This window comes from Elgaria multicarinata, chromosome 8 (assembly GCF_023053635.1).
Source record: "Elgaria multicarinata webbii isolate HBS135686 ecotype San Diego chromosome 8, rElgMul1.1.pri, whole genome shotgun sequence".
Lineage (NCBI taxonomy): Eukaryota > Metazoa > Chordata > Lepidosauria > Squamata > Anguidae > Elgaria > Elgaria multicarinata.
In genome coordinates this window covers 107,365,843-108,519,275 of record NC_086178.1, presented here as the reverse complement: position 1 = coordinate 108,519,275, position 1,153,433 = coordinate 107,365,843, and the positions used below count along the sequence as shown (strand labels likewise).

Genomic DNA, 1,153,433 nt, shown 5'->3' with positions numbered 1-1,153,433 from the left:
GAGAGGCATTCCATCAGGTGTTGTGGTCTCAAGCAGTGTAAGGCTTTACAGGTTAAATCCAGCACCTTGAATCAGGCTCAGAAACATACAGGCAGCCAATGCAAGTGGGCCAGAGTGGGTCTTATATGTTCGAACCTTCTGATCCCTGTTATCATTCTGGCCACTGCATTTTGCACAAGCTGCAGCTTCCAAACCATCTTCAAAGGCAGCCCCATGTAGAGGACATTACAGTAATCTAACTTGGAGATTACCAGAGCATAGACAACTGAAGCCAGGTTATCTCTGTCCAGATAGGGGCGTAGCTGGGCCACCTTTTATATACCACTTTCATATTGCTTTCATAGTTGTTATATCCTGCTTGGTGTAAATGTGTCAATGGGCCCCAACAGTTGTCAGTGTACTTCTGTACCACTATAAAGCAGTAGTGTAGATCCTGCCTTTTATATACCACTTTCATAGTGGAATATCCTGCTTGGTGTAGATGAGCCCATGGCTACTCACCAGCCCATCCTCAGAATAATAGCACCTAACTTGTGCCAAGCAGCAGGGCCTGCCTTGCTCTGGCAAGAGCTGCTCCCCTTGACTCCTAAGCAAAAGCTGGTATGATGTACCACTTCATTTTACTGTAACCCAGGCCATAGCTAGACCTAAGGTTTATCCCTGGATCGTCCAGGGGTCAAACCTGTTCATCTAGGTGACACACAGGGGATCCAGTGCTCAGGCAGGGGTGAACCCTGGATGATCCCAGGATAAACCTTAGGTCTAGCTGTGGCCCCAGTTGTGACTCTTATGAATCATTACCCAGTCCACCCATTAGAGCCCAGTGTGTTGTATTGCATGTAAAATGAGGTCTTGATCATATTAGTTGAGTCAGCAAGAGCCTGGTGTATTTAAAAGATGGATTTATTTGGGAAACCAGTTTATATATCCCTCCTTCCATGAAGTCCTACATAACATGGAAAGATAAGTTCAGATGGGTCTGACTTCACTTGACAAGTGAAAGAACACCCATAACTCAAGAGCTGCATTTAAGAAAAACAATGGAGTTAAAGGACTTTCTGAGAATGTGCCTTTTCAAGAGGGAAGCGACAGGGTGGCTACGGATTTGTGACAGCGTCACCTGTCGTGAACGACCCTTTAAATCAACAGTGTAGATCGGCTCCAGTTTAGACAGCCTGTTATATCCCACACACATACATATAAGTTACTGTTTACAGGTTTCAGTCACTTCCCCATGATTATCAGGGGAAGGAATTCACCTTTGTGGTGAGCTATTGCCTTTTCAACATCATAAAAAAAAACCTCCAGCTACTTTTCACACAGAATTAAATACCAGAAAACTAAGCATCCACATTTTGGAAGAGCGCTTAAGTAATAGTGGTTTCCAGTTTTTAATTAAGTGAATCATGCCCCCCTCTTACATCAATATTACTTTACAATATATGTGAGGATTATTAATTCCTTCAGCATTGGTGCTCTACATGGGGCTGCCTTTGAAGATGGTTCGGAAGCTGCAGCTTGTGCAAAATGCAGCGGCCAGATTGATAACCAGAACCAGAAGGTTCGAACATCCAGAAGACCAATTCTGGGCTGCTTGAATTGGCTGCCTATATGTTCCCAAGCCCCATTCAAGGTGCCGGTTTTAACCTATAAATCCTTACACAGCTTGGGACCACAATACCTGATGGAAGGCCTCTCCTGACATGAACCTACCCATACACTGCGCTCAACAACTAAGGTCCTCCACCGAGTGCCTACTCCGAGGGAAGCTAAGAGGATGGCAACAAGGGAGGGGGCCTTTTCAGTGGTGGCCCCCCAATTATGGAATGATCTTCCCAACGAGGCTCGCCTGGCGCCAACATTGTTATCTTTTCGGTACCAGGTGAAGATTTTTCTCTTCTCCCAGGCAGTTAACAACATATGCTGAGGTTTTTAACTGACCCCAGAATAGCTATTTTAAATGGATATTACTGTTTTTATGCTTTTAAATTTTTATATATTTATTTTTAATGTTCATTGTTTTAAACTTTTGTAAACCATCCAGAGAGCTTCAGCTATGGGGTGGTATATAAATGTAATAAATAAATAAATAAATTGGCAGTAATAATGTTAATCATGACAAACTCTTTGGATAGTAATGCTGATGTTAAATTATGTTTTATAAAATATTGTATATCTATGATGACAAAATACCTGATAACAATTATGCAAGCTTCCAAAAAACCCTGAACTGCTGATTCATAAAGATTCCAAGGAAAGATATAACATATCGTACCTTATTACAAAATTCCATCCCAAATGTTGCTATCAGAGTTTGATAGCTGGTTTCAGGGACCTGAAATCACACACACATTGCAAAATAAAATCAAAAGAAGTTCAATTTTGGCAACTTTCAATTTGGTCCTAGCTAGAAACTTCCTCCACACATCCAGTTTCATGGGATTCCCCACCTGCACTTGGAAATGGTACAGTCCTGTAACAGCTTTCACTCCTCAGTAGGAACTAGGCTTGAATCGCTATGATAGCTTTTATTATATAATAATGTCAATGCAATTTTTGAAAATGTAAGTTTTTGTCCTGCTTTTCCAATCTAGTTTAAGATCAGTAAGAGATCTTGCCTTTTTGGTGTTACAAAATAGCATGTTTAAGTAGGGTGACCCTATGGAAAAGAGGACAGGGCTCCTGTATCTTTAACAATTGCATAGAAAAGGGAATTTCAGCAGGTGTCATTTGTATATATGGAGAACCTGGTGAAATTCCGTCTTCATCACAACAGTTAAAGCTGCAGGAGCTATACTAGAGTGACCAGATTTAAAAGAGGGCAGGGCACCGGCAGCTTTAACTGTTGTGACGAAGCGGGAATTTCACCAGGTTCTTTAAGTAACTTGTATGCTATATATATTGGAATCATTTCATGATGAGGGAGATAATTATTGGAGTATGCTCCCACTGACATACAAAGTTGTTAGGGAAGACTTCTTCATATAAAAATGCTGTTCATTATAGATGCACTAGTCTCAGCCCCACAATGAATATTCAGTAGAGGTTTGCCTTTAAGGCAAGGATTCAACCATTTGATTATGCAATAGTGCAGTGAATCTTTCTCCAAAATATTACTACTTGAATACTGAGATTGGGTGTTTTTTGTTTGTTTGTTTGTTTGTTTTGTTTTTTGTTTTTTTAGAATTTCCAACATAAAGGAAATTTATGCTATGTATTAATTAACATCTAAATGATTTCAGGTTGTATATTTGAATATCTGCATGAACATTTGAATTGCTGAGAAGTAAACTTCTGCTTGAGGTCAAAATTTTATTTTATTTTATCTATCACATTTTCACCCTGCTCTCAACCCTCAGGATTACAATATAAAAGAAGTGAGAAAAAAAGAGAAAGAATTGGGAGAGAGGAAGAAAGAAGCAAATTTGGGGACTACTTAATAATTACAAAGTTCTTATAGTGATGAGCTGGAATGGGAATAGTCCTAGAAGAGGAGGATCCAAGCATTGCTAGTCACTCAGCTGACCTGATGAAATGGCTCTGATTCCCATTGATTGATTGATTTGATTTGATTTGTACCCTGTCTTTTCACCAAGAAAATGGCACTAAAGGCAGATAGCAAACATAGGAACCAACCGTTTAAAATGAAAACATGTTAAAACAACATTAAAACAAATACATTAAAAACATAGTTTAAAAAATGCAACAACCGGAGAGACCAGTCCACATGACAAAGCCCTGCTTGAATAAAAATATATTTGCCTGCTGGTGGTAGGACAGCATAGAAGAAACCAACAGAGGCCAGGTCTACACCAAGCAGGATATATAACTCATTGAATGCAGTTGGGTATATGGAATTTTTCATGGGCCCCAACAGTTGTCAAAACCATTATAAAGCAGTAGGGTAGATCCTGCCCTAGCCTCCTTCAGACTGGGAGCAGCCTCCAAGAAGGCCCACTCTCATGTCACTACCAAATGCCCCTCTGAAGGTGGCAGAACCAAGAGAAGGGTCTAAATGCCACCTCTCCTTCTGTTGCAGCTTAATGTAATGTCCATTGCTGAGTGGCAGATGTGGAGAAAGAAAAGTCTGATCGAGCCTGGTTTTCAGCAGAGCTGATGATTTCTCCTGATTTCCTTCTCTCCCTGTAATTCAGCTTCTGGGTGCAATGTTGCTGTTTGGTTAAAGGCAAGCCAATCTCTGAGGCAGTGGTTTTCGAATGGTGTTCGTAGACCTACTACAAACCCTGGATCCATTGGAAGTTTATCAGAGGGTCTTCAGTGAAAAGATTGTCTGAAAGACAAGCTTTCAAGGAAATTCACCTCTGCTACTGCTGCAGAGTGCAGGTGCAGGAAATAGTTGGGTGCGAGCCCCGGGACCACCCCTGTGTGTCAAGATGACACACAGGGGATCACGGGCTCAGGCAGGGGTAACCCTCTCTTGGCCCGGGATAACCAGCACCGTTTGTGGCCCAGTATTTCCCACGATCTCAGGTTGAGCCCAAGACCGTGGCCGTGTAGACCAGTCCACCGCTTTTCCCGGATACCGCAATTACTCATGAGTAGCCGGGGAAAGCGGCAGATAGGGTGCAGTGCTCTTCAGGAGTGCTGGGTCCATCGGAGCAGGGGGAGAGATCGGGGGGGGCAAGCGGAGATCGTGGGGGGGAAACGGAGATCGGGGGAATCGCAGCCAGGGTGGGGAAATTGGGGGTGGGGGAGCGGGAACCCCCCTTTTTTTTTAAACCACTTACCGTTGCTGGTGGTGCGCTCCTGTGCACCCGGCCCTTTAAGTAAAAAAAAAGGCGGACGTGACGGGGTTTTCCTGTAGCCCATCACATCTGATGTGTGGATAGGAGCGACAGCCCATGCTACTTGTAGCACGGGCTGGCCCCTCCACACACCCGGATTTTCAGGTAGGTCTAGCAAGGCCCTAAGTCAGACCAAACATCAGCACCTAGGGGTGTGCAAAGTGGGTCTTCTCCGCCTCAAAATTCAAGCCAAAGCTCCTTAGAAGCATTTCTCCACCCTGATTTCCGGAGCTGGTCCCTCTCTCCACTCTGCCAGATAATTTGATGAAAAACCGCTCCGTTTTTGGGTAACCGGTACATTCTCATCAATGGGAATTAACAGAAATGCTCACAGCTCCCTGAGTTTTAAAGATAAACACTGTGACAGCTTTTTAAAGAGGGCTTTAGGCATGCCAATTTTGGAGCAGATCCCTGCATGCAGTGATTTATAGTGAATTTTTGAAGTCTGAACTCAAATGTCCTCTCAGGCACCTCTCATGCCTTGATCTGTATGGCGAGGGAGATGAAATGAACCAGTGAGAAAGTGCATAGTGCAATAATAAATAAGTAAATAGATTAATAAATGCCACAACAGCAGCACACAGCTTGCCCAATCTCAGAGAGGACAGGAGGCTTGCAGGACGAGGAGGATGAGGCATACACACCCCACCTGTCATTGGAACGAGTCAAGTCAATGCAACAACAGTTTCCCCATAGGAGGGTAGCTTGGAGGAAAAGGAGGATGACAATAATAATAATAATAATAATAATAATAATAATAATAATAATAATAATTTGTTACCTGCCGCTCCCTCTGGATCGAGGCTGGACACAACACAAATGCAAACATCATACAACTAATTAAAACATTTAAAACCAATACATCACTAAAAGCAGCACATCATTAAAAGGCAAATTTAAAATTCAAGTGGGTAAGCCTGCCGGAAGAGATCAGTCTTTATGGCTTTCTTAAATTCCAGAAGACTGTTAAGTTGAGGAATCTCTCCCGGCAAGCCATTCCACAAACTGGGAGCGGCAGAAGAAAAGGTCCTCTGGGTAATAGTTGACAGCCTTGTTTTTGTTGGCTGGAGTAAATTCTTCCCAGAGGACCTGAGTGTGCAGGGTGGATTGTACGGGAGAAGGCGATCCCGCAGGTAGCCTGGACACAAACCATGTAGGGCTTCAAAGGTGATAACCAACACTTTATACTTCGCCTGGAAACTAATTGGCAGCCAGTGAAGAGATTTTAAAACTAGTGTAAGGAGTCCCCCTGCCACCACCCCTGCACTGGAAGCCCAACCAGCGAACAGGAGTAATAGTTTAACTGAAATATTAAAGAGCCTGCCTGAGTCAGGTGTAGAAGTAAGCTTACTCATGCACGATGCCAGCCCAGCAGCACTTTCACACTGTGGCTGACTTCTATGAGTCTGAGCAGAAATGCGCAACCGACCAGCCCTGCTTGCACTGCTCCCCCCATGGCCAGAACCACCAGCAGCAGTGTGCAAAGTGTGCTTTATTAATTGTGTACTGCTTGTGTGCATGGCACAACCCTAAAACACACAGACATACAAGAAGACACTTGTAACTTTGAAGGCAAATGCTGCTGGAAAGGCTCAATTTAAGAGGAAGGAAAGGTACGGCACGTCAAACTGTTAAGGGGAAATAATAACAACATTGGAGGAAAAGCTTTAACAGAACAGACAGGCAATATTTCCAAAAGGACTTCAATTGAAATGGCTTCTTTTTCTCCTGATTTTTAAGTTAAAGAACACACATACACACAGCTGCCTTGAATGGCCTTAAATGAATATTTTTTAGGAACAAGTCAAAGAAAAGGCTTTTTAAAAGGATTTCTTAAGATTCTTGGATGCGTACGTGCACGCTGGAGGTGAAACAGATGAAACGAATGAAGGAAAACAGGTCCCTCTCTCTCTCTCCTTCTCTTTCTGCAAAGAAACATTCACCTTGCTTTGCAAACAACAGGACAGAAGATCTCGTAGATCCCTCTCTGTCACTCATTCTCTAAATCTCACTTTGAAAACAAATGCCCCCTAATCACACTTTGCACTGTGTGTGCAAAGATAAGAAATCTCTGTGTGTGTGTGTGTGTGTGTGTGTGTGTGTGTGTGTGTGACACACACACAAAACAGTAGGATAATTTCAGAGCTGTTAGATAGGGTGACCATATGAAAAGGAGGACAGGGCTCCTGTATCTTTAACAGTTGTAGAGGAAAGGGAATTTCAGCAGGTGTCATTTGTATGCAGGCATCACCTGGTGAAATCCCCTCTTCATCACAATAGTTAAAGCTGCAGGTGCCCTCCTTTCTTTTGTATCTAGTCAAGAGGGCAGGACTCCTGCAGCTTTAACTGTTATGATGAAGACAAAATTTCACCAGGTGCTTGTTGTTTATTCGTTCAGTCGCTTCCGACTCTTCCTGACTTCATGGACCAGCCCACGCCAGAGCATTCAAATGACGCTTGCTGAAATTCCCTTTTCTATGCAACTTTAAAGATACAGGAGCCCTGTCCTCCTTTTCATAGGGTCACCCTACCTTTGCCTTATATCACCCCATGGGTGGGAGAAAAGAATCCTAATAAATAATAATAATACCGTATTTCTTCGATTGTAAGACGCCATCGATTGTAACACTGTAACACTGGTGGTGCTATATAAATTAATAATAACACGCACACTAATTTCAGTACCACCATCAGAAAAAAAAACCTAAGACGCAACCCATTTTTAGAGATGTTTATATGGGAAAAAAGTGTGTCTTAGAATCGAAGAAATAGGGTAATAATAATTTCTTACCCGCCTCTCCCTTTGGATCGAGGCGGGGAACAACATTAGTACAGGAATCAACACATCTTAAAAAAACTCTTGATTTTACATTGTCTGGGTAGGCCTGCTGGAAAAGGCTAGTCTTCAAAGCTGCCTTAAAATCACATAGAGTGTTAATTTTACGAATCTCGTCCGGCAGGCTAGATAGGGTGACCATATGAAAAGGAGGACCTGTATTTTTAACAGTTGCATAGAAAAGGGAATTTCAGCAGGTGCCATTTGTATATATGGAGAGCCTGGTGAAATTCCCTCTTCATCACGCTGCAGGAGCTATACTATAGTGACCAGATTTAAAAGAGGACAGGGCTCCTGCAGCTTTAACTGTTGTGATGAAGAGGGAATTTCACCAGGTTCTCCATCTATACAAAGGACACCTGCTGAAATTCCTTTTTCTATGCAACTGTTAAAGATACAGGAGCCCTGTCCTCCTTTTCATACAGTCACCCTACGTTAGACGCTCCAATTGAGCACGTCTCTGCTCTGAAATTATGTGATGGGTTTAGAAGTGCTAATCTCCACTCTGGAAGATTGAGCGCTCCATGGATGTTCAGGGTTACCAAATAGTTCCAGGGCAGAGAGCAGCACACCCCTATTAACAGCCTTGGGCAGCTGTGGTGTTTCCAGCATCCCTCAAGGCCCATTGGTGCTGATGCCCACTCTGGGACCCAAGGTGAGCAGCTACAACCTGCGTTTAATATCTCCCACAGTGACCTGGAGCAATGCTATCTCAAGGCTGTGGCTTCATTTTAAAAAGAAAGAAAGAAAAAACCAAGCAAGCCAGACTTCAGGCCACCTTGTAGAACAATAAGTAGTACAGTCTTACCCTACCTGGAAGTCAGAAAACCTTTGGCTGTCTCCCATGAATGTCCCCAAATTTGTCCCCCTTCATTTTCAAACAGATTTCTCGTGAAGGTGGGAGTGGAAGGGTTTTGCAATGCACTCAATGTGATTTTCAATTTAAAGTTACAGTTCACAATCTGATACAAAAAGAGGGGGGGACGATGAGACAGAAGTGGGGAGAAATAAATGGATTCGTTTACTTATTTTGCCCTTTTGTATTCTTAACGTCCACCCTGTTACCACTCCTGAGCTCTGTTGGAATCATGATGGCAGGAGATCACCGTAACATAAAGTTTCACCAAAGGGTTAATCTGCTCTGAGAGATGTACTAGGAGGGGGCACCCAGGGGGCAGAGCTAATCAGTTCCCAGGGATACTTGCAGAGAATGCTTCCTACTAGCAAGGCAGAGAAAAGTTCCATTCTTGTGTGTGCCTTTTGCAGCCAAGTAAAGTTTACTTTGCCAAGCCTTTACTTCGTGGCTCAGTTATTTAGCCGCTCTTGCTAACAACCTCTTAACAACCACATTCCCCCTCTGGCTATGGCAAGGGTGAGAAACCTCAAGCTCATCCAGTCCTCCAGGATTCCTCAAATGGCCCCTTTGGCTACCGTCTTCCCTCATCCCTTTTCCCCACTGATTGGTGATCTGCCAGTGCTGGTGCCATTTTTTTCCCATTCTGAAAAATTGAAACGCTTCTCCTAAAACGTAGTTATTGGCAGTAAGAGCTTGAAAATGTGCTGGTGGTGTGTGTGTGTGTGTGTGTATTTTAGCCCAGCTGAATGCCAGCTCCAAGTGTTTCTCCAAAACTGAATTCAGCCCTTGGGCTGAAAGAAGTTCAACACCCCTATCCTATGGCCAGCAATAGGACCAGTGGGTAAATAGAAGGAAGGAAAGGAACCTCTCGTGCAAGCACTGAGTCATTACTGACTCTTGGAGGGACGCCAGCTTTCGCTGACATTTTCTTGACAGGCCTTATAGCGGGGTGGTTTGCCGTTGCCTTCCCCGGCCGTTATTACCTTTCCCCCAGCTAACTGGGTACTCATTTTACCAACCTCGGGAGGATGGAAGGCTGAGTCGACCCGGGCCGGCTGCCTGAGAACCAGCTTCCGCTGGGATCAAACTCAGGCCGTGGGGAGAGTTTCAGCTGTAGAAACTGCTGCTATCTTTTGAGAACTTCATAAAACTGCATTGAAGATAAAGTAAGTCTGCAATCTTATATATGCTTACCTGGGAGAAAATCTCATTGAAGTCATTGTGGCTTACACAGACAAGGACCTCTTTTAAATGAGCAATTTATTGCGCGCTTGTGATTGTTCAGTCACGGAAAATTGTGGGTCCTTTTCATGACGTCATCAACCTCCAATGCCTCTCCTGTCATTTTCAAGCAGGAATCCACATTTTATATTTTTAAAAAATGCTGTAAAAATGAAATAGCACTATAAAGCAGCGCTATCAGCAGGCAGTATAAATGAAACGTATGGGGAGGAACCGGCAAAAACAGCCGGGGCAGGGGAGCATGTATTGTGCCAATCGTTAAACCCATGAAGACTCCGGAAGACAAAGCCCCAGTAAGGCTGCAGAATCTTTGCTAAATGTGAAGAAGTCCAAGTAGAGGATTGCACACATGGGATTTGCTCACTTTTTAAAAATGCCTTTTTCATTGCACTAGAGTTGAGTCAAACTTCCCTTTAATCCACCACCTTCATTCGCGGGTGGCAAATTGGGGGTGGCCGTTTCAATGTTTCAATTCTTTTCTCAGGGAGGAATGCTTACTGTGGAAGCGCTCTCTCTCTCTCTCTCTTTTTCCTTTTTATTGTCTAAAATTGCCATCTGCTGCACCAGCAGCTCTTCTTTTATTTCTGTATTAAAGATTCATACTTTGTCAGTTCGGGGTGGTCACACAGGCAGAGGTTTTTATATAGTAAGAAAAGAAAGGAAAAGGAGAAAAGTGCTGCTCCTGCCACCAACACCACAGTAAGCCCCCAACCCCCAAATCAAGTGAACCCCTGGTAAAGGACCACAATAGCCTAGTTTGAACAAATTCGTACGTCTCTAAGACATCAGTTACAGTTTGGTCCATTCTCTCATGCCAAATTGACTTTATGGGGAAATCCAGATGTAGAAATTGGAAAGAAGGTGTTTTCCTGGAGGACATGGACGGATAGGACAGGGTTTTTTTTTACTTTGAATCAATTGGTGGGTCTGGACGATGAGTTTTGTTGTTTCTGGTTTACAGGCTAAATGTACAGTAATTTACCCACTATGGCTGAATGGCAATATTAGCAATTGCAACACTTGCTGGAATCCAGGTTTTGTCTGCCCACTTTTACAGCTTCAGAGCCCCCGTTGTTATTGGAAAAACTTATAGCAGTTGAACAGGCATATCGGCCCACAATCTATGGCCTTAGCTAGACTGGGAGAAATCCTGGGGCGAACCCCGGGATCGTCCCTGTGCATCCAGATAATGCACAGGGGATCTCGGGATCAGGGAGGGAACCCTGGGATCTCTCCCTCCACTTTGGGCCTGCTTTTTCTGTGGTCTCAGACTGAGCCCAAGACAGCGGAACGTGTGGCCCGTTGCTGTGGTTTGACCCGGCTCCGCACGAGCTGGAAGCCACGCACGGGGCGCAGCACTCCTCACAAGTGCTGCGCCCATCAGGTGGGGGAGTGGGAAAAGTACTTAATTCTTTTTTAAAAAATAACTTATCTTTAGCGCACAAGTGTTCGTGCACTCCTGTGTCTTTAAAAAGTAAAAAAATGGCAGGTGCGACACCTCTCCTCCTGAGCTCGTCACTCCTCACATGTAAACAGAGGAGGGATCTCGCATTAAACACAACACGAGATCTTCCCTCCTCCATCCTGGATTATAAAGTAGGTCTAGCTAAGGCCTATGTCTATAAATGCCTATTAACAGTAAATAAATATGATACTCAAGGTCTAAGGCCTCAGCTAGACCAACCTCATAGTTTGCAACAGAGGAGGGAAGCTCTCGCGTTGTGATTAACACGAGATCCCTCCTCAGTTTACACGTGAGATGCGACAACCATAGGTGGAGAGGCGTCACGCCCGCTATTTTTTTAAAAAAAATTAAAGAAGAAGGAGCACACGAACGCTCATGCGCTAAAGGTAAGGGTTTTTTTAATTTTAAGTACTTTTTCCGGTCCCCCCACCCTATCCCCCAATGGGCGCAGCATTCCTGAGGAGCGCTGCACCCCGTGTGCAGCTCCCAGCTCCGCACAAGTAATCGCACGGAGCTGGGTCAAACCGCAGCAACGGGCCACACGTTCTGCAGTCTTAGGCTCAGCCCAGGACCATGGGAAAAGCGGCCCCAAATGGGAGGGCAAGATCCCTCCCTGATCTTGGGGAGTCCCTGTGCGTCATGTGGACACACAGGGATGATCCCAGGGTTCGCCCCGGGATTTTGCCCGGTCTAGCTAAGGCCTAAGACAGGAATGGAATAGAGAATTGGAACATTCTATTTTGCCTAACCAACGGATCATTGTATTACCGTCTGTACCTGAAGTTTCTATGGATCTTAGGCTACGCCTTATTCAGAAAAATATCTTGTTTCAGGTTTATTGGACTCCATAATGCCTTTTAAGTAAGGACTTGTCTCGCATAATTGTTGGAGATGTAACATATCTAACGCTTCTTCTTTTTTCACATGTGTTGGAAATACCCAATAGTCACCTCCTTTTGAGAGGAGATCATAATAGGGATAAACTTCGTATTGGAACAGTCTTTAATACTGAATGATGTCCATGTCCTCCTAAACTATTTACTGGTCTCAGGGAAGCTAACACATGGTCAGCGCAAATGGATTTTCTGAGCCCTTATGACAGCCCAAAGACTGATATTTCTACATTGGAAGGATAAATGTTCACCTCCTATAATGCAATGGACAGAAAACCTAACAATGCTATTAACATTTGAATGGGTGGCATATAGGTGCCACTTGTGAGTGAGCTTCGTCTATTGGGCGGTATAGAAATGCAATAAATAAATAAATAAATAAATATGGATTTTTGTCTATTTTTCTTGAAACTTACCTCGCCCCACTTTTTTTTTAAAGAAAGAATGTTGTACTTGATGGAATTTTGATATTTCTATGTATGTAATTTTTGTTCCTTTTTTATTTTTATTCTCACAATTTGTTTTGTGTTGATAAATTCACATTAAAAATGCCTTGTATTTTCTGGCTTATTTCTTTGGTGCAGTTTTAGGACACAGGAGAGGGCTGGATTTTTCCTCAGAATTGGCTTTCCATCTAAACTTACTAGTAAACAGATTGTTGTCCAATAAGCGTTATATTCCAAGGTTAGTCCAGACAGCAAGCAGAAACATTCAACAAAGAGATGCCAACATTCCTTTTTAACTTCAAAGCAAAATCAGAGTAACAAAACCTGAAACTGGGGATTATTAACTACTTAAACATTTGTTTTCCTTCACAAGCAGCTTGGTGGAGGTAGGAAGATTTGGATGCAAGATTGAATCTAGATTCAGATTCAGAGCTGAAATTCCACCTTAAAATCTATGTATCGCTTTGTAAATCAAAACCAGCTATGGATATTCTTCAAGGTCACTTATTACTAGGGATGGAAAAGAATTTCAGAAGTGTTGAGAGTAGAAATGAAGTCACCCATTTTGAAAATCTTATGAAATAAGAATATAAGTACATAAGAGCCATGCTGGATCAGACCAAGGGTCCATCAAGTCCACCACTCATGTCCAGCATCAAGCAGGACATGGGTGCAACACCACCCTTCAGCCCATGTTCCCCAGCAACCCCTGAACATAGCCATCCTCGTTTTCCACAAAATGCATAATTTTATATGCCTGTATCATATCTTCCCTTACTCACTTTTTTGTAAACTAAACAGTCCCAGACATTTCAACCTTTCCTCATAATAGAGTTGTTTCTTTTCTGCACTTTTCTGCAGAAATATTTGGAAATCCGTTAGCCATTGTTCAAGTATTGTGAGTGGCTATTTGAATGCGGGAGTGTGAATGAGAGTGAAGGGGAAATGGACACACAGAGGTATCCCCAAAATATACATCCAACCAGTTTTGATTTTCAAAGTGAAAAACAAATAACTGTTATATTTCTACAGACCAATTATTTTTAAAGCATACTTACTATTGTGCTTATTGGTCACCAGAGTCTGGTTGTTGTTTTTAAGCAACCTGTACTTTTGAAATGCATTTGTCTTCTTCCCACTTCAAGTAAAAGGTTTGTTTGGGCTGGTTTGTTTGGGCATGCAGTTCTGCCATGATAAATAATATAGGCATACTCAATCCATACAATTGGCTTTTCTCCCTAGTTATTCTAGACAGAATTACCAAAATCTGAATGATCTATACAAATTATGGACAGATGACAATGCTACACACAGAACATTCACTACAAAAGACTAATTAAGATTTTTGTACTACATGAAGTTGGAGCAAAAACAACAAAAAGTCTTGTGACACCTTAAAGACTAGTAGATATATTATGACGCAAGCTTTAGTGGATGACAGTCCACTCCATCAGATGCATGAAATGTTATCCTGGCTTGCAGTTATATAGAGACAAAGGAGTTGCAAACAGTGAGGTCAAAAGAAAATGCAGGAAGCACAGTGACTAACACGTTATTGACAGTGGCCATTCAAAAAACAGGTGTTGCAGATAACACAAACATTTGGTAAACCAATTAACACATATAGTGTGATTGAAAAACAAAACACCTCTATCCCCATTTAAACTGCAGGAGAAAGAACTGAAGCCTCGTCGGGGAGATCGTTCCATAATTGGGGGGCCACCACTGAAAAGGCCCTCTCCCTTGTTGCCATCCTCCAAGCTTCCCTCAGAGTAGGCACCCAAAGGAGGACCTTAGCTGTTAAGCATAGTGTACAGGTAGGTTCAAGTCATGAGAGGCGTTCCATCAGGTATTGTGGTCCCAAGCTGTAGAAGGCTTTATACGTTACCAGATAATTCCGGGACGGAGAGCAAACCCCTAGTAGTTAGGGTTGTGGTTAGTGTCATGGACTGGAACAACAGACTTTTATCATACCTGATGAGGACATGATCCTAAATTCTTAGGCAATGCTCCCACTAAAAATTTGCACTTACAAGAGAGATGAGAGAGGGGGACCGTATGGCTGTAGCCTGTTCTTAATGTCATGGAATGTTCAGACTTTGACAGTTCTATTCATAATACATTAAAAAAAATGTATAGCTTACCCATATTCCTCATTGCTCTGAATTATTTCTCATAGGATGATATCCCTGTAGAAAACAGTAAATGTCACATAAATATGAAGTAGTTTCTTCATCTTATATATATATAAAATTGTCAAAATACATATCTCCATCCTGTATATTTTAAATATGGAAACATTTGATTAAAAAAAAAAAATCCAGTGTACTCTCTGCAATACAGTGAGGCATTTTTTCACAAAGACTCAAAGAACTATCTAATACTTGTTGACTGTGTATATTTTAACACAAGTTTAGCTCTATGTTGTTGGGGTTTTTTTTGGTTTGTTTGTTTTTTTAAAAAAACCCTGTCTACTCTCAAGCTTGTTTAGTAGCTGCCATGGTAACTGTTTCTAACTGTTATGATTAGGAAATATGAAATCTTTTGAGATGATTTTGAGACATTGTAAGGAATCTAAGGCCTTAGCTAGACCTACTTTTTGTTCTGGGGGAGAGGAGGGGAGACCTCGCGTTGCGATTAACATGAGATCTCGCCCTCATTTACACGTAAGGTGCGACGACCTCAGGAAGAGAGGTGTCGCGCCCGCCATTTTTAATTTTTTTAAAAGGGGATGGAGTGCACCAATGCTTGTGTGCAAAGGTAAAAGGTTTTTAAAATTTAAATTAATTTCCCCAGTTTCCCCACCCTACCCCCGATGGACACAGCTCTTGGCTCTACACAAGTAATTGTGCAGAGCCGGGTAAACCCACAGAAACGAGCCACATGTTCCACGATGTTGGGCTCAGCCCGGGATCATGGAAAAAGTGGGCCCAAAGGGGAGGGCTGTATCCTGGGCAAGGGAGGGATGATCCCTCCCTGATCCCGGGATCCCCTGTGCATTATCTGGATGCACAGGGACGATCCTGGGGTTCGCACCAGGATATAGCCTGGTCTAGCTAAGGCCTCAGGCTCAGATGTACAGTCTCCAAATTCATATTAGATTATCTGCTGAGTCCAGCTTCAAACATTCCAAGATTTTCAGGCTCCCTTCAATAAAACAACATTATGATTGTATTGACGTATTTACTTCTCAGGTGACACCACTGTTAGTTTGAAAACATTTACTTGAAGATTTATTATTATTATTATTATTATTATTATTATTATTATTATTATTCCAAACTTTGGGAAATTCCAAACATTCTCAGATTTCCCCCCCTCCCCAGTGACACTCAAATTGTTTGTGGGAGGCATTTCCAGATATATATTTTTTCCAGATCCAGGCATTTATTTGCAGCAGTGCGAAGAAGCCCTCTTTTTACAGTAAATTATTATTGTAGTTATTATTGTGTTTATTATAGTTGTTGTTAAAATTTATATGCTGGCTTATATGCTAAAAAGCCATCAAATGGCGGACAACCATTTAAAACAATTTTAAATAATTTTGCAAGCATTTTGAAAAACAAAATCATATAAAGGCGAGGCATTATTTAATAAATAACTAAATAAGTCCAGGCATTTAATATTTATGTACATCAATGTGTAGCAAGAAGGTTCAAAAGCATCTGAGAATGTAGCTGATAAAAAGGCTACCAGAAATACCATTTCAAGCACAGATGCATCATAAGATTGAGAAAAACAGAACATCACAAAAATTCAGTGCAATGCTTGTTGTTGTTGTTCTTTCCACAATTACAACTAATAGCGTGAAGGAATGTTTAATTTTATGAAATAAGTATTTAAGTACATAAGAGCCATGCTGGATCAGACCAAAGGTCCATCAAGTCCACCACTCATGTCCATCATCAAGCAGGACATGAGTGCAACACCACCCTTCAGCCCATGTTCTCCAGCAACTCATGAACATAGCCATCCTCATTTTCCTCATTTCTTTTTTTTTTTTTAGGTGCGGTGACCAGAATTGTACACAGTATTCCAAATGTGGTTGCACCATAAATTTATATAAAGGGAGCATGACATTGGCAGGTTTATCTTTGATTTTCTTCCAGATCATGCCTAATATAGAATTTGCCTTTTTCACAGAAGCTGCATAGAAGCAAGCCCCATTGATTCCAATGGGATTTATTCCCACCTGCATAGAACTGCGGTGTGTGTGTGTTTTTCAAGAAAGATAGCCATTCTACTGATACTAAAAGTTTGAAATATGCAGATGATTGTTCGTTTATGTCCACCAGGATACTCGGGTATATTAAGCTGAACAAATTCCTTTCTGCCATCAAATAAGCAAAGCCAGATGGGAGAAATGTGATAGTTAAGAAGCAGATTTAGCAATTAAGGCAAAAGATCCAATATAATAGTTGAATCATGCCGGTTCTTGTCTTATCCTGTGCAGTTGTTCCTTGCACATCAAGTACATCTCTTCCTTCCTCCCCTTTCCCCAACCATTTATTTCCAGGATCCTCTAATGAAGTACATCTTGAGTTTCCTTTTCATGGCTAATGAGGAGACAACAAGAATTTGACTAATACTAGTACAATTACTGAAGCAGTGAAGCGTGCATCCCTGATTAGATGTGATAATTTGCAAGGCTGGGCTCTTCACATTAAGTTTGCAAACAGTTTAAAAATCACTTCCCCTATTTATCCAGCTAATCTCTGTTAATGACACCCAACCCCAAAAAAGGAAAGAGAAAATGTCTTTAAAATCCTATATTTCATTCAGGAAACTTGCAAATGGAGGAGAAGTGGAACTTGTGGGAAATCTTCTCCCGAGGATTCTCCAATGATGGCGCACAGCTGGCTTTTCACCATGCTGCAATATTCATAACAGCTTGAAAACAACAGACACCCTTACATACACATATATGCACAAAGACACTTACTCGAACCTTTCTACACTTATAAAGAGCACTTCATTAATCAGATATTAGGGTCAAATGCCCCTAATTGCATCTTGTGGGTGTTTTTTTTAATGCAATGCATTTCACATCGATTTCAATTTAATGTAAAAATTATGAAGGTATGTTAAAATGTTTTGTTTGTAGGACAGGAGGACAATACTGAATAGTTAACACCTTAAGTTCTGGTCCATGTAAAGTAGTTATTGCATCATTAAATGAGAATTTTCACTAATTTTTTTAGTAATTTATACTTCAGATGAACAGTGCTTCATTTCCCTCCATGTCTGACCCAATGCCCTTTTAGTAAAACCTTCCAAAATTATTTTTAAGGGATTGTGAGTTTCAAAGACCACAGAACAATGAAGGAAAAGACAATGGCATATGAAGTGAACATAGGTGAGGGGGGAAAGTTCTACATATTTTTTATAGTTTATACTCCTTTGGGATCAAAATACAGTGGAGAGTTAAGTTGTTTTTTGTCTGTTTTATTTTATTGGTCTAGAAGCTTGGTCATTTGCTTATTCTTCTTATTCTTCTCTCTCTCTCGCCTTAGCTAGACCTAAGGTTTATCCCGGGATCGTCCTGGGGTCATCCCTGTTCACGTAAATGACACACAAGATATCCAGGGAGCAGGCAGGGACGACCCCGGGACGATCCCGGGATAAACCTCAGGTCTAGCTTGTTGGGGTCAGAACCTTTCCTTGGGAATTCTGTTAGTGCTCAGAAACACAGCTCACAATGCAGCTGTTACTTAGCAGAGTAAGTTTATTAGCTTCAGACTTCTTTACAGTTCTGTGTCATTGTGCAGAGTGACAAAAGCTATACACACATACATATTAGGGATGTGCTCCGCTTCTAATTAGACCGGCGAATTAGAAGCGGAGCGGGGTGCTTCGCCTCCCCTTAAGGCGGAGGCGAAGAGGATTGGGGGGCCGGTGGAGCGTGGCGAAGAGGATCGAGGTGAAGGCGGATCCTTTGCCTTGATCCGGAGCTCCGCCGGAAAGGTAAGTGGGGTTTACCAGGCCCTGCCGCTGTCGCCCGGTAACCCCCCCTCCTCTTCCTTACCTGCCTCCATCCGCGGTCCGTCGGTTTCTTCAATTGAGCCCGTGGTTCAACCAGGAAGTCTAGGCCGCACGGCCCAGACTTCCTGGTTGAACCGCGGGCTCAATTGAAGAAACCGACGGACCGCGGACGGAGGCAGGTAAGGCCCCCCTCCCCCTTGGTCCCTTACCGGGCTCTGCCACCGTCGCCGCACGGGCAGCGACAGCGGCAGGGCCCGGTAACCCCCCCACCCTCCTCTCCAGGCCTTACCTGGCACCACTTCCCGCCACTGTGGAGCTCCGATTCGGAGCCGGAGCTCCGCGGCGAAGAGGAGCGGAGTATGGGCGGAGCGGTGCGGAGCAGAGCGGGCCGATCCGAAATTTGCGGAGCGGGCCGATCCAAAATTTTCAGATCGGCCCACGGGGCGGAGCAGGGGGTCCGTGCACACCCCTAATACATATACACAGTTTTTTATCTATATTACATACAGCTGTGATTAGGCTAACTCAGCCTCAAGGATCTTTGGTATATTCATATCATTAACACCATGATATCTTAGAGAATCCTGGCAAGGTTCCCAGTACAGCTTCTATCTCAAGGTAATTGCTCACAGATAGTCTTCCTCTGTTTAGCCTTGAGATAGCCACACACACAATGACTACGCAAGCCTTTTACTTTCTTAAACTTAACATAGCTAAGGCCTCTCTTGCTTTACGATACATTGTCTGCATAAAAAACAAGACACATGTTTGACAGGCAAGTATGATACTGTTCATCTCCCACCCAACCCAACCCCCAGTATGTTTGCATCTTCATGAGACAGGAGAAGGTTTTTTCTTTCCATGACAATTTTGCTAGACTGACAGATAGTATTTTCAGATGTTACTTGCTTTTCTTCAGAGGCAATGTGTGAGCTTTCAACAGTCACTCAGATCTGAAACAGGTAATTCACCCTCATACCTGCCAGAGAGGCCTTTGAAGCCTCAGGCAATGATTTGTGTCAGATTTCACAAACTAAAGTAGGATCAAATCTTGATGGTTGTGACTTGGGACCTGATCTTATCAGCACTTCTGGGTACATGGGCGTACCAGGGATTCCCTTGGTAGCCCCCCTTTTTTTGCTTTTTGCTTTTTACTGGTCTTGCTCCAGTGTCTTTAGCAGTAACTTGACCATGTAGGAATTTAGCAAGCAAAGATTTCCCTGGCATGGAAATAAAGTGATAAGAGGAAGCATAATTTCATCTTGATGAACTGCAGTTTAAAACGCAGAAGTTGAGCTATAGCTCAGTGGCAAACTTTATTTGGGGAACTTGAATTGCCTGGGTTAAACAGTACCCCTTTATGCAGATCCCCCATATCATTATTTTCCCATCAGGCCAGTTTCAGAGGGAAACAGGACAGGACAGTTGCCAGGGGCCTCAGGCTAACAGCAGCAGGCTAACACTGAGGAGGTAGGGGAACCTGAGCTGAGCTATCAAAGCCCTGAAGTGGCTGTGGCTTTCACCTCAAGAAGAAGGTCTTGTAGAGGTGAGCCCAAACAATACATTTCCATAGCACGTTTACCAGCTCCGGCTGGTATGCCAGCTGTGGCCTTTCTCGGAGAAATGGGACCTGGCCTCAGTTATCTATGCCGCTAACATCTGCTAACATCCAGGTTAGATGACTGCAATGCAGGCTGTTCAGGAAATGTCACCTGATTCAAAATATAGCAACAAGCCTATCTTCCTGGTGCTTAAAGAGCTGCACTGGCAACCCTAATTAAGCACTAACATGGTTGAATACACAGGAATTCAAACCCAGACTTTTAAGAGCTAAGCACTCAAAGCCCTGGCCTGGCTGGATAAATCTGTCAGTTTCAGTCTCAATCTCAATTCAGTTTCAATCTGACAGTTACATGACATTTTCAAAAAACCAAAATCAAAATCTCAAGTTCTTTTTCATTCAAATAAGGAGAACTTTGTGAATTTCGGTTAATTCCAATCAAAAACGAACTGAAGTGAAATCCCCCTCCTTTCCTTAGCTTTTGTTATTACTAAAAGGCATCTTTATATTTGCAGGGTGTTTTAGACTGCCCCCTTGAAATTATATCTATATATTGTCTTGAACTCTCCAAGGAAGTATGAAAAAGGCCCTAAAGGCTGGCTGTAAAGATTTATGGAACTGTTCAGGCCAATGCCAAATTGGGCATTAGGCTTAACTATGTTTGCTATTACCCTCTGGTCCCCTCCCCCACAAAAAAAACACCTAAATTTGTATAAAACCATAAATCTCAAGATTAGTTTCTATGATAATTTACGATGAAGCGAATTATGTCTGATGACCACATTAGAAAAATGATACATTATTCTATGTATCCAGAATAATGATGCACAGAAACAGGCATAGAAAAATGTTATTCTGAAAGTCATCCGTTGATATTTTCCCCCAAGATTTTTCCTTCCAGAAGGTTGTCAATTAGCAATGGTGGCTTTAGCAACATCTATTCCTTAGCAGTCAGAGGGCAAAGCAATCAGCATTGCTGAGAAGGTGGTGATCAGGAAAACCTCGCTACATGAAAATAATATCATGGCAAAGGAATCCTGGCATTGCCGCTGGAAAGAAAGAGAAGAAGGAAAACTAGCCACCAGCAATGTCTTGCAAGTTCACATTTGATAGACAAAATAGCTAGGCAGAATAACTGTTCTTGCCCCCGTAGTAAGACAGCTGCAGTTTTTGATGAGTGCCAGCTTGCTGAGGCTTTTTCAGAGACTTACAGTCATTGGCAGGAAGCAAAAATAGTTACAGGACTATGCACACTTTCCTCAAAATTACTTGAGTAATATTTTGTTAATCTCATTTTATAAAGTAAGTGTGGGCTGTTCATGCTATTTTCCAAAGGTAGACTTTTCAGATGTAACATTTCACAGGTGAAATTCTTAGAAAGTTCTGTAGGGTATTTGTGAACTAGACATTTACTCACACTGTGGCCCTGGAAATTGTACCTGTGCTACTAGGTCCCACTGTCCCGATCATTATGGTGCTTTATCTTTCCTGCCAACTATGAGCGTCATCAGATGAGCATTTTATTGCACACGTGTTACTGCCCACTCATGTGTCCTTTCAATGGTGCCGTCTGCCTCCCGTGCATTTCCTGGTCCTTCTGGCCTTCTTTTTGTCACAAATATTTTTGAAATGAAATGTTCCACCGTTTCCTGCTGTGTACAGGAAAAGTGGCATGATAAAAAATGCCCCCTGAATAAGCCACATTTATCATTGTTTACTTCCTCCTGTGTAGAAAAAAAGAAAGTATCACGGGACAGAAGTGGGGGGGGGAGCAAGGGTAAGGAAATGTGATTCCCCCACCCACCCCGGTCTGATGATGCTTTTTCTCTCCCTCTTATTATCTCTCCCTCTGGGACCTGTAGAGCACATCATACAGGGAAGCCCATACCACTTTTGTTTCTCAAATTGCAACTTCTGGTTTCATGGCATAGAGAAGGGCCTGGAGCAGCAACTCACTGTTTGGAATGTTGTTTGTTCTGCTCTAACCCTGTTTCTTATTGGCTCCATCAAATTTCACAAGATGTGAACAACAGGTGCATAGGTACAGGGAAATAAATAGGTTTCCACAAATATCTCAAACATGATCTTCAATTTACTTAGCATCACTTCCTCTTCATGATAATGGGGCAGCCTGGGCCAGTGGACAAGGAAGGGAGCTGGATGTCAAAACCCTGGTAGAATGTATTCCCCCCCAATTCCACCCCCACCCAAGCTTGGGCCCTATATTGGAATTTGTGGATTGTGATATAGACTAACATGACCCACATCTTCAGGATCAATGTGGAGATCAAAATGTGGCTATCCACTGGATTTCACACTTCTCCAAATGTTGTGACACAATACTAAATACTGAAAAATGTATTGAAATGCATTTTAAAATACGTATTTTGAAATGAAGCACACTTAGAAATATTTAGCAATTTGTATTTTTTGGGGAAATACATATAAAATGTTGAAACATGTATCTAAATGAAAGTTTTCACACAGATTTCTTTTTAGCACACATTATGGCAGAAATAGAATGGAACACGCTTTTAAATGCACACATGAAAAAGTTGAACAGACTGGGAACAGACAGATCTGTCCATCCCTAGATCACCACGAAGTGCAGCCTCGCTGGAAAGAAGACTGGAATGACCAACCCTTGAAGAGGAGAGAGATTTGATCCACAGGATGTTCTTTCTCTTCCATACCCATTTATGTCTATGAACTACCCAGCCTTCCTAATAGGGAGAGACCTACTGCCCTGAGCTTCTGAGCATTCTGAAGTGCCAACATGAAATGGCATCCTCAGACAGGTAGTTTGCTCACTCTAAAGGATAGAGAGAGAAAGAGAGAGAGAAGACTTCATGGTTACCTAGCAACTGCCAAACACACTTCCTAACCTGTAACCATCCAAACAGCTTGTTGCTGGTGCCACCCAGTTTTGCATGATACCACCCAGCTCATTTCCCCCCACAGTGCTCCCTGCAGGACTTTGCCCCCGTAAACATAATGTTCCTCGGGCCAATGGCAAAGCCAGTTCTGGTTGTTTCAGGATGCCATCACTCACTCACTCACTGAAAGAAAATCTGCATCTCTGATTCTCAACACACCCACTGTCCGCCATAGGTTTGTGACTGCAGCGACCCCATTTTGCCCACCTCCAGCTCCAACATGTCACAGGTGAAAATAAGGCTTTTTAATTTTGTTCTTGTTGAATTTGGATAGTAAACGAGGACTCACCCAAACACGCAAACTAGTATTCATGCTTTTGAATTCACTCTTCTTCAGACTCCGCAATGACTCTCTCATTCCATTCAAGGTTTAAAAAACAAAACACCCTTTTTCTGTTTTTTTTTCTGGCAGGCAAGTTTTTAAATCTGTTTCCTCCCATATTGTATGACATCTTACCTGCTGTTTCTTGTGTTTTCTGTGTGTGTGTGTGTGTGTTAATTGATTTGTTGTTGTTATTTTAATTGCCTGATCCTCATGTTCGGAGCTGCTTTGAGTTCTTCATAGTAAGGCAGAAAGATAGGATGTGCCTTCTTTTAATTGATTAATTAAATGTTATGAACGACAAAAATAAAACAAAAGTGTGGTGGCTGGAGGAGCAACAACATGTTACCATGTGTGGTGGAAGCTCTAGTCTGCAGTAATAGCCTTAAGATGGAATGGAAGAAGCATTTTGGAGATGTACAATGCTCTCCCATGCACGTTTACTGTGTTCAGTGGGGCTTACTCCCATGTAATTATGTATAAGGATTGCAGTCTTAAGTTAGATCACAGCCCATGTCAGATATTCTAAAAGTTATAAGTAAGAGGGGCTGTGGGAGCAAGACTCCTCCTATAATCTACACACATTCAAATGAACATATGATTGGAAGAGGACCCGGCTCCATGATTCCTCTCTTCTCCTGCGCCCATCTATGTTCAGTTAACTGTAACAGAAGTATGAAAAGAGCTTATCCCTGGTACAAGAAGATTTCCTATTGTAGCAAGGCATACTGATGCAAAGATGCAGTGGTTAATCTTTGAAAATATAAACTAGGGATGTGCTTTGAATTTGACTGAAGCCTGAAGCCCAACCTGAATTGGGCCTTTTTGACCACTTCCCAAGGTGAAGCAGTTTTTTCTCCTAAGTGACCAGAACTGAAGCTGGACTCCACACACATCTTGGTGAACGGTTTGGGCTTTGGATAGGCAGATAGTCCATCTCCAAGAATTGCATCCTTTGGTTACATCTCTTTGTAAATGCTGATGGGATGAGGGAGGGAGGGCAGTTGAGTGATTGACAGGTCCATCTTCTAATCCTAAGGGACATTTTACCAGGAACCTTCCAATCACTGTGCTTTGGGGAAAGGATTGTGAGCTACATAAAGCTGTTTCTCTCAGCTTCCTTTTCCCATTTGTTAAGTTGTTCTGAAGTGTTGGGCTGGGGATGAGGTGGGGTGGCTTCAAGTTCTCCTTTTTCATAGAATCCTAGAATAGCAGAGTCCAACCCCCTGCTCAATGCAGGAATCTACCCTAAAGCATCCCTGACAGAGGGTTGTCCAACTGCCTCTTGAACGCCTCTAGTGTGGGAGAGCCCACAACCTCCCTAGGTAACTGGTTCCATTGTCGTACTGCTCTAACAGGAAGTTTTTCCTGATGTCCAGCTGGAATCTGGCTTCCTTTAACTTGAGCCCGTTATTCCGTGTCCTGCACTCTGGGAGGATCGAGAAGAGATCCTGGCCCTCCTCTGTGTGACAACCTTTTAAGTATTTGAAAAGTGCTATCATGTCTCCCCTCAATCTTCTCTTCATGGTTTCATGTTTCACTGGGTTATGCTTTTTTTAAAGCCTCAAACTGATAATCAATCATTATAACACCCCATGCATCTGTTCTTCTGAAATTTGCAAGTTTCCTGTCTGGAGACATCTCTATGACATGTGTCATCTCCATACAAATTGCCCCCCAAAAAAAACACAGGGGGAAGGAAAGGAATGCAAATCACTCACCCCACCACAATCTGAAGACTCCCCTTTCCATGTAAATGGCTGCATCTATCCTTCTGAAACTTAGCGCCATATCTATGCTGCCTGTCATTTTTAAAGCAATTGTTCACAAGGAACATAGGGGGATAAGCATACCTTTTTTCTTCTTTAAACTTTCAAAATGTAAAGCCTGCTCTTGCACGCACACACACACACACACACACACACACCTGTACCTGTTCATCTGAGACTTGGCAAGCTTGATCCTCTTGAGAGGGAAACTATCCCTTCAAATTTCATCCAATTCTGCCAAGAAATAAAATGTTATTGGCAGTTCTCTTTTCAAAAGACTCAAAATATAAAGACAGGTAGGAGACACACACACACACACAAACCCTGCACCTATTTTTCTGAACTTTGGCAGGCTTAAGTCCCTTGTGAGGAGTCACTATCTCTGCAAAGTTCATCCACCTCTGACAAAAACAAAAGAAACTGCCATTTTTTATTCTCTGTGATGGTCAAGGGAGGCTCGAAGCTTCAGGTTTCCGAATTTCAACTCAGGTTTGGTACCCAAGTCAAAAGTGAACAATCTCTGAATTGGTTCAAGCTGAACCAGGTCATTTTCTGAAGTGCCAAATCAGGTCTGAGAGAGATCTTGTGGTTGCTGCACACCTCTAATTTAAACACCAGGGGTTATGACACTCAAGAAGTAGCGTCACTGAAGCCCTTTTCACATGGTTAGAAATTAAATGTGAAGGGGGAGCTTGAAATCTCTCTGTGTTCAAGGGCTCTGTGAATCCAACAGAAGTGTCCGTTCCAGGGCTAAGTGCAGCTTTGAGGAAGAGGGAGATCACTGCGACTGTGGCATGGAAGGAACAGGCCACAACTCTACAGGCCACATCCATGACACCACAGCAATATTAATAAGAAAACAAAACCCGAAGTGCAACGTCAAACATTGTGTTAAGCTTTGTGTCTAGTTTGGCCATGAGAGGGGTAGTCCATGCCATGTGAGTAGTTTTTGCCTAGAATGTGGTGATTTAATTTTTCAAGGCAACTTCAGATATTCTCATTATACACCAGTTTGTCTTAGCACACATTTGAGGAATCATTGATCTAACATCTGTGATCCTCCACCTATTTCCTTTTTAGAAGTTCTACTAAACAGCAATGGGAATTGCTGCCATTTAAACATGGTTGGAATAAATGTGGCAAGGATCAGATAAGTTTATTTTAATATCTTAATAACTTACACATGGCACATATCCTATATGTTAATGATGTACAATTAGAAAGGAAGGACATCAGATTTTTCAAATGTTCAACTAGGAATTTTGATAGGAGTTGTTTATGTTTCTAATGTAATATTCACACACACACACACATGAATTCCTGTTGGGATGCATATCTGTGCTTCCTATTAAGGACTAAGCACTTGAAATGCTCCCTTGATTTTTCAAGGAATTGTGCATGCAGTCTATCATGCTTTGTTAATACTGGGCATGTCTAGACCAGCCCTATATCCCAGGGTAGCCTCTGGATCGTCTCTGTGCATCCAAATGATGCACAGGGGATCCTGGGGCAACCCAGAATGACTGGGGACTTTTTCTCAGGATATCGGAAATCATGGGAAACTGTCAGGGTCCAGGGTGTGGGCGGCAAGGCCTCAGCGCAGGAACGCCGGGGCCGGGAGGGCTGGTAGTGGAACCAGCTTGGTGGGCGGGCGTCTGGAGGCAAACAGAGTCCAGGCAGGGCCGGAGGCAAAATGCAAGGTCCAGGGGCAAGCAAAGGTTGGAGTCCAAAGGCAAACAGAGTTCAAGCAGGGCTGGAGGCAAAATACAGTGCCAGATTGATAATTGGAACAAAGAGGTTCGAACATATAACACCAATTCTGGCCCACTTGCATTGGCTGCCTATATGTTTCTGAGCCCAATTCAAAGTGCTGGTTTTAACCTATAAAGCCCTACATGGCTTGGGACCACAATACCAGATGGAACGCCTCTCCCGACATGAACCTACCTGTACACTGTGCTCAACATCTAAGGTCCTCCTCCGAGTGCCTCCTCCGAGGGAAGCTCAGAGGATGGCAACAAGGAAGAGGGCCTTTTCAGTGGTGGCCCCCCGACTGTGGAATGATCTCCCTGATGGCACCAACACTGTTATCTTTTAGGCGCCAGGTCAAGACTTTTCTCTTCTCCCAGGCATTTAACACCATTTAACAACGCTAAGTTTGTTTTTTAACGGACCCCCAGAACTGTTGTTTTTAAATGGATACTGTTGTTTTTATAATGTTGTTCATATGTTTTAAATTTTGTATACTTTTAATGTTTACTGTTTTTATTTTTTGTAAACCGCCCAGAGAGCTTTGGCTATGGGGTGGTATATAAATGTAACAAATAAATAAATAAATAAAATGCAAGGTCCAGAGGCAACCAGGGGTCGGAGTCCAAAGGCAAACAGAGTTCAAGCAGGGCTGGATGCAGTGGAATCCTTTGAGAAAGATGGGTCGATTAAAAACTGATCACTGAAAGGCGTTTGCTTGCACGAGTGTTGTTCTTTGTTTGTATTGTATATTGAAGATAATATGTAAAAACTATGTCTATTTTTAAAGAGATGTTTTCTGATAGATTCAGATTGTATGATTTGAATTTACATATTATTTTTAAATAAAAACATATTATTATTTTTATTGAAGAAATCATTATTAAATATTTTAAACCTTATTTAGCACCAGAGTACACATCTCCCTTTTTCTTCTAAGGTCCAGAGGCAACCAGGGGTCGGCTACCAAAGGCAAACAGAGTTCAAACAGGGCTGGAGGCAAAAGGTGTAGGCAGGAGAAACAGAAGGTCAGGCACGGCAAGGCAAGGTCTGGGATTCGCAGGTAGTCAGGTACGGAGTGCAGCAGGCACAGAAGACCATGTTGCTTTGGCAAAACTGGAGTGGAAATCCAGTTCTTATATAGCCCTTTCCTGGCTGCTCCCAGCTGGTCTGCATCAGTCCACCTGGGAGTGCTTGCTGGTCTGAACCTGGATCCTTCAACTACCCTGCAGCTGGAAAAGTGCACTGCGGCAGCCAGGTGGTGCTGCAGGACAGAACCTGACAAAAACCCAACTTTTCCACAGTTCCGGGATCAACTCGGGAGCGCGGGCCATGTGGCCACTGCTCCTGGGTCATCCCATCCTCCCTATGAACAGCAGAGCCCATGAAATGGGCATGGAGCTGCACAGCGGCAGTCCATGTCCATCGGGGGTGAGGGTGGGGAGTGGGGTCGGGGGGGGTTGTTTTGTTTATTTTTTAAAAAAAACTTACTTCTTGGGCTGGAACGCAAGTGCGCTCTTCTTCCTTGTGTTCTTTTTTTAAAAAATGGTGGCCGCAACATCCTTTTGGGATGTTGCGCAGCCATCAAGATGCCCAGGGAGGAGCATGGAAGCCAGTAAGTCCACGAACCTCCCACTCCCTCCCTCTACACCCTATGGTGTAGACATGCCCACTGTCAACAGTCTGCCATGAATTCTCACAGGTTCCCAGCTTGTGGTGGCTGGAAAGGTTGTGTGGACATCAATAACATGTTTACTTATAACCAGCAGTGGTGTAGTGGTGCCAGGACTGATAGGGTCATTGCACCAGGACCTTTTGATTAGCAGAGACAATGATGTCATCTACCACCCCTCAGGATTTCCTTTCTCCTTTAAGCTTAGATGCAATGTTCATAGTAGCTAGCAGAGGCTGGGGTGGATGGATTTTCCTAACAACCATATATTGCTGCTAGGGAAATCCACCCATGGGTAGTTTGGTCTTGAATGGGTAATTAAGACCCATTATCTTTACAAGACCAGCCAAAGATATTATGTAGATTGAGAGGATGGTATGGATATACATATAAATACACAAAGAGAGAGAGAAAGAGGAAGGTGGATAAATAAAGCTGGCTGCATTTTTAGAATGTCCTTGTACTAGGTCTATGTCATGACGATGAACACCTCTGCGCCTACTCTATTTTCTTCCATGCTGTTTCTACTAGCAACCTTCTACCTCTACAATATCCATCTTCGTTACCATCTAGATAACTAGTATTCATTTTTTCTAAATCCAACAATTCCATAATCCAAATTATGTATTAAGAATAACACAACAGTAGGGTGACCCTATGAAAAGGAGGACAGGGCTCCTGTATTTTTTACAGTTGCATAGAGAAGGGAATTTCAGCAGGTGTCATTTGTATATATGGAGAGCCTGGTGAAATCCCCTCTTCATCACCACAGTTAAAGCTGCAGGAATTGTACAAGAGTGACCAGGTACAAAAGAGGGCAGGGCACCTGCAGCTTTAACTGTTGTGATGAAGAGGAAATTTCCCCAGGTTCCCCATATATACATATGACACCTGCTGAAATTCTCTTTTCAATACAACTGTTAAAGATACAGGAACCCTGTCCTCCTTTTCATAGGGTCGCCCCACACAACAGTCAGAAGTAATCACCAAGCAAACCATAAACACTTCTAACATTAGTTGAACAACCTATACACTGGCCTTTGGTGGCAAAGACCACAGCCAAGAAATTTAAAAGAGAATGAGTTTCTCTTTAAATCAAGGGTGGACAACTTGTGGCCCCCCATCAATTCTCGCCAGGAAAACCAGTGATTAGAGATGATGAGAACTGTATTTATTATTTATTTCTTCATTACGTCTATATCTCCTAATAGCTGAAGCTCCCTGGAAGTTTCACAACCATTAAAACCGTAAAACACAACGTGACAAAACTTAACATAAAAGTTTAAAACTACAGTATAAAACCAACATGAAAAATAGAACCCATAATAAAACCTAACAGCAGTGCAACGATTTAGAAGACAGTAACATGTTTAAAAACAACAATTCTAGGCCAAAATATTTGGAGTACCACAAGTTGCCTGCACCTGGATTAAATGTCCCAATGAAGTGGAAGAGTATAATGTCCAAAACCAAACTAACAATATGGAGGAAGTCCCTCAAGTCCCTCTGCCTCAAGGAACACACCACAGTTTAACAGCCTCTGCTGCAGAAAATAAAGTTGTAATTCGCTAAAGCAGCCCCCTTTCCCAGTTCTTTGGGTATGACAAACATCATCCTGATGGAAGAATAAACTGCTATTCCAGGCTATTTTTCCATTAAAGCAAAGAATTCATGCCTACAGCTGGTTCCACGGTCAGGTTTTAGCAAATTACTCATTGCTTGACATTTAAACCAGAACATTTAAATGTATTGAGGCAACCGTAGTTCAGCTTGACACAAGAATTCTCCAAATGACGTTTAATCAGTGCTAGTTGGGGACTGATCCAATTCTGAGCAGTGATTTTTCCAATTCAGTCATTAAAGGAGAACTAGAGAAAACCAAGAGATCCAGAATGTTATTTACACATTGGGTGTGGTGATAAACTAGAAGATTTCAAGAAGGATGCAGACAAGCTGGAGCGTGTCCAGAGGAGGGCAACCAGAATGTTCAGGGGTCTGGAAACAAAGCCCTATGAAGAGAAACTGAAAGAACTGGGCATGTTTAGCCTGGAGAAGAGAAGGCTGAGGGGAGACATGAGAGCCCTCTTCAAATACTTAAAAGGTTATCACACAGAGGAGGACCAGGATCTCTTCTCGATCCTCCCAGAGTGCAGGACACGGAATAACGGGCTCAAGTTAAAGGAAGCCAGATTCCAGCTGGACATCAGGAAAAACTTCCTGTTAGGGCAGTACGACAATGGAACCAGTTACCTAGGGAGGTTGTGGGCTCTCCCACACTAGAGGCGTTCAAGAGGCAGCTGGACAACCCTCTGTCAGGGATGCTTTAGGGTGGATTCCTGCATTGAGCAGGGGGTTGGACTCGATGGCCTTGTAGGTCCCTTCCAACTCTGCTATTCTATGATTCTATTATTTATTTTATCCCACTACTAGTGAGATTTCAGCCTAGGTTATTCATTTTCCCTTTAGTAGGGAGATTACCCCATCTCATGTCTATGTTCATTATGGCCCTGCCTTGAGGTGGGAAATCCTCATTCACATCCACTAGTGCCTGGAGAGACACAGTACTATTCAAACCATGGAAAATGTCAATGGGTGTGCTGCCATCAGTGGAAAAGCCAGCTCCAGCTGTGCTGCTTGTTTTATGGAGATTCTTAAAATTAATAGCAGGGTAAACCCATTTGACAAGGCACTAACTAGTTCTTCTTAAAAGGTTTTAATCTGGTGCATTTTCTGGTTAATTAGCATGTGGGGAGCTGAAGTATTTATTTTTATTTATTTATTTTTATTTATTTCATTTCTATACCACCCAATAGCCGAAGCTCTCTGGGCGGTTCACAAAAATTAAAACCATGAAGAGCATAATAAAACAACCAACAATTTAAAAACACAAATACAAAATAGTAAATCCCATAAACCCCAAAGTTGCCTCTTCCCTCAGAAAACCTTAAGGATTGGGGGTTTACTTTCTTACTCAAAAGTTAAAAACAATTAACTCATTCATGGGAGAGGACCTTAAACTGAGCTCACCTGAGACAAAAAATACAAGAGTGTTATTCATAAATGTGCTTGTTTTCCCTCCAAATCGTGGGCTGTTTGAAATCAAAAGCTAAGGGAAAATGTTGCTCTCCAACGTAATAAGCTGCTAGCTTGCAGAAGTGGGTGTGATGCCATGATATTTATCTTCCCCTGTCATTTCAAATGTGTGCCTTGCACAGACTATAGAGTCCTCCTTGCCAATTCCAGCCTGATCTTTATTTATTTTTAAATGTAAAGCCAGGCTTGTTTGTTTAGACAGGTAGCTTCATGCCCTGCTCAAATATGACCCACACACACACACACTGCATGGGCTTTGACAGAGATGAAGAAAAATATCTCCCATTTCCTCCAGTTGCTCTTACCTCATCCTAAAGAGAATGTTTGCAACTGTCTCTGGTGTCGTTCAAGGCAGTAATTCTTCACCAGATACAGGGCTACAGCCTAAGAACCTGCTGACACAGACACTTGCTGTTGATACCTTCACTTCTAGACAGACATGTTTAATTCGAGCAGGGGCCTCACTTAAGATCACAATTCCTTTTTATATAGCCTCACATAAATTGCACACTTGGAACCTTTCTACACCTAAGGATTATCCCAGGAAAACGGAGGGATCGTCCCTCCATTTGCCTGCACAGGGATGATCCTTGGGAAAAAGGCAGGTGTAGAAACGGCCTTGGTTGTTTTTTTTTAGAGAACAAAGTTAAGATTTAGTTTGAGATTATTCATGAGTGACTAAAGCAGATAGCAGTTGCAGCCCCAAGACATTCTGCAGCAGAGCCCAAATGGCACAACAAGATGTGTTATACGGCCAACAATTAAAAAAAACTTACTGCACCATTCACACCCGATTTCCTCTGTTCATCTATCCCTACTCATACACACAAACATTGCTGCCTAAAGCGGGTCACTTCAGCCTGCTGCATAGCAGGGCTGGTCCTGGGAATTAGGAAACCAGGCAGCACATTGCAGGGCTTCACAACGTGTATGGCCAACCTCTGCATGGGGAAGAAGAATGTTATTGCTAAGGAGGATATGAGCCTGTTCCCTCCACAGCTATGTGTGTATGGGTCTTCTTGATTTAAGTGGGAGACAAGCTACTAAGATAACACTTGACATGTATGCATTGCATTCCAAGTGTTCCAAACCCTTCGTCCCTCTCAAAGAAAGCTATAATTGAATCCCCCTGGCTTTGATAAGTATCAGCCGTTTTTGAGCCTGGTGCTTGTGGCAGAATGTCCTCTTTGTCCCAGGCAGGATCTACACAACTGCTTTATAATGGTTTATAACAGTAGTGACAACTATTTAGGTAAAGAGCACACTACATATACAGTTTTCAAACCGTTTTCAAAGTGTTAGATCCTGCGTGGTGTAGATCTGGCCCCAGGCAGTCCTCATTTTAAGGTTCTGCCCTGGTTCCTAATTTGTCCATATGATTTGAAGAATTGCCTTTGAATACAAGTTTTTTTGGGGGTGGGGGGAGAGATAATCCCCACAGCCACCTCATTTCACTGTAAGATAGGGTGACCATATGAAAAGGAGGAAGGGCTCCTGTATCTTTAACAGTTGCATAGAAAAGGGAATTTCAGCAGGTGTCATTTATACATATGGAGAACCTAGTGAAATTCCCTCTTCATCACCACAGTTAAAGCTGCAGGAGCTATACTAGAGTGACCAGATTTAAAAGAGGGCAGGGCACCTGCAGCTTTAACTGCTGTGATGAAGAGGGAATTTCCCCAGATTTCCCATATATACAAATGACACCTGCTGAAATTCCCTTTTCAATACAATTGTTAAAGATACAGGAGCCCTGTCCTCCTTTTCATAGGGTCACCCTACTGTAAGAACCCCTTTAATTTTTTTTCCTGGGTGTTTGAGAGATGAGCCTTGGGCCTGTGTGGTGTTGAGGAAGCCTCCTCAAAAGCCCCATTTTTGTTTTAACCTCAAGAGTTTCCACTAAAGCCGCATGCCTAAACTTAGTTTACTGAGAAGTAAATCCTACTGGTGGAAAACAGCACGCCTGACTTCAGAACAAAACACACTTAAGACTGGGCTGCAAGAGCTTTTCTGGTCATGTGATAGGCTGAAGGAAGGAGCTGCCATCAAGGTTATACTACCGTGGCCAAAGCTCACACGAGAGGGCTTAATTTCCAGCTGCTGTCACTTTTGCCATCTTCTTCAGACCTCAACTCTTTTTAACTTTTTGCTTTGGGGAAAGAAGAGAGATTCCTTCATTCAAATTTAAACCCTAGAAAATAAACACAGATGGAAGGCAGAGGAGACACGACAAGTTTTAGCTAGCAGCTATGATGAGGGTGGTGTGAGGTTCTAGTACCCCACACTCACCACCAACTCAAGATGAATGGGGAGGCTCCAATTCCCAACCCTCTAACTCTCTTTCTCCAAAGTCCAGGCATAATTCAAACAACCAGCAACCTATAAATTGTGCACCCATTTCATTTTTTAATTTAATTTCTGGGGAAAGTATTGATGAATGGGGGTTTTTTTTAATTGAAAGGGGAGAATTTATTTGGAGCAGGAAATTAACTGTGGAGTAAATTAATTGAAGAAGACATTTGGGGATGATCTGGGATTGGGTGCAATTTAATTGAAGAATGTATTTTGGTTGATCTGGATGAGAAATTAATTGGGTTGCCTTCTGTGAAATTTAAATTATGGGAATTCTTTCTAAATTTGCATATATATATTAATTAGTATATGCAAATTTATGTCCCCCTTTGTCCTCTTTTTGGGTGGTGCATATCCTCTTTTTTTGGCAATGCATAACTGGTCACCCTAGGGTGGTAGCTTGCCAACACTACATGATTTTCTGGATTTATTGCAGTGTGGTTTCATCAGGCCCAGCTTCATTGCTGAAACTGCCATGGTCTGATTGAGTGATGACCTTTGCCAGGAGAGAGAGACAAGGGAATTATGACCCTGTTGATTCTCCTGGAACTTCCAGTACCTTTTATTTCTGTCAACCAGGTTTATTTATTTATTTATTATCCTTCTGGAATGTGGCAGTTTCATTTCCTTCCTGGAGGGTAGCTTCCAGAAGGTGGTGCTGGGGAGGTGGGAGTTTTATAAGCAATTTAAAAGAGCTAGACACCCAAACTGTGCAGATTCCATCAGATTTTCAACTGTGGTGTTTTCTCTTCACTGTACATTGTAGTCAAATTCTCACTTATGAAATGTCTGAGTTTAAAAATATTTAGAGACAGGTGTGGCATTGAGCCTAGCATTTTCCCTTCATTTGCTTAAAAGATATGAAAAGATTTCCTGCCCTTTTCATTTCAGTGGGTGGGACAGACCAGAAAGCTATTTATCATGAAGTTTTAACAGAATTGCCATGTTCAGAATGGCTTTCCAATGTGGTTTCACATCAGGCAATTTTGCCAGGACCTGTTTTGCTTCTGCAGTACAGCTGTGTCCGCTTTGTTTGGATCATTCTGTGTGGACCACACTCATTTTATGTATGCGTCTCACTGCATGTAGAACTTTCATGCCAAGACCTAATGTAATACCAGTTAGCTCAACATGATATGTAGGCCATAGTGCAATCAGCATTCCATCTGGCTACTTACTCAAATTCCTGTAGTATTTCTGCTTTCTGAAAGAGATGGAGCAAAATGTGAGCCTAGACAAAGAAAGTGGCAACCCATCAACAAAGGATATTTAACAGACTTTAGCAACTGAAATGTGAACACACTGCTTTGGGAGATCCTGATGTATTCATTTAATGACTAGTTGTATCTGGCAGCTTTTGTTTTGACTTCAGTAAGCAAGCAGTCCTAAGCCAGGAAAAGTGGAAGGAAGGAATAGCTGAGAACATTTCCACCCACTATCCTCATGACCACCCAAGGCCTGTGAACATCTGGAACAATCTGCAGTGGAGGAAAAGTGGGTGCTCCCTCATGTTTTTCAGTGATGTGTTCTGCTTTTTATTCCTATGGAACATCTGAAACCAGAATGTGTTCCTTCACAAACAGTGGTTGCTATATTGGAAATGGGCAATTATTCACATTATTTGAGATCTGGAATGATTTGTGTAATAGTTATCCTAGGGGATTTAGACTTACTAAGTGTACTTGGCAATGCATATAAACATTTGAGCCATCGGCTGATCTGGCATTTCTCTTTTTCTCAACTTGAGGCTAGGAAGAGGAAGCTTTACACCTATGGAATGCATAGAGATCGTGCCCCTGCATGTAATGGAGTTGTCAGCCAGACAACTCTTTCCAGTTTCCTCTCTTCAATTCTGTCCATATTTGGCATCACAGAGGCTGAATATTTAACCTTTTAGTAGTTTAGAAAATAGTCCTTTGTTTTTGCCTCTAGTATTCTCCCTCTGTACAACAGAGGCAAGAAATCTCACAATGCAGGACTCCATTGACTAGAGTGTACATTCTCATTTAGGGCTTATTCATGATGATAGATGAGGACAGAGTAACATGAGCAAAAATGGCAACCCTGCCCTGAAGAAGCTTATTTATTTATTTATTTATTACATTTCTATACCGCCCAATAGCCGGAGCTCTCTGGGTGGTTCACAAAAATGAAAAACATTCAAAGTATAAAACAACAGTATAAAACCATAATATAAAATACAATATAAAAGCTCAACCAGATCAAAACAGCAGCAATGCAAAATTTCAAATTTAAAACACCAAGTTAAAATTTATTTATAGACTGTTAAAATGCTGGGAGAATAAAAAGGCCTTCACCTGGCGTCTAAAAGCATATAATGTAGGTGCCAAGTAAACCTCCTTAGGGAGCTCATTCCACAGCTGGGGTGCCACAGCAGAGAAGGCCCTCCTTCTGGGAGCCACCTGCCTCACTTCCTTTGGCAGGGGCTCGCAGAGAAGGACCCCTGAGGATGACATACGGTACATACGGGAGGAGGCGTTCCTTCAGATAGCCTGGCCCCAAGCCGTTTAGGGCTTTAAATGTTAATACAAGCACTTTGAATCAGGCCCGGAGCTGGACTGGCAGCCAATGAAGCTGGAAAAGGACTGGCATGATGTGGTCTCATTGGCCAGATCATGCCAGTCCTTTTCCAGCTTCATTGGCTGCCAGTCCAGGTCCGGGCCTGATTCAAAGTGCTGGTATTAACAATCTAATGAATTTCAATCTAATGAACACAATTCAGCCCAAGATAAGCACTTTTATGTATGGTTAATTTCAGTAGAATAGCTAAGCATATGCTTACACCTCTTCCATTGAAGGACATGAGATTTAGAATCATGCCCTAAATGTTATCAGTGGAAGGAGTGTGAAAACACAGAAGAAGAGGACCCAGAAAGGGGAGATATCATATGCAAGTATGGATGGTAGAACTGAAATGGAATTTCTCATGACCTGAGAACTGGTGAAATTGCCAAAACGTTTGATCTCTGGTTGTTCAAACTTATGACATGGTCATTTCTGCTCTACCCTACAGCCACAGTCATAGAATCATAGAGTCATAGAACAGCAGAGTTGGAAGGGGCCTACTAGGCCATCGAGTCCAACCCCCTGCTTAATGCAGGAATCCACCCTAAAACATCCCTGACAGATGGTTGTCCAGCTGCCTCTTGAAGGCCTCTAGTGTGGGAGAGCCCACAACCTCCCTAGGTAACTGATTCCATTGTCGTACTGCTCTAACAGTCAGGAAGTTTTTATTCCTATGGAGTAGGACAGTCATGCAGTCTCTCATGTAGTCTCTCCTTCTCTATATGCAAGTTAAAGAAGCAAACAAGAAACGTTAATGTTAGAAGCAGCTGTTCATTATTATGAAAAGAAAAAAAAAACTTAGGCCATAGCTAGACCTAAGGTTTATCCCTGGATCGTCCAGGGGTCAAACCTGTTCATCTAGGTGACACACAGGGGATCCAGTGCTCAGGCAGGGGTGAACCCTGGATGATCCCAGAATAAACCTTAGGTCTAGCTGTGGCCTTAGACAAATATTATGTACAGAAGGACCAAAACAGATGATAAAAGTAAATGTATGATTGCATTTAACAAGGTTGGCGTTTTTTCTTTTCTTTTAAAATAATAGTTGGGGAGGGGGTCACAGCACAATGGGACAGTTTTTCACATTTTCCTACTGCACCATTCCCACTTAAGCTGCCATTGGTGCCAATGGTAGGGTGACCATATGAAAAGAAGGACAGGGCTCCTGTATCTTTAACAGTTGCATAGAAAAGGGAATTTTAGCAGGTGACATTTGTATATATGTAGAACCTGGTGAAATTCCCTCCTCATTACAACTGTTAAAGGTGCAGGAGCTATACTAGAGTGACCAGGTTTAAAAGAGGGCAGGGCACTTGCAGCTTTAGCTGCTGTGATGAAGAGGGAATTTCAGCAGGTTCCCCATATGTACAAATGACACCTGCTGAAATTTCCTCTTCAACACAACTGTTAAAGGTACAGGAGCCCTGTCCTCCTTTTTTAAATGGCCACCCTAGCAATGGCAAGTTTTCCCCTGGGATAAAAGAAACTGGGGGAGGGATTTTGTTGGGGATGCAGTGCAGAGGGAGTGAAATCCTCCACCCTGCATGGTGGTCTCCCACCTACTCATCAATGGCTCCTGTTTTTAAAGAAGAGGACAGACATGTTAAATGTAATCATGCATTTAACGAATCATCTGTTTCGGCCCTTAAAACTGCAAGCAGACATTCCTGATCAACATACTGGAAACATAAAATGGACTAAACCTACAAAATAATTGGTCCCTAGGGGCTCGTTCACAAACACATATTCATCATTTGAAAACTGTAACTTCAGGTGATGTCTCAATTGTGTGAATGGACTATTGCAGTACAACCTCTACATCACCTGATATCACTTCAAGTGCAAGTTAAACTAAATGTGTAGGGTTTATATTCAGTTACAAGTCGTTAAGGCTGTGATACTATGCACACTTACTTGAATAGGAAAGGAAAGGAAAGGAACCTCTCATGCAAGCACTGAGTCATTACTGACTCTTGGAGGGACGCTAGCTTTCGCTGACGTTTTCTTGTCAGGCCTTATAGCAGGGTGGTTTGCCGTTGCCTTCCCCGGTCGTTATTACCTTTCCCCCAGCTAACTGGGTATTCATTTTACCAATCTTGGGAGGATGGAAGGCTGAGTCGACCTGAGCTGGCTGCCCGAAACCAGCTTCTGCTGGGATCAAACTCAGGCCGTGGGGAAAGTTTCAGCTGCAAAAACTGCTGCTTTACCGCTCTGCGCCACACGAGGCTTCTTACTTGAATAAGCTTCATTGAATTCAGTGGGTCTTGGTTCTGAGTAAACATGTGTAAGATTGCACTGTTAGTGTATCAAATGATGCTTATATGAATGTATGCCTTTATTTTAAAAACAAAAACCAAGTCTTTTGCATTCATAAATAGTATCTCAGGGATAAGGCTGGCTGGCTAGAACCTTTTCCATTGACATACTACTTTTTGTATGTGCAGAATGTTAAAGATGCAACTGTTAAAGATGTGTATCTTTAACAGTTGTATGTGCAAATAAATAAATGGGCCATTCAGTCCATGCTCCCCCACTCAAACCTGAAAGGATACAGTCCAGGCACAAATACTTCAGGTGATAATTTAACACTGATCTGATACATTTTCACTAACAAGGAATGTGCAGAAACATGAAATGTAAAAGGTCTTTTTTAAAAGGTTTTAATAGATACCATTTTGCCAGTAATGTGAGGTCAGTCTGTAATGGGACACTATTGAATAAAACCAGGCAGATATAAAGATTTGACCATCAGTCTTAACGATGCCACATTGGCAGTTTCTAAAATCATTATGTACTCTTACCTTTCTGTCCCTGCTTTCATGTAATTCATATCGGTCCACTCTGTTAAATTGCATGACAATTCCTTCTTCTCCTTCATCGGTCACACTATTGAACAGAACATAGGAAACTGACTCACTGGACCAGACAATATTTCTTTTATGAATTTATGTTATAGATTTAGATATTACCCTTCAGTAAAACTATTTCCTGGGCAGCCCAGCATTAAGTTATCCAATAACAGCCAGACAACTGTTTCTAGAAACCTACAAGGAGGCATCATAAGTGATGGACATCTCCTGTTGTTTGGTTCTGGAACCTGGTAATTGGAACAATGTAGCCTCAGTCTAGCTGGAGTGGCAAGTAGGTGATATATCCATCTTTCCAAACTATTTCTTTTTAATTAAAAATAGATAGGATAAATGAACACTAATAATAATTCTATACTATAGCCATGTTCGCATGTCACAAGAAGCCCAAATCCTACAGCATTCTGGCTTATTGTGAACGAATACTGGTACATGCTGCCCAATTGCTGCAGCTTGGCTCTCCTGCAAATGGTTTGTTCTTGGTTTATGACTCTGGTTTGTCTGGGAGAGACAAGCCAGTGTCCACAGAGGTGGACTCTAGAACCCATCATTCCCCCTCACTCTTTTATCAGTATAATGAGATTTTTGTAATTTTGTTTCTTTTTCTCTCTTAACTTCTGTGATTTTTTTGAACTAATAAACCATAATAACGTGAAGTATAATAATTATTCGTTTGTTTCTTTTGTCATTCAAAATAAGATCAGGCATTTTGTAGTCAACTATCATAATTAATAATAGATTCATCCCCCGCAATGGTCCAGAGGTCTTTTTTTCAAGAGCTGATGAGAGCATGCATTTATAATTATTAGTGAATTTATAAACATGTTAGCTAAATGCCATTATGTTTGCACAGGAAATTAAAACACAGGTAAGAAGTGGCACTGAATTGTCTAAGAGCTTGCATTTAATTCTCAGTAGGTTGTGTATTAATTTAGCAACCTGATATGTATCCTTGGAGCAGTTTCAAGCACTATTGAAGAAGTACCACCAGCCAAATGCAAAGTGGTGTTTCTTGTAATGTTCAAAGGGGAACATGTGCATATTCCCCTGTTTTCAGATGTGCAAGCTTCCAGGGACTGCTTGAAGCATATTAAGTTGCTAAATTGATACATGACCAATTGAGAACTGAATGCAACATCCTTGACAATCCAGTGCCACTTTAGAACTACATGTGTTTGAAATTCCTATGCAACACAATTCTAAATACGTTCATTGCAGATGCACAATCATAGACTCATAGGACCCTGGAGATCTTCTGCTTGATGCAGGATCTACCCTGCAGGATGCAATTAGAGCTTTCCTGACAGATGTTCAACTCCTACAGATAAGTGGAGTGATATCCTATAGCTGACAAATAGTCTAGCTCATTTCGTTAGTGAGCCCATAGCTCAATGAAGCGCACATGCTTTTCAGGCACACCGTTCCAGATTCAATCCCCTCCCATCTTCATTTAAAGGGATGTCAGGTAGCAGATCTGAGAAGTAGATGGGCCAGAGGCCTTGGAACAGTCACCACCGGTCAGAGAGGACAATGCTTAGAAAAAGTCTGACAAAGGCCATGGCTAGACCAGGCCTATATCCTGGGATCATCCTGGGATCATTATATAGCACTATGTACATTGATGGTGCTATATAAATAAATAATAATAAATCATCATCATCATCATCATCATCATCATCATCATCATCATCATCATCCCAGGATTATCCCTGTGCATCCAAATGACACACAGGAGATCCCGAGAGCAGGCGGGGACAACCCCTCCATTTGCCTGGGATAATCCTTACGGCTAGCTAAGGCCATTGAGGGGCCATGCCATGGGGGAAGTATATCATGTACAGAACAGCACAATTAAAGTATTTGTACTATTTTTATTTGTATATTGTATATATTTTCTGAAAATCTGTTTAATACAATTTATTAGGGATATGCTCAGCTTCTCCTCGGACCAGAGAAGCAGGAGTGGATCGGGGGCTTCGCCTCCCCTTAAGGCGGAGTCGAATAGGATCGGGGGAGCCGTGGAGCATTGCGGAGCAGATCGAGGTGAAGGCGAATCCTTCACCTCGATCTGGAGCTCCGCAAAAAAGATAAGGGGGGGTTACTTGGCCCTGCTGCTGTCGCTGCCTCCCATGCAGTGATGGCGGCAGAGCCAGGTAAACCCCCCTCCCTCCTCTCCTTTAACTGCATCCGTCCGCGGTCCCGTGGCTGCTTCAACTGAGCCCGAGGACTCAACCAGGAAGACTAGGCTGCAGTTGCGGCCTAGCCTTCCTGTTTGAGTACTCGGGCTCAGTTGAAGCAGCCGCGGGACCGTGGAAGGATGCAGGTAAGGGAGAGGAGGGTGGGGGGGTTACCTGGCCCTGCCACCACCGCCACCCGTGCGGCGACGGCAGCAGAGCCAGGCAAGGGGGCAAGGAGGAGGGGGTCTGTTGTGGCCTGTCACCACCTTCACTAGAGCCCGCGGCTCAACTAGAAAGTGTAGGCGCAATCGGGGCCTACAGTTCCTGGTTGAGCCGCGGGCTCTAGTGAAGCTGGGATGGGCCTGGACAGACACAGGTAAGGGGGGCTTACCTGGCACCACTCCCCGCCACTGTGGAGCTCCAATTCGGAGCTGGAGCTCCGCAGTGGAGCGGAGTGGAACCTAGGCGGATTGAGGCGGGCCAGATCGGGCGCGAAGAGGATTGGGGGGTCCATGCACACCCCTACAATTTATGTTTCTTTAATGGCTCTTAGATACCAGGCGTGAAAATTTCAGAGAGACACTGCCGGTCCAATCAAACAATATTGGGCTACATAGGCCAGTGGACTGGTTCAGAACCAGGCAGCTTCATGTGTTCACCAAGGTGTGCCTTCAGATAATTTAGAAGGCAGGGCTACATTTGGCTGGTGCTTCATATATTGTCTGACACCACTCCCAGTAGCCAAAGCTGAGCCAATATGTTGAACTCCGACATCACTGCAGGTGATATTTTCATCATGTCTTCTGTGCATGATTTCAAGATGTAGTTTCAGCTAATATAAGCTGGTCTTACACACACACACACACACACACACACACGTATGTTTCTAAGAAACATTTTTCTCTTTGGAGTCATTTTGTCCATTTTCTCTTACTTGAGACCTCTTGGTAAAAGGAATCTGATTTTTTTTTCAGATTCCCCCCCCCAAAAAAAAAACCACCAGAACTATACAACAAATCTATCTGAGAGTAGGGATTTGTTCCATCCAAATTATTATACAAATTTACCGAATTCACACCTTCTGAACTAATGAGCGAACCAGAACAGAGTTGCACACCATAATTAGCACTTTCCTGAATTGAGTGCTACAATTCTCCACTCTAAAAGATGAGCACAAAACTGTGCACATCAGGGGTAAGTGTGCACACAAAAATCCATACATTATGGAAGAAAGAAGAAATGAACCTCTCGTGCAAGCACTGAGTCATTACTGACTCTTGGAGGGATGCCAGCTTTCGCTGATGTTTTCTTGGCAGGCCTTATAGCGGGGTGGTTTGCCGTTGCCTTCCCCAGCTGTTATTCTCTTTCCCCCAGCTAGCTGGGTACTCATTTTACCGACCTCGGGAGGATGGAAGGCTGAGTCGACCCGAGCCGGCTGCCTGAAACCAGTTTCCGCTGGGATCGAACTCAGGCCGTGGGGAGAGTTTCAGCTGCAGAAACTGCTGCTTTACTGCTCTGCACCACACAAAACTGTGCACAAATCATGTGCAACAGGGAAAGTAAAATAGCTTGTATAAATGTGTACATCAGCAAACAGTGCATGCAAAATACATATATTTGAGGAAAGTGCACAAAATTAGTATATTAGAAGTGCACATAAAAACCCATATGCATTTAGTGCCAATTTTTAAATATACATTGTGTACATTGATGCAGAATCAGGCTGAAATAAACATAAGGTCAGAAAAACGAGGAACTAAATGGAACCGAAATTGATAGATCCACCCATCTTTATCTGAGAGTTGCTTCAAAAGAGACATCTTTCCAGCCTGCACATACAGAAAATACTGTAACATTTGAAAGGGAGATAATATCTTCAAATACGCTTTGGATATGCACTGGACAGACATGTCTATATCCAGTTCACCTTTCCCTATTGAATATACTCCCCCATGTGTTTTTTTAACACATCCCTCCCCTTCAGACATTATGATGTTCACTATAAGATGCTAACTGAAAATGTTGCAAACACATCTGCCAGGTGTGAATAAACCTAAGATTTTCTTAAATCAAGAGGGATGAGATGCCTGTCCCCTTACAACTGATTGCAAAATGGAAAGTCTGGACAGTAGAAGGATGTTGTTGCTTAGCAGAACAATGGGAAAGCTTCTTTAAAGTAGTCTTTGCCAGCCTTTTCACAGAACGTACAATCTCAGCACTGCAGCATTTGGCTGATGTGATCTGAATCTTGCGAGCAATTTTCTGATAAGAGTGCCCAGAGCATCAGCACTGTGCCTGAACATTTCAGTAAATCTCAAAGTGTACATCAGAATAGGTACCACCCACACAATTGATATCAATAAGTATTCTCACTTGAAAGTTCTACAACTTCCATCAGATGTTTGACAGCATAAGGATTTGCTAGTTCCCTCCAGTCTTACTAGTCCTCCCAAGGCAAAGAGGGAGAATGGCATCACATGGGCATTGCTTTGCCTCTGGGTTTGCAGCTGCAGTTGCAAAGTGAAAGGACAGTGGATCAATTTCAAATAATAATAATAATAATAATAATAATAATAGCCTGGCTTGGGGCCAGGATATCTGAAGCAATGACTCCTCCCATATGTACCTGCCTAAGGTCATCCTCAGGGGTCCTTCTCCGCAAGCCCCTGCCAAAGGAAGTGAGGCAGGTGGTTCCCAGGAGGAGGGCCTTCTCTGCTGTGGCACCCCGGCTGTGGAATGAGCTCCCTAAGGAGGTTTGCTTGGCACCTACATTATATGCCTTTAGATGCCAGGTGAAGACCTTTTTATTCTCCCAGCATTTTAACAGTCTATAAATAAATTTTAACTTGGTGTTTCAAATTTGTAATTTTGCATTGCTGCTGTTTTTATCTGGTTGAGCTTTTATATTGTATTTTATATTATGGTTTTATACTGTTGTTTTATACTTTGAATGTTTTTAAATTTTGTGAACCGCCCAGAGAGCTCCGGCTATTGGGCGGTATAGAAATGCACTAAATAAATAAATAAATAAATTATTATTATTCCAAGAGACAATAGAAAATGCACGGCTAAATAATTATATAAGAATAAGAAACAAATAACAAGGTAATCAATTTATTGAAGGCTGGATTAATACTTATTCAGTACTGGAATAACAAACAAATGGTTACGTGACCATTACTGTAATATTGAATGGATTATTTGTTGTAAGAGTTTGTCCATTATTATTAAGTTCCATATTTTGTTCATCCACACACTGTGTGCTGGCATAGTTGTCGCTTTCCCAAGCCTAGCAATTACACAACTTTTGCTGGTAACAAATCTGTTCGATCTTACAGACTGTTTTTCTAGTACTAAGTTTGTACTTAGCTTTAAGCACTCTGATATCAGAGCTAGAATCGCAACTCATAAAACTGAATAAATACATTCATAAAGAAATGTGATTAAGCTTCCTGAAGCCTGCACAATCCAGAGACAAATACTATCTCATAACGTGGCTTCTAGAACTTCCCCGAAACATAAGACATTCGACACATCCCTTGTGGTGATGAGACTGTTTGCTGTACAGCACTGGAGTCAATTCAATCCAGCATCAAGGAAGTTTTACATTTGATGTGCCCATCCTTATATTTACGTTGTGCGTGGAACTGCCTTTTGCTAAGACGTAAAGTAGAGAAATAAATAAAACCCAGCTTCATACTGGAAAATGCTGTTTTCGGTTGATGGCAAAAATATGTGTAGCTCCAGCTGTCTAAAATTAATTCCAATCTCTCCCAACTCACCCGCCCCCCACTTCTGGCTGCTGTCTCCCTGAGTAGCAAACAGGCTTCTATTTTGTCCTCCGCTCTAATCATGATAGGGGCTTCTTCAATAATTACATTGTTTCAGTGTGGTCAAAAGGTGAATACAAATGTTCCGTTTTTGGAAGGCATATTGCTCATTGGGGATCAAAACTCATCATCCATATCAGAAACAGTAGTAAAACTGGAGGCCATCTGGCCGTTTTACCTGCTAATGCAGAAGCAACGGTCCCCCGGCCAGCTGGAGCTGGGCTCACCAATGTTCCAGAAGTCCCCGACGTGAAGATGAATGGCCAGATGTTTCTAAAAACTCGGCCTCAATACCCTCCACTTCATCGCTCCCACACCTTTTGTTGTGGATGCAGTTGCCTTTGAATGCTCAGGATGGTTGAACTATGGCCTCAAACACTCTCTCCTAGACCACATTTGGTATTTTTCCCTTTGGTGCTCTCCCTATGAGAGGCCAGACAAGAACAAACATAAATAGAATACATATATTCAAAGCATATAAACTTGAGTCCTGTCTTCAAAACAGGAGATACTAGTAATAGCAGTAGCAAACTTTTCTCTTGCCACTCCTTCTTCTCTTGACTTTACGCCCAGCTGAGTTGTGTCCATACTTGCAATACACAGTAGGGATGTGCACGGACCCCCTGAATCACTTCGTGGCCCGATTGGAGGGGCAGATCAAGATTTTGCCTCCCCCTTCCCTACTTACTTGCCACCACGGTGGGTGGCGGAGGCAGGTAAGTGGGGAAAGGGGGCAAAATGGCAGAATAAGCCCCCCTCCCCCTGCCCCCTTACCTGGCTCCACTGCCATCACTGCACGGACTGTGGCAGCGCCAGGTGAGCCCCCACCCCACTTACCTGTATTCAGAGCTCTGGATGGAGGCGAACCACTTCGCCTCGATCCGCAGCTCCCCGACCCAATTCAGATCTGCCTTTGACAGAGATGGATCAGGTTGCTCCGCTCCGGATTCGCAATCCAGAGCGGAGCGGAGCACAACCCTAGTACACAGATCAGCTTTTGGCACAATATCTTTTTTCTTTATCCTAATATTGGCTTGTGAGACTGTATGGAACTATACTGACTGCCAGTCATCATCACTTCCTGGGACAACTCATTTGCATGGAATGGCTTTCATTATTTTCATAATGTGAGCCATTTTTCCTAAATCCTTCCTTTCAGCCAACATCATTTTTTTAAGAAGTGAAGAAAATTGGTTATAGTTTTATTCTAGTTCAGACACAGCTCCCATAATTTAAACATGGTACATGATACCAAGTTGACACACATGGGGGTCTTCAATTTTTGTAGGAAGTTGGTTTCTGAAAGTTCTGCAGGCTCTCTTGAGAGAAGATGAAGTGAATATGGGAAGTGGAACTTGGACTCTTTCTCGCTTCACAAGCAAGCAAACAAATGAGTTCCAGGGTGGGGGGAAATGGGTTATATCATTTGTAATCCCTCCCCCTAAGCACTGTGATTGGAGGGGGGAACAGGGAGGAGACTGTGGCTATTGGTTAGCCACAGATGTCAATCTCAAAACTACCCCTCCTTCACGCCTCAGTGACAGTATCTTTCTAATATGGAAGTGTTCAGTTAGTTGTCCGTCAACACAAAACAATCCCTCACATTGCCTAAAAAACCTTCGGATACCTATGGATCCATCCGAGGCTCCGAACGATCAAACCACATCGTGGATTTTTGACAGTTTTAAAACTGCCCCCTAATCGCACTGTGATTTCGGAGGTCCATCGGACCTAATCAACAGTGCTAAACAGAATTGGAAAAAAGATGGATATTTGCAGTGTCGAACTTAAGGGTCCGGATGGTAATGTCTACCTTTTTAATTCCCCAAAATCAAACTTGGAGACTGCTCAGTCGTTACTGCAGTTCAATCATCATTTTTCAAGTGCCTCATGACATCATGAGTGTTGCTCAAATGACTGGGTTCAGCAACAGGCAAAGAAGGTAGGTATGAGTCAGTCAGACAGACAGACAGACATGAAATACAACTCTTTTTTTTTTACTATTTTCCCCAGGAAGCTGCAAGAGGCATCAATCCCAAAGGCCCAAAATATATTTTGAGTTCTAAAAAAACAATGGTTGGTGGATCAGGTGCAGTTGTGTCTCCCTCTCCAGGTTATGAAGCCCCAGTGACTATAATGGTACGTTTGTTAGCACAAAAATGTCTGCTTCACAACTCAAGGGAAGCTGATCTTATCCTGCACTCTATAACTTAGGGCCTGTTTGTAATCCTTCTGAGGGCAATGGGAACTTTGTCTGATATCAATGGGACAGAGACCGGCTCTTTAGCTGCCTCTATAGCACCACCAAATCTAAAAGCAAAGCCACTACCAAGAAAACAATAACAGCAACATCTCTCCAGGCCAAGAAAATGGTCTGAAGGTATACAAAGCAGTTCTAGTACAGCTAGGACTGAACACCAGGCCCCCACGATCTGTGGGGGTCAGGAGGAGGAAATGACAACCCAGACAGCAGGAGATGGTGCAAGTAGAGGCAAACGGGCCCAGTGTCAGCACTGGCCAGCACTGGCAGGCCAAAGTCTGCATGGGTGATGCTAGTTGCCACGACATCCTTTTTCTTGTGGTTTGATAAAACCTTTGTTGTTGTTTTCTGTTGTTGTTGTGTGGATCTATACTTCTGCTCATATCAATTTTTTTAGCCTTTGTAACGTTGTAACTTGTATCGCTACCTTGTATACCGTTGCTCAGTACCTTTTCTTGTAACGTTGTTGCGGAGCACACTGTTCAGTGCCCCGTTGTCTGTGTTGTTTCTTCTTCTCGTTTCTGTGATCCTTGCAATTCCCAGACTGTCCTTTCTCTGCGCCTCCCACTTCCTTGTTTTTGTATTTTCTGCACCTCTCTAGCTAACATTCCTTTACACGCATGCTCTTAATTTCAAATCTTTGTGGCGGGAGTTCTTCAGAGAGAGTGGTTTGTGGATTGTCGGAGTTGTCTGTCTCTTGAGGAAAGTGTAGGGATGCCTGGTGAACGGAATGGGTTAAATCTTTCTCATTTTTTAAACATTATTTTCATGGCATTACATGCAACCTACCTCAAGTAAAAACTTTTTAAAAAAAGATTATTAAAGGATGCGCATATAAGGATGCGTAGCCAATTTCTAATTTAATTTTTTTAAAAAACAAATTAAATTAAGGATGCACATATGCGATTCCTTTAATTTTTTTTTTTTTAAGTTTTTACCCGAGGTAGGTTGCATGTAATGCCACGGAAATAATGTTTTAAAAATGAGAAAGATTTAACACATTCCATTCACCAGTTCTAACAACGGTTACTGAAGGCACGTAGAGGAAGTAACATCAGACAGGAAGCCTGGTGAGGGATCATGTGACAATAGTTTCACAATGCGACACAGAAGACATTGTAACAACGGAGCATATTGAAAGAAGTCTAACGACGCAGAAGTGTTACAACGAAAGGTAAAATGGTACAAAACCTTTCTGTATAAGGTTATAAGGAACACATCACGTGATCACTGACATCATCCAGAGCTATCTATAATGTTACAGCTACAGTTATGTAGATTCGGCCGTTGTTTTTATTTGTTGTGTTTTGAGGTGACTGACTGTCTACACGGCTGTAGATGCTCACTTTAATGTTTTTACTTTTGAGAAGTTTTATCTCTGACCAGGACAAAATGGTACTTACTCCCAAGTAAATGTTCTAAGCATCAGGACAACAGAAGCAAACACAATTATGTTCCTGTAATCAGGATGGTTAAAACACAAAATACTGCACATGCTCAGAAAGTCTTTTTTTATCAGTTGCCAAACTTCCACATGTATATCGATACAAGTGGGCGGGGCTAGGTAGATGGCTACGGGGTACAGGTGTGTTTTTTTTTTAATAACTCATGAGGATTGTGCACAACTACAGGCATGCAGCAATACGTGGGGGGTAGGAACTCCGTCAAATATGTGCTGCTGTGCAGAGATATGTTTGTATTAAAATACGCACACACACAGTCAGCAGTAAAACACGGCAATACCCATGCACATGCCCCTCACAACTGATTGGCTGTTTGCTGAGCCTGGAACTCACAGTGAACAGCAATGACCTTGCAAAGAAGGAGCACACTGCAAACGTTCTTCAGACTGGACCCGAGAGAGACGGAAAAAATGCAACAAAAGCACTCAGGGATATTCCAGGAAAACTAAGAGGTGGAGCCAAAACCACAGCGGGAGCAGGTAAACATCATGTCCTCCATGACAACTCCGATACAATCCTGCAATAAACAGCTGGTGTAGGCTCCCCATTAGACATAAGTTAAACTAAATTAGTCTCGATCCATCCGAAAACATTTTATTGTGGCATAAGCATTCAGGGACTTCCTTCGATGCACGGAGTATTAGGCCATAGCTAGACCAGGCCTATATCCCAGGATCATCCCTGTGCATCCAAATGACACACAGGGTATCCTGGGAGCAGGCAGGGACAATCCCTCCATTTGCCTGGAATAATCCTTAGGTCTAGCTAAGGCCTTACTCTCAGTATAAAGACACTGCAGTTGTTTGTTTGAGGCAATAAAAGTTTTATTTTTATATAATACTGCATTCCTCATTTGCAACAAACCTATCTTTGAAACATGGTGTCAGAAGTCTAACAGGACCCATTTACAACAACAACAAAAAACAGCTTGAGATTTTGGATTATGGAGCGAGGTTTGAAAGCCCCCCCATCACTGGATTTCACTGGGCCTAATCTGGCTCAAGCTTGGCAGAACTGGAAAGAGGAGTTTGAATTGTACCTGGATCTTGCCTTCACAAAAGAGGAAGAAAAGCAAAAGGTAAAGTTATTATATTATCTGATTGGAGAAAAGGGGCAAGAGATATGCAAAACTCTTGGGTTTAGTACAACTTCTACTCTGCAACAGCTAGTAAAAGGGCTGGATGATTACTGCATACCTAAACAAAATGAAACAATGGAACGATATCAATTCTTTATGAGGCAGCAGGGGTCTGAAGAGAGACTGGATGCTTATGTTACTGCACTAAGGACTTTGGCAACAACCTGTAATTTTGGGGCTATCACAGACTCCCTCATCAGAGACGACTGCCTAAAATACAGTGTATGTTCTGTGGGAAACAACACGAAAAGAGAAAAGAAAGGTGCCCCGCATATGGACAGAAGTGTAAAGGTTGTGGCAAACCCAACCATTTCCAAAGTCAGTGCAAGAGTGAGAAGAAACCTAATAGGCTGGCTGTGAGAACAATACAGAATGAAAGCGATGAGTCTGAAAACTGTGAGGATGTTTTAAGACTCACTTTGGGTCCAGTGAATCATGATGTCCACATAGTGGGGAATACAGGGAAGAAGGTAACCTACCCCACCGCATTGTTTGCCACTATGTTGTTGAACAAACACCCAGTTCGTTTCCAACTGGATTGTGGAGCCACCTGCAATGTGCTGCCATTAGCTCTAATAGACAAAAAAACAGATCTGGAACCATGTGGCCAATTGCTCATTATGTACAATAGCAGTACCCTAAAACCTGTGGGGAAGTGCAGGCTAAAGATTCGCAATCCAAAGAATAATAGACTCTATCGCTTAGAGTTCATCATCGTGGAAGGGAATGCCCACAGACCACTGCTAGGAAGCAAAGCAGTCCAAGCTATGCAATTGATTCACGTGCAACATAAGAACATCCTGAATGCTGTACAAGCCAGTGAGCAGAACCAGTCCAGGATTTGGACTATGGAGAAAATACTGAAAGATTTTGGGGATGTTTTTGAAAGGGAAGGACATTTGGCAGGGAAATTGAAACTTGAGGTAGATCCTTCAGTAGAACCAGTAAAGATCCCTAAAAGGAGAGTTCCTATGGCACTGGCAGAACCACTGAAGAAGGAACTAGCAAGCCTTCAAAGCAAAGGCATAATTGTTCCAGTAGAGACTAGCACAGAATGGATCAGCAGCTTGGTCATTGTACGGAAACCCTCTGAAAAACTCCGTATTTGTATTGACCCTAAACCTTTAAATAAGGCATTAAAACGCAGTCATTATCCCCTGCCAACCATTGACGATGTTCTATGTGACTTATCACGAGCCAAGGTTTTTTCAGTGTTTGATGTGAAAAATAGATTTTGGCACATAGAACTGGATAAGGAATCTAGCTACCTGACCACATTTGCAACCCCTTTTGGCAGATACTGCTGGTTACGAATGCCAGTGGGCATCAGCCCTGCCCCAGAAGTGTTTCAACGCAGGTTGAATCAAGAGCTAGAGAACATCCCAGGCCTGAAGATAATCGCAGATGATATCCTAATTGTGGGAGAAGGAGATACGATAATAGAAGCAACAAGGGATCATGACAAAAAGTTGTGCCATTTTCTGGAGAGGTGCAGAGAGAGGAACATCAAATTGAATCAGGATAAGGCCAGATTAAGACTGAAAGAAGTACCTTACATTGGCCACCTGCTGACTGCAGATGGGTTGAAGGTGGACCCTGGAAAAGTTAAGGCAATCCGAGAGATGCCACGACCCGAGGATGTGAAAGGTGTGCAACGATTCTTAGGCATGGTAAACTACCTGGCGAAGTTTTGTAAAGGGTTAGCAGCTGACTGTGAGCCACTCAGACAGTTGACACACAAAGAAGTAGAATGGGAATGGTCAGAGAGTCATCAGCAAGCATTTCATAAAATTAAGGATACTATATCCAAGACCCCTGTACTGAAGTACTACAGCCCAGGAGAACAGCTAGTCCTACAATGTGATGCCTCACAAAAGGGGCTTGGAGCAGCCCTTTTACAAAAACAACAACCAATTGCTTTTGCCAGTAGAGCACTGTCAGAAACAGAGAGAGGTAATGCACAAATTGAAAAAGAACTGTTAGCTGTCCTTTTTGGGATGGAACGCTTCCACCAGCTCACTTTTGGACAGACAGTACATGTCCAATCTGACCACAAGCCACTGGAAACCATTGTGCGGAAACCATTATTGAGTGCCCCAAAGAGGCTTCAAAGGATGTTGATGAGATTGCAAAAGTATGATGTACAGATCCAATATCATCCAGGCAAGCACCTGGTAATGGCAGACACATTAAGCAGAGCATATCTCTCAGAGCCCAGTGAAGATGGTTCAGTTGAAAAGGACATAGAGTCAATAAATATGCTGCAATATCTACCCATTTCACGGCCACGCCTACAAGCAATACAGGAAGGCACAGAGCAGGATACCAACTTACAGATAGTTAAACGCATTTTCCTGGATGGTTGGCCAGAGACCAAACATCAGCTACCAGTGGAAGCTACACCCTATTTCTCAATGAGAGAGGAGCTCAGTGTGCAAGATGGAATTCTCTTTAGGGCAAACAGAGCTATCATCCCAGAGGCAATGCGCTTGGACATAATGAAAAGGATACACTCCTCACATATGGGAATTGAGAGCTGTCTGAGGAGAGCAAGAGAATGCGTATATTGGCCTGGCATGAATGATCAGCTGAAAACTTACATGGCACAATGTGAGATCTGCAATTCTCTAGGTGACAGACAGCAAAAAGAAACACTCCACCCACATGAGATTCCAAGGAGGCCTTGGGAAAAGGTAGGAGTAGACTTATTCAAGTTGCAAGACAAAGACTACCTCATAACGGTGGACTACTATTCCAATTTCTGGGAGATAGACTCCTTGCTAGATACCCGATCTCGAACAATTATCAGAAAGCTTAAAGGACACTTTGCCCGTTATAGAATACCCAATGTTTTATTTTCAGACAATGGCCCTCAGTTTGTGTCTGAAGAATTTAGGGCCTTCAGAGCACAGTGGGAATTTGATCATCAGACATCGTCACCGGCCTATCCCCAGAGCAATGGGAAAGCTGAGTCAGCTGTCAAGACAACAAAGCGTATTTTGGTCAAAGCCAAGAAAGCTGGGACAGATCCATATCTAGCTGTCTTAGACCACAGGAACACCCCATCACAAGGCTTGGATGCGAGTCCAGCTCAGAGTCTCATGGGTCAAAGAACTAAGACCTTACTTCCAATGCGAGGAAATTTGCTGCAGCCAGAAATCCATAACAGACGAGCTGACTCTATAGCAGAACAAAAATCTAGACAGGCCCGTTATTATAATAAGTTGGCCAAAGATCTACCTGATCTACACAGTGGTGAGCAAGTCTGGATTCAGCCAGCAGGGCAAGAGAACAAGGAATGGCGAAAGGCAGAAGTACAAAAGCAAGTGAACACACGGTCATTTGAGGTGGTGACACCAGAGGGTCAAGTCTTCAGAAGAAACCGTAGACATCTGCGGAGGAGCAGCCAACTAGTATCAAATGCAGGTGTGCAGAACCACAACCAAGAACAGCAATTCCAGGAGGAGAGAGCACCCACTTCACAGTCTGGCCTCCAGGCAAGAGGTCATTCGGAATCCCCTGCCAGAGAGACTGGGGAGATAGTTGAAATGTCCTCACATCCTAGGGATACCCATGATACCGCTTATCACCCCAGACAAACTACATCTCCTATAGCAAAACAAGTAAGAACTCGAACAGGTCGCCTGGTACAGAAGCCACACCATCTACAAGACTATGTTTAACTTTTTGTGGGGGTAAATGGGAGTTGTAATGTATTGTTGGTTAAAATAAAAAAAGGAAAGACGTATCAATAGGTAGAACTAAGTGAGACACACAGGAAGTTAGATGGAAGAGGAAGTCAGGGACACAGACTTTGATTGAAGGAATACTTGCCCAATCAGGAGGTGACACAGCAGTCAGTGACTCAGCACTCTCAGGAGTCAGTCAGGGCTGGAGAGAAGTTAGTTAGAAGCTATGTTTGTTTGAGGCAATAAAAGTTTTATTTTTATTTAATACTGCATTCCTCATTTGCAACAAACCTATCTTTGAAACAGCAGTCTCACTGATGTTCTGTTACTCAAGCTCCATTGGAATGAATGGGAACTGCATTAATTTCAATGGGATGCCTGCAGGAAAATGTCCTGGTGGGTTGTGCCCTTTTTTAATAACTTAGAAACTGCTTGCACTCTGTGTGTGTGTGTGTGTGTGTGTGTGTGTGTGTGTGTGGAGAGAGAGAGAGAGAGAGAGAGAGAGGCCTTGTCCAATTTAGTTGCTGGCTCACAGCCAGACCCGTGAACTATCAAACCACTTCCAGAATTTTGTACTTTACAAAATGGGTGTGTGCGTACATCCAAGATGTATGTCCAGCAAGAACTTTGCAGATGTGGAGAGATGACAGAATTTATCCCGATTCTTTCAAACTCAACCTGACAATCAGCCCTGAGCCCTGCTGATTTGCCCAGAGCCTTTTTCCACATGTACCTTCTGCCTCTACATTGAAAAGCAGAGAGAAAACAAAATCCTGATGGAAATCATTATCTGAAGATGTGTCTGGATCAAAGCCCATGAGGTGACTATAAGATAAAAGGGGGCATTGCTACAGCACTGATCAAACTAAAACTAAACCCAAAGTTCTTCCTACTGAAGTATTTCTGGGCCCTAAATCCAGGGTGTTTACTTCCTGTACCCCACACCCACCCAAAGACTTCAATACAAGAGAAACTGATTATGTCATTTACCATTTTCTTAGATGCTATTTACTTTGAATCAGTCTTTCATCCTCTGTCCTTCTGTAGACCTAACGCACAGTGACTCTTTCCTTATCGCCTTATTTCTTCATTTACAAACACCTCAAGGTGGATCAGGGGGAAAAAACAATTTAACATGATAAAAAAGCCCTCTACAAACATTATAACTATATAAGACATGACATACAAAAACAGCAGTCATGAATCCTCAATGTCAAAACAAAGGGATGGCCTTAGTAAGCTGTCTGAGGGTGGGAGAGTGTCAAGGAAGGGCAGCAAAACAAATCGTTACTTTTTAATGTATTGTCATCAGCAGCAGCAGCAGCCCCAGATTTAGGTGCTTGTGAGATTTTTTTTCTTCAAGTGCGAAATATCTTGGCCAGCCTTAAGTATTATGCACCTTGAGTAGAGTTACCCTTCACTCTTCTGTCTTGGGAAGCAAGATGACTTGGCCAAGCTTTCTTGAAACAGTAAACCACAGGCAAGGAACCTCATGAGGGTCACCCTTGAGTCATTCATCAAGAACGTGATTTAAATGGTGGGGCTCACAGAGCCTCCTGAAAGTCTCATTGAGATGGGTAGACCTGTTGCTGGGCTGTACCACTGCAGACGGCAAGTGAGTGCTGACGTGACAGAATGCTTCTCTATAACAACCGCCCCCCTCCCAAAATCTCTCCATATAGAAAACTAGATTTCAAGGCAAGGGAGGCCTACGCTTCTCCATGACATGCGTGATTTCTGTGTGCATTTTGGATTAAATTCTTTCAGTGATACAAAGATTCAGGGACAATCAAAAATGTCCCATAAAAGATCTTGCTGTACTAATACATTGTTATTTATGAATAATCTGAATTTGACAGAGTCTTCCATATAATCCAAAATATGCTGGGCTACAACATTTCTAATCAGTTTCCAAGCACCTGCTCAATTCGTCTTCTTGTTTATATGAAGGACCATTCATCATCACACAATTTTGTTCGATTTTCATCAAGCCAATGCAAGCTCTCATTAGTGTGTGTGGCAGGAGCTTTTTTAAAACAACAAAAACACCCTTACTGTCTAGAAGGCTGATTTGGCAAATGGCTACCTGTGCAAAATTCCACCGACCCTGCCAGGATTGGGAGGAGCCATAGGCAAGGTGCTCTTAGTGGACTCATGTCCTCATCCTTGCCACTGTTGCTGTGACCAATTCACTTTTCCTCGGGGCCCAATCAGCATCACCTCCCAGAGAGAGAGAGAGAGAGAGAGAGAGAGAGAACAAGGAGTATGGAGGTTACTGCTTCTTCTCTTTGCTCCTCTCACTCGGAAAGTATCTTGAGTATTGCATCCAGTTCTCGGCACCACAATTCAAGAAGGATACAGACAAGCCGGAGCGTGTTCAGAGGAGGGCAACCAGGATGATCAGGGGTCTGGAAACAAAGCCCTATTAAGAGAGACTGAAAGAACTGGGCATGTTTAGCCTGGAGAAGAGAGGAATGAGGGGAGACATGATAGCACTCTTCAAATACTTGAAAGGCTGTCACACAGAGGAGGGCCAGGATCTCTTCTCGATGATGGAATAATGGGCTCAAGTTACATGGAAGCCGGATTCCGGCTGGACATCAGGAAAAACGTCTTGACTGTTAGAGCAGTACGACAATGGAACCAGTTACAGAGGGAGGTTGTGGGCTCTCCCACACTAGAGGCATTCAAGAGGCAGCTGGACAACCACCTGTCAGGGATGCTTTTAGTTGGATTCCTGCGTTAAGCAGGGGGTTGGACTCGATGGCCTTATAGGCCCCTTCCAACTCTACTATTCTATAATTCTATGATTCTATAAGGCAAAGAGCATCAATACCCAAGAGGAGGAAGAGCCACAGGACCAGAAAGCTTCAGAAAGTGTCAATTCCAAAACCCTGCTGCCCTGTGACCTACCGACCCACCCTGGGATGGGTACATTTGCAAGTGTGCCCACGTGCCCTGGCAATGTTGTCAATTAAAAATAGGGCCTTTTTCAGAAGTCCCAATACTGCTCTCGCCGTGCGAAACCTCCGGTGCACTGTCAGCACTTCAACACAGTTGGAGAAGGTTACCAGGTAACCAGCTGCACACAAAACAACTGCACCTGGCTGCTCAGAACAGGAAACCCCTGTATTTGCAAACTGAATGGCTGACTATGTACACAGCACTGCAGACAAACACCCTGTCCAGAGAGTTTCAGTGTGGATCCAATTAAAGTCAGCTGCTTCTTTTTAAAAAAAAAAAATAAGGAAAAACCCCACCATTGTAAATTGACTGTCAAATCACAAAGAAAGCATCTGCAGGAAGCACTGACCAAAAAAAGAAAAGAAAAAAAGAATGCATTTCCTTCAGCTGTGCAGGGAAAGCTAATTACAGGCAGGTTAGTTTTTTGAATATCAAGTATTTGCTACAGAGGTTGTTCCCAAGCCTGAGTGTGAATATCCTGAGGGGTGTCTGAGCACCAAACTTGTTCATTTAATGTATTTAAAGCATTTTGCTCCCCATTCTCTGGCTGCAGTGCCGATTTTAGGCCTACTTTATGAATCTTGTGAATCTTTCCCTAACCATTACGTTTCCCACATGCAGCCTTTGGGGCAAAGGATACTTTTGCCCTCCCTGTTTGGCATCCCTGACTCACAGATGTTTTGACCTCCCAACCATTTCCCTATTCATGTGGCCCTGCTGGTCTCCAGACCTATCAGAGAGCAAGAAATAGTGCCATTAAGCTCAATTCCTATACTGAGGAGAGGTGTGACCTATGGTGGAGGGGAAGATACCTGACTTTCTCCAGATTTTGAAAATAACCAAAGATGGGTGAAACTGCTGTCTGGCTGAACTCATACAAAGTTCCCTGTAGCCTGCTGCTAAGAGGGAGGTAGTTAGGGTCACAGGGGCAAGATAACACCCTCAGATTAATAAAGGGAATTGGGGGTGCAGAACTGGTATGAAGTTGTGGGGGTGATATTCCATGTACTCGGTGGGGGAGATCATTAATTTTAACTCACCTTTTTTTAAAAAAAAATATCTACAATTCTTTTAAACATATGATAGGGTATATATGCTATCCTTTACATCTCTTATAGACTTTCGTGTGGCGCAGAGTGGTAAGCAGCAGTTACTGCAGTCGAAACTCTCCCCAAAGCCTGAGTTCGATCCCAGCGGAAGCTGGTTCTCAGGCAGCCGGCTCAGGTCGACTCAGCCGTCCATCCTCCCGAGGTCAGTAAAAGGAGTACCCAGCTAGCTGGGGGAAAGGTAACTGTGACTGGGGAAGGCAATGGCAAACCACCCCACTACAAAGTCTGCCAAGAAAACGTCAGCGAAAGCAGGCGTCCCTCTAGGAGTCAGCAATGACTCAAGGGCTTGCACGAGAGGTTCCTTTCCTTTCCTTTCCTTACATCCCTTATATCACATCTCAGACGTAGAGCCTATGTGTACAGGATAGAACTTTGGAAAGTCGATCTGGAGTAGTTGAGGAGGCAATTGAGAACAACTAGAAAGTTGCAGATAGTGGTGCGTCAAGATGGAGCAGCAAAAGAACAAGACAGCAGTGCCAAGGTCATCTGCACGTTCCAAAAGACATAGGGCATCTTCACGGGCAATGCAGACATTGCTCCAGCAATGGCCAAATCTCGTTCAAGCCCTATAGTTCCAATGTAGGGTTTGAAGTCATGCCCCACAGCTGAATTTGATATTTAAATGGATGTCACTTTGGTATGGAGTCTTACACTGTAGCATCATGGGATAGCTCCATTGTGGTTGGACATGGGGCAGGGATTGCTGTGGGTCCTCCAGAATGACTTCCTCTGGCTCAGGGTCACTTTCTGATGGAGCTGATAGCTGGCTCATTGCTCCGCATAACTTCTCGCATGTCAGGAACAAACTCCCTGCTCACTGCTGATTGGAGAAGGAAACTAAAGGTGCTTTAAAACAAGTTACTATTCCCTCATCAAGGACTCTTCCTGGTTTAAGTGCTGGGAAGTGATGATTCTGGAGAAGTGGCCCTGTGCCACTGCCTCGTTTACAGGTCCAGGGAATGTTGTACTCCCTCAGTCTGAACAAACCTTTATTGAGGAAAGGCACTAGGCCAGTGTGTATGACACACCAAGCCAAATGTAGTCCTCCCCTGCCCCACAGCTATATATGGTGCCCCACTAAGGGCTTGAAAACAAATCTCCTAGTTTTGCTGGCTAATTTGGACTGCGAAACAAGAGAGTGCGCGAGCATGGCCACTTATAAATTGCCCCCCAAAAAGCACAAAAGAGGGCCCCGATTTGCATAAAATCTGCAGGTGCTAATTTATATGTATAGGTGCAAATTTAGATGATGTTATTATACAGAGGTTTCGCTACTGGGTGGTATAGAAATGTATTATTATTATTATTATTATTATTATTATTATTATTATTATTATTATTGAAATACAGTACCCCTCACCTCAGTGGGGAAGACTGTGACTAAGGCCATAGCTAGACCTAAGGTTTATCCTTGGATCGTCCAGGGGTCAAACCTGTTCATCTAGGTGACACACAGGGGATCCAGTGCTCAGGCAGGGGCGAACCCTGGAGGATCCCAGGATAAACCTTCGGTCTAGCTGTGGCCTAAGTGACACATGTGCCTGCCTGTTTAGTCTGCTGTCCAGATGCTAACTGTTGATGGGCAACAGTTCTTGTGGTTTCTTTTTAAACTGGAATTGGACAGCTCTTCAACAGAAGATACCATGCAATAGAGGACAATCCCCTAGCAGGCCTTCAAACAGAGATAGTTCTTTATACAAGAGGACGCCTGACCAACCTTCTACTTTAAACTTGTATCTGGCTCACTATGGCTTACTTGCCCCTGTTGCATAAAAATCTTAAGCTACTTATACTGCTACTCCCATGGGCTCTTGTCGAAAGCCAGGCCTGTATTCTCAGCATAACATTACCTCAAGCTTTAAAACTAATTCCAGCCCAGCTCTTGAACTTTACAGGTGTAGATTGAAATACATATTCATTCTTTCTTGTGCATGTGGTGAGTTATTAAAAGCCATGCTCATTAGTAACTGTGGGATTATATTTAGCGATTCTGCCTTGATGGATTTTAGAGAGTCCCAAATGCACTTTGGGTGCCTTTAGTTTCTTGTTTCTTCAAGCCTACACTGGCAAAGTTGTCCCAATCTATATAAATAAAAATGTAAATGTTCATTCGAAACAGATGTTAAATCTCCGAAAGTTCTTCACCGATTGCTTTGAATTTTTGACACAACGTTGCATTCGAATATGCGAGCGTTGTTATGTAACTATGTTCTTTATGGGGACAAAAGTTTGTCTTAAAATCGAAGAAATAGGCCTCCTCAAAACCAGTCCTGCTGATCATTGTGACATCGCCAACCAGTAGGCCAATCCACTGCCTCTGCCTTCTCTCCTATTTGCATGTTCTCTCCTATTTGCTCTTATAGGTCATTGTGACATCGCCAACCAGTAGGCCAATCCACTGCCTCTGCCTCCTCTCTCACAATTGGCTGAGTGAATATAGATGTCACACCTGTGACAGTTACACATTCTGAAGAAAGGTAACTGCCAGGAGTTTCCACTAACCTCCTCACCATAAAAACATCCTTTTAAAAAAACCAAACAATCTGCTTTACTTCATCCAAATAATGCCTCACAGAAGATCACACTTAGGTCGTCGTACTCGCAGAGCGGAAGCACTGCGACGAGAAATTGCAAATCAGACTGAGGAAGAACGGGCATCAGCAAATGAGAAAAAAAGAAAAAGAATGCCTCAAATACGTGCCAAGGAACCAGGCAAGCAACGTTCAGCCAGACTTGAGGATGCACGATTGCGAGCACGGCAATCACGTTCTACAGCTTCAGATCTGCTTTGTTCTCAACAGAATGAACGCGACAGGCTGAGAGTGGCTGAAAGACGTCAACGAGAAATAGCACATCAGCGTCAAACACGACTCTGTGGTAAACAATCACAGGATTACAATCGCCTTGCATTCCGGTACAACCCAGCTGATGATTATAGTTTGAGGCGGCATGTTCTCATCGGCACTATGACTGAAGTGTGTCCTTATTGCAAGGCTCTTAAAGTTAATGGAGAAACAAAAGGAATGTGTTGCGCTGCTGGAAAAATTAAACTGCCTCAACTTGGAGAACCACCAGAGCCATTACAAACTTTGCTTGCCGGATATACTGCAGAATCAAAGCATTTCCTATCTAACATCAGGAAATACAACTCATGCTTCCAAATGACGTCGTTCGGCGCAGCAATCATCACAGCTCCATTTATGCCAACTTTCAAAGTCAAAGGACAAATTTATCATAAAGCCGGCTCCTTCCTTCCGTTTCAAGATAGTCAACATAAATTCCTACAAATGTATTTCATTGGTGATGGCAATGATGAATTGAAGGACGCTGCAGAATTTATACCAGCATAAAAAGGTCCATCGTTTCAAAACTGCAACAGCTACTTCACAAAAAAAACAATTTAGTACATTCGTTCAAAACAGCAATTGACATGATGCCATCTGATACACACAAGATTGTTATTCATGCTGACAAAACACCTGCTGGAGAACATGTGCGAAGATTCAATGCTCCAACTATAGACGAAGTGGCAATTGTTATAGTCGGAGATCAATCTTGACAGGACCTTTCAAAGGTGAAGATGTCCTCATTCCTCGCATTCCTATGATTCCAACAGATATGCCATTTCAATTTAAGAGATTGCACTCCCAATTCGATTGGCGTTTGCAATCACCATCAACAAAGCTCAGGGCCAATCTTTAGAATTGTGCGGTTTAGATCTAGACACAGATTGCTTCTCACATGGACAATTATATGTTGCGTGTTCTAGAGTCGGCAAACCAGACAATCTCTATATCTATACAGACAATGGAACAACTAAAAATATTGTATATCCACAAGCATTGTGAAATTAAACATATTAGAAACATCCGCTTTGTCTTTTCTTTCTTTTCAATTTAACCAGACTGAGCCACAGCAACGCGTGGCAGGGTACAGCTAGTGAGTACATAAAGTTCTGGTGGTTCTTAACCTCTTGCTAACAGAGGAATGAATATTTATGACAGTGCTCACCAAACTTGTATGTCCAAATGTAGAAATTTAGAATAAGGGTTTCCTGTTTCTTTGAAGGCCCCTTCAAGAGCAAACATGAATGAAACCTGAGCTTCTGTTTTCCCCAAAGATGAACATAAGAAAGTTATTTGATTGTACAAAAATGTTGCGAATCAACTTCAATCACAACATAAAGACACACATGTCTTTTCAGTTCTAAATAAATATGCATATGATTTTCATATATCTATACAACCTGTAATTTGCCCCCTTGAGAAACTCCACTTGGTTTACTTCAGTCTCAGGGCTGTGACTCATATTGCACTTTAAAAGTGGAACGGTGGCAGCCATGTCTTTAAAAGAAAGAGTGCTATTCAAGTGAGTTAGTTGAAGTGCACAGGTCTGGCTGCTACCACAATCAGATAAAACTTCATATTTCGATTTGGGACAATTGAATTAGCTAAAATCCAATGTTTTTTGAACTTCACTACAATATTGATTTCAACTCTACGAAATATAGAATGGTCTCCAGTTGACAATAATGGCCTTAAAGATCTACACCTGCAGTTCTGGACGTAGCATATTTATTCTTTCTGTGGCTAATTTTAGCCTCAATGTTCACACTACGATACAGAGCATGTGCGGAATGATTTACACCCGCAGGATTTACACTCCTTGGGTGCCAGCCTCCTTCCCCTCTGTTTGGGAGCCACGCTAGACTAGATAGGCTAGCATTGCTCTCCTGAGCCAGGCTCAGAAAAGGACTTTGGGGACTGCGAAAAGAAATTAGGAAAACAACTTTGGGTGCATCTTTTTGGCACCCATCACCCAGTTCATAACATTAAGACGAATGGCATTTCTTGAACATGCTGAGTAAATGCCACTGGCTGACAGAGCTGTCACGAAAAGTATCTTAACTCTGTTTGAAGCATGGTTATATTGCTTCCCTTTTCAGGATTGTTACCACAAGAGCTACAGATCCACTTGGAGATTTGAGTGGGCAAAATATACCCTTTTGTCTTTTGTTTGAAAATCATTTTATGGAATGCCTCCAATATCTTCAAGGAGATCCCCAATATACACACAGGCCACAATCCTCTTTATTTAAAGTTATATAAGCTGCCTTTTAGATTAAACCATGTGGAGAGTAGGCTTGCTTTTGAGGAGAAGGTCACAGGTCAGCAGGCAAACAGATAGGAAAAAGTCACTCACAATCTTCTCGGGTAGATGGTCTCTTGTTCTCCCTGAGGGAGGAAGAGTATATATAGAGGCTGAGTTAGTTTAATGCCTTGGAATGTTCATGAACATTCTGTCAGTGAAGGAAGGGGATGTTATGATTTTAGCTGAGATTAAAACTTTATACAGACCCTATGAACAGGCATAGCTCTGTAAGTAAACCTGAGGATTAGGAAATGATATGAAAAGTTAGGAATAAAAAACAGGAAACCCAGAGGTAAGATAGTAGGAAAAGTTATGGAATTGTGACCATTTTGCACATTGACTTGAACTGTCCATTTTATAGATTTATTTGCTGACAGGCTTCTAGTTGTTGTTGTTGTTGTTGATATTATTTACACTTCTGTACTGCCCAATCGTCAAAGCTCTCTGGGCTGTTTACAAAAGATTAAAACATTAAACATTAAAAATCAATTCACAACATAAAAACAGACAGTATACAAAGACAATATCCATTTAAAAACAAATTTGTGCTCTTAGCCAGACCTAAAGATATATCTGGGGTCAACTAAAACTCAACATATGCTGTTAAATGCCTGGGAGAAGAGAAAAGTCTTGACCTGGCACTGAAAAGATAATAATGTTGGTGGCAGGCAGGCCTTGTCGGAGAGATCATTCCATAATAGCTCAAGAAAATGGGTAAACAAGAGTTCTTGGTGCATTTTCTGCACACCTATGTGTCTCAAGGTTGGTAGGCTGCACCCCATAGATTCAAACATACTCTGCTTCCAAGCAAACATACAAGTCTTATTTAAACAAAGACTCCTATATAGAATTCTCTCAGGCTGTAGCCACTCTCTGCTCAGCCAAGAAACAGTGGGTGTTGCTATTTCCTGGTTCCTCCCAGGAAACACAACACAGTCAGGCTGAATCCATCAGCTATTTTATATTGAGTGTCATCACACAGGGGGAAATCATATTTCCTTATCACTTTGTGGCCCCTGCATTTCCCCCTCATTACTTCCTCTTCTATCGGGAGGGGAAAGAGGAAGTAAACAAAGACCACGTGACCCATTTAGAGGCTATTTTAAATCGAGCCACTTTTCCTGCACACAGCAGGGGATCATGGCACATTCCATTTTTTAAAAAAAGTCAGATTAAAAGGGGTCTATTTTGTGATGGAAAAACGAGCGGAAGGAGCAGGAGGCGTGCGGGAGGCAGATGCGTTCACATCCGTAAGTCAGCAGTAGCGAGCAAATGATAAAACGCTCGTCTAATGAACCTCATTGTTACACAACGTAGTATCATGGTGTTAGATATCTAATTGTTTAATTTACTAAGCACTGATAGTCAGTTGATGTACCAGAGCAAGAAATGCTCATCACACATACCACCACGGTTGAGGCCGAGATCAGCATTTTGTGTATGACAGCAGAGAAAGTGTTTGGAAGTTGTAAATGTGGCCAGCAATGAAAGAAAAAAAGTTTGCATTTTTGCAGCTGGCTGGTAAGACAAGTTTTATTTTGTTAGCACACACCACCCTGTTCATAAATATTGATACACTGAACAGAGATTGCATTTCTTAAGCATATCGGCTAAATGCCACCGGCTGACATCACTATCGGAAAATTTATCTTAATTCCTTTTAAAGCACAGTGGTCTTTACAGCATTGTTGCCATAGGATCTACGGACCCATTGTCATCATCAGATGAAGCTACCATTTTGTGACGGGCTCAAACACCACCACCCCCGCCCGCCATTTTGTGACTGGCTGTGGATGGTGGATCTTGAGACACTGGCAAAAAAGACTCCATCCGTTTCTGCTGCCTTGCATGGCTCCAAGCCAGAGAGCCAGCCCTCTAGCTTCATATACAGTTTCAGCTAAATGCATGTAAATTTCATAGGTTTCCAAGGTACTCCTGTGCTTCTCTTTCCATCTTCTATTGCTATTTTGCAAAGGAAGGATTCAATGAATGGCATTTTAAAAAAAAATAACAGGGGGTTATGTATAGACAACAAAATCGCCTTTATTATTAGGGAGAAAAAGTATGTACTGCAATTAATTACACAAGACATAATATTTAAACTGGCATGTGTACTATCATCAGGGATTGAACTACAGAACTAGTCAGATGTTCTTATTCCTATTATTCCATTTCTCTTTAGAGATTATTTGATTTTCCCGAGGTCAGCCATCAGAAAGTAATTATTGTGCACCAAACATGTTATTCCCAAAAGCTTGTTTACTGTAGAACACATCAGCTTTCATGGGCATATGAAATCTCATATTTTGGTTAAGCAAAGTTATACACAATATTTATCTTACTATTACTTACATAGTTATAGAATGTCTGATAATAAAGGAGCCTTGAGGGAAATCCAGATACTTGCACAGCATACTTAAGTATTTGTCTGAAAAATACCTTTATCTGTGCAAGGTGGGAAGGGAAGAGGAACGCTGGGAGCAAAATTCCAACATGATAGTATTTAATCTCTGCCTTTTATGCCAGACAGAATTAGTATAATTTTATTTAACTCTTTTTTTCCCCTCCTCTCAAAAGGAGGGGCATTGTCTAAGATCTTTTACTTAAACCTAAAACAATTAAATTTAAGTAAAAGATCTTAAAGACTTCCACATTATAGTGAACTATGGAAATTAAAACTGAATGCCAGATGGCTGGCTATTTTAGAATGTTGGAGCAAAGCAGCAAAGAAAACCATCCGATGGTCCCCAGGGAGCATCCCAAGGACCATAGGTTTCTTTGGAGTGCCCCCTCCGAGGCCATAGACACTGCTACAACCTTACAAGGGAGACTCTGGAATCCGATTCCTCCAGCCTCCTCTTTCTCCCACGCCCTCACAAGGTCCATCTAGATGGGGGGTAAATGAAAAGGCAGGTGAGAGGCAAAAATCACCTTGGTGTCCTCATTCCCTCCCTAGTGGCAACAGCACAGCAGGTCATTGGATCTATTGAGGGTACAATCCATAGGACTATGTCGTTCAAGACAACAACAGCCAGCATTTCATACATCTGCAACAGTGAATTTCTTTGGCTTATGGCACAACATATCTGTTAGCCTCAAAGTGCCACAAGACTTTGCTGTTTGTGCAACATAAAACCGGTTCACACATGTGTGTTCTTAACTTGAGGACTGCAAGATCAAGTAAAGACTTGCACGTGTGAATGGAGTCTCATATACGGTTAGGTCCAAACAATCACCATCCATGCAAACACTAATACCAGTCCCACCAAACAAAACCCCCAAAACCCCAACACACTGTTGTTAATATGTTGCTATCTTTCTGGTGCCAGGTTAAGACTTTCCTCTTTGCCCAGGCATATGGCGGCACATCTTAATCACCCACATGTTTAGTTTTTAATGGTTTTTAATGCTTTATGTGTGTATGTTCTGTGTTTTAAATTTTTAAATTTTGTATACTTGTTTTTATCTCAATTTTAGAATTTCTGTAAACCGCCCAGAGAGCTCTGGCTATGGGGGCGGTATATAAGTGAAATAAATAAATAAATATAAATAAATAAATTTGTTTTGTTGGTGGTTTTCAAATGCTGGCCTGTTGAATCCTAGGGGTTCTGCAGAAGATGTTAAGAAAATTTTAAAAAAATATGGATAAGCCACCACGCACCCTTTACCAGCCTTCCAGGACTTTTTCTCAGGAACATTCTCAGCTCAATGGGGATGGCTGGCCAGATTTTATGACATGGCCATTCATTACATGGATTACATGAAAACAACTACATGGATTGCTCTTTATTCCAGTGCATTTCAATCCATAATATTTATCAAGAGGAAAAAATATCCGCTCTTCTCCAAATATTTTTTTTCCTATTTATGATTCATTCTGCATAGCTGAAGCTAACTCAACAGCTGGTTTGGATCCCTTGTTGTGAACTGACAGTGCACCTTTGGATGTTCACCAAATTCCTGTGCAACACACAGGAGTTCTGTTATGGATGGTCCAAAATATGTAGAGTTCCCCTAGGGCAAGAAGTTTGTAAACCACTGTGCTATGGAATAAAATGCCCACACATTTTCTTGTGCATACATTCTCCACTCTGACCACATCTTTTGAAAGGGCTGGTTCTTTTTAGAAGCCAAATTCCTTGGAAATTTGGCCTGGAATTACTACATGGAGATTTATTTCTTAGGTGGGGATATCGTCAGCTGAAATGTCTGAGAACTTTATGTGTTTTCATCTAAAATTGTGCCAATATGGGAAAGAGCCTGAATCTTCCAAAAGCTGGGATTTATAGCCCTGCCATAAACAGATGGCATTCTGACTCCGTTGTTTTGTTTGCAGTAGTGAAGGTTCCATGTAGATGTTTGATTTTGCATAGGGTACATCCCCAACTAATCTCTGGTAGCCTTTCCAGATTGGGTACATATGATGCTTCCCATGGAGCAATGGAAGCAGGATTTTCTCCCTAGAACTGCATAAACAAAATAGAAGAGCTAGAGCCTCTTTTTAAAAAGATTTTTAAAAGCAAGTCCACCAGAAATGTGCATTTTAGTCCTGAAACGAAAGGTCTCCCATCCAAGGATTCAGATCGAGGCAGGATCTACTGCTTTAAAACTGTTTGTAACAGTAGTGACAACCATTGAGGCCCAGGACAAACTCCCTAAACAGTCTTCAAAATGTTTTCAATGTGTTATATCCTAGGGTGCTGCTAAGCAGTTTGGGGACAGATCTACACCAAGCAGGATATATAGGGTGACCATATGAAAAGGAGGACAAGGCTTCTGTATCTTTAACAGTTGCATAGAAAAGGGAATTTCAGCAGGTGTCATTTGTATATATGGAGAACCTGGGGAAAGTCCTGCTTCATCACAGCAGTTAAAGCTGCAGGAGCTATTCCAGAGTGACCAGATTTAAAAGAGGGCAGAGAACCTGCACCTTTAACTGTTGTGATGAAGAGGGAATTTCCCCAGGTTCTCCATATATACAAATGACACCTGCTGAAATTTCCTTTTCAATACAACTGTTAAAGATAAAAGGAGCCCTGTCCTCCTTTTCATATGGTCACCCTATATATCCTGCTTGGTGTAGAACTGCCCCCAAACTGCTTAGCAGCACCATGTGCCAGCATCACATGCCTTTAAGATCATGCATGGTTTGACATTGCAGCAGAGCAGAGGAGTATAGACTTACACCAGCATTCCTCAACTTTAGTGCCTTCCAGATCTTTGAAGCTGCAACTTCCAGCATTCCATTGGTCATGTGGGCTGGGGCTGATGAGAGTTGGTTCAAAACATCTGGAGGTCACCAGCTTGGGGAACACTGACTTACATTATTTTCTCATTAAAAATAGCTAAGTGACCATTTATGCACCACAGTGAATCAGTGCACGCCATTAACAGAACAAATGTACAGAACAAGTAGGCTGGTTGGGAACCAATGATGGAAAGTTGGTATGGGATGTTTGTGTTTTTTTAAGTGTGAGGTATTCATTTATTTATTTATTGCATTTCTATACCACCCAATAGCTGAAGCTCTCTGGGCGGTTCACAAAAAAGAGCAAGACCTGGAGGAGTCAGAGGCCTTAGCTAGACCTAAGGTTTATCCCGGGGTCATCCCTGCCTGCTTCCGGGATATCCTGTGTGTCATTTACATGAACAGAGATGACCCCGGGACGATCCCGGGATAAACCTTAGGTCTAGCTAAGACCAGAGAGTGAAATAGATTTCTGCACTGGAATTTATAAAAAACGTGATATCTCTTGCTACTGCTGTCTTGGAGGACTATTTGCAGGTATGTTCCTGTGTTTTAATTTTCTTATCCATCTTTTTATTTATTTATTATTTATTTAAGACATTTTAATCCCACCTTCCCCAGGCTCAAGATGGCCAACACAGGAACAGAAACTCATTATACCGCAATTCAACAGTATTTAAAAAAAAAAAAAAAAAAAAAAACTGAAAAATATTAGGCAATCTAAAAATGACAACAGTACAACAGCAAAACCAGGTTCCAAACATCTTCTGGAATGAAGATGGGTTTTCCATCCCTACAGAAGGAAACGGTGGAGGGGCAGCTCAGACCTCATCAAGGAGGATATTCCATAGCCTCTGTGCAATTTCAGTGAAGGCTCTGGTTCTCACAGGTGATGTTCTTACCTGACAAAGAACAGGAATGTGAAGCAAGGTCCACCCCACAGAGTGAAACCAATCATGAGATGGGAAATGGACAAATCTATCAGCCTTATTCGCTTTTTGAAAATGTGTGTATTAAATATAATGTTGATTCAGTTGGCCTCTTCATCCCCCATGCCTTCTAATTAGTGACTTTGCTTACACTGTGAGCCCTTTGGAGACAGAAATGTACATGTCCAAGAAGTTTCTGTAATCAGCTCTGAGCCTGTGAGAAAACATGTCTATTGACTTAATAAATCAATCAATGAGTAGCCTGGAGACAGGTTGGGTTCACCTGTAGGTTACCATCTTCTTTGTGGTTGTTAGGAAGAGTGAGAAGGGTCGAGTTACTTCCAAGAAATACTGAACTCTTACACCTAGGGGCAGATCTACACCAAGCAGGATATGACACTTTGAAAACGGTTTGAAAACTGTCTATGGAGTGTGTCCTGGGCCTCAACGGTTGTCATTACAGTTATAAACTGTTTCAAAGCAGTCGTGCAGATACTGCCTAGGTTTCTGAGCTAGGAGAAGTATTTGGTGTGGATAAAATTGGCACAGCCTCTTCAGTCTGCTAAGAGTTGAGGGCCAAGCCATGCTTGAAAAAAGTGGCCCATTCCCACATATTCCCCTCCCTAGGTATACCTTCATGAAATACAGCTGCATGGCAATGTAAAAGAAGGTGAACAATGTTTTTCTGCACTTGGCTGAGAGAAGTTCCTTTCCTCTTTGTGATAAGATGTTATTCTGTTTGCTTAACAGAGCAGATCCTTGAGACTTTAAAGGATGAAGATACTTCTTTGTTTCTGCCCAGTATGGAGCATTTTCATTTATTTGCTGCCCTCACTTAATTTTTGTATTAAGATATAGTGATTGTGTGAGTTTTAGAAAATCCTTTCAACTGCTACACGTGAGGAAGTTCAAAGTAATGATGTTGCCGAAGTTCATAATTACCTGCTTCAGAATACGAATTTTGTTCAGCTCGTCATGCTCAGATGTATCACCAATTGAGCATCATTTCTCTAAGAGTTTCTTCTCTGGCTCAGAATGTAAAACAAGATACTTCAGATGCATGATCAATGGGTTTTCAACTGCCCCCCAGATTTCCATTTATTTTTCATCTGTTATCCTGGGCCCTAATCACAATTCAGTCAGGGCTGGGCAAACCTTCCCAAAGGGTGTTTTTAAAGCTCCCGAGTACTGTGCAGTCCCTGTCAGGACTGGCCCTACCATTAGGCAGAGTGAGGCAGCCACATGAGGTAGCAGATGCTGGAGAATAGAACTCCGTGTGTCGAGTGGCCTGTCCAATGACCCCCCTAAGTTAGCCTGCTGCCCTCAGGTGTGGTGGAAAATGCTGTCCAGTCGGTAGTGTTGAAGCAAGATTCAAGTGCCAGTCTCATCAGCTTCTCTACATGGAAGGGGGCACTTTTTCAAGATTATGAGATGGCACTCTGCAGAATAAAGCAAATTCTGATTTCCAAACACACTTCTAACTTTGATTTAAATAAAGGTGTGGGGGTTTTTTGGTTGGATGGTTGGTTGGTTGGCGTGGTTTTTTACAGAGCTATTTCAGGCTTTGGCCTGGCTTGCCTCAGGCCAGAAACAGTTGGCATTGCTTTTAACTAGTTCCCAGAGCATAACCCATTCAGGCTGTATCTAATGGCTCTTTGACATGGTTACAGGTACCATCTTGTCCTTTGCTTCAGGCAGGAAAGTATCATGGACCAGATGTGCTACTGACACAAGGCACAGCTCAGGAATGCTCCCAAGTAGGGTGGCCAGGTGCTGTGTTTTAAGGAGGGAAGTCCTCTCTTTTGGAGAGTTGGCAGAGGAAAGTCTCTATTTGAAGGCACCCTTTTGGCTGCCCAGGACAAGTCTGGTTAAGTCAAAGAACCAAAAAGAGGGAAAAACAGAAGCTTTGAGGTTGCGTCCCCATCAACAGTTAGCACCTGGACAACAGGCCAAGCAGGCACATAGGGCACACAGTGAGCCTTCTCCCCTATTTTTCTTTCTATTACACATTGCTCTGCAGTCTCCCAGGCTGCAGGTGTGATGGGAGGGATATATTAATGATGTTTTCTCCTGGGTGGAAAGTCTGGGAAACCGTGAAGGCCACAGGCTGTCAGAAAGATGATTGTACCATGAAAGATGGGACACTCACACACACTCCTTGGCCATCTCATAAGTAAGGTAAGCACAAGAACTCTAAACCAAACCCATAAGAATTTCTCCGAAATTTCTTCTCCTTTGAATTTCTTTTCAAAACCAGTTTGTTTTCCATCTAAATGAATGAGAATGGTCGAAATTCTCATGGGAGAATTTTTTGGGCACAGCACTAGGTGCGATACATTGTATTTCTATTTGAATTATAGTAATTATTTATACACTTGCACCTATACAAATGTTATTCAATTGATATCCTCTTTTAGGATGATGCATTTCCTCTTTTGGGGCAATGCATAAGTGGCCACCCTACTTCCTGGTGTTGAGAACCAAGGGGCCGTGCAATCCCTGAGCTTGTCTGATGAAGCTTGGGAAACAACCCAAGCCAACCCAGAAAGTTGAAGTGTAGGCAGAGTTCCCTTATATATGGAGAGATAAATCCTCCTGCCGCAGAGTCTCTCTGAGATTACTTTGAGCAGAGTTAAAATCCATGACATATCTTTCATAGTTTCCCTTTCTTGATTGCTGGGTCTGCCTGTGGAACATCCTTTCTTCTCATCACAAACACGTGCTTTTGTGCACATGATCTATAATGTGTTGTAGGGATGGAATTCTCCCAGATCACATTGTATCAGGTCGGTTGAAAACCCAGAGCAAGGGAAAAAAATGGACTCAGAATTATTAATTCACATGTTCCTTCCCATGTGCCACGATGGATTTGAGTGGGTGCCAGCACTCAACTCAACAGGAATTTGCCTGTTAGCTGATGTCATGGTGAGGCATCCAGACTACTGCTTCACCGCAAGCAAAATTGCAGCATGGATTGTTGATCCAACTGTGATGTGCTAAACAGCTTTATGTGAGCCAAAACTTCCATCTGTTAATAGAGGGGTTTAGCCTCATGCAGTAGCGCAAAACATCATAGCTACCTGGAAACCATTCACTACATAGTACATGCCAGTTACCTTCAAATCATGCCCTACTCTGGCTGTCCCTCTGGATGAGTTCAAAACGGGCAATGCAAGTAAAAAAAAAAAAAATGAAAAAGGAGCAGCTGCTTTGAATGTAAAAAAAAGCAAGTTACTAATCATAGAATCATAGAATAGCAGAGTTGGAAGGGGCCTACAAGGCCATCGAGTCCAACCCCCTGCTCAATGCAGGAATCCACCCTAAAGCATCCCTGACAGATGCTTGTCCAGCTGCCTCTTGAAGGCCTCTAGTGTGGGAGAGCCCACAACCTCCCTAGGTAACTGATTCCATTGCCGTATTGCTCTAACAGTCAGGAAGTTTTTCCTGATGTCCAGCTGGAATCTGGATTCCTTTAACTTGAGCCCGTTATTCCATGTCCTGCGCTCTGGGAGGATCGGGAAGAGATCCTGGCCCTCCTCTGTGTGACAACCTTTTAAGTATTTGAAGAGTGATATCGTGTCTCCCCTCAGCCTTCTCTTCTCCAGGCTAAACATGCCCGGTTCTTTCAGTCTCTCTTCATAGGGCTTTGTTTCCAGACTCCTGATCATCCTGGTTGCCCTCCTCTGAACACGCTCCAGCTTGTTCTGAGGAGGGCTGATAATGGGGTCAATTAGATCCCAATTAAAGTATAGTTAAATACTTAGGCATATTTAACAATGGCTCAAATTTAATTGAAAATATGAAATTGGGCTGGGGTATTGTTTGTAGTATAGAGGTACAATTGTACATGGGTGGTATCCAGGGTCTGCAATGATCCTCATAGTTAATTCCCATGTGATGCTTACTCATGCCCTTTTTCCTTTGCTGGAGATACTATTTTTTTTAATACCATATTTTAGTATGTTATTGTGCTAATTGCCTATTGTGTTCTTAGGTCAGAGTTTCCTCTAAGCTGGAGTTTTGTAGACCCCAAATATCTGGGATATGCAGTGTTTCCCCCCTCCCCAACACACACACACACTCCTGCCACAGCCCAAAGCATTCTTACTGTAATCTCAACTTCTAAAACACAGGGATGGAATTGGGGGTGGGGTACGTGTGAAACAACACAGAAAACCAACTCCTTTATTGAATGAAAATACATGGGGTATGAAGTGATAAATGTTAAGGGAGAGGTATACACACAGAGAGATGCACACACAGACAGATGCATATACAGAGATTTAAGGGCTCATCTACACCAAGCAGGATATTCCACTATGAAAGTGGTATGAAAGTGGTATATAAAAGGCAGGAGCCACACTACTGCTTTGCAAGGGATGAGGGATAACATTCAAGAAAAATGTAACCAGTTCATTCCAACCAGATTCATTTGATAAAGCATATAAGAAATGTAAAGGGACATTTTATCTAGAATCATAATTAACACTTTGAATCAGTCGCATTTTCTTAGTCTTTTTAAGAAAGTCAAGGAATAGGGTGTTTATCTGTAGGAGGAAGTGCTATATTTGAGTAAAAAGTAAAACTTTTGGCTGTTCTAGCATTAAACATAAACAACATGGTATTTGTCCCAATACCATCTTGTTTTTATGCTTTTGATGGTTTTAAATGTTGTGTACTTTTTTACTGTTTACTGTTTGTAAACTGCCCAGAGAGCTTCGGCTATGGGGTCGTATATAAATGTAATAAATAAATAAAATAAATAAGTAGTGGTATTGAACTGCACTCACAACTGTTGGGACCCATGACACATACCATATACTGCTTTCATACCATTTTCATAGTGTTATATCCTGCTTGGTGTAGATGTGTCACGGGCCCCAACAGTTGTCAGTGCACTTTAGTGCCCCTATAAAGCAGTAGTGAAGATCTTGAAGTGCACTTCAATACCGCTATAAAGCGGCTCCTGCCTTTTATATACCACTTTCATACCACTTTCATAGTGGAATATCCTGCTTGGTGTATATGAGCCCACAGTCATGACCTCCAGTGCATAGGAGCTTTAAACTCCATTCAAAAGTCCATTTAGGATTATGTTATAGAGTCTGCAGTCAGCACCAGAAATCATCAAAACAACTACCTCAAAAATGCGGCTTTTTTCCCTTTTGCTTTTAAGCTTTCACGGTACAATTTCTGTATATTTTGCAAGGGCAACTCTGATCCTATGTCCACTAAACAGGGACATGTGTAAGGGATTGACAGGAAATGGAGTCATTGCCAGACACAGTCTCCAGTCTCCACCTCTGCCTCCCACTTTCGAAGTCACCACATGGACACTCTTTAAAGGATAATGGTATGGGGGTGGCAGATGACTCATAGGCTATGATCACCCTTATCTGGTGGGTTTGTTCGAGAAGCAGATGCCTGGCACAGGAAACATACTTTTAAGATAATTTATTAGAGTGGTAGAATGAGATAACCATAGCTTGCTGATGTGCATTGTTTGAATTAGAGGATACATGAATTGATTTGACATTACCGGAATATGTTGGTTGGAAGATGGTAAAGTGTGAACCTGCTGTGATCAGCAGGTACTTTCATATGTTCCCACCATGTTCCCTACTTCTTTTAGAAGGATCTGTTTGCAATTACAGTCTGTTTTGCTTGCGAGGAGGAAATATTTTTCTCAGTAGGTTTCATGATAAAACATCACAGGGAAACAGTTTCCGCATTCCATTCTATATAATTCTCTCCCTATTACTTCACAGACTTTTCTTCGATTATTAACACAGGAAGTAAAGTGGTTGTAATATACATAGAATTCAAAATCTTCTCTCTCTCTCTGTCTCTCATGAGTCTGTGTCTCCTCAGAACATAAAAAGGGAATAACAGGCTGTGCTGGAGGCTCCATCTACAAAGCCCTATGAAGAGAGACTGAAAGAATTGGGCATGTTTAGCCTGGAAAAGAGAAGATTGAGGGGAGACATGATAGCACTCTTCAAATACTTGAAAGGTTTTCACACAGAGGAGGGCCAAGATCTCTTCTCGATCCTCCCAGAGTGCAGGACACGGAATAACGGGCTCAAGTTAAAGGAAGCCAGATTCCAGCTGGACATCAGGAAAAACTTCCTGACTGTTAGAGCAGTACGACAATAGAACCAGTGACCTAGGGAGGTTGTGGGCTCTCCCACACTAGAGGCCTTCAAGAGGCAGCTGGACAACCATCTGTCAGGGATGCTTTAGGGTGGATTCCTGCATTGAGCAGGGGGTTGGACTCGATGGCCCTGTAGGCCCCTTCCAACTCTGCTATTCTATGATTCTATGATCTAGTCCAGCACTTTGTGGCCAACCAGATGCTGCTAGGAAGCTCACAAGCAAATCATGATGGAGACAGACGTTCCCTAGTAATCAAAGGTCAACTGACTACCTCTGAATATGGAGATGGCATTTGGCAGTAATGGGTAGCAGCCTTTGTCTTCTCCTCCATGGATTCGCCTAGCTCCTTATTTCTCATCCTATTCTTCTTAAAAGGATCTTAGGATGGCGTACCACGATTCTCTCTCACACACCTCAATTTATCCTCACAAAGACTGTATGAGGGAGGTTAGGCTTAGAATCTGGCCCAAGATTTGCCTCACAGCTGTGCAGGGATTTCCATATTTTATACTTTAAGCTGTACTTTATGGTTTTATTTTTTATGAATTACCCAGAGAGCTCTGGCTATTTGGCAGTATGGAAATTAAATAAATAAATCTGAACCCAGGCTGCCCTAGTCCAAGCCTAACTCTGTATCCCAGCCTTCCCCAACCTATTTATTTATGTATTTAGAATATTTATATACCGCTCCCCATTGAAAAATTTCGGAGCAGTGTACAAGATAAAATGAAAATAAAAACAGAATAAAACAGTTGAATCAAAATTTAAAAGAAGCAAAAACAGAGATTCAAGGCTGCATATTAAGGAAAGGCTTCTTGGAATAAAGATGTTTTCATGAGACGCCGAAAGGAGTACTAGGAGTACCTAGTGATCTCCAGATGATTTAGAAAACAGCTGCCAGCATTCCTGACCACTAGCCATACTGACTGGGGCTGATGGGAACTGAAGTCCAAAACAACTGGGGGAAGGCTTCCCTATCTACTGAGAGGGACTGATCTGTTCCAGCTATGTCAACCTGCATGTGCAGTGCAGGATCAACACAGGCTGGAAGTTCAGAGAGGGGTTGTTGTTGTTGCTCTCTAAAAGAATACCGTCTTCCTCTCCAAGAGACCTCTTCCATCAAGTGCCAGATTTGAGTGGTTGTAGTTGGTGTTGAGACAGAGAGACAGATTAGGGATTGAGCCAGAGAAACAGATTAGGGATGTTGCAGGTGTATGTCCCATCCGTCTCTTTGCCTGAGCTAGCAGACATGAACTCAACTGTGGAGTTAAGAGTCTCCCAAGACAATTGTCATGGAGGACTTCAACATTCATGCTGGGTCCACCTTGGTTGGGCCAGCTTGGGATTTCATGGCCACCATGACAACTGTGTGGTGTCCCAGTACCTCACATGCCCTTCACATTCTTCAGGACATGTTCTGGGACTCAGTATTCTCAAATGGTTAGGGAGGCAGTCTGGAATTTGGAGATGGGGGAAGGGACTGATCTTGACAACCATCCCAACAACCCACCTTCACCAGGTTCTGTCGTAGCCAGAAGCTACTGTGTAAAGCCATAATGGTAGCCACCGCCATGATGAGAAGCCCTATGGGGAACTTCACCCATGGTGTGATCTGGGCCATAAAGTTGATCTGCCCCCAGAGACTTATGGAATCTAAAGATTGCTGAAAGCTGTTAGGATGTTTCACTTCATATGCCATGTACTCCTGAGGAAGCCCTCATCTTACTCTGGAATAGTGAAGTGGAATGAGCTGTTGACATGATCATGCCCAAGTACTCCCTTCCACTCTGTAGAGCACAGCTGGCTTCCAGGTTTACTGGAAGCAGATATGGGAGATAACTAGAATGCAATAACACAAGCCTCACAAGTAAATATGACTGAACACAAGTGAGAGCTCATTTCAATCCTGTTTCAAGTCTTGGAACAGCCTTGGTCACCCTAATGGATGATCTCTGCTGGGAGAAAGATGGGGCTGTAACCCTGTTGATTCTCCTTGACCTCTCAGTGGCCTTTGACACTATTGACTGTGGTGTCTGCTGGATTGGCTCTGTGGGTTGGGTGAAGAGGGCATGGAGATAATGGTTCTCTTCTATCTGAAGGCTCATTTCAAGGTAGATGGCATTGGGGCATTTCTGGTCAACCCCATGGCATTTATGTTTTGCGTTCCTGCATGGTTCCTTTCTTTTCCCCATGTTCTTTAATATCTATATGAGCGCACTGTGTGAGTTTGTAGTGAAGGGTTTATCATTACACTCAGTTCTACTTCACTTTGACATCAGAGTTAGAAGTGGCTGTCCAGGTGCTGAACTAATGCCTGGGTTTGGTAATGGGCTGAATAAGGCCTAATAAGCAGAAGCTTGACAAGATGGAGGCACTGTGGGTAGATGGTTCTCAGGTCCAGGAAAATGCTGTTCAATTGTTCAATATGCTTGGAATGGGGTTGCACTCCCTCAGAAAGGGCAAGTGTATGGCTTGGGAGTGCTCCTACACACAGCTTTGTCACTAGAGGCCCAGGTGGCCTCAGTGACTTGGAGTACCTTTTACCAGCTTCAGCTGGTCCATTGGCTGTGGCCATTTCTGGACAGGGATAAGGCCAGCCAAACTAATCCATGCTCTGGTAACCTCCCAGTTGGATTGCTATAATACATCGCATGTGGTGCTACCCTTGAAGACAAGTCAAAAGCTCCAATTAGTGCAGAATTCACCTGCCAGAATTTTGACTGCTGCTGTCAGTTTGGTTCCAATCACTCCAATCATAAAAGTGCTCTAGTTGTCTATTTGCTTCCAGATCCAGTCCATGGAGCTGGTACTTACCTCTAAAGCTCTAGGTGGCTTGGGACTCCAGTAATTGAAAGCACCTCTTCCCAGGTCAGCCTGCCCATTTCTTAAGGTCTTCTGCTGAAGCCCTCCTCCAAGTGCCATCCTTACCAGATGTGCCCTGTGTCATTCCAAAGGAGAGGGCCTTCTCCCTGGTGGCCTCCCTCTTTGGGAGGGCATTCTCTTTGGAATGCCCTCCCAAAGAGATATGCCTAATGCCTCATTTGCAAGATTTTGGGTGTCAGATTAAAACGTATCTTTTTTTACCTGGGCATTACAATTTATTTAACTTCTCAGTCTGCATTTGTAATTTTTTTTTTTATTGCTCCTTTTTAATTTTGGTTGTTGGATATTAGTTTTATTCTATTGTGTTGGGCTTTTAAATCAAGTATTATTTCTGTTCCCACCCACTAGGGGTGTGCATGGACCCCCCGCTCCGCTTCACTTCCAGATCCATGATTTTCAGATCGGGCCACTTCGCCCCACCCCCGCTCCACCCATTTCCGCTCCGCTCCGCTCGGAGCTCCGGATCGGAGCTCCGTTTTTTCCCCCCATAGGGTTGCATTGAAAGCTAAAAAAGTAAACAACTTTTTTTCTGTTCAAGTTAGAAACCTCACGTTTGGCACCATGACACCTCATGGACGTATACACACGCACGCCAAGTTTCAAGGCAATCCCACCATCCCCTGATTTTTGGGGAATTTATGAAAATTGGGCACCCCATTCACACCCCTTTCCATAGCTCCGTCAATTTGCACGTTAGAAACCTCAAACTCGCCACCATGACAGCTTATCCATGTGTCCACATGGACGCCCAGACTCAAGACAGTCCCATCATTCCCTGATTTTTGGCGGGGCTCTAACCTCTAACGCACCACCCATAACCCTAAGTCACACCCCTTTCGATAGCTCCGTCAATTTGCACGTTAGAAACCTCAAACTTGGCACCATGATAGCTTATCCATGTGTCCACATGGACGCCAGGTTTCAAGGAAATCCCATCATCCCTTGATTTTGGGGGAATTTTTGAAAATCGGGCACCCCATTCACACCCCTTTCCATAGCTCTGTCAATTTGCATGTTAGAAACCTCAAACTCACCACCATGAAAGCTTAACCAGGGATACATACGCACGCCAAGACTCAAGGCAGTCCCATTATCCCCTGATTTTTGGGGAATTTATGAAAATCCAACACCCATTCACACCCCTTTCCAATAGCTCCATCAATTTGCACGTTAAAATAAAACCTCAAACTCACCAGCATGACAGCTTATCCAGGGATACATACACCACACGCCGAGACTCAAGGCAGTCCCATCATCCCCTGTTTTTTGGCGGGGCTTAAACCTGCAGACATCTCAATGGGGCCATTTCAAAGGAAATCCCAACATGCCATGAATTGGGGAGTATGAATCTTCTTCCACACTTGAAAAATGGATTTGGAACAGGCAGGCAGCAGACATTTCTGGGGGCATAAGGAAGTGAGCCAAGGAAAAGCCAGTAATGCATATAAAATGGAATAAATAAATAAATAAACAAAGGAGGGATGGAATTAAAAGCAGCAGTGTTGCTGAATAAACAACAAGAAGAACTTTTTTAAAAGGTTATATCTGTCTTTTACCAGTAATAGGGGGACGTGCCCGGGGGAGGGGGAAGCAGCTGCCAATTTGACTGGTCCTAGTAGTGACCAGTCTTTTAAGAAGCAACGCTGTCAGTTCAACTCATGAAAGACATTGCTCCACCACTAAGAAGTAAAACGCTCACTTCAACTCATGATAGGCATCGCTCCACCACTAAGAGAAGTAGACCGCTCACTTCAACTCATGATAGGCATTGCTCCATCGGGTTACTCTCTTTGGAAGGCTCTGATGGCCTTCCAAGTACAGGAGAGAGTGGGGGCACGTCCACAATGAGATGCCCTAGAGGAGCTCATCCCCTTGCACCACATCTTTTCAGTTGTTCCCCAAAGTTAGGGTGGGTAGCAGTGCTGTGTTTCTATCTCTTATTATTGGTTTAGTATATGATTTCACAGGTTGTGTTTGTGCATTTGGTGGGGCTACTGTTTTAAAAAACACTGAGAAAAGTCCGTTCAGACTAAGAAAGAGAAGTTTCCCAGAATCCCAAGTTACCCGTTTTGCCTATCCCCTCCTCCAACTTTGGGATCATGTGATCATGACCGGGAGTTGACTCTGCTCCTCAGCAATCGAAAAGGTAATCTTTTTCCCGCCTTTACCCTACTTTTTAAAAAATTCTAGCGCGCGATCCGCACCACACAGAGAGCTGAGAGTAGTCTCAAAATGACCCCCATCCACGATTCTCTGAGCACAAGAATTTTCAGAATGATAGCTTAAAAAATAACCCAGTTATCCCCGATTCTTTTCTGCAATGCAATCCTATGGGCGAAAACTGCCGTTTGACCCGCGCTGTCCCTGTTTGTAATGTTCGTTTACCCGATTTTTAAAAATATATAGCACACAACCCACATGACGCAGAGAGGTGAGAGTAGTCTCAAAATGACCCCCATCCACGACTGTCTAAGCACAAGAATTTTCAGAACGATAGCTTCAAAAACAACCCAGTTATCTATGGGTGAAATGTTTTCAAGATGGCGATCGGAGTGGTCCGCCTGAAAGAGGAGCTCCGAAAAATGGGCGCTTCTCTTCGCCTTGCTTCTAGGGGTCCGCGGTCCGCTTCTACTCCGCCTCTGGGCAAGGCGGAGCAGGCCAATTCGCTCCTGCTTCTGTGCTTCTAATCGGAGCGGAGCACATGCCTACCACCCACCCAGAAATCTCATCTAAATAAATAAATAAATAAATAAGAGTTCCATGACTTTCAAAGCAGTGTGCTCCACATCTTCAGCAGTGCCGCATGGTAGTCGAAAGGAAGGGATTAGGACAGATCTACACAAAGAGCAGATGACCCGTACCACTTCAGACTGCAGGTGGTAGTTGCAAGAGTTGAAGGTCTGAATAATTCCCTGTGAAACAATAATCTCTATCTCTGGAAAATTAGCATGCCAGGGGGGTGGCTACACTAGAACCTTTTTCTCTAACATGAGAGAATCTCCTATGTAGATGGCATTTTTTTATATGAAGGAGCAGATGTGATAGCCATTTTCAAGTTTCTCTAAGTATTTGATGAAGAGGGATAGATATACTTTACTATTTTACTACGTATTTTAATAGGGCCCCAGAGCAAAAGAAGGAATGCTGTAACATCAGCAAATGCTTCTTATGGAGGCATTTAACTCAGGTTTGGAGCTGGATATGTATCCGATATACATCAGATGACCACTGTCCATCTAAGCCAAGAGTTCAGCCTTGTTTATTCCACATCTGTGTGCATGGCATAATGGTATTACAAGACAAACAAAGCATGACTTGGTGCATGGCTGTCACAGAAGGAAAAGATTCTCCAGGGATGCTTTGCAGATTTATGGTTTAACTGCTTAACACCAGTGCATCCTCATGGTTTAAACAGTTGCATGAAAGAAAAAGCTGCCCATGCTCTTTGTGTAGATCTGTCCTAATCCCTTCCTTTCGACTACCATGCGGCACTGCTGAAGATGTGGAGCACACTGCATTGTGGAAAGTGTGGCCAACATCCAGAGTACTGTGTCCAGTTCATAGCACCACATTTTAAGAAGGACATCAGCAAACTGGAGTGAACCCAAAGGAGGGTGACCAGGATGGCAAGGGGTTTGGAATACAAGTCCTGTGAGGAACTTTGAAAGAGCTGGGTATGCATTGCCTGGAAAAGAGGAGTCTAAGAGAAGACATGAGAGCAGTCTTCAAATATCTTAAGAGTTTTTATGCAAAAGTTAGAGCAGAGTCGTTCTCTGTTGCTCTAGAAGGCAGGTGGGTGGAAGGCAGCTTCCACTAGCGGGTGGAAGCTGCAGTGAAGCACATTTTGGCTAAACATTAGGACAAACATCCTAACAGGAAGAGCTGTTCAGCAGTGGAACCAACTGCCTCAGAAGGTGGGGAGTTCTCCTATACTGGAGGTTTTTAAGCAGAAGCTAGAGGGGCATCTGTCAAAAATGCTTTAGCTGTATCCTGCATTGCAGAGCAATATCCCTTCCAAGTCTATGATTCTGACATTTAAAATCCACCCATGCAAAACCAAACTGACAGAACACACTTAATTTAAGTATAATGCTCATACTTCACATGGAACCCAACTCAGCATGGAATTTCTGATGTTTTCCCTATTTTTAAAAAAATAAATAAATAAAGGGTGAGGGTACTTACTTTCTGGAAGTGTTTTTACCCAACGAGCACTTAGAACGTGCAATCTTGTTTGCCTCCCTTAAACAGATTTAATATGGAATAACAGACATCTGTTGTTATAAAATTTACTATTCACACAGGATGTTATAAAAACAAGTGGAACTGCCCGGAAAATATAAGTTCTCTTGTATTTCTTTCTGCATATCCATTTCCTATTTTTGCTTGCAGGACAAACATTTTGAAAATCATATTTCTTTCCCAATACTTTGTAGGACATCCATTCTTCCAATGAGATAATGTGCTGGATTTTATAGTATTAAACTGGAACATACAGGAAAGAGGCAACAGTGAAATAAATCTAACTAAATGAGGCAACAAAGTGGTCTCATATTTAACCTCAGAAGTCTTATGTGTTTCTTGTTCAAATTGTGATATTCCAAATACAACAAATGAAATGTGTTTTGCTTCTCTTCTATTGCACACCACCAATATGTGTTCCTGAATTTCAGTAGTTGCAGGTTGGAAACTACAATTCTGTCGGGGCCTCAGGTGGTATAAAGCAGCCTTTCTCAACTGGGTGACCTTCAGGTGTGTTGGACTGCAACTCCCATCATTCCCAGTCAGCATGGCCAATGGCATTTCAAAATACACATGGAAATGTTTTGAGGGAATGTTTCTATGGAGAAAATCCAGTGAACAATGAATTCCATTCCAGACTCTTGCAGCTCTTAAGATCATCTACAGGCACAATATGTGGCAGACCCCCGTTCTCACAACATACTTTCACATGAGTTATGATCAAAATATAAATAAAAGATCAAGAGATGTGCTATCATCCACTCCAGTGATGTAGTGCTAAATAAATTTGCATAGATAATTCTCAATTTTGCTGAGAATCAAAAGGGCTACCTGTACATATGTGTTCTTTTTTCCTGAGCTCCAAAAATTTCATTTTGTTTTCAACAGATTCAGCCCTTTCATAGAATCATAGAATAGCAGAGTTGGAAGGGGCCTACAAGGCCATCGAGTCCAAACTCCTGCTCAATGCAGGAATCCACCCTAAAGCATACCTGACAGAGGGTTGTCCAGCTGCCTCTTGAATGCCTGTAGTGTGGGAGAGCCCACAACCTCCCTAGGTAACTGGTTCCATTGCCGTACTGCTCTAACAGTCAGGAAGTTTTTCCTGATGTCCAGCCGGAAACTGACTTCCTGTAACTTCAGCCTGTTATTCCGTGTCCTACACTCTGGAATGATCGAGAAGAGATCCTGGCCCTCCTCTGTGTGACAATCTTTTAAGTATTTGAAGAGTGCCATCATGTCTCCCCTCAATCTTCTCTTCTCCAGGCTAAACATACCCAGTTCTTTCAGTCTCTCTTCACAGGGCTTTGTTTCCAGACCCCTGATCATCCTGGTTGCCCTCCTCTGAACACGCTCCAGCTTGTCTGCATCCTTCTTGAATTGTGGAGCCCAGAACTGGATCCAATACTCTTGATGAGGCCTAACCAGGGCCGAATAGAGAGGAACCAGTACCTTTCTAGCAAATGTATTTGTGTCGTTTCAGTGCTGCACTTTCTCATACCATTGTCCTTCATCTTTAACCCTGCAGACACCATTTAATCCTATAAACTGGATTTGGTCGATGACATCACAATGGCATGCCTGTGATGACACCATAGACAGTTATAAACATAATCACATGGGTCACAAATGACCTCATGAGCAAGGCTGGCCTTTTCATTCGACAAGGTAAATCCTTTGCTCAGGTGGCAAAGTGGGTGGAGCAGGGGCTTGAGAGCCACCCCCACTGTCTTGCCCGCCCACCTGCCTGCTGCTGCCAGCCAGTGTGGAGTCAATCTCTGGAGCTGTCACCAGCCCTCCTGTCATGTGAACCTCAATTCCCCTAACTGCAGCCTCAGGTTGGCTGGACCGGCAAAAGCTCAGCTGAATTCTTGCATGACCTGGCTATGGAACTCATACAAGATGTACCTGGCCTCTCAAGAGTTCAGGTAAACTTTCAGGTGAGGTCTTGTGAGAACTGCTCAGCCAGGAAGAGGCAAAAGGCAACGGCAGACGGCACTCGTGTGTGTTCTTGCCTCAGGCAGCGAGATACACTGGGCCGGGTTAGCAAACGCAGCTGAGAACTGTGGAGGTAAAGAAAGAGGAGGAAACGGCAGCCACAAGAGGAGCATGGAGCCGCATCGAAACAATGAGAATATTCATCGAGGTGACTATTTTGCAGTAATTTATTTGGCTGACTTAATTGTGCTACATTCAAAGCAAATATTGAAATTGTAGAACATTTGGCATGGCCCTAGGAATAACATTCACATTTGGGAGAGAAATCAGTGCTACGTCTGCCTTATGCTGGTCTTTATGTACATTAATTTAATTCCAAAGTCAATATTTATTTACTTATTTTTATTTAAAATATTTGTAGTTCACGTTTAAGGGTAAAAAAAACCTCCCAAAGCAGCTTCCATGATAAAAAATACAAATAACAATAAAGTTCAGATAATCAATAAAAGCACAGTGATAATAATAAAAACAATAAACAGCCATCCCCCAAATAAACAAAAGTGCAATAAATAATTACAGCTGAAAATCATTAGCAGTCCAATAAAAACATCTCATGAGAAAGCCAGCAAAAACAAAGGGTCTTTTGAGGTTTTCTAAAGGTCTGAAATAATGGGGCCTGCTGAACCCCAGCTGGTAGGACATTAAATACATGTGGAGCCACTGCAGGAAAGGCCCTGTTGTGCCTGCCAACTTGGTTGCTCTCAGAGGTGGGCATGCGAGAAGGGCCTCTGTTGAAATTAAAGTGCGGACTATATGACAGGACTATAGGCTTCATCCTACATACCTGTTTCCCTCGAATTATCCCCTACAGCGTAAACCTGTTGTTATTGTTGCTAGCTGAATCACACCCCGGGCAGCAGCACTCCTAAGATCCTTTGCATACCAGGAAAAGGGTTTAAGGGGGGAAATGTGAAAAATCATTCAAAATCAACGGATGACCCAATCCAATTCAAATTTGGTATGCTTAAAGCGCTCCTTAATATCTATTACTGTGCCAATTTTTATTTATTTATTTATTTATTTATTTTATTACATTTTTATACCGCCCATTAGCTGAAGCTCTCTGGGTGGTTCACAATTTTGTGAATTTTGATGTCTTTAGCTTTAAAACTTAAGCAGATGTAAGCATTTGTTTAATTTGAAGTTTAAACATATCAAATCCTCCTCCTGCGCCCCCAGTGGCCGCTCGGAGAACAACAAATTATTCGCTCCTAAACAGGGAGCAAAATAGGTCGATTCTTTTGGCTTTATAGCACAATCAAAGCAGGATGCATGGGAGCACTTCACAGTCAAAGCAGATTATAAACTGGAAAACTTCAGGGTCCTTTGCACGCAAACTCACAGTGATTGCACAGTATAACCCTGGTGTGACAAAGCTATATGACATAGACAAATTTTCACAATGTCAAATATGCAAAAGTTTTTTTTAGGGGTAGAAGTAATCATTGACTCACTACAGCTGTTTAAAAGAATCAAAGATATTTTGGAGTCCCTTTTAAAATGCAGTAAAGGGCATGCATGGGGAGTTGTTCCTGCTGCTGATGATGATGATTCCATTTTTTCAACATTGATTTCTGTATATTATGTCTCAGCACAGCCAAAAGGAGATAATGTAAGAAGGGGAATGACCTTGTGTGCTGATGACGCACTAGGAGGCCACAGCACTGAGTGTCGCTACATAAAGTTGCATGATGCGGCAATGCGACAACTCAGATAAGCTGGAAATGCTGATTCCAACTGGACAAGCATGTAATTCTGTCATGATGTAACGACGCTTCAGTAAGCATCCTGTGGTTCAAAATTTAAATGAACATCAATGAACGTTTTGAGGGAAGAGCCAAAAAAAAAAGGCCGGAAAAGAAGCTGAAAATGAAAATGCAGTAGCGAATGGTTCATAGAATCATAGAATCATGGAATAGCAGAGTTGGAAGTGGCCTACAAGGCCATCGAGTCCAACCCCTTCTCAATGCAGGAATCCACCCTAAAGCATCCCTGACAGATGGTTGTCCATCTGACTCCGCCCTGGAAGAGATGGACAGATGCATTCCTGTGCTCAGGACCAACACCAGACCTTAGTGGGTGTTTGACATGGTGCTGCCAATGGCCCCTTTCAGCACCAACTGAAACCCCACAAAGCATTGCTTCCCCCACGACTCTCAGGCCTCCATCCAAAGCCGCTGCTTTTGCAACCACTACCCCCAGTCTCTTTACCTGGAGAGTGGTGGTGTTTTGAACGGGCATTGCATTTTGAGGCATCTAACGTGAATCGGAGTGGAGTTGTGGCTCAGCTCCCAATCTGAAACACCACCCAGTGGGTAAGCATATTCAGCGGATGGGAGGAATGAGGGCTAAACTACAAGAACTGATCCCCGCTTGTTTACTTCAGAGAAAGTGCACAGCGCCCCAATAGAAATGACTGCTTGTGGGTAGGGGAGGGTTAAACCGTCCCATCCAACCATTCTTCTCTAGATTTGCCCCACTCAAAGTGGGAGCTAAAGAACAAACAATCTCCATTATCTCCAATGGTGGCTGTTGTTTTTTAAAGCCCCTGCTTAGGGAGGTGAATTTTGGGAAAGTTTGATGCTCCTCTATCCACATCCAGATCAGAAGCCTGAGGTGTAAAAAAAAAGGAAAGCAAGGCTCAAGCTGTACGCTACATATTTAACATGCCTTGTAGTTTACCCCTGAGTAGTAGCACTATCAAGCAGCAGAGACAATGCCAGGTAGGGGACCCAAGGGTGAGGACAATGTTGGAAGGATGCTTTATGGGGCAGCAACAGGGCAGGTGGTGGGGCAGGTGAGACCCTGCCCTTGTGGCAATCCTAAATCACACTCTCAAGTGAAAGAAAAAACTACACTTAGGACTAGAAACATCTCAGAAGTTTGTGCTGCTTGTATGGCAGAATGGGGAAGTGGCTTTTAAATTGAAAAGTAGCTTTTCTGTTCAGCCATGCAAGTGGCTGCAGCGAAGACTTCAAAGACACCTCAGGATATGTGTGCAGTTCGTGCAGTTTGTTCGTGCTGCTCTTTTCATTATGAGCTGGGCCGGGGATATCTTCCCAGTTGCCACTGGTCAGCTGAGCAGGCCGTCAGATTTCTCCTGACCTCTAGGCCTGGCCCTCAACTCCAGCGAATCATGAGGTTGCTTTGCTTTGATTTACTACCATTTACCGAGACGTTTTAGTATTTGTATTATTATTACTTTGCTAGAAGGTCAGGGGAGTCCAATTTTGGCAGAATATCAAAGCGTGCTTTTTATAGGTGTCTCTAGACCAGCCAGCAGGTGGTGCGTGCCAAATGCCTTTGTGCGTTGCCAGCACCGTAAAATACATTGAACTGATTCCGACCCTTCATTTCTGTTTCAGTTTCAGTGTGAACTGAACATTAAGGTGAGGGACCTTGAAGAGGAGGTCAGTGGGATATAAGCCAATAATGCAAATAATTCTGTCTAATGGTTGCCTTTGGTTGTTTGATCTGAATGACTTCTGTTAAAATCCTGAGAATCTCAGCATTTGAAGCTTCGGGCTGTTCTTGGTCCCAGAGCAACATTGCAAGGGAGGAACAAATTCCAGTCTGTCCTATTTGGGTGTTGTAGAACTCCAGCCACATGCTCCCCTGCCTAGTCTGTTGTAGTGTCTAGGGCAGCCTTCCCCAACCTGGACTACAACAGCTCCCATCACCCACAGCCAGCACACCCATTGGCTGTGCTGGCTGGGGAGGACAGAAGTTGTTGTCCCACACAATCTGGAAGATGCCAGATTGGGAGCAGGCAGACAGAGCAAAGAAGGGATGACAGCCTGGCACTATTGAAGGAGGAGGCAAGTCTAGGTCAAAAAGGAGAATAGATGTGAAAAAGGAGAGGAGAAAGGAACATGTTGCAAGCTGGGAAGCTAATAAGGACACAAAACAGTTAGGAAAATATAAGCAGAGAAGATGGGGCAGGGAATACATAGAATTATAGAATAGCAGAGTTGGAATGGGCCTATAAGGCCATCGAGTCCACTCCCCTGCTCAATGCAGGAATCCACCCTAAAGCATCCCTGACAGTGATACCTCCAAGGGACCCTGATTGGGTCAATTGCTCTTACATGGGGGAGGTCTGCCACTCACATCAGTCCACACTGAGAGTGCTTTTCCATCCTGTCCCAAAACACAGACAGTGAGGAAGTGCCACTGCCATGGGTACTGGTATTGAATTGGGGGGGCTAGCCTGTGCAGACCCATAGACACCCACCCTATGTAACAGGGCCAGCATTAAGGGTAGGCATGGTTGGGCATCGGCTGAGGACCACACCCCAGCGAGGACCCACTGAGAAGAGCCCCGTGGAGTTGCTTCTTCTCACCATTGCAACCTCCTTGTTCACCTGCCTCTTGCCCAGGCATTGAGGAGGAAGAGCAGTGGATGCCACTGCTGGCTCACTCACTGGCTCTCTGCCTGCCAAGCACACAAGTGGGAGCAGCGATAAGAAAGAGGAGGAGGAGGAGGAGCAACTGGTGACAAGGGTGGTGAGAAAGTAGACTCCCTGAGGGAGGGGTCCCACTGAGCACATCTTGCTCAAGGGTGTCTTGCCTCAACAATCTGGAAGCACTGCTACCCACAGACCGAGTGGATGGTTGCTGAAATAAATAAGTGTAGGCTGTGATGGGTGCTTCCTGTTTGCCTGGAAAGTTCCTCTCCCATAAAAGGAGCTGAATGAAGCTCCGGGGCGGGGCTGGGGGTGGATTCCTGAATGTCCCTGGCTTGGAAGGAAACATCAGCTACCTTCAAGCTCCAAACCATTCTTCCCCACCCTACATCGGTCATTGACAAATGGATATGTGTTCATGGGTAGCAGCTATTTATATCTATCGACAGATGATTGATTGATATGAGAGAGAGAGAATGATGATGATGATGATGATGATGATGATGATGATGATGATGATGATGATGTGCCTTTCCCACAAGTAACCATCCGAGTCCACCAAGAGGGGGCAGATGAGAGGTGATCTCTTCTTGCCATAGGGGCTGCTTGCTGTCCTTGACCCACTCCTGGCACCATCCATCCTGCCCTGAGAATTAGAGCCTCAACATGAACAAATACCCCCCACCAACTTGTGCAATTTATCTGGCAGGATAATATGCAATCCACAAACTGTTAAGCACCTAACAGCATTCTTCTTAAGTCATTAAGCATGATTGTTTGTCTTCATTTCAAGCACAGATGGGATCCTGGGAATCCCTTCTGCCTTTGCGTTTGGAAGCTGGGAGGGTTTTTTTTCAACATCAACAAAAAAAGTGGCTTCTGTAGATGTACACTGTGATATTTCATCAGTTCCAACACCATGAAAATACTGGTATTTAACACAGCTAGGTCGATTAATGCATTGGAGGATTTGCTTTTTTAAAGGGGCAATTCCTGGAGCACAAAACAGTTAAATATGATCACCACTAGCTTCATAATGCTGTTTAATCAAGGCTGCAATGATGGTATTTTTCTTCATGCAAGATAAACTGTTAGTTAAGGGGTAATCTCATTGTTTTACATGCTTTCTGGTTTTAATAAGCGTAAAGACTCTAAGATTCAGCATGTTTTAAGCATCTCAACTGGAAATTGCTAATAGTACTTTTAGACATTTGAAGAACAAGGAGAAAACATAGGCACAACAACTCCCCAAACTTTATTCAGTTTTCCTCATTTCACTGCAGCTGACATACGTTTTTTTTTCCAGGTTAGCCAGAGACAACTCAGTTTGTTTAAAATTCGCCCTCAGTGACATGTTATCATTCTGAAGTCTGAGTTCCATGGACTAATCATTGGGAATTGATGTGGATGGCTGAAAAGTTTGACCTTGTTTGCACGATCACCGCAGCCCAGTTTGCCTTTTTTTGTCATGGTAGCTTGCAGCACCCACAGGTTCCAAGCCCCACCGACATGAGCAGGAGTTGTTGGGGTGGTTGAGAAGCCAACCCTCTCAACAACCTATCCTTGCCAGGTTTGCATATAATGAGAATCTACAGTGTTCCCCCACTTCACTCCAAATATTCAAAATGGTGGCCACCACCACAACAATAATCCCCACAGGAAAACTCACCATGGTGGCTTCTCATTATGTGAACACCATTTCATCTCCTCCCCCACCCCTGTCTCACTGTTTCTTGCTCCTCCCTTCTCTAAACAGTCAACCCAGGCTTTTACAGAGACCTGGCTCACATGACACAACAATCCATGATAGTTTGTCAGCCTTGTTAATGACAGCCTAGGCTTGTCATGACATCCATCCAAACCTGGTGGGGTTTCCTCAAAATTATTTGGTAACCATGCACAAGCCACCTGAAGAACAGGCCAGGGTTGCATAATTAGGTAAGGAAAATAAACCATCATAGTTTATATTCCCACTCTGAAAACAAATCACCCTGAACAACCAAACAAGCTATCATAGCTTATTTTACTCCTTTGTGCATGCCAGTCAAGTGCCGTATCATTACCATAATTACCCTCACCAGGTACAGTTTGTCATGTCATCTGAATCCAGTGAGAGTGTATGGTAAGTATGGGTGACAAACCACTCCGCAACCCTGGAACAAGCCATGGGTTCAGGGGTGGTTGTATTTTTTAATTTTTTATTTTTATTTACTTATTTGTAATATTTATATATCACTCCATATCTAAAATAGATTCTGGGGTAGTTAACTTAAGAAATAAAATTGTAAACCCACATGCTGTGCACCCTCGCTATGTTCGGCCCACACAACGAACTGCACCGACTGGAGTAATTATGGTAATGATGTGACACATGACTGACGTGTACAAAGGGGTAAGATAAGCTATGATGGCCAATTTTTGTATGTGATCTACATTAGGGGTAGGCATCCTTTTGGGGCCATAAGCACATATGACAATTTGTGGGCATCACCACAAAATGGCTGCCAAGGGAGGCATGGCAAAAGACAAGTAACATGCTAAAACAATTGACTACAAGGCAGAGGTGGGTTCTCAGCCTCAACACACTGGCGTAAACGCTAACCCTAAATTCCTTTGAACCAATGGTTTTCGGAACCTTCAGAAACCTATTTCACCCCTGCTGGTAAGAAAATGAATTAACTAAAAAAAAAAAGTGGGTGGGTTTGGGCACCTTGCTTGATGCCAAGAAAAGAGTCCTGGAGCACACTGGTGCCCATGGGCACCACATTGCCTGGACTAGGTTGTACCATCAAGGGCCATTGCTCCATGGTAGAGCATTTGCTTCACATGCATAAAGCCCCAAGTTTGATCACTGCCATCTACAACTAGAGGACCTCATATAGCAGGGTTCAGAAAGAACTCAGCCTGACATCTCAGATAGCACTGCCAATCAAAGTCGACAGCACTGGGTGAAATGTACTAATGGTTTGGCTTGGACAGAGGCAACTTCATATATGTATGTACATATACATAGAACAGTCTTTTAATTGCTGGCATTGAAACTCTCTGAGGTCTCCCAGCCCAGGTACATGCAACAGGTGATTTCTCTGAACTTTCAGTCTTATGGATTATTAGTACAACTCCAATAGAGGACACAGCCACGTCATTGATAACTTCAACTATATAACAGAAAAGATTAATGGTGCCTGGGTTGTGGGTATATTAACTCAGTGTTGTAACCCTGAGATTGCTGACTGAATGTTCCTCCGCAGAAATTGAAAAATTAAAATAAAATCCACATAGAAAACTAGCTTGTCAGGTAGAAGGGTACCAGCCTAGCCCTCCTCCTAGCTTTTGATGTGCAGGAAATATTTTTGTGTTAGGAACATTCCATCACGACAATGGAACCAGTGACCTAGGGAGGTTGTGGGCTCTCCCACACTGGAGGCATTCAAGAGGCAGCTGGACAACTATCTGTCAGGTATGCTTTAGGGTGGATTCCTGCATTGAGCTGGGAGTTGGACTCGATGGCCTTATAGGCCCCTTCCAGTTCTACTATTCTATGATTCTATGTTAGTGCCCATCTACAGTCAGAAGTGGTACAGCACAGACACAGGGCTCCTAGTACAGTGAGAATTAGCTCTGAGTTCTGTCACATGCTGATGTTTCTGGCTATTGTCCCTTCATTGATGTAGTATCATCTGTTTTGGTTCCTTTGGGGTTTTGTTGCTTCTCCACAAAAGTCCCTATATTCATTAGACTTTTCTCTTAAGAGCCCTAAGAAGAGGTTGGCAAACAGCCCCTTGTTCTCCTCAAAATCCCATCTGGGTTTTGTAACCATGCCTTGAAAACTCTTGGGAAAAAACCCTCAATGGGCCTTGTGAGTACTCTAAAGGAAAGCTCATAGACAGCCCACTTTTCCCCTCCTCTGCCAGTGCCCCCATCCCTAGCAAGGAGGGGGGGGAAACCCTTCCTTTTATATTTTGAATTGATCTGGAACTGCCCCCTTTGATATATTTGCCTCATGCCTAGGTCTAAGAGGCTCTCTGTCTGTCTACAATACAGAGAGAACTATTGTAAAACTGCATAACTGTTTCTTTACCTTTAATGTTCTTCTGGGAAATAATATGTCTCCAAACTCTGCTTGTGGAAAGAAGAGACCTACAAAAAACAACACAATTGGCAGTGGTTGTGAATCCTGGAAAGTTTGTTTCGGCTCCCAGACAGAATGAGTTCCAAAAGGAGTTGATTTAGTTCTAGGGTGACCAGAGGCAAAGAACATTAAAGCTGCTATGTGTTTAATAGAAGCATAGAAGAGGAAATGTGGGATGGTGCAACTTGTCTTGTATGGTTAAGAGAAAGGCTACGCCTCCTTCAAATTTCCCTCTCTATTAACTATTCAATGTGTGTAGCGCTATCCTTCCAACTGGTCACCCTATTTACAGGTGTGTTTTCACATCCCCCAAATCATCCGAAGTTAATTTACATCAACTAGATTTATATCCATTTTAAAACATCAAAATAACCAGCCAAAGTTTGGACCAGCTATTTTAAACCAACTTGTAACTTTCAGCCTTCCTCACTTCTATAGCTCCTGGCCATGTGCTTCTTCCACTCCAATCCTTTTCCTTCCAGTTTTCCTTCCCCTCTTTGTGGCCTTTCCCTTTTCTGTTGATTCTCTGGACCACTGCCTTTTCCTCCCTCCCCACCCACCCCTGGTTCTACTACCTGCCCTTTCCTGAGTCCATCTGCTTTAAACCTCTGTAGTGTCAGAATTCTTCAACCAATAGATGCCAGAGACCCACAGGCTTTACAGAATTCATGCACTAGCAATAGGAAAAACATAGCACCAGGATAGCTCAGCCGATGGGAGTCGGACACCCTTCTGAAAGCCTTGCCACTTCATGATGGACAGATGTTCATCACCACTGCTAAGGTGAACATATGAAAAGCAGGACAGGGCTCCTGTATCTTTAACAGTTGCATAGAAAAGGGAATTTCAGCAGGTGTCATTTGTATGCATGCAGCACCTGGTGGAATTCCCTCTTCATCACAACAGTTAACGCTGTAGGAACCCTGCAATTTATTTGTACAAGATTTGGAGGGCTTATTTTGAGATTTTTCTTCATTGAAAATGGAACTGGAAATTTCATTTGCCTAGGGTGACCATATGGAAAGGATGACAGGGCTCCTATATTTTTAACAGGTGCATAGAAAACGGAATTTCAGCAGGTGTCATTTGTATGCAGGCAGCACCTGGTGAAATTCCCTCTTCATCACAATAGTTAAAGCTGAAGGAGCTATACTAGACTAAGCAGATACAAAGGAGGACTCCTCCTGCAGTTTTAACTGTTGTGAAACAGTTGGAATTTCACCAGGTGGTGAATGCATACAGATGACACCTGCTGAAATTCCCTTTTCTGTACAACTGTTAAAGAAACAGGAGCCCTGCCGTTCTTTTCATATGGTCACCCTACATTTGCCATACCTTGTTTCTGGTGTCTGATAGGAAAATTATATGTGGGACAGGAATAGGCAGGGAAGATACATATGACCCAGGGAGGTTGTGGGCTCTCCCACCCTAGAGGCCTTCAAGAGGCAGCTGGACAACCATCTGTCAGGGATGCTTTAGGGTGGATTCCTGCATTGAGCAGGGGGTTGGACTCGATGGCCTTGTAGGCCCCTTCCAACTCTGCTATTCTATGATTCTATGACCACAGGAACAGGTTATTTCATCTATCTATCTATCTTTAAGTATGAGTCACCTTTCAGCTCAGATTGGACCCTGAAGTGATTTACAGTTAAAACTTGCAACAATTAAAAAATAATGATTTTTTTTTAAAAAAAGTTAAAAACAGTTTGAAAACTATAATGCTACACCTATCCCACTCTGCATTCCTCCCCCATCAATTAGTGATGGCTGAGGTCCCCACACCCCACTTTCCAACTCACCTTGTAATTCACTTGGGTTTTCGGATGTTTCTTGGAGAGTTCTCAGGGTTGTCAATGCAGTTGGCAATGATGAGGCCATAATGAAGAAAGTAGAAACATAAATGATCATGATGATGAAATAATAAAGAGATCCCGCACGTAATATTGAATGTGTAAACCTGCCCTTCTAAAGGTTGAACAACAACCTGATTTTATTGCAGTGGTATCTCAGTGCAATTACTTCATGAGTGAGAAAGATCTCGCCCAACTTTATTCCTCTTTATTGGGTCTCAATGCAGAGAAAGTGCTTTCTAAATCATAATTCATAGCTTGGGTGGCCAGTGCTAGAATGCAGCTTTAATATACTTCAAGCTTTCTTTAAAAATATATATGCAGGCATATTTTAAAACCAGCCAACAGAAGGAGAAGCACAGAAGGGGGGGGGGGCAAGCAATAATCAGAACTTTGCCTATTTTATCTAGCTATGTGAGTTAGTCATTGTTTCACTTGGTGCCTTTCCAAACAGAACTGACGCCATCTATTTGGCTTCTCTGTTGACATCTGTGGAAGCATTTGTACTATCAAATGCAGCCGTTGTTGTGGCACTGAAGGAGGCAATTCTCGCAAGCTGGAAGGTCCCAACATCACATCATATTGACTTCCTGTCTTAAACAGCTGCACAGTGTTAACTGTGCCTTGCCAAACAGCTACCATTTGCAGCGAGAAGCTGCTTTCTACTGGATGGTGACCCACCTCCATCAATAAGCAGAAATCTTGCCTTTTAGCAGAGATGGGCATTATGACTGCTGTTTCTAAATGTTTTGCTAATGGATTCCCTCAACAGCATTTTTGCATTTGATTGGGACCCACTGTTCAGGTTTAAGGGATAAATTTCCACAACCCTCTGGAATTCATCTATAGTTTAATTCCAATTCAACCCTCCCAAGTACCACTGCTTATGTAAACAAAATGGCAACAGCCACACACAAGGAGGAGGAGATATCAGCAGACTTGAGGTAACCCTGAGGGTTGCAGGAAAAAAATATGTAGGGGAAAGTGCCCCATTTAGCATGCTCAGTAAGCATCAGATGGTGACTGATCCTTGAGAGAAAAAACTGGGTGAGAAGAGAAAAGGAATTTATTGACTTAGGGTGACCCTATGAAAAGGAGGACAGGGCTCATGTATCTTTAACAGTTGTATAGACAAGGGAAATTCAGCAGGTGTCATTTGTATATATGGAGAACCTGGTGAAATTCCGTCTTCATCACAACAGTTAAAGGTACAGGAGCTATATAGGGTGACCATATGAAAAGGAGGACAGGGCTCATGTATCTTTAACAGTTGCATAGAAAAGGGAATTTCAGCAGGTGTCATCTATATATATGGAGAACCTGGTGAAATTCCGTCTTCATCACAGCAGTTAAAGTTGCAGGTGCCCTGCCCTCTTGTAAATCTGGTCACTCTAGTATAGCTCCTGCACCTTTAACTGTTGTGATGAAGATAGAATTTCACCAGGTTCTTTATATATACAAATTACACCTGCTGAATGTCCCTTGTCTATACAACTGTAAAAGATACAGGAGCCCTGTCCTCCTTTTCATATGGTCACCCTATCCCAGCTTCAATCCCAGTCATCTCCAGGTAGAGTTGGAAAATGTCCTCTCTGAGAACTTGGAGAGCCACATCAGTGTCAACAATACTGAGCTACATGGATGAGCAGCCTGACTTGGTATAAGGCAGCTCCCTATGCTCCATTGCCAACAACTCTAGAACTTGAACCAGCTAGGGGTGGCGACGGCCGACAGGAAGCTCTGGCGTGGGCTGGTCCATGAAGTCACGAAGAGTCGGAAGCAACTGAATGAATAAACAACAACATACAACTGTTAAAGATACAGGAGCCCTGTCCTCCTTTTCATATGGTCACCCTAAGCTGGGACGTTCTGCATACGCCAACTATGTACTCTGCCACTGAGCTTCCCCTTGTCACATCCCCAATGCCACAATCAGCCGCACTCAGCCATTAGCCAGGCCTTTAAAATGACTCATCCTAATTGTTCACTTCATAGCCTGTTGTTATTGCTCTCCTTCCTGCAAAACCCACGTTTTGTTCCCTTCCTAAATTGCCTTCTCTTTCTTTCCCTGGTTTCTGAACCAATAGGGAACCATTGTACATGTCGCCATGCAAAGTCTTGCCTCTGAGGAATAGATGTTGACCTCGTGTTTCTTCCTCGGCTTGCAGAGAAGCGATAAACCTCACAGTGAGAGCTTAAAAGCTGGGGAGTTTTCATTGTCTATCTGCAGTTTGACTATTTTGCAACAGGCAGAGAGAAAGGCAGCTTCCAAAGTGCTCCTCATTAAGGGAGAGAATGTGAAGCAACGTATTTTCTGCCTGCTGTGAGGGCCAGTGGGGTCAGGAACACAGGGGTGTGAGACAATTCCATCCATAAAATGGGAACCCAAACCAAATATGTTACTAGGATTAGTTTCATCAGTGGACAGCTGGAAAATATTTTCTAATGACCAATTAGAAATGCTTCAGCTGTCACCAGACCCCTATGATAGCACCAGTAGCCATTAAAAGGGCGTTCATTCATCACTCTGATGGCATATATTTTCCCTCGCTGTGCTTTGCTTATGCACAGAAGCCACATCCAGCCATGACACTTGCCAGTAGGAGAAGCTTGGCAAAGTGCAGCCATGGGGAGGGGGTTTCGTCCAGAGATTTGGAGTTGGGTGCCATCAATACGTGGATGACAGACCACGGTAGCTCTCCATTTCATCAGATTCAGGTTTGGATGCCCTAAACAGGTGGCTTGGAATAATAGACTTTACAGGTGATGGGAACCTGGGTTTGCCATTTCTGAATCCAACCTTAGCCTGCATTTAACTTACCTCTTGACTAGGGACATGCAGAACCACGCTAAGAAATTTCCCAGTTGATACAGGAACTCCTTTTATTTCCCCTCCAATTCTTCAGAGGAACCTCCAGATTCATTTTGAGTTTCACGCTAGGCAGTGACAACTCAAGGATGCATAGATCACCTCACCCTGTGGATTTTCACTAATCTTAAATTTCAAGGGGCAATAAAAGGGGTAAAAACCAAGCACAATTTCATGATGATTGTCAAAGTTAGGTGAAAACTCCAGAGAGGAGGTCTCTTAGTGTTCACCAGCACTGTTTTCATCCCTGCCTCCAAAATTTAGCCCTTCATCTCAACATCTCAATTCCGCCCCCACAATTCAGCACTAACAGAAACTCTTTTGACTCCCCTTGAAATTGCTCAGGTATTTTGCCTAGGCTGGAATCTCCAAATGTGCTTTGAATTTCACATGAGGTGAATATGAGTATACCTTTCACATCTTTAACGCACTTTTCAGAATTTTGATCTACATGAAAGAAATTACCACAGTGATTCAAATACGGGCATCAAAAGGTTTTCTCTAAGGTATCAAATCCCACCTGAAAAGTGAAATTGTTCTCCTTCAAGTGGTATTCAAGATTAATTTACAAGAACACAATTTTTTTTACAGTTGTGTGTTTTATATATACCTCCTAATAACTATAGCAACGTTGTAAAAGGAAAGGAACCTCTCATGCAAGCACTTGAGTCATTGCTGACTCCTAGAGGGACGCCTGCTTTTGCTGATGTTTTCTTGGCAGACTTTTGTAACGGGGTGGTTTGCCGTTGCCTTCCCCAGTTGCGGTTACCTTTCCCCCAGCTAGCTGGGTACTCATTTTACCGACCTCGGAAGGATAGAAGGCTGAGTCGACCTGAGCCGGCTGCCTGAGAACCAGCTTCTGCTGGGATTGAACTCAGGCCGTGGGGAGAGTTTCAGCTGCTGCTTACCACTCTGCGCCTCACAAGGCTCTACAATGTGACACAGGTCAAATATTCATCCTTTTTTAAAGGATGTTGGACCTCTATAACACAGGCTTGTTTCATTGTTTATAATTAAGAACAGCGTAGACCAGTGAATGGGCCAGAGATACAGGTGCTCATAGGATTGCCCATGCATTTATTTGCAACAGACCTGGAAGGGTGCTTCATTCCCCCCACTTGTTAGAAGGCTGCTGTCCAACCCCATTTACTACATTGGCTGAAACAGTACAGGTTAAATGAATTGTTAAGGTTACTTGCCTTGCTTGGGGTTTTCCCTTCATTCACCATTCACCCCGACAGGGATTGTAGTAGCTCAGTTCCCAGAAGGAACTGTATGCTGTTGTATGCTGGTTTCTTTTCTTTTTTTGTCACTGTCTATATCTGCACTGCATATTAATAGTTAAAAGCCCCAAGTGTCTGCAAATAACATATGGTTTTCATTGAGCTGCTGTATCGCAAATCTCTTCTGGCTGCTCAAATCTCCATTTCATATGTGGCAGATAAGACCCTGCTCTTTCCAAGAAGAAATGTTAGAAAAGAACATTATACAGAAACCATGCTCAGAAACTTACCCATAGATCAGGGACCGTGCATACACACTCGCACACACACAATTCCTCAAAGTTGCATCATACTCTAGCATGATCATGAAACAAATCCTAAAATGGAACAATGTGGATGAAAGGGTATCGCTACACAGATAGGACCAGATTTGATTCTTAATGGCTGAAATCAGCATGTGGGTGGAATTGGCCCATATCCCAGTAGTTCCTCGGAATCGATTGCCTTCATTTCTCCCACATAAACAATGGCTGCCATGCACTCTTATAAAGGCCCAGGTTTAAATATATGGTTTTTCAATACTCCTGGATCTAGTGTTCTTTATGGAGGGGTAGGTGATCTCAGTGGCTAGGAGAGTAGGGCGACCATATGAAAAGGTGGACAGGGCTCCTGTATCTTAACCAGTTGTATTGAAATGGGAATTTCAGCAGGTGTCATTTGTATATAAGGAGAACCTGGTGAAATTCCCTCTTCATCACAACAGTAACAGCTGCAGGAACTATACTAGAGTGGCCAGATTTAAAAGAGGGCAGGACACCTGCAGCTTTAACTGTTGTGATGAAGAGGGAATTTCACCAGGTTATCCATATATACAAATGACAGCTGCTGAAATTCCCTTTTCTATGCAACTGTTAAAGATACAGGAGCCCTGTCCTCCTTTTCATATGGTCACCCTACTTTTACCAGCTTAGGCAGTATCACCTACTGCAACCTTGTTTGAAGAAAGCTGACCTCACTTCAGTTATATAGGCACTGGTTACATCCAGACTAAACTCCCTAATGCTCTCCAGTCCAGGGCTGCCTTCGCAGTGAGTCCAGAAACTTCAACTTATGCAAAATTCAGCTGCCACAATGCTTCAGGCAAGTTGGTCTGATCATATCACACCAACTTTGCATCAGTTGCATTGGATACTATTAGTTTCCGGGCTCGATTTAAAATGCCGGTGCTAACCTTAAAGACCTGAATGGATTGGGATTAGGTTACTTTAAAGGCTACCTATACCTCTAGGAACCTCCCCAGGCCCATAGATCAGAAGCTCTGCTCTCAGTCCTGCCACAAAAGTCAATTAGTTTGGTGGATACCAGGATAGGTCTTTTTCTGTGATGGCCCATGTAGAATTCCTTCCCCTGAGAACCCGACTTGGCCTTTTTATTATTACTCTGCCAAGATTTTTATTTATTTTATTTTATTGGTTGCTGGATTTATCATGTTATTAGTCAATAATTTTGTTTTTAACATTATTACATCATTATTGTGAGGGCTTACCCTAAAAGGTGAGGTAGAAATAACTTACATAATTAAATAGGACCAGGCAAACCAGGACTTGAAAGGTGCCACACAGTTCATCTTCCCTGGTAAACTTGGCAACACTGACATTGGTGCCGGTTTTGTCTTAATCTTTTGTTACTATAAATATTTGCGGAGAACTTCCCCCCTTCATGTTTTAATGTGATTTTAGATTGTAAGCCTCTAGGCAGGGTATCGCTGTTTTATTTGTATATTTTGTACAGCACCAAGTACATCGTTGGTGCTAAATAAATAAATAATACTTTGCAACACCAGTGACTATTCAACAAATTGCAAGCATGTGTCTGGTTTTGCTCAGATCCTCACGTGCAGACTGATGGTCTTATAAGACAGGTGAATTGTGCGTGCACATTGGCGCATCAATGTTGTGAAATGGGCTGCAAATGCAATGAAAAACATGAGGTATTCAAAAGTTGAAGAAATGGGATGTGTGTGCTGGTGATGCTCCCCAACCTAGGTGCCATTTGGTCTGAGACTGATTCTGATCCTGTGGGAGAAGGAAAACACTGGGGCCGGATCTACACTAGTCTTATAACGTTGCTAGTGTCCCTTTCTAACGTGGTTCTCTGTATTGTTTCTCTGTATCACGGGGCACACTAGCGTGACTTACGTTTCGCTGCAACGGAACTTCACGGCACATTGTTCAATTGTTTCCGTCGTTCTCCCTCTTCTGTCAGAGCTGCTGGGTTTGCTTCGCCCACTGCCTGCCTCATTCCTAGCCGGAAGGGTAATAGTCATAAGCACACACAAACCCCCTCCCAAAACACCTTAACGCAAGTCCCAGGGAATTGCCTGAATGCGTAGGAGCCAGCCACTTTGCTGAAGCTAAGCAGGGCCAGGGGCGGATCTACACAGCGGCGTGAAGGCGTCATGAAACTTTTCACCCCGTCCCTGCAAAGGGCGATGCGGGGCTGCCGCCGCTGCTTCCTCCTCTGTCTCTTCTGGGCAGGATCTACACAAGGAGTTTCGGGGCGCCCTGCTATGTAGATCCTCTCCAGGTCTGGCCAGAATTTGGATGGGAGACCAAATTGAAAAGTTTTAGCAACAGCCCTATTTAAGCCCCGCTGGTCATGAGTTTTAGACTTTGGACCCCTGTTAGCAATCCAACAGCAATCCTTTGAGCGCTCCTCAGCTTCTTTGCAAAGAGGGGGGAAATGTTAAAAAAAAAGTCATAAAAAATCAACCGATGACCCAGTTTGATTCAAATTTGGTATTTGAATTACTGTGCCAATTTTGGTGTTTTTATCTATAAAGCTTACGCAGATGTAAGCATTTGTTTAAAATCCTGCTCCTGCGCCCACAGCAGCGGCTCGGGCGAATCTTTTGCAAAAGGAGCACAATTAAGGCAGGATGCATGGGAGTACTTCACACTCAAAGCAGATTCTAAGGTGGAACACTTCTGAGTCCTTTGCATGCAATTGTCAGTGATTGCACAGTATAATGCTGGTGTGATTTATCTGCTGTAGCAGATAAGATAGCAAACGGGGCGAAGGAAGGAGAACAGGAAGTGGGTGGAGCAAACCCAGCAGCTCTGAGAAAGGGAGAGGAAAATTACCAGTAGAACGAGGCACATGAATCTGTAGCCGCGCTGGAACTAAGAAATAGAACCTGTAAGTACAACTCATTTGCAACATTGGAGACCCAGGATCACGTGACGCTGTGTGTCACAGTAACCCATTCAAAACATTAGAATAACATCAGTGTAGATTCCCACTGGATGTGGGACCACCCTTGTGAGAGAAGCCACACTTTCCCCAGGCTGCTGACACGGGGTGTCTGAGCCCTCACTCACTCCATGCAGACACATAGAGGTCTCCAAAATTTACAGTCTCTCCCTCCACACATACAAACCCTGAGTATCATAGCTAGTATGTTAAGTATTTTGTTAGTATGTTAAATATTCACCAAATCCTTTTCTTTGTATTTCTTCCCGGTAATGCTCTCTGGTTGGTAGGTATGGTGTTCTTTAGGGTTGTTATGGATGATAGCCAGAACATACTTCAGTCAGAGAGGCCTTCAGTATGGCAAGAAAGCACTACGGCCGGAGTTCCCAGAAGGGATTAATCACAACTAGAGGGTGCATTTTAGCTGTAAAGACTGAAGTGCTAGCATTCTCGGCTCCTGTAAGTAAGCTGCAAAGAGGATCTATATGGAGACAGATTAAACATAAACCACACCAGACACTCAGATTCCCCCCCCCCCGCCCCGGCTGCCCCTCCCAGTAATGGGGATTGACTTTTGCAGTCATCGTACATTGGTGATCACGTGGAGCTAAACTGTATGCAAAGGAACGTACATTGTAAACATGTACGTATTGTAGAAATCATGATTTGTGTGGTGTGTTGTGAGGGAGATGGCTGCCATGTTATATCTTAGTAAACATTGGATTTCAATTTATAAGAAAGCAGGCCAGGTTGGGGGTGGGGGGTGGCCAGGGCCAGTGCTACCATAGAGGCTACTCAGGCGGCCGCCTAGAGCGCCAAGCTAAGAGGGGCGCTGCACAAAGCAGCCTTCATGCGCATTGTTGGCTGTGAGCTGGGTCGGCCCAAGGATTCAGCTGGGCCTGGGCGAGCAAGATGGCGCCCCACGCCCGCCCAGCCGAAGTGAAGCCAGGGACACTGGGGTGGGGGGCAGCTCCACGTTCAGACTTCCGCTCAGAAGCCGCCCTCCCGGAGCTGCTCTAGCTGCCCGGCAGCCGCCCTCCCAGACCCAGGAGGCCACCGCCAGAAGAAGAAAAAGCATGTGGCGAGCTTGACCCTGGCTCAAGCCAGCCTCTGCCTTATTCCCAAGGAAAGGGCACCAGGTCGCCTCACCTCTCTCTTCAAACAGGCCGCAATGTCCAGGCAGGCGGGCAAGCGGGACTCCCTCTCCCTTCCCCCAGGAAAGCTAGGGACTTGTGGACTCCTCGCAAGGCAAACTCTCCTGCTTCCCGATCCTGCGCGCGTGGATCAATGGGACTTGCATCCGAGAAAGCGTTGCACCGGGAGGCACCAGTGCAGCCCGATCTACCTATGCCTCCTTACTCGGAAGCCTTATTCCCCTGAGTAAATGTGCGGAGGGGATCGAGACGCCAGGCAGCATAGCGGGTTACATTTGCACAGCAGTGAATTCCAGACGGCTCGGTCCCAAATCGAAGTGAGCCAGTCCCAGCTCTCCACTCAACGCACACGTTCGGACTTCCGCGCAATTTGGGGGGGTGCAAGTAGCTCACCTTGCCTAGGGCGTAAAATAGTCTGGCACCAGCCCTGGGGGTGGCATTGCTGGATCAGATGGGGAAAGAAGTAAATTTGGGCAAGGTTGTGACTAGAGCTTTGTGTACTCCACATCAAAATAAATAAAATTCAGTATCCATGTAATCTGAATTCTGCGAGAAAACATCTCAATACCGATTGACAGGTCTTTGTGACTCAATGATATATATATATATATATATATATATATATATATATATATATATAAAATTCTGCATGAAATTCTACAACAAGAAGAGCGGGAGGGGATCTACACTAGTATATGAAACGTTGTTTTCACAGGCGTTTTATTTATGACCGATTTAAAACGTAGCTACACTACCTCTCCTCCCCACCACCTCGCTCTCCTCCTTCCTTCCCTCCCTCCATCCCGCTCTCTCTCGCTCTCTCTCTCCCTCACTCACTAGCGTTCGAGAGAGAGAGAGAGAGAGTACGGGATGGAGGGAGGGAAGGAAGGAGGAGAGCAGAGAGGAGAAGCGGCTAAGCGAGCAACTCCCGGCAGCACACCACAGACACTGACTCGTAAATGGGGAGAGAATGAGAACGGCGAAAGCAGCACCAGCCTTAGCGTTTTTCTCTCTCTCTCTCTCTCTCTCTCTCTCTCTCTCTCTCTCACACACACACACACACACACACACACACGCAGAAAACGCAAGTAAATGTTTTAAAACCAGCTACGTTTTAAATCGGTCATAACTAAAACGTTCAAAGCCTGTGAAAACAACGTTTCATATACTAGTGTAGCTACGTTTTAAATCGGTCATAAATAAAACGCCTGTGAAAACAACGTTTCATATACTAGTGTAGATCCCCTACAGGATTCTATAACAGGCCAATGTGAGCATAAATATTCGGGGAGGGGCTGCCAAAATATAGGGGGGGCAGTTGATCTGGTTTACAGGCCTTTTAAAGACAAAATTATAAACTGATCTTCAGTTATTTGTTTGCAAAAATATTTGGAGGCCAGAGAAAATTTAGGGGGGCAGCCCCTCCCAGCCCAGCCCAGCCCTGGCTACAGGCCCATATGAAAATTCAGTGGGAATTTATTTTATTTTATTTTGCATAACTTCTCCAATTTTTACTACTTTGTATATTTTGTTCTGATTTTTTCTGCTCAGGAGTGGAGCAAGGCGCTATGCAAAGTGCTGAAACTCTATTTATCCAGATTCAAAACAGATTGGATCCAGGCTGAAGCGGGTCAGATTGGGTCCAAAGCACTTCCAATTGCTTTGGACCGATCTGGACAATGCAGGAGCCAATTCTGGATGGGTGGATGACTGGCTTTCCCGGGTGCCTGCCAAGCAGCTGGCCCCACTGCTGCCCCCCACCTCCAGCTCCCCTGGACATAATGTTGTCTGCATGGCTGCTTCCTGGCTGCAGGATTTCTTTTTATGGAAATAGATGAGTCACCATTTTTGGCACCTCCCTTGAAGAGGCGCAGACAGCTATGTGCACTCACAGCAGGTCCAGGTAAGGAGCAGGGAGCTCACATGCTTGGCGGGCATGTCCGGAGAAGCTCTGAATCGCCCTCTGAAGTGAAGGGGTCCATGCAGAGCACTACAAGAAACATCCCTTTTTAAAATGAAAGCTGAGATTCTCAGGAAGCTGAATTCTGCACCCTGTATCACTTTCCACACTCTTTCTCCTCTTCCATGAACGTAGACCACACACACACAGCCCTAATTATTATGGCCAGAAAACTCAGAGGATCCTGGGGGGGTGGGGAGAATGAGAAAAGCAAATGAGTGGCTTAGGAAAGGAGCTAACTGAAAGGGCAGGGCTGGGCAAAGAGAAACAGGTGGGCTGAAATTCCTCAGAATAATTTTCTGATAAAATTGCATTTCTTTTCTTTTTCAAGCTACTTTTGGAGAATTTCTGTTGTCCTCTGGCAATATCCAGCAAAATGCTGTCCCCCTCTAGGCAGGTCCAATCTCACCATCCATGAAAAAATAGGGTGGAGAATTTGGGGTATGCAACTGGAGATCCAGTTTTAAGATGGTTTCATATTATTTAAGTATTCTTGAAGCAATGGGCCTAGCCCCTATTCTCCGAGTCCTTGTCTATGAGCACATTGCTTCCTTAATTAATGAATTTACCATATCTTTTCATTCAATATTAATAAAGTTGACATTTCATTTGAAATTCCTTGTTTAGTCCCCCGAAAACTGGCCTTGTCCCAGAGAATATTTGGCAAAATTTCCCCTTCCCCAATTTCACCATTCATAAATAACATGGAGAATTTTGGGAGGCCGTTTTGTCTCAGCCTGAGGAAAGACAAAGGTGTGGGGCAGGCTGGTTCACAGGCTGACATAAGGCACAGGAGAGAAAAGGGGGACCAATCACAGGAAAAGGAAGAGACGAGACCTCTGGGTGCACAAGAGAAATTTGTCATTGAGCCAAATACGTGTTTTGAACTGAGTTATTCCTCAGCAGCACTGTTGAACAACCAATAGCTAGACCAGGCCTATATCCCGGGATCATCCCAGGATCATCCCTGTGCATCTCAATGACACACAGGGGATCCCGGGAGCAGGCAGGGATGGCCCCTCCATTTTCTTTGGATAATCCTTAGGTCTAGCTAAGGCCATAGTCTCTGCATATTGTTGCAAAATAATTCTGCAGACTAGGGCCATAGCTAGATGGGGTGAAATCCTGGGGTGATCCCCGGGATCATCCCTGTGAGTTCACTTGATGCACAGGGTATCCCGGGATCAGGGAGGGATGATCCCTCCCTTGCCCTGGGATCTCACCCTACCCTTTAGGCCTGGTTTTTCTGCAGTCTCGGGCAATAACAGGTAGGTGTAGCTTAGGCCTATGAGCCTCGTGTGGCGCAGGGTGGTAAGCGGCAGTTACTGCAGCCGAAACTCTCCCCACAGCTTGAGTTCGATCCCAGTGGAAGCTGGTTCTCAGGCAGCTGGCTCAGGTCGACTCAGCCTTCCATCCTTCTGAGGTCGGTAAAATGAGCACCCAGCTAGCTGGGGGAAAGGTAACCACGACTGAGGAAGGCAATGGCAAACCACCCCGCTACAAAGTCTGCCAAGAAAACATCAGCGAAAGCAGGCATCCCTCTAAGAGTCAGCAATGACTCAAGTGCTTGCATGAGAGGTTCCTCTCCTTTCCTTTTCCTAGCTTAGGCCTAGGACTGAAATTGATTGTACAAGAGTGTCCCTGAGGAAGAACTCAGTTTGAAACGCATTGGGCTATATACACTTGGAGGTTCTTCCATCTTTTTGAGGCATAGCCAAGACGTTCTAAATGCAAACTATTAACCTGTCCAGTCTGGTTGTTGTTGTTGTTGTTGTTGTTGTTAGAGGGGCTGCTAGAAAGATAATACTAATGAAAACTCCGAGAGCACTGATACTCAAATGGTATCAGGTGAGCCTGTGGTACAAAACAGGACAGAGCTGAGGAGGAGTCATTCCAGAAACAATTGGTCACTTCATTCTTCACCAGTGTAGGGTGGGTAGCATAAGTGGCATCACCACCAGGTTCTGTTTTTCTTCCAGTTTCTGGAAGTTAGAAAGAATCTCAACTCTACAAGAATGGATGTGGAAGATTTTGAGTATGGAAAAGTTATCCCATGAACTAAAATAGGTAAGGGGTCAGGAAAAACATGAGGAGTATCTCAAAAGTCGGATTCCTTCTATTTCTTTTGTAGGCCATAAACCTGAAAAAAGAATCCCAAAAAATGAAAAAGATATAAGTCTATATACTTCTATCAATAACGTTTGAACTTGTAATTGGATATGCTAACAGAGAAATGTTTGTGTGGTTTAATTATTTTATTTTAAATTATTGTAGGTTTGCTCTCTCAGGATTTTCTTTCTGTCACAGAACATGGAATGAGTCTTTACTGACGGGCTTCCACATAAGAGAATTGATGCATATAAAAAGGATCCTTTCATTGATGCAGGAATGCTATGGCATTGTAATTGTTTATGTATTTCAATGGCTTTGTTTAAAAAAAACACCTCTAAAAATGTTACATCTTTTAAAACCTGGGAAAGCCCTTGGATACAAGGTATAAGCTACAGTCGGATTCTTTCTGCATTGAAGAAATTCCATAGATTTTATTCCTGGGAATTTGAACCATTGCATAGCCCTACAGCCAGTTTTCATAAGTAGTTTCTACAGTAGTACAGGCTTCAAATTTGAGGGTGGGGGCACAGCTGGGGATGTCCAGTGACTGCTGATGAAGCAGAACTAGTTTTGCTCTTGATATCAATTGCCCCAGTTCTGTTTACACAAGGAAAACTATGCCAAATTGCACCTGAAATGTATCTGATTCAGTGTCTTTTCAGGACACAAAGAGCTGTGAGCTCACCCACTATGAGAGTCCCGGTTCCCTTCCCCCCACAAGAATACAAACAACTCACTGTAATTTTCACAAAAATAAGCCCGGATGGAAAGAAAAAAACTTGCCATGTACCTGCCCTCCACCCCACCCGTTGAGATTTGTTTTCTTCCTTTTGAGGGAAAGAGGAATAGTGTTCCAATAGCTACGGAGCCAGGCTTCCAGAATAAATACAGCATTGCAATATTGGGTAACATTATTTACAGGCCCTGTTTCAGAAGAACGTGATATCAATCATGAGTGGAGTAAGACGATGCGAGTTACTTAATGCTTCCATTTGTCACACTTTCCTTGTGAAATAAATGACAGCTGGTTAATGCAGGACTCTGAACATTTCATAAACAAATGAGAATTGCTGCTGGCTCCTTTGAGGTTGGTCCTTTTTGCTCAAAGGGAGAGGAGACACCGTATAGCCCAATAAGTGAAGTAATGAGTGTAAAATCTAGCCTGCATCATGGACTTTCTGAAGGCAGGACTATATACTACACTTAATACGGGGTTGTCATCCAAACCAGCAATGCCATGTCAAGGTCTCCCCCATCTCTCTCCTGAAAAATTTGAGCATACTTACCCAAGTTGTAGCATCATCATTTCATCCCCGTTTCCCCCTCTATACCTCCACCATCACCATCAGCTACTGATGTAGAATGGGTGCAGGAAATCCCATGATGTGACAGCACAAATAATAAGACCTGAAGATTACAGGAGAGAGATGGAACAATTTGATATGAGGTGCCATTTTCAGTGGCAGCCTCATGTTGAAGAGTTGAATGTGTGGTTTCTCCCTGATGGCACCATCAACAAATCAGTTTAAGCCCATTTCAGTGGTCATGAATTTGGTGAGGTGAGCCTCAGGCTTCTGTACACCCTCTGTCCTCTCCTACTCGGGGTGCTAGAAGAGGATAGCAAAAACTTTGGCTTTCACTTTGGCCACAGTTTCCTATTATGTATGAACTCAGTAAACCAGGTTTTACTCTAACTGGTTTGTTAAAGCAAACAGGCATCAAGTTGTGTTTTATATCCTTGTCGTTTTTGCTAAGTGTAAGCCGCTCCGAGAGCCTTTTTTGGCTGAGGAGCGGGGTATAAATATGATAAATAAATAATAAATAAATAAATTGTTAATTAACAAAAGTTCGCATAGACCGTAATTCTCTGAATTCCCACACAGTGAGAAATTGTGGGTTAGTCAAAAGTGGATGCCAACGCTTTCTCTCTTCTCCTCTCATGACTGAAGGAGGAAGGGGGAATGTATGAGTCTGAGGCTCATTACGGTTCATTCATGAACATCTTAAATTATTGTTTGGATTATTGACTGAATGGAGCATAAGACTGCCTTCCGATCAATACTTACTCAGGAGTAAACCCCCCTGAACTTAATATGTGTGTGTGTTTTTCCTGAGAAGTTATGCATAGCATTGCACCATTAGACTCTTAAAGTTGGATCCCAAATGCATATCCATCGCTTGGGCTCTCCTTCCTTGATCGCTCAACACTTGAGGACTTAGAGTGTTCCTTCACATATCATATGGTAGCAGATCATCGTCTGCCCCTGAGCGAACATGGGACAAGGAGACACATATATGATTATTGTACATATATGTTAAATGTGTTTCTCACAATACAATCACTCTTTTTAAGATAAACCCTAAATCATCTTGGTTGTACTCTTAAAACACACAAAGCAACCTTCAGCCGCATGTGTGAATTGTCCCATTTTGAAGTATTAGCTTCAATGTGAAATTACTCAGTGGCAGATCTGAGAGCACACAGTTCACAATGGGCACACACCAGGGTGACTAGGCCTTATTAAACCCCCACATGTACTCAGAGTTCTTCCTAGAAAGAACATGCCTAACGCAGATTGCAGGACAAGGGTCTTAGTGGTGGGCGCACAGTCTCTCAGGCAATCTTCTTCCATTACTGTTCTCCTCACTGAGGAACCTCTACTGAACTTCCAGGGAGCAAATTCAGTTTCAGAAGAGGACATGCCAGTTACTTCTTGGTATAGCAACCGAAGAGTAAAAAATGATGTGTGCACAAACCTTAATTATTTTCACAGCTACTTTATATTCATTTTCCCAACTGTATTCTGGGTAGGGGTGTTTCCAAAATTCTCATCAGAGCAGCTCTATTCAGGCTCATTGCTTGTTTGCCCTATTCAGGTACAGAATGCCTGTGAAAAGGGATATTTTCTCTTCAGATTTTGGAGTTCCACTGGTGCTGTTTCTGAAGTGGAATCAATGCATTAGGTCCAAGCACTGTGGATGCACAGTCTGTGGCAGCTTTCTGTTCCTTCCATACCTTTATGTCTTTTCCGCTGCCCCCTCTATACCACTGACCCACCAATGTGTACTAATAAAACAGAACTCTGGATGTGATTGAATAATTGGTTGTATCAAGATTCTTTTTGAGTGGCATTTGTACCTTGATCCAATGAACTATGTTTTATCTATGCACTTCTGCCAAATGAACTTAAGGGCCTGAAAACCATGCAGATTTTGCATATTCCAGTTCCAGAATAAATCTTAGAAATTCTCCCAACTAAGTGAGAATTCAGGAGATGTGGAAAACAGGGCTGAATGAGGCTATGGATGAATAGTCAAGGAATTGAACAGAGGAAATCAAACCATTCCTGGTTGCAGGGGACTCTGGGAACCTCTAGAACAGCCTTCCTCAACCTGGGATGCTCCAGATGTGTTGGACTGCATCTCCCAGAGTTGTAGTCCAACACATCTGGAGCGCCCCATGTTGAGGAAGGCTGCTCTAGAAGCTCATCAGGATGCGTCAGTGAGAAGAACAATAATGTCAGGCTACCTGAGCTGCTGCTGCCAGTGTTTCCCTACAATGTGCAACCACAAAGGAGTGTTGGGTGTATTCTAGGCTGCTCTTGTAGTTAGCACAGGATGAATGTGAAGCCCAAGAAGGTTGACCAGGACTTTTTGAGCTGCATGTGCACCTTAGAACCCTTCCTAGAGTGCTCACAGACGTTCCAGGGCAAATACACACAGGGGCTCTGTGGCATTAGCCACATTTCTATTCCCTTAGGTATGTCTTGGTGAGTATGTCTAGAGAGTATGGAATGTTGGACTGAGTGGGTGCGGCTGGTGATGCTGTGGAAAGGGGGGAGGAGTCTATATATAGGGGAGCTGAGTGGTTTGAGGGGTTCAGTTGGTGGTTGGGTTTGGAGGGTAGATGTGTTTAGTTGTGTGATTTCTTGTCAGGAGTTGTGTGAGGAGTGAGTGAAAATAAGATCACAGGGACTAAGGATTGTTATTATTAGATTTGTTACTACCAGTATTCTTAAGAATAGGCAGGATTGGAATAGAATTTGAAGGAACTAAGAACTGTAAACAACAATAAACATTTTCTTTATTTTGCTACCATAAAACCACGTGTCAGCTTGGCTGTGTCTCCTGATCTATTGGTTCATGAATAAACACATTACATTAAACCTTCAGCCTGCTATATTCACAGAAAAGCCTTTTCCAAATCTCCTTACCTTTTCCCTCTGCTATAAGGGAAAGGTTATACTTTTCTTTTTACCCCTTCCTCAGGTATTTAAGTGGTGGTGCTTAGCCTGAGGGAGGTGTGCGCGTCAAAGCCTTGTGTGAGAGGGGGTGGCGTTGCAGGCTCATTGAGAGAGAAGCTCTGGTGCTGTGGTTGATATATAATTAATGTTTTATTGTTTCCAAATTTAAAATGGCTCAACGTTTCGGATTCAAAGGAATCCTTCCGCAGGAGTTAAAACAAACAAATCGCAAAACCATTATTTAGTATAAAAGAATGAGGACAACACCCATGCAAATACGATAGAAATTCAGGATAAAACAATACAATGCAATTTCTTGTACTAACAGCCAATTTTAATGCATATCTCACTGCCCTAACTCCTACTGAGTTAGTTCTTAATTAAAAACTTAAATTGCCATACAGATATATTTAAACGAACCTGTAATGAACAAGAAGGGAGGAAACGTAAATGGCAAACTGCACTCAGACAAATGCAATTTGCTTAATCAAAAAAGCTTCAATGGTTGCTGTACATTCTGCCGTCTGAACTGAAAATTCTTTTTGGGGGGGGGGCACAGGCTCTATTTTCTTAAAGCACACACTGGTTAATTTTATAGTGTTCGGTTAACTCATGTTGATGTGATTGCACCCTGATTGAGAGACTAGTCATGAAAACAAGAGTAAACATTTTGAAAAATCCCTGTTTTAACCAGCACGGAGAGGTTTCGCTTTGCAAGGTGAAACCACCCCTCCACTCTCTTCTGATGGAGACATAGAGGGAGAGGTAGGTAGATGGAGTGGTCTAAGTGGAGCTGCCTGTCCTCCTCTTGTTGCCAGCAAGAACGTAGGAAGAAAAGCAGTTCCTCAGGATCACCTGGTCTTCCAAGGGGGAACTGCCAACCAAGGCCTTCCAGCTTCTGCATGTGGGTGTGGCTGCCTTCCAACTGTACAATAGGTACTACCATATATATTTTTCTCACAGTGAGTACCAAATCCTGGTATTTATGCAATGTGTCCCTAATCCTGATGGTTACCTGCCAAGCATACTCGTCTGGCTGGCAAAAGTATCACCTGTAGAATATACGGACAATAGAAACGTGCGTGTTTTGTACAAGCACGCTTTCTGGCCTGCAAGGATATGCATATTTATTTTGAAGTTCAGCGTTCAAAAATTCTTTGGCAGGAGCCCATGGGAGCGGCTCACACATTTGGCTTCCTGTACTGTGATAACCCTTGTTCACTTAATATAAAATAAGTGTGCCTTGTTTTCCTCTACCAAATGTTGACTAAGGGGATACGAAGCAGAAAGCAGGTTTAGACTGCCACCAAAGGCATCCGTCAGTGTACCCCTTTATTTTTTAACTTTATAAGTGAATTGTTACCATTCATGCCTAGTGGGAGAAATCCTTTCCTCCACCCTTGACTCTGGATGGCCTTACCCTCTCCCTCCATTGACAGGGATCCCACAGAGGTTTATAGCCTGTTCTCTGCATATTAAGGGATGCACTGCATACACACACACACGGGCCTTCAACGTACAAGCACAAGGGGTGAGGCATCATAGTTCAGTGGTAGAATGCCAGCTTTGTAGGCAGAAGATCATGGGTTCAACGCCTGGCATCTCCAGTTAAAAGGATGAAGGAGCAGGTTACCCTCTCTGTCTGAGGCCCTCAAGAGTCACTTCTGATCAGAGTAGTCCATACTGGGCTAGATGGAGAAATAGTCTGGCCACCTGGTATAAGCAGCTTCCTATGTTCCCTCCGCCCCTGTCACATTCAAACTCTGCTAATCTAGCCTACACCCCAAAAACCCATATACACTATCCATAAAACATGACAGCATTCCAGTTAACATCAGAACAAATTCTGTACACACTCCATGGCTGGCAAAGGCTTTCTTCTTTGTTTGTGTGCAGAAAGAAACAGAGTAGTCGTCTAGGGAGTCTCTCTGGACAGGGCATTCCAGCAGTTGGGCATTAGAAAACAATGGGGTCCGAGGAGTGAACCAAATTGCTGACAAACTCTCCTTCCCACAGTTTTGCCTCCATCAGGCCACAAACCAAGTGGAAACAAAAGAGCCGTCAGAGAGCACCTGTCCAGAGAGTTGCAAAATAAAAGTGGATGGTATTTTCTCCACATCTTTGGTTGGTCTTGAGACATTCTGAAGAAAGTCTTCCAGGGGACTTGCATTTGTCCAAGAGACCAGCAATCAGGGGCTTCTCCCTTTTCTTTCACTTTTTGTCTTTCAGGTGTTCATTTAAATCTTTTTTGCCATTGTATCTCTTTGACAGAGGAACTTGCAAAGATTTGAGCCCCAGCACCTCTCACATTACATCTGATCCCTTGGTATTCAGTACCCCATCCAGAAAACGAACGGAAGGAAGCACAGAAAGCCCATCTCCAGACAGCTTATGGAACATAACAGGAAGTAATATTAAAGGAGAAAGGATGCTTTTGAACACATGCAAAATTCCTTTATCCCAGCGCCTTTGAATTACTACAACATTCATTGTCACTGAGCCATTAAAATAAATGCAGATTCTCCACCCTTCCAATGCCCCCAAATCAGTTTCTGAATAAATGGGATCAGCCTTGTAGATCAGAAGCGAATTGTAGACCAGCTTGAGGCATAGATCTTTCACCTTTGCAATTAAGCTCCCTATGCTTTTAACAGCTGCTGCATTGGTGGTACAAGTGCAGAATTGCTCCAATATGAAGGTAGCCCTGCCTGTTGGATTTCTGCCTGTCATGCAGCTTATTCAGTCACAGAGCTATTTTAGGGGAGGGAAGAGGAAAAGGTGGAAACAGGGAAGCCTATTAGCATGGGTCTGTAAGGGCTTTATGAGGAGGGGCGTCTTATTTCATATCTGTTCCTTATCAAGTCTCCAGAAACCACATAGTCCTTGAGGCTAACATGAACTTTCTAGTTTTACCTCTGAACTCAACCAAAGTCCATTCACCAAGGAAAGGCTTGCCTCTATCACAGCAGGCTGGGTGAGTGTTTCAGCTAACCAGAGGTAATTCCAAAAGGTGTCAATGGCCAGGCAATAAAGTTGTCATGGGAACTAAATACTCTAATTAGACTCCTCTGCCTGCAGACAACAGACCTCTAATTTGAGAGAGTCAAATGCTGCAGAAATGAATGAAGGAGACTTGCTAGCCACTTTCTCCCAAATTCTTCAACTTCTGCCACATAAAGGGGTATGACCAAAATAAATAAATCAGATCAGCATAAAGCTAGATTAAAGGCATGTGAACCCAATGCTGCCTGCGCTATTCCATGCATCTCTTGCTCTCCTGCCAGAACTCTCTCACACACAAATCCCACGTGCCCACATTATATCTGAAATCTACCATAGCACAGATCACATAGCAACTGAACTTTTATTGCTACGTAGACTCACAGCATCTTATTTTTTCCTACAGATTGGCCATGACCACTGGACCCACACAATGTGAAAAGATGCTAAACCCAGTGCAGGAAATTAAATAGGCCTCCTTTAGGGCAGAATTAGATGTTAAAGAAGGCCTGGAGCTGCCACTGAAAAGGTCAGCACTATGTTTCTGAGAACAGCAAGTGAAATGTACAATGTGTTGTGACATCATCTCATGGGGCGTTGCCCTGTCCTGCCAAAAGCAGGCAATGGAGACAGAGAAAGTCGCCATGTGGTGGCATCACATCATGGGGTGTGTTTCAACAGGTGTTACAGGAAAGCAGAAAACAGGATACAGGGATGCATTTTCAGTGGCAGCCCCAAGTCTTCTGCAGTGTTTAATTCCATCCTAGGAGAAGTTCCTGGTGCATTGTGCCATGTGATTTTTTTTTGTGGGGGGGGGAACAAGCACAGAGTAGTATTTTGCTTTGTTTTCCTCCCTAGGGAAGAATTCCTTAGCAGGGATGCATTAATCTTGATGCTAACTATGGTTTAAAACAGAGACCAAATTAATATGAAGCTTCCATTTCAACTTAAATCAATTGGGAGGCATGTGCCGACTGGAAAAGGCTTGCATAAAAGCAGAAGAGTTTTTGAGGCCAATTTTTGGATAGAAACAAGTGAGTCTTATATACTCATTTACCTAAACTATTAGTTGCACAACAAAGCAGTTGTGTCTCCCTGACTTTCTTATGCTGATATATTTCCATTAAAGGAGGTGTGACTTTCTCCCACACATTTTTTTAAGCTGCTCAAGCAGCAGGAATTGGGGATTTTGGGTGGAGAAAGCAGATGAAAGAGAGGCAAAGGGCAGGATGAATTGCTTTGGATTAGCTGCACAAATTCCATCCACTCAGAACCCAGCCCTCTTCCTGGAGAAGCCATCAAATAAATATGTAACTGCACTTTAAAGATTTCTGAGTATTTATCAGCTGACTAGTTGTGCTACTTCCCAAAAAAAATTGCATTTTTTTTTTTTTTTTTTGCTTTTGGTTTCATGGCACACATTTTTGCCTTGTAGCACTTTAAAAAGCAAACAAGAAACAAAACTTTCCTATCTGAACAGTTTGTCAAACCCATTAGTTTTCCTGAGATCAAGCCTTGAACAAGTTTGGTTCTTGGTTTCTTTACACAAAGAGCTTAATCCAAGCCTAAAATACAGTAAGGGTACGATCCTGTGCCTGTTTAGAACTATAACTCCCAGCATTCCCCAGCAAGTATGGCAGACTAGGGAATTTGTAGGGCCTTTTTTCTGTCTAGACACGCATAGGATTGTGCTGTAAGGGCTATTGTTTATTTATTTATTTATTTTATTTATTTAAGTATTTTTATGCCGCCATTCAGCCAAAAAAGGCTCTCATGGCGGCTTACAAAAGTATTTCTTGACAGTCCCTGCCCACAGGCTTACAATCTAAAAGACATGACACAAAAGGAAAGGGGATTGGGAGGGAGGAGGAGGAAACATATGGGCTCTGTGCCTGCGCAGGGCCAGCTTCGGAAACTTCTCTAGCTGAAAGTCTTTTATTTATTTATTTATTTATTTATTTATTTATTTATTGTTCTTATCTCGGTTTCCTTTGTCTCTGTACCCTTCCATAAATTAGTTTGAATGGGTGATTTCCCTAATGAACATTTCCAATTCCCACACAGAAGGTATACTAATTCTTGCAGCTCACCCTGGGCAGTTAGAATATTCATGGATATTCCCTGACATCTTAGTAGTTCCACCAGTAAACTAGAGGAAGGGACTCACAAGCTGCCAAATCTCAGGTTTCCATCTTTCTATAATGCAATATTGAACTCAAAAGTTTCCATGTGAAACACAAAGTTGCCAGAGTCTTAAAATACATCATGGAGGGCTCTACAATCACTTTCTGAAGACAAATAAAAAACAAGTGGGGAGGTTTAAAAATGAGTACAAAGAGAGAGGGAGGGTAAGAAAGGTTGCGAGGCCGAAGGAAAACGAGAGATGAGAGCGCGTGAATGTTAAAATCTCATATAAACTCTTTCACACACACACACCCCTTTGTGTTAGTTTAATTTAATGTTGTCCTTTAGTCATGACTAACCTGTCCTATTAATTTCAATGAGTCTATTCTAAGTTTTACTATGGCCTTAGCTAGACCTACCTGAAAGTCCAGGGGAGAGGAGGGGAGACCTCGCATTGCGATTAACGCGAGATCTCGCCCTTGTTTACATGTAAGGCACGACAACCTCAGGAAGAGAGGCGTCGCAGCCACCATTTTTTAATTTTCTTAAAGGGAGAGGAGCGCACAAACGGTCGTGCATAAAGGTAAGTGTTTTTAAAAATTTCATTTCATTTCCCCACTCCCCCCACCCTAACCCCAATGGGCACAGTGCTCCTGAGGAGTGCTGTGCCCCGTGCGTGGCTCCCAGCGAGTAATCACGCGGAGCCGGGTAAATCCGCAGAAACGGGCTCAGTCCGAGACCTTGGAAAAAGCAGCCCCAAAGTGTAGGGCTGTATCCCGGGGCAAGGGAGGGATCATCCCTCCCTGATCCTGGGATCCCCTGTGTGTCATGTGGACGCACAGGGACGATCCTGGGGTTCGCCACAGGATATAGCCTGGTCTAGCTAAGGCCTAAGTCTAGATACTAACCCAATCCTATGCATGTTTAGACTGAAAAAAATGTTCGACAACTCCCATCCTACCTGGTTGGAGGGATGCTGGGAATTGTAGGACTTCTTTCTGTCTAAACGTGCATAGGATTGCATCCTAAATATCTTTAAAAAGAAAACCAATGATATTGAGAAAAGTACAGTTCATCTGCTGGCTAATCACTCAAGTTCAGTGGATGTCCTTGAGCCAGTCAACCTCTCACGCCCTAACTTACCTCATTGGTTTATTATGAAGATAAAATGAGATAAAACCATTGATGACATCCTGAGTCCTTTAGAGAATGAGCAGAATACCCATTTTAAGAGCCAGTAGTCATAGCTTTTTTTTTTCAAATGTGTCCTCTATTGCAGGCTGGGGTTAAAGCCAGGTTTTGCAACTGAGGCAGCTGAAGGCCACCTACCATAGGGTGGCCATATGAAAAGGAGGACAGGGCTCCTGTATCTTTAACAGTTGTATTGAAAAGGGAATTTCAGCAGGTGTCATTTGTATATATGGGGAACCTGGTGAAATTTCCTCTTCATCACAGCAGTTAAAGCTGCAGGTGCCCTGCCCTCTTTAAAATCTGGTCACTCTAGTACAGCTCCTGCACCTTTAACTGTTGTGATGAAGAGGGAATTCCACCAGGTTCCCCATATATACAAATGACACCTGCTGAAATTCCCTTTTCTATGCAACTGTTAAAGATACAGGAGCCCTGTCCTCCTTTTCATATGGTCACCCTAACCTACCATGATAGACTTCAGCTGGCTGCTCAGTGAAGACTGGACAAACTGAATTTCAACTGTGCCTTGGGGGAATTATATTGTTTTTTTATTGTTCATTCATTCAGTCGCTTCCGACTCTTCGTGACTTCATGGACCAGCCCACGCCAGAGCTTTCTGTCGGCCGTCGCCACCCCTAGCTCCCCCAAGGTCAAGTCCGTCACCTCCAGAATATCATCCCTCCATCTTGCCCTTGGTCGGCCCCTCTTCCTTTTGCCTTCCACTTTCCCTAGCATCAGTCTCTTCTCCAGGGTGTCCTGTCTTCTCATTATGTGGCCAAAGTACGTCAGTTTTGCCTTTAATACCATTCCCTCAAATGAGCAGTCTGGCTTTATTTCCTGGAGTACGGACTGGTTTGATCTTCTTGCGGTCCAAGGCACTCTCAGAATTTTCCTCCAACACCACAGTTCAAAAGCATCTATCTTCGTTCGCTCAGCCTTCCTTATGGTCCAGCTCTTGCAGCCATCGGTTACTACGGGGATTGTTACTTGCTCCTAATGTTGTAGTGAGGGGGCACTTGGAAAATAGAGCAATGGCTTTCAATCTTTCTACGTTAGGAGACACCTTATTTTTTGTCATTACATTTATATTCTGCCTTTCCCCCTCTTGCGAGGAACCCAAGCCAGCTTGTATGCCTCTCCTCCTCTCCATTTTATCAACGTCCATTTTACTTCCCACACTGGTGAGTTTTAGGTTTCAGGCAGACAGTCCATGCATGACACAGGCCAGCACAGTCATTGGGTTCATGCACACCCTGCATGAACCCAGGGTGTGCGTAAGAGCTACTCACTCAACCCTCCTTTGCAGTCATGCATTGCTGGGGAAGATCAATAGTCTTTCAGGGACTTTGTCCACCAGTAGCAACCACTGAACAACCACTGCTTCCCCTGGGCCTACCAAGAACACAATAAGAAAACTACTGCATCAGTCTGGGGAGAAATGGCAGGATCTTTGTACTTCCGCTCAGCACCTTCAAGCTGTCATTCAATAGCTAATCACCAATCTGGTGGAATGTAAATATGCTTTCAAACATTACCCAGATGAGCCTGCTCCATTGTCTCTTACCTAATTACCTGTTCAAAACGCCACATAGCTCAAAGGGAACTAAACAATTAAACGATGCTTGGCTATTTCTCTTTGCCTGCAAGGAAAAATAGACGTTGCTGAGAAAAATTAGATGGATATGCCATTAAAAGCAAATATTTTAAAAGCAGTGAAATACAGCTGGCATAGCTCTGGAACACAGTCAAAATAAAGACAAAGGAAGGGAAATATTCATGTGTTGACTGTGTGTTCATAATTCATCTCGGGGGTGGGTTTGAAACAGCTTTCCCCAACCTGGCAACCTCCAGATACTTTGAACAACAACACCCATCAGCCCCTGCTAGTATAGCCAATGGTTAGGGATGGGAGTAGGAGCCCAAAACATCTGGTTTGGAAGATATTTATTTCTTATGAGTTAGTCCCTTATTCTTTAGCTGCTTAAAATAAAACAAATAGAACTTTTCAAAAGCACCAATCTATGCCCAAAAATGGGGTGTACATGTATTGTGCATTTTGACTAAAGTGTATGTATGTATAGGGCTGTGCTCCACTTCTCTTCGGGTCAGAGAAGCGGAAGTGGATCAGGGTGCTTCGCCTCCCCTTAAGGCAGAAGCGAAGAGGATCGGTGCAGTGGAGCATCGCGGAGCGGATCGAGATGAAGGCGGATCCGTCACCTCGATCCAGAGCTCCAAAAAAAAGTAAGGGGGCTTTACCTGGCGCTGGCGCCGCCTGTGAGACGATGGCGGCAGAGCCAGGTAAGGGGGAGGGGGTCTTACCTGGTCCGTCGCAGCCCATCGCCAGCTTCATTTGAGCTCGTGGCTCAACCCGGAAGCGTAGGCCCCAAATGTAGGCTGAAGTGAAGCTGACGACAGGCCACAATGGACTAGGTAAGTGGTGTGCACGAGGGGGGGTTACCTGGCCCTGCCGCCGCCACCCGTGCATTGACGGCAGCAGAGCCAGGTAAGGGGGCAGGGGGGTCTTACCTGCTCTGTTGCGGCCTGTCTCCGGCTTCACTTGAGCTTGCGGCTCAACCCGGAAGTGTAGGGCCTACACTTTCGGGTTGAGCCGCAGGCTGAAGTGAAGCCGGCGACGGGCCGCGATGGACCAGGTAAGTGGTGTGCACGAGGGGGGGGCTTACCTGGCCCTGCCACCGCAGTTTGCGTGGCAACAGTGGCACAGCCAGGTAAGTCTATGGTGGGGAAACGGAGCTCTGAACGGAGCCCTAAAATATATATATACTCATGTTCATGGTGCAAAACACCACCCTTCTTCCTCCCTCTTTTTCCAGGAAACTTTCCTTTTATTTTCATGTTCATACATTCTCTGCCCACAGAGAAGTTTTGTTTATTCTGAGAGGGAGGAAATATTTATCGCCTTTGTATGATACACTGTGGAGTGCTAAATACAAGGACAGCATTCTTCGCTATCTTATACTGAAAACTTAAATGCCATAATATTTAGCATTGACGTAATGTCCAAAGCCTATGTCATATATCATTTAGTTAATCTTTACGACAGTCTGGGAAGGTAGGCCAGTATTACTATCCCCGTACAGCAGAAGGGAGAAGAGGCACAGTGATAATGAACTGCCTAAGGCAGTGACATTGTGACTGGAACGAGATCTGAACTAGAGACTTCATAGTCAGTATGGTGTGGTGGCTAGAGCACTGGCTGAGGAGTCAGGAGATCTGGTTTCTAGTCCCCACTTGGCCATGGAAGCCCACTGAGTGACTTTGGACCAGTCACAGACTCGCAACCCAACATTCCTCAAAGGGTTGTTGTTGTGGTGAGGATAAAATGGAGAGGAGGAGGATCATATGGAGGGGGGGAAGGTGAGATATAAATGAAATAAATAAACTCACACTGTTGCCCACACCAAGGGGGGATCTACACTACTGCTTTTAAAGCACTTTGAAAACATTTTGAAACCTGTATATGCAGTGTATCCTAGGCCCCAACAGTTGTCAAAGCCGTTATAAAGCGCTTTAAAGTAGGGGTGTGCACAGCCCCCCCGCTCCGCTTCTCTTCCAGATCTGCAATTTGCGGATCGGGCCGCTTCGCTCCGCCTATAGTCCGCTCTGCTCCGCTGTGGAGCTCCGGATTCGGATCGGAGCTCCGCTTTCCCCCCCCATAGGCTTGCATTAAAATCCAAAAAAGTCTACAACTTTTTTTCTGTTAAAGTTAGAAACCTCAAGTTTGGCACCATGACACCTCATGGATGTATACACAGGCATGCCAAGACTCAAGCCAATCCAAGCCTCCCCTGATTTTGGGGGAATTTCTGAAAATCGGACACCCCATTTTCAGACATGGACTGTTCTCCAACATTTTGACAGATAAAAAAAAATTGAAGTGGGCACCCTCCCAGATGCCATCTAGATCCACAATCATACCAAGTTTCAAGCAAATCCCATCATCCCCTGATTTTTGGCGGGGCTTTAACCTCTAACGCACTACCCATAACCCCAATTCACACCCCTTTCGATATCTCCATCAATTTTTACGTTAGAAACCTCAAGTTCAGCACCATGACATCTCATGTATGTATACGCATTCATGCCAAGTTTCAAGCCAATCCCATCATCCCCTGATGTTAGGGGAATTTATGAAAATTGGACACCCCATTTGCAGATATGGACTGTTCTCTGACATTTTGACAGATAAAAATAATTGAAGTGGGCACCCTCCCAGATGCCATCTAGATCCACAATCATGCCAAGTTTCAAGCAAATCCCTTCATCCCCTGATTTTTGGCAGGGCTTAAACCTTTTAACTCACCCCAAATCAAGTCCCATGCTAGAACTGCATCAATTTGCAGGTCAGAAACCTCACTTTCGGTCCCATGACAGCTTATCCATGTGTCCACATTGACGCCAAGTTTCAAGCAAATCCCATCATCCCCTGATTTTTGGGGAATTTATGAAAATCGGACACCCCAGTATCTCAGGGATTTTAAAGCTGCAGACAGGGGCCATTTCAAAAGAAATCCCAACATGCCATGAATTGGGGAGTAGATAAACCTATGAATCTTCTTCCACACTTGAAAAATTGATTTGGAACTTAGTCTAAGTGAGCGCAGGAAGGACTTATCCCCTGAGTCAAAGCAAGACACACACAAACCATCCCTGCGAGGTGGGCAGGGGAGGAGGGAGGAAAGGCAGGCAGGCAGCAGACATTTCTGGGGGCACAAGGAAGTGAGCCAAGGATAGTTTCAAAGCCAGTAATGCAAACCATCCCTGTGAGGTGGGTGCAGCACAGAGAGATGCCTTTTCTTTCGCATCCCATAACTAACTAGGAGGCTAGGAGGATAAGAGTAAAGCTTTGTGATCCTTGCTTCAGAGTTGATTGACTGCACTGTGATCACAGCCATTATTAAACAACAACAACAACAATAGTAACGTTAATAATAGCAGTACTAATTAATATTAATAGCAATAATAATAACAACAACAACAATAAGGAGTTGAACCACAATGAAAGCCTGCCTGACTTCACTGAAGAGGAAAAGCCAGGAGAACTTGGGCTATGGGGTGTAAATATAAAATGGAATAAATAAATAAATAAATAAATAAATAAATAAATAAACAAAGGAGGGGTAGAATTAAAAGCAGCAGTGTTGCTGAATAAACAACAGGAAGAATTTTTAAAAAAAGGCTATATCTGTCTTTTACCAGTAGGAGGGAAGTGGACGTGCCCAGGGGGAGGGGGAAATAATAATGCCAATTTTGACTGTCCCTGTCTAGGGACCACTCTTTAAGAAGCAAGCTGACACTTCAACTCATGATAGGCATTGCTTCTCCACTGGTTTACCTTTGGAGGGCTCTGATGACCCTCCAAGGAGTGCACTGGGCATGTCCACATTCCCTAGGGGAGATCATCCCCTTGCACCACATCTATTCAGTTGTTCACCAAGGTTAGGGTGGGTAGCAGTGCTGTGTTTCCTATCTGTTATTTATTTGCTTAGTATATGATTTCAGGTTGTGCTTGTGCATTTGGTGGGGCTACTGTTTTAAAAAACACTGGGAAAAGTCCGTTCAGACTAAGAAAGAGAAGTTCCCAGTATCCCAAGTATCCTGTTTTGCCTATCCCCTCATCCGACTTTGGGATCATGTGATCATGACCGGGAGTTGACTCTGCCCCTCAGCACTTCAAAAAGGTAAATCTCCCGGGTTTTTTACCTGTTTTTTTTAAAAAATATATAGCAAGTGAATCGCACCACGCAGAGAGCTGAGAGTAGGCTCAAAATGACCCCCAGCCACGACTCTCTAAGCACAAGAAGTTTCAGAAAGATAGCTTAAAAAACAACACAGTTATCCCCTTTTCTTTTCCGCAATGCAATCCTATGGGTGAAATTTTTCAAAATGGTGATCGGAGCGCTCCGCAGAAAGAGAAGCACTCTGCCTATGGGCGCTTCTCTTCGCCTTGCTTCTTAGGGTCCGCGGTTCGCTTCTACTCCGCCTCTGGGCAAGGCGGAGCAGGCCAATTCGCTTCTGATTCTCCGATTCTAATCGGAGCGGAGCACATCCCTACTTTAAAGCAGTAGTGTAGATCCCCCACAACCTAAACATTGTTAGATATGAAGACTTAAAGAACTTTCAGGGAGCCATAATATGAAAATGCACAATTTTACCATTAATTGAGGTAAGTATTACCTCATCTATAAAAGACTACTTTACCTTGAGGTTCATTTACAGTTGGTACCTGTTCCTATGCAATGGATCTTCAGAGGGTGGATCATGCAAAGTTTGGGGTGTAGCCTTATCAAGGATGGATGTAGGGCAGGAGGAGCGGTGGAGGAAACCTTCACCATCCTGCCCTCCTGGCCTGCATTTTTCACTGGACTGGCTTTTTAGCTATGGCACTTTGGAGTGGGAGGGAAGGAAGCTGGAGAGGGTTCCGGATACCTCCTATCCCAGCCTCTCCAGTCTTCACCCCTTCCCACCAACTGAAGTGCTCCCTTTCCCCCCTCTCCAAGGTCACGATTACCCCTCTCTGACCTCGCTTTTCCAGCCTCAGAGGATACCTGGCGTGGTTCTTTCAGTGCCAGCTGCAAGTGGGTGGAGGGCAGGGAATTTGGACCTCTGACTCCTCCTTCTGAGATTGGAGCACCGTCTCTGACGTCAGAGGGGGGAATCCCCAGTGTCCTATGGCCCCTCGGATAATGTCTAGGGGCCAGAGGACTGCTCCTTTATACAGTTTATGGATCATGTAGGCAACATTTGCAGCATTCACCCCGTGATAACTTGGGTATTTGAAATATGCTTACCTCTAGTCCAGTAGTCTTCAGCTTTCTAACCTAAGGCCTTTAACCCCAACCTGCAAGTGGGAGTCACTCCACGGCAGTTTGGATGACACTTTCAGCAATGGAGGAGGGAAGAAGCAGCACACAGTGGATGAGTTCAGACGACATGCTAATCAACGGTTGTTTCCCATTCTGTTCCTATTACCCATCCCCGAGTTGATCAGCGTGTCATCCAAACTCAGCCAGTACCTTATTTCAGAGGTACTCCCCACACAACATGCTGCCCCATCAACCTGCTGCAGCTCCCAGCATCCTTTGGGCTGGTCGTTGCTCCACCCTCCCTCCTCTCAGGGCTATTCCATCAGCCATTGCAACTTCTGCCAGCTGTAGAGGACTGGCCAGGGTGCTTTCGGCCACTCCTGCAGGAGAACTCTATGGCCTACCAAAATAACACATAAAACACACAACAGAGCCCTCTACACGACATGTTAAGCAACAGGTCTCTGGAGAAGCAATGGAGCAGCCCATTGTTTTTCCCCCCATTGTTTAATTCCAGAAAATAAAGCACAGTGAGTTGGGTGTCCCACCCCAGATGACACAATAAGCAGCGCAACCAATGATTGCACAATTAATCACCCCTTGCTTATTGTGTCATCCGAACCCAGCCCATGTTTACTTTCTTCTCTCCATCCATATTGTGTCTTTGTCTTTATCTTTCTCATTTAAGCACTCCTTCTCCTTTTCTGACCACAATTAGACTCTGATACTGATGGACCAATCCACCTTAAGTTGCATGCTACCCAGTAAGGTTCTAGTGAATTATCTATAGCAACATCCCCCACACACCAGCACCTACTGACAGAGATGGCTGCCTCACTGTGTCTAAAACTGACCCTTAACATTTGTCAGCAAAGTCAGCTTTAACAGCAACCTCAGTCAAAGGGCAATTTAGCGCTTGTGGAGGCTGTAAGAGAGATGTCCTCACTGCTCACTGCCATAAATGTTCCGAAACCATTTTGCCCAGGGAAGGGGAGTTGTACAGTGCAAACAAATGAGGAATCCTGCAAAGTTGTGGCGTCATTTTCCATGGAAGGTGCTGGAGCAGAGTGGCCAGCATTGCTTTCAATGGGCTAAATCGTGCCTCTTTCTCTGTTGGATTGTGGATGGTGTGTTTTAATTAGGGTGACCATATGAAAAGGAGGATAGGGCTCCTGTATCTTTAACAGTTGTATAGACAAGGGAAATTCAGCAGGTATTTGTATATATGGAGAACCTGGTGAAATTCTGTCTTCATCACAACAGTTAAAGGTGCAGGAGCTATACTAGAGTGACCAGATTTAAAAGAGGGCAGGGCCCCTGCAGCTTTAGTGATGAAGATGAAGACGGAATTTCACCAGGTTCTCCATATATATAGATGACACCTGCTGAAATTCCCTTTTCTATGCAACTGTTAAAGATACAGGAGACCTGTCCTCCTTTCCATATGGTCACCCTATTTAAATTAACATGCCTAGAGGTTTCTTGACAATTCACAGATAATTCACTCTCAAATTGCTCCCTAGAAATTTCCTATCAAGCAATTCATACTTTTGACTTGCTGAAACGTTTATTTACCATTTTCTCTACAAGTTATTTTTGCCATTCTACCATGCTGTTAACATTACCAAAACTATAGGGAACTGAAGCACTTGTCATTTGGCTGGACTGTGCTCCAGATTCCTCATCCATGAAGAAAATTCAATAGCAGTTTCTGTGCAGGTGATTGGAGGGAGGAATTGTGGCAATAGAAAGTAAAGTTGTTGTTAGATGTTAAGAATCCCTTCTAAAGTTGGACACTTCTGATCAGAGAGAGCATATATCATGTGCAGACAGATGACAGGAGAGATTGTTCTTGTTCCTGAATCCAATTTGTCTAAATGTTTGTTTTTAAGTGAGTGTGAAATTCCTTGTGTGATCTTACAAACAACCTCTAAGGGCAGGTTGATATCCATTTCATCACGAGGACAAGCGGCCTTCTATCCTGAAGGGCTGAGTGGGTGGGTGGTTGGGTACTTCAGGGAATTGCTGGGCCTCAAAGTCTTAGAATAAAGGTTTTGAAAGTTAGGAGAAAGTTTGTGACAGTTCTCTTTCTTTAGGGACATTTTCATTGTCCAAAAAACCCATCCTTCGTTCCCCCCTCCCATTTCTTCCCCTTTCTTTCCCACAGATTGCAGCACTCCTGGAGTTTTTTCTTTAATTAAAAAAAAGTTATTTGGGGTCTTAATTTCTGCAGTTCTTGGCTTGCCTACCAAGTGATTCAGTAATTCCCTGGCTCCAGGGGAAACTCCATATCAACATTGGCCACAGAACCTTGGCACGCTGCAGAGAATTCTGGCGCATGTCCACAGTTTACCTGCAGAACTAACCGGATCTATCAAGTCTCACTCTCGTCCCACTTAAACTGAGAGTGAAACCTTCAGTGTGGTGTAGTGGTGAGATCTCGTGTAGTGTAGTAGTTAGGGTGACCATATGAAAAGGAGGACAGGGCTTCTGTATCTTTAACAGTTGTATTGAAAAGGAATTTCAGCAGATGTCATTTGCATATATGGGGAACCTGGTGAAATTCCCTCTTCATCACAACAGTTAAAGCTGCAGGAGCTATACTAGAGTGACCAGATTTAAAAGAGGGCAGGGCCCCTGCAGCTTTAACTGTTGTGATGAAGAGGAAATTTCACCCCGTTCTCCTTACATACAAATGAGACCTGCTGAAATTTCCCTTTCAACACAACTGTTAAAGATACAGGAGCCCTGTCCTCCTTTTCATATGGTCACCCTAGTAGTGGTTAGAGTATCGGACTGGGAAGACCTGGGTGCAAATCTCTACAAGGCCATGAAGCCCACTGGCTAACTTTGGCCCAGTCACAGGTTGTTGTAAGGACGAAAATGGAGAGTAGGAGGCCCATTTATGCTACCTTAGGCTCCTTGGATGAAAAGGCAGGAGATAAATGTAACAAACAAATCCAGAGCACAGCCAACATGTTTCCGCAGCTGCAAATTGCAGAGACGGGGTGATTGATAGTGGTGGACATAATTGTCTCTCAAGGAAGCCCATTTTGCATCGCTGATCTTCTCACTTAGAAACCTTTATAAACTTTCAAAACACTAGGATTCTCCTGAACACAGTTTGAGGAGAGCCACTGAGCTAATGTACTGACTAGTAAGGAATAATGACCACTATTTCCAGTAATAAAGACCTGAGTTCAATCCTTTGTCCATTCAATGTCCTTGAGAATCATGCCAGCCCACAGTGACAGCTTATTGTAGAGTATCCTCCATTATATTTCGGAACCAGTAAGAGGTAATAGTAGAGAAATAAATAGTGGAGTTGAGTTTGAATTAGTTAACTGGATTTAATGTCTTGCCCTATAGGGACAGGTTTCTAAGTTCTAAGATTCCATTTATTTAAATTTTATTTACTTTTTCCAGGGATGTGGTGGCAATTTCAGGTGCTCTTTGCAGTTGGCTTCCTGGAATTGTATGGGCCCCAACAAAAGTGCAATAATCCATGTGCCTGACCACTGACACCACACTTGTGTACATGTAAAACATTTTGGACCCAAAACACTGTTGAAAGAAATGGAACTGAACGTGGTTATTTCCTGAATTATGCTACTTATATATACATGTCAAAAAATAAATAAATCTGGAGGTAGTAAATTGAAAGAAGGCATGCAGTAGTTTGAGCACTTAGAGATGTTATCAAGCAATTCATCAGAGAATACAATCATTTAGAATCCTCAGAACTTATTCCATTTAGGCTGCAATCCTAAACATACTTACTCCCTTAGCAGCACTTACTGATATGTAACTAGGCATAAGCATACTTACCTGAGGGTAAGTTCTATTGAAAACAGGAGGACTTACTTCTGAGTAAGCATGCCTAGAATTGTTAATTATTCAATGTTATTTTAAAGCCATGTGTGATCCTTCTCCTCTTAAGATTAAAAATTAGTTCCCTTTCATAACCTCCTTGTGAGATAACTTTGCACTGGGATAAAGGTGGAGTGCAGCATTCATCCAGCAGTGAATAAAACACCTTCTGTGATGTCACAATAATGAGAAGGAAACCCAGAGTTTAACTTGCCATGCATGCTAAGGTAGGGTGACCATATGGAAAGGAGGACAGGGCTCCTGTATTTTTAACAGTTGTATTGAAAAGGGAATTTCAGCAGGTGTCCTTTGTATATATGGGGAACCTGGTGAAATTTCCTCTTCATCACAACAGTTAAAGCTGCAGGGGCCCTGCCCTCTTTTAAATCTGGTCACTCTAGTATAGCTCCTTTTCTATGCAACTGTTAAAGATACAGGAGTCCTGTCCTCCTTTCCATGTAGTCACCCTAGCTAAGGGTCCTAATGACAGTCAAACATGAGCATGAAATGGTTTTTGTAGTTATTGCATAGCAGAGCATTTCATCTACCATGTTGAAATATGCTTCATTATTCCTTACTTGAAAAGGGTAGGAATTAATTTAAGATTATTTTAGTAGCTGTCAATACATTATCTTTGGTGCTTGCATTGCATCCTGTCTAGGTTGCACTCAGGGTAGGTACCTCTAAGGGGAGGGGGTAGAGAACATGTGGCCTTCCAGATGTTGGTGGATGGCAACTTCTGTCAGCCCTAACCAGCATAGCCACTGATGAAGAATGGTGGAATTGGGGGTAGCTCAATATTGGGGGCAAATGGGGCAGCGGCCCTCTCCCCCACCCACTTGTGGCAGAGAAATTTCCCCACAACCAGGTACGTTTGCTCCAAGGCAACTGCTGATTGTGATGCAAGATCTTCTCCTGTCCTCCTCTGAAAATCTCAGTAGACTATGGAAGATCAGACCTGTCCTGTGTCTCACCAGCTGCCACTGGGTGGAGGTTGCAGTCCAACAATGTTTGGAAGCCCACATGTTCCCCATCCCTCCTCTAAAACTCCATCTTACTTATATTGACTGTAGGCATTTCTGCTCTGGCTCTAACTGAGGTGAGTCCAACTGTATCCCTCCAGACTACAGGTGAGGACTCATATCATAGAAGGCTTCTCTGTACAGTTGAGCTAAAGTAGATGTCAAGGAGAAGCCTTCTAGCCTACCTTCTCACAGACATGCTGGCTTTCTGTGTGTTTAGGGTGACCATATGGAAAGGAGGACAGGGCTCCTGTATCTTTAACAGTTGGATAGAAAAGGGAATTTCAGCAGGTGTCATTTGTATGGATGAAGCACCTGGAGAAATTCCGTCTTCTTCACAATGGTTGAAGCTGCAGGAGCCCTGCCCTCTTGACCTCCTTTTCATATGGTCACCCTACGTAGAAATCTTTGTTCTTGGGGTTGGGGTGTTCCCTCACACAAAGTGGAAATGGCCAGACACAGGTTTCCTATTGCAGCGAGAACTAGGCCTTACGCAGAGACTTCCCAGTGAGATCTTTCAGACTCTGAGAGAGCACTGGCTGGGAAAAGATTCTCTCCTGCAAGGAATCCTGCTAACAAAGGCACCTTCTAAGCACCAGGTGCAAAAAGCCCAAGGTAATTGTCTCTAATTGTGAGCTTCTTGTTAACGCTATAGTTAGCTCAGCCAGAGTCGCTCACAGCCTTCTTTCATGTCAATGGGAGTTACATGCATGAATTGCATGGAGAATGGGGCCATTTACGTTGCATTCCCTTGATGCAAACTGTATTGAGCTCATAGCTAGGAGGTGACATCTTTAAACAATATCCAACATTTGCATATGTTAAAATATGGCATTAAGAGTTTTCTTTTCACAAGTTGTTAGAAGTCCAATTAGATTTCTACAGAGCTCTACCTTCTTGGAGATAATTTTGTATTATCAGAGGAAGATGCACATGATGAAATATTGGTTTTCACATGCAAATTTCCTCACCTTGTTCCACTTTTTAAAAAACTAAAACAAAAAAAAACCTGCTTTGGGAGTGAATGCTTTTGCAAACCTAGTTGTTCCACTTAGAAAAGTTTGATGCATAAAACCTTATTTAATTTCCACCCAGCCTTTCAATCCAAGTGGATCTCCAAGGCAACCTACATAGAATAGCAAGACACTATCAGTCACATTAAACAACATTAAAGATATCCAATGAAATTAAAGTCACCAATCAAAAAACAGTATGCCCTTAAGAGTGCACAGAAATGTCAAGTTTAAAATATCAGCAGTTCGCTAGCCCTCCTTGAAAGCTTTGCAATAAGGGCACAATCCTATGCATGTTTCGATGGGAATAAAGCCCATGGCTGGTAGGGGAATGTTGGGAGTTTTAGGACTTTTCTCAGTCTAGACATACATAGGATTGCTTCCTATGGGTTGCATCCTGGGTACTTATAAGCCCCTGGAACTTGGAGACTTAAGAGCATACTGTACAAAGACAGAGGTGCCTCAGGCCTGCCTCTCTGCATTTTACCTAGATGGGCAAATTTTGCCCATCTGGTGGAGGCTTCAGCAAGGGAGAGGGAAGGAGGCTAGGAGGTCAATAGGAAAAGGTGTAAGCCAGCTGGCCCGGCCTCCTCTTTTCCCCAGCACCCTTTTCCCCATCTCAGTACTCCATTTTGCGAGCACGGAAAGGTAGCCGGCGCAAATTTGTAAACCACCCAGAGAGCTTCGGCTATTGGGCGGTATAGAAATGCAATAAATAAATAAAATTCTCTCCATGCCGCCTAGGACGGGGATGGGAGGAGAGCAGAGTTTCCTGGCTACATGGTTGGAGCCTTTTCTCAGACCTCGCATCCAGGAAACCGAAAAATCCTATGATCCTCCGGTCTCTGTCTAGAGGGCATAGGATTGCTCCCTTTATGTGTTAAATCAGCTTCCTAAAAAGTAGGAGGGGGTAACTTGGCAGGCTTCTTTTGGAAGGGAGTTCCACAATAAACAGCATACCATTGTTAGGGCTGCCCCTACCATTAGGCAGAGTTAGGCAGTTGCCTCAGACAGCAGATGCTGGGGGGTGGGGGTGGCAGAAGATGTTGGAGGACAGAGCTGTGTGTCAAATAGTCTCCTTCCCCCCACAGTTTCCCAAAATCTGTTGGCCGATGCCCAGCCCACCTCATCCACCTTAGTCATTGGTTTTAACTACGTTACGGATAGGTCTCCACTTCTCCCCAAGTTATGACAATTATGTCAATAGTAGTCAAGCCAACTGAATATCCAGTGTTGAGTGTATTACCTAGTCCCCAGGGAATACAAAAAACCCGGTTAACACAATCACCAATCTCGTTAGCATAAAAAAGTTCCTTCCCGACGCCCAATAGTATGATCCACTTACATATGGTGTAACCCCGACTGCAAGGGAGGGAGAGTGGGACACACTCAGGTCCTCTGGGAAGAATCTACTTCAGTATGCAAAGACCAGGCTGAGTGACAACCATTACCCAGAGGACCTTCTCTTCTGCTGCTCCCAGACTGTGGAATAGCTTGCCAGAAGAGACTTGTCAGCTTGACAATCTTTTAGCGTTCAAGAAAGCTATCACGACTGATCTCTTCCGGCAGGCCTATCCAAAAGAATTTTAGGATACTTTTAATATGCTTTTAGGATGTTTTTAGGATGTTTTTAACAGTGTATGCTATGTTTTTATCATTTTTTTGTGTATTTTATGCTTGTTGTTTTTCCCTGCCTCGATCCAATCAGAGAGGCGGGTAAGAAATAAATTATTATTATTATTATTATTATTATTATTATTATTATTATTATTGACACACTGTGCGATATGGCTGCAAGAAAGGCAAATGCTATTTTGGGCTGCATTAATAGAAGTGTAGCTTCCAAATTGTGTGAGGTACTGGTTCCCCTCTATTTGACACTAGTTAGGCCTCATCTTGAGTATTGCTTCCAGTTCTGGGCACCACACTTCAAGAAGCTGGAGCGTGTTCAGAGGAGGGCAACGAGGATGATCAGGGGTCTGGAAACAAAGCTCTATGAAGAGGGACTGAAAGAACTGGGCATGTTTAGCCTGGAGAAGAGAAGGCTGAGGGGAGACATGATAGCACTCTTCAAATACTTGAAAGGTTGTCACACAGAGGAGGGCCAGGATCTCTCCTCGATCATCCCAGAGTGCAGGACACGGAATAACGGGCTCAAGTTACAGGAAGGCAGATTCCAGCTGGACATCAGGAAAAAATTCCTGACTGTTAGAGCAGTACAACAATGGAACTAATTACCCGGAGAGGTTGTGGGCTCTCCCACACTGGAGGCATTCAAGAGGCAGCTGGACAACCATCTGTCAGGGATACTTTAGGGTGGATTCCTGCATTGAGCAGGGGGTTGGACTCGATGGCCTTATAGGCCCCTTCCAACTCTACTATTCTATGATTCTATGACCTGCCCTAGAAAAAGTCTGAGTGATGTGTGCAATTCACATCTCACAAGTCACGCCTTGTGAGAGGTTCTGCAATCAAATCTCACAATGGCCATGATCTCTGTAGATTCCCTCCAGCTAAGCCTGGGCTGGGCTGCAGCAGCTGCTGAAGCAGACACAACGCACTCAGCACAGCCTCCGTGGTCACTGCAACCTTTCCTTCCATATTCACTAGTTGGGGCGGTGGCCAGGGGTCACTAATCCTCATCGTTATCCTCATCAAATTACTCTGAGGTAAGAGAGGCTGAGAAATGGGACTGACCGAGCAGGGATTTGACCCCACAGCCCAATCCTGTGCACGTTGATGAGAAATTAAGATAGACTGTGCTCAATGGGGCTTCTTCTCAAGCAAGTGGGCATAGGAGTGGAGTTCTTGGTGTATAATTCAGACAAAGTTAAACATGTTTGAATCCCATTGATATAAAGGCTGACCTCTGAAACGAGTGCTGCTTAAAAATAGAGATGTACTGATTTTTCTTAAATCTTTTCTGTCTGTGTTTTCTGGATTGTCAGACATCTTCTGTCCCCGTTGCCCACTCATTGGCAGAAACACATCTTTTTCAGGGATGTACAAGAATTTTATTCCACTTGCGCGAGTGAATTGGCACTAATGCACATTTGCACAAATCCTCCCCCTGCCCCCACAAGTAAACAACAAAAACAACCCACTATCCATAAGTCTGCAGAATTTGTATGACTTGGAAAAACTGCAGGATTTGCTGCAGGATTTGCAGGATCCATAGAAATCCAAACTCATTTGAATCTGTAGCAGATTTCTCCAAAATCCTTACTAAAAAAGGATTTACTAGAGTGTATATTTACATTGTTCAGCCTTCCTAATGAGAGATGGTTTTGCTTTTGTCGTCTCTACAGTAAGAATCCACTGCTATTTATTTATTTATTACACTTTTTGATTGCCCAATTACCGAAGCTCTCTGGGTGGTAAACAGGTAAATTAAAAACATAAAATATAAAATCACTATAAAATAATGGTAATAAAAATAATTTAAAGAGCTGGGTTTTTTAGAAATTCAGCACCATGGAAGGAAGCGATGGTTATGATCCATTCTGCGTGAATACAACAGGCAGCATGCAAAGGAGATGAGGGCAATCTGGATCTTTTTATTCAGATATTCAAAAATACATCTGGGTGACAGCAAGAGGACAGCAAGATTTCAGGACAGGTATGAAGAAAAAGATCATATTTTGATTTTGCCAAGGAATTGTGGTTCATAATTCTAAGCAAACACAGGCCTACTTCTTGAAGTTGCAAACCTGTATCTTGGGGCCAATCTACACCAAGCAGGATATAACACTTTAAAAACGGTATGAAAACAGTATTTGTAATGTGTCCTGGGCCTGAACAGTTGTCATAACCGTTATAAACCGTTATAAGCAGTAGTGTAGATCCTGCCCAGGTTGTACCATTTCATACCAACAGAGAATGAGAGAGAGTTGGGTAGAAGCACTGAATCATGTGAGCCCAAATGCAGGCTGAAGTGGTACAGCCCAAGCCAGCAGAGGCTGGTGGCTCCGATGTCAGTGAGGTGGTGAATCTGCCCTGGATTTCAGTCAGAGCCAGTCAGTATTCTAAAAGAGCTGTTCAAGGTGCTTTGCACACCCCTTGAATAGCTTTTGTAGAGTTCTGACTGAAACCGGGAGCGGATTTACTGCCCCACTGACATCGGAGCCCCCAAGCATAGGTTTACCACTTTGGTGAGAGCAATGCCATACTTGAAAGTAAATTGTCATAAAGTTACTTCCAATGAATCATGGCTGGGTTTGTACTGAATGGATATTAAAAGTCATAATAGCTGTCATTTCTGTTATATAATAGTTGTTTGTTGTTTATTCGTTCAGTCGCTTCCGACTCTTCGTGACTTCATGGACCAGCCCACACCAGAGCTTTCTGTTGGCCGTCACCACCCCTAGCTCCCCCAAGGTCGAGTCCATCACCTCCAGAATATCATCCCTCCATCTTGCCCTTGGTCGGCCCCTCTTCCTTTTGCCTTCCACTTTCCCTAGCAGCAGCATCTTCTCCAGGGTATCCTGTCCTCTCATTATGTGGCCAAAGTACTTCAGTTTTGCCTTTAATACCATTCCCTCAAGTGAGCAGTCTGGCTTTATTTCCTGGAGTATGGACTGGTTTGATCTTCTTGCAGTCCAAGGCACTCTCAGAATTTTCCTCCAACACCACAGTTCAAAAGCATATCTTCCTTCGCTCAGCTTTCCTTATGGTCCAGCTCTCACAGCCATAAGTTACTACGGGGAATACCATTGCTTTAACTATGCGGACCTTTGTTGTCAGTGTGGTATCTCTGCTCTTAACTATTTTATCAAGATTTGTCATTGCTCTCCTCCCAAGAAGTAAACGTCTTCTGATTTCCTGGCTGCAGTCAGCGTCTGCAGTAATCTTTGCGCCCAGAAATACAAAGTCTGTCACTGCCTCCACGTTTTCTCCCTCTATTTGCCAGTTATCAATCAAGCTGGTTGCCATAATCTTGGTTTTTTTGAGATTTAACTGCAACCCAGCTTTTGCACTTTCTTCTTTCACCTTTGTCATAAGGCTCCTCAGCTCCTCCTCGCTTTCAGCCATCAATGTGGTGTCATCTGCATATCTAAGATTGTTAATGTTTCTTCCTACGATTTTAACTCCAGCCTTGGATTCGTCAAGCCCATGCCCAGCTAAAGTGGAGCACATCGTATTTCTCCCACAATTTCTGACAAGAACACCAACAGAGGTGCAGGGCCTGGGGTGTGGGACACCCAAAGTGCAAAGACAACTGGAGAGGAATGTGACTATTATGGCCACATTGCTGTACATGTTCCAATCTTTTGGTGGACATCCCAGTAATTCAATATAAATAATATGATTCCCCACCCCACCCCACGTACTGCTGCAATTGGTCATTTCTATGACTGGGGCAACTTTCAATCCTACAAACTTTTACCCAGGAACTGGTAGCTGTGTTAGATCAATGTTCTTTTCACCCAAGGACGAGATCCAAACAGCCCTTAAGCACGACTCCACCATTCCAGCGACAGAGGGTTCAAAAGCGCTTTATTGATTAGTAATCAAGGCCTGGTCTCTTCAAAGGGAGCAATCAGACAAAAGACATAGGGAATATGGTACAGTATTAAAGCTTTCAAGGGGCAGGGCCCAGTAGCAGCATTAACCAATCAGAACATAACACTGAGGCATAGCTAATTATGCTAAACAGTCCTGTAAACAATACCTTTGGCCTGACAGTAAGTTACAGAGAGTTAACTTCGACACAGACAGCTGGAGCCAGGACTCTTGTTTATATTAGTAATCAAGGATGCAAGGACGCACACAAGGAGACATTCTCATACAGGGCATTATGACATTTTGCTTGGTGTGCAATGGAGATTTTACAGTTTCCTGTTAAAAATGGAGGTGGTTCTGCTAACAGTGAGTAAACGATCATCATGGGTCTTTGATGAACTGCTGCTTGAATCCCATGTTCTCACTCTTCAAATAGACTGTTCCTGAGCAATGTTAAAGACTGGTGACAGCTGCCGTCCAAGGTTGCAAAGATCTCATTTTTCCTGCCCTACCAGCTGTCTTCAATAGCAGAATGTGCTTTACTGTGTCAGGCTGAAGAGGACCAATGAAATCCTGCCACTCTGTGCCAGGTCTGCTTCTCCGAACCTGTGACTGGGTTCACACAACACAATAACTCACATTCAGTGGTTGAATATAGGTTGAATGTGGGTTGTCAGTGAACTGTGGCTAGTTGCTGAACTATTGTGAACCGCCCAGGGAGCTTCAGCTGTTGGGCGGTATAAAAATGCAATAAATAAATAAATAAATAAATATGGGTTATTGTGTTGGCTGAACCCAGCCATGCTAACAAACCATGGCTTGTTAACCACAAACAACCCACAGTTCACAACCTAAGAACAAACCATGGATTCTCAGGGGGGCTTATTCGAAAACATTAACACCTTGCGGAAAACATGCCGGTTTCAGACAACATGATAACCCATGATTCAATCACAACCCACACTCAAGCCAGACTCAACCACTGAATGTGAGTTATCATGTTGTGTGTACCCGGCTCTGAAAAAGATAATATCTGGTTTCATTTTACCATCTTGAAAACATGTTTAACTCTCTCCCACTAGTAGTGAAAGGAGATTAACTGTTCCCATACTGAAATGTGTGCTAAATTGTTTGGCATTATTTTAATAACAGGTGATTTATGGCAAGATTTTTACCCATTTTGTGGCCCTAGCCAGGATGTGCCCAAAGAAGGTGACCCTTAGCCTCACCCTATAATATTATTGCTTCTAGGGATGAATTGTGGTTGAAGAGCAGAAGAACAAGCTATGTTTATCTCATCAATATATGCCCCGTTAAAGGAAATATCATAGATGTTATTTTAAAGCTTGGGCACAGTGGGGTCATTTCAGGACAAAGCAAGAGCCTCAATTTGCAAGTGCCTGGATTTTGTCAGCTTGAGTTACTGTATGTAAGGAAAATCTCTCTCTCTCTCACACACACACACACACACACACGTGTAAAGCACAAAGAAATAAGAGAACAGGCAGGCAGAAAAAGCGCCACTGGTCATATCACCCCAGGCTGTGATCTTGTCAGCTCTCATAAGTTAAGCAGGGACAGTCCAGGTCAGCTCATAGATGAGAGCATGCTCAGACTCAAAGCAAAGAATACCACACAACATTGCAGCAATGGGGCATGCAGGATGTTGGGGGCTGCTGGGTGAGGCCCACTTAATGGGCTGCCTCCAAGCTAACCATTCTCCAAGGCTTTTTCCGTCTTTCTTGGGAAAGCTTATTTCCAGGAAAGGATGCGTAAGACTGCAGACGTAGGGTAAAATACACCACTGCTCTACCGTAAGACCCACCGAAATGAATGCGACTAACTTAAATCCCATTCACTTCAGTGGGTCTACTCTAAGTAGGATTTATGTTGGATTTTACTCTTACCCCCAAGAAAGGGTGCATAAGATTGCAGACTCTGGAGGCGCACAAAAAGACAACGACTCCATGATCCACTTTTGAAAACCACCCAGCTTGGCTGTCTCTGGTGGGTGCAGGCCCAGCTCAAGACATTTTGCTGCCAAAGGCAAAAGCAAGGCTGTTCCTCACCCCACCCCACCCATCCCATGTAGAGAAGCCAACTGAACTGGCAATTGAATGTTTCTTCAACACTAGGAGGCGGAAACCTCCATCACCACATCTGAAGGCAGTAGGCTACTAGCTTCATCCCACATACCTGTTTCCCTCAAATTATCCCCTACAGCGTTTAGCTGTTGTTGTTGTTACAACACCCCAGGCGGCAGCGCTCCTAAGATCCTTTGCATACCAGGAAATGGGTTTAAGGGGGGAAATGTAAAAAATCATTAAAAAAAATCAATGGATGACCGAATCTGATTTAAATTTGGTATGCTTAAAGCTCTCCTGAATATCTATTACTGTGCCAATTTTGATGTCTTTATCTTTAAAACTGACACAGATGTAAGCATTTGTTTAATTTTTCTTTAGACATATCAAATCCTGCTCCTGCGCCCCCAGTGGCCGCTCGGAAAACAACAAATGATTTGCTCCAAAAGTAGTAGCAAAATAGGTCGGGTCTTTTGCCTTTGAAGCACAATTAAAGCAGGATGCATGGGAGTCCTTCACAGTCAAAGCAGATCATAAACTGGAAAACTTCAGAGTACTTCACAGTAAAAGTAGATTATAAGCTAGGAAACTTCGCCGTCCTTTGCACGCAAGGATTGCACAGTATAACCCTGGTGTGATAAAGCTCTACATTAGGAGGTACAGGGTAGGCTGCATAGCACACTCAGCCCTGTCCTCTGGCTCTTTGCTGCCACTCACCACCTCTCAGCATCCATCTACTATGTGAGGCGACTGCCTCAGTCAGTCCAATGGTAGGCCTGGCCCTGCGTAGGTGGCACGGTTGAGCATTTGTTCCACAAAATTTGCCACAATTGCCATCTTCTCTCTCCAAAACTGCCTCTTTGTCCAAGTCCCATATCTTTGTCCATGCCCCATGTTCGGATGGGGCAAACTAGTTTCCCAGCCCCTTCCCAAAGGCGTGGGTTGACCATCCACACAGCTTTGGTGATCTGTTTGTAATACTCCACAGGCCTACACATGCACACACATTGACAACGGGTATGACATGGTCCTCTGATATGATGACAAGTTGTTGACGGTATTCTTGGGCTGATGCCTTTTGCACATGTATTGTTGGGGAGGGGGGCATCAGCCTAGCAGTTTGCCTAATATGTCTGTTCTGGAAGGCTCCACAGGACAAAAACTTCCTGATGGTACTGTGTGAGCACCTGATGTTTTTATGGGTCCTCTACTCTGATTAAATTAATAGGAGCGAGCTGCCCTCATGCAACTATGCAAAGCAGGAGAACTCTGGATATACACAGATATCTTCCTAATAGTTACCACCATGAGGTAACCTAAAATTGACCAAGCTTGGTGGGAAATATGGGCAGTATGAAATAAATCCCATCAGTTCCCCTGCCTCATTCTATGTTATTTACTTAGGATTGATTGGAATCTCAGAAGAAGCGTTGCTTCATTGCTTTCCACCTCAAATTCTACTTTTGCAACTTCTTTCACATCATGTGGGAGTTAGTTTTCCTAATTCCTTAGCCTGCTATTGATCTCCCATCATCATCTAAGGCTTGAGCACAGAACCTGAAGTTCGTTGGCTGAATCAACCCCTCCAGGGTTCCCTGGATGGCCACTCCCCTTTTTCCTGCTCCTGGCCCCTTTTCCTCAACCACTGATCATTTCAAGCTTTTGTGCAGTTTTTTCCCCATTCTAAAATGTTGAAATATAGCTTCCAAATCGCGTGAGGTACTGGTTCCTCTCTATTCGGCCTTTGTTAGGCCTCATCTTGAGTACTGCATCCAGTTCTGGGCACCACACTTCAAGAAGGACGCAGACAAGCTGGAGCGTGTTCAGAGGAGGGCAACAAGGATGATCAGGGGTCTGGAAACAAAGCCCTCTGAAGAGAGACTGAAAGAACTGGGCATCTTTAGCCTGGAGAAGAGAAGATTGAGGAGAGGCATGATAGCACTCTTCAACTACTTAAAAGGTTGACACAAAGAGGAGGGCCAGGATCCCTTGTTGATCCTCCTAGAGTGCAGGACACAGAATAATGGGGTCAAGTTATAGGAAGCCAGATTCCAGCTGGACATCAGGAAAAACTTCCTGACTGTTAGAGCAGGACGACAATGGAACCAGTTACATAAGGAGGTTGTGGGCTCTCCCACACTAGAGGCCTTCAAGAGACAGCTGGACAACCATCTGTCAGGGATGCTTTAGGGTGGATTCCTTATAGGCCCCTTCCAACTCTACTATTCTATGATTCTATGAAATGCCTCTCTCAAGGCTTAGGTACTGGCAGGAGGAGTGCTAAACTAAAACATGCTGGTCGTTTGGGTATTCTGCTGCTGCCCCTTTTGGATGGCCATTGATAGTGTGGTGCATCCTATTATCTATAATTCTGGGGTGATTATCCTATCATTAATTCATGACCAGAAGCTTGAGCTAATTTTCCCACTGTATCAAAGCTCCATCACACTGGGTGGGTGGGTTTTAACATGCTCCCTACCATCACTTCTCCGCCCATGTTTTCCTTCCTCAGTTCCTTCCTCTTTTCAAAAGATGAAGTACACAATGAGCATGAGGCCCGTTCAGTCTGCTGCTCTAATGGTGCTGGTTCTCCTGCACACAGCAGGAGAGAGCAGCAATTCCGAGTTTAAAAAAACACCGGACTTAACAAGGGTGGATTTTTGTGGCCCAAGGAAGGCCAGAAGGGGTAAAAGGCACGCGGGAGGCAGACGACGTCACGTGAGGGACCTGAGCAAATTCTGTGAGTGCCCAGTAATGAGCGTGCAGTAAAACACTCGTCGGATGGAGCTTTCAGTCACACCATACTGTGTGTGCATGATACTTTTCCCAGGGCCAGCCCTACCATGAGGCAAGAGGTTGCAGGCGCAGCAGGGAACAGCAGTGCTCTCCCCCTCCAAAGAGTCAGCCTGCATGCAGGCAGCTGGCAGGAACATCAGCGGCTGCTCATTCGCACACTCTCTCATGTGCTGTGCCATGCCGTGCCTCCCTTTCAGCTTGAGTCATGCACCTCCCAACCCAGCTGGCCCTGCCTGCCTACCAGCCAGCTGGTTTACTTTTATTTACATGTGCCCGCCTCCCTAGCGCACTGCCAGTAAGGTGTCTCCCCCTTCAGGAGCTGCGTGGTGCCTGCACGAGAACAGGCAAAGTATCATGAGAGGTCCTGGAGGTTCTGAGGTCTCTCATGATATTTTTGCCCAATGCGCAGGCACCACGCAGCTCCTGAAGGCCAAAACGCCTTATGGGCCGGCCCTGCCATTACCCAAGTTCCTGGTATTTCTGTCCCCATTTTGAGTACATGTGTATAGGTGCAAACTTTAGCAAGCGCATGAATGAACAGAGGGGGAACATTGAGAGAGAGTAGATGGTATATTATCATCGAGCCATTGATAAAATGACATACTCCAGTTAACTTAACCTCTTATGAATTTAAAACCTCATTAATGACAAGGGTTTTTCTGTGTTTCCACACTGCAGAACATCTTCCAATCCAGCACAATGAAAACACACACACACACACACACACACACACACACTATGGAGATTGTGCACCCAGTCATCATTCTTAATGAGTACCTAATATGTGTTTTGTGCCAATACACATCATGAAGAAGACTGTTAGTTGCTGGGTCTGTCCCTGCAACTGTTTTTCTGACATTAATAACTCAGCTGCTTTGGGTGTGCATGTTTTTTTAAAAATGGCTAAAAGCAGCATGTCTGCATTATTGACTATGGAATACAGGATTTCATTAAGCAAACAACACAGCCAATTTGAGTTGAGGGATTGATTTCCAAAGGAGGGAGAGCATCTGGAAGTGGCCGGCTGACAGTTCCTATTCCTCCCTCTGTAATAGAAATTGCCAACTGATTTAAATTAGGTTTCTTCACATTTGTTCCTCAGCTATGAAGTTGGAGTGCAAGTTAGTAAGTCTGCAGCAGACAAAAATGATGCACCTTCCCTCCTCAAAGCTAGCAAGAAAAACCAGACACCATTTTGGATACTGTTTATATACACAATGGCCCAACCTTAAGGAGTAACTCAAATATTCAGCTCCTTAATGGATGTAGGGTTGCCAACTTTCTTTATTGGCCTCTGCTATGCATCTTTAACACCACCTTCATTTGCAAGCATTGTCAGGCAATAATGCTCATTTCCATAGCCTCAGCTGCTTCACCTGCTGATTTCTGCATCTCAAGTTGTTTTTTAAAATGAACAGGAGCAACTTTTTTTCTAATCAGATGACAACTAGCCAACTTTTTTTCTAATCAGATGGAAATTAGACTTAGAAGCTGCCAATAATCGTTTCTACATCATGGTGTACCATCAGTAGCTATAGCTAGGATGTGTGTATGCCATGATTCTGTGGGAATGTAGGGAAAGCACAGAATGTAGTATTGGGCTTCTGTTGTAGTTTATGTGTTTGTCATGGGCTGGGCCCATGGTCCCTTTAAGAGAACATCTTTGCTTCATCCCGGGGAGAAGGAGAGGCGTTTCTTTGTGTCCGAAAAGGGAGTAGCAAGTTAAAATGCCAAGGCCATGCTCTGCCAGAAGAGCCTGGCATCTGATAACGCCTCCCCGGGCTGGTACCAGGGAGAGTAACAAGTTGCAGCTGTGCAATGTCTGGGAGCATTCCCCCTCCCTTCGGGTGAGGTGTGGATTGCTAAGGGGTTTCAATTGGTCAGAGTGGGTCTGGTGACAAGGGGGTCCCAGAAAGAGATAAAGCTTGGGCACCCAAGGGTCCAGCCTCTTTCATGTGGGTGTCAGGAGTCCAGTGTGCGTGCGTGGTGAGCAAGAGCATCCAGGCCGGGCTGGATGGATGGCAGAAGCTCCATGTGTCTGCTGAGGGAAAGAGTCAGTTTGAATGGTGTAAAGCCGAGTCGAAGTGAGCAACAAAGAGGTTGAGTCGCAGTGTTAAGTGTTTGTTGTGTTTTAGAATAGGTTTAGGTACAAGTGGGCAAGGGACCTTGCCGGAGTTACGGCTGGTGGGTGGTTAGTGGGGAGTGAGTGTGAATCAAATTGGTTTGAGTGTGCAAAGGGGGAGGGAGAGTTATTAGTCCCTGCTGTCTGAAGTGTGTCATTCTTTTGTCCATATTTTCCCCCCAAACCTCTTACGTGTTTACCTTAATGTGTGGACCCTTATGGAAGTGTGTTTGTGTAAAGAATAAAAGTGTTTGGTCCCTATCTCCTGTGTGGTGTCGTTCCTTGAGGACCTAGACTCCCAAAGGGTTAAAAGCGGCAGCGAAGGGGCATGTGTCTGGGCTGGTTGAGTCAGACCCCCCTTCTCTGGCTGGGGAATCGCTGAGTCAAGCCGGGCAGTTCTGTCACAGTGTTGAGCAGAGGTTCCTTGCCGTGGAGAGAAACAGGTCTGGAGGAGGCCTAAAGGCTAGAAAGTGCAGAGATTATGGTTTGCCATGGAAAGTGTGTGTGACTCTTTTAACCAACCCCCTAACAGGCACATAGGAGGAGAGGTGAGAAGGTTCAACCGCATTGCATGGAGATCATCCACATCAAGCAGCCACCAAGACTTAGAACCACAATCCTGGAGACACTCTACACGACTAAAGCCGTGGCTACACCAGCCATTTATTCCAGGATAATATCAAAGTCATCCGTTCCGGGCCACACGATGCACAGCTGATCCCACTGTGATCTCAGGTCAACCCCTCAGTTATTCAGGAATATCACTGACTGCTTTTGTCACGAGTTTTTCGGCTCTCTTGCTACAATCCCAACATCCACAGCTAGTGAGTGTCCCCACCCCCTCACGAAGCTGTTGTTCAATGTGAGCTCCTGGCTCAGTGAACAGCCAACCCACTGTCAGGGGCATGGGCATCAGCATGTTTTATCGCTGAGTGTTTATTTTTTAAAGAAACAAATATATCTCTGCGCAGCAGCGCATTTTCGACACAGTACCTATGCCCCCTTGTGTTGCTACATATCTGCGCTGGTGCGCATCTCTCAGGAGTTATTAAAATAAATTCCATGCCCTGTACCCATCTGCCTAGGCCTGCCCACTTCTGTCGATACGCATTCAGAACCGCCATCACGGGGCACACGTTCTCCCGCAAAAGCTCTCCTTTACTCGTGGGAAACATCAGTGGCGTGTGAAGAATGCAGAAATTTTAAGTCAGTTTTGATCTGGGAGTGAATTTTTCACCCATTAATATTTGGGGACCATAGCATAAGTGAGATGGAATGTTGAGATATTCATGGGCACAACCAGTCACCAAGATCATGTGTTACATTAACAGCTATTTAACATAACCATGTACTATATTTTTTTTAATTATTTTGATATGACCTAAATAGACATGTTTCTAAAATGGCAAGATGTTCAGAGAGTTTAAAGCTCTATCCGACGAGCGTTTTACTGCGTGCTCATTACTGGGCACTCACGGATTGCTGATATGATGTCATCTATCTCTTGCACATCTGGCCTTCATTGCACTGCAAAAAAAACCCAGAAAAGTCCAGTTGCTGCTCTGTCCTGCCGGACTGAATGGGCCTATTACTTCCTGTTTTCGGGAAGCGACGTCAGAGCGGTGACAGAGAAGCGACGGGAGCCGCGCACTTCGACCTAGATGTGATAGGTTTTTTAGTGTGGGCAATAGGCTAAGCAGAGTGACACCACTGTAGCTTCCCATTGAAGTCCTGGACTTGCAACCTGACAGAGCAAAGCACATTCAACTATTGAAGGCTGCTGGTGCTGGAGAAGAAAATTAGAGAAATGGGACATTGGATAGCATCAGGTAGTCACACAGCAGTGTCAAGCCGGATCAATCTAATTAAATGGGGGGGGGGATGAATTAGAGCAGCTCTTACCTTAAAGGTCCACAACTGCTCTTGGAATCCTAGCTGTCAGATAATTAGGAGACTGCCCGGCTGTAGAAATGACTTGTTGTGGCACTGGAGTGAATGAGCAAGTGCATGAAATGGGTAATGGTGTCACAATAGAGAATCACCTGTCCTTTTGGCCAAGCGGCTTTTGATCTTTTTCCGCAAGCTGACATGCTGGAAGAGTGGGACGCTGTGGACCTCTATAGAAAGAGGTGTCTCCCTCCCCCTGCCCCCCGTGATAGATTAATAATAGGCCACAATACAACTCAGGCCTGGATGATTTACATGTGTTGCTAGTTCAGGTTTTCTCCTTCTCAAAGAACAACAAGGGGCTGGACTCAATGGCCTTGTAGGCCCCTTCCAACTCTGCTATTCTATGATCCTATGATTCTACACCTTTCCTTTTGTATCTATGAGTGTGGGTTGGGAATTCTGCAAGGCACCTCATGCAACTTGGGTATTGTCATGTATAGGTTTTTTATTATTATTCATGTTGCAAATATTCTCTTACGGATGAATAATACAAGAAGAAACAGACACTGTAACATCTCTGGGTTCCCCTCCCCCCCCTTGTTCCCGTACAATGTTAACCTCCCACATTTCAGCAAAATGTTTGCTAACATGTTTGATCAAGCGCTAGTTAAAGAGAAATATTGCTCTGTTGGTGCCAACCGGACCACCTACACTTGGGTGTCACTGTAATTATTGTCAAGTATTATTGTTGCAAGGGTGTATAGAGCACATAGATCTTTCTTTTAATACAGAGCTGGCCGATTTAATGGAACATTAGTAATGCAGCCAGCACAGAATCTGCTAACAAAACTTTACATTACTGCTGAATGAATTACACTATACCTCTTGAATGTCTAGCAGCTGGCAACAGGCCAAAATCTTTTACATCTGAAAATGGAGCTGGCTGGCTTTCTCCTTCCCTCTCCCCCACCCCAATCTTCCCCCATAATGAAATCAGAATACAGAAGCACTGGTTTTGGCAAGCTTCAAATATAGCAAAGTTTTCCAATAGGCAAGGAGTGTAACAAGTTGGACCTAGAATAGGGTGACCATATGGAAAGAAGGACAAGGCTCCTGTATCTTTAACATAAGAATATAAGAAGTGCCATGCTGGGTCAGACTGAGAGTCCATCTAGCCCAGTGCTCTGTTCACACAGTGGCCAACCAGCTGTCGGCTAGGGGCCAACAAAGCAGGACATGGGGCAACAGCACCCTCCCACCCATGTTCCCCAGCAACTGGTGCAAACGGGCTTAATGCCTTCAATACTGGAGATAGCACACAAACATCGTCATTGTTGCTTGCATGTTATATAGGCCACCCTGTCTCCCCCCACCAGTATATTTTTAACCACAGAAATGGAGCAAATGAGAATCGAAGAGAGCAGACCAGCAACAGATGTCAGCAATGTGTAATGACGCTCCCCCACACACATAGAGATCTCTGATATATTAGGGTGACCCTATGAAAAGGAGGACAGGGCTCCTGTATCTTTAACAGTTGTATTGAAAAGGAAATTTCAGCAGATGTCATTTGTATAAATGGGGAACCTGGTGAAATTCCCTCTTCATCACAACCGTTAAAGCTGCAGGTGCCCTGCCCTCTTTTAAATCTGCTCAGTCTAGTATAGCTCCTGCAGCTTTAACGGTTGTGATGAAGAGGGAATTTCACCAGGTGCTGCATGCATACGAATGACACCTGCTGAATTCCCCTTTCTATGCAACTGTTAAAGATACAGGAGCCCTGTGCTCCCTTCCATATGGTCACCCTAACCTAGAACAACATTGCATGGTATTTCATTTAGGCTGCAATCCTATACACACTCACCTGGGAGTAAGTTCCATTGAACTCAGTGGGGCTTACTGCTGAGTAGATGTGGATAGTGTTGCACCATTAAGACGTGCAACAAATATTATCCAGTTTCAGTTCTGGGGAAGAAACTAGCCATTTTGATAGGGCAGAAATCATCCACCAAAGGCGAATATTCATCTTTTTTTCGTTCTTGTTCGGAAACATCATTTCCTTTGGTTTCTGCTGCTTTGGCACCGTTTTGCCCAGTTGCTTCTTCTTCATCTTTCCTAGATTAACCATATAAAAATGCTTTCTTCCCTCCTCCCTGCTCCATCCGCATCAGGGATCATGCATTGAAGGTGTGGAGGGCATGAGAACAAAATGTAGAGTTGGCTACAAGATGACAACAGTGATTAGGGTGACCATATGGAAAGGAGGACAAGGGCTCCTGTATCTTTAACAGTTGCATAGAAAAGGGAATTTCAGTAGATGTCATTTGTATGCATGCAGCACCTGGTGATATTCCCTCTTCATCACAACAGTTAAAGCTGCAGGTGCCCTGCCCTCTTTTAAATCTGGTCACTCTAGTATAGCTCCTGCAACTTTAACTGTTGTGATGAAGAGGGAATTTCACCAGGTTCCCCATTTATACAAAGGACACCTGCTGAAATTCCCTTTTCAATACAACTGTTAAAGATATAGGAGCCCTGTCCTCCTTTTCATAGAGTCACCCTAACTATGATGGCAATTGAGAATGAGGGCAAAAGAAGGAAATATAAGCAAATAAATAAAAAAAAATTCAAGAAGTGTTAAAAAGAAATAGCAAAGTGGGGAGGCATTTTGCAACACTGCAAGTAGATTTCGATCAACTCGAATTTACTTTTACTAGCCTGTAAGGATTTTACATGTGAACTGATTTTTAAAGGAATATTTTTAAACCTCAGTGACCCAAGAGCAGTTTGAAACCCAATCCAAATTTCATCATCACCTTTCACATTTGCCTAACACCCTGGCTCAATGCACCAGGAAAATGCAATTTCTTTTTCTTTCAAAAGTCATTATAACCCTTGAGAACAAACAAAGAAAGCCACAAAACTGAAAATGAGCAATAAAGTCCGTTAGACCACGAAATCTGCCACCCAGCAATTTCCCTCTAAAGCGGAAAAATCAGGTAAACACAGACTTGCTTTCCTTTCACCTTATTATTAGTTCAGTATCATTTATCACACAGGTAGTAAATCTTAAAGGGTTATAGTGCTTTTGCCATATAAGCCATGCTATGAAAATGCAGTCAGATAATCCTTTGCAAATGGAAAATCCTAAAAAGTTTTTGTTGCATTTGTTCGGGCCAGCTTCAAAGATGCTCAAGAAAATTACAGGGAGGCGGCAGAAAAAGACAGCTCCAAACCCCATTCATGGCATTCTTTTCCCCAGCAATAAACCAGATTATTTAATACCAATGCCTTTGAGAGATCACCAGAATCTCAGCTATTCACTACTCTGTGCTTGGAGTTAGCTGGATTGGAAATGTGACTGTCTGTTGACGTTTTCTGAGTAGTTTTTAAAGCTTGCATTCTGTTCCTAAAATTTCCAAAAAATTCAAATCAAAATACTTAATGTTTCTACCATACTTTATTTCAGCCCGCCACAGCCTGGTGCCCTCCAGATGTATAAGACTAGAACTCCCATTATCTAGGGTGACCATATGAAAAGGAGGACATGGCTCCTGTATTTTTAATAGTTGTATTGAAAAGGGAATTTCAGCAGGTGTCCTTTGTATATATGGGGAACCTGGTGAAATTTCCTATTCATCACAACAGTTCAAGCTGCAGGTGCCCTGCCCTCTTTTAAATCTGGTCACTCTAGTATAGCTCCTGCAGCTTTAACTGTTGTGATGAAGAGGGAATTTCACCAGGTTCTCCATATATACAAATGACACCTGCTGAAATTCCCTTTTCTGTGCAACTGTTAAAGATACAGGAGTCCTGTCCTCCTTTCCATATGGTCACCCTAGACTTTCCCCAACCAGCAAGCCAATAAAGGAATATTTATTGGCTGAATTGATGGGACTTGAAGTCAAAAATATCTGGAGTGTGCCAAGTTGGGAGAGCTGCTTTACAGTATTATTATTATTATTATTATTATTATTATTATTATTATTATTTATTTATATAGCACCATCAATGTACATGGTGCTGTACAGAGTAAAACAGTAAATAGCAAGACCCTGCATTGTCTCATATACTGACCAGTGGGAGTAACCTTTCCCCCCACAATGCCCCTGAAATGATGCTATGTCCTGATGTAGCATCAATTCAAGGGGGGCATAGCCAGGAGCACCCCAACACAAGCTCTGCTGCCTCTTGCTAGAGTAGCAGCAAATTACAGAAAGAAAGATAGAAAGCTGGCTCAATGCACACCACCACTGTTTCCCACTCTTTGCCAAATTGACTAGATGGGCTTTTGATCTGATCGAGATGGGTTTGTTTGTGTTTTTATGTGAGGGTTCACATAATGGAATTCTGCTCCCTACAAATAAATAAATCCCTACACATAGAACCCAAACATTTCAGGGAGAAGAGTTCTAGCCTAGCCTACCTGACATGCTGGTTTTCTATGTGCAGGAATTATTTTGTTGATCTGGAGGAGCATACAGTTATGGGAGCTCCCTACCTTCAGTCTGAAGGGAGACATCCCAACACAGCTTTGCCATGTCAGGAAGAACTGGGCCACTATTTCTATCTTTGGGCCAGTCTCGGCGTCCCCTCACTGCTGATCCCACACCCTTGGATAGAAATTATGTTTTAGTTTCTTCTCCTGATCGAAATTACTCCCCCATTTCTCAGCTATGACAGTATACAACACACACAGTGAATCAGTTCCCCAGGTTCTGTCATGCTCTGGTGCCACGCAGCATGCTAGGTAGATAAAGAGACAGAGCTATGCAGGTAAGCACAGGCTTCCTTCTCGATTGTTGGAATCACCAGGAGCAGGGAGTAAATTTAGCCATCCCAGAATGCACCCCCTTCCCTTTAACCCAGGCATGTAGAACCTCAGGCCTGCCATGCCCCACCCTCTTCCCCCAACCACCAACCATTTGGTGGTTTCCTGGCTTCCCTGCACTCCCCCCACCCCAACCTAAAAAGGCAAGGCTTAGCCACTGGCAGCAAAGCCTTTAAGCTACAATACGCTGGTATTTTAGGCCACTGGAATGCTGGCCTGGAAACCTTCTCCAAAATGGAATTCAACCCTCGGGCTGAAAGAGGTTTTTGCCCCCTTTCTGGATCCTATCTAAATCAAAGGTTTCCACTTACTGTTGCAATAAGGGCAACATAAACTCATGGGGGAGTCTAATGCATAGAACTCATGCTGGCTGAGGATGATGGGGTGTATAGTCCAATACGTCTGAAGAGCACCAGGTTGGGAAAGGCTGCAATACACCAGCCCTCCTTCCTCACACGCATCACACAGCCTCATCGTAAGGGCGGGCTGTGTTTTGCTCACCCTAAATAAATGGGGGCCTGGAAAGGGATTCTCGGATGTGAATGTTTAAATTTGTAGCCTCAAATGCTTTAAAATTCCCTCCCCCATTTGCTTGAAAATGGGGTGGGAGGGGGGGATAAACAGACCTAATGTAACGTAGCTGCTTGGCATTTTCCTTCAGCTTTTCCATGTAATAGTATGACATCAACATAACCCTTGTCCTTCCTTTTCAGTCTAGACACTGAATGTCACTTGTTATGTTGTGCTTGAATTAAGACTCCGGTATATACAGATGGGCCCTTCATATCCACTCAAGAGTACCGGTGATGTCAAATGGAACATCACACAAGCATAACAGCACTCTCTGAAGGGAGAAATGGAGGTCTTTGCCAAACCATGGCTTTGTTAAAGCCTTTATTGATCAGGGTGGGAAATTGTCGCTGTGTAACAAATAAAAACCATCCTTAACCTTCAATATTAGTGCTTGGCAGCTCCTAGTGCTTTTCTGGAAGACCTCTCTTTCCCTGATCTTATTTCATTCTGAATGACGCTCAGCTCATGACAAATGTTTTGCTCTTTGGGGGGGCCTTTCTCAAGCCTGGAAGCTTGCAACCATTGCCACCATCTTCCTTGCTTGTCCCTCCATAATTATTATCTCTACTGCCTCCCAAGCCCAGCCCAGCCCAGCCATTTTGGAAGGATCAAGAGAAGGGAGTTAAAAACACTAGCAGCCTTTACACTAATCCCCTGAGGCAGAGGAAGGCAACCTGTGGTTCTCCAAATGTTTTGGCCTACAACTCCCATCATCCCTCACCATTGGCTATTTGTACTGAAGGAGAAGAGAGGGAGTTGTGGGGCCATTCCACCAGTCTGCCTGAAGACCTCCCCCAAGAAGAGTCCTCCTCCCTCAACTGTCACCAGCAGCAGCTGTTCCAGAAGGCAATACTGAGGGAGATAAGAGAAGGAAGCAGGGCTGGCCATTCCACTAGCCCTATTTAATTCCACCCCCCCCCCCCTCTGCCCTTCCCATTCGGTTGTCCTTGTGTGTCAATGGTTTTTTTTTAGTTTATACGCCTACAAGCAGGGACTGTGTTGTTCATATATAAGCTGCTTGAGGAGCCTTTTCAGCTGAGGATAACAAAATAAAATTGGGTACCTGGGTAGAGCTGATGAAAGTTGTAGGCCAGAACATCTGGAGGAGCACAAATTGCCCACCCCTTGTCTTAAGCCGCAAGGGTCTGGCTTAAGACAAGAGGGTCTCAGTTGAGGATGGGGATTGGTTTAACAGATGATGATGTCACAAAGGCACTGGGATTGGTTTACTTTTCATCTACTGAGGATGGGGATTGGTTTAATGAATGGTGATGCCACAAAAGCACTGGGATTGGTTTACTTTCCATCTACTGAGGATAGGGATTGGTTAAATGAATGGTGATGTCACAAAGGCACTGGGATTGGTTTACTTTTCATCTACTAAGGCTGGAGATTGGTTTAATGAATGGTGATGTCACAAAGGCACTGGGATTGGTTTACTTTTCATCTACTGAGGATGGGGATTGGTTTAATGAATGGTGGTGTCACAAAGGCACTGGGATTGGTTTACTTTTCATCTACTGCTTGCATGCCTGTGTTAACCACATGACTGCAGCTGACTGGGAACTGATAGAAAGCGGGGCACAAGGTGTGTATCTCAAGTAAGAGTGTAGACAAGGCAGCATATACAAAGAAAGGTGGGAAAAGCAGCTAGGGAGCGATTAATTATTATAATAAATGTGGTGGTAGGATCTGCCAGTTCCCAGAGCTGGGATCATGAGGTGAAACCCACAACAGACCCAGTTAATGCAAGGAGTGGAATCTCCTAATGGGGAGTCTGGGTGGGAATCTACACTGGTGTTATTCTAACGTTTTGAATGGGTTACTATGACGCACAGCGTCACGTGACCCTGGGTCTCCAACGTTGTAAATGAGTTCTACTACCAGTTCTATTTCTTAGTTCCAGCGTGGCTACAGATTCATGTGCCTCATCCTACCGGTAATTCTCCTCTCCCTTTCTCAGAGCTGCTGGGTTTGCTCCGCCCACTTCCTGTTCTCCTTCCTTCGCCCCGTTTGCTATCTTATCTACTACAGCAGATAAATCACACCAGCATTATACTGTGCAATCACTGACAATTGCATGCAAAGGACTCAGAAGTGTTCCACCTTAGAATCTGCTTTTATTGTAAAGTACTCCCATGCATCCTGCCTTAAAATTTGAATCAAATTGGGTCATCGGTTGTTTTTTTATGATTTTTTTTTAACATTTCCCCCCTCTTTGCAAAGGAGCTGAGGAGTGCTCAAAGAATTGCTGTAGCTCCGTGCAGGAAAATTAACAAGGGTCTCTTGCTCCCAGTCCAAAACTCATGACCAGCGGGGCTTAAATATGGCTGCTGCTAAAACATTTCAATTTGGTCTCCCATCCCAACCCTGACCAGACCCAACCCTGCTTAGCTTCAGCAAAGTGGCTGGCTCTTATGCACTCAGGCTATTCCCTGGAACCTGCATTAAGATGTTTTGGGAGGAGGTTTGTGTGTGTGCTTATGACTATTGCCCTGCACTGCTGGCTAGGAATGAGGCAGGCAGTGGACGGAGCAAACCCAGCAACTCTGCTACTCTCAGAGAAGAGGGAGAACAACGGAAAGGATTTAACAATGTGCCTTGCAGTAACGTTACAGCTAAACGTAAGTCACGCTAGTATGCCTCGTGATTCAGAGAACCGATACAGAGAACCACGTTAGAAAGGGACACTAGCAACGTTATAAGACTAATGTAGATTGGCCCCAGGACAGCAACTATAGAGTTCACCCCACCTTTGGGCCCTTCCAAATCTAGGGGCTCAGTTATATATCTCTGGCTTTATGTCTGGGCTGTCCTTAGGGAACTCCCACAATCAACCCCTAGGCTCCACGACTAAAGACAGTAGCCAATCTGGACAGATGTCACCGTTGAGAGACAGAGCACCTACTTGGCAGTGAGTTCCTGACCTAAATCCTCTGGGATTAGGACCTCCAGCACCAGAATGAGTAAAGCTTGCTCAGTGGCTGCCTGGCTACTTACATTGACTGTACTACCCTGGCTCCTTGTGATGTCTTGTGGACAGCGCCCCACCCCTGCCAGTTCACTGTCTGGGTCCCAGAATCCAGTGCCAGCATCGGTCTCCCTTTCCTTGCTAGACAACTCCACTGTGTCTCTCGATTGCCTGTGCTCCCAAGCCTCTAGATCTGTGCTGGTGGGAATAGGGCACATGGGGTTGCTGCCCAAAATGGCAGCACCTCTTTCTCTGTAATGTGCAGATAATATTTACCTCGTGTCCTGACATCATTATACTGAGGATTTCCTCACCTGGGCCTACAGAAGACAATTATGTGGAGAAGCTATGAGGGAAATGCTCAGTGTCATACCTTCAGAGCATGAGATAAGCTGTACTACAAGATGTGGAAGGGGAATGGTGGGGGATTCAACATGAGGCTGCCATTTTGGGCAGCAAGTCTTATGTTCCAGCATGGTCCTACAGCTGCCCAAGCTGAGTGCCAACGTCTTGGTATTTAACCGAAAGTGATGTACAGCTTATTATTGTTATAGAAATTGGATTAAAAGTGTTTGCTTTTTCTTTATTTTTTCTTATTTTATGGGAAATGGTCATTTAAAGCATGTGAAAAGAGCTTAATTAAACCAAGAGAAGTTATTGTGACCACTGAGAGTGTCCAGCATCTTTTGTATTGCTGGATTTTAGTTCAGCATTATAAATAATAAGGCTATTGTGGTCTGACATCAAAGGGAGTCAGCAAAAGTAACTCTGCACCTGAATTATAGAGTCTGATATAAAAGTAGGTCAGTAACCTAAGTAGAAATTCCAATACTTTAATATCCTGGGCGGAGATATTTAAGAAAGAACCCTACCTTTTTCTAGTGAGATTTATATCACATTTCTTCTCTTCAAAGAGCTTCAGACTGTAGTAGATACAAATTCTGGAGCAGTAGCAGTACCTAGTTAAGACACTTGCTGAGGGCTGCAAAAACCTTGATAGAGAGTGGCAGCAGACATGCTTTCTTCCTTCCTCTCCACCAGGCATATTTGTTTCCCAGTTTGTGCAATTGTTCCCCTTTTTTGAGGGGGTGGGTGGGAGAAATGCAGGAACACGGTGTCCATGTACAGTGCCCACTTCATGTGTCACAACATCTGTACAGTGGAAAGGAGGGTGAATGCCCGCACACTGACCATATGAAGCTTCTCATTGCCCCAAGTGAATACTTCAACAAGGCCTCTTGGGCAGATGGTCCCCGACAAGGGGGAAAAAAATCCTGTTCTTTTAATATATGCACATGGGGTTCGTATCTATCCATACTATGAATACACATGAACTGCCTATATATGAAAACTTTCTAGCGATTATACATAACCTTGAACTTTCTCTCCATCCAGTTCCTTTCCTTGCTATTTCTTTCCCTTCACCATCCTTAGCTGCCTTCTCTCACTCTCTTCATAGCTCCTAGGCATGCTGTTCCTCTCCCATACACCTCTTATCATGCTGTTTCTCTTCACTCCCAACCTCAAGTCCTGCTATTTCCCTCCCTGCTTCTTTGCCTTGCTGTGTATCCCTCACCCTCTAGCCTCACTGTTTCTCTCTCTCCACACACACACACACACCTCTTTTGAATATCTAGGCCCCCCACCCACAGCAGCCATTATGTGACTTAGCCACATCACTCATGGAAGCCATTTTGTAGGGATGATAGACCCAGGGAGAGATTTCATCTCTCTGATGAATGTAATGTGCCAAGGGTTAAAGATGGCTTCTCTGACAAAGGGTGGCTACAGGTGGCTACATGCCAGTTTTGCATTCCTTAATGGCGGACATCATATCCTAGCAGACAAAGGGGAAAACTTTCAACCAATGGAGCATGACTCGTTGAGACTGTGCACCTTAACTTGAAAATTAGTTGTAACTTAACTTGCTAATCCAGAATTGACCAATAGAAGGGTTAGAAAGAGACTAGCACCCTCTTGTAGTCAGGGCCTATATATACTGTGAGATTCCCTTGTTCTTGGTGCCTCCATTTTGTGGAACCGGAGAGCACCCCCATACTGCAGTATCGGAAGTAAATGGATTAAGTGTATTTTCCAGCCTCATGTGTTTGATTGGCTATTAATGCACTGGGGTAGCGGGCCTTTAAATCCCTGGTTGAGGGACAACAGTGACAGGACAGATTTTCAAATGTGCCCACAGGTCCAAAAAGGTTGAGGGTCCTGCTCTATTTCTCTCCCACACACACCTCTTTTGAATAGCTAGCCCCCCACGGCAGCCATTATGTGTCTTAGCCACATCACTCATGGAAGACATTTTGTAGTGACAGGACAGATTTTCAAATGTGCCCATTGGTCCAAAAAGGTTGGGAGGTTCTGCTCTAGGGGTTCAGATGACCCAACCATCCATTGAGCATTGTCTGGGCCCCCTCTTCTGTCACAGCAAAAAGGACACAAAGTCCTGCAGCTGCCTTCAAGGCATAGCTACGCCACATATGTAAACTGATAATAACAGTCATGGAAGTCTAAGGGTCGTATTACTGTGAGCATTTCCAACAGAGAACTCTTCTATATTGATGGGTCCAATTTATAGGGAATGAGGTTAGACAAACCCATTATGGTCCTCAAAAACATTTATATTTTCTTAAGTGGTAGAATCTTTTTAATAATGACACTGAGTTATGAAATTATTAGTTGTTTAATTTTTATTATACCACTTCCTTCCACAACCCCCTTCTTAGGATTCTTTTTGTGTGGTGGGATATAAATTGCCTTTTTCCTGTAAGCATTCTTGCAGGGTCATGAAAATTATCCCAGATGCAGAATATCTATAAGGCATCGTGCCAGAATGCTTGCATTCAGCAAAACTGCAGATGTAATGTCTGTAAATAAGGCTGACTCCAAATGTCTGAATAGCCTATGTGATAGAATGCCTACTAAATACTTAAGCAAGACTGAAATGTCGCTGGTTAGCTCATTTCCTATAGTATGTAGATTTGAGAAGTGCTTCCTCCAATGCTCAATCTCAAAGCTGCCAAATTCGTGCAGCCACCAGTGGTTGGGTACAATCACAATGGACATTTTGGGGACTCTGGCTGAGAAGTTAGCAACATGAGAGTCAGGGGATAGAGTGAGATTTCAAATCTCTGTTCAGCTATGAAGTCTACAGAGTGTCTTTGCCCCAGTCATTCTTTCTCAGCTTAACCCATCTCACAGGGTTATTGTGAGACTAGGAATAGAGGAACCACCTATGGTATCCTATGCTCCTCATAGGATGGGTGGGGAAATAATGTAAGAAACAGTATAATATTTTGTGAGCAGGTTAATGCAGATCCTCATATAGGTTGGGGGCTTTGTTGGAGCAGGGCTGTATGTGGAGTAAGAGGTGTATTCACTATGAAGGAGGAATAGAACCTATTTTGTTGGAACAAATGTCATGGAATCATTGATGCTTTTGGTAGCAGTCTAAGAAACTTCCTAAATAGTAGCCATTAAATTCCTAGACCTCTACAGCAATTTCCAGAATATTGTTATGCGCACCCCCTTGCCACCTTGAGTGGCAAAGAGTTCCAGGGGTTGCATTGTTTACCTCGGTTTGTTTCCTATCGAGGGAGATGGCTGGAGGCTTATTAGCCTTTTGTAATATTTGTGTTTATTTAGAAACATAGAGGTTGAGCAAACGTGGAGCACTCAAACAGACAGGCAAAGTCCACGGCTTCCATACCAAATCTCCACTGAGGCAACCATTAGCCCGGGAACAGCTCCTGCTTCAGTTGCTCACCTGCTCAAGCCAGAGTCTTTGCAACTTGAGCAGAGGACTCATAAATGGCAACAGCCACCCCTGAAATAACTCCATAGAGGTACATTGGAGAGCCCCGGGAGGCCCCCCTGCTTGAATCAGCTGCTTTGCAGCTCAAGCAGAGGGATGCAGTTGCTGTCCTCAGACACGGAAGCAGGAAGCATAGGTGGGGAGATAGAAGGGGAGTAAATGAAGGGAAGGGGTTCTTTCCCTCACCGTGCCCTTTTCTCCGAACACATTTCTCATGGGTCCACATTAATTTTCTTGTAATGATACTGAACTAGACACCAAACCAGTGTTGTTGCTGCTGCTGCACAAATAAATCCACAGAGAGTACAGGGTGAAAACTCAGTTGGATGCATGATCTCAGAAATGCCTTGGGGATTCCAGAACACATGTGAGAGAACATGTTGTTAACACACACAACCCTTGACCACTGTCGTGACCATCAAAGGATTCTGGGAATGCAGCCAAGTTGACTACTGATGGTCTGAAAAGAGGTGTTTTTTTCCCAGCTTTAGGTCTGAAAAGCACATTTTTAAAGCTTGAAGCTAAAGATCTGTTCTGACATTCTGTCCTTTGTTTCCCCTGTTTGGCCCATACGATGGGGCATCTCTGAACAGTGGGTGATTTCCAAACCATATGTGCCACAATGCCTAGGTAAAGCAAAGGACAGCATCGGACTGCAAGAAAGGAAATAAATTAAACTGACAATACCATCTGGAAGAGTCTTTACAGAATCCCTGCCTTCTGTTTACATTATGCCTGTTTCACAGTTTAGTCCACCTTCCTCAGATCCCTTTAGAACCTATCTGATTGGATGCAAGGTAATTATTAAGAAAGTATATTAAAATGTGGAGTGGTAAGCAGTTTGGGAGGTCTACAAAAAAAAAAGGTCCAAGTACTTTATGCTTGTGCGTAGATTTCCTCAGTGCAGACATCTGCACCAAGCCGTGGCTGGCCAGGGGCAGGGGGCAGCGTCATGCCTTTCACCAGAGGCGGTAATAGAAGTGCAGCCCCATTCCACGGTAATCACATGAAGCACCCTTCACAGGAATAACAAGTAAAGGATGCAACAGTTAAGGATTAAAGTAACATGTATTGGAGAATTTGAATTGTAACGCTGTCCTTCCAACAGAATCCTATGCTGCCCTTGCACCGTGTGGACAGCACCGCCGCTTCCAGTCTAGAAGCAGTCCCTACTGCTTGCGAGATGGCAATTTAGTGCTTCTGGAGGTCAGCCAAAATGAGCAGAAATGCTCATTTCTGGAAGGAAGCTGGAAGGGAATTACACTAGTATATGAAACGTTGGTTTTACAGTCATTGAACGTTTTGTTTTTGAACAATTTAAAACACTGCAGTTTTTAAAACGTTTACTTACTTTTCTCTTTCCATGGGAATGCATTCCTTTTGGCCACACTAAGAAAAGGAATCGGTTTGTTCTTTTTCCCAGGCTGCCAATTTCCCCTCCCACTTCCTCTTCTCTCCGAGAATCCTCCACTTACAAACGATCCAGCCAGCAGCCTCCCAAAAGTGAAACTAAAAGTGTCTTCAAAAAAGCGGCTTGAAAGAAAAAAACGGCTCCAACTTTGGGCGTGGAAATTACATAAACACGCCCCCCCCAGGAATGCGATTGGCTAATTAAGAACGACAGGAAACCCATTTAATACGATGAAATCGGCCACATCATACCAAATAGAACAACTTACTTCAGAGAAGTTCAAAATAAAAACCGGAGAACAGACAACAATAAAGCGTCACAAACTGAACGTTATGTGGCGAAATACTACCAAACGCACACTTAGAAACAGTAAGACACATTCTAACTTGACTAGTGTAGATCCCCTCCAGTTCACTGGAACTTGCATAAGGGAGCAACACTGACCTGACCTGCTGCAGATGCAAGTGTTTCTGCTCATTTGGGGGCTTGCCTCCGGAAGTGTTGAATTGTCCTTCCGCAAAGGGTACGAGCTGCTTGTGGACCAGAAGTGGCAGGACTGGCTGCACCCAGATCAGAATGAGCTCTGCTAGCAGAGGGGCACCGCTGAATTCTGCTCCAGACCTAAGCAGCCAGCTATGTAAGTGCTGTTATCATTCTAGCTTTTTTTAGCAATAAAGCTGCTCAGTTCAGCATATGTTTTGGGCTGATCTTCTCTCAAGAAAAGCCTCACAGGGAGGGATGAAACTGAATGCATTTCTGCTTTATATCTGGCCTACCGTAACCTTCAGAATAGATTTCAGTATTATTGATATTTTTTAAATTTATTTTTTTATTATTGCATTTAATATCCTGCCTTTTTTCCTCTAGAGGAACCCAAGGCAGCATACATAACCCTCCTCCTCCTCCTCTCCACTTTATCCTCACAACAACAAACCTGTGAGGTGGGCTGGGCTGAGAGTCTGTGACTGGCCCAAAGTCACCCAGTGGGTTTCCATGGATGAATGGGGACTACTCTGTACAGCACCATGTACATTGATGGTGCTATATAAATAAATAAATAAATAAATAATAATAATAATAATAATCTCCCAACTCCCAGTCCGACACTACACCACACTGGCTCTTACTATTGCTATTGGTATTACTACAAGGTGGAGCTGCACTGAGGAGCTTACAATTCAACAGAGGGTGATGTGGCGTTACACCCCACAAGTCAGTTCCCAAATGCAAGTCTGTGGTTTTTAGAATGTTGGCCTGAGTGGGTGGAGTTTGAATGTCTTGGGAGGGGGAGGAGTGATATATAAGGGAAGGACGGAGGGGATTTGGGAGAGACTTTTTAGGTGTCTCTTAGAGTCTTTGGCGCTCTCTGAGTGTAGAGTACTTAAGTTCTGGAGAATGTGAGGTTCAGTGTAGAAAGTGGTGTCTTTGGAGTGTGGTGTGCACATAGTTGATGTATATTAAACAATACTGATAATAAAGAAAGCTCAAGAGTGATTGAGTGAGAGAAAGGAAAGTGTGTATGTGAATGGGTGGAAGGATTGGATGAAACGTTTCAAAAAGGTGTTTTTTTTAATGTTTTAATTTGAAACAAAGCTTGTGAACTTTTAAAATAAATTTTAATTATTTTGTTTTAACTACCACAAAAATCCCACGTGTCTGTTTGGCATTTATCATCTGAAGTTTATACATTTGACACCCATTCTGACAGTAATTCACCTCAGCGCATATAACTCACAGTGTTTTATTTTATATATTGAAATCCTTCTCCATTTAACCCCTTTCTCCACATAGTTTGGAGGAAGGTGGTTTTTATCCCTCGCCTCAGGCGCATCAAGCGGTGGTGCTTAGCTTGAGCAGGGAGTAGCCACGGCCAGGCCTAGTGTTCAGAGCCTGTGTTATGGCAGGTGACATTAGAGGAAGTGGAAGGAAGAGAAGTCAGGGGTAGGCAGAAACAGAATATGTGTTACTTCAGTTATATACTTGGGCTTAGTTACAGTATTATTATTATTATTATTATTATTATTATTATTATTATTATTATTATTTATTTATTTATATAGCACCATCAATGTACATGGTGCTGTACAGATTACACAGTAAACAGCAAGACCCTGCCGCATAGGCTTACAATCTAATAAAGTTGTAGTAAACAATAAGGAGGGAAAGAGAATGCAAACAGGCACAGGGAAGTGTAAATAGGCACTGGGTAGGGTGAAGCTAAACAGTATAGAGTCAGAACAAACTCAATATTTAAAAGCTATAGGGAACAGAAAAGTTTTTAGCTGAGTTTTAAAAGCTGTGATTGAGTTTGTAGTTCTCAAGTGTTCTGGAAGAGCGTTCCAGGCGTAAGGGGCAGCAGAAGAAAAAGGACGAAGCCGAGTAAGGGAAGTAGAGGTCCTTGGGCAGGCGAGAAGCATGGCATCAGAGGAGCGGAGAGCACGAGCAGGGCAGTAGTGTGAGATGAGAGAGGAGAGATAGGCAGGAGCTAGGCCGTGAAAAGCTTTGAAGGTCAACAGGAGAAGTTTATAGTAAAATTTATAGTAAAATGGCTTGGGACCACAATACCTGATGGAACGCCTCTCCCGACATGAACCTACCCGTACACTGCGCTCAACATCTAAGGTCCTCCTCCGAGTGCCTACTCCAAGGGAAGCTCGGAGGATGGCAACAAGGGAGAGGGCCTTTTCAGTGGTGGCCCCCCGACTGTGGAATGATCTCCCCGATGAGGCTCGCCTGGCGCCAACATTGTTATCTTTTCGGCGCCAGGTCAAGACTTTTCTCTTTTTAACATTTTTAACAGCATTTTAACAGCATTTAACAACGTTAAGTTTGTTTTTAATGGACCCCACAATTGTTGTTTTTAAATGGATACTGTTGTTTTTATACTGTTTTTATGTGTGTGTGTGTGCGTGTGCGTGTGTGTGTTTAAATTGTATACTTTTAATGTTTACTATTTTTAAATGTTGTAAACCGCCCAGAGAGCTTTGGCTGTGGGGCGGTATATAAATGTAATTAAATAAATAAAATAAATAAATTTATATTGGATTCTGGAGTGAATTGGAAGCCAATGAAGAGATTTCAAAAGTGGAGTGACATGGTCAGAGCAGCGGGCCAAGAAGATGATCTTAGTGGCAGAGTGGTGAACAGAGACCAGCGGACTGATGTGAGACGAAGGAAGGCCAGAGAGAAGAAGGTTGCAGTAGTCCAACCGAGAGATAACCAGTGCGTGAACGAGAGTCTTGGCAGAAGAGACAGACAAAAATGGTCGAATCCTGGCAATATTATACAGGAAGAAACGGCAGGATTTAGCGACTGCCTCGATATGAAGAATAAAGGAGAGCGAGGAATCAAATATAAAGCCAAGACTATGAGCTTCCTTGACTGGAGTAAGCGTGACATCGTTGACAGTAAGAGAGAATGAGAGGTGAGGAGAAGGTTTTTGTCAGGGAATACCTACAGCAGCCCTGATAATTAAATGGAAGCTGGGGAGAGTTTCAACTGCTATGAGAGGAGGTCCTGATGTCCACAGCATGCAGACGGCACCTATCCGGACAAGCCCTGGCACTGCTGCCAGCTTCCAATGGCGCCTGTACTGTGCAAATCGATATGCCACCTTAAATGCTCCAGCATTGATTGAGCACTTCTCCGCTCTTACTTTTGCTGCTGCCTTCTCTCAGGAGACTCCTGCTCCTGGCGTGACCCCTTTTGCTTTGCACGTCAAGCCAAGGAAAATCACCTCTTGCTACCCTTCTGGGGACAGATATTGATCTCAGGCCCACTGATACAATTCCACTGAAGTTGGCAGAATTACTCTCGGCCTGCGCTCTGGGGAACTAGGAACAGAAGCTGCCCCTTGATTGCCTGAAACAAGCGCTAAGAAAGACCATGCTTGATGCATTAGCTGTACAGCAAGCATAGGTCCGGGAATGAGAGGAATTTATGATTATTTACTATTGACATTCATATCGCAGAACATTGATGGATTTCACCCGCTCAATACATTTTCTTAATGGTCCCATCTATGCCAAACATCCTGATGATTCTTCAACATATTAAGAACATAAATATCAACATTTAATTTTCATAAAAGCTTTTTTAAGGCATCATATTGTGACTCCCCATAACTCAGCTACCACCCTCTCCCTGAAGCAAATGCTTTATTGCCTCTCCGATTTAGAATCAGCGTCGAAATGTCACAGACTAAGCCGCTAAGATGAGTTTATGTGGAAGTGATGGCACGCGCTTCCACCCTAGACACATTCATTTGGAAGTGTCCCATTGATTTCTATGCAATTTACTTCCAAATCAGTTTGATGACTGCACCTCTTCGGACGTATCTATAGCACAGTCTTAAACTGATTTAATAATCTTTCCCTCTCTGCAGGGAACTCAAGTAACTGCAATTCTGTGAGTGGGGTGGGGCTCAGGCATGAATGTAATTAGCATGCACATTATTTTAAAATGTAAACAGCAGCTGTAAGAGTAGGGAGCAGCATCAGGGCCACAGGAGGTGAGGAGGGGGAGTTCAGTCCTTTCCCTCTGCTGTGGTCCAGAGAGAGAGAGAGCAAGGCCAGCAAAAGTTTAAAATGTTGGCAACCCTAGAGAGGGGCATGCTACTTTTTTGCACCAGTTTTAAAAGAAGAACTTGCCTGGATATACAAGGAAGTTTAAACCGCATGAGATAGCTAAAAGGCACCGAGCACTTGAATTGTCTCTGTCTCTCTCTCGTTAGCTCCAACCCCAAATAATCCATGCAGCTACAGCTGCTTGAGGTCATTTCCAGAAACGAGAAGTGGCCAGAAGCTATAAAAGACTGTTTGGCAGAAGTAAGGGGGGGTTCAGCAGGTGGGGTGGATGCATCTGGCCTGCAGGAATGGTGGTTTCTGTATGCTCCTCCGCTAAGCTCCATACAATATATATAACTGCCTTTATTTAGGTTCTCTTTTTTGCATTCAGCGTTTGTTAAGGCATTGCTATGAATTGGGAGGCAATACACCTTAAACCTTAGCAGTAAAGACTAGTCTGGAATAATCAGACTGAAAAACTAAAGTTAAAGGAGGTTGATGGCTTTATAGAGGAGGCGGGATGCCTGGATGAGCACCTCTTATGAAATAAGGGGCCGTACAGCTGGTGTTGCTGGTCTTGGTCTGGAGAAAAGTCGCTAACGCTGAAATCAATGGGACTTAAAAGTTATGACTAACACATGTGTTTGTTCCACTCATCTCTCATGTGGTCTCCAGGAAGCTCAGAGCAGTTTACATGAGGTCATCCCATTATATCCTCAAAACAACCATGTGATAGAAGCGAGGCTGAGAACTCATGAAGCACTGTTCAGATGTCCGCCAGAAGGTATGTCAGAGAAGGCACAGGATGGTGGCTGCTGACCCTGCCCTCTCCCCATATGCACGTTCAGCAGATGTCTAAAAAAAGCCTATGCCCTTACAAGATGTGCATTCAAAGGCTTTGTCTTCATAACTACAGTTCCTGCCTATTGAGGGACCCACAATTCTGCAGACAGACCCTACATAAGCAATTTGTACACATGTAGATGGCGCCAGTCGCAAAATCCTGCTCCTTCCCTCACGCATTCAGACAAATGGCTGCAAGGGGGGCATCAATGCAACACTGCAGGTATGAATGGAACATTCACACCTGTATTGTTGTATAAATGGCCCCTTTATGGTCACCCCTGACTCAACATCACATCTCCAGAAATGCACAACTCGCCATTGTTGTGCAATGAGCCACTGAGAAGCTCACATGACACCACAAGCTGGGATGAGCGGCAGCCGCTCAGTGAGTGCCCAACTAGTACAAGATGTAGTGATGGCCACCAACTTGATTGACATTAAAAGAGGATTGAACAAAAATGTAGTTCTGAATGTTCACGTTTTTTCAAGTGTTGCCTAGTTTTTTCAAAGAGTAACCCACTACTAACTGCTGAACATTTATGTACTACTTTTTATATTTTTTTAAACTATAGTCTTAGGCCTTACCTAGACCTAAGGTTTATCCCGGGATTGTCCCGGGGACATCCCTGTTCATGTAAATGACACATAGGATATCCCGGGAGCAGGCAGGGATGACGCCGGGATAAACCTTAGGTCTAGCTAAGGCCCCTGTTGTGTTTGACTTTTCATTAAGTAGGTTACTGTTACTGTCATTTTGTAGAAATGGAAATGGTGGCTGACATTAATGAGTTGCCCACTAGTTGTACTTTGGCATCTCTTAGGGTTATGAAAACAAAGTTCAATGACTTATATGTCATCCATAGACCAAAGACATGCTATATCTCAGGCTCATGACTTTTCCCATGTGCACCCTCATCCATTTTGCTATGTCAGAGTGCTGCCGTCTGCTTTAATTAGGGCTGTCACCTTTTTAAGTTCAAAAACTGGCACCTTAGCCTAAATGCCTCTGAGTATATGCACAGTGTTTTTTGCCCAAGTCAGTGTAATAGGTTCTTAGTATGTGAGAAGCAGGAGCACTGACAGGTTTGAGGGCGCCCTGGGTAAGATGCCCTCTGGGAGGCTGCTCTGCCATCCTGGCCAATCCCTCCCTTGTGCCACCAAGGTATTTCTCTCCCACACACAAACACGCACACACCATTGCCCTGCCCGTCACCTTTACAACCTGCTTGCTCTTCTCCAGGGCTGGATCTGTCACCCACTGCCAGTTTGATACCAATGGAGCTGAGAAGACCCGGGAAGGGAACTATGGCAAGGCATATAGCATCATTCACTTCCCTCTTCCAGGACAGTTTTCAAAATGGCAGCCAACCACTTGGGCTTATGCTGCAGAGATCTCAGTAAAACCACTGCTTGGAGTAGAGCTGTGCGCACGTGGCCTCTCCAAATTCTCCATCCTATTTGCGAGTAGAGAAATTGAGTAGACAATTTCACAGAATTTCTCAAGGGGGGGGAGAGAAATTCTCCAACAATTTCTCACATGTAGGCATCACCATTGGCAAGTGTGGTAGAACAGCTTCTTTCTCCCCCCCCCCCCGCCCCCAAAGGGATTGGGAAGGCGGTGCACTGGACTGCAAGTGGCATCAGCATCAACTGTGTTGGCAGCCTGGCCCCCATTTTGCACCTTCCACAATGCCCCATATACCTAGCATCACTCCAGGGCACTGATGGGAGGGGATGCAGCCATCACAAGAAATAACAGTGAAGAAAATGTGGAGAAACTTCTGAAAAGTGTCCTTTTATTTCTAGAAGGTAAGAAAAGAAAAATCTCAGGAATTTCCTGAAAGTTTACTTTCCCGATGAAAAGGGCTTCCGTTTTTCTGCCTCATTCTCAGGGTATTTACAAAGCCACACACTCTTCAGTCATCTCATGAGTAAAGCAAGCGCAAGAACCCTGAACCAAACCCATGAGAATTAATCCGAAAATTTCTCCTCCTTTGAATTTCCTCCGAAAGCAATCTCTTTTCTATCCGATTGAATGAGAAGGGTCAAAATTTTGATAGGAGAAATTTTCAGCACAGCACAAGCTTGGAGCCACTTGACTGGATTTGAAGAAACACACACATTTTCTTTAGCTTTAGACCCTCCTGTTCCACCAACTGCCCAGAGGGTGAAATTCTGGTCATGTCTGTACAATTTTGACCAGGTAGCAAACTTAATTTTAATCGTTCTGTGCCTCTTGTTTTCACAACTGAAAATGGTGGGCAGTACATAACAACCTTGACAGTGTTTTCCTTGTTCCCCTGCTTAAACTTTGCAGAGCATATTTTTAAAGCCAAATATTTTCCCAGACGTTTGCGAGGTAGTCAGCTTGTGAAGTGTTATTGCTTTTCATTCAACTGCATTTGCCAGCTTTAAAGCCAGCTCTTCTAAAATATTAAACCCTTTTGGCCTTCACTGCTGCTCCTCATGGCAAGTACAGTAAGCATCTTGAATGGAGAGATCTTCATCAACTTTATCCCTATGTCTTAGATTTAATCCCCTTGTCTAAATCACTTCTGTGTTGTTAAGAGAGAGGGTCTTACGTTGACCCCCCTTGTGTTATATACTTTTAAATCTTTCTCTCAGTAAAAAAAGCCACTATTAACCATCACCCAGAGGTGTGTATTCCCCTCAAACTGTCTTTATCCCCAATTTAAGGACTCCTTGTCTCAGCCAATAATAACCTTTAGTACTTGTTAACGGATGTATAACATTCACTTTCAGTGCATTTTCGTTTGCCGGGCAGGCGCTGCCATAGAGGCCAATCAGGTGGCCGCCTAGAGCACCAAGGTAAGGGGGCGCCAAACGTCACGCCTGGAATTCACCCCCCCTCCCAGAGCTGCTGTGGCTGAGCAAGGGCAACTTCCGGGTGTGCTGTTCTAAAGCCGCCCTTCCACCCCCCATCCCAGTGTCCCTGGCTTGGCTTTGGCTGGGCGCCCGCTCAGCCAAAGCCAAGCTGGGACACTGGGGTGGGTGGGTGAACGGACGGCTCCACATTCTGCCATCCGGGCATGCCGGACATCAGAACGTGGAGCCGCCTGCCTGCCCGCCCGCCCCACCGCAGCGTCCCGCCCAGCCGAAGCCAAGCCAGGACGCACGTCCTGACTTCGGGCAAGGGAAAGGTAACGCGGCTTCCATCCCCGCCTGTCTCCGCCTACCTGGGGGGGTATGGTGGAGTTGGGGTGAGGGGTACGCTGGGGGGTGGGGGGTGAAAGCAGCTCACCTTGCCTAGGGCACAAAATAGCCTGGAACCAGCCCTGTTCGTTTCTAGTGGCCACTGCAGCCATGGAAATAAACACACTAGGAAAGTTTGGTTAGAATGGTTTTATTTAGTGATAGGGCAAACTCTAAAAATGGGCGAGATTCAGGGAGGTCCAGTATCAGTCAACTTCCTTGGACAGGTGCTGGGGACACAGCACCACAACAAGATGCATCACTGATGCTTATCCCGGTCACCTCTTTAGACAAAAAACACTCTTACTGGCAGTGAATGGTTTACTCTTTATTTCTGACATTGCCCCAGTCATTGCCTCCTTCCAGGGCATTGTGTGTGTGGAGAGGGGTGAGGAAATGGCCACCCAAAACCACGGCAGCGCCTTCTGCAGCCACCATATTTTTGTGGTGGCTGTTTTCCTCACCCTAACAATATTTCTACAAAAAAAGTATTACCCTTTTTAGTGGTTTCAAAAGCATGCTAGTTGTCCCCTGCTGCCTCTATAAGGCTCTTTCCCACCCTACAAATGAAAGGAGGACTTACTCAAATTCTGTTCAGACACAGAATGTTGTTTTAATATAAAGCATGGAGAAACTGTGTTCATATTTTAGTGTATCTGCTCATAACAGCCCCATTCTCTCAGAGCTGGGAGGTCTGAAGGGGCTTTCTACTCATCTCTGTGACATCAGGAACCACGATAAAGAAGGTGTTCCCAAGTAGAGCTGTGCACAGACCCCCAAATCGCTGCATGGCCCAATCCAGAACTTTCGGATCAGGCCCAAACCGCTTTGGGGTGATCCAACCGTCCCCCGCTCTGCTCCGTGGAGCAAGATCTGGAGGGGCGGATTGAGATTTTGCCCCCCCTTCCCTACTTGCTTGCCTCTGCGGCAGACAGTGGAGGCAGGTAAGTGGGGAAGGGGGGACAAAATGGGGGCCGAATAAGCCCCTTTCCTCCCTGCCCCCTTACCTGGATCCGCCGCCGCACAGACTGTGGCAGCAGAGCCAGGTAAGCACCACTCCCCCCCTCACTTACCTGCCTCCGTTGCGGTCCGGCACCGGCTTCAATTGAGGCCTGTGCCTCAGTTGAAGGCAGCTCCGGACTGCAACGGACACAGGTAAGCCCCCCTCCCCCTTGCCCCCTTACTTGGCTCCATCGCCGTCACTGGACGGTGGCGGCGGCAGGTGAGCCGCCTCCCCCCCACTTACCTGCGTTCAGAGCTCCAGATGGAGGTGAACCACTTCGCCTCGATCCGCAGCTCCACCGACTCAATTCGGATCCACCTTTGGTGGAGGCGGATCGGGTCGCTCCGGATTTGTGATCTGGAGTGGAACACAGCCCTATTTCCAAGCACACAGAGGATTCTACTTCTGTTAAAGTGAACATGAGTAGAAGGCTGCTTCAGGTGTTCCCCTTTAGCACAGGAAGGTTGGGGACTGAGTGGGTGGGGACTGGGGTTTGGGGGCAGGGCTTGCATGTGCACCCATGCCCCCTACCCCACTTTTAGCCCACATGGGCCCAACGCCTGAGTAAGGCTAAGACAGCTTGAATCAAGAGTCTGTAGTAGAAGCTAGCAATCTGGAAGAAAGCTGGACTTCGCTTTCATTCTATAGAATCAATAACAAATAAGTGATTGAAAGTTAAGTTTCATTTGAAACTAGAAATAAGCCTGAAGCCAACAGCTGATTGAAGAGCAGGTTTTCCTGTCGGCTTCATGCTCAAAGCCACAACGTTCAGATCCCAAACTTGACCTGGCCCTGAACGTTCTGTTCGGAAGGGGGCATCAGATCAGAAACTGAGGACTTTGACCTGCTTCCAACTTGAGGAGAGAAATCTGAAAGCAAAATTGGAGCAAGTGAAGGGCAGAGCTTCACTTAGGTTTACACTGAAACCATATGTTATGAAGTCAGATCCAAATTCTGTACAATGGAAGGCAGGAAGGGGATCTCTAGTCAGCAAGGACTTGCATGTTTAGACAGAAAAAAAGCATGGGTGGCTGGGGGGTGCTGGGAATTGTGGGACTTTTTTCTGTGTAAACGTGCATAAGATTGTGCCCTTAGTTGCTCAAAATACGATTCAGAAGAATCAGGCCCTGGCTCCGATTCAGCTGGAAATTCTGCAAACAATGAAATGGGGAGAGGGGAACCAGAGACACCATTTGGGAGTGAAATTGGACAAAAAAATCATGGAAGTTTATTTATTTATTTATTTATTTACTGCATTTTTATACCGCCCAAGAGCAGCAGCATAGTTTTCTCTCCTTCTACTCTCCCCTCTTTCCCACTTCACTGTCTGTCTTTTAGCATCTCAGGGCATTTGGGGGTGGGTGGTACATGTTCCACCTATCCCATCTACCCCATCAAAACAGTCAACAAACCAACCCCCATTTCATGGCCTATTGTAAATGGTGCTGCAAAATTGGGGGAGGGACATTTTGTCTCAGCCTTAACTCAAACCAGTAACCAGTAAGCAACTTTGACCCATGGGCTGTCTTTACGGTGGTGGGGTTGCCACCGTGATGCTCCAAAACGCCACACTTTTGCTGCTGTAGGGCGGCTAATCTAGATACTGCAGGGAAAGTGTGATGTTTCAGGCACTTGTCACATCCTCTGTCCTCTGCCCAGGAAGATGGCGATCAATCAGGGTTCACCATCCTCCTGGCCATGCCTCCACAGCGTAGCGAGACTTAGACCGAGGAAAGTCCCTGACTTTTTTTCTCCCCAGCTTCAGCGGAAAGCCCTAGGGTGGGTGCATGATTGTTGCTGCATTGTATAATCACACCCACCTTAGGGCTTTCCAAATGTTTAGACAGCCCCCTAGAAGCTTTTGCGGAAGTCAGGAAATATCACCTGATCTACTCTGACCTATTGGTACAAGGAGCCTTCTTGACTGGTATGGTCCGTCTCCCTCCAGTGGCCAGCTTTGCTAAAGAGTCACAGACTAAATATCACCTGACATTCATTAGGTCACCAGTTCAAGATCTGTTGTGGGCTCAAGCACTGACATCTACCAAATTCCACACTTGCACAAAATAAATGCCAAACTCCTGGGCCCCTGGAGACTGACTCTCTCTCTCTCTCTCTCTCTCTCTCTCTCTCTCTCTCTCTCTCTCTTGCTCTGAGATGCTCAGAAACACAATCTGATTTTCTTGTGTGTCACAAATCCTTGGAACCTGGGCCAGTTTCCAAGAATGATGCAGTCATCTTCTAGAGGGTTCAAAGGCCTGTAAACCGAGCAAGTTTTACTAATTTGCATGTGACAAAAATCACAATGCCAACAACTTACAAGTGTAACTATTTAACACACCTAGCAAGTACGATGAATTCATCATTTGCAAGAGCCAAATGAATACCTTGACAGATGGAAATTTATATGGTTTCCATGGTTGCAATGATAAATACAACACTGTTCTGCCCAGAGTAGCACTTTTATATATATAATAAATTTGAAAGTTTATTTTCTATGTATTTGTCAAACAAAAAAGTATTCAAGCAGTTTGTTGCCCTCTTAAAATAGTAGCATTACCGAGACAGGTAGAGGCATCCTATGACTCTGTATGCCAGAGTCCCACTAACACCAATATGCAGTGTGCGTGATGTAGTCTGGACCCTAAGCACTTCCAGCAGAAAAGCTTACAGCAAAATGTTACCACTTTGAACTATACAGAACATAGTAGCTTCAAGAGACACTCATCCATAGCAACACTGCTAACACATATCAATCACAGCATGGCATGCCAAAAATGCTCTCACATTAACCAGGCAAGGAAGGACCCAATCCATGCACAATGAAAGTGGAATGCCCCCGTAACATTGCCCCACCCAACTCCATCCACTAACGCAAAGAAAAACATAGGAGGACGAATACACGAAGAACCCATGGCCTTCCCTGGGCAAGGGTCCAACTCCTGTTGATGAAACATTAGCCCTGTGCAAGGAAGACGCTTGTGCCAGGGAGGGGGGGAAAGCACTCATGAGGACAAGGAACAAGGGAACGATGGTGCCTTTGCGGGACCAAACCCTGTAACCTCCCGCAAAGTTGAATGAAGCTAGAGCACTGGCAGGAAGCAGCCAATTGAGGCCCATATTTGCAACATATAGAAATAAGACAACCTCTTACTCTTTCAGTTCCTGCGTCTGGTGGCGCTCTCTCTCTCTCTCTCTCTCTCTCTCTCTCTCTCTCCCTGCCTTGCTTGCTTGCCTCCATGAGGTGCTTTGTCAGTGCTTTCCCAGTCTGAGAGGTTCCTATTAGGTATAGGGTTCTGGCACTGAGGTGAGCTACCAGCTGTAAAGATTCTGAGAGGACAAACCTTACGAATCTGTTCTTGTGATGTTCTCTTTGGCTGTTGTGTGAAGTGCTCTCATCTATGGTGCCACACACCCTTTCACCATGGTTCCCATCACCATGGTCCCTACTGGTGTGCTTTAGGTTCCTCAGACAGGGGCCTAGAGTGATATAGGCCCTTGTTGCACACCCTACCACCTGGGCTACGCGTTTGCTAGCAGCAGTTTATATATACATATCCACCGACCCCAGTAATAGTTCACAGCTGTATTGTCAACTGTCAGTTGGGGACTATGGAGGTGGAATGGCAGGAGGAAGAGGTGGCAGTTTTCATTTTTGCTTTTTTGCTCTCCATCGAGTTCAGTGGAAGTGCTTTGACTTACAGCCCATCTTTGTAACCTTGTCACCATAATCAGAAATGAGACTGAGGTCTGAGGAAGCCTAGGATCTGAACTCCCGCTCTTTCCCTAACACCCCATGACACCCACTTTAACTAATCCCCTGGTAGAGTTGTGCCAGTGGTATAATTCCATTGGTATAATACTTTGACAACATAACCCTCATGAAATACTGACATAGACGGGGCCACTCCCAGGCTGAGGAGCCTTCCTGCCAAGGGAGGCTAGGTTGGCTCCCTCTCTGCTGTCCTTGTGCCAGCAGGCAAAGATGTTTCAACTCAGGGACTTGTCTAGAACACTCTAAATACCCCCTCATGGCTGTGCAGTTGTGCCCCATCATTTATATAATGCAGCTGCCAACTTGCCACAACATCGGTCTTTCCCCTGCGAAACTGCGCTTTTCCTAAGTGTTGACTTAATGTGACTTTCCCATTCCTCCGATGTCACCACTGTCGTTCCGTTGTCTGTCATTGGTGGCTTCAGTTCAGGTTTAGGAAGTGGCCATACCAGAGGCAGTTCCCGGTATAGGGTAGTGCGGAAATGCAGGATAGGGGGCAGGGGGTTAATGAGATACAGGTTTAAGAAGTGCAGCAGCGAGCTTTCAAAGCTATGGATTTACCAAAAAAAAAAAAAAACAGGCTAGAGAGGAGCAGAGGACAGGAGAGGGCCCAAGGCAATTACAGGCCCATCAGTCTAACATCTGCTAGAGTAAATTGGTGACTATTGTTAATAATGCTGTATGTCGTGTTTTTTCAAAAACCTCCTGCCTTCTTGGGAGATGTTAAGGAGGCCTGCTAAGTAATCCACAAAGCTTTATTTAAGCAATAAACATCTCTTCCCACCTGAAGAGAATCTAATCTCTTAGAACTTTCTCCTAAGCAAAACTATGCAAACTAAACGAGACAATTGTCCTTTCAAGAAGAAAGCCCTTCTTAACTTCAGAGAGACTAGTTCTGAGGCAGCTTCTGACGTGATGTAAGCCAGGCTGATTTTCTCTCACCTTCTTTTTGCTCCGCCCGTTTTAGTCTACGGCATACTCTAGGATCAGCTAACCTGTCCGTGCTCTCTACTTTGGAAGAATGTTGGCTTCCCACTGACTGTGTATTATTTGCCCTTGACAAATAATACTATGAAAAATACTAATAATAATAATACTAATAATACTAAAATAATACTATGACAAATAATTAGCTATGAAAAGAGTTCACCACCAGCTGATGAAGAGGCCGTGAGAGCTTTCTCCTCCACTAGTACAGGCTGGCCTGTTTCTGGCGCCGACTCCTCTACTTCAGAGTCTGGTTCTGATTGATCACCTGAAACACATTCTTCCAACCCAGGGGGATCAGAGCTAGACATGACACTGGAATTGCTTAAAATGTATAGAAGAACAAGCCTTGTTGAAGGAGAACGCATGTGCAGGGCAAGTTCACACATCACAGTAAGCCACCCTGTGAATAAGCCATGGTGGTTGGGTGGCTTGTCTGTTACATAGAGTGACCATATGAAAAGGAGGACAGGGCTCCTGTATCTTTAGCAGTTGCATAGAAAAGGGGATTTCAGCAGGTGTCATTTGTATATATGGAAAAACTGGTGAAATTTCCTCTTCATCACACCAGTTAAAGCTGCAGGTGCCCTACCCTCTTTTATATCTGTTCACTCTAGTATAACTCCTGCAGTTTTAATTGGTGTGATGAAGAGGGAATTTCACCAGGTTCTCCGTATATACAAATGACACCTGCTGAAATTCCCTTTTCTATGCAACTGTTAAAGATACAGGAGTCCTTTCCTCTTTTCCATAGGGTCACCCTACTGTTACACCTGACAGACGATCAACTACTCAGCAGCTTGCCCTGGTTTGTGACTCCCTCAATCCCACTCACTCCACCCAGCTGCTACCAGCATGTATCCCAGGGCCCTTTTTGTTGCAGAAATCCTTGTTTCCGCATTCCCTATGTCAGCACCCATTCTGCAATCACTCTGCTGGGCTCATGAGAAAAATACCCCAACTCCTCCATGAGATTACCAAAGGGATTTAAGTTTCTGAGCCCTTGTGGATGTGGCAACGCGTTCACAAACCTTTCATTTCATTTTAGGGGTCTTGTGCAAGTACACAGAACCACAACTTGGCCTGTCCACTATTGAGTCCAGCATAGCCAAACCCACTCTTGACAATGTCCTTGTCAATTACATCCTCCATTTTGGCACTTCTCAAGCACAACTAACCCCCCTGTCTGCATCAGATTACAATATATATATATATATATATATATATATATATATATATATATATATATATATATTTCTGAGGCCTTATGAATGCAGGAACGCGTTCACCTTTCTTTCTTTTTCTCTAGGGTCTTGTGAAAGTCATAACAAGTCACCCTGAGCACAAGCCATCCTAAAGAACCCTACTTTAGCCATGAGTTCTCAGGGAGGCTTGTTTGTGAAAAACAACCCGTAGTGGAAAAATTGCTCCAGCTTTGGACATCATGCTAAACTGCCATGCAACAACCCATGTTAGCCACCCATTGTGACTTAGGCCTTAGCTAGACCTAAGGTTTATCTCAGGATTGTCCCGGGGTCATCCCTGTTCGTGTAAATGACACACAGGATATCCCGGGAGCAGGCAGGGATGACCCTGGGATAAACCTTAGGTCTAGCTAAGGCCTTAGTGTGATGTACAAGCAGGTCACACACTAACAGCAAGGATAGCTTTCCCAGATTTTTTTATTTTTATTTTTATTTATTTTTTTGGCTTTACAGCTTCCAGATGGCAACTGGCAAAGAGGATAAAATTCTGGTCAGGCAAATATAATTCTGCCTAGATGTCAACCCACCTACCTCCCTTCTGCAGTAGTAAGCAAAATGATTGGGGGAAATGTCTGGAAGAGACTGAATTCAGTACTGCTTTCATAATATAATCAAACTACTTAAATGTAATCATGCACAGAAAAAATAAAATGGAAATTATAACATGAAATATGCAAACATATCAGGAATCCACTGGACCTTTGATGTCTATATCGTACATTGGGTTGTCCGTGGACAACCTGCCTCATCTCAGAGTTGCAAAGCACAAACGGGAGTTTCTTCGGCATGCCTCATTTGTACATTTCCTTCCTGTAATTCTTGCAATAGAAAGGCTCTTAAGCTTTCACACTTTCTCTGATCTTCTTTTTTTCAACTTCCTTTTCTTTATACAAAATTCCTGGCTCAGGGTGAACTGCCTGTTCTTTCCTGAGAGATTAATTTCCTCAGAGAGATGCGTTTAGAAGAAAGAAAAATGGGTTCAAAACAGCAGGACTCGGGAACTCTGCTAAATCAGGTTTTTATGTAGCTCGATAAAAACAATTTTCAGTAGGGCTCAAGGTTTGTCGTTGAATCTGAGCCCAGCTGTCACAAGGGCTCAGCAATCAATATTTTGTTCTGCTAGTCTATTTAGAAGCTTCTAAGGGCAGAAATCAAGTCTGGTGGGTCTAATCGCTGTACAGTCCTCAAACAGAAGGCAAACCCACTACTGAGTACATAAACATGGTTAGTTCCAGTGTGGATTGTGCTGATGGCCCTTCTCTCCTCACCCCACCACCCTACACCCCCACACAATGTACACAAATGTAAATAGCTATTATTGTTTTGACATCACTTTGACTATCCAACATCTTTTTCATCTGTCTTTCTCTCCCTCTCCCTCTCCCTCTCTCTCTCTCTCTCTCTCTCTATATATATATATACCTATTTTATCTATTTCTGTAGCACATAACCATTGCATTTTCTTGACTTCCATGGAAATCACAGTTCTAGCATGACCAAGAAAGACAACAACATAGGCCTTAGCTAGACCTAAGGTTTATCCCGGGGTCATCCCTGCCTGCTCCCGGGATATCCTGTGTGTCATTTACGTGAACAGGGATGACCCCAGGACAATCCTGAGATAAACCTTAGGTCTAGCTAAGGCCATAGAATGGGGTTATGTAAAGCTATATATCTAAGGCAGGGGTAGTTTGAATGGAGCGATGCATTTAGGGGCAATTTAAATTGGATGTTTTTCATTTAGTTAGGGTGACCCTATGAAAAGGAGGACAGGGCACCTGTATCTTTAACAGTTGCATAGAAAAGGGAATTTCAGCAGGTGTCATTTGTATATATGGAGAACCTGGTGAAATTCCCTCTTCATCACAACAGTTAAAGGTGCAGGAGCTATACTAGAGTGACCAGATTTAAAAGAGGGCAGGGCACCTGCAGCTTTAACTGTTGTGATGAAGAGGAAAATTCACCAGGTTCCCCATATATACAAATGACACCTGCTGAAATTCCCTTTTCAATTCAACTGTTAAAGATACAGGAGCCCTGTCCTCCTTTTCATATGGTCACCCTAATTTAGTTGTGGGATGGAATAATTGAGTGGAATGTAGGAACCAGTTGGGAACTGAGAACTTGAGTCCTGCCCCAGCCACTGCTGTGATATACAGACAAAAATTCCAGCCACCTATCACAGCGATGAGCATTTCATTAGTCAATCATGCAGGCAACAATAAAATAACACAGCCCTCAGATCTCTCTGTTACCTATCCTCTTACATGTAAGCATTTTGCTAAAAACATAATCAAACATAAGATATTATAACCCCAACAACATAAATAGTATGCCAGTTAAAGAAGATCTCTAGTTATAAGCAGCCATCAAATAAACAAAAAACATCTTGAACAAAAAGAAAACAGACGGTTTTATGGCATTCTGAATGTCTTCAGCAAGAATGCCCAGCGGGTCTCCCTAAATAAGGATTCCACGTGGACTGCCCCACAACAGAAAAGGCTCTACTCATTACTGCCAGCCTTATCTCAAACAGCCGAGAGACCCAAATAGGGCCTCCTCCCAAGATCATAAACCTAAATAAATGGTTTATTTAAAAACTGCTCCACTGGCTTCCAGTCTGTTTCCGGGCACAATTCAAAGTGCTGGTTATGACCTATAAAGCTCTATATGGCTTGGGTCCAGGTTATCTGAAAGAATGTATTCTCCCTTTTGAGCCTGCCCATGCTTTGAGATATTCTGCAGAAGCCCTTCTTTCAGTCCCACCATCTTCACAGGCGCACTTGGTGGGAACACGGGAGAGGGCCTTCTCGGTGGCTGCTCTGGTGCTCTGGAACTCTCTTCCCAGGGAAGCTAGGCTGGCTCCCTCTTTGATGGGCTTTCGGAAGCAAGCTAAAACTTTTTTGTTCCAACAGGCCTTTGGAGAATAATTTGGTCCTCCATCTATGTTAATGACTTATAATTTTGTTATGTATTTTAAACTTTTTTTTTTTACATTTCTTTTCCTAGGTTTTACAATGTATGTTTTAAACTTTGTAAGACCACCTTAAGGCCCAGGATTGGGCAAAAGGCAGGATACAAATAAATATAATAATAATAATAATAATAATAATAATAATAATAATAATAATGATAATAATAATGATATATGGGATGAGACACTCCTTCAGCTATCCTGGGCCCAGGCCATTTAGGGCAGGGGTAGGCAACCCAGTGCATTCTAGATGTTTTGGTACTACAGTTCCCACTATCTCTGGCCATTGGTCATGATGGCTGGGGGTGATAGGAGTTGGCCATCACTACATCTTGCAGAAGTGAAATCCATAGTTTAACTATGCCCTATGTAAAGAAGTACTTCCTTTTCTATGTCCTGGATCTCCCAGCTATCAGTTTCATGGGATAAGCCCAGGTTCTACTATTATGGGAGAGGGAGAAAAATGTCTCCCTCTTCACTTTCTGCACACCATGTGTAATTCTCTACACCTGTAGTTGAGCTGAGGTGAACTAGTCTGGCCCCAGAGCCGCTGGAGGGCCAATGGTGGTGTCCACCAAGAATTGGAGGCAGAAATGGTTACCTACAATCAATGGACACATGATTTATTTGTTTGTTTATTTATTACATTTCCCTACCACCCAATAGCTGAAGCTCTTTGTGAAAATTATGCCATATAATTCTCATTTATGAACTGACATGTGGGAAGGAGCACTTCATTCTGGAGAATTAGCGTGACAGCTATGGCAGACCTGTGTTTTGTTTTGGAGTAGAGTAAAAGCCATAATCACCTTAATGGCTTTCTAGCAAATAAGGCAGAATATAAATGTTAATAATAAATAAATAAAACCAGAGGAGAATGATAGCCAAGAAGTACTAACTTTAGTTTAACAATTGTATGCACTCTCAAGGGTTGTCATTTCACCTCCCCGTTTTTGTACTATTTACTGTTTTTATAACAAAATGTTAATTAAAATACATATATAAAATAATCTAGCTGCCACATCCTGGGCCAGCTGAAATTTCCAATAGGGTGGCTACTTATGAATCACCAAAAAAAGGACAAAAGAAGCCACTGATGTGCACAAAATTTGCATCTGCTAATTTATATGCATATGTGCCAGTCTAGAAATAATTGTTATAATTTAAATAAAAGTATAGTACATTTCACTATAGTGTGGAAGACTTTGAGCAGGCGACCTGTGTGTCTTCCTGTTCAGTCTGCTGTCCAGGTGTTAACCTTTGATGAGCAACAGTTCTTATGGTTCTGGACTGCCCATCAAAGAGAGGGCAGACTCTGTAATTTCCAATAACTTTTCAAAAACAGCCCCATGTCGAGCACATTACAGTATTCCATTGCGAGCGGAGAAGGAAGTCCCAGAAATAAACACACAGACACCAGAGCTTGGGATTAAATAGGGCCTCTTTATTTACGCATGGAGATTCTCCCCTCCATGGATCTGTGCGTGAACGTGCACGAATCAAGCTTATTTCTCTTCAGGCAACTAGCCTGTCCCCAGGGCGAGCCACTCAGCTGAAACAGGGGGTCAGGTAAGCCGGCCCCCTTTCCAACCACACTTGTGTGTTTGGAGAGACCAACCCACATCATCTCCACTCAGGCTGCACAGCCGAGTAGATGAGACAAGAAGGTCCCCAAAGACAAACCATATCCTGGCACGAAGGCTTCAAAGCCCCGAGGAGATGGACTTCTGGATTGCCAATCACCATAAAGGTGCCAGAGTGCTCACCATCGCTATCCTGACTTTCCAAAATTCCCGCACAACCCTGCCATTTATAATTAACCTATTTATCCTCCACTTCTAATGATTGGATCCAGTATGGAGTAGGCGAAAACCTGCACAGTACTGAATGGCGGGGGAAATTCCTACTCAGCCTCACTTGAAAAGAGGATGACTGGTTATTCCCATACTGGTTTATAGGGAGGGAGGGTGCGGCCGAAATTGAAAGAGGCCGATAGCCCCGGGGAGGCTAGCCTTTATACACTTGGCTCTGCCCCCCCACCTCACGAGGCTGTTCGTGTGCAGAGCACATGCCATGTCGTCCTCTATTTCTGGTTCCCCCCTGCCTGCAAAAAAATGTCCTCCACCCAAGCCATACCGGTTGGATGGTGCTCGGGCATGTAGAACAAACCAAGGCATATATCATGGTTGGGGAAGTAGTTGGCAAACTAGCCTGCGTTGATGATATAAGGCACTATGGACACTTGAAATGTGATCTTGAGAATCCAGTAATAGCTGGATCCAGGAGACCCCCTCAAATTGCATTACTACTGGCCATGCAAGTGTAGTCCGCCTGGCGCCTACACTGTACTGCTTTCGTCGCCAGCTGAAGACCTTTTTATTCTCTCAATATTTTAACACTTAATTTTAACTTAAATTTAAATCTTACTGTTTTAACTCTGTATTTTAATCTTATATCAATTTTGCTGTGTGGTTTTATCCTGGTTGTGCTTTTTATACTGTATTTTGTAATTGTGCTTTTAACCTGTTGGTTGTTTTATTGTGGTTTTAATTTTTGTGAACCGCCCAGAGAGCTTTGGCTATTGGGCGGTATAAAAATGTAATAAATAAATAAATAAATAAACTCCATAGAAGGCATTTTACCCAACCTGGATCCAGAAGACCCATTTAACTACCCAGCAGAGGCCAATGGGGTGGGTGAATGTTCCTATCAGTTGGCAGAATCCCATTGTGAATTGGGACAGACATCCCTACCAAAGTTCCACAGTGAAGTTGTAAGCCCCATCAAACTCTGTTAATTTACTCAAGGGGACCACTTAGGCCATGGCTAGACCAAGCCTATATCCCGGGATTGTCCTGGGATCATCCCCGTGCATCCAAACGACATACAGGGGATTCTGGAAGCAGGCAGGGACGACCCCTCCATTTGCCTGGGATAATCCTTAGGTCTAGCTAAGGCCTTAGTGTGTTGGTGGCAAGAGAAGCACTTGGGCTGGTCCTGAGCAATTTAAAACAGAGTTTTAAAGCACACCAATGGGTCACGCTTACTCTGTATAAATGTGCCTAGGATCAGCCCGAAAATGTCTCTTGCTTGCTTGCACAGTAAGTTGTGAGACCTTGACTAAATTAATCACAGCAGCAAATTGCATGAAAGATCATTATTACACTTACTGAAAAGAAATGTGTCAAAAATATGTATTATAAAACTTTTTTTGGGGGGGGAAATTAGTCTCTCTAATTTTTGATAACTGTTTTGACAGAACCCATAGGTAGCTTTCATTTAACCGCCTTTTCTTTCTCAACTGAGCAAACTGAGATCCCTAGGTGGGAAGTGCATCTTTTATTCAAACCGACCTTGTTTAGCACTACACCTGTCAGCTTCCCTTTACAATATCCTGATTGTGCCGATTTTCCCTTCCAACCCTGAAAGTGGGCGGCTGTGACTTCCTCAATGCTCCAATCAGAACCTCGCGCAGTCATATCACCATTAAGTAATGACACCCTCGAGCTGACAGGCTTCCAAAATCCCTTTTTTTCCCTTCTTCTTCTTTTTTTGTCTCACAACTGGTGCAAATCCTCGTAATTGATTTGGATTATGGGGCTGGTAATATAGCACTGACTAGCAATTAATGCTAACATTTTAGTCTCATTTCGTGCTGTCAAATACTTTTGACACTTGTTTTATGTGCCGCATTGTCAAGTATGGAGCTGCTTGTCTCATTATATGCTGATTCGCCTCCTCCCCTTCTGATCAGTGTAGCAAACGATGGTGCATGAAGTTTCCATTTCTTTTAACTCTTTTATGCGGGGGGGCACAGATGATAGGCTAATGGGCTCTCACAAACCACATCCATCCTTTGCAATGGCAAGATTGCCTAACAGAGAACAGATGCGGGGTGTAGTGGTGAAGTGTGTGAGCCAGAGTTCAAATCTCACCTCATCTACAATATGAGGGTACTAGTCTTGGTTTGCCTTACGGGGTTCTTGTAAGAAGCTGGTCAACTCAAGAACAAATTTGCTGGAGGGCCATTTTGAGGAAGGGTTTGAAGGAGCATGGGTCAGGCCTCCACCAAACCCAACATGGAGCGTCTTCAGTTGAGCGTTTTATAGCACGCTCGTACTCAAGGATCTTCGTGAGTCATTTTGACAATGCAGCGATCCTCCTGCGCATCTCCCTCTCCTTCTGTTGTTTTACCCGCTACAAAATAAGACCTGGAAAATCCTATTCTTCTCAGCTATAACAATAATTGGCACTATTTCCTGCTGCGTGCAGGAGAGGTTGCACCATAAAACCACCCACTGAATGGGACACGTGGTCACTGTTTGTTTCCTCTTTCTTCCCCCATGTGATTCTGCCCATCCCTATTGTGGTAGAGAAACAGGAAGCAAAGTGACGGTAAGGAAATGTGATTCCCCACCCCCATCAGAAAACAAGCAAGTCTCATCCCCGCATCCCTTCACACATGCCTTCTTTCTCTCGGGCTGAATTTGGCTCAGAAGTGCCAGTCGCTGGTCATATCAGGATTACTGAAAAAAGTGTATGCAAAGCACTTTGAGTGCTCGAAGGGTACCATATGAGCCAACAGTGCGATATGGCTGCAAGAAAGGCAAATGCTATTTTGGGCTGCATTAATAGAAGTATAGCTTCCAAATCACATGAGGTACTGGTACCTCTCTATTTGGCCCTGGTTAGGCCTCATCTAGGGTATTACATCCAGTTCTGGGCTCCACAATTCAAGAAGGACACAGACAAGCTGGAGCGTGTTCAGAGGAGGGCAACCAGGATGATCAGGGGTATGGAAACAAAGCCCTATGAAGAGAGACTGAAAGAACTGGGCATGTTTAGCCTGGAGAAGAGAAGATGGAGGGGAGACATGATAGAACTCTTCAAATACTTAAAAGGTTGTCACACAGAGGAGGGCCAGGATCTCTTCTCAATCCTCCCAGAGTGCAGGACACGGAATAACGGGCTCAAGTTAAAGGAAGCCAGATTCCAGCTGGACATCAGAAAAAACTTCCTGACTGTTAGAGCAGTACAACAATGGAATCAGTTACCTAGGGAGGTGGTGGGCTCTCCCACACTAGTCATTCAAGAGGCAGCTGGACAACCATCTGTCAGGGATGTTTTAGGGTGGATTCCTGCATTGAGCAGGGGGTTGGACTCAATGGCCTCATAGGCCCCTTCCAACTCTGCTATTCTATGATTCTATGATTCATATCCGAAAATCTATGTAGTGATGTTGTTTATTGTGATCAGTGGATTCTCATGTCCTGCTTGTGGGTTCCTAGTCAACAGCTGGTTGGCCACTGCGTGAACAGAATGCTGGACTAGATGGACCTTTGGTCTGATCCAGCATGGCTCTTCTTATGTTCTTAGAATTGAAGCCATACATGATGATCTGCACATGATGCAAATGCTTTGAATTTGCCCTGTTCCTTTCTATTTGTGTAATATGCAAATCGGGCCTCTTCCCAACCAGTCTGCTATATATAGTGAGGATATATTGCCGCTTATTACGATAACACTGTGTCTTCCTTATAGCAAGGCATTTCCCCCAGACAATCTCAAGCCGGCATTTATTAGTTTTATATACCTTTAATGATTCAAACTTCCCTCCATCCCAATCCCCTTATTTGGTACATGGCATTTTATGAATTTAACAGTTTTTTATTAATTTAAGAGGCTTCCATTGAGCAATAAAATGGCTCAGCGTGACAACGAAAGTGTCATAAATGAATTGATTTGTCACCTATGAGGGGTGATTTCATTATTGTAGCTATTTCCTTTCAATTATCTGCAGATGGAAAGATGCTGGAATAACATCCCTATTATCAATTGAAAGGGATGAGGAAATGTGAACAGTTTCGCACACACACACATACATTCCCCCCCTTTCTGATTATTGATGCCTTCCATTAATTTTTATTCCTAGAGGCTGAGTCTTCCTGCAGATAAACAAGATATTTTATTCAAATGGGTTTGTGTGAGAGCTGGTCTCCAAGGCAAAAGAGAGATAAGCAGCAGAATATTTCCAGCACAATGGTTGCATCTACAAAATAATGCTGCTTGTGCACGCGCGCGCACACACACGCACACACACACAAGTGAAGCTGTTTTGCTCTTCCAAGTGGATTGTTGATACTCAGGAGGGACTGGTCTGGCCATTAAAAAGGAATGGGGATATGGTGCGTATTAGAATGCAATCAAGCGAGTTGGTCTTCAACTAGTGGGCTGTGATTACCGATCTAAGACAGATCACACCAGCAGCCTTGTTCTGAACAGAGGAGAAAAGACGGGTGCACTGCAGAGTAGGGACGAGAGAAAGGAAAAGTGAGGATTAAATAAGTGTGAGTGTGCACACACATCAACTTAAGAGCTAAAGATACTTCCTCAGAGGGCACTAACGGCTAGAAGAGGTCGAGGCAACATGATGAACTCCAGATGTGTTGAACTAAAACTCCCATGATGCCATGCCATTGGCCATGCTAGCTACAGCTGATGGTAACAGGTTGCCTGTTCCCAGGCTTGAAGATATTTCTTTAATGTATTTTGGTGGAAACTTGCTAAGACAGACATCGCCTGTTTGGCAAATCAAGTTAGAAGCTCATCTTGGGCCAGTCGCTGCCTTTCAGGCAAACTTACATCACACATTATAGTGAAGATAAATGAGGAGGGGAATGTATGTCACCTGAGCTCCTTTGAAGGAGGATGGGGTAACTAATAAATTGCCTCTAAACCAGTGGTTCCTAAACTTTTTCAGGTAACCGCCCCCTTGGTTCCACAAACTCATGCCCAGTGCCCCCTACCCTACACTACAGAAATCATTATTCAGAATAGCGGTTTTCAATGACCCACTAAGGAAGATAATAACAATAAAATTCAAAACATTAACAATTAATTGAATATTTATTCAAAATCCGAAGCCCCCGCCACAAGCTTGCCGAGGGAGGGAGGAAAAAGAGAGTGAATGCCTCTGTTTTGCAGCCAGCGTGACGGGGCACACGAAGCAGGGTATGTCTCTTCATTAGCATTTTGGTGCTTTTGAAACATTTCAATTCACTGTTAAAAGGACTCTTCTTAAACTGTATTAATACATGTGTGGATTCTTTTCCTATATGGCTTGGGACCAAACTACCTTCTCCCATAAAAATAAGAAAATGCAAGGGGCCTGCTCCTGTTGGACTCTTCCCCCACCCCCACAGGGCAAACTGTCATCTTGGCCCTGTGGGGAAGAAGAAAGTGCAAGGGGACAAGAGCAGGCAGAAGAAACATCATGGCCTGCTCATGTTGGACTCTTCCCCAACCCCCACAGGGCAAACTGTCATCTTGGCCCTGTGAGGAAGAAGAAAGTGCAAGGGGACAGGAGCAGGCAGAAGAAACATCATGGCCTGCTCCTGTTGGACTCTTCCCCAACCCCCACAGGGCAAACTGTCATCTTGGCCCTGTGGGGAAGAAGAAAGTGCAAGGGGACAGGAGCAGGCAGAAGAAACATCATGGCCTGCTCCTGTTGGACTCTTCCCCAACCCCCACAGGGCAAACTGTCATCTTGGCCCTGTGGGGAAGAAGAAAGTGCAAGGGAACAGGAGCAGGCAGAAGAAACATCATGGCCTGCTCCTGTTGGACTCTTCCCCCACTCCCACAGGGCAAACTGTCATCTTGGCCCTGTGGGGAAGAAGAAAGAACAAGGGAACAGGAGCAGGCAGAAGAAACATCATGGCCTGCTCCAGTTGGACTCTTCCCCCACCCCCACAGGGCAAACTGCCATCTTGGCCCTGTGGGGAAGAAAAAAGACCGAGGGGACAGGAGCAGGCCGAGGAAACATTGGAGCCTGCTCCTGTTGGACTCTTCCCCCACCCCCACAGGGCAAACTGCCATCTTGGCCCTGTGGGGAAGAAGAAAGACCGTGGGGACAGGAGCAGGCCGAGGAAACATCAGGGCCTGCTCCTGTTGGACTCTTCCCCCACCCCCACAGGGCAAACTGCCATCTTGGCCCTGTGGGGAAAAAGAAAGACCGTGGGGACAGGAGCAGGCCGAGGAAACATCAGGGCCTGCTCCTGTTGGACTCTTCCCCCACCCCCACAGGGCAAACTGCCATCTTGGTCCTGTGGGGAAGAAGAAGGACCGAGGGGACAGGAACAGGCCGAGGAAACATCGGGGCCTGCTCCAGTTGGACTCCCCTCCTTCGGGATCAGGACAATCCCATCAGCCCTTTCTCCAGTCCACTTAATTTCTCTCTCTCTTTACCTCTTCCCTCCTGAACTCCTTTTCCTCGTGTGTCATGTCTTTATTAGACTGTAAGCCTGAGGGCAGGGACTGTCTTTTTTGCTAAGTGTAAGCCGCTCCGAGAGCCTTTTTTGGCTGAGGAGCGGGGTATAAATATGATAAATAAATAAATAAATAAATAAATAAAAATGTCCCTGGGTTCTAAGACCTTCTGGAGAGGCACTTCTTGGAAAAGACCACCTTGAGTGCCCCCCTGCCGCCCCTTTGCCTCTTAACGCCCCCCCCTATGCAATCCCACCGCCCCCAAGGGGCCAGTACCACCCACTTTGGGAACCACTGCTCTAAACAGGGTTCTTAAAAAAGATAAATTTGGGACTGTACAATGTAGCATCACTACAACACAACTGTGCATTTTGTTTGTGTGAACACAGAGGCTTTGTCACTTAGAGTCACATTCGATGACATTTACAAACCATTCGGAATGAGAGTAAATCCTCAGAACTGGGTATTTGACAGCATTAATACAGGAATTGTATTCCGTATCTATTGGGGTGCAGATTGGCTTTTGTGCCGATACTTTCAGATGCAAACGTTTCATATCACTTTGCCCCAATAAGACCTATGTTAAGAATGTCACACTGGATATTTTAGGGCATCGCCACCCACACTGAACATTGACAATGTTACATGACTTGCCAGAAAGGAGGTCCCCATGTTCTAGAATAATTTCCTTCATCTTGAAAACTAGTGAACACTGGTCTCTGCAGAGAGTAGCATTAAGGTGGTGGAAAGTGCCTTTGACAGGGGGAGAAGAAAAGGGAATGTTTGATCTGAGGTCCTAGAGAAGCCTGGACTGCTCACTTTGTTATCCATCATTTTTCCAACAGCTAACATCTTACAACTTCTGCATGGCTTTCATTTTTGAACTGCATGGAAGTTCTTTTGGAACTGCACTTTTTTTCCCTGGAAAGGCACATTTTGTGTCTGGTTGCTCTTTTGTTAAAAAAAAAAGAAAGAAAGAAAAAAGCTCTGCCTCTAAACCCACAAACCTGGTACAAATGTACATTGTTACTGATATGTTTCTGCATTTCACTGACCGAACAGAAGGTTGAGGGGGGGGGAGGGACATCTTGGAGCACGGAAGACGTTTATAAAGCTGGCATAAATTCAAGGTGAATGGCAATTTCAGCTTCTGCCTTGAACATGTCATTACCTCCCTGACCTCTAATTGCTAATAAAGATTTATTATATACCCAGCATTAAAATAACCTGTCTGGAGTGTGTGCAAAGACTCTTCCCTGTTAATTCTCTGACAAGTCATCAGTGTCTCCATTACATAGTACCTGAATGGGAGAAGGCTTTTTTTTAACAGCTGGGACAGTTCAATTGCTCTGTGATCTGTCTTCTTTAGAGTGCTGAAATAGAAAACTTTCAACAAAGGGCAACTGGTCCAGCTCCTCGCTGCAAGACATCCATCCACCCATCAATATTTTCACAGCTCAACCCACTTAATCTAGACCACAATGTGGACAGCAGCCACAAAGGGCCACAGTGGGAATGCAAATGTCCCCAGCAAACAGTCTAGAACGGGCAATAGCTACTCTGGGATGTCTTTCATCTCCTTCATAGCATTCATCCTGAAGCCATTCACATTCTCTGCTTTCATGTTGAGATAAAAAGCAAAGACCATATGATAACTCATGAGCCTAACCAGCGTAATCCACAAAAGCAACGGAAAGCATCATCTCATGTATGGTTATGTGGAAGTAAGTCCCACTGTGTTCAATAGGACTTGCTCCCAAGAAAGGATGGACTAAATTGCAGCTTTAAGCACACAACAGGGGAAAAAAATCAGTATAGCAATATTCATGATGTTTTATTTATTTATTTATTTATTTATTTATTTATTTAAAACATTTATATCCAACCCTACATCATTACTGCAGAGGCCACCAGTGAGGGAGGAAGCAGCAGCCAGGCACCTCTCCACCGTGCCTGGGTCCAGCTCCAGCTGAGAGCCCCCTCCCTCCTGCTACCAACTGTCTCTGCAAAGGCCACCAGTGAGGGAGGAAGCAGCAGCCAGGCACCTCTCCACCGTGCCTGGGTCCAGCTCCAGCTGAGAGCCCCCTCCCTCCTGCTGTCAACTGTAACTGCTGAACTTTACAACTAAGATTGTAGTGCCTGAATTTCCTTTCCTTTCCCCCCTCCTCCTCCTCCCTCCCAATCCCCTTTCCTTTTGTGTCATGTCTTTTAGATTGTAAGCCTGTGGGCAGGGACTGTCAAGAAATACTTTTGTAAGCCGCCGTGAGAGCCTTTTTTGGCTGAATGGCGGCATAAAAATCCTTAAAAAATAATAATAAAAAAATTACGATCTCAGAGTGGCGTACAGATAAAAACATACAGTATAAAACAATAAATATGCACAGTTAAAAACAAATTAAACCATAAACCAAGTTAAAACAATATATAATTTAAAAACAGTAAAACTATTAAAACAGTTAAAACTATGTGCCAACTTTGTGAATTTTATTCCCTTCCTTCAAGAAGCTCAAGGCAACATGCACTGTTCTTAGTGGTGGGTGTGCTGGGCGGTTGCCCAGGGTGTTGAGCTGAAGTGGGGTACCAAACTGAGCTGAGGGGACACCAACATCACACCCGCAGCAGGCCCATAACCCCCCTGATGGCCCTGCAAAGGTAACCATGGTGAGGTACTAAAGGCACTCCTCACCAGGGTCCTAGATATCCTAAGGCCTGGCCTTCATAGCCCCTTGTACCTATCTATGACTATCAGAGGCAGACCAGTAGATGAAGTCAGATGAGCAAAAATTGCTTATTGTTCATAATGTACACCTTTGCTTTTACTTGGCGTCGAAATGAAATCAATGTTGGCTCCAATCGGGCCTCCAAGGGGAGGGCATTCCACAGTTGGGGTGACACAACACAGAAAGCCCTCTCCCTTGTCCCATCATAGCGTATGTGTTGCATTGGTGGGATGCAGAGAACAAATTGTAAATGTGATCATCTCTAACAAGAAGGTCTAGCTTTTGTTTAGTCAATGGGGTGGGGGTGGGGGGCATGTCCCAGGAGGGCAAGATAATACTAACAAGAATCCGACCTGTGGAATCACCTCCTCAGGCCATGCAGAGTCCACATACTTCTGGATGTTTATTTTTACTTTCCTGAAATTTAAGCAAATTTAAGGAAAATATGCACGTTTCTGCTGAGACATGTGCCATGTTGGAAAATATATGTGTGGAAAAGTTGAATGGAGTGGGAACAATACACTAAACGTTGTATACTAACATAAATTATGTAAATTGCTGTGGAGTTTCTTATGGAATTATTTGCGTATTTTTCCACATAACGAGAGGAAAAATTGAATCCATTTGTGAATGGACACCAGAGCAAACAACACTGCACAATCCCCAAAACACATGTGGGACGAAAAAATCCAGACATCCCTAGCTGCAACTATCAATGTCCCTGTAAACGCTACGGCTTGTTATTCCTTCCCCAAACTTTAAAGAAATATTTTTTTCAAATAATAGGAGTTCTTGTCAGGGCCGGTGCCAGACTTCAGTTGGCCCATGGCATAATGAAGCTGATGGGCAAAAAGGGATGGGTTCTTTGAGAGCAGTAAAATTGCTATTAAACCAATCCTGCCACTCTTCAAACTTTGCAATTGCCTTCACCCTCAGCAGAATGCCAGTACAAGGGCTAAATGTGGAAGGTTTGCTGAGGTAACAGGCAATCAATAATCACCAAGCAATAAATGTACTATGAAGTCATGGGGTAGCTTTGTTTGCCATGGTAAATTTACCATGGACACACTCCACTTTCAGACGACACCGGCTGTCCTACGAATGACTGGCGCTACAAACCACTCTGTCAGCTGCAGAAGAAGAGAGGGAGTCTGCGTCATTAATCAAGCATATTTATGTAGCAGCAGGACATCGTCTTCCTGCGAAAAGTTTCTGTTCCATGGCTATTAAACTCTTAAATGCACCAATACTCCTACGGTAATCTGAGATAGAAAAGCAGGAGCGGAGTACAAAGTTGTCATTGAAATGATTGCCACCAAAGTTTTAAAAAACAAAACCTATCCTGCCATATTCGGTAGCATTTATAATGTCTGCAATCTTGCCACATCCTTTCAAAAGTTTGTTCCCTGTTGCCTTTCATTCCCAATAGTGTCCACAGTTGCACACACTTTGTCTCCCTTAACGCTGCTTCTTTCTATAGCTGTTTAATCACTTAGAGCATGCCCACTGGGGGGTGGAAATTATAAATGGGAGCAATGGAATGGCACTGCTGGGCTCCCGTTCATCTCCGCTACGGATTACCACAACGCTGTACAAAACCCATATTCTTTGCTGAATTTTGGGAGTCCATCTCCACAGAACAATTTTGGATCTAACACCAGACCATACAAAGTCAAGGTCCGGCCAAAATGAATCCAGATTGGGACCTTAGAAGTCTGCGTTCTAGCCCATAGCTGCAAGGCAGTGGAGCCCAAAGATTGCTTTCAATCTTCCTGCAATTGGGACCTACCTCATCGCTGTCATCCACGTTATTTAAAAGAGGTAGGAGAACTTCATTTGCACCAAATGAAGGGTCTTGTTTGTCGGTTCACCGTGTTACACCCTCTTAAAATTAGACCATATGAATCTCGTTTTGGGGGTGGAGGAAATAAAAGCTGCATAAGTTTTGGATGCTTACTCATTCCTCAGAAACTACAAGAACTAGAAACTCTTTTATTTTACAGAGAAATGCTTGTACAAAGCTTTAAAATACTGTTGTTTTTAACTCAGTGATTCAAAGAAAGCTGTTTAAAAGTAGTTTACCTTTAACATAAGCATTTCTTAATTAAAAATCATAATGTTTAAATATGCTTTTGGGGTTATTTTAGTATTTCCTTTTTACTCATGTAATTTCTGGACATGTCAGGTTACCATCTCTGCAAAGGATTAACAGAGAGATAAACACAACAGAAGATGATCTTAAGGGGAAAGGTTGCCTTTGTGAAGCCAGGAATTCTTTAGATTCCAGCAAAAGCAAACTTTTCTTTTGCTGCTGCTGCTGCTGCTGCTGCTATTTTTAAAAAGTTGCATGACTGTTTCCAGAAACAAAGCAGTGAGACAAGCTGCAGTGCAGAGGAAGAGGAAGAATGTGATACGCCTTGTGCGTAGGTGATGAGCCTGGCTTTTGCTGCTGGATATCTTCCGTGGAGTGGTTTGAAATTCTTTTTGAATGTAAACGCTGGGTGGTCAGGGTCTGAAAAGTATCTTCTTTTCCCCAGACAACTGAATACTTTTAAGAGGCCCTGCCCTCCTAACTTACATTTCATGACCTGCCCTTTTTGCATCCCTCTCAAGCTGGTGGAAGGAGAAACCTTTCTCTGACATAGACAAAAGCTTAGGCTCAAGTACTGTACCGCTGTATAATTGTCAAGAGAGAAAGAAGGCATTCTTATGAAGATCCAGAAAAGCTGTGTAAGGAAAACATATATTTATATGGAACTGGGCTTATGGCCCCTCTCACTAATTGGTTGAACTGCTGTGATGTTACGAAATGCCTGTCTGCTCAAGGAACACAGTTGCCTTCAATAGAAAGTTCAGTCCTGCTTCTGTGAGAAGGGGAAGTTGACTGTCTGGGCAGAATTAAATCCTTACACCTGCCCTATGAACAACAGAAGTCTGTGGAGCAGGCTACAGAGTGGAAGGAGGTCCCAGAGCGGGTCCAGCATCAAGGGTAGGCATGGTCAGGCACCTGCTGAGGGCCCCACACGCCAGCAGGGGCTCACAGACAAGAGCTTTTTGGCATTGCCCCTCCTCTCCATCACTGCAACCAGTGGAGGGTGGTGGCTCTGACTTTGGCGGTGCTGTGAATCCATTCTGGGTTTCAGTCAGAACTGGCCAGAACACTAAATGAGTTAGCCAATGTGCTGAACCTATTTGGGGGCTAGGGTTCAGTACCTTGGCTAGCTCATTTAGAGAATGTAGGACACTTTTAGGCCAGATCTACACCTTATGTCAAATAATTACGAATGTGGAATAAAAAGCAGGAAACAACACTCCAAACGTGGTACATAGAATGTGGATTGTGGCCCCAACAGTTATCAGTGCACTTCAGTACCTCTATAAAGCAAGAGTGTGGATCTGGCCTTATTTCAGTGAATCCCACCTGCAACTTCTCATTTGGCATTTGCAGAAACGACAGATGCTATTGCTTATACTGTCACGATTGCCATCTTTTTTTCTAACCTAAGAACATAGAATAGTAGTAGAGTTGGAAGGGGCCTACAAGGCCATCAAGTCCAACCCCCTGCTCAATGCAGGAATCCACCCTAAAGCATCCCTGACAGGTGGTTGTCCAGCTGTCTCTTGAAAGCCTCTAGTGTGGGAGAGCCCACAACCTCCCTAGGTAACTGGTTCCATTGTCGTACTGCTCTAACAGTCAGGAAGTTTTTCCTGATATCCAGCCGGAATCTGTCTTGCTGTAACTTGAGCCCGTTATTCCATGTCCTGCACTCACCGAAGGTCCATCTAGTCCAGCACTCTGTTCACACAGTGGCCAAACAGCTGTTGACCAGGAACCAATGAAGCAGGACACGGTGCAACAGCACCCTCTCACCCATGTTGCCCACCTGGTGTAGACAGACTTACTTCCTCTGATACTGGAGGTAGCACATAGCCATCAGTAGCAAAAGTCTAGAACTGGGATGGGCAAGCATGGCAGGTGAAAAGAGAGATGCCAACTGAACTGGAAGAAGGAGCTGTGTTGTATCAGCCTTCTATACCACACCCTATTACCTCTTCGCAGTTCCACACAGCCTGAACAGGACATCTCCTTACCTGAGCCAGCCGCACTTGCCAGCAACAGCCCTAGGAGTGAACAGAAGCTGTAGCTGTTAACCCCACCCACTGAACCACTGTCATCCAAGAGCACACAACACCAACCCTGCCCCTGGGCTCCACCCTTTGTCTCACCAGATACACCAACATTTCCGAAATCAGAAGATGGCAACTCAAAATGTCGTATACCACTGTTCTTGTGAATTAATTATATTAATCCTGGTGTGCTGAGCAGCAATTGGAGTTTCTGGCTTCAGTAGGAAACTGCTAATCTTATTACTCTCAGCAGAATTACCAGGCATGCGAAAATAGAGGGGGGGGGAGGGGAGAGCTGTTCCCCCATAGGAAATAGCCAGCCATTTCTGAAACTGAGCAGAGCTTCAAGAATGATTGCTGATAAGACATGGTGAGGGGGAAGGCAGCTGTCTGCAGTTCTGAAGGGCGGGGAATCAAAATTCACATCTCCACTGAGCGAGCAATGCAACTCACATGGTGAATAAGCAGGCATCTAGAACCACAAGTGGAGGCTGGTGGCTCCAGTGCCAGTGGGGCAGTTAATCTACTCTGGGTTTCAGTCAGAATCAGTCGGAACTCTAAAGCAGTTATCCAAGGTGGGATAGTTCCTTTAGAGTTCTGACTGAATCCTGGAGCAGATCCACCACCCTGCTGACATTGGAGCTACCAGCCTCCACTGAGAACTACACTGCATCAAACATCCATTTGAAAGGAATGTGTTATGCAATCCATACCCTCTCCTTTTGGAAGGGCCATCTTATATACAGTCCTCCTTGTGGGATTCTTGCATTACACAGAGGATGGAGGAGACAAGGATCTTCTTCAGATGGCAGAAAATCCCATTCCTTTACCGTGGCTCTGCTTCCTGCTTTTCTTCTGCATTTGCAATGAGCTGTAATTACATGAGGAAGAGAGCAGTGACCACGTGATTTGTACAGCTCAATGCAGTTGAATGGAACAGCGCCCTCTATTGGGTATTTCATAGCGTAACTTTGCCTGCAGACAGCAAGAAAACTCAACAAATATCATTATATTCCAGAAGAGTCGGGTTATCTGAAGGTTTAATTTTTAGTGCTAAAACTGGAAGACACACAAGGAGGCTGATGGTGTCATCAGAATGACCAGTAAACATCCATGAGTGACCAGTCACAAGTGTGTTATAAAACATTTTTTTAAAGAAGCCCTTGTTCTCTGTTGCTTCAGAAGACAAGGCTAGAGCCACTGGGTGGAAGTTGAGGGCAGCAGATTTCAGCTATACACTGGGAGAAACATCCTACCAATAAGAGCTGGTCGACAGTGGAACAGACGTCCTCAGAAGGTGGGGCTCTCCTTTGCTGGAGGTATTTAACCAGTGGCTGCACACCCATCTGTCAAGGATACTGTACTTACATCCTGCATTGTTGATTCTGCATAGATGACTTCCATGTCTAAACCACCCAGAGAGCTTCGGCTATGGGGGCGGTATATAAATGTAATAAATAAATAAATAAATAAATAAATAAACCATTATGATTATATACTGGAGGGAAGTATGGTTGGAGTCTCCCGCCCGCCCCCCACTTCCCACAAGAGTTCTGAACAAGAGCTGAGAACTCTGCGAAGAGGATTCCAAACTGATCAGTCGTGTTCCATTTCCTGGAGCAGTCGACGTCTGCCTTGAGTGCGTGTTTGCATGTGGGGAGAGCGGAGGGTTGTGATGTGAGGAAATACATGGCATAACCAAAGGAGCAAAAACAGTTCTGTCTCCAAGGCAAGCACGAACCAAGTCATTAGAAGCAACGATCTGGTTAGGGCGGCCTTGCTGACTATTCCAAATTGCTGGAGGTGTTTTTTCAAAGGTGCCTTTATTTATGTTTGAGAACTTAACAAAGGGCGAAGACAAAACAAGCAGAGTTCCCTGTCAGGTACAAGCAGAAGCTTTGCAAACATGCCAGAGTTACTGTAGCAGCTTCCGATGTGAAGCTATTAAACTGAACACCTGATCCCATTACTATTACACTGGTTTCAGCACATTCTTGTGTGACAGGGTGGTCTCCCTTTTCCCCTCTTTCACTCTCTTGAGTCACAAAGTAAATACTCCATTCATAAAGGGGTGGAAAGCTCACGTGACACCCGCACCGTCATGGAGGCTGGGTGCAGCTAAGGGCAGGCTTCAGAGTAGCGAGCAAAGGCAGAGGTGGAGGAAGAACACCCAAGGTGTACGATCAACACAGCAACCACTTATCACATGCCCAGTCAAGTTGCATATTTATACTAATTTATGAACTTAAGTACTGTCATCCTGAATCAGCTATTACTCTGTCTTGTCTCGTCGCTAACTGTAAATGGAACAACACGTTATCCCAGAGGTGGGTAACCTTCTTTCTGTCGTAGGGCACATTCCCTTGTGGGTAATCAGTCAGAGGGTGCATGTCAGCCATGGGCAGAGCCGAAGACAGTGGATGGCAGGGCCAGAGGCCAAGAATGGGAGGGCCACCTCTTTTTCTCATACTTTCTGCCACCCCCTTTCCTTTCTCTCCTTCTTGGTTCCCACACAGCAAGCTGCTAGGAAAGGGACAGATCACTCTTGCCAGAGGCCTGAAGTGATCTCATGCAGAGGGCTTTTGAAATTAGGCCATGAGCCACACGTTGCTCACCCCTGATTATCAGAAATAGGGGGCAACACCATTTCTGACCATTGGCCATGCTGATGAGATCGGAAGTCCAGGGGCTTCTCTATATTAAGGGAAAATCATGTTTCCTTGCCAGGGCTTTGCTTCCTGCTACTCTTGCACAATCATAATTGCGCATTACACAGCCAGAGAGGGGCGACCACGTGGTACTATAATGGAAAACTTCTACTCCTCTTGCTGCTCATAGCTCTAAACAGGACAGTGCCCTCTAGTGTGTGATTTGTGGTGCAACTTTCCCTGTAGAGGGTAGGAAATCCTGAGATATTTCAGCAGAATCAGGATATCACAGGGGTTCCAGGGGGGCGGGGCAGTTAAATGGATTTCCCGGGGAAAGGCACAGGAGACATGCAGGAGGTTGCTAATGTCATCAAAAGGACCCACGAACGTCCGTGAGTGGCCAGTCATGGACATGTCTTATCTTGTTCATGTGAAGAAGCTCCAAAACATCTGGAGGGCACCAGATGTGGAAAGCTGCCTTAAAAGTAAGAGCTGAAACAGCATCTGCCCAGGAGCATAGGTCCTTTGTGTACATGGGGTGGGGGGGGTTGTCACATTTTAATCAGCCCCCACTGGAATGTTACTTCATAGGCTTAGACCTTGTCTGTTGAAGTTATTTAGCATGAATCAGTGTCCATCTGGCATATCATGCAGATAATATGCAATGTTTAAAGCCAGATCTTCATGCAGCATTTAAAAGTCCAAGGCACTGTGATTTAGTGTGCTGTGACAACACAAAAAAGTATTGGCCACACAGCAAGCATCTATATGGGTGATGTGTGTATATATATATATATATATATATATATATATATATATATATACACACATATACACACACACACATATGCAAGAGTTATTTTCCCCTTCTGTAAAAAGTGCAATGATTGTGAGATATATATATATATATATATATATATATATATATATATATATATATATATTAAAGGTTAAATTCAGTGGATGTCAGACAAGCAAACCACACTCCATCTTCCCAAGGGGTAATCCAGTTGCCATGGCATAATGTAGTGCACAAACATGAGCAAAGTGAAATGTGTGTTAGATATGGAAACCCAGAAAGGTGACACAAGAGAAATGCCCTGTAAGGAATGCAAGCCAAAAATCAATATGGAGAAAAGCCAGCTCCCTGAGGACTGTCATAATCTAGCATGAAAAAAAGAGGAAAAGGAAGGGAGGAAAAAAAATAATTGACAATGGAGGGATATAGATATAGGCTGGATTTGTTTCCAATGAGTTCTGTGGGACAAAGGAACTGCATTCTGGAAAACAGTAGAGACGGGGCAAATCCGGTCATCAGGTAGGGAACAGCCTTATGTATTTTCTCCAATCTGAGTGGATGCCAGGGAGTACTTGAAAGTCACACCTGCCCTCTGCCCCTGACAGGTCACTCAGCTTCTACCAGTTGTGATTTACTGCACAACCACAATAAACAGAGCCTCCCCACACAATCACAATGAGCCATTTCACGAGTCATGCAATAAAACCAAGGTATTCAGCAGACAAAGACTTGGTTTTTCATTTTGTAGAACAGAAACAATCATAATACCATATGAGGGATAATGACGTGAAGATTATATTGGAAAGGTAACTGTGATTAGGATGTACTCCTTACACTTAGACTAAAGCTGCACGCAGATGAGGGTATTAGAATGCGATTGCCCTGCCTCATTCACATAATTTTGCAAGAGTCCAGATAAAGTCGCCTTCCATTTGTAACCCTTTTCCCCCATGTTTTCTCACCTCTTCTTCTGCCTTTTCTCTTCCCACAGAAAATCCATTAAGGCGCGAAAAACGTACCTACACAATTTTTTTTGTCTGGTACAACTAGAAGCCCTCCATCTAGAAGAATCCATTGACATGGATGCCATGATTACTATCTCCATGATACTTTCATACCACTCCTGGTAACGTAGGTGCACTGAATACATTTATATCCCACCTTTCTTCCATCAATCTCAAGGTACTGCACATAGGGTTATCAAAGAGGTCTCCCATCCAGCCACTGATCATACTTGGGTTTGCTTAGCTTCAGCAAGGGTGCTGCATTATATGCCTTCAAACCAACCCTGAAACTTGTTTTCTTATACCCATAGTTCAGGCTGATTGCATGGAGATATAGCGCACTGGTAATATACCATCAATTGGCCCTGATAGTATCAGTACGATATGACACTATGCGATCCACCCTAACCACATGGGCAGAAGAATGCATGGAGCAACTGGAAAGAAGCATCAACCACAGCACTCTAAGGCCATAGGTAGACCTAAGGTTTATCCCTGGATCGTCCAGGGGTCAAACCTGTTCATCTAGGTGACACACAGGGGATCCAGTGCTCAGGCAGGGGTGAACCCTGGATGATCCCAGGATAAACCTTAGGTCTAGCTGTGGCCTAAGGGCTCATCTACACCAAGCAGGATATTCCACTATGAAAGTGGTATGAAAGCGGTATTTAAAAGGCAGGAGCCACACTACTGCTTTATAGTGGTATTGAAGTGCACTGAAAACTGTTGGGGCTCATTGACCCATTCCATATGCCACTTTTATACCACTATATCCTGCTTAGTGTGGCTCTTGCCTTTTATATACTGCTTTCATAGTGGAATATCCTGCTTGGTGTAGATGAGCTCTAGGTAACATATAAAAACAGTCTTAGAGGCAGAACAGACTATAAATCAGAGCTAATAAATTAATAAATTTTATCTCTTGTAATTTGCTAGAGGCTTCCGTCTCCAATTCATAATCTCACATTGACTAAATTTAATAAAATTAAGAATTTAGACATCTCTTGGTCTTTAATCATGCATATTCTATTATAACTTCTGCCCCTCTGAGATCTCACTTGGATATTTTCCCACCATATCTGTCCTTTTTCCCCCACTTGCTCCTTTCCTTTCCTGGAGTCCCAGGTTGTTGGATTACTGGACGTTTTTGTGATTACTAGCTAGGGGAAATTGTGACACCTGCACAGGACTTTGGGCACTTAGGAGGTAGCCAGCAAAGGAAACAGAAGTCGAAATTGATGCAGCTAACTGCAGGACTCCAAGTATATGCTATTTGTTTCTTGAGAGCTGATGCTGCTTTAAAGACCAACACTGTCTATCAGTGTGATTAAATTCTGAGATACTAAAATAAGTGTTTTCCCCCTGTACTTGTCATACAAAAGACATGTATACTGCTAAAGGCAATATATGTCCACAGCCTTGTGCTGAAAGGTATCTTGATATTCTGAGTCCAGGTGAGCACATGGAAGGAGTGTGCGCGTGCCTGTGTGAAGGTCTAATTCTGACCTTCAGCCCTCTGTGCATTCAAGGCCCTATCTCCAGAGCAGCCTCTGCGCAATAACACCAAAGTGAGTAGAACAGTCTTCCCCAACCTTGTGCCTGTGGCGTTACACCCCGCAAATCAGTTCCCTAATGTATGTCTAGGATTTGTAAGTCTGTTGTGGTTAGAATGTTGACCTGAGTGGGTGGTGTTTTGGAGTACTATGGTTGGAGGGAGAGTTAGAGGAAAAGGGTAGAGAGGGTTGTCTTTAGAGGGTAGTGTGCAGATAGTCAGTTGGTGTATATTAAAATATCCTGATAATAAAGAAAGTTCAAGAGTGAAAGCATGAGAGAAAGGAAAGTGTGTATGAGAAAAGAGAAAGGACTGGATGAGAGGTTTTAACAAGGGTCTGAAAAGTTTTATTATGAAACAAAGTTTGTGAACATTGAAATAATTTTTTATTCAGTTTGTTTTACTACCACAAAAATCCCATGTGTCTCCTTGGTATTTATCATCTGCAGTTACATACATATAACACCCATTCTGACATTAATTCACCATCAGCACATATAATCCACAGCGTATTATTTTATTTCTGAAATCATTCCTGTTTAACCCCTTTCTCCACATAGTTTGTAGAGAGGTGGTGTTTGTCCCTCACCTCAGGCTCATAAAGTGGTGGCGCTTAGCTTGATCAGGGAGTGTCCGTGGACAGGCCTGTTGTAAAGAGCCTGTGTCGTCGCAGTGCCCTCCAGATGTTCTGAAGTCCCGTCAACCTCAGCCAACATTACCAATGGTCAGAAATGCTGGGAGTTGCAGTCTGAAACATCGGGATCGGGTTACAACCAGTTGGGAAAGGCTGGTGTAAGACCGTGAATGCACTGAGGTCAAGTGTAGCGATGAGCAGCGCCAAAGGGCGCAGCCCTGACCCACCAGTGCCACCATGCATGCAGCCTGTTCGCTGGCGAATATTTTCGTCGGGCTGCAACCTCCAAAAAGTCAAAGAATAACATCCATTGGCACAGCTCTTTGGTGTAGCCTAAGGGTCACCATGAACCGTCAGCCTGACATATCATTTGACTTTATATGGTTGAGATTTCCTGAGTGGCAAGAAAATGTGGCCTACCTGGGGAATTTCCAAGAGGAATTTGGCAAAGAAAGGTCCAGTTTGGACCACGTTAATGAAAACCCAGTCGTTTATTGGAAGCTTCCTTCAGAAGTCAAGTGTGACTCTTGTCTGTGTTTGGCATAATCAGAGGGGTTTTCCCCCATTCCAAATTTGGCTCCCGGTTATAGCAGACCACACAAGAATACTGACACAGCTGCTTACTGTGCTAGCTAAATTGAAGCAAGGTTCAGATTGTACGTGCTCCACCAATACGAGACACTTTCCTTCTATTTTCTTCCCATTTCCTTTCAGAGGTTTTCCTTTCTTTCTTCCCTCCCTCCTTCCCAAGAAGAACACCAGCGCCAGGGGAAGACCAGCCTGGCCCTCGGAATGAGCAGCTGCAGGGAACTTCCTTCCCTCCTTCCTCTGCACCAGTGGCCCTAAATCAGGAGAGGTGAAGATAAGGACCCTGCCTGCCAAACAAGCAAGTGGTCACCATGATGGGAAAGAGGAGGAGGAGGAGGAGGAAAAGTAGCAGCTGGTGACAATAGCAACGAGAAGTCAGGCTCACTGAGGGAGAAGGTGCCTTGCTCAAGGGCCCTCCAAAACCTGGAGCCACCACTGCAGGGAACGCTGATCAAATTTGCAGATGACACAAAATTGGGTGGGATAACTAATACCCTGGAAGACAGAAACAAACTTCAAAGTGATCTTGATAGGCTGGAGTGCTGGACAGAAAACAACAGAATGAAATTTAATAGGGATAAATGCCAAGTTCTAAATTTAGGAAATAGAAACCAAATGCACAGTTACAAGATGGGGGACACTTGGCTCAGCAATACTACAAACGAGAAAGATCTTGGAATTGTTGTAGATCACAAGCTGAATATGAGCCAACAGTGCGATATGGCTGCAAGAAAGGCAAATGCTATTTTGGGCTGCATTAATAGAAGTATAGCTTCCAAATCACATGAGGTACTGGTTCCTCTCTATTCGGCCCTGGTTAGGCCTCATCTTGAGTATTGCATCTAGTTCTGGGCTCCACAATTCAAGAAGGATGCAGACAAGCTGGAGCGTGTTCAGAGGAGGGCAACCAGGATGATCGGGGGTCTGGAAACAAAGCCCTATGAAGAGAGACTGAAAGAACTGGGCATGTTTAGCCTGGAGAAGAGAAGATTGAGGGGAGACATGATAGCACTCTTCAAATACTTAAAAGGTTGTCACACAGAGGAGGGCCAGGATCTCTTCTTGATCTTCCCAGAGTGCAGGACACGGAATAACGGGCTCAAGTTAAAGGATGCCAGATTCCAGCTGGACATCAGGAAAAACTGCCTGACTGTTAGAGCAGTACAACAATGGAACCAGTTACCTAGGGAGGTTGTGGGCTCTCCCACACTAGAGGCCTTCAAGAGGCAGCTGGACAACCATCTGTCAGGGATGCTTTAGGGTGGATTCCTGCATTGAGCAGGGAGTTGGACTTGATGGCCTTGTAGGCCCCTTCCAACTCTGCTATTCTATGATTCTATGATATGTCTACACCAGCCATTTATCCCAGGATTGTTCCAGGATCATCCCTGTGCATCCAAATGACACACAGGCAATCCCGGGAGCAAGTAGGGATGATCCCGCCATTTTCCTGGGATAATCCTTAGGTGTGGAAAGGGCCACTATCAGAGAACTGAGGGCCACTGCTTCAATCCCAGCCAGAGAAGATTGAATGGATGCAAATGCTTGTTAATTAACTCTGATTCCTTCACTGTTAAAATGATCTCCTTTCATTTCTGCCATTCCCCTCTATTCCCCTCTTCCTGTGTGCCCTTTATTCTGTAGGCATTTCCAAGTCTGTATCTACATAGCACCTAGGATACAATAGATAGTGTTACAACTACCTACTCAGTCACAGTCAGGTATAGTTGGGGAGGGGTTTCAAACCAGGAGCCCTGCCACTCAGTCACTGTCTTCTCTGTATCACAGGCACAAGGAAATGCTGACAAAGATAGAGAGCATCTCTACATTAAGGGAAATCACATCGTTTACCTGGGGCTTTTGTGCTTTCTGGATCTTTGGCACAATTGTTATGGGCTGAATTACAGGAGAGGAGTGACAAGGGGGTTGAACTGAATGCTTCCCCTCTATTCAGTTCCACTGAGCTGTATTGAGACAGCACCATCGGGTGGCAGGAGATATTGCTGTTTCCCGGCTATTTCGACTTTAAAAGCGGTTATTTTTATCCCATGATTTCTGGAGGATTCAGTGAGAGAAGTCTTGGTTGTTGACATCACGAAATCAACCCGAAAACTCCTGTGAGTGGCCAATCACGAGTGTGCCATAAACTGCTCATTTGCAATAGTCCATAAGCTGGGATAGAAATACAGAGAGCAGTATCCTCCTGGGCATGGGATTCAGGTGATTATGGAAAGCCACTCCTGTGCCAAATTCTACTGCAAAGCTCCCTCAATATGGGGAACTTTCCTGGCAAAAGAAGGACACTGGGCTACGCTTCTGTGCTTTTACCCTATTTCCCCGTCTTGCCTGCCATCTACCTACATTGCCCATCTATTAGCCCCCTGTGCTTCAAGTATCTGCTGCATTTCCAATCTCTGTGGGCTGGACCTTGCCACTTTTGGACCAAAGCAGCAGACAAGAAAAAGGGAAATGGCTACCCAAAAATTGGGGGGCAGGTTTATAGGAGCAACAAGAACTGGGTCTGGGGTTCCACACTGGCTTCCATCAAGAGTTGCAGCACATTGGTTAGGATCATTCTCTTAAGCACCAGTGCATTGGCTTGAAGCTGTGCCTGGTACCAACACTGGAGTAGGTCTTGAAAGCCTTGGTTTCTAATCTTAGTTTCCGTTGCACCATCTTCACTCCTAGGCACTGTATAGCACTGAGATCCGTTGGAGAAATGGTACAATAAAGACCTTTTGTTGTTTCATTTATTTCACATTTTTGGTTCCATGGGACGAGGTCAAAGAGAGAGGACTAGGATGATGACCCATTTTCACCTGATTCTGAAAATACAATTTACATATCTATAAAAAGTCAATCTTTAAAATTGCTGAGCCCACCTGACTGTATCTTCTGATCACCCAGTTTGTTTTACCAATAATCAATGCTTCTTGTCTTGGCATTTGCTAATGTAAGTTCTCTCCATTCACAAGTCATACTTGCAAGAAACTGAACACATTCCTTTCTGCAAAGACAATATTGTCTTTAATCCATCCATACTTATTCCATATAAAGCACTCTTGGACACAATAAGCCCTGTCTCTGAATATGGGGTTAGACTAGACATTTTAGGGATGAATAGTTAAATAATTTCGAAGATGCAAACTCACATTCATCACAGCATTTTACATGCCGGGAACATATGTGTGATCATGACCAAGCCTACCACTTCAGACAGAGGTGTGAAAACGCTGGGGTTCCTTGTTACTGCAGCCAAAACTCTCCCCAGGGCCTGAGTTTGATCCCAGCAGAAGCTGGTTCTCAGGCAGCTGGCTCAGGTCGACTCAGCCTTCCATCCTTCCAAGGTCGGTAAAATGAGCACCCAGCTAGCTGGGGGAAAGGTAACCACGACTGGGGAAGGCAATGGCAAACCACCCTGCTACAAAAGTCTGCCAAGAAAACGTCAGTGAAAGCAGGCGTCCCTCTAGGAGTCAGCAATGACTCAAGTGCTTGCACGAGAGGTTCCTTTTCTTTTCCTTCCTTATTTATTTATTTAAAACATTTATATCCTGCCCTATATCATTACAATCTCAGGGCGGCGTACAGATAAAAGCATACAGTATTAAACAGTAAATATACACAGCTAAAAACAAATTAAATTTAGTAACAGCACTCAAGCTGTTATGAGCATGATGTACAATTTACAGCACCAGGAGGGTGGAAAAGGGTCTTCTAGGCAGCAATCCTAATTTGTGTGGGAAGCAGTGTCATTTAAGGCACAACCCTATGTGTGTTTAGACATTTTTAAAAAACAGGCCTACAACTCTCAGCATGGCTGTCTGGGGCATACTGGGAGTTGCTGGCCTTTTTTCTGCCTAAACATGCATAGGATTGCACCCTTAATTATTAATTATTATTAATTATTAAAGTTCTAATTTAAGAAGTATCTTTTTTAAAAAAAATCACCATAAAAATGCTCAGATTAAAATTACTTTTCTGCCATTTAAGCTGTAATCCCTCACACACTGACTTGGGAGTACAAATCCCATTGAATTTCCATCCAAATCAACATGCTTAGAATTGCGCTGTATATCTTCGATATCTAGCAACAAATCTTAAACTTGGCTGAGAATCTTGGCCTCCCTATTAAAATCTTCCTCCCTGCCCATAAAACTGTGGAATAGCTTGCCCCCACTTGGTACCCTCCTGATGTAGTACATGACAAACCCCTCATGCTGGTTGGGGATTATGGGGGTTGTAGTCCAACACATCTGGACAGCAGGAGATTGGGGAGGGCTGCTGCAGAGCATGCTGATCCATAGCTAAGGTCAGTGCCAGCTCCAGATTTTTGAGGGCCCTTGGGAAAGATGGGCTCCTTTTGATGGGCTCCTTGGGAAAGATGGGCTCCCTTGGGCTCCTTTCACTGCCATTGCCACTGGTTTCTATTTCTCCACATCCTCAACCTCCTTCTCCTCCTCCTCATTGCTACTACTTGCTTGTTTGACAGGAAAGAGCCAGGGAGCAAGTAAGCTGTGGTATCTCCTGCTCCTCCTTTTCACGACCAACGTCTGGGCTGGAGCAAGAGGCAGGTGAACAAGCAGGTCACAATGGCGGAGAGGAGGGCCAAGCAAAGAGGGCTCTTGTCAGTGGGCCCCTGTTAGGGAGCGGGCGCTCGGCAGGTGACAAACCATGCCTATCCTTGGCACCAGCCATGGCTAAGGTACAACCTTGCCCCTCTGCAGTGTGCCCCTCACCTATGTGAAGAAGGAAGAGTGAAAGAGTGGGGTGAGGTGGGGGGCAGGGGGAGAAATATAGTAGGACTGGCAGGCCACTAAGTGGGAGAATTTGGTATGCCACCCCTCTCTTCTTCCTGCCGTCAAAGTGAGTATCTAGAAAAGCGTCTGCAGTGCTTAGCCTTCCACCTGAAGGGCAGGACTTCTTTGCCCCCTCTCTGCATAACGTCTTGCCCCTCTCCATGAGTAACTGCAATAGTACTGCAATAGTAACTGCATGAACCTACTGCGCTCTACATCTAAGCTGTGCCTACTCTGAGTGCCTACTCCGAGAGAAGCTCGGAGGGTGGCAACAAGGCAGAGGGCCTTTTCAGTGGTGCCCCCCCCCCCAATTATGGCATGATCTCCCCGACGAAGCTCGCCTGGCGCCAACACTGTTATCTTTTTGGCACCAGGTCAAGACCTTTCTCTTCTCCCAGGCATTTAACAGCATTTAACAACGCTAAGTTTGTTTGTTTTTAACAGACCCCAGAACTGTTGTTTTTAAATGGAAACCGTTGTTTTTATGCTTTTTATGTTTCTAAACTTTGTATATTTGTTTTAATGTTTACTGTTTTTAACTTTTGAAAACCGCAGAGCGCTTCAGCTATGGGGTGGTATATAAATGCAATAAGTGCAATAAATAAAATAAACAGAATTAATTATGTAAATATATTCCAATTTGCTTAACCTGCATAGTAACAGGACTTGGTTTTTACTGACAAAAAACCCATAGAAGGTTATTATTTATTCCAGCACAGTGCAGAGTACGTATAATCCTGATCATATTGGACTGAAAATAAGCATGGGCGCAGGACAGCAGCCTGTTCGGATGACAACGTTGAGTGAGTTGCATTTGACAAGCTCCACCCTTGTCCTCGATGCAGCCGTTTGACCTTCTGTACAGAATCTATCTGGGCAAGCAGTTTGCACAAAGGCTCTGCAACAAGACATGCAGATAATTCTATGCAGAAGAGCTGTCCTCACATGGAGGTCAAGCAGTGGAGGCTGGTGGCTCCACTGTCAGTGGTGTGGTGGATCCATTCTGGGTTTTAGTCAGAACCAGTTAGAACTCATCTAGAGTATTGCATCCAGTTCTGGGCTCCACAATACAAGAAGGACACAGACAAGCTGGAGCGTGTTCAGAGGAGGGCAACCAGGATGATCAGGGGTCTGGAAACAAAGCCCTGTGAAGAGAGACTGAAAGAACTGGGCATGTTTAGCCTGGAGAAGAGAAGACTGAGGGGAGACATGATAGCACTCTTCAAATACTTAAAAGGTTGTCACAAAGGAGGGCCAGGATCTCTTCTTGATCCTCCTAGAGTGCAGGACACGGAATAACGGGCTCAAGTTAAAGGAAGCCAGATTCCAGCTGGACATCAGGAAAAACTTCCTGACTGTTAGAGCAGTACGACAATGGAATCAGTTACCTAGGGAGGTGTGGGCTCTCCCACACTAGAGACCTTCAAGAGGCAGCTGGACAACCATCTGTCAGGGATGCTTTAGGGTGGATTCCTGCATTGAGCAGGGGGTTGGACTCGATGGCCTTGTAGGCCCCTTCCAACTCTGCTATTCTATGATTCTATGATTCTATGAACTGTAAAGGAGCTGTCCAAGGTTGGATAGCTCTTTCGACTTCTGACTAGTTTTAACCAAAAGCCTGAGCAGATTCACCACCCCACTGGCATTAGAGCTACCAACCTCCACTGAAGTCAGGGGTGGCCATGGCCTTATGCATTCATTCTCCCTAAACTGTCATCTAAACAAGAGGTGTAGTTACCAAGGAGATGAATGCTGGAGCAAAGTCCAAGTATCCAGTTGGTTACTCATGAACACGTGGAGAAAAATCAAATCTAATGAAAGGTTTAACTATACTTCGACTAGGCTATTTTTAATGATAGGTGTCTCTTAATCCCTTCAGGATTTACTTACAGGCCATACGTTACTGGCATATTATTATACTTTGGCTTGCACCTGTGTTTATAAAGGTGTACAGAAACTTTTTTGTGTTTGTATTTCATTTTGCTCCAATTTGCAACTAATTTTGTTTGTTTAATTATATGTGACATTTTTAATATTAAAATAAAACTTCATAGTACATTGTTATATAAGATAGCCTAGTTCTATAAAAAAAAGAAGAAGAAGCTTTACGGACATAAATAAACTCTCAATTTTGGATTATAGTGAAAACAGTTGTGATTCATGGAATCTGCATGTCAAGAGCTTTCCAATGAAGTGTGTTTCATGAGAATTGATCAACAGAAATGCAGTCAAAAAGGGATGACCAACTAACTCCCAATATATGGGCATGGGCGACAGCAACAGTGGCAGGGCGTTGCTGTGGCTCAGTCTGGTTAAATTGAAAAGAAAGAAAAGACAAAGCAGATGTTTCTAATATGTTTAATTTCACAATGCTTGTGGATATACAATATTTTTAGTTGTTCCATTGTCTGTGTAGATATAGAGATTGTCTGGTTTGCCGACTCTAGAACACGCAACATATAATTGTCCATGTGAGAAGCAATCTGTGTCTAGATCTAAACCGCACAATTCTAAAGATTGGCCCTGAGCTTTGTTGATGGTGATTGCAAACGCCAATCGAATGGGGAATTGCAATCTCTTAAATTGAAATGGCATATCTGTTGGAATCATAGGAATGTGAGGAATGAGGACATCTTCACCTTTGAAAGGTCCTGTCAAGATTGATCTCCGACTATAACAATTGCCACTTCGTCTATAGTTGGAGCATTGAATCTTCGCACATGTTCTCCAGCAGGCGTTTTGTCACCATGAATAACAATCTTGTGTGTATCAGATGGCATCATGTCAATTGCTGTTTTGAACAAATGTACTAAATTGTTTTTTTCGTGAAGTAGCTGTTGCAGTTTTGAAACGACGGACCTTTTTATGCCGGTATAAATTCCGCAGCGTGCATTCAATTCATCATTGCCATCACCAATGAAATACATTTGTAGGAATTTATGCTGAAAATCTTGAAACGGAAGGAAGGAGCCGGCTTTATGATAAATTTGTCCTTTGACTTTGAAAGTTGGCATAAATGGAGCTGTGATGATTTCTGCGCCGAACGACGTCATTTGGAAGCATGAGTTGTACTTCCTGATGTTAGATAGGAAATGCTTTGATTCTGCGGTATATCCGGCAAGCAAAGTTTGTAATGGCTCTGGTGGTTCTCCAAGTTGAGGCAGTTTATTTTTTCCAGCAGCACAACACATTCCTTTTGTTTCTCCATTAAATTTAAGAGCCCTGCAATAAGGACACACTTCAGTCATAGTGCCGATGAGAACATGCCGCCTCAAACTATAATCATCAGCTGGGTTGTACCGGAATGCAAGGCGATTGTAATCATGTGACTGTTTACCACAGAGTCGTGTTTGACGCTGATGTGCTGTTTCTCGTTGACGTCTTTCAGCCACTCTCAGCCTGTCGCGTTCATTCTGTTGAGAACAAAGCAGATCTGAAGCTGTAGAACGCAATTGTGCTCGCAACCGTGCATCCTCAAGTCTGGCTGAACGTTGCTTGCCTGGTTCCTTGGCACGTATTTGAGGCATTCTTTTTCTTTTTTTTCTCGTTTGCTGATGCCCGTTCTTCCTCAGTCTGATTTGCAATTTCTCGTCGCAGTGCTTCCGCTCTGCGAGTACGACGACCTAAGTGTGATCTTCTGCGAGGCATTATTTGGATGAAGTAAAGCAGATTGTTTGGTTTTTTTAAAAGGATGTTTTTACGGTGAGGAGGTTAGTGGAAACTCCTGGCAGTTACCTTTCTTCAGAACGTGTAACTGTCACAGGTGTGACATCTATATTCACTCAGCCAATTGTGAGAGAACATGCAAATAAGAGAGAAGGCAGAGGCAGTGGATTGGCCTACTGGTTGGCGATGTCACAATGATCAGCAGGACTGGTTTTGAGGAGGCCTATTTCTTCGATTTTAAGACAAACTTTTGTCCCCATATAGAACATAGTTGCATAACAACGCTCGCATATTCGAATGCAACGTTGTGTCAAAATTTCAAAGCAATCGGTGAAGAACTTTCAGAGATATAACGTCTGTTTCAAACGAACATTTACATTTTTATTTATATAGATAGATATAGGAAAAGGATCTATGTCAATACACTCCAAGGATTCTTCCAGCTAGGGGTGTGCGCGGACCATCCGATCCACCCCGCGGGCTGATCTGAAAATTTCGGATCAGCCCGCTCCGCTCCGCCCTGCTCTGCCCATAGTCCGCTCCTCTTCGCCACGGAGCTCCGGCTCCGAATTGGAGCTCCGCAGTGGAGGGGAGTGGTGCCAGGTAAGGCCCCCCTCCCTCCTCTCCCTTACCTGCAGAGACCAAGGGGGAGGGGGCCTTACCTGCGTCCGTCCGTGGTCCCCCAGCTTCTTCAATTGAGCCCGTGGCTCAACCAGGAAGTCTGGGCCGCAAATGCGCAGATAAGGGAGCAGGTAAGGGAGGACGCAGGTAATGGAGAGGAGGGAGGGGTTTACCGGGCCCCGCCGCTGCCGCCGCCTGTGCGGTGACAGCGGCAGAGCCCGGTAAGGGACCAAGGGGGAGGGGGGGGCCTTACCTGCGTCCGTCCACGGCCCCTCGTCTTCTTCAATTGAGCCCGTGGCTCAACCAGGAAGTCTGGGCCGCAAGTGCGGCCCAGACTTCCTTGTTGAGCCGCTGGCTCAATTGAAGAGGCCAAGGGACCGCGGACGGACGCAGGTAAGGGAGAGGAGGGAGGGGGGGTTACCAGGCCCTGCCGCCGTCACTGCCCGTGTGGCAACGGCGGCAGAGCCCGGTAAGGGACAAAGGGGGAGGGGGGCATGGGCGACAGCAACAGTGGCAGGGCCCGGTAAACCCCATTTACCTTTCTGGCGGAGCTCCGGATCGAGGTGAAGGATCCGCCTTCACCTCGATCCTCTTCGCCACGTTCCGCCAGTCCCCCAATCTGCTTCGCCTCCGCCTTAAGGGTACGCGAAGCCCCCCCGCTCCGCTCCTGCTTCTCCGGTTCAAGGAGAAGCGGAACACATCCCTACTTCCAGCACATACACATAAACCTTCCCAGATCCAAAATCACTGATTAGGCCACAGGGTATACTTAGACCTAAGCATGGCCTGGCCTGTTCTAGACAGATAACATCTGTTGTCTGCTTTAATTAATCATCTACTTTATTTTTTCATATCAGGAAGTAGTACCTAAACACAACAGTAAAAGGTTTTAGAGGACAACTAAAACGTTCATATCCTCCAGCGCAATCCTATGCAAGTCTACTCAAATGGAAGTCCTACTGAGTTCATTGGGACTTACTGCTAGCCAAGTGTGCTTAGGATTGCAAGCATCTTCGTGCCTTTTGTGTGGTTGTAAATCTAAGATATGACTTCAGCAGCAACCACTTCAGGCTTACTGCGTTTTACTTAATACCTCCTAACTTTTCATGGGTTAAAACCAACATCCTGGGCTACAAAATGGAACAGCTGGCAGAAACCAGTTTGCAGAATTTGTAGCACTAACTGATGCTACAAATAACATTGGGGATGTAGAGACAAATTATTCAATCCATGCTTATAATGAACGGAAGATCCAATAGGCCCTGCTTTAAGATCTGTTTTACATAGTCAAAAGTTTCTATGAATTGCTGATATACCAACTCATGTTCCATGTGTCCACCAGGTTTAACTTTTATTTTTAAATCGAAGTCTCTCGTGGATTGCCCAAGAAAGATAAAATCAATGCCCCTTCCTATTTCTAGGTTTCATAACAAATTGATGTTCATTCATATATTTCCGTGAGAATAGTCCTGTTTGGCCAGTGTAGAGATGGCTGATGGACACTTGAAGTCAAATATACTTAAGGAAAGGAACCTCTTATGCAAGCACTTGAGTCATTACTGACTTCTAGAGGGACACTGAAATCTCTGCTGAAATTCAAGTGTAAAAGGCCCAAGTATAAGGGATGGTACCATTTTGCCCTACGACTGTGCTGCCTGCTGCTATTGGTTTTAAGGGGCAGCTCTAGGTATTCTGAGGGCCCTTGGATGAGACAACCTCAATGGGGGCCCTTCCTCAGTGAGTTGGCCTTCTCACCACCCTTGTCATAAGCTGTATTTCTTTCTTCTCAGCTCTTTTCTCATCGTTGCTACCTCTTGCTTGACTGGCAGAGAGCCAGTGAGCAAAGAGACAGAGGCGTCTCCTGTTCCGCCTTCTCACCGCCACCATTCTCTGGGCCAGAGCGAGAGGCAAGTTAACAGGCCGATTGCAGGGATGAAGAGGAGCAGCAAGTCCAGGGGGCTCTTCTCAGGGGGGCCCTGTTGGGCTATGGGCCCTCGGCAGGTGCCCAACCATGCCTACTCTTGTTGCTGACGCTGGCCATGACCATCATGTGTTTGGGTTGTACGGTTGACTGTGGGCTTTGTTTTTAATAGTTTCTTTTCGAATCCGTCTTTGCTCTCTGTGTGTGTGTGTGTGTGTGTGTGTGTATTGCACAGGAAGAAGCACCGCTAAGTCCTGTCCGTTTGTAAAGGGATTGATTGGGTTGGCTGTGGAAAATCCATCTGTAAAGATGTATCAAAGCGTGCTGGGTAAACAGTGGAAAAACACTGGCCAGGATGAGTTGCTCCAGGCAAGGGCCCAGGGCTTCTAGAAACTGACAGGCCTCTCTATACCTTCTGCAGAACGCTTCGCCTCGCAGCAGCTTTCAAGACAAAATATTACTTATGCTAAAATCCTTAATGCGTGATGCCCTTTTAAAGAGGTTGTTTCATTTAATAACGTTCATTGTATTAGCTCCCCCTAAAGTAATCACTGACTTTGATGAGAACATGCTCCATGTTCCTTTATTTGATCTGGGAATAAAATTAGCACGTCTTTGCTTTGGTATCTGCTCCTTTTGCTCAAATAAATAAACATGAAGCTGTCACTGTCAGGAAAAAACCACAGCTTCTCTCTCTCTCTCCTGTTACACACCTTTGATTTTATGTAAAGAGGATTCTCCTACCACACAGCACTCCCTTTAAAGTACACCAAGCACATTGTGTTTGCTTTCTTCTGCTGCTTGTTTCCCATGTAAAGGGGAGGGGAGGGACAGACACAGAGTCTCTGTCCCAGAAGAAGAGTCGCCTTATCAGAGAGCCTTGCCTTTCCATACAATTGGTTATATTGTTTATTGTTATTAATAATCAGCAGTATTAATAGCCAACACACACCCAAAGGCAACAAGGTTCTAGTAGGAAAAGCATGCCAGAGCCCTACACTGGGGCAGAGATACAGACATGTTTGACGTGGTTCGTTTTCCTTGATGTGCTCTTGAATCGTGCTCTTGATATGTTGTTGCATGTGTGTATTAGGGCAGCGTTCCAAATAGAGATACATTTGGAAACCTTTGTACAGTTCTGGCTGCCCAGTCTCAAGATGGATAGAATAAATTTGGGGAAAGTCCAGGAGAGGACAATCATCATGATCAATGGATGGTTCTGTATGTCCCTATTATATAAGAAATTGGTGGGATACCTTCTAATAGCAGTGTGAGTGCTTATAGCCAGATATTGGAAGGATCTACAAGGAATCTCAATAACTAAATGGTATAATAAGGTATGGGAAATAGCACTAATAGAAAAATTAACTCAAAAGCTATGTATAGCAAAAGGACAAAAAAAATCAGATACATTTGCCACCGAATGGGGGACTTTTATTACATATATGAATAAAGATAGTAATACACATCCAGTTCCGAAAGCTTTTAGGAATATTTGGTCTACATAAAACATAATCATTACTTTTAATGTAATGTCTATGCTTACATTTGTATTTGTAATATACCTCAGAGTCTTTTACTTTAACTTATATGACCATGTTCTATACTAAATCTCCATATGTTGTCTGAATTATAGTGGAATATTGTTTTCTTTTTTTCCTTTCCCCTTTTTTTGGTGGTTTTTTTCCACTTTTTTCTTTCTCTTTTTGTTTCTCATGTTGTTGTTTTGTTGATTATTATCATTGTATCTCTTGTATATTTTCAATAAAAAAAAGAAGAAGGCTAACACAAGTGGGCCTTTTTTCATTTTTCATTTATTGCATTTAGATCCCACCTTCCATCCACAGAGCTCAGATCATCATACACCATTCTCCTCACCACAAACCTGTAAGGTAGATTTGACTGACTGGAAGTGGCTGGCACAACATCACCCAGCGAGCTTCACAGCTGAGGGGGGTATTTGAACCCAGATCTTCTCAATCCAAGTCCAACTCTCTACCCTTCCTACCAAGGAAGATGATTAAGGGTGTGTATAGACATATGCACAGTGGCGGTGGGCTTTTCTAGTACAAAGTGAGCTCTCTGGGGATCCATCCACTGAATCTCCCCATAATATGTGGGGCTTGTCTATACACTCTAAACAGTTGTGCCCCAGCATTTATATGACACAGCTGCCAATTTGCAGACACATCAGGCTTTTCCCTGTGAAATTGTGCTTTTTCTGATTTACTGTGATTTCTCCAATTGCTCCGATGTCACCGCTGTTGCTTCTTGTCTCTCAGTGGTGTCTTCAGTTTGGGGCAATAAAGCGGCCATATGTCTGGGTGGATCCCAGTACAGGGTAAGTAGGGCAGAGAGCAGAGTGTGGGCTTGACAGGGCAAATGGCCACCATGGTGATGTTAAAGTGGGAAGGAAGTAACGGCAAGTCATATAGAACACAGCCCCTGCATCAATTAAATGAACTGTAGCAGTGCACCTGCTACTACAAGCTTTCAAAGTTGTGCAGGGTTGTTCCATGCTCCCCAAAAAATGGTTTTCACAGTTTTCTGGTCCCTCTACTTCCTCCCTGTTCCTGCTGTCTGACAACAGCACTGCAGGTTTTCCTGGCCGGGTAGACCACACTCACTCCTGCTGGGTAAGTCTATCGATGCCTCGTGATGGCGATGCTGCAAGATTTGGGGGGAATCAGTGCGGAAAATGGGATCGTATTGATCCATTGTTATTGAATCAATGAGGCAACTGTTGTTCTCCCCTTCAAAGAAAAGGAGCTAAGTCAGAAGGTCCTCTGATTCTAATCTGCTGCAGTGCCGCCTCCTAAAATTCCCTAAACTGTGGGCCACAGCCTGCTCGATGAGGCCCTTGATCTCTTTTACCTCAACTTTTCTTTCCCAATCCATTTGGGCCAAAGTAGCAAAAGCCATGAGAAGCACGCAGCCAAGAATGGACTTCTGAGTTCAAACCAATGGGTCTGTTCAGACAACACGCAAAGCCATGGTTAGGGCACTAATTTTTTCACAGCAAAGGGTTAGAGAGCGTGTTTAAACCATGGTTATGCAGTCACCATGGTTAGGAATGACCATGCTAAGTCACAGTTCACATGACGCACTAAGCCATAATGTTTGGCTCAAAATGCTTGATCACCATGGCTTAGCATGTCGTCTGAACGGGATCAAAATGTGAAGCTGTCTCCTTTTTTAATGTTTTAATTGCTCTTTTTATCATTATTTGTGTAGAATGGTTTGCTTTACAACCTGATGTGTGTGTGTTTTAGATTGTGTTACACTGCCTTGAATGCCAATTATGTCTTAAATGTAAAATGGAGGTGGAGGAGCAAATCAATGCAGCCCCCCCATGCATTTCCCCTTAGGGTAGGTTACTGAGTCACAATGCCGCACTGGCAGTAGAAGACACAACTGACAGATTCCCTCATTTACAGTCTAGCTAACAGCTACTTCCTTTGACTACCCTGGCTCCTAACCAACCTCACTAACATTCCTCACATTCCAGAGCACACAGCCCTTCCTGACCTTAAGAGCTCTGAAGTTGACTCAACGTTCCCTGTCTTTTCAGTTCTTTCTTGTCTCAACCAGTTCACTGCTTCCTCTGCCCTCTTCCTCAAACCATCTAGCCTTTCTTCGGGTTCATTACCGTCTTTGCATGCTTCCTTCAGCCTGCTTTCTTCCTTGTCCCAATGACCCAGAAGCTTTTTCTGGTCCCCGGCCTGCCCCTGTGTCAGGTTTTAATCCCAGCCCAACCAACCACTTTCCCTTCCCTCATAAAAACAAGATTGCAAACTACTGAGTTCCCTGAGCAACTGGATGCTTTATGCCGCCATAGCAGCTCAGCCAATAAATGTCAGATGTGACACCAACACACACACACACACACACACACACACTGATAGAGGGGAAGACATTTCCAATGTAGTAGGGTAATCCTTTTTAAAAACTACAGCTGCCTTTGCAATAAGTGCTTGGTGTGTTATTAAAAGTATTGTTATATACTCCAAACTTAACATCCAAACTAGACATAACATGGGAGCCGCATTCATTTTTGTTGCATTAAATTGCTGCTCCATGATGCTCCATTGAAGACTGAAGAACAGCCACTCTGGGAGAGAGCAATTTAGCCCTATTTACCTGTGCCCTTTGCCCAATCTACTCCCCCATCAAAGTTGTTTTTCACTTGGTGAGGAGTGGGGGCGAGACAGGTACAAATGCTGCTGAAAGCATCACATGAAGAGCATCACATGAAAAGCACTTAGACCAAAAAGAGATACTACTGTTCACATCCGCAGCATATGAGTTGTGACAATCTCAGCACCAACTTTTTGACAATGCCATCAAAGAGAAACATTGTTGCAGTTTAAATTGCAGCTAAGGGTTCATCTACACCAAGCAGGATATTCCATTATGAAAGTGGTATGAAAGTGGTATATAAAAGGCAGGAGCCACATTACTGCTTTATAGCGGTATTAAACTGCACTGGCAACTGTTGGGGCCCATTGACACGTACCATATACTGCTTTCATACCACTTTCATAAGTGTTATATCCTGCTTGGTGTACATGCATCATGGGCCCCAACAGTTGTCAGGGCACTTCAGTACCACTACAAAGCAGTAGTGTAGATCCTGCAGTGCATTTCAATACCGCTATAAAGCAGTAGTGTGACTCCTGCCTTTTATATACCACTTTCATACCGCTTTCATAATGGAATATCCTGCTAAGATCCAGGCCTTTAAATGTTGCTGCGAACAGCAATGTTTAAGCCTTTTTAGACGTATGTGAATAATTTAACGTAACTTGTAATAATCGTCAATATATTATATAACATTTGGTGCTCATTTGATGCCCCTGTCTAGATTGTGTCCAGGGCAAGTGCCCCGAACAGAACTACTTTGGGAATGCTATGGTGTTTCCTTTTTCTCCTTCTCCTAAAATAGCAGAAACAAAGAAGACTGAAAGCTGCAGTCTTCTCTCACTGGGTCAGACTAAAACCAGGGGAAGGAGTTGCATTAGGAATTATGTTAACTAACATGGTTTAGCCAGCAGTGATTTAGCACCAATACTTCTTCTAGTGAGTACATACTTCATCATGTCTCTTAAGATCCCACTTAGAATCCCTCTGGCTGCACAGGGATTTGGCAAGAACTCTGAATCAGGAAGAAGAGGGTGATTCCGGGATTAGAAAAGCCCTCTGGGACCAATGCATCTCCCAACCATGTATTTATGTAATAGATAGTTAGCTGGGATAAGAATACACACTTGTAATTCCAGCATAGGAAATTGTGGTTGATCATTCCTTATTATAAGCCCTCCTGCAAGGAGAGTTTCCAAGAGAAGATGCAAAGGGTACTTAGAGCACAACTTTCAGACCAGTTTTCTCTACCACGGAGGTGGGGGAAAGAGAGATACTGTGATCTCTGCCACCTGCAACCCAGGATGAAACATTACGGCATTCATGTCACTGCCTGGCTCATCATTCATTTCATTTATTAGACCACTTGAAACATCTTCCCCCACCACAATTACTTTTAAAAACATAATCCTAAAAAGCAGACTAACATAACACAAATTGCCCAAGCTCTAAGCTACTCACAAATAACCAACTTGAAGGATTTAGAGCACTGGCTTGGACTTTGGTAGCTCTCGGAGGGAGCAATCCTATGCCCCCTAGACAATTATCTGAGCAGCCATAGCGTTGGAAAAGAGCCCAGCTCTGGACCAAAGTAACTTACAGTAGTTGCCATGCTTAGTTGCTAAGGAAGTGTTGCAAAATGTCTAAGAGAAGCCATTCTTAAGATAACCAAAATCAAGTGAATGTTTTCCAGGGAACAGTGAGCACTGCAGATGCTTACCAAGAAAATGTATTTCCATGTACTTTCTTTTCAGCTAGAAATTTCCTCTTGGATGGTGCCTGCGCATGCGGCCGCCTGAGAAGATAGTGTATAAATACCTAGCTACCTCCGTTGCGAGGTAGGCACATGCTTTGCAGCAATTAGCTCCAGTGCCTCTTTATTCTGCAGAATAAACATTGTTTGGCCCATACTTCATCTCCTCTCCTCCTTGTGTGCTGAATTGGACTTGGTACACCAGGGAACGAGCTATTTTTGCAACAACAGGATACTGGGGATTCCTCTGAAGTCAGAAAAGAAACCTTGGAGAGGGGGAAAGGGGGCATTTTGGTGGGTGGAGAGGGGGAAAGGACAGAATTCCGAGCTATCCTGAGACCTCTCCAGCCTCCTTCCCCTCCCCCTCGAAGAACCATCACTAGACAGGGGATGGGGAAACCAGTCTAGAGAAAAATGCAAGGGCGAGGACGGAGAGGTGAAGATCGCCTCTGCTGCTCCTCTCACCTTGCGTTGGATGATCAGAAGACTCTGAGTTTGGGGGCATCTGATCACCGTGGCCACATCCTATCAATTGCACCCTAAAAGCACTTGTCAGGCAGCCACTGAAAATGCTTCTTTATGTTCCCACAAAGTTGTCATCTGTTGCACAGAAGATGCGGGTGCTGCAATAAGGCATAGGTGAGGAGCCTGCCTCTCAGGTATGTTGCATCCAGGCTATTCAGGTTCTATAGGTCAAAAGCAACATTCTCCTGATATCTAAATAGCCACCTTACTTCGGTCTCCAAGACACTGTGAAGGGCCTACCATTTTTCCCAGGCATTCCCCAGCCACCCCTTCCTTCCCTAGAATGATCTGCAGTTTTCCAGTGTTAGCCTACAGACAGGATCATGTCTGATTTTATTTTTCTAATGTAAGTAAATTTATGCGCTTAAGAATTAGCAAATGTCAGTGGCCTGGGATGGGGATTGTGTGGCCCTCCAGATGTTGGATTGCAATTCCCATTAGCCCTAACCAGCACAGCCAGTGATGAAGGATGATGGGGGTGCAACCTAACAACATCTGGAAGACAACATGGTCCTCATCCCTGCCTTAAACTGTGTCCAGAAAACTATGAGAAGACCATCCGATGCTGGAGCACCTGTGTCATATCCTCCCAGCAGCCCAATTTCTAGTAGGAGATAGACCACCACACTGCATTAGCTGAAGCTTCTGAATAGTCACTGAGGGCAGCTCCATACAGACCACATTACAGTAGCCAAGCCTCCAGATAAGAAAGACATGAGATGGTTGCTTGGTACCCCTGGATAAAACAGTCACAGCATCCTCACCAAAAGGAAGAGATGAGTCCCAGCCAAAACCTTGGATTCCAGGTGTAATGATGAATCCAGAAGCATCCTGAAGCTGGGGCCTTCAGTGGCCCAAGAAGACTGCACAGCTAAGACTTCAAGACACTGGCCAAAAATAACTTTGCCAAGCCCTTGATACAAGCCATCTTGAGCCTTGGAAAGTTGCTGTACCAATTTTTAAAAAATAATGAACGGCTTGGCCAGCGGCAACCCGCTTAATGTATGTCTTGTTTCCTTGTCCTTTTCTTTCTCAAGATAATCACGATTTCAGGAGCTTTGATTTGGACCTCCCGTTACTGAAGATGTCTTTTTCCCCAGTGGGTTTAGTAATTGCTGAGGCAGGGGTGGGGGGGACAATTTCAATCTGGAAAACAATGCAAGGGGAAAGGTTAAACACGCCTCTCCCCAGTGCCCCAGCTCTGATCCTATTCAGACCCCTGCAACTGCTTTTATTTTTATTTTAGGTTTTAAGTTGAGATAACCAATCTAGGCTCTTCCATGGTGCAACTGTTTTGGCCATCAGTCTGGGCAGCTCATTACTATGGAACCTATACAGTCCTCCAACAGGTGTTTTTTTTTTTCCAAACGTCCAGCTTCCAGCCCACCTGTCTTCAGCGTGCTTCTCACTTAGCTAGTCTCCCTGCATATCAGACAGTTAAGCAAGAAATTAAGTGCCTGGACCACAGTGAGGTAGGTTTTGTTTACTAACTAGTGGGAAAGGAAGTAACTTGGTTATGCTTAGTAAGAAAGAGTAGGAAACTGTTGTCTTTCTATGGAATAGTGACTGGATGATGCTGATGATGAAGATGATGATGATGATGATAAATATTTAATATTTAAATAGCACTTTAGAATGTTCAAAGCACTACACATACAAGTCCATCACTCTTGTAACAACCCTGTAAGGTAAGTGAGTCCTATTTATTGCCATCCCTATAATAATATTATAAGGGACTGAGGCCATTGGTAGACAAGGGTTTAGCCCAGGCTGATACCCGGGCTCACCCCTGTGCATCCAGATAATGCACAGGGGATCCCGGGGTCAGCCTGGGATAAACCCTCCCTTGACCCGGGATAACTGGATCTGCTTGTGGCCTGGTATTTCGGCTGAGCCCGGGGCTGTGGAAGGTCTAGCTGGTTCCGTGGCTTTTCCCGGCTACGTGGCTTACTTGTGAGTAGCCAGGAAAAGCTGAGCACTGTGCCCATCAGGCCGGGGGGGGGGGAATCACAGAGGGGGGAGAGATGGGGCCGGGTGGGAGAGCTGACCTAGCAGGAGAGATGGGGGGAAGAGCGGAGCCAGGGTGGGGAGATCGCGGCCTGGGGGGATTGGAGATCGCGGCCAGGGGGGTGGAGGGGGCATTGGACATGGCGAGCGGAGGGGCGGACGGGTGACCAAGTGAATGAGCGGGGCGGACAGGCGAGCGAGCAAGCAGGCGGGGGGGCATCAGACATTGTGGGGGGGGGATTGGAGGCAGGGGAGTGGGGAACCCTTTTTTTTTTTAACTTACCTTATCGTTGGTGCGCTCCTGCGCACATGGCCCCTTTAAGTTTTTTTTAAAATGGCCGACATCACAGGGCTTTCCCTTACCCCATCACGTGTCACGTGTAGACTGGGGCGACGGCCCGCGCTAGCTGCAATGCGGCCTCTCCCCTACTCCCCACCGGATTAACAGGTAGGTCTAGCAAGGCCCTGAGACTGAAGGCTTCTTTAAACGAGCAATTTATAGCATGCTTGTGATTGGCCACTCACAGAAGTTTGCAGGTCATTTTGACAGTGACATGAGCCTCCTGCATGCCTCCCACTCCTTCGCCCAGTTATTCCGTGTGTGTGTGTTGTTGTTGTTGTTTTAAAAAAACTTGGATATCCTGATCTTCTGAAATATCTTGGGATTTCCTAGCATGTGCAGGCAAAGTTGCACTACAAAACACCCACTAGAGGGCGCTGGGCCACACACGTATATGAGGTTTCAATTACAGACCACGTGATCGCCCTTCTCCTCCTGTGTAATTCAGCTCATTACAGTTGTGGAAGAAAAGCAGGAAGCAAAGGTTATTTCCCTTAATTTAAAGAAGCCCTGAGTGACAGTAGCTTACCCGAAGACCATCTGGTGAATTTATTTATTTATTTATTTATGCATATTTATCTGAGAGCAAGTCACACACTTACTTCTGCGTAGAATTGCATTGTGGATGCTACTATGCTCCACTAGCTTTGGATATACCTATACCATTACCAAAGCTGGATCTAATTCTCCATTTGCTTAATTTAGTAGCTGTTCCAGTATCATCTCTTCTCAGTTAATTTCAAGGTTGCCAGATTTTTTCATGACAAATTATGGGCTACCTAGCCATTCATCTTGCCAAAGGCCTTATTATGAGGACAGTATAATCCATGGATCACATTGTTTTAATTTTAATAATTAAATGAGGAACTGGAAAACAGGGCACTAATACCTAATAATCACTGTGTCTCTTATTATCCTAAAGAACAAATTTCATTTTGGAAGTGATCACACTAAAAATGTGAATTAAATTTCTTCAAACTTAATTTTTTAAAAAATAAAATAAAAATAAAGTGTAACTGCTGTTTATCTTTGCTGCCTCTAGAAGTTATCTGTTTCCACCTCATGCACATATTTTTAAAAAAATGAAGGCAGAGCTGATTGAGGTTTTTATGGAAACACTACTCCACCTGCACATATAAATATAGGCAAACTCCAAGCTAATAAGTTTTCTGTTTTTTATGGCCTGATCTTGAGAAATATGAGCAGCAACTGAGATGTGTTGTTTGTGTAAAATGAATAACGTGAAAAATATTGATATAGAAAAATATGGATTTATTTACTCATGTATTACTAAAATTTGCTTATTGGCCCCCGAAGGGTTTTTGAAGCAGCTTACAAAAGATACAATTGAGTATATAGTACAATACATGTTTATCACCATAATGAAAATTCCAAAATCAAATGCGAACCAGTGGACAGTCTAAATATAGCAGCTACATTGTTGTGGGTGGCAAACCTAGTAAATGTTCAGAAGACGTTCCTCCCAATAGAGGAATGGGTCTTGTGAAAAGTCATCCTTTGGCAAACTGGCAACCTTTCCTAGTACATCTGTGAGCACTCAAGGATCACAAGCACCATCCTGTTGTGGGCATAGGAAACATCAAAGGCTTTGGAATATCAGAGCCCCAGCTCCCCCTCCTGGCAGAGCACTGCAGTGGTAGATGAACTGAGGGTCTGTGAGTATCCCACCACACCGGCCGGCCAGAGAACTGGGATCAAGTGAATCCCAGGCACCAAAGCTGCATTTGACTGTACCGTTATTTAGTAGCTGAATCTCTCTGCTGGGGGCCAACCAGCAATAATGCCAACCTAGCTCTACTGGCAGATTAATAGCAGATTCGCAAAAGCAGACTCCTGTCTAGTGAAGAACATCTGTGATCTAGCTTTAACTGCATAACTAAATTTGAACTTGAGCTGTGATCTTTTTTTCCTTTTCTTTCCTTTTTTTAAAAAAACCCTTTTATTCTGTGTACAATTGGCAGTCCATGAGATTTGGGGACATTTTCATCCCAAATGCTTTAGATACTTCTGCTGTGTGGGTGTGGGTGTGGGTGTGGGTGTGGGTGTGGGTGTGGGTGTCTAATCTTGTGTCCTCTCAGTCTCTCTCCTTTGATGGGGTGGTTTTACAAGCAATCGGAACTGCTTCTTAGGGTGTAAAACCATACCTTCCAACATTTCAGATGAGAAAACAAGGTACTCTTGAGTATACTCATAACATCCCTGTTCTCATATATCATAGTAGGGATGGGCTCCGCTCCTATTCGAATTGGAGAATCAGAAGCGAATTGGCCTGCTCCGCCTTGCCCAGAGGTGGAGTAGAAGCGGGCAGCGGACCCTTAGAAGCAACGCAAAGAGAAGCGCCCATAGGCGGAGCGCTTCTCTTTTCGCAGCGCGATCCAATCGCCAGTTTGGAAAATTTTGCCCATAGGATTGCATTGTGGAAAAGAATAGGGGATAACTGTGTTGTTTTTTAAGCTATCTTTCTGAAACTTCTTGTGCTTTGAGGGTCGTGGCTGGGGGTCATTTTGAGCCTACTCTCAGCAATCTGTGTGGTGCGGTTCGCTTGCTAGAATTTTTGGAAAAATCGGGTAAAAAGACCAGGAGAGGTACCTTTTTGAAGTGCTGAGGGGCAGAGTCAACTCCCGGTCATGATCACATGATCCCAAAGTCGGAGGAGGGGATAGGCAAAACGGGTAACTTGAGATACTGGGAAACTTCTCTTTCTTAGTCTGAACGGACTTTTCCCAGTGTTTTTTAAAACAGTAGCCCCACCAAATGCACAAACACAACCTGAAATCATATACTAAGCAAATAAATAACAGATAGGAAACACAGCACTGCTACCCACCCTAACCTTGGTGAACAACTGAATAGATGTGGTGCAAGGGGATGAGGTCCCCTAGGGCATGTGGATGTGCCCAGTGCACACATACACTGTGTCCTGCCCTGGAGGGTCATCAGAGCCCTCCAAAGGTTAACCAGTGGAGAAGCAAGCTAACACCTATCATGAGTTGAAGTGTTAGTTTGCTTCTTAAAGACTGGTCCCTAGACAGGGCCAGTCAAATCGGCACAGTTCCCCCTCCCCCTGGGCACGTCCACTTCCCTCTTACTGGTAAAAGACAGATATAGCCTTTTAAAAAAAATTCTTCCTGTTGTTTATTCAGCAACACTGCTGCTTTTAATTCTACCCCTCCTTTGTTTGTTTGTTTATTTATTTATTTATTTATTTATTCCATTTTATATTTACACCCCATAGCCCAAGCTCTCCTGGCTTTTCCTCTTCAGTGAAGTCAGGCAGGCTTTCATTGTGGTTCAACTCCTTGTTGTTGTTGTTGTTGTTGTTGCTATTAATATTAATTAGTACTGCTATTAACATTATTATTTTGTTGTTTAGTAATGGCTGTGATCACAGTGCAGTCAATCAACTCTGAAGCAAGGATCACAAAGCTTTACTCTTATCCTCCTAGCCTCCAAGATATGGGATGCAAAAGAAAAGGCATCTCTCTGTGCTGCTCCCACCTCACAGGGATGGTTTGCATTACTGGCTTTGAAACTATCCTTGGCTCACTTCCTTATGCCCCCAGAAATGTCTGCTGCCTGTCTGCCTTCCCTCCCTCCTCCCCTGCCCACCTCGCAGGGATGGTTTGTGTGTGTCTTGCTTTGACTCAGGGGATAAGTCCTTCCTGCGCTCACTTAGACTTTTGGAAGTTCCAAATCAATTTTTCAAGTGTGGAAGAAGATTCATATTTAGATTTATCTACTCCCCAATTCATGGCATGTTGGGATTTCCTTTGAAATGGCCCCATTGAGCTGTCTGCAGCTTTAAATCCCTGAGATACTGGGGTGTACGATTTTCATAAATTCCCCAAAAATCAGAGGATGATAGGATTGGCTTGAGTCTTGGCATGCATGTGTATCCATGGATAATCTATCATGGTGCCAAGTTTGAGGTTTCTAACATGAAAATTGACGGAGATATCGAAAGGGGTGTGAATTGGGGTTTTGGGTGGTGCGTTAGAGGTTAAAGCCCCGCCAAAAATCAGGGGATGATGGGATTTGCTTGAAACTTGGCATGATTGTGGATCTAGATGGCATCTGTGAGGGTGCCCACTTCAAAAAAAATTATATGTCAAAATGTCAGAGAACAGTCCATGCCTGAAAATGGGGTGTCCGATTTTCATAAATTCCCCAAAAATGAGGGGAGACTTGAATTGGCTTGAGGCGTGGCAAGCATGTATGGATAAGCTATCATGGTGCCTAACTTGAGGTTTCTAACGTGAAAATTGACGTAGATATAGAAAAGGGTTGTTTGAATTGGGGTTAGGGGTGCTGTGTTGGAGGTTAAAGCCCCCCCAAAATCAGGGGATGATGGAATCTGCTTGAAACTTGCCATGAATGCGGATGTGCCTCCTTCAATTTTTTTTATCTGTCAAAACGTCGGAGAACAGTCCATGTCTGAAAATGGGGTGTCCGATTTTCATAAATTCCCCAAAAATCAGGGGATGATGGGATTGGCTTGAGTCTTGGCATGTGTGTGTATCCATGGATAATCTATCATGGTGCCAAGTTTGAGGTTTCTAACATGAAAATTGATGGAGATATCGAAAGGGGTGTGAATTGGGGTTATGGGTGGTGCATTAGAGGTTAAAGCCCCACCAAAAATCAGGGGATGATGGGATTTGCTTGAAACTTGGCATGATTGTGGATCTAGATAGCATCTGTGAGGGTGCCCACTTGCAATTTTTTTATCTGTCAAATTGTCGGAGAACAGTCCATGTCTGAAAATGGGGTGTCCGATTTTCAAAAATTCCCCAAAAATCAGGGGACACTTGGATTGGCTTGAGTCTTGGCATGCGTGTGTATACGTCCATGAGGTGTCATGGTGCCAAACTTGAGGTTTCTAACTTTAACAGAAAAAAAGTTGTAGACTTTTTTGGATTTCAATGCAAGCCTATGGGGGAAAGCGAAGCTCCGATCCGGATCCGGAGCACCACAGCGGAGTGGAGCAGACTACAGGCGGAGCGGGGCAGAGCGAAGTGGCCCAATCCGCAAATTGCGGATCTGGAAGAGAAGCGGATCAGGGATCCGTGCACACTCCTATATATAGGGTGACCATATGAAAAGGAGGACAGGGCTCCTGTATCTTTAACAGTTGTATTGAAAAGGGAATTTCAGCAGGTGTCATTTGTATATATGGAGAACCTGGTGAAATTCCCTCTTCATCACAACAGTAAAGCTGCAGGAGCTATACTAGAGTGACCAGATTTAAAAGAGGGCAAGGCTCCTGCAGCATTAACTGTTGTGATGAAGAGGGAATTTCACCAGGTTCCCCATTTATAATGAGACCTGCTGAAATTCCCTTTTCAATACAACTGTTAAAGATACAGGAGCCCTGTCCTCTTTTTCATAGGGTCACCCTAATATATCACAGATCTCTATTTGTGTGTGGGGGAGCGTCATTACACATTGCTGATATCTGTTGCTGGTCTGCTCTCTGTGATACTCATTTGCTCCATTTCTTTGGTTAAAAATATACTGGTGGGGGAAGACAGGGTGGCCTTTAACATGCAATCAACAAAATGAACTTCACTCATGTCACTGCGTGGAACGGCAGCTAATGCCCGTTGCCTTGGTGTACATGTTTGTGTGTTCTAAAGCAGAATTGAGCAGGCTAACAGAATCTACTTTTCTTTTCTTTTCTTGTTAGAACCCCAAAAGCCACCAATAAACCCCAAATGGAAAACAAACAAACAGTGGTTTAGGATTAAGAAATAGAATACCTCTGATCACACACACACAGCCCAGGAATTAGTTTTCAGTAACAGAACTGGGCTTGCAGTTCATTCGCCCACAAACCCACTCCAGGTTCCCCCAAGTATTCTTGAGCGCAGGGTGCTAATTTGGGGTAGAGGAGAAGCCTTTTTCGTTTGTTGCTATCAGGGGTCAGAAACCTTTGTCAGTCTACTGCAAATCAGACATAACCCCTGCTCTATAGACAAGGTGCATCCACCCCTAAATACAAGAGACGTTCCAGAGGATCAGTGGAACTACAGGTGTAAAATGAGCTCTTATTTCAACAGTATTACATGCCCACAAGGGATAAAGAAAGGGTTTCCTAATGCAACAAGGACATGCATAGGCGTGCACAACGGGTGTGCCAGGTGTGCTCAGGCACACCCTAATGTCTCAAGCAAATTGAGGGGGCGATTGAGTACGGATTCAGAGGAGGATTGAATCCATGCCCCCCCCCCCCGACAGCACCCCACTGCTCCTGGCAGCAGAAGCAAATAGGAATTGCTCTGCTGGGAGCATCTTTGCCAGGAGCCACACTTCAAAGAGGGCAGGAGAAGGGACCCCAAAGGCTAGTATTGCCTCATAAGCCCCTTCTCCAGCCAGTGTCACCACAAAGCCCCACCAGTTCTGGGGGGCCCCCATGGTCAAACAAGCCAAACGCAGAGTAGTCATCAGTGTCTACAGTGCTTAATAAATAAATGAATAAAAATAATGTCCTTTATGGCTGAGTATTCAATAAATGTTAGCCTTTAAAGAAAATCTCTGGGTGCACACCCCAATTAAATGTGCTGTGCACTCCTATGAGGACATGATAAAGATGCCATGCAAAAGATGCAGATGTTTTGGTAATATTTTACCAACTGGCCGGCGAAACCATATTACACCAGTCATTGGCTTCATTGGCTGCCAGTCCAGGTCCGGGCCCGTTTCAAAGTGCTGGTATTGACATTCAAAGCCCTAAACGGTTTGGGGCCAGGTTATTTGAAGGAACGCCTCCTCCCATATGTATCTGCCCGGACCTTAAGATCATCCACAGGGGCCCTTCTCCGTGAGCCCCTGCCAAAGGAAGTGAGGCAGGTAGCTACTAGGAGGAGGACTTTCTCCACTGTGGCACCCCGGCTGTGGAACGAGCTCCCCAGAGAGGTCCGCCTGGTGCCTACACTGTACTCCTTCCATCGCCAGCTGGGGTCTATTCTCTCAGTATTTTAACACTTAATTTTAACTTAAATTTAAATTTTACTCTTCTAACTCTGCATTTTAATCTTATATCAATTTTTGCTGCATGGTTTTATCCTGGTTGTGCTTTTTATACTGTATTTCGTAATTGTGTTTTTAAATTGTTGGTTGTTTTATTATGGTTTTATTTTTTGTGAACCGCCCAGAGAGCTTCGGCTATTGGGCAGTATAAAAATGTAATAAATAAATAAATAAATATTTTGGTGATGTAAAATAGTTGAGGAATTTTAGAAACAGCTGTTCATCATTATTATCAAAGTCACGATACACAGCGAATTATTTTAAAGCAACCCCCAGAAGTTGTATTTTATTTGGTAATTCCATGGGAGCCTTCATGACGAAGCAACGCAGAAGTCATTTCTTCATTGCTCAAATTATAATAGTTGCCACACAGAGACACACACAAAATGAGCAAACAAGAAGAAAACTTTGGTGGAAGAATGGATTAGGAAGGTCTGATATACAAAGTAAATGTCGGATATAACAGCAGTTGCAGAGATATGGACAAGAATGATACGGAGAAAGAGCTTCTGTGTTACTTCAAATGTGGAAGGAAGCCATTTATCTCATATTAGAATAAAATTAATCCAAATGAAATGGGACCAAACACAAAACTTATCTTTATTGCATCAATTCCAATAGGAACACTATGGATTGAACTAGGGCTGTGCTCCGCTCTGATTCGGATCACGAATCCGGAACGGAGCGACCTGATTCGCCTCCGGCAAAGGCGGATCCGAATTGGGTCAAGGGAGCTGCAGATTGAGGCGAAGCGGTTCACCTCCATCCGGAGCTCCGAATGCAGGTAAGTGGGGGGAGGGTCTCACCTGGTGCACGGTGCCGCAGTCCATGCGGCGATGGTGACGGAGCCAGGTAAGGGGTCAGGGGGGAAAGGGGCTTACCGGTGTCCGTTGCGGTCCAGCGCAGGCTTCAACTGAGGCCCAGGCCTCAGTTGAAGCCTGCGCTGGACCGCGATGGACACAGGTAAGTGGGGGGAGGGGTTCACCTGGCATTGCTGCCGCTGTCCGTGCAATGGCGGTGGCGGAGCCAAGTAAGGGGGAAAGGGGGCTTATTCAGCCCCCATGTTGTCCCCCTTTCCCCACTTTCCTGCCTCCGCCATCCACCACGGAGGCAAGTAAGTAGGGAAGGGGGGAAATCTCGATCCGCCCTTCCGGATATCGCTTCGCGGAGCAGATGCAGGGGAGGGTTGGATCGATCTGAAGTGGTTCAGGCCCAATCCAAAAGTTCCAGATAGCAATTCCATGAAGCAATTCGGGGGGGTTCCATGCACAGCCCTAGATTGAACCCAGGATCTGCCCTCCTTTGATAGAAAGTCTCTACCTGTGGAAGGTGCCTCTGTCTGATTTTGGGGGGACCTCCTCCCTCCCCCCCAGCACTGCAGTTCACCCATTCACTAAGGCCTGCTGACCCTCTCTGTGACATTTTCAGGAGGCTGCCATTGGGAAGTGGGGGGCAGGGAAGTCCACTTTTGCACACACCTAAATCTGAATCCAGTCTGATGTGATCAGTACTGGAAGCAGGCTTCTACCTGTAAATCCTCAGCTGGATAGAAGGGAAATTGCAGTGCAGTTTGGGACCGATGCACATGATGGTTCCTCCTCCAATCCAATGGTTGGGACTACATATTATTAAAATGTTACCAATCCACTGGCTAGACCAGGAATGAGGAACCTTCAGCCTGCAGGGCCTGATGTGACACCCTCACCCTGCCTTCCCCATCCACCTGCAAACATCTTCTGCTGTTATTAAATCTCTGATCAGTGAGAGTGTCAATTAAACTTTAAATATCCTGCGTAGAATTGAACTGTGCTTTGCAGGCATAAGATTTTGCATTGGAGCTTACTCTATAGTAAGCTGCCTTGAGGCCCAGTATTGGGCAAAAGCCGGGATAATAATAATAATAATAATAATAATAATAATAATAATAATAATAATATAGTAAATCTGCTTAGAATTGAACTGTGTTTTGTATGCTAAGTGAGAAAATGTCCTAATTGGTAATAATTATATCTGTCCTTCTTTATTTTTGTGATTTGTACCCTGCCTTTCTACCAACGAAAATGGCACTCAAAGTGGCTTACAATCTCTCTCTCTCTCTCTCTCTCTCTCTCTCTCTCTCTCTATATATATATATAAAACGCTTAGGTATGTTTCCATACAAGCTCCGCCCCTTGGTGGGCGGGGCTTCCAGGCACGTTCAGAACCAAGTTGCTAAGCAACAATAACAACGGTGTGTTGAGGAGGGGGGGAGGAGTGTGGTGGCCATTCTCTGGGTGAACCGGCCTGGCCACTGGAGGGAGGGAGGCAGGGAGGAACAGCCAGGAACAGCGGCGCTGAGGCTCGAGGCCGATAATGGGCTGGGAATCTTACTGAGGGAAAGTGTCGCAGGCAGCAGGGGAGGGGCCTGTGGGGGCCGCTGAGGGAAAAAGCGGCACTGCCTGTGTGTTCAACCCCTTAGGCGAACCAAAGCCCTCATACGTGAGGGGGCTGAAGCGGCCGAGGAGAGGGGGGGCGGGGGTCTAAGATATGCTAGAACGGTGTGTGTTACGCTGGGTACAGCTAGTAATAAATAAAACAAATACATTGAAAGCAGATGGAAAGCAGAGAGGGAGCAAACCTAGCCTCCCTCAGCGGCGAGTTCCACAGCTTGGGAGCAGCTACCATCAAACACACCTCTGAAGGTGGTGGTCTCGAAGGACAGTCCTCTCCTGAAGATCTTAAGGACTAGGCAGGCTCACTTGGGAGAAAGTGGTCTTTCAGGTAGCCTGGTCCCAAACCGTATAGGGCTTTATAACCAGCAGTTTGAATGCTGCCCAGAAACAGATCAGTAGCCAGTGAAGCTGTTGTAATAAGGAGTCATGTGCTCCCTGTAATTGGCCTTAGTCAACAGTCTGGACCAGCTGAAGTTTCTGAACATTTTTTGAAGGCAACTCCAAGTAGTCCAACTGGATGTAACTATGGCATGCATGACCATGGCCAGATCAGACCTCTCTAAGACAGGGCAGAGTTGGCACAGTTGCCTCAGCAGCACAAATATATTCCTGGCCACTGCTGAAACCTAGGCATCCAAGTTCAAGGCCAAGTTCAGGAGTATACTTAAACTGCAAGTCTTAAGTTGAATCAAATGGGACATGCTAAAACAGATTGAATGCCTATTCCCTGAACTGCCTTTCGACTGACCAGGAGCACTTCTGTCTTGTCTAGGTTAAGCTTCAATTTATTTGCCTTCATCCAGTCTATTACCGACATCAGACACCAATTTAGAACTAGAACAGCTTCCTTCAAATTGGATGGAAAGAAGAGATAGAGTTGGGTGTCGTCAACATACTGGTGACAGCGTACCCCAAAAATCTGGATGATCTCCCCCAGCAGTTTCATGTTTATGTTAATTAGCATGGAGAATAAGATGGAGCCCTCAGTGACACCACAGGCCAAGAGCCACAGTATTGAACAGGGATCCCCCAGCACCATCTTCTGAGTTTGTCCCTCCAAGATGGACCAGAGTCATCATATAACAGTGCTTCCAAGTCCCATCCTGGACAGATTCCCCAGAAGGATACTATGGTTGATGGTACTGAAAGCCACCAAGAGTTCCAGCAGAACTATCAGGGACACTCTCCCTTTCTCCAGTACTTGGCCTAGATCATCCATCAGGGCAACCAGGGCTATCCCATAACCAGATCTGAAGCCAGATTGAAATGGATCTAGGTAATCAACATCAACCAGAAATCCCTGGAATGAGAACCATCACATGCTCCAGCACCTTGCCCAAGAATGGAATATTAGAGACCAACTGGAAATTATCCAATAGAGCAGGGGTCCCCAACCCCCGGGCCACTGACCGGTACTGGTCCGTGGCCTGTTAGGAACCGGGCCGCGTTCTCATTGACAACAATGCAATTTCTGCATTGACAACAACCAAAATGAGATTACGGAGTAGACTGGACATAAGCAACACACTTCGGGTGTCACTGTCTCCCATAACCCCCAGATGGGACCGTCTAGTTGCAGGAAAACAAGCTCAGGGCTCCCACTGATTCTGCATTATGGTGAGTTGTATAATTATTTCATTATATATTACAATGTAATAATAGAAATAAAGTGCACAATAAATGTAATGTGCTTGAATCATCCCAAAACCATCCCCTCAACACACACACACACACACACACACACACACACCAGGTCTGTGGGAAAATTGTCTTCCACAAAACCGGTCCCTGGTGCCAAAAAGGTTGGGGACTGCTGCAATAGAGGATTCAAGGAAGTTCTTTTTAACAAAGGTCTTTTCTGTCTTAGCACCATCCCATGCCCTTAGCCCTGCCCAATGTGGGAATGCGGCCCCTATAACCCTTCCCAAATAGGAATTTCACCTCCAAGCAGAAAAAGGTTTGCCACCACTGAATTAGACTTTGGGATGGGGAGCAGGATTTTGTATTGGGACACTGAAGATATTCTACAGAAGAAGGAAGGTGATCTAATATTCCTCTTTAAACACACACACAAACACAAATTATTCACATAAAATAAAAAGTAAGACACCTATGTCACCCACTCCGATTAATGTCTAGAAACCCCAAGAATTACTTTTCATAGAAACAAAAATGGCAAAAAACAGTCCCTTTCAAAGGGACCAAGGACAGCAGGTAACAGAAAATAGAGACTATCCATAGTTAAAGAGGGACCATTGGAGCATGTATAACTTGTCCTTGTTGCACAACTCCAAATTAATGCTTCTTCAGTATCTTGGAGGAATGCATAGCAGGGGAATCAGGCTATATGTGGTGAGCATTGCCATATGTCCAGGCATCTGCTGTTGATCCTATGTTTTGGAGAACATCCACATACCTGACAATGTTTTGAACACTGAAGAGATAGACACCATTTCTCTTCACTGTCACACTTGCTGTCTTCGAAAGACCTGACAGCAAAGATATAGAAATTAGTTTAGGCATATATGATAGGGCTATCAATCAATCAATCAAAGATTATTTTGCTGATACATAATCTGCCTTTAAACCCAATTAATCAATTAACTAAATTTCAATATATTTGCATATTGGCAGGGCCTCTGTGTAGGTGTCCAGTTGATTTTTGGATTATGGAGAAAGTATGTGATAACCTTTGTTTTTTTGTATTATTATTATTATTATTATTATTATTATTATTATTATTATTATTTACATTTCTATACTATCCCATAGCTGAAGCTCTCTCTATACTTTATTTAAGTGTAAGTTATCATTCATTGACAGGAAAGGCCATCTTTATTTTTTATTTATTTGAAGTATGTACACTCTTCCATTTTGTGCAAATATATGTAAGGCAGCTTCCAATAAAACTGAAAACCTGGTCTGAAGCACATTCTCTTCTGTTAGGGAGGGGACTAGAACTAGTGTGGGATAGTGAGCTGAGGAAACCAACTTTGTCTTTTTCAATTCGGCTAAGAAAAGTGAGAGAGCTCAATTCTATACATAATGGGGTGCTCTGGCAAGGTGGAATTGAGAAAGGAGCCATTTCCACCACCCTCTGCACGGTAATTGGGTTGTTGGGTTGTTGGGTTGTTTGTTTTGGTGAAAGGTAGCTTCAAGGCTAGCATAACTTCTGCCTTCTGCTACTAGAAGGGCTGGAAGACCCATGGATCCTGTTAATCCACACCTATTTCCTCACCTCCCACCCAACATGCCTCTTTCTCCACACACACCCAACCTCGAGGAGGAAAACACCACAGAGGTTTCGCCAGTTGCTTGAAGGGGGGATCCAAGGGCAGATCCCCTCCTCTGAGAGCAAAATGGTTTTCCTATGACCCCCTGGGAGACCATATGATTGCTGTATAGGACCAGATCTACACAAAGCAGGATATAACACTTTGAAAACGTTGTGAAAACTGTATATGGAGTGTATCCTGGAGGGGATCTACACTAGTCAAGTTAGAACATGTCTTACCGTTTTTAAGTGTGCATTTGATAGTATTTTGCCACATGACGTATAGTTTGTGATATTTCATTGTTGTCTGTTCTCCAGTTTTTATTTTGAACTTCTCTGAAATAAGTTGTTCTATTTGGTATGATGTGGCCGATTTCATCATATTAAATGGTTTTCCTATAGTTCTTAATTAGCCAATCGCATTCCGGGGGGAGGGGGGGCATGTTTATGTAATTTCCATGCCCAAAGTTGGAGCCGTTTTTTTCTTTCAAGACTCTTTTTTGCGGACACTTCCAGTTTCACTTTTGGGATGCTGCTAGCTGGATTGTTTGTAGGTGGAAGATTGTCTCAGAGAGAAGAGGAAGTGGGAGGGGCTTTCAAATGGATTTCTTTCTTAGTATGGCCAAAAGGTATGCATTCCCACGGAAAGAGAAAAGTAAGCAAACGTTTTAAAAACTGCGACGTTTTAAATAATTCAAAAACAAAACGTTCAATGACTGTAAAAACAACATTTCATATACTAGTGTAAATCCCCTCCTGGTCCTCAACAGTTGTCACTACTGTTATAAACCGTTTTAAAGCAGTAGTGTAGATCCTGCCCAGGATTGCAGCTTAAATTGTATTAGTTTGCATTGTGTTAAGCCTTTTGTAGTATTCAGCATCATTCAGCCTTTCTATGGAGGATAGTTTTACCAATAAATATTAGCTACATTAGATAAACAGAACATCCAGGTTTGGAAGTAGTACCAGTTTATGTGGGAAAAGCAAACACCAAAGGAATGTAGTTGTCTTCACGGCCTGCTATTTTGCTTCTTGGAAGTATCTGACTGGCTACTATTGGAAAAAGAACCCTGAACTAGGTTGAGGCCTTTGAAGCATCTGTAAATTACACATCCCCCCCCCCAGGCGCAAATGGTGGCCTTAAAGGGGGGGAGTGAAAGAGTTCAGGGCATGAGCAGGCAGCAGCCGAGGGCTCACCGGGCCAAGCCAAGCCTCAGAAGAGGCTTACGTGGTCCTGCAACCAGGGCCAGATGGCAGCGGCAACGGGAAATGCACAGGTGCATTGTAGCAGCACATGCTATGTTTGAGAATTACAACTACAAACTACTGTGCAGCTTTGCCCCCCACCCCACCGCACCCCCCAGGGAAAATTCCAGTGGCAGCCCATGTTTGGTTTAGATCTTCATAATTTACAGAGGTCACCAAATTTAGCTTTTCCTTTTGCAGAATTTGAGTTACCATTGTGCATACTTTTTATTTTATTTATCATGCACAGTTTTGGAGCCTGTGCTGCAGTTCACAAAGGATCAAAAGAAAATTCCAGTAACTCCTGCTTGAAGAGTAACTGTGGGCGTTACTAGACGAGGCTGTAGCGCATGTTACCTTCCGCAGTCGCGTCAAGGCTTCCAGATGACGTTCACTAGGATCCGTCGTTATCCTGTGGTGAAGCCTCTTTATCCCGACTTTAAAAAAGTGAGTTCTAGTGCGCCTTTTCCTGCCGGGCCGCGGTAATTCGGAGTACGTGTGGGAGGATGTGAGGTCACTGCGGTCCGCACTGGTCAGGAAAAGGCGTGCTAAGGGGAGTGGCCAGCGGCTTCGGTCAAGCCGCGTCCGCCATTTGCGCCCAGCCCGCCAGCTGGGGCAGCGCGGCGGAGCGGCTTTTTTTTTTATTCCCCCAGTGACAGTTTGCGCAGGAACGGAGGACCGCAAAAGTGGCTGGTGTGCTGCTGGGGGTGTGGGGGGGATGGGTGGAGGATGTGCACCTGCTTTTCCTATTTCAACCTTTGCGTGGGTCACTTTTTGGAAAGGCAGGCATCCCACAGTCATGGGAGGGTGACTCCTCGCGGTGGGCAGCCACCGCGGCCGCACAATGGCGGCGCTGTACGGTGCGCCGAAGATGTAAAGGCTAGCATCTACAACTCGGATAGTTCGCCCCTCTCAACCCCAACCATGGCTCACCTCTTTCCTCCGCTACCTTTGCTCTTGTTCCCGGGCAGCCGAACGCCTGTGGCGTAAGACCAAGGACTGGGCGGACTTTGTCCATTACAAATTTGTTCTCTCCTCTTTCTCTTCTGCCATTACACTGGCCAAACAGCACCACTACTCAACGTTGATCCAGTCAAATGCTAGGCACCCTCAGCGGCTCTTCGCGTCCTTCAAGCCTAATCCACCATCTCTCCCCGCCTCTCTGGCTGCCAATGACTTTGCCTCTTTCTTCAACGCTAAAATCCAAACTATTCGCTCCGATCTGGCCAGCTCTGCTCCGCTCCCAGCTCCTATTCCTCACCTGTCAGTTCCTCCTGCAACTCTCTCGGCGTTCCCTTCGGTCTCAGCTGATGAACTGTCTAAAATACTGCACTCGTCAAAGCCCTCCACTTGCTCCCGTGATCCGATTCCCTCTCGCGTCTTTATTAATCTTATCCCCGCTATCCTCCCGTCCTTGCTTCACATCATTAATTCTTCTCTGTCCTCTGGTTCATTTCCTTCTGCTTTTAAACATGCTACAGTCTCTCCCATTCTCAAAAAACCCACTCTTGATCGACTATCTCTGTCTAGCTACCGACCTGTCTCTCTGTTGCCCCTTGTCTCAAAGATCCTGGAACGTGTGGTCTACTCTCGTTGTCTTGACTTTCTCTCTAGTAACTCTGCTCTGGATCCTTTTCAATCTGGATTCCGTCCTTTGCATTCCACTGAAACAGCCCTTACCAAGATCACCAATGATCTTCTTACTGCCAAGTCTAAAGGCCATTATTCCGTCCTTTTTCTCCTTGACCTAACTGCAGCCTTTGACACGGTTGATCACGATCTTCTCTTAGATTCCCTCCATGACCTTGGACTCTGTGGCTCTGTCTATAACTGGTTCGCCTCCTATCTGGAGAGTCGCTCTTTCAGCGTGTCGGCTAACGGCAGCTCGTCCTCCTCTTTTCCCCTTTCAGTAGGGGTTCCGCAAGGCTCGGTGCTTGGCCCGTTGTTGTTTTCTTTATACATGCTGCCCTTGGGTAATCTTATTCAATCTCATGGCCTCCAATATCACCTGTATGCCGACGATACACAATTATATCTCTCATCTCCGGAACTCTCCCCCGATGTTCAAGATCATATCTCAGCTTGTCTTTCAGATATCTCAGCCTGGCTGCTTCATCGTCGTTTGAAACTTAATATGGCAAAAACTGAACTGCTTGTTTTTCCTCCTAAACCTTCTCCTCACCCCTCATTCTCTCTTACTGTCAACGATGTCACGCTTACTCCGGTCAAGGAAGCTCGTAGTCTTGGCTTTATATTTGATTCCTCGCTCTCCTTTATTCCTCATATCGAGGCAGTAGCTAAATCCTCTCGTTTCTTCCTGTATAATATTGCCAGGATTCGACCATTTTTGTCTGTCTCTTCTGCCAAGACTCTCGTTCACGCACTGGTTATCTCTCGGTTGGACTACTGCAACCTTCTTGTCTCTGGCCTTCCTTCGTCTCACATCAGTCCGCTGGTCTCTGTCCACCACTCTGCCGCTAAGATCATCTTCTTGGCCCGCCGCTCTGACCATGTCACTCCACTTCTGAAATCTCTTCATTGGCTTCCAATTCACTCCAGAATCCAATATAAACTTCACCTGTTGACCTTCAAAGCTTTTCACGGTCTAGCTCCTGCCTATCTCTCCTCTCTCATCTCACACTATTGCCCTGCTCGTGCTCTCCGCTCCTCTGATGCCATGCTTCTCGCCTGCCCAAGGACCTCCACTTCCCTTACTCGGCTTTGTCCTTTTTCTTCTGCTGCCCCTTACGCCTGGAATGCTCTTCCAGAACACTTGAGAACTACAAACTCAATCACAGCTTTTAAAACTCAGCTAAAAACTTTTCTTTTCCCTATAGCTTTTAAATATTGAGTTTGTTCTGACTCTATACTGTTAGGTTCACCCCACCCGGTGCCTATTTACACTTCCCTGTGCCTGTTTGCATTCTCTTTCCCTCCTCATTGTTTACTACAACTTTATTAGATTGTAAGCCTATGCGGCAGGGTCTTGCTTTTTACTGTGTTATCTGTACAGCACCATGTACATTGATGGTGCTATATAAATAAATAATAATAATAATAATAATAATAATAGCGGGGACTGAGGGGGACGGTCCAGGTATGAAGGGCTGTGTGCCTGTTGGTGTGGGTACGCAGCTGGAAGAGGGCACAGCTGTTTCTGGGCTGCTGCCATGCCTACGGCCAGATGTGGGTTGGCTCCGTGGGATGGGGGAGAGGGCACAGAGGTGGTCATCGCCGCCGACACTTCAGAGGCATGATGGGAGATGTAGGCACAGAGTGCCCATGCAGACGACTGACCTCGGGTCATATGACACCCGCCACGACCCCCATCAGGAAGTGACCACATCAATGTTGACCCTCAGCACCAGCGCTCGCTGGCCGTGCCCCCTGTGAGCCATCCACCAATGCCAACTGGCTCCCCTCCATCCCCTCCCCACTTCAGCTGGCACTGGCACTGCCGGTGCCACCGCCGCCGAAGCCACCGGCGGCATCGCTGATGGCTGCGCAAGTTTGCAGTCTTTCGGACTTGCGCAAACCGTGCAGCGAGCGAAAAAAAAAGCCATTGCAATCAGGCCGGTGTGGCTGCGCAACCGTGCTCGCGGCGGCAGCAGCACAACCGGCGCAAACTTCCGCCACAAATCGAAGGCAGGTGTGGATGATGAGGCGTCACGGCTGAACGGGAAAATCCGCTTTCACCGCTCCTCAACGTCGGAACACCCGGTAGGTCTAGCAAAGCCCTATGTCTTTGGTTTCTCCTATCCTTAGAATAATGGTTTAATTTTCATTCTCTCTCTTTCTATCTCTCTTTCTCTCTCCTCTCTCTCTCTCTTTTGGTGTCCTTGAGGTTTCTTACATACACTTTTTTTAAAGCTTTTATGGCAGTGAATATGTTCTTGCAATAACATCATCTTAATGTATTTTGTCCAAAAGTCTGCCTTCGAATTGAAAATTAAACTTTGGGCCACCATTATATCCTGGCAGAAGTCCACTGCAGTTATTTAAATTGCCTCAACAAGTCATTTGAACCCCTTGCGCCTTTGTCTTCCTCTCTCTTTTTAAGGTAAATTCACTTTAAATAGGGGTTTTTTTCTGTTACTTTTTTCAGGATAAGGACATAGTTTAGAATATTGAACAGCCTTGCACTTGTTCTTATTGCTTTGCCTTCATTCCATATTTAACTGTCCATGTCAACCCTGAACTCTCCATTTATAAAGAGCACCAGAAAGAAGTAATGATAGTACCTGCTAGCAATCTCTTCTCACAGCTAGCAAAAGATGCCAGTGACATCACCGCAGTTGGAGCGGTTCTCTGCGCCTCTTAGTGAAGCTTTTATTCACTTCTAATCTCCTAAACCTGTCAAGCTACAAGGGATGTAGTCAGGCTATTAGGAAACAGTTTGTGGTGTCAGAAACCAGAAAACATGATTCAGTGAGGATGAAAACACTGAATTGCTTGTTCCTAAAGAGCCTGTCACTCCCTCACCACAAATGTAATCTTCCCAAACCTGATTTGGGGTTCAGATTCTTTCATCTCTGAAATAATCGCAAACCAGCTGAGACAACCACTAATCCTACATTATTCATGTAAATAGGCCTATTTAATGAAACAGAGGTCACGTCTGGACCGTCTGTTTGCCGCAGGTCAGGCACCAATTTGCGGCATCTGTAATGAGCCTTGGACCTGACCTCTTCACAATATGAGGAACATCTTTCCTGTCGCATTTGTGACACGATCATAAAGCGAAGGAAAAGATCCATGTGACCTGCACCTTGAACGTCCAGGGCCAAACTGAAAGCTGCCATGGGTGTAGCCGAGCCAATGACACGTTCAGAGAGTCAATCTAGCCTTGCATCTCTATGGTGCAAGCCCTCTAACACCTGCCATTGGTCACCACACAAGATGATCTCATTTCAGGTTGATACCCAAAAGGCCAGTCAGAATGGATTGGTCATGAGAGCCCTATTCAGACATTCTGCTCCAGTGCACAATGAAACACAGGAACGGAGTGAGGAAGCAAGGATAAATTGACTAGGCAATCCCCCTCTCCTTTTTTGCCATGCCATCCTCATTACCCTCCAGGTGCTGAGGGCAAACTCGTGTAGCAGGGAAACCCAGATTGGGACCCCAAGCAGGACAAATTTGGCCCGCGGGCATCAGGATCTGCACCGCTGTTTTAAGCCCTCAGTTGAACTTGCATACCTGCCACACTTGCAGGTTATTCACAAACTTCCAAGAACCACCGCGGACCCTTCTATGCGTACTTAACGGTTGTGCATTCCCCCACCAATTTTCCCACCGTATTCCAGCGCTGCAAGTAACGAACTGTATACAGAAGCTTCTGTCAAACCCTGAATGCTAGAAGCACCTTTCATCTCTTTTTCTAAGTTGCTAGATCTATAACTCCATTCTGCATAATAGCATTTTGCTATCAGCATTGTTCAGAACTCAGGGGCCTTGTTGCAGCTGGCAGGCGGACATATTGCTGGATTAATGGATTTTGACCAGCATCAAAACGCTAATGCAGAGCAGCAGCTTGGTTATTCAATTCAGAGCCATGTGGTATCTGGGAAGAGGAGTCAGCAACAGTCGCCAGCATCAGCAGCATCAACTGCATTTCTTATTAGTTGGAAACGTTTGTAATCGTATAAGTCACAATGGATATATAAGAAAAGGAAGCGGTAGCGGTTTTTGGTTGCATATGTGATGTGAGGAGAAGGGAAGCAAGCTGTTTAAGAACATAAGAAGGGCCCTGATGCTGGGTCAGACCGAGGGTCCATCTAGTCCAGCACTCTGTTCACACAGTGGCCGACCAGCCATCGGCCAGAGATGAACAAGCAGGACATGGTGCAATAGCACCCTCCCGCCCATGTTCCCCAGTAACTGTAGGGTGACCCTATGAAAAGGAGGACAGGGCTCCTGTATCTTTAATAGTTGCATAGAAAAAGGAATTTCAGCAGGTGTCATTTGTATATATGGAGAACCTGGTGAAATTCCCTCTTCATCACAACAGTTAAAGCTGCAGGAGCTATACTAGAGTGACCAGATTTAAAAGAGGGCAGGGCAGCTACACCTTTAACTGTTGTGATGAAGAGGGAATTTCACCAGGCTCTCCATGTATACAAATGACACCTGCTGAAATTCCCTTTTCTGTACAACTGTTAAGGATACAGGAGCCTTGTCGTCCTTTTCATATGGTCACCCTAAGTAACTAGTGCATACAGGCTTACCACCTTGGATACTGGAGATAGCACACAACCATCAGGGCTAGTAGCCATGGATAGCCTTCGCCTCCAGGAATTTATCCAACCCCCTTTTGAAGCCATCCAGATTGGTGGCCATGACTACATCTTGTGGTAGTGAGTTCCATCATTTAACTAGGCGCTGTGTGAAGAAGTCCTTCCTTTTATTTGTCCTGGATCTCCCACTATATTATTTACTATACGGTTTACTGTAAACCTTGCCATATTGTGGTCTTTAAGTGAGGAGAAGACCTTTTCTCCATTCTTTCGTTTAACTACGAGGAAAAGTGTTTCGTCAGAAAATGCTATTGGCTTGAAGAAAGTTGTGTAATGGTGCAATCCTATATCCACTTACCTGGGAGTAATTCCCACTGAATTCAATGAGACTTACTTCTGAGTAGACACATGTAGGACTGTGCTGTAAATGATATTAGGAAGGGTTGATGGCTACTAACTACTGAATTATCTATCAGCAAAAGTGAGGACCTGAGACGGTGAAGCCCTTTGGGCTAAAGGGAAATTGTGCTTGCTTACCGACACTTTGCTTCCTGCTTCTCTTCTGCATTTGAAACAAACTGAATTACACAGGAGGAGAGCAGCAACCATGTTGTCTGTAATTTAAATCTTCCCAGCTCATACAGTTGAATGGGACAGCACCCTCTAGTGGGTGCTTTTTAGCGCAACTTCAACTGCACACAGCAGGAAGAATCGGGATGTTTCAGAAGAATCTGGTTTCCCAAGGTTTATTTTGAAGCAGAATATCTGAGAAAAGACCCGGAGATGTGCAGGACACTCACAACATCATCAAAATAACCTGCAAACTTCCATGAGTGGCCAGTCACAAGTGTGCTATAAACTGCTCGTTTAAAGAAGCCCTGTGTTTAGCACTGGACTGAACCTCTCCCACTGCCTGAGGCAGAAGAGCACATGCGCGCCGACACCCACATTACTGCCCCCATTGTACCTGCTGAGCATCACACTACCCACTTCTTATCCACCTGCCCACCTCTGTGCATCCTATCACCCTGGCACATCCCACCCACCCCCATCACCTCTGCTCCGCATCCCACCCATCTGGTTCTCTATACTGCACCCACCCACACACCTGCCTCCCACCCAGCTGCACACCTCTGCATCTCCCACCCCATTTTACCACAGTACCCCAAATCTCCAGTAGTCTCCTTACACACACACACACACAGACTCTTTAAAAGGCTGAATCACTTGGAGAAGTAGGAAGCTGCAAAAAGACTCACAACAAGACTTAGGCCGTTGCTAGACGAGGGTTTAGCCCAGGCTGATACCCGGGCTCACCCCTGTGCATCCAGATGATGCACAGGGGATCCCGGGGTCAGCCCGGGCTATACCCTCCCTTGACCCGGGATAACCTGCACCGTTTGTGGCCTGGTATTTCCGCAGCCCCGGGCTGCGCTCGGGGCTGTTGAAGGTCTAGCTGGTTCTGCAGCTTTTCCCGGCTCTGCAGCTTACTCACGAGTAGCTGGGAGAAGCTGAGTGCTGTGCCCATCGGGCCAGGGGGAAGAGATGGGGGCCAGGGGGGAAGAGTGGACCCGGCAGGAGAGATGGGAAGAATGGAGCCAGGGTGGGGAGATCGCGGCTGGGGGGATCGGAGATCGCGGCCGGAAGGGGCATTGGACATGGCGAGTGGGGGGGGTGGGCGAGCCAGCGGGGGGCGGGCGGGGGATCGGACATGGCGAGCGGGGTGGGTAGGCGAGCAAGCAAGAGGGGGGCGGGGGGATCGGACATGGCGGGGGCGGGGGGCATCAGAAATTGTGGGGAGGAAATCAGGGAGCCCTTTAAAAAAAAGACCTACCTTGTCATTGGTGCGCTCCTGTGCACATGGCCCCTTTAAGTTTTTTTTAAAAATGGCTGACACGACAGGGCTTTCCCTTACCCCGTCACGTGTCATGTGTAGACTGGGGCGAAGGCCTGCGCTAGCTGCAGCGCGGGCTCACCCCTACTCCCCACCAGATTAACAGGTAGGTCTAGCAAGGCCCTTACAGTAAACAGCTTGCTTCCCTATGAACCTGCTCCTGTATTAAGACCTACAGGAAAGGGCCTTTTGAGGGCACCATTACTTGCAGAGGGCCACTCGTCAGGCCAAACTGTGGAATATGCTCCCTCAAGAATTACAATCAGCCCTCAGTCTTTTGGCCTTTAGAAAGGGTGTAAAGACACAACTTTTCAATTTAGTATTTTAAAATGTGTAACTTTAATACTTTGTACCTTTTTTTTAATGTTCTGGGTTTTTTTTTTTAATTGTTGCAGGTTTTTATTGCTTCAAGTTGTTGTACACTGCCTTGATGGCTTTTTAACAGATAAGGCTCTATATAAAAATGTTACTAATAAATAAATAAATTAAAAATAGATTGGAAATTGCCATGAAGTTCTTATGTAGCCCAAATGCACAGTATAGAAAACAGATATTCCCAGCTCTTTTATCTCTTCAGTCCTGCTATGTTAACCCTGAAACTGTTTTCCGTTTCGGATACATATTTCTGCAATGCTGAAATGATCAAGTGATTCTTTTACTTTCGTGAGTTCCTGGTAGATCGACTTTGCACAGGAACAAGCAGTTTAGAAATGTAAGAATACATAGGATCTGCAACAACAGCACTAGCACATGTCCACACAAACCCTGATGTTGGTGTGCCAATGCATGGAGGAAGTAATTCAGAACAGATTGTTTAGAACTATAATCAGATGAGTGTTTTATCACACGCTCATTCCTGAGCAGTCACGGATTTTTGCGGGTCCTATTCACGACGCCGTCCACCTCCCACGCGTCTTCCGCTCTTTCTGGCCTTCTTCCCGTGACAAAAAAAGACCCCAGTAAGTCCGATTTATTTTTAAAAATGGAACTTGCCACGATCTCCTGCTGTGTGCAATAGAAGCGGCACAATAAAAACACCCACTGAATGGGCCATGTGGTTGTTGTTTACTTCCTCTTTCTTCTCAGTTGAGAAAGAGGAAGTATTGTGCAGCAGAAGTGGGGGCAGAGAAGCAACGGTAGGGAACTGTGATTTCCCCCTCATCTGATGAAGCTCCTAGGCAGGCACAAAAACAGTGATATAGATTTGCCTGGACGGTACCGTTTTTGAGTGCAAGAAAGGGATATCACTGCTGAATGTCTCCTTTCATATACAAAGAAAGAAAGCATGTCAGGGAGAAGGCTAGGCTAGAACCCTTGTCCCTAACAAGCTAGTTTTGCATGTGCATTTTTCCCCATATGAGTGGGCATTCTAACTTGATCCTCCCCCTATCCTCAATCTGAAGCAGTTCAGCCCAGGAAAAACTGCTGCACCATGCGATTCTCTCCCAATCTGCACACCACATGTACTGATACAAGACTGGGGGTGTTCATCAGACATGGGATGGGGTGGGGAATCGCGGGGAATCACACTTCCTTACCGAGGGCTCTTTTTATTTTTTTATTTTTTTATTTATTTATTTATTTATTTATTTATTACATTTTTATACCACCCAATAGCCAAAGCTCTTGCTGGTTCTCTTCCGCTTTCAAAATGAGCACTTTTCACTGAGAAGAGACCAGCAGCCATGCGGCGTGGAGATTTCAATGGAGACAGTACCCTTTTACTGGCTCATTTATAGCGCAACCGCAGAAGGCTCAGATTAAAAGAAGTTTATTTTGTCACTCAAGAATTGAAAAAAGGAGGAGGAGGAGGCACACAGGAGACAGACGATGCCATCAGAAGGAACCATGGAAAAACATGAGTGGCCACTAATGAACGTGCAATAAAACACTCCTCTGATGACATACTTACAAGGCATGATATTTTGGGCAAATGCTGCAGAAGTAGACAAGGTGAAGAAAGTTGAGCCCACCTCAGGGTAAAGTAGGCTGCCAATTAGATCTACGGCTACATCAGTGCCTTGCGTTCAGGAAGAGAAGTGTGAAGTCATCCAGTACACATGTTGCATGTGTTCCTTTATTCAGTTCACCCATGAACAACCTCCCAATATTTCAAGGGAACTGTACAATCCCTTTGCAGGGACACTCGAGGAATTCAGTCTTTCCAAATCCCAATATGAACTGGCCTAATCTGCACCTCTTGGAATTTTGGGAGGATCTACACTACTGCTTTAAAACGGTTTGTATTGACAACTCTTGGGCTCCATGACACATTCCATATACCGTTTTCAAACCGTTTTCAAAGTGTTATATCCTGCTTGTTTGTAGATCTGGCCAGTGTGGAGATAGAGATTTTGTGCTTCTCCAAATGTTGCAACACTGTTCTCAGCCTATTGAAATCAGTTTAAAATGTGCATTTTGAGAGAAAATGCATTTCAAAAAGCTTATTTTCTATGGGTATTTTTTTAACAAATGTGAACACGTATAAACACGTATATAAATGCAAATGTTAGTGTTGGGGATCAGTGCACGATGGAACAGTCTTACAGGTGGACACATTCAAAAGCATGACTGGGCAGAAATAGACTGATTCTTTTTAGCAAGTGCATACTCAGGACCACTAAACACGGGGTTGTTAAGAAATCCTAAATATGAATCTTGGGTTTTAAATTTAATACACATTGGTAGACCCATAGGAATTCTAGGGGACTAAAGTCAACCCTTGCTTAAATGCCACCACCCCAGTCTTTTGCAGATCACAAACCTGTACATATTTACCAGAGAGTAAGCTTCACTGAATATAAACTGCAAAAACATGTATAGGATTGCACTCTAAAGGAGCAAGTCCTTCTGTCCACACCATCACAAAGAGTTGCAGTCAATTTCTCGTCAAGACACTACCCTCATTTGGACACAACACTAAACTATAGTTTAGGGTTATGTGCACAAGCTGGCTCCTGATAAGGCCATGAGGAGGAAATTAGAAGCATTTGCTTTGGTTTTCAACTAACCACAATTTTGTTATGTCTGAAACAAGAACTGCGGGTCATTTTAACTATGGTTTATCCAAACAAGCCAGGATTGTAAACCACTGTTTTATATTGGCTTGTTTGGACTAACTATTGTTACAAGAACCCACAGTTTGTCCTGGTTCAGACAGGAGAAATCGTTGTTGGCTGAAAACAGAAGCAAATGCTCCCAATCTCCTCATCATGGCTGCACTATAGGAGAAGAAGGAGTGCATATGTCCAAAGGTCATTTAGGTATTGGTAAAAAATTAAAATTAAAAAATACTTTACTGATAGTGCTAAATGACAGTACTGACAGTAGTGGGCTGGCTGGTCCAGTAGTCTGACTAAGGGATGATTTACACATTACATATATTTTTTAGATGTCTACAAGTGTACATTTAAATGTGGGGATGGCTCCAGGATCTGCCTTGTGCAAAGCAAGATCCTTCCAAGAGAGGAAGGATTCCACTCGCAGAAGGTCCTTTCTCCCAATTTGGGGGGATCCCCACCTGCCCCCTACACCACCACTCACCCCATTCAGCAGACTCTCCTGACTCTCTGTGCAACTTTCTCAGGGAACTACAGGAGCTGCTGTGGGAAAGAGGGGGTAGAGAAGTCCAGTTCTATCAGCACAGGTGATCTAGCTTAACTCTGGATCCAACCAGCGATAAGAGGATGAGAAAGAAAAATACACTCATCCGAGAACAAGGACGGACTACCCTTCCATGTCAAGTGAACACTCCATGGAAAACCTAGGTTTGCAGCTACATAATGTGTAGAATGACCCTTAAGAATGGCAGCTTCTCATACCCTACAAAAAAGATAGATCTTTGTCCTTGTACCTCAGAAGAAGATATGCTTAGGGCACGAGATAGTTATGAAATCAAAAGAAGCAGCAAAGAAGAGTGGCTATTATTGTACAAATGTCACTGTACCTTGTGGGCAACAATAAATGGGTACATTATGAAGAGAAAGAATGTCATTTAGTTTCAAATGAAATGCCTGAAGTTCCATAGATGTGGATTCCTCTCAGCTGCAATCCTGGACAACTCATTATTTTAGAAGGATGTACTTTCCTTCTGCAAATATTTAGCACTAGGCTCAAATAGTGGTTGCTTGAGAAGGCACTTCATCACCTTGACCATCACGGTGTTCCCTACAGACAAGGAAGTAGCTTTCGCTGAAATAACTTTGTTACCCGAAAACAAACAAAACAACAATGTCTTATGAATCATCTTATTCTCCCTCCGCCACCCACCCTCCTGGAAGAATTGTGTTTTCAAATGCAGAAAATGAAAACCAGGCTCTTAGATGTAAGTCTCATTGGTCTGTCTAGCTTTTCAAGACTCATCAGGACAGCCACAAAACAAAAGGGTTGGTATTTACATAAGGCTAAGGAAGACAAAATAAGTCCTAGATGGTAGCAGCTAAGTCCTCCATTGTGGGAGAGGCAGCCAACCAGCCAACTGTTTTTCTTCAACAATGCCCCCACTGGGGGCATCATCAGACGGGGGGGGGGGGAATCATGATTCCCTACCGTCACTTCTCCGCCCCAGCTCCTGTCCCACATACTTCCTCTTTCTTCCAGGAGAACAAAGTAAACCAAGACCACATGGCCCATTCAGGGGGCATTTTTATTGTGCCGCTTTTCCTGCACACAGCAGGAAATGGCAGCACATTCCATTTTCCCCAAAACAAGTCAGATTAAAAGGGGTCCATTTTGTGACGGAAAGAAGGAGCAGGAGGCACGCAGAAGGCAGGTGGTGTCATCTAAAGGACACGCAAAAAACCATGATCACATTGTGAAAGTAGAAAGGAACACCATCAGGCTGCACAGGCAGCTCTGTGGCTGCTTTATATGGCAGTAAAGCCTTTTTTGTGTTTTGAGGTGGGGGCAGAAGGTAGTATCAATTGCTGACATTCCCCTAGCACATGCTGGTGGAAACCAATGCTGTGGCAGCAGGAAGAGTAAGGCATTGGCTCCAGAGAGTAAATGCCTTCCTGTGAGGGGTTCTCAGAGGGAAGCATTGGCCCACCAGTGCACCTGGCATGGCTCTCCAGAGAGCCCACTCAGCCCAAATGGTTTCCTCTAAAGTGGTCCTTCCTCTGATTGAGGGATTCTGGCAGAGGTGGCCATGGAGATCATGTTGAATGCTAGCATTGGATATTACTCAGAGAAACCCTCAGCCATCATCACCCTTGAAAATTTATTGAATTTGTTCCTACCTCCCCCAAATCACCAAATCAACCCCTCCTCTCTCTCTCACACACACACACACACACACTTTTGTGGTGGACAAATGCCTCAGAGAAAGTGGAGGGAGATTAGGCTCAGCTTTAGTTAAACACATGGTAACTATGAGTTCTCTTTTGAAACCAAGTACTCCAGATCCCAGTCTTGGCTCAGAGGCTCCTTGCATTGGCATATGTACATCTATACATCATATTTCTCTCAAAATACCTCTGCATGTGCATTTTTCCCTACAACACTTTGGCTTACTATCATATCCTACTCTATGATCATTTCCTAGTTCTAACCTACCCCTATTTGGACGATCTAGGGTAAGTTTATCTCCCTGAGTCAGTTCCTGGGTCACAATTCTTTTCCCTCAGCACAGAGCTAAACACTCTAACACACCTCTGACTTCGAGCATTTACTCAGTTAATTCCCAAGGAAACATAAACACCTAAATTTCCCCAGAAGGAACCAAGCAAAGAAGAGAGCCAGGATTCTAACTTTATTAGATCTAAAAGGCATGTTTTTAGCTCTTATTGCTTTAAGTAGATGCTTGAAAGCAAGTGGCCAATGTCTTCTCAACTCCCAGAAACCAGAGAGGTGGCTGAATAAGATGGAGCAGTAGTTAGAACATGGCCTGCAGATGCCTGCAGAGTTCCTATGCTTACAAGCTGTCTTGTCTACTTATTCAAAGGTGAGGCCTGCAGAGCTTTTGCTCCCATTCCATACTGAGCATTTGAACAAACTCACTCAATGGGCTGCAATAATTGGTGTGAAGGATAGCGGTGCAAGTCTGTACCTTTAACCTGCTGTTGCTATGAGGGCGGAAGATCTGCCCCTAGGTAGGATCTATGGTTTATTGTTCACACCAGCTGTGCCAGGCTTTCGTGGCCGCCAGCCAAGGTCATTCTTGTCCCGAGCCAGTCCAACTCCCATGGGCACCTGGAGATTATCAGGGCGTTCGACACACGAAACAGGTGTGGGAAAAAGAGATGGCTTGGCCCCTCTGGGAGAGGGGTGGGCTATAGCCCGGGAAGGGCACGGATTGGTTTACTCAGGTCATGGGACCAGGGGTCCCAGAAATGGATAAAAAAGCTTTATGACAAAGCTCTGCCATCTTCCTTGGTGGTGCGTGCGTATGACCAGTGGGAAGATCAGGTCCGTGGCAACCATGGAGGTTATCCAGAGTTAGAAAGGTTTTTTATGTTTTAACGTGTGTGGGTATTCTGGAGAAGGCCAGCCGGATGTTGGCTGGGTGTGGGGTCGTATGAATGCTTCTTGGGGTAATGGCTAAGTATTAGAGCTTTTCCTCACCTTCTTTCATCACTCCTTTTGTCCAATCCCCCTCCCCCTCTCCCTTCCCTTACCCTTCTCTTTCTTATTCTTTTAAGGGGCTGTTTTATAACCATGGCCTTACGTGTTAGTTTTAGTGATTGCAATAAAGTTGCTTTGGTTCCTAAATGTGTGTCTGTGGTTTATTCCCATGAATATCTGGATCGTCCTGGTTGTGAACCGGGCAGGGTGGTGGGTAACTTGGGAGTTCAGGATGTTTGGTCCAGGAGCCTACCCTGCAGGGTTGTCAGGTGGATCCTGACTTCCTTTACATTTGGTATCATGGGGAAAAAGAGAGAAAACTAGGTGTGGTCCCAACCTACAATGACACAATTGCACTGTGCTTAACAAGATTTAAAAAACAAAACAAGGGAGGATTTAAGATGATACAATCTAAGCCACACCCACACATCCCGAATTGTGAATACTCTTCATGATTGCAAGGGAAATATAAAAAGTGAGAGCAATGTGTGGTTAGCAATACAAACCACTATTGCCTCAAATAGCAATAGGGGACTCCAGGAGCCCTTCCACACGTCGTCCCCAGAGCGCATCTATTCGACCCCAGTGCACTCTGAGGACGATCGTGAAACTTCCCTGTAAAAGAAACGACGAAAAGACGTCCTCTGCACCGGCACCGGCTGGGAAAGACGTCCTCGGTGCCGCTGCCCGCCGCCGGCGCCACCCAGCTTCCTGCTCCCCGGCCGGCTCGGAGAGCTTTTTTTGAAGACGTTGGGAGAGAGAGCTTCTTCCGCTCTCTCCTCCGCCCTCTTCCGCCGAGCTATCATCCTGGGCGGGAAGCAGGAAGCTGGGTAGCGGCGCCGGCGGCGCCAGCGCGGAGGACGTCTTTTCGTTGTTTCTTTTACAGGGAAGTTTCACGATCGTCCTCAGAGTGCACTGGGGTCGAATAGATGCGCTCTGGGGACGACATGTGGAAGGGCCCTAGCATCCAGCCAGAGTGAAGCTCTTTCAAGTCACACTGATTTCAGGGGGGGAAAGAGCACATCCTTAACGTTTACACTGAAATCATTGTGACTTAAAAGTGTGTCTTTTGGCTGGGTTATAGCCAAGGTAAAATAAAAGGTTCAAAGAATGCTCAATCTACCATATATCTGGACTAATCTTCTAAGAGTCTTAAATATAATTGTTGGAAGCACTGGATATAAACAAAGTTCAGGTTGCTGCCGTATCAGTCTGGCTTGGCAAATGAGAATAAGTAATGGGCCCATTTTTCAATTAACGATGAACTGGAGTGTTGCATTTATTAATGAAATATGTAGCCATAAATAGTTATAAATCTCAAATGATTATATTTCAAGTCCCATAGTATCAATTCTGGCAGAGCATTCAATGAGATTAGTAAACGTTTTGAAAATGGAGAGCTCCAGCAATTTTTGCTCCAGCTACACGTGAGTTTTAACAGCAATCCTGGATTGTCCTTTTTTGGGGTCAGAACACGGCAAAGTGTGGAGGTCACATTGCACCACAAATAGGCTGCAAGCCGAGAAGCGAGCAGGAGTGGAGACAGGAATAGGAGCAGGAGTGTCCGGACTAAACAAGTGTGGATCTACTGCTTATATTGATTTTTTTAGCCTTTGTAACGTTGTAATTTGTATCGTTACCTTGTATACCGTTGCTCAGTAGCATTACTCACCTGTTCTTGTAATGTTGTTGCAGAGCACACTGTTCGTTGCCCCGTTGTCTGTGTTGTTGTTTCTTCTCGTTTCTGTGATCCTTGCAATTCCCAGACTGTCCTTTCTCTGCGCCTCCCACTTCCTTGTTTTTGTATTTTCCATGCCTCGCTAGCTAACATTCCTTTATGCGCATGCTCTTAATTTCAAATCTTTGTGGCGGGAGTTCTTCAGAGAGAGTGGTTCGTGGATTGTCGGAGTTGTCTGTCTCTTGAGGAAAGTGTAGGGATGCCTGGTGAACGGAATGTGTTAAATCTTTCTCAATTTTTAAACATTATTTCTGTGGCATTACATGTAACCTACCTTGGGTAAAAACTTATTTTAAAAATATATATTAAAGGATGCGCATATGCGCATAATTTAAATTAAATTAAGGATCCAAATATGCGCATCCTTTATATAAAAAAAATTAAAAAGTTTTTACCCAAGGTAGGTTGCATGTAATGCCATGGAAATAATGTTTAAAAAATGAGAAAGATTTAACACATTCCGTTCACCAGTTCTAACAGCAGTTACTGAAAGCGTGTAGAGGAAGTTACATCAGACAGGAAGCCCGGTGAGGGATCATGTGACATTAGTTTCGCAATGTGACACAGAAGACATTATAACAACGGAGCACATTGAAAGAAGTCTAACAACGCAGAAGTGTTACAACGAAAGGTAAAATGGTACAAAACCTTTCTGTATAACACTATAAGGAATACATCACGGGATCACTGACGTCATCCAGAGCTATCTATAACGTTACAGCTACAGGAATGTAGATTCGGCCCAAGTCTAGGGATTCAACCAACTTCAATTCAAGTTAGAGTAGAAAGGGGTTATTTCTAGAGCAGAAAGGAGTTAAATGTTTTAACTCAAGTCTCTGCCAAGTTTGACAAGATCAACTGTTGCTACCACTGAGATGAAAAATCTCACAAATTATACATTTGATAAATTCCTCACATTTCAAAATGGGCTAGTTTGAATGAATATCCAGTTAACATTTTTTTAAACGTACCAAATGCAAACCTTAATGCCATTGTGTGTCTTAGGTGGTATAAATGCATGACAGAGCTATAGCATCACTATGATGGGATCATAATGATTTGACACAAGGTGTAAATCCGGCCTTGATTTCACTGCCCTCTATGTGCTGGAGGGAAAAGTCTACAAGGGGGATGGGATGCGCTTCGTATGTAGGCTCCCAATATAACTTAGGATCCTTCCGTGGGCCTCGATCCACCTCTGAAATGGCCCCGGCATCAACGCAAAGCAAGGTCACCACCGACAGATGGTGGAAATACAGTGGTGACCTCAGAGGAAAGGGAAAAGTCACAGTAAGTCTGTGACTTTTTAAAGGTGCAGTTTTGGACAAAAGGCCCGTGGTGGCTGTGAGTTGGCTGCTGTGTTGCATAACCAATTCAGCACCACTGCACAGCCAACTCGGGGTAAACAGGGCATATAGACAGCCCCTAGGCAGCTTAGCCACATCCTTTCCTCTGTCAGACAAAGATGGATGCTTGGAATGACATGCAAATAATTATACATTGCATTTATAAACCACTCTAGAGTACATAAAGAGTTGTAGATACATTATCTCCATTATCCTTGAAATAACCCTGTAAGGTGCATTGTCATCATCAACATCATTATCAGCATCATGCTTGGTTGCTGATGGAGGACTGAGGCTGAGGGATGGTGGCTTGGCCAGGGCCTCCTACAGAGTTCATGGCAGTGATGAGATTTGAACTCGGGACTTTGTGATCCACAGCTGTCTCCTGGAGGGGATCTACACTAGTATATGAAACGTTGTTTTTACAGTCATTGAATGTTTTGTTTTTGAACGATTTAAAACATAGCAGTTTTTAAAACGTTTACTTACTTTTCTCTTTCCGTGGGAATGCATACCTTTTGGCCACACTAAGAAAAGAAATCTGTTTGTTCTATTCATCCAATTTCCCCTCCCACTTCCTCTTCTCTCCGAGACAATCTTCCACCTACAAACAATCCAGCTAGCAGCCTCCCAAAAGTGAAACTGGAAGCGTCTGCAAAAGAGAGTCTTGAAAGAAAAACACCAGCTCCAACTTTGGGTGCGGAAATTACATAAACATGCCCCCCAGGAATGCGATTGGCTAATTAAGAACTACAGGAAACCCATTTAATACGATGAAATTGGCCACATCATAACAAATAGAACGACTTATTTCAGAGAAGTTCAAAATAAAAACCAGAGAACAGACAACAATAAAATGTCACAAACTATACGTCATATGGCGAAATACTACCCAACACACACTTAAAAATGGTAAGACACGTTCTAACTTGACTAGTGTAGATCCCCTCCTGGTCAGTACAATACATCGTTCCTGAGCAGTGCTAATCCTGTCACCATTGGTTTTCAGTGTTGCACAGTCTTAAGAGCTCAGATCTGTTCTGGCAGAAGAGAGCAAAGGGGGCCAGGCCCTCACCCACTCCACATCCTTTCCCCACCTTGATAACGCCCCTTGCCCTCCATCTCAGAGCAAAGGTACAAGAGTCCCTTTTGCATTGCTATTGGAAGAATCCTGTACTCTGAAGACATCATAAGGCCTTAGCTAGACCTAAGGTTTATCCTGGGATCGTCCCAGGGTCATCCCTGTTCATGTAAATGACACACAGGATATCCCGGGAGCAGGCAGGGACGATCCCGGGATAAACCTTAGGTCTAGCTAAGTGCTAAGTCTTCTATAACCTCACCATTAAGCTTTTGGCTAAATTTCTTAGTCCTCATCCACAATGAAAACAAAGTCGAATTTCATGTATTTACTTAGATTCATCCTTAGTTTATAGAATCATACAGCTGGAGGGGGGTTATAAGCCATCAAGTCCATCACCCCAAATCGATGCAAGAAATTCAGAGCTATTGCATCCCCAACAAATAACTGTTCTGCCTCTGGCTGAAGGGATCCAGCAGGGGAGATACCACCCACCCCCACAATACATTGTCAAACTGCTCTTAGCATCAAGAAGAGATGTCCTAATGTTCATAGAATCATAGAATCATAGAATAGCAGAGTTGGAAGGGGCCTACAAGGCCATCAAGTCCAATCCCCTGCTCAGTGCAGGAATCCACCCTAAAGCATCCCTGACAGATGCTTGTCCAGCTGCCTCTTGAATGACTCTAGTGTGGGAGAGCCCACAACCTCCATAGGTAACTGATTCTATTGTCGTACTGCTCTAACAGTCAGGAAGTTTTTCATGATGTCCAGCTGGAATCTGGCTTCATTTAACATGAGCCCGTTATTCCGTGTCCTGCACTCTGGGAGGATCGAGAAGAGATCCTGGCCCTCCTCTGTGTGACAACCTTTTAAGTATTTGAAGAGTGATATCATGTCTCCCCTCAATCTTTTCTTCTCCAGGCTAAACATGCCCAGTTCTTTCAGTCTCTCTTCATAGGGCTTTGTTTCCAGACCCCTAATCATCCTGGTTGCCCTCCTCTGAACACGCTCCAGCTTGTCTGCGTCCTTCTTGAAATGTGGAGCCCAGAACTGGACGCAATACTCTAGATGAGGCCTAACCAGGGACGAATAGAGAGGAACCAGTACCTCATGTGATTCAACCAAACATCATCCTGTAATTTAAGCCCGAATAGATCTAGTCCTGTTGAGAATATTGCAAACTCGACTGTAAGTTACTGGAAAGTGCCTGTGTGGCAGTAGTTAGTTCATGGGAATTTTGACCACAGCTAGCCTACAATGTGGTTTCCTGTGGTTTCTCCCTTTGGCTCCCCTCTTCCTCACCCCACCCACCCCGATCTCCACCATTGCACATATGTTTGCTCTCTCGTTCACGCTGGTGTAATGGAACACAAAATGGACTGAACAAACTATTTTGAAACTCTACACTGTATCTGCATTTTATATGCAAGAATATTCATGAGTACAACTGTTTTCTTTCCTTCACTGCAGAAAGGTGCAGTCTTTCATTCTAAGATAGCCTAAGTGCATGCAGGACTGGTAAATGCTCACTCTGTGTTTTATTTTGTTTTTTCTCTGCTAATTGCCAGAGACATAATCACCAAATAATACCATCAGTCCTGACCTCTGGGTATTTGAAGAGTGCTGTGATGCCCCCTCTCTTCTCTTCTTCAGGCTAAATATACCCAGTTCTTTCAACCTTTCCTCATAGGACTTGTTTTCTATCTTGACTGTGCTCCTCAGAGCTCATTCCAATTTGTTTATATCCTTCAGCTCCCAGAATTGGACACGGTACTTGCATCTCCTTCATTTTCCCACCCCAGTCTTTCACTTGCCTCATCTCCTCCCCCCAGGTCCTTACCTTCATCTCAACTTCGATTGTAAGATCCTTGCAGATCTGTTTTAGGTCTGCCTTAGCTAGACCTAAGGTTTATCCCGGGATCGTCCCGGGGTCATCCCTGACACACAGGGGATCCCGGGAGCAGGCGGGGACGACCCTGGGACAATCCTAGGATAAACCTTAGGTCTAGCTAAGGCCTAAGTTACTTCATGAAGCACTGTCTGGACTGATTGTGCTATATAAATAATAAAAATAATTAAATTGACAACAAATATTAAACTGAGGAATATCAGTGATATATTTTTTAGCTGTAATTTGAGGCGGGAGAGAGTTTGAATGAGTAAAACACTTGTGAGTGAATTACAGGAATTTTCATTCAGCAGCAGTCTTTGGGATGTCTATGTCTAAAGTCATTTTCCCTGTCTGAAATTGAAATTAGGATCCTACCTGTGTACACAACCACTCCTTAAAAGTATCTTTGGTGTGATATCATTAGAATTAACAACATTCCAATATAACAGTGCTTGGTTTCCTGGGATAAAATCCTACTGCTGCCAAGGCGAGAAGGAATTTTGCCATGAGGGATTATTTCAGGGATTATTTAGTTGCCTTGGAAACTAGAATTGCCAACAATTAGATAGTGGTTCTAAAACCTGGCACCCAAAATGTTTTTGGTTTTTTTAGTAGCTGATAAGATTTCCTCCTCGTGTTTGTACATGTAAAACAAAGTTAGGACAGCGGCAAATATTCAGGATTGGATCACACTACATAGATCACGCTTCAGTTCTTGAAGTCAGTTGCATCATTTTCAGTTCAGCGGGGGCAACTTGTATCCAGAGGCTCACAGCCTGTTGTCCATGTGTCAACACCAAGGAACCTCATTTTATATTACATCTTTCTTCTGCATGAGGCCAAATACAGGTAAAGGACTAGTTAACCCACTGTGCTTCCACATGGATAGCAAAGTTCTTCACTGCTAAATCCCCAGCTGTTCACTCTATGAATGTATCTCGAACACGTTCCCCCTATCTCTGTGTCCTGGCAAATAAGCAGCTCAGGTATATAACAAGCAGTATTACCAACTGACTGGTGTGGGGATAACTCAGGCTGTTTTTTAGTTTAGAGTCGGTTACTGAATGGGGCTCTGTCTTCCCTCCATTCATTTCTTTGTTTGTTCATGTGGCTTGCACATGCAGTGTTCCAAAGTGAATGTCTGGCAGTCCTGGATCTGGAAGTATTATTTATTTATTTATTTATTTATTTATTTATTTAATTTATATACCGCCCCATAGCCGAAGCTCTCTGGGCGGTTTACAAAAGTTAAAAACAGTGAACATTAAAAAGTATACAAAATTTAAAACCATCAAAAATATAAAAACAACAGTGTAAAACAGTATCCATTTTAAACAATGACAGTTCTGGGGTCCATTACAAAACAAACAAACTCAACATATGTTGTTAAATGCTGTTAAATGCCTGGGAGAAGAGAAAGGTCTTGACCTGGTGCCGAAAAGATAACAATGTTGGCGCCAGGCGAGCCTCATCGGGGAGATAATTCCATAATTGGGGGACCACCACTGAAAAGGTATACTCCCTTGTATACTCCCTGCGTATACAATATTTTGATTATTGTATACAGGTACAAATGAGTATACTTCCACCATATACCATTAGTTGGCCAGTGTCTCTGCTTAAAGTTGAACTGGCCTCCTATCAGCACCAGCCTGATTACGTTGCAGCAGGTATGGACCAGTCCTTTTACAACTTCATTGGCTGCCAGTCCAGGTCCGGGCGCGATTCAAAGTGCTGGTATTGACATTCAAAGCCCTAAACGGTTTGGGGTCAGGTTATTTGAAGGAACGCCTCCTCCCATATCTACCTGCCTGGACCGTAAGATCATCTACAGGGGCCCTTCTCCGTGAGCCCCTGCCAAAGGAAGTGAGGCAGGTGGCTACTAGGAGGAGGGCTTTCTCCACTGTGGCACCCCGGCTGTGGAATGAGCTCCCCAGAGAGGTCCGCCTGGCGCCTACACTGTTCTCTTTTCGTCGCCAGCTGAAGACCTTTTTATTTTCTCAGAATTTTAACACTTAATTTTAACTTAAATTTAAATTTTACTGTTCTAACTCTGTATTTTAATCTTATATCAATTTTTGCTGCGTGGTTTAATCCTGGTTGTGCTTTTTTATACTGTATTTTGTATTTGTATTTTTAACCTGTTGGTTGTTTGATTATGGTTTTAATTTTTGTGAACGGCCCAGAGAGCTTCAGCTATTGGGCGGTATAAAAATGTAATAAATAAATAAATAAATAAATAATAGCAGCTGTGGTGGCAGAGGTAGCTTGGCCCCAGCGCTACTTGTCCTGAACATCAGCACACAACAAAGAGGTAGGCCTACAAAATAGGAACAAATAAGGGATCCATCAGCTCCATGAGACAGATTTATTAATCCAAACGACTGAAATCTCAATCCCAAGAAATTTTGAGCAGAAGGTTCTTCAGCAGGGAGCCGTATTAAAAAAATACAGAAATTGTGGTAATAAGCAATAATAAAAATACTTCTTTGAAAAAATCCTAAGCAAACAATACTTCATTTAGACAAAGTGTGTAATGAACAAAAATGAGAACTGAAAAAGCAATGCTACAGTAAAAAGGACAAGCTCTATGATGAATGAGAAGAGATCAGAATAACCACTGAAACTAATGCCAAAAATAAGCCTTAAACAGCTAAAAAAAAATGTTATAAATTAAAAATGATCTAAACACCGTTACGGCACAATCCTATGCATGTTTAGACAGAAAAAGGGCCTACAAATCCTAGCATTCCCCCCAGCTGGAGCCTGCTGGGAATTGTAAGCCTTTTTTCCAGTCTAGACATGCATAGGATTGCACCCTTAGGGAGCAATCCTATGACCCCTAGACAATGGCCTCAGCTAGACCTAGCAGTCTAGCGCAACGGAGGAGTGAAGATCCTGTGATATTTTTATCATGAGATCTCCCCCTCTGTTCACACGCGACAGGCGGCGACCTTGGAGAGACAGGCATTGCGCCCGCCATTTTGTTTTTTGTTTTAAAGAGACAGGAGCGCACGAGCGCTCGTGCACAAAAGGTAAGTCCTTTTATTAATATATATATATATATTTTCCCGGCTCCCCACCCCCAATGGGCGCAGAGCTTCTAAGGAGCTCTGTGCCCCGTGCGTGGGTCCCGGCTCATCGCAAGGGACCATGAGGAGACAGGACAAATCGCGATGCCCGGCCACATGTTCCGCTAAGCCCGAGACCGCAGAAAAACTGGGCCTAAAGTGGAGGGCAAGATCCCAGGGCAAGGGAGGGATCAGCCCTCCCTGATCCCAGGATCCCCTGTGCGTCATGTGGATACACAGGGACAATCCCATGGAACGCCCCGGGATAAAGCCCCATCTAGCTAAGGCCAGTGTCTGAGGGGCCATAGGGTGGTAGAGATGTCTCCCTCTAAGGCCATAGTCATTACAGCGATCTCAAAGGGCAAAATCTGAGTAGGGATTCCCATGCACTCACGCACACACTCATCCGCACATTATTAGATTGTAAGCCTATGCGGCAGGGTCTTGCTATTTACTGTGTAATCTGTACAGCACCATGTACATTGATGGTGCTATATAAATAAATAATAATAATAATAATAATAATAATAATGTCCCAGCCATAGCGGAAACCTCCACAGTGGCTTCCTCTCCCAAAGTCAGTGTCATGACCTTGGGCGGGGAGGAAATAGGGAAAGCAAATGGGCAGGGAGGGGAGAGGCCATGGATCATCTGGATCCACAAATCTCTTAACACCCATCCCCATCACAGCAAGTTCGGTAAACTAGACAGGCTCCGAGGCCCATCTAGCAAAAACAGATGGAGGATGGAGAGGCTAAAATGGTCTCTGCCATTCCTCCCACCCTGCAAGGCTCTTGCAAGTAGGGTGTAGGATGGACAGGTGTTAATCCTGTAGGATTGCTCAATATCATCATAGTAAGAACAAATGTACTGTTATGTGTCTGGGGTTAGTCTAACTTATCTCCAGGGGTACCTTACAATTCTGTCCCTCTGAGTACAAAGAGACTGAGGGTTTCCCCAACAGCTCTTACATTTGAATTGGTAACCTGAGCATAGTGTAAATAAGCCTTTTATAAAAACAAACATCCACCCAGCCATGCCTCCGCAGTGACTCCAGATGGCTGAGATGTTCCATACTCACCTCACTCCAGAGTTTATCCCTACATTTTTGTAGAGATAAGTCCCTGAAATTTTTTTCTTCACAGCTTCACTGAAAAGCCCCGCAACAGCTACCAGGTCATATAATCGACACAGTGCCACCGAGCACTTAGACAGCCCTTACGTGCAATTAGACAGCCCCCAAATCAAAGTTGCTTTATAGTTAGCAAACAGAAGGTTGGGTTTTCTTAGACCCTCTTGCATGTGATGTGCATTTGAACCCACAAAGGCTAAATAAAATTTAAGACAGGTATATATTGTAAAGTCTAAGGCCATAGCTAGACCTAAGGTTTATCCCTGGATCGTCCAGGGTTCGAACCTGTTCATCTAGGTGACACACAGGGGATCCAGTGCTCAGGCAGGGGCAAACCCTGGATGATCCCAGGATAAACCTTAGGTCTAGCTGTGGCCTAAGAGTTGGATCCAGATTTACAGTTGATCAACTGTGCTGGTAGAAATGGATTCCCCCCCCCCTCCTATCCACAGCACCCCTGCCGCCCTCTGAAAATGCTATACCGAGAGTTGAATAGGGTGAGGGGGGTGTGTGTGTGTGTGTGCCTTATTTCTGAGAAAACATATATAAGATTGTACTGCTACTAAACTATTATTCTTTCTTGTGTACTGCAGTGCACCTTTACAGTTCTGACTGATTCACTGCCCCAGTGACATCGGAGCTACCAACCTTCCCTGGTACACTGCACTTTAGGGTAGGACAGTGGTTCCCAATTGGGGGTCCGTGGACCCCAGAGTGTCTGCGTAACCCACCCAAGGAGTCTGTGGCACCATTCACATATTCACCATTCATTTCTGGAGTCCACTGATGATGAATTCCTACCAGAAGTAGAGCACCTGCATGATTTAGCGACTAGCTTCAGAGATGACTTCCCTGCACCTAATCCTGAAAACTCATGGAGAAGGAATCCTTTTGAATGTGGTGATGTACAATTAACAATTCTATCTGCAGAAGAGCAAGATGCACTTGTTGACATGGCTTGTGATGGTTCATTGAAATCATTTTTCAAAGAATATAGACTGGACCAATTCTGGGTGAAGGTTTCTCCTGATTATAAGAAGTGAGGTGAAAAAGCTTGGAAACATCTAGTTCCCTTTTGTTCCACATATCTTTGTGAACAAACATTTTTGACATTTCGTTATATGAAGAACAAGCATAGAAATCGGCTCGATGTTGATCCAGATTTGAGATTAAAAGTAGGAAATATTGAACCGGATGTGGAAGGGATTGTTCGGCACAAAAAGAGGCATGATTTCTCCCATCACATTTAGGTTTAGTAGCTGCTAGACATGTCATAATTTGGTTCAATTATAAACTAGATGTTAGTAAAGTTAAATTCGTCTTTATATTCCTATCTAAATCATTGTCACTTTTGCGTGGTAATATCACAAATATCACAAATTTTATGGTCTGTTTTTCAGTATACCTAAAATCCTTTGCTTATCAGGGCTACCCCTTATTTTCTCCAAAAAATTGCTTCGCACAGGTAACTACCATAGAGATAACTTTTTTTTCAAAAGTTAGGGGGTCCATGGCTTGGCATCTGAAAAACAAGGGGTTCGCAGTACTTAGCTAATTGGGAACCACTGGGGTAGGACATTAGGAGCTGCATGGGGTGAAAGTAAGATCTGAAGTTGTGTGTGTGCGTTTAAAGGAAGAACAAGAGGTGATACCGCCTCCATCCTCATTCTCCCCTGCTGGATTCTTGCAGGCAGGGCATAGGATAGACAAGAGGGCTCTTAAATGCTATATTTAATAAGAATTTAGACATTCTATGCCATATAATAAACACATAAAAGTCCCAGCTTTTTTCAGAAGTGGTTAGATCATTTATCTCTAACTGATATTTGGAGACATCATGATCCTTTAGAAAGAAATATTTTCCATTCACATAAGCAGAAGACCTACTTAAGACCTACTCAATATTTATGACTACTTTTTTAATAGACATATAGCTCCGACGATCTATGCAGAGAACGCTACCATGAAATGTACAATTCAAATGAAAAAAGGAAGAAGTCATTTAATACGTCAGTTAAATTTTCTACTATTTATTTATTTATTTAAAACATTTATATCCCGCCCTATATCAATAAGATCTCAGGGCAGCATACAGATAAAAGCATACAGTATAAAACAGTAAATATACACAGCTAAAAACAAATTAAACCATAAACCAAGTTAAAACTATATAGAATTTAAAAACAGTAAAACAATTAAAAACTACTTAAAAACAGATTTGATCTCTGAATTAGAACAAGAAATAAGGATATATATAGATATAGATATAATGATCTTTCAATTACAAACTGTTTGATGATATGACATACATTTAAAGCTTGGGTGAGGGGTCAGTTTATATCTGCAAGGATTTATTATTATTATTATTATTATTATTATTATTATAAAGGGGAACAGTGTGATATTATTTTAAAGGAGGTTAAAAATGTGGGGAAGAACATCAGACAATGGGTACAGATTAGGGATGTGCTCCGCTTCTATCGGACCGGTGAATTAGAAGCAGAGCAGGGGGCTTTGCCTGCCCTTAAGGCGGAGGTGAAGAGAATTGGGGGGCTGGCGGAGCATGGCGAAGAGGATCGAGGTGAAGGCGGATCCTTCGCCTCGATCCGGAGCTCCACCGGAAAGGTAAGTGGGGTTTACTGGGCCCTGCCGCTATCGCTGTTGCCCATGCGGCGACAGCGGCAGGGCCCGGTAAAAAAAACCCCTCCTCTCCCTTACCTGCGTCCATCTGCGGTCCGTCGGCTTCTTCAATTGAGCCCGCGGTTCAACCAGGAAATCTGGGCGGGCTCAATTGAAGAAGCCGACGGACCGCGGATGGAGGCAGGTAAGGCCCCCCTCTCCCTTGGTCCCTTACCAGGCTCTGCCACCATCGCCGCACGGGCGGCGATGGCGGCAGGGCCCGGTAAACCCCCACCCACCCTCCTCTCCCGGCCTTACCTGGCACCACTCCCCTCCACTCCGGAGCTCCGATTCGGAGCCGGAGCTCTGCGGCGAAGAGGAGCAGAGTATGGGCGGAGCGGTGCGGAGCGGAGCGGGCCGATCCGAAATTTTCGGATCGGTCCACGGGGCGGAGCAGGGGGTCCGTGCACACCCCTAGTACAGATGATAGCGAGCAAAGAATGGAAATAGCAAAAGGAATTAAAACTCATGGATGGGTTCTCAGCAACAAAAACTTTATTATACACTAAACAAAAAATATACTTGAATGGGGTAAAAAATCTAGGAAATCGTTGGCAAATTTATTGAAAGGGGAAATCGATAAGATAAACTGCATCCAGAAGACTAGTGGAGATAAAACTTATGATGAGAATGAAATAGTAAATGAATTTGTCACTTACTTAAAGAATTTATATAAATCTAAACAACCACTTGATACAAATATAAAAGATGATATGAATAGAATTAGCACTCCCCAGATTAAAATGGTAATGCAAAGAGGAATTGGAAGCTCCTATTTAAACCCGAGAATTGGAATGCGCAAGTAAATACAGAAAAAAAGAAAAAGAAATCAAAAACACTCCAGGCTCAAATGTAACAGTTGGAGGATTTTACCAGACATTTTATGAATTATTGCTACCTAGATTGGTAGAAATGTTTAATGAAGTGTTAACAACAGAACACTTAAAACCTTTGCAGAAGCACAGTAATGGTACACAAACCTGGAAAGAAATCTGAAAACCCTCCTCCATACAAATTATAAGGTTTTGGCAGCAATATTAGCAAGTGGGTTGAAGATAATTTTACAAATTTATGTAAATAAAAATCTGGCTGGATTTATCTGGAAGACAAACGTCTTGGAATATCAGGGGGAAAGATAAATGTGATCAGTCATACTCTTTTATTTTGTGGTTGCAGAAAAAGCTTTTGATTCCATTAAATGGAAATTTATGTTTAAAGCATTAAAGAAGTTTGGATTTGTGACAAGATTTTGCAAGTGACTAGAAATCTTTTATATGGCACCGACTGCAAGGATATTGATAAATTGTTATTTGTTTCTAATAATCAAGCTACTAGATTGCTCTTTACGGTCCTCTTTATTTAACATCTAAATAGAAATAATGGTGCAATTAAACCAGGGATTATGAAAACATTAAAGGACTTAATATTAATCAACAGGCAGCAAAGATAATGCTATATGTAGATGGCATTACTTTCACTCTCCAAGATTCAGTATTATCAATTACAGATGCTAAGAACAGAGTTGCAGTCTTCAGCAGAATGTCTTGATATATGATAAATTTAGGGAAATCTGAAATATTATGTATAAAGATGGAAAATCTACAGAAGACAGATCTTAAAGGCCCTAACCGGTCAAGATGTAGGCAAAGGGGGATCCAATATCTGGGCATTAATTTTTCCAATAATATAGCTGAATTGGTTAAAAGTTAGTATTTGCCTCTTTTAGAAAAAGTTAAACAAGACATGATCAAATGGGTTGAATTACCAATAACTTGGCTAGGATGAATAGTGGCTACAAAAAGTAAAGCACCTCTTCCAGCCATTGTTTTATTTTTATTATTCCCAGTTATGATATCCCTGCAAATTTTGCATACATTTCAGTAAGAAACCAATAAATATATCTGAGGTTATTAAAAGCCTAAATCAAGCAGGGTGGATTATTGGAGTGGATTATCAGTGCCAAATATTAGGCTGTAGTAGCATTTAGTAATCGCTAACTGTACTCTCAGTCTTTTGGTATGTAACTTTTTTTGTAATGGTCTATTGACTACAATAAATTGTTGTTGTTGTTAATAGCAGTGGCATTGGTACAGTAATTTAGGGCAGGGATGTGGAACCTCTTTCAGCCCAAGGCCTGAATTCCGTTTCAAAGAAACGCTCAATGAAAGGTGGGGCCAAAGGCAAAAGACCAAAAGGGCAGAGCCAGAAATACCCACCTAGTTCAGCTTAAAGCTGATAATACTACCAATAATGAAACCCGAGGAGAAGGCATTTCAACCTTTTGGAATGGGGAAAGAAATTGCACAAAAGCTGGGAAACCACCAAACAAGGGTCATGGAAAGGGGGGCATCTGGGGAAGCCCAGAGGGCCAGATTGGGACCCCAAGTGCAACAAACTTGGCCCCACGCCTGAGGTTCTGCACCCCTGGTTTAGGGAATATTGTGGGCCTTCCTAGACGAGGGTTTAGCCCGGTGCGAGGCCCGGGCTCCCTGCTGTGCGTGCAGATGATGCACAGGGGATCCCAGGATCAGGCCGAGCTAAACCCTCCCTTGACCCGGGATAACTGGATCCACTCGTGGCCTGGTTTTTCCACAGCCCTGGGCTGAGCCTGGGGCTGCGGAAAGTCTAGCTGGTTCCGCAGCTTTTCCCGGCTGCTCGCTTACTCGCGAGTAGCCGGGAGAAGTCACGCACTGGGCACAGCGCTGGAGCACTGTGCCCATCAGGCCGGGGGCAAGGGAATCATGGGGAGGGGGGAGAGATGGGGGCCGGGGGGGGAGAGGGCCTGGCAGGAGAGATGGGGGGAAGAGTGGAACCGGGGGGGAGATCATGGCCAGGGTGGTGGTGGAGGGGGCATCAGACATGGTGATCAGGGGCGGTGAGCAGATGGGCAAGTGAGGGGGCGATCGGGGAGCAAGTGAGGGGGCAAGCGAGGGGGTAAGCGGGGGGCGAGCGGGGGGAGCAAGCGGGGGGCGAGCAAGCAGGTGAGCAAGGGGGCAAGCAAGGGGGCGAGCGGGGGCAAGCGGGGGCGAGCAGGGGGCATCAGACATTGTGGGGGGAAATCAGGGGCAGGGGGAGCGAGGAACCCTTTATTTTTAAAAAAACAAACTTACCTTTTCGTTGGTGCGCTCCTGAACACATGGCCCCTTTAACTTTAAAAAAATGGAGGACCCGACGGGGCTTTCCTTTCCCCGCTGCGTCTGACGTGTGGAAAGGAGCAACAGCCCGCACTACTTCTAGCGCGTTGCTGGCTGCTCCTCCCACATGGATTCTGAGGTAGGTCTAGTAAGGCCCAAAGACTCTGCACCTTGGATGTTGAAACTATTTGGTATTGGTGGGTCAATTTTAGAGGGGATTTGGATAAGAGCATTAAAAATATATACCCACAATATATTAGAAAATCAATAATAAAAATTTGGGACAAATGCAAGTCAATTTTGCCCCCACTTATTTGTTTATAAACAGAACTGGGTTTCAGAAATAAAGGTGACTTTTCTTAACTGCATTAAGGGCACAATCCAATGGGAGGAGACCTGGGTCCTTGTAAGCCTCTGAACTTGGAGGCTTAGGGGTATACTCTCCTGCTCTGCATTTAAGCTAGACAGGTGTTTTTGCCCATCTAGCAGAGGCTTCGGGAAGGAGGCTGGAGGCGGCCTTAGGATTTCTCGTATGGCTGCTGCCCCAGTCTCCTTACCTCCGCTCCCCTCCCCTGGGAAAACCTCCTTTTCCTCATCGCTGCACTCTGTTTTGCAAGTACAGAGAGGTAGCTGGTGCGTTTCTCTCTGTGCAGGGGTGGGGAGTGCAATTTCCTGGGCCTCAGCTTAGTGCCCTGTCTATGCACTTCGGGCCTGAAATCAAGCAATTCTGTGTCTCCCTAGACACTGTCTATGGGATATATGGAAGTATCTCTAGCCTTAGGGATTTTAACACACCTTGCTTCAGAAACCAGTGCAACAGAGACTATTGTGGAGTAAAGCCACGTACGCTCCAGTTGTCCCTATTTGGTGGGACAGTCCCTGTTTCCTGCCCCTTGTCAAATCGCTGTTTCTCTTTTGTCCCTACTTTGCATTTTGTGGAGATTGTGAGGATGCCTTTTTATTTTATTTTTCAACACAGGCTGCTAGTGTGCCTGGTTGTGCAGTAGAGTGCACTGCCTTCCCATACCATTTCCCCCAACCCACAACTGCCTGTCCATCCAAACCGTAAATGCTGTTCAATGCGTTTGAGTTGCTGCAGCTATTCTGTAAGAATTATAACCAAGCCCCTCGTAATATTGAACACTCAATTAAGCATATTTAAGTTGTTGTTTTGTTTCTATTTCAAGGAAACGATTGTCAGTTTACTAACACAGCAGGATAAGGTCCTGCAGTGTCCACAGTTGCACGACACAGCAGAAGAGCCTTCCATAATGTGGCGTGTGTGTGTGTGTGTGTGTGTGTGTGCGAGCATTTGCAGTGCACACCTTCTCAGACAGTGATCTTTGGTGTGAGAATAGGTGTGTTAGAAGTACTCCAGAATATTACTAATTTCCTTTCCATGAGAAAATGAAATTACAGTCTTCCATGTATACAACACTGAAAAATAACACACGCACCCCCAAAAAACCAAAAAAACCCACATAGTTTCTTCTTAGGGGTGCTGGAGAGAAGAGCGTTCCTTACTAAAAGGCATCAGTGGGAAAGTGATATGGATTTGATGTGTTCTGTTTTCTAGTGCTGTGAGATGCAGCTCTGGAGCTGATTAGGTGAATTGTGTTTGGGGGGAAAACATACATCAGGGCTGGGTTTTTTAGCTCTCTCTTCCTACCTCCCCCCCCCTCTCTTTCTTCCTTTCTCTCTGGCTCTTTTTAGCCTCTCCCTTTCCTCTGTTGCCCGAGGGTACTGTGGGCTTTCTCAATGTACTGCTTCCTTTTTTCCTGGGCCTGCTTTGATTGCATCTCGGATTACTCAAAAGAGGGGGGCAGTGAGAGGGGGCAGATGGTGGTGCTTGCTTTTTTTAACTTTGTGGTCTTTGGGAGAAATGAAAATCATTAATAAAAGAAAACCATCGCGCTCCTGAACAAAACCGTTCCCTGGCAGCTGACTGTGTCTGTTTTTTCTCACCTCTAAAGGGAATCAATATGGCTTTAACTGATTTCCCCGATGTCTACTATTCTTGTGTGGCATGGCTGTCAGAGCAGTCATTCTATTAGCCCATCATTCCTACAGCCTTCTCCTTCCCTCCTACTCTCTCCTGGCCTCTCCTCCCTGTGTTCTCTGACACAGCGGTACAAACATGCTCAGATTCTCTTACACATTTGCATTCATTTGCACACGGGCACTTCGCCTTCTCCCACACCTGCGCTTTTCCCTAACTCACTGTCACAAGTGCAAGTACAGAACAACTGCCCTGCTGGATGAGACCAAAGGTCTGTTTAGTCCAGAATTATTTTTCCAGCAGCACCCAGCTGGAGTATTGCATCCAGTTCTGGGCTCCACAGTTCAAGAAGGACACAGACAGGCTGGGGTATGTTCAGAGGAGGGCAACCAGGATGATCAGGGGTCTGGAAACAAAGCGCTGTGAAGAGAGACTGAAAGAACTGGGCATGTTTAGCCTGGAGAAGAGAAGATTGAGGGGAGACATGATAGCACTCTTCAAATACTTCAAAGGTTGTCACACAGAGGAGGGCCAGGATCTCTTCTTGATCCTCCCAGAGTGCAGGACACAGAATAACAGGCTCAAGTTAAAGGAAGCCAGATTCCGGCTGGACATCAGGAAAAACTTCCTGACTGTTAGAGCAGTGCGACGGTGGAATCAGCTACCTAGGGAGGTTGTGGGCTCTCCCACACTAGAGACATTCAAGAGGCAGCTGGACAACCATCTGTCAGGGATGCTTTAGGGTGGATTCCTGCATTGAGCAGGGGGTTGGACTCGATGGCCTTGTAGGCCCCTTCCAACTCTGCTATTCTATGATTCTATGCTTCACAACCGTGGCCTGAAGGCAACCATGACTTGTTCCCAGCCTTATACTCCAGTCTTATACTGCGTCAGACCATTGAGCCATCTAGCCCAGTACTGTCAACACTGACAGGCAGCAACGGTTCTCCAGGGTTTCAGGAAGGTTTGTTCCCTAGCCTTCTGGAGGTGCCCTGGATTGAACCACGGACCGTCTGCATGCGAAGCAGGTGCTCTACCACTTAGCTGCAGCCCTGGTTATGATATTCTCCCTTTCCTCCAAGGAATTCAGAATGACATATATGGTCTTGCGTGGGTAGGTGGCCATGATGGCCAGGAATCCTTTTGATGAGTTTGAGCTGGGATACGAGCTTTCCTAGGCAAGACAGACCTAGCTATGATCATTCGTGGTTTAGTAATATCCACGTTGGACTGCTGCCATGCAGTCTATGTGGGGCTGTCTTTGTTGAGTGTACAGACACTTAAAATTGGTTCAATTGTCAAAATATTAACAGGAGCCAGGTGATTGTAGCAATAGCATAGTATTCCAGTGTTGTATCATCATCATCATTTGCTGCCCATTTGTTCCAAAGTGCTGTTGGGCTCCATCATGACTGGCCTTCTAGAGAATAGTCCAAAACATAGCTCCTTTGGAAGGCCTTTGGAGACACTGCATTCACTGTCTGCTGTGTCGTGTTGTGCTGATGATAAGTTCTTGCCGTTGATAGTTTTCCAGTTGTGTTGTTCATTTGTCATTATTTGCTTTGTTATTTAGTGATATTTCTTCATTGATCGTTATTTGCCACATGAAGATTCTCTGGAATAAAAGAGCTACAGATATTTTAAAGATGAATCATGCACACAGATTATTTCATTTTATTCTGACGATAACCCTGTAAGTTAGGTTAGGCTGAGAAGGAGTTTAGGCCCATGATCTTCCATTGATTTCCATGAACGAGCAGGAATTTTAACTTTGTCAGGGAGCTTTATCACACCAGGGTTATACTGTGCAATCACTGCGAATTACGTGCAAAGGACTCCGAAGTTTTCCACCTTATAATCTGCTTTGACTGTGAAGTACTCCCATACATCCTGCTTTAATTGTGCTATAAAGGGGAAAGCCTCGCTGTATTTAGCCACTAGTTTTCAAGCGTATCTTCCGAGCGGCCCCTGGGGCACAGGAGCAGTATTTGAAGAAAAATTAAACAAATGCTTACATCTGCATAAGCTTTAAAGATAGAACCATCAAAATTAGCACAGTAAGAGATATTAAGGAGAGCTTTAAGCATACCAAATTTGAATTGGATTGGGTCATCCGTTGATTTGTTATGATTTTTTCCCTTACATTTCACCCCTTAAACCCATTTCCTGGTATGCAAAGGATCTCTACTGCCCGGTAGCAACAACAACAACAACGCCGACATCTTAGCGCTGTAGGGGATAACTCGAGGGAAACAGGTATGTGGGATGAAGCTTCAAATCTGGGATTATATTTATTAGGGATGTACTCCGCTTCTCCTCGGACCAGAGAAGCAGAAGCGGATCGGGGGGCTCCACCTCCCCTTAAGGCGGAGGCGAAGAGGATCGGGGGAGCAGCGGAGCGTTGCGGAGTGGATCAAGATGAAGGAGGATCCTTCGCCTCGATTCAGAGCTCCGCAAAAAAGGTAAGGGGGGGTTACTTGGCCCTGCCACTGTCGCTGCCGCCCATGCGGCGACGGCGGCAGAGCCAGGTAAGGGGGCAAGGGGGAGGGGGATCTTACCAGATCTTGCGGCCTGGTCTTCCTGTTTGAGTCCTCGGGCTCAGTTGAAGCAGCCACGGGTCTGTGGACGGACGCAGGTAAGGGGGAGGAGGGGGGTTACCTGGCCCTGCCGCCACCACTGCTGCAGAGCCAGGTAAGGGGGAGGGGGGTCTTACCTGCGTCCGTCGTGGCCCGCCTCCAGCTTCACTAGAGCCCACGGCTCAACCAGGAAGTGTAGGCCTCAATCAGGGCCTACAATTCCTGGTTGAGCCGCGGGCTCCAGTGAATCTGGGATGGGATGGGGAAGGAGGGAGGGGGGCCTTACCTGGCACCACTCCTCGCCGCTGCAGAGCTCTGATTCGGAGCCGGAGCTCTGCAGTGGAGCGGAGCGGACCCTAGGCGGATCGAGGCGGGGCGGAGCAGGCCCGATCTGCAATTTGCGGATAGGGAGCGAAGAGGATCAGGGGGTCTGTGCACATCCCTAATATTTATTGTAGTGCACTGGCTCTTGTTTCACTTTGGTTCCATTTGATGGCCATGGTTATTAGCCATTCATAAGACTTTCCTACATAAATCTCTCTCTCTCACACACACACACACACACCCCTTTAAAGCCATCTGACATAGTGATCTGAACTAGTGCTGAACACCTTGTGGCAGCAAATTCCTAGCGTTCACATTTATACATAACACGAGAAGCTGAATCAGGCCATTGGTACATCCTGCCCAATATTGGCGACACTGACTGGCAGCAGCTCTCTAGGACATCAGGCCGGAGTTTTTCCAACCCTACTTGGAGATGCCAAGGATTGAATGTGGGACTTTCTTCATGCAAAGCAAGTGCTCTAGCACCGAGTTACAGCCCCTCTGTAGCACCTGCCACATATGTTACTCCAGCAGCCTCAAGGATAGCATGATGGCGTTGTATTGCTTTAGGTCAAACACTCTTTTTGTTTTTAAAGGGTTAAGAGAGCAATCCTATGGTCCCTGGAGAGCGTCCTGATTGTTCGAAGTCCGCCTCCAAGGCACTGCTACAACCTCGGGAGGGGAACTCCAATCCCCGTCACCTGGCCCCTAGTAACTACCATGGAAAGGACAGTGCCAGCTGCTTGCAAATGCGAACTTGACATGAGAAAAAAGGGGCCATTCCGATGGACAGGGAGGAGAGGGGAGAGGCGAGGCTGACATATGGGAAATCTTACAGCCTCTCTAGCGCCAGCCCAGCCCCCAGCAGTGCACTGTCTCTAGACGGGCTCAGACATTCATCTAGAGCAGGGGTTCTTAACCTGGGGTCCATGGATGGGCTTCAGGGGGTCTGTGAAAGTCAAATTAAAATTTATATTCACTATATTAAGGGAATCACTGGAGTTGATTTTTTAAATTTAAAATGCTGGATCTTTAAAAGAACTCAGCAGCCATTTTGAACTTAGCTCCCCTCCATGTGCTCTCTCGTGCGTTCCCTGTTCTCTCCTTGTGAAAAAGCCAAGAACCGTTGTCGCGCTATATTTATTTGTTTTATCCATTATTTACAGCAAGTCTGTTATTATTTATTGTTCAAAATTAGGGACTGGGTGCACGCAATTTAAGTAGGGATGCATAAATAGAGAGAGAATGGAGAAAGTTAGGGTCTGGGGGCGTCAGTAAGGTAGAAAAACACAAAGTCATCAGTCAGCATCATTCATATATTTTCTGAGAGGAACCTTGAGAAATCCGTAATAATGCTACTGAAAATAGGGTTATCTGTCTGTCCGTGACGGTTTGTCAGTCGGTCGTTCTGTCTGTCTGCCTGTCTGTTGATTTGTCTTTCTGCCGGTCGTTCTGTTGTGCTTATGAATTTGTATTCATTAGTTACTGCTTTCCATATCAATTACTTTTTTTTTTTGTATATTCATTTCATGCAAAGTTGTGTTTATGTGCTTATGTGCATTTTTCTAGGGAGGGGGTCCATAGCTTTCACCAGAGTTTCAATGGGGTCCGTGACTCAAAAAAGGTTAAGAACCACTAATCTAGAGAAAAATTTTCATAATAGGAGGATGAGGCAAAAATTGCCTCTGTTGCTCCTCTCACCCTGCCCGCAGCAGGCTGGTAGGGCATTCGATACTCAGAAGCCTCCGAAATCCAAGGCTTCCTTCTAAGGGGAGTGCAGTTCCATAAGATTGCACTCTAATCATGGTTTGACAATAAATTGAAATTCTAAGAACTTATACCATGTTTTGGAGAGGTCACCTGAATTCAAACTATTGAGAAATGTAATATAAGGCAAGCTTGTATATTATATTTTGTTTTTCAATGTGCAGTCAGTCCCACATCTGCATGCATGAGTATTTTTTTTAATGAAAACACAGATTTTGACTCCCAGCCAAGCCTATGAAACCCCAAACTAGAGTGACCATATGAAAAGGAGGACAGGGCTCCTGTATTTTTAACAGTTGTATTGAAAAGGGAATTTCAGCAGGTGTCCTTTGTATATATGGAGAACCTGGTGAAATTTCTTCTTCATCACAACAGTTAAAGCTGCAGGTGCCCTGCCCTCTTTTAAATCTGTTCACTCTAGTATAGCTCCTGCACCTTTAACTGTTCTGATGAAGAGGGAATTTCACCGGGGCCAGATCTACACTATTGCTTTAAAGCACTTTATAACAGTTTTATAGCACTTTAAAGCAGTTAAAGCGCTTTATAACTGTTATAAAGCGCTTTAAAGCAGTAGTGTAGATCTGGCCGACAGCTGCTGAAATTCCCCTTTCTATGCAACTGTTAAAGATACAGGAGTCCTGTCCTCCTTTCCATACGGTCACCCTACCGAAACCAGTCTTTTTGAGATCTAGATCTTATGAGTCTTACTGAAGCATCAAAGCAAGAGCATCACTTAGGGCAAAATCCTATGCATGTTTAGAGAGAGAAAAGTCCTACAAGTCCCAGCATTCCACAAGCAATCATGCTGGCTGGGGAAGGCTAGAACTTATAGGACTTCCACGGCCTCACCTCTCATTCTCTCTTACTGTCAACGATGTCACGCTTACTCCGGTCAAGGAAGCTCGTAGTCTTGGCTTTATATTTGACTCCTCGCTCTCCTTTACTCCTCACATCGAGGCTGTAGCTAAATCCTGTCGTTTCTTCCTATATAATATTGCCAGGATTCGACCATTCTTGTCTGTCTCTTCTGCCAAGACTCTCGTTCACGCACTGGTTATCTCTCGGCTGGACTACTGCAACCTTCTTCTCTCTGGCCTTCCTTCGTCTCACATCAGTCCGCTGGTCTCTGTCCACCACTCTGCCGCTAAGATCATCTTCCTGGCCCGCCGCTCTGACCATGTCACTCCACTTCTGAAATCTCTTCATTGGCTTCCAATTCACTCCAGAATCCAATATAAACTTCTCCTGCTGACCTTCAAGGCTCTTCACGGTCTAGCTCCTCCCTATCTCTCCTCTCTCATCTCACACTATCGCCCCGCCCGGGCTCTCCGCTCCTCTGATGCCATGCTTCTCGCCTGCCCAAGGACCTCCACTTCCCTTACTCGGCTTCGTCCTTTTTCTTCTGCTGCCCCTTACGCCTGGAACGCACTTCCAGAACACTTGAGAACTACAAACTCAATCACTGCTTTTAAAACTCAGCTAAAAACTTTTCTTTTCCCTATAGCCTTCAAATATTGAGTTTGTTCTGACTCTATACTATTAGCTTTACCCTACCCGGTGCCTGTTTACACTTCCCTGTGCCTGTTTGCATTCTCCTTCCCTCTTTATTGTTAACTACAACTTATTAGATTGTAAGCCTATGCGGCAGGGTCTTGCTATGTACTGTGTTATCTGTACAGCACCATGTACATTGATGGTGCTATATAAATAAATAATAATAATAATAATAATAATGCATAGGGTTGTGCCCTTAGTAAGCTTCTAGTGCACCGTTGTTATCATAAATAAGCCAAAATAAGTTTACCAAAGAGAATTAAATCACCTAGGGGGTACTCCTGATGGATTTTTCCTTCCTTGTTTCTTTATATATTTATTAGATGCCTAGAGTGGTTGGGAATAGTTAAAAACGCTTAGAAAAACAAAGGCATTTGTAAAGCAATAATTAAGATCAAGACCTGGAACACATACAGGCCCTGGTTCAAGGATGCATGATTTCTCTGTATTTGATTAGAGTACATCAGCCACCAAAGGTGTGAACTGACTATTGAAAAGCATTGCGTTGAAGGTGATATGAATGTTTTGTCCTTGGTGTAGCAATGGTTCATACACACACACACACACACACACACACACACACATCTCTTGATCCTGCTATTATCAAGTAATGAACAAGCATGTGTGAACCGGCCCTCATTAACTCCCAGTTAGCACAATGATGTGCTATTGAATCTTACCCCACTCCAACCCATTTATTACATTTTTATCTTGCCCTTCCTCCAAGGAGCCATAAATGGTTCTTTCCCCATTTGTTTAATCCTCACATCAACCCAGAGGGGATCTACACTAGTCTAGTTAGAACGTGTCTTACCGTTTCTAAGTGTGCGTTTGGTAGTATTTCGCCACATGACGTTCAGTTTGTGATGTTTTAATGTTGTCTGTTCTCCTGTTTTTATTTTGAACTTCTCTGAAACAAGTCGTTCTATTTGGTATGATGTGGCCAATTTCATCGTATTAAATGGGTTTCCTGTAGTTCTTAATTAGCCAATCACATTCCTGGGGGCATGTTTATGTAATTTCCATGCCCAAAGTTGGAGCTGTTTTTTTCTTTCAAGCCTCTTTTTGCAGAGACTTTTAGTTTCACTTTTGGGAGGCTGCTGGCTGGATTGTTTGTAAGTGGAGGATTCTCGGAGAGAAGAGGAAGGGGGAGGGGAAATTGGCAAATGGGGAAAAAGAACAAACGGATTTCTTTTCTTAGTGTGGCCAAAAGGAATGCATTCCCACGGAAAGAGAAAAGTAAGATAACGTTTTAAAAACTGCTATGTTTTAAATCGTTCAAAAACAAAACGTTCAATGACTGTAAAAACAATGTTTCATACACTAGTGTACATCCCCTCCCAGTGAGTAAGTTAGACTAGGGGATTGTGACTGGTCTTAGATGACACACAGAGTTTCTTGGCTGAGCGAGAATTTCAAAGGTGTGTACAAAGGGAAAAACTTTACTTAATTATTCCATGCATTCTTGTTATTAACAGCTTTGTTGTTTGATGTTATTAATTCATTAAAAACACACTCAGGCTTTAGCTAGACCTACCTGATAGCACGCGCCGGAGGAAGGAAGATCTCACGATGTGTTTATCGTGAGATCCCTCCTCTGTTTACAAGCAACACGTGATGACCTCAGAAGGTGTCGCACCTGCCATTTTTTAATTAAAGGGCCAGCAGCGCATAAACACTTGTGCGCAAAAAGTAAGTAATTTTTTTAATTTAAATTATTTTCCCCACGCCCCCCACCCTAATTCTGATGGGCGCAGCACTCCTGAGGAGCACTGCTCCTGGCTCCTCATGAGGAATCGTGAGGAGCCTGGTCAACCCGCTGCGCCCAGCCACACGATCCGCGGTCTCGGGCTGAGCCTGAGACCGCAGAAAAACTGGAGCTAAAGGGGAGGGCAATCATCCCTCCCTGATCCCGGGATCTCCTGTGCGTCATGTGGATGCACAGGGACAATCCCGGGGATCACCCCAGGATTTCGCCCCATCTAGCTATGGCCTCAGTTTCATTATTCCCAGTTGTTTCATTTCCCATTGCTCAATAGCAAACCCAGCTACTGTTCTCCTGCCTTTAACTTCTGTGTTTTCCATCCAATTGATATTACATTTTCAGGCATTCTGCGATCAGCCAAAGGATCACACCTGACAAATTTCAGACAGGTGGGGAAAAGGCATGCAGACAATACGGAGATTAGACTAACTATTTTTTTTTAATGTTCTTCATGGTTTTAATTTTTGTGAACCGCCTAGAGAGCTTCAGCTATTGGGCAGTATAAAAATGTAATAAATCTATATAAATAAAAATGTAAATGTTCGTTCGAAACAGACGTTATATCTCCGAAAGTTCTTCACCGATTGCTTTGAAATTTTGACACAACGTTGCATTCGAATACGCGAGCGTTGTTATGTAACTATGTTATATATGGGGTCCAAAGTTTGTCTTAAAATCGAAGAAATAGGCCTCCTCAAAACCAGTCCTGCTGATCATTGTGACATCGCCAACCAGTAGGCCAATCCACTGCCTCTGCCTTCTCTCCTATTTGCATGTTCTCTCCTATTTGCTCTTATAGGTCATTGTGACATCGCCAACCAGTAGGCCAAGCCACTGCCTCTGCCTCCTCTCCTATTTGCATGTTCTCTCACAATTGGCTGAGTGAATATAGATGTCACATCTGTGACAGTTACACGTTCTGAAGAAAGGTAACTGCCAGGAGTTTCCACTAACTTTCTCACCGTAAAAACATCCTTTTTTAAAAACCAAACAATCTGCTTTACTTCATCCAAATAATGCCTCGCAGAAGATCACACTTAGGTCGTCGTACTCGCAGAGCGGAAGTACTCTGGAATTACAGACGAGAGTAATTGCAAATCAGACGAGAAATTGCAAATCAGACTTAGAAAGAACGGGCATCAGCAAACGAGAAAAAAAGAAAAAGAATGCCTCAAATACGTGCCAAGGAACCAGCCAAGCAACGTTCAGCCAGACTTGAGGATGCATGGTTGCGAGCACAGCAATCGCATTCTACAGCTTCAGATCTGCTTTGTTCTCAACAGAATGAATGCGACAGGCTGAGAGTGTCTGAAAGACGTCAACGAGAAACAGCACATCAGCATCAAACACGACTCCGTGGTAAACAATCACATGATTACAATCGCCTTGCATTCCGGTACAACCCAGCTGATGATTATAGTTTGAGGCAGCATGTTCTCATCGGCACTATGACTGAAGTGTGTCCTTATTGCAAGGGTCTTAAATTTAATGGAGAAACAAAAGGAATGTGTTGCGCTGCTGGAAAAATTAAACTGCCTCAACTTGGAGAACCACCAGAGCCATTACAAACATTGCTTGCCGGATATACTGCAGAATCAAAGCATTTCCTATCTAACATCAGGAAATACAACTCATGCTTCCAAATGACGTCGTTCGGCGCAGCAATCATCACAGCTCCATTTATGCCAACTTTCAAAGTCAAAGGACAAATTTATCATAAAGCCGGCTTCTTCCTTCCGTTTCAAGATAGTCAACATAAATTCCTACAAATGTATTTCATTGGTGATGGCAATGATGAATTGAAGGACACTGCGGAATTTATACCAGCATAAAAAGGTCCATCGTTTCAAAACTGCAACAGCTACTTCACAAAAAAAACAATTTAGTACATTTGTTCAAAACAGCAATTGACATGATGCCATCTGAAACACACAAGATTGTTATTCATGCTGACAAAACGCCTGCTGGAGAACATGTGCGAAGATTCAATGCTCCAACTATAGACGAAGTGGCAATTGTTATAGTCGGAGATCAATCTTGACAGGACCTTTCAAAGGTGAAGATGTCCTCATTCCTCGCATTCCTATGATTCCAACAGATATGCCATTTCAATTGAAGAGATTGCAATTTCCAATTCGATTGGCGTTTGCAATCACCATCAACAAAGCTCAGGGCCAATCTTTAGAATTGTGCGGTTTAGATCTAGACACAGATTGCTTCTCACATGGACAATTATATGTTGCGTGTTCTAGAGTCGGCAAACCAGACAATCTCTATATCTACACAGACAATGGAACAACTAAAAATATTGTATATCCACAAGCATTGTGAAATTAAACATATTAGAAACATCCGCTTTGTCTTTTCTTTCTTTTCCATTTAACCAGACTGAGCCATAGCAACGCGTGGCAGGGTACAGCTAGTCTATATAAATAAAAATGTAAATGTTCGTTTGTTCCTAATCTAAAATCTCCGAAAGTTCTTCACCGATTGCTTTGAAATGTTGACACAACATTGCATTCGAATATGCGCATGTTTTTATGTAACTATATTATAGATGGGGACAAAAGTGTGTCTTAGAATCGAAGAAATAGGGTATATAAAAGCCCAGAGGCCTCCTCCAAGCCACTTATGCAAATAGGAGAGAAGTCATTGTGACATCACCAACCAGTAGGTCAATCCACTGCCTCTGCCTTCTCTCCTATTTCCATGTTCTCTCCTATTTGGCGCCATCTAGCGATGTTTCTCGGAACTGCGGCCTTCTATGGAAGTTCCAAGTTCTGAAGAAAGGTAACTGCCAGGAGATTCCGGCCTAGCAGAGGGGCCAAAACCCACTAACCTCCTCACCACACCTGTGACAGGTAAAAACATTATTTTTAATCTAAAATCTCCAAAAGTTCTTCACCGATTGCTTTGAAATTTTGACACAACGTTGCATTCGAATATGTGCGTGTTTTTATATACCTATATTATATAGATGTCACACCTGTGACAGGTAAAAACATGCTTTTTTTGAAAAACAGCGCCATCTGTTGGATGTAAAAGGAACACATGCTGGTCATGCTGGAAGATACATAAGCAGCAATGAAGCTGTATGGCGAATTCTTTCATTTCCCATACATGAACGAAGTCCAGCTGTTGTTCACTTAGCAGTACATCTAGAAAATGGACAACGCGTTTATTTCACAGCTGCAAATGTGCAACAAATAGCCCTGAATCCACTGGTTACAACGATAACTGCTTTCTTCACGTTATGTCAAAATGACGCGTGCTTTGTTCCATGTAGAATTGCGTCATGAACAAAATTACAACATGGGTGATCTTTTGTCGTATGTGCAATCAAATATTCCTAAGCTAACACTTGAGCAAAATGCCATTTACGATCAAATAATGCAAACTGTCAATAACGGGATTGGAGAAATCTTCTTCTTAGATGCGCCAGGAGGAACTGGTAAAACGTTCCTAATTACATTGATTCTGGCAGCAATTCGATCCCAAAATGACATAGCCTTAGCTCTTGCGTCATCCGGAATAGCTGCAACATTGCTACCAGGTGGAAGAACTGCTCATTCCGCTTTGAAATTGCCATTGAACATGCAATTCATTAAAATTCCCATGTGCAACATTTCCAAAGCATCCAGCATGGGAAAAGTATTGCAAAAATGCAAACTTATTGTTTGGGATGAATGCACAATGGCGCACAAAAAATCGCTCGAGGCTCTTGATCGATCATTGCAAGATTTGCGTGGAAACATCAGACCATTTTGGAACGCATTAATATTGCTTGCAGGACATTTCAGGCAAACATTACCTGTAATTCCTCGATCGACACAAGCGAACGAAATAAATGCTTCCCTGAAATACTCTACTTTGTGGCGACACGTAAAGACGTTAAAATTAACTACAAATATGCGTGTCCAGCTGCAAAACGATCGATCAGCTGAGATATTCTCACGTCAATTGCTGAAAATTGGGAACGGAAAGGTGCCGGTTGATCTGACCTCAGGACGAATTTCATTGCCTCATAACTTCTGCAATTTAGTGACGTCAAAAGAAGAATTGGTTCAAAAACTATTTCCCAATATTCAAACCAATTATAAGAATCACGATTGGCTGAGTGAACGAGCTATTCTTGCGGCCAACAACAAAGACGTCTACGAACTTAACAATATTATTCAGTCTAACATTCAAAGCGAGGCAGTCACATACAAGTCCGTCGACACTGTTGTGGAAGCAGATGAAGCGGTTAATTATCCAACAGAATTTTTGAATTCACTCGATCTGCCAGGGATGCCACCGCATGTACTGCAATTGAAAATCGGCGTGCCAATTATCATGTTGCGAAATATCAACTAGCCAAAGCTTTGCAACGGCACATGGCTTGCAGTAAAAAAATTACTGAGCAACATCGTAGAAGCAACAATCTTGACAGGACCTTTCAAAGGTGAAGATGTCCTCATTCCTCGCATTCCTATGATTCCAACGGATATGCCATTTCAATTTAAGAGATTGCAATTCCCAATTCGATTGGCGTTTGCAATCACCATCAACAAAGCTCAGGGCCAATCTTTAGAATTGTGCGGTTTAGATCTAGACGCGGATTGGTTCTCACATGGACAATTATATGTTGCGTGTCTAGAGTCGGCAAACCAGACAATCTCTATATCTGCACAGACAATGGAACAACAATTTTTTTTGTATACCCACAAGCATTGTGAAATTAAACATATTAGAAACGTGCGCTTTCTCTTTTCTTTCTTTTCCATTTAACCAGACTGAGCCACAGCAACGCGTGGCCGGGTACAGCTAGTAAATAAATAAATAGTTGATTTCTCTAAACTACAAATTACAAAAAACTAAGCAAGCACAAGAGAATGTGTTTTGAGTTGGAGGCTGGACAATTTACGGTATGCAACTCCCTTTTCCTGCCCTGTATCCATCCTCCCTGTAACCTCCAGCTGACCTATTCTGGCTTCTAGGGGAAAAACAAAAGAGAATGAAGGAGTTTCAAGTGAATAATGAACAAACAGACAACATTCTGTACTCACTCATGACTCTAGCATTTGTTTTTTAATTAATAACGAATTGGCCCCATTTGTTTCTTTTTTTTTTTTTTCATTTGTTACAACACAAATGCACATCCCTAGGATTTCAGGTCAGGTCAGAGCTGCCATCAGCACTCCTGGATGACATCCTTGGGCAACTTTCAGGGGCCCAGAACCCATCACAGATGCCTCCTTGTCAACCCTCTTTTAAAAAATGCACATGCTAACAAGCTCCTAGCAGCCACCATCATTGTTTTCAACACTGCCCCAAAAGATGGCTCAACTTCCAGGACTATTTTCCCTCCACAACATCCTGGAAATTAACAACTTCTGGAACACTGTCCAGGAAAAATATGGCTGCTTGGAACAGCCACTTGCACCAATGTAAGTCCCCCAGGGCCTCCCTCAAATCTTTGGAGGGCCCACCATTGTTAGAAAGGGAGCCATCAGAAGGCATTTTGCTGAGTGCCCACTCACCCCAGAAACCTGCCCTGGGTCAGTTCTCTCCAGGCCTAGCCTGACACTCTAACCACTACACCACATTGACTCCCAACAGGAGTGGCGAGCAAGAGTTGCCCTTTCTCTAGAATTTTGACTGAAAACTTTTGGTCTCCACAACAATAACGAAAGCAACTACCAAAATCCAGCCTGATTCTAAAAGCTGCCAACTTCTGGCTTGGCCTTAGTCCTGCCATTCATTTTTGTACACATTTGTTTTCCTGCAGGCAAGACGTTTCTCTAATCCTCTGACATCATTCCAGAAAGGATGCTTGCCTTCAAAACAAGTCAAATTGCCTTCAGAAGTACCTTCCTCAGCCAAACCAAGCCTACTTGCTGTGCCTGTATATTCAAATTAACACTGCAATCCTAAACGTATTTATGTGGAAATGAAAGATCCTTTGATTCTAATGAAGCTTGTTGCTGAGTAATATTAAAGTAAAAAATATTACCCTAAAGTAACCCTTTAGCATACTTACTTGGAAATTAGTCCCATGAAATCAGTAGCACTTACCTGTGAGTTAGGAAGATGAGGCTAGGAGTAGATTTAGCATTACAGCTTGCTTGTCAATAGGTAAGTTCACATGTTTTATGAGCAAAACCATCTGAAGGGTTACTAGACTCCTTTATCTGCTAGTGAACTTCTGTAAGCCAGTTCACGGGATTCAGAACCTCACTGCAGTGGCCATGTAACCATTTGGAAAGCTAGGAAGGAGGAGAATTGTTATTTTCCTCTACTTTTGCCCTCAGAGTTGCTCCACCCCACTGCCAGAGCTTTTGCCTGCATCAGAACTTGCATAACCATGGGGGGGGGGGAGGCAACACCCTGTAGAACAGTGGTTCCCAATTGGGGGTCCGCATAACCCACCCAGGTGGTCTGTGGCACCATTCACATATTCACCATTCATTTCTGGAGTCCACTGATGACGAATTCCTACCAGAAGTAGAATATAACATCACTGAGCACTTGCGTGATTTAGCGATTAGCTTCAGAGATGACTTCCCTGCACCTAATCCTGAAAACTCATGGAGAAAGAATCCTTTTGAATGTGGTGATGTACAACTAACAACTCTCTCTGCAGAAGAGCAAGATGCACTCGTTGACGTGACTTGGGATGGTTCATTGAAACCATTTTTCAAAGAATATAGACTGGACCAATTCTGGGTGAAGGTTTCTCCTGATTATAAGAAGTGAGGTGAAAAAGCTTTGAAACATCTAGTTCCCTTTTGTTCCACATATCTTTGTGAGCAAACATTTTCGACATTTTGTTATATGAAGAACAAGCATAGAAATCGGCTCGATGTTGATCCAGATTTAAGATTAAAAGTAGGAAATATTGAACCAGATGTGGAAGGGATTGTTCGGCACAAAAAGAGGCATGATTTCTCCCATCACATTTAGGTTTAGTAGCTGCTAGACATGTCATAATTTTGTTCAATTGTCAACTAGACGTTAGTAAAGTTAAATTCGTCTTTATATTCCTATCGAAATCATTGTCATTTTTGCGTGGTAATATCACAAATATCACAAATTTTATGGTCTGTTTTTTTAGTATACCTAAAATTCTTTGCTTATTGGGGGCTACCCCTTATTTTCTCCAAAGAATTGCTTCGCGCAGGTAACTACCATAGAGATAACTTTTTTTTTCAAAAGTTAGGGGGTCCATGGCTTGGCATCTGAAAAACAAGGGGTCCGCAGTACTTAGCTAATTGGGAACCACTACTGTAGAAAGTCCTATCTACCATGTTCTTGTGCCGCTCTCATTCATTCAGTGCACCCTGCAAGGTGGATTAAAATCTTCCAAATGAATACAGACATATCAGGGGAGCACGTACAGGAGAGTTTCCCACTAGATTGGGGCCCTGGTATGTTACATGCATCCCCAGTTAACAAATGGTGGTTGTAGCAAGCGTATTCCTGGTAAATCTGGGTTTGGTTACAAACTGCCTGGTGTTCTGGTCATAAATGAAAGCCATCTCATGCTAATGACCGCGGTGCCCACCCTTATCACGCAATTGAAATATTAATAAAAATAATTTATGTCATGTGACTGCTTTTTAACTAGCTGCTTTCAAGACGTTAGATCAGGATTATAAAAGACACACATTTATAAATTATTGGCCTGGAGCACACAGGCACCATATACTATGGGGAGCACTTTTCTAGCACTTTAAATTAATTTATTGTTATTCATTCCAGCTGTCTGTGATGTAAACCTTTAGCTATAAATTTGTACCATCATCCAACACGCCATTAAACTAAAGTGGTGCCCGTGCTAGAGCATATAATAAAACATATGAATAAGATTTCTGTGGGGACATCCCCCCCCCCTTAAACACTCCTCTTGGTTAATGACACAAGAGAAGAGAGATATAATGTAAGTCATTCTGCAGCTGTACATTCATTAAAATATAGCAGTGGGGAGGGTAGAAAGACAACCCCCACAAAAAAAAGTTATTCCTTTGCATCAGGGTTGGATTTTGGCTTGTTTTCCTTTGGCAGACTATTTCCATTCAAAACCCATCTGAAGTGTAGGCAGAATTCCTTGCAAAATTGGTGACTAATATAGCCAGAGGTTCTTCAGTGACCTGAACCTTTCAACATGAGAAATATCTTCTGCCCACAGAGCTGGAGAACAAGGACCAGAGCATTTTTACAGCTCTTCTCCCCTTTCGAAGAGACCGTTCCTACTTCTCCGAATCATCACAAAGGGCGGTGACCTCTCTTGTTTATACAGCATGCCTAAAGACTTGCGTACACTTCAAATTAATCCAGCTCATTAAATTCCATGCTTGTTTTGCCATTGGCCATAGATGGGATGTGGACTGCGCTGCTCATTGGCCACAGCTAAGTCACGACTCAGGCTGATAATCCTATGCAGACTTACATAGGAGTAAGCCTCATTGAACAGAGTAGCACTTACTTCTTAGGAAACAAGCATAGCGTTAGGCTGCATGAAGCTACTGAAAGTTAGTTAGAACTAACTCATTCTATTGGAATGCCCTCTTTTGTATCTGGTCAAGAGGGCAGGGCTCCTGCAGCTTTAACTGTTGTGATGAAAAGGGAATTTCACCCGGTGCTACATGTATACAAATGACACCTGCTGAAATTCCCTTTTCTATACAACTATTAAAGATAGAAGAGCCCTGTCCTCCTTTTCATATGGTCACCCGAAAAGACGTTAGCCTTTTCAGACATAGGACCAAGGCTTGAATTATGGGTTGGAGGGAGGGAGAGAGCCTTTACTTAAATCTACAAACCCCACCATTGATTTCTCCTCAGTTTTAACCCACATGCCCCTAGGCTTATTTCTCTAGTTTGTTGGGAGAGTGAGGCAAGCCAGAGGTCTGGGTTCACACATCACAACAAACAACCCACGGAGTGTCCTTGGGTTGTTTAGCTGCTCTCGCTCACAGCAGGAGTGGCCAGTCAGTGCACCAGCAAGCTCACTTTCTTACACCAACGCAGAGGTGTTCTGACGTGCAAACAGTGTGTCTGACTTTTCTTCATCAGTGAAAATAAATGGAACAAGAAAAATGAGAAAAAAGGCCAGTGCAAGACCACCTTAGGGCAGGGTCAAAACCTTCTTGTTGGTTCCAGCCCCAGTTGCAGTCCAATGGATTACAGCTTGTCTGTAGCATAACATTTCACCTAGCAGCCATTAGAAAGAGATCTAAGACAGTGAGGACCTTATCCTGGCTGAAGCCAATGGCCACTGGGCTTCCTGCCTCCATCCATAGGCATTCTGCCTCCTCACAATGTACCTGTATTTGTTCATTTTCCTCTTCCCTTCACAGCCCTTCTTCCTTTTTGCACTATTTCTGTCAAGTTGTAAACCATTCTAGCAGGAACGTGTCTGTTTTATTCTTTGTATAGCATTTCATACATTTGGAATTGCTGTGATGTAAATGTGGCAGAAACGTCGACTGCAGTCCTAAAATTTCAATGTGTTTATTGTATTAACTTTTATTTTATCTATTTGTTTCTGACATTTCTATATTTGCATTTGGCCAACAGACCCTCAAGGCATCTTACAATAAAAGTGTACACATGCATAAGGGAACCATGTGCACACAGACAGGGATTTCTCAGCCATTTTCATTTACATAGCTCCTACACAGCAAGGCACTTTTAAAATTGCACAGCAATTTGCCTCACCAGCTGTGAGAATTACTGCAGCAAACGCTTCTGAGAAACCTACAACTTCATTTGCAATTTCAACGCACAAACATCAGCTGCAAATGTATCATATCCATGATGTGTTTCCAAGGAGTAAGATATTACTTGTATGCATAGTTCTCAGGCACCTATTTCCTTAGATTCCTACAATATCCTGTGATTAAAACTCATTTGTACCAGTTTATTCCTTCCTGCAGTGAATACTGAGGATGGCTGTCCCATATCTATGGAACTTTTGAAACATGCGGAAAAACTGATTCTTTCTCTTTGTCTGGGAAATAGATTGCTTAATCCAACGGTGCAATCCCATACATGGAAGTAAGCTGCAATGAAATCTTTGGGACAGATACCCAAGTAACCATAGTTGGGACAGGGCAGCTTATCTTTAAATGAGTGCATTGTCATCTTAAGTACTGATTCCTTTTTCATTTAATCTTCTTGCAATAAAACAACCCAAACACCAAACTCCTTTGTCGTATAATTACTATAGTTCTATTAGGAGGGTCGGTCCAAGACATTTTGATGTCTGAGTTGTATAATCCAAATCACTCACATACACACATTCTATGTCCACTAATTCACCCACGGCATACTTTATTGCACAATCCTCATTAAATTAAATGGGAGCTGTCCAAAAACACTACTCTGAACCTGGTGGATTGCACCCTGTGGATCATATCAGCCTGTCTCCCAATCTGCCACCATTAATGGCACGCAATATCCATTGTGTCATCTTCCCCTGTGATGGAGCCACCTCTATTAATACACTGCAAATCTAACTAATCAGCAAACCATATAGCATGCATTCCATTTGCCTTGTGTGTGTCATATGATGTTATGTCATGGTAGACTAATCCATGAATTCAACAAGCACTTAGAAATGGTTAACCCTCTTTTCATCATTGTTGGTGAACTGTCATATCTAGTAGTAGTTGGCTAAAAGGTTTTGAAGTTCTGCTTTCTCCCATGCAAAACCTCCTTCAAATTCAGGTTGTTGTTGCTTTTAACCTTGATGTCAAACATTAATTTATTTTTGCAATGCTGTGTCCTCCACCATTCTCATTCCGTTGCTTGATGGCCTGATTGCTTGTAAGTTGACCAGCTTGATTGCTTAGTAGCCTGAATGGTGGATTTTTATGAGGAATTTAAGGATTTAGGGGGGGAGAATGTGCACAGAAAGGACTGCTTTTATCAAACAATAATGCAGTGACAATATCAACAACAAAAAGTATATATCAGTCAAAAGCAACATTAAGCCAACCACATCATATGTTAGGCAAGCTTCATACTGTTACATGGGTTTTATTTTCTTACTTATTTTTCCTTACAATGTCCTGTTTTCTCCATTAACTTTTACTTGAGTAATGTTAAGCAGAGAAGCCAATGGTTTATTTATTTAGGATATTAATATACCACTCCCCATTGAAAAATTTCAGAGCGGTGTACAAGGTAAAATGAAAATAAAAGCAGAATAAAACAGTTAAAACAAAATTTAAAAGAAGAGATTCAAGGCTGCATATTAAGGAAAGGCTTCTTGGTATAAAGATGTTTTCAGGAGGTGCCGAAAGGAGTACAAGGTTGGAGCCTGCCTGACCTCCAGAGGCAGGGAATTCCACAGGACGGGAGCCACCACGCTGGAGGCTCTTCCCCTGGTGGATTCCAATCGGAGGATGGATCTAGATGGAACCACCAGGAGCAGGCCCTCGGATGACCTCAGTGACCAGGCAGATTGATAACGGAGAAGGCGCTCTCTCAGGTATCCTGGTCCCAAGTTTTTTAGGGCTTTGTACACAAGTACAAGAACCTTAAACCTGGCCCAGTAGCGAATAGGCAGCCAGTGCAGTTCCCTCAGCAGAGGAGTTACATGCTGGAAAGGGGAAGTTCCAGACAACAGCCAAGCTGCAGCATTCTGCACTAGCTCCAGCTTCCGGAGCAGCTTCAAGGGCAGCCCCACATAGAGCACATTGCAGTAATCCAATCTTGAGGTTACCAATGCCTGTACCACCATGGCCAAGCTATCCCTGTCCAGGAGAGGCCGTAGTTGGTGAACCAACCAAAGATGGTAAAAGGTACTCCGAGCCATGTCGGCTACTTGAGCCTCCAATGACAGAAATGGGTCTAAGAGCACCCCCAAACTATGAACCTGTTCTTTCAGAAGCAGTACAACCCCATCTAGAACAGGCAATGAGCCTGTCTCCCAGACTCGGGAACCACTCACCCACAGGGCTTCCATCTTGCCAGGTTTCAGTCTCAGTTTATTGGCCCTCATCCAGCCCATTTCTGAGTCTAGGCACTGGTCCAGGACCTGCACAGCTTATTTATTTATTTATTTATTTATTTATTTATTACATTTTTATACCGCCCAGCCGAAGCTCTCTGGGCGGTTCACAAAAATTAAAACCACAATAAAACAACCAACAGGTTAAAAGCACAATTACAAAATACAGTATAAAAAGCACAACCAGGATAAAACCACACAGCAGAAATTGATATAAGATTAAAATACAGAGTTAGAACAGCAAAGTTTAAATTTAAGTTAAATTAGGTATTAAAATACTGAGAAAATAAAAAGGTCTTCAGCTGGCGACGGAAAGAAAACAATGTAGGTGCCAAGCGAACCTCTCTGGGGAGCTCATTCCACAACTGGGGTGCCACAGCGGAGAAAGCCCTCCTTCTAGTAGCCACCTGCCCCACTTCCTTTGGCAGGGGCTCATGGAGAAGGGCCCCTGTAGATGATCTTAAGGTCCAGGCAGTCACATATGGGAGGAGGCGTTCCTTCAGATAATCTGGCCCCAAACCATTTAGGGCTTTAAATGTCAATACCAGCACTTTGAATCGGGCCCGGACCTGGACTGGCAGCCAATGAAGTTGTAAAAGGACTGGCGTAATGTGATCTCACCGGCCAGTCCCTGTTAGTAAACGGGCTGCCCTATTTTGTACCAGCTGAAGCTTCCGGACCGTTTTCAAAGGCAGCCCCACGTATAATGCATTGCAGTAATCCAAGCGAGAGGTTATCAGAGCATGGATAACTGTAGCTAGGCTATCTCTGTCCAGATTAGGGCGTAGTTGGTATATTAACCTAAGCTGATAAAAGGTGCTTTTTGCCACTGAGTTCACCTGTGCCTCAAGTGACAGTTCTGGATCCAAGAGCACCCCCAAACTACGGACCCGATCCTTTAGGGAGAGTGCAACCCTGATTCAGTTGTCACAGGGAGATGGAGCTGCGTGTTATCAGCGTATTGATGGCATTTAGCTCCAAATCCCCTAATGACCGCTCCCAACAGCTTCATATAGATGTTAAAAAACATTGGGGACAAGATGGTGCTCTGCGGCACTCCATAGCTCAATTGCCAAGGGGCCGAGGACTGGTCACCCAATGCTACTCTCTGAAAATGACCCCGTAGGTAGGACCGGAACCACTGTAACACAGTGCCTCCGATGCCCATCCCACGGAGTCGATCCAGGAGGATACCATGGTCGATGGTATCAAAAGCCGCCAAGAGATCGAGCAGGATTAACAGGGTTGCATTCCCCCTGTCCCTCTCTCGATAAAGGTCATCCATCAGGGCGACCAAGGCTGATTCAGTCCCGTAACCAGATCGGAACCCAGACTGGAATGGATCTAATAATCAGTATCCTCCAAGAGTGCCTGCAGTTGCTCCGCCACAACCCTCTCAAGTACCTTCCCTAAAAAAAGGGGTGTTTGCAACTGGGCAATAGTTTCCTAATACCATCGGGTCCAGGGTGGGCTTCTCAATGGTTGAGGATTCTAACGTCAAGCTCCATCACAACTATTTCCCCCCCTAGTTTGCCTCCGTGTTTTTTACCTCCAGTGAACTTCCTTCTCACTTGTTTGCTCTCCCGCTGCTATTGCACCCACCTTGCCCCACCCAATCTCTTCCCCCTCCAGTTCATTGGTTCTTGTCGTTGATGGACATTGTGATCAAGTGACAGCCTTCCCCCCTCGCTCATTGGAGCACCTATGGGAATTAACCAAAATGCTTACATTTTTAAAGATAAAGAGATGAAACTTGGGACCATGAGAGCTCATAAGCAGGGCTTTAGGCATGCCAAGTTTGAATCAGATTGGTTCATCCCTTGATTTTTGAGGAATTTTTAATTTCTTCCTCCTCGTCATTCTTTCCCATTAACACACACACTTCTCTGATTCTGCACAGGGGTGGATTAATTCTAACAAGGAAAAAAGATAGAAGACAACAGAAGAAACCAATGTGGCTCCACAAAAAGCTTAGAGATGACCTGAAAAAAACCCAACTATACATATAGGAAGTGGAAGGAAGGCCAGGCTACAAAAGAAGAGTACAGACAGATAGCACAGAAGTGCCAGATAGGCATCAGGAAGGCTAAAGCTGAGAATGAGCTGAGACTAGCAAGGAATGCTAAAAGCAATAAAAAGGCTTTCTTCAGATACATGAATAGTAAAAGACAGAGAAAAGAAATGGTGGTTCAACTGCTTAACAAGAATGGCAAATTGATAACAGATGACAAAGAAAAGGCCGAAGTCCTCAATTTCTATTTGGCTCAGTCTTCTCCCAAAAGCGGTTCTATGACCCACCCACCCCCTGGAAAAAGTGAAGTACAAGCTGAAGGGGCAGGATTGCAGTTTGAGATTGATAAACAAATGGTCAAGGAACACCTATATTCTTTAAATATTCTTCTCCCTTACCAACCTGCCCGGTCACTGAGGTCATTTGAGGGCCTGCTCCTGGTGGTTCCACATAGATCCGTCCTCCGATTGGAATCCACCAGGGGAAGAGCCTTCAGCATGGTGGCGCCCCTCCTGTGGAATTCCCTGCCTCTGGAGGTCAGGCAGGCGCCAACCTTGTACTCCTTTCGGCGCCTCCTGAAAACATCTTTATTCCAAGAAGCCTTTCTTTAACATGCAGCCTTGGATTACTGTTATTGCTTCTTTTAAATTTTATTTTAACTATTTTATTCTGTTTTTATTTTCATTTTACCTTGTACACCGCTCTGAAATTTTTCAATGGGGAGCGGTATATAAATATTCTAAATAAATAATAAATAAATAAATGAGTTTAAATCTCCAGGGCCCAATGAATCCTAGAGTAGTAAAGGGGTTAGCAGAAGGACTCTCAGAACCACTGTTTATTATCTTTGCAAAATCATGGAAGTCAGGTGAAGTGCCAGATGACTGGAGGAGAGCTAATGTTGTCCCTATCTTCAAAAAGGGCAGACCAGTTCGTCTGACATCCCTCACTGGAAATTATTTGGAGCAGATTATAAAGAAGTCAATCTGTAAACATCTTGAAAACTAGAAGCCAGCATGGATTTGTCAAGAACAAATCCTGCCAGACTAATCTGATCTCATCTTTGATCGGGTAACCTCCCTTGTGGACTGTGGGAATGCTATGGACAAAATATAACTTCAGCAAAGCTTTTGACAAAGTGTCCCATGACATTCTGATTAACGAACTAGCTAAAAGCAGTCTAGGTGGAACAATTATTAGGTGGATCCACAGTTGGCTACAGAATCGGACTCAAAGAGTGCTAATCAATAATACCTTCTCAAACTGAGAGGAGGTAACAAGCGGGGTACCAAAGGGCTCAGTCCTTGGCCCAGTGCTCTTCAACATTTTTATTAATGATTTGGACGAGGAGGTGCAGGGAATGTTTATGAAATTTGCAGATGACACAAAATTGGGTGGGATAGCTAATACCCTGGAAGACTTCAAAGTGATCTTGATAGGCTGGAGCACTAGGCTGAAAACAACAGAATGAAATTTAATAGGGATAAATGCCAAGTTCTACATCTAGGAAAAAGAAACCAAATGCACAGTTACAAGATGGGGGATACTTGGCTCAGCAATACTATAAGCAAGAAGGATCTTGGAATTGTTGTAGATCACAAGCTGAATATGAGCCAACAGTGTGATGTGGTTGCAAAAAAAGCAAATGCTATTTTGGGCTGCATTAATAGAAAAATTCCTTCCAAATTGTGTGAGGTACCCCCCTATTTGACACTAGTTAGGCCTCATCTTGAATATTGTGTCCAGTTCTGGGCACCACACTTCAAGAAGGATGCAGACAAGCTTGAGCGTGTTCAGAGGAGGGCAATGAGGATGATCAGGGATCTGGAAAAAAAGCCTTATTAGGAGAGACTGAAAGAACTGGGCATGTTTAGCCTGAAGACATGATAGCACTCTTCAAATACTTAAAAGGTTGTCACACAGAGGAGGGCCAGGATCTCTTCTCGATTATCTCAAAGTGCAGGACACGGAATAATGGGCTCAAGTTACAGAAAGCCAGATTCTGGCTGGACATCAGAAAAAACTTCCTGACTGTTAGAACGGTGTGACAATGGAACCAGTTACATAGGGAGGTTGTGGGCTCTCCCACACTCGAAGCATTCAAGAGGCAGCTGGACAACCATCTGTCAGGGATGCTTTAAGGTGGATTTCTGCACTGAGCAGGGTGTTGGACTCGATGGCCTTATAAGCCCCTTCCAAATCTACTATTCTATGATTCTAAGGCAGAATCGCAGGTGTGTGTGTGTGTGTTTGTATTCAATGGAGCTGGTTTATTGCCCAGGCTTGATTCCCTTACTCAAGAGTAAATCCCATTGATTTCAACTGCATTTACATCCAAGTCATACTAAATTCCAATGCATGCTTACCTTTGAGTAAACCCCGTTGAACAGAGAGAGACTTACTTCTAAGTAAACAGAAGTAAGACCTCAAAAGTAAGCGTAGGGTTGCAAAGTACTTCTTTCCAGTTTACTGTTTTAGCCTTGAAAAAAGCTTCTGAGTGACGACACTATTAAAAGTCAGTTCTATATGTGTTTACTCAGAAGTAAGTCTCTGTCCATATTTGGAAGAGGCTGAGTGGGGTGAGGGGTAGCTTTGATATTGACAACTGTTGCTAACCAAAATGCTTACATCTGCGTAATTTTTAAAGATAAAGAGATGAATCTTGGCACCGTGATATCTCTTAAGGAGGGCTTTAGCCATGCCAAGTTTGAATCAGATCTGTTCATGCCCTGATTTTTACGATTATTATTTTTATTTAAAAAATCCCCTAAAACCATTCTCCTGATACTCCACCAATGCAAAATTCCACCGGTTTGCATTTGGGGAGGATCTGTTTTCCTTTACGTTTATAATGCACAGCTGTGCATCTCCAGTTCATAAAATTAGAGATCTGCTGGGGTCCTCAGGGATGTAGGCTCCTTTCCCACCCCCCTAGCAGTGGCTTTGTTGTCTAGAGATTTACTGATTTAACATTTCATCAGCTGGGAAGTTTCTGAGGCAATAATAAGCAGTAAAAAGTCCATTCAACAGACTAAACACAAGTCCATCCGTTCAACATGGTGGGCTGGAGGAGAGCCGCCCCGCCCTCCGCTTTCGTCAGCAAGACTCCATTCAAAGCACACACACCCAACAAAGGAAAAAGCAAGAGGACAGCACATGTACAATTTGTGCATACACAGGGACTGCACAGACAGTTTAGTCTACCTGTGTAGGTTGAGAAAAGAATTGCCGATGAAATCTTGCCTCTCTCGCCCCACAATACATTCACAGTACACACACTTCATCATGTAAAGTGCGTTATTTTATATTCTTTTTAGTCTAGATAGATGTGCTCTCTGATTACCATGGTAGTTCACGGCACTATAAATCTGTTAGTCTAGGCAGCATTGCAAGAACACACATGTGCCAAAACAGCATGAACTCAGAACTCTCAAAAAACAGTAGTCTTCTTTTTCTTTTCATTCTCAAGGAAGTTCATCCTTAGTGGTCCAAATAAGATTCAAGTGAAGGAGGCTTTGCACATCTCTAATAAAAAATACCAAAAAATGCTCTCTTCCCAGCAATAGTGGGATTGAAGAACTCATACACATACACCCAGAGAGAGAGAGAGATCAAGACCGAGACCCATAGTAGGAAAGGAATAAGGAGAAGGTGAACAGAATGATAGCAGTACCTTGGATGGGAGAGAGGTGTCAGAGCTGGCGATTTGAAGTCACCATGGGGCGGGGGGGTTGGAGAAAAAAATATAGGATTTGTTTCTGTGGTGGTTATTGAAATACCATTCATTTGTTCTCAGTGCAATTTGTGGTTGACCTTACATTATTTTCTTCTCTACAAGTTTTGGTGAGTAGTAGAATTCTGACACTGGGCCCATCAGGTTGCTATGGAAACCTAGATTTTAGAAGCTGGTAGCCTAGGGAGAAGACATAGAGTCTTTATGTCTATCAAACTAGAACCTGGCCTTTCTCAGGCTGTGATTGGCTTCTAGCCCAACTATCTGATTGACCACTGCCCTATATCAACTCCTAGATGAGTCCTGCACTCTGGGATGCTTTCAAATGCCTACTCCTTTGGACTCCTGCTTTACATGTTCCACTCTCCAAAGCTATTTCCTATTCTATTTTATCTCAACTACATTTGGACTGCCTTCTTGGCTACTAATGCCATCTTGGCTTCCTGGTTCAATTACTTGGTTGCTCTTGCAATCATAGAGCTGGAAGCAAAGTTTGGAGGTCATCTGTGTGATGGAGGATCTACAATGCAAATAAAGCACCCTCTGCCTAAATACCTCCATCCTCCACCCCAATGCAGTCTATTTCACTGTCAAATAGCTCTTACTATTACCAAACTCCTGAGAGTTAAAACAATGAGGTGAATCTCCCAGACCTGAGCTGAGCTGAACACTGGCCTCAGCTTGTGCTGGTCAGGCAACTAAAACTTTCAGAATCTTGCCTCAACTATATAAAAAGAAGTTGGCACAAGATGGAGGTTGAGAACGGTGAGCAGGCTTATGTTCATGTTGGCAGCATTCTTAAACTTTCACAATACCTAGAGGCCTTATTTCTGCAACACACTCTTTCAGATACGGTGCCAGGAAATGTTAATTACTGCAGTGCAGTTTCTTGTTTTCTGTGGCGCAATAACGATTAATTTGTACTGTTTGGGAAAACACTTTCAACTTATACATTTTTTATTAAAGATCAATAAAAGCAAATCGATACAGTGTAAAGCGTACAGTACCAAAACAGAAAGCTCTTGTTTTATATACTTGCAGTGTAATAAAATTTCGGTGTTGATATAGTCAGTGCCTCTACCCTAATGATAGGCCGTCATGCTTCTCTTTATAATCAAGAAAGCAATTAAAAAATGCTGGCCCTTGCACTTACTAAAATAATTAGCAGTTCTTTTATTGAGTGTTAATACAATAGGGTAAGACTGATTGTGTCTTATCACATGACCTGAGTATTCAATAGGAGGTATTCTTTTTGAACTGAGCAGATCATGTTTATTTAAATTATTTTTCGAATGAAATAGATGAGAGAGAGGGAGGGAGAGAGAGAGAGAGAGGATGGGTGTAAAGTAGCACAATATATATATATAAGGCTAGGTGTTCAAGATCATAGTGGGTTTTAAATACCGAGAGCTCCGTCACACCAGTGATTTAACACACTCTCGCCACGTCTAGTATCTGGTATTGCAGAGTGGGACTCACATGACATTGACCCTGTCCTGCACCCATCTCGACTCTTTTTCTCCATTTTGCGTATTATTTTGGTGTATGGAAAGCTTGGATTATTTTCCCCAAGTGGATTTACTGTGCCCTTAGGCCACCGTTTATTGCTGTCCTCTTGCTTTTTTCTTTGTTGGGGGCATGTGCTTTGAATGGTACAAACTATAAAGTAGCAAAGACTGCACTTAAGAAGGTTGCTGGCACAACCTTGCAAACCAGAATCTCTTGCTTTTTAGCCATGTTTTCGACAACTCCACTTACTGCTACTGGTAGATCCCTGGCAAGAATTATGTTTGGTAAATCTGATTGCAACTGGTGGGACAACTGAAACCAAACATACACAGCCAACTTTGTTAAAAGCAGGAATCCATGAAACAGAACCCTATGGTGCTTACATTCAGGGGACCCTCTAAGACCTTTCAAGGAAGTCCAACTGGGATCTCTTAGCACAAACTGGACCTCTCTCATTAAATGCCATTTGGACCACCTGCTGGGGGAGATATGCCCAATTAAATGCAAAATTCCAGAGGTTAGCCAGAAGAGATAAGGAATTATTTTTAAACAAGCAATGTGCGGAAGTGGAAGAAGACAATAGAATAGGAAAGACAAGAGACCTCTTCCAGAAAATTAAAAACATTGGAGGTAAATTCCAGGCAAAAATGGGTATGATCAAAAACAAAGATGGCAAGGACCTAACAGAAACAGAAGAGATCAAGAAAAGGTGGCAAGAATATACGGAAGATCTGTATAGGAAGGATAATAATATCGGGGATAGCTCAGACGGTGTGGTCAGTGAGTTAGAGCCAGACATCCTGAAGAGTGAGGTTGAATGGGCCTTAAGAAGCATTGCTAATAACAAGGCAGCAGGAGACGACGGTATCCCAGCTGAACTGTTTAAAATATTGCAAGATGATGCTGTCAAGGTGATGCATGCCATATGCCAGCAAATTTGGAAAACACAAGAATGGCCATCAGACTGGAAAAAATCAACTTATATCCCCATACCAAAAAAGGGAAACACTAAAGAATGTTCCAACTATCGGACAGTGGCACTTATTTCACATGCCAGCAAGGTAATGCTCAAGATCCTGCAAGGTAGACTCCAGCAATTCATGGAGCGAGAATTGCCAGATGTACAAGCTGGGTTTAGAAAAGGCAGAGGAACTAGAGACCAAATTGCCAATATCCGCTGGATAATGGAGAAAGCCAGGGAGTTCCAGAAAAACATCTATTTCTCTTTTATTGACTATTCTAAAGCCTTTGACTGTGTGGATCATAACAAACTGTGGCAAGTTCTTGGTGGTATGGGGATACCAAGTCATCTTGTCCGCCTCCTGAGGAATCTGTATAACGAACAAGTAGCAACGGTAAGAACAGACCATGGAACAATGGACTGGTTTAAGATTGGGAAAGGAGTACGGCAGGGCTGTATACTCTCACCTTACCTATTCAACTTGTATGCAGAACACATCATGTGACGTGCTGGGCTTGACAAATCCAAGGCTGGAGTTAAAATCGCAGGAAGAAACATTAACAATCTCAGATATGCAGATGACACCACTTTGATGGCTGAAAGCGAGGAGGAGCTGAGGAGCCTTATGACGAAGGTGAAAGAAGAAAGTGCAAAAGCTGGGTTGCAGTTAAACCTCAAAAAAAACCCCAAGATTATGGCCACCAGCTTGATTGACAACTGGTAAATAGAGGGAGAAAACGTGGAGGCAGTGACAGACTTTGTATTTCTGGGCGCAAAGATTACTGCAGACGCTGACTGCAGCCAGGAAATCAGAAGACGTTTACTTCTTGGGAGGAGAGCAATGACAAATCTTGATAAAATAGTTAAGAGCAGAGACACCACACTGACAACAAAGGTCCGCATAGTTAAAGCAATGGTATTCCCCGTAGTAACCTATGGCTTCGAGAGCTGGACCATAAGGAAAGCTGAGCGAAGGAAGATAGAAGCTTTTGAACTGTGGTGTTGGAGGAAAATTCTGAGAGTGCCTTGGACTGCAAGAAGATCAAACCAGTCCATACTCCAGGAAATCAAGCCAGACTGCTCACTTGAGGGAATGGTATTAAGGGCAAAACTGAAGTACTTTGGCCACATAATGAGAAGACAGGATACCCTGGAGAAGAGGCTGATGCTAGGGAAAGTGGAAGGCAAAAGGAAGAGGGGCCGACCAAGGGCAAGATGGAGGGATGATATTCTGGAGGTGACAGACTTGACCTTGGGGGAGCTAGGGGTGGCAACAGCCGACAGAAAGCTCTGGCGCGGGCTGGTCCATGAAGTCATGAAGAGTCGGAAGCGACTGAACGAATAAACAACAACAACAAAAATAGAAAGCCAGCGTGGTGTAGTGGTCAGAGTGTTGGATTGGGAGTCGGGAGATCTGGGTTCTAGTCCCCACTTGGCCAAGAAGTTCACTGGGTGACTTTGGGCCAGTCACTGTCTCTCAGCCCAATCTTCCTCATAAGTTGTTCTTGTGAAGATAAAATGAAGAAGAGGAGGATTATGTATGCTGCCTTTGGTTCCTTAAGGAGGAAAAAAAAGGCAGGATATAAATTCAATAAATAAATAAATAAACATTACATAGGGGCCAACTGATCTCTCAGTGTCCAGGGCACTGAGTACAAGCATTGAGTTGTCAGGGCTAGATTTCCCACAATCAATCCAACATTTGAGGCTCTAGTTTTTGAACTGCAGTCTTCAGACTCAGCTCTATGCCCTCCAAGTGTGGCTTCTGAACTGAATCTGTTAGGTCAATGAGCATCCCAGAACTGCCTCAACCATTGCTGCCTTCTTCACCTTGACAGTTTTACAAAATGTTGGAGACATCCTGTGAAGCTGAACTTGTAGATAGTAGCAGCCAAGGAAGCCAAGGCTGAGAAATCTCACCTCCTGTTGACCATTCAGATCAGGCAGTCAACCCTGTAGCTCTAGATTAGTCGTTCTCTTCATTAATTTCTAGTTGCACTAGTTGTTTAACCTCATTAAGAAACCTTGATGGGAGGGATGTAATAACCTCTTTCTCTGTAGGAAATGTAATACGCTGGGGGTGGCCTCTGCCTCCTAGAGGCAGCATTGTGGATTCTGCCTCTTTCTTGCACACTACACCAGCCTACTACATTTTTAGCAGGATACAATAGATGTATCCTGCTAAAAATAAAATAAACAGCCCACAATATGAGGGCTTAGCTGTTCCTGCACCAGTGGCTGCGCAGGGTCCAGAATTATTATTATTATTATTATTATTATTATTATTATTATTATTATTATTATTATTTATTTTATTTATTTATATAGCGCCATCAATGTACATGGTGCTGTACAGAGTAAAACAATAAAATAGCAAGACCCTGCCGCATAGGCTTAGAATCATAGAAGATGATTTCCACATTAGTGCATCCTTCCTGATTCTTAACTCAGAATGAATTTGCAACCCTGGCAAAGAAGCCCGAGGTCACAAAAGTACTGCTCATTCCCTAATACAGCCACAGGGATGGGCTTCAGCTGAACAGGGCTGAGGGGAAGAGAGAACAGAGGCAGGGGCCTGAGCTAAGGTATTAGGTAGTGGCCCAATGGATGGTGAGAAGGAAAGAAAGTCAGTTAAAACTAGCTATCAGGGACGTGGCCCAACTATCATGGCATTTCCATGTGCAGTCCAGCCATTTGGTGGCCATCCCATTAGTTTGGGTACCATGACTTATGTGGCCCTTAGGTTTCAATATAAGTACATAAAATCATCAATGAAGAAGATAAATCGATAGGGCTTGCTTATGAGTAAACAGGTTTAACTCGAAGCTGTCAATGTCAAATCCTGTTCAGAAAATAATAGGTTGTGGCTAGCCTGTCAGCTCCTCTGGTCTGCCTTAAGTGGAAGCTGATGATCAACGGTTTGAATGGAGAACAAGAAAACACCCAGTGCAGAGGTCAACACTACTTCCTAGATCCAGCTGTTTTGGTTTAGGGTTTTTTTTTTTTAATTAAGTTTGGCTCAAATTAATGATGACAGTTTAAAGGGAACTCAGTTCACCTATTTAGCTGATTTTCCATCTGAAACTGAGTCCCTTCTGTCCAGTTGTATTTTGTCAAAGGATTTGTGGTTGGGATCCCAGAAAGCTGACCCATTATCCCAGATTATGTTTTTATTTTCCTGCCTTTCTGATCTTTGGTTGTTTCCCTCTGCCCTTTCCTGTCATTTCCAGCAGAATGCTGGAGCTACTGCCACTGCAATAAGGAACAAAGTTCTGTCTAATTGATTTCTAGGAGTGGCTTCAGTTTGAGCATCATTGAAACCAGCAGGCCTGGCACATTTGCTCCCGGATCCCGGGTCAAACCCTAGCTCGAAGCTGTTGCGAACTGACACGGCTCTGGAGAGTCAGTGGAGCTGCAGAGGTTTTACATCTGGTGGGGGTCTGGGCAAAACTTGATGAGCTGGTTGAAAGCAATATCTTGGAACATAGTGAACCAAGAGCAGCCCTGTTCATGTGACCACCTGTGTTTACTGAATGTGCATTGAGGGAGGGGGTTTCCTGGCAGCAGGTGCTGCCCCTGATTTACATACGCTCAGCAGACTGTCAGAGCAGGGCCCCACCTGCAAAGCTTTGTCTGTGATGTCTGGGACCCTGCTCTTTCAGAATACATACCCTCTACATTAAAAAAAAAAAGAGGAAAGGAAAAAAGTCACTGTTTATCTGTTCACTTCCAAGCCCAACAAGATGCTGGCTTTTTAAATTTAGAGTCCTCATCAGCTGGCCTGCCTCCCTGGAACTGGAGGCAATGCCTTGTAGGACTTCTTTCTGTCTAAACATGCATAAGATTATTCCCTAAGTCTAAAATAGGGTGGTTACACTGCTAATTGAGACCGGCTGATGTGATCATCTCATGCCTGTACTTTGCCATCTACACTGGCTGCCATTCTATTGCTGGGCCCACTTCAACATGCTTGTTTTAACCTTTTCAGTCCTAAATTAGGGTGACCATATGAAAAGGAAGACAGGGCTCCTGTATCTTTAACAGTTGTATTGAAAAGGGAATTTCAGCAGGTGTCATCTATATATATGGGGAACCTGGGGAAATTTCCTCCTCATCACAACAGTTAAAGCTGCAGGTGCCCTGCCCTCTTTTAAATCTGGTCACTCTAGTAAAGCTCTTGCACCTTTAACTGTTGTGATGAAGAGGGAATTTCACCAGGTTCTCCATATATACAAATGACAGCTGCTGAAATTCCCTTTTCTATGCAACTGTTAAAGATACAGGAGCCCTGTCCTCCTTTTCATATGGTCACCCTACCTAAATGGTTTGGAGACAGGTTACCTGAAGGAGCATCACTTCCCATATTTGCTGACGCAGACCCAAAGGTGGCTACAACAGAGGGGGCCTTTTCAGTGGTGGGACCCTGTTTTTGGAACACATTCCCCAGAGAGGCTTGCTTGGCACCTACATCATGGTCTTTTTGGTGCCAGGTGAAGACCTTCTAGGCATTTAAGAACTGTTTTGGTGCTTTTTAGAGCTTAGCACCCTTTTATTTTGCTGCTGCGTTCATTTTGGTGTTATTATGTGCCATTTTTATTCATTGTTTTACTGTTTGCATTTTATATTTATATTTTATTGAGGTTGGGTTATAGGATGGTTTAAAAATACAAATAACAACAACACAACCCATCCCAAGTATGCGTAGTTTGCACACGTGGAGGGATTGTTAGGGCCCAGGGGAGACCTCCTTTCCACCCCTTTAGGACAGGCAGATAAATCCACATGCACAGTAGGGAGGCTGCCATTACCCAGCATAGGATGCTGGCATACTTCTTGACTCTCAATCCAGCCCTCCCCTCTCCAACATAAGGCTCCAGTGGATAATTTACTTCAACGTAATGCCTAAAATATCAATATGGCCTGTATGTAAGATGAGTGCAAGGATCTTGCCGGTGGACTCTCCTCCCCTGCTCCAACAAGATACAGACTTCACTGTGGTACAGAACAAACATTCCCTTCTGGAATTGGTTTAATACGTATGAAGATAATTAAATGGGACGTAAGTTCTGAAGCCTTGTCAGCTCTCAGGGCTCTTTTCCTGTGAGCCACGTGTGGTGTATCAGCCTTTTAAACAATAAAACAACAGGCAGCAAAACAGATGGGTGCAGCATCCATAGGAATAACAATCTTAACTAAACAGACATTGGAGACGTATATCTATGCTCTTGCTGTGCTCTGGCAATTTCTAAATACAGGCAAAAGGTAGCTGCACTCATGGAGCTACCAATCAGTTATTAAAAGGAATATTTACTGTTTCCTATAGGATCTAAATAGTCCTTATCTCCCCACCACCACCACCATACATCCACCACTACCATCAAAAAGCCTTTCATAGAATCATAGAATAGTAGAGTTGGAAGAGGCCTATAAGGCCATCGAGTCCAACCCCCTGCTCAATGCAGGAATCCACCCTAAAGCATACCTGATAAAAGGTTGTCCAGCTGCCTCTCGAATGCCTCTAGTGTGGGAGAGCCCACAACCTCCCTAGGTAACTGGTTCCATTGTCGTACTGCTCTAACAGTCAGGAAGTTTTTCCTGATGTCCAGCCGGAAACTGACTTCCTGTAACTTCAGCCTGTTATTCCGTGTCCTACACTCTGGAATGATCGAGAAGAGATCCTGGCCCTCCTCTGTGTGACAATCTTTTAAGTATTTGAAGAGTGCCATCATGTCTCCCCTCAATCTTCTCTTCTCCAGGCTAAACATACCCAGTTCTTTCAGTCTCTCTTCATAGGGCTTTGTTTCCGGACCCCTGATCATCCTGGTAGCCCTCCTCTGAACACACTCCAGCTTGTCTGCGTCCTTCTTGAATTGTGCATTCAAATAATGATCAGATGAAATCCAACAGGCCACATAGTCTCTCACAGTAAGTGTTGCACACTCCCTACTTCCCCCAGAAGCAAGATGTTCCAGAGGCAGCACTACGCAGAATTTAGTTTCCTTGTGAGGAAACATATGGCTTTTCATGATAGTGGTTTATGTATAAAGATACATGCTGAGCATGAAGAAGTAGATAGTTCCCAGACAGATAGCAGCGGTGGTCTATAATTCAGCAAAGGCTCTCCAAAAGGCAAGCTGCGTCCGCTTAGAGCCTGCCAGGTGGTGCTGGAGGTCTTGACCTGGGGACTCCCATCACCACTTGGCAGCTTGGAGGAGAAACAAGTTGTTGGCCTGACTTCTGCTGTGCTGCAGCACTGTCACTGCAGGTGGCCAGAGGTTGGTACTGCAGCTACCCACTCAGAAGGGATCAGGTAGCAGAAGGAACCAGTTTTAATGATGTGTTAGTTTTATTTGTTTTTAATCAGTTTTATATATTTTATAGTTCTATTTAATGTTGTTCCCCGCCTCGATCCAGAGGGAGAGGCAGGTAAGAAATAATAATAATAATAATAATAATAATAATAATAATAATAATTATGGCCTATCTGGCTCTCAGGGACGACCCATCCAAATAGGTGAACTAAGGAGGTCACCTATGGCACCAAGTTAAGTGTAATGCCAAATTTGAAGGGGAAAATATATATATATTTTAAGAATTATTTCAATTCACGTGGGTGTACACTTTTGTAACTGGTCAAGAGGGCAGGGCTCCTGCACCTTTAACTGTTGTGATGAAGAGGGAATTTCAGCAGGTGCTGCATGCCCTATGAAGAGAGTCTGAAAGAACTGGGCATGTTTAGCCTAGAGAAGAGAAGATTGAGGGGAGACATGAGACACACAGAGGAGGGCCAGGATCTCTTCTCGATCCTCCCAGAGTGCAGGACACGGAATAACAGGCTCAAGTTATAGGAAGCCAGATTCCAGCTGGACATCAGGAAAAACTTCCTGACTGTTAGAGCAGTACAACAATGGAATCAGTTACCTAGGGAGGTTGTAGGCTGTCCCACACTAGAGGCCTTCAAGAGGCAGCTGGACAACCATCTGTCAGGGATGCTTTAGGGTGGATTCCTGCATTGAGCAGGGGGTTGGACTCGATGGCCTTGTAGGCCCCTTCCAACTCTGCTATTCTATGATTCTATGATTCCCTTTCAATACAACTGTTAAAGATACAGGAGCCCTGTCTTCCTTTTCATATGGTCACCCTACGAGAAGTTGCCATCCTCGATGTAGATAGTCTTGCTATTCTATTCAATACTAGGTAGTCACACAATTAAGAGTCATTAGAGTAGATCCAGTTGGTTGAGGGTTCTGATGGCCATCACCTCCTTGGGTCCTAAGAATCTAGGAATGCTCACCACCATCCAATTTGTTGCATTATTTATTTATTTATTTATTACATTTTTATACCGCCCAATAGCCGAAGCTCTCTGGGCGGTTCACAAAAATTAAAACCATCATAAAATGGTGGCTCCAGATTCAGCGATCAAGGGCTATAGCATTTCTATATCCGTTCCTTCTCAGTTTGTGTCTGCCGTTCATCATTTCCTGAGAGACTGAGGATTTCTAAGTATTTTCCCAGACATGCTATGGTTTTTGCTCACTAAATCTGCAGCCACCATTATGCGAAACTGTGAAGAGGTAAGGTAGAGGAGCAGAGGACTGAGATGGGGGAGGGGGGAATAAAAACAAAGGTTCACCTCCAGGGAAGGGTGGACCCTTTGGAGGAGAGAAGTTAACTCCTTCTTCATTGAGTCCAGCTTCCGCTGACCAAGATCAGGTTTTTGCATCTACTCGGAAGTAAATCACATTGTCTTCAACTGAGAAGCTGCAAAGGGATGGTTTTAGAAATCATACAGCCTTTGCTTGCTGAACCTCACTGAGGCATTAGCTAGACCTACCTGATAGTCCGCGACGGAGGAGAGAAGATCTCGTGTTGCGATTAACGCGAGATCCCTCCTCCCTTTACACATGAGGCGCAACGACCTCAGGAAGAGAGGTGTCGCACCCGCCATTTTTAAAAAAATGTTTAAAGGAGAAGCAGCGCATGAATGTTCGTGCGCTGAAGGTAAGTGTTTTTTTGTGGTGCAGAGCGGTAAAGCAGCAGTTTCTGCAGTTGAAACTCTCCCCAGGGCCTGAGTTCGATCCCAGCGGAAGCTGGTTTCAGGCAGCCGGCTCGGGTCGACTCAGCCTTCCATCCTCCTGAAGTCGGTAAAATGAGTACCCAGTTAGCTGGGGGGAAAGGTAATAATGGCCAGGGAAGGCAACGGCAAACCACCCCGCTATAAGGCCTGCCAAGAAAATGTCAGCGAAAGTTGGCGTCCCTCCAAGAGTCAGTAATGACTCAGTGCTTGCACGAGAGGCTCCTTTCCTTTCCTTCCCTGCTCCCCCCACCCTCACCCTGATGGGTGCAGCGCTCCACACGTCCCACGGCCCGAGACAGTGGAAAAACCGGGCCCAAAGGGGAAGGCTCTATCCTGGGGCAAGGGACGGATGATCCCTCCCTGATCCCGGGATCCCCTGTGTGTCATGTGGACGCACAGGGACGATCCCGGGGTTCGCCCCAGGATAAAGCCTGGTCTAGCTAAGGCCTGAATCTAGTATCACTGTTATGCAAAGCTGTGAAGGGGTAAGGTGGAGGAACCCAGGACTTAGTGAGATTTTGTTTGTTTGTTTTGTTAAAATAAGGACAGCCCACTTACAGTGTCGCATCATCAAAACACTGCAGTGTCAAGGCACAAACCACACTGAGTAATGCACATGTCTTTTTGGGATATAGGACACACTCAAATGGAACTGCATGGAAGCCACGTTAACGGGAAAATCTGTCACAAAAACGTCTTTCCGAAAATGTGGCTTTTATGGCAGGAAAACCTGTGGTCGCTGCATAGAGGGGGGAACGGGATGTATCACTCCCATATGTGAGGAGCAGTAGCGCTACCATAAATTCCCCGTGAAGATGGGATCCTGGAGAGCATCCAGCTGGGAAAGGGTGCTCTAGAAAATCTGGGGGGACTGTTATGGGCCGGGGGGGGGGTGAAGTTGAGGATGTTGCTGGAGCTTGCTGACCCTGTCCCCTATTCACAGAACTACAATTCCCAGGGGCTCATAGGAAGAGGGGAGGATGTTGACTTTGTAGTGTGACTAAGCCCTACCACCTGCTTAAGATGCTACCCTTGCTTTACCAAAATAAAACAAATAGCTTTTCCATCCACTCACATAAAAATAGCAAAGGAAAAGAAAGGACAAAAAAGAAGGATAGTAAATAAAGGAACAGTAGAAGAAAGAGGGGAATAAAATGAACCAAATAAATTTGCTTGGCCTGTACTCAAGCAGGCTAGATCATAAGGAGGTAATACATACAAAAATAAAATGAAAATAATTTAAAATATTATTCATGAGGTTTCCCCCTTTCTTTTAAACCAGCGATTTCCAAGCAATATGCTAAAACACATGCTGGCAGGGAATGATGGGAGTTGAAGTCCAACACATCTGGAGCATTCAGTTGAGGGAGGCTGCACTAGTGTACTATGAGAAGGACAGAAGAGTGTCTTGAAAATCTAGGTGACCGTGCTCTGTCTATTGCAGAGGCAGGACCCTCCAGTTGTTTTTTTTAGCCTAAAAATTCCTATCATCATTCACCATTGGCTATGCTGGCTAAGGTTGATGGGAGTTGTAAGCCAAAACGTCTGGAGGGCACCTGTTTACCTAGGGTGACCCTATGAAAAGGAGGACAGGGTTCCTGTATCTTTAACAGTTGCATAGAAAAGGGAATTTCAGCAGGTGTCGTTGGTATATATGGGGAACCTGGTGAAATTCCCTCTTCATCACCACAGTTAAAGGTGCAGGTGCCCTGCCCTCTTTTAAACCTGGTCACTCTAGTATAGCTCCTGCAATTTAACTGTGGTGATGAAGAGGGAATTATATATGGAGAACCTGGTGAAATTCCCTCTTCATCACAACAGTTAAAGCTGCAGGAGCCCTGCCCTCTTTTAAACCTGGTCACTCTAGTATAGCTCCTGCAATTTAACTGTGGTGATGAAGAGGGAATTATATATGGAGAACCTGGTGAAATTCCCTCTTCATCACAACAGTTAAAGCTGCAGGAGCCCTGCCCTCTTTTAAACCTGGTCACTCTAGTATAGCTCCTGCAATTTAACTGTGGTGATGAAGAGGGAATTATATATGGAGAACCTGGTGAAATTCCCTCTTCATCACAACAGTTAAAGCTGCAGGAGCCCTGCCTTCTTTTAAACCTGGTCACTCTAGTATAGCTCCTGCAGCTTTAACTGTGGTGATGAAGAGGGAATTATATATGGAGAACCTGGTGAAATTCCCTCTTCATCACAACAGTTAAAGCTGCAGGAGCCCTGCCCTCTTTTAAACCTGGTCACTCTAGTATAGCTCCTGCACTTTAACTGTGGTGATGAAGAGGGAATTATATATGGAGAACCTGATGAAATTCCCTCTTCATCACAACAGTTAAAGCTGCAGGAGCCCTGCCCTCTTTTAAACCTGGTCACTCTAGTATAGCTCCTGCAATTTAACTGTGGTGATGAAGAGGGAATTATATATGGAGAACCTGGTGAAATTCCCTCTTCATCACAACAGTTAAAGCTGCAGGTGCCCTGCCCTCTTTTAAATCTGGTCACTCTAGTATAGCTCCTGCAGCTTTAACTGTGGTGATGAAGAGGGAATTATATATGGAGAACCTGGTGAAATTCCCTCTTCATCACAACAGTTAAAGCTGCAGGAGCCCTGCCCTCTTTTAAACCTGGTCACTCTAGTATAGCTCCTGCACTTTAACTGTGGTGATGAAGAGGGAATTATATATGGAGAACCTGGTGAAATTCCCTCTTCATCACAACAGTTAAAGCTGCAGGAGCCCTGCCCTCTTTTAAACCTGGTCACTCTAGTATAGCTCCTGCACTTTAACTGTGGTGATGAAGAGGGAATTATATATGGAGAACCTGGTGAAATTCCCTCTTCATCACAACAGTTAAAGCTGCAGGAGCCCTGCCCTCTTTTAAACCTGGTCACTCTAGTATAGCTCCTGCACCTTTAACTGTGGTGATGAAGAGGGAATTTCACCAGGTTCTCCATATATACAAATGACACCTGCTGAAATTCCCTTTTCTATGCAACTGTATTCCAAATACAGGATCCCTGCCCTCCTTTTCATATGGTCAGCCTATGCATGCATATTTAGATGCTCTGATTAGTGAATGTGTGTGGGGATACAATTCTGTACCTTTACTGCAAAAATATTTTTCCCATATGCTGTTTTGTAACATGTTATTGTGACTTTATGCTGACACATTGGACACTACTATTGTTATTGTTTTCTTTTTCTTTACAGTGAAGGCTTCTGCACCGTTGGGTCTTTGGAGGGGTTTAAGGCGGTGTATCAGCAAGGAGAAAGTGTTTTGTATATTTTTTACAAACTGTATATGTAAGAATTCTGTATATATCACCCACATTTGTAATAGATTGCGTCTATCTTATATTTCACGAGTGAGTCTTTATGGTTGAGCGCTCATCACCCCAATTGTGTTTTTTTCAGATTTAAAAGAGGGCAGGGCTCCTGCAGCTTTAACTGTGGTGATGAAGAGGGAATTTCACCAGGTTCTCCATATCTACAAATGACACCTGCTGAAATTTCCTTTTCAATACAACTGTTAAAGATATAGGAGCCCTTGTCCTCCTTTCCATATGGCCACCTTAGTTTACCTACCCCTGCCCTAGCAGCTGAAGAACAGGTACAAGTGTTTTTGTGTGTACGAGTGTTGTGTTCTACAATTTTAATACAGAAAAAGCTGTGTCCCAGATGCCAAAAGCCTGGGGAACACTGATATAAACAGACTCCACCAGAGTGCAGTGGCATTTTTTCCTTGCTAGCAAGCAAGTGGGGGGGGGGGGGACTATGTCAAGTGAGAGCGGAAATTTGTGGGAAGGAAAGGGAGGCATGAAAGGAAAAGGAGTTTGAGGGGAGTCATTCCAGCTCTTGTGTAACAGTCTCACAACCCCTTTTAAAAAAAAGAAGAACAGAGAGATGTATCTGCGTTAAAAACTAAAATAATATCCCAAGTTCAAACTAGGACAAATGTAATCTTCTTTAGAAGTAATAATAAAATAAGCTGGAGTACATTTTAAAAGGAAATCTAATGGAAGGAAAAATCAGCATGTGCTTGCACAGATACACAAGTTCGGCTGAAGTCTTGTTCCACAGAAGATTTCCAAATACAATTATTCACAGACCTGTTGACGGCAGAATGACGTCTTGTCATATTAGTCAACAGAGCCCTATGCTAAGTTACACTGCTAACTGGTAGTCACAATATTCTTTATTTTAATGTTTTTCCCCCCACTTGTGCCCCTTCTCTCCACCCCTTATCTTCCAGGTAGCTTACAGTTATGAAAACACAATTAAAAGAATAGAACAATTAAAAATGCATGCCGCTAAAACTCAAATGATCTGTAGCACAGATAGAAAGGAAAACAAATACCATGCTTCAAAGACTTTGTGAAATTTAAAACAACCGTGAAAACCTTTAGCTAATTTTCTAAAAGTCCCCAAGGAACTACGGCTCAGGTCCAGGTTATCTGAAAGACCGTATTCTCCCATATGAGCCTGCCCGTGCTCTGACATCTTCTGGGGAAGTCTTTTTCTCCATCCCACCAACATCCCAGGCATGCCTGATGGGTACGCGGGAGAGGGCCTTCTCGGTGGCTGCTCCAAGGCTCTGGAACTCCCTTCCCAGGGAGGCTAGGCTGGCTCCCTCTGTGCTACAGTTTCGGAGGCAGGCAAAAACTTTTTTTGTTTCAGCAGGCTTTTGGAATTATTCCGGACCTGTGTTAATGTATTGGATCCCCCCACTTTTAACCTGTTACACTTTTAAACATTTTTAACATGTTTTTAATTTTACTGTAGGTTTATCTGACCAGGAATAAGCATTGTGCCTGCACACTCTTTTCTCACCCTTCCCCTTGAGTGCCTGGCCTCAGCACTGGTATCCTGGCTTGTTAAATCAGCTTTCAATGACTTCTCAGCTGCGAAACAGCAGTTTAAGCGCTATTTACAGATTAGGATATGAAAGTAAGATCTGATCCTGGTCCGAAGAGTGACTCATACAACAACATCATGGTAGCCTCCTCAATAGGCAGGAAATGCTTGCTTTTACACACTAAAAATAAACGTTAGGAGAAGAGGGAAAAAACAAAGTGCACCTCATATTTTAATTGAGAAAAAAAAATGTGGGGCAGCAATCAAAAACTTAAATTGCATTAATCTGGTTTTCAACAAGGAAGGAAGGCACCTCCAGCTGAGTCTCAGCTGAAGGTCTTAGAGTCCTGGGAGAAGGAGCTCTCTTTAATAACCTAGTCCCCAAATGGTTTAGAGATGAATAAATGTGACTATTGTATTTAAAAGAATAAAACCCAGCCTGCTTTGAGTGGTTTTGGGAATGTGCACTTTCCAGGTTGTTATTGTTCAATGAAGAGGCCGGAGGCTGATTTATGGGACCACCATAATCCTGGCAGCTGGTTTTTTCTTCATCCTATATCAAATCCTATATTCTTGGAAATGGTTCACACACGACCAGGAACTGCCCTTAGTGCACAATACAACAGCTGGAATGATGATTACCCGAAAATCAACATTTCCCAAAATTTGAGTGGCATAAGTTTTGCCAAGATTTGAATGTGACATTTTACCTCACCGTCTGAAATTCAAAAGCTTTAGACTGGCACCTCTTGAAACCTTTGGTTTTGGCAAGCATCAACTAGGAAATCTCAGAAACTTCAGCTGTCAAATACTTAATACAATTGCATGTCATCTATCAAATGCTGTCAGATACTAACAGAGTGATTCTACTCTCAAGTTATTCCTGCAAGCGGGGGATAGGACTGCACTTGCAGGGCAGAACGAAATTACACCAGCGCAGAAATTCCCTCACAGCAGTTTAACTTGACCCAGGACGTTGGAGATGGAGGGACTGGCAGTTAGATAGGATCCTGTACAGGAGTCAGACACACTTGAAAAACAGTGTTACATTGCACCTGCAAAACAGGTGGCATGACTTTAAACCAGGGTGGGCAACTTGTGGTCTTCCAGATGTTTTGGCCTACAACTCCCACCATCCCTCACCATGGGCCGTGCTGACTAGGACTGGAGAGTCATTGGCTATACATCTGGAGAGCCACAAGTTGTCCGCCTCTGCTTTAAACAGTCCCAGTGAAGTCAGTGTGGCAGCTAGAATGCTTGTAGGAGCTATGTTTCTGTATCATATTACTCCTATTCTGTATTGTTTACATTGGCTGCCTGTTAGTTTCTAGGCCCAAAACAAGGTGCAGGTTTTGGCCTTTAACATCCTAAATGGTTTAGAATGGTATTATCTGAAGGACCGCCTACATTTTTAGGAGTCTGCCCTTGAATTAAGAACAATGTCAGGGACTGTACTCTCAGACCATCAGCAAGAGCCATTGGGCTAGCAGGTACTAAGGATAGGGCTTTCTCAGTGGTAGCCCCTCATTTTTGGAACTCCCTCCTCATAGAGAGAGATACGGCTTCATCACTGTTGCTTTTAAAAAAAAAACACTTGAAGACACATTCCAGTCTGATTTAGTATTTAAAAATAATTAGCTGTTGCCTTGCGTGCAACTGCGTGTGTGTGCATGTTTAATTGTAATTGTAATATTGTAAGGTGTACTCCAGGAAATAAAGCCAGAACTGCTCGCTTGAGGGAATGATATTAAAGGCAAAACTGAAGTACTTTGGCCACATAATGAGAAGACAGGACACCCTGGAGAAGAGGCTGATGCTAGGGAAAGTGGAAGGCAAAAGGAAGAGGGGCCGACCGAGGGCAAGATGGATGGGTGATATTCTGGAGGTGACGGACTCGACCTTGGGGGAGCTAGGGATGGAGACAGCTGACAGAAAACTCTGCCGTGGGCTGGTCCATGAAGTCACGAAAAGTCGGAAGCGACTGAACGAATAAACAACAAAAGGTGTCTTGTAAAGGGAGACAACATGAATGGTGGGTTAAAGGTGCAATCCTCTGGGTTGTGCCCTTGATGATCATAAACCCCTGAACTCAGAGGTTTTCAAGCAACCTATGCGGGGGGGGGGGGGAGCAGCAGAGGCGATCTTCGCTTCCCAGACTTCCCACTATGTATTTTTCACTAGACTGGGTTTTTTTTTGCCTATCTAGCTGGGGTGCTTCGGAGGGGGAGGGAAGGAGGCTGGAGATGCCTCAGATTACTCATATCCTGGCCTCTCCAGTCTCCTCCCCTCCCCACCTACTGAAACGTTCCCTTCCCCAAGGTTGAGTTCCCAACCTCGGAGAGCGTCCGGTGGGGTCTTTTGCCACCCTAGCTGGGGCGGAGCTCCGATTTCCCCTCTGAGGTTGGAGTGCTGTCTCCGATCTCGAATCAGGAAATCCAAAATATCCTGTGGCCCCTTAGATGCTGCCTAGGGGGCACAGGATTGCTCCCTAAAGGTCTTATAAATAAATAAATAAATAAATAATGGTACTTACATCGGTAGACAGACTAAGCACAATATCACATGTAAGCTCCTCCGACAGACAGACTGTCAACACAGGAAGTACCTCTAAGCATATTAGTGTTACAGACTTAAGCTAGTGTAATTGTCATTCCTTCTTCCTAGAGGACCCTGGGAATTATAATTCTGTGATGAAGAGCTAGAATCACTAACAGAATTCTCTTCACCAAACTACAATGCCCAGGATTCTTTGCAGGAAGCCATGCCAACACGAGCGGGACTTCTTGTAACAAAGACTTATCTGTTAAAGCATTACCATCTACTGTGCCATCCTTACTAGATCCTGGGCGAAGCTGATCTTGCAAGAAAATTCGAACTAAGCCTTATTCAGCATGGCGTTTGGCAGCATCTCTGTGTGGCTTGTGGTTGTCAGGCATGTGGATTTGGTGTGCCTGACACTTTACAAACTGCTCCGTATGGAAATTCCCTAACACCATTCAAAACATATTTCCTTGGCAACACGTTCTGTTGGTTGTAATGGAATATTTCCAATGAAGTTTAGAATTGCAGCGCCTATTCATCTACTAGCTTTGAAAAATTTGGCCTTCTAAATTCTATTGACGCAAGGGTGTGTAGTAGAACAGGGGAAATGCAATGCAACATATATTATTATCTAATGGATATTATCCAGACTCTGCAAGCTGTGACTTCAGCAAGACTTGCTGAAGAAAACCATGCTTTTGTGAAGTTAGCAGATGCAGAAATCCTGACAATTTGGAACACAGAGGGGAAAATATGGAATGTGACAAAGGGAGAGAATCTTTTAGGCTACGCTGATCTGTTTCTGTTTTCATTACCCTAAAAGACAGCCAATTTCATCAAACAATATAGTAGATTTATTCATCTGCAGAAGAGCTAACGGTATGTAGGGGCCTTAAAGGGGGTGGAGAAAAGGAAAGCAGAAATGGGAAAAGGCTGATTAAACAAAGCAGTGGGGGAGAACGCTCTGGAAGGTTCCGGCACGCAAGTCTGCTGCACTAATGCTTTATGTCACTGCAGAACATTAAACGAGCACTTAAAAAGGTAATTAGCACCTTTTCATTGGACCAGAAATCAAAGGTGTAATTTACCAAAAGTCAGTGAACAATGTAAGAGATCTAATTGAATCATAGTGTATAGCTTAGCCGGGGTGAAAAGTCAGCAGCACATCTTTGGTGGGTTCTGTGTGATGCTTGCGTCAAAGCCACTGCCTCTTAAGCCCACCACTAGCCCTAGCTTGCTCGTATCAGAACCAGAAATCTCATCCATGGACTCGTTAAAGCTACAGCCATGTCAATTGCACTTATGTATTATCCTATTACTGATTCAGTAATTGGGGTTTTTCTATGGACTGCAGCTGAACCCCTAATTTCATGGGTAAAAATCAGGTACCTAATGGTGCTTAGCATATCACTGAGACTCTAAACGACCTGCACTTTTTACCTTTCTGAACTGCACAAATCTTGTTCCTCTTTCCTCCTCTTTTCAAGGAAATCAAGCAGCTCCTGCTTCCTCCTCCATTCAATGGAAATCATCTCATCTACAAGAAGCTGTTGCCATTGTAAGTGGCCAAACCCAAACCTGCTTTGGGGCAGAAGCCCCACATTTAACAAAGGAGAGAAGGTCTGATAAATGTTGTGTGTATATTTGATTGTTTGTGAAAATATATTGAAGGATATGCTTTGTTACCTTTGCTTTTCTCACTCCTTCCCTTTAGCACTCTTCCATTTTACTTCTGTCCCTCCTCCAGTTGTCTCATCCTGTTCTCTTCCCCTGACACCATGTAAATTAAGACTGTAAGTTTCCTGGAGCAATGACATAAGAACCTAAGAAGTGCCCTGATGCTGGATCAGACCAAGGGTCCATCTGGTCCAGCACTCTGTTCACACAGTGGCCAACCAGCCATTGGCCAGGGATGAATAAGCAGGACATGGTGCAACAGCACCCTCCCACCCATGATCCCCAGCCCTCCACACAACATCTTAATCAACTCGACCAACAGTTGCCTTCCGTCGTCCGTCCATCCCGCCCATTGATTATCGTGTCATCTGAACCCAGCCATACTGTTTATATAAGGACAATCCAGGAGGTTCACGCTGCCCAATGTAGAACACCCCTATTCTTTTCTGTACCGAAAGTGATACCACAGACAGCCCATAATAAATCACCAGGCTATGTGCCAGTCTCAGACATTTCAAGTCCCAGACAGCAACCTTTGTTATCCAGCAGTGATGGACCTAATCCAGTTGAAGGAGCATTTTGGCAAACAGATATAGAGTCCCTCTTGTGTAACAGATAGCTATAGATTAAAGTTGGATTCCATCTGAGGGCAAGCATTTGTTCCTTTATTGTTTCATAACTGTGGGAGCTTTTACAAGCACCCCATGATAATGGATGTTCAGTTGATATTTACAGATGATATTGAAGTAATAGCTGATGGTGTAGAAGATTTAGTTCAGATGATTAATGCATGTGGCAAAGATGTAAGGCCTGTAGCCTCACACTGAATAAAGACAATAACTGTGTGAGTAACTCTGACTCATATGAAGGGGACAGAGGATGAAAACTCTTGAATGCTGTAACAATACAAAAGAACTACTAGATTCAGGCTGAATAGGTTGTGCTTCCAGGAAGGAACCAGGAAGTAGTTAATGGCAACACCCACTGCTCCTAGCATGAGGAGAGAGAGGCTACTGCCAAATAAAAGTTTGTTTAAAAAGCAGGGTCTGGTTGTATAAGGTGCAACTCATCAACTTTGAAACATGGTAGTGACAGTGACTGAATCCTAGACGGAAGAAGAATAAAAAACTGTGAGTTGGCAAAACAAACAAATAAGTGAGAGAGAGAGAAAGAAAGGGTGAAAGTGGAGGGCCTGAAGCCACCAAGCACATTAAAACTGCAATCTCAGAAAGCCCAGGCATGGAAACCTGGAAAGATGGGGTTTAATCTCTATGTGGACATTGCAATGGCAGATAAAGAAGAATCTGTGAAAATGAACATATTTAGGGTGACCAACTGTCAGGATTTTCCCGGATTTGTCCTGGTTTTTGTTCTTTCCATGGTGTCAGGGGGGATTTTCTATAATTTTCAATAATGTCCTGGAATGACACACCTTCCCCTTTAAGGCTGCCATTAGCATGGCAGGAGGGAATGACATGCTTTCTTGAGGCACATCATTCCCCCACCCCGAGCTCCAATTGAGGTCTTAAAGGGGAAAGTGGGTCATTCGTGGACATTATAGAAAAGGCCCCAATTGGAGTGGATGGTGGTGGTGCAGAATGAAACCCTTTCCCCTCCTCCACTCCAATCGGGTTCTTTAAGGTGGCGGGGGAATAACGTACTTTCTGCAGGACTCAGAAAGCTGCTTCCCCCCCACACACACACACACACTAGGTGTCCTCTTTTTTGGTTTCCCAAATATGGTCACCCTAACATATTTCTATATTTGATTGGTGAAAGGGGGAGGCACTGTGTGCAGACATTCCCTATAGGCAGCATACTTTGGCTACAATAATAGGTTGTTTTGATGCAACTTCATAAAGAATGAAACAGTGGAAATATATCACGTGGGACTAAGTGGTAGAGGAAGGCATTGAGGAATATTTCACTAGTTTACAGATGTTAGCAGCCAGCTGCAATTCTGGAGATATTATTATTATTATTATTATTATTATTATTATTATTATTATTTATATAGCACCATCAATGTACATGGTGCTGTACTATCTTCTTTATAAGAGACCAGATAGTATGTGGAATATAGGACACTCAAGTATGAGAGAGGTTGTTGAGGGAAGCAGACTTGAGGGTAGAGATGTAAAATTTCCAGAAATTTTGAAGCCATGGAAAAAAACCAGTTTTTTTTCCGAGGGGTTTTCCAGGGAAAACAGAAATTTTCAGAAAAATAATGCAATATTAGCACTTTTTACAGATTGAAAGTCACTTTGTTACTTCAGGAACATAAAATGTAATTATGTCCAAGTTGGTTTGGCATAAAATTACTACATTTGGTATATTAAAACTAGTGTATTAAAACAATTATTACAAATTTAATTTACTTTTTTTACTTTTTTGGATAACAAATGGAGCTACAAGCTCCTGAACTGTTAGGAACACCTGAACTGTAAGGAACCTCTTTGGTTCTGCCAGTTTATGAGGAGCAGGCAAAAAATCAATTTAAAACAACAACAACTGAAGAAACCACCAACATTAGTAACAAAGAAAATTATTTATGTCTCTGCTAGTCCTCCAGTGTCAAGACATAAAGCCCCCATTCCCATAAAAAGAACTGAGAAAAATGGGGGGGGGGGGGACACCAATATTCAATGAATATGCATGAAATTTAATCAGACTCATTTCCTGAACTATAGGTATCAGTATTAGTTTTAATCTCTGCTTCAGTGGCAGTGCCCCCTAGAGGCAGAAATGCATCTTGCTCTTGCATTTGAGAGTTGTAGTCTCAGTCTGCAACCTAGGACTTGCTTGTCCTTGGTGCACAGGCATTGTAATAATCTGATACTGTCAGTTTTTTAGAAATCATTTGGAGAAGTAAATATCTGAACACCTTGTCTTAAACATTTTATTCATCACGCTAAAATAAAACATCCCTTAATCCATTTTTTCTTCATTTTCCCCCCCAATTTTTTGGAAAAAAACCAAAAAAGGCTTCGAGGGAAATGGAAAAAAACTCATTTTTCCCCCAAATTTTTCCGTTTTTTTTCCGGGCCTTCACATCTGTACTTGAGAGTGACCAACTTTCAGGATTTTCCCAGATTCGTCCTGGGTTTTGTTCTATTCTGGGTGTCAGGGGGGATTTTCTGTGATTTTTTTTATTATGTCCTGGAAAGACATTAAGGCCACCATTAGCATGACGTGCTTCCTGGAGGTGCATCAATTCCCTCCCACTGCTTCAATCAGGGCCTTAAAGGGGAAAGCATGTCATTCCTGGTCATTGTAGGAAAGGCCCCATTTGGAGCGGTGTGTGTGTGGGGGGAATGACATGCTTTCCCATGCTCCTCTCCAATTGGGGCCTTTAAGGTGGTGGGGGAGAATGAGGCACTTTCCAGAGGCCCTGGAAAACCACTTTCCCACTCTCCCCCACACACATGGTGTCCTCTTTTTTGGTTTCCCAAATATGGACACCCTACCATAGAGAAAGGCTTGGAGATTTACAGGGCAGCTGAGTTGTGCAAAAACAGGATTAGAGTCCTGGAAGGACAGATAGTGGAACCTGTCTGTATAGCACAGAAGAAAGAGAAAGAGAAACTTGATGTAAGGACAACAGTGAACATCATAGAGCAATGCAAGTAATGGGGGTGGGGGAAGAGAAGCACAACACAAAAAGAGAGATAGCGAGCTTATTGGAAGAAATGCCACAAATGTGACAAACTTAACCACTATACATCCAAGTGTCTATTAAAACAAAAAAAAGCCCCAAAACTAGAGGGCACACTGTAAATATGGAGAATGACAGTGAATGTGAAAACATTCTGTGCGTAACATCAAGTAGTAAAGACAGTGCAGGAAAAGCCAACAGGTCAACATAAACATTTTTTTGCCTAGGGAGTAAAGCACTACCATTTCAATTAGCCTGTGGTGCCAGTTGTAACATTTTCCTCATCCACCAAGTGAACCCCAATATTCCATTGGAAGAGATTAATCACCTTTTAAGAATGTTTAATCACACTACATCACAACCTCTGGGTAAATGCAAACTCAAAATGCCTAACCCAAAGACAAACAAGAAATACAAGCTAGAGTTTGTGGTTGTAGATCAAGCTACAATATCACTGTTAGGCCTTATGGCGTTCCAGGCTATGAAACTCATAAAGGTACATTCCAGATCATATTGACAGTGGATAGTGGAGTGATGGAAAATTCAGATGAAGCTGGAATCAAGGAAGAATTCAGAGAGAATTCAGAGATATGTTTGAGGGAGATGGACAGCTAGATTGAGTTTATAAACTAGAGATTGATACAAGTGTGAAGCCAGTTACCCAAGAGGAAAGTACTGGTAGCTTTAGTACAGCCTTTGAAAGAAGGGTTGCAAAGTCTACAATGGTGGGGAATTATTCAACCAGTAGAGAAAGGTACAGGCTGGATAAGCAGCCTGCTGGTGATCCAAAAAACATCAGGGAAACTGAGAATATGCATAGATCCGAACCCCTTAAATAAAGCATTGAGAAGAAGCCATTCTCCATTGCCTACTATTGAATATATATTGCCAGATCTCTCAAAAGCAAGGCTATTCTCTGTCTGTGATGTCAAGAATGGGTTCTGGCATATTGAGGTGGATGAAGAATCCAGTTATTTTACCACATTTGCCACACCATTTGGGATATATCACTGGCTAAGAATGCCAGTGGGCATCAGTCCTGCCTCTGAGGTATTTTGAAACAGGTCTGGAAGAAATTTGAGCAATAGCTAATGATATGGTGATAATGGGAGAGCATGATGGCCTAAAGCAAGCACAGAAGGACAATGATCATAAACTAAAAGCATTTCTGAAGAGATGCAGAGAAAAGAATATTAAACTGATTAAAGACAAATTCAGACTGAGTGACATAGAAGTACCATACACTGGCCTCAAGGGACCTGAAGGTAGATTCAGGAAAAGTAAGTTATTTGAGACATCCCATGACTCCAAGATATCAAAAGAGTCCAGAGATTTCTGGGAATGACCAACTTTTTGGCTACTTAATATTTTGTAAACACCTCTCAGAGAACTGTGACATCCTGAGGGAGCTGAGAGACACTGTGAGAGTGACCAGAGCAACATGAAGATGCTTTCCAAAAGGTAAATGAGATTATTGCAACTGTGCCCATCTTGAAGTATTACCACCCAGAAGAGCCATCAATGATTCAGTGTGATGCATCAGAAACAGATCTAATGTTACAGGATTGTCCAAAAACAAAATATCCAGTACCATGAGAGATAGCACTATTCTTCCAGATACAGGATGAAGTTTGCATACAGAATAGCATCATCTTCCAGGGAGAAAGAACAGTTATTCCAGAAGCCCTTTGGACAGAAAACATGCACAAAGTGTATTCATCACATCTGGGATGGAGTCTACTGGCCAGGTATGCAGTCTACTAGCCAGGAATGAATGAGCAACTTGAAGACATTCATGGGGAAATGTGAAGTGTTCAGATCCTGGGAAGATAGACATCCCAAATAAACACTGATGCAGCATGATATTCCAAAGAGACCTTGGGCAAAAGTAGGTGTGGATTTGTTTAGCTGGACAGACAAGGTATATATGATAATTGTAGATCACTTTTCAAATTTTTGGGAGATGTGTCTATTCTCTGCCAGAATAGATATCATATACAAGATAAAAGTACACTTTGCACAATATGAGATACCAGGCACTGTGCATTCAGATAATGGGCCCAGTTGTTGCAGCAGAATTCCAGAAATTCAGCAAGGACTGGGATTTTGAACATCCCACTTCATCACCTGGGTATTCTCAGACTAATGGCAAAGTAGAATCTGTTGTAAAAACAGCAAAGAAACTCTTAAGAAAAGCAAAAGCAGTAGGGGCAGATCCAGGGCCTATCAGGTCTAGCACAAATGTTAATGTGTCAAAGAACAAAGATAATTTTAACAGCAAGTAGGAGGCTATTAGAGGTGTTACAGGAGCACCTCTTGGTGAACTGAGGGGAGAGCAGCAACAGAGACATGCCCTGTATTACAGTTGCTCAGCCAGAGATCTTCTAGGCCTAAACCAGAGGCACAGTGAGAGTCCAACCCCTAACAAAACAGGACAGAGTCTGGCACAAGGCAACTGTAACCCATAATCATATTAGGTTCAGATGGAGAGTAAATAAATATGAAGAAATAACAGAAGACATCTAGAACAGAAGACATCTAGGTAAAACAAGAGGAGAAATGGATGATGCCATGAATTTGAATGAGGGACAAGCATGTAATCAGTAGAGGATCTTGTAGGATGAGTCAAGCAGGGAATCCTTACCATGTACTGACCAGGTCAGAGGCACGCCAGAGGATAATCCATAGAAAATGAATGCAGAAGAAGAGACAGCAACAAGGACACACCCTAAGTCTACAGAATAAAGAATGGCAGCTGAAGGATGTCATCACTGAACCTAGATACATTTGAAATGGACGAGTTATTAAGAGACCTTTGCACCTAAAAGACTGTGTATAAAGTCCAAGTTCATTTAAAAAAAATCTTTTTCAAAAGAGATAGGATCTAATAATATGAAAGAACTACTAGATTCAATCTGAATGGGTTGGGCTTGTAGTCTTTCTTCATCAAAGGCAAAAAGAAGAAACATGCATTGTCTTCTTCCAGTGATATCCTCTACAGAAGTTCACTTACACATTGTTTGGCGATTATTTTTGTTATTGTTACATATTTTGACCATTTAAAACCTTTTGACAACAACCTAGAGAATGTGTAATTGCATACTCAAAAGTAGGTGTTTCTTAAATGTGTTTTCTTAAACCACCTGCAGCTTTCCTAATAATATGTCACACATTTCACTCTACAGGCTTTGGGTCTTCTAGGGGAAAGGGGTTATATCTCATTGACGGAACATGAGTTTTGAATGTGAGAAGTCTCAGATTTAGACTTTGCCATTTCCAGTGAAAAGGTATCAAGTAGTCAGAAGACCCACTACAATCACAGTCAACACAGTACTGTTCATCTGCTTCAGTATTAAGCAACACATCTCTTTGGTTACCTTTGCCTCTTATGCAGAAAAGTAGTCTATGCAATGGCACTGTTTCTTAAGTAGTTAGCACTAATTTCTTAAGTAGTCATCACCTGCTCATCATATTTTGCTTCCAATTTGCTTCCAATTTATCACCGAACCTGTCAACAACCAACATAGTACAAATGCTGTACTTTCGTCCCAAGGGTTCTTCATAATTATTTATCTCGATGATGTAGATACCTGTTTATATCAGTTATGTATTTTACTGAGAATACTGTCTGCACCAGGTGTTAGAATGGAGATGGGGAAACCAAACGAAAAAAACCCCACCTCTTTTTTGCCATCAGCAGGCTTTGAATGCAGCAGGAATGCCCAAGGAGGGGGCATTATCTAAGCTTCCAGGCTATAAGCTCATTGCCATGAAAATATGGAAGTTAAGAAGCAATATATGGAGGTTTAGAAGCACAATTCTTTACATGTCCACGGAGAAGTAAGAGCCATTGAGTGCAAGGAAGTTTATTCCCAGATAACTGAAGCTTAAATTGGAAATCATGGAGGGTGTTGTTCATGCAACCTTATTTCCTTCTATCTATAGGAGTTTGTCCAGGTCTTGTGAGATTTGCTAGAGCCTGTAAGAAGTAATGTTACAAAGAACAAACAATATTCTGAGGAATGGGCTGTTGGTCCTGATGAACAGAGGGGAGAGTGTTTTTAAAGGAAACTCATCCATGTCAAGTTTGCGAGACTTGCCATTTGAGAGACAGAGAAGTGTGTCTCCCTAAGTGATTTGCTCAGAATTCCAACAGCTCCTGCTTCTGTTTCCCAGAAGAAGAGAAGCTAACAAGGAGTTATATCCAACTGGCAGCAAGAGGGAGGTACAAGCGCCTGAATTAGGGACATTGAGATCCCAGGGAGCCAATATTTCTGACAGGATTTACAGGCCTCAAAATGTGTGTGAGTAAATGAGTTAGGCCTTTGCCATTTCCAGCGAAAAGCCCTCAAGTAGTCAGAAGACCCACTACAGCAGGGGGTTGGACTCGATGGCCTTGTAGGCCCCTTCCAACTCTGCTATTCTATGATTCTATGATTCTATGACAGTACTGCAGTGGCTGTACCACCCATCTGCTTCAGTATTAAGCAACGCTTCTCTTTGGTTACCTTTGCCTCTTATATAGAATCCCATGGAGAGGTAACAGTATGTCAAGGGCATTTGTCATTTGTGAATAATTAATATACAAGCATGCCATACTGCTATGTCTGGCTATAAATACAAATCAGGGTGGAAGAAACTTAAAAAGGGGCCTCAAGAACCAATCTTCTGGTTTTCAAAACAGACAAGACCTTTCATGAGGGGGAACAGGACCCCATGTTACAAGTTTGTACCAGATCCAAAGAAATGATGCTTGCACTCTTTATACCACAAAGCTAAGGGAAGTGTGGAATGACATGCAGCCATGGCTTCCAGTTCCCTTCTGAAAGCCACATTTTGGATGACAGGAACATGCTATGGAGGAGATACTCTAACAGTCGGTCATGGAACCAATCAGCGTGGTGGTGATCCTGGATTTGATCCTAAATGCTGCCCAGGACTTGTTGTTGAAACTAGGGGTGTGCATGGACCCCCCAATCCGCTTCGTGGCCCAATCCGGAAAATCCGGATCGGGCCCGATCCTCTTCGCGCCGCTCCGCCCGTCTCCCGCTCCGCGGAGCGAGTTCCGGCTTCGCCGCCATCGCTACATGGATGGTGGCAGCGGCAGCAGCGCAAGATAAGCCACCACCACCACCCTGCCCCCTTACCTGCATCCATCACGGGCTTCAATTGAGGCCCCGGTTGAAGCCGGAAGAGGCCTCGGCCTTCACTTCCGCCTTCAACCGGGGCCTCAATTGAAGCCCGCGATGGAGGCAGGTAAGTGTCACTTCTCCCTGCTCCCTTACCTGGTGCCGCTGCCGCCGCTGCATGGATGGCGGCGCCAGGTAGGCCAGCCCCCCGCCCCCGCCCCCTTACCTGCATCCGTCATGGGCTTCAATTGAGGCCCCGGTTGAAGCTGGAAGAGGCCTCAGCGATCCTCTTCGCCTCAATCCGCAGCCCCCCTGACTCTCTTCGCCTCCGCCTCGCTCCTGCTTCTCTTCTCCGAAGAGAAGCGGAGTACATCCCTAGTTGAAACAATTGGAAACAGTGACCACAGTGCTATCAGATTTGATTTATATTTAAGTGAAAAATTGCCAAGGAAGACCAAATCAATCACATTTGACTTCAAAAGAGGAAACTTCTCTCTAAAATGAGGGAACTGGTGAAAAGGAAGCTGGGGTGGGGAATGAGGAGCCAAGAGGATGAAACCTCTCCAAAATGCTTGGAGGTTGTTCAAACCGCAGTAATACATGCACAGTGCAGATCAGGAAAGGTAGAACAAGGTCACCAGCATTTTTAAGCAACCGTGCCGAGGAAACAATTAGAGCAAAGAAGGCTTCCTTCAGAAAATGGAATTCTTGCTCAAATGAGGAGAACAAAACAGAACACAAAATTGCACACACAAAAATGCAAGTAAACAATGGGGGGGATTTGAGGAGCATGTCACTAAAAACATTAAGACAACCAACCATTTTAAAATGCCTTAAATACAGTGGAACCTAGAAACTGGCTAGGGAGGACGTTGGACCATTGGATGATGATGAAGATAAAGGAGTACTAAAGGAGGATGAGGAGATTGCAGAGCTGCTGAATGACTACTTTGTGTTTGCCTTTGCTGCAGAGCATGTAGGGGTGGATTCAAACTGATGTTCTCAGGAAGAGAATGTTAGACCTGATTGACAAATTGAAAACAACGTAATACTAGAACTTGGTGGTAATCCAATGGCCGTTGCTAGACGAGGGTTTAGCCCAGTGCGAGGCCCGAGCTCCCTGCTGTGTGTGCAGATGACCCACAGGGGATCCCGGGGTCAGGCCGGGCTAAACCCTCCCTTGACCCAGGATAACCGAATCCACTTTTGGCCCGGTTTTTCTGCAGCCCCGGGCTGAGCCCGGGCCTGTGGAAGGTGTAGCTGGTTCTGTGGCTTTTCCCTCGCTGCTCGCTTACTCACGAGTAGCTGGGAGAAGCTGCACACTGGGCACAGTGTTCAATAGGAGCGCTGTGCCCATCGGGCCTGGGGGGGTTAAAATCACAGAGGGGAGATGGGGGCCGGAGGGGGGAAGAGCAGACCTGGCGAGAGAGATGGGGGGAAGAGCAGAGCCAGGGTGGGGAGATCATGAATGGGGGGGCAGAGGGGGCATCGGACATGGCGAGCAGGGGGCGGACGAGTGAGCGAGTGGGTGAGTGGGGGGGCGAGCGGGGGGGACGGACGGGCGAGTGAGTGGGGGTGGACATGGCGAGCGGGGGTGGACGAACGAGCGAGCAAGGAGGCAAGTGGGGCGAGCGCAGGGGGGAGAGTGGACGAGCGAGCGGACGGGCGAGTGGACAGGCGAGCAAGCGGGTGAGTGGAGGGGTGAGCGGACGGGCAATCAAGTGGGCAAGTGGACTGGTGAGCGGAGGGGCATCAGACATTGGGGGGAAATCGGGCAGGGGGAGCAGGGAACCCTTTATTTTTTTTAATGAAAAGCCTTACCTTCTCGTTGGTGCGCTCCTGCGCACATGGCCCCTTAATTTTTTAAAAAAAATGGCTGACGTGACGGGGCTTTCCTTTACCCCGTCGCGTGTTACGTTTAGCTAGGGGCGACGGCCCGTGCTAGCTGCAGCGCAGCGTCGCCCCTGCTCCCCACCTGATTATCAGGTAGGTCTAGCAAGGCCCAATGAAGCTGAATGGTGGGAGATTCAGGACTTATAAAAGAAAGTACTTCTTCACAGAGTGCACAGTTAAACTGTGGCATTTGCTATCACAAGATGTAGAGCAGGCCATTAACCTGGTTGGCTTTAAAAGGGGATTAGAAAGTTTCACGGAGGATAAGGCTATCAAAGGCTAGCAGTCATGATGGCTTTATATTACCTCCAGAATCAGGTTCAGTGTGTCTCTCAATATCAGTTGCTGAGGAACATGGCAGGGAAGGTGCTATTGCACCCAAAGCCTGCTTGAGTGCAATAGCACCTTCCCTCCCATTGAGGGATCTGGTTCACCACTGAGGCCACAGAATGCTGGACTAGCTAAGCCATTGGTTTGATCCAGCACAGATCTTCTTATGCAATTATGTTCTTATCCCTACATCCTGGGCAAACCCTATTTGCATGCCATTAGTCACAGCCAAATGGACTCCCAGGCAGACATTAAACAAGTGATTGTTTTGTGGCACAACTGACCCTCAAAACAAATTGCAGCTGATACAGACATATCCTAAACTATGTGCTTAAGAGTATGCAATAATTTTGTCTTAAGATTTAGTCTAGACAAACCCAGCCTGAAGCCTCTACTTTTCTTTGCCCTCTTCTAGGTAACATATGATACTCGATTGCTGTGATGCGTGCTGGCAGCCACTGGGGTAAGCATTTGTACTGTCAATTGTAGATTTTGTCCCTCGTGTGCCCCTGTACTGTCCTCCTAGAATAGAACATTATTTATGGGCTTAATCGGTACCAAGCTGAATTAATTTTTTAGACCAAATTTTTCTGTGTTCCCAACGTAACAATCACTTTGGGCAAAGGCTGTTGGGAAATTCTCTTGAACACAACCCATTGAAATGCATAGAATTGTTTTGCTGTGCACCTTCAGTTTATTGTCGTGACGGTTAAGCTGAAGAAGGTTCCTTGTTGTCACCTGTTCACTAAATTATATTGTTTGGTATGAGCACCCCACACACACAATGAGCAAGGTAAGAAGACCAGCCAAGATAAAAGAAAACTCTTAGAGTTTCTGTACGCCACTCTGAGATCTTAATGATATAGGGCAGGATATAAATGTTTTAAATAAATAAGTAAGGGTGTTATATGAGTGGCACTCGGCTTGTAGGATTGGGATCCTGTTGCTCTTACATCCCACTTCTGAACAGTGACACCACAGCCAGTTGTGAGATCCAAGTGAAGCTATAGGGCAAGGGAGGGCAACCTGCAGCCCTCCAAATATTTTGGCCTACAACTCCCTAGCCAGCATAGCCAATGGTGAGAGATGCTGAGAGTTGCAGGTCAAAACGACTTGAGCAGCATGAGTTGCTCGCCCCTGTGCATGGGATAGGACATATCCTCCAATACATCCCCCACTATGAAATCAAGGAGATTAGTCTAAACCTGTGACAGTGGGAAACTAGGAAATTAAAGAGCCTGCCCTAGACTTAAACAAAGGGGGGGGGGAATTGTGTTTCCTTACCGTCACGTACCGTCACTCTTGCTTCCTGCTTTCTTCCATGTTGGAAACTAGTAGAAACGAGTTGAAATTGCACGGGGAAAGAGAGCAGAGACAACACGGCCCATACAGATCAATGGGACAGCGCCCTCTAGTGTAGGGTGACCATATGACCGGATTTGCCTGGATTTGTCTGGGTTTTTGATGGCAAATCCGGGCGGGGGAGGGGAAATCCGGATTTCCGCCAAAGAACAGCTCTGATGGGAATTAACAAAAATGCTTATAACTCCGTCATTTTTAAAGATAAAGGCATGAAACTTGGCACAATGGCTTTAGTCATACCAAATTTGAAACAGATCCGTTCATCCATTGATTTTTTAGGATTTTTTTTAAAATTGAGGGTTTAAAATTATTATTTTTTAAATCTTCATTTTAAAGATAAAAAGATGAAACTTTGCACCATGAAAGGATTTAGGTAGAGCTTTAGCCACACCAAATTTGAAACAGATCCGTTCATCCATTGATTTTTAAAGAATTTTTTAAAAATTGAGGTTTTAAAATTATTATTTTTAAAATCGTTATTTTTAAATTTAAAGAAATGAAACTTTGTACCGTGATAGGATTTAGGTAGCGCTTTAGCCACACCAAATTTGAAACAGATCTGTTCATCCATTGATTTTTTAGGATATTTCTAAAAAATGAGATTTTAAAATTATTATTTTTAAGCTGTCATTTTTAAAGATAAAGAGCTGAAAGTTGGCACCATGATTGCTTTTAGGTAGCGCTTTAGCCATACCAAATTTGAAACAGATCTGAACCATGTTGTCCTCCTTTTTGGTTTCCAAAATATGGTCACCCTACTCTAGTGGGCATCTTTTTTTTAAAAAAATGGTTTTTCTGTGGATTAATTTACAACGCTAAAAACAGGAAATAGAGCGGGAGATGCGCAAGAGGATCACTGGGTCGTCAAAATGACGCGCAAAGTTCCGGGAGTGGCCAGTCGTGAGCGTGCGATAAAATGTTTGTCTGAGGAAGCTCAAGGCCTTTAGGAAGGGAGTGCCAAGACAGAACTTGCAATCCTGTTTAAAATGAGCCAGTGTCTGTGTTGTGCCATTGGCAGCCCAGCATTTATTTATTTTATTACATTTATATATCGCCCCACAGCCAAAGCTCTCTGGGCGGTTCACAAAAGCTAAAAACAGTCAACATTAAAAGTATTCAAAATTTAAAAACCATCGGAGACATAAAAACAACAGTATAAAAACAGCAGCATCCAGTATAAAAACAGCAGCATGTGGAGGAACAAATCCCAGCAGGAGCAGGGACGGGAACATAGTTCTGCATTAGGAAGTGGCTCTACATCGATGTAGTGCAGAAGATTAACATGGAGGAGGGATCCGTCAAGTGTAGGTGAGCTTCTCAGCCAAGGAGTCCAACTGAAAAAGCCTGGGGAAATGGTAGAGGGAAACAGGAAGCAGATAGGGCAACTGGGAAGAGATCAGATAGTCAGAGAGATGAGGAGTTAGTTCAGGTGATCTTGAGCTGCTTCATTCCTGCAAATTACTGCTCCTGTAAGTGGTTGCAAATCCCTGTGATTATCTTTTCGATGGAGGAGACACCATGTTCTCATAGAAGTTTTCTTCGTCAGACATTACACTGTTCCCGTTAAGTAGACAACGGTCAAGACTGAGTGGGATCAGTGCCAGCTGAAGCTGAAATAACTCGAGGAACTAGACAGGGAAAGATGCCGCACAGATAAGGCCGAAGTCTGGCTGTTGCTTAGGCTAAGTTATAGGCCTGACCTGGAAGCATTTATAGCCAGGCAAGGAGGATTCAGTGGGCTGGCTTGATGACGGAGCCATGTTGGGAGATGACTTGAAGAAGCAAGACTTGAACTGGAGGTGCAGGGCTTGGGGAAGACAAAGGTGGGGCCCACAGAGGGTGCTCAGAGGGGCCCCCAGCATGGGCTGGATTAGGGCCAGGGGTGAGAGATCATCCACATCACAGAAGATGACCAGGGAATTCCTGAAAGCTAATCACTTCCTCCCATTTATGGAAAGTATCTGAAGTCATTTAAAGACATTCTGTCTCCAGTTCTCCTTAGAAGACTTCTGTTCCTGATTTTAGAGTCGCACAGCTCAAGAGGCATCAGGAATAGTGCAAGCCAAAGCGGTGTCATCACCCTGTGTGAAAGGCAGAACCCATTATAAACTGGGCAGGAAAGGGAGCAATGGGATAGGAAGCCAAGTAGCCATGGAAGGAGAGACAGCAGCCAAGTCAGGCCTGGAGCCCAAACAACCTTGGCAGTACTTGTTTTTCATTCCCTATTTGGAAAAGCCAAAGGAAAGCAGTTGATGGTGGAATAAAAGCAGTAGCCTAGGGCACTGTTCAGTAAATCCATAGCAGGAAGTATTTCTTCAGCCTTCCACCTTGCATACGCTTGTTGTTTATGGAGGTTACCTCCTACGTGCTTAAATTTAAGGTTCCTAGAATTGCCAGCAAGAGAGGGTCAAGGGAAATAAACTTTCACTTGTAAGAGAGGGCAAGAACTCTGCTGATGACAGTCATGTAGTTTTCCTAAGCAGTCAGCAAGCAAGAGTTTCCAAGCAAGGTTTCCAGAGAAGGCAGATGAAAAGAGACTATTCATTGTGTGTGGCTTTTCCCTTAAGGAGCAGAAACTCACCAGCGAATGTGGGCTCAACTTATTTGAAATATTTTGGACTTTGGAAACACAATTCCTTTGATTTTCCAGGAGGGCTTCGAGGTTACAGCCAATCAGCACTACGGAACTATCAATCAGTCAATGCCTGCTCTCTCCCTGCAGCTCAACTAACACAGGTTGGTTGCAAGATAGTTATAACAATACTCAGGCGATTCAGAACCACGCCAAAATGCAAGGGGAATCCATGCAGCTTTATTTCAGGACCTTGCACACTCTGTAGCCCACTATAAAGAGTTAACCCGCCACTTTAAATGGCACAAACATAGCCAGAGCCCTACTATTGGGTAGAGTGAGTTGACCCATTCCCCTTAAGCAACAGATTTTAGGGTTCCAGTAAAAGGCAGGAAACAGTAAAATATATTTGTTACCACTGGGGTGTGGGGTGCCATTTCAATTTTCTGCCTCAGGCACCGACGTCTTGGGTCATGGCTTGGTGCAAAACAAATGGAAAGCAAATAAGACAAGAAATAAGATGGTTATTAAAACATTGGCATAATAAATGGGCCTTTGAACATTCCTCAGCCTTGGATAGATTCCTTACTTCGAATAGTCACTTCACAACTCTAACCTTGTGATCTTTGGCTTGTTTCACTTCTTGGATCATCACAGCCTCTGTGTGTAGTCCTTTTCTTCCAGCCTGTTACAGATAGATAACCTATAAAAGAATAGAATGATTCTGCTTAGAGCTCAACCATCTTGTATTCTGCAAGAGCCCACTCCATGCAGGTTTGGGGGGGGGGTGTTGAGGGGTTCGAAACTCACAATATGTATTATTTATACCAAACTAGTTAAAAGAAACGCTCTAGATCAGACTTCCTCAATCAGATGCCCTCCAAATGTGTTTGACTACAATTCCCACAATCCTCAGACCAATGGTTTTGATGTAGTTTCTGATTCAACAGTCATCACAAACCTTATGCTGGACTTCCTTGAGTACCCATGAAACTTAGCATGTATCATCCTAGGACCCCTAAAGATTCTCTAGTATGACTTCTCAGAGACTGAATTCATCTGAGAAGGATGAGACTTATAGAAAAATTGAGGTGAAGATGCATTCTTGTATTTCAAATCTAACTCCTGCATAACTGAAAGCTGGGACAGAGTGTAGCCACCAAGAGCAGGTATTTTAGGGCTCAATCCTATGCAAAAAAATTTATTGTGAATATTAACAAAACAGAACAGGATATACATTACATATATAGGATTATCATTGATTTCTATCATGTTTCTATCTATTCATTAAAAAAAATGGTGAGTTATACAAAGGTTTCAAGAAAAGCAGACCAGATATCCGTGTATTTATCCACTTGCAAGTTGTGTCTATATGACACCTGTTCAAAAGTTGATAATGTTATTAAGTCCTCGATCCATTGCATTATGGGAGGTGTGAATTTGTCCTTCCAATGTGATAGTAAAAGTCTTTTGGGTGTCATAAGGGCTCTGAAGATCCATCTGCACTGACCATATGTTAACTTCCAAGAAGCCGGCAGGTAGTTTAGAAGAACATGCACATTGTTCCATATTATAGATTGTTTCAGTACAAAGTTCATATAGACTTACAGACAAAATTATTGGGGTGAAGATACATTCTTATATTTCAAACCTAACTCCTGCATAACTAAAAGCTGGGACAGTGTGTAGCCACCAAAACATGTATTTTAGGGCTCAATCCTATGCAAATTTAAACAGAAAAAGTCCTACAACTCTCAGCATGCCGCAACCAGCTACGTTGGCTTAGGTATGCTGGGAGTTTTAGGACCTTTTCCAGTCTAAATATGCATAGGATTGTGCCCTTAGTTGCCCAGACTAGTAATTATTTTTTTAGAGGAGCCAAGGAGTATTACATGGCCTCATTGGAACTACCAGGAGCAAGGAGACTTCCTTGGTTGGTATGGCTACTCTCTCAACAGGTCCTGTTCCCTTGACTAGAGTGAGATGGTGGTGGACAGACTGAGGCCCTTTCTACACCTAAGGATTATCCCGGGCAAATGGAGGGCTTGTCCCTGCCTGCTCCCGGGATCCCCTGTGTGTCATTTGCATGCACAGGGATGATCCCTGGGGAAAAGGTAGGTGTAGAAATGGCCTGAATCTCTGCCTAATATCACTTAAGTCACCAAAGACCCTGCTGCATGCTCCTGATATTATGATAAAACTGTAAAAAGGATATTAAACTCCAGATATTGACTGCAATTCAACATAGAGTTGTATGTGCTGAAGTCCCATTCAGATCGAAAACAGACAGTTCCTCCTTAGGAAATCAAAATGATCACCCAAGTTCCTGATTTGCCTTTCAGCACTCTAATCAAATTTATTATCTTCAAGGTGCAAACCATAGTAAATCAGATTAATTGATAAGATTAATAAACTAATTGGTAGATTAATCAACAAAAACTTTGGTTGATTAATTAGCTGAGGGCATTTTAATGAGAGAGGGCAAAATTTAATCAGCATGCTTATGAATTAAGGACACTTGGTTATTTTTTGAAGCTATTTTGTGTGTGTCCACTATTGTAACAGAAGATAAAAAGAACTATTGTTTTGTTAAATTGTATGTTACCTTGTTTTTCTTTCAATATCTAAAAAAAAACCATAAAATTTTGATAATATGCAAATTTGTTTCCATTTCATTGATCAGCTTAAGGCAGATAATCAAATAAAAAACTTTAATTCGTTGGTAGCTGTAATTGCATATAATCAAAATCTGCTTAACTTTTTGCCTCTCAAAATGATTATTTCCACTAATAGCTAACAAGGAAATGTAACTGGGATGAAACTGCAGGGAAGATTTTCTTTCTTATTGATTTAAGAGGGAGTATCCAAATAATGAAAGAAACTTGTGGTGCTGCCTACTTCTATGTATACGAACTCTCACAGATCTCAGAACATAAATACTCACAGGAATTAAGACTGGATTCAAACCTCAGTGTGCTTAGTCAGAACCTGGCCAATTAATTCCTTGAAGATCATCAACAGATCTTCTATTCTCAAAGTAATGAGAATTATTTCCCCCTTCATCACCATAGCAATAAAAGCAGAAGATAATTTGAGTGTCACAAACTGAGTGTCTGTGGTTGAGTGAGACTTAGGCCACAGCTAGACCTAAGGTTTATCCTGGAATCATCCAGGGTTCGCCCCTGCCTGAGCACTGGATCCCCTGTGTGTCACCTAGATGAACAGGTTTGACCCCTGGACGATCCAGGGATAAACCTTAGGTCTAGCTATGGCCTTAGATACAAAGAAAAATGGGGTTCCTGTACCTTTAATACTTATGTAAAAGACGGGATCTAAGTAACTGCAATTTATCTGGCAACTGTTAAAAGGTACCTCTGCCTTCCTTTATACCTGGTCACCCTTTTCAATGTGAGAGGAAATAAAAAAATAGTGCTACATAAAAGCTTTGATTAGCATCAATATCATAGAATCATAGAATAGCAGAGTTGGAAGGGGCCTACAAGGCCATTGAGTCCAACCCCCTGCTCAATGCAGGAATCCACCCTAAAGCATCCCTGACAGATGGTTGTCCAATCTAATGAATAATTTAATGAATATAAAATTTAACCTACCAAAGTGTGATTAAAACTCTCTCCCTTCATGTGTAATAATGCAAGGATGGGGAGGACCACCTGAATTATAATACTAGGGTGACCATATGAAAAGGAGGACAAGGCTCCTAGTATCTTTAACAGTTGTATTAAAAAGGGAATTTCAACAGGTGTTATTTGTATTTATTTATTTATTTATTTATTTATTTATTTATTACATTTATATACCGTCCTACAGCTGAAGCTCTCTGGGCAGTTTACAACAGTTAAAAATGGTAAACATTAAAAAGTATACAACATTTAAAAACCATCAAAAACATAAAAACAACAGTATAAAAACAACAGTATCCATTTTTAAAAAAGCAATTCTGGGGTTCATTAAAAACAAACTTAACATTGTTAAATGCTGTTGAAATGCCTGGGAGAAGAGAAAAGTCTTGACCCGGTGCCGAAAAGATAACAATGTTGGCGCCAGGTGAGCCTCATTGGGGAGATTATTCCACAGTCGAGGGGCCACCACCAAGAAGGCCCCCTCCCTTGTTGACATCCTCCGAGCTTCCCCCGGAGTAGTTACTCGGAGGAGGACCTTAGATGTTGAGTGCAGTGTACGGGTAGGTTCATGTCGGGAGAGGCGTTCCATCAGGTATTGCGGTCCCAATCCATGTAGGGCTTTATAGGTTAAAACCAGCACCTTGAATTAGGCTTGGAAACGTATAGACAGCCAATGCAAGCAGGCCAGAATCGGTGTTATATGCTCAAACCTCCCTGTTCCAGCAATCAATCCGAACCATCTTCAAAGGCTGCCCCATATAGAGGGCATTGCAGTAATCTAATTTGGTAGTTACCAGAGTGTGGACAACTGAAGCTAGGTTATCCCTGTCCAGATAGGGGCGTAGCTGGGCCACCAACCGGAGTTTGTAGAAGGCACTCCGTGCCACCGAGGCCACCTGAGCCTCAAGTGACAGAGATGGTTCTAAGAGAACTCCCAAGCTACGAACCTGCTCCTTCAGGTTCCCATCCAGAACCCCATCCAGAACTGGTTGAACACCCCCCCCAATCCGATCAGAAGAACCACCCACCAGCAGCATCTCAGTCTTGTCTGGATTGAGTTTCAGTTTATTAGCCCACATCCAGCCCATTGTCATAGCCAAGTACCAGTTCAGCACATCCACAGCCTCACCTGATGAAGATGAAAAGGAGAAGTAGAGCTGCGTGTCATCAGCGTACTGATGACAGCACACTCCAAAACTCTGGATGACCGCACCCAATGGTTTCATGTACATGTTAAACAGCATGAGGGACAAGACTGACCCCTGCGGAACCCCATACTGGAGAGTCCACGGGGCCGAGCAATGTTCCCCAAGCACCACCTTCTGGAGCCAACCCACCAAGTAGGAGCGGAACCACTGCAATGCAGTGCCTCCCACTTCCAACTCAGCCAGACGTTCCAGAAGGATACCATGGTCGATGGTATCGAAAGCTGCTGAGAGATCAAGGAGAATCAACAGAGTCACACTACCCCTGTCTTTCTCCCGACATAGGTCATCGACAGACCAAGGCTGTTTCCGTGCCAAAACCAGGCCTGAAACCCGACTGAAATGGATCCTGATAATCAGTCTCATCCAAGAGTGTCTGGAGCTGGCCCGCCACCACCCGCTCAAGGACCTTGCCCAGGAATGGAACATTTGCTACCGGCCTGTAGTTACTAAGATTTTCCAGGTCCAAGGAAGTTTCCTTCAGAAGTGGTCTCACTACCACCTCTTTCAGACGGTCTGGGACCACTCCCTCTGGCAGGGAGGCATTAATCACCTCCTTGGCCCAGCCGGCTGTTCCATCCCTACTAGCTTTTATTAGCCAAGAGGGGCAAGGATCCAGTACAGAGGTGGTTGCACAGACCTGTCCAAGCACCTTGTCAACATCCTCGAGCTGTACCAACTGAAACTCATCCAAGAAAACTGGACAAGGCTGTACTCTGGACATCTCACTAGATTCACCTGCTATAACACTGGAGTCTAAGTCCTGGCAGATGCAAAAGATTTTGTTCTGGAAGTGCCTGGCAAATTCATTACAGCGGGCCTCAGATGGTTCTACCATGTCCTTGGGGCCAGCGTGTAATAGCCCCCGGACAACTCTGAAAAGCTCCGCTGGGCGGCAAATTGAAGATTTAATAGTGGCAGCAAAGTGTTGGTTTTTTTGCTGCCCTCAGTGCCCCTGAATATGCCTTACTATAGGCAGTTACCAATATTTGATTGCATCCACTAGGAGTTCGTCTCCACCTGCCCTCAAGCCATCTCCTATTTTGTTTCATCACTCTCAGCTCTGGGGTATACCATGGAGCCATACGAGCTCTACTCAGGAGAGGGCGCTCAGGAGCAATCGTTTCAACTGCCCGGGTCATTTCTGCATTCCACAGATCGACAAGGGTTTTGACAGGAGAGCCAGCCCTATCAGCCGGAAAACTCCCCAGAGCCTTTTGGAAACCAACCAGATCCGTTAGTCTCTGGGGGTGGACCATCTTAATAGGTCCCCCACCCTTGCAGAGGGGAACAGCTGCTGTAAGTCTAAACCTCAGCAAGCAGTGATCTGACCATGACAAAGGGACTGATGGTCCCCCACTTCCAGATCACCATGTCCAGTTGTGAAAACCAGGTCAAGAGTATGCCCCGCTACATGCGTTGGGTCGATGACATGTTGGGACAGTCCCATGGTTGTGGAGAACCTGGTGAAATTTCCTCTTCATCACAACAGTAAAGCTGCAGGTACTCTGCCCTCTTTTAAATCTGGTCACAGTATAGCTCCTGCAGCTTTAACTGTTGTGATGGAGGAAATTTCACCAGGTTCTCCATATATACAAATGACCCTTGCTGAAATTCCCTTTTCTATGCAACTGTTAAAGATACTTTTTCACCCAGCACATAGTTAAGCTATGGAATTCGCTACCACAAGCTGGCTTTAAAAGGGAGTTCGACAAATTCCTGGAGGATAGTCCTGATGGCTATATGCTACCTCAAGTACCAGGTTTTGCAAAACATGCGCGGGAGAGTGCTGTTGCACTCATGTCCTGCTTATGGGTTTTCCGTGGGCAGCTTGTTGGCTACTGTGTGAACAAAATGCTGGGTGAGCATGGCTCTTCTTACGTTTTTAAGAGAGCCTGCTATTTTTAGTTCGTAAAAGAGGCCCAAATGGAATTCTCTCTTAGTGGTGGCCATGGAGCTGAGGTAATGTGCCACCCAGCTCCATAGTATTTTCTCATGGACTGTAGAAATAAAGAAAACTCTTGTGAAGATACATGGCTCTATTGTGTGCTGCCTGTAGAGCAGAGCCTAGCAGTGGGCTGCAAGCTGACCAGATCATCCCGCTCCATCCCCACTCCAATATTAACTATGCCCTTCAACACTGAAATGGGCTTTGGCCTAACGGGAGTTATGGAAAGAATGGAGTGTTTCAGCGGTGGATGGAATGGCATTGTCTGGATACCATTGAGAAGCAATAGACCAGTTATACAAATTTCTCAGAGGCTAATTCTATGTATCTTGGTAGATCTGGGGACCTGGCCTTAGTGCTGCTCAGAAATACCAGAAATGGTAGACCTGTTTGTTGTGGAATTGGAGATTGCAGAGTGCGTAGCGCGCATGATAACTGGCTCACTAAGCTGCTGGTTTGTGAGACTTACTGAGGAAAAATCAGTACTCACAGACGTTCAGTAAAAGTTTTTTACTGAACAAACTTTCATTACACGTATGGTCATTAATATATACACAATATACAGCACACTTCACTAACGACAGCAACAATGACAACAACAAGATGCCTTTAAACAGGGACATCTTAAATACTTTTTCCTTTTGGTTCAATTAGCCAATTGTCCCTGCTTCAGGTCTTGCACGTAGGCCATTTCTGCCAGACTCCAGTTTGAACACCTGCTACTGTCCAGAAAAAAAACTGCCAAGGACTTTTAACTCTTTAAAGTCATTTCCATCCTCTGTGGAGAAAATTCACCCCAACACTGTTTTCTGATACTTTCAGGGCTTTTAAAAAATCTGCAACCAAACACAAAAATGCACAGTTCAAGAAACAAATTATATAATTGCAAAAGATCATTGCTGTAGTTCAAAATTCAAGCCATGCAAAAGTTTGTTATGGCTGATAACAATGTGAAATGAGTAATCCAGGCTCCTCTGGAACTCTAAACCCTGATCAAACATACCCATTTCTTCCACTACTACGAAAGACACTCCACACAGATTCCAGTGCTGCTCTCTGGAGCTGCCTTTCAGGTGTCTATCATCCCCAGCCACCATGATGGAGTTGCAATCCAAAACACCTGGAGGACACCAAATTAGGGAAGACTCTTCTAAAGAATGTTCACCAACATTTCCAAGATGAAGGAAAATCATTCTAGATCAAGTCATGTGAAGTTGTCGATGTTACGAAAAGGGCACTGATGCCATAAAATATACGATAGGATATTCGTACTGTGTTTGTTGCCTTTGGCTTTTGTTTTGTTTTTCCTAGGTCTTTTTTTTTCCCTTCTATCCCTCATTCCAAATAAAGTTTTGTTGGAACTCATGATTCTTCGTGAATGTAATACTCTTCTGCAGTAGTGTTGTTCAGTTCCCACAACCTTCTACTACTATGTGTAGGCTTCTAAATGTTACAGAATGTGATGCTCTGCAACAAAGAGCACGCACAAGGAAACTGCACAGGTGTGTTATGTGCGTGAATTGCATCTATAAACTGTTGTGCAGCTCCCACACACACCCGCTGCCATTCCAGCAGATGGCCATGTGTCAGTGGGCTCTGTGGCGCTACCCACCTTTCTGTCCCTTAGGTATGTCTGGATGTGTACGTATAGCGAGTGCAAAATATTTGACTGAGTGGGTGTGGCTAGTGATGCTGTGAGAAAGGGGGCAGGGGGAGTATAAATAGTTTGGCTGAGGGGATTGTGAAGCTAGTCTTGTCTTATCTGAGTCTGAGGCTGTAGCTAGACCTAAGGTTTATCCCAGGATTGTCCTGGGTTCGTCCCTGCCTGAGCGCTGGATGCCCTGTGTGGCACTTAGATGAACAGGTTTGACCCCAGGACAATCCTGGGATAAACCTTAGGTCTAGCTACGGCCTGAGTCTGATTATTATTCTTGTGGAGTGTCTGAAGCTTGTGCTTCTTGAGAGTGTTTGGTTTGTGAGGAGTGAGAAGAGATAGGATTTTAAAGGACTTGGGATTGTTGTTTTAAATATAAAAATAAGCAGGTTTGATCTAAATTGAAATACCAAAGACCTGTTCCATTTCAAGAAACTTTCCTTTGTGTTCTGTTACCGTAAACCACGTTCGGAGTTATTACCTGCTATTTTACACAGTGTAAAAACATCTACCAATACACCTGCAGTTCAGTACCTCAACAATAGAACCTATTTTTCAAAACCCTTTAGCTTGTTCCCTCCCATAGAGGGGAAAAGTTGTGTTGTTTTCACCCTTTCCTCAGGCTTTTCAAGAGGTGGCGCTTGGCTTGAGAAGGGTGCGCTAGGCAAGGCCTTCTGGGTGAGGGCGGTGCCGTCGCAGGCCCTCTCAGATGCGCCCATCCAGTTTTGCGTATCATTGATGCTGGTCCTGAAACCAGCCTCAGGAGGCTCCATTAGCAATCTAGGAGGAAATACAAAAGAACTATGGGAGCTCGGCTAGAGGATAGTGATTTGTAAACTTTGTTCTAAAAAATGTTCTTTTGTTTCATTTCCAACCATTTGGGATGTTCTTTTGCAAATGCTTCATTTCCAACCATTTTTTTTAAAAAACAAACAGTTTCTTTTGTTCTCTCTCCTCTCTTTTTTTCTTTTTAAACAGAATTAGGTTTTTACTTTTCTTGAAAACAGAAGCAGAGAGGGAGAAACCCAAAATTAAAGAAGCAAAGGGGCTAAGTGCCACCTATCTTGTGTAACCAGTTTCCCTACTTTCCTGAAACGGCAAGCTTTAGCTAATTGTTTTAAATCCTTCCCAATATTTAGGAGTCATGTCTCTGAGTCGTGGTGCCAATACTCCTGGCACATGATGTTTTCTCAGGAAATGCCAGGATACTGTGTGAAATTCCTAAGTGCCTATATTTAGCTGCCCCAGGGCTTCTTGGTTTAAATAGAGAAGCATATGCCATGCATCTCCATTTTCCCTCTGAAAGCACCTCACTATTGTTTGCATGAAATGAATTTAATTTTGGCTAAAAGCATCATGTACAGTTCCATGTACACAATGAGAAAGAACAAAGTTCCCGCCAGAAGACGGATCACATTAAAAGCTCCATCACACCAGCATTATCGTCTGCATGCAAAGGACTCTGATGACCCTGAACATGTCCTGCTGTGATTGCATTCCCCCCCCCCTTCCCTCTTAGCGACGTATTTTGGCGCGCGGAAAGTCTGGTTCTTCCAGTAATGCGAAAGCACACCGCTCAAACTTCAACATGTATTTTCGTCCATCGTTTTCAATCCGATGTTCTGTGGGCGTGTTTTCAAGGGGTGGTATTGCTGACAAAAGTGTGTTCAAGGGGCGGTATTGATGATGAAAGAGAGGGGCGTGCCTTTTCTCCGGCGGGTGTTCTTAAATTCAAATTCAAATCCTTTCCTCCTCCTGCTTCCTGGCTGCTGGGTTGAATGAAAGAACGGTCTACTGTACTTTCGATCCTCCACCTTTGCTTCATGACTTGCTTTGGGGGTGGGTGGGGAAGCAAGAAGGGGATGCATTGGTAACATCATAGAGGGGGGAGGGAGGGAGGGTGTTCCTCACCTCCATTCCCTACAAGGTTGGGAGAGGCTACCTTGTATGCACTCTTGGCTGGTTTCCCCACCAAGGTGTTAAGCTGGACTGGGCTGGCTGTGTACCTTCTCTCCCCTTTCCCTCTCGATTGGAAGTGTGTGACAAGGGGAAATCAATGCAACCTCCAGTGGCCAGGTGATAGGAGTTTCAGTTGATTAATCAATTAATCTATGGATTAAATTTGCAGGTGGGTTATAAGCAGCCCCTCTGGAGCAAGAAGAGGTCCCATTGAACTCTATGTTCTTACTCCTGAGTAGGCATTTTCACCTTAAAAAAATGTGGGAAATGCACCCTTCTTGCCAGCAGCGCCCTCATTTTTAAAGATAAAGAGCTCAAAATTTGCACAGCGATAGCTCTTATGGAGGGCTTTCAGCATGCCAAATTTGAATCAGTTTGGGTCATCCCTTGGTTTTTCCAGTTGGAATGGAAATGGGCAAACATATTTTTATCCAATCATTCTCACACTACTAGCCCCCATGGCAACATGGGGTTTACACTAGTATTTAAAGAATCCTTTATTTATTTTATATCCCATCTTTTTGTCCTCCAAAGGACTCAAGGGGGCATACATCCTCTTCCTCTCCATTTTATCCTGAAAACAACAATCCTGTTAAATAGGTTGTGCTGAGAGTCTATGACTGGCCTAAAGTCACCCAGTAAGCTTCCATTTCTGAGTGGGGACTAGAACCTGGATCTCCTGACTCCCAGTCCAACCCTCTAACCACTACAGCACTGGCTCTTTTCCTATGCTTTCCAAAATGCTGTTTTGCATCTCTTATTGTCTGCTTGCATTGCCTTTGTGCAAGCTTTGCTCGCTTTTATTTTTCTCATTTGGGCAAGACTTCCATTTTCTGAAGAAAGCCTTCTTTTCTCTAAAAGCTTCCTTGACTCTGCTCATCAACTATTCCAGTGATTTCTTGGCTTGATGCTATCTTTCCTAGCTTATGGTATACATTTTAGTTGAGCTTCTATTATTGTGGTTTTGAGTAACCTCTAAGCATTTTGGAGGGATTTTATTTCTAGGGCTGTGTACCCCCTCCTCGAACCGATTCAGATCCCAATCCTGACCTTCCAGATCTGGCCTGAACTGGTTTGGGTCAATCTGGATCTCCCCTGATCCACTCCGGAACTGGATCTGGAGCGAGATCTGGATGTCCGGATCGATATTCGGGCCCCATTTTGCCCCCCTTACCTGCCTCCGTGGTGGGCGGCGGAGGCAGGTAAGTGGGGAAGGGGGGACAAAATGGGGCCCGAATAAGCCCCCTTCCCCCTTACCTGGCTCCACGGCTTGCTGCCGCATGGACCGCAGCAGACAGCGGAGCCAGGTAAGCCCCTTCTCCCCACTTACCTGCTTCCATCATCCATCATGGTCCGGGCAGCAGCTTCAAATGCAGCCCAGGCCTCAGGCTGGAAACAGGCCATGGCCTGCTTCCAGCCTGAGGCCTGGGCCTCAGTTGAAGCCGCTGCCCGGACCACAACAGAGCCAGGTAAGCCCCTCCCCCCTCCTCCCTTACCTGGCTTGCCCCCTCCCCCTTACCTGGCTCCGCCACCACCACTGCATGGATTGCACCGCCGCCGCCAGGTAAGCCCCCTCCCCCCCCTTATCTGGCTCCATCGTGGTCCGGGCGGCAGCTTTAACTGAAGCCTCTTTCCGGCATGAAGCCTGTGCCGCAGTTGAAGCCGCTGCCCGGACCGCGATGGACCCAGGTAAGCCCCCCTTCCCCACTTACCTGGCTCTGCCACCGTCACCGCACGGACCGCGGCGGCAGATGTGGGAGCCAGGTAAGCTCCCCTCCCTACTTACTTGGTCATCTCTGAAGCTTCGGATCAGTCCGAATCGCTTCAGACCGGTCCGAACCACTTCGGGTCGATCCAGACCTCTCCCGATCTGCTCCGGAACCGGGCTTCGGAGGTCTGGATTGGTCCGCTCCACTTTGGATCCGGGGATCCGTAACGGAGCGGAGCACACACTAAGTTTTATAGTTCATAACCAGCACTTTGAATTTTGCCTGGAAACAAATTGGTGGCCAGTAAAGCTGCTGTAACAAGAGAGTCATGTGCTCCCTGTAACTTGCTCCAGTCTGCAAGCTGCGAGCCTGAGTCTTCAGGAGGAGTGTAACCCCAGGCTCAGTCCTTATTCCCTGATCTGCCTTTTGACTAACCAAAAGCACCTCTGTCTTGTCTTTTAAAGCTATCCAAGGTGGTATTGCAAGATGATGCTGTCAAGGTGATGCATGCCATATGCCAGCAAATTTGGAAAACACAAGAATGGCCATCAGACTGGAAAAAATCAACTCATATCCCCATACCAAAAAAGGGAAACACTAAAGAATGTTCAAATTATCAGACAGTGGCACTTATTCCACATGCCAGCAAGGTAATGCTCAAGATCCTGCAAGGTAGACTCCAGCAATTCATGGAGCGAGAATTGCCAGATGTACAAGCTGGGTTTAGAAAAGGCAGAGGAACGAGAGACCAAATTGCCAATATCCGCTGGATAATGGAGAAAGCCAGGGAGTTCCAGAAAAACATCTATTTCTGTTTTATTGACTATTCTAAAGCCTTTGACTGTGTGGATCATAACAAACTGTGGCAAGTTCTTGGTGGTATGGGGATACCAAGTCATCTTGTCTGCCTCCTGAGGAATCTGTATAACGAACAAGTAGCAACGGTAAGAACAGACCACGGAACAACGGACTGGTTTAAGATTGGGAAAGGAGTACGGCAGGGTTGTATACTCTCACCTTACCTATTCAACTTGTATGCAGAACACATCATGCGACGTGCTGGGCTTGACGAATCCAAGGCTGGAATTAAAATTGCAGGAAGAAACATTAACAACCTCAGATATGCAGATGACACCACATTGATGGCTGAAAGCGAGGAGGAGCTGAGGAGCCTTATGACGAAGGTGAAAGAAGAAAGTGCAAAAGCTGGGTTGCAGTTAGACCTCAAAAAACCAAGATTATGGCAACCAGCTTGATTGATAACTGGCAAATAGAAGGAGAAAACGTGGAGGCAGTGACAAACTTTGTATTTCTGGGCGCAAAGATTACTGCAGACGCTGACTGCAGCCAGGAAATCAGAAGACGTTTACTTCTTGGGAGGAGAGCAATGACAAATCTTGATAAAATAGTTAAGAGCAGAGACACCACACTGACAACAAAGGTCCGCATAGTTAAAGCAATGGTATTCCCCGTAGTAACCTATGGCTGCGAGAGCTGGACCATAAGGAAAGCTGAGCGAAGGAAGAGAGATGCTTTTGAACTGGGGTGTTGGAGGAAAATTCTGAGAGTGCCTTGGACTGCAAGAAGATCAAACCAGTCCATACTCCAGGAAATAAAGCCAGACTGCTCACCTGAGGGAATGGTATTAAAGGCAAAACTGAAGTACTTTGGCCACATAATGAGAAGACAGGATACCCTGGAGAAGAGGCTGATGCTAGGAAAGTGGAAGGCAAAAGAAAGAGGGGCCAACCAAGGGCAAGATGGATGGATGATATTCTGGAGGTGACAGTCTTGACCTTGGGGGTGCTAGGGGTGGCGACAGCCAACAGAAAGCTCTGGCGTGGGCTGGTCCATGAAGTCACGAAGAGCCGGAAGTGACTGAACGAATAAACAACAAAAAAGGTGGTGGCCATCACATCTGGTGGTAGTGAATTCCATAGTTTAACTATATGTTGTGTGAGGAAGTACTTATTTTTGTCTGTCCAGCTTCATGAGATGACTCGTGCTCTAGTATTAGGCAACAAGCAATTAGCTGATTGAGGCTGTTGGTTCCTGCAGCATGCCCCTTGAGTGCCTCCTACCCTTTTCTAGTAGAGGACCACATCCATGGTTTGAATCTCGAACATCAAACACATGTGAGCTGGACTGTTCCATAGGAGTAGAGTTCCTTGTGCAACCTCTGTGGTTCTGTATATAAAATTGAGTTTGTGGTTCGGGGTGTGTGTGTGTGTGTGTGTGTGTGTGTGTGTGTGTGAGAGAGAGAGAGAGAGAGAGAGAGAGAGAGAGAGAGAGAGAGAGAAATGACCCACCATGCATCTTCTGCTTGCTTCTGTGGCTGAGTCAGTAAGGAGCTGCTCTGAGGAGTACTCAGGGTAGGTTCTAGTCTTCCCTGCTCCCTTCCTTTTGCCTTGTGGCACAACTGTTGCTGTTTCGGCATGCAAAAGGTGAGTCAGAACATTGTCCCTACCATTCCTGATAGTAGAGCACAAAACTTGAATCTCCTGTTTCCTAGGGTGACCACATGAAAAGGAGGACAGGGCTCCTGTATCTTTAACAGTTGTATTGAAAAGGGAATTTCTGCAGGTGTCATTTGTATGCATGCAGCACCTGGTGAAATCTCCTCTTCATCACAACAGTTAAAGCTGCAGGTGCCCTGCCCTCTTTTAAATCTGGTCACTCTAGTATAGTTCCTGCAGCTTTAACTGTGCTGATGAAGAGGGAATTTCACCAGGTTCTCCATATATACAAATGACACCTGCTGAAATTCCCTTTTCAATACAACTGTTAAAGATACAGGAGCTCTGTCCTCCTTTTCATATGGTCACCCTACTGTTTCCCAACGTTGTGCCCTGTATAACAATTGTGGTTGGGGGTTACTCCTGTAAGAGTGTAGTTGTGACTTTCCTTGTTGCTTCTTTGAGTTCCTCCCTTTTTTCTGCTTGGGCAAAGGCTCTGTCTTCTCAGAGGGTCCTAAACCATTGTGTTCTTTATACAGGCTTCTCTCTAAGGGAGACGTTGAGCTTTCCTCTCCTCCCTTTCCTCTATATTGGACAGTCCAACGGTGATGATTAGCAGTCCACGTGTGTGATCAGGATAATGGGACAGAGAGCTTTTTTCTCCCTTTCACATACTACTAGAACCTGGGTCACAAGCTGGAGCGTGTTCAGAGGAGGGCGACCAGGATGATCACGGGTCTGGAAACAAAGCCCTATTATTTATTTATTTATTTATTACATTTATATACCGCTCCACAGCCGAAGACCTATGAAGAGAGACTGAAATAATTGGGCATGTTTAGCCTGGAGAAGAGAAGATTGAGGAGAGACATGATAGCACTCTTCAAATACTTCAAAGGTTGTCACACAGAGGAGGGCCAGGATCTCTTCTCGATCCTCCCAGAGTGCAGGACACGGAATAATGGGCTCACGTTACAGGAAGCCAGTTTCCGGCTGGACATCAGGAAAAACTTCCTGACAGTTAGAGCAGTACGACAATGGAATCAGTTACCTAGGGAGGTTGTGGGCTCTCCCACCCTAGAGGCCTTCAAGAGGCAGCTGGACAACCATCTGTAGGGATGCTTTAAGGTGGATTCCTGCATTGAGCAGGGGGTTGGACTCGATGGCCTTGTAGGCCCCTTCCAACTCTACTATTCTATGATTCATCCAAAGAAGCGCTTCCTCACATAGTGCATAGTTAATGGAATTCATTACTGCCAGAACACCAACTTAGCTTTAAAACAGGATTAGAAAATTCATGGAGGAGAAGGTTCTCAATGGCCGTTAAGTCATGATGGCTATATGGCCATATACCTCCAGGATCAGAGCCAGCACATCTCTGAATGCTAGTTGCTGGGGAATAGCCGCAGGAGAGAGCTATTGCCCTCATGTCTTGCTTACGGGCCTCCCGTAGGAACCCCATGTGCCACTGTGGGAAACAGGATGCAGACTAGAAAGACCTTTGGTCTGATCCAACAGGTGCTGGGTTTTTGCATGTCACTGGCTCATTGCAGTGGAGGCTGATAGGTTGTCCCTCTTCACCACAAGCATTAAAGCTGCAGGAGATATACTAGAATAACCTGATACAAAAGAGGGCACGGCTCCTGCAGCTTTAACTGTTGTGATGAAGAGGAACTTTCACCAGATGCTGCATGTATTTTAATGACACCTACTAAAATTGTTTTATACTTCTATGTTTTTGTTACTTGACATTACAGGCCCTGCTTTTCATATTCCAGCCCACTCCATATGCTTAGTTCAGCCAACTCTCCATACATGCACACATCTTGGAAGGTTGCACATTTTGCTAGCAGTGCAAGGGCTGCTGATCAGTTTTTGTGAGGCTAATTTTTTACAGATAAATAGGTAGAGGGACACAATCCTCCACATGTTTAGGCAGAAAAAATATGACAACTCCCAGCATGCATCAGGCAGCCATGCTTGCTGGGATATGCTGGGACTTATAGGATTTTTTTTGTCTAAATAGGATTGCACCATAAAACAACTACTCATGGCCTGTTAATTCACTTGTGACTTTTTCCCCTTCTGGTAGTGAATTAGGGGTTAAATGTGCAAATAATGTTATCAGTGTACATTCAGGCCATAGTTAGATGGGGCAATATCCCAGGGATCGCCTCGGGATCATCCCTGTGTGTTCACATGATGCACAGGGCATCCCAGGAGCAGGGATGGATCATCCCTCCATTTCCCTGGGATTTTGCCCTACCCTTCTAGCCCGTTTTTCCCGCAGGCTGATCCCGAGACCATGGAACGTGTGGCCAGGCATTGTGGGTTGTCCCGGCTCCTTGCGAGTAACCGTGGGGAGCTGGGCGCAGGGCACAAAGCTCCTCAGGAGCTCTATGCCCATAGGGGGGGTGATGAGGTTGTTTTTTTTAAAAAAAAATACTCACAAGTTTTGCATGAGCGCTCATGCGCTCCTTCTCGTTTGAAAAATAAATTCAAAATGGCGGCCGCAATGTCACGCGCCATGTAAAGACCAGGGCGATGATCTCGCGATCATAAAATCATGAGTTTGTTGCCCTCCTACCCCCCTCGTCTCGCTGAGGCCTCAGCCCTGTCATTTCTCTTTCATTTTGTCATGGGAATAGATATAAATAGATGTCCATATTCTTCTGTAAGCAAGTTCTCAGTTGAGCATACAATAATGGATAAAGGAAACTAATAGTAAGAAAAAGAGAGAGAGAGAGAGAGATGCAAGGAACTTTCTCTATTTGTCCCAAACCTTTATCACTGGGCTTTTGAAAGGATTGCTACCGTGCATACTTATCCTACAAAAGCTAACACTTAAATACTTTCACAGGTCTCTTTTAGAAACCGGTGAGTCGCATTCTGTGCCATGGTGACACCAGAGGCAATGTTCAACATTCATTAATACAAACGCTTTAGTAGCTGACACTCCCTACCGTACTGCTACATCACAGCTGTGCTCATTCAGCCAGTTTTCAGTGGCAAAATCCCAGCAAAGCCCCACCCTCCCCCCTGCGGGAGTTCTCCAGCATTTCATTCGCCTTTTGCTTTTCTTTACATTCAGTGGCTATTTTTAACATTTTTAGCAAGAAATTTTATTTTATTTTGAAATGAGTTTAATAAAATGCATGCATGTAAAGAAGCCTGTAAAAGCATGTGCTTCCTTTCAACAGTTCTGGGGTGTGCAGGTATCCATGTTTTTTGTTTGTTTTTAAGTGGGAAAACAATGCAGTTCTAATCATTCCACTACATTTGGGCTGGATATTGCAGTAGCGTTTTTGAATCAAGATTTGGGGGGTCATTGCAAGACGGGTAAGAAGTGGTTGGGGCACATCTTCACTGATCATTTGACTAGACAGTAGGGCTGTGCATGGAACCCCCGATTCGCCTCGGAGCTGTTTTGGAGTCCCCGAAACAGCCCCAATTCGACTCGGGGTCTTTCGGGGGTTGACCAACTTGCCTTGGTGCAGAAGCCAAGGTGAGATTTGGACCCTCTGAGGCGACTTGACCTTTTCTGGGTGCCACATGTGAGAAGAACCAGGATGCGATTTTAAGTTTAGTACCTCTATGGTCACCACAGTTTGAAGAACTTGATCAGGAGGGCTTTAAACTGAATCTTACGGGGGTGGGAGACGTAAATTTTGAGGCAACAATGGATGAGGGCCAATGCACCACAGTACAGAGAACAGCTCCAACAGTATCCCAAAATAGTGTCTGCAACAATGTAGGAACAAAGCCAGACTATAAAACACATGGTCTTCGATGTCTATATACTAATGCCCAGAGCATGGGAAACAAACAGAATGAACATGAACTCTTATTACATGAAGGCAAATATGACTTGATAGGTATAACTGAAACTTGGTGGGATGACTCCCATGACTGGAATATAGCAATTGAAGGATATAACTTGTTCAAAAAGAACAGAAGAAATAGAAAGGGAGGTGGAGTTGCACTATATGTTAAAAATACCTATCCCTGCACAGAAATACAGGCGGATGAGACTGGGAGCCCCGTCGAGAGCGTCTGGATTAAAATAAATGGGGCTAGGAATAAAAAGAATATGATAATCGGAGTCTACTACCGACCACCCAATCAAGGAGAAGACGAGGACGAAACTTTTGAGAAACAAATTGCCAGTGTTTCAAGGAAGTGTGATGTAGTAGAGATGGGGGACTTCAATTATCCTGATATCTGTTGGGAGACCATTACTGCCAAAAGCGGCCCTTCCAAGAAATTCCTGACATGTATGGGTGATAACTTTCTCCTACAGAAAGTGGTGGAAGGAACTAGAGGATCGGCAATCCTTGACTTGTTATTGACCAATAGGGATGACTTAGTGGATAAAGTGGCAGTAACGGGAACTCTGGGGGAAAGTGACCACGTCATACTTGAATTCTTGATTATGAAGGAGACAAAAGTCGAGTGTAGCCATACACGTACTCTGGATTTTAGGAAAGCTGATTTTAATAAACTCAGAACTATAATAAGTAAGGTCCCGTGGCAAGGGAGCCTAACGAGAAAAGGAGTGCAGGATGGGTGGGAGTATTTAAAAAATGAAATTTTAAAGGCACAGTTACAAACAATTCCAACAAGGAGAAAAGATAGAAGACAACAGAGGAAACCAATGTGGCTCCACAAAAAGCTTAGAGATGACCTGAAAACAAAAAGGGATACATACAGGAAGTGGAAGGAAGGCCAGGCTACAAAAAAAGAGTACAGACAAGTGGTGCAGAAGTGCCGAAATGGCGTCAGGAAGGCTAAAGCTCAGAATGAGCTGAGATTAGCGAGGGATGCTAAAAGCAATAAAAAGGCTTTCTTCAGATATGTGAGTAGTAAAAGACAGAGGAAAGAAATGGTGGTTCAACTGCTTAACAAGGATGGCAAATTGATAACAGATGTCAAAGAAAAGGCTGAAGTGCTCAATTCCTACTTTGCCTCAGTCTTCTCCCAAAAGCGGGTCTATGACTCCCCTGGAAAATGTGAAGCAGAAGTAGAGGGGGCAGGATTGCAGTTTGAGATTGATAAAGAAATGGTCAAAGAACACCTAATTTCCTTGAATGAGTTTAAATCTCCAGGGCCCGATGAACTGCATCCTAGAGTAATGAAGGAGCTAGCAGAAGAACTCTCAGAACCTTTGTCTATTATCTTTGCAAAATCATGGAAGACGGGTGAGGTGCCGGACGACTGGAGGAGGGCTAACGTTGTCCCTATCTTCAAAAAGGGCAAAAAGAAGGAACCTGGGAACTACAAACCAGTCAGTCTGACATCCATCCCTGGGAAAATTCTGGAGCAGATTATAAAGAAGTCCATCTGTAAACACCTTGAAATCAATGCAGTGATTACTAGAAGCCAACATGGATTTGTCAGGAACAAATCCTGTCAGACTAATTTGATCTCATTTTTTGATAGGATAACCTCCCTTGTGGACTGTGGGAATGCTGTGGACGTCATATATCTTGACTTCAGCAAAGCTTTTGACAAAGTACCACATGACATTCTGATTAACAAACTAGCTAAAAGTGGGCTAGATGGAACAACTATTAGGTGGATTCACAGTTGGCTACAGAATCGGACTCAAAGAGTACTTATCAATGGAACCTTCTCAAACTGGGGAGAGGCAACGAGTGGGGTGCCGCAGGGCTCAGTCCTGGGCCCAGTGCTCTTCAACATTTTTATTAATGATTTGGACGAGGAGGTGCAGGGAACGCTGATCAAATTTGCAGATGACACAAAATTGGGTGGGATAGCTAATCCCCTGGAAGACAGAAACAAACTTCAAAGTGATCTTGATAGGCTGGAGTGCTGGGCTGAAAACAACAGAATGAAATTTAATAGGGATAAATGCCAAGTTCTACATTTAGGGAATAGAAACCAAATGCACAGTTACAAGATGGGGGACACTTGGCTCAGCAATACTACAAACAAGAAAGATCTTGGAATTGTTGTAGATCGCAAGCTGAATATGAGCCAACAGTGCAATATGGCTGCAAGAAAGGCAAATGCTATTTTGGGCTGCATTAATAGAAGTATAGCTTCAAAATCACGTGAGGTACTGGTTCCTCTCTATTCGGCCCTGGTTAGGCCTCATCTAGAGTATTGTGTCCTGTTCTGGGCTCCACAATTCAAGAAGGATGCAGACAAGCTGGAGCGTGTTCAGAAGAGAGCAACCAGGATGATCAGGGGTCTAGAAACAAAGCCCTATGAAGAGAGACTGAAAGAACTGGGCATGTTTAGCCTGGAGAAGAGAAGATTGAGGGGAGACATGATAGCACTCTTCAAATACTTAAAAGGTTGTCACACAGAGGAGGGCCAGGATCTCTTCTCGATCCTCCCAGAGTGCAGGACACGGAATAACGGGCTCAAGTTAAAGGAAGCCAGATTCCGGCTGGACATCAGGAAAAACTTCCTGACTGTTAGATCAGTGCGACGGTGGAATCAGTGACCTAGGGAGGTTGTGGGCTCTCCCACACTAGAGGCCTTCAAGAGGCAGCTGGACAACCATCTGTCAGGGATGCTTTAGGGTGGATTCCTGCATTGAGCAGGGGGTTGGACTCGATGGCCTTGTAGGCCAATTCCAACTCTGCTATTCTATGATTCTATGATTCTATGATACTAAACAGGCTAGATGGGGTAGCTCCACAGGCCAGAGGTTTCCCATCACTGCTCTGGAAATTTGACAAAATAGCTGACCAGTCAGCCAAATTCTCAAGGGCAGCATGTAAACCAATTGGATCCATAAGCCTAATCAATACACCATGCCTGCAGAGGTGATTGGTAGCCAAAAGCCCAATTTTCACCAGATGGTGATACATCCATGAAAATGGAGAAATAATATCCCTGAAATAGCTCAAACCAGATTGGAACAACAACAAAAATCAAATTGGCCCCGTTCAGAAGACACCTTAAACAATGGTTTTAACCACGGTGGTTAAGCCAGAAAGCTGGGCTGTGTTCAGAAGACACCTTAAACCGCAGCTTTAACCATGGTGAATAACGCAAAAAGCCTTATTCACTGTGGTTAAAGCCATGGTTTAAGGTGTCTTCTGAACACAGTCTGCCTTTCTGGCTTAACCACCATGGTTAAAACCATGGTTTAAAGTGTCTTCTGAACAGGCCCATTGTGTGTGAAACCAGCAAGAGACATTGGTCCTGAAATACACTGGGAAAGGCCCATAGTTGTCATGGTGACTATTTTCACATCTTCAAGCCGTCAGGTAATGCTCTCAAGACGGCTTGAAGATGTGAAAATGATATGGTGATAAACCTTGGAGGGTTCCACTCTAAATGTATAGCCGTGGCTCCTTTTGTGAACCAGTTTGTGTCCTACTGACAAAGAATTATCGAAACAGAACTTGTACCGGACTACTGTTTATTATATTAGACGCTTTATTATATTAGACGCTTTATGAAATTATCTATTAGATGCATATTTATGAGATCATTGATTCTTGCCATGAATGTTTAATGGACGCCAACTTATTGTAGGCTTCATTATGAATGTTTGATGAACATTTTGTAAATGTTATCTATATGCCTGTCTTTTGTACATTCGTGATATCTTTTGAATTATTCGTCTATAAAACTTTCTTAGTACCTTTGTGGTTGAGTGTTATCACTCATATTGCACTATTGTTATTTTCAACCACAGCCTTCTATTTTACTTTAACATAACTTGAAGATACTTCAGACCATCATGTTCTAAATGGAGGATGTAAATATAGTGTCTTGACTGGCGGCTTTTAAAGAATCCACAGCTGTGAACTGCCATTTCATGATACCAAAGAGCTTTTCTTTATAATCTTACTTCATTTCTTTTTAAAGAAAAAAAATAGAACATTTAAAAGCTTGCTTACATTGGTGTACTTCTCTTGGGAGCAGAGGACAAAGGCCAACTTGGATTAGATAGCACAAAGTGTGTACTTTGATTTGCAAACTGCATGGGAGAAAATACACAGGATAACAGCTAGCAGTAAAACCACTATAGACTGCAAGTGACAATAGGCCGAAAATAAATATGTGTGCAATACCCAAACATACCATGGCTAAATCCAACGTAGAGTTATGCATGGCTAAACCCACTGATTTCAATTGGCTTCTTAACCATGCTTAACTCTACTGGCAAGGACAGATGTAATATTAAAAAAAAAAGAATTCACTGCAGATTCTTCACCCAAGGTCTGATCCTGGCTTCCTCATTTTTCATGACAAGAGTATAGAAAAAGACAGGTATACATTCTCAGTATGTTGAATTGTCTAAATTCAAAGTCAGTGTGGTGTAGTGGTTAGAGCCTCTGAAGGCAGCAAGCGCAAATGTATGTTGAACTGCATAATCCTATGCATCTCTACTCAGAAGTAAGTATTCAATGGGACGTATTCCCAGGAAAGTGGGAGTATAGCACTGCAAACTAAACCACTTCCACCACACTTAGAATGTATGTTCATCTTATTTATTATATACTAGCTGATATGCCTGGCGTTGCTCATGTCCGTGAATAGTGTTTATAACATGTTACTGCTACAGAGTCACATACAGGATAAAGCAATTTTCAATATCTCCTGCTGAAGACATTTTATTCATCGAATGTCGTGAAGAAATAACAGCAATTTGTATTGGTCATGACCATGAGTCATATTTTAGTGGCAAGAGAAGACTCATGGGAGTTCCACCCAAGGCATGCTGGTTGTTGTAGGCATAAGTTACATGAAGACCTGTCTGGGTGAACAGAATTGAGGCAGTACCATATGTGGAAGTGGGTAAACATTTCAGGACATACGTGACACACCCATACTTTCCACTTTATAGGTAGAGATCTATATTGCCCATTAGCCAAAGCTCTCTGGATGATTTACAAGACGAAGCTTAAAACCATAAAATACAATAACATAGTAAAATACAATATAAAACCATAAGTTTAAAACAGAATAAAACCAAACCTTCACCTTTACATTCTAGCAAGTGAGTGAAATGCTTATGTCAGACGTAAGTCTTACCCACTCCATAGTTCTGATAGGTTGCCTGATTTTGTATCATCATTATTTTATATACCACAGGTACATTTATCTATAATATGTTCCACCTTCACATTGGCCTAATCTACACCAAGCAGGATATAGCACTATGAAAGCGGTATGAAAGCAGTATATAAGAGGCAGGAGCCACACTACTGCTTTATAGAAGCATTGAAGTGCACTGACAACTGTTGGGGCCCATTGACACAGACCATATACTGCTTTCATAGTGCTATATCCTGCTTGGTGTGGCTCCTGTCTTTTATATACTGCTTTCATACCACTTTCATAGTTCAATATCCTGCTTGGTGTAGATCTAGCCATTGTTTCTTCAACCAGAAATATTTTAATAACAGTTACAAAACTGCTCCAGGGATTGGAGAACGTGGTCCTGTTGATGCCACAGGCAGTAGTTGGTCAGCACTATTCACGTTAATCTTTTGCTGGGAACTTGCAGAACCATCCTTCCCCCACCCGCTCACACCCAAGTGCCAGAAGAGCTCAACCCTGGAGAGGAAAGGGTTATATTGGACTAGCAAGACTTCCAGACTAACCCCACCACTGCTCTACAAATGTTCCATCTGTCCACCTTCTGTTGGATTGTGGCCCATGTCTACATTTCAGAAAGAATGGAAGTTTTGTGGGTTTTTAAAGGACATGTCAATATAAATAACCTTGTATGTGTTCAATAGATATGTTTGCTGCATGTATCATATGGCAGCTTTAAAAAGGGGGGGGGGGAAGGGAAAGGAAAGTTCCCTGAAAAGTACTTTAGAGAAGGAGGAGTGGTGAAGAAGCAAAAACGCAGGAAGTCATCAATTACATTGAAATGGACAGCCCGATTTTTCTGCATGAAACTGTGGCATCAACAAAAGCAGGAAATAAAATGGTCTCCAGGGTTTAGAATGCAAATTGCAAAACAACATTTGGCTTGTCTAACCAAATATTTCATTTATAGGTTATGGCAGATTTTAAGAAGCAAAACAAAGAGCAGTGTTTTTGAATGCAACAATATTGCTGTGCTTCTCCAATAAAGGGGCAAATACTGGTGAATCCAGCTCAGACACAAAATATAATCTTCCCCTTGAAAGGACTGGGAAAAATACATAAAAGTTTCGTGTCATATGAGGGGCAACGTCACTGAGTTAGTCATATTACTGCAAGAGGCCCAAAAGAAAAAACAACAGTTTCTGAAAAAGTCAAAGTGTATTCGTGTATATTGTTCTGCACTCCTCACCTCCAAGCGAGGAGTGCAGAACAATATTTTGGCCAGTCTTCTACAAGGCCCGCTTCCTTGTGAGAAGGGACTGCTGAAGACTTAAGGTCTTTTTGTAAAAGGTATTTATTTCTGAGGATATACGTTGAGCAAGATGGAACCACCAGCCAATGGTAGTCTGAAAAGTATCATCAGTTTTCCAGAAGCTGCTGCACCGACTACTTGGAGCTCCCTGAGGCAGTGAGAGAATTTGAATTTGTTTCTTCTCCACTGGTGATGTTCAAAACTGCCTCTTTCTTCCATCCTCTATTGTTCAATTTTCCAGAGTGATTGGTGATGAGGGTGGGCACTCAGTTCAGGTTTTCAGCTGCTCCAGAACATTTCAGTTTCTATGGCTAGAAGTAATGGCCATATGTCCTGGAACCCACTGGAAAATATTGAGATGCTTAGAACTATTTAATGGTCTTGTACAAACAGAGCCAACATGTAAATAATGGTTAGAAGAGAAATGACATATAAGTCTGGCTCTGGACGCTCTGTGCCCAAAGGTTCCAAACCAGACATTCCAAGGAAGAGCTGAATACTATGATCTGTATAAAACAGATGTCTACATAATATGTCTTACTTCGCATGATTTATTTCATATATTTCTTCTGGTTTTGATAGTTATGGGAAGAGACAAGTATTTATCCTTTAAGTTCCTGGAAAACATATTCGCCCACTCCTCTGGCTTCTGAGAGCCCACTAGGCATTATCCACACACAGTCAATCATTTCTTTATGGCCATAAGGGCCAGAAACTTACAAAAACAAATAAAGCTGAGATACATAAGAAGCTGAATTAATCACCAGTGAACTCCCCTGATTATGATTTAAAACTGTGTCAACCAATATGACACATTATTGGAGCGCTTTTTAAAAAGTGTCCCGTCCCCCACAAAGGGTCTAAATTATTTCATAATGTTAGCTGCTCTTTTTCATACAAACTTACCATGTTGAACTGGGAATGATGGGAGTTGGAATCCAACACAACTTGAGGAAGTCTGCTTTAGACTCTTGAGAACAAGGAAACTGTACAGTCTCTGAGCTTGTCTAACCAAAGCTTGGAGAAAACCCCTGAGATACGGTTTATACAGACGCTCCTTATGGGTTCTCTGCAAACTAACAGGGACTGGCCGACAAGACCACATCACGCCAGTCATTTTCCAGCTTCATTGGCTGCCAGTCCAGGTCTGGGCCCAATTCAAAGTGCTGGTATTAACATTTAGAGCCCTAAACGTCTTGGGGCCAGGCTATCTGAAGGAACGCCTCCTCCCGTATGTACCTGCCTGGACCCTAAGGTCATCCTCAGGGGTCCTTCTCCATGAGCCCCTGCCAAAGGAAGTGAGGCAGGTGGCTACCAGGAGGAGCAGGGCCTTCTCTGCTGTGGCACCCCGGCTGTGGAACGAGCTCCCTAAGGAGGTTCGCTTGGCACCTACATTATATGCTTTTAGACGCCAGGTGAAGACCTTTTTATTCTCCCAGCATTTTAACAGTCTATAAATAAATTTTAACTAGGTGTTTTAAATTTGTAATTTTGCATTGCTGCTGTTTTTATCTGGTTGAGCTTTATATTGTATTTTATATTAAGATTTTATACTGTTGTTTTATACTTTGAATGTTTTTAATTTTTGTGAACCGCCCAGAGAGCAGTATAGACATGTAATAAATAAATAAATAAATAAATAAATAATAAACTTTCCCCTAGTCTCTGTTTTACTGATCTATTGGTGAAGCCAAAACTTTCCTCCCCAAATACCCAGTGTGAAATAATGCAGATCTGATCTCTTTACTACAGCTCCAATAGTAAAAAACATTTAATTTGCATTTAACAGAAACTAGAGGAAAGAACTCTCTCTATATATATCACATTTGGGTTAGGGAGCTTGCCCATGGTATGCTTACTAGGGAGTAAACCCCTTTGAATACAATGGGACTCCTGAGTAAACATGCATAGAATTGCCTTACATGGAATTGTACAATTCCCTTGTTCCCAAGTTTCTAGAGATTCCCTTAGCAACATGCTTCCCTGTTGTTCGTCTTCCAGTAATCAGTAGTCTGAGGTACGCTGCCTCTGTACTTGGAGGTTTTCTTTAAATAGCGATAATGCAAGTCCAACTATAGTTAAGCCAGCCTGGTTTTGCAGCATTATACCATAATAATGCCTGAAAAGATTATTCCTCAGAAAATCAAGATAATTTGTCCCATCAGTATGAAATTTGGCACAAAGAATACTGGTGAGAAATTTAATATGGTCAAGTTTTAGGAAACTCCCAGTTAGCCAAGTGAGGACAATTTAAATTGCCAAGTTATAGCAATTTTAAAAATATCTTTGAAGAAAGGAGGCCCCGTTATTTGCAAATGTAATTTATACCCTTCCTAAACATACCTTAACTTTGTCATTTTGCAGGTTTAGATGCTGCTAAAAATGCAAAGATATTGCAAGAATTGGCCCCTTTGCTGGTTTGATGAAAATCTATCATATATCCCTAAAGGTTTGAAATTTTACTTCAATCAATAATTTTAACAAAGGGCAAGTTGTAAGCATATATCTGTTTAACAAATTGGGGCTTCCTGGATGGTCCCTGATTCTCAAAAGAAAAATGGCCCCATAGACACCAATGGATAGAAAGGCAGTATCTGGTATGTTGTCTGTAGGTGTGAAAGAGAGAATAATATTGCTGTATGTGTCAGTGCAATGCTGCTCTGTGCTTGTATAGTGCACTCATGAGTGTAAAATGCTGGCAGTTCTGCTGCACTATGTGTTTGTGAAAAACTCACATCCGTCTCTGTCTCTGTTCACAATGTGTAAACATTGTCTACATGCTTGATTCTTTGACTATATATAAACCATATTATGACTTCAGTTGTAGTCTGTAGTTTGACTTACTACCTTGAGTGATCCCTTTTGCATCTATTTTGAGATTGCTGTATGTTCACTTAGTTTGGAATGTGATCACAACATTGCTTTAAATTTCATTGTTCCTCTAAGAAACTGGTTCTCAGCCTCTTTCAAGAAAAAAAAAAAGATTGCTTTGTGTGCTTAGCAGAATTCCTGAACCACTGGACAAATGGTGAAGCTGATAATAAAAAGACATATAATTAGTATTATAGAGTAAATGGCATTTTACATAGGACACGTTTGATAGGTCCCTGCATCAAAGGGTTTACAATCTGAAACAGACACAGGGAAACAACAGAAGGGGAGGGGATGAAGGCAGTGGGTGAACCGGGGAAGAATGTGTGATTATTTCAAATTAGTTGTAATAGGATATTGGGTCTAGGGAGATAAAGAGTTTTATCACACCAGCGTTATACTGTGCAATCACTGTGAATTGCATACAAAGGACTTAGAAGTTTTCCACCTTATAATCTGCTTTGATTGTGAAGTACTCCCGTGCATCCTGCCTTAATTGTGCAATAAAGCCAAAAGATTTGCCCTATTTAGCCCCTACATTTTGAGCGTATCTTCTGAGCCACCGCTGGGGCACAGGAGCAGGATTATAAAGAAATGCTTACATCTGCGTAAGCTTTAAAGATAAAGAAACCAAAATTGGCACAGTGATAGATATTAGGGAGAGCTTTAAGCATACCAAATTTGAATTGAATTGGGTAATCCATTGATTTTTTAATGTTTTTTTTTTTTACATTTCCCCCCTTCAACTCACTTCCTGGTATTCAAAGGATCGCTGTCGCCCGGTAGCAACAACAACAACCGCAAAAGCTTAGCGCTACAGGGATAATCCGAGGGAAGCAGGTACATGTGATGAAGCTTAAAATGTGGGGATAATTGTAAAATATGGCTATTTTACAGGGATGATGTAAAGACTGCTAAAATAATGTGTCAGAGCAACCTGCTGCCCTCCAGATTTTGTGGGATTCAGGCTCCTGGCAATGCTGGCTTTGGCCGACTGAAGTTGAAACTCTCAACACCGTCTAGATGGCTACATGTTGCCCACCCCTGAATATGTGAAGCACTCCCCCAATTTAATGAGCAGTGCAAATGCTGACTGTTATAGAGTGAAGTTTTGCCATCCCTTCCTTCACAGGAAGAGCTCATGTAATTCAGTGGATTTCCTTTTCATAAACCAAGGAAATTTTGGGTTGGGAGTCAGGGGCAAAGAGATCAGAACTTTAGTTTAAAGGAAGAGTTAAAGCACACAGAAATGCATTCAGGTACTAAAAAGAATGGGATGTATAAAAGCTCCATCCGACAAGCGTTTTATTGCACGCTCGTTACTGGGCACTCACGGAGTTTGCTCAGGTCTCTCACATGATGTCGTCTGCCTCCCGCGCACCTTTCGGCCTTCCTTGCGCGACAAAGGACTCCTCATTAAGTCCGATGTATTTTTAAACTCGGAATGGCTGCTCTCTCCTGCTGTGTACAGGAGAAGCAGCGCCATTAGAACAGCGGACTCAATGGGCCTCGTTCTTGTTGTGTACTTCCGCTTTTGAAAGAGGAAGTAACTGACGACCGAAAACACAGGCGGAGAAGCGATGGTAGGGAGCGTGTTAACCCCCGGTGTGATGGAGCTTTTCCTTTCCAACAACACCAACCACAACTGCTGAAAAGAATGGTGCACAGATGGAGCTGTGTCAATATGTGCTCCAGCTGTGCACCATCCTTTTCAGCAGTTGTGGTTGGAGTACGGTACTTCACTCCTCCCCCATTCCACAATATAGGTATAATAGCAATGGATTACATCACAGGGCTGTTGTAAGTCACTCTCTCTCAAGCTCCGCTTCAGCCATAGCTGCCTGCTGGACCTGCAATTTGTGGATAATAATGATAGACTGTATTTGCATTTTAATTGGCAGGGTACATTTTTAATGTTTCCAAATCACTTTTTCCACCGTTAGTCCATTAACTCCTTTGCTTGCTTCTGAGACAGGATGAGGGCAGGGTGAGGGCATCAAGGGTTATGTAAGTTGCTCTGGGAGGCTTTTTTATTATTATTTTTGCTTAATAGCAGCATAAAAATGATTTGATTAAATAAAACAAAATAAATATTATTTCCCCTGTCATTCAGTTAGGGGTCCTTAAGCTCAGGGGCTAGCAACTTGCCAAAGATCACCTAGGGAGAATCAGGATTTACAGCATGAACATCCCTTAAACACTGCACTTATACTCTGCTGTTGCTGTGTTACAGAGGGTCAGATCTGTTTATTAATAGCCATTAATATTCCTTAAATATCTATTGCAGTTTTGTATTTTATTGGGTAACATGTTTTGTGTTTTTTTTTTTTAAAAAAGCTGGTTTTATTAATCCTTCATTTTGAATATAAGTTTGTTGTTTTAGTATCGTGTTTTGATGCAGTTTTGGAAGACACCTTGCAAGGGTTGTTCCCTTAAAGAAAGCATGTACGTATCTATATCTTAAATAAATAAATAAATAATCATTTTAATATTGCTGCTGAAGAAATGAACAGTTGGCCGTGCTTGAGATTAAACGGGCCAGTATATAAAAGGAAACGCTCTGCAGATAGATAAGGTTCAAAAAGCGGCAAGAACATGAATTAGCTCTAGCTGCAGTCAACTTGCCATAGAAACAGAACAAGCCCCGGTCTGCACCCACAGGACAAAATGTGTGATTATTACAATGCTGTCTGTTTAAAACAACTTAAATGCCTCCCACCCCCACATGTTTTCTTCTCTCCCACCCCTCATAGCTCCATGACAATTTTTCCCCCCAGTGACAAATCCATACATATTTCAGAAATTTACCGTGGAAAGCCCTTAAGTAGTAATTATTGTGCATTTGCATAATTAGTGCAAATACATGCAATTATCATGTGTGCCTACACAATTACCAGCTACAATGGTGTCCTAACAATCCTTTAGTAAACTTTATTGAGGAGGGAGAGGGGATTGAACATGTCCATGCATAAATAATATTTAAAGCTCTCACTCCTTTTAATTTGCCAGCATAGATCGGTCTCCAAAATAATGAGACAAATCAACCCACAGCATGTTTGGGGTAAAACACATTGTTACAATGACCCTTTACACATGCTTTACTCTCATCCAATTTGTTAGAGTAAATCAATGGCTTTGTGTCCATTATATTTTAACTGAGCAATCTGGGCCATAGGATATGATGGAGGCCCTGCATCAACTACTATGCTGGCAGGGATGATATGGTGGCAGGAAGGGCCAGTGTCAAGGGTTGGCATAGTAGGGCACTTCTCGAAGGCCTGCACCCCAGAAGGGAGCCTCCAGATCTGATCTCAAAGTAAGGGTAGGCTGGTAAGTGTGAAGGTGGTCCTTCATGCAATATGGTCTCAAACCACTGCTTTCATTTGAGCCTGGAAAAGCATTGACAACCAGTGCAACTTGTACAGTGTAGCCATTACATGTTTTGAGCTCCTGGCTCCACCAGTATCCAGACAACCATGTTTGTACCAGTTGGTTTCTGAACCATCTTCAGAGGTAGCCCCAGACAGCCTGGATATCAGTAGTGGATGAATATTATTATTATTATTTATTTATATAGCACCTTCAATGTACATGGTGCTGTACAGAATAAAACAGTAAATAGCAAGACCCTGCCGCATAGGCTTACATTCTAATAAAACCATAATAAAACAATAAGGAGGGGAAGAGAAAGCAAACAGTCACAGGGTAGAGTAAACAGGCACTGGGTAGGGTAAAACTAACAGTATAAAGTCAGAACAAAATCAAGTTTTAAAAGCTTTAGGAATATCTGAGTTACGGCCAAACCTCTCCAGTTAGGGCCATAATTGGCATCCCACACTAAGCTGGTAGAAAGTCACAATTATCACCTGATGAGATAGAACCAAGGCTCAAAAAACTCCAAACTGTACTTGGTCCTTTAAAGGATAAAAGATAGGATATAAATGTGGACATATAGGATATAAATGTACTGTACACAGTGGTTATCCAGTGCTATCCACCAAATAAGCCTGGATCTTTGTTTGCATAGGCATCCCAAACGCCCAGTATTAGTATTATATTTGAAGATTAATTATAATTATATTATACTATTTATTATTTATATTTTTATCCCACTTTCAAGACAAAAAAAAGAAAGTCTCCCAAACAATTTGCGCCAACCAAAAATCCAGCACAGTGCAGTTGCAGGCATTGTGCAGAAATGAAAACGAGAGACAGGTCCAGGCCTCAGGTTTACAAACTACGAAGTCAAGATACGCACAGGAATGGGAGTGGAGGGAAAAGGTGGAGGAAGGAGGTCAGATTGACAATGCTAGAACAAAGTGGCAAGTTGTTAGAAGGCCTTTATATCTGGTTGGGACAAGGCTAATCTTTCCTTGCTAATATGCTTCTTTTGATAGAATTGGTGTGCCTACTTGCTGACCCTTAGTTCTCTCTCCAGTGGCAGAAGCTGAAGTATCCTCCACCCTTAGTCCTGCAATCAGTTGAAGTAGAATTCTTGCTGGTGGACCAAGGAGCTTTCTGCAGTGGCTGGGACCATTCTGGCCTTCCTCTTGCTGCTGTTTTCTTCCTTGGAGGTACGGCATGCAACCAACCAACCAACCCCCCAGTGGCACATCATTCTCTGGTCTCAGCCCAGAGTGTCTTTCTGTAGATATAGGGAGAAGATTTCTCTTTTTATTAACAAACTAACAGAGGACAGCAAAATACCCACTCCTAAGCTGGCCGTCTGTCCTCTTTTACAGAGGACAGTCCTCTATTTGAAAGGCTGCCAGAGGACTCCTCTATTTTGCAAGTGTCCTCTGTTTGAAGGGCTGTCCAGTCTATGTCCGGTTTAAAGATAAAGAACCACCAGAAGTAAGAGCTGGGCCTTGAAACTGCCCATCCAAAGCACACCTGGACAGCAGATTGAGCAAGGCCCACAGGTTAAAGTCTCCACACTATAGCGAGCTCTACTGTATTCCTGTTTAAAGTATAATAATTATTTCTGGATTTGCATCTCTTTCTATAAATTAGCAGATGCAAATTTGATGCACGCACTCCTTTGTCCTCCTCTTTGGTGATGTGTTCTTCTTTTTTGGTGATTCATAAATTGCCACCGTAACGGCCTTTTTATTTTTAAAGGGATTTCTGTCTTTGCAGGCCTACCTAGGCCAGGCCCACAAAAAATGGCAACCTCAGTATATTGGAAACCAACAATCTGGTAAAAAAAAAGGGGGGGCTTCTCTATGCCTAGGGCCGGCGCTGCCATAGAGGCCAGTCAGGCGGCCGCCTAGAGCGCTAAGATAAGAGGGCGCTGAACGCTGCGCCCGGAAGTCGCCCTCCCACTCCCAGAGCCGTTCTAGCCGAGCGAGGGCAGCTTCTGGGCGCGCAGTTCCAAAGCTGCCCTTCCGCCCCACCCCCACCCCAGCGTCCCTGGCTTGGCTTCGGCTGGGCGCCTGCTGGGATGCTGGGGTGGGGTGGGGCAGGCGGACGGCTCCATGTTCTGACTTCCGGACATGCTGGATGTCAGAATGTGGAGCCGCCCATCCATCCGCCCGCCCCCCACCCCCACCCCAGCGTCCTGCCCAGCTGAAGCCAAGCCGGGATGCACGTTCTGACTTCGGGCGAGGGAAAGGTAATTCGGCCTCCACCCCTGTCTGTCTCCGCCTACCAGGGGTGGGGGGGACGCTGGGGTGGGGGTTATGTTGGTGTGTGTGTGTTTTTGTGTGTGTGTGTGTGTGTGAAAGCAGCTCACCTTGCCTAGGGCGCAAAATAGCCTGGCACCGGCCCTGTCTATGTCCTGCCTATGGTGAAAGCACAGTCTGCTATGATTAGAGGGAGGGCTCTCTGTGGCAGCACCTGAGTTCTGGAACCCTTTGTCCCATGAGGTTCAGCTGGGCTCACTCTCTTGCTGTTTTCTGCTGGCTACTGAAGACCTGTCTGTTCTGATAGGCTTTTGCCTTGCAAGGTAGACAATGCTTTGATAAGGAGATTGCTTTTATGCATCACGTCTCTGTTGTATTTTACTGTTGCTGTAGTGATTTTGTGAGATTGTAATTGTAGTTGATTTAACTTGAGCGATGTCTGGGCATTGGAAAGACAGGGTTAACATGTTCTTTTAAATACATAAATATTTTGGATTGGTATAAAAAATGTCATAATGCTTATGTGAGGCTGCCTTTATTTGGAAACTTCATTTGGCAGAGAATGCAGCAGTGATAACGCTTGTAGCTGGAACACCGATGTAACATCAGACCAGTTACATTGCCTGACTGTTTATTTCTAGGCCCAATCTAAAGTGCTGCTTTTAGCCTTTAATGTGCTAAATGATTTGGATTGGCCATTTAAACAACAAACCAGCTCTTGCACCTGTATGAGCCTCCCTAAACTTTAAGAACAGTTTCCGAGGCTCTGCTCTCTGGTCCTTCAATAAGAGATATCAGGCTGACAGGTACCAGGGTCCTAGCCTTCTCAGTGGTGGCCACCCTCTTGCAGAATTCTGCCTGCCCCTGGAAGTATGCATTTCCCCTCACTCTTCTTTTTAAAAGCTGTATTTTGATCTGCCTTTTATGAATGCACGTATCTTAAAGTTTTCCCTGCTTATTTTCAGGAGAAAACTGTTTTTATATTCTCTGTGTGATGATTCTGCATACCACGTTTTGAGGGCAATTGTCCTGAAAGGTGGTTTATAAATATTTAAATTCATAACAAATTAAAAACATTAAAAGCCACTGATACTTTTTTTTAATGAGCTAAATGTGCCAAAACGTTCTTGAATTTTGCTTGGCTCTCCTATTGCTGCTGCTGCTGCTCCTACAAAATGTTTTAGTGGAGGGTTTATCAGAGATGAGATGATTCTCCACCACCACAAGGCCTCTTCAGTCGTAATTCATTTTCACTGTCTGTACTCTTAATCATCACATGCCAGTTTGGGCTGGGCCTGCCTGATTTGGTGTCACATGTGGTGTTCGATTGCATAATTTGGAAGAGATTAAAAGGAACATTCTGACTCTTGAGGTCACTTAAGTTCCCTTCACACTTTCTTTAGCAAGAGCAGGCTTGTTAACAAAAGAGTATCTTCAGAGTAGGTTGAAAGTTCTCCTGAAAATGTAACAGATATTTGTCTGTGCTTTCTGTCCTATGCTGTTGCTTAATGTTACACACCGTCCCACGTTTAACAGACAAAATTCGGGATGTTCCTGCATGCTTACACCAAGGATCACAGGCTCCCACTGTTACATAGCGCTGAAGCTTTTTGCCCTGCTGTTCATTTCCTGCAGTGTTTGCTATCATAGGCTGGTCTGGGGAGGAAGGGGTCTGGTAGAAAAGCAGTGCACTAGCATGCTGGGTCTGCCTGAATGCCTCCGCATACAGGTGACATACAGCCAAGATGCCTCTTCCCCTCCTTGCAGAGATCTTGCTTCTACAGACCTGAAGTAGGGAACTGAAACCTGAAAAACAGCAACTCATACGAATTTTTAAAAGGCGTCCCTAAAATCTTCCCCAGCAAAAAACAGTGGACCATCCTCCTTGGTAAATGGGATGGTTGGAACACCTGCTATTGATCTAGCTCAGGGATGGGAATTTCTGGTCTATGGGTCACGTGCAGACCTCTGGGCTATTTATACTATGTACTCGTTTGTGCTTTGTGTCTCACCTACAAAACGGATGGAGGGGACTTTGCACCATTTCGGGGAGGACAATGCCTGGATTCACATGCCTTTCCCTTCCACTACCCTGTCATATCCTTAGCTCTGCCCATCTTGGGCTCTGTCCATGCTTACTGCTGAAATTTATTCTTATTTTATTTTATTTATTACATTTTTGTACCACCCAATAGCCGAAGCTCTCTGGGCGGTTCACAAAAATTAAAACCATGAAGAGCATAAAAACAACCAACAAATTTAAAACACACATACAAAATACAATATAAAAAGCACAACCAGAATAAAACCGCACAGCAAAAAATTAATATACCGTATTTCTTCGATTCTAAGACGCACTTTTTTCCCTAAATAAAGAGCTCTAAAAATGGACTGCGTCTTAGAATCGATGGCGTCTTAGAATCGAAGAAATACGGTGGGTTAAAATATGAGATTAAAACAGCAAAGTTTAAATTTAAGTTAAATTAGGTGTTAAAATACTGAGAAAATAAAAAGGTCTTCAGCTGGCGACGGAAAGAAAACAATGTAGGTGCCAAGCGAACCTCTCTGAGGAGCTCGTTCCACAACCAGGGTGCCACAGTGGAGAAAGCCCTCCTCCTAGTAGCCACCTGCCTCACTTCCTTTGGCCAGGGGCTCACGGAGAAGGACCCCTGTGGATGAACTTACGGTCTGGGCAGACACATATGGGAGGAGGCGTTCCTTCAAATAACCTGGCCCCAAACCGTTTAGGGCTTTGAATGTTAATATCAGCGCTTTGAATGTGGACCCTGACAGTTTTTGAGCAATGCAATGTGGAACTCAACATGAAAAGGATTCCCATCCCATTATTCTCAAAGGATAAGATCACTTAATATGGTTTGCTTTTTTTTTTTTTTTTAATTCATAAGTAGTGATGCTGCCAAATATTGTAATTTTTTTTATGGAATTCATAAGTAGTGACGCTGCCAAATATTTTAATTAGCAGCTCATTGGTTGAAACTCATCCGTTCATAATGTTCACCTTTGTGGCAAGCCTGGGTCAATGTATTACGAAAGTGCTATAAACTTCGGAATTGACTGCGGGCTTGAGCATGCACACTCTGCAACTAAGCAACACAACTTCTGCGCATGCACTGAGTTGGTTAGCTTATCTCTTGAATGATCCAGTGTGTCCACTGTTACATGATCCAGTGTGGCCAGGATCTCTTCTCGATCCTCCCAGAGTGCAGGACACGGAATAACAGGCTCAAGTTAAAGGAAGCCAGATTCCAGCTAGACATCAGGAAAAATTTCCTGACTGTTAGAGCAGTACGACAATGGAACCAGTTACCTAGGGAGGTTGTGGGCTCTCCCACACTAGAGGCCTTCAAGAGGCAGCTGGACAACCATCTGTCAGGGATGCTTTAGGGTGGATTCCTGCATTGAGCAGGGGGTTGGACTCGATGGCCTTGTAGGCCCCTTCCAACTCTGCTATTCTATGATTCTATGATCCCACAAGGAGGAGGACTCTGTGGGTTTGCCTTCTCCTCTCCTCCACATACCGGCAATGGGTGACAGTGAGTAAACATCACATCACACAGGCAAGCCACGTAAAAATAAACAATCAGGAAGGGGGTGCATGACACATTAATGCACACCATTATCCTGCACTATGCATTTCCAGACTACAGCTCCCAAGATGAACTTTGATATTGTGCATGTACAAAATCTTACATACATGGAACAAAAGTTTGCATTAAAGGAGAACTCTCATCCAAGCTAACATGGGGGAATGTAATGCTTTCCAAGGAAATAACAAACCCACTCTGGGTAGGTTCTCCTGTCACTATTTCTATGTAATACAGTTAAATATCCTTAAATATTCAGCTAGCTCTCTTCAGATTCTGGCTATCCTGCACTGATTCACCCACCCCACAAAAATACACCCTGTGTAATCATAGGCCTTTCTCGCCACAAAATTTATGGCTACAGACTTCTGTAGCTCCCCCCCCCCTTTGACCACAGCCTTCTCAGTGTGTGCCTTATGTATAGAGTTGCAGTTGCAATGCAGGCCTGTGCAACTCATGATCTAGTCTCTTAAGCTGATAGTTTCAGGGCTCATAAAGTCCCATCTTAGCTATAGATCCAGTGCCGCATGGCAATGGTTAAGAGCAGGGTTGCCTAGTTACCACCGTTGTCTAAAAATTGGTCTTGGTGCCTGGTGGCAAAAGAGGTCAGGAAGGAGGTTTTCCTTCCTCTCATGTGTGCTGCTGTGTGGGGGATCTGGTCACCTCTTCACCTTACTTCCTTAGTCCCTAATCACAACCAGCAGCCACTCACTGGATGCAGGTCTCTCTAGTCAGAGGCTGTGATTTCTGGGTAGGCTTGAGTCCTGGAATTTCTCAGGCATAGACTGAAAGAAAGGAGAGGAAGAGGCCAGAACACACCAGCGGCAGTGGGGTCTCTCCTATCGCCAATGCACTCTGGTTTCCATCTCACCATCCTTCTCCCAAGGTTAAGAGCCCTAAACTAGGCTCATTGACCCTCTGGAACCTGCGTGAATTTTGAAATTGTGAACATAAACTGCTCAGTACTAGCAGAAATGGTAGCACTGTAGCTGACAGAATGCCATGCCTGATAGATTGGGTGTTCTTTCCCAATAATGATGATGATGATGATGATGAAATAGTAGAAAGGAAGGAATAGACTCACAGACCATGGGCAGTAAGCAGTGGCTGCAGAATGTAAACTTTAGTCTAGGGCAGGGATGGGCAACTTGTGGCCCTTTAGATGTTTCAGCCTACAACTCCCATCATCCCTCAGTATTGGTTATGCTGGCTAGGGCTAATGGGAATTGTAGGCCAAAAATTCCAATGGGCAACATCCCTAGTTCAGAAGGAAGGAGAAAAGTTGTGAAGACACCTTTCCCCTTCCACACACCGTCTTTACTTGTTTACACTTGCTTCTTTGAAAAAGAAAGTTAAATTTCCAAAGACTGTGAACCATTTTATAGAAACATAGAATAGCAGAGTTGGGGGGGGGAATCTACACTACTGCTTTTAAAGTGCTTTAAAGCACTTTGAAAACGTTTTGAAAACTGTATATGCAGTGTGTCCTGGGCCCCAACAGTTGTCAAAACTGTTATAAAGTGCTTTAAAGCGCTTTAAAGCAGTAGTGTAGATCCCCCCTTGGAAGGGGCCTACAAGGCCATCGAGTCCAACCCCCTGCTCCATGCAGGAATCCACCCTAAAGCATCCCTGACAGATGGTTGTCCAGCTGCCTCTTGAAGGCCTCTAGTGTGGGAGAGCCCACAACCTCCCTAGGTAACTGATTCCATTGTCATACTGCTCTAGCAGTCAGAAAGTTTTTCCTGATGTCCAGCTGGAATCTGGCTTCCTGTAACTTGAGCCCGTTATTCCGTGTCCTGCACTCTGGGAGGATCGAGAAGAGATCCTGGCCCTCCTCTGTGTGACAACCTTTGAAGTATTTGAAGAGTGCTATCATGTCTCCCCTCAATCTTCTCTTCTCCAGGCTAAACATGCCCAGTTCTTTCAGTCTCTCTTCATAGGGCTTTGTTTCCAGACCGCTGATCATCCTGGTTGGATGCTAGAAGCCAGTGTGCTGGAAGCCAGTTTCTGTATGTTGTGATGCAGCCAGAGATGCATGGAAATCTCCTGTCTGTGCATGTGGGTAGCAGCTATGAAAACCAACCATGTCCTGAACCACATCTTGGGGAAGATATCCTTGAGAATGATTGCCAGTGTGATTCCAGGCACGGTTACTCAGAAGTAAGTCCCGTCGATGCATTCAATGGGACTCACTCCCTAATAAATGTGTTTCAGATTGCAGCCATAGTGTGGTGTGTGGCAAAACTGGTAGTGATGCTGCCTGAGTACTGTGCAGTGACATTTACACACTCTTTCAACAAACTCAGTTTTCACTGTAATGAGAATGGGAGGAACCAAACAAATAACTTAAGGCTGCAGCTGGTTGGAGGGTTGAGGTTAGCTCTGGTTTAGCACACCATTCTCTAGGGAGAAGAATTCCAATCTGTCTTCTGTTATATGAGAGAAATGAGTTTAGCAGATTCAGCCGGGTCCCCTTGTGGCTAGACCTACCACAGAGTGCAGCTTGATTTGGCACCATTGTCTGTCTCTGCTTACTCAAGAGAGGCCTTAGTTGTACCCCACCGGCAGAACACTACTGAACCACTACTGCGGTGCATTTGAAGCCTGCACACTGTCTGGTTAAAGGCTGGCTTCAGACACTGCTATCGGTTACAATCTTTCAGACGGTGTTGGTTTGCTGAGTTGACCTTTGATCCTTGTAAAAGCCAGTTGATCTGGACCAGCAAGGATTCCCCTTGCATGGGAAAATCTTTGAGTTGCTTTTGGGTTACTTCGGTGACTCCTAAATTGCTCCCTCACCCCACCCCTAAAGGTGTTGGGTCAAGGGAAGCTATTCTGATGTGTCTGTCCCTGGTTACAGGTATTACTATCTCTTGTGGCTGCCATCTGCAGCTTGATACATCAGAACTTAAGAAGAGCCATACTGCATCATACCAAAACCCTACCTAGTCCCACATTTCCCCCCCCCACAGTGACCAACTATTTGCCTCTTGGGAGTCCACAAGCAGGACATGAGCACAATAGCACCGCCTTGCTTGTGTTCCCCAGCAAGTGATATTCGGAGTCATGTTGCCTCTGACGCTAGAGGTAATATATATAGCCATCATGACTGGTAACCATTGATAGCCTTATCCTCCATGAATTTGACTAATACCCTTTTATTTATTTATTATTTTATTTACAATATTTATATACTGCTCCCCATTGAAAATTTCGGAGCGGTGTACAAGATAAAATGGAAATAAAGACAGGGGGAAAAAGACTTAAAACAGATTTTAAAAGAAGCAAACACAGTGACTCATGGCTGGACATTAAGGAAAGGCTTCCTGGAATAAAGATGTTTTCAGGAGGCACTGAAAGGAGTACAAAGTTGGCGCCTGCCTGACCTCCAGAGGCAGGGAATTCCACAGGAGGGGGGCCACCACGCTGAAGGCTCTTCCCCTGGTGGACTCCAATCGGAGGATGGATCTAGGTGGAACCACCAGGAGCAGGCCCTCGGATGACCTCAGTGACCGGGCAGGTTGGTAAGGGAGAAGGCACTCTCTCAGGTACCCTGGTCCCAAGTTGTTTAGGGCTTTGTACACCAGTACAAGAACCTTACACCTGGCCCGGTAGCGAATAGGCAGCCAGTGCAGCTCCCTCAGCAGAGGAGTTCCATGCTGGAAAGGGGCAGCTCCAGACAACAGCCGAGCTGCAGCATTCTGCACTAGCTCCAGCTTCCAAAGCAAGGGCAGCCCCACAGAGAGCGATGCATCATGGCTGTAACTACATACTGTGGTAGAGAAATTCCATAGTTTAAGTATGCACTGTATGAAGAAGTGCCAAACATTGTAAACTTTCCTCGTAGGTGAGTTGCTACATCCCCTTGTTAATGCTGGTTGCCCTTTTGTGCATCTTTTCCAGATGTACAATATCCTGTTTGAGATGCAATGACCAGAACTATACATAACATTCAAAGTGTGGTTGCATTACAGATTTGTATAAAGGCACTATGTTATTGGCAGTTGTGTTTTCAATTTCTTTCCTAATTATCCCTAAATAGAATTAGTTTTTCTTTTTTTGCAGCCATTCAACAGGGCTGTCTGAATGCCCCTTTTGCCCCACAGCAGCTGTGTATTGGCCCTGCGTCAGTTATATGACGCAGATGCCGATTCGCAACCACTGTGGGGCTTTTCTGCAAAGCTGCACCGTAAAAATGTTGGGGACTTACCCCAACTTTATTCTTCAGAGCGAGGTCACCATGGCCTTTCTGCCATGTGACCTTGCTCCAGCATTGAGCCAGGGTTGGTCCGGAGTGGATGGCGATCCCTGATTGGTCGTTGGAAGCCCAGGAAGAGGGCAGGCTCCAGTACCCAGATGGCCAGAAAACCCTGCACTCCCTGCTGACCTGGGGATCTCCTGCCCCCACCCTGTAGCAGCGATACTGCTGGGTTTCAGGGGGGAGGAGCAGTGATGCGGTGCCATGAAGACAGCCCCCTGGTCAATCTTCGAATTGAGCTGTGCACCACAACCCCAAGATCTCTTTCCTGGTTAGTCACCGCCAGCTCACACCCCAACAGCATATATGTGAAATTAGATTCCCCCGCCCTCAGTGTGTAGGATTGACTCCAGATTTGACAGCGCCCTGGGCAAAGTGCCATCTGCTGGCCCCCTTCCTTCATCAGTGACCCTGACAGAAGTGGAAACTGGCAGGCAGCAGCAGGAGCAGCAGCAGTCAAAGCAGATCCAAGGCATCTGGGTCAAGCTGCTGTTTTCATTCCTCACCCCGATCCAAAGCAACATTGTCTTGGAGACATTGTGGGAAATTAAAATGGTGGCTAGACTGGCTGCCTCTTGCTACTCAGACTGCAAGGCCAGGGGGGAAATGAAAGTATATTAATAAGTACAGGCTCTTTTCTCTACATATCACAACTAAACGTTTCTTGTTTGCCTTTTATGTCTTCCTAAAATTCTGGATGCAATCCAGGTCAGTGGGACTCACTTCTGGGTAAATAAATCTAGGTTTGTGCCGCACCTCCCACTGAAAATAATGGAATGGGACTTTGGATGCTTCCAGACAAAGGGGTCCTAGCGCTACCAGTCGCAGGCATTGTGCAGCTGTTTCATCTTTTCTGCAGTAAGAAAGAAGACAGAAGCAGCGGAAGGGAAACACAGGAGTATTATAAGTGGGTTACAAGATGAGGGTTGCCTCCACCCCTCATTCCATGAATGAGGCAGGGCGATTGCATATTAAAAGCCTCATCTAGAAGCTCCATCCGATGAGAGTTTTATTGCAAGCTCATTACTGGGCACTCACACAGTTTGCTCAGGTCCCTCACATGACGTTGTCTACCTCCTGCCCCTTCTGGCCTTCCTTGCGCGACAAAAAAAACCCTGGTTAAGTCCAATGTATTTTTAAACAGGGAATTGCTGCTCTCTTTTGAAAGAGGAAGTAACTTGAAGGAAAACACGGGCGGAGAAGCGAGGTAGGGAGCGTGTTAACCCCCAGTGTGATGGTGCTCATAAAGCACCTTTGCTTAACATGGAATACATAACTTATAGAACTCACTGGAACAATACACGGTGATGATCACTAAGAGAGCTTTTTTCCGTTTCTTTCAAGGAGCAAAATGGAGAAGTCGGTAAGAAATAAAATTTATATTATTATTATTATTATTATTATTATTATTATTATTATTATTATTGGACATAAAGGATCAGTCCATCTGTGGTTGGCTGTTAGTCAGCATAGCTAAATGGAGCATTCATGAACAGAGGCAGTATATCTCTGAATGGGGATGCTGGAAAGAAATAATAATAAAAAAGGCCATCAGCTTCATGTTCTGCTTGTGAACATCTAGATGGCTACTGTTGGAATCAGAACTTTAAACTAGATGGACCCTTGATGTGAACCAATTCTTATTGGCAATTATGCCAGAGTAAGTATGCTTACAATTGCAGCCCTAGTCATGAGTTACTTTTGCTGGATTTTGCCCGCTATATTTCAGGGAAAAGCAAGCAATACGCTGTATAAACATGTTCCTATGAAAAACACCTTAATTTCCTAAATTGGGAATTGACCCACTATTCTTCTAAAAAAACCACCATTTCGTTATCAGAACCCCCAGTTCTTGCCTTTGCAAAACTGTTGAGCCATACCCTCAAAGTTTTGACTCGTTAGCAAGTTGATTGTTCAATAAGAAAAGAAAATTAATTGCAAATTAATATGCTATTAAGGTGAGATGCTAATGGCATATCATCTGTGTTATTATAATGAAATGACTGCATGGGTACAGTGTCATCATCACTTACTTAAGAAGGCTGGGTTTATTCATCCCACGCTTTAATAATGGGCATCGATGGCAGTGATTTATGGCCCACGTTGACTAAACAGTATCCATCTTTTTAATCTCTGGACTGCTGGGTAAAATTATTGGGGTTTATATTCATCTCAAAGGAAGGGCAATGAAGTGTAAAAAAATAAAAGGGAGGGAACCACCATACTCCTTTAAGATCTGGCTGGTGTGATAGTGTTATCCCTGCACTCCTGGGGCCTCTTGAAAACATTGATGGAGAACCTGAATCAGACATAGTGTGGCTATAAATAGCTGGGATGCCATTGCAAGGTTACAAACTCTGCAAAAGCATCTGGCTAACTAGTAGGGCTGCAGCCTTTAGTCAATAAATTACTCAGGTAAGGCAGACATGGGGAACTTGTGGTTCTCCAGAATCCCTGAGCATTGGCCAAGTTTGTTGAGGCTGATGGGAATTGGAGTCCAACATCTGGAGGGCCACAGATTCCCCACTCCTACATAGAGTGTGGAACTACCCCATAGAGGTCAGGAGAGCCCTCTCCCTGCAAGGCCACCACTGTGATGCAGGCAAGCAGCACTGATGCTACCCAGGTGTTCATTCCAATGCGGAGGCGAAAGGCTTTCACCCTTCACCATTCTTCTTTATGTCTCTACTGATGGTTCTGCTCTTCCTTTGCCTGGAAGGAGAGGAAACTGTGGGAGAATGAGCTTGGAGGTGTCTGTAGAAGAGGCACATCCAAACCTGCCATGGAATGAATGATCTGGTAGATCTTGCTTCACCCAACAGTGTAGAAATAACGCAGCAGGCACAGAGGAGGGCATTATTGATTCCTATAGAGCTACTTGACATATGTGTGTGTGTGTGTGTGTGTGTGTGTGTGTGTGTGTGTGTGTGTGTGTGTGTGTTTGTGTGTGTGTGTATGAGAGCAAGAGTGCAGCATCATTGCATCCCAAACAGCTTAATTTATTAATGGAGGGTTAATTCTAATAAGTGAGAATAAATTCTAATCAATGGGGCTGAGATTTCAGGACATTTTTGAGGCTGTTATGGTTCAGTTATGTTACTGCAATAAGGAGTAAAAAACAAACCAAACTTACTTCTAACTATGAGCAGTAGCGTTCATTTGTTAAATTGTGAGTTAACTCCCACTTCCTCATATATCTCAAAAATGGCACTTATATTGAAGTATTCTTCATATGCAAATTGTTTTAAATTAAATAAGTTAATCATTAATTGAGTAAAAAGGCAGATGACAAATCACCTACTTTAAGTGATTCTGTTTCTTTATTCTTAAGAACTGTACTTGTAAAGAAAATTATAAATATTTCTCCCTTACGTAGCATTTAAATGTCTTGACATGGTATACAGATATGCCATCTCCTTAAAATTACAGACCTATTCTAAAAACAGTCCTTAATATTGTTAGTAAATGGTATAGAGTGTGCACAGTGAGATAGGCACCATGACAGAGCTCACTGTGCCCGGAATCCTATTAAGAATAATGAACTGAACTGGATGGAAATAGTAATCCAATCACAGCTCCTCCACTATCACTGATATTCTTTTTGAGGAACTCTTGATAAAACTTCTGAGGAGTCCGAGGTCTCCCAGGAACACAATTTGAAAACCACTGTGCTAGGCCATACGAGTGATGTAAAAATAGAACCAAGCTATGAAAATTATTCCAGATTAATTAACCCAGAATAAGAGTTACACCAATCCATCTCGTTAGAGGCTGTGTACCCTGGAAGCTGGGTGCTTCGTCTGCCGTGCAAATCAACAAAGTGCTTCATGTAGGAGGTGAATATGGTGGGTATGGGAAAATATGCACCTACAGTATCAGTTTTGTTTTCAGACTGGAACGTGTTGCTAAGCACCATGCTTGTTAAATAATCGCCTTGTAAAGTTACGGTACTGCACAAATGCTTTGAAAATGCTAATATAGCACACAATGCCATTTGCATTTACCATAGAGAACCAATTATATCAGAGAAAAACTAGTTACCATCTGCCATAGATGGTAAAATGATCCTATTTTGTGCACACTGCTTATATTGGACAAAATTAGTGCCTTCCAATGTGTATGGTAGTCTAGCTGATGGCGAGAACAGTGCCCTGTAAAATAGGACTGCTAGCTGTAGCTTTGCTACTGGGTTTTTCTTCATCCATCTGTCTAATGTGGGGGCTGTTTTTGCAAATAAGGCCGGCTGCCCACCTGATCCAACCCCAACTGAGATAAGGCCTCGGTTTTCTCCATATGTAACATGGAAGTAATAGTGACTTCACAGGGTGGTTGTGATGAGGACATGGAGTGTTGTCACCAGCCAGGAGCTTTAATCAAAACAAAGCTAACAATGAATTTTAAGCAAGAAGAAAACTTTTAATCTGTATACTCTCAACTGTCTCTATTAAAGAGAGACAGTCCCTGTTCTCTGGAACTTTTTCCTGATGTATCACTGTGTGTGTCCCCCTTCTTTTCTGGAGTACACCATGTTAAAATTATGTTTGTGTGAGTTGCTAGAGTCAACATACTTCAGGATTTAGCTCCTTCTCCTGAGTCTCTAAAAGTAATACCTGAGTGGGCCCAAGCTGTAGTTGATACGTTGGCTTGGATAAGTTCTCCTGTGGTGTACAGCAGTGGTTCCTAACTGGTGGTCCGCGGAGCCCAGGGGGTCCGCGTAACCCACCCAGGAGGTCCATGGCACCTTTCACATATTCACCATTCATTTCTGGAGTCCACTGACAATGAATTCCTACCAGAAATAAAATATAACGTCACTGAGCACCTGTGTGATTTAGCGACTAGCTTCAGAGATTACTTCCCTGCACCTAATCCTGAAAACTCATGGAGAAGGAATCCTTTTGAATGTGGTGATGTACAACAAACGACTCTATCTGCAGAAGAGCAAGATGCACTTGTTGACGTGACTTGTGATGGTTCATCGAAATCATTTTTCAAAGAATATAGACTGGACCAATTCTGGTGACGGTTTTTCCTGATTATAAGAAGTTAGGTGAAAAAGCTTTGAAACATCTAGTTCCCTTTTGTTCCACATATCTTTGTGAACAAACATTTTTGACATTTTGTTATATCTGTTTTTATCTCGTTGAGCTTTTATGTTGTATTTTATATTATGGTTTTATACTGTTGTTTTATACTTTGAATGTTTTTAATTTTTGTGAACCACCCAGAGAGCTCTGGCTATTGGGCAGTATAGAAATGTAATAAATAAATAAATAAATTATATGAAGAACAATCATAGAAATCGACTTGATGTTGAACCAGATTTGAGATTAAAAGTAGGAAATATTGAACCGGATGTGGAAGGGATTGTTTGGGACAAAAAGAGGCATGAATTCTCCCATCACATTTAGGTTTAGTAGCTGCTAGACAAGTCATAATTTGTTCAACTGTAAACTAGACATTAGTAAAATTAAGTTCGTCTTTATATTCCTAACTAAATCATTGTCATTTTTTCGTGATAATATCACAAATATCACAAATTTTATGGTCTGTTTTTTAGTATACCTAAAATCCTTTGCTTATTAGGGGCTACCCCTTATTTTCTCCAAAAAATTGCTTCGCACAGGTAACTACCATAGAGATAACATTTTTTTCAAAAGGAGAGGACATTTGAAAAGCAAGGGGTCCGCAGTACTTACCTAACTGGGAACCACTGGTGTACAGAAAAAGTTCCTACAATTCCCTGCATTCCCCAGATGCTTACAAACCCCACCAAGCCTCCATAGGCAACATGGGATGGGGTGCATAGGGCTGCTTGGAGGAGGAGGAGCAGATGGGAAACTTTCCTTCTTTAAGGGTGCTATTCTATGCATAATTAGACAGGAGAAAATAAATACCGACATGTCCTAGCATAACTGAGCCAGCTGTCTGGGGAGTGCTGGGAGGTGTAGGACTTTTTCTGTCAAGGCATGCATAGGATGGCACCCTTAGTAATCTTAAGATCCAAACCATTGCCTCTAGTGTAAATGCATGTATATGCATACACATGGGCCGGATCTACACTACTGCTTTAAAGCACTTTATAACAGTTTTATAGCGCTTTAAAGCAGTTAAAGCGCTTTATAACTGTTATAAAGTGCTTTAAAGCAGTAGTGTAGATCCTGCCATGGTGTAGGCTGGTGGCTCTGATTTTGGTGGGGCAGTGAATCCATTCTGAGTTTCAGCCAGAACCAGCCAGACCTCTGAAGGAGCTGTCGAAGGTGATGAACTCCAGCCCCACATTAGGGCCAGCACCTTGAACAGTTCCTTTAGAGGTTTGGCTGGTTTTTATTGAACGCCAGAATGGATTCACGGCCCCACCAAAATTAGAGCCACCAGCCTCCACTGTATGCACATGAACACTAAGGCTGTACAGAGTACATAGCCAGCCATTTCATAAACTGCAGCTATCAAGGTATATTTTGAATTGTTGATAACATAACATAGAACAATTCTGTTTTTCTAATATATCTTTAACTAAAAGGGCCTTACCGTCTTGGCTTTTAAATCAATAGAGAACAGGGCTGTTACAGAGCAAGCTAGTACAGCTGACACAGCATGTGAAATAAAGCCTTCATCAATATGTAATAGTAGTGGAGAGGTCCGGCAATAACTCTTGTTATGAGAAGTGGGGTGTTACAAGCACACCCCTGTTTTATCTATGAAATGGTAGAGGTTATGCTAACCCATGTAGTGAAGGCCAGCTCTAGGTTTGAGAGGGACCACACCAACAGGTCCTAGAATGGTGCCCTTTCCTATATCAGTCACCTGCCCCGTGGTGGTGGTGGTGGCAGCAGCACTTAGATCAAGCAGATGGTCTGGAAGCCACCGTTTTCATATTCCATAATGGCCCCAATGTAGCATTGCTCTGGGGAATTATGGAAATTAAAATGGTGGCTACCAGTGTGGGTTGCCTTTTCAATTTCCGATAATGGCCCAATAGCATTAGTAGAAATTTAACTGGCAGCTCCCAGGCACCTGGCACTGATTCAAGGTACAGGGAGGTTGCTTAAAGCCCCCTCCTAGGCAGGCATCAGCGTAGCCTGTGGTGCTGTGGGCCCACCAGCTGCCCAACGACGCGCTGTGTTGCTACCAGGTGTGCAAATAGCCTTTACTCAAGGTGTATATACTCCATGGATTTAAACTGGTTCAATTGGCATTCCCTCACTCCAAGAAAACCAACATTCTATAAATGATGTGGGGGCACCAGGGATTTCTTAAAGATAATTCTCAGCTTTCTTACCAAACTGCTATACTCAGGATTCTTTGAAAAGTTCTGCCAGTTAAACTGGTATATCAGTCCAAGATCTCTCACATCAGAGGTTAGATGACCTCTCTGAGGTCATCTAAGCAAAAACAATGGTAAGACCACAATCTGTTTTTCAGGAACAGCGTTCAAACTTCTGTGATCAAAAGACTACTTTATAATGTAATGTGTCTTCAGCACTTATCTGATAAGTGCCACAGAGCTGCGGGGGATAGTGTCTAAGAATATAAGCCAGAAAGTTCCTGCTACATATTATTTACTAATTTATATCCTATCTTTTAGTCCACAAGAGGTGCTGAAGGCCTCTCACAATTAAATAAGTAACAATAATGAATTATGTTTATATTCTATGTATTACACTTGTAGTGTTGAAGCTTTGATGTGAATTAGCTGATCTAGTGTGGTGGCATAAATGTTCAGTTGCTCAGGAAACTGAATAGTCTGTAGTCAATCTACTGTGAAGGGAGGGAAAGTTTAGGGCTGGCTCCAGGTTTGGGGTGGGATATGGCTGTGGCAAAGTGCCCTCTGGTGGACCCCGTCCTACCTTGGTGGGCCCTGGCAGTAGCAACAGGCACCGCGTTGTGAACCAGTGCCAGACACATTACTTTAATTTCCCATAATGCCTCAGAGCAATGCTACATCAGGGGCACTGTGAGAAATTTGTATGGTGGCAACAAGTGATGAAAGGGTGACAGTTCTTCTGATTAAAGGTATACTAGAAAAACATAATTGCCTTCAGCAGCTGCAGTTATATGACATGGATGGCTGTGCTCTCCCTTCAGCCTTAGTGTTCAGGTGTATGTTTACAAGCATGTCCACTGGAGACTATGATTCAGATGCAGCTTGCCAGGGAAAAATTTTTTTTTAAAGGGGAATGCAGGGCAGGCATCAGCATTGCCCCCCACTTCCCGATAGGGTGTGTGTCCTTGGCAGCTGCCAAAGGATACTACGTGCTGGTGCCAGGCTTAGCATGGTTGCCAATTTGGTTGGGTCCCTGCCCTCTGCCTCTGTGGTGTGAGATGGATTGGGCCTGCTTGGACCAAACACAACACCCACACAAGGGAAAGGGCAGGCGAATTACTGCTGCTTTGCTCATGTTTCTGCATGGACGAGCAGACAGTAAAGGATAAGAAGAGCTGTTGGGTGCATTTTGCAGAGGGTCTCCCAAAACTTGGAACTAACTCTGGAAAGGACAGGGGAGGAAGGGATTTGAGGTAATGGGAAGGTAGAATTCTGAAGAAGACGTAGTTTGCAGCCCCTTCTGATTGCAACTTCATTGAGGGAAAAAGGAGTGCTAGGGAGCCTGGACCAGAGATAAGGTGGCTAAAGCCTGTGGGATAGAATTAGGGTGTCTTGAACAGGCGTATTGAAAAGGGAATTTCAGCAGGTGTCTTTTGTAATGCATGCAGCACCTGGTGAAATTCCCTCTTCATCACAACAGTTAAAGTTGCAGGAGATATACTAGAGTGACCAGTCATGTCTAACTTAAGATTCATTTTGATGGAACTAATTTAAGTAGGACCAACACTGGATATGAGCCTGAGGAAACCATGGGTGTTGGAGGCACAGAGGCCCCTTTTACACCTAAGGATTATCCCAGGAAAATGGAGGGATCATCCCTGCCTGCTCCTGGGATCCCTTCTGTGTCATTTTCATGCACAGGGACGATCCCTAGAAAAAAGGCAGGTGTAGAAACAGCCAGAGTTGAAGAAAAGAGGTATCAAGGAGAAAGCAGGACTGCACCAAAACTATAAGGTCTAGAGCACAGATGGGGAACCTCCAGCCTACAAGCCTAGTCAACCCTGTGGGGTTTCCCCATCTGGCCTGCAGAGCCCCCACCCCACCCCCTCCAAACTCCACTTGAGGAACCTCTGCTGTTATATCTGATTGGAGATAATAGCCAGGATTCGGTTTTGCACACTGCCCGCCATCCCAAATGGGATGACAAGTAGTGCACAAAACTGGGGTCTTCTGCTCACATGCTGGCTACCCCTCCAAGTGCCGGCTGAGTCATTTTCTCAGTGCAGAGGGATTCACAGAGAAAACCAAAGTGGCAGAACTGAATGACAAGAAGGAGGGGCAGGACTTCGGGGGTGGGACCTGCCCGCTGATGTCATCCAGCCTGCCACATTGGTCCCAGGATATGTGGAGGTGGGGATCAATAAAACAATAAAAGTTCAACATGCCTGGTCTCAGGGCCGGTGCCAGACTATTTTTCGCCCTAGGGAGGTGAGCTGCTTTCACCCACCCACTCCCACCCTAGTATACCTGGGTGCGGGGCGTCATCTCGCCCAACCAGCTGAAGCTTAAGCCAGGATGCTGGGGTGGGGTGGGCGGCTTCAGAACTGCGCGCCCGGCCGGAAGCCGCTCTGGGAGAACGACTTCCGGGCGCGCCGTTCCAAAGCCGCCCCCCGCCCCAGCTTTCTGGCTTCACTTTGGCTGGACACCCATCCAGCCGAAGCAAAGCCAGGACGCTGAGGTGGGGGCGTGGCTTCACTTCGGCTGGGTGGGCGCCCAGCCGAAGCGAAGCCAGGATGCTGTGGCGGGTGGGCGGCTTCAGAACGGCGCGCCCAGAAGCCGCCCTCTCAGAGCTGCTGTGGGAGAGCAGCTTCCGGGTGTGGCGTTCTTGGCACTCCAGGCAGCCGCCTGAGTGGCCTCTATGGTAGCACCGGCCCTGCCTGGTCTAGACCTACCAAAGCCTATGGGCAGGAAGGGACTATACAATGGAGGTTTGGAGAGCAGAGCGCTGAGGCCCAGGGAGGTGCAGTCACAGCTATTGAGAATCTGGACTGTAGTAGGGAAAATGTCTTTAATATATTTATGTCCTGCCTTTCCAATTAATTGTCAAAAGCAGTTCACCTTAAAAATACAAAATGGCATTCTACCCATTGCAGCTTCTATTATTGTTGTGACCTGCCTGCCTTAAGAGGCTGATGAGGTCCAATGAGGAGTGGAGGTGGGGTTTACATAATGATTTGAAGTAACCAGGCAATTCTTTGGCTTCAGGCTCCTAACGCTTAAACAGTCAATTACTTAATTTGTTAAAAGATTGCTGTTATCCATCCCAAATTCTCTGGATACGGTGGACTCTGTAATGCCCAATAAATACGCCTGGGGAATTTGCAGAACTGGGAACTTTTCTGGATATATATTTAATTGCAAAAATTAGCAGGATTCTATTAATTCCGCCTCTGAATTGGGCACATAAAAAGCAATTGTGTACAAAAATGGAACCAAACAAAAAGCAATATCCAGCTGTATTTTGCTTAAAAATAAACCCAGCCCATGCCCTCACTTAACACACAAGTTCCACTTGCATCCGTCTTGAAGCAAGAGCAGCAGCGAGCTGAATGGGCTGGCTAAAGGGAAAGATTCGGGGGGGGGGAGAGAGAGAGAGCTTGCAAAAAATATAAAAATAAAGCAGCTCTGCTTTTGAGCGCGCTGTGGGGCATAAAGGGCCAGTGTCCCTTTAAAGAACTGGATCTCAGTTTGTGGAGCCCTGTTTGTGTGACCGAGGAGGAGCTGCGCCTCTGTGTGTGTGTGTGTGTGTGCGTGTGCGTGTCGAAGAGGGAAAGCTGTTGGCACAGGCATTGTTCCCTGACGTCACTCAGCCAGCGCTGCTGCTGCGGCTGCTCTCAAACTTGCCTTTGTTATTCAGAGCTCTCCATCTGACATGGCGGCTGCCTGCAAAACGCGGAGGCCGGAGCAGCTCTCCAACACCTGGACCGGAGCCGTGGCGTATTGCAACTTTCCCTCGCTTTAAGAATAGAAGCGGGTACTTGTCTCTCTTCATATGGGGGTGGGGGGAAACCATGCACACCCAACACCCATATTGTCCTAGCGCTAATGCTTGGGGGTGTGTGGCAACCCGTTTCTCTTCCCCCCCCCTTCGAAATTACCATAACAAAGTGATCCCTGCGCACATTTCCTTGGAAGTCAGAGTTCTGGTTGAGGCTGATTCAATCAGGGGATTTACTCCCAGGAAAGTGCCTGCCAAGTCTATGCCTACTTTATTTTGAGTAAGTCCCATTAAGCTCTGGGCGGCTTCTGACTACATACATGGGGGTGGGGGTGGGGGGCTGTTAGTAAATCATTTGACTTGCTGGGAAAGGCTAGGTAGTCGTAGCTCAGCCACTGGCCATAGAAGAGCACCCGCTGAAACCCCCCCCCCCCATACGGCTTTTGAGACACGCATATTCACAAAAGCAAAGGGGAGTCAGAAAGACCGGCGCGGGTCTTTGAAATTCAGGATTAGGGTTAGTTAGGAAGAGAAGTCTCTGATGATGTTAGGGAACATTAATAAGTGGGGAAGTGAAGAAGAAAAAGATCCACGGTTATGCAGAAGCACTCCCTGCCTTGCATTTCTAAGGAAGCAATATTGTGCATGTTAGGGGGGGAAGTCCTACAACCCCCAGCAGTCCCAATGCTGGGCGTTGTAGGATTTTTCCTGGTCTACACATGTATAGCATTGCGCCCTAAGCAAGTTAACGGGGCTCAATTTCAATTTAACAACATTTAGGATCTCGGGAGTTAGCAAGAATCGATACGGATCGAGGCTCACGTCCTCTAGAAGGCTATGTACAACCCGATCCTATGCATGTTTGCTCGGAAGTCCCACCGAGTGCAATGGATTTTACTTCCAAGTAAGAGTAGCCCTGCAGCCTCTTACTTGCAGGTAAACCATCTTTAGAGGCAGTGGAACTTCCGAGTAAACATAGGCTCATGCTACACATCAAATTGCTTCTGCTTAATCGGATTGTGGATTGCGTCCGAAAAGTGATTTTCAAAAAAATAAATAAACAGGAGTTCTCCTTCGCTTTGGGTGACACAAAAAACGCGTTGAGCTCTCAAACATTAATTTGGAAGGGTCCCAGGCGGCGGGTAGTAAGAGTCAAGCAAGAGCGAGGAGATTCCGGTAAACGATGTTGTTTAAGAACTGTTTCCTTGAGAAGAAGGGGCGGCGGTGTCACAGAGCATCTCTCCAAAGAGAGACAGAAAATACCCCTCGAATAGTTTCATTCGTCCACGGAAACATAAAACACATCAAGGCGTCGGTTTTCCTTTTTTTTCTTCTTCCCCCAGCCAGCCTAAACAATCCAGCCCCATCCACACGTGCCTGCTTTGTATGCACGACGCAGATGTGCCGCCGGATCTTTTGCGTGTTTACTCGGCTTGCAAGCCCCGCAAGGCTCGATGGGGCTTCTCCCGGGTGTAAATATTGCTGCGTCTTTAGGCTTGCAAATCCTTGGCGGGCTTCCCTTGGGAGTCGGAAGCCCACACACAATGGGATTTACTTCCGAGAAAGACACGCGTAGGATCAGGAGGGGGTGGGGGTGGCTGGCTGGCTGTTAACCGGGAGAGCTTATTTAAATAACATACATATACGGGTTCAAAATCGATTTCTCCTCCTCCAGCCACCACCAAAAGAAGAACGGGGAGGAGCGCGCACACAGGGCGCCCTTTAAATTGCTGATCTTCAATTGCATAATCTAACAAGCCCCGTTGGAACCGACGCGTGTTGAATGTATTAGACTCCTTAACAGCGCGTCGTAAAATATTGATTGCCCCGGAAATATGTGGCCGGGGGGGGGGCGGAGGGATGGGGGGGGGGGAATACGCTGGCGCTTTTACAAGACAAGGACCAATTTTTTTTCAATATATGAAAAATTATCCCTAAAGCAATGGGATCCCCTTGTTTTCAGCCCATTAAGTCCTAGCCGTTGCGCCCGCTTCCCTGGATCCGAATCGCGCTAGCTTTGCAGGACGAGCCCGGTGGCATTGTGCTGGTCTCAGCCTGCACAGCCAGCCCCGGATCCGGCACGCCTCCTCGGGAGCCGTCGTCAAACGCGGCTTTGCTTCCGAGTAAGACGTGCGGGCAGGTTCGGGCTGCGCAGCTGCTGCCACGCTCTTGCCAAAGGACTCGCGCCAAAAATAATTTTAAAATGCGGGGGAGGGAAGAAAAATAGAACAGAGGAGCCGGTGTGCATCTCTCTCTCTCTCCCCCCCCCCCGTGGCATCGCCAGCGCGGCGGAGGAGGCGGAGGCGGCTGGGGCAGCTAATTGAAAGGCAAAGAAAAGGAGGGAGGTTGGAAGCGCCCCTCCCTCCGGTCTCCAGTGAGAGAGAGAGACCCCTTTTCGGTTTCAGCGAGGGCGTCTCGAGAGTGGGGTGGGTGGCGGGAGATGGTGAGGCCTTAAAAAAAACCCACTCCTTTTCAATTAACATGGAGAACCAGCCCCCCCCCCCCAATCCCCACCAGAGCTCGGCTCTTAAAAACACAGGCAGCCCTTCCTCCTGGTATCCCCTCCCCTCTATTTTTTCCCCCTTTCCTTTTTTGGCCCGCCCTTCTTTAGGGAAGCTTCAGGCGTCGTACAGGTTTGGGGGCACCGTCGCCTCCTCCTTTCCATCTCTCTCTGCTGGGGGCCCAGCGGGTCTGACAATCGCTCTTACATTCTTGGGCTCTACCTATTGAGGGGGGGGGGGAAAGGATCACAGCTTTCCTTCCAGCACGCTCTTTGCTTTAAATGCCCCCTCCCCCGTTTCAAGATCAACAGCCCCCCCCCCCCGATTTTATTGGTGTTGACTCCGCTGTGTTCAATGGGGTCCGTTCGCAGTTAAAATGTGCATAGGGTTAGTGGCTGCACGGCTTACCTGTGAGTAAGTCCCATTAAACCTCAAAGGGTGGTGGGAGAGAAATTCACCTCCGAGTAAACAGGATCAGATTGCACAACGATCCGAGTTAAAGCAGGATCGTCCAAGGATCAGAGTAAGCAGAATTTGGCTGCACGCCGTGGTGTGTGTGTGTGTATGTGTTCATGATCATTAGCGCTACTAGTTTTCTAGCAATTAAAAATAATCACAAAACCAAAACAAACAAAAAAATGTGGAAGAAACGTACAGAAACGCACGATGTTTTCAATGTCCTAATCAGATCCAAGTCTCCATTCATAGCAAAACAATAACCTTCAATAACCGTGTCAACTGAGAAGCAATCGCCCACTTTAAAAGTGCATCGTTTTTGCACAGGAGCGAGTGAGTGTTTGTGTGTGTGTTTGTGTGTGTCCTGTAATGACGGGTGTGTGTGTGTGTCCCCGTCCCTTCCACTCCCGCGGTTAATTTTTATAAACAATCGGGCAATGATTTGCGCTCCACTTCGGTTCTCTAGACAGGAAGTTCTTCCCTTTGATGAGGGCAGGGGAGGGGGGGTGAAAATATTGAAAGACAATTATTTGCGTTGTTCAACTTGGCTCTTAAAAGATTTTAACTTTAGGTGGTCAGAAGGTGGGGTGGAAGGGAAATAAAGACAGACACACACACACACACACTCACAGAGGGAAGCATCCTTATAGGAGAGACAGCTCCCTTTCAGATAGGAATCTGGGACAGATTTTGCCAACAGCCAGAAGCAGGGCCCTTTGGTAATAAAATAGCCAATGTAATTTGACACTTCAACTTGCTCGGCTCTCTGCTAGTTGATTCACTTATTCTCCCACTAACACCGAGCTCCTTTTCACTGTCTGTGAGAGATTTTTTTTTTTGGTTATTTTTTTTTTTTTTTTGGCAAGAAACGAGATTTTTTTTTAACACAAAAAGAAAAAGACCTAAAATTTAAAAGCCACCTGAACAAGACCTGCAAATCTACTGGAAAGAGGGAGTATCTTGCATTGCCTGCTTCCTTCCTTGTGAATTTTCCCTGCTTGCAAGCCTTGATAATTCACCCACCCCCCTTTAATCTGTAGGTAAGTTTCGTCTTTCAGTTCATTCACATCTCCTTGTTTTCGGGGCTCTGACCAGGGGGTAGAAACAATGGAAGTAAAGCAAGATAAGAAAATACACAGTCGAAATCTATGTATATAGATATATGTTTTATGTTTGGAGATTAGGGAAAGGGGGGGGGAAGAGAGAGAGAAATCCAGGAAAACAGTGTGAAGACTTCTTAAAGGGGCAGCTTGTGTTTCTGTGTTTGGCGATGTGGGGGTTCACGAAGCAGAGGAGATAAAACCGGGAGATCCTGCGGAAAGGGGGGTGTACTTAATTTAGCTTACTAGACTAATATTTTGCCTTTTCGCTCTTGCAAGGGGAGGAGAGGGGTTTTAACCAAGCCCCCAGACCTTTACTAGGGATCGCTTAAAAAAATAAATAAAAATAAAGCGGGGGGGGGGCTTGTTCGGGGGTGGGGTGGGAATGCGTGCAAAAGAAAGGAAACCTGCACATTTTTTTAATCAGCAAAAGGTGTCTTTGTGTGCCTTGAAGTTTGAAGAGCCGAAACAATGTTGCCATTTAGGCACGCTTGATTCCGGTTTGGGGTGGGGGGAGAGAGAGAAGTGATCTTGTATGATAAAAACAAAGGTTTAAAAATAATCCGGATTGCTTTTGGTTGGGGTTTACGTTATTTGTGTGTGAGAGAGAGTGTTTTCCTTCTCTCTTTCTCTCTCTGTCTCTCTCTCTCTCTCTCTCTCCCCCCCCCTTTCCCTTCCTGGCCGGCTTTTACTTTTGCTAACTGGTTTATAAAAGGCGATTCCTTTAAGATTCTCCCGACAAGGATCTAATCGATCGATCAGGAGGAGGGTTTGCCTTGGGGAGGAGAGGTGGGGGGGGGGAAGCAAAGGAGATGGAAGGAGGTGGGGGGGGTCGCTGAGCTTGTTTTCCGGGCGTTGGGAAACCTGGCCGAGTGTAAATTCCTTGTGTCTGGATTCTGAAAGCCAGTTGGGACTTGGGGCCTTTCTTGCAGGGCAGGAGGGGAACGCGGGGAAGGGTTTTTCCCCCTCTCTGTGTCTGTCTCTCTCACCCCCCTCCACCCCACCCCCCGTACATCTGTCCAGGAAGCCAGTACGGTGGGGGGGGGGAATGAAGGGGGGGGGAAGAGTCTAGCTCCTGGCTTTCTTGCTATTGTGAAATGGGGGGTGGGGGCCGGCGGGAGAGAATCGTGTTCACGGGAGACTAGCTTAGGCTAGCTGGCTGCAATTTAACCCCCAAACCCCACCCCCCACCCCAACAAATTAAAAGAGCAAAATGGCAGTTAAAAGGCACTTCAGGAATGTAAACATTAAAAATAGGAGCCATCTGAATTTAGCCTTTGATTTCTTGCCGTGATCTTTTAGCGAAAGTCTCCTGGGCTGACATGTATCTGGACTCTAAAAGAAGTTCCATCGTGGGGTTTCTTTTCCTGCCCCGCAAACTTTTGGAGAGGGGTGTGTGTGTGTGTGTGTGTGTGTGTGTGTGTGTGTGTTGTGCACACGTGTGAAGGTTTTTAATTTCTTGGCTAACTTTTCGTTTCTTTTTCCTTTGCCTTTTTGTGTGTGTGTGTGTGTGTGTGAGAGAGAGAGAGAGAGGGAGAACTTCTGAAATGCCTGTTGCCTTTTTCTGCCTCTGTAATTACAAATCTCATGAAATAACTGGATAAGAAGCTGGAAGGAGGGGATGGAGATAGAACTGCCTCACACAATAGGATGTTTTTGCTTGGTTCTTCAGCCTTTGCAGCTGGGGAATCTTGTAAACCTGTAGTCACAGAGGGGGCTGAGACAGTAGCCAGTTTTTAAAGCCTCAGCCCCCCTGTCATCAACATAGTCTGCCTGGGTTGTTGGTGTGTTGTTTTGTTTTTTACACTGCATATATTTTTGAGCTTTGGTTACTGATCTGCAAAGGGCTTAATGATTCTCTAAGGCCAAAAGAATAGTGTGCCTTTACTTCCCAGGCCTAAGTGATGCTGGGTGTTCTGAGTGATCTCTTCTCTCTCCACCCTCCCCACCCTCCTGCCATGCATTGACATGAGAGTGGAGGATTTAACTTGGCAGCTTGAACAAATGCCCTCTCAAAGGTTTCCAAGAGACAGTAAGAGAGCAGGAATAGGACTGGGGGAAGATGAATGCCTGGTTGCAGTCTTAGGGTGCTACCTATCTGGGCTTTCTTTCAAATATGAAATAGCTATTTAGAATCCGTGAATACAACTGTGAGCCTCGGCAAAGCAATGGGCTTATAAAATTTGAAAGGGCAAAAGCCTGTTCAAAGCTCTCACTCTGAGTTCTGGTTGAGTGGAGCTCCTGGCTGCCAGAGTTTTTGTAAGGATTTTTTTTTTTTTTAAGCAACTCTGAGCTCATCTTGAAACTGCAATATGGAGTATGGCCTTAGAAATTGGAAAGGTTAATGATGGAGTTGCCTCCACAAAGATGTAATGATTACCTTTTAGATAACCGGGGAAAGGGGTAGTACAAGGGAGGATTATAGGGATAATGGTGGCCCAGCTTGGTACTAGTGTATGAAAGGGTCAGAGTTGGACCAAGGTTCAAGTAGAAGCTCAGCTGTGGTCTTCCTGGATTACGCTACTGTCTCTCAGCCTCTGTTCGTCCATTTGTAACAAGATAACTTTTCTCACACAGTGATTTTAAGGATGTATAAGATAAAGGAAATGCTGTGATCTGTCTTGAGTCTAAAGCTATAAATATAACAAATAAAACAAAAACGAGGACTTGGCTTATAGACTGCATTACTTCTCCAGTAACCATATACACTATAACACAGGCTTGTAAATAGCCTTTGGTGAGTAAGAAATGGCTCCTGGCAACCTGACAGGGAAATTTAGCAAAAGTTGATCCTCTTTCTTTTTAGGCCACAAATTACTAACCCATGGATGTTTAGACAGGTGAGTTGGTAAATTCAGCTTCCACAGGAGAAAAGTTTCTCCTTATTTGTGTTGTTATTTATTTATTTATTTTTAAAGGCAGTTGTGACTTGGCAGGAAAGCTCCTTAGCCATGCTGGATCTTCTTTTAAGCTACAAGTAATTATCATGAGTATGTATATGTCAGGTGGGTTTGTGCAAAAAAGAAAAACAAAGTGGACTATTAACTGTTGTGAACTTATTTGCAAGGCTTCTGTAGCAGACTTTTCTGACATAAACTGCAAATGCAATATCACGAGGAAAAAGCTTGGGAAGGAGGGTCTAGCTAAACTGCATGCTTCTAAGCATGAATGTCTGTTTCCCTTTACAAGTGAATTGAGATTCATCTTGCAGACTTGGTTTCTGCCTCCAACTTCTGTCTCTCTATCTCTCCTCCCCCCCTTCTTTTGATCAAGGCAAATTTACTCCAGCATCAATCTTTCTTTGGCAGGGCCTGATTCAGGTTTATGAATGCCAGAAGACTAGGGCTGACCTTTTTCTGTTCAAGTAGAGGATGTTGAAACACCAGCCATCAGACAAAAGGCACATTGAAAGCAAGATTTTGCAACAGAGCACGTGTGACTTTCAGCCTGGTTGCATGCATTTGGTTGAGTGTGATATAATAGGTGTAAGGGTTGCAGTTTGGAGTATTCCATCTTTCAAAGATTGTTTTCAAAAGTTTTGCACACAATCTCCAGCCACTAGTCTGTCATCAGGGAGCTGTTTTTCATTGACTGAACTATGAAGTAGATCATTTTGTAATTTCAGAAATAGAAATTGACTTGGATTTTCTCAACCTTCTTCCTCATCCTGCTGCCCTCTTCTCATTCCAGAAAGTAACACCAAAACTCAATAGAATCCAAGGCTTTAGTTCCCAGGTTTGGAGATCTACTTTTTTTAAACTACTTTTTTAAAATGGATTTGGAATCAAAGGGAAGCTTTTGCTTTCATTGTAAATTGTAGACGAGCAACTGAGTTCAATATCATACTTATTGAGGAAACGTATGAGACTATTTCATGCTGTTACCGTTTTTGTGGTTCCTAACACTTGAAATTAAAACAGAAATCATTAATAGTATTACTTAGCTATGCAGCCAATAAGCATCCAGGAAAATAGTTTGCTTCAAAAAGAGCTTGTTGATGCACATGCTATAAAGTATGTTGAGATTGCTGCTGTGTAAAATCAAACTGAACACACTTACTTCAGAGTAAGTAAGCGTCTGAGTAAAAATAAATACTTAAGGTCATGCAGTGTAAGCCAAAATGAGGCATACTCTATTTGGACGAAAAGCACGTTATAAGTGTTTGTGGGTCATCTTTTTTCCAAGAGAGGTTGGTAGGGAATTTTTAAGGAGTAAAATACTGATACATGTTTCCACGCAGAACTTTTCCTATGGGTTATTTCCTCTCAATTTAGTATCTCTTCCACAGCTTTCAAAAATTTTTGCAACCCTACCTGCACCCAACCCGCCTACTCAAAATATGTGCAGGGGAAGCATTATTGGAACTATGGTTGAACAAGTGTATAAGGTCTCGTGCAGTTTGGGCATGCAGTCCAAATTATAGGGAATAACTTTTCCTTTATGCAAACAAGGGAGAAAACGTGTACTTTTCCTTTGACTCTTTCAGTACAATATCGGGATGACAATTTGTGTATATACCTGATTAGACTTTCTTTATTTGGCTCAAATTGTACTAAACTGTACTAAATTCTTTAGAAATTTCAGAGTTTTTTTAAGCCAGTAGACTTTTGGCCTCTGATAGTTGATGTGGGTTTCATAAGTTGCAAACACGTGTTTTGGGATTGTTTTCCCTACAATTTGGGTCTCTATTCTTTGCTAGCTTTGAAAAGTCTTCTCATTGGGAATAGCAGTAGGTAGGGGAGCAGGCTGGAATCACCTCACCTGTTTTATATCACCTATTAGTTTCACTTCTTAATCTCATCTGTCTCTTAGTGCCTTGGCCAGTAGCTTGTTTTCCTAGAGGGAGAGAGAGGCGGTGGACTAGCACATCCTAGGTCTGTTGCCACATATGTCACTTCCTCTTTAGAACTTACTCAGCTTCCAGTTTGGATAGACAAGGAGCCTTTTTTAAAGGGTGAGACTTATGGCCTCAGTTTGTGGATCCTTGTTATAGTAGTCTGTTTTCCTCCAGTTTCATCTCAAACCCTGCTCTGTGTGAGTTACTTCATTGGGTCTCCTAAACCAGCCTTCCTCAACCTGGTGCCTTCCAGATGTTTTGGACTTCAGCTCCCATCAGCCTCAGCCAGCATGGCCAATGGTTAGGAATGCTGGGACTTGTAGCTGAAAACATCTAGAGGGCACCGGGTTGGGGAAGGCTGTTCTAAACCTTATGGCTGGTTTGAACGTAACGTTCATTGCTTTAATGAGCTGAAGTTAATTAAGCTGTGAATGAGCATCAGGGCCCATGCACTTCCTGCTCCCCTTCTCCTGTCTGCAACAACTTGTGTTTGTTAAACCATAGTTATTTATTACATCTGAAACCAGGAACTGTGGTTTAATATCTGTTTACTAAGCAAAATCTCAAACCTCAGTTTGATTCTGATTGGTAAACTGACATTAAAGCACAGTTCCCTATTTCAGGTGCATCAAGGAACTGTGGCTTAATTTAACCAGGAGAGCAAGGTTGAAGCAAGTGCATGATCAGAGGAGTGTGCTAGACTGATTCTAGTTTTTAGGAAGCAGAGATCACTGCATCAGAAAAGGTGCTGGAACTTGCTGTTAAGAAAAGTCGGGTATTCTTTGCAAGAGCTGTACTGCTACATCAAATGAGACCTCTTTGCAAGCACTCTGTTTTGTTTTTAACAGTTTGTTAAGATAAAGAAGTAAAATTTTGCAACAGTTTAGTTGATTAGAATTTGTGGACAGGCTTAAAAATGTTCCCATCTGTTAAGGTCCAACAGAAGAAAGTTATATTGTACAGTATCTGTATTGTTTGCTGCCCTGGGAATTCTTTAGAGTTGCAGGTTATATATTTAATAAATATAAGTATATTCTATTTTGTTTTTTAAAACTTCCTAACATATATGTACCACTATAAAACGGGTGAGCACAAAGGCTAGGTACCTGGGCTAATTTGATGGTCTTTTCTTTCAGCATAGGATTGAAAGGCAGGAATCTATGGGTTGGGGAACACCAGGAAGTGGTTTCTTGGTATGAAGATTTAGGCCAAGAGAAAGTGCCTATATAGTGGTGGCCGAAATTGTGGACGCTTTTTGAAATTTTCATGTTTTGCAACTTTGCATGCTTATAGAAAATGTTCTGTTTCACAAAATTCAAATGTTTATATATCAATTGAAAGAGAATTTAATGCTGAATTCAATACAAAACCAGAATGCAAATATTTGCAGTACAAAAAGAGTTATGCTTGCTTTAGTCTAAAAACAAACACAGGTGTGATTGAGTGAAGAAGTGGATTGGAATTGCAAACGATACTGGCCAATCACAGTCCTTGTTCTGGGGACCAATCACAGGGCAGTAGCTGCGATACATCGTGTTTCAAGTTGGGAAAAGTCAGTTTTGCTGTTTGTTCTGTAACTGAAGCGCAATTGGAGATGGTGTGAATATTTGAAGTATTTCGCAAATTAAAAGCTTACGTACGTACATCATAAAGAGCAATGGCACCAAAGAAAAGAGTTGATTGGACTCCCAGGAAAAGAAACAGGATTGTTGTATTACATGAATCAGGTCTTTCAGATGATATATAAACATTTGAATTTCGTGAAACAGAACATTTTCTATAAGCGTGCAAAGTTGCAAAACATGAAAATTTCAAAAAGTGTCCACAATTTTGGCCACCACTGTACCCTCTGCGAATATCAACTGTCAATTATGAAATCCGTAGAAAATCATTTTCAGTGAGACTGTCAAGATAATTTAATCGGGGGGACTCTGTAGAAGTGAATTTCACTATGGATTTTTTTTTAGAGGGGATTTGGTCTCAGCTCTGGCTATGAGTACAAGAAAAGATCCATTAGAGTGACGAGATGCAAAGGACAGCACCAGGTGTCTTGTACCTTTTAACAGTTGTATGTCAGACCTGCATTCAAATTCCTGTCTCAGACATGACCCTTATTTTGGGTCAGTTTCTATTGTCCGCCCTGATGTACCTCATACGATCATTGTAAGGATTAAATGGGGCTGTACCATATATGCTGTGATTAGTGTGTCAGAGGAATGGCGGGATGAAAAAGAAAAGGGAATGGCAGGCGCAGTTTGTTGTGTGGGGATGAAAAGAAACGTACCTCAAGACATTGTGTTTTACTTGGTTGTTAAAGGTACAGGAATCTTATTTTCTTTTGCATCTAGTCACTTTTTCAGTATGACTAAAATGGAGCTGGCAGTGGTTATACAAAGCTTGTTGCTAATTGAGCCACCATGTTGTGACACTTGTGTCGTGTTCACATGACTGGTCCAGCCTGTGGCATCTACAGTGTTCGTCAGCGTGTGCACCAACTGCCATTGAATTTCGCCTGGTTCAGCTTTTGGCATGGCACTGCTAACCTCCGCCTAGGGTGGCTTCCAGTGGCATGTCAAAAAATGGCATAGCCATGGCAATGCATGCATGTGACATGACCATCTGGTCATGGGGTTGGCATGACTACATGCTAGCATGTTTGTAAACTGCTGCTAATTCGCCTGGTTACATGAATAATTTTTCTACTGAGTAGTCAAGAATGCAGAGAGAATTCTAGGATGCCTTGAAAATCTGTTTGTTTTTATAATAGTTACTTCGGGAGGGACTTGAAGAAGCTGACCAGGCCACTGTGCGTTCTGCAGTTTTGTTTACTACTGTCTCCAAGGGAAGGAGAAAAAGCAGTGGGGTTGAAATGGTAGTAGATTTATATTGTATGTTAAGAAATACTTCCTGATTGTAAAAATAGCTTTAGGCACGTGGGTGAGGGGTGAATTCTGAAATGTAGGCCAGTAAAAACCCTGATCCCAACCCCCCTATATTTACAATATAGAAGAAAAGCAACATTTTTCTGAATAATCCCAAGAGCAGTATTGAACATGGTTCACCTCTTTATTTTAAAACTTTATAAGTCTTCTTTTTACATTATCTTCTCAAACGTGTACAGATAAAACGAATAACCAGTCAGAGATCTGAAAACAAATATAAAATCAGTAAATATTATACCTAAATAGCACAGTTTAATAAAAGCACGTATGGGCCAAAGACCAGAGTGAACAAAACCGTGTTGTTACAAATGGTCTAAAACGATATAGGGGGCGGTCCTGATGGATTTCCCTGGTGTGTGTGGGGGGGAAATGTTAGAGTTGCAGGGGTCACCTCTGAAATGGCTTCTCTCCAAACAGTGGAGAAGACCCTATCCCCCATAGAAGAAACCCAGTGCACAGCCTCTTCTGATAACGCCTAAAATAAAAGTGTAGGTGTCTCTGCATATGTCTCAGCTTTTTAAAACAGATTATTCTCCATGCATTTGTTTCATGTCACATTATCAACTTTGCCCCGACATTGGTCTATTTGCTGGGGAAGTGGAAATTAAATATGTAGCGCAGGAACTGACGTGACAACTTCTTCCTCACGTAGCATGTTCTGCAGAAGCTGCCTTTCGTTTTGGTTTGATTGAAAATGGATAAACTTGTTCTCCTGCTAGTGATGCTATTGAAACAGCTTGTCCATATGAGCCCAAGAGCATTCAGGGCCTGTGAGGGAGGGAGGATTAAGGGGGCCCCTAACAGTTCAGGGTGCCTTGCCCTGTCTTCTTCCCATGCAGGTACCGAGACTTTGGGAAGAGCTATAGATATTGAACAGGAGAATGGTTGAAGATGCCACACGCTTGTTTGTTCGTGCCATTGTGAATTTCTAGGTCCTGCCTACAGAGTTTGGGAGAAGGAGGCAGCAGAGACTGGGGGTTCATGGATGTGTACAAGGCTGTGTGAGACGTTGTTGTTGGAATGGAAGCCACCTTACCTTGGCCTCCCTGCCATGTTAGGTTAGGTTTGTTGTTATTGTTAGCTTGCTGGGAGTGGTTATTGGTGTTTGTTTGCTTGTTTTTAAATAGAGATGGCACCCTCTCCTCCCCTCCCCCCATCCCTCAGTCTACCACCTTAGGCTTCTGCTTCCTCTCTTCTGCTGCGTGTATTGACCTGGCCAAAGTCTGCCTACAGGAAGGGGAAGTATAAATAGCAGAATGGGGCAGGCCAAAGCTATGGAGGTGCAGCAGCTCTCTGTGAAGGAGAATTCTGGTTCAAGTCTTCTCATGGCTGACATGGCATGAGGAGTTTGATTTTCCTCCTGCTAAACGTTCAGGTCAGAGGGTGGTGGAGAGCTGATTTATAAAACAGATGTTCTAATACTAGGACCCCTTTCTGCAGTCCTTTATAGCCTGCCTGGCTGAAACCACACACCGCCTATTCTGTGATTTGCTGTCTTCTTGGCACTGGTATTTTATCTCCCGTTCAGGGGCAGCGTTCAGTTTCTCCCCGCTTGGTATCTATTACAAGGTCAGAGACGTTAGTGTTTGCTTCAAGCTTGCTTTGCTGGAGTAGGAAAGCATTTGGGTAGCACTCGCTTCAGCCAGCCTAGGTGCCTTGTGGGAATTGCAAGCAATCTGTCAGGTGGTTCCCTTATTTTGAATTGGGAAGGGTCTAAGTCTTGTCTTTCCATGGCATCCACTAATCAAACTAAGGTTAGGCACTCACAGCAGAGCCTAGACTGACATTTTAGTGTCAAACTACTTTTAATGAATAGCTACAAACAAGTTATTGTTTGGAAACAAGCCATCTGAAGGGCGGGAGCGCACAATTGTAGCAAAATACAGCTTAAGCTACCAATACAGAGGCCTGGTTCAGAAGTCATGGGAAAGCATGGATTCCTGTTCTGTCCAAACCCAGGGAATTATCTGAACTTCCATCAAGTTTGAATCCGGTAAGTTGTAGTTTGTTTAAACAATAGTTAGAACAAGCCAGGATCTGAAACCAAACTTCAACTTCTAGAGTTCCAAAGTCAGTAGAATGGATCATTTAAAATAGGAAGGAGATGTTTCCGACCTCCTTCGCTTTCATGCCATGAGGAGGAGGGGGAGCTTTCATACCAAGGCTCCCTGCAGCTCCTTGACAGTAGGAAACCTTGGTTTCCTGTTACTTCTGAACTAGGTCATAATCTGTAGTCAATCCCAAAGCTTCCTTATAGATTTGGTTAGTATATATAAGGAGATTTTAATATGTATGATACTTATTATATGTTGAGGTTAATGGGAGTTGCCTGGTGAATGTTAACAAATGGGTTCCCATGCATATTTGCATGAATACATAGATAATGTTCCCAAACTGACGTATCAGCAATTTATTTCTCTCATTGCACAGTCAACATGGATAATATCTAGTACATGGTGGAGAATGTGCACTGATCAGAGCTGTTTTGTACATTTCCTAGATAATAAGTGTATCCTTCATATTGCTTGGGCAAAATGCATATTCCCCACCCACCCCCAAAAAATTAGTACATAAATTGCTACTCAGTGGCCATTTACCTCTGCGCATTCCTGAATAGTGCTTCGAAATGATGTATGTTGACTGGGCACTATGCAGCAATTCCTATTCCTGTTGTCAGTTTGTGCACGTTTTCCACTCCTTTGTATAACGGCCGAGAGAGTTTCGGCTATTGGGCGGTATAGAAATGCAATAAATAAATAAATAAACCTGATTGCTGGTGTTTCTACACATTCTCCAATGCACACTAACCACAACTGGGGGGAGGGAACACGAATATGCATATTGCAGTGAAAGAATTGTCCAATTAGTTGAAGTAAATATTTGAAGTTCTTCGGCCTCTTTGCCTCGTTAAGATTACCAGGTCACAATGCTGCCCTGACGGTAGAACTGGTAACTGGCAGAATCCCTTTGGCTCTTTGCCTTGTCTGCCTACTGCCTCCTCGTCACTAATAGGCAGGCCCCTCCTTTCCCTAGGCCCAGTGTGCTGTTTTGCAATAGTCTTAAGTTCTCCCAGGCTCATCCTTTCTTGAGCTCCATGTCTCCACCACTCGTTGTTTACTTATGTTCCCGGTTTTTAAAAAATTCAGGCCACAATCTATTTGTCACTATTTGTTTAGCTTGCTCTCTTCCCTCCTCCCACAGCGTATAACCCTCTTCATCTTAAAAGCTGTGAGTGTATTTTTCCTCCAGTACCCTTGCTCTGAGTTCATTCTTTCTTCAGTTCCCTTTCTCCTCTTACTACTTCCTGAATGTCCGTTTCCCACATTTCCTTCCTCCAGGTTCCTCTTTCATGGCCCACTGCCTATTCTGTATTCTTCATTCAGCCTCTTTGGCGCTGAACTCCCTGTCCCTTAGCTTTTCTATCTCCCAGGATCTATTCCGAGACCTTAGCATGGTTTTACTAAACTGACAAACTTCCCTTCCCGCGCAGAATCTGGATTGCAAACTGCTTTTTGTTCCTTGAGCATCTGAACTTTCTGAGCAATCACACCAGCCCGACCAAGTAGTGTTGGAGAGTCCACCGGCATAAGCATAATACAGTATAGATTACAGGATGGTCAAGTGTGCACCCAAGGAAATGGAAACTGGGAGGCTGTTAAATTTCTGTATGTCTACTTTTTATTTATTTATTTATTAAAAATAGGCTTTTAAAAATCACAATTTCATTTTAAATACCGATGACCCCATCCCAAGCACAATACAAATCCATATCAGTGGTTGTAATGTGTGAGATTTATTTATTTACTTGTTGCATTTATATACCACCCCATAGCCGAAGCTCTCTGGGTGGTTTACAAAAGTTAAAAACAGTAAACAGTAAAACAAATATACAAAGTTAAAAAAACATAAAAAGCATAAAACACAGCATCCTTATAAGAAACAGCTATTCTGGGGTCCGTTAAAAACAAACAAACTCAGCATATGTTGTTAAATGCTGTTACATGCCTGGGAGACGAGAAAGGTCTTAACCTGGCGCTGAAAAGATAACAATGTTGGTGCCAGGCGAGTCTCGTCGGGGAGATAATTCCATAATTGCGGGGCCACCACTGAAAAGGCCCTCTCCCTTGTTGCCATCCTCCAAGCTTCCCTCGGAGTAGGCACTTGGAGGAGGACCTTAGATATGGAGCGCAGTGAGCGGGTAGGTTCATGTTGGGAGAGGCATTCCGTCAGGTATTGTGGTCCCAAGCCATGTAAGGCTTTATAGGTCAAAACCAGCACCTTGGATTGGGCTCGGAAACATATAGGCACCCAATGCAGACAGGCCAGAATTGGTCTTATATGCTCAAACCTTCTGGTTCCTGTTGGTGGGACTGTGTGAAAAGTTGTACTATAATTTTAAAAGTTAGGCCCGCTGGTCTTGAACTGGTGACTGAAGTGGGGGATTGAGTTTATGCACCAATACTCAGCTCTGGGTGAAGGAGGGGAGTACAAGGAGACCGACTATGCCAGCGCCTCTTTGTACCTGTCGTACAGAATGCCTCAGAAAGGTCAGGTTTGGCCCTTGGTAAGTAACTCAGACCTGCTCTTTCTGCCTTCTTTTACACTCGCTACATGGGAGCCAGGACTGACAACGTGACATTGGTTTGGTGTGATAGTACTGCAACATATGAATAAATAGTGAATGTATATTTGTTTATTTTTGAAATTCAGAGAGCGGTGGATGTTGGCAGACATCTTTATCTTGTGATAATTTTAGGAAATGTTTAGTGTGTACGTAAAGATGGAATAAATGCAATCAAATTAGAGGAGCTTGTTTTACCTTGAAACTGCACTATAATTTATGCATGACAAATATAATGTTACCACGCTGTTAATAGCTGTAAGCTGAGTACTGCTTGCTTTTGGTCAGAAGCAGGTACTTGATTTCAGAAATGTTTAAAGATGACTAGCTGGTTGTGAATGTTAGGACTAATGTTCCTTGCTGATAAGAATAAGTCATTATATACTTAACTTGGGTAAGAGTGATGTGATGCTAAGGGTTTTATTGAGGTTTTGGTTTGTGTTCTTTTTAAATATATATTTATGTATTTATTTACTGCAATTCTAAATTGAGACTCAATCCAGACAGGATGGAGGTACTGTTAGTGCATGGTTTGTCTACATGGCCAGCTGATGTTCAACCTGTTCTCGAGGGGGTTGCATCCCCCCCCCCAAAAAAAGGATCAGGTTCATAGTTTGGGTGTGCTCTTGGACCCAGAACTGCCACGAGGCACAAATGGAGCACCTTTTATCAACCCTAGGCTGATATACCAACCACATCCTCATATATAGACAGCGATAGCCTAGCTACAGTTGTCCATGCTCCGATAATCTCTCGTCTGGATTCCTGCAATACTGTCTTTGAAAATGGTCCGGAAACTTCAGCTGGTCGAAAACAGGGCAGCAAGATTGTTAACGGTGAATAGCCAAGGAGTCCACATTACGTCAGTACTTTTCCAGATGTACTGGCTGCCAGTCGATGCCTGGGCCTGATTCAAAGCGATAGTATTAACATTCAAAGCCCCAAAAAAGACCGGGTTATCTGAAAAATTGCCTCCTCCCATTCGTACCTGCCTGGATCCTAAGGCGAACTTCAGGGGTCCTTCTCTGTAGAAGCGAGGCTGTTGGTTACAAGGAAGAGGGCCTTTTCTGCTGTGGAATGAGCTCCATAGAGAGGTTCACCTGGCAACTACATGGTATTCTTTCCAGTGCCAGGTGAAGAGCTTTTTATTTTCCTAGTATTTTAGCATTTTACCATCCTATTCTTTTAGCTCTGCTATTTAAAATCTGTATTATAAATCTGTATTTAAATCTCTACATTGCTGCTTGGTTTTATTCTGGTTATAATTTTATAGTGTGGTTTTAAGCTTCCATCTTTTATATTTTATGTTGTACTTTGTGCTTCTAATTTTTGTGAACTGCCCAGAGAGCTTCGGCTATTGGGCTGATAGAAATGAAATTAAATGAAATAAATAAATAACACCCAATAGCCAAAGCTCTCTGATAGAAGGAGAACTCATAGAACTGCATCTTTGTTGATTCTTTTCAAAAGGAAATGCTGCTTCTCTCTCCCACTCATCCACTCCCCAATTCCTCAATACAGAATTTCTAGAGAATGATAGGATCTTAGTGCCGGTGAAGATAGAGGCAGGGACAGCACTGCCATAGAGGCAGCTCAGGCGGTGGCCTAAAGCACCAAAGTAAGGGGGGCACTGAATGGCGTGCCCAGAAGCCGCCAGGAGCAGCTTCCGGCTGGGCGCTGGCTTCGAAGCCAGGACGCTGGGGTTGGTGGGGCAGGCGGCGGCTTTGGAACGGCGTGCCCGGCTGGAAGCCGCTCACCTGCCTAGGGCACAAAATAGTCTGGCACCGGCCCTAGATGGAGGGTCTTCACTGATGCACATTGGACTTGAGTGTGGTGATTCCATCTCTACTGCCCCATCATCCCAAAGGGTGTTCAGGAAGAGATGCTGCTTTGTTCTGATGATGGCGTCTTAGGATGGCGAAAGACATGCCCAGTGCTATTCCACTTCTGAGATCTCTGTTGGACTGGGACCCCTGTCAGAAGATTATTGCATGCGGCTGCGTGCACAAGGCTGTATGCAACCACACGTGCAAATTCTATGCGCTCACCTCTAATGTATTATCGATGTTCGGTTGGAGGAGGGCACAAGTTTAGAAGTGGGGCCTGTGCTCAAGAACTTTGAAAAACATTGCAACCTATTATTTATATTTGTTATTTGGAGATTTGTAGTATGTTGCACATAAATCTAGTAGGGTGTGTGTGTGTGTGTGTGTTTGAGTGTGTGTTAACTGAAAGATGTGGGGTAGGGGTTGCTGTGCGTACTATCCCCTTTACTCCCTCGGAGTTCTAATGTATACATTCTATCCCCCTCCTCACAGTATACTGCCCACTCCTTATTGCTAAAGCCAGGAGTCCACATTTTTTGGTTAGGTTTGGTAGCCAAGTGAAAAATGGTGGTCGCCAGGCACTTTGCACCTTCCCTGCTCTTCCTGTGCTCCACCAACTCGCCCTTACTTGTCCAGAGGAGGAAAGGGAGCTGGCAGCTCCCTGGTTTGGCTAACGTACAGTGGATGAATTCTGGGCATGCAGCTGTGAAGTAAGCTGCCTGCTACTCTTTCCTGCAGGAAAAGGAGGTGGGGGTTTGCTGGATTTATTTATTTATTGCATTTATATCCTGCCCCATAGCCAAAGCTCTCTGGGTGGTTTTCAAAGATTAAAAGACTGAACATTAAAAATCAATTTACAAAATTTAAAACCATAAAATTGTAAAAAAAAAAAACCAAAAAAACAAACAAAAAAACCCACCCAGCTAGCATTTAAAACAATTTTTAAACTCTCAGCCAGGCCAAAGACAGTTAACAGTGTATGCTGTAAAATGCCTGGGAGCAAAGAAAAGTCTTTACCTGGTGCCGAAAAGATAACCGTGTTGACTCCAGGCAGGCCTCATTGGGGAGATTGTTCCCCAATTGGGGAGCCACCCCAGAGAAGGCCCTCTCCCTTGTTGCCGTCCTTTGAGCTTCCCTCGGAGCAGGCACCCGGAGGAGGACCTTAGATGTTGAGCGTGGCGCTGGCCCTGCACAGCTGAGGTGTCCAGGACTGTTTGGCCAACTCTCTTCTCTTCCCCCAGCCTCCTTCCCACTCTTGGAATTAAGGATGGGGTGGGGATTACTGCACAACTACCACAATGATCCTGCCATTGCTTCATTTCCAAGATGGAGAAGGTGCGGGGTTTGTCACACTTGCACAGTATGGCAGCAGTGCACTTGCCATGGTGAGCGAAAATGTGGAAGCCTGGCTGAAGCGCTTGCTTAAATCTAGGAAGCAATTTCAAACTTTACTAATAATTGCAATGGCTCGATTCAGACGTTCAGAACTGCGATTTTAAAAATTTGGAATGATACTTGAATGACAAACCAGAATTGGAAATAATGGTTTGTATTAACTATGGTTTAATGTGTTGTCTGAACTGACAAACCATAGTTACAACCACTGCTGTTTTTCTAGACTCTATGGCACCTTGAAACTGGACTGCTGAGCTGGTGGGAAATGAAAGCAAGCAAGTAGTTCTGAATCATGTTTACCTGCACATTTTGACAGCTTGATTCATGGCTTGGGTTCTAAGCTGCACTTAGCACAAACCATGACTTGGCATGAAGTTTGAATTGAGCCATAAGGTAATTGCCCAGGAAACTTTATACACTTTCAGCCACCCTTCTAATTACTTCTCTGGATCAGACCAAAGGCCCACCTAGTTCAACAGTATATTTCCAAACCCACCAGTTATCCAGTAAAAATAAGCTTGAGCTTCAAAATAAGGAAAAGGTTCTCTCAAAAAACAATCAGGTTAGCAAAAGAAAAAGCATAATAAGGATTGCAGTGCCCAGCTCGGTTGCACTTGTGTACAAAGCCCTAAGCAACTTGGGACCAGGATACCATAGAGAGTGCCTTCTCCCCTACCAACCTGCCCGGTCACTGAGGTCATCCGAGGGTCTGCTCCTGGTGGTTCCACATAGATCCATCCTCCGATTGGAATCCACCAGGGGAAGAGCCTTCAGCGTGGTGGCCCCCCTCCTGTGGAATTCCCTGCCTCTGGAGATCAGGCAGGCGTCAACTTTGTATTCCTTTCAGCTCCTCCTGAAAACATTATTCCAGAAAGCCTTTCCTTAATGACCAGCCTCGGTTCACTGTACCTTTTGCTTCTTTTAAAATCTATTTTAAAGTGTTTTATTCTGTTTTTATTTAATTTTATCTTGTACGCTGCTCTGAAATTTTCAGTGGGGAGTGGTATATAAATACTGTAAATAAAAATAAATAAAACTGCGCCCAGCTGCTTCCTGGGAACCTACAAGCAGGGCAGAAAGGCAACAGCCTTTTCCTGCTGTTTGTCCCCTAGCAATCGCTCTTCATTCCAACGCTGCTCCTGAACACAGAAGTTGCATTTAATTCTCATGGCTAATGGCCACTGACAGACCTATCCGCCATGAATTTGTCTAATCCTGTCTGAAAAGCCATCTAATCTAGTAGCCATTGCCACATCCTGTGGTAATGAATTCCGTAAGTTAATTATGCATTGTGCAAATAAGCACTTTCTTTTGTCTTTTCCGAACCCTATTGCCAATCAGTTTAACTGGATGACTCCAAGCTCCAATATTATGACAGCGAAACGTTTTCCTCTATCCACTGTTCATAATTTTCTAAACCTCTTGTCATGTTCTGCCGAGTCATTTTTTTTTCTAAACTGAAAAAACAAACAAAACCCACAGACATGGAAGTGACCCCATAAAATGAAAGGAACCCTTTCTGGTTCTTCCTTTTAGGAAAGATTTTTATCATTTTCACCTGCAATCCTGTACTGATTAACCTAGCAATCAGCCTAACTGAGTTCAACAGGACTGATTTCTGAGTATGTAGGAGCCTTCTGTGATGTTCCCTTTAAGTCTGGGCTAACCAAAGTTGTAAACTCCCCCTTTTATTTAATGTCATTATGGCACTTTCTATTTTATTTTCAACCCCTTTTGTGTCGTCGTCCGTGAGCTTTCCATTATTTGTGTAAGTTTGCATTTTATGTGTTCATCTTCAGTGGAACTCATACATGGAGCTACTTCATTTTATCGACCGATCACATCTGTCAGACTGAGGTGCAATACTGTTTGGACTTAATTGGAGTAAGCCCATTGCACTCAAAGGGACTTACGTCTTAAGAGCCATAAGTTTGCACTGTGGGAGTGATTTGCCCATATAAAGTTAGCTTTATAACCTCACAGAGATTTGTACCTGTGTTTCCCACTTCTGAACTCAGCCCTGAATCTCCTCTTTGGGTAAGGCAGCCAATTTAGATCTCATCAGTGACTGTTTGAAGTTGGGATTTATTTATTTTTTGGAGGGGGCAGGAGAGCAATTTGCATCACTTTGTACTTAATTAGCCACTGTATTTCCTGGATCCCTCCAGAACATCGGAGCAAAATTGGTATTACTTTGGCTCCTTTCCAAAGAGGTTGATTTTTGAGATGAGTTAGACTCTTTTTTTTAGATACAAGATCAACAATTTCACATTTGACTTCCTTAAGAACTCCTGGGGGTGAATACCATCTGGCCCTGGTGACTTGTTAGTTTGTGTTTTGTCAATTAGTGCTTAAACTATATCCACTGTAACCTCTGTGACATTGTTCTATAGATGCAGATGTCAGAATCCATCCAACATTTGGGACAGATGCTGTGCACACTGATGCAAATAATCTATTTAAGTCTTTCTTAAATTTTGTGGGAGGAGGTTCTTGGTTTCTTTCTGAATTAAAGTTGTTAGGCACACACCATGTTTATGAAGGTACATAACAGTGTGTAATTGCATACTGTCAGATGTTTTTGCATGGGTCACTATTCCAGTTGTGCTTCTTGCCTGGATGGAGGCAATCTTCTGAGCAGTCACATGTAGAGAATCAACCAGCACTTTCATACAAGGCCATTGAGAAGGACTTAAAGATCTGACCATACATGATGCAGAAATGTGAAAATACTACCTGCACCCAGCAGAAACTGATGGGAAGGAGGCCAGGTGACTGGTCCATCTGGCTGTAGCCCCCCACCCCCCAGTCCTCTCTGCAAGCCATTACAGAGACAAAGGGTGGTTTAGCCTGCTCCCTTGAGTGTGAGCAGGGCTTTTGACAGAGTCCTTCTCTTATGGGCCTCTGTCTCTCCCTCCAAGACACAGATCAAGGGCTTGGAGCATGAATAGCAAAGAGGCATTGTCAACATCCACACTTCATCTGCTCACTCTCCTATATAAGCCAAGACTTGGGCAATCTCAGGTAAGGAACACATGAGAGGTGGGAGAATTCTCTTGCAGTTCACACTGGCAGGGATGGATGAACAAAGTGATGCTTGCCTGTGTTTCGGCTCCGACTGAAGTGAGTCAATAGGTGGAGCCAATGTGGTTCCCTTCAGCACATGCTCAATGAGCCAAATGCTGGATTAAAAATACCCCCCCCCCATTTAAAAACCAGTTGCCAAATGGGGCTGTAATGTCAAGTAATGCTTCCAGTTTATTCCTCCTATTTCTTCTTATAACCCAGCTTCTTGTTCTCTCTAATTGTTCAGCCTAGTTTTACTGAGATGGCAATTTAGTGCCTTGGACTGTACTGCTTCAGGTGCATTTTCCTCCATAAATCAATAAATCCCTTCAAAACTAGTATGTTAAACAGAAGGCTAGGCTACAGTCCTTTCGCCTGACATACTAGTTTTCTATATGCAGAGAGCCAGTGTGGTGTAGTGGCTAAAGTGTTGGTCAGGGAATTGGGAGATCTGGGTTCTAGTCCCCACTCGGCCATGGAAACCCACTGGGTGACTTTGGGCCAGTCGCAGACTCTCAGCCCAACCTACCTCACAGGGTTGCTGTTGTGAGGATAAAAATGGAGAGAAGGAGGATTATGTACACCGCCTTGGGTTCCTTGAAGGAAAAAAGGCGGGATATAAATGCAATAACATAAATAAAAACTTCTTTATATGGAGGATCATTCAACCATTTGAGACTTTACCTGCCAGTCTGAAATGGTACAACCTTTATACAGGTTAACTAAATTAAGGCTTGAGCCTCCTACTCTGCTTCCCTCCAGGTCAGACTGATTCAGTCTTTCCTAGCATGCACCTTGCAAGGTTAACCCTTTTACACTAATTTTTAAGTCTGTGCCTTTCCCTCATCTTTCTAGTTAGGGATGGATGAATCAGTCTGTTTCTGGTCTCTTGTCAATTTTGCTTGTCTTCATTTGCAAGTCCATCCTGATTAAGAATTAATCTGTGCTTTTTTTTTAAAAAAAAGCATGAAATTAAATTTGCATTTTTGAACCTGGTTTCTCACAAAATACTTATTTTAAAATGCTTTTCTCTGAAAGTATACATTTCAGCCTAAAAATACACATTTTATATGCATTTTGGTACATTTTTTGAACTCAGAAATGCAAAATCCAAAGGATAAATACATTTCAATTCATACATTAGTCTGGGAGCTGCAAGTCAGGTTGATTCACTTCAAAATGCAGATAGAACAATATTGTGGAGCGTACCCTACTTTCTTTTCTTTTTAATATTTTTTCCAAACAATACAAACAATACAATATAAAATAATACCACATAATACATACTAAACAAATTAATAATCATATATTTTAACTTAATTCTGTTTAATGTAATAATTGATTAACAATAACATGCTCCCTCAACCCAGGGATCTTATTCTGATTTCCAAAATCTCATTAATTCCTCTGGAGGTGTTTTCCCTCTCCCCTTTAATAATACAAAGTCCAAAAACTGTTTCCATATTACTTCAAAATCATTCGTTTTTATCATTCCTCTTCTCACTCTCATATTACATGTTAGTTTATCATTAATAGCAATATCCCATATTTCTTTGTACCAATCCTCTATATGATAATCCCCTTGAACCTTCCAGTTCCTACTTCTAATTCCCCCTTCCCTCACCTAACAGTGGTGATTTCTTGCTGATCCTATTGATGTCATATTGGCTTAGAGGTCAATTATGACATATGTGGTTTCTATAGCACAGATTCCATCATAACTGACAAAACAAGGGCAAAATTTCTTTGGTTAACACTTGAAACCACATGTGGTTGTGGGTGTGAAAGTAGGGTGGCAAGCACAGCACTAGCCCTGAACGACCATGGAATATTTTGTGGATTCCTAACAATTAACCAACCTGAAAAGTGAGTTTTATCAGTTTCAGAGTTTCCAGGTAGTTTTGTAACCACGGCTTTTTAAAATTAGTAGTTTGGGGGCCAAATGACATATAGGAAAGGGCATCAACTGGGATATTTTGAGTAGGGAAAACCATTCTTCTGATAAAGATAATCTTGGCCGCTGACTTTTTGTATGTGAAAACAGTAGATCTCTTTAGGTTTTTTCCTCTGAAAATATTAAATATTTGATAGTTTTTGTGTTTGAATGACTTCTTTTTGAACCACTGGCTCAAACAAAAGTGTCGCGGGGGTTGTGTTCATGTGTCTTCTTGAATCAGTGGTTCAAACAAAAATTATATTGGGGTAGGGTTTTTTTTAAGAGCTTTTCCTGCTGCATAGATTTTCTGTGGTTGCAACTAGTTCTTTATTTTTGATACTCTAATATGATTTTATATTGGTTCTTATTGGTATTTATGTTGGAGTATTATTAGGGCTGCAAGTGAGGAGGCACCTTCCAGTAGATTGTATCCAATGTTAGCCTAACTTGTCCCATTCATTTCAATGGGTCTACTCTAAGTAGGACTAACATTGGATACGACCCAATGTCTTCATGGGGGGCGGGGATGGGGTGAAGGGTACTAGAGCTTACCTGGCCTGTTGCTCCAAAGACATTGGAAAGTAGAGAGAAACTTTTCTCCCCCTCTCACAACATGAAAACTTGGATTCACCCAGAGAAATTGACTAGCAGTGAATTTAGGAGAGACGAAAGAAAGTTCTAATTCACGCGATGCTTAATGAACTAATGAGTTTTCTACCATAAGATGTAGTGATGGCAACTAGTCTAGATTGCTTTAAAAGGGGGATTAGACAAATTGTGGTCTGTCAAATGACTGTTAGCCAGGATAGATAAGTGGAACCATCATATTCAAAGTTGGTGTGCGTCGTAAGTTTTTAGGTAGTTAATCAGCAGGAGTGGGCTGTTGCCTTCATCATGCCATGATTGTGGTCTGGCTGCCCAGCTTCCATTGGAAACAGGCTGTGGGACTAGATGGATCCTTGGTGTGACCCAGCAAGCCTCGTATGAAGGCCATGATTGAGAAGTTGGCCAGAAGCAGTATGGTCAGTGTGTGTCTGCCCCACCCCTGGCCAGAAATGCCGACCATCGTTGATAGATACCCTCATCAGAAGAAGAACTTCCCAGGGGTTTTTTTGTAACAAGTTGCTGAATATGCTAGCTGCTGTAAACACATTGGGCCAGTTTACGTGTCCTAGTAAGCCAAATTTGCCGAGAATTCTGGCTTATTGTGAATAAGCAAATGTCCTGTTGCTGGCCTGCTCAATTGCTGCCACGTGGCTAAACAAACCAGGAAGCCTCCATCCAGAACAGGGATCTTTGCTTGCATCCAGAACAGGGATCTTTGGCTTGCTGTTCTCCTAGCAAGTCAGAAGGTAGGATTTGTTCTCACCATGACGTACAAATTGACCCATGATGTCTGGGAAAAAGGGATTTTAAATACAATGTGGTTTTGGCAGTATTGTTATCTTTATGGCAAAGAAGCTGAGGGACACTTATAATGGCAGTTTTTCTCCTTTACTATTTCTCCTTCAAAGAATTAATGATATTGATATTTGTTTATGTCTGCATTTTGATAAATTATTATTTACATTGTTATCTTGCCCTTCCACGATGGAACAAATTATTGTAGTTTTCTGAATCCTCCCTAAGACCTGTTACATTTTTTAAAAAGTAATAATAATAACATTTAGCTATGGGATTTTGTATATTACAGGTCATATGCTCTATCTCCTTCTCTGTCACAGTGTACCTCTGTGGTCTCTTTAGAACTTTTCGTTAACCCAGTTAGTCTGAGAACACTCGATGATGATCGTCTTAAACTCTTTCTGCAGTTTGCTTCTGTCTTAACAACATTCCCTTGCAAGCAATATCTTCCTCCTTCCTCTTGCTCATTTAAATAACAAAACTTCTTGTTGTAACTCAAGCTTACACACCACACTGTGAACACTGGTTGGCCCTAGTAAAGTTATTATACTATTCTTGCAAATTTTGTTTCAATGGAGCCACGAGGGCTGTTCTTGATATACAAAAGTTCAGTGTACTTAAATGGGTAAAAGGGCTGTTGCTAGTGGAAAGTCAAGGGCTAAATTTGGATAGTTATTAAAAGACAAGTATAACACTTCGCCCTTTTATTTCTGCCAATAAAAGGGGGGAAACATGCAGGTTTATATCTTATCCAATTGTTCCGTGAGAATGTTTTCTCCAAAAAGGAGACTTACTTGGCAGTTTTTAAATAGTGTGTGTGATTGAGAAATATAATGATACTAGCTGTACCCGGCATAACATACTCCATTGTAGCATATCTTAAAGTTTATTAATTAAATATTGCGTGGGCGTGGGCTGCTTGGAGGCTGCCGATACAGCACCATCTGGCTGACCTGGGGGGCAGGGAGTTCGGGGGGAGGGGGAGCAGGTGTCCCCCTCTCCCCGGGGTTCCTGTCAGCCTTGGGCCGCCCGCCCAGCTTGCATGAGATTAGGCCGGGGCCGGGGCTTGCAGCAGGCGATCGGCCTCCCACACGGCCACCAAGGGCCCCGTCCATGCCTCGCTCATGCTCCGGACTGTGGTGCTGCCCCCTTCGTGGGGGGGGAGCGAAGAGGCAGAAAGGGGGGTAGGATTACCTTGAAAAGCCTGGGGGAGTCAGGCGAGGGGCTTAGCAACCTGTATCAGCTGACGTTACATGTTACTGTTGCTTAGCAACCTGTATCAGCTGAAGCCTGTACGGAAACATACCTAAGCGTTTTATATAGATAGATGGAAGGCTGTGCCACCCTGGTGTCCGCCAGGGGTTACTGGCTGCAACTTCCGTCATCACTAACCATTGGCAATGCTGGCTGAGGCTGCTGGGAATTGTAGTCTTAATAGATCTGGTCAGCACCAGTTTGAAGAAGGCTGATACACACACACACACACAACTAGTAGAATAGATTTAGATTCCCCCCCTGCTCTTTTGCATTGCCATCATACCTCCTGGTAGGACCTCTGCTATAATGTCACTATCTGAGCAACTCTATATGAAAAATGGGCACATTACGATCGTACACTGGGGTCCCTTTTAAATTACTCAAAAGTTCAAAACGTGGTTCCTAGCTTATCACACGGAAGAAGGAACAGAGTTGCATTCCCTGCTGTGATGACAAATAATGTGGGTAAAAAACCCCCAACTGGAATCTATTTTTAGAATGCATTGACTAAACACCTGGTTGCTGGTGTTTAGTCACCAGGGCACTCTCTGTTCTTTCTGGTTCCCCATTTGCTATGCAGCTGTGTTAGTATCTCCTCTCCTTTTAAAAAAAAAAGTGTCAGTGATGCCAGTTGAGTTGCTGCTGTTGTAAGAAGCGAAAGTTGAAGATGAATGACCATGGATGTATTGGCTCTCTTCACATGAGCTATTACGTGAAGGCAGGAACAGGATCATGGTGGGAAATCTTGCTATCTGTGCATTCATTTTTATCACCATATTTATTTGTATGCTGCTTTTCAAAATTGTGCTTAAACTAACCCATAAGAGCAAACAATTATCAGTATCTACATCAAAAAACTAGAGCGAGGTAGGCAGATTGTGACCCTCCAAATGTGTTGGGGTAGAATTCCCATGAAGCCTCACTGTTGACTATGTTGGTTAGAACTAATTGGGGTTTATTTATTTATTATTTAAAACATTTATATTCCACCCTATATCAATAAGATCTCAAGGTGGCATACAGATAAAAGCATACACTATAAAACAGTAAATATACACAGCTAAAAACAAATTAAACCATAAACCAGGTTAAAACAATATATAATTTAAAAGCAGTAAAACTATTAAAACAGTTAAAACAATGTGCCAACTTAGTGAATTCAACCATTAAAAGCTTTGTTAAAAAGCCATGTTTTCACTTGGTGCCAGAATAAAATCAGATGATCCTCCAGATGTTTTGACCTACAAGTTGCCCACATATAGCATCTTAAATGTATCTAAAGACATTTCATAATATAATATACCCACATTAGGAAGCTAACAGACATTACAAGTAAGGTTTCCCTAATCAGCCTTCCCTAGCCTGATGTCCTCCAGATGTTCTGGACTACAACTCCCATCACTGACCATGCTGGGTGGTGCTGATGGGAGTTGAAGTCTAAAACACCTGGAGGAGACAAGGTTGGGGAAGGCTGCCCTAAATATACAAAAACATTTTTTTCTTAAATATAGCAACCACAAAAATATCACAAATAGACACATTTAGCTAACAGACTGACTAATCCATATCACTAAGATATCCGTAGCAAAACATACATTAATGTCAAAATGTTATAATTTAAACCAATTTAGATTTCAAGTCTATCAAAGCAGCAACATTACAATAAGGCAGCAGAAATCAGAGGCATATTAATCTCAATTAACATAAGAGCAGCAAAAAACATGCTCATATTTTCAATCCTCTCAACCCGAGGAATTTCACTGACAATGGCTGGACAGCTCTCCTAGGCCCTAGCCCTCACCGACAACATCCTCCATTTCTCTGCAAGGAAGAGCCCCTAAAATATACGCCACCAGCCGTCCCCATAATTTACACCAAATGGAGTGGTGCTCTCTAGGCCAGTGGTTCCCAATTAGCTAAGAACTGTGGACCCCTTGCTTTTCGTATGCCAAGCCATGGACCCTCTACTTTTGAAAAAAATGTTGTCTCTATGGTAGTTATCTCTATGCGAAGCAATTTTTTGGAGAAAATAAGGGTGGCCCCCAATAAACAAAGGATTTTAGTTATACTAAAAAACAGATATAAAATTTGTGGTATTTGTGATATTACCACACAAAAATGACAGTGATTTAGTTAAGAATATAAAGACGAATTTAACTTTACTAATGTCTAGCTTACAATTGAACAAATTATGACATGTCTAGCAGCTACTAAACCTAAATGTGATGGGAGAAATCATGCCTCTTTTTGTCCTGAACAATCCCTTCCACATCCGGTTCAATATTTCCTACTCTTAATCTCAAATCTGGATCAACATTGAGCCGATTTCTATGCTTGTTCTTTATATAACAAAATGTCGAAAATGTTTGTTCACAAAGATATGTAGAACAAAAGAGAACTAGATGTTTCAAAGTTTTTTCACCTCACTTCTTATAATCAGGAGAAACCGTCACCCAGATTTGGTCTAGTCTATATTCTTTGAAAAATGATTTCAATGAACCATCCCAAGTCATGTCAACAAGTGCATCTTGTTCTTCCGCAGATAGAGTTCTTAGTTGTACATCACCACATTCAAAAGGATTCCTTCTCCATGAGTTTTCAGGACTAGGTGCAGGGAAGTAATCTCTGAAGCTAGTTGCAGGTACTCAGTGATGTTATATTTTACTTCTGGTAGGAATTCGTTGTCAGTGGACTCCAGAAATGAATGGTGAATATGTGAATGGTGCCACGGACCTCCTGGGTGGGTTATGTGGACCACCAATTGGGAACCACTGCTCCAGGTACTTTAGTAACGGGAGCAGCCTTCATAGCTGGAGTCACCGAGAGTCCCACCCTCTTGGGCCAAGGGAAAATTATCCAGCGATCAGGACTTCCAGGACTCACAACTTCATGGTGTCTAACATGCCTACATGTATAGGCCTGTGGTTTGTCATGTTGTTTGAACCCAAGAAACTGTAGTTAATCTTCACTATGGTTAGTGGAAGCATTCCACTTTCAATCAGTGATTTATGAAGTTGACTTGTTTCCACTAACCATAGCTAAGATTACCCACATCTTAGGGTGAAGGTAACACACTAAACTATGGACAATCTAAACTGGAAGTGGAAGCTTCTGGTCTGTGCCTCGTGGCTACGCCAGAGAAGTAGATGGGAAGGAGGCATACGCAAGCCTAAGGCTCACTGGGACTTATCCTCTTAATGCTAAACCACTGTTCAGCATTACATGTGAACTCTCCCTGTCTATATGAAGACCACTTCATTTGCGAGGGAAAACCTACATTCTGGGAATGTACAAATTGAAGTCCACACATAAACTCTAGTTCAGAAAGCATTTGGTAATTAAAATAAATAAAAATGTAAATTATGAACTTTTTTATCTTTGCCTGTTTTCTGACTTCTTTTTTACACTTCTTTATAAAACACAATGTAAACTTGGGAGTAGCATTTAGTAACTCTGGCAGTCGCTACTTCTTCTTTCCAATCTATCATCTGACTACTGTGTGGTTCTTTGTCTAGCTTGTGACGATATCATCACTCCACTTGCAACCTAATAAGTGTGTTAATTCTCTAATGAAGATTGATCTTTACTGTGATGTGACACGTTCTAAATGAATCCCCCATAATGCTCTAATGAAATTTCAATGTTTAGTGGTTGTTTTGGGAATTAAAGGTTGTTTTGTGAGACATTAGCCACAAGATAGTTGGGTTAGAATAATCGCCCTCATTTTTAGATTCTATCTGTTCATGGCTTCTACCATAGGGACTGAGAACTCCTAGGGGCAGAGACCTGTCTTTTTGTTTTTGTGTGTCTCTGAAATGTCATGTAGACTGATGGTCTTACTGACTCATGTATAGTGCCTCCTATATTTTTTATGAATCTAAAAATAATGGTAACATTTATTAGGAATTGATAATACTGCACAATGGGAGGAAAATTAGTCACTTGTAAAAAATACTGCTTCCCTTTTTAATGTGTCTATATGTACTGTGTCGTATTTTCCAAAGATGGAAACTCCAAGGTAATTCATAACTATCAAATAATGGGGGGAAATTACCCCAAAAGGCAACAATTACATACATTCATGGGAACATAACATAGGAAGTTGCTTTATAACAGATCAGACCAAGGATTAAGCTAGACTAACATCCTGTTTCGTGATCAGTCAGATACTTACAGGAAGCTCACAAGCATAGCAATGTAGGAAGCTCCTGCATGTCAAGTCAGACACCCTACCTGGAGAGGCTGATCACTGAATCTTGGGTCTTCAGCATCCAAAGCATGTACTCTCCTACTGAGGTATGCATCTACTTCAGAATATGCAACTAAATGTCTGCATTAAGTGGGCTGTAAATCCACATTTAATTTAAAAAATACCCCAAAGTCAGGGCAGGGATGCCATTTCAGGCGGGCAAGTGGGTCTGCCCTTCCTTACTGATTGAGGGGAGACATCATAGCACTCTTCAAATACTTAAAAGGTTGTCACACAGAGGAGGGCCAGGATCTCTTCTCGACCCTCCCAGAGTGCAGGACACGGAATATTGGGCTCAGGTTACAGGAAGCCAGGTTCTGGCTGGACATCAGAAAAAACTTCCTGACTGTTAGAGCAGTACGACAATGGAACCAGTTACCTAGGGAGGTTGTGGGCTCTCCCACACTAGAGGCCTTCAAGAGGCAGCTGGACAACCACCTGTCAGGTATACTGTAGGGTGGATTCCTGCATTGAGCAGGGGATTGGACTCAATGGCCTTGTAGGCCCCTTCCAACTCTGCTATTCTATGATTCTATTATGCGTGAACTGAATACAACTAAAAAATCCTGCGGCCATCTTTTGAATATATTCAAGAAGAGCAAGTATTTGAATTTTGACTTGAGAACCCATTATCCTAACCAAGCCTAGCTAACCCACCCAGACAACCTCCACCTGCAGGCTTAGTGCTGCTGCTGCTCTCTCTCTCTCCCCGTCTCTCTACAATCAATCCAGAAGGCCTCCCTTCTGCTCCAGAATCCCAAATGCCCAGAACTGCTTTGCTCTCGTCCCTTTTTTGTCATTATTTTTAAATGTAACAGTTTGGACACCAAAATGCTTCAGTAATATTACTTTGCAACTATATGAAACCACAGGCCATTTCACATGAGCATATTGTTCAGAAGGTGACCTGCATGTGTGAATGAGCCACCACTGATCAAACACTGTAGGACTTTTTAATGTTGTCTCAGACATACTTCTTTTTAGTTGTATTCAGTTCACGCATTCAGGTGTAGGTCATTAAAGGACAAGAAAGCATGTGAACCAGCATCTGAAACCTATTCTACTTGGTAATGGATTCAGAATGCTTTATGAATATAATATATTTAATTTTATTTAGTCACCCTTGGTGATTCAACAAGTTCTAGTATTTCACTTTAATGTGGAAAATTAGATGAAATACCCTTTAAAATTAATAAAGTGTGCGAGATTCACAATAAATGTATTCACTTCTGTGCCTAGTGGCATGGTCTTTAAACCAACCATCAAGGTGCTAACAAAGAAAGTTCATAGTAAATATGTGGCATAATGCAATGGAATAGGTAGGTAATAAAGTTAGGTTTGTTGTGGGCATAGCTTAAATTATGTTTCTATTTGAGTCTAGTTTGAATTATGATCACATTGGCAATACTGAGGTCCTCCTACAACCAGTATTCATTTAATGTAATAATTGACAGATACGTGCAACGCCTTTTCTTTTCTTTTTATCTGTTTGCTTTTCTTGAGTAACTAGAACAGCCTTTCCTAGCCTGGTGCCCCTCAGATGTTTTGGACTTCAACTCCCATCAGCCCCAGCACAACCAATGGTCAGGGACACTGGGAATCATAGTCCATGATATCTGAAAGGCATCAAATTGGGGAAATCCAAATTATTTACTCATTTATTTATTGCACTTTTAAACTGCCCCCAAATCCGAAGTTCTCCAGGCAGTGTATAATACATTAAAAACTTTAAATGCAAAACAGTAAAGCAGCATATCATGAAACCAAGATAAAACCAGCAGCTAGAAATAAAAACGAAGGTATAAGTAGCAAAATACAAAAGTGCTAAGATATAAAACACTAAAAAACGGTTCTTAAAGTACCTGGGAGAATAAAAGGGCCTTCACCTGGTGTTGAAAAATAATAATATAGGTGCCAGGCAAACTTCTCTGCAGAGGACATTCCACAAATGCAGTGCCAGAAAACTCACAAGCACCAGAAACCCAGCAATACACATTCTACCATTACCTTTGTAGATTACGTTATTTAAAACAACTTTTGGTGAACATTTTGGCAACTGGCAGTACAATCCTATGCTCATTTGCCTAAGAGTAACTGACTTCTGAGCAAACAGTCATGGGTTTGCACTGTGGCAGAACCTTTATTTTATGCACATAATACAGCAAGTTAATTATCAGGAAAAGGAAATCCAGTGATTGCTGTACAAACTGAACTATGTATAAAGTGTTGCTTGATGGAGATCTTTAATAGCATTTATACAGCAGATTTCGCGTGGGTAAAGCCCTTTCGCTATCATCCTTACGCAGCTCTATAAGATATCTACCAAATGATTCTGCATTTGCTAAATATGTTTCCGTGTGTGTGGCTTGCCTAAGGCCACCTAGTGAGTTTTCAGCTGGGCATTTCCTGGCTCATGACGCACAGCCATGGCTGCCGTGCTGCCATTTAATGTCTGTCCATCGCTTCGCTCTGCAAGTCCTTGACGCCACTAAATGCAGCCAGCCGATTTGGTTTGATTAAAACGGTGTCTCTAGGTGTGTGCTCTAAATACCTTTTTGATACTTCACCTACAAAACCAACTGTGGAATTGTCAGTAAGAGTGACAGCTGCAGGCAATAAATGAGGATAGTAATAGCAGGCTCAGTGCTGGATAGAACATCATAAATCATGAGGAGAGAGTGGTATGTGTGCTGACAAATCGCCGAGCAGCTGCAAACAGCACTTTCCAGGTAAGAATTATTGCTCTGGCTTTTGATAACTGTTCAGAAACCGCCTTTCCTGCCCATGTAGGTGACTTTCCCCCTCGCCCAGCCATTCACGGCTACACAATTAAGAGAACTGCTGCCCGTCTTTGGCTTGATGCAGTGTGCCCTGCTGCATTATGGACTTTCATTTCCCCTCATGGTGCATTTCATGGGAGTGTTTCCTTTCTATTAGACACTAAATCGAAAGTCCTTTCCCTCTGAGAACATATTTTGGATCGTTGTCTAGGAAGTTAAGGAAAACCGTCCTCAGCAGTTGGGAACGCAGGAAATGTTTTCAACTGTCTCTAAAGCACATCTCATAAGCAATCCCTATTGAAATAAGTAGGACTTTTTAAGAGCATGAATGGCAGTAGATCGGGACCAGCATATTAATTATTCATTGTAAAAAGGTGGTGCAGTCATGGCTAGGAAGGGGCAGACCATATCGGTCATATTTACATCTGCTTTCTTTCTCTCCATTATTATTTCTGACATTAAAACATATTTTCTGCTGAAACAAAATTAGAGCTAGACAGAGAAAAAATGTCTGATCTTAAATGCCAAGGAGGGATGACTGTGGCTTTGTCGTTGCCTAGGTACCAATGAAGTGGTGATGTGTGTGTGTGTGTGTGTGTGTGTTTAATTCTTAGCTCCATCTTAGGGCTGTGCAGAGTCTGTGCTATAAATTAAAATTCTACTCCGCGGCAATCTAAACTTAAGCTGAACTCTGTGCACTATATAAATTATACAAATTGAGTTGATGCCCAGAAAACCCATGAGCCAAGGGTGGCAACTCAAGCTTCATAACATGGGTGTGCAATGGGCATGCATGTCTGAGCCATAGCCAGTTGTGGCTCACCAGTGTGTTTAGAGATAATGTCTTCAGTTTCGTGCATTTTCTGTAGAAAACACTGGTGTTACTCAGCTGCCATGTGAAATGACTCTGAAAAGTAGCCAACCAGGTTCCAGGAACCGAAAGACATGGGGAGACGGGAAGCTAGAGCTATGTAACTGAGAAGTGGAGTTGGTAAAGGGAGGCCTAGCAGGTTAAGTTAAGGAGTAACTCATGGGCTCTGGGGTTCTGAGGTCCTGCTTGAAGGAGGCCTCCAAAGGTATTCCCTCCTTTCTGTCTATTAGCTTAATTCAGGGTTTTATATGTTGAAGACTGTGTGGCACATCTGTAAATTACACTTGCTGACTTCACAAAATCTTTATGGTTTAGGCATCTCACGATCATCCTTATTGGGGGGAGGCCACTGCATCCACGTGAAATGCAGTATGTGAACTAACACTACAAGTAACCCTTCTTTGTGGGATTTTTTTTAAAAGCACATATAGCAGCCCCACCTCACTTTCTCAAAAATTAAAGCTTTGGCTGACCCCTCCCCCAGGAGATGGGAAAGGGTGGCACAGTTCTCTCCCCCACCCAAAGAGCTTCTGCACTGGGGCCTGCCTGAGGACCCTCTTTGTGTGGTGGTGGACATACACAGGTCATGCAGTTTTGGAGCTCTTCCTTTTGTGAGGATTTTTAAAGGAACAGTCTTTTGCTCCAGAAAACATTTAGTTTGCAACCAGGTAGTATCTCAGGTTTGGAACTCCCTCCCTAGGGACTGTGATGACTCTCTTACATATTTAGGAATGCTGTTGGTTAAGAGTGGTGGTTTTGTTGTTTAACTTCAGTTTGCTACAGATATTGCTGTTTGTTGTACTTTTCGAAACCTTATATTGTGAGACAGTTTTCCTGGATTGAGTGTGTGGGATGCAAATTTTCAGGTGTCCAACTTAATTGATTACCTGCTGCCCACTTTTGAAAGTACGTGTTTGGAATTCTTCTTCTGCAAAAGTCTCTGTTTCTTCCCCACTCTGCCTGGATTGTAAAATGGCTTCAGTTATATTTTTAAAGACAAATAAGACTTCATATTTAAACACCTAACTTTCAGATGCACCTGCCTTGGCTAAAGAAAAGGAAAGAACCTGCTGTTGACAAATTTATTTAAAGATATTTCAGAAATTCGTGAATTGAAAAACCTGGATTGAATGCAGTCAAATCTCTGTTGTTCAAAATGAGGATGTCATTTTTGTTCTCACAATGTGTAATTAAATCCTTTTATATATCAAAGTTGCATTAAAAAAACCCAGGAGAGTTGTTACTAACATCTGCTGAAATATAATCATTGCAACATTTGATTTGTAGAATAAGTGGATACCAAAAATCTGTAGGTGCTAGAAAACTTCAAACATTTTACTGCATAGGTCCATTTCACAGATTACAGAGGCAAAGCAAAATTTGTCGCTAAGTATACATTCATTCAGGAGTTGCAGCTAGTCATGATTTCCCGAGACGTGTGACTGTGCGGTATGCATGTTTGCAAACATATTAACTCTTTACATTGCTTCAGTGTCCATCTTAAAATGTGAAAGGTGGCAGTGTTTGCTTTTTGTGGCTGCATGTGCTTTGGCAGTAACAAATGTGGATGGTTTTATGGATAGCTGAATGTTCCTCAACCTCTAACTTTGTTGCTAATTATCATATAAAAATGATTAAACCCGGCCCCTGTATTACAAATATCACATTGCAGTAGGAAGCTTAGGGGAAGTGTCCAGGAGACTTGTATACTGAGGGGCGCTGCTCCACACCAGGGGGGAGGGGGCAGGTGTATATCTGACCCTCGCTCTGCTAATCTCTCCTGACATCAAATTGTATGGACTGCAAAACTGTGCTGGTTAGGAAGTCTTCCCATAATGGCTAAGGATGTTTCTGCAGGCTTCAACTAGATGGACACATTAAAACTACTTTAAATTATTATTATTTTTAAAAAAGTAGCCCCAAGGTGCACAACCCTTAGTATGCCTGCCAAGTTTCAGGTGTCTAGGTTTCATGGTCTTGCTGTCATGGTACGGATGGACAGACACACAGGCTAAGGTTATAGAGTCCCAGGATTGATTCTAAAGAGTATCAAACTGTGCATTCATGGTACGTAATTTTAAAATCCTTTGGGGTGAGAGTTTTGCTATGTAAAAATGAGACTGTTAACAACTTAGTGAGTTAGTGCATTTTACTCATACTTTTACAAACAAGATGACACAGACACTTGGACAGCTATGGACCTGCACTGTGATGCTAGGAGTTATGTCTGTTGAAGGAGCTGGGCCCAAGTTCTCCACGTTGGTTCTGTAAATACAAATGAAGAAAGCAAGCACTTGGCACTATTTTCAAGCCATCTGTGAACGGAACTGACAGGAAAAAAATTGTAAATGGATTCAGTTAGAAAAGAATTTTGAATCTCTTATAGGTCTTAAGGCTCTACAGTGGTCTATGTGCTCGGTTTGGCAGAGCCATCCCAAGGTATTTTGCCCTGAGGTGAAGGACAGTGACTAATGTGTGAATGAACTATTACAGAATAAATGCTACAGACAAAAGTATCTGCTCAGATGTAGATCTTTATAGTAGAGATGCTTCACACCATCGATCAAGAGTCATGTATGTGTACGTGTGAATCAGCCCAAAGGATTTAGACATGAAAAGTTGTGGTCCAGTAGACAATGTGTTGGACACATCAGGAAGCCTTGGATTCAAATTCTACCGTACACTGCCAGGGAGTGGTCTGGTCTTTCAAGCCTCAGTTTTCCATTCATAGCAATATGAATCCGAATAAATTCCCTTTGAAAATAATTAGTGCAAAACATTTTACACTGTGCCAAGCACTATAAAAGTTATAAATACCTTCATTCAGAGCTTTTCTGAATTAGCAACCATGTGTTTTTGAGCAATCTCCCAGTTCATCCTTGGTTGAAATGCGTATTTTTAATCACCTGCGTATACTAAGTAATTCTATCATTTGGAGTGGATCAGTCCCCTCTCCTGTAAGTAACAAGAGTCAAAGCCTCTGATTATTCAGTGGCTCTCCTCCTTTTTTCTTTAGCCTTGGGTTTCCCCCACTGACTAGAAATCAGGGAGAAATTGGAGGAAATAAAGGAGTGGTTTCGATAATGAATCAGCTAGTTATCAAACAATGTGTACCTCAAATTGCATTACCACCAAAGATGGTGATGGCCTCTAGCTTAAATTGCTTCAAACAAAGATAAAGCAAATTTGCAGAGTATACATCGAACAATAGCGATTTGCAATGCTTTTTTTTTTATTATTGCAGCCTCCATTTTTAGAGGTATTACACCTCTGATCGTCAGATCCTGGGATAAGCACCAAGAGATGGTTCTCTCCATCATCCTCTCCTTGTGAGCTTTTCTGTCTATTAGACACTAAATCGAAAGAAGTGTCATCTGTTTGGCTGCAAACTGCCAGACTTTGTATTCATTCATTTATTACGTTTATAGTCTTCCCTCTCTCCAAGGAGCTCAGGGTGGTGCACATGGTTCTGCCCCCCCCTTCTCATAACAGCCTTGTGAGCCTCAAAGAAAATGACAGGCCCAAGGTCACCCAGTAAGCTCAGTGGCAGAGTGGGGTATTTGAACCCGAGTCTCTCTCCAGGCTCATTCCCACACTATTAACAACTATGGCACACCACAGGGGACTATATGTATCCTTGGCCTGATCCAAAGCTCCGAGCATGCAGGGGGTTGATGTCACTGACTGAGAAGATGAGTTCATGTCTGTTTTCCTCTCTCTTTCTTCTTCTCTTTCTCCTCCTTTCCCTTTTCAGGGAGTGGGGAATATGTGAAAAAAGAGCCTGTTGAACAGAGATGATTAGCACCTGCTGTTTTCCAGCAACATAGATGCAGTGTGCCCTACAGCGCAGCAGCAATATCAACAAAAGCCAAGCGAGTGTAAGAGATGGTTAGAAGAGAGGAGGCTGTTTCTGGAGAAAATGGGCTTGTTCTGTGCTGTGCAAAAGTGGAGGGATTAATAGGAGGAGAAATGACAGTGGCAAAGTGCAGCATCTCTTCTCTGGAGCCCAGGTCCTGGCTGTAGTAGAGGAGGGATTAGGAGCTGTGAAGAGAGGTTGGTTGTGAAGCACATTGCAGCTGACAGAAATTCAATGCAGCAAAGAAGAGCAGCTGGTTCTTAGCCAGTGTGCCTTTTTAAATGCTTTTTGCCACACAGCTGGAAGCTGAATTGAGTTTGCTTCAATGGAAGAAAACTCACCCTTGGCACTTGTGTAAACACAGTTTGAGAGACAGCGACCTCGACAAAGGAACTGCAAATGTGACTTGCACGGCAGGTGCGTGGAGCACAAGAGACGTGATGTACACAAGTTGGGCTGTCAGGTTTTCTTGTTGCGGATGTTGGCCACCACTCTGGAGCAGAACAGGAGCAAAGTGGACACTGAGCTCTTGCATAGGTTCTAGGCCTGCATCTCTTGCATGATGATGATGATACAGATAATGGCAGAGGAACTGAATGGTGTTGAGACTGCAATTACTATTACTAGGGGCTTCTCAGGGGCTTTTTTTTTTAATGACTAACAGCTGCTTTGCATGGCGTTTGGTATGGCCACATGGGTGTTATCTTCTGCAAGCATATACCAGTGGTTGACAGACATTCATCATTTAACACATGCATGCCCATGGCTATGGCTGACTCACTCCTGCCCACTGCATTTTAGGTAAATGCCTAGGCTTTTCAGACGTCGCCAGCTTATCACGTTTTGCATCACAGCCTCAGTAAACATGATTGTCATGTAAAGTGAAAAGTGACTAATGGGGTTCAGGGGATAAAATGCTGCCAACTGTGAGCCTCAATTCTCACAGTGGCGTTGTAAAGGACAAGTCTGGTAACCGCTGAAAAGAACTTGATAAATAAAATGATAACTTGGTCTATCAAGTAATTTAAGGTGTTGATCTGTCCACCTTTTCATGAGAAAGTATGTGTCTTGTGTGAAAGGAATGTGCATACTGCAAAATCTGAAAAAAGATGGCTCTTTGAAAAGCTGTTAGGGAAAGGAGACAATTCCTCTGAAGTGTAATATAACTTTCACTAGATCCCCAATATTGCTGGAAAGCCCCCTTTAAATATTTTTATAACCAAATTTTGGAAGTTGGAATGTTCCATATTATAGTAATATACTGGAGCCAAATAGCTCCAAAATGGAAGATGTATTGACACAGCTCCATCTGCGCACTATTCTTTTCAGCAGTTGTGGTTGGTGTTGTTGGAAAGGAAAAGCTCCATCACACCGGGGGTTAACACGCTCCCTACCGTCGCTTCTCTGCCCGTGTTTTCCTTCCTCAAGTTACTTCCTCTTACAAAAGAGGAAGCACACAACGAGCACGAGGCCCATTGAGTCTGCTGTTCTAATGGCGCTGCTTCTCCTGCACACAGCAGGAGAGAGCAGCAATTCTGAACGGACTTAATGAGGGGATTTTTTGTCACACAAGGAAGGCCAGAAGGGGCGGAAGGCGCGGAGGGGGCAGATGACATAATGTGAGCTTGAAGGCATCTCTTTTTTCCTCTTGGGGTAGAATAACTTGATATAGGGCTAAATGTTGGGTTTACGTTATAGCTATATTTATTTATTTATTTTAGCCACTAGCTTTGACGACACAACAGACGGGAAGAAAACCATGTTCCATTTCTTCCTCCTGTTCCCTATCCATCCCAGAGAATAGGCAGGTGACACGTGCATCTAGCCTGCACAACCGCAGCCACATCGTCCTCTTGGTGGTGGATGACTCAGCTCCACGGATTTAAGTGGGAGAAACTTAAATCTGTAGTTAGAGCTTTAGTTGACTACTGTGATGGATCAGTCCCAGTTTCCAGGATCTTGCCAGTTCTCTGCTTTACTGCTCCTTGAACAGAAAAAAAAATTGCCACTGCATAAATGGCTACTAGCCAGGATACCTGAATAGGTCTTCCATGTTCAGAAGCAACATATTGGAAGTTGGGGGCAAAAAATAGGGAAGCGCTTCATCCTGTTCTCTTAAGCTTGCCAGAGGCATGTGGCCAGCTTCTCTTGGAAACTGGACGTTGGACTAAGTTGAACCCTTGGTCTGATCCAGTAGGGCTTCTCGCACACACACGCGCACACACACACACGTGTGTGTTCCCAGCTCAACTAATCCAAATCATAGAAGTACATTCATTGCAAGTACTCTGTAGAATGTTTTTGTGAACCGCCCAGAGAGCTCCAGCTATTGGGCGGTATAGAAATGTAATAAATAAATAAATAAATAAATACTTTAATCTAAATGAGCTGCTATGCAGAGACTGCCTTCCGCGTCTAAATTTCAGTTTTTCTGTCATTTTTTGTTTCCCTGCAAAAAAATAGCTATTATGTTAAATTATGGAACTCACTACCACAAGATGTAGTGATGGTCACCAAACTGGATAGCTTTAAAAGGGGGGTGGATAAGTTGTTGGAGGCAAAGGCTATCCATGGCTACTAGCCCTGATGGTTGAGTGCCATCTCCAGTATTCGAGGCAATAAGCTTGTGTGCACCAGTTGCTGGGGAACATGGGCGGGAGGGTGCTGTTGCACTATGTCCTGCTTGTTCATCCCTGGCCGATGGCTGGTGGCTACTGTGTGAACAGAGTGCTGGACTAGGTGGACCCTTGGTCTGATCCAGCATCAGGGCACTTCTTATGTTCTTAGATTCCTTCCCTTCCCCATATGGATCCAAATTGTGAAAAGTTCTAGTAGGCATGATTACACTGGTATTGTAGAGCCCTTCCTCTTGGTTTATGCTTTTAGCCATAAAAAGGGCAAGCGGTAATTTTTATTTATGTTGGTCTCATTTCAAGCTGTCACAGTAAATCTATTTTACTTGTCACTTTGTAAATCATTATACAGAATTAAGCCCTTTACCAGCTTTTAAGAATTCTGCAATCATTTTAAACACCTCCCTGCCCCTCCGCACCCCCCACCCACCCTCCCAGCCTGGTTCAAGTGCCTAGTTCTCTTATTACAGCTTCTTTACAACTCTGACAATATTGTACGTGCTTAAGAGGAAATAGTTTGTCTTCAGAATGTGACTGACATTCAGGAGCAGAGACTGCAACAAAGCAGGCTTTACAAGTTAAATAATATTTTGAATGTTAGAGTTGTAGTGTTTTTCCTATTGTTAAGGGAGATTTGGCTCCCGGCCCAGGACTGCAGTTAACTTTGCCAACAAACCTTATTTATCACCACTGAGAAGTTCAAGTTCTGAAACCAAAGCTTGCTTGCTCTCTCCGCTTCTGCCCTGAGTACAAAACAAGGGTGGAAATGAGTGGGTACAGTCAGGTACAGAATATTGGCACAAGGTTTAGTGGTGGAAAGGAAGTTCCCATCAAAAGTTGAGAGCTTAAAAAAAGGGGAAAAGGGGCAATATTCTCTGAATCCTTTTGAGAGGTGGGGGCAGTACTTAGAAATTAGACAGAAAGGTTCTGGGGCTTAAACATTTGTGGAAGTCCTGCTTCCTGCTCTGGAAGAAAGCCCCGTTCCTTCACTGGAAAACTATGTAGATGGGTTGCAGCTGCTCATCATTGAGTGAAGGCATTCTGTATATGCCTAGAGGTAATTTTTCTTTGTTGAACCTACATCTTTCTCTTTTTAAAAAGAAGGTGTATGAGCAAAGATAGGATAGGTTTGAGTAACGAGAATGATGGAATGAAGCTTCATATCTAACAGTATCTACAAGAGACTCATGTCATTCAAGTACACACAAAATGGAGCCTTTTGGAGAAAATTCTCCCTAGGTGGTGAACAACAGAACATAAAAACAACAAAACATACAACAATGATAAAAGCAGAAGATCAAAATTAACAGTTAAAATAGCATTATATTATGCACCACAGCCTCATTAGTCCTAACTCAATTATAGGCCAAGGTAAACAGGTGAGTCTTTAGGGCCCACTGGAAGACTTGTAATGAGTTCCATAAGTAGGGGGGCACCACCAAGAATTGCTCACCAACCCAATTGCTCTTACGGGGCTTCTGATGCTGGTCTCAGAGTGTGGACAGGCTAGTATGGGTGAAGACATTCAAGTAATGCAGATCTCATTTGCTTTGGACTTTATAAGCCAGTACTAGCACTTTAAATTGGGTCCTGGAAGCATACTGGTAATCAGCGCATCTGGTACAATCTGTGTGTCACTTAATCTGACCATGTAGCACCTACCAGTACTTGAGCAGCTACATTTTGGACCAGTTCAAGTTTATGAGCTGACTTTAAAGGCAGCCCCACAGAAAGCACTGTGCAGAAATCCTGTCTGGTTACAGAAGGTGACAGGAAGTACTAGATTTTTTTTTAAGTCATTGGAACTTTAATGTTTTCTGAATAGCCATTTCACATGAGCGATCGCCTCAGGTTATGGTTGCTCAGATAAATGTGGAAAATGTAATTTGTGCAGTTTTGAAGTCCTAGCTTAATTCTGGAAACGAGTTAGTGTAATATTGCTTAGATAGTCCATAACTGTATCATGTGTTCACACTAGTTACCTAATCTAGACGGATAACCACGGAATAATATTTCCAGGGTAAGTCTCATTAAGCCCACAATGCTTAAGTTAGTTTATTTTAGGACTTGGGGGACGGGGAAGGATCTTACATGCCTGACAGGTGAAATCCAAATTTTTGCCTGGTAGCTTTAATGCCGCTTGCTGTACATCAAGGCAAAAGGAGAACATCCCATTGTTATTCTCACAACATTATAGTAAGTAGTTTGGAATGATCTACTGGTACACAGTTAATACACACTAGATCTGCTTTCTGGTTTGAAACCCCCCCCCCCTTGCAGCTTAATGCACAGAAATAATTTTTTGTGAACCGCCCAGAGAGCTTCAGCTATTGGGCGGTATAAAAATGTAATAAATAAATGAATAAATAGGTTTTAGATTTGTATGTCTCTAATGGAGAAACAGATCCTGCATGCCAATAGGAGTTGCATCTAGGCAGTACCCTATTGTTGACAGAAGCTGTCTCTTTTCTACTGAGCAAAGGCTGACAATCTGTCTTGAATCCGTTCATGCCCTCTTGCATGGCATAGGCAAAGGGCTCTTGAACCACATCCACCCAAGTTCAAACAGGCTTTGGAAGAACGCCCTTAGGCAGTCCAGCTGTTCAACCATCAGAGCCTCTGTTACTGTTTCCCTGGTGGAAAGCGAGTAGGAGTTCAGTGAGACCTTTGTATCTTGGAGAAAAGTGAGCAGCTGAAGCGTGTAATAAGGGGAAGACCCTTTACACATATGGAGGGAAGGTAAGTAGGAGAGCTGTTTGTGTGCCAGAGCCAGCCCTACCGTTAGCCGGAGTGAGGGAGCCTCCACCTCCTGAACTGTCCAACCACCACTACCACCGATGCTTGCTTGTTGCTGACCTGAGTTGTCTGTGTATCTTGGAATAAGTGCCTTCTTCCATTGTGTCACAGGCAACATCTTTGGGGAAGGCCCCTAAGCGAGCAATCAGGCAGAAAGGTAGCCAGCCCCAGCCAAAGCAGCTATTGCTGTGCTCTGGCAGGAGTCTTGCCCTGCATGCACATGTATTGCTCAGCTCCTGTGACGCATGCCGGCACTGGTGCCAACACATTTCTGCATTGGTTTGAGCAGGCAGTGACCAGGTGCCAGACAAAGCAGTGTGCAAGTAAGTGCCAGTGAGGTGTTGGAGGGCAGGTGTGTGCGTGCCACATGGCAATTCCTTGAACACTCTTAAGTGAGACTGATATCCCCAGATGCAGTGCGGGACGCTGTCTTGTTGCCAGAATTGAAGTGAAACTCATCTACTAGTCTGGTCAGCTTCTCTACATGGAATTTTAATCTGGTTATTATGGTGTGTGTTTTTAATGCAGCTGTGTGTGTGTGTTTACTTAAACTTTCTTATTGTTGATATCTTTTTGTAATTTTATTTTATATGGATTTATAAGCTGCCTTTTCCCCCTAAAAGTTTGGATAAAAGATATATAAAGAATAGGAGCGGTGGTCATTGTGTCCTCGTTTGCCTCCAGCAGCAAAGTGTCTTGGGCCATCCCTGCAACTTTGCATAGGGGAATGAGGCTGAGGTTCACCCTTGGAAGAGGGGGCCATCTTAGAGACAAGGCTACGCTGAGCTGTTAGTTGCCTGTCCTTAGGCTGTGGTTGTTGGGAAGTGGTGCTATCATAGTTTCAGATCGTGGGATGGTGTACCAACCTGATATGTAGGTGCTTATGCTGTTCAGCTATCATGTAAAATCTATCTATTTGGCTGTCTGTGTGCTCATTATGGTGGCTTCCTCTCCAATTCTCCACTCTAGATTATTCCTACAAGACCAGAGAAAAGAGATAGGCAGCTTGCAGCCCAATTGGGTCCTGAGCACAGCTTCTTGACCTTGAGGATTCCCTCTTCATCCACTTTCAGAGTCCATAGGCAGAAGCAACAGTGTCGCTTGCGCTCCAGTCCTGTTCATTCTGGGCTGACTTGCCATCCAGGGACTTAGAAGGTAGTGGAAGGGGGGAAGTCTTGTTGTTCATCTGCTAAATGCTAAGTTGATGTTCTTGATGTTCATCTGCTAAATGCTAAGTTTCTTTTGACTGGTCGTAGAATCATAGAATAGCAGAGTTGGAAGGGGCCTACAAGGCCATCGAGTCCAACCCCCTGCTCAATGCAGGATCTTTTAAGGTAGGACTGTAGCTCAGTGACAGAGCACATGTTATGCATGCAGGAGGTCCCAGGTTTAATCTCTGGCATCTCAAGGATCAGGTAGCAGCCAGATGATGGGGAAGACATTTTCTTCACCCAGAGAACTGGGGAGACTCCACAGAGTTGCTGCCAGTTAGAGTACACTAGTTGATATACCCAGCGTTGCTCAGGCCCCCTAAGATATATGTCTGTGAAGCCATCCTCTTCTCTGAGATATCCTCTTTGCTGAAGCTGCTCCTCAGTAGAGCATCGAGGAGTAGCATTGCCAAGGAGGGGAGGTAAGTGGGTAAACATTTCCGGACACACATTGCACACACATACTTTCCGTTTTATAGGTAGAGATGATACTGGGCTATGTGGCTGAATAGACTGATGGTATAAAGTAGCTTCCTATGTTCCCTATAGGCTAAACGGGGGGGGGGGGAATCATGGGACACGAGATTCCTTTGCTTGTTTTCATTTCAACAACACAGCAGCTAGTGCACGTTCAGGAAGCATTTTCCATCATGTGGCTTTTTTTAAAATGTGCGTAGACTTGCTTTCCAAGTTTGCTGTAATGTGTTTATAGCATTGCTTGACTTAAATTGAGTAATAGGGGTGTCACATGGATTTAAATTAATCTACTGATGGGAAGAAGCGCTGAACACATTTCTTATGTCCTTGTAGAATTCATGTCTTTAGATAATTAGCTGCTTTTCTTAAGAAGCCGTTTGTTTGACATAAGCTGTCATTAATAAGATGTCTTCTGTCTGACATGGCGTCTTTTACATGTGGTTGTCATGACAGCATTCTGCACTTGCAAACTTTGAGGATGTGGGTCCTGGACTCCTTTTGGCTTGTGATATTTCTCTGAGGCCTCACTTTCCCATTTAGATATATAACTTCCTGCCCATTCCCAGGAGTCTAATTATTATTGCTATTATAAGTAATAATGGATTATCAGACCAGATTAAGCTTGTGTAAACTTTCCTTAATGCGTAGTAACTTGTAAAGCAATTTCAGGGGTTGGAAACAGAATACAGAACAAATACTCTCACCTTGGTCTCTTTTCCTTCACTGTGAGCCTTTCAAATTCTTAATCAGCATCAAAGTGCTAGGTTGGATAATTTTTTGAATGTTCTTATAAAGAGTAGCTATGATAGAGGTTTATAGAACTATACATAGTGTAGAGAACGTGAGTAGAAGGTTTCTCTCTCTCCCTCTCATAATACTAAAATTTGAGGTCCATCCAATGAAATCAAGTTGGCATGATATTCAGAACAGACAAAATCAGCCTTTCCCAACCTGATGCCTTTCAAATCTATCAGACTTCCACCCACCATCATATCCAGAACGTTGGAGTAGGACAGCATCTGTTCTACCTGGCCAATTCTGTGATATTTTTAAGGTGAGGTGTGAATATATTATGTGGCCAAGATTTGTTTTTTGGAGGGAAAAGATAATTGGAAGTGTTTTGCTTTATAGTTTCGGTCAAGAAACTTTTCTCCTTTGGGTCTAATGGAGTGGCAATCAAAGTCTGGGGATTTCTATAGTTATATTGGGCTTTCCCAATATGTGGGATTGCTATTTCAATTGATAGTTTTTGAATGGAGGTGGGATGGGGGGAACGGGATAACCAATATCCATACTTCAAGTATTGTAAAATTGAAAAACACATACCAAACAATGATAGTTAGGAGCATTTTGGTGCGGAGACACTAGTCAAAGGTGAAATGTAGACTCAAGTATGTGTCCTGTCTAGGTATGAGGCCTGTGTGGTGGAGTGCAATATGGCACTTGCTCTCCATTCTGATTAAATCAGGCAATGGAAGAGTCACAGGAGAGAAGCAGCAGGAGGCGCTGGCTGGAGCACTCTTCCATAAGGAGTTGTTGTCCCAGCAAAGAACTGCAGTGAGCTGAGGCTTTAAGAAGGCTGGCAGAGCCTAATCTTTCTACTGGATGCTGACTGCAGTTCTTAAAGGGTCAGTGTCTGTTTCTGCAATATCATGCTCCTGCATGGCTGAGGGGCAGGAGAAGCTGCAGGGAAATCATCTCAGAGCGAGGTGATCGGAGAGCTATGTCTGCAAGCCTAGAAGGTATAAAAGGGAGCACCTGAATCTGAGCCCTCCTTGGCATAATGCAAAGTCCCAGAACTAGAGGAGTGACAGTATGGTATGAGATCATGTCCTCCTCCCTAAATGACATTCCTACTAGGCTAGTTTAATTCGCTTGAGCTACATAACAAACATATTACATTCCTTGTCTGATCACTGCTGTTGGTTGTAGGAGGTTTGGTGTCTGGAGGGCCCAGACATAAAGACACAGGTTGAATTGGGTAACCTTCAGGTGCCATTCAGGCCTGCGTTTCTAGACGGTTTCAAATTCCTTTGTCTATTGTGCTGTGTGTGTTAAATGTGCAACAGAAGGTATCATACAGCTGCTTCTTGAGCTAGGTAAAGATACAATAAATCATACATGGGGTGGAGAGAGAAACTAATCAGATGCTAGCAGGATCTCATGAATATTAAGCACATTCGCAGTTAGACAGCCCCGCTCTGTTTTCTTTCTTTCTTTCTTAAGAAAAACCCAAAACAATAATGTGGCTACCACCACTCCAGCTGCACTGGAGAGATAAAAGATTTGGCTTTCGGTGCTTTTTATTGGTTGGCTGAAGCTAATGTTTGACTGACAGAAGATCATCACCTCCAGACTGGACAGCGAGCAGTTGTTGAAGAGTTGCCAAATGTCCAGGAGGATGGACTGGGTCAACCAACTGGTTTGTCACAGAACCATTGTAAAAAAAATTATCTTAAATGTATAATGGAATTGGGGTAGTTCACAGCAAAGGTTTTCTGCTTTTTGTATTCAACTGGGCCATTGTGGCTCCAAATGTTTTATAAACAGATAAATTCATGTTAGAGGTCTATTTTTCTGATTCTTTCCCCCCTCTCTTTTTAAAAATGCAAAATCATGAATTCTCTCCCCAGGTATGGTAATATGGTGTGTGTGAGTGTGTGTGTTTGTATTGAACTGGGTAGGCTGGGTTCAGATCCCCAATCAGATATGAAGCTCGCTTTAGCCTTCTTCAAAGTGTGTATGCTCTACATGCACGGAGGGAGCGCAAGGACAGGAGTGCGAGCCCCGCCCTTTCCATCATCCTTGCCAGCCTCTACGCCTGGAGCAGCAGAGAACCTCCTGTATCTATGGAGTTCCTTTGCGTGATTTAACATCCTTTCCTTTCAAACACCCTTAGCAATGACTGAAGTGGCCTGTTGGCCAATCCGCCCCTCTCAAAGTTGTTCTGAGAATAAGATGGCGGAACCCTATGTACACTGCCCCGATCTTGTTGGAAGAAGGACCAAATACAAATATTCTCTGAGTATATCTGCGGTGGTCGATGGGGTTCCTTCACAATAGTTGAGGATGGTCTCTCAGGCCTTAGCTAGACCTAAGGATTATCCCAGGCAAATGGAGGGGTCGTCCCTGCCTGCTCCTGGTATCCCCTGTGTGTCATTTGGATGTACAAGGATGATCCCGGGATATAGGCCTGGTCTAGCCATGGCCTCAGTATGATTTCGTACACATGGATTATAGCATAGTATTTATAGCAATTTAAACTATTCAGAGCATTTCACATGCAGTATTTTAATAACCCTCTCAACAGCCATGCAATAGGCCAATATTATCACCCCTGTATTTCAGATGGGGAAACTGAGTGGCTTGGTTGAGATCACCAGCTGAGCTTGTGGGAGAAGTGAGATTAGAACCAGGAATATCCTAACTTGCTGCTCACACTCATAACCATGAGGCTACATCAGCTCAGGGTATCCACAGCTCTGCTAGTTGTCTAGTATAGACAGGCACCCCCATTTTTTTCTTTTTTTTAATTCCCAAGGGATAGCTAAAGAAAAATAAAATGCAGACTTCATACGCTCACAGTTATCTTCTACAGAAGAGGAGAAGGCTGAAGTATAATTGAGGAAGGAAGGAAAACCTTCCAGGGCTCTTCCATACTCCAAAGCAAGTTGAGTATTATTATGAAAGACAATTCTTGCCTATTGTCCTTCTCCTTCCATTCCCACTCCGCTTGCTACAAAGCCAGTTCTTATTTCAAGCCCACAGAGCAACCTCTTACCATTTGTAATTTACACAGGCTTGCTTTTACAAGTAACAAGATCTGGACTTCCTGCTTGACCGATAACGGTGCAGTTTACAACCAAGAAGTTAAGAGCACATCCGTTAAGTCGAACAAACAAGAGATGAAATAGATCCCCTCATCCCACATTACCTTCTAGAGGCAATGATTAGCACTTCTGTGGCTGGAACAAAAATCTGTACGAAAATGATTTATTTGTGTTGAAGTTAGCTTTTAAAACCACTTATCACATTATTATTTCAAAATGCTACCTGAATTTCTCTGACACTAATTCCATTAACCTGGTTCTATGGAAACCACTCTTTAAATGCACAGCAGTACGCCTTTAAAAAAAACCACCAGTCTAAGCTAGATCCAAAGCACATGTGACTTTAAAGATGCAGCTGGCGCTTTTTCATTCTTACTCTAGGGTAAATGCAACGCCCTGATTCAGATTGGAAATCTAGCTTCGGGTTTAAGGGCCTTTCATTCTTTCATCCTGCTACAGTCTCGATTGGGGGCCTCGTGCCTGCAATTCATATTGGCAATTTGTGATCCACTTAAAATTAATGGATCACGATTTGGCGATATAGTGTGGATCTACACTTCTGCTTATATCGGTTTTTTGAGCTTTTGTAATGTTGTAACTTGTATCGCTACGTTGTATACCGTTGCTCAGTAGTGTTACTTACCTTTTCTTATAACGTTGTTGCGGAGCACACTGTTCGTTGCTCCGTTGTCTGTGTTGTTTCTTCTTCTCGTTTCTGTGATCCTTGCAATTCCCAGACTGTCCTTTCTCTGCGCTTCCCACTTCCTTGTTTTTGTATTTTCTGCACCTCTCTAGCTAACATTCCTTTACGCGCATGCTCTTAATTTCAAAACTTTGTGGCGGGAGTTCTTCAGAGAGAGTGGTTTGTGGATTGTCGGAGTTGTCTGTCTCTTGAGGAAAGTGTAGGGATGCCTGGTGAACGGAATGGGTTAAATCTTTCTCATTTTTTAAACATGATTTCCGTGGCATTATATGCAACCTACCTTGGGTAAAAACTTTTTTTAAAAATAAAATTATTAAAGGATGCACATATGCGCATCCTTTAATAAACAAATTTAAATAATGTTTAAAAAATGAGAATGTTTTAACACATTCCGTTCACCAGTTCTAACAACGGTTACTGAAGGTGCGTAGAGGAAGTTACATCAGACAGGAAGCCCGGTGAGGGATCATGTGACATTAGTTTTGCAATGCGACACAGAAGACATCGTAACAACGGAGCACATTGAACGAAGTCTGACGCAGAAGTGTTACAACGAAAGGTAAAACGGTCGAAAAGCTTTCTGTATAACGTTATAAGGAACACATCACATGATCACTGATGTCATCCAGAGCTATCTATAATGTTACAGCTACAGTAAAGTAGATTCGGCCATAGATATAGATATAGTTGTAAAAGTCATGTGTTTCTTAATCTCTAGCTGATTTATTAGAATATAAGAGCTAGGGTGGCTCAGACCAAGGGTCCATCTAGTACTAGCATTCTGCTCCTGCATTGGCCAACCAGATACCTACAGGAACCCCTCTGCTACCCTGCCAATCTCCCCCTTTTCCCCGCCTTCCCCTCAATCCCTCACTCTGAGGGGCAGCAATAGCACAAGCTCTCCTGTCACTGTGACTGCACACCTGCCCCATCAGTGGCCATCCCTTACTGGTGTTGTTGTTGCTACCACCACTTGCCCATCTGTCTCCATCCCATCCCTTCACCTACCAACCTACCTTGCTTTCACCATCGCATCATGCCCCACCCCTGTACCCATCATAGGCTCTGAGTGGGGTGGGTGTCATTCTCAGAGACCCCCTTTGCCTGGAGCGGTGCTGAAGGAGATCGCCTGTCTCCTGGAACACTTCTTCTCTGGAACAGTCGCTCCGGCTGAACTTAGGATCAGGTGGCTGCTCCAGAGGAGAGGAGTCCTGGAAGGCTGCCTGCAGCACAAGTGGTCTTCTGGGACACCGCTCTAGGCAACCAATGCCTGGCTCTAAGGAAGGACACACACACACCCTCCTTGCTTCACTGTGTTTAATGTATGTGTTGGCAATGACCTTGGGGATAACTCTAACTAGGCTCCCACTTAATCAGGGTTTGTTAACCAATTTCAAATCATGGTTTCAAATTCCGGTTATGTGTGGATAATAATGGCACTAAAATAGCTTCAGTGCAAACGCTTTGGCTTTGTCGTTTTGGTGAGTCAGCCTGCTGGTTTTCCCAGTAGTTAGCACCTGTATTCCCTTTCATTCTCTCTGTAGCCCTTTCAAGGCAGTAATTATGTTCTGTCCCCGTGCGCAGAAAACAACCCTCATTTTCTAGAAGCAGCAGCGGGGGGAAAACAAGCAGAAAACACATAATATAAAAAAGCCGAAGCTCACAGTCCTGCCCCACCAGTACTTGGAGCACAGAGAAAAGTCCAGTTACATCATCCATAGATACCAAAGCAAACTCCCTCTCTGTGTTTGTCTGTCTGTGCCATAGATTACCAATTTTGTTGTTCTTTAAGCACATGGGTCAGAAACTCCAGCCGGTGGGCCTCCCGATCCCAGCCTGGGCAGCTCTTCTGGTTCCTCAGAGGAACGGGGTTTAAGCTCCAAGGAATCTCCTCAATGCTATTTATTTTATTTATTTATTTTATTTAGAGTATTTTTATCCCGCACCTCAGCCAAAAGGCTCTCGGAGCGGCTTACAATGTATTAATAAAGAAGACAGTCCCTACCCTCAGGCTTACATTCTAAAAAAAGACATGACACACAAGGAAAAGTGTATGGGGAGGGAAGAGGGAGAAAATAAAAAGAAATTAAGGAGACTGTTCAGGCTGGTGGGAAGGCCCTGCTCCGTCCTCTTATCTCCCAATGGAGGGGCAAACCAACAGCTCCTTCTTCCCCACAAGGTGAAGATGTTAACCCTGTGGGGGGGGGGGTTCCAACTGAAGCAGGCTCTGATGGTGCCTGCCTGCTCCAGTCTCAGATCACAGTAGGCACAAGGGGCCATGAGTGCTGGGACTCACTTGTGCCAAGGAAAGCGGTAGCTTATGCAGGCCAGCCTCCTTCTCCTTTGCATGCCCCACCTCCTCCTTGCAATGGGAGAAGGAGGTAGGGTGCATGAAGTGGCTGAGGCCTTAGCTAGACCTAAGGATTATCCCAGGCAAATGGAGGGGTCATCCCTGCCTGCTCCCAGGATCCCTTGTGTGTCATTTGGATGCACAGGGATGATCCTGGGACAAGCCCGGGATATAGGCCTGGTCTAGCCATGGCCTGTGTCTCCTTTGACCCTCTGTTGGAGAAGTAAAGAGCACTCAGCTACTTTCCCTTCATGTGAAGATGGGATAGAGCCAACCTAGCCCACATTGCGCTGTGTCGGAGTAGAGACAGGGACTAGTCCAGCTCAGTTTTGCTACACGTGGGACTTCCCTAACCGTGAAAGCCTGCACACAGCGAAGCCTGCCACAGATCCAAAAGTTGTTCTTTAGCCCTGCTTTAACAAATTCTGTGCACCAGTAAAATTTGTTGTGGGCTAGTAACTTCTGTGGAATGACTTGTATGGTTTTCCTAAACACAATTACTTGTAAATGAAATCTAAGCTGTTTCATCCCTTGTAGCAGAGGAAAAGATGGAGCCGGAGCCTCTTGAATGTCAGAGGGGTCTTGACCAAAACGTTTAGGCCTCTCTCTTTTCTCAAGTGCTTCGTGAAACCTGGTTTCTCTGCTAAATGTCGCTTTTCGGTCTCCTAGTCCAAATGAATGAATATCAGCATGTTCTATTTTATTGCACTGCAGTATGCAAGTAAATTGGTGGTGGGCCAATAACTCATGGCCAACCCAGGGGTGTCTCGATGTGTCTCTGCTGTCATGTTGAGAAATGAGGGTTGAAATGATACAACGTAACCAAATTTTAGCCCTGACGTATTTGCATGTGGGCCTTTTAACTGTTTTGGTTATTGCTAAAAATTGTGGTAGGAAGCTGCCAGAAAATGAAATGCGTGGAACTGTGTATAATAATAAAATCAATTGGACTGTTTCCCCAGTAATTCTAGAGACTGATGCATCATTAATGTTGGTAATACAGTGGCTGTCAGATCACAAACTTCTCAATAAATGTGCAGCTGGCAGGCTTTGATGGAAATTGGAGGCAAGCAGAGAATGAGATTTAGGGCTTTGATATATGGGGTGTCAGGCATGTGATGAAGGTTTTATCAATTTCTGTCGCTTCTGTGTCTTGTGTTCACTACACATGTGGCCTTCCTTGCCATTTTCTGTGGGTGGCTGCTGTGCTAACTGAGCTTTTTAAATGCTTAGCATGGGGAAAATCATTTTTAAAAGAAAAGCTGCTGTTTACGTTTCCAATTGGCTGCTCAAATGCTCCCCACCCCACTAGAGTGTTTTCATGTCAAAATAAGAAGTGGTTATGCATCTGTATTTAGCAATTGCAACTAAGCTGAAGGTACAGAGTTATTGCTTGCATTGTTCAAAGCTTTCAACCAGGGCTGTGTATACCACAGGAGTACTAGAAAAGAACACAACGACCCTGTTCAGACAACACGCCAAGTCACGCTGGTTAAGCATCTTCAGCTAAACATTAAGGCTTAGTGTGTCATGTGAACCAGGGGTCCCCAACCCCCGGGTCATGGACCAGTACCGGTCTGTGGCCTGTTAGGAACCGGGCCGCGCAGATAAGCTGCTATCACACCCACCTCAGCATACCTGGGCATGGCGCGCCATCTTGCCTGCCCAGCCGAAGTGAAGCCAGGATGCTGGGGTGGGTTGGGGCGGCTTTGGAACAGTGCGCCCAGCCGGAAGCCGCTCTGGGAGAGTGACTTCTGGGTGTGCTGTTCCAAAGCCGCCCGCCCCAGCATCCTGGCTTCACTTTGGCTGGGCGCCCACCCAGCCGAAGCAAAGCCAGGACGCTGGAGTGGGGGGGGGGCAGGGGGGCTTCCCAAAACCATCCCCTCAACAACCTCCCCTGGTCCGTGGAAAAATTGTCTTCCACAAAACCGGTCCCTGGTGCCAAAAAGGTTGGGGACCACTGATGTGAACCATTCCTAACCATAGTGGCTGCATAACTGCAATCTAAACACGCTTACTAACCATTTGCTGCAAAAGTACCAGTGGCCTAATCGTGGCTTAGCGTGTTGTCTGAACAGGCCCATGGTGGCATTGGGCATAGGAATCAGCCTCCTGAGAATTTCCTCATTTTTTCAAAGCAAGTTTCTAGTCCTTACGGCAGCAATAGACTTTGAAATATGTGGGGAATGCCCACTGAAGTCTCAGAAGTCAAGTGGGTGGCTGAATTAAATTTTCCAGGGTGTGATTTCAATGCCTTACATAGTTCCCTGCCCCTCGAGCAACTACCAAAATAAATTATACAAAATAGAACAGGGAAATCTTCTTGATTTGCATAATTAATGTGGCTGAAAGAATTAACTTAGGTAAAGACTTTTTATCAGCTTCAGCATATAGTACACACGTCTGTGCTTTAAACTCCTTTGGAAGAAAGTATAGGAAAAGGACAGTTCATTTCAATATGTTGCATTACTGGTGCTCCTTGAAGTGTGTGTGCTTGTGTGTAAATTTGCACTCTTGGTCTCTCCCACAGAAGGAAAGTAACCCACAGGGTAGAGGCTTCTTAGTTGTAGCTCCTGCTTTATGGAGCACCGTTGCCTGTTTTTTTATATACATCATTTTCCTTGGACTGATTGGTTGATGCCTGCTGCTTTTCACTTTTAGTTTTTTGGCTACTTTTTAAAATTTATTGGATTTCACACACACACACACACACACACACACACACAGAGCCTTTGTGCTTTCGGCATCTGTGAAAAGGCCGCTAACCCATTTTATAAGTCACAACTATTTTACCACCCAGAAGTCTGCCAACACATGGCAGTTTTACCATGGGTCCTGCTGGTGAGCCAATGAGGATCCTGAATGAAGATTAGAGTAAACTGGCAAATTGTAGATGCCAGCTGACCTCTAAATATTGCAACAAAAGGCTTTTCATCAGGATAAGGTTGCAGAGCACTGGTAGCCATGTTAGTTACACAACAGAGGGTTCCATTCAGGTGCGCAACGCCTAGCTTGTTTAGTGATGTTTGCATCACAGAAGAGAATACATGCCATTGGCTGAAATTGGAACCAGAATATATTACCTGTGGCCAAGTTTAGCACTCACTTCTTAGTTATTGTAAAGATCAAATGACGGCCTTTTTGCAAGGTTAGGTCATGAGGGCATAAATGGATGGAAAGTGGGACAAATATCTGGAGGTTTAAGGAAAAATAAATAGAGCTGTTTGCTAAGAGCAAATACTGATAAGGCAGGTTTGCATTAGAACACAACCCATTTACAGGCTGGAAGGAATATACAGCCTGGTGGATATGGTCGGTGGGCCTGACCTGGCCTAGTCTTTTCGTTGAACCTTTATTTTGTCTGCCCCCTCTATAATCTAATAGTACATCTGATATGTCATAATGAACAAAACCTTGGTTAACTGACCAGCCAAACATGCCCAAGTATTAAAAGTATTATTAATGTATTAGAACAGCAACAAAGAACAGAGCTCATTTCAAAAGGGATCCTTTCCCAGAAGTATTACAGAGTACCATGCAGGAGAATATGGAAACCTCTTCCCTTCACAGAAAATTCAACTTTCAGGCACAGCTTTTATTGTGCAGTCGCCCTGCTTCGTTCACTGAATTTTCCAGGAGGTCCCGATGATATCTTTCATCTGTAACTCTTCCTGGCTTTTCCCACCTGTCTGTTCCCCCCTCTCATTGCCACAGATAATCCATTAAAGAGGAAAAGATGGAATAACAGTGTAATGTTCCTTGATCGGTAGCACTAGGAACTGTCTGTCTGGATTGGTGCTTCTGTGATGACTGCTTATATATTTATTTTCTGCTTCCTCCTGAACCATGCACTTCTGTTTTCACTTAAGATTTGCTTGCACTTATCTAACCGGTATGGGAAGCAAGGCCATGACTGGTAGGGGAGAGGGCTTTTTCTGCCTCTGGAGAGAGATGCTACTAAATGCAAGGTGTGATCCTGATTCCTGCAGAGCTTGGGAGAGAGCGAGACAGCAAGCAAAGAACCCTCACTCTTGCTATTGCATGACACGATGAACATTTCTGGAACCAGGTGGGGGGAAAAGAATGATTTCATTTCAAACTAGGTCAGACTTCGTTACCCACATTGAAAAGAAGTGGGATGGTTTCCAACCCATTTTGAGCACTGTCCATGGTGCAATGTAACCACCCTAGCCAGCCACCCTTGCTAGATTTGGGCATCATGACAACTGGTGCACGTCTAGGGTAATTATCCTAATTAGACGTCTCTTGATCGGCATCCGTGGAGAGGGAAAATAATCCGCCATGGCTTATTTTCCCTCCGTGATTGTGTGAACCTGCCTACTGTGAGAATTCCAGCTAAAGCGAGAAGGAAGAGGGAAGTCAGCATGGTGGCAGCAGATGACAACAGCGACCCTGCTAATGAAGCAGTGTCAGGGCTAAGTTCTCGAGAGCCCTGCACCACCGCCTGTTAGAAGGCATGGTGGGCTTTCCCCTCCCAGCTTATACTGAAAGATTTTTGGTCCTTTTCAGTCTTGATAGGGTATAGGGTTTTCCCTTTTCTGGGAAGTGCTGTCAACGTTTAAACCCTGGCTGCTTGTACAAAATCTCAAGAGGAGTCTTGAAGGGTTTGAAGACATTCTTCTGAAAGTTTCACAGAACACATGTCTGAGCTACAGAGCAAACCAAGCTGAATGACTGCTGTGATCAATTGCCTGACAGTGACGGCTGTGAACTTACTTGCTTAGGAAGAAGTCTCTAAGCTGAGCATTGGTAGAAAAAAAGAAGGGGAGGCCTGTGAGCAATATAACATGTGGCATCAGTGGAGAGCTGTACATTTGCACACACACACTCTCTCTCTGTGCCCAGTGTGGAGGTTTGATCTAGCTAAAGCTTCCACAACCTTCTCTAGGCTGGACACCCCAGCTGACTTGTTCGGTTGGCCAAGGACATGCTTGTTTGAACCACTAGCTTGCTCCCTCACCAGATGTTGGAACAATGTTCTATTTTTCAATGAGAAACAGCGTTACCCATGTCCCCAGAGTGCAGAGCCGTAATTGTATCTGTGACAGGGAGCAGAGGTTGCTTCAGGCCTACTGCCCAAGAGCTACCAGCTAAAGCCTGCAGTCTTCTGCTGGAGCTTTCTCCCCTCTCTGGCCAGCTTCTACAACCAGCCTTTGTATATACAACTCTACCACACCACATCTTTGGGACCTACCTTCTCTCCCAGCCTGCTAGTTTAAAAAAGGAATTTCTATTCAATATAGAAAACAATACAGTATAAAATTCTAATAAAATACTGTATGAAGCTTAGCGGAGACAGATCAGCATTCTGGGAGAGCTTGTGGGAACAAGTGAGTTCTTATAGGCAAGAAAAAGTTTTGGCGTCTACCGAATTTGTACCGGTAGGGAATTCCAGAGAACGGATGCTACAGTATGTGATACTAAAGGCCCTATTCTGAGCCCTGATGGACCGGACCTCTGATATCTTAGGCACCAACAGGAGAGCATCCCCTGATGCAGAGGGACTAAATTTACCCTCCACCTGGATAGCCAGTCACAGACCAGGTGTACTGTACAAGAACATTACCTTTCAAAACAAACACAGGGAAGTAAACAAAAGCCACCCCTTTCCTTCCAGCTCAGTTTGTCTAAGTGAAAACCAGTCCAAATAGCTTGAGTTGGGGGCATCTTGAGAACTGTGATAAAATTAATTTTTTGTTATCGAGCCATGCTTCAATTTCCACCAGTGTTCACCAAGAAAAAATGGTGGTGGTGAAAGGAATTTGAGCGAAATATTTGTGGCGTTGCCTGAATCCTCCTTGAAAAATTCTGGCAATTAAACTGAAATCCGTTATGCTTTTGATGAATCCACCACACTTCACTTGGACCCCTTACTATCACACATGCATCATCATTATCGCTTCCTTATCAAAGTATAACACTTTGCCCCAACCCAGTCGCATCCTCACAAGGTATTTTTTTAACCTTTTACATCAAACCATCTCATGTAATCTTACAAATTTCTGTGATAACTGGGGGACAGAGGTATTTTCATGTGTGAAAATGACAGTGTAATCATACCATAGTAAGACTATAATTGGACTCGATGGCCTTGTAGGCCCCTTCCAACTCTGCTATTCTATGATTCTATGATAGGAAGACTGCTGCGTATTTGCTACCAGGCCAGGTTTAAGGTTCTAGTACTAGTGTTCAAAGCCCTAAGCGACTTGGGACCAGGATATCTGTGAGAGTGCCTTCTCCCTTACCAACCTGTTCAGTCACTGAGGTCATCTGAGGGCAGATTCTTGGTGGTTCCACATGGACCTACGGTTTGATTGGAGTCCACAGGAGAAGGGCCTTCAGTGTGGTGGCCCCCTTCCTATGGAATTCCCTGCTTTTGGAGGTCAGGCGGGTGCCAACATTGTGATGCTTCCAGCACCTCCTGAAAACTTTCCTTGAGTGACCAGCTGCGGTTTTGCCAGAACTTGGTTGTATAAGAACTCTATTTCTTTTTTAAAAAAAATAGTATTTTTTTTATTACGGTGTTTTTATTCTTATAAACTATCTGTGGATCACCGCTCCGGAAACTTTTAGATGCAGAGGGGCATATAAATACTGTAAATAAATAAATAAATACTACCCATGATGTACAAAAAAGTCCTACATTTCGTAGCATCCCCTGGCCAGCATGGTTAGCTGAAGCATGATGGAATTGTAAGACTTTTCTGTCTAAGTATGCAAAGGATTGTACCTAAAATTGTTAAAACTGTACGTTGAGCCCAACTATGGGAGCACAGGTCAAACATTTTATGTGTTATTATTTTTGACTACTAATCACATTATATAAGCCCAAGCCTGGACATGTTTCCAGATGGAATTTTATTTCATTTATGGGCCCTGTTAATTATTTTTGAGTTTTTTCCTGTTTTGTATATTGGTTCTTTAAAATATATAATACAAGTTTCCCCCCACCACCACCATTTGCTTTTAAATATTTTTTCATGCTCAGAATCTTAAACAAGGGGAAGGGAAATAGTTTATTTGCATAAAGAATAAACTAATTGGGGAAATGCATAAAAGGAAGGCAAAATAAATTATTGCCATCACTGTCCTATAAATGTAGCTATGCAAAGGACAAAGCTTTTTTGTTTTTTAACATTGCCCTGCTGAAAGTTACTCGAATAGAGAATATGCTTATTCTGGTCCTAATTAGTTGAAGCAGATTAACTTTATATCTTTCTGCAGTCCTAAAATAAATCTATTCTGTTCTCATTTTTCTTTGGAACTGTAAAAACAGCAACTGTGTTTGTGAAAGAGAATTTAGCTGATGTTTTTTGTCAATACCCCCATGAATTAGCATACATATAGTTATATTTTTTAATCATTTATATAATGCTTTCTAATGATTGAATGACTTGCCATATATTATCTCAGTTATCTGTAGATGATTATTTATCCTTATCCCCCTATAGTAAATGGGTAGTAGAGAGATGTGTCAATAGGAATTGGACAGTGAGAGAACATATTGAAAACAACAACAAAGCACCCACATATTGCCATTGGTTTAGGGTTATATCCAACGTAAGACTAATGGGAAAAGTACAAAAGGTGGTGTTCCACTAGCGACTGCGTGTCCTGTTAGGAGATCTTAGAATCATAGAATAGTAGAGTTGGAAGGGGCCTATAAGGCCATCGAGTCCAACCCCCTGCTCACTGCAGGAATCCACCCTAAAGCATCCTTGACAGAGGGTTGTCCAGCTGCCTCTTGAAGGCCTCTAGTGTGGGAGAGACCACAACCTCCCTAGGTAACTGGTTCCATTGTTGTACTGCTCTAACAGTCGGGAAGTTTTTTCTGATGTCCAGCTGGAATCTGACTTCCTGTAACTTCAGCCCGTTATTCTGTGTCCTGCACTCTGGGATGATCAAGAAGAGATCCTGGCCCTCCTCTGTGTGACAACCTGGTAGCCAAACAGTGAGCCCAAGCAAACGCCTAGCAAAATGAATTTGTTATCAGTTGTGAAAGCACTTGTGCAATGGCTTATGCAGTGGCTTTCACAAATCCGCAAATAGATTTGACGTTGGACAAAAACACGATATCTACAAGCGATAGAAGCTTTGTGCTAGCTAGCAGGATGATCCCTTTGGAATCCACCCTTATTGTCATTCTGTTATGAATCATGATGTTATCCTACCCTTTTTCCAAAGAGCTGCTTCCTACCTCTGCTTAGTTTTAGAGGTAGAAATACAATGCTGAACCTAAATGCAGCAGTTGTCTTAACCACCCTAAATAATTATATGCTGAATGTTGCAAGTTATAGGATAGTTCGGTTGCCCCTGTAAAGTTGGTCTACCTGTTCTTCACATCTGCCATATATGAAAGGGTATGGCTGGTCTGACGTTACAGAACATCTTAAGGCACTTGCATTTTATCGCTGTGATAGTGCCAACACATGTTGCATGATTTCTCATCCTATATGAAGTTGAAGATGTCTTCTGTACGTCTTTCCACAATGTTTTCTGGGGAATCCGAGCTGAAACTGAATAGCCTCTGTATCCGTCACTGTCTACTGTAGACAGTAGGATTTGATGAGGAATATCTGGTGGTGTCAGGAAGAATAGGTGATAACTTTTATTAAATTATGTAGTCTCGGCTAATCTGTTCACACCGCTATGTCTGTTAGAAGTGACAAACTAATATGCCATCAAAGTTGACAGGCCCTTAGTTTATTGTACAAACGTGGAGCAAACTGTCATTTAAATTCCTTGGAAGTGATGAGTTTGAGATAAAGGGGAAATACATTCCTCTAGTTACAGTTGAGAAGAAATGTGTGAGTGTATGTGTGAGAGAGAGAAGAAAGAAGAGAGAGATGGATGGATGGATGGATGTGAAACATTAAGATGGATTCAGATTACAAACTCAAAGGAACATGGCCCAAATGCACAACTTCCTACATTTCTGTTTTCTTCTGAAGGAGGGTTGCAGAACTGAACATGGCACAAGTGATAGCATTCATGAGGATTTTTAGGTACAAGCATACTGCTTCTTAATTAACTATACATTACAACAAACTTCCCCAACATGGTGCATCAGTGTCCATCTACCCCAACCAGCATGGCCAATAGTCAGAAATTTTGGGAGTTGCAGCCCAAAACATCTGAAGCCTAGTCATCCAGCTTAGGGATGACTGCATTACAACATCTGTATACATGGTACTTTACAGTGTATTGAAAACAAAAGCTAGTATGACATTTCCCCAAGGAGCTGTGTTTTGCCCAGAATGGAGACAGTTTTGAGTAACAGCTGGATTTTATATGCTCTAGAATGGGGGATCAACTATTGTTTGCGCCTTTCTTATTCTTGCAGACCTAGAAACATTTCTAAGTGAAACCATTGGATCACCTGGAGAGCTCACTTTAAACATCTGCAAACCCTCCTTCCCCATTTTATCTGAAGACGTTGATCATGCAAACGTCATGACTTAAGCACTAAATCATCCTCCCCCCACACTCCTATTATCCTCACTGACCTGTTTGTAACATCTTGCCTGATGAAGAGACCTGGAGATCTCAGTGGCTTGCACATTTTTTTGTGTGATTATTGAGTTGGCCTAATAAAAGTATTGTGCTAATAAAGATTTTGGAATTTTTCTTAAGGCCAGCACGGCTGCCTTTTACATTTTACAGTTTGTATAGAGACAGGTGTGGAGGTAGGAGGACTCCAAAGAGAGAAAGGGGTGAGAAGAGATGAATGTGACTATGTAAAGTAACATGAATCTGTGGATTTGGGGAATGTGAAGGAAGATGGGGAGAGGTGGCACTATGGAGGTGTTCTGCAACAGAGTTTCAAGCATAAGGGGTGGGGGGGGTGGCAGCAATGGAGAATGGGCAGAGCCTTCCAAGAGAGCAGGCGATCTTTAGGTGGTTCTGGGTAACAGCAGCAGGGAGTGAAAGCCAGCTGTTGCTGACTTCATTGTGCCTTTTAATATTGTTGGGGTCAAGGCATTTGCCATTTGCTTGTATAATTTATAGCGTTGAACATTATTCTTCGCAGAGAATCAAAGTTAGATAAATTCGCTAAATCTGAAACTATTGGATTCTAATTTGACCACGTTGGATTCGAATTTGAATCTCCGTTCCAGCAGTGAGATTGAAGACTTGGGTGACAAAACTGCACAGTTTTCATTTTATTGCCCAAAATCTGTTTGAGAACATAGCTTTTTCTGCCAATGACTACACCTTTTAAATTATGCATATAGTGAAAACATTTGGACTGCAATGCTGGTATTTGGAGTTTTCAAATACTTAAAATGTAGTTCTTCAGCGTGGTGCAATTTAGAATCTGACTCTTCTCAGGCCCAACCCTTATGGGAAACTAGGTATTCCATGTGTTTTGAAATATGAGTCACAGGATAAAGTAGGCTGGAAAGTAATGAGTCCTGATGGCCTCTTTAGCCCCAGCCAGTAATGGCTCAATCCAACTGCCACCCATTTAGAGTGGCTTTAATTCTTACCAAAACGAGGTGCTAATAGCAGTGGTTTAAGCCAAGGCAGATGCTGGACAGGTTTCCCTCATGTATTCTGCCAATGCTCCCCCCAACCTTGCTTTTCTTTTCTTTTTTTGCCTGTAATGTCCATGTTATATTTCTGGCTCATTTCTTCTTTGAGTCTGCCAGCCCCACCAAACCTAGTCAAGGGTTTGTATAACTATCCGATAAAATTGTGGCTGAAGAAATATATTTCCAATGGTCGGTTCTAGCTCCAAACATAAGACCTTCATGCTTCCAGGGGGAAAAAGTTGACTATTGTACTTCCACTTGCTGAGATTTATAACCATCTGTCAAGGAAAACCTATGTATTTACTTAAGCGTATTTGCTACCACATTTTATTTTCTGTTTATAGTATAAATTTACCTCAGATCTTGGCTGGGAACATCATGTTGGAGCAACCAACATGATGTTCATGATTACATTGTGGAATGAGGCATGTAGTGCAGGAGTTTATACTTTTCATGGAAACCTGAGATGTTCTGTAACACAGAAAAATGAAGCAGTAAGAATTAAGGAATGAAAGCCACAATAATCTTTACATGGGCATTTCCTGTTTCTGATTTAGGTGCCTAGTACTGCTAGGCAAATAAGATTTGAATCAAAATGCAGAAGCAAGTTGATTCCCCTATCTGCCTGCTAATTTCCGATATTAAAAGTATAAGACTCTGTTGGACATGATTCTTCACACTCTTTAGGTGAAAGGCCCATATACCTTACCTGGAAATTACAGTAGAAATCATTTCAAGTTGAAATAAGAAGTTCCAATAAGTGCTGTGTTGGGACTGTATTGATGTGAAAAAACAGGAAGAGGAAGTGAGGGCTACATGCATTTGTATTTTTCGCCTATCTCCTTGGAATAGTTTAGAGGATAAAATGAGTTTACATTGCCCAGAGCTCCTTGGAGGAAGGGAAGGATAAAGATGTAATAAATAATAGAACTGCTTAAGAATTAAACATGAAAATGCATGGCTGATTCGTCCTAAGGACTTTGAGATAATAATGGAATCGGGGCTGGTGATCCCAGAGGGTCAAAGTGTGAGCTCCTTAACAAAGATCAAAATTTCTTCCCTTGCTTTTTGTCATCCTTCCTGGTCTGTATACATTTATTGCTGAGGACTCCTGAAAAAGTAAGGGAAACATACTAGTCCAACCAATTAAAAGATGTGGAGCAAATGTGTGCAAACTCACTTTAAAAAACAAACACACATGAATTCAGTGAAGTGTTCGTGCTTATTTCCTTCAATTTCTCCATGTTTAATTTTTCTAGATGCAGAATGTTTTATTTCTAGTTGCAGACATCAAGGTTTCTCTCTTAAAATACAGAGTTAAAAGGACCACTTCCCACATGGAAAATTGGTTTCCTGCTATCCCAAGAAAATTAATTGAAAGCACAAAGAACTTTTCCAAAGCTGTTTTACTTACTCTCTGCCTCAGTTCAGACAACAGGTTAGTTAACAGAGTAAAAACTCCACTCAACGGTTGAGTTTTTAGGAAGTTCTCCCCATACAACATATTCTAATTCCACCATTGTGTGACTGTGGGCTAACGTGGAGTTGAGTAAAATCTATCGCGACATTTGATTGACTGTTCCTCCCCCCCCCCGCCCAATCCTCTTGATGGTATCCCATCAGCCACTGCTGCAAAAAAAATCCCGGCAGCTCTCCTAGAGCGGCACTTGCTCCTTTTGCTGCTCTTGCCGGAAACTCTGTAGCCAATGGATAAAGTAAATGCAATGGAAAACTCCACGGAGCCTGCCACGCAATACAACCGTTGTGCAGGAATTCTCCTCTGCACAGCGTGGCTATTCTGCGTGGAGTGTTTTCCCAAAAAGACTCCACCATTGCATGGAGTTTTCCCACAAGGCAACACATTTCTCAATGGTGGTGTAAAAACTCCACCGTGGAGTTCTAAAACCACCATTGAGAAACGTGTTGTCTGAACTGAGCCTCTGTCTTTTTTCCAAAGTGTTACTGGGGTGGGGTGGGGTGGACTCTAATCTTAAAATGTCGCTGTTTGTTTTACTTGATGATGTTTTTCTTTGTGCGTTAAAAATTGGAATTCTGCCAAACAGTGAACGCTGTATTAGGTTATTGCTCTATACTCTGTTCAAGGAAGAAGCAACCCAATCTTCCCTGAAAAAATGGAGCCACATATTTCTCATCCGTGGGCCGTCTGTGGAAGTTGTCATGCATTAATGACATTTATGTTTCCTTTCCTTTCTTTCTTTTTGTTCCCTCCCCCACTTCTTTTTCTCTTATTAAAAATTACAGCAAAGAGCTGATCCAGATTAGCAAGAAATGGCACATCCGTGAAGTATCTAACATGATAAAATTAATGTTAACATATAAGATCAGGGCCATTAAGATCCTAAGGTAATTAGAGATTGAATTAGCCTTGAATTGCATCTGATTTCATCTGTTTGAGATGGAAGACAAAGGAATAGTATAATAACTGAGCAGACCAGGCTTTTTAAGGTCAAGTTTTTCCTGTAGGGGAAAAAGGGGAGGGGGAGAAAGATAAGACTAAGATTTGCTTTGTTTCTTTCTCTAATGTGCACGCGCGCACGCACACACACACACACACACACACACACTCTTAAATGGAGCTTGCTATTCAGTCTCATGATTCAGATTCACTGCAAGGATAATGTATCTCAATTGCAGTGCCATTACAAAATGTTGGTGGAAACTGGGAACACAAGGAAAGTGTCTCCTCAATGGACAATTATGGGAGTTGTGTATTCCAACAGCTTTACTAGAATTCCCCCTGCCATCATTTTTCTTTAGCCGAGAAAGCTCAAGTTTCCCACTGGCATGACACTGGATAGAGCCCCCCATCCCATTTTGTATGATGGGAGTATGATTTTGGGAGATATGTGGACAGAGCTACAGATAGGCCACCTATGAGAAAATTGCCACCATTTCAGGAGTGACAAATGCCACCTATGGGCGTGGCAGGAGGGGACAGTTTGTAGGTGGTGGACTTGTTGATGTTGATATTCTGAGTGACCTTCATTCCAAGGGACTAAGGGGATTAAGACAAGTCTCAAACAGAACTGAGCAGAAAGGATTGTGTGTGAAAGTTCTTGGCATTTTTCCATCTCCCCAAAAGCAACCTTCTCCCCTGGTGATGGTTTGGCAGAGATTGCAGGGGCAGAAGAGTCATCCCCAGCCCTAAGGAACTGGAATGGTAATGGCACCATTCCCTCCCCTTCCCATACTAATTTAAAAAGAGGGCAAAGCATTGGCTTCATTTGCCATCAGTGATGTCAACATGTAGCCAATCAGATTGGCCATATGAAACCACAATGGGTATGTTCAGATGACACTTCAGTCAATGGAGTATGAATGAATATTTGCATGCCACACTTCATATTATTTATTTTATTAAAACATATGTATCCGGCCCTATTATCACTGGGATCTCAGGGTGGCATACAGATAAAATCAGAACAATAGAAACACAAATAATTTACACAGCTACATATGTATTAAATCATTAACAAATCAAAACCAGTATAGAAAAAAAATAAAAGCAATAAAACAATTAAAACCAACTCAAACTATGTGTAATCATGGAGAATTTAGCCCTCGAAGGCTTTGATAAAAAGCCATGTTTTAACTTGGCACTGAAATGAAGCCAATGTCGGTACCAGTTGGGCTTCCAAGGTACCCTACCCTGTGCCTGTTTGCTTTCTCTTCCCCTCCTTATTGTTTTACTATGATTTTATTAGATTGTAAGCCTATGCGGCAGGGTCTTGCTATTTACTGTTTTACTCTGTACAGCACCATGTACATTGATGGTGCTATATAAATAAATAAATAAATAATAATAATAATAATAATAATAATAATAATAATAATAAGGCATTCCACAAGTGTGGTGCCACAACAAAGAAAGCCTTCTCCCATGTCCCACCATAATGTATGTCCCGTGTTGGTGGGATGCAGAGGAGGGCACCTCCAATGGATCTCAAATCTCAGGCAGGCATATATAGGGAGAGGCACTTCCTCAAGTACTGAGGTCCCAAGCTGTTTTAGGGCTTTAAATGTCATTGCCAACACCTTGAATTCCGACCAGAAGCGTATAGGCAGCCAATGCAATTCTTTTAAGACTGGTGTTATATGGTGTTTATAGGATGTTCCGGTGAGCAGTCTAGCTGCTGCATTTGCACCCAGCTGCATTTTCAGTCGTCTTCAAAGGCAGTCCCACGTAGTGTGCAGTGCAGTAGTCTAATCGGGTTACCAGCACATAGACTACTGAGGCAAGGTTGTCGCTGTCCAGGAAAGACCATAGCTGGCAGATCAGCCAAAGCTGACCCCAAGTACTCCGGGCCACGGAATCCGCATGGGCCTCTAGTGACAAGGATGGGTCTAGAAGTACTCCCAAGCTTCGCACCTGCTCCTTCAAAGGGAGTGCAAACCCATCCAGAACAGGGCGCTTACCCAATTCCAGGACTCAGGAACCACCAATCCACAGAGAATTGAGCATTGGCAGAATTGTGTGTACTCAACACTAAAAACCCTTAAAATGATATGTTGAGGCAATCCAAATTCTTTATAAATTATGAATATTGAGCTAATTTGCCTCATTCCGCTGAATTCGTTTCTTGCTAATCTCAGAGTGAGGCAAGGAGCAATGTAGTGTACAGATAATCCACGGTTGCCTCAACCACTGGAAACCTTATTTAGACACCCCTCTGGCACCAGACATTCCAGCAGGAATAGCCTGCACACATTCAACCATATCTTTGCAGGCGCAGGTGTAGATATCTAGAAATTCTGAAGCATGGTGGGGGGATGTTCCCCCCCCCTGGAAAAAAATGGTAATTCAAGGGGGAAATGAAAAATATGTAATATTTATTTTCTTTTAGTGTTCTTTACAGATCTAAAGTCACTTGCTTTAAGACCATCTTCCCTAGCCTGGACTTGAAATTGGGAGGGGACACAGGATCTTAGCCATTGTTGGTACATAATCACACAAGATGAATAAGAAATTTTAAAGGCGCTCAATTTAAGACCTGGAGATATATAAGGTACCATTAGATACACCAGAGCGCACGTGTGGCGCAGTGGTAAGCGGCAGTTTCTGCAGATGAAACTCTCCCCACGGCCTGAGTTCGATCCCAGCGGAACCTGGTTCTCAAGCAGCCGGCTCAGGTCCACTCAGCCTTCCATCCTTCCAAGGTCGGCAAAATGAGTACCCAGCTAGCTGGGGGAAAGGTAACTGCGACTGGGGAAGGCAATGGCAAACCACCCCGCTACAAAAAAGTCTGCCAAGAAAACGTCAGCGAAAGCAGGTATCCCTCTAGGAGTCAGTAATGTCTCAAGTGCTTGCACGAGAGGTTCCTTTCCTTCCCTTCTTAGATACACTATTCTGGGAATATTAGATGGGGTTGTATAATATTCTTATTATTTTCTAACAGTACATTTGTTAACTGCAGATAAAAGTGTTGACCCTTTGGTCTGGTTTAGGGTTATGATTTGTGTTTAGGGTGAGAGAAGTCCTGGATTCATATTCTGGACAATCCCTACCCGGGGGATTATGGTGACTGTGTCTGTCGCTGGCTGAGTGGATTGGTGGTGTATTGTCTAGAGCTCTTGTTTCCGGAGCAGAAGGTGGTTGCTTCCAGGAGTGTTGTGGGATGAGAGGCTGGGACTGTGCTTTTTGAGAAAGGGAGGGGCCAGAGCTGTGTGGTAGAGCGCATGCTTTGCATGCAGAAGATTCCTGGTTCACTCCAGGTTCATTCATGTCGTTGCTAGAGGTCTGGGTTGGAATGAGAGCTGGTAAAGTACAGCTACACGTGTAGGCTGGTAAGTAGAAAGAAAGACCTCAATTCAAATCTCAAGCACAAATGCACATCTAGGTGGCCTTAGGCAAGCCACCATTTCTGAGCCATAGCCTGTCCTCTCCCCCTATAATCAGTACTGTGGGGATAATTGGCATATTTTACTGGGTTGTTGTAAACACTACTGAGATAATGCATGGGAACTACTCTGTTCTGCTTTTTGAACTTTTGATCTGTTTTCATTGTAATATTTTATGTTATTTGTAGTACATTTTTATTTTTATTTCTTTGTTTATCACCTTGGTACCTTAGAATGAACTACAGATTAAAAAAAATACTTTTAATAAATAAATAAATGAATAAATAAATGTAATATAATGTATCCAGATTCAAATCCTGCATAGCAGTGAACCGCAGTTGGTTAGCTCAGGCTAGTCCCATTCTCAGCTTAGCTTATCTTCCAAAGATGTTAGGACGATAAAAATGGGATAACATCATAAATGATGTATTTGAGCTCCTTGAAGAAAGAAGGGCAAGATATAAATGCGGCATGCAATTAATGGGATTTGCTACCACAAGATGTAGTGATAACCACCCATTTGGATGGCTTTAAAAGAGATTGGACATATTCATGGAAGATAAGGCTACTAGTCCTGATGGCTACATAGGACTTCCAGTATCAGAGTACACCAATTGCTGGAGAACATGTACGGGAGCATGCTATTGCACTCATGACCTGCTTGGTCACTGTGTGAACAGAATGCTGGACTACATGGACGTTTGATCTGATCCAGCATCGCTCTTCTTATGCTCTTAAGCTTATCTTGTCTTTTTTCTTGTTTGGTCTAACGTATGAGGAACACAGCAGATATGAAACGTGGGAGGGCACCTTCCTGGCTTTGTGTGTGTCGTTTCTCTCAAGTCTCTCATCTTCCAGATATTTTTGTCTGTGAAGGTTAGAGTTTCTTGGTTGTAAACTTGACGTGTGCACTTCCCTTTGAAGAACCTCTGTTGAACACAGTAGGGCCTTTTTGTGTGTGTGTGTAAACATATATAGGGCCAGGTTTCTCCATGTGGGTTTATCTGTGGAGGCTGTGGGGAACATTGGTATTCGTGTTTTCCTTACCAATTTTCATGCTGAAACACACACATTAGTATTGAGAAAAAGCACTGGTGTCTCCATATTTTGAACTGTGTGGACCTTCTTTGACTTTGTCAGCAGTCCTTATCCAGCTCTTTGTTGCAAGGGGAATGCATTAGGCACTGGTTTGTTTGTTTTTGAATTCAAGTGTATATTTACTGAAAGCCTTATCCAGGAACTATATAAAAGTGGGAAGCTGTTGGGCACTGTTTCACGGTGGAAGGCCTCATCCAGGCTCTCTGTGTAGCATGGCTTTTTAAAAATGTGCCACCAGACACAACATGTGCAATCCTGGAGAGGGGGGAGGTACAGCCCCAAATGTCCATTTGCTTAGTTCAAAGATTCAAGTAATGCAAAAGTTGCATGATGTCAGTGGTGCAGCGGAATCAGGGCTCCCATGGGCTGAGCACTGGGACTTCTTAATTAGTAGGGATGATGACATCATCTGCCTCCCCCCTCAGGCTTTCCTGTTTCCTCTGAGCTTAGCATCAGTCCTCACAGAAGCTGGAGAAGAAATAGATTTTCTAGGCAGCATTAGATGTCTGGGTGCTTGCATTTTCGGACTCCCCTTGGGGATGCGGCTATCAGGATTGTCATGGTGAGCTCTTGCACTCCAAAATTTAATGCTATGATGCGAAGTGATGATAATGATAGTAAAGTGAGTAGCCCAGGCTCCTCTACAACCCCAAATCCTTTCTCCTACCCCTGCCAAAGATGCTTCCCACAGAGGCCACTGCTACTCTTTACAGAACGTTTACCCATTTTTCCAGGATGAAGGAAATTGTTCTAGAACATTGGGATCCCTTCCCTGAGAAGTCATGTGAAGTTGTCAGTGTGATGATAAAGATGGTGCAATGTGAGAAAATATTCAATACAACATTCTTAGAGTTATAGAGTAGGAAAAGTCCTTGGAGGTCATCTACTCCAACCCTCTGTTCAATGCAGAATCAGCCTCTTAATAGGAAGTGTTGTATTGTGTTTGTGCATCTGGGTTTTTTCCTCTTGTTCCTAGGACTTTTTATATATATATTCCCCCACTCCCAATAATGTTTTGTTGGAGTTTATGTGAAGTTTGAATAAAAACACTGCCGAATGAATGCGGTTTGGAGGATTTTCTGCCACCCTGTGTAGGCTTCTAAATGTCATGAAGTGTGATTTGAAGCACAAAAGCCTGTGTGCGCACACACAAGTAAAATGCCACAAGCTTGTTGTAGCAGCGTGCACATCATAGTCACCTACTACTGTGTACTTCAATATGTTGCTTTAATAAACAGCCCTGAGGTGTAGCAAGGGAATGTGTTGGACACTGCACATTCACTCTACAGTGAAAGCTTTGTATCATCCGACTCTGTCCTGATTGCTTAGACTAGCCTCCCCTCCACATGATGGGAGTTGTACTATGACATAGTTGTACTATGACATAGATGGAGTGGCCCAGTTGGGGAAGACGGGCCTGATTCAAGGCTGTCGGGTCTTGGATCTGTAGGTGTCAGGTGCGTACACATGCTTGCACATTGTCCAAAACCAGTCTGCCCCAGCAGAATTTCTTGGGCCTCATCAAGAGATGTTTTCTGGATACACCCTTGCAGCCGTACAAGTGTGCTTGTTAGGGTGTTGGGATTGTGCTATAATGGCTAGTAATCAAGACAGGTGAATGGAACCTCAATGTGCTAGGACGGTATACCTCTAAATTGAAGTTGAACAAACAAGGGATCACAATCGCCATCATGCCTGGCATCTGGGAACCACAGAATGTCAGCTTTTATGGACCCTAGCCTGATCTAGCATGGCAGTTTTTCATTATCTTACAGCCAGGCTTGCAACTAACTAAAGGTAAAACTATGTAGGTACACCAAGTTAAAACCTGGAATGATAACATTGGTTTTGTGTCTTTTTTATTTTCACACTTCCCAGCTACCAGGCTGTAGCAGGAAAAAAACCCATTATGAAATTGCAGAGTCGGGTTCGATGAAAGGTCCAAAGTGCAGCTGTTCTCTGGCTGAGAAACAATAGCCAACAGTGTTTGTCCAGGCCCAGTCTTCATGGCACTGCTGTTTTGGCAAGCCTGCTGTAAGACAGGTGTGCATTCAGAGAGGTGATTGGTGAGTTTAGAACACAATCCATCATACATCAGGGGAAATATAGAGAAAGCATTATATTTTATAGCTTATAGCACTTGACCCAGTAAAGTGATCCAGAATCATGAAACTGATTAAAATGCAGAAGCAGTGAGAGGCTATCTGGGGTTGTACAGTTACATGATGGTGAAGTGACTTGAATTCTGCTCTTGGTCTTTGGGAAACCTGGATTTAAAACCTGTCTATGACATTAGTTATGTTTAGAGTGGACCCATTGAAATGAATGGGAGTCGTTAGACTAACATTGGACACAACCTTTGGTCTGGTCCAGTGGGACTGCTTTTATGTCTTAAATGCTGCAAATCAGTCTGTGGATTTGGCTGAGCACTATTGACATTAGGTCTCTCTCTCTCTCTCTCTCTCTCTCTGCTTCTTTGCACTTTTCCATTTTCTCATGAGTAAAAGCTAAATACTTTCAGTGGTATTGACACTGCTACCTCTGCAAGTACAGAAGCTAAAGTCTATTACCTGTTAATGTTCAAAGTAAGTATTACTGCAGGAGTTAAGTTTTAACTAGTGTTTTAAAGTGGATTATAACTCATAAAGGGTATGGAATCTCTGATGCAATGATGAGCATATATATATATTACTACTGTATTTTATTTTCTAGTACACTGGCTTTCCTGTTTCATTGTTTTTTTTATTCATGTATTCTTCATGAAACAAGATTCAATCCTGCATTTGTGCCATAGTTGTAAACAAATAATCCCACAAGAAATAATTTCTATGATGCTACATTTGTCCAAGTAGTTCTGGTGCCATTATTTGATGCAACTCTTCACAGGTTATCTTTACATTATTATTATTATTATTTTGGCTTTTGTTTCTAGCACCGTATCCAATGGGGGCAACACTTCAAAAGATTTCAGTGCTCTTTATCTACCATTATGCATCTACTTCCTCTCTGAAAGAGTAGTTTTCAATAGGCCTGTAGCTATGGGATCATCTTGGGAAGGAGGCAATTATGTGAGAACGAGGGGTAGAAATAGTTTGCCTTTGTAGATTTAAATACGTTAATGAAGAGTGAATTTAGAATACTTTTGAAAAACTATTGCAGATAAATATTTACTGCTGCATTTCCCTGATCCATTCCGTATCATTGGCTATTTCTAACGGGGTTGGAGAAGAACATGGCATAATGATGTTGGGACACTCAGGAGCTTATATTTGGGAGGTTGTACTATAAACATTATGAAGGGGGGCAAATGTTTGATAGTAGCCTTGTGTTTTTTACAATGCCTGTTTTCAAATATGACAAACTTGTGTTTGGAAGCATACGAATCATGTAGGAACACTCCTCAGACAGCCAAGATTTACTGCAGTACCCTGTAAAGTGCACATGTGGTGACAAACCTGAGTTTGTTATCACATAGTATGTGAAATGGCTTTTAGTACAGTAGAGTACTCAACTCTAGCTAGGCATGTATTCAAGGTACCCATGAATGTGCTTTTGGCTTTTTGCATCTTGACTCCACAGAATTTTTCTTTCTCTTCCTGCCTGAAATAAATTCATGCCCCCCTGGGTTTGTGTTCTGTACACTGCGCTATGCGATATCTACCCAGCGAGATGCTCCAGTGGAAACTGCATTAATGATTGATAAAAGCTGAGAGCTAGTTTAATTCTCCCCCACCCCACCCCCGTTTAATGGCTATCAATAATTTAATCCACTTACTGTGTGTTTTTAAAAAATGGTGCCCACACTTTTTCAAAAACAAACAAAAAACAAAAAACCTGGCCTGGATTTAAACAGGCTCAGGGATTTAATGATTAAAATGCTCTTTGGGAGGAACTTGAGGGACCAGCCCTCCTCCCAGTTAATACTAAGGGCTCCTTCACACGTAATTCCCCCCCTGCTTTGTCTCTGTTTTTTTTACCTCCAATGCTCTTTCGCTTGCTTGCTCTTCCACTCCACCCCGCCCCTTCTCTTTCCCTCTCTAGTTCATTGGTTGCTCCTTTCTCCCCCTTTAACAAGACAGGTCCTGTCAGATGAGTACTTCAACCAGACCACCTTTCTGCCTGGCAAAAATGGAACGACCCTTTAGTCTGGCTCTTTGGGAGCATCGAGGGAGTACAATCCTGTCTCTGCAGAGATTTGGGCATTGTACAATTTTTTAAAAAAGCACTTTCAAGCCAGGGGGGGATCCGCACGTCGCTCCCAGAGCGCTTCTATGCAACCCCAGAACACCCCGAAAACGATAGTCTGACTTCCCTGTAAAAGAAACGAGGAAGAGCCGTCCATGCCGCCGCCGCTGCCGACGACGATGACGAGGAGAGCTCTCCGCCGGAGAGGAGAGCTCGGCAAAAGAAGGCGGGTTAGAGAGCTTCTTCCGTTCTTCACCCCGCCTTCTTTTGCCGAGCTCTCCTCTCCGGTGGAGAGCTCTCCTCGGCGGCGGCGGCGGCATGGACGGCTCTTCCTCGTTTCTTTTACAGGGAAGTCAGACTATCTTTTTCGGGGTGCTCTGGGGTCGCATAGAAGCGCTCTGGGAGCGACGTGCGGATACCCCCCTGGGATGCAAGGTTTGGGTTTTATATTGAGGCTTGGAGCTGGCTGCTGGGAGAGATCGCTTTTCCCTGCCAGGACCTGATGCAATCCATTCAAAGCCAACACCAAGGCTCCCGTCACAGCACACGCCTCCAACAAAGGAAAACGTGTTTAGGGAAAATAATCCAGACTTTAGGCGTTCTCGGAAAAGACGGAAAAAGCTGGGGAAAAGGCGAGGTGTCCGCAGGATAAGCATGGCGTCATGTGAGTACTGTGCTGCAAATCCGCACACCAGGCATAGCAAGAGTGCGCTAAATCGCTCATGTGATGGAGCTCTAAGTATGAACCAACTAATGGAACTATTTTAACCAAAAATAATGTCTCCAGTTCTGTGACCTAGCAAGATAATTGCTTTTTTGCATTGGCAAAAAAAGTAGTTGCATTGCTAAACAAAGGTCTGTGTTGGCTGTCATTTCTGTCTATGATGGAAAGTGTTTGAGCTTGACAACAGGGATCCCCAGGAGAAGATGACTCCATGGATGGCATCTGTTTGCCTGACAATTCTACTCTACCGTGTATTCTCACGGAACCTTAGGTTTTGCAGGAGCACATTGTTTTGTTAAATTTGTTGCCAGTTTCCAATATTTGTTGTGTTTTGAAACAGAATTGCTCTTGTGCCCTGCCCTGCCCCCATTTATATATGTACCTTGCCTGGTATAGATACCACTTCCTCTAGGGTTGCATCCACTTTGGGTCAGGTAGATTTAAAGATCTGTCTCTCTACTTCAGCTTCCGTGGTTTGCATGGTTTGTTAACATGCCAGGAAGCTGAATCACATGGATGGAAGCCTTTTCACATATCTGGGCCAACTTGGGAGTGACCACAGAGACAATGGCAACCACAGTGAGCAAAATACATATAAAGGAGGACTTTGTTTTGGAAAGTAAGCAGATGTCCAGTTCAAAATTCATGCTGAAAGGACTCAAAAGCAATGCTGGAAGATCATCATGAGCATCTCGTGTCCAGAGCATCTGCCAGTAAAATAATAATAAATTCCCTCAGATTGAGAGTGGGTGAGAGGAAAACTAAGACCAATAACTTTGACAAGGAAATCCAAGCAACCATTTACTAAATAGTCAACTTTACCACTGTGTCAGTGCAAACACTAAATATTGAGGGTCAGGGCAGGGGCATTGGTCTTCACACTACTCTGCAGGATGGTACACATGACTGACTTACCATGTCGTAGGTAAACGTTGTGGTAAATTGTCACTTGGTAAATGGTCCTCTTTATCCCCTCATTACTGTGTATATGCAGAGGTCTATGGCATTTACCAGAACGCTCCTCACTGAAGGCTTTAGCATAGTGAATCCTTCTTCTATGTCTGTTTGATACGGGAAATGTATTCCAACATCAGTATTGATTAAGTGTGGAATCCCCCCTCAAAAACATTTCTAAATCTGGGAGAAAATTAAAATTATAATATCTGGGCTGCTCAAATTTCCTTGGATGTTTCTTCTGAACAGGCAGGAATCTCTAAATTTGACTCAAAATTAAACTGTAGGCAGAAACTGTAGATAGCTAACTGGCTGCCTGTTAACTACCGAGACATATACAAGGTTATGTTGTTATCCTATAAAGCCCTAAACAACTTGGGACCAGCATACCTAGCAGACTGCCTTCCCTTATATACACCCAGACGACAGTGAGGATCTTCAGAGGAGGCCCTGCTGGCCATTCTGAAACAAACAAAATGTTGCCATGAAGAACCTCGGCCCCTTCTCTGTAGTAGCACCCATCCTCTGGAAAACCCTCCTTCGTGCGGTTCGGGAGGCAGAACATGTAATATGCTTTAAACACCTCCTTAAACTTACCTCTTCACACAGGCTTTCCCTGGACTATAATTTATTTGATTTTATATTGCACTCTTAAGCTTTTAACAATTTAAGTTTATTGTATACTTATCGTATCTATCGTTTCAATTGTGCACTGCCCGGAGAGCCTTGGCTATTGTGCAGTTTAAAAATGTAATAAATAAATAAATGGCAGCTCTAATACCATGGCTTATTAGCTTGGCCCACTGCATAGAGAGTTCTTCAACAGCCCTGAATTCCCAACTGGATGCCCAGTATGATTGACAGACAAGCAGTGCACACAAGCATGTTGACAACAAACCTGTGTTATTGTCTTCCTAAACTGAAATTTGAAGAACCACCCATAATATTTTTTGCTAGCCACATCAACACTCCTCTTGCTTTTCTCAAAATTCCTCAGGTGTTTTGGCCAAGCAGGAAATTGCCATTCTCCTACCACCATGTTGATTTTTTTTTTTTTGCTTTAGATGAAATTCTGTGGCAGCTCTAGCCTTGAGGATGGCAAGTGAGGGATGCCCGCAGGGTCTATACTCTCAGCTGAAGTAAGGTGTGAGGCATTCTCCTTAAGTAGGTTGAAGAGGTAGTATCTTGCTGTAAAGTTCTTATTTTCTCCACGAAAATACTTCTGGCTGTGCCAAGGAGGTCATGATGGTATGAGGAAGTGTATTTTGCTGACAACCTGTGACCGTACTCCATTACAAAACTGGTTTATGCTTGGAGTGCTCTGTGGTCAGACGTTTGTCCACCAGCTGTGTGGAGAAACAGCTGGCAGTCATTATGGGCTGATGGTGGCAGGAAATACAGTTGTGTGGGAAACATAACTGCTACTTCTAAAAGGATGCCTGTAGGAAGGGACTGTGGCTTTCACTGAATCACAATATTAAAGCAAACTTTATCCTTTGCCTGCTCTATTAGAAACTTTGGATTTTGGTCATTTTGTGGAAAATTCAAAACCGTCGTTTGCTTTGAAATAGAAAACTTGTAATATGTGTCTGAGTTTTGAAGTACTTCTACATTTTCCCACCTTTCATGATGGTCAGGGTTTGAAGAAAATGTTCCATAATTGCAACTCAAGAAACTGAGACCTCTAAAATATCAAATATTCTGAAAGTCGTGCTAAACAGCAGGAGTAGACAGCAAAGCAACATTAACACACAAAGACTGTTCCACAAAATACCAGGCTTTGTTACAGATGGAAGTTGCAGACATAAAAGATGCTGGCTGAAGGGAATGATGGGAGTTGTAGGACTTTTTTCTGTCTAAGCATGCATAGGATTGCAACCTTCCTCACTTTATTTTTAGTTGCTTCAGATGTATCTAACATATATAATGGGCTATACAATATAATGGGCCATATATTGGCAAAAGCTGATCATCAGGATATAGATTTGTTATATTGTGTATTAAAAAACCAATACACCCCATGTCCATATAGAATTTTAATAAACTTGGCTCATCGATACAAAGAAAGTGCACTGTTATACTGGCAAATATCTGTGAAAGTGAATGCTTGCCTGTTGAAAGATTAACAAAAACAAAAACACACACACACCAACAACTTGGATACTGTACTAAGGGGACAGTGACCTTTCAATTGTGTCAGAACAGGGACAGATGTAAATATCAACACTGTCTCAGAGCTGAAATGCTTGGCTGAGTAATATTGACACATATATCAAATTGTCTGTATCAAAATGGATGATATGGGTGGCACTCTGAGAACTCTGGGTTTGTTGGTTTGTTTGCTGACACATAAAGACAGATTGTGCACTCCAGTTATATTCTCAGTCAACGTCTCAGTCACAGTGCTATATTCGACACTTCTTCCCTTGATGAACACACGTGTTCAGATTTTCTTCTTTATTGTTTTTATTTTCCCTAATACATCCGGATTATTTTGCGATGCTTTCACTATTACACCGTTAATTCATAGGTGTACACACGCACACCTTGGACAACCACTCTTCTTTTTGCTTTTGGCAGTTCCCACCTTTCTTGATTCAAGCCCCTTTAATTCCTGCAGCTATCCTCTTTCTTACTACCGTTGTACAATGTTTCTATATGCTTATCTGTCATTGCTGTCGACAGAACACAGTTTCAATGTCGCCTTCCTATTTTAGAAACATTCCACCCCCTCCTCCAGTTTTATTGTTTTGTATACACCTTTTATGTCACTCTGCTTTGGACTGCTATTATTAATGTCTGGTGTCTTAACTTGAATTGAACTTTGATATTTTTTCCCCTTATCACTGTCTCTACGTTCCCACTTTATTTTGGTTTTGAGAACAACTTTATAGATTTCTCCATCTCTTCCTAATGGCAGATTTATACAGTACGTCCTTCTGCTTACCTTCACTCTACTCTGTAAAACCGTCTGTATTGTTACTGACATTTTTTCTCTCTCGTACACTTTCAAATATATCTTCAGTCTATTTTAAAAAACATTAATGAATTTCACACACACACACACACCCCTTGACTTTGTTTTATATGTAGAAATTGACTTTTTTTCATATGTTGCCACTTGTTTCTACTTTTTTTTTTAAAAAAAAATGCAATTCCTTTTACATCTATTCTGTTATCTTTCACTTTGCTAACTATTTGTTTTCTTCAATGTGAGCACTACTGTGAAGCCTGGAACCAACCTTTTATCTATGGCTTTCTAGTTGCTGGTGACTTATTTCTACATTAAATGTAGAATGGCATCATCTTAATTCCTCTTATGATTTTGCACGCTGTCCTTTTTTCTGTATGTTGTTGCTGCTGCTGCTGCTGTTGTTGTTCCCTATGGACTCACCTATCTTGAATCACTTTACTGCAGGGATGGGCAGAAAGTAGTCCTTCAGATGTTTGGGACTTCAGCTCCCAGCATTCCTGGCCATTGGCCATGCTGTCAGGGGCTTCTGGAAGTTGAAGTCTAAAACATCTGGAGATCTACCTTCCTCCTGCAGTCGCAAAAAGTGGTTCAGTCTCTAACCCTCCTTTTTCTTACAAAGTTCACTGACCTTGTAAGCAGTAGCTGCACTTTGTCCAATTTGTATACCTTGTCAGACAAACTACAACTTCCTTTACCAGCATTCCAGCTCATTCTTTGTCTTCTTGTTTCCTGAGGCCAATTTCTCCATTTTTTGTTGTTTCATCCAAACTGAGCTTCTTTTAGACCAGTGGTTCCCAATTAGCTAAGTACTGCGGACCCCTTGTTTTTCAAATGCCAAGCCATGGACCCCCTAACTTTTGAAAAAAAAAAGTTACCTCTATGGTAGTTACCTGTGCGAAGCACTTTTTTGGAGAAAATAAGGGGTAGCCCCTAAAAGGATTTTAGATATACTAAAAAAACAGACCATAAAATTTGTGATATTATCACACAAAAATGACAATGATTTAGATAGGAATATAAAGACAATTTTAACTTTACTAACGTCTAGTTTACAATTGAACAAATTATGACTTGTCTAGCAGCTACTAAACCTAAATGTGTTGGGCGAAATCATGCCTCTTTTTGTCCCGAACAATCCCTTCCACATCCGGTTCAATATTTCCTACTTTTAATCTTAAATCTGGATCAACATCGAGCCAATTTCTATGCTTGTTCTTCATATAACAAAATGTCAAAAATGTTTGTTCACAAAGATATGTGGAACAAAAGGGAACTAGATGTTTCCAAGCTTTTTCACCTCACTTCTTATAATCAGGAGAAACCTTCACCCAGAATTGTTCCAGTCTATATTCTTTGAAAAATGGTTTCAATGAACCATCACAAGTCACGTCAACAAGTGCAACTTGCTCTTCCGCAGATAGAGTTGTTACATCACCACATTCAAAAGGATTCCTTCTCCGTGAGTTTTCAGGATTAGGTGCAGGGAAGTAATCTCTGAAACTAGTTGCTAAATCATGCAGGTGCTCAGTGATGTTATATTCTACTTCTGGTAGGAATTCATCATCAGTGGACTCCAGAAATTAATGGTGAATATGTGAATGGTGCCACGGACCCCTTGGGTGGGTTACGCGGACCCCCTGGGGCCAACGGACCCCCAATTGGGAGCCACTGTTTTAGACAACAATTTTACTGCAGACCACCAAGTATCTTCCTCCTGAATCACTCAAATATAGGGCATGTTCAGACAACATGCTAAGCCATGGTTAGGCCGCTAACCCTTTTACAGCAAATGGTTAGTGAGCGTGTTTAAACTGTGCTTATGTAGCCACCATGGTTATGAATGGTTCATACGACAGGCTAAGTCACAGTTCACATGACATGCTAAGTCATAATGTTTAGCTTACCCACCGTGGCTTAACGTGCCATCTGAACAGGGTCATATTCTTGCACACCTCTCCCCAATCTGTTTTCACGTCAAGCTTTTTCGTGCAGGGGACATCCACTTTGCTGATTAGCATGAAATTTGGGAACTTGGATTTTCAGCAACAATACCCACAAAGGTGCACAACCGCAAGTCGTGTGTGTGTATGTAAAATTCAGATGTGTGCTTTTATTTGGGGTGAGCTTTTAATGATGATGATGATGATGATGATGATAATAATAATAATTTATTTCTTACCCACCTCTCCCTCTGGATCGAGGCAGGAACAACATCAAATACAAAAATACTATAAAATACATAAAACTTAATAAAAACACATAAAACAAATACATTATTAGAATAACAGCCAGACATCTTAAAATTCGACTGGGTAGACCTTTACCTTTTAGTGGTAAAATGTAGGTGTAAGGGTTGGTTTTAAAGGAATATGCATATGTTTTATATATATTCTTACTAAAATATAGAAACTAAAATATTATAAGCTGTTGAGAGCCTACCGGAGATATAGTAGGCTATAAATCTGAATAAGTAAATCTTCAGTGCTGCCAAACCCACATTCAAAAGCACCTGATTTAATTTTGGTTCTCTGGGTCCAAGCACTGACCAGAAATTACCCCGCTCAGCGTGAGCGCTAATGAAATCCTGCCTCATGCTGGTTTGGCTGCAGGCTCGTTTTTGCTAATGGTATGGCTTAGGAAAATGATTGGACTAAACCCATTAGAAAAATTTACAGTTGCAGATCTTTGTAGGAGGATTGTGAACACAGCTGTCCTCTCTTCAATTATCACTTAAATTTGATTAGATTGAACGTTTGGGTTCTCTTGTCATGCTGAACGCGCTGTTCTCTAATTCTGTTTGCTTACATGTGGTATACTGGGTGTCTCTGTGCATAGGTCCATGTCAAGCCAAGTTGAAGTTCTATAGACTTGCAAGCTAACGAAAAATGTGTTGGTTTATAGGACATAAACAAGAGAAACCTGCAACAAAATATTGCAGTGTGGACTGCTGCTCCCTGTTCAAGATTCCAGCCAGTCCATTTTGTCTGCCCTCTCCAGTTTTCCACACCCACTGAATATACTCAGTCCTCATTGGGCCCTTTTAGGGTTTGTTTGGAGGATTTTTTTTGATTAATTTTTCTAAATATTTTTCCTCCTTCTGCAAGTTTGCTGATAGCTCCCTCTTGTCAGTGGGTGATGCTGTTTTGGCTACAAAAGGATTGGCACTCTGAGACTTTGTAAGGCTAGAGAGGTGTAGTGGCTAGAGTGTTAGACTGGAAGTTGGGAGATCTGGGTTCTAGTCCCCACTCAGCCATGGAAGCTCACTGGGTGACTTTGGGCCAGTCACAGCCTCTCAGCCCAACCTACCTCACAGGGTTGATATTGTGAGGATAGAAATGAAGAGGAGGAGGATTATGTATACCGTCTTGGGTTCCTTGGAGGAAAAAAGGCGGGATATAAATGAAATAAATGAGTATATATAACAATGTGCATAAGGGATGCGGCCTTCAGCTTTGAATAGCCGGTTGTTGCTTGAAACTCAATCGTGAATATCTTTGAATGAAAACATCTTTATTCTGGCCCAGATAGAAAAGTGTAAATATTTTGCTAAGACACTATACTACAGACGTTAACCGAATTATCAGCACTCACACCAATCTACACGTCCCAGGATTCTTTGGAGGGAAATGTTAAAGTGGTATATCTGTAGTGTAGATATGTCGCAAGTTAGTACTGGTGGAGCAGAATGAAATTACCGTACAATCATTATACGTTTCCATTCTGTTCAATGTGCTCACTCCCAAGGAAATGTGCAAGGGACTGCAGCCTAGCAGTGCTTTCCTATGTAAGTTTACTTGGAATGAATTATTATTATTATTATTATTATTATTATTATTATTATTATTTATCATACTTATACCCCGCTCCTCAGCCAAAAAAGGCTCTCGGAGCAGCTTACAATAAGTTAGCAAAAAAGACAGTCCCTGCCCTCAGGCTTACAGTCTAATAAAGACATGACACACAAGGAAAAGGAGTTCAGGAGGGAAGATGGAATTGTATTCCTGTTAGTGTACATGGGATTGTTGCCTTACGATGTGAGCTGGGAAGTCCTCAGTTCAAAATGCACCTCAGCTGGGAGCTCCCTAGGTGGCCTTAGGCTAGCCACTATTCTTTCAGCTGGCCCACGTCTGCAATATGGAGCTAATAATGCAGACCTGTTTTATAGAGTGTGTTGTATGCAGGGGCAGCGTCAGGGGTTAGCATCTTTGGGCACCTGCTCCGGTCCACTGCCGACCCCCAGAGCCTCCTGGCCTGGCTCCTCTGCCTGTTCGCCTCCCCTCTTCAAGCGTGGCAGCGGTGACAAGAGTGAGGGGAGAGAGCAGCATTTGCGTTGTGCTCTCCCATTGGGTAGTTGAGTAGAGTGGGCCCAAAGGAAGAGGGCAAGTGAGGAGGTAGGCCCAATGAGAGAAAGGGACACACTGAAGGTTTCCTGCCCAAGGGTCCCCACGTGAAACCTGGAGCTGGAATAATATATGTGGATGCTTGAAATGTGCTATATGGGTGCTTAGTATTATACCTCCTCCATTTTTTTAATTCCCTGATAGATGGGAAGCTACATGTTGCAAATGTTTAGGCACTTCAGATTTAACTAGTGAGCAATTATTAACTGGCTCTGCCACCTAGGTCTCTGTGTAATTATTTTTTTTTAAGGTCAGGGGAGACTTTTCATCATAATACCGCCTAAAGCATCTTAGTGCTATAATAATTAAATTGAGAGGGATATATTTGATTTATAGCGCTGATTACAGACTCTTTCCTTCTTGTTTCCTTACATTTTTATTATTTTAACACAGGCCAGGTTTGGAAAGAGGAGTTTTGTCAGTCAGTTGCCACTTTGGCTCAGGGTGCTGGATTTGGAGCTGTGTGATATTGGTGAGGATCTCACTGGGTGGCCCTTGGGGAAAGACCACCAGTATTCGTCTTCAGTTCCCCAACTGTAAAAAGTGACTACTAACGACAGACACCTCCCAACACCATAGAAGGGATGATTAAATTATGGTCATAAAGCACTTTGCATATTAAAAAGGGTATGTCAGATTACCATTTCTGTAACAAAGACACGTTGGCTTGCCTCACTCACTAACTGGCAGGCAAGAAGGGTGATATTTGTTAAGGTACTTCCACAAGTACAAGTAGTAAGACGAAATTTGGTCTTGCAACATACACACTGATTTGCAAGAAAGGCAAATGCTATTTTGGGCTGCATTAATAGAAGTATAGCTTCCAAATCACGTGAGGTACTGGTTCCTCTCTATTCGGCCCTGGTTAGTCCTCATCTAGAGTATTGCGTCCAGTTCTGGGCTCCACAAAGGACGCAGACAAGCTGGAGCGTGTTCAGAGGAGGGCAACCAGGATGATCAGGGGTCTGGAAACAAAGCCCTATGAAGAGAGACTGAAAGAACTGGGCATGTTTAGCCTGGAGAAGAGAAGATTGAGGGGAGACATGATAGCACTCTTCAAATACTTCAAAGGTTGTCACACAGAGGAGGGCCAGGATCTCTTCTCGATCCTCCCAGAGTGCATGACATGGAATAACGGGCTGAAGTTAAAGGAAGCCAGATTCCAGCTGGACATCAGGAAAAACTTCCTGACTGTTAGAGCAGTATGACAATGGACCCAGTTACCTAGGGAAGTTGTGGGCTCTCCCACACTAGAGGCCTTCAAGAGGCAGCTGGACAACCATCTGTCAGGGATGCTTTAGGATGGATTCCTGCATTGAGCAGAGGGTTGAACTCGATGGCCTTGTAGGCCTCTTCCAACTCTGCTATTCTATGATTCTATGACTACATTTTCAATATTTTGATCTTTAAGAGAGATGCTATATTGAAGTGCGTCTTACCAATGTTACAATGTGATAATATCCCTTGAAGATTGATGTCGTTCTTTCAAAGTTTAGAGATTACCATACCCTCAATCAAAAATCTGAAAAGTAATGGTTAACTACTTTCTCTCTCTGGTTTTCTTTCTGGTAGGAAAGTCCTTGTGCAGTGTTGGGTGCAGACGGCACTCCCAGCTCCCTCCTTCTGTTTCTCTGTGTTTGTTAAGAGCTCCTGTAAACTAATTGACGGTGGCCTCTTCAGAGAGTTAAAAGGTAATTATTTGCCCGTTTAGATGTTCTGCCTGTTAGGTTTCCTCACGGGGCAGGTGGGAAAGATGGATGAAGTCTGAATTAGTTTGTGTGGAAATTTCTGTTCTTACATCACTTCTTAGCTCACCTTGATTGCCTTCTCTCCCTTAAGATTATTTTTTATGTATTAAGAAGAACTTCTGTTTTTCTTTCTGCTTGCACTTACCTTGCTACTCAATCTTCTATATCCAGGAAGGTATTCCAAATTTGTTTGAGGCTCTTTGAGGGGAATTGTTTCGTGTGAGTGTTTTAAAACAATGTTTCTGAACTGCTGAATCCAAATCTGTCTATACCTAAGCAATTCACTTTTCAGCTTTGACCCTAAAACTAACAGAGATAGTCAAGATGACTGATGCCAATGCCTTACCAGTATAAATATGCTCTTAAAGTCACACTGCTTAACAAATTTTGATTAAAATTTGAAGGCAAGCTGATATTAGGCCTATCATTCATCCCAAATCTTTTTAGAAGCCTACAAAATTGGCAGCCAATTGAAATTTATTTTGGGCAACCATGAAAAATCTGTACAAAATGTGTTATGAAATCAATCATGTTAACCATAGAGCATTAAATGATGCAGTTTGGTTTGTAAACCTGCCTTCTGCGACATTTCTGTGCTGAGAAATCGGAAATTGAAAAATCCAAAATACCCCCTTGCTGTTGTTCAGAAAATAGTTGCAAGTAACTTCTCTTTAGGCAAGAGTTGGAATTTGAACCTGGTGAGAAAATGTGATTTGGGTTTGTTGCTGTTATTCTCTCTTTTGGTGTGGTAGCTCTTTTTAAGTATTTGATTTTACTGTGTGTGGTTTTTAAAAACATTTTAAGCCCCTTCGAACGTAGTAGAAGAGGCAGAGTAGAAGTATTTTAAATAAATACAATTAATCAATCAATAATTTTTTTAAAAAACCCACTACTTTCTATAATCATCTCCAGTGCTGCCCCCTGTTGGTCAATTAATGTGTGCCATCACTGCCTGGTACCTTGACAATGGTTGCTGCTGCTTAACATTGACCGACAATGCGGTGGTGATGCAAAATCCTAGGCGAGCTTGAAAAATGGGATATTGTGGGATATAAATCTAAACAAAGAAATGAATAAACATTGCAGATGGGGAACCAAGACTCATAGGTAATGGCTTAGCCAAAGGTTTCCCCAGTTAGTCCATCTTTTTAAAATCTAGTATGTTGGGTCTATGCCAAACACTCATTCTGCTCTAGAACCTATACTATTAATGATTTTAGTCGCTTCTGGCAACTTGGCAAGTGAGGACTGGGACCAGGTGAGCAGACAAGGAAGCTTTACAAAAGCTGGTTTTATTTCTTGGATCCGACAGCTAGGACACAAATGGCTGATGCAAATATGTGTGTAAAGTGGCTAAGTGGAGAATGTTTCAGATTTCCCATTTAATAGGGGAGATGCGCATTTCATGCCCGAGTACATTGGACAGGTATCTTTTTTTGAGAGAGAACTTGTTCTCAAGACAACCAGGTGGGAAGCTCAAGGAGAACCCCTGCTTTTGCACTCAGTCTTCCACAGGGGTCCTTCTGAAAACCATGCCCATAACTCTCTGTAAGATGCATTTTCATTTTAACTGTGTGCGATATCATTATTATTATTATTATTATTTATTTATATAGCACCATCGATGTACATGGTGCTGCACAGACCACACAGTAAATAGCAAGACCCTGCTGCATAGGCTTACAATCTAATAAAGTTGTAGTAAACAATAAGGAGGGAAAGAGAATGCAAACAGGCACAGGGAGGTGTAAACAGGCACCGGGTAGGGTGAAGCTAACAGTATGAAGGGATTTTTTTAAAAATAATTTGTGTTAGCACACTTTTGATGGGATAATGATGTTTTAAAATTACAGTATAGAATAAATATTAATTCTCCAACACAAGTTGATGGGTTTTCAAGTTATAGGGGAGCAGGGGAGCATGCAGAAGTCTCCTTCCAAGCTTACAATGAAGAGAGACAAGGGGCGAAGAAAGACAAGGGGGGAAAAGAAAGATTCTTCTGGTTGATCAGGTGTGTCCTAGAAAGGAGCAGCAGATCTTAGACAGCAAGCCCTTCTATGGGAGAGTGTCCCTTCAGCCTAAAATTCAGGAGAAGCCATTGGGAACTAGCTGGCCAATTAGATGGTTTCTTAAGGAGCCAGCTGGATTTCCCTGAAGTTCCTGCCATCTAATTGCCTTTCTCCTGCTTTGACTCTTACCTCCTTATGCAGGAATGTATGTGAAACACACAGGACACTAATCTCTCGTCTTAGAAGGAAAGGATGCGTCTCCCTTTCTTACCCTCATAAAAATAGCACCGATTGTGTAACTGGCCCCCAAAATCTTGCTTAAAAGTCCTTTTTACTTCAGTCAGGTCGTAGCTAAAATGGTTTGGGGGAGGAGAGGGACGAGTGTTAATCTGAAGGAGCAAATTCATCCAGATTTAAGATGTGTCTAGAATTTGGTAACAAGATGAGTAAGTTTGCATGTCTGGGCTTATCTGTGTGTGTACCTGGTTGGCAGCCCTTGCAAAAAATCTAGCATCACCGGTGAAGTTCACTGCTAGTCTTGAATCCTTGCAAGCCTGGGGCTGCTGCAAAATTACACAGGTTAGACTCTCCCTGGTGCCCTGTTTGCTATTCTGACAAGGCAGCTTATTTAGAATCCTTTTTTAAAAAAAACACAATTGAAGAAAAGTAATTATTTTTTTCTTAACCCTCCTTTACATCTCCACTATCTCCAAAATGAAAGGCAATACTGCTTCTAACTAACGTATTTCAAGTGTGTGACGCTCTGGTATGTCTAGCAGTGTCTGTAATAACTTATCTTTCAGTGTGCTAAGCCTGCTTTGTTTGTGTTTTTCTCTTCTCTTATATAAATCAAGCGCAGAGCTTTGGAGGCCCCAAGCAGCATTTCGGCAGGATATTTACTTAATGTTTTGATTTTGTTTTTTAAAAGAAAGCTTTTGAGATAAGGTTGAAGTTAGAATTCATAATTCAGCATGCATGGACCATTTCTAAGTTCACTGCAACAGTATACAGCTGTCTTCTGAGTGATCATTCACCAATAAGAATTAGGGCTGTGCTCCGCTTCTCCTCGGACCGGAGAAGCAGAAGCGGATCGAGGTGCTTCGCCTCCCCTTAAGGCGGAGGCGAAGAGGATCGGGAGAGCAGCGGAGCGTTGCGGAGCAGATCGAGGTGAAGGCGGATCCTTCGCCTCGATCCGGAGCTCCGCAAAAAAGGTAAGGGGGGTTTACTTGGTCCTTTTGCCGCCACCGCCCGTGCGGCAATGGCGGCAGAGCCAGGTAAGGGGGCAAGGGGGGGTCTTACCTGGTCTGTCACGGCCCATCGCAGGCTTCACTAGAGCCCGCGGCTCAACCCTGAAGTGTAGGCTGCAAGCGGGGTCTACAGTTCCTGGTTGAGCCGCAGGCTCTAGTGAAGCTGATGACAGGCCAGAATGGACGCAGGTAAGGGGAAGGAGGGAGGGGGTTTACCTGGCCCTGCCGCCGCCGCCCGTGCGGTGACAGCAGCAGAGCCAGGTAAGGGGGAGGGGGGTCTTACCTGCATCTGTCCGTGATCCCGCGGCTGCTTCAATTGAGCCCGAGGACTCAAACAGGAAGACCAGGCCGCCCTCGGGCTCAGTTGAAGCAGCCACGGAACCGCGAACGGACACAGGTAAGGGGGAGGAGGGAGGGGGTTACCTGGCCGTGCCGCCACCCGTGTGGCGATGGCGGCAGAGCCAGGTAAGGGGGCAAGGGGGGCAAATACATGTGTAAGGGGGCAAGGGGGAGGTAAAGGGGAGGGGGGTCTTACCTGCGCCCGTCGCGGGCTCCACTAGAGCCTGCAGCTCAACCCAGAAGTGTAGGCCGCAAGCGGGGCCTACAGTTCCTGGTTGAGCCGTGGGCTCTAGTGAAGCTGGCAACGGGCCGGGACGGATGCAGGTAAGGGGGAGGAGGGAGTGGCCTTACCTGGCGCTGCCCCCTGCCGCTGCGGACTGGACCCTAGGCCGATCGGGAGCAGAGCGGATCGGGGGGTCCGTGCACAGCCCTAATAAGAATGCATTTGTGTGTAGGGGGGTAGGAAGCAGAAGCAGTGGTTTGGAGGTCACATTATGTATGAGAAGGTAGCATTGTCATTGTGATTCTCTAGAAAGCGGAACTTGTAAACATGTGCTTCATTCAGAATTTGTGCATGATAGAAATTCTATAAGCATCATCATAAGATTAGCCTTTTTGCATATGAGACCTACTAAGTAAGCTTCGCTAAGATCCTTGGCAAACTTGAATCCCTTGCTGTAAATCTAGGTATTTGGGAGGTTTCCAGTATTAAGACTGTGCTAATTACTTTTCCTGTGCTGCCCTCCATTAAAATTAGGGATATACAACCTCACCCCCACACACCCTTCCCTAAGCTTTCACTAGTCTGCTTAACTTTTGTAGTTGTTGTTGATTCCTTTGAATTCCTCAAAAGTTTCATCCAAGCAAGATGCTCCAAATTTGTCTTGAAATGTCACATTAGGTGAAATTGCTGGCAACTCTGTTGACAATGATCCACAGCTCAATTTGTTGATGATGATTCTTCAGGGCATAAAAGAGTGGTGGTCCTACTAGTGGAAGTAACTAGCCCAGCACAAACAGCAGAATGTGCTATTATAGTTTTTGGCTGTCAAGAGTGTCACTGTCTTACGCCTGCTAACTGGTAGAGGAGAGAATGGGCCTGGTGAGCTGAGACAACGTACTGACTAAGAGTGTGAGCTCTGAGATGGGAAAGTTTCACACCTTACATTGGTGCAAACTTACTAGATGGCCTTAGGCAAGGGCTGCTATTCCTCAGACCCATCTGTGATGTGGGAGTAATAATACTGGCATATATTAGAGGCAAGGTCCCACAAATATGCTTATCGGCTTGAGTGTCCATATTACTGCTCTTCTTTCTCCATATGGGGGCTCTCCCTGATGTCACACTGAGTCTCAGAAAGCAGCAAGACATCTCTCTCCTTTCTGAGTGTCTCTGAGGCTCAGTACAAGAGGGACGAATCTCTGCCTCACCCTTACCTTGGAGCTGGAGAGGGTTACAGGGGCTAACTCTTGCAGTTGTGCTGGGCCTCAGAGGTGCTCAGAATCATGTCACCAGCCGGACCCCCTCCTGTCCCCCTTGGGAGTAGGAGACACAGTCAGTGTTGAGCAATCTTTGTTGGCTCCTAAAGCCCGCCGTAATCTGTGGGTCCCTGCTTCTAGCATCCAATCCATTTTGTATAAATTTTGCCTGTTTTGAATCCATGACTAGGGAAAATACAACAGTGGAAATGAAAATTAAAAGCCCACCTTTTTTTCTTTTGTATGACTTCAGAATTCATCCTTAATTGTTTCCCATAGAAGTCTTAATTGATTTTTCTTACTTATTATTATTATTATTTATTTATTTATTTATATAGCACCATCAATGTACATGGTACTTACCAGTACAAAGTAAATATTGGGCCCTGATGAAACCCCTATCCATCGGGTCTCCTTATATGTGCTAGGGAAGTTCACGTACTTAACCTGCCTTCTTAGAAGAACAAAGAAGAGAGATCAAAGGGATGGCACAATGTATACATCCATCGTCTGTCCTCAGTCCTCCCTATCAACCTCTGAGGTGACAATTGCTAGAGCAGTGGAATGGAGAACGGGATAAATATTTTCTTAATTCTGCCACTGGAGCGATCTGTCATTTTGTTACGATACGCCAGTAGTGTAATATTCGGAGGTGGCATCTGAGTTCTGACTGTCTATTCATCATGTAGCCTGTCTACAACTCCATATGCTCCTGTGATCCTGGAGCAGAAAGACTGTCGTTCCTGCACTGTATGAATCTTGTTTGTGTTCCAGAGGTTATAGTAGGCTCCTTGTTTTAAAGCATTTCCATCAAAGATGGTGCAGCAGTTTTCCAGAGGAGATCCCACTTCATCTCTGTCTCAAAAGGGTATAGGAAGGTGTTTTGGTGGGGGGTTTTTTTGGTCTGTTTATTTTTGCTTATACCACAGTTTCAGGATGCTCAGACCAGCTTACATGGGTTTCCATGGGGTTCCCATCCAGGCAGTGATCAGGCCTACACTTGCTGAGCTTTAAGCCATGCTAAAGTAGTAGGTTCTCCCAGCCCATTCACTGCAATGTCATTTTTAAACTCATGCTTTCAGCATGAAAATGGCTTAAGGCCAACACTAGTTAAACTATTTTGATCAATCGTAAGGCACCCTATGTGACTGAAACGCTTTACTTTTTGAATGCCAAGGGCCCGCATCCTAGGGCTATTGTAGACCTCCCATCTTAGAAATTTAACATAATGTTATTTATTTATTTAAATATATTTATTTAAAACATTTCTTGGCTGCCTTTCAGAGCAGGAGCTCTCCCGCGGTGGCAATCTATAGGCTGGTGGTGTGGTAGATCACACCTTGGACTTGGATATGGAGAATCTCAGGTACAAAACCCTACTCAGACATAAAATTCAACCAGGGGCTTTAAGCAAGCCACTATCTTCAATCTGTTCTACTTCATAGGGTTGTTAAGATAAAATGGGATAAAAGCTGATGCAGGATACTGGCTAAGAGCTTGAACTATGATTCAGCAAGCCGGCAGTTTAAATCTCCCTCTGCCATGAAATCAGTAAGTGACTTGAGCCAGGCTTCCCTCTCTCAGCCTCAGTTTGCTATCTGAAATATGGGAATAAAAATATTGACTTAACATACAGGGTTGTTGGAGAGATTACAACAAAATAATGTATCTGAAATGTTCTGAATATTTTAAAGTGCTATACTAAGTGTTATAAATGTTTCCTTGGAAGATAGGTGGGACACTCATGGGTTAGATCAACCACATGCATCAGGGCTGGGGAATGTGTATCCTTTCAGATGTTGTGGACTGCAGCTTCCTTCAACCCTAGCCAGTGGTGAGGGATGATGGGAGTTGCAATCCAAGTCTGGAGGGCCACACATCCCTCATCTCTGATATAAATAATGGTGGGAAAGGTAATCTTTCTTAACTATAGTTAGGAATTTGGGAGTGAGTCACAGGAGTGTACATGACCTCCTTTTTCCTGCTTCCCCACAAGTAAAGAAGACACCTGTGTTCGTATTAAGCATGGTGGAATAGGGTTCCCATTTAACAAATGTTTGAAGCCATGGTTTAATGTTAGTTTCAAATCTGAGCTAAATGGGACCCCTGCTTATTCTTTAGCCATGGCTAATGTTGTTGGTGCTAACACATCTTTTAACTGTGGTTTAGGAGGACCCAGCATTTAATCACTTTTGTCGCTAGGAATGTATTTTTGTCGCTATCTATTTGAGCCAGATAGGAAAAGAAGGCGCGTGCACACATCCACACTTCTGTGCCCCACATTCACACTTTGCTTTTCCATGAGATTTGTGTAAAAGTTGGATCCAGTGGAATTAAAACTGATCCTCTTGCATTTGCATGATTTTTACATGGCATTCCCCAAAGCCACCAGCAAATTAAAGCTTACACTGGTGTCTATAGACTGCGCAATAAAAAATCACCGATCTGGCACTTCCCAGCACTACTACGTCACAAAAGCCAGGATCCAATTCTATATTCATGAATACCCCTCATCCCACCATACATCACCATCATATTTTGTTGAAGACTGATTTACCTGCTATATAGTGCATTGTTTTTGAGGTAAAATATATCCTGGTCCAGCTCCAGCTGAGAGCCCCCTCCCTCCTGCTACCAACTGTCTCTGCAACTAGTGAGGGAGGAAGCAGCAGCCAGGCACCTCTCTTCTCCACCGTGCCTGGGTCCAGCTCCAGCTGAGAGCCCCCTCCCTCCTGCTGTCACCTGTAACTGCTGAACTTTCCAACTAAGATTGTAGTGCCTGAATTTGCTTTCCTTTCCCCCCTCCTCCTCCTCCCTCCCAATCCCCTTTCCTTTTGTGTCATGTCTTTTAGATTGTAAGCCTGTGGGCAGGGACTGTCAAGAAATACTTTTGTAAGCCGCCGTGAGAGCCTTTTTTGGCTGAAGGGTGGCATAAAAATCCTTAAATAAATAAATAAATAAATAAATCCTCAGAAAAACATAATTACCCTTTAATATGTCATCAACTGTTTGAAACTCCATTTTAAAGAAGAGTTAAGGTGCTTACAGAATTACTCATGCACCAGAAAGCATGGAAATTGTAAGTGAAAGCACCCAGGCTTAACTTCCATATCACGCAAACCATAAATACGTTTCACAGTGTGACATATTGCTCTCACTTACAATTTAGCCTCCATGCAGCCACATTTTCTCACCACAATCCTTTTCCTCTGCAAACTGGAGGAAGAAAGGAGTGGCCCCACAAATACACTGTAAACACCTGGTCAGCAACTAGTTTTCTACAAGGGCACTTTGGGGAAGTGGGCCAGGGCAAAGGTGGGCAGAAGGTAGACCTTCACATATTTTGGACCAACTCCTAGAAGCCTCCACCAGCAAGGCCAATGGTCACGAATGCTGGATGTTGAAGTCTAAAGCATCTGGAGATCTATTTTCTGCCCACCCCTGGACTAGAGAACCCCCCCCTCCAACGTTTCCTAAAGAAGTCTGCTAGCAAGTCCCGTTGCCGCAGCCACCAATCTGGTAAGTGGGGCGAAGACTACTGGTATTCAAGGGACCAGATTTAGGCCATGGGGCCTCTAGTTGTTGATCTCTAGTATATACAAAATGTGGCCAAGTAGAAATAGTCCCTGTTTTTACATACAGCATATATAATCTGGACCAGAGCGGGAATTCTCTCTTTCTGTAGAAATATGGTTGCTTGTTACTACCGTTGCTCCTTCTTTGTATAAAAATAAATCCCAGCGTTTGGAGTTTACACATGCAAATCATTCAGCTCTGCACACACATTGGGTTCCTTTCTTCTTTTCCCCTTCCTCCCCCACATTGCGCTTTTGATCTGTGTTCATTCATTGATGGTACAGACTCTTGACTGCAGAGGGCTTGTACATTTTTAGGTCATCTGTGGATTATGGCATCTTCCCCCTCATCATCCTAATAGCATTTGCATGCCGCTGTAGCTTGGTTTGAGAGTGGGGGAGTCGCGGTGTGTGTGTGTGTGTGTGTGAAGAGATCTTGAAAATCACATTGGTAAGATGCAAGGAGGTGTATAAACTGGGACGATTGGGAGTGTGTGATCCATAGCTCACCAGCGCCACTTCAGCAGCATCCCTAAATCAAGAGCTCATTCATTTTAACCAGAGGTTAATTAATCAAACAAGAGCGCATAAAATTACAACCGGCTTTTAATGAAGTGAAGCAGCATTATTAGCAGTAAGCAAAACACAGCCTACTTTTGTCTGCGGCACTTGTGGTTTGGATTGGGCCTGTAATTTGCCCTCGGCATTGCAGGTTTTGGAAGCAATTGTGTCTCGCCCAGGGAGGTGTGCCGTTTCTGTAGAAAGCAGAGCGCAAGGTTGCCAACTTTTGTTTTCGAAAAGCTTGCTGTTTGAAATAGCCCTGAGTATATGCAGAATCACATCTAAAAGGCACAGAATCTCTGGCTTACATGGAGACTTCTTTGTGTAGGGGCAGGCAGCCTTGTCTGTATGGATCCATCCCTAAGCTCTTCAAACAGCCAAGATTTATTTATTTATTTATTTATCTATTACATTTCTATACCGCCCAGTAGCCGGAGCTCTCTGGGCGGGTCACAAAAATTGAAAACATTCAAAGTATAAAACAACAGTATAAAACCATAATACAAAATACAATATAAAAGCTCAACCAGATAAAAACAGCAGCAATGCAAAATTACAGATTTAAAACACCAAGTTAAAATTTATTTATAGACTGTTAAAATGCTGGGAGAATAAAAAGGTCTTCACCTGGCGTCTAAAAGCATATAATGTAGGTGCCAAGCGAACCTCCTTAGGGAGCTCATTCCACAGCCGGGGTGCCACAGCAGAGAAGGCCCTCCTCCTGGTAGCCACTTGCCTCACTTCCTCTGGCAGGGGCTTACGGAGAAGGACCCCTGAGGATGACCTTAGGGTCCGGGCAGGTACATATGGGAGGAGGCGTTCCTTCAGATAACCTGGCCCCAAGCCGTTTAGGGCTTTAAATGTTCATACCAGCACTTTGAAGATTGGGGTGGGGTGGTGAAGGGGGGAGCAAACTGGGAGGCAATATGCCTATTTATCTATAGCTACACACCGTGTGGTGGACTAGATCAAATGTGCACAGGCCTGAACTGTGTAATCCCACTTAAAATCTGGGGAATGAACTTGGGTTTATGCAGTTATTACATCTGAAGTGTGGACAGCTGTTGGTTTCTGAGGCTGGATGGGCAGGAATGACGCTGCTCTCCTGTCGAAGTAGATTCTCTGCATTTAGAGTTTCACTCAAACTGGTCCACTGGTTCACTTAACCATGTGTTGGATCATAGCCAATAACCTCCCATCTTTGCTCCCATTATTAATTGGTCATCTGAGGAAGTTAGAGGCTGTGGTCAATCCTGTGGCAACTGAGTGAAAGTAGATACAAATCTTGTAGCCATGGTTCGGTACAGAGCAGGTGAGATGATAGCTTTTATTTGTCCAGCTAACATTAATAATGCTAAAAGTGCAAACTTTTTTTGATGCAGGACAATCTGGGAATAAGCACTGAAAAAAATAATTAAGGGTTGTTTTTACAGAGTAGTTAACATTGAACAAATCTCTAACAATATAATGACTTCTCTGTTTATCATTGTCCACACGCCTCCTTACAAGTACCGATGGTTTGCGTGCTGAGGAAAGACGCTGAAGGTTCTTTGTATGTTCCTCTCTGGCTGGTATTTCTTACCCATACCACTAGGCAGTAGAGTGTAAGTTGGCCTACATCAACTCTTTACCTACAATGCATTCCAAATATATCTCCATTTCTGGAAATGTAAATGATTTAAATCTAGAAATGGAAATGATTTACAGAGCCAGTGTGCTGTAGTGGTTAGAGCGTTGGATTGGGACAGTGGACACTTGGCTTAAAGTCCCCACTTAGCCATGAAGGCCACCGAGTACCTTTGAGCTAGTCACTGACTCCCAGCCCAACTTACCTCACAGGGTAGTTGTAAGGCTAAAAAGGAGAGGAGGAGGATCATATATGCCACCTTGGGCTGCTTGAAGGAAAAGTCGGGGGATATAAATGTGACAAATAAATAAATAAATATTCTATTTCTTGGGTTACCCACACAACGGCTTAAAAGAATTATGTTGACAAACATGCTCTACATTCTAGCTGCTTTGTATTCCCGGAAATGTTTCCTACCTTTTGCAAAAAAAGAAAAAGAAGGGGGGGGGGAAGCTGGACGTCTGGTGCAGCGAGGCTTAACTTGATCCTTCTAGCAATGCCAGCTAGGTTACAATCCAATTATGACAGCCGAGCTCCCAAACACATTTGCTGCTCTTTTATTTGAAGAGCACTCGGCAGTACCAGGCTTTGGGCTGCTTCAGGTGTTATGATTTATTTTAACAGGTACACATTGCAGAAATACATTGTCTGTTTGAAATATAGGTGTGTCCTGAAAGAAAAACACCTCAAACTAGCAAAAGCCGCCATGCACACAGTGGAGGCATGTGGCAGGGGAGTGCAGCTAACTGTGGCTTTCTGCAGCTTTTTTTCTGCACTCTATGCCAGGTTTAAAGAGTATATGTGCATCAATCCTTGTGAGTTTAGTGCAGGCTTCCTTATGCTGGCTGGGGATGACTGGAGTTGTAGTCCAACACATTTGGAGTGCCCCAGATTCGGGAAGGCTGGTTTAGTGGGTATACAGTGTAGATCTGTGCTATCTCCAGTATTCGTGGCAGTAAGCCTGCGTGCACCAATTGCTAGGGAACATGGGTGGGAGGGTGCTATTGCTAGACGGCCTGATCCAGCAGGGCACTTCTTAGTTTCTTATCTCTAAAAAATGTATGTGACGCAATACCAATATTTCAATCGAATCACGAGAGCTTCTTTTTATTTTCTTATTTGTACTAAAGAACTCGGTTGTAATTGGAATGTTCACTTTGAACATGATTTGATCATATTCCTGAGATTTAAAAAGTTTATAGCTTCAGTTATCCACCAGCGCAACTCTGTAGAAGGCCGGATCTACACTAGCCTTATACCATTGCTAGTGTCCCTTTCTAACGTGGTTCTCTGTATCGGTTCTCTGTAGCTGCAACATTACTGCAGGGCACATTGTTAAATCCTTTCCTTGCTGGGTTTGCTCCGCCCACTGCCTGCCTCATTCCTAGCCAGCAGTGCAGGGCAAGTCATAAGCACACACAAACTCCCTCCCTCCCAAAACATTTTTTAACAGCAGTCCCAGGGAATTGCCTGAATGCACAGGAGCCAGCCACTGTGCTGAAGCTAAGCTGGGTCGGGTCTGGTCAGAGTTTGGATGGGAGACTAAATTGAAAAGTTTTAGCAGCAGCCGCATTTAAGCCCCGCTGGTCATGAGTTTTGGACTTTGGACCTTGTTAATTTTCCTGCAGGGATCTACAGCTCCTTTGCAAAGAGGGGGGAAATGTTTTTTAAAAAATCATAAAAAAACCAACCGATGACCCAATTTGATTCAAATTTTAAGGCAGGATGCATGGGAGTACTTCACAATAAAAGCAGATTCTAAGGTGGAAAACTTCTGAGTCCTTTGCATACAATTGTCAGTGATTGCACAGTATAAGGCTGGTGTGATTTATCTGCTGTAGCAGATAAGATGCAGGGCAATAGTCATAAGCACAGACGAACGAACTCCCTCCCAAAACATCTTAACACAAGTCCCAGGGAATTGCCTGAACGCACAGGAGCCAGCCACTTTGGTGAAGCTAAGCTGGGTCTGGTTTGGTCAGGGTTGGGATGGGAGACCAAATTGAAAAGTTTTAGCAGCAGCCGCATTTAAGCCCCGCTGGTCATGAGTTTTGGACTTTGGACCTTGTTAATTTTCCTGCAGGGAGCTACAGCTCCTTTGCAAAGAGGGGGAAAATGTTTTTTAAAAAATCATAAAAAATCAACCGATGACCCAATTTGATTCAAATTTTAAGGCAGGATGCATGGGAGTACTTCACAATAAAAGCAGATTCTAAGGTGGAAAACTTCTGAGTCCTTTGCATACAATTGTCAGTGATTGCACAGTATAAGGCTGGTGTGATTTATCTGCTGTAGCAGATAAGATAGCAAACGGGGCGAAGGAAGGAGAACAGGAAGTGGGCGGAGCAAACTCAGCAGCTCTGGGTTGCGAGAGAATTACCGGTATAAGGAGGCACATGAATCTGCAGCCACGCTGGAACTAAGAAATAGAACCTGTAAGAATGACTCATGTACAACGTGGGAGACCCAGGGTCACGTGACACTATGCGTCACAGTAACCCATTCAAAACGTTAGAATAACACCAGTGTAGATTCCCACCAACTTGCGCAACCCACCAAGACAAATGCACCAGAATATAGATGATGGCCTGTCAGGAGCTTGATAACCTTCTTTTTGTGGTCCCAGGAAGCTAGCTGATAGGCTGCATTTGGCTTCAGGAAGAACAAGTTGTTTAGCCCCAAATAAATTACTGCAACTGTAATGTGATAAGCAAAAGAGCTATCCAGGCCTCTTAAAGTAAAGACAATAAAGTAAGAGAAAGAGGTGGATTGTGTCGCTATCCGTGTTCACATATATTACAAAGGTGGATAATTATTATAAAAGCCTTTTAATACATTAATAAGTTTCACTAGTGCAGAAAAAAAAGTATATTGCCACTGTAGGGCTGTGTAGTCTGACATTTAAGAACACATTAAAAACACACTGCCTTTTAATAACAAAACAAATACATGTGAAAACACCAGTGAAATCAGGGCCAACGTTCGCTACAAAACATAATAAAGAGGCTCCTTGCAGATAGAATACCACCTCGGCAGTTGGGACAGGAAGCTGTATCCCAAACCTGGGATACTGGCTGAAATATACTAGCCCAATACCCAAGGGACAATAAGATCTAGTGGTATTGGCAATTTGTGTATGTGACCACTGAGGAAGACCCTCCTTTAGGGTCGAAACGTGTTTGGTCTGGGTTTTTTTTTAAAAAAATTCCTTGACTTTGAGTTTTTTTAATGGGTTCCTAGTATTTGTTAATGTGTTTTTAATGTGTTCTTAAATGTCAGGCTACACAGCCCTACAGTGGCAGTATACTTTTTTTCTGCACTAGTGAAACTTATTAATGTACTAAAAGGCTTTTATATTTATTTATTTATTTATTTATTACATTTTTATACCGCCCAATAGCTGAAGCTCTCTGGGCGGTTCACAAAAATTAAAACCATAATAAAACAACCAACAGGTTAAAAGCACCAATACAAAATACAGTATAAAAAGCACAACCAGGATAAAACCATGCAGCAAAATTGATGTAAGATTAAAATACAGAGTTAGAACAGTAAAATTTAAATTTAAGTTAAAATTAAGTGTTAAAATACTGAGAGAATAAAAAGGTGTTCAGCTGGCGATGAAAAGAGTACAGTGTAGGCGCCAGATGGACGTCTCTGGGGAGCTCATTCCACAACCGGGGTGCCACAGCAGAGAAAGCTGTGGATAATACTTATCCACCTTTGTAGTATATGTGAACATGGATAGTGCTACGATCCGCCCCTTTCTCTTACTTTATTGTAACTGTAATGTGAACACAGTGATGCACGAACTTTCAATTTGGTGCTCCTTGGATGACTTTGGGCTGGTGGGCTGGGTGCGTGAGTTGTGGTGTAGACTCAAACAGCAATGAATGGTGCAGAAATTAACTGTGAAGGAATGAAAGAGAGACCCTAATTCATATCGCCGTGAACTGTCTCAAACCTTTAAACTGAAGCAGTCCCGTACAAATGATCCCCCCCTGATATCAGAGTCTCTGTGCAAAGTCTCTGAAGAGTTGTGGTAATTCCCTGAGCTTTCTGTGGTATGAATGGTGTGCTACAAAAATAATTGGGGTGCTTTGTCCTTGCCTGGAAGAAAAAAAAAAGTATTGTGCAGGGTAGCCAATGAGAGATAGCACCCTCTTATGAAAGGCAAATTATATTCTTTGTGGAACTCTGAAATAATTACTGAGTTATTACTGAATTGTCATGCTTTAATGCCAGCCTGGAATAGAGACATCTAAAATTTACTTATGACTTGATTTAAAACAAGGCTTTTAAATGCATGACTCTTAACTATTAATTTGCTCGTAAGAGTCCCTTGACATGCAAGGTCCTTTAAAACCCCGTAGGGATAAAGTTAATACACATCTGTGAATTGTAGAAATGTATCCAATAGACATAAGTGAATTGGTAATAAGATGCATAGCCGTGGAAATGGGTGGGGTCCTTCTCCCCCCTTTTCCTGTTGCTATTAAAGTATGAATTTCCCGGTAACAAAAGAGAAAACCCAAGCAGTTCAAGGATATACGAGTTATTGCTGGCTTAAAGGGAAGATACTGATAATTATCTTCCAATTATCTTCCACTCTATCATGTTTCCCGACTGTAAGGGCTTGCTCGCATTTACATGTGCAACACTTGTTTTTTGATGGCAGCCAGCTGAACATGTGAACCTGACTTGATTGGGAAAGCTCTGCATTTGAGGGGATATGAAAGCTCTCTATGGTAATCAATCTGGCCTGTTCATACATACAAGTGTTCACCTGATGCAATCACCAAGTGATGAAAATGCATGTGTGAATGAGTTTCAGTGGACTTGGAGGGCCCCCGGCTAGTCCGCAGTATTACTGTTAAGGTATCTCAGGGGTAAATGTGGGTTAGTTATCCTGGAACACAAACAGGAAGCGTCTGTATGCAGTGTACATGTTTATAAACACCAGCAGCTCCAGAAGGCAAGAACACTGCTGCTCCCCATTCCTCACAGGCCAGATTCACTATACTTGACATGGCAGTTTCATCCGCCATGTCTCTGCCAGGGCTTGGCATAGCAAAGTAAGTGCTCTACCACTCAACTATAGGTGAATCCTATTTGCTGCAACAAATACCAGGAAGGGCTTGTGTCTTCCTTAGGGATAATATATATTAGAATGCTGTCCTGGCATGGAGTCTGACGTCTTTCTGGCACCAGTAGAAGATCCTGTGATTTGCCAAGGCCTCATAGATTTTTTTAAGATAATGTTTTAACCTAGATTGCATTGACCTATTTTCGGCTACTGTATTTGTTGTTATTGTTTTGCTGTTTAATTGTAATTTAAAAATTGTTAGACGCTTTGAGAACTTTTAGATTGACGTAATGATAAAAAAATGATTTATAAGGATGAACACACACACATACAGAGAGAGAGAGAGAGAAATGTGCTGGGGGTAGAGGGCAAATTCAGGATTCAAAATGAATGTCATCAGAGCTGGGGTGATGTGGAGGATAGAGAAATGGGCTCTAAAATGGCAGACAGGGGGTCCATCTCTGACCTGGCGGTGTGGATGGGTGTGTTGATCACTCAGCCTCGGTTTCCCACCTAGAACCTGAGAATTAAATTAAAATTAAAATATTACATCTTGGGGCCTGGGAAAGATAAAGCAAAATAAGGACTGTAAAGCAAGATTTAGTAGGCAACATTTGGAGCTCCTACCTCATGTCTTAATTCTTGGGCAGAGCATTTAGTTATGCCGTTCTTAAGGCAACTTTCTGTTGGGTCAAGTTTTGTCAGCAAACACGTGTCCAAGCTTTCAGGCTACACAGAAGTCTTTGGACTAACAGAGAAAAATAGAGAACACTGAGAACTGTTAAAACTCCAGTAAGCTAGTGATGCAGGTGAGGGGGTGGGGGAACAACAGATTGCCTCCATGAATAATAGCCTATCGGATACGTTCGTGAACATAGCCAAGGATAATAGAGTGTATGAATGGCTTCTGCTGTTGGGGGATGAGGGTGAAGATGTATCTACAAACAACTTTGAGGCCAAAATGCTTTGTTTTTAATCTCACCTTGGAAAACACATTCCCACAGCCCAGCCATTGGACATTTGTGTATATGCTTCCAAGAATATTGCCTCCCACTTCACGCATCCCTTAAAGGAGGCACCTGTCCACAAAACGCGTGCTACTATAAATATGTCAGTCTTTAACCTGTCAGTAGATCGTTTGGGCTTCTTCCATTGCTACTTTGCCTCTGGGATTCTATTTGGGATGAGCTTGGGAATAGCCTCAGGCTGGCCTCACGTGCCCTTCTCCTTTTGCTGTGAGTAGAAGGTAACACGAGAGAGAGTTTTCTCACTGTTCTCCTAGTTTACAGTCTACCTGTGTGAAGGGTAGAGGAAAGAGTCTGCAACCACAAGGCTAGAATCTCAATATCTCATCCTGGGTGGAATCCTTGGATCAAAATAGTGTCTGAACAGGTCCTTGGCTGTTTTCCAAAATAACTACATTTGAGAAGACAGGGCAAGTGGTGGGTGGGAAGGAAATTCTTTGTCCAGTTTCACATACATTATTTTGGGCAATCTCCTGATTGTTAATACAATTCCAGGACCTTTGCCATTGTGTGAGATGGATTAGGGCTCATTTGCCTCCTTCCTTCCATAATAATTACCCAGCTAGGAGTGCCTATTATCATTACCTTTGTTCTGTTGACCAGTGATAATGTCCATCACCAGTTTTCTCTCCACCAACCAGGGATGCTGGAAGGAGAAGGCACAGACACCAAAAGGACAAAAATAATCTGGAAGACGGTAGAAATTTTTTGAAAGCTGGCAGATCAATGTCCTGATAAAGAGCGTGATAATAGGCATTAAACACAACGGCAGAAATACTATGAGTTGAGGCCAATGGGTGATCCATAATATTGATGAAATGCTTGGTTTCAGTACAAGTTTAGAAAAGCCAACACATCATTTTTACTTAGCTTTTAAATTACTCCAAGTCTTCGTTGTCTTTTAATGGCTTGCATTTCTGTTTTTACAGGTTGGTTTTTAAAATATATCTAAAACATTTTTGCATGATATTGAGGACATTGTTCAGAGGTGAAAGAAAGGAGTACTGATCAATGCAACGTGAGAGCCAAACTACATGTAACGGGCAGCCACGTTTGCTTGTTCATGTATCTGTCCTATTCATGCATAGCTTATTTCCAAACATTTTACATCTCTAGTCTTTCTATAAAAGATATATTACATAGTTTTTACTGTTCATTTTTTGGGGGGAGTAAAGGCTGGGTAACACTATTTAAGTACTTTGTCTTAAATTCTGAAAGAAAATATTTCATAATCTGAAGCTGTTCAATTTTTCAATTTTTTGGCGGGGAAACGATAGCTTTTCCTCTTGTTTTTCCAGGGTTTTTTTTTCTGGGCCTTCACGTCTCTACTTTACTTTGAAATCACCAAATGACCTTGGTGGTTTCATTCATTCTCTCAGGCTCCCATCTGGAGTGATTGCTGAGGGTTACTAAACATTACTTTTAATACATAGCTTGTAACTATGTCTGTGCTTCTTTTCTTACTGAAAAGTAAGTGTAAGGGACCCGATTGGGATTGGGATCCTAATGTGGGTCCCTTTGCCTTCCTACTGTCACCCCAAACCAGATTGGGACTTATACACCTGGAAATTGCATGGGGCAGTGGAGCCCCCTTTCACAGAAGCTGGACCATAGTGAGTTATACAGGAGCTTTTATTCAGCTTGTTCTAGAGCAGCCTTTCTCAACCTGGGGCGCTCCAGATGTGTTGGACTACAACTCCCAGAATGCCCCAGCCAGCTGGCTGGGGCATTCTGGGAGATGCAGTCCAACACATCTGGAGTGCCCCAGGTTGAGAACCACTGTTCTAGAGCTTTCTGTTAATTTGAAAGCTGGCATAGTCCTATCCCAAGACAACACTCAGATGTGCTGTCTGAAGGGAGTTACGACAGGGCAGAGGAAATTCTATGCTGGCAGGGAGGCCTGTCTGCCATTGGCTTGCACCCATTGAAAGCTCCATAGGCGTAGATCTACCACCACCAGTATTTCTGCTGGTGGTAGGCCCCCAGAAAGAGTGTTTTGGGGGGTGGGTCAGAGCAGAGGTAGCCTAGGATCCATGGCGTCCAAAGCCTGTTCCTCTAAGAGGGCAAGGACCAAGGACCCTCAATTATGCTAGCATAGCTAATTTTCCTCCCGTGGTGGTGGTTGTTTTTTTTAAAAAAACAAACGAAGAACTACCAGGAGAAGAAAGGAACAGCCCCCCCGCCCTTCACCTTCTGCCTTGGCTGGTGTGAAGTAGTAGGGTTTTAGAAGTGGTGCATCGTCTGCCACTTCATTCCCACCCCAATTAGGATTGCTCCGTGCTTCACACAACTGGAAGGCACAATCTGGTAACATTAGTAAAAGTGCTTTTTCTCCCAGCTCTTGGCTGAAGCCTGGCAGGAGATTGTTTGAGGTAAATTGTGTTGGTAATCTGTCCGTCAGGCACATAACCCAGCTAATGAATTACTAGAAAAATCCTTTGTTTACCCACTGTCACCATTCCTGGCTGTTAAAGATTTGCTAGAGTAATGCAAAGCTTGTAAAGCTTTGACACAGCCCTTAAGAGCTTAAATGTTTCTTTGTGTGTGGACTTTCTTAGGTAGGTAGACTGGGTTTTCTCCTCCTCCTCCTCCTTTTTGATGTATTGGATTTAACATTTGCAAGCATGGAGAAAAGTAAAGTTGGTTTCGAGACATATCTGCATGAAACCACCAGAGGAGGGCAAATAAGGATACAGGAAAATGCTATTTCTCCATAAAGAGCCCAGCAACTGAAATGGTGCTTGGTGTCTGAAAATTGGTGTTCAATTTTCAAGCATGGCTTTCCGTTCCAAACTGCAGTCAGATGGGTGAAGCAGAAGAAATCCTCCTCTCATGATTCGTTTGATCGGTTGTTCTCAAACTTTCTCCCTTCTGGGAACTTTCCTGCCAAAGAACCCATGCACATTGCAGAGGATTCTGGGGAGAAGGGGTATAGGACACTCATTTTATGTCGTCACACCACTGGTTCATATAGCCCAGTATTGTTGACACTGACTGGCAGCAGCTCTCCAGAGCTTAAGATAAGAGTTTTGCCTAGCCCTACCTGGAGATGCCAGACATTGTACCTGGTACCTTCTGCATACAAAGCATGAGTTACAGCCACTAGGGTAAACAGTCAATTCATACAGGCTGCTGATCAGGTTTATTGGGTTTTGCTAATGCTTCTTGTGAAGTTACCTCAACAAACATATTCTAAGAGAGAGTTGAAGGGCAATTTGGGAAATTTCAAGAAAGCTTGTCTGCCATTGGATCTGAGGAACACCTGGGCTTCCTAGAATACAGTTAGAAAACCACTCTCAGGATGATAGTTGGCAGTGCTAATTTGACAACAAGCAGCTTGCTTAAGATTCTGGTGATATCCAAGTTATTCTCCCTTCCTTTTGTTTGACTTTTGATCCAATCTGTTAGATGTAAACACACAGTGATACAAAAGATTTCAAATTTATTAAGAGTATATAATCGATATAAATTTTCGTTGAGCGCATATTTATCTCCTTTGAGATCAGTGATAGAAAAATTAGAATCTGGTAAGCTTAAACTTTAAAGTTGAAGGACAATAATCTTTTTAGATATAAGGACTTTCTGGAGCAGAATATAATATAATATTGTACTCAGAAATAAAATGGAAATTATATGGCATTTCTTCCCCATAGGTTTTTTTTTCAAATTTGTTCTGTTATCATTGACTATCATAAACTGACTATCATACCAACCACAAAGACATATGACAAAGTTTGAACAACTGATAATGAGGTATAAAGAACATCTAAGATCTATAAATTAGTTTGAAAATATGAATCAGAATGAGAACAGGTTAAAGATTATATTAATATTTATTTTTACGTCAATTACAGAAAATCTGTATAAGGTGATGAGATGGTATATAACACACGTTCAAATAAATAAAATAGGAAAGTAAAGTAAAGGAACCTCTCGTGCAAGCACTGAGTCATTACTGACTCTTGGAGGGATGCCAGCTTTCGCTGACGTTTTCTTGGCAGGCCTTATAGCGGGGTGGTTTGCCGTTGCCTTCCCCAGCCGTTATTACCTTTCCCCCAGCTAACTGGGTACTCATTTTACCGACCTCGGGAGGATGGAAGGCTGAGTCGACCCGAGCCGGCTGCCTGAAACCAGCTTCTGCTGGGATCGAACTCAGGCCGCGGGGAGAGTTTCAGCTGCAGAAACTGCTGCTTTACTGCTCTGTGCCACATGAGGCTCAAAAATAAAATAAGAATTATCCAATTAATTGTTGGAGATATTAGAAACAGACCTATCATTTATGGTGGGAGATATTGGAGAATATTCAATATATATAATTGAGAATATATATTGGAGAATATTCAAACGGAATGGCTATAAAATTTTATTAGATGCCTTGTTTCATCTTCTAATTTTTATGGATAGATTTGTTAGTCGACATAAGGAGTTAGGAGCTTATGTTGGCTAGAGCTAGAAGATTGCATGCAAAAATCTGAAAAGGACAAAAAACACCTAGTGATGAGTTGTAAGAGAAAATATGGGATTTTTCTATTATGGCAAAATTAACACATTAGAACTGCAGAAAAAACAAGAAGGGATACATTTGTAAAAAAAAAATGGACATGTTTTTCAACCTTTGTAGATGTATTCTGTTTTGTTTTTCAATAATTTGATTTATTTATAAAATACTTGGATATATAAAGAAGAGAAAAGTGTTTACCTGTAATGTTGGATTTTGCAGAAGAAACATTTATATATAGGTGTGAGAATGTACATAACTTATTCAAGTGATTCAGAGAATGGGATATCTTATTGATTGATTTATATAATTTGTATTGCATTCTTGTTACTGTATGGTGGGGGGAAAACGTTCAGGATGATTGTACTAGCGGAATATTATATAATTTATACACACACACACACACTTTAGATACATAATTTGCTTTTTTTGCCAAATTCTTCAATTTCTGGAACCACAATCCTTTAGAATTTGTCCTTGTGGTTACTGAGTGGGCACTAACTACTCTGCCAGTAAGGCAGTTGGTGAAAGCACTGCAGCATCACTCTCCCTTCCTGTTGGCCAGCAATTGTGGAGAAAACTGGTCCTCCTGACTCATGCGTGATCCCAGGGTATGCGGTCTGAGAGCAGATGATGGAGCCTCCTTACTGAAGCTAAACAGGCTTGGGCTTGGTCAATGCCTGATTGTGAAGCCTGCTGGAAACTCCATGTAGGCTGCTTTAAGTTCCGTGAAGGAAGAAAAAGCATACTATCAAATGCATACGAAATACAGGAAACAAATATTTTAGAGCACAGCACCGCCTTCTGAAACCGATTAAAAGGCCTTACACGGCCAAGCGTCATCTGAAATAAAACAGTGCAACAGTCTTTCCTTCTACACTGATTGTTTAAAGCAGTGGTCCCCAACCTTTTCGGCACCAGGGACCAGTTTTGTGGAAGACAATTTTTCCACGGACCGGGGGCAGGGGTTGAGGGGATGGTTTTGGGAAGCCCCTCTGCCCCCCCCCCCTCCAGAGTCCTGGCTTCACTTCGGCTGGGCAGGCGAGATGGCGCCCAGGTACGCTGGGGTGGGTGTGGGTGGGTTGAAAGCAGCTCACTTGCGCGGCCTGGTTCCTAACAGACCACGGACCGGTACCAGTCCGTGGCCCGGGGGTTGGGGACCCCTGGTTTAAAGGACCTAGCTATGTTTAGCTAGAGGAGTTTATGTTTCTTGGGTGGTCATTCATAAGGTAAGGTAGAAAAAGGAGTAATGAGATCTGGAGAAAAGAGGTTTGGGAGACCTTCTCTGGAACAGAAACTGTTACTGTCCCACTTGCATCTCTAAGTGAGCCTGTCCTGCTCTGGCTGGTTCAGATTCTATGCTAGGTAAGTACAGGGGCAAATCCAAAAGGCAAGTCAATTAAGCAGGAATGGTTAAGCACAAAAGTTTCAGTCCAACGTGGGATTAGGCTAAGGCAGGAATGGTCAGGATACAAACAATGTTCAAAGCCCAGTATTACCAGGCAAGTAGGCAATTTCCAGAAGAGCGTTCTGAGGCAAAGCCCAAGGTCAAAATACAGGAAAGTACTCAGGCAGCAACACAGTCCAAAAAAAAAAAAAAAAAAAGAAAGAAGTTAAGAGGCAGGAAGTACAATCTTAAGGTCAGGAAAAAATGATTCAAGGTACTGGAGATGGTGGGATGATGTTGTTCCAGCCATGAAGGCTTATATAACAAGAGCTTCCTGAGGCCCACTCAGGGTTCAGCTGCAGTTCAGCTGCAGAGAGCCAGTGTGGTGTGCGAGCCAGTGTGATGTATTGGCTAGAGTGTTGGACTGGGAGTCAGGAGACCTGGGTTGTAGTCCCCACTCGGCCATGGAAACCCACTGGGTGACTTTGGGCCAGTCACAAACTCTCAGCCCAACCCACCTCACAGGGTTGTTGTTGTGAGGATAAAGTGGAGAGGAAAAGGAGGAGGATTATGTACACCACCTTGGGTTCCTTGCAGGAAAAAAAGGCAGGATATAAATGCAATAATAAACAAAATAAAATAAATAATAGACCCTCTAGCAACAGTCCTACCTGGGAGGAGGGCCTTGTTCCCAAGGACTCTCTTCCTCTTGAGGAGTCCTCTTTTTCTCGATGGAGCTCTGCCAGCCTGCCTCTTAAGGTGATGACGTTCCCCATTCACATATACCTGCAACATGAGAGACACTTCTTGGGGAACATAGGACGCTGCCTTATGCTGATTCCATCTAGCTCAGTATTGTTTATACCAGGGATTGGCAAACTGGTGTCCTTCACATGTCTTGGGCTACAACTCCCATATGCCCCAGCCAGCATGGTCAATGGTTAGGGATTATGAGAATCGTAGTCTAAGGCCTTAGCTAGACCTAAGGTTTATCCCAGGATTGTTCTGGGGTCATCCCTGTTCATGTAAATGACACACAGGATCCCGGGAGCAGGCAGGGACGACCCCGGGATAAACCTTTATTAGGGATGCCAGGGATTGAACCTGTGCTGTGGTCCTAACCTATACCCCTGGTGTGTGTATGTGAGAGAGAGACTATGAACCATATGCATGGGGCCAGTCATGCAGGCTTTCCCCACGCAGTCAACCTCTGCCTACTAGCAGGGTAACGATTGGGCATGAGAAATGCATAGGTGAGTGGGTGTGGAATGTTGAATGTACTATAGGGAAGTGGCTCCCACATCATTGGCGGTGTGTGAAAGGACCATCAAAATCCTCAGAATCCATTGTTGTGATATTTTAAGCCCATGCCAGAGATGGGATATTTGTAAACCTGCAGATGTCGTTAGAGTACAGCTCCTATCATCCCTGACCATTGTTCATACTGGCTGGGGCTGCTGGAACTTGATGTCCAACAACATCTGAAGGTCCACAGATGCCCCAATCCTGAGTCCTATACTCAAAGAGTAATTCGTGCTGGCCCACAACCCCAGAATCCCTTTAAAAATACCAAGGTTGAGGACAGACCAGTTGCAAAGCAGTAGGGGCCAGTGCAAAGTAGCAGGTGGGGGTGCTTCACGGTTCTGTTGTCTTTCCCCTGCAACCGCCTCCTCCACGTTCCAATCATGTGCAGAGTATTTCCTTGTTGTTATTACGTAACTGATTCTCATGCACGTGTTTAGGATGAAGGTTCAGGGGGCTTCCATGTCTGAAGGCTTCATTTTTATTATGATGATAAAAATCAAACCCTGCCTGAGTGCCACATTTTTCTTATGCAAGTTTCTCATTGACTAGCTTGGATCTTCCATTATGAAACCTTTCAAGCTAGGTGAGGAGGCGGCGGTGGTGACTTGCAAGTAAGAGTCTACAGGCACAGCTTGTGTACATATTTGTTGAAAGCTGGTTGGCAAATGGAGTCGCCTTTCAAACGTGTTCTTTCACCTATCAACAGAGCACAATTCTTGAGTACTTAATGTTCTGCAGATTGCATAAGCAGTGCTCTGGAAATATTTGGACAGGCTGAGAGCTCTTGTTTTCCTACTAGTTTGTTTTGCTACTGCCTTAGGCTGAATCCCGTGAAATTGAGGCCGGAATATTGGTGTTACGAAATGAGTTCCAGTTATATATAACAGTTGGAGAGAGAATTTTCCCCTTCGGTCTGGTGTGTATCAGACATGTTGTCATCAAGAGGAGTAGCAGCCCATTTGTCATCGCTGGGCTTTTAAAAGTCTTCACCCAGTAAAATGCCCTGCACTTTGCACTGGCTTGACAACGATTGAACATATGCTGAAGCTCAAGAACAAAGCTGTTCCAGAAAATTCTGGGCTGGTGCCAAGGTTTCAGGACTTCCTACCGTACCGTATGCTTGAGTGTTCTTCAAAATGCAAAAACAAATAACTAAATAAAACACTTGTGGTTATGTAGAAAAATCTCTTTAATGTGAATGAAGTTCAGCTCTTATCTTGCTTACTGCCTCTGAGAACACCTCCATCATGGCAACTGGTGGTTCTCAGAGGCATAGATACCACCTGTCAACACAGAGGTTCCGTTTAGCCCTCATGTCATGGAGCCATGGATAGATCTCAGATTTTTTCCTCCCTGGTCTCCTTTAAAGCCATCTGAGCTAGTGGCCATCACTCCATCTTGTGGCAGTGATGAATTCCACAATTTAATTATGTCTCTCCCAGTCTCCTGCAATTCAGTTTTGTTGGGTGACCCTGAGTTCTAGGCTTAATAGAGAGGGTAGAAGAAGATCCTTCGCTCGCCTTTTTCCACACCATGCAGTATTATAAACCTCTATCATGTTGCTCCTTAGTTGCACTTTTTCTAAACTAAAAAAGACCCAAATGCTGTAAGGAGCATGCTCCCTTTGATAATTTTTAGTTGCCTTTTTCTGCTTTTCTTCCTGCTCTTATGATAATTCTAACCAGAATGACACAGGGCATTCCAAATATAGCTGCACCATAGATTTACTATAAAGGCATAATGATGCTGATCATTTTTAATCTCTCCTAGTAATCCTCAACGCAGAAATTGCTGCACACTGAGATGTTGTTTTCCTTGAGCTATGCACCACAACTCTGGGATCTCTTTCTGCTTCTCCAGGCTACATCCATGTATCTGTAAAATTGGCATTTTTTGCCCCAATGGGCATCTGTGAAATTGGCATTTTTTGCCCCAATGGGCATCATTTCCCACTTTCTTCAAGGAATCTCATTTCACATTTTATTGTCTTTTGACATTGTTCAGATATCATTTGGTGGCTCTTCACAGTAATTTTGGAATAATCCAGTATATCTTTAATATTTTGGTGTTATCTGGAAGCTTGGCCACTTTACTACTCACCGTACGACTCCAGGTAATTTATGAATAAATTAAGCAGCACCATTTCCAGTAGAGATCCTAGGGCAACCCCATTGCTTATTTTCCTTCATTTGAGTACCATTTATGTACTCCATTGTGAGTACCATTTATGTACTCTTAACAAGTTACTGATGCATAAGACAACGCCTCCTAATATTTCAAGACTGCTAAATTTACTGAGGAGCCTTTTAAGAGGGACTTTGTCCAAATTGTTTTGGAAATCCAAGTATACAGTGTCGATTGAATCACCCTTTTTATATGTTTGTTAAAGGATTCTAAAAGATCTGTGGGGAGTTCCCTTGGCAGAAGCCATGCTGATTCTTCTATAGCAGGACTTGTTCTACTGTCTGTTTAACAATTCTGGCTTTAATAATACTTTCCACCACTTTATGCTGGACAAACATTAACCTAACTGGCATGGAATATCCTTCCTCCTGCTGGATTCCTCCTTTAAAAACAGCATTAAGGCAGCTGATGTTATTCACAATTTGCATATTTTTGCTAGAAGATAAAAAAAATTCCACAAGTGATTTCTTTAAGAACTCTTGGGTATATGGCATCCAGATCCAGTGGCTTTTTAATTTGCCAGTTGGTTCCAGAATTTATTCTCTTGACTTCGCTCTTCAGACATTCTCCCTGTTCAGTTATATCTATCTGTCCAACATATTCCACATTGAAGGTGACCTCAAAGAATTGGTTCAGCTCTTCTGAAATGATCCAACTATTTCCCTGGCGGCGGCTGTCTTGTTCTTTATATTTATATTTATCATTATATTTATAATGTCAAGCTTGTTGTTTGTTATTATCCTTCAGTCTTTACCTTATTTCTAGAGACTTTGAGAAGCCCTAGATATTCTATCCCTGAAAACATCTGCCACTTCTTTTATTCTAAAGATTGATTTTATCTCTATTTAGTGCACAGTGATTTAGTTGTGTAACAGATTGGGGTGCTCCAGAAGCATGTGCTCCATCCCAAATATTTATCGGTTGGCAGTAGGTTGTAGGTTTGGATATTTAATGTACAGGCATACCATTTTTTTCTTTTGCTCTGTTATTTTGGCATTCCCAGATGATTCTCAGTTTTCTTTCAGCAAAGAGAGAGAGAGAGAGATTGAGATTCATTCCTCTTGCTATGACAAGAAGCCCGTTGTTGCACAACAACTCTAACAAGCTATCGGCAATTGCCAACAGCATCCTTCCCAATAGATGGCACTTGCATATATATTTCATATAAAAGAGCAATGCAGGGAAGACACTGATGCTTCTGCCCTGTTAAAATTGCAATGGATCTTTGAAATGAGACCTTCAGCTCATTCCGTTGCAATCTGCACAATGCAATGCAGTCCGTCACATTGCTCTGAGCATCTTCTTCAATTAATCCCTTGTAGGAACAGAGCTGCTTTCTACAGCTGAAAAAGTCTTTGGGGCTCTTCTAGATTTCCCCCCCCCTGGGGAGCAGGGGAAGAGAAAGGTTAGCAGAGTAACGGACAGCATATATGCGTCCCTACTTGATTCTTATTATGTAGCTTTCTGTAGATGATGGATCTGATTATGACCTTGGTGTTAGAATGCTCACAGCAAGCGTGGCAAAGCCAATAATAAAAAAAAACCTTAGTGGTTAAGCTGTGTACAGTTGTGTGGGGTGATGATAACCTTTCGCCTCAACATTGCAAAAGACATGGATGGACATCGAATCTTAATCGTCGCTCCGCTGGTGGTTCGATTCTTCTCCCTAGCAATTGGTACTTCCTTGGTAGCTGCCCTTCAGAACATCCCTTTGCTGCATTAAAGAGAAACCCGGCCTCCCCTCCCCTCCTCTCCCCACCTTCTCTCTGGTAACTAGTTGCAACCCTGTTTTCTTTGTTTGAATGAAAATCTATTTTATTCGCATAGGAAGGAAGCTTATTACTTACTATCTGGCTTTTTTGTGCCAAATTATTTGAGAGTCTCCCCCTCCCCCTACTTCCCTCTCTGACACATGCAGCTCAGTTGTGGTGTTATATTTAAACAAATCAATGTTGTTGCAGAGTTTTTCCCTGTCATAATCAGTTTTGCAGCACAAATCCCATTGATTTTTCCCCCCACAGCCCTGAAAATAAAAAAAAAAGGATGGGGGAAACAGTTGATGAATTGCATCAAGATCTCAGGAGGGACTCATTTTGTAGTTTCTTGGAAGAACCAGCTCTGCTTTTGGCCCATTTCCGTTTTTTCATTCACTGCGTTAAACCAGTGCTCTTGCTGGAACAGGCTTCTCCTGATGGAAGTAAAATGGTACCCACAAGGGAATGTGAACTATCAGAGAAAGCACAAGTGCATACGAGAGAGAGAGGCTGCAGGGTTTAGAGAATATTCCAGCTGATGTCAGCAATGGCTTGTCAGGCAGGGCATGAACTTGGTTAGACCTGGACCTTTTTACCAAAGAGAACCAAATTCTCAGTGGTTATGGCGGTCACTATGAAGCCCTCCTGTGGCCGCCCTGACAGTCTGCCCTTAATGTTTACATTCTGTGGACTAGAAGTCAGAATAATTGGTGTGCTACATGCTGACTTTGATTTTTTCTTCCATAATTTAAAAAATGGAGGTTTCCCCCCCTTTCCTTTTGCCAAAAGGAAGCAGCAGAGTGAAGGGGAAAGTCTCAGTTGTGTGTACTATGCGTAAGAGTCAGTTTGCTTGTTAAGAGAATTGCCTGGCTATTTTTAAACCAGCTCCCCACACCCACCCTGAAATCTCTACTGCCAAGGTTTCATTTTTAACTTCCCATTGTGCTAGGCAAATGGAGAATTGTAAATTTGCCTGTACTTTGATTTTTATAGCAGTATGTCAAAAATGTAGATCTATATAAAATAAAATAACCACCAAAAGTTAGAATAACTACAGAATGTAGACCTAACAATACATGTCTAAGTATGCCTCTTCAGTCCCACTAAAGCCCTATTCAGGCATGTTAAACCTGAATAGGCTAAACGCACAAGGGGAGGTAGGACTTTACCCCTTCCCCCCTCCCTCATGGCATTTCGTGGTCCTCTGCCTGTGAAGGTTGACCGTCTGAAGTGGAGAGCCTCCTCTATATGTGGGGCTTTCCCCGCAATCTGGGCAGCGAAACGCAATTAGGAAGATGGGGAGGGGAGCAAAAGCACTGCGTCCCCTCTCACGTTTAGTTTATTCAAGTTTAACACACTTGAACAGGGCTTAAGTGTGTTTAAGATTGCAGCTAAAAGTACCTCAAGCTAAAAATGTAACTTCATAGGATAGCCTATTTTAGGAATGCTATTATTATTATTATTATTATTATTATTATTATTATTATTATTATTATTATTTATATACCACCAACAATGTACTTGGTGCTGTACAGAATATACAAATAAAACAGCAATACCCTGCCTAGAGGCTTACAGTCTAAAATCACATTAAAACATATAAAGGGAGGAAGGGGTTACACAAAACAGAAATAAGGGAGTAATCATAACAATGAGAACATTTGGGCTGCATTAATAGAAGTAAAGCTTCCAAATCACGTGAGATACTGGTTCCTCTCTATTCGGCCCCGGTTAGGCGTCATCTTGAGTATTGTGTCCAGTTCTGGGCTCCATACTTCAAGAAGGATGCAGACAAGCTGGAGGAGGTCAGAGGAGGCCAACGAGGATGATCAGGGGTCTGGAAATAAAGCCCTATGACGATAGACTGAAAGAACTGGGCATGTTTAGCCTGGAGAAGAGAAGATGGAGGGGAGACATGATAGCACTCTTCAAATACTTTAAAGGTTGTCACACAGAGGAGGGCCAGGATCTCTTCTCGATCATCCTAGAGTGCAGGACATGGAATAATGGGCTCAAGTTATGGGAAGCCAGATTCCGGCTGGACATCAGGAAAAACTTCCCGACTGTTAGAGCAGTACGACAATGGAACCAGTTACCTAGGGAGGTTGTGGGCTCTCCCACAATAGAGGCATTCAAGAGGCAGCTGGACAACCATCTGTCAGGTATGCTTTAGGGTGGATTCCTGCATTGAGCTTCAATGGCCTTATAGGCCCCTCCCAAATCTGCTATTCTATGATTCTAGCCCTGGCACCTGAATGGATTCAGAAGGGGTTCAAGTGCATGCCTCAAACTCTCTGCTCCTCTTTTGCCCCTTGCCTGCTCTCCTCATTTTAAGAAGAAATTAAGAGCCCAACCAGGCAAGCCCGTATTTATTTAAATATGAAGTCCGTGAGATTAAACCCATGTATTTAATGAAAGAACAAAAGCAAAGAGAGAACTTCTGTTGTGACCTAAAGATTTAATTTTTCAAGACCTCTCATTCAAACATGGGATCTCCGGGTTCAGTTGTTCCGCTGGAAAAATAAACATGAGAGCCTGAGGGCCGCTCCTAAGTCTCCCCAGGTACAGTCTGAGTGGTGAGGCAGAGGCTGCAGGAAAGTGTGTGTGTCGGAGGGGTGTGTGTGTGATATGTCTGAATAGGACTCTTTGACTCACCTAGAGCAGAGATCCCCAAAATTGATTAACATATTCAAATGAACAGTAAAGATTGGGGGAAGGGTTGGTTCACTCCCCGTAGGAGGAGGCATCCTTGTTTTCCTGGTGTGTTATTTTGGTTTCCCGAAGCTCTTTTAAAACATTTTGAGTTGGCAAAAATAATATAATCATCACTCTGTTTTGATTTGATTATATTTGTCCAAATGGATTTCTCTGCAGATAGTGGACCTTTAAGCCTGCTTTGGAGGTAAATCTGACTGTAGTAAACATTCTGGCTTCACAACTGCCCCCTTTTCCTCCCCTACTGCTTTCCTTGTCTAAACAACTCAAAATTTAGTACAGTAACTGAGGGGACTGCAGTGTAGATTCTGACAAGAGTGCTTTGCTGCTGTTGGCTGTTATTTGCTGTGTGCCATCAATCATTCTCACAACAGGCTTCTTAGCTTCCCTGCCCCACCCGTGTGTGTGTGTGTGTGTGTGTGTGTGTGTGTGTGTGTGTGTGTGTGTGTGTGTGTGTGTGTTAAATGCTCAGTGGACAATAATAATTTACAATAAACCCCTTTTTTCACTGCAACAGAGCATCCTGTTGCTGAGATCTGTTTAGATTATATTGCAACTGCAGTGTACCAGAATTAGGATTTCTTAAGTGCAGCTGGTCTCTTATTCACAAAAAGGCACAGAGTGCAGAATCCTGGTTCTGCAAATGAGTTTGCAGAGCCACAAGAACAGGGCTCCCTATTTGTACTGTGTTGCATTTTGGAGCAAATGGAAGAGCATAAAACTCACCTAGCAGAGTTCAACCATTGATCTAAACTGTTGTTGTTGTTGTTGATGCTGCTGCTGCAGAAATTAGGAAGTTTTGGTTTTAAGGATGAAAAATGTCTAAAGACTGCAGAGTGGTATTTTAAAACCTGCTGAAATTATATCAAGGCTCAGAAGTGTGTGTGTGTGTGTGTGTGTGTGTGTGTGTGTGTGTGTGTGTGTACAAATACACACGGACTTTATACCAGGAGAGATGGGATACTCCTGCTCCACTAAGAATTACATTTTAAAGAAGGCTCCACCTTATCCATTTCATGTTTCTTGAGCTTTGAACCCAGTTCCATAATCGCAGTTCTGCGTGATGTTTACAAGGGTCATCTCTATCAGAGCCAATGTAGAATAGCAGATTGATTTCTGGATTTAGACTAGGGAGATTTGAGTTCATCTTGCTGCTAGACCTGTAAAGGATTTTAATGGCAAACCATGGTTTACAACTGCTTATTTGCTTTTGTTTTCCATTCTCTCAGCTTCATCTGTTTACTCCCATCTCTATGATGTAACATCCTCTGGAAGTGAAATGAGGGCTGTAACCATGGTTTCAGACATCACAACAAACCATAATTAGCACAAATCATGTTTTGCAACCCCTTAAAATCATGGCTTCTGATTCTGGTTTGTCATTATAAACTATGGTTTGTCAATTCAGACATCATGTCAAATCGTCACCGTGCATTGGCATGACTTCATGATCTTGGATAATTATTTGAGAAGTTCTCAAATTAGGTGCTGCTTGTTCCTTATAGGGTCCCGACCTTTGGTCCCCAGATGTTGGGAGACAACTCAAACCATACCTGACCATTGGCTGGGGATGATGGAAGTCGTGTTCCAGCAACATCCAAGGGACACAGGGTTGGAAACTATTGGCATGGAGGCCATCACCTCCCCTTGTATCATAATTAACCAAGCCTGCCCAGGTTTAAAATCTACTGCCACCTACAGTGGAGTGTTTGGTGGCAACATGAGAGAGGCCTTCTCGGTGGCTGCTCCCAGGCTATGGCACTATCTGCTGAGGTTGATTCCCTTTCTGCTACCTTCCATCATCAGGCAAAAACATTTTTATTCAAGCAGGCCTTTGGGGCGTAAGCAGGTCTGTTGGGTTGGATGCTATTTTTATTGTGTTTCGTTGTGTTTTTAATTGTGTTTTAATGTATTTGTTTTGTTACTGTTTTAATCAAGTTTTTATTTATCTGTGATAATAAGCCACCTTGAGTGCAATTTTCTTGGTAGAAAGGAGGGGTACAAATAAAGCTAATCAACAAATTACACCCTTGGTGGCTTCTGCCATAACTAGAAAACGGTTTTGCCTGGAAGTCTTCTTGACCCAACCATCTTCTGGAGGCTTAGTTTCTGGAAACAAGTATGATCCCCCCCCCCAAAAAAAACCCGATGTATATTTATATTTGTTGTCAATGTCAGTCTTATCATAAGGTTTGTTAAACACTTAGTTTCCGTGAGCCTATTGGGTAGACTGGGATATAAACTGAAATGAAAATAAGTGAGATAAGTGGGGTGCCGAAGAAGGTTGCCTGGTACAGGGTAGCTCTATGAATTTATTGTTATCAAAGTTTGGAAGGCTTGGCAAAAGAAGCTGCTTTTCAGGGGGAAAAAGCTTTACCTAAGAGGGAGGGAGTTGCCATGAAAGATACTTGCAAGCATGTTTCAAAGCTCTTAATCAGCATAGGAGCTCCTAGGCTAAAGAGCAGTATCCAGGGTTGTGGTTCTGGAGCCTCCAAACAGAGTGCAGTGTGGGGCTGTCCAGCTACGGGGGCGGCGCTATTCTTGATGGCACCCATTGAATTCAATGGGACAGTGTAAACAAGTTGCACACAGCATTACCACTGGGGGACAGTAACCCAGCTCACATGACACAAGGGTGGTTAATATACCATGGTGGCTTGTTAACCACCTCCACAATTGCCAGCCGATTTCTCTAATTACCCTCCTACCTCCCCAGATAATCTGGTCCCAAACAGTTCAGGGCTGTAAAGGTTAATATCAGATTTTCCATTGAGCTCGTCAACACAGGGGAAGAGGCAACTAATGCAGCAACATTTGCCTAGCACCTGGCCCTGGAGAGACTCCAAGGATAAGATCTCAGCATTCACAGTGCATACAGATGAATTATGCACATGAGCGAACAGACAGACACACATGCGTTCCTGCAATATTTCGGTCCTACCTCCACACTCACCCACCCATCAGAATTACAGCCATTTCACTGTGTTTAAAGGGTATTAAAGCCAGAGCAGAAGCATGTAGTGAACACAACCATTCAAAAAAGGTCTGTGACATATGCCTGCCTCCGCCACCACACCCATCCTTAGCGCAAGCGTTTCTCAGCCGGATCAGTGTTCCAAGTTGCATTTGGTTTCCCCCAGGCAAAGTATAATACTGGCAAGGCCTGCTCAATGGAGGATTATTGGACATGCCCAAGAACCCTCAGTGTCATTAGCCTTGCAAAGAGGCAGCAAACTGCTTCTTGCTGAGGCTAGTGGGCAGAATAAAAGGCAGCCTCACATGGTGGCCTTTTCTCTCCATCTGCTCCATATCGTGCTCCATACAAATTAGATTTGGCAATGAACCCAGCTATCAATGGGAGTGTTAAGATACCAGATCTGTGATTATGCTTTGCAGGCCTGCCCTGGTGTATAAGAGTGATACCCACAACCAGGCAATCAAAGGCTGAATGCGCTCAGTGGGTGGAAGACAGGGGTGGGAGAATGGTTGGTATTTCTGCAGTGCTTTAAAGGTAGTTTTGAATGTTAAGACAATTGGTTTGTAAATGGCAATTAGAAAAAAAAACCACATTATTATGTACATGGCTTTGGTGCATTGACGCCAAACAAACAATGACAGGAAGCTTTGCTGGTTTTCAATCTTATTTAAAACACACACACACAGAGCAGATAATAGAAACAAACCTGTTATTTCCCATACTGTCACAAACTATACGAGCAGGAGGTAACATATACTTGGAAACTGCAATTGATTCATTGCAGAATCTCTCTCTCTCTCTCTCTCTCTCTCTCTCTCTCTCTCTCTCTCTTATTTGCACGCACACATCAAAGCTCAGTTTAATTTCAAATGGTTATAAATCCTAGGAGCATAATTTCCTTTTTTCCGCCCCCCTCAATTAGATGTGCCTAAATTTCCATTGCTCTACTGTGACATCATATCAAATTAGCCAATGGCGTCAAGAGAGGTAGGGCAAGCCGAGATGTTGAAGGTGGAGGAGAGTGAAGAGGTGAAAGGACAAACAAGGAAGCCCAGGAGAACATAAAAGCAGCCCGTCACGCCTATATGCTCTTAACTAATTTTAAATAAATTCACAATTATGAGGCTAGCCTATACTTGGCCTAATATGTATTAATTTGTTTAAGTGAAATGAACTTAATGGCTTCATTTGTTATAGACAGGAAATCATTGCAAGTGGCAGGATTTATTCCGACTCTTTAAAAATGTCTTTAGATAAACATAGTTATTATTTGCTTTTCTACTCGTAAAGTCCTTTGTATCCACTGGTAAGCAGGCCTTGCCTGCTTTTATTCTTGCCCCCCTTGTTACGCAGGAGGAATGAAAATATAATACTACTCTCCTTTTTAATTTTCCTTACTGAACCTTTAAAATCTGTGATCTAAATTGCCTCTTTCATAGCTGTGTGTGTGTGTGTGTGAGAGAGAGAGAGAGAGAGAGAGATGTAAACACATATATAATATGTAATGTATTCTGCACTGAGAACCTGATCAAAAAATTGTACTGATCTGGAGGCCTGCAGCTAATTTGCATATTGTAGTTACCATTTTAATTTTGGTAATTATTGTTTTGCTCTGGCTTGGAGTGCTGCACTTGATGTGTCAGTATTCTTGTTCTAAAAATGGTGCCCACAAATGTGAGGAAAAGACATCCACAGAGTGTCCTTGAAAAAATCTGAGCCGGAAGACCTTAAAAAAAACCACGAGAATTTAAAACCACATTAGGACTTCTTTTCTTGTCTCAATTCTCCCCATCTATTTGCATTTTTTAAAATCATACTTGCATATGCATCACAGTAACTAGGAGGACTAGGAAGATTTTTTAAAAAATAAAAACATGGCGTCTTTGCTGCTTTTTTAAAAATTTAAGCATACATTCCTATTGCTTGGTCATTTTGTGCCTCCCAGTAACATCAGGCACGCAACTCCTTTGTCACCTCTCTACGGTTCCTGAGCAAAAATATCAAAGTAGCAGTTGGAAGAAAAATGTAGCTCAAAAGCAGCTGCAGTTAAAGTGGTAGTGGAGGCAGAAGGTGGTGGTCAGGATGGCCTTGAATGTTAGGCAGGTAGAGTGGAACTAGGATTAATACTAACCACAGAGTTGCTGCTTAAAGGCAGCCCCTGCGTTCAGTTCCCTCTTTTCTCTCAGTAATGTTTAATAAGGGAAACACATGGCAACGTGGTTGAGCTGCATAGACATTATTGTCTGCAGCTATGGCATCAGATCATGGCATTTTTCTTTCTACATGTTGTGGGGAGAGAAAGGGAAACTGGGTGCAGTGTTGCTGATTTTGGTGGGTATCTAGTTCTACCCTAAAATCTCCTCAGAAAAGAGCCATTAAGAGCCACCACTTCCCAGCCAAAGTCCACCAGTGTTTGCTGCTATAAATGTTTAAAGAATGAAGGGAACACACATGTTCCTAAACAGATGGGCATCCCAGGACATCAGGAAAAACTTCCTGACTGTTAGAGCAGTACGACAACGGAACCAGTTACGTAGAGAGGTTGTGGGCTCTCCCACACTGGAGGCATTCAAGAGGCAGCTGGACAACCATCTGTCAGGGATGCTTTAGGGTGGATTCCTGCATTGAGCAGGGGGGTGGACTCGATGGCCTTATAGGCCCATCCAACTCTACTATTCTATGATTCTATGTGCTGGAGAGCCTAAATTGGTTAAGGCTCCATGGCCTGCTCAAATTCCTATGTTTCCCTTTTACACTTTAGATTTGTGGCAAATATAGGTGGAATTGTGAAGCTTTGGGAAGTGACTCTAAAGATCTAGTGCAGACATAACAAAGCAATTCCTTGCACACCATGGTTTGCAAATTGGGAGTATGCCTGCCCTCTGTCTTCTGTCTCGGAAGTGATTTCCTTTGTCATTCACATTGGTAACCATACAATAAGCAGCCACACGAACCAATTTCCCTCAGAACCATGGCTTATGGACATATTTCAAACCATGGCTTAAGTCTCTGTTTTGACAAGAGAACCAGGTGTTGTGTAGGATGAAGTCATGGTTCACACTGAGAAGGGAGAAAGACACCACTTTATTGAGGGTGGAGGGCAGGGTTAAGAAATCAGCCGCCTAGCAACTGCACCAAGCCTAAAAGGTGTGGTGATGGCAGGAACTGGGGGGGGGGGGTTTGAGGAAAGAGAAGTTCTGGGGTCTTTTTGTTATTTTGCTAGTGGGTGTGGGGCAAATGGCGTCTTACAGAGTGACAGCTATAAAATTAGATAATCGGTTAATCGCTGGTAAATTAGCCTCATGTCTTTTGCAGAGAACAAATACGGTATTTATGTAAAAGTTGTTAATAGTTTCTGCCTTTTTTAATTGGCAGAAATAAATGCAAAATGCATGATAATTAGGCAGCTGATGAATTCAGTTGTACAATTATGCCTAAAGCTATGCCCCAGCACTTAATGCTGGATGCTCAGAGCAATCAAAAGGAGCCTATTTATATGGTTTATTTATAAAACAAAGTTACAGATGAAGTAACAGTGGCAGACAGGCTTCATGCACGACATCTTGAAGTCAGCATTCAAAATGTTAATATAGTTTGCAGGGGACGTGTGCTGAGCTGGTAACTTCAGTTTCTTTGCTTTTTTAAAAAGTTGAAATTTATACGTGTCTAAATTTATAAAGAATATTGTAGAATGAACCATAGTTAGTATGCGCACTATCCCAATGCATTTCTGTATGATCGCTGCACATTTGTATGGCATGTAGGCTCTGCTAGAATTCTGAGAGCCCTTTTTTAAAAAAATCAAAAACATTTCTAGCTCTCGCTTGGGGGACCGTGGGCAAGTGATGGTGAAAATGCCAAAGGTCTGGAAACCAGAATGGCAAATTCATTGATCTTGATTTGAGACTGGCCATATTAATATAAAGGTATGTTTTAATACCATATTAAAGGAGGAGGGCCTTTTCTGCTGTGGCACCCCGGCTGTGGAATGAGCTCCCTAAGGAGGTTCGCTTGGCACCTACATTATATTCCTTTAGACGCCAGGTGAAGACCATTTTATTCTCCCTATATTTTAACAGTCTATAAATTATTTTCAACTTTGCAGTTTTAAATTTGTATTTTAAGTTTGTATTTCTGCATTGCTGCAGTTTTTTTATCTTGGTTGTGCTTTTATATTGTATTTTATATTATGGTTTTATACTATTGTTTTGTTTTGAATTGTCTTAAATTTGTAAACCGCCCAGAGAGCTTTGGCTATTGGGCGGTATAGAAATGCAATAAACAAACAAACAAACATAACCTGTCCATCAACTGCAGTTTGGCATCTGACATACCTATCATCAGCATCATGGATCTATTAATGTTGAGACAGTGTGTGTACCTGTGTCCATCTCAGCAGTGTAGAAACAGTTGTAAAGCTCCATCCGACGAGTGTTTTCCTGCACGTTCGTTACTGGGCACCCACGGATTGCTCACATGACATCGTCTGCCTCTTGCACGTCTTCTGCCCCTTCTGGACTTTGTTGCGTCACAAACCCACCCACCCACCCCAGAGAAAGTCCGGTTGCTGCTCTCCCCTACCGGACTGAATGGGGCTAATTACTTCCTGTTTTCAGGAAGTGATGTCGGAGCGGTGACAGAGAAGGGACGGGAGCTGCACCTTTCGCCCTAGATGTGATGGGGCTAGTAGTGTAGCTCTTTCCCTCTCCTTTGAGAAGAGTGGAACGTGGACTGAGGGAGGGCCCTCTGGTTTCCTTTGCTTGCTTATGTTTCATTGGAGGGTGAATGCTGTTATTTTTAAATCACTTATAAGTAGATATGGCTGTTGTTCTTTATACATTTTCATGCTAGTTTCTAATCATCTCTACTTTTATTGGCACCCTTTTCGGTTTATACCTTTGGGGCATGATTTTATTGTATTTTTAATGTAATTTTAAACAGTGTGGTGGCTAAGAGATTAAGTTGTGAACCAATCACAGCTTTTGGTGAACGTTTTGGCCCCAAGTCTCACCTCTGACCAAAATCCCCTTGACAATTTACTGGAAAGGTGATAGATAAATAATGTAATGCCACCAAGCAGGGCAGAGTCCAGGAAACCCTCTAGACTGCAAACCAGATGTTTTAGGATCACAGATGTGATTTCTAATGTGGTCCTCATAGCTGGCTTGTCCTGAAAGAGATTTTGGAAACAGACTGAACATCATGTTAAGAAGAAGTGATTCCACGCTCCCATGCACGATATTGGAAATGTTAAAATAGGAATGTCGTTACCAGCCCTCAGCTTGTTGTTGGTTTTTTCTTCTCCCTCTTGAGCTTTCAAGAGTTTGCAATAGCAGGGAAATTGGAGACGCTTTAGTCTACCACTCCAGAGTAATTAGGAAAATGCAAGCCATTTGGATCAGCTGCCTTGGTTGAGGCTGGGGAGTTGGGGGTATTGGTGGAGAGAGAATTAGGGTGCAAATGTATGCATGTTTAGAGGGAGGGAAAGCCCTACAACTCCCAGCATTCCCCAGGCACCATGGCTGGCTGCAGGATGCTGGGAGCTGTAGGACTCCCCCCTTATAAACATGCATAAGTACCCTAAATGTGCTAATTTAATGATTCCCAGATTCTTTGTTGGTTGTACACAGTAGCCATGAGAGAACTGCTATTACAGATAACATTTACTGAGAATGTTTAAAGGCTACTATGAGTCCAAAGCATCCATATGCAGAAGAGGCTGGTTGCTGCATCTCTGTAAGATTCACTGCTCTGGCCTTGTCTCATTTCAGCCAGCCTCTGCTGCTCAGGGCAGGTTACTCTGCTGCTGCTCCCAAAGCAGAAGATTACTCCTCAGGAGGAGGAGGCCTGCTTAGAGCTTGTCCTTCTAATCAGAAAATAGGAAGCAAGTTCCCCTAAAGATGGGTATAATTCTGACTTGGTCACATTCCTTTCAAAATCAGCCTTTTGGAGTGCAAGAGTGAAGTGGGTCTCCAATTTAAATTCAGATAAAAAAAAAGTTTATTTCAAGTGTTAGTTCAGGAAATACTGTGTTTATGGGTAAAAAACCCAACAACTCTGGCGATGGTTGGTAGACATGTCAGAGGGGCACTGACAGCTATCGGCTTATGGTCCATTTTAGTCCGTTGTTCAATGGATATTTCCCTGTTGAGGCATTTTTGCAGCCTTTGAAGAGTTGTAATGACAGTCCAAATCAACAGACCCTGCTTTTGCGACAAGCAGCTCCTGGTCTTGCTATTCTGCATTTCCAGCCATGGACTTTTCTTGAAGAAGCATGTTATTTTCTTTGTGACAACCAAGGATTACAAACATAAAAATTTACTTGTCCTAACAGTCTAGAAATTAGCAGTTGCCCCATTTGAGAAGGCTACAGACTGCAATAGGGGGAAAAAAACCCTTTCGGTGATTCTGTGTTGTGGGGGATGTTCCCAGCACTATCAAATCAGTGTTTCCTTCCCAGTAACATCACAAATGACTATGAAGATGCTGAGAGACATGTACAAGGAAGTGAAGGATAAAGATGGACATCATTTATTTTTTTAAAGTCACCCCTGGGTTCTTCATCCATGGCTTCCTCATGGTTTTGCAATTTACATAAGAGACATACATAGCAGTGCATCAAGCATTGGTTCAGGTGGTTGTCTTGCACCCTCAACATATTTACTAATGAGTGGGTGCCTTACTACTTAAGTGTCCCTTACTACTTCTCTTCTCTAAGCATGTTTAGCCTGGAGAAGATAAGATTGAGGGGAGACATGATAGCACTCTTCAAATACTTAAAAGGTTGTCACACAGAGGAGGGCCAGGATCTCTTCTCGATCCTCCCAGAGTGCAGGACACAGAATAACGGGCTCAAGTTAAAGGAAGTGCAAAAGCAAGGAAAACCCCGTGGGGGAGTAAAAAGAAGCCAAAGGCAAAGGTAGAACCAGGCAATCTTCAAAACGGAATATTTACAAAAGTTTATTTACAGTGCCAAGGTGCCGCCTACGCGTAGGCGGCACCTTGGCACTGTAAATAAACTTTTGTAAATATTCCGTTTTGAAGATTGCCTGGTTCTACCTTTGCCTTTGGCTTCTTTTTACTCCCTCAAGTTAAAGGAAGCCAGATTCCAGCTGGACATCAGGAAAAACTTCCTGACTGTTAGAGCAGTACGATATTGGAACCAGTTACCTAGGGAAGTCGTGGGCTCTCCCACCCTAGAGGCAGCTGGACATCCATCTGTCAGGGATGCTTTGAGGTGGATTCCTGCTTTGAACAAGGGGGGGGGGGGGGCTGGACTCAATGGCCTTATAGGCCTCTCCCAACTCTACTATTCTATGATTCTATACCTCTGTGTGAACATGCATAGGATTGGGCTGCATAGATGCAATCTTTTGCATGCTCCGTTGGAGTAAGTCCCATTAAAATCAGTGTGAAAACATGGATACATTCAGGCTGTAAATCTAAATATGCTGAGTCAATCCTGTTACCTTCTTACTTAGAACTTGCAGTGCCTGTAGAACACAATGTGGCTATTTTTTTACTTGAGATGGGCGAATTCCCATTATGCTCATTTCATATTGCTGTGGAAATACAGCAAACTCTTCCCCTGCCCCATCCTCCCCAAACAGCTTGGCTTATCGCCCCACCCCATCACCCACCCTACTAAAACAGCCTCCCCATTCCCTCTCTTTATGAACCCCACTTAACTGTGGCAGTGGAAGCAACATTCTTGCAGGTGGAAGAAGAAACCTCCTAGCTATTCTGTGTCTGCAATGTCAATAGGCTACACTTCCCAAGGATCACAGGGTCCTTGCATCCTGGTACACTGAGCAGGGAGTTCCTCTTTCCATGGTGCTGTAATTCTGCCACTCTTGTCCCAGTAAGTGCAGCTTTTAAGGGGGGGGGGGAGGAGAGGGGCTGTTTTGGGAGGCTGAATGGGGGGGGGGGGAAAGCTGGGAATTCTTGTGCATGTTGGATTTTAATTCAAGCCACAGGAAAATTTGGGAGCTTATGATGCGCACCTCTTCTTTGAGGCTAGCGTTTTTGTGAACCGCCCAGAGAGCTTCGGGTATTGGGTGGTATAAAAATGTAAGAAATAATAAATAAATAAATAAATAAATAAATAAGCATTACTACCAAAGCCTGTATCTGGTGCGCTTTGCTGGCATCTGTACCATTTTACATTTCAGTAATTCTGATGCAGTTGATTATGGAGTTGTACATGGATTCTGGATAGAAAGCTTATCCAGAACAATTTGTGTTGATATTCTATCTATCACATTTGTATCCTTCCCTTCCTCCAAGCAACTCCATGATCCATGGCATTGACCACCTTTATCTTTGCAACAAACCTGTGTCACAAGTTAAGCAGGCTCAATGTGTCCAGTGATCATAGAATCATAGAATAGTTGGGATGGAAGGGGCCTATAGTAGTTGAGTTGGTGCCCTGCCTCAATGCAGGGAACCACCTTAAAGCATACCTGAGAGATGACTGCCCAGCTGCATAGAATCATAGGATAGTAGAGTTGGAAGGGGCCTATAAGGCCATCGAGTCCACCCCCCTGCTCAATGCAGGAATCCACGTCAAAACATCCCTGACAGATGGTTGTCCAGCTGCCTCTTGAATGCCTCTAGTGTGGGAGAGCCCACAACCTCCCTAGGTAACTGGTTCCATTGTCATACTGTTCTAACAGTCAGAAAGTTTTTCCTGATGTCCAGCCAGAATCTGACTTCCTGTAACTTGAGCTTCACACCTGAGTTGGACTTTAAACCCAAGCTTCCCTGATCCACATACTACTGTCTATCCTCTGCAGGGCCTCACTTGAAATTATGATGGCTGTCTCAAACAAACAAACAATAACAATTGAACTTAGAGTCTATGCAAACACACGTTAATTCTTTTCTATGCTTTTCTTATCTTATTTACACTGTAAATAAATTTGTTTCCCCGAGGTTGAGAATATCAGAGAGGTTCTAAACTTCTACCTAAGTGGCAGTGAGATGGAAGAATAATAAAACTCAGACAAGTATTATGTGAGCCAATGGTCATTCAGACGGGAAAGTTGTTCAAGTCACTTTATAAAATAATGAAAAAGTATTTTCTCCATTTTACCTTTTTCCTGCACGGCTGGTGCTTAAACTCCATGTTGGCAACTTGCAAAAGAGTTGAAAGTGCTATTCTAATTGCTTGGAATTTTTGGCAGAGTGGATGGGATGCCACTCATGTTTGCCTGTTGGACATTTATAACTTGCAGCTGTGCTCTCCAGGTCTAATCACACTGTGGTCCTGTGAGAGTGTAGTAGTCTTTTTGTCACTGACTGTTCTCCCTTATGTACTTTCTTTAAAAAGAAAAAGTACTTTAGAAGAGGATTGCTTTTTATTGATTTTTTTTTTAAAAAAAGACCAACATTGTTGAGGTTTCCTCTTCAATAGAGCCCCTCTGTTTAAATTCAAGCATTTCTTTCTCATGGAATAGAACAATATCTAAACAGGAATGGTGACTTGCAAAAACAAGGAAAATGAAATGGTATACAAGCCATGTGGTATAGGTAGATAAGCACAGTAAGGCTGCAATCTTATGCACGCTTAACTGGAAGTAAGACGGACTGAATTCAGTGTGACAGTTCGCACAATGGAACAGCCTGTTATGGGTTAATTTAACCTCAACGAGCTGTGGCGCTTGCTGGCCACTATTATGAACACGCAACCCATGTGAAACGGCCCTGTGGAGCTTATTTGAGGGCTAAACAACCCTTGCTTAACCCTGCGATGGACCATGGCTTATGTAAGGGTTGTTTAACCCGCAAATAACCCTTGCTGGCTGGGTTCACATGGGCTGCATATCCATAATGGTGGCCACCATGCTCCACATCACCTCGAGGGTAAGTTAACCCATGATGGGCTGTTGCATCATGTGAACTAGGTCAATGAGGCCTACTTCTGAGTAGATGTTCATAGGATTGCACTGTTAATGCTATATAGGCCTCTAGCCAAGGATTTGGCCAATTATTTTTTCTAATATGAAATCTAGTCCCTGATCCCAATTCTTTGGCCCTCTGACTTTTCATCCTCCTGCCTCTCAAGCTCTTATGGAATGATCACTGCCCTTGCCAAAAGTACTCTACCCTTCCTTGGCCTAGGCCCACACCAACTTTTGACTTCCACAACAGTACCTCCACTTTTGGTTCTACAGCTCTGAAAACTGTTCACAACTTGAGATGGCAGAACTGGGGGTAGGGTGCCTGAATGCCATTGCATACTGTATTTAGGTACACCTTAGATTTTCTTAGCTGTACATCTGAAAATGGAACAGGCAGTTGATATGAAACTTTTTTGGAAAGGCATGTAGCATATCTAATACATGCAATTTGGGTCTTTGCCTGTCCAGAACTTTCTAGTCTTTGCACGGTCACAAGATTCTTCATTGGTTTTGCTGCCCTTCTGGTATTCAAATGTATTGTACAGGTTTACAGGTACATTCATTTGAGAAACAGGATTATCTTTAGCTCTCTGTGAAGTGTACATTTGGTGACAAATCCGGGTTCGCTGCTACATCATATGTGGAATAGCCTAACATCAGCAAAGGCATTGAAAGCTCTGGTGTAGTGCAACACTTCCATCCAGTAGTGGCTTTACTCCGTCATCAAACTCCTCAATGTATATACTAAAAAGTAGAAAATGCCCGCAGAGGCAAAAACAACCTGATGCAAAGTAAGTCCAATTTGAGGTCAATGGAATTTACTTCTTAGACAGTGTGCATAGCCACTGTGCAGCCAACGTCTGCCTGAGCAGTGCTCTCTCTGACTCCGTCATTAGCAGTGGCAACAGGTCAGTAGTCAGAGTGGGTGATTCTGGCTGTTTGATGAAAAGGCAACTCTTCAGAGGCATGGAAGTAGCACAAGCATATTAGGAAGGGTATTCATACCTCTGAGATTCTGCTATATTTAATGCTTTCAGAATACAAATTCCTGCTAATTCTTCAGCCTGAGCATTTACATGGTACACTTACCAAAACAGATATATAGGATGCTCAACCAATTTAAGTATCTTAGTTAATTAATCATGCATCTTTTAACTGACTGATTAAATTTAAATGTGCATGCTACTCAAATCTTGGTATAGCTGCCTTTTTGAGATATTGAAAGGAGTGTAAAGTAGCTTACAAGTTAATAAAAGCTGCTACTTATTCTTCTTTGAAGGACATCTTTAGTATTTCCTTTTTCATTCGGTATAATACCCCAGCAGCAAAATAGTGTTAAAAAAAACACAAGTGTGTCCTCAACTCTCATCCATACCTATCTAAAATCCCCTCATTTAGCAGATCAATCTAAACTAGTTGAAGTTTACAGCTCTACTGCGAAGTTCACTTCCCTCGTAGTCTTACATGACAGAAGCTGGAAATTATCAACTAGATGTTGCTAGTTCTGTTTCCTCCAGCATTTGCTTTCTTCCTGCTTTCTTAAAGCAAATCTAGACATATGCCCCAAAATGAGAAATTGCATTGGTGTGCTGTCACTTTGATTTAGGACTTCATATATGGAAGGGTTTTTTTTTTTATTTAAACCACATTCAGGACCAGTTAAATAGAGAATATAGCACAGTGGGTTTTGCAGTGGTGAGCTGCTTAACTACTAATGTGATGCTTAGCAACCAGTAGATGGCCATCTGCTGTCTCACAGGAGCTGATGGAGGTGAAAAGCCCCAGATTTGCATGCATCTTGTTGCTGGCAATTGGCTGAAGGAAGAAAGAGGGAAACACTCCATATCATAGAGTCATAGACTAGTAGAGTTGGAAGGGGCCTACAAGGCCATTGAGTCCAACCCCCTGCTCAATGCAGGAATCCACCCTACAGCATACCTGACAGATGGTTGTCCAGCTGCCTCTTGAAGGCCTCTAGTGTGGGAGAGCCCACAACCTCCCTAGGTAACTGGTTCCATTGTCATACTGCTCTAACAGTCAGGAAGTTTTTCCTGATGTCCAGCTGGAATCTGACTTCCTGTAACTTGAGCTCATTATTCTGTGTCCTGCACTCTGGGATGATATCAACCACCCACATGTTTCTCCTCCCTTCATTTTCTCCCACAGCCCTGGCCTGATCGCTAGCCTGGGACACTTCTCCCAAATTTAGGTAATTTGAGTCAGTCGATATAGTTTTCCGAGAGCGTCTGGGAGCCAATTCATATAGTTTTCCGAGAGCATCTGGGAGCCATCTTGCATGGCCTTATACTTTTCTGCCATCCAAAATAATTTTATTGATCTATTTCTCTTGTATCTTGCCTTTCTTGAAGGAGCCCAAAGTGGCGTACATGATCCTCCTCCTCTCCATTTTATCCTGACAACAACCCTGTGAGGTAGGTCAGTGACTGGCCCAAAACTTCATGGAAGTAGACCTCTCAAGTCCCGGTCCAACATTCTAACCACTACACCACAGTGGCTCACATTCCATATTACAGTAATATAGGGAGACGTTTCCTGAGCTTTTGATGTCAAGTGGCTGAAGGCCAATTCTCACATTACAGGAGCAGTGCAGTTGTCACTTCCCCTGTGGCTCCATCCCATGCTATTCTAATGGAAGAGGTGCAGAAATCACATTGGAAGAGACATGTTAATGGTGTCCTCCATTCTACATGGGATTCAGCCTCTGGCACTCCTGTGGATCTTTTGATCCAACTGTGTCCCTCCCATATAGCTTCTGCATTCTTAAATTTTGAGAAAAATGGGAGATGAGCTACAAGAAAGTTACAGATGTAGTAGTCCCCTAATATGAGCATGTTACTCCACTTCTGAAATCTCTTCATTAGCTCCCAATTCACCTCAGAATCCAATATAAACTTCTCCTGTTGACCTACAAAGCTTTTCACAGTCTAGCTTCTTCCTATCTTTCCTCTCTCATCTCACACTATTGCCCCGCTCGTGCTCTTCGCTCCTCTGATGCCATGTTTCTTACCTGCCCAAGGGTTTCTACTTCCCTTGCTCGGCTTTGTCCATTTTCTTCCACTGCCCCTTACTCCTGGAACGCTCTTCCAGAACATTTGCGAATTACAAGTTCAATCTCAGTTTTTAAAGCTCAGCTAAAAACTTTTCTTTTTTCTAAAGCTTTTAAAACTTGATTTTGATCTTACTTTTATACTGTTAGTTTTACTCTACCCTGTGCCTGTTTGGTGCATTCTCTTCCCCTTCTTATTGTTTTATTATGATTCTACTAGAATGTAAGCCTATACGGCAGGGTTTTGCTATTTTATTGTTTTACTCTGTACAGCACCATGTACACTGATGGTGCTATGTAAATAAATAAATAAATAAATAATGAGAACTGGGCCACTGATCTTCTTCAAACCTTACTTTAAGAAATCAGAAGTACAAGACAGTATATTCCTAGAAGCCACGCAAATGTAGAAACCAGGTCTGAAATGGTGGCTTCTTGGGACACTTACTCCAAATGTAGATGTACCTAATAGAGATGTGGGATTCATGCAGGTGAGGTGTCAGGCTGCCAGCTGTAGCAGAACAATTAAGCTTTTGAACAATTAAACATAATTAGCGAATTACCTTAACAGTTTGTGTATGCACCTAAACATGTAATGTGTGAAGTCAGGGCAGCTTCACACATTACATGTTTAGGTGCATACACAAACAAAAAGCAAATGTATGAAGGCAAAAAAAAAAGTATATGAAAAGTATCATGCAAGTACACTTGTCAGAGAACTGTGGCTGGTCACTGCTTCCTGTTGAGTATATGATAAACCAGGATTCGTTGCTTTATAATTTGTGAAATGATCCGGGTGGTGGTGGTCAAATTTAATGTATATACACTGGTGACAAATTTGAACAACAATAATAAAGACCGCTACTCACACAAATGGTTTAGTCATGTGAGAAATTTAACACTGGATCTGCAAATTCATGTGAGATGGCAGCTCCATTTCTATGAAAAGAAAAACCACAAGTTGTATTTATTTTTTTTAATGGAAGAGAAATCGCAGCCTTGAGAGGACAGGTTCAAAAATGGAATTAAATGAGCAGTTAGTTTGAGAGCTTCTAATATATATAGCAATTAAGCACGTTCCATTGCCAGATGAACCTCTCGCTTCTCAGAAGCATTCTAGATTTATGTTGTGATCCAAAGAGGAACTTCTAGCCAGTATGTAGTAGTAGTAGCGGCAGCAGCTAGAAGGCTGGGTTTGGATGAAATAAGGTTCAGATTCTTACTTGCTTGTAAACCTCATTGAGCTTGGGCAAATCACTGTCTGTCTAACTGTCCTCAGAGGTAAGGCTAAAACATTGCCCTGAGCACCTTATAAGGTGGACATGGTACAAATGGAATATACCATTTAAAATAAATACCTTCTCTTTTTGTTGCAGAAAAAGTCTGAGGGATTAACTATACAAGATACCTTTGTCACCAAGTTGTGCATCTTACAGAACTATCGAGTGTGAGACACAACTCAGACCAGCAGTTTTTGTTCCTCAATGCTAAACCACCTAAAGGTAAAATGCTCATCTTGTGCTTTGAAAAATTGCGCTTCAGAATTTGGGGTTGCTTGTGTTAGGTTTTCCCTAGTGCATTATGCATTTATTTTCATTTTTGAGAATGTGGGTTCAGCTTACAGGAACGTGATTGCTGACAAATATTATTAGAATTATTTGATTGAATTATATTGGGCAATTATTACCAAAGTGTTTTTGTGAAAGAGTATAATTGACAATGTTTTTTGTTGAAATTAATCTGAGTGGGAAGCAAATGGTTAACTTTTGACTTGCCAAGTGATGGTAGAAAGTATATACTGTACTGGAAATTGACAAATTCATGGATAAGAGGTATACCAGCAGCTATTGAGACAGTGCCAGCACCAGGACTTTAGGAACCATTGGACAAGGCAGCCTGAGTGGGCCTCCTTAAACCTGGAAGAGGTAGAGATCCTAAGATGAATTCTCTCACTGCTTTCAATCTCCTTGGATGCCCCATGAAAGAGATTAGTGGCCCTTGGAGGTAGAAGGCCCTTTAGTGTTCTTGGAGTCTTGGCAAATGTCCAACCTTGGTGGCTTCTTGAGCCAGCCGTAGTGATTAGGTATGATAGCTAAATGCCACTTGCACATTCAGTGATGATATACTTCTGGATCCAGACGTTGGGAATAATAATCACCACAGTTGTAAGAAAAAAGTACAAGTCAGTCTCGTGTTTCTTCACTTTCTCCTCTCCCTGTTCTTTTGTGCATCAGGGGAAGAGCTTATACACCCCCACTTCTAGTTAGCAGCAAATCATCTTTGCCTTCAGTCACATTTTGATCCTGGTCTGAGAGCAAACTGTGGTTTGTGCAAAACAGTTTGCTGCATTTAAACAAAATGTCATACTATGGTTTGCTCACCACTACTCATTCTTATAAGAAAAAAACAACATGATTTGTCATTATGCCTGCATTGACCCTGAGAGAATGCGTGGATGTTATTAACAATGTTTGGTTTTATTTGTTGCTTTTGTGATATCTTTAGCAGTAATGTGTGGATGATCTAAGCATTATTTTTTTTGTGCAGACCATTATTGTGCTGGATGGTCAATGCTTTCATGCTTTACTTGTGAACTTCTAGTGCAGCGGAAGGGAACTAAGTTAGAATGGGGGTGGCAAATGTCCCCCTCCCCAGCCCTCCATTGGCCAGCTGACATCAGGGTGTGTTTAATGGCCTCCTTCCACAAGGAACTGAATACCCCTTTCAAGATCAGCTTCATTCCATCCAAGATGGAAGCTGGGGTTTTTTGGTCATTCCTTTGTTTTTGATGGTTTCAGGAATGAACCATGGAAGGGTAGGCAAATGTTAGCTCCTGTGGTTTAGTATTAAGTCATCTTTGTGCTTTGGTAGAGAGGTCAGGATAGAAGCCCACAGATGGTTGCAAGACAACTCCTCTATTTATTTTCTTACTGCCTCTAAGTTACCTTGAACCAAAAGAGGATGGTTGCTAGACAACTGCCTGCATGCTTTCTCCAGCTTCTGGGATACTTATTAAACCAGCTGTCTGCAAGGGTGTGTGTGTGTGTGTGTGTGTGTGTGTGTGTGTGTGTGTCTATGGGTAAGCAGAAGAGAAGGCAGGCATTCACCCCATAAATATGAGGAACTAATGATGGGTTGGCATGAGGGTCCAGGGCCACAAAATAGTTCCCTTACCTGGAGCCCTAGGAAATCTGGCACTGATACATCTCTGTGAGTCTTCATCAAATAATGTAACCTTTCTGTGAAACTCAAGTATACAGATTTTGTTTTTATTCTGCCCCCTTCCCTTACAAGTTAGTTATGTGAATATTTTAAATTTGATTTTCCATAGACTGTTGTTGCGGTTCTCAAGGGTGCTCACCTGATGCTTGCCTTATGGCAGTATGGATTTGTCCTTGTAGTTACTGATTAGTAAAATGACAATTGATGAACTGGTACTTAAATATAATCCCCAATATTCCAGTATAGCCAACTTGTGATGCAAATTCCTATCCCAAGAGTAGCTTGTATAGCACATTTAGTGTGTTTTATTAATTATGATGATAGATGCCCTTAAAACACCCACCAATGAGTTTAAAACATGGATCCATAGGAATTAAAAATCAACTGATGTGGCAGGTCTCCATCTGTTGCAATGGAAGTTTGTACCAGCCTTGTGCTTGTAGCAAATCCAAATGTAAAAAAAGTAGAATTAGTTATAATTTCTAAAAAAGAGAGAAAGAGAGAGTAAAGAATAAATGTAGCTGTGTTGCTCCATAGCATATTTTCTGTAAAATCAATGTGTGATGCTTATGGCTTAAAGGAACACTTACCCCTTTAATAAACCTTTATTTGCTGTACGCTCTGTGCCTCTATTAGGCCAGTAGACCAATTAAGCAAATTGAGTTAAGTAGTCATCTCCCTTGTAGATGGGAGATCTAAATTAATAGAGGAATTCCATCTATTTTAAATTTTAAATTGGTATCAGTAATAAGATCTCTTTTTGAGACATTGAAGATGATGGGGATTTATACTTGAACCAAAACACAGAACAATTATCCATTGTTAGATAGAAAGGCTATTGTTTAGTATTTTCAGTTGAACTTCCTAGTAGAGCAACACAGCTGAAGCAAAATAGCCTCATCATCATCATCATTATTATTATTATTATTAATTACATTTCTATACTGCCCTATAGCTGAAGCTCTCTGGGCGATTTACAAAGGATTAAAATATTAAAAAACAAAATACATAATTTAAAACTATAAAACTGAAAAACAACTTTGAGCTCTCAGCCAAACCTAAAAATAGATCTGGGATCGATGCTGCTAAATGCCTGGGAGAAGAGAAGTCTTAACCTGGCGCCAAAAAGATAACAATGTTGGTGTCAGATGAGCCTCATCGGGGAGATCATTCCATAACTGGGGGACCATCACTGAGAAGGCCCTCTCCCTTGTTGCCACCTCCAAGCTTCCCTTGGAGTAGGCACCCGGAGGAGGACCTTAGATGTTGAACATAGTGACCAGGTATATTCACGTCGGGAGATGCGTTCCATCGGGTATTGTGGTCCTGAGCCGTGTAAGGCTGTTTAGGTTAGAACTAGCACCTTGAATCAGGCTCGGAAACATACAGGCAGCCAATGCAAGCAGGTCAGAGTTATTTGTTCAAACCTTCTTGTCCCTGTTATCAGTCTGGCCACCGCATTTTGCACAAGCTGCAGCTTCTGGACTATCTTCAAAGGCAGCCCCACATAGAGTGCATTGCAGTAATCTAACTTGGAGATTACCAGAGCATGGACAACTGAAGCCAGGTTATCCCTGTCCAGATAAGGGCATAGCTGGGCCACCAACCGAAGTTGGGCATTCCATGCCACTGAGGCCACCTGAGCCTCAAGTGACAGAGATGGTTCTAGGAGAATCCCCAAGCTACGAACCCGGTCCTTCAGTGGGAGTGTAGCCCCATCCAGAATAGGTTGAACACCCTCCATCTGGTCAGAAGAACCTCCCACTAGCAACATCTTAGTCTTGCTAGACTGAGTTTCAGTTTATTAGCCCTCATCCAGTCCATTGTCGCAGCCAGGCCCCAGTTCAGTGAGTATAAGCTCTGTGTCACACTTTAAAATTCGCCCCAATGATTATTCAGTTAAAGCTTCAGTTGATTAATCTATCAATTAAAGCTCACAGTCCTTCTATTATACATTTAAAGTAGCACCTGAAATTTAGTTAAGTGGAAAAAAGAGGCTCAGAAAAATTGGGCCCCTTCTGCTCTGCTTCATTTCATCTCAGGAGGATATGTTACCACAAACGATCGTGTATTACGTTAGGTGTTCAGAAATTTGGTGGCCTAAAAACAAATAAGATGAGCGTGATCTTGTATGACTAAATACGACGGGATCCTCTTACATGTATAAACAAAGCTAGTCTGATGTAGGAGGTGGTCTGGGGAGGCAAAGACCCATGTGAATCAGCCTCTAACAAACCTCCTTGTAAAAAGTTCTTTTTCAGCCTAATTTTGTAGCCCATGACCATGTGTAACTTTAGTAAGAAGCAGAAACCCTACTTGTTTATTATTTATTGGAAATATTTATACCTTGCTCAGGGCAGCTTACGACATATTTAAAAACACTCAACATTTCAACAAAAAAAGGAAATTAAAAGAAATTACAGATTAAAAGACAGGAGCACAGCAATAAAACAGGAGAGAGAAAACTAAAAGCCTGCTGGAAAAAAAGTATTAGTAAGGCAGCAGAAGAAGCTAGCTCTTAAGTGTTTTTATTTTTGCCCCCAAGCTCTTCCTTTTTCCCCATGAGGATCAAATGTTTGCAATGCTACTGCACAAATTTTCTTGGGTTGCTTTTAGCAGTAAGAAATCCGAACAGGCCCATTTCTACTAGATAAAGAGTTTCTCAAATGTAATTTTTTCTAGATAGTTTGTCTTACTCTCTCTGCGAGGAGAAGAGATTCTTCAAACCATTAGCAGATTGCCTGACTGTTTATTAATATGTTGATATTTATTAAAGCAAATACGTTGTGTTATTTGTTTAGGCTGGCTAGATTTTTAGCTGTTCATTTGTAGTGAGCAATGACACTTGGGACTCCCCAGCTCATATCACTTTCCATGTAGAGTCTGTACTTCAAGGGAGAGAAAGATCCCGTTTCTGCTGGAGGAAGGAATTAATGTTTAAATACTTTGAGAGATTGGTGTAAGAGATTTTGTGTAAATTTACACATTTCTTCTTAGGAATAAAGTGTACCATATTGTAATAAGAGTACAAAGAATTTTGAGAAGATTTTAGTTACAGGATATTCTCCTGTAAGGAATATCTGAAAAGATCCAGACACACGGAGGTTAGAGGCACCGTTAAACTACCATGACGAAGAGGGATAGAACTTCGTACCAGAATACCTGAGAGGACATGGTTCATAAATTGTGGTGGAGCAGGCCAAAATTTGATGTCAGGAGATGCTTGGTGAATTTAATACAGGTCTGGTAATGGGGTCTTTTAAAGAAAAATTGGATAAACATCAGTCAAGTGCAGGGCCTCACTCAGCAACTAGTTGAACTGGAGTGCCATTATTCGAAGGATATTGGTGGGCTGAGGTCCGATGGCCACCACGATCCTGCCTCCACACTCCATTTTGCAATAGATAGCCTAGGCAGCGCCTCTGAAGGAGCCAGATCTGGCATCAGTTGCTGTTCCATACTGTAAGGAGTCCTGGTACTCCCAGGGTTGGTCTTGTTGGCCTCGAAGAGAGCAACTATTTGCATGGTTCTAGTGATATGAATTACTAGTGCTATGTAATGGAGAGGCTGCCCTTCCTGCAAATTTGCATATAAATACGTCAGCCAGGACTTGAGCAACTCTTCAAAAGCACTCATGGGATCCTCAAATCGTCCTGTGTTCTTGCATGACCTTTCTGCTTATGAAAGAGAGGTGCCCTATGCGGTAGGGTCTTGGCTTTGTACCGTTTTCTGTGCCTTAGCTTTTAAACTGGTTGGAGATGGAGGCTGATGAGCCGGAGAGTTGCCGCACGTGAGCAGGGCTCTCTTGGGTATAAATACATCATGTTATAAAAGGAAGAGGACCGAGAGCAGCATGCTCTCTGGCGTGTTGATCTTCTTCCTGGAACTGCTAGCGATGATTCCTGTCTCCTGAGATCATCCCTCCAGAGTGATTCTAAGGACAACATCAGTTCCCAGCCAGTTGTAGAAAACCACAGTAGGAGAGGTGCAAATGAATCCTGTGAGATTCCCTGTGCTCAGGCTGGAGTAGAGGCAGGAGGGCTCACGTCTGTTGATTGTACTCCCCCCCCCCCCGGCACCCCTCTGTACCCCTCCCCCTTGACTCCTCCCCTTATTCTTGTTGTGTGGCCTGTACTTTTCGATAGTGAATAGAGGAAAGTTTACTTTTCACATAACACTGGAACACCCAGTAAAAGTTTCCACATAACAGGTTTCAGACAGGGTTTAAAATAGCAGGTTTTAGTAGCATGTTTAAATATATTTGGATGTTGCTTTGAATACTTGGTAGACGAGCGTTATTTATAACTCCTAGGTTTCTCCAGGGTGAGAGATTGACTGTTAAATGAGTTTCAGAGTGTGGCGTAGATATGTCCAAAGTATTGTTTCTTGCAGACGGCAACTCAGCTGTGTTTTGGGCGGCATGTTGTCTTCCCCATCTTAGGGGTGCATACTTCCCTATCTCACACTACAATTCCTCTCAACGTCTGCAAGCAGCCACAAAGCAGTTGCTTCGTACTTCATGTGGAAACTTCATTTCCAGACTCTCCAGCAACAACAAGGTGGCTATAAGAAGAAGAAACATCAAGGTGGCCATAGGATGGGAATGTAATAAATTAATTAATTAATTAATTAATTGGCCTTAGAGGAAGTTGTGAAGACGTCAAACTAGCCCTGATATTTCACTTCTAAAGTCCCAATAAGGACCTAGTCTAAAGTTGAAATTGTGTGTTGTTGTATATATGTTTATGGTGCCTGTTGGGGCTAGTTTTGTGGAGAGGGCTCTGACCCACAAAACAACACCACAAAAGCACTCCTTTGAACTCACACTTGTGTGCTGCAGGAGGAACCCATACCCATTGCACAGAAAGGGCAAACTGAAACAAGTTAACTTAAAGATAACGCAGAGCGCATGGGAGAATTATTACTTTCATATATGGCAAACAAGCAGAGAAGTCCTCCTGGACGCTCTGCCTATGCCTGCCTGTGTTCTGAGAATTTGGAGCTTGTCCAGTGCACATGCACAGAGCCAATGGTGGCCTGATGCATGAGAAGGCACTGTGCATGTACGACCTTGGAGCAAGCAAGAACAGGGGATAGACTTGAGACAGGGGGGGGGGGGGCAGCAAACTTCCAAATCTGTTTGCAAATGAGTGCAAGAATGGTAGTAAGTGGAGTGGGTTTTGTGTGTGTGTGTGTGTGTGTGTCTGCCCTGCCTGCTGAAAGGGGTGTTCCATTCCTCTGGTTTGTGTGTGTGTGTGTGTGTGTGTGTGTGTGTGTGTGTGTGTGTGTGCTGTAGCCCTGCCGAAGCCCTGTGAGTGAATGTTTCTCGAGTCCAGGAGATAGGCTCATTGCCTGTTCTGGATGGGGTTGCACTCCCTCTGAAAGGTCAGGTTTGTAGTTTGGGGGTACTCATAGACCCATCTCTGTCTCTGGAGGCTCAAGTGGCCGCAGCAGCTCAGAGTGCCTTTTACCAGTTTTGGCTGGTTCGCCAACTACCGCCTCTCCTGGACAGGCATAGCTTGGCCCCGGTGGTACAGGCATGGGTAACCTCAAGATTGGATTACTGCAATGCGCTCTATGTGGGGCTGCCCTTGAAGCTTCTCTAGAAGCTGGAGCTAGTGCAGAACGCTGCAGCTCGGCTGTTGTTTGGAGCTGCCCCTTTCCAGCATGAAACTCCTCTGCTGAGGGAACTGCACTGCCTGCCTATTCGCTTCCGGGCCAGGTTTAAGGTTCTTTTAGTTGTGTACAAAGCCCTAAACAACTTGGGACCAGGGTACCTGAGAGAGAGCCTTCTCCCTTACCAACCTGCCTGGTCACTGAGGTCATCCGAGGGCCTGCTCCTGGTGGTTCCACATAGATGCATCCTCCGATTGGAGTCCCGCAGGAGAACAGCCTTCAGTGTGGTGGCCCCCCTCCTGTGGAATTCCCTGCCTCTGAAGGTCAGGCAGGCACCAACTTTGTACTCCTTTCAACGCCTTCTGAAAACGTCATTGTTCCAGGAAGCCTTTCCTTAATGACCAGCCATGGTTCCCTTTTCATTTTGCTTCTTTTAACATATATTTTAAAGTGTTTTATTCTGTTTTTATTTTATTTTATCTTGTACATCACTCCGAAATTTTGAATGGGGAGCAGTATATAAATATTGTAAATAAATAAATAAATAAATAAACAATTCACTTTAATGATGATCCAGGTGTAGTTGTATTCCTTTGATTAACTCTCTCTTGTTTTCTCACCACTTCTTCCATCTTTTGTTTTTAACCGCAGAAATTCCATTAAGAAAAAAAAATTGGAAAAACAGAACAATGCCTTCTGACTGTAAGAGTAGTGCCCCTCTCTTTGGAAGCATTGTGTGTGTGTGTGTGTGTGTGTGTGTGTGTGTGCGTGTGTGTGTGTGCGCACTAGTGGTTCTCCACACTAGTGGAACTTTTTCTTTCAAGCGTTACTAAACTCTTACTGTGTGTTTTTGACATATATTCAAGCAGGCCTTTAATGAGAGTGTTGTGTTTTGAATGTTTCTTTTTTAAAACACACACACCAAAAAACACCTTGAACCTCATCAGAACTTGAGGACTATTCTGTTTTTGATGTCACAGCAAATATTGGTCATACTTTGCAATTGAGAAAGTGCCATTGCTTAGTGATACAGAAGAAACTTGCCTTGTCCCAGGATCAATGCCTGGCATTTCCAGTAGGGCTGTGCTCCACTCCGATTCGGATCGCGAATCCGGATCGGAGCAACCCAATCCGCCTCTGCCAAAGGTGGATCCGGATCTGGTCAGGGGAGCTGCGGATCGAGGCGAAGCGGTTCGCCTCCATCTGGAGCTCCGAATGCAGGTAAGTGGGGGGAGGGGCTCACCTGGCGCTGCTGGCGCTGCAATCTGTGCAGCGACGGCGGTGGAGCCAGGCAAGGGGGGAGGGGGGCTTATTTGGCCCCCATTTTGCCCCCCCTTCCCCACTTACCTGCCTCCGCCGTCCACCACAGAGGCAAGTAAGTAGGGAAGGAGGGGACAAAATCTTGATCCGCCCCTCCGCATCTTGCTCCGCGGAGCAGCGGAGGGTCAGATTGACCCGAAGCGGATTGGCCCGATCCGCAACTTTCGGATCGGGCCACGAAGCGGTTCGGGGGGGGGTCCATGCACAGCCCTAATTTCCAGTTTAAGGAACTTGGGAAAAACCTCTGCCTGTCACCTTAGGAAACCCCTCGCAGTTGAAATAACCAGAACTGGCTAGACAAACTAATGATAATGCAGCTTAATATGTAAAAAAATAAAATAAAAGCATCTTGAATGCCTAAATATTAGTGCTTTCAGGAATGGTGCTGATGTTGTCTGTCTCTTTAGTCCATTGTTGCTAGAAGTTCACTCGATTTCTGTTGTCTCACCGTGGTTGTGGAATGAGCTTCCCAGAGAGGCTAGTGTGTATAAGAGTACATTATACTCTTTCCAGCGCCTGGTGAAGACCACCTTATTTTTCCAAGCATTTCAGTCATTCAGTTTCTGTTGCTTTCAATCTGTTGCTGTATTTTAAATCTTTGTATTGCTGCTAGGTTTTATATTTTATATGTGGTTTTAAACTTCTTAACTTTTATAGTGCATCTTATATTGTATTTTACGGTTTTAATTGTTGTGAACCGCCCAGAGAGCTTCAGCTATTGGGCGGTATAGAAACGTAATGTAACGTAATTAATTAATTATATAACCCAGGAGTTCTTTCTTTACTTGTTATTCCGGAATCCTAACGTTAATACCAACTCCTGGCAGTGTGATTATTAAACTGTGATTATTAAAAGCCCTATGTTGCACATTAACCCAGCACTATTGTTTAAACATAGATTATTAATGCAATGCCTTTTTATTGCTTTCCCAGTGAATTTTTTTTTTAACAAAGTTAATTTGCACTGTTATGTCAATTCTGTTTAAATTCAATCACCTTTTTTTTAATTATGTTTTCTTCACATTAATCCCCATTTGATTTGTCATCTCCTGTTAGGTATTTAAGGTTTTGCTGGGTGATTTTACCCACCTCATCTGATTGGTTTCACCTGAAATTGGAGGCCCTCCTATTATGATGAATTAATTTGATTTTCATTCAAGCAAGGATTGCTTTAATAATGATGAATTGCAGAAAACGTAGCTTGGAACCACTTAATTCTTATGATAACAATGAGCAAGAAGTAGAGAATAATGGAACAGCCCCTTTTGTTTTGCGAGCGTTGGCAGATTGCAATTCTTTCTTCAGGAGAATGCTCACTGATGTTTATTAAGATAAACCCACTATCTTGTGGGCAGGGTTAGATTTAGGGGCAGATGGCACAGAGGACCATCTGGGTTTCTGGGCATGGGGCTCCAGGCTCAGGAACGCCTGTTCCCAGACCATCTATTCAAGATGCATGTCACAGATTAAAAAATAGCACAAACCTTCAATTGTCAAGCTTGGCAACCCTGACCTGCATGGTTAACATCGCTTTAAGATTCCTTCTTTCTATATATGGAGAAATTTACTACATGCCCATCCAACGATTGGTGTGTGTGTGTGTGTGCGCGAGCGTGAGCGCAAAAGTAATTTTGATTGTTATGTGTACGGTTTCATCATATTGTACGGATAAATTTTATCATGGTATGGAGAGCCGGTGTAGTGTAGCAGTTAAAGTGTTGGGCTCTGCTGACTTGGGAGATCTGGGTTCTAGTCCCCCCTTGGCCATGAAGCTCAGTGGGTGACTCTCAACCTTAACTTACTTTACATGGTTGTTGTGAGGATAAAATGGAGAGGAGGAGGATCGTATATGCCACTTTGGGCTCCTTGGAGGAAAGGTGGAATATAAATGTAATACGTAAACGAACAACCCAAAATCCGGTGTGCAAATTATGCATTAACATCATGAAATGGGCTACAAATGCAGTAAAAAAAGCAACCCATCAAGGTATTCGAAAGGTTGAACAAATGGTAGTGGTGCTGAAGATGTTCCTTGCCTTTGTTTATTTGTTCTGTGATAGATCCTGGTCGTGGGAGACTAAGGCTGGATCTACACTACTACTTTAAAGCGCTTTATAACAGTTTTGACAACTGTATATGGAGTGTGTCCTGGGCCCCAACAGTTGTCAAAACGGTTATAAAGCACTTTAAAGCAGTAGTGTAGATCCGGCCTAAATTTGGGGTAGAAGGTGAAAATGTACTGAAGTAGGACACTTCTAGAAACAGAACATTGGATTAGATGGCCTCATGGTCGAATCCAACAGAACTGCTCTTCCTTGTGTTTCAGATTTATTAACTGTGCCTAGGATTGGCCAAACCTGAATCAGGACCTGGAAGGTGAGCTGGTCTTCCTAAAAGTGGCTGAATCTCGGAGCTTGAGCTGGGAGCTGAAGTGAAGCAGGTAGAAAGTACTCCTTTGTTAACTAGGCAAAGATAGAAGGCCTAGGCTCCAAGTATTGATAGTGGGCATGATTAGTCCAGCGGCTTCACACTGCCAGTCAACTGCTGGGGCTGATGTTCTACATCCCTGTTCCTTTCTGTGTCTGCAGAAGGTTCTTAGACATTGATGATACATTGTCTACAGAAGGCCCCATTCTCAGGCCATGAGGCTTCTAGCCTCAGAATTTCAGAACCCCAGAATTCCTAACATCTAATTAGGAACATCCAACAGTGCTTTGTGCAGTCTATCTCATTCTGTAGTTGGAAGATAATGGGGCTGTTCACACAACACGCTAACCCACATTCAGTGGTTGAATGTGGGGTGTTGTACTGTGTTGTACTGTGCGTTGTTTGTTGAACCATAGGCTAGTTTGTTGTCTAAACCTAGGACATTTTCCACAGGGTGGCTTGTTAACTATGCAGTGTGGCTTCTTTTTCTTGGACAAGCCACCTTGAGAACCCATGGTTTCTTGTTGTGTTTTTCAGGGTGGTTAACACGCCATGGTTCAACAAACCCGTGGTTCAACAACCCACAGTTCAACAACAACCCACACTCAACCACTGAGTGTAGGCTAGCATGTTTGTTGTATGAACCCAATGTCTCTGAAATTTGTTAACTTGCATAGATGTTTGCCATTTCCCCTAAGCCATCTCACTTGCTCACTGTGTAGCATTGTTGCCAGTGTAATTTCGACATACTTACTATATACTCTTCTGGTGATAGGGACTAAGATTAAAATCTTTGATCTGGTCTTTATATTAAGAAGTAAGTAAGGAGTGTTTATGCTGTATTATAGCCTCTAACTCTTGAAGCACTGCACGATTTAAGTAGTGAACAAAAACTCTATGTGCAGTCTTTGAATTTGTGAGAGCTCAGATCATGTTGGGTCGTAACTAACCAGAAATTGTCTTAGGAGACAATTCCAATGAGTCTCTGTTTCCTCCACTCGAGCCTTATATCTATATTTTCCCAGAAAGGAGACTTCAGGGAAGCTGGACCTGTGGAGAATCCCATACTGAATACACACACTTTCTCAACCACCCCTGCCAGCCTGGCCAGTGGTCAGAAATTCTAGGAGCTGTAGTCCAAAATACCCGGAGGGCGCCAGGTTGAGGAACACTGCCCTACAGGGTCAGTGGTCTTCGTTAACAGCGAACGAATGATAGCCTGAGGTTCAATGTGATGATTTTAGCAAGCAGTTGCCCCAAGCCAAGTTATTTGCTGGCCAGGGTTAAAGTAAAGTGCAGGATTATTTTCTGAAAAGTGCAGCTGACAGGAAGTTGGTGCAAGAGGGTAATTGAATCAGATTTGCCAGACCTAAGGTAAATGGTTTCCCAAACACAAATCCAGGCCTGACCTGGAAGTATTTATTGTTAGGCTTGGGCAGGAAAACCAATGAGCTGTCTGGGGATGGAGCCATGTTGTTTTTTGAAGTGGTTAGCACTGTTCCTTTTTACTGCCAACTTTGTAGCCTTGAAGTTGCTCACCAAAGGAAGAATCAGTATGCAGAGCAGAAAGTTCAGTTCAGTTCTTGGCTAATACTGACAAAGGGTCATGTTTTCGGAGACTAAGTAAAATGGCTGGCCAATATGAAAAGTCCTCAAATTATCAGAGGCAAGATTTTAGTACAGAGAAAAAAGTTTTTAACATCTTTTGAAAGATGGTGGTTTGGGCCTGAATGGTGTTTCAGAGAGGAAAAATGGTATCTTCATTGGGCCTCTGCATACTGTCCCATCTTTTAACATGTTCACTATTAACCATGAGGACTGGAAATGTGACCTTGTTTTTACTGACTATATAATGATTGTCCCATACCACAGGCCGTTGCAGCCAAAGTGTAGAAGGATGTTGTTGGCCATGACTGAGCTGTTATTTAATTTACTGCAAAAAATATGACGTGGAGAAAATTGAAAATGGGAAAGATTGGCAGACCGCAATGGTAGTGTACCATGGTATATTTCCTGTTGGTTGATCAAATGCAGCTGGTTGATAAAGACTAGTCATTGCATTAGCCATTATCAGGCTTAGCCTGTTGTCTAAACTTGTAATTATTTCATAGTTCGCACAGATTAGGTAGTCCGCAACTCAGCTGAATTCCTTTTTTTTAACACGTAATCGGAGCCTTTAAAACAGTGGGGATTCTTCCGGCCTTTCTTTCATGATTACATGTGGGATAGTGCGTTTAATCTCTATTGTTGATTATCTGTACAGAAGCAGGGGGTGTACTCATCATTTGAGATTAATTAATACAGAATAAAAAAGGCGTGATCTTGTGCATACACCCTCAAATAAATGGTGTGTTATTTGGATCATTAGCTTTGTCATATGGCTTCCCCCTTTGGAGCACTTAAGCCGTAGGAAAACAAAAGTCCTTCTGGCTGGTATTTTTAGGCACAGTAGTTGCACTTGATGTTATGTTAAGCACTAGGAATTCCGGACTACTACTTTGGGTTACGTTTTTCAAGGCGGAGAGCATGGCCAGGGACCTGAGAGAAAGAGAAGGCCAGTGCTTTCGGTTTCTTCCTCCCCGGCATGCCACTACTTTGTAAACTTCTATATAAATACAGTAAATGTACACATTTTTATTTGTGATTTTTATAGCACCATCAGTGCTATAAGAAAGGATTTTTGCCTGAAGGCGCTTACAGTCTAAATTTAGGGGTGGGGTGAGGGAAGGGGGGTGTTCACACCAAGCCTCATTTTCAACTGGCATTTGAAGATGACTTCACGTTCAGGTTACTAGTAAACCTTGCTTAGTACTAACCATTGTTAAAACTGGTGCCAAGCATGGTTACGGCTGACATACATGACAATTTGTGTGTGTAAGAGAGGACCTTGCAGAGAGAGATGTGCAATCCTGCGGTTTGCATTCAGTTTCTTCTTAACCATGATGGATGTGTGTGGATGTATTTATTTATTTCAATTGTATATATTCTGCCTTATATTTTATATTTTGCTCCACCTGGAGATGGAGTCCAGGTAGAGCAGGCACTGAGATGGTCTTCTTTGCCTGCCTGCCTTTGTCTCCTGGAAATCACTAACAGATTTTGGAGCAGTATGTCTGCACCAGTACAGGCAGACAAAGGTGATTGTTAAAGAAAGGATAGGAGGAAATGAACAGTTCTTGGAGCTTTGAGACTGAAACCCACTTTGTCCAATTAAATTAAAATGTGTTAAATCAAACTCACATTAATTCTGTAACTATACTTGAAAAAATAGCATCATACAGTTGCATTTGTTATAGAACAAATAAGAATTTTTTTCTCTTAGAGAAGTCTTTTTTTAAAAAAAACTGCAGTAGCCAACACTTCACAGTACCAAATAAATCTTTGCAATTTCTACCACCTTGTAAAATTGTATTATTCTGGTTATTTAAACATCCATGAGTTAATTTGTGGTCTAAAAGAAAAAGAGATCCAATGATCTGGTCACTTAGAGGCAACTCTTCCTTCCCATAGGCAATTAGATAGAAGTGGTGATCTACAGGTTTGCTTTATGGATAATGGGCCAGTTCACATGTCATGATAAAACACTGTGAGTTAATTAACCCTCAGGCCTCTGAGCACATGCTAGCCGCCATTTTAATTATGCAAACTCCAACAGGCAGTTGCTGTGGCATGTCATGGTTTAACAATGTATATTATGTTTTAATTCAATTTTATGCATTTTATATTTACTGTTGTTCCCCGCCTCGATCAAAATGGAGGGGCAGATAAGACATATTTTTTTATTTTTTTATTTATTTATTACATTTCTATACCGCCCAATAGCCGAATAATAATAATTTTGTACGAATTTGGGTGGTGTAGATTGTGTGAGAGTTAAACAACCCCCTTATAACCCTAGAGCAGACCATAGGTTATGTGACTGTTATTTAACACTTACGTGACTCCCTCTAGCCGAATTCTAATAACACAACAAGCCATGGCAACCGACTTAAATAGTCAAAATGGAGGGCGGCACAATGCTGCTGCAGCCCTGAGGGTTAATTAACCCATGGTTGTTTGCTGAAACGTGAACCTAGTCAATGTTTTAAAAAGGCACATTTATAATGCCCTTATTAGACTTGCACCCAAGAATCTTGTTTTTAAGAGAAGTGAGAACAAATGCTATTTTCTAGAGCAGTGGGTCTTTCTCAATTGAACTGGGTGAGCTTCTGTAACACAAACTTTTGTTCATTTAATCTTTGCTTCTCTCTTCCCAAAAGAGGGAAAGGGCTGATTTTTTAAGCTATGGGTTAAAGAGAGAGAGAGAGAGAGAGAGCATGTAGCAGCAGAAGGAATGCCATTAGCATACATGGGCACCAAGAACGATGCTATTTAGAAAGCTGCACGTGTCACAGTACGCATTTGGCCGTTTGTCACATTGCTATTTTTGTCCCTCGGGCACAAGTGACAGTATCTGGTTGTTGTGGGTGGGTGGGGGAGATGAGTTTTCTTCAAAAATTGATTGAGTGGGGGTCACCTGCAGGTGATATGTTTGAATTAGCGTATTTCTACGACTGTAAGACGCCATTGATTGTAAGACACACACTAATTTCAGTACCACCAACAGGAAAAAAAACCCTAAAACACACCCGCGATTCTAAGACGCACCCCATTTTTAGAGATGTTTATATGAGGAAAAAAGTGTGTCTTAGAATCAAAGAAATAGGGTAGGATGGGGTGGGTGGGAAATGAACTAGTGACCATTTAGTATTAGAAACATTGGTGGTCATAAATCACCTCAATGTAGTCCATATCTAAAGTTGGAAACTAGATGGGATTTTGTTTTGGTGTTTACTAGCAGAAGGCAAAATTAGACTTATCCTTGGCAGCATATTACTTTTGTCATGTTTGGGCCTATGATGTTCCATTAAAGTGCTTGAGGCCTGTTCCTGCATGCAGGGCTCCCCAGTTACAGATCATAGTAGAGGAAATAGCACTGAACACTCACCCATCTTCTTCTGCTGTTGCTCTCTGGACGAAGCCCTGTGTGCACATAAAGCTCTAAGTTTTACATTGGAAGTGTGCTTGGTGTACAATACTCTTGTTCTTTGGGTAGACCTTTTAAAGTAGTGCTACTTTCCAGGCGAAGTATAAAGTGTTGGTTATCACCTTTAAAGCGCTACATGGATTGGGTCCAGGCTACCTGTGGGATCGCCTTCTCCCATACAATCTGCCCTGCTCACTCAGGTCCTCTGGGAAGAATTTACTCCAGTCAACAGAAACAAGGCTGACAACTACTACCCAGAGGAGCTTTCCTCTGCCGCTCCCAGATTATGGAATGACCTGCCGGGAGAGATTCATCAACTTAACAGTCTTCCGGATTTTAAGAAAGCTATAAAGACTGATCTCTTCCGGCAGGCCTACCCAGTGGAATTTTAAGATGCCTTTTTAATAATGTGCTGCTTTTAATAATGTATTAGTTTTAAATGTTTTAATTAGTTATATGTATTTTATGGTGTTTGCATTTGTGTTGTACCCCGCCTCGATCCAGAGGGAGAGGCGGGTAAGAAATAAAATTATTATTATTATTATTATTATTATTATTATTATTATTATTATTATTATCTCTTGCAGTTGGTGCAGAAGTGGGATGGAGCTTTTTCAAAACCAGAGTCACAATACTAAGAAATGGAAGGCAATAATAGTCTCACTTTTATTTAGATAGGTGACATGCCATTTATGCAAAAGTAATTGAGAGCAAATATCAGGATTTTAAATGTGCAGTTTAATGGCCAGAGTGTGTGAAGATAAACTGGGAAGTCTCCACTTCAAATCTCAGCTATTGATGACCCAAGGCAAAAATCCCTGACTGCATTCACATGACACACTAACCTAGGATGGGCTGTTTGTTTGAACAACCCATGGTGGGTTAGGGTTAGTTGTGGGAACCCGGACCAGTTTTATCAGGATGCGTTGTTTTTTGGAAAGGGGCACTGGGAGAAAAAGGGCTCCAATACTGATCAGAGTGGGGACAGGGGCTTGGCAGCAGACGAGACAGGTTCTGCTACCAAATTCCTTGGGACCCAGGTGAAATCGGCTGGAGGACCAAGAGGGAAGCACAGGGAAATAAGCTATGCACTGTGGGTGGTGCGACTGATTATCTGTCAGGCGTGCCAGCCACAAACAACCCACAGTGCATTGCTTCTCACCCATCATAGGTTAGCATGTCATGCAAATGTGTTCACGCTATGCTTCCCTCCCCTCTAATCTGTAACATGGGAACAATAATAGTGACCTATTTTACAAAACTGTTGTACGGCTTACTGCCATCTTGAATGCAAAATGCTCTGAGCGCTCCAAAAGCACTATATAATGCCTAGTTAATTTGACAGCCGTTGTTTCTAAATACATCATTTTGGACTTAAAAGAATATGTTTTTTGTATAATGATCCTATGAACAAATTTATTTATTTATTTATTTATTTATTTATTTATTGCATTTCTATACCTCCCAATAGCTGGAGCTCTCTGGGTGGTTCACAAAAATTAAAAACATTCAAAGTATAAAACAACAGTATAAAACCATAATATAAAATACAATATAAAAGCTCAACCAGATAAAAACAGCAGCAATGCAAAATTACAAATTTAAAACACCAAGTTAAATTTTATTTATAGACAGTTAAAATGCTGGGAGAATAAAAAGGTATAACCTGGCATCTAAAGGCATATAATGTAGGTGCCAAGCAAACCTCCTTAGGGAGCTCATTCCACAGCCTGGGTGCCACAGCAGAGAAGGCCCTCCTCCTGGTAGCCACTTGCCTCACTTCCTTTGGCAGGGGCTCGCGGAGAAGGACCCCTGAGGATGACCTTAGGGTCCGGGCAGGTACATATGGGAGGAGGCGTTCCTTCAGATAGCCTGGCCCCAAGCCGTTAAATGCTTTAAATGTTAATACCAAAAACAAATATATTTTACAAAAAAATAAGCCAGATGGGTTATTTTATACAGACATAAAAATGTCTTTGAGCGGCATCTGACCCCTTTGTTCTTGAGTCTGTTCATAGGATTTTTGGAAAGGCTATTGGGCTAATAGGTTTTCTGGATCTTGAGGTTTGCTCAAAGAAGCAAACTGCTTGGCTTGGCTTGAGGACTTTTGCTATTAACTCCACACCCATGTCCATCAGATCCCATCCCTGAGCTGCAGGCTCTGCTCCGTGACACACCAGGTCTTATGAGACTCTACTTCCTCCAGTATGGATCCTGCAGATATGTGACAAATTCTTCTCCCTGATTCCCTAAGGATCTGGAGACATGTCACCTCTACTAGCTAACCAATAGGCATTTTGTGGTGGTGTCCACAGCAGTTTCTCAAATTCCCAAATGTGTCCATGGGTCCAAAAAGGGTGGGGACCCCTGTAATAACTAGTTAGGACTAGTGTCAAGAAGCAGTGGTGACTATTGCACCGCTGCTGGAGAGTATAATCTCTGGACCCCACCTATCTCTTGTTTTCCTGGAGCTGTGTGGCCTGTACAGGTGAGGGAAAGGACTCTTTTTGCCCTTCCTTCTCATCCTCTTCTCCCTTTGTTGAGCACCCCAGGTAAAAGGCACACAACAGAAATTTGGGGGTGGGGGATGTGGAGGCGGATTTTATGACACCATATGCCTTCCTAGCCTCACTGAAGTAAAATAACTGTTTTTATATCATGAATCTAAATAGTTTCCTAAACGATCTGGCTGGCATCCAGAAACTAGCAGTTTGAGCAGAATTTATAGAATCATTTTAAGGCTCTAAAGAAAGAATTCAGTTCAACAGCTCCTTTAAAAAAAAAAGAGCAAGCAGAAAGTCAGCATTCTTGCTTTGGAGATGATATATATATATATATATATATGTGCACACTCCCCTTATATATGAGTGGAGGCTCATATCTTGCGATTAAACTTAATCTGGTGCTTACACCCCCTTTCATGTTTCAGCTCTCACAATTTGCTGCAAGTTTCGTGGGGATTATGTAAACAGTTATTAGTACCATGTGGTTTTAACTAGCAGGGGAAAATCCTGGAGTGAACCTGCTTTCCAGTTGACCTTTATTTTTCTTTTCTAATACACAGATTAAGAAGGAAGTCTTATAACAAGAGTATCTCTTTAAAGTAACAGTATTTGCAAATCAAAGAGTGACCTGCACAAATGCTCTCTTTAGAAGAGGATGCCTGTAGGTTAATACAAAACTATGATGGATTCAACAGCTGGTTCAGAGGCGTCTGAAGTAAAATCCATCCAAATGAAAGAGAATCAATATATACATAGGAACTAAATGCTGTGTTAAGACGTGTAAGGTTTTCTTTTGCTGCTGCAATTGAATCTAGCTTCTGCTTGCATGTCCGGTTACTGCTGAAAGTATTTTGTAACCTGGCCATCATAGAATCATAGAATAGTAGAGTTGGAAGGGGCCTACAAGGCCATTGAATCCAACCCCCTGCTCAATGAAGGAATCTACCCTAAAGAATCCCTGACAGATGGTTGTCTAGCTGCCTCTTGAATGCCTCTAGTGTGGGAGAGCCCACAACCTCCCTAGGTAACTGGTTCCACTGTTTGTTAAAGTCCAATTTCTGCACTGGGTGTTCATGTCATTGGCCTGACAAATGGGTCAGGACATGCTCTGGATGTGGTCTTCACAGTTGGGCAGGAGGATGGTGATTTGATATGTAACTTCTCCAGAAATTTTGAAGCCATTAAAAAAAAAAAAAAAACCTGGGGGAGGGTCAGGGTCTGAAATGTTTGTGAACCGCCCAGAGAGCTTCGGCTATTGGGCGGTATAAAAATGTAATAAATAAATAAATAAATAAATAAAATTTGAAATATATGTAATACTTAATTTTTTTAGCACTCTTTACAAATTAAAGTCACTTTGTTAGTTTAGGAACATACAGTATGTTATATATAACTTGGTTGCTCATAAAATTATTACAATTAAAAACGTTTAAAAATAAACTTAGGGATTTCATCATTGCAAAAAGGTTCTTGGGTGGAAAAATCTGGTTTTCTTCCCAGTCTTTTACATATGTAATGGTGTTACAAAGGAGGAGGATTTAACATGTATTGCCTTGTCATGGACAGATCATTACCAGCTAAGTTTTAGACTTTCAGCATTTTTCTCCCTCCATACATCTGGGGAACCTATTAAAATAGTCCTCCCTGGAGGCTACTGGATTCTGATGGATGCTGCAGGGCTTTGTGGGATTTTCCTCTGGATATGGTTGATGCTCCTGTCAATGCCCTGTTTCTTCTCTGGAATATGGAGATGTCCCAGGCAGGTGATGCAATCATGCCCAAGGGCCATCTCCATCTTTGCAAAGCCCATGCAGCTTCTTGGTATACACCTGAGCTGAGAACATTGAAGCAAGTGGGACGATGGCTAGAACAGAGGAGGAAGAAAACTTTCTTGAATCCAGTTGATCAGAGGTTGGAAATGATGATTGAGCCTGTTCTGTGGTGATGAGGGTGTTAAAGAAGGATTTATTTTCTACCTCCACTGCATCTTCACAGTGTCGTCCAGCTGAGTTTTCCCAGTGGCAAAGGGTCTGCTGCAATGTGGCCCAGAGAGTTGTTTGCACCCTCAGTGGCTTGCCGTGACAAGTTTGTGAGACACTTTAATGACAAAGTCACCAGCATCTATCACTACTTAAACTCCAGTCCGTATTTTAGTTATTTAATTTGTCCTGGTATTAATATTTGTGCTTTTCCTGCTTCTTCCTCCTGGATGAATTAAAAAGTAGTCTTGCTCAATTGATGCTATCTGTGTATCTGTGTACCCATCATGCAACATCCCAAAAGTATGGTTGCCAATTGAGAAAAGTTGCTCTGTTCCGTTTCTGTGCTTTTAACTGTTGTCGTTTTGCCCTGGGCTTCTCAGAAACATCTGGTTGACTATTATTAGAAACAGGTTTCTGGATAAGACCATTGATCTGATACAGGAGATCTCTTCTTGCAGTCTTAGGAGGCTGAGCATCATTGCAGACTAATATTTGTATCAAAATGCTTTATGGCATAGGAATGAAGGAATCATTTTTTTAAAAAAGAATGCTGGTAACAATAGTGACATGATTATCAACTATCTGGGGTGTACAAATCTTTTGTGATCTGTTTGGTTTTGTTGAAATTAAGAAGAAAAAATATTATTAAAAAGAACAAACAGCCAGGGGTTGCATATTCAAAATGTCACCTGGCATGCACTGCTCATCAGGGTTAAACAATCCCTGATGAGCCCAGCATAGGGATATAGGCCATGGCTAGACCAGGCCTATATCCCAGGATTGTCCCGGGATCATCCCTGTGCATCCAAATGACACACAGGGGATCCCGGGAGCAGGCAGGAACGACCCCTCCATTTGCCTGGGATAATCCTTGGTCTAGCTAAGGCCTTAGAAGGAGTCTCAGCAAAACTGTGGTCCAGACAAGTCAGAGAGGTTTGTACCTGTTTAATGAAGTGTATACTATGTTTTATGGTAAAACGAGACTATGGAGTCGTAATCAGTGATATAACATGGGACATCTAGAGGACTGTACAGTTGTTCGTTTGTAATAAAATCTTTTGTATGCAATAGATGATGCTTTATCCCAGGTGTAATAAGAATCTGTGGCCTTTGTTCTTGACCCTCAACGAAGTTGATGCTGATGAGATTTGTAGTCCAGCAACATATGAGAAAAAAAATAAAAGGGTCCAATATACATTTAGCTAACATAGATATAAGCTCCCAAGGAATTAACAAGCTAAATGTATTTGAGCAGGAGCATGGCTCAATTACAAAGCTTATACTAGGCGTGCTGCGGTCCATTCCCTTGCATCTCCCATTCAGCGGTCTCAGGTAGTGGAAAAGTTTCCTTGAGACTTTGCCCATTGGAGGAGACACATAGTGGTATATACTGTATGGATCAATGGACAGACTCTGTATAAGCATCTTACATTCATATATAGATTGAGTGTTTGTGTGTTTCAGAGAGGGAGAGATAGAGGGGGAGAAAGAACAGAGAGGAAATAAGATACATACTACTAAACAGTAGATGGAGGGACCATATTGAGAGATGAATATGAGTAAATGTAATCATACTGCCTTTTGTTCACATAATCTGCTTCAACCAAAAGACTCTCTCTTTTCATAATGCATAAAATAGTTTAATAGCATTTAATATTAATTGGAGCTGAGAGCAGTGCAATTAATTAGTTAATTCTGTCAAAAATGCAGAGATTCCTAATCAGACTTAATCAGATTCCCTGATGCCAAGTATGCTGTTAGTGCTAAATCAAATAATAATAGCAACAATAATTTGACGGAAGGTATCTCCTTGTTTGTAAAAAGGTATTAAGACCTTGAGATGTCACAAATCCTGACAGAAAAACAATACAGCTTGGGTCCAGATGATTGGAGTTCCCACCTAGCACTGAACAGACTTTATTCATTTTAATAAGTCTATTGTCCAAAGCTGTTTACGGCCAGTAATTAAAAATACAAATATAGACAAAAACATCAACAGAATCCAACAATCAAAAACTAATCAGCCACGGTGCTTCTGAAAAGAAAGAAAAAGGGATAATTGTTCTAGGCTCAACTGGAAATAGCTCCAACAGCTTTGGAGCAACCACTGTAAAAGTACACTCTGAACTGTCGCCATTCACCCTTGTTGTAATGATAGCGCAAGTGGTAGAATCAAGGGATCTCATATGGGGAGAGACAGTCCTTGAGGCACGATGCTGCCAGGCCGTGCGAGGTTTTAGAGGTTAAAAGCAGTATTTTAAACCTGTCCTGAAAGCAAATTGGAAGCCACTGCAACTGGCAAAGAACAAGTTGATAGATCATGGCTTCCAAAAGACCAACAGCAGCATTGTGTATCAACAGAAGTTTCTGAGACAACTTCAAGGGCAGCCCCACGTAGAGCATATTGCAGAAATCAAGCCTGGAAAGTACAGAACAGGGATTACAGTAGGAAATTCTGACTTGAATAAAAAATGGGAAAATCTAATGAGCTGAAATGGCATAAGGTGAGCAGAAAGTAGATATCCACATGGTTTGGACTTTTAACTCCCAGCATTCCTGACCATTGGACATGCTGGCAGGAGTTTCTGGAGTTAAAGTCCAAATCATCTGGAAATCTACCTTCTGCCTGCCCCTGGCACACACCTAGCAACAGCTCTGAAGTGCCCTGCAAAACATAGCCCCCGGGCCCGGAGTACCCAGAAGCTCTTAATCTGATTAGAAAGGGTTACAGAAACCCCATTGATCAGAAGAAGGTCAAACTTGTGGAGACTTCAGCCATTCCCTACCAGTATCATCCTCATCTTGCCTGGATTAATTTTTAACCGTTTGAGTGTTTACTAAGTTTTCTTTTGGCATAGTAGTAGGGTATGGTTATGTTCCAGCTCTGTGTGTGTGTGTGTTTGCCAATATATTGTTTCTATTCTAGCTTCTCTCACAGGCTTTTTGCGGAATCTTTAATTCTCTTAGGATTCATCTAATTTTCAGACATAAACCTATTTAACAATCATACCCTGTCTCTGGGTAGCTCTGGGAAACATAATTCAGTGAGCAGAGCTAAAGATTGATAACTGCATTCTCAGCAATTTAAACGAACTGCAACTCCCGTTATCCTTTGATAGAAGCTGTAGAAGTTGTATAACGGGTATAAAACTTATACAAGTTTGAAATGTAGATATACCTTTCATGTTCTGTTCAAAACATAAACACACACAAATACACATGCAGGCAGACAGTGGTCACCGGAGCGTTGTTCTTCACAGGGATGGAGCCAGGCAAAGCTCTCTGGGGAGGCTGTTGCAGAGGGTGCCACTACAAAAATGGTCCTCTGCCTGGTACTTACCCACCTCACTTCATTAGTAGGGCCTCTTAGGAAGACCTTAAGGGTTGGATAGGAGAAAGTGGTCTTTTGTTTAAGGCTTTCAGGGTTTGGCTCATAAAGGATCTGGGAATCCGTGCAGTTGACAAAACATAGGTGCAATGCGGTCAAGCTGCCCCATTCCAATTAGTAATCTCGTGGCCCGATTTTGGACCAATGGCCATTATCGAACCTTTTCTGAAGACTGGCCAGTGAACAAAACGTTGTGGTAGTCGAAATGGGCGGTTGCTAAATGCTGTAACATAGATAGAATTATCTTATTCATATTTGGTCTGTAGTTTGGGAGTGAAGTTAGCTTGTTTGCAGACATTAATGGGAGTATGATAAGTTAGCTCTGCCTAGTCTCTCATGTGATGGCAGGCTGAGGGAAGGGGGCTAGTTTGGGCCTGCTTAGGCTGGGGAACATCAGAATGGTTAGAGCCTCACTCTGCCTGGTCTACAGCTAAGAAGCCTGATCGCCTCTCTGTGGGACTAAAGCAGCCCAGGGGAGACTAGGCTAAGGAAAGAAGGGTTTCAGACCTGTTTCTTGAGAACAGAAGCATTTATCAAAAGCAGAATGGAAATGCCTTCTTTAACATACTGCTGGCTTATTGGCTAGACTCCCTTAACAGAGAGTTCATCAGAAGGGGGACTTTAGCAGCCCTTCTCCTTATTTAAGTGAGGCAAACTCTAGCGAGCCTTTGCTGGGAATAAGCATCTGAACTGGCGAAAACCACTTCCTCACTTGGTCTGTTCATGATTTCCTGTTTTGATTTGAACCCTCTGTTGCTAAGATCCTGCCATGGTATATAATGCTGGATTTTTCATAAGCCCTGGATTGTTGTCTGCTTTGAATTCTGTGCGGTTGAGATCTTGCCTTAGAATCTATTGCTGGACTTGACCTATGTCTCACTGTATGAACATTTCTACTCATGGAATGGTCTCTTGTCAGCTCTGAATCATGTACCATGAGCCGGTGGAGAACTTCTCTACTGCCCCGTGCTTTCTCTTGCCTGGACCATGAATTTTTGAATGAAAAAAACTTTCCATGAAAAAAAACTTGAGATTTTTGTCTGCCCTGAAACTGATACTGGGAGCTAGAACAAAGGGTTGGCGAATCTCTGTTGGAATGTCATCTTAAAAGCCCATAATGCTTCCTTACCTGGAGGAATTGTGAATATTGAACCCCTCATTACCTTGAAATGCCTGGACTAATCATGACCCTCAGACTTGTGGCTGCCTGAAATCTACACTGTTGAGATTCCAACTTAGAACTTAATGTTGGACTTGATCTCTGACCATGTATGATTTCTAGCTTTGAGACTGTTTATTGAACTAAGCAATAAGCCAAAACCATAGTGCATTTTCACCCACCCTGCAACCCTTACGGCAAGCAATGAGCTGTAGAATGCAGGAAAGTGCACTATACCCACAGTGCGCGCCATGTTCAAGCGATACAGCAACCTGCAGCATGGTGTGGTAATTAAGGTAATCCCAGTCACACAACTGGTATGGGGTGAGGAGGTCTTCTGGTTTCTGTTGCTTCTGCTATTTTGCTGGGCAACTGCAATGCTTTCTCTTTTATCAGGAAAAATGGTGAGCCGCTGGGGCTTGGGTTGTTTGTATGCTGTTTTTCCTGGGACTACAGAAAACATGCAGAATGTTATATTGGTGTGGAATTCAACTTCCTGAACATTTCAGTTTGTTTTTTAAAAACCATTCTTCTAGCCTTGAAGTAGAAGTAGAATCTTATTGTGTGTCCATAGGTTGTAACCACATGATGGTTTTCTAAAATGAGTTACATAACTTCTGGTAAAATAAATAAACTTTCAAATTGGATTAAATTAGTTAAAAACGTCCTTAAAGAAATAATGTCCAATAAAGTAATTTGAACAAAAAGGCAATTTTAAGATTTAAAATAGAAAAAAATAAAATTAGTTATGATTGATAAAAGCACATTGCTTTGGCATTGGCAATCTACAATATGATCCTTCTAACAACTAGCCCTAATAATAATAATAATAATAATAATAATAATAATAATAATATATTTCTTACCCACCTCTCTGATTGGATCAAGGCAGGGAACAACAGGAAGCATAAAATTCATAAAATATGGATTAAAAACATAGTATACACTAGGGATGTGCTCCGCTTCTCCTCGAACTGGAGAAGCAGGAGCGGAGCGGGGGGCTTCGCCTACCCTTAAGGCGGAGGCGAAGAGAGTCAGGGGGGCTGCGGATCGAGGCGAAGAGGATCGCCTCAATCTGGAGCTTCGCCTGAAGGTAAGTGGGGGGGGAGGAGACTAATCTGGCGCTGCTGGCGCCGCCATCCAAGCGGCGGCGGCGGCGGCAGCACCAGGTAAGGGAGCAGGGAGGAGGGACGCTTACCTTCCTCCGTCGCTGGCTTCAATTGAGGCCCCGGTTGAAGCTGGAAGTGAAGGCCGAGGCCTCTTCCGGCTTCAACTGGGGCCTCAATTGAATCCCACGACGGAGGAAGGTAAGGGGGCAGGGGCTGGGGCAGGGGCCGGGGCGGGGGTCTGGCTTACCTGGCACCGCCGCGCCGCCATCCATGCGGCAGCGGAGGCGCCAGGTAAGGGAGCAGGGATGCTTACCTTCCTCCGTCGCCGGCTTCAATTGAGGCCCCGGTTGAAGCTGGAAGTAAAGGCCGAGGCCTCTTCCGGCTTCAACCGGGGCCTCAATTGAATCCCGCGACGGAGGAAGGTAAGGGGGCGGGGTGGGTGGGTGGTTTCTCTTGCGCCGCCGCCACCGCCGCCGTCCATATAGTGACAGTGGCGAAGCCAGATCTCACTCCGCGGAGCGGAGCAGGAGACGGGCGGAGCGGCGCGAAGAGGATCGGGCCCGATCCGGATTTTCCGGATCAGGCCACAAAGCGGATTGGGGGGTCCATGCACACCTATCCTAAAAGCATCCTAAAAGCATCCTAAAATTCCTAAAAAAAAATTGGCTGCAAAGTATGTGGGCTATTATTTATTTATTTATTTATTTCATTTCATTTCTACATTCTAAAAGATCGTCAAGTTGACGAATCTCCTCCGGCAGGCCATTCCACAGTCTGGGAGCAGCAGAAGAGAAGGTCCTCTGGGTAACAGTTGTTAATCTAGTTTGTACTAGCTGAAGTAGATTCTTCTCAGAGGACCTGAGTGTGCGGAGCGGATTGTACGGGAGAAGGCGATCCTGCAGGTAACCTGGACCCAAACCATGTAGGGCTTTAAAGGTGATACCAACACTTTGTACTTTGCCTGAAAACTAATCGGCAGCCAGTGAAGAGATTTAAAAACTGGTGTAATATGGTCACCTCTAGGTGTACCAGTGACCAGCCTGGCTGCCATATTTTGGACTAATTGAAGTTTCCAGACTAGGCACAGAGGTAGCCCCATGCAGAGCTCATTGCAGAAGTCGAGCCTTGACGTTACCAGAGTGTGCACTACCGTCTTTAGGTCTTCCAACTCTAAAACTCTTATTTAACTGCAGAAGCTGTTAAATAAGAGTTTTAGTGGAGGGGGGAGGATGGTGCTTGCCCCTGTCCATAACAAGAAAAACCAGAACATATTATGAATTGCGGAATAAATTATGTAAAACAAAAAAATGTTATGAATTTTCTCTATTCATCCCGGTCACAGAATCCAGCTTTTCTTGTCTTATAATTTGGCTTGCCTGGATGCAGAATGTTAAGGGGTTTGTGTGTGTGCGTGTGTGTGCGTGTGGCAGAATAGGGTGGCATGAGGGTTCACACAGCCCTGCTGAAGAATGGCTGCCACATGCATTGTCGGGCCTGAAGTATGAATGATTGGAGGAGGTAAGAGAAAGAAGTAAGACTCAGAACCAGTAAAGGAAGATGGCTTATACAAAAAAAGGGGGGTGGGGGAAGCAGAGTGCCACCCCACCCCTCCTCCTCCTCCTCCTCCTCCTCCTCCTCCTCCTCCCAGGTTGCCCTAAAGCCCAGCACCATCTCTGCTTAGTGTAATGCATTTTCTTGTTTGTTTGCTCTTTCCCCTTTCCTTCCGATGGCGAGGATTTATTGCAGCGCTATGCCCAGCAGAAGGTATTGCTAGAGTCAGATGCAAAGGATGCTGGGGAGTATATGATTTTGATCTGGGCACTGTCCTATTTTAACAAGAGTTCTGGCTTGTGGCTAAATGGTTGTGCAACACTTAGGAAATGTGCTCCCATCGCTTAAGTTTTCAGTACTAGGATTAGCATTGTGTTCCAAATCCTCTCCAGATTGACCTGGAAACATATCCTGTAGTTACATAAGAATAACCTATTAGGGAATGAAGAGGGAGAGCATTTATCTCTACTTAATAAAGACTATGCCCACAATCTCATCCATCTGAAATATGTGATTTATGGTCTTTATCTATCTTGCTAGGATTACACTGTTTAGCCTGCCATTTGCTTGCCGCATTTAATTTGTTTTATAATATTAAATAATAATATTTCTGTAGCTGTGCAAATAAGGGGAAGAATCTTCATAAAAAATCTTAAATCTGATTCTCATTTATTCAACGGTTGCTTGACATGGCACATAAATGTTACAGCATTTTTAGGTTCCCAGCAAGAAGTATCCCAGGGGAAAAAAGGGGAGGACAACCTTCCCTGAAAAAAAGGCCCTTGAGAATTTCTTTCAGCAATAATATTATGTTGGCATTTGTCACCTATCCAGTCGCTACTTCCTTTTACAGGTTTGCAGATAAGCTTATTATCCAGTTGAAAAATAAAATTCATCAGGCCTGAAAAGGCACTGGACACGTGGGTGCATCGAAGAATAATGAGGAACATACTGGGCTGGAGGATGAAAAGTTATCTTAGGAGAGTGTTGTTGTTAAGCCCAACCCACATCCTATTAGAGGTTGGGCTGGGTGCATCTGGAGGACTAGAATTACCTTGGTGTTGAAAGCCTGTTGGTGTAGTGGCTAGAGCGTTGGACTAAACTCAGGGGATCTGGGTTCTAGTCTCCACTGAGCCATGATCCTACCTGTATCATGGTAGGATACAGATATCCTACCTCACAGGGTTCTTGTGAGGATAAACTGAGAGGATCATGTTGAAAGGCAGGATATAAATTTAACAGACAAATATAAATAATATTGATCAGGGCTAGGGAAGTAGTGCAAAGCCTAAGAGATTGAACTGGGAGAACAAAGAAGTCTCTGGTTCAAATCTCGTTTCTCACATGAGCTCCCCAAGTGACCCTAGGCAAAATGTTATCTCCCAACCTCACCCCCCACCATCTGCCATTTGGGAAGAATAATATTGACCTTTTTTTAACAGGGCTTACGAATATTGTATATGTAAAAGCTCTTTGAACACTTCAAGAAAGCATCAGAATAAATCTCGTCATGGTCACATATCAAGCCACCCTGATCCATTGAGTTTGGGCAGGCAAAACAGTCTCTTAAAAACCACTTATTATGAACATTTTGAGCCAACAGAGGGTTGACTTTTTCTCCTCCAATGCACTTATTTTTTCAGATGTAAATCCACTTTCTACCAAACCAAAAACAGACATTATTATAAGAACCAGGAGATTTACCCCTAGGACTCACAGCCACTTGAAAATCCCTATCTGTATGCATATTTAGCATCCTTTGGGTCTGGCACTGGAGGGGTTCCATGCTGGTTAAGTGTTATGTGCCAGAGGTTTTGCGGCAGATGGGCAGAATAATCTCTTGGTGGAAACAGAGCGCTGGTGGTTGGCATCCTTGGAAGCGTGGACGTCAAAATGCAGTTGGGTATAAAGCTCATTTGTATATACTTCTACTGCTCAATAGGAAATCTTTGAATCAAATATTTCTCTTCCTTTTTGGTTTCACCAAAGTAGATTTGGTTACTAAAAGCATTTTTATTCAAAACTGATCTCTGTTTACGTTCATGCGCTAGTCTTTACAGGGGCGGTCTCTGTTTTTTGGCATGACCACCTCACCAAGATTGGGGCGGGGTGGGGGGGAATGCCTCTGCAAGTATCAGTACGCTGACAACACGCAGCTCTACTGCTCCTTTTCATCTTCATCAGGTGAGGCTGTGGATGTGCTGAACCGGTGCTTGGCTGCGACAACGGACTGGATGAGGGCTAATAAACTGAAACTCAATCCAGACAAGACTGAGATGCTGGTGGTGGGTGGTTCTTCTGATTGGATGGGGGGTGTTCAACCGGTTCTGGATGAGGTTGCACTCCCCCTGAAGGAGCAGGTTCATTGCTTGGGAGTTCTCCTAGAACCATCTCTGTCACTTGAGGCTCAGGTGGCCTCGGTGGCATGGAGTGCCTTCTACAAACTCCAGTTGGTGGCCCAGCTATGCCCCTATCTGGACAGGGATACCCTAGCTTCACTTGTCCATACTCTGGTAACTTCCAAATTAGATTACCGCAATGGGGCAGCCTTTGAAGATGGTCCGGAAGCTGCAGCTTGTGCAAAATGCGACGGCCAGATTGATAGCTGGAACAGGGAGGTTTGAGCATATAACACCGATTCTGGCCCGCTTGCATTGGCTGCCTATACGTTTCCGAGCCCAATTCAAGGTGCTGGTTTTAACCTATAATGCCCTACATGGCTTGGGACCACAATACCTGATGGAACGCCTCTCCCGACATGAACCTACCTGTACACTGCGCTCAACATCTAAGGTCCTCCTCCAAGTGCCTACTCTGAGGGAAGCTCAGAAGATGGCAACAAGGGAGGGGGCCTTCTCAGCGGTGACCCCCCAACTGTGGAATGATCTCCCCGATGAGGCTCACCTGGCGCCAACATTGTTATCTGTTTGGCATCAGGTCAAGACTTTTCTCTTCTCCCAGGCATTTTAACAGCATTTAACAACGTTAAGTTTGTTTTTAATGGACCCCAGAATTGTTGTTTTTTTAAATGGATACTGTTGTTTTTATGTTTTTGACAGTTTTTAAATGTTGTATACTTTTTAATGTTTACCATTTTTAACTGTTGTAAACTGCCCAGAGAGCTTTGGCTGTGGGGCGGTATATAAATGTAATAAATAAATAAAAGCAAACCGTCGGAAAGATCAGGTGGCGAGGTTCACTGCTATCCTTGCCCCAAGGGAAAGTGGATTAAAGGCAACGGGAGAGAGCCCCATGCTTCTTGTGTTTCTTTTCTGTTTCTTTTTCTGAATCCCCAAAGCATCAGAAGTGGTGACTGCACCTGTATGCACATATAGGTAGCTGTTTCTCCTCCAACACCTTGGTTACAGAGACCTCTCTGAGACTATGAATGTGATGTACATGCCTGTATAGCACCATTGCCACACCGTACACTTCTGGGCATTTTGTGAGGTCTCCAAAACTAGCCCTACTTTTTAAATTGCTCCACAATCCCCTGCCTGAGACAGCAGCTTTACCCTGCCCCATGGCAGTGCTTTCCTCGGCCGCCAGAATCCTTAGATTTTCTAAGGCCTGAATTCCCAGGATTGTCAAAAGAACAGAAGGCTCATGATCCCTGAAGCTCAATGTTGCAGGGTGGTCTTTTGATAACTCTTCTCAGAGATTACTCAGACCAATCATTAGCCCAGGGTGCTTTTGTCTCTGTCTCGTTTTGATGTCATCTGCAAAAGGAATATATATTCCTAAGAAAATCGTGGTTTGTTCCTAATATGGCATAGGTAATGCTTCCTCACCCACTCTCTGTCTCTGAAGGATGAGTCCGTCTTGAAAAGGCTTGGATGCATGCTTTTGATGGCTTTATTTTTTATATAAGGACTGTGTTAGTATTTCCAAAGGTCAGGTAGCTTTTGTCCAAATGTACTTCCTTGGTTTAAGAATGATGCCTCTTTAATATGATTCAACCATCTGCAGAAGCAGCAACCTGTCATAAAGTTACTCTATTGATCTGTCAATATCACTGTCTTGTCTGCCAAATGAAAGATGGTTTAAACTCATAACCCAGGCCAGCAGCTTTCTTATTGTAAGCTAGACAAAAATGCCATTGATCTTCCCTGTTGAAGTGTTCTTTTCACAGCTTGCCAGCACAAACACACTGTTGCCCCTTAGTCAAGGCTAATTAGCTAATAATTTAAGGCAATGGAGACAGCAGTCTTCGTTTAATTCAGTGTTGGGGGAAATAGGCAGTAAGGCTCAACCAGGGAGTAACTTTTATGCTCAGCTATGATAAAAGAAAAAAACTGTTTCTCAACTTTTCCACTTGCTGTTTTTAGATCTTCCCTTGCACAAAAGAATAATGTTCTTGTTAGAGCAGCTAAGATGAATTCTTTGTTTAGCCTTTATAGACAAAACAAAAGATAAGAGATTTGCTATCTGCAATCTATACCTTTTTTGGCTATCATATTAAGAAGAGCTTTATGATCATTTGTTGAAAGTAATCAAATATTAGATTGATTTGTTTGTGGAAGCAGGCAGCGGTGCGGAGCGAACCAGTGGACTGAATAGTGCTAAGGACACAATCTGGTATGTGTGAAGTAAATAACAAGATGGCATGCATTGTCACTGCAAATGCCAGCAGAATTGAATAATCCAGATTCAGGTAGAAGATTCTGGAGTTCACCACACATACACACGATTTGTGGTGTGAGTACTTGGGCTTCTATTAAACCTCTCATCTCCCAACACTCTGGGTGAGTGTGGCATGTTGAGTTGGGTAAGGGTCATAATTGGCCCTTCTTAGCAACCATGTAGAGGTGGTGGCAATGACAACCAGGCCCAGATCTACACCAAGCAGGATATAACACTTTGAAAGCAGCTTGAAATGTGTCCTGGGCCCCAGCAGTTGTCAATTCCATTATAAACCATTATAAAACAGTAGTGTAGATATTGCCCAAGTCTCAGTGGACCCAGGCCGATCCTTAGTGTACTGATAACGGTTGATGTTATTAGAAGATATCCAGGGAATTTATAGGGTGCACCCGAGTAGATTCCCAACCAGGCTGTCAGGGTTTGCCTATCTGTGCTCCTAATTTCAAGATACAGTAGCAGATAGCGTTGGTCTTCCAACAGAGAGAGGGACCTGGGTCCATATCTCTGCTCAGCCGTCGACCTTTTCTGCTGGGCTTGGGCAAGTTACCATCTCTCATCAAAAGGTTGCTGTGAGGATAAAATGAGGTGCACCACTCTGTATTCCTTGGTAGTAGGGATGAATAGAAAAGTAATTGATATAGACAATTTATGTTGTCGGTAGCTGCTTCCACAAATGGCATCTTCTATAGGCATTCAAAACCAGTGTCGATACCAGGTTTTGGGGTTACCCTTGGTGAAGATGTTCTCAGTGGGACACTATACCTGTATGTGCCCTCCTCCTCCTCACTACTGCTGCTGCAGCCCATTTACTTGCCTCTATTTCTGGGCCCAGACTGCACCACCTGCCACAGGAGAGGGCAAGGTGTGCAAAGAACGCTGCTCCTGTCCTCTCATTGCTCACTTGCTCAAAAAGGACAAGTGAGCAGGCAGAGAAGGCAAGGAGGTGGAGACACAGGACTAGGAGGCTCCAGAGACCGGAAGTGGACCCCCTACTGGGGTGTGGGCCTTGACAGGTCTCTGATGATGCCTGTCAAGAAATCCAGTTTCTTTTTGAGCATTAACTGCTGAGAACAAGCTCCATTTCGTGAGGAGGGGCTGGCATGCACTCGCTAAAGCCACCTGTGTGTTATCGTAAGGTTTTCTAGTCTCCAGGCCTTCAAGGTCAGGGCTGAGTTTCTGCCAAAATTAGACAGACTGATTTCAGCTGGTTGTAGTGAGAGCTCTTCAGTTTCCATCCACCCCTTCCCCTCCTGGAAGCTGAGGTAGTTATCCAGCCTGACAGTGATCAAGAAGGACGCAGACAAGCTGGAGCGTGTTCAGAAGAGGGCAACGAGGATGATCAGAGGTCTAGAAACAAAGCCCTATGAAGAGAGACTGAAAGAACTGGGCATGTTTAGCCTGGAGAAGAGAAGATTGAGGGGAGACATGATAGCACTCTTCAAATACTTAAAAGGTTGTCACACAGAGGAGGGCCAGGATCTCTTCTCGATTCTCCCAGAGTGCAGGACACGGAATAACGGGCTCAAGTTAAAGGAAGCCAGATTCCGGCTGGACATCAGGAAAAACTTCCTGACTGTTAGAGCAGTGCGACAGTGGAATCAGCTACCTAGGGAGGTTGTGGGCTCTCCCACACTAGAGGCCTTCAAGAGGCAGCTGGACAACCATCTGTCAGGGATGCTTTAGGGTGGATTCCTGCATTGAGCAGGGGGTTGGACTCGATGGCCTTGTAGGCCCCTTCCAACTCTGCTATTCTATGATTCTATGATTGGCTATGGAAGCTCACCTCATACATCTCAAGGGCCTGGGGTGTGTGGGTATAAAGCTAGGGTGACTACTGTTGCCCCGTGGTCTTCATCTGGGTCTTCTCTTGGTTCTTCAAGTTGGTCTTTGATCCAGTCCTTGTTTTGATTTCCAGTCTTCATTTGGGCCTGGGAACTTTTGGATCCTGTCCTATAGGAAGACCCTTACTTGGGTAAAGTATAAGACAGGCTAGGTAGTACTTTATTGTTTTTGCCCGCAGCATTACTTCAAAAGGTTTCTCGGTTGTTTACAGATTTCCTCTGATGGTTTTGGGTTTCTTGATTTCCTCTGATTTTGGTGTTCCCTCTCTCTCTCTCTCTCTCTCTCTCTCTCTCTCTCTCTCTCATTTCCCCCTTCCCCCTTACTTATTGTTAATAAATTTCACATCTATTTCAAATCTTGTATGTGCTTTAATCCATTTAAGCCTCAGTAATAAATTCAGAGCCTTCGGCTTTGGTCTTGCTACTATTTAGAATTCTGGGCTTGGGGTATGAAATAGAGGGTGTCAGCGTGAACCCCTATGAATGTGTCCCAGATGTGTCCTGAAAGGTCTGAGTATCCCCTGGCTCAGGCTGGATTGGGATGTTAAAGGGTGGTGGCAGTCTATCAGGTGATTTGTTTGCCTGCTGTCCTTGGCGCAGTGGGGAGTTGGGTGTTTTGGAGTAGCCCCTCTTAACCCTCCTACTCCTTCCCTTTTTCTTCACAATACCTACTATGCTCAAAAGCACCAGAGGGAGATCAATTGCTATTTAATACATGCACTTCACCCTTTAGGTCTCATATCTCTGCGGTGTAATGTGGATTTGTAAAAGATGACTGCACATGTAGCTCCATTTGAGCAGGAGTTGCCCCTTTCTTTTAAAAGTTGAGCAAAGCTCAGCACACGTGTCTTTATTTTGTATTGTGGAGTTTGTTCTGGCATTTTAAGGGAATAGGGAAGTCTTTGGAGGCAGTGGGATGTAGTTGGAGGCCTTGCTTGAACAACAGAGTTCATAGGTGGGTGGGTGGGTGGGTATGTATAAGAGTAAGTAACTAGACAGCAGATTTTTTCTGAGTTAATGACTCCTGAATAAAGCAGAATAATTTTGATTATGCGTCCTATATTATACAACTCCAAAAAGAGACAGTTTGATCAATGTCTCCCTGAAGGGCCTTTGTTTTTAAAAGTTAAGCTTTGCTCATGGAAGTTGATGCCTTCTGAGTATCTTTTGCTTTTTTCATGTATAAAGATCAGTTGGTATCACATTCATAATGGGTGTCTGACTGTGTCAAACCTACAGATTTATACTATGATCAGCTGTTAGCATAAATTTATTCTTGTCCTACAGTAGAGAGACACCCTCTGCCAATCCGGAGCTATTGAACACCCACCTGGCTACAAACACCTTGGGTTGCCTCCAGCAAATGCTCAAGCTGGGACTTTGGCAGACCTCCAGGAGAAGGGATTTCCCAGAGTAGGGAGTTCTTTGTCTGATTGGGGGTGAAAGTATATACAGGCAAGTATTCATCTTTCGCACCAAAAGGAAAATCCAAAACAAACCGCTTACAGTTAAGCAAAGAGTATGCTGGTGCAAACCGCTGTGCAATTATATCACTTGACACATGCCTATTGGGTGGAAATATTGTAATGGCATCCTTTGCTTAGTTGTGATAGCAGCAATATTTCACAATGGCTTTACCCTTGCCAAACTCTCTAGAATGTGCCATTTGAACAGGGTAACTTGTTTCCTGAGATGTGCACATTGTAGTAATCTTGTAATGTTTGGTTAAGCATCTCCTTTAGTTTGTATATATTTTCTTTTATTTTAAGCACACACAGGCTGTTGCAGTATTTTGGCTCTTTTATAAATAGGAAGGTTTTTTTTTTTTTTAAAAAAAAAAACCTTCGAGTCTCTCTCCTGAAAATTCCCAGTAGCAAATGTATCTAATTTTCAAGACTGCACTCCATCTGTCAGGGTGTAGGGAGGGGAGGGGGGGGAAATACATTAGTAGTCCGTACATGAACAACTTATTAGTTCATTTGGTCTATATGGAGTACAGTGATTCAAGACTGAGTTAAAATATTCATCCACAATTACTGGTGCAGCACAGTTCAAAGTGCTGGAAATCTGCACATTTGACTGAGATTTTAAAGGGAAATCGCTGCAAATGGTATCTCTGTGTAATTAATGAAACATTCATTCTTATATACTTTGTGTGGATTTTTGTTGTTGTGGCGTCCTTCCTTTCCCTTCCGATTTTTCTGTTCCCATAAAATGCAAGGCATATGTTCTTTTGGGCCGTGTGTGAGATTCGTATGAATATAGGGCAGTATATCTCTGGGGTGTGCAGAATTCCTTCTGTTAAAACAAGGACTTGCTTATAGATTCCTAAGGTTGGTTCGTAATTGTTCAGAGGTATGGCTCAGAGAGGACGTGATGCAGCCAACTTGCTGAAGATCTGGGTCTGCTCGGTGCCTTGACAGAAGACCACCTGGAATCCCCATGTGCGTTGCCTTGTGTTCCTTGATATTTATTTATTTATTTTATTTATTAAATTTATATACTGCTCCACAGCCGGAGCTCTCTGGGCGATTTACAGAAGTTAAAAACAGTGAACATTAAAAAGTATACAAAATTTAAAACCATCAAAAATATAAAAACAGCAGTATAAAACAATAGTGTTCATTTAATCAACAACAGTTCTGGGGTCCATTAAAAACAAACAAACTTAGCATATGTTGTTAAATGCTGTTAAATGCCTGGGAGAAGAGAAAAGGCTTGACCTGGCGCCTAAAAGATAACAGTGTTGGCGCCAGGTGAGCCTCATCGGGGAGATCATTCCCAATTGGGGGGGCCACTGATGAAAAGGCCCTCTCCCTTGTTGCCATCCTGGCTTCAGTTGTGCATGCTCTGGTAACCTCCAAGTTAGATTACTGCAATGCACTCTACATAGGGCTGCCTTTGAAGACGGTTCGGATGCTGCAGCTCATGCAAAATGCAGCGGCCAGATTGATTTCAGGAACCAGAAGGTTCGACCATATAACACCTGCTCTGGTCTGCTTGCACTGGGTGCCTGTATGTTTCCGAACCCAATTCAAGGTGCTGGTTTTGACCTATAAAGCCTTACATGGCTTGGGACCACAATACCTGATGGAACATGACTACCTCTCTCCAATTTGTATGTCATAAGTTAGTTCTGATAGATAGGAACGTCTATTGATCAAGGATAATGGTTCACTTGAGCAGTCGGCTGTTGAACCCATGGAAGATGAAATATCAGCTGGCACATGGGGGATGGGGAAGTTTGCAGAAATTTCAGCATACATGAGCTGAGTTGGCATCTCAGTGATTCCCCACCCAACCTTGGGGGCCCAGGTGTTGTTGGTCTATAACTCCCAACATCCTCTACATTTTCTCTTTAAGAAGCCCATAGAACTTGCAGTTATCAGGCGGGCTATAAATAGCGAAAGAAAGAAAGAAAGAAAGATTACAGTGCTCATGTGGGTAGACCGTTCAATGAAACAGATATTCATACATATTGGAAACATTTTATAATACATTCTGCATTAGCGCAGGGTGGGAAACCACTTAGAATTCAGCTTCCTGAAAAATGCAGCTTTCATTTAATAAAATGGTGTCTAGACTTTAGGGTTGCTTGGAAGTGTGTAGGCATCTCAGAAGGCAAAGAGGTTGCCAAATAAGACTTCCAGGAGTCAGGAGCTGAGACTTCATTGTCCTGCTTAGGTGCTTGCACCCACCTTAGGCCTAACATGATGCAAAATGAGAGAAATAAGCCAATTGTGCTTAATGGGCATAATTTATGCAGGTCATGGAATTCTACTTCTTCAGCATTGAATTTAAGTTGTTGGTGCTGAATTTTGATGTAATTCATAGCCCTAGCCATACTCTCTGGGATGAACAGAAGCATCTTGGGAAATGGAATGTAGTGTCTGGCTCATTTTAACTTGGGCAGCAGTGCTAAATCATTCTCTAGGTCCGGAAAGGATTGCTTCCAATTCATTTTCAGTCTAAGGTGATTTTGAAAAGCCAAAACCACCACGGATGGAAAATATGCCCCCCCTCCCCCCACCATCAATGGTCATGTGAATCAGCTTTAATTATCTCTTTTTCTTCTTCACTGTTTCCTGACTTAAGAGGAGCCTGCTGTGACACTTTGAGAAGCCTTGCTCCGGAGCATTCATGTAATACCCGTCTTGCCATCTGTTCAGGTTCCTTATTCAAAATGGCACTATAGCTCTGTGTGTGTGTGTGTGTGTGTGTGTGTGTAGATAGATTGCTGGGTGAAGTTAGCACCTCAGGTCTTCACAGCTGCTTTTTGCTGTCAGGCTCAGTGTTTTGTTCTTGCTTGAGAAATTGTCAATGATACGAGTTTTCAGGTAGGTGTGAGAACCAGTGTGGAAGAGGCAGTTTCTCTCCCATCCAAAATTTCAGAAACAAGCTTTATTTTGCTGCTCCCGTGAGAATGGACTTCTGGAGTTGACTGTTGCAAGAAGGGATGTGTTTTAAGGGGAAAATATTTACCTTCTTTTGAAATAATTGCCTTAAAAGAAAAAGAGTTCTAAACATTTAAGAGCCTAATTTTATAGCCTTGTTATACTTTATCATATGAATTTCATATTTTATTTTGGCCATTGTTAGTATTGAGCAACTTTGATAACTGAAACCAGTATTTTTCAAAAAGTGATTCCCCTTAACAATATTTTGGACAGTATTTTTTTTTTTACCACATTATCACAAATGCCATACTGAGCAAAGCATGTTCTGTGAGCAGTGGTCCTTTGCCATTTGTGCATCAATATCTTTTCAAAATGCATCCATATTATCAGGCCATATTAGGAATTCAACATGTTCATTACAAATATATATAAAAGTTCACAACTTCATGAATCTTAGGCTATGTTGGTTGTGACAATTGCATCGCTTCTCAGTCTTTTGGCTAAGAACAAGTGTCCAAACATTTCTAATGCTTCTTACAGACTATTTCCCACCATGTTAGAGCAGGTACATCATGTCTGTACTGAATGCAAGGCCCTTACTGTGTTTGGCAATCCCTATTTATTTATTTATTTATAGATATAGAAAAATATCCTCCACAATTGCTCTTAAAATGTATTTCCTTTTACAATTTAACGTTGACTCCACCAAAGCGGAAGCCTTTGAACCTTGTTGTACATCTCTTCACACTGCCCCCCCCCCACTGTAATCTTTCTCACCACACATTTCACATAACCTGAAATGGTGCCCTGGTACCATTTTTTGAACTGCTGGGATGTGTTTGCTTTGCACTGTATCCCACCTTTCTACCAAGACAAATGGCATTCAAGGCAGATTACAGTCACAAAGAAAACTTGATGAAAACATTAATAACAACAAATGCATTAAAAAACATCAGCAACAGAATGAAAACAGCCACCAGTTGCCCCTCTATGGCATGCATGACCATGGATCGCTGAGACATCTCTACGAATGGGCACAGGTGGTGCACTAGCCTCAGCTGCGCAAACGCATTCCCAACCACTGCCGAAACCTGGACATCCAATTCAGGGCTAAGACCAGGAATATACTTAAATTGTGAGCTGGCGTTTTCAGGAGGAAGTGTAATTCAGCAGAGGTTGAACTCCTATTCCCTGATCTCGCTTTCAACTACCTAGGAGCATCTCTGTCTTGTCTGGTTTCAATTTGTTTGCCTTCATCCAGTCCATTACTGAGATCAGACACTGATTTAGAACTAGAACAGTTTCCTTGTTCCTTGATTTGGATGGAAAGGAGAGATAGTTGGGTGTCAATTGGCAGACCGGTGGCACCAGACCACAAACGTTTGGACAATCTCTCCCAGGGGTTTCATGTATATATTAAATAACATGGGGGATAAGATGGAGCCCTCAGTGACTGTTGGGCAGCAGGGTGGGTGGTACACCAATGGAATCTCTGTTCTGTCCTGACCTTCAAATAGACACACTCAAAACTGGAAGACTGAGGGATGGGACACCTGGACAGGGGGATAGGATCATGATAGAACACAGTAACTCCACCTCCACCCCCACCCCCAGGTCTTTTCTGCTGCAACACAAAGAACCAAGGCAGGCAAAGCCGGGGGAGATTTACTGCCACAACCTCATCCAACCAGGGCTCCTTGAAACAGGCCAGGTTAATGTACTCATCCAGGATCAAGTCCTGGATGGCTCTTCCCCCCCCCCCCCTTCGCCAAACTGGCATTCTGCAGCAGTACATTCAACCCAGGGGGACTGTCACCAGAGCTTCTCAGGCCCCCTGTTATGGGAGCATGGGAGCAGCCAACACTCCGTTGCACTTCCCATCCCCAGAACAACTCAGCTGCCTGCTGCCACCATATCTCCTTCTGCCTTCTACTGTTGATTGCTCACTGCACCCCTCCACATCTCTGTACCTTTTAAAAACTCATATCTCTCTCTCACCAGCAGGCAATAATTGTAGATCTAATAACAGTACATACAATAAGCAGGCAAATGTACAGGCAATCCCTTCCCCCGTCCCCTCTATCCAATGAACAGGATGGCCCTCACCCTTGTTCACCCCAGAAGTGGCTCCCCCAAAGGGTTGATCCCTTTTCGTGCTGCCCCACCAGTGACTGCCCACCTTTCTATGCACCAGCCCCAGGAGCTGATGCAATTTCTTGCAAGGTGACAGAAGGTCACTTGGAGAGACTGCAAAGTCAGGAATCCAATCCTGCAAAGAGGCAGCATTGCTCTGGTCCTAGAAGGTCTCTCTGGAGGAGCCACAGGGAGCAGTCAGGAAGCACCATGGTAAAGCTCACTAACCGTCTATCTAGATGGTGCCTCTTCAGTGTCCTCACTCAGCAGGAGAGTATTGGTGGTAGATCACCATTCATGGCTGGTGGGCTGTGTTTGACGTAGCAGGTCATAAATTGTGCAGTCCTGGAATAGAGAAAGTTTCACTTAATTTGAACTCGTTATACTGAAGTTATGAATCCCCCAAAATCACACTAGGAAGCTAAGATTCAAGATGCAATGATTATGTTTTCATACTAAAACTAAAAAAACAGACACAACTAAACAAGGGAATATTGATTCTCAACGTGGGTGAAGATTACAGGTTTGCCAGGTCACTTGGGGCTCAGATCCTGAGAGCTCAAGGGTGATGAATGTTAGAGGAAGGGCTGAGCTCAGCCCCAGGCCTTCTAACTGGTCTCCGGGGCCTCTTGCCCATGTGTTTTCAGGGTATATTTCTTATACCTGTACTCATGAATGCCTCCCCAACACTTCCACAGAAAGAGAAGAAAATATACTGAGACTAGAAAAATGTGCCAGGGGAAGAAAGAAAAAAGCTGGCTAGAAAATGGCTTTCTTTGGCCTCTCTTCCTTAGATTACATAGGACAGGTTACATTAGGGTGACCCTATGCAAAGGAGGACAGGGCTCCTGTATCTTTAACAGTTGCATAGAAAAGGGAATTTCAGCAGGTGTCATTTGAATATATGGAGAACCTGCTGAAATTCCTGCTTCATCACCACAGTTAAAGCTGCAGGAGCTATGCTAGAGTGACCAGATTTAAAAGAGGGCAGGGCTCCTGTAGCTTTAACTGGTGTGATGAAGAGGGAATTTCACCAGGTGCTGCATGCATACAAATGACACCTGCTGAAATTCCCTTTTCTATGCAACTGTTAAAGATACAGGAGCCCTGTCCTCCTTTGCATATGGTCACCCTAGGTTACATAGGAAGCTGCCTTATACCAACTGAGTGACACAACATTGTTCCGTCTAGCTCAGTTGTGTTTACACTAGGGTTGCACAACCTTTTTGGCCCCGAGAGCCACATGTGATGTTGGGTCAGGGATGAGGGCCACACACATGTTTGCACACCCACAAACCACACAGGCCATAATACATCCCAACAATCCTGATACACATCGCACTTTCCTTGCTTCTAGCTACGGTGGGGAAAGTGATCTGTATGGGGATCTCTGAGGAAGGGTGTAGAAAGTACAGGTGGTCGGGAAGTCACTGATGATGAGTCTGGACACACTTGGGTTCCCAGGGTGCAGTAGTCTACACCAACTGGCAGGTCCTCAGATGGTTTCTCTCTCCCCCCCCCCCCCGTCCCAGTTCTTCTTGGAGATATTGGGGGTTAAGTCTGGCACGGTCTGCATGCAAAGAACTATGGCCTTTTCCTAAACTACTACTTCCTTGGAGATTCTGAGAAGGAGGCTAAAATACTGAAACCTCAGTTCAAACCCCTGAGATCTAGCAAGTAAATTATCCTCTTTATATTCTTTCTATAGGCGTAGAATAGGATCTATAGAGAATTAGTAACATGTACAGTTATTTCCAAGGTGTAGAGCGAGCGTCTTTTCAAAGAAATACATGAGAGTTAACAGAGAAAGGCCTGAACTAGAATCATAGAATAGTAGAGTTGGAAGGGGCCTATAAGGCCATTGAAGCTCAATGCAGGAATCCACCCTGAAGCATAACTGACATGTGGTTGTCCAGCTGCCTCTTGAAGGCCTCTAGTGTGGGAGAGCCCACAACCTCCCTAGGTAACTGATTCCATTGTCGTACTGCTCTAACAGTCAGGAAGTTTTTTCTGATGTCCAGCCGGAATCCGACTTCCTGAAACTTCAGCCTGTTATTCCATGTCCTGCACTCTGGGATGACCAAGCCCTACTTAGCCCAGTTAGTATTAGAGTGAGCTGTAAGCTCCAACATATGACCATACATGTTTTGGAAAGATATGTGGTGTTGTTGATTTTTCCTTTGACGGCTAATGACACCCCATTCCCTTCATTCCTCTTTGGTCTGCTTTACCTTTGTTGTCCCTTTTGAGGCTCAAGCCATTGTTTTCATGCCTTTGGGAACAACCTTGCCATACAATAACCCTATACTAATATAGTATTTTCTGTGCTTTTCAGCTGTCTCATCGGGTTGTCAGTTTTTCAGGAATTCATTTTCTTCAGGTTGACAGCATTTCATTAGCAGGGGGAGCCCCAGATCGTATCCTAAAGGTTTCCCTTCTGATCTCTGAGTGAACATGCAGGGCTACCAGTCAAGAGACGAGATGCGTAACTTCCCCTTTGATAAATCATTTGAAGAGAGTTCTGAATATCATCTGTTGTAATTGAACAAATTGCATGCTGGGGGCAGGGTGGAATGTCTGCATCATGCCACTCACCCTTGGGATAGGAAGCTCAGTTCTCCTTCCTCACACACATCCTTTGAGATGTGATGTGGGCTGGCCAGTTCTTCAGCGGTAGATATTTTTGGACATTAATTAACTCTTCATCAAATGCTTGGTATTATAGGCTTGAGTTAGGGACGAGGCTAAGGACAACTTAGGAAGTGATGTGAAGAATTCATTCAATTTCTTTTCAGAGAGCCTGGACTTTTCGGAAGTTGCGTTATTGTCAAACATCCTGCCCTGCGCCATAATGTTTTGTAGCAAGCTGACCCAAGAAAATTGGGATAGGTATATGGAGTTTAAGGTACATGTGTCTTAAGGGCATGGTCCATCACCTTTGAGAGGATCTGTTATAATTTATTTATTATTTAATATTTTAAATTATTGTTAATAATGTATTGATTAAAATCATTTTTAAACTACTCTCCATCCTAGGATATCTGGGCGGTGTACAAAAGGCACCACGCCCCAAATATGCTACCAACATAATACCATAAAACAACATCACAATAAAAAATAAATCAGAGGCATAAGAACAGTAAAACAATCCAGAACCTAAACCAACATCTTGTATGCAGGATATGGCTTTATGAGAGAGCCATCGGGATGTTTGTGTTTTCAGCTTCGAGAAGGGATGGGCCTACTTGAGGTGTGGATGAGCCCAGGCAGGGAGGTTTGTTTGTGGGGTAGGGGAGGCAGAGAGAGAGAGAATAAGTAGGATATGTCTTATGTGAACAGTGACATGGAACCTGTCAAGCTGAACTGACCCTCTGGGCACCATTTGCATCTCCCTAATGTCCGTGCTAATATATCGCTCCTTTTTTTTCTTTCTGTTGGCACATTTGATGTTTGCTCTGTTCAGGATTTCGGTATTCCAAGACCTTTGGCATTTCAGATTCTGGGCTTCTTCCTTCCATGTTTTTTGTTTAGTTGTAATTGAGATAGATTGAGTTTAGAGGTTTTGTTTTGTTTATAACTGGGGGGGGAGGGGGAGAACGAGCAGCTTGCCTTTAGGTAAAACTCTCGTGGACGGAATCCTTCAATCAAACCAAGTTTGTCATTTGGATATTTTTGTCCTCCTTCACACTTTAAAATAACAATTGCCTATAATTGCTATGTGCAAAGTTAAAAGCACCCTCTGTGCTTTGAAGGGTAATAATTTTGGTGTCAAAGTTACGCTTCTTGCATTGCACCAGAGAGAGAGAGAGAGAGTGAGTCTGAATGGTTAAAAACAAGCATGTCTAATCTTGCCTCAGCATTTATGCACCTATGAGTGATACTTTCATTTGAAAATTAAGATTGAGGCTCACATTTAGGTGGGTGGTTAACTGCTGTTATGTGGCAATAATCTACTTAAGGAGACACTGAAACACTCTTGCCCTTCCCTTCGCCTTGTTTAGCCTTTCATATCAATCTTGTTCATGCAGATTTCAGTTTTCTTTCCTGATCGTCCAGCCATCCCTGACTCCCAAAGCAACAAAAGTTGCCAAACTAGCTGGTGAGTCACCTGTATCAGCAGTTTTTGCTTTTAAGTGTTAATGTTGAAGGACTCCTCCCGAAAGCAAAAGAGTATTAGGTGTTTCTGGAAGAATTTTAGTTAGGAATTGTGTCAGGGTCAGGCCAGAGATGGCCATACTCACATCTGTACCTGCAGCACCACTGACTCGGGGACCCTGAGGTCAGTGGTTTGATGTAGAATCAGAAGTGCAGCATATAGAAGAAACTGCTTTATTGACCACATGCCAACACAGAAGGCCAGCTTTCTGGAACAGCAGTTCTCAAATTTCTTTCCCCTCTGTGGACAGCTTGAACATTTCTTGGAGTCTTGGTGGACTACTTAGTAAACTATAATTCGTTTTACAAAGCAAAATATGTACATAACTCATATTTTAAACAGCCAAGGCAGAATGTAAGAAAGCTCTGGTTTATCTTAAGAATATAGGAATCTACATTTGAAGTTCAAACTATATGATTTGTTTCTTTTGCAAGCTTTATGCTGTTATTGGTATCATCTGGTCAACACCGCCTCAAGCTCTGTTGTCAGAAAAAGAAGTGCAGGATGTTATTGTCTCTTCTACAGATCACTTGAATAGGGCTGGTGGACCACAGTTTGGGAACTTCTGTTCTAGAATATATATCAGGCCTGGACAATCCAGAGGCTTCATGGCACCTGCCAATTATAGGAGGTGATGTTTGCTGCACACCCTGTTCATGTTAGTACCTGAAAAAGAGTCTGAGACCAGAGCACTCACAGATCAATCTAGATTAGATTTCTGATTCAAAATGAGACATTTACGTTCCTTATCTTTATAGTCTTCTCATTTGCCAGAGGTAGGTTTAGGCTGACTGGGCTGGTAGTTTGGCTTCCTCTGAGTTCTTGTGTCGGCTGGCTGTACATTAAGAACAGCAGTGCAGGATCAGACCAGAGGTCCATGTGGTTCAGCATTCTGTTTCCCACATTATATAACCAGATACTTCTGGGAAACCTACCAGTAGGACATCAGGGCAATAGCGCTCTGCTGTTACAGTTCCCCTGCCTCTAAGCCTGGAGATCGTATATAACTGTCATGACTAGCAGTTATTGATAGATTTATCCTCGCTTAATATGCCTAATCCAGGGGTGTGCAGTTTGTGCCCCTCCAGATGTTCTGGCCTGCAGCTTCTATGATCCCTCACCATTGGCTAGGCTGGCTGCGGTTGTTAGGAGTTGTAGGACAAAACATCTGGAGGGCCACAAATTGTACATCCTTGGTCTAATTCCATTGTAAAGCTATCTAAGTCAGTGACTGTCACCACATCTCATGCTAGTGAATTCCACAGATTAACTATGGACTGTGTGAAGACGTCTGTTCTGAATCATCTGCCTGAGCCCACCGATTAGGAGAGGGGGAGAACAAATTCTGTCTCTCAGTTTCTCTCTCTCTCTCCTTTCTCCACACTGCTAAAGCGCTGGTCACATAGGGAGTGGACCTTTAAATATGAAATTGACTTAAAGAAGAGGAGAGAGAGAGAGAGAGAGAGAGAAAGAGAGATGTAGATAACAGATTCTTAATCTTTAGGTCAGTTTCCCTTTATTACAAAACACCGCACCAAATCTGACTCCTAATTTTTTTTAAATATCACTGCCTAATCATCAATATTTAAAGTTGTAAGGCATCAAAGTGGTTTTGTAAGGTTCAACAGGGCTTATTGAATATGGGAGATGAAAGGAAAATCAGTCAAACTTTCTTAGGGACCACAACATAGATTTAGACATAACACCATGCCAATGTGATGGACCATCCAAGAATATGCATTAGGTGGCATCATAACTAGGCCTGACAGAACCGCATATTAAGTTGCGGGCAATGATAGCAAATGCAACTGCTTATTAAATGTGTCAACACTCTAGTAAGATTAATTTCTTGGTTTTTAGCTGCTGCCTAGAATAGAAGAAGGTGCAGTGACTCTATGACTCTGATGGGTGCTTTGATGGCTCCCTCGTTTAAACTGACCACTTTCTTAACATACTCGGCTTGGGACCACAATACCTGATGGAACGCCTCTCCCGACATGAACCTACCCGCTCACTGCGCTCTACATCTAAGGTCCTCCTCCAAATGCCTACTCCGAAGGAAGCTCGGAGGATGGCAACAAGGGAGAGGGCCTTTTCAGTGGTGGCCCCCCAATTATGGAATGATCTCCCCAACAAGGGTCACCTGGTGCCAACATTGTTATCTTTTCGGTGCAAGGTTAAGACCTTTCTCTTCTCCCAGGCATTTAACGGCTTTTAACAACATATGCTGAGTTTGTTTGTTTTTAACGGACCCCAGAATAGCTGTTTTTATAAGGATACTGTGTTTTTATGCTTTTTATGTTTTTAAACTTTGTATATTTGTTTTAACATTTCCTGTTTTTAACTTTTGTAAACTGCCCAGAGAGCTTCGGCTATGGGGCGGTATATAAATGCAATAAATAAATAATAATAATAATAATAATAATAATAATAATAATAATAATAACAACAGCAACAACTAACCGACCTGACCTGTGTCCCTCTTTGGTTTGCTGAGACTGGCCTCCAGTTTATACAGAAAACACCATACTGCTGCTATTTTTGGGAATAAAATAAATATCAGGTAATTAGTGTCATAATCTTTGTGTGATCCAGCAAGGTAGGGCTGCCTTGCTGGATCCCACAAAGATTACGGCTATGGGGAGCAATCAGATGAGCACATGCAAGTGGCAGGCAGGGCAGGCAGGGCGGGACTGGAGTCTAACAGGCACCAAGGAGCAAATAAATGTCTTTCCTTCGTGACCTGTCTGATGGAAAATAACCAGCAGGCTATGGGGTTTATATAGGAAGTGGAACTTGGGTGATTCCTCCTGATCACTTGACTCTGCGGCTCGGGGGATCCTGAGACGCACCTGTTCATTTCAGCTGTCTGCATCTGCTTCAGCTGGCCTCCTGTGCTGGTGGCACTGTATGTACAAAGCTAATGCCCAACTCTCAGTGCCATTTGTTTAAGCCCCCATGGTGCCTGATAATAGGGAGTAATACTATTAATAGTCTGTTGTGCTGTGCAAGCACACAGTGGCACTTCCTTCATCCCATTGCAATGTCTGCTGTTGCTCAAGAACTGCTTAAGTGCACAAAAGACGCATGATACATAGAATTTAAGGAATTTTTGCATTGCATATTTGTATGTAAGTTGTGTTGTATTTTAATCCATACCAACATAAGGGGAATTAGGTACGGTTTGCTAAGTCTTCTTGTAGAACAGAAACCATTTTGGAAGAAGGGGAATGTGTCCTCAAAACAGACACATACACAGAAACTGAATTTCAAACACCCTCAAGTGAACCATTCTGTAATTGTTTTGGTGAGACGTTCTTGGTGGTGACTCCCTGGGTCTACAATTTCTCTTTGTTTGGTGGTCCATCAAAATCTGGACTTGGGCACTTTCTGGAATTGATCTACAATACTATTCTTCAATGTTTTCAAACCCAAGACCTATGTTTTTACAGCAACCTCCGAAATTAGACGTACTTTTATTTTTAAGACCATATATGTCCATATACTGGTTTCCATCTCTATAAAGTGTCTAGATGAAAAGGAGGAGTTACTCTATCTTTAATAGTTGCACAGAAGAGAATATTCTGCCAGGAGTTGCTTTCCATATGGTGAAAAAGTACGCCCAATGAAATATCTCCTTCTACATACATGCTAAAGGTACAAGAGGCCTATTTTCTTTGAAGCTAGTTGCCCTCTCTCCATTTTCTTTTCTTTTCTTTTTAAAAGCATGCACAACATAGAGTCACTAAAACAATTGTGTTGATCAGTGCACAATCCTTACCAGTAAAACCAATGAACTCAGACCTATTGCTTAAAGAAAGCATTTAATGAATAGTGGGATAACTATAGGGTCATTAGAGTTCCATCTTCTATTTGTAATACAGGCTTGCAAATAGACATTGCCTTGTTATTTGGGGTAAGATTTTTTTCTAGATATTTGTAAACTGGACCTACTCAGTGGTGGCCCTATCGTATGGAATGCTATCCCCAGAGATACACATCTGGATCAAACCTCTTTTAAGAAGCTTTGGAAAGACTCAACTGTTCTCCCTAGCTTTTAATTGGTGCTGATGGGCATTTTATAATTGTATGTTATTGTAACTGGTTCATTTAAAATAGCTGTATATATTTAATGTGATTTTATGAATATGTTTGATGTTGAATTATATTTTTATGCTGTAAGCCACCTTGGGGAGACTATGGTCTTGAAAGTCGGCTAAGAAAAGAAATTTGATTCTTTTCTTCGTTCAAAACGTAGACTTACCACAAATGCTTAACACAGTCACATATATCTGGGCTGTGTGTGTGCTGGCAAAGATATTGTTTTCTCTCATTTGCAAGGCTGTTTTAGTTGTGTTTTGTGTATTTCCCAATACATATTATAGATTTTTTTTTAGTATTGGTTTATGTTTGGTACTTTGAAAAAAAGTGTTTCCTGCCATAAGCCAAGATTATAAATAGAAATTTAACATCTTTATTCAGCCCAGGACAAGAAAATGTTCTTATTAGAGTTGCATCCATTAGCTGGGCATTTAAAACCTGTTCCACCAGGTTGGTATGAACTTTCTCCTTTTCCAGGTGAGGACATGAAAGCTTATCATAGTGGTAGAACTGTGTGGGTGGTAGATGAGTTGAGAAGCAGGAGTGCACAAAAGGTTTAATACTGTGTTACTTCACTAGTCTGCTACTATGTGTTTTTAAAAACGTGTTAAGTTTCAGCCTATAGGTTTCAAAGTTAAAAGCTGCCTACCCAGAAAGGGGCCTCTTTCACATGTTATTTACTCTGCATAAAGGTAGACATATCTGAACAATACGATCTGCGTGTGAGTAAAACCTACCAAGCTAATTCTTTGTAAACTCTACACAGGACTCAATGTTTCTATAAGAGGACTTTTGTTCACTGGTAGGGCCGGCCCAAGACATTTTGCTGTTTGAGGCAAAGGACAAGATGGTGCTCCCTCCCCATTCCATCTACAGAAGTCAACTGGATTGGCAGTTGAATTTTACTTCAACAATGGTGATGAGACAGCCTTCTCTACCTCACTTGAGGGCAGCAGGTTAGCCTCGAAGGGTCCAGGCCATGTTGCCTAGAACACACAGCTCTGTCCTCTGACAGGGAGCTGCCCACTCCATAGTGCCCAGCGTCTGCGGCAGCCACCTCATTCTGCCTAATAGTAGTGTCAGCCCTGTTCACTGGGCATCTTAGACAAAAGGACTACAGCTTGTTTCCCTTTCAGTTTTGCACATCTTTCAGGGTTTGTTTTGGAAGGGGCAAATTAAACATACAAAACTTGCAATCCAGAGCAAAGGTGGAGGAAGAGACCATCGGGAGGCAAGTGAAAGTGGGGGGACTAGGGTGCTGGGCAGCAATTGGCCTCCAAAAAATTTCCTTAAGTATTTGAATATACGATCTTACAGACTTCACCACATCTCCTTATTCCAGTCTGAGGCTTGCTGAGAATCACCTAATCAGGTGCCATCCCCAGAGACACATATGTCTGCTCACAGTCTCCAGGCCACTATATAATTTTGTCGCCATCACAGTGGGGCAAAAAGCAAGAAGGAGTGACTGGCTGGCAAGCTCATCACTGAAATGTTTATATACTTTACAGAACACTTTTCTGGTTCTTTACTTTGTGGCATATAGGTTTCCACCCCCATCATTGCCATATTTATTGCCAGATTGGATTACTGCAACACGCTCTATGTGGGGCTGCCCTTGAAGCTGCTCCGGAAGCTGGAGCTAGTGCAGAATGCTGCAGCTCGGCTGTTGTCTGGAGCTGCCCCTTTCCAGCATGTAACTCCTCTGCTGAGGGAACTGCACTGGCTGCCTATTCGCTACCGGGCCAGGTTTAAGGTTCTTGTACTTGTGTACAAAGCCCTAAACAACTTGGGACCAGGATACCTGAGAGAGCGCCTTCTCCCTTACCAACCTGCCCAGTCACTGAGGTCATCTGAGGGCCTGCTCCTGGTGGTTCCACATAGATCCATCCTCTGATTGGAGTCCACCAGGAGAAATGCCTTCAGCGTGGTGGCGCCCCTCCTGTGGAATTCCCTGCCTCTGGAGGTCAGGCAGGCGCCAACCTTGTACTCCTTTCGGCGCCTCCTAAAAACATCTTTATTCCAAGAAGCCTTTCCTTAATATGAAGCCTTGAATCTCTGTTTTTGCTTCTTTTAAATTTTGTTATAACTGTTTTATTCTGTTTTTATTTTCATTTTACTTTGTACACCACTCCGAAATTTTTCAATGGGGAGCGGTATATAAATATTCTAAATAAATAAATAAATAAATATTTATAATTTATAATAATTGCAAATTAATTGGGAAACGATATTTGAAAGTGAAGGGTTGATATAAGTTGGGATGATTTTTCACAGGCTGGGAGGCAGACTCCCAAAAGCAAAAGATCTGAAGTGAAGGACAACACTCCATAGGAGTCTTTGCTATATGGCAGGAGATTGAGCGTTTTCGACGTGATTGATAAAGTCCGAGAGGTGAAGGAGAAGAAGAATACAAGAATACGGGACCTTCCTTGAATAATTTAGCTGAGATAAACTGTAGGGGACTACTCTATGCTACTCTACCTTACTCTCTACATGCGGCGTTTTATCATAACTAAATTTTAATTACTTATAGCTTTTAACAGCTTTTAACAACTTCAAAGTATCCAAACCACCTTTTACAATTCTACCGTTGACTAGAGTATATGTTATAAGTTGGGACAGCCAGACTACAACCTTGGAGCTCTGGGCTTTTTAAAAACTGCTGATGAAGCATGAGACGAAATGTCCGTGGCTTCTCCTGCCCTGGTCCTTTGGTCCAGTGTGCCCTTGCCTGCTGCAATGAGCAACTTCAGATGTGCCACAAAGCCAGCAGGGTGAGGGAGGGGGGTGAAAAGAATGGGGGAGGAAGAAGAGACTTCGTTGTTAGTTCTAAAGAGACTGAGCAAGTTTCTGGGTTGCAAGCTGGCAACCCTACTAGAAGCAATAGTTTCTATGTCCAGAAATATATCCTTGTAATCCTCAAGATATTCAGAACAATTTTTGGGGAAGGGCTGTGAAGTTCCTCTTCTCTGGAACATCACTTTTAGTGCCAAATTTAACATGTGTTAACAGGCTCTTCTTAAGGGCTTGCCTGCTTGCCTCTGTAAGCACCTAAGATTCAATCCTCTGCAATATCCTAACAGGCCGATCTATCCCAGGCCTACAGAATGCTGAATGCTTTAGCCATACCTCTCCCGCCTTCACAAAATGTTGGCTTAGAAGGTAATGGCAGTACTCTGTGCCTTGATTTGATGCCCCAAATCCTTGGCAACTTTTGCTTTTGAGCATCCTGCCCCTAGGATGAATTCTACCTCCCGTCTCTCACTTTAAGGCTGCTTATCTTATCTTCTTCCTTGTTTTTTAAATCCTGAAGTACTAGCATTACAGAGAGCATTAGTCCTGTAGGCGTTTTGTTTTTGAGCCCAGTTGTAGGCAGTTCCCCTTACAGCGCAAGCTGCAAGTCGGTGGTGGGACTGGAGTGGGATTTTTTAGTACCACAGCCAGTGCCCCCCTTAGCCAGGGAACTTGTCTAGGGACACGGTTAGGGGGAAAACTGACGCTTGTAGATTAAAATTCCAAACCTGGCAACAGATTGATGTGCTTTGGCCCAACTGCTCTGCACTTGTTGAAGCTGCTTAACCAATTTTCTAAGCCGTTGGAAGTTGAGAGCTGATCAATGTGTATATTATAATAATAATAATAATAATAATAATAATAATAATAATAATAATAATAATAATAATTATAATAGAATAATAAAATCAAACCTGACAGTGCTGTTATTGACAAAAGGAACGTGTGGAAGTGGAGGCTGGGAATCTCTCTCACCTCACCCCCCACCCCATGTATAATAATTCTGAACAACTTGTACTTGCTCCAGAACCTGCTCCAGTTTACTTTATTTTTGGTGGATACCCAGAGCAGTGCAGTAAATATATGTCAAAACTTTTCTTTCCTGTATGTTGATCGAAAGCCTGGTTCCCTGGTCAAAGAACAAGATACCCTCTGCTTTATTGCAGCACAGAGATCTTGCTTATAATAAATACTCAGCATCTTTTACAAATTAGCAATTCATTTTGCCTCTACTGGCTGTTTCTGTGCTCCCTCTGCTGGATCAGCAAGCACACACTGTCCAATATTTTTTTAAAAAAAAACTACAACAACCTCCCAGAGATTGCCGCAGAGCTGTATTTGTGTATAGGAAATGGGTAGTTACAAGGCACTATTCATATTGACATGTTAACAAAACAGTAGCACTGTTGAAACATCTACACAGTGCTGAAACTTCTCCTGTTTATATGGAAGGAGACTAGCAGAGGACGTCTTGCGTACAGCCTCAAACAATTTTCAGGTTTGGGGTTGTTGCAGTTCTTCAGCAATAACAGTGGGTAAGGCAAAAACAACAGCATGGAGCATCTAATCCTTGCACATTGAGTCTAAGGCCACAGCTAGACCTAAGGTTTATCCTGGGATCATCCAGGGTTCGCCCCTGCCTGAGCACTGGATCCCCTGTGTGTCACCTAGATGAACAGGTTTGACCCCTGGACGATCCAGGGATAAACCTTAGGTCAAGCTATGGCCTAAGGCTCCAATCCTCTGCATACTTACTCAGGAGTAAGCTGCCTTGAGCACAGATTTACCTCTGAGTAAACATGCATAGGATAGCATTGTAAGTAACCGAGGACACATCAGTCGTAAATGACCAGGTGAGGTAATCATGTGGCAAGGATGGGTTACATAAAATAAGCGAAAACTGGAGATAAAGGCCGTAGCTAGACCTAAGGTTTATTCCAGGATCATCCCGGGTTCGTCCCTGCCTGAGCGCTGGATGCCCTGTGTGGCACTTAGATGAACAGGTTTGACCCCAGGACAATCCTGGGATAAACCTTAGGTCTAGCTATGACCTTAAACTACAATCTTATAGCCATGTACCTGGGAGTAAGGCCTATTAAACTCTCCGTGTTGCTTTCTAGTCGACATGTATAACATTTGGGCTTATGTCAAGAGCAAATCTGGAGCTATCGAAGGCACGGGATATTCCTGAAAGGGTTTGAAAGAAGCATGCAAAACACACACACACAAGAAAATATCACCACTTCACAGTTTGACCTCCTGCTCTTCACAGCCATCAACTCCTGATTCCTAGGCTGTAGCTAGACCTAAGGTTTATCCCAGGATCATTCCGGGTTTGTCCCTGCCTGAGCGCTGGATGCCCTGTGTTGCACTTAGATGAACAGGTTTGACCCCAGGACAATCCTGGGATAAACCTTAGGTCTAGCTACGGCCAAAGAATAGGCTTTGTGGAAGAGGTGACTTTGAAAGGAGAGAGGGAGTTGCCTTGATGGATGGGGGAATGAGGAACTAACTTTTAAAATTCAGATGTTAAAATAGTGAATTATAATCAAACATACCAAAAAATACAAACGCTGAACTATAATTGATTTTAAAAAAACAGAGTTTATAAAAGCTGTATTTGATGATTAAAATTTTGAACCAGTAATTCAGTATTTATCTACAGCTTTAAAATCTGCCCTGTTATACTGTAGTCAAACAACAAATTATTTATCTGTAGTTATGTACTCTTAGCCATGAAAAGCCATTGCTTAGGATCTATTACTGAACTGCGTGACACTTATACTACAACACACTCTTTGATTACCCCAATCCCAAAAGAGATTATTCTTATTAAGATACTAGGGGGGTTAGTAGAGTACATATTCTATATCCACAAAGCTTGTGGTTTTATATGCACAAAGCATTTTGAGGTAGATAGGCTGACATAGATGCCTCTCTTAACTGCTGAAAGCTGCTGTCCGTCAAATTAATGCTGTGTGAATTGGTGGTTGGGAGACTTAATTCCTGAACAGAAGGTTGACAGTTCAAGGTTTGATATGTGTGTGTGTGTGTGTGTGTGTGTGTGTGTGTGTGTGTGTGTGTGTGTATAACTCTATAATTTGCCACCTGTCTGGCTTGTTGGTCTCTTTCCCAATCTATAGATCTTTACACATAGCAGCAGGCGTGCAAGGCTCTCTGGATGCTTTGCTGTGGAATCAATGTTGGTGCTTGATGGGCAAGGGGGGAGTGCACACAGAAGGCAAAATAAGTATAGAACAGGGGCAAGCTGAAGATATCTGAGAAACATGATTCTTGCTTAGGGTGCAAGAGGCCCTGGGTTCATACCCTGGACAAACCTGTTGAAAGAAGATAGCAATGGCTCTGCCTTTGGGAAATGGCCATAACTCAGTAGTGTAGTACAGAAGGTCCTCGGTCCCATTCCTGAGATTTCTGATTAAAGATATCTCAGGCAGCAGGGTAGGAGAAGACTTCTGCCTTTGGCTTTGTTGAATTGCTGTTGGGCTAGACAACGTTTTACTGTATATACCAATGATTTGAAGAAATTTTTATTTTACACTGATAGACTTCAGTGTTCCCCTTCTGAACGAGAGACCATCAGTCTGACTCTTTAGAAGGCAGTTCCTTATTGCCTGCCTTGAAAATCTATTAAAGATTCCAGCATGACTTCATGTTCATTTGAAAGTTCAGAAATATTTTTTGTGGTGTTCTCCCACTGTGACTCTTCAAACTTATAAAAGGGAGCTTGTTTGGACAGTACACTTGGCTGCTGAAACAGCACGTAGAATACACATTGCCTGTAAACATCCAATCATCACCCCCTTTATAGTAGTTCCTTAATGACTAAATAGCTTTTCCTAGAAATTACCGTAATGTGCCAGGGTAATTTGTAAACTTTGCCTTTATCTCAATGGGATGGCATTTTGCAGGCATTTCACTTCTTCTATTAGGTACACATCCATTATCCTATTTTCTCGAAGAAAGAGGAGCATATTCAGGATGGCCAAATAGTAAGATCACCCAAAACCATAGCCTGCACACATTGGGGCACAAAGCAACAAAACCTGCATTGATATCCACTCTTCCCTGATGCATGTATTTCCTTGATCTTGAATGAGAATTGAGTTCTATGGACAAAAATTTCTACACAAGTAGGCCCACTCACATGACTCATCTACTTGAGGTGGGGGAACAGGAGAGGATAGATGGCTCACGCAAGTCTATCGTACCTATGTAGGCAGACTCACACAGAGCTCCCTGTTCTCATTCAAGGTTCTATATGTGGTGGAATTGGGCATGAGAGCGCCAAGATTGCTACCTCAGCCTGCCCAAAATACATCCTGCACACAGGGGATATTTGAAAACTGCCCCTATGACAGCACTTTGTAAGGAACATACTGGCTGCAAGGGACAGGTCTTTCCCTTTCCCTAATGTTTCATTGGTGCCAATAATCTGTTATTCAGGAACAGGGGAAGAAGGAAAGACAGAGAACTTATTGTGGTAGAAGGCAAGCCATCCCAAGGCCAGTGAGGGAACGTGCGGCAGAGAATTTGGCGGGGTGAGGTCAGAAGAATGAACAATGGCAAGCTATCAAGACTTTGGTGTTTGAGATTGTCTGTTCCTATCCTGCCGTGTAATTACAGACATGCAGTGTCTTTGCACTCTTGGTAATAATGTGACTTTTTTTTTTATTATAGGAAAATAAATCCTGTTATGTGAAACACCAACGGGCCTAGTCAGTAGCTGCCATTGGATAAGGAGGTGCTTGTGGAACACTCAGGTAAAACCAGTTGGGCTGTTTACTTAGATAAGCTGTTTTTATTTCTTTACTAATTTTATTATGTAAGTATATAACTTGCTCCATTCCAAGGATTCAGGATGCGCAAAGCCAATGCAGCAGGACAAAGTGATCTGGTTCAGGTAGCACCATGTGGGGGGCGGGGTAAATAAATGAAGGCAGAAATTGGCATCTATATAGTGCAGCAAGACATTATAAAGTGTTGAGCCTACTAGGGGCTGCATTTGGATTTTGCGTCAGTCAGTAAAATGACTTGAGATGACACTGAGCACTCTCTTATTAGTTAAAGAACCATCAGTATGATTCTGTTCAGATAGAATGAACTAACATGGAATCTCATTGTGTGCATCAGCTGCGGAAGGCCCTGACATTGCACACTCCCTCCTTCCTACATGATGGGAATCTCCCATTGTGCCTTGCAACAAACCATAGTTTCTCTTATTCAAGCCAAATGGGAAACTATGGTTATTTTTAAATGACAAATGAACATTTCTCATCCCTGCTCCTCATGTGGTTATGAGGGAGTGGACAAGCCTGGGGCTCACTGCTATTCATAAACATAGTTAGAACAAATGGTTTGTTTGTTGTGCCTGAACTAAGCCTATTCCCGAGGTCTGACATGGTCCCAAGTTCCATTATTAGGCTCCCTTCACATAAGTCTTATCTACCAATTTCTTTGTTTCAGAGGTCCTCATGTAACCTATCTAAAAATTAAACCACAAAATTATTGTTATGACTTAAAAATAGCTCAGGAGAAAGGAATGTATATACATATGTGGTGGAATTGTGAACATGTACAAAAATTATGGAAAATGGTGTATAGAGAAATAAATGAAATAACTGGAATGGATTTAGAAGAAACACCCAAGTATAGCATTATTATCAATGTATGGAAATCTCAAATGTAATCAGATGGAAAAAGTATTAATAACAAACCTGTTAACAGCTGCAAGGTTAGTGATATCCAGAAATTGGAAGGTTCAAGGAGATTATGATATAGAAGATTGGTATAAAGAAGTATGGGATATTGCTATAAATGATAAATTAACATGTAATATCAGATTTAGAAGGGGAATAACAAAAAAAAATGATTTTGAAGTGATATGGAAATTGTTCCTAGAACATGTATTGTCAAAAGGGAGAGGAAGAACACTGCCAGAAGATTCAATGCAATTTTGGAAACTAGAATAAGATCCCGAGGGTGGGGGAGGGGGGTACTTATTAAAGTGAGTTAGTTAAGAAGTAGAATGTATAGCTAAGAAATGAGAAGAATGTTATGTTATGTATATATATGATTTATCATGTGTTGTTAAATAATAATTTTAAAAAATGACTTAAAAATAGCAGTTTGGAACATGGAAACTAGGCTGGACTATTTGCCCCATTTATTCTGGTGTTGTCTCCTCTGGCTGGCAGCAGCTTTCCAGGGGTCTTAGGCAGACATCTGTTACATCACCTGGAAATGCCAGGGATTAAACTTGGGACGTTCTGCATGCAGAGCAGGAGTTCTTCCACTAAGCTATGATCCCTCCCCTATGGGCGTAAATTGCCTGCTCAGTTTCAGAGCTTGGGTTTTGAGGGTCATGCTTCCTGCTGTAGAGAAGAGAAGAGATGGATTCCTCTTGCAACCTGTCACTGGTTTCTGATTGTCTAGACCAGCCTTCCTCAACCTGGGGCGCTCCAGATGTGTTGGACTACAACTCCCAGAATGCCCCAGCCAGCTGCTGTGGCATTCTGGGAGATGCGGTCCAACACATCTGGAGCGCCCCAGGTTGAGGAAGGCTGGTTTAGACAAAGCATTGTAGTCTCTTGTTTATCTGCTGGTCTGTCCTTTACCTGATTCTCTGGTCACTTATTAAGATTTAAGAAAGAGACTTTTTTTGTAGTAAAAACTGTTGATTGCTAAGATGAAAGACTTCATGCTCAGATGCAATTATTGGAAATGAAGGGAGGATGACCTCCATTTCTGTTATTACCCAAACTATTCTCCCATTCTGTTTCCCCCCACATTCACCTGCAATCATCAAACATGCCTTCTGGCGATCCTAGTCGCTTACACAAATAGATAATAATCAAGCAACTGTATTATTTATTCCAACATGCTAGTTTGTATGAAGAGCTTCTAAATTACAGCATAAAGAATAGCTTCTTGCATTGGTCTGGCAGCTTAAAAGAGTCTGTCCCATATGTGAAAGCCAGAGTGGCGTAGCCTTTAGTGTGTTGGACTTGTACCAGGCAAACTTTGGTTCCGATTTTTGCTCAGCCGTGAAACTTGCAGGATGAGCCTGCATTAGTCATTGATTCTGAATATAACCTACCTCAAATAGCTATTGTGAAGATAAAATTGTGAGGCCCAGCATGGCCGCCTTGAGGCCCAACATTGGGCAAAAGGCGGGATATGACAAATCCCATGTGTGCCATCCTGAGCTTCTTGGAGGATAGTTGAGAAACAAATAGATAATTAATAATTATCTCCATATTTGTGGGGGAGGGGGAGGCTAGAATATTTCATTCTGACAGCATAAAATCGAAAAATTTGACTTATTATTTCTCTGTAGCTCCTTGGAATGTACAATACAATGTGCTTCGCAATTCTTGGGTTATTAACATACCCTCTTAATAGTCTGAAGTAGATTAGGCTGAGAAAAGGATAGTCCGTTTCTGTATTCCTGAAACCATTCTTTTCTCCAGAATGTCTTTTTGTTTGCTTTTTGAGGGGAGGGAGTATGTTTTGCCACTCGACCCAATTAATAAAGCTTGTGTGGTCAAGCTTTATTAATAAAATCAATGCTACCTACGTGGAGCACAAACATTCAATCAGTGTGAGGTAATCAATTGAGAGGTGGCGGGACTAAGGAAAGACTATATTTCCTGAAAGATGCTGATGAGAGGTAGCACACACATATACCATGTTGCTTCCTTTGAAGTACTATATACATTTCTCCTGAATAATTTATTTTGGAATGCATTGGGAATATATCTCTTAAAACTATATTTGTACCTGCTTTGCTTGGCCTCTTGCATTTCTGTTTGGCAAGCTGCCATTTTTTATTTTTTTTAGCATTCCCCCCGCCCCTGGCATTTGTAATGTGGTGATAATAAAACTGGCCTGTCTGACACGGCCATTGGGAGGATGCTGGGGAAATGCCTGTGAAGTGCTTTGTACACTCCAAAATGCAGGCTTGGCATTAACCTAATGATTTTAGGGGCTGTCATTGGCCCAGGGCCACTGCTTGGTTGAGATGTACATAGATCTCTTAATACTCCTATAATAGTTGATATACAATGGAAGGACCTTTTCTCTTTGTATTCAGAGCTGTTTGCATTCAAACATTCCATATTTTGCATTGAGAGAATTCCAGTTTGACACTAAATTGAATGGTTTGGGCATCTGTACTGCAAGTATTTTCTTCTGCTTTCAGATAGCATGTAAAAATAAATTTTAAAAAGTCAGATGTCATGCAGTTACCTGGGAATGGGGTGTTCCTGGGTTATTGACTAAAAGCAGAAAAGATAAACGCCCGCCTCTTGTGCTCAGCTTGTCCCCGCAATTCTTGGGTTAAAAAAACCAAGGAATTGCTACGGCTACATCTGAATCGGGTCAACGTCTGGTGATTTACAAGCTAAAATTATCAAGATAAGGGCTGTCTAATGGTTTGGAGGACCAAATTTGTCATCCAGTCATTATCCCAAAGTTTTATTACTGAAATGTTTTTTTACAAATTTTAATTTAAGTTCATGAGGGGCGCAGAAAAATAGTAGGGTCATCAGCTAGCTTCTAACAGTGTCGCCAATCACCTACCTCACTGCTGCACCCCATTTCTGGCTTTCCACACAGATCTGAGCGCCTCTCTGCAGCTCCCAACTCCTTGTCACTTTTTTACCAATGTGCCATTGCTTACCCTCCAAAATCCTTTCTTTTGTGCCAAAACAACTCACTCCCAGACCCACCCACCCCAATCAAGCCAGCCTAAGCATCCCTGTCATCCACAGGCTGCTGCTACCTATTCTACACCTTCCTCCTTTGACAGCAGATATGAGAAAATCATGATTATTGTGTTTTGCTCCATTCCAATGCATTGCACTGCGTTCCATTCATCTATACCTTCTGGGAGCTGTATTGCTGGCTTAAAGGGAATGGCAGGGAGAGGCTGATGCTGGAGCATGTCCTATCATATAGAGCATGTTGCAGTAGTCCAATTGAAATGTAAGTAATGCATATGAGACCACGGCCAAGTAGTGCATTTATGTTTATTCCAGAGACTACCAGGTAGGATGTATTTGTGCATTGATGAAATACATTTTTACACAGTGTACGTCTTGTGCTGGAGACAGGCGATGTTTCCCCCACACCCACCCACACACCCACAGAAAGTTCGAGGTGGTTTGGAAGAGGGACCACGGCTTGTGATGTGCACATACCCCAATTTCACCTACTGTAAACAAGTTGGGTCAGTTTTCCTATTGCTTCAAAAACCTGAAAAAGCTGTTTAACCAGAGGTAGGAGTAGGATTGAAGATCAAAACCTCTCTCAAGACATTTCTAACTCCCATAAAATGTCTTGTCTGTCCCTCGTCTTGGTGAACTAAGCAGGCAAGCTAAGCCTCCTGTTTTTGTTTTTTGTTTTTTGATCCTTCAGTGGTTCATTTTTGGTGAATGTCACCATAAGCAACATTCCGTAATCCGATGTGATAGCTGTCATCTTGAGAGCTGCAGTAATGCAAACAAAAGATGATCACTCAAATCAGGTTAGAGTGAAGAGCTGTTTCTCAAGACTTGCTGTTGCCACGTGGAATCCCCGAGTCAAATTAGAAGAGTGTGGCATTAGTTCGTAGCTCCTGGGAACTTGCAGTTAAGATTCATGCAAACTTGCACTCTATCATTTCAGCTCTGAAACACATTCCTTCCTAAACTCTCTGTCAATACCAACTGAGGTCTAATGTACATGAGGGGCTTGTTTTCAGCCTGTGTTTTCTTCTTCCTTTTTGAATCCTGGCATGGCAAAGTGGTTGTGTGCGGGTGCACTGCGTAGATGTCAGTACCCCCATTATTGGGCCAAACACAAACCAGCTGTGTTGATTTTCAACATTGCTGACCAAGGCCATTATAAGTTGATATTCTTACACAGGATGAAGCTAGAATGTTGCCATATAGAATCATAAAATAGTGGAGTTGGAAGGGGCCTACAAGGCCATCGAGTCCAACCCCCTGCTCAATGCAGGAATCCACCCTAAAGCATCCCTGACAGGTGGTTGTCCGTCTGCCTCTTGAAGGCCTCTAGTGTGGGAGAGCCCACAACCTCCCTGGGTAATATTTGAGAGACAGAATGGATGAGTTAGGTTAAGTAGCTAAGACCATAGCTTTAAACGGTGATCTCCAGGATCGTCCCTGTGCATCCACATTATGCACAGGGGATCCCGGGATCAGGGAGGGATGATCCCTCCCTTCCCCCGGGATCTTGCCCTCCCCTTTGGCCCTGGTTTTTCCATGGTCCCGGGTGCCACAGGTTGACCTTGCTCCGCACCCATTGGGGGTAGGGTGGGGGGAGCGAGGAAAGTAATTTAAATTTTAAAAAGTACTTACCTTTTGCGCACGAGTATTTGTGCGCTGCTGGCCCTTTAATCCAAAAAAATAAAAAAGGCAGGCGCGACATCTCTCCTTCTGAGGTCATCACATGTAAACAGAGGAGGGATCTTGCATTAAACACAATGTGAGATCTTCCCTCCTCTGTCGCGGGCTAACAGGTAGGTCTAGCTAAAGCCTAAGAGTGAGTTTTGAACTCTGGTCTTGTTTGGGAGGGCAAAATGGAGGCAGGTTGTGTGTGTGTTTTAACTCTCACACTACAAAGAAAATATGCACCATATAGTTGTGCCACAATTTCTTAAATGAAACGACAATACATTTACACTAAGACACCCCAATACAGAAATATGTTTGAATAAACCTTGGGCTTAGGTTTGGCACTTGGATAAATGTTGAGCTCTTCCAGTAAAACCTCCATGCAATGCAAACCATATATCTAAACATTGTTCATTGGAAGCCTCATCCTGTGGGTATTTGTTTGGATGGGAATTCAAGAGAGCTTTCTCCCAAGCAACTATCCATAGGATTCCAACATTGGGGTAAAATGCTACTAAACCAGCCCAGACCTAGGTTTCTCATGTCAGAGAGAAGTGTATTTAGTCTAGCCGGAAGTGCTTGGTTTCAGGAAGTTTAATTTGTTTTTGTTTTTTAAACTTGGGTGTGTGTGCATTCAAAGTATATGATCTCCCATCTGTCTGAAAGGACTGTACTTCATGTTGTTGTTTTTCCATACACATCTGAAACTGCTGTCACTCCTGTAGAGAGGGTTCCTCAACCACTATTCACTATTACGGAGATGTTTAGGCCCAGCTAGAGCTTTCTTTTCCTTTTTTTCTTCTTCTTTTGCACACTTCACTGGTCCTTGATTTTGGAAATGATTGTGCTTTTTGTATGGCAGTCCCAGCAGATGAATAAATTTCTTTTCTTTCATATTATGTGGGTTTTAATATGCAGTCACAATGCAGGCTGAACCTTAGCTCAGGCTCTTTTCCTGTGTGCTGATTTAGGTCCATCTTTTTGCCTTCCTTTAATCTAGTTCTGTGGCGTTAAATTTCCTCTGAGGTGAATACAGAAATATGAAAGGCCAGGGGATAATGGCGGAATCTCCTGCCCGTGTGCTGGGTTTTAGAACTATGAACTTAAGTTGGAAAGAGGAAAAAACAATGGAGATGTAGGAATATGGGGACGTAAACATTTAGTGTAGTATGCAGATTGGGTGCACAAGTGCATTAATTACTTTAGAACTGGAAGTATCTGAAATGTTGTGTACATTAATTGCCTGACTGATCTTAAGATTTGGCTGCACCATCAACAGGTAAGACACAGCAACAGTTGCACTGTACAACAACACAAATTGTTACGATACCTCTCACATGGAATGTAGACCTCTCACTGAATAATACCAGATAGGTAGGCAAATATTTTCCTATGTAACACTAACTGAAATGTGGAAGCAGAAGGTCAGGTTCCATACTGAGAGGTGTGGCACTCTTCACTAATAACATTTTGCAACTGGTAAAACATATGCAAATCACAAAGATTTGCATACATTCTCTTACGTCTCATAATAAATCCTGTATTTATTTATTTATTTTTGCTGCTTTGTATAATCTATTTTAGTTTGGCAACTTGGTGGGTGGTGCAAGGAGGTAGGCCCATTCCCGGTCACTTCAAGTCTTCTTCAGCATCCTCTCTGCCGTCTGAGAATTAACCTGGAGTTGCTCACCTACATTCAAGCATATCTTTGTGGCGATAGGGTCTAGAAACAGACTCTTTTTCGGACAGAAATAGAAGATATTCATGGTGCTAAATTCTGTACCTAAAACCATATGGTGTTTCCTCTGGCGTTCCTGTGAAATTACAGAATACACACCGTCTTGTCCTATCTTGGAGTAAGGGCCTGCTCTGAAGGCACATGATGCAGCCACCTTGCTGAAAACCTGGCCCCCATCTTGAGGGTGGCGCTTTGGTGCCCCACTTGAGTTCTTTCCTGGAATCTGCCAGGGAAAGGAACGAGGGGCAGGAACGAGGCAGCCAGGAGGACGAGGAGAAGGACGCAGGCACCCAAACCACCTCTCCTCCCTCTGACCTCCCTCTGGCTGCTCATTCCTTCCCCTCCCTTTTTATATTCTTACTATCTGTATCTGTGCATATACAGATAATAACAATAAAAGGGGGAGGAATGCTTGCCGTTCCTCTCCTCCCCCCCATTTTGTTACTTTTAATGTTTGAAGAGGTGCGGGGCCCTTTCCTCTCCTCCCCCCCTTTTTGGTTTTTATTTTTGAAGAGGCGTGGGGCCCTTTCCTGTCCTCCTCCTCCCCCCCCCATTTTTAAAAAATATTTTCTACGGGGCACAGGACTCTCCTGAGGTCCGCCCCCTACCCTGTCCAGCCCATGGTGACCAATCACGGGACGCCATGAGCTGTGACAAGCCTCCGCTGACAAAAAAAAGTCGGGGTAAGTGCCCAACTTATTTTCAGCAGAATTTCTGGGATTTGCCCCCAGATGGCTTCGCAATGGCGGCTGCGTCCTGTAGATGACGTGATTGGTGCAAGATGCCGTGTAGATGATTGCTGCGAAGCCACCCCAGGGCAAACCCTTTGTGTACATGTGCCCCTCGATGGGAGGCCACCTGGGAACCCTATGAATGCTACCTTGAGTTCCATAATGGAAGAGAAGAATGATATACATGTCCATAAAATAAATAAGCTTACATAAATAAAATAAATAAGCTGATTGAAATATAAAATAATTTGACAAGAGTAGAGGAAGGACTCCTTTCAACCTTAATTTCTGTTTTTTCTCAGCTTCTCGCTTTTCCCAGTCCTCAGTTTATTTCATCCTATTTTTGCATCAATTTGCAACTTTAAAAAAAAGCATGAAAACTCATATGCGTTTTCTTACACACCTCTCGTTATATGCATCTATATACGCATTTTTGCTGAATATGGATATTTTTGAAAATAGTTTTCCAGTATATAATGCTTTTTCTTTTGTATGTGTGGGTTTTTTTTGGGGGGGGGTGTGCAATAAAATACTTTGTGTGTCCTTCCCAAAATATGCTTTTTTAAAAAAAAAACCAGAGAGCTGAATCACAAAAGCTAGCTGCATTGTGGTTCTCATATTGATTCAGGAAGAGCAAATTTGACAATTTCTGAATCAAAATGTGAAGCGAACGAAATTCTCCCACAACCCAACTCACTCTGCCCCTGTTCATTTGTGGCCCTATGCTTTAAGGCCAGTTAAGTATGGTAGACCTCCCCAGTTCTCTTCTGTGTTGAATGAGGTGTCTGTTACTAGACATGCAAGTGGCCTTGTGGTGTGGGAAGGAATGGGTGTAATGGTACAGATGTTTCTCTTAAGTAGGGGAAAGCAGTGCTATGTCTAAACAGATGCTACGTCCCTGAGCAGTTGTTTGATGGGGAGAGAGTTAAGAGGCCTCTTCCCCAGGTGAAAAGTTCTAAGCTCACCAAACATGGCTGATTTCCTTTTCTCCTCTGTTGCTGTTCTGATAACACCTTTCCCATCTATATTGGCAAAATGGTTCAGGTGAAGCATACAGGCTTGCCGAGTTGTGGGATGTTATCATTGGCTGCCTATACATTTCCAAGCCCAATTCAAGGTGCTGGTTTTGACCTATAAAGCCTTTCATGGCTTGGGACCACAATACCTGACGGAACACCTCTCCCGACAGGAACCTACCCGTTTACTGCACTCTACATCTAAGGTCCTCCTCTGGGTGCCTACTCCGAGGGAAGCTCGGAGGATGGCAACAAGGGAGAGGGCCTTCTCAGTGGTTGCCCCCCGACTGTGGAATGATCTTCCCGATAAGGCTCGCCTGGCGCCAACTTTGTTATCTTTTCGGCGCGAGGTTAAGACCTTTCTCTTCTCCTAGGCCAGCCTTTCTCAACCTGGGGCGCTCCAGATGTGTTGGACTACAACTCCCAGAATGCCCCAGCCAGTCCAGCACATCTGGAGTGCCCCAGGTTGAGAACCACTGTCCTAGGCATTTAACAGCATTTAACAACATATGCTGTTTTTGTTTGTTTTTAATGGACCCCAGAATAGCTGTTTTTATGCTTTTTATGTTTTTAAATTTTGTATATTCGTTTTAATGTTTACTGTTTTTAACGTTTGTAAACCGCCCAGAGAGCTTCGGCTATGGGGTGGTATATAAATGCAATAAATAAATAAATATGATATAACAACTGCTTTTGTTGGTACTCATAAAAATTTCAGCAAATGAGTTTATATTGGAGACTTTAGTTTCTTTATTTGTGAGCTAAATATGTGAGGTAGTTAAGAATGGGCAGTTCTGTCTATTTATGGTCCATGTGTGACTTGGCATGTGTTCAGTCCTGTTGCCGCATTTTTAAAATAAATAACATTTATATAGGTATTTTAAAATGTATTTTCTCACAAAATAGGTATCTCTGAATAGATGTTGATATGTTTTTTGATACGAGAACTGTGTTAGAACTGTCAGGAACTGTGGAAGCCAATGAATGTCTAAGTTCTGATCTGCATATTAGTCTGTGTGCTGCGGATCAGATCAGTTTGCACAGGAATTTGCGAAGATCTAATTTTCCCAGGCATCCCTAGAAGTAGAGCTCCCAAGATCACCTAATATCTCTAGAGCTGAGCAAATATCCTCCAAGAGGCACTATCAGCCTTCTCTCATTGGAAAAAAAAGTGGCTTTATTAAATCAATTTGATGATCACATCTATGATCAGGACAGAACTGAATTATCAGTTGGCCTCTGGAATTAAATGTAAAATTGCAGCAGCATCGAGAAATATTTTAGCAGCAGCGATATAAGCCCATTCGCTGTGCATTATCAGGAGCCAGTATCTGCTACTTGAAGAGCCCTCCATGTTATTTAAATGACTCCATCACATTCAGATCATTAGGAGGCATTTTATAGGATTGAGGTTATTTGGCAGAAAGTCAAGGGTGGATTTTATAATGTGTTTACTTTTTTCACTCCAAATACAGAGATTAGAGGTTTTACAATAACAATTATACCTTTTGCAGTAACATTCTTTTCCCTGCCTCAGTCCATTATCTGTGGGCCAACCTCACTGTTAAATACATATCTCCAAAAAAAAAAAAAAATGTTCAGAAGAAAAAGAAAATTAGAATGTCTGATATGAAGGCAGTATACTGAGCAATGGAGAAAAGGGTGGATTTGAAATATGTTTGGATCCATACCGTTTTGGGGGACCAGCCTGGAGATTGAAATTGTCGCCTGAAGCTGTTTTTTCCACGTCGCTGCCCTGGCCCACTCCTCCAGCAAACACAAGTAAGATGTGAGGTGGAGCCTTCAAAGTTGTGTTCCTCATCTTTGGAATTTCCTCTCAAAGGAGTTTCGCTTGGCACCATTGCTGTTGTCGTTTTGGCACTAGGTGAAAACCTTTTTATATGTCCAACTGCATTTGCACATTTAAAACTAGTGTGCCAGCTGCACCCGTTCCTAGAGATGTCGGACCTGGCCACGGTGACACGTGTCTTAGTTACATCCCGATTGGATTACTGTAATGCTCTCTACGTGGGGCTGCCTTTAAAGAGTGTTTGGAAACTCCAGCTGGTTCAAAGAGCTGCAGCCAGATTGTTGACTGGGGCTGGTTATAGGGAGCATACAACTCCCCTGTTAAAACAGCTCCACTGGCTTCTAGTCTGTTTCCGGGCGCAATTCAAATTATTATTATTATTATTATTATTATTATTATTATTATTATTATTTATTTATTTATTTATTTATATAGCACCATCAATGTACATGGTGCTGTACAGAGTAAAACAGTAAATAGCAAGACTCTGCTGCACAGGCTTACAATCTAAAAAAATCATAGTAAAACAATAAGGAGGGGAAGAGAATGCAAACAGGCACAGGGTAGGGTAAGCAGGCACAGGGTAGGGTAAAACTAACAGTATAAAGTCTGCACAACATCAAGTTTTAAAAGCTTTAGGAAAAAGAAAAGTTTTTAGTTGAGCTTTAAAAGCTGCGATTGAAGTTGTAGTTCTCAAATGTTCTGGAAGAGCGTTCCAGGCGTAAGGGGCAGCAGAAGAAAATGGACGGAGCCGAGCAAGGGAAGTAGAGGCCCTTGGGCTGGCGAGAAACATGGCATCAGAGGAGCGAAGTGCTGGTTATGACCTATAAAGCCCTATATGGCTCGGGTCCAGGTTCTCTGAAAGACCGTCTTCTCCCTTATGAGCCTGCCCGTGCTTTGAGATCTTCTGGAGAAGCCCTTCTTTCTGTCCCACCACTTTCACAGGCATGCTTGGTGGGAACATGGGAGAGGGCCTTCTTGGTGGCTGCTCCAGTGCTCTGGAACTCTCTTCCAGAGGAGGCTAGGCTGGCTGCCTCCTTGATGGGCTTTTGGAAGCAGGCTAAAACTTTTTTGTTCTGACAAGCCTTTGGGGAATAATCTGGTCCTCCATCTATGTTAAGGTCTTGTAAAATTGTTGTGTGTTTTAAACGTTTAATGTTTTAATATTTAATTTTTGTGAACCGCCCAGAGAGCTTCGGCTATTGGGCGGTATAAAAATGTAATAAATAAATAAATAAATTAATATTGTATGTTTTTATTTTTATTTTTATTTTTGTACATTTCTTTTCCTAGACTTTAAAATGTATATGTTTTAAATTTCGTAAGGCCGCCTTGAAGTCCAGTATTGGGCAAAAGGCAGGATACAAATAAATATAATAATAATAATAATAATAACAACAACAACAACAACAACAACAATAATCCTTAGATTTGTTAATCTTTATATGAATTTATAAATGCTGAACTTTTATTGCTGCTCTCAATCCTGTGTTACTGTATTTTCTTGCATTTCTGTGTTGTTTTTGTTGTTGAAACTTTTGGTAAGCCACTATCATAGCTTCAGTTGAAGAATGGTGAATACACTTCTTAAATAAAATGAAAAGAAATATTGCATAGGCATTGTTATTTTATTTATGGATTCGTTTGGAGGCTACTGGGGAAAGCTCTGGATATGGACTTCCCCCGTGGTCCAAGCTGCCTGGGTGAAATTTGTTGACTACACTGTCAGTTCATTTTATCTTTACTCTCAGATCATTGGGCAGCACATTTGTTTGGCTGGTATCAGAGGGAGTTCTTGTGTTTTATCTGTAAGGTGCCGAGGAAAAAAGAAGAAGTGTTTCACCAAATGAAGTCTCTGAATAAGTTATGACCATAGGTTTATATAATTTAAGCTTTTTCCCCCAGGACAAAATACAAGAGAGATGCTTAGGTAAGAGAGCATAGGGATGGTGCTGTAATCAGCTGCCCTTGCATCTTCTGCCAAGCATGAATCCATGGCTGAGCCATGAGGTTGGTATGAACTTCCTGAAATAGATCCAACTTCTGGTTGTTCCGCTCCTGTGCCATTGTACCCTCACATTTTGCTCCACCTACATATTATGCACACGTGCACACACTTGGGAACAGAAGGCAGGGCTGGGCTGATTGCACAACCAATTACATTGGTGCTTGAGTGTGTGTGTGTGTGTGTGTGTGTTCATGGGCATTTTGCAAAGTGGAATGCCTGAGCTTATGGGCACAATTTTCTGTTTTTGACAAAGTGCTGTGCTTTGCACTTTGTAAAACGCTTTGGTCTTCGACTCTTAAAAAGCGTTCCAGGAGAACCTAAACTACTAAATCTCCATAGAACTCTGCAGTGCCAGAAGAAAAAGGAAAGGAACCTCTTGTGCAAGCACTTGAGTCATTGCTGACTCCTAGAGGGACGCCTGCTTTCGCTGACATGTTCTTGGCCGACTTTGTAGCGGGGTGGTTTGTCATTGCCTTCCCCAGTCGCAGTTACCTTTCCCCCAGTTAACTGGGTACTCCTTTTACCGACCTTGGAAGGATGGAAGGCTGAGTCGACTTGAGTCGGCTGCCTGAGAACCAGCTTCCGCTGGGATCGAACTCAGGCCGTGGGGAGAGTTTCGGCTGCAGTAACTGCCGCTTACCACTCTGCGCCACACGCAGTGCCAGAACTACCTAGCAAATTGCTTGCTGGAGTTGAATTGTTCACTGGTGGAGCCTGGTTCAGTGGGCCCTATTTTGAGCTGGCATGCTTTGGATCAAGCTGATACTTGGAGGGACTTGCTGTGTTGTTGAGCTAAATTGGCCCGAATAATATACACATTGTGAACAAATTTTCAGGTAACTGCTTACTTTGCATTGCTTATTCTGCTTCCGCTAGTCATTTTGCAATGTTCCACAGGATGCTTAAGTCTTGCCCATTGGTCACCAGAAGTCCTACCAAGATACCCACCCACCCACCCTCAATTCTAAAGTTTTCACCCAGCGTTTCCCACACACTTTCAAGTCTATCTTTGATTTCAAAAGGACTAAAAAAATCTTGATTAAAACAGTAATAAACAGGGATTTTCAGAACACAGCAGCATTCTGTAACTAGCACTAAATTCTGGTGGTGGTGTCTACTCCGCCCCCCCCCATTATTTCCTACTTGTGCAAAATAGTAGAACGCATAAAAGTTTTGATTATTTCCACCTTTCTGCTGCAGAGCTAGCTTGCTTGCTACAGTTCACACAGAAATTCAGCAGTGCAGGGAAATACATCTTATGGATGAGTTAGCCTATCTCTTCAACACTAGTGAAATGAGAGGTGTTTTCACAGCTATTGGCGTCAGTAGAAGTAGCATTCTAGCCACTACAAACTGAAAGAAATCTTTTATGGAGTGGTGTAACTAGATTTATGGAAATCCCATTCCATCGAGGGTGGAATGGGAGGTGCATCAGTCCCTCTTTCCTGTCCTCCCAACGTGAACTGCCAGCAAATCCCCTTGACGTACCCCATTGGATAGGTGAATCAATTTGTTTCTAGGCTCTATGTCATCCTCCCACTGGAGGAATCTTCCTCTGAGGAGGAGCTGGAGCTCTCAGAGAGCATGTCTAGATGGAGCAATATCCCTGGGATCGTCCTGGGATCATCCCTGTGGGTCCAAATGATGCATAGGGGATCCCGAGAGCAAGGAGGGATGATTCCTCCCTTTCCCCGGGATATTGCCCTACCCTTTAATCCCAACATTTCCCGTGGTCTTGGGATGATCCCGAGACTGCGGGACGTGTGGCCAGCTGTTCCGGTTTCATCCCGGCTCCTCACGAGTAACCGCAATTGGGCACGGAGTGTGGAGCTCCTCAGGAGCTCTGTGTCCATCGGGGTGGGGTGGGGGGAGCAGGAGTGTGTGGGTTTTTCTAAAAAAAACACCCCAGTTTTGTGATGGAGTGCTCCTGCACTCTTTTTCAATTAAAAAAACGCAAAATAGCGGGCACGACATCCTCTTCCTCCCAGGACATTGCGCGCCGCTTGTAAACGGAGGGGGAGGATCTTGCGATCATCATATCGTGAGATCATCCCCCTCCACCCCCCCTCATCGAGCCATGCCCAGAGATGGCCAGCAGCGAGGAGTCACCCATAACAGGAGCCACCCAATTATCCCTTTCAAACATTGCTCTTAATGCTTAATGAGAAAGTCCAAAATTTGCCAAGATACAAAACTTATTTATATGGATCGCCAGTTTGTTAAATACTTCCATAAGCTCAAAATGTTTTCTTGTAATAAAATGAGTAAGGGTCTCGTTCCAAAGGGAAGATAGAAGGCAGATAATTGTATTCCAGTTATAAAACTGTGCCTATTTCCCAACTGTTCCCAATTACATACTTTGGTTCTAAGGCCTTAGCTAGACCTAAGGATTATCCCAGGCAAATGGAGGGGTCGTCCCTGCCTGCTCCTGGGTTCCCTTGTGTGTCATTTGGATGCACAGGGATGATCCTGGGACAAGCCCGGGATATAGGCCTGGTCTAGCCATGGCCTAAGACCACAGTCTAAGATAGTATACTTACTGTGGAGTAAGTTGCATTGAATTCAGTGGAGTTTATTTCTGAGTTAATATGCATAGATTCAATTTTTAAAACACACAGAGAGCATGTCTTTAACAAAGGCTCCTCTTTCGCCAGCTGAAATGCAATCTTTAGCTTTTAATTAAAAATGCAATAATCTTGCAAAGAAGTTTTACTATTTAAAGTGCTAGCCTGAAGAAGGAACTCCATCAAAGAAAAGGAAAGAAATATCTAGTCTCTGATAATTTTACGCCTCATTCCCTTTCTTGCTTGCTTTCTTCCCTCCTTTTTTAAAAAATCTTGACATATATTTAGTTCTGAGCAGTTGGGGGAAATGCTTTTAACTCTCGTGTTTCTCAGAAACTTCAAGTTCTACCTTCCATTCTCCCAGCCTTGTTTTTAAGGTGGATTCTCTGCTTGCTCCAATTGATTGGCATAGATAGGATAACTTGAACATTCTCCTACAGAGGTGCACATTCACTGCAGGCCCACCTTGGCTTATTAAACACAGAGGGTTCCGTGCCTGTGGATGTCAGGTTGCCAATCCTAGGTCCTACCATTGCCGCTTCTGAACCAGGAGAGAGTGGCTTATTGGGGTGGTTTACAAACCACTCCACAACCCTACAACAGGTTATGGGTTGGGGCGGATTTGTTAACTACCCCAACATGCCACCTTGCTGGGTTCAGATGACAAAAGAAACTGCCCTGGCAAGGGTAATTATGTAAATCAGCCAACACAAGCCACTGTGAATATGTGAATTGGGCCAGAATGACCTGGTGCGCATGACATGACAACCCACCATGGGTAATCAGCCTTGTTTTTCCCTGGTAGCTTGTCATTGCATCCAAACCTGGCATGGTTTCTTCAGTGTGGTTTGTTAACCACGCACAAGCCACCCTGAGAACCTGGGAATGGCTTGTTTTTCAGAGAGGCTTGTCATGACATGTGAACCTGGCCAGGTGGCTTATGCATGACTTGTTGGAAAGCTCTTCAGAGCTGCCTGGCATGAATGATGAAGAACCGACTGCTCCTGATGATCTCGCTAGTGTCGCCATGGTCCTCCCTTGCCATCTGCTCCTGCTCTGATACATCAGTAGGAAATGGCACGTGTCAATTTATTAATCCATTTCATCACCTCCCTAGACAGTGACATCTACCCCCCTCCCACTACACACACACACAACACATCTTTGGGGAAATTCATGCATGTTTAATGTTATTTTTTCACCGTTGGGAAGTTTTCTGCAAATGTAATGTTATTTTATTTTTTTAACTTTGGGGGAGATTTGCACAATTTTTCAGGAACTACTGCACTTATTTGCAGTAACTACTGTACTTTAGCGAATTTGTGTAAAATTTATGCAAATCTCCCCAAGGAAAAAAAGGAAAGGAACCTCTCGTGCAAGCACTGAGTCATTACTGACTCTTGGAGGGACACCAGCTTTCGCTGACATTTTCTTGGCAGGCCTTATAGTGGGGTGGTTTGCCGTTGCCTTCCCCGGCCGTTATTACCTTTCCCCAAGCTAACTGGGTACTCATTTTACCGACCTCGGGAGGATGGAAGGCTGAGTCAATTCCGCTGGGATCGAACTCAGGCCATGGGGAGAATTTCAGCTGCAGAAACTGCTGCTTTACAGCTCTGCGCCACACGAGGCTCATATAATCTCCCCAAAGGCAGGGGGAAATAAATTTACGCAAATCTCCCCAAAGGTTTGGAGGGAGATCTACAAGAAAACCTCTGCTCTGCTAATGAGTACATTTTTGGTCCTTAGCAGAGTAATGGTGTAAGCTGCTGAAGTCCATGGGATATGTGCCAGAAGCAGGCCGGAGGACTAAGGGTAAGCAAGCCACAGCAAGCCACAGAGTGCCTGCTCATCTGTTGGGAGTAATGTGGGTTAACGAGCAAATAACTAACCCACTGTGGCTTTTCTTCACCATGGCTTATCTTGACATGTAAACTGGCCCAATGGCTGCCTCTATCTCCACACTGTTTGAATTTGAACTCATCAGGGCAAACACTAATAATTAGCACTTCACAGCATGTTTTTCTGGCTTTGGCAAAGTGCTGTGCTTTTTTTACTTTGTAAAACACTTTGGTCTTGGACTTTTAAAAAGCTCGCCAGAAGAACGAAAGCTACTAACTCTCAGTAGAACTCTGCAAGGCCAGAACTACGTAGCAAATTAATTGCTAAACCTGAGCTGCTTATTGCTTGAACTAATCATCACAACCAATAATAAAATGTAAAAGCCTCATTATCACCTCATTCACTCAGCAGAGAAAGGAAGGACTGCTGAAGTAATTACCCTGCCAGGGGAAGGCTTTTGATTATTCATCAAATAATCAATGCACTATGTTTTCTATAATCTCTGATACTTCCTTTTCATATATCCACTTATTAATGCCTACCCCCACCCCTTAAGTCCTGTATTGTACATATTACAATACTAGCATTAAACTACTGGAACAGTGGTTCGTTTTGGCTTCATTCCAAAATACATGATCAGGCCATACCTTTATTAAGACCATCCAGATATGCACAAAATTGCCACATTCATGGAATTTTACAGGGGCTCCAGATGCTGACGTCTTCCATCCATAACCATCCAGCATTTTTCCCACCACAACTTCCATCCTTTTTCTTACTGCAGAAAATCTATTAAAGAAAAGAAGATGGAATTGATGTACAATGCAGCTATAACTCTGAGAGCACCCTAATTTTGTATGGAGCACTAGGGTAAAAAACTTATTCATTTATTTATTTCATTTCTATACCGCCGAATAGCCTAAGCTCTCTGGGTGGTTCACAATGGTCAACAGAAGTCAAACTGGGTCCTGTTCCCTGTGGGCTGGACGGAAGGTAACCTTCAAAGATAACGTCCCATCTTTGGGTGGTAGATTTTTCTCTCTACCTACAATTATAGAATCCCACTCTGAACTAGGTGCTGAATTAAGTACTTTCTATATTTCACATGAAATAAAGCCGTGCTGCTCATAAGAAAAAAACCCAAATCCATGGTCAGCATTTTTTTAGCACCTTTATTAGGTCAAGTCAAGTATGCATAAAATTGTGGACAAGCTTTCAAGATCTCTAGGTCACTTCATCAGGCAAGAAGTTACAAGTGGCCGGGGGAGTGGGGTGGGATGGGGTGGAAGGAAGGGAAAGAAAGGCTGACCTGATGTCAGTGCCTTAAGGTGGAGTGACAGATGGGAGACAGACTTCACATGGCTTTCCCCCTATGGCCTGATGATGATGGTTTTTTGCAGTTACTGTGTGGTGGGATCTTTATGGAAGTGGATCACACTGAATCCCATCATGTGTTCCGTACCTGCTGTGTGAAGACTGCAACCTTCCTTCCAAAAACAAAGTAAAAAAGCCCAACACCCACTCTCACAAAAACATCTTCGAGTGGCAATAGTGGCTAATTGAGTCTTTTCTATAAAGAACCTTTAGGGTTTAAGCACACTATGCTGTTTTTGTCTGCACTATTGCAATGGTAACGGGAGTGCCAATTTATGGTTCATTAAATACATGGACTAATCAGTAACCAGTCTGGTTTTAATTCCACTGGCCTCATGAGCACATGAAGGTCACCACAGAACTCAATGAAGCTTTTAAACCAAATTAATGTTACTGTGCTGAGCTGTTTGATATTTGAAGAAAGAAAGCCAGTGTATTGGAATGTGTTTTGACCCAAAAATGTACTTGTTATATAACCCACTTAAAAATGTGTTTTTATTTCCAGTGTTCATCTGGGACAAAGTTACCAAGGGCTAGAAGTGTAGTGTAACTGACAACTCTGTAGTGGTTTTTGTATAGAGACATCCATATATATTGCAGAGAAGGGAGGTGACATTACCTTGTCATACACATAACAATTCTTTAAGGGACAGCTACTCTCACATAAACCTTTCTACCTCTGGGATCATTGGAAGAGACTTTCCTGAATGTGCTACCTCCTTCAGAGGTTAAACTGATATTGACAAGAAGCAGAGCTGTTTCTGTGATGGCAGCACATTTGTGGAACTATCTAAAGGAAGAACATGGAATGACCTCTCTCAGTAAGATCTCATCTGTTGAAGGGTTCATATGGATAACCCAGGAAACACTTAACAAAACCTGATACAACCCCAGATGGTAGGGCAAGAGGCAGTGTTGGTTAATCCTTTGCTGTCCTGTCTGGATACCTCAACTTTAATAATCTATAGAAGATTGGTTCAAGCTGCTATGATTCAGATAATATATCCTCGTTCTACGACCTGGGAGGAGTGTCGGCAGTTTGTTTCAACATATGTCACACCAAGCATTTATTCTCAGAATACCTATTATTACTTCATTTTAAAATCAAGTTTGCTAATAGAAGGGGCCCCAGGAATTCTGATTACTGTCAAATTACTGCTGGCTGTTATATTTTCAAAGGGAGAAAGGCCATTTTTGTCCCAGCATGCCTTGCTGGTACCTGAGATGATGATGATCATCTTCTTCTTCTTCTTCTTCTTCTTCTTCTTCTTCTTCTTCTTCTTCTTCTTCTCTAGGCACAGTCTTGAACGGTCTTCAAACTACTTGAGAGTTTGCACATTGTGTGTGATTTTGTGTGGTTCCTACTTTTGTATCACCTTAAAGACTAACATTGTTATCATGGCATAAGCTAGTATTTAAGGTGCTATAGGACTCTTCATTATTTTTGCTAATGTAGAATAACATAGCTGCCCCTATGAATAATATAAGTGTAGAGAGAATGTTGGAATATTGGATTCTGAGGTATGTATATTTTTGTGTATGAGGAGATTAGGGAGTACTTGTCTGTGGACATTAGAAGTGACATAATAGTATTGATATGCTTCTCTGTTTGAACGTTTCTCCCCCTCCTCACCACTTGTGATAAGATTAAAACCACACCCTAGGCTTGGACACTTCCTCCTCCTTCTCCTGATTTATTTGAACACAGATCCTGTTAATCCAAGACATGAAATCCTTTTTCTCCTGGTATGGATCATGCCATTGTATACTGTATGTACGATATGGGAGTGAGATGGTGTCTTCCCATTAGGCATGCCTGTCCTGCCACACATCCACACATGGATGTAACATTTGAATATGGTGTACCTATGTAAAATCCGACATATGTAGGCCAGAAAACCTTGAAAAGTTTCCCCCTACAATCCAGAAAATAACCTTATGATAAGGGTATACACATGTTATCCATTTTCCACAAGTATGCTCTAGTCAAATGCAACATGCACGTGCGGCTGTCTTGGTGGGTGGCGCAGGAAGAGACTATCTTGCTCCATTACCACACATAGTACAAGATCAAGAAGAAAGTATAATTTGATCCAGCAGTTTCAGTGTCTAGGGCTAGGGACTTCCTGCATTCATGTAGATGTAGGAATCTCCTGGTTGGGGTATTGCCTTTGCAGGCATGCAGAACCTTAGTCTTGGGGTCAAATTTGACCCATCTGGGATCCCAAACTGGCCCTATGGATTTCTCCAGGTGGCCACGCCCCTTCTCCTGGCTCCACCCACCACTGGAACGCATTCCCTGAGAGTTTCTCTGAAATGGAATTTGGCCCTCAAGCTAAAAGAGGTTGTACACTGCTGGCATTCTCTGTGCAATGGGAAGAGACAGGGAGGATGGAAGAACATTCAAGTAGTCCATGAATCTTTGATGCATAAGCAAATGTTTGCACCTAATGCATTACCACAGGGGAGGGCTGACGTCAGACTTGCGGGATCTACTTTGGATTTTTTTATTATAACCCTGATATCAACCAAGCCCTGATATCAACCAAGCCGTGCAAAAGACATACACTTAGAATTAAAAAAATTCTGAGCCCAGGAATTATTTTTCTTAGTACCAAACAATCCTTCCACACAAACATCCAATCCTGGTTATCCTTCCCAAGCTTTCTTCATTTCAACGATATAATTTGGAGTGGGGAGAATAATTTTGTTGTTTCCATCATTAAATTAGCGACGGAAATCTTTGCTAATCTACTTCACATCACCCAGAAATTTCTCAGTAGATTTCAAACCACCTTCTTGCCACCTCTGCATTACAAAGCCATGGGTTTTGTTGTCGTACCTGGTGCACACGTGTGTGTGTGTGTGTATATATGTTTAGCTTTGTGAGTCCCTGGCAGCATTAACAGCAGATAACAGTGGTTTAGATTGTTGGGGGAAAATAAGTGCCTTTGAAGGCACATCAGTATTTTAACTATAGCTCATAAAAAAATGGTGCGGTGTAATCCTATCGAACAAGATAGAAGGAAACTGAAAAAGCTCTGCTCAATAAACTGATACATTCTTCAGGAAATTGATGGTATTTCAAAAGCTGTTTCTTCAGATAGCAATCACTGGGCTTAAGCTTGCTCAAAATGAGTGCTCAGTTGGAGCATTGAGAGGGGCCTGGATCTGCTTTAGAATGGTACCTGTTTGGTAGACAGGGTTCATAGTTTTATCTCAAAGGGGATTTTGACGCCTGACACGACGGCGGTGCTGGGAATGAGTACAGGGAGAGAAATATAAATCCATTTTGAACTGGCTGTGGTTTCTTGTGCCTTTAAGTACCTTTTGGGGTTTTATTTATATGTATAAAGGTGTATTCAAAGAGGATTTCACTTTTATTAAGTGGCCAGCCAGGCTGCAATAAAAAGTGAAGGTGCAATTAAAAGATAAGAAGTCAAAAGAAATGCACAGACTGGTATCCCCTATTCTGGGGCACTGGAGGGGGGGTGGGCAGGCTTGTCTAGTTCATTGATGACCTATATAACTCAGGATATCCCTTAGCATAACTTTGTACACCAGAGCCTCGTGTATTGTGGAGGCTCTAGGTCCAAGCATGATCTCTTGGGGAGCACCAGCTTCCTACCATTCTCTATCCTTCCTTGATCCTAGCTCTCCTGTAAAACTAGCGGCTGACCAGGACTGTCCAACGTTGATAATCAGCCGTGTTCGACTGATATGTTCTTAGCTCAGGGGCAATTCTTACGTTACAGACATGGCGGGGTTACTGCTCTTGTCACTGAGGAATGCAAAGACCGCATTGGGACAGTAAAATGTGGGAAGGACCATGTTAGAGCCAGAGGCCAGATTGGGAAGGCTCTTCCCAAGTGATCCTGAACCTCCCATATAATTTCTGCATTCCTGTTTAGTGTGTAAGCTCAAATCTTTGTGGAACCTCTTGGAAAGCTTAAACTGAAATAAAACCAGTGATTTATTACACTCATAAATACCACTAAAACCAACATGAAAAACTTTATATCAGCATCCAATCTTATCACTATTGAGATTTTTGTAAGTGCAATCTGATATCTGTTATTTTTGGAAATAAAAACATTTAGTTAGCTCAGTCAAAGGTCACCTTAAATCTAACAGTAATTTCAATCTGATCTCTGCTTAAAATGGACAAAATAATAGACACACAGCAAAAGTAATACCATGAAAAAATACTTTTAGGTGAAATATTGAACCTAGCTAATGTTATGCCACACCTATATTTAGGAAGATTTATACCTCATCCCCACAAATAACAGGGAGAATGTTTTATTTTTGGAGGCCCCTAATTCTCTGGGACAGTAAATATTTAACCTGATGAGCCCCTGGCCCCATTTTTAAGAGAGCTTAAATTGCTCCTTAATTTGTAGAGGAAATTAACTCTTGCAAAGTATTTCAGTATGTTCTTATATCTCACTTCTTGCAAAGCTTCTCTTAAATCCATACCATTGTTTCAGAAGTTTTGATGGGGAGAGAAACACTTCCTATTACTTCAGGTTACATGGACCAAAAGGAACTCAAACTTCTATGAGGAAAATAAGATTTAAAGGAGCTAAGTCTAATAGTATTTATTTCTAAAGTGTATCTGCCACCCTTGAACATAAAATGTTCTTAGGGTAGCTTATAAGTACAAAAAATGATGCACAAAATCAATAATAAAAACTGAGTAGCAAGTAAAATCAGCACAAAATACAATAACAGGTATTGAAAGGCCCAGGGTCTGTTGCCTGGTGCGACTGTAGCAGTATAGAGATCCTTGTTGTGCCGTGTTGGCCTAGCCAGTATTAATTTTAGCAGTCTGCAAGGTCATATGGCAGGTGCATTCTGAATGGCACTCCTTGATCACAGCTAATGTAAAAACGGGGAAAAAACATTCCCAGTGCTGAAACTTGCAGTCCTGAAAGAGAGGCTAGCCAAAACAGGGTGCAGCCAAATTGAAAGGGGTAATGGGGGACGTATAAATGGCACCTGAAGTTTCACACTCATATTTTATTAAGATAAACAGTTATGTTATTCTCATTTCCTAAAGAATTTTAGCAAGAACTTTTGGGCACAACTAAATGTGTTATAGTCATTAAACTATATAGAATCTATGAATGGGTGGGCCTTAAAGATGTAAACTAATGTGCCTTTACTTCTCAGTTCTATTGATTAATATTTCCTTCATTTAATCAGCTAACCTTTTAACCAATGAACCCACTAAACAAACTGATTAAGTCTCATAGCCCTAATAATAATTTATATAGAGCTTTCCCTAGTGTTCAAAGTACTTTACGTACAGCCTTATGCCAGCCCTGCAAGATAAGCCTGTGTTATTATCCCCATATTAAATTTGAGTGAACAGTGCATTCCCTAAGGATGTCTACTGAGTTCATGGCTGTGATAGGATTTGAGCCAGGAATTTCCTGGCTCACAAGTTACTCTCTTAACTTTTACCGTACACCAGTTCAGAAAAGCTAAAACATACCACCACTTTTGCTACTATGGATGTTTCAGTATCTTTTCCCTCTGCCAGTGTTCTAGCTCAGACAAGAATGTTCTTGGAATGGATAAAACTAAATGCAGAACTGTAATTTCCAAATGTATTTTAGATAAAATAGAGTTGTTAGATGATGATTATGTTTGTGGTAGATTGTTGGTCAGTGCAGAAATAGGGATGGGTGATTCTGTGTGTGTTTTTCTCCTAGGATCATTAAGTTTTGTGTAAGCTTTTAAACAAAATGCTTTTCTCAGAAAATGTATCATTAGTGAAGATGATAGTTCTAGCATGGATGCCACAGGAATAGATTTTTCTCTTGAAAAGGCAGACACTGGCTGGGCACTATTCTTTATTAACAAGCCATTGTGTTATAGTTCGCAAGCAATGCAGCATATATTTGTCCACCAGTCATCCCTCCTGAGCATCAAATTGGTATATTGGGTGGGTCCTTGAAAGTGAATTAGTACAGGCAGTGAATTAATTGCACCAATCCCCTTTTGCCTTCTTATAGAAAATATATTCCTCGAAATTGAGATCAATTGACAATCAGAAAATTAGTAAATGGGTCACAAAATTCTTGGAATTTACAGTATGTGGTTTCTGTGCTGTTGTGAAGAATTGAAAGGTCCTTTCTCAGTCAGACACTAGTGTGTGCAGGCTGACAGCAAAATGGACATATTCCAAGTTCCTATGCAGAGTAGTGGGTGCTAGTTGCCTTACAGGCAGGCTTCTTGTACCTAAATGTCTCTCAGCTGATGGCAGCCTCTAGTTTCCAGTCTATTTTGCTGTGAGAAATGCCTCTCTTTAAAAGAAACAGGAATCAATCCACCAAACACTGCTGTGGCATGTTCTCTTATGATGGCGTGCAAAATAATAAGCATTGGGGTTTGAGCGTTTCATCAAAGTGTTGATCCCAGGCTGGATGTCAAGGGGCCGTCACACTTGAACCGCCATGCATGGCTGGTGGGCTGCATTCAATTTGATGGATCCCAAGTTGTGAAGATCTGTTAAGATCCCTTCCCTTTCATCTGCATGTTGCAGTTGCACACCAATACACCTCCAACCAGATATGTGATACAGTGGGAGAGCCATGCAGCTGTATTTTTTCCCCATCCTGTGCCAAGCACACGTGCTTCCAGTTCTCTTTTCTCTCCAACCTTCCCTCCCTCCACCCACCCACTGTGCCTTTGTGCCAGGCAGGCTTCTTGAGCCTCTGGAGAGAGAGCTGAATCTCACATTGGGAAACCCAGCACTAGAGATAATGAAATCCTTATTTCACCCATGTGAAGATAATGCTTTGATGAATAACTGTGCCTCCTTTATAAAAACAAAACAAAACAGATTTCCTGAGGAAAGATAGCGTTTCTAAAGGGCTGGGGGCACGGGAAGTAAAAAGTGCAAAGCCTGAATAAGAAAAATAAGTTATAAGCACGCTAGGCTTGTCAGTTTAGATCATGTCACTCCTGTTAGTCCCTAGTAAATGCAACACCAGATCAAGAGCCAAAGGATAATCTTTCTCTCCAAATTGTTCTCTTGTAATAATCCAGTATTGGGTCAATAGTGGCTAAAGCTGATCTGGGAGTCTTGCTTTGTTTGCTGATATAAGCATGATTTCAGTATATACATATTTGGTTTCTTTGTTGTTTTGCTCTGTTACTTATAAGAATTCCTAATTCTTTCTTTTGCTTAATAGCAAAAGATTTCTCAGAAGGAGGAGAAGTCCCTAAAGTGAATATTTTGGAGTAATAAGGATAACTTGTTGGATTTGGAAGGGAGAGGAGTGTCCTTGATCCATGTATGGCTGGTGCCCTTGGAGGACCGTGATGGCACCTAAACAGATGGTATTAGGAAATATTTTGAGTTGAAATTTCACTTAAATTCTTCTTGTCTCTTTCCTGCCACACTAAAATATTTCATCAGACTTTTTTTTTTATAGAAAGCAGATGTATCCTGCCTCCTGCAAGAATGGGGAGGCCACATGAAACTAGCAGTTGAGGTCAGGACATGCTCATGTTCTTAGAGAACTGTAAATCATTGCATGGTGCAATTCCTTCTTTCCAACACTTCCTTTCTCTTCCTTAAGTGTGTGTTGGTAGTGGTTTGCCCAGCTATTGGAACAGGAAATTTGTAGCTCTGTTGTTCACTTGAAAAAAAGAGAGACCCTAAATACATGCAATACTTCGTTGGACTGCTTGGTCTCTAAAATGTTGGAAGTGCTCACTCCCACCTGTTCTTAATTGATCTGATTTGTTCAGAACAAGGAGAAAGCTGGCTCTGTTACTTGTCCAGGCTGATGACTACTCAATTGGATATGCCACTGTAGAAATACATAAGGCAAGGCAAAAAACTAGTCATGATATTAGCAGTCCACCCTCACTAAAGTTAGTGGGCTTCCCAAATCAATAGGAAGTGGCTATGATAATAGGATTTGTCCGCAATCTATTCTTGGTGGGTAAGTATGGGGCTTGATCTTCTGTCCCTTCCTCAAAGTGGTCCTCCCATAAAGCTAGTTGTTCACCACAAATAGAAGGGTCAGTTCAGCTCAAATGAGCACTTGATCTTGAAATCATCAGTAAAATCCCCAGAATTGTATGGGCCCTTTTTCACTTCTCTAGTATAATTGCCATTTTGGTTATAAAGCAAAATCTCACGCATCCAAGAAAAAAGAATGATGAAGTGGGTTGCTTAGGACAATTTATTCAGTCGCCTTTTTCAAACTTCTTGCACGCTGGTTGGAATTGGGGTTTTTTTAAAAAGAAAAAAAGTTGTGGCATTGATGGAGATGAACTTTTTTTTGTGGAAACTAAAAGTTGAAGATGTTATACGTCAGAAATTACAGGATGATCCTTAGCCTAAATGTGTTTCTCCCCTGGCCCCGCCAAAAACAAAAAAACACCCAGTTCATCAGTCTCTTGGATCTTTATTCCAAGAAACCAAGATGTGAGACGGGGTCCACAAAGCATCTGATTGTGTCTGCATGTAAAGCTCCCTAGTTTGCTTAAAAGCTTGCAGGACGTGCACTTCCAGGCATATAGAGAGAGAATCTGCCAAATACTCTGGGAAGTAATTTGCCTAAAAATGTTTTTGGATAAAATCATCTAATTCTTTTCGTGTGGTTTCTCTCCTCAAAGATCATTCTTCCAAAACAAAGCAAAGTCATGGGTGGAGGTGGCAGGGAGATTAACAGAATGGCTTTTATGAGGCCCACTCTGTCCTGTTCCTCACAAAGGAAAAGTAATAGAACAACCTGAAGAGCTGAGAATACCAGACACATCCTGACTCCTGCTGAGGATAGGAGATGCTTTTGCTGAACGTCTGTGTTTCTGAATGCCACCCACTGTGTTTATATGGGGAAATGTGTGGGTGGCAATTTTAAATGGTAAACAAAACCAGGCAGAGGAGAAGAATGGCATTGCCTATGGGGTTGTAGAGAGCTAGGCTTCCTTAAAGCTACTGCTAGTAAAACTGTAGAGAAATTTTGTTTCTTAAACCTCAGTTAGCTATCTAAACTATGCACTCCTCTCTGAATTTCAGGCCTGCACCAACATGTCCACCACTTCCTCCCCCCATATATGCAGTCCCCCTTCTTCCTTGCTGCCATTGCACCTCCAGTGCCAAGAATGATTTGTAACAGGCTTTTCTGTCTCTTTTTCCTCCCTCTACCTTGCAGTTTGCCTGTGAGACAGAGGAAAGGCAAATATTTATTTATTTATTTATTTATTTATTTATTTATTACATTTCTATACCGCCCAATAGCCGGAGCTCTCTGGGCGGTTCACAAAAATATTCATCAGTTCCACCAGAGAGCAATGAAGGAGTTTCTTTGGGCTTTTCAGCCAAGTCCATTCTGCTACACATCCCGTCTTCTGGTTCTCCCCAGGTGCCAATAGCTCAACCCACAGAGTTCCCCACTTACAAAATGTTGGGTGCAGAGAGTAGAAATATAACACACCACTTGTGGGATGCCACACTTGCCCTTCTCAGACCGTTCCTGCTATGTGGCTTGTAACTAGATACGTGCATCAGTTCCATAAGACAGGAGTCCCTCAGCACAGACTTTTCCCCTAACCCACAGCACCATGTTTGTTTGTTTATTTATTTATTACATTTTTATACTGCCCAATAGCTGAAGCTCTCTGGGTTATTCACAATTTTATTTATTTATTTATTTATTTATTTATTACATTTTTATACTGCCCAACCGCTCTCTGGGCGGTTCACAAATCACTTCATGTTCATATTATTGGTTTGGATCTGCAATGGGACCTTTGCCTTCAATTAATAAAACTTAATAAAAAAAAAGAAAGAAACAGAACTCTCTGGGTTGCTACAGGTGTAACCCTCTGATTGCTTAACCATGATTAATGGAATGGGATGCAGGATTGCATGTTTCCCTTCTCCCTCAAGATCATGGGCAATGATCTTCTAGACCATCAACTCTCCCTTCACCCACCGCCCCGGAACCCTTTTTAATTCTAACCACCTGGATAGTGTTAGTTAAGCCTCACTAGTAGAATATTCACTTTAGAAGAGAGGGGTTGGTGGAAGTAGCAAGTCCAGTTGGCACAGTGGCATGGATACATCTGTACTAGCTCATAGTATTTATTATCTACTAATGGTTTTTGCTGTATTTTACTGCTGAGTTGTTTGATGCAGTTATGAATGGGACATCGTAGGTTTTATGGTTATAAGGAAGTCAGCCTGATGATCAGCATGTGATAACTTTGACATTTGTATGAATAGTTACACTGTTTTTTGAGCTGATGTCTGTCTGCTAGTGCCAGAGATGATTTCTACAAAGCAGTTACTTCCTCTTGCCCTGTGTCCACGTTGCCCATTTCAGTTTATGATACAATCGTAACAACCTGTTACTGCTTTAGTTCTCATTCTGATAGAAACACAGCTAATACCTGCTCATTAACTCATCCTTATATATATTCTCCACTGCCACTGGCTGATAGATTGTCTCACTTCACTGATAGGGAGCAATCATGATTGAATTCAGGAGGAAATCTAGCATTTTGATCTATCTTGCAGGTTTTAAATCAGCGAAGTTTTACATCACAAGTGGGTTGACTTCAGTCTTGTATAGCCTACTTCTAAAAAAAACCCCAAAAAATCCAGAATCTTCATGGTACGGTGATTTGGTATAAATTTACAAAGCAAGGGTGCATACTCAGGATCACTGAACAATTAAAGCAAAACTGATTAGTGCTAATTGATCCTAAGTATGGGCTCTTGCTTAAGAATATGAAAGAATATCCATGCAACTAGTTCAGTGGAAATTGCTTGCAAAGATTTTACTGCTGCTTTGTTAGGCAAACTAATATAAACTATGGAATACCATATAAGCATCATTCATGTCCATTAGATAAGTTTGATTAAGATAAGAAACAGAACAGCAGCAGCAGTGACTATAGTGGGTTGTGAAGGAAGCTGTTGCAGAGAAGGAAGAAAAATCTGGAGTGGATTTCTTTGGAGAGACTTTCTCTTATCCTTATTTTGAAAAATGGTGGTGTGCTGCATTGGGACGTGCCAGGGAAGAGGGGGCAATGTTTAATTTTAAGAACGAAAGAAAGAAAGAGACTTGTTGGTGACTCAGGCTTCTGGGGAACAATGTCATCTATGTTAATAGCCCTTCTTCTCAATTCTGCCACTTGCTGGGTGGAAATGTTCTCTCTCCTTGTATTCAGAGAGTGTCTTATATATTCTTGCTGGCTAGAAGAAATTGTTGGCTACCATGCCAGGACATAACTTTTGGTCCTCTTGAATTTCAGTATGCAGTGAGGACTAAGGAGTCATGCCAAAGGCTTTACATAGAAGGTAGGTTATTGTCTCCTTGCAATTGCATGTCGGTTCCAAGCACGCTAAACCAACATGAAGCCTGTTCTAAAGCTATCAGGAGAGGAGGGTGGGGTCAAACAGGAAGGCTGTACTTAATAATCTTAAAATACATACAATACACATGCACTGAGGTTTTTCTTTTTTATATATACTTGAAATGCTGGCAGATATGAGAAGACATAAAGGCAGGCAAAGTTTGGGTAGCAACTCTCACCAGGGTTCATTCAAAATACTGTGGTAGAAGTAGAAGCCAAGTAGCGTTGAAAAAGTACAAAAACATTACTAGCCCATGAGCATTTTCTTTTTGTTTGTTTTACTAGCCCACCTACCAATGCATGCATATCCTCCATATTAAGTGATTTGTAGGGATGTATGAGAAATTTGTTTCAGTTCATTTTGATCAGGATTTACCCAGTTCCCACCTTCTGGACCAAGGATGGACTTGTACGCAATCTGCAATCGACGTCTGTACATTTCCAAGCTAGCAGTCAGATTTGTGTGAAACGCCTCCCACCTCCCGCTCTGCAAAATGAGTTTGACAGCATACATTCATTTGAAAGACACACATTAAAAAACCCACCATACTTTTGAGGGGGAAAAGTGCACAAGTATGCTTTACTCAATGAGAGAAGAATGTGCACATGATGTGTATATTTGGGGAAATGTGCACAAAGATATGCACGGAATTTCATGTGAAAAGGGAGGGGGGACTAAGCTCGCAATCTGATAGGGACTCAAGTTGAAATGAGCTTCGAGATGTAATTCAGTGAACTTTGGCGAGCTCAAGAATTTCTGGTCCGCACACCCCTAGGTTTCTTAATTAAATGATAGAAGAGGCAACTTTTAAAAATCTTCACTGCCTGACCGGCTAGAGGAAAAATTATTGACCCCTGGGGAGGGGCTATTTGTAAGCTTGAAAGAGGGCCAATCAGGGTGAAGAGGAAAAAGACGGCATTCTCTCTCGCTCAATGTCCTGACAGATGACGCCCCAGAGTACACTTGCCTGAAACTTTGAAAAAGCCACAGCTTGGTTTGGATAAAAGTTCCAGTGCCAACGAGGCCAGCATTGGTCATTAAACTGTATGTGTTGTGCTCTCTACTGCATGGACACAACTCTGATTTAAACTCCATTTACTGCCTCTTACAGAACCTGATCCTTTGATTCCTCCCCAAGCCACCACGCACCCCAAGCCACCCTTTAGGAGTTGATTTTTATCAGTTTCATTTTATACAGGCCTTTTAAAAATGCTGAGACGATAATGCATCCTGGTGCAAAAACCTGACTTTTCAGTAAATCAATGAATAGCAATCCTGATTGCTTTCAGGGCACTGGCGTTGTTACAAGGTTAACTGAAGGCTAAGGGGACAGATCAGATATTGGCTTTGGTAGCTCCTGCAAAGAAACTAGAGAGGCAGACACTCTGCATTGTAAATTATTGCTAGTAGTTTGCTGACAATGAATGAGTTCTGACCTTTGCTGCAGTAAGGTGCAAATATATTATCTAGATTAATATGTAGGAGGACCCTTTTTGCTCAGTAGGACAGAACTACCACATTAATTGTAATTGGTACTTCGTTAACAGGACTGGATTAACTGTTATGCTAAGTATTCTACAGAGCTGGGTTACAGATAAATTGGGCTACCACTGCTCCAACAATTCTGTTGAGCATACCTCTGTATGGAGGGTGTGCTGATCTTTCTCTCTATCCTGGGGTCATTTTTGGAAGTAGTCTCAGCTCACCAAATTTGATGTCCCTCAACACATGACAATGAATCCATGATCACTTTCACAGTTGTGGTGAAATGTTAAGTACTGATATCCTGTGCAGTATAACAAGTAGAAGAGCTTTGTGTTTTTCTATATTGGGACAAATTATGAATGCTGAATTGAATGGAACAAGAGAAGAGAGTTGGCATATGTATAGCGAAGAGTATGAGCTGCAAAAATCTCTGGGTGGAATCCAATGGGGCAGTTACACCTCCACCAATTCCCCTACAATTCTTGTTCACAAAGGGACCCCCACCGCTTGTGAAAGGAAGACTTAGCATTTCTGTGGCAAGCAGAAACAAGTGAAAACGTTCATACACATGGCTTTCCGGCACCAGGCTAAGAATTTCCTCTTTGCCCAGGCATATGGCAGCACATCTTAATCACCCACATGTTTATTTTAACGGTTTTTAATGCTTCATGTATGTACATTCCGTGTTTTAGAATTTTAAATTTTGTATACTTGTTTTTATCTCATTTTAGAAGTTTTGTAAACCGCCCAGAGAGCTCTAGCTATGGGGGCGGTATATAAATGTAATAAATAAATAAATAAATAATATGGCTTAGCAGTAGGTACTTTGGCTATATATCAGTCTAGCCCGATAAGAACTATTACCTTGAATTCAGCACTCCAAAGTCTCTGGATAATGGGATAGCTGGAAATGCTGTGGATCAAATCTGAGATTCCTTAGCATTTATGAAACATTATACGCCATACCATTGGGCTGTGTCCTCTTCAGAGGAGAATTTTATAATCCATGTTTTGTCATGTTCAATGGCTTTGACACGTCCCTTTACTGTGGAGCGTGACCTGAATGAGGCATATGAGTCTGGCTTACAAGGTTCTTCCAGATCAAAACACAGCTTTACCTGTTTCATCCACGTCTAAGGACCCTCTTTTGGTGTAGCCCTCACCACACTCTTTTAAGGGCTAAAGACTGTTGAATAAAACAATGGCCCTTTAAGTCCCATGTTGCTTCCCAGAATGGGATGAGACCTACAGAACTACTAGGTGGGATGGGCTTTTTAAGCTCACAGAAGGCCTTTGCAATCTGCTGAAACAACAACTGCCCTTGTTATAGGTGAGATGCCTTCAGCTAGTGCTCTGCCCGAGGTCCTGATCAATTCTGCCTTGTTCTACCCTGATTTGAACTGACCTTGCTGACCCAGAATTTTTCTAGGGGTGGGGGATGTGTGGCCCTCCAGACACTGCTGGACTGCAATTTTCACAAGCTGTGGCCAGCATAGCCAGTGGTAAGGGGTGATGACAGTTTCAGTCCAAGAACATATGGATGGCCACACATTCCTCATACCTGCTTTACTTTGTTGAAGCTTCCATTTGCTTTTCCTACCATGTCATCTCCTACCTTTGACACATGCTATTCTGCCACGTCTGTCATTCAGTTAAGAACATAAGAAGTGCCCTGATGCTGGATCAGACCAAGGGTCCATCTAGTCCAGCACTCTGTTCACACAGTGGCCAACCAGCCATCAGCCAGGGATGAACAAGCAGAACATAGTGCAACAGCAGCCTCCCATCCATATTCCCCAGCAACTGGTGCACACAGGCTTATTGCCTCGAATACTGGAGATAGCACACAACCATCAGGGCTAGTAGCTATTGATAGCTTTCGCCTCCAGGAATTTATCCATCCCCCTTTTAAAGATATCCAAATTGGTGGCCATCACTACATGCTGTGATAATGAGTTCCATAATTTAACTATGCACTGTGTGAAGAAGTACTTCCTTTTATTTGTCCTGCAACAGCTCTCTTCTCTGGGAGCTCAGGGCCTAGCCAGGCAAGTTAGGACATGGTTGCTGAAGACCAAGTACTCCTACCAAATCTCATGCGATCACTCATTTCCTTCTTTTATTATTATTACAAGGCAGGTTACCTCAGCTGATTACGTGTAGCCTTTAGAAAATGAGCATTAAAAGCCATTTTATTTCTCTTAAGACGTTTTAGCTACACTGGAATCTCTGTTTAGCACGAGATGACATGGTCACTTATTTTATAGTGCGTTGATTGAAGCTGTGTGTGATTCATAGAGGTCTCCATAGATGTGAGAATACCCAACTCTGATGTGACCTCCTCTTTTGTAGGCCTTAACTAGTTTCTGGTAAGCTCATTTGCTTTACCAGGCAATTGGAATTAATGTTCTCAAGTCTTATGAATAATTTCATCTCTGAAGTCCAAATTTAAATCAGCTTTCTTCCTTTGTGGGAGCATTTTAACTTGTGAGTTGCAATATAGTTTCTCAGACTAAATCTGTTCTGCTGTGAAGCTTCTGCTTTGTTTAATATGCAATGTAAGGGCAGTGAGAGTGTCTTCTTAAATCTCTATTTGAACACTATGTGGAGCCCTGTCTCTTCCTTCCTTCAAGCCTCAGTTCACAACCCACCTTTCCCCATGAAGTCTTTAGGAAGTCTCAAGTGCAATTCTAGAGATGTCTGCTCAGAAGTAAGATCCATTAGAACAGTGAGTATAGAATTGTAGCCTTATCCTCATCCCTAACTGAAATGAAGCCTACGTACTAGTAACTATATTTGCGCATATTCGTCTCCTAATACTTATGTCTTTCATGTTCTCCTTTGCCTCCCTCCTCCTGTAATGTCTCTGGAAATCTAGATTGGAAGGGATCTGTCTTTTTCTTTTTCTTTCTTTTTTTGCTTGAAGTACTCAGCAAAATGCCATGTACCTTCATAACATCGTATATTTGTACATATTTATTTGGGGTTAGAATTAATGGTGTTGCGTTTGCAAATGTGTTTTCCACCGGTAGAAAGTATTGATGATTTAACTTTGCTTTTGACATGCAAGAGCTTGGAACTGGATTTCTTAGAACTTTATTGTGCAGCCAGTCACTCGTTATTTCAACAATCCTGTGGACTACATCTGACCAGGGAATCTGCTGCATAGTAGTGAGAGTTTTATGGGCTAATTTGGAAATCTTGCATCCCTAGGAACGGTGTGAAAGCAAACCTTTATTCAGCAAAATATAACAATCAGTCATGGGCTGGATGAGGGTCAATAAACTGAGACTGAATCCTGGCAAGACGGAAGCCCTGTGGGTGAGTGGTTCCCGACTCCGGGAGACAGGCTCATTGCCTGTTCTGGATGGGGTTGCACTGCCTCTGAAAGACCAGGTTCGTAGTTTGGAGGTACTCTTAGACCCATCTCTGTCACTGGACACTCAAGTGGCTGCGGCAGCTCGGAGTGCCTTTTACCAGCTTCAGCTGGTTCACCAACTACGGCCTCTCCTGGACAGGGAAAGCTTGGCCACGGTGGTACAGGCATTGGTAACCCCAAGATTGGATTACTGCAACACGCTCTATGTGGGGCTGCCCTTGAAGCTGCTCCGGAAGCTGGAGCTAGTGCAGAATGCTGCAGCTCGGCTGTTGTCTGGAGCTGCCCCTTTCCAGCATGTAACTCTTCTGCTGAGGGAACTGCACTGGCTGCCTATTCGCTACCGGGCCAGGTGTAAGGTTCTTGTACTTGTGTACAAAGCCCTAAACCACTTGGGACCAGGATACCTGAGAGAGAGCCTTCTCCCTTACCAACCTGCCCGGTCACTGAGGTCATCCGAGGGTCTGCTTCTGGTGGTGGCATATAGATCCATCCTCCAATTGGAGTCCACCAGGGGAAGAGTCTTCTGCATGGTGGCTCCTCTCCTGTGGAATTCCCTGCCTCTGGAACGTTGTACTCCTTTCAGTGCCTCCTGAAAACATCATTATTCCAGGAAGCCTTTCCTTAATATCCAGCCATGGGTCACTGTATTTGCTTCTTTTAAAATCTGTTTTAAGTGTTTTATTCTGTTTTTATTTTCATTTTATCTTGTACACCGCGCCGAAATTTTGAATGGGGAGCAGTATATAAATATTGTAAATAAATAAATAAAGTTACTTCTAAGGGAGTTAAAGACGTGCTGCACCTTTTTGCTTAGGTTCTTTTAATTACAGGAGCATTAGTTCTTCTGATGTGAGTTTTAGACCATTAGAATTAACCAGATAAGAATTCATTTCATTATTTATTTATTTAGAATATTTATATACCGCTCCCCATTGAAAAATTTTGGAGCAGTGTACAAGATAAAATGAAAATAAAAACAGAATAAAACAGTTAAAACAAATTTTAAAAGAAGCAATGCAGAGATTCAAGACTGCATATTAAGGAAAGGCTTCCTGGAATAAAGATGTTTTCAGGAGGCGCCGAAAGGAGTACAAGGTTGGCGCCTGTCTGACCTCCAGAGGCAGGAAATTCCATAGGTGGGGGGCCACCATGCTGAAGGCTCTTCCCCTGGTGGACTCCAGTCGGAGGATGAACACTACCGATCACCCTAATTTTAGTTTTCAGAAAGTGGCTAAACGGAGTCAAAATTTTGCATATATTTCATACACGAGCCTCGTGTGGCACAGCAGTTTCTGCAGCCGAAACTCTCCCCATGGCCTGAGTTCGATCCCAGCGGAAGCTGGTTTCAGGCAGCCAGCTGGGGTCAACTCAGCCTTCCATCCTCCCGAGGTCAGTAAAATGAGTACCCAGCTAGCTGGGGGAAAGGTAATAATGGCTGGGGAAGGCAGCGGCAAACCACCCCGCTATAAGGCCTGCCAAGAAAACGTCAGCGAAAGCTGGCGTCCCCCCAAGAGTCAGTAATGACTCAGTGCTTGCACGAGAGGTTCCTTTCCTTTTCTTCTTCATACATTTTTCCATATATATATTATTTAAACAATTGCTCATACAGCACATCATAAATCACAACTCCAACAAATGATTAAGAATTCTAGCTCTGGCAGAGGGAATTCTAGCTCTCAATGAGAGAGAGGGTAAGTGAATGATTACCCCAAATCAGAGATGTAATCCATACCGGTATTAATTCTTCTCTCTGTTTAATTTCCTGGGTAGATTTGGGGAATAGCCCAGTTATTTAATGCTCTATTTTACATTGTACTTTCTCATTGGTTCTGCCTCCCATTCTTTTGAACCAATGTATTTACTTGAAGCAGTGTGCCAAGGGAACATGCAAATACACCTCAAAATGCAATCATTTATAGTGGGTGATGGAAAATAAGCTGACAGTAGATTTGGCTAAAGTTTATTGTTTGGAAGTTTGACTCCTGTTATTTTTCATGTTAGGGTGGTTTACAACAAATGCAACTGGAGGTCGCTGACTCATAGGGAGGTCGCTGACTCATAGGGTCGCCATAAGGCGAAGTCAACTTGAAGGCACATTACTACTACTACTACTACTACTACTACTACTACTACTTTTTCCCCAGTAGGGTATGTGTGTGTTTCCTTAACCCCACAGTGCTAGAAAAAACAATTAGAAGTGATGTTGGGGAAAGCAATAATAAAGGAAGCCTTTCACCAGTTCAGTTTTGCCAGTTAATAGCGAGTGGGTGAAATAATACAGCAGATGATTAAACAGGCTCATTCTGGTCTTGTATATAATCGATTGGGCTCTTTGGATATCAACACCAGCATTCCTGCTAAGGGAGAATAGTAGTGTTCTTGTGGGCAAAGCAGTGGTGGGTGACCTCAGAAACCCCTTGTGTGGTCCACTGCAATTCTCCCTCCTCTGTTGGGGTGACACCATTGTGCTAGAGAAGGGGGTCTCAGAGCTGGTTCTCCCCATGCACAGCTTCCTCAGCTCATTCATGCTTCTGTCAGCCTGTCATGTAGCTGAGACATCCCCATACACACTCTTTCTCAGCATAATTCATTCCAATGTATCCAGGGAAATGATGATACCAACTGGGATAGTGGGAAAAGTTTTACCTGAAGCGACTAGTTGCATTGCTTCATCCTTTCTGATAGTATTTACAAGGTAGCAAGGAGAACGGACTCCTAGCAATGACATCACATATATGAGAGAAAGAAGAATGGTAGGGCTGTTCTTCAAGAAAGCTGGATATCTAATGAATAGGCACTATAAATGTCTTAGGGATGTGGAGCAGAAACCAACCTTGCAATACATATCCTTTTCCTTTGTTCTAGTTGTATATTCCTTTGGTTGTTAGCAAAGTACAGTAGCACTGGAGTGCAGAAAGAAATTAGTTGAATTTGGAAGCCTTTCAAATATCTTCTCGTGTAGTTGCTGTGGGGTAAGAAAATGTGGTGGTCCTCAATACAACATAATCTAAGAACTGCTGGCTTTGTCAAACTGGCAAAAGGGATGCTTCCATATTTATTGGGCAAACATCCAATCGAACAAGTTACAATTAAGATTTATATTGTTCTTTACTGGTAGAAGAGATTGGAGGTGGAATTTGCCACAAACACTCGACAAACATGTACAGTAATTCATCTAGATGTTTGTACATTTGGTTCATGTAGATTTCAAAAGTCATAATGGCCACACTCCAATGCATGGACTTCATTCCTATAAGCTTGGATATTTTCCAGAAAAGCAACTAATGTTTTCATTTGGGATGACATAGCATTGTCTTTTTAAGAAGCCTCAGGTATGGTGATACTGCATTTGGTGACCAGGCAGAGAAGCTTTTTTTATATAAATTAGAAGAGAAACTATTCCCTCTGCCAGAAATAATGAATAGATGTGTGGTCAGGGGGTGGAGCGCAGTATTTTTTGTGAGCTAGTACCTTTTTTGGATGTATTTGTCACTGTCTTTAAGGTATATTTAAGCTTTGGAGATTTATCCAGTCAGGGCTTCCAACTTGAAGGGTGAGGAAAGATGTTAATTTGGGTTACACTTCCTTACCAGCATTATTGGCACATTGAGGCCAGTGCCTCAATGGGGAATTGCTAGTATTGTGTGGAATTATATCCAGACATCCAGTAGCCCTTTGAATCATAAGGTGCATGATGAAATGTGGCATGGATGGTTTGTTCCTCACATTGGCAGGCCCACAGATTGTGGAATGGGCTGCCAGAGGAGATTCGTAAAATTAACTCTCTGTGTGATTTTAAGGCAGCTTTAAAAACTAGCCTTTTCCGGCAGGCCTATCCAGATCAATGTAAAATCATGAATTTTTAAGATGTATTGATTCCTGTTCTAATGTTGTTCCCCACCTCGATCCAAAGGGAGAGGCGGGTAAGAAATAAATATATTATTATTATATTATAATATATTATTATTATTATTATTATTGATACTTTAAATTCCCTCACCACTAGAAGCCATGGCTGTTCCTGCCATTGCCTTAATGAACAGGTACCAGGTTTTGTGGCTGTGCAGAATTCTAAACAAGCCTAGGGGATGGAGCACCATATCCCACCCACCCATCCCCAACCTTGCAGAAGCTCTCTCAAATAGCTACATTAGGAACTGACCCTACATCATATTGAGCTTAATGATTAATTCAGCCCTTGTTGTGACCCATTCTTAATGTGACACAATACGACATGGAAAAAGAAGCTTCTTCAGTATTTAACACGAAAAACATTAAAAGTGCCTCTTGATACCAAAGCGAAAATAAGGCATTGTATGTGGAGATCACAGAAGCAACGCTTCATTATAATTCCCATCAGCAGAAGAATCTCCTGTCAAGGCAAAGATATTTACATTTATAATGCACAAGGGATACAAGTATCTGTGTTCTTGTTCAAAGAGGGGAGGGAAAGTACAGTGTCATTTTTAATTAAGGCTTATAATGGACCTAAATCTTAATATATAATTTGTATTAACTCACGATATCGCTAACAAGTATTTAGTTAATTTATATTAAATACAACAACAACCAGTGGTGTTTGTGGCAGAAAGTGGATGCAGAAGACTCTTCATTAGATGCTGCGTTCTCCAGTCTTAGCTTTTTGTTCAGAAGTCTTGTGTATGAGATTAGTGGAAGTCAGGCTTATCAACAGTTATTGAGCCCTTGTAGCTAAACAGAATTTCAAGCATTGACAGAAACAGTATAGCTCCGAATATTAGATACTGGGGGCAAATAACTGGGGAGAGATCTTGCCATTATTCCCCACTTCTGGGCTTCCATCACTAGCCACTGATGGAAACAAAATGCTGGGTTAAATGGACTTTGGACTGATCCATCAGGGCTCTTCTAATGTTCTTAAGTTCTGATTTACACATGCCTATACATCAGCTTTCTTCATTACCTACCTGACTTCAGCTAAATTTGTAAATTACTTTTCTTGCAGAGTATTATATTTGAGTTGATGCCAGATGACACGAAAGTTGTATCTGTGCCTTGATCTGTGATGGCTCCCTTCACACATGAAAGTATTGCAATGATACTGCAGTCTTCAATGTGTGAAATGAAAAGTTTTATTGTTGTCGATACAAGTTTATTTATATATGTCATATATATTACCTCATGCAAAGGTGAAACAAATAACGTTTGAAGAATTAAGTAATACATTTTTTAAAAAAGAGTAGAAATAGTAAGAGTGGCAAAATATTGAAAATATGTCCAGAGATTTCCAATTCCAGTAGGTTATGATCTTTGATCATTATTATTATTATTATTATTATTATTATTATTAATTGCATTTGTATACCGCCCCATAGCCAAAGCTCTCTGGCCGGTTCACATAATCATATTCCTTAATCATTGACCATTATTCCATAAATCACACTTAATGTGATTTAAATGTCATATAGTTTTTTTTATTGGAATATTTCTAACAAAGACAATAGTATGTACGTCCCTTACATTGTTTAAATTTAAGAAAATAAACAAAGGTATTGAAAACTGATGACAAATTAATTAATTAGAACAACCCAAAGAACTGTGCATGATATACTGACAACCACTCATCTATTTCAGCGGATTTCAACTCCGTTCCACCAAGGTTGTTGGGGTACCTTCACTTTCACTGACACTATTTATTAGTTCTATTTCCCTCTAAGGCATATATGTATTTCAGTGACAGATATGTATTCCCCCACATACTTGCTAAGGATAATCACCTGAAAAACATTAATTACCACCTTGAAACTGCCATGTTTGCCTAATATTGTATTTGCAATTTGCATACATTCATTTTTACTAATGAACTTATGAAATGGGAAAGAAAAGGAATGGACCATTTATTTGTTCTGCTAGTGAGTGTAGGTCATGAATATTGCCGAATGGTTTTGTGTAGTTTGAAATATTAGCCTGTTGAAAATCGCTGTTTGGTATCATTCATAAATTATTTGTTGTTGTTTTAAGGTAAGGGAATCATAGTGCTTCAGATCTTGGGTGTGACACAACCTTTATTTATTTATTTTTAAGTCAAAATGTCACCAGTTCAGAAAGTTTAAGAAACAGTACCCTAAGCTGATTGTGGCATTCCCCCCACCAACACAGCAGCGAAAGCCTCTGGGGATGAGGGGAATGTTTGTGAGGGCTGGGGGTGGAGGCACCATGTGTTGAACTCCCTTGGAAGTATGGTTGGACTTACCATAAGCCGCATCTGAAAGGCTTCCAAGACCAGAGTGAGACCTGAGACACAATTTGTGAGACCTGAGGCAAGGTGTTGTGATGGCCAGGATTTCCTGGCTCTTGCCAGAGCTGGCTAACTAAGACCTAGAGAGTAGCTTATATAAGACCTCATCCCATGTTTTTGAGCTTTATTTGTGGGTGACTGGCAGACTGTGGGTGAGATTTGAGGGTTTTGGTAATGTCCAGAAGAGCTTCTTAAATTGGTTTCTTTCAGCTGGAAAAAGTGAAGAAAATGGCAACTGTAATGATCAAGGGGCTGGAGCATCTCCCCTATGAGGAAAGGTTACAACAGCTAGGATTGTTTAGGAAAAGGAGGCTAAGGGGAGACATGATAGAGGGGTACAAAATTTTGCATGGTGTGGAGAATATGGATAGGGAGACATTTTTCTCCTTCTCCCATAATACTAGAAGCCGGGCTCATCTCATGAAGCTGATTGATGGGAGATTCAGGACAAATAAAAGGAAGTACTTCTTCATAAAGCGCATAGTCAAACTATGGAATTCACTACCACAAGACGTAGTGATAGCCACCATTTGAATGGCTTTAAAAGGTGGTTGGATAAATTCCTGGAGGAGAAGGCTGTCAATGGCTACTAGCCCTGATAGTTATGTGCTATCTCCAGTATCTGAGGCAGTAAACCTGTGTGCACCCGTTGCTAGGGAACATGGGTGGGAGGGTGCTGTTGCACTTGTGTCCTGCTTGTGGGTCCCTGGCCAATAGCTGGTTGGCCACTGTGTGAGCAGAGTGCTGGACTTGATGGATCCTCGGCCTGATCCAGTATCAGGGCCCTTCTTATGTTCTTACTCAGGAAGAATGTAGTGTATATCTTGAGGAAACAAAAAAATATTTGGGGGGAGAGAAAGTTTGTGAAATCTGAAGAGCAGGGGACTTGGTGTTAAGTGGTGCTAAGGCATGGTACATCCTGAACTAACTCACACTACAATCACCCCAATTTCCCTTGGGGTTACGCCAATAGATTCCTCAACAGCCAAACTGGAAATCTGCTGAAATCAGCTTTGATGGCTATCCAGCTTGTATGACAGAGCTCGTATGGCTGAAGTGTGCACAGAACTGTGCCCATCGGGGGTAGGGTGGGGGAGTGGGGAAATTAAGTTTTGTTTGTTTTTAAACCTACCTTCAGCGCATGAGCATTTGTGCGCTCCATCTTCTTTAAAAATTAAAAAATGGCGGGCGCGACGCCTTTCTTCCTGAAGTCGTCGCGCCTCATGTGTTAATCGCAACGCGAGATCTCCCTCCTCCATCGTTGACTATCAGGTAGGTCTAGCTAAGGCCCTTAGTGTCCCTTAGATGTGTTGGCCTACAACTCCCATCATCCTCAAATAGTATAGCTCTGCTGGATTACAACTCCACTGCTGTGATGAGGTTGATGTTGTAGTCATAAGAACATAAGAAGTGCCCTGATGCTGGATCAGACCAAGGGTCCATCTAGTCCAGCACTCTGTTCACACAGTGGCCGACCAGCTGTCAACCCAGGGAACCATGAACAGGACATGGTGCAACAGCACCCTCCCACCCATATTCCCCAGCAACTGGTGCATATAAGCTTATTGCCGCTGATACTGGATACATCTGGAGGGCACCAGGTTGGGGAAAGTTTATATGAACTAGCGTGACTTGCTATACTGTTTCATTTTAATTTTAGCAAGCTTTTAGCAATGAATTCCAGATTACACTGGGAGACTAAAATAGTGCAACGTTTAGAGAAATATCCAGCCTTTTATTGAATTAGTCTTTTGTAATGTAAGGAAATTATCCAGAAACCTTTCATGTGTGGCTTTCTGATAATACAGGTGTTTAAACAATAATAGCAAGTGGAATTGGAATGGGAGTTGAAACAATAAAGTCATTAGGGTGTTGCGACATGAAATTAATCTATCTCTATTGCTGTGCAATGTTATAAACACTGTAACCCCTCTACACACACACACACACACACACACACCCCAAATGAAAACAATGTCACATCCTTTTAACAAGAGTTTACAGAGATTTAGAATGGCTTTGGTGTTTAGTTTCCATAACACTTGCACAACTAAAGTAATGTAAGAACTACTGGATGTTTTGTTAAAAAATGATGTTAAGGTTCAAGAAACTTGAGTCTTGATCAAGTTTCACATTAATCACTGTGATTAATACTTTTGACTTTTAGTACTCTCTAAGATTTAGGCTCTTTAAAAAATATATGATGTAAACACAGAGCAGTATGAAATCACATATAATAACAAATAATAGCATCTCAGCACTCACATTTATATACATTATTAACACATCTTATTACAGAAAATAGTGAATAAAGACAAATGTTATCCTGAATATTTCCCCCCAAAATCAAATGAATATTGACCAATTGCAGATAAATTTGGATCACAGGAGTGTCAAGTTTATATGTAATGTGTCAATCTTATTTTTGTAGCATTTTTCAGGTTATTTTAAAAAAAGCAGTCATTGATGGAATAATATTTTTCCCAGTACAATGATACAGACATTCTTGCTGCAGTTTGCAGTTTTGTTACAATTTCAACATTATCTTTCTCCACAAATTCGTTCAGATAGTTCAGCAGTATGACAGTCGGGTCGCCCAGTAATTTATATCCTTTAATTTGATCAATATACCTCAATGCTGCTTTCCAGAACATTTAATTGCATCTCACTTCCAAAATATGTGCAGTACATTGGCACCAAATTACTACACGTCCAGTAGATATCTGCCTGTAAATTTTCAGGCTGTAGGGTTTTAAATTGCACAGTAGAGGAGATTCCCCGCTTCAGAAGTTCTATGCTTCAACCCATATAGGGTTGCAAAAGAATGGAAGGTGATAGGCTGGAGTGGATGGGGAATATCAGTGTGCTCCTCCTCTCCCTCACATGATTTTTAATCATGTGGAGAAAGAGAGTGCCTGGATAAAGGCAAGAAGTGAACACTTTTAAAATGAAAGCTGAAATTCATGTGAAGCTGAGTTCCATATCCGTATTTCCTTTCTGCACTTCTTCTGTGGTCCTGCAGAATCATGGCACGCACACAGCCCTGTCCAAGAATAATCTGTTCTTCACTCCTTTCTCGCTGTCACACTACCCAATGTGTAGCAACTGTGAAAGAGGTGAATTCTATGTTAGGGATAATTAGAAAAGGGGTCAAAATAAAATTGCCAATATTGTAATACATTCCTACAAATATATGGCGCACCACATTTGGGAGTGTTGTATACGGTTCTGGCTTTTTTGTTCGAAAAAGTGTGAGTAAGGGAGGTCATGATAGAAGTTTATAGAATTATGCGGAAAAAGTAGATAGACGTTTTTCTTCTTGTCTCATAATATTGGAACCTAGGATTATCTAGTGAAGCTGAGTAGTGGTAGATTCAGGATGATAAAAAGAAGTACTTGTTCACACAGCACATATTTAAACTATGAAACTTTCTGCCACAAGATGGTGACAGCAAATAACACAGATGGTTGGAAAAGGGGATTAGACAAATACATGGGAGAATAAGACTACCAGTGACAATATATATGGGTATATATTCCCTCCAATATTAGAAGTGACAGTACTGGGCTGTTCCGACAACATGCTAAGCCGTGGCTAGGCTGCTAGCCCTTTTGCAGCAAATGGTTAGTGAACGTATTTAAACCATGGTTATGTAGCCACTGTGGTTGATTGGTTCTCAAGACACGCTAAGCCATAATGTTTCGCTCAAAATGCTCAACCACCATGGCTTAGTGTGTCATCTGAAAAGGGTCAACCAGTTCCTGGGGAACAACAATGGGAGAGGGCTATTGCCTTCATGTCCTGATTGTGGGCTTCTCATAGGCATTTGATTGGCCGCTATGGGAAACAGGATAGATAGGCCTTTGGTCTGATCTGACCGTGCTCTTCTTATGTTAAAGCTTAGGCACAGCAACAAAGGCCTGTTGTGCATTCCTGCCAGCCAAGGGCTCATCTACACCAAGCAGGATATTCCACCATGAAAGCGGTATGAAAGCAGTATAGAAAAGGCAGGAGCCACACCAAGCAGGATATAGTGGTATCAAAGTGATATGTGGTATGTGTCATGGGCCCCAACAGTTGTCAGTGCACTTCAATATCGCTATAAAGCAGTAGTGTGGCTCCTGCCTCTTATATACTGCTTTCATACCGCTTTCATAGTGGAATATCCTGCTAGGTGTAGATGAGCCCCTAACTTCAGTTGTGTGATCATGACTTATCTTCTCCAGCACACTAGCCAAAGCTGGGCACTCATAGCCACAGCAACCAGCTGTGTGGGTTCAGGAGCAACCCCAAACTGCACACTTCATTCTTTAAGAAGAGTGCAACCCCTTCCAAAATGGGCTGTGTCCCCATACCAGGATTAATAATCCTATGACCCCTGAGCACTTCTGTCTGACTGGATAAATTCAAATCTGTTTGCCCACTTCATTCTTTGGCTGCTCTTAGTCACCAGGACTGGGATTAAACAGAAAATATATGACTGACATTGAAAGCCAAATTTCCACAGATCTCTCCCAGTGGTGTCAGATCTTACTTGCATAATATTGAATTTCACAGTTTGCGGTGAAAAGCCTTTTTGTGATCCCCGATGGCTGAAACAAGTTTCATGCCTGAATTTTGGATCTTGCTGGATTCTCAGACATTTGCCTATATTCAGAGTCAATAAGGCAAATGCAGAAAATGTGTGGAATTTACTGCAATTTTCCGCTGTGCTATAATTCTGTAATATGCGTCTTATTTTAAAATTGACATCTTAATGTGGAGACAATTCTCTATGTATGTGTGAAGGTAGAGAACAATTTCTGGTGCTGGGTTGTTTCTAACAAACACATTAGCCCAGTTTGCATGCCACAACAACCCAGTTTTTTGTTTTTTGGGCTGGTGTATGCTGTCTCATCACCCCCACTTCTAGTGGGATTGGCTAAACAACTCAGAGATGTTCTGTTGTTTGCAGTGATGTGTGAACCTGAAACTCTGGCTTGTCTCTCTTCCAACAAGTCAAAGTTGGAATTCACGGTTTCCAGTGCCCCTGGGTTGTTTAGCTGCTCTCTCACACAGTGGAAGCATTTCGGCACTCACAACAAACCAGGGCTTTAAAAAAACCACCTGGGTTGTGTTGTGCAGACAGGGCCAATGTAAGATAAGAGTTCGCATTCTGAACCTTTTCACATATTACATTTAATATTTTATAGTTGTACTCCAGAAACAAAAGTGGAAAGCAAGTTTTTGAAAACGTGTGTCATAGAGGTATTCTTGTTAGCGAGCAAAGATTAGCTTTGGCTTCCTATTAAGTATATAGATCATACCAAACCCAGGACCATTGCTGTGTTATGTTTACTCACAGATTTTTGTGATTCCCCACCCTCATTGTTTGAAATAATATCCTGTATGAAAAAAGGAGTGGCTGCATGAACCGTCTGTCAAAGTCAAACAACCTCTTAGCTTTTACGCCATCAATTAAACACAGCCTGCTCATGCAATTGTTTCCTGACTTAATGAGGCTGGTAACTTAAAGCTGATCATTTGAACAAGAAAGATGCCTTGATTGCTCTGGGAATGGATGAAATTGTTCTACACATTTTTTTTCTGTTGTTCAATTCCCGTTTTATTTAGAATACTAAATGGTTTGAATATGATTTCTAGGGGAAATCATCAATCCTTCCTACATTAGTGAGTATGTCTGTGAAATGTACTAAGTGGAGATGCACTTAATTGAATATATAAACTATAAATACAAAACATGATCCCATTTTTTTAAAAAATGTACGTCAATGGCAACTGAATGTGTGTATTGACTCCATTGAAAAGTATTGCGTATGAGGTGAAAGAGCAACCATTTCCACTGGTCACCACTGGATGTGGTTGGGATGTCCTGCCTTCACCTGTGCCACCCACAGGCTACCTGACAGGACTATCCACGCCACTCACACACGGGAGTTAACTCAATCTCCCCTGTGCTGATGCCGCTTGTGAGGGTTTAGGTTTACTGCTGCCTCTCTTGCTTTTATTCTTTTAGGCCCCACAGCCTAAGACTACCACAAACTAGCCCTCAGTTTCCCATTCCGCTGCCACCATTAAACTGTACGCTCCTCAGTCACTCTTCCACAGACAACACCAGTTGTTTGAAATTAATTGGAATTTATTAACATAAGTAATTGCGTGTAAAGAAGCTTAATGGTTTTCTCAGTTGCAGTTACAAGGTTACAAGGTTTCAATGTGTATTGGTTTCTGTAAGTTCTCTCTTAAAAGGTTCCACTATAGAATATTGCTGTTCTTTATTTTTAATATCTTTATTCTTAACACAATAACCCACACCAATCCTTCCTATCCAGTATCTGCCTCTCAATCTCTTCACATTCTGTAATCCAACTCTCTCTCCTCATACACTCTCATATATTCTTTCACTCTTCTCATATATCCCTTTACTCTTCTCAACCCTTGTCAGCCCAGACTATATATACACATTTCTCCAGCTCCTCCCACTCTAACACTGCCAGCCAATCCAAGCACTCCCCTGCCACCATCCAATCAGCACTCAGGCATTCACTCCCCCTTCTTCTACTTTGTACTTACCCGACCTGTAAATACAAACTGTAAGTAAATTTAGGCTTACTTACTTCCCGGACTGTATGCATGTTAAAAACTTTTAAAGACATATATTCCAATATGCATAATATAAACAAATACTTTACAAATATTTACATTTAAAGCATCTGAACATCACAGTGGTCTTAATCAAGTGTGAGAACCAGCTCATACTTTCAGCAAACTGTGCTTGGTTGACTCTTGTTTTGCAAAAACCGTGGAGAAGCCTCTTTGAAATTGCTCTTTCCAATGCAGTTTCGAACACAAGAGAAATTCATAATGGTGCATGCCTCTTTTGGAGTTCTTTGCTCTTGCTTGGAACATTTCTAGTGTGAAGTCTGTGACTATTTCTTACAGATACTTCATATCCTTAATGCAAATTTGATGTAATTAATTCTGTGTGAGGTTAACTTTGAGCTATCGCATACTAATGGCTGGTTGCCTCTTCTCTGGGGCAAGTTTCTCCAGGATGGTTTATTTAAAAATACATTTATTTTTTATTCTCCCTGTCATGTACAACTTATCCAGTTGTGTTGAAGGCTGGTGACATGTGGGGTGTGACACATACCAACATTCTCTCTATCTGGGCCATTGACTCTGGTGTAGGTGATATATGGTTTCCCATATGGTTCCACCTTTCAAATGTAACCAGAGCAGTGTAGGATCAAGCCATTCAGAAGCATCAACATCCTGGGAATATATGAACTGTTCAAAACACCATGTGAGGCAAAGTGTTCATATAGGGACACTTTGCTGGGAGTCCCACATCTGCACTGGCACCCTCAAGGCTTCAAGATTTCAGTATTGATTTCCTATTAAAAAATTGACCCCGTTCTCAGTTTCCACCAAAACCATCTGTAAACCAACAAAGTCACATAGATCAAGCATGAGAGAGAGATTGTCAGTGAGTGACAGCTGATTCACTTCCTCAGAGTATTTGTGAAAGCCAGGTTTAAGACAGGGGTAGGCATCCTGGTGCCCTCCAGATGTTGTGGACTATAACTCCCAGAAGCCCCAGCCTTCATGGCCAAATGTCAGGGATTCTGGGAACTGTAGTCCAAAGCATCTGGTACCAGGTTGCCTACCTCTGGCCTAAGTCTTGCTTCATGAGCTAAATTTTGTTGTCAAATATTTTCTATGAAATTACTGCCAGGTGCATATGCTAGCAGTGACTTGGAAAAGGTGTGTCTTATAATCACACTATTTTTTAATGGAAATGGCTATACATTTCTAGTGACTTCTCTGATCATGAACATTCTTCTTGGCGATTTCCATGATAGAAAGTTGAATGTCAACCCACCCTGATTACCAGATGTGTGAAAAGAGGGGATTTTTACATCTCTTGTTCAAATGACATGAAGTTCTCACTATAGCATCCAAGGGTGTTTCCAGATGAGGCTTTTATTGTGCAATCTCACTGCCTCAGTCACTGAATTTTACAGGGCCTCTAGACAATGTTCTCTTCAGCTTGTAGCTCTCCTGTCTTTTCCGACCACTTCTTCCATCTTTTTTTCTTCCCAGAAAAAAATATCTGTTGAGGAAGAAAGCACAGAATAGCTGCACAATGCCTTTTGCTTGTTAGGGCTAGAAGCCTGCCCTCTGGAAGCAGCTGAACACTCCAATGGAGGGCAACCAAGCCACGCATACACTTGAAATGAGAATTGTGGGCTTTCAGTTCACACACTCTTAACAATCCTTGGATTGGGGGAGAGGAACTTTTCCAGTGGCAGTTATGAGCACATCTAGTAATTGTGTGTGTGTGTGAGTGTGTGTATACACGCACACACACACACATACACACACAATTGTATATAAAAATAAGTATTTGAATTTGGGCGAATTATTTTTATAATGTTTTGTTTTATTAAAATAATGTTACCATCCCACGTCCTTGGGATGGGGATAGGAAAGAAATGTAAATAGATTAATATAATCACTATAAGGGTTGGTGACCAGAAAACCCCCACCCCACCCTATTTATTGGATTGATTTATATTTCACTAAGTGAGAGGAACAAGTCCTCTTCTGAAGCTCTTCAGGATTTAACTTGTGTAGATTAGGTTCTTTGTGTTACAAAAAAATCAGTAAAGCAAGGTTTCACTTAAGGAAGAATTGTGTTTAGGTTTCTCACTCCCTATTTTCTGAATGCACATATTCTGCTCAGCAGCGATACAGACATTAATTTGTCCAGCTTGGGGTTTCACTAGTGGAAATAAAGGCAAACGATGTTAAACTGTGCAGAAAATACGTGTCCTGTCCAAATTATTTTATCAACACATACATTTATTTTGAACATTTGCCATTTATTTATTTTTTGTTTAAATACTGTACCTATTTAAGAAGTGGGGAAAGAGGAGGTTGAAGGCGTGGTTCGAAGTGTCAGTCATCAAGTCAGTGATGGTTAAATGTGTCATCTTAATAGAAAGTGTGTTGTAACAGATTATTTGCTGTTTTTACATTAATCTATGTATATTTCCCATCTATTTTCTTTGGAGTTTTTAAAACATAAGAAACACAATCTCACAGTTGATTAATCCTGACCACCGCCATAATTATGCCTAAATGTGGGTGTAACTTTCTCTCTCTTAGGTGCACACCACCCTGTAACTGGTACTACAGAAAGCCTGATTATATTACCCTGCATTCTGTGGTGCTGTTAAGCAGAAGTCTCCTCTCTCTCTCTCTCTCTCTCTTTTTTTACTCTAAAACTCATCTAAATGGAAAACACATTGTCTTCATTATATGCCAGTGTTGAATGAACAGAGTTGCCATGGCAACAGCCATCTGAGGCCTTGCTGATTTCAGGCCAGTGAATGGGGTAGACAAACAAAAAAAAAAGTACCTTGAAAACGAAAAGGGAACAATTGCTATTCATTCAAGCCAGGTTTAAGATCAGCAAATGTCTTTTAGCAAAAGAGACATAGATAAGGATGTATCAGACATGACCACAGAATAATAACAGAAAATTATTATAATCTTAAAAGTTTTAATCCTAGGGGTGTATAGCATCAGGGATCTTCTTTTTTTAAAAGTGTAAAATGTTAAAAGTACTGAAATGGACGGCTAGGTTTTGTCTATACAGCTTAAATTACAATTGCAATTACACTGGAATTTCTTCCTAACCCCAGCAATCACAAAATATTGTGAACATTTTAAATTTAAGAAGACATGATTACTAGCTGGCACTTATTAATGCCAACTGGAGAATCATTCTGTGGTAGCACTCTCCTCCTCCCGAAAGAATTACGTTATGAAGGAAGAGGGGATAAGCCAGGGGCATGGAAGTGCCCTACTTTTCTAACTGTAGCTATTTTTTCCTCTGTTTCATCTGATTGTGATTCATTCTGGAGCACATTTCCCCATTTTTTCCCATTTGCCTGGTAGAAATAGCAGCTTTTCAACTGTGGTAAATAGTATGTGCTAATGTTTGGAAATCCGAACATCATAATAGCTGGAATTTAAGAATCATATCCTAGACATATTTGTAATATCTAGATTTTAAAAGTGTGCATTTTTCAAGATGTTATGGGAAATGTAAACATCATTGTAATATTTAGATATTCCTGAGTAGTGTGCAGTAGTCACTGGACTTGTTCTGTCTGTCTATGGGAAGCTATTCTCCATCTGATATTACTACTACTACTACTATTACTACTATTATGATGGCTCCTATGTTCCAATGATAGCTTGGAAGACGTTAGTTGTTTGGGATCACTATCCCAGTTCAGCCAATTACTCAGATGGCAACAGTCTTTGCACGGTATGAGGATAGTCTTTCCCTTATCATATAAATAGTTTATGATATGGACAGTTCACACAAATGTCCACTCAAATGTCCAGTTGGCATAATATTGTCCCTTTTCTGAAGGGAAGAATAATTGTGCAAATCAGGGCCATGCTGTCAGGTAATAAAGATTTACCCAGACTGTCTATATCATACTGATTTAGCCATGTGCTTGTTCCACCATGTGAAGACTGTCGCCACATGGCTCATTGCCTGTGCTTGACCATGCTCTTCCATTCCAGGATTATTAATTCTGACCTAAACTGGTCCAATAAGGGTCTTCAGGATCACCTCCTTCCTATTTCCTATTCATGCAGATCAGCAGTGGAATTTCTGCTCCGCATTCCCTTACGGAAGTGGGCCCTGTGAGAGTGCAGAATAGGGCTGTCTTGGTTGTGGTACAAACTCTATGGAATTCATCATGCCCAAGATTTGCTAAGCCTCATTGCTTTATTTGTTTCGCTGCCATGTTTTTATTTCGGAGAACCTTTAAAGATACTTGAGTGACAGTGAGCGATTTGAAAGGAAATTACTTCCTGGTGTTGTTGCTATTTTCAGTGGCTTCACTATTTGGCTCTAATTTTAAACAATTGCTTTGCTTTATCTTGTTATCTTCTACAAATTGTACATTGCTTTGGGTGTTTTAAATCACTCACAAATGTTTAAATGCTGAGAACTCTCTGGCCAGAGTTATGATATGTAAGGCTTGGAAGATAAAGGCTTGGAAGATATAATAATAATAATAATAATAATAATAATAATAATAATAATAATAATAATAATAATAATAATAATAATTTATTTATATAGCACCATCAGTGTACATGGTGCTGTACAGATTAAAACAGTAAATAGCAAGACCCTGCCGCATAGGCTTACAATCTAATAAAATCATAGTAAAACAATAAGGAGGGGAAGAGAATGCAAACAGGTACAGGGTAGGGTAAGCAGGCACAGGGTAGGGTAAAACTAACAGTAGAAAGTAACAGTAGAAGTCTGCACAACATCAAGTTTTAAAAGCTTTAGGAAAAAGAAAAGTTTTTAGTTGAGCTTTAAAAGCTGTGGTTGAACTTGTAGTTCTCAAATGTTCTGGAAGAGCGTTCCAGGCGTAAGGGGCAGCAGAAGAGAATGGACGAAGCCGAGCAAGGGAAGTAGAGATAATAATATATTTCTTACCCGCCTCTCCCTTTGGATCGAGGCGGGGAACAACATTAGTACAGGAATCAACACATCTTTGAAATTCTTGTTTTTTACATTAATCTGGGTAGGCCTGCCGGAAAAGGCTAGTCTTCAAAGCTGCCTTAAAATCACAGAGGGAGTTAATATTATGAATCTCCTCTAAATATAGGCTTTTATGATGCCATCACCCTGCCTCATTCATGGAACTTTATGCAGTATCCAGATTATGTCTTCTACTTGTAACATTCCCATGTTTTCCCAGCACATTTTCTGTCTTTTTTATTCTTTTTTTTAAAGGTAGAATAGCTATACAGTGCCTTCTGATTGATAGCGCTAGGACTCCTCTATCTGGAATCATCGCTAATTAGAATCAGATCAGGGAATTATCTGATTTAATTTTTGCTCCTTTTTAGTGTGCCACACACCCTGCATTCTTAAGTTCTAGTCCCGTTGCATTTCTCTTAAAATATTAATTTTAAAGTAGACTGTGAAATGCACACACTACCTTTATTTTTCAGCAGCTGAAGTTTACAGCATAGGCTACTGATGGAGTTTTAATAAGGAACAAATAGGCATGTTGTGGGATTCTGTTTGTGTTCACATAGTAGCACTGAGGGCAAATACAGGGTCAATAAGATTAACGTCACAATCCACCTAGAATTTACGTTGTGCAAGCCCACTGAAACGAATGGGAGCTAAGCAAGTGGATGTGGTCCATAGCATATTGTGATTTTATTGTTTATTTTTATATGATGATGTACAAAACTATTTTATGTACCCAACGTATTCTAAGAAAAGCAATCAGTTGTTAACAAATTATGCACAATATCGTGCACATGGTGATGGTTTTGTGTGGCTTGTTTGTTAAAAATAAATAAATAAAGAGTTGAGTTTTAGACTCGTTCATAACTTCTAGGTGGTACTGTGGTATAGCAGAATTGCACAAATACACAACAGGAAATTGCACTTTCTTTTGTTTTCACAATAAATGTCACATTTTCCCCTCTCTAAAAAAAAACCCTCACCGAAAGTGCTCATTAGACATAGAAGCAAAACTGGAGGGTCAAAATATCATCTATAGAATCCCTAAACAACCATGAGTAGGGATTGACAAATGCTTCATAGAAAAGCCCAGTATTACCTCTCTTGTTAAATACACTGTTGCATACGGTGCCATTTGTTGATATGTAGACTTGAAGGGACTGGCTCTCCTCAGAGTCCTTGAAACGGTTCTTAAACACAGTTGTAACGTAACAATTTGTAACCATTAATGTAATTCTGGTGAGATACCGGACCCACTTTTTCTATCCCACCCAATAAAACACTGTTTCAGCTTGGCCCTGCTGAATCTTTCCAGTTCATTTCAAGATCTGAAGGTAGGGCAGAAGAAACACAAAGAGAGTTTCTGACTATTTGGCATGTGGGATATGTTTCCTGATTCTGCTTGTCAAGGGTTATGACCCCAAAAGGGTTGGGAAGAGAATGTAAACCCAGTGAGGAGAGATGGCAGGCATCTTATTCATGGACAGTATTTTTGCCATTAGTCCTAATTGGGCTATAGTCCATGAAAGCTTATGCGAGAATACATGTGTTTGTCTTTAAGGTATTACAAGACACTCTGTTGTTTTTGTTTCAATAGACTAACATGGTTACCCTCTGGCAATTGTATTTGGTAAGGCATGTCCTGTAACAAATAAGTACCACTGCCTATATGTTAGCTAAGCCCATTGCAGGTTCCACAAAGATCTACGATTCACCTCCCTTTGACTTGTCCACATTTTGTCAGGTTACAACCTGGGATTAAAATGGAGATAGAAGCACCTTTGGAAGCAATTATAGCAGGGAGTCTTTTTGGGTAAGTCTCTGCCAGCATTGCACATCTGGATTCTTCAATATTTGCCCATTTTTCTTGGCAAAATTGCTCAAGGCCTGTCAGTTTGGATGGGGACTGCTGGTGAACAGCAGTTTTCAAGGCTTGCCATTCTAAGTCATTCAGGTTCTTGTTTTTATACCATCCCAGTGTAACTTTGGCTGTGTGTGTAGGGTCATTGTCCTACTGGAAGGTGAACACCTGCTGCAATCCCAGGTTCATTGCAGACTGAAACAGGTTTTCCTCTAGAATCCATCCACCTTGCCCCCAATCCTGACCAGCTTCCCAGACCCTGCTGATGAAAAGCGTCATCGCAACATAATGCTGCCTCCACCATGCTTCACTGTGGGGGATGGTGTTCTCAGGGTGATGAGCACCATTGCCTTTATGCCACACATAGCGTTTTGCACTAAGGCCAAAAAGTTCAATTTTGGTCTCATCAGGCCAGAAAACCTTTTTCCATACATTTGATGTGTCTCCCACATGCCTTTTGGCAAAATCCAAATGGGATTTGATATGGTTTTTCCCCCAACAATGGCTTTCTTCTCGCCGCTCTTCCATAAAACCCAGCTTTGTGAAGTGTCTGGGTGATCATTGTCCCATGGATGGTTTCTCTCAGCTGTGGATCTCTCCAGCTCTTTCAGAGTTACCATTGGCCTCTTGGTTGCTTCTTTGACTAATGTCCTCCTTACCCGGTTACTACATTTTGGTGGACAGCCTTCTCTAGGCAGGGTTGCAATTGTTCAATAGTCTTTCCATTTTGTAATAATGAATTTAGCTGTGCTCAGGGATGTTCATAATTGTGGGTGGGTGGGTTTTATAACACAACCCGGATTGGTACTTATCCAGAACTTTATCCCAGACTTTTTTTTGATAGCTCCTTGATGTTCATGATGCTGTGTGTTTAGATATGCTCTCCAACATACTCTGGAGCCTTTCAGAAACTGGTGTATTTTATCTGAGATCATGTGTCACTTGAATTGCACACAGGTGGACTCCATTCAATTAATTATGTGACTTTTGAAGGCATTTGGTTGCACCAGAGCTTATTTACGGGTATCACAGCACAGGGGGTGGAATACTTATGCAATCAAGATCTCTAAGTTTTGTACTTGAAAAACATTTTGTAAAACATGTAGATTCTTACCCCACTTTGACATTATGGATTATTTTGTGTAGATCAGTGAGAAGAACTCCCAATTAACTCCATTTTAATTCCATTTTAATTCCAGGTTGTGACACAACAAAAATGTGGACAAGTCAAAGGAGGGGCACTGTATTTACAAGTTCATTTGCCCTAGTTCATTTGCACATCTAGGCATCCATTTAAATTGAACACCAACAAAAAGAGGAAAAAACCCCACAGGAACTGCCAAAAAAGCCAAGGGCAAAGAGGTAGAAAATAGCTCTGATGCATTTTGGACCCTCAGATCCTTTTTCAGGGTACTTTGGCCTTTGCTAGACCAGGTTATATCCCGGGGTGATATCCGGGATCGTCCCAGTGCGTCCAAATGATGCACAGGGGATCCCGGGCTCAGGCAAGGATCAACCCTCCCTGGCCCCAGGATATAGCCTACCCCTTCAAGCCCACTTTTTCCCACTGTCTTGGGATGATCCTGAGACCACAAGCATGTGGCCCATTTTCACGGCTTTTCACGGTTCTGTGCGTGGAGTGCAGCACTCCTCAGGAGCACTGCGCCCAGCGGGGTTAGGGTGGGGCGAGCGGGGAAACCCAATTTTTTAAAAAACACACACACCCCTACCTTGGTGCATGAGTGTTTGTGTGCTCCGTTCCTTTAGAAAAAATGGCGGGCGCGCACCTCTCCTCCAGAGGTCACTGCACCTGAAGTGTAAACGAGGGTGACATCCCCCTCCTCCGTTGCGGACTTAATGGTAGGTCTAGCAAAGGCCTTTGTTAGAACACTGTGGGTATCATCTACTCCACATTCCCAGACTCTTCTATGCTATTTTCACCATAGCATTGGGATGTGGAGTAAATGATACACATTGCGTACTAGCAAAGTACCCTGAAGAAGGTCCGAAATGCATCGGAGCTCTTTTATATTAAACATCCTTTTGCCCTTGGCTTTTGGCAATCCATTAAAACTGCACAGTAAATGAGAGGATGAGAATCAAATTGGAATCAAATGGTGACATGTATAAGTTGTGTACTGAACTGGAATGTCTCCCAACACCTGGAATGAGCTCAGAGGTGTATGACGAGCTTTGCCCAGTGCTAGGGACAAATAACGCCTTCAGGCATGCTGATACAACATAACTTACCAAACTGAACCCAGCTCACCAGTCATGTACAGTGGCCTCCTATGTACTTATTGAGCCTCCACTGTTTTGTGCTTGCCTGGACTGCAAAAATATGGGGTTAGAGATTGCCAAATATTTGACAGCATTGCTTAGCTTGGTGGAGGCCCGCCTTATTTCTCAGAAGGAATGGCAAGAAACAGAAAACTAGTGAAATGCTTGAATTGGATTAGAAATTTGACGACTGTTCTGGATGAGTCTCTTGAGTATATAAATTGAGAGGCTTAAACAAATGCTGGAAATTCCCCAAGAACAGAATTTTTAGCTGACTGCTATGAGGTGGCTGAGTAGGAAAGCCAGAAAGCAAATTTTGGCAGCACATATATATTTGCAGTAGAAAGCCGGGAGACCTCTCCTAGGCACCTCTAGGCTTAGGCCCATTTCACATGTTTAATGACACGGGGGTGGGTGAGTCTGTAGGTCATATCCTGAAAAGACACATCTGTGTAAGTAGGTCAGAAAAAATATATGCACAAAGAGATGAGGCTGCAAAAGCATCCCCTTTGCAGCGTTTAAATAATTTCTTCGACCTACCTACACATCCCATACACAGTTCAGACACAAGAGTAGAATCCCTGCTATATTGTAAATAATTCTTTATGTAGCAATCAGTATGTGGATCTCTTCTACTCTGGGCATAACAGAATTCAGTAATTGCTCCTTGCTGTTGCACGTATACACTAATAGTTCTAACTGGCTCAGCAATTGGACAAAGAGATCCGGAGGGTGGGTTCGGAAGCAGGCTAGCATATCAGTCATTAGGAGCTTGAGAGAGACAGAGAGAAACATTATGCTTGAGGCCTGTGTCATCTCTTATCTAATGTGCCCACTCTTGACAAGAGGTTATCTACAGAACTAAACCAGATCCCTGCATCCCACTCTGGAAAGTATCTGAGCAATTCTTTTGACTTTAGGTAGTTCCTTTAAAAAAAAGAGAGAGAGAGAGAGAGAGAAGAAGGCGATTCGGGGTGAGCGTGAGAGTCTCCACTTGGTACTGCCTAGGTAAATCAGTCGGTGTGATAATGACATAAACCACTTACTGTGACAGTTGGGGAGTTGGAGACAAGGTGCCTTTGTGAAGGGATCAAGCTCCTCCATAATGATAGGCAAATTGTTATCTTGGGAGGCTTGTCTCAAAGATGGAACCTGTCAGGTTTTAATTAGTTTGCCTACCATATTTCATATAGTCTGTATGTATCTGAGAGTGAGGGTGTGTGTGTGATTATAATTAGTGGACAGCCACCAGTTCCATTGCTGATCTCTGACAAAAACAATGATCTAATGCTTAGCAACATTCTAATTGATAGTAATTTCGGGAGAAATGCTGCGGTCATCGCTACAAAGACAAACTCAGGTGTAGGTGCATTGACTCTTGTTGAACCAAATAAGTATGTAGCTTTGTGACTCTTCATTAAGAGCAAAAGTGAGGAGAAAAACACTCAGTTAGGGTGGCAACCATAGCATGATTCTGAAAATGTTTTTATATTCTTCTTTAAAACAATTATGTATTATTCTAGAATGACATAGTTCATATTGGGCTGTAACTCAATAGCAGAGCATATGTTTTGCGTGAAAAAGGTCCTAGGTTCAATCCTTGACATCTCCAGTTAGGGCTGGGGAAATCTCCTGCCTGAAACCCTGGAGAGCTGCTGCCAGTCAGTGTGGGTAATACTGAGCTACATGGATCAGTATGTATCAGTATCACTATGTACGTATGTAGTAGAAACTGAGAAAAAAGAGCTATCCATACTGGGCATCTCTAGTTCAAGGATCTTGGGCTGCAGGGATTGGAAAAACCTCTAACTCTATGACCTTGGAAAGCTGCTGCCAGTTGAGTAGACATTACTAGGGTGGGCTGTATAATAGTCTGACTCGGTATAAAGCAGCTTGATATGTTTATACCGGTATCATGTATTCCATATATGCTGTGCTGCTGACAGAAAGCTGGTCATATACAACTAAATCAAGCAATCTTTTGACATAGATGAACACTGGTCACAGTAATGCGGTTCAGAAAAGGGATTTTTTGAAAACAACAACTTAGAATCATAGAATAGTAGAGTTGGAAGGGGCCTACAAGGTCATCGAGTCCAACTCTCCCCCCCCTCAATGCAAAAATCCACCCTAAAGCATATCTGACAGATGGTTGTCCAGCTGCCTCTTGAATGCCTCTAGTGTGGGAGAGCCCACAACCTCCCTAGGTAACTAGTTCCATTGTCATACTGCTCTAACGGTCAGGAAGTTTTTTCTGATGTCCAGCCGGAATCTGGCTTTTTGTAACTTCAGCCCGTTATTCCGTGTCCTGCACTCTGGGATGATTGAGAAGAGATCCTGGCCCTCCTCTGTGTGACAACCTTTTAAGTATTTGAAGAGTGCTATCATGTCTCCTCTGCCTTTTTAAAAGGATTTCTGTGATCCCCATATACATATTACGATTGATGCTACCTCCATGTTGTTCCCAGACTAGTTGGGATACATGTATTGTCAATTTATATTGTAAAGTCTTCCAGAACATGGTTCTTCTAAAAGCATCCTTAGTATATCATTCAAGTAATGCTTGCCTGGGCTGTGATCAATAACCTTCTGCTCCATTTGGGGGCAAGCCAGAGGCCATTAAAGCTACCATTGAGGATGAGAGAATTCTAACCAAATTTGCAGTCTGTGTAATTTCAATGACTTCTGACCCTGATTCATATAATGTTATGATCTAATAGTGGACGGGCATACAACAATTTCTCTGTCATTCTTAATCCACAAGAAGCTTTGAAACGCAGAAACTTAATGGGAGATTAAAACCCGTTGTCTAAAAACAGTTTTCCATTATATGCAGTGACCTGTCCTGACTCCTTTTGTCGTCTCGCCCTCTTTCATCTAATAGGTGCATTAATCCATCTCCTTGCCTTACAAAGGCAGCATGATCAATGGCACATCACTGCACGTCAGCTATGTAACATGACTGCGGCTACAAATGTGTGAGGGTAGAAGAAACCAAAACGATTCCCATCGTTGCAGCTCCTAATGAAAAGTACTTTCAGAGCAAATTGCTTGATACCTGGTTGAGTACATTAGAAGAGTTGTGCTAGCTCAGTCCAAGAGCCCTTCTAGCCTACTATCCTGTTTCTGACAGTGTTTAGTCAGATGCCTCTAGGAAGCCTACAAACAAGCCGCTCTACACAGAGACCTAGGCAGGATCTACACTACTGCTTATAATGGTTTATAATGGTTATGACAACTGTTCAGGCCCAGGACACATTACATATACAGTTTTCTTAACGTTTTTAAAGTGTTATATCCTGCTTGGTGTAGATTGGGCCCTAGCTGTCATAACTAATATATGTTTATAGGCCTATCCTGCATGAATCTGCCTGGCCCTTTAAAAAAACAAACCATAGCGGCTAGTGGCCATCACCAGAAATTCTGGCAGTAAATTTCATAACTTATTATGTAGGGAAACATTTCATTTTCTCTCTACTGAACCTACCATAAGTCAGGTTCCTTGAGTGACTTGGAGCATTAGTATATACCGCATTTCTTCAATTGTAAGATGCCATCGATTGTAAGACGCACACTAATTTCAGTACCATCAACAGAAAAAAAAACCTAAGACACACCCATGATTTTAAGATGCACCCCGGTTTTAGAGATGTTTATATGGGGGGGAAAGTGTGTCTTAGAATCGGAGAAACAGGGTAAGAAGAAGAGAAACAAACCTCATCCTCTCTGCAACATTCCTAATTTTATAAACTCTGTCATGACACCCATTCGTTGTCTCTCCTTTCTGCTAGATTATTCAAGGGTCTTTTTTTGGGGGGGGGGGTCGCCTTTATTCAAGAGGCGCAAAGCGGAGCAACCAAAATGAAGAATTTATCTAATGGGCCAATGTTAGAAGCGTTTGGGCAGTTAGGAAATTAGAGACAGCTGAGAGATGATGTAACAGCATTGTACAAATGAATGAGCAAGATGATGTGTAGGGAGAGATTTTCTCACCCCCCCCATCCCCCAAACTGTTACATATTTGGAATGAGGTTCAATTTAAACAACAACAACGGACACAAACAGTTTTAAAAAACAAGGACTGTAATTCATAAGAACAGAAGAAGGGTCCTGCTGGATCAGACCAAGGGTCCATCTAGTCCAGCACTCTGTCCACACAGTGGCCAACCAGCTATCGGCCAGGGATGAACAAGCAGGACATGGTGCAACAGCACCCTCCCGCCCATGTTCCCCAGCAACTGGTGCACACAGGCTTATTGCCTCGAATACTGGAGATAGCACACATACAACTCTAGGCTAGATGTCTGAAGAAGGTCTACAGTGCAACATTCTGGAAGAGGCTCTCTATTTTGTTAGAAGGGTATTGTGTGGTTTCTTTTTAATGGATCAGTTGTGCCCAGAGGGGTCAGAGTGCCCACGCTTGGCCATCTTTTACGATCCCGCACCTCTCTTAGGGGTGGAACAGGAGAATAGGTGGTGTCGACATGCCCTTTGCTAAATTTCCCTTGTGATTATTTTGTGGAAGGGATTTATTCATGCTTTGGATCTTGTTCACAGCCAGATCTGAGGCTAATCCCTAATGGGAGTAGCGGGGGCAGGGGGAGAGAAGAGGGCAGGGGAATTCTTTTCATTGCCATTTGTGTTTTCCAGTTGTACATTCAGTGATAAAAGCTCATCCTGGACTGTACCATTGCAAGTGTGGCTGCCTGTTTGACAGATCCCCTATGAAGGGGGTGGGGGGAACCTTTCTGAAATGCTAGTTTTGTACAATTTAGAAACTTGGTTCTGCTGAAATGTATGAACTGACCCTGACTTGGCTTGCTTATGTAATTCATTTCAAGTGGATAGCTCTGAAAGCATGTTTCTGCAACGTGTTGGTTCCCTAGTTGTGACACATTGAGTAGACGTCACTTACTGATTATGGATGGATGCTCTTGCCCCTTTGGGCGGGGTGTTGATCTATCCGGCCTTTGTGCCACATACAATTCTATGATTCGAAGGAGTAACTTACAAGGAATCAACCTCTGTGTTCAGTGAACTCTGCTAAGTTTGGTTAATGATATTGCTTTTCTTGGGGGTGGATAATTAAGTAAAAGTAACAATGGCTTTGATTGCTCAGTGGTTAGTAATTAGCGCAAAGCAAACAGCAGATATATCTTGGGCTGCCTTGGTATGAATTGTAAGCTACTTAAGAGCAGCCATCATACAAGGACAACACAAACATGGCAGCCAATAACCTGATGGAGAATTAAGAAGCACAAATGTTGGGATATTGAAGGTGAGGCGGGGTGGTGGCTTGTCTGTTCCTCGGAATTCATTACATGCCTGTTTATCCCAAGCAGGCTGATAAGGAAGATTTGTGTTAAAGATCTGCAGTTCTGTTTGCTGTTGATTTACAATGTGGAAAGTAATCACTACTAATAGGAGAATGCTATGGCAAGAGCAGAATGTATTAGTGGGTATGCCTTAAAGGTACGGGCTATCACCGATACTTGGTTAAGGAATATGTTGTGATAAAAGGGTGTGTGTGTGTGTGTGTGTGTGTGTGTGTGTGTGAGAGAGAGAGAGAGAGAGAGAGAGAGAGAGAGAGAGAGATGGGGTTGTACAGGGTGTGGAGTAATAAGATTAAGGGATCTGATATGCTCCCTTATCTTTGTATTTCTGAAAAGCTACGTGAAAAGTCTGTGGCTTTTTGTGAACATTGTAACCAAAGAATTGAGCAGTGCTAATAATAATAATAATAATTATTTATATAGCAGTTTGGGAATGTTCAAGAGCTTCACAGACGTTGTAATTTGAGTAATCCTTATAACAACCTTGTATGGCAGATCAGTGTTATTATCTTGATGTAGCAGGTGAGTGGGTTGAGGCTGACAGAGTAGTTTTCCTCAGTCCTGGGCAGAGGACTTCTCCGCTCACAGTTTAAGCCACGATGCTAAACCTGCTCACTTTTTAAGTTGCTTGGTAAAATGTTAATAAAAGTGTAACTTCTTCTAGCTTTTAGAGAGCAGTTTGCAGAATTCTGCTGCTAAAATTATAACTACTTGATATGTGTCTTGATAGATGACTGATCCGCCCAAGAGTGTCTCCTACCTCTTGCTTCTGCTATGGGCATAAAACAGTGATATCCAAGACCTATTTGAGCTGGTTTACTTACAGTACTAGTCTTAGCATGTTTGCAATGTTACCATAATGTCCTTTCTGTGCTGACACATCCGGCGTGGCTAAACCTGATCTTGTACACTCAAATTGTTGGCTTAGATTAGGAGTCACAGCTAGGCAGCCAAAAGTTCTGTAGTTATGAGTAGAGCCTTTGCTTTCCCGCATCTGGCCAGGTGTGGAGACTGCTTGGTCTGGCAGCTGGCACCCATATATGATGTCTTTTGCTACTGAGCCATGAGTCAACCCAGAAATAGCGGAAAGTGGGAGGGAGTCAGAAACACCCCTAAAAGGAGCCATGAATGACTGGGAGGGGTTGGCTAGAGTCACAAGTATAGTAGCTAGGGAGAGGGGGACAAGGCCAAAGGAAAAAGTGCAGGCTGACTAAGAGGCTACCACCTTGCAGCTTGGTTGGCAGTGCTGGGTGACACTGTGCAAGGGCTGGAGAATTGAGGAAGGAGATGGAACAGCTTGTGTATCTGGAAATTTCCTTTGAACTTGCCAGGAAAGTCATTGTTCTGTATCATATTTACCTGGTCAGTCAACCTGAGCACATGCCTGCAAGAGAATCCTATGTATCCCTCCCTTCAATTAAAAATAATAATTATGTATGCCTACAATGTCGCTTGCAAAGGGAAAAGGTTTTCCAAAGTTGGTGGTAAACCCTGTCCAAAGATAGTGATGGAGAAAACCTCTTCCAGAGTAGTTAGATTAAGACTGAGCCTTGTGGAAACTGTCTCAGATTACACAGAAACATGCTGGGATAGAACAGCAATTGATAGTTCCTCTATTTATAGATATAAGAAAACAGTATGTTTTGGAATCTGTTCCTGGCACTAATTGGAACTTGCATTCCCCTTGGAAAGAAGAAAATAAATGGGTAATGATGATAATAGCAAAGTCTTCCTTTTGTCCCTGCTTGGACTTCCCCCCCCCCCAATTGGTCAAAATGGCTACCTATTTTTGAGCTATTTTGTACTTTAGAACTGTCATTGTGTAAGAATGTTGTGGATTGCATATTTTCAATTTTTTTATGGAAGCCAGAAAATCTGTTCTATCAATAACTGCCTTTTAATTTGTTGGAATAAATATGTTGGCAATTCGGTTGAACGTTTTATATGTAAACAGAAAAAATGTGTGGATGGGTTTAAATGAGGTACTGTTAAATATTTGCATTTTTCTCAGCTGTTACAGTATCATCTTACAAATCCTGACACTGAAATAACTTCCTGCACTAATTTGCTTATTTTCTTCTGCATGGAGCAGAGAAATGACTTCCGTTTATTTCCTGCTGAAGCCTGAAATGAACATGTTAAGGTTTTCTTGATGGGTAGTTTGAGACTAGTTTGAGACTAGTTTGAGATCGTTTCGGCCCCAAGACCTCGAATCATTCGCTTTACCAGATAAAACTGCGGCGGGGTTCGCGGGACGAGCGCCAGCTATCCATAAGCCATGGAAAATATTCCATGGCTTATGCAGTGGAGAAGAGACGTCTTCCACACTTGAGTACCTAGGTTTAGTCCTCAGCACTGCCAATTAAATGATCTCTTGTTACGTGGCTGGTAAAGAGTTCTGCCTGAGGCCATGGAGAGATTATATGTACCACCACCACCCACACACATACTATTCTGCTCTGTCATGGAGAAAAGGTGTGGGGTAGGGGGCAAAAGTAGCAAGAGAAGGTAGGGTTAAGCTTACTCTGATACCTGTGTAGGTGCTGACTGGGATATTTCCAGTGGAGCTCCTGCAGCTGTGGAATGTCTACCTTAAAGAAGATAGCAGGGAACCTTTCATTTCAGGACCAGGCAAAGTCTCCTTCTCATTCACCTTCACATTTTTATGGATTCCCGGTCTGATGTGTCCCTTTTGCTGAAGCCCGATTCTCTAAAGCATGCATTTTGGTGTGTTTTTAAGGAATCTCTTAATTGTATTTTATTATAATGCATCTAACCTTGCAAGCCACCTTGGGTGGAAGTTTGTCACAAAAGACCTCACATGGAAAAGTGCCATTTATGCCACAGAACTGTGAGCCTGCTGGCAGCACCCATACTCTTGCTGGCCGTCAGTTGGAATAGTGGATCTTATTGTATTGTAATATTGTATTTTATATTATGGTTTTATGCTGTTGTTTTATACTTTGAATGGTTTTAATTTTTGTGAACCGCCCAGAGAGCTCCGGCTATTGGGCGGTATAGAAATGTAATAAATAAATAAATAAATAGACTTGTCAGTATGATAGTCGTTTTTCAGATGTTGTTGTTGATTTTAAAACACACTTCCACCTTCATTTCCATGTGGTTATCTCTTGCTGTTACAAAATATGGGGTGCCTGCTCTCTTTTGCCTTTCCGCCTGTTTGGAGGACAGATGCAGAGTAGGAATTCACGTTATCTAAGTGCGGAAACAAGGATCTGGTGCATCTAGTACATGTGAAAGACGTCCATTTTAATTCAGCTCACCAGAGGTGATAAACACTGGCGCAAGACAGGAGTCAAAGCTTTATTGTACCCGGCCAGTGACCAGCATGCAGGGATTGAAAGCCACGATACACTTGGTTGGAGATGCTCTCTCCCTGTGAAAAATTCTTGTGTGTGCGTGTGTAATATTTTCCTTCCTTCCTAGTGTGGGTCACATCACAGGCCGGCCTGCTCCGCACAGCCAACCTCGCCACCTTTTTGCTTTTGTAATCAGACTGCAGATGTGCCTGATGATTGAACAATTTCTGCGCACCGCCGCTCTTGCTCCCAGCGGAGTCCAGCAGGCGCGCTTATGCAAGCTGTCATTTCTTCTTTTTTTCAAAGCTTATGGGGTTGCGCCACCGTTGTGGCGGAGGCTAGGAGGGGAGTTTCTTGTGTGCCGGTATCTAATAGACATACATGGGGGAGGGTGTGTGTGTGAAATTAGAAAGTTCAGGGCTGCAGAAAGGCTTTTTGCAGCCCAGCATGACTGCCCTCACTCACAGCTCAAGCCACCATAAATTAAATAAATCCATTCCCGCCCCTCGCTGAGACAGTGTGCGTGCAGGCAGGCACAGAAACACACATGCACGCACATACCTCGCTTGCTCTTGGAGTCCAAAGATGATAGAAAGTCTTCTGGGGATTATTGCCCATTTGTAGAGTGACAATAGAGAGCCCCACCACACCAATTTCTATTCTTCCTCATTGGGCACGGCAAGCCTTCCTTCGCCTTGCATCTGGTCCCTGTAGAATCGCCCCCAAGCCAGCAGCGGTAGGCATTTAGTTGCTTGTGGTAAATAAAGCTTTATTAAAACCAACTTCCTCTCTTCCTTCCCCCCCCCCCCCGCACCCCGACCCTCAAGTGTTTAATGATTAAAATGACCTTTCACCTGACATTTCCATGCCACTTATTTTGTTTCTGAAGTACCATTTCTACGAAGGGAATAAACCAGTTGTTGTGGATGGATGTTTAAACGTCTGGCAGCTCCTCATGTTTTAAAAGGGGATGATATTCGAGTGTATCCCGAAAATAAAACACCACCCTTAATTTAAAAGAAGTGTTTCTTGATGTATTAATAACAATTTGTGTATAAATGTCTGCATCCAGTCACCTTTCTCACATGCTCAGACATTGCAGGTGTGTGTGTGTGTGTGTGGGCACACACACAGGTGCAGTGATAATTCAGTTTTGGAACAACTTGTGCTCACTTGTTTTGCTTTTCACTTACGATCCTCCCATCTCCCCTGAGTTTGTGGCATATAATCATTTTACAGCAAGATTATTAAAAGAAAGCCGTGAAATGTTCTCGTCACATTACGATCAGAATGAAGCTGAGGTTATCTTTGACCAGTTGATGTTGCCAAATTTAAAAGGGTTTACTTTGAGTGAAATTCAATGTTGCATGAGCGGGCTTCCACTCATGCAACAGGACTTTACCATCTTCTACCTCCCAGTTGTCCTCCAACACCCATCCTTTTCGGGGTATAGGAGAAGACTGACAAAGACAAGATTCAGGCTGCTTTTCCAAGAGAAGGACCATCGGCCCAGTCAGAAAGCAAAGTCTTACTATCATAAGACATGAGTCAGAGGACAAACCCCCTTCAGAATCTTCATCTCCCCAGCCTAGCAGAAGTCTGAGACTATAAATCAGGCAGAGGCCCTTTGACAGTCCAACCAGTTCCTCCAGAGTGGGTGGAGCAGATGATCCCACACTATGGATTGTGGCTTCTTACATAAGGCTTAAGTTAGATTTAGCTTGCTGCTGAAACAACATCCTCCTATGTCTCCAGTAGGAGAATGTTCCAGCTATGGTCCTGTTGCAACTGCCCTTTACACAAGAGGGCATCTGCCTTTACTTATTTTGCTGTGCCTATGACCAGACTCTACCTATCTGACACAACCCCACCTGCATAGACCTCACTGTTCTACCTAGACTAGATTCTACTTGCTCAGATCTGACCCTGTCAGATGCCACTGACTTCTCCTGTGAACCTCAGGCAATCACAGAATAGATCACCCAAGCGGCTCCCCTTGCCCATCACCTGCTCTGGAGGGTACCCCACCCCTCTGAAGCAGATTTTGAGGGGGTGCAGTGGGATGCATTGGGACAGGGATTGCTGCTTCCCCATTCCAACAATGGATGTTACTCCATCGATGGAAAGGTTTAATTGGATACAACTCACTGTCTTTAATTGATGCTTTGGTAAACCTCCATAGGCAAGGAGTTTCAGAAGTAGGGAGCAGAGACTTATTTACTGTGGGAAAATTTCCCCACTTATTCTCACTCTTGGCACCAGGGAGAGGCCCGGGAGAGGTCCAGCCCTACACTTCTTCAGGAGTGAGGCCAACAGCTAGACTGTTTCCTCCACCACTCATTAAGGAATCTCCTAAACTCTACTTCCTCTTGCCTATGGCCTTTTCTATCCTAACACAAGCCTTGCAACACCTACTCTCAGTTCCATAGCTCTTTCCTTTCTCTTACCTGAGTCCTAGGTAAAAGAAGGGAAATGACCTCAAGGTCATTTTTCTTTGATAGCTGATACCGCAGATGCAGAATTTGGTCCTCCATTATCTGGATCTTGCCCAATAGCCACATAGGTTCCTAGGTGAGTTTCTTCCTTGGATTCCCCAAATGCTGTAAATGCCCCCTTTGTGTGCCCTGTCAGCTGGTACTTGGCACATTGAAGTCACACAGTCTCATTCTGTGGAGAGTTAGGGCTTAAACATGCCTTAACCATTGCGCCGTAAGGGCCCCAAACCATGTTAATATATTTTTTTTATCTAAATACTTGAGACAATTTTGTTGCGTGTAAATGTGTCTTCCACATTTTTACCAAATACCTTTCAAAACATTTTCTAATAAGAAAAATTAATTGGAAGCTAATTGTTTTATTAACTTCAGTAAGCATAAGGAGTATTGACAGTTTTAATGGGCCTCCTCTAGGATTTGTACTTGTGTGGATAGATATTGCTTCCTTAGATATATATGCACAAGTAGTGGGGATCTGGGGTTAAAATCTGCTAAAACAAAACACACACACACACACACCAAAATCCATAGCACACTCACAGATGTTTGCAGATCATTTTGACAGAACTTCAGCTTTCTGCGCACCTCCCACTCCATTCCCTGGTTTTAATGTTAAAAACTAAACCTCAGAAAACACAACTCCTCCTTACACACCACAATACTGGTATTTGTCGGGTTTTTCTGCCTTGTACAGGCAAAGTTGTGCTATAAAATGCCCACTTGAGGGCATTGTCCCGTTGAATTGTATGGGCCACGTGGTCGCTGCTCTCTTCCTTGTGTAATCACAGCTTGTTGCAAATGTGGAAGAGAAACAGGAAGCAGAGCCACGATAAGGGAATGCGATTTCTCCCTGTCTGAAGGAGCTCACTATCTTTCAGCTTCATTTCCCCACTCTACAATATGTAACGTGAAGATAATACTACCAGCCTTTTTTTTTTTTTTACAGGGTTGTTGTAAGGAAAAACATGATAGAAACAATAAGCTATTGTTTTGTGCTGATGTAAAGCAGGTTTAATATTGTAGCATACTTACCCCCAGTTGTTAGGGCAGACACGTGTCTGCTTAATAAAATATTTGAATGCAATATTGCAAGACACCAAGGGATAAATTCTACAGCTAAAATCAATGCAGTTAAATGATAATAGGCTTTTCAAGGTAGCTTGCCATCTTTTCCTGTCTTTTGCTTTTGGTTCTGATTAGTACCAATTTTGGTACAGTTTTTGTGAACCGCCCAGAGAGCTTCGGCTATTGGGCGGTATAAAAATGTAATAAATAAATAAATAAATAAATAGATATTCCCTAACCATTGGATATAAAGTAGTCCACCTCCCTCCTTTTTGCTCTTTGTGTTGAGTTGGCTTAGCAAACGTGTATTAAAACTGTACAAGTTCCCGGGATCTGTACGGTATTTAGTCTTGACATTAGAACACATTTGATCAAACGGCACTTTCCGCCACATCTCCGAAGGCAGGCCTTTTTGAGCACAGCTGTCACGGAGTATGACTGCTACTCCTTAGCTCTCTATTTGCCAGCGCCGGAGGTGTGAAAGATGGCAGCGAATGGGGAGATAGTTAATCAATAACCACAAGGTCAGACAGACAGTGTCAGTTTTAGTGCTCCCTGTTAGGAAGCAGAGAGAGAGGATTTGTAGGGACTTGTAAAGGCTTAAAAGAAACACGAGGCAGTGCTATATGAGAGGAGAACAGGAACTCGCTCAAGTTCCGTAGAAAAGAGAGTCCTCTGCTGGCAGGCTTGGGAAAGGAGCACTTTTCTGCCCAGGGTGGTTGGTAAGCAAAGGCATGGACCCTTGAAGCCATCGAAATGTCAGTAAGCTTGCTGTGTGTGTGTCTGTGTAGAAATGCATTTGCTTGCGTTTGGCAATAGGGCCTTTTTTCTATTGATCTGTCCCTCTGTTACAACCTTGAATGCAACTAAATCTGTGTGTTTATGAATGAAACGAAAATAATGCATGCATAAAGTTGCCATATTCTGAATCCACAAAACCGGGACATTTGGGGGGGGGGACTTTTCTTTTCTTTCTCCCCTCTCTCCTTTCCTCTCCTTCACCCCCTCACCTCCCCCTCACCCCCACAAAACCCCACAAATAACACAGCAGCTCTGCCCGGCAGTTACCCTAAAGCTGTGACCGCAACCAGCCAAGCTCACCAAACTCCTTTGCATTGCATGGGAGTTGGGCAGCTTGAGTAGAGCACGTGCGCCTTTCCTTGCTGTTCTTCTTCTTCTACTCAGCCGCAGGTACGGTAAGGTGAGTCACAGTGAGTGACTGAGCTGAGCCTGTGGAGTAGCAGGGGCGCTCTGGAAAAAGCGCCAGATTGATGCCTCTTTCTCTCTGCTGCTGCCACTCCACTGAGCAGGCTCAAGGCACCATTTTGGAGGTTGGAATTTCTCCGGGCGGCTGGACCAGGAATCCGGGATTCTTGACTGACCACCCCGGACATTTTGGAAATGCTTGGAAACCATGACATTCCTGGTTTTCCAGGATGCATCACAACCCTATGCATACATTTTCTTTCTAAATAAAGCTTTTGCCGGATGACTAGTAAATGCTGGAGGCTAAAAATCAAAAGCAAATCATCTATTATATCAGTGCCAGCAGGCATGACTCATGCTTGCTCGGGGTCAAGTTTTTATAAGCTCCCAATGTGAATGCTTTTACCCAATTTTAAGATTAAATTAACCGTGGGGGTGGGGGGTCAACCACATGGCCAGATTTCAAAATGGCATTTACATGGGAAGACACATAAGTCTTCATTTCATATTTTTTTAAAGCACACTTTCCTAGTTGATACTTGTGCCATAAACTCCGAGTAAGCTTTAATTTTAAAACTTGTGTACACATGTTGGTGGCATAGACCTAAATTTCAACTGAAAACATAAGTTTCAAAATTCGAATGTATCACATTTCTGCTATTAAATGCAACGTGATCCAAGAAAGTACAGTATGTTATTGTGAGCCTTATATTCTGTTGAGGAGAGAAACACACTGTTTGTGTCTGTGTGTGTTACTAGGAATTTGTGTGTTCTGGATTTCAAACAATTTGGGGAATAAAATCCTCATTTAAATACTCAGTTTTCAAATGAGCACTATTAAAAATCAATCAAACAAAAAGGGCAGATTTCACATATTGAAAAGCTTGCTTAATCTTTTGTGTGTTTAACATGTAACTGGCTTGCAAGCCTGAGAGGAATTAATTAATACTGGAAGTGTTATTGCCACAGTATGCATGTCTGTATTAAACCCCACCCCATTGCGTGAACCAGCTTTTTCCTGATTATTTAACTGATCAATTAGTTGGTGTAGTCCCCTCCCACCCTGTTTGTAGCCTAGCTTGGTACTTAATCAAAGCTACTTAATAGATAGCAATTGTCTGCCCTTGCTAATGCCTCTCAGCGTATAGAAACACAGAGCAAATTATTCAGTTTTGTCTGATTGATGAAAGATCACCAAGTCTTTCTAACCATAGAATTCGGCATTGTTTCTTACATCTGTTTGCTAAATGCCAGGTACCCGGAAAGTGAAAAGGATATTCTAGAGGCGTGCATTGGCAATGCTCTTGCAAAGAGAGCATCTTTCTCCACTGCTTTCCTTATAAACTCTTCGAAAGCTACTAGAGACTTAATGCTCACCATCCCCGAACTAAAATGGGCCAGAGGTCTGAGCAAGATTTCTCCTTCCGCATGTAACACCTACCCAATTGCTGCTCCTCACCATGATTTGGTATTGCATCTGCACAGATGTTAGCTGTGGTTAAAACAAACCTGGGTGCCTTCCCAGCCCAAGATTTGAAATTAGGTTTAAACCAGGATGCATTGTCTCCGGACTATTAATGCTGCACCTTCCCTTTCAATTCTCCTCTCCTTTCTCCTTCTCTGCATTTTTTCTCCCATGGGAGTCTTCATTATTGCCTTACCACCAAAGAACCAGTCTACATGTTGCATTTATCATGTGGAGCAGTGGTTCCCAATTAGCTAAGTACTGCATCCCCCTTGTTTTTCAAATGCCAAGCCATGGACCCCCTACTTTTGAAAAAAAAATGTTATCTCTATGGTAGTTACCTGTGCAGAGCAATTTTTTGGAGAGAATAAGGGGTAGCCCCTAATAAGCAAAGGATTTTAGATATACTAAAAAACAGAGCATAAAATTTGTGATATTTCCACGCAAAACTGACAATGATTTAGTTAGGAATATAAAGGCGAATTTAATTTTACTAACGTCTAGTTTACAATTGAACAAATTATGACCTTTCTAGCAGCTACTAAACCTAAATGTGACTGGAGAAATCATGCCTCTTTTTGTCCCGAACAATCCCTTCCACATCCGGTTCAATATTTCCTACTTTTAATCTCAAATCTGGATCAACATCGAGCCGATTTCTATGCTTGTTCTTCATATAACAAAATGTTGAAAATGTTTGTTCACAAAGATACGTGGAACAAAAGGGAACTAGATGTTTCAAAGCTTTTTCACCTAATTATTATTATTATTATTTATTTATTTATTTATTTATTTATTTATATAGCACCATCAGTGTGCTATAATCAGGAAAAGCCTTCACCCAGAATTGGTCCAGTCTGCTGTATATCAACAAGTGCATCTTGCTCTTCCACAGATAGAGTTGTTAGTTGTACATCACCACATTCAAAAGGATTCCTTCTCCATGAGTTTTCAGGATTAGGTGCAGGGAAGTAATCTCTGAAGCTAGTCGCTAAATCACGCAGGTGCTCAGTGAAATTATATTTTACTTCTGGTAGGAATTCATTGTCAGTGGACTCCAGAAATGAATGGTGAATATGTGAATGGTGCCACGGAACCCCTGGGTGCGTTACGTGGACCCCCAATTGGGAACCACTGATGTGGAGCATATCACGGTGTGTAGTGTACATCAGTCAATGAGGGCATTTAGAACACATTCCGAACCTGTAAAGAAATGTTTACAGTATGTTTTAAAGTTCCTGTCCTTAGGGGGGCCTTTCCGCTTTGCATCCACCACAGAATTCGCATTGGAGAGAATTCTGGGGAGTGTTGTGGGGTGCCTTTCAATTTCTATGGGGACTGGCCATGACTATAGGGCCTTGCCATAGCTCTACGTGAATGGAGAGTGCACCCTGGAATACACCTAAAACTGCTCTGCACCTGCACATTCCATAGGGAGATGAATAACAGAGGACAAACTTCCTTTTAGGTAAACTTTGTCTGCCGTTGTTGATCTTCTCACTGAGGAACTCTTGACAATCTCCCAAGGAACCCATAGTTCCTCCAGAACACAGTTCAAAAAACATTATGTTAGTTTACATTACAAGGGAATGGGGAAATTGGCTAGAATTCTTCAAAAGCATTTCCTTTCAATTTCATTCCCGAGGGAAAGGTAAAATCAACAATCGCAAAATGGAATTGAACTTTACCAGCCCTTTGATTCTCTTCAAGTTTAGATTTTGATCTGAGACAGAGGGAATTCTCTGATGTGTGTTCCCTTCCACAGCCTTCAAAGCTATCCCGGTGTACTGCTACTCCCTTCCGTTGGTGGTGGAAGTCAACATATAGAAGCCAGAGAGCAGAGGGTGGCATTTCCCGTATTCCTTGCCCTCACCACTGCCCCACAGCTCCAATAGTAGCTCACACTGTTAGCTACAGAGAAGAAAGAGAGGAAAACACTCTCCTTATGCTCTCTTTCTCAGGTCTTTTGTCTACTTCTTCTCCCAGTGCCATTATGGTAAAGGAAAGGGGGGAGTATATTATTTTTCCAAGCTCTTGGATTGGCTGCGGAAATTTCTCCAGGTTTTCCAGAGCATTACGTCATGCAAAGTCACAATAGGCAGACTCCAGTGTGAATGGATAATTTATTTATAAATCATTTCATATGGCACGTAGTTTGGGAATTCCAGGTTAAAATTATGGTTGTAATTTATATACAAAATGGGGTGGGGTTTGCCCTACATCTAAACTTTTGGGAATATGGTACAGAAAAGTGCCTCCCATTTCCACTCAGAAAAAGTGACCCTCATCTCTCAGAAGTTTGTGAAGTGCTGCCCTAGAGCCTTATCCAAATAAGATCCTGAACATTTTCTGGAAGGATTGCAAGACCAGCTTGTTTGTGCTTGTGCTAGGGTTATTTGTATGTGTGTTTTGTGGATAAAGGATTTACATTGTAGGTTATATTGTGCTGTGTTTAATTTTTTTTTACCTGATCGAAACCCTAGGAATTGGGTAGGTTACAAATTTATTGTAGTAATAATAATTTGTTATATCTAGCCAGATACCAGTCATTACAGTGGGGCTTAGGGTACAGTCCTATGGGTTCCACCCTCACGAGCTGGAAGCCTCTCAACTTGGAGACTTCCATGTATCCAGTGCCCTGCCAGGTGGAAGCCAAAAGGGCAGGACACTCTGGTGGTTGCTTTTTTTGCTAGATGGGCTTTTTGCCCATCTAGTGAAAGTGCTTCAGAAGGGGAAGGAAGACGGCTAGAAGGATAGCTTGTAACTGGGCCTCTCCAGTCTTCTCCCCATCCTGCCCACTGGAACGCCCCCATTTCCCCTCCCTGAGGTCAGTTTTCCAACCTTGGGACCCAGCCAGCATGGTTCATTCTGTAGCCATTGTCAGGGGTCGGGGGGAATCCCCACTGTCCTATGGCCCCTTAGAAAATGTCTAGGGGCCATAAGATTGTTCCCTTAATTATTGTCCTTATTGCTGCTATTACTAACCTTAAATTCCAACATGGAACTGGGTTTCTAGTGTTGCAAACTCCAAATTACTTCCCACTATACCGCCAGGTAAAACCACTGTGTAATTTTTGTTCCCAGTTTTTCTCTAAGATTATTACTACTAACTGTAAGACATTTTCGTCATGTATGGTGAATCACCCTACTGCTTTTTGGGCCCCATAATCTACTGATAATGTTGGCTGACAGCATGAAAGCCTGGCATATCTTACCAGTGAGGAAAAGAAAGCTGTTTCTAAGTGGTTTTGCATTTTGACCAGAGCTGGTGATCATTTTAAGCTTGGGTACCCTGCCCCCACTGCGTATCTGATACCATTGTCAAACCCCTACTTGAAACAACTAGTTGAATGTATTATATTTTAGGGAACATTGATATTATTTGAATGTATTATATTTTAGGGAACATTGATATTATTTTCTTAAAATAGATGTGCTCTATTTCTATTTTACATTGCCCGTCCCTATGAGTAATTAACATGCAGATAATGTAGTATTTGAGATGGATCGTTGCTGAAATTGTGTCATGTCTGGGTTAACTTATCAAACTGGCAAATACCTCTGCTTTCTGTTGAAAAATTAAAATGTGAAGATTCTATAAACAAAGAAGCACATCTATGTTGTGAATGTACACCGTTTTTATAATAAAATCTTATCAAGTTGTGTTTTCAAAAAGGTCCTAGGTCTGCATCTGCTATTGAGCATCTGGCATTAGCAGAGACTAACAATAATGCCTGTATATGAAATGGGCTGTTTCTGTTTCATGAAGCATTAGAATTCATTGGCAGAAGTGCTGTACGGAACCCTCTTGTGTCTGGAGTGTAGGGATGAGGAGTTTGAGCTGGCATCATAAGGCCTCATTCCGCAGAGAGGCAGTCTAATCCATACAGAGACCTCCAGACAGCTTGTGTGTATGGCATGCACTTTGGTTCTGGGATCTGGCATTCATGGCAGTGACATGGATTCGTTCAGACCACCATCAAGGAAGATCATCCCTTTCAGGGATTGAGTAATGACACTGCAACCTGTCAGAGGGGCTTGAATGGAAAGGCTTAAAGGGAGAGGCAAGTAGAATAGTAGTTTGCGTGAGGAAGCATTGCTCAGTGATAGAGCATGTACTTGCCATGCATAACGTCCCTGGTTCAATATCTGGAATCTCCAGTTAATAGGTGGGAAAGGGCTGTAACTGAAAGACAGTAGAAAGGTGCTGCCAATAGTGGGCTAGATGGCCCAATTATTTGAGCATCTCTGGCGGGCACATCCATGAATAGAGTGTAGTGCGAGAGGTGGAGCATTTCAGGGTGCAATCCCAATCCCATGCATGTTTAGACAGAAGATGTTCTGCAATTCCTACCATTACCCAACCAGCATGGCTGGCTGGGATTCGTAGGACTTTTGTCTGCCTAAGCATTTCACCTTTAAAGTGCAATTGGTTATCTGAAGAAAGGTGTGTTCCTCCTTGCACCTTGAAAAGTACAGAGAATCTATTGTTGCTGTTCCTGCTACACAGCCTTCTATTCCTTTATATTGGGTATATGTGGAAATGCATACCCTAGCAACTTTTAAGTTTCTTCTCTGATGACGTAACTCTGTTAAATGTTTAACTGTGTCTGTGTCTCCATTAATTTTGGATCCAGAACAAAGAGAAATTCCATGGGAAAATCCTGTTGTAACAGCAAGCAAACCGTCCGTATTTCTGTGCAAGCCAAGTGTTTCATTACATATGTTTAAATGAATGTCTGAAATTTGGTTAATGTCGGAATTTTTCTAAATGTCTGAAAACTCAAGATATATACTGGTGAACATGGACTATCGCCTTTAATGTACACAAAGTGGGGAAATAGATTAATCTAGAACACATGCATATGTTCCTAGACTTTATACCGAAATCTAGTTTGGGGCACATTTGATATAGGAACCCTGTGTCTGTGTGTGTAAAATGTTTCACACGTTGAATCAATCAACTTTGTAATTTAAGTTTTCCATACATCGTATATGGATTATAAATTATAATTATATCAATATTCATCCCTGCAGAAAGCCATTGCGTGGTGCATTCATCTATGCTAGGTTGCCACCAGTCTGGTAACAGTAACCAGCCTGTAACTTTCTTCCCTTCCCCCTGAATCACCAAAATGGCTGGAGCAGGAGGAAAACAAGACAGGGGAGGAAGAAAAGAGGAGGAGTACATTATGAATTACAGTGATGGCAGTGACATGAAGGTTCAGCTTTAGACTCGGGGGGAGCCACAATATCAGACTTGCCATAGGATCCCCCTAGGTTTATAGCGGCCCCTGCATTATGTGACTTTGGAATGTTATGATTACTTATGAAATAAAAATATTTTGCTTCCAAGAGAACATTCTTCCTCTCTAGAAGCAGGGGTGGCTGGGAAATCCTACCACAAAGGATAAACATTTGCTGCATATCATCCAGGATCTCATTCATTTACAGGACTATATTTTACGTTTTTCACTCTTATTGATTGATGTTCTTCTTTTTATCTCTTGCAGCTTGAGGGATTTTAATGGCTTTCAGGTAGAATCCAAGTGGAGACAATCAAAATGAATTCTATGGACCGGCACATACAGCAGACCAACGATCGGCTGCAGTGCATAAAACAGGTAAGCCAAAGACGTCTCATTAGAAATACCAGATAGGTGAAAGCACCCATAACATTACATGTCAGACTGTGCTTCTCATGGCATATAATGTATCGAACCCTGTTTACCTATGAGAGTTCTTCCTGAATCTATAGACGAAAAGTCCACCCACATCTGAACATGATCTCATGGGTTGTGAGCATTACTCCTTAGTTCTCAAGGAGAGGGTCTCCTCATTATTTCTGTGTAGTGGTCCTGATAATGTGCCCACCCCTTTACACTGCCTCTCAAGCACTTACTACTACTATGTAATGTTCTGCCCTTCCTCCAAGGCTCTTAGGACATTTTACAAGGTGTCATCTTACCATCACTCACAACAACTCAGCAAGGTAGGTTAGGTTGAGGGATAATGACCGGCTTAAGGTCACTCAGGCAGTTTCATGACTCAGTGGGAATTTCAACACTGGCTTGAACCATGCAACCATGCCAGTGTTTGGCTACTATAAGCACATAAAGCATGATGGGAAGACACCTGTTTTCAAACAAGCAATGCTAATTTCAGCATAGATCTGTGCATGTGTGTGTGGCTGTAGCAAGCCATGATTCCCCAGCACATGCGCACTGCGTGTTCCTGAGTATTTGTAGATGTATGTTTTCCAACGTCCTTTGTTTTTACCCTGGCAGATCTACCCACAAAGCTGCAATTCCTACCTCCACACCAGGACAACATTTTTACTGTATAGTGTAGAATTCTGTCAGTATCCATAATGCATCTTTAAAAAAATAAAAATGGGGGGATTTTCCATCACTTAAACCTGTCTACAGCCTGAAGTAGTACAGCTCAGGCACACAGTTTAACCATCTTGTGAAGAACAAGACTTGTGTGGGTATGAATGTGAGAAGCCACACACATGTAAGAACATAATACGGACCCCAGAATAGCTGTTTTTATAATACTGTTGTTTTTATGCTTTTTATGTTTTAAAACTTTGTATATTTGTTTTTAATGTTTACTGTTTTTAACTTTTGTAAACTGCCCAGAGAGCTTCAGCTATGGGGCCCGTGTATAAATGCAATAAATAATAATAAATAAATAAGAAGAACAGAAGAAGTGCCATGCTGTATCAGACCAAGGGCCCATCTAGTTCAGCACTCAGTTCACACAGAGTGGCCAACCAGCCATTGGCCAGGGCAGGACATGGTGCAACAGCACCCTCCCACCCATGTTCCCCAGCAATTGGTGCACACAGGCTTACTGACTTGAATACTGGAGATAGCACACAACCATCAGGGCTAGTAGCCACTGATAGCCTTTGCCTCCAGGAATTTATCCAATCCCCTTTTAAAGCCATCCAATTTTTGGCAATCACTACATCTTGTGGTAGTGAGTTCCATAATTTAACTATGTAATTCTTGAGTCCTTCTCATATGCATTAGGAGGGTCATCAGATTTGCTTAGTTACACATTGGGGGGACGGACCCTAACTTCAAGTATTAACTGAGCTAGATGTTCGATGAAAATGTCAACCCATTGTGCACCAGCTGTGAAAAAGGGAATTTATGGATTGTTAACTGGCTAAAGAACAAAAAGCAGAGAGTAGGGATAAATGGACTGTTCTCACAACAGAAGTAAGAAAGAAATGGGATTCCCCTCAAGAATTTATATTGGGACAAGTGCTTTTAAAAATAATTGGGAATTAGGGTGAGTAGTGATCGGGTCCATTTTGCAGAGGACGTAAAACTACTCAGGGTGATGAAAACCAAAACAGATGGAGTAGTGCTCCAAAGGCATCTCTCCAAACCTCTTAAATGGGCAATGAAATGCCAGCTGTGGTTCAGCATAGGTCAGTGTAAAGCGATGCACACTAGCTTTATATATACAGTTATGGGGGTCTGAATTGCTAGTGAGTAACTAGGAAAGAGATCTTAGGGCTGTGGTGGTGGTGAGCTCAGTGAAATTATAAAATTCTATGTACAGCAGCTATGAAAAAGGTTAATTCCATTTTGGGTATTATTAGGAAAGGGACTAAAAATAAATCTGAAAATAAAGCATTATCACAATGATTTTATAGGAATTTATGGTGTGGCCACATTTTGAATAGTGTAACATTCTGGTTGCCTCACCTCATAAAGGATATTATAGAATGGGAAAAGAAGCAGAAAAGTACAAACAAAATGATCAGTGTGTTGAAGCTTGCTGCTTAACAGGAAAAGGAAAACCTTTGGGGCCTTTTAGTTTAGAAAAAAAAAGCAACTAAGAGGGATTTGATAGAGGTTTATAAAGTTATACGTGTTATGGAGAAAGTGGGTAGAAAGAATTTTTAATACTTTGTCATAATCCTAGAACTTGGAGTCATCAAATGAAATGTGAACTTAAGTTCCTCTCTGAACCTATTCTCTGTTTACAAAATCGAATTCACCATCTTGTCTAAACATTTTTTGAGATCTACTTCTCAACTTCACTTTAAAATGTTTTCAAGGTTTTCTTTCCTGAAAAGATGCGTGCAAGTTTTGCCATTAAATGTACTAACACAGAAATTGAAGCTTGTGGGGGGAAAGGACAAGTATTGCTTTGGCTTGCAGTAGCTACTCGATTTAAGTCTTGCTGGCAGCAGCTCATGCTCCAAGAAGACAGACAGGCGTCCGGGCCCTTCACCCCACCCCGCAAAGCAGTACAAGTGATAATCTGTGTTCTGCTCGAAGTGGATCAGGTTACAGTACAGGATCAAGGCAGATTTCTTTCCTTTTAGCTCAGAGGGCACTCTGACACACAGACACCATCCTTCTATGGATGAAATGTTTTCGGACTTGCTTTAAAACTGTGCAACTCCTTTCCCCTCCCAATTAAAGAGAAATATCAACCCAAAGCTTTGGACAGGAGGTGGGAAGAAGGCAATAGGAATTTCACAACAGAAAAACCAAATGATTAGAAGGATGAAATTATTTGTTGCCTTTTAAAAAAAAACTTTTAAAAAGAGAGAGTAGCTTGTGTGGTCTGCCTGTTGCCAAACCTTCTGGGCTACTCCTGGGAAGGAGCACTGTGAAAATGGGCCTGCTGTTATGTTTTTCTAGTGAGAAATTGTGCACTGAGTTTATGATGTTTTGGCTCGTGCTGTGTGCATTAGGGCGCCTTGCTTCTCAAGAGGGAAGGTGCTGGTTGAGAGATTGTGTGATGAATTTTCTGAGGTATTTATTTTGAGGTGGCCCTGTCATGAGACAAGGGGCCACAGTCATCAAAATGTCTTGGGCCGGCTCTGATAGGCTGTAATAATTCACACAGATGTTTCCCCCTAACTTGCCTCTGTTGAACTACCCCGAGTAACGTTTTCCAAAAGGTCTTGCTGACACCTGTCAGCATATTTCTCTCGGTACAGCAACCAAAAAGCGCTGTAGCCAATGGTTAGTCCAACTTAGAGTAGACCCATTGAAGTGAATGGGACTTAGGTTAGTCATGACTAACTTAAATCACTCATTTCAGTGAGTCTACTCTAAATAGGACTAACATTCAATACAACCTAAAGAGGGAACCAAAACAGAGGATTCCAATGCACAAGCACACCTTCAGATAATTGGGGGGGGAGCGGAAGGGGGGATGCCAATGTAGAGCTCTCCATAACAGTCAAATGAATGGAGAAGGCCCTATTTTGCAGAAATCTGGGTGTGCATCTGAGTCCTCCTACAAAGCCTTACATGTGGGTGGATATCTGCAAAAGACTTAACAAAAGATGATAGTATATTCATAGAATCATAGAATAGTAGAGTTGGAAGGCCATCGAGTCCAACCCCCCTCTCAGTGCAGGAATCCACCCTAAAGCATCCCTGACAGATGGTTGTCCAGCTGCCTCTTGAAGGCCTCCATTGTGGGAGAGCCCACAACCTCCCTAGGTAACTGGTTCCATTGTTGTACTGCTCTAACAATCAGGAAGTGATGTCCAGCCAGAATCTGGTTTCCTGTAACTTGAGCCCATTATTCCGTGTCCTGCACTCTGGGAGGATCGAGAAGAGATCCTGGCCCTCCTCTGTGTGACAACCTTTCAAGTATTTGAAGAGTGCTATCATGTCTCCCCTCAATCTTCTCTTCTCCAGGCTAAACATGCCCAGTTCTTTCAGTCTCTTAGGGCTTTGTTTCCAGACCCCTGATTATTCTGGTTGCCCTCCTTTGAACACACTCCAGCTTGTCTGCATCCTTCTTGAAGTGTGGTGCCCAGAACTTTTCTCAGTGACAATTTCCCCCATGCATTATTATTATTATTATTATTATTATTATTATTATTATTATTATTATTATTTTATATAGCAACATCAATGTACATGGTGCTGTACAGAGTAAAACAGTAAATAGCAAGACCCTGCCGCATAGGCTTACATTCTAATAAAATCGTAATAAAACAATAAGGAGGGGAAGAGAATGCAAACAGGCACAGGGTAGGGTAAACAGGCACTGGGTAGGGTAAAACTAACAGTATAAAGTCAGAACAAAATCAAGTTTTAAAAGCTTTAGGAAAAAGAAAAGTTTTTAGCTGAGCTTTAAAAGCTGCGGTTGAACTTGTAGTTCTCAAATGTTCTGGAAGAGCGTTCCAGGCATAAGGGGCAGCAGAAGAAAATGGACGAAGCCAAGCAAGGGAAGTAGAGACCCTTGGGCAGGCGAGAAACATGGCATCAGAGGAGCGAAGAGCACGAGCGGGGCGATAGTGTGAGATGAGAGAGGAGAGATAGGAAGGAGCTAGACAGTGAAAAGCTTTGTAGGTCAACAGGAGAAGTTTATATTGGCTTCTGAAGTGAATTGGAAGCCAGTGAAGAGATTTCAGAAGTGCAGTTACATGGTCAGAGCGGCGAGCCAAGAAGATGATCTTAGCAGCAGAGTGGTGAACAGAAACCAACGGACTGATGTGAGAAGAAGGAAGGCCGGTGAGAAGAAGGTTGCAGTAGTCTAACCGAGAAATAACCAATGCATGAACAATGCATTCAGCATGTATTGCCCATAGATGTCATTTGAAGGGATCTAGCAAGCTTATTGTATTGGTCTTCAACTGAAGGGTTGTGCCCCAAATTAATGTAGGTTGCACCAAGAGGGTTGGAAGTTGGACTTTAAGATGGATCCCAATTCTGAAACAGTTGAAGGCTACTGGCTTATTGGACCCCTTTCAGCTCTGCTTGTTCTCTTTATTTGTGCATGACGCACGTGTGCGCGCGCACACACACACACACACACACACACTTTGCAGAGAAGTTGTAAGGATTACTGAGTCACTTTGAGCATTTAGGAAAAAGAAGTGTTTATCTGTATTCTTATCAAATCAGTAGAATTTACCTATTTCAACTGTCTGTGACGGCATGCAGTTATAGTACAATGGGTTTGCCCCTGGAGAATGTTAATAGTGTGCTGAAATGGCAATGCAGTTGCAGTGAGTAAGTTAAAAGAAGTGCTTTGCTTATTGTTTTTAAATTTTAAATCATAAATTTTAAGTAATGTCTGTTTGTTTTTAATGATTATGTGATTTTTTGAAATGGTCAGAAGACTTATTCAATAAAGGTATTCATTCATTCATACCAGGAACATTTTGTTGGGGTGAGAGCCAAGAGTCTTATTTATGTTATGTTAGGAAGTATCCAGCAACATCTCATTGAGCAAAACTCAGTGGACCCAACATAATATGAAACATTGACCCTGTTCAGATGACACTCTACGCCACGGTGGTTAAGCATTTTGAGCTAAACATCATGGCTTAGCATGTTGTGTGAACCTTTCCTAACCATGGTGGCTACATAACCACGGTTTAAACATGCTCACTAACCATTTGCTGGGAAAGGGTTAGCGGCCTAACCATGGCTGAGCATATGGTCTGAACAGGCCCATTACCAGTTAGAGCCACCAATTTAATATTTTGTTCTTTTTGTTTTTTTCTTACCAAGCATGTACTAAATCAGAAATGAGCAATATACCTCTTCTGTAGCTGCATGCATATATACGCACATATCTCACGCGCACCTCAGGTACTGTTCTGTATTCCACAGGATTGTCTTACTATCGAACGTGGTGTTTATCTCTGCTCTTAAGGGCAGAATGTTGCAGGTGTATTGTTTCTGTTTGAGATATTGAAACAGGATATTAGGGGCAGTCAAGTCTGTCTCCATTTGTTTGGTTGTTTCAGGCAAGGTGCAGTGTCACTAATCACAGTGTTGATATCCAACCACACTGTGAAGTAAAAATGTCGAGGCGTTGGCAGTCGGATGTCTTGTGCATTGTGCTGGGCTCTTCCAAAATATCTTAGTGTCTGTCTAGCTTTATGAGACCTCTTCAACCTTAAATTCTTTCTCTCCTCCCCATCTGTCTATCTGTCGGAATGCGCTTCTCCCACAGTGAAGCATGTTCAGTGGAAAGCTGCACTGATAACAGCCAGCCGTTCTTGGCTTCTCAAGTCAGTTGCAGCATGTTGATTGACATTCCAGCCGTGGTTGATCTTTCCATTTTGGCTGTGGCACTTGGGAAATGGACGGGCAGGGTGAAGATACTGAGTTCAAACAAGAAAGAAAACTTATTCGAAGTATGCACATTTGTCAGGCAGGGTCGAGTGGCTCTCTACACCTGGGAAATGCTCTTGAGTTTCTCAAAGGCCTGGCCTCTCCCCCAATATAAAATCCATTTATCTGTTTAGGGTTATATTTCTACTCTCTCCCAAATTCTATTGTTGCTAGGTTGCTGTTTCTAATTTCCAAGACACCTGGAACAAAAACGTGAATGTAATAAAGAGCCATCTTGCCCTGAAGGAAGGAGAGAAAACAGAAGCCAACTGAGGGCCTTGCTAGACCTGGTGGGAAATCTGGGGTAGAGGAGGGGAGACCTCGCATTATGAATAACGCGAGATCTCGCCCTTATTCACACACGAGCCGCGACGAGTTCTGGAGGAGAGCCGTTGTGGCCACCATTTTTTAATATTTTTAAAGTGGCAGCAGGAGCCAGGAAACCCCCATCCATGACCTCCCCCCACCGGGCCCCGTTCTCCTTCCCCCGCCCGCGATGTCCGATACACCACCCACAATTCCCCCCCCCCGGATGTCCCCTGGGCCGTGATTCCCCCCGATCTCCCTGGCCTCCGTTTCTTGCCCCCCCCATGTCCCCACCGTAGCCCTGATGGCCGCAGCGCTCCTGTGGAGTGCTGCAGCCCATCTGTCGCTTTTCCCGGCTACTCGGGAGTAAATCCGGTAGCTAGGAAAAGCGGCAGACCTGGCTACACGCCTGTGGTCTCGGGCTCAGCCTGAGACCGCAGGAAAAACTGGGCCTGAAGCGGTGCCGGTTACCGCGGGCCCAGGGAGGGTTCACCCCTGCCTGAGCCCGGGATACCCTGTGCGTCATCTGGATGCACAGGGGTGAGCCTGGGGCTCACACCGGGCTAAAGCCCCATCTAGGAGGGCCCTGAGTGAGAAGAAATGGTGACTGAAATAGTTGGAAATGCCAGCTTGATACCACATTGTTGTGTTTTGCCCTGTTGCCAGCTGATTTGAATTTGCCTCTAATTCAGTGGAATATGAAGTTTAGCATACCTAAGACAAGGCTTCTGAGTTAAGCTGATAGTCACTGCAGTAGCTTTTTGCACTTGGGGAGTCTGAAAATTATTTATTATGATGCTTGTCCCTAAACCAGGCCTGCTCAATTCATGATCCACTAAATCAGATACATCCCTCTCTCTGTGGGCATGTCTGCACCAACCATTTATCCTGGGATCATCCTGGGATCGTCCTTGTGCATCCAAATCACACACAGGGAATCCCGGGAGCAGGCAGGGATGACCCCTCCATTTTCCTGGGATAATCCTTAGGTGTAGAAAGGGCCTGAGTCTCGCTCACTTCTCTCCTGTTTTTGCTGCTTGCCTGGATTTGCAAAAAATGGGAGGGAGAGAGTGTTGTCAAACACCTGGAAGGCTACAATGCACGATTGGATGGATGTACTTGACTCGCTGTGCAGGCCCATCCTAAACAACAACAATAAAAATAATTTAGGCTGCTGTGATCCCTCCTGACATGTTCAGAGTTTGCTAATTAAAAGTTAACGACCTCAATCAAGGGGACAAGGGAGAAATCTTTCAGAGATGCAACAGGATTCGCAGCCTGACTTTGCACATTTTAAATTGTTTCTTTTTCTAGTTATCAGAATTTACAAAAGCATTTGGTAACATTTTAGAGTGGGGGGTGGGGAGGAGAACCCATTATCGACCCTGACAATTCCACTTGGAGGACGTTTTTTGTTCACTGCGCTAAAGAAGTCAGACGATTTCATCATGCCCTTTGCAAGTTGGTGGGTGGAACACAGATGTTGTTTTTCAACAAGGCATGGTGGTCTTTATCGGAAAAACTTAGTCTATGTGACATAATGGAGCATTTCCTCTTGAGCAGGTTAGAACTTTGCTGCGAGAAATCTTGCCTCATGTTTGCTGCTTTGGGATATTGGTTTCTAACTGACAAAACGTGAACTGACACAGCCACCTCCCCCCACCAAAATGCACAGAAACCCAAAGAATTAACTAGACCTATTTCACAGGGGCAGGCAGGGGGTTGGGTACTTCCTGTTTCGATAAATCACTTTCAGAAAAAACATAAAGGAGAGGTTCTGCTGCTATTTAACAATGTTTTCCCACCCCCCATCCCTGGCTCGGTTGTCCTGAGATGGCTGATTATGTTGCTGGCTGTGGTGTTTTGCTCCTTTTCCTGGAATTTTGGATTTAGTTTTCACTTTAAACATACCATCTCTGGTATTGTTTTCTAACTGTTAATAAGGAGAAGTATGGCTCCAAAGAAGAGAGTTGGTAGGGCTTATTTGCAACACGAACAGCCTGGAGCTTTGACGGTTCCTTCATGTACAAAGTCATTTCTTCAGACTCCACAGCACATTGGCACTGTGACTGGGACCAGGGATTCGGTGACGACTGACTACTTATCCATAGGCTCCTTGGCACAATCAGACCCTGAGGAGCAGGAAAGTCTGTACACAATCCACACTTTGGAGGAAAGTCTTGGACAGGTAGGCTTTGCTGAGTGTGTGGTTTGTTCTCTGTAGAAATGAGACGGGTGGGTGTGAAGTTTGGTTAGAAACAAACTAAGCAGTATCCACTGTTCATCCAGGTCTTGTTTCTGGGGCAGCAGAATCCATGAGTAGCTCTGCTTGTGACATGGATGAGTTCTGTATTCCATTCAAGTCCACCTATTTTTGCAGGAAATGACTGGTTTAAGAGGTCGTTCTTCAAACAGAGTCCACTGGTGGGCAGCCAGGTTGGTCATCAGTACGTCTAGGGGGTGAGCATATTACCCCAACATTAAAATCACTCCACTGGCTGCCAATTAGTTTCCGAGCAAAGTACAAAGTGTTGGTCGTTACCTTTAAAGCCCTAAATGGTTTGGGTCCAGGTTACCTGCGGGATCGCCTTCTCCCATACAGTCCACCCCGCACACTCAGGTCCTCTGCGGAGAACATACTTCAGTCAGCCAAAACTAGGCTGACATCAGTTTCCCAAAGGACCTTTTTTTCTGTCGCCCCTGGATTGTGGAATGGCCTGCTGGAGGAGATTCATAAAATTAACTCTCTCTCTGATTTTAAGGTAGCTTTGAAAACTAGCCTTTTCCAGCAGGCCTACTCAGATCAATGTTAAATTAAGAAATTTTAAGATGTGTTGATTCCTGTACTAATGTTGTTCCCCGCCTTGATCCAAAGGGAGAGGTGAAACCACTACACTCTCCAAGTTGCTAGTTTGATTGTTTATTGGGGGGGAAAGTTGCGGGAGCTCAGAAGAAAGTTTCAGCATCCCCCACCCCGCCCCAGGAGCTCAGTGGTCCAAACAGCGAAACAGCTGCCTTCCCATGGATGAGACACATGGTTCTGCCTCTGTGTACTGCCTCTGGCAGTACTATGAATTATTTTAACACTCTACTTTTTTACTTGGCTTTTTAGTGAAGCCGTTGTGATGTATTTGTAATTGGCGTTTATACTGGCATATAGTTTGGGATGTTCATCTCTTGTTAAGTTGTCTTGAACTTATATTTTAGAAAGGTGGTACACCTTTTTTAAATATATTTTTTTAAAAAATAATCAAAGACCTGTTTTTCATATACTTAATATTAAGCTGCAAAAAACGGTTTATTTTAAAAGCCCTTGTTGATACATTTTATACTTCGTAATAACCAAAGGCACAGGTGGTCTGAAATATAGAGGGGGCTGCCTCCCCTGTCATAAGTAGTACTCTTTATTTAATGAGCACAGGGGCTTGACCAGCAGGGAGGGTGGTTGAATATATGTTGTCGAAAGTTACCCAAGCAGAAATGTTTCACCAGACTCTAGATCCCTTCCCACCCCAGGTTCTTCACTTGCTGAATTCTTTAGCTTATTTAGAAAGTGGTACAACATATTTCTTCATTTTGAAGTAGCTGTACAATTACAATATCTATATCATATTGTACTTTTGATGGTGTATCTGACACAGATTGGGTGAGCTGCTATGGTGGTATAGAACAATCATTAAAATTTGGCTTGGTTTACCTTAGAGACTGGAGTAGCTTTTGTGATGCACGCTCAGGATTAGGAAGAGGTCTTCAGGAAGGTAGCCAAGGGAGCTCAGTTAGTAAGAGGGATGAATGAAAGGTACAGAGTAACCTACGTATTGAGAAAGAGGAACCCTCGTGGAAGGGTAGGAGAAGAAGGAGAGCTGATGAAAAGGGCAAAGGAGATAGGAAATGGAGGCAATGGAGACTAATGAGAAAGGACCCTTATAGCACTTAAGAGGAGCTATATGCATATATTCAGGGAGAAGTGAATATATGTTGGCCATAGCTATCCTAGTTGAATTGTTTCACTACATTCAAGCATTCTCAGCAGAAAATATATTCTAAGGGTGAAGGTGGCACAAGAGTTATATTTTGATATTGTTTTTTATTTATTATTTTATTTCCATCATCTCCAGCTCCCAGGGTGACAGCTATACAAATGCATATAAGATTGTAGCCAGTTCTTACTCTGATAGTTCTTACGCTCACTCCAGTTTTTGCACCTTGATTTCAGGTACATAACCTTAAAAAACAAAAACAAAAAAACTTGAATGCATGATTTTAGAGTTCAAGGTTAAGCTACAACAAACTAGTGCATTATTAACTGCCCCAGAAATAGGGATGTGGGTTTTCTAAATAATCGTAAAACGGGAAATTTTCTGGGGAAATGTCCTATGCAAATTAGACTAAGAGTGAGATCCTATGTATTTTTAGACAGAAAAAAAATCCTACAACTCTGATAGATTGTAGGTTTTCCTTTCTGTCTAAATGTGCACAGGATTGCACCTTAAGCAAATTAGGTTCATTTGCATAGTGTAATTTGCATAGGCAAATTTTCATATTGCATTGGAATTTTTTTCTGATGCCCTAGAGAGTGATTAAATTTACTTCATTTTACTTACAGTATATTCAGTAAACAACAACATTTTTTTAAAAAAAGGTACCCCATGTTAATTCCCCCCCCCAATACACTGCAAATATTTGACATTGTTTAAGGAAAAAAACCCAAAGCTCTTGAAAACTGTTGACACACTTAAAATTCTAACAACCAAAAGAAATGTGTGTGATAATACTGGCAGCCACTCTTGTATTTGAACAGAGTTCAACTCTTCCACTTACACTCTTGGGGGACTTTAAATTTCAATGTCACTACTTATTGGTTCCATTTCACTCTGAGACATATATTTATTGTCTCACATACTTGCTTAGGATAATCACTTGAAAAAGATTAATTACAACTTTGAAACTGCCAAGATTTTCTAATATTGCATTTGCAATTTGCATCCACTCATTGTTACTAATGAACTTATGCAATGGAAAAAATTTTGCAGAAAAATGAAGCACTGGAAATATTTCATCCAACAGAACTGTTCAGATCATTTTCTAGTAGCTTTGCTAGTTTGTTTGTGCTCAGACTCTGGTTGAACTATCCAGGGTGAATTCAGGTTTCCTGTTAACAGACTATTTGCATGGCAGTAATCAAATTTAGTTGACTGTTTATCTGGATTATATCCCACACTACCCCAAGGGCTCAGTACTCCTAACAAAGTTTAATTGCATAGATTGAGTCATGTCCTTTAAAGGACTCTCAAAAAATAGCAGTTTTGTAAGATAGGCCAGTAGCATTATCCCCAAATTTCACAACATGGGAGCTCAGTCTAAGACCACCTAGTAAGGTAATGGCTGAGGCATGATTTGAAGCAGGCATTTTCGCGTCACGGCTCCTGCTCTTAACTACACTGCTGCTCCATGTTTTACACACATCCAGAGAGGAGAAGCCAGAGTGGGGGGTGGAGAAAGGGATAGATTGACTACTATCAGCTTCTGTTTCCAACCATTAGCAGTCTATTTCCCTAAAGCTGCCTTTATGCTTCTGGTCGGAATTCAAGGCGTTGGTAATGATGTTTAAAGCCCTAAACGGCTTGGGAACTTGATACTTGAAGGAGTGCCTCTCCTTATATATGCCTGCCCGAGACCTTAGATCTGTTGGAGGAGCCCTTCTCCGCATCTCTCCAATGCAAAATATACGCTATGTTGGGACAAGGGAGAGGGCTTTCTCTGTGGTGGCACCCCGACTGTGGAATGCCCTCCCCTTGGAGGCCCGACTGGCGCCAACACTGATTTTATTCCGGCACCAAGTGAAAACATGGCTTTTTAACAAAGCCTTTAATGGTTAAATTCACTAAGATGGCACATTGTTTTAATTGTTTTTACTGCTTTTAAATTATCTATTGTTTTAACTTGGTTCATGGTTTAATTTGTTTTTAGCTGTGTATATTTATTGCTTTATACTGTATGCTTTTATCTGTACGCCACCTTGAGATCTTAATGATATAGGGTGGGATACAAATGTTTTAAATAAATAAATAAAGCAGGTATTTGTCAACATCTGGGCAGTACAGGCTGATAAGTAATTCTGAAGAAAATTTCTGATGAGTACAGACAAGTAGCTCTCATTCAGATATTTCCAAATGTCTGTTGTCAGAATCATGGTGGTTGTTTGCCAAATAGTCCCTTCCTTGTCTCGTTATGATAGGATTGCAACGTAGTACTGCCCAGTCTGACTGCACAGGATTCGGGTTTTTTCCGCCACTTTTTTTTTTAATCCCTGTGTTTGGGTTTCCTTTCTATTCTTACTGCTTCCTCTGTCTTGCATGTACAGTGACTGAACAAAGGGTATTCTCTGAATGCATCTTCTTTCCATAAGGAGCAGTGGGCTCTGCTACTCAACAGGAGTCAACACAGGACTCTAAATTTGCCCTGACTCCACAAGTAGACCATTGCAGTTCAGCTGATTGACTTTTCAAACATCTTTAGGACAGCATCCCCCAACCTGATGTCCTCTACATGTGTGAAATTACAACCCCATGGCCCAATACATCTGGAGGCACCAATGGCAGTTAGGGTCCAATTGATCTGGAGTGCGCCAGGTTAGGAAAGACTGCGTTAGGATCTTATGTAGTGCCTTCTTAATTTAGTCTTGCTCTAATCAGTTTAATCTATGGGAGAAGGTTTTCAAACCTTCTGAAGTTCATGATGGGCTGTGTTGATCTAGACATCCAGAACTCCCCAGAGCACAGTTTGAAAAGGATTGATCGATAGTTATGCAAACTATTTATTCACTGGATTCCTAAGCAGTGTGGCTGTGTTTTATGATAAACAAATGACATTTGCAAGACCTTGGAGGTTAATCCACATGAGTAAACTGAGCTTTACAGCTACTTCGAAACTGAGCATAGAAAACCAATAGGATTCACTATGTTTTGACCTTAAGTGTGGTTTGAATAAATTCAAACATTTGAGAATATAAATAATTTCAGTATAATTTGGGATGTGTCACCACACATCCCAAATCATACTGAAATTATTTATATAATTATGGGTTGGGAGAGGAAGTAATTTCTTTTTGTCATTTGAAATATTGGCAGATGCATTTTGTTGTTGTTGTTGTTTATTCGTTCAATCATTTCCGACTCTTCGTGACTTCATGGACCAGCCCACGCCAGAGCTTCCTGTCGGCTGTCGCCACCCCCAGCTTCCCCAAGGTCAAGTCTGTCACCTCCAGAATATCATCCCTCCATCTTGCCCTTGGTCGGCCCCTCTTCCTTTTGCCTTCCACTTTCCCTAGCATCAGCCTCTTCTCCAGGGTATCCTGTCTTCTCATTATGTGGTCAAAGTACTTCAGTTTTGCCTTTAATTCCATTCCCTCAAGTGAGCAGTCTGGCTTTATTTCCTGGAGTATGGACTGGTTTGATCTTCTTGCAGTCCAAGGCACTCTCAAAATTTTCCTCCAACACCACAGTTCAAAAGCATCTATCTTCCTTCGCTCAGCTTTCCTTATGGTCCAGCTCTCGCAGCCATAGGTTACTACGGGGAATACCATTGCTTTAACTATGCGGACCTTTGTTGTCAGTGTGGTGTCTCTGCTCTTAACGATTTTATCAAGATTTGTCATTGCTCTCCTCCCAAGAAGTAAACGTCTTCTGATTTCCTGGCTGCAGTCAGCGTTTGCAGTAATCTCTGCGCCCAGAAATACAAAGTCTGTCACTGCCTCCACGTTTTCTCCCTCTATTTGCCAGTTATCAATCAAGCTGGTTGCCATAATCTTGGTTTTTTTGAGCTTTAACTTCAGATGTTAGAAATTAGGAATGTACACTGTCACGTTTGAAGGAGCTTCATAAATCTGTCTTGTTGCATGTACAGGCATTGCACACAGACCACGTAGCCATAGCCAATTTCTACTACCTGCTGCTCATGTACATATAGTGGAGCAAATATGAGTACTCATTTCAAATCTAAAGTTGTACACATGGTGTGTGCACTTGATCTATGATGTATTATATGAACCAAAAATGGTACATAGCTTGTGTATACAACATAATTGTGCAGAGCAGTTTGAGAAGAGCACAAATGGTCAAGAATTTGTTTATTTATTGATGCTGATGCTAGAAAAAGTGGAAGGCAAAAGGAAGAGGGGCCGACCAAGGGCAAGATGGATGGATGATGTTCTGGAGGTGACAGACTCGACCTTGGGGGAGCTAGGGGTGGAAACAGCCGACAGAAAGCTCTGGCTTGGGTTGGTCCATGAAGTCACGAAGAGTTGGAAGCGACTGAACGAATAAACAAATACCACCCAATAGCCAAAGCTCTCTGGGCGGTTAAAAAAAAGAGTTCACAAGAAGTCTTTACCAACACAAGTTCAGGTATTAGAAGGTTGAAGGGTGTTTAAAGGAAGACACTAACCATGCAGGACTTTGTTCTCTTCAAGGTTTTGCTCCCATAAGGGAAAAAGTTCCAGTTGGACCTACTTAAATTCAGCGTAGTTCTGCTCTTAGCTCAGTTCTCCAGGTCTTCCCTTGTACAGTAAGCAGTTCTTCCTGCTGCTCCTCTGTTGAGGTTCAAGCAGAAGGAAATAAGAACCATAAAGCAGAAAGAGATGCTACCATCTCCACAGTGGAAGCCATTTCCAGCCTGAATAAAGGCAGAAAGATGGAGATTGCTAAAGGTTTGGTTATTCCGTTATTAAATCTAGAAAACTGTGTACCACTTTTCCTAGGAGTGAGCCCAATTAAATTTAGTGAGATATAGGTTTGAGCTGTAGTTCTCAAATGCTGAGTTTCATGACCCTTTCAAAATCCCTACCCATTCTGCCCCCACCCATTTGATCACATCCACAGTTGTAATGGAAATATTCAAAGCAACATTCACCAAGCTGGTTGTTGGATCTGTACCATCCCAACCAGCTTGGCCAGTGGCACCATTTTGGGAAGGTTGATCCAGCGTCTCAGTGGATTTAACTAGAAATAAACCTGTAAAATGCATTTGAGAAGACTTCCTTCAGATATTGCACAGATATCTTCCCCATGCATCAAGTCGGTATTTGAACTTCAAGTGGAAGATGGTTTCATAACTGTGTGTCCTACGTTTTGTGGGACACACGTGGCGATATCTCAAGGGAACTGGATTGCATTACAGTGCGTCTAACATCTTTGCTGTCTTTCTTTAAAAAGGGCTGTGTGGTCAAGCTGTTATTCAGACCCAACACAGAGAATTGTGCCCTGAACAAACATATCAAATTGCATTCCAGCATCTCAGTCTAGACTTCAAGGGAGACACCATGTGTCAAAAGCAAATGGAATGCTGGATAGGCGAGTTAAAAACAAGCAAGTTAAAAGTTGTCACTTTCGCTGGCCAATTATTCCCCCCCCCCAAGTTTTGTTACTAGAATGGACAGTTGATGCTGTCTTCTGTATAACTGAATGTTCAGTTTCTTAGGAGAGACCAATAGCCTGACCCTACCCATCAATTCTAGAAGAGGAAAGTACCACGTATTTAATATTTGTTTTGATTCCTGACATATACAAATGTGCAAACACATAATCACATACTTGAACATCACCTTTCTCTCTTCCCCCTTCCCAGTATCCTATCTGGGCTTTAGTTCCATTGAAATTAATATTGAGGAATGAGAAGGGGAAAGACTTTATGAATAAGCTGTTCCCTGTGTATAAGCTGTTCCCTGTGTATACAAGGGAAGGGGTTGAGGTCACAGTACTCTGATTACTAACTCAGCTTCTTAATGTCTGGGGCTTTGGACTAATAAAAAGCTACATTAAAAATTACAATGAGTGATTATAGGTGATTTGCACACTCTTTATGGCTTCCTTCTGGTCCTAAGAAAACCATGAAATTCATAATAACAATGTATTTGTATCTCTCTCTCTCTCTCTCTCTCTCTCTCTCTCTCTCTCTCTCACACACACACACACACACACACACACACACACCACATTCAGATGTCACTTTAAGCCATAATGGCCCCATTCAGACAACACGCTAAACCACGTTGTTTAACCACAAAATGGTTAATGGAACTCATTAAGGTTAATGCATTTGTTAACCATTTTGTGGTTAAGCAGCATGGTTTAGCGTGTTGTCTGAATGGTGCCAATGTGTTAAAAAGCTATTCACAGTAGCTTAATTTAAAAATAAGCTACTGTTATCCCCCCCCCCCCCACACACACACAATCAGACAAATAACCTACTGTGCGTAATCTGAGTCACCCCCCCTGCCCTACTGCAGTGGGGCTGTTTCACCCAGTGACAGCATCGTAGCAGCCTGTTTTAACCTTCCACTATATCCCAAGGAGAGGGGAGAGGTTAATTTAACACTTCCAGCATCACCCAGACAAGGGGATGGTGGTTCCAACATGCTGGAAGTATGCAGGATTGGGGCCTAATGTCATACACAGCTTCCCCTAGTTGGGAGGCACCTGATGCACCATCAAAACCCTGCACGATTTCACACAAAGGAACTAAAACCCTTGGTGTACCAAAAAGGGGTTGCCGCAAATAAACTGTTGGAGGTTTGTAGGATCGTGACCAATACACAGCAGGGATATCATACACAGCAGGGATGCCCCTAGAAAGCCCGGTGCACTGACGAAGCCATGTGAGTGAAGGCTATAACTCAATGGAAGTTTGCAGGAGCAGAAAAAAACTTCATGCACACAAGGCAAAATGATACCCCTGCACAGCTGTTGTCACCTGACCATGGCAGTGTTAGATAGTTGGGGAAATGGCAGAGCGCACCACCAGGTGAAGGGTTCAGGTGGGTTCGGGGCTGCAGGTGCACTCAGTTGCTGGGCAGAACACAGAAGCAGACAGATATCAGCTGGAGTAGAGCAGTGGCAGTGGTTTTGACAGTCTTGCCAAGTGACTTTGTAGGCAACCAAAATAACCCACTGTGACCACACACAACACGGTAACCCATGACGGGTAACCAGAGTGGGTTAATTTGGCCAAATAAGCCATCATGGGCTAAAAACAAAACTCCCAACAGACAACACAATAACCCACAATGGGTTAAATAAGGCTTATTTAACCCATTGTGGGTTATCATGATGTCCGAACACGGAGAGAGAGAGAGAGAGTGTGTCAGGGGTGTCTGTATGAGAGTTGTGTTGACATTATTTGCACCTGGATCCTATGCATATTACTTCAATGTAAGCTCCATTGCAGGGTCGACAGGAGCCTCCAGTGAGCCTTCAAAGTAGTGTTACTGATGGCCCCCAGCCACCGCCAAAGCCACCCACCAGCTCAGGGCCCCAGCCCACACACCTGCCTGCAGAAAACTTCCACCTTCCCACCAAAGCTCTTGGCGTACAGCCCACCTTCCCAAACTTTCCCACCTCCATTTTTTTTGTTTACCGGGACAGGAGCAGTGGTAGATCTTCCTTCCCCTCCTCTTCACCTGGCTTGGCTGGTCCCACTGCCAAAACACTGCTGCACCCAACACTTTTAAAAGAAAAAAAATACTTACATTTCAGTAGCAGCACTCTGAACCATTCAGATGCTGTCTTTGGGAGAACTTGGCTAATGAGGGTACAAGAGCAATGTAAAGACCACCCTGTGCCTTCATTGCATGCGTCCCACCCACATACACACACGGCGGTGTCTGATTGGTTCACATTGCTGTTACTCAAAATGTAAGGGGTTTTTTTCCTTCTAAAATTCCACCTGTTTGTATTTGTGAAGGATCAATTCTCCTTTACTTTGATCATGCAAAGTTGTGCATCTCCAAGTTCACAAAATAGAGATCTGCTGGTTCCCTTACTCAAGAGTAAATCCCATTGATTTCAACTGCATTTACATCCAAGTCATACTAAAATCTGATGCATGCTTACCTTTGAGTAAAACTCATTGAACAGAAAGAGACTTACTTCTGAGTAAACACATATAGAACTGACTTTTAATAGTGTGGTTGCTCATTAGCTTTTGTGTGTGTGTCTAAAACAGCAAACTGGAAAGAAGTGCTCTGCAACCCTATACTTCTGTTTACTCAGAAGTAAGTCTTCTCACTTGCTCATCTTTGAGGGCAGTTAGTTGGCAAATACACAAGAGAGTAGGGTGACCATATGACCGGATCTGCCTGGATTTGTCCCGGTTTTTGATGGCAAATCCGGGAGGGGGAGGGGAAATCCGGATTTTCCCCCCAAAAAGCAGCTCTAATGGGAATTAACAAAAATGCTTATAACTCTGTCATTTTTTAAGATAAAGACATGAAACTTGGCACAATCGTAGCTCTTAGGAAGGGCTTTAGTCATACCAAATTTGAAAGATCTGTTCATCCATTGATTTTTTAGGATTTTTTTTAAAATTGAGGTTTTAAAATTATTATTTTTAAAAGCGTCATTTTTATAGATAAAGAGATGAAACTTTGCACCATGAAAGGATTTAGGTAGAGCTTTAGCCACACCAAATTTGAAATAGATCCATTCATCCATTGATTTTTTAGGAATTTTTTTAAAATTGAGGTTTTAAAATTATTATTTTTTAAACTGTCATTTTTAAAGATAAAGAGCTGGAAGTTGGCACCATGATAGCTTTTAGGTAGAGCTTTAGCCATACCAAATTTAAAACAGATCTGGGGCCAGTAGCAAACCCTGTTAACAACAGCAGCAGCTTGCAATGAGTGAAGATACAGTCAGAAAAGATATTTGAGGGAAGGGGAGAATGTAACACAAAGAGTATAGCAAAAGCTTCAAAGTACAGTAAAACCTGCAAAAGTAGGAGTGAGTGAAGTTAATTTCAGATACATTGAATCTCTTGTTCTTTATTTCAGTGATTTTAACATTAAGATGTTATGTAGAACAGATTTGTCTTAAATGTGTTCTGTAAAATCAGACATGTGACCAAGGCTATGTTCAGGTGGGCACGCCCCCTTGGTACTGGACACGCCCCCTTGGGGGGCGACCATGTTGTCCTCCTTTTTGGTTTCCAAAATATGGTCACCCTACAAGAGAGGGCCTTTTCCTCAGTAGCCCCACACCTTTGGAATGGGTTGCCACCGAGGGTCCTTCACATCCCAATATTGCAGTTTTCTGGCCTTCCCCAGAAAACGTGTGTTGTCATTTTAATGAAAATTGCATTGGTCTATTTAATTGTTGTAAGTTGCCTTGGGAGGAATCCTGCCCTGAAAGATGGCCTAGAAATTGTTTTAATAAGTAATAATAAACTCGCAATAATAAACTTGCAAATCATGTATCTTCACTCTGGTTTTTCCAAACAGATCCTCTTTTACCCCTTCCATTTTCTTTCTTCTGTAACGTATCCCATTTTTAATCAACTTCTGAGGCTGCAAGTAGGGCCTGATCTTTATTTTTCATTTTTGTTTAGACCATCACAATTTTAGATCCTTTAAATTTCAGGAGTACGTCCTCGTTGCTCAATCAGACCGTCTTCTTACTTACAAAAAAACTTTGAAACCCAACATGAACTCACAACACCAGAGTAACACGTGTAAGATGGAAGCCCACGTGTGAGACCTATCACAAAGGTCCTTCCAACTCGGTCATTATCTAGCATTATTGGCCTTACCCATGTGGTGCTGGATTGTCAAGTATTGCTATGCAGCATGGAAAGAAGACATGGAAATTGCCATCCCTGCTGCTGCAGCAACGTATCAAAGGGCCCCAGGCAACCTTTGATTGACATAAACGCACTCATTCAGCACCCACATCATTAGTTGTGTTGCTGTTTAGCAGTTCAATTAAAGCAAGAAGCAGAGCAGATGTAACTGGGCAAAACAAACAGGCAGCTTGAGTCAGCCTTCATAATTTGGCACGACATCCCATAAATAAATGCAGTAACTTGTTTAGCATAGTTAAGTAGTTTGCTACTCAAACAGGCCATATTTACATGACATTCCTTTTGAGGAGCAGTTAAGATGTGGCAAATTAGCTCGATCTCTTCCCAGCCTGACACATTTCAAAGGAAAGAAAAAGAAAACCCCACCCTAAAATATGCATTATCCTAAATTAAGATTCTGTACTTATTTTCTTCGCAACAAATCAAGCTAAACAGAGAGCCTGTGCTGAGATTATTATTTTTTCCATATTGTTGCTGTCATTCTTGTGTGCCTTTGTGCCTTGATGAGATAACTTGAACCTTGAGTGTTCTTCATGGTGAACTGTTACTGCTCTTGTGCAGAATCTAAAACATGTTGGCATGTGATATCATCTGCGTTGTCTTCTCTACTTAGAGAAGTGTCTGTTGCCACACATCTCAAACCGCTTTCTAGAATATAATTAGGTTCTCCACCTACCTCTGAGATGCCCTTCAGATTTCAGTCAACAGAAGTGTACGTTTTATCCGTTCTCAGAATTCGGTGCAAAGGTATTTGATGACACTTGAAGCATATTTCCATTGAGGTTTCCCCCCAATAATCCTGCAGCATGCTCCCAATCTCTGTGCTCCACATGCCACCAGATCTTCTGCCTGTCAGTTAAGTCTCCAACTCCATTCTATCTTGAAACGCTCTACGTAGGGCTGCCTTTGAAGACGGTTCGGAAGCTGCAGCTCGTGCAAAATGCAGCGGCCAGATTGATTTTGGGAACCAGAAGGTTCGACCATATAACACCTGCTCTGGTCCGCTTGCACTGGCTGCCTGTATGTTTCCAAGCCCAATTCAAGGTGCTGGTTTTGACCTATAAAGCCTTACACGGCTTGGGACCACAATACCTGATGGAACGCCTCTCCCGACGTGAATATACCCGGTCACTACGTTCAACATCTAAGGTCCTGCTCCGGGTGCCTACTCTGAGAGAGGCTCGGAGTGTGGCAACGAGGGACAGGGCCTTTTGGTGGTGGCCCCCAGACTATGGAATGATCTCCCTGACAAGGCTCGCCTGGCACCAACGTTGCTATCTTTCCAGCGCCAGGTTAAGACTTTCCTCTTTGCCCAGGCATATGGCGGCACATCTTAATCACCCATATGTTTAGTTTTTTAACGGTTTTTAATGCTTTATGTGTGTATGTTCTGTGTTTTAGAATTTTAAATTTTGTATACTCGTTTTTATCTTAATTTTAGAATTTCTGTAAACCGCCCAGAGAGCCCCGGCTATGGGAGCAGTATATAAGTGCAATAAATAAATAAATAAAATGTGAATTCATCTGAAGAAATTGCCTGATTTCTTTGGGTCTAGACTCCCAACAGCCCCTGTTGGGATACTCAGCAACTCTGCCATAGTTAAAGCTTCTTGTCTCTGTGCTTTGTCAAGTCTTTTCTATTTCATTGTCTTGGTTTGTCTTACATCTTCCTGAATCTCCTGTCTTGTCTGTTCTGGCTATTTGTCCTTGAATTTCTCCTGGTACATCCAAGCCATCTTCATCCTGGCTTTCCTCCTGCCTGTCAGCATTGCAGATATGGACACAAGATGTTGAAGCTTGGGTTTCAAAGATTCCAACTTTAGGCTGTGTGTGTGTGTGTGTGTGTGTGTGTGTGTGTGTGTGCGCGCGTGTATGCATATGCATGTATGTTAATGCTTTCCCACATCAGTATGGCAAAAAATAATAATCAGCCACTTGACTGATTTTTAAGAGTACACACAAAAATGGCATTGGAATGGATGTGATGAGATTTGGTGTTGATATCACATGATATGACAAGCAATAGCGAGTAAGCGTCCTTGATGCGTGCACATTCAGTAATGTGAGTTTTCAGAAAAATTTGAATATGAAAGTTTTGTGCTACTCTAAATTTATGTAGATCCGATTTAGCATGTTTGATGGATATTTTGTAAATAAAACTAAAAATAGTAGTTGAACTGAAATACTTGATTAGGGAAAAAAAAGTAAAGTGTACTTTGTATTGTTGAAATGTGATATTTCAACAAATTCAGGGATTCATTTAGAAATTATATTTGTCTAAATGTTTTAAGACATGACAGCTTAATTTTAAGAAAAAGAAATAAAGACATTGAAAAGTGTTCACACACTAATTTTAGCATGCCTGTAGATCTGTGTGCATAAATATATGCACATCCTTAGGATAGTCACATGAAAATAAAATTAATGGCAACTTATATTTTAGATTTGACTAATATTATATCCATTACAGTTGTACGGTTTGACCTGTGTTGTGGTCATTCATTATGTTACTAAGTAATTTCTGGAAACAATGCATTTTTAGAAGCACAAATTTTCCATGGAAACATATAGTAGTGAAAAATTTCCTACCCCACATAGCTATACCGAAACATATGGGTACTCACACCTCTGGGCTGTACTTACATAGTTAAATTGCACTGCTAAAATGTAATACTTTGCCATAGCGAGGTTGTGGTACGTGTAGCCACCATTTTGAATATGCAACCCCCACTCAGGAGTTGTCATATCATGTGAACCCAGTGAGCATGGGTTATGCAAGTGTTATTTAATCCTCGCATAACTCCATGCTTGCCAGATTCGCACGATACAACAGATGCTGTTCAGGGATTGAATATGCAACTTGGTGCCCGTGGGTGCCGCGACTTGTCGTGGGTTAAATAATGCACAACAAGCCATGGTGTTTCATCGGAACACCATCAACCATCTCAGTAATCTTTACAATATGCTTATAAGGTTGATCACTATTTTATTTATTTATTTATTTATTGCTTGCTTGCACTTATATCCTGCCTTTTTCCTCCAAGGAACCCAAGGCAGAATATATAATCCTCCTCCTCTCCATTTCATCCTTACAACAACAACCCTGTGAGGTAGGTTGGGCTGAGAGTCTGTGACTGGCCCAAAGTCATCCAGTGGGTTTCCATGGCCGAGTGGGGACTACAACCCAGATCTCCTGACTCCCAGTCCAACACTTTAGCCACTATTTATTTATTTATTTATTTATTACATTTCTATACTGCCCAATAGCCGGAGCTCTCTGGGCGGTTCACAAAAATTAAAAACATTCAAAGTATAAAACAACAGTATAAAATCATAGTATAAAATACAATATAAAAGCTCAACCAGATAAAACAGCAGCAATTACAAATTTAAAACACCAAGTTAAAATTTATTTATAGACTGTTAAAATGCTGGGAGAATAAAAAGGTCTTCACCTGGCATCTAAAAGCATATAATGTAGGTGCCACCACGCTGGCTCGTGTTTCAGATGGGGGGGCTGAGAACACAGTGGCTTGCCTTAAGTCAACTAGTAAGTTTGTGGCTGAGGTTAGATTTCCGCTATGCTTTCCTCTTAAGATATGTAAGCATTAATTTTCCAGGTACAGAATTTGGAGAAAATATGGATAGTTCCATATTTACCATTTCCTTTCTCAAGAGATCTAAATTGCTGGCCGTGATGGGGAGGAGGATGTGCCTTTCATGTAGCAAATCTAGTTCATATCTACACTAGAAATATATATATTGGACCATGTTTACCTATCATGGCTTTCCACAGAGAGCGTTGGGAACTGATGTTTAAAAGCTGGGATTTCTCTGTTAAGAAATCCCTATTGACCTCCTCAAAGAACTGCTGTTCCCTGCTTTCCTTTCACTGCCTGCACACATATAGTGCTAAAGTGGGGAGGGAGACAGGAAGCTCATGTAAACCCCCAGCCCCCAACATCCCCACGCACCTGGCTGCCGTTGAGACCTTTGCTTATTGAGCGTGAAGGCCTGAAGAGGTATTTGTAAGCACGTTCAGCTGAATGCACGGCACTTGCATGATCAAGAACTCTGCTTTCTTGCAGTGATCAGGGCTCCATGGATGTTTCGGGGTGGGGCTTACATGCATGCCCATGTCATTCTCTATACTTTAGGTCTGCACATGAGCAGGTGAATGCCTACATAGACTTTGTGTAGTGTACATATGCCCTTATGGATAGTGGTATATATTCCTCCGTAGCTGTATATATTATTATATTAGCTTTAAATGTTTGAGCCCCAAAGTTATATATAGAACTTCAGCTACTGAGGTGAATACTGAGTTCTTGTAGAAAATGCTTAGATAGGAAAATAGATGGAATATGGACATCCATCACAGCGGTCTTCATGAAAGGGTCGAAAAGCAAATTATGTAGAGACTTAAGGGCAAAATCCTTTCCGCCCTCTACATTTCTTGATCATTTTCATGGTAACAGTATTTTGATGTAAAAAGGCAGAAATTGAACTCTGTAGAACATGGCTGTGATTGGGTCAGTCCCACAGAGAACGAGAAAGTAAAGAATACACTCAGCAGGTTTTCAGCATGAACAAAGCCACTTCTTTTTCGTGCCAGGAAGGAGCAAGGTGATTATTTTTCTGTAATCCTCAGTATGCTCAGTTATGGCAGCGTCATTTACATCCTTAGATGCAATCGTTAGAGCCGTGTGGTGTAGTGGCTAGAGTGTTGGACTGGGAGTCAGGAGATCCGGGTTCTAGTCCCCACTCCGCCATGGAAACCCACTGGGTGACTTTGGGCCAGTCACAGACTCTCAGCCCTACCCACCTCACAGGGTTGTTGTTGTGAGGATAAAGTGGAGAGGAGGAGGATTATGTACTCCACCTTGGGTTCCTTGGAGGAAAAAAGGCAAGATATAAATGCAATAATAAATAAATAATAAAAAATAATTTTCCTCTATTTCTTATTGCTTTATGAACCCTTCCATTTACTTTCCCCACTTGGTTTATTTATACTTTCTTCATTACAGGCCTATTTTTGCTCCCCCATTTTACCTCTGCAGCTACCCTTCCAGGTAGATTAGCCTGGGACATAGTGACCCAAGGTTCACCCAGTAAACTATACCTGAGCAGGGATTTAAATGCAGATGGCACTGGTTGTGTTCCCGCCATGCTAGCTAAGAAACTCACAGGTTACTTATTGATAAGCGATGTGATCGGTTCTGAGAGCTGCAATGGGTATATGCCATGAGAGAGAAGTACACAAAAAGTCGGTATACTGCAGTTGAACATATTTAACATAATTTGCATTTAATTGACATGATGAAAATGGGAGGAGAGCAACAGGAGCTGAATGTGAACTTATTCTATATCTTTATAAATAAGCATAGAGGTAGTTAGACAACATAAATTGGGTTTCTTGATTCCTTGTCCCTGAGAAAGGAAGGATTCTAGTGAAAATCCAATGGCCACACAAAAATTGTAATTTTCAGGACTTCAAAGCCACGTGAATATTAGTAATACGGTTGGGGTCCACTTGCCAAATTGAAAATGTTGGCGTTCAGCCAGGTCAAATAGCTACAGTTGAACAGTTAGCTACCAGTATTGGTTACAGATTTTGGTACATATCAGCAAGAGAGAAAATTAGATATTGTATATAACCTATGCCAGATGTACCTATAAAATACCTAATATAAAACACATTTAGCCAGAAAGCATGTATTTACTTAATTATACTTAATTTCCTCTCTCTCTTTCTCAGCACTTACAGAATCCTGCCAACTTCCACAATGCAGCGACAGAACTCCTGGACTGGTGTGGTGACCCAAGAGCCTTCCAGAGGCCCTTTGAACAGAGTCTGATGGGCTGTTTGACGGTATGTCACCTCCTGTGCAGCAATGAAATATTCTTTCCATTGTTATATGTAGTCTGTGGGTGCCTGAGGGTGCCTGGGATTGGGGGAAGGGGCAGAGGATGGGAGTTGTGGGGTTATATGCAGTGCACTCTTACCCTCTTATTTCTCGTCCTTCATCTCTTCACCCTTTCTCTCACAGAGTACTAGAGTTTTCAGAATTCAACAATCCAAATTATGGGCTAGCACTATGTGCAAACCAGGTCATTCATTCAAACCAAGAACTTCCTGATTTGTAGCTTATTCCCTTAGCCACTACTCTACAGCAACTCTCAAAAGAAGCTTCCAGTCAGTGCAAATCTTGGGTATTTCAGTTGATCTGACTAGTCTGGAAGACATCCAAAATATTCACATAACAAGTAATTTGAATGGGGTGAATGTCAGCTACATATGGCTACAGTCAAAGGGAGGCTATACCAAATTGAGCTAAAGAGTTTTTAGATTTGTTTTAGATGAAGGCAATGGGTTCTCCTCCCCAACTCTCAGATTTCAACATCAGTCCCTTAATTGTGTTTAATTACACACTAAATAGATAGAGGAGCAAGAGTTGTTACTGTAGCTGTTACAATTTTCACATACTTTAAACTTAATCTAGCAACAGTGGAGATTGAAAATGCCTCCCATTGGTTGACAGGATTGTGACATCACCACTCTCTTCACACAGCTACTGCTGAGAAAGTTTGAAGCTTCACACAAACGTGTTCAATAAGATGGAGTGAGCTGCTGCATATGATGCTAAGTGTGTGTTGTGAACCAGGAAGTCACCAGTTCAAATTCACCTCAGTCACAGCCTCCCTAAGCAAACATGCTGCCTAGGAATCATGGGAGTTGCAGTCCTTTATATCTTGAGTGCACCAGGTTGGGTAAAGCTACAGAATTCTCTTGGCTTCATGCCCCTGTAATATGGGAACACGGAAATAGCGTGAAGATTCATGACACATTTCTGCTGCTGAAGCTAAACCACTTCTGATCCTTTAAGCTTGTTGCCAAAATCATTACAGTCCAGTATTCTGTTTTTCAGATAGGCATTGCTAGCACCAGCAATTCAGTATGGAGATACAGAGTGTTATTAAAGCCTTTAAGGCCTACTGTGTCTTAAATTAAAAAAGATTCATCCTTGCAATTTCCACCCCTGTTATTGTTTCCTGTTCAGCACAACTGGGGGATTGCACCATAATTATTCAGCTTCTGTTCCCTCCAGGAGGGGCAAGCAGAGATGGGGGTTTAGTTACTGGGGGTTGCATTTATTTATTTATTTATTTTATAGTAAAATAGTGTTATTTTGCTATGTAAGAAAGAAAAGAAACCATACTAAAAGGAAACTGGTACTTTAAAGCTCCCTCCACGCCCTGACTCCCATGGGGAACAGAACCTGAATAATTAAGGAGAAATTCATCCCTAATCCCCCAACTACTCTGAACAGGAAGCAATAAAATGGGCAGAATTTGCATGGAGGAAACTTTATCAGCATTGCGGGGAGCCTTTTCTGAATGGGACTAAACATTAGGGGAAATGTTTTGGCCATGCAGAAGGATATTTCTGGATAAAACAGTGCTAAATTAAGTGCTGTGTGAAAACTCTGTTTTAATCACACCTCCAGCTAATTGTGGAAAAGCAATGACTCAGCAGCACTAAAGGAATCTGTTGTGGAAGCAATCTTGATTCTCAAGGCTCACCCTACCTAAGTATTAATAGTTTTTAGTCATGAAAGTGATTTTAGCACACAATCCTAAACACACTTACTTGGGAATAAGCCCCATTGAACTCAGTGAAGTTTACTTCTGAATAGACACATATAGGATTGTGCATTATCAAAGCAAGTCCACTATGTAACGAATGTAATACGGAAAGCAACCATAAGACATGTTAAGAGTTTTTTCTTCCTTTTTTTTAAATGACTGGACATCTGCTTGTGAATGTGGAAGCAGGGGTATCCTGAAAAGCTCTGGTTCTAAGGAACAGGAGCAAGAGTTCATATCCAGGACCTTTCTTTTGAAACATCATTTAAAATGGAATGTGTGCAACATAACTCCCGTTTCTGCCTGAGACATACCCCCATTAGATCCTCAACACTGAAGTCTATTTTTTCTTCACTGAATTATTCTCTCTCCAGTTCATTTTCTTATGAAAAGTTCCTGATTTGTAACTTGTTCGTCATTAACGATATTGGCAGGGGATCCAGTCAGCACAATTGCAATTGCAAATATTCCTTCTGCTACTTTTAAGTTGTTCTAGTTTAGAGCTGTTGTTTTTAGCTTTACTGTGTCTTAACATTTCTTTTTATATGTATTTACTTTAACTGCATGCTGCTTTGAGTGCAGATACTGTAGAAAAGTGAGATAGAAATAAATATGTGGATAAACTGAAGTGCACGCAGATGCCTAAGCAGAGAACAGTCTGAGTTAGCTGGCAAATGTAACCAAGAAGCTAACAAAAATGGAATGGGATGAAATTCATTCCAGTGCCAGCAGGGGGCGAATGCTCTTGCCTCTTTCTGCCAGCGAAGCAATTCCCTGAGAAGTGCACCGTAATTCAAAGCGAATTTTGTAATGAACAGTTATGAAGCTCTTGATTAGCAGGAGAGTTAGGTTAAGAGAGACATTATCTTAGCATGATGATGGTGCGATAAGGGAAGCAGAGCAAGCTACGGCAAGTTAATCCTTTTGTGGTTTTCAGCCCGAAAATAAGGATGCTTGCAAGTTGCAAAGCGGGGGAATGTTGTTCTTTCACAATGAGGGGGGAAAATAGTGGGCTGACTGCTGGATGTGGTTTCCTGTTGTCAGAATTCAGGGTTGCATCAGAGCGTGCCCCTGCCACCTTTCTTTGCAGCCAAATGTTTTCTAATGTCAGGATCAGCACTCAAGGGAAGTCTTGAACTCCGAGCTATCTGGGAGCCAAATTGGAACCCATTCCTTAGAGCTACTGCTTGTTTTTGTTGGGTTTCGTGAAACTCTTGGGCCCAAGATTATTATGATTTTTTACCCAGCTGTTCTCCTTGTGCACCCCTCTCTCCCTGCTCATGGTTTGTTCTTCCTGTTCCTACACAACGTTTCTTTTCCTGTAGGTTCCTTGTCTGTGTAACTCGCCACTTACAGCTTGCAGGTTGCAGACTCTGTTCCTTCTTCCTGTTGTTGCCTGTTCTCACTCCTCCTTTGCACTCCGAAAGGCTCCCTTCAGTTTCCCTGATCTTGCCAGCACCTGCTGCCTTGTTCCCTTTCACACTCATTTGCCTTCAGTAGATTCTTAACTTGCCCCTCTCAGCCTGTGATCATTTCATCCGCTTGAACCAGATACCGTAGCTCTATTTGCTGTAAGCCCTTAGAATATAAGAACATAAGAAGGGCCATGCTGGGTCAGACCAAGGGTCCATATAGTCCAGCGCTCTGTTCACACAGTGGCCAACCCAGCCGTTGGCCGGGGATGAACAAGCAGGACATGGTGCAACAGCACCCTCCCGCCCATGTTCCCCAGCAACTGGTGCACACAGGCTTACTGCCTCGAATACTGGAGATAATGTGCAACCATCAGGGTTAGTAGCCATGGATATCCTTTGCCTCCAGGAATTTATCCAACCCCCTTTTTAAAGCCATCCAGATTGGTAGCCATCACTACATCTTGTGGTAGTGAGTTCCATCATTTAACGATGCGCTGTGTGAAGAAGTCCTTCCTTTTATTTGTCCTGGATCTCCCACCAATCAGTTTCATGGGATGACCCAAGGTCTCCCTGTCCACATTCTCCATATTATGCATAATTTTGTACACTTCTGTCATGTCGCCCCTCAGCCTCCTCTTCTCCAAGCTAAACAATCCCAGCTGATGTAACCTTCCCTCCTAGGGGAGATGGTCCAGCCCCCTTAATCATTTTAGCTGCTCTTTTCTGCACTTTTCCCAGCTCTATCATATCCTTTGATAGAAGGGAACACTCTTCTCATCCTGAACAGCAACTTTTTTTTTTTAACGGGGTGTGTGTGCATATTTTGAATTAAGCAAGGGCCAACCACATTGGCTCACCCCACTGACTTACTAGGAGAGAGCTTCAGCTATTGGGTGGTATAAAAATGTAATAATAAATAAATAAATAAATAAATAAATAAATAGGATCATTCACCCTCTCTTTTCCCGGCATGAATAGCAATGCAGACACTGCAGCTGCTTCTTCCCATTTGCCTGGTGTCTTGGATCACCTGGCACACAGGAGTCGGCCGGTGGGATACATAATAAAGAGAACATAGGCTGCGTAGTTGCTGGTTTACCTATGCCTTGGCTTTGCAGGAAAGCAGATAAAAGGCATAGAAAGGGGGAAAGAGGCACTGGGCGGCAGGTTTGGCTCCTGCGCTGTCAGGTGTCTTCCCCTGTTTCAATGGAGTAAAGCCAGCCCTCCTCTAGGTGCAGAATAATGAGAGCAAACTATTTTTATCAGGATGTTTTCAGGGTTCTGATCTCATGAAACAGCAAATGGAGCATTCTTTTGCCAGTTGATGCCAGCTTTTCCACTGGTTCGAGATAAAATGCAGCACCCTGGTTGCAAATGAAGTGCAGAAGGTGGGTATAGATGCAGCGAGGCTGTCGACGGGCCACATCGAGGCTTTTACAAGAGCATGTAATTCTCTTGTAAAAGCAGCTTCACTGCCTGTTTACCAGTCTGTTTCGGGGCACAATTCAGAGTGCTGGTTATAAATCCCTATCTGGCTTGGGTCTGGGCTACCTGAAAGACTGATTTCTCCCCTATGCCTACGACTGTGGGGGGAGGCCCTTCTCTCACTTCTCATCACTATCAGCAATTAATTTGGTAGGGACGTGAGGGAGGGCCTTTTTGATGGCTGTCTCAGACTCTGGAACTCCCTTCCATGGACGGCTATGGGCATGTCTACACCTCCTGGCAGAGAGGGAAGGATCTCACGATATGCTGATGGCGAGATCCTCCCCCTGCGTTCACATGCGGCTCGCGATGTCCAGGGAGGAAGGAAGACATTACACCCGCCATTTTTTAAAAAAAGAAAAGGAGCTGGAGCGTAACTGTGCTCCAGCTAAAAAGAAAGGTTTTTTTAAAAATGACCCCACTCTCCTCCCCTCCCCCCCCCCCCGATGGGCACGGAGCACTTGAAGAGCTCCGTGCCCTGTGCCTGGTTCCTAACTCCTCACATTTATTTGCGAGGAGCTGGGATGAAACTGGGGTGGCCGCCCACACCTCCTGCGGTCGGGACGGGACGATCTCGAGACCATGGGAAAAAACGGGCCAAAAGCCATCCCAGTTATCCCGGGGAAATGGAGGGATCTCCCTTTCCTGCCCCCGGGATCCCCTGTGAGTCATGTGGATGCACAGGGGTGATCCCGGGGTGATCCATGGGATAAGGCATGGTGTAGACATGCCCTAGGTTGGCATAAGCTGAAGTTATGCACAAAACCCAGGGTTAAGGCCATTGGAGACATGTTTGTGCCTCCCTTAACAGCCACTAATGCCTTCATAGGGGAAAGCTTGATTCACATTGTGCAGCTTCGTTTATGCTAGATGGTGAATAGCATAAGGACATTGGCAGAATGCTAAGTAATGTGAACTACTGGCTGGATCCAGCAGAACACTTTTACCCGTATTTCTTCGATTCTAAGACACCATCGATGGTAAGACTCACGCTAATTTCAGTACCACCAACAGAAAAAGAAGCTTTGATTCTAAGAAATAATAAACGCACCCGCGATTCTAAGACGCACCCCGTTTTTAGAGATGTTTATATGGGGGGAAAAGTGCGTCTTAGAATCGAAGAAATACGGTAATTTGTATAATGAGTGCTTTGGATTGACTGCTATGATCAGAAGCAGTCTGATCATGGAACAACTATGATGTTCTGTGTATTGAAAATGGGGTTGAAAATAGTTTCTAGATTTTGACTGCTGTGTGGTTTAACTGGAAGCCTGCTAAATGCCCTGTAATTTACCACACAAATGGAAATCAATTACAATAATGTTCTTAGTTTTCGTAATTAAATTAACCCTCCATTGCTGATTCTTTGCCAGCCTTCAGGCCTGGATAAGTTACCACAATTGCAGGTCAAGATTTGCCATTTGCGTTCCATCAGTTCAAGATGGGAGTGTTTGTTTCCTAATTTAGAGAATATCTGTTTAGTTGTTCTTGATTGGTTTGGGGCTTGTATCATTTCAGAAATGTGTGGGATGTTTTAGAAAATCTCTCGTCAGAGGAATGAAGCGATTTCATCATGCAAATGTGCTTCTCCGGGCCTCCTTCATGAGAAGGCTTCCCACGAGTTCCCACACAGTTTCAAGTTTTGAATCATGGATAGTGTGAGGGCCAAAATAGTGGTTCAATGTCAGAGACGCATGAATCATAGAATAGTAGAGTTGGCTAAATATCACTCCTTCTGTTAGTAAATATAAGGTGCAATCCACCACTCAGCTGTTAATAAAATGAACAGGAGCTATACAAGACCTCTCCTGGGCTCTTGTCCTTCTCCTGTCTGTCTCAGTGAGACCTACACAGGAAAATGTCCTAATAGATCATGACCCAGAGATCAGATCTGTCTCCATTCCTCTCTTCTCTGCCACATTTATGGCATCCAAAATCCACCATCAAAGCCTCACAGGAGTGGGCCACCTCTTCTTGAATTCAGATCCAGCCCAAATTAAACCATGCTCTTTTCCTTCTGGTTTGTTTTCATGAGCCTCGTGTGGCGCAGAGTGGTAAGCGGCAGTTACTCCAGCTGAAACTCTCCCCATGGCCTGAGTTCAATCCCAGCGGAAGCTGGTTCTCAGGCAGCCGGCTCGGGTCGACTCAGCCTTCCATCCTTCCGAGGTCGGTAAAATGAGTACCCAGCTAGTTGGGGGAAATGTAACCACGACTGGGGAAGGCAATGGCAAACCACCCCTCTACAAAGTCTGCCAAGAAAACGTCAGCGAAATATATCCTCTAGGAGTCAGCAATGACTCAAGTGCTTGCACGAGAGGTTCCTTTCCTTTCCTTTTCCCTTGTTTGTATATATGTACATTGTGACCTTTCGTACACTGTGACATCATAGTGCTCTGTAAAAGAAAGGTGTTGGGCTGGCAGACAGGACAGCCTGGACAAGTCCTGACAGGCATGACCCACGGCCTGGTAACCCCTAGGATTAACTTTTACAACATATGGCAAAGGGTCGGCTTTGAAGACTGTTTGGAAACTATTATTATTATTATTATTTATTTATTTATTTATTTATTTATATAGCACCATCAATGTACATGGTGCTGTACAGAGTAAAACAGTAAATAGCAAGACCCTGCCGCATAGGCTTACAATCTAATAAAATCCTAGTAAAACAATAAGGAGGGGAAGAGAATGCAAACAGGTACAGGGTAGGGTAAGCAGGCACAGGGTAGGGTAAAACTAACAGTATAAAGTCTGCACAACATCAAGTTTTAAAAGCTTTAGGAAAAAGAAAAGTTTTTAGTTGAGCTTTAAAAGCTGCGATTGAAGTTGTAGTTCTCAAATGTTCTGGAAGAGCGTTCCAGGCGTAAGGGGCAGCAGAAGAAAATGGACGGAGCCGAGCAAGGGAAGTATTGGCCCTTGGGCAGGCGAGAAACATGGCATCAGAGGAGCGAAGAGCACGAGCGGGTGGTGCGGCAACAAGGCAGATCGCTGAGAGGGCGCGCAGAGAGCAGGGGCGGAGAGGGGTTGGGGTGCGTGAAAGAGAAGTGGGCAAACTGAGTGGGAGAGGTGCAAAGGGGGAAGGGGGGCATTACCAGCCGAGTGCCACTTTGCCACAGTTCCTGACAGCAGTTGGAAAGTGGGAGGTCCGCCCACAGCTGCGAAGGAGCCAATGGAGTTGGAGCGGTGGCGTTTCCTGTTTGGCAATGGCAGCTGCCATGGATTTTACTGCGCACAGACTGCTGGGATAGCACGAGGAGGACTGAGGGAGATGACAGGGTGGGGAGAGGGGTGGAGGCTGTGTCACTCAAGCACCACATTGACCAATAGTCCACTCGACGGAGCCTGAACCGCTCCATGGGTGTGTAGCAACATGTTGTGTAGGGAGTACCCCTCAATAACCGTCTGTGAAGCTGGCTATTCCCAACTTCACAGACGGACTAACGTGTCGTCCGAACACACGCATACTGTCCCTTTCATGTTGCTTCCACTTGAACGCGCAGAACACCTGCAAGTTCTTCTAAAAACGAAATCCGATGTAACAGCAATGTGCTTTCTGTTATCTTAAAGTCTAACAAATCAAATCTGATGCTGAACAAGCACTCAAGAAGTGTGGTTGTGTAGTGTTGATCCATTGGTAACCTAAGTGGGAGGGTGCTAATGTGATACTGGAATAACTTCTAGACTTCCGCTTCCTCTGCAAATGTTTAGCTTTTGGTTTTCAAATTACAACAGCAACAAACTCTCCATCCATTCATCAATCTCAATATCATTCATGTTGTGATTCTTTGTAGTTAATTAGGAAAACTGGATACTGGAGGGCAGTTTAGTTTAATAAGAGCCATGTAATTGTGCTGACTAGTTAATGCAGAATAGGAACATTTCATTACCATTTATGGGTTATCACATATCTTTATTTCTCATTCTGTGCTGTATCATTGTTTTATGGCAAGCCGGTGTTGGACACAGATAATTGCGCACTAATGAATGCCCTCTTTAATTCACCAAGGAGCCTTTGCATTGAAGCAGAGGTGACCGAAAAACATTTATTTCTTGAGTGGTTAGCTCTTTGGAGTAGGGTATAACTGAAAATAAAGCTTGGTGTTAAATTAATGAAAAATAATGTCACTCAATAGTAATGTCTTACTGTTTGTCTTTAACTTTCTATTTTAAGGGAATGTTGGCACAACTTGGAAATAAATAATACACAATATACACATGTGATATAGCGTGTACGTACTATGTATGAACTGAAGCTATTTTTTAATTCTGGAGGGCTTGCTGAACTGATCACATCTGTGAGTTGGGTGGACAGGGTACATAAAGGCAGTGCTCTTAGTTCTAATGGTACTACCTTGAGGAGGTTAAGACAATGGTCCTGATTGTAAAAGCATACATCTACCCATCATCACAGAGGTCCACTCCTCTCTTTGCCATAGTCTCCCTGCATGTGATCTTGACACAATTCCTTTCTCGTCAAGATCTACCTGAACCTAGTGTGTCTTCCTCTCTGCCACTCTCTCTCTCTCTCTGTCCTCTTGATAGTTCATGTAACGACAACCTATGGGTTGTTGGGACTGCATGGGAGCAAGCACACATGCTACCTCGCAACCATTCACTGCTTCTTCTTTGTTTCTGGTTTACAAAACAACCCAGAGTTTCAACCCATGGTTTGTTTCTCCCTCCACAACCTAGAGTGCCAATTTTTTAGACATTGCACAGGAACAGGACACTCTTGTGTTGTTTTGCAAACCAAAAACAAAGCAGAAGTGGTTATCAGTTGCAAGGTAGTGGGCTCCCTCCCTCTCACATGGCCCCAACATTATGTGTGAACCAGGCTTTTGAGTAGAGAAATATAAAGGGGGCAAAACTATTCTTTGAAGTAGTCTGGTAATTAAGAACTCAGGCCAAGTCTCAAATGCAGTAAAATATTCAACAGCTGTCTCCATTAAACGTTCGCTTAATAGCTTGCTTACTTTCAACCCTTGGTAGTTTACCTTTAGGTCTGAAGAGTCTCTTACGGCAAAAAGACAAATGGTGCCTCTCAATTCAAAGTACACTGTGTTTAAGAACCTGAATAGGTTGTTATGGGCTTGGACACGAACTGACGTTCAAGCGACGTCCTCGACAATCTGTATGATGCTGTGCCAAGCTGCCGTCTCTCAGCTTCAGTTCCACACTCTGTAAATGGGAATAGCTGTGGCTTGGTCCATGGGGTTGTATGTTTAAGCTGAATGAGATGGGTATTAATGGCCATCTTGCATCATAAAAGGGCAACATTGATTTCAAAACCAAAAGAACCAACCTCCCTGGTACTGTTCTTTATATTGCAGACACATTGGCAACCAAGTGGTGATTGTGCAGTAACTCTTTCTTCCTTCTTCTCAGGTTGTTAGCAGAGTGGCAGCACAGCAGGGCTTTGACCTGGACCTTGGATACAGGCTGCTGGCCGTTTGTGCAGCCAACAGGGACAAGTTCACACCAAAATCAGCTGGTAGGAAAAGCCGATTTTCTTTCTAGTAGTGGCCTCTTGACAGAGACAATCTTGACACATTTTGCAATGTACTTTGCTCTTCTGTAGGGCGTTGATAGGCTTCTGTCATATGTTTAGTATTGCTTGTACAATGCACTGAAATGAGAATCCTGACTTTGGTCCCTCTTCTCTGTTCCTCCAGCTATGTCAGTTATTCTCCATGCCAGCAGTCCAATGAGATGCTGTCCAGGGGAGTGGAGGGGTGGGTGTATGTACGACCCAGACTGAGGTTTCTTTGACATTCCCACTGCAGTTTCTCACATTCCCAAAGCGTAGGGTTGTTGTGAATATTGTGATTTTCCACTCTCAATACAAAATGTGAGGCTGCAAATAAGTGTCCATAGCAGGCAGCGGTTTTAAAAATATGACCATGTGATCTAGGAACAAAATGGTGCAGTAATTGGATGTATAGTATAATATTCAGTGAAGCCAGTTGCTGAAGTGATCTGCAACAGTGATTAATTTCTGCTTTGCATTGCCTAACAAGATTCTGCGCTTTCAAATGGAGAACATGATGTACAATCAAGCCTATGGATGAGTAAATAGCTCAGGTTTGCTTTCTTCCACATTTGGTTTTTATTTTTAAAAAAATCTTAAGTTCTTTATGTACCAAATATGGAAAGGGTTACATACATGAGATACAATGCAATGTTCTGGATTTGTGTTGCAAAAACTGCATATCCATTTTTTCAGAGAAGTGTCTCAAACATGCAATATCTATATGTGGGAAGTGAAGGAACAGGTTTATTCCTACTGAAGAGGCAAAACTTCAGCAATGTGACTGGCTGTAGTTGTGCATGTGGTTCTTCTGTGGTTCTGGGGTCTGATGTTTATCTTAGAGCTTTTGGGTATTTTGGATTGTACCATTATTCAGACGGCTGTTAGAGTCACATTCTACACAATAACTTTCCTAGATAAAGGTAATCTCTGGGCTGAACTACATGTTTTCTGACAAACATACTTTTACTGGTCAATGGTAGTGCAGTGACTGGGTTGAGATATAACATTAAACAATGGTTTTGTGTTAACTGAAAAACCTCAGACTCATGCACTCACCTTCTGCCTCTCTTGCTCCAGTGCAGCGTCAAGTAGAAGATTGGAAGCGTTCGCTTCTTTTCAACTAACCCCAGTTATCATTATGACTGAACCCAGATGAGATGGTTAGTCTTAACTGTGATTTAGGAAAACAAGCCAAGATCATTAACCATGGTTTGAAGTTAGTTTGTTTCCCTGAATCATAGTTAAGAAACAGAAGTGAACACTTCTAATCTCCTCTTTGTGGTAATGCCAGAGAAAGAGAGGGGATAGCTGATGAGCCCAAGGCTCATACACATAACATTGAACTATTTAGGGTTATTTCTGAATGCAGCCATTGCGTTTGAAGGATAGATCTCCAAGGGAGAATCAGCAGGCAAGCAGATGCTTAGCCATTCCAACCACAGATTCTTTCCTGCCCTGCCATCAGGCCTTTATTCCCCCAGTCTTATTCCTGGTCTTTGAGCCATCTGTGGGGAAAAGGCTGGGCAAAGAGTTGTAGGAAAGAATTAGTTGGTGGATGGGAAGAGGGTTAAGCACCCCTTTCCTCTTGCCAGTTCAGTTTACATTAGCCCCTCTCCGCCAACATTAGTGTTAGGAGATAAACACAGGATTGCTAGGGGGAAATGTGTATATTATTTCTGAAATGGGGCACAAGTGTTTATTGTGCTGTATGTAACATGTTGTGCTTTGGCATAGATCTCTGTTTGAATTTCATTTAATTCTTGTCGCATGCAGAATTTTATAACAGAACGTAGTTGGAGGTACAACCAGTCTGATGAACTTTGCAGAAGGTTCACGTCTTCAAGTATCTGCCTAATTCAATTGTCATTTAAGACAGGGGTAGGTCACTTGTAGCCCTCCAGAAGTTTTGGCATACAAACTTAATTTTAACTTCAATTTAAATTTTTACTGTTCTAACTCTGCATTTTAATCTTATATCAATTTTTGCTGCGTGGTTTTATCCTGGTTGTGCTTTTTATACTGTATTTTGTATTTGTGTTTTTAACCTGTTGGTTGTTTTATTGTGGTTTTAATTTTTGTGAACTGCCCAGAGAGCTTCGGCTATTGGGTGGTATAAAAATGTAATAAATAAATAAATAAACTCCAATCATCCTTCACCATTGGCTTATGCTGGCTAGGACTGAGGGGAGTTGTAGGCCAAAACATCTGGAAGGCCATAAATTGGCCACCCCTGATTTAAGGGTTTGACTGTTCCTTGTTAAGGCATCAGCTGCCTTTTGTGTATCCAACCTACTTGTCTCAAATAATTCTTTTTCCTGTCATGGATTTGCCTTCCCAATTTGCTCTGTTAGAGCCACTTCATATGTGAAAATGAAATACAAGTCCTACATTAGGATAAAACAAGAGTTTCTGTTTCCTATTTCCAGTTCTTACCATCTTTTTGATGCAATGTTTTCCAAAGTGTTGGATTTAGCAGGCTATTGCAACCTTGCAAATATATTCCCAAATGTTGCTAGCCCACAGGGGAAAAAAGCACTACCCTTACAACTATTGTATACTATTTGTGTCCAAAAAGAAAAAAAAAGTTGTATAAACATTCTCTGCTTAGTCAACTAGATAAGATTCTTTATGATCATGGGTGACCAGGCAAATGGCTATTTACATGCCTCTGTTACTGGAGCATTTATTTTCCTTTACTTGCTATGCAATCTGGACAGAGTCTTTACAGTTGGATCTTTTTCCTTACATCTGGTTGTTAAGAAATTTCTTTAGTGAGCTACTTAAGTTCAAACAGTCTATACAGCAAGCATTCGTATTAGTAAGGAACTAATTCTTTTTGCATTGAGGATCATGTTGGAAAGTTGGTGTCAGGATCAGGATCAGTCCTCTGGTATTTATCCCAAATCAGACTCAGAGGCTGAAGAAGAAGACCAGCTAAGACAAGAAATTCTCCAAGACTCTCCAGGAGTCAAGGAGGAACCTTCTCAGGAGCTTATTGCACAGAATGCTCAGGCTCAGAGATCAGCTTCCCTGCTTGTGGAAGCTCAGTTTTTGTTGGAGGGGGAGGGAACATTGGAATTGACAGGTCCCAAAGTCTGCCACAGGTCAAGTGGGCAGAGTTGAGAAGAGGCGGGAGGCGGCCCGCTAGGCTAGCCACTCGCCAAAGGTTACAAGTTTGAAGACCCTCCCTGAAGGAGGGATTCAGTGAATGCCTGTTGACCATGGCAGGAAACTGTCCATTTAGTTGATAGGCAACTGCGTTGCTTTGTTAGGCTAATTAAGCTTAGAGATAACTCCTAGCATTCACACTCCCTTTGGGTGTGGAGAGATGTCTATTTGCTGAATAATGCTTTGTGGATTGCACAGACCTCTTTATTGTCTTAACATCTTGGCAGGAGGTCTTGGAATCACGACAGCTTGGCTCCATTTAAAATATGGATGTGACCCATTTGTGGATCACTGCCACCTGTGATCCGCAAATGTGTTTTAGTGTGTAAAACTCTTCCCCATGTTGTCACACATAGGTTGTGTACAAGTTATCTACACTGTAACTACTATCTTTTTCTCCCCTGGTGCTTATAAATGGCTCTGAGTTCAGTATGCACCTCGGTAGCCATCAATCAATCAATCAATCAGTCAATGCATGACTTTTAAACAGAGATAACTTAATTTAAAACAAATTGAGGCTAAATCGGGGTAATTCACAGGTATTTTTTGAGAGCGATTTCCCCATTTCTGCAATATTTCAGAATACTGCAATATCCAAAGATATTCTAGAGATCCAAAGGCTTGCCTTTCTAAGAAGGCTAGACCTTGAATGTCTTTCCTTTAAGTCACGGACTTAGCAAAAGCACTTACCTTTTCTGTGAGCGAAGATCTCCTTATTAGAATCAGTCGCTGCGTTATGGTTAAAAGGATTGGCATTTGTACTTCCTGTATGGCTGCCAGTTGGGAAAGGATTTCCTCCACATAGAGCTTGTTTTGTAGGCTGTTCCCCCCAAAGCCCTGTATTTAGCATGATGGGACTTCAAAGAACATCAGGGAATAATGTAATTTTAGAGAACAACTTCCTTGCTGTCTTATCCAGCTCTTTTAATAAATACGTAATATTTCAAAAGTGACTAGTTTGAGGAAAACATCACAAGTATAACTAAAATTAATTTGCCATTGGTGACAAAAGGGCTGAAAGACCTTGCTATAAACTGTGATAGGAAGACTGAGTTTAAATGAATCTGCATGCTTTATTAGTCTACTTAGAGTCAAGAGAATTGACAGGAAGGAACATATGTTCAGTACAATGATGAAATGAAGCACCAAAGAGTCTTGTAGACCCTTAAAGACCAAAAAATTCATGACGGAATAAGTTTTCATTGAACAGAATCAGATGACATCTAATGAAGTGGGCTCTGAGTGCCACAAGATTCTGTTGCTTTTGCTGCAACAGACTAACATGACTACCTCCCTAGATTACCTTTTTAGTACTCATTTTTTCATTTTAATATTAACCCAAGCAGGATTTTGGGTGTAGAATGTGCTATTATAATGTAAGTCTCGTATTACTTGCTTATTGAGCCTTACAACTCTGTGGTAGGGTTCTGACGATCACATTGGTAAAAGAAGCCATTGTGATTTCTTGTGTGTGTCCCCGCCCCTGCACACACAACCATCATTTGCATAATTACCCACGATGCAGCATGGATTGTTGTGTCGTCCGAACCAGCATGTGGCGGGGGTGGCTTTTTAACCATCCTACAACCCATGTCTTTCAGTAGGAACTGTAGGGTGTGTCAGATAACATACCAACCCATGCTGCATTGTGTGTGATTATGCAAATGATAGTCATGTGTGTGGCATGCACAGGGGTGCGCGGAGAAGCCACAGTGGCTACTTTTGCCAACAGGATCGTCCAAACAGCCTCTTTATGTCAGGCCAGTGATATTATGCCCATTTTGCAGATGATGGGCTGGAGTTGAGTCCCACTACACTATGGCCACCTAGTGAATGCATGGTAGATATGGGATATGAACTGGCAAATTCTGATCCCACACTCATAACCACTACACTACACTACACTACACTAATAGAACCTCCTAAACTATTTTGAATCCTAGCTGACATTTCTGAGATCCTAGCAAGACAAGCCACTCTAATCACTGAAGTGGTTTGCCGTTAGGAAGAGTTTTCTCATTGCTTTAATGTTCTTGATGTTTTGAGATCTTCCCAGCTCCCCATGGAGAACAATGCCTCTAACTACTGTGGATGCATGATAGTGCACTAAATGCAACATTACACAAGCAGACATCTGCTCCCTTCCTGTACTTACCCCAAATCTGCTCTGAAGAATCTCCCAACCCGCTGGAGCAGATTTGGGAAGTGGCGTTGCAGTGAAGAGAGGAAATTCAATTTGCTAGCAGTAGGACACCATTGGATACAGCCGAGTTTGGCCAGTACCCTCTTACCTTATACAAGAATCTTCTCCCCAAGATTCTTGTATTTGTTTGTTTTCATTTGCAAGTATTTAATATCTGTGATTCAGATGAGTGCCACATTAAAAAGTGTTTTATCTCAGGTATTTATTTATTTATTTATTACATTTTTATACTGCCCAATAGCCAAAGCTCGTTTTTTGAACTCAAGATCTGAAGTCTTGTTTGTTTAGCCCAGCTAATCTTCAGTTATCCCTGTGGTTAATTTCAATTGTTTTTAAAAACCCGTAGGGCACAGGAATCAAGTAGTGTGATCAAACATTTGAACATTAGAGTGTAATCCCGAAATAAGAAGAATGTGATAAAGTTGTGCCATTTTTTTTGCTCCATATGACCTACTATGTTCAAAATAATGCTCAGAACTTAGGAACATTCAAAGTGCGTCATTTATTTTATCTTGGATATAAGGTAGGATTGTATTGATTGTCCTTCTATTGCAGATGGGAGCATGCGGTAAGGCTGAAAGAATAATTACTTGCCTAAGGCCTAACGTCCTGGTTCAAGATCAGTCTCTTAGCCACTACACTACCCTAACTCTCTACACAAGGCTACCTCCTCTCTCCTAGAAAATAGTCAGATGCAGCATTTTCTACTTTGAAGGGAAATGAGACCCGGTGTTTTTTAAATGTGCATTACATCTGCTCCCGAAACATTTGTTAGTAAATGGCATTGACGTTGTAGCACAGCAGGTAGGCCATAGACTAGTTTTCTTCCACCTTACAGAAACATGGCGTGTTTTCCCACCTTTATCAGACCTGCACACCCTTGAATTTTCTGAATTCAGTGCTTATTCGTGAGTCTTGGTCCTAATGAACTGTTAGGTAGCATATACTAAAGCGTGTAACCTTTTATCATCCGACGAAAGCTTTGCATTTGTCAGCCACATGGGAGTGAAGTAGGGGAAATATTGTATTTCCACATGCCAGCATGACGCCACTTCCTTTCCTCCCCATAGTTCATTGGTGCTTTCTGTGACTTCTTCCAGGTGACATCTGGGACTTTGACTGGGCCATAGTCATTCCTGGTTCTTGCTCTCTGCCTGTCAGCCCACCTTTTCCCTCTGTTTCTCCCCGTCTGCCAGCTTCAGTATCCGTTTCCCTGCATTTCTGCCTTCTTGGGTCCTTTTTCCTACTATCCTTTTCACCAGACTCCTTGCATCACATCTTGGCCTTTAATTGATTCTGCCTTTTAATTGGCCCTCCTGTGGACATAAATAAATAGAAGTCAGTAGTTTTTAAATGACTAATATATAAGGTGCCTGAAAGCATGCAACTTCCCAACACACTAGTGAAGAGAGATGATCGACAAGAAACCCATTTATTTACAATTATACAAAAGTTATAAAAAGGCTGATGTATCCCATAGTTGTTTAACAATAGTGGTGTTGGGTTCTATAATACAACAACACAATAATTGGAATGATATTCCTACTTAAAGACTATACAAGTCTATAATATAGCCCAACAAAATCACACTAACACACTTTAGTATAGTTGACACATTTGGCAATAACATCAGTACATAGCATATATTCACAGATATAATGAAATAAGGTTTGTTCTTATGATATTTTGTTCTTTCCAGCATTGTAAATTGATATTAAAATCACACATTTTAGTATATTTGACACATTTGGCAACGTACTCATTGAGAGTACGTTACACTGAAGCAGCAACCATAGGTGTGAAAGCCACTTCTATGTCTTTTGTTTGTGTGTCTTGTGTAATGAATTGAAAATTCATACATCTCCCCCAAAATGAGCTGTTTCCTTTATTGCTGCTTCTGTTCAACGCTGCTTACTGAAGAAATTGGCTATTTCTGTCTTTAAACAATTGAAAATGAGGCATAGGAAAGTACATTGTTTTCAAGGAATATGTCTTAGTAAAACAATATTTGGGGTTGGGATGGGGGTGTTTAAAAGAAATAAACTTGCTAAACTTAAATATTTTACAACATAGTTCAAGGATGTTGCTTTATTCTTAGCAGGAGGGTCAGACAAGTCGACAGTACAGGATGAGATTACACAGAAAGCTCTGTCAGGGAGAGACATTGTTTGATATCTCTGCAGGCAGATGATGTGGGGAGGGAGGTGGCTTTAAGGCAAGAATGTGCCAAGAAAATACCTTTGCGGATTCTGCAGCAAATTAATCTTCAGACCACCTGTATAGGTGGCTCAATGTGACATATTTGATAGGAGAAACAGCAGTTCCATTCTTTCCTTCCGCTCAGCTCAGACGTCAGCTCAGTTTTGACCTTGATTGACTCAGTGTGGATTCATTTTATTTTAATGCAGAGAGATGAGCCTACCACTGGACCTCCATTGTAAATGTCATTGTTATTAGAGAATGTAAAATAAGCAAACCAAGAAAGATCTGATGCGTATCTTTAAGACATTTGGGGGATGAATGGAGGCAGCTTTTCTTGAAAGTACTTCATGGCTGACTGTTGTTATCAGAATCAAATACTGCTTTGGGGGCTTTTGTAACGCCTTTGCTATGTTTTCTTGTTAATCCAGGCAACAGTACTGCAACGTAGGTCAATATTCCCTGCAAAATAGGTCAATGAGCAGGGGGTTGGATTCGATGGCCTTATAGGCCCCTTCCAACTCTACTATTCTATGATTCTATGATTATTATTCCCATGTTGTTGATGGGAAAGTGGAGGCTGAAAGAAAGGGTCTTACCTTAGGCCACCTTATGAACTCATGGCTGAAATGAGATTTCAGCTGGAGACCTCTTAGCTCATGCCTGCCTCATTGGTCATACTCTTAGCCACTTCTCTGGGTTTACATATATGTGCTATGCACCTCAAAGGAGTACGCCCTGTGCTTTCCATGGGTCAGAAACATCTCCTACCTTCCAATGCAGTCAGGTTGTCTCCTTTCATTATAATCGCTTGGCAGATTTATGGCTTCTTCCCATATTGTATTTGAGGGACACAAAAGGTGCTTTTGCATGTCACCTTTGTGTACTTAAAATTTAACATAGGTAGATATAGCTATTTCCAAGGGAACACATTCTGCAAAGATGCTTCTGAAATTGCTTGTCTTTTTTTGAAGGGATGTGCTTCTCTTAACCATTCTTTTCCATTTAACAAGTATTTTGGATGGCGAAGTTACTTGTGTAAGCACCTCTGTGTTTCTTAAGCCTATATGTAATGTGGGAATCAGGTCTTGTGTACTTAAATGCCACGTGCAGGATTTCCACAAGAAGACCTGGAAAGAGGGGTTGTGCTTTGGATTTGGCTGAACCTTGAATCAAACTGGGCTGATTTTGGAAAGATTCAGGTGACATCTGAATCAAATCAGGCCCCTCCAAAGCAGATCAGATCTGATTCTGAACCCTCCTGAAGTTCCATTAGCGATTCAGAGGAAGCCAGACTGTGTGTCTGCAAACTTTGATTCAGTTCTCTCTGAGCTTTCCATATAAGGAAAAATGTCAGGGGGTAGAGAGGGATGACGAAGAGGAGAGGAGTTGTAGTTTTGTGACAGATTTACTTTCCAATTGCAGTGAATGGTTTTATCAGGGCTCTCCAATCCCAGAGTTTTGGGGGATAGAAGTTGAAATATTACATTACAAGACTGGTTTAGCGTCCAGTGGTCTTTGCTTGTTCTGTCTCTCAAGAGCAGGAACAGTAAATAAGGTTTTGTGTAGTCTGTTGGATCTGGGAAGGTACCACTTCTCCCCCTCCCACATTTGAAGACTCCCCTTCTAGAAAGACCGCTTAACCTCTCATTGTGCAAAAAAAAAATTGACTTGGTTTTTATTATAAAATTTCAACCAAAGAAAAGGAAGAAAAACATAAGAAAGAAAATGTAGCTACATCGGTTTGAATATATCAATTACCTTCTGAAATTTTGCAGGTTTCTTAACCAGGGCCACCTCTATGCTGTAGGCCATTTTCATAACAATTGCCCACAAAAAAACCCCATAGGGATAACTTCCAAACAGTAAAGGCTCTTCTTGCGCAAAAAACCTGGAACCTATTTATCTGAACTTTAGCAGCCTTCATTCAATCAAAAGGCTGGAATTTTCATCCAGAATTGTTAAGAAATAAAAGAGTTACTGGCATTTAAAAATAAAAATAACATATTAGAGGTGTCAAACCCTCTGTACCTGTTTCTCGGCAATTTTGTAGGTTTCATCCCCTCACAAGGGGCTGTTAGGTCTGCAAATTTCAGCCAATTCTGTCAACGGTAAAAATGTTACAGTTGATTTCCAATTATAGTCACTGGGAAGTATGAAGCTTCATTTTTTAAAAATCAAGATTTGGATTTAGCCCTGAACTGAACGGATAGCCTCGAAAATGGTCTGAGGTAAATAGGGCTGTTTTCCTAGTCACTGAATTGTGTTCCAAACTGAATCTCGTGGTCACCCCTACTAGGAAGCTGCAGTTTCTTCTACCCTTTGGCACGTTGTATGAAATATTGACAGTTGCCACTCCTATTGGGCAAATCGGGGGAAATGAAATAACAGTGCATCATTTGAGTGAATATCACAACACCTTTCCTTCACTACCACTGAGTTTCCCACTCGAAGGATTCACCCTCAAAGCTGACTTGATTGCATCAAATGCAGCCTTGACCTGGTTTCAAAAGGGCCAGGGGTTAACTAGCCTAGTTTTTATGTATTAAGACCTTTGCACTTTCTTTATGAACTTCCATGAGTGCAGAAGAACATTCTTCAGACTATTCCAGGTGGAATTAAAACAAAACAAAACCCAATGATGGATCAACTGAAGCTAGACAGTTTTCTTGTATGTAAACCAGTATTTCTCAGATTGAATTGGGGTGTGTTCCATTTCTAACAAAGTCTTGTCTTTTTATCTTCTTCCAGCTGTATGCCACTCAAATATACATCTTTGGGGTGCACAACGTCCCTTTTATTGGGATTTGTACTATTTGAGATTGGTAACCGGCTATGGGATTATATATAAATATATGTGTTGTGCGAGAAAATCAGCAGGCTTAATTTCTAATCACCTATTTTGCAATAGTATCAAAAATCAGGGAGTGATACTGTCACGACTCTCCCTCTGGGTCTCCTTTTTACTTCTCTCTATTGAAGGATCCCACTGGTTCTGTGTTTCACCGACTCTTCTTGGCCCCACAGCAACCAGCCCAGCACACTGTTCTCCACTGTATTCACTCTTTTACTTCAGCACTGCCACCATATATCCCAGGACCTTACCTCAGGTACTGTAAGAATCCAATCCAGTTTATGAAACAAAATAACTTTTATTTAACAATAAGGAAGTTGTGCAGTTTCTCAATCTTGTGGCTTCATTTGTTGCAATACTTGTTTGTTACAATACTTGCCTACTCTACCCACTAGTCAAATCTATCTCCTCCTGTTCCCTCTTTTCCCAAAACAATAAAACGTTGATCCTACTCTGTTCTAAACCCTTCAGCAGACAAACCCAGACTCTCTCCCACTCTGTCAACTCTCAACTGCTTTTAACTGCTAACTGTCACATACTTGAATCTCAGAGCCAATCAGCATCCACTCCAGCATTCCATGAACTCACTCCCCCTCCCAACAGAATTAACCACTTACCATTTGAAGTCCAAACCGCGCTTACATCCTAGATAAACAGTAAAACATCACATATACATTAACAGTGAAAAAAATAGCTGACCAATGTACAATTGACTTGTGCTACCATGTCACATCTGTACCATTTTATGTGCAAGATGTTGCATCTTGTCTTTGCACATGGAAAGCCACCATGTCAAGAGGGATTTTAGCGTTATGTGCTAGGTTTCCATCTTTAGGGAGTTTTGTTTACATTCAATATATGATGTTCCACCTGCAGTCTCATGTGGTACCACCAGGAAAGGATTATGTTCAAATTATAATTTGTCAAGATTGTCCCTTGGTCTTCAGTGTTTTGAATAGGTTTTCTCTAATACTTTATGGAATAAAACTTTTTTTAAAATACTAATATGACTTGGTGGCTTTATTTGTTAAAGCTGTTTGTTTCCTAAGTTATTTTGAGTGTGTCTGGGGATGTGGTACACAGAGAGAAATCTTCTTTTGTGATTGACTAAGTCTCTGTGGGTTTTGTATTTTGTTTTGGTATATTAATTTTCTAACAAGTGCCAATTGAATATGCTGAGATATGTTGGCAGTAAAAAAGGAGGGCATATACACCCTGAAGGCGGGATTCAGACAGAGGATGAGATGAAAGAAGCAACGTTTTCCTAACGGAAATGCCAAAAGTGACACTAAGGCTCTCAAGTTTTGTTTGATACCAAATTTGAATTCCATTGCATGAGCTTGTTTTCCGTCTTTGGGTTTTTGTTCTTTTCTTTTTTTCATTCTTCCATGTCTGAAATCTTGAATGTGTGCTATGTGTGGATCCACTGCAAGCTAAAAGTCCCTACTAAAGTAAATTACAGTTTTGTCATTAACTCCAAACAGGATAAATGTCTTTTGGAAAAAGGATTGCGGTCAGAAGCATTGGCTACTAATGCATGAAAAGCCAATAAGTATTGAGTTCCAGTCTTTCTTTTCCCTTTCGACCTAGGAGATGTATCCTTGGCCAGGTCATTTAACCCCTTTGGCCTCTTACCTTCTCTTTCTGGGAAATCATATAATACAGAGAGTTGTTTTTGTTTACTCTAGTAGAAGTGGGGTATTGTGAAAAGTAATCACCTTTGAAGATGGAAAATAATGCTTTATTTAATGTTGTCAAGTGGTCATATTCGCCAAGCTAGTTATGCCCAGGAAGATTCAATGGCTCCCATTATTATGAAGGTATTGTACATATTTAGATTTCAGAGTTACCCTGTGTGTTTCTATGTGTTCCAAATCCATACGTTTCTTGCTGTCAGTACAGGACTTCATTTTCCTTAGAGGTACTTTAACATACCTAATGTACATCCCACTCCTATGCACATTTACTCAGAAGTAGGTCACACTGCGGGCTTTACAAATGTGAATGTGTAGAATTGCAGCCTTACCTGCCACTGGGAAATCAGAAGGACTTCAAGGCATTTACCAGTAATCATTATCTATTTTGTTACGTGTTATGTGGAGACTTTTGGTGTCCCTGTGATAATAAGGTTTATTTACAAACAACCATCTACAGCATTAACACGCCAGCAGATTCCTTTTAATACCCGGATTCCTAAGGGAACACATAATGCCATAGGATTTCCTTCAGAGAGCAAAGCATCCTTTCCAGACCCAGTTTCCAGTATAGGCTAACTTCCTGCTATGCACAGAGATATGAAAAAATGGTGGTGGTGGTGGGACAGGAATAACAGGGCAAAACCCATTTTACCCCATCACAGGACAGGACTTTTTTTTTTCTTTCCAGAATATTTTCTGATTTTCCTGGGTTTTGTGTTCCTGGATTTTCACAACTCTAGTTCTACGCACAGACAGAATGTTGAGTCATCTCTGCCCAGCACCTACACTAGCGGTGCAGAAACTTTGGCCTTCATTTGGCCCTCGAAGGCTTGTGCCACCTCCAGGGCCCTCGCTCCTCCATAAGCCCATCCTTGCTAGATTTGAGGAGCAGACGGGGAGAGGAATCCCCATTGCTACCTCCAATCACAAATCGGAGATAACAGCAGGGATTCCTCTTCTGTATTGCTTGGCTGTACATGGACTTTCCTGGTCAGAGAAGCCCTGTGCACAGCGAAGCCTGTTCCCTGTTCCAAGGGCCAGGTGGAAGATCCACTTGGAACTTTGGCCAAGGAGCAAATAACATCAGGGACGTTGCCATGCGCACTGAACTTCATACAGCCTGTGGAGGTCTGGGTTTGAGGGCATCTGGCTCCCCACCCAAGTTTGGTTCCACACCCTCCACCTATGCATTCTTGGTCCATCTTACCTCCCACTGAAGCACATCACCAGGATGTTACTGGCTATCAACTGTCCTTTGTTAGGTCTTAAAAGGTATCGCCTCCAGACATCCACACTGATATTTACAGAAATCTTAAGAGTTCAGAATGACAGAATGGGAAGTGATCTAAATTCAGACCAACCTCAAACGCTTAACACTAGTGCAATAAGGTGGTGGTGAAACTTTTGATAGATGTGTATGGCAGGTGGAAGGGCCCCTGGCTGTCCCTGGCTGAACTGCTTTGATCCCAGAGAGAGCAAAGTGGAGCAGACAGGAGGCTCAGAGAATGGGAGGTAAAAGAAGCAAGGGCCTGAGGAGACTGAGGGACGGACGGTGGAAAAAGGGAGGATTTAGAAGAGGAGATGGCAAAAGGGAGGAGTCATGAGGTGAAAAGAACATGATTGGACAGAGGAAGGAGACGTGCACGTGGCCAGCAGCTGTAGATGTTAGGAAAGCAGCAGCTCACAAATCAATTTGAAGTAACAAAATAATTTATTTATTTATTTATTAAATTTATATACCGCCCCATAGCCGATTTATTTATTTATTTATTACATTTATATACCTCCCCATAGCCAAAGCTCTCTGGGTGTTTTTTTGTTGTTTATTCGTTCAGTCGCTTCCGACTCTTCGTGACTTCATGGACCAGCCCACGCCAGAGCTTTCTGTCGGCTGTCGCCACCCCTAGCTCCCCCAAGGTCAAGTCTGTCACCTCCAGAATATCATCCCTCCATCTTGCCCTTGGTCGGCCCCTCTTCCTTTTGCCTTCCACTTTCCCTAGCATCAGCCTCTTCTCCAGGGTATCCTGTCTTCTCATTATGTGGCCAAAGTACTTCAGTTTTGCCTTTAATACCATTCACTCAGGTGAGCAGTCTGGCTTTATTTCCTGGAGTATGGACTGGTTTGATCTTGCAGTCCAAGGCACTCTCAGAATTTTCCTCCAGCACCACAGTTCAAAAGCATCTATCTTCCTTCGCTCAGCCTTCCTTATGGTCCAGCTCTCGCAGCCATAGGTTACTACGGGGAATACCATTGCTTTAACTATGCGGACCTTTGTTGTCAGTGTGGTGTCTCTGCTCTTAACGATTTTATCAAGATTTGTCATTGCTCTCCTCCCAAGAAGTAAACATCTTCTGATTTCCTGGCTGCAGTCAGCGTCTGCAATAATCTTTGCGCCCAGAAATACAAAGTCTGTCACTGTCTCCACGTTTTCACCCTCTATTTGCCAGTTATCAATCAAGCTGGTTGCCATAATCTTGTTTTTTTTTGAGGTTTAACTGCAACCCAGCTTTTGCACTTTCTTCTTTCACCTTCGTCATAAGGCTCCTCAGCTCCTCCTCGCTTTCAGCCATCAAAGTGGTGTCATCTGCATATCTGAGATTGTTAATGTTTCTTCCTGCGATTTTAACTCCAGCCTTAACAGTAAACATTTAAAAAAAGTTTGTTAGCTGATAGCATGATGCTAGGTTTGAAGAATGCAGCCATTTTTATTTTTATGTCTATTCTTTATTAAATATTAACATTTGATAGTCGTATAAAGAAAAAATAGTTTCAGTTGAACCTGTTGGCAAATTGTTTAGAAAAGAGTAGTTGGCATATTCAGGTATTTTCCCATGTAGTTCTTTCTTCCTATTAAGCTTTCTAAACTCTTCAGAAAAGCCTTAAATATTGTAGTCCCAACAAAAACTCAAGTGTTTTACAAAAGTTAAAAAACAGTGGACATTAAAAGTATACAAAAATTTTAAACTATCAAAAAATATAAAAACAACAGTATACAGTATTCATTTTAAACAACAGTTCTGGGGTCCATTAAAAACAAACTTGACGTTGTTAATTGCTATTAAATGCCTTGGAGAAGAGAAAGATCTTGACCTGGCACCAAAAAGATAACAATGTCGGTGCCAGGCGAGCCTCTTCAGGGAGATCAGGGGAGATCTTTGCCTACTGGAATTTGGTGAAAGGGAAAGTGTAAATGTGTTGGCTATTCAGAGTAACTCTTTCTGTACCCTTGTGCTGCAATGTCATTATCATGGACAGCATCTTCCATATTCTCATACTTATGGCAATGGAGCCATAAAAGCATGGGGTGAGGGGACAGGGTGTACGGAATTGTGTTCTGTGGACAAAACAGAATGGAACTTGGCTTCAGCAAAAATGTCTGAGGAAATAGACTTGAGGCTAGATTATTTGCAGGGTTTGGGGGGCAAATGTAAATGCATCCAAAAGTTATAATAGCACGATTAGCATGGGAGAATTATAATCCTTTTAATCAAAACCTGAATGCACTTTTTAACCCTACTGAAACAATAAGCACCTCTTAAATTCCACAAAGAAATACAACAAGCCAGTGTAATGTATTTTCACACACACACACACACACACACACACACACACCCCTACACCTACCTTTGCCTCTTTCTTTCTTTCTTTCTTTCTTTCTTTCTTTCTTTCTTTTAATCATTGCTTCTGTAATTTCAGATTAAAAGGGGACTAGTTTCTTGGGGAATCTTTTCCAAAGTAGTATGGAACATATTTTCGCGTCACGACCATGAATTTCCATCAGTTAATCTACAGTAAAAAGAACCAATTGATCTAACAAAAGCCACACCAGTCCTTATGTATCTAAAATGTATAAGAATCCATTTTTATTCATTTCAGACTACATTTTGGAGAGGCTTCAGCATACTAGGCTCTTCCCTGGGGATGTTATCCTGAATATTGAATATCTGAGTAAGAAGTGGGACAGTTGGTTTCCTGTATGATGAGCTCTCCTAAATCAGATTTGTCTTCTTCGCTTCAAACAGCGTGGCCTTCCTATCATGGGGGTTGGGGGAGAACCTCAACAAATCACATTATTTAATGTGCTCACTGCAGAAGCAATTTCATTAAGACAAAAACTAAAATAAAAAATAGCAGCTTCTAAGTTCTCAGTGTGAAAAATGATTTGCTGCTGCTCTGAAATAAGATTGGTAGATGTAAATGGTTGGGAATTTGTAATGGTTGTTGCCTCCCGCTGGGAAATATTGAACAGCCCTCATGGCATTGAAATACAAGGCAGTGGCATGAAAAGGCTATTTTTAAAAGACAACTAGGTTTTCTCTGTAATATTGCAATCCAAAATATAACTTTTCCCCCAAATAATAAGCACTCATGAAAATCCAAAGCGTCCAAAGTGACTCAAAGTACTATGTTTCATCCTGTCAAATCCAGTTTCTGCTGAACCAATGGGGATTACGTTGGCCATTATTTTGTTGCTGATCGCTGATTATCCAGAGTCCCTAGTGTGGTTGGGTAGTAGAAGAGGCTCCCTCATTGCCTTGATAATAACTTATAGATGCTTTGCTCATGAAGAAGCCCCAAATCGCATAGGTATTGTCACACCAGTGACAATACCATGCAGATGGCATAATTCTTCTGGATTAGTTTTTGTGCTTGATGAATTGGCAAAGATCTATTTATTGTAATGTACTTGTATCTACCATTACAATATTCTGTATTCTATCACTTAAGAATTTGTTCTTTAAAATATTTCCCTTGTTGCTGTAATCTGCTCCCACCTCCCTCCCTACAAACAACAAATCTCCATTTCCAGTGTGTGCTCGTTTAAGGAGCAGAGCACCTTGACTTTGGAAGTTTTTAAAATTATCAGGTCCTGAGATAACCTGGAGGAGTCCAGGTTATCAGTGGTTCTGGAAATGTGCTGACTAATTGATTTAGCTGTTGCTCGATCAGAGAGAACATGTTAGTTTGTGTTCTGGATAAGCTTAAATGATGACAAAGCAAAACGATGGACACATCTAAAGGGATAGGTTTAATTTTAAAATGCTGAGCTTACTCTGATCAATTATGATCCTTCTATAGTGAGAAAAGAAAATATGTCTACAGGTTTTTTTAAAACGTAGGGATTTTGAAAAAACTTGAATGGAAGTATGTATGTGCATACATGTTTAATTATATTATAAAACAATGGTTATCATAGTCATAATTGTGACCACTTCCAATAGGGGGAAGAATGTAGAACCAAGAGTTTTTATTATATTGATTTTAATTGTATTTTATTCTGTGATGGTTTTTTTTGGTAAGCCACTGTTTAGACAGAAAAGTGACCAGTCTGATTTAATACCAAAAAATGATCTATGCCAATTTACCTGGGATTAAGTCTCACTGAACTCAGTCGGACTTACTTTGGAGTAAACGTGCATAGCATTTCACAGTAAATTGTATTTCCCTCTCTTCATTCAAGGAGTTAAAGAGCAGATGTAATACATGGTGACAAGGTAGTGTTCCAGACCTATTTAGCTTTAGCTGGAGAACTATCTTGCCATATGAACCTAGTCCATCCAAATAATTGTGTAGAGTTTGGAGTTATTTGAAACTATAATCAGCAGTATATTAATATATATAATAAATAAATAAAGCAAAACATTGTTGGCTGCAGGTTGGAAAAGGAATCAACAAGACACTAAGTGGAAGCATTTGGCCTTGTCTCTCTTCAGTCGTTACAGTAGAACAGATGGGATTCAGCAAAAAGGTCCTAGTGACAGAGATGGTTAGCAGCCCTGTTCCTCAATAGGAATGCAGAGATCTGTCAAGATGTAAGGGAAAATGGAACAGTAGTTAAGCAGATGTATAAGGATTCTCCAGGCTGCTTGGAACTCTGTGATGTTCATTCAGAACAATCATGGAGTCTCTGGGATAGACAGAAGGCGAATGTGTATAATAAAGTGTATGAATAAAGCTGGTATGCCAGAGTGGCTTAGAGATTGGGCTACAAATCTAGAAGTCTCTGGTTCTAATCCTTCCTTTGCCATGAACTCATGAGGTGGCCTTTGGAACTTTCTCTCAGCCTCAGTCCACAATCTCCACAGGGTATGGACCACAACAAAATCATATGAAATTTGAAATTCAGAAATAGGCTAAATGCTTTGAACGTGCAGAAGTGTCGTATAAATGCTCATTATTATCATAATACCCCATTCCAAACAGTACTATTCCACAGGAATCATGTAAATCGAATGGGTTTATTGATGTATTTATTTTAAATATTTTACCTCACTGTTTCCATCATATTTGTTCAAGGTGGTTTTAAACGTCTTTCTTCCCAGTATCATATGGTCGTACTTCTTCCCTCTGCTCTTTCCCCAGCAATTTGGTTGTATCTCTAGATATATATTTCTTCATGAGAAAGCACCTAAGCTGTGAGGCATTTGTGAGACAATCCAGTACCTTGAAAGCCACATGGTGCAGCCCTCGCCCTCACAAAAATGAGAGACAATAGAAAAAAATGTAGAAGGAAAATGATTTAAAGAGGCCCCAGCCATCTTAAACAAGAAACGTTTATATTAACTTGTCTTCCTATGATTCATCTTTTAATATCGCATAAATAAATAAATAGAGCACTCCCCAGCCTTAGCTCATTAAGGGATTGATAGTAGTTTTTTTTTTTTCAACCCAAGGGATAGATGCAAAGGACAATATGATCTTCTCCTTACACAAGAAGTCTACTCATGGGACCTTCTGTAAAGCTTTCTAAATTAGCTAGGGCTGATTGTTAAGCTTTTAAGCATTGTTCTCAGCTTAAATAACACTGTAAATTTGCCCTGATGTACTAGCCAAGGGATTAAGCAGAGAGGGAACCCTGCAAAATATCAGATTTCTTCCACTTTGTAAAATTCATGCCAGAGGAATTGATGGGCTGCTGGGGGAGCTAATAAAGTTATCAACAGCAATTAATTCAAAAGGGGAAATCAGGTAAGAGAGCTAAATAAATCATCAGTTTTATGTTAGAATAATGTGTTTAACATTTTAATCATTTACACTCATCTTCCCATATTTGCCTGACAGGCACACGAGCCTACAAGTTGAATATTTAGGACTCGTTAAAGAAGGGGAAATGAAATACGATATGTGGATCATTGTGTGGGCAATTGGTGGGTGTTTCAGGAAATGAGTCGATGCTGTTCACTTTTAGATGTCTGGTTTGAATTCTTCCGTGTGATAACGATGTTTAAATCTGTACGTTTCTGAAAGCAACTTATCTTGAGACTTGTACCATGTGCAATTAAAATCTTAAGAGTAGGATTGGGTGGACTTCCCACTGTACCGGGAAACCCATAGCTCGGTAGTAGAGAGTATGCTTTGAATGCTGAAGGTTGCAGGTTCAATCCCTGTCATGTCCACTGAAAAGAATTAAATAGCAGGGCTCAAGAAAGATCCCTACCCGAGATCCCAGAGGTCTAGTTAACAATTAGAGTACACAACACTGGGCTAGATGGAACGTTAGTGTGACTCATATGGACTACAGTCACAGCATCATAAGCCATACAGCTCAAAAGTACTAGAATAAAAGAAATGGCAATTAAATAGGTACATAGATGGCACTATACCCCCGTAAAACTGAACCATATTAATAATTCTGTCTAATCCCATTACAGGAGAGGATGTAGTGATATTTACTCATTTTTCCACATGTGGTGGGAATGCCCTTGAGTTCAGCTTTTCTGGGTGGGGTGTGTGTCTTTGAATCCATTTCTGATACAGGTTCTTGCATCATGTGTCTTGGACTCTATATTAGCCGTATTATCAATATCAGATAAAGTGAATGGTCGTCTCTCACATGCAATCAATGTGGTGTTGATAGCAGCTGAATTCGAAATAGCACATTGGAGATTTCAATCAAGATTTATAATTCAGGACTTTTTTTTCAAAATCTGAAAGACTGCATTCTCAGAGCATCTAACTCACTACAGTAAAGTTGTACGGGGAATATCTAAGCAAGTTCAGTTCGTTGCCATTTGATATCCATTCACAACTTTTATAAACAAAGGATCCCCAAATTATAAACCATTGGGACATTAAAAATCCTTTTGGAAAGGCCTGATAAAATAATGGACTGCAAAGGAGCTCTCCAGAATAGGTTAGCACCGCCAGGTCAATAATGGTATAGAATAAGACTTAAGGGAAAGGGAATACAGTTAGTTATGTTTAAATGCTTATTTTTAGTGTTTCTGAATTACAAATGTTATATCAATTTAAAATACTTTATTTAAAAAAGCCATACAGAAAACTGAAGAAGAGCCAGAGGCAATGTGAAAGAACTAGCTAAAGAACTAGCTTTTTGTACACTTTCATCATCCTGAAACTGGCACTGTAGATACGTTCTACATTACTGTTGATGTAGAGTTATTGGAGAACAATTTCACAACTTGGTTGTCTATATGACCCCTATTTTAAAGTCCTGTGGTAAAAATGTCTTCTGGCAATTGCTCAGGTGGATTCTGATGAAGAAAAGCCATTTTCAGTGAGTGCAACCCTCACATCTTCCATTGGTCCAATATTCTTTCTGTGTGACACCATCAGGGAATGTTTTGTGGGAATGTGTGTGAGGGCCTTCTGGCTTGCCATTCCCAGGCTCTGGAACTCCTTGCCAAGGGAGGCCAACCTTGCTCCATCTCTGTGGTCTTTCATCCAGCCGGCAAAGTCATTTGTATTCAGACAGACATTTGGCTATTAAGCTGACGTTTACTGAAAATGGTTTTAATTGGTAGATGCTGTTTATTTATTTTTTATTGGTGTGTTTTTAATTTAATTGTTATTATGTTTTATTATAGTTCTAAATTTTATCTTTATTTTGTTAGTGTAAAATAAAAATAAAGATTCACTGTTGCAAAGGTAGCTATATTTCAGTCATATAGTGAACCACCCAGAGAGCTTTGGCTGTTGGGCGGTATAAAAATGCAATTAATCATCATCATCTTTTGAATTACCACAATTTTTCCCCTTGTAAAATTGGGGGTGCGGTGGGCAATGGATGACTCCAGTAAGTTTCTGTTTTTTATTTTCCTCGTTCTCCTAAACACCATGAGTAGGATGTGACATATTTGCAAGCTTTTTAATTCTTTTTCGGCTCCATGTGTTCTTCAACCAACTTTCGTGTGTGTTGGGTCCAGATGTTGAAAATTGCTTCCTTCCCATTTAAACATCTGCTGAGAAGTGACAAAGCGTTGGTTGGCATATGTCTAAAGGACCATTATATGTGCAAGCCTTTTTGTTGTGTGTGTGTGTGTGGGGGGGGAATCCGCTAAAATGGAAAGTTTCCCTTCTGCCTTGCTGCTAAATGCACAGACGGTGAGAAATTGTTTCAATTTATTGGACTCTGTAGGGAAGAATGAGTGAAGTGACTTAAACTGCATTTTTAACAGTATCCTCTCGGGAAGGCGGGGTGTTTCTGTGTCCAAGTGCTGTGAATGTTGTCTTATAGATTTACAGGGCTTCACAGGCTTGAACTTCACAAGTCCAGCGCTATTTGCAGACACATTTCCAAACCTTGGGTACCGCTGTACTACAAAGCAGCATTGTGAGGGTTGATTTGCAGGTGACAAGAGGTGGGTGGGTTTTCTCCCAGCTGGAGTTGAAGATCCATATATCTATTGCAAGTGGAAAACAAGAAAGGGGGGGGATCCTAGCAAAAATATGTAACATCTTCCTAAGAGCAGCCTCTGTAGCAGGGTCACAACCAATGTTACTCCAGTTTATAAAAAGGGATTGGGGGAGGTATCCTAGAAATTACAAGTGATTCGCTTGACATCTTTTCTAAGTAAATTGGTGGGGGGAAATATTAAATCAATCCTTCAGAAGACAAGTATTGCTGAAAAAGAGCCAGCTTGTCTTCAGCAAAAGTAGGTCCTGCTTCACTAATATTTTAGAGTTCTTTGAGAGTATCAACAAGCATGTGGATAGGAATGATCCCGTACGCGTTATTTATATGGAGTTTCAAATTGCTTTGGACAAGTCCTGTCACTAAAGACAGAAAGGTTCTCTAATGGTTCATTAACTGGTTAAAGAATAGCAGAGAGTAAATGGGCAGTTCTTGCAATGGAGGGATGTAAACAAGGGGACCCCCCAAGAGTTTGCATTGGGACCGATGCTTTTTTGACTTGTGCATAAAGGATCTGTAATTAGGAGTGAGCACTGAATTGGCCAAATTTGCTGAGGACACCAAATTATTTAGAGTGGTTAAAACAAAAGGTGATTGTGAAGAGCTTCAAAAGAATCTCTCCAAATGGGACGATTCGAATGGCAAGAGCAATCCAGAGCATCATCACATGGGGGGCGGGGGGAATCACATTTCCTTACTGTCGCTTCTCCGCCCGCGCTTTTGTCCTTATTACTTCCTCTTTCGAAACATGCACGTGACCCATCCAGTGGGCCGCTTTGATCGCACTGCTTCTCCTGCACACAGCAGGAGACAGCAGCAAGTTCCGTCTCAAAAATAATTCGGATTTAATGGGGTCTTTCTTTTGTTGCGCGAAGGTTAGAAGGGGCGGGAGGCAGACGACGACGTGAATAGGACCTGTGAAAATCCATGAGTGCCCAGTGACAAGTGTGCAATAAAACGCTTGTCTGATGACGCCCTCAGTGTAAGCAAATGTAAAGTGATAACACACTGGGGCAAAAAACAATAACACTAACTTTACATTTACAATGATGAGGTCTGAGCTAGTGGTAAAACTGCCTTTATACCAATCTATGGTGTGATAACAACCCTTTTAAAAAAAATGACTGACAGTTCCTATATCAAAGTGGAATGTATTTGCCATCACTTGGCGATTAACATGTATTCATGCCGGGCATTAATGATTTAACACACGAGTGCCAGCATTTCAAAATGCAGAATGTTTGATGCTTAGTTCTCTGTATAGCCACTGCGTTTTTGGGTAGATAAGCTCTTAAGAAGCTTCCTCGTTTTTACCCTCTTAAAGCCCCGAGATAACAACATATATCAGGACTTGTCAAGGAATGTATGATATGTCTGGAAACTGTGCGGTGAAGTGATTTGATACGGCCTTGCCACGATATGTGAGGAAAGCAATAGTTCTGATTAGGCCAGAGGCACGGAGGTCTCCTGTACAAGCCCCCCAAGTTTGAAAAGACAACTTTCACCTGGTGCCCCCTCATTTCAGTTGGGCCCACATGGGATAAATTCTTGTTGGATTGAACCACATGAGAGTTTGTATTATTCAAAGGGAAGAAGTGGTGAAGTGGCTGGATTCATCAAAAGAGAAAAATAAATAAATGAACAAGCATCTCTATAGCGTTAGAGCATTAAAATGTTTTCACAGAACATTAGCAGAACATCAGCTCAGTAATCCTTTCTGTAGCCCAGTGAGACAAATCAGTATTACTGATCTCATATTGATGGGGATGAGAAAATAGTGATTTGCTTCAGGTGACCTATTGAGTTTCTGGCTAAGGTGATATTTGAACTGCTTGGATGTCCTGGCCCATAATTCACACTCCTAACCACTGTATTATACCAATAAGCAATGGAGCAGAATGTGTACACTGTCCCTACATTTGGGGGTGAGATGGACGGTATTTTGTTTCATTTCTGCTGGTATTTGAAAACTGAGACTAGATATCTGAGGCCTCCCTTGCCCTCTACAGAATAGAAAATCCAGTGGGTTGGATCCATACTTAATCATATATAGAGTAGATCCATTGAAATCAATGGGATTAATTTAGCCTTGGCTAATGTAATTCCATTGATTTCAATGGGTCTCTTCTATGTTATGGCTAAGCCTAGATCCAACCCACTAGAGTTATATTTTAAGTATTTGCATTCAAAAACACTTTTAAAAATGTAGTCAAACCATTAATAATAGATACAACAACAACAACAACAACAACAACAATAATAGCACAAGGGTGTGGAAGCCCCTACTCCATGGTTACTTCCTACACCAGCATCACTACAGTGATTTATTTGCTGATGAATCAATCTGTCATCGAGGGATTGATTTATCAGCAAAGCAATTCAATTATTTACCTTTAATCATTAATCAGAAATGTGTGGGGAAACAGCCATGGTACAGTGGCTCCTGTGGTTTTCAGGTCTACTGCTGTGTTTTGGGGGATGAATGGTGAAGTCTGTTCTGATTCTTCCATTCAAAGCTTAAGAACATGGATATTTCACCATCGTCCATGGAAAGTAGGGGGCAGGATGGCAGTCTGATTTTAAAGAGCAAAAGGGCCATACAGGCAAGTGGAGCTGACTACACCACCACCACAATATAGCTTGCCTCTCCTTAGAGCATCAGTGCTTTTCTGTTAGTGAGGCTCACTGCCTGAGGAAGTAAGCCATGGGCTGGAAGAAGAAGTCCGCACCACAGTCGTTTGCCCTTTTGCTCCTTAAGTCTATATGAAAATGTTAGGTGTTAATGTACAGGTGTGCTTTCGGGGAGCTGTGAAAGGCCACAATTCCCTTTTGTGAGTACGTATCCTTAGTTGTAAACCTGGGTATGCCTCTGTATAATATAGTAAATGGCCTGCATGAGCATCATTTCAAACAGTCAAGGGGAAAATAAATACTCTGTGATCGGGGGGGCCATAAACATTGGCTTAGTCTGCTAGCCAGCCATTCCTTGTGGTTGCCAACAGCCTGCTCTACTGCGTCCTCTGGCATGCACAGAGGGCTTGGGAGATTTGTGCAGAATACAGAGAAGGTAAGCAAGAGCAATAATCTCTCCTGTTCTCCAAAGGGACTCCTGCTCACCAGAGGGTTGGAGGCATTCCCCATCTGGCAAGTGGGGTTTTGAATGTTTGTCTATGATGCAAACCAATTGCAAACATCGTAAGGGGGGAGAGAGAGAGAGAGAGAGAGAGAGAGAGAGAGAGAGAGAGAGAGAGAGAGAGAAGCCTGCAAAGGGAGATTGATTTAAACCCTTATCTCTTGATTCTACTGTCCACAAAGGTAAGTGTGAGCATGTCTGCTGGTTTTTTGGGGGTGTTGCTGAATTAATATTTGAAAAGGGAGCAGCTTTGTGGAACCAGAAAGGAAAATATGATCAGTATCTAGTTATGAAATTGTAGATACTGTGCCTACTGGGAAAACACGCCTTTCGGAAGCTTCTTAATAGAAAGCAAAGAGTTAAAAGAAATCTGAGGTCTTACAAATGGAGGTAAATGCTGACACAAGGTCTTCAGTACTTTTTCTGACAGAACACCCATCTTTAATTTGCTTGTCCCTTTGCCCATATAACATTGTACATCTGCCCTTGAAAACAGCTCTTGCAAGCATGAGTGTAGCCAGGGAAGTCAATTTAGCAGAGGTTCCTGTCTGTGTCCTAGCACTGCAGGCAGACAGCCTGGAGCTAGGAGTTATTATCGGCTAAGCAGGTATATGAATAATTACTAAAGAGAGAAGCCTGGGTTAATTGCAGTTTTTAATCTTATTCTCATAAATTCTTAGGTATTTTTTTTTCATGGGGGTGGGCAAACTGTGAAAAGGTTCAGCAAGTGTTTTTCTGGATTTCCAAGGATTTATTATCATTTCTATAACACTATCACGGTACATGAAATTTCTATCATTTTAGTTTATGTAGAACATTTGTATTCTACCCTTCTTTCAGGAAGTTCAAATAGACCTGCATGGAGTGATAACAGTTACCCCCCCCCCCCATGAGGTAAATTAGGCTGAAAGATCGGGTCAAATTATATGTGAAGTCTTACATATCTTTGAATAGTCTGGCCATATTTTGGAAACTAAAAAGGAGAACAACATGGCCTCCCCCAAGGTGGTATGCCCACCCACATGTCCAACCCCCAAGGGGGCGTGTCCACCCACATGTCCAGCCCCCAAAGAGGGTGTCCACCCAAACATAGCCTTGGTCACATGTCTGATTTCACTGCACACAATTAAGACAAACCTGTTCTACATAACATCTTATTGTTAAAATCACTGAAATAAAGAACAAGTGAAACATTCAATATATCTGAAATTAACTTCACTCACTCCTACTTTTGTAGCTTTTGTCTGTACTTTGAAGCTTTTGCTATACTCTGTGTGATACAGTCTCCCCTTCCCTCAAATATCTTCTATGACTGCAAGTCCTTCACTGGATGACCATAGTCTTACCTTTCCTAACATTTAACACTCTTTCCCCATCACCTTCCTTGTATCCATATTCACAGATTCAGCATAGTGCTATCACTGAACAAATGAAGCAGTTGACAAGTGTGGAAAAATCTAGTACAACAAACTAGCAACCTAGCATTCAGAAAGAATATAAAATACTATTACCCTGTAAACATTAGCCATGGAACAAAATGGACTAAGGGCTTGTTGCAGTCACTTCTCACCAGCACCTCATAGCTTGTTTCAAATTCTGGTTTATCAATGAGAAACTAATCTAAAAATGTGTTGTTATATCTCTGGTTCATTAGCTATGTACACAAGAGCGTGGTCAGTAGCAATACAAAGAAAGGCCAGAACAGATGCCCATTATCACAATGCTAGACAAGGATTTTTCACTCCTTTTATTCAAATATATCCTGAATTTATACTGCCTCATTGTGCAGAGAACAGAGATCTCAATCAAAGACCCAAAGAAAACTGCCCAAAGAAACCACAGAAACAAGTCTCACTGATTTCAATAAAGCTTACTCCCAGATAAATGAACATAGGATTGCACCCTCTTCACATCTGTTCACCTTGCTCTAGCAAGTGAAAGCCCTCCTGTCAAGTACAACTATGCATTCAGAGAACCTGGCATGGATCATGCAACCAGCTGGTGCTCTCCAGAAAGATGGTTTCAGAGTCTAGGAGATCCAGACACACTCATAGAATCATAGAATCATAGAATCATAGAATAGCAGAGTTGGAAGGGGCCTACAAGGCCATCGAGTCCAACCCCCTGCTCAATGCAGGAATCCACCCTAAAGCATCCCTGACAGATGGTTGTCCAGCTGCCTCTTGAATGCCTCTAGTGTGGGAGAGCCCACAACCTCCCTAGGTAGCTGATTCCACTGTCGCACTGCTCTAACAGTCACTCAAACAAGCCAAGCCATGCTATGCTGGGACAGAACAATTCTAGGTCAAGACAATACTTTGCAATCGACCAGACATAACAGTCATAAACAAAAAAGAAAAACACAACTACCTCATTGACATAGCAATAACTAATGACAAAAATGTTGCAGAAAAGGAAGAGGAAAACAGAAAAATATACACCACTGTCTATGGAAATTAAAGAACCATAGCAGTAGTAACGTGCGAAGTTACAATTATTCCATTTGTCATTAGTCACTAGTCACATCATTTTTTAAATTTTCTTTATAGAAAACCTTCAGAAACTAAGTCTACCAAAATACATCCACACCAACATCCACAAAGCACTCATACTTAAAACATGTTCAATAGTCAGGAAATTTCTGAATCAGAAAAAGACAGCATGACTTGGCAAAGCCCATCATGTTCATCTAGAAAACCACCCTGAGCAAGAAATGAGAAATCATAATAATAATGGCAACCCTGTTATTTTTTTAAAAAAAATTTTTTTGGAAGGATAGACAATTAACAGCAATTGTTACAAAATATACATCGTGCCAATTATATCAAAGCAAATTGGAGAGGAAGGTATATGGGTCAAAATGCATTATTAAAAAAATGAATTATTAAAAGCTACTACACTAAAGCTACCAGAGTTTGTGCTTTGCAGCAACACTATAGTAAAGCAGTATACACTCCCTGGTAATTTAGGATTGCACGTGTTTTTGACCATCTATAGCAGTACCCCACCACCATCACACACCCCCCCCTAATGGGTTGGATCTTAACTAAGTTAATCATGTTTTGGCCCCATTGAAATCAATGAGACAAAAGCATAACTTAGTTTGAATCCACACCTGATACATAGTATAAGAGACTCTGGCTCTAGACTGGACAACAACTGTGGAAGACCTTTGGGGCCAACAAAGCTGAAATTAAACAGTGAACTCTTCTGTCACCATAGCTACTATGGCAGCTTGGCCACAGAACCCTTGTGCAAAGACATTTTATGTTCCCTTGCACGTGGCCAGGCCGGGCCAGGAATGGGCGCCCGCCACACCTGCTGCTTCCCGGCCAACGGCTACATGCTAGTCTCAAGTCTCGCAAGACTGCCAGGGGAACTCATCCTGGAAGTCTCAGGACATGTTGGCCAGCCAGCCAAACAACAGGCACAGCGGGCAGGCAATCGGCTTAGTGGGCGCAGCATCAGGTGAGTGCAGTGTCGGGCGGCCTAGCCTGGCCTTGGAGCCACAGCCCTGCCTGACGTGACGGCCAGGTGGGCACAATGGCAGATGACTGTGGCAGCCTGGCCCGGCCGTGGAACAGACGTTTCCATGGAGATTTACTCTCCTGAGTAAAACTCCATCCGGAGCCCTGATTCTGGGTTCGAGAACTGGGTCAGAACAGGTTTTCCCGGGTGGGTTGTTCAGCCTATCTTGAAAGCCATGATAGTGATTCTCCTTTTCTATCTCTCTCTTTTGTGTGTGTGTGTGTGTGTGTGTGTGTTTGTTGGGGGAGGGGACTGTTCTGGATCTGGACCATGGCATGGGGCAGCTTAATCCTTTCCTCCCCTTTCATTTTCCTGCTGAAAATCACCTCCCACCACTGACCCTAATAGCAGCAGGTAGCAGTTGCAGGGGCAAATAGCTTTGGATAGTAAGTTTCAGTGGGAAAGTGATGTGGACCTGAATGATTAAAAACCTTTCCAGCCCCACATACTATGGCCACCATCCAAATCATCCATGTCTCTCACCTTCTCTCTCTCTCTCTCTCTCTCTCTCTCACACACACACACACACACATACACACACACACATATACAGACACAATGCAGCAGCTGCTCTCGTTCACAAGACGAGCACAGGAGAGTCCTTATCATGATATTGAAGATTGGACCAATGTGGGTTTTTTTTAAACATACATGTGAAAACCATGCTCTACTTTTAAGCTTCTTTGATCTCCTGGATCATTTCCACATGTATGCATAATTGCTGTACTCACTTCAAAAGCTGCCCCCTGGTCACTATCTCCTATGACCACTCCCTCCACTATGGTTAGTGGCTGAAATGGTCAGTGCTGACCCATAATTTCTCCATCGTATTCCATATTGTAGGTTATAAAAATAGTGTGTGTGCTAACTACGCTAGCTTAATGAACCAGGTGTCTAAGGGCACCTTCCTTAAGAGTCCTTGCCATTAAAAACCTATGCTTCAGGAAAAAAGACAGTCATGAATGAGCTGAAAAACAAATATATTTTGATATAAGTTACGTGTGACCTTTCACACTATTATTGTTAGGGAATTTCATTTTCCCAGAACAGACTACTTTTAAAGAAAGCCATGGAAAAATGTAAATATCAGTTCTTTCCTGGAACTGTTTCATGGAGCTGTATTCATTGCTTCACAAAGTTAGTTTCTCATTGGTACCCACAGAGTTAATATGCCCCTTTTGTTTCTTCCTCATGCTATTTTTGGAGTGGCTGTCGTCCAGGTTGCACCTAATGATAAACCAGAATGCTTTCGAATTCTTGCCTGTCAGGAATGAGCAAGTGTGCTGGTGCACGCTGCTTGATCGCTCCCGCTTGGCTCCTCCTGCAAGCAGTAGTTAGGGCAAGGTAAACCAGGGACTCTTTCTTTGGTTAGTTTAGCATTATGTCTGAACTGGGATCTCTGGATTGTCACTCTCCTAACAAGCCAGAGACATAAGCCAAGTACAAACCCTGGCTTATTTTACACTCCCTTAAATATTTCAAAAAGACACCACTACTGAGGTTTAAATAATAAGCAAAACAACTAGTTAAAAGAAAGATGATTAATCAATTAGTTTTTAAACACTTGACAAGCTTTATACAAGCGTGCTAGGTCATAACTGTTTGTTTGCTCTTGCTTGGCTCCTCCTGCCAGTGGGGGAAGCTAAGTCTCAGAACTGGATGTGGAAGATAACAGTACTTAATTTGCTAGTGAAAGGTACCGGTGTTCATGCTGACCTGGAATCCATAGTGCTCTTATCTAGAAGCCCAAAGGAAAAACAGCCACACCTGATACATAATACAAGAGACTCTGGCTCTAGGACTGGACAACAACTATGAAGACCTTTGGGGCCAACAGTGAATCCTAGCTGAAATTAAACAGGAAACTCTTCTGTCACCATAGTTACGCAAGCCGAGTGCAAAGACATTTTATATTCCCTTGCCTGCGGGCCACCCTGTAGGATAGGTAGATTCCATTTCTTCAGAATAGTAGTGTCAGTAATTGGAGAAGCAGAGATGACACTGACTATAGAGGGTGTTCCTGTAAGCCCCATTTGTTCAATACATGATGACTTTGATCCTAAGATGGAGGGGCTGAAATGTGATGTGGGGAGGTGGCCCTCTTGTTGATAAGAGTGCAGGAGGAATGTTTATGCCAGACTAACTGACAGTATAAAACTGTACTCTTTGGTTGGTCATGCTTTCCTGAAACATTTTATCTTCTGTAGGCATTCAGAATACAACTCTGATAATAGTTAAAAAGAAAACCAACAGCACTCACAGTGCCAACAGATTCCAGCCCCACCCCCATTTTTCTTATTATTTTTTATCTTATTCCCAGCATAGTCAGATATATCGTAATTCTAAGGATTTCTCCTCTTTCCATCCCCCCAACTTCTCACACTCGCAAGCAGCTCTTCGGTTAGTGGGATCTGAATAGCTGCATGTCTCTAGACCTGCCTCTCTGGTCATCCTGGGCAGGAGATCATAGCTAGTATTAATATTCTACTTGCTGTTAGTGTCTCTGTGTCTCAGGAATCCAAAACCAAAGATTAGCAAATTAGAAGGCAACAAGCATATGTGAAATAGTTAAGGGTCATGCACACATTGTTTTATCCCCTTCAAAATCCTTCATAAACCCCATTTCTCTTCCCACAAAAGCTCTGTACATATACACATACAACTTGTATGCTGTTCCTGAGAGATGTATTCTACTTTGTTAACATCAAAATGCACCTCCAACATGCACATATGTGTGCGCGTACTCCTACACCTTCCCTTGCTTCCCTTGTATCTCTCCTTTCTTCTGTACAGGAAAGGAAAGGAACCTCTTGTGCAAGCACTGAATCATTACTGACTCTTGGAGAGATGCCAGCTTTTGCTGACGTTTTCTTGGCAGGCCTTATAGCGGGGTGGTTTGCCATTGCCTTCCCCAGCCGTTATTACCTTTCCCCCAGCTAACTGGGTAGTCATTTTACCGACTCGGGAAGATGGAAGGCTGAGTCGACCCAAGCCAGCTGCCTGAAACCAGCTTCTGCTGGGATCGAACTCAGGCCGTGGGGAGAGTTTCAGGTGCAGAAACTGCTGCTTTTAACGCTCTGTGCCACACGAGGCTCATACCTATTCTTCTGTATAGATATGCATTATTTTAAAGTCTTAGTGAAGGACTTAAAGTTGTGTGAAAGCATACCTGTAGTAACGCCAGGAGGGTCCCGAACTATGGACCGGAGTGATACTGCATTAGGGATTCGCCCTGTGCATTGCCAACCATATCTGGCCAAAGGTGGGAACTATAGTGAGGCCAACCATCTCAGCAACAACGTCCCTTAAGGACAAAGGCTCAGAACTGGCCAGATGGCCATCATGATTCTTGATACATGTTTTGGATCGGGCTTGCTGTGTCAGGTGTGGGGTCAGGTCTGACCAACAAGAAGACTCTGAGGGTGTCTATAAGACACTGTTTTGGAAGGGCATCAGCTGAAAAGCCAACATAATCGCTGCTGCAAGGTTAAACCACTAAATCTAGACAGGGCAGGAGGAAGCACGGGGTAAGTATCCAGCTGGAAAAGCCTGCCCTCTGCCCTGCATCCCCGCATTTTCCCATCAGTGTCCGACTCTCAATTGGAACAAAGTAGCAAAGCCTGCTTCTATTGCTTTCATTTGAGCCTATTTTCATATTGATGGCAGCAGCTACTGTCAGCCTCTTCTCCCCCCACACCATCAGCAGCCGCCCGCCTCGGTTCGGCCCACCCACCCTCTTCCCCCAGGAATGCCCCCAGCCTGAACCCGAAGCAAGGTCACCACCAACAGATGAAGGGAATACATTGGGTGACCTCGCAGCAAAGGAAAAAGTTGTGGGAAGTCCATGACTTTTTAAACGCACAGTTTTGAGGAAAAGCCCTGTGGTGGCTGCTAGTTGGCTGCTGCTGCGTTGTATAACCAATGCAGCGCCACTGCGCATCCACCTGGGAGTTAAATAGGGCATATAGACAACCCCTCTGTGACTCAGTTAATAGATTGGGAGCATCTGAAGTTGCAACAATGCAGGTATGAATCTGAATAGTCCCTTGGATGGGAGATAATTGGGAGCTTTATATGAAAGCAGAATATAATAAATATATTAAAAACATACCACCACCACTACTACCACCAAGGGACTTTGCTGCTTCCAGCAACAGACAGTCACTGCTTTTGGCTCTTAAGAACATAAGAAGTGCCCTGATGCTGGATCAGACCAAGGGTCCATCTAGTCCAGCGCTCTGTTCACACAGTGGCCAAACAGCCATCGGCCAGGGATGAACAAGCAGGACATGGTGCAACAGCACCCTCCCGCCCATGTTCCCCAGCAACTGGTGCACACAGGCTTACTGCCTCGAATACTGGAGAAAGCACACAACCATCTGGGCTAGTAACTATTGATAGCCTTTGCCTCCAGGAGTTTATCCAACCCCCTTTTAAAGCCATCCAAATTCGTGGCCATCACTACATCTTGTGGTAGTGAGTTCCATAATTTAACTATGCGCTGTGTGAAGAAGTACTTCCTTTTATTTGTCCTGGATCTCCCACCAATCGGCTTCATGGAATGACCCCAGGTTCTAGTGTTTTGTGAGAGGGAGAAAAATGTCTTCCTACCCACATTCTCCATACCATGCATAATTTTGTACACCTCTATCATGTCTCCCCTTAGCCTCCTCTTCTCCAAGCTCTTCATCTTTTCCTACTGATAGGCAAGGGCTATCTGACAATATCTCCTGCTTGTCCTGATCAATTGTAGAGATATAATGGAAGCTAAACGTATAAGGCCGGGCCCCTAAACAACTTGGGTCCAGCACATCTCAGGGGTACCTGGGGGTACTTTCTATATGAGTCTCCGCAACAGCTAAGATTCTCTTGGGAAGTGCTGTTCTGTCATTATCTTTGAGAGAGGTTGGTTCATGGGGGCTCACAGGTCTGCTTTCTCAGTGATATCATAGATGTGCAATGCAGTCCTTAGAGAGTTATGCCACACTATTTCTTTCTCTGAAACTGTTTGCTGGGATAATGAATGCTGCTATGGTTGTGTTTTGGTTTAGTTACTTTCACATATAGCATTTGTGGTGGTGGTTTTATTGTAAAACAGTTTTAATATACTTTTTATACATTCTTTTAGGCGGTTGTAGTGCCAAGGTGGTGTGAAGGATCAAGTTTAAAATGTGATGGCAGAAGCTCCCCGCACCCCATTTTATAAAACAAACTTAAAACAGCAGCCACCATCTACTATTCCTTAGGCAACTAGAACACTCTTATTAAATAACACCCAGATTTAGGAGTTGTTCAGACTTCTCAAGAGTATTGACCAAACAGGTGTGTGTAGGGGGGGTGAGTGCATGAACCCCAGGCTCAGTATTATACTAGTTAACTAGTAAAATAGAATTTATTTAAGGAAATCAAGAGATTAAATGGCATTTAAAAAGTAGAAAAGGAAAAAAATATAATAGAAGCTTCTTAGACACTGGTGTAGCTAGGTTGTCACTTATGTCTTTGATTGCAGAAAAAAATATAGTTGTTTTAGTCACACCTTCATAAGGATGGAGAACAAAGGAAGCATGAAGGCGCAGGTTATGCATTTGTGTCAATGCGTGCACATGCACCTGGACTCTCTGAGCCGAAGGGGAAAGCCTTTTCTCTGGACACAATGAACTCTCACAAAGAAAAGGATCTTTGGAATTGCTTTGGCCTTTGAAATACAGAGAAGCAAGCTCGGGTGGGGAGGAAAGGAGTAGCTAATCCCTGTCAGCCACAGCTAGAAGGGGAAAGGTGTGTGTAAGCCAATTGGAGATGATTATGATATTTTAAGGTTGGCTTTACAGGGAAACTGAAATTAAGCACCTGTGAAGTACTGAGCCATCACACCTGTAATCCGCTCAGGATGTCAGACAATGTTACTGTTCGCAAGTCAGTCACAACGCAATTCCTCTCAAACTTTCCAAAATTAATTAGCGCCACTTAGCAAATAGGATAAAATGGGGGGGGGGGGACGGATTGTTTGCTTCTGCCATGTAACCAGATCCAGACAAACAGGGAAAGGGAATTTGGTGTTCAGACTTTAAAATCTAGCTAATATCATCACAGGTGGTTTCTAAAGATTTTAAATCAAATTAGAACGAGATTAGCTCTTGGTACCCTTTTCAAAAAAGGAAAAAAGAAAGGAAGGAAAATAAAATAGTAGGTGCTAGTTACCTCTCATAAGTGAAGATACACCAGAGTAGCTGCTGTTTTAAGGCTCCCAAAGCATCCTGGGCAATGATCTCTTTATGCAAATGAGCTAAGAGAGGAACAATGTGAATTGTTTTAGTCAGGGCCTATGTCACAATGGATGCCACTGAAGGTGGAGGCAAGAGCCAGGTAAAGGTGAGGATGGTAGTTGGGAGGTGAATTATATGATCAAGCTACCCCAGGTGCGAGTGTATGTGGACTTAGTATGAGGAAAATATATAGCATTGTTTTCACACTGTTTTGCTGATGTTGTGAGTAAGAATGTGATTTACACTTTTTAACTTTTTTCTTTAGTTCAGTGTGAACTCATGTGATTCACTATTGTTATTATTAATAATAATAATAATAAATAATATTTAGATCCTGCTTTTCTAGTTCAAAAGTTGAACCACTTAGGTGGCTTACAATATCAATTGTAAACCAATAACTCACTAAACAAAAAAGACAGCATATGTGTAATACTTCAAACATATATGAAGAAGAACATTATTATTTATATCCCACCTTTTTCCCAGTACTGGGACTCAAGGTGTTTTGCAAGGTTAAAACTTGTACAATTAAAACGTATAAATATAAATTTACAAAAGTTAAAATAGAATTAAACCCACAGTAAATATTAAAAAAAAATTAAACAGTAACAAATTTTTAAAAAAATCAAACTAAAATAAAATCCAATACATTAATACAGGTCCAGAGTGTTTCCAAAAGCCTGCTGGGAAAAAAAAATGTTTGCTTGCCTCCGAAAGTGTAACATGGAGGGAGCCAGTCTAGCCTCCCTGGGAAGGGAGTTCCAGAGCCTTGGAGCAGCTGCCGAGGAGGCCCTCTCCCACGTACCCATGTGTTCTGTTGGTGGGACTTGGAGAAAGGCCTCCTCAGCAGTTCTCAGAGCATGAGCAGGCTCATATGGGAGAATACGGTCTTTCAGATAACCTGGACCCAAGCTTTGTAGGTGATAAACAGCACTTTGAATTGTGCCCGGAAATATTGGGGGGGGGGGGACACTTAAAGTATTTAGCATTTATGTATTGCAGTCCAAATACTCAAAACACTTCACACATATCATTTTAATAATTCTTAAAACAGCCTTGTATAGAAGGCCAGTATTATCTGTAAGCCTCTATACACCAGTAGGTGGGGAACATGGGTGGCAGGGTGCTGTTGCACCGTGTCCTGTTTGTGGGTCCCTGGTCTACAGCTGATTGGCCACTGTGTGAATAGAGTGCTGGACTAGATGGACCTTTGGTCTGAACCAGCTCTTCTTATGTTCTTAACCACATATTCCAGTTGGGGATAAGGCTAATGGCTTGCCTAAACACATCTTATGAGATTATGACATAAGAGTGACTTGAGTTAGGAACCATACAACACATTCTCTTGGCCTTGGAGCTAATGCACTCTAATGAATCTCTGTTTTTGCTTCTTTTAAATTTTGTTTTAACTGTTTTATTCTGTTCATATTTTCATTTTATCTCGTACACCGCTCCGAAATTTTCAACAGGAAGCGGTATATACATATTCTAAATAAATAAATAAATAAATAAATGCTGGCTTGCTAATTCTTGCTTTATATGACTAGACTCCAGGAAACCCTGGGGTTCATTGGTGCTTATCCAGGGGTTCCTCAATGAAAATATCAGTAATGGATCATCTTTGTGAACTTCCTCTGCAATGTGTAGCCATAGCGTAGATGGATCCATTCTAGGGTTGAGTCTCGGTTCATAAAAGGTGCCCAAAAACCCCAGCAGGTATCCTAGATGAATGGAGTATCAGCATCCTGTGTAGCATAAAGGGCCCAGCAGACAAGTTGATATGAAAAGTGTTCCTTCAAAGTCAATAATTTTATTTCTTTTAAAACATCTACTGTAAATGCTGCATTTCAATCAAAATTGTTCTACAAGGCAAATTACAGTTAAAAAGAATTTAAAACACATACACAATTAAACAGTAAAAACAAGACAGCTGAAAACTATGCAGCAGAACTGAGAAACAAATCATCAGCATGCTTAGAAATATAAATAGCAGTCATAGGAGTCATTACTCCTCTCCCATGGTTCCATGGAAAAATAGAGTTACCCTGTTACCTAAAACTGGAAAGGAAAGAAACTAGGTGAATCTCCCCAGGGAAGGAATCCCAAGGCCTGGGTGTTGCTAAAGAGAAAAATCTGTTTCTTGTAATCATCCACTGTATTTCAGATAGTGAATGGAACACGGAGCAGGACCTCCATAAATGACCTCATTCTGTCCTGTACGTGCATATTTTAGAATCATAGAATAGCAGAATTGGAAGGGGCCTACAAGGCCATCGAGTCCAACCCCCTGCTCATTGCAGGAATCCACCCTAAAGCATCCCTGACAGATGGTTGTCCAGCTGCCTCTTGAATGACTCTAGTGTGGGAGAGCCCACAACCTCCCTAGGTAACTGATTCCATTGTCGTACTGCTCTAAGTCAGGAAGTTTTTCCTGATGTCCAGCTGGAATCTGGCTTCCTTTAACTTGAGCCCATTATTCCGTGTCCTGCACTCTGGGAGGATCGAGAAGAGATCCTGGCCCTCCTCTGTGTGACAACCTTTTAAGTATTTGAAGAGTGCTCTCATGTCTCCCCTCCATCTTCTCTTCTCCAGGCTAAACATGCCCAGTTCTTTCAGTCTCTCTTCATAGGGCTTTGTATCCAGACCCCTGATCATCCTGGTTGCCCTCCTCTGAACACGCTCCAGCTTGTCTGCGTCCTTCTTGAATTGTGGAGCCCAGAACTGGACGCAATACTCTAGATGAGGCCTAACCAGGGCCGAATAGAGAGGAACCAGTACCTCACATGATTTGGAAGCTATACTTCTATTAATGCAGCCCAAAATAGCATTTGCCTTTCTTTTGGCCATTTGCTTTTGCTTTTTAAACCAACATCGTGAACTGGGTTTGTTTGATATGGCATCACACCATAAATTATTGCAGGGCAGATGCTTCCACTACAAAAATCAAGTATATGAGGGGAAATGGGCATGTTCTTCTTCTCTCACTCTTATAGCAAGCTGCTTCCCCAATGCAGACACATACTACTCCCTGATATTAAAAGACTTCAGTTGGGCCTTTTAAATAGTTATCCCTCTGAGGCAACCTTTCCTGTGATGTAATCTGACACACAGCTGTCATTGGGGCTTAAACATAGTAATCTTTGAAAATGATTGGGAATTTTCCCTGGAGGGGGGAGAAAGAAGACCTGATTAATTTCTACCAATGATAAACCACTCCTTGTCCAAAATGCAGTGTGCTATGAAGTATGATTTAATCCATTTAACTACAGTGCCTGATGCCTGTGACAACTGTGACTCAAATGTCATCACAGAAAGTGATATTTCAAGTGGCATGGTGGGATTAGAAACCTGCTGAAGATTTGTCAAAGGAAAAGTAAGTACATAATTTCTAGATAAGTGATTTGTCTACTCTAAACCACTTCTGATATATATATATATATATATATATATATATATATATATATATATATTAAAAAGAGGAAAGGAGAGAGGAGAGGCAGTTTAAAAAATGACAACCTGAACTCTTGCACTGGAAAGTAGCTATAATTGCATTGCATGTTGAGGGAAGACCTTTTCCTTTAAAAGTGTGAAGTTGAGATTGTACATACAGGCTATATGTTTATTAGAAGTGCATTTCTGCCATGCCCGGCATGGCCTGGGCGTGGGGAAGCATTTTCGGGCGAGGGAGAAAGAGAGGGACGTGCCACCGGGATGGGAGGGGTCTACCCCAGTGGTTCCCAATTAGCTAAGTACTGCAGACCCCTTGTTTTTCAGATGCCAAGCCATGGAACCCCTACTTTTGAAAAAAAAAATGTTATCTCTGTGGTAGTTACCTGTGTGAAGCAATTTTTTGGAGAAAATAAGGGGTAGCCCCTAATAAGCAAAGGAGTTTAGGTATATTAAAAAACGGAGCATAAAATTTGTGATCTTTGTGATATTATCACACAAAAATGACAATGATTTAGTTAGGAATATAAAGACGAATTTAATTTTACTAACGTCTAGTTTACAACTGAACAAATTATGACCTGTTGAGCATCTACTAAACCTAAATGTGATGGGAGAAATCATGACTCTTTTTGTCCCGAACAATCCCTTCCACATCCGGTTCAATATTTCCTACTTTTAATCTCAAATCTGGATCAACATCGAGCCGATTTCTATGCTTGTTCTTCATATAACAACATGTTGAAAATGTTTGTTCACAAAGATATGTGGAACAAAAGGGAACTAGATGTTTCAAAGCTTTTTCACCTCATTTCTTATAATCAGGAAAAAAAACTTCACCCAGAATTGGTCCAGTCTATATTCTTTGAAAAATGATTTCAATGAACCATCCCAAGTCACGTCAACAAGTGCATCTTGCTCTTCCACAGATAGAGTTGTTAGTTGTATATCACCACATTCAAAAGGATTCCTTATCCATGAGTTTTCAGGATTAGGTGCAGGGAAGTAATCTCTGAAGATAGTCGCTAAATCATGCAGGTGCTTTCGTGCATGACGTCACCATTGAAGCAAACAGAGCGCGGGAGACGGCGTATTTCCTGGGTGGGGGTCTGCGGACCACCAATTGGGAACCACTGGTCTACACAGTTATAAAAGTGAACTTACCCCTCCCAGTCTCCTCTTCATTGCGCACCTCTCAGTGTGAGCTTGCTGGTTGCCACTACAGGGCCGAGTAGGATTTTTTTTTTACTCAGGTGCTGAATTGCTCATGAGTTTTCTCGCCTACTCCACACTGCAAGACAGCAGGGGAGTACTAAATAGGTTGATTGGTTGTTCACAATTTGGTCACATTTGTTTACAAGTGGCTAGGTACGGGCATTCCAGAGAGGAATTAGGAACTGGTGAGCATTCACAGGCACTGTTCTGGGTGACTGGTAAGTTCTGAGGCTCCCAGCTTTGAGCACTGCAACCTAGCTGGGAGATAAGACTTACCTTGGAGGCCAACTCTTCTTATCCACTCTGAGCAGTGAGGCTGGAATCGGGGGCGACACCGGAAGGTCTCCCAACTCCATAAGGGGTAGGCCCGTGGGGAGGGTGAAGGCTGCAGCACCAACCCACGGGCCATGAATGGCTCGCCCAATTTAGATAGGCCTGTCTTCAGGCCTTACTGGATGCCCGATAGGTTTTCCACCCTCTTTTGCAGATCTTAAATAAATGTGGCCCTGTTTAAAATCCAACTGTATACGTCTCATCTCTTATTTATCGGCCTACGCGCCGCAAACATACTTGCTGGTAGAAGTGAATGAGAGATGCACAAGACCACAGGGACTTGAGTAGGAGAGATCCTAGTGGATTGTACCCTTAATTTTTCTTGTTAGAAAACCCATTTCATTTTGATTTCTGACACAGGATAGTGTCCAGTCTTAGAGGGTTGTTTTTTAATGTGTGGGGAGAGGGAATCTTCCCTGAAACCACTTTAGTGATGTCAGTTCTATGGTTTCTGCAGATTCCCAAACTAGTGGGCTGCAAGAAGGGTTGAAGATAGTGAAAAACTTTTCAACTTTTTTCAAGTTGACTATCTTGAAAAAGATAGTCACCATACACCTGGTGCTCTCTGGCCCTCAGAGCACGAAATCCAATGCAATATTGATAGGTAAATAAGCAGAGATAACTTCCCAAGGAAGGGAGTAATGATACGCTTGGGTTTACATGAAGTGACTCATGCTATACTTGAAAGGTACATCCCCATTGCTCAGAAAGCACAGCCTCACTCCTTAGACCTGACTACCTGGGATATATAATATATACCAATATATAATTGGTATATCCTGCAGGTGCAAGGAGGATGCCTGTCCACTGTTCTGAATGCTGATCAAGAAAGATATACCTATATTTTGCTGAGTCTGTCTCAAAACAGTTGTTTTTAATCCAAGGAAAACAACCTGTGACCAAAGTATCAAAAATAGAGGAAATCCAATTGTTTCTGGATTTCTGTGCAATGCAACAACTCTGTGTGAGGCTCAGCCTTTAAATGAATTATAAAGTAGAGCCTTGTACCTTCTGGGTTGCATAGAAAATTCTTGATTGTACAGTGCCACTTGAAGCAGTTTTAAAGTGGGGGACAAGTGATATGAACCAACTGGACTGGTACAACCTGAGTGGCACTGGCAAGCTAAAAGTGTAATATGAAGAAAGAGAGAACCTGTGTTTAATAGTTCTATCTTCCCATCTACATTTTCCATTTTACCTCGAAGGCTTAACATTACAGAGGATAATATGAAAAAGAACATAAGACTGAGTAACATAAGACAACACTCCCTAATCTTGTCCAAACTCCTGAGAGCTCAAACAGATATAACCTAAGCCTGCATTTGGAAGCTGTATTTAGTATGGATAGCCATTATAGATGGAGGTACTGTCTAGACACACATCAACATTATGATGATCATCTAGACCCCATTGAGTGGTTGGAGGAATCCTCTGAGATAGGTGGACATGTTCTTCCCCATCTGGGATCACTAGTTGTTGCATCCAACTATAGTTGTTCATGACTAGAGAAGAATCAGGGTCAACGAGCTATATACAATGCTTCTGAAAGATACCCCTCATTCCTTTGTTAACTGAACCTGGCATACAGATTTGTGTAGTTCTGAGGACAAATTCATTAAAACTGAGGGCTCATCTACCCCAAGCGGGATATTCCACTGTGAAAGTGGTATGAAAGCGGTATATAAAAGGTAGGAGCCACACTACTGCTTTATAGCGGTATTGAAGTGCACTGCAGGATCTACACTACTGCTTTATAATGGTGCTGAAGCACACTGACAACTGTTGGGGCCCATGACACATCGGCCGTAGCTAGACCTAAGGTTTATCCCAGGATCATCCTGGGTTCATCCCTCCCTGAGCGCTGGATGCCCTGTGTGGCACTTAGATGAACAGGTTTGACCCCAGGACAATCCTGGGATAAACTTTAGGTCTAGCTATGGCCATCTACACCAAGCAGGATATAACACTATGAAAGTGGTATGAAAGCGGTATATGGTATGTGTCAATGGACCCCAACATTTGTCAGTGCACTTCAATACCGCTATAAAGCAGTAGTGTGGCTCCTGCGTTTAATATACCTCTTTCATACTGCTTTCATAGTGGGATATCCTACTTTCTGTAAACCGCCCAGAGAGCCCTGGCTATGGGGGTGGTATATAAGTGTAATAAATAAATAAATAAATATTGGTGTAGATGAGCCCTGAGAGGCTTAAGAGAGGAGGGGTTGATTTCTAATTGAGTGTATCTTGGGTCTAGGCTTTTTTAAACAAGTGGAACCCATTTGGGAGCAGTTATGCCATGCTGAGGGATTCTTTTTTTAAAAAAAATCTTCTTTGGAGAACAACAATATTACTTGGCATATAATAGCTTTTTGCAGAGAAACAGGGATCTTTCTAAAATCTATAGTTTTAAAAAGGAGATGAAGAAACTGTCTGTTTCCGACCAGTTTTCTCTTATTTTTAATTGAATTCAGCAAGATAACTCCCAGCAAGTTCCTTGGTGAGGAGGCTTGGTAGATTTTATGTAGGTTTTGCCTGGAAAGGAAGTGGCTTTTCACCACAGGATGCTGTGTCAGGAAAAGGCTGGTTCTTGGTTGGCCACAACTTAAACTGCCACTTTTCCCCATGAGAAGGGGAAAGACTTGTTGGTTTCCTGTTTATTTACTTTATAATTATTCATTCCCTACAGAAAGCATGGCTTCTTTTAACTTCACCATCTATTAAGACAAAAGCCTACGTGGTTTTTGTTTTTTGGACAGAACTTACAATCTCTTTTTGAAACTTAAACTTGTAATATAAATATTGTATAGGGGAATTATTGTTAAAATGGATCAAAGGGATTTGAAAATATTTTGTATATGTTGTCCAGGTAATTAATCTTAAAACCATAAAATGTGTCCTCTAGAAAAATATCCACAGTGCCCCAACTCTGCTCCTGAAAGGTGCTGTTCTAAGAGGAAACCGAATACAGGCCACAGCTAGACCTAAGGTTTATCCTGGGATCATCCAGGGTTCGCCTCTGCCTGAGCACTGGATCCCCTGTGTGTCACCTAGATGAACAGGTCTGACCCTTGGACGATCCAGGGATACAGTGGATAAATTTATCCAGGGATAAACATGGCCACAGTGTTTCTTCTCAAAGTTGTTTCTCATTCTTACCCACAACCTGCAAGGTAGGGCAGTATTATCCCCGTATTAAGAGTCAGGATGCTAAGGGCCAATTTTGATAAGGCTTTTAACTATGTAGAGCCTATGTGTGGTGTGGGCACAGGATCCTGTCTGTCTCAGGGCATGCCTATCCCTCCTTCAGGCCCACAAGGGATATCTAACATTACTAGGACCTACATGGGCAAAGTCTAGTATATGTCTAGCCCAAAGTCTAGCCCAAAATAGAACATGAGATGGATGTGCTTTGTGAGCAGGATAGATGAAGTCTTGCTCCCCCACCACAAACAAAATCCGATTTCAATGTGCCATGCAATACTAGCATGTTAGGGAAAGTTCCCGCCCCCATTTTAGTTACCTTCTGAGTTGTGTGCAAAGAGCAGAGAAAACACACCTGCTGCTTTGAAATAAGCGATGCATGGCGGGATCTGTACCTCCCCCCTTCTCTGGACAAGCACTTTGCCAAGAAACAGAGAGGCGTGCAGATATACTACAGATTGCCTCCTTTAAAGTACCTCTTTAAAGGAGGTGATCCATAGCATGATACACAGCAAGATCCCTGTCTTGGAAAGAGCTTTACAGAGAGACGGTGTGTGTGTGTGTGTGTAGATTGCAGTGCTGACTTTTAACAAGAGGTGATCTGAATCCCTCCCAACCCTCTTGGAAAAGAGCTGACCTGGTAGGGGGGCATGGATCAGGCTATGCACGTGGAAAAAACTACAACTGGGGTGGGGGATGGCTTGTCTTTCAGCAGGAGCTTTGCCCCTCCCAAAACAGCAGTTTTCATGCTTAAAATTAAATGTCATGCTCTCAAGTCATTCCCTTAACCACTACATTGCTCTGGCTTTGAGTCATTGAAGTCCTTCTTTACCCTCCATGGGCCCTGTGAACCATCATATTCTAAGGGCCTGTTCTTCACTCATCCTTTCCACAGCATCACAGCATCCTTTTGTACTGATGCCCCACTCTTCGGTGCCAGACCCATTCAGCTCCTTGAGCAACCATTCTACTGTGGCTCGGGACCTCTCGCCTATTTTACAGCTCCCCTTCTTCTTGACTTGTTCCGACTATCAGACCTCTTGTTCTTTGTTCTCCCTCTGCTATGCCAGAGCATTAGCACTCTTGGACAAGTCATCTGTAAACTCAAGCACCACCTTAAGAAGTTGTCTGAATTTAGGCATTCCTTCCTAGATATAGTACATTTGTTTCTTGTAGCAGTTAATTAGGAATTCCTTATAGGAGATCCAGTGCTCAGGGCATTAAATCACTTCTATCACGGCTACATGGACATCGTGCTAAAATAAATAAATCTAAAATTGATCCCAGGCAATCCAAATTCAGCACTGAAAATGACCCATCTCTCAAGCATGCGAATTGAGTAAATTTGAATGGCTTATTCTTGTTCTGATAGCCATGGGAAGGGACTAGGAGCTATCTATGCAACTCACTAAGCCCCACCCCAACCACGCAAAATAATAGCCTTGTGACTTCTGAGATTTCTTCAGACTTTGTCACACGCCATCAAGCATATCTTCATCCACAAGAGCTAGAAAGTTATATTTTAAAAAGAGAGGAGATTCTCCAGAATCTGAACTGAGTTCCCTATTCCCTGCTTATAATTTGCCAGCATGAAAATGCGCCCACAAGTCACTTTGGGTCTGGAAGTAGGTGGGGAAAATGATGTGAAAAGGATGATAACTAGGTCAAAGAAAGGCATAATTACTGTGAATTTGGCTGTGCAGCCACAGCGCCTTTCTCCAGCCTAATTATGTGTGTTCATCCTTTCTGTGTACGGTTCCAGACATGTGTGAATGCGAGCCAAATAATTAGGTTGCAATTGCTTCTCACTTGCAGTTTACGCTCAGCTTTGGCTACCTAACGGCTTGCATAAATATGGAATATTCCCAAGAGAGTACCTGCTGCATGTGATGAACACAGCCAAATTAAAGCCCAGCTCCCAATTCCCTCCACCTCAACCGTACTTTCAGATATAGTAATTGATGAAATGGCAATATAACCCTCTTTGTTTTGTTCTTCCAAGCAGTGATTCATGCCCAAAATATGCCAATACGGGTTTGGTATTCTGGTACAGGTGGTGTGTGTTCACTTCCTCCCCTTCCTCTTTGTGGGCTGATTGCCTTCACGCAGGAAGCCACCAGCATCACTACCACCTCTTAAAAAGCAGAACCTTCCTCCTCTGGACGCTTAATTAGCATGACTAGTTTGATGGATGTAGTCAACAGGATTTCTAAATAGGGGATGGGAGGGAGACCCTGTCCACCGGCTTTTCCTCAAACAGAAGCTTTTTTTGACCGGGCGCCCTTAATGGTTTGCTAGACACACTCAAACAAGTGTTGCTTCTGATTAATTGATCGAGGGGGTTATTTTAGCTCCTTGGCTGTGTACCAGAGAGCAAGCCTTTGTCTTAATATTCCTAGCACCACCCCTCCTTGCAAGTTTGAAATGTGAGATGCCTGGATTCCCCCCCCCCCCCCTCTCTCCCTCTCTTCTCTTTCTCTCTCCCTTCTGGCAAAGTGGCTGTGTCTGCTTGTGTGTATCTGTGTCTGTGAGTGTGTGTGTGCGTGCGTGCGCACGTAAGTGATAGATGGGTATAGTGGGAAAGCAAAGGGATGGACCACTAGAGACAGCAAAAGGAAACCATCAATACCAGTAACATGCAGTGGAGGTGAGAATTTTCCTAGTGTTTGATTCCCCCACCCCTTTATTTCTCATCCCCCCCCCTTTGGGTTTTTTCTCAGTCCTTCTGGAGGGGGGGGGTTGTTTTAAAGGCGCCTCCTTTCATATTTGCAGCCGCTGCGCGCACACACCCCCCCTCTTCAAGCAATGTCATGCGGACGCCACTGCGTGCCCTCTCGCTTGTTTCAGGTCTGTCCGCGTCGACGTGTGAAGTTCTAAAGCTGAACCTGATTCTCTTTTTATTGTCTCTGGAGGGTTGTCGCTGGGAGCACAAATAGCCTCTTGGCAAGTATGGCATGAGCCCATTAGCAAGGCTCCATCTGTGATTGGTTTCGCCTGGAAACCGGGAGACAGGCGATGAATAATTGATGTGTGTTGTGCAGTGGCTGGACAGGCGAAGGGAAAGAGAGCGAGGGAGCGAGCTGGGTGCCCTCAGAGGGGGGAGCGAGAACAAGCTGGAGAATAGCTACTGGCTGCCTTGTGCTGAGATTAAGGTAGCCCTGGCTTTCTTTGTTCTGCACTACATGGTTTCTGCCTAGAAGTGTTTTCAGATATATGTGGCCTTCCCCCCCCCCCCTTCCCTCCCTGCAACAGAAGAGAGGGAGAAATAACACCCCCCCTCCTCAAGGTAGGGGGGAGCGGAGGACGGCTAGTTTTGAATGAAATATAACTTGTGGGTAAGTTGGCTTCTTGGGAAGGGAAGGGGTGTGGGTGTGGGTGTGAGTGTGTTCACTCCAGCCTCTCTGAGGGCGGGTGTCTATATGTGCATGTCTGTGTGTGTGTGTCTGTGTGTGCGTGCACGCGCGTGCGTGCGTGAAACAGAAAAAGAGAGAGCATTGTGGGTAGAAGTGTGTTGTCAGATGGCAGAAGGGGATGAAAGACTAGACTTCGCTTGTAAACTGGGGCATGTTTTATATCTATAGATATAGATATAGTTTCTGCTCGTTGTCTTGCCATTTTGGTGAAATATTCTGTCTGGTGGGTTTTTTTGTGGGTTGTTCTTTTTTTTAACCAATGCCATTCTTGTTTAGGTGTGTTTTCATTTTAAAGGAGAAATTTGGTCCGGTATAGCTAGGGTTTTGACAAAATGTTCTTACTTTATTTATTTTGCCTGTAACCATGGTGAACAGAATGTGCACAAGACAGCAGTGGCCTTTCTCTTCATCCTCAGAATGTCTGCATTGCCCCCCCCCCAAATTATTAGATGACTAAACACCAAGCAGATAGAGAATTAGCCAGTATCGTTGTACTTCAACATTATTATTATTGTTACCCCATCATTTCAAAATAATAATCTCTGTACCAAATTTTGGCAAATGTACCTGATGAAAAATCCTTTAAGGACGCTGACTTATGCACATGGTGATGACATTATCGTTAAGTGTTAATTCAGACTGGAATTTCTCTAAAAAGTTGGGTGTAGTTCTTCATAATAATTATATTATTGGCCTTTTAACACATATATTCAAAGCTATCAAGTGAGCTATATCTACATCCACTTTAATAATCTAAAGCTATAAAGTGAACTCCATCTACAGTCACTTGAATCATTTCTGCTAGTTTCCAGAGAGCGATGTATGTTTTGTTTAAACATTGGGAGAATTGAGATGGGCTCACAGCGGGCTAAATAAATTGGTTACGGCTTAATAAGATCAGAAATCTGGCACTGCAGAGTTGTAGTTAAGTAAGCAGCAAAAAAAAAAAAAAGCTTACAACATGTTGTTAGGGGTAGCTCCTCGAATGTTTTGGTGTGTGCACCTGAATGACGTCACCATGTTTAACTGAAGTGGAAGTTCAGCATAGGCAGTATCCATCAACTTGTTGAGCAAAGTAGGCGTGGCATGCCCTAATCGGTTTGATTGGTGGGTTTCTGTGACAGAATGGAGCATTCTTTTGCCTGTCGTTTGGGGCCTGATCCTTAAAACCCATAGAGTTCATTCCAACGTTCTCAGGGAGGTCAGGCAATTAGCAGCATCCAGTACATTGCTGGATTGAGGCCATTTGGGGCCTGATCCAAAACCTGTTGCCTTTTAATGCTTGTTGGCTGAGTCTGTCATCCAGATTGGCTTTAACTGAACTTCAGATGTAATAAATTAATGAGGATGATCATATTCTAACAGGTGCCAGAGTAAATAATCATAGAAATGTGGTGTTTATTGTGTGTAATAAATGTTTTGCAAAATAGTATGAGAGTAACATTGATAGTTCCACCACCACCCCTCCGATATTATCCGGTTCAGTTGAAGAATCTGTTACGTTTTCCATTGTTTTCCTCTGGTGCTAGAGTACGCATCATCTTGCAAGGACTTTCTGCATGGGGCAATTTGTTTGCACCTGATTCTTGCTTGTGGCACATGATAATCTGGATGAGACAGGGCAATCTGTTAAAGGGTTTTGTGTGGTGTGAATGTGAATTGGTGCTTGGAAATTTTTGCTGTAGGCCAAAAGGGTTAGACCAGATGATCTTCAGACCTCTGCAGAGTGCTTTGATTCAGTGATCATGGATGCAAAGTTTTAAAAATAATTGGGCAGAAAATGGGTGTATACTTACCAGGAAAAAGCCCAAATGTTTGAAGGGTGAAAGCAAGGAAAGCTTGTACATTGCAGGGGCACTTGGCGATATAGCATGTATGTATGTGCAGTGCTTACAAAGGCATACTGATCACTTAGTATATTTAACAACCCCTACTTTTCTGGATGAACACAATGTGGCCAGCTGTCCCATGGGGAATTGCAAGGGAAGATTATTTATGCACTGCTGTCTAGAAAACTCCAGTTTAGAAATAAGCTTTTGTAAATAAAATAGTGGTGTGGGCAAGACTGTTGGGTATAATGTATTGTGCCACTAGGGGCAAGACCACTGGAAATGCCCTATATCCAATATCACTCACTCCAACAGAATAATTTATTTCTTGAATAGATGAGAAAATAATCCATTTATTTAGTTTCCAGAGACCACCTAATTAATGAACATAAGAACCCATGTTGAATCAGACCAAAGGCCTATCTAGTCCAGCATTCTGTACACACAGTCACCAACCAGCTGCTTGTGAGAAGCCCACAAGTAGGACATTAGTGCAATAAGCCTGATCATGTTCCTCAGCAAGTGGAGTACATAGGCATACTGCCTCCAATACTGGAGATAATATATTATAGCCATTATGACTTATATCCATTGATAGCCTTCTTCAGGAAATTGTCTAATGCCCTTTTAAAGCCAAGTTGGTGGCCATCTCTACATCTTGCGGTAATGAATTCCGTAGTTTAACCATGTATGTGTGAAGAAGTATTTGCTTTTATCTGTCTTGAATCTCCCGCCATTCAGCTTCATGGATTGACTCCAGGTTTTAGTATTAGGGGAGAGGAAGAAAAAAAATCCCTTATCCACTTTTTCCATACCATCTATAATTTTGTAAACCTCAATAATGACTCTCCGTAATTGCCTTTTTTCTCAGCAAAACAGTCCCAGACATTGTAACATTTCTTCATAGGGGAACTGCTCCTGCCCCTGGATCATTTCGGTTGTTCTTTTCTGATGCTTTTCTAACTCTCCAGGATTCAGAATTATACACAGTATTCCAAGTAGATTTGTGTAAAGCTAGTATGATATTGGGGCTTTATTTTTAATTCCTTTTCTAACTATGCCCAACATGAAACTTGCCTTTTTCACAGCAGCCACAGACTAGGTTGACATTGCATTGAGCGGGGGTTGGACTTGATGGCCTTATAGGCCCCTTCCAACTCTACTATTCTATGATTCTATGATTCTGTGACATTTTCATCAAACTGTCTACCACAATCCGATAACTCTTTCTTGGTCAGGCATTGCCAGTTCAGTTGTGGCTTGGTGGTTATGAAATTCTTATTATCCCCATGGTCTAAGACTGGGGTGTCTGTTGGGACGCTCACTGACACCACCTCTCATTATAGCCAGACAGTGTTCCTCCTCCTTACTTCTAAACATAATGATTCTATAGTTCACCCTGAAAAGGGCTTGAACAAGCCAGTACAAACCTGCCAAGACATATAAATGTCTGAAGAAAGCTGGCCCAAAATCAAAAGAGTCTGTATTAGCTAAACAAGCCCCTGAGCCAGGAAATTCACATAACCTTAAGAGATGGTTGGGCTCTCATGAAAGGAAAGTGTTCTAGAATGATAAGAGGTACACAAATGTACCATAAAATAATACGATGATTACTGTTAAGTTGCAGTAAGGAGAGTACATCATTCATCATCCATATGAAAGCAGTTGGCTGGTCTGGCACACACCTAGAATCTTTCAAAGACTAAATCTACTACTCTGTGTTTTCATAGTCTTAATTAAGGATATATATATATATTGCCTGATTGAATCAGACCAAGGTCCATTCTGTTTCCAGCAGTGAAAGCAGCAGCAGACAGCTAGATGCTGTTGGAAACTTGCAAGCTGAGCATGGTGTTGATGTTTTGGGCTGCTATTTTGGGCTGCATTAATAGAAGTATAGCTTCCAAATCACGTGAGGTACTGGTTCCTCTCTATTCAGCCCTGGTTAGGCCTCATCTAGAGTATTGCGTCCAGTTCTGGGCTCCACAATTCAAGAAGGATGCAGACAAGCTGGAGTGTGTTCAGAGGAGGGCAACCAGGATGATCAGAGGTCTGGAAACAAAGCCCTTTGAAGAGAGACTGAAAGAACTGGGCCTGTTTAGCCTGGAGAAGAGAAGATGGAGGGGAGACATGATAGCACTCTTCAAATACTTAAAAGGTTGTCACACAGAGGAGGGCCAGGATCTCTTCTCGATCCTCCCAGAGTGCAGGACACGGAATAATGGGTTCAAGTTAAAGGAAGCCAGATTCCAGCTGGACATCAGGAAAAACTTCCTGACTTAGAGCAGTACGACAATGGAATCAGTTACCTAGGGAGGTCGTGGGCTCTCCCACACTAGAGGCATTCAAGAGGCAGCTGGACAACCATCTGTCAGGGATGCTTTAGTGGATTCCTGCATTGAGCAGGGGGTTGGACTCGATGGCCTTGTAGGCCCCTTCCAACTCTGCTATTCTATGTCCATACCCACTCCCTAGTGTTCATTCTAGCAGCTGGTATTTAAGGCTGAAATGCACTCAATAGGGTGAGCTTTTTGCTTTGGTCTAACAATAATCTTCTTCTGCCTGGTTTTAGGAAGTTGTCCTGTTCTGTTCCACTCCCGATGCCCATGTTGGTTTAGCAATTTAGTTGTGTGTGAGGATCTCCTCAAACTCACCTGTGGAACAGATGGTGCTCAAAGCAGAAAGAAGTTAAAATAAAAACTTTGGAAAAACGCGAATTAAAGTTAATAGGCTTCTTTCCTAAAGTTGATATCATCATGTTGTGGTACATTTGGCTTAGGAATTGGCTTCATGAGTTCATAGGGCAATATGGAGTGTTAGTGAAAATTCCACATGTATAATACCATTTGGCATAGCTTGCTGTTGAAGTGGAAATAAATCTGATTAGAGTCAGTTATCTCATCACTTCCTTTCCCCTGCCTTAGCTTACACCTATTAAACAGGTTGACAAAGAAGGGGTCCTTTCCAGATTATATTTGCAAGACAAGCCTGCACTCTTGAGACATCTGTAAGAATATCATGTCAGAACCATAATGTGTGTATCTGCTGAAGAGAGATGTATGAAATGTGTGAAATTTTTCTTTTTGATAGAAATATGTTCTATGTATTTTGCCTTTCTGGTATTTTTTTGTAAAGCTTCTGACCAGAGATGGCATGTAAGACTTCTTGATAACCTTCATGTAGGGCTTACCATTTTTTAAATACAGGTCATCTATGTCTTTCACAGGGTTGATTCCCACATTACAGGAAGGAAAAGTTGGTTTGCTAGTGATGCTGCACTCAGAAGGAACTGCTTCCTGACTGGTGTACGAATGTACCACATTCATACTTAATATTTTAGGTGTACATGTAAAGCATCTCAAGTGTACACATAAAATCATACTGGGTGAGATGACTCTTCATTTTCATGACATAATTATTTAACAGTCAAGAAGAGAAAAGATAAGGCATCATAAATCAACTTTGAGTATTTAGGCCAGGATCTAATGAACCATGCTCATAGAACTCTGTACCCAAATAAGTTTCTCAAAGCATTCCGTGCTCCCAATCTATGCAGTATGGCAAATTATGTTTGAAACTGAAGAGCGCTTCAAAATCAGTTTGTAAAATGCAGTAAAGATCTGCTATCCAAAGAAGAATAGGGGTGTTAAACTTCCTAAGGGATCAGAAGTCCCCAGTAATTCCACTGCTGCAATTTTAGTTTCTATTCTCTTTTAGGTTACAGTCCCAAGGAGTGTGTTTCAGAAATGCTATTGTGCTTTCTGTTATCCAGTAGTTTAAGGGATTTCAATCTGGCTTCATAGCTAGTCGTATCACCAAGACTTTCAGGAAGAGACTGCACTTATTCACTTATTTACTTATTCATGCAAACTCCACTGAGTTATGGAGTCTTGATATTGCTTGATCTGTCAGCAGAATTTGATTCTATTGATCATGGAACATTATTTGACTGCCTGGAGCACCTTGTCAGTCTCCAAGGCCCTGTTAATGGAGTTTACTTCTGATATTTTTCTGCTTCCTCATTTTGTTGCTGTCAATAGTTCTATCTCTGATCCTTTTACTATACAACTTGGTATGTTGGGCGGGGGAACAACAGACTTCATGCTGTTTAGTACACACAGTGGTACCTACCAGAAACTCACAACCCCCAATGTGGGGTTTATGGCTAGCTTCATATATCTGAAGGAGGAAATTAATTTGCTCTTATAAGTATATATCTGCTCCAAAATGTTGGACAATCTTTTGATTCCCAGCCCTAATAAAAGAGTAATGCCTGAGACACTTCATTTCTTATTACCGGGAGTAAGGAAGGAAAGGAAACGGACTGTCCTCCCCTTGTGGTCCAGATCATGTGTTATTGCACTTAGGAGCACCTATATCTCTGCTAACTAACTCATTTTGGGTACTGAGGTCTGGTCCAGATGTTTCAGCCTGTGATAATAAAATTTGCATGGTAAATTTTGCTTATGAGAACATCTGTACACCTTGTACCAAGCAAATGACCAGTTGTGTAAGCTAGGGTGACCATACGAAAAGGAGGTCAGGGCTCCTGTATCTTTAACAGTTGTATTGAAAGGAAATTTCTGCAGATGTCATTTGTATATATATGGGGAACCTGGTGAAATTTCCTATTCATCACAACAGTTCAAGCTGCAGGTGCCCTGCCCTCTTTTAAAGCTGGTCACTCTAGTATAGCTCCTGCAGCTTTAACTGTTGTGTTGAAGAGGGAATTTCACCAGGTTCTCCATATATACAAATGACATCTGCTGAAATTCCCTTTTCTATGCAACTGTTAAAGATACAGGAGCCCTGTCCTCCTTTCCATATGGTCACCCTATGTAAGCCAGACAATTCCATCTGTGATTTACCCCATCTGTGTGTCCTTATGCCCATTTTGGGAGAGAAGGATAACACCTATCAGGCGAATTGTGTATGTAATTGTGTGTTTATATTTTTAGGTACGCCACCTTGGTGTCCCTAAACAAATAAATAATATGTAGTTGTCCGATTTAAACAAGATATCATTTACATGGTGCCAGGTACATACATTCCTGAGGCCAAAACCACATGAAGGATGTTACTGCATGCCCAAATGAGTGACAACTGTTATATGCAATTATATAGCTGTATATACTAGGCATGCCTGCCAAAGGCACAAATCGCTTTGCTTAAGAGCGGAGAGGGGAAGAGATTGTTTAGATCTGCTTTGAGAACTTTGCTATAGTAATTTTGAAGTATAAAAATTCTCCTAAAGTACAGTGCAGTTTAATCTTGAACATATCTAAGAATGAGCCTTTGAAATCTTCTTTATATTCCCCCCTGAAATTTGAAATGGTGCCCCTGCATCTGGCTATTCCTTTACATAGCTTCCTTTTGCAATTTTTTTTAAAAAAATCTTCAGGAATAAACAAATCCAGGGGTTATCTTTGGAGAAATGTCCAAACTATGCAGTCAAGCCTCTGACCATGTATAGTGGTTTGCTGATTCTATTTTAGTCTGTTTTTCAGATGCTTTGTTCTGTTCAGACTGAACTCTTAAAAAATTAATTATCTGCTGATTGGCCGAATAACACAAGGCACGATCCAGTCAAAATGAAATACTTTTTTTTCCCCATGCAGATCAATGTGACTGAAAGGGTCTTACCTTTGACTAGATCATGCTTACAAAGAGCGTACAATTTAGGGCATTGTAGCCCATCTGATCCATACTGTGGCACGTAACGCCACGGGAAAGAAGAATAGAACTACCTTGTGTCACCTTCCAGATGTTAACAAAGTATAAGTAAATTGAATAATGCTCCTTGTCATGCAATTATTTAGGTTATCAGTAGAAGCAAGTACCTTTGACTGAGATGTAGATATTTACCAGAAATCCAATAGCAGATACCACAATGGAATGCCAATTCATTTATTACATTTTTTTAGGTTTATATCCAGTATGTTTTGTGTATGCTTAAACATGTAAGTATGAACAACCATCAAGCAGAAGTCCAAATTGGCTGCAACTGGGGAGAGAACTTGGTGCAAACGTGTCACTAAGGAGCCATGATTGTCTGTGGCTCCCTATTTGTGTGTATTTTCAGTGGCTTTGCCACTGTATCAAATGTGAAAAGACCCATATATTCCATAAACCCATTGTTCTAGTGACAGATCTTTAAAACTTTCATTGACTTGAGATGAAGGTTAAGTGCTACCTGATCTTAACAATACTCAAAAACCTCTGCTGGCGGTTCTTTTTCCCCTTCAAACGAGTGCTCTTTGACAAATCAGGAGTGTATCAATGGGCATGTTTAAAATCTGCAGAAGTAGGGAATTGCTTTGCTGAATAAAGATTGAATAGTAAAAGAAAGTTTACTTTCTTTATATTATGCTGTCTTTTCATACCTAATTACTAAATTTATAGGTCTGCAAACTTTCAATTTCTCCAGAGAACTTGCAAGTTTGCACGCTTTTGTGACATTTTTGTTGGTCCTCATTAAGGTATTGCCTAACTATGGATTTGGGGTGGGTGGGGTGGGGTGTTCCTCATGGATCAGCATGACTACCTTTGGGTTTTATTTTAAAAAAAATTATAGTGGTGCTAAAGTTAAATTCCTCCCTCACCTCTCTCCACTGCACTGCAAAGAGTTAAAGGGTTTGTTGGTGAATTTTTTTGGTCGTAGAATAATGAAAATGCCATCATCCCCAGAGAACCTTAGGTTTTTGGCACGTCCCTGAATTGTACCCAACCCATGTGAAGCTTGGTGTATGGCAAATTCATCACAAATACGTATTGTCAGTGCGCATAGATTTTTTCTGCAGGCAAAGACACCTCTGCATTGCAGCCATAAAACGAAGAGTGTGTAATCTTTTTATTTCTCAGTGTTTGGAGGAAAGATAACACAATATCAGTCATGGCTTGTAATTTTTAATTTCCTGGGGCAATACACTGTTTCTGCTGATTGGCAGGTGTCCTTTGCTCTCCTTAATGCTCCCCTTGCTGTCTGCAGACTTATTGCCTACAAATGATTTGGTGATCATATTGTCTGTTTAATGCCATATCTGTTGTTAGACATGGTGGTTATACACTGGAGATTAGGCAGTAGATTAGATCAGCATTTAAAGGCGAACTTGCCTAGTTTGTGATGCACAAGAGGGGGGGAAATACCAGAAGAAAACAAATGAGGCTCTATAATGATGCCAGATAAGGAGTTATTTGCTTCACAGTATTGTTTAGCGATGGATACAGCATAGCTTTAGAGTTTAGATGAACCATCACTTTTGAGGAGTGAAGGCTAATGAGAGACAATGCCTCAATAAGGAGTGTTCACAAAGATATGATCAAAACACAGTTTATTAATAAGGCAACCATGAACTGAACTTTAAGCACGAGATAATTAGCTACTTTCCCATTTTGCTTGGCAGAAGAGACACACATGGTGCTTCCAAATGGAGGGCTCTTCTAATTAGATGGTATTGTGCAGTTATTCCGTCTTTTCCTCCTTATCAGATTTTCTGTGATAAAAGAAAAAAACAGAAGAGGTGGCGGGAAAACGCAGGAGGGTTACGAATGGAAGATGAGATCAACTGGACCCACTGAAAGATTCTGTGCATGTGGCAGGGTAGATGCATGATAAAAGCCTTGTCTGGAAGCACCCCATGGTCTCAAGCATGTCCCAAATAGACCGAACAGAACCCGGAGGGGGGGGGCTTTCTCTCATTTGGCATGAGTGAAAACATTATCCATCAGCCCCCAACTACAGACTTGAGGAAGTCAAAGCCTGAGTGTCTTTTGGAAAGGATGAGGAAGATTTTGATTTTTCACATTGTGGACTTCTTGCTTTTGTTACTTGCCTTCAGAATGAGGCCAGTCCTTAAGCCTAAATAATAAAAGAAATAAAGCCCAAAATAGTTAGAAGAGACAAGAGGCCTGTCCTCCTAATCAAGGTACAGAAGGGGAAATGGGCAGATGTCACAGCTCTTCCTCAGGGAGACCAATTTCAGAGTCTTGGCCTGATACAAAACAAGGATATTTGTTTGTAGCTGAGTCAGCCCTTAAGTCCATCAGTTCCAAGTGCAGCAGCTCAGCAGGCTGGCTGTTCATCCGAGAGTGGTATTTTAGGGACCTCCCGAAATGCATTACTCGGGCAACTCATTCTTCAATTGCTGCTTTGCACAAGCCTCCTATAGATACTAATAGCCACTTCCAGCCTCTGACAGAAGGTGTCTATTATGGGCTGTGTGAAGTGATTCGCTGCACAACAGGGGTAGCAGGGGGGTAGGAGTAGGGCTGTCAGAGAAATTTGCAATGGATTGAATAGAGTTCGGATTTTTGCGGATCCAACCTGTGGAATCTCCAGCGGAACAGCTTGTTCCGAGTCGCAGATTCCACAGATTCGTGGACTGTTTTTTAAACTTGTGGGGTGAGGGTTGCACTAATGCTCACTGGCATTAGTGCAACTACATTCTCATACAAAAATGCATAAACCCGATTCTGTCAATGAGCCAGCTTTGGAGCGAAAGACGTCTGAGAATCTATGAAACAGAGACAGAACAGATTTAACAAAGTCCATGCATCTCTAGGAATTATGGCTACATGTATTTTTGGGGCTCCAACAGGAGAGATATAAGAGGAAAGGGCACAGCTTAGTAGGAAGAACCCTGGAAAGAAATTGTAAGCCCTGGAAAGGCAATTAACCTTTGTAAACTGCCCAGAGAACTTCAGCTATGGGGCGGTATATAAATGTAATAAATTAATAAATAATCCTGAGAACCCTCAGTACCACACCAACGTTCGTGCCCTTCCTCTTAATTCTCTCCACCATTTAGTTTGTTTTAGAGTATTTGGGCTGTGCCCTGTAAATGAGTTCTCCTATCCTCCTCTCACCCCACATCCCCCACCAGCATACCCTCCTCTTCTTCCACTTTGCTTCTGCTGTTTTGATTTCCAAGGCCTACTTTGGCAGGCAGCTGCCGCCATTATATGCTTCCTGATGCTGCCTTGCCAGTCATTCCTGTCAACCCCCAAATGAAATCCCATGCCCTGAACAGCTCCCGCAGCGGCTCTTTCTTTACCCCACTGATGTGTGTAGAAGGGAATTACATTCTGTAGAATAAGTCTATGTTCCAGGTGAAAGGTTAAGAATTGCCTCCCCAACATTCCTTGTTGGCAGATTCCACGTGCATCTTAGACAAAGGAAAAAATTTCAACCAATCAGCGTCAAATGCAAGCTGTGATGTATGAATTGTATAAATTGTATTCGCCTCGTGTGGCGCAGAGTGGTAAAGCAGCAGTTTCTGCAGCTGAAACTCTCCCCATGGCCTGAGTTCGATCCCAGCGGAAGCTGGGTTCAGGCAGCCGGCTCGGGTCGGCTCAGCCTTCCATCCTCCCAAGGTCAGTAAAATGAGTACCCAGTTAGCTGGGGGAAAGGTAATAACGGCCGGGGAAGGCAACGGCAAACCACCCCGCTTTAAGGCCTGCCAAGAAAACGTCAACGAAAGCTGGCGTCCCTCCAAGAGTCAATAATGACTCAGTGCTTACATGAGAGGTTCCTTTCCTTTTTTCCTACCTTGTATTAGCAGTGTTACCTAGTTTGATTATCACAGTACGGACCAGTAGAGTCCATTACAGATAAGCACACTGGCCAATGGTATTACTAACAAAGCGATGTAATCAGAGTCTATATATTCAAGAAGATCCCTTTGTTCGGGGAACTCTTAATTTGCATTTTTGTGGGGGTTCCATGTTGCAACATCTACTCATTAATAAACTTTAACTTGCATTCTCCAACCTGGTGTGTTCATTGACAAAGGACATGCTGAGGGAGTGGACCTGGGGAGCCAACACCAACACCAGACTGAGAAGGAGAAGCCGTGGCGGTGGGTAGGCAAATGAATTGAATACAGAGAATTTGCAGCCAGGTCCCTAGTATTTCAGAGAGCTCACAAAATATGGCATTGTCCATTGCTGCTGTGCCTAATCTTTTGATACACCTTTTAAAATTATAATGAACCATTTTTAACACATTCCGTTGGAAAATGGCACTTGAAGTAAAAAAAAAAACAAGAAACATCTCCCTTGCTAAACAACTTGTCATTTTATATTTTAGGCAGAGCTAACAAAGTTATTTATTTCCAGTCTGTTTTGCATGCATTTGACATAATCTTAAAGCATGCCCATTCTGTTTGTTTTGTTTGACTGACGAATTAACACATTTACTGCTGTTTTTGAGCTGTATATAGCACCATCACCATTAAGCATATTCATTTGGTGTGTTTTGTAAACTAATTTGTTTTGAATAAGGAGAATAAATATTACATTGGCATTAATCAACCCAAAAAACACAAAACAAAAAACAACCCTGCCCTGTAGTGGTTTAGTTTTTGAGGGAAATATCGTATGGTTAACTGGTCACATTCATTTTTAAGTGTGTCGTGTTGAGCTAGAGAGAGCCATTTGATGTACAGGATATGGATTTTAGATTTGGCCCAGAAAGGCTTGTGTTTGAATCCTTATGTACGCCAGCACAGTCAAGGTGCAGCTGGATCCCACATCTCCCCATAATCACTCCTTCTAATAGTATATTCTTGTAGCCAAAATGGGGCCAATGAGAAACAAGAAGGAAGTATCAGCGTGCCTGGAGGAACGGATTTGCTGATGTACAGGGTGGGGCTTGCCTTAACCAAGCAATCCACGCGCTGGAATTTTTCCAGCCGTACCTGGAGATGCCAAGGATCAAATCTTCTGCATCTGAAGCATGTGCTCTACCAGTGAGTCATGGCCCATCCATAATGACATTGCCCACAGTATGTTTTCTCCCATCTTCACAAGTGGCGACCAGTACAATGGAGTGAGCACGGAGAAACCAACGATGATGCATTTTGCATTACTGGATGTCACAGTGGAGAGAGGAGAATGCCGCAGGGCTGTTGCTTCCACCGAAAGCCATGTGTTGGCTGCCGCATAGTTCCAGCCTGAGTCATGGAAGCTCAGTGGGTGGCCTTAACCAAGTCACGATGTCTCAGCCTAACTTCATGCGCTCCAACATTTCACAGATTAAAATAGGACACACTGGTTCGCACACTAATGTTCTGTGTTTGAGACGACATTCTGAAAGTTCTTCCCTGGTATACTCTGTGTTTATTTATTCTGCAATAGCCTCTCCTGCACTGTCTTAAGAACAATGGTCCATCTAACTGAGTGCATTGTCTACACTGCAGCGATCGGCTCAAGGTTTCAGCTGGGGGGCCTTTCCCGGGCCTACTTAGGGATGCCAGGAACTGAATCTGGGACCTTTTGCATGCAAAGCATGTGCTTCGCCATGATGCCATTGCCCTTCTTTTGAAGCAGGCTTGTGTTTGCTAGTGTAATACTTGCTCTTGGCATTGCACAGCTTGAAAAGTTTTACAGCCTTGCATCTATTTAACCTTAAATGTTTTGTTGTCAACATCTATCATGCCCTCCCAACCTGTAGTTAGTGAAACATGTCTTTGCTGGCTGCCAGATTCAGTAATGGAATTAGAGTTTTAGAATAATCAGTCCCACCAAAGGAGCTTACAATCTATATATAAGTCCATTAAGTGGTTTCATAACTTTACGCAGATATATTTCTTACCTAGTTAAAGATATTCTATACCTAAAATCTTCCAGGAGCTTTCTTAATGTCTATGGAACAGATGGAAGCAATGGACTTCCTTGTTCCTCTCACTGTACCCTTATGTTTTGCAGACCTAGTAGTTACTTGTGCATCTGCATATGTGAGGACACATTTTGTAAGAAGGGATTTCATGCATCCAGTGTGACTGCATATATTCAGGCAGCTGCATACACACCAAAAATTGCATGGCAAAAATTGTATGGCAAAAATTGTAAAATTGGTATTAGCCATTGAAGCCAGCGCCCTAGGAATTATGCTTTCATATTATTATTTTTGTACCTTGTGGTTGTGAAGTATGAGCAATTCCTCGTGAAATTTCCAACAGTGAAGAGCATGGGGCTTCAATGCCTTGCCTGCTGATTGCTCCTCCCTGCACCCTGAGCTTTCACATGGGGTGACAGCTGTTGAAAACCCGGTATTTGTAGTTGTATGTTCTGTGAATGTGAAGCGTGCACACTGAGTCACTCCCTGGAGTGTTGCCCCTTAAAAAGAAAATCATGTAGATGGCTCTCACCGTTTAAAAGGTTCATTCAGCAAGGAGAGAGAAAATATTATGTTACTCTCCCAAGCACCATCTTCTTCAGTATAAATGCAGAGTTGGAGAGAGGGTCTGCTCAGTTTAATAACTAGTCGAATGTTCTCACAGGTCAGGCTGCCTTCAAGGCAGCAGTTTTCACACCACACTGTGATGGTCTCTGGACAGGTGTGAAAGTGTCACCCTTCAGAAGGAAACGGAGCTCTGCAGGTACTCAGACGTGGGTGCTGGAAGGTTTGCATTCATAAGGTGGCAACCCTACATGCAGGGCTGCTGTCTTATGCCCTTACTTAGGCCATGGCTAGACCAGCCCTTTATCTCGGGATCTTCCCCACATGACGCACAGAGGATCCCGGGAGCAGGAAGGGATGATACCTCGCTTGGCCCGGGATATCGGCAGGCCCTTTATTCCCACTTTTTCTGCAGTCTCGGGATGATCCCAAGGCCACAACGTGTGGCCGAGCATCATGGGTTGTCTCGGCTCCTCGTGAGTAACCGCGAGGAGCTGGGACCCAGGACTCTGAGGAGCTCTGTGCCCATTGGGGGTGGGGTGGTGGGAGATATTTTTTTTAAAAAAAAACTTACATTTTTTGAACGAGTGCTCCTGCGCTCATTTTCCTTTCAAAAACCAAATCCAAAATGGCGGTCACGATGTCGTGCGCCACGTGTAGAGCAGGGCGACGATCTCACGATCATAAAATCGCGAGATCGTCGCCCTCCTAACCCCTCCTCTAGCCATGGCCTTATAAAGTTCATTTGTGCTGCCTTTTTTTGCGACAGGATAACTACAGCTGGTCCCCACAAGCCCTCACTTATAGACCCCTTTCAGTGTCTTTCAGTGAACAGCTACTGGACTCGTAGCATTATTTTCGTTCTTATCTAGGAGTATCTCTTTAGTTATATCATATGCCATGTTCGTGTGCCTGTAAGCTTTGAATGGCCTGAAACGTTGCAAGGAGATAAGGATCTACAGATCCTCTTTATGTAATCATTTCATGACACTGGAGTTTCATGACCTCTCGAAAACATTAGAGGGCATCAGGCTCCTTGCTCTTTGTGGCTTAAGATTTGAGTAGTAGTGGCAGATTTGTATGGATTTGATCACTTGATTTAAAAATCTACCAAAATGCCTCTGAACAAAACTCAGTCTCAAAACCGTTTGCTGGGGTCTACCAAGAGATTTTTGTGATGTTGCAAGAAGGAGAACGATATGTCCCTTTAGCACAGTTATTAAAAGGCACAGCAGCCCTTTGCAGTACGTAATGGTGGTACTATTTATTAAATTGTTTTTTCATTCATTCATTCATATAGCTCTATGTTCATTACAGTGTAAGTTGACAGGATCTGGCTGCAAGGAGATTGCAGTCCTGCAAACGGGGTATAAATGCAAGAGCCATTCTCTCAGCATCTGCGAGGGGAGGTGCAAATGTTGAGCAAAGGCACTTACATCTACCTAAGCTTCTTCTCTGTTGAGGAATCAGGTGGTCCTACTTGTCAGAGATTGCAAACTGCCCTGAGGGCATTTGCCGGTTGGGTGGTATACAAATCTAATAAAATTAATTAAAAAACAATATTCTGTGGCATTTTTGCAATTGAATTGCAATTTTGCAATTTTGCAGTTCGAATATTTTGTTTCAGATGTGACTCATGCTCCTTTATTCCAAAACTGACATTACCTTGTATCCTTTTCTATAAACTAGCTAGCATGGATTTGCCTGTGACAATATCTTCCTAAGTATACATATTTTGTATCACAGCCTTTAAGTTTCAGTGGAACTTGTCTGCGGTAATGTTCACTTAACTATAACAGAAACTCAAACTGTGTGCAGACAATGGCTTTTTGGAGACAGTGTTGTGGTATCATTGCCTATGGTACATATGTTCACTTTTTCATGCCTCATAGAATCATAGAATAGCAGAGTTGGAAGGGGCCTACAAGGCCATCAAGTCCAACCCCCTGCTCAATGCAGGAATACACCCTAAAGCATCCCTGACAGATGGTTGTCCAGCTGCCTCTTGAAGGCATCTCTGATTAAACCAGTTTAATCATCTCTGATTAAGCCAGTTTGGTAGATTTTTCATAGCACTTTAAGCTCTGTGCCTTGGAAAAAGCAAAAGAAACACTTAATAAGACTCCTTCTATTGTTAAAAAATATCCTAACAATTCAAATGTTTTGTTTCAGATGTGACTATCACACGGGCACCTATTGGATTACTCAGAAGAGTTGGGTAACTGATAGAATTGTGACTGTATCACTTCAGAATTTGCATCAACTCCCCCCGCCTCCCCAGTGAAAAAACAAACAACCCTTTCTGCATTGAATAATCAGGGGGAAAGGGTTAGTGTTAGGTTACTACATGCAGGATTCTGCCACCTCTTTTTGGATGAAATATAGAATAGCCAGGGCCCAAACATCATTTTTGAGGGCCCAATACAAACTTGTAACACATGCCCCTCCCACACACATCCCATGATCCCATCCCATACATACATTCTCATCAGAATTGAAAGATAAGTGTCTGCTTTAATTTTGCAATTACATTGTCTACAATTCTGAAATTACACCATGGCACACACAAGGGCTTTTTTTAAATCATGCTCCCAAATACTCTCCTCATTTTTGTAATATTCTTTGACATAAAAAGAATCCTATACAGCCTGTTGCATGTTTTGTAATTTTTTTATTTATCATGATAAAAGTATTATCTTATTTGTGCTTTGATATTTTTTCCCTTAATGGACCAACTCATCTGCAAACATTTTACAAATAGACCAATTCACTTGAAAGTGTTTTCTTCTCTGTGCTAAATCATGAATTACCTCCCCACAGCAAATTTCTCTAGCAGGTTCACACTGGATAGACAAAATAACTAGATGGCTTGACTGTTCTTGCCCCGTAGATGTTGCCTGAAACCTGGCTTGTTAAAATGTCTTCTAGCGTCTATCACAATCATTGATAGTGTGCAAAAAATCAATAGGGCAATGCACAGTTCACTCTTTTTAGGACATAAGCGTAGTTTAATATCTGGTTCTAATAAATATTTATCTTGAGTATTGCGTCCAGTTCTGGGCACCACACTTCAAGAAGGATGCAGACAAGCTGGAGCGTGTTCAGAGGAGGGCAACAAGGATGATCAGGGGTCTGGAACCAAATCCCTATGAAGAGAGACTGAAAGAACTGGGCATGTTTGGCTTGGAGAAGAGAAGATTGAGGGGAGACATGATAGCACTCTTCAAATACTTAAAAGGTTGTCACATAGAGGAGGGCCAGGATCTCTTCTCTATCCTCCCAGAGTGCAAGACATGGAATAATGGGCTCAAGTTTCAGGAAGCCAGATTCCCGCTGGACATCAGGAAAAACTTCCTGACTGTTAGAGCAGTACGACAATGGAATCAGTTACCTAGGGAGGTTGTGAGCTCTCCCACACTGGAGGCCTTCAAGAGGCAGCTGGACAAGGATCTGTCAGGGATGCTTTAGGGTGGATTCCTGCACTGAGCATGGGGTTGGACTCGATGGCCTTATAGGCCCCTTCCAACTATTCTATGATGCTATGAAAGAATAAAAAACTGCAGCACTCTCTTGCTCTCAATAACGGTGATATTGCCTACAAGTCCTGACTGACTGCACAAGCACTCTCTTGCTCTCTGTTCTAGAAAGGGCACTTTGCCAGCAACTTAACTATTCAAAATGTTGCTTGTGCTGCCTGAACAATGCTTTTGATTGGCTCCAGCAAGTCTCACAAAATCTGGACAGAATTGGTACATAGATACAGGGGAATAAGCTCCCTTAAATATCCACAAGCATTATCTATAATTTAGCCTTGATGTTTTCCTTTATGGAAATAGGGTTGCAGCCTGAGCTGGGGGTGGGGGGTGGATCCCTGTGTCCTGGTATCATGTATTCTACTCCTGCCCCCACCCCCACCCCATGCTTGGCCCCCAAAAATGGCTGTAACGCATCACATCAGGTCTTTGCAAAAATAGACGACATTATATTACAAAGGAAACAAGGAAAACAAGTTGTATAAAGACCAACAAATATAAAAGGAATTTGTGTTTTTAAAGTGTCAACATGCCTTATCACTCTGCCATCAATTAATAAATTCAATATTAATTTAGCCTTTTCCTCCAGCTGGTTATTTAATTGCATTTTCTAAAATGTTTGGAGTACCTCTTTAAAGATAAATAAGTCTGTTTGCGCTTTGTTTCTCTATTTGGCTTGTGTAATCATTTTGAGGGATTCTCCCCTCCCCACTTCTAAAGGCTAGTAGATATCTGATTTTAATCTAATGTAAAATCCATCAAGTAGAACTCTTTTTCTCTATTTTGGAAGTCCAATTAAGCTTGATCACTCACTACTTCTAGAGTTTTATAATCTCTCTCTTCCCGGAATTTCATGTTTAGCCTGTTTTAATACCTCGTTAATCCCAGCCACAATTTCCTATTGATGACATATTAAGTGAATCCAAGCTGTAAAATGTTAATCTATTGACTGACCAGCCTGCTGAATGGTGTGGGCTGTTAAATATTTTCGTTTTCGCTGTTTATTGTATGGAGCCAAATTTAAGGGTAGGAAACTTTTATTTGGAGGAAAGCCACTATTAATTTCCAACATGTGAAAATCCTTTTGTGCTGCATTTCTTTTCATATGTGATTATAACATAACATTAAGAACATAAACCACCGAGAAGAAAAGTTTGCAGATTAGGGAGGGGTGGAGAGGTGGAATATGTATCCAGATTTATCCCTGAGGAGCTGGTTTTCCACGTGCAGGGCCATTTTTAATAAGGGGGTGTGAGAGGCTGGACCTACAACCAAATGTTAGATTGTAAGCATTCAGGGCAGGGAACTTGTACTCTATATAATGTCACACACATTGAAGGTGTTATATTAATCACAACAGCCTAACAAGAACTAGAGTTCTTCTCATGAGCAGCTGCTACTTCCATTCAGTTAATATTTTGCAAGCATTCATTTTATTTAACGATTTGTGGGATTTAAATGTGGTGCCCTGTTCTTTTTGCTACATCATATGATGTAAATTTGAGGCAATCATGCTGTCCACTAAAGAAAAATAAAACTGTAATACTAAATTTTACATTTTCTTGTGGTTTGACAAATTAATTTTCCTAATGTTATGTCCTATCATTGTGCTGATGTTTTTATTTTTACCAGTGGATTATATTCTTGTTTGTTAAACAAGAATGCTTTAGAAAACAAAGATGTTATAAGCACTAGTCATAAACACATGGAATTACCATACAATTACAGCCGGGAAGCGTCAGCCAAAGATATAATCATGCAGACAAGAAAAATACAGCAATAAATCTCAGAACAGTTGTTATGATTTGCTGTGGTATAACATACCAAATTCATCTGAAAGGTGTCAAAATCTTAGAAGAGCTAGGACAGGTGACTTCAGAACCTGCACTTAAGAGGGTGTTTTCCCTCCTCACCACACTAGTTGCAGTGTCAGACATGATTTTTCATAGCAATTGATTGCCAAAGACCAAGAACTCTTGACTTGCAACAGTTGATCAGTAATCTGACTTTTCATTGTGGACCTGTTCATTCCTACAGTTACGATTTTTTATTCTATCCTGAATACTCACTTTAGTACTCTATGACCTAGGGAGAACCCATTCATGCAGTTGCAAACTATTTTAAATTTTACTACCTAAGGAAATCACTGACACAGTGCACAAAGGTTTTTGGGGTGGTGGTGTTCTAAATAGGTGATCCTTGATCAGAGGAAATACTTAATAAATCTAGGGCGACCATATGACCGGATTTGCCCGGATTTGTCCGGGTTTTTGATGGCAAATCCGGGCGGGGGAGGGGAAATCCGGATTTTCGCCAAAGAACAGCTCTGATGGAAATTAACAAAAATGCTTATAACTCCGTCATTTTTTAAGATAAAGACATGAAACTTGGCACAATGGTAGCTCTTAGGAAGGGCTTTAGTCATACCAAATTTGAAACAGATCCGTTCATCCATTGATTTTTTAGGATTTTTTTTAAAATTGAGGGTTTAAAATTATTATTTTTAAAATCTTCATTTTAAAGATAAAGAGATGAAACTTTGCACCATGAAAGGATTTAGGTAGAGCTTTAGCCACACCAAATTTGAAACAGATCTGTTCATCCATTGATTTTTAAAGAATTTTTTAAAAAATGAGGTTTTAAAATTATTATTTTTAAAATTGTTATTTTTAAAGTTAAAGAGATGAAACTTTGTACCGTGGTAGGATTTAGGTAGCGCTTTAGCCACACCAAATTTGAAACAGATCTGTTCATCCATTGATTTTTTAGGATATTTCTAAAAAATGAGATTTTAAAATTATTATTTTTCAGCTGTCATTTTTAAAGATAAAGAGCTGAAAGTTGGCACCATGATTGCTTTTAGGTAGCGCTTAACCATGTTGTCCTCCTTTTTGGTTTCCAAAATATGGTCACCCTAAATAAATCTATCCCTTTATATATGGTTGTTTGTTTTTAGAATGACTGACTTACCATAAAAACGATGTAAAACTATGTGTAATCCAATTTAATTGGTTGTTTTCCACTTTGGTCTTCAGAAAGAAATTATTTGATGTTTCTGTTCTATACAGAGACTACTTTACTATACAGCAATCATTGTACTTTCAGGAGTATTACTTGTGTGTAACAACCAGCACTTGAAAAATCTAACAGAATAAAGGGCAGGTTCATACATGCATGTCCATGACTAAACCACTGTGGCCATTAAGTAGTGACTTACATTTATGAATAAACTGTTGCAAAACATTGTTAAGAGCACGGTGCTCAATTTTGTCCATTAAACTATCTACCTAAACTCTTAATCCTCACTTTATTTTACCAGTTACGAAAGGGATAAAATGCCCATTGCAATTACTAAATCTTAGAACTTCCAAAGCAAATTCTGTGGAAGCAGAACCCTCTTTCCATATAAAATATTCTGTTTTCGTGGCCAACTGGGCTCTGCAGTAGTGAACCTAAATATTCTACTTCAGTGTCCCAAAATTGAAACTTCAAAGAACCTAACAGTAGAACACCATGCTGAAACTGCTTTATAGTCAGCTTTTGCATAATGATTGCCAATGTTTGTTTGCTGTATATGTCAGTATTCATTTTTTTGTTTCTCACAGTTTCTTGTTTTTTTCAAATGATATGGGTATATCATTCACAACTGGGGGCCCAGGTTATACAGTGTGCGTTTTCCATCCTAACGTAGTTTCCCCATGCACTTTATTTCCTTCATGTCTTTCCTATTTATATTTTTATAATTTTCATAACAAATGTAAAGTGCAGGGCTGCAAATACCACGCATGGTGATTAAACATTGGAAAAGCGAAAGCAAATGACTTTCTTTGCCTGGAATGAGCAGCGTGTTTGAAGTGGTATAGGCCGACATGCTTTATAGGAAGAATACTGTGGCTTAGTTCTCACTAAGATGGTCAATCTATGCCTAAGCACTTCATACTACATGTGGGGCACATGTGATTAAAAGCCCCTCCACATTAAAATAAATAAATACATCTCAGCACATAGGGAAGACTGTTTGCATTCATGTGTGGATTTGGCAGAGGGTGGGGGAGTATGTCCCAAAAATGGGATTAAACACATAGTTGAACTCATAGTTGCTAACAACAGAATCCTGAAATATAATAAATCAATGAAATGAAGCAAACGAAGTGGAAGCAGAAAATTATATAAAACAATTAACGAAGAGTTAGCAGGAAAACCATCTGTCAGGTATGCTTTAAAGTGGATTCCTGCACTGAGCAGGGGGGTGGGACTTGATGGCCTTACAGACCCCTTCCAACTCTACTATTCTGTGAGTCTGTGATTCAAAAAAGCCACCCCTAAAATCTTCCCTAAACAGCTACATTTTGTTGAGAGTGTGGGTTTTTGCATTGTTTTCAGGGGTGGTGTTTTTTTTTTTAAAAAAAAATCCATGTTAGTTTATTTGGCCAAAATAACCCACTCTGATAATCCACAGTCTGCAGAGAGGTTTATATCGGCTATTGGACAGTATAAAAAATGCAATAAATAAATAAATTTAACTCATCATGGGTTGTCACATCACGTGGCGGCCGCAGTGGGTTATTTCGGTCGCCTACAGAGTCGTGTGGCAAGAGCAGTCAAAACCGCTGCCGCTGCTCTAATCCAGTTGGCCGATCTCTTTTTTCATAATATGCCTAACAACGGATTGCACTTGCAACCTGACCCGGCCCGAACCCTTCCCCCTGTTTCCATAATTTAACTAGCAACTGATTGCACTCTGCAACCCCCCTAAGTGCCAAACACCATCTCGGTCAAGTGGCAACAGCTGTGCAGGGTTGTCATTTTGCCTTGTGTGCATCCATGCGAGGGGACGCTGTGACTGAAGTCTTGTCCCGTTCTTGCAAGTTCCCACAGTTATAGCCGCTCCTCTCTTTTGGGGGGCAAAAAGGTGCTTTTGCTCACGTGGGGTTGTCAGCCCACAGGGTTTTCAATGGGCCTCATGTGCATACCTGCTAGAGTAGGCTTTGTATGAAGTTTGGTTCCCCGTCTGGCAAACTTCCAAGGGTTTATTTGTGCCACCCCATTTTTGGTGCCCCCGGGGATTTCGCTACTTTGTGTGTAATCGCGCGGGATTTTGATGGTGCATCAAGTGCCTCCTGACTAGGGGAGGCTGTGTATGAAGTTTTGTCCTGATCCTGCGTACTTCCAGCACTTTAGAGCCAACCCCCCCCCCCAATTGTCAGGGAGATTCTGGAAGCGCTGAATTAAGCTCCTGTGCTTTACCCCAAACCTCTCACCTCCCCTTGGCATACTGTGGCAGTGTCAGGATCTGTCCTGCAGCACCACCTGGTGGCCGCAGTGCACTTTGCCAGCCACAGAGTAGTTGCAGGACCCAGGCCCATATCAGCAGCGCTCCCAGATGAGCTGATGCAGACCAGCTGGGAGCAGCCAGGAAAGGGCTATATAAGAACGGCATTTCCACTCCAGCTTTCGCCACAGCAACATGTAGCCTGTTCCTGTGATTTGCCTTGCCTGACCATGCCTTTTACCTCTGGCCCTGCTTGGACTCTGTTTCGCTTATGGACTCTGAACCCTGCTTGCTTCTGGACTTTGCGCTTTGCCTCTGGCCCTGCCTGGACTCTGTTTGCCAGTTCCACCACCGTCCATCCCCGGCGTTCCTGCGCTGAGGCCTTGCTGCCCTTGCCAGAAAGGTTCCGGCGCTGAGACCTTGACAGGAAGGTTAAAACAAGCTACTGCGATGCTGTCAGTGGCTGAAGTAACACCACTGCTGGGGTGGGAAGACTGAAGCAGGAGAGGAGGTGGGGGATGACTCAGATTATGCACAGTAGCATAATAGCCTACACACAGTGGCCTGGTTCAGACAACACGCTAAACCATGCCGCTTAACAACAAAATGGTTAAGGGAATGCATGCATTCCCTTAACCATTTTGTGGTTAAGCGGCATGGTTTAGCGTGTTGTCTGAACCAGGCCAGTAATTTGTCTGAATGGTGTCAGAGTTATTATTAGCTTATATTCACCCATCATGGTTTAAAGCGACGTCCAAACATGGCCATAGGTTGCTTCCAGACGAAGCTTTAATTGCACAATTGTCTTGCCTTGATTGTGGAATTTTACCGGGGATCCAGATGATGATGGTTTGCACCCCTCCCATGTTTCCCCACCACTTCTGCCTTTTTTCATAGCAGAATAAAAATGTTATGGGGAAAGCGGAATAGCTGCACAGTGCCTTTTGGTGGATAGCACTAGGAGTGCTCCGTCTGGAAGCACCTATCAGCAGGAGCCTAAAACAACAAATGCATATTTTCCCATACCCCTTGTTTCCTTAAAACTATTCATTATGGGTGGGTTTTTTTTAAAAAAAGGAGCAAAAGAGCAGTGGAATTGAAAGTTTCGGGACTCTGTGAACTCCTACGCACACCATTTATACACAAATTTACACAGCCGTGAGGATTAGCAGTTTTTTCATTGCTGCAATATTAACACTTTTGTTTGTTAAACGTTAGGTTTCTCTTTTTCTGCTAGATTCTTTAGGTTTTTTCCAGCAATGGCTAGTTCATTCTGTTGAGTGACTACATGGACGTGTAAGGCCAATTTGCCTTTTTATAAAATGATTTTATGCCTCATTATAGACTCATTCTTCCAGTCTTTGAATTAAATAGGCCCATTCCTTTTGTTCTCTTCTCTTTGAAGGCCTCTAATTTTTTCCCTGCCACCATACTGCACCAGATACACCTTCCTTTTAAACCTGATGTATATTTTGGGGGAAACGGGACAGATTAACCTAAAGCAAATCTAATATTCAAAATAATCACATACTATGTGTCTACCTTTCCATCTTTGCTTTTGAAAGCTGCTCAGGTATCTTTTCATTTGACAATTTTATTTATTTATTTATTACATTTTTATACCGCCCAATAACCGAAGCCCTCTGGGCGGTTCACAAAAATTAAAATCATGAAGAGCATAAAAACAACCAACAATAACTATAAATGGTAGCATTTATAGTTACAGATAATCTTGAACTAAAGTAATTCTTTGTCCCATCCAAATTGTCCTTTGTGTGGCCTTGGAGTACTATTTATTAATGTAGGTACTCATTTCCTGTCTGGTTGCCCATCTATCTAAGCTTTAGTGGTTAAACTCTTAAGCCTTGGTGAAGAAACCACATTCATCCGAAAGCAAATTCTAGAGCCTGTATCAAACCTAAAATTGTAGCATGTAAAATCATAGGGAAGCAAAGTCAGTCTAGACATTATTTTGCCCACAGGAGTTCGTATCTCCATGGTGAGTCCCACCTCCTTCTGCAGCCCGTGTCATATTGTGCAGCAGAACCATCATCTATATCAATGGCGGCTACTGGCAAGAAAATTCTTCGCCAGATGGTCTGACTCATGCAGTGAGCTGTGCTTCATGAAATGCCTTGGGGATGGGACCTCTTTAATACAACACACATCCCGAGGTAATGCCTACACCCACTTACAGAGAGATCTACCAAAGTAAGAGAAAGCCTATGGTGGAGGCAAGTTATAGGGCAAAATTAAACGGCAAAGAGGGTCAAGAAGGCATTCAGTCAAAGCAATGTGTGACTTTTCTGCAGTCTTACTCAGGGCAGAGAAAAAGATGGAAAAGGAGAAAGTACATATAGGAGTCATGGGAAGTAGGCAATGAGTCAGAAAAGGGGGGGTCATTAACATATGAGTCCAGAAATGAAATGATATAGAAGTACAGGATTTGCACATGATGTTAGTCTGTGTTCTGAATTTATGTATGGCTGAAACTGTATAACTGGAATTTTTAAAGCCACCTTCGAAGCCCAGTTTTTATGGCTTAAAGGCAAGTTAGAAATATAAATAAATGCAAAAGATGGACTTTAGAAGGGAGGTTAATGTCTAGAACATTCTAGCAGACTAAACAATGTGTCATATGAAAGGTTTGCCAAATCACATTGTTCCACCTGTCTATAGCTAGTTTATGAAATACTATCTTATTTGGCAGGGTTTGCATGATCAATGCTTGTGTGGTATTATGGTGCAGCTTTCATATTTGTATGGTCTAATCTATTTGTCAGGGGGTGAGAGGCAATGTGTGAACATAGTATCACTTACATTGTGAGAGACAATGCATAAATATAATATCATGTATGTTGCTGCTCACCTCGAGCCTTTACCAAAGGTGTGAGTAACCTTCTGGGTTCAGGAAGCTGCATTAGCAGGGAGACAAGTTTCTCTATCAAGATTGCTGGGGGCAAGGAGGAGAGGTTGAAGCCTGTGTACCCCTACCCCACGCCACCGTGATCTTGATGAAGAGTGCTGGAGGAATACAGGACACATGACGAGAAACATCTGCCCATATCCTGTTTCCCCATCTATTGGCTGGCACTTGCAACAGTGGTAAGGGCGCCCAGCCCTGCTTTATGGAGAGGTGGGTTATAAATTAAGAACATAAGAAGTGCCCTGATGCTGGATCAGACCAAGGGTCCATCTAGTCCAGCACTCTGTTCACACAGCGGCCAACCAGCTGTTGACCAGGGACCCACAGGCAGGACATGGTGCAACAGCACCCTCCCACCCATGTTCCCCAGCAACTGGTAAACGCAGGCTTATTGCCTCAAATACTGGAGATAGCATTCAACCATCAGGGCTAGTAGCCATGGATAGCCTTCGCCTCCACGAATTTATCCAACCCCCTTTTAAAGCCATCCAGATTGGTGGCCATCACCACATCCTGTGGCAGTGAGTTCCATAATTTAAGTATGCTCTGTGTGAAGAAGTACTGCCTTTTATTTGTCCTGGATCTCCCACCAATCGGTTTCATGGGATGACCCCGGGTTCTAGTATTTTGAGAGAGGGAGAAAAATGTCTCTGTGTCCACATTCTCCCTGTCGAATTGGATGAATAAATTAAAATGCAGGTTCAAGAATGTAGTTTGGAAGCACCTCGTGTTTTTTTGTCAGTCTTGAAGATTTTCAATAATTTTCTATGTATTTTATTTCTAGCTGTTCTAAAATTTCTTATCCACAGTCATTCCCCTCTTATTTAGTTATTACATTTATTAAACACCGCATTACAAAAATTCTCAGAAGTGTACATTTCAATAATAATAATAATAATGCAAAAGCACAATAGATCAATAAATCCAGCACAGCTAGAAAAAGTTTTAACATACCAACACAGCATGATAAAATATAATACAAGTTACAAGAATAAACCCACCATCATGTACAAGAGCTAAAATACACCACCTCACAGGGATTAAAATAGGAGGTCTTCAATTACTAAAGGCGCACTCCTATGCATATTTGTGGCTTAGAGAATGTTGGGAATTGTAGCACTTTTTTCTGTCAAAACATGCATAGGATTGCACCCTAAGAGTTCAATACTATACACACTTACTTGAGAGTAAACTCCACTCATCGGAATGGTAATTACCTCTGTGTAAATATGCATATGATTGTGTTGTAAAAATGCTAAAATACTTAAAATGCTTGAAAGAACAGGGTGTTAGCTTGGGTATGAACACAGCATCTAATATCTTTTGTTGAATTGCTCAAGGAATTCTAGAAGCATGGCTTGTTACATATATATATATATATATATATATATATATATATATATATATATATATTATAATATATCCAGCATCATTATTTGTGTGTGTGTGCATGTTTAAGGGTCAGGATTATTATATACACTGTTAACAGATACATAGATGCATAGTTATTAATTATCAGGACTAAACTTGTTTGCCCTTGTTCAATAGTAGAGTAGAAATGTTCAGAAATCCATTTTCAAGAACTAGCTTTTAAGTTCTAGCATTATCTAGGAATCCCGGATTCCTGTCTAGATGTTAGGTTTTACTCCCCCTAAAGGCAGGATCCAGTTAGACATATAGAGGCATCTGCTGTTCCTCCTTAATCTTCCATAAACTAACCTTAAATTAAACTTGCTTTGCATCTTTATAATACAGTCCAGCTACCTACCTGCCTGCCTATTTATCAATTTATCAAAATATATTTGGCTTAAGTACATAACAGAAGGGGACAAAGAAAATGTTTCCTGCGCAGGACATTGATTATTTTATTTTATACAGCTCTTGCAACAACGCCTGTTTGCAGATCCAATAACTTGTTTTGCTCTTGGGAGATATTGAACAACAGTGTTTGTTGACCATTTATTTTCAGTGCTGTGTCAGATTCAAGTTTTCCTTTCTAGTGTGACATCCATTAATCTAGATCGTAAAGTGCTGTGTTCATTTTGTGTAGTCCTGACAAAGACCCTATTTCACTCTGGGGAGAAACTTCAACCTGCTATGGCTCTTGGTATCTCATTTTCTCCCTGCATGGTTCCTGGGAAGAAAGGAAGAGGATAAGAAAATAAGGAGAGCCCTGTTGGATCAGACCAAAGGTCTCTTTAGCCCTGTAGTTGGCTAATCCCCTTGTAAATGTAGTAGCCCTCACTAGAGGCAATGAATTCTATAGATAAACTGTGTGCTGTGTAAAGAAGTACTTCCTTTTATCTATTCTGAATCTCCCACTAATCAGCTTCTAATGTAATGAGAGAGGGAGATTCCCCCACCCCCACTTTCCTCCCTGCATCATTTTCTAAACCTTGGATCCAGGGTTATTGCCACCTTCAAATAAATGCAATACAGCTGGTTGTTTTCGAAGGGGTGGGATGCATAAATGCTTAAAATTCATAATAGGTTGGGGTTTCTCCCTGGAAAGTACTGGTTTGGGAGTAGTGTTGTACCAGGCCTGTCTTTCCAAATATTAATTGGCATGAATAAATTTAGAGCCGATTCATCTCTCCAAATTCCATTTTCTGAATATTGTGCTTATGGGGACATTCTAATTTCCTAGGTAATTCATACCACCTGACTGCCACTGGTGATCCCATTGCTTGTTCTTTGCGGATTTTTAAGAACAAAACCAAGTGTTCAATTTCTATTTTTTGTGCTCATTTTCTCAGAAAGTTAGCTTATTTTTCAAGCCCAGCAATGAGCCTTATGCAATGTTAAATATCTACCTAGATCCAATTAATACTCTTCCATAATAAAAAGCACAGTCACTGAAATCATAAATCACCTCTTTTTGCTCAGACAAACAGATTGAGGAGTGCTGCAGCACTTGTAGTCTTCTAAAATATCTGAGCTGTTTTCCTAATTGTTATATTGCTTTATTGCATCTCATGTATGCTAATCAATAGCATCCTGTCAGATTAAATGTGGAAGCAACACTTGTAATGAGCTCCTCCTACAATGCCTATTTAAATGCTAGCAAAATAAGAATCTTGGCTCAGCAAATGCCTTAAGCCATTGTGCTCTCTTAGGCCATGTAGTCAAATTAAAATTCTTACTCCAGAGGGAACAATTTCTTCTTGTTGTTCCACACATTATGGTGTTGATTTTTTGTTCAATGTGCATAAAGCAATGGGGGGGGGGAGCAGGGCATGTTGCAGAGGAAAAGTGGAAGGCAGGGGAAAGGAATCTCATGTTTACCACCAGTGCTGTGTCCCTCCCTGTGGACATACCCTGACTTGCATAGGTGCTACCTCTACCTCTGTGGATATTTTTCAGGACCCGTATAAAGGACCAGGTATCAATTGCGCATAGCATGCTAAATGCTCTATTAGTAGAATTACATGGATGGGTGCCTTTACATGGACCCTGTCCAGTGGGAGCAACGAAGGATAGAGACTGAAAGAACTGGGCATGTTTAGCCTGGAGAAGAAAAGATTGAGGGGAGACATGATAGCACTCTCCAAATACTTGAAAGGTTGTCACACAGAGGAGGGCCAGGATCTCTTCTCAATCATCCCAGAGTGCAGGACACGGAATAACGGGCTCAAGTTAAAGGAAGCCAGATTCCAGCTGGACATCAGGAAAAACTTCCTGACTGTTAGAGCAGTACGACAATGGAACCAGTTACCTAGGGAGGTTGTGGGCTCTCCCACACTGGAGGCCTTCAAGAGGCAGCTGGACAACCATCTGTCAGGGTTGCTTTAGGGTGGATTCCTGCATTGAGCAGGGGGCTTGACTTGATGGCCTTATAGGCCCCTTCTAACTCTATTATTCTATGATTCTATGAAGGAGATCAAGCATATGTCAAGGAAGTCTTAGGGTAGAACTAGACATTTGACTGCCAAATGCAGGCTTTCCTTCCACTTTCTGCAACTTTTCGTCTGCAGCCACTCCCCCCTCCCCCACCTCAGCCGCTTTTACTCTCTTGCCCAGTAAACACCTCTGGAAACTCAGGCAATTGGGAAAAAGCAGCTAGGAGAGAGTTTGCACAGGGAAAGCATCTCTCTCCCGCCTGCCCTCCACTCCCATTTTGCATGTTTGACAGCGCACAGAAATCCAGCATTTTCCACCAAACATGTTAAGCTCCACATTTCAGATTTTTTCATTAAGCCTGTTTAGACATTCCCGATTTCCTGGGATTCTACCCAGTGTGAAATTTGGTGCAGGCCTTGGGCTTGCTTACTTCTTCACTATCAGGAGGGTAAGGAGAGTACTGGGAGAGTCAACATTTGAACGTATTTCACTCGTTGCCTTCTCTCCGGCCCTCCAATGGAATGCACTCCTAGTTTGGAATGCACATGTCATAGTTTTTGCTTCCTGACAACACAGGGTTAAAGTCAGGTAGTCTCCTGAGTTTCGTCTGTTCCACAGTTTCGATCCAAAGGGAGAGGCGGGTAAGAAATAAATTTTATTATTATTATTATTATTATTATTATTATTATTATTATTATTATTATTATTCAGTCTATATTTTAAATTGTAAAACTATTCATACCCTATGGTTATGGGAATAGTCCTCCAAATGGAAGCAAAGGATGTTCTTCTAGCACAAAGCACACTTTTCACTCACTTGCTGATAACGTTTTGCAGGTTTTTTTATCTACCAGACTATTTCTTATGATACTTTGGTAACATCACACACATGTTCAATCTACCCCCTTTCTTACATTTGCAGCTTCCTTTGTTAGGTGTAATAATTATCTAACATCCTGTACTTGGCTGCGTTGTGTCTCTCGTTATCTGCTCTGCCTCCCAATTAGGTGTGCTTTGAAACTTCGGTATTCATCCTGCATTCGCTGCCAACAGCCTGTCTGTTTCTAATTATTCAGCCTGGCTAATTTGGACACAGTATATACCATGTTAACTGTTGTTGAGTGCCAAATTTCTAGAGCCAATTACTGTGCAACACTGCCTACAAGAATGGCACCGATTACCAGCAGCCTTTCTCTCTTAAAATGATTGATGTACATATTCTGTCACTTGGCTTTTGCCATTTGAGACACATTAAAGCTTGTGGGAAGGACCATAGATCATTGGTAGAGCACACATAGGATTTCGGGATCAAGGGCCATAGCTCAGTAGTAGAGCACATGTTTTTCATGCAAAAGAACCCTGGAGAGCTACTGTCTGGAAAAAGCTAGTCTGACTTGGTGAGTAAGGCAGCATCCTATCTTGCTAATCTCAGCTTCTCCAGTTAACAAAGGATCTTAGGTAGTACAGTCAAGAAAGACATTGGCCTTATCAGTAGGCTGTATCAGGCCAGATGGACTCGTGACTTGACAGCTTCCTGTGCTCCTAATTTATTTATTCCATTTATACCTTACCTTGCTGCCTGATTGGCACTCAAGTAGCTCAAAAACTTTTATAAGACGTGCACCCCAGAATATGTGGGGAGCATTCTTCTCCCCAAATAGAGGAAGACCGGTGATATAAACCATCCTGAGATATTGTTACAGATCTCTCTCATAAACATGCTCCTTAATAAGCATCTAAATGGCAAAGAAACTTAATGGAGCCGCATCAAATTTGATATTTACCTTTTTGCCCTCTCTTCTGGGAACCTCATTGACTAACTTTTCACTCTTAAACAGAAACAAATTTAACTAAAATTGTGTGTCAACGTTGAAATTGATGTGTCAACTATAACTGAAATTGATGTGCCAAGTATAACTGAAATTGTGTGCCAAATATAACTGAAATTGTGTGCCATTTATTCCTATTGTATACTATATTTTTTTCTTCTTCGTTACTGTGCACTCCCACATATGCACACGGCACCTGTGCAGAGCTCCGTTTGGGAAACTTCTATAGCTAGGCTACAGTTAGGGATGTCTGTCACTGGGAAATCGGTTCTATTCAAACCCAGTGAATTACCGCAGCATGTCTGTTCCAGTAAGCAGGAGCACACTGAATATAATAATAACAACAACAACAACAACAACAACAACATTTTCCAAGAAATTTTTGCACAACCCCCCCTCACTGTGCAAATTGTAATTTGAGCAATTTGTTTTTGTTTTGGTGACAGGTCATTATCTCCCCTTTTGAGAGCCGTGAAAGGGCGGGCGGAGGCTAGATCTGTGTTAACTTGTTTGACACTCGGGAAAGTGTGGACTGGACTCCCGGAACCTACAAGTATCAGTTCAACTCTTCAAACCCTGAGGCTCAGCTTGCTAAGTGGGCGATCTGGTCCACTTTTCCCGACCTGTCACTAAATTTTTTTTGGCACCAATTACAGTTTGTTCAAAGGTGGAAGGCGGCAGGGAGGGGGAAATGCACAAATTGCCACCATTAAAAACAACAACAACTAGAATCTGCATATTGGCTCATTTGCTACTGAATGAGCTGGTGCCAACAGAGGAAAATAGAACAAAATCTGCAAGACCAAGCCAGAAAAAAAATCCATCCAGCTTCCCCTGCCAAACAGAATCCTCCGACATCCCTAGCTACAATTTTGTCAGGTTCCCCATCTTCAGATTACCCGCTCAAGGGGCATAGCTCCTTTTGATCACTACAGCAGTAACATCAAGAAATGTTCGCTCTTGGCTGGAGAAGAAGCAATGAACTTGTTTGGGTTTTCTGTTACTTTCATTGTTCTTTCTACTCACTTTTTCTTTTATTTATTATTGGCACTTCAGGAGTTCATTTGTGGGGGGTGGGGCAGCTCTCTTGGTCTTGAAGCTCAGAGACCGCGCATTTCCCACAAGTTGCAGCAATTTATTATGTTTGGGCAGTCATGATCTGCTTTGCTTGGAGAGAGTCACCTGCTTGAGTCCTGTAAGCTTTGTCTCACTTGTACCAGGTAAGCCATAAAGAACAAGACCTTGGGGCTTTGTGGACTCCTATGGGAGAAGGTGATCCAAGCAGCACACTCTAGCAAAGCTGGTCAGAGTTGCCCCTCAATGCTCTGTACCAGTTCTGTTGGCCAGCAGGCTGTCACACCTTCTGGCTCTCCTGAACCTTCAGCTTTTGGGGAATGTGCAGCAGCTTCTTGGAGGCTGCAAGGTCTTCCACAACTCCTTTAGTGACAGGACTGTCTGGGTTGGTATCCAAGGTCGGCCAAGGTCCCTAGTCTCATTGAGGGCGAAAAGGCTCCATCATATTTTGAGGTGTGTGTGTGTGTTTAAAAAACTAGAACTCATATGAGCCAGGTTGTTCTTCAGAGCCCTGAGGAAAGGAATGCTGACTATGGGCTCATCTACACCAGGCACAATATTCCGGTATGAAAGTGGTATATAAAAGGCAGGAGCCACACTACTTCTTTATGGTGGTACTGAAGTGCGCTGTAGGATCTACACTACTGCTTTATGGTGATACTGAAGTGCACTGACAACTGTCGGGGCCCATGATGCATCTACATCAAGCAGGATATAACACTATGAAAGTGGTATATGGTATGTGTCATGGGCCCCAACAGTTGTCAGTGCACTTCAGTACCGCAATAAAGCAGCACTGTGTCTCCTGCCTTTTATATACCACTTCCATAGTGTAATATCCTGCTTGGTGTAGATGTGCCCTCTGTTGTTGCCACTAGCAGTTTGAACTGGTCTAGAGATATTTAAAATATACACATGGGCCAAGTACTGTGGCAGTAAATAATGTTAAAAAGCACATGCTTTTCATTCACGTTTTGCTTGCTAATGATGGAATCTGACATCCTGATTATGATTCTCTTAACTACACGTCATTGAGTTGAAAGTCATCTTCCAAAGAATGATTGGTCTTGGTAGATAATTCCAAAGCCTTGTTTTCCTGTCCTCCTACCTCAGAACCTAACAAGGAAGGTAGAGGTTGGATCCTGCAGTTTCGTGTATACCACCCTTTCTCCAGTCTCTTACTGCCCTCTCCAGCACTATCCTTCATCCTACCTCTCTTTCTCTGTATCTGTAATTCTCAGAGCCACCCACTTTTTTCAGTGATTGAGATGCCATGTCAATAAGAAGGGAGGGAGGGTTAACAGAGCTGCCCAAGAAATCAATTATCTTCCTTTATGCTCTCTCTGTGTGTGTGAAGCAGCGCATGATGAGATCTTACACAATACTCAGTTAATGTTATACTCAGCAGCTTCTAAGCAAAGATGTCAGAAATAAGGAGGCTTCTCTGCTGTCCACTCAGCATCAAAGACTTTCCTTTCAAATGGGGGTCACTCTGCCCAAGTCAAACTTCCACATCCCAGAAAGAGAGCCTGCTGTAGAGCCAAGCCTAGAGAAATGATGCCATTCTATCCAGGAGTTAAAATAGGAAGCTGCTTGGTCCTGTCCTTGGGGAAGACCCGGTGGCACAGGATACGACAGGAAGAAAGAGCTGTAGGTAGATTTTAACACAGTCTGAGGCAGAGGTTTACTCAATTCAGGGGTCAAGGTTTGGTTGTTTAAAAAATGAGTCTTTGTCAATATAATCTCCCCCCCCCCCCGGCCCCTCCTTGAACTGTTCCTGAATTAATGGGTGTTAATTTGCCTTTGTGTTATTTTCACATTTGAAAGTAAAGGATGCATTAGCATTGTTGTACTATACGGCATGTTTATTGACTTCGTCTCTAGAAAATGCATATCAAAATGCGTATCATGACTCGTCTTTTCCCCTTCTTTTCCCCTTATGCCATCCAGCCTGTTTTTACTGCTGTAATAAATATAAGTAATCTGCTGAAGACAGAGAACAAATTTTCAAATCCAAGTGTCTGCCGTTAAGCTCTTCAATCCATAGCGGCGCTTACAGAAAATTGGCCTGTGGTTTAAAGGTGCTAAGCACCTGCCATTTCACTCACTTCAAACGCAGTAGGGGTTCTAGCTGTTTGCTCTCTTTTGAAAATACATCCAGCAGTGCTTTACTTACGGGTCTAAATTTGGATTTTAGAGTCTAACTTTAGACTCACATTTCTTTCTGGGACAGCCAGTGATCAGCTACCTGGCTGAGAGCCACATTTAGCATCAGTAATGTTAACAGGGGAGGGTGAGCTAGAATATTTATTTATTTATTTATTTATTACATTTTTATATCGCCCAATAGCTGAAGCTCTCTGGGCGGTCCACAAAAATGAAAACCATGAATTTAAAACACACATACAAAATACAATATAAAAAACACAACCAGAAGAAAACCACACAGCAAAAATTAATATAGGTTAAACTATGAGATTAAGTCCATAGCTAGACCTAAGCTTTATCCCTGGATCATCCAGGGGTCAAACCTGTTCATCTAGGTGACACACAGGGGATCCAGTGCTCAGGCAGGGGCGAACTCTGGATGATCCCAGGATAAACCTTAGGTCTAGCTGTGGCCTAGAACAGCAAAGTTTAAATTTAAGTTAAATTAGGTGTTGAAATACTGAGAAAATAAAAAGGGCTTCAGAATACTGTCAAGACTGTCTGCTTCATAACCTCTTGGTCTTACAAATACATAATATGCACATACAAAAGGTGTTTATAGAGCTGGCTAAAGAAGAAAGAGACCTCCGCTGTCTAAGGCCAAAACTGATTAGACATCAGAGATCCATGATTGGACCTCCCTTAAAAAAAAAAAAAAGCAGCTGTGTGGAGACCCTACTTGAAGAGGTGGGATTTAACCAAGAAGGCAAGATGGCTGTCTGCTGAGACACTGGAAGTAGCCCAAGAAAGAAGGAAAGCAAAAGGCAACAGTGATAGGGGGAGATATGCCCAATTAAATGCAAAATTCCAGAGGTTAGCCAGAAGAGATAAGGAATTATTTTTAAACAAGCAATGTGCAGAAGTGGAAGAAGACAGTAGAATAGGAAGGACAAGAGACCTCTTCCAGAAGATTAGAAACATCGGAGGTAAATTCCAAGCAAAAATGGGTATGATCAAAAACAAAGATGGCAAGGACCTAACAGAAACAGAAGAGATCAAGAAAAGGTGGCAAGAATATACGGAAGATCTGTATAGGAAGGATAATAATATTGGGGATAGCTCAGACGGTGTGGTCAGTGAGTTAGAGCCAGACATCCTGAAGAGTGAGGTTGAATGGGCCTTAAGAAGCATTGCTAATAACAAGGCAGCAGGAGATGACGGTATCCCAGCTGAACTGTTTAAAATATTGCAAGATGATGCTGTCAAGGTGATGCATGCCATATGCCAGCAAATTTGGAAAACACAAGAATGGACATCAGACTGGAAAAAATCAACTTATATCCCCATACCAAAAAAGGGAAACACTAAAGAATGTTCAAACTATCGGACAGTGGCACTTATTCCACATGCCAGCAAGGTAATGCTCAAGATCCTGCAAGGTAGACTCCAGCAATTCATGGAGCGAGAATTGCCAGATGTACAAGCTGGGTTTAGAAAAGGCAGAGGAACTAGAGACCAAATTGTCAATATCCGCTGGATAATGGAGAAAGCCAGGGAGTTCCAGAAAAACATCTATTTCTGTTTTATTGACTATTCTAAAGCCTTTGACTGTGTGGATCATAACAAACTGTGGCAAGTTCTTGGTGGTATGGGGATACCAAGTCATCTGGTCTGCCTCCTGAGGAATCTGTATAACGAACAAGTAGCAACGGTAAGAACAGACCACGGAACAACGGACTGGTTTAAGATTGGGAAAGGAGTACGGCAGGGTTGTATACTCTCACCTTACCTATTCAACTTGTATGCAGAACACATCATGCGACGTGCTGGGCTTGACGAATCCAAGGCTGGAGTTAAAATCGCAGGAAGAAACATTAACAACCTCAGATATGCAGATGACACCACTTTGATGGCTGAAAGCGAGGAGGAGCTGAGGAGCCTTATGACGAAGGTGAAAGAAGAAAGTGCAAAAGCTGGGTTGCAGTTAAACCTCAAAAAAAAAAAACCAAGATTATGGCAACCAGCTTGATTGATAACTGGCAAATAGAGGGAGAAAACGTGGAGGCAGTGACAGACTTTGTATTTCTGGGCACAAAGATTACTGCAGACGCTGACTGCAGCCAGGAAATCAGAAGACGTTTACTTCTTGGGAGGAGAGCAATGACAAATCTTGATAAAATAGTTAAGAGCAGAGACACCACACTGACAACAAAGGTCCGCATAGTTAAAGCAATGGTATTCCCCGTAGTAACCTATGGCTGCGAGAGCTGGACCATAAGGAAAGCTGAGCGAAGGAAGATAGATGCTTTTGAACTGTGGTGTTGGAGGAAAATTCTGAGAGTGCCTTGGACTGCAAGAAGATCAAACCAGTCCATACTCCAGGAAATAAAGCCAGACTGCTCACCTGAGGGAATGGTATTAAAGGCAAAACTGAAGTACTTTGGCCACATAATGAGAAGACAGGACACCCTGGAGAAGAGGCTGATGCTAGGGAAAGTGGAAGGCAAAAGGAAGAGGGGCCGACCAAGGGCAAGATGGAGGGATGATATTCTGGAGGTGACAGACTTGACCTTGGGGGAGCTAGGGGTGGCGACAGCTGACAGAAAGGTCTGGCGTGGGCTGGTCCATGAAGTCACGAAGAGTCGGAAGCGACTGAACGAATAAACAACAACAGCAACAACTCCTCTGTCATTTTGCTGTTTTAAATAGCCCTCCCAAAGTTGCTATTTGCCCCATTAAAGAAGACATACAGGAACTCCAAAGCTTTCTGTAACAGGGCAAATAGCAGCTTTGAGGGCGAAGATGCTATTTAGGTATAGCAGGGACCCGCCGTCAATTATAGCTCCCCCAGCACTTGCACTTGCCTTTCGTTAGTGTACTTGTCAGGACCCCAGCTTGGGAAGCAGCTGGGAGTCACATACAAAGGAGGACAAGGCTTGGCAGCACTAGCTGCAGAGACACTGACGCAGATACCGACAGTGCAGTCCTGTAATGTCTACTCAGAAGAGAGCCTCATTGAGTTTGGTGGAACTTACTCCCAGGTTAGGTGTATAGAACTTGATGCTACAGTTATCGCAGAGCCTGGGGAGGTGTCCAGTGCTCTGTCTGGTCATGTTTCCTGGTATCGGTTCCAGTTTCTGCAGTCTGATGATGTGGACAAGAGGCTTGAATCAGTCCGTCCCACCACTTGTAAGCTTGGCCCTTGCCCACCTTGGCTAATACGATCTAGCAGAGGTGGATTGATTGGGTGAGTCCAGGGGGTGGTAAACGCCTCACTCTGTCAGGGGGTGGTGCCTTCTGCCTTGAAAGAGGCTGCAGTGCACCCTCTCCTGAAGAAGACCTCCTCTTCTGGACCCAGAGGTATGGGAGAACTGCCGCCCCATCGCTAATATCCCCTTTTTGGGCAAGGTGCTTGAGCTTGTGGTGGCTAGGCAGCTTCAGACATACTTGGAAGGTCAGCTTTGGCTGATCCGCCAACTACAGCCTTTCCTGGATGGGGATAACCTAGCCACAGTAATACATGCACTGGTAACGTCCCGATTAGACTACTGCAATGCACTGTACGTGGGGCTGCCCTTGAAGACAACTCAGAAGTTGCAGCTAGTGCAAAATGAACTGCTGGCTGAGACACCTCATAGAGACCATATAACACCAGTCTTAAAGGAATTGCACTGGCTGCCAGTACCTTTCCAGCTGGAATTCAAGGTGTTGGTAATGACATTTAAAGCCCTAAATGGCTTGGGACCTTGATAATTGAGGGAACACCTCTCCCTATATCTGCCTGCCCAAGACCTGAGATCAGTTGGAGGAGTCCTTCTCCATGTACCACCAACACGAGATCTACACTATGGTGGGTCATGGGAGAGGGCTTTCTCTGTTTTGGCACCCTGGCTGTGGAATGCCCTCCCCCTGGAGGCCTGACTGGCGCTGGCACTGGCTTCATTTCGGCGCCAGGTTAAGACATGGCTTTTTAACAAAGCTTTTGATGGCTAAATCCACCAGCCTGCACACTGTCTTGTTCTAATTGGATTGTACTGTTTAAAATTTTTATATTGGTTTTAATATATTACTGGTTTAATTTGTTTTAGAACTGTATATTGTTCTATTTTTGATGTATGATTTTATCTGAGATCCTTGTGATATAGGGTGGGATATAAATGTTTTAATAAATAATAAATATAGGGTTACAGACTGAGGGAGCTTCCATACTAGTCTTTTATCGTGCAATTGCTCTGTCTTGATTGCAGAATTTTACAAGTGGGTCCAGACATCCTCGTCTTCCGCTTGTAACCTTCCCATGCTTTTCTTGCTCTGGCTACGACAGGATAGGACAGGACCCATGAAACCAGGCATTTGTTTCTCCTCTCATATTGTCTTAGCAGTATGTGCTAAAACTATAACATTTCAGTAGTCTTGTGAAAGTATCTGTATTTTATACTGTATTTTTTTATTTGTGCTTTTAACCTGTTGGTTGTTTTATTATGGTTTTAATTTTTGTGAACCGCCCAGAGAGCTTCAGCTATTGGGCGGTATAAAAATGTAATAAATAAACAAACAAATAAATAAATATCTGACATGCATTGAAACGCCAGGATCTCTTGGATCCTTTCATGTTGATCGTTCTGTGGGAAGGATAGGGAACATATAGCTCTCTAGATGTTGGTTGAACTGCAACTCACATCATCCCTCACCACTGGCTGTGCTGGCCAGAGCAGATGGGAATTGCAGACCACCAACACTGGGAGGGCCACACTCCCCCTCACCACTGTTCTATGAGATGATCTCAGAGAGTACTGTGTGGTGCTGGTGGTAGTAGTGGAGAAACATACGTAAAAGCAATGCATTATGGGGGATTTATCCAAACCAAAGAGCTAGTGTGGCTTAATGAAAGTGTGCTGGACACACCAGGGAGTCCTAAGTTCTGTCTCCTCCCCCACCACAGGGCCATCTAAAACCAAATGCCCTGTAGCAGCTGTCTCCAGCCTGGTGCCCTCCAGAGTTGGCTGGGGCAATGGGAGTTGTAGTTCATCTGGAGGGCCCCATTTTGGAGAAGGATACCCTGTGGAAAGGAATCCCAGAGAAGGGAGGAGGGCAAGCAAAGGCTACACCAGGTGGTTGCTTCTGCTCCAGCTGAACTGTTCCTCCTCTGCCACTGGGTCATCTCTCACCATCTGTCCTGTGGGAAGGATTCCAGGCGGCAGAGTCATGAGGAGGCAGGCAGGCAGGCAGGCAGGCAGCACTAGACTACATCAGCTGGCTGCTTCTGCTCCAGCTGGCCTGGTTTTATTTCTGTTTCTGGTTTAATGTGTCTTGTGTAGTTTTCTTTTGTTCTTTAGTACATTCATTGCATTTTATTAAGTATGCTGTAGGGTGGATTCCTGCATTGAGCAGGGGGTTGGACTTGATGGCCTGTTAGGACCCTTCCAACTCTACTATTCTATGATTCTGATGTCATGAGCTGCCTTGAGGACTTCATTCAAAAAACGGCATATAAATCCACTAAATAAATAAGTAGAACAAACCTATTTTATTCATTCATTCTTTCACTCTTTGTTTAGTGAATTTGTATCCCACTTTTTGACAGAAGTCCTCACAGGTCCCTCCTGCTTGGTGATGAAACTCAGCAGGTGGCCTTGGGCAGCCTCTCAGCTTAATTTACCTTACAGGCTTGCTTTGAAGAGAAAGTACAGTAACTCCATTTATGTTCCTCTGTCATCCTTGGGGAAAGTGCTGAATATGTGTGGGAAAGATAAATTGATACGATTTTGTTATGTAGCTGTTTGAAATATGTGCCTGCTGGACGGTGCTTCCTACATTTTACCAGTATCACACTTTAAATGTTGCAACTATATTGTGACCAAGACAATGTTGTTTTGCCCAAATCACGTTGTTTTCACTGACTGGGTTTGGACAACACGATAACTAACCAGTGGTGGTTTAAATAGTCAAAGGTGGGTTATTTTCTCATCTGTCAGGACTTTTTCACACCATGGTTGGTTATTTGGCGAAAACAACAAACGCAAATTGCCAACACTGTGCAGAGTTGATTATTTGAACAACCGCTGGTTATTGTGTTGTGTGTCAGGCACCGTTGGCTATTTCATTGCACACAGTTGGTTATTTTCTGCAAGTACAGAGTCCCGTGGTAAGAGAGACCAAAGCGGCGGCGGCTGCCCTAATACACCCAGCTGAACTCACAATGGCTGATGGGATACCAGTGGTAGGACTGGGGGGTAGAGGGTGGATGTGTCAATCAAACAGACTGTTGACTAATAGTCAACTGGATGCTGGCCTTAATCCACCCCACGATTGATTATAATCATGTGTGGGGAGTACCCCCTCAATAATCAACCATGGAGTTAACTATTAACCCACCATTGACTATTGTGTTGTCTGAACGTAGCCACTGTTTGTAGACAGGATTTGAATTTCTATAGTAGTGCAGCAACCTGCACTGTGAACACGTTTCCTCAGTATCTTCTGTGTAATAAACTACACGGTATGCAGTATGTAGTGTTGCACATCTGTCAAGGGTGCCCTTAAAATAAAAAGCAGCAGTAGCATGTAATGGTTTATTTTGCTTATTATAGCAGCACAGTGATTAGCTTTGGACGGCGCTTCTTGCTGTGAATGAAAAGCAGTCAATGAGGAGATGCATTTATCACAACCGAAATCTTGCATCTTTTTAAAGATTTCCTAAAGCGGCCACGAAGGAAATAATGCTGTGCTGCCTATTGAACTCGTGCTGCAGCTTAACCACAGCAAGGAGCTGTAATCCTATTGTGCTTTTCCCACTGTCTCCTGGGAAGCAGATGGCATTGAAATGACTGAGCAGTTGTCCTGCCCCTTCCTCACCTGCCTTTGTAGCTGTAAATATAGTGTCTGCCTATAAATAACAGTTTGCTGCACTTTGAAGCATGTTTCTTAACAAGAGGAGGTGATTTACTGAGGTGATAAACTGTAACTAATACTAGGGTATCATAATGGGTAAATAGATTAGCACCGTGAGCCTCTGTATTTCACTTTCCAGGGAGTCCGTTCGTTCATTTAGTATCTCCGAGATGCTTACTGCAGCATTTTGCAACACGGCGGGCTATGTCTGGTGGTTCCAGAATCGATAGTTGCATGTGTCGTGCTAGCTTGGTGTACACATGAGCAAATTTAGCGTTGATCACTGAATCTCTTTGCTTTTCATCCCAGGTCCTGCCCCCACCCACAAAGGGTACTTATGGGCTCAATCTATTATTAATTCGCCTGATTAGAAGGTATTAAATGCTCCATTGTGTTATATATTAAAGCTGTAAAGTAGCATGAAAACAGCTGTACGCTCATCGTGTTCATTTTGAAAGGCAGGAATGGTCGCTGGAGAACCAACACTCTTGTCTAAAGATCTGTAAAGACCTGGTTGTAAGCTTTAATCAGTAGATCGATCAAGTCAAGCTTCAGTTGATTAATTGGTGGGGGTCGATTTAAACAGTGAGGGCAACTGTTCATTTGCAGGGCTGCAATTTAAAGGCACACTTGTTTTTCAAGCTATTTTACTTCATGTGTTACTGTAATTGTAAATGAAAAAGAAAATAGTAAAGATGACCTTTCCTTCTATCAGTGAATTATCATTATTGTTTATGAAATTGTAAGGCTGTAGTTTTATGCACACTTACCTGGAAGTAAGTCTCATAGAACTCAGTAGGGCCTATTTCTGAGTAGATGTGCATAGGATTGCACTGTTAATTATATTACATTTCTTTTAATAACACAAAAAGGAACTCATGTTGAAGATTGGGATAATATGCAAAACTATTTAAATTTAATGGGAAAATCTTTTAAGTGGTTAAAAGACAGGTGATTAACTAACAAAATATTCTTTAATTTGCTAATGGCCCTCATAAAAATATAATGCATAAGGCCTGTCTGGGAGAAAAGAAGTGTAACTTCCAGGAGCATCTGTTGGAAATTTGCCCTATGTCTATTTCTCAATGATAGGGAGATGCAAAACAGACATCATTTTTTTCATAGATCTTTAGACCAGGGGAACAACTCCTGGCAGTGATGCCAAACACAAAAGGACACAAGGACCCCACATCAGTTGGATTTGATATTGTGTATATCTTTTGGAAGCTGGTAATTTTAGAGGCATTTTTCCTTTTTGCCTGATGCTAATGATTCTTATTTTCATAGCACTCTTCCTAAATACCATCTCCTGTTTCACATAGATTAGTAATCAAATCTAACCATCCTAGAAGGTAATGTTATATTCTGCACGGAAGTGGGGGCTGAGACTGAGGGGATGCTTGCTTTAGGTGACTTTGTAAGTTCATGGAGAATTTCTTGGGGTACCATATTTCTTCGATTGTAAGACGCACACTAATTTCAGTACCACCAACAGAAAAAAAAACCTAAGACACACCCGCGATTCTAAGACGCACCCCATTTTTAGAGATGTTTATATGGGAAAAAAGTGAGTCTTAGAATCAAAGAAATAGGGTAATTATACTAATATAGTCTTTAGGTGGGGGAAATACAGAAGTGCATAAGGAGGGGCATTAAAATCCGCATTTAGTAAAATAGAGTATCAGAAAGTAGGGTTCTTGCCTAGCCTTCTCTGTGATATGCAGGACAATTATTGTATATCCAACACACACACACACACACACACACACACACACTTTCTATACAGTTCAATAAAACCTGCACCATCTGATCCTACTCTTCGTGTTGCTTGGCTTGTATATTAGGTGATGTACCTGTTTAGGCACAAAAAAGATAAGGAAATCCAGTCTCTCTCCTCTTTAGTTGCCTTTTCATCTCTTTAACAAGCAGTTCTCAGTTTACGACATTTATTAATCTTGTATAGCGAAGCTCAGGGATGAGGAATCTATGTCCCTCCAGATGTTGCTGGACTGGACTGCAATTCCCACCATCCCTCACCATTATCTATCCTGACTAAGAGTGATGGAAGTTGCAGTCCAACACCATGTGGAGGGACATACGTTGCCCTCCTCTGGTGTAGCTTCTATGGATTGGTTCTCAAATTAGCAGTGTTTTCTTCCTGAAATGAGACTTACAATGATGACGCAAAAATGAAATTTGCACCCAGAACCAGTTAACAACCCAAATTCCAGCATCTTTTGATTTGTAATGTCATGTGGGGAAAAAATAGTCCTATCTTGTGCTAATCAGATGTGGAAGTCCCTCATGGGACTGCCTGAAAACTGTCAATCCTTCATCTTAGCTGTTGTGATGTACAGGGAAACCTCTGTGGCTAAAAGGTGCAGGAGGTCTTTCAGCCAAAAGGACAGCTTTCTTCTTTTGAAGGAAGAAGGCCGGACAGAGATGGTGATGTTCTTAATGTTCCGTTTTGCTGTGACAAAAGCAATGCAGCATAGCAATGGGCTGCAATCCATTCGTTAAATTGCAGCAGAAAGTAGAGCTGAGAAGGTCCATCTGTAAAATCTGTGCTCCTGATTTATAAGGGGTGGTGGTGGGGAGGGAGGGGGTGAAAACACAGCTGCTTGGCTGCTCTGTGTGAGAAGCAGAGACTGACTGTTGGCACCATCTGTGGCTGTCCTTTGTGCTTGCTGCTTTATCTGTTCATTATAGTGTGATACTGAGTTTCTCGTGCTTTGAGTTTCAATGAGATGAGAATGTGCCTAAATACAGCCAGGGCCTAAAAAGCAGCAGCTAAGCATGCTAAAGATGAATAGCGTAATCTGTAAATTAATTTTCGGTTTGTTTCGTCTTATTTGAATGGGCAGAGGACAGTCATGTTCTTCAAAATCCAGCTGCACCAGATGGGTCTCTGTGTGGCCTTATTCAGTCTGCCTGGGTCATGTGCAAACTAGCACAGTTAGGGCAAGCTTTTGCAGTACTCTGTGCAGGCAAAGGACTGGGAATGCTTAAGTTCTCCTGCCAGTCTTCCGTGGCAGTGGGAGGTGAGATGTGTTTTTGCCCCCGGTCTATGTTCATTCTACATTCAGTCCAAATACTTTGGGGTAAGGTGAAAAGAGCAACAGCAGCATGACATGCAAAAAACAAACGGGGGCAGATTTTCAGATTTCAGTAGGAGCAAGATTCTCCACAAGGTTTTTCGGCCCACTACTGGAGACATTCAAGGTGGTTGGTTTTTGTACTGAGGTTTAAGAGCCCTTGTTGCAGTTAAGAGTTTATACTCCATCAAGAATAGGCGCCGTTGGGCTCCTACCAAGGCCCACACCCCAACAAGGGACTCACGGCCAACACCTGGTGCCTCCTGGCCTTGCTGCTCTTTGTCTTAGCTGTTGTTACCTTCTCCCCTGCATGTCATGTCTAACCCTACTGCCCCTGTTTTGGGAGAAGATGTTTCAGGTAATCAATCAGAATCAGATTCAGAACTAGAAGATGCAGCACGAGACACCAGGCAGCCTGTACCAGTGGGGGAGGAAGCTCTCACAGGCAATTCCCCAGCTGGAAATCAGCCCTCTCCAGAGCTTATCTCCTCAAGGCCAAATCCTACACACTCAGTGGGAAGTGAGGTTTCTTCCAGAGGTGAGTGTCCCGACAAGCTAGCTGATGCTAGGGTCCGCCGGAAGCTCAAACGCACAGGGCGGAAGGAAGGCCTAAGAAAGTCGTTTGGATTACGCCAGAACCTGCCTCCGCACCAGGCGCTCTGAAGTTACGGGCGTTTGGGAAGTGGCTTCATATTCTTCTTGAACGGACACTTGTCTCGCTTAGTTTGCATAGTTTTGTCTAGGGGGACGTTTCCAAGAGGTTAGACTCTATTCGGGTAGAAGAGACGTTTGTTGCTTAATAAAAGCTTTGTGGATTACTTAGCAAGCCTTGTCATTTGCCTCCCATCGAAAGTAAGAGTGTTCTGAGAAACACTGCACTCCCCAAGCACTTTGCTTCTCTTGTCCTTCCTCTCCGGACAGCTTTGCTGATTTGGCCCAATGGTCAAGTGAATAGGCAGTGGTGATAGCAGCAAAGAGAAAGAGGCCCACTGAGGACATCTTGGCCATCACCCCCCCCCACACACAAAAAAACCCTGGAATGGAAACTTATGGCAGTGTTATCAGCACAGATCAAAGAGTCGTACACATGCTTTCAAAATGTGATTTGTGGCTTTGGCTCATTTCACTGTCTTTTTTCGGGCTGAAACATGGGCTATTGCTTCCCATGTTCTTTCTAAATGGCACACTTGCAAACAAATAGAAGCAAGCCAACCTGTGAAGATTCTGCAGCAGTGCTGCCTTGTTCATAGCAACGTCCTTGCAGAGCCCAAACATGTTCAATCTTTACAGCGTTTTAAGGAAATGGTGGCAGTCGGCCTGTTCTATCCGGCTTTTGGAGATGTTTAACATTTCAATGCATTTCTGCTTTTAAGCTGAGATTTTATTTTAAAATCTGACTCCTTATATTTTGTGCTTTCCATGCTTTGTACATTGCTATTGGTTCTTGGGAAACTGGGGGAGATAATTTATGATTGTTTAAAAATAAAAGAATATCAGGAAAAATGTGAAGTGGCGACTTTATGTTGCAAATGATGGACACCCGTAAGGATAATAGATTGGGAGACAGGCAGGTCTTGCAAGGCTGTTGTTCATTTCCATGACACTTGTGCAAGAGAACTTCACAGTGGATTGTACTCTATATTGAATCTTGACTAATGTGCGGAGGGCTACCTGCCTTTCCCAATTTTTTTCCACCTAGGGCACCTAAATATTTCAGGCCAGCCCGTCAAACAAATACTCAAAAGTCCCAGAGGAAGAAAGCATAAGTCTGTCATTGGTCAGGTATTGAGGTATATGATGGCAATGTTCAAATTTGTTTCCCCATTGTCTGAAATTCTACATTAAAAAAAAAAGCACATCTTCTGCAAATATAGCTGTATATTTGTCTGCCCACAAAAGGTGAGCCATGCTTTGATGTTTTACATTTCATGATTTACAAAACGTTTGGATGGCACATTTAATTTCATGGATACTTTATATATTCCCATCACCAAAGTGATCCCAACTTGTTTATCCTGGAGAGTGGGGTGGAGGAAATTGCCTCCCTAACTAGGCATTATTCTACTATTGCCTCTTCTCCTACCTTGCCTCTGTTCCGCCCCAAAGTGAGTTGCTGGCATTCATTTGCAGATTCATGTCATAGAATCATTAGACTGCTTCCTCCTTTTATCTTTATTTGTCAAGAGCATTCTATGCTCACGTATGGGGAGCAGCTCACTCCTTGCATCAAAGCTGCACTTAAGATGGATGGTTTCCATTCGACACCAATGTAATTACGTTCAGCTTGTGTGGAGGGGCTCAGCATCCGCTATTATTCCAACACTGGCTGCATTTACAGTTTGCCAGAACACTTTGTTCATTCCCCACCCCACCCTGCTCCCTCAGAACTCAAGTGGCCCCAGTGTAATGTTAGGTAGTGATTGTTATCCCCAGGCAACATAAAAGGGAGGAAAAAGAGGGAGGGTGAGTACCCTTTGTCGCTGGCACATTAATAATGATATGCCAGGGATAAAAGGTGAGCACAGTTTGATCAAACGCTTGTTGACAGATTCCTTAGCTGCTAATTATTATTATTATTATTATTATTTATTTGTTACCTGCCTCTCCCTCCGGGATTGAGGCAGGGTACAACACAAAGGCAAACGCCATAGAATACACATAATTAAAACATTTAAAACTAATACATTATTAAAAGCAGCACATTATTAAAAGGCATCTTAAAATTCAACTGGGTAGGTTTGCTGGAAGAGATCAGTCTTTATAGTTTTCTTAAAATCCGGAAGACAGTTAAGTTGACGAATCTCTTCCGGCAGAGGAAAAGGTCCCCTGGGTAATAGTTGTCAGCCTTGTTTTTCTTGACTGGAGTAAGTTCTTCTCAGAGGACCTGAGTGTGTGGTGTGGATTGTATGGGAGAAGGCGATCCCACAGGTAGCTTGGACCCAAACCATGTAGGGCTTTAAAGATGATAACCAACACTTTATACTTTGCCCAGAAACTAATGGCCAGCCAGTGAAGAGATTTTAAAACTGGTGTAACGTGGTCACCCCTAGGTGTACCGGTGACCAGCCTGGCTGCCATATTTTGAACTAGTTGAAGTTTCTGGACTAGGCACAAAGATGGCCCTATGTAGAGCGCATTGCAGAAGTCAAGCCTCGAAGTTACCAGCACGTGCACTATCGTCTTCAGGTCTTCCAACTCTAGGAAGGGATGCAGCTGGTATATCGGCTGAAGCTGAGAGTAGGCACTCCTGGCCGTCACATCTATCTGGGCAGCTCACCATAATACTCTGCACTTACAGTGGATTATTTCCAGAGCGTAATATAATGGGAATGTGGTCTTTAAGAGATAAATCTCTACACATTCAGAGTGACCCCATACTGGTAGCCTACTATAGGATTATTCGCTCTTCTTAGTATCGAAATGCTTTAAAAATGTTTCTAAAGTGAGCATTTCTCCCTGATGGTACCATTGAGAAACTATATTGCATCTACCCAGTTCTTAACTGAGAACCAGAAGCAGTCCCTGGTCTTCAACCCAGAGGACAATGAGGGCTGTGGAGGAGTGATATCTGTAGCAACAGTACAGTTACTTTGTTGGGGTGGGGGGTATTCAAGTTTGTCTCGATCCTCCAACCTGACTCCTTTGTCAAAATTACTCTCCAGGAATTTTACTGGTTTGAACCGAAATAGAGATCACTTTTGTGAGCATATTCAACAAGTGTGTAAACATACCACTTGGTGTTCTTTCCCCAGGTGATGGGGCTGCGAATGGGACCAAAGGGCTTTCCAGAAGCCACTGATGCTGTGACTTAGCTGGCATAGTGACATTGTCACATCTCCAATTGTGACATCAAACAATGCTGACTACATGATCTCTCATGGGGTTGCTACCATATTGCCAGGAAGAAGTTGCTGAAAGCAGTGGCAGTGAATAAGTGCTGGAGGGGAAAAACAACTCCAGGGAAAAGGTCTTCAGAGCCTCCTTTTCTTGACAAAAATACTTGCTTTTAAACATTTGGCATAATTCTAGTTACTTCTAGTGGTACTAAACTGTAAAATTAGCTAGCAGGGTTCAAGCTTCCTTGGAAGGTGTATCTCCTCAGAAGCCTCTCATTCTTGTGGACAGGGTATTGCTTTCTCTCCTCCATGATCTTGAACTGCTTCAGAGGGTCAAGGGTGGGAAGGGGTGATATTTCTTTACCAAGGAGTCTATGGTTGGTTTAAGATAGCAAGCGTTAGGGGCAGCCTTGGGAATCTGGTCCTCGTCTCAGCTGTAGCTATGACTGATGAATGGAAGTGCAGGAAGTTGGGTGGAAGAAGAACTCCACCCTAACTTCTCACTCTCCCAGTTGTGATGGAGGGTCTTGCCAGGGCAGGGGAGCTGTGAGTGGTGGGAAGTGGATGTGGATGTGGTAAATGGGATTGGAGAGAATAAGTTATAATCTGCACCTTCCTTTCCATGCCAGAAATATGATGAGCCGTTTAGCAAGTTTAGTTTAGTATAAACCTTCCTTATTAAACTTATATCCTGCTATATTCTGATATATTGCCCTTGGCAACAAAAGAGTGATTAGTCACCATGGTAAAAGCAAACTAACTTTGACCTTCTGATATGGTATATTACGTCCCCTTTCTTTCTGTTCTGAAGAATAATATTGTCCTGTTCCTTCTAGTTTTATTATCCTCTTTGAAATGCCTTTCTAAATACTCTCAAATTATGATTTACAACTCTTTTTAACATAAAAGGTCTAATTTTGAACACAGTTCTTCACATGAGGCCTGACTAGAACCAAACATTGTTGTATGATTTACATCTTGTGTGTGTTATGATTCTGCTCTGCTGCTACATCCCAAAATAATGTTGGGGTGAAGAACTTGTGGCCCTCCAGATGTTGTTGAACTCCCTGACTTCCGTCAGCCCCAGCTGGCTGGCCAATTGTTCGGAATTATGGGAATTTTCCAGCAATATCTGATGGATCCCTAGTTCCTTACCCCTGCCCTTTGGGGATATATTGAGACACTGTAAGCAGGGCTGTATAGTTCATGTCTCTATGCTGTTTTTCACTGCAAAGGGACAAATGCTGGTTGCTTTTAATTTAAACTAAGTTCCTAGGTTTCCTGGAAGTAGAGGAAAGCTAAGAAATGTATGGGCTGCATTGAACATGAGAAACTATAGCGTGGCTGAGCAGAGTGCCAGTGGTAAACCATTAGGCTTTACTGCTCTGCACAATTGTGTATCTTTCAAGCAGTTATTCTTCTCTGTCCCAGGTGGGGAGATTTCATGACAGTATCTCTGAACTTTCCTTCATACCTAGTGATGTACGAAAATTTTATTTATGGCCACAAATCTTCTGAAAATATCATGTTCACAATCCTGAATGTGAACATGAGCAATACACTGTTTAGGTTTTTTTGTTTTTAGAAATGTTGGCAAATCCACAAAAGTTGCAATTGCAGTTGAAAAATGCGCCTTCTTCAAATACACATATTTTTACCATTTAATTAATGGGGGGAAGTGCACACTTTTGAAAAATACTCACAGGAATGAAATGTGTGCTTTTCCCTTTTGAAATGTGTACGTTCCCCTTCAAATGAGCCAAAAGTAGATCGAAATGAAAACAGGAGCAAGGTGAAACGAGCCTAGAATTGCATTCCGGAGAATTTTAGCAAGCTTGAAAATTGCTGGTGCTTCCTTCTGTATCTTCTGCGTTGCTATTCCAGTACTTGCTCTGCTCCATTATTTTTGAAGAGATTTTTTTTAAGCAGAGAAAAAAGTTAAGCAGCAACTACTTTTACAGGAGGGCTACTTTGTGAAGGAGGTGGAAGAAGTAACTGCTGTCCCATTCAGGCCAGCTGGTAATTTTCGGGGAGCTGGATTTGGCTCTGATCTCTATTCTTTGTGTACAATGTATTCCGAACATAGAATTAAGGCTCTTAGACCCTGAATTTGCTTTTGGTTTTGATTTTAAATAAAAGTTACACAATGTAATCAGCTTGATTGCTTGGGCAATTGCCCCACGTTTCACACTTTTGTTCTGTCCTCCATTTTCCTTCTTTTTGCTATATAAATTCTTCCTCCTTCAATGACCTTTTATTCTGTTTTGTTTCCAGCCCTGCTCTCATCGTGGTGTGAGGAGCTGGGACGGCTTTTGCTGCTGCGCCACCAGAAAAGCCGGCAAAACGACCCTCCGGGGAAGCTACCCATGCAGCCACCCATGAATTCCATGAGCTCAATGAAACCCTCCCTTTCACACAGGTGAGCCCCATGTAGACACTTCCCCCCCACACACACACAACAGCACACACGACATTAGTTCCTAGGAGAAACAGTGTAACTGGAATGCTTGCCTTCAATTAAGTGTGTTCCCTTCATGGAATAGGACACTAGAAATCCTGGTGTCATTGGTAGCTTAGCTGTTATGTTTGTACCAGACACTGGTGTGTTTTAAAAAGTGTACGGGTATACATTCTGAAACTTCTTGAATTCCACATTGCTGAGTACTTCATATCTGGTAAATTATTTGTTACGTTCCAGTTCTATGTGAGATTAGTGAGATGAGGTTACATCAATACAAGGATGGTTGCAGAAAGTGGATCCCAGGATTTGCGTCTTGTCGCTAGAGATGCTGGCAACTATACAATCCCCCCACCCCCAAATTCTTCACCATCTTGAATTGAAATCCAAGCTGGAAAAGAATTGCTAGCTTTGTTTTTGCAAGGTTTCCTCCTTGCCCCTGACCTGTGCAGGCTAATGGAAGGAAGCCACTACTTTAGCTTGGAGAGGGAAGGCAGGGGAGAAAGGTAATTACTTGAGATACCCACCCACCCACCCCACACACACAGATTGGGGGGGGGGGAAACCTCTAGTAATTTCTGAGTTGATCCAAGGCAAGCTTGCCTATCTCTACTAGTCACCTTCTTTCCCACTCACTGCCCCCATCCTGTGGGAAAACAAGCAGCCAGAGAAGGTATTTTGGGGGGGAAATATGCTGTCCCTGAGGAACACGCCAGTGTTCACACTTCTGGCTGGGTGGTGGGGCAGAGGTGGTGGTAGAGAATGGACAGCTTGGAGTGGGTACTTTGGTGCGGGGAACCTAGCAGATGAACCCAGACAATTTGGGTGCTGGACAGTATGATTTATCCCCATTCCTTATTCGTGGCTGCTCCAGGTAATGCCCCACTGGTGAATAAGGGATCTCCTCCGCCAAAGGAAGCAAAGGTGGTCCCAGAAAGGGAGTAGATTTGCAGCATGCTCCGCTTCCACTTGGCATCCAGTGCTCTGCTCAAAGGAGCTGGTAGCTCATAGAATAGTAGAGTTGGAAGGGGCCTATAAGGCCATCGAGTCCAACCCCCTGCTCAGTGCAGGAATCCACCCTAAAGTTTGATGGCTTTGGCCACTCTGCTCCCTAACACTTCAATCTCCCTTCCTTGTATTTCGCTTGTTTCTCCTTTATTTCCTACTCCAGCTCCACTCTTCAGTTAGACTTCTACCATGTATCCAACTCTTGACTGACTTCCGAGGACCCTAAGCCCCTGCCGTTTTACTTGTTGATCTGCTATCCCTCTCTGTACTTAACCCTATTATCCCTCTGCATTAAATGGCACAGTCACAGCACAAGGCAGGAAAAGTTCCTTCCCTTAGATGCCACTTTAATATAGCGCACATTGTCATGAAAGTCACTTAACCAAACCCATAAAAAAATCCCTCTCTTCTTACAAGCTTTTCAGTGAGGATTATTGTCTGTGATCTTAGCCTCACAACTGTAGTTGATTGATCAGAGTTTTGTCTCCTTTTTCTGCAGTCTAGCCTTATGCCCCTTTCCTTTCTGTTACATTTGAATTGATTAATGAAAGAACATAAGCAAAGACATAGGCTCCCATGGCCATTTCTGTTGCATGTTCTTATTCACTCAACTGCCTATCAGATGTTACAGGAGGGATTTCCAGAGTGAAAACATGGGGATCTTTCTTTTGCTATGACAGTTGATGGTAGCCCTAAGACAAAGAACACATGGAGAAGTGGTCAGAAGCAGGCAAACAGGAGATTACGTGAACATAAAATATCATAAATATGCCAGAAATATGCATGGCAGGAGACTAGAGGGCCATAGGCGAAGTCAAGAGGAAGTGATATCCCCATGTTCAATTACTCTAGGTAGCATTTGTATAAACAGAGCCCTCAGTTCTGAAAAATGTACTGTTTAGTACTCTGAAAACACCAGTACATGGCAGCGAATTTATGAAGTGATATTCATGTGATAATACTGATTATCTCAGGCAAATTCTGTGAATGTTTGAAAGCTCAGGAATGCATCAGCAAATGTTGACAGTCACCTAAATGTTGTAAGCATATACTGGTATATGGAGAATGATGGAATGCACACACATACACGTACACGCACACGCACACACTTCATCTGGGATTGTCAGCATTCACATGAGAAAGTCAACTTTCACCACGTTTTGTACATTCAGTCCAAACTAGATATTCTGGAATAGTTTTACCCACTCTCTTGCTGGATGTTTCCAGGAGACTATGTGCCAAACGCTTTGCCATGGTGTTGATAGTCATTGCTGCATAGTTGCCCATGTAGTGGTTGCAACTTAGTGTAGCTATGATCCAGGAAAGGGGGATTGAAGGAGCTTTGCTAGCTTCTGTGGCACGCACTGTACATGGGTAGTTAGTGAGTTGCACTCTTGGTGCCTAAATCATTTAGTGTTTACTTAACAGTACCCCTATTCACAAGTTCCTGCTCATGCACGTATAGTGAATATGAAGAAGAACTGAGACTGTGGCCTGGTTCAGACAACACGCTAAACCATGCTGCTTAACCACAAAATGGTTAAGGGAATGCAACCATTTTGTGGTTAAGCAGCATGGTTTAGAGTGTTGTCTGAACCGGGCCATTGCCTGCTGGCCTCTCCCTGACACTGTTATGCCTATGCACCGCCCCGGTGCCTACAGATTGGGGTACACCATCTGAAAGTGTAACCTATGCTTGTACAGCTTTCCATGAAATCAAGAACATTCAGGGCAGGGGTGGTGGGGGTGGTCAACCTGGGGGTAGGACTGATGGTCTGACTCTATATGCCTGTTTTTAACTTTTGTAAACTGCCCAGAGAGCTTCGGCTATGGGGCGGTATATAAATGTAATAATAAATAAATAGATATGTTCATTATATACATGGAGGGGGAACTATTTAAAAGTACCGTGCATCTAAAAAAAATGCTTACGCAGAACATTTCTTATGAAAAATAGTACAATGAGGCTGTGTTTTCTAAAATGTAAGGTAACAGCATATAGTTGTAGAACTGCTAAGGTTCAGGTTAAATATACCAATTGTTATTGCTACAGTTCCCAAGTATTTTATTGTCCTTCGATTCGAAGACACACGTTTTTCCCCATATAAACCATCTCTTAAAACAGGGTGTGTCTTAGAATCGCAGGTGCGTTTATTATTTCTTAGAATCAAAGCTTTTTTCTGTTGGTGGTACTGAAATTAGTGTGTGTCTTACAATCAATGGCATCTTAGAATCGAAGAAATACGGTATTTAAATTCTGGAGGCAGCTGCTTAGAAATTGAAACTTCTAGTTCTCTCTTAAGAAAACTTACTAGATTTATGAAGGTGTATTGTTAGCTTTGGGGGATTTACCCAAAGGTAAAACCCCACTGACAACTGTTTAAACTCAGAATAATCTAAAAAAAGCAATTTATTGATCAATGTAGCAAGTTGGAGAAGTGGAAACAGAGCTGAAAACAGGTGTGCATTAATGTATGCATTAATTTCGCTAGATGAAGATCACTATATTCTTTTATTTATTTATTTTAATGTGATAATAAAGATATTCCAGAGGGTGAAAAAGGAAGCTTTTTTGCACATTTGAAGTGTTCAAAGCATTATACATGATCTAAGTAACATTTCTTATACAATATACATTATACACTATTCTAAACATTATCTAAGTAATTCCTATTTATTTATTTATTTATTTATTACATTTTTATACCACCCAATAGCCGAAGCTCTCTGGGCGGTTCACAAAAATTAAAACCATCATAAAACAACCAACAAGTTAAAAATACAAATACAAAATACAATATAAAAAGCACAACCAGGATAAAACCACGCAGCAAAATTGATATAAGGTTAAAATACAGAGTTAAAACAGTATAATTTAAATTTAAGTTAAAATTAAGTGTTAAAATACTGAGTGAATAAAAAGGTCTTCAGCTGGCGACGAAAGGAGTACAGTGTAGGCGCCAGGCGGACCTCTCTGGGGAGCTCATTCCACAACCGGGGTGCCACAACGGAGAAAGCCCTCCTCCTAGTAGCCACCTGCCTCACTTCCTTTGGCAGGGACTCACGGAGAAGGGCCCCTGTAGATGATCTTAAGGTCCGGGTAGGTACATATGGGAGGAGGCGTTCCTTCAAATAACCTGGCCCCAAACCGTTTAGGGCTTTAAATGTCAATACCAGCACTTTGAATCGGGCCCGGACCTGGACTGGCAGCCAATGAAGTTGTAAAAGGACTGGCGTAATGTGATCTCGCCAGTCAGTCCCTGTTAGTAAACGGGCTGCCCTGTTTTGTACCAGCTGAAGCTTCCGGACCGTTTTCAAAGGCAGCCCCACGTATAACGCATTGCAGTAATCCAAACGAGAGGTTATCAGAGCATGGATAACTGTAGCTAGGCTATCACTGTCCAGATAAGGGCGCAGTTGATATATCAGCCTAAGCTGATAAAAGGTGCTCTTTGCCACTGAGTTCACCTGTGCCTCAAGTGACAGTTCTGGATCGAAGAACTGTCCCTACAGTTCTTAATTAGCATATTAAGAACTCTACAAAGGGGCTGACAGATCCCTACATCTGTCAGCCCCTTTGCAGATGTGAGGCTGGGCATTTAGTATGTTGCCTAAGGCCATCTACAGAGTTTGTGGCTGGGGCAGGATTTTTGAGCCAGGGAGCCCCTGGCTCATAGTTCATACTCCCAGCTGCTACAATACACCAGCTCTTGCAATTTCTCCTGCTTATTCCATTAATGGGTAAGGAGCTGCAAAAGAAGAGATTCTTTTATCATACATTGCGAGAAAGCATATCCTAGTTTAACATTTTTAAGAAACCATGTAAAATTAATTGGTAGCAAATAATTACAGCTTAATTTTTTGATGAAATCCAGGTTTCAATCATTGTCATTTTAAAAAGTCATGTGAAGCTTCATCTTGATTTAAACAGGAACAGCTCCCTTCGTAGTCATTCAGAACTGTTCCTTGCACTGTACACTTGTTAAGGTGTTCCTTGCAGCTTGTATAGCACATGTTAACGCTTTGCAGTGTCAATAACAATGTCTGAAAACACACAGCTGCTCTTTTCAGCATTTTCTATTATCGCAAGTCTTTTTTTGCCTCCTTTTAATCTTCTATCATCCACAATTTTGCCTTCAATATTAATTAAATAGCAATTTCCTTACAGCCAGTGGTTGTATTAGAACAGTTTCTTAGAGCAATCAAAATTGATTAAAATGAAGAGATGAAGCCTTTAAAAAAAATACAACTGATTTGATTCCAGAGGTTTGATAAAATTAAATGGAAGATCAAATTAACTACTAATTCAATTAGGTGGATAGAATTTTATTATTAATTAGCATTATTAACATTATTTGACATCAACGCTGTTCTTCTCAAAGAGCACTTGGGTGTTCTTTACAAGCTGGAAGGAGACAGAAGGGAACCTGCTCTTTCTCTTGCTTTTCTTTGTTGTTTGTTTGTTTCTTGCTCCAACGGAAGAAGCCCTAAGGTGGTGATGATATTCATCGGTTCATAGCCAAAATATAATAAGCATTTTGTTAAAATTACAGAGCCGTACCATGAACCAAAAATACAACTGCAACTATAATTCATAAGCTAAATTTACATTGTGTGTATCACCATTAAGTGTAAGATGTTGTCCCAGTTGTGGTTAAAGCTGCATTTCATGTTCAAAGTATTTTGGGGGGTTGTATTTATGCTAATTAAGAACTTTAAAATTATTTTAACTTAAATTAAAGTTAATGGATAATGAAAATATGGCATTCCAATGGTATTTCTTTACATCAGAATTTCAATAGTTAATAGGGTAATCAAAGGGCCCCTAGGCAGCATTTGAAGTGCCATGGGATGCAGACCGACCTCTGACCTCAAAGGAGGAGGTCCAATTGTGGCACACACACCCATCCCTACTCTTCCCCCTCCAAACCCCTCTCAGCTGCTGCGAAAGCTCCATAGTGGCCCCTCCCTCTCCCAGGTTTGGGACTCCAACCTTAGGAAGGGAAAAGAGGGGAGTGTTGGGGTAGATCCATGAGCTGGGAGGGGAGAAGCCATGAATTTGCTGGATCCAAAGGTCTCTTAACCTATGTTGCTTCTCCTGGCTGTGAGAACAAGTGGAAAGTGCTCTTAAGGAGGACAGAGAGGCAAAAGAAGAAGAAGCCACTGTCGCTCCCTCCATCCTGCTGGCAATAGCCCAACAGGGCTTTCAATGGATGGCGTGCTCCAAGATAGGAGCCCAGCATCATTGGAGCTACATGCCCATAGGGCTGCTCTCTAATACAATGATTCTACTTGCCCAGAGTGTCCTGAGGATCCATAGCTTATGCTTCCTCATCATATGTCAGTATCTTCAGGTCAGCAATTTCTAAAAACCAAAAAAATCTAAAACATTCAGAAGTTTTAGTCTTCATAGTAACCATTGACATATTACAAACTATTGAGTTAGCCTGCACCCCAAATATCAAATAAATTGGAATGGTGATGCCTTACCAAATTATTTATTTATTTTTATTTATTTATTGCACTTATATACCGCTCCCATAGCCAGGGCTCTCTGGGTGGTTTACAGAAATTCTAAAATTAAGATAAAAACGAGTATACAAAATTTAAAATTCTAAAACACAGAACATACACACATAAAGCATTAAAAACCATTAAAAAACTAAACATGTGGGTGATTAAGATGTGCTGCCATATACCTGGGCAAAGAGGAAAGTCTTAACCTGGCGCCGGAAAGATAGCAGCGTTGATGCCAGGCGAGCCTTGTCAGGGAGATCATTCCACAGTTTGGGGGCCACCACCAAAAAGGCCCTGTCCCTCGTTGCCACACTCCGAGCCTCTCTCGGAGTAGGCACCCGGAGGAGGACCTTAGATGTTGAACGTAGTATATTCACATCGGGAGAGGCGTTCCGTCAGGTATTGTGGTCCCAAGCCGTGTAAGGCTTTATAGGTCAAAACCAGCACCTTGAATTGGGCTCGGAAACATACAGGCAGCCAGTGCAAGCCGACCAGAGCAGGTGTTATATGGTCGAACCTTCTGGTTCCCAAAATCAATCTGGCCGCTGCATTTTGCACGAGCTGCAGCTTCCTAACCGTCTTCAAAGGCAGCCCTACGTAGAGTGCATTGCAGTAATCTAACTAAATTTACAGTATTCATGATAGTATTTTTAAATTTTATATTACATATTCTGGCTATGATTCAATATAAATATAATCCTTGGGGATTGTTTCCTCGTGTTGTTCTTGTTTGATACTACGAGCAACTCACTCCCCGCCCCATTTCCCCCCCCCAACTGTTTTTAGCTTAACATTTTTAGCTTAGGAGGCAAGGATTTTGCTTTAACCAAACAATTACACCGTTCTTTATCAATGCTTTTTTTTTAAGTGTTGCAGGCAACAATTTTAGGATCAGGATATTAATTTTGGTGTAACGAACTCATATTGGGATTGGCCATGTGACCAGTACAGGAAGCATTGCTTTTATCCTAATGGGCTCTTTAGTGACAACAGCCCATCGCTAAATCTAATTGGGCTATCTGATGTGTTGATGTTGTCATCATGCCTAGTACATGATTCTCAATTGGCTGGGATCGCTTGAGGAGAAATGGAATGGATAAAAAAAGTGCCATTGAAGCAGAAATGGAGGAGGGGAAGTGGCTGTAAATAGCCACAAAAGAAGTATAAGGAAGCGGGGGGAGGGGTTCCCCTGAAATCACAATTTTTGAGGTGAAAATCATCTGGAGAACATTCGGATCAGCACTATTTGTGTGTCATGTAATTAAAAATTCATTCAGCTGTGTCAGTACCTGTTACTCTTTACCTTTGTGAATGGCTTTTGGATCGACACACACCTGTTCTAAATACTTAGGTGCCTTAAGGGAAAGGGTGTAGTTTATAGAATTAAACTGGAGATTTCCCTATTTAGCGTTACCGGTGATTCCTAAAGAAGAAAGATGTCACATAAGAATCAATGGCGAAGTGATTGAAAAAGTGAACTTGGAGACTAAAATTTAATGCTACTTTCAGTAAAGGCCAGTACAGAATTCAAGCTGTGTTTTTCCATCTGTAAAATTCTGGAAATTTTACATCTCTAGTTCTAAGCTTCCATAGTGCTTTGCTATCAAATTCAGGTGGCAAACCACAACTTTTCACTTTGTTTAAAAAGTGGGGGGAAACAGTGGTGGTGGAGGCCACACTTGGGGGAAGCAGGGGGCCACACGTGGCCCGTGGGCTGTGTGTTGTCCACTCTTACCTTAGTGGAAAGTGTATAGCTCCTGGATGCAGGAGATGAAACTATTTGGCCAGGGCATTCACTGGGTGATCTATGTCCAGTCACACCCTTTGAGCTCAGCCCACCTCACAGATCATTATGAGGATAAAAAGGAATAGTCCCCATGTATATCATCCTGAATGGGCAGAATAGGAATTTGATAGATATGTAAACAAATAGAAATAGAAATGTGATAATAAATAAATGTTGGGAAAGCAGTTGTTCCAATAAAAACTCACGGCAATTCAGCACTCATGCTATTCATCTATATTTACATAGCTGAACCGTAAACTGGTAAGCTATCAAAATTAACTGAAAGTAAATTCATCAACATGGCATAGCTGGTGTGTGTGCCTGTGCATGAGTGTGTGTGTTTGAGAAAATACTAAGTAAACTGTCCGTCTGTCTCTATCTTTTTTGAAAGGAAGCTATTTTTGCCAGTCTTTGAGCATGCATATTAGCTGGATAATCTCAAGAAGTGCAAGCCCATTGAACCCTTCATTCATGCTGCTTGCTGTACCTTCTCTAATTCAATCACCCCATAGATCATCCTTCAGATCTCTTGTTTCTGTGCAGAGCCTTTTCTTCTTCCTCTCTCTCTTGTCTTGGAGGCAGAGAGAGAGAGAGAGAGAGAGAGAGGTGGAATCTGTTTCAGTGGCTCCTTTCCTGATTGTTGTAGCAATTGCTGACCTCCAGGCACTATGAATAAACAGCAAAGCTGGGAACAAAAGATTCTTCTGGCTGCCATTATCTCACATTAACATAGCAGAGGCACTGCGGTGTGAACAATGCAATTCCCATTCACCAATAATCAGTGAGCTCACCAGCGGTTGGATTACCAAGGCAACAGGCTATGGTAGAATACTGGGTGGGTGTCTCAGTTTGTTTTTTAATAATTATTATCCCTTATCGTTATTTGAAGGATCAGTTGAATACAGAATCCTAGCCATATTGATAAGTACAAGTAAAATTAATGCTTTGCTGCTTAACTGGAGGTAAATGCTGGCACATGGGTTAAAATATACCATTAATGAAATACAGCTGGCTGTGAAATGAAATAGCATGTATCAAGCTACAAATCATTGCAAGGGATTGTTAGCATCTTTGGAAAGCAGTTAACAGGTGGAATGCTAATAACAGGTGGATTTTGTGACTGTTGTACAGGGCTGTAGCAGTGTATTTGCGTGCATAGTAGGCTGCCTACGTAACAGTAGCCAGAATTGAGAGTGGCATTAGAAATTTTGCTGGGGGCTGGAAAAAGATAGTTAATCAGAATGGATTATTCTATCCCATAAGCTGAAAAGGTAATAATGAATGAAAACAGCCTCTTTAGGTGCTGGAGCATATTTTCAGTAACTATGTTCTCCTTTCTAATGTAACTAGGTGATTGTTTGCCTAGCATGCTGTGTATATTTATATACACATAGTTTTCATGGCCACAAAAAGTATAAGATTAGTCTCAACTACATCTTATAGAATCATAGAATAGTAGAGTTGGAAGGGGCCTATAAGGCCATCGCGTCCAATCCCCTGCTCAATGCAGGAATCCACCCTAAAGCATCCCTGACAGATGGTTGTCCAGGTTGAGGCATAGCGAATGGCTTGGGCATACCCACCAGAATATGACTCCCCGTTTAAATAGCAGACCCCTGTGCCATATCACAAATGTTTTTGTAAGTCTCTTCAGCTTCAAAAGTGGTGGCATGAAGAACTGGTGTCTAGATCCCAACTACTTTGCTTCCTAATTCAGAACCACCTGAATTAAACTTCTCAAGACAACTTGGGTCTGATTCATAAACAGAACTTAAAGAGGGTCAGGATCGAATGTCTTTTTGCACAATTGATAGTTGCTAGCATTTTATTCCACAGATAGCCTTATTGGACTGCATTCAGAAGTTGTACTAAACTATAGTTTAATGAGACACAAACAAGCCTAGCCCACCCCGGCCCCACACTCATGTACTACCCTGTCCTTCACTGCAGCTGTGAAGAGGTGTTTGGATGCTTTGGTTCCTTCTTTTGATTAATGCTAGCTTGTCATGTCATCTGGACCTCACAAAACCATGGTTAGTTTCAAACAAGCTAACTTCAAAATGTGGCTTTACAGAGGTGGCTTGTTTAAGATTACCATAATTAAGATTAACCACACTTCAGGTTTAGTTAATCAGAACTGTAGTTAATTAACCACACTTCAGGTTTACTTAATCAAGCTGTAGTTAATCAAAAGTCAAAAGTAAAAGCTTCCAAACTCTATTGCACAGGGGTGGGGGGAGCTTGGCTCGTTCATAGTTTCTAAAACATAGTTTAGCGTGATCTCCAAACACAGCCACTATCATCATCAAGATTCAATGTAGAGTGAGGAATTTGCAAGCATATTGCACCTTAGTATGCAAGTCAAATATAGGGGTTTTACACCAGACACTGGCCCTGTTGAGAAGACACCTTAAATCACGGCTTTAACCACAGTGAATAAGGCAGAAAGCTGTTATCACCATGGTTAAAGCTGTAGTTTTAGGTGTCTTCTCAACAGGATCTCATGAACTTTCAACCAGATGCTTGAACTTCGTAGGCCTTGCCTGAATATACCAAATTGGAAAGTAAAGGGTGTAAAATCGTAAAAGTAATTTTGTGCAGTGGATAAAATATTAAACATGAAGAACCAAAAATCAAATACTTGCTCAGCCATTAAGTATTATTGCATTTTTATCCTATTCTTCCTCCAAGGATCTTAAAATGATGTACATAACCCCTTTATCACAACATCACTGGGAGGTAAGTTAGGAAGAAACAGAGGCACACTTTGAACATCATAACAATCCACAGTTAACAAGCAGGGGGGTGTGCTGATGGTTCTCCCCCCACATGTCCAGTGATTCTGCAGTAAACAACCCAGAGACACACCATCCCTAAGTTGTTTATTGTGACATCCAAACCCAGAACTTGGATTGTTGGGGGACGAACATCCCAGAGGTTGAATCCATGGGTTTAACTGGGGTTTGATAAGACGTGTGAACTGGGTCTGAATTAGGCTTAGTTCAGACAGCACATTAGTCAACACAGTGTGAAAACTCCACTCAGTGGTTGAGTTTTTAGGAGGTACTCCCCACACAACATGTTCTAACTCCACCATTGTGTGACTGTGAGCTACCATAGAGTTGAGTAAAATCCATTGCACTGTTTGATTGACAGTTCCTCCATCCTGTCTCCTCCCATCAGCCATTGCTGCAAAAAAAATCTCGGCAGCTCTCCTATCGCCACACTTGCAAGGAAGCTCAGTAGCCAGTGGGAAAAGTCAGCTCAATGTAACAGAAAATTCCATGTAGCCCTCCACACAACACGCAACACAATGGTTGTGTAGGAGTTCTCCTCTGCACGGCCTGGATATTAAGCCTGTTTCCCCCCAAAAAACCTCTACCTCTGTGTGAAGTTTTCCCACCAGACAACACATTTCACAATGGTGGAATTCTAAAACCGCCGTTGAGAAACGTGTTGTCTGTACTGAAGCTTATTTATTTATTTATTTATTTATCTATTTATTACATTTTTATACTGCCCATCAGCCGAAGCTCTCTGGGCAGTGCACAATTAAAAACCATAAAATATAAGAAGAATAGGTCAATTTAAAACATTAAAAGTTAAAAAGGCAATATAAAAACCAGCTAGGTTAAGTTTTCGGCACGAGGGAGGGTCTTCCAGGACGGGTGCCACTACAGAGAAGGCCCGCCATCGAGGTTTCTCATGGTGGCACTCTGTTTGCTTCGGAATGGCCAGTAGGACCTCCTCTGAGGATCGTAGTTGTTGTCCGGGTGTATACTAGGTATGCTGGTCCCAAGTTGTTTAGGGCTTTAGAGGATAACAGCATTACCTTGTACGTGGCTTGGCAGCTAGCAGGCAGCTACCATGAGCTTCCTAGTTGAATGGAGATTTGAACCCAGATCTCCCTGACCTAACTTTGATACTATGTCCACTATAGAACATTGGCTTTTGTCAACTCATTCTCTCACATCCTAATCTCCCCTCAGAGGGTTGTTGTCAGAATAAGAGAAATAAGAATTCTAAAGAGCTTTAGAAAGTGTAAATTGCTATAGAAGTAATTTGTTCAATTTGAACCACAAAAATCTCTGTTGTTCGAAGATCAAATACATTGCATGTAAAAAAATTAATATGAATGAGTTCTGCTATGATTCCAGCGTACACATTTTCATTTGTATACTCCAAACCTCACCAATGTACAGTGAATACATTTTTCCTCTTTTCAGTTCACTTGTAGAATTCCTAAATTGCTCTTATTCCTTTTTGTCTTTATACCTATTACCACCATGTTCTTATACCTATTCATTCCAATTTATACTAACCCATGGCAGAACAGAAACCTTTAGTTTTGAAAGCAGACCAAAATGCAGGTAACCATATTGATCTATTAGGAAAAAAATTCAAAAAGTAGCGTAAACAAACATTTAACAACAATGGGGGGAAATGCCTGGAAGGTCTTACTTGGGTGTATAGTACAGGAGCTCTTGCTTCTGTGTCCCAATAAACTTTGATACAACCTGAAATCTCTTGCACTTGGCACAAACTAATTTAATTAGTTTGCAAAGAACTTCCTGGATCACCATCCTAGGACTTAACATTGTCATATATTTCAGATGGGCTTCCAGCATGTCTTTTCCAGCAACAACTTACTAGTTTATTACTTTGTGCCTTTCCTACTAAAGGTAATGCACTACTATTTTATTTGACATATTTAATTCAGTCACTCAGAGATGGCCTGCAGATTTTGGGCACCAGAAGACAAAAACAGAAAGCACAATCCACCATGAAATTTATCCTGAGCATTCCTCAATTGTTTGTTGTTAAAATAGTGCCATCAATGCACATGGCACAGTACAGGGTAAAATGATGTTATTAGATTTTCTTTTTTACCCAATATAAATAAAATAATGGGGCTGGGGGCATTGGGACTAAGTTGGAACACATTCAAAGACATGTTTAAGCTCTCATTGACACTCAAGCATACATATCAGTGTATGATGATCAAATATCCAAATATGTATCTGGAGACCGCTATCTATAGTAAGCTGCACCTTCAAATAAAGAAATGGCAGTAAGATTTTCTGTCCATTAAAGAGTCAATGGTGTGGACTTGTACTTCCAGTTTTGAAGGATGTCTTTTTGCTACCATGAGTGCTCTCAAAATCCCCTTTCATTGACCATCTCATACTTTCGAGAGCACAGGAATATAATTCAAATGCACAGTAATATCTATAAATTTCAGCAATGTTTCTAATACAAAATTAATATGCAGAAATATTTCCATCCGAAAAGGCGCCACCATAGGACATAACCACATCATATCCAGACCACAATGCCAACAATTGACAATTGTGGACATTCCCCCCCCCCAAAAAAAAAGAACGATTTCTGTAATAGGTATAGAAAAAAAAATTCTGTTGCATAAAGAAATGGAACACACACAGGCAAGGGCAACTTCCCATTGTCTAGTTAACATGAAAGTTAATATCCTATGTCTTTTCCAAGGTAATGGATCTTCTCCAAGTTTCAGGCATGTGTAGTTGAGATAAAACCAACTGAAGTTCAAATCCCACAATCATTGGAACCATATATCACAATTAAGAAGTGTGGTTCCTTTTTAGTTGTGAATTATAGATAGCTTGGTAAAGAAATAAGCCAACACTTATTTTCCAAAATCAACGTTATCCCCTTCTCAGACTTTGAAGCTTGTAATGTTCAAACATGCAACTGATGGGATGGACAGACTTCAGAATCCAGTATAAACTTCTCTTGTTGACCTTCAAAGCTTTTCACGGTCTAGCTCCGCCCTATCTCTCCTCTCTCATCTCACACTATTGCCCCGCTCGTGCTCTTCGCTCCTCTGATGCCATGTTTCTCACCTGCCCGAGGGTCTCTCCTTCCCTTGCTCGGCTTCGTCCATTCTCTTCTGCTGCCCCTTACGCCTGGAATGCTCTCCCAGAACATCTGAGATCTACAAGTTCAATCTCAGCTTTTAAAGCTCAGCTAAAAACTTTTCTTTTCCCTAAAGCTTTTAAAACTTGATGTTACTCGGACTTTAGACTGTTAGTTATACTGTTAGTTTTTCCCTACCCTGTGCCTGTTTACCCTACCCAGTGCCTGTTTGCATTCTCTCCCCCTCCTTATTGCTTTACTATGACTTTATTAGAATGTAAGCCTATGCGGCAGGGTCTTGCTATCTACTGTTTTACTCTGTACAGCACCATGTACATTGATGGTGCTATATAAATAAATAAGAAGAAGAAGAAGAAGAGGATTGGTCTACTGAAAGCTATTGTCACACAGTGCTAACTCTGTATTGAGTTTTTCCTTCATTGTTGTTCCTATTAGATTGGGGGCTGTCTTCCACCTGAAAGGTAGCATATATGTTAAATAAGTAGTAAGTTTTCCAAGCAGAGTCTATTACCATCCTTTCCCTCTCAGGGTTCTGACATCTGGGATGTCATTATAGAGATGTGAGATGTGTTGATCTCTTTTGCAAACTACAGAACATAAGAACGTAAGAAGTGCCCTGATGCTGGATCAGACCGAGGGTCCATCTAGTCCAGCACTCTGTTCACACAGTGGCCAACCAGCCATCGGCCAGGGATGAACAAGCAGGACATGGTGCAACAGCACCCTCCCGCCCATGTTCCCCAGCAACTGGTGCACACAGGCTTATTGCCTCGAATACTGGAGATAGCACACAACCATCTGGGCTAGTAGCCTTTGATAGCCTTTGCCTCCAGAAATGTCACAGGACGTGTGTGCAGGAAAACTTGTAGAGCAGAAACTTTTGGAAATATATAGACACACCAGAAATACCAAGAGCCACAGACAAGATCTTCATACGGAGAGCCACAGCTTCATACTCACTTCCCATCAACCTCCACAGGCTCCAGTGTTTCTTCTCTCTTTCTCTTTTCACAATACATCTCCAAACCTCTCTAAACCTCTAAACCTCCAAACCTCTCTAAACTCTTGCTTTCACACCATGTCATACCCAGCTCTTGTGCTACTACATGCCTCTCTGCCCAGAGCCTTATCAGTGATTGAGCACACAGGCTATCCTGAATCTATGAACTGAAGATATCAAAGGATTCATCCTGCAAACAACCATTTGTTTCTCAACCATTAATCCCATAAATCCTGGGATAAGCTAGAGCATGGTATAAAGGCACATAATGTAGCAAACTTGTTGAAGCTGAGCAGGTCTGAGTCTAGTCAGTACGCATGGGGGACTTTAAGGGAAACCGCTTTGAACTTCTGGAGGAAAGGCAGAATATAAATAAGCAAGCAGACTTGCAAAGAAGTGCTATACTAGGGCAGGTCATGTGGTACGTTCTGTGAGAGCTTCCAAGTCAGTTTTGCTTTTGTGTCGGAGCAAGACGGGAATTCAGCTTCCGACATTACTCCACACACTCTCTCTTTTTCTGCTGCAGCCAGTCTCCGTAGACCTCATTGGGGCCCATGGAGATCAGGTTGCTTTTGATGTCACCATCACCTTGTCCACTCAAGTTCTGTTGATGAACCCCAATTCTAAGCTTACGGTGATGGAGTCAAGGTTTGTTTCATGATTTCCATCATCTCTTTTTTTTCAATTGCCTGGCAACGGACATTTGCAGAAGTGCAATTTTGTCTGAATTTGGGACACTCACATTACACTGGCCTTACACAATGCGCAGGGTTGTTGTTCTTGTTTTAACATAAGGTAACCCCAAGTCAATCCAAATTATTATTATTATTATTATTATTATTATTATTATTATTATTATTATGCTTTTTAGAGAAACAAAAAACCAAGTCCCTTCTCTGAATTTTGACAGGGGAAAATTAAAAAGAAAAAAAGGGGGGAAGTGAAATGAGAGAAGGGTGGAATGGGAGAGACAAAGATATCAGGAGTGTTTATGAACAAGCAAATGTTCCAGTTGGAGATGGCGACTAAGGTGCTAACCCAAATGAAAGTTGAATTGGTATTAGAGAGCAAATTAATTGATTGTGCTTTTAATTAAAAGAAAAAATCATTTTTGTAGCTTGCACATACATCATTCGGCCTGTAATCAACACAAATTCCACTCACCAGTCATGTCATGATCATGTCAAATAATTTTCTGTGCACTGTGTAAATGGCACTTTTTTGCAAGTCGCTCAGTAGCTCATTTATATAATAATCCATGGCAAGGACAAAACCTGCTAACTGTTCTATCAAGTGAAAGAGCGTAAATGACAGTAGCATTAATCATGTACACTGTTTAGGCCAAAGATCTTTCTCCCCTGTTTTCATTGAGAATGACAGCAACATAGGCTAGCTAATGAAATAACTTTTTTTCTTCTCACAGTGGAGAGCAGTTTTAGAGTCACTGGGTCATAGCTAGAACAGTAATTCTTCTCTTTCTACACAGAGGCATTTAGTGTGTGTGTGTGTGTGTGATTCCTCACTTACAGTAGTCTGCAGGTGCTTTACATAACATCATCAACCTCCAGGGCCTCTCTCATGGTTTGCAACCATTACAGCATTTCTTTTTCTAAAAGGAAAGTCTGGCATTTCTGTGAATGGTGGCATGAAACCCTAGTGTATTTGCAATATACCACAATGCCACCTAGTGGCTGTGTAATGGAACATATAGAAAGGCAGAGAAAGAAAAACTCTGGAAGGAAAACCGTTTGTAAAGTAGCTGATCTTAATCCCATAAAGAAACTGGAAGCGGAAGCCTTGGTAAACATTCTCATGTAGAAAAGCCCTATTTGTGGGTTTGTTAGTGCAATTATACATTTCATCAGTATTCTTTTACCCAGCTTCCAATGGAGCCCAAACAGACTTGCTGCCCTCTCCCCACAGGGTATTATGAAAATTCTTAAAGTACCCTTGTATTTTCAACATGAATAATGTTTTGGGCAACTTTTCTCTTCAGTTTAGAGAGGTTAAATGTTAATTATCTCAGCCAGCTATTGTTTATAAGTTCAAATAATAGGTTCATCCATATTTCTTCTTAGCGTTCATTACTTTAAATGGACTTTGCATAATGAAAGCTTATCCCATAAATACTTTTTAGTCTTTAAGGTACTACAAATAGCTTTGTTGTTTTTTGCTACACTGACTAATATGACTGTCCCTTTGAGCTCCTCTTGTAATTATATATCCATTTTGTCCAAGGACAAGTCTTTAATAACTTTGATCACAAAGAGCAGACAAAAGTTCCGCAAAAAAAGTTAAAGGTAGGGAGTTTTATCCAGTGGAATGCTCCCTCTATATAGTTTGCCTGCCATACAACTTTCCTGTAGTTAATCTGGGAAAACAGAAATTAATTGGGGAGTTCTCCAGAAGGGATGTTGAAGTGAGATGTTGAGGTACCCTGAGATGTTTACCTTTCTAGAAAAAGGTTGTTTCCTTGAAAAGTGCACAGGTCCATTTGTTTATATCTTGGGGCGGAGGGTGTGTGTTTGGGGGGGTATTACGTAAGGCAGCAGTGGGGGGGGGGGAAAGCTCCTTCAGCTTGAGGGCAGAATTCCAATTCCGAGGAGCTCTTCTGGTGATGGGCAGGGGCCAAAGGCAAAATGGGGTTGGGCAAAAGGGATGGGGCCAAAACACCAGCATATTTTAGCTAAGTGCTCTTCCTGCCAGTAACTAACCCCTACGAGAGGCATTTCAACCTTTTAGAATAGGGGGAAAAAACATGCAAGAGCTAGAAAATGACCCAACGATTGGTGGTTAGAGGAAAGGAAGCGTGGCCACGAAAAGGTGGCCAGGCCATCTGAGGAACCCCACAGGGCTGGATTGGGACAATAGGAAGACCAGATTTGGTAGGTGGGCTGGGGGTTCTCCATCTCTGATAAAAGGAGTACAAAGTAAAGAAAGTCCATAGAAAGGGAGAAAAAGTAGAAGCAGAATATCTGATTCTAGCATTGGTGGTCCAATGCAATAGACAAGTGGTTTTCAAAATTTCGGCCTTTGCAGAACACTTTCCTATCAATTTGACTTTTAATGCTGAGATCTGCCAAGACACCTTGCTGCATGTTGCTGAGGATTCCAAAGCATATTTGGGGGCGCTTGTGGGGCATTGCCCAGGCTGGTTGGGCCTCACCCATTGTCTCATATAAATGGAGAGTGTTGCCCAATGATTTCCTGTGGGTGCATATGACAAGTACAGATTTGGAGGGCAAGTTGTTTTTTGGGCATCTTGTCCATCATGCCTGATTTTCTCATTGAGAAACTCTTGGACCGCAGAACACAGGTTCAAAGCCACTGCAATAAAGAGCTGGGCTCTTGCAGCTCTTGCTATTTCCTAGAAGGTGGAATTTTGGCATCAGCCCTTGCAGTGGTATGAGAGCCGTACATACTACAATTGTGTCTTCTACATAATTGTTAAATATATGGAATAATGGTCCTCTAGAGTCTATCACATCTAAGCCTCAGAGGCCTCCTTCCAACATTACTTCAGGAGCATGGGAATCACTGCGGCATGTCTCCTTCCTATGCTGTCCGATAACATCTGGAGTCCAAGGTGACGTGGGAGGAGGAATCCGTGACATGGCCGGATCCTCCACCAGTGTTGCTCCCCAGGAAGCTGAGGCAATGCAAATATGGGTAGGAGTAGTCTCAGTGCCTCCTCCACTTGACCAGGGTTCCCAGTATAACTGAAGCAGCACAAGAAGGAGTTACTGCTAATGTCAGATAGGGCTTCGAATGTATCCCTTTGCAACAGGGCAGCTCTAAATGTACTTTCTGGACATGCAAAAAAAGTTCATAATAAATCATTTTTGAGGACTTCTTCATCTAGTATTTTGTGTTTGTGCATCTATGCTGTAACATGTGCATCATACAGGTGCTCTTGTCAGAGAACTGGGATGTTTTGGTCTTCAACTCCCATCATCCCTGGCCATTGGTCATGCTGGCTGGGGCTGATGGGAGTTGTAATCCAAACCATCTGGAGGGTGCCAGGTTGGAGAAAGCTACTCTAAGCAATACACCACACTGACTCTCCTGAATGTTAATTGTTTTGACTTGTCTGGGCAGGAGATGATTTAGGACACAGTTTTCCTTCAGGAACAAAATTATTTTTCAATTTAAAGTCAAAATCCATCTTGAACAGTCCAGCCAATTGGAGCTGACACCGTCGCTGCTCTCAGGTGGTTATGTTACATAAGGGAGAGATGTGGTTGGTATCCCCTTTGGCCCTCTCTGGTATCCTCTTGGATATGACATTTGTGTACAGCCGGGTCAGCTCCACCTTAGTGCACACTCAGTTCTCCCCCTTGCCTCTGGCCTGCTTTCCTGGTTCTGTCTTTCCTTCCTAACCTCCCACTCTGTTTTTCCCCATCCATCTCTTCCCTTAGGAGACAGACCATACATAGCACAGTGGTAGAGCACATGCTTTGCATACAGAAGGTCCAAGATTCAATCCCTGTCATCTCCAGTTACAGGATATCAGTTAGTAGGGCTGAGAGGAGACCTCTGATTGAAACCCGGAAGAGCTCTTACCAACAGGAGTCAACAATACTGGGCTAGTTGAGCCAGTGCTTTGACTCAATATTAAGTCAAATTTACATGCTTAGATGGTGAACTGGTCTCTCTCTCACACACACACACACCTTTGTGACATGTGCTATTTCTCACTTTGCTGCTGAGAGAGATTCGTGTTGCCAGAATGGTAACATAATCTTCTCACCAGGCTTTTTAAAGTGCTCTGTGCTCTAGTTTAGGCCGGATTGAGCCAACCTCAGGCACCAGCCATGAACTGGAGCTTCACAGAGTTGTGCATTAACTATTGTTGCCTATTCTTCAATGATTTTACTACCTGCATTATTTGTTTCCATGAAAAATTGGTTAATGTCCAGCATTGTGACAAAAACTTTGAGATTAAAAGTGTTTTTAACAGATGCAGAATTTCAAGTTCCAAATAGGCTTCAATTTATAACCTCAAAGCCAATATTTCTTTCAAAATGTTATACCTTGTATAATACAGGCAAGATGGGGGTCCCACCAAAATCAGCATCCTTGTGGTCAAGCTATTCCCCATTTTCCCTATAACATGTAGAACCATTAGCTTGTATCATGATGTCATCATGTTGTTTATTGCTCCACCTTCAATCCATATTATTGATGGCGATGGCAGATGATGATGTCATTGCATGGGATCAGAGAACCTAGGTATTTCAGTGGAGAACTCAACGTGAAGATGTTTTTGACCGCCTCCCCGTGTCTTCTGTATCGCGTAGGTCAACCATTAAGGCCATATCGTTACTCTAGCTTCTGGATTGTCTATGATTATGTATCAAAATATTACCAATTTACTTAGCTTTCTGACTAGGTGATGTGATTGTTTTAATCTATGGTTTTCATTAACAATGCTACAATTTTCCATTTTGAAAACAAAAATGAAATATAACTTAAATTAGGTGAAGTGGCCTCTATGTGAGGAAGTATGTCTGTGTGTGTTCCATTGACTAGAGGAACAATAAGTGTAACTTAGCCTGAGGACTTAGATAACATCATTGTGAGGACCAGGTATCAAATGAAAAACAGGGTAATCAATGTACATTGCTAGGGCTTTCAATTTTCATTCTGGACCTACACTTTCCCTTCTGATTCATAGGTGCATATGTGACGGCTGCCATCTTGACAGACCCCAGAGATTGAAACGGGGACCTCCAGAGCTGAAAGCGTGAGTCTCTACAGCTTGCGCTAAAGAGCCAGGCTCTGAAATAGGCTGTAAAAGACTCCCTTGTCCTCTGTGGATCAGCCGCAGAGAGGGACAGTTCATATAGACAGATTGACCCATAGCCAGTAGACCAGGTTCTTTCCCTGCCTTTAGCATATTAGGCTCCATAGTGCTCTGTGCTCTCCTCTACTTGTGACTGCAAAGAGCCTCATTTCTGATAGCTCTCTCTTTGGACCAAATCCCTGATCCAGTGCTGGACCAAGGCGTTTTGCTGCCTGAGGCAGAATAATACACACACACGGCAAGGTGCATGCTATTCAAGGCTGGCCAAGTTATTTTGGCACCTGAGGAAGAAAAATCCCATAAGCACTTCTCCAAGGAAGTTTTAAAAAAAAAGCAGAAAAAATAATAATTTGCTGCCCTTCCATGACACCAAAAGCCAGTTGCCTGAGGCAGCTGCCTCACTCTGCCTAATGGTGGGGCCGGCCCGGAATGCTGAGCAAATTCACAAAAGTCGCCTTCACTTCTTCACCAGTGAGGTATGGTGTACATAACACCATCACAGAAAGCTGAGTCTTGGGTCAAAAGAAATGGCAAAGTGGAAAAGTTAATGGGGAACAATTCTCAAAATAACTCAAAATCGGGCGGGAGATACTATCATACGGACATTTCAGGTGGAGCGGGATAATTAATTAATAATTGAGACTTATAGTCTGCCTTATTGCTAAGCCCCAGAATGGGAAGCATCAATTTTTATCTCATTGCTCCTCACCTGATAACTCGGTGAAGGGTCGCCATTATTTACACATTACAGACGGAGAAGTGAGCCTGAGAGAGGGAGACACTTTCTAAGGCGACCCAGTGTATCCAGGGCTGATCAGGGATTTGAACCAAGTCTCGTTAAGTCCAACTTCAGCCTCCTGGCCACTGCTGTTTTCTTAGCAGGTTTTTGAAAGTTTCAGGAGGTGCACCTACCCACAATGTTAGTCTCAATGTCTCAACCAGCAAAGCACCCTTAGGAATGTTAATACCTAGCGGGTAAGAACAGCGTTAGCATATTAAGAAACAGAACCACAGTAAATGTGGGTATTGTAAAGAAGGACTGCAGATTCTGGGAAAGCACCACCCTATGTGTAAGCATGTACCAACTAGTATGTGCTATAAATAAACTAGGGCAACCTGGGTTACAGAGCCACTAAGACCGGAACTACACATTATGCTGCCATTTTGCATTTTCAAAGCCTGGCTGCTACTTCTCTTTCAAAGAGAGGGATTGTGAGAGGAGCACGGGGGCCTCCCTTTCCCTTTCCCTCTTTCCCCCCAAAACCGCAACCCTCAAACTAGACATGTGACAGAAACATGGGCCTGAATTCAAGCAAGCGGGGGTGGGATGATTCTGGCCAAAGAAGGAAACTCATGTCCCAACTGGATCCAAGTGAAGCTTTATGTTCTTAATCTTCCAGTTCTTTTCATTGTTTGACCTCCCCACACCCCACTTCATGCTTTACTATGCTGTCAATGGAGGGATTTTGCTCCAATGTTTTCACAACACCACATTGTGCTATAGAAGTGGCATCCTGATTCTTGGCACATTTCCTTGGTGGCAAATCCCAACTTTTACAGTGGAGCCTATTTCCGTGTTGTGTACTGAGGATCACAGTCCGAGATCACAGCCTTCCCTAGACCTAGTTCATTATAGGAACAAGGAGCCAGTAAGAATAGACAGATGGATGTGGAATTTTCAGACCTTGGTGTTTACAATAGCTGTCTTATAGCTGGACTTAATTATATCTCAAGATGCAACAAACTGGTTGTCTTCGACCTTTTTAGACATTTTTAGTCCTAACCTACAACAACAGGACCCACTTCCCCGCCACCTCTTTTTCATTTCTCTTCAAAAATCCCTTAAACAACAATAAAAAAGAAAATGATGATGGCACCATTTGGTGCAGTCCACTTCAGATTATTGGGGATATCAACCCATCAGTTGAAAGCCTTCACCTTAATGCTTATCTAGGTTAGAAGGTTATCCATGGAAACATCAACCTCCCAAGGAAAGCCAAATCCTCTCTAGTTTTGGAGGAAGCCCTTAAAGCATCCTTTAAATCATGCTTTTGTTCCCATTGCATCCCATTCCCCTCCAGTCACGCAAAACATTCATTTTAAAGGGATGTACTCAAAATAAAAATTGTTTATTTTTCCCATTTGTACTGTTACATTTTTGTCCATCACTCATTTTCACCAGGTAAGACCTGTTGGGTCAGTTTTGATTGTGAACTATTGTTATATAATTGTTAAAAATGTAATAAATAAATAAATATTTGGATCCCCTGCCGGGAACAATGGAAACTTCACTGCAAAGTTTTCAACTACCACCCACCCACCCCTGAGTTTTAGAATAATCTCTCTTTTGAGTAGGAATGTTTCCACTATATGTGTGTCCTGCTCAAGTACCTAGTGCAATGAACACCCTCTGATGCTCCAACACTAGAAATCCTACCAACAAAAGATAATAAATCAGATATTTCAACAAAAATATATTGACTTTGCTCCAGCACCAAATTTCCATATTTTTATTTATTCATTACATTTACATCCATCCTCAGGTGAATGTTATTTGATCCTTAAATATTGACACAGTCAAAATTTTACCTTGTAAAATACTTATATATTAGTAACGTGCACCTTTTTTTTTACTTTAAAAAGTATGATATGCAATTTTGTCAGCTAATCTAGGTTAGGCCTACATGAGAGAAAATGAACACTAGCTGTAGTTTTGAGGAGAAATAAATAATGATGCATTTACAAATGGATATAAGGGCACGATGGTTGTGGACATGATCTATTCACACTGCAGCACCTGCACATGATGGATTCCAACGCGGCCCAATAGAGCACTGTTTCCCCCACACCTATGTATGCACAAACAGCAGGATGGAAGGTTAGGGGAACGGGAGGCCTCCCCACATGCCCCATCCAGCCCTCTTTTGGAGACACGGGGGCACAGACAGGCACCCCATTATCTTTAATATTCTGTCAACCTGACTGTGCACTTGCCCATCAAGCCCATAGCTGGGGCTGGGGAGATAGGGCTCTGTTGAGCCCTCTTGGACACTCCCATATGTGTAGGTTGTGCTTGTGATGTGGGTTGATTGTGACTATTGCTTGTGGATTTTTCTAGCACATTTGTTTGTTCATATCGCAAGACCATAGAAACGTATTTTCCATAGATAGATATTCTTCATTTCTGTATCAGCCTAAGCCCACCTATGAAAGAGAGCTACCAAGAGAGAAAGGGAGTACAAAGAGAGGCTAGATCATATTTACCTGTTCATGTGAATATAATTTATGGGGGCAGGTGATCTTGGCTACCATATGTCAGAAAAGGTGCGATTTTCTTACCGTCAGGGAAATTATTATTATTATTATTATTATTATTATTATTATTATTATTATTATTATCATTATTGCATTTATATAGCGCTTTTTGAATGTTCAAAGAGCTTTAACTATATTATATCAGTATAGTTACAACAACTCCATAAGGCAGGCCAGCGTAGTTTCCCCTAGATTGCAGATGGGGGGCAGGGGCGGGAACTGAGGCAGAGAGAGAGGAGCTAAGTCAATTCATTGCAGAGGCAAAATCTAAACCAGGTCTTCCTGGTTCATGGCTGCCTCTTAGCCTCTACACGACAGTAGCTCTCATATAGAATACTGATTTGCTAATGGTGCGTTTGGTGTGCTGCTTATGCAGTGTGTGATAGGAGGCCCTCTGAATTCTAATATTAATTCACCCAGTAATTGCTGCTCCTTTAAAAGATTGCTGTGAACCACTGCAGGCAGAAAGGGCTAAGAGAGTCTAGACCTGATTGAACTGGGGCAAGACAGCTAAAGCCACGATGGCTCAAGAGCTTAAAAATAAATGACATTGGCAAAGCAAATGTATCCAAGCATCCACTTTGCTTCATGTGTTGCTTCAGTTGCTAAAAACCCACTTCTAAGAATTTATTGCCATTTGCCACTTATGCAGGTAACAAAAGTGGAACTCTTCATGCTTCAACTAATTTCATTGCTATTCACCTCCATAATCATTGTCATATGCATTTGTGCTTCACTGTCAAATGTATTTCTTCCCTTCGCTGATGCAAAAGCCATTGCTCTCCTTGCAACCAAACAGAAACTATTAACTTTATAAATGTTATCACTGTCAGGCAGTTCACCAAGCTAGTATGTTGGTTGGGGGATGAATCCACTAAAACGTTAAAAGATTGCTCTTCCTACTCAGCCCAAACACTCATTTAAATTATGAAGTATGACTTTATCTTCTATGTGTGTGTCTCTCCACCCCACCCTTCTTTTTTTCCCAGTGATGGGTCTTTCCCTTATGATTCTGTTCCTTGGCAGCAAAACACCAATCAACCACCAGGCTCCCTATCAGTAGTCACTACAGTATGGGGTGTAACTAATACCTCCCAGAGCCAGGTAAGCATCATTTTTTGGCTTTTCTCTTTGTGAACCATTTTCAGGTCAGATAAGACAGAGCTATCATACCACCTGTCCCAAAAGGAAAAAAAGCTGAAAAGCAATACCTTGGGCCTGAAAGTTGGCTTGGGCAACCACAGGATGTTCTAGTGCAGGCGTGGGCAAGTGGTATCCCGCCATCCATCAGTGGAACGCTGCTGCCCATTTTCAAGCAGGCCGCAAAGCATTTGCTGGTTGCTGGGATTTTTGGGGAAACTGTTGATCTGATTGCACAGGAACTTCTCAAGTGCTTGAGTTAAATTGCATACACAAGTACGTGTTGAGAAATCCTGGGCATGCATTGCTGCTTTGTAAATATAAAACACATCAGTGGACCACAGAGATTTTAGTAGGGGGAAAATGGACTACGGAAGACTAAATTTAGCCTGCTGTTCTAGGGACAGCCAATGGAAGGATGCATGTAGCTAGTGCTCTAAGACCATTGGGTAGGCACAGGCCTGAAACAAGTATGAGAAACAAGGATATGAACATATGAGCTACCTTACACAGTCAGGCTGTTGGTCCACCTACCCAGGTATTTTCTATTCTAAAAGCAGAAGCCCCCTACCTTTACCTGGATTTGGCAAGGACTGAATGTGCAGCCTTCTGCACACATAGTGTATCCCTACCATGGAGTTATGACTCCTGTAATAGAATGGGTGCTTCTACTACAGTTGTCAGCATCCTTAGATTTGTCCAGACATCTCTTCCATGCCTCACAATTCCGCTAGCCCCCATTGTAACATAACCCCCCAGCATTGCCCCAGTAATCCATTAGCAAAAATAAAAAGTACTATTACGGGAAGGAGCAAAGAGCTTTAACAGAGTTCCTAAACGTAAAAATAGAGTTTTATACTGAACTGATTAGGTCGGTCTCTCTCTCTTTTACCCTCAATCAGGTGCTGGGAAATCCCATGGCAAATGCTAACAATCCTATGAACCCAGCGGGAAATCCCATGGCTTCTGGGATGACTACTAGCAATCCTGGCATGAATTCACCTCAGTTTGCCGGCCAGCAGCAGCAGTTCTCAGCCAAGGCAGGCTCCAACCAGCCATACATACAACAGGGCATGTATGGGCGGCCGAACTACCCAGGGAGTGGAGGCTTTGGGGGAAGGTAAGGCTGTTTTGTTTGGAATAGAACTTGCACTTCTCAGCCGGTTGAGTAAGCATTGAGAGGATGTGTTTGGGGCAAATTGGCCTAAAAGGGCAGGGCCCTGGGTCACCTAATTGGACCACATGCCTTTCTGAGCTGCACAAGGCAGACTCTTGGCAGCACCTGCAAATGAGAACTTACCTGGTGGATCCAGACTAAGACCCAAGTCTCCCTGCATTCTTTTTCCAACAATGGCCAGGCTGATGCCTCTTCAGATGGGCACAACTGGGCATAATGGCAATGTTTTTCACTTGCTGTTTATTCCTGACATCCAGAATTCAGTGACAAAATGGCTCGGTACATAGAGGATGCATTTAGCTGCCTCAGCTACTAGCCCCTGATAGATCCATCCTCCATGAATTTGTCTGATCCGTTCTTAAAGCCAACAAAGCTAGTGTTCATCATATTGTGTAATGAATGCCTTGCTTATGTACATATATACAGAAGCAACTGTTGCTGCCACTTGCCCAGTTCAGTTAATATTTGGAAGAAGACTAGGATCGAGCACTGAATTCACACATTTTCCCTTCCCTACTGTGGGGAGGAGGATGGGACCAGACCGAGGAGATTCCATCCGTTTATTCGAATGTCAGTTCTTCTTGACCTCATGAGAGCAAACTCACTTTGTAGCAGGTTCCGTCAAATCAATGCAGGTCTTTTCCAATTTGGTCACTCATGAATCTTCCCTTGGTGAGGGAAGGAGCCTGCAAACCCAACACCCACACCCACTCTTATATCAGGTCCTGTCTACCGCATTTCCAGGAAATCTGGCCTTATAGAGCAAATGGTATATAGCTACTATTCCTCAGCCTTTTAATAAGGAAACAACCATGGCCTTGGCTTCAAGACATTCACCAAAAAGAATGACAACGAAGTAAGATGGTTAGAAAACAAGAGAGTGCCATGGTTTATTATTATGCCACAGCAAGGGTTGCAATTTGACTGGAGCATTACAGTATATTGCATTTTAGTATAATTGATGATCATGTGCTCATTGTAGGGTTCCCCCTATTTATCCCACCCCCAGAAAAGACCACACACACACACACACCATGTATTACAGTAACCAAGCCTAGCAAAACTTCGTAGTTACTTTAAAAATAAAATAAGCCTGTCCAGACTTAAAGGGAAATTAATTACAGTAGCTGGAAATGATTTGCAAATGACTTAGGTCAATCAATTAACTCTAATAAATACCTAAAATAAAGTTTTAATTAACACTGAGATTGTGACACAAACCACAGGCTTAGCCATGATTAACGTTTTGCTAAGCTAGTATGTGAAGGATATTGATAGATGTAATGCTACTGCTTTGCATGGGAGAATGAACTTTGAACATTATTGAATCTGAGGCTCTGCAGTCTGGTGGCTTTAATACTGTGCTTGCTTTAGGGAGAATTACATCATCATGGGAATTTAAATGCATTCAAATTTCACGTGACACATACTGGCCTTATATACTTCAGAAACAACCCAGGCCTGCGCTGTTGTTTTGCCATCACACACACACACACACAAATACGTTAGACATCAGGAAATAATCTGGTGGACTAGAACCCGCTCACTAAATCCTGGCTGAGTTCCTGGAAGCTTACGCAGATTTACGATGGCCTCACTGTGTGCCGCTCTGCCCAGAACTCAGACCAAACCTAGTGAGCCTGAGCAGCGCCCTGCTCCAACAGAGGTGTAGTGGAGGCTCTCCCCTCTGCCGTGGCACCAGTAGCCATGGTGATGGGGTGAATTTTGCTGGAGCCAGTGCGTTTCAGGAGCTGTGTGACCAGCAAAAAGGTAAGAGGAATCCCTTGCAAAATTCTTCAGGGGACCTTCGTGCATTCATAAAACAAAGCAAAAATGATCAAAGTGCTTGGGAATTTAGCAAGTATGTGAAGAGCAAGTGTAAAGTTGCTGGGGGTAGGTAGTGGGGTTGGGGGAATTTAGCAAGCGATCGTCACTTAGAATGAGATGTGGTGAATTAGAGTAGTACTATGCATGACCAGGAAAGTATGAAATAACAATTTTCTGTAAAGTTTTTTTTTAAAAAAAATGTGTGAATGCATGCTGACATTCCGTAAACTCTAATGATCAAAGCTACCACGTTGTCAAATATTGGTATATTATATCCTCTTGCTTCCGTTTTGTACATCTTCTCAGAGTTGACTTGGCTTTGGCCCCAAATGCAAGCCCAGACACTTATGGCTTATCATTTCATTCCCCTTCCTTAGCTACCCAGGAGGCCCTAATAACCCTGCAGGAATGGGGATCCCATCCCACACCAGGCCGCCTGCCGATTTCACTCAGCCAGCCGCTGCCGCGGCCGCCGCTGCAGTTGCAGCAGCGGCAGCTACAGCCACAGCTACCGCTACCGCCACCGTTGCAGCCCTTCAGGAAACGCAGAACAAGGAAATGAACCAATATGGACCGGTAAGCAAACAAGCCTAGACCCATCCCGTGTCTGCTCTTTTCACACTTAATATATATTTTGTAGAAACGGTGACTGCATAAGCAAGAAGCAGGGGATTGCCTCAGAGAACTTCAGGCTCAAATTCCTTTCTTATTTCCATTTACAGCCTGGAGAATTTTATATTAAGTTTCTGTTTGGAAGGCTGGCTCTTGAATGTCTCCTGATACGATATTGGTGTCTTTAAAACATTTTTGAATAAGGCAACCAGACATACTTCGCGTTTGGTGGGGTTGGAGTTAGGGTTGGGGATTAGGGCCTATAAAGTCATAGACTGGGTTCACACTTCCTTGTATCTTGACAGACAAAGGTTCATTTTCTTTGTTTATCAAATGTATGAATCCTTTTTCAGACAAAAGATGCTCCAGTCAATCCCAACTAAAATTATAAATAACAGATCAAAACCCATAATTTTGAATGCACAACTGATTAAAATCACAGAAAGTAGCAAGAAGCACTGTAACATTAGTTTTTAAAGCCAGAGAAAACCACCAGACTTCTCGTAGTGAGGATGCTTAGTGGGGCTCTCTGGGCAGCTGGTGTAGAACTACAGGGCCACCACGGAGAAAACCCTGTTCTAAGCCCCACAAGATTTTTTATCACACAAGGAATGAAGCAAGGTCTCCCTAGCAGATCTCAAGGAACTGGAAGGTTCATATGGGTGAAACATTCCTGCAGATTACCTCTCTTTACCACACAGCTCAGCCAGCTTCTAGTTGCTGAACCTCTACCAAACCAAGGAAAGGCACTGCTTTTGCAGCGTCCTAGCTGAGCACCTGATATCCTTGGAAACACAAGAAGCCCTCCTTCTCTAGTGAAAAGAAGCCACCACCTTCTGTGCCTTAAGTGCTAGACTCTTTTAGATGGTTGGAAGAGAAGCCTGAGAAATAAAACGTTCATGCCTAGATTATGGGACAGATAGATTTTAATGTATATTGATGGGTGACCTAGAGTCATTGTCTACTCTTCAGAACTATATTTTCTCAGCCTTGAAGATTTATTTTATCCTGTAAGTCAGTCTCAGGCCTTTACTCCTCCTTTGGTCTAAGGCACAACCACCTAAGCTATAAGAGAAGCAGAGGCATTTCTTCCTGTTCAGCTGCAGTCACATACATAAACAGAAGTATCGTCTGTGCTTTCCTGGAAACTATTTAAGCGATATGCACCAACAAGGTCATTTCAAAGCCACTGGTATATTGCCATAGATGAAGATGAAGCTAACTGGACCATAGATTTCTTTACTATTTCATTTATTTCTTTACTGCTCAATAGCCAAAGCTCTCTGGGTTGTTCACAAAAATTACAAACCACAAATACAAATAATAAAAGCATCGTATAAAATCATTAACATACAAAATTGAAATTAAATAAATAGCTAAAACAGTTATGATAAAATACTGAACCTGATAAAAACCGTTGACATAAATGCCTCATCAAATGCTTGGGAGTTGAAGACAGTCTTATCCTGGTGCTGAAAAAATAATATTGTTGGCACCAGGGAGAGTGTTCCATCATCAGTGGGGAGAATGTTCCATACCAAAGTAATAGCACAATCAAAGTTAATGGAAGCAGAGTTTAAGTTTAAGTGTTGCAAGTAGATGATAATTAACACTTTTTCTAATTCTCAAATAGAGTTAACTGGATCTGTGATTGTTAATGCAATACCATCACCAAACAGGCTGATTTTGTGTTTTCTTCCTTTAATATTAATTTATTTTTCATTGTTATTTACTCTGATTATAGTTCCTGATTGTTCCAAATGAATGAAAAATAAGAGAACTAATAAATAGCATCCTTAACTCTTTCCTTTACATAAGTAAAATATCTCAGATAACTGTCCATTAACTATGAGTTTTGCTTTAAGTATTTTTATAGATAGCTTTGATCCAGATCATTATAGTTTCTACTAGGAGTAACCATTCTAAATTGTCAAAGGCTTTCTGTGCTCCAAGTGTCATCATCAGAGATTCTGTATCTAACATCTTAATATGATTAATTAAACCTAACATTTTTCTAATGTTATATTTGAGCTGTTCATTATAAAAAATCAGCTTGATTTTGATGGATATAGTTATGTACAAAGTTGTTCAATTATTTTGTCAATATAGATGTAAATATTTCATAATCAAGATTTAACAGTAAAATAGGCCCATGTGATTTTACTTATGATAAATCTTTATCAGATATAGGAATCACTTATCATTTGCTTGGATACATATTTAGTCATCCTTAGAGTAGACCCATTGAAATAAATTGGACTTAAATTACTCGTGTCTAACTTAAAACCCATTGATTTCAATGGATCTACTCCAAGGATGACTAAATCTGGATCCAATCTCTTGCATCATTGTTGCCCTGGGCTTTGTGTGAGGAAGTCTGGGTATAAATCAAATGAATAAATAAATGTTTGAAGTATTGTTTTTGTTCACAAAATCTTATTCATTGCATCTTTAAGGGGTCCATTCAAATGTCAATAAAAGTTTTATAATAGCTAGCTGCCAATTGATCAGGATCATAGGCTTTATTTCATTAAAATGTCTTAATAGCTTTGATTACTTCACCTTTACTAACTAGTTTTTTAGATTTCCTTCATTGACCTTCATAATATTTTTGGCTAGTCAGTGGAATTCAGAAAACAGAGGGGGGCACTGAAAACAGATGTATGATCTGGGGTGAGGGAGAGAGTGTGGCGTTACACCCCACAAGTCAGTTCCCTAATGTATGTCTGGAATTGGTAAGTCTGTGGTGCTTAGAATGTTGACCTGAGTGGGTGGAGTTAGAATGTCTTAGGGTGGAGGAGTGATATATAAGGGAATGACTGAGGGGATTGAGGGAGACTTTTAGGTACTTTTTGAGTCTTTAGCGCTTTAGCTCTCTGTATGTAGAGTACTATTGCTCTGGAGAGTTTAAGGATCAGTGTATAGAAGGGTGTCTTTTGAGTGTGGTGTGCACATAGTCAGTTGATGTATATTAAACAATACTGATAATAAAGAAAGCTCAAGAGTGATTGTGTGAGAGAAAGGAAAGCGTGTATGTGAAGAAAGAAAGGATTAGATGAGAGGTTTTAAAAAGGTTTTGAAAAGTTTCATTTTGAAACAAAGTTTGTGAACCTTAAAATAAATTTTTATCCAGTTTGTTTTAACTACCACAAAAATCCCATGTGTCTCTTTGGCATTTATCATCTGCAGTTATATACATTTAACACTCACTCTGACATTAAATCACCCAGCACATATAATTCACAGCGCTTTAATGTGCGGGAGCCAGGGCTTTTTCAGTGGCTGGCCCCCGGTTATGGAACAATGTGCCCCTGGAGATTAGACAGGCTCCCACTCTCAATTGCTTCAAACGCCTTTGTAAGGCGTTTTTATTTTCACAAGAGTTTGGGGAGGGGGTGGTTTAAATTGGGGTTGAGGGCTTTTAATGGTTTGAGGGTGAGGGTTTTAATGGAATTGTCTTAATGTAGGTTGAGGGTTTTAATAGAATTGTTTTATATGTTATTGTAAAGCGCCTCGATGCCAGAAATGGTGAGGCGGAGCTATAAAAATGCTTTAAATAATAATAAAATAGTAATATTACTGAAATCCTTCCAATTTAACCTCTTTCTCCACACAGTTTGGAGAAAGGTGGTGTTTGTCCCTCGCTTCAGGCTCCTCAAGTGGTGGGGCTTAGCTTGAGCAGGGAGTGTCCGCAGCCAGGCCTGTTGTTCAGAGCCTGTGTCGTGGCAGAGAGGAATTGCTCTGAAGGTCGAAGAGTCAAGAGAGGAGTTCAGATGACTCGCCACACCCTCCAGGTGTGCATAAAAGATATCTCTATGCACATAAAAATCCCCTACATGGAGGTGCTCCTGACTGGGCCAGATGCTCTCTTGCATCAATATACATGTGCTGGATGGTGTGTGCGCCCCCCCCAGTGTGTAAAATGTGAGAGGCTGTGGCGTGACATGAGAAAACAAAATGAGGGTGCATAAAATTAAGAAAAGGAGGTGCCGAAGGTAAAGAAAGTCTCGAGCAAAACTCTACATTAGCTTAGAAAACAAAAGGGATTTTTAAGGATTTATATGCAGTCATTCAACACATTTTGACAAAGGCTTACAAAGAATCAAAATTAGAATAAAAATAATTTTGTGGGCAATCCTATGTGATATCCTCTGCCCTGTTGTGCTGCTACCAACAGCGTGGGAGGAGCAACGAAGACAGTTTTCACCTCCCATCCTTTTAATTTTTTTCCCTGTAGCCCGTCTAGAGCGGTTGCACTGCCGAAGGTGGGCCAAGAGTGGTGAGGCCACAGGAGAGAGTGGATCCCAGCCTCTCCGCTCCTCTCTCCACCCACTGGGATGCCCCCTATTTGACCTGCAAACTTATTTGAGATTGCTTTTGCAGCCTTGGGAAGCAGGCACCGCAGTTCTTTCCATGGCAGTTGCAAGGGAGCGGGGGGAGAGAACAGATCTCAGAGCCCCTCTTCCAAAGTTGTAGGGTGTCTATGGCTTCAGGAGGAAGAATCCAAAAAATCTAAGGCCCTTGGGACCATAGGATTGCTCCCCTAGAACAAAAACATTTAAAACAACACAATTTAATAGTGTAAAAGCAGTAAGCAGAAATAAAATACAAAGGAGAATGAAAGCAATCAAGTGGGGTTGAATGAAAAGCCTGGGAAAATAGAAAGGTCTTTGGCTGGTACCAAAATCACGTCATAGTAGGTGGACAATGAGCCTCCCTAGGCAGCGTGTTCTACAACTTGGGCACCAGCACTAAGAGGGACCCTAGGGAAGTTGAGGGCTCTCCCACACTAGAGGCATTCAAGAGGCAGCTGGACAACCATCTGTCAGAGATGCTTTAAATTGGATTTCTGGATTGAGCGGGAGGGGGGGGGGTTGGACTCAATGGCCTTATAGGCCCCTTCCAACTCTACTATTCTATGATTCTATGATTCCTACAACTACTTAACACACACCAAACAGCAGGGACACCTAGAGACGGATCTTCGGAGAGGATCTTAATATATAGGCAGCCACATGTGGAGAAAAGTGTTCCTCAAGGAATGTTGTACCCAAGCTACAAAGGGCTTTAAAGGTCAAAATGTCCAAGTGGAGACTAGATCCCCGTGTCTCCCAAGACCAAGTCCGACACTCTAACCACTACACCACACGGGCTTTAACTGAAGCTGGGACTATTGGCAAGAACTAACTGGACAGGCAAAGATGATTTGGAGGGCCAGAAACTGGCCAAGGGAGCATTGATTTAGGGTCTACACCCTGACAGATTTGTCTTTAAGAATGGTGTAGGTCAAAGTTTCTGCCAGTTGTGGCTGCTGCTGACACTGTAACATTGCGACCAAGCAACTGTAAAGGAGCAATGAGAGCCAAGAAACATGGAGGAGCTACATTTCAGTGTTAATTTAAAGTGTCCAGGCTCCCGTAATTGAGTAGTTCAGCCATTCAGCAAGCCCAACTTTTACCACCCCAAAGCTCTGTAAAACAAGTAGGCCTTACCTTGCCTCACCACAATACAGGGAGGATTGTAAATTGATGAAAATCCTCTAAGAGCTTGTTCTGTAACCTCAGGGCTACGGCCGTAAAAGTCCTGCTCCTTCCTTGGATAAAATCATGGCTCCATTAAGTTCAGTATGAACTCGGCTCTTGAGATCAATAGAGTTCATGATTTCTTTCACTGCACATAAACTCTTGCTATTCTCACAATTCTACCCCATCCCTTTGCTCCCCCCCCCCTCTCAAAAAGGTCACATTGCCACTTTTTAAACCTCTTGGCAAACCCCGCCATACGTAGCAGTTGCCTTCCTCTGCCTTTTCATTTGTTCTGCAGTAATTCAGTGTGAGCTCACATCTACGTTACTATGGACAACTATTGTGCAGTTCAATGGGAAACACTCATTTAACAGAAGAATTTACAGCTCTCAGAAAATCCTTAACCGTTGCCTACTTTTTAGTCACTTTTGGAATTCCAGTTATAATTTTAAAAAATTTTTTTTAAAAAAGAGCGGGGTGGGGGAACTGCACGGGCTGCTTATTTGAAAATGCGACATATTTCTGACTCCCATCAGCTCAGCTCCCCCTCCCGTATTAAATGCATGTCGCATTTTATTCTTTTTTTTTCTTCTGTTGAAGGTTTGTTCCTCTTTCCAGATGGGTCCAACTCAGGCTTATAACAGCCAGTTCATGAACCAGCCTGGCCCTCGTGGCCCTGCTTCCATGCCGGGCAGCATGAACCCCGCCACCATGGGAGCAGGCATGACGCCTTCCAATATGAGTGGGCCACCTATGGGCATGAACCAGCCCAGGCCTCCTGGGATGAGTCCCTTCAACCATGGGCAAAGGATGCCGCAGCAAGCCTACCCTGGCCCACGTCCCCAGTCTTTGCCTATGCAGGGCATGAAGAGGCCGTATCCAGGAGAGGTGAGCAGCTGCACTGCTTTTTGCAAATTGTGCAGATTATGTGTGTTGTAACATGGGTGACTGACAATCTGCAGAAACCCACACATGGCCTGTGTATGCCTTCAGCCCTTGAAATGTAACATGTGGGGCGGGGAAAATGGGATACCTGAAAATAGCTCTTCTCATCGCCCTTTAATGCGAGAAGATGAGGAATTTGAGCAGTGATTCTATTATGAGCAGCAGTGAATTTGAAATGTTCAAAATAAGTTGAATTCAAAAACAGAGACTGGCACACGGTCCATGTTGGGAATCTCTTGGGTTATTTCTGTCCCCAAAGCTTAGAATAATGGTTAATACCCAGTGCGCTTTAGGTCTACTAAATGTGCTCTGCTTTTAAAGTTTGCATGTTTTCCACATCACCTTTTCCTGAAAGTCAGTGTGTTTGTAATGTTGTGAAATGTGCAATTGCCGGTTAGTTGATTATGTGTAATTATTTATAATGGGGAAATTTCATGTCAAAGTTAAGTGCTTTTAAGTCCCATTGACTTCAGTGGGAGAGATTTAAGGATGTTTTCAATCTCTCCCATGGATATAAATGGGGCTTCAAACAACTAAACGTGGCTGGATTGTGACCTAGTTTTGTAAATTAATGTTTCTTTTAAGCTGTACGTGTTTATTTGTTCTCAGAAACATCACTTCCTTGACCTGATCACTCAGATCGGACTGATGGGACTCACTAGCATCCAGAATAGCTTGGCAATTAAACAATTCATTTTAGGTTTTACTTACCACACAGTATTTGGAAATGTTGACCAAAGTACACTGAAGGCAGAAAATGTTGCTGTGACTATTTGTTTGAATTTCAGTACATGTAATCATCCAAAGTGTTTTACTAGAGGTACAATTTGAAATCTGTGTGTGTGTGTTTTGCCTCTTTTACAAAATAGCCAAATTATGGAAACCAGCAGTATGGACCAAATAGCCAGTTTCCATCCCAGCCCGGTCAGTATCCAGCTCCCAACCCTCCAAGACCCCTTACATCTCCCAACTACCCTGGACAAAGAATGCCAAGCCAGCAAAGCTCGGGGCAATATCCACCCCCAACAGTCAACATGGGACAGTATTACAAGGTGAGAACAATCCTTCATTGATCTCCATCTCTTATTAATTAGTGGGAGTTCATGTCCCCATTCTGAAAGAAGAATTATATATCCATTCAATTCAGACTGTAAAACATTGTAGTAAGCGATGGTCAAAAAGTTACTTGTTCATCTCTTTGTCACATTCTAAGGTGACCAAGAAACACAATTCACTCCAACAGAAGGTGCCCTGCCTAAAGTGGGGAATCCTTTTTCCGCTAAAGCTGCACTACTTCAAGGGCAATTCACTGGGGGCTGCATGCCGACAGTGGGGGAGGGGAGGGGAGGGCCTCCTCTCTCTCTCTCTTTTGTTCTCTTGAGAATCTGAAGAATGCATTTACGATTATTACGAGATCAAGAGTTTGGAGTGTTGCTAATCTTAAGAGCTGCCCCTCTTTGTCTCTCTCTTTGGCCTTTGCTAGACCTATCTGTAAATCCAGGCCTGACCAGGGAAGATCCTGCGATGCAAATATCGCAGATCTTGCCTTAGTCTACACGCGCCCGCCATTTTTTTGTTTGTTTTCAGGAGGGACTGGATGCGCAGGAGCGCTCCTGCGCAAAGGTACTTTTTTAAAAAAAATAAAGTTCCCTCCCCCCCGTCCGCCATCTCCCTCCCTGGCCTCGATGGGCTAGTGCTCCTGGGAAGCGCTGCACCCCTTCCGCGGCTCCCGGATCCTCGCAAGTAATTGCAAGGAGTCGAGAAAACCGCTTGTTAGAGGCACCACATGCTCACAGTCTTCTCGGGTTCAGCCCAAGACCGTGAAAAATATCGGGCTAAAAGTGGTGCCCAGGGAGGGTTGAAGACGCCTTCTCACCTGTCATCTGGATGCACAGGGACAATCCCGGGGTTCACCCCGGGATAAACGCTGGTCTAGCAAAGGCCTCTCTCTCTCTCTCTCTCACACACACACACACACACACACACACACTCATCATCCATCCATTCACACCCACATGCCTTGAAGTAGCAGTTCCTAGAGGGAACTGCTTTGCCTTTTCTCTCAGAAGGTGTGGCGGGTGGGCAGCTTTGGGAGAAGGCCCCATGAGGTGGCAGTTCCCGACGGAGCAGGCTCCTCCCCCCCCCACCTCTTGCTCTTCCAGTGAGAAAGGGGGTAAGCTTTAGAGGCTGCTGCTTCAAGGCACACATGGTGCCTTGAGACAGTATCTTCTAACAGAGCATATTCTCTCTCTCTCACACACACACACACACACACACAGTTTAGGAAAGCGGGGGAAGCATTGCAAGCCACTGGGACACAAGATTGGGAAATGAGGGAAATATTAAAGGGGTGGAGCCTGAAGAGAAGACGCCGTGGGGCTGAGCGGGGATGTGTTGTGTGCCGCATCCACGCCAATGCCAGCGGTTCTCCGTACCTGGTCTCAAGCATTCCGAAATAGGCAGCAAAACCAGGATATTTCTCAAGTACCTAGTTGGGCAGGCTGGTGTGAATGGCTTGTGGGCTGGATTTGGCTTGTGTATCACAAGTTGTACAGGACTACCCTGTGTCATTGCTGAATGTGTTAACACTTCTCCACTCTGTTTTCCTGGATTTTTAGCCCATATTCTACAGTGTCAGGACACTTCAATAATTTATTTTCTTTTTTCCCCCCAATTGCAATTACATTTTACAGCCATCAAGGCCTGTTCCTGTGGCAAATTACCCTCACTCACCTGTTCCAGGAAACCCCACACCACCTATGACTCCAGGGAGCAATATTCCTCCATACCTGTCCCCTAATCAGGATGTCAAACCGCCATTCCCGCCTGACATTAAGCCAAATATCAATGCTTTACCGCCACCTCCAAGTAAGTAGCAAATGAGGCATCCATAAAGTCCTTTCCCGACCCTGCTTTCACCTGTCTGCAAATTGCATACCGCAGAAATTATGCTTGATAAATACCAGCTTGATTGCTACATTCTAGAAAGAAACGTTGTTTGCCCGTTGATATATGAAGTGACCGGCATCCTTATGAAAGGTATACAAAGTAGGGGGAAGCAGAAACACTATGATCTGAAAGTAAATCTAACTGAAATCAGTGGGACGTTTCTGAGTAAAAGTAGATAGAATTAGGCTGAAAGTGCGTATTGTATAGGAAAATTATCGACAATGTACAGGATTGGAAAAAAGGATAGTTGATTTTACACTTCTAAATATATCCCTTTCTTTGCTTTCTTTAAGCAGAACATTTAGGCTCTTTTTTATTTTTGTGCCCATGAAATCATGAGTGGGCAAGGCTCACAATTACCTATTCCCACTCCCCTCACCATAGGGAGTAGTAAATAACCACATGTTTATGTTAGCACAGGACCCCTCTCCCATGACCTTGGGAGATTCCACATTCCAATAACTGGAATCTTTGTTGTTCATTTCTGCTGCTGAGGGAATTGTGTGATCTCCATCCACAGGCCATCCTGCCTGGAATGTAACATCCGAATAGGCCTTTAAATCTTCTTCTTCTTTATATTCTTGAAGTATTTGTTTTACATGCTGCTTCCCAACAAAATGATCAAATCAGTGATCATAGCAACAACTTCAGTGCTAAAATAAAACAGAGTGATCTTTCTACTATAATAACAAAACTATAAGTGTAACTGGCTGGGTTAGGGTGACTATATGGAAAGGAGGACAGGGCTCCTGTATCTTTAACAGTTGCATAGAAAAGGAAATTTCAGCAGGTGTCATTTGTATATATGGGGAACCTGGTGAAATTCCCTCTTCCTCACAACAGTTAAAGCTGCAGGTGCCCTGCCCTCTTTTAAATCTGGTCACTCTAGCATAGCTCCTGCAGCTTTAACTGTGGTGATGAAGAGGGAATTTCACCAGGTTCTCCATATATACAAATGACACCTGCTGAAATTACCTTTTCTATGCAACTGTTAAAGATGCAAGAGCCCTGTGCCACGACACAGGCTCTGAACACCAGACCCGGCCGAGGCTACTCCCTGCTCAAGCCAAGCACTACCGCTTGATACGCCTGAGGCAAGGGATAAAACCCACCTTCCTCCAAACTATGTGGAGAAAGGGGTTAAAATGGAGAAGGATTTTTAATATATATATAATAATGCACTGTGAGTTATATCTGCTTAGGTGAATGATTGTCAGAGTGGGTGTTAAATGTGTAAACTTAAGATGATAAATGCCAAACAGACACGTGGGATTTTTGTGGTAGTTTAAAAAAGAAACAATCAAAATTTATTTTTAAAAGTTCACAAGCTTTGTTTCAAATAACAACATTTAAAAACCTTTTTGAAACCTTCCATACAATCCTGTCACTCTCACATTCGCGCTTTCCTTTTTCTCACACAATCACTCTTGAACTTTCTTTATTCTCAGTATTGATTAATATACATCCACTACGTGCACACTACACTCTAAAGACACCACTCACTACACTGACTCTCAAATTTCCCAGAACTTAAGTACCATAAACACAGAGAGCACTACAGACTCTTAAGAGTACCTAACAAGTCCCCCTGAAAAGTTTTCTCAATCCCCTCAGTCATTCCCTTATATATCACTCCTCCCCCCTCCCAAGACATTCTAACTCCGCCCACTCAGGCCAACATTCCCAAAACTACAGACTTATAAACTGCAGACATACATTTGGAATTGACTTGTGGGGTGTAACGCCACACCCTGCCCTCCTTTTCAAATTGTCACCCTAGGCTGGGTTATACCTCAGAGAAACCCTATGTAAAGAGGACATTCTTAAGAAGAGGTCAAAAAGTCAAAAGTATAGACACCTGTCTGATGTTCACTGGATGGGCTGCAGGTGCTGCAACACTAAACACTCTCTTACTAGTAATCCACACTATGCAGCACCATCAAAAGTGCTCCTTTTGAGAATCACAAAGACTAGGCAGGGACATAAGGGGTAAGGCAATCCCTAAGATAACTTGGTCCCAAGTTGTATAGGACTTCATAGGTCAACAATAAAACCTTAAACTCGGCCTGGTAGCTTCTTGGCATTCAGTGCAATTATTTTAGCAAGAGCGTAACATGCTGTTGAAAGGATACCCCCGTCAGCAGCTCCATTCTACACCAGCTGCAAAATCTTTACTGGGTAAGTTTTTTATTGATAACCGTTACTGCATATTCACACATCTCTAGAATTCCTCAGCCTACCTGTAGAATTACATGGGCTACAAAGCTAGTTTTGTTATTTAAAATAAAAGCAGGAATTCTTAGGATTCTAAAGAAAACCTATAGGATGGCAGTGCAATTCTCTCTATCAAACGCTTGGAGGCCCATGGGCTTACTTCTTCCCCTGTCCCTCCAAAAGCAGGTTCAACATCTTAGAAATTGGGATCTGGCAGTCAGTGTGGTGTCATGGCTATCTGTGGCGTTACACCCCACAAGTCAGTTCCCAAATGTATGTCTGCAGTTTGTAAGTCTGTGGTGAGTTTAGAATGTTGGCCTGAGTGGGCGGAGTTAGAAAGTCTGGGGAGGGGGAGGAGGGAAGGACTGAGGGGATTGAGGGGGACTTTTTAGGTACTCTTAGAGTCTTTGGTGCTCTCTGTGTTTAGAGTACTTACGTTCTGGGAAATTTGAGGTTCAGGGTAGAGAGTGGTATGCACATAGTTGATGTATATTAATCAATACAGATAATAAAGAAAGCTCAAGAGTGATCGTGTGAGAGAAAGGAAAGAGTGTATGTGAATGAGTGAAAGGATTGGATGAAAGGTTTCAAAAAGGTTTTTAAATGTTTTATTTTGAAACAAAGCTTGTGAACTTTTAAAAATAAATTTTAATTATTTTGTTTTTAACTACCACAAAAATCCCACGTGTCTGTTTGGCATTTATCATCTGAAGTTTACACATTTAGCACCCACTCTTGACAATAATTCACCTCAGCACATATAACTCAGTGTTTTATTTTATTTATTGAAATCCTTCTCCATTTAACCCGTTTCTCCACATGGTTTGGAGAAAGGTAGTTTTTATCCCTTGCCTCAGGCGTATCAAGCGGTGGTGCTTGGCTTGAGCAGGGAGTAGCTGCGGCCAGGCCTGGTGTTCAGAGCCTGTGTCGTGGCACTACCCACTGGACTAGGCCTGGGGAGATCTAGTTCAAATCATTTCTCATCCACAACACCCACTGGGTGACTTCTGGCCAGTATCTCAGCCTGATCTACCTCACAGGCTTGTTGTGAAGATAAAATGTGTGTTGAGGGTGGGGAGTGGGGGAGGAATCATGTACACCATTGTGAGCTCCTTGGAGGATGGATGGAATACAGATGTAGTGAACAAATGCAGATGTGATGAACACATTGTAGGGCCTCCCAACTTGAGAATTACAGGTGTGATCACAGGAGTAAAAGAGGGGCAGGGATCATGTGTGTGAGCTGGATCTCACCACTTGCATAGAAGATGGAAAGAGTAATGCCAGTTTAGGCCATAAAATCAACCCAGCAAATGATCAGTGAGCCGTGTGATATTGTCCAGTATAAATATATGCGTTGTTATCGCACTGCAGATGCTAAAGGGAAAGTTCACGCTTTCTCTCCCTCTTCGATCCCAGCCAACCATAATGATGAACTGCGCCTGACGTTCCCTGTGAGAGATGGGGTCGTATTAGAACCCTTCCGGTTGGAACACAACTTGGCGGTCAGCAACCACGTCTTTCACCTACGGCCCACTGTCCATCAGACGCTAATGTGGAGGTAGGTTCGCGAAGCTGCATGGGGAGACCTTACAGGGTTGGGAACAAAATGGCAGGCAAGATGTGTGGGTTTTTTTCCCTTTCTTCGGTTGCATGTGGTTGGGTAGGCTGTAATATACTTTGCCTCGGAAAGTATGACCACATTCGGAAATCCAGACTGTATTAGTTTAAAGGTTCAGGAACACATGACAAGGCAATCTTTGAAAAAGTCTTGGCTCTGACCCTTTGCTACCATCTTTTGGGTAACAGGAAGAGAAGCAACAGAGCAGAGAAGATTCAAGAGAATCTTGAATCTTTAAAAGGAAGCTTTGGGCTTCTAGTTGTTTCTGCTACAGCAGCTATATTAATCATTAGTATTACTATTAATTTCCAGTGTAACACGTCTTTTGGCAATAGTTTCTGCTAGTATAAAGTTGTGCTTTGTTCTCTTGTGCAAAGATTTGACAGTAGCTCACTCGTTGACACAGACACACACAGAACTTAGCCTTCACAGGTAGCGTAGAACACCATTAAAACAATACATGTGCTGTATTAAGATTAAAGTCATGAAATTTATAAATGATAACACAATATTATTAAGCACAACAATACTACCCTATTTCTTCGATTCTAAGATGCACTTTTCCCCCCATATAAACATCTCTTAAAATGGGGTGTGTCTTAGAATCGCGGGTGTCTTAGGTTTTTTTTTTTTCTGTTGGTGGTACTGAAATTGGTGTGCGTCTTACAATCGATGAAGTATGGTATTAAGCACAATGCCCACGAATCCAAATACTAGGCATGTGGATGTCTCAGAAAAGCTCTACTCTTGAGGGGAAAATCAGGCATGCATCTCAAAACAGCTGCCCACACACTTTGGGAAGCCCAGCCAGGACTTACAGGCACATGTACACAAATGTGGGAGGTCGTTGGCACCTCTAGTTAAAGCGTCTCAGGTAGCAGGGCAGGGAAAGGGCTCAGCCTGAGAACTTGGAGAGTTGCCAAGGGATGTCGTTCACATTTGCATGTTTGAGGCAAGGATATGGCAGTGTAATAATGGTGTAGAGCTGCTCTGAGACCAGAGAAAAGCAAGAGATAAGAAGGTTGATCATTGATAAACCATCCTTAGGCAGATATTTTGAGCATGGCCCTTGCTTGAACATAGGTCACTTACTCATAAGGTGATGGAAGTTATGCTTTGGTACAGAGCATGATGAGAAACAGCATTTCTCGCTATGTTGCAAAAGAAAGTGCTGCTCAGAGGAAAACCAAAAGTTCAGGAAAAGTGAATGGACCAGTTCCTGAGAAATAATCAAGCTAACTTTTAACCCAGCTAGCTAGTGGAGCTCAGAAACACACTCAAGTGAAACAACTTCAGATGCTGCCGTGAACAGCTGTTTTAATGAGGACAAGCCACCAGCCTTAACAAGAACAGGTGCCTTTGCCCTCCCAGGGCCCACAGCAAGGGGCGCCAGGTTTTAGCATGGCAATTAGTGCTTCTGCCTAGTGCAGATAAAAAAAAAAAAACCTAAACATTAAAAAGTTTGTATCAGATTAATGTATTCCAGAGGGATGGCCATTTTAGCTAGACATAGCAAAAAACAACCACAAGGCCTGTGACACAAAGTCAAATATATTGTGGCGTAAGCATTCATTACCTAGAGCCCACTTTGTCAAATGCATCTGATGAAGTGGGCCCTGGCTGGCAAAATCTTATAACACAGTAAATTTTTCTTTCAGGTGCCATGGAACACTTTGTTGGGTCAAATTATTTATTTATAAAATGTATTACCTGCTTTTTGTAGAATTTTTTTAAAAAGCTTAAAACATTTCACAAAGGAAACAAGAAATTACTTAAAAACAAAGAGGGCCAGCCTATCAAAATTCAGTTGTTAAAAAACTAAAAAGCATGAGAAAATAGGATGGTCTTAACTTGGCCGCGGAAGTTGCACAGGGGTGCTGCCTTATTATTGTGGGAAGGCTGTTATGATTTCAAGCCCTCTCGCCGAGATATGAGTAAATAAAGAGGACTGCTGTGCAATCCACAAAGGTTTATGTAGTAAATAGACATCTCTTTACACCTGAAGGGACTGTGGATATTAGGAGCTATCCAATAAGGTTAACTAGCCTAACAACGCACAACTAAACAGAAAGTGTCCTGCTGTGCCCGACAGCCTTTTATTGAATTCCTCCCTCAGGGAGGGTCTTCAAGTTGTGCAACTTCTAGTGAGTACCTAGCCACCGCCTCCTTTCAATTCCACCTGCTTGACCCTGGGGCAGACTCTGGTATCTGTCAATTTCGATGTTCCCTCCCCCTCCGACAAAGACTAAATTCCAAGAGAGAGTGAGGAGCGGAAGATGATCTCTGAGCCTTGACCTGCTGTTCAAAAAGCTCCTGGAGGAATTTCCTTCCCCACTTCCTGTCCTGGCTGATCTGCTTCTTTTTATTCAGGCTCCGAGCATGATTCGGGATACACACCAGGGAGACCGGGCCTGATCTTTACAGTTCTCTAATTACACATGAATTATATAGGAATGCAACAATATGAAATGTTGTTATATTTAGATGCTGCTTCCCCATAGAAATTAATGTACAGAGTGTATCACAACAGAGCCCTCCGTCCTATTGGTGTCTATCCCATAAGGCTGTGCCCTAAGACAAAATATCAGTATAACAATACAGCAAAGATCCCAGAAAACTTGTCACATCAGCAAATGCTATTAGCTTTGTGCTAGTGCAACATAATTTACATTAGCACTAGTGCCAAATCAAATACTGCTCATAATTTTATATGTAATAAATCATAACATTTATAACTGCATTAGCCAAACGACATTCCACCAATTAGATTTCTCTAATACCAAAAAACAAAAAGCCTCCATTAATGGGAACATTCTTCACAAAAATATATACTTTTACCTAACAAACTATTAACCAACTAACCCATAAATAACCGACTAACTAAAATATTAGCTGCAAAAAGTAAATCAATATCAAAATGTGTTAGTTTAAATTGATTAATCAAAACCTATTAAAGCAGAAGCATTACAATAAAGCATCAGAAAGCACGGGTGCATTAATCTCAATCAACAGAAGAGCAGCAGAAGACATCTCACATCTTCAGGCCCCTCAGCCATCCACATAGCCCATGCCAAAGGAATACTCAAAGCAGTAGCTCTCACCTGAACGGCCTTCCCCCAAAGCTCCCATGCAGGTCATCCTTCTCTCATCAGAAGGTACAGAAGTATTCTTCCTCTAATATCCATCAATTGGAGTGGCACCCTCTAATTACCTTTAGCTGTAGCTAGGGGTCAGGCAAGGCTTTATTTCCGCAGGCCAGGTGTAAATGGGCCAGAGAGAGGGCTGGGAACCAGCCCTTACAGGAGTCCCAGCAGGTTTTGACGAATTAAATCTCTGGCAGTCACAGACCAGCTGCTCCTGGTGAGAGTGCTTTCCTAACCTTACTCTGATATACTTTTCTGTGATATTTGTGGAATAGTTAAACCAGTGAGCCACATCTTCAGATAGACACTTATCTTCCTGTTGTCCCTATTCAACTACCTCTTCTTTGCTTTTTATATAATCACTGCATGGCTGATATCTTTTTGAAATTTCTTCCTGTGAAGAAGCCACAATATGCTTTTGGCTCTCCAGTGACCCCCACTCAAGGCAGCTATGGATTTTACATATGTTACCTGAGAGCCAAATACATGGTGGGGCCCAGGGGCTATGTGTACAGGATACACTGCCATCCCTGTGTGGCAACAAAAGAAGAGGAGGGGCATCACCCTTATCAGAGGGCATCATTTGGTGGAGGCAATGGTAGACGAGACTTCCATGTGGGTTTACAATGCTTAGCAGCAGCACTTTGGAACACTGCCTTAATCATAGTTAAAAAGCGGGTTATATTTTATCTGCACCAACCCACGGGGGCGAATGTCTATGTGATTTAGCCCCAAGTGTTATGACATCAGGCTTGGGACATTAATGAATTAGATGTGAACCCTTGTCTCCTTTAATTTGAAAGTAATGACAGTTTCAGTGGGTCATGTCCAAGAGTTAATGCCCTAAATTTGAGGTCCTTATAGCTGGCTTGCCTTTCATTATCTTGGAGTAACCACAATAGAGGGAGCCAGTGTAGTTATTTGCTGACGCCTATTAATAAGTAATCACCACTGGGATTGTGCAGACTCGTTTTGTAGATTTAGAGAGCTGCACTGAAGCGTGGGGCTGTTTCTTAATGCTTGCAGCTTTAAAGAATACAGCACAGAACCCTGAAGCTAAAGGCTTCTATTTAAATTATTTTTAAATACTTCAATATAACGAACCCTTAAAAACTCCTTAAAATGTACAGTTTATGGGAGCAGTCTTTACACTATGAAAGCAGCACTGCTTCTTCCGTTGCCAGAGTTCTTTCTTGCTGCTTTTAACCTTTACTAAAAGTAGAAGATGAAGAGGCCCTATGCAGACATTGTGGCTGAGCCTAGACGTCCTGCAGCCTGAGGCAAAGGAGAAGATGGTGCCTCTCCCCATTCCATTTACAGAAATAAACCAGATTAGTAGTTGAATCTTACTTCAACACTGGAGATACTGCATGTAACATCTGAGGCAGCAGCCTCACTGTGCTGCATAATTCTTAAACCAGAGCTTGTTTTCCTTAACCATGGTTAAACGTTATGTCTGAATATCTCAGCCTTGGTTAAGGATTGGCTGCAAATGAGGACGTGAATCTGATTTTAAAAAAGAAGTAAATAATTTATTTTAAAGAATAACTTTGAGAATATTAAATAATCTGAATATAATCATGGGTTTCTGAAGCTGTCTTCTAAACAAACCATAGTTAACATTAACAAGAGTTTAAGTTTGAATTCACACACCTAACTGTGGTTAATTGAAATCAGAAGCAAACTTTGCTGATCTCCTTGTTACAGCCATGCCAGCAGAGGAGTGAGGAGGAGCATGTGAACTTAAAGCTTGATGTGCCTCATTCTAGTCCTATTAAGCTAAGGTTTAGTATGATGTCTGAACGTGGTCATTGAGTTAGAAGCAGCTTTTCTATGTAAATGAAAAATCAATTTGATCATTTTTCAGACATGAATATTAACACTCTACCTATGAGACATAGGCACTGGGAAAGGCAGAGGGTGCGCAGAACCTCTGGTAACCACCACTTCCAGGTTTCTGGAGCACCTTAAAACAGAGGCTCCCAAAGAAGCCAGCTCTTTGCACCTCAAAACTTGCCCAACATCCTCTTATGGGAGAGGCTATTAGCAAGACAAGGCATCTCTGAATTTTATAAACAGACTCTTACCTTGGACATTTAAAAAGCTTTGCAGAAACTGCTAGTTCAGAGTAGTCTTGTCTTGTAAGCAGGGCTCACATACTTTATTGCATCTGAGTTGCTAAATAGCTCTGAAGCCTATTTAAGTCTTAAAGCATGACAATATGGGCGATCTTATTGCTTTTTGCCTTTAGGATACATTTGGGAATATGACATAAAATAATGCAAGTAGTAATATAATCACATTGTGTGGTTTGGCTTTATTTTCTTCATGAGTTGGGTAGTAACGATAGGAGTGGAGATTAAAATTCTCCCTTATTTGAATTCTGAAATTGGCAGGTATGAAGTTCTTTTTGATTTGTATGCCCGTTTGAGTTAGACATAATGCAATAAAGTGCCTAATCAAATACAAATGAATCGTATGGCCGTTTTTCTGTCATGGTTATGAGACATTTATGGTGCTAGGCCCTTAATGCATTACATGGCATTTACCTTACAAGACTTGAAAGGTTAGCCAAATCAGCTACACACAACATCCGATAGCTGAGGCACATATGGTTCTGAATTAAAATAGCTGGTGCGCTTCACTTTTTACACCCGATTGATTTTTTAGAATTTACTCTAAAACGGTTTACTCAGTATATCCCAGTGACCAAGTGATCCAACATACATTGCTTGGAGATATTGGAGAATTACCCACCCTCTGCTAAGATTGATTGGAAGGAGGCAAGTCCAGAACAGTTAATCATGCAGAGGTGCAGAAGGCAGCTTTTTCTAATGGGTGGGCACTGTGAGTTGATCAGAATCTTTAATTCAACCCAACCTGGTCCCCTCCAAATGTTTTGGACTTAAACTCCATTAGCCCCAGCCAGTGTGGCCAATGGTCAAGAATTCTGGGAGTTGTAGTCCAAAATGTCTGGAGGGCACCAGGCTGGGGATGGCTGCTTTAATTATTTAATGAATATACTTCAAATGGCAATGCTAACAGTTCTGTTGCAGCACACAGTTTGGAAGTAGCAGAGTTATGGACTTTAGCCTAACACTTTACAAATTCTGTAGGAGCCAGCTCTTCCTGACAGCTTCTGACATTTATCTTGGTTTGTTCTGGTACTGTGGGGTATTCAGAGAAAACCAAAACTCCATCTATCTTTAAACTTCTTGGTTTTTCTGCTACCTGCTTATAAACAGAGGGAAAGATAGAGAATCCCACGGGTGTTGATACGATCAGTTAACAACAGGTTAACTTGTGTTTACCATCTTTTTCAGAGCTAATTCACACTTTAGTTTTTTGAAGCAGGTGCAAAAAGTTTAAAGGTCATACCACACACAGAACTATCAACTGTGAATGGCACGTGCATGTTTAAATGGCTGGGTTTCCACACAATAGACACAATACACAATAAAGTAGCAATCAAGGAGAGGATCATCAACTGAATTTTCTGGAGAGCATTTACTATGGATCAGTTCTTTGTCTGACTAGCAGCCTCCTAGTGTTGTTGTGTGGAAAACAGAAGATGTGACTTAGGCAGGAGAACCCTGGTACGGGATGACACTGTCTGTTTACTCTTTGATTATGTTAACATATTTTACTTCCTTAAACCCTAATTCTTGATGGCTTCCTGACTGCACCTTTCCCCCCCCCTCTTCTGAGTCATTCCAGCACCTTCGAAGCTCACCTTTGCATAAAACACTTTGAGGTTATCCATATGAAAAGTCTTATGGAACTGTAATGTATTGATATTATTATTACCCTCACAACTTTTGCAGCTATGTGGGAACTATTCCGATGCATCACATTCTCCTTTGTGTAAATGGCTTTCACAGATAAGATTTGTATCATGCATTTATTTGACAGACAATTTAAATCAGAATCGTGTTGCACAAATTGAAGTTAAGGGGACAGGAAAAACCGTTATCAAAACAAGGGGGAAATCTGCATTTATCTGGGTGGTATAAAAAGCAGCTTCTTATGCCAACCCAAACATATGCCTTGCATTATAACAGGTCAGACTTGGAGCTACAGTTCAAGTGCTATCACCATGAAGACAGACAGATGAACACCAATTGGCCAGCATCAGTCCAAGTCAGTGTCAATGCAACTCCGCTTACCATTGAACGTGGTGACAACAAGACGTCTCATAAACCCCTGCACCTAAAGCACGTCTGCCAGCCAGGAAGAAACACAATTCAAATTACTGTCACAGCATGCTGTTGTGTAAGTACATTGGGCTTCCTGCTGCTGATCCTGTGGTTTGGTTATACAGAAAGAAATGAGTGTTTTGGTTTGAGAAAAGTTCCACCAGGCCTAACACTCCAGCTCTCGGTTTCCATGGATTCTTTTACCTTTTTCAGTGGTCCTTTTCAAGACTTTGGTTTTACGCTACCAAATTTTAAAGCAGCTAAATTGTCCCAGAGTTCAATTTCTAATCTAAGATGTATTCACACTTGCTTTATTTCCTATTAAACTCAGAGGAACTTATTTCTGAGTAGAAGTGCATAGGGTTGCACTATAAATTAGTGCATCACTAGTTGCACTAGTGATGATCCTGAAGTGGTTATTATTATTATTATTATTATTATTTATTTATATAGCACCATCAATGTACATGGTGCTGTACAGAGTAAAACAGTAAATTTTTTCAAAACTCTCCAGTATCAGGGTGGAAGGTCAAAACTTGGTTGATGGACTGTGGGCCGGATCAGGCAGGCTGCAACAGTTGGGAGATTTTGAGACACCATTCAAGGGCAGAAAACTCTTAATTATTTAGCCTATTATTATATTTTTAATATAGTGCTTGGCAGCATTTACATGTTGTGCCTTGGGAACAAAAATATCTTGTGCCATTTTTGATCGTAGGGTTCAACTAGAGATTCAACTATACAGTTGGGGTCCATACCAGAAAGCATCCTGGGAAATGTTTCGAGAGATGACGGATCACTTTTTTCATGCACTCAGAATATCTGTTCCAGAGCTGTTTGTGCTGTGCAAAGAATCGAATTACCCTATCAGCAAACAAAATTCAATTTAGGATCATGAATTCCAGATTTATTAAACCAGTGATTTAATATGACATGATACAATCTGCTAATCTCCCTAGCTGTTGGCCCACCCAGTCAAATCAAGATACATAAACTGCAACTTTAGCTCTTCGTCTGTAACAATATATTCAGGATTTCAGGATCACCTAGATTAACTGGCTCTTAGGGACATTTCGCTGTTCCTACATAGCAATAAACCAGGATTTGCCACTGTGTATCTGTATGAAAACATGTTTTCTGTTTTTTATTTGTCACATTAGCCTTTTGAATTTTTAAGTGTACACATAAACAATGTGTGAAGAGGCCTTGACTCTTCTACTCTGCAATTCTCCCAGCTTGTCTGCCTAGAGGGAGAAACAAACGCAGGATTAGAAAATCCCAGAGTCACTTGCAAACATCTATAAATAGCAGATCATGAAAACAGCTACATTTAGTTTGAATTTGGAAAGAGTGGAATAGTGTTAATAGAGCCAGAAAATATCCAAATATTTTGGATAGTCCCAGATTGCTGACAAATAATAGGAGCTACTTCTGTGCATATCTTCAAAAGACCATGCAAATTTGATGTTGCAACATTTGTTGGAAAGGAAGTCCAGGGTCTATCAGGCTGCCCAACTCACACCTGTTAAAATTCTTCCCTTATGAAAGGACACACATGTCAACAAGCATTCAGGCAGAGATTCCTGGGGGTTCAAATAAGCTTGGTCAGTTTTATTCAAAACACAACAATGCAGAGGAATGCAGTGTCCAATTTCCCATATTTCTGTCACCAGTTTACATCCTGGTTTGGAATACATGGATCAACTTCCAGATTTCACATTAAAATTACATACATGAGCTTCCAAGAAACCAACATAAATGACATGCTTTGAAGCACAAAGCCTGAACAGCACTTCCTGCTGATCAACATATTAACTTGAGGATGGGGTAGAAAAGTCATCTACTAGTTAATTAATTGAAATATAAGTTTTAGGAGAAGAATATAGTTTTACATTGTTATTTGATGTAGTATACCATCAGTTCACAAGGAAAACTTTTGGTTTCTTCACAACGCCTTCTGCAAGAACAATCACTCCTTAGCAAACAGTAGCTCCTGCTAATGTTGATTACACAGACAATAGACCAGGGTTGGAGAACTTTTTTCTGTCCAAGGGCTGAGTGAGCTCAAGGCAAACACTTTGGAGTGTGCATGTCAGCAGTGGGTGGGGCACAGCCAAAGTAGGCAGGGCCACACCAGTGCTGGCATGGGGCCTCCCTGCGTGCTACATGGACCCCATCTGTGCATCCGCTCATACCCCATTCCCAGACACACCCACCAGGCTGAGCTGTGGCCTTAAGGAGTGGTCTTTGAGGCTGCGGCTCAGTTGGGAACTGCTCTCCCACTGCTTCTGCCTTCTCTGATGGAGTGGGACTTCGGGGAGGGGCTTTAGGGCGGGGCCCCTCTGGGAGCCTTCGCAGGCCAGTTGGGGAGACCTGATAGCCCAGATGTAGCCTGTGCCCTGGAGTTTCCCCAGTCATGCTGTAAGCCTTTGAATAAGCAAAACTCTTTCAGACTTCAGATCGAGTGGGGCAAAGTTGGGAATGGGGTGGGGGTGGCATTATCCTTCAACATCCAATATAATGTGTTTATTTGGCAAAGGGATATGAATCCCAATTCGCACTCCACAAAATTAACTCCATGATATACATATCACTTGCCCTCTTGCCCAAAGCTTTTCTCTACAGAAAGATCTTGCCTCCAAAAACTAAGTGGGACAGGCCTCCTTAGGAAGGTGGAGATGGGTGAGCTCACCGAAACCTGGCTCACATAGATTTGTTAATTATTTTATTCCCCTCTCCAGTGTGAAAAAATGGATTAGAGCCCATCCAAGAGGCTCAGAAAAATTATCCACCTCTCCTCCAGAAAGCCATCCCTGCCCCCTCCAAAACACACTGTCCCTTCCCCTTTTAACAGCTGATAGGCGTCATGGTGGTGTGAGCAGTGGCAGTGGAGAGAGAGAAGGCTTTCCCCTCTTCTTTCTTCCCTCACATTCCATGTATTGAATACCAACATGCCGGGTGACCGAGCTGGCTGGCTCATGGGGGATGTAGTTCTCCCAAAGACTGCTGCCTTGTGCCTATCAGCTGTTAAAAGGTAAGGGAGAGGTGGCATTGTGTTCTGGGAGTGGAGGGGTGACTGGTAGGAGCCCTTCTTGGGCTGGGTGAGAGGGGACCCAGGAGAGAATTTGGCCAGTTTGGATTTTGATCTGACCTGGAGAAAAGTTCTGGGAATTTAAAAGCTCACTTCTCTTTGAAGCAGGTTTCGCAAGTCCCTGAAGTTTTTTCCCAAGCATAACTTGGGTGAACTTTACTGCTATCTGTAATATAAAAGGGATTACAGAGAATAAGAGCTAGCATTGTGAAGGCCCTGCTGATGATGCTTTGTGGTGGGCTAGCATCTGAAGTAGGGCTTCTCCTGATTATCTTAATGGGTGGAAGACACTCACAAAGGTAGGGACTGTGTGTGTCTGTATAGCTGGTTCTTAGAATCACAGCATCTCCTCTGATTGGGCTAAAGGCAGAGGTATCCAATACAGATGTGTGAATTTTGATTTTTGTTTTTTTCCCAGTCACATTTGTTCGTATTGCAGTTAGTACACAGGCCATCAGTTCGTTCTGTACTTCAAGGCTTACTAAAGAAACGTCTCCTTCCAGCTGAACACTGTATCACTAAAAGTGAGTAGAGCAATACAATTAACTTCTGTGGGTAGGCTCAGTTAATGGGCTAAATGTAGGACTTGAGCCTAGTACTCTTGGGGATTTTATATCCAGTGCAGAAGGCATGTAGTGATGCTAAGATAGTACTCTGCATTTATTTTACCCTCACACACCAACTTGTGCTATCTTTCTTACATAGTCAAGAGAAATTTCAGTAGTGTGGCGGCCTCCTCTGGCAATGCAACCCTCAATGGTGAGGATGGAGTGGAGCAGACGGCTATCAAGGTGTCTCTGAAGTGTCCAATCACATTCCGGCGGATTCAGCTACCAGCGAGAGGCCACGATTGCAAACATGTACAGGTCAGTGCCTTCCTGAGGCCCATTAATGCAAGCCTGTCCAGGTGCAACCCACCAGCTATATATTGTGGCCTCCTGTTTTTGCACCCCCAGACAGTTAGCAGAAAGTGGAAGTTTATTGAGCTCTAATGGCTCAATATTATTTGGGTGGTATGGAATGTATTTTTCTTGGTTGGTCACAAATTCCAGGCAATCCTCAGATTAACACTAACGCAAAGCCTCTCATGACTTTGTTATCAATTCCCAAATAACTGGAAAATGAGGACGGGCAAAGAAGGAATTTTTCATTTTGAGGTTTCCCTTAAAATGCAGCTCCTTCACATTTGTTACAGTGCAAGATGCTGGTATTACCAGTTCTGTCATCAGGTCTCAATCACTGAAGTCGGTAATTATGAAACTTACTGTACAATGAGCAATTTAGTTACTCTTTGGTGGTCATGTAGGAGTGATTAACTGTGGAGCTGTCAGGTGACTAGTAAAACAACACAAATTATCTAGTTATTCACCTATTGCAATTTATTTTCTTTTTAAGGTGAATATTTTGCCTTAGTACCCAACTGAGTACTTTGTGATGTACACACATTGTATTATTATTATTATTATTTATTTATATAGCACCATCAATGTACATGGTGCTGTACAGAGTAAAACAGTAAATACAGTAAATACAGAGTAAAACAGTAAATAGTATGGATGAAAACAAGTGAAAGACCTTGAAAAGTTGAAGGACATTGCATTGTAACTGGTTTATCCAAAGTTCAGCTGCCTTCATCTTTCTGCACCCCTTCCCAGAACCAGCATGGTGAGCAGCTCCTCTGAATGGGGCTCTCTGTCCTTCACCTAACAATGCCAGTCATCAGAGAAAGCGGAGTCAAACAGAATTCAACTTGCTCTGCCTCTCTGCATCCACAGAGGCAATTCTGTTTCCAGTTGTTCAAGGGAGAAGGAGAGGTTGCTTATCTGTAACTGTAGTTCTTTGAGTGGTCATCGGTGCATTCATACATATGGGTGTTGCGCCTGTGCAGAGCCTCGATTCAGGAAACGTCTATAGCTGAGGCGTTTTGGCAGGAAGCCTTCTCGCACTGTCTGACTGCTCATGCCCCTAGCAGGTTCCCACGTATTCCCTCAGTTCATTGACACCGACATTACAGCCTCAGAACCGAGAAGATGTACCTTCAGTATGTAACATCGAACTGGGTATGACACTGAAGAGGGGATGGTGGGCAGGTTGTGTGAATGCACAGATGACTGTTCGAACAAAGAACCGCCCTTACAGTTAAGCAGCCTGTACTTCCTTCTTTGTGGTCCTTGTGCATCACACATATGTGTGAGTAATAAGCTGACTTACCAGAGGTCAGTTGGTGTCCGATTGTAGAAGGAAAGAGAGGACTGGCCAGCCTGTGTTGCTGAATGTTCACCAGGTGAGCCCCAATTGAGAGAGCATTCTGCAACTAGGGGCTGCTACTAAAAAGGCCCTCACCCTGGTGGTCTGGATATGTTTCTCCTCCATCTTGTCAAACCTTTCCATTCTATTCCCCACCGCCTACCAGCTCTAGTTTCTTTCAGTCTCTCAACATTCCTTGCCACTTAGTTCTTATGGGTCTGTTTGGGGAGGGGTTTACCCACCCTTAGACATTCTTCTTGGTTTTTTTTTGGCACTAATACATATCTTTGCGTTATCCTGAGTCAGCCAATGGCTGACACTTGGTTGTGGGTGATGCCGTTTTGGCTACGTAAGTATGAGCAAGGGAAGACTCAAATCAGTATTAGAAGGGATTACATACATATATGCACAAATAAATAGGACCTCCTGACATGCCACTCTGTTGGTGCGATGTTCCACCTGATTATGGGTGATTTCCTCCTCTCACTGCAACTGCCTGCGGCACAGCCCACGGTACCCAGGAAGTTCCCCTGACCTCCAGAAAGAGATTTCAGGGAGGAGAGGAGGAGAAAGGTCAGTTGGTGAGCGGCCTCCTACTCATGTGATCTTTGAATCCTACCTGTGGTGTTTTCCATGTTTTAACCAGCCTTCCCCTACCTCATGCCCTCCATAACTGTTATACTACAACTCCCATGATTCCCAGCCATTATGGCCAATGGAGGGTATGAGGATGGGGAAGGCTTTTCTAAACTTAATTGTTGTTTACACGTAAAAAACACACGCACATGTGCACACACACACACACACACACACACAGAGCTTTTCTTTTCTTAGACGTATTCAGTGGAAGTGCTCCACTCTTTTTTATTCTCACACCATGGAAAGATGGTTTCCATTAGCCACTTTCAACTTTTCTTTGTAATTTGGCAGCAGAGTTGTTTAACTAATACAGCTCTTTTCCTGTTCTACAGTGCTTTGATCTGGAATCCTACCTGCAGCTGAACTGTGAACGAGGGACATGGAGGTGTCCTGTATGCAAGTGAGTGCAAATATTCAATATGGGTTGCAATGGCACGTTTTCAAAAAGTTATGTTTTTAAAAAGAAAATAAACTACGGTTGTTTTAGGAAGGAAACAAATAAGCAATGATCACATCAGATGCATGAATATCGCAGAGAACAATATGAGAGAGGCCACTTAAGTTGAGTTTCTCGTGCAATATAAGATATGACCCATGACATTCAAAGAGCAAAAGATCTGGAATGTATACAAGGCTTTTCCTGACAAATCCTACTCTGTGGAGAATGGCTGCAATGGCTATTGATGTGGAAATGGCCCGCTCCATGTAGAAAAGTTTGATAACCTCTTTCTTAACCTGAAAATGTGATGGTTTTCCAGAGATAAATATAAATTAATGTAGTAGAAACACTAATTACCTATTCATACCTTCATCTTTCTCCTACGGCTGTATTTTTCAAATGATGTGCTTGAGATATAGATGAATATAATTGCCATATAGAAGTACGTATGTCAAATATATGTAGCAAAATGCCATCAGAACCCTTTAATGTAGCCCCCTGGACTGCTTGGAAGTGTTCTAGAGGGTGACATTCAATAACAAGGCTATGCCTATGAACTTTGACAGTACCTATGAACTTTGTTCCGGGCGGAGGGGGGAGTTACTGTGTCTGTGGCAGGTTAAAAGGATCGTAAAACCAGACAGAATTCAAAGTGCTGGTACTAGCCTATGAGAACTAAATGGCTTGGATCTTCATTAGTCCAAAAAGCAACATCTTCGTCAAATACCATCTATGTAGCAAGGGATCTCGGTTACAGCGGCACCCTCCTCCCCTCAGTGTAAATTCCTCTGGATTATGTGAGGACTGCTTCAGGTTATAGCTAACTCCATTCACTTGGAGATGTGTGGGAACATAAATTTCCATAAGGGCAGTTATATACAGGCAGTTATATTTGTATGCCTGTAGCATTCAAAAAAGGGTTATTGCAATCAGACACATCATGGTTGTTCTACATTTAAGCCACACACACACAAGCACAAGTTCTCACAAATTGCACGTCTGCCCACACACTCACAAGACACTTGAATGAGGTCACCACAAATGAGAAGTGAACACAGATAGGAATTTTCAGTAGTTGCCCCACTCTGGGCCCTGCTCTGTTCCATCAATCTGCTCCCTCTAACTTATGGATCTCTCTCCCAAGAGGGTCACCATTGCCCAACAACACAGTTTTTTACTTTCTTCCGTAGGCAGGACTTTGGCTCTAGCCCCTTAGCTGAACTTTGAATGGGTGCATATATGGGATGGCAGGGATGTTTTTTAAAAAATGTAAGTGGGTTTGGGTTTCTTTCAGAAAAAAATTAATTTGATAAATACATCAAAGAAAAGGGATGCTTCTAGAGGAGAGTTTTATGGAACCATCACCCTGTATCATTCACAGAATTTAATAGGGGTTACAGACAATATCTTCCATTCATAACCTTCCCTTGTTTTTCTACCACTTGTTCCATCTTTTTCCTTTTTCCTTGTGAACCGCCCATAGAGCTTCGGCTATTGGGTGGTATAAAAATGAAATAAATAAATAAATAAATCTGAACAAAATCTGTCAAAGAAGACGGAATTGCTGCTCAGTGCCTTCTGATTGGTAGTGCTAGGAGCCCTCTGTTTGGAAGCACATTAGATGTGAAGAAGTGATTAGCTGATGATCAAATTAGTATTTATAGAGAGATTCCCCCACTAACCAGCTTCATGATGGACCATAGATGATTGTCCCGAATGCCAGATGAGTCAAAATTCTCAGCTTGAGGATGTACTTTAGCGTATGAGCCAAATTACTATTCTATTTGTGGTGACAATGACCAATTCCAAATCCAAAGGTTAGATGGTACTGCAAAAATTGAACCAGATGGTGAGGAAAGGGCAGTTAATTTGGCCTATTAAAGGCCTAACTTCAGGAAACTGTCAAAAATTCTTGGCTAGTCATTGCTTTCTCTGTGTACAAAAGAGGATCCCAAATGAAACTGGATATATGGGGAAAAAAATACTTAAGAAAGCAGCAACTCTTTCCGACACACCTTCTTTCCAAATCACATGGGGTATTGATCACATCATGGGCCGTGAGGATGCCATCCCTCCCATCATTGGTGTGGAAGGAAAATATGGCCTGTCACAGGATCCTTTTCCTCCATGGAAGTTCAAGGGGAGCCTGTCCCCAACACTTTGGCAGCTTCTGGCTTAACCATCCCCTCCTGAAATTAAGTCCAACTGCATTTGATCCACACACACCCCACCCCGTCTAAATTTAGAGTGTGCATTCCTCATGGTAGAGGACTTGTACATTTGTCATGTTGTAAAGCAAAATGCACATGGGTAAGGCAATGTAAGTAAATGTTCCTTCTTCTCTTCTAGTAAAACAGCTCTGCTGGAAGGCCTGGAGGTTGACCAGTATATGTGGGGTATTCTAAATGCTATACAAAAGTAAGTGCAACTTCACCATAAGAAAATAAGTGCAGTCCTTTTGATTCTGCTCTTCTTAATGAATCTTCTACTTAGTATATTTCCTGGACACTGATGGTTAGTATGGAGGTTCTTTAAGCTTTAGGTCTTTCAGCTGTATGGTGATAGCAATGAGAGAGAGAAAACAATTCAAAGAAATATTAAAGAGGTGGGTGTCCCCTTCAATTTCAAAGCAGATATACAGTGGTTTATACTTGTGCCACGTCTGATGGCTCAGTAAAGTGAGTTGGTCTTTGTCCTGTTGCTAAAAAAGCACAGTCCGCTGTGAGGTCTTTATGACAGTCCTGTCAACTAACCAATGAGAGAACAGATGTGTAGGTGATAGTATGTTTGTTCTGAAGTGTGCAGCCACCTTAGCAAAGCCATATAAAAAAGTCTATGCTGCTGTGGATTTGTTTGTATCCTGAATAATAGAGGAATGTATTGGTCTGGTCTGTCTTGATCTGAACCCTCCAAGCAGAGCTTTTAAAGAGAATATGCTTGTGAACCAAAGAACATGCTGTATCAAGAACATGGAATATCTTGTGTTTTACAGCTCTGAGTTTGAAGAAGTCACAATTGACCCGACCTGCAGCTGGAGGCCTGTCCCAATCAAGTCAGACATTCACATCAAAGATGATCCAGATGGCATTCCTTCCAAGAGGTTTAAAACCATGAGTCCTAGCCAGATGATCATGCCTAATGTGATGGAGATGATTGCAGCTTTGGGTCCAGGCCCATCACCTTATCCATCAATACCCCCTCCGCCTAGCGGCACCAATTCCAACGAATACAGTAACCAAGGTGGGTTTAAATATTTTGTGTATGCATGTGTGTGTCTCAGACAAATAGTATCAGGTATTAACTAGCTGCTGCCCTTCTCAGAAGTCACAGATGTTTTCTTTCTCTCCCAGGCAGCTGATCTGAAACAGGTTGGTGGAGCATCCTTGCTAGCTCCTAGGGTGCATGCCCTTTCAAACTTCAATTGGCTTTCCTGATGGTCCCATATAAAAAAACATCCCATGTGTGTAAGACACTGCATGTATCCTGTGTGTACAGGTACACCGATGCCTGTATACATGATTGGTTAATAACAATAGTGTTGTGTGACAAGCACACAAATGTATTTCATCACATCACACATAATAGGAAATGCTAATTAGTGGATTTATGCAGCATGTACTTGCAACGAAAAAGACATGTGTTCATCACATGATGGTATCGCAGTAGCATACACTCCGTTTTCTACAAAGCCATGCGCATTTGCCAAATTCATTTTTTCTGAAGTGGTTCTGAGCTTAAAATACACAGCTACAGCTGTGGAACAGTGAACCATGGCAGGGAAAAGCTGGAATGTTTAGATAGAAAATTATTTAATCAAAGAGATCAGCAGTTATCGCTGTTTCTGAGAGACCAACAGTTTTGGCCAGTTTTGCAAATGTGCAAGTAAATGCCATCTTAGTCTCAAGAGAATTGCACTGGCAAGCTGATTCACATAGGGAGGGACACATCAATGCTCATGATCAAGAACCAGTCATTCTCGGCTGATTTTCCGGCTACCTTTTAAAATAACATCTGTGCTGGCACTTCAGCCTTGCCTCAATTCAAATATTGTCCTAGTTAAAAAATGCTTTATGACCAATTGGTCAATGGATTTGGCCCTAGCAAACTGCCTTCCTTCCTGCCTGCTGATTTTCATTTCTTGTTTAAAACTATTCAGTGGTCCCTGAGGAAAGGTGTCAGGGAGCAAAGTATTAATCAACAAGTTTCACAAGGGTGATTTAGACTTAATTACTAACCTTCAAATTTCAGCTTACTGTGATACAATTTATTAAAAATTAGGATACCTTCATAAGCATGAGACATGTAACTATAGCTCCCTGCTCTTAAATCCGTACTGAGAAAGGGGGTGGGGGTGAGGCCTGCGAGACCGAGAGCCTGTTCCTATGCATATTTCTCAGAAGTAAATCCCACTATGTTCAGTGGGGTGCACCTTCAAGTAAGTGTGCCGAGGATGGCAGCCTTAGCTGGTTTGCAGATTAGCAAAGTGAGAATTAGTGTGGCTCTGCTGTATTTACATGACAGATCAAAGCCTCAGCTTCCCCGAGAAATACTCTTACACAGCTAATGACTTCTGTTCCCCTGAGATTAAACTTCTTCTCAAAATGAGCTTGTGCTGGAAAGCAAATGATGCAGATGCTTCAAGGTTCCATCAAACTCAGTTTGGCTTGAATGCTGTAAAGCTGCTGCTCTTTAGCTGACAAAACTGTATCCCCTGCAGGCAAGCTCCAAAGCAGCTCTATTATTTCAAAGCTCAACATGATCCTGTTCCGTGGCTTATGTGAAATAACTTAGTGATTTTAGCTCTGTTCCTATTTCGCATCATTTAAACCACAAGGGCTGACATTGAAGTTGAAGAGATGTAACTGACTCAGGAGATAATGGAAACAAAGAAGGAAAGAGTAACAGCCCCCTTGGCCCAGACAGGTGTACTAGTAGGGGAAATCAAGTCATTGCTGAATATACCATAATTCTTTTGTACACTTAGATAGCTCACCTGAAATCACACAGATAGGAACATGTGTTCTTTGTGTGTTAAACTTACGACTATGTATCCAAATTCACCACTATCATCAGGAGTATGAGAGACCAGGGGTGGGCATGGCACAGCACAGAAGAGTTGGATGAAATTTCAAATGCCTTGGCTTTCAGAAAACTTTGAATGTTTGCTTAAAGCAAACTAATATGACAGGAAGTTAGAAAACAAGAGTATTGGAGTGGGGACAAGAAGTAATACTGATTGACAGTCTTGCAAGTAATTATTTAAGAGGTTGGATGCCCCCCTCTTTCAAACACAGTCCCACATCAGCTAAGCATTGGTTAGAGAGCAGGAATTAGACATTACTCCTTGACTAAGGGCTCCATCACATGTACTTTTCCCCCTGCTTTGTCTCTGTGTTTTTTACCTCCAATGCTCTTTCGCTTGTTTGCTCTTCACTCCACCCCTTCTCTTTCTCCCTCCAGTTCATTGGTTGCTCCTTCCCCCTCCCCTTTAACAAGACAGGTCCTGTCAGATGAGTACTTCAGCCAGATCACCTTTCTGCAAAAATGGAACAACCTTTTAGCCTGGCTCTTTGGGGGCATCGAGGGAGTACAATCCTGTCTCTGCAGAGATTTGGGCGTTGTACGATTTTTAAAAACACTTTTGAGCCTGGGATACAAGGTTTGGGCTTGGACCCGGCTGTTGGGAGAAATCAATTTTCCCTGCCAGAACCTGATGCAAAGGAAAACACGCTTAGGGAAAATAATCCAGACTTTAGGTGTTCTAGGAAAAGACAGAAAAGGCCGGGGAAGAGGCGGGGTGTCAGCAGGACAGGCATGGCATCATGTGAGTATTGTGCTGCAAATCCGCACACCAGGCATGGCAAAAGTGCACTAAATCGTTGGTGTGATGGAGCTCTTGGCGTGATGGGGAGGAGGAAGACAAACCCCCTGACCAACAATAATTTTACTCTCCTCTGTTATGGAGGCTGAGCATGGGACTCTCTTCATCTCCATTCTTAGCTTAAAGAGCCATTTACTTTTTAAAGCTGGAAGGAATAATGAGAGAAGGCAGCTGTGTGTAGCCACTGGACAAAAGTGTGGCATTTGCACATATGGCTCTTTCTCCAGTCACCTGGAAGCAATTTGAACCTACATGGGGACCAGGTTAGTGGCTAGTTGCAGTCCTGTATTATGCACAGAATATACTGTTTCCAGCTTCAAAAGAAAGAAAAAATGTGAAAAGAGAGCGGGGATCATACCTAGCCTGGGAGATGAGAAAAAGAATTAGGAAGGAACCACTTCTCTTGAGTGACTTTGAAAACACACTTAGGGCTCCTAAACAAATCTTTGTTTGAGACCTGCTCTTTTGTAGGTTGCAGAAAACAGGTGGGCTGGGGCAGTTCCAACACCAGTTCTGCTATCCCACCCAAGTGAGGTGAATTTTAAATAGTTGCCAAGAAACCTATTTATTGGAAAAATCCAGAAACTCTTGGTACACCTTTGTTTTGAGAGTGATTCAATTTTTTATCAGAGGCAAATATAAACCCAGTGCAAATTTTGTATAGAAATACATTCAGGAATAATGCTTAAAAGAGAAGTGTTTAGTGATTCAAAGGCTTCCCCTTTGAACCTGTCACAAAGGAAGGAGGAGAGGTAAGACTCTCCTGTCCTCAGAGTAGCTGCTGCCACTGCCTGTTACCTGACCCTGTCCTCCCCTGGCCAAGATGCTCCACCATGCTCACCCACCCACGTCTTGTACATGCTAATCAACCTCCTCATCCACTATTAGATCATGGATGGGGGAGATCTTATTATGAACCCAACTGGCATTTAAAAGCAGCATCTGGAAACCCAATGCCAGGTTGACAGGGCAACCATCAATCCTCCAGCTGAGAGGAAGGCTGTAGCACGGCATAGCCATTAACTGCTTGGGCTGTGTTGCCCTTACCTGGCTAGCCCTCCTTCTCAACACCACACCTCTCTCCCTATCTGTAACCACTTGAACTGCCCCCCTCCCTCAAGTTGTCAGTTAACCATGGGGAGGCTCTCAGCTCCTGTCAACGACATTAGCATCCCCCACAGCAGCAGTCATAACCAAACGCATTGCAGCAATGCAGAGCAGAGTTCCAGATGGTAAGAAACAGCTCACCAGGCTTTTAGAATGACTTGGCTGCCTTACCTGTTGCTTCAGGGCCTCATATTGCTGACACCCACTGCAATAAGCAAAAGAGGTATGCCCAGCTCAATAAGACACCCTCCAGCCTGAGTGAGAGACATTGCACCCACATGCCTGTTGCCTGCCTGAAGGACAGAGACTGGCCACTGTACTGGCATGCTGATGCACCCTGCCTGAAGGCAAGGGACAGGCCATTGTGACCTCATGCTGATGTGACCTGCCAGAACAGTGACTGAAGTATATGCTCACAGCTTCTGTCCCCTCTGAAGGAAAATACAAACTGGCCCTCATGCCCTTGCATTGCTGACTAGACTTAGCTTTCTTTCATACCCTCCCATCCTCTCAGGGGAAATTTTACCTCTCCTCAACCTATGAGGAGCCTGTCTCCCCTGCCACCACTGTCCAGCAACACATTTTAGGACATAGGATGACTTAACTCTTGCTAGATGCCATTGAGACCTTCTCTCTATGTGATCCCTGCCTGCTCCCTGCCTGTAATTTCTCTAATAAATGGAGCCACTGGAGAGTTAACTCATATTTTGAGGAATTAGAAACCAATTTGTTTCAGCCTTTGCATAGTCTTTAGTTGGGAAAATATACTTTTGATATTTAGCAATATATTCAAATATGACCAGGGCTGACAAAGGCAATTCTGGGTTATAAGAGAAATATTTTCTGTCAGTTATTGATTGAACATCATATACTTCTGGTGTAGAAGACCCAGCTTAAAGTATGCGAACAAGCAGAGTATTTTGGTAGAGGGCCTAATTATGGTGTGTGTGTGTGTCAGTCATTCAACAAAAGAGTACAAATTTTTATATAATGAAACATCTAGAATACCTTTATCTTAAAGTTCTACGCATCTGTTTTCCATCTCCAGACTAGCCAAGAAAACTGAGCAATCATTCCTTTTTAGAGCTACTTTCCAGTTTCTTTTTAAGTTATTTTAGGTCAAAAATTAAATCTTATGTATGTGACTCTACAGATGCCATCAACAAGTTAAAAGTCATAAATGATGCATGTGAAGATGATCACTTAACAACATTTAATGTAAGATCCTTATACACCAGTATTCTTCTGCAGGAAACAAAGACAGTTATTTAAAAGCTTCTTAATATGTGGCAGAATATGTTAAAAATCCATCTACATATTTCATTAAGTCATTAGCAGAAATGTATTTCAGAATTATTCTTCCCTTTTTTGGGATTTCTATTGACAAATCAAGGGGATAGGCATAGGTTCTACAGAGACTGCCCACTGTACTGGCATGCTGATGCACCCTGCCTGAAGGCAAGGCACAGGCCATTGTGACCTCATGCTGATGTGACCTGCCAGAACAGTGACTGAAGTATAAGATATTAAAAGTAGGCAGTCATTCCTCTGATAATCTACATCAAGGTACTTTTATTCTTTGGTGATATTATATAGATGGTGTAGTTGTACTATGAAGGAGCAATGTGGAAGATTTGGCAGGGAGGAGATAACAGTGATACTAATGAATTTCTACGTGAATTATGATGTAAGGAAGATGAATTATTGGAAGCACAGGATTTCCCCACCCAGATGCAGTCTTCGGCGCCTCCCCAAACAGCCCACTCCTTCCTGCTATCCCCCCCCCGCCCCTGTATGACTAGAAAACTAACAAAAACATAACTCACATCTGTATATCAGACTTCATACTGGCCAGTGAAGTTAGGTCCTCATTGTGACAGGGCTCGCCAGCTGAAACAGAACACATTATAAAATTATGTCTGCTGCAAACAAAATTAGAAAGTAGGGATTTTGGTTTGGACCCTGATTTAAGAGACAAGATTCAGTTTGGACCCTGATTTGGTGGTTTGGAAAACTGCCTGGTCCACTTCAGTTTGATTTGGAAGCTGCCTGATTTGACTCAGGTCTAAATCCAAATAGTTTAGAAATCTGAGGAATAGATGAATAGGTTTAGATATTTTGTGCAAGATCAGCCTTTACAGTTTGTGGGGTCCCAAAAAAGGATGTGCTTGACTCCCCTCACCCCCAATGTTGTTAGTGGGCAATTGTTATGAAAATGGCATACAGCACAGAGGTGGTCCCAGCTAAGAATCCTGATTATTATTATTTTAAAAAAATGTTTTTGTGTGCAGCATTGTTTTTGGAAGGGGAGTTTTCACATTATTGGCAGAGCAAGAAGTAATTTACTTTCCCTTCTCCCCTCCATGGTTGTTTAGGAGTGTAAAATGTCAGAAGGATATGTGTGGGTTTAAGGAATTATAATGAATGAAAAACAATTTAAAGCTTTGTTTTCTGCTCAGTTGGCACCAAGGTCAAATAAAGTTGAATAAGATTAGGGTGGGGGAAGTGGATGGATGTGAAGCATACAGTGGCAGAGGCAGAAGAACTTGAACATCCAGCATTTTTCAAGTTAGCACCTAGTGGGTGGATCCAGACAACACAACCCACACTTAAGGATTGAGTGTGGGTTGTCGTTGAGCCATGAGTTAGCGTGTTGTCTGAACCGAGTTGCAATATCAAACCATAGTTCGTTAACAACAAAAAACCCAAAGTTTACTACCCAACAGCAAACCTTGAGATGTTTGTGGTTAATAAACCATGATTTGTTATCACAGCTGGCTTCAGGCAATACGATAACCCACGTTTCAACAACAACCCGTAATTCATTGACAAACCACATTCAACCCAATCCTCACCCTTGAGTGTGGGTTATCGTGTTGTTTGAACTCAATGCTATACCCCACCAGGCCCCACAGACTCAAAAACACTGTAACAGTCCTGTGATGTATAACTTCTATATACCAGCCCCAAAGCACTGGGATTGGAAGGCCCTGATAAAACTGTCCACTGTGATTAGAAGCTAACACTGTCAATCACAAGGCTATACTCCTTCTCCCCGCTCTCAATTTGGTGTTTTCCTTATATGGAGATCTTGGGGAGAAATGTATCAATTTTTGCAGAGTGCAGACACACTGCAAGGATCTGGTTAAGTCCGATGTATTTTTAAACATGGAATTGCTGCTGTCCTGCTCTATGCAAGAGAAGCAGCGCCATTAGAACAACAGACTCAATGGGCCTTGTGTTCGTTGATTACTTTTGAAAGAGGAAGTAACTGAGGAACGAAAACATGGGTGGAGAAGCGATGGTAGGGAGCGTGTTTCCCCCAGTTGTGATGGAGCTTTTAGTCGCAATACATATGCCTGAATTTGTAGTTTTAAGAACAAGATGCTTTTATATTATTTTAAATACAATAATGCTTGAAATGGTTTTTACAAAAAAATCTTTTCTGGAGTGCTTCATTAAATCGGTTTCAGTACCTTTTGAGGTTTGGCCCATTCATTCTGTTCTTTTGTAAGTTGACCAACCCCTCCACTGATATTGGGCAGTGTAATTAGTCAAAATGCATTTTAAAAGGAAGAGTGCTGTTGGGATCTGATGCTGTAAATGAGATGCAATAAGTAGGTCATTAATGTTCAATTTTCCAAACGAGTGCATGAATGTTATTAGGTTTTTGTAGAAACGAGAAGCACAAATGGCCAGGCCTGAGCCAAGTGTTGCTGTCATTTCTTCATTAATCTTAATAGCTGCTTTGAATCCATGTCCAGAAAGGGGAGTCTAAATACATTTTATGCTATGAGCAGATGGCACTGTTGTAAACTCATAATAAGAGATCCTGTCAAAGCATTTTTATTTTTTTGGTAAGGGTGCTCATATGAATTACACTTTTATAATAACCCTTCCTCTTTCCTTTGCTGTCTAGGTAACAGTTACCAAGGTCACAGCAATTTTGATTTCCCCCATGGGAATCCCGGTGGAACTTCTATGAATGACTTCATGCATGGGCCCCAACTGTCACACCCTCCAGATATGCCCAGTAGCATGGCCGCTCTCGACAAACCCCTAAGTCACCCCATGCAAGACCCTGTAAGTATTTGATTTATTTACCATATTTATATAGCCACGTATCAACCAGTGTTCTCTGGGTGGCTTCTAGAATCAAGAATAAGATACAATAAAATAAAACACAATATTTCAAATACGACAAACACAGCAAAATACAACCTAAATAAATCTTTCCTTTTTCTAGCAGCAGGAAAATAAGACAAATGCTTAAAAGTGTGTGTATATGTATTTATTTATTTATTTCATCTCATGTTGGAAAGGTGATAATGGAGGTGCCAGGTAAGTCTCTGGGGGGGAGGCTATTCCAAAGCTGGGGTGCCAGCACCAAAAGGCTCTATCCCTAGAAACCACCCACCTCACTTCACAGGGATACATTAGTAAGGCCCCCAAATAGATATATACAGAAGAAGGTGATCTTTCAGGTAAACTGGTTCCAAGCCATTAAAGGTGTTAAAAATTAAAACCAGCACCTTAAATTCAGCCTGGAAACAGAGTGGGAGATAATGCAGATGATTCTTGGTTTTTGAACCACCAAGAAAGCTTTGGCTATTGAGCAATATGAAATGTAATAAATAAATAATAAAGTACTGGTATAATATGATTGAAGCACTGAGTCCCAGTTAGTAATCTTGCAGCCCTAATTTGGACTGAAAATAGTTTTGGGACCATTTTTAAAGGCAGCCTCACACACAACATTATGTTTCTTCTTCACAACATTATAATATATATAATTATAATGAACTTACAGTCCTCAAAGTGGCTAACAGTAATTCAAAAACAAAAACATTACAATATGATTGAGAACAATAATATAATACAATTACAAACATATTTATTAACAATAAAAAATGAGTCCTAAGTTGAAGAAATCTTGTTTTGGGAGTCACTTTTACTTTGCAATTCAAGTGCATATGCCAGTAAGTCCTGTACATGTTGCTTGTTGTGATGTCGGTGTAGGTCATATGCGGAATCAGAGTGGCTTGCTCTTAAGCATCTGTTCTACATGTATAGCAGGGGTCCCTAAATGTGGGATTGTGGGCCATGGAGGTACTTTTAGGGTCTGACCACGGGACATAGGGCCCTGCACCTGCAGGGCGACGAGAACGTGCTGTTGCAAAAACAGCACTCTGTCAGCAGAAGTTGCCACAGTATCTACCCATTTTTCCCGTTCTTTAAAAAAATATATTTACAGTCCATGCACACTGCAGAGCGACTGAAATCTTTATTGCTAAATGTGATAAGCCATCACAATTTGATAGAATGGGCAGATGTAAAATACAATAAGAATAGTGAATTAAAGTACAGTAAAAAATAAAAAGCAAAAACGCAAGTGTGTAAAAAGTGCAAAGATCACATTGCCATGAATCAAAAACTCCCCAATGGGGTACTAGGACTGTACATATGAAGGAGAAAGGCCCAGCCAGTTGTACCTACACTCTTCATTTCCTCGAAATGTTGGGCCTCTGAGCCACACTTGGTGGGCACAATTGTCTAGAGCTTCGCTCCACAGCACACCTGCTTTTAGAAAAAAAATAAATGGAAAGATATGGCCACTGCCGCCACCACTGCCACCTGGTATGTGAGGTGGAGAGACTGACCAGGCAGTTGGAAGGGGAGAAGTGGGTCTCTTTTTCTTTCTTCCTTCAAAATCTCTTAGAAGTTGTCGTCTGCATTGGAGTCTGTGCACCTGCCAACTTCTGTAAAAGGTTTTGAAGAAACAAACGAAAAGGGACCTTCTCTATATGGCAGGTGGGGTGGAGCAGAGGAGAGAGAATAACTCCGTTTTGCTTTCCTTTGTTAAAATAAGGAAAAGGTGATTGTCTTGTCCGTTTGTCCACCCCCAGTGTTGTTGTTTTTTAACTTCCTCGATTATCAGTAAGGGAAATCTGGTCCCCAATGGGATGAAAGTCCTGAGTTTCCCACCCTGGCTGGGGAGGAAGTGACAGCTGTGGGAAAGGGACTTGCTAGCAGGCCACTCAGGATCGAGTATTGGCCTATGTGTGCTTTCTCCACAAATGAGTCTACACTTTTTGTACGTTACCACCCACATCCCCCTTAGCCCATGTAAAAAAAAAATCTTGTCTGAAGCAGCCCTCAGGCTTCCACAGCATTTCAATTAATTTATCTAGCCCAGTGATATTGCATAAATGCCGGAGAAAATCTATTATCTAGTCATGCTGACAGAGTGCACTTCTATTAAGAGAAAAAGTGAACCACTGCAAATTAAGTTCTCTCCTGTGTCCATGGTAATGACAGTACATGAACACGACCCTCTGCCAATACCTTCCCCTTTTAATATCCGCACTGTGAGTAGGAGGGGTGCCGCTCCCTACCTTAGCAAACAAAAAGGAGCAAAAATGGAAAGAGAAAGAGCACCACCCAGGGAGAGATCTTTCTTCATGTGCCCCACCCTCAGACACTTGTGTAGTCACACCCACCCAAATAAGGAAGAAGGGGAGGTGTCAGAGGGGAGAATGGAGATTTCTTCTTCGCTCACTTCCCATCTCTTCTCTCCCGTTTTACTATTTCACAGAGAGTGGCCAGAAGAAGGGATTATTTTTATTAGTAGGTCACTTGTTGAGAAGGTTTGACCCCCCTGAATAGTCCTATCCTTTGTAAAGATTAGTTGCTGACCAGGATACTATGCAAGCCATATCAAATTGGCACCCCTGGTTTAATGTTATTGTCTTTGAACTGGAAGGAAAGGAAAAGAACCTCTCATGCAAGCACTTGAGTCATTGCTGACTCCTAGAGGGACGCCTGATTTCGCTGACGTTTTCTTGGCAGACTGTGTAGTGGGGTGGTTTGCCATTGCCTTCCCCAGTCGTGGCTACCTTTCCCCCAGCTAGCTGGGTACTCATTTTGCCAACCTTGGAAGGATGGAAGGCTGAGTCGACCCGAGCCGGCTGCCTGAGAACCAGCTTCCGCTGGGATCGAACTCAGGCCATGGGGAGAGTTTCAGCTGCAGTAACTGCTGCTTACCACTCTGCGCCACACGAGGCTCATATCTTCGAACTGGAGGTATGGGAAATAAGACCATTCTCCACTGCTTTGCTCTTTAAAAAACCTTTGAAAAGTAAAGAAGAGAACAAAATATGGCTCAACTGGCTGAATCCTTGGAATATGGTGCACCATTGGGTTCCCTGGGCTCCTATATCGTTTACACCACCCTAAAAACAACCAGATTGGACTCTTTTTTTGTTCGAGAGATTGTAGTCTTTTGTCTTAAGTCTGAATGACTGATTCACAAATTACTGTTTTGGTTTATTGCCTAACTTTTTTTATCACCAAACACGGAATGTTAAAGCAGGGAAGTACGATGGTCATCTATGTGCTGCTCCTGGGACTTAGTTTTAGCATGCCACTTTGAACAGCCTTATTTGGCCTTATTTGTTAGCAAGAAGAGGCAAGACCATCTTAGTGCTCTGTCTTTGAAAGCAGCTGGGGCTGTGTTGATTCATCAGAGGGCACCACTCCATCTCTTGTTGCCCTGATTGGAAAAGAGGCCTGGTGGGGCTGTTCCGTTATCTAATGTAATTAGTTGGCACCTCACACTTGTCAGCTTGCCAGAAGCTTGCCACAGCTGCAGCCAATCAGGCAAGGGGAGGAACGGCGGCCCAATGAGAGCAAGCTTTTAAGCAGAAAGAGGTGAGAAAGGAGCAGGAAGCAGAGCAGAAGATGCGACAGAACCAGAGGAGAGCAAAAAGAAAAGCAAGACTGGAGAAAGACATTGTAAGAGAGTAGATAAACTACAGGAAACAAAAAGAGAAGAATGAAAAATAAAGGCTGTACCAACTGAGTGAAAACAGAATGGCAGTCAGTATGGATGAAAAGGAGGAGAATGATAGAGGCACCAGTTCTCAAGCTGACCAACTAGAAGACAAGTAGCAGCCATGATTGGTGTGAGGGTGGCCAGAGACTTATTCCTAGTTGGACATCTGCAGTAGAGGTGAATAATGAAGCTTACTAGACTGAACTATATTTTCAAGTCAGTTATCCACCAATTCTCCAAAAACAATGGTGTTTCAGCTGGGAAATCTTTTTACAGCCCAGTGTAGATTCAGAGAGAACAGACAACCATGAAAGAGAGGTGACAGAGATGGAGATGGGTCCAGCTTATCTAGAGATGTCTCCAGGGTCACCTAGTCCTTCACCAACTCACCTTTTCTGACAACTAGAATGGCAATGCTCAGAACTTCAACACCCTTACTGTGAATTCTGTGCTATAGTACGGCTTTGTAAAAATAACTGCCTTCCAATGAAGTCTTGTGTTCTTAATTGTAGATGGAACAAGGGGATTTGACATGCCCCCCCCCATTGGAGGGAGCAGCTGCACTGACACAGACCCTTACATGAATAAATGTTATCAATGAAAGACAATTTGAAAGACAGTTATTGAAATACTTTTCCTAGAAGCAATGAGAAGGATGACCTCTCTTGGCACATCCAAGATCATTCACAACAGACTGGATATACAGACTACAGTGATCAGCTAAAGCATAAGAATGATTACTTAAATGTTCTGATAGTTTTAAAATAGTTTATTATGATGGAATTAAAATAATTCTATACTATTTAAGGGCACAATTTTATGCATGTGTAGACAGACCTTTTCTCTCTAAACATGCATATTTTTATTTTTTAAAGTGTATTATGCTCATGCATGGTTTTTGCTCCTTTATATCAATGGAATTCAGGGGATTTTTTTTAAAAAAAAGGAATATTCATATATTTAATTGTCATGATGCTGAAATGGTTTGCAAGTCATACTCTGGCATTGAAGGAAGGCTTGTACAAGAGAAGCATGATTCACTAAGATATAAATACAAAAACATTTTATATTTTAAAAATACATGTGTGTGTGTTTACATAATCTAGTAGTTTTTTTCTTAGTGAGAAATATAAGAAATGCCAAGCTTCAGGTGATTTCCATCCCCACCCCACTTAGCCCCTAACTGTGGAATGGTCAAGAGCTGTTTCTCTGATAGGGATATCTTATTTTCCCAGAAGATGTAATAACGAAATAAGAACAGAACTGACTTTTACCTTCACCCAAAAGACATGTGCAGAAAACTCTTCTCTTCCAGAAGCATGTTACGAAAGTTACTAAATACTTCCATCTTTTCAGCCAACATAGCTGTTTCAGGGCAGGAGCAGGCTAAACAGAAATCTAGATCTACCAAGCTAAACCTTTTTTTAATAAACCTTTTTTATAAACTTTATAAATCCTGAGGACTCAAAAACCCAGATTGTCTTCTGTGTGTTCTTTTTCCCTGATGGCAGATGACTGTCCTAAGTCTATAATTTTGCACTACGTGTTTCATATTTATCATGGCTTATAGAACAGTTTACAGTGAAGAGGTTTAATTCCCCCACCCACCCCCCATACCATCTTTGAGCTTTGTACCTTTTCGCCTCACTTTTGCTTTCCTGCTTCTTTCCTCCTCCGCAGATCCCTCATCCCGGCAGCACTGATCAGTCCCATAGTTCCATGCAGCAAGGTTTGCACGTACCTCATCCCAGCAGCCAGTCAGGGCAGCCATTACATCACAGCGGTCCTCCTACCCAGCAGTCCCGGCAGCCGCCACAGGCCGCTTCTAGCAACCATCCACACAATGACCTGGCCTTTAACCCCTCCTCAGCCTTAGAAGGTCAGGCTGGTGGGCAGGGAGCATCTGACATGCCGGAGCCTTCGCTGGATGTAAGTTTGTGTCATTCTGTCATCTGCTTGCTTTAGAATATACTTGAGTTTCTAAAGGGATGAAAAACAGAGGACAACAGGGTACAGCTTTCCCAGCAAATGCCCTCATTTTCTGCATTTAATCACTACAGCGAAAAAGGCAGATTCTGGCCTTGCTGAGAAAAGCCTTTCCATGTTAAGCAGCTCCACATCATGCAAAGTGATATTTTGTCCGTGATGACACGAGTGGGTACTTTACAAAGAAACATACATCAAAAAGAGAGCTGTTTAAACGTTTTGGAGGGTGGCCAATGACAAAAAAAGGGTGGGAGGAAAAAGAAGGGTAACGTAAGATGACTTTTTAAGAACCTTTAATTTTTTTTAGGATAGTGTTTAAGAATATTATAGATGCTTACCCCATAGACAGACAACTAAGCCTGAGACAGTGTCAGGTTATAACAACAATGCTAGCTTATGACATGCATGAAAATACAAATCCATTCTCTGCTTCCTCCTCATTCTGTCTCTGACAATAAAATCCAGGGCCAGCCTCCAAGGCAAAGAGAAGTATGACCTTTTACAGCAGTGGTCCCTAATGCGGTGTCTGCAGGCATCTCCAACATTGCCTTCAAAACTCTTCAATCCCTGCTTCCTCCCCAAACAAAAAAATTATACAAATTTGAAGAATGTTATAGGGCACCAGGCTCTCCTTCCTATTTCTGAACTTGCGACTGATCAGCAGCTGTTCAGTGACCAGGAAGAGAAAACAAGGGGAAAAGATGGAGGGGAGAGGAAGAGCAAGGCTAAGAGGGTGGAGAAACAGCAAGATGACTAAGGCTATGGGCTAGGAATGGAGAAAACGAAGAATGCAAGGGTCAGGGAAGAGAGAGAAATAGTGAGGAAAGGGGTTGGGGGAGCGAAATAGCAAGGCTAGAGGCTGGGAGTGGAGAAAGAGAGAGCAAAGGGGAAAGGTGTGTGTGGACAGAAGACTGGGCAGGCCAGGAAGCAACTCTTTCCATTTCCACCTTTGCACCTCTGGCCTCACTATTTCTCTCCCCCCCCCCCCACTTCTTGGCCCTCATGGCAGCTAGGCCCTCATGGCAGCCATTAGGTAACCAGCAACATCCTCCATGTGAGCCATTTTGTGGTGATGCCCACAGCAATTTCTCAAATCCTCAAAGGTGCCCACAGGTTCAAAAAAGTTGGGGACCCTGTCTTACAGCACGTCTACATGGCAGAAATGTGTAAAGACTTGATAAAATCCTTCTGTTGGCAAGATAATCTATCTTAATACAAGGGCTTGGATTCTAACCACCTGATTTTGGGCAATTTCCCCCTTCCCCAGCAATCCCCCATTTCCACATCTGATTGTTCAGGATCCCCCCCCACACACACACACACTTCTCCAGAGAGGCTTTGGGGGAGGAGACAAGTAGCTGCAGGAGAGGGGATAGGAAACTTTTGTTCTGTAAGCTTCCTTAAGTAGTTAACTTATCTTAGAATTCAAGCCAAGAATTTTAACAGGTTTGTTGGCTAACTTTCACAGTCTACTTAGCATACAATGAAATAAGCACCTGAGAGGAATTTAAAAGACTGCTAAAATTTATGCCATCAGCAACTTTATTTAGATGAAATGTCATTTGTCTTAATTTTCAAAAGGAATAGAATAGTTAAATATACTTTTTTAAAAAATAAAAAAGTTTTTTAAAAAACCAGTTTTTAAAAGATTGAAGGTCTCTGTATTAATGAATATACTTCTTCAAAACAGACATAAAATGCTTAAGTCTTTGGTTATACATTCTGGGGGTGATTAACTGTGTTGGGAGCAGACACAATTGTAGATCCTGTTTTAAATATTCTTCCTTTCTGCATTGGAACACACATGTGGTTCCCTCTCTCTTGTTGGCTGGTGTTTTAATACTGTGGAATGCTTGCTACCAGGCTGTGCTATAGTGTGAGCTATAGTGATAGAAATCATGTATTTGCTCTTCTAGAAGGAAGAGATACAATTTAGTCCACAAGAAAGTCATTCCTTTCATCATTATCTGTAGTAGGATGGAACGAACATATCTGTGGGCAAAGAATGAACATGTTTTACAAAAACAATAATCCATGGGGGAGAAGTTGAGAAAAACCATCATGCAAGAGGCTTTATAGGAAAAGTGTTACAAAATGTGGAAAGAAAAATTCTCTTCCATGAGAAGGTTTCATTATAATCAAAAGCCCACATGGGGCCTATCACTGTATCAACTCACATCTTACATGTCCAGGTATGGTTATTGGTCACTTGGGTGATGACTGTCTAGGCTGTGATGGCTGTGATGACTGTCTAGTTACAGCCTTTGTCGTCCTGTCCAATGAAGCCTTTTTGAATCATTGGCAAGCCAAAACTACAATAACGTTTTCATTCAAGTATCTAACTTCACATCTGTTTCTGTATCTCAGAAAAGTTGGAAGATACTTCTCAGATGAAGCAAAACTAACACATTATTTAGCTAAATTGGATGCAGCAAGCATTGATGAAATTTTAGTTCTAGTATTAACTAGTTATTGAATGATTCTTGCATTTAACCTTTCCAAAAATAGCACAAGGGTTCACAACAAATTCTTGTTGAATTTCAGACAAAGCTAAAGCATTAATATTCCTTTCAGTTGGCTGCAGCTTCCCAAAACATTTAATATTTACCACATGACAATCAATAGTTCTTATGCTTTCTTCTAGGAAATATCAAATATATAAAGCAGCCCCAAACATGGCTGAAAATATCCAGCACAGCATTGTATGCATCTTTAAAGAAATCAAAATACAAGATCATATACAGACTAACCCTTTCAAAACGCTGCCCCTAGAATGTAGGATGTGCTACACATTGTCTGCTTGTGTAATTGCATTTGGTATGATAGGATGAATAGAATGGCAGAATGCCTATAATATTAAGATACTGCTGTACCACCACACACTTGACTATCATCATGGTGAATCAAGTCTTTATTTAGAAGCCATAATATTAGTATGTCCTAGAGGTGAAACAGATGAGCAGCTCTACATGTCCAATCTGTTGATTGAGCTGACCTTTCAGACTGCAATTGTGTGAGAATGAATGAATGCTTTTCCACATAAAATGTTCCCTTTGGGCATACAAAACTAGTCTGTCAGGGAGAAAGATCTAAGCTGGCCTTTCCCTGGCATGTTATCTTTTTATGTGTAGGGATTTTTTAAAAAAATTATTAATGTGGGTTTTTAAAAATATATTTATGTGCCTCTTCCATGTGGCAGCTCTCAGTGCACAACCCACAACAATTGCTCATCTTTTACCATATGCAGTGCCCTAGTCACATGAAGGTTCTCCAAGTTCTCCACTGGCCGGAATGTAGAAAGCACTATTCTCTCTAACCATGAAGAGAACTTTTAGAACTATATCCTCCAACAAATGAGGGGCCTTAAGCCTGCAAATTGCCATCTGCTTCACTCCTATGCTTTTACTGTTTTCAAATTTCCCATCTTTATTTTCCAGCTGCTTCCAGAACTCACGAATCCAGATGAGCTACTTTCGTACCTGGATCCCCCTGACTTACCAAGCAATAGCAATGATGACCTTCTCTCTCTTTTTGAGAACAACTGAAGCCTTCTGTATTTTGTCTCCAACACCTCTCACTTGTTTGACACATCTGTAGCTTCACAGTGAGGAATCCCAAACCACCCTTTTCCACGAGGACAAACTCACAACTTGAGCAAATGGTGCACACTCCCTATTTTCTTCATCTCAGAACTGCTTGAGTCAAGCTTCATTAATTGTGGTAGGGCAAAGCAAGAGGACAATAAGGTGGTGACCTCATAGACTGCCACTCTCCATCACAGATGATTTGTGCAGCTGTGGAAAACCTCACTTGTTAATTCTACAAAGATAGAGAATGTGTTTCGGGATATATGTAGTGAGACGCATCCCAGTAGAAACCAGTCTCAGCAAAGGAAGGAAGAAAAGGCAACAGAACTATTCTAAATGACCAGTTTCAGAATGTCCTTCCAACTCGTGTTCTTCCATGGGTTCCCCCCCCACTTTTGCTGTAGCATCTGTTCCACTGTGTTTCTTCCTAAGTTGTGCGGGCCCCAGTCTGTACATTTCTGTCAGAATAAGGACATTTGGCAGCACATTCAGACTAGCCAAACAAACTTAAAACCATAAAACACATACCAAAAAGCACAAAAAAAAAATTCAATGAAGTCACAAGTAGGATAAAAATACAAAATGCATCAGAGGGAGGCATCTGCTGTTTAGACAGTAGTTTCTCCATGGTGGAAGAGTCCTGTGAATCTCCAGGCTGTGGAAAGCGTGTTTTTCTAAATTGTAGCAATCTTTTTTTTCTTTTTTTTTAGTAATCTTGTAGGCAGAGTAACTTCTTTGCTTTAACACTGAGGCTTGGATACTTTGTTTTCTTCTGTCCTCCTCTTTCCATTTCTTCTTTTTCCTTAGGGGATTTGGTTTTGAATTACCACCTTTTGTGATAATATAGTAGCCAACTATTTTTTTTAAAGGGGAGGGGAGATAAATCCCGTATTTGCATATGAAGTGGGGAAAACAAAAAACTATAAAACTTTGTCACTAAGAGCTTTCCATTTTCTTAACCTGCACAATTAAACCACTGCTCAGTTCCTAATAGGAAAAGGTAGCAAAGTTGTGAAAGATGAAGGAGAACTGCTCACATTCTTGTTTTAAATAATTGACTTGAAAGGCATTTGCAATGGGAGAGACACTTTACATCCCCTCATAGTTTGCTTTATTACTTTCCAGCTTATCTTTGGCGGTTCAGCCTTTTTCTTTTTCAAGTTTGTTGTATCATTTAGCTGCCAGGACCTTCTCCCTTCTTTTAAAAAATATTTCTAATAACAGGCATGGGAAAAATAAATTACTTTGGTACAATAGTACTGCAGACTCTCATGCCACAATGCTTCCGTGGTATTTGTGCTTCTCTCATGTGGTTGCTTCCCTCCTGCATGAGCTTCCAGTTGCTTGTGGGCCCATTTTTGTGCTCTCAGTCGTTCTCGCTTTATAAATTATGTATAGTATCTGTATGTTCAGACGTGCATGTGTGCCAACTCTTGCCCTTATGGGCCAACATTTCATCTTCTGCCTACTATGTACAGATACTGCTTTTCTGTGAATAAAGAACCCTTGATTGCTTCCTTCCCTGTCCAGGATCAAATCAAATATTCTCCTATTTGATTTCAGCAGTAGGCTTTCAACTTTGTGCCAGATGAACTCTTGCTTGTTGGTTTCAGTGTGTAAACTCCACCCACCTTGCCCTCTGTGAATGGCATGATGTGTGCATTCCATTCTGAATTTGCTCTCTTCACCAAAGTCATGCTTGTAAATTCTTTGAGCATTTGTTCTTAGCATCTACCACCACAGCTGTATATGCATCTTGAGATATATATATATATATATATATATATATATATATATATATATATATATATATATATATATGCTAGCCCACAGCACCTTGCTGTAGATATTACAGGAAATGGCAGTTTTAGTTCCTCTATTATTTTCCAGTAGGCGTGTTGAATTTGTAAAACATTTATGTAGAGATGTTCTTCCATTTACATTCTCCCCACCACCCTTTTATTGAGGTTTTCTCTTCTTTTTTCTCAAAAGAAGCGCTGTTCATTATGCAAAATCAGTTATTTTAAGAATTGCTATTGTAAATACTTTTTGTGAATATTTTAGTATCATCTTTGATTATGATATTCAATGTTTTCATGATCTGATTATACATGTGTTTTTAAAATACATAGTCCAGGGGAAAAAGTGGGTATTTCTTTTCTTTTCTTTTTATAAAGGGTTTTTGGACTAAAGGAGCATTTATTTTTCCCTTTGATAAATTAGCCCCTATCAGTTTCACATAGAAATATAATACATCTGGCTGGTGTCCTCAACTGCCATGTAAAGAAACAGTTATGAGCTAGGTTGGGTAGCATAAATTGCCCTATGCTTCTGGCTTCTGCTCTGTAGGCTAAAGAAGCTATTTTTAAAGCTCTTGCTTATGTCCTTCAGAAAATGACATTGTCTATGCACAGAAGAGGGTAAAGTACTACAGAATATACTTTGTTTTATATACACTGCAAAGAATCCCTGCTAATGGACACCTGGTTTGTTATATGGTTCCACAACTGAGATGGGATACCACTCTGACACCGATGTTAAGAGGCTCCTTCCCTTAGAAATGAAGTATTGTTTTTGGCAGGTGGTGGGTTCTATAGCTTTCCCCTGTATTTTGCTGCATCAAAGACATGAAATTATTTGTATGGGCAGCTAAAATTAAGCTGACTTGGTTGGCCCATTTATGTTTTTAATTTTAAAGCTAGGTACACACAGTCCTGTGACCATTAAACCAAACACAGCACACCAGTCATAGCCATGTACAGTGGCCCACCAGGGGCCCAATAAAGCTCCTGTTGAAGATATCTGCTAAATGAGGGAAAATGTCGATCATCTGGCAGGCTACTATATGTGGTTGTAGTCTGTATTCATCTTTGATGGGTCACAATTTGTGCAGACCTGTGTTAAGCCATATACTGTCTTTTATCTGTTCAGTTTCTCTCACTGATTTAATAAAATTGCTTCTCTACTTTTGAATACGCATCCATCTAAACTAATTACTTGAAATATTTTTTTTTCTGTTTAACTGGTAACAGAACCATTTAAGAGTAGATGTGTTGAGGACTATATTTTGCTGATGGCAATCTAAATACATTATATAAAAAGTACCTGTTGAGAGAACGTCCTGGAACTAATTAACATACTTCATATAAGGCTTTCTGTCATTTGAAAACTTATTTTCTGTAGTCAAAGAATTAAATGTGCATTTTTGAATGCTATAGGTTTTATTTATACTGATTAGGTCTGCAGAAAAGGGACACAAGTTGACTGAACTCAAGGGCTATCTGTGCTCGGTTTGTGCACAGCAGAAAGTAGCTGCCCAGATCCAGCCATGTATTTCCTTTATATTTTTATCAAAGGGCATATTTATCAATGGGACATCCTTTGTGAAGTCAGCTCAGAATGCCTGAACTACACACAGAGATCACTCATCAGCATATTATTACTGGGACTGTTTTAGGATAGAGAAAAATTTATTCTGTTCACTGCCATCATGTTAAATATGAGGAAAACCTACTAAATAATATGCAGCACAATCCTATGCATGTCTACTCTAAAGTAAGTTCCATTAAGTTCAATGAGACTTACTCCCAGGTAAGTGTATAGAATTGTAGCCTTATTTTGTATTGGAGGGCAAAATTAAACCCCCACAGTATTTTTTTTATTTTTTTGTTTCAGCGGCATTTGGTTTGGTTTTTTAACAATTGTTTTCCTATAGACACCCACCTAGAAAAGAACCCACAGAGATTTATAATTCTACTGCCAAGACATCATTATTATTATTATTATTGTTATTATATGATGATGAAAACACACTAATGTCTGCAGTGGAGACTCCAGGGACATCTGTACATATGTAAATGGAAAATAGAGACATGTTAACAGAAATGCATTCATTTTCCTTGGAATGTGCATTGATTTTATTTCGCAGGAAAAAAATAAAGCTTGAAGATCCATCTTATGTGGAAAATGAATCCTGTTTGTTAGCGTTTGTGAAGTCTCCACATTTGTTTCACTTCTTGTAATATACTCGGGATCCTTTGTGAAAAGAATTTTTGTTGCATTTTTTGTTTTACCTTCATGTAATAATTAGCTTAAGTGTATTAGTCTTATCACCTGTGTATTTTTAGGGTGCTACAAAATTAATGAAGAAAATAAGGGGATTAAATAATAAAAAGATTGTAACCAAATTCATACTTTGTACAATTTTTTGATATTGTGATCAGAGGAGAATTTAAAAAGTACAATCTGAATTAACATGCAAAAATGGCCATTGTCTTTGTTTGTACATTGTATGTACAGTACAATGCAATCATTTCATACTTTAAAACTGGTCAGAAAAAATAATTGTGATTTTTAGTCTTGCAAAACTGTATGTAGTTAGATGATGTGACAACCTAATATTTATCTAATAAATATGTATTCAAATGAAACCTGTATATTAGGTGTTCATGTGGTTATTTTGTATTTAAAAATCAGATTGACTATTGCTAGACATTTATATACTTTCTTGTAACATTGAAAGTACTCTCATTTTGCTCATGTTATTTTTTTTCCTAAATAAATTTGGAAAATTATGAATGGACTAATGGGCAGCTGTTTTGTAACTCTGAAGTTTCTTTCTATTTATTGCTTTAAAAAAAAGGTTGAAAGGTCCTAGAATTCAGTATTTGGGAGTGTATAAATGCTTCCTGGAACCTGAAGATCATTTTCTGTCAGAGCTATGTCTAATACATGCATATTGGTATATTTTCCTGGTATCTATCAAAGCAGGCTATTGAAGGATTCACTACAGGAAATTACCCTATATAAGTTTCTATGTATGGGAATTCATATCATGAACAACCAAGTCTTCCTGCTATGCACACTTGCAGTAGAGGGACCATTATACCAGGTCTGCTAGCTAAGGAGTTTCATTCTAATTCAGGAATCATAAGGAAAAGAAAGCCAGGAGTATCTTTAGCATAGAGTAACTCCACACCCCTTCCCTTTACAGCAAAGTAAGCTATTAGAGGACTGGGATACTGATGTATTGTTCCCTTACGTTTTCACATATATATCTTACGGCTAGTCTATACAATGTAACCTGCCATCAACTAACACAGCTCACAAGGCACACACATGGTGGTCCACCATAGGCTTCATAATGTCCTATTTTGGCTAGCTGCCTAGAACTGCAAAGATGGAAAAAGGAGGGTTGTTAAATTCCAGCACAGCATACATCTACTGTGCTACATTCAGTCATGCATGCCCTATTTTAGAACCTGGATTCAGATATCAGTTCAGAACTGTTACAACCATATGCATTTCTGTGGCATTTCAAACATTAAAGTGTTTCATATATATTATCTCAGTAACCATTCCAACAACCCTGTAACCCTATGTGTTCATAGCACAGGCAAGATTTTGTTCACAGCTCAGGCTATAAGGCATTCTGCTACACTAGCTTCCATTCTTACCTACCATTTGCACAAGTGTTATATCTGTAAACAAAAAACTAATGTCACCAGCAAATTATGTTGTCACAAGAGGCAGGTATTAATCAATAGGACAGGGGTTGTCAGAATTTGGGAACTGGGGCCTGTCACTTAACTATTTGCATATTGGCCCAACCCCGCTCAATAGTTCACAGTTTTTCAGACTTTACACACAGCTTAAAGTCAGGGTTTGTTTATTTACATATGAGAAATTAATTTCAAAACTTGGGCTGGCAGTTGCTCATTATTGTTGCAATTGGTGTTCATCAAATAAAAAGTTGGCATTCTGCTATTGCTAGTTTTAACATGATGGGAAGTGCTTCTGTAACACCACCTGCTGAGAAGGCACACAACAGTCTGAGAAGTGGTGCTGGACAGCTAGGGACCAAGGTAAATCTAAACAGTATTCTCCACATTAGGAATAGTAAAGTTGCCTCACAAGAAGGGCATGTGAAGAACTGATCTCTTGGAGAAACAGTTCTGAAATGGGCATATTAACTCATTTCAGTAATGTAACCAGTATGGATAGAAGTATTCAAAAGGATAAATAAGATTTTGGAAGTCTCATTATCCCTGGTACCATTACACAGCATATATTTCTTAAGTCTTACTTTACTGGTATCTGAAGGACTTATACAAACAGAAAGATCTCTGCTCTTAAATTTAAGCTTGAAGACATGTCTGCCTTAGTACGCAGAGAGAAAGTAAAATACAACTGCAAGACGAAACTGAACATTGCTTTTCTACCTGGACAAAGTAGGAAGAGATGTTTCTGTAAAAATGCTTATGATGAGAGACCTGACGACACATGGAATTAAACAAAGTTTACCCAAATTAATGAGAGTGCACATAACTACTCCAGACTCAACGTAATTATTTTTAGCCTCACCCCCTTTCTCACTCCATGAATCCTCCTCTTTCCTTGAGTTCTTCATTTATCCCAGTTGTGATGGCTATTTTTAAGCTTTTCATTTATTGTTAAAGAAAAGAATTAATAAAACATTAATAAAAACAAACAGTAAATGAGTCCTTATTTCAACCCAGAATCCTTTGAGAGCCTGTATGAATTAACTCTATGATGTCCTACTAGTACATTTGTTGGCAACATGAGGTTTGTTACAAGCAGGGCTGTGGAGTCGGCACATAAAACCTCCAACTCCTTTATGCATGGCACCTCCGACTCCGACTCCTTTAATTATATATCGATATAGGAAATAAATTTTCTATATATTTCCTACATCGACTGCAAGCATGCAACTTTTTAGAACCCTAACCTGTTAAAGCCCGGGTCTAAAGGCTATAGCTAAGACATTCTGGTTTTTTAATTTTATTTATTAAAGAAGCCCAAAAATGAAAAAGAGGTTATATTTTCTAAAATCCAAATAAAAACTCCTTTACTGTGCTACGTGATATGCTCTCATTAGTCTTGTGTACAACTTGCACACGTTCTAATGAGACTCATACACACACACACACACACACACACACACTTGTAAGGAATCTTTAGACATTGGTCATAGAGCGTCTGTGGCTAAGTAAGGTGATTCTTATCTAAATGAATTGCTTGACCTAGCCTTGTGATTGCTCTCAGCCCCATTCCTGTTCACCCCACCCTCATCTCTGTTGGAGATGGAGGGGTGAAGACACCTTGACTGTTGGCTGCCTCAAAATGGAGTCTGTACTGCTCACTCACAGGAGAGCTACTTCGTAACAACTGTATTTTATTCAGTAAAAGTGAAAGTTTGTTTTTGTGCTTCCTTTTCTTCCTCCCCCCACTCCCTCCCTCATACACCCCAAAAAACTCTTTCTTCCCCCACAAACAACCCAGCGGGGCCCAGCACTTACCGCAACCAGCCAAGATTACCAAACTCCTTCTTGTGCTTGGAACTCACACGCTTGAAGCACCTGAGTCATGGTGACTCGTCTGAGCTTGCCTGTGAAGGAGCAGCAGCATTCTGGAAAAGGCGGCACATTGATCCGTCTTTTTCTCTGCTGCTGCCGATCCGCTGAGGGGGTCTGAATTTTTCTGGCCAACTGGACTGCAAATCTGGGATTTTTGTCCAACCAGCCAGAATATTTTGGAATTGGCTGGAATCCAGGACAAACTTGGTTTTCAGGGACATATCGCAACTCAATATACAATTTATATTTATTAGGAGTCGGAGTCGGTACATTTTTACCAACTCCGACTCCAGTTACCCAAGAATTGCTTCAGACTCCACGACTCTGACTCCACAGCCCTGGTTACAAATTCCCAATAAAGAACTGGAAACTAGTACAACTTCAGACCTTTTTTGGTAGTGCTGCCCAGAACATATGCAGGCAGTTAAGGCTGCAATCCCTATGCGGAGTTTGGTACGCTTGTACAAATGATTTCACTGTACTTTCTGTAGTCCTACGGAAGTAATCTCCAGTGCACTGGGACTTCGTTCAGGGTAAACATATTTAGGATCATGCTGTACATGGTCAAGAAATGCTACCTTAAACATTTCTTTGTACATGTTACTGTTGCCGAAGTCTACATTTTTAATTTTCAGCTTGGTTTGTTCTTAAAGCTTCAATGCCTGCAATTTAAAGTTTTAAATTCAAAGTTTTAAGGCACAAAAAAGAACGCAAAATGTATTTATTTTTATTTAATAGAATATAGTTAGTTACTTTTGTACAACCTCTGTGTGTGTGTATGCACGCGCGCATGTGAAGAATGATGCATTAGCTGTTAATGCTTGAACCTCAAAATATAGCAGCTTGCTCATTAGTTCAGCAACTGTTCCAGAACTACAAGTACTAATCTGCACACACCACGTAGAACCAGAACTGCTTTAAGCATGAAGTATCCACATGCAATGGTGTTATTAATGTGCACCTGAAATAAAGATTGCTCACTGTGAATGTGTTTCAGCTAATATAAAATAAGCGGACATATAAAGCACTACATTGGTTTCTGCTACCACAATTTCTTTAAATATAGTCTGGAAAGTTAAAATCTTGATGAAAGCCAAGCTACCTTGTAGAAAATAGACAGAGGCAGAGTTTCAGGGAATGGTTTTCCCAGTAATGAAGAAACTGAGGCCTATTTTAATTGATACTTTTTCATGTGAGATTGGACAAGCTCCAAATTAATGATAAGTATATAATTAACTGTGGCTTGTTCCTGAAAAATAAACCACTCTGTTCTGAGTTCCATCGACGCAACAACCCACCATGACTGGCTGCCTATGATGGTTTGTTGTGTCATGCAACCCCATAATTCTGCCCCAGTTCAACTCTAAAAGTTGCCCTAAGGACAAAGCTTGCTTTGTAGGTTTTAGGTTTTCCAGCCTCCAGTCTGCAGTTTGCAGATTGAAGAGCAGCTGCAATTAAGCTCAGCAGAGAAGCTATTGAGCAACATTGATTGGTTTGTTTGAATTTCAGCATCTGCTCCGCCTCTTTTAGGTTTTCCAGCCTCCAGTCTGCAGTTTGCAGAGCAGCTGCAATTAAGCTCAGCAGAGAAGCTATTGAGCAACATTGATTGGTTTGTTTGAATTTCAGCATCTGCTCCGCCTCTTTTAGGTTTTCCAGCCTCCAGTCTGCAGTTTGCAGAGCAGCTGCAATTAAGCTCAGCAGAGAAGCTATTGAGCAACATTGATTGGTTTGTTTGAATTTCAGCATCTGCTCCGCCTCTTCTAGGTTTTCCAGCCTCCAGTTTGCTGGAGGCGCGAGCCGAAGGGCGAGAGCACAAGGGCTCTCAGCCTGAGGCTCTCTGCCGTGGGCGCGAAGCCGGTCAAGCGGAACTTCTACTCCGGAGGAAAAACCCCAGCCACGGTCTGGTCACTGCTACTTTCTGATTCAGGACACAATCTTCTCATTTTCTCCTCTCAATTCTTTTCCCCTCATATCTGTTCCTTATGGCTCGTTCCAATTTCGTCTCTCCCAACTTAGTTCCTATTCGGTGTCTCCCCTCTTCTCAGCTGCCTTTTTCGTGTTCCTTATGGAACTGTCGCTCTGTTGCTTCTAAGGCCCCTGTCATTCAGGACTTGTTTATCTCTAGGTCTCTCCACCTCCTTGCTCTTACTGAAACCTGGCTTCCTGCCCATGATACTGCCATCTCTGCTGCCCTCTCTTTTGGAGGACTCTCTTTCTCTCACACTAGTCGCCCAGAGGGTCGGGGTGGTGGTGTGGGTCTTTTATTATCTAGTTTGTGCCAGTTCCAGCCTCTTTCCATTCCACCGTCACATTGTTTTTCCTCCTTAGAGGTACATGTGGTGAGGCTTTTCGCTCCATTGCGACTGCGGATTGCAGTTCTGTATCGCGCCCCCAGGCTCGTCCCCTAAATTTATCTCTGTTTTTGATTCGTGGCTGTCCTTTTTCCTCTCTGATAACTGTCCTACTCTTATTTTGGGTGATTTCAATATTCATGTGGATGACCCCCAAGACGCTGCAGCTCTACGATTTCACTCATTATCTTCCTCTTATGATCTTAAGCTTTGGTCTGATGTACCCACACATTCCCTTGGACAATGTCTGGATCTTGTTCTCACTCGGAATTGCTCTGTTTTGGACTTTTCTACTGCTCACTTTCCGTTGTCAGATCATCACCTAGTTTCTTTCAATATTACTCATAATCCTCCTCCTTCACGTCCCGCTTCTCGCTCTTGTTGTGACTTGCAATCTATCAATTATGAGGCTTTTTCTCAGTCTCTAGCCTCCTCTCTTCCTTCTGTCTTTTCGGCTGTCTCCTTGGACTCAGCTGTCTCCTTCTTTAATTCCTCCTTATCTTCAACTCTTGATAATCTTGCTCCATCTACAACTCGGATAGTTCGCCCTTCTCAACCCCAACCGTGGCTCACCTCTTTCCTCCGCTATCTTCGCTCTTGTTCCCGGGCAGCTGAACGCCTTTGGCGCAGGACCAGGGACTGGGCGGACTTTGTCCATTACAAATTTGTACTCTTCTCTTTCTATTCTGCCATTTCATTGGCCAAACAGCAGTATTACTCAACGTTGATCCAGTCAAATGCTAGGCATCCTCAGCGGCTCTTTGCGTCCTTCAATTCTCTTCTGAAGCCTAATCCACCATCTCTCCCCGCCTCTCTGTCTGCTAATAACTTTGCCTCTTTTTTCAATGCTAAAATCCAAACTATTCGCTCTGATCTGGCCAGCTCTGCTCCTCTTCCAGTTCCTGTTCCTCATCTGTCAGTTCCTCCTGCAAATTTCTCTGTGTTTCCTTCGGTCTCAGCTGACGAACTGTCTACAATACTGCGCTCTTCGAAGCCTTCCACTTGTTCTCGTGATCCGATTCCTTCTCGCGTCTTTACTAATCTTATCCCTGCTATCCTCCCTTCCTTGCTTCATATTATTAATTTTTCTCTGTCCTCTGGTTCATTTCCTTCTGCTTTTAAACACGCTACAGTCTCTCCTATTCTCAAGAAACCTACTCTTGATAGGCTATCTCTGTCTAACTACCGACCTGTCTCTTTGTTGCCGCTTGTTTCAAAGATCCTGGAGCGTGTGGTCTACTCTCGTCTTGATTTTCTTTCTAGCAACTCTGCTCTGGATCCTTTTCAATCTGGATTCCGTCCTTTGCATTCCACTGAAACAGCCCTTACTAAGATTACCAATGATCTTCTTACTGCCATGTCTAAAGGCCATTATTCCGTTCTTATTCTCCTTGATCTAACTGCAGCCTTTGACACGGTTGATCATGATCTTCTTTTAGATTCCCTTCATGACCTTGGATTTTGTGGCTCTGTCTATAACTGGTTTGCCTCCTATCTAGCGGGTCGCTCTTTCAGCATGTTGGCTAATGGCAGCTCGTCTTCTTCTTTTCCCCATTCAGTAGGGGTTCCCCAAGGCTCGGTGCTTGGTCCGTTGTTGTTTTCTTTATACATGTTGCCCTTGGGTAATCTTATTCAATCTCATGGCCTCCAATATCATCTGTATGCCGATGATACACAATTATATCTTTCATCTCCGGATCTTTCTCCTGATGTTCACGATCGTATCTCGGCATGTCTTTCAGATATCTCAGCTTGGTTGCTTCATCGTCGTTTGAAACTTAATATGGCAAAGACTGAATTGCTTGTTTTTCCTCCTAAACCTTCTCCTCATCTCAGATTCTCTCTTACTGTCAATGATGTTACACTTACTCCAGTCAAGGAAGCTCGTAGTCTTGGCTTTATATTTGATTCCTCGTTCTCCTTTATTCCTCATATTGAGGCAGTAGCTAAATCCTGTCGTTTTTTCCTGTATAATATAGCCAGGATTCGATCATTTTTGTCTGTCTCTTCTGCCAAGACTCTTGTTCATGCATTGGTTATTTCTCGGTTGGACTACTGCAACCTTCTTCTCACTGGCCTTCCTTCTTCGCACATCAGTCCCTTGGTTTCTGTTCACCACTCTGCTGCTAAGATCATCTTCTTGGCTCGCCGCTCTTACCATGTAACTCCACTTCTGAAATCTCTTCATTGGCTTCCAATTCACTTCAGAATCCAATATAAACTTCTCCTGTTGACCTACAAAGCTTTTCACGGTCTAGCTCCTTCCTATCTCTCCTCTCTCATCTCACACTATTGCCCTGCTCGTGCTCTTCGCTCCTCTGATGCCATGTTTCTCACCTGCCCAAGGGTCTCTACTTCCCTTGCTCGGCTTCGTCCATTTTCTTCTGCTGCCCCTTATGCCTGGAACGCTCTTCCAGAACATTTGAGAACTACAAGTTCAACCGCAGTTTTTAAAGCTCAGCTAAAAACTTTTCTTTTTCCTAAAGCTTTTAAAACTTGATTTTGTTCTGACTTTATACTGTTAGTTTTACCCTACCCAGTGCCTGTTTACCCTACCCTGTGCCTGTTTGTTTTCTCTTCCCCTCCTTATTGTTTTATTATGGTTTTATTAGAGTGTAAGCCTATGCGGCAGGGTCTTGCTATTTACTGTCTTACTCTGTACAGCACCATGTACATTGATGGTGCTATATAAATAATAATAATAATAAATAATAATTGTACAGCAGGATCGTCTACCCAAAATAGATTGGTGCTTGCAAAGGAGAATCCCAATGGCATCACCCCTCATATTAACCAACAAGTTTATACACTGCTCTGCTTTTGCACACCTCTTGTTCATTTATGGGACTTCTATAGGAGACCTTTCAAGTAGGCGGTGTCCCACAGGACAGATCTGTCTGTGTCCCAGTTTGCTATCTTTCATGGTACACAAAATCCAATGTCTAAGGATTGTCAAAATGGGTTGTCGTGTCATTTAAACCTGGAGCGTTTTCCACAGGGTGGCCTATTTTTCAGAAACAAGGCATGCCAAGAAGCCTGAAACATACAAGGAAATTGACCAGACAAGACCAAACATACAGTACAGCACTTGTGAAAGATCAACAAAAATAATTGTTTTGAAACTGCAGCCCCAATTCTGCATTTTTGAAGCACCTATTTTTTATTTTTTTAAAAAAGCAAGAAACGAAAAGGGGTAGCGACCAGAGTGGGGAAGGGGTTACAATACAGGTTTTGCCGCAAAGTCCCCTGGGACACGTGCCAGAGCCAACTGGAGGACTGGGGAGGAAGGAGGGAGTAAACAAACCATGGCAAGCCCGAATGTCTGTCAGGTGTACCATGGGTTGTTCCACAAACAAGCAACCTACCATGACTTATTTGCAGGTGGCTTAGCAGGATGTGCAAACCTGCCTGCCATGTTAACTTACCTCTGAAAAGCAGGACAGCCAAGATTTTCACACAATGAAACCATATCTTAATAAATTTTCTTATTAATTTCTTTTTGTCCAACTTCCCTATGGTGCAAACAGTAAACTCTTTGATTAACTTCTATAGCATTTATTAACACAGTAGCAAAAGAAAAGAAAAGAAGATTATAGACCCAATTCAAAAACATTCTTAAGAGGTTTTCAATTATTTTTCAAGCAGAGTCCTATTCACTGACAGTTGTCTGAGATTTAAAAATTCAACAATGATGTGGCATCACTGCAGCTCTCAAACTGGGAGAATGTGTGCCTGTTGCAATTCTGACTCTTATAAAAGTGTTAAAGGCACTTGAAAAAAGTGGAAACCATATTTATTTGCATGTAATCTGTACCATCCTTACATAAACCCAAGGGCTTGAGTTTTCTCACATCCTTGTGGTGAATTAGGAACTCTACAACATCCACCATCTCTCTACATCTGGCAGATACTTCACAAATCATGGTTCTATAAGTTGGAAAATACAACCAAAAGACATGGTGGTATTCAAAAAGTTAGTCACCACTTTCCATAAGTTATGTAATGCTGGTTGCATCCTGAATTCCAAAATGATGAAAGCATCCAAACAGAAGTGTAAAAGTCACATGAGTTTCCCCACATGATTTGTCAGGTAATTGGTATAAGAATTCTTTACTCATAACATTCTGCCTGTATTGGCATGGATGTTTTGAAAACTGAGGCAAAAGCTTGATTTGACTAAAATAGTTGTGGGACAACATTCCTTCTATATTGATAACTATTTGTAAAGAAAGGGGAACAAGACAAGGCTGTCCATTGTCACTTTGTTGTTTATTCTGGTGTTGGAAATATTGAATAGAGATATAAGGCAAGATGAAAGAATTGGAGGAGTAAAGATTAAAAAAAGAGTCTTAGAAGTTGTGAGCTTTTGCGGATGACCTGGTGTTTACTCTGGAAGATTCTTTAAAGGGAATTGAAATTTTGATGAATAAATTGAAAGAATCAAGCCCAAGGTTGATTCTTAGGGAACTAACAAACTGGGAGAAGGCAGCTGAAGGTGGGAGACGATTGTTATCAGTGAATTATAAATATTACTGGATTTGAAAATTAAGGAACCTATTTCAAGGAAAAGGTGGGAGAGAGATCTAGGAAGGCCTATCTCAGAGCAAATGTGGCTAAAAATTTGGGGATTGATTGATAAGAGCTCTTATTCACTCTTAATTCGGGAATCCCAGTATAAATTAATGTTAAGACAGTACCTAACACCAGAACATTTAAAAAAAAATACAGTCTGTTAATTATTTTAAGTGTTGGAAGTGCCATGTAGTTAATGCTAAACTTAAACATATGTGGTGGGATTGCCCTCTTGCCTCATTATATTGGTCTCAGATAACTCGAACCATTGCAGTGTCACCCATTAAGACCATCCTTGATGTTGATAATTTTTCAGATTATTCTTGATGAAATTCCTGGTTATTAAAAGACCTTGGTTACAATAATGATAATTACAGCTAAGATTATTTGGGCAAGAAGGTGGAAAGCGGCACAATCTCCAGCACAAAATGAATGGCTGAGTAAATGTCTGGAACTTGCAGTTATGGATAAGATGATTGACTATATAAAAAAGGGGCAAGGGCACAGAGTATATGGATAAGTGGGCATGTTTTGTTCAGTTTTGGAATAATAGGTATGAGAATCAGAGACTTGAAATGTTTTTGTTTCAATAATTACCTGTACCATTATTATTATTATTTCTTTATTAAGAGTTGTAAAAATATTATGTATGGAAATGCTTTATGACATGTCCTTACTCCCCCCCCCTTTTCTTCTTTTTTCCTGTTTCTCTATTAGAGGCTTCCATTTTTGTCTTGTTTTCCTTATTGTCATATTTGCAAATTAAAATAAAAAATCATTTTTTAAAAAAGAAAAAGGTAAAATATTTGGGTATTACCTTGACAAATATGAATTGTATGTTGTTTCACAATAACTATGTTAAGGTATGGAATGAAATTAAAAAAGATTTAGTAAGATGGGAGAAGCTTCAACTATCTCTTCTGGGGAGAATTGCTACCATTAAGATGAATGTACTATCAAGAATGTTGTTTCTGTTTCAGACAATACCTATTGTGACATTGGTGTTACCATTCAAGCAATGGCAGAAGAATATATCTAGATTTATATGGCAAGCAAAAAAAACAACAACCCAAGAGTTAAATATAAAATAGTACAGGATGCTAAGAAAAGAGGAGGTCTGGGTTTATCAGACCTGAAATTATATTTTTCTGCCTCTTGTTTGGTATGGATGAAGGAATGGATGTTGTTGAAAAATAGAAGGCTATTGGAGTTAGAAGGACATGAATTGAGATTTGGGTGGCATGGGTACTTGTGGTATGACAAAGCTAAGGTTAATGTAAAATTTAACAATCATTATGTGAGACGTGCCATTCTGAGAATATGGAATAAAAATAAACCCAAGCTCAGTCAAAAAATAACATTGTGGTTATCAGCACAGGAGGCTCATCATAGAAGAGAAATGTCAAGTATGTATTGGTTAACTTATCGTGATATATTGAATTTTTTGCAAGGTGAATACAAATTAAAATCAAGAGAAGAGTTGTTAAAAGAAAGTCACATATACCAATGGTTCTCTTATTTAAATATTTCAGAAAAGTTTAAATTAGATAAAAAAAATACCTCTGCTTTTGAACAAACAAAAATATATAAACTTTTGTTGAAGTTCAAGATGGAGGAAGAACAAGTAAAGGACTGTATGATAAAATGGAGCCAAAACTTTGGATATAATATACAAATGGAACAATGGGGAAATATGTGGTCAAAAGGTTTAAAGTTTACATTAAGTTCTAGCCTTAAAGATAATTTTTATAAGATGATGTATAGATGGCATATGTCCCCTGCAAAATTGGCCAAACTGTATAAAGGGGCCTTGGGAACTACAAGTTCAACCGCAGCTTTTAAAGCTCAGCTAAAAACTTTTCTTTTTCCTAAAGCTTTTAAAACTTGATTTTGTTCTGACTTTATACTGTTTTACCCTACCCAGTGCCTGTTTACCCTACCCTGTGCCTGTTTGCTTTCTTTTCCCCTCCTTATTGTTTTATTATGGTTTTATTAGAATGTAAGCCTATGCGGCAGGGTCTCGCTATTTACTGTTTTACTCTGTACAGCACCATGTACATTGATGGTGCTATATAAATAAATAATAATAATAATAATAATAATAATAATAATAATAATAACCTGTTGGAAATGTGAACAACAAGAAGGAACATTTTATCATATATGGTGGACTTGTAAAAAAGCTTTAAAAATGGATACAGGTTCATTCTCTAATCCAAAAGATATTGAAGATCAATATACAATTGAAGCCAGAATATTTTCTTCTGGGTTTAATGGATTATCAGGTGGAAAGAAATTATGGAACCTTATTCTTATATATGATAACAGCAGCGAGACTATTATATGCACAAAAGTGGAACAGATCACCATTACCTACAATGGATGAATAGCTGGTGAAGATGTTGGAGTTGGCAAAACTTACGTCAATAATTAGAGAAAAGTCAACATCTAGGTTTATAATCGAATGGAAACCTCTTATTAACTTTTTGCAGGAATTAGAAAAAATGCTTTGCTTATCTGTGGATTCAACGAATAAGAAGAAAACTTTAAGATAATAGAAAGAGAGGAACTTTGAGAGTAAGAGAAAATATTGTTACATATCTTTGCTGTGGAGAAAATTGGAAGCCCATTTTAAGTTTGTATGTTTTGTTGTTAGTGTTTTTTGAAATGATAAAACATTTAAACAGGAAAAGGAAAGAAATATAGTGAGATGGACCAAGGAATAATTAACACTTAGTACAAATATAAGAATAGCTAACTTTCTCCATAGACACTGGCATTATTGTGCAAAGTGGCTGGTTTGGTCTTTCAATGTTTAATTAGATATGCCTATTTCCATCTGAACAGTCACAAGTTTCACTTTGTGACTACAGTTCTTGTTCTTTTATATACGATATGACCAGGAGGGTGCTATTGCACTCATGTTCTATTTTACAGCTTCCCACTGAGGCAGCTGGCCGGCCACTGTGTGAACAGAATACTGGATTAAGTAGATCTTGGTACAATCCAGCATGGCTCTTCTTAGATTCTTATGTTGTTTCGTGGACACTGGATACCTCTCTGGAAATAGTGACTTTTCATAACAGGCTGGCAAGTTCATAGTCATCAAGCAAACTCAAATATATGGGGACGAATCTACCTAGTGGGTCCCAATATTCCTTTTCAAAAATACCACTTGAGGTTCCAGCCCCCAAAATGGTAAACATACCTACATGCTATTCACAAAGAATAGAAACCATCTCCTCTTCGGTGCTGGTTATCTATTTCAGTCACAAACCTTTAATCAGTATTTTGTGCAGGAAATGGTAGAGGTTTATAATACTAGAACGCTTAGTGAAATTAATAGACAGTAGGCACACAATTAATAAAAAGAAATACTATTTCACAGAATGCATATATGGCTTAGGGAACTCACTATCTGAGGGCATGTCAATGGCCACTTGCTCTGATAGCTTTTAGAAAATATTACACAAATAAATGAAGGTTAGGTCTGGCAGCAACACTCAGCTATAATAGATGAAATGGATTCCCATGTTCTGAAGCAGTGTATCTGTGAATACCAAATTATGAGGAACAAATAGGGTGCTGTCTTCATGCCTACTTTAACTTCCCAGGGCCATCTGGCTGGCCAACATTGAAAACAGAACAATGGACTGGATCACTGTTGCCAACATGGTGGCCTCCAGATGTGTTCAAGTACAATTCCCAGCATGCCTCATTCACTCATGCTGGCTGGGGCATGCTGGGAGTTTTCATCCAACACACCTGGAAGGCACCAGATTGTGGAAGGCTGGATTAAATGGATCTTTTGTCTGATCCAGGACCCTCTTTATATTCTATTCTGTTCCATACTAGTGTAAAGCCCATGTTGTCATGGGTACTAGTGGCCCTGCTTCTTTCCCGCTTTTTTGCCCCTCAGTCCCCTCACCACAGAGACTCATGAATAATGGAAATGTGGCTCATGCATAATGAATCCCCCCTCCAAAGTTTGCATCTGGTGTGACCCTTATTCCGATTTGGCTGCCTCCATCCACTTCCCCTTCTTCGCCGGCAGCAACAGCCTAACCATATTATTATATTATCATCATAATCATCACTATTTATTACATTTATATACCTTGACATAATGGTAGCTCTTAAGTATGGATTTAGCCATGCCAAGTTTGAATAAGTTCTGTCCATGCCTTGATTTTTAGGATTTTTAAAAAATTTGAAGGGATGAACGAATCTGATTCAAACTTGGCATGGCTAAAGCCCTACTTAAGGGGTGCCATGGTGTCAACTATCATCTCTTCATCTTTATTTTTTTTAAAAAAAAACTTGTACTGCTCAAGGTCCTAGACCCCAAAGAGATTTTAGTTTGAACTTTAAAATATTACTAAAAATCAAGGCATGAACAGATATGTTTCAAACTTGGTAAGTCTAAAGCCCTACTTAAGAGCTCTCAGGGTCTCATGTTTCATCTCTTTATCTTTAAAAATGACAGAGCTGTAAGCATTTTGGTTAATTTCCATTAGCTATAATGTGCTGTTTATTCCAACTTTAAAAGTCCCATTGTCTGGCTTACTCCCAAGTAAGTGTGCTGAGGGTCTGTTTACTCAGAAGTAAGTCCAATTGTCTTCAATGGGGCTTACTCCCAAGTAAGTGTGTTGAGTGTCTTATGTCTACCCAGAGTAAGTCCTGGCTTTCCTAGGGGCTGTGAGGAAACAGTACAGCAAATGTCCCCTCTCATCCTTTGCACATATGCCAGGGAAGGAGGGAGGCACTTAGAGACACTCTATGTCTTTTGAAATTGGTAGGACTTGCTTCTGAGTAAGCATGCATTATTAGCCCAACACTAAAACCTTAGCACTGCCTTCTAAACCAACAGAAGTGTCCCATTCTTAATGAGGAGGATCCTGCACCCAAACATTGGATTACACACCTCTACAAAAGGAAGAGTGGGTGGAAGCTTTATTTCTATGAGATGGAAATGATGCAGAGGATAGATTAGTTTTCCCTTTGCTTTTAGCACTGAGGGGGTGGGGGATCTTCCTTAATTACAACCAACCCCAGGATGGTTTCTCTGTGAGCAAACACCGTCCTTAATTTCCCTATGGGCAGGTATGATTTCCCTATGTGTAATTACTATCCTGTTTCCCTATGGGCAAGAACCAGTTTCTCCTTTTTTTTTGGTCCTGACTTGGATGCTCTCCTCCCTTTGGTTTTTCTGTCTACATGCTCCAGAGGGAGCCCCCCCACCCCCGCATGAGGCTCTTAAAACAAAAATTCACAGTAAGAAACAAATTTCTGTTTTCTTCACTATAAACCGCCATGGTTCATTTGGCTTTTAGGCCCATTCCTCATGATGTTCCTAAGTACACAATCTCAATGATTCAGTTCAGTTCAAAATGTAGACATTATTCCTAGTTCCACTTTTCAAAGATAAGAAATCTGAATATTTTGGATGCATACCAAAGAAAGGGGAATCTTCTGAGTACTGTGTTGAGAGCATGCACCATTCAAATTACAATCTGTCTGAGTAGCACAGATTGAGAATCAGTCATAGCCAAAAGAAATATATGAAGTGCACTGTAGAACAATGGAATCCTCCACAGCCTTTCCTATCTGGTTGACTGATCCAATTAACTTAATGCAATATGCAGCTATATTAGCTCTGCGGATTGTATAATGGTATGTATATAATTATTAACCTAATAGTTCATCAAATTTAACTGCATCTTTGATTTTAAAGAACCAAAAGCAAGTATTTGTTTATGCTATAGATGGTAATACATATAAACAATAAAGAAATACATATAAAACAGTAATGTTTGCAAGTTCTTCACCGACTTTGGGGGTTGGTATTCCAATAGCGATCATTTTAAAAACAGCTAAATTTCTCACTGTAACAGTATTTGTTTGTGTTGTCTAAAAGCTGTTAAAACATGTTTTCTTTGGACAAAACAATTAAGAAGTAGTCTCAAAATATTTTTCCATGCAGTATGTTGTGTTCTTCTGTTTAATAAAGCACTGAATATCATCAACATTTTGGATTAGGTATATAAAATTCATTTTATTTCCACACTGAACTGCAAATCTAAGCTAATATTCTTTTATCACCTGAGAGGCCAGTATGCAAAGAAAGCGTACAGCTAGTATTGAGTGCCCAGGGAATGTCTTTGGGCTGCTGTTTCTAGACAGTAACCCTTCACACCATATGGCAAACCTTTTTTTTTTTAATCTAAGGGGAGTTTTGAAAGTAGCTTGCGATATAGACGAGAGACTGCTCTTCAAAGTATAAACAATCCCACTAAGCATGCCCAAATCCTGCTTAAAATAGTTTTTGAATTCTGGCCATTAGGCCTGAAGTACACTTCGAAAGCAGACCCTCATCTAGGAACCCAGACTTCTTCCCAAGCAGTTACAAAGCATCAGAATAAGGGGGCAGTTTGTAACACAAAAGCAGTAGACAGAGATAAAACTCTTCTTCTACTGGTATCGCTGTCTTGCAATGCTCTCCCTCAGCCCAGCACAGTTCTTCCTAAAATGCATGCTGATAAGAACATACCATGCAATGGAATGGAATGGATGTCCAGAGATATCTCCTGTTCAGAATGGCTTCATGGAGAGAGCCAATCCATGCACACATTTCTACTAGGAAATTAATAGGGAATTCCTTGTAAACAAGAGATCACTGTGAGAATCTAAATGCACTTTGCTGTGGTTATATTTTCTCCCCTTTATTATATTTAGGATAATGACGCAATCTACATGGCACTTTACAGCATAAGAAAAAAATACGGATTCTGCCCCAAGGAGTTTACAATCTAAAGTCTGATAATGGGAAGAGAAGGAAAATATGTATTTATTTATGTTATTACATTTTTATATCGCCCAATAGCCGAAGCTCTCTCAAATAAGGTGTGGTGGGGGTGGAGGAAGCCAGCAACTAAATCATACCACTTCTTACTTAGTGCCATAAGGCTTTGATTTTCTGTTACTAATTCAATTCTTGGAATAATATAATAATTATATATAGATTTTCTCTAAAAACATTAAAGATATGATTTACCTGACATGAGCAAGAACTAAAAAAAAACCAGTTCTTTCTATCTTGACATTTGAACAATAAGCTGCTCCTTCATGACCAAAACGTTGTTTGTTTTTGTAAGACCAGTCATTTAAGAAATATTTACAGCTACAGACTTTGTACTATAGAGACTACTAATCAAATTAAAATCAAAATCAGTCTATTTACAATTCTACTAAAATACTGTTCTCTAAACTGAGGTTATTCAGCCACTAATCAAAACCTTGGTCCCATGCTTCCCTTCTATAAACAATTATGACATGCAGGTTTAATTAAGAATATTCACTGACATAGGACTTAACATAACATTTGCTAAAGGTGTCAGTAACTGTCTGAAACTGCACAAAGGAACCTTGGAAACAACAGCTAATGAGAATGCAAATCAGAGAAGTAATATGATTGGTTAATGGATGCTTATATATATATAATGCTTAATAGAGGTCTGAAGAACACAATGGCTTTTTATAAGTGTTGGGTGTAATTCTCCATAGAGGACCAATAGTAGCTTTTATAGAGGATACCAGAAACTAGTACTGAAAAATATTAGGACTGTATTATAAGTTTGGACTGTTTACTATAAACGGGCAACCAATGAGTGCTCAGGGACTTTGACTAATAATAATAATAATAATAATAATAATAATAATAATAATAATAATAATGGAATTATTCACTTTGATTGAAGGGAAAATGCAGGTTGCTTACCTGTAACTGTAGTTCTTCGAGTGGTCATCTATGCATTCACACATATGGGCTTTGCGCCTGCGCAGAGACCAGACCGGAACCTTCTATAGCTGAGTGGAACGTTTTTGGCGGGAACCCCTCCCCCACGCCACCGTGCATGTCCATGGGGTTCCCGCCCTTACCTCAGTTTACAGGAGTCCGACATTGTGCCCCCATAAACATGAGTATAAAGTAAAATAAAGAAACATTCCACATATTACTGTGTCATTTGTAAGTTTCACACCACCAAGTGGGGATGGTGGGTGGGTTGTGTGAATGCATAGATGACCACTCGAAGAACTACAGTTACAGGTAAGCAACCTGCATTTCTTCTTCGTGGTCTCTATGCATCACACATATGGGCGAGTAGCAAGCTGACATACCTTTGGAGGTGGGTTGGTGCATCATCTGAAGATCTCCGAAAGCACTGTCCTCCCAAATGAGCAGTCCTGCCTCGCACGGGTGTCCAAACTGTAGTGTTTAACGAACGTGGACGGAGTGGACCACGTTGCAGCTCTACAGACTTCTGTCAAAGGAATACCTCTGCTAAAAGCAACAGATGTAGCGACGGCTCTAGTAGAATGAGCTGTCACCGGCTTTAAAAGTTCTAGCTTAGAGATAGAGTAGGCAAGTTCAATTGTCTCTACAATCCAGCGTGACAGTCGCTGGCAAGACACAGGGAGTCCCTTAGAAGGCTCTCCATAACAAATAAACAATTGGTTTGTTTTTCTAAAATTCTCTGTTCTAGCCTTGCAAAAGGCAAGAGCTCTCCTAACATCAAGTGTATGTAAAACAGGTGTTGTAGGATTCGGAAAGAAAGCTGGTAGAGTGATGTGTTGGGACAAATGAAAAGTTGACACTACCTTAGGCAAGAAGGCAGGGTCTGTGCGTAACACAACCTTATCCTTGTGAAAAATAGTGTAAGGAGCATCTATCCTGAGAGCTCTAAGCTCACTTGCACGTCTAGCAGAAGTGATGGCTACTAAAAAGACAGTCTTGAATGTCAGAAGCCTAAAGTCAGATGAGGCCATGGGCTCGAAGGGCTTCCTTGTCAGTGCTTGTAACACAACTGACAGGCTCCATGGTGGAACGATATCCTTCACTGTCGGTATCGTATTCTTAAGTCCCTTTAGAAACTTTTTGACTGTTGGATGTGTGAAAAGTGAAAAACCATCCATGCCACGATGATAAGCAGTAATAGCAGCTAAGTGAACTCTAACTGAGGTGAGTTTGAGTCCTTGCTGATAAAGAGTCAATAAGTATTGAAGAATCAATGATAAAGGGCAAGACTCCGAAGGATGATTACTGTCTAAGGCAAACTTCTGGAATCTTTGCTACTTCGTCATGTAAGACTTTCTTGTTGACGGCTTTAGTGAGGCCAACAATATATGATCTACAGTTAAATTTTTTATACGAGAGGAAGAGAGGTTGTTATCCTTCACGCTGTCATCTTGAGGGTCGACAGATTTGTGTGTCGAACCCTGCCTTGGTGTCGAGATAGCAGCGTCGGTATCGACAGGAGTCTGATGTAATCCCCGTTCGACAGTCGAAGAGCGTGGGAGAACCACGTCTGTCGAGGCCACCACGGTGTGATGAGGATACAATCCGACCTGTCCGTCTGGATCTTGGCCAGTACCTTCGTTAACAGTGGAAAGGGTGGAAAGATGTAAAGAAGATTTCCTTTCCAAGTTCTGGTGAAAGCGTCTCCTAGAGAGTGCTTTCCTCTTCCTGCTCTGCTGCAGAACTTGGAACAAGCTGCGTTTTCTTCGGTAGCGAAGACATCGACAGCAGGGCAGCCCCAATAGCGAAAGAGATCGTCCTTGACTTCGGTATCGAGCTCCCATTCGTGGTCGATGTGGAAGGACCTGCTGAGGGAGTCCGCAATGATGTTCTCCTTCCCCGCTACATGGATTGCGGTCAGGTAAGTATTTCTCTTTATGCACCAGTTCCAAATTCTGAGTGCAGAGCGATTCAGAGGGTGAGATCTTGTTCCACCCTGTCTGTTGATGTATGCCACTACAGTGGTGTTGTCCGTCGCGATCAGGACATTTCGGCCTTCAATGATTTGTGCGAAAGTCTTTATTGCATTCTCCACCGCTAAAAGTTCTAGGTGGTTGATGTGTTGTTCCCTCTGGAAAGGGGGCCAGCGGCCTTGAGCCATGAGGGAGTTGCAGTGTGCCCCCCATCCGATCAACGATGCATCCGTCGTGATCGTTACCGAAGGGAATTCTTGTTGGAACGGAACCCCTTCTAGGAGTGTTGCCATCGAAAACCACCATTTCAGGGATGCTCTTACTTGGTTCGGGATCGAAAGGTAAGTTCGTCGAGCATCATGTCGAAGGTCGAATGTTCTTAGAAACCAGGCCTGTAAGATCCTCATCCTGAGTCTTGCGAACCTGATGACTGCCGGGATTGCTGCCATCAAACCTAATAGCCTCTGGATCGTCCATGCTGAGACCTTTCGATGGCTTTCGGTAGCGATGGCTAGATCTTGAAGAGTGCTCGCTCTGGTCAAAGGCAGGTATGCCCTCCCTTCTCGAGACGATAGAGTCACCCCTATGAAGTCCAGTTTCTGATGTGGAATCAAGATGGATTTCTCCTCGTTGACCCATAGACCTAATGAGTCCAACAGGTTGAGGGTGGTTGAAATGTCCTTCTGGAGCATGTTGCTGTTGTCCGCTACCAGAAGCCAATCGTCCAAATAAGGGTATATATAAACTCCTTTTTGTCTTAGGTGGGCGCACACCACCGCCATCACCTTCGTGAAGACTCTCGGCGCCGTGGCAAGTCCAAAGGGAAGAACGGTGAACTGGAACTGGGAAGGACCGATTGAGAATCGAAGGTAAGTTTGATGCGACTTCCTGATGGAGATGTGGAAGTACGCATCCTTCAGATCCACCACAGCGAACCAAACTCCTCTGTGTAGGAGCTGCAGAATAGAAGTAACCGTTGTCATACGGAACTTCTTCGGGGTGATGTATTTGTTTAATTGCCTTAAGTCCATGATGGGTCGAAGACCTCCATCCTTCTTCGGGACCGTGAAGTAGCGTGAGAAAAACCCCTGGTTGAGTTCCTCTGTGGGGTACGGGAGAGATGGCTCCCTTCGCGAGTAGAGTCTCTACCTCGAGAAGCAGAGGAGGGGATGGTGCTGTTACTCTCACTCCCGAGGAAGGAGGAAGGACATCGAGCTTGATGGCATACCCCGACTTGATGATAGTGAGCACCCAGGAGTCCGATGTTATTGACTCCCATTGATGGTAATATGGTGCTAGGCGGTTCGCAAAGGGAGGTGGATCTGGGATAAAAAAGTCAAACCCGCTGCTTCTTGCTAAAGTCGGGTTGACGTTTGTCCTGTGGGAAGCGGTTTTGATAAGGTCTCTTCCTCTGGAGCTGATGTGCTGCTGTCGAGGTTGAAGTTGGTACTGAGGCCGCTGTTGCTGTTGCTGCTGCATAGGTGGCCTCGTCCATCTTCTTGGTTTGTATTGCACTGGAGGAGCAGTAAATCCCATCCTTTTAGCAGTTGTTCATGCTTTATAAATAGAATCTAGCGTCTCGTCGGTTTTAGCATTAAATAACCCTTCGCCATCGAAGGGCATATTTTCTATTCTAGACTTGGTCTCATAAGTCAGATTAGCCGACCTAAGCCAGGCATGCCTTCTCAAAGATATGGCCCCCATCATGCTTTTTGAGTGGCAAACAACTTGATGCCTGGCGGTGGAGAGCTGTTGCTTCGCTATGGCCAAAGCTTCAGCCTGAAACACTCGAGCCAACTCTCTCTTATCCTCTGGGAGGTAGTCACACAACGATCCCACTTTCTCCCAGAGGAAGAGTTGATACCGAGCCATAGTTGCTTGGTACGTTGATGCTCGAATGCCTAAAGAGGCTGAGGAATAAATTCTTCTGCCTGTTGAGTCCAATTTTCTGCCCTCTTTGTCAACGGGGGCTGAATGGGCCTTTTGTGACTGGCCCTGAGCCGACTCGACAACAATAGAGTTGGGCTTTGGATGTTGGGTCAAAAATCCTGCATCCCCCTCCTGTATGCGATACAAGGTTTCCAACCTTCTTGATGTCGGTTGGGTGACAGCTGGCGTCTTCCACGAAAGTTGTGCCGTTTGCTTTAATGCAGGAGGAAGAGGTATGGCAATCGATGAATTAGTTTTGTTTTGGAAGACGTCATATATGGGATCATCCGGTGGTTCGACAGCTTGTTGAATATCTAGCCCTAATGCCTGAGCCATTCTTAGCATATGGTCAGAAAATCTAACCATATCGTCGGATGGTGACGAGGGGTCCTGTGTATGGAGGATGTCATCCAGTGACGGTACCGATGGCGTAGGTGATATTCCGGACTCAGAGTCTGAGGGGTAATTATCCTCAGGTGAGGAAAGAGTGACTACATGTAACTGGTGTGCAGGATCCAGTTCCTCTTGTTGTGTCGGTACCGTAGTTGTGGCTGCAGCTGGTATCGAAGCAAGGCTTTGGGCTCGATGGGCTGGTGGGCGAGGTACAGGCGAAGGAGGCGGCAATTGACACACTCTCGATGCCGGCGGAGGCAGAGCAAAATACTCCTCAGGTGGATACTGGTAACCATAGTACCTATGTGGTCGGTAACGGTCCCACTCATAATAATCGTGTCTACTCTGGGGCTCAGAGTATTGAGAGACTCTGTCCCATTCCCGTGCCCGTTGCGTTGGTGAGGGTTGTGGCACGGGAATGATTTCCCGAATTTCTGGGGGTACTGCCAGCTCCCTGAATGAGGCTGCAGACACTGAGTCCCGTATTTCGCCTTCCGATAGGCTAGGTGGGCGTGTCGGTACCGTGTCTATCGGTATCGACTGGGACATCGGCGTCGAGCGAGGTCTCGGTATCGAAGCCGTCTTCGGTAGCAAAGGAGGGCTAGAATGACTGCGTGGCAATTTAGACGGACGGGAAGATTCGAGAGAGGGCCTTTCCACGTCTTTGCTCCTTTTCTTCTTCTTCTTCTCCATTTCTGAAGAAGATTTGGGCGTTCTGGCCTTTTTAGAAATTTTCTTGGCCATAGAAGTCGCCAAAGACCGGCCAGGCGTTAGGGGTATCTGAGCCCTATCAGTTGCTCTGGCTTGCACGCACACTTCAGTGCTGCGGTCGGTAACGGACTTACTCGATGCCGTTTTATCCATGTTAGGTGTCTCTGTAGCTCTGAGAGCTTTCTCCCACAATATGGAGCGAAGTCGATCAGCTCTGTTCTTCCTAGTTTGTTTCGTGAACGACATACAATGATGGCAGGTCTCGACAATATGACCTTCGCCCAAACAAAGGACACACAAGGAGTGTCCGTCCGTAGGGGGGAGCTTGGCTCCACACTTCACACACTTACGAAACGGGGCCTTTACTGCCATGCGGGCCCCCGCGACCGAAGTCGCTGAAGAGAAAAAACTATTCTAAGAAGACTTTTTTTTTTATATAGAAAGATGAAGAGAGAAGAATCTAAGAAAAAGATCGAAGAACGAAGGATTGAAGAAGTTAGAAAAAGAATTGTTTAGAAAAAACGCTAGAGGTTCGGTTTTACAAGTCTGTGCACAATGGCGGACGATGAAAAACTGAGGTAAGGGCGGGAACCCCATGGACATGCGTGGTGGCGTGGGGGAGGGGTTCCCGCCAAAAACGTTCCACTCAGCTATAGTAGGTTCTGGTTCGGTCTCTGCGCAGGCGCAAAGCCCATATGTGTGATGCATAGAGACCACGAAGAAGAACTTGGGGGGGATATATTCATCAGAGTTTAGGAAAGTGATTTCCTCCAGCTAGGAGTGGGAAGACAGAGAAAGGCTTAGTGCCAGTTTTGGAGTTTAACTGAGAGACAGGCAGAGAATGAACAGTTTTAAAAGCATTAGCTAGAACTAAAGCGCAGCCTTGGAGTTGCCTGAAAGTTGCTCTCTGGGGATCTGAGTAGGATTAAAAGCAGAGCTGGCCTTATGTGAAGTGGAAGGAAGCTCCCACATGAGGCGGCAGGAAGTAGAAAGAGTGATGAATCCATGCCACCCCTTCTCACACCCCTCCTTGTGCTAGGAGGGCTCACCTGGTTGTCCTGGGCAAGACAGCCTCAGCACAGCAAGGTAAGGGTTAACAGCCCTTGCTGATGCTGTTCTTCAGCGCACCTGCACCAGGGGTGGCCTTACCATTAAGCGGATGGAAATGGGCACAGCAGCTCCCGCTCCCAACCCTGCCAGCCAGCCGGCTTATTTTCCTTAGCGGGGACACATGTACCTGCCTTGCCAGTGAGCTGCCTCTGTAAGGTCTTTCTGCCTTCAGGAGCCGTGCTGGGCAGCCGCACAGGCACTGCATGGATCCTGAAGGCAGAAACACCTTACAGAGTCAGCGCACTAGCGATGCAAGTGTGCGTGCCACCCTTGGAAAAGTAAGTTGCCCAGCGGCAGGCACAGTCAGGAGGCAAGGCGCATGGGCAACCAAGCGGCTGTTGCTTCTTGTGCGTGCATGGGAGGGGGCTGAGGAGGCCGGAGGGGATCATGGGAAGAGCTAGAACAAAGGGGATCATTAGGACGTGGTGGGTCCCCGGCGCGTCAGGCGGCAACCTACCTTGGGCCAGGCCTGATTAGCAGTTGTGTGGTCTGCCTTAACAGTCTGGCTGTGTTTGGACATCACTTTAAACCATGATGGGTTAATAAGCTACATACAATAGCTTATTTTCAAAATTTTCAAAAACCACCACATTATTAGACAAATAAGTTACTGTGTGTAGCTTATTAAATTACTGTGTGTAATCTGAGTAGTCCCCCTGTCTTGTTTCCAGTTTTCCTGCTCCCAGTGGCACTGTTTCACTCACTGACAACTTCGCAGCAGCCTGTTTTAACCTTCCACAATATCCCAATGATAGGGGAGATGTTAATTCAGAGCTTCCAGCATCACCCTGACAAGAGGGGGGTGGGTGTTGGCTCTAAAGCGCTGGTAGTATGCATGATTGGGACCAAACTTCATAAACAGCCTCCCAAAGCACAATTACACCCAAAGGAGCGAAAACCCCAGATGAACTAAAAGGGACTGGTGCAAATAACCTTGGAAGTTGCAGGATCAGGACCAAAATTCATACACAGCCTTTCCTTGTCACAAGGCACTTGATGCACCATCAAAACCCTATGTGACTACACACAAAGGATTGGGAGCCCCAAAAACATGGTGGCGCAAATAAATCCTTGGAAACCTGCAGGATATGGATCAAACTACATACACAGCCTCCCCTAGTAAGGATGCACACGATGCTCATTGAAAACCCTGCACACTGACAAATCCACACAAGCAAAAACACCTTTTTGCCAAAAAGGAGGTGGTGGCTATAACTCCATGGAAGTTTGCAGGAGTGGACAAAACTGAATTAAGAGCAGGATGCACACAAGGCAAAGTGACAACCCTGGGCAGCTGCCACCACCACCACCACCCAACCAAGACAGTGCTTGACAATTGGGGAGGTTGCAGAGTGCACTGCCAAGGGAAGGGGTGGGGTGGGGTTGGGCTGCGAGCGCAATCAGTCGTTAGGCATATCATGAAAAAAGAGATCTGCTGATTAGAGGGTAGCAGCAGCAGAGGTTTTGATTGCTCTTGCCAAGTGACTTTGTAGGCGACCAAAATAACCCACTGTGACCACATGACACAACCCATGATGGGTTAAATAACACATTCTGCAGACTGTGTGTTATCAGAGTATGTTATTTTGGCCAAATAAGCCATTGTGGATTAATAAACTCCCAACAGATGACACAACAACCCATCATGGGTTAAATAAGCCATCATGGCTTATTTAACCCATTGTGGGTTATCGTAATGTCCAAACCCGGACTATATATGCTTACAAAATGCTCTGCTTGTGCATTTGTAAATAAAATAAATATTATGAAGACACTATGACTGCATCCATAAATAGCAGTAAACTATGGCTTATTGTTACATATATGGTTTGCATGGTGCCCACTCTGGAATCTGTGTTAGATAATTGAGCAGTATATAAATATTGTAAATAATAATAATATCCAAGAAGAGGGAATTGGAAGCATAGTTTGTCCAGGTTTGGACATAAAGCTAAAGTGCACTTAGTTCAAAAGAGAAGCTAACAATTCTGATCTCCTCCTCACAGTTGCACTAGAGGATAGGAGAAGGGAGTAGGTGAACCTGAGCGCTTGCTGAATGAAGTTCATTGATGTAATGATACACTATAGTTTATTTAAGTCACCAGTGCTCCCTCATCCAAAGAAAACTAAATCTTGTTACACTTCCCCTGGAACTTCTCATTGCTCAGGAAATTAATGTCAGCATAGGAGACCAACAGTGGCCTTTAAAAAAACCCTTCCCATGTTACTCGTGTGGCCAGCCCAGCCCCTATAATATGTTAGTTTGGACACCTGAGGTGGGGAAGCCTACGCACATAGAAGCTTAGACTTTCCTAGCTCCTGGAACCCTCCACAACTTAATTTTTAAAAGCCTTCTGAGGAATTGCTAATTTGCACGAAAGGTGTTTTATCTAGTTTGGCCCTCATTCTCTGGGATGACAAACTATACTTCAGATATGTAGAACTTACCCCTATATTTCCATATATTTTTGCCTTCCACAAAGTCACTTATTATTTATTATTATTATTATTTATTTATATAGCACCATCAATGTACATGGTGCTGTACAGAGTAAAACAGTAAATAGCAAGACTCTGCCGCATAGGCTTACACTCTTAAGCTGCTTTCACAATGAAATCTGAATTATTGCTGGTACCACATACATATTATCATTATCTTCAATGGGCTGAATTGTGCCTTATACTACCCCCTTCAAAAGCACAGAACAATGCAGATTTGAACTCACACAATTAGTTTAATTTTGCACATCATCTTGCAAATCTGTTCACTATTTTTTTTTCATGGATCTAATGACAGTATTCTCAAACCTGTTGACTGTTGAGGCACTGACCTGCAACAGGAAATATGCAGTTTTCAGACAGGAAAATATTTGCATACATACATTTTGTATTTGTGCCCATTTCCACCAGTTTGCACATTCAGAAATATGAGCAGTTCTGCCCTTCCATACATTTATGTAGCAATAGAAGCAGTTGGTTTAGTCATTTTACTGCTACAGGACCTCTTGCTTATTTTATGTACACTGGGCCCCTATCACACATGGAAGAGGATCACTGAAATGAAATGAGTGGCAACACTTCTACAAAATTAATATTAATCAGGTCCTACACATTTGCTCCTCAGTAAACTGAAGGAAGCCACTCATCATAAGCTCAAAACTGACTTTCTGTAGAGCAACTCAAGGTGCTGCACCTCCACACTTCCACTCCCCTGGATAAGTATCACTTCCTCCTTGGTATAACTTTATCATTGCTCCTCATATCATGCAAGAAACATCTTCTCCTATCATCCTGTAACTGTACTGAATGGTGACTCAGAAACAAACTCCATTCTTTCCAATTTGTGCCCTAAATTTGCAAAAAAATAGTCAAGCTCTGGAAGGAGTAATCCTATGTCCCCTAGACAGCATCGGGGTGGGGTGGGGGGAATAGGTGCAGAGAGAACCGTGCTGGCTATCTCTATGCTCTTGCAAAATGGAGTATGGAGACAGGAAAAGTGGATGTTCCTGGGGGCAGAGAGGGGAGGACACCAGGGCAGCAGCCAAACCAGAAATCCTTTGACCGCCCCAGCCTCCTTCCCTTTGCAAAATCTGTGCTAGACAGGTGAAATGTTTGGAGGCTTACAAGTAGCCAGGACACATCCCATAGGATTGCCCTTATAGGTTTAACTATTATGTCCTTAGTGAAGCTGTACTAATCTTAGCATTAGTACACCGCTCTGAAGTGGCACTGATATTTCAATTTATTTAGCCAATCAAATAATTTCTAAACAAAGCTGACAATGGAATTCTTGTTTAAAAAACATGGTATGGAAAATAACTATCAACAACAGCAATTTTGTCTCTAATCAATCCGCCTAATAGGAGAATTTAAAAAAATGGTAAAGGGGGGAGTTATCCTTTAAAAAGTGGGGAAGGCTGAAATCACAAAAACAAATTTCTAGAAATAGCTTTGAAAAAAGTGGCAACCTTGACTCCTGTGGTTACAGATATTCTAAAGTAATGGACCACTTTTGAAGTTGTATCTTCCTACCTCCATTGATTGTAAAGTTGGTTAGATATGAGCATAAGATCCACTTACAGCAAAATTCCTGGGACCTTCTCTAGAATTCTGGGATTTGAGCTGGTGGTTACCAAGAAAGAGATCTTGGGGTTGTGGTGGAGAGCTTGATGAAAATGTCAACCCAGTGTGCAGCTGCTGTAAAGAAGACAAATTCCATGTTAGCCATTATTAGAAAAGGAATTGAGAATAAAATTGCCAATAGCACACTGCCTTTATACAAATCTGTGATGCAACTACACTTAGAATACTGTGTACAGTTCTGGTCAGCACACCTAAAAAGATATTTTAGAGCTTGAAAAGGGGCAGAAAAGGGCAACTAAAATGATCAAAGGACTGGAGCATCTTCCCTATGAGGGAAGGTCATTTTACTTCCTCTCCCATACTACTACAACCCAGGGTCATCCCATGAAGCTGATTGGTGTGAGATTTGGGATAGATAAAAGGGAGTACTTCTTTATACAGCAGCACATAGTTAAACTATGGAAATTGCTACAAGAAGTGGTGATGGCCACCAATTTGGATGGTTTTAAAAGGGGGTTGGATAAATTCCTGGAGGAGGAGGCTATCAATGGCTTATTAATCCTGATGGCTATGTGCTACCTCCAGTATCAGAGGCAGTAAGCTTACATACACCAGTTCCTGTGGAACATCAATGGGAGGGTGTTGTTGCACTGTGTTCTGCTTGTGGGTTCCTGGTAGACAGCTGGTTGGCCACTGTGTAAACAGAGTACTAGACTAGAGAGACCCTTGGTCTGATCTAGCATGGCTCTTCTGATGTTCTTAATTCATCTATCTCGTACTCAGATCTGTCCTTTCTGATATATCTATCACCAGGAAACCACTCCATCTTGGAGCGGGCCTTGAAGGTTTGCACCTGGTGTTGGGCCAGAGAGACAGATTGGGGATGCTGCTGGTATATCGCCCACCCTGCTGCCCGGCATCCTCCCTGACTGAGCTGGCGGAGGCAGTCTCGAGTGTGGCGTTGGAGGAACCCAGGACGATGGTTCTGGGCGACTTCAACTTTCATGCTGAGGCTGTCTCTGGGGCTCCGGCTCGGGACTTTATGGCCGCCATGACAACCATAGGGCTGTCTCAGTTTGTCATTGGCCCAACACATAAAGCAGGGCATACCCTTGATTTGGTTTTTGCTCCAAGCTGTGAGATGGGTAGTCTGAAGATTGGGGGGGGGGGGTCCAAGTAACCCCATTGTCATGGTCGGACCATTTCCTGGTGAGATTTGAACTCACGGCGTTACTACCCTCCTGCAAGGGTGAGGGACCCATTCGGATGGCCCGCCCCAGGAGACTGATGGAATCCAATGGATTTCTGAATGCTCTTGGGGATTTTCCAGTGGAGAGAGATGGTGATCCAGCCGAGGCCCTAGCCTCACTGTGGAACGGTGAGATGCGGAGGGCCATCGACTTGATCACACCTGAGTGCCCTCTCCAGTCCTGTAGAGCCCGCTCCGCTCCTTGGTATGCTAAGGAGTTGCGGTCAATGAAACAGGCTGGACGTCGGCTAGAGCGCAAATGGCGCAAGACTCGAAGCGAAGATGACCGAGCACGCTGTAGAGCGCATAATCGTGCCTATTGCGTGGCAGTGCGGGCAGCAAAGAAGTCTTATTTTGCTGCCTCCATTGCATCCTCGAGTAGCCGTCCAGTGGAGCTCTTCCGGGTGGTCCGGGGGCTGCTAACATCCTCCCCAGCAAATGAGGCCCTGGCTCTGTCAAGGACCCGGTGACCTTTTTGCATCACACTTTGAGGACAAGATCGCTTCTCTCCGCAGCGAGCTTGACGTTGTTTTTAGTGCAGCTCCAGTTGAGGTGTCCGATGCCACCATCTGCCCAATTTTGTGGGATCAGTTCCAGTTATTGTGGCCTGATGTGGACAAGGTGCTTGCAGCAGTGCGACCGACCACTTGCCCTCTCAATCCCTGTCCCTCCTGGCTTATAAAAGCAAGCCGAGGGGTTCTGACTGGGTGGGTCCAGGGGGTGATAAATGCTTCTCTCCGGGAAGGGGTGGTCCCTGCTGTCCTTAAGGAGGCAGTAGTGCGACCACTCCTGAAGAAGCCCACCCTGGATCCGATGGTATTAGGCAACTACCGCCCAGTTGCTAACACTCCTTTTTTAGGGAAGGTACTTGAGAGGGTTGTGGCGAAGCAACTGCAGGCACTCTTGGAGGATACTGATTATCTAGATCCATTCCAGTCTGGGTTCCGATCTGGTTACGGGACTGAATCAGCTTTGGTCGCCCTGATGGATGACCTTTATCGAGAGAGGGACAGGGGGAATGCAACCCTGTTAATCCTGCTTGATCTCTCGGCGGCTTTTGATACCATCGACCATGGTATCCTCCTGGATCGACTCTGTGGGATGGGCATCAGAGGCACTGTTTTACAGTGGTTCCGGTCCTACCTATGGGGTCGTTTTCAGAGAGTAGCATTGGGTGACCAGTCCTCGGCCTCTTGGGAATTGAGCTATGGAATGCCGCAGGGCACCATCTTGTCCCCAATGTTATTTAACATCTATATGACGCCGTTGGGAGCAGTCATTAGAGGATTTGGAGCTAAATGCCATCAATACGCTGATGACACACAGCTCTATCTCCCTGTGACAACTGAATCAGGTGAGGCTGTGCAGGTCCTGGACCAGTGCCTAGACTCAGTAATGGGCTGGATGAGGGCCAATAAACTGAGACTGAATCCTGGCAAGACGGAAGCCCTGTGGGTGAGTGGTTCCCGAGTCTGGGAGACAGGCTCATTGCCTGTTCTGGATGGGGTTGCACTGCCTCTGAAAGAACAGGTTCGTAGTTTGAGGGTACTCTTAGACCCATTTCTGTCGTTGGAGGCTCGAGTAGCCGCCACAGCTCAGAGTGCCTTTTACCATCTTCGTTTGGTTCGCCAACTACGGCCTCTCCTGGACAGGGATAGCTTGACCACGGTGGTACAGGCATTGGTAGCCTCAAGATTGGATTACAGCAACGCGCTCTATGTGGGGCTGCCCTTGAAGCTGCTCCGGAAGCTGGAGCTAGTGCAGAATGCTGCAGCTCGGCTGTTGTCTGGAGTTGCCCCTTTCCAGCAGGTAACTCCTCTCCTGAGGGAACTGCACTGGCTGTCTATTCGCTACCGGGCCAGGTTTAAGGTTCTTGTACTTGTGTACAAAGCCCTAAACCACTTGGGACCAGGATACCTGAGAGAGCGCCTTCTCCCTTACCAACCTGCCCGGTCTCTGAGGTAATCCGAGGGCCTGCTCCTGGTGGTTCCACCTAGATCCATCCTCCGATTGGAATCCACCAGGGGAAGAGCCTTCAGCATGGTGGTGCCCCTCCTGTGGAATTCCCTGCCTCTGGAGGTCAGGCAGGCGCCAACCTTGTACTCCTTTCGGCGCCTCCTGAAAACATCTTTATTCCAAGAAGCCTTTCTCTAACATGCAGCCTTGGATTACTGTTATTGCTTCTTTTAAATTTTGTTTTAACTGTTTTTATTCTGTTTTTATTTTCATTTTACATTGTACACCGCTCCGAAATTTTTCAATGGGGAGCGGTATATAAATATTCTAAATAAATATATAGAATGCACATATTTCTGGCCATTTTCAAACTGATCCTTCAGGGGTGTGTGTGAGAGAGAGAGTGAAGTCATCCCAAATCTCATGGATGGATGTAACCTAGGCCCAGATAATAGACTTAACCAGAAACTAAACTTTCCATTATATACCAATAGAAGATGGCTCATTTCTAAACCATTACCTGAGTCAGAAACAAGAATCACCAAAGGATTATGAAAGAGCTTTAGCACTTTGAACACCTTGTGAAGTGCTCTGAAAATGTATGAAGTCACAACCAGCTGTGTCACAAACAGACAGGTCTGACTGTGTCACTTATTTCTATTTATAAAGCCTGTTTCACAAAGCCTGTTTCATAATAAGTAATTATCTGCTTCAGCTGTACATACTTAAAGGACTACAACCATACATCATGTGATGATTAGAAACTCTTTGCCTTTGACTGTGCGTTTCTTCACACTAGTACATAGGATAATTAGAAGCTGTTCATCAAGTTTTCCTGGTGAATCTTAAACTCTCTGTATGCAGCAGGGACTGTGCCAATCAGATGGTCAGCTGAGAGTGGGGTGGTGACCCCACAAAATATGTACAACTCCCAAAAAGTAATTGGCTGAGAACAATTTCATTGATGATGCAAGCATAGCCCAAATCCAGTAAGTGGTACTATGCTTCCAGCCTTGCACGTTGGATACAGGATCTTTATAGATCACTTATCATCCATTTGTAGGCACCAAGCCTGATCTGGAAAGGGATCCATGCAGATACCAAATCCTATGCATAGTCTATATGGTTTGGGTCCAGGTTATTTGAAAGAACGTATTCTCCCTTATAAGCCTGCCCGTGCTTTGAGATCTTCTGGAGAGACCCTTCTTTTAGTCCCACCTTCTTCACAGGCACGCTTGGTGGGAACATGGGAGAGGGCCTTCTCGATGGCTGCTCCGGTGCTCTGGAACTCTCTTCCTGGGGAAGCTAGGCTGGCTCCCTCCTTGATGAGCTTTCGGAAGCAGGCTAAAACCTTTTTGTTCAAGCAGGCCTTTGGAGAATAATCCAGCCCTCCATCTATGTTAATGTTTTATAATTTTGTTGTGTATTTTTTAATTGTTTATGGTTTTGTTTCCCTCCCCCCCTGTATATTTTAAACTTTGTAAGGCCGCCTTGAGGCCCAGCATTGGGCAAAAGGCGGGATACAAATAAATATAATTAATAATAATAATAATAATAATAATAATAATAATAATAATAGTCTAGCCTTGCTGGGTAGGGACATGGGTTTCTATGACCATAGAAAGAAAATGGCTTTTGTAAAAGTTTGAGTAGAAATGTGCATAAATAGATTTCACAAAATCTATTTGTGCTCGTGCATCTATTAATTTAGCTTTACTATTCTAAGCATAAAATTCAAATAGCTGGAATTCCACAGATTAAAGCTGTGGTACCACAGAAGGCCAAGTCAGGTTCTGACCATTTTGGGTCTAACCCCAATATTGGACAAAGCTCATATAAGAAATAAATAAGAAAGTATTACAACCATTTAGTTCACACTGAAGTATTAATATAACCTTCCCCACGGCCATGCTGGCCCAGGATGATGGGAGTTGCCATCCAACACATCTGGAGGGCACCAGGTCAGGGAAGGCTACAAGTAGTTTGTAGCCTTCTCTGCTGTGGCACCCCGGCTGTGGAATGAGCTCCCCAGAGAGGTCCACCTGGCGCCTACACTGTACTGCTTTCGTCGCCAGCTGAAGACCTTTTTATTCACTCAGTATTTTAACACTTAATTTTAATTTAAATTTAAATTTTACTGTTTTAACTCTGTATTTTAATCTTATATCAACTTTGCTGTGTGGTTTTATCCTGGTTGCGCTTTTCGTAATTGTGTTTTAACCTGTTGGGTGTTTTACTGTGGTTTTAATTTTTGTGAACCGCCCAGAGAGCTTCGGCTATTGGGCGGTATAAAAATGTAATAAATAAATAAATAGTTCCCATTTCCACCCCCCTCCACACACACACTGAGTTAGCTACATAAATCAAACAAATAAAAGTAAACAACCATGGTTTCCAGTTTCCTTTGACAATGCCCCCCAAGGTGCCGGTTAGTAATTTTAAACCCTGAACCTAATGGTCTTATGGGGGTGGGGGTGGGGCATTCGATAACTGTATCATAACTACAGGAATAAAATGGGAGTTGGCTTCTACAAAATGTGTGTGCTAACAACATTTACTTGGGACTAAGCATCATTTTGTTGTAGAAAATGAATATGAAAGCGTAAGAAATAATTATATGTGCATCTGTAAACTTGGACAGTGGGAGGGTAGCAGCATCAGGTGTGGTGGGGGCCCTCATGCCCATGTTAGGCCAAGTATTGATACAGGGCAAATTTTCAACTGAATGGCAGGGGGAGGGTAGGCTTGACCTGCAGGGGCCTTAGACTTCAGCCCTGAGGTCCAAGCCCAGCTGCCCTACTCAATGTATCCAACATAGTGGCTACTCTCACAGACGAGCGAGGCTGCAATACTTTACCACACTAACCTGGGAGTAAACCCTATTGAACTCACAGGTAATTTTGGAATAGGTGTGTATGGCTGAGTTCGGGCGACACGCTAATCAACGGTTTCCCATTCTGTTCCTATTACCGCCCCCGTTGATTAGCGTCTTGTCCGAACTCAGCCAGCAGGTTTGCACCTACATGCTATTAAGCGCCACCTCAACGGCCAAGGGCCTATCCGAGCTGCGACCCCAAAGCGGCCTTTTCCCCTCAGAGCCGCCTCAACGGCCGAGCGCCTATCCGAGCCCCAGCCCCAAAAGGGCCTTGTTTCCCCCCCCTCAGAAAAGCCCTCAGAGCCGCCTCAACGGCCGAGCGCCTATCCGAGCCCCAGCCCCAAAAGGGCCTTGTTTCCCCCCACCCTCAGAGCCGCCTCAACGGCCGAGCGCTTATCCGAGCCCCAACCCCAAAGCGGCCTTGTTTCCCCCCCCCTCAGAAAAGCCCTCAGAGCCGCCTCAACGGCCAAGCGCCTATCTGAGCCGCAACTCCAAAGCGGCCTTATTTTCCCCTCAGAGCCGCCTCAACGGCCGAGCGCCTATCCGAGCCCCAGCCCCAAAAGGGCCTTGTTTCCCCCCCCCTCAGAAAAGCCCTCAGAGCCGCCTCAACGGCCGAGCGCCTATCCGAGCCCCAGCCCCAAAAGGGCCTTGTTTCCCCCCACCCTCAGAGCCGCCTCAACGGCCGAGCGCTTATCCGAGCCCCAACCCCAAAGCGGCCTTGTTTCCCCCCCCCCCTCAGAAAAGCCCTCAGAGCCGCCTCAACGGCCAAGCGCCTATCTGAGCCGCAACTCCAAAGCGGCCTTATTTTCCCCTCAGAGCCGCCTCAACGGCCAAGCGCCTATCTGAGCCGCAACTCCAAAGCGGCCTTATTTTCCCCTCAGAGCCGCCTCAACGGCCAAGCGCCTATCTGAGCCGCAACTCCAAAGCGGCCTTATTTTCCCCTCAGAGCCGCCTCAACGGCCAAGCGCCTATCTGAGCCGCAACTCCAAAGCGGCCTTATTTTCCCCTCAGAGCCGCCTCAACGGCCAAGCGCCTATCTGAGCCGCAACTCCAAAGCGGCCTTATTTTCCCCTCAGAGCCGCCTCAACGGCCAAGCGCCTATCTGAGCCGCAACTCCAAAGCGGCCTTATTTTCCCCTCAGAGCCGCCTCAACGGCCAAGCGCCTATCTGAGCCGCATCCCCAAAGCGTCCTTATCCCCCCCTCAGAAACCCCCTCCGAGCCGCCTCCACGGCCGAGCACGTACACCTTCCCCGCTTTCTGCCCGCCCCCGTGACGTGACGTCACGCGCACGCCTCCACGCTCGCTCGCTCGCTCTCTCCCTCGCTCGCCCATCCTTGCCTCTGGGGGGCGCTGCCGAGACGCCGGCGGAGGCGGAGGGAGGGAGGGAGCTCTTAAAAGGGCCCGAGCGGCTGGGTCCGCAAACAGGCGCTCCAGTTCCGGCCTCGTCTTCTTCTTCTTTTTCCCCGTAGAGACGCACACGTGCTTTGGGCAAGGAGCGCGCTGACGCCTGGCGTCCGTCCCCAGCCCTGCTGCTTCGCCTCCGCCGCTCGCAATGTTGGGGCTCAGCTCGGCTCGCCGCCTGATGCTGCTCTTGGTGCAGCCTCAGCCGGGCCGCGCCGCCGGGGAGCTGCTGCTGCTGCAGATGTCCTCCGAGCGCGCCCTGAGCCGCGCCTGCAGCGGCCAGAGGCGGGACGGCGACGGCGACAACCCTTTGGTTTACCTGGACGTGGGAGCGGACAACCAGCCCCTGGGTCGGGTCGTGTTGGAGGTACGCGTGACCCCCTCCTCCCTGTCTCCTCTCCGGTCGGGCGGACCCGCTCTCGTGTCTCCAAGGTGCCCTTGGAGCGGGTCTGGAAGGGGCATGAGCCTTGCAGCAGCGGAGGTGTTTTGGACTGCAACCCCCATCATTCCTGGCAATGGGCCATGCTGGGTGGGACTGATGGGAGTTGAAGTCCAAAACTTCTGGAGGGCACCGGGGCTGACTTTTAGCTGGGTTCTTGCCCACAGTTAAGGAAAAGGGGGCAGGGGAGGCGAGCACCCTTCTTTTAAATCATTGGCCCGGTTCAGACAACACGCTTAAACCGTGCTGCTTAACCACAAAATGGTTAAGGGAATACGTTGACCTTAATGCATTCCACGAACCATTTTATTTATTTATTATTTATTTAGAATATTTATATAATGCTCCCCATTGAAAAATTTCGGAGCAGTGTACAAGATAAAATAAAAACAGAACAAAACAGTTGAAACGAAATTTAAAAGAAGCAAAAACAGAAATCCAAGGCTGCGTATTAAAGAAAGGCTTCTTGGAATAAAGATGTTTTTAGGAGGCTCCGAAAGGAGTACAAGGTTGGAGCCTGCCTGACCTCCAGAGGCAGGGAATTCCACAGGAGGGGCGCCACCACGTTGAAGGCTCTTCCCCTGGTGGATTCCAATCGGAGGATGGATCTATGTTAAGTAGCATGGTTTAATGTGTTGTCTGAACCAGGCCACTGAAGGGTTGCTGTTCTTTTAACATCAGCTGTTCAGCAGGTTGAAACGCTGCCTATTATGCAAGTAGAGGTAAGAAAGCAACACCTGTTGAACTTCTGCCTGTTACGCCGCTATATGTGTTGTTACAGTTGGGTGGTCCGAACTCCCCCCGGGCTCCCCCCCCCTCCCCAACCCGGCAAGGCTTCTGTGTGTCTAACACTGGCAAAAACAGGCAATACTTTATTCTCTCAACCTGCATACTGGGGAGAACCTGAAGTGGTTAAGTTGCTGTGGTTTAAAGGAGCAGGAGGCAATGCCAAAGAAAACTTTGCAACCCAAAAGTCAACAGTCTTTTGTATTCCTGATTAAGCTGAAAAAGTTATGAATGTGTGTTTGTCCTCTTCTCTGAATCCTGTTTATGCGAGGAGTGTCTTTTTTTGTTGTTTGCAAGTGTAGACTGCTCACTTGAGGGAATGGTATTAAAGGCAAAACTGAAGTACTTTGGCCACATAATGAGAAGACAGGATACCCTGGAGAAGAGGCTGATGCTAGGGAAAGTGGAAGGCAAAAGGAAGAGGGGCCAACCAAGGGCAAGATGGATGGATGATATTCTGGAGGTGACAGATTTGACCTTGGGGGAGCTAGGGGTGGCAACGGCCAACAGAAAGCTCTGGCGTGGGCTGGTCCATGAAGTCACGAAGAGTCGGAAGCGACTGAACGAATAAACAGCAACAAAGTGTAGACTAGGGCCAGGAATGGTAGTTTTATTGGGAGTTGTGACCTTGAATAGTTCCCCTGTTTTCAAGGTGCCTCAGCCTGCTTACTCGGAGTAAATTATATTACTTTCAGGGGGTCTCATTTCTTTTATTTTTATTTCCAAGCAAATGAACTGTAACTGTCGATTGTATCCAATATTGGTCCTAGTTACAAAGAATGGGATTTAAATTCGACTAGAATCCATTAGATTCAGCCCAGTGATTTTGCAATTGAGAACTGAGTGATGAAAAGATGGATCCCCCCAACCCTTGCTTTTGATGTGGGAATATGATTGGGGGGGGGGGGCTTAAGAACTGCAGTGAGACATTCCAAGACAAAAACTCACACACACCCCACCCCAAAGTGTAGACTTAAAGATCTAACCAGAAGAATTTGATAGTGCTTCTGGGAGGCACAGATTGGGATCTTGACACCCCTCCAGAGAAAGGAAATTCCAAAATACTGGATAGTTAGAGAGCCCTGCTTTTCATAACCTTCGTTGCATGTAGGGGCTTTGGACAAGGAGAGGGTGGCACAAACTGTGTGTAAAACTCTTGAGAACTGAGTCATAGGATTGTGTGAGCTCCAAACTAATCAGGAAAATAGCTTGGATTTGGCTAAAAAGAGGGAAAGATCATAATTTATTTAGGATTGTGAATTCTATCTAGTCTAATAATTGATTTTCTGGAAAAGGTTAGTTCTGACCCCCAAAGCCACTAGACCAAAATGAATTAATTTGAAGAAGTTGCTTTTGGAGCTGAGAGAGATTTATTAGAATTTTAGGGAATATCTTGTATTGGTAGAAAAAGTTGCTGATGGTGGTTGGTTCCCTCATGCATTTCTTTGACCTCTTTGGGTGCTTGTCCTTAAAGAATGTCTAGCAATAGTCCCATGGCTACAGCATGGATTTGTTTTTGTTTTTTGGCCAATTAAAATCTTAACCAACGTTGTCTGTATTACTTAAAATACATGTGGTTCTTATGAAAAAGAATCCTGAAGCATGTAACATGCTTTCTGTTGAATCAACTAATCCTCAGAATATTAAAGACAACTTTAAAAAAGCAGGGTTCTTGCATCTTGAGTGTCTGCGGGAGAGAGGCGATGTTTTCTGTAGCCAAGTCCACTGCATTTCATCACAAAGAAGCAGATAACCAGAGTTCATTTTATCTGAATACACATTGTGTGCCCATGATAACTTCTTTGATAAGAAAAGCATGCGGCCTTGAAAAGTTTCATTGAGGGTCTGGTTATAGTGAACTGTGGAATTGAGTTTATGAAGATGACAGGCAAAGTAAATTGGGTTTAGGATTGTTTATTCAATTGCTGTAATTCTTGTGGTGCTGGATTGTGGACACAAGTTGGTCTGATTTTAAAATAGACCCAAACTCTACAAATGGGTATAGTAGTATGGGTTCTTCTTTAAGGGAAATCCTTAATTATTGACCCGGTACTAAGAAACTGGCAAAGAGAATTCTATGTCAAGAGACAGAGAAGCACATACTCATACACTTTATTGATAAGGCCTCCACATGTCTATAGTGTGCAAAAGAAGAATTTGTGGTGTGTCTGTCACATTTGTATGTCTCCCTTCCTCTAAGAATCACAAGCAACATAGAGAGGGGGTCATCCCATTTCATCCGCACAGCAATCATGTCAGGTAGATTAGACTGAGATAGTGGCTGGCCCAATGTCGCTCACACTGGTTTGGATACCCACCCTTCTAAATTCTGAGCAGCATAATGTTTTTAGGAAAAACCGATATCCATGGGCATAGTCTAAATGTGTCCGGTAACTGCAGTTGGTTGAGAGCTGTGGACATGTGTTTATGTCTCATTTGCAGATGTAGTTCTCCACTTCAGACATTATGCTTACTACTAAAATGTACAGTAGGCATGCTGTGAATATTTGTCTTTTGTGTTGTGCAAAGCAGCTCAGAGTGCAATTGGTAGGGTAGGATCTTGGATATGCAAGTTGACTGATATTGTTGGAAGATCATTTCTGCTTGTGGTTTCCTGGTCAACAGCTGGTTGGCCACCGTGTGAACAGAATGCAGGACTAGATGAACCCTTAGTCTGATCCAGCATGGCTCCTCTTATCAGCCCTGAATGAGAATGTGTGGGAAGTTGTTTTGAAGGGTGCGAGCTAGCTGGGTAGGATAGCCCTGTGAATGGAAGGAGGAAAGGATTGGGAAAATAAGGTAGCTGATGCTAGCTTGTGTGTCTTAACTTTGAAGCTCAACTAATGCTATGTCATATAAATACGTTGTGGAAATCATTGAGATATCCTTTGGAATGGAATTTCCAATCCTGATTACCTATGGCAAGTCAGAATCCCTTCCAGATGAGCAGGAAGGGAAACTTTTTAAGAGCTGGTACTATCAATGTGCTCCAAATCTATGTTACACACATGTGTAGGCAGGCAGACTTGTAAGGAAAATAAGCTCAGACTTGGGCAACTTTAAGTGATTCCATGAAGCCCATAGACAAAAATTATATCAGAATTGGTTATTCTTTGGTTTTTCCATGTGCCTTTTTGAGAGTTTTGGATACATGCCACGTCATGCATATGGAAAGTTCTGGGGCATGAAGGATTCATTCTAGTGTAATCTGCACATGTAACTACTTGTAAGATCACTTCCAAACGCTGGATGTGTTACGCCCTACGTCATAAATTGTCCTGATGACACTTTCAAATGACTGAGCAGTTTTATAGACAACATCTTGTGATGTTAATCACGTAGGTCAGAGGCAAGGATGTTCAGAAACATGAAAATATTATACAAGGCAAAGTTTGGATAGCAGGTTGCAAGCAAACATTCCTTCTGCAAACATAACCATTTCTAACGTTCCAACCTCCCCCCAGCCTACATATAGCTGAACTAAGCCAGGCGTGGACAGACTTCAGTTTTGTAGTATCTACTTTGTTTTTCATGAAAACCCTAAAATCCACCAACCAGAGGCAGCTGCAAAATAGTGGTCCAGGAAGGTACACATAAATTGTGGAATAAGGGACTGCATGCTTACCCCAGGAATTTGTTTTCAGTACCAGAACTAAACAGATTATTTCACACAGAAATCTGCTCCTGTTTTCTAGTTTAGGAAGAAAGTAAAGCCTTTTGTTGTCACTATTGTTAAACCACTCAAAATAGGAAACACTTCCTCATTTACTGCAAATCGGTAGATCTGGATTTACTTTCTCCCCATTCCTGAACTCAGCTATAAAAGCACAATACTACTTATACATTGAAGGCTAATGTAGCAAAATTCTACGGTTGTAACATTTCTTTGCCTTTTGGGAGACAATCTTTAAAGGTTTCCTAACTGCTGTGTATGTAGATTTTTATATATAAATACAAAGTTCTCTTTCTCAGCCAGCCTTCTTCCTGATTAGTTTCCATATGAGCTACTGCTTTTCTCTCTCACTGTGGCCTGTTTTAATAGGCTTGCTTAATGTGTTAGAGAATTTGAAAGGCAGTTAGTGTCAGTAGAGCTCTGGTTTGTTAACTATTTTTATTGGGTGTGAAGAAAACCCTTTTAGCTGAGTGCTGTATGATAAAAGGAGAAAAGGACACAGTTGACCCATGTTTGGATTGCCAGCTTTCATTGACGAACATTTAAGTTGCTCCTTATTTTCAGTGTAACAGGAGTTAAATTTGAGAAGGATTACGGGTATACATTGAGTCCCAAACCTTTCTGGCTGGTGGGTACATTTGGAGTTTTGAGAGCATGTTATAAGTGCTTTCACAAAATGGCTACCATGAAGAGGATTTCCCATTCACAAAATGACCACCATGCTAGTCATGGCCAATCGTAAAACACCCATTTCTCAGAAGGCTAACTGGTTAGGCTAAAAGAAAATGAACTTGCCCAAGAACCTCAGTACAAAGCATTGGTGGGTACTGAGTTCCAAAACAGAAAACCATTCTTGGGCTCAAGTGAGTAACTTTGCCAAGAAACTGAGAATAAGACAGAGGTGGAATCTGATCTCCAAATGTTAATCACATATGTGTGCTCCTCTAAGGGCCTGTTTGGACATGATTTCACCTCTGCCCTTAGTTTGTTCCAGCTTGAGAGCAGGGCTTGCACTCCCTCCCTTGCAGGGTAGAAGCCCACAATAGTTACTTGAACACAGGATTTTAACTCTGATCCTAGTACTCTGATCCTAGTGAAGCAATGTGCAATTTGGTAGCAAGCTTATCCTACCAAAGAGTTGTGGAAATCTTTGGGAACTCCAATGCCACCTGGACACACTAGTCAATGTTTATAGATAATAACCATAAGCTCAGTGTATCATATAAAACTCTCCCCCACAGATGTTATAATTTTCAGAGTTCTAAAACTTGGTGTATAAGGACCTCTTCACACATGACACATCATGACTTTTTAGGTATACACCTAAAATGTAATGTGTAAATGTCATGAGCAGGTGCTCCTGGAAAAACTGGTCCACTTGTATTTCAGGGTGTATACTGTATTTCTTCAATTGTAAGACGCACACTAATTTCAGTACCACCAACAGAAAAAAAAAACCTAAGACACACCCACGATTCTAAGATGCACCCCATTTTCAGAGATGTTTATATGGGAAAAAAGTGCGTCTTAGAATCGAAGAAATAGGGTATTTGTAAATATTATGCCAGCATAAGAGTTGTTCATGCAAGACGTCTTGAATTAATAGGTGAAGATGTTTAATTGAATGAAGACAAAGGCACAGGTTTGCTACTGATGTATTATGATTTGTATCAGTTATACTTGGTACAGGTTTTATTATGTTGATCTCCCATTAAAATGTTATGCCTCTTTGCAGTTTTTTTAATTGTAAAGAATGGGCCATATATTTTATGTTATGCTGTAAAGTGTTTTCTCAGTCTTTCTCTTTTTTTCTCTCCTAATAGCTGAAGGCTGATGTGGTGCCAAAGACTGCAGGTAAGGCAGGGCTTTTGCCAGTGCTTAATCTGATTTTTAAAGTTGCTTAGTTTGTGTTGGCAAGAAAATGAAGGAAAATTGAAATGCTTTTTCCTAATGTTTCAGTAAGCATTGTGGTTGCAAGTGTAGGCAATAAAGAAGACCAACTTCCTTCACTTCATCATTCCCTCCAAACAAACATACCCCACAATAAATGTTGCAAAAATGCAGCCTTTGGAGGGATGCAAAAGGCTGCTTTCTAAGGGGACTCTAGCTATAAAGTGCTGGAGTGTCCGTGGAATCCTATATGCATCATTTGGGATCATTACACCTGATTAAGAAGGTGCAACATTGCAGACTGAGGCTGTGCCACTTTAGGCTGCAGGTGGGGGCTCACATGATTGAATGCATATAAAAAACTAGCATTTGGGGAGAAGCTAGCCTACTGGGGAATGTTTCTACTTGGCTTGCTAAATTTCTGTGTGCATTCAGACCTTTGAGCTCCTACTTGCAGTCTGAAGTGGTACAGCCCAGATGTAGTTTTACCACCTCAGTGAGAACTCATCCCAAAGTTCCTTTTATGTTCATGGTAACAGCACATATGTTACCATGTTGGCAACTGGTTTGCTTTCGGCATACCTAAAATGTAAAGCCTTTTCCTAATGTATTTCAAGTATGCATATCTCAGTAACCCAGAACAGCAGAAGGAGTCTTTTATTAAATGCAAAAATGTAACTGTAAAGATGTACCCATTATTATTTCTTTTTTCAGTTTCTTTCGATCTGTTTTAAATACTGCCCTGAAATGTGTTGTTGTTATTGCTTATAGTTCTTGTAATGGCCAAAGTGCTTTTTTTTTTACATTTGCTTAGTTTTTCTGTTAGTTAACAAAGCTGACCTGTCCCTTTTCCACTCCCCAGAAAATTTTAGAGCTCTCTGCACTGGAGAAAAGGGTTTTGGATACAAAGGATCCTCCTTCCATAGAGTGATACCTTCTTTCATGTGTCAGGTAATGAAACCAAACGTTTCTACTAAGCTCCTTGAAGTTTCGAAGAAGCATGTGAAGTGACTCTTTATAATTGGATGAAATGCAGTTTCCCGGAAAAAGTTTTCATGGGTGCCAGAATCGCTGTTAGAATAGAAACACTTTCCATTATTGTAAGCTGTTTTTCAGTAGTAACTGTCAAGTTGCTATATGATAATCCAGTGAATTCTTAACATCCCTGGGTGATATGGCTAGCATCTTTCAGAAAGAAAACTGGTAGTATTAAGGAGCCTTGATTGATCAAGATATCTGGGACGGGCATGAACCATGTGTCTTGGAATAGAGCACAGGCCGAAGGAGCCATGTATCACCCACAGTGCATTGCATACTGGTGTACAATCAGTAGAGTGCGGGTGCTGCTAGCTGAGTGCACATTGTCTCTGATCTTGTGTTTTCGAAAATTGACGCCTTTCAAACACAGGAACCTATTATATCAGTCTACTTTAAAATGGCAGTTTGCAACTGATAACTCTATAACATCGTAAATGTGCAAGTTTAGCAGATCATCATTTAATGTGAGTAAACAGCTAGTACTGTCAAGACTGCTTTAGGAAACCTTGTGTAAAACTATCTGGGCTTTTGTGCAGTAGTGAACGCCTTTTACCTCTCTTAAAACAAACAGTTTCGCTAAAGGGGGCATTAGTTAGAAAAAAAAGATTTTGAGTGTTTTATGTAGAACTGGTAGGAAGAAGACTGGTGGCATGCCTTTGCCCATTTTCATTTGACAGCATCGTCCTCATTAAGCTGTATTTTGCTGTTGATAAGAGTAAATATTTTAAAGAAAAATATCACAAGTATCTTTACAAATACTAAACCTAAAAAGGATATTTATTTATATTGTATTGCAGTTAAATGTCACTGAGATGTTTGACTTGGAAGTACATGTCATATGACAGTTCCTTCTAATTTGGAAGCTGAATGACACCAAATTGCTGTGAATAAACCATAAAGGCATTTTGTTTCCCAAAGTTAAGGAGACTGTACAGCCTAGATAAGAGAGCAGGAGGTGGGTCCATGCAAAGTTAAATCTGCATAGCTGCTTTACTGTGTGCTGAGTAATATTGGTCTTCCCTCTTCACATGGAGGCTGTATTTCAAGGGTGTATGTAAGTAAATGGCTTTGAATACATTTCAGATGAAAGCTCCTATAAAAATAATTATGGCCTGGGAGATGTATTCAGGAAACCACTTTTATGTTTCACAAAAACAGTCACATGGCCCTTTGACAGCCATTTCACCTGACATTGTTCTCAGGGCTGCCTCTAGATGCCCCAGGAAGAAAGATGAGCCTGTACTTGTGCTCCATTCTGGTCTGAGATCTTCCCCTTTTGGAATCATATTGCTTTCTTCCGCAACTCAGTTCTTTTCCTTCCTCTTCAGGGAGTTACAGTGGTGACTGACTAGTATCAGGGAAAAATACTGTTAGGCTGGTCTTACATGTCTGTCCTTATTTGTGGGGCGTGGTGAGTGTGGATGTTGAAAGGGAAGTCATTCTTGTACATAAATACTGTCCTCGTTGCAGAAATAAGGAGGACTGGGTATCGGATAATCCATAAATAGTTTTCCACTTTACCTTTTCAGTACTTGTCACAAAAAACTGTCTTTAACCCCTGGTTTTTCTCTCCTCATCCTACTCAATGGTTGGGTGGAAATATTTAATATCTTTGCTTAAAAAGAGCTCTGTGTTGACTATGTTTGTTATGTCTGTCACAACAGACACCCTGATCTGAAGTACACTTACTTGAAAGTAAACCCCATTCTGCTGTGACTTAATGTAATATTCATCTTCTAATCCTGTAATAAGAATGCCTGTCATTCCACAACCAAAATGTGACGTCAACATGACATAGCTAATTGGTACAATTAGAGGCGCTGATCCCTAACAATTTAAATACACTTAAATGATAGGGTGTGCTTCCTGGCATGTTCAGGTACAACCAAGGTATTGTGTAATGTATTAAATTCCAGTCACTGTAAAGTCTGTTGCCCTCCAGGGGATTTAGACTACAGCTCCATAAGAACCAGGCCGCTAGTCAAGGATTATGGGAGTTGTAATCCAAATTGCCAGGAGAACAACGAATTGTCTACCCCTGCTTCAAAACACAGCCCATGTTATCTTGGGGTTTTTTTTGTAAAAGAGTGTTGGTCTATTTTGGGGAGAAAAGCTATTGCAGCAAGCCAACACGTGAAGGCAATTCCAGATCACCTTTCTGTCATAATGCTATCAATAATTACATAAACTATCTAGACAACTGACTTCCTAGTAAACATGGTTAGAAATGAATAAATAAGGAAGCCCATCATGCATACAGTCTATGGGTTGTACACTTACAAACCACAGTTGTGTAAATGTATGTCACCTTGAGAGGGTTCCACCCTTAAGGGACAGCCTAGAAATAATTTTAGATACCCTAAATAACAGCATATTATGTTCATCATCTGACAGAGGATGTCCAGTGAATTTCAATAAAAACCTTTTGACTTTTCTGACAGCTCGAAGTTAATTCAAATGGTCCTTGTAGGTCTATTAGAGTAGGCTGGTCGTTTGAAAATTGTCAGCAGATGAGAGCTTAATAAAACCTCAGATAGCAATACTATTAATGCCAAATTCAAGCGAAATGGAAAGTTCACTTGTGGAACAGGCTCTCTCCTCTCCCCTGTCCCTCCTGAAAATCTTCAGAAGGTCTCCCAAGCTTCTGGAGCAGATTTTGAGGGTTGCTGGGGGAAGGAGGAATTTCCTCTCCAGGTTCTGCTCACATGGAACAGTTCCCTGAGTGGAAAAGCTTCATTGGATTTCCCCCTTTATGCATAACTTGGCGTTATTGCCAAATATATTATCTTCCCTGTTCCTGTATAGTATAGTGAAACTCCTTGGGTGACACAATAGGGTTGCACTATAAGTGTCTACACTTTCACCACCAGCAGCCTGTAAAGTAGAGCAGGAGCAGAGAAAACTCAGCGTTATCAAATATAACATGTTGGGCTTAACAAAACATTTTGTGGGTAGACACAGGAATATTTTTCACATATCTGTCACACCTAATTTCGCCCTGAGAGGCTGCATTCTCTAGGTGAACATTAAAACTTGAGCCCATTGAAGCAGAGTAATACTTACGTAATAGGTCTGTGCTGACTAGTTCCTTTTCAAGACAACCAGTAATACTTAATCCACCCAGCTCCAGTGACTTTTACCTATATAAACAAATGCTGCATAAATTATTGCTAATTTTTAAAGAATTCATTATCAGTGAGGCAAACTAAATTATGCAGATGTGTGGTGACTATTTACCATCCCATCAATGTTAATATCCAGATTTTTTTTTTTTTTTTGGTTAGAATTATGAGCACAGGATATTTCTAGTTTCGTTAAGATTGTTACTTATTTTTTTTACCATGGAAGTACAGCTTGTATTCACAGAAACATGAAAGTTTCAGAGTCAATTTATACTTTTATGTGGGGGTAGGGGAATTAAATGGCACAAATACATATTACTAGTACACACGTGATCCAATATCTGGATTTCCTTGCAATTGGAGTCCAACTTCTGTATTCATTGTGGTGAAACCTGACCACACAAACATACACCATTCAGAATTGATTTGTTTTTGGCATGTATTACTATGATGCCCCAGGCCACCCAGTAGATTTCATTGCCGATTGTAAATTTGAATTCCCATTTCCCCAGCCTAAATCACTGGCTCTTTAATTATGATATTAACGTATATTTCCTAACTGCTCAAAGCACTTCACATATATTGCCTTAGCAGGTCTACACAATAACCCAGTAACGTGTGGCAGTATTGTTCCCTACTTTTACAGATGTGAGGCAAAAAATGCTCGGTCATAGTCCATTTTCCTAACCACTTTACCCTACTGGCAAATCTAGTAATATAATCATTTAGAAACATTCTATATTATAGGTATTATCTGTTGTCTGTAAGCTTCATTTGGATAGAACTCCTCTGGTTTGCTATGTGTTTTTAATTAGAGATAAATTGTATTCCTTCCAGGGTGGTGATTTTACTAATCACAATGGCACAGGAGGCAAATCTATATATGGCAGTCGATTTCCTGATGAAAATTTCATCCTTAAACATGTTGGACCAGGTAAGCAAACTTTCTCTTCCCATATTTCTAGCTCCTCTTGTGTGCCACTAACATGTTCAGAGTGGGAAAACTCCACTTCATGGTTGAGTTTTTAAGGGGTACGCCCCACACATATTCTAAATCTATCGTTATGTGACCGTGGGTTACTGTGGAGTTGAGTAGAATCCATCATGACGTTTGATTGACAGTTCTTCTACCCTCTCTCCTCCCCCGATCCTCCCAGTGATATCCCATCAGCCATTGCTACAAAAAACCAATCCCAGTAGCTCTCCTATAGCGGCACTCCGTCTTTTTGCTGCTCTCACCAGAGAACTCTGTAGACAGTGGGAAAATAAACTCAATAAAACAGAAAACTCCATGGAGCTTACCACAAAACACACAACACAACAGTTGTGCATGAACTCTCCTCTGCACAGCGTGGATATTCGGCATGGAGTATTTTCCAAAACAAACCTCCACTGTTGCATGGAGTTTTCCCGCCAGACAACACATTTCTCTACGGTGGTGTAATAACTCCACCATGTAGTTCTAAAACCACTATTGAGAAATGTGTTGTCTGAACTGTACTAACAGATGTTGGAGGTAGGGAAAAGCTTGGTATGGATTTCCAAGTTTGTTAATATGACATTGACTGTATGACGAGCAACAAGGCCAGCTTCTGGGAGTGAATGTCCCAGGGCTTGGCCCTCATGTCAGAAACTCATTCTACACTCCCTGTTGAAATTGAGTAGCTACTTTTCATATTGTAGCTGTAAATGTGATCTCATTGGGGAACTTGGGTTCAATGTCAACAGTATGCAGATGACACTCAGGTCTATTTCTCCTTTTCACATGATCCTGATCTGGCAGTGAATTGTCTGAACAAGTGCCTGGAATAAATAATGTCTTAGATGGGGGGACTGGGGTGGGGGAGATTCAATCCAGATTATGTCAGAGTTTTTGTTGGAGGAAAAATGGGTGAATTGGTATTTATGCTATTCTGTTGATGAGTTTGCATTCCCTAAAGCAGGGGTGGGCAACTTGTGACCTGCCAGATGTTGTTGGATTGCAATTCATTTCATCCCTCGCCATTGGCTATGCTGGCTAGGGGTGAAGGTAGTTTCATCCCAACAACATTTGGAGCGCAAGTTGTCCACCTCTGTCTTAGAGGGTTAGGTTCACACCTAGGTCATAAGAACAGTCATGTTGGATCAGACCAAGGGTCCATCTAGTTCAGTTCTCTGTTCACACAGTGGCCAAGCAGCTGTTGACCAGGATCTCATAAACAGGGGTGTTCCCAGTGCTGGGAAATGGAGGACAGAGTAGTATTCATAGCCCAGAACTACTGAATTGGATTAATGTATTTGTTGTGGCCCTTTTGAGGGGCGAAAAAGCTGAACTTCCCATAATTATCCATACATTAGTAACCTCCAGTGTAGATTAACTATGTGTTGTACATGGTGGTGCTTCTGAAGACTACTTGGAAGCTTGAAGTGGCTCATTAAACTACTTTTTCAGCCTTTTTTGCTGCATCTCATAGAACTGATTGCATCTTGCCAGTGCTTAAACATCACTGGCTCTCTATTGGTTTCCAAGTGTAATTCAAAGTCCTTGTTGTTACCTTTTAAAGTCCTAAATAGTCTTGAGGCTGAGGAATCTCAAGGATTGTCTTCTCCCATATAAACATGTCCACACATTCTGATTGCCTGCTTCATACACCCTCCTCTTCTGAAGTGAAGTAGATGACTTATGGGGCTGGGGGGCTTTTTGAATTATGGGATGCTTTTCTCAGCTCCATCTCAACAGCCTACATTGCTCATTTTTAAAGCTAACTTTTATTAATCTTTTATCCATGGACTTAAAACGTTTAGTTTGTAATATCTCTGTTCATATCTTTTAGTGGAGTGTTTTTGGTAGTTGTCAAAATGTTATGTGATTGTAAGGTAATTTTAAGGAGCTAAAATACCCCCCAAAGATGAGATGCCTGAATTTGAAATAAATAGGTGGAGGATTTGGGTCCCTGCGTTGAGAATCTATTTATTTATTTATTACATTTTTATACCGCCCAATAGCTGAAGCTCTCTGGGCGGTTCACAAAAATTAAAACCATAGTAAAGACTATAGGTTTTTAGGGGTGCTCCTTCCTTTTCCAGCTCTATTTCTGGCCTTTTTAGTAGCCTGGCGTAGAGAAATTAGCAAGTGAAGTTTACTGCAAGAGTGTCTAGAATAATATGCTCCTTTCACCCGCAGAATTATCCCTAGGAAAAGCTCTCAGGTTGCATAATGCTGTCCCAGTTATGCTGTTCAGCTTGTTAACATCTTCATCGTTTAGAGTGGTAGGCTGTGTATGTGATGTTCTTGCCTTTTTGCCAAGCAGAACTTGGAGCTGTTTGAAGAAAAGCAATAGTGGAGAGTGAGTTTAGCATTGAAGTTAGCTTAAAGGAAAGCGAGAGAGGAAATATTGGATTCCTAGCAAAGAGGATAGGATCAGTTGGTTCCACTGCGGAAGGTCTCAGAGAAATATGAGCTAGTGCCTTACTCTTCCACCACAATATTAGATCTTTTAGCACTTGCTTACAATGGGATGTTTTGTGAACTCTCTGGGATGAACATTCCCTATTCTAAATGCGGGATAAAAAACAAAGAGGAGGCTTCATGCAAAAACACCCTGAATTACTGTTTGTTTTTGTGCTGTCTTATTGTTGTGGTTGCAGGTGTTCTCTCAATGGCCAATGCTGGGCCCAACACCAATGGATCTCAGTTCTTCATTTGCACGGCCAAAACGGATTGGTAAGCATCCTGGAAATATGCAAATAGTCCTTTGTGACAAGGTTTTCTCAAATTTTGGCAAATAGCCCTGGTTGTGTTCTTCGTTAAGGAGCATGAGGGAAGCCATTGAGATTGTATGGGTTGTGAAAATGGCCTCTAGAAACTTCGTATATTTTAATAAGTAAATATATGAAGTTATAGTTATGGCTGTTCCTATTCCTTTAGGAAAGTAGCAGTGCTCCTCTGCAAGACTGCAAATAGTACAGGATTATATATTTTTAACATAACGTTTGCCCCTTTTGAAAAGGCCTTCTATTTGGTGAGTTTTCAAGTAGTGGCTGCATACAGGAGTTTATCCGGGCACCAATTCGGAGTGAGGGCAATAATTCCTTTTCTCACTCTGTATTGGCTTTGTGGTGTCATGTTCTCGCTATATGGCATTGACACGTTTGCAATGTGGCCCCCAATTGGCCAGGAACATCATACTGGGATACCTAGCGCAAACAAAAGGTGCAGAATCAGTTAAAGGAAACAAACAGTCACAAATTGCCAGTGTAAAGGCGATAAACAAAAGGGTAGGTGAGGTTGGGAAAAGTTTTGTTCATCCAACCCCTGAAAAATCCCCTTCTGCCTATAAACATTTTTATACAACTAATGTAAATGGCAAAACAAGCATTTATAGAACCATGTATTGGGTAGATGGTACAGGCAAAGCTTCAGTATTTACAAGCATCTATACTGTTGCTTACTCTTGCTGAAGCAAAAATTAGATGCCTTTCCCCTATGTAAGTTTCCTATATATCTAAAGTACAGGGAGAAAGACGACATTTTTATAACATGCATGCTTTTCGGCTGTTAAAATAAAGAGCAGAAGTCAACTCCATAGTCATCTGTAATGACTCAACACATGCAGTCAACAGACTGCTTGAGGGCTGGTGTGATTTGGATAAACACACCCATAATGAGTTTCAGAACAAAAATGACTAACCACTGGGTACATATTAGATTATGACGCTTAAATGTTCATTTGATCAGGCTGAACTGTATCGTTGAGGTTTGAGTGTTCTAACATGTGATGTCTCCGGCATTTGGTTTACACTCCTCAGGACTTAGTCAAACAACACTGCACTGAATCTGGGTTTTAGGTAATGTATTGCCCTGGTGTTAGCCTCCAACCTGTGACAACATACACACTTTCTGCTGAATTTGGACAAGGTTGGGGAGCTCATGCCCCTCCAGATGTTTTGGCCTCCAATTTCCATCATCCCTCACCGTTGGTTATGCTGGCTAGGGCTGTTTGGAATTGTAAGCCAAAACATCTGTAGGGCCTCTAGTTTTCCATCCCTGCAATAGAAAATCCTCCTATTGCCTTTTCTCCTATTACTTTTTCAAGTAACTTTGTAGAGTTCATTTATGTTGTCAAAAGTTCTGTGCTGTCCCAAGGTATACTCTGTTATTTTAGACTGAAAATATCTTGGTACCTCTATAAAGCAGCCTTCCCCAAACTGATGCCTTCCAGATGTGTTCGGATGCAACCCCTATTTTCCCCAGCTTCTATATGGCCAATAGTTATGCTGGCTGGGGTTGATGGGAGTTATAATCCAACACTGGAGGGCTTCAGGTTGGGAAAAGCTGCTATAAAACAGTGTATTTAGCGGAAAGATATTCTTCCTTCTCACCCCACCCCATCCAATGTTAAGCCTTAAAGCCTCCCTGTATGTCTTGCATAAAAGTCTTGTTCTTTTGGAGTACAATTATTGAAGGTAATCAAAGATGGCACTTGGTTATTGCCAACAAATTTAAAGGATAGGCCTGTTGAATAGCTTTTAGTAATTATGATTACATGAACAACCCTGTTAAGAAGCAGCCTGCATTTGAATACTTGTCGTGGGGACCAAACTGGGTGGTCTTCATGCACTGCTTGTGAGCTAGATATATCTGACTGACACTTCTTAAAAATTGAATGTTAGGCTAGAAAGAGGTCTGATACAGCCTGGCAGTTCTTATCAAGTGGGGTAGAGATAAGGAAGGAGTCTTCTTAGACCAGGTTGAACTCAGAATTATAGAATTCTCTGAGGACTGCAGCAAGGGCTTTGGACAGCCATTTGCCCACATCTCTGCCATGGTTACAGTTGCTTCTCTGCCATGGTTACCCATCCACTCAGTATGCCCATTTCAAGGTGCAAGAGACATAGCCATGTAGCAATGGCTGCAACTCTGGTTTGTCCATTCAAATGCTGCACCAAAATGTAATTTTTCCAAATTCATTTCAACCCATGCTTTCTAATTTTGGTTTGCTGGATGATTGCAGGCAATGGCTTGTCAATTCAGACATCATGCCAAACCATAGATAAGCTTCCTTAACTACTTTGGTTTGATTCTGAATTGAGCCTTTGTTTTGGGTTTTTTTTAGTAAATAAGGAAATCCTGTTTTTCAAGTCCGATCATTCTACCATGTCTTCCCTTTCAAGTGTAAAAGTAGCTCTGCATTTCCTTTTGCCTTCATACATTGTTTTTTGTTATTGCAGGCTGGATGGAAAGCATGTTGTGTTTGGCCATGTGAAGGAAGGACTGGATGTTGTGAAAAAAATTGAAACCTTTGGCTCCAAGAGTGGAAAGCCTTCAAAGAAGATAGTAATTACCGACTGTGGTCAGCTGTCATAATTCAAGGCCTCTCTGGTGATCCATACAAATCATTACTTGCACATTTCTCATCTGGATTTGGACTTATAAGAAAACTAAACTGTGCTGAGCCATGATCAGACACAAGTGTATGAAGAATTCCAGTTTTTAAAATCCACCTGAACCATTTTCAGTTTTTTAAAAAAGTTTTTGACATAGTACTACTATGATACTACTTTTGATATGTGTTGATCTAAGTGGAGATTGTATCTTATTCTTGATAACGGAAATGCAAGAACAAAGGCTGTTCGCAAAGGCTTGCTGGAAAACCTCAGAAATAGCATATAATGTGAACTGTGAATCTTACAGAAATGTGAACAGTGAGTTGTAAGAATCCTAATTAGTGTTTTCCAAACAAATAATTTGAAAATATGTAATCTAATTGAACTGGTACTTGAACTGTCCTATTTCAAGTGAATGTATTAACTCATATGTAATACTTGACACATATCTAGCCTCCTTCGATGGATATGTCAAACATGGGTAGCTAAGTGTTTAACTGCTGAGATGGATTGTTTCATTTTAATTGGCATGACTCTTCCTCTTCCCCCCACCCTCAAATAGTTTTTGAGATTAAGGTGATAATCATTTCATCTTATAGATCCTGAAGCTCCTGCCCCCCCCCCGCCCAAAGTGTTTCTCTATGGGCAGAGGGAATGACTGAGCATTAATCCATTTTTTTTATGGTATAGTTAAGTTCTCTCTCTCTCTCAGGATATGTGACCACATAACCAGTAGCATTGTCATTAATTTCAGGTATGTAAGAGTGAGTTCAGAATTCACTACAAGCCCACAGTGATGGAATTATGATTAATGGTACAGAGCAAGGAAGGATGGCTGAAACATCCTGATATTATCAGTGCTTACAAATAAGGCTTGCTGATGATCTATGAATTGTTGATGATCTCTGAAGTAGCCTAATAAGATCCTGGTGCTGCAGCTGCTAGCTGCCTGTGCATTTTGTTACAGGGCAAAAATAAACTGGAAACCTTACAAGACTGTTTTAAGGCCACAGCAGAGCTACCATTTAATTTTTAATCTAGATTATGAAGATTAAAGTAGACGCACCGGAGTGTATGGTGCAATAAACATTTAAAATGTGAAGGCCATTTTAACGTGTGAGTTTATATTTGTATAACACATGACACCACTGCAGGTTTACAATGCTACATTTGGCATTAGACCTATGCATGTGATGTGGAAGGCTAAGTATAATTTAAAAAACAAATGTGATACTGCTCTAGTCAATTGTTCTTGCATTCTTTGAAATATTTTTGAAATGATTAATTTGTTTGACTTACGTTTAGTATTAATAAATGGTATTTTTGTTGCATATTTTTTTTGTATATTTAAGATAATTAAATCCCTTTTGTAAAAAATGATGGCTCATTTCTTTCCTAAGTGTAATAGTTAAAGTGACTTACACTTGTGAAGAAATACAGAGTAGCTTTTTCTACCAGGTTTACTGTAATTGTACCATTTTGTGAACACGTTGCAGGTCACCACCGGAAAGCCAGCCCTGCCAGTCTGCTTAGCTCTTGTTATCCCTGAAAACCAGCCTTCTGCTTCTTGGTGTAACTCCCATCATTCCCAACCAGTATGGCCAGTGCGAATGATGGGAGTTACAATCCAGTACATCTTGCGGGCGTCAGGTTGGGGAAGGCTGTTCTGAATTAATGAAATGACCTTTGTTTGCTTCCTTTGCTGCTTGAAGGCTGTCTGAGTTCCTGTAACGCAGCCTTCCCCAATCTGGTGCCTTCCAGATGCTTTAGACCAGTGGTTCCCAATTGGTGGTCTGCGGACCCCAGGGGGTCTGCATAACCCACCCAAGGGGTCCGTGGCACCATTCACATATTCACCATTAATTTCTGGAGTCCACTGATGATGAATTCCTACCAGAAGTAGAATATATCACTGAGCACCTGCGTGATTTAGCGACTAGCTTCAGAGATGACTTCCCTGCACCTAATCCGGAAAACTCATGGAGAAGGAATCCTTTTGAATGTGGTGATGTACAACTAACAACTCTATCTGCGGAAGAGCAAGATGCACTTGTTGACATGGCTTGTGATGGTTCATTGAAATCATTTTTCAAAGAATATAGACTGGACCAATTCTGGGTGAAGGTTTCTCCTGATTAGAAGAAGTGAGGTGAAAAAGCTTTGAAACATCTAGTTCCCTTTTGTTCCGCATATCTTTGTGAACAAACATTTTTGACATTTTGTTATATGAAGAACAAACATAGAAATTGGCTCGATGTTGGTCCAGATTTGAGATTAAAAGTAGGAAATATTGAACCGGATGTGGAAGGGATTGTTCAGGACAAAAAGAGGCATGATTTCTCCCATCACGTTTAGGTTTAGTAGCTACTAGACATGTTATAATTTTTTCAGTTGTAAACTAGACGTTAGTAAAATTAAATTCGTCTTCATATTCCTAACTAAATCATTGTCAGTTTTGTGTGGTAATATCACAAATATGACAAATTTTATGGTCTGTTTTTTAGTATACCTAAAATCGTTTGTTTATTAGGGGCTACCCCTTATTTTCTCCAAAATATTGCTTTGCACAGGTAACTACCATAGAGATAACATTTTTTCAAAAGGAGGGGGTCCATGGCTTGGCATCTGAAAAACAAGAGGTCCACAGTACTTAGTTAATTGGGAACCACTGCTTTAGACTACAGCTCCCACAGTGGCTAACCAGCCATCAGCCAGGGATGAACAAGCGAGACATGGTGCAACAGCACCCTCCCACCCATGTTCCCCAGCGACTGGTGCACACAGGCTTACTGCCTTGGATACTGATGGCACCAACCATCAGGGCCAGTAGCCATTGATAGCCTTTGTCTCCAGGAAGTTATCCAACCCCCTTTCAAGGCCACCCATCATCCTTAACCACTGGCCATGCTGCCTGGGCTGAGTGGAGTTGTAGTGCAAAACATCTGAAGAGCGTCAGGTTGGGTGGGGAAGACTGCTGGAATGTCTTGCTGTTTAGGAACCACGGTTTGATATGCTTGCTAAAAGCATTCCCTTTTTCAGGGTGGTGGTATGTTAAACAAGACAGATCTCCCCTTTTGGAATGTAGATACCTCTGATCCAAACCTCATCCCTGATAAACCTGTAGTGCTACCTTCCTGAGCCAAGAGACTGCCTATTGCCTCTTAGTCACCCATTCATTTTCTATCTCCTGCCAGAAGCCCAGTAAGACGTGTGTGTGTTTCCTGGTCAGCACAAAACTGCACTTTAGCTGGTTGATGTTGCTCTAAGAGGAGATGCCTGGGTTGCTTTATCAAAGCACTGCTTTATAAAGAGGCACTCCTAATATATAGGGCTCCCTTTTGGTTCTAAACTCCCCCACTTAAAATTAAGTGAATATTCTTTATATAAAAAAGGCAAGAGTGATGCTAACCAGAGATATTCTTGTGAATGTTTTGGTGTTCGGCTTTGAGTGGTCTAAGACAGGTCCTGATTCCTGCAGCTGTGCAGCTGTTCTGACCTTGTGAGCAATTCCATCTTTGAACATTTTGAAGATGACCTACAGTGCTTGAACTACAGCACTGTTATGCACCTAAAACTCTTTTCTCATCCTTCCCCAACCTGCTGCCCTCCTGGTGTAATAGACTACAACTCCCATCATCCACAGACACACACTATTCTAAATGTAGTCCCAACACATCCAGGGGGCACTGGGTTGGCTTTATCTAATCAGCATCAAACTGGAGAACTTAACTACTGTGCATAAAAGTAAACATTTGGTCTATTCAAATGCTATGCTTAAGATCTAAGATTTTAATTTTTGATTTAAATTATGCATCTTAATTCCCCAATCCTATGTGTGTCTCAAAAGTAAGGTTGCACTGTATTCAGTGTGACTCAAATAAGTGTGCGTAGGATTGCTGACTTAATATTGCAGTATAAAAATAGTCAGTTTGCGAAAAGGTATTCAAAAGTTTTGTCATGCACATTTCATACAAAGTTTTCAAGGAGTTATGCCTACATGGTGCTCAGGATCCATGCAATGCAGTGAATTCCCAGTCTTTGGGGCTCAGTTGTATTGCATGTGAGCAGATACTGACCTTCATTAGCTTTATTTAACCAGTAGGTGGCGCTAAAGGATCAGCCACAATTTGCGGAACCGCTGCTTGAAACAGTGTCTTGTGAGAACTTGATAAATATTCAATGAACAAAAAACCTACGGTTTATAAAACAACATTAAGGACATACACTTTTCCACCAAGCACCAAAAAGTGGGGAAATTGGGAGTTAAGGCTCACCAGCCTTAACGCTACATCCTCCCTAAGGAGGCAGAAAGTACCAGTGAAATTCTCATTCTGCCAAAGCAGATAAACCATGAGGACAGGATGGAGAATAGGATATGCAGAGGTGACTGTGGGGTTGTGGAAAACTGATGACGAACAACTTAGAGCCACCTACTTCTTTTTTTGTTTAGAGCAGCCCTTCCCCAACCTGGTGCCCTCCAAAGGTGCCCGGCAACCCCCCCGCACCCCCCCACCCCGCCTCCCAAACCCCACCCCCCCGAACCCCGGTCTTCAACCCGACCTGCTCCCCCACCCCCTCTCTCTCTCCCGGCACCCCCACTCCCGTATCCCGGCTCGCTCGCTACCACCCCCCCCACCCCCGCTTTCCCTCTGCCGCTTTCTCCCGCCCCCACAGTCCCGCTCCCATCCCTTCACTCCCTCCCACCCCCCGGCCTGGGCCCACCACTGCCGGCGCACGAACTGCGCTGACAGCGGCGGGCCCGGCAACCCCCCCCGCATCCGCACTTACCTCCTCCTCCGTTGTCAGACTCAGCGGTAAAACGAGCCCTGGCTTAACAGGAAGTTAGGCCAAGCCGTAACTTCCAGTTTAGCCATGGACGCCATTTTCCGCTGAACCTGCAACAAAGGAGGTAAGTCCCTCCCCTCCCACCACCCCCCGGCCAGGCCCCCCCACCCCCAACCCCCACTCCCCAATGTCCCCCCACCTCCTGCTGCGCACTCACTTACCTCCGTTTGCTCACTGCCCGCTCCAGGGTTCGAAGTGAGGACGCTGAAGTTGGAGGCGGACGCTTTAGAGTGGCGCACCAGGAAGTGGCTTTCTGGTGCGCCACTCTAAAGCCTCCGCCTCCAACCCCACCGTCCTGGCTTCGAAGCCTGGAGCGGGCGGTGAGCAAAGGAAGGTAAGTGATCGCGTGGAATCCCCCCACCCACACCCACATCCCAGGTTCCGGCCTACCGCTGCTGCAGCCGTAGGATCTACAGCGATAGCTGCGGGGGCCAGGGAATCCCCCAACCCAACCCCCACTGGCCCGGCCCACCCTGGCCTGCCGCCGCCGCTTGAACGGCGACGGCGGGGCCAGGGAATCACCCCCCCATCCCGCCCAACATCACTTGCCTTCCTCCTCCACCGGCCGTCCCAAGATTAAATTTAGCCCCTGAAGCCAGGGGCTAAATTTAATCTTGGGACGGATGGCGGAGGAGGAAGGTAAATCTCCGCTCCCCCACCGGGCCCCCCCCTCACCCCAACGGTGCGGTCCGGCCCGGCAAACCCTGGCTGAACTGCGGCGGCGGCGGCGAGGCCAGGGAATCCCCCCCACACACTCCAGCGGCACAGCCCAGTCCACTCTGGCCTGCCGCCGCTTGAACCGTGGCGGCGGCTGGGCCAGGGAAGCCCCCAACCCCCACTGATGCGGCCCGACCCACCCTGGCCTGCTGCTGCTGCTCAAACGGCGACAGCGGCAAAGGCCAGGGAATCCCACACACACACCCCACCGGTGCGGCGTGGCCCACCCTGGCCTGCTGCCACCGCCACTCGAACTGCGGCGGGGGCGAGGCCAGGGAAGCTCCCCCCCTCACCCCCACCCTAGCGACACGGCGCGGCCCGGCCCACCCTAGCCTACAGCTGCCGCCGCCGGCGGATCTACGACAGCGGCAGCGGCGGAGGCCAGGGAAGCCCCCCCGCACCCGCACTCACCTCCTTCCTCGTTGCAGGCCAGGTAAGAAATGGCACCCCCGGCATAACCGGAAGTGACGCAAAGGCCTATTGCGTCACTTCCGGTTATACTAGGGAACTCCATTTCCTGCCGGGCCTGCGACGAGGAAGGAGGTAAGTACCTCCTTTCCCCCCCCACCCCCGGCTAGGGCCCCCCACCCCCCACTCCCCAATGTCCCCCCACCCTCCGCCGCATGGTCACTTACCTTCCTCCGTTCACCTCCCGCTCCAGGCTTCGAAGCCAGGACGGGGGGTTGGAGGCGGACGCTTTAGAGCGCTGCACCAGGAAGCCTGTTGCGGCGCTCTAAAGCGTCCGCCTCCAACCCCAGCGTCCTGGTTTCGAAGCCTGGACCGGGAGGTGAACATAGGAAGGTAAGTGACTGCGCAGATGCCCTCCCAGCCCCCCGTCCAGGCCCGCCCTGGCCTACTGCTGTTGCCGCCGCTCAAACTATGGCGGCGGCGGCGGCCCGGCCCAGGGAATTCCCCCCCCAGCGTGGCCCGGTCCTGCAGGTCCTGGCTTGCTGCCGCCGTAGGAATGGCGGTGGCGGGGGCCAGGAAACCCCCCACCAACCAACCCCCCCAAACATCACTTACCTTCCTCTCCGCCGGTCGTCCCAGGATTAAATTTAGTCCCTGGCTTCAACGGAAGCCAGGCCAAGGCCTAACTTCCGTTGAAGCCAGGGACTGAATTTAATCCTGGGACAGCCGGTGGAGAGGAAGGTAAGTCTCCGCTCCCCCCCCATCCAAGCCCCCCCTTTCCCCCCCGCCCAAGTCAATGGGAGGCCTGGGTTTCAATTGAGCACCCGGCTCCACCCGGCTTTCGGGTGGAGCTGGTCGCTCAATTGAAACCCGGGCCTGCCACCGACGGACAAGGTGAAACTGGGGGGGGCAACTTCCCCCCTCCCAGTTTCCCTCCCTGCTACGCCTGGGCCCGCCGCTGCACGAACTGCAGCGGCGGCTCCAGGGAAGCCCCCTCACCCCACTTACCTGACCCGTTGGGGATGAGCGCCGGCCGTGCTCTCGATGCTTCTCCCCCCTCCCTCTGGGGATTCTGATGCTCATGCGCATGCATGAGCTTATCAGATTCCCCATAGGGAAACATGGGGATTTTAAAAAATTAATTAAAAATTGATGGAATGGTCTTTCGAAAAAAGAAAGGCCATTCCATCAATGGGCTGGATAGGGGAATGCAATCCAACTAATGGATTGCATGGGGAGGCTTCCCCTTTTGCACATAAGTGCGCATAAAAAAAGTCGCCAACCCGGAAGTAAAGTCTGATCAGATTGAGTCAGACATGCTTCCCCCCCCCTTTTTCAACTTTAAACTCCCATCCAGCCCTCAATATTCCAGCAATCTCCCTGAAACGCACAGGGAATGTAAAGCCAGCATTTCTTTCTGGCAGTACTGCGTTTCAGAAAGATTGCTGGAATATTTTTCATTTTAGGGTGCTAGGTTGACCCTCCCCCCAGTAACTCCATTTAACATGGCGGAATGTTCGTTTTACTGACCGTCCTTAACTACACTGCGCACGACTGTGCGCAGTGTAATAACACACTTTCAGATATACTGAGTACCAGATTTCTTTAGAAAAAAAGCCAAAAATGTACTAGATGTGGAATCTCTACATAGAACTGCAATCCAGTACAGAAAGGAGAAGATGATGATTTTGGAATCTGTAAGACAAGTTACCAAAGAAAAGTGGTTTTGGGGGAAATAAAATATCAAGTTATTTCAGCCCCATGCAATAGAAAAGGCTGGAACCAAGATAGTGGAGGCTGGTGGCTCCAATGTCAGTGGAGCAGTGAATCCATTCCTGGTTTCAGTCAAAACTCTAAAGGAGCTCTGTAAAAGTTCTGACTGAAACCTGGAGTGGATTCACTGCCCCACTGATATTGGAGCCACCAGCCTCCATTGGACCTAGACTTAAAATATATCTGTTGCATTGCAGACATTTCAGTTATTCCCTTCCCCAGCGAACTGCCGTTCTTGAGCTAAGGATCATTAGTGAAAATTCCCAGGGTTCTCAAAAAAAAAAAAAAAAAACCACCAAAAAAACACCTGGAATTTCTAGAATACTTTGTGGAAAGACATGGCAGTTAAATGAGTATAAAACAGATATGAGCTTTTGTCAATATGCAGTTAAAACTGTCAAATGACAATCGGTAGAACTCTTCTACCTCTTCACCAGTCAGGCACAATCAGAGTCCAGTTTGCTCCAGCAAGTCAGGCAGCTTTTTAAAAAAAGAAAAAAAAAAAAAGACAACTCATATGTGTACTCACATATTGCTCAAAATCTGCAGTGAATGGGCAGCTTCCAAATATGCACAAGCAGAAACTTGGTGAGGTATTCAAAAGTCTCTATTCAATGTTGGTGTTTCTTGCAAGTGAAGCCATAAGCTGTAAGATACCCATGACTGAACGCACGTCGCCAAAGTAAAATAGCCATAACAGCGGCCTTAATTTGGGTTTGGTAAATAATACTTTATCACCACAACAGAAGTACTTGCTGAGGCCCATGTCATTTGAAAGATGTGAAAGAGATGCAGTCCCCAAAGTTAAGCCACAGCATCTAGAGTAGATCCTGAAGACAGGTCTAGACAGGGCCGGTGTGTCCATAGAGGCGACTAAGGCCACCGCCTAGAGCGCCAAGCTCTGGGGGGCGCCGGCGGCGGCCGGGCGTTGCACGCGCAGCACTCACCTGCGTGTTGGCTGTGACTGAGGACGGCTGCCTGGCCCGAGGATTCAATTGGGGACGCTGGGGGAGGGGCGGCGCTCCATATTGGGCTTCTGAAATGCGCCTGGAAGCCGCCCTCCGCCCCCGCCCCCTGCTCCCAGAGCCGCTCTAGCAGCTCTAGAGAGAAACGACTGGGCGGACGAGAGATCCGCCCCTGCGCCTGCCCAGCCGAGCAAAGCAGGGACGGGGGGGAACGGCGGCTCCACTTGACACACGTTCATTCAGGCTTCTGGAACGCGCCCGGAAGCTGCCCGTCCCTCCCACAGCTGCAATAGCTGAGGAACACGAGGCGACAGGCGAGGCGAGAGCAACCAGCCGTCGTCGTTCGTGAAAGTCAGCTATTTTCTTGGTTTCTTCCTCGTCAGCTTTGCTCTGGGACTGCCAGTCTGCTAATAGTAGCCATTGGTCCCCCTCACTTTGCCAGTTCCTTTCTGGCGGTGCCTGAACTTGCTGCAGAGAGGGGCTCTGTGATGTTTTACCCAATCCTATTAGCTGTATAGTGTTGTTTTTATGTCTCTGATGTTTTAATTTTTTTATATACTTTTGATGTTTACTGTTTTGGGCTTTTGTGAACCGCCCAGGGGCAGTATATAAATGAAATAAATAAATAAATAAATAAATCCTGAATGGTAAAAATCAATTTAGGCTAATGAAGGCAGAGGAGATGGGTGTCCTTTAAAGGGTCTTTAGTGTTAATCCTCTGCTATGTCCTTTTTTGTGTGTAACTTGGTATTTAATGGTATGGCTAAACAGCAAGTAATTGCATTGTTAATTGCACCAAGTTACAGAAAAGGACACAAGCAGAGCACTCAGTTTGTTACAGTAATCACAAAATAAGGGAACTGGGGCACAGTAAAGTCTGATGTTTATTGAGGCTGAAGTTTTCATGGTGCGGGTTGTTGCTCACAAAAACTCACACTGTAATCAATTCAATTTTAAACATTTCTCTTCCCTCTTCATCTCCTTGTGTGTTGTGGCATTTTGGATTGTTACGTCTGTAGGCAGGATCTGTCTCGTTCTACTGCTGTTCTAGGAGCCTTTTTGTCTAAGGAGGTGGTTAAAAATACTTTAAAGAAATTCTGTGGATTCTAAAGTGCCACACTATGCTTTGTACTAATACCCTCCTTTGGCACAACAAAGAGCCCTTGTGTCAGCTTTTAGATACTAACAGATTGTGGCATAAATTTAGCCTTACATTTGTTAGCCTTTTAAGGTTTCATAGGGTTTTTTAGAGTATGCTCTTATAAACGTCTATTCTGAAGAAAGTCCTATTGAGTGTACTCCCAGATAGTGTGTGTGTCTGTGGGATTGTAGTAAAACTGACAAACATGGTTACACGTGGGGTTGCAGTTCATGTGTGATGTATCTGACTGATGGTTTTTTTTCTTCTTTTTTAATGACTTTTTCATACTGAGCACTAACATATGTCAGAGTAAATATTGACATGCATGCAGAATTACATTAAGACGTAATATAGCCAATTGTTTGCTAAATGTGAGGTGATTTGTCAGTACTATTTTGTGCACATTGACTTGAAAGTAAGTCCATTGTTTTAAGTATGACTGCTTTCTGGATGTTGGCGTGCATGTATTTTGTTAGGCCTAATTTCTGAAGGTTTTCTGTAAAAAAACCAATGATGTCATGCTGTTGACTGATGCAACTAACGAATAATTGTTAGTTCTTCCTGTTGCCATAGTTCTTTACCTTCCATAGCCAGTGGTGTATATTTTTCTCTCTTTTCCTTTTCCTTTTCTGTAACATTTTTGTCATTAGGTATTGCAATTTCAATGAAGTAGGTGTGTTTTTCATGGTTGTTTTTTACTGTTTTGTCTGGTTTATTGATGTTACATTTATATCCAGCCTTTTATGTGCTTGCAAAGAGGCCATTGTGAATGAAAATGAAAACATTGTCTTTTCTTCTTAAAAAACAAAGTTGGCAATTTTTCGGGGTGGAGGGGGTGAAAATAGCTCACCTCGCCTAGGGCGCCAAATAGTCTGGCACCGGCCCTGGGTCTAGGACAAACATATCTCATAACTACCACTTACTAATCAACTTCTTTGCAGTTCTTGTTCCTAACCAGGTCAAACAGAGACAGTATCTCCTACCAAGGTATCTGCAAAACTTCCTTGTGGGATTTTAAAGAAAATGATCTCATGTGAATTGTAATTAGCTGATGGCACCCACAGCCATCCACAAGGGCTCCTTTAATTGCACATAATTTAGGGTGCCCTGCCCTCTTTTAAATCTGGTCACTCTAGTATAGCTCCTGCAGCTTTAACTGTTGTGATGAAGAGGGAATTTCACCAGTTTCTCCATATATACAAATGACACCTGCTGAAATCCCTTTTTCTATGCAACTGTTAAAGATACAGGAGCCCGGTCCTCCTTTTCATATGGTCACCCTAACATAACTGCACTATGCATGATTTTCTACCCAGTTCTCTTGATAATGTGAATGGCCCTGATATCGATTGGGACTGTGATGCTTTGGGAGAGGAAAGTTTAAGTTTCTTCCCCTCCTGCTATAATCCTGAAATTCCATCACTTGCCAGGGGGTGGGGTTGTTAAAAAGAAGGGGGGAAAGGTCAACCTTGATTCCAATGAAAATTGATCTTCTTTTTTTCCTTTTTACTGCCCTGGGAACTGAGTGTATTGGTTGTTGTGTGGCCACTTGACCCTAGGGTCGCCAACTCCCCCCCGCACACACACACACACAAAAATCCTGTCACCTTAAGACTTCAGTGCTTCAGAGAATTCCAGATTTTCTCTTCCTCCAAACAATTAGGGTTTTTTTCTGAGCAAAGTTTCCTTGAACAAATGCAGAACGTTTGCCTATGGGAGGGAACACTCCCTTGCCTGCCTGCAGGTAGTCCTGGTGGGCTTTGCCCTCATCCTGTGGGGCCCAAGCTCCAAAGAATGCTAGGGACAAGATGGCTGGCAGGCATTTAACTGAGTGGAAGATGCTTCTTCCGCTGTGTGATTTAAACAGCACTGCAAGATTGCAGTAACCCTCTTTGCAGGCCTCAGAATCTTATTAAGGGACAGATCTCTACATGGTAGCACAGTGCAAATTCATAGCACAGGTATGCAGTGGAGGCTGGTGGCTCCAATGTCAGTGGGATGATGAATCCGCTACAGTTTTCAGACAGAACTCTAAACACACTCTCCAAGGTGGACTAAAGTCCCAACCTAGCAGACCCCTTTGTATATATTCAGACGTAGGCCCTTTCTACACCTAAGGATTATCCCAGGCAAATGGAGTGATCGTTCCTGCCTGCTCCCGGGATCCCCTGTGTGTCATTTGGATGCACAGGGATGATCCCGGGATGATCCCAGGAAAAAAGGCAGGTGTAGAAATGGCCCTACACTCCAACTATCTGTCCCTGCTTTGGTAGTTATCCCATATTTTGTCAATTGGGGAGATGTTGAAGGGTGCCTTTGCTAGAGTTACACTTTTTCAGGTTCCAGCCCTCTCCCGTAGATCCCTAAACACCAAATCTCTGCATACATCTCTGCATACATCCAAATCTATTACACATGCATGGAAAAGCATGTGCATGGTCACAAAATGGCAGCATACTCCTTCCTTTTAACGCTGCCCTCTAAAACTGCCCATCTGGATAATAAATGTTGCTGAATATGTTCGTGTTGCTGTGATCAAATAAACGCAACCAGATCCATTATGAGATTGAAGATTCTATTAAGCATTTCTAGGTTTCAAATAGTAAACCCTATGGACAGTTTTACTGGCCTATTCCATATGAAAATGCAATGCAGGGCAGGCTATTAAAAAGAAAAAATAATACATCACGGTGCAGGCAATCCCCAAATACACTCATCCACAACACGGGAAATTTACACAATTTCACTCCCATGGCTCATCATTGGAGGGAAATGGTGTAAAAATAACAGCACCAAACCAAAACCATGGGATAAAAGGGAGGCGAACACGGCTTCAGCCTCAATTCTGCCCTGCTAGCCTGAGCCCAGCTGGACTTCAAATACTGCAGAAGCCCTGACATTGCAGTTCTCTACGTTGGGCATTAGGACTGTTCTGTTATATGTACAGTTTTCAAAAGAACAATAAACACAAAGAAGGCCACTGGGTTGCATAGGTCTTAAAGTTTCTGTGTATGTGTTTGAAAATAATGGTGTTATGCATGGTGCAAAATTATGCATGATGTGAAGAATGTGGACAGGGAGAATGTGAACCCAATGGGGTCATCCCATGATGCTGCTTGGTGGGAGATTCAGGACAGATAAAAGGAAAGACTTTTTCACAAAGCGCATAGTTAAATTATGGAACTCACTACTACAAGATGTAGTGATGGCCACCAATTTGGATGGCTTTAAAAGGGGGTTGGATAAATTCCTGAAGGCTATCAATGGCTACCAGTCCTGATAGCTATGTGCACAGTAATAGATATTAGGGAGAGCTTTAAGCATACCAAATTTGAATTGAATTGGGTCATCTGTTGATTTATTAATGATTTTTCACATTTCCCCGCTTAAACTCGCTTCCTGGTATGCAAAGGATCGCTGTCGCCTGGTAGCAAAAAACAACAATAACCGTGAAAGTTTAGCGCTACGGGGATAATCCGAGAGAAGCAGGTACGTGGGATGAAGCTTTCAGAGGCAGTATGCCTATATACACCAGTTGCTTGAGAACATGGGTGGGAGGGTGCTGTTGCACTGTGCACTGCCACTAGATGGCAGTGTCTCAACTGAAGTGAAGAGAGCATGCTTAGCGAGAGGACGTATTTAATTCAAACCATGTGGTCGCCCCTCTCCACCCATGTAGTACAGCCCATAACTATCGCACCAAAAAGCAGGAAGCACAAACGCCCCAGGTAAGCAATGTGATTTTTCCTTAATGTAAAGATGCCCTGGATGGCCACAGCTTCAGGGCCAGTTTCCACATTCAGCAAAATCACAGCACATGTCCTGGCTTATATTACTTCAGCCTCCTGCTGCTACTGGCAGTGAGGCTGAATGCTCCCCACAAAAAGTCCTCCTTTCACACTGACAAGTTGCAGGTCATTTGGAAGGGTACAGCCTCCCAGACATACCATCTTTCTACATGCAGGTGTGTGGCTCATTAAAAAGAACAGCTTCCTCCAACTGTAGCCTGAAGCAGTCCAGTTCAAGAAAAGCATTCCAACATTTGATTCTACTGAATATATGCACTGGCTGTCAGATGCTGCTTTGATTATGGAGCTATACATTGTTGTACGTTTTCCCAATGAGTTTTATGCATAAGAAGATGCAATGACAGAGCTAAAAAAAAAGCATGTAACTTTGATGCAATGTACATTCTCATAATCCCCAAGCTCCACACCCAGATTGCACACTGTTTGTGAAATGATGGCTCTAACACACTGACCGCTGGCTGCATTCATTCCTTGGCCTCCTCAGATGTTAAATATGTGTTGATCATTGTGAAAGAATGTCACGTCTTTTTATTTTGCTGACTTGAAATATTTTATCACATGTGTCAAATAACCTTTGGTATTGGAAGTGTCCTACAACAAACCTGTTCCACTAGTCATCAGTGTCCAATCTGCTTGGCAACAAACCATCAATCCATCCTAATTCAGAGAGGCACTCTATATATCCATCAGTAACCCAATAAAGGAAATATCTTTAGCTATAGTCTTCTCATTGAGGCTCAACCAGATAGGAAGGAACACCAGGGTTCTTCAAAACACAGCTCCTAAACAAGCGTAACCTACCTTACAGGGCTATTGTGAATGACTTAGGATAGTAAAACAGTCAATCACGACACTGTTAATTATGCTGTGGAAATGCATCTGGACTCAAGGTAAAAGGTGGAATCACCAGCCCAGTAGCGTGAGAGAATTCTTAGTTTGTATGCTTTTATATCTGGTCAAGAGGGCAGGGCTCCTGCAGTTTTAACTGTTGTGATGAAGAGGGAATTTCACCAGGTGCTGCTTGCATACAAATTCCTTTTTCTATAGATGCAGGAGCCCTGTCCTCCTTTCCATATGGTCACCCTATCTTCACCATTATTCTAAGTCAGTAGTTCCCAAACTTTTTCAGGTCACCGCCCCGTTGGTTCCACAAACTCATGCCCAGCGCCCCCCTACCCTACACTATAAAAATCATTATTCAGAATAGTTTTCAATGACCCACCAAGGAAGATAATAACAATAAAATTCAAAACAGTAACAATTAATTGAATACTTTATTCAAAATCCAATTGGTGTGCCCTGCCACACCAGCTGCAAACAGAGGCGTTCACTCTCTTTTCCCTCCCTCCCTCGGCAAGCCTGGGGCGGGTGCTTCCCATTTAGAGGGGATTCTAGGAGTTGAAGGACTTTTTTCTATCTAAACATGCATAAAATTGTGCCTTTAACTTATCATGTCACACTAGCATGAAAACACGAATCAAATAGGATTTCCTTCTTCAGTGGAACACACTTACTTAGGAGTAAGCACCATTTTGTTATAGGAAAGGATAATGTATTTTAATTAAAATTTTAAAATAATTATCTGCCACCTGGTACAGAGTTTTCCTATGGAAAACCTGGCTGGGACTTTTAAATATGGTTAAATATCCCACAGTTGAACTGTAGAAATAGAATAGCAAGAGAAATAGCAACATTTCTCTTGTCTTTTCTTCACCCTCTCTTCATTTTCAGGCTGAATCCTATGCACATTTACCTCAGAGTAAGTTCTATTGATCTCAGTTGAGCTTACTTCTGAGTAGACATACTTAGGATGTGCTGCAGCTCTGTTTTTATGGTGACACAAGATACACACATACCATGTTTACCAAAAGAACGCTTGAAAAAAGGGGGTTGGACACCCTGAAATAAGCAAGGGCAGATAGGAATGGTTTCAAGAAGCATTCTGGAAAAAGGTGCTGCTGAATCTTCTTTGGCCAGGAAGGACCTGGGGAATTGCCATTCTCTCTCCCTCCCCCTTTTCTTTTCTCTCCCAATCCTGTTGTAGTCCAGATTTTTTGGGGGGTGGGAGTACACACATAGACACACATAGACTCTCTCTCTCTCTCTCTCTCTCTCTCTCTCTCTCCAACCCCCACTCCTCACAAAAGCTGCTGGGCTGATTACAACAGCAGGGCAGCAGCTCAGAGGGGAGATGGCCCCAAACTGCAACTTCTGATGGGGGAAGGGAGCCTGGTGATACCTTGCACCAGCACAAGCAGTCCTGATCCCCACTCAGCCTGCCGGCTGACTGCTGTTCTTGGCAGCTGCTCTGCCGTCCTCCACATGCTTCTCCCTCTCCGCCACACGGCTGCTGCTCCCGCCTTGTGCAGCAACTATCGTGAGAGGTCTGCCGGGGCAGCTTGTAGGAGGAAGCAGCTCTGGCCGAGGGAGCGATCGAGCGGGCGGCGGTGGCTCCAGCAGGAAAGAAGCCCTGGGCCCTCCTAGGCAGGAGAAGAGTGGGCAGAGCAGCTGAATTTGCCGCTCTTTCCTGCTCTGCTGCCTCCTGTGGGCGCTTCCCCCACCCCCTACTTCTGGTGGGGCCGCTGTGGGCTTGAGATAGGAGGAGAGAGCGGCTGCGTGAGTGAGAAAGTCCTTCCTGAGCAGGAGCAGTGTGGGGAGAGCAGCTGAATTTGCCGCTCTTTCCTGCTCGGTCCCTGGGTTTTAGGACCTTCTGGAGAGACCACCTCGAGCGCCCTCCTGCCGCCCCTTTGCCTGTTAGCGCCCCCTGCCAGCGCCCCCTACCGTCCCTTTGCCTCTTAACGTCCCCCTATGCAATCCCACCGCCCCCAGGGGGGCAATACTGCCCACTTTGGGAACCACTGTTCTAAGTAAATACGCATAGGATTGGGCTGCACAAGTGACTTTCAATAGATGGAATTAATTTCTTCTCCTTGTGGATCATGACCAAAGTTTTCCCATTTGCATTGTTTTTCCTCCCTTGGCAGTCAGTTATATTACAGTTCAATCCAGCGTTGCCACAGAGAAAAGAGAATGAACGCAGAAGAGGAGCAGCTGTTTAAAGCAAAAGGTCCCTCTTTGCTACTTCGATGTGTCAGCATCCCCTAAAATACTGGCGTTATTGGCATGTTATCCATGATAACTGATCAGACATCCTTTTACTGGGATGCAGTGCTTATGAAAATAAAACCACCCCAAGTGCTGCGAGATACTAGAGGCAAGCCTGTGATAATTCCCCTGAAAGCAGTACTGTATCGAACAAAACATCTTCTCAGTAAAAAAAACTAGTAAGAAAACTGTTTGCTTCTAGCAAAGCAAAGTGTCCTTTCCCAGTGGTAATTGCTGCAGGGTTTTTTTTTTCTTCCTAGCACTGTCTGCCTTTCCTTGCAAACAGTTCCATGTCAAGACGGAAGAAGACATGCACCTGTTTGGCACAAGTTCCCCTCCTTAGACCCTAAAGTACAGAATGTCCACATTTTCGTGCTGTTGCTGGAGAGCAGATGCGGTTTCTCAGTCAGTGATGACCCCGGAGATGTGAATCCAAAACAAGGCTGCTGCTGTTAAAGCAATATTGCAGAACCAATGGGTTGCATTCAATGGTGTCCTTTGCATTCAATGGTGTCCTTCCACCAACAGAATGGACACAGCTAATGGACAGGGTGTCCTTCCTGCTGTGCCCCCCACCACGCACTCTCCAATCTGGGTTATGTGCAGAGGGCCCAGGGGAAAAGGAGGGGTGCTCCCATTGCATGTGCAGAAATTGGCTCTTTTAACAGTGGTCTTAGCCCCTTACATTTAAAAAAAAACCCACCACAGCTTTGAAAATATTAATAACACCCATTTATTCTATCCTGCTTTTCTGCCAAAACAAACAAAGAAACAAAAAACAGTGCTCAAGGCTGTGAACAATAAAAACCCAGATTAACAAATAAATGAAAAACACAATTAAAAACACAAAAATAAAAGAATTAAACAGTGCTAACCAATTAAAGCCCCTTTAGCGACAGACAAGTTTATAAGCCAAAGCCCTGCCTGAATAAGGGTGCAGTCCTATTGGGATGCCCATTAATCCCCGGAGTAGACAGCCTTTTTCACTGGTCTAGCTGGGGCTCTGCAGAGCGGGAGGGAAAGAGGCTGGGGAGGGTGAAGGATTCCTTGTAAACTGGCCTGCCCAGTCCCCTCTCTTCCCCTCCCACAGAACCATCCCCTTTCCCTCCTTTCAGAGGTTGCTTTGGAGAGCTTGGAGAGGCAGCCGGAGTGGTTCTCTCCATGCCAGCTGCAAGGGGTTGTGGGAGGAGTGGGAGGCTTGGACTCTTGGGTCCGAGGTCAGAGAACTGTCTCTGACCTCGGATCCAGGAATCCAAGGCCTCATCTAGACCAAGCAGGATATTGCACTATGAAAGTGGTATGAAAGTGGTATATAAAAGGCAGGAGCCACACTACTGATTTATATAGGGTGACCATATGAAAAGGAGGACAAGGCTCCTGTATCTTTAATAGTTGCATAGAAAATGGGATTTTAGCAGGTGTTATCTGTATATATGGGGAACCTGGGAAAATTTCCTCTTCATCACAACAGTTAAAGCTGCAGGAGCTATACTAGAGTGACCAGATTTAAAAGAGGGTAGGGCACCTGCAGCTTTAACTGCTGTGATGAAGAGGGAATTTCCCCAGGTTCCCCATATCTACAAATGACACCTGCTGAAATTTCCTTTTCAATACCACTGTTAAAAATACAGGAGCTCTGTCCTCCTTTTCATATGGTCAACCTACTTTATAGTGGTATTGAAGTGCACTGCGGGATCTACACTACTGCTTTATAGTGGTACTGAAGTGCACTGACAACTGTTGGGGCCGGGACAAATCTACACCAAGCAGGATCTAGCACTATGAAAGTGGTATGAAAGCAGTATATGGCATGTGTCAATGGGCCCCAACAATTGTCAGTGCACTTCAATACTGCTATAAAGTATTGTGGCTCCTGCCTCTTATATACCGATTCCATAGTGGAATATAGTGCTTGGTGTAGGTGAGCCCAAGATTATCCTATGCCCCCCACCCCGTCTCTGTCTAGGGGCCAAAGGAATGCTCCCTCCAAAAATTATAACTGAACCTCTTTGGGGATGGTTTTATGGGGAAGAGCAAAATAAGAGGCAAGCTTTAAAATGGTACTGAAAAAGGATACTGAAAAATCAGTACCAAAATGGGAGTAATTAAATAAATTAAAAAATACATGTAACGAACAATTCATTAATGTTGGAAACCATCCTCAGGGAGAGAGAATTACATTTGTTTTTAAAAAAAATTCTTTGTGGATAAAAGAACTAATATTGAGGTCCAAAATGCCTTTGGCTGTTTAGGAACATATATCCACAGGAGATTATACCGAGTGGTCCAGTACAATTGCACATTGCTCCAATTCTTAACCATGGTCAGGAAAGGCCCAGACTGAACCTTTGGAGAGCTGCTGCGAATTTGGAGACGGCTAGGGATGAATGAATCCGCCAATTTTGCTTTCTCCCACATCCATGCTTTTTTAAAATTCATATTCTTTCCTTCCTGTTTATGAAAAAATAAATGAATTGTGGTAGGTTCTCGTTAAAAAAAACTGTGGCTAACAGTGGAGGGGGAACAGTCCTTTACCTTTAATCTAGGGTGACCATATTTTGGAAACCAAAAAGGAGGACAACATGGTCGCCCCCAAGGGGGCGTGTCCAGTACCAAGGGGGCGTGCCCACCCGAACATAGCCTTGGTCACATGTCTGATTTTACAGCACACATTTAAGACAAATCTGTTCTACATAACATCTTAATGTTAAAATCACTGAAGTAAAGAACAAGTGAGAGATTCAATGTATCTGAAATTAACTTCACTCACTCCTACTTTTGTAGGTTTTGCTGTACTTTGAAGCTTTTGCTATACTCTGTGTGTTACATTCTCCCCTTTCCTCAAATATCTTTTCTGACTGTATCTTCACTCATTGCAAGCTGCTGTTGTTGTTAACAGGGTTTGCTACTGGCCCCAGAACTGTTTCAAATTTGGTATGGCTAAAGCTCTACCTAAAAGCTATCATGGTGAAAACTTTCAGCTCTTTATCTTTAAAAATGACAGTTTAAAAAATAATAATTTTAAATAATAAATAAATTATATTAATAATTTAAAAAAAATCCTAAAAAATCAATGGATGAATGGATCTGTTTCAAATTTGGTGTGGCTAAATCTCTACCTAAGTCCTATCCTGGTACAAAGTTTCATCTCTTTATCTTTAAAAATGACGATTTAAAAAATAATATTTTTAAAACTTCAATTTTTAAAAAATTCCTAAAAAATCAATGGATGAACGGATCTGTTTCAAATTTGGTGTGGCTAAAGCTCTACCTAAATCCTTTCATGGTGCAAAGTTTCATCTCTTTATCTTTAAAAATGATGATTTTAAAAATAATAATTTTAAAACCTCAATTTTTAAAAAAATCCTTAAAAATCAATGAATGAACGGATCTGTTTCAAATTTGGTATGACTAAAGCCCTTCCTAAGAGCTACCATTGTGCCAAGTTTCATGCCTTTATCTTAAAAAATGATGGAATTATAAGCATTTTTGTTAATTCCCATTAGAACTGCCATTTGGGGGGGAAATCCGGATTTCCCCTCCCGGATTTGCCATCAAAAACCCGGACAAATCCGGTCAAACCCGGTCATATGGTCACCCTACTTTAATCTGGAAGAGGACTGTCCTCTATAAAAGAGGAGACCTGGCTAATCTAGGGGATAGACAGGAAGGATAGACAGTATGTGGAAGTCATTCGTTCGGCGATTCTGAATATAGTCCTAAACCTGGCTGTGTCTACAAGGGTGCATAGATTTACCCTCTCTACTCTGCCTCTTTTTAAGATCAGCAGTACAGCTAGGCCTGGATTTTGGGGGCAACATTCAGGGCGTGAAGTCCAGCCCCAGCTGCCCATGACCACCGAGAGAGCAGCAAACAGGCCCAGGACCAGCACCTGGGATGAGGCCAACCAAAGTTGAAGCTGGTCAGCTTTCTTTTTTAAAATAAAAACATGTCATATATTCCTAACTGTCCCAGAGAAGAGAAGAAAGAGCTGCAAATGGTCACCTTCTATCCTGTGATGCGCTTGGTCTGTTCAATCATGAAGGGTGCTAATTGCTTCAATTTATAGGACTTATCCAGGCAACCAGAAGACACGTGCCCCAAACACATTTGAGCCCTTAAGGAATAATCCTGCCAGTCTCATTCCAAGGCAATTGCACAGCAACAACAATAATTCTGGGGAGAAATAAATATCTGGGGAAGGAATAAACTGTTCCCAGGTTAATAAACAAAACAGAGCATCCAGTGCTTGGAAGATAAGAGATTGCCAGAACAGCTATTAACTTGTTATAAATGTGACTTAATCATTAGTGGGTTGGTTTTTTTAATGATTTGTATAGTTAGTAAGCCGCTTTGAGCAACTTTTTGGGGGGATGGGAAATGAAGAGTTTAAATTCCTTCAATAAACAAACAAATTTCAAAGAGGACATCTGGACTGTACAAAGCATATAGCCAACAGGACATTTATTCCACTGAAAACTGGAAGAAAAGCTCACCTAACCATGGAAGGCACTAAAGTTTGGAACATTTGGGCAGTTGCAAAGATCCAGACCCAGGGGGAGGGGCACTTACGGGGAGCCAGTCCTGTATCTGTTACATCTTCACTCTGTGGCTATGAGACATACTAGACCAGCCTTTCCCCACCTGGTGGCCTCCAGATGTTCTGGACTACACCTCTCACCATTCCTAATCATTGGCACTGCTAGCCGGGGCTGATGGGAGTTGAAGTCCAAAACATCTGGAGGGCACCAGGTTGGAGAAGGCTGAACTAGACATTACATCAGCACTTGTGTGGTCCCAAAAGCTGCATTTGTGAAGGTAACAGGAATGTGGAGATGGGGGCACTTACAAGGGAGGATCAGAGGTGAGGGAAGGAAGGAGTGGGATGGGGTGAGTAAACCTTCTCACATCTGCTGACTCTACCCAGCAAGTACTGTTCCACTCAGGCCTTACTATTATTTTTAGATGATGATGATGATGATGCGGTGACAATCACTTCTAATTTCAGAACCTGGCTAAGGAAAAATAACATCTAAAACCTTAGGGTAAAGGGGAGCACTTGCAGGGAAAGGTTGGCAGACGGTTAATTGTCTCCAACTTACTCAGCAATTCTAATGCCTCCACCGCCCCGTTTCTTCATTAGGGTTACAAGGGACATATGGGGGGAGAGAACTCCATGTTCCCCTTGTAAAGTTGTTTTTTTGGGTGATTCTTAATCTGTATTATCTGGGATGTATGTATCCCCAAAAACATACATTTCGCCCCAAACTGTAATCTCATAATATGAGCCTTGTATCTGTATAAGGGTTGTAATACTTTAATGCACGTTGACCATTTATATCAATGTTTGTATAACATATTGTACAACGTGTACAATTTTGCTGCATATGTATAACGTGTACTAATTTTGGCATATGTTGAGTTTTTGGGGATACATACATCCCAGATAATACAGATTAAGAATCACCCCAATAAACCAACTTGCACATACTTCTATTCATTACTCCCCTGGGGTCCTTCTGTTTGTTCCCGTTACTGAATAAACAAAATCAGCCCACATACATCTGGGACTAGAATTAGAAAATGTGGCTGTGTATATGTGTACACATATTTTTAAAGCAGGAGTGAGGAACCTATTGTAAACTCAGCTCTCCTCTGGTCAAGCTGGTTAAGAGTGATGGGAGTTGGAGTTCAACTCCTATTTGGAGGGCCACAGGGTTCCCACACCAAGTTTAAAGAAATTAAGCAATGGCTTACATGTCTCCATTATCTTTGGTCCAGGAAGGCCTGGTTCATAGCATTTTATTCTGTTTCGTCTCTAAGCATTATGAAATCATGGTCCTTCTGAGCTATGGAAAATGCTGTTCACGCATGCATACGCAGTTGCAGCAGACCATAACAGAGCAAAACAAGATGTTTCCTTTAATTGGAATGATGATCTCACTCCTGATGAAAAACTGGAGGATTACATAACGTGTGAGGTGATTCTTTTTGTTTTTTTGCAGAATTCATGGAAACATCCTTGATTTTGTTCAGAAGACATTTATCCTTTTCCAATTGACTTAACTATGTTTGATTAGAATACTGATACAATGTGATATGAAGGCTTTATTTTATATCAGCCCCCATTTACAAATAACAAGACAATTTAATTTTATGAAATAATATGACAAATTTGCAAAAGCAATATGAATTAAGGATATGGAGTATGAAAATAAAAATAAGCATATATTCTGAGGAGATTGCACTAGCAGTCATTTACCCAGACAATTAAGTGGAATAATTTAGGGTAACCATATGAAAAGGAGAACAGGGCTCCTGTATCTTTAAAAGTTGCATAGAAAAGGGAATTTCAGCAGGTGCCATTTGTATGCATACAGCACCTGGTGAAATTCCCTCTTCATCACAACTGTTAAAGCTGCAAAGCCTTGCCATCTTTTGTAGAGTGACCAGATACAAAAAGAGGGCAGGGCTCCTACAGTTAACTGTTGTGATGAAGAGAAAATTTCAACCGGTGCTGTATGCATACAAATGTGCTGTATGCATACAAATGACACCTGCTGAAATTCCCTTTTCTATACAGCTGTTAAAGATACAGGAACCCTGCCCTGTCCTCCATTCCATATGGTCACCCTAGTGGAATTGATCACCAAACAAACCTCTTGGAAAATGGACAGAGCAATCCTAAATTGGGGAGGAAGCAAAATGGCGGATCGTCTACCTCTTCCAAAGTTTTGCCAGCTGTCACTGGCCACGGCGGGAGTAGATAGGTGGCATCTCTAGGTGTGGTGTGTGTGTTTTTTTTAGCTCAGTTGATTTTTTATTTTTGTAACCTTCCCCCTCCGAAATGGGGGGAAATTAGCAATGGCAGCTGGCATAGCTACAGGGTGTAATCATGCGTATAATCAATTGAACAGAAGTGGCTTTGGATTGCGTTGATATAATCTCCCTCTCTTCCTCTACTTGAATGCCCCATTTTGGGGTCTACCACTGGCAGAAGATCCATACCCATGGAGCTTTCTGTGGGCATATCTGGGTCTTCTGGGGTGGATGTGCTCCTCTGCTGGCCGAGGTGGACCACTGTCCCACTCTAACCCCTTCCATCTGGGGGTTAGGATCTGGGGGTTAGGATTAAAGTGTAGCAAAGTTCCTTGTTTGCTCAAAGTTGGCATATGATCATGGTATAGTTTCAGAGGAGTAGGACAGGTAAGGGGCTGTGGGCAACACAACAGGATAGTAAAGGCTCTAGGAAGAAAAAGCAGGAAGACGTCAGAGAGGGATCAAGCATTAGAAGAAAGGTAGATTTCGAAGTGGTTTTCACTATGCTTACTTATCATTTACAAACATATTCCTATCCCTGCCTTTCCATAAAATGTCCAAGACATTTAACAACATTTAAGATGAATAAAAACCACATTATCAGAAACGGAGGCCTTAGACCTAATGTTTATCCCGGGGTCATCCCTGCCTGCTCCTGGGATACCCTGTGTGTCATTTACATGAACAGGGCTGACCCTGGGACAATCCTGGGATAAACCTTAGGTCTAGCTAAGGCCGAAGTCAAATGGGGGAAAACAGATATTAATTAATTAATTAATTACATTTCTATACTGCCCAATAGCCAGAGCTCTCTGGGCAGTTCACAAAAATTAAAAACATTCAAAGTATAAAACAACAGTGTAAAACCATACTATAAAATACAATATAAAAGCTCAACCAGATAAAAACAACAGCATTGCAAAATTACAAATTTAAAACACCAAGTTAAAATTTATTTATAGACTGTTAAAATGCTGGGAGAATAAAAAAAGTCTTCACCTGGCGTCTAAAAGCATATAATGTAGGTGCCAAGTGAACCTCCTTAGGGGAGCTCATTCCACAGCCGGGGTGCCACAGCAGAGAAGGCCCTCCTCCTGGTAGCCACCTGCCTCACTGCCTTTGGTAGGGGCTTGCAGAGAAGGACCCCTGAAGATGACCTTAGGGTCCGGGCAGGTACATATGGGAGGAGGCATTCCTTCAGATAGCCTGGCCCCAAGCCGTTTAAGGCTTTAAATGTTAATACCAGCACTTTGAATCGGGCCCAGACCTCTAAAACATCAAGCTGCTTTACTGCTAAGGATATCATGAAGAATCATTAAAAATACTAATAAAAATAATTACTTACAGAGCAGTTTGAATACTAAAAATGCCAAACAAGCACTCCCCAACTCAAGCCACAACAGAAAAATGCTGCATCTCTATGAAGTGTATTCAAAGAATACACAAAAGTCTACAAGTTTATGCTAATTAAGATTGTCTCAGGTTTGTGTACAGGGCCTTGACTTAAAGTTGGACCGTGGTGCTTTCGGAAATGTGGGCACTTCCCGCTACCCATTTCCCCACTAACTCCTGCTCCCCCCAGGTGTTAACAAAGAAAAAGTGGGGATTTAGGGGGAAATGAGGAGGGGGAAGTTTTACCCCTCCTCTTCCGGAGCACTATGGTCCTGATCCAGAACAGGGCTGCACATTGTTATATGAGAGTAAAAGCTAAGACAACCTTCAACTACATGCTAAATGATTTGCATAAGGTGTAATTTGGCTCCAACTCCAGTTTAAAGATGAAGAACAACCAGAAGGAGAGCTAGGCCTTCAAGTTACCCATCAACAGCACCTGTATAGCAGGTAGCGTTGATGGGCACACAGGTCACCTGATCTGTAGTGCACAGATCACCTGATCACCGTCTTCGCCGCTAGGGTGAGATGTATTGTATTCCTATTTAAATAATGATTATTTCTAAATTTCCATCTATACACATAAATTAGCACATGCAAATTTTATGAGAACCAGTTTCCTCTTTTCTTGAGAATCAGAAGCGGCCACCCTAGAGTTGGTGCCATTGCCTTGGTCACAAAGGAGAAGGCCGCCTCTGTTTTGGCAATGTAATGATAGCAGGAACCAAAGTGTTCCGTATTAGTGGCTGAAGGAAGGAAAGAATTCCAGGGACAGAGAACTGAGACGTAGGGCAGCAACCATTTTAGATACAACGGTAGCAAGAATTTTACAGGGTTAAAGGAAGTACTTAGGGTTACATTATTTTATAAAGTTGACAGCAGCAAATATTACTGGCATCTTTGCCTCAGGTGGTTGCATGTGGCACCTTGCTCTGAAGATCCAACTTAGGTGTCTGGGAGTTTCAAATGTATTTTCACCACAAGAGAGCAGTAGTGCACAACCTCTACATAACATGATATGATGATATATTATAGTTATAATCAAAGTTCACAGTGTCAAATCCAGATTTTGATGGGCCCCTGGACAAAATATTTCAGAGAGCACCTCTTCCCTTACCAGTCTGCCTGGTCACTGAATTTGTTGCTTGAGGCACTCCTGGAGGTTTGCAAGGACCTTCAATTGGTGAGGGGCTTGTCTATACGAAGGGTTTGCCCTGGGATGGCTTCTCAGTAGTGGCACGTTATCTACATGATGAAGTCGCCATTGTAAAGCCATCCAGGGGCACACCCTGGAAACTCTGTTCCAAAAAAGTTGGGCACTTCCCCTGACTTTTTTTGGCAGTGGAGCCCATGGACCCCTGATTGGTCACTCTGGGTGGCCCCACACCTCTGGAAAAATAAAAAAAATAAAATGGGGGGGGAGAGAGCAACAGTGTCGTTTCTCCCCCCCTTTTAAAATTTTTATTATCTGTATCTGCGCAGATATTAAAAATAAAAATAATTGGTGGGGAAGGATGGGCAGCCAGAGGGAGTAGAGGTGGTTCGCCCTGAGTTCCTGCCCCCTCTCCTCGCATCCTCTGTCTGCCTCGTTCCTCCTCCCTTTTTTATTTTTATTATCTGTATCTCCGCAGCTGCAGAGATACAGATAATAAAATTAAAAATGGGGGGACAGAACTGCTTCATTCCTCTCCTCCCCCCCTTTTAAAAAAAATTTAAAGAGGGGAAAGTTTGCACCTACGTTCCTTCCCATGTAAATGCCGTGGGAGCAAGGCGCCTCGCCAAAGCGCTGCCGTAAAGACGGGGGCCTGGAGTCCACTCAAGTGCAGAGCCTTCAGTGTAGTGGCTCCCTCTCTGTGAAATTCCCTGCCTGTTGAGGTAACAGTAATTGTTACTTATATTAGCCTTATATATTATATTACATAAGTAATATAATTGTTACTTATATTAGCCTTCTCTGACTGACAAGCCACAGTTTTATTTGTATACCGTAATTTGAGTTTAAAGATTTTGATTCTGTATTTTGATTTTTCTTCCTTTTTATTGTTTGCTACTCTGGAATTTTATTGGATACAGATCGGTATATACAGGGTGACCCTATGGAAAGGAGGACCGGGCTCCTGTATCTTTAACAGTTGCATAGAAAAGGAAATTTCAGCAGGTGTCATTTGTATATATGGAGAACCTGGTGAAATTCCCTCTGCATCACAACAGTTAAAGCTGCAGGAGCTATACTGGAGTGACCAAATTTAAAAGAGGGCAGGGGTCCTGCAGCTTTAACTGCTGTGATGAAGAGGGAATTTCACTAGGTTCCCCAGGAGAGGGAGCCTTTTCTTTGCTGTTGCCCCAGCTCACATGCATAGAGAGGTCAGGTGAAAAGGTAGCAACAAGGAGGAGGGCCAGAGGCCTCTGTAGGGCAACACTGCCAAGCAATACAGTTATGCTTTAGGGTGGCCACTTATGAATGGGCAAAAAAAAGGAAACACACCACCAAGAAAGATGGTGCCAATTTGCATACAATTTTCATATGCTAATTTATATGTATAAATGCAAATTTAGAAATGATTATTATATATTAAATCTCATCAGAGCGTGGAAGGGTCTGACCAGCTGACCTGTTTGCCTGCTGTCCACATGTCAACTGTTGATGGGCAACAATTATGATGGTTCTTTACCTTTAAACTGGAATTGGACTGGACAGTCCTTCAAATAGAGGATGCTTTCAAATAGGGAAGGCATTCCTCTGGCAGTCCTTCAAATAGAGGACTGTTCTCGGTGAAAGAGAACGCACAGCCACCCTAGAGGACAGCTTTCTTGTTTAACATAAGCAAAGACAGAGAGGGTGAAGTCAATTGCTGGTGAATTTGGCCCATAGTTTCTTGTTTCCACTTAATATTGTTAAAAAGATATTCATTTAATATCTAGTCTTGCTCGTCCACCAGGCTTCACTGGGGATGATTGACAGTAGGCTATACATACTGAAATGATGGAGCTGGAGAAAAGAGAAGTCAAACAATTGAGACACTATATCAGGATAACAAATGACATCACTAGGATGAGAACAACTTGGGGCCCTGCTAAGCAAAGGATTCTTAGTCAGCAATGGCGTGCTGTGGCAATATTATTCTAACCCAGTTGACCGCCTGATATGAAATTAAGGCTACTTTTTTTAGGGGCCTACATTCTAAAAAACAACATGAGCCACGTTTACATTAACGGCAGGTTAGCAGCCAATGAAAGGCAGAAGAAGAAGAAGAAGAAAAGCAGGAGCAGCTGTGTTTCAACCTATGAGATGTGATTTTGAGAGGTTAAATCTAGGGCTGGTGCTCCAGTTCCAGACTCGGCAAGTGATTCTGAGCCTGTGGCTGAGATGCCTGAAAAAAAATGCTCACCTGAGCAGTGTGCTTGCAAGAGCAGAGTAACTCTGAAGTCCCAGTGGTTCCTGTATCTTTAACAGTTGCATAGAAAGGGAATTTCAGCAGGTGTCATTTGTATGTATGCAGCTCCTGATGAAATTCCCTCTTCATCACAACCAGATACCAAAGAGTCCTGCCCTCTTTTGTACCAGATACAAAGGAGGGCAGGGCTCCTGCAGCTTTAACTGTTGTGATGAAGGGGGAATTTCACCAGGTGCTGCATACATACAAATGAAATCCTCTTTTCTATGCAACTGTTAAAGGTACAGTCCTCCATTCCATATGATCACCCTACTGAAGTTGAAGAGTGCTCTGTGGGGTGGGGGTGAGGAGAATATGAGTACTTGTAGAGTACTTGATGGGATGGGGGCTAAGGATCTCTAGTATATATTCTTCTAGTCACTGCACCTCACTAACATACAATTCTCAAGTTCCTTATTTATTTATTAATTACATTTATATACTGCCCCATAGCCGAAGGTGGCAGGGTGCTGGCAGCAGCCATGACTGTTAATGTAGTATAACTGTCTCTCGATCTAACATAGTTCATAGGGTTGTTGTGAGAATGGGATAAGTCCTCGGAGGAAAATGGTACATGGAAGTAGATTTTTGGATACACCGTTGTAGGGTCAGTATGGCTTTCTACTTCTTCAACCTTAGTAATTCATAGTTCTTCTCAGGTCTGATCTTCCTTGTCAAAGCTATGCAGAGTTTGATTCTTCATGAACAAGAGAAATAAAACTTAAAAATGAGGATAAAAAAGCAAGAATTTGCAATGAGAAGGCTCCAGGCTTTTGTTCCCTCTGTTACTTATCTCTTTTCAGTGACTGTCCAGACTCCTTGTCTCCAAATGTTGTTAAGGTCAACAGGAAATCTGTCCTGTCCAGGAAGAATTATTATTTCCACCCTCACCTCCCCGCCCCCCGCCCCTGCACAGGTCCAGAGATACAACCTCTGTTTCCAGAAGGGTAGCTGTGTTAGTCTGTTGCAGCAAAAACAACGAAGAGTCTTGAGGCACCTCTGGGACAAGCTGTTGTTGTTGTTTGTGATCTGGGTGTGTGTGTGAAACCCTTTCCTTCCCACCAGGCAGTGGTGAAAATGACTGGGTACAGTTATGTAGGGAGTTCCAGCATAAGGTTTAGTGGTGGAAGACACCCACACCCCGTTTTCAGAGTGATCAGCGGAGGTAGGGACACGTGCTTAATTTCTACTAAGCGAGGTGCCAGGCCTTGCACTTATTTGGAAGCCCTGCCAGGGGGAATATGGGGCAGTTGTTCAATGGATGAGGGAAAGAGGGCCTTCTCTTTGCTATAGATTATTTCCTCTGTAACCCCGTGAGCATGGAAATTATTTATTTATTTATTTATTATTGCATTTAAATCCCACCTTTTCCCCCTCCAAGGAACCCAAAGTGGCGTACATAATCTTCCTTCTCTCCATTTTATCCTCACAACAACCCTGTGAGGTAGGTTGGGCTGAGAGGCTGTGACTGGCCCAAAGTCACCCAGTGGGTTTCCATGGCTGAGTGGGGACTAGAACCCTAATCTCCAGACTCCCAGTCCAACACTTTAGCCACTACACCACACTGGCTCTTTTATATCCTTGCAGGGGCAAGTTTTTCAAGCTGTAGCAGGAGAGAAGAGTCCGAGAGGGGTTTTGAGTGTGTCAGAATATGTGAGAGAAAATGGGGAAATGTGGGCATGATGAAAAAGAGGCAACAAGAGAAGAATTGTAAGGAGGGACACAGAGTTCCTTCAGACAGGAGGAAATCACATTCCTTTATTGTGGCTCTGCTTCCTGCATCTCTTCCGCTTCTGCAACGAGGAAGAGAGCAACGACCATGTGCCTTGAACAGCCTCAATGCAGTTTAATGGGACAGCGCCCTCTAGTGGGCATTTTATAGTGCACCTTCTCCTGCACATGTCAGGAACTATCGATAAATACAGATATTTTTCAGAAGAGTCGGTTTTTCTGAGCCTTTATTTAAATCGCTGAAATGGAGCAGGAGACATGCAGAAGGATCAATGCATTGTCAAAACGAGCTGCGAACAGGGCTGGTGCCAGACTATTTGTGCCCTAGGCAAAGTGAGATACTTTCAAACCCCACCCCACCCACCCCCCAAAATGCCAACTTTGATTTTTAAGAACATATGTTTCCTGGAAAAAATAAGAAGCACAAAACTTGAAATTGTGAAATTTATTTTAAAGCGCAAGAAGTATGTCATGCCAATTATAGCAAACAAATTGGAAAGGAACATCTATGGGTCTAAAATTATTATTTAATAGGAATATCACCTCCAAATCATCCCCCCCAACTCACATGCGCGCGCGCACATATACTCAGCATCACTCACTCCAAACAAACACATGCATGAACACATGCATTCACTCAAAGACCCCATGCACCCCATTCACCCATACATTCTCTCTCTCTCTCTCTCTCTGTTCCGGGCGTGTTCCAGAAGTCTGAACGTGGAGCCGCCCCATCCCCATCCCAGCGTTCCTGGCTTCGCTTCGGCTGGGCCGGCACGGGGCGCCATCTAGCCAGCCCAGGCCCAGCTGAATCCTCAGGTTGGCCCGGCTCACAGCCAACGCGCGTGAGTGCTGCGCTGTGCCTGGCGCCCCTCTTAGCTTGGCGCTCTAGGCGGCAGCCTGAGTGGCCTCTATAGTAGCACCAGCCCTGGCTGCGAACATTTGTGAGTGGCCAGTCATGAGCGTTCTATTAAGCACTCATTCTATAAAACCTGAAAGATGTGTAGGAAGCTCCATAGCTCAGTGGTTGGGCACATGTTTTGCGTACAGTGGGTCCCAGGTTCAAGTAAGGCTAAGAAAGAATCCTGACTGAAAACCTGGAGAGCTTCTGCCAGTCACTGCTGACAACATTGGACTAGATGGACCAAGGGTCCAACTCAGTATAAGGCAGCTTTCCATGTTCCTATATTACTTACGACTCTGAAACTGTCCAATTTCACCAGTATTGTATCGACAGTGCATTTTTAGAAATGGGAAATTTTCTGCAGAAAAATATAGCAGCTGAAAAGATTCTGGAAAATTTCTATTATAAAAATGTTCTATCCCACATCACTATAAACTGTGTAAAATCCTAGAATTTCCCATGTCCCATATCCCAGCCTAGGGGTGCCCAAGGATTTGATCTGCCCCATATTTCAAGGCAAACCAACCCAGTTTGCACTACCTGTACCAATGTATGGATCACATTTCACCCTTCTTTCCATTTTTCTTTCAATTGTGCTTTCAATTTTGCAATGCAGTTCGAAAAAGTACAACAAAATGCATGTAAAAGGCCATGGTAGGATAGTATATGTTTAGAAATGCATGTTTTGTAAGAAAATATTTTTAAAAATACACAATTCAATCTGAATTTTTGTTCAGATTTTATGAATGTCAAAACAGGACAGAATGATCTTAGGAATGAACATATGCAAAACTCAGATAGACTGGAAATAGATTGATAATTTCATCCCAGCCGTTGTCCAGCTGTGCCTCCGCCATTATGAAATTTCAATTTTCTTTTAATTTTTAGAAATGGTACAATGAAAAATCTCGGAACCCATGTCCAGTGCTATATTTTACAAAGAAGAAAGAAAATTAAGCAGACCAGCAGGGTAGGCCAGAGCCCCAAGACCGGAACATTTTAGAGTAGCACTAAGACAACAAGCCATGATAACTGAAATGTGAAGCATTGCAGGAAGGTGTGCTGGTGGAGACATAATCCTATATTTCACTCAGCTCTCTGGAGTTCTGTGGGATGTATTACGATGAGAACGTAGAATGAAAGGAGGGAGGAAAGTCCTTAGTGTGGTCTTTCTTTTTTCCCATTTTGGTTGAATTCACTGTATAAATATCTCCACATGTATCTACTTACAGCAAAATGTTATCTGATTCAGGCTGGTATTTCACTTCCCTGTGGAGGAAATGGGCAAACATAAGATGCAGCAAAAACTATAGATTCAATGGGCTCTTAACTTAATTTCGAGCCCTAATTTTGCCAGCATAATTTGCTACAGGTTTAGAGATACATCCTTCCCATGTGCATTGCCCAACATAATAATGATCCAAAACTTGGAATGTGGTTTTGGATCTATACAGTTAAGGCTTAAGCCAAGTCTTCGTTAAGTTGGGACTCAATCCTATGCATGTTTAGACAGAAAAGAGTCCTACAACTTCCAGCCAGCAAATAGGAATTCTCTCTCTCTCTCTCTAAACATGCATAGGATTGCACCTCTAGGGTTGTTAAGCTGATGTATTTATTTACTCGGCTGTATAGCTCATGATATCCCAGAGATTCAGGCTGGGTACTCGTGTTATACACTACATCAACATTATCATGCAAGTAGCTTAGTTAATTTCTGTCTGAGTTGTTTTTCTTAAATTAAAAGTGCTTTATTGAAGAATTTATTTCATAGAATCATAGAATAGTAGAGTTGAAAGGGGCCTATAAGGCCATCGAGTCCAACTCCCTGCTCAATGCAGGAATCCGCCTTAAAGCACACCTGACAGATGGCTGTCCAGCTGCCTCTTGCATGCCTCTAGTGTGGGAGAGCCCACTACTTTGCTAGGTAATTAGTTTCATTGTTGTACTGCTCTAACAGTCAGGAAGCTTTTCCTGATGTCCAGCCGGAATCTGGCTTCCTGTAACTTGCGGCTATTAATCCATGTCCTGCACTCTGAGATGATCGAGAAGAGATCCTGGCCCTCCTCTGTGTGACAACCTTTCAAGTATTTGAAGAGTGCTATCATACAGTGACAATACGTCCAGTTTGGCCTGGACATGGGGGGCCAAACCAGGTCCGGGGGAGAAATCCTATTTTATTCAAAATTGTCCAGGAAACGCGCACTTTAAGGCCCTCCCAGGCTTCTGCCAGTGCCACCACCACTGCTATTGCCAGCTGCAGCAGCAGCCAGCAGCTATCAATGAGGCAGGTTTTTGGTGTTGTTTTTTTTTTTTTGCAGTTTTTGACTGTTAATGTCTGGTTGAAGTTGAAACAAGCTAAGAGCTGTTACCCTTTAGTCCATTTTGTTCCATGGCTAATGTTTGCAGGGTAATAGTAGTTTATACTCTTTCTAAATGCTTGTTTGCTGTACTAGATTTTTCTGCACTTGTCAACTGCCACTTGTTCAGTGGTAGCAGTATGCTGAATGTGTGAGTGTGGATATGAGAAAGGTGATGGGGAAAGAGTGTTACATGTTAGGAAAGGTTAGACTATGGTCATCCAGTGAAGGATTTGCAGTCAGAAAAGATATTTGAGGGAAGAAGGGACTGTATCACACAGAGTATAGCAAAAGCTTCAAAATACTGCAAAAGCTACAAAAGTAGGAATGAGTGAAGTTAATTTCAGATACATTGAATATCTCACTTGTTCTTTATTCCAATGATTTTAACACTAAGATGTTAAGATTTGTCTTAATTGTGTGCTGTGAAGTCAGACTTGAGACCAAGGCCATATTTGGACGAGTACACCCCCTTGGGGGTGGACATTTTTTCCTCCTTTTTGGTTTCCAAAATATGGCCACCCTATTATCATAACTCCCCTCAGTCTCCTCTTCTCAAGGCTAAACATGCCCAGTTCTTTCAGTCTCTCCTCATCAGGCTTTGTTTCCAGATCCCTAATCATCCTCGTTTCCCTCCTCTGAGCCCCTTCCAGCTTGTCTATATCCTTCTTGAAGTGTGGAGCCCAGAACTGGACACAATATTCAAGATGAGGCCTACAGTGCTGAATAGAGGGGAACCAGTACTTCACACGATTTGGAAGCTATACTTCTATTAATGCAGCCCAAACTAGCATTTGCTTTTTTTGCAGCCACATCACACTGTTGGCTCATATTCTGCTGTGCTTCAAGAATGGAACCATAAAGGCAAAGCACTAGATGAAGACCTTTGGAGAGTGAGGCTCGTGTTCATGGGAAATGTTGGGGATGGTGCCTGAGTTTGAATGAAAGATGCCGTTTTCATGCTTTCAAAACAGGAAAAAAATGTATTTGTTCATATTTGAACCCAATCCTTGCTTACATTACTTTGTAAAAAAAACCCAAAAACTTCTTTACATCTGGGGATTTTTTTTTCATCCAGAGCCCAGGCACTTACTGGCCCCATTCAGACAACACGCTAAACCAGGGGTTCTTAACTGGTGGGGTACGCCTCCCCAGGGGAGGTTTGGACTGACTCCAGGGGAGGTGTGAGTAGCCTCTCAACTATAAATTGTTTATTTTACAAGTACGTAGCAGCACAGCTTGGCTCAACTTTATTTCTTTCTACTAATCTTGGGAGCTACGACGTAGCTCATTTGTACACCACGTGCGTTATCGTAGTTATCATTACCTGCTACACGTGCGTTAGCGTTCATGAAGAACAATCAATCTTTCAAGGTAAGTGACTGCTTTGTTTTAAGTAACGTTTTTTTCCGGTTTATTGCAAAAAGTAGAGCCAGGCCGAAACTTTCAATTGTTCCATTTTTTGGAACAGTTAAAGGTGCAGGAGCTATACTAGAGTGACCAGATTTAAAAGAGAGCAGGGCACCTGCAGCTTTAACCGTTGTGATGAAGAGGGAATTTCACCAGGTTCTCCATATATACAAATGACACCTGCTGAAATTCCCTTTTCAATACAACTGTTAAAGATACAGGAGCCCTGTCCTCCTTTTCATAGGGTCACCCTACATATGATAAATTAAACATTCTTTATTTGGGTTGCAATCCTAATTATTATAGCAGAATACATCGCAAAGACAAATACAAAGCTTATACTGGGTGAGAGGGTACTTATCCATCTAGCCCAATATAGCCTATTCTGCTTGGTGGTAGTAATTCTCCCAAGATCTCAGGTAAGAGCTTTTCCCAGCCCTGCTACTTGGGATTGTTTTAAGTGCAGCTGCTGGAGACTGAACTTGAGATCTTCATGTAACTCATGAGATCTGTCACTAAGACTGTCTCATTTATCATGTGTTCGTAATTGTTCACTCACGGAAGTTAGCGGTTCCTTTTCATGTTGTGGTCAACCTCCAATGCCTCTCCCATCATTTCCAAACGGGAATCTGCCATTCTATAAATCACTGAAAATGTGGTAATAAACTAAATTGCGCAATACAGCAGCACCATCTGCTAGTGGTATAAATGAAACATATGGGAAGGAACCGGCAAAATCAAGGGGGAGAAAAATGTATTGTGCTGTTGGTAAACCTGCGAAGACTCTGGAAGACAAAGCCTGTGGGATTTTTCCTTAATGTAGGGAAGCCCTGAGCCTACAATCCTTACCCAAATATTAAGTGAAATATAACAATTTTGCCACAGTAAGATAACAACATTACTGTTGCAAATTGGCTGCCAGTCCAGGTCCGGGCCTGATTCAAAGTGCTGGTATTGACATTTAAAGCCCTAAACGATTTGGGGCCAGGTTATTTGAAGGAACGCCTCCTCCCATATGTACCTGCCCGGACCTTAAGATCATCTACAGGGGCCCTTCTCCGTGAGCCCCTGCCAAAGGAAGTGAGGCATATGGCTACTAGGATGAGGGCTACTAGGGAGCATGAGCTCCCAGAGAGGTCCACCTGGCGCCTACACTGTACTCCTTTCGTCGCCAGCTGAAGACCTTTTTATTCTCTCAGTATTTTAACACTTAATTTTAACTTAAATTTAAATTTTACGGTTTTAACTCTGTCTTTTAATCATATATCAATTTTGCTGCGTGGTTTTATCCTGGTTGTGCTTTTTATACTGTATTTTATATTTGTGCTTTTAACCTGTTGGTTGTTTTATTATGATTTTAATTTTTGTGAACCGCCCAGAGAGCTTCGGCTATTGGGCGGCATAAAAATGTAATAAATGAATGAATAAATAAATAAACATTAATGGTACAGAAATCCATTTCCATCACCCATGTAGGGTTCCAAAAGCCTCCAAAACTTTATTTATTTATTACATATTTATTACACATTTATACTGTTCAACAGCCTAGGCTCTCTGGGCAGTTTACAACTAAAACAATAATATAACTGTCCAAATTAAAACTTTAAAAATCACATAAAACCAGAATAAGTTACAGTCCAGGGAAGGCTTGTTTAAAAAGATATGTTTTTAGGAGGCGTTTAAAAGATATTACATTTTCCGCCTCCCGAACCACACAAGGGAGGGTTTTCCAGAGGGTGGGGGCCATTACAGAGAAAGCCTGCTGCCGAGGTTCTTCATGATGACATTCTCTTCATGTTGGAATGGCGAGCAGGGCCTCCTCTGAAGACCGTAAGTGTCGCCTGGGTGTATATAAGGGAAGGCGGTCTGCTAGGTATCCTGGTCCCAAGTTGTTTAGGGCTTTATAAGATAATAGCATGATCTTGTACATGGCTCAGTAGCTAACAGGCAGCCAATCCAATTCTTTTAACCCTGGTTTTACATGGGCAGAACAAGGCGTCCCAGTGAGCAACCTAGCTGCTGCATTCAGCACAAGGTGCAGCTTCCGAACCACATACACGAGTAGCCTTGTTTGGCTAGGGGCAACTATAAAAGAAAAGGAATGTGAACACTACAGGCCATGATGCCTCTATCAGGCCACCTGCAGCTCTCCAACAACGTAGCCTGTCTTCAGCATTAAACAATGTATTGCAAGCTCTTGGCATAGCTACATGTTTCAAAGTATCATCTAAGCGCATCGACCAAGTCAAGCCCAGATTAAAAGACTAGATCATCTTAAATTGTGACTGATTATATTTAAACAGGTCCTATTGGATTTTGCAATTCTTATGAAAACTAGTTCCTATTCGAGTTCTGGAAACAAATAACTTGAGACAGGCCTTTCTTCTGGTTTACTAGAACCCCTCCCCACTGTCCCCTCCAGCCCCAAAGAGTACAGAAGCAAATGGAATATGGTTTTGATGGGAGGCAGAAAAATGGCACAGGAGGAGTAAGTGTGATACATTTTGCCCTCAGGGTCAGCGTAAATGTGGTTAGATTATTTTTTCTTGTTTGTTTTTCTTTTAAGGGCCTTGCTAGACCTACCTGTTAATCCAGAGAGGAGAAGGAGCGAGGTCGTGCTGCAGCTAGTGCAGGCCATCGCCCTTTTCTACACGTGAGACGCGAGGGGGTAAGGGAAAGCCCCGTCGCGTCCTCCATTTTTTAAAAAAACTTAAAGGGGCCATGTGCGCAGGAGTGCACCAACGATAAGGTGTCTTAAAAAAAAAAAAGGGTTCCCCGCTCCCCCTGCCCCCGATTTCCCCACATACAATGTATGATGCCCCCTGCTCGCTCGCCATCCGCTCGCCCCCTTGTTCGCTCATCCGCTTGCCCCCCTCGCTCGCTTGTCTGCCCACCCCCTGCTCGCTCCCTCGCTCCCCTCACTCGTCCGTCCACCCCTTTGCTCGCCATGTTCGCACACACCCCGCTTGCCATGTCCACCCCCGCTTGCCATGTCCACCCCCTGCTCACCTGTCCACCCCCCACTTGCCATGTCCACCCACCGCTCACCTGTCCACCCCTCACTCACTCGCCCCCTCGTCATGTTAACTGCCCCCTCCGCCCCCATCTGTGATCTCCCCCCCAGCCTGATGGGCACAGCTTCTCCCGACTACTCGCGAGTAAGCAAGCAGCCGGGAAAAGTCACGGAAGTCGCTAGACCTTCCGCAGCCCCAGGCTCAGCCCGGGGCTGTGGAAAAACCAGGCCACAAGCGGATCCGGTTATCCTGGGTCAAGGGAGGGTTTAGCCCGGCCTGACCCCGGGATCCCCTGTGCATCAGCTGCACACACAGCAGGGAGCCCGGGCCTCGCACCCGGCTAAACCCTCATCTAGGAAGGCACTAAGATCAGCTATCCTTGAAAAAACCACTGGTTACAAACCAAGGGCAGGCATCTTGACCAGCTCTTAGAACCACATCTGAAATAAAACACGAGATGAAATTTCTCTGATTCTTCTGCAGATATTATAGCTGTTCATAACTAGCATTAATGCATATATAGTTGTCATAGTAATCGAATAACCATGTTTGCTCTTGTTATTCAGAAAGTGGTACCTTCCAATAAGAAAAAGCTGACTCAGTTCTTGAAAAATATTGATGTTGTTATCGGATTCTGGGTTTTGAACTGGGAACCTCTAAGTCTGGAACCTTGTCTAGAGGGCTGCAGTGGCTGTGTGTATGCTAAGGACATCTCAGGCCACCTTCAGCAAAAAAGGCAATAGAGGTGTGCATCATTAGCACCTGCTATAGGACAGTGCATCATATAAAATCTAGGCTCCTGGACTTCTGCCTTTGCCTGGCCAAGAGAGCAGCTGAAAAGAGGATCATGCCAGCTGTTTCCAAGTGTCTACATAGTTGATTTTGTGTGATGGGGAACATGAACAGCTGGTTGCCATGGCCTTGGCAGAGAGGGTAAGAAGGTCCAATTTGTACCCACCCTGACTAAGGTTTAGATGTTGGGAAATCTTTCCTGAGCAAATGAATATTTAAACAATTAAGGATGCAATCCTACACACAGTTACCTAGGAGTAAGCCACCATTGAATTCAGTGGGACTTATTTTTGAGTAGATACACATGGGATTGTGCTGTAAATATATTGTCCATGGAAGTTGTGCACCTTTCTTTACTATCATTCTGAGAAAGGTGCAGTGGGTAAACCATCTCTGTAATTCTAGGGACTGGAAATTTAACTGAATACAGCAGGACCCTTCAGATCCCTTTCAACTCTTAGGGGCCAAAGAGTGTGTAAGGTCTGTCCCTGCAATCGGTAGGCAGTATAAAGTCCCAGGACTAGTTAAGCCGAGCACAAATACTTGGGAGGGAGCCCAGTCTTCTGCCCTTCATACATTAACATACCTCTGCCTGTTGTGCTCCAGGCTCCACCTCCAGCCCTCATCCTGCCTGTCCTGGCTCTAGACCATGACCTCAAACCTCTGGGTTCCAGAACTCACACTCCAGGCGTTGATGCATGTATAATGCCAACACATGCAAGAGGCACCAGAAAGAAACAAATCAGAGAACACCATTCTTTCTTTTTTTTTTTGCAGAACTTTAATACAGCATTAAACTGCTATAATACTAAAGGCAAGCCATATACTATCCAGCAAATAAGGCACGTGTCGGAATGCCATTTTATGGACAATCCACAACAGAGGTTTGACAGTCTTTTAAACACCCAGTTAACCAGTTATCACCTTGGTGGCTGAGATAAGCCTGTCTCCTCTGAGGCCTATGTCCATAGAAATGTTATCTTTATTTTTTAAAGCTGTACAAATTAATTACCAGTTACAGAAGAGAAAAAATATACAACTGAAACTGAGAAGTCAGAGAGTACAGCTAGTTTTTTTTTAAAAAAAGTTCATAAGTAATTTAAACTAATCTAAATCTGCAGAAATTAATATAACAGGGTTAGTTTTATACAATGTAGTGACTGCTGCTCTAAATAACCTTTGTAAGGGAAATATCAGTCCAATACAGGATTGAACTGATTTCCCCTTTTAGCATGGTTTAGAAAACAAACAAAACAATCTTAATATAATGGAGCTATGTGAAACCATATAGCGTAAGATGCATATAATACGTGCACATGCATATTGTATCGTGTTATGCATTCTAAATAAAAATAAACACAAACTGTGTACATTAATCTCACTCTCTCATAGTTATGGCCACTGATTGCTGATATTGTTTCAATGTTAGTATTGCATAGCAGTGCTCAGTGTGGTGTCTTTGCAAATTACTATGAGCATCACTTTATAAAATGATGCCTTCCAGACACTCCCTGAAGAGAGAGTATAAAGTCATAGTCATATCACCATGTTGCAGAATTTCTGAAAACCAAAAGTGACTCTTTGATTCATTTCACACACTCCATAGCAAGAAACCTGGAGTTCTCACTGAGTATCCACTCAACAACCAATTTAGTCATCTAACACTTGAATCTAAATGTTGCCTGTGTTTTCAAACACTAATTTGTCACATTTAGTCTTTACATTTTCGGGCACAGGTTAAAAGCCAACAACATAGGTGTACACCTTAAAAAATATAGTGTGATGAAGTCCTTAGAGCAATTACACTTCAATAACACTTTGCACTGGCATCCCTGCATACTATTACAACGATATGCTGATGTAGCAAACATTATAGCCCCATCATAAACATAAGTTTTAGGACTGGGCTGCTGTATTAGTGTGTCTTTCTGAATATCATAAAGTGATAGTATAACATCTGCTTCTTACCAAATCAGTCATAGCTTCTCTAAAAAGGCAGTAATTTCCAAAATACACATATAAATAAATTGAATAAGCATATTAATATAAGTTCTAAACACCTGAATAATATACTGGTTACTTAATACTGATATTTTCATCCAAAGGAAAACAACAACAATATGGCTTAAAGAATTGCAAGGATTTTCTTCTTGTCAGAATTATGTACCAACTTTCATATAATATTCTATGTAGACAATATTTCCTTCTTAATGTAGTTCTGTTGCATACTTTATACAGACAAAAGCATTGTAAAAAAAAAAAGAAATCAGAAAAAAGCAAAAGCAAATTCCTTCCATAAATATTTTCTTGAGGATACACCCTTAATTTTGTATAATACTTAAGAAAACTCTTAGCTCTGTTAGTATTCTAGTAAAGAACCAAGGCCCTTTTTGAAAGCTTCAGAGTTGTAGAAACACTTAAAAAACCCAAACAGCACAAACAATAGTATTTTTTTTAAAAAAGGCCCTCAAATATATACAAAAAAGGTTACTGCAAAGAGTTTCCAGATAACAATTCAGTATTACAAAGAAATATTTGTAACCATTCAAAAAATTTAAACACCTAAAAAGATTTCCCAAAATACACACACAGTATTAAAAAAAACAAATGGAAAGGAGCTCTATGTCAAGTATAACTCAAGATAAATACACATCTGCAAGTAAAACTGTAAAATATTTCATAGCGGGGTAAACATTAATATCAATTGACTACATCTATTAACTGCACACGATTGTCCCTTTGATATTCATCCTAAGAAAACACAAACCTTCATTTGTATAGCTATGATTTTGTTTGGCGTACTGAGTGCTACAGCCATTCAACAATATTTCCAGAGGCAGTGGTTTATGTAGACATAAAACAAATAGGCACTGGAATCCTGGCTGAGTGTAAAATACCGTCTTAAAAAACGATGCAGTGTGGATCAATCCAATAAATTTGAATTAGAACCTGTTGTTTCTGTTTATCAGGGTTTACATGTAGATGAGTTAGCACTTGCATTACCCAGACGTTTTAATAGAGGAAGAACATATTGGGCATGATCCAGACAAAGTTTTAAAAAACGTTAAAATCCCATTGATTTCAGCAGCTATTGGGAGTTGTCTCATTCAGAACCAGATTGTTAGTCCATCAAGAGCAATACTATATACTATATCTCTTCTGACTGGCCGGTGTTCCCCAAGGTATTGAGTAGAGGCCTTTCCAGCCAGGGCACCCAAGATAAGAACATTTTAAAAAGTGAGAATACCAGGAATTTATCCTAGAATTATATGTTTGCTAAACATATGTTCTGAACTCTGTTCCATCCCTTCATGTGCTTAGTTCTGCCGTTGAAATCAAGGGAATTGAAAAGTGGTTCACTTTGGCCAGATCATGCATATTAATAGCATATTTAGTATAACCTATTCTATTCTGTAACAATCTTAATACCATAATACTAAACATAGTCTTCAGAAATCACATTTTAATTTCACTGGAACTTCCAGGTTAAGTGGAATTAGGCTCAAAAAGATTTAATACAAATGGGAGTAACATGGCAGCAGTACTTGGCAGGTTGAGTTTTGTGCCATCTAATACGTGACACTTTTCTTGCGCGCGTCTCAGTAAGGGAAAATAAAACATGTACATGCCATTATGTGTGACACATGGCATAAAAAAATATTTTGTCATGGGTGCATGTACTGGGAAGCCAGTGCCCCCTATCTACATACACAGGTAACTGATAACATGTCTCCAAAGGGGAATCTGCACGTCGTACCGAGATCGCTTCTAAGCGAACCCAGTGCAGCGTGAAAGCGATTCTGTAACTTGCCTTTGGAAGAGCTGACGAAGAGACGTCTTTGCCGCTGCCGCTGCCACCCACAGACCTCCTCGCCGACCGGCGAGGACAGCTCGGCTGAAGAAGGCGGGGTTGGGAGCGGAAGAAGCTCTCCACCCCGCCTTCTTCCCCCGAGCTCTCCGTCCCAGCCGGCGAGGAGGTCTGTGGGTGGTGGCGGGGGCGGGGGTGGCGGGAAGGACGTCTCTTCGTCGGCTCTTCCAAAGTTAAGTTACACGATCGCTTTCACGCCGCACTGGGGTCGCTTAGAAGCGATCTCGGTACAACGTGCGGATTCCCCCCAAGAGTTGTCAGAGACCCATGGATTACCAATTCACATCTAATGAATAGGATTCAAGGGGCTGTCTATAAACTTTCAAGACTGAGGGGGTCCTTCCCATGGGACCCCCACGAAAAGCCGCTTCTGAAAGTTGGGGCCCCTTCAAAGTGGCATCCAACATAGCACAAATCGTTGCACTCAGAAATCAAAACTGGGGAATTCTTTGTGTACATGTAAGGAGCATATCAGAGATACACACGGGGCTCTTTGGACACCAGACTACGTATTCCTGAACATGTGGCTATATGAATGACTGCCTCATCTGTAAAATGAAGTTTGGAAACTGGCCCTTATTTTGAACATATGTCGGTAAAATAATTTCCAGATTTTCTAGCTGTCTTGTTTGCAGAGCATTTTTTTTGGCATTATCTGTAAGTGGATGTTCTATAACATCACTAAATCTGCACTAGAAATTTAGTTGTTTTTTAAGAAGAGGCAGATTAATTGCTATATGCAACATTTTATAGAAATGTGGGAATCCCTCTCCTGATTACAACCTTGTTCACTAACATTTCTTCACTTTATCTATTAGATTTCTAGAATCAGAGAGATTACATTTTATAAGTGCTCAAGGAGAAATACTGCAGACAGTTTAATATATGGCTCTATTGTAACCATATGTCTTACATTATAACTTCCTACCTACCCCAAGAATGAAACATAATTAACATTGAAGTTCAAGTTTTTCAAAAGCCACGGCTCACTTCTGCATGCCCAAGATAATGACCATGCCATTGTTTACATAGTCACTAATCCCACAATGGAAGGTGAGTCAAAAGCCTCTAGTTATCCAGGGACTCACTTATTTATTTATTACATTTTAATACTGCCTTTCATCCTTACTTTCTGCTTCCTTCTGCCTCTGATCAACCCCTTGATCGTGTAAACAAAGCAGAGACATTTTAGGGGTTGTTATCCCAGGATAACTGCTCATGTAAACAAGGTTTGATGCAGAAATGGCCCGATCCCTTGTATAGGCACAATGGGTTGGAAACAGGCTTAGTTATACTTAGAGTAAACCCACTGACATCAGTGGGGGCTTCAATTCATCAGGGATCTTCTCTAAGCTTGACTAAAGTTGGATCCAACCTATTGCCTTCAAGTGGTCACTGCATAGCTCATACATTTTGTCTAACCATGTCAAGGAACTTTATTAACACCCTAATGCTAAAGTTGAGAAGACATTGATTAGAGAGCATAATTCTCACATAAGATAGGCACAGTGATTAATGTTACACACATTTATGAAGTCCTAGAAAGACTCATGATTTGCCCAGTCATTTATCAGGATCTTGGACAGAATCCTGAGGTTTTGAGCTCCATTCACACACCTACTGCTAGATGATACTACAGTATGTGAATTAATGTATGGTAATTTCCATTTTTTTAAATGTGCAATCCACATAAGACTTGTTTGCTTAATGAGCCTTAGGAAAATAAAAGGAATTCATGGTTTGGTTTGGTGTTTTTTTTGTGTGTGTAGCATTTTGCCATATTCAGAATGAAGTATGTTATTGGAATAGGGTTTCTACTAACAGACAAAGAAAGAGCACATGTTCCTTTAAAAGCTCTGATGCAGACAGGTTTGGATTGACTTGCTATTATGCTGAAACCCTGTTGCCCTCTGTCCTCAAGAACCACAACTGGAGGCACACTATAGACTTTCCCCGAGCATTGAACGTCCTATGATAGACTTCGTTGCCCTTGGTGTACCCAGTTTTGTTAACATTTTGTAAAATTTTATAGTGCTTTAAAACCCCTCAGCATCTGTTTGGCCAGAAATAACAGTGAGGCAAACTAACGGAAGATGCCTCTCTCATAACACATTCAACTCTCTTAAAAATGTGTCTGTCTGTCTTCAGCCCTACAGCCCACAGATAGGACCTCAGCGATAGAACACATGCTTTATGTGAAGAAGGCCTCAGATTGAATTCCAGCAACTCCTGTTAGGGTAGGGATGGGGACCATGTTGCCCTCCAGATGTTGTTGGACTGCAATTCTCTCATGAACCCTCACCATTGACTTTCCTGACTAGTGCTGATAGGAGTTTCAGTCCAACAACATCTGGAGGACCACATATCACACTCCTGTACATTAAGGGATCTCTAGATGCTAGAAAATACATCTGCATGAGACTCTGGAAAACTACCACTAGTCCGACTTGATAAAAGGCAGCTTCATATGTTTACAATGGGAATTGGAGGTGACTGGGGCCTTAGCTAGACCTAAGGTTTATCCCGGGATCGTCCCATGGTTGTCCCTGCCTGCTCCCGGGATCCCCTGTGTGTCATTTACATGAACAGGGATGACCCTGGGACGATCCCGAGATAAACTTTAGCTCTAGCTAGGGCCTAAGATTCTAAGATGGGAGCAGTAATGGTTGGGGAAGGGTTAGGGTTAGGGCCTGCCAAATACCTCCCTGTCTTGTAGCCCTTTATCCTATCAGGTGCTAGATGCAAAAAAAACCCCAAAACCCCACAACGGACTGGTATTAATTTTATCTTGATCAGTGTAGCTCTTCCTTGTTATTGCTGACAGAAATAATCGTGGTATGTTTTAAGGTTGTAGTGCATAGCATGGCATTATTCCTCTTGGTGATCTAGTAACAACATGAAATGGCTTGACACAAAAAGGGCCCCAATTTGCTGATAATGTTAAACATCACCACTTAAAATAATCTTAAACGAAGAATATCTGAATTCCCTGTCTTCCTGCAGGTCTCTACACAAGCAGGTAGTACGTGTAACACTTCAGTCCTGTTTTATCTTAAATTAATACATAATAAAGAAAGAAAAGATGCTCTCTTACTATTATTCACAGCAGTTCCAATAATATACTTACTTAGGCTTCAAAATTGTCTTACTTAATAGAACTAGGGCAAATATTATATTTCCCTTAAAGAAGACAGGTAAAAGGGAAGGCTTTGCAGAGTAAATTTCTTTCCTATGAAATTTCTATGGCTACCTAAACATATTATATATTTAATAGGGAATTAATACAGCTAGACAATGAGTAATTCCATGAAAGTGTCATTGAATCTATAATGAGGAGGGCTAATGTACTTTTTTCAGTTAAGGTTTGGAGAATAATTCCCCCATTATTCACAGTAAATTTACCTCTGCCCACTCTGGTCCTAAATATTTGTACTGGCATATCTTCTGCAGTGATGGAGTAACAGCCCAGCAATGACGTGCACCCTGGTTCAGCATCTCCTGTCGATAAGCTTTCGGTCTACCATATAGCCAAATGTGGGGCAAATAGAAATTTGTACCTAGTGATATCCACAGTCCCTTCATTGCTTTTTTGCTCGTGTAAGCTCAAGGCCAATTCAGATGTTACAACCCTTCATGGTGGGTGGAATGTGTGAAACAATAAGAATATAGGTGAAATGTTTTTGTTTTTTAAAGAATGCCATAACGTTTGGGCAGTTCTCGGTGTCTATCCATTCCTGTCTTCTGTTGTCACTGTAAGTCATGTGTGGCTCAGAGACAGTTCCGATCTTGTTCTGGAGCCACTGACAGGTAATAGGAAAGCCACCCCCATATCTATTGTCCAAGGAGCTACACGATTCCTTTAGATGTGGGAAGTATGTACATTTCATGTTTCCCAGCTTGTGTATGAATGCACGGTGGAGCAGCTGGAGGCCCCGGCCCTCATCTAGTGAAGCCCTATTTCACTGCAGAAAAAAGGTACAGGATCTCTAGTCCAGAAGAGAGTGAGGGGCCAAACTGCACTAGAGGATATGTGAATGAGGATAATGACAGCAGAGAAACAGAAGCTTGGGGACAAGATCTGGGCTAGCCTGATATATTTGCTACATTTATATCCCACCTTTCCTTCAAGGAGCCCAAGGCGGCATATACAATCCTCCTCTCCATTTTATCCTCACAACAACCCTGTGAGGTGGTTTGGGCTGAGAGTCTGTGACTGGCCCAAAGTCACCCAGTGGGTTTCCATGGCCGAGTGGGGACTAGAACCTGGATCTCCCAAGTCCCAGTCCAACACTCTAGCCACTACACCACACTGGCTCTCCGGCTATGATGAGAACAAAGAAGTATTTGTCCTGTCTGCTACACGAAGTTATCGGTTATGTGGTTGAATGATGGTAGGAATTTTAGCCACCACTTGCATAGCAAGTTACATGGAGAAAGGAGAACTGTGATAAGGGGACAGTATTGGTCAACAAAAGCTGCAAAAATAAGGGTATACTAAGCACACTTACTCAAAAGTAAACCTTTAGATTTCAGTGGAACTTACTTTTAAGTAAACATGCTTACAATCGCTGCCTAAGAAAGATTAATTCCTGATTGACCCTTTCTGTTCTACCATTACATTTCCATGCAAACCACTCCCTCGAACATTCATTCACTTTTTCTTTTAAACCCTCAGATTCTATTAACCGAGAGCCCACCAAAAGCCTAATTTCAGCAGCCCTGGAGGACTCTGGGAAAGCAAGCAACCAGATGGAGCTTTCAGATCAACCCTGAAGTTAAGAAAATTTAACATCCCCCCCATTCCTTAAGTCTTTTACTAGCTCAGCCCCCCATGCATTAATTGCTTGTGGCATTGGCTAGAACACTCAATGAACTGTCCATTTTATCTACTGCCTGCAGAAACCATTAGTATCGCCCATCTGTATCTCCATGACATTATATACCTCTCTTGACAAACATTATTGCTTCACCTGGGCAGGATACTGGAACTGTGTAAACAATCAACAGAAACCACATTAGTGATTCTGTCATGAACATGACAGGCGCAGCCCAGCAAGAACTGTTACTGCACAACCCTCACCCGCCTTAGTGTGGCTTGCGTGATGTCGTCGTGCAAGACCCCAAGAAAGAATGGAGGCCGTACAGCAGCAGTGCTCACTGATTTGTGCCTTACATCAGTAACTTCTGTTTCACACACTCACACATGCACACACACACACACACACACATATATATATATATAACACCGTAGTCCTATAAATACAACTTGCACGTATACACATACACAGGAAAAGGGTTACATTCTATTAAAGGTAAGGCATATTATTAGTTTATTGATAGGCAATATTGGCGATGTACTGGGTTCTTCTCCCACTTTCTTTTGACTGCCATGTGCTACTGGAGGAACTCCAAATGTGGTGGTAGAGGCAATCCCTGTGGGTGTTTATTGCACACGGCGACAGTAGTAGCCCAACACTTTGCATTTCTCACAGAGATGCTGAGGGTGTTCTTTGCTTTGATCGGAAACATCCAGGCCATCAGGCTTTTCCAGGGGTCTCTGCATAGGGAATGTAAGCACAAGCATTAGGCATTGGCATAAATGTTAACCGTTTATAGCTCTTTTCCTTATCGATATGAAACCTGGGTAACACAGGACCATTTTCAAAATGGAAGTCTAGAAATGCCCAGAGAACTTTCACAGAGAGCTGTCTGCTGATTAAAAAACATTTAGGTTAATCATTGCAATTTAAATACTTCTTATTCTTAAAGCACATACAAATCATTGGGTACTATATAAAAAAATTAAGAAAACAGGGATTGAATGCTTATAAGTAATCTGCCTCTCAATTGATTAATCAATTATAATTCATTCCTCTCTGGCCTTTGCTTATTCATATTCCCTTGTTCCCACAGCCTTAATATAGGTGCCCCATTGAGATATCAAAGGAGGTCTGAGATCATTGTCGATGGCCACCAGGGCTACAGCTGGGACTCCTCCAGTCTGTGCATTGCTACATAGTATGGTGAGGCACCAAGATGGCACGGTTAGGGGGTTCCCTCAGCTCTGTTGTATTTTTAGGGTCTGCCCACCAAGGCATTCCACTGCCTCTCCCTGACCCAGAAAGACTATAAAGATTTGCAGCTCAGGCTGCAACTTTGCCTGAGCAATAAGGGTCACAACTATCTTGTGCCCTCATCTTGCGGTTGACAAAGGCCCAGCAATAATAATTTACAATTTAATCAACAAAAGCTATCCTTCCATTTACAGAAGAAAAGGCTCTTCTTGATGCTTTTTTTCTTTCATTTCCTATTACAGTAACACACCACAACCCAAATCCTCCAGAAAAATAAACAAGTACACCCTTCTTTCAGGTCCACTGATTAAAATTGTCCTTTTCCAATAGATCTAGTAAAGCTTTAGTTGATTAATGTATTGATTTAAGCTCACTGTCCCTATTTTACTTGTTTGAAATAAGTGATAGAATTATTATAAACTCAGGATGGCTTTACATGTCAATTTGCCACATTTGAAGCTGCACTTTCTTGTAACTTTCATACTCGGTACCATACATGCACAGGTCCAAAGTAAACACCTTTGTGTGTTACCAGTATCATGGCCAACAGCAGAGGCTCATGCAACAGGGCAGTCATTAAGCTCTTCTTGACCCATTAGGGAGACCCCCACCAAGACCTAACAATGCAGTCTTGGCTGTCACTGGGTGCAGTGCATGGCCAGTTTGGGGACTGAGCTTACTGCTTCCACCTTGGCTAAGCTCTACTCTAAGTGTGCAAGTACCCCAGAGTTCAACAAATTCATGGAGTAAAAGGCTATCAATGACTGCTAGTCCTGATGGCTCTATGCTACCTCTAGTATCAGAGGCAGTAAGCCTGTATACACCAGTTGCTGGGGAACACAAGTGGAAAAATGTTGTTGCACTCTTGTCCTGCTTGTGGATGTCCTGTGGGCAGCTGGTTGACCACTGTGTGAACAGAATTGCTGGACTTGATGGACCCTTGGTTAGATTCAGCATGGCTCTTCTTCTGTTATGTTCTTTTCAATGGTGCAGGTGTTGTCTCTCATTGCCCCTCATTGGCTGTGCCTCCATGTCTTACCTCCAATCGTTAAGGGGCCCAGTTGGCCATAGGCCTTGAAAAGCAGAATCTAGGTTGCCCAGCGAGGTACTAAGGAAGGAAAGGAACCTCACGTGCAAGCACTTGAGTCATTCCTGACTCCTAGAGGGAGTCCTGCTTTCGCTGACGTTTTCTTGGCAGACTTTGTAGTGGGGTGGTTTGCCATTGCCTTCCCCAGTCACAGTTACCTTCCCCCCAGCTAGCTGAGTACTCATTTTACCGACCTTGGAAGGATGGAAGGCTGAGTCGACCTGAGCCGGCTGCCTGAGAACCAGCTTCCGCTGGGATCAAACTCAGAACGTGGGGAGAGTTTTGGCTGCAGTAACTGCCGCTTACCACTCTGCGCCACACGAGGTACTAAATCATGCCACTAAAAGAGAAGCCTGCAAAGGCCTCATTGCTGGCAGATTAAGGATTTAGCTAGACCTAAAGTTTATCCCAGGATTGTTCTGGGGTCATCCCTGTTCATGTAAATGACACACAGGATATCCCGGGAGCAGGCAGGGACAACCCCGGGATAAACCTTAGGTCTAGCTAAGGCCTTAGTTTTGTCTCGTTACTGGAAATACCAGAAGTGCTGAGTTTTGCCTTATAAACAAAAGCAGTGGCCCTTAATGAACATTAGACAGTTTCACTGGAGGGCCTGTGAGAATGGTCCAGCAGTAGGTGCCAATTACTTCAGAGAGCAAGGGCAAAGATGCGTGGATAGAGTGTCCATTTGTATGTCTCACTTGCCTTTCTTCCCTGCATGGGACAGCTTCCCATTGTTTAACAGGAGAAAGCCAGGCGTCATAATGCCAGCAAGGAAAAAGGAAATGTAAAGACCACACAAGTAAGTGGCTGAAGACATTCGTGTGGGAACAGATCTGGCAATCGTCCTGCATGTAAAGGTATGCGCAAACACATTTGGAGTTTCTTTTAAGCAGACCTCGAAAGTTGTGCCAACCACACTGCTCTGTGGTGAAAGCAGTTAGCCTAAAATAAAAACACTGAATGTGTTTTGTTCTTCAGAACACGGAGCCAAACAAACTTTATTCTAGCACTATTACCGAATGGCCATTTGTGTGCTATGAAAATGCCATTACACATAGTTTCCCCTAAAATGCAATCTCATATTAGAACCCAGGCTGAGTGAAGAGGAAGCTGAGAGATGGTTTACCATAGCTGCTGAGTGTGAGCAACTGGGAAGACCCCAGTTCAAATTTAAACTGAGCCAACAAACTCACAGGGCTATTGTAAGGGTTAATGAGATAAATGTGTGTATAGCTGCGCACACTAAAATTGTGCTATATTGGTTAATTAATAGAACTATCAAGACTCATAATGCTTTGCAAAGTTTCATATCCAAAAAAGGAGACAGGCCCCTTTCTGCCTGACAGAGCTTAAAAAAAATTCTCCCTATCCACTTTCTCAACCTTTTTATCTGTCACTTTTTTCCTAAGCTGTTTGAACTTTCTATTTCAAATAATAATAATAATCTATATAAATAAAAATGAAAAAGACCGTTCGTTATTGTCGTTATATCTCCGAAAGTTCTTCACCGATTGCTTTGAAATTTTGACACAGCGTTGCGTTCGAATACGCGAGCGTTGTTATGTAACTATGTTCTCTATGGGGTCAAAGGTTTGTCTTAAAATCGAAGAAATAGGCCTCCTCAAAACCAGTCCTGCTGATCATTGTGACATCACCAACCAGTAGGCCAATCCGCTGCCTCCTCTCCTATTTGCATGTACTCTCGCAATTGGCTGAGTGAATATAGATGTCACACCTGTGACAGTTACACGTTCTGAAGAAAGGTAACTGCCAGGAGTTTCCAGTAACCTCCTCACCGTAAAAACATGCTTTTATATCTCCGAAAGTTCTTCACCGATTGCTTTGAAATTTTGACACAGCGTTGCGTTCGAATACGCGAGCGTTGTTATGTAACTATGTTCTCTATGGGGTCAAAGGTTTGTCTTAAAATCGAATAGGCCTCCTCAAAACCAGTCCTGCTGATCATTGTGACATCACCAACCAGTAGGCCAATCCGCTCCCTCTGCCTCCTCTCCTATTTGCATGTACTCTCGCAATTGGCTGAGTGAATATAGATGTCACACCTGTGACAGTTACACGTTCTGAAGAAAGGTAACTGCCATGAGTTTCCACTAACCTCCTCAACGTAAAAAAAACCCTTTTTTAAAAACCAAACAAACTGCTTTACTTCATCCAAATAATGCCTCGCAGAAGATCACACTTAGGTCGTCGTACTCGCGGAGCGGAAGCACTGCGACGAGAAATTGCAAATCAGACTCAGGAAGAACGGGCTTCAGCAAATGAGAAAAAAAGAAAAAAAATGGCTCAAATACGTGCCAAGGAATCAACCAAGCAACGTTCAGCCAGACTTGAGGATGCACGGTTGCGAGCACGGCAATCGCGTACTACAGCTACAGATCTGATTTGTTCTCAACAGAATGAACGCGAAAGGCTGAGAGGGGCTGAAAGACGTCAACAAGAAACAGCACATCAGTGTCAAACACGACTCCGTGGTAAACAATCACACGATTACAATCGCCTTGCATTCCGGTACAACCCAGCTGATGATTATAGTTTGAGGCGGCATGTTCTCATCGGCACTATGACTGAAGTGTGTCCTTATTGCAAGGCTCTGAAATTTAATGGAGAAACAAAAGGAATGTGTTGTGCTGCTGGAAAAATTAAACTGCCTCAACTTGGAGAACCACCAGAGCCATTACAAACTTTGCTTGCCGGATATACCGCTGAATCAAAGCATTTCCTATCTAACATCAGGAAATACAACTCATGCTTCCAAATGACGTCGTTCGGCGCAGAAATCATCACAGCTCCATTTATGCCAACTTTCAAAGTCAAAGGACAAATTTATCATAAAGCCAGCTCCTTCCTTCCGTTTCAAGCTAGTCAACATAAATTCCTACAAATGTATTTCATTGGTGATGGCAATGATGAATTGAATGCACGCTGCGGAATTTATACCGGCATGAAAAGGTCCATTGTTTCAAAACTGCAACAGCTACTTCACGAAAAAAACAATTTAGAACATTTGTTCAAAACAGCAATTGACATGATGCCATCTGATACACACAAGATTGTTATTCATGCTGACAAAACGCCTGCTGGAGAACATGTGCGAAGATTCAATGCTCCAACTATAGACGAAGTGGCAATTGTTATAGTCGGAGATCAATCTTGACAGGACCTTTCAAAGGTGAAGATGTCCTCATTCCTCGCATTTCTATGATTCCAAGAGATATGCCATTTCAATTTAAGAGATTGCAATTCCCAATTCGATTGGCGTTTGCAATCACCATCAACAAAGCTCAGGGCCAATCTTTAGAATTGTGCGGTTTAGATCTAGACACAGATTGCTTCTCACATGGACAATTATATGTTGCGTGTTCTAGAGTTGGCAAACCAGACAATCTCTATATCTACACAGACAATGGAACAACTAAAAATATTGTATATCCACAAGCATTGTGAAATTAAACATATTAGAAACATCCGCTTTGTCTTTTCTTTCTTTTCAATTTAACCAGACTGAGCCACAGCAACGCGTGGCAGGGTACAGCTAGTCTATATAAATAAAAATGTAAATGTTTGTTTGTTCCTAATCTAAAATCTCTGAAAGTTCTTCACCGATTGCTTTGAAATTTTGACACAACGTTGCATTCGAATACGCGTGTTTTTTTATGTAACTATATTATAGATGGGGACAAAAGTGTGTCTTAGAATCGAAGAAATAGGGTATATAAAAGCCCAGAGGCCTCCTCCAAGCCACTTATGCAAATAGGAGAGAAGTCATTGTGACATCACCAACCAGTAGGCCAATCCACTGCCTCTGCCTTCTCTCCTATTTCCATGTTCTCTCCTATTTGGCGCCATCTAGCGATGTTTCTCGGAACTGCGGCCTTCTATGGAAGTTCCAAGTTCTGAAGAAAGGTAACTGCCAGGAGATTCCGGCCTAGCAGAGGGGCCAAAACCCACTAACCTCCTCACCACACCTGTGACAGGTAAAAACATGCTTTTTTTAAAAAAACAGCACCATCTGTTGGACGTAAAAGCAACACATGCTGGTCAGGCTGGAAGATACATAAGCAGCAATGAAGCTGTATGGCGAATTCTTTCATTTCCTATACATGAACGACGTCCAGCTGTTGTTCACTTAGCAGTACATCTAGAAAATGGACAATGCCTTTATTTCACAGCTGCAAATGTGCAACAAATAGCCCTGAATCCACTGGCTACAATGTTAACTGCTTTCTTCACGTTATGTCAAAATGACGCGTTTGCGAAAACACTGCTGTATTCGGAAGTGCCTACGTATTACACATGGAATGCGAGTAGAAAATCATTTGAAAGACGCAAACGAGGAGAGCGAGTCGACGGACAACCTGGCATATTCAAAGAAACTACGATAGGCAGACTGTACACCGTGCATCCCAATCAAGAGGAATGCTTCTTTCTTCGCATGCTATTGGTAAATGTGGCCGGTCCAACGTCTTTCCAGCAATTGAGAATTGTCAACGGCGTTACACATGCCACTTTCCGCAGTGCATGTCAAGCTCTGAATTTATTGGAGAACGACCAACACTGGGATGTATGCATTAATGACGGGTGCAACACGTCACATCCAAATCAAATTCGTGCATTGTTTGCAATCATAATGACCGTCTGCTCTCCTTAATCTCCAACAGAGTTATGGGAGAAATATAAATCGCACATGGTTGAAGATATTTTCCGTCGAATACGCAAGGAAAATTCAAATATGAACATGGATTCCACAGCAGAAATCTACAACGAAGCGTTGATAATGATTGAAGATTTGTGCTTAGAAATCGCTAACAAAGTTCTCAATCAACTGGGAATGCCATCACCGAATCGATCTGCTCCTGCTTCGTTCGATGTAGAATTGCGTCGTGAACAAAATTACAACACGGGTGATCTTTTGTCGGATGTGCAATCAAATATTCCTAAACTAACGCTTGAGCAAAATGGCATTTATGATCAAATAATGCAAACTGTCAATAACGGGGTTGGAGAAATCTTCTTCTTAGATGCGCCAGGAGGAACTGGTAAAACGTTCCTAATTAGATTGCTTCTGGGAGCAATTCGATCCCAAAATGACATAGCCTTAGCTTTTGCGTCGTCCGGAATAGCTGCGACATTGCTACCAGGTGGAAGAACTGCTCATTCCGCTTTGAAATTGCCATTGAACATGCAATTCATTGAAACTCCCACGTGCAACATTTCCAAAGCATCCGGCATGGGAAAACTATTGCAGAAATGCAAACTTATTGTTTGGGATGAATGCACAATGGCGCACAAAAAATCGCTCGAGGTTCTTGATCGATCATTGCAAGATTTGCGTGGAAACATCAGACCATTTGGGAACACATTAATATTGCTTGCAGGAGATTTCAGGCAAACATTACCTGTAATTCCTCGCTTGACACCAGCGGACGAAATAAATGCTTGCCTGAAATACTCTACTTTGTGGCGACAGGTAAAGACGTTAAAATTAACTACTAATCTAAGAGATTGCAATTCCCAATTCGATTGGCGTTTGCAATCAACATCAACAAAGCTCAGGGCCAATCTTTAGAATTGTGCGGTTTAGATCTAGACACGGATTGGTTCTCACATGGACAATTATATGTTGCATGTTCTAGAGTCGGCAAACCAGACAATCTCTATATCTGCACAGACAATGGAACAACAAAAAATATTGTATACCCACAACCATTGTGAAATTAAACATATTAGAAACGTGCGCTTTGTCTTTTCTTTCTTTTCCATTTCACCAGACTGAGCCACAGCAACGCGTGGCCGGGTACAACTAGTAATAATAATAATAATAATAATAATAATAATAATAATAATAATAGTAGTAGTAGTAGTAGTAATAATAATCCCTTTAACATTTACAAAAATATTGCTGGCATTTTTTCTTCACTATTGTCATTTTGTTTTAAATTCAGCCTACTTCCAGCCATATTATCTGGACTTTCTTAATCTTTCTCCCTCTCTTCCCCTGCCCCCATCTGCCTCACTGAATATAATCTTGATCAGTAGAATCTTCTAAACAGCTCACTACACAAACACTAACAGATCATTTAAATAAATATATGAAAAAGGTGGTTAAATAAGAAGAGAAAGTGAGACAATGACTGGGTTTGCACACCATGCTAACTCATGGTTTATTGAACCCATGGTTAACCTATGATTTATTGCCTTACTCAGGCAGATTTTCTAGCAGACAATCAAACAAACTGTGGTTTGTTTTCTCAGTCCCTGGGTTGTTTGTTTCACTCTGCCTGCTTCGTTCCTGTATCCTAAATGACTCCATGGTGCTATAGTACGAGCATGTAGAACAGCTGGTTTTCTTACCATTCTTGCCTGCCACCTCTGTAACCTACCAAAATAACCCTTGAACAACCCACGACTTTGGGTTCACATGTAACGACAACTCATGGTTTAAACAACCCAGAGTTCACAACCCAATAACAAAACATGGGTTCTCTTTCTGGGTTGTTTAAGATTAATAATCCAGTGTTGGTTAGCTCTGCTGGGTTTGCACATCATGAGAACCCAGGATTCAACAACCCACGTGCCTGTTTGGTGCATTCTCTTCCCTTTCTTACTGTTTTATTCTGATTTTATTAGAATGTAAGCCTATGTGGCAGAGTATTGCTATTTTATTGTTTTACTATGCACAGCACCATGTACACTGATGGTGCTACATAAATAAATACTACTACTACTAATAATAAATAGACAATGAGTTTTATGTGTGAACAAGGTCATTGATTAAAATCAGGAAAAAGTTATACTAGGTTCAAATGTAAAAATCCCAATCTAACACTGGGAAAGAGCTGTTTGTGCACGTACTACCTCCTCGCTTCTTTCAAATGTCTTAATTCAATACTTCCAGGGTTTGTTAAACCAGAGCTTCGATGATGTCCAAATTGGGAAACTGTAGTTTAAGCAATCCCTACAAGCCAGGATATTTTATTTATTTATTTATTTATTTATTTATTTATTTAGCACCAACAATGTACTTGGTGCTATACAAACCACAGTTCCATCCTGGTTTAACACCTTGGTTTAGGGCATCACTTAAGCAACAGACCAGACACAGTAGAAAAATGGTTTAACAAAATCCAGCACTGTTGAATTATGGTGCAAGAGCAAAGGGAAAAGGAGACGAGAGACTGTACATGCATCACAATTTACTGGAATTGTTATCTGAATCCAAGAAAGGAGGAATTGGTTGATTAGAGTGATGGACAAAAGGTTATAAACCAACTTGATGTCTGTGTATGATGTCAGAATTGCAAATCTATCTCTCACTCTTCGTTCAGCGCAATGAACCTTTGCCAAACCAATGCATAAGATTTTGGAGTATCACATTTATATGCAATCATTTATTTAATGCCCCCAGAACAACATGCCCTCCATCCAGTTTTCCATCAAATTTATGATTATGATCTTGGGTACAGTCCAACAATGTTTCAGATTGCAACTTTCTTGCTCTTTCTCCACTTACCTTCCCCTGTAGCAGCCTTAAAATTTTAACACAGATTAAACTTAAAAAAAAAAAAAAAGTCAGAATCCAGAAAGGGAATTAGCTGTTTATTCCCAGGCAGTCCTAAAAACAAAAGTACTGTTTGAAATTACACATCCTGTTAGAGAGATGGAAACAAACCACAAGCCAGAGTGGAAATAACAGCCCTTAGGAAATAAGCAAAGATGTGCTATATTTTAAGATTCAAGTAAAAACAATACCCTGGTTGCTCTTGTAACTGAATACCTACATTGCCACATTTATTGAACTGAAAAGCTGAAATGAAGGAATTTGATGAAAGTTGGATTTATTGATTTCCTCTGCAGTGCGCTCAACTGTTCACAAAGGTCCCCCTCTCCCCCACACCATCCCCCCATGCACCACCACCATCAAGGGCCTGTGCTGGGCTTAGAAGAAAAGCTTCTGTTAGTTCAGTCCTTTCCATTAATTCTGCTGCAGTGGTAATTCTGTGCCCTAGTGGGAGCCTTGCAAGGTAGTAGCGGGGACCTTGCCCCACGATTAAGAGAGCAGCAGAGCGAGCCTTACTCAGGACAGCTGTGCTGTGCAAAGGCGCCTGAGAAGCTGCTGTGACCAGACCCAACAGAGAAATACAACAGTTGCTGTGTTTATTGATATAAACCAGCTTTAAACAAATTAACATGAATACCCAGGAATATTTTTTTCCTGGAAGTAGAGCAAAGGATGTTGGGAATGCCAAGCGTTTCTTGGACCACAGTCAGAAACAATATCTTTCCCTGATTTGTTTTTCCCATGCATTGGTTGATTTCAGTTTTATTGGCCTGCAAGCCATTTAGATTTCAGAAATGTTATTGTTACCAGCACGTTACGACATACTTGCAGAGAAGAGACATTAGAAACACAGGAAACCAGGTTGCTGCGGGCCAGTTGGAGGCCACAAGCAGTGCTTGGGCTGCATAGGAACATAGGAAGCTGCCTTATACTGAGTCAGAGCATTGGTCCATCTAGCCCAGTATTGTCGACACTGACTGGCAGCAGCTCTCCAGGTTTTCAGGCAGGATTCTTTCCTTGTCCTACCTGGAGAAGCCAGGGATCGAACTGTGGACCTTCTGCATGCAAAGCATGTGCGCTAGCACACTGAGCTACGACCCCTCCCCAATGCATGCATCACCAGCATGTATCTGGTGAAGTGTAGTTGAGGACTCAGATTCCAGAAAGAACACATCTATGAAAGCCCAGGCTTACCCAGCATTTAAACCAAAATATCACTAGCGAGCAGATTAGCCGGTGTGTGTGTGTAGGGCACATAATCTACAGCAGTAGTTGCCAAACAGTCTACCTGAAGGAACCCTGTCCTCATCCATTGGCTGAGTACATTTCGAAAGCTTGATATATGCCATAGAACCTTGGTGCAATTTGGGGGCATGCCTGAGTGCATCATCAGTTCATGTGGGCACCAGCCAGGCCAGCTGGGTCTTACTGTTGCTCCATATGTATCAAGGGCCAACCTAGACATAACAGTGGCAGATCTGTGTGTTTAAACCTGGATCTGCTTCAATCACATAAAATGTTGGTTATGGTTGTCCAGCTAAGAGCAAAAGGAGTGCTAAACCCTACTCTTCCTGCCACCTCCCTCACCTGCATCCACTTTCCCCAAGTGCTTGTCTCCTAGGTTGGTTCACTTTTGCTATGAGATTCAGAACTGGGTGGAGATAAATGTTATGGGTGGAGATAAACGTCAGGGGGCAGACCAAGTGAAAAGCCAGTGTCACAGGCTGGGATGGTCAGGTACCTGCTGAGTTCCACAGCCTAAAGATGCTGAACAGAAACGTTTGGCCTTCTATTTGCCAATGGGAGAAGTGCCTGGAAATAGCAGGAAAAGAACAGTAACTGTAGGAGCCTTTGGGGTGATCTCCTGTTTTCTCCATGCAAGTGTGCCAGTAGGCCAATGCAGTGAATGAAAGCACATATACTTCCTACAATAATTATTTACTATAGTTCCTGCAATAGCTATATAACATCGTTTTGTGCAAAATGCCCAGTTCATCTGCTGTATTTTGGTGATCACTTTTTGTATGGGTGAGCTATTAAGACCTGGAGAGAGACAGGATCTTTCCTAAAAACTAAAGCTGGAGATGGACAAGAATCTTTTCAGAGTGTTGAAAAAGCCATTTTTGTCCACGGTTTCTCCATTCTTCTCATTCTTCCCTTAGCTAAACAGATTTTGCAGGGCTCTGTAATAATAATGTGCATATACCTACACCAACAGGGACACTTTCAAATTTATTTTAAATTATTGTCTGTCTCCAACGTGAGTCCCACATAATTCTTTGTTATTAATTTACATTTTTAGATTGGATGTATGAATGTGCTTATGTGATTGAGGCTTAGGTCTCCTCTGAATCCAATTAATGTTAGGAATATAGGGACGTAGGAAGCTGCCTTATACTGAGAAAGACTCTTGGTCCATCTAGTCCAGTATTGTGGACACTGATTGTCAGCAATGGTTCTCCAGGGTCGAAGGCAGGTGTTTTTTCCCCTGTCCTACCTGGAGATGCTGAGGCGTGATCCTAGGACCTTCTGCATGCAGCGTGTGCGCTCTGCTACTGAGCTACGGCCCTTCCTCCTCCTAAGAATGACTGATCGTTGTTAATGCAGAATAGAAAATGGAAGACAGCCATTTGCCATATGAAAATGCATCCTGGCAAGTATGGATTCCACGTGTGTGATACACACCAATTTAAAGTATGTGTGTGGGGGAGACATTTTAAGCCTCATGTGTGAAAATGCCCACAATAATGTAGGAATCTGGCTCAGACTTTCATTTTATACACAGAGTATTTGTCTGCTTGGTTGCTGGAGGCAGAACAGGTAATTTTACAAGTAAGGCTTTTTTGGTTGGTTGGTTTTTAAACATGTGTTTGGAATGCAGCACAAGTTTCTTGTTAATGAGAAATGGGGGCAAAGGGAGACTGACCCATATGGCATTTTGCGAAAGATGTATTTCAAATGCGGGAATAAAATTCTTCACCCCCAAGAAACTAGCATCCAGCAAAGCAAATCAGCTACCAGCTGGCTGGGTATGAACCCAATTCTGCATCTGTCATCACAGAGAAAGAGCAACTTGATAGGAGACCAACCAGGAAGCAGCCACAAACATTAATGTTTCTCCTAGAGAGTGCCTGGCGGAAGGGGGGGGAGAGGGGGAAAATGACCGTTCAGAGGTTGGCATCTGGGTAGTATTGCTGCCAAGAATGCCAAGGAAATGGATACATATGCCAGCTCAATTGTGGGCCCACTATGACGTCAAATGAAAGGAGCAACAAGCAGCTAGCTGGAACGAAAGGCAGCAGGCTTCTGGAAAGGAGACACCTTGTTTTTGTTAAGAGCACCAACATGGTGCTATTAGGAAAAATAGAGTTCCGCTAACCACAGAGGGAAAACTATGTGTGAAAGGGCAACACGGAAACATCCCTGGAGGCATGTGAGTGGTGGGCTCTGTTGAGTTGTGGAATTAAGGCTCTGATCCTACGCACACCAACTTGGGAGTAAGATCATTTTGGTTCAGTAGAACTTCTGAGCAAATGTCCATAGGATCAAACTGTAAATCATAAGGAGAAGGTCATGGTTAATTAGCATTTGTGTTTGCATGTGGTTAACAGTTCTCTTCCTGATGAATGTATCAGGTGCCAAACCACAACTGTTTCAACACATCACACTCACTACGTACTAGTCTCAGTCATGCCTTCAAAAGGGTTGAGATAAGGTCTTCAAAATAACAAATATTAAGAGCAAAAATGCCACAGTGGATTTAGACTAGTTTTTGCTTCCTTCTTTTGGATCAGACAGGTCAGGGCTATTGTCATCGCATGATGGGCAAGGGGAAAGAACAATTTCAGTGGCAGATTTCAGAGGGGGGGGGAATGCCATCTCCCACCTCTGAGCTCCCTCTTAATATCATTAAAAACGAGCAGAGGAAAGACATAATATTGACTTCTTGCTTCAACTGGAAAAATGACCAAGGCCAGCAATGGTTATGCTCTGTGGGTTATAGGTTGCTCTTTCTGAAATACGTAACCTTTTCCAGCTGATTTTGGGCACAAGCAAGTCTGTAATGTTTGTGCTTGTAACAGCTAGCCTGTGGCATCTTACTGAGATCTCAAAAAAGAGTCCAGAAAACTAGTGAGGGAAAATAATAATAAAAACATTAAAGACTTGGGGGCCATCGTGAAACTACAGAGCTGCAGTATAACTGCAGCTACGCCATAACACCATCTTGTGGCTATATAATGAAACATACAGAACTTGCAGAGAAAGGAAATCCCTGGGGGGCGGGGGAAGAGGGCGAGTGCGTGTAAAGGGCTGATCTTAATATCTCAAAGAATCTGGAAGCAGAAGCCTGGGTAAAGTTGCAGGATAAAAGACCTGGTATCGAGAAGCCCTTAGGGTGAGACTGGGTTCAAGTCCCTCCTGGGTGGCTTTGAGCCAGTTACTGACTGTCACAGAGCTGTGAGAATAAAAAAGATCATATACACTTCCTTGAGCTCCTTAGAGGAAAAAGGTGGGGTATAAAAGTAAAAAATAAAATAAATACATTTCAGGGAAGCTAGTTCGAGAATGATCAGGCCTCCTCTCATTTTTTCAGTACAAATATGATTATTCCACGGGAGCTCTTATATTCTGGCTACATTTTTGGTCCTACACATTCTTTTAACTAGGCTGCTCATGACAATTTGCTTTGTGTTGTTGTCATTGCTATAGTTATTATGAGGTATAAAAAAAGTATCCAACACAAATGCTCTTTTAAGATGCATTGCATTTAAACTCGAATATACCAGGTGCCCCAAAAGTAGGTATACCGTTGTTTAGAATGTTGATGGGAGGCGGAGAGAATGTGTGAGTAGAAGATGTGTGGGTGGAGTCAGAATGACAGGTGGGAAGAGTGACAGGTGGTGACAGGTGGGGAGAGTGAGGCCCAAAAATAGGTATGCAGTTGTTTAGGGGTTTTTTTTTTTTACTGATATTGTGAATGATGGCAGCGAACTTGAGTCAAGAACAAAGAAAGTGGATTCTAAAGCAGTACTGGAAGACTGAAAATGCGGAGTGGGTGCGCACAGCGTGGCAAGAAGCATCTGACCCTCCTCCACCAACACGTCTGACAATTTATCATCTTAGAGATAAATTTGAAGCAACAGGTACAGTGGCTAATGCACCGAAATCTGGACGTCCTAGGATGTCTATGACCGAGGAAAATGAGATGAGAGTCTCAACAGCAGGCTTTTAAACTATATACTGAGAATCTTTCCACATCCTCTTGTAATCACTTAACTTTCCCCTGTCATGATGAAATCTAAAATCCCCCCCTGCCCTGAAAGTGACCTGTGATCATGAGAAAAGAGAGGTTTCCCAAACATACATCTGTTCTCCTGCTCTGTACAAATATTCAAGGTGAGTACAACAGTCCCAAACCAATTATATCCTTAATCCTGCAAAGGAGCCCTTAATCAAAATGTCTGATTTAACCTAATACTGAAAGCCCTTTCTCTGAACCCCAATAATCTGGGAGAATGACACAAAAAATTCTTTCACTCCCCTGCCAGCTGGGGAGTAGAGGCTGTGCTTTGGAATGGAGTCTAGATTTCTGGCATAGTGTCACCATTTGCTAGTTACACAGCCTCTACTCTCATTTGTAATGGATCAGTTTTCATTTTGACCTACTTTAAATTAATCTGAAAGCTTCATCTGAGCGCTGAAATATTTTCTGCGGCTAAGGGAGGTCTTTGCTTTGCTCTTCCAGCTGACCGTTTTTCTTGCTCTGCCTCACAAGCTTTCCCCAAACTCCTTCTTACTATTTAGACTCTTTCACCCCCCACCTTCCTGATTATACAATTGGTTGTAACCTGAAGGCCCATTCTGCCATGCCCGGCAAAGCCTGGGCGTGGGGAGGGTTTTGTGGGCGGGACAGGGTATGAGACGTAGCTATCCTGCATTGGCAGGATTTCCCGCCACTGGGGCTGGGATGGGTTCAGGCCTTTAAGAGCAGATGCCCGACCCCTCCAAGCCCTCTTGCCCTCGTGCTTCTGCGGCTCCCGGATGACAAACTTCCTCTTCCTTGACACCTGCGACTGCTCTCTAAGGACGCCTCCCTCTCACCAGCATTGACATCGTTGGGCTTAGGCCCTCAGGTTTGGAGGCTGGGGGGAAGATTCATCATACCAGCTGCACATGCATGCAACTTGCCGCAGCGGGGAACGAGGGAAAGCCCCTATTATCTCCGGCTCGCGAGTCACCGGCGCCCAGCCCACGGCCTCGCATCTGTGAGCCGGGCATACCTTGGGGGATCCTTCATCGCGCATCGACGTGAGCAGGCCTAACTGGCGTGGGGAACTAGCCCCTCCCTCTGCCCCGGCATGCGTGCAATCGCCGCTGAAGCCACCAGCCTCTTCGGCGATCTGGGTCGATCCCAGCTCATGAGTAGCTGCCGCGTGGGCGGGCCCATCGCTCCCCCGCCGAAGTAACCGCCGCCGAAGCCACCGGCCTTGGCCCCCGGCCTTGGCCCCTACCTTTCCCTATTTAGCGTTTGGGGAGGGTGGGATCCACCACAGCCCGGTTCACGCTGCAACCCGCGAACTCGGGCTAGCCACTTTCTCTGCCTCGCGCCTTCTGTGTGCCCGCACCCCGTGGCCTGCCCGGCTCTTCTCACGTGTTCCGCCCCTTACGAGATCGGACACGGATCCTCTCACACGTGGCACAGGCCGCGCCGATGGGAATCTTTGGCGCAGTCGCTTGGGATCGGGCCTCGGCCTATCAGAGCTTGGGGTGGTTGGGCCCTGACCATACCAGCCGCGCCTACCGAGCGCGGGACTATTGTTTCTAGCGGGCCTCCTTCTTCAAGCGCCGGCCCAACCTTAAAACTAGCGGGGACACAGGTAGTGCCGCAGCCCGGCCTAGCCGCTGCCCTTCTCTCTGCTCGCTAGCCAGCCTCGTCAATGCTCTCCCGCCCCCACTATAGCCGCTTCCCTACCGGCTGCCCTCCCATCTCTGTCTCTACGCCCGGGGGGGGGCGAACCGGGCTGAGGGATCGCCTTGGGGGCCTTATGTACGGCGCGACGCCTGTCTAGGGACTAAGTGGCCCAAGCAACCATGTGGTTTGCCATGCGGCCGCTAGCAGAGTTAACAGCCCCTTCCTGGCCTCCTGTGAGGGCCTTGGGGTCACGAGTTGGTGCCTCATGGGTGGGCTTGCTCGGCTGGGCACTACCTCCGCGCCTCGGACTGGACCCTCCCGCAATCCGGTGCTGTGGCGCCGCGTGGCGGCAATAGGATCCGTGAATTCAGTGAGGCGGCTGGCAAGCTAGCCACATGGACCACGGAAGCTTGTAGGCCACAGGCCTCGCACCTATTTTGCCTCCTTCACGTGGCTCATTTTATCATGGGGGATTACCTTGGGTGTCTCCTCGTGGTGGACGAGCCCTGCCCTCACTAGGGTTGTGGGGTGTGGGGGCGCTCGGGTAAGCGGAGGCGCACGCTGGTCGCTCCCTGCCAGCGCAACAAGTCCTTTCCTGGGGCTGCGGTGCGTGGGCTCACGCCTGTACGTGCCCGATTCCCGAGGGTCCGCTCTAGCCATCCCCTGGCCCTGAACTAGGCCTAGGAAGCTTCTGCCATTCAGCAGGCCTTAAATTAGGCCTAGAAAGCTTCTGCCATTCAGCAGTATAGATTTTAGAAGTAAACTATACAGGCAGAGCCTCACAACCGGACCACATTGCATAAACGTGATGCCACCCAAAAAAGGTTTAGGCGGGGCCAAAGGAAAAGGGAAAGCAACCCGTACGCAGGCGAAGCGGGTACGGCACCGTGACGATTCCTCTGATGAGGAATTGGATCCCCAGGTTGCCGCCTTGCTTGCCGAAGTGCAAGCCTTAGAAAGAAGCAGGGGGGTGGATTCTACACCCGCGGGGCATTCTCAAACAAGGAGTGTTAGGCATCGCCAAACGAGGCAGCAAACCCAGGCTGATTTACTTCAATCCCTTGCTGCTAGGATTGAAGCCATTGAGCCACAGCGTGTCCAGCCCATGGATCATCCGCAGTTCCCTGACCAGGAGACCGCAAGCCGCAACGCTGAGCCGGAGCCATCGTGCCTGCCGGCGCAAACCGGACCAGATGGGATGCAGCCTGCTCCCTCCATCCCGGCAATGCCAAACACAGGTATGCAACACGGAACGCCTATGACACATACCATGAACCCATGGGGTTGGCTTCCTTGGCTATCAGGCATGCCCTGGCTGCAGATGCACATGTCAGCCTTCCCTTCGTATACCCTGTCACAACCACATGTTCCAGCTACTCATGACCCCGCGGGACCCTTTACACATGGGTCTAATATTAATCAACATGCACCCTCGAACCCGACAGCAGGCAACACTCAGCCAACCTGCACCGAATTAACTGACACAGGCCCATCGGCAGTTACTACTGCTTGCGCTACAGTCTGGCAGGGCCCAGCAGGCGGCGGGGTAAATTTGGATAGCGATAGCGCATCCACCTCGGACCCATTTTCAGGGGCAGAACGCAACGCACTTCCAAAAGGCTGCGCGTCTACTCCACTGGGTTACCACTTGCTGCCATCTACCAAGGAAAAAATAGTTAAGGGAGAATATGTTGATATCTTCTCTTTGCTATTCTGGGAGTAAGAAAGCAGCGAGAGGGGAAAATTGTCGGAGAAAGAGCTTGAGCAACTGAGGAGGCGCAAAGCCGCTCGGACTTGGGCCAATTGGTTGCCCGGCTTTCTCATCTACATGGGTGTTCTCCAGCAGCGCTTCCCGACGAAGGCTTTTGTGTTGACAAAATACCTCGATATGATATACCGAGCGTATATGGAATATGAAGGGGGCGCTTGGCTGGCCTACGATGAAGCCTTTCGTAAAAAGGGGGCCTTCGATCACTCTGCCCACTGGGACATTAGGGATCACGATTTATGGCTGCAGTTTATGACTCCAGCCAGACCGGTTTCGGGAGATAGGGACGATAGTGGACACGTGCTAGCAAAACATCAACCCGCCACACCTAAAGGGAGTGCAGGGCGGGGGGTTCAATCATGCCCGCCTTGCTGGGAGTACAATTCCAAGGGAATGTGCTTACACTCCCCATGTAAGTACAAACATGACTGCCTTGCATGTGGGGGTGCACACCCCTCATCTAACTGCCCCAAAACAAGATCTAACAGGAATTCCTTTAAGGAAGGACAAGGGGGACGGCGACAAGGCGGTCAACAACAACAGCCTCCTCCTAAAGGGCCCCAGCCCAGTTAGATTAGGCCCCCTCTCAACCCTGCTTTCCAGTTATCCCAGAAAACAGGATGCGGACTTGTTGTTATCCGGCTTCACCTCCGGTTTTCGCATTCCCTTTCTTGGGATTAGGACTGCGTCATTCGCCAATAACCACAATTCAGTGAACAGTATGGAAGCCCTAGTGAAAGATAAAATACACAAGGAATTAGCCACTGGTCGGGTGTCAGGTCCTCACAGGGCCCCACCCTTAACTAATTTAAGAGTGTCTCCGTTAGGCATAGTACCAAAAAAGCACCCGGGGGAATACAGGTTAATTCATAATCTCTCCTTTCCCAAGGGCGACTCCGTTAATGACTGTATCCCTGATCAATTATGTTCAGTGCGTTACGCATCATTTGATTCAGCAATTAAAATGGTGGGAACATATGGTCACGGAGCACTGATGGGAAAGTGCGACATTAAGTCTGCCTTTCGCATCCTTCCGATTCACCCCGACGATTTTAATTTATTAGGATTTTACTTTCAAGGGCATTATTATGTAAATAAAAATTTACCAATGGGATGCTCGGTCTCGTGCGCGTTATTCAAGAAATTCAGCTCGTTTCTCGAGTGGGCGTTACAGACCAGAACAGGCTTTACGAACTCTGTTCATTATCTTTTTTTTTTTTAATTTTTATTTTTCTACAATACTTAAACATACACATTTACATTTTCACATAAAAAACAACAACAACAACATACTACATAATGTTGAAATGTTGAATACATAATATCTTATCTTAATAACATAATCAAGATTAACATACAAGTGCACCCCCCACCTCGGGATCTCATTCCTGATTCCAGAATCTCATACTTTCTTCTGCTGGTGGTTTCCCACTTCCTTTAGAAAACACAAATATTAGGAACTGTTTCCAAATTCCTTCAAAATCATTTGAATTAGCTATACCTATTCTCCATTTAATATTACTTGTCAATTTATCATTAATAGCTATATCCCATACTTCTTTATACCATTCTTCAATAGAATATTCCCCTTGAATCTTCAAGTTCCTAGCTCCAATCAATCTTGCTGCAGTCAACAAATTCGTTATCAGTTCCTTAATTTCCTTTTTACATTTAAAATCTTCTTCAAATAGTGACAGCAATGCAACTTTTGGTGTTCGTTCTATCTTCATTTCCACAATTTCTTCAATCTCCAAAACACCATCTTCCACAATTTCTGAACATAGTTACATTCCCACCACATATGCAAATACGTTCCTTTAACCCCACAACCTCTCCAACAATTTTCTGATTGCTGATTGTTTATCTTATTCAATCTAACCGGAGTTAGGTACCACCTCCATACAATTTTAAAATAATTCTCTTTTATTCTTACTGACATATTTCTCAACGCTCTTTGTTTCCATAATCCCTCCCAACCCTGTTGTCCTATTTGTACCTTCAAATCTGTCTCCCAAACCATTTTACCCGAATTATCCACCGTCCCTTTCTCCACCAATATTCTGTATATTTCACTCATCAACCCTTTTAACACTGTTCTTTTCTCCCTTTCATTATCTTTCTTAACTATTAGTTCCTCAAACTTTGTTAATTCTCTACAATCTCCATTATCTCTTACCCACTTTTTAGTCCACTGTTCTAATTGCCTATAATTTAACCAAGTTAATTTTTTATCCTTCAAAACCTCTTCCATATCCTCTCTTGTACTCATTCCTCTTAACCAATCCCTTAATTTCATTTTATTTTTTTCTATTAAAACTTTACTTAATCTACCCTTTAATTCCTCCGGGAAATTCTTCAACATTATTACCGGTGACAAAGGAGAGCTACTTGGAAGCAGCTCCCCTTTATATTCACTCCAAATTTCCCAGTCAGACCTCAAAAACGAGTTATTTATACTTTCCACCCATTTTTTTTCCCTTCCATAAAAAATACATTTTCCAAATTAGTCTCTATATTACTCGTAATTTTTTCTTCCATCCAATCTAATTCCCCTAATCCTGTAATTGCCTCCACTATATATCTTAATCTATTAGCTACATAATATAATTTAATATTCGGGAGACCCAATCCTCCCTTTTTTTGGCTCAAATACCATTTACTTTTATTTACCCTCGCTTTCTTATCACCATTACAATAATTATTTATAATCCTTTGCCAACTTTTTAGCTCTAATTCTGAAATTTTTATTGGTAGCATCCTGAACACAAAATTAATCTTTGCTAAAATCTTCATTTTTATTAATGCTATTCTTCCAAACCAAGATAAATTTAACCTTTTATATTTTTCCAATTTTGCTAAAATCTCTTTTAACACATTTAAATTCTCTTTCTCTAAACTCTCTAGCTTCTGCGTAATTTTTATTCCCAAATATCTAATCTGATTCTTAACTCTCATTTCTCTTCCCTTTTCTTCCTAATCCTTCTCTTCCTTTTTATTATAATTAAACAACATCAATTCTGATTTAGACCAATTTATTTTTAACCCCGTAATATCCTCAAATTCTCTCAGTTGCTGTTTAATTCTCCCCATCTTCTCTATTGGATTCTTTACCATCAACAACGTGTCATCTGCAAACATATTCAATTTAATTTCTTTCATACTACCTATTCCTTCAATCTCCTCATCTTCTCGTATTGCATTCGCTAATAATTCCATTACCATTACAAATAGGACTGGTGAGAGCGGACATCCTTGCCTTGTCCCTCTGGCTAGTCGTATCTTATCTGTCACACCATCATTCACTACCACTACGGCTGTATTTTGAGAGTATAACTGTTCATTATCTTGACGATTTTTTGTTCATTGGTCCATCTGATACAAACCTCTGTTCTCACACTATGAATGAGTTCCGCATCCTTACAGAATATCTGGGTGTTCCCTTAGCTCACGAAAAAACGGAAGGCCCCACTACAATTTTAACATTCCTGGGAATTGAATTGGATCCCAATAGGCAATGTTGCAGATTGCCTCTGGACAAACTGCACACCCTCCGCCATCTATTGCACCAAATTACACAAGCAAAAAAGGTTACCTTAAGACAGTTACAGGAATTGGTTGGCCACCTGAACTTTGCATGCGGAGTCGTAGCCCCCGGCAGAGCTTTCACTCGTCGATTATGCAACGCCATGATAGGCCTTAAACGCCCCTTCCATAGTGTCAGAGTGACGGATGCGATGCGAGACGATCTGCACATGTGGCAAGCATTTTTATCCGAGTTCAATGGTGTCTCATTCTGGAGACACGATGTACTGGTAGAAGCAGAAATGCAGATTCATTCCGACGCATCCGGCTCCTCAGGCTTCGGCGTAATTTGGGGGGGACAGATGGTGCGCAGAGAAATGGCCAACTGAATGGCAGCAGTCAAACATTTCAGCTGATTTAACATTTCTAGAATTCTTCCCAATTTATGTAGCTGCTCACATCTGGCAGAATCAGCTGTTGAATTCTGTTGTCCATTTCTGGTGCGACAATCAAGCAACTGTGCATGTTATTAATACACTAACATCACGTAACCCTCGCATCATGAACCTTGTCCGTGCATTCACCTTGCATTGCCTGCGTCATAACATTTTATTCCGCACCCGGCACATCCCCGGCCTAGATAACTCCATAGCTGACGCTTTATTGCGTCAGCAGGTACGGCGCTTCCGAGACCTGGCACCATGGGCGCGTCAGCAGCCGGAACCCATGCCCCCAACCCTATGGGCCATTGGCAACTCAAAGTTGAGCGCGCTATATGGCAGTCGGTAGCACCGAGTACTAGAGCATCATACCAGTGCGCAGGTAAGGAATTTCACGCTTTCAGAGTAGCTAGGCGCCTGGCCCTAGCATGGCCCATCCCTGTCGAACACATCCTGGAGTTCTGTGTGTTGTCTCATTTGAAGGGCCTTTCCCCAAGAACTATTTCCGGTACGTTAGCCGCTCTGGCATTCTTAGCCAAGATGCGGGGCGTGCCTGACAACGCCACTGACTTTCGGATCCAACAGGCCTTGAAAGGTTGGTCTAAGGCCTCGCCTCAGCCGCAGGATAATCGACTACCAATCACTCCAGATATATTGGCCATGTTAAAAGTACAGTGGCTTTCTTTATGTCATTCGCCTTACGAGGCAGCATTATTTCACGCAGTAGCCGTAACGGCATTCTTTGGGGCTTTCCGGATATCTGAGTTACTTGCGTGTTCAAAGAATGACCTTTCATACAAGGCATTGCAATATAGTGACCTCTCTCTATTTGTCAATGGGATCACTTTGCGGCTGAGGAGGTCTAAGACTGACCAGGAGAGTAAAGGTGCTCAAATATCTCTTAACCGCGCACTAGTTACTGACATTTGCCCGGTAAACGCGTTGCAAACTTTCTCGAACTTGCGTGGCAAGCGGGATGGCTACCTCTTCTGCCACAGCGATTCACCACCACTAACCAAATATCAATTTTGGACCATTACCAAAATAGCATTGCAAGCTTTGGGCCTGCATGAAGCATCATATGGCACACATTCTTTCAGGATTGGGGCAGCATCCACGGCAGCTAGTTTACAGCTCCCCCAGCAAACTATTCAAAGTATAGGCCGATGGAAATCAGCAGCATTCCGTTCATACGTCAGGAAAATGTCATAATGTTAACATGTATTTCAAATACCTAACTACCCTGTCTATTTTAGATCACGGGAGAAGATGTGCGCCAGTTCGCGTTGTCATATGCGGCCACAGCATGGTCTTCTGGGCCGGCAGAAGGGCAGCGACCTCTTCATTTGGAACCCAGCTGGGCTTCAGCCAGTTGGCCAACATTCAATGGCTGGGTAGACGTGGGATGCGGTGGGAACGTCTGCTCCCCATGTTATTTCATGATACAGCTACGGCCTCGCCGCCTCAGGTCCTCATCATTCACCTCCGAGGAAATGACCTGGGGCTACTCAAGGGCAAGGCATTAATATTGCAAGCTATTGCCGATTTCAAGATCATTCAGCAGCGTTGGCCCGGAGTAGTAATAATCTGGTCCTGCATCCTACCCAGGTTCGTGTGGCGATCGGGCGAGATCAAGCCAATGGAGAGGGCTCGCCGGCGTGTCAACGGCGAAATATTCCGCGAGCTAATTAGACATGGGGACTTCAGCATCATGCACCCCACAATTACGCTGACCCAGAGGGAGCTATATCGACAGGACGGCGTACACCTGTCTGACATTGGAAATGACTTATTTCTACACGATCTGCAAAGGGGCCTTCAAGGCATGCTAGGTCGATGGGGGGGGAGCGACTAAGCAAGTGGCTTGCTGCCCCCTGTGGCAGGTAGAGAAGGGGCATCCAGAGGGAATATAATGGCGAGCTTCCAAGGCACGGTTACAGTGATAGGTGACTCCTGAGGGCTCCCGGTGTTGAGCCTTGTGGCCAGGCTGGGGGATAAGGACCACCTTTGAGGCCGACCTCTCTCACCCACCTTGAGCCTGGGGGGCATGGGTTGGGGGAGACAAGGGAAGGTCTCCCTACCCCACGTTGGGGATGGACAGCAGGGTGGCGTAACTGAGCGCCACCCGCTGGGCCAGGAAAGCTCGCCCTTCACTTAGGAAGGCCTGAACACAGGCCTGGCTGGATGCCCGATGAGAACCCCCCTTTGCAGATCTTGAATAAAAGTGGCCCAGTTTAATTCCAGCACTTGTGTCGTCTCTTATTTCTTGCGTCCATCCCACAAGTACACAATTCCTTGTTTGGATTCAACAGCTACAATTGTATCAAGTATAACTTTCCAGGAAATTGGTACATGTAAGTCTCACACTTTCTGCCCCTGAAGGATTTGACCAGCGTTACAGGTCTCTAGTATATTTTTTCCTATCACAGCATCCATACTGAAGTTGAGTATCCTTCGCTAAAATGCCCCTGATCCAACAAGGGAATTTCATGCATGTAGCCAGCGTGGAAGTGTATTGCATTGCTCATCCAGTCCCCACTGAATGTAATGCATGTATCTGGTGAGAGATTTTCATCTCTATCCAGATTGCACATTTAAAAACATGACTACTGCTGAGTCAGAGCTTTCAAAACACAGGTTTGCCTCTACGAATATTGCAGTGAGATATATCTGCATGTAATTGCTAGATACCAGAAGCAGCTCAGCACTGATCACGTTGGGCATATTTGGTTTAGTTCCTCAGATACAGCTAGGAATAGTCTTGTCCTTGAGCTGGATGGGTTAGGAAGGAATCCTGCAGAAAGTCTAATAACATATCCTTTTCTTTTTTCTTTTTTTACTTTACAAAGTTAAGGGCACATAAAAGCAGAACACATCATGCGACCTGCTGGGCTTGACGAATCCAAGGCTGGAGCTAAAATCGCAGGAAGAAACATTAACAATCTCAGATATGCAGATGATACCACTCTGATGGCTGAAAGTGAGGAGGAGCTGAGGGGCCTTATGACGAAGGTGAAAGAAGAAAGTGCAAAAGCTGGGTTGCAGTTAAACCTCAAAAACCCCAAGATTATGGCAACCAGCTTGATTGATAACTGGCAAATAGAGGGAGAAAAAGTGGAGGCAGTGACAGACTTTGTATTTCTGGGCACAAAGATTACTGCAGACGCTGACTGCAGCCAGGAAATCAGAAGACGTTTACTTCTTGGGAGGAGACCAATGACAAATCTTGATAAAATAGTTAAGAGTAGAGACACCACACTGACAACAAAGGTCCACATAGTTAAAGCAATGGTACTCCCTGTAGTAACCTATGGCTGCAAGAGCGGGACCATAAGGAAGGCTGAGCAAAGGAAGATAGATGCTTTTGAACTGTGGTGATGGAGGAAAATTCTGAGAGTGCCTTGGACGGCAAGAAGATCAAACCAGTCCATACTCCAGGAAATAAAGCCAGACTGCTCACTGGAAGGAATGATATTAAAGGCAAAACTGAAGTACTTTGACCACATAATGAGAAGACAGGATACCCTGGAGAAGATGCTGATGCTAGGGAAAGTGGAAGGCAAAAGGAAGAGATGGCAAGATGGATGGATGATATTCTGGAGGTGACAGACTTGACCTTGGGGGAGCTGGGGGTGGCGACAGCTGACAGAAAGCTCTGGCGTGGGCTGGTCCATGAAGTCACGAAGACTCGGAAGCGACTGAACGAATAAACAACAAAAAAGTTGATTTTGTTTAAGCCCCAGCATCAATGCAGGCACGGTAGCAGGTATGGCCCTACTATAGGATGGACTATGACGATTCTGTACATTATTAAAGGCTGACAAAATGACCACTATTCTATTTGTTGCATTTGTTTTATTGCAAGGAGTACCCTTTGGATTTACTGCCTCAGGCACCAAAATAACTTGGGATGACCATAGCTGAATCTGCAAGTTATTTATCAATTTTCTGGAGAGTTGGGCCTCATCTACACCAAGCAGGATATTGCACTATGAAAGTGGTATATAAAAGGCAGAAGCCACACCAAGCAGGATATAGTGGTATGAAAGCAGTATATGAAAGCAGTCAATGGGCCCCAACAGTTGTCAGTGCACTTCAATGCCGCTATAAAGCAGTAGTGTGGCTCCTGCCTTTTATATACCATTTTCATAGTGCAATATCCTGCTTGGTGTAGATGAGGCCTTACACTCAGTTGTAGTGAAGTTCAAACAAGTAATGGTATAATTCAGGATGCAATGAGTTGTCTAATCAGGAGCTTAAGAAAGAGCTTTGGGAAAACATATCCCTATTCTCAAAGATTTCAATCCTCAAAATGCTTTCCATTCTTAATTTGGTTTAAAGCTTAAAATATTGGCTGCCCACAGACAGCAGTTAGTTGCATTGATTAGAAGAATGGAGCCAGTTAACAATAACATTTTAAAATATGGAAATATAGAAAAGAGAATATCAGCAGTTGTCATTTGTATGCATGTAGCACCTGGTGAAATTCTGTCTTCATCACAACAGTTAAAGCTGCAGGAGCCCTGCCCTCTTTTGTATCTGGACACAGGGCAGGGCTCCTGCAGTTTTAACTACTGTGATGAAGACTAAATTTCACCAGGTGCTGCATTCTTACAAATGACACCTGCTGAAATTCCCTTTGCTGTGTAACTGTTAAAGATACAAGAGCCCTGTCCTCCTTTTCATAGGGTCACCCTACTAAAATGCCTTTTAATTATGAGCATTATGAGTGTTAAAGTGTAAAGGATATTTAAAGTGAATAGTTACTTGGAATTACATTAGTTATTCTCAACAAGAAGAGAATAGTTGAGAATATTACTTATTCTCAACATGACACTAGTTTCTGTTTTGCTTAGTTTTGAGAAATTTGCAACAACTCTGACATATTTTGAGCATCATCGGGGGGGATCGCAGTTCCCTACCGTCACCTCTCCGCCCCCGTTCCTGTCCCACATTACTTCCTCTTTCTTCCTGGAGAAGAAAGAGGAAGTAAACAAAGACCACGTGGCCCATTCAGGGGGCATTTTTATCGTCCCACTTTTCATGCACACAGCAGAAAATGGCGGCACATTCTAAAAAAAGTTGGATTAAAAGGGGTCCGTTTTGTGATGGAAAAAGGCAAAAAGGAGTGGGAGGTAGATGGCGACATCCAAAGGATGTGCAAAAAAATGTGAGTGCGCAGTAGTGTGTGTGCAATAAATGCTCGTCTGATGAACCCCTTTGTGTGTTTTCCAGATTTACTGCAGAGATTTTATGAACAAGTATTATTGGACTATGCAGTTTCCAATCATCTTGTAAAAAGTATCAACAATAGTTTTTAGTCTTGCAAGATTGTGATCTTAGCATTCTCCACTTAAAACCTCACTCAGCATTCCACTTCTCCCAGTGTATAAATTTTGCTACTCAAAGGAGCCTCTGCAACAGCCTACCTGCTTATGAGGATAGACGTTGATGTGGCACTTGATACATTCTTGGCCCATATTGGCCCAGGAGTTTCCGCTCATCCATTTTCTCTTGCACTTCGGGCATTTGTATTCACCAAAGCAGCGTTTCTTCCCCTGGTACGGTGTCAGGCCTTCTCCTTTCGGACGCGCCTAAAATAGGAAGGGGGGGGGGAAGTAATCATAATTAAAGTGCAGAAGAGGAAGCAGCAATGAATTGACAGTTCTGTATGCTCAAGGGGCTTTATGGCTATGCTTTTTATATGGCAGGTTTTCACCTTTTCCTCATTACATAGCAAACCACTTTTGACACTGAAAGGAATTTCAAAAGCAGCTTTTGACATGGCATGTTAGGAGTGGTCGCGACCCACTAGGCATGCTCAAGCCCTTGGGTGTACTTACAAATGCCCTTTGCTTTGCATTTATTTATTCATATTAGTTATACTAATATTACTTTGCACTTGTATATCACTTTTCCGTATTCACAGTGCTTCGCACATACATGCTTTCATTAATTTATAGCAGGAATCGATACTTCAAGGGGTCTGAGGGCCATTTCTACCCACTAAACGCCTTGAAGGCTGCACTCCTGGCAATGATGTGGTGCTGAATTCAATGGTATGGTGGCAATTTTTTTTTTAAAAAAATGGCAGTTTGCCAGAGGCAACTACATAAGTTAAAAAGGACACATTTAGCATAAGGGGTCCTCCTCATTATTATAATTTACAATGATTACAGAAGTGTACCAAAATATTATCAACAATTTAACAATAGAGAATATAAAGAAATTTACTAACAAATCCAATAAGCAAATATCACAAGGTTCCTAATAACACAAAAGGTTGCACGTTCTCTTGATTCTTACACCAGTACATTACAAATAAGGAGCACTTTTTTATAAAGAAGGGCCTCGTGTGGCGCAGAGCAGTAAAGCAGCAGTTTCTGCAGCTGAAACTCTCCCCACGGCCTGAGTTCGATCCCAGCAGAAGCTGGTTTCAGGCAGCCAGCTCGGGTCGACTCAGCCTTCCATCCTCCCGAGGTCGGTAAAATGAGTACCCAGTTAGCTGGGGGGAAGGTAATAACGGCTGGGGAAGGCAACGGCAAACCACCCCGCTATAAGGCCTGACAAGAAAACGTCAGCGAAAGCTAGCGTCCCTCCAAGAGTCAAGAATGACTCATTGCTTGCACGAGAGGTTCCTTTCCTTCCCTTTCTATAAAGCTGTTATTTTGTTGTCTTCCCTCTCTAACTCTTACTATGTTGGTTAACTTGACCATGTAAATCATTTCCCATAATTTAATAATCCAGTCATCAATTGTAGGGGTGTGAGTGTCATTTCCCCCCGCCCCAGTTTGTAGATACAAACTAACACACACACCCCTTACAACTGGTAAGGTGTCCTTTTTAATTCTTCAAAGTGGTTGATGCTGAATTTGGCAGCTAACTGCTGGTTTGTGATTGCTGTTGCTCTGCCACCAAATTTTGGCGCTGTTGTGGTGGTTGCACCAGAGGATGGTTGGGGCCTTGTGACCTGTGGACCGCATGAAGCCCATCCCTGATTTATAGTGCAATCTTATGCATGTGTCTACTCACAAGTAAATCCCACTGCGTTTAGTCAGACTTACTCCCAGATAAGTGTGCATAGGACTGAAGCCTTAGTTATGTATTTACTACATTTATTTACTATCTTTTTGCACAGGTACTCAATAGTGTAATCTGTACAACAACCCTGTAAAGTAATTTAGTGTTATTAATTCCATATTCTAGGGTGGGGGGGGGGAGAACTGTGGGCATTTCTACATGAGGCTTTTCTTGTGCACTTGTGATTGGTCACTCATGGGTTTTTTTTGCAGGCCCTTTCCATGATGTTGTCAACTTCCAGGGCCCGTCCTGTCCCTCCTGGCCATTATAGAAGCTTAACTTGCTACAGGGAAAATGCGGTAAGAGACTTTAAAGAGCGATAACTTTTCGGTGAAATTTTGCAGTCATGTTACATTGTAGTGCCATCTTGTGGCTGTTTAATGAAACATAAAGAACTTGCCCAGAAAGAAAGAAAAACCCAGATGAATCCACCTGAAAAGGAGCTGATCTTAATCCTGCAAAGAATCCAAAAGCAGAAATCCCCACAGGGGTGCAGGATTTTAGCCTGGTGTAGATGCTCTGAGTTTGAGGGAAAGGGACTGGTCTCGCTTTGAGCCCCAGACTGTTTAGGGCAGTCTTCCCCAAGCTAGCTCCCTCCAGTTGGACTACAACCCCCATTCTCCCTAGTTAGCATGGTCATTGGGCATGCTGGCTGGAGAAGATAGGACTTGTCATCCAATATATCTGGAGAGCGCTGGCTTGGGGAAGACTGGTTTAAGATGGTAACCAGCACCTTGAATGGAACCCAAAGGAGCATTACTCTGATCTTCCAACAAATAGGCAGCAAATTGCTTGTTCTAGAGGAGCTGAGAACTTTTGATGCTGTGCTTGGCTTCCTTTGTAACTACCCTGTCTTACAGCTATGGCTCCACTTGCGTATATTTCCTCTCTGCTTTCACATACAATGTGGGGTGTTAAGTACACAGGGAACTGCCTTGTCTCATGAGAACCCTGAGGTCCATATGGTTTCTGTTTTATGTGTTGTCATTCTTTTATCCAACTCCTGGAAATTGTGAATCATGGCCCTTTGTAGGGCTGACTGTGCAATGATCCATTATGTTGTTGTCTTTTGAGGTTGCTTAACATTCCCTAACCAGCCTAGTCTTTCTTAACTGTTTGGGGCAACACTTCTCCTGGTAAAGAACATAAGAATAACATAAATAGTTGGCCAATATAAATACTTCATCTGCTTTATAGGGATACCCCTTTGCTGAGGATGTGGGTGGTGCTCCCCCCTCACTTTCATGAAACTTTGGACTTTGCAAGTTACATCACTAAGTAGAACAAGAGGTTGCTAATTGTATGGAAAATATAATATAGGGATGGGTCTAAATGCATGCATAAGAGAATGCAATTTGGTATGATAGCTACTGGTACTAACGGGAAACAGTCTAGCTCTGCCTCTGAAGATATTTTCATTCAGACAGGCTTTTGGCCTTTAAGCTGATCTGTTTGCTGTAGTTGTTTGTAAATGGTGGATGCTGTTTATTTCTTAATGTTATTGTGGGTAAGAAATAAATCTATTATTATTATTATTATTATTATTATTATTATTATTATTATGTGTTTTTCATTTATTTGCTTTTATCTTTTGATTTTAATTTTGTATTTTATCTTATAGTGTATTACAGTTAGCCACGTTGAGCACTATTTCTAGCGGGGAAGATGGGATATAAATTTAATAAAAAAAGTACTGTGATAGTACAACATGACAAGACATATCATTGTGTAGGCACTGAAGGACTACAAGCAGATGGTATATGGTTTTTGCTCCTTTCACTCTCCTGGCCTTGTCCTGGAGAGACTACCGTATTTCTTTGATTGTAAGACGCCATCGATTGTAAGGCGCACACTAATTTCAGTACCACCAACGGGGGGGGGGGGAACCCTAAGACACACCCGCGATTCTAAGACGCACCCCATTTTTAGAGATATTTATATGGGGAAAAAAGTGTGTCTTTGAATCGAAGAAATAGGGTACTAGTCCTAATGGCTAAGTGTAACCTCCACTATCAGAGGCAGTAAGCCTGTATACACCAGTTGCTGGGGAACCTGGGTGGGAGGGTGTTGTTGCACTGTGTCCTGCTTGTGGGTCCCTCGTCAACAGCTGTGTGAACAGAGTGCAGGACTAGATGGACTTGGGCTGATCCAGCATGGCTCTTCTTATGTTTTTCCTTCCCTCATACCAACTTCCTTTCCTATCCTTAGCCCTTTGCTTTGCCTAGGAAATGTCACATCCACTTTTTGGGCATAATAAGCTCCTGTTCAAAACTATTTTAATGGTGCTTTTTAACACGCACACACTGTAATATCAACGTAACTGGGCAAGAGGTTCCTCTCCTGCTGAAGATCTGGTATGAGAACCCAGCAGATGTGAGATGGTTAAATTACAGTTCAGGCCATTTGGTTGCCTGGCAATCCATGAATTCAGCTGACTTGTCAGCTCATACAGGGAGTTGAAGCCTTGGCTCAAATTCAGCCCAAATTACAAAATGTTATTTTGATATATATATATGCAAGCTCCTGGCTGCAGATGCATTGCAAATACCCCATTGCCCAATAATAATTAGCCCTGATTCCCAGATAAGATTCATACAGGCATTGAGATGTTTCTAAAATTCTCTCTCTCTCTCTCTCTCTCTCACTCACTCACACACACACACACCACTGGAAGCCTGCAGGGAATAAATGTCTTTCCCCAAAGGCTGTTGGTAACCCACTGGGAACGGAGCAGGCCAAAGGCCTCTTTGTTCCCCATTCATAGAAACAGCCATTCTTTCCTGCTTAAGGAATTTTATAAGGCTCACAGAAGAAATTTAAGCATTTTGAAAGCCAAGTGGGTTCTTAACTTTAGGGAAGTCTCTGCTCTGCTCTGGGAAATTGTACTGTATCTTGTTGGAGAGGCCCAAATAGCTCTCGGTTGTTACAAGAAAAAGCAGGTGTTTGGCAAGAAACACTGAACTTGGCAGGGATTGGAGATCCCATGGTCAACAGTGATAGCTCGTGCTGTGTGTGTTGTGTGTAAATGAGAACTTCAGAAAAGTATATTTAGCATATTCAGCTGTGATAAAGCAGACAATGGAAGAAGGTGGGTATTTCCCATGTTTTACTGCACAGGGATAGCAGAGGTCATATATGTACAACTTCCAGTTATTATTATTATTATTATTATTATTATTATTATTATTAATTTATATAGCACCATCAATGTACATGGTGCTGTACAGAGTAAAACAGTAAATAGCAAGACCCTGCAGTGTATTGTGCCTAGAAAATATGCTAGCTTCTTTTTTTTTTTTAAGGAATGTAGCTTTTCCCTCTTTAAGAAATCAGACAGCATGTCAAGGGGCAAGCTGGGTTATGGAGAACATAGCTGGATTAGGTGAGGTCAGGGGAGTATAGCTGGGTCAGGTAGGCCAGAAACAGGCTGACAGGCCAGGGAAGCAGAATTCAAGGCAATGATAATAAGCTTGGACAAGTGTGGGTCCACGGAGGCTAAACTGTAAGCAAGCACAATTTGCGACATCGCACATCATCATCACTGATCACGGGGGCACGTCAGTTAGGCATCAGCCTTAGCTTCCCATTTCCTGTCTTTGATGAGCGTGAACCAACATAAGATAGCCTTAACTCTAGTTTTAAACTGGCAGGTGTTTGACAATGGAATTATTATGTGGTTCATATTATTATTCCCATATTGAAGATGAAGGCTTGAGACAGGTTGGCTTGCCTAAGGTTACCCAGACGAAATTCAAAGAAAGTATCCCTCCTGTTTGGCCTTAAGAGACGAAATTTAATCCAGGGATTTCCTGATGTGTAGCTCATTCTCTTAGCCACTATGCAACTCCAGGGCTGCAATTTTGGGAGGATGGCCCAGAGGTCATAGGATCTTTCGTCTGTCTCCATCTTATGACAGAGAAAGAGAGATCTGACATTGGATACCACCATCCAACTGCTCTGGAAACTGCTGGTTTTGCCCACAGGGGAAGGATGCTAGAAATATATCTTTTCCCCAGTGCATGAAAAAGCAGATTGGGGAGGTTGGGTTTGTTTTAGCTGAAAAGAGACCAAGAGTAAAGGGTTAAGCAGCATATCTGCACGTAGTCCCCCATCCTCTGCTTTGAGTCACAGCCTGCCCAGGGCTGCTTTGGCTTAATATAAAACAAACCATGAAGGAAAGATAACGGAACTCCACATAATATGTCAGTTGAAAGGGAGATTTATACAGCTTTATCAATATGAAGATTCTTCTGGAAGTTATGATGTATTCTCCAAATGGATGGATGCTGCCAAGAGGTATTGTAACCTTAAATTAAAAACTGCCTTTTGGTTATTTTAAAATCTAATTACTAAAACCTGTCAGCCTTTCCACGTTGTCCTGTATTCAGTGTTACTCAATAATTTCAATGGAAAGAATGGCAATTCCCAAGCAATCTTTAGACCAAAGCAGCCTGTCAGACTTCTGTCCTAATGGTGCAGGGAAAACTTTAAGCTTCCTCTCCTAAGCTCAGCCTAAATCAGTGGAAGTTGCCATAACAATATATGAATACACAAAAATGAGCCGCTGTACCTCTAAACATAGAAGTTCCATTTTATCATGGCAGTTATATTCCTTAGTTGGCATGAACTTGTTCATTCCTTTTTAAAGCCACCTAAGTGACTTCATAGAATCATAGTAGCATAGAATAGCAGAGTTGGAAGGGGCCTACAAGGCCATCGAGTCCAACCCCCTGCTCAATGCAGGAATCCACCCTAAAGCATCTCTGACAGATGGTTGTCCAGCTGCCTCTTGAATGACTCTAGTGTGGGAGAGCCCACAACCTCCCTAGGTAACTGGTTCCATTGTCGTACTGCTCTAACAGTCAGGAAGTTTTTCTTGATGTCCAGCTGGAATCTGGCTTCCTTTAACTTGAGCCCGTTATTCCGTGTCCTGCACTCTGGGAGAATCAAGAAGAGATCCTGGCCCTCCTCTGTGTGACAACCTTTTAAGTATTTGAAGAGTGCTATCATGTCTCCCCTCAATCTTCTCTTCTCCAGGCTAAACATGCTCAATTCTTTCAGTCTCTCTTCATAGGGCTTTGTTTCCAGACAAAGGGCTTCATAGGGCTTTGTTTCCAATCATCCTGGTTGCCCTCCTCTGAACACGCTCCAGCTTGTCTGCATCCTTCTTGAATTGTGGAGCCCAGAACTGGACGCAATACTCTAGATGAGGCCTAACCAGGGCCGAATAGAGAGGAACCAGTACCTCGCGTGATTTGGAAGCTATACTTCTATTAATGCAGCCCAAAATAGCATTTGCCTTTCTTGCAGCCATATCGCACTGCTGGCTCATATTCAGCTTGTGATCTACAACAATTCCAAGATCCTTCTCATTTGTAGTATTGCTGAGCCAAGTATCCCCCATCTTGTAACTGTGCATTTGGTTTCTATTTCCTAAATGTAGAACTTGGCATTTATCTCTATTAAATTTCATTCTGTTGTTTTCAGCCCAGCACTCCAGCCTATCAAGATCACTTTGAAGTTTGTTTCTGTCTTCTAGGGTATTAGCTATCCCACCCAATTCTGTGTCATCTGCAAATTTGATAAGTGTTCCCTGCACCTCCTAGTCCAAATCATTAATAAAAATGTTGAAGAGCACTGGGCCCAGGACTGAGCCCTGCGGCACCCCACTCGTTGCCTCTCCCCAGTTTGAGAAGGTTCCATTGATAAGTACTCTTTGAGTCCGATTCTGTAGCCAACTGTGGATCCACCTAATAGTTGTTCCATCTAGCCCACTTTTAGCTAGTTTGTTACTCAGAATATCATGGGGCACTTTGTCAAAAGCTTTGCTGAAGTCAAGATATATGGCGTCCACAGCATTCCCACAGTCCACAAGGGAGGTTACCCGATCAAAAAATGAGTTCAAGTTAGTCTGACAGGATTTGTTCCTGACACCATTATAAGAGATGGAGTCTGAGCTCTAAAAACAAAACCAGTCTTTTGAACCCACAGTTTCCTGTGCAACACCCATTTCACAGAAGGCAAACTGATTAGGCTCAGCGAGAAGTAACATGGCTGAGGAACTGATTACAAAGCAGAGGTGGGGTTTGTCCCTAAATCTGTTGTTGTTGTTGTTGTTGTTATCCGCCCCATAGCTGAAGCTCTCTGGGCGGTTTACAAAAGTTAAAAACAGTGAACATTAAAAATAAATATAAAAAAAATTCAAACCATCAAAAGTATAAAAACAACAATATCATTTGACCAGAGAAAGCACAACAAACTACCAGTTTCACAGAAGGTTCTGTGAAACTGCCCGAGACCGTGGAGCGTGTGGCCCGTTTCCACCGGTTTACCCGGCAGGGTTAGGGTGGGGAGAGTAGGGAAATGAAATGAAATTTTTTTAAAAAACACTTACCTTTGCACACGACTAAAAAAATGGTGGGCGCAACGCTGCTCTTCCTGAGGTCGTTGTGCCTTATGTGTAAACAGGGGCGAGACCTTGCATTAATCGCAATGCGAGGTCTCCCCTCCTCTCCCCTGGATTTTCAGGTAGGTCTAGCTAAGGCCCCAGTCTCTTTAAGAGGAAGGAAACCACCAAACTTTTTTTGGGGGGGGGAATTACTAGATATCTTTTACAGGTCTGATAGGGATTCTCTCAAACATCAATAGACAAGCCACATAATTTTAAACTACTTTTTGTTCAGAAGCAGAAAGGAGTACCACAAAGCGTCAAAAGTACTTTATAAAGAAATAGAATTCTATGTTATAGAATTTCCAGTTTCCTGCAATGTGCAAGATTCAAAATACTATGGCAAATATAAAAATGGACGACTAAAAAGAAATGCTAACTTTTCCTCCAATCTCAAGCCTTCTTCTATTTTAGCTCGGAATCCTCACTGAAAGGCTAACAAACTATTCATCTTTCTTTCTTTCTTTCTTTCTTTCTTTCTTTCTTTCTTTCTTTCTTTCTTTCTTTCCTTCCTTCCTTCCTTCCTTCCTTCCTTCCTTCCAGTACCTATATCTTGCTTTTGTATTATAAGAAAAACGATCAAGGCAATTTGAACAAATATTTCTGAGAAATAATGTCACTGTCTGGTCCCAGTGTGTAATTGAAAGCCACAAATGTACCTATATTTACATTCTGTCTTACACACCCACACACCCATTCAAACACTATCTCCATATACCTGCAATTTCCTAATTGGTAACAATCTATTTTACATTAGTTTTGACTTACTGCTTTTAATCTTCGCCTTGTACCCGGCACTGAGCTGGCTGTTTCGTGATAGAGGATTCTACCTTGCGCACACCCCAGTTGGTGAAGCAAAACAAGCCCTTCTCCAGCAGAAAAAGAGGACTGGAGAAGAAGCCCTCTCTAAAGTGCAACAGGCTGAGCTTAGCTGGGCTAAACAGTGTGGTGACAACATCAGCAGGAAAGAGAAACCTCTGACTGTGGAAAACGAAAGAAAGAAAACAGCAAAGGGCCACTGTGAAACAGGGCTACAACTTTGCCTGGAGGCAAAGACAGCTGAAGAAAAATGATAATATTATTTCTTTTGGAGCAACCTCTCCAACCTGTAAGGAATCATACTGGATTCTGCTTGGCTGGCTTCTGCCCTGCGTTTTCTTTGTTGCCATTGGGAGGTTTGTTTTATTTTGAATAAAGCTGACACGGCTCTCTTCCCCCCCCCCCCCCCATTCTCCTGTTTCCAACCAATATCAGCTGCTGCTCTCAGGTGAGGTTCCTGACCCCAACAGGCTGCTGCAGCCACTTCCAGCACTTGATTTGGGGTGTCATGAAAGCGTAGCAAATTATTACTTGCTATGATATGTTTATTGCTGGGGAGGCTAAAAAGCTTTTGGGGGTATTTTCTGCCTCAAGGCCCCAAATGACTTGATTAGTCTCGGAGAGCATGCACCTTGTCTCGCAGGTGTGTGTGTGTGTGTGTGTGTGTACGTGTACCATTTGCTGCTCTGCCTCAGACAACATGTCTCGGAGCTGGCCCTTGGTTCCACAGTGGTGGTGGTGTGAGGCAGGTGGTGAAATGCTCTGCCCATTAATATTAATACCTCCACCAAACGCCTCTTCCTATAGCATCCTTTTTAAAGAACTGCACAGTATTCCAAATCTGGCCACACGATAGTTTTTCCTATTGGGCTTATTGCAATCTCCTTGTGTGGGACGGGTAAACTGCAGGCACCCTTGCTCCCCCACGTACGCAGCCAAACTCCAAAGCACCAAAATATTGCAAGCCTCCTTATGAGAGCTTATGAGAACACCCTGAAAGTCAGGTCATTATTATTTTAAAAAAAAGAAAAAGTAAATAAAGAAATCCTGGGGTCAGAATGTAATTTAACTGCTGGCTCTGTTTTTGTCTTTATGTTTACCTCTACAAGCATTATACTATGTGTATTGTTCTGAGGAAACTCCTTATAAGAAAATCAGAAACCCCTACCTTTGTTGTCTTTCGCCTGAGAGCCCCACTATGAACAGCTTAGGGCTGCCAGAAAAACAAAATCAGGCCCTTTCTACACCTACAGGTGTAGAAGGAGGGAGAGGGGGCTATCCCAGACTTACTTGCTTCCAGGATCATCCCTGTGTGTCTAAATGGAAGTTATTTATAAAGTTATATTATAAAGTTATATTATAAAGTTATTTATAATATAAATAATATAATATATTATTTATAATATAAATAATTATTATATTATTATTTATTACATCCCAGATTGGAGGAGGGACATCATGTCCGCCATTAAAAAACCCCAAACAGGAGCCAGAGCGCACTTGCACTCCAGTGCAAAAGTATATATATATATATATATATATATATATATATATATATATATATATATACACACACACACACACACACACACACACACACCAATCTAGCTCTCCATCCCACCCCCAATGTCCCTGGACTCCCCCCATCCCGGCTCCTTCCCTCTGTTGACTCTTGAAGCCGGAACAGGTGCCCATACCATCCGCGGTCCTTAGGATCATCCTGGAACCATGAGTAAAACTGAGGTCTCAGTTATCCGAGGGAAATGGAGGGATCATCCCTCTGTGCTCCCAGGATCCCCTGTGTATCATTTGGACACACAGGGATGATCCCTAAAAAAAAGGTTAGTGTAGAAAGGGCCATAGGCTATCTCTAAATGAGTGTTTTATAGCATGCCTTTTTATTTTCTCAGTATTTTAACATCTAATTTAACTTAAATTTAAATTTTGCTGTTTTAATTCTATATTTTAATCCTATATCAATTTCTGCTGTGTGGTTTTATCCTGGTTGTGCTTTTTATATTGTAATTGTATTTGGGTTTTTAGATTGTTGGTTGTTTTGTTATTATGTTCCTCATGGTTTTAATTTTGTGAACCGCCCAGAGAGCTTCGGCTATTGGGCAGTATAAAAATGTAATAAATAAATAAATGCTCATGACTGGCACTCATGGATGTTTCCAGGTGGATTTCATGATGTCTTTATCAGGCAGGACATCTCCCGTCCTTCCCCCTTTTATCCCGCAGTCAAAAAACACAGATAAAATCAGCTTCAAGAAAATAAATCCAGCAAATAGTGTATTGGTGGTGTTGCGCTATAGTTCCACCACTAGAGGGCGAAGTTTCATTGATTTGAATGGAAGTTCAAACTGGAGGCAGAGATAGAAAGTATTCCATTCAAACCACGTGGCTGCCCATGTAATGAGCTGATTATAATCTCGGGGTGAAAATGGAAACAGAAAGCAGCAGGTTTTTTGTTTGTTTTTAAATGTAGAGAAGCTCATAGTCTTCCCACCATTATTCAAGGCAGAACCAGCTTGGCTGTCATAATAATCTATATAAATAAAAGGAAGTGTATACCTTTGATGGACTCGAAAACCATATATCCGATTGTTATGAAACTTTTAAGATTTGTTCTACCTCCATCTGGGATGGTTTTAGGCATAGGGAAAATTTCAATTGCCATCTTGAACCAAAAAGGCAAGAAATCAATTTTTTAAAAAAAGATTTACTGCTTCCATACCATTTCATCGATTTCAACCAAACTTTGCATCATGATTCAGCACTGAAGCAAGTGGATTTCAACCATAAAATATTCATGTTTTCCACATTTTTAAGACATTAAAAAAAAAAACCCAAGCTCTTACAACAGTGCCTGAAGCCAGGGAAGATTAGTAGGCCAAGTTGTAAGTTTGCCTCCTCTCCAATCTTGTGGGACAGCTCCATTTTATAGCTTCATCCCACGTACCTGTTTCCCTCGAATTATCCCCTACAGCGCTAAGCTCTCACCGTTGTTGTTGTTGTTAGCTAAATCACACCCCAGGCGGCAGCACTCCTAAGATCCTTTGCATACCAGGAAATGGGTTTAAGGGGGGAAATGTAAAAAAAAAATCATAAAAAAATCAAAGGATGACCCAATCCAATTCAAATTTGGTATGCTTAAAGCTCTCCTTAATATTTATTACTGTGCCAATTTTGATGTCTTTATCTTTAAAACTTACGCAGATGTAAGCATTTGTTTAATTTTTCTTTAAACATATCAAATCCTGCTCCTGTGCCCCCAGTGGCTGCTCAGAAAACAACAAATGATTCGCTTCAAAACTAGTAGCAAAACAGGTCGATACCTTTGCCTTTATAGCATAGTTAAGGCAGGATGCATGGGAGTACTTCACAATCAAAGCAGATTATAAGGTGGAAAACTTTGGAGTCCTTTGCAAGCAATTCGCAGTGATTGCACAGTATAACCCTGGTGTGATGAAGCTCTAAGAGGGATGGAGTGGACAGACTCATCTGTCAGGGGCTATGGGGGGGGACTATGACAGGGGCAGTGCCTAGGGGTGCCAGCAGACACGCCTTCACTCAGGTGGGGCGGGCACAATGTGTTCAACTCTGACAGCTGCATAAGTTTGCTTGACGGTTTCTCTGTATCAACCGAAAGGCAATTCCAACCCATTTGAAACTGGGGCCATAGCTAGACGGGGTGATATCCCAGGGCGATCCTCAGGATCATTCCTGTGCATTCACATGACGCACAGGGGATCCTGGGATCAGGGAGGGATGATCCCTCCCTTGCCCCGGGATCTCACCCTGCCTTTTGAGCCCGTTTTTCCACGGTCTTGGGCTGATCCTGAGACTGGTTTTGTCCCGGCTCCTCATGGTTCCCCGCGGGGAACCGGGACCCACGCATGGGGCGCAGAGCTCCTCAGGGGTAGGGTGGGGGGTACAGGGGGGAAAAAAACCTACGTTTGAGCGCATGAGCGCATCTTCTGTTGTTGCTTTTTAAAAGAAAATGGCAGGCGCAATGTCCTCTCCCTCCGAGGTCATCGTGTGCTGTGTGTAAACAGGGGGGATCTCGGGATAAAAATATCACGAGATCTTCACCCCTCCGTCGCGCAATACCAGGTAGGTCTAGCTGAGGCCTGGGCCCTTCTGCTAGTATCTAATAAGGCGCAGCCTCTGAAAAGCATAGTATAAGCAATGCCAATGTTATTAACATATCATGCTCTCATATCCCACCTTTCTGCTTTCCTGCCAAACCACAAATTGCCCATAATGAGATTTCTTTAGTATTTAATTGTCTTTCTTTCTTTTTCCTTTCTTTTTGTGTCACTGAGAGGCCAACCAGCTCCCTACTGGTTCATGTGTCTCATGAGAGAATGTGCCAAATTTCTTGGCAGTGATGGGCATCATAAAAGGTCTCTTTGCCTCCCTGCAACAATTCCCCCAAAGTATCCATTTGCAGAGTCTCAATCATGCCTGGCTTTGAGGCTGGACTTTTTAAATGGAACAACATGCACAAGCGTTCTTTCAGATGGGAATGCAAATTGACCATTGAGGGTGGATCTTTTCTTCTCTTCCTGAATGCTCCAGAGACAAAGCAGAGGATTGGATTTCCAAAGAGTGTGGAACATACAAGCCTGTTGCCAGCAAGACAGTGGGTCCACCCTACTCAGAGATCCACAGCCATGGGAACGTTTCATGAGTAAATTCTTATCTCTCTAACTTCAGAATAAAAATAAAAAACTAGTCATTTGAAACTGCGGGATAACTCCCTCATGAAGCAATATTTTCTGGGCTATCTTATCTTGAAATGTGACCGTTTTCCACAGCATAAAACGTCTAAATTCTGCTGATAAAAAGTGGTGGAAATGCAATAAAATCTTCAGCTTTTTTTTATTCTGTTTAGGCCAGAATTACACATCACGGCAGATGTGTGGCTACTAACAAATGTGGTGTCCCCACGTCTTCCCTTCCTCTCTTCCTCCTGTAACAGTTTAGTAAGACAAAATATGTGATGTGATTTGATCCGATTTGCATGTAATGGTGGCAAATTGTGTGTCAACTAACATCATGTTCGCTTGGCCCGAACAGCGGTTGCATATTCTCATGTGCAGCATGCAACCCGGCAAATCATGGGTTAATTAATTAGCCCATGATTTGGTGCTGTTACATGCAAACCAGTGTGATCGGTTTTTCAGTCCCCGCCCTCTTCCTGGTGGGAGGTGACCAGTCACTGGTCGCCTTCCGCCAGGTTCTCCCCCTGGGTTGATCCCGGATTGGTCGCAGAGTGACATTACACAGCGAAAGCACTGTGTTGACATCACTCCCTTTGAAAAAGTCAGGGTAAATTAGAGTATCGTGGGGAAGTCCTGTGGTGGCTGTGAAGCTGCACCTGCGTTGCCTAACGGACGTGACGCAGATCCACAAGCACTGTGGGGCTTTCCCTGCATATAGACATCCCCTAAATGTTATGATGAAGAGTGGAGGAGGAGATATGGGGCTATCACTTCAGCTGTGGCCATTTGGTGACCATTACATATAATTCCAGCTTGATACTATACACTTATTTTTTTGATATTAGAATAAAGGAAAAAGGAAGGGAAAAGAACCTCTCGTGCAAGCACTGAGTCATTGCTGACTCTTGGAGGGATGCCAGCTTTCGCTGACGTTTTCTTGGCAGGCCTTATAGCGGGGTGGTTTGCCGTTGCCTTCCCCGGCCGTGATTACCTTCCCCCCAGCTAACTGGGTACTAATTTAACCAACCTCGGGAGGATGGAAGGCTGAGTCGACCCGAGCCGGCTGCCTGAAACCAGCTTCCGCTGGGATCGAACTCAGGCCGCGGGGAGAGTTTCAGCTGCAGAAACTGCTGCTTACCGCTCTGCACCACACGAGGCTCTATTAGAATAAAACAGTATATTAAAAGTAGTAATAAAAAAGCAGAGGAAAATTAGTTAAAACTACATGTTAAACATTTGCAGATCCTACCATCTAATAATACACTTGTGGTGCTCCAGTTCTCCTGGGAGAGAATATTCCACATCTGTGTCACCACAACAGTGCTCTTGTGGTGTCGGTGGCATTCATTAATTGTAGGTATTTTTATGCAATCCTATTCCCAAGTTGCTTTACATAAAGAATAAAACAATATGTAAAATGAAACATAATATAACAAAAAGGCCACAAATTCACAAAAGCCACATAAAACATCCAGAAAGATTTAAATTGCATCTAAAAAGCTTAGGAAAATAATAAAAAAAGTTATTTGGCTGGAACTGAAAAAAAAATAAGGAAGGCATCAGATGAAAATCTCTCTGGCATCACCGCCAAGGAAGGTCCCCGCTCTCTCCCTGGCAGAGACTGGCTTCTCTGGAAGCCCTTCAATGAATGTTTTGATGTGCAGAGGCAGGGGCATCATCCCCAAAGATTCTTCAACAGGAAAATGATGGGTAAGTGGCACAATTTGGCAGCATTCACCAGGAATGGCTTCCTTTACCTCCCAGATGCTGGTTAAAGCCAAGGGATGAAAAATCAGAGGAATCTAAGAGCTGGCTTAGCAAATGCCTCAATATTCAAATTAAGCCCTGCACTACACATCTTGGCCATTATATTTTGGAAAAGAGCTACATCATGTTTAACTGAGCTCATCATTATGACCATCTCAGGGTGAAAGATATACAAGCTTAAGCTTGGATACTCTGCACAAGCCCAAGTCCAAGTCAAGTGTATTGTATTTAGCAACCAGCCATTATACAGTTTCACATAGATGAGTTACACAATGCCGGCAGAGTTGTCGAATTTGTAATTCTCCAATGTCTTAAATAACCTTTGTCACAGACACTAAGGCTTAATCTACACCTGCAGGCCTTCCGGGACTCGAGGTGGGTGGGTGGAGGGGATCTCGGGTCTTCCAGATTCCGGGACCGTCTCCTGGGGTCAAAAGGCCAGCGTGACATCCCGGAAGTCAAGAGGGACATTCCTGGCACAGAGGGGGCTTTTAAGAATGGAGAGGTTTTTGCAATTGAACGGGCGCGATCCTGCACCAAAGGTAAGGTTGTTTTTTTTTTTAAAAAAAACCAAAACACCAAACCTTAAAACCCGGCTCTCCAGCATGCCAAGAGCCATCCTGGGGATGGCGAAAATGCTGCCCCCCCCCTTGATGGGCACAGACCCCCTCCCCACACAGCTCCATGCCCATTTGAAGAGCCCTGCTATTCATATGGACCCAGGAGCCCGTGCCACACCGCCCTCGGTCCTCGGGATTGTCCCAGGACCACAGGAAAAATTGGGATAACCACGGTCCTGGTTATCCCGGGACAGCTGAGAGGTCATCCCCAGTTGACCCCAGGATCCCCTGCGTGTCATTTGGATGCACAGGGATGACCCCAAGCTGACCCTGGGATAAATTGCAGGTGTAGAATAGGCCCAAGAAATGTTAAAGCAGCCGTTTCTGCAGCTGAAACTCTCCCCACGGCCTGAGTTCAATCCCAGCGGAAGCTGGTTTCAGGCAGCTGGCTCGGGTCGACTCAGCCTTCCATCCTCCTGAGGTCGGTAAAATGAGTACCCAGTTAGATGGGGGAAAGGTAATAATGGCCGGGGAAGGCAATGGCAAACCACCCCGCTATAAGGCCTGCCAAGAAAACGTCAACGAAAGCTGGCATCCCTCCAAGAGTCAGTAATGACTCAGTGCTTGCACAAGAGGTTCCTTTCCTTTCCTGACAGTACACAAGCAATATAACCTATCGTTTTCATTGAAGGCAGTCACACTGCTTCATTATGTGCAGCATAGGCAGGAGAATGGTGTGTCATCACACTCCACACCACCACCAGTGAGACCCACACAATAAAGGCAGGGGGTTAAGCACTCACATTTGTTCTGCGCCTTGTCCCCAGGCTTGCTCTGAGTGCAGTTCAGGAGATCCTTCCTCTATCTCCCAAGAGGTGCCTGTTCTTCCCCCCTCCTTACTCATGAGTAGGCCTTTGCTTTTGAGTCAGCCCTTGTTCTTGGCTGGCCACTTGCACACCACAAAAATATGCATGTGCTAATGTATATGTATAAATGCAAATTTATAAATAATTACTCTGATTTACACAGAAGTACGATATTTTACTTTTTTGAGATTGGGAAGAGGCATATATTAAATCTCCGCTCTACGAGCTTCATTCCATGTACCTGTTTCCCTCGAATTATCCCCTACAGCGCTAAGCTGTCGTTGTTGTCGTTGTTACCGGGTGGCTAGATCCTTTGCATACCAGGAAATGGGTTTAAGGGGGGAAATGTAAAAAAAAAAAAAAAAAACCATAACAAATCAAAGGATGACCCAATCCAATTCAAATTTGGTATGCTTAAAGCTCTCCTTAATATCTATTACTGTGCCAATTTTTTATGTCTTTATCTTTTAGGCTCATGCAGATGTAAGCATTTGTTTAATTTTTCTTCAAATCCTGCTCCTGCGCCCCAGTGGCCACTCGGATGATACGCTCGAAAACTAGTAGCAAAATAAGGCGAGTCTTTTGCCTTTATAGCACAATTAAAGCAGGATGCATGGGAGTACTTCACAATAAAAGCAGATTATAAACTGGAAAACTTCGGAGTCCTTTGCACGCAATTCACAGTGATTGCACAGTATAACGCTGGTGTGATAAAGCTCTACATCTCCAATTATTTAGCAGCAAGCCTCTTATTCAGAGCAAGGTCGAGATCTACATTATAGCTACAACTTATTTCAAAATGATCCACTCCTATTTTAATCTTTCTGTGGAGTGTAAGCCCAAGAGTTGCTTTCCATTTAGAGCTGGAATCACTTTAAAGTTCTTTTTGAAGCCGTTTATTTTTTGAAAACCATTCCTGGATAGCAAAGGGAAACAACATCAATATAAGAAGCATAGATGGATTTGAAGGTAACACATGCTACTATAGACTGGTCTTTTGAAGATCTATCAAAGGGAAGGCTCCTTCCCGTATTAGACGAATTCTAGCTGCAGAGTGTCAGGGCAGGTTTAGAGGCTATGTAATTTGTCACTTAATTTTACATGCTGGTAAATTTTGACCTTAGTGTATTTCTTTGATTGTAAGACAACATCGATTGTAAGATGCACACTAATTTCAGTACCACCAACAGGAAAAAAAAACCCTAAGACACACCCGCGATCCATTTTTAGAGATGTTTATATGGGGGGAAAAGTGCGTCTTAGAATTGAAGAAATAGGGTAGTGGAAAATAAGGCAATTTACACAGGTCAGCAAGTGTGGAAGCCTCACTGATTACAACCAATCTCAGCAGCAAACAAGATGGTGATGAAGCTCCACCAGGCCTATTCTCTCACCCCATTTTGGAAGAGGTCTCCTTCTTGCGAAAGGCAGAAGGCTGTTCTCTCTTGCGGGTTTCTGTCTGCCTCCAAAACTTAAACCTGAGCACCTCCGTGGAAACATTATTGGTGTGTGGGTGTGTGAGCAAGAGAACACAATCAGGATTTATGCAGCTATGCTTTAAATTTTTTTAAAAATCTATTCCATGAAAAGCTGAATTCTGCAACCAGTAGAAATAATGCAAATTAAATAAAACTTGACTAGTTTTTGCAAAAGACTATTTCTAGGTTTGCCAGTCACAAAGAGGACAATGAGTTTTGCAAGGCACCAAAGCAACCCACCCCTAAATTCTGGAAACCTTACTCAAGCCACCCCTCTAGTGTCTCAGGTTTCCTTGGCTTTGCCCACACACTTTCAAGCATGTCGTTCTAGTAACATGGGCAAAGATTTTGTGGCAGCTGAATTCTGTGCACAGCAACACATTCTACACTTTTACGTGCTCCTGCAGAATCACAGCGCATTGCTGAGCACAATGGAAAACCAGTGAGTGTTGGGCTGCTCTGGTTGTAGATTTACCAGCATAGCAGAACAGTTTCCACTTCCAGCTGGATCTAGTCTTCGGATTTCAGCTGCTAAGAAACAGAGAAAGGAAATGGAGACCAGATGAGCAATCTCCCCTATGCCTCCTTTCTTTCTTTCTCTCTGAGATGATACATGAAAATACCAATTGAGTCGGTCAGCCTGCTTTAAATTAGCATATTTTTTTTCAACCTAAAAATGAAAATGCGTGCTATGAACAGCCCAAGTATGAAACATGATTTGGCTTACCCTCAGCAGACTGAGGGGAGAAACCGCCCCCCCCAAATCAGCAGTATCATGTGATGTATCTCTTGTTGTGCTGCACAACTTCAGTGGTGCGTGTGTACGTGTAATATCTGAATGCTCATCGACATAAAGAAAAAAGCTTCCTGCATATCAAAAATTAACACGTCAGGGAGGCATGTTCGTTTTAGTATTTTCTGTAAACCGCCCAGAGAGCCCTGGCTATGGGAGTGATATACAAGTGAAATAAATAAATAAATAAATAAATAAATAAATAAGAAAGAAACTATCTTGTTGCATGTGAAGATGACAAGGAAGATTGCACAATGAACCGCAAAACATAAAGCAGTACTTTCAGGGCGCTGGAAATACCACCTCATGCACAACCGCAGACTGTGCGTGTGTGTGTTGCATATGCACGGATGTGTATATGTGTCGAGAAGTTACTAGGGATGTGCAAAATCTGTCCCTTCACAGATATTTCAACCTTTTTTTGCACACTGAGTGATTGTCAATGAAGATTGCACTGGAATCAGTGGGAGTCCTAGATATGCCATTATTCTCTCAGCCTAAACCACCTTCAGCAAGATGGAGAGCCAGTGTGGTGTAGTGGTTAGAGTGTGAGATTGGGACTCAGGAGATCCAGATTCTAGTCCCCCACTCAGACACAAAACTCACTGGGTGATTTGGGGCAAATCACTTAGGCCGTAGGTTTATCCCAGGATCATCCCGGGTTCGTCCCTGCCTGAGCGCTGGATGCCCTGTGTGGCACTTAGATGAACAGGTTTGACCCCAGGACAATCCTGGGATAAACCTCAGGTCTAGCTACGGCCCCAGTCTCAGCTTAACCTACTCCACAGGGTTGTTATGGGGATAAAACGGAGAGGAAGGGAGGCCCATGTAGGCCGCTTTGGGTTCCTTGCAAAAGGGGGGGGGGAGGCAAGATATAAATGTAATAAATAAATAAATATGAACGATACAGGCCTCGTCATAAAAACCACTGAGATAATGTGTGAGGAAAATATACGACAGCTGCCTGATGACAAGTCAGAGCACTGGTCCATGTTGTCTGTCACTATCTTCTACTCCAGCTTTCCCCAATCTGGTGCCATCTGGATGTGTGGGAGTTGTAGTCCGACACACTGGAAGGCAGCAAGTTGGGAAAGGCTGTTCTGCTGTGCCTGGCAGTGGCTCTCCCACGTTCTCAGGCCGAGGTTTTTCTTAGCCATGGCATCTGAAACCCCCCTTTTTAACTGGAAACGTGAAGGACTAAACCTCAGACCTTCTTCTTGCAAAGCGCGTGCTTCGCCCCTATGCCATGGCCCTTCTCCATAGTGCTTTGAACATTTGAAATATGCTATATGAATGCTAAATGTTATGAACATGGAGGCACGTTGCACTCAATACATACAACCCAAAGAGAGAGAAAATGGGAACAATTAAGCTAATAATTGCAGTTTTACAGGAAGGTGCAGCCCACCAGCCCCTCCCCTACAATAAATGCGATCACTTTCAGCATTGGGTTGACCTTCTGCTTCAAGGAGGTGGCTCTGCATAGTTCTGAAGTGAAGAAATGTATATCCTATCGGGGAGTGGTCCCTCCATATGGCTCATACTCAGACTATTGCTGCCAGCCCCACTTTTCATTTTGAATATATGGGGGCCCTTGTTCTTCAAGACTGCCATCAGCATGTTTTCTACAGGCACTGGATTGCTTTGGCTATGCTTAACGTAGCAAAGTTCTAAAGTTACAAAGAAATGATAACTTGGCCTCAGTGCCTTTCTGCCCCAAGGAAGCCTATGAGGCTTATTCCTTGTTGGTGCTCAGGTGAGCAATCTCCACTGGTCTCCCCAAGGAGTCTAATAGCATTGATGCTATGGTTGTTACATTATCTGAGGGACATCTGTCCACACACTAAGGGCTCATCTACACCAAGCAGGATTTTCCACTATGAAAGCGGTATATAAAAGGCAGGAACCACACTACTGCTTCATAGTGGTATTGAAATGCACTGACAAGTGTTGGAGCCCATAACACATCTACACCAAGAAGGATATAACACTATGAAAGTGGTATATGGTCTGTGTCAATGGGCCCCAACAGTTGTCAGTGCACTTCAATACCACTATGAAGCAGTAGTGTGGTTCCTGCCTTTTATATACCGCTTTCATACCACTTTCATAGTGGAATATCCTGCTTGGTGTAGATGAGCCTTAGACTTTGGTATGTACAACTGATGCAGATACACATCAGTCTATACAATTCAAGAAGGACGCAGACAAGCTGGAGCGTGTTCAGAGGAGGGCAACCAGGATGATCAGGGGTCTGGAAACAAAGCCCTATGAAGAGAGACTGAAAGAACTGGGCATGTTTACCCTGGAGAAGAGAAGATTGAGGGGAGACATGATAGCATTCTTCAAATACGTAAAACATTGTCACACAGAGGAGGGCCAGGATCTCTTCTTGATCCTCCCAGAGTGCAGGACACGGAATAACAGGCTCAAGCCAGATTCCAGCTGGACATCAGAAAAAACTTCCTGACTGTTAGAGCAGTACGACAATGGAATCAGTTACCTAGGGAGGTTGTGGGCTCTCCCACACTAGAGGCCTTCAAGAGGCAGCTGGACAACCCCTCTGTCAGGGATGCTTTAGGGTGGATTCCTGCATTGAGCAGGGGGTTGGACTCGATGGCCTTGTAGGCCCCTTCCAACTCTGCTATTCTATGATTCTATGATTCTATACGTTGACCCCACTGAAATGAATGAATGTGTGTTTTTAGCAAGGGGGAATCCCTGGTCAGGGCACTTAGGTGAACACATGATCTGTCTTATGCTGAGTCAGTCCACTGGTCCTTGCTGCCCAGCACTGTCTCCAAAGAGCAGCATGTTACCCCACAGATCAGGCCGAAGTGTTTCTTAGCCCTTTGGCTATAGACCCTTCTTTCAACTGGAAATTTGCACCTGGGGATTTTTGCGTGCAAAGTGCATGCTCTGCCACCGAGCCTCTCCCCTTGTGGCAAGTAGTGCACAACTAGAGCTGGGTTGCAAGTTGATCCCCAAGTAGATCCCATTGAAATGATTGGGACAAGTTTGTTGTGACTTGCCTATAGCCCCACTGGTTTCAATCACAACTACTGTATTTCTTCGATTGTAAGACGCCATCGATTGTAAGATGCACACTAATTTCAGTACCACCAACAGAATAAAACCCTAAGACACACCCACGATTCTAAGACTGTTTTTAGAGATGTTTATATGGGAGAAAAAGTGCATCTTAGAATTGAAGAAATACGGTAAGTGGGACATAATCGCATACTGTAGGCTGAGGAGCTAAAGAATTCAGGGGAATGCCAGATATGCTGCTGTCATGACGGATACACCTGTGGAACACTCTTTTTGTCTTTCTCTCCCTCTCTTCTTTCCCTAAGAGCAATCATAAGCACTTCAAAATCGACCCTGGCCATCATATCTCCCCACCCCCAAATCTATATCAATTCACCCCAGACTTTTGAGTTGGTATCCAATGGATTTGTATTCAGCAGATCAAAAACAATAGACCAGGTGGTTTATTCTCTGTGCCAGGGGTTTGTTCAACAGTGATAGACTGATACAATACAGTCCCATCTGGCCTAGTAAAGCATTTAGGCCATAGCTAGACCTAAGGTTTATCCCAGGATTGTCCTGGGGTCAAACCTGTTCATCTAAGTGCCACACAGGGCATCCAGCGCTCAGGCAGGGACGAACCCGGGATGATCCTGAGATAAACCTTAGGTCTAGCTACGGCCTTAGTTCCTTAGTCTGAGCTATTTATCACTTCATGTACTTCTGTCTTTGCTCACTGGCATGACTGCCTGGTGTTTGATTGCTGCTTGCCTCCAGAACATGAGTCCTGAGCATTATCTACCAATCTAATCACAGTGCCAAAACACTTGCCAACCCCTGGCCTTAGAATTAGGGACAATTTATTCTGACTTGACACTTGAAACAGAAAACAAAGTATGTGACCACGAAGGATCTTGGCCCCTCTAAGCAAAAGCAGGTTATTCCTGATGGAGAACAGGCCGCTGGAAACTGTCAACACAAGATGCCATTTCTCTTTTAATGTCAACAGAGGTACCAGAAACAGTCCTGTTGTTCACGCGAATGTTACACAGCGCCCAGTTGGAAAAAACTGTAAAGGCAGCTGTAACAAAAGCAAAGCAAAAGGTATCATGGGTGGGCATGAAGCAGTTGGAGGAGCTAAAGGTTATGCCTCATCTCTTGCATTTCTCCCTCTACCCTCCTCTTTTCATTTTTCACACTGTCTTCTCCGAATCAGAAATAAAGGCCAGATGTTTTTTCTGGTAGTGCTCTGCTGATCTTTAATGGAGTCACACCAGAAGTTAATTTGCACTCTAAATATTAGTGAATCACTTTTCCCCTTTGAAATTCATTCCCCATGGATGTGTCTGACCACCTTCCATTACCTGTCATGTCAACAGAACTCTTATTTGATGGAATGGTTTGCCCTTTCTGGGACAAACGCTGGTAATAAAAACAGTGAAGCCTATAGATAGGGCAGTGGCCTAAGGCAGAAAGGCTACATGGTTGTGGGGAGAAAGATAGAATTGGGCTTACTTTCAGAAGTTCTGGAGAAAAGAAATACTCCTCTTAATTACAAATTGCTGTTCCAGTCGATTTCCCTTTTAAAACTTACAGTAAAAGGGACTCAAGAAGTCACTGAATCTAGAGTTTTGTCTTCAAACAAGATATCCTACCCATCAAGTGCACAGAGGCCTGTTCAAACGCTCCTTGACAATTTCAAAGAAATGAGCATTCCAGTTTTGCATCACCAGCAAATAGATTGTGTGCTCCTTGTCCATAAGGTCTGAAGCCAGGTACCACAGTTGTGCCACCGAAACTAAGCAGGTTTGGCCTGATAAAGTGCCTGGATGCGAGACCCGGGGAATGGGAGACCCTGGGAACCTTATGTAACCTGCCTTGAACTCTTTTAAGAAGCAGTGGGGTAAAGTAAATAAATAAGGAATGCACTGAACATCTGGCCCTTTTGTAGTCTGACATTGGTCATTTTCTTAATCTTGTCAATGTTTTTCTCATTAATTATTCTACTTATATCTGCTCCAAATTAAGGGATCTCCCTTAATACTTTTGGCCACATTAACATAGCGAAGTGCCGGTATATTTTACAAGGAAGTACTAATCCTAACTCAAATATAAGTAATGGGGTTAGGCATCTGTGGCATCCTCATCACAAAAACGTTTATCCTTAATAGTTCAGATTTGGAATCCAAATTTGGGTCATACCAAAGATAACAGCTGAAGATGTATGTCAATCCTGAACTTTAACAGCCACCGCATTTGTATTTAGCATTATCTAATTTCCCCCATCTTAACTTCTATATTGGAACTCAACAAATGTATCTTAGGTTAAAAAGTCCATAAGCCCAGTTTTCTTACTTATGGTAGTGCTCATTCATGGGTAATTTAAGAAACTGTACCCACCAACACTGTTGTGTCTAATAAAAGCCATGGTCTGGACCATTCTCAATCCTTGAATAGTTCCATACCAGCAAAGAAATCAGCACATATTTTTTTGCAATGCAATCCATCTTCTTATGAACCTGGTTTTGGCTTCTATGCTAGCATTGCAGACCTACCATTTCCAGGTCAATTCCTAGTACAACATTTCTTTGCTTTGTGTTTTCATGCATTGGCTCGTTCTTTAAGTGTGTGTTTTAGTTTCTGCTGAGTAGTTGTTTGCTGCACGTTTTGCACAGCATTTCTGATCACAGCATTTCTGATCAACAGCATTTCTTTGTCTGACAAACAAACCAAATGGACTCAAACCATGTCAGACTTTGGGACACTACCGCTGATCCGGCATTCTGGGTTTCTTGGCCTTGCACTCACTCGCAAATGCAGCTGTCCCTTTTCTACACCCTTCCATAATTTAAAAATAATAATGAAAAGGCTTAGAAGGAAAACTTTGAAGTAACAGGTGTGCTCTGAAGTGAGAAACTTGGCTGCAGACAATGCCTCGAGTGTTTCTTGGGTGAGTGCATTGCACACACCAGGCCTGGAGTTGGGCTCCCTCCAAGGCCTGTAAGGGCCTCCTTGTCGGAATAGTCTCATCACGCGGACTCCCTTCCTGTACTGTTTCCCAGCCAGCACTGGCCAGAGTAATACCCCACCCCACCCCCACTTCGACCTCTGTGCCACACAGAAATGTCATCCATTATTGTGTACTACTGGTGTTCGTCAAGTTGACGGGAACAAAGAGAGCATTCATTGAACCAGGGGGCAGAGTTGTGAGTGTGTGTCTGTGTATATATGCATGAGTTTTATCAAAACCTGAACTCCAAAGGAGCTGCCATTTGTCTGGGAAACTTGACTGGATTAAAGACAGCACAGCGTCTGAGGCAATCTGAGGTTTAACTCTTTAGGGTATCCTGGGCCAACATCCACATTTCCATCTTGGATCATTCCCAGGTTGCTACTTGGTACTACCCTGAATGATTATTTGTAGGGTGACCATATTTCGGAAAACAAAAAAAGAGGACATCCAGTTGGGGTGGGTGGGAAAGTGCACTTTCCAGGGCCTCCAGAAAGTACGTCATCCCACGCACCCCACCATGCTATTAGCAGCTGCCGTTAGCATGGCGGTTGTGAATGACAGGCTTTCCAAGCTCCAGAAAGCATGCGTTCTCCTTCTCCTCTCCAATTAAGAGTCCTTAAGAGCCCCGATTGGAGAGGAGGAGTGGAAAGCCACTGCCACACTAATGGCAGTCTTAAAGGGGAAGGTGTCTCATTCCAGGACATTATAGAAAATTACAGAAAATCCCCCCCTGACACCCAGGATAGAACAAAAACCAGGACAAATCCAGGGAAATCCTGAGAGTTGGTCACCCAGATTATTTGTCCATATACAGAGGTTTCACACATTATCTCACATTCTGTTCAACATAAAATGGTCTCTACTATCCTTATAGGAGATGGGGACCTGTGGTCCTCCAGAGGTTGCTAGATTGCATCTCCCATCATTCCAAAATCTTGGCCATGCTTGGAGGGGCTGATGGGCATTGGAGTCCAACAACATCTGGCAGGGATTCCCCATAAGATGTGGGGCTCAGGCCAAGAGTGACTTGCCTAACAGCTAAACGAGACTTCATGCTCAATGTGAGACTGCTATTGAAAACAACACTCCTGTCTTGGATCCTCCCAACTCTGCCCAGAACATATTTTGCATTTTCTTCTTAATGAGGGGCCACTGGTGGTGGGGATGCACACAACATGATGGTATCATGACACAGGTAAGCCTGGGCAAACTTTACACAAAGTGGGAGGGCAGGCAACGTGCAACTCCTCCCTCAGACCACCTAGTGCATTTCATGGCTGAAATGAGGTTTGAACCAGGGCCTTCACCATTCAGACTCTTAGCCAACACACTTCTCCGCCGGCTCTCACTTTTGGCTTCAACACGTGCAGGCCATGATTTCATTGGGCAAAGCACATGCACTCATTTTAAGTATGAGCTTGGTTAAAGCACAGCATAAAAAGCCATTTCCCTTTGCCACAGTTCTTCTAGTGCTGGCACCCACTACAACCTGCTGACTGTCTTCACTCTTGCTGTCATTTAGAACCAGGGCATGTAGGGTGGCAAGTAGCCATGTGGTTTGCTGGGTTAACCCCCTGGCCACTGTATAGCTCCCCACCATCCCCCATCACCACGCTGTGGCAGACGATTTTGTCTAGCATACTGCTTCAGCAGCCGTTGCCGAATATGTAGGCCACAGCTAGACCTAAGGTTTATCCTGGGATCATCCAGAGTTCGCCCCTGCCTGAGCACTGGATCCCCTGTGTGTCACCTAGATGGACAGGTTTGACCCCTGGACGATCCAGGGATAAACCTTAGGTCTAGCTATGGCCGTATTCATCACATTTGAATCTCTCTTTCCTATAAGGTGCTCAGGACAGCAGACAAGGGAGTGATCCCTTTTTTATCGTCACACCAACCCTCTACAGTAGGTTTGTGTGATTTATCCAAGGAACTTCAAGAGCGAACGTGGGTTAGAACCCAGGTCTCCCCAGTCCAAGTTGTCAACGTCCACTGGCATCATCCTTGCTGACATTTAGAAAGGAGAGAGAGATTGGTGTGGCCATCGGGGCTTGACAGTTTCGACCTGCCTTGCCTCATCCCTAGCCCCGAGGAGCCTTCACGAGGAAGTTGGTGATGCTTTTGTGGTGCGTTGACATGTGTTTGCACTGTATCAAGGACCGCTTGGGGACATTTTTCCGTCTTGCCTCTCTTGGTGCTTTGCTGCCAAGGGACAGCAAGAGGAGCATTGCCATGAGGAAGTGGGTGCTCTTTCTTTGCTCAGGGTTGCCATATTCCGAATACACAAAACCGGGACAAATTTTTTTGGGGGGAGGGGGCTAGGAATTTTTTTTTAAAAAAACTGAGCAATATATAAAGGTCTAGAAAGCCCAATTTTTCAATTAAAACATCAACAACTGTAAAACCAGACATTTTAAATTCACTGCAACTTACTTCCAAGTAACAGATTTGAGGCTTGTAACCCAAATCCAAGGAGGTGGATTTTTGAAGGGCGATTTTTGGGGGAGTGACTTTCCTTTCCTTTCTCCTCTCTCTCCTTCACCCCCTCGTCCCCCATCCACTCCCTCCCTCCTGTCCCCCCACAAAACTCTCTTTCTTCCCCCACAAATAACCCAGCAGCTCCGCCCTGCGCTTACCCTAAAGGTCTGACCACAACCAGCCAAGCTCACCAAACTCCTTTGCATTGCATGGAACTCAGGTAGCCTGAGGAGAGCACGTGCGCCTTCCCTCGCTGATGTTCCTCTTCTATGCATCCGCAGGCGCAACAAGGTGAGTCACAGTGAGTGACTCAGATGAGCCTGTGGAGGAGCGGAGATGCTCTGGAAAAGGCGCCAGATTGATGCGTCTTTTTCTCTGCCGCTTCACTGAGCAGGCTCAAGGCACCATTTTGTAGGTCAGAATTTCTCCAGCCAGCTGGACCAGGAATCCAGGATTCTGGCCCAGCCATTCGGGACATTTCAGAATCTCTTGGAAATCGGGACATTCTCAGTTTTCCGGGACATATGGCAACCCTACTCAGGATGTGGGTCCCAGGTGGGCAGAGGGCCTCTTTCTTAGCTTGAGGGTGGTCTGCTTGGAGCGCCTTGTGTTTTTTCTTTCCCTTGTTTTGCTATGAGTTTGATGTGGATGAAGCATCCTATTGTGGATGAAGTATCCATGTTAAGTAGTCTCTTAACACGAACACTTAAGTGAATTGTTTAATATGATTATGTGTTGCTATTGTTGCTGGATATTGTTAACTGGCCTACTGCCATATCTTGTGCTTATCTACATTTTGATATGTTTTACATGAACTATTATATTATACTTATGGTGACTGTATTTGTTTGTATTGTGAATACTTTGAGCACAATGTTTTGTAGAAAATCCAGTATATAAATCAATTGACCGTGACTATGACTTACCGCAGGAAAGCAAGCTGACTCTTTGTAGGACAGCTGAGAAGTATTCTAGTTCATTCTACAGATTATTTGGTTTAATAAAGTTGTAGCCCTGATTCATTCCATATATTGTCACATGTCTTTGCTGATTTGTAGGGGGCAAAAAACACAGCAGGGCTTGACTGGGCTCTATATCTCTTCCCTGTGAGTGCAGGGAAATGCTAGGGGGCAAGAAAGTGCTCTAAGCTGTTCTTTCCCAGAAAGAAAAAAGGAAGGTTTTAAACCAGAAGAAGTGGGCAGCTTTCCACTTAAGAGGTATAATATGTAGCCCAGCTCCTGCTTTCAGGCTGTCTTGTCTCTTTCATTGCATCATAATGACTTGTTCAGCCAGTTGCGTTCAACGTTCTTTGGCACTGGGAGGCTACAGGAGGGTGAGGTAAGGAGCAAAGTTTAATTGGAATTACTACTGAAGCACAAGCAGCATCTTAGATGGCCGTTAGAGGCAGCAAAGAAAATGGCTTGCAGCTGAGACTCCTGGAGGAAGTGTTCCCTCCAGTTAACCTATTTATTGTTTCAACCTAATATCCCTCTTCAAGAAAAAAAAAATAGCTGTAAAAATGTATGCAAAATCCACATCACACTTCATTTTGAAGAGGAACATGCTCCAGCTGTTGTCAGATGTTAGCCAATAATGCAGATGAAATCATGGCCTACCAGTGTCAGTGGGAACTTTGCCATCAACTTAGTGGAGCAAGAGTTTCATTCTCAGATTTTATTGGACACACACAGAGATTCACATATTAAACTCTGTCTGTCTGTCTGTCTGTCTGTCTCTCTCTCACACACAAACAGAATAAGACAATTTCCCATGCATTTATAGGCAACTGTTTTCTCTGTTAATTTAAGCCCCCCTAAGGGGTCTGTTGGGGCCTTGCTAGATGGAGGTTTAGCCCGGTGCTCACCCTGGGCTCGCCCCTGTGCATCCAGATGATGCACAGGGGATCCCGGGATCAGGCAAGGGTGAAACCTCCCTGGGCCAGGGGTAATTGAAACCCCTTTTAGCCCAGTTTTTCCCGTGGTCTCGGCCTTAGGTCGGGCTGAGGCCAGAACCGCGGGTGTGTGGACTGTTCTGCCACTTTTCCTGGCTACCGCACTTACGTGCGAGTAGCCAGGAAAAGCAGTGGATGGGCCACAGTGCTCCATAGGAGCACTGTGCCCATCGGGCTAGGAGGGAAACGCGGGGGGGAAGAGATGGGGGCCGGGGGGGAGAGCGGACCCGGCAGGAGAGATAGGGGGGAAGAGCGGAGCTAGGGTGGGGAGATCGCGGCTGGGGGTGGCGGAGGGGGCATTGGACATGGCAAGCGGGGGACGGGCAAGCAAACATGGTGAGCGGGGTGCCGGACGGGCAAGCAGGGGGCAGACATGGTGGGCGAGCAGGGGGCGGACGGACGAGCGGGCAGACAGATGGGCGGACGGGCGAGCAAAGGGGCATCAGACATTGGGGGGGAATCGGGTGCAGGGGGAGTGGGGAACCCTTTATTTTTTTAAAAAAAGACTTACCATTTCGTTGGTGCGCTCCTGTGCACACGGCCCCTTTAAGGTTAAAAAAAATGGCCAACGTGACGGGGCTTTCCCTTACCCCATCACATGTTACGTCTAGCTAGGGGCAACGGCCCATGCTAGCTGCAGCGCGGCCTCGCCCCGACTCCCCACCGGATTACTAGGTAGGTCTAGCAAGGCCCTTGGTTAGTCTTTCAGAATCGACAATATTTTTATTAGCACTGGAATTTGCATATGCGTTTATGATATGCATATAGCATATGTGGGCAATTTGTGGCCTCCAGATGTTGTCGGACTGCAATTCCCATGATCCCTCACCAGTGGCTCTGCTGAATAGGGCTGACAGGAACTGCAGTCCAAGAACATCTGGAGGGCTACAAGTTGCCCACCCCTGGCATATAGGAACATTTCCAGTTGGACCACTGTTTGGATTCTTTTGCATAAATATGAGTCACATCTCTGCCCAAGGTGATGTACAATGTTAGAGCACAATATGGTTAGTTTTACTGTAAATTGCAAAAATGAATATATATATTTTAAAAATCTACAGTTGTGAGCAAAATAAAAGCAGTATAATTTAAATGCACAAATAGAACAGTACACTCTATCTCCATGTAGCAATTAAAAGTATACACCCTCTTGCTTGAATTCAGGGTCCGAAGGACTTAAGTACAATTGACTTATTTAGAGTTTTTGCTGAAAGCATTTTTATTTTTTTTGCTTTCTCCATTTGCATTTTTACGATACTAAAAAGCATTGAGCTTCTTAATAACAAGGTCTACAATTTATTTTAAAAGAAAGAAGAAAGAGCCACCATTACTGCTAATGCTGAGATGTCTCTCAAATTTTGCCACCCCCTGCCCTGTTTGGGGTTGGATTCCCCACACCATCACCTTTAGTCACCAAAAATTAAATATTAGCTATTTCTGTCTCACACCTAGTGCAAATATTTATTTCTCTGCAAACATTCAGAGCGTGTTCAGAGGAGGGCAACCAGGATGATCAGGGGTCTGGAAACAAAGCCCTATGAAGAGAGACTGAAAGAACTGGGCATGTTTAGCCTGGAGAAGAGAAGATGGAGGGGAGACATGATAGCACTCTTCAAATACTTAAAAGGGTGTCACACAGAGGAGGGCCAGGATCTCTTCTCGATTCTCCCAGAGTGCAAGACACGGAATAACGGGCTCAAGATAAAGGAAGCCAGATTCCAGCTGGACATCAGGAAAAACTTCCTGACCGTTAGAGCAGTACGACAATGGAATCAGTTGCCTGGTGAGGTTGTGGGCTCTCCCACACTAGAGGCCTTCAAGAGGCAGCTGGACAACCATCTGTCAAGGATGCTTTAGGGTGGATTCCTGCATTGAGCAGGGGGTTGGACTCAATGGCCTTGTAGGCCCCTTCCAACTCTGCTATTCTATGATTCTATGATTCTATGCATGTCAGGAAGCTAGTTTAAGGCATTGGGATGGGGGGGGCTTAAAACAGGGGTCCTGGTGGCAGGATTCAGAAGAGTTATTCCCAGTGCCAACAGGAAAGTTTGCAAGTGAAGGGAAATGCTAGTTGCATTTCAGCTGCCTTGCAGAGACATCAACTGTCTGCTTTGCAGGTGTTTGTAGGGTGGTACTGCATCTTACATCCCAACAATCGAGTGACACAAGAATCCAGAAAGGTCGTATCTGAGCTGCTCATTGGTGACCTAGCTCACTTTGATACCAAGGTGCCAGCCCCGATAGTTGGTGTGTACATGAAACATAATCTGAAAACTAGGTGCTTTAGGCACTCTTATTATATTCAGATATACTGCCCAACTTGAATGACGAGAATGACGAGAAAAACTGTAAGATATCCTTGATGGGTCTCTAACAAAAGCCAATAAGAAAGGGGAGTAAATATAGGGAAAGCCAAGAATCATAGAGATGATGATGATGATGATGATGATGATGATGGGTTCGCAATAGCCTCAAAGTACTTTAAAAAAAAGCAATCACAAGGAAAAGAAGTTCCAAACAATGCAATTATAATGAAGTAATCTGGTGTATTGGTTGAAATAATAGCAACTTGATTTTCCTTTAATGAAACAGTGCTGAATTACAGTGTATTAGGAATCAGCATTATGATTGTGCTTCACCTTGGAGTCAAAATCTGCAGTAGGTAATAATGAACCTCCAGTGTTTATTTTTTGCATGTTTAGCATGTGAATGCACAGCATAATCACACACCCCCCCCAAAGCCTAGAATCTTGGGTTTAGCTCACCAAATCATAAACCAATCTGACCCTGTCCCTGGAGAAATGTATTTTCATACTCATTCCATGGTCAGCAGTTTGTGTAATTAAAACTACTCATTAAGACTCTGAGATGAATTCTTTGCTGTTTCCATGTAAAAAGTAGAAATTAGAGGCTTCATTGTTTATGACATCTCAAATCTTGTAACTTGTGCAAAATGCATGTCAGAATCAATTCTCATGGCTGGATCTTTCTGGCCTTATTTGTTTTAATGACTCAGCCCTGCCTCTCATTTGCTGCCCCACTGATGAGATTATTTGAAAAGCCTCCAGGGATCTGGATAGGCTTTTCCTGAGACCACTGAGGCTACTGCCAACTTGTGACCACTTCTGGAAAGACATAGAACTTGAAGAGGGGAAAAATTATACTGGGTTTTGATGCTCTTTTTTTATCACCTTGAAATGGTATAATTTGTAAAAAGGACAACCGAGTTGAAGTATGAATGGGCCAATGTTATAATTGCTTGTTTATTATATTCCTGAATGTAAAATAAAATTTAATTATTAAAAAAGTCTCTGCCTCTTTAAGGCCAAATTAGATGGTACTTTAATTGCATCATTATCCTTCATGACTGGAGTTTATTTTTTTTTAATACCAGTTGCCCCCACTCATTTTAATCAGGGCTACAGTGTGCAGGGAATAGAGGTTTCTGTCATGACCCCCAGCCTTCATCCTTTTCAGGGCACAATGAAGACTATGATAAAAATGAGGGTCAGACTGCACTTCCAGGGGAAGAACAGTCAGTCCCATATTCAGGACCCTTCCCAACTAGGTGACATGGCCTTGTCATTCTCTGAGTCAGAGGATGACCCCTGGCAGAACCTCCATCTCTCTAGACTCACAGACATTTGAAACTGGAGAGTGGAGCTGACCACACTACAAATTTTGGTTGCTTACAGAAAGCTTCAGTGGGCTTTGGCTTCCAGCTAAGGCAACATCTTCCTATGGTTCTAGAAGGAGCGAGTTCTATCTAGCAAAGCTCACCCTTTACTGGCTGGAACTCTGAGCTATCCATGGTCCTGTTTCAATTTACCTTTATACAAGGGGCCTTCTGACTTTACCTGGCCTGCTGTGCCTGCTGCACATACCTTGAGCAGATCCTAGTTACCTGATACAACTTTCCTTGCCTATACTTTTCTATCTAGGTTGTCCTTGGTCATATCTGTCCCTGTCAGATGTCACTAGCTTCCCCTGGAAATCTCAGTTAGCCACAGAATGGGCCAGTTTCATTCTTCCCTCCACAGATATGATGACATTAGTTCCTCATGCAGCAATTAGCTGTGGGGAAATTTCCCCCACCAAGCTAATGGCTGCATGGGATGTTACCCAACGTAACACCCAAAGTGTTTCAAAATATAACAGGGGGCAGGGAGGGTTTTCAGGATTGTGATTGGGGAGAGAAGGCTTTAACTTCCTCTAGTTACATACTATGGTCTCAAGGAAAATTGCTCCCTCCACGCCTAGTATTAAAGTTTTTTAAAAATCTCAGATGTGGTTTCTAACCGCACAATGAAAGGAATGTCTAGTTTGGCCCTCAGTTGGGCTACTGGTTGAGGCCTCTAGAATGCCTTTGTTTGCCTGGCTCTCTATCCCCCCTTGGTTCCTAGAATCATCCCTGATCTGACTGCCCCGACCAGCTCCTTTGCCTGTTGACATGCCTTGGAAATCACATCTGCCTGTTTGTTCCCTGGAGTTCTGGTCTTGGTTTGGTTGCAGTTTTCCTGGGATAACGTGCTGCAAAGCCCATCATATTTGCTTAGGAACTTCCGAATCTGTGGATTTGCTTTGCCCTCTTGTTTTCAGGCCCCTCAGGCTCCTAACTCTGGGATCTTCTATGCCCTTGATTTTGTGTATGTTTGGGCACATGCACTTAATTTACATGTAAAGTTGGAAATTATGTCTCTACTTTACCCCTCAAGGAACAACAATGAATGGTGTATCCTACTGAAAAGTACCAAGAATGAAGAGTAGGCCTTGAAGACCAGGAGGTCAAAGTAGCATAGGTAGGGAAAAGATGCTTTATTGACAGATACTGATCAGGGGAATACCATTTTCTGTTGAAGTTTTCTCAAAAGTAGCCTCTTTTATTTGCCATTCCCCCCCCCCAAAAAAGCCGCATGGGCTAGAAACCTGCTATTTTTTAAAAAAAAAAATAGGGGGAAGAAACTACTCAAGAAAGTGAAATTTATGTACAAGCAGCATTTTAGAGGTGGTATGCTAGAGAGATCATTGCTACATTCATTTGTGTTGCCCACCACAGTCTCTGCTCAAACTGGTTTCCATAGGTTTTCATAGCACTTCAAACTATACCCTGGAAAGAGCAAACATGCTCCCCAAACCACGGCCAACACTGCTGCAATAAATGTGGGCGCATTTTAACATGAATACTGCAAGCTCCAGCTGGTGTCCATAACACATAGTACACTCTCTACACATATCTAAACCTGGAGAACTCTTAGAACAATATTTAAAGTTTTTAGTATGTAAAAGGATGGATGAATATTCAAGGAAATCCTTTAATCCTTTTTGTGAACTGCCCAGAGAGCTCCGGCTATTGGGCGGTATAGAAATGAAATAAATAAATAAATAAATTAAAGGGGGGGGGAGAAGAGTGCTAAGTTTCACTTTCCTCTGCAATTTACTAGACCAGAAAGTGCTTGCCAGAAGATCTAGTCAATTTCACAGCTCTCTAGTGGGTGACAGGAAATTAGCAAAACTGGCTGGGGTTTTGCAGTGATTTAACTAATGCGCCGATACCACTTTTAAAGTTGCGATGGGGAGGAAACGCGAAGAGTAATGCAAGAGGTTAAAGACGAGAATGAATGGCTGGCTTTTTCAAACAGCTGTGTTTCATTGTGAAAGGGTCATGTGGTGCCAAGCCAAACAGAAAATAGGAAGGCCCACAGATTTGTTAGTTTGAAGTAATTGACCACATGGTGTCCAATGGTTTGTGTTCTCATGTTTTCTGCAGTGGAGTCCCATGAGAGCTGAGGTAGGGGGTTCCAATTCCTAGCACTCTATTGTTTATACTGATGGTTTCCAGATGCTGGAGACAACTACAGTGAAATCCCTGGCTGCATGCCAAAAGAATGGGGGGAGCCGAAAGGAAAATGGAGCACTTTCTCGCCACCCCTCCCCCAATTTCTGTGTTTAAAAAAGATTGCAGATTTCAGTTAGGGGGAAACACACACACACACACTTCCATTTATAGAACTCTCTTAAATACATTCTTCTTTGTTCTTCTTAAGAAACATTACACTATCGGAATGCTGCCATTACACAGAGATGAGAAACATAGAAAAATATTTGCTTTACATATCTTATCAGCCCAATAGGCAACTACTCTTTATATAACTTTAGGTTCCATATTAGACACAAGGGTTGTCAGGGGGGGAAATCTGTTGGGTTTGTATCTCCAGGCTTGGTGGTGATCACCTACCTGGGTTGTAAAGAAAGGAAATTCCCCTTTTGTCCTCAGAATAGACATGTTATATACCACCCAGGCACATCTAGTAGAAACGGAACAGAAGCTATTTATTATAACAACTTTCAAGAATACTGAAGGGGGGGAAAGATAGGTCTGTGACCCAAGGAATTTATAATCTAAATGTTGGTTGGCAGCACTGGGGGGCAACAAATGATGGAGAAGGAGAAAGAATGCACCAGAGAGGAGCAGGAAACAGTAGGAGAGGCATAGAATCATAGAATAGCAGAGTTGGAAGGGGCCTACAAGGCCATCGAGTCCAACCCCCTGCTCAATGCAGGAATCCACCCTAAAGCTTCCCTGACAGGTGGTTGTCCAGCTGCCTCTTGAAGGCCTCTAGTGTGGGAGAGCTCACAACCTCCCTAGGTAACTGGTTCCATTGTTGTACTGCTCTAACAGTCAGGAAGTTTTTCCTGATGTCCAGCTGTAATCTGGCTTCCTGTAACTTGAGCCCATTATTCCGTGTCCTGCACTCTGGGAGGATCGAGAAGAGATCCTGGCCCTCCTCTGTGTGACACCCTTTTAAGTATTTGAAGAGTGCTATCATGTCTCCCCTCAATCTTCTCTTCTCCAGGCTAAACATGCCCAGTTCTTTCAGTCTCTCTTCATAAGGCTTTGTTTCCAGACCCCTGATCATCCTGGTTGCCCTCCTCTGAACACGCTCCAGCTTGTTTGTGTCCTTCTTGAATTGTGGAGCCCAGAACTGGACACAATACTCTAGATGAGGCCTAACCAGGACCGAAGAGAGAGGAACCAGGACCTCACGTGATTTGGAAGCTATACTTCTATTAATGCAGCCCAGAATAGCATTTGCCTTTCTTGCAGCCATATCGCACTGTTGGCTCATATTCAGCTTGTGATCTACAACAATTCCAAGATCCTTCTCGTTTGTAGTATTGCAGGCAGGTTAAACGGGACATGTAAGGGATGGAAGAGAGCAAATACAGTTATATGTACTTCATTTCAGACAGAAATCAAGATCAAGGAGTTAAGTCAAACATTTTTTAGAAAAGGTGAGCATTGGGAGGAGTTCAGCAAGGTCCAAAAAACTAGCCCATGATCTGAACACATCCTGGACCTTTCCTGTCAACTCCATCGGGATTCCCACTGCAAAGATACTACAAAAGGTTACCCTGAGGTGAAAAACCTGTGTCAAAACCTTTCTCTTTCTGCCACATCCTTTTCTGTCTCTCTCACTCTCTCTCTCCTTCTTCCTTCCCATGCAGTGGGCTGCCAGGGAAGGGGCAGAGGTCTCAATTGACTGCATGCATTGGGCCTTTGACATTAGGCTGGGGGGGGCACATGAAATGAGAGCGGGGGCCGCATGCAGTCCTAGGGTGGCAGGTTGCCCACTCCTGTTCCACAATGTGATAATGTGAATCTAACATCATAGCCACCTTTTGATCTTGACTAATTGGATCTAGTCACAGCCAGCGCATCCTTTCAAATCCAAGAATGGATTTGGTGAAGCCAGCTGGCCCTCCTTTGTGGGTAAATACAGGATTCCACACACCCCAGATTTGTCAAAATGACATATCCCAGCAACAAGAAGTTAAGCTTTAGAGGGAAAGAAAGTTTCTGCTTTGATCCTCCTGCTTCAACTAATACTAGGCGCTCATTTACCTTATAGGAAAATCAAGCCGCAGATCAGACCATAACTGTTGCTTTAATTAACACACGGTTGAGTCTGTTTAAACATTTAACTTCTCTTATACGTAAACATGGTTGTGAATGGATGTATGGCCCCAGAGGGACATGATGGCAAGTTCAAAGGCTCTGAAGTGCCTCCCTTCCTTATGTTCTCTTCAACATCAAAATTAACTCATTACATAACTTCACATGAGCTTCGATGTGCATGCAAGAGAACAGAGCAGATGAAATAGGGAAATATGATGTAAAGGAATATATTACGGAGGATTACTCAAAAACCCTCAGACACTGATGGAATGCTTCAGTGGGCTGTGTGGTGGCCACATGAAGAGGCCCTATGCATGTACCAGCAGACATACACAGTGCCCCTTCAAATGGCACTAATGCAGAGCCAGTGGGGAGACAGGGCTATGCCTGCATCCCCTTCTGTGAGTGACTCCCCAATGGAAAATGCCAACATGGTGTAGAAATGTAAAGAAGAGGTGTAAAGCAGGTCCTTCCTCTGCTATGAATGGTTAAAGCTAGACGATGAAGACAAGGGGTTGTATCCAATGGGATCCCTCAGCGAGCACAAAGCTTCTACCACTTCTGAAGACCCTGTTTTTATCCTTGTGCAAGTGACAAATCCAATACTTTGATTCTGCGTGTGAATGCTCTTGTAGAAGCTGTTGCATCATGCCTTACACAAGTTGTTCTGCAAACTGTTGCGCAAGGCATTGCACAACTCATTATGACTCAATTAGACTAAGGCCATAGCTAGACCTAAGGTTTATCCCTGGATCGTCCAGGGGTCAAACCTGTTCATCTAGGTGACACACAGGGGATCCAGTGCTCAGGCAGGGGCGAACCCTGGATGATCCCAGGATAAACCTTAGGTCTAGCTGTGGCCTAAGTGTAGCTTGCACTAGTTGTGCTAGTTCTAGGTTATATCCAATGTTAAGTTAGCGGGAAAATAACAAGAGTTGGCGTCCCGTAATGACTTGTGCCATGCCTTGTGCCATGCCCTACAGAGAGCTTGTGAAACAGCTTGTGAAATAGCTTTCACACTGGCTTGCACAATATGTTTGCAACAGCTTGTGCAAGCAGAATTAAAGTACTGGATTTGACACTTGCACAGGGTTAAAGAGTTTCCACAACTGAGTCCTGGCATGTCAGTTAGACACCACAGTAGGGCCCCAAAAGTTTAAGGAAAACTCTCAGAAATATTGCAGACACACTAATCTGAAGTTAGTAGTAGCACTGGCAGGAAATACCTCATTGGCGCCAAGTCTGTGACAACTCGGAGCAACTTTATGCCATGGTGAGCCAGTTGTGGGCATGCAGTTAATGTGTGCTCAGTGCAGCCTTTATTCACTTCTCTGGTACCTAAAAGCCAATCCAGGCTTAGTTCAGTGCCTGACAGCAATATATACTTGGGTGCCTCACCACAGGCTGAAACAACAGGAAATCACTGTGGCTCCTGGTTTCCCCATAGCTACACATGTTGATGAGGTTGTGAGAATGGACTGGTTTAATGACAAAAGTTGCCTTGCAAATTTGGATATGGGGTGAGGAAGGAAGTGGGAGGTCTTTCCTGTGATGTTCACATGCAAAAATCACTTCAGGCCTGGTTCAACATGAATGGCATGATCTGGACCTGCTAGCAGTTTGCCACCTTAAAATGAAACATTAAAATGAGTCACAGTCCCGATTTAAGGAAAACCTGGAAACATTTCAATTCCTTTCTGCTTTCAAAAGCTGCCAAAATAAACCAGGTTTGAAATTCAGAACTGTAGTTTTCCTTACTATGAAATGTCTCTGCAGTTTTGGCAAATAGCTGAAGTTCAATATTTCTTTCTTTCTTGGTACTTGAAAGAGGATTAAACTTTTCCTCTGAGCAGTACAGAATAAACCTGGGAAGGGTATTTGAAAGTGTTCTTTCTTTCCTCTTCACATACTAGCTTAATGTATATTTTAAAAAAGTAGAAATGGATGAAATTTTAAACTGAAGGGTCCTGAAATCACTCTATTAAAATGAAAATAGAAAATATGGCAGAGCGGAGGGTGGGGATGTTGAGCTAAATGCTTTATAGCTGACCCAATACTAGGCGTCATTCCAGTTTTCCTAAAAGGATTTGGGCCCCAAGGTGTACCTTCCAATCCCACATGGTGCTCTTCAACTGTGTTGGACTATAACCATCTACAATTAATCTATCCACATTAAACTACAATTCCCATCATCCACAGGCCAATGGGAAGGTATCAGATTGGGGAAGGCTGCTGTATCCTATCTAGGAAATCTGGTTTGCAAACAATTCCATCCTCAAAAACAAATTCTTGACTTTTTACTGTTGGCCAATGTCATACAGCGATAACTGGGCTGCTCTGAGAATTTTTGCTGTAATTATAAAAATCCTTTTGGCATCCCTCAAAATTCCTTGTATGCCATTCACCTCAAAATATTGCCTCAGTTAATCTCAGTGGTCTCAGTTTTTAACAACTTTATGTACTCCATGGAGATTTCTTCAACATCAGCTCCAGACTACTAACAGGACTTCTGGTGCTGGTGAGAGGGGCAGGTGGCATCTACAAGTATAGCATGACTTTGAATTGCATACATGTTTTCTGTGAGACCAAGTAGAATGCATGGTGGACCATCTTTCCCAAATTTCGCTACTCTTATCAAAACTCTTTCTGCTTCTTTCAAAATTCCTTGGTTTTCTCTGGAACAGAAATACTCATCAAGGCATCTTGAAACTCAAAAATGGGTGTCCTGGCCTCCAGGTTGCAAAATTTGGTGTCCAAGCCTCCAGGTTGTGCAGGCCTAGTCTACTGCCATGAGAAATCCATTTGGGACCTTAGCTAGACCTAAGGTTTATCCCGGGGTCATCCCGGGGTCATCCCTGCCTGCTCCTGGGATCCCCTGTGTGTCATTTACATGAACAGGGATGACCCCGGGATAAACCTTAGGTCTAGCTAAGGCCCAAGTAAAACCAGGACCGAGCACAGAAAAAGCCTCCAAATGTGGTATTGGGTTCAGAATTCAGCTCTCTACGAATCAGTTTCATTTCACTTTCAAAAAAGGGACAACTTCCTAGGCCTTATGGATGTAAAGGGATACTTGAAAGTGTGGAGAGTAAATAAAGGTGAAACCTCAGAAGTCAGAAGAGGAGCTGCATAAGATCCCCAGTGGAGATCTAATGAGGCTTCATTGCCCTGTATGGGTCCTTGCCTCTTCCCATGACTAACAGAAGCAGTTTAAATTCACCAAACAGTGCCTAATTTATATAACTGCTCTGCCTCTCAGCTGCACCCTCTCCCCATGAGGTCTCTGGCCTCATGTCCATACAGGAAGCTTTTTTAATCTCTTTTTTTGGCAGGCCGGCACTATACTTGTGACCTGCCAGGTGCTTGACAACCTGGAGGCTGCAAGAACAAAACCGAGAGCTTTACCAGGCCTCTTGACAGGTGGCCACACATGGCTGGTTGGCTGCCTTCGGTGTGTTGGGTCACTACTTTTCGAGGCTTGCCATGCACAATGGAAGATGGTTATAAACCCTGGTATGGCCAGGGATAGGATGGACTGTGTCCTGCCTTGGACCATGACTCCAGTCTGCTGGCAATATTCATGAATGCAAACAGCTGTCTCTTCCTAGCTCCAACACCCAACACTGTGCTGGGGGGAGTGGGGGAGTTTCTGACCACAAAACCCTGGCTCACAGTGCCATTCGCGGAGAAACTCCCAAAGAGACAGCTACAGAAGGAAAAGGAAGAACAGAGGATGCTTCTATTTGCTGCATCCTGTCCTTCAATTTAAAAACACCTCCCCCCACAAACCAAACAGAAAAACCAGCCAACAAAATAAAATAAAATCCTGGGTTTTGTTAGCTGCAATCTTGGGCTTTGCTTGACCCTGCTCTTTTCAGCTGTCTTTAGAAAATAAGATGTTGTCTCTCTCCATCTAGGTCTGGGAACCGTTTCCTGTCTGGTATTTACAGCCAGTGGGGGTGGACCTCAGAGGGATGTGTCAAGTTGAACTGCGGTGCGATAGCAAAGTAAACGGGATTTGGCCGTTTCCCAGGAGGGTTTGCGGTTGGCTTGGGGCCTATCGAGGTCTGTTCAAAGGGAGCCTCTACCACAAGCCTGCACAACTTGTGGCCCAATAACTGAACGCAGCCCGGCAGCCCATGTGTTGCAGCCTGCCGGGTTTCATGAAAACCTCTCTGTTCGTGCCATCCCAGCCAGTAGGAAGCACAAAAAAAACCAACTGTTTTGACTGTTTTGCTGGTTAGCTTGGAGAGCTACAAGTTGTGCAGACCTGGAATTGCAGGATATCCAGTCCATGCATAAGGAATGGGGCAGCTTGGGTGATAACTGTGGACTTGGGCCATCAGTTTTACTCCTATTTTTTAAGATGGGGCAGCTGATCTCCCTCTGGGTCCAGTGTAAATCTAAAGTTACTTTTAATGGGCAGGAGGGAGGAAGTGTGGAATAGTTTGGGTGGTAAGTAGCTGGTTTGCCACTCTTATTTAAGAGACTAATTGATATTTCCATTCTTGTCTGCAAGTGTCTAACCCTTTTAGACACAACAGGTGTGAGATGAATTTTAAAAAGGTCCAAACTAAACCACTATTGAAGAGGTGCAACATCTTTTAGACACTGGCATTTTGAATCCTGCATTTGCGCGGATTTTCAGACATGGAAAGATGTGCTGGAAGGGAGGAATGGGGGAAATACGCAAAGAAGGGGAACGTATCTACATTGAAGATGGTGGCTTTCAGTTAATGAAGGGCTGAAGTTGCTCTGAAAAAGTTCTACCACTTGATGATTGGATCTGCCTTTCAATATCAGGTGCAATGCAATGCAAAGGAAAAGAAACTGGAGGTATATCTACCCTACAAACATATATTGGCTTGATACTAGTTTAATTCTCATGTCTTTACCCAATGACGCCAAGGTATTGTAGTTCGGTGAGATGCTAGAAGTAATTCCTAGCTCCCCACACAGAATTATAATTCCTAGAGTTCCCTGCAGAGAGGGAAGAATGACCTATTAAACCAGCTTAAGTCCCCGGCAGTGTAGATATGCCCCAAGATTATTCAAGCCAAGCTATACAATTAGCAAGCGACTCCATGGAATATATCCGTTGCTGGGCTGTACCACTTCAGGGTATAGATAGAATGCTCCCACATTTTATGAAGCTTTTCATAGCTGTAACTACTTTTGGTTTCATTACAGAATTGAGCTCCAAACTCTACACAAACAGCTTTTCCTTTCCTGCTTTTTCTGTTACATAACTTCAAGGAGGAGGAGGTGTGCTATAATGGAATAGAGCAAATACATAACGCTTTCAGAATAATATCCCATTTTCCCCCCGATTCTAAAAGAACCTGGGAAAGTGCTCTGAAAAAATTGAAGCGAAAGTGGAGGATCACATCATTGTCTATTATTATTATTATTATTATTATTATTATTATTATTATTATTATTATTATTATTGAACCTATAAACAACAGTGAGTAAGGAATCACAAGCACACAAGAAGTTGTTTGTGTACAAAAGCTCTTAAAGGTGGTGGTGGTGGGGGGCTTTTTGAATGTCAAAGATTAGTATGTCAGGAAGAAGATTTCCCAACTAGCCTATTCCTTGTCATGCCAATTTTCTATGCACAAGGGAGGTGTTTTTTTTTAAATGGAGAAACATTCAAATATCCACTCTCTTGCAATTTGAAGAGCTACAATCTAGTATATAAACCATACGAGGCTATTGATCATGTGTTCCACACCCTGTAGCAAGATCACGGCTTTGCAGATTCCAGGCCGGAACCCCTGGGTAGCAAGAATTATAACTGCCTTATTTTTTACATAGGGAAAGAGGGAAGCATTCTTATCAGAACCCTTATCCCCCACCCCCCTTCTCCTCAATTCTATCTGTGTGGGCTGGAAGTGATGGTGTGATTTTTCTTTCTCTTTTCTTTTTTCCCTTTTTAACTTTCCCTGAACACTTGCTCTGTTTTTGATCAAACAAAAGAGAAAGGAGCTTGGACTGAATAGGTCTCTGTTTCTGTCCGTCAAGATGGTTTCTCATCTTGCTGTACGAGTATGTGTGGAAGCATTAAAGAAAAGACAGCTGCACCAGAAAGCCCCAGTAACCCTCAACGCTTCCTGTCTCTTTCTTCCCTGTGCAAGCATGTAGGGAGGTGGGATCTCCCAAGACAAATGCACATCTATGTTCCCATTTAGCAAAGAAGGCAACACAGCTGCCAAGTTTCAAGAATGCCACAGAGAGGCTGAGATAAACAGTGCTGGGAACCTCGCAGCAGATGATCCTGTTTTTCTTTTCCATGGTTAGGTCTGGAGGGACAAATGGATACTAGTGGCAGAGAAAAAGCTTCACGGGTTCAGTGCTTTAGTTTTGAGAGAAATCCAGAAACACACACAAACTGAAGCCTAAGCAGAATTGGCATGAGCTGTTGGCATGGAATCTTATTTGTGCCAACCAGCTTTGAGCTTAAAACAGGGGTAAAGAGGCTGGTCAGATGCTGATTTGTGAATCTGAGAGAGAGGGGGGGGAGGGAGGGAGGGACTTTGCCAGGTTCCACTTTTCCCAGATAACAATTAATATTGGGCTCAGTCAAATAGTTTATTTTTCCGTGATCTCCCTTGAACCCATGTTCTATTCCACTCTTTCAGTCTGGGGATGGATTATGGGTCAGGGAGGTCTTGGGTACCCAGGATAAAATGGGGCTTAAGAAGGGCGAAGGGTAAGTGTGAACTCACATATTAGCTTTACAAAGTAGCATCTGACCAAGCCTAGGTAAGGGAGAAGTAGTGGAATGGGGGGCAGGGAGAGAAAACTTTAAGAATATAGTGACTTTGTAAGATGATGTCACACTTCAGCGTGACTAAGGCCTCATCTACACCTAGGGACCTTCCAGGATGGGGGTGGGTGGGGAGGATCCTGGGCTTCCCTATTATTATTATTATTATTATTATTATTATTATTATTATTATTATTTATATAGCACCATCAGTGTACATGATGCTGTACAGAGTAAAACAATAAAATAGCAAAACCCTGCCGCATAGGCTTACATTCTAATAGAATCATAATAAAACAATAAGAAGGGGAAGAGAATGCACCAAACAGGCACAGGGGAGAGCAAAACATAACAGTATAAAAGTAAGATCAAAATCAACTTTTAAAAGCTTTAGAAAAAAAGAATTTTTTTTAGCTGAGCTTTAAAAACTGCGATTGAACTTGTGGTTCGCAAATGTTCTGGAAAAGCGTTCCAGGCATAAGGGGCAGCAGAAGAAAATGGACGAAGCTGAGCAAGGGAAGTAGAGACCCTTGGGCAGGTGAAAAACATGGCATCAGAGGAGCGAAGAGCACGACGGGGCAATAGTGTGAGATGAGAGAGGAAAGAGAGGAAGGAGCTAGACTGTGAAAAACTTTGTAGGTCAACAGGAGAAGTTTATATTGGATTCTGAGGAGAACTGGAAGCCAATGACGAGATTTCAGAAGTGGAGTAACATGGTCAGAGCACAGAGCCAAGAAGATGATCTTTGCGGCAGAGTGGTGAACAGAAACCAATGAACTGATGTGAGAAGGAAGGCCAGTGAGAAGAAGGTTGCAGTAGTCCAACCGAGAAATAACCAATGCATGAACAAGAGTCTTGGCAGAAGAGACAGACAAAAATGATTGAATCCTGGCAATATTATACAGGAAAAAAACAACAGGATTTAGCTACTGCCTCAATATGAGGAATAAAGGAGAGCGAGGAGTCAAATATAAAGCCAAGGCTACGAGCTTCCTTGACCGGAGTAAGCGTAACATCATTGACAGTAAGAGAGAATGAGAGATGAGGAGAAGGTTTAGGAGGAAAAACGAGCAATTCAGTCTTTGCCATATTAAGTTTCAAACGACGATGAAGCAACCAAGCGGAGATATCTGAAAGACATGCCGAGATACTGCTTCAGGGATCGTCCCCCAGGGTTCAAACGCCAGCGCGTCGTCCCAGAAGTGAAGAGGGACGTTCCTGGTGCAGTGTTGGTTTTGTTGTTGTTGTTGTTGTTGTTGTTTGTTCGTTTTTAGGGAGACGTTTGCGCAATTGCACAGCCCCAATCCAACACCTCAGTGAGTTGTTGTTTTTTAAAAAAGAAAAGTGGAAAAAATTGGCACCAGAAAACACCTACAGCAATCCCAGGGATGGCGAAAATCCTGTCTCCCACCCTCGATGGGCACAGACACACACACCCTGCGCAGCTCTGTGCCCATTTGAAGAGCCCTTTCAATGGTCACGAAGCCCAGGTAGGAACTTTAGACTTCATCCCAAACAGTATCCCTTTATTTCCTCCCCCAAAGACTGGATGTCATTCATTCCTTTGGAGAAAACGAAACTGCTCCACATGGGGATACAGCTGTGGGAAGAGTCTTTATTTATTTAAACATTTTAATACCACCCGTCACTTTATTTAGAACGCCAGGGCAAAGTACAACCCATGAACACAAAATAAATACAAGAATAAAACAAGAGATGAACCCCTTAATAATTAAAACATACTCAAGTCAAAATGCCTGGGTGAACAAAATTGTTTTAGCCTGGCATTAAAAAGATTACCATGAGGATTTCACATGAGCTTCTCTAGGGAAGGCATCCCATAATTACAGTGCCACTGCTGAGAAAGCCTTTTCCTTTCTTGTCACGTATCACCTGAACAAAGGTAGGTTGATAAGGAGAGAGAGACGCTTCTTCAGCCATTTGAGTCCCAAACCATTTATCGCCTTAAAGCTGAGGATCAGGACCTTGGTCTGGGCCCAGAAGCAAAGAGGTGCCTTTTCAATCTGGCATAACATGCATAAGCCAGGCCTTACCAGTCAAAATACTGGCAGCCATATTCTGCACCAGTTGAAGCTTCTAAATCCTCTTCAACGGCAGTCCCAGGTGTAATACATTGCAGTAATCCAAATGGGTGGATACCAGAGTTTGGATCATCATGACCTGTCTATCCCTGCCTAGGAAGAGTTATAGTTGGCAAAGCAGCTGAAGCTTGGCGAAAGGCACTCCATGCTACCTACCGAGTCCACCTGGGCTTCTTGTAACAAAGCAGGACCTAGGAGCATTTCCAAACTGCATACCTGGCTCTTTCAGGAGCACTTAACATAAGTGCCACTGAGTCAGGCAGAACCCCCCCCCCCCAACTACAGACCCTGTAGGTAGGAGTGAAACCACTGCGCCACTCTGTCTCTCACTCGCAATCCTCAGAGTCAATAAACTGAATGACATCACATTTTCACTGCTGGTTTCTGAACATGTGCAGCTTCGAGGGGAGTTAGGGAATTGCCTGGGGATCTGTCAGCCACACAAATATATGATGCCAACTATACTGAATTACCTTTGAATGCTCCGGAGAGCCAGAATAGTGGCAGGGGGTTGATGGACTTAAAATGTGTGCTTGCTATAATACTTAAGGTGGGTATTCATCCATTACGTTTCCCAATGAGAGGCCCACAGAGTGTAAAATATATTGCACTGGGTTTAAAAGTTGGCCTTCTTTCAGTTCTCCGGTAACTTTAAGCTAAGAGTATTAGAGCCTTTGCCAAAGGGTAAGGAATCCCTCTTCACCACAGCAAAAGGAGTGACTTGTTTGAAGCTATATGGGTAGGAATAAAACCCAGCAATACATGGCCTCTTCTGTCCAGCTTAACCATAAAACCAAGGATCTTCTTGGTCTGCAAATGTGAGTTTCAGAAGACAGCCTAGGGCATTTAATAGAATTTTTAATTTTCTGTTAGAAGTGGAAAGGAAGGGTAGAATACAAATAGGACAGATAGCATAAATACCTGAGAGTGATTCATGTAGGGAGATGGGCTCTCATGTACATAGTCAATGAAAGTGAGTATTCAGCTTCCTGGCTTATTATTTATTTATTTATTTATTTAGCACCATCAGTGTACATGGTGCTGTACAGAGTAAAACAATAAAATAGCAAAACCCTGCCGCATAGGCTTACATTCTAATAAAATCATAATAAAACAATAAGAAGGGGAAGAGAATGCACCAAACAGGCACAGGCTGGAGTAAAACTAACAGTATAAAAGTCAGATCAAAATCAAGTTTTAAAAGCTTTAGAAAAAAGAAAAGTTTTTAGCTGAGCTTTAAAATCTGCAATTGAACTTGTAGTTTGCACATGTTCTGGAAGAGCGTTCCAGGCGTAAGGGGCAGTGGAAGAAAATGGACGAAGCCGAGCAAGGGAAGTAGAGACCCTTGGGCAGGTAAGAAACATGGCATCAGAGGAGCAAAGAGCACGAGCGGGGCAATAGTGTGAGATGAGAGAGGGAAAATAGGAAGGAGCTAGATTGTGAAAAGCTTTGTAGGTCAACCGGAGAAGTTTATATTGGATTCTGAGGTGAATTGGAAGACAATGAAGAGATTTCAGAAGTGGAGTAACATGGTCAGAGCACAGAGCCAAGAAGATGATCTTAGCAGCAGAGTGGTGAACAGAAACCAATGAACTGATGTGAGAAGAAGGAAGGCCGGTGAGAAGAAGGTTGCAGTAGTCCAACCGAGAAAAAACCAATGCATGAACAAGAGTCTTGGCAGAAGAGACAGACAAAAATGATTGAATCCTGGCAATATTATACAGGAAAAAACGACAGGATTTAGCTACTGCCTCAATATGAGGAATAAAGGAGAGCGAGGAATCAAATATAAAGCCAAGACTACGAGCTTCCTTGACTGGAGTAAGTGTAACATCATTGACTGTAAGAGAGAATGAGAGATGAGGAGAAGGTTTAGGAGGAAAAACAAGCAATTCAGTCTCTGCCATATTAAGTTTCAAACGACGATGAAGCAATCAAGCTGAGATATCTGAAAGACATGCCGAGATACGATCATGAACCTCAGGAGAAAGTTCTGGAGATGAAAGATATAATTGTGTATCATCGGCATACAGATGATATTGGAGGCCATGAGATTCAATAAGATTACCCAAGGACAACATGTATAAAGAAAACAACAACAGGCCAAGCACTGAGCCTTGCGGAACCCCTACTGACTCTGGCGCTGTCAAGATTCCCATAAACTGAATTTTGAGGAGCCAGGGGCTGCTTCAGCTTGACTCTTCTCAACTGGCCATGTCTACTTAGGATGCTCAGCTTCTCCTATCAAAACTGTGGCTGCATTATCCTGTCATTGTGAATCCAAAATACATACTTTTCTTTTTGGGCTTACTACATAATTAAGGATTAGAGAGATGTCCACCAAATTGTGAGGGTATGTATGGAAAATTGCCCATGAAGATCTATGTTGTGAGTGGGTAGACTGTCACTTCTAACTTTCTTTTCGTGTTTCCAAATGGTTTTGCCTGACTTTTCTTTCAATTGACCCTGCTTCATCCAACCTTCCTGCTTCTTCTTTTTGCCTCTGCCTGCTGCCTCCACAACCTTTTCCCTCATTCCTGGTTCATACACAATGTTATTCAGAGGCCTGTTCACTCCACTCTTGGATTCCTTACTCCATCAGCGGTCTTCTCGCTGCTCTTACTTAGTCTTCTACTTCTTTCCTTCAGCCCCGCTCAATAAAAAGTAGATGTTTCTAAATCAGGCAAATAGATGTGAGTAGAGAGAAGGGATTGTGCTACTGGCTGATGTCACAATGGTGGCCAACTCTGAGTACTGAGGCAGCCTTGCTAATCCCCCCCTATTGCAGTACCTAGAAGGAGGGGGCACTGGCTAGACTTACAGGGAAAATACTGAAACCACCTGAGGCCACCAGCCTTCCCCTCCCTCTTAGCTTTCTGACACTGCCCCTCCCACCTCCAGGGTCAAAATGGTCCTGGAGGCAAAAACAGATGGACAAGATACATACCCATATTGTTTTCAACATGATTTTGTGTAATTTTTGAATGTTATGAAAATATTAATGCCAATTATTTGAAACATTCCTTTCCAAGACCCTTAGGAAAACACACTGAGAATGGCTGCTGTCCAACCTTCATTAACTTAACTGTAATTTTGAAAAACAACAACAGATACCATGTTGAACTACCAGGCTGATGCTTGAAGAATGAGCAAGCTCATGAGAGAGCTTATGCCACAATTCGTTGCCACAAGATGCAGTTAGCTTAGATGGGCTTTAAAACGATTAGGCAAATTCATAGATAGGCTTAATAATTCCCATTAGTCATGCTAGTTAAATGGAAACCCATGTAGATACATAAGAACATAAGAAGAGCCATGCTGGATCAGACCAAGGGTCCATCTAGTAAAGCACTCTGTTTACACAGTGGCCAACCAGCTGTCAACCAGGGACCCATGAGCAGGACATGGAAGCATACTTCTGTATAGCAGTTTTTTGGGTGGGTGGCTGGGTGGGTGTAATTCCAGATGCTGGGGGCAAACCATGAGCTTGGTTGGTAGCTGTTGGAGTAGATGCTAAACAGCTAGACCAGATGGTGCAATCTTTTAATTTTCATGTGGAAATGGGAATAGTGTGGTGTCTGGGGGAAAGGATTGAGACAAGGATATAATCAATGAGTAAAAATCAGAAATGTGAGACAACCCCACCTCTGAGAAATTCAACTAGTCTAAGTGATACTCTTTTTGCTTCCCTTCAAAATTCCCAGATGATTTGCCTGAGCAATTTAAGTTATTTTTTTTCTTTTAGGAAATATCCATAGCATCTCTAACAAAGATAGATGGGGACAGGGATGGTGAGGTTGGTCCTGGAGTATCTTCATAAAGCAGTTTATCTGAAACCATTGTGCTATTATGCTCCTGCTTCTGTTTTTGTCTTTCTCCAGGAACTTGTGGAGTTAGTTACTGGAAATCCAGCCTGAAGGCATTGCTTGTGCAATAACTTGAGTTTTAAGGAGAACATCTCGGGGGGGATAAGTATTACCAAACAATATGCTGTTGAGAATAGGAAGAGAACCCAAACAAAATAGGGCTCTCCAAAGTTTCTAGCTAAATATTTATATCAGAGTCAATTTGAAAAACGGAACATTTGTCGCACAAAGAACTTGGGGTAATCCTATAGGTTTGACTAAGCTCCACTTGCTGGTGTGGGGATTTATATTTGAACAAACAGATGTGAGTGTTTTAAGCCTGCAGGGACAAAAAAGTAGCCTGGAAGGCCCTTAATGGTTCAGAAATTCCATTCGTTATAAAAAGGAACGCTGGCCAACTTTTGCATGGTAGCCAGCCAAGCAATGCCGTATGTCTTTTGGTACCCCGACAACAGGCCGTACCAGCAATTGGGCCAGAGAGCAGTTTTGTTTTGGGAGGATACAGGAATTTCACTGTGTATTTACCCAGGTGGTTTCCTAATGAAAACACGATTTAATTCCCAATCAAATTCCAGATGGCATTGCGGGGATCAGAATTCATTTTAGCTTAATTCAATTATCTTGCATGAAGAAAAAGACACCACCACTACCACAAAATTAATTTGAAGCCTGTGATCTGGATTCATGAGTCTGGAATGCTTCACTAGCGGCCCTTTCTCTATCCCACCAAAATGAAATCCTGTTGTTTCAGAGCAATGGGTGCCTTAATAGGAGAACCACAGACTTCTGCCCCCCTGAGAAAGGTAGTTACTGAAACATATGGGGCATCTCATTGTTTTCTGTGTGATAAAAAAAATCTTTCTTTAGTACCATTTTGGGTGTTTGCCTCTCTTTTCTTTCATTGCCCTGTGTTTGGTACTGGGACTGAAGGACAGCGCGGAATAAAGGCAGAGGTATGAAAGTAGAACTTTTCTCCGTGAGGAACTTTCCCACTGTATCTACCATTTTCACAGAACTGAAATCCAAGCTTGATACAAAGAGCATTTTCTTTCCTGCTTTTCTGCTCCATAACCTCTAGGTGGCAGTATGCTATAGCGAATAATGCTATTATACAAGTAGGAAAATATGTTTTCTTTGCTTTCAGAAAGAATACTCCATTTTCCCTGCTCTAAAAACACCTGGGAAAGTGCTCTTAAAAACAGAAGCAAAACTTTACATCATCTAAAGACCTCATAAACAACTACAAGGAATGATGAGCGCACAATAGATGCCTTCTGTACAAAAGCTCATAGGATGCCAATGAGAATGAAAGCAGGGGCCAAGGGAGGCAAAAACAGCAAAGGAAAGTGGAGCTAGCAGTAATCTACCCACTCAACTATTACCCATGTCACATATCCATACACATTCCCAGCAATTAGTGGGCATCTAGCTATTAACCTATATTAAATATGGTACCCATCCTTTGGCAAGGACAGCTACTAAGGATAGGATTCCTTATATTTCTAGATTATGTTCCAGGGCAATATTGGCAAACTAGCACAGAATTTCAAGTAGCACAGAACTCTCCTATAAGAAAATGTTCTTGTTTGAAAGTACAATTCTGTTCTACTCATATATTGTCGCCCTGTTGATATGCTGATCCAATAGGAGTTATTTACTGAACCATTTTGGATCATATTGGATTTTGGGGACATCTGCCATTGTTATTTTAATGCTATAGTTTCAATTTACAGCTAGTGTAGTGTAGTGATTAAGAATATGTATTTGAAAATCCATAGTTCATATCTTACATCAGTCACAAATACAACCCATCAGGCAATCCAGTATACTTAAAATCCATTTCCTAAACCCCCTTCACTTGATTATGTTATAAGTATTATTATGATTATTAGGAGAATGGAGGTGCTGTGTATTATTATTATTATTATTATTATTATTATTATTATTATTATTATTATGTTTTATAGTCACTATGAGTTGGGTTTTGAGAAGGAGTGCTGAACCAATATGAAAATGTCTAACATGTTGGGTTCATGGGTTCATGGTAGGTGCACTGGCTGCCTATTCCCTACTAGGCCAGGTTTAAGGTTCTAGTACTGGGGTACAAAGCCCTAAACAACTTGGGACCATGATACCTGAGAGAGCGTCTTCTCCCCTATCAACCTGCCCAGTCACTGAGGACATCAGAGGGCCTGCTCCTGGTGGTTCCACATGGGTCTATGGTCTGATTGGAGTCCACTAGGAGAAGAGATTTCAGTGTGGTGACCCCCTTCCTATGGAATTCCCTGCTTTTGGAAGTCAGGCAACAACACAACAACCTTGTATTGTTTTCAGCATCTCCTGAAAACGTGGTTGTAACAGGAAGCTTTCCTGGAGTGACTGGCTGTGGGTTTTACCACAAGTCAATTTTTATCGGAACTCTTATTTCTTTTCTGAAATAGTATTTTTAATACAGTGTTGTTATTCTTTTATCCTATCTATGCTGCTGTAAAATCTTTTGGATGTGGAGTGGTATATAACTATTGAAAATTAATAAAAATATCATCCAACTGCAAAAGGACATTGGCTTGCATCCAATGGAGTCATTCTGCTAGTGCAAAGTTTGTACCACTTGCAGAAACCTTGTTTTTATACTTTTGGAAGATTAAAATCCAATACTTTGATTCAGCTTGCGCAAGCTGTTCTTGCACAACCAATTGTACAAGCTGTTGCACAAAGTATTACGCAAATTGCTGCCCAAGACATTGCACAAGCTGTTCTGCAAATCCTGGCACAAGGTTTTGCACAACTCATTATGGCATCATTAGACTAGGTATTGCTTGCACTAGTTGTGCTAGTTCTGCTAACAGTTGTGCAACCAGTAGCAGAAGAACACCAACTCTTGTAATGTTTCCATTAGCACAATGAGGGATATAACCCAGAACTAGCACAACTAGTACAAGAAACAGCTAAATTATAATGAGTTATGGAACAGCTTGTGAAACAATTTGCAGAGCAGCTATCTTCTATCGCAGCCTTCCTCAACCTGGGGTGTTCCAGATGTGTTGGACTGCATCTCCCAGAAGTCCAACACATCTGGAGCGCCCCAGGTTGAGGAAGGCTGTTCTATCGGATCAGAATCCTCAGGTTACTCTAAAAGTGGCCAGTTTTTGTGCAGCTGCCATAAGCCGACGGAAATTGATGTTGAAGAATTTTATTGTACCTTAGACTTGGGCTGAGACTGCTGTGTTTTTTGTATTTTATGTATGTATTTTATTGTATGTTGGGGTTTTTAATATTATTGTGATGATGCTTTCTGCTGTGCTGGTCTATGACCGAAACAAACAAACAAACAGCTTACGCAACATCTCGTGCAATGCTTAGTGTAATGATTTGTGAACGAGCTTGTACAATGCCTTGGGCAGAAACTTCCACAATGGTGTGCACTAGCAGAGATTACGCAAAGATAAAAACGGGGCCGTATCCTATGCTACCTGTATGCCAGTGGGAGCTACCAGTTCTTAAAGCAACCCAAAATGAGTTGCAATGCTTGTTTCTGGAATGGGGCAAGTCTGTGAGGTTCACAGAAGGGAGTTTGCTGACCTGTCCCAATCTGGGATCAATAGTTTCTGCTCATTTTCAAGGTTCCTTTATGAAATAACTCCCCATTGCTGTGGGTCCCACTTGTGCAACACAATCAGTGCAAACACAGCAGCCCCATTTCATACCTCCCAGGGTTTCCACAGGTGGCTGAAACTTCACACTAGCGTCATGATGTCACTGGATCCAAACCATTATATTTAAACAGGATTTTTAAAAAGAAAAAAGTATACATATTCTAAGATTGATGAATTTCACGGATTCTCTTGTTTCCTGAATAAGTCTCCCTTTTAAACTTTGGCAAACCATTTCTGGTATCATTATTTAACGAAGAAACATGGAATGAATTGTCTATGTATGTGCGTGTCTGCAAATTATTACAGAACAGATGGTCAAGGAGTTGGTTGGCTTTGTAACAGACTTATTTTAACTATTTTTTTTTAAAAAAAGAAAGGCTTACAGCCCAATATTATGCAGAGCTAGATGCTCCTAACTTGATTGAAATCAATGGGCTTAGGCACACTGAACTCTGGATATGGTTAGCATATAGGTTTTAGTTTTGCTTGCCCTAATTCTAAGCAAAGGATCCCAAAGAAAAGAAAAAATCACGTTTTCTTTGGGTGGATGGAAAGTCTAAAATTGTAATAAATCTGTACTGAATTATGAATGAATCTGACGTTATAGAGCTAAGGTTCTAAAATTAAAGTGTTGAAATTCTAATAAATCTGTCCTGTCAATTCTGGCTGACAGTACAAAGAAAATTACTAGCAACAAATTTGGATGTGATACATATAGCCAATGGAATCAGTTGTCTGGTGAAGTTGTGGGCTCTCCCACACTAGAGGCCTTCAAGAGGCAGCTGGACAACCATCTGTCAGGGATGCTTTAGGGTGGATTCCTGCACTGAGCAGGGGGTTGGACTCAATGGTCTTGTAGGCCCCTTCCAACTCTGCTATTCTATGATTCTATGATTCTAACCCAGTTATGGCATATTTGGATCTTGGACCACCACCACCATCTGCCCCTCAAACATGCTCAAAAAGCATCTTCTTTGGAGAGTTGGATTATCCCTCCACACATCATGAACTGCTACCCTTTCTATTGTACCTCCTGTCTCCACCATTGCAGTGATACCAATATGGCAACTCTAGCGCCAGCGGAATGGCAGAGTATGAAGATATAGGGTTGGTGCTAGACAACTTTGGGCACTGGAGGAAGTTGGCAGTCACCAAAACTGACATAGGCCTTACCTAGACCTAAGGTTTATCCTGGGATTGTCCCGGGGTCATCCCTGTTCATGTAAATGACACTCAGGAGATCCCAGGAGCAGGCAGGGACGACCCCAGGAAAACCTTAGGTCTAGCTAAGGCCTTAGTCAGGTTTGTTTTCCCCTTCTGTAAAGGGATGGAAAGAAAGTACTACAGCTCAAAGCCTAAGCAACATCCACTCCAACCTCTTCTTCCTACTGTAAAGTCTGAGGGGATTTTGACACTTCTCTCCTTGGGTTGTGATGAGGAATTCACCAGGGCTAAAATGAATACAGCAATAGTTTAGTTCTACTATATTAAAGAGTACAGTCATCATGAATGAATCTTGATTTATTGTAATAGAACTGTGAAATAAACCATTTTAATACCCTTACAAAAAAAGCTACCATTTACTAGCACATAACGGTGGGTTACGTTTAGGCAAGGGATTGGGCATGGAGAAATGACAGTATTCTTCCAGATCTGGACACAGCTTTATTTATGAAGTAATTCTGAGCTCCTCCACCCCCACCCCAAGTGATCTCAACTCCTTCCACACTGCTGACTCATCTAGTTTACTTGAACAAGCTGGTAATAATTATTGACTGCTACACTTAGACCAACGGTCAGTACTTAGCAGTGACAAAACTGTAGCAAGAAATGCTCTAAGCATCAGGGAAGTTGCTACACAGTAAAGCGTATTTATTTATTTTAATTTATTCATTTATATACCACACCTTCAGCCCAATCATCTCCCCAGGTCAGCTAACTGGAATGCAATAAGAATAATATACAATATAATAATTAAAATTGTCAAAACATACAGATAAAACAGTAGACCCCAGAAAAGTGTTTCATTTTTCTTTAAACAACCTGAAGATCTCAAAGTTTCTTAAAAGCTTGGGATAACAAGAATGTTAAATTTTAATAACGTGGGCATCAGGCAAGCCTCTCTGGGAAAGGCATTCTAGAGGGAAGGGGCCATCACAGAAAAGGTTCTTTTTCTGGTCACCACCTGCCACACTTCAATTGGCAGAGGCATCCAGAGAAAGACCCCAAATGAATGTTTTAGTAAGTGTTCAGATTGATATGGGAGATGGTGGTCCAAAGAATATCTGTCCTAAGGCATGGCTGGCATTAAAGGTTAAAAACAGCACTTTCAGTTGTGCTCAAAAACATACAAGCATATTGTTTCGATATTGGTGGGATACATTCGAACTCCCATTAGCAGTCTTGCACAATATTCTAGACTAGCTGCAGTTTCCAAACTGTTTCCAAAGGCAGTCCCAGACAGAGCATATTGCAGTAGTCCAATCTAGAAATTACTAGGGCATGTGTCAATGAAGTCAGGCTCTCTCTGTCCAGAAGGAGTCACAGTCAGCATATCATCTTCAGCTAATGAAGGTACTTTGTGCCACAGATGCTACTTGAGCCTCATGTGACAAAAGCTGAATTTACAATCTCTAGACTGTGCAACTGATTTTTCAGAGAGAGAGAGAGAGAGAGAGAGAGAGAGCAAGCAATCCCCTCTAGAACACGTTACCGCTTTCCCCCCTTTTTTTGTTTCATTGACCTGCAATGATGGTTCAGATATCTGTTGTTTTGTTTAGGACACTTCTCTGCAGCTGCAAATAAGAAATTTTCACGTCAGGAGTTTAAAATCATGGATATTCTGGGCATCTCTACTTAAAAGCATATTAGATATAGTCCTTGTTTCATAGAGGATAATAAAATGTGTAGTGATTGCAACAATCATAGAATCATAGAATAGCAGAGTTGGAAGGGGCCTACAAGGCCATCAAGTCCAACCCTCTTCTCAATGCAAGAATCCACCCTAAAGCATCCCTGACAGATGGTTGTCCAGCTGCCTCTTGAAGGCCTCTAGTGTGGGAGAGCCCACAACCTCCCTAGGTAACTGATTCCATTATCGTACTGCTCTAACAGTCAGAAATCATACATACTATATTACTTATTGAGTAGTTACCTTATAATTTAAGCGGCTTTGGGTATTGGGCAGTATAGAAATGTCATAAATAAATAAATAAATAAATAAATTGGTGCCCACACCAGTTGTGAACAACATATGGTCCTTGGAATTTCTGTGTTGGTCTCTGAAGAGTTCCAACTTTCATTTCAAAAGCATAGCAAATTTCTAGATCCAGCAGAGAGAGAGAGAGAGAGGTCTAAAAGTGATAGTAAAATAGAAATAGAGTTGGAAACAAATTTTTAAAAAGTCACAAGAAGTCCAAATTAATTACACTTGTGAATTCTCATGTCATATACAGTCCTTTCAATGTGTATTTTCCGGCTCTCATTGGAATTTTTAAATTCTTTTTCTAGGGAAGGCCATTAACAGTCCTATGGAAAAAAGGCATGCCAAATTCAGGACCTGCATGGAGAGGGTGCACACCTTAAACACAAACATCCTGCAATTGTAAACTCAAGCCCAGCCTTTGTGATTTAGGAGTTTCTGACCTCAACCTTTCTGCACAACAATTCTGGAAATGCACAGTATTGCTAGCACGCTTCCCAACAGATCTGGCTGCCAGCCTAAGGTTATGGCTGGAAACCATAAGGAAACCACAAGGGTATATTTCTTTGAATCATTACAATAAAGTGATAATTATGGGTCCTTAGCACAAAATTAATAAAAGTACCACACTTGGCTTTTCTGGCCATCAATCAACTCAACCCAATCCCTCCCAATCAATTCCTAGCTGGACTTAAGAGATTTAAACCACTATGGCGTGCGCATGTTACAGAATGCATCGAAGACAACGTATTAACCCAAATGCAGAGCTACATGCTATGATTGCTGTGGGAAAGAGTGATGTTCTGTTGGCATTTTTCATAGCAAATGCACCTAGTCTGGAACGAAAATGTCAGTGGACATGCATCATCAAACACCTGTGTACATATATTTCTGAAACCTAAGCCAATTAGGTTAACTTTGTATATACAGACATATTTTACTTGTACGCTTCATGAATTCGCAGATAACAGCAGTTTTTCTTATGACAATTCTAATGTGTATCTCTGCCCCAGTTAGGACAATTCAAATGCTGTTGCTTTGAAAAAAGTAGAAGTTTTCACATTTCCTTAACATATCAACAGGGGTCCGTGGACACTGTGGGTTTGTGAGAGTTCTTTTGTGTGGCTGTGGTAACTTAACCCACAGCTTTCATGCATGTACTTTATCTCTCATTGTTTTGGGGATATGATTAAAAATACAGAAGTGCAATACAGCACCTATTAAATAGGATTACATATCCTTAAAAATGTGAACTGGATTGCAACAGTTGTGGCAATGTTCACTACAGACCAGACAACAAACAAAATCATATAAAAAGGAGGCCAAATTGTATTTTTCCTCAGGTTTTGAGGAAAGCTATTACATCAAATCAGTATCGCAGAAGAAATGTACCTTGTCCATTGAGTTTCTGCAATCATTCTGCTCATGGTGGCCATCCATGAGGTGTCAGTGCTGAATATGTTGTCCATCTCACAATAAGTGTGAACACTTCTGTACCCTATCATAATGCTCATAGTAAACATATTATGTATTGTGACTTAGCAGTATGGATGAAAGCACCAGGGAGACATGAGTTCATACACTATGGAAGAAACATTTATGTACAAGGCCATAGCTAGACCTAAGGTTTATCCCTGGATTGTCCAGGGGTCAAACCTGTTCATCTAGGTGACACACAGGGGATCCAGTGCTCAGGCAGGGGCGAACCCTGGATGATCCCAGGATAAACCTTAGGTCTAGCTGTGGCCCAAGTGTGCATAGTTCTCTAAGACAGTGCTAGGCTAAATAATCTAGCTCAATTTTTTTCTCCTGAGTACATTAATATAGATTCCACTGTGTAAAACAAGATGCCAGCTGTGAAACCTGAGGAAATGATGCAATAACCTTAATCTTCAGCCTCATTTACTATTGCAGAGGGGTTGTAAACAGTGTTTCCTAGCTAAGAGGGCAGGTTGAGATCCAGAAATAATATTGCTATGACTCACCACCCTTCCACCCCCACACATATGTACGCACATACATACAAATACACACACAGTCTATGTTCTTTTCTGACATTCAGGCTGACAGAGGTGGTGTGCAGAATATCTGAAGAGATGCTATTATGGGCTGCTGAGATGCCAGCATTACGTGTAAGCAGGACATATATCCTCCCGGGCCTTCTCAAAAGCCCTGTGTGTGGATGTGTTTACATGGAAACCATGAGCCCCATGAGAAAAACAAAATTAGGGAAGGAATGTTTCTCTCCACCTGCTACAATATGATATAATCTCCAACACTAGGTTGTACTCCCAAAATAGCTTAACTCCTTGAGCGTCAAACTAGAATGAAGGGTAAAGATGCATTGGTGTCCAATTAGAGTTGCCACCAAACATTTGCCTAAACTTAATTTCAAAAGAAATTTGAAGGTTTCTCCTCGGGTGAATCATCTGAAAAATTTCAAGAGAAATCAAAAGAGTTTGAACAAGACTAATAAGATGAATCAAATGAAGAATCTCAAGGGAAGTTAAAAGAGTATCTATCTATCTATCTATCTATCTATCTATCTATCTATCTATCTATCTATCTCTAACATAATTTCCAGAGGGATTTCACTCGCCTGTAGCTGCAACAGTTTTGAAACAAAGGTACTGTTACCAGTCAAGGGGACACCTGAAATATCCCTCAACAGCAGTTGTTCAGCCATTATTAATATTAGGACCGATCCATCAGTGGGAAATTGCAATTCATGAGCAATAATAGAATGCTGACATAAGGCTGGAAGAAATGCAATGTCTGTTCATGGACAGAATTGCCACCCATTTATATTTTAATGAACCACTTATTTTTCGGGAACTCTCCAAAAGTAGTAGAAAATGTATGGGCAGACCTTGCCCATATTTTTTTGCGAAAGTGGCAAAATTATGTGATTGAACGAACTTTAGCAAATTCTATCTTGACTTCCAAAAATGTGGAGGGCATGCTCTCTCTCTTTCTCTCTCTCTTTCTCTCTCTCTCTGTGTGTATTTAAAAACTAAGGGTAAACTGCTTTGTAGAAATAAAATGCATAGACTTTAGTACTGTCTAGACCAGAGATGTTAATGCTGGTGGTCATTTTTTTAATGAATTTTTGCTGATTTATTATTATATCGGTTTTTACTACATGAGATATTACTGTTGTAATTCACCTAGGAGGGCTCCTGCCCTATGAAGTGGCCTAAATATTATAAATAAAAAAATAAAAATACCACTTCTTTCTATTTGTCATACTTCCCCTGAAAACTAAAATTGCTATATACACTATTCAGAGGATATACTGAGCATTAGTCTAGAGTAACTTGTTGTGAGCTTTATATTTAATCATTAAAATATGCAACTCCATACCTCTGTCCCTAGTTTTGCCCTACTGATGTGATGAATCGCTAGCCTGGATTGTTCAGTTTGCCAAATGCTATTTACAAAATGTTTAGACTGCCAAAGTGTTTTATCTGTGACTGCCCTTATATCTGTTTCAGCCCTAAGTTATATTTTCCTCCTTTCATGTGTAATTTTGAGAAACAGTGTGGTGTACTGGTTACAGCACATATGGGGAACCTCTAGCCTTCAGCCTCTGGTGCCTTCTTGGATTCCTCCAGGGGGCGGGGCTTGGCCTCCAAAACCCACCCCCTGGAGAAATCCCCACTGTTATTGCAGGTAAGTTTGGAAATTACAGTGGGGAAGTGGGTGGGTTGTAAAGATGAAATGGGGTTGGTGATAAAGAAGTATTTATGCTGCCTTGAATTCCTTGGAGAAAAGGTGAGATATAAAGAAAGAAAGAAAACCTTTTTGGAACCACACCTAACTGCAAAAGTCTTTGCCTGGGGAATCAAAAATTACCACCAAAATTTTCACCAAAGATTACACTGAGGCAAAAGCAATGAGTGGCTGTATCATACTACTTTCAACTCCCTTAAAAGTTGTCTGCCTCCAGCCCTTATATTCACGTGAACCTTTCATAAGCTTAGGCTGATATACCTTTTATCAGCTTAGGCTGATATACCAACTGCGCCCTTATCTGGACAATGATAGCCTAGCTACAGTTATCCATGCTCTGATAACCTCTCGTTTGGATTACTGCAATGCGTTATACGTGGGGCTGCCTTTGAAAACGGTCCGGAAGCTTCAGCTGGTACAAAACAGGGCAGCCCGTTTACTAACAGGGACTGGCTGGCAAGATCACATTACGCCAGTCATTTTACAACTTCATTGGCTGCCAGTCCGGGTCCGGGCCCGATTCAAAGTGCTGGTATTGACATTTAAAGCCCTAAACGGTTTGGGGGCAGGTTATTTGAAGGAACGCCTCCTCCCATATGTACCTACCCAGACCTTAAGATCATCTACAGGAGCCCTTCTCCGTGAGCCCCTGCCAAAGGAAGCGAGGCAGGTGGCTACTAGGAGGAGGGCTTTCTCCGCTGTGGCACCCCGGTTGTGGAATGAGCTCCCTAGAGAGGTCCGCCTGGTGCCTACACTGTACTGCTTTCGTCACCAGCTGAAGACCTTTTTATTCACTCAGTATTTTAACACTTAATTTTAACTTAAATTTAAATTATACTGTTTTAACTCTGTATTTTAACCTTATATCAATTTTGCTGCGTGGTTTTATCCTGGTTGTGCTTTTTATATTGTATTTTGTATTTGTATTTTTAACTTGTTGGTTGTTTTATGATGGTTTTAATTTTTGTGAACCGCCCAGAGAGCTTCGGCTATTGGGTGGTATAAAAATGTAATAAATAAATAAATAAATAAATAAATCATAACTAATTCCCCAAACTGGGGAATGACCATTGCATATTTGCATATGTTAATACATTTAAATATATTTTCAGGAATTCAAAGATTCATGCAACTTGTTCTGCATGCATTGCACTAGAAAGCCTTGAACTTAAGTTTCTCAAAAATCACCCCTGTGCTCACCCCTGACCACACAGAAGCTAAGCACACTAACAAAACTAAGTGGACTTGTGATACTGCATGAAGATTCGTTTTTAAAAACAACAACAGATAAGTCAAGCACTTGGGCACATCTAAAGTAGCTCTTAGAATCCCAGTTAAGTAAATTTAAAATTGGCCATTTATAAAGTGGAGGCTGAGAAATTAATCTCAAACGAGGGCAGTTTAAGACCCACCAGGAAGCAAGCAGCACAGCATTCATGCAAACCCAAAGGGTTAAAGCTAAGTCAGAGGTATCTACTTTGCGGTAATAGGATGTGAATGAAGAGTCATTGATCAGTTTTATAAGGGCTGTTCTGGCTGCTGCCAAAATGTTTGTTTGTTCCCGGATGTAAACCTTTTGGGGTGAGCCCTTAGGAGATATTTCCTTAGCCACGAGCCATAGCTCACACAGCTGCTCTGTGAAAGATGACCAAATATTTTATAAAGAATTAAAAGCCAGCATTTTTTTAGGACCCACCTGGGAGAGAGCGCCTCCTCCCTGTTAAAACCCAATAAATCATTCCTGTCTCCCCTCACGCTGGGCCTAGTCCACCGGGACTCTCTCCTGTACAGGCCACACGTACATGAGTTGTGCAACGGCACACTTGTACTTCAGCAAATTTTAACAGAGACTGCAAAAGGGAGGTTCCCAGCCAATTGTCTTCAGCGTTGCTTTCTTTATATAAAACAGAAAATCTGAGTTCACAGAGGGAAATTTCTCAAACTAATTCTTGGTGGCCTGGATGGGAACAAACCTAATAGATTAGATTTACATTAAACGTGTGCGCTGGAGAATGTGGAAGAAGATAGTGGACACAGGGGAACACTGGTATTATTATTTTTAAATAGACAAACCGCCCAGAGAGCTTCGGATGTGGGGCGGTATATAAATGTAATAAAAATAAAATAAAACAGCTCTTCAGGTACATTTAAAGAAACTGCTGCAGTTAAGCAAGCAAAACCCATCTAAAGATTTGTGAAAATGTAATACAAGGGATATGTTTTCAAGTCAGAGGCTCCTCCCTCTTTAAATTAATTTTTGTGAACCGCCCAGAGAGCTTCGGCTATTGGGCAGTATAAAAATGTAATAAATAAATAAATAAATAAATAAATAACGTTTGTATAGAAAAGGGAATTTCAGCAGGTGTCATTTGTACGCATGCAGCACCTGGTGAAATTCCTTCTTCATCACAACAGTTAAAACTGCAGGAGCCCTGCCCTCTTCTGTATCTGGTCGCTCTACAAAAGAGGGCAGGGCTGCTGCAGCTTTAACTGTTGCAATGAAAAGAGAATTTGCCATGGTGGGGTGTTTGATTGTGCGAACTGCCCCTTTTTTGGTGTGGTACTCCCTCTTTGTGTCTCTTCTGTCAGGAATTATAGACATTCTTCTTTTGACAGGCTTAATCTGTAACATTTTGTTTTGTTTCTGACAGTTTTTATGTGTAACATCTTTTAGCCTTGTAGGTGTTTGCTTGTTGTTCTTGTTTTAGGTTTTAGCATTATATTTTTTGTTGTTGTTGCTTTTAGAAACTCTTATGACTTTTTGTTTTTAAGAATATATTGCATGTTTTGATGGTTATGCTCTACACTGCTCTTGGCACATTTAGCAGAATAATGGTAATACTATGATGATGATGATAGTTGATATATTCCTAGAGTCATTTTTATTCTCCCAGCTTTTTAACAGTCTATAAATAAATTTTAACTTAGTGTTTTAAATTTGTAATTTTGCATTGCTGCTGTTTTTATCTGGTTGAGCTTTTATATTGTATTTTATATTATGGTTTTATACTGGTCCATTTGTTCAAAGTTAGCATAACCATGGAGAAACGCTGCGCTTCTGTTATGAGACACCACTTGCTGTGTGAAGACAGCTGCCTTGAGTAAAGATTTAAAATGGCCTCTGTACGGAGGTTGCTTTGTGCGCTTGGGATGCAAGTATTTGGCTGTTAAACACATTATAATGAAGGAGTTGGAACTAATAAGGATGAAAAAGAAATGCAATATGTGGGCGACATGGGGGATGGCACAAAAATCCTGCTTCTTGGATTTGGCCTGGGCCCAGAGTTTCTTGTGTGGGTGGGTAATACTTGAAAGAATTCCTTCAAGCATGTCTGCAGTCTATAAACATGCAGTTCCAGCTCAGAACTTTGATTTACTAATTTTCTGTGGCTCTCTCACTCATTTGAATTATGGGGGGAAACGTAAAGGGAAGGAGCCCCGCTCTCCGACTTCAGCTATCCAGCAACGTTGGATGAAACTAAACAACAGGGGCACTGCCACTGTGTAATAAAGATTTGAGCCCTGTAATTTGAGCATGCAGTCGAAGTAAAATGTCCTTATATGGAGGGATAATCTCTCCACAGTGTGAATGTGTGCAGTTTTCTTTATCTGGGAAATGTCAGCTTTAAAATAAATAAATAAATAAATACAAGACACACACGGCGAGCTCTGAGACTGGAGGCCACCTAGTGTTGTTTTTTTCCTGAGTCTGAAATTATATGGAAGAGAGATACACATTCATTTCACTATTAGCTATGTTTTTCATAATGCTTCAAACCCCTATTTGACCAGATTTTTGTTGTTGTTATTATTATTATTTATTGCATTTATATCCTGCCTTCTTTTCCTCCTTAAGGAACCCAAGGCAGTGTACATACTCCTCCTCATTTTAGCCTCACAACAACAACCCTGTGAGGTAGGTTGGGCTGAGAGTCTGTGACTGGCCAAAAGTCACCTAGTGGGTTTCCATGGCCAAGTGGGGACTAGAACCCGGATCTCCCAACTCCCAGTCCAACACTCTAGCCACTACACCACACTGGCTCTCACAAGAGTTGACAACAGGACAAAAGAAAGGAATGTGTATGACTTAGGAAGTGAAACCTCTCTCAAGCTACTTTCAACTCTCTCTTAAGTGCTGTTGTCTATCTCTAGCATAAATTTGGTTATTTGAACAAAAATTAACTCTTCCTCTATCCAGCCTCCACAAGGCTCCCAGGACAAGTCACAACCCAGTGCTCCTGAGTTTCCTAAAACTAAAAGTTGCTTGTGGAAGTCGTTTACTTTTCGGAAAGGGTGGAAGGAGGATGGCAAGACGGGGAAGAATTCCCTCATGCATTTGTGTTGCCAGCTGCTTAATGCTCTAGCATCGGAGAGGCGGGTAGCGGGGCTGGCTTTTAAAAAATGATTTATGCAGCTGCACGATGGGATCTAATTTCAGGAGATGTGAGCTGCAGCAGCAGGTGAGGGACCCCTGGGCAAGGAATGCAGACTTCAGAACAAAAAAGGCAAGAGAAACCTACACTCTTTTTTTTTCAAATTGGAAAAAGAACTGACAAGATGGTGCTCTGTCTTCCAGAGGCACTAAAAATGCCTCGAAAACCACCAGTTTATATTTTGATACAGGATGGAGCTGTAGGGTATTTTATCAATGTGCCACAGATCTGCCTGGAATTCCAGGTTTGGAAGGTTTTCTGGTTGCAATTAAGTCCCGAGAGAAGGAACTTACCAGCATTGTTCCTTGCCTGGGAATCCCAGCTTTCAGGCTTCGTGTCAGGCAAGATGATTTAGAGCCCTGCTACCAAGAGAGCCCCTCCCCTCCTTGAGTGACATCAGTCCTTGGTCTCCAAGACCAGGAGAACAGCAAGGGTGGGTTGGGTTAGAGATGCTATTGGATTCAGGTCTTGATGGGCTCTTCAGATGGCTGCCCAACTTTGCCGATGTTGAGGCCATTCATGAATATATTCTTCCCATGCCCCTTTTGCAGACTTAACAACTCCTTTTAATTAAATTGGTGGAAAACATTATTAAGGCTAGAATTTATAAAAATATAGAAGAACAAGCTTTGCTGAGGAAGAATCAGCATGGCTTCTAAAATGGGAAGTTTTAGACTATTTTTATTTTTTATTTTTGGTCTAAAAACATCTAGGTGAGGCTGATCCAATTGACACTGCATATTTGGATTTCAGAAAGGCTGACAAAATATCCACCAAAGATTTCTGAGGAAGCTGAGGAATCAAGGGGATAAGAAGGCAGAACCTCTCGTGGATTGGAAACTTGTTAAAAATAGGAAACAGAAGGCAATACTGAATAGACAATGGAGAAAATGGTGAAATTGCTCAAGGATTTGTAATATCCTAGGCTTCCAAGGACCTGTGCTAATAAGTAAACTGCAATCCTGTACATATTTACTCAGAGGTAAGGCCCATTATGTTCAATTGGGCTTACTCCCAGGAACATGTGTATAGAATTGCAGCTACAATAAGCTTCCTAGGAGCATCTGGCTGGCTACTGTTGAAGACAGGTTACTGAACTATGTGGATCTTTGGTCTACATATTTCCTTATGTTCCCATGACCCTGGCTTAGCAATTGAGAAACAGCGATCAGTTCTGAAGCTAGTCTGCACCATTTGACCTCATATTAAGTTTCATAGTCAACTGTGGACCAGAGGTTCAGTTTTGATAACTTTTGCCAAACTTGATGAAAGTGATGCCTGGGAGGGGAGGGGGGATCCAGTTAACACATTTCTTGAAAATATTCCATTTAATTGTTTTGGCAGAAGGATCACTCATGCTGAATCACCAAATGAGATTGCTGTCAGGCTGCACAGAGTTTTCAAAAAAGATGGCCACTGCTGTTTTGATACATCCAAAACAAATACCAGAAAGCAATTTCTGGCCATTAAAACAAACTTGCCAACTGTAACTAAGAGGAGTTTCTCTGTTTATTATAAAAATATTTGTACTTTATTATGTGCGCCTTGACTGAATTTCTAAGAAAACAGGCATTGGAGTCACTAAAGAAATCACAGTGCCTTTATTATAAAAGGGTATGTTTCTGCTATATATTATACTTCTCTGTTACTTCCCTTTGGGGCAGCATCACCATCTGAGGTAATCCTGGATGGAGGAGGGGTGATTTCGCGTTGTAAATAATGCGAGATCTCGCCCCCGTTTACACGTAAGGCGCGACGACCTCAAGAAGAGAGGTGTCGCACCCACCATTTTTTTTTAACCTTATAGAATCATAGAATAGCAGAGTTGGAAGGGGCCTACAAGGCCATCGAGTCCAACCCCCTGCTTATAACATTTCTAATTTTATATTTTAAACATCATTCCATAACATAAAGTGCACCCCCCCCACCCTGGAATCTATTCCTGTTTCCAAAATCTCAATGATTCTTCTGGAGGTGGTTTTCCACTCCCCTTAGATAATACATATTCTAGGATCTGTTTCCAAATTTCCTCAAAATTGTTCGTTTTTGTTATCCCTCTTCTTACTTTTATATTACATGTCAATTTATCATTTATAGCAATATCCCAAATCTCTTTATACCAATCCTCAACATGATAATCTCCTTGTACCTTCCAGTTCCTAGATATGATCAACCTTGCTGTTGTCAGCAAATTCGTTATCAATTCTTTTGTTTCTTTGTTACATTTTAAATCTCCATATAACGATAGCAATGCTACTGTAGGTGTCTCTTCAATCTCCATTCCCACTATATCATTTATCTCTTTAAACACCATTTTCCACAGTTTTTGAACAAATACACATTCCCACCACATATGTAAATACGTTCCTTTTTCTTTACATCCTTTCCAGCAATTTGCTGAATACAGCTTGTTCATTTTATTTAATCTCACCGGGCTTAGATGCCACCTCCATAAAATCTTATAGTAATTCTCTTTTATCCTCACTGACATACTTCTCAACACTCTTTGTCTCCATATTCCCTCCCAACTCTGTTGCCCTATTTGTATCTTCAAATCCATTTCCCACACCATCTTGCCCATGTTTTCTGACTCCCCCTTCCCAACCAATATTCTATATATTTCACTCGTTAAATCTTTTATCATTTTATTTTCTCCTTTCTCAATTTCTCTCTTTACAATCATCTCCTCAAATTTTGTTAATTCTCTACACTCTCCGTTATCCTTTAACCATTTCTTCGTCCATTGCTCTAATTGAAAATAATTTAACCATGTTAAATTCTTCTCAATTAATACCTCTTCTAATTCTTCTCGAGTGTTCATCCTCCTTAACCAATTTTTTAGTTTCATTATGTCCTTTTCTATTAATATTTTCCCTAATTTATCTTTTAAATTCCCTGGAAATTTTCCTAACATTATCACTGGTGTTATTGGGGAAATACCTGGAAGTAACTCCTTTTTATATACACGCCATATTTCCCAGTGATTTTTTAGAAGGGGGTTCTCTATTTCTTCCCCCCATTTTTTATTATATTCTCTAAAAAAATATGTTTTCCAATTTCCACTCTTTGTCCATTCCTTTTCTATCCTCAAACCAACTTAAATCTCCCACTCCTAACATACCTTCTGCTATTTGTCTTAATCTATTAGCTACATAATATAATTTTATATTTGGGAGTCCTAATCCTCCTCCTTTTTGTGTTAAATACCACCTTTTTTTATTTATTCTCGCTTTCCTGTTCCCATTACAATAATTATTTAAAATATTTTGCCAACTTTTTATCTCTTTTTCAGATATTCTTATTCGTAACATTCTAAATACAAAATTTACCTTTGGTAATATCTTCATTGTTACTAAAGCTATTCTTCCAAACCATGATAAATTTATTCCTTTATATTTTTCTAATTTATCTATAACTTCTTTTTTTAAATTGTTTAAGTTCTCCTTTTCTAAATCCTCTAAATCTTTTGTAATTTTAATTCCCAAATATTTAATCATCTCTTTAATTTTCATATTCTTCTCCTTAGTTTCCCAATCCTTCCCTTCCTTTTTAATATAATTAAACAACATCATCTCTGATTTTGTCCAATTTATTCTCACTCCCGTAACTTCTTCAAAATCCCTCAGATGTTGCTTAATTCTTTCCATTTTTTCTAATGGGTTCTTAATTGTCAATAATGTGTCATCTGCAAACATATTAATTTATTATTATTATTATTGCAACCTACTCCCTCTATATTTTCATCTTCTCTTATCACATTTGCCAATAATTCTATAACCAACACAAATAGGACCAGTGAGAGTGGACATCCTTGTCTAGTCCCTCGGGCCAGTTGTATCTTTTCTGTAACTCCATCAATTATCACCACTGAAGCTGTGTTTTGTGAATATAATTGTTAAATTAGACCTTTGAATCTATTTCCAAACCCCATTTTTTCTATTATCCTCTTTAGTGCTTGCCAGCTCACACAATCAAACGCCTTAAATATATCCAACGCTATTATTCCTGCTTTTGTCTTTATCCTTTTTACCTCTTGTACCATGTTTAAGACTCTTCCAACCAAGTTAGGCATTTATCTACCCGCCACAAAGCCACACTGATCCTCCCCAATATAATTGCCTATAAAAGTATTCATCCTCCTTGCCAATATAGCTGAAAATTTTTTTGCATCCTGATTTATTAATGAAATTGGTCTATAGAAATCTGGGACTGTTAAGTCTTCATCCGGCTTTGGAATTAATATAATTAATTATTATTCCCACGATAATCTTCTCTCCTTTTATTATTCCATTATATAATTTCATTAATTTTGGTACCAACATTTTTTAAAATGTTTTATAATATTCAGATCCCAACCCATCTAACCCGGGGTATTTACCCCCTTTCAATTTCTCAATAGCTTCCTCTATTTCCCTTTGAGATATATCCTTTTCCATTAAATCTTTGTCCTCTTCTATTAGACCCTTCTTTATATATTTATCTATATGTCTCTCCATTTTCATCTTTAGTGTGTCCTTCTCTTTATATAATTCTTGGTAAAATTCCTGAAATATCTTTATTTTCTCTTTCATAATACTACATGGTTTTCCTAATTTGTCCTTCACTATCCCTATCGAGTTCTTTAACTTTTCCTTTTGTGTGAGCCTTGCTAGCACCTTTGAATTTTTATTACTATTTTCAAAATACTCTCTTTTCATATAAATCAAATTCTTCTGTACTTCTTCTAAGTTCTTATTTTCTAATTTTCTTTTTTACTTGTAACTCTATCAATATTTGTTTGTTTCTGCTTTGCGAATACTTTTTCCAACTTCTTGATCTCTTCCTCTAAATTTTTCTGTATTCCCTCTTGTTGCCTCCTTAAATTACACATTTCTCTAATACAGATCCCTCTAGTCACAGCCTTCATTGTATCCCACACAACTGATGGTGAACTACCCCCATTTTCGTTAATTTCCCATATTTCCGACATTTCTTTCTGCATTTTTTCTACAACCTTATCATATTTTAAAATCCTAGTATTCATGTTCCATCTATTCGCTTCCCTATAATCTCTTTTTACTTTAAAATCAAGGCTTACCAATGCATGGTCAGTTACTTTAATTACCCCTAATTTCATATTACACACCTTTATTGCTAAGTCTTTTGAGACAAAAATATGATCTATCCTAGAAAAAGTTTTATGAACTGGAGAATAATACGTAAAGCCTGGTTCCCCCCTTCTGATTAAATGCCACCCATCCACATAATCCTTCTCATTTATCATTTTATTTAAAATTGTAATATTATTTCTTATTTCAAACCTGGTAGGGTTGGACCTATCTACCCTATTATACATAACCATATTAAAATCTCCAGCTAAAATAACATAACTTCTTTTAAATTCATCTATTTCCTTAAACAAATCTTTAAAAAAATCTTTTTGTCTCTCATTTGGGGCATATACATTTATTAAAGTATAATAATTACCTTCCAGTTGCCCTTGTATCATAATATATCTCCCTTTCTCATCCTTTTTACTCTTTTCTATATTAAATCCACTTTTCTTCGATATTATTATAGCTACCCCATTTTTTTTGAAGTCCCCAGGGACTTTTCATAACATCCTGACCATTTTAAACGTACTTCATTCAAACCTTCCTTAGCTTGATGTGTTTCCTGTATTAAGATAAAGTCGGCCCCTTCTTTAATAATTGCTCAATTCTCCTCCTTTTAACAACTGCCCCCAAACCTTTGATATTGAGTGTTGAAATTCGTATCTTCTATAAACATTTTTTTAATACCTACCCCTCCCCTTCCCTCCCCGCTTTCCCCCCTCCACTGCTCCGTGGGTGTAGCACCCCGGTCATGGTCTCCCAACCCTAAGGGTGTGTGTGATGAAGCCCACAGTTCTGATACGGTAAGCCCTTTACTCATTTTTATTATTATTATTATCTCCCTTATATTTATGCTTTATTCCCCACTTGGGCCTGGACCATCTCCCTCTCCTTCTTCTTGCTGAGATGAAATATCACTATCCAACCCCACACTTCTCGGCAGCTCCAATCCCTGCTCCAACGATGTTACTCTGTGCTGTTTTCCATCTCGCATAAATCTTAGGAACACCGGATAACCCCATGAGTAAGCAATGCCCTCCCGCTTAAGCTTTGCCAAAATTGGTTTTATGCTTCTTCTCCAAAGGATAGTTTGCTGACAAAGATCGTTGTAGATTTGAACTGGCGTTTCTTGAAACTTCAGCGTTGTTATTGATCTCAATTTTTTCATCAGTTGCTCCTTCTTATAATGCCAAATTTGACCAAAATATCTCTTGGCATAGCTCTTGATCTGTCTCCAGCTACTCTATGAATTCTGTCTATATCCTGTTGATTTATATCCAAATCTGGAACCAGCTCTTTGAACCATCCTAGAATACTGAATCTCAAATTTTCTCCTTGTATTTCTGGAAGATATTTAATTTGAATATTTCCCCATCGTTCTTGATCTTCCAAATGAATCAGCCTCTTCTCATACAGATCAAATTTAATATTTTGCAGAGTTAGCTGTTGTTCATTCAAATCCACTTTTTTTGATATTTGATTAATTTCTGTTTTAATCTCTTTAACATCTTTCTCAGCTTTCACAACTGAAGTATGTAGATTTTCCATTTTTAAAAAAACTTCTTCCTTAATAGATTTCATTTCTTGAAGCATTGCCTCATTATTACTTTTGATAAATTCTTTCAAATTGTTCTGCAGTTCATCAAGTGCTGATTTTGGCCCAATGCTAGCTTCTGCCGCCATCTTTTCGCTTTGCTGTTGTTCACTGTTTTGTTTATTTTCCAGACCGTTTTCTTCCCCGTTACTATTACTGGGGATGTCAGCTTTAATCAATCTCGCTGCCGAATGATCTGAGGGGTGTGACTTCTCTCTCACCCAGGTGGGATCTCTGGATTTATTCTTCCTTTTTGGCATTTAATCTTCTGACACTCTTCTAATTACTGGGCGGAAGTCGATCAAATCAATAAATCACAACTTTTTGAGCCTTCCTTCGCCTCAGTAATCCTTCCCCTCCAAGTTATTTACTACTTTTATCTTTATTACTTCTAGGTAGCGATTAGTTACTGTCTTTCCCTCCGGTAACGCTGTGATTTATAATATGAAAGTTTCCCTTTGGAGCTGCTACGTAAATTTTCAAAACTGAAAGTAACCCTTCTGCAGCTCTCTGAGAAACATTTCAACTCATCCTCTTACACAGATATTTCACCATTCGTTATTAAAGACAGTACTCACATAATTGCCAATTAGGAAGAGAATTAGGAAGAGATAATTATGCTTTTTGGCTTCCTTCTCTGGAACTGAGAAAAAAGCCTACCACTTCATTGAACCGTCAGGCTCCGCTCCCCCACCATTTTTTATTTTTAAAGGGCCGGCAGCGCACGAGCGTTCGAGTGACATAAAGTAAGGTGTGTGTTGTTGTTTTTAAAAAAATTGATTTCCCCACTCCCCCCACCCTAGCCCTGGCTTGAATAGAAGCTACATTTATCCTCAGTAATCCTCAGTAGTGGTTAAACTGCTCTTTTTTCTTTCCCCATCCCATTTTGAGGCAGGGGGTTACAAGGGCAGCTGGGGGCATACTGGGATGGTGACAGGGGGTGCAGGCAGCTCACAGCACACATGTTGCCCATTGCCCATCCTGATGTAATGACAGGGAATTGGGCTACATGCGTTACCAGCAGATGCTGTCTTGGTACTGTGGAGGGGACAGAGTAGAGCCAGCTGTATTGTTAGGCTGGGTGAAGCCGCCTGCCTCAGATGGCAGATCTTGGGTTATGAATAAAGGACAGCAAATTATCGATCATTTAATGTAATAGCAAATGCCTATCGCTTTCATAGGCAGGGCGTGGGTGGAGAAAAGTCCAATATGTATTGTGAGGGACCCTGGGAGTGCAATGTGAGCTCTGCTCACAGAACTACACAGCACTTCTCCCACATCCAAAGTGTCTGGGACAGGGGAAGGTTCAACACCCCCAAAATGAAAAGTGGGCTCTGAATTATAGTCTGTTTACAGCCAGCTCATATCTGCCCAGCCCAGCCCAACCTATTCTATTCCTTAGTTCTATTCCTTAGTCACACTCAAGCGTGATGGAAGTTGGGGAACACGTTTTTACATACCGTATTTCTTCGATTGTAAGATGCCATCGATTGTAAGACGCAAACTAATTTCAGTACCACCAACAGAAAAAAAACAACAACCCTAAGACACACACGTGATTCTAAGATGCCATTTTTGGAGATGTTTATATGGGGTGGGGGGGAAGTACATCTTAGAATCGAAGAAATAGGGTAGATCTGTTTTTCCTCACTGGGGGAGATCATTTGCCTAAGGACCCCAAATGTCTGTAGCTGTCTTGGGGAACAACCCTACTTGTCTTTTTAATAGTTAAATGCACGTTCAGTCCTTTTGTATGTAACTTTTGCTGGAATGGTCTATTGACTGCAATAGAATTGTTGTTGTTGAACCCTATTTGGGGGAAGAACCCCTTTTTGGAGAGAAACCTATACGAAGTGCATGTATGAGTGCTGGCGAGGGTGAGTTCATAGCCTCTGAAGAAAACATGAAAAATAGTAGAATAAACCAATTTTTAAATGATGGGACACTCATGGTACATGGAGGGAGAGGGACTTCTCGTGCCTCATCATGGTGTCATAGGCACAGTTCTGAAGATGCCTCTGCCACTAGCATAATCACCTTTCACAAAGCAACTGTCACAGTTTTGTAGCTTCGCAGTAATTTGACAGTTTGTCAAATTACTGCGAATTTGGCAGTTTGACTGCCAGCAGACAGTGAACTTCTCTCTACACCACCTTGGGAAGCATGTGCTGGAGCAACACCACCCAGGCCAAGGAGGGACAGAAGGTAGATCTCCAACCCCAGGAAGCCCTTGCCACCATGGCTAATGGTTAGGAATGCTGGGAGTTGAAGTCCAAATCACCTGGGGATCTACTTTCTGCTCACCACAGGTCCAGGTGGCTAAGTGCAACATCAAGGGATGGTTTGCATGTGCTTATTTCCATCTGGAATCTGGTTCTTCATATAGTCCAAGTATAGGGTGACCATATGAAAAGGAGGGCAGGGCTCCTGTATCTTTAACAGTTGCATAGAAAAGGTAATTTCAGCAGGTGTCATTTGTATATATGGAAAACCTGGTGAAATTCCCTCTTCATCACAATAGTTAAAGCTGCAGGTGCCCTGCCCTCTTTTAAATCTGGTCACTCTAGTATAGCTCCTGCACTTTAACTGTTGTGATGAAGAGGGAATTCCACCAGGTTCTCCATATATACAAATGACACCAGCTGAAGTTCCCTTTTCTATGCAACTGTTAAAGATACAGGAGCCCTGTCCTCCTTTTCATATGGTCACCTATCCAAGTATGCACTAATGGAGAGAAGCAACACTCCATCTCATCTCTCCTTGTTCATCATCATCAGTCCTCTTGCCAATCAAGGGACCAGGAAGAATCAGGCTCAGTTCAGTGATCCAGCCACAGAAATTCTGGATTCCCAGTCACAGAGGGAGAGAGGGAAGGAAACAGCAGCTCTCGCTGCTAGCAGCAGAAGCAGCTAACAAATGAAGACCACAAAAGAGGAGAAATAAATTCCAGTGTGGGCTGATGGGCTTGTCGAAGGCATTTTACACAATCAGTGTACTGTATAAAGAAACAAAGACCTTGCCTAAAGGAAGACTTTTGCCAGTGAAAGTAGGGCTTCTGATATGCAGCATAAGCAATCATCCCCGACGCGCAAGAAATAAGAAGCAGCTTCCTGACACCCCAAACTATCTTGGAATAAATATGAACAGCAACGTGAAGAGAGCATAGTCACTACAGCTTGATAACTAAAGGTCTTTGCTTTAAAAGCCCTGATAACCATCAGTTGATATCCAGAACTTGGAATGGAAGTCACACCCTCTTGCCAGCGTCGCACCCGCCATTTTTTAAAAGTTAAAGGGGCAGCAGCGCACGAACGCTTGTGCGCTAAAGGTAAGTGGGTTTTTAAAATTTAAATTAATTTCCCCACTCCCTCCACCCTACTCCCCGATGGGTGCAGCTCCCGGCTCCTCGCAGCACCCGGCCACACGTTCTGCAGTCTGGGATCACCCCAGGATTTCGCCCGGTCTAGCTATGGCCATGGTTATCTTGAGTGCTCGTCTGCTGGCCTGCTCCCGCATCCTGCTCAGCTTCTATCTTTGCAAATAACCGTTGTTTAAAAACAAAACACACCTCCAGCACTTTTTCCTCAAAAGAAAACTAAACCTGCAAGACTGCATTGGCCCTTTTCTTACAGCTAAAGGAAATGGGGTGTGATAAACAATGTAAAACAAATGTATGTAAGCTGAAGCCCAGAGCCAAGCAAAATACCAGTATAGTTTGCAAGAGACATATGGGGACAGGAAGTTTAACAGCAAGAACTTGCATGATTAAGTTTTGGTTAAGTTCTGCAGGGCCCTGAAAAAGCACATATGTTTTAAGAATATGGTCTCCTAGTACTTAGTGCTTACCCTCTCTGCAACTAGGCTCTCACACAATGAGATCAATACATCCTTAAACCACATTCCTTTTAAGAAGACTGGTGTATACAATCAGCATAACCAAGTGGTAACACTTTTCCTGGGCTATGCCACTTCAGGCTACAGCTGTGGGTGGGTTTGTATGTCTTAAAAGGCTTGAGAACAACAGGATAATGTGCGTACAAAACCGGCATTTAAAGAACATGATTCAGCTGACAAATTAGTTTTCTGCATCCAGAATCCCAGTACACCAACCAATTTATAGATTTTGCACATAAGCAATACTCAGACCTCCATTAGGACAAACCATAGAGTTTATTAGTGGAACTGTCATTTCATGGGGTGCAGGAAAAGCACAGATTATAGGACAGCATTCAGAATTCAGCTTCCAAAGAATCTCAGCTTTTCTTTCGTCTTCTTTTTTAAAAAAATAGTAATGAATTTCTTCGCCAATCTGGTACCCTCCAGATGTAAGCCAATGGCTGGTATTCACACTAACAACCAAATGCACATTTAATTTATACCCACAGATCCTAAGACCTTGAGTTGGAAAAGTGGAAAACTCCACAGGAATAAAGGGATAGGTTTTGCTCTTCTATAAGTAGGACCTTCTTGACCAGTCTCTGACAAGCTCTTGTCATCCCTACATGACAAGCTGCACCTACCAAATTTCCTATACTGTGCAATTGTTAAAGATACAAGAGCTCCTTACTCTTCTACATTTGGTCACCCCAGACTTTAGGAGATAATCTATGAGAACTAAGAAACACTGACTACTGTCTTTCAGAAGATAGTTTGTGGCTGTTTGCAACCATTGCTTCTGTTGGCACTTTCCAAGGAGAAAGGTAATCTTGAAAGGCCTTGAAATATCACACATCCACTCACACCAGTTAAACAACCCACCCACCCCAAAAAAAAACACTTGGCAGCTTGCAAGGACAAATCAGTCTTCCAGAGCAACTGCTTAGGTCACCTATTTATGAAAGCATTTCTGAATAGGAAGTGACCTGGGTTTACTGAAGAAGCTTTTTTAAAAGTCTGGTACCACCCCCTCTCTCAAAGAAGAATTTCCAACCTCCTGGACCCAGCCAGACATCCTCTCCTGACTGGATGTAATATGTCAAGATTGTCAAGGTCAGACATACACATGGTTGGCTGAACATGACCAAGCATCTTGTCCACATTCTCAGGCCTCAAGAACTGGAATCCATCCAACATAACCGGGCTAGATTGCGTTCTGGACAACTCTGCTATTGGGATTGCATTAACTCTAGAGGCTAAGTTTGCAACAGGCCCCTCACCATCTCAAAAAACTCTGCTGGGTGATGCTGTGAAGATGCAACCTAGGTGGAAAAGAAATCCTTCTTTGCCACAGTCACTGCCACAGAACAGCCTCAATAATGGGCTCTAAGCTGTGTTCTATCAGATTCAGCATGAGTTTTCCTCCACTACGTTCTAGGCCAGATCTACATCTTGTGTCAATTCATTACAAATGTGCAATAAAAAGCTGGAGATAACACTATGAAAGTGGTATATGGAATGTGCCCCAACAGTTATCAGTGCACTTTAATACCACTATAAAGCTGTAGTGTAGAGCCCTAGTTGTCATCTCACTTGCTTCAGTGCCCTCAGCCCAGATGTATACCAAGGTGTTGTCTGGGTTCTGCAAAGATAGAGAAGACGCTTAGGTATGATCATGTCAACCATTGGGACATCTCTTTGTTCCATATTGACATGTGGAAAATATGTGACATGCAGGAAAATTCTCCAGAGCCCTCAGGAATCCATCAGAATCCATTAGCCTCCAGGGGCAGATATTCAATTCCCCTTGCAGAAGGGAAAAGCCACTGAAAGCCTAAAACTCACTGGGAGAGGATCTAAACATAACAAGGGAATAGATGTTTAGTCCTTCAGATCACCATTCTCCTGCCCAACTGAAAAAACCAGATCCACAGTGTGTCCTGCTACATGCACATGGACAGCATGGCCATGGTTGCTATCAAGTCCTGAACTGCCCCAGATCCATTGACCAGATCATAGGAACTTAGGAAACTGGCTTATAATGAGTCAGAGTATTGGCCGTCTAGCCCAGTATTGTTGACACTGACTGGCAGCAGCAGCTCTCTAGGGTTTCAGACAGGATTCTTTCCCTCACCCTACATGGAGAAGCAGGGGATTAAACCTAGGACCTTTTGCATGCAAAACATGTGCTCTATCAGCTATGACTCCTCTCCATGGATGTTAAGGTCCTCCAGAACCATCTTCCTGGGAATCCTCAACACCAAATCCAAGACCATCTTCATCAGTTCAGGCAGGGACAGTGATGGGCAGTGGGGTGGATGGTACACCAGTAGAAGCCCTGATTTCTCCTTAGTGCCAAATGCAAGATATAACCACTCAGGATTGGCACTCAAACAGACAGGAAGCCTGCAAAGGGAGATGAAATCCTTATAATCTAAAGCAATTAACTAAATAGCAGTGGGCTGATAACATTTGGGAGACTTGGGCCTTAGCTAAACCTAAGGTTTATCCCGGGATCATCCTAGGGTTGTCCCTGCCTGCTCCCGGGATCCCCTGTGTGTCACTTAGATGAACAGGGATGACCCTGGGACAATCCCGGGATAAACCTTAGGTCTAGCTAAGGCCTAGGACTTAGTTAGCAAGTGCAGCAAGCAAGGAATCCTATCTCTAAGAAAGATATTACTGCAACATGGGTTCCATTTATTTCCTATGGAAGCTCTTGAAACTTTTGATGCTACATAAATTGTATTTTTATTCTTTCATTATATATTGAGCTCCTACTTCGGTCGTTTTACTGTAGATGTTCTATGAACATATTGGTTATAGCCTAAGAATTATAATTAGTGAATTCCTTTGTTCCTTTTGTGATCTTGATTTATAATTACGTATGTTCTCTTCTTTTGGTTGCCTTTATTTTGCTAACTTTATTTTGAAATAGAATTTCCTACTTATAGATTACAACAACCTCCACCCCCACTTCCCAATCTCTCAAATCTATGCTTGTGTTGCACCAACTTCCCAGGTGTATACAACTGGGAGAGACTATCTCCTCGCCATCCCCACTCAAGTCTGTTATACATACCAAGGCGGCCCCCTCCTCCATAATCAAATCATGGCAGAGAGAGGTTTTATTCTGGATTGCCCTAGCATTCAGCAGCAGCACCAAAATAAAAAAAAAATAAAAAAATCAGAGGACAAGCTGCTAAGGCAACCAGGAACCTTTTGGTTGGAGGGGAAAACCAGAAGAGGGATTAGACATAAAATGCCTAGGCATTCTTCTCCTTAACTGGCCCGTACGGGAAACAATTGGTTTGTGTATAACTTTTATTAAACGCCTCATAAAATAAATTTCTCTAGGCATTTTACAGGAATAATTTTATTGATTACATTTTGCGTAATGGTAATAATACAAGTAGAATCACAATACAATCAACAAGATAAAAGTAATAGGCGTGCCAACGCAGCATAACATGCAATATCACCTTGCAGAGACTGTGGGCATGTCTACACCATCTGGTGAATCGGGAGGGAGGGGGAGGATCCCACGATATGCTGATCGCGAGATCCTCCCCCAGCGTTCACATGTGGTGCGCGACGTCCAGGGAGGAAGGAGGACATCGCGCCTGCCATTTTTTCTTTAAAAAAGACAGGACCTGGAGCGCACCTGTGCTCCAGTGCAAAAGTAAGTTTTTTTAAAAAAGAAAAAAGTCCCGATCCTGGTCTCCCCGACCCCAAATGGCCCTAGACTCTCCCAAGCCTGGCTCCTTCCCTCCGATGGCCCACACTACTCACAGGGAAGAGGGAGGAAGCTGGGACAGGCAGCCACACCACCCGCGGTCCTCGGGATCATCCCGGGACCGTGGGAAAAAATGAGAAAAAAGGGTATGGCAATATCCCAAGGAAATGGAGGGATCATGCCTGCCTGCTCCTGGGATCCCCTGTGCATCATGTGGACATACAGGGATGATCCCGGCATGATCCCCGGGATATCGCTTGGTGTAGACATGCACTAAGATAACAAAACTCAAAAATACTAAAATATTTAAAAAATACTTTGTTAAAAAATTGAAAGCCTGGGAGAACAGGGAAGTTTTAGCCTGGCATGACAAGATATTAGCATGGGTGCCAGGCAAGCTTCCCTTTGGAAAGCATTTTAGAGCTGGGGTGGTAGGTGTAGCACCAAAAACCCCTGTCTTTTGTTGCTACCCACTGAGCCTCAGAATGAGAGGGCACATGGAGAAAGGGCTTGCGTGGATGATGATGATGATGATTTACATTTATATACTGCCCCATAGCCAAAGCTCTCTGGGCAGTTTACAAAAGTTAAAAACCTTACAGTATGGGCAGTACATCAATAAACAGATCAAATAGCACACAAAGCCAGTACAATGTGTGACATTGTAGAACCTAAGTACTGATTACAGGGTACATCTTTTAAAGCACCTGCCTTAGCTTTTGATTTCTTAGCTCTTGTGTAGCTTAAGCCTACATGAGATAGCCTTAACTCTGGTTGTGAACCAGCAGGGGTTTTGATCATTGAGTAATCACAGCTCTGGGCTTGCCTCCTTCCTACCAGTAACTTATGCAGAAACACATGGATGGGCTTCTTTGTGAGAGCAGGTAATTCTTACACATTCTAAAACAGGCTGTAAGTGTGAGGTGTGCCCCCGGTTTCAGCTAAGAGAAATAAAATGCATGCTTCAGTTATCAGAACTTTGGGAAGTGGCATGGGCCATTGGCTCCTGAAGAGCTCGTTTGCGTTCCTTTATGCTCACTCCTCCTCCCTAGACAGTTTTTACGTGCGCGAAACTCTTGAGCATGCAGTGCTTTTAGTCTGCAAGCACAAGGCCCCCCCTTTTACCTCTATTTTGTAAAGAGAGGCGCCAAGGCAGATTTAGCAGCAGCCTATTTTTACCAGCTGAGAAACAGCCGCATGGAGTGAAGGAAAATAAATTCCAGACCAAATGAAAATTTCTGCGGCACAAGATGTCTGGCTGTCACCTGCCTGCAGGGTGTGCAGCTCCAGAAGACACACAAAAACCCGTGACTTAAGCATGTCTGTGTGGCCCTAAGTCAAGCTGGTCAAGTATGGGGGAGCAGGCCTGTATTTGGACCTACTTGAATTGGCTTAGGTGAGGACAGCTCTCTGGGCTACTTCAAAAGGGAGGCCACATATTAGCGACAAACAAAACAGAAGAACTCCCGACCCAAAGATGTGTGACACAATTTTCATTCCAAGCGGGTTGAAAAACCCCTTGAAACAGAAATGGTAGATAAATACATGATAAAAAAAGAAAGAGAATGTGCTGGAGTGGGGTGGCGGAGAAACCTGGGCAAGCTTCCAGGAATCACCAGTTACAATAATGCTGCAAATAGTCACTAGCAAACTAGATATGATGCTCACCTGTAACATTTAAAAGAAAACTGAAGATAAGTGGCTCATAATGGAGGCATAATTCCCTGTGGTGTACTCTGCGGCTGTGAACTTTCGGATAAAAAAAAGGAGAACCAGAAGGTGAAACTTTGTAGGCCCAGAAGGTAGGGAAGACAGTATCTGGGCAGAACACTGGAAGAACCTAGAAAATCAGAGGCAGAACCTGAAAGAACCTGGCAGGTCAGGAGTGGAACCAGAGCAGAACCTGGCAGATGATGGGTGAAACCTAGCAGAACCCTAAAACTGGTTATGTGACAGAAAACAGCTTTATTTGTTGGTCCCAAACAATACTAGCTGATTTGCTACCATAATGACAAACAGACATGTCTCTGATCAACCAGGTTTTACAGGTTTTCAAATCTCTATAAATCCGGCAAAACTTGTTAACACAGAGATGACAGTAGGACAGAAAAATTAAATGTCCCACATGGAGAAGAACATAAGAAGTGCCATGCTGGATCAGGCCAAGACGCCATCGATTGTAAGACGCACATTAATTTCAGTACCACCAACAGAAAAAAAAACCCTAAGGCACACCCGCGATTCTAAGACGCACCCCATTTTTAGAGATGTTTATATGGGGGGAAAAGTGTGTCTTAGAATTGAAGAAATAGGGTAGTCCAGCACTCTGTTCACACAGTGGCCAACCAGAGATCCATAAGCAGTACATGATGCAATAGCTATATCACATCACCTTTTGTTCTCCCTTTAAAAAGAAGAAGCTTTTTTCCACACTCATACCCTCACTAGTAGAGGAAAACAAATGCCCTATTTATGTTATTTTATCTAACAACAACACTGTGAAGTAGTTCAGTATTATTCTCCCTAAATTGCAAATCAGGCTGAGAGACTAGTAGCTTGATGTCTAGTGCATTCGTGGTTGAGAAAATATTTAAGCCAGTTACTTCCCAGCTCATTCGCTTAGCCACTGAAATGCACCAGGTGTCAAATCAGGGACTCTGACAACTCATTTGTAGCACGACGATGGCTTACCAGAGGAAGAATCTGCTAATGTGCTCTCTGTGTTTTGGGGTATGACTGGAAAGTGGTACTGCAGCTACCAACTTAAAGGAGTCAGTTATCACAAAGGACAGGTGAGATTTTAACTACTGCTATAAAACCTCTGGGGCCATGGCTAGACGAGGGCTTATTCCGGGGATCATCCCTGTGCATCCAGATGACGCACAGGGGATCCCGGGGGCAGGGAGGGAAGATCCCTCCATTTCCCCTGGATTTTACCCTATTATTATTATTATTATTATTATTATTATTATTATTATTATCCATGTACATTGATGGCGCTATATAAATAAATAATAATAATATCCCGCCTTTTGCCCAATGCTGGGCCTCAAGGCAGCCTTACAAAGTTTAAAACATACATTGTGGTGGTGGGGGAACAAACATACATTGGAGGGGGAACAAAACCATAAACGTTTAAAATACATAACAAAATTATAAGACATTAACATAGATGGAGGGCCAGATTATTCCCCAAAGGCCTGCTGGAACAAAAACGTTTTAGCCTGCTTCCAAAAGCCCATCAAGGAGGGAGCCAGCCTAGCTCCCCGGGAAGAGAGTTCCAGAGCACTGGAGCAGCCACCGAGAAGGCCCTCTCCCGTGTTCCCACCAAGCGCGCCTGTGAAGATGGCGGGACTGAAAGAAAGACTTCTCCAGAAGATCTTAAAGCACGGGCGGGCTCATAAGGGAGAAGACGTTCTTTCAAATAACCTGGACCCGAGACCATGCAACGTGTGGCCAGGTGTCACGGTTTGTCCCGGCTCCTGCGAGTAACCGTGAGGAGCCGCGAGCTGTGCACAGGGCACAAAGCTCCTCAGGAACTCTGTGTCCATTGCGGGTGGGCTGGGGGGAGCAGGGATTTTTTTTTTAAAAAAAAACCCACTTACAATTTGCGCACGAGCACTTGTGCGCTCCGTCTCCTTTAAAAGAAAAAAAAGTCACGTGCCATGCGTAAACCAGGGCGATGATCTCGCGATCATAAAATCGCGAGATCGCTTCCCTCCAACCCCCTGGTCTAGCTGAGGCCTGGCTCTGGCTTGGTTCCTCAATCTAAATACCAAGCTGCCTGCCCCATTTATTCATGTATTTGCTCACCTTTTGTACAGCCGCCCTGCTTACCTGGTCCGTTCCTGCTGGGCCAGTGCCTTCTCCAGACCACTAGCCGTAACAGTAACTGTGCCCCATCAGCTCTGGTAGCATGCCAGCCACATTAAAGAATTTTTAAAATATAAACTTCAGAATACATATTTCCTACACCACAGAAAAGCGTCACTTTCACATGTAATGTCATAAATTAGACCAAAATACTCACAGTGCTGATATTTTGACCAGACGTTGTCAGCCTGCTCTATTGTTTTCACTGCTTCCAATTTTTGCATCATTATTGTTTTGTTTACTGTGTTATTATGCTTTTGACTGGGAATGAATAGTTCTTAGTCATGTTCATTGTACATCACCCTGGTCTCCAAAAGGAGAAAGCGCAGTCTAAAAATATTTAGAAATTAACAAATAAATGTTTAGGATTTCGAAATTCAGGCCCTGGTCTCAGCACTGTTAAAGCAGGGAAATGAAACCAAAATGACTGAATAGATTCATTTGGCAGGCAACTCCAACACTGGCTATATAAATGCAGTGCACGCACCCCAGTAAATAGTGTACATAGGCTCTGTTCAAATGTAGCTCAGTATAAGTGAGCCTCAGACCTTAGCTAGACCAATCCCGGGATCGTCCCGGGGTCATCCCTGTTCATGTAAATGACACACAGGATATCCCGGGAGCAGGCAGGGACGACCCCGGGATAAACCTTAGGTCTAGCTAAGGCCTCAGCCTCCTCACACTCCCTTTCTTAAACAGAAAATAATATATGAGGGGTGCAAAACTGAGTTCATCCCAGTGTTTTTTACCTGGTTTCTCATCAAATTGCTTTGAGCGCGTTGTCAGTAAAATACTGACTTACGCACAAACACACACACACCTTTACTTGATGATTATTTTCTCACACTTTTACTTGACGATTACTTTCTACTCTGAGGAGTAAATGAACAAGTCCTCACTGAGGAACTGTTTGAACTAGCTATGTTTTCTGCCTCTGCAGTGGCTGGCAGGGTTTAGTTGTGAACACTTGGCCAGGGAGATTCATTTCCACCCACACAGTTCACTCTAAGATTTAGAATTTTCCTTATGGTTCCAATGAGGTTTCCACATACCTAAAGGAGGACAAATGATTTGTTAAAACCTAAGTATGTAAATAAGGGCTGAGAATGGGCAAAACAGTAATATGAACTTTGCAGCCCACAACTGAAGATTTTGGTAGAAGTAGCTTTTTTCCACACAATTCTGTTGCTCCAGGTTGTAGCCTGAGCCAGAGAAAGGGAAAAATTCCAAAATACCATGGGAAAGACTGAGCTCTTTCTTTTTCCTTTCGAAAATGGCTGGCCAGGCCTGAAGCAGCAATATCTTGTAAAAGGCCCTGCTCTCCTCTGCTTTCCAGCCCAGTTTGGCAGGTCCAAGGAGGTCAGTTAAGGTTCAAAAGAGAAAGTTTGGAGTTTGTGCTGTCTTCAAATATGTAGCAGTTCATGAAAGTTCACTATAATAGCATCTTAACTATCCTGTCTGAGGCTCATCAAAAGGGGGCAATTTCCCCCTGTTGTGTTAAGCATATTCTTTGTAGTGCCTTGAAGACCACACAAGCACATAGCCGTCTGTGCCTTGGGGTTGCTGCTGCTGCTGCTGCATTAAATTCCAGATAAAACTGGAGGCTTGCGGCCAAAGATTTGGCTGGTTATTTCAAAGCCCGACGTGAACTCCCATCCCTCTGCAGACTCTAGCCAGGTACACTCCCTCCCATCCCTCTGTCCTTCACCTTCCTCAGTTTTCTTCCCTTCTCAAACACCTCCTTCTGGCCTTCTCGTCTTTCTTAATCCATATCATTTCCTCTTCCAAACTTCTGATTCCTCTACCCCTTCTTTCCTAGGACCTCCTACTTCCCTTTCTCTCTCTTAAGTAGCCCTCTAGAGTAGGGTGACCATATGAAAAGGAGGACAGGGCTCCTGTATCTTTAACAGTTGCATAGAAAAGGGAATTTCAGCAGGTGTCATTTGTATATATGGAGAATCTGGTGAAATTCCCTCTTCATCACAACAGTTAAAGCTGCAGGAGCTATACTAGAGTGACCAGCTTTAAAAGAGGGCAGGGCACCTGCAGCTTTAACCGTTGTGATGAAGAGGAAATTTCAGCAGGTTTCCCATATATACAAATGACATCTGCTGAAATTCCTTTTTCAATACAACTGTTAAAGATACAGGAGCCCTGTCCTCTTTTTCATAGGGTCACCCTACTCTAGAGCCAATGGCAACCAGCAGTCTTCAGGAGCAGGACAACTCTGGCCTAATCTACACCAGGCAGGATATTGCACTATGAAAGCGGTATATAAAAGGCAGGAGCCACACTGCTGCTTTATAGTGGTATTGAAGTGCACTGACAACTGTTGGGGGCCATTGACACATACCATATACTGCTTTCATAGTGCAATATCCTGCTTGGTGTAGATTAGGCCTCAGTCAGTGGGAAACATACCCATGCTGTGGGACTGCTTATCACTGGGCATGTTATGTGCAGGGCTGTGTTTATGACATACATCTGCGCAAAGTCTGAAAGCATGCAGAAGTTGGTATTGGGTGCATAATCTCAGTTCTTTCTTCTTGTAAATTTCACTTCTGGCTGTGAAGATATACTTGAAAGTGTGTTTCTATGGCAAAATCTCATAAGCCAGCCAGCGAGGTTGCTGAATATAATATCTAGGGCAGTCTTCCCCAGCCTGGTGCCCTTCAGATATTTTTTTACTTCAATTCCATAGCCAGCATATGCAATGGTGAGGAATGCTGGGAAATGTAGTCCAAAACCTCTGCAGGATACCAAGTTGGGGAAGGCTGGGCTAGGGGGAGGCGTTGGTATTCTCTGCATAGTTCCTTGCTGCTCTCTATGATTCGCACAAGTAGAATAAATTATGAAAAACAGTAACAACTGCAGAATAAAAGGAGGGAATATAAAAATTGCCTCATTTGCATAATTTATGCAGATCACAAAATTCAGCTTTTAAAAAATGTATATGAGAATTTGTGTTACTCTGGAACAATATATATATATACAGAGTTCACATAGCTCTGATTTATACCAAAGTGTGAGACTCAAAAATAGGCATGGTATCACACTTCCCATGTGTCCCTCTCTGTGGGGTGGGGAGGACCACACAGAGAAAAAGACCTCTCCCTATGCATGTGCAAAGCTGCCAGACCTCTGAAGAAAAGTCACTTTCAGAATCACAGTCAGAGCTCCATTAGATGAGGGTTTTATTGCACGCTCATTACTGGGCACTCACAGATTTTTGCAGATCTCTCTCATGACATCGTCTGCCTCTTGCGCGCCTCCTGCCCCTTCTATCCTTCTTTGCGTGACAAAAAAAGACCCCAGAAAGTCTGACTTATTTTTAAAGACAGAAGTTGCCGCTATCTCCTGCTGTGTGCAGGAGAAGCAGCAGAATCAAAACGGCCCACTGAATGGGCCATGTGCAGGTTGTTTACTTCCTCTTTCAAAAGAGGAAATAATGAGGGACAAAAGCAAAGGTAAGCAAACATGATTTTCTCCTGTGTGATGATGCTCTCAGACTTAGTGACAGATGTAGCTCTTCAAATTGCATTTCCAGGACTGGAAAGCTAACTAGGGCTGTTGCTAGACGAAGGTTTAGCCCGGGCTGATACCCAGGCTCACCCCTGTGCATCCAGATCCCGGGGATCCCGGCGTCAGCCCAGGCTAAACACTCCCTTGACCCAGGATAACTGGATCTACTTGTGGCTTGGTTTTTCCGCAGCCCCGGGCTCAGCCCGGGGCTGCAGAAGATCTAGCCAGTTCAGCGGCTTTTCCCGGCTACATGGCTTACTCACGAGTAAGCTGTGCACTGGGCATCATAGGAGCACTGTGCCCATCGGGCCGGGGCGGGGGGGAAGAGCGGACCCAGAGGGAGAGATGGGGAGAGATCACAGACGGGGGTGCGGAGGCGTCATCGGACATGGCGGGCGGGTGATCGGGCAGGGGGGTGATCGGGCAGGGGGGCATCAGACATGGCAGATGGGGGGAAGGAGAACAGGGCCAGGGCCAGGAGATCGGGGACAGGGGGTGGGGAAGGATATTTTTTTTAAAAAATAAAAACCCACTTACCTTTCCTGGCTCCTGTGCTGCTGCTGCCGCTTTTTTTAAAAAAAATAGCGGCCGCGACGGCTCTCCTCCAGAGCTCACGTGTGCATAAGGGCGAGATCTCGCATTAGTCATAACGCGAGTTCTCCCCTCCTCTCCCCCGGATTTTCGACCTGGTCTAGCAAGGCCCTTCCTGGAGTTCTCCTGTGCCAGGATATCATGAATATTATCTCTCAAGCCATGGCTAGACCAGGCCTATATCCCGGGATCGTCCCTGTACATCCAAATGACACACAGGGGATACGGGGAGCAGGCAGGGACGACCCCTCCATTTGCCTGGGTTAATCCTTAGGTCTAGCTAAGGCCTCAGTCTCCTTTTCCAGATCTTCAACTTTTCCCATCACTTCAGTTGTGTCCCGATTTCACATTTATATCCCACCTTTCTTCCATTGTGGAACTCAAGGTGGCTACATGCAGTTCTCAGGTAATCTCCCCTCCAAGCACTGGCCAGACCCAGACCTGCTTAGCTTCAGCAAGGTGTCTGCTTCATGTGCCTTCAGGCCATGCCCTGGAATTCAACCATGTTGAATTAAAGCATGAGAGACCAACTTGTGGCACAAGCAGTGGTACACCTGGATAAGGTCAATCTGTGTGTGTGTGTGGTTATGCCATAAAATGAGACCCACAAGGAGACCTGCCTGTTCTCTCAGAGGCAAAACTAATTAAGCCATAGTGTTTTGCAGCACACACTAGAGTGACACAGGGATCATCTACATCAAGAAGGATATTCCACTATGAAAGCGGTATGAAAGCAGTATATAAAGGCAGGAGCCACACTACTGCTCTATAATGGTATTGAAGTGCACTTCAAGATCTTCACTACTGCTTTATAGTGGTACTGAAGTGCACTGACAACTGTTGGGGCCCATGACATATCTACACCAAGCAGGATATAACACTATGAAAGTGGTATGAAAGCAGTATATGGTATGTGTTGTGGGCCCCAACAATTGTCAGTGCACTTCAATACCGCTGTAAAACAGTAGTGTGGCTCCTGCCTTTTATATACCACTTTCATAGTGGGATATCCTGCTTGGTGTAGATGAGGCCACAATCTCACGACTTCACTTGTGGCCAACATAACAAAATGTTTGACGACTACTGAATTAAACAACAGTAGATATTCCTTCAATTAGTACCTGGGTATTAACTCTTGGATAGTATGCATTTGTGGCCTGAAAAATTCAGTGGCCAGACACAAGCATCCTAAATTCTGTTTTCATAGATGTTTGCAAATTAAGAACATTTGGATTAATTGCTTCATTTGCACAATTCATTCTGTATCCAAACTGAGTATTTCTATTTCATGTATTTGTTCATTAACTAGACAGGAGTGGTAACAATAGAAGGTAGGATTATGATGACGCTGTAGGACTGACAAGGGAGTAATGCAGGGTCCTGAAGCTTTGGGACCCTGACAGATGCTCAACCCCAGCCTAATTTCTCAGGCTGGACAACCCTAACAGTAAATGGCTAGAAAAAAGTTGTCTAAGGTCCCTTGTCATTCTAAGGAAGCATCTTACATTCTTGTATCATCAGAAACTGGAATATAGGTGAAGCAAAACGTACTTCACCTATATTCCACACACATTATCTGGGTGCAACAATGCAATGCCTGTTTATAGTTTTATCTGCAGTTCCCTTGCAAGCAGATCCGAGGTTCAATCTCAGTTGCTGAACTAGAGCAAACGGAAGTTGTGGGACTGCTGGATCAGCAAAGTATATTGAAAACTACATCCCCTTTATATAACTTGCCACATCTGGCAGGAAACCTCTCTCTTTTACTCTTAGCTTTTGATTTCCTTTTTAAAGAAGTGGACTTAATGTGTGGGTGTGGGTATCTCCTACTCCACTCCTTTTTTGGCTTTCATCCCCACTCAGTAAACCACCTCCCCTCCCAGCCCTCACTCCTTCCTAGGGTGTCACCTATTTTCCTAATATAGATTATAACCACTTAGCCCTTCAAGGGAAATATAAACAGTCCTGGGCTGTACAATGGTGCAGTTAGTCTTGAACTGCTGATGTGATATGGCTGCTGTGGCTTTGGTTTTCTTTTGATATGTTAGGGCTTAATTCTAACAGTCATAAGCAGGATTTATAAAAATGTGTGCTGTACAAGCCACAGTTTTGAGGAGTTATATTTTCACCACTTAAACAATTCAACCAGCGTTCTTTTCTATTCAAGGGTTAATGGTTAGAATAGCAAAACATTAAAGCGGAAGAAATCATAACATTCAACACACAACAGTAGGGTCAGATGAAGCAGGATGCTATGGTGTTATTATCTAGGAGTTCCCAAAGTGGAAATGGGGGAGGTACTATCCTTCTCTCTGTATCTCAAAACAATTTGATACCAGCTGATGAGTATCTAAATCTAAAAAAAATAGATCCTGGGAATGAGCAGCTACTGGAAAGACAGAGAGAGAAAGAGTGTGAAAGAGAGTGGCAGACAGCCACATCTGAAATGATTGGGGGTCACCAATGATCCTCAGACCTTGCAGTGAAGAACTCTGCAAGTAGCCTATCCAGACTGCAATGCAGAATTACTGTGTGTCTCTGACTCACATTAAATCTTCTTGAGTAAGGCTTTAGCTAGACCTAAGGTTTATCCCGGGATCGTCCCGGGGTCATCCCTGTTCACGTAAATGACACACAAGATATCCCAGGAGCAGGCAGGGACGACCCCGGGACGATCCAGGGATAAACCTTAGGTCTAGCTAAGGCCCAAGTTTCAACATTACAAGCAAAACAGGACCAGAAAGTCTTGAAACTACTACTAATCCATGTAAATATCAAGCTAGTGTGGCCATTCATAGGTAATGGTGGCTTTTGATGGCTAACTGTTGATGACAAATTAATTAATCCACGATTTGCAAGGTTGCATGCTACAACTATGTACAAGATGCTTCCAGGTTGCCGCGTGATGTTCCAGTTCTAGATTGTTAGCATGACGTTCGAAGCTGGCCACTTTAGGTTATAAATTAGTTAAACAACCCAAAGTTAACCTAAGAACAAACCATCTTTGCCCACACCCACAAATTCTGGGTTAATTAACCTAGGATTTGCTGTCAAATGCCACCGTTACATATGAATCAGGTCAGTGTGTTATTGGCTTTACTTTTAGCTGAGGTCAAGGCTTTGGAGCTTGAAAGTTGGGGAGATTTCCCAAGTTTTGACACTATTGAGGGGAATTTGTTTGCTTAAGAGCTTTTAAAATGTTTCTTGACCTGCTGAGCCCAAATCCGTCTGGGCCTAGGTGACCTTAGGTTTGACTGTAAAACAAAGGGTGGAAGCCAAGATGTCTGATATCAACGATTTACTGCAAAAACATGCCTTTGCAGCCACACAGTTTAACCAATTTTGATGACATTTTGATGACATGCTAACTTTAACCCAAAGCGTTTTAGAAGCCTTAGTTGAAAAATCACAAAACAATGACCAAATGACATTTATTTTGGGCAATAACAAAACATCAGTAAAATTCTGTCATATAGGTAAAAAAAAGTTTCAAAATATCCCTGACCCTCAGGAGTTGTGACTGTGACAGGAGTTCACCTTAGCAATTTCAGGTGCCTCTCCGTAAAGTAGTGGACCACTCAAACACAGAAGGACTAAAACTACTACAAGAATTATATATAAATACATATTTATTAATAGTTATAAGTACTATATAAATGATACCATTTTCAAAGCCAATGCTGCCATTCTTTATTCACAAGAATCTCAAAAGTTAAAGCATATCAAAATGTAACAGTGAAAGGTTCAGAAAATTATAACCTAAGAACTGCCTTGCTGGATTAGACCACTACCCATCTAGTCTGCCCTTCTGTTTCCTTTCGAAAGGTGACCAGCCAGGTGTCTCTGGGAAATTTCCAAGCACAGCATGACAGCAACAGCTTTCAAAAGATTTTGGTGTCTTGAAAAATATCCCAGCATTCTGAGGGCCAATTTTAACTACCAGTATACCGTCCATTAATCCACATTTTTTGAGAGAGCACTTTTCAGGAATGTTTCCCCAAATGTTAAAAATTGACTTGACTTATTGCTGTATTCAACTCAGTATAACAATGCATGAACTCCAGGCCCCTCCAAATCCAAAAGCATCAATTCCATTCACGTTCAAGCTATTTGCCTCTGGAGTAGAGGAATCATCTTTTGTTTATTTCCTTATGTGAAGCTTATATTTGGTTGTAACAAAAATAAAACTCAGTCTGGTTCTGTTTAACAATTTGGCTTAATGAGGAAAGCCCTGTCAATTCATTCACCATGAACCTGCCATTCCTAATTTATGTGAAGCTGAAATGGCCAATAAACAGAGTAAGGAATATTTTCCATTAAAAGAGATAGTGGGACTTAATTAAAAAACTTCCTTTTGCATCTCCAGCCTAGAGTCAGTCAACAAAAGATGCTTCTAGACATCCTAATTCAGAAGTGGGCAGAATGTAGATCTCCAGATATTTGGACTTCAACTCCCAGAAGGCCCTGCCAGCAGTTCAGGAATGCTGGGAAGTGATCCAAACATCTGGAGATCTACTTCCTACCCACCCCCTGTAATTCTCTGAGTTCATAATGCTTTTACAGGTGACTAACATGCTTATTCAGCATGATTCAAAAGTCACTCATGGAGACAGCCTCTGAGGCCTTAGCTAGACCTAAGGTTTATCCCGGGATCGTCCCGGGGTCATCCCTGTTCATGTAAATGACACACAGGATATCCTGGGAGCAGGCAAGGATGACCCTGGGATAAACCTTAGGTCTAGCTAAGGCCTGAGAATGTATGTGGAGATGGATACATACAACTTTTCAAGAAAGGTAAATGTAATTAAGTAGCACTATTGCTGTCCTCAAAACACACACACACACACACACACACACACACACACACACACACACCTTTTCTTTCCTAGGAAAAGCTGTGAAAAAAACTGGCTCTGCAGTGGTTTAGGTTGAACTGGAGGAAAGCTGGCTGTATTGAGTGCCTATTGGCAATGCCTGTGTCATCACTACTCCAGCACACCTCCCCCTTGAACAGTTTGGCAAAGTTTTGAAATGTTTATTAATTTTATATTATTGCTAAGGTGAAGGATGTCTACATAATTATTTTTAGTTATTTTTTTAAACCCCCACAAATCATTGGACAGCCCTATCTGACACACAACAGGATGAGAAAAACAGAGGACTGACACACCTCATTGGAATGAGAAGTAACTCAATAATCCAGCATTCAACTCATTGGTGCTTCCATTTTGGGTTGTGATCCTGGGTTCACAACATGGCTGAAGATTCCACCTTGACTGCACTTAAAATGCTGTGTCTGTCTTTACCCTAAAAGTATCTCATTAAAGAGTTTCTATTTCAAAAATTGTGGCCCTTCCTTCCCTACATACTGATTCTTCTAGTCCATGTAGAGTAGCAGTGATCAGAACAAGTAGGACTGTATTTTCTTTCCTGAATGTTTGGTGTTTAAGCATTCAGCTCTTTCACTGTCAGCCCATCATCTGGGAGTCCCCTAAAGAAGCTTCTACTTTATGATTGTACTGAGAACTCACCCACAGAAGATAAAGAATCATGGCTGGGGGATGCTGAGAGTTGTAGGGCTGCTTTTTTGGGGTGTGTCTAAATATGCATAAGATTGAGAGAATGTATTCTCCCTTATCAACCTGCCCAGTCACTGAGGTCATCATATGAGATGCACCAACAGTGTATTGTTTTTGGTATCTGCTGAAGACAGCTTTATTTCAGCAAGCTTTCCTTGCTTGGTCAGACACAGTTTTTATCTGTATTCTGTATTTGTTTTTTAAATCCATATATATTTTAATACAGTGTTTTACTCTTTTGATCTTTTATTATTCTGGAATCTGCTTAGATGTGGAGGGTTATATAAATTAGGGCTGTGCATCGCCTCGGGCTGAAGGCTTGAATTTGAGTCAAGGTGGGCTGAAGCAGATTGGTACTGAAGCCCTCAGAGGGCCTCAGGATGATTCGGGACAGTGGTGGCAGGCTCCCCCCACTAGCTCCCCAGCACAAGAAAGCTGGCATGAAGCCAGCCATGAATCCATTGGACTTATTGGATGCACCTCTCTCTTACCGCCTTCTTCTCCCTTTCTGGTCACCTCCTGCCACCGCCAGGACTTAATTTGTCATACGTCCTCCTCCCTTAGAGCCAAGACACGCTTTAAAGGTAAGATCATGGGAGCTCTATTTTTTAATAGATCTATGGTCACAAACTATGGCAGCTGTAAAGGACCATTTCACCAGGTTTGCTACCATAGATCTATTAAAAATACAGCCCCATGATCTTACCTTTAAAGCGAGGCTCTGCTCTCGGGGACAAAGATATATGGCAAGGTAAGTTCCAGTGGTGGCTCTGGGTAGAGGGAGGGAAGGACGGGGAGTTCAATGGACTCTTGGTCAGCCTTGCACCTGGCTGACTCACTTCGGGAGGGGCAAATCTCGCTTTGGTACCGAAGTGAGGCGGCCAAGTCCCGAAGCACCCCAAGTTGAATTGGGGCCATTTCGGAGGCTCCGAAACAGCCTCTGAAGTGAGTTGGGAAGGGCTGTGAAGAGCCCTAATATAAATATTCTAAATAAATAAAATAGGATTGTGAACAATAAAACAACAAAGATAAAGTAGAGGAATAAAACTCCATGTTAATTTTTTTTTAAAAAAAAACAGAATTCTGATAAAAAGCCATGGCTGGTCAGTCAAGGAAGGCTTTGACTGGAAATAATACAGTGTTGGTGCCTGCCTGACCTCCAGGGGGCCACCACACGGAAGGCTTTTCTCCAGGTGGACCTTAATTGGGCCATAGGGTCCATGCGGAACTACCAGAAGCATGTCCTTGGATCACCTCAGTGATGGGGCAGGTTGATAGGGAGAAGGTGCTCTCTCAGGTATCCTGGTCACAAGTTTATTAGGCTTGATGAGATGATTTCTTCTAAACACGGAGATGATTTCTGCTAAATGTTGCTAGGACAAACCTGCCGTGGGTTTTGAACCTATGGCTGGAAGATTATCAGGCAATGATTCTGCCTATGTGCCACCACCAAACTATGGCCAAAGTCTGGGTAACTATTACTACAGGGTAATAATTATCCAGACAAGGAAATAAATGCTTATCCAGAAACTTCCTGTCCTCCGCCAAACTCTCCAATCCCTATTCCACAAACCTCAATGATGGCTGAATTGTAACCCTGCTTCCTCTCTCTGGGACAAACTTCAGAATAAATGTTTTAGAAATTCCATATCAGATAAACAAATCATATTGTGTACACGCTAGCATAACTGATTGTGCCGACAGAAATTTTGATTTTCTATTAGCAGGTTTGGGTTCCTTTAATGTGGAATTCAGAACTCGCTGTTTCATGTGGCGGCTGAAAGTGTATTATGTTCAAGCCGCACGGCTGAAATTCAGTCATTTTATTATGATTGAGACGGCTTCCACCTGGCTTAGAGGTGGCTAGTTTGAGAAACTGGTTGCAGCAAAGTCAGATCTCTAACCTTACAAAACCATCTAAGAGTTTTAGTGGCTCTGCGGAGGAGGAAAAAACATGGTTTTAAAGACCGCGTTTGAATAATCAACACAGATGGGAAGTTACATAATACTTGGCTTATCTATTTAGCTAAATTGAAGGGCTCAATCACCCCAGCTACAATTTAAACTAATTACAAAGGGGCTCTTGATCCAAAAACAACAACAGGGCACTTGGAGAACTCAGCCAAAACTCGTGCCAATCTACCCTGCCTTTGACTGGGGCTCCAAACCCAGATTATTACCTCCTCTGAAACATCTAGGAACACAGGAGGCTGTTTTATGCCAAGTCAGACCATTGGTCTATTTAATACAGTATTGGTTACACTGACCAGCAGCTGCTCTCTAGGGTTTCAGACAGTCCTACCTGGAGATGCAATCAATTGCAATTACTCTGCTATGGTGCTACAGCCCTTCCTGTTCTGGTTACTACTGGCACAAACAGCTGAGCTTGTTGGGCCAATGGTCTAACCTGGCACGAAAGTGCTTTGTTCCAATTCATCAAAGATCCACATGTGTGATTGCTTGCCTGGATTGGGAGCTATGTCTGAAGATCAGCCACAGTTGTATGTATGCCTGAATGTACGTCCACATTGTGATGCACATCTGTATGGAAGGCAAACAATAAGATCCCAATCACACCACATTGGATTGAAATATGGTTTCTCATCTGTCTTGCAACGCTTATGCAAATATACACCCACATTCACTTTCTTGATCACCTGATTGGTAGAAACATAGGAAGCTGCCTTATACTATGGCCATGGCTAGACCTACCAGGTCTAGCACGAAGGAGGGGGGGTCGGATCTCGCGATATGGTTATCGCGAGATCTCCCCCTTTGTCTACACATGGTGCGTGACATCCCAGGAGGAAGAGGATGTCGCGCCCAACTTTTTTTTTTTAAGGAGAATGCAAACTAAGGATTTGGATTTTTTTTTTTAAAAAAAAAAATCCCCCTCCCCTCACCCCACGCCCTATGGGCACAGAGTTCCTAAGGAGCTCTGTGCCCCGTGCCTGGGTCCCGGCTCCTTGTGGTTATTTGCGAGGAGGCGGGACAACCCGCGATGCCCGGCCACATGTTCTGCAGTCTCGGCATTATCCCGAAACCACGGAAAAAGCGGGCTAAAAGGGTAGGGCAATATCCCAGACCAAGGGAGGGATCATCTCTCCCTGCTCCTGGGATCCCCTGTGCATCATGTGAATGCACAGGGGCGATCCCCAGGATATCGCCCCATCTAGCCATGCCTTGAGTGAGGACGTTGCTACATCATGCGCAGTACTGTCTACATACACGGAATGGAAGCAGCTCTCCATGAATTCAGACAGATGACTTTTCTAGCCCTACCTAGAACTTTTTTCATGCAGGGGATGTGCTCAACCCCTGAGCTACAACCTAAACCAAGGGAGTTGCCAGAACTCAAATCCACACCGTAAATACCACTGAACAATTCCCTAACCACTCAGCAACAGCAGCACACAATCCTTAATCCTACCCAGTAGTGGGCATTTAATGCAGAAACAGAAGGAATAATCAACGGGGAATTTGGTTTTTTAAAAATGTATGCAGGTAACAATGTACGCAGCAGGTATGACAACCAAGTTACTTCAAAAGTTCAATTACAATTTGTAATTTTGATTAAACATATGACAAAAAAATTTTGTGGCTTTTTAAAAATAAAATAAAAAGGGTTTAAATGCACAGGGCAGCATCCAACAGGGTCATTCTGCAAACTAAAATAGCGGAACGCAGCTGGATACTGCCCACAGTGTGGTGTGTGCTGCTACACCACAAAGAAAAATGAGAATTTTCATGGGAGGTTAGGTTTGCGAAGAGCTTCATGGAACAGAAGTCAAGTCAAGTACAGATAATGTTGAATCTATACACTATTTGAGCATAAGAATAGCCTTGCTGGAGCAGACAAAGACTGGGGTACATCTTGACGACGGGTTTGCCCCGGGGTGGATCCGGAGTGGCGGTAGGTCACCTGCATGACACAGCCGCCATCTTGAAGCCATCTAACGACAACCCCCCAAAACTCTGCTTAAAAAAAGTTGGGCACTTGCCCCGACTTTTTTTGCTGTGGAGGCAAAGCACAGCTGATGGTGATACCTGATTGGTCGCCATTGGCTGGCCAAGGAAGGGGGCGGACCTCCGAGAGCTCTGAGTCAGGAGTGCCAGGTCCGGGCACCCCACGTCCTTCTCTTCCTCCCCCTCCAGCTGCCCTGTTCCTCCCCCATTTTTAAAAAGCTTTTTATCTGTAAATAAATAAGAAATGAGTGGGGGGAAAGGAACTGGGCTGGTTCCCTCCCCCTTTTTTGTTTTTCTTCTCTAAATGCGAAACAGATTTTTAAAAATGGGGTGGGGGAAGGAAGGAATGGGCCCCTTCCTCTCCTGGTTTTTATTTAATTTTTTTATTTACAGATTTTTAAAACAACGGGGGTGGGGGGAGAGAGGAACGGGGAAGCCAGAGGGAGGTCAGAGGGAGGAGAGCTGGTTCGGCACTATGCGTCCCTCTCTTCCTCCCCCTCTGGCTGCCTCATTGTCCCCACCCCACCCCGGTGCTCAGCACGGTGACGGTGGCAACTCTGCACAAATACGGGAGGCCAAAGCCTCGCAGCACCAATGCACCACCATCAAGACGGGGCCCTAGTCCAGCATTCTCATTTGTTTAGTACCATTTAGAGAAAGAAAGTGTGTGTGTGGGGGGGTGTCATTTTGTTGCTACTGCTGCTGTTGTTAAGTGACTGCAAGTCAGAAATCCTTGCCACTGTACTGTAAATAATCATTACATCTAGTTCTACCTTCTGTCCACCCCCTGCTTTAAATGACATCTAAGCTCCTGACTTTCATCACCTCTTGTGGTAGTGAATCCCATCAATCAATTCCTTTTGTCAATCCTGAACTAACTGTCAATCAGCTTCATCAGACGACCCCAAGCTCTAGTATTATGAGTGAAACATCTCTCTCTGTCTCTCTCTCTCTGTCTCTCTCTCTCCATGTCATTAATAATTTTAGTAAATCTCTATCACTATATGGTACTGCATTATTCTATATTAGATTTATTGATCATTGGACAATACTTTAAAGACCGTCAATTCTTAGCTTAACTGTGGCACGTTAGAGCTGGCTAGGGCCCCTTGTTTAACTTAAAATTATGTAACAATTCATGAATCTCACAGGTTTACCTCTCCTTAGCTCAACGAAGCTTTGCCTCTGGGCAGCAAAAAGTTGCAGGGTCCTTTGGGCTGCTTGTATCCAAACCTAGTTGTTTGTTCCAAACTGAATCATCTTTGCTCTTGGGATGGAGTGGGAGGATGACTAGAAGTCAGAGGCTATTATGCAGCGGCATGGAATGCATTAACGTGATGAGAGGACCCGAAACATTTACCATATTACATCTAATAGACAAGTGACAGACCCACCAGCCCAAGCACTGCTCTGTATTAAAATTAACCGCCCAGAGAGCTTCGGCTATGGGGCGGTATATAAATGTAATAAATAAATAAATAATCAGAACGGCAGGACTTGCCTCTCCTTTTCAGGATCTACAGAACAAAGCAATGAATGTCTATAATTGTCCAAAATTCTTCTACAATGTGGCCCCAGTCCAACACTGGTCATGCACAGCAGCTTGTATAGGCCTATAAAACAAGCGGCAATCATGCAGATCCACTGCTTGACGGAGGGGGTGAGGAGTGCTAAATCCAGCCTCCAGTGTCCTCTTCCTGAACAGCTGATCAGCAGGCCGATACCTTCTTTTACAGGGTTATACGTGCACACCAGCTGTTGCAGCAGTGTGGGGAATCAGACATGCGCTTACTAGCACTTCGTTATCCAGGAAGGGGTACGTTTATAGCTGGACCAGAACGGTGGTGTCCGAAATATGTGTCAGGAATTGCGTCTCAGCCCCACCCTGTCTTGGAATGCCAGCTCAACAGATGCCTCCCGTGCTTTCTGGGGCTCTGGCCTTCCCTCCCCTATGGAAGAAGAGACTGCTGGCCAATGGCTTCTTGGCTGTGCCTTGAGCCTCACAGTGTTTTCCACATTGTTGTTATTATTATTTGCTCTGCTCTGCCCTCACCTTCCCTGAATCTCACCTGGTCTGCTTGCTTGCTCTCTGCCTTCAAAGCTCTATGAAGAGAGACTGAAAGAACTGGGCATGTTTAGCCTGGAGAAGAGAAGATGGAGGGGAGACATGATAGCACTCTTCAAATACTTAAAAGGTTGTCACACAGAGGAGGGCCAGGATCTTCTCGATCCTCCCAGAGTGCAGGACACGGAATAACGGGCTCAAGTTAAAGGAAGCCAGATTCCAGCTGGACATCAGGAAAAACTTCCTGACTGTTAGAGCAGTACGACAATGGAACCAGTTACCTAGGGAGGTTGTGGGCTCTCCCACACTAGAGGCCTTCAAGAGGCAGCTGGACAACCATCTGTCAGGGATGCTTTAGGGTGGATTCCTGCATTGAGCAGGGGGTTGGACTCGATGGCCTTGTAAGTCCCTTCCAACTCTGCTATTCTATGATTCTATGATTCTTGGTGCTTAGCTTTTCCCATCCTTCCCTTGGGCCCTGCCTTCAAGCTGAGGCAGGCCTCCATCCCCCCAAATCTGTTGTGTTTGTTGATATACACACATACATTCAACAATGTATGTTTTATAGAGGGGCCTCCGACAATGACAAACGCAAGGCAGATTTACTTTTCAGCTGCTTTAAGTTGTTCAGCAGAAGTGAACTGTGCAGCCCATGGGTCTGACTCTTATTTTGACTCTATGGTGCAGTTCCAGATTTCGCAAGTCTGTCAGCAAGTAAGATTCATGCTTTACCCATTTGCACGGTATGCTTTCCGCTTTGTGCAGACGCAGGAATAACTCCCACAACTGCGGAAGAACACATTAGGGATAGTAGTAGACATTCCGAGAGGAAAACTGTTAAGGAAGAAAAACAACATACGTCACTTTAACAGAGGGCTATGAAAGCCAAGTCTACTGATAAGAGAATACCTCTCAGAGTTAGGATGAAAGCAATCTAGTGAAACAACCAATCATGTCATAAAACTGTTCCTGGCTTGCACCATTTCCCATTGCAAGTTGGTGCTCTCATGGTTGAATGCTCCCCCATAGAAAACTTCCCCACACATAGAAATCTAGCACATCTAGGAAAGAGCTAGTTAGGAACCCTTCTCTCTAACTTACATTTTTTTTCTCCATACAGGGACCTAAAAAAAAAAAAAAGTTTTCCGGGGAGCATTCAAGCATTCAGCCTCCCAAATTGCAGTATGAAACGGTACAGTAGAGGAGAAGTTTTTCTGCAGACTTAGGCCAGATCTACACCAAACAGTATATAACACTGGCCTCATCAAGAGCTTTATCACACCAGCTTTATACTGTGCAATCACTACGAATTGCATGCAAAGGACTCAGAAGTTTTCCACTGTATAATCTGCTTTGATTGTGAAGTATTCCCATGCATCCTGCCTTAATTGCGCTATAAAGCCAAAAGATTCGCCTTATTTAGCCCCTACTTTTTGAGCGTATTTTCCGAGCGGCCCCTGGGGCGCAGGAGCAGGATTTTAAAGAAATGCTTACATCTGCATAAGCTTTAAAGATAAAGACACCAAAATTGGCACAGTAATAGATATTAGGGAGAGCTTTAAACATTCCAAATTTGAATTGAATTGGGTCATCCATTGATTTTTTTATGATTTTTTTACATTTCCCCGCTTAAACTCACTTCCTGGTATGCAAAGGATCGCTGTCCCCCGGTAGCAAAAACAACAACAACTGCAAAAGCTTAGCGCTACAGGGATATCCGAAGGAAGCAGGTACATGGGATGAAGCTCCTACACCAAGCAGGATATTCCACTATGAAAGCAGTATATAAGAGGCAAGAGCCACACTACTGCTTTATAGCGGTATTGACGTGCCCTGACAACTGTTGGGCCACATGATGCACATACCATATACCACTTTCATAGTGCTATCTCCTGCTTGGTATGGCTCCTGCCTCTTATATAGTACTTTCATAGTGCTATATACTGCTTGGTGTAGATCTGTCCCAAGAACAAGATAAAGATCTGTGCCCTTGATCATTGGTATACCCCTGAGGAAGATTTATTATTAATAATAATATTTATTTATAAAGCACCATCAATTTTCATGGCGCTGTACAGAATAAAACAAAACAAGACAATCTGCCATATGGCTTACAATCTAAAATCTAAATCACCGCAACAGACAGGGGAGGGAGGGGAAAAACCAATAGGGGTAGGGGACATTAAAACTAAATATAGACTAGTATGACCACGCTACGGTTAAAAAGCTTTCGAGAAAAGAAATGTTTTCAAGTGAGACTTAAAAACAGAAATTGACGTCGTGGTCCGCAAATGCACTGGAAGAGAATTCCAGGCATAGGGGGCAGCGAGCGAGAATGGGCGAAGACGAGTGAGAGATGTGGAAACTCTTGGGCAGGTAAGAGCCGTGGTGTTATTAGAGCAGAGGGCACGAGCAGGGCGATGAAGTGAAAGTGAAGATGCTGCTTTATCACCAAATGTCATTTGGGATGGTAGGTAAGTAGCTATGAAAGAGTGTCTCCTTGAAGTGAAAAATTAATCTGATTAATCAGACAAAAAGAAAATGAGAGAATGAGAGATTTTAGGGTGTAACTTCATTAACTGTCACAGAGTTCTTTTGCCATATGTGTGTGTGTGTGTGTGTGTGTGTGTGTGTGTGTGTGGTTTCTCCCTTCATTTTATACATATGTAAATAAGGAGAACTGAGACTGAAATCAAGGAAATGGAGACGACTTTGAGAGTTGTAGTGCAGTGTTTTTTGCAATGAACTGATAATGTCCTGCCTTACCAAAGAGACTTACAACATCAACAGGTAGAAATAAGGGAGAAGACAATGGTCACTGCAAGAAAAATCAGTGGCATTCCCTCCCCCACCACTGCTTCAAATGGGAGCCCCATGTTGAGTTAACATTTGGGGAAAGCAAATGCGCAGCTCCTTGGTGGCTGGCTGACTTCAGCTCTCATATCACTTACACCAGATGGGAGATGTCAACAGACGGCTGCAGTCTCTCACCAACACCATCTCTCACCCACCCCCACCTCCCTCCTCGAACTCTTCAGATTCTTATTCACAGTGGTTACTAATCTTGGTCCATCCAAAGAGTCAAATGCATTAAGAACGGCCATGGAAATGCAGGGAAATATAGGAGGTGACGTCTGAAGACACAGATGGTAAGAAAATACACTAAGAATTCAAAGGCTGTCCAGATTTTCTCCACTGATTGCCCAAAAAGTGACATGAGTAACATCCTAGCTCCGTAACAGGCCCGACCTACAGATGAAGGGAGTGCAGCCACAGGCAAAACGGTGTGACCCAAGGCACACCTCTCTTCCCAAAGCTGCTAGGACTATGCAGAACTCACAGTGAAATTCAAATAACTACAATGAGGCGGATTTCAGGAATGTAACAGAATTGGGCTGGGCCATTTTAGCATACCCAAAAAAGCTGGGCAAGACAGCCAATGTACCCCATGATTTTGCTTAGGGCTGAACCAAACATTGCCCACCTTGGATTCGAAGGTCATAATGAGAAATTTTGGTAGGATGGATTTTCCCCCCCTAGGACTGTGCAAATATTCGCTCCCCCCACCACCCAAAAAAATTCCTGCTCAGCATGGTTGTTCCCCCCCCCTCCCGGCTGCTTCTTCCTCCTTCCAGGACTACTCAGACAAGTGAGTCCTCCTAATTAGAGGGAGCAGTGGACGGAATGTCATCACAAATGCTACAAGGGCAAAGGAGGGCATTTTAAATACAGAAACATTTTTTGCAAAGAGTGGCAAAAAAAAAAACTCCAAAAAAGAAACGATTTGCGGCAATGCCAGGAAGGCTCGTGGAAAATAATGGGCTGTTTTGTCCTAACCCTAATTGTGCTATATTTCTGACTTGAGAACACTATCTAGGGTGCTTCACAGCCAGTTTTAGAGCTTTTGCAACTTACACTACCCACAACTCTACACAAGCTTTCTAACCCCGGGAATCTTAAGTTAACAACAAGAAAAGGAACTCTGTGGATTGGAACATGAGCAACCACACACCATCCATTTCCTCTCTCCCTTGGGAATTACGTGGTTAGAGAAACCTTGATTTGTTATCAGCTTTTCCCTCCTCCCCCTCCCTTGGAAACATCTTCGGTGTTATTTACTTGTTGGATTCTAAAGTTTCAACTGTTCTAGGAATCCCTCCTGGTTCTCCTCCTCCTTTTAAATCTCCAAGAAATGCGATGCACCAAATGGGTGGGAGTGCTTATTGGCTTTTAGGGGTGGGTGGGGGTGGGGGGATTGACATCTGGTTTCCATTAGCAGTCTCATGCATGCTGAATCAAGAATGGGAACTCAGACTGGAGCAGATGAGAGTTTAAATGTTTCTTTCAGCACCAGAAAGAAAACCTTCACCTTCCTGGTAGCCCAGGCAATGTTAAGAGTCCCCAACTAGCCAGTTTAATCTTCATAGGCATTTCTATTCCTGGACTGCAAATAGCCTGCTGCTTCATGTAAGGTTTTAGAAGTCAAAGAGCCCAGCCTCTAAAGATTGTTGTTTAACTTACAGAAGGATGTGGGGCAAAGCATGAGGAACGAAAGGAAAGGAACCTCTCGTGCAAGCACTGAGTCCTTACTGACTCTTGGAGGGACGCCAGCTTTCACTGACGTTTTCTTGGCAGGCCTTATAGCGGGGTGGTTTGCTGTTGCCTTCCCTGGCCATTATTACCTTTCCCCCAGCTAATTGGGTACTCATTTTACTGACCTCGGGAGGATGGAAGGCTGAGTCGACCCAAGCTGGCTGCCTGAAACCAGCTTCCACTGGGATCGAACTCAGGCCATGGGGAGAGTTTTGGCTGCAGTAACTGCCGCTTCCCACTCTGTGTCACACGAGGATCTTCAAAAGCATGAGGACGTTTTGCTATTCTTTGCCAATGTTAAGTGCTACTCACAAAGGCAACTGACAAGAAAGCTCGAGGAAAGATAGGGTTTTCCTAGTGGCAAAAGGTTGGATCTGGATTTATAGCTTGCACTGATGGAAGTCTACTTGCTAGGGGAATGCGCATCTGCGCATCTCCCTTAAAATGCAATACTTAGGCCTAATCTACACCTTCAGCCCTTTGGGGAGTGGGAGGGATGTTCACAGAGTTTTCTGCGCCTGTGATCGTTCTTCACAGGCGAAACATCAGTGAGTCGTCCCGAGATTAAAGGAGAGCCGTCCTGGGGCTAAATTATTTTTTAACTCGTCGTGACACTTCTGCAAGAGCAGAGTTGCGATCGTGCGCAAAGTGGTTTTTTTTTTTAAAAAAACACAAAACAAATAAAAACAAATACACTCAGTGCTGCAAGACGTCAAGACCCATCCAAAACATGGCGAAAATGCTCACTCCCGATACCCCCGGGCTCCCCTCACACAGCTGCTTGCCTGTTCAATGAGCCCCATTACTCGCGAGGAACAGTGATGACCTCAGGAGGGGGCCCACACCACCCGTGGATTGTCCCGAGACAGGGGGGGGGGGAAATCCTGACAAATCCAGTCACCGATATCCTGGGAAAGCAGAGTGGTCATCGCCGCATCACCCCGGGATCAGCTGTACGTCATGTGGTCCCATCGGGACAACCTCAATACTATCCTGCGATAAATGGCAGGTGTAGATTAGGCCAGAGCTGGGAGACCCTACGGAATGAGGTGAGCTGTATATGTGGAGGGGAGGAATCCCCAAAAATTGAACAGAGGGACCTTTTGTGAGTGGAGTCCTTCCTCTCACGGAAGAACCCTTTGTCTTGTGGAAAGCAGATCCCGGATCCATCCCAAAGTCTCTGCGCTACAAGTTCTGTCACTTTTATACCACTTTGACAATTGGCGAGCCACCCTAAGGAATCATGGGAATTATAGTTTGGGGATGGTACTGAAAGTTCTGTAGCTTCTTACAGTTTGCAGGGGAGACAGAATACCTAGTAAACTAGTTTAAGACTAGACATGTCCCTAAAGAATGGCAGCTTTACTATTAGAAAAAAATGGAATATCATCACAGCAGAATTCCCACCTTGAGAGAAAAATTCTGGACACCACCCCCCATAGCAAATTAGTAAAGATTTTTCATTTATTGAAATAATATAAAGCATCAACACCTGCCTCAAGCCCTCCACATCAGGCAGCTAGGTCTGACAGGGTCCATTTTAATTTTCCACAATGACACACATCAGGTGCTCCAGGGCATTCTAGGAAATGAAAATGGCAGCTCCCAGCCACTCTTGGAGTGTTGCTGACACTGGGCATATCTAGACCAGACGTGATCCCAAGGATCATCCCAAGATCATCCCTGTGCATCCAGATGACGCACAGGGGATCCCAGGAGCAGGGAGGGATGATTCCTCTATTTCCCTGGGATATCGGCATACACTTTTTTCATGCTTTTTCCCGTGGTCCCAGGACAATCCTGAAGACCGTGGGTGATATGGCCGCTCATCCTGGCTTCTTCCCTGTGAGTAGTGGGGGTCATCAGAGAGAGGGAGCCTGGCTGGGGGGAGTCCAGGGCCATCGGGGGGAGTGGGGTCAGGCCCTTTTTTCTTTTTAACCTTAATTTTCGCTAGAGTGCAAGTGCACTCCAGCTCTTCCTCTAAAAAAATGGCGAGCGCGATGTCCTGCTTCCTCCCCGGATGTCGTGCGCCGCGTGTGAACCCAGGGGTAGGATCTCGCGATCAACATATCGCAAGATCCTCCCCCTCCTTCCCCTGGTCTAGACATGCCCACCGTCACTGCCAAGTAAACCTGAGGGAGACCATCAGCATAGGAGGGAGGGGACATTGGCCCCTCAAACCTGGAGCCAGCCCTAATATAAATAAATTTCAGGGGTTTTAATGCCACTTTTTCTGTCATGGCATCTCCAAAAGAATCATTGGAATTGTATCTTGGTGAAGTGCTGAAAATTCTCTGCTAGAAACGCCTCTCCCCCTGTGCAGATTGACAATTCCTAGGCTGTTTTGGAAAGATTAACCATATTAAACTATTTTAAATTATCTTACCTATAAACCCAGTGAAGTAATTTCCCACAACTGGACTCGATGGCCTTGTAGGCCCCTTCCAACTCTGCTATTCTATGATTCTATCAACCTTAAACACATCCTATAAATGCAAGTTCACTAAAATCATTGCAGTGTCTTTGCAATAAGTATATTTAGGACAGATACGGTATGTTAATGCTGAAATGCCTACCACTTTGCCAGACAGACAATTTCCAAACTATCTGGCACAGGCCCAGGGGAAGGGGGCAGCAACATTTCTTACTGAGCCCTTAAAACCACAAGCCCATATTAGGTGTCCAAATATTTGACTGACAAGCCTTCCACATGTTATTATTTTTTTCAAGTCTTTAGGTGTCTGGAGCAGGGCTAGAAGGCCATGAAACAGAGGGCCTAGGAGTAGACTTTGGCAGAAGCTGAAGACAAATGCCTTGGCAAGAAACTTTGCTATTTTGCTAGGGGTTGGTCTCTGTCAACAGCACTGCTACTGCCTTCACTATTAACCCAGCTTTGCCCAGAATAATAATGAGAACAGCAAAAAGTAAGCAGGGGTGGGGGAAATACCTACACTATATATAAAAGCACTTAACATTTCTATAGAGCATTTAGGGTGCAACCTAAATATTGCACCCGGGTTGGACAGAAGCCTCCAATCCTGATGTGCGAGTATCCGATGCCCTCCGACGATGTTGTCAGATGGGCAGGAGGCACAACAGCGGCAATTTTCGCCTCTCCATCCTCCTTTGTTTTCCTCCCCCCCAGTGGATGTGCACTGGCAGGGGAAAGGCTGGTGCTGGAGTGGTCATAGGATTTACCGTATCCTGGCATCTTCTCCTCTCCCTGCCCACCACAACACCCCCTTTCAGATCTCTCTGAGGTCCACTGAGGCCACTTTTGCAACCTCATATTAAAGGTTCTACGGTTCTTTCTATGGAGGCTGCGAGGGGGAGGGGGAGCTCAAATTCTGGACTCCCTCTTCCAAGTATTTATGGCCTCAGAGGGGTGGACTCTGAAGAATCCTATGGTCCTTGGGATGATCGTCAGGGACCAGCAGATTTCTCTCCCTGTGTTCATTGTATTTCATCTATATTGCAGACTGAGGCTGAGAGAAGGTGGCTACTTTCAGATGATCATAGATAAGTGTGCTCCTCCCTCCTCCCTCCCCTCTTCCCCTTGCATGCTGGCTCTGGTGCAAAGATCTTTGCATTAAACCAGAGTGCTCCTATTACATCAAATATGGGGCTTAATGTCAGTTAGCAAATCAGGAAAGGAAGCTGGAGGCTGCCTTCACGGCACTGAGCTGGCGCCGCGCCACTGCCCAACCCTGTGCTATCGCTGCTGTGGGGTGGCAGCGAATAATCTCCACTGGGGTATTTCCGGCAGCTATTAGACTCTCTGGGCCTGCCCCCTCCCACAGCTTCCGGTGACCAATGGGATATTGCCTTCCACTCAGGAACACCCCCAGCACAGCGCCTGACGAGGACAGATGGCAGAAGAGCCGCACTGACCTCGCTCGGGCAGGAAAAGTCAGGGTAAGTCCTCTGACTTTTCAGCCACAGAATTTTGGCTCTTTGCTCCAGGTGGATCCAGATTGGTGGCTACATCATATAACCAATGCAGCATGGATTCGGAAACCACCACTCCCCGCCGCCCCCCAGGGCAAAGACCACCTTCTGGTCTCCATTCTCTCTCTCTCTGTCTCTCTTTCACTTTCACATAGACACACACACACACACACACACACACACACACACACAGTGACATGTATTTCCTTTCTAGCAAAGAATTAAACACAGTGTAACCATCTCACTGATGGAAACTGAAATGCGATGGGGGCTGTGGGCTGATTCTCATGCATGTCCATCACTTCAGGTGCATGTCCATCACCTGAAGCAGCGCAAGAGAGCCATCACATGGCAAACCCTACAGGCACAACGTTCAAGTCACTGCACTCTCCTCAAATGCCCTGTTTCTCAGAGGAATCAGTTCGCACATTTTGCTGCCAGTCATCAAAGGTAGAGAAATCAAAAGATGTGCAGGTAGGCATGGATTCATGCACTACAGGTGATGACTGAATGCACTGACTGATTTTTTTTTTATGCTGAATGAAACCTCCCCGACATATAAATATTGGATTGTTTCCTCCTAACGTTCTTGCCTTTCTGTCTTATGGTCTGCTTTCTCCCTCTAATAGTTTACCTATATTGCTATCAGCTTTGTCATCTCTCCTGAGGGCTGATCCCCACTTTCTATTCTTTGAGATAGGAAAGGAAATTTTTGAAAACTGATAACAGAAGGGGACTGATTCCGATTCGAAGATGCAGAATGGGATTCTGGTTGCACAAGTCTTTTAACTGAATTGGGAGAGCTGTGCATGTTTTGAACTGGTGCCTGGATACAGTTATGGCTTGGATGAGGGCCAATAAACTGAAGCTGAATCACAATAAGACAGAGGCCATAGCTAGACCAGGCCTAGCTATCCCGGGATCATCCCTGTGCATCCAAATGACACACAGGGGAGCCTGGGACAATCCTTAGGTCTAGCTAAGGCTAGAGACTATGAGTTAGCACTTCCAAGGTCCAGAAATTGGGGTGTTTGCCTGTTCACATGTTCTGCACTCCCTCTGAAGGAGCAGGTCTGTAGTTTGGGGGATGCTCCTGGATCCATCTTTGTCACTGGAGGCCCAGGTGGCTTTGGTGGCCTGGAGTACCCATTACCAATTTTGGTTGGTATGCCAACTACGCTCATTCCTGGATAGGGAGAGCATAACCACCGTGATCCATGCACTGGTAACCTCACAATTAGACTATTGCAGCACACTCTATGTGGGGCTACCCTGGTGCGTGGTTCATAAGCTGCTGCTAAGTGCAGAATGCAGCAGCTAGGACATAACACCAGGGTTAAAAGAATTGCACTGGCTGCCTGTTAGCTACTGAGCCACGTACAAAGTTATGCTATTATCCTATAAAGCCCTGAACAACTGAGGACCAGGATACCTAGCAGGCCGCCTTCCCTTATAATATACTCAGGCAACCTTTAAGATCTTCAGAGGAGGCCTTGCTGGTCATTCCAAAACGAACAGACTATCGCCATGAAGAAGCTCAACGGCAGCCCTTCTCAATAGCAGCACCCATGCTCTGGAAAACCCTCCTCCATGCAGTTCGGAAGGGCAGAAAATTTGGCATCTTTCAAATGTCTCCTAAAATCGCACCTTTTCACCGAGGCTTTCCCTGGGCTGTAAATAAACAAATCACACTGCTCCATTTTGCTGGTCCTAAATAGTTTTTACTGCAGTTCATTTAATGTTGTGATTTTAATGGTGAGTCTTAATATCGCACCTACATGTATTTGAATATTGTAAACCGCTGAGAGATTTTGCTATATTCAGCAGTATACAAATGCTAAATAAAATAAATAAAAATAAAAATCTTTTCTTGGACCAACTTGGTCCCACCCTTTCTGGCTCTAGCCTTACCATGAAGCAGTAACTTCATGGCAGTAGATTCCAGAGAGAGGACCATTTTCCTGGCTTCCAAATCCCATCTCTGTATGTTAAAAACAAATCAAAACAGAAGTGCCACTGCAGAGCTGGTCGTGGGGGTGGGGAAATCCATGTGACTTGTCACTTCAAGTGCGAAATTGCCTAACACTGACGCCAACATCTATGCCAAACAGATGCTAAAGAGTAGCAGTGGGTGGCATGGTATAAAGGGTGGTTTGCCACATGTTTGGGACAAATGGAACAAATGAATGAATGAATGAATAAATAAATAAATAAATAAGGTAGCCCCATGTGGGGAAAGCATCTTTGCGCCCCCCTCCCCCAGTCTTTGTTGAATGACAGTAGAAAGATATAGTTAAAGGTCAACTGTGGTTAGCTTTTATTTAAACAGAACACGAATCCGCACGTCGTACCGAGATCGCTTCTAAGCGACCCCAGTGCGGCGTGAAAGCGATTGTGTAACTTGCCTTTGGAAGAGCCCACGAAGAGACGTCTTTGCTGTCGCCGCCACCCACAGACCTCCTCGCCGGCTGGGACGGAGAGCTTGGGGGAAGAAGGCGGGGTGGAGAGCTTCTTCCGCTCTCAATCCCGCCTTCTTCAGCCGAGCTCTCCTCGCTAGTCGGCGAGGAGGTCTGTGGGTGGCGGCGGCGGCAAAGATGTCTCTTCGTCGGCTCTTCCAAAGGCAAGTTACACAATCACTTTCACGCCGCACTGGGGTCGCTTAGAAGCGATCTCGGTACGACGTGCGGATTCCCCCCTGAATGGCTTGGGACCTCGATACTTGAGAGAGCGCCTCTCCTTATATATGCCTGCCAGAGACCTTAGATTTGTTGGAAGAGCCCTTCTCCGCATCCCACCAACGCAACATATATGTTATGTTGGGACAAGGGAGAGGGCCTTCTCTGTGGTGGCACCCCGACTGTGGAACGCCCTCCCCTTGGAGGCCCGATTGGCGCCAACATTGATTGCGTTTCGACGCCAAGTAAAAACATGGCTTTTTAACAAAGCCTTTGATGGTTAAACTCACTGGCACATTGTTTTAACTGCTTTTACTGCTTTTAAATTATATATTGTTTTAACTCGGATCATGGTTTAATTTGTTTTTAACTGTGCATATTTATTGTTTTATACTGTATGTTTTTATTTGTACTCTGCTCTGAGATCTTAATGATATAGGGCGGGATAGAAATGTTTTAAATAATTTAAATAAATAATAAAATAAACATGCACACGCATATACAAAAAAAGCCTACCTCTGGGTAATCTTGTATGAGACTTGTTCCTGACTAAAATTCCTCCAGCCTCTATGTAGGGAATCTATATCTCTGCTGTCCATAAGCTTCTATAACTGCCCTTAAAAGTGGTTGAGGGAACAGAAGTTGTATTTTAGAAAGCTGGGAAGTGAAGAAATGTGGATATAATGTGAAACACTGAAGTTGGGCCCATCCATCATTTTGAAGTGTCATGTACATACTTCCCCCCCCCTTTGGGCAGTTTTCAACAGCAGTTTGGAGTCATGGGATTTATCTTGTAGGACACGGCCACACCAAAATATGTTGGAAGCATACTTGCAGGAGAGAAGGGGCTGAGCGATATCCCTATCCTCCCCAAAAACAGAAAGGATTCCCATGGTATGGATCTATTTGTGTGTTTAATTTGTAGCCAGCCGTTCTACTCAATTGGCACCCCCCAAAATTAAAATAGAATAAAAGAACAACAAGATTAAACCGCACTATAAAAACCACTAAAACTTTTAAAAGAAAACAAAAACAAAACAAAACAACGGCAGCCTTTATAATAACAGCAGCAGAAAAGCCGTTACCATTTCATTTAATTTATTTAAAATGTTTCTTGACTGCCTTTCAGGGCAAAAGCCCTTGCAAGGCAGCTTACAACAATAAAGTACATAAAAATGTTCCATAACCCTAAAATGTGGAAGTGGCTTGACTTGAGAACATTACAGGAAGTAGAATGGTTTAGCTATGATGAGACCAAAAGCCGCATAACAATTCTACCGGGTAATCTAAAATGAAAGGTGGAGCGTTAACTCGAAGCATCACAGATGAAATCAATGTTATCGAAGCAGCCTTCCACTCATGCGACGGTACTTTCTTTCCTCTCCCTTCTACTGGAGCCCCCATGCACCCCTAAATCTGCTCTGGAGGTTCTCCCACCACTTCAAAATGGAAAACAAAACAAAACCATCCCTAGTTTGGATTCCCACTACCACCTAGGGTGACCCTATGAAATGGAGGACAGGGCTCCTGTATCTTTAACAGTTGCATAGAAAAGGGAATTTCAGCAGGTGTCATTTGCATATATGGAGAACCTGCTGAAATTCCCTCTTCATCACAACAGTTAAAGCTGAAGGAGCTATGCTAGAGTGACCAGATACAAAAGAGGGCAGGGCACCTGCACCTTTAACTGCTGTGATGAAGAGGAAATTTCACCAGGTTCTTCATATATACAAATGACACTTGCTGAAATTCCCTTTTCAATACAACTGTTAAAGATACAGGAGCCCTGTCCTCCTTTTCATATGGTCACCCTACTATCACCCCCCACCCACCCACCAGTTAGAGAAATAAAACTTCATGGTAAATCAACCACAGCACATATCCCAATGCTCATGAGTGACTACATACATTTGTTGCATACTTCTGTCTTCACAATGTTTTACACTTACGAGCAATCCCATCTAAGGGCTGCTCCTCATATACCCCTAGCACATGTATTTTCTACATGTGGTGGGACCATAGCAAATGTCTGATGTGAACTTTTAGTGTGATGGTCTTTGTGTGTACATTTGTACTCAGGTTAAATTCCACATGTGATTTGTAGTAGGCAAATCACACCTACAGGGCCTGCTTGGATATGAATCAGGCTCACATGTGTGAATCCATTTCATTCAAATCATTCAATATGTGGTGAGGGTGGGTGCAACGTGCCTAGAGGCAGGCACCACCCCTCTTCTGAGGATGAGACCATTTCCTTCCTGGCTGGAATATTCCAGTTCTGTTTTCATCACTTCCAGACAAGTCAATTTGAATATGTACTGGGTGGAGCTGCCCATGGATGGCTGTTCAGAAGGTGCAACCAGTGGGGAATGCAGCAGCATATAGACACACCACATACTCTGCACATGAGAGGAATTATTCAAACATGCTTCATTGAGGTGGAACAATCCTCATATGGGGCAGCTCATTCTTGGCCCAAGCTGTCTCTCAAGCAGAAAGGGGAATGGTCTTAGAGAGAGGTAGCTGTCCTCATGGACTTATACGCCGCAGTCTGCTAAGCCTCAGGCTAGAGTTCTCTCTTATTTGCAGAGCTGGGTGGGAGGGAAAAGAAGGCGCAGCTGCATCGGCCAGTTTGAAACCGAAACCTGATTTCTTCCCTCCCCCTGCAGGTAATTAAGACTCCACAGCTTGCTGGGGCCATTTGCAGAGCTGGGTGGGAGGGAAAAGAAGGCGCAGCTGCATCGGCCAGTTTGAAACCGAAACCTGATTTCTTCCCTCCCCCTGCAGGTAATTAAGACTCCACAGCTTGCTGGGGCCATTTGCAGAGCTGGGTGGGAGGGAAAAGAAGGCGCAGCTGCATCGGCCAGTTTGAAACCGAAACCTGATTTCTTCCCTCCCCCTGCAGGTAATTAAGACTCCACAGCTTGCTGGAGGCGCGAGCCTTCGGCGCGAGCCGAAGGGCGAGAGCACAAGGGCTCTCGGCCTGTGGCTCTCAGCCGTGGGCGTGAAGCCGCCAAACGGAACTCTTTACTTCAGAGGTAGAACCCCAGCCCCGGACCGGTCTTCACCACCTCTGCTACAAGACATGCTCTCCTGCACGGTCGGGCTATTAGTCTGGCAATGTAACTGCCTTAACTTACCCCATCTGTCTGCACTTCACTGTACCTACCTTCTTGCTTCCTGATACTTGTCTTGGCCAGACCATTTCTAGCTGATCCCGTCCTGCGCATGTCTTACTTCCCTGCCTACTTGCTATCTCTCTCCCCATTTCTTCTCCTAATTCCTTTCTCACCATATCTGTTCCCCATGGCTCGCTCCAAGCTCATCTCTCCCAACCTAATTCCTATTCGGTGTCTCCCCCCCTCACAGCTGCCTTTCTCGTGCTCCTTATGGAACTGTCGCTCTATTGCTTCCAAGGCCCCTGTCATCCAGGACTTGTTCTTCTCTAGATCTCTCCACCTCCTTGCTCTTACTGAAACCTGGCTTCCTGCCCATGACACCGCCATCTCTGCTGCCCTCTCTCTTGGAGGACTCTCTTTCTCTCACTCGAGTCGCCCAGAGGGTCGAGGTGGTGGTGTGGGTCTCTTATTATCGAGTTTGTGCCAGTTCCAGCCTCTTCCCATTCCACCTTCACACTGTTTCCCCTCCTTTGAGGCACATGTGGTGAGACTCTTCACTCCGCTGCGACTGCGGGTTGCAGTTCTCTACCGCCCCCCTGGCTCATCCTCTAAATTTCTCTCTGATCTCGACTCGTGGCTGTCCTTTCTCCTCTCTGACAACTCTCCTACTCTGATTTTAGGTGACTTCAATATCCATGTAGATGACCCTCACGATGCTGCAGCTCTACGATTTCGCTCCTTATCTTCCTCTTACGATCTTAAGCTCTGGTCTGAAGCACCCACACATTCCCTTGGACACTGTCTGGATCTTGTCCTCACTCGGAACTGCTCTGTCCTGGACTTTTCTATCGCTGACTTTCCTCTGTCAGATCATCATCTAGTCTCTTTCAATATTACTCACAATCCCCCTCCTTCACGTCCCGCTTCTCGCCCTTGTCGTGACCTGCATTCTATCAACTACGAGGCTTTTTCTCAGTCCTTAGCCTCCTCTCTTCCTTCTGTCTACACAGCCGTCTCCTTGGACTCAGCCGTCTCCTCCTTTAACTCCTCCTTATCTTCAACTCTTGATAATCTTGCTCCATCTACAACTCGGATAGTTCGCCCCTCTCAACCCCAACCGTGGCTCACCTCTTTCCTCCGCTACCTTCGCTCTTGTTCCCGGGCAGCCGAACGCCTCTGGCGTAAGACCAAGGACTGGGCGGACTTTGTCCACTACAAATTTGTTCTCTCCTCTTTCTCTTCTGCCATTTCACTGGCCAAACAGCAGCACTACTCAACGTTGATCCAGTCAAACGCTAAGCACCCTCAGCGGCTCTTCGCGTCCTTCAATTCTCTTCTGAAGCCTAATCCGCCATCTCTCCCTGCCTCCCTGTCTGCCAACGACTTTGCCTCTTTCTTCAATGCTAAAATCCAAACTATACGCTCCGATCTAGCCAACTCTGCTCCGCTTCCAGCTCCTGTCCCTCACCTGTCAGCTCCTCCTTCAACCCTCTCGGCGTTCCCTTCGGTCTCAGCTGATGAACTGTCTAAAATACTGCACTCATCGAAGCCTTCCACTTGTTCCCGTGATCCGATTCCCTCTCGCGTCTTTATTAATCTTATCCCCGCTATCCTCCCGTCCTTGCTTCACATCATTAATTCTTCTCTGTCCTCTGGTTCATTTCCTTCTGCTTTTAAACATGCTACAGTCTCTCCCATTCTCAAAAAACCCACTCTTGATCGACTATCCCTGTCTAACTACCGACCTGTCTCCCTCTTGCCCTTTGTCTCAAAGATCCTGGAACGTCTGGTCTACTCTCGTTGTCTTGACTTTCTCTCTAATAACTCTGCTCTGGATCCCTTTCAATCTGGCTTCCGTCCTTTGCATTCCACTGAAACAGCCCTTACCAAGATCACCAATGATCTTCTTACTGCCAAGTCTAAAGGCCATTATTCTGTTCTTATTCTCCTTGATCTAACCGCAGCCTTTGACACGGTTGATCACGATCTTCTCTTAGATTCCCTCCACGACCTTGGACTCTGTGGCTCTGTCTATAACTGGTTCGCCTCCTATCTAGAGGGTCGCTCTTTCAGCGTGTCGGCTAATGGCAGCTCGTCCTCCTCTTTTCCCCTTTCAGTTGGGGTTCCGCAAGGCTCGGTGCTTGGCCCGTTGTTGTTCTCTCTATACATGCTGCCCTTGGGCAAGCTCATTCAATCTCACGGCCTCCAATATCACCTGTACGCCGATGATACACAATTATATCTTTCATCTCCGGAACTTTCTCCAGATGTTCACGATCGTATCTCGGCATGTCTTTCAGATATCTCAGCCTGGCTGCTTCATCGTCGTTTGAAACTTAACATGGCAAAGACTGAACTGCTAGTTTTTCCTCCTAAACCTTCTCCTCACCTCTCATTCTCCCTTACTGTCAACGATGTCACGCTTACTCCGGTCAAGGAAGCTCGTAGTCTTGGCTTTATATTTGACTCCTCGCTCTCCTTTACTCCTCACATCGAGGCAGTAGCTAAATCCTGTCGTTTCTTCCTGTATAATATTGCCAGGATTCGACCATTTTTGTCTGTCTCTTCTGCCAAGACTCTCGTTCACGCACTGGTTATCTCTCGGTTGGACTACTGCAACCTTCTTCTCTCTGGCCTTCCTTCGTCTCACATCAGTCCGCTGGTCTCTGTCCATCACTCTGCCGCTAAGATCATCTTCTTGGCCCGCCGCTCTGACCATGTCACTCCACTTCTGAAATCTCTTCATTGGCTTCCAATTCACTTCAGAATCCAATATAAACTTCTCCTACTGACCTTCAAAGCTCTTCACGGCCTAGCTCCTGCCTATCTCTCCTCTCTCATCTCACACTATCGCCCCGCTCGGGCTCTCCGCTCCTCCGATGCCATGCTTCTCGCCTGCCCAAGGACCTCCACTTCCCTTACTCGGCTTCGTCCTTTTTCTTCTGCTGCCCCTTACGCCTGGAACGCTCTTCCAGAACACTTGAGAACTACAAACTCAATCACTGCTTTTAAGACTCAGCTCAAAACTTTTCTTTTCCCTATAGCCTTCAAATATTGAGTTTGTTCTGACTTTACACTGTTGGTTTTGCCCTACCCTGTGCCTGTTTACACTTCCCTGTGCCTGTTTGCATTCTCCTTCCCTCTTTATTGTTTACTACAACTTATTAGATTGTAAGCCTATGCGGCAGGGTCTTGCTATTTACTGTGTTATCTGTACAGCACCATGTACATTGATGGTGCTATATAAATAAATAATAATAATAATAATAATAATTACCCTTGATTAGTTCATCAATCGGCCCTTGAATGCATGAACTACCAAGTTCTTATATTGAACTACCAAGTAGTCCAAGCTCTTCAAAGCAACAGTCCTTCCTTAGAGGCCTTTCCTAGCTCAGCTATCTTTGGCCTTAGCTAGACCTAAGGTTTATCCCGGGATCGTCCCAGGGTCATCCCTGTCTGTTCTCAGGATCCCCTGTGTGTCATTTAGATGCACAGGGATGACCCCGGGACGATCCCGGGATAAGCCTTAGGTCTAGCTAAGGCCTTAGATCCTTTAACTGGAGATGCAAAGGGTTGAACTTGGGATCTTATGCATACAAGCATGTGATCGCCTAATGACTGGGTTGAATCTGGCTCCTGGCTAGGTATCCATTATATTCTTCAATGGCCTAATCTGGCCACTGCTGATGAAATTCAAAAGATGGCTTCTCTCTCTCTTCAAGAACTGACGTTTCAGGCCAGACAGGCATGGATTCCCAAGATCCAATCCTGATGCTGCACTTTCTGCATCCTCAGTGTTTTCAGCTTGGAATTTAGATTACTTGATTGTTTTAAATGCAGTGTTCCCTTCAGTAACCGCTGCTGAAAGATCATGGAAATGCATTTAGCAAACAGCATGGAAATTTATCTGATGTGAACTTTAAAATGGGGAGCGGAAGGGAGGAAATCACGAAGCAGCAGCCTTAAATGTTTTCAAAGATCTTTCACTTGGGATTCTTTTTTAGGGTGTGGGATGAGTTAAGTGCCAACATCTCCTTTCCAGCCTGGGGGTGGGTGGGCAGCTGAAGCTGGCAAATTTGTCAAGAAAAGATTGTTCTGAAAAATCACATGAGAGAAGTTCTCTTTTGCAAGGAAAGTAGTAACCAGCCTCTTTCTTAGTGGACAGCACAGCAAATATATCACGGTGACACTTTTATTGTCCTTACCTGTGGGCAATCCTTGATGTAGTGTCCCTTGTTAAAGCAAAGATGGCACAGGTAGTTCGGCGGGGGCCTCTTGCTGGGCTTTCTAGCTTCTGATGAGAGGGAGATGTCGGAGAATTGTTCGGTGAGGGAGCTCAAGCCATCTACTATGTTATTAAGGGAGCCATAGGGAGAGGCGCTCTTATATAGACTGCTGCTCAGTGCCTGTCAAAGAAAAGAGACAAAAGACATGGTGATTTTCCTGTTCTGATGATCTCTCCTAATTTCAGTAGGAGTGTAAGCAAGATTCTTATCTGAAATTACAACAATTTTGCTGATGAGACCATTTGCTGCAAAGAAAAATAGTTTTAAAAAAGCTGAACTGGTCTACACTTTCCTTCACGCAATTATGCGCCTGGCTTGATACAAAATGTAACGACAGGAAACCAAAACTGCAACCCAGGTCATAGTGAGAGGCCTCAGTTGAGATTTAAATAGCCACACAATGCCCAGGGTTTTAGCCCTAATCAAGAAAAAGATACCTGAATCCTTTATAGTTCTGCAGGTTAATTTGTCTCTTATCTGAATGCCATAGGTATCATTTGAATAAAGGGTCCCTTTTCCCTCAATACTGAACCATAATGCACTTATCTGCAATTAATAAATGATGCCAACTCCCCCTTCACAACCTCTTCCTGGTAAACCAAATTATTAATAATGGGTCTATTTTTTAAATTACACAGATCAGCATGAGACAACATGTGATCTATTTTCCCCAAGATATTTTCACTTTAGGGAGGGGGCAGAGGCAAAGGATTGTTGATATTTTCAAGGTCACAAACTGCAGTACCAACTAGATGTACCACTTTGTATTTATTTATTTATTTATTTATTTATTTATTGCATTTATATCCCACCTTTTTTCCTCCAAGGAACCCATGGCAGAGTACGTAATCCTCCTCAAAATTTTATCCTCACAACAACAACCCTGTGAGGTAGGTTGGGCTGAGAGTCTGTGACTGGCCCAAAGTCACCCAATGGGTTTCCATGGCCAAGAGGGACTAGAACCCGGATCTTCCAACTTTCAGTCCAACACCTAATGTAGAAGGAGCCAGGAATCCCAAAGGTACAGCTTTTTCTAGTGTGTTCATGTGTCAACAGGAAATACTGAACCTGTAGAAATTTGCCTGTCGTGCAACTGTTAAAGACATAGAGCTTCTGTCAGATAAAAAAAAATGGCAGCATTCCCCTGTACCATTCTGAAATTCGTGCTCCAATTCCTATCCTTTATCTGTGTGCCTTTTCTTCTTCATATACCACAGACTCTCCTCTGAAGCATTATAGCATATGCCCTCTGACATACTGGGGGGGGGGCTCCAAGACTAACCCCTCCTCCTTCCATACTATGAAAATGACAGGTTGATAAGGGTGCAATCCCATGCACGTGTAGACAGAAAAATACGTAGTACAACCCCCAGCATGCCCTAAGATGGCTTGTGCAACCTAATCTTCTGCAACATTGCCATCAGTCTGGAAAAACCAATTGTTATATCATCTGGTCAATGTGAACAGGCTCAAACCATTGTTCCCTTGACACGTGGAGGCATCTTATGACCACAATTAAGAACTCTTGCTACAGAGGCCCCTGGCCTGTAAAACTCAGGACAGACACATTGACCAGATCAAGAAACTGAAAACATAGAAACATAGTTCATTCAGCAGAGACGGAAAGCCACTAAGGGGTTATTTTCCGAGGCTGTTGCTTTCTGCAATTATTGTGTGGTTAGAATTTCAATGGAAAATGTCAAAGAATCACCCCCACCCCCCACGCACATACACACACACACACACACACACACACACACACACAAGAGAACATTCTTGGCATCCAAGGCCATTCAAAAGGGACAACTTTAAAACCTGGAAAAAAGAAAGAACAAGAAAAATCCAAAAGTAATTGTTCATTTGTGACTGGTTAAAGAGCCCTTAAACACAGTGTTCTGAGTTTTATAGTCAAGTGGTAACAAGGAGAACTCAGATCTACATCTGTCTTAGATTTTTCTGCGGGAAACCTGCCGTGATTTAACTATTCCCTGGCGAAAGCCCCCTTGCTGTCTTTCACCTCCTTGGGATGTCTGCTTACTTGTCAAGGTCAAATCCAGCAAAAGCCAGGACTTTGCCATTCTGATGCTTCAAACCAGCAGGAAACTCATAATCACGTGGATGGAATTAATCTTCCTAATAGTAGTAGCAAGTTTTTATTCTTTCAAATGCCCTTTTGTTGCAACATGGACGTTAGTAAATGGGTGGACCACCCTTATTTATTTATTTATTTATTTATTTATTTATTTATTTATTTAGAAAAGAATGGTCTGTGTTGTAAAACACTGTGGAGACCATATGGGTGATATCTCCTTTGACACAGGATTTGTTTGGAAAATTTGTTCTCTGGGGGCCTACAAAAGAGTTCCTTCAACATGTCAAAGGGACCATCCATAACGTATGTCGCCTAAGAACAGAGGGAGGTCAAGCAAAGATGCTTCCTTTCCTCCCCTTTCCTATCGTTATTTTCTCGCTCACTCTATCCCATCTCCTATGCACATTTCCCACCTTTCCATAGAGATAACCTCCTCCCTCTCCATTTGAGAATGGTCTTCGATGTTCATTAATGGGCTGAATTTCCTTGCATGCCAGTTACTACATTTGTCTAACAAAGCTATGCATGTATTAGGAAAGGACTAGATCTACTTTTAAGGGTTAGGGTTGCCAATCAACTTTACTGCTCTGATCACCAAAATGGTGTTCTATCAGGAAATCAGCTCTGAAGCCTAAAAAGCCAGTAAATTCCTGATACTCTAAGGCTCCGTTCATGGCCTGCCTACTGTTTTATACTTTAAATGTTTTTAATTTTTGTGAACCGCCCAGAGAGCTCCGGCTATTGGGCAGTATAGAAATGTAATTAATAAATACATAATAAATAAATAAATAAATAAATATTCTGCAAGGCTCCATCCAGAAGCCTACAAGTTCCAGCCTGGCTACACTCCTGACCAAAGACATTCTACCCTAGCTTTCTCCATTACTATTAAGATTTAATCCCAGCTCAACCCTGACCCAACAGATCCTGGTAGGCTCCAGTATACCTGTTCTGGTTCTGTCTCCTGGTCCTAGCCAGGAGAAGCTAGCACTTAAAAACAAACAAACCAAAAATCCCAGAAGGTGGCAATCATGGTTTTCAAAGTTGGAGTCCTTCCTTCCTAAGCAGAAGCAAGGAGGGCCTAGCGACTTGAGAGGCTCTTCCCAGCTCAGTTGGGTTTGTCAGAGCTGCAGTCAGCCAGTCTGTGGCATTGTGTCCCCTTTATAATGCTGGCGATGAGTGAGCAGCTTTCTAATTTTTTAGGCTTTGGGGTTTCTTTTCTGGGAATTTCATGCCTGGGAGCAAATATCACAAGCTAAGCCATCTCTTGTTTTGTCTTTGTTTATTTTGGGGGATGTTCCAAAAGACGTTTCTTTTCTTTCTTTTTCACTTGCAAATTTTATTGCTTTTAATTTTTTACAAATGTGTGCAATAAAAAAAGCAGTGACAAAAGGCCCACAGTGGCAAAACTGGTAAACAGCAGCAAAGGTTCCCCACCCTCACCTCTGATCTCTCAATGTGGAACTTTCAGTACAAACACACTTAAAAATAAAAGTAAGAAGTAGAGATGAAGAGCATCATCACACAGGGAAAATTATGTTTGCTTTCCGTCGCTTCTCCGCCCATGCGTTTGTCCCTCATTACTTCCTCTTCTGAAAGAGGAAGTAAACAACCTGCTCGTGGGCCATTCAGTGGGCTGTTCTGATTGCGCTGCTTCTCCTGCACACAGCCAGAGATAGCGACAACTTCTATTTTTAAAAATGTTGGCGTTACTGGGGTGGGTTTTTGTGGCTAGAAGGGGTGGGAGGCGTGCAGGAAGCAGACGACATTGTGAGAGGGCCCAGTGAAAACCTGTGAGTGCCCAGTAATGAGCATGCAATAAAATGTTCATCTGATGAAGCTCGAAATGAGTTTCTGAAATGAATCTGAGTTAAACTAATCCCAGAGAACCTGATAAGGCTTTGTGCACAGCGGAGATAATGACTAGTCATGAGGAGATAGTTGTATAATGAGGGATGGAGAAATGCTGATGACTGAACTGGTCTTTGTTCTTAACAGGGCTGGATTCAGGTAACTATGAAATAGTTTTTAATTTTTATTTATTATTTCATTTATTTTATATCCTTTTTTTTCCTTCTATGGAACCCAAGGCAATTTGCAGGATCCTCCTCTTCTTCTCCATTTTATCCTCACAACAACCCTATGAGGTAGGTTAGGCTGTCAGTCAGTGACCGAATCTCAGCCTAAGAGAATCATGACTAGCCCAAAGTCACCTAGTTTGGGGCTGGGACCCGGATCTACCAAGTCAGGAGATCTGGGTCCCAGCCCAACACTCTCACCACTACACCACACATGAAACAGTGTGCTCACTGACACGCACCCAATGCTTTATTCCCATGCCTGGTGTCAGCCAGCCGGCCCATGCTGGGGTCCTTAGATTTCACTCTCCATTCCACACTGGCCAGAGAAATCTGAACCTCATGATAGGCTGCTGCTGTTCATTCATACACATTTCACAATTGGCTCCAGGCTCACTGGGCCCCCATCCCACTTATAATAACCACACTTCCTTTTACGTTGCTTGAACCTTCCTTGTGACATTTAATACAGGACAAGAGAAATGCTTGTCATTATTACGGGTGGGGTGAATGCGGAAGGAGGGGCCTGTGAACACATTGCACGTGGACGCAAACACACACACACACACACACCCCAGTGAAGACCAGGTCATCCACTGTTGGGGTACTGATGCTCTCAAGTGTTGCAGCTTATTTCCTCCCATATTAGTGAGTGATACAGTTCTCTCAGTTACATGAAAGTAAAGGGAAGCACTTAGGTTAAGTATGTGGACCATGTGGTCCTCCATGTGTAGTTGGACTGCCCTAGCCAGCATTGCCAATGGTGAGGTTGGATGGAAGTTGCCTCAACGGAAGGTGCCTCAACAAACTCAGTGGAAAAGAGTTGAAAGACACGGGTCACTGTTAGCGCATCATGAACATTTCTTTGGGTTGCTAAAATTAATCAGAGTGTCAAACATTTTTCTGTACCTTTGTTTTTTCTTAAATTTCAACAATGTAAAGGAAGTACACGCTGTTGTCTTTCAATTTCATAAGTATTCCCATAAAAAAATCAACATAATAGAACATACAAATTGCATTAAAGGTGGTTTACTTTCAGGCCAAATACGTGAGGTATATTGGGACAAAAAAATAACTTTTTTAAATATAGATTTGTTGTTTACTAAATACAGGTAAAATAAACATGCTAAATTAGATATCTCTAGGGTGAGGGTGGGTAGCTTGTGGCCTTCCAGATCAGCCCCAGTCAGCATAGCCATTGGTGAGAGATGATGGGAGTTGTAGGCCAAAACATATGGAGGATCACAAGTTGCCCATCTGTGCTCTAGGTATCAGAACATTTTCCGATGCAAACTGAAAATGTCCTGATGCAAACGAACCAATACAAAGTAACCTAATTTGCACTGGAAAATTTTCTAATTCAAACTGAAAATTTCCCGATGCAAAAGACCCTGATTTGCATTAGACAATTTTCTGGACTATTTTTTTTTTTAGTTCAAAGGTTTCTGGAAAAGCCACAGCTCTGATAGAGATTCCAGTGTTTTGCGGGAAGGATCGGATTAAGCTAAAGCAGGTGGCAGGGGACAGACGGACACAGCAGTATTACCCTAAGCAATTCCTAAGGAAAAGGAGAAACGGTCAGTTCCAGGCTGTGGTCTCAGCCAGATGGGGGTCTAGCTCAAGCAGAAAGGTGCCAAGTGCACGTCTGGGTCCCACCAAGGGAAGCCAAGCAAAGCCAAGCAAGTCCAGCTTCTGGTCAGGCAATGTCAAGCAAGGCAAGGTCCAGGTTTGGATAAGGCAAAGTCAAACCAAACAGAGGTCAGGTTCCAATAAGGCAAGGCCAAGCAAAGTAGAGAGCACCCTGGATAGCTCTGTGCTAAAAGCAGGCTAAAGTAGCCTTCCTCAACCCAGTGGTGCCCAGAGCCAATTCCCAGTTTTGGGGAGCCCTTGGGCAAATGCTATTTTGTGCTGCATTAATAGAAGTATAGCTTCCAAATCACGTGAGGTCCTGGTTCCTCTCTATTCGGTCCTGGTTAGGCCTCATCTAGAGTATTGTGTCCAGTTCTGGGCTCCACAATTCAAGAAGGACGCAGACAAGCTGGAGCGTGTTCAGAGGAGGGCAACCAGGATGATCAGGGGTCTGGAAACAAAGGCCTATGAAGAGAGACTGAAAGAACTGGGCATGTTTAGCCTGGAGAAGAGAAGATGGAGGGGAGACATGAAAGCACTCTTCAAATACTTGAAAGGTTGTCACACAGAGGAGGGCCAGGCTCTCTTCTCGATCCTCCCAGAGTGCAGGACACGGAATAACGGGCTCAAGTTAAAGGAAGCCAGATTCCAGCTGGACATCAGGAAAAACTTCCTGACTGTTAGAGCAGTACAACAATGGAATCAGTTACCTAGGGAGGTTGTGGGCTCTCCCAGACTAGAGGCCTTCAAGAGGCAGCTGGACAACCCTCTGTCAGGGATGCTTTAGGGTGGATTCCTGCATTGAGCAGGGGGTTGGACTCGATGGCCTTGTAGGCCCCTTCCAACTCTGCTATTCTATGATTCTAAGGTACCCTCAATGGGCCCCTTCCCTCAGTCTACTTTCTCACCACCGTTGTCATCAGCTGCAGCTACTTCTCATCACCTTTCTCATTATAGCTGCAATTTGTTTGCTTGACAGGCACAGAGGCAGGGAGGAAGTAGACAGGGCATCTACTACTCTTCCCCTTCTCACCACCACTGTTGTCTGAGCCACAGGGAGAGGCAGGTGAACAAGGAGTTTGCAGTGGTGAAGAGGAGGAGGAACTTTGGAAGGCTTTTGTCAAGCACGCTCATGCTGAGGAATGGACGGTCAGCAAGTGGCCAACCATGGACACCAACCCTGCTGGTGGCCCTCCAGACATTATGGACTACCGCTCCCAGAATTACTAACCACTGGCTATGCTGGCTGGGGCTGATGGGAATTGCAGTCCATAATTGCAGTATGTTGGGGAAGACTGGGCTAAAGGGTCATATAAGCAGACTCAAACACTGCTTCAGAAGCAAGCAGATCCAGACTGACCCTTAAATGGAGTTGTAGCTCCATTTGTATGATTAGCTCTGCCTCTGGTGAGAAAACCTCTTAAAGGGGCCCAGTCTGCTTCAGAAGCTGTTGGCATCAAGATGTCTGGGGAGGCTATGGGTCTGCTGAAGCATCTGTGCTGAAGTTCTCAGCATCTGAAGATGACAATATGACTTCCGCAAGCTGGAGAGATGCTGGCAGGTTCTGTGGGCAAATCCCTCTCCTACTTCAATACTTCTTCCAAATCTCTGGCCTCTCATCCTCTGAACGTGGGAAGTCAGACGCTGGGGTCTTAAGAGGAATTTAGGGAATTCTCTTCCAAGTGAAATCTACAGGTTCCCAAAACATTACCTCCCTCGTTTCTCCCTCTCAGTTTCTCAACAGCATTTTTTCTGTCCATGCTGGCACAGCAGGGCTGGATCTACACTACTGCTTTAAAGCACTTTATAACAGTTTTATAGCGCTTTAAAGCAGTAGTGTAGATCCTGCCCAGCTCAGGGATAGAAGGCGGACAGATAGAGACTCACAGATGTGTGAGGCACTTTTGTATGACAGTCGGTGAATATAATGATTCAGGGACAATAAATAAATAAATAAATAAAGTGCAGAGCCAGGGCAACTTAAATGCCCCCAAAGCAAGGAGATGCAAAAACCATGCATAACTGATTTGGCTATCTGACAGATGAAAAAGATCCGGTAGGTAATTCTACGTATATTCAAAGCAGCCTTCATTCTGGGCACCACTGGATTCAATGGCCAACGTTACCAGGCAATATGCTTTTATAATACACCACCAGAGAAGGTAGAAGTCAGTCAGGCAGGCTAACTGCAGATGCTAATCAGAGAGTTCTGCATCTTGGCCAGGTGACTGACAGCGAAATATAGTTTGGTCTCTTCCCCGGCCTCCCTTCAAAGTGGCAAATAATACTTAGGGCACAATTCTATGTGTGTTTAGGCAGAAAACATTCATAGGACTGTGCCTTCAGTAGCCTTTGTCTGAACCCCTACAAAATTTGGACTAGTTTATATAAGCTGCAGCACTGCATGAGAAACCTTTTCATGGACTGTGTACCATCTCACGCCACAAGTGGAAGGTTGCACTTTCAAATGCTCTGCCATATCAAAAACATCAATGCTCACATCCAAGAGAATTGTTCAGGCTCCTTAACTAGGATGATCATATGAAAAGGAGGACAGGGCTCCTGTACCTTTAACAGTTGTATTGAAAAGGGAATTTCAGCAGGTGTCATTTGTATATATGGAGAACCTGGTGAAATTCCCTCTTAGTCACAACAGTTAAAGCTGCAGGTGCCCTGCCCTCTTTTAAATTTGGTCACTCTAGTATAGCTCCTGCACTTTAACTGTTGTGATGAAGAGGGAATTTCACCAGGTTCTCCATATATACAAATGACACCTGCTGAAATTCCCTTTTCTATGCAATCGTTAAAGATACAGGAGCTCTGTCCCCTTTTCATATGGTCACCCTACTCTAGTATAGCTCCTGCACTTTAACTGTTTAATACCTTAACACAAGAGTTGCTGATGTTGAGGGGGAGTATTCCAACATGCAACTCTTCCTTTCTTCCTGCAGCATGTAAGAAAAAAAAACTTTTACCATTTGATTCTGCTGGTTGTATAAACAGGGGGCCCAAACTAGACTTTTAGCATTCAGGTTTAAAAAATGCCCGTAGCATCAGCTGGGGGCAGTGACAATTATCAGGATTGCAGCAGGCAGGAAGGAGAAATTTAATGCTTTTCTCCCCTGTTTAGGTCCTGTGTTAAATCCTTCCTCTGAAGTTGTTACCAGAACTGGGAGGGTATCCCTCAGTTCTTGTGCAGGTACCTGGATCAAGCTTGCCTGCTCTTCTATTATTGTTCCTGCAACCTAATTTCTCCATATTGCAGTGTGCGTCCTTGGCAATTTTCCTGCTGCCCTCCAAATGAACTAACTCTGAGTCTTTCCTGCTGCTTGTCTGACTTTGCCTGTTTCCTTCCCAACAAACTGCACTCCTGGATTTTGGCTTCTGACCTGTGCACTGGAAAATATAAGCATGGACTGAACTTTTTCCTCTGGCTAATGCACAGCCTTCCTGGTTAGAAAACGAAAAGAAAAAAGATGGCCAGTCTAATTACACTTTCAACCAGCCCACAGCAGAGCTGGGAACACAGACATTTCTCTCCTTTTTATTCATAAATTCTAGTGGGGTCAGAAGGACTTACTCATAAGGAAATATTTTCAGGGTTGCACCCTTACTGACTGAGGAAGCCTTGCTCATCTGCAGTTACCTTCTGTGATTCATGGGGATCCCATTGGGATGGACATTCTTGGTGGAGGGATATTACAAGGGGGGAATAATCCTGGCAACACGTTGCCAAGAGGAAAAGGAAGTGCTATGAATGTGCTCCAAACTAGTGTCGGAGGCTTCCCAAAACCTTTCCTCACCTCTAGAAGCTGTTTTCATTCATATTTTCTTACTCCTGCATGTTCCTGTATGCACACATGCACAATACAAAGCTTTTCATTTCAATATTATATTTCAAGCTCAGGGTCAAAGTCGACATGACTTCAAGCAATTTTTTAAATGTGTAAATACAACTGTCTTTTTAAAAAAAAAGTTGCAGGGAGCCCGATTCATATCTGGACTGGGACCGTTCCCCACGTTTTCCCACTGAAAATCTTCCCCCAAACTGTAAAAAGGCTAAACCACTCCAATCTGCAGTGCCAGTTGGGATTGGAGGACCCTGCAGTTGATTTGTGTAAGCAAAGAGACCTGTGCTTAAACTCATGTCTAGCTTGAACCTCAGGTAATGGACAACATGTTGAAGTCAGAGTGGAAATATCCCTATGTAGCAATAAAGCTCATTAGGGCCGAATACAGACATAACTTTCCCAGTTTACTGGATGCTTAGGAGACTGGACACTCCAACACACGCAGAGTTACAACACTGTTTCCCTATTTTGAAGGAGATGTTGGAAATTTACACAGGATGTGGCTAACTTCTGATGTCCTGGCAGCTGTGAGTGCTCCTACAAGCTCACACCTTCCCTCACCCACTGCCTGGTTTTCACTACCCATAGTTTGTCATGACGCCCATGGTTTGGCAGTATGTCTGAATTGAGCCATAGAGCTTCATCCCATGTACCCGTTTCCCTCGAATTATCCCCTACAGTGCTAAGCTCTCGCCGTTGTTATTGTTGTTGCTATTGGGCGGCTAGATTCTTTGCATACCAGGAAATGTGTTTGCGGGGGGGGAATGTAAAAAAAAAATCATAAAAAAATCAATGGATGACACAATCTGATTCAAATTTGGTATGCTTAAAGCTCTCCTTAATATCAATTACTGTGCCAATTTTGATGCCTTTACCTTTAAAGCTTACGCAGATGTAAGCAATTGTTTATTTTTTCTTCAAATCTTGCTCCTGTGCCCCAGTGGCCGCTCGGAAAACAACAAATGATACACTCGAAAACTAGTAGCAAAATGTTGCACTTCTTTTGGTTAAGAAGCGCAATTAAAGCAGGATGTATGGGAGTACTTCATGGGAGTACTTCACAATAAAAGCAGATTATAAGATGGAAAACTTCGGAGTCCTTTGCACTCAATTCGCAGTGATTGCACAATATAACGCTGGTGTGATAAAGCTCATAGAATTATCCCGATTTCAGCCCCACCAGATAAAAGTTACATCTTAGTACGGGTGAGATGCTTGACTCTACTTAGTACAGGTGAGATGCTTGATTCTACTGCACACACACGTATGGAAATGCATGCACTTGACACACAAAGTGCTCACTGCTTCTTTTCCATCTCCCCCACTCCTATGGCGGCCTAAATGTTGCTGCCTTCTATGGAGTCAGAGAATTGGGGGGGATCTACACTACTGCTTTAAAGCGCTTTTTAACAGTTTTGACAACTGTTGGGGCCCAGGACACACTGCATATACAGGTTTCAAACGTTTTCAAAGTTCTTTAAAGAGCTTTAAAAGCAGTAGTGTAGATCCCCCCCTTGGTCCATCCAATATTGTCTACACTGTCAGTAGCTCTCCAGGAGTTCAGAGAGGAGTCTTTTCTAGCCCGACCTGGAGATATCAGGGACTGAACATGAGACCTACTGCTTGCAAAGCATATGAGATCAGAGATAATTTTTAACTATGGGAAGCGGTGTATAAATGCATTCAATATGCTGTACTACTGGGTTATGTCCCTTCCCTTCAAACTCAAGTATTTGAGCTATAGCTGCTATAGTAAGTATAACCGGAACCATTGCGAGATTGAACATGCTTTTAAACTTCCTTGAGGTTTTAGAAAAGGAAGGTGCTGTGGTTAGCTTTCTAAGGCATCTGGCTTCAGGAGCTAGTGCAGGACAGGCTATCGCAGAATATAGACAACACACAGCAAGGCCCTATGACTGGCAGGGCACATTGCAATGTGTCTGGCACAACAACAGCACACCCACATACAACTGAAATGGCAGGAGAAAAGAGGGTTCTAATACTTCTCTCTCTCACACACACACACACACACACACACACACGCTCCTCTGATCAAGCCATCTATTTATTAATTTTTTTCCACGGCCTTCCTTTTTTTTAAAAAAAACCCAAGCCCAATATTATCACCAAATAATATTAAGGCTGCAACTTTGTACTAACCTACCTGAAAGTAAGCCCGCTGAATTGAGTTGGACATACTTCTGAGTAGCCATGTGTAGGATTGCACTAAAGTGTGACTAAAAGATGCCCAAAGCCATACCTAGCTATAATCATTCTCCAACATAAAAGATTTAATGAAATAACACAACAATTGCTGATGTGGTGGATTTCATCAAAGTACTATGTTTCGGCATCCAAAAGCATGTATTACTCTTCCTCCAAAGATGTATCCAATGGGAGCTGTTTGTAAGCCAGAAAAATGGCATGTATATATAGTTGTTTGAGAGGGTGGAGAGATAGTCGTGGGTGGAAAAGGCTCTAAAACATGTTATATTGTGCTCTCCATGTTTATAAAAATAGTCAAATAGTTTTATCTTTCTGTGCCAATTTTCAGCACAGTGAACAGTTTTATGGCCAAATTATAAGGCCCTCTGAAACTAAGGGGTTTCAATGGAAATTATGACCTCACCTGGACTACAAACCAGAATAAGACATAGGGTATGTTAACAACTTCAGCCAAAAAAAATGATCCTTTGGGAAGGGAGGAGGTAAGGATTCCAGTTTCAACCAGCACTGGAAATACAGTCGAACAAAAACGACAAGGAATTAGGTAAGAGGTTGTCTAATGTTCCAATGCTGCGTCAGCAAATAGGTATTCAAGATAGGATGAAGCAATTGTTACATTGGGGATGGGGTTATATATCACAATCTATTGTGTCCCATCAGCATGGCAAGTTGGAAACAGATACCATGTAGCACAGAAACTGATGAAGAAAAGGCATAATTAGGTGAGATGGAGAGTGGAGTTTCCCTCTGGAATTCTCTCCTCCAGGATGCCACGAAGTTAGACATTTTCAAGTTAAAACCTCTCTCTTATCCCACGCTATTTTTACAAGCTTAACGTTTCTGGGCTATGAGTGGCTGTACTATTTGGGTGGGGTGGTTAGGGGCAAGTGTGCAAAATGGGAATCGAAACATTACTACGTTTAACTGTGCAATGGTTTCTTTTCAGCATGGAAGAACGAGGCATATTTTCATACCAGTTGGAGGAAAGCCAGATATTACCTTGTTCAGGGGCAGAGTGAGGGCCAAAAGGCAGGCAGAATGGCACCATCACGATTGCTCTTAGGCTTCAGACCTGCAGCCTAGCACAGTAAAGCACATTGAGCTGGTGGGGGAGGAGAAAATTGAAACATGTGACTCTCCTGATTTCCCCCCCCCCTTCCAAATCACTCACCACAACAGATTAGTATGGGGTTTCTTCATTGCACGTCACAGGGCAGAACTGGGAGCCCCCACCAGATGTAGAAATTATTACTGGAAAGCAAATTGGTCCTAAAGCATTGTGTTGACTATAGTTGGAGATCTGCTGTGTGTCTTAAAGCCCCTTGCCCCACCCCGTGTATTCAGAGGCAAGGTCACTGCTTCTCTCTCACACCCCATTCCTTCCCCAGTCCAGTCCTCTGCTGCCTTCCACCACCTGCTTAATGAGCTGCATCCCAAGTGTGCTTTGAACACCTTTCCCTTCACATCTATTTTTCCGAAACAGACCAGTGCAATCCTATTTCAAAATTAGGGCCAGCCCTACCGTTAGGTAGAATAAGGCAGCCACCTTGGGCAACAGACTTTGGACACAGTGAAAGGAGAGCAGGCAAGGAGTTCTTCAGTTTCTGGTTATTATTTTTACCATGATAGGGCAGGGCAGAGAGTGGCAAGAGACTCTTGTAGGTGTATTTTAAAATTAATATTATTTATTTTAATATTGACTTTTGTAAACCACCCAGAGAGCTTCAGCTATGGGGCGGTACATAAATGTAATAAATAATAATAATCAATCATCATCATCATCTATGCATATTTTGCTCTATGAAGAACAGCTGACCCTCATGTCCTTTCTCCCTTCTGTTCATGGTATAGTTTGCAAATGTCTCCTTTTAATGGGACACAGGGTTATCTGATGAAGAATTCAAAACTTTGGGGGTACCAATTTAACTGTCATGGCTTCCCCCAAGGAATGCTGGAAGTTGTAGTTTGGTGAGGGCACTGAGAGGTCTCTGGTCTCACTCACAAAACCACAGTTCCTCGTTGAGAGGGAATCACTATGGAGACGTCCGTAAGCCTCCCAACTCGGAGGCTTAAAGCCATCCAAAGCAGAGTGGGAGGTGCGGCTGAAGCAATCCTCGCCTCCGCGCTCCTCCCGCTCTGTATTTTCGCTAGATGGGCATTTCCGCCTGTCTAACTCAGGTGTTGGTGAGGAGGAGGGAGGGAGGATGGGAAGTTCTGGGGAAATGGCATAAGCAGTCCCCTCCCCTCCCCATTCACCAGGGTGCCCCCTTTCCCTTCCCTCTGATGTTCCCTTTGTGACCTTGGAGAGGCAGCCAGTGTGGCACACCAGCTGCAAGGGGGAGCAAAGCTTGGACTTCTGGGTCCAAGGCTGGAGCACTGTCTCCGACCTCATATCCAGGGTTCCGAACTCCCCTATGCCCTCTCCCAGAGTCTGTCTTAGGGCCATATAAGATTGCTCCCCCCCTCATTTAAGACTGTAAGGTAAATAATCCACAAAGGACACAATAGAAAAGTCTTCCCCAAACTGGTGCCTTCCAGATGTTGTGGACTTCAACTCCCATCAGCCCAGGCAAGTATGGCCAATGGTCAGGGATGTTCAGAGTTAAATATCTGGAGGGCATCAGGTGGGAAGAGGCTGCTCTGGAAGTCTGGTTGCAGAGTGCTATGGAGCTGGAATATATTCATTACATTGTGTGGTGTAGTGGCTAGAGTGTTGGACTGGGAGTCGGGAGATCCGGGTTCTAGTCCCCACTCAGCCATGGAAACCCATTGGATGACTTTGGGCCAGTCACAGACTCTCAGCCCAACCTACCTCACAGGGTTGTTATTGTGAGGATAACATGGAGGGGAGGAGGAGGATTATGTACTCCGCCTTGGGTTCCTTGGAGGAAAACTGGCAGGATATAAATACAAAAATAAATAAAATACATTGTATGAGGTGCAGTGCTTTTGAATAACTTCATGCTGAGTTTTAATTGCCTCCTGAAAATGTACCTTTAAAAAAAGTAATGTTATATCAATTTTAAACCACCTTGGGGGGCTCCTACTTTGAAAGGTGGCCTAGAAATATTCTAAAGAAATAATTAAATTAAGTTAAATTAAATAATATGCAAGCTTTCCTTGGCTTATAATTGAAACCATGAAGCTGCCTTGTTTGATTTTTTCCCCCTATTGTTGTTTTTAAATTGTTTCTGTTATTTATTTTTGTTGTACCTGTAATTGTTTACGAGTCGAGTATTTTAATAATGTTTTTAATACTTTGGCATGTAAAACTGCTCAGAGAATTTGTTATATCCAATGGTACAATACTATAAAGGAATGAACTTTGGGTTGTTCTCTTAAGGTAAAGAATATATAAGCAACGTTTCTCCTTTTGGCCTGCAGAGTTAGACCCATTTTGGTTGGTTTTTCCATCCCCCTCTTATGGGTCTTGGGCATGAAAGCAAACAGCAGGACTAGCAGAAGTGTGGAGTCCACTTATGAAATACAATCTGGGGTCTGAAGCGGCCAAAATGCTGACATGAGGTTAAGCAGGAAGAGAAATAAAGGAAAGGGCCTGGGACCATTCTGGGGGAAAGGGAGAAAAGGAAGACTGGATGTTATAGGCTGTTGAGGTTTACCCACTGACAAACTTCAAAAGTCCCTAAAATGCATACAAGATGCATAAAGGCTTTTTTTAAAAAAAGAAAAGAAAAAAAAGAAAACAACACCAACCCTGCAGGGAAGTTGGAGGCTAGGAGACCAGTTAATGAGCCACAGTCCTAGAGGAACTTTCTAATTCTTGTCTAGTGCTCTGCAGGGAGCCTTTTCATCCATTGAATGCTAAACAACTGGCTACTTATACTCAAGAGAAGCCCTATACACATGAGCACTATATTAGGGACAAGGGTAGGCATTCACTCCGCAAATAACATTTTACACACGCACACTGTTGCTAAATGGCCTGCAGCTGAAATCTCCCAGCAGTTACAAATCTCCCTGACCTTTTCCCAAAGACGGGGTGCCCAAGTTTAAAAACATTTTCAGCCATCCATTTACGTTTGCTTCTGGCTTAAAAGCAGGCACAGAATTGGACGGGTGTCGCTGTGGGTGCAGAAGTTGTTAGGGCAGGGAAAGTTACACAGGGAAGCGGGAAATCCAGCACATTAATGCTTCTTGTCAGATTCTGCTGAAAATCTCTGCTTCCTGCAGGAAACGTTGTGTCAGTCTGTCCCATGGTTTGACGAAGAAAAGAAAAGCGAGGGCTAGCTTTCCTTTCGCTGGGCCTTTATATGCGCCAAATGGAAGGGGGGAAAGCAGACGTGAAGAAGTACTCTTTTTTAAAAAAGAGTGACACATTTAAGAATCCCATTTCGCCTCCTGCAGAGCTCCTCAGTGATTAAACATTTGGCTAAGAAACCTTTCTTGCAATTCCATTTTAAGCTGTAGATCTGAAACCATTTTGTTTATATATCATTTCTGTGCAGTCCAGCACACTTGGCAGAGCCATGGACATAACTGCCAGAATTTAAAAGAGATCAGTCTTGAGGTCACAGTCGGAAGTAGAAGGAATTTGCTATCTGCCCAGCATACGGCACAGCTACATTGGTGGGGTGTCTCTGAAGTAAATATATCCATATGCAGAAAAACAGAGAAGTCAGGAAAGCCGTGTCCGCGTCTGTTTCCAAGATTTTGATCCAGAATTTTCCAAATAATGCTTTCCATAAATGCATTAGTTGCAATTGTAAGTAGCAATGGTGATGTCTGAACTAGCCAGGCCTTCGTATGACATGGATTTCTTGAATCGTCACCGCAACTTATTTCAAACATGAACAGAACAAATAAATGAATGGGGTCTAGCTTACATATTCTTGGAAGCCAGTTTTATTTTCCACCATAAAATCTGTCAGAGGAACAAGCTTGTTGCTCAATAAAATGGAAATTAATTGCCCTTTAGGAGAACACCACCACCACCCCCAATGTTCTCTTTACTGCATACCTTCCGGAGACTAACAAAAACAAGAGCTTCTGCAAAAACATGGCTCTATGCAGTGGCTGTATTACATGTAAACCATTCAACATGTGGATTGGGTCTTTTGTCTTCTCTGACCAGTCCAGACAGCCAAACCATATGCTGTCATGTAGCCAGTACTAAGGGACCAGCTTTTTCTTTTCTTAGTCCTAAGTGACAACTGCTAAGGATGCTTAGGGTTTTCCCCCTGTGTAGCAGATGGGGGAACCATATACTTAGGACCAAAACAGAGAGTACTTTAAATCTGTGACTAGCAACTATGGCCTCATCTACACCCAGCAGGATATTGCACTATGAAAGCGGTACGCTTTCCCCATTTGAACAAAAAGAAAAACAGGTCACAAACAAGAACGGGAGTGAGAAGAACCAAGCTAGAAAGTGGAGTTCAAACTATCTCAATAACTCAGGCATTCCTGGTTCTCCGATCCTTAGAGCTTATTGCCATGTTCCATTTAGTATAAACATTACGCCCCCTCACTTTACAGTCAAACATGCACACATTTGGTTTGGCTCAAAGTATCTAAAAATGCAACTTTTAAAATGTGTGACTTACCTTTGCTGCCTGGGATTCTCTTAATTAAAGATGTTATAGCTTGAACATGGTATTTATGCATGCAAAGCATGTGTTCTTTCATTAAATTAGTAATTCCAAACCAAATTCTCATTTGTTATCTGAAATATTGCCCCACATATTTCATTTCCCTTCCAAGCCTTGGCTTACAACTTTACTCCCCAGGAGTCTGCATACCAAGCATAGAAGAATCCCTTCATGATACAAGTTCATTATCAGCTTGCTTAAATGTTTCAGAACACAAGATACCAGAGAAAGGAAATGTAACTCGTATTCAATAGCAAGGATTTTCTCTCAGGCTACATTAAGTTCAAGGGTTCTGCACCTACTTATATGGAGTTAGATTTTGGGATTCTTTCTTTTCTTTTCTTTTTCAAGAAAAGGGCTTTCCCCCTGCTTGTCTTTCACTTTCAATAAGAGCTAACTTTAATTAGACATTTAACTGAGAGCTAGTACAACACAGTAGTTAAGAAATGGAGCTGTAAACCAATAAAACCTTACTTCGAACCTTATTGCTACTATGAATTCAGTTTGCAGCCTTACCCAAATCTCATTCTCTCAACTTCAGGCCCCATCTGCAATGTGGTAATAATTATATTGACCTGCATTACAGGGTGGTTGTTAGGTTTATGTGAAGAACTCTGTACAATCTAAATACGGGTATCTCGCTAATAATACTATTATTTAATAACAGTATTAATAGCACAAAAAGGCATATTTATGTTAGGGCATATGCAGAGACACCATGGTGATAGGAGAGGTGTGGGGTGGAGATTAAACCTGATCCCTGCCCCTGATGACCCCCAGTTGCGCCTGCCACTGAGAATCAAGCCTGCACCTGTTTGTAGAGCTCTACCTGTTCATCTACATCAGTGGTTTCCAATTGGGGGTCTGTGGACCCCAGGGGGTCCACGTAACCCACCCAGGGGGTCCGTGGCACCATTCACATATTCACCATTCATTTCTGGAGTCCACTGACAATGAATTCCTACCAGAAGTAAAATATAATTTCACTGAACACCTGCGTGATTTAGCGACTAGCTTCAGAGATGACTTCCCTGCACCTAATCCTGAAAACTCATGGAGAAGGAATCCTTTTGAATGTGGTGATGTACAACTAATGACTATCTGCGGAAGAGCAAGATGCACTTGTTGATGTGACTTGTGACAGTTCATTGAAATCATTTTTCAAAGAATATAGACTGGACCACTTCTGGTGACGGTTTTTCCTGATTATAAGAAGTGAGGTGAAAAAGCTTTGAAACATCTAGTTCCCTTTTGTTCCACATATCTTTGTGAACAAACATTTCTGACATTTTGTTATATGAAGAACAAGCATAGAAATCGGCTCGATGTTGATCCAGATTTAAGATTAAAAGTAGGAAATATTGAACCGGATGTGGAAGGGATTGTTCAGGACAAAAAGAGGCATGATTTCGCCCATCACATTTAGGTTTAGTAGCTGCTAGACATGTCATAATTTGTTCAATTGTAAACTAGGCATTAGTAAAATTAAATTCATCTTTATATTCATAACTAAATCATTGTCATTTTTGCGTGGTAATATCACAAATATCACAAATTTTATGGTCTGTTTTTTGGTATACCTCAAATCCTTTGCTTATTAGGGGCTACCCCTTATTTTCTCCAAAAAATTGCTTCGCCCAGGTAACTACCATAGAGATAACATTTTTTTCAAAAGGCCTTGGCATTTGAAAAACAAGGGGTCCGCAGTACTTAGCTAATTGGGAACCTACATAATAAAATTCTGGGATCTGTTTCTTTATCTGACTATAGTGTGACATGACATTTGGAAAAGAGAGAGAGAGGAGGGGGACATGCCTTTAGGATGTTACCCCAGAGAGGCACTTGAATGAAAAGTAATACATCTAATTTATAGGGCAGACGAAAACCTCTGACCAGCTAGAAAGGAAATGTACATAACTGCCACAGTGGGACAAGTAAATATTATATTGCTATCATGCATTTATTTCTTACATGTTATTTGTTTGGGATTTTAATTAGCCTTTGCTATTAACTTTGTTCTGTTTAATAACTGCCTGCTTCCAAATATGAACGATTAGTTTTTGGTGTTATTTTATCAGGCCGTGAACTACTGCACTGGCAACCTCTTTGTTGCCATGACTGAATACTGGGGTATCAATAATAAATTTGGGTATTTATTTATTATTTATTTACTGCATTTCTGTACCGTCCAATAGCCCAAGCTCTCTGGGCAGTTCACAAGCATGTTTCATTTTGAAGCACAGTAGCATTCATTTCATAAGCAGGGTGCTAAAAGTGATAGAGAAAAGACAATGCAATTATTGACCATTCGACATCATTTAAGACTAGGTCAGGATTTATACTACTGCTTTAAAATGATTTATAACAGTAGCGACAACTGTTGAGGCCCAGGCCAAGACACACTCCGTATACAGTTTTTAAATTTTCAAAGAGAATGGCTAGACCAGGGGGGTGGAGGGGGAGGTTCTTGGGATATGGTGATCACGAGATCCTCCCCCTCAGTCTACATGCAGTCGCGTCCACCATTTTGGATTTTTTTTTTACTGAAGATGAGCGCTCCAGCGCTCCACTGAAAAGGTCAGTTTTGTTTAAAACAAAAATTTTCCCGCTCCCCTCCCACCCCCGATGGGCACGGAGCTGATGGGCCTGGTTCCCAGATCCTCGTGTTTACTCGCGAGGAGCCAGGATGAAAATGGGACACCCGGCTACACCTCCTGCGGTCTTGGGATCATCCCGAGAATGCAGGAAAAGTCGAGATAAAAGTGTAGGGCCATATCCCAGGGAAAGGGGGGATCATCCCTCCCTGCTCCCGGGATCCCCTGTGTGTCATGTGGACGCACAGGGACAATCCCGGGATGATCCCCAAGATATCGCATCATCTTAACATGCCCGAAGTGTCATATCCTGCTTGGTGTAGGTCAGCCAATTTTGGAGTTAATTCTGCTTTGGAGCACTCGTCTGAGTTGGCATTGGCACACACCCTAGCAATGAAATGACAAATCAGATAGCTTGCAAAGCTCCTTCACTGCTGGTCTCAATTCATTCAAGATGGATACCCCCTCCCCAAATCACCAACCCGTCTGTGAAAGAATTCCAAGTCAATAGGGTTGACTAATTACAGAAGGTAACTCCACTTAGGAAGACCTTTGCAGTCCTTCATAAAGCATGAAATTTTAATATCTGTATGGTGTATTTTAATTGGAGATGTTTTATATGTTAATATTGTTCCATTCTTAGTGACTGGATTGCCTCCAAACCAAGGTTGCTGCAGGTGCCCTGCCCTCTTTTAAATCTGGTCACTCTAGTATAGCTCCTGCACTTTAACTGTGGTGATGAAGAGGGAATTTCACCAGGTTCTCCATATATACAAATGACACCTGCTGAAATTCCCTTCTCTATACAACTGTTAAAGATACAGGAGCCCTGTCCTCCTTTTCATATGGTCACTCTACCTGTGGCTGCATTTTAGTTTATTCAGCCATCTACACTCCTCACCTTCCTATCGTCAAACCCAAGAGATAATTTCCTGACCAACAGAAACTAGGGGAAAAAGAGATCAGGAAAGGACAGGAAGACAACAGTGGAGATATTTTGCCTGAATGTGGATGATAATCTGAGGGATGCTATTTTGGATATTGGAGTTTTTGGATCCATGCTTTCTGAAGAGTTGTAAATCTATCACTGAAGAAGACTATGCAGTTGAAACATGTTTGGCAAACAACAATGTTAAATTCAACAGAATGCTCTTGTAATTTGAGGCTGAAGTTTGTAACAGGGTTATAACATGTTTTGCCTGTCTTCATACCCCTTGAATCTTATGGAGAACTTGGGCCGTAGCTAGACCTAAGGTTTATCCCAGGATTGTCCAGGGGTCAAACCTGTTCATCTAGGTGACACACAGGGGATCCAGTGTTCAGGCAGGGGCGAACCCTGGATGATCCCAGGATAAACCTTAGATCTAGCTGTGGCCTTGGTTTGATAATTGACTTTTACCTGCACCTTTTGTTGTGCAATTTTAGCTCTGTTTTATAAATTATTTTAATGAACTTTTATAATGTTTCATCATTTTTATTGCTATGATACTGTTACTTGTGTGTAAAATGTGCAGTTCCTTCCTGATCTTATTTCTGTTCATTTAAATCACATTCATTTCAATGGGTTTACTTTAAGTAGGGCTAACATTGGATACATATCTCTTTTGACATCATGTACATTTCCTTTATGCACAATCTCATCTGTGACATCCTTCATGGCTATAACAACAGAAAGTGGGAGTGGGCTTATTTCTCGAAAAATGTTTGGCAGAATGCAGACTGGATATTTTCCCTCTTATTCCTGTTTTTATAAGAGCTAGAAATTACCTTCTAATTTTTTTTAAAAAAAATTTAAAATAAAACTTGGGAATCTAAGCCATCAGCAGGTCACCCAAAAGCACCAGATAACATGGCCAGAATCCTAACAAATTCTGGCCAATTGTACCCTATGTCAACTCTAATAAGGGCCAAGCTCATTAGCCTTTTCAATCACTAGCTTTACTGATCACAGGTCCAAAGTCTTGTTAACTAGTTCAATACACAAGCTGTATATGCTTTCTAAAATGTCGATCTGGCTCTAAAAGTAGTGGCTTAATAAACTTCAAGCACCAGTTGAATACCAGTTTGGGATCTGTTCAATATTCTAGATATTGTGCCAATTATAAAAATAATAATTTTAAAAGGGATACTTTTTTTTTTTTTTTTAAAAAAAAAACACTTTATGGAACAAAACATTGATTCACATTTAGTTGGCTCTTTAAACTAATCTTACTGCCTTTTGTTGACATGATAGATTTTTATACATCAAACAGCTGTATTCATCAGGGTTTATTTAGAAGGCAGCTATTGTGGTGAGAAAAGTCACAGGGACAAAAAATATTGGTTAAACACCAGTGCGTTTTGTGGATAATGGCGCTTTTTATTTTCCCCGTCCAATTCCTTTGGTCAGCATGCCAGTCACATCCACAGGCACTACCATGTGCAGTATTGTAAGTCCTCTTTATTAGCGAGTTTTCAGAGGCTGTCTGCTTTGCCCCCACACACACACACACCCGGCCTTCAGACTTGTCTTTGCAATTTCTTTCAACGCAGCTTGCTTCTTTTGCTCCCTTAACCTGTTGCTATTTTTTGCTCCCCGTTCGGTCCCTTTCCAAATATTACACCTAGCTATGTGTCGATGGTCATCAGTGCTGTTGCAAGCTATGCCAAGATAGGGCAAAATTGCAGGGCTAAAATAAATAAATAAAAAATGCAAGCAGAGCAGGCGACATTTTCATTTAAAGTCTACAGATGAGCTGAAGGAAGCTCTCTGTATTGTAAAGGCACATTGAGCTTGAATAACACACAGCACCATCTTCCCACATTCTATCTAGGAAGGTTGAGGGAGGAATCATACATATGTACATGCACAAACATGCACACACCATCCCTTGTTTCAGATGAGAGGAGGGCCCCACAGCTCAATGGAAGAGCACGTGCTTTGCATGCGGATGTTCTTTGGTTCAATCCATGGCATTTGCAATTAAACAAGCTGTCAGGTAACAAGGCTGCGAAAGTCTCCTCATGGCCTTGGAGAGCCACTGCCACTTAGGACACACAATAGTGAGCTAGACAGACCAAAAATATGACTCAGCACAAAGTAGCTCAGGTTTCTCCAACTGTTTTCGTTCGGTGGGCACATTTGGTATTTTGAGTGTTATGGCACTCTCACAAAATGGCTGAGATGGGGTGGCTTGCAATGGGTGACATGGCTCATCATAGAACGCAGTTCTGGGCTTCATTAAAAGAAGCATTGTATCAAAGACGCATGAAGTCCTTATTACTATCTGCATGGCACTAGTGAGACCACACCTGGAGTATTGTGTATGACTCTGAGCACCACATTTCCAGAAGGACATTGGCAGGTTAGAACAGGTTCAGTGGAGGAAATTTTTCAATGGGGAGCAGTATATAAATATTCTAAATAAATAAATAATAAAATTGTTACAGAATCTTGAGGACATACCATGTGAGGACAGGTTGAAGGAACTAGGGATGTTCAGTCTGGAGAAAAGAAGACTGAGGGGAAACATGTTAGCAGTGTTTAGGGACATAAAAGGGTGCAATGGTAAAGAACTGTTTTCCATTGCCACAGAAATTAGGACCCAAAATATTGAGTATAAGTTACAGCTATCTAGATTTCAATTAAAAAATAAGGAAAAACTTCCTGTACAGCAGTGGAACAGTCTACCTGCGGAGGTTGGGGGTTCTCCATCTCTGGAGGTTTCTAAGAAGAAGCTGGACAGCCACCACTTATGCATGGTTTAATTGGTTTTCCTGCACATTGCAGAGAGTTGAACTAGATGATCCTTGTGGTCCCTTCCAACTCCACAATTTTATGATTCTATGGTAACGCTCATTTCCCAGATGGCAAACTGGTGAGACTAAAGGGAGAGTAACTTGCCGAGAACCTAAGTATAAGGCAGAGATGGGGGTCTGAGCTCCAGAACTCAAAACCAGTCTGAATAAAGAAAGTGCTGGAGGGAAGCAATTCATTTTGCAGAATGCCAGTCTTCCCGTAAAAAACAAAACAAAAAGAAATAAAAATGAAAATCAGAAGAGGCAGGAAGCCTTGTAGGAACCAATAAAGTTGTCTGTGGGCACATTCGTGTCCATGGGCACCACGCTGGAGACTGCAGAAGTCTCTTCATGGGTTCACATAAGCCACATGTGATCATGCCTCGGAAGCACCTACTTTTTTTTTTGGCTTACTCATTGGTTTTGCACATTGAGTAACTGTTGTTATCAGTGCCCAGAGTGAGTGGAAAAAGGAACTGGGATGGTTTGAAATTAGTGGAATGTTTCAGCGTTGAAGGGTGGGGTGGGGAAGGAAGTGGCCTGGGTCAGGCCAGACTGAAATTATGTCCACCTGAAAAGAAGTGAGATAGCATCCCGACCCACTCCGAACATCGATTGTTGAAATGGGCCTAAGTACTAGGAATCCATGCCAAAGGCACACATCCCACTTCTTAACAGAGTGGTGCCCACTGATTACATCGCTACAGTTAAGAGTACAAAAAAACTAAACGTAAAATAGGATACTAATATGAAAAGGAGGACAGGGCTCCTGTATCTTTAACAGTTGCACAGAAAAGGGAATTTCAGCAGGTGTCATTTGTATATATGGAGAACCTGGTGAAATTCCCTCTTCATCACCACAGTTAAAGCTGCAGGAGCTATACTAGAGTGACCAGATTTAAAAGAGGGCAGGGCTCCTGCAGCTTTAACTGTGGTGATGAAGAGGGAATTTCACCAGGTTCTCCATATATACAAATGACACCTGCTGAAATTTCCTTTTCAATACAACTGTTAAAGATACAGGAGCCCTGGCCGCCTTTTCATATGGTCACCCTACGTAAAATGTTCGCTATGAATTAATGCATTGATTTATTGTTTCCAAGTATGCTGCCACTTGTAATATTTACCTTAAGGGTGGAAATATTATTACTATGCTAATTGTTTGCAGTTTAATCTTGAATGTTAAACTCAGAAGAATGGCAGGTAAGAGGGAGGATGAGGGAAAGGGCCTATTTTGTGGTGGTGACAAGACCATGGAATGCTCTGCTGAAGGAAGTCCACCGGGCTTCATTGCCACTCCCCTTTTGACAGCCAGTGAAGACAGAACTTTTTCAATTTTTGTGTGTGTCACTTTTGAAATGTTTTTTCAGGAAGCTGCTATTTTTATTCTGTTCTTGATTTTTACTGCAGTTTCAGCTTACTGAAATGGATTTTTATAATGTATCTTTTATCGTTATACATCATGACATTATATAGTTATGTTGATAGCTGCTTTGGATACGTTGTGTAGAAAGGTGGGGTTGAAAAAGTCTCAAAAATAAGTTAATATCCTCAGTTCTTTCTTTCTTTCATTTTATTTCATTTCTATGCTGCTCAATAGCCAAAGCTCTCTGGGTGGATCACAAAAAATACACATCACAATACAAGATAATAAAAAGATAATATAAAATCTCTAACATACACATTTTTTAAAAAAATTAACAGCTCAAACATTTACAATAAGGTACTGGGCCTCAGAGAAACAACTGACACAAATACCCCCATCATACGCCATTAAATGTCTGGGAGTAGAAGTCAATCTTAACCTGGCACTGAAAAACAACAACAGTGTTGGCTCCAGGCAGCCTTCAGTAGGGAGAGAAAAGGGCCCTCTCCCTTGTTGCCACTAACACTTGCTGAGAATCTTTCTCCACCATTTTGAAATCTTTCCTTCCTGCCAGAAACCTGAAATTGTGCCTCTGGGGATAGCATCTAAAACTGCAGACCAAAGATGAATTCACACATATATATTCATTTATCATTTACTTAGCATCAGAATAAATTACAGATTAATTATCACAGACAGAATGGAGAAAGTCTGCATATTCAGCTGAGACCCATTTAGAGTGTCATCAGATGGGGGGTGATTGCGTTTCCCTACAATCACTTTTCTGTCCTCAGTATAGGGACAAGCTGCTTCCTCTTTCTTCACACGGGGAAGAAAGCAGCAGCAGCAATGATCACGTGGCCCATTCAGTGCGCGTTTTTAATGCACTGCTTGTCCTGCACAGAGCAGGAAATGGCGGCAAGTTTTGCCTCAAAAACACATAAAAACACAGAATTACCCAGTGTTATTTTGTCACAGATAACAGAGCAGAAAGAGCAGGAGACACATAGGAGGTGCGAAAAGGACCTGCGAAAAGCCGTTGAGTGGCCAGTAGTATGTGTGGGCTAAAATGCTCATCTGATGATGCTCCTAGAGCAGAGTGATAACATAATGCCCATGCAGGACTGATTAAAATTTCAAGGAATAAGAACATACAATTGGAGGGAACCATCACAGGACATTTTCCCCAATGGGAGTGATAAGCAAGTGCTTAAATCAGGGGTCACCAATGTGGAAACCTCCAATAGCACCCATGGAGTTCTCCATTCCCTGCCCCCTTCAAAAAATTATTTTAATAATTAAAAAAAAACACCTTGGGGAAACATTAAGATGCCAGGTTCTCTTTCCTGTTCCTGAAGCTGCTGCTGATCAGCTGTTTACTGGGCAGGAAGAGAAGGAAAGAGATGCTTCCTGCCCCCACCCCATCTTCTTCCATCCAAATAGACCTTTCCCCTTCACTTCCTCTCTACAATACCCCTCCATTCCCAGACTTGCTCTTTCTCAAGCACTCACTCCTTTCTCAGTGCTTTTCTAGACCAGTGGTTCCCAAACTTTTTCAGGTCACCGCCCCCTTGGTTCCACAAACTCATGCCCAGCGCCCCCCTACCCTACCCTATAAAAATCATTATTCAGAATAGCGGTTTTCAATGACCCACCAAGGAAGATAATAACAATAAAATTCAAAACAGTAACAATTAATTGAATATTTTATTCAAAATCCAATTGGTGTGCCCTGCCACGCTGGCTGCAAACAGAGGCGTTCGCTCTCTTTTCCCTCCCTCCCTCGGCAAGCCTGGGGCGGGTGCTTCCCATTTAGAGGGGATTCTAGGAGTTGAAGGACTTTTTCTGTCTAAACATGCATAAAATTGTGCCTTTAACTTATCATGTCACACTAGCATGAATACAGGAATCAAATAGGATTTCCTTCTTCAGTGGAACACACTTACTTAGGAGTAAGCACCATTTTGTTATAGGAAAGGATAATGTATTTTAATTAAAATTTTAAAATAATTATCTGCCACCTGGTACAGAGCTTTCCTATGGAAAACCTGGCTGGGTCTGAAGTAGAGGGGCACTAATTTTACTGTACTTATTGTCTTTAAATATGGTTAAATATCCCACAGTTTCCTTGCTATTCTATTTCTACAATTCATTTTCTCCTGTCTTTTCTTCTTCATTTTCAGGCTGAATCCTATGCACATTTACCTCAGAGTAAGTTCTATTGATCTCAGTGGGGCTTACTTCTGAGTAAACGTACTTAGGATTGTGCTGCAGCTCTGTTTTTATGGTGACACAAGATACACACATGCCATGTTTACCAAAAGAACGCTTGAAAAAAGGGGGTTGGACACCCTAAAATAAGCAAGGGCAGATAGGAATTGTTTCAGCAAGCATTCTGGAAAAAGGTGCTGCTGAATCTTCTTTAGCCAGGAAGGACCTGGGGAATTGCAATTCTCTCTCCTTCCCCCTTTTCTTTTCTCTCCCAATCCTGTTGTAGTCCAGATTTTTGGGGGTGGGTGGGAGCACACACACAGACACACAGCATCTCTCTCTCTCTCTCTCTCTCTCTCTCTCTCTCTCTCTCTCTCTCTCTCTCTCTCTCTCTCTCTCCAACCCCCCCTCCCCCCAAGCCTCACAATAGCTGCCGGGCTGATTACGACAGGAGGGCAGCAGCTCAGAGGGGAGATGGCCCCAAACTGCAACTCCTGATGGGGGAAGGGAGCCTGGTGATACCTTGCAGCAGCACAAGCAGTCCTGCTCCCCACCCAGCCTGCCAGCTGACTAATTTTCTTGGCAGCTGCTCTGCCGCCCGCCACGTGCTCCTTCCTCTCCACCACACGGCTGCTGCTCCCGCCTTGTGCAGCAACTATTGCGAGAGGTCTGCCGGGGCAGCTTGTAGGAGGGAGCAGCTCTGGCCGAGGGAGCGAGCCAGCAAGCAGGCGGCGGTGGCTCCAGCAGGAAAGAAGCCCTGGGCCCTCCTAGGCAGGAGAAGAGTGGGCAGAGCAGCTGAATTTGCCACTCTGCTGCCTCCTGTGGGTGCTTCCCCCACCCCCTACTTCTGGTGGGGCCGCTGTGGGCTTGAGATAGGAGGAGAGAGTGGCTGCGTGAGTGAGAAAGTCCTTCCTGAGCAGGAGCGGTGTGGGGAGAGCAGCTGAATTTGCCGCTCTTTTCTGCTCGGTCCCTGGGTTTTAGGACCTTCTGGGGAGACCACCTCAAGCGCCCCCCTGCCGCCCCTTTGCCTGTTAGCGCTCCCCTGCCATCCCTTTGCTTCTTAACGCCCCCCCTATGCAATCCCACCACCTCCAAGGGGGCAGTACCGCCCACTTTGGGAACCACTGGTCTAGACTCTACCCTTGCTACTTCTCTCCTCCCTGGCCATTTTACTTCATCATTCCTCCTCCCTGCCAGCCTCTAGACTTGCAATTTCTCCTCACCACCACTACCACTTTGTTTGACTAGTCAGGCCCCTATGGCAGCCATTATGTGCCTAGCCACATCCTCCATGGGAGCCATTTCGTGGTGATGCCCACAGCAGTTTTTCAAATTCTCAAATGCGACCACAAGTCCAAAAAGGTTGGTTAACCCAGCTTAAATTATTCCCATTGAAATCAAGGGCAGGAAACAGTGCTTAAATTTCACTACATCATCCTTGCTTTCAAATCCCTCTTTATTATAAACGATATTCCCATCACTCACATTCCATTCCATCAAACATTTTTCCCTAGACACTACAATGGTGCACCATGTAGGGAAGTACAGGTTTTGTCTGCATTTCATGAGTTATCAGGTGCTTTTCATTCCATTGTCCGCTCATTGACACGATTATTATTATTATTTTAATTGTCCACAGCTGTGGGAATTTGCACTGGCAAAAATGTGCAAATCTCCCCCCCCCCAATAAACAAATCCTCACCCAAATGCACAGATCTCCCCACCCCACCACGGCAAATGCACATTTTCATACTTTAGCCTTTGGGCCAGTACTGTGTCATTGTTAGAGATGTGAAGGCTCGGAAAAAACGGAAAGATTTGGAAAAAAACCCATTTTTTTCTGTTTTTTTTTCAAAGCTTCTTTTGATTTTTTCCCAAAAAAATTGGAAAATTTGGGGAAAAATTGAAGAAAAAACAGATTACGGGATGTTTTATTTTAGCATGATGAATAAAATGTTTAAGACAAGGTGTTCAGATATTTACTTCTCGAAATGATTTCTAAAAACTGTACAGTATCAGATTATTACAATGTCTGTGCACCAAGGACAAGCAAAGTCTTAGGTTCCAAACTGAGACTACAACTCTCAAATGCAAGAGCAAGATGCATTTCTGCCTCTAGGGGGCACTGCCACTGAAGCAGAGAGTGAAACTGATAGTGATAGCTATAGGTCAGAAAATGAGTCTAAGTAACTTTCATGCATATTCATTGAATCTTGGTTCCCCCTTTTTTCTCAGTTCTTTTTATAGGAATGGGTGCTTTAGTGGAAACATAAATAATTTTCTTTGTTACTAATGTTGCTGGTTTTTTTTTATTATTATTATTATTATTATTTATTTATTTATTTATTTATATAGCACCATCAATGTACATTGAAGGGTTTCTTCTCTTGTTGTTGTTGTTGTTGTTGTTTTTAAATTGCCTGCTCCTCATAAACTGGCAGAACCAAAGAGGTTCCTTACAGTTCAGGTGTTCCTAACAGTTCAGGAGCTTGTAGCTCCATTTGTTTCCATAAAAAAAAAAAGAGGGGGGAAGGAAAAAAGGAAATTAAATTTGTAATAATTGTTTGAATACACTGTACTTTTAATATACCAAATGTAATAACTTTATGCCAAACCAACTTGGACATAATTACATTTTATGTTACAAAAGTAACAAAGTGACTTTCAATCTGTAAAAAGTGCTAATATTGCATTATTTCAATTTTTCTGAAAATTTCCGTTTTTTCCCGAAACCCCCTGGAAAAAAAAACCAGTTTTTTCCCATGGCTTCAAAATTTCCAGAAATTTTACATCACTCTTTTTTTTTAAAAAAAAAAAAATGTAATAAAAATAGGTTGACCATATTTTGGAAAGCAAAAAGGAGGACAACATGTCTGGCCCCCAAGGGGGCATGTCCGGCACCAAGTGAGTGTGCCCACCCGAACATAACTAAATTTGCATAAAATTCTGGAAATTAAAAAACCTAGTCTGCAAGTCCACGGAATCCATGCAACTTGGGAAAAAACCAATCTGTTGCAGAATCTGTGTGTCAGATTCATAGAAATCCAAATTCATTTGATTCCACTGTGGATTTCTCCAGCATTCCTAGTAGGATTGTCCTACACTCAAGGAACCATTCCCATGTGAATTTGTTGGCTGAGGAACTCCTGTGTGTCTACTACAAAACCCATGAGTGTTTTGAAGCCCCTGAATGGCAGCACGCTACAGACAAGCTCTGTAGTACGAATGCCAATTTTGGCAGGTGGAAGGAGTCCATTTGTGAGAGCTCAGTCAGCTGCTCCTCCCTGAGTCCAAATATATAGACCCTGTCCTGGGGAGTTTATTAGCTGCTCACTCTATCCATTTTGGGAGCCAAGACCCACCCAAATCGTCAGCACAATGACATCACCAGCATGGATGGGATGCCTCCCCAGCAACCCTTCCTTATTCTGTCCGGTAGCATCATCGCATTCCACATGCAGGCAGGCAGAAGGCTAAAAATGGACGGGGTCAACGGCGAAAGAACACCTTGGGCCAAAGGCACCTGTTTTGGGTGGGGGAAGGGATGCCAGCTGATGCCTCCTGTGAGTCAGCTTTGGGCAAGGCTTTTGCTGGCTGGCTTTTAGGTTCGATGGGACAGGTAATTGAACTGAGGGTTGAGCCCAACCAGCAGTCTCTTTGCAAAATGCTTCAGTGCTATTCCCACTGAATCAAAATGTGACAGGCTTCACATTTGCTGCAGGCCTGGCCCAGCCGGCTGACATCATTTTAAAAGCTTCGTGAAGTGGCCATGGGAATAAAACAACATTACATGCCCACATCCTATCTAGCAAATGTTTGTGGTTCTCCTTCAAAGCCATTTTTAAAAGGTTCAGGCTTCCTTTGAACCCTCCCAGATAAAAAGCAAATCCCCTCCTTCTGCACATGCATATACTATTTTTTGAAGATTCAAAGCATTTTACATACATGGCCACAGGAATTCTTACAGCCTCAAATTCTTTTTGAGGGTCCTTGAGCAAGATAACTGGTGCAGTCAGGCTACGTACACTAGTTGTTTGGGAACATGGGCAGGAGCTGGTTGGCCACTGTGTGAACAGAATGCTGGACTAGATGGACCCTTGGACTGATCCACCATGGCTCTTCTTATGTTCTTATGTACATCCCAGTTATGTGATAAAGACCCCAAAGAGGTTCAGCTGGCACCTTTGCTATTAGTTTTTCAGGGCCAGGCAAATACCTTTGTTTTCCCCCAGGGATTTCTCACTGATGGACTTAGGCATGTGCAAGGGGTGTGCCCAGGCACACCCTAATGTCTCAAGCAATAAGTGCCAAATTGAGGGGGCACAACCCCACTCCCCCAAACTGAAAAACTGGTCCAAAGCTCAGACAGTGGCAGCAGCCAGGAATGCTTTTTACCAGCTTAGGCTGAAAAGCCAACTGCAGCCCTATCTGGAGAGGATGGCAAGGGAGAAAGCCAGTGGGAGGGGGGAATAGGACTGGTAGGTCCAAGTCTGGACCATGAAATAGTGATTTTGCCATATTCATTTGAATTATCCAGCCAACTCTTTGACGGTAGACACCTCTCACTGTTGACAGTTAATTGGATATTCAATTAACAAAAAACCTACAGTTTACAAAACAACGTTAAGGCTGTAGAGTTTTCAACCAAGCACCAAAAAGCAGGGAAATTGGGAGTTAGGGCTCACCAGCCTTAAAGCCACATCCTCCCTAAGGAGGCAGAAAGTACCAGTGAAATTCTCATTCTCCCAAAGCAGATAAACCATGAGGACAGGATGGAGAATAGGATATGCAGAGGTGACTGTGGGGTTGTGGAAAACTGATGACGAACAACTTAGAGCCTACTTCTCTTTTTTTGTTTAGAGCAGCCCTTCCCCAACCTGGTGCCCTCCAAAGGTGTTGGACTACAACTGCCATCATTGAAAGTCAGTATGTCCCATGGTCAGGAATGCTGGGACAGCAGGATGGGGAATGCTGTTCTATATCCTTACCAAATACAGGTGCTACACAATATATATTTTTCACACACATCTCGCATAGAGCAGCATGATTGATAACAGAAGGGGCACTATTTGTTGGAGATGCAGAACCAGAGCAAGGGCTGGCATTTTCAGCTTTTGGTCAATACCTTGCCCTTCAAAGAACCAATGTTTTTTCTTCCCCCACCCTTAAAATGTGTTCATACAAAATATACTGTTAACTCCCCACAATACATCATCTCATCAGAGTGACAGAGGAACAGAAAAGGATTAGTTTGGGTGTCTTGAACTCCTTTCAGATGAGATTAGTTTGCAGTCCTATACCACTTGGGGGGAAGCCCTAGTAAACTCAGGGGCACTGGCTTCTGAGAAGATATGTATAGGATCCAAGTATAAACCATCCTTCTCTAGCCTAGTACTCTCCAAATGTGCTGCACTGCAACACATTTCAGGCAAGCTGAATGCAGAGTAGGGCATCACTGTCTATAGTGTTTAATTAATAAATAAACAAATAAAAATCAAAATCCTTTATGATTGAGTATTCAATAAATGTTTCTTTTTTAAAATAATAATAATAATCCCTGGGTGCACACCCTAATGGTACACTCAGTGTTGGAACTGGAAGAAGCATCCTGACTAGCAAGAGGACAACAACTGATATACGTTAAGACTCGAGAGATGCAAAATTTCTGGAAATTTCGAAGCCATGGTGTGGAAATGGTGTTTTCCAGACAAAATTTGTGGGGTGGGGAGAGGGGGATTAAACATATACAATATTTATTTTTGCACTGCCCTTTACATATCTAAAGTCATTTTGTTACTTCAGTAAATTATCTGTATCTGCGAAGCATATTTCAACATGACTGGCTGGGGAATGGAAGTTGTAGGAGGTTTTTTCGCTGCCTAAACAGGTTTAGGATTGTGCCTTTAATATACCAAATCCAAGCTTAGACAGAAAAAAAGTCCTGCAACTCCCAGCGTTCCCCAGCCGGCCATGTCGAAATATGCTTCACAGATACAGATAATTTAAAAAAAAAAAAACAGGGGGGAAGGAACGGGCAGCCAGAGGGAGGAGAGGCGGTTTGGGCGCTGCGCGTCCCTCTCTTCGTCCCCCTCTAGCTGCCTCGTTCCTCCAGTGCTCAGCGCGGCGACAGTAGCGGACTCCACACTTGCGTTCCTTCCCGTACAGATGCCAAGGAGGAGCGCAAATGCAGAAGCCCGAGGCCTCGTGGCGCCAATGCACCACCGTCAAGATGGGGGCCAAGAGAGTAAAGAAAAATGGCAATGTCAGTACCATAGTGAAAAATCAGTCAATCAAATCCAAATATAAACAAAGAGGCATTGGAATCCAGTGGTGGGAATTTAGCAGGAAGCCAACATCAGTTGATAAAAAATGAATCAAGGAAAAGCCCAAGCAACAGTCTTTCACAGCAGCTAAAAGAAAACAACTTGTGTACCAGGCAGACCTCTCTGGGGAGATTGCTGCTCCCTAGTCAGGGCGCCACTACAGTGAAGTCCCTGTCCTTTGTAGCTACCCATCTGAAAGCGGAGGCACCCAGATCAGGGTCTCTGACAATGAGGTAAGTGAATGGAGAAGGTGGTCCTTCAGATTCCCTGGCCCAAACCATTAGTCTGTACTGCTCCAGGGCCGGTGCTACCATAGAGACCACTCAGGCGGATGCCTAGAGTGCCAAGGTAAGGGGGGCGCCGAACGCTGAGCGGCTGCACCTGGAAGCCACTCTCCCACAGTGGCTCTGAGAGGGTGGCTTCCGGGCACGCCGTTCCAAAGCTGCCCGCCCACCGCAGCGTCCTAGCTTCACTTCAGCTGGGCACTCACCCAGCTGAAGCGAAGCCATGCCTGCCCCCCCCACTCCAGTGTCCTGGTTTTGCTTCAGCTGAGTGGGCGCCGAAGTGAAGCCAGAACGCTGGGGGAGGGGGTGGGCGGGCAGTTTCGGAACAGCGTGTCTGGAAGTCGCTGTCCCAGAGCGGCTTCCAGCCGGGTGCGCCATTCCAAAGCCACCCGCCGGCTCTCCCACCCCAGCGTCCTGGCTTTGCTTCAGCGGGGCGCCCATGCAGCAGAGGTGAAGCCACGCCCACCCACCCCAGCGTCCTGGCTTTGCTTCGGCTGGGTGGGCGCCCAGCCGAAGTGAAGCCAGAATGCTGGGGGGGGGGGGCAGGCGGCTTCAGAACGGTGCGCCCAGAAGTTGCTCTCCCAGAGTAGCTTCTGACTGGGTGCGCTGTTCCGAAGCCACCCCCCACCCCCACCCCAGCATTCTGGCTTCACTTCGGCTGGGCGGGCGAGATGGCGCCCTGCGCCCAGGTACGCTGGGGAGGGGGGTGCGTGGGTGAAAGCAGCTCACCTGCCTAGGGTGCAAAATAGTCTGGCACTGTACTGCTCACACTTATTTAAAATTCAGTCTCATTAAAAGCAATGGGACTCATGTCCAATTCCAAATAAACATATTAAGATTGGTGTATTGGGGGCGGGGCAGAAAACAATGAGGGTAAGGAATAAACAGAGAATAGAACTAGACAGAAATGTTTCCTAGGAGGAAGCAAAAAGTGGGAAAAGAGGAGGAAGCAGTGAGGGCGCCCTCAAGAGACTGAAACTGCTGCCCCAAGGAGCCTGTTTCTAGAAGATAGGTTTCACAGGTGCATGCAGGGATTTGATTACCTTTTCTTCACACTGCAGAAGAAAAAGTAACACTGCTGTTCTTTGTATGAGATTTATTCTAAAATAACACTGTGTGCTTTCATGACAACTTGATCATAGGAGGTTTGCATAGGCAGAGCTTCAGTCTGCATAAGCAGTTGCAAACTATAAGAATTAAAGTGAAATAGAAAGGAATACCTAAGCTGGGATCAACAGATGTGCAGTTCTGTGTTCTTCTGAAAGTGGCAGGCCTGTGCTTTTTAATTGCCATTATTTAAACAGATAATGGAGTTACGTTTCTGCCACTCCAATGCTTAAGATCAAATCCCTGCATTGGGAAGATGAACAGATTAAGCAACTTCCAAAAGATATCTGTGTTAGTCTGCTGCAGTAAAAAGAAGAAGAAAAAAGATCTTGTGGTACTTTAAAGAATAATAAATGTATTACGGCATAAGCTTTGATGGACTAATCAGTAGCAGTGGTAAATCAATGTTCAGGATAGGAGCAACAGCTGTTGCGATAGTGCAGGAGTGCAGAATCTCTTTCAGCCCAAGGGACAATTTTTAGGAGGCAAAATGATGGGCCCCAAATACCAAGAATACCCATGTTGTTGTTTATTCGTTCAGTCGCTTCCGATTCTTCGTGACTTCATGGACTAGCCCACGCCAGAGCTTTCTGTCAGCCGTTGCCACCCCTAGCTCCCCCAAGGTCAAGTCTGTCACCTCCAGAATATCATCCCTCTATCTTGCCCTTGGCCTTCCACTTTCCCTAAACCCATAAGACCCATAAGAATACCCATAAGAATACCCATAAGAATACCCATAAGACCAGCGTATTTTGGCTTAAAGCTCTTACTGCCAGCAACTTGGCCTTAGAGAGGCTCAGCCAACCTGGACAAGGCTCAGATATGGTGAGAGTTGATGAGCTCCCCAGAGAGGTCCACCTGGCGCCTACACTGTACTCCTTTCATCGCCAGCTGAAGACCTTTTTATTCTCTCAGTATTTTAACACTTAATTTTAACTTAAATTTAAATTTTACTGTTCTAACTCTGTATTTTAATTTTATATCAACTTTGCTGCATGGTTTTATCCTGGTTATGCTTTTTATACTGTATTTGTGCTTTTAACCTGTTGGTTGTTTTATTATGGTTTTAATTTTTGTGAACTGCCCAGAGAGCTTTGGCTATTGGGCGGTATAAAAATGTAATAAATAAATAAATAAATAAAATAGTCCGAAACATCTGAAAAGGCTGTAGAAGGTTAGCGTAATGTATTGCTCTTTGCATTACAAACTGGACCAAACATCATTCCACCAAAGAAACATTGTGGTTTTGCAAGAAAGTACATGTGTTACTAGATCACAAACACACCCACCCACAAATACTAGCCTGTCTGCTTACACATCCTTCCGTTGGTCACTAGAGTGATAAAATGTAAAAAATACTCCGCTTTTGTAAAGCTTCCTTACCTGGTCAGATAAGGACCGTTCATATTTGTTTTAGGCAGCACAAGCAGCTATTATCAAACCTCAACACTGGTTGGCCCTGAAAGCCACCATCAGCTGATGCCACACAGTGATATCAACCACTGATCCTATGTGCACGACCATATTTAACCGGCTGTGGTAACACGGCAGGGGGAGCACAGAGTGAAATTGTTACAGCATCAATAAAAGCATTCTGGCTACATTGGCAGAGGTGCGTTTTCAATGGGGTGGGGGAGATTTGGGTGCGTTACAGCAAGGCTAGAAAAGGTCAGCCCATTGAATTATTCTACATTACGTTGTTTAACAACAGTGTATTCTACAAGCATTCAGTCTGATTATTTTCTTTTCATCTCCCATTATATTAACCAAAGCAGAGGTGGGCAGAGAAGATGAATTGGGATCTACTTGTAGATCTCTAGGTGATTTGCCGTAGATCATCAAGGCTTTCTGACTTCTAAGGCCTCAGCTAGACCTACCTGTTATTGCGAGACGGAGGGGTGAAGATCTCGTGATGTTTTTATTGTGAGATCCCCCCTCTGTTTACACGTGGCACGTAACAGCCTCGGAAGGAGAGGATGTTGCATCCTCCATTTTGGTTTTTTTAAAGTAACAGAAGATGCGCACGAGCGCTCATGCGCAAAAGTTAAGTTTTTTTAAAAAAAATAATAATAATTTCCCCCGCTCCCCCCACCCCACCCCTGATGGGCACATAGCTCCTGAGGAGCTCTACACCCTGTGCGCGGGTCCCAGCTCCTCGTGAGGAACCGTGGCGAACCATGACAAACCGTGGCGCCCGCCCACACGTTCTGCAGTTTCAGGATCAGCCCAAGACCATGGGAAAAGCGGGCCTAAAGTGTAGGGCGGGATTCCAGGGCAAGGGGGGGGATCATCCCTCCCTGATCCCAGGATCCCCTGTGCATCATGTGAATGTACAGGGACGATCCCGGGGATCTCCCCGGGATTTCGCCCTATCTAGCTATGGCCTGTTCTGAAACAGCAGCAACCGCATGATTTTTCGCCGCCTGCTAAAATGAAGAAAACATGGGCAGGGGGGAGAGAATTTATGTGTGAAAGGACTGTGAGCTCAGTTCTGATACTACAAAACAAAGTCTTGGGCAAGATCTACACTACTGCTTTCGAACAGTTTATAACAGTTTTGACAACTGTTGGGGCCCAGGACACATTCTATATAGAGTTGTCAAAACGTTTTCAACGTGTTTTATCCTTCTTGGTGTAGATCTGGCTTTGGTCTGAACCATGTGCTCAGAGGCTCCTTGTTCCTTGATTTGACCCTCTGTCTGTCTGCTCTGAGCCACTATTTGCACTTGACATCAGTGGGTGGACCTCAAGGTTCTAGTAAAACATTGAAAAGAATCAACCCAGGAATCCTGAAGTCTGCCCACACCTAAACTATAGCAATTTTAGAATTCATTATTATTATTAATTATTAATTATTTGTATCCCACCTTTCTCTAAGGGGCTCAAGGCAGCATCCATCATTTTCTTCGCCACCCCTGCTTGCATTTTATCCTCACAACAATCCCATGAGGTAGGCAACCTCAGTCGTATGAGAGGTAGTGACTAGCTGAAGGTCACTGAGGGAGCCTTGGTGACCAAAGAGGAGAGCTGAACCAAGTCTGAGGGGCTGTCTATATGCGGAGAAAGTCCCTCGGTGGCTGTGGATCTGTGCCCCGCTGGTTAGATGACGCGGGCGCAGATTCGCAGCCACTGCAGGGCTTCACCATTAGGGTGACCATATGGAAAGGAGGACAAGGCTTCTGTATCTTTAACAGTTGCATAGGAAAGAGAATGCCAGCAAGTGTCATTTGTATGCCTGCAGCACCTGCTGAAATTCCCTTTTCATCACCATAGTTAAAGATGCAGGAGCCCTACCCTCTTTGTATCCAGTCACTCTAGTATAGCTCCTGCAGCTTTAACTGTTCTGATGAAGAGGGAATTTCACCAGGTGCTGCATGCATACAAATGACACCTGCTGAAATTCCCCTTTCAATGAAACTGTTAAAGATACAGGAGCCCTGTCCTCCTTTTGATATGGTCACCCTATTCACCATGGCCCATCGTGGTTTCACATATACATATCCCAGGTACTTTGTCTTGACCAGTTTGCAGATTGGATATGTACGTGGCCTGGCTTTGGTTATCTGTTTGGAAAGCAATTGATTTGACAGACAAGGGTTTCATACGTACAATGCAAAATATAAAATAATCCTTTTTCCTTTACAGCCTCTAAACCAAAGTCTGCCAGTTTCAAACCTCCATCCTTTAATGATTTAAAAATGACATCACAAAATACAAGGGCCCTGATAACAGAATAATCTTGGGATAAATATTGGCAGATTTATTAATGAAAGACTCACTACTCTTTCCTAAATAAGCCTCCCTCCTGCTGTTAACCTGAACGTCTGGAACACAGAGATGCAAGTTTTTAAATTTAAATTTTGTGAACTGCTCAGGGAGCTTTGGCTATTGGGCAGCATAAAAATGCAATAAATAAATAAATGGATAAATAAAAATAATAATAATGACCAGGCAAGAAAGTTGATGGGTTTGCAATTAAACTTCAATCCTCCTGCAATTGTTGTATCACCTGTGAATGCAAGTTATTTCCTTGAAGCACTGTTTATTTTTAGTTCTCCAATGGCCATTTTGCCCCCACAGAGTTGCACATATCTGGGGTGGCTCATTTAAAAACACACACACACACAAAACAGATTAACCTCTTTTCCCTGTATGGAGCTGCCCCTTTTACCACTATTTGTAGGATAAAAGGAAGAAACGTTATAGTGAAGGGAAGAAGCCCTGATGCTAAGCAAAAGTCTTTTCTGTCTTTGGTGGGTTAGCATGTTGTGTGAATCCAGCCAGTGAGTGGTGGTGGAGGAAATGGAAGAAGAAGTACTGCAAGTTTAGCAAAAGGCAAAGCAGGCACAGCAGCGGGGGGGGGGGGGGGGAATTGGGGAAAATGGAGAAATATGCAATATTTATTTTTGTAGCACTCTTCACAGACCTCAGGTCACTTTGGGCTAAATCCTATCCATATTTACACACAAGAAATCCTACAACTCCCAGCATTTTAGGAGTTGTGGGACCTTTTCCCATTGAAACATGTATAGGATTGTGCCCTCTGTTACTCTAGGAACGTAAAATAACTTGGTTCACTCATAAAATTATCATGTTTGCTATCCTGAATTTAAAAGTATTCAGGATATGCAGACAATAATTACACATTTAGTAACAGAAGTTACTTTTAGATGTTTTAATTTCTGTTACAAATGGAACTAGACGTTGCTGAACTCTAATAAAGCTGGCATCTCTCTCTCTCTCTCTCTCTCTCTCTCGGCCAGTTTTTGAGAAGCAGACAAAAGGTTGAAAACGGGAAAAATGAGCAAAATAGAAAAAAAAAAACCTCAACATTTTAGTAAACAGACAAAAGGTTGAAAACAGAAACAAAAATAAGCAAAACAGGAAAAACCCCTCAATATTTTAGTAAAAGAAAGAAAGTTATTATCAAAGTAGTAGTAGTAGTTGTTATTATATTATTATTATTATTATTATTCCCGCTGGAGGCAGAAATGCATTTGAGAGTTGTACTGTGTACTGCTTGTCCTTAGTGTACTAAAACTGTACTGATCTAATATTGCACATAGTTTCACACAGAGGTCTTCCTATTACATAGTTCTTAGAAATCCTTTGGGGGGGAAATAAAGACTATATATTGTCTTACACATTTTTTTCATCACTCTAAAAGGAAATATTACATAATCCAAAACACACACAAATAAATCTAATTTCCCTTCCTTTTTTCTTTCTGTCTTGTTTTTAAAAGCACGTACATACAAAGTCCTTGAGGGGGGCACACAAAGAGGAAATGGATTTTTTAATTGTTATTTTTACTAATTTCCTACATTTACTTCTTCACATTTCTAAGCAGGAGCCTCCCCTCCCATACCCTATTTCTTTGATTCTAAGACGCACTTTTTTCCCATATAAACATCTCTAAAAATGGGGGGCGTCTTAGAATCGCAGGTGTGTCTTAGGTGTTGTTGTTGTTTTCTGTTGGTGGTACTAAAATTAGTGTGTGTCTTACAATCGATGGTGTCTTACAATCAAAGAAATACGGTACTTATTTGGTGCTGGCTGCACCTTTCTTAGGATATCCCATGTATACCACTATTGGAGCACACAACAATATATAACCAATAAGGCACTCTAAAGATGCCTTACGGACAAGAGTGCTTGGTTTGCTGAGAGAGAGAGAGAGAGAGAGAGAGAGAGAGAGAGAGATGGGCAGGTAACGCAGCACAGCAAAGTTACACACCCTATTATGAGATTGTGAGATACTACAGGGCAGTATCCAGGCAAGTCAAATGGGGGAGTGTCTTCCTTCTGCATCAATTGAAAGAGGATATAGTGACATTTAAACTAGAAAAAGAACAACTTTTGAACAGTGCCAATGCAAATTAACAGAAATGTGTGTGCTTGTGCGTGTGCGTGTTTGGGGGGAGAGATTCCCAACTGATAAACACATAAAGCATTTTAAAATACACATGACAGCTTTATCCTAAGCCGGAAAACTAGTTGAGAGTTTAGGACTTTGATATTATTAATAATAATGTAGGGCCTTCAGAGATACATAAGAAAAGACCATCTTCCTGTCCCAAAGAAGTTACAATGTAAATGCAGACAGTGGATTTTTGGGTGGGGAGCAGAGAGAGAACAGAGGGAGGAGAGAAAGAAAGAAAGAAAGAAAGAAAGAAAGAAGTATATAAGGGGTCCAATGGGACATTAGAGAGACAGGCGTTCTAGAAAAACAAATGAACACCAGATGTCTTTCCTATTTAATCACAGCATACCGATACTGGTGATGATTCTGGATTACCACTTTGATTCTGTTTATTTCCAAAGTGATTGTGCTAAAAGAAATGGACGGTTTGAAACGGTTCGCTCAGCTTCCCTTCCTCACCCCTGACAGCGATTACGTGTCAGCATTGATCTCACCACGGTTCAGGATAGAATGCCAGCCTTCTCCAACCTGGTGCCCTCCAGATGTTGCTGGACTGCAGCTCCCAGGATTCCCCCAGCTGGCTGGGGGAATCCTGGGAGTTGCAGTCCAACAACATCTGGAAAGCACCAGGTTGGACAGAGCTGAGCATGGCAATTCAATCAGTGCTCTGTGCAAGCAATCATTTACCACAATGTCAACAGGAACTGAGTCCCACACACACACACACACACAAACACCGCACACTCCCAAAAGCGTGTGCAGGAAGGAAGGGTAGCTGAAGAAGTCCCACGGCACTCCGACACACACACACCCTCATCTCCCCCAAACCCAGCTAAACAGAAAATTGAAAGTCACTGTGTTGGAACTTGGAACAGTCTCAGAAGCCACAGCAGCGAGCACGCAGCGGCGACACACGTTGAAATCATCTGCGCCCTCGTTCTCATTCCCAAAGCGTCTCTCTGGGGCCCTTTCTACACCGAAGGATTACCCCCAGGCAAATGGAGGGCGCGTCCCTGCCTGCTCCCAGGATCCCGTGTGGCATTTGGATGTCCAGGGACGATCCCGTGGGGCGGGGGGGGGGGGGAGGCAGGTGTAGAAACGGCCTGGGACAAGTTTCTAAAATGAACGAGGTTGGGTTAAATCCCCGTGTCTGTGTGTGTGTAAAAAAAAGAGAGAGAGAAACCTCTCTCCAGAGTCACCCACTCGCCCTTTATTGCGCATAAATCTACGAACTCGACGACGAAGCGCTCCTCTTTTGAAAACAATCGAGCGATTGAAGAGAAGGAGAACTTAAAATAAAAATAAAAATAAAAGGCTCCTAGAAGAATCAAACTATAGAATGAAAGGGGGGGAGGGTTGTTTGAAAAAGCATCATGGCGGTGCAGAAGTTTGCCAGTGAACTTTCTGCAAACTTTTCGCAGTCACCCCCCCCCCCGCCCCCCGCCTCCGCAAGCGACGGTCGCTCGGCTGTTCCCTTCCCCGGGCAGGCACCGGCGAGCCAAGTTTCTCCCTCCCCGCTGCATTTCACAGGCCCAAACCTCAAGCCTGTCGGAGCCGGGGTAGCTGCATAGCAGCCCATCTCTTTTCCGAGCGGGACTAAATCGGTTTGTCAAAAGAAAATTTAAAACACACACATACACACACACACACACACACACACACACACACAGAGACATTTTTGCTCTCAGCTGGGTTGTAAGGTCAGATTTGCTCCAACACGCTGGCCTGGCGGATGGTGTGGCATGCATCTGCATCATCATCATCATCATCATCATCATCATCATCATCATCGAGCCAAACGGCGCCACTCACCTCGTTCCTTTGGAGCTGCAAGAAGCTGTTGAGATAGCTGGAGTTGAGGGACGAGCCCAGCTCCGCGGTGGCCTTGCTGGGGTAATTCAGCTCCGGGTGCTGCGAGGAAGGCGGCTCCGGCCGGAAGGCGTCGAAGGCGCTGGCCTGGTGCGTGTCTTGCAAGGACAGATAGACCCAGTTGAGCAGCTGGGCAGGCTGGTAGACGGAGGCGGCGCTGGTGTCGATGGCTGACAACAGGCTCATCCTGGCCCCTCCGAAGCGGCCCGCTCGGAGATGGTTCGCCCCCCCTCCGCCTCCCTCCCTCCCTCCCTCCTGCTCGGTCGCTTGGCTCGCTTCCCCCCACTGTCTCTTTGGGGGTCGCTTCCCTGCCCCACCGCCTTCGCGTGGCTCCCTACCGCACCGAGGGAGGCAGGGAGGGGGGACTCCTCTGGGCTTCCTCGCCTCCTAAATCTTTCCAGCCCCTTCTTCGGACTGTTCCCTTCCTCCCTTTCCTAAGGCGAACTGAGCCCTCCGAGCTCCAGCGCGCCCTCCGCCCCGGGCATAGCTGCTGCTCTTCTACTGTTGCTGCTGCTCCTGCGGCAGCGAAGTTAGTCACAAACTTTCTTTGGCTCCCCCCTCCCTCCTCTCTCTCCCTCCCTCCCTCCCTCCCTCTCTCTCTCTCTCTCTCTCTCTCTAGCTCCCTCTCCCCCTTTCCTTTCGGTGGCCGATCCGCTATCTGTCTTTATTCTCACTCCTTTATTCTCCCTGCTGGAGGGAAGGGCTCATTTGGTTATTCAGCAGCCTTCTTCGGGCTCCCTCGTTGAATATGTATGGCTGGAGGCGAAGAGCATTGGCTCCTGGAAGTGCGCTGCAGCGACAAAATTTGAATGTTGGTGAAGCTGTGGGCCAATCAAAAGAGAGGCCACGCCTCCTTTCCTCTGGTTCTCCCCCATCCCATCCCACCTCCCAAGAACCCAAGCAGCGGCGCGGCAGAATACGCTCGTTGGCTCACTACTGGAAGCGCGGCTCAGTACGTGTCTTGAGTCAGAAGGAGCGTAAGAAGAGCTGGATCAAACCAAGAATCGAGTGTGATTCTTGCTGCCAGCATTCTGGTTCCAACAGTGGCCAAGCAGATGCCACCGGGAAGCTCACAAGATGGGCAGGCATCTCCGTAACCTCTTTCCTCAAAGGCACATATATATATTCCGCACTCTACCTCCACCAGATCTACCTCATGCACCATGGTCATGCTATAGCCCTCTTGGGCATTTGTGCCTCCTAACACACACAATGACATCTGTTGCAGTATTTTGGATAACACAGAATAAAAAGCGGGGAAATAACGCTAGAAAAGCGGTATACGGAATGCGTCCTGTACCCCAACAGTTAACGGTGCACTTCACTACTGACAAAAAGCACCAGTGTAGATCTAACACTCTTTGGAAGCTAGACTGTCATTTCTGCAGCTGATTTACATCCCTTTCACTTACCTGTCCTCAGGGCTGGTGCTACCATAGAGGCCACTCAAGTGGCCACCTAGAGCGCCAAGCTAAGAGGGGCGCTGGGTGCTGCAGCACTCACGCACATTGTTGGCCGTGAGCCGGCCTGGGGCCGGCCCAAGGATTCAGCTGGGCCTGGGCGGGCAAGATGGCACCTCGCACCCGCCCAGTCGAAGCGAAGCCAGGGACACTGGGTGAGGGGGTGGCTCCACGTTCAGACTTCCACCCAGAAGCCGCCCTCCCAGAGCCGGAAGGCCACTGCCGCCAGAAGAAGAAGAAAAAGCACGTGGCGAGCTCGACCCTGGCCCAAGCCAGCCTCTGCCTTACTCCCGAGGAAAGGGCACCAGGTCGCCTCGCCTCTCTCCTCAAACAGGCCGCGATGTCCAGGCAGGCGGGCAAGCGGGACTCCCTCTCCCTTCCCCCAGGAAAGCTAGGGACTTGTGGACTCCTCGCAAGGCAAACTCTCCTGCTTCCCGATCCTTCGTGTGTGGATCAACGGGACTTGCATCCGAGAAAGCGTTGCATCAGGAGGCACCAGTGCGGTCCAATCCACCAATGCCTCTTTACACGGAAGCCTTATTCCCCCCTAGAAAATGTGTGGAGGGGATCAGGATGCCAGGCTGCATAGCGGGTTCCGTTCGCATGGAAGTAAGTCCCGGTGAATTCCAGATGGCTCGGTCCCAAATCAAAATGAGCCAGTCCCAGCTCTCCACTCGGCGCACATGTTCAGACTTCCGTGCAATTTTGGGGGGTGTCCAAGTAGCAAACCTTGCCTAGGGTGCAAAATAGTCTGGCCCTGGCCCTGCCTGTCCTCCAGTTTCTTTCCTCTGGTCCATTTCAGTCTAATATTACCAAGAGTTCCTTTCTTTAATTGTAATACAATTGTAGTATAACAGGCACAGACCATAGTTTCTTGGGTAACTTTCTCCATCCTGATGGCCTGAAGGGTTTTTTTTGTTTTTGAGACAACTCCTGTTTTGTTTTTGTTTTGTTGTTGTTGTTACTAATGCAAATCTCATGTGACCATGTGATGTAAGATTTCTCTTTCTCTTCCTCCTCTGGTGTCCCATCAGCTTTGTCTCTTCTTCTTCTTCCTTGTCCTCCTCCTCCTCCTCCTCTAACTATCACCAACTGACTTTTCTTCAGACCCTTTCCCCACATTCTGCACCTGTCTTTTCATTGGACCAGCACTCTAAGAGCTCACAGGAGGAAGCATTATGACACGTGCAGACACACAAACTGTGTCACTTGTTACATTACATGCACAGTGTGGGGTGTGTGCATTAACATCCCCTTGCCTCATATCTCTCCCTTCTCCCTTCTTGAGCTGCCCGAAGTTCAGACCTTGAACTTTTTTGAAGTTTCAAAATTTTCAGCATATCTTCACTGTTCAAGCTTCAGTTTGTGGGTTGTTGTTTTTAACGAGCAAAATCACTCCGGTAGATCTCTATTAATAAGCTTTATACTACCATATTCAAATCAGATGTTGATGATGATGATGAATAAACAACTTCCTCCAAGAAAAACAAAAGAAAGACTCAAGGTAGCTTTACAACTGGGATTAAAACGTACAACTAATCAAACAATTAAAAAAGATATAAAGA

The 1,153,433-nt window shown here is 43.0% G+C and overlaps 3 protein-coding genes across 5 annotated transcripts; 2 read left to right on the top strand and 1 right to left on the bottom strand.

Moving 5' to 3' along the window:
* Window positions 1-383,004: 383,004 nt before the first annotated feature.
* ZMIZ1 (zinc finger MIZ-type containing 1) lies at window positions 383,005-859,026 on the top strand. Of its 2 annotated transcripts, XM_063133162.1 has the most exons (25): window positions 383,005-383,035; window positions 464,458-464,576; window positions 512,747-512,872; window positions 569,441-569,523; window positions 646,903-647,013; window positions 673,211-673,324; window positions 683,385-683,490; window positions 780,570-780,714; window positions 801,655-801,723; window positions 806,088-806,202; window positions 807,141-807,358; window positions 809,620-809,818; window positions 815,980-816,267; window positions 817,194-817,376; window positions 819,018-819,192; window positions 822,862-823,048; window positions 830,313-830,523; window positions 833,957-834,062; window positions 834,244-834,404; window positions 836,757-836,824; window positions 839,213-839,281; window positions 839,856-840,103; window positions 847,771-847,934; window positions 853,366-853,614; window positions 857,109-859,026. In XM_063133162.1, exons 5-25 carry the CDS (start codon window positions 646,954-646,956, stop codon window positions 857,214-857,216), a joined length of 3,243 nt encoding a protein of 1,080 aa, XP_062989232.1. In that variant the 5' UTR covers window positions 383,005-383,035; window positions 464,458-464,576; window positions 512,747-512,872; window positions 569,441-569,523; window positions 646,903-646,953; the 3' UTR covers window positions 857,217-859,026. The 2 variants fall into 2 exon arrangements, with proteins under 2 accessions (XP_062989232.1, XP_062989233.1); XM_063133163.1 differs by lacking the exons at window positions 383,005-383,035; window positions 464,458-464,576; window positions 512,747-512,872; ... (2 more) ...; window positions 673,211-673,324; window positions 683,385-683,490 and adding an exon at window positions 728,974-729,075.
* A 37,975-nt stretch (window positions 859,027-897,001) lies between these two features.
* Window positions 897,002-915,739, top strand: PPIF (peptidylprolyl isomerase F). Of its 2 annotated transcripts, none has more exons than XM_063133167.1 (6): window positions 897,002-897,400; window positions 903,755-903,785; window positions 904,684-904,772; window positions 908,819-908,915; window positions 911,609-911,684; window positions 914,192-915,739. In XM_063133167.1, the coding sequence occupies exons 1-6, from the start codon at window positions 897,185-897,187 to the stop codon at window positions 914,325-914,327; spliced, it is 645 nt and encodes a 214-aa protein (XP_062989237.1). In that variant the 5' UTR covers window positions 897,002-897,184; the 3' UTR covers window positions 914,328-915,739. The 2 variants fall into 2 exon arrangements, with proteins under 2 accessions (XP_062989237.1, XP_062989238.1); XM_063133168.1 differs by lacking the exon at window positions 897,002-897,400 and adding an exon at window positions 898,148-898,194 and having other exon boundaries at window positions 914,192-915,737.
* Window positions 915,740-957,084: 41,345 nt separating this feature from the next.
* On the bottom strand, window positions 957,085-1,150,633 carry ZCCHC24 (zinc finger CCHC-type containing 24). The gene is made up of 4 exons (XM_063133166.1): window positions 1,150,352-1,150,633; window positions 1,107,389-1,107,589; window positions 989,647-989,811; window positions 957,085-962,388 (listed from the first exon to the last, which is right to left on the bottom strand). The coding sequence occupies exons 1-4, from the start codon at window positions 1,150,592-1,150,594 to the stop codon at window positions 962,275-962,277; spliced, it is 723 nt and encodes a 240-aa protein (XP_062989236.1). The 5' UTR covers window positions 1,150,595-1,150,633; the 3' UTR covers window positions 957,085-962,274.
* Window positions 1,150,634-1,153,433: the final 2,800 nt, after the last annotated feature.

What these genes read in the sequence shown, in the direction of transcription:
- ZMIZ1 (XM_063133162.1), top strand. Translation starts at nt 646,954, where the DNA reads ATGAATTCTATGGACCGGCACATACAGCAGACCAACGATCGGCTGCAG. An exon ending in TGGAGGTGTCCTGTATGCAA is followed by an intron (nt 836,825 to 839,212) that starts GTGAGTGCAAAT and finishes CTTCTCTTCTAG; the next exon opens with TAAAACAGCTCTGCTGGAAG. An exon ending in TGCCGGAGCCTTCGCTGGAT is followed by an intron (nt 853,615 to 857,108) that starts GTAAGTTTGTGT and finishes TTTATTTTCCAG; the next exon opens with CTGCTTCCAGAACTCACGAA.
- PPIF (XM_063133167.1), top strand. Translation starts at nt 897,185, where the DNA reads ATGTTGGGGCTCAGCTCGGCTCGCCGCCTGATGCTGCTCTTGGTGCAG. An exon ending in TACCTTCTTTCATGTGTCAG is followed by an intron (nt 904,773 to 908,818) that starts GTAATGAAACCA and finishes TATTCCTTCCAG; the next exon opens with GGTGGTGATTTTACTAATCA. An exon ending in CCTTAAACATGTTGGACCAG is followed by an intron (nt 908,916 to 911,608) that starts GTAAGCAAACTT and finishes TTGTGGTTGCAG; the next exon opens with GTGTTCTCTCAATGGCCAAT.
- ZCCHC24 (XM_063133166.1), bottom strand. Translation starts at nt 1,150,594, where the DNA reads ATGAGCCTGTTGTCAGCCATCGACACCAGCGCCGCCTCCGTCTACCAG. An exon ending in TGCAGCTCCAAAGGAACGAG is followed by an intron (nt 1,107,590 to 1,150,351) that starts GTGAGTGGCGCC and finishes TTTCTTTGACAG; the next exon opens with GCACTGAGCAGCAGTCTATA. An exon ending in ACATCAAGGATTGCCCACAG is followed by an intron (nt 989,812 to 1,107,388) that starts GTAAGGACAATA and finishes TTCCTATTTTAG; the next exon opens with GCGCGTCCGAAAGGAGAAGG.